This window comes from Hyla sarda, chromosome 7, assembly GCF_029499605.1.
Source record: "Hyla sarda isolate aHylSar1 chromosome 7, aHylSar1.hap1, whole genome shotgun sequence".
Taxonomy (NCBI): Eukaryota; Metazoa; Chordata; class Amphibia; order Anura; family Hylidae; genus Hyla; species Hyla sarda.
Genome location: NC_079195.1, coordinates 103,958,787 through 105,112,219, shown reverse-complemented (window position 1 = coordinate 105,112,219; position 1,153,433 = coordinate 103,958,787). Strand labels below are relative to the sequence as shown.

The 1,153,433-nt window shown below is 43.5% G+C and overlaps 8 protein-coding genes, 1 long non-coding RNA gene and 2 pseudogenes across 34 annotated transcripts; 7 read left to right on the top strand and 4 right to left on the bottom strand.

Annotated features, from left to right (window-relative positions):
• Window positions 1–15,153: 15,153 nt before the first annotated feature.
• Window positions 15,154–22,936, bottom strand: HNRNPH3 (heterogeneous nuclear ribonucleoprotein H3). Of its 4 annotated transcripts, none has more exons than XM_056530282.1 (12): window positions 22,790–22,936; window positions 21,300–21,388; window positions 20,833–20,988; window positions 20,600–20,743; window positions 19,944–20,082; window positions 19,396–19,592; window positions 19,208–19,294; window positions 18,290–18,405; window positions 17,205–17,340; window positions 17,022–17,126; window positions 16,826–16,915; window positions 15,155–15,424 (listed from the first exon to the last, which is right to left on the bottom strand). In XM_056530282.1, exons 2-12 carry the CDS (start codon window positions 21,376–21,378, stop codon window positions 15,342–15,344), a joined length of 1,332 nt encoding a protein of 443 aa, XP_056386257.1. In that variant the 5' UTR covers window positions 21,379–21,388; window positions 22,790–22,936; the 3' UTR covers window positions 15,155–15,341. The 4 variants fall into 4 exon arrangements, with proteins under 4 accessions (XP_056386260.1, XP_056386257.1, XP_056386259.1 ...); XM_056530284.1 differs by lacking the exon at window positions 22,790–22,936 and adding an exon at window positions 22,719–22,739; XM_056530283.1 differs by lacking the exon at window positions 22,790–22,936 and adding an exon at window positions 22,238–22,452.
• A 13,333-nt stretch (window positions 22,937–36,269) lies between these two features.
• BLOC1S2 (biogenesis of lysosomal organelles complex 1 subunit 2) lies at window positions 36,270–74,020 on the bottom strand. Of its 3 annotated transcripts, none has more exons than XM_056530291.1 (6): window positions 73,892–74,020; window positions 68,934–69,041; window positions 44,323–44,439; window positions 43,087–43,206; window positions 41,346–41,450; window positions 36,270–36,491 (listed from the first exon to the last, which is right to left on the bottom strand). In XM_056530291.1, exons 2-6 carry the CDS (start codon window positions 69,016–69,018, stop codon window positions 36,460–36,462), a joined length of 459 nt encoding a protein of 152 aa, XP_056386266.1. In that variant the 5' UTR covers window positions 69,019–69,041; window positions 73,892–74,020; the 3' UTR covers window positions 36,270–36,459. The 3 variants fall into 3 exon arrangements, with proteins under 3 accessions (XP_056386266.1, XP_056386264.1, XP_056386265.1); XM_056530289.1 differs by having other exon boundaries at window positions 73,788–73,925; XM_056530290.1 differs by lacking the exon at window positions 73,892–74,020 and adding an exon at window positions 73,661–73,780.
• Window positions 73,899–105,858, top strand: SLC25A16 (solute carrier family 25 member 16). Of its 2 annotated transcripts, none has more exons than XM_056530288.1 (10): window positions 73,899–74,029; window positions 76,774–76,889; window positions 78,177–78,269; window positions 78,402–78,535; window positions 89,751–89,814; window positions 91,325–91,446; window positions 91,925–91,991; window positions 92,508–92,670; window positions 97,796–97,864; window positions 98,880–105,858. In XM_056530288.1, the coding sequence occupies exons 2-10, from the start codon at window positions 76,796–76,798 to the stop codon at window positions 99,043–99,045; spliced, it is 972 nt and encodes a 323-aa protein (XP_056386263.1). In that variant the 5' UTR covers window positions 73,899–74,029; window positions 76,774–76,795; the 3' UTR covers window positions 99,046–105,858. The 2 variants fall into 2 exon arrangements, with proteins under 2 accessions (XP_056386263.1, XP_056386261.1); XM_056530286.1 differs by lacking the exon at window positions 73,899–74,029 and adding an exon at window positions 74,050–74,188.
• Window positions 105,859–120,395: 14,537 nt separating this feature from the next.
• DNA2 (DNA replication helicase/nuclease 2) lies at window positions 120,396–263,441 on the top strand. Its single transcript, XM_056530281.1, has 23 exons — window positions 120,396–120,500; window positions 121,029–121,233; window positions 124,900–125,067; window positions 133,456–133,642; window positions 137,849–137,994; window positions 139,395–139,517; window positions 146,182–146,395; window positions 167,124–167,241; window positions 168,299–168,461; window positions 168,582–168,776; window positions 169,727–169,957; window positions 170,042–170,158; window positions 171,526–171,635; window positions 175,789–175,898; window positions 176,571–176,795; window positions 177,436–177,629; window positions 184,105–184,194; window positions 184,301–184,502; window positions 184,584–184,673; window positions 185,146–185,328; window positions 187,618–187,776; window positions 261,618–261,730; window positions 263,426–263,441. Coding segments are annotated over exons 2-23 (3,243 nt in total). The 5' UTR covers window positions 120,396–120,500; window positions 121,029–121,129; the 3' UTR covers window positions 263,427–263,441.
• Window positions 161,835–162,008, top strand: LOC130283662 (U2 spliceosomal RNA; annotated as a pseudogene).
• Window positions 263,442–340,534: 77,093 nt separating the features above from the next.
• Window positions 340,535–341,994, top strand: LOC130282247 (enolase-like; annotated as a pseudogene).
• Window positions 341,995–523,394: 181,400 nt separating this feature from the next.
• ATOH7 (atonal bHLH transcription factor 7) lies at window positions 523,395–524,482 on the top strand. The gene has a single exon (XM_056530244.1). It carries the CDS (start codon window positions 523,571–523,573, stop codon window positions 523,994–523,996), a length of 426 nt encoding a protein of 141 aa, XP_056386219.1. The 5' UTR covers window positions 523,395–523,570; the 3' UTR covers window positions 523,997–524,482.
• A 2,350-nt stretch (window positions 524,483–526,832) lies between these two features.
• MYPN (myopalladin) lies at window positions 526,833–873,730 on the bottom strand. Of its 14 annotated transcripts, XM_056530260.1 has the most exons (25): window positions 862,477–862,556; window positions 819,959–820,038; window positions 819,241–819,369; window positions 766,346–766,495; window positions 704,537–704,632; window positions 698,484–698,521; window positions 618,596–619,540; window positions 590,203–590,378; window positions 588,082–588,133; window positions 572,207–572,315; window positions 567,992–568,057; window positions 567,598–567,739; window positions 566,127–566,150; window positions 563,838–563,954; window positions 553,600–553,954; window positions 551,163–551,672; window positions 546,689–546,833; window positions 546,312–546,533; window positions 545,448–545,597; window positions 542,016–542,098; window positions 538,646–538,772; window positions 537,080–537,287; window positions 536,732–536,897; window positions 532,379–532,512; window positions 526,833–527,508 (listed from the first exon to the last, which is right to left on the bottom strand). In XM_056530260.1, the coding sequence occupies exons 5-25, from the start codon at window positions 704,537–704,539 to the stop codon at window positions 527,342–527,344; spliced, it is 3,939 nt and encodes a 1,312-aa protein (XP_056386235.1). In that variant the 5' UTR covers window positions 704,540–704,632; window positions 766,346–766,495; window positions 819,241–819,369; window positions 819,959–820,038; window positions 862,477–862,556; the 3' UTR covers window positions 526,833–527,341. The 14 variants fall into 14 exon arrangements, 12 of the variants coding, with proteins under 12 accessions (XP_056386235.1, XP_056386244.1, XP_056386237.1 ...); XM_056530269.1 differs by lacking the exon at window positions 698,484–698,521; XM_056530262.1 differs by lacking the exon at window positions 819,959–820,038 and having other exon boundaries at window positions 862,477–862,529.
• Window positions 595,568–640,429, top strand: LOC130282244 (uncharacterized). The gene is made up of 3 exons (XR_008846302.1): window positions 595,568–595,670; window positions 620,177–620,288; window positions 640,319–640,429. It is a non-coding gene; the product is annotated as an uncharacterized LOC130282244 (long non-coding RNA).
• HERC4 (HECT and RLD domain containing E3 ubiquitin protein ligase 4) lies at window positions 862,571–1,037,161 on the top strand. 7 transcript variants are annotated; one of them, XM_056530273.1, is made up of 26 exons: window positions 862,578–862,708; window positions 868,723–868,825; window positions 892,649–892,955; window positions 902,379–902,538; window positions 906,231–906,307; window positions 913,589–913,810; window positions 913,934–914,025; window positions 920,008–920,138; window positions 923,702–923,862; window positions 923,947–924,020; window positions 926,737–926,861; window positions 927,168–927,227; window positions 938,413–938,524; window positions 946,430–946,619; window positions 948,014–948,186; window positions 954,493–954,612; window positions 957,341–957,364; window positions 959,436–959,534; window positions 959,920–960,087; window positions 960,171–960,314; window positions 970,180–970,346; window positions 971,645–971,711; window positions 973,025–973,107; window positions 1,001,953–1,002,136; window positions 1,018,775–1,018,877; window positions 1,036,589–1,037,160. In XM_056530273.1, exons 3-26 carry the CDS (start codon window positions 892,730–892,732, stop codon window positions 1,036,795–1,036,797), a joined length of 3,171 nt encoding a protein of 1,056 aa, XP_056386248.1. In that variant the 5' UTR covers window positions 862,578–862,708; window positions 868,723–868,825; window positions 892,649–892,729; the 3' UTR covers window positions 1,036,798–1,037,160. The 7 variants fall into 7 exon arrangements, with proteins under 7 accessions (XP_056386249.1, XP_056386248.1, XP_056386254.1 ...); XM_056530274.1 differs by lacking the exon at window positions 868,723–868,825 and having other exon boundaries at window positions 862,571–862,708; XM_056530279.1 differs by lacking the exon at window positions 892,649–892,955 and having other exon boundaries at window positions 1,036,589–1,037,161.
• A 17,328-nt stretch (window positions 1,037,162–1,054,489) lies between these two features.
• Window positions 1,054,490–1,074,715, bottom strand: DNAJC12 (DnaJ heat shock protein family (Hsp40) member C12). Its single transcript, XM_056530259.1, has 5 exons — window positions 1,074,512–1,074,715; window positions 1,072,113–1,072,191; window positions 1,071,022–1,071,161; window positions 1,057,446–1,057,638; window positions 1,054,490–1,055,355 (listed from the first exon to the last, which is right to left on the bottom strand). The coding sequence occupies exons 1-5, from the start codon at window positions 1,074,590–1,074,592 to the stop codon at window positions 1,055,261–1,055,263; spliced, it is 588 nt and encodes a 195-aa protein (XP_056386234.1). The 5' UTR covers window positions 1,074,593–1,074,715; the 3' UTR covers window positions 1,054,490–1,055,260.
• Between the last annotated feature and the right edge of the window lie 78,718 nt (window positions 1,074,716–1,153,433).

Here is a 1,153,433-nt window from a genome sequence, read left to right as displayed (position 1 = left end):
AGTGAGAATTTAGTGAGAATTTTTTTTATTTATTTACACATCCAAAGTTGTCAAACACTTGTGGGGTGTTAAGGCTCACTGTACCCCTTGTTACGTTCTTTGAGGGGTGTAGTTTCCAAAATAGTATGTCATGTAGTTTTTTTTTTCCTGTTCTGGCACCATAGGGGCTTCTTAAATGCGACATGCCCCCCAAAAACCATTTCAGCTAAATTTGCTTTCCAAAAGCCAATTGTAAGATTTAAACAACAACAAAGAGGTGGTCTCAACTGGCAGGCAGTAGGTGCTCAACCCCAAATGCGGTTGTGCATATATGCTGGGGGAGCAGATCCTGCCCTTGTTGTCTGTTGCTAAGGGTGATCCCCAGCATAAAAATGCTTACAATGGGGGGATGCCTGCAACAGACTACAAGTGCCACAATAGCATCCTACACCAGGTAAGCCTGCCTGCCAGTTGAAACCACCTCTTTGTTGTTGTTTAAATCTTATACTTTGAGAAGTAAAAACTCCACATTTAATGCGCCTTTATTACTATTATAGGCAGCATTAAGGTCCACCTGTGAGGCCGGCAACATATCAGCCAACTTGGGTGGGGCTTATAGTATGCCTCCCTCCTCCCACTGGGAGCGGGACCTAATGCTACTGTAATTGCCCACTGGCCCCTGGTCTTGCTTATCACGCACAGGTAGGTTAGTGTTAGGTCCCGTGCCACTTGAGAAACCTTGGCGTTGGTGTGCGGGCTGAGGTATGTCCTTCATACAAGGATATACTGGCTAATGTCTCAATTTTAACTTCAGTGTTGAGGTTTAGCTAATGTCATGGTTCACATCTACCACAGCAGAACACCTAAATTCCTGTATTGCCAAAGCCAAATGTGACTCCTCCTCTTCTGAGCATTGTAGTGCATCTGCAGTGCACTTGACATCCACACATGGGGTATTTCCATACTCAGAAGAGATGGACTTAAAAATTTGGGGGGGCATTTTCTCCTATTTCCCCTTGTAAAAATGTAAAATTTTGGAGAAAACCAGCTTTTTAGTGAAAAAAATTTAAAATTCATTTACACATCCAACTTTAACAAAAAGTCATCAAACACCTGTGGGGTGTTAAGGCTCACTGTACCCCGTGTTACATGCCTTGAGGAGTGTAGTTTCCAAAATAGTATGCCACGTTTTTTTTTTTTTTTGCTGCTCTAGCTCCATAGGGGCTTCCTAAATGTGACATGCCCCCCAAAAACCATTTCAGAAAAACTCACTCTCCAAAATCCCATTGTCGCTCCTTCCCTTCTCAGCTCTCTACTGCGCCTGCCGAACACTTCACATACACATATGAGGTATTTCATTACTCGAGATAAATTGGGTTACAAATTTTTTTTGGTGGGGGGGATTTCTCTCCTTTTACCCCTTGTAAAAATTTTTAAACTGGGTCTACAAGAACATGAGTGTAGAAAATGAAGATTTAGAATTTTCTCCTTCACGTTGCTGCTATTCCTGTGAAACACCTAAAGCGTTAACACACTTATTGAATGTCATTTTGAATACTTTGAGTGGTGCAGTTTTTATAATGGGGTAATTTATGGGGTATTTCTAATATGAAGGCCCTTCAAATACACTTCAAAACTGAACTGGTCCCTGAAAATTTTGTGAAAAATTGAAAAATTGCTGCTTAACTTTGAAGCCCATGTCTTCCAAAAGTAAAAACATGTCAACTTTATGATGCAAACATAAAGTAGACATATTGTATATGTGAATCAATATATCATTTATTTGGTATTTCTATTTTCCTTACAAACAGAGAGCTTCAAAGTAAGAAAACTGCAAAATGTTCTAATTTTTCATGACATTTTTGAATTTTTCACCAAGAAATGATGAAAGTATAGGCGAAAATGTACCATTATGTTAAAGTACAATAGGTCTTGAAAAAACTCTCAGAATCAAATTCATAAGTAAAAGCATCGCATAAAGAGAAAGTGGTCAGATGTGCAAAATAAAGCTCTGGTCCTTAAAGGGGTTCTCCACTATAAGGTGATTTTAGTACGTACCTGGCAGAGAGTAATGGACATGCTTAGGAAGGATGAGGAGGAAAAAGGAGGCCCTTGTGTCCAGCGCTGCTCGGTCCAGAGATGGTTCAGGCAAGACGTGGGTTTTAAAAAAGGTTTATTTATATATTAAATAAATAAAACTATTAATTAAAAGTGCATGCAGGCAATAACGCGTTTCGGGATCAGCATATCCCTTCTGGTCTTAATGAGTACATTGAGCATGTAACATAATCACCATTACTATATACTTAACATACTCTTTACCTTCCTTGATATGATAGTCTGCTTCGCACTCTTTCTCATCGAGAACACATGTCCGTCGCACTACCTATATTCATCATATATACATTTCATATCTCGACCAGCTGCTAGCGCCTTCATCCACCTTCGCATTGGCTGCCTCTGTCTGTTCTAATTGGGTTTTTTCATAAGACTTCATCCCTGATTGGTTTACACCAAACATGTGACCTATGTTTAAATTTTTTCTGACATTATGCCATACTGCTACCGGATAGGTTGTTGCTCTTCCATTTATGCCCCTCCCACCAACTTCCATTGGCTGCATACGTTCCTCAATCTATCCGGCTTTTTCAAATGTACCCCGGGAACTTACGTTTCCCCAGTAATACTAGTTCGCATTGAGTTCCCTCATTTTTCCCCCGTCTAGTAGATTAGACTTCAATCATACCAGATTATGTTGTCCGACTGATGCGCTCCAAGCCTCCCTTTGGGATGTGCTTTAAGCACACTTTCATATACACTTCACACAAAAGCCAATTCACTGTGACATTTTGTTTTTAGATACATACCTGTTCTATTCTTACAATATATGCCCCGTGTATTATGTTTCTTTTGTGTCTCCTTAATGGTAAAATTTTAAGACATTACGCCGATCCGGATCCGGGTCAGACACACGCCCCCTAACCTGGAACATCGGTCTGGCGCCTATTTAAATGTTCTGTTTCCTCATTTTTACATCTGCAATCTGAAGAAGGGATATGCTGATCCCGAAACACGTTATTGCCTGCATGCACTTTTAATTAAGTTTTATTTATTTAATATATAAATAAACCTTTTTTAAAACCCACGTCTTGCCTGAACCATCTCTGGACTTAGAAGCGCTGGACACAAGGGCCTCCTTTTTCCTCCTCATCCAAGCACTTTACGGGTTCCTGCCCAGGATACCGGTCTAGGCACCTTCGGCTGCAGCACGGATTCCACCTAATACCCCTAAAAACGGGGAGATACGCTTAACCCCAAGAGGGTCACCAGGTGAGAGCACACCTTGCTGGGGGACCCACCTGGGTATTCCTGTTTGTACGGTATCACATGAGGCGCTGCCCTCTCTTTTTTCCTCAATTTCCTTTCATGCTTATGAAGGATCTGTGCTTGTCTTGGGGCTAAATGGCTATGTCATGAGATTACCATAACACTGTGGCTAGCTTTTTGTGAACTTGTATTTCCTGTTTGACTTTTTTTTAAAATTTTACTACAAATCCCACAATTCAATTTTCCTCCCTCCCACACATCAGCCACCCCACCCATTGAAAACAAAGACCTGTGGTTTTCAATCAGGGTGCCTACAGCTGTTGCATTAGTTACAATTACTTCCTGCAGTTCGGCCTAGCTTCTAGTGCCTCTCCTCCTCCCTTCCCTACCTCTTTGCTCCTTGACCTCTCGCCTCCTCAGTACCAGACTCCCTCTCTCTCCCCTCCTCTCCCTTTCCACTCCTTTCTCTCCTGCACTACCTTTCTTTTTCCAGTCCTCTCCTTTTTGATTTCCTTTTCCTGCATATTGCCGGATTTGGTTATGTTTGTTTTCTTCTGTTATTTTGCTGTTTGCCCTCTTCATGGGGGCGTGTTTTTATGTTTGCCCTGTTTTGTATTTACCTATGAGCTCCATTTTGGCTCTGATGTAATTCATGTCTTGCCTTTTGTTCAATAAACATTCTTGCTTGAATAAAAAAAAAATAAAAAAAATTGCCTTGTAAAATCCACAATTGCATATTTTACAACTTCAAATCCGTAGCAGATCCTGTGTATGTAAATACACCCTAATAATAACACACATTGCACTATATTAATATTAGCAAAATAATTATAATATGGCGGACATTATTAATGGCGGACATCAGATCGCGCGGATGCCCGCCATTAACCCCTCAGATGCGATGATCAATACAGATCACGGCATCTGCGGCAGTGCAGTACTTTAAATGGATGATCGGATCTCCTGATCGGATCTGCTGCGGGGATCCAATCATCCAGCATGGCGGCCGGAGGTCCCCTCACCTGGCTTCGGCCATCTCCTGGGGTCTTCTGCTCTGGTCTGAGATCGAGCAGACCAGAGCAGATCACCGATAACACTGATTAATGCTATGCCCTATGCATAGCACTGAACAGTATTAGCAATGAAATGATTGCTATAAATAGTCCCCTATGGCAGTGGTGGGCAACCTTTTTTTTTCAACTGAGCCAAATCTCGCCAAAACCACGATTGAAATTTATTTTGAGAGCCACATTTTTAAAACCGAAAATACATAGGATGGTACACTGTTTTTAGTTTCAACAAGTTTTTATTATATGTGGGGGCACATGACAGGGGGGGGGGGGGGGGGGGGGTCATTTGCCCACACATATAATGCCCCCCTGACATGTGCCCCTTATATATAATACCCCATGTCCTGTGCCCCTCACAATATAATGCCCCCCTGACATGTGCCCCTCACTTATAATGCCCCGTCATGTGCCCCCACATATAATGCCCCGACATGTGCCCCTCACATATACCGTATATGCCGGCGTATAAGACGACTGGGCGTATAAGACGACCCCCAACTTTCACAGTTAAAATATAGAGTTTGGGATATACTCACAGTATAAGACTATCCCTCCTACCGTGATGTACGGTACCTTGTAGTCCCCCCCCCCCCCCCCCCCCCCCCCCAATTAGGTAGGCAGTATAGTTCCCCCCACATTAGATAGGCAGTATAGTTCCCCCCACATTAGATAGGCAGCATGTTCCCCCACAATAGTAGACAGCTCCCCCACATTAGGTCAGCAGCTCCCCCACAATAGTAGGCAACACCAGCATGTTAGTGTAAAAAAATTATTTTTTTACACTAACATGCTGGTGTGGACCCCAACCTCACCTTTTCATAAGGGGTTAAAGGAGGAAAAGCCCCCCAAAATTTGTTAGGCAATTTCTCCCGAGTACGGCGATACCCCATGTGTGTCCCTAAACTGTTGCCTTGAAATACGACAGGGCTCTAAAGTGAGAGTGCCATGCGCATTTGAGGCCTGAATTAGGGATTTGTATAGGGGTGGACATAGGGGTATTCTATGTCAGTGATTCCCAAACAGGGTGCCTCCAGCTGTTGCAAAACTCCCAGCATGCTTGGACAGTCAACGGCTGTCCGGCAATACTGGGAGTTGTTGTTTTGCAACAGCTGGAGGCTCCATTTTGGAAACCGTGGCGTACCAGACGTTTTTCATTTTTATTGGGGAGGGGAGGGGGGCTGTGTATATGTAGTGTTTTTTACTTTTTATTTTATTGTTTGTTAGTGTAGTGTTTTTAGGGTACAGTCACACGGGCGGGGGATTACAGCGAGTTTCCCGCTGCGAGTTTGAGCTGCCGCACAAAATTTGCTGCATCGCAAACCTGCAGCCTGATACTCACTGTAAGCCCCCTGCCCATGTGAATGTACCCTGTACATTCACAGGGGGGGGGGGGGAACCTCCAGCTGTTGCAAAACTACAACTCCCAGCATGCACAGTCTATCAGTGCATGCTGGTAGTTATAGTTTTGCAACAGCTGGAGGCACACGGGTTTGGAAACACTGAGTTAGGAAACAGACAATGTTTCCCAACCAGTGTGTCTCCAGTTGTTGCAAAACCACAACTCCCAAACATTCTCAGGCATGCTGGAAGTAGTAGTTCGGCAACATCTTTAGAGCCAGATGTTGCCGAACTACAACTCCCAGCATGCTTGGAGTTGTAGTTTTGCAACATCTGGAGGACTAGTTTGCAGACCACTAATACAGTGGTTCCCAATCTGTGCCCTTCCAGATGTTGCAAAACTACAACTCCCAGTATACCAAAACTGTCCAGGCATGCTGGGAGTTGTAGTTCTGCAATATCTGATGGGCCAGATGTTACAGAACTACAACTCCAAGCATACCTGGACAGTAAAGGGCATGCTGAAGATGTGTAGTTTTGCAACATCTGGAAGGGCACAGTGGTCTCCAAACTGTGGACCTCCAGATGTTGCAAAACTGCAACTCCCAGCATGCCCAGACGTCAAGGGCTGTCTGGGCATGCTGGGATTTGTAGTATACAGGGTCCCATTACAGCAATGCATGTCACTTTACGGCGACGTGCATTGCTGTAAAGGGCCCGATCGCGGCTGAAGAGGAACTCACCTGTCGCCGCCGTCTTCATCGCTGGGATCTGGGTCTTCAGGGACGAGGTAAGTACCGGGGCTGGGCCCCAGCACTCCCCCGTCCCCCGCCGCGTCCTCCGGACTTCGAGGGGCCGGCAGGGCGGGAGGAAGTAACCGGCCCCCCCTGCGATTGGTCGGTTAGTTAACAGACGGATCGCAGGGGATAGGAGGAGGTGGCAGGCTTGCCACCTCGCTCCTATACTTCAGCATGGTCCTGGCTGTCTGTGACAACCGGGATCATGGAAAATTACCAGGCAGTCGGGTCCCAGAGACACGATCAGCCCGGTATCGCCGCAGATCCCAGGGGCGATTTCCCTTGCGATTTGCGACGATCGCCGACATGGGGGGCCTACATGGCCCCCCTCAGCGTTTGCCCTGGATGCCTGCTGAAGCATTTCAGCAGGCATCCGCTTCAGATCTCTGCCTGGCGCGCGGCAGGGACTGGAAACCGCCAGGACGTACGGGGACGTCCTGGGTCCTTAAAGCCAAGGGAGCGGGGACGTCCCCGTACGTCCTGGGTCCTTAAGGGGTTAAGGTTAAAATGGGCTTGTCCTTAAGGGGTTAAGGTGTAAAAAAAAATTTTGAAAAATCCTCTCCCCCAATAAAAATGTAAATCATCCATTTTTCCCATTTTAAGTGTAAATTTCTATTTTTATAAACCTATTTGGTATCGCCACATGCGTAAAAGTCTGCACTATCAAAATATGTTGTTAATTATCCCATACGGTGAACAGTGTAAACGTAAAAAAAAAGGCCAGAATTGCTTTTTTGTAACATTTTATAAAAAAAAAAATTTTTTTATAAAAAAAGTTAACTATAAGCTTGTGATACCAATAAAAACTGCAGATCGTGGCGCAAAAAAAAAAGAGCCCTCATGCCGCCGATTATACGAAAAATTTTAAAGTTATAGGTGGTCAAAATAGGGCAATTTGAAACATACTAATTTTGTTAAAATAGTTGGAGATTTTTTTTAAGCTGTACAATTATAAAAAGGCATATAACATGGGTATCATTTTAATTGTATTGACCCACAGAATAAAGAAAACCTGTCATTTTTACTGTAGAGTACAGCGTGAAAACAAAACCTTCCAAAATTTGCAAAATTGCGGTTTTCTTTACAATTTTCCCACAAATTTTTTTTTTTGTTGCGCCATACATTTTATGGTAAAATAAGTGATGCAATTACGAAGTAATATTGGTGACTCAAAAAACAAGCCCTCATATGGGTCTGTGGACGGAAATATAAGAGAGTTATGATTTTTAGAATGTGAGGAGGAAAAACGAAAGTGCATAAATAAAATTGGCCTGGTCCTTAAGCCTTTCATTTTATCTATCTGCTCAGGGAATGGGTACTTAAAGTGTACCTTTCATTAGCAAAAACTTCTTATATAATGTAAAAAATAACACATATTTGCAATATATACTGGTTAAACAATCTGTGCATTTTTGTCCCTACAGCTATTGCTGGAGTGTCTCTGTAAAGAGACCAGATACAGAAAGTGTGATGAACAAGCAGGGCTCTGTGCACCGAGGACAGGAAGGGCTCTGTGCACTGAGGACAAGCTGGGCTCTGTGTAGTGAGGCTCTGTGACATGCTCCAGGCTCACACAGCAGTATGATTGACAAGCCAGGGGCCTGCACAGAGCTTGTCCTGCCCTCACTTGTATTTATACTCCTCAGAGTCACACAGACAATAGCTGCAGGGACAGCATTTTTTGCATCCAAAAATATACACATTTTTTAACCAATGTATATTACAAATATACATATAATGTAACATAGTAACATAGTTAATAAGGTTGAAAATAGACCAGAGTCCATCAAGTTCAACCTATATCCCTAATGAGTCCCTACTGAGTTGATCCAGAAGAAGGCAAAAAACCCACATACTAGAGGTAAAAATTCTTTCCCGACTCCAAATATGGCATCAGAATAAATCTCTGGATCAACTTTCTGTCCCTATCAATCTAGTATCCATAACCAGTGATGCTATTACTCTCCAAAAATGCATCCAGACTTTTTTACAGAGTTCCCCATGACCACCTCCTCTGGCAGAGAATTCCACAATCTCACTGCTCTTACAGTAAAGAACCCCCATCTGTGCTGGTGTAGAAACCTTCTTTCCTCTAGACGTAGAGGATGCCCCCTTGTTATAGATACAGTCCTGAGTATAAATAGATCATGGGAGAGATCTCTGTACTGTCCCCTGATATATTTATACATAGTTATTAGGTCGTCCCTAAGCCTTCTTTTTTTCTAAACTAAATAACCCCAATTCTGATAATCTTTCTGGGGAAAGTAGTCCTCCCATTCCCCGTATTACTCTGGTTACCCTTCTTTGAACCCTCACCAGCTCCACTATATGTTTCTTGTACACTGGTGCCCAGTACTGTACACAGTATTCTGTGTGTGGTCTGACTAGTGATTTGTACAGTGGTAGAATTATTTCCTTGTCGTGGGCATCTATGCCCCTATTGATGCACCCCATGATTTTATTTGCCTTGGCAGCAGCTGCCCGACACTGGTCACTACAGCTAAATATACTGTTAACTAAGACTCCTAAGTCCTTTTCCCATGTCAGTCGTCCCAAGTGTGCTCCCATTTAATACATAATCCCACCCTGAATTTTTCTTCCCCATGTGCATAATCTTACATTTATCAGTGCTGAACCTCATCTACCACTACTCAGCCCAAACCTCCAACCTATACAGATCCATTTGTAACAGTGCACTGGACTTTGAGATTGAATGACTCACTCTTGGACCGTGAAAGTGACATCACTAAGCTGGACAAACAATTACGGACATACTTTGACATTAACGCCACACCTGATGTTTCCACTACTACAGTCTGGGAGACTCATAATAGCGCTGGGTACTAAACTAAAAAAAAATACAGGTCAAAGGCTTAGAGAATGATAACTGTGCACCCTGCAACTCTAAGATCACATGGGAATTGACCAAGCTGAGAGAAGATCTGAGGGATCTCCTCCATAGGAAGTATGCTGCAAATGTCACTCGTTTTAAGCAAAAACTTTTTCTCCATGGTGATAAACCATGGAGAAAAAGGCACTATAAGCAGACATCACTATGAGACACTCAGGTACTAGAAGCACACATCACTATAATCCCCAAGGAGGGCAACAACCGCACGCTTTGCCCTAGCTACAAGCCTATTTCTTTTCTCAACATAGATGTGAAGATTTTGGCCAAACTCCTCTCACTTCGTATTGGGCAACTCCTCCCAGATCTCATCCACATAGACCAGACAGGATTTGTAAAGCGTAGGGAAAACGCACAGAGTCTTACATTTAATCCACCATGCCAAATGCACCAAAACACCCTTTCTCCTCTTCGGTACAGAAGGCTGAGAAGGCAGTCAATAGGGTGGCCTGGGACTTTATCACACCATGCTTAGATTCAACTTCCCTCTCCCCTTTGTGCGAGCTATAATGGCCCTCTATTCAGACCCAAGGGTCCAAATCAGGGTCAATGGGACGAGACAGGGCTGCCCACTGTCCTCGACTTTATACATATTAGTAATGGAAATACTATTTCAAGCTTTGCGCCAATATGAATGGATTCAGGGACTTACAGGGGGGGGGGGGGGGGTACCCATTTAACAGCAGCATTTGCAGATGACTTGCTGATCATGACCACTAACCCACTGCAGTCTCTCCCTAGAATCCACTCCCTTATAGAGCAATATGGCACCCTGTCCAACTTTTGGGTAAATGACACCAAATCTGAGATCTTTAACATCACAATTCCCCAAAACAAAGTTGCATCTCTACAGTCCTCCTCTCCATTCTGTTGGCCGATAAATGGCATCAAATATCTGTGTGTCATCTTGCCCAGCTCTCTGGATAGCCTTTTCTCTGCCAATTATGGGCAGTAGAAATTTGCTTCAGACTTATATTCTCCCGTCTGTATTGTATATACTTAGGATGGTCCTTATAGTTCTGCCTACCCACCACCTCCAACAATGGAACCGCCTGTTCCACATATTCTTGTGGTCGGGTAAAAAAAAAACGCGTTTGCCATATGCCCTTTTGATCTGTAGCAGGGAGGCTGGTGGTTTAGGTGTCCCAGATGTGGCTCAACTTTATAAAGCTGTACATCTTCAGAGATGAGCTGAGTTAGTGTCAGGGGCGAAGTCCTCTCTGGACCAATCTCTAGAGTATTACCTCCTGAATCAGACGGTTGGACTGGCTTCCAGGGCCCTGTGGTTGCCTTTGACACACTCTCTTAAGAAAGTGACTAATCCCTTGACGAAAATTACACTTATGATCAAACAGACTTATGACAAACAGCAAGTGGACTGGAGCTAGGGTTTTCTCCCCGGCGATGTCCAGCTCTCCTATACCCTTCATCTTATACCCACAAACATCAGACATTGATGTGTTGGTGAAACTGGGCAAGAAGTAGAACAAAAAGGCGACACTCACCATTCAGAAAAACTTATTTATTCACTCGGCAGTGACATCAAATGTTGCTCCTTCCCTTCTGAGCCCTCCACTGCGCCCGCTGAACACTTGACATACACAGTAAGGTTCCTTACTCGAGAGAAATTGGGTTACAAATTTTTTTGGGGGGGGCTTTTTCTCCTACTACCCCTTGTAAAAATTCAAAAACTGAGTCTACAAGAACATGCGTATGTAAAAAAAAAAAAATGAAGATTTTGAATTTTCTCCTTCACTTTGCTGCTATTACTGTGAATCACCTAAAGGTTTAACTAACGTATTCAAAATTGACATTCAGAAAGTTTGAGGGGTGCAGTTTTTATAATGGGGTAATTTATGGGGTATTTCTAATATGAAGGCCTTTCAAAACTGAACTGGTCCCTGGAAAATTCAGATTTAGAAAATTTTGTGAAAAATTGCTGCTGAACTTTGAAGCCCTCTGATGTCTTTCAAAAGTATAAAAAAAAAAAAAAAAAAATTTAAAAGTAAAAACATTTTCCTTACAGGCAGAGAGCTTCAAAGTCAGAAAAATGCAAAATTTACAATTTTTTCATCAAATTTTGGAATTTTTCACCAAAAAAAAAAAATCGATGAAAATTTACCACTAACAAAGTAGAATATGACGAAAAACAATCTCGGAATAAGAATGAAAAGTAAAAGCATCCCAGAGCTATCAATGCTTAAAGTGACAGTGGTCAGAATTGCATAAAATGCTCCCGTCCTTAGGGTTATAATGGGTTCCGTCCAAGGGGTTAAGTAATACAGGTGGTTGGAATGAGTTGGGATTTTTTTTCCAGTTCATTAACAACCCATGAGCCTGCAGAACTTGCAGTCATCTGAAGATGGGTCTCCAGCATCTGCTTCGTTGGTGCTCTCACCAACCAGTCGTCTAGATATGGGGGTCACATGGATCACCATTATCCTTATACCACAGAGATAATCTTAGTTTATACCTTCGGGGCTACTGTGATCCCGAACGGGAGGCAGGTGAACTGAAGATGCCGAATTCCCTGATGATCCAGAACCGCTATGCGAAGAAATCTGCGATGATTTTTTTCAGAATCGGGATATGCAGGTATGCAACGCATCTTGCAGAATTATAAAGGCTAGATTGTCCCCTTGCTGGATGTTGAGAGACTTGGCAGACTCCATTCCGAACGTCTTCTTGATAAAGTATTGGTTCACGAAGGACAGATTTATAATGAGTCTCCAGTCGCCTCCTGACTTGGGGACCGCAAAGACTGGAGTGTAATGCCCTACGCTCCACTGTGATCGAGGGAAAAACTTCTAGGGCTTTCTTGCAAATAAATTAATTCACCAGATGTAGAGTCACTAGATTGGAAGTTCTGCTTAGCAGAAACCTGTCTGGAGGTTGTTCTCTGAACTCCAGGGAATAACCTTTTTATACTCCGGAGTCTTTGGGAGAATGTCGGCGACCATATCTTGGCAAAAAGAAGCCTGGCACCCACAGGAGGGCTGGCGTCATTGGTCTTCAACATTGGAGTTTTTGCATTAGCTCCTTTTTTACATTTAACCAGAATATCACCATCCCACTGCTTAATTCATAGCGCTCGTGGCATTAAAGCCATGGATATTGCAGAGAATTTCAGCATATCCAAGGGAGCATCACTTAAGCAATATGTCAGTCATGATAAACGCTGCAGATTTCCTAAGATTTTCTCCCTTGGAACTCCTTCTTGAAGATCCTGAGATAGATGAGAGAGCCAAACATGTAATGCTTTTGCCACTGGGATATAAGTAGAGATGAGCAAACTCACAGTAAATTCGATTCGTCACAAACTTCTCGGCTCGGCAGTTGATGACTTTTCCTGCATAAATTAGTTCAGCTTTCAGGTGCTCCGGTGGGCTGGAAAAGGTGGATACAGTCCTAGGAGACTCTTTCCTAGGACTGTATCCACCTTTTCCAGCCCACCGGAGCACCTGAAAGCTGAACACATTTATGCAGGAAAAGTCATCAACTGCCGAGCAGTCCGTGACGAATCGAATTTACTGTAAATTCGCTCATCTCTAGATAGAAGATTCCGCCACCTTGGCTGCAGCAGAGGCCGCCAGATTATTCTTCTTACATATGGCATCTGCTTTCCTTTCCACTGGGTCTGGAAGCCTGGAGGAATCTGAAGATAGACTTTGCCAACTTAGCAGCAATATCTACCTTGGGAGGATTCTCCCAAGAGGAATATGAGGCATGGTTGAGTCTGTAAACAGACTTAAATTTTGCACCAGGCTTATCTCAGTCTCTCATGCCATTGATAAATTACCAGGAGAGGGAAATTCCCTTGCCGGACGGAGGAATGTAAAACAGACTCATTCGCTGGCTTCATGGAGACCTCTTTAGACTCCAAAACTCCCTTCACTGCAGAAATTAGTTTAGGCACCTTCTCTTTCTGCAGGAGATAAAGGTCTTCCATATCCTCCTCTCCTCTTCTGAATCTGACAAGGTAACAGCACTAGAAGACACAGATGATAATCAGGGAAACATGGTCCCTGGAAGACTTTGGCTTATTAGTCACTGAAGATACCACTTCCTTGTAAGCTGCCCTGTAAACCAGCACAGGAATGCACCTGGTTCCATAGGAGATGGATGATCCGAGGATAGACAACCCTCACAAATATCTTACTCACAAGAGTCCGGCAAGGGTTGAGAACATTTCAGGCAGGAAATGCTGAGACTCTTCCTCTTCCTAGACCTGACATCCTACAAAAAAGGGGAAAATTTATCAGGCAAACATCCTCAGGAGGGAAGGGAGGGGAAAGAGCAATACCTGAACCTCTCAGAAGATCTACTGCCCAGGTAGTGTGTCAGGTTCAGAGTGAGAATTTCCAGCAATTTCAAACTTCCCGAGAATTTAAACCTTGCGGATTCGCATCCGTGGCTTCCTCCCCCCCTAACGCTAACAGCAGCAGAGCTCCTTAAGCAATAAAGCCAACTCCACACTGCCCGGCGCCCCCAGGAAAATACCGGAGACATACCTGCCGCAGGAGAACTGCTCACCACATATTCCAGTATCATGAGATGAGGGATTGGGGCTGAGGGGCCAGGAGAACTCCTGGTTTGCGGATGCCAATATGAGGGCCCCAGGTAGCAAGCATGAAGGTCATCTTCAAACTCCAAGAAAAAAAAAAAAAAAAAGTCTGTGGAGTACTTATTGCCTTAATAGGGGGCTTGGACCCTGGATTATGTTAAGTGCTTGTCTATGCCATTGCTTGTCCCATCTTCTGTTCCAGGTTAATGAGAAACCATTAACCCATTGTGTGCTGCCATGGATGATCAGGAAATTTGGTTATGGAGGAGAGAAAAAAAAGAGTCCCATAAAGCACAAGATTAAAATAGGCAGGACAAGGGAGTAGTGTTAAAAAATAAAAAAAGGGCCCCAAATCATATGCTGTGGATAAAGCACAAGCCTGGAAGGGATAGTAGGAAGTTAGAAAAAAAAATACCTACATACCATGTGTAGAGCCAGTTACACAAAATATTTAGGTATTCTTCCTACTATCCCTACCAGGCTTGTGCTTTATTCACTTCATGATGATGATTCAGGGCACTCTTCTAACATTTGATTACTTTATCCATCATGCCATTTTCATCTTTCTTGTGCTTTAGGCTCTATTTTGTCTTATACATGCTGAGGGTCCCATTGCTTAAGGGCTTTTATCCATATGTACTGTCCAGTATGTGTGCTGGTGCCTTCTTGTAGTTTGTCAAGTTTTTATTTCCAATAAAGACTAAATACAATAATTATGTTTGTATAATTTTTGCATATACTATTTGGGTAAAGTTTTTTTTTTAAGTAGTAAAATAAAGCTAATTGGGTATCAATCACTTGGAATTAGAGGAATAAAGATTTTTACTAAAAAGTGCACTGTGTAGAAATGGAATTCTCCCTCACCTTTTTACAGTAGGTTTTGTGGTAAGTGATGTAAAGACAAAGTTCAACAATCATTGGTGAAAAAACAAGCCCTCATGTGTCCGTGAGATCAGTATATTCCAGCTGTTGCAACACTACAACTTCCAGCATGCTAGGTATGCTGAGAGTTGAAGTTTTGCAATAGCCAGAGAGTTTGGAAGACCCTGCATTTTGAAGAAAAAAAATGTAAGAAAAAATAAAAAAAAACCTGAGCAAAAACAGAGGTGCAAAGATTAAAATTCCGTGTCTTTAGGGGGTTTAGGATAAAAACCAACACCCAGTGATTATAAAAAAAAATTTATTCAAAGTCAATGTTTGCATTCAAACAAATGAAATCCTACAGTAACAATGTCCACTGTACTCTGCTCACTAAAAATTTTAAGATCAACAACCTTGTACAAATTCTGTACAAGAGCTAAACACAAAAACATAACTAATAAACTGAGTCTTCCACAAATGTAATCGCAACAAAGCATTCAATATAATCCACGCCATCCAGCTGTTCCCATGCCCTCATGCTGTCCAAAGTAGCCCCCACTGTTTCCTGAATTTCCCCTTCCTGAAAACAGAAAAAGTTCAGAAGTTTAGTTTAAATGAAATTTATATTTCTTATATAATGACAGACCACTACAGTCTGCAGATGCTGTAAAACAACACAGTATACTCTTCTAATCACTGGCCTTGGCATGCTTGAAATAGCATCAGGAAAACATCTCAATAAATCAGCAAAAATGGATGGGACAAGGTAAACATCCTCACTTATTTCTTACCTCAAACTGTTTGTGTGCTCTAAATTGGAAACCAGCCTTTAGTGTGTTCACTTGCTCAGGATTGTAATGCAAATATTAAGTACAAAGCCAGGAATATACCGTAATTAAGAGAAAAGACTTTCAAATCTATTGCTGGCTTTGTATTCAATAGTTGCTGTTAAAAGGGAAACTGTCACCCGGTCTAACCTGTTTGCACAGGCAGGAGACACTGAACTATACTTACCTACCCCTATCCATGGTCCTGTGTCCGCTTGGTGCATAACATTAGCACACTGACAACACCGTTGCTGCTGGATTAAAGATACAAGACGAACAAGACCACGATCAGGGTAGGAAAGCATTGTTATTAGTGTCACCCGCACTGCCTGCCTGTACCAGTAGGTTAGTGTGTGTGACCCTGATGACAGATTCCTTGTAAAAACTTTAAAGTGTAAATACACTGGTAAAGCATATTATACACCTAGAAATCAGTTTCTCAATGCAGCACTAGCATATGTACTGTAAATTACAGAAGAAGATTTTTAGAATGGAATCTACACTGAATATACCTCAATAGAAAAATCCCTATTCAGCATTTCAAAGATTGAACCCAGTTTTCACTCTAGCCACTAGACCTAATAAATTGCAACTAGTATTGTATCACACCATTTACAATAGGTGTTTCTCAGACACTTATCCCCCTGCTGTACAAGTCAGAGCATCTAGAAAACTGAGTGAATAGGATGCCTTCCAGCCTATAGTACCAACTATACGGCTTGCTATAAAGAGTCTCTCTAAATGCTGTTCAGTCCTGCTCAGAGAAGTTGTCTGTTACCAAAACATGCAAATAGAATCCACGAACCAAATAAAAAAAAAAAAATCCCAACACAACTATGTTAAAACACAGTTTGCACGGTCACACTTTCCGCATTGTGTTACAACCATGCCAACTGCTGTTTTGTTAAGTACCAGTCTGGATGCCATCTTAGTGTACTGCTTATAACAGGAGAGTGGCTTAAGTTTAAGACTTCTGCGCTAATCATGGAACTATCTGCTATAAAAACAAAGTGTCGATGTCTAAATACCCAAACAAACTTTCTATAGACCTTTCTAAAGACAAAAAAAAAGTTAGAAGTTTTAAGGCTGAATTGCATAAGTATATTATAGCTGGGAGCATTATAGAGTAAAGTGTGAAATAGTTGTCATATTACCATATCCACCAAGACCATCAGGATTTGCATAACATCCACTGTAGTTTCCAGTCATGCCCATTCTCCCTACAGCACCATATCCTGCACCATCTGAGGATTAAAACATTTATAAATACATTTTAAGCAACTGAGCGCAAGACAGGGGTTACAAAAATAAATAAATATACTGTACTAGTGGTTTAGTACATAAACTTACCTAGTGTTTCTCTACCATAACATCCCATTCCTGTACCCATGCCTGCACCCATTCCAGCACCACCACCAGCAGTTGAATTCAAGAACAACTCAATATACCGATGTTCTGTAAGAAAAATATATGTGAGCAATTTTGCTGTAAATTCTTATGAAACTAGATAACTCAAGGTGAAAGTCTACATACGCATATTGTTTTTGTCTTTAGACATGGCTGCTACAGCATCTTCATGGGTTGCAAATTCAACATCAGCTTCTCCAGTGGCCCTTCCATCTGCTCCAATATCAATATGAACTCTGAGTGGTGTAAGTGGAGAGAAAAACTACAAAACAAAATACAAGCATAAGTCCATTTACATACCAAAAAAATGTAAATAAAAACCCATATGCCTAAAGACATTGAGGGAGATTCTCAGAATTTTGGCACGAAAAGTATAGACCACATTTTCAAAGAGCTTTGTGCTGCGGTTTACACTGTTCAAGTCAGTTTTGAAAAAGTGTGCGTGCCCACTAGAGATGAGCGAATTTACAGTAAATTTGATTCGTCAAGAACTTCTCGGCTCAGCAGTTGATTTATCCTGCATTTAGTTCAGCTTTCAGGTGCTCTGGTGGGCTGAAAAAGGTGGATACAGTCCTAGGAAAGTCTCCTAGGACTGTATCCACCTTTTCCAACCCACGGGAGCACCTGAAAGCTGAACTAATTTATGCAGGATAAGTCATTAACTGCCGAGCCGAGACGTTCGTGACGAATTGAATTTACTGTAAATTCACTCATCTCTACTGCCCACGTATATTGTCTGCTTTACATTAGGGATCGACCGATGTTTTTTTTAGGGCAGATACCAATAACCTGTCACCTTTCAGGCAGATAGCCGATAACTTATAACTGTACAAGTTATCGTCTATTTCAACCCCCCGGCGGGGCAGAAGCCTTTGCAGATCAATGATTTAAAGCGGGTGCTTTAAGCAGAAATTACAGTAGTTTGAGAATCTCCCATCATTCTCTGACCAGTCATGTTCTCGCCCTCCCTATGAAGTATTTGAGTGGTCCAAGATTAACACTCATTTTAAAACACTTTTATTAAAATGAAGACATCTGGTATATAAACAGTGTACAGTAAACATATGACTAAAAGAGGAAATGGGTCACTGTTTCTTCTCTCTCCCCCCCCCCCCCCATTACAATTGGGGAAGTTAAAAGCCCCATGTTCTGCTATATATACACACATTAAGTCAAAGTCATATCAGAAAAGGTTTTAAACAACCACTTACATTGGCAATATCACTTTCAGTGGCACGGAAAGGTAAGCCCCGCATATGAACAAAGTGGCCACTGTGAAAGCCTGAGCCTGCATCACCACCAGTTCCAGGGTAACCTTGTGGAATACCTAGAGGGGAAAAGTTTTTCACTTTAATTGGGATTTTGGTTTTAAAATTTGTTAATCCATCTCTTTTTTAAGATTGTGGGGGAAAGTCTTTGTATTAACAATGTTCTCCTTGAAATCACTAATTTAACAAGAAACTAAAAAAAATACAGCCAGGCTTTGCCTTAGAAATAAAGTAAATTCATAAAATTATAATTCAAATACATACATTATTGTCATTATTCAGATAATACAACAATGTAGAAACAGATGGTGTCTTTTGCTTAAGACATTTATCATTGAGTACTGATAAGTCCAGCTCAGTTGTGCATTAAAAAATATATAAAATGGGAAAAGCTTCAAACAAATACTATAAAAAGGTGACATTTCTATAGTAAAAGCATATACCATGTGGTATTGTTTTTTTTGCAGGAGGACATTGTGCTTTCCAGAACAGTTAGACAACTAGGGAAAAAGTTGCAGTTTTTTGTGCAATGCATCTAGACTCAGTGCAGACAACTAATGTAGTGTGGCAAGGTCGGCTTTTTTGCAGGGTCTGGGATTAGTCAATTGCAACTTTTCAGTCAACCGCATAAAGGTTTCTAAACCTTTATGCAACCCCACACCATCCTGGATCACACTTAAAAACGTGTCTACATCTTATCTATTTTGCCATTTATGAGTGTGCACCTCTGATAAATAAGCGGGAAGTACACATGAAGTACACCCAGGCAAATAGTTAAAAAAATAAATAAAATAAACTTTAAGCATGACCAGTCATCTAAGCTATTCATTTATATAAATGGTGTATTGCTGTTTGACATACCTCTGCCTTCTCTAAGACGATCATCAAAACCATCTGCACCATAGCCATAGTTGTTGTATCCACTGTACTCATCAAATCCACCATAACCTAGAATAGACAACATAACAATTTTATAGGCAAAGTAAAAGCCAGAAAAAAAAATAAAAAGCCACCGCGAGTACAGCTTCATATTTTGGTATTTTACTTACCACCTCCATAACCTCCACTACCACGCATGCGGTCGTACATGTTACCACGGCCAGCTCCAAAATAAGCACCACCACCACCACCACCACGACCTCCCATTGGTCTGTCATATGGGCCAGGGCGCTGTCCCATCATCCTTCTTGGCGGATCATACGATGATCTAATTTCACTTCTGCTGCTTTTAAATATTTCAATGTATCTGTGCCAGAGTTGTTTGAGATAAATAAAGTAAGGATTAAATAAAAAAACACCTACCTAAAAAAAAAATTAAGTCTACGTAGTAGCTCCATTGAACGTTATAAGCAGTATTATAGGCATCTGTACAGCCGAGTTTTAAGAGCTCAGAAAATGGAAAGCTGATTCTCAAAGAAAGTATTTGAAGAGAAAATTAGTAGATACCACTTTGCATTGTTTTATTGACTGTAAATAGATTTAAGAGTATTAAACAAAAGTAAAAAAAAAACCCTCCCCACCACCATGGAGCCCAAAAATAATAAAGAAAACATAAAACAAAACAGAAATGTAACCATCCCGTTCTGTCCATCCCCACCTGTGCCCTATTCTTTCCTTGTGTTTCCCCAGAGCATTTTCTGCTATCTCCTTTGAAGCAAACTGCACGAAGGCCTCCCCTGTGCTTCTCCCCTGGTAGTCCATCGTCAATGTTATCCCATTTGGCAGGATTCTCAACCCTTTAACCCAAGGACAAATAACCCCATCAGGGGAACAGTGTTAAAGGCTGCAACAAACCCAACTTAACAATACTAACAATTTTATTCATCCCAATAGCCTAACATCAGCTCAAATATTATGCTTTGTTCCCGCCACCCCGCAATGATAGCATATAGGGCTCATTCACGCGACGCAATTCACTGTCAATGTTTTGCTTAGCAATTTTATTCACTTTTTTATATTACAAAACTGATCCCAGCAGTAAAAGGAAAACTTCCCAAAAGGAAGGTTTCCCTGCTGCTAGGATCAAATTCCTGTTTAGATTAGGAAAACAATTTGGACACGAACATGGTCATTTAATATGCTAGTGTAAATGAGCCACTTAAAACCATTTCCCCATATTTACGACACTTTAAGCTTCTTAATGTTATGTACTACAACTTCTAAATAATGAAGAGCTGTGTTGATTTAGGTCCTAACATACATTCAAGGCTTAACTAGAAGAAAAACATCCAAGCATTATGGAACTAGAGGTACCTGAGAAAAACTGCACAATTTCTTCCTTGCTGCAGCCAAAAGGAAGCCCACGAAGTCTGACTGTTCCATCTGTGTCAGTTTCAGCCTCACTGGAACTGTTGTGTTTCAAAACCCATTCCATCTCTGTATTATTCGACTTAAAAACTAAAAGTATATATATAAAAAAAGTTTTTAAAAGCTGCTGCAATAAAATGGTGTTAAATAAAGTGCAGTATAACAGGCAGGGTCCTTACCTTCAATGTACCTGTGGCCCATGTATTTACGGTCTTTCTCCAATGCTTTTTTGAGATCATCTTCTGTTTCCAGCACAACGAAGGCTTCACCACTAGGACGTCCTTCCTTGGACAATGTGAAATGAATGCCACCAATTCCATCGGCAATATTACATTCTACAAATTTAGTAAGAGCGTGATGAATGTAAGAAGAAACATTTCAGGGTAACAAACATATAAGTTATAAATAATTAGCCTTGACATACATTCTGTACACCAAGATAGATTAAAAGTATCCTCCATTCCACCTACACACTTTGTGCCATGCAAAAGCTCAGAAAATAGTTCTATAGACTAAAGCTGAATAGACAGGTTTGAGGAAGAGATTTCTTAGATGACCTGGCAAGAATCATACAATCCCTGCATACTTTCCACTAGCTTAAAGCATAAGAATTTCTTTACAAAAACATTCGCATTGTGCGCCTTACCTGAGAAAAACTCCAAAACCTCCTCCCGTGTGCAGGACCATGGCAGGCCACGAACTCTCACAATGCATTCATCCGACATGGTAAAAGCTCTGAAGATAAACAGACATGTTTTAAGCTATCAGTAAAATATTAAGTTGTCACATGTACATGAATGTCTAGTTGGGCCATGGCAACAGCATTTTCTGTTAAACTGGATACTCTGCCCCTAGACATCTCTCTCATCCAAAAGATAGGGGATATGATGTCTGATCACAAAAAAAAAAAAAAAAAAATCTACGTTTTACTAATCCGGGATAGCCCATGTTCACCGCACTGACCAGATCGTGATGGCCTATCCTGATGCTAGGCAAGGAATAAAAAATAAAATAAAAAAAGCCCCAGAACGCACAATACATATAGCTACTAGCCCAGCGTCTCCCAACCAGGGGGCCTCCAGCTGTTGCAAAACTACAACTCCCAGAAAGGCTGTCCAGGCATGCTGGGAGTTGTAGTTTTGCAACAGCTGGAGGCCCCCTGGTTGGGAAATGCTGGAATAGACCGTGCTGATCACACAGATGCATAAGAATATGTACAATGTATGGGGTCACACTGCATATACCTATAAAACGGGCTAAACATTCTGCTGTATGGCAAAACGTACCATTAACAGACTGCGTTCACATCACGATTTCTGCATACGACTTGAGAACACGATTTTATAACTTAAAATCTCAAAACCGTATATTAAGTCAGATCCATTGATCTCCATTAAAAAATTATTTTTTTAAAGTCGGATTACACATCAGATTTGATCAGCATCCGATTTCACACGATTTTTGTTCCGGTCTGAAATCGGGTTCAAATCGTGTACTCCAGTCGGATGGAGAAATCGTGATGTGAACGCAGCCTTTACATTCAATAACACAGCTTTGCGATTCCACAACAGTATAGAGCCAAACCGTATAAAGTGAACACGATGATTCGCATCCACACGCGATCTCGGTGTACACGACCGCAGGGGATTATTGTAGTAGAGGGGGCTGGGGTCGGAAGGACAGGCCGACCGCCATTATCTCTAATCTGAGGAGACCGCACTATGTGGTGAACAGGATTTCTCTCCGATAACCGCGTGTGCACACTACAGAGATCCATCCATGTGCGGCAGAGGCAGTTTCACCGGAAGCAGCGAGGCCGCCTTTTTACCCTCACACACGCGCCTCCCGCCATTGTCCGCACTACAGCCGGCACAGGCCCACGCTCACACGTTACCCGCCGCTATTGTACTACAGGAAGGCACAAAATGGCGGCTGTAGCCTAAGAGGCACTGCGCCAGACACAACGGAAGGCCGCACTATGAGCGACACGGGGAAAGAGAACCATAAAACCAACGGCCGGAACACCCAGAAAACGGAAATTCTCGAATAAGCGCTCCGCCATTACCCGGGCCGCAAGCGAAATGGCGACAGCCGCCGGTCCTATCCTCTGCCTGACGTTGTTATAGAGACACTTACCTGGCAAAGAGTGGACGGTGTTGAGACTGTAGAAGAGACTGGCCGTGCGGCGGGCGTTCCTTTCATACACACACCACTCGTGGGGCGAGACGCTCTGCGTGATGACGTCAAAACCGTCGATCCCCGAGAGCGGGAAGGCACGGCAGGAAGTGATTCGTCATCCCACGACCGCCCATTGTTATACAAACGAGGCGTTACTCACTGTCTCCTCCTCTGCGGCCATTTTGGTGAAGCCTATTAGTGTGGCCCAGAGAGTAGTGTTTCCCAACCAGGGTTCCCCCCGCTGTTGCAAAAAAAAAAAAAAACAACTCCCAGCATGCCCCAAGGAATAACTGGTCTATAGCACACTATAACATTCTGAATTAGGCCGTACAGCCAGGCATTTTTATTTTACATACTAATGGTATGTTTGACCGATATGCTGCAGAGTTTTTACAATTTCAGTCTGAAATTCATATTCAGCTGCTCATATCTGCCACATGTGAGCACCCCCCTCACTTCTCCAGGCCATCATAGGTGCCTTCTACCAGTGTCACAATAGTCTTGTACTTATTTTAGTAAAACGGTACTGAATTTCTTTACCACCAAGGACACGGTGCCATCTTTTTTGTTCATTTCAAATTCTGCATTAAAAAAAAGGGTTCGAAAATAGGCGCATCTCTGTACCTGATGTCACTCAATACTATAACATTGTGTAACACTGCATTCAATACCACTAGAAGTGGAACATTCACCAAACCCAATTATTCATTCTATTCATTAAGCGGTTTTCTTTCCAAGTGTCCTTTCAGACTTCTCTGAGAAATTATTTTTCTATAACAAAATGACCCAAAAGCTGATTCATGAGATCCAGGTTCATAGCTTACTGTAGATTTGCACAACTCTAGATCCAACTCTAGATCCGCCGCTTCTCTCCCCCTGGCTATCAACGCGACGTCACTCGTCATTGCGCAGCGCATAGCAACGACGCAGGAGATGCCACACCGGAGCCAGAAGCAGCGCGGACCCCACCCCGGCAACAGGTAATTATAAAACTGGGGATGGGGGAGACAATGGGGCAACGGCGCCGGCAATGGGGCAACGGCGCCGATAGCCAGGGGGAGAGAAGCGGCAGCAGCAGGGCTCTAGACCCCAGGAAAGGCAGGGGGAGAGAAGCGGGCAGCAACAGCCTCTCTTCCCCCTGACTTTTCTGGGGGCTTCTGCGGGGTCAGAAACTGTATCGGGGTATACACATGCACACACACGCACCCTCATTTTACCAAGGATATTTGGGTAAAAAACTTTTTTTACCCAAATATCCTTGGTAAAATGAGGGTGCGTGTTATAGGCCGGTGCGTAGTATACCCCGATAAATACAGTAAGTTATTTTCACCCCCCTTTGGCAGAGTGTATATGCCTCACATTCATCAAAGAGGTTCACGTTCTTCATAAATAGAAAAGTAGCTTAGATGTTAACACGTTTCTAAGTGTGATCCAGGCTGGTGTGAGGTTGTGAAATCCCCCCTCCCCCCCCCCCTCCCATCTCTATATAGTACGATGTGTTGCACCTTTTTGTTCAAGTACTGTATATACAGGGTGAGATTTTACTGGTGTATACATTAAAGGCTGAAAACATGATGAGGGAGATTTATCAAAACCTGTGCAGAGGAAAGGTTGACCAGTTGCCTATAGCAACCAATCAGCTCGCTTCATTCATTTTGAAAAAGGCCTTTTCAAAAATAAAAGTTGTAAGGTGAGTGGTGGCAATGGGCAAATGGTAAATTTTTCCTTTGCACAGATTTTCATAATTCTTCCCCAATGTAAACAGCCATAAGAGCTAAGCTCATAGCGGGTTATTTATCATTGTTCATTTATATTTATTATTGTTCTATGTTCCCTTTTTTGGTCTACATTTGCGAAATTTGTTATTTTTGCTCTTATTGCAGGGTTTTTTTGCAGCTTTTTTTTTTCCAAGTTCTAAAATCTGTAATTTTGACCTTTTGGTGTTGCTAGACCATTTTTTAAAGTGACGGATGTAGTGGTCACAAATTTATTATCTACGTGTTTTTTTATTTTTGCGCAAATTTTGCCGCAAATGGCGCTAAAAAACCTGCAAATCTAGACTACCTCCTGACCAGGTCTAAAAAAATTACTACTCCTGTCTGTTTGCCAAAAATGAAAGAGACAGAGAGAGAGAGAGAATGAGAGAGAGAATAAGGTAGAGAATAAGAACGTTTATATTCATAAAAAGTTAAAAAATAAAAAAAAGTGCAAAGGAAAAGTAAAGCAGTTGTCCATATGAAACAATCAGATATATTTTTTAAGGTACTAAAAAGGAATGGTAAAGATGTAAGAAACAATAAGATTGTTAGCAATGCCCAGCATCTCACAGTTTCATGTGCCCAAGTTTAAAAAAATATCTGACAAAGTGAAGATAACAAAATAAAAAAAGGTGAAAGGTTAAAAAAAAAATACCTGTTCAACTAAAACCTCTGTCTCGCGAACAATAAAGTTTTTATTTTTCCTGGCCTGCAGACTTTCTTTTAGACATTAATTTGCCTTAAAATTAAAAAATAAAACAAATAAAGCCAACCACAAAGACAAACAAGCTCCTCAGAAGCAGGGTAGACATGATCTGAAAGCAGCAGTAGAAAATGATCTGGGTGCAGATCTGTACAAAATTTATCATGGTCACTGCGAAAATATGATAAGTTTGGAGTAGCACTGCCAAAAAATAACGCATCTAGACAAACAACAAAAATGATCTAGCCAAGATCATTATTGATAAATAACGCTCATATTTTTTTTTTGGTGGCTTCTGATGGTTTGCATATACAATAGACTAAAAGGGTATTCTTGTTACACATTCCCTATCATCAGGATAGGAGAGGAATAACTAAAAAATGGGGGGTCCAAATGCTGGGAACCCCCACCAATCCTTAGTATGCAGTAAAATGATTTCCCCAAATGACCTTTAGAGAATTAATGTAGAGGCGGGCACACATGCACAGGTTGGACACTCACTGATCCACTAGTTAGCCCCTGTCCTGTGGACAGGAGAAAACTTGCAAAAATATTAATACCCCTTTAAAGTTGGCTGAAGCTACCTCATTCAGATGACCATCTAATGTGTATGGTGGCTTCTCGACTTTTCACTGTCAGCAGATGCCAGGGAAGAGAACGGTCAAGCATGTTGGATTTCAATATGCCCAATCCTTTTATTCTCAGGTAGGTAAACTGCCACCAGAGGTCTCTGGCAAATTATTCCTATCTAGCGATCCCCAAGCCCCACCATGTCTCTTTGAACATTACCTTTTATCTAGAGATATGAATTGATATCATGATATGAATATTATATCATTATGAATAAAAATGTGAAAACCCAAGATTTGTGGTCGGGGACAGGAGAAGAACTGGTAAGTTATGTATATTTTCATTTTAGTTAGTTTACAATTTTTAAACCCTGGATTGGGATTTTAATATACCAGGAAACAAGGAAATTCACTATTTCAAAAATACCAGGTCATGCTGTCAGGTATGTTGATGTAGCTGGACCTGAACCTACCTTGTCATCAAAAAGGCTAATACATTGCAATAGATTTGCTAATCTGCAACAGACAGAATACAATATACATAACACTTATCGGTGTACATGATGCTTTCACACAAATTGAATTGTAAATTATTGCTTTTCCACCCGTGTCTGGCTCTGAATGTCAACCCGAACACTTTACATATGATAATTGTTGCCTGTCTGATGGTAATGTCATCTGCCTTGACTGTACCAAAATACCATTGTGTGGTAGTTTACTTGATTTGCATCCCTCCACAGTGTTCCTCTTTGGAATAGATTTTCCCTAACTAGGGGTTAAACTCCAGTGACTCCATTCCTACCGGCCGTCCTTTTATATGGGGCTAATTGGCGCAAGCTAGATCGGAGTGCACTGTGTCTCATGCAGTCAACACTCCACCGATATGTAGTCGAAGGATTTTTCATATAGCTTGCTATATGGCTGAATGATTTTGGTTCACAGTGCATTATTTGTGTATTTTTATTTGTTTTGAAGATCAAGGAAAAACCATGTGCGTTTTATCACGAATTGCTGCAGTTTTGTAGTGTAGCTTTAACAGGTGGAATACATCTATACTGCACTGTCAATCATAAAACTGCAATTTGGGGTTTTCCTGACCTTCAAAAGAAAATAAAACCTCACAATTTGAATCCACCCTATCCCCAAACCTGTGCAGCCTTTAACAATCATTCTTCAGCTACATGTGTCAGCTACTAACAGTGATCTTACCTTGATAATACCAGCTATCATTATGATTGCCTAATGTGGTATGGAACTAATAAATATCCTTAACATTTTACTACATTTGAATATAACTGCATGTCCATTGCTGTGATGTCTTACCAAAAATGGACGTAGAGTTATGTCCACTGGATGACCTAGGCACATCTGCCCGTTTCATCTATGGTGAAAACCTTTTTATAGAAATCATGGCTTATAAAATGTCCGGATTATAAAAATATATAATTAATTAAACCGCTCGGTCAATGGCGTGCGCGCAAAAAAATTCCAAATTCCAAAATAGTGCATTTTTGGTCACTTTTTACGATCAATAAGTCCTATCAATGCAAAAATGGTACTGTTAAAAACTTCAGATCATGGCACAAAAAATGAGCCCTCATACCGCCCCATACACGGAAAAATAAAAAAGTTATAGGGGTCAGAAGATGACAATTTTAAACGTATTAATTTTCCTGCATGTAGTTATGATTTTTTCCAGAAGTACGACAAAATCAAACCTATATAAGTAGGGTATCATTTTAATCGTATGGACCTACAGAATAAAGATAAGGTGTCATTTTTACCGAAAAATGTACTACGTAGAAACGGAAGCCCCCAAAAGTTACAAAACTGCGTTTTTTTTTAAAATTTTGTCGCACAATGATTTTTTTTTCCGTTTCACCGTAGATTTTTGAGTAAAATGACTAATGTCACTGCAAAGTAGAATTGGTGGCGCAAAAAATAAGCAATCATGGATTTTTAGGTGCAAAATTGAAAGAGTTATGATTTTTTAAAGGCAAAGAGCAAAAAACGAAAATGCAAAAATGGAAAAACCCCCGGTCCTTAAGGGGTTAAGGGGCAAGGCATGACATCACGAGGAGCAGGGCGTGATGTCACGATACTCCGGCCCCTGTATCGCCCGTCATCAGGCACAGAGCAAAGTTCGCTCCATGCAGCAGATGACATGGGGTGCTGCAGGAGAGATCGTGGGGGTTCCCAGCGGCGGGACTGAAACATATTAGGCGCCTTTTTTTTTTTGTTCCTCACAAATAAAAATAAATTTAATAAAACTGATAATTAAAGCAGCATTGAGTCTTGTATATTTTTCTTCCCTTTTTGACAATTTTGGTTCTTTACATTCAAAACTAAAAACAGAAAAGTTCCAAAATACATAGAAAGCTAAGAACTTACTAAGCCACTGTTGTTGGAGAATTCGATTGTGCCCTATTTTTACATCTGACACAAATTTCCTTTACATTCCCAGTAACATCCTAGCACGGTACTGAAATTAATTAACATTTAATTTCAATCAATTTGCCCTTATGAAGCTAGAATCTAGTGCAGTGAAATGCTGGGAAACTTGATACATGCTGGTGGATGTACATGAAGGAATTTAGAAGAAACAACTACCATTGTAGTTCACATAATGCTCAATTGTAAAACAAACACGACTTGCCTTGCTGTAGTACAGGTCTGTCACCTTCTCTCGAGAAACTCTTCCTTGTTGTAGGTTCCTTCTTTGACATCCAAAGTTCATTCTGATAGAGTCAACCAAAGGCTTTATATGAAATATTTTAGACACTTATTTCAAAGCAGTATGTCCAAGTACTGTAGCCTGCTAAAAGTGTCAGATGCCCAGAAATAAATGGAAAGGTCCAATGTGACCAATAACAAGTGGTGTAACCACTGAAAAAAATGTAATTTTATGTAAACTACCTAAGAGAAATTTGAGCTCTACCTCAACTGTACTGTGCCTGCAGCACTGAAATACATTTTCTGGGGACATTTGTATTGAAACACAGGTTATACTGGATTTTGAATTAGAAATAGTCTATTGGCATTAGAACTATGCAGGTACTTACAAACTAATGTATATACGGTAGTTTGACAGCAACACCATCTAGGTAACGGCATTCATTCATTATTCACAGTTTTTTCATTACAATTAAATAAAAACTAAATCTTAGAATCAAAAACTATTATATGCAGATGAGGGTTTTATTTTGTTTTAATATATGAGGAATAAGGAACTTCCTTAGGGCAAGCAGGAATTTTCAAGATACATTTGTCATCTAAAATCCTATCCAATCCCAACAAAAGGTGGCCATATATTTTAGGTGGCTGTTGGCTGGATGCTTGTTCAGCCAACATCTATTGGTCATGCCCCCGTATACATGCCTAATCTTCTCTTCTCAATATGCAAATGTTCTCAGTGGGAAGAGTGGATTAAAGGGGTAATCTAAACCCTAAAAACTGATTCCCTATCCAATCAAAGATCAGACCATACAAGATCTTCAGAACAGGTCCCTGGGTCTCCCCGCAGCATGGGTCTGCACATGCTCCATGCATTATCTATGTGAGCACTGGAGATACCCGAGTTCAACTCCCATAGACAATTCGTGAAGCATGTGCGGACCCATAGCATCATGTAGTGGGTAGGGACCAGGCCCCTTTTCTGGAGATTAGGGGTCCTAGAGGACAGACCTTCCAAAATTACTGGTCCCTTATTCTGACCTCTATCAATCAGATTTTCAATCTGAACATACCACCTCAACCGATGGTAATATTATTGCATGTCTTCCCAAGCAGTACACCTGCCTGGTCTTTGCCCTTGGTCAGAACCCTACTTTCAGCTGCCAGAATCCTCCTCTCCAAATCCTGAAGGGCCCAATCAGCTCCCACTTTAAATGAATACATTTCAAGAACTGATCAGATTTACAGACTTGAGGAGTTGGCTGCTTGGGAACACCGTGCACATGCTAAATTCAATACCATCTGGGCGCCCAGGATTGCATATAGGAAATTTTAAAGAACTCCGAAACTCCATTTAGGACCTTACCCCGCAAATAACTAGTCTACCTAGATCAACTGAATTCTAAATCAAGAAAAGCACAATATCCCCAGTCAGTACTCCTTTAACAACCAGATAGCTTCACTTGAATGTGTGGGCATGAAGCTGGCAGTATCACCTTGCCTTGAAGTGTGGTGCTGGGAGCAGCAGAGGCTGGTAGTATACATTTACATTACAGGATAGCCCTCTCTAAGTCAGTAAAGGAATGGGGCAGATTTATTAATCATGATCATTTATTAATCCTTTCCTCAACTTTGAAGTAAATTGCGGCATAATATATTTCACTTGACAGGGGGTGGGGGCTTACCAGACAAGGATGTGACATTATGTTGGAGGGGTGTGGCTTACAGCTTACAAGCTGGTATAAGAGTTATACAAGTCTAAAACTGAAACTAAAGGCTGTGCCAAATTTATCAACTAGCAAAATCTGCTTAGATTTAAATTACACGGTCTAGCTGCTGAATAGCATTCTTTGGTGTAACTATGGGGGTCACAAAGGTCGCAATTGTGACTGGGCACCTAACGCCTGATGCCCTGGAACTTAAGGACCCAGGGCGTACCTGTATGCCCATGGGAATTTCGGTTCCCGCCGATCGCCAGGCGGGGACCTGACTGGGATGCCTGCTGAAATCGTTCAGCAGGCACCCTGTGCAAACCCCTGGGGGGTCCTGAGACCCCCATCAATTCAGATCGTCGATTTGCGGCGTCTCTGGGCTGATCGGGTCTCTTGTGACCTGATTGCCTGAAAAATAGGCCTGACCGGTGAATCGCAGGTCAGGTGCGGGGGGGGAAAAAAGTTAATTTCCCCCGCTCTGCCCGCTCCTAGAAGTCCGGGCAGAGCGGGGGAAGTTGGCGGGGCGGCTGCAGCCTTTTATTTGGGGGGGGGGTACCGGCGGCAGATGCCTGGTAGACACACGGTGGCGGGGGCATAAAGGAGGCAAAGGCAAGTGGATCCTGCGGCGGCAACGTCAGAGGCAGCAGTGAAGATCGCTGTAAAGTGATCTTCACTGCTGCTTCTGGGAGTTTCAGAACTACAACTCCCAACATGCCCAGACAGCCTTTGGCTGTCTGGGCATGCTGGGAGTTGTAGTTTTGCAACATCTGGAGGGCCAAATTTTGGACACCACTTTGCAGTGGTCTCCAATCTGTGCCCTTCCAGATGTTGAGATATCAGGAACAGGAAAGGGAAAAATGATCCTCAATAGGCGCAATAAACAGCAGTGAAGGAGATTTCAATGGTCATCTATCATTCATATAAAGATTTTTATTGAGCACACAATGGCAACGCGTTTCTTGCCCGGATCGGGCACTTCCTCAGGCAAGAAACGCGTTGCCATTGTGTGCTCAATAAAAATCTTTATATGAATGATGGATGACCATTGAAATCTCCTTCACTGCTGTTTATTACGCCTATTGAGGATCATTTTTCCCTTTCCTGTTCCTGATATCTCTGCAAGCCGGCCAGCCACGCTGATACCGGAGGATCCAGGCTGCATTCAGCACACTGCATCATCACTCGAGCTCATCTAGGTGTTGTGCCCATAGCGCAACACCATCTGGTAAGTGGAACACCAACCCCTTCCCTTACCCCAAGGTCTTGAAGTATTACACTAGGGGCGCGTGTCCTTTTTTCTTTTTGTCTTGCTTCCAGATGTTGAAGAACTATAACTCCCAGCATGCCTGGACAGTCTCTGCATGCTGGGAGTTATAGTTTTGTAACATCTGGAAGGACACAGTTTGGAGACCACTATACAATGATGTCCAACCTGTAGCCCTCCAGATGTTGCAAAACTTCACCTCCAAGCATGCAGAGACTGTCCAGGAATGCTGGGAGTTGTAGTTGGGCAACATCTGGCCCTTCAGATGCAGTCTGGGAGTGCTTAGAGTTGAAGTTTTGCAACATCTGGAGGGCTACAGTTTAGACACCACTACACAGTGGTCTCTAAACTGTTCTCCTCCAGTTGTTGCATAACTACAACTCCCAACATGCCCTTTGGCTGTCAGTGCATGCTGGGAGTTGTAGTTTTGCAACAACTGGAGGCACACTGGTTGGGAAACAATGTCTGTTTCCTAACTCAGTGTTTCCCAACCTGTGTGCCTCCAGCTGTTGCAAAACTATAATTCCCAGCATGCACTGACAGACCATGCATGCTGGGAGTTGTAGTTTTGCAACAGCTGGAGGCACACGGGATGGGAAACTGTGTTTTGCAACCAGTGTGCCTCCAGTTGTTGCATAACTACAACCCCCAGCACACACGGACATCCAAAGTGCATGCTGGAAGTTGTAGTAGTATGACTCCAGCTGTTGCATAACTGCAAGTCCCAGCATACACTTCTGCTGTCACTACATGCTGAGAGTTGTAGTTTTTGCAATAGCTGGAGGCACACTGGTTGCAAAACACAAAGTTTGTTGACTAACTCACTGTTTTGCAACCAGTGAGTGCCTCCATCTATTGCAAACTACAACTCCCAGCAAGCACTGATAGACTGTACATGCTGGGAGTTGTAGTTTTGCAACAGCTGGAGGCACACTGGTTGTGTTCCTTGAGGGCTGTTGATTCCCAAACAGTATGCCATGTGGGGCTTTTTTTTTCCGCTGTTCTGGGACCATAGGCGCTTCCTAAATGCGACATGTTCCCCAAAAACCATTTCAGCAAAATTTGCTTTCCAAAAGCCAAATGTGACTCCTTCTCTTCTGAGCATTGTATTGTGCCCGCAGTAACTTGACGTCCACACATGGGGTATTTCCATACTCAGAAGAGATGGGATTACAAATTTTTTGGGGGGGGGGCATATTCTCCTATTACCCCTTGTAAAAATGTAACATTGGGGGAAAACCAGCATTTTAGTAAAAAACAAAGAATTCATTTACACATATGACTTTAACGAAAAGTCGTCAAACACCTGTGGGGTGTCAAGGCTCACTATACCTCTTATTACATTCCTTGAGGGGTGTAGTTTCCAAAATAGTATGGCATGTTGTTTTTTTTTTTTTTTGCTGTTCTGGCACCATAGGGGCTTCCTAAATGTGACATGCCCCCAAAAAAACATTTCAGAAAAACTCTCTAAAATGCCATTGTCGCTCCTTCCCTTCTGAGCCCTCTATTGCACCCACAGAGCACTTTACTTACACATATGAGGTATTTCCTTACTCAAGAGAAATTGGGTTACACATTTTAGGGTGATTTCTCTCATTTTACCCCTTGTAAAAATTCAAAAACTGGGTCTACAAGAACATGCGAGTGTAAAAAATTAAGATTTTGAATTTTCTCCTTCACTTTGCTGCTATTCCTATGAAACACTTAAAGGGTTAACACACTTACTGAATGTCATTTTGAATACTTTGAGGGGTGCAGTTTTTATAATGGGGTCATTTATGGGGTATATCTTATATGAAGGCCCTTTAAATTTACTTCAAAACTTAACTGGTCCCTGAAAAATTTTTATTTAGAAAATTTGCTGAAAAATTGGAAAATTGCTGCTGAACTTTGAAGCCCTCTGATGTCTTCCAATAGTAAGAACATGTCAACATGCCAAAATAAAGTAGACATATTGTATATGTGAATAAATATATAATTTATTTGGGATGTGCATTTTCCTTATAAGCAGAGAGCTTCAAAGTAAAAAAAAATGCAAAATTTACAAATTTTTCATCTTATTTTGGAATTTGCAAGAAATGATGCAAGTATCGACAAAAATTTACACTAACATAAAGTAGAATATGTCACGAAAAAACAATATCGGAATCAGAATGAAAAGTTAAAGCATCCCAGAGTTATTAATGCTTAAAGGGACAGCGGTCAGATTTGCAAAAAATGCTCGGGTCCTTAAGGTGAAAATGGGCTGGGTCCTTAAGGGGTACTCCACCCCTAGACATCTTATCCCCTATCCCAGTGTTTCCCAACCAGGGTGCCTCCAGATGTTGCAAAACTACAACTCCTAACATGCCCGGACAGCCTTTGGCTGTCTGATCGCGGGGGTACTGCCACTGGGAACCCCCCGCAAACTCTCCTGCAGCACCCCTGCCATCTTGTGCACGGAGCGAACTTCGCTCCGTGCCTAATGACAGGCGATACAGGGGCCAGAGGATCGTGACATCATGCCCCACCCCCTCCATGCAAGTCTATGGGAGTGGGCGTGGCATTTCTCACGCCCCCTCCCATAGACTTGCATTGAGGGGGTGGGGCGTGATGTCACAATACTCCGACACCTGTATCGCCCGTCATCTGGCACGGAGCGAAGTTCGCTCCATGCCGCAGATGACCCGGCGTGCTGCAGGAGAGATTGCAGGGGTCCCCAGCAGCAGGACCCCCACGATCAAACATCTTATCCCCTAGGGACGGAGTACCCCTTTAACAAACTCTGAGGCCTTCACAGAACGTGTATTTGCACCAAGATTTAATAACAGACAGGCAGACCCTATTTACTAATCATGAGACTTGCAAATGTGACTTGTCAAAATTGCAAAAAAACAAATGTAAATCTGTGGTTAGTTCATAACAAAATGTAGAAAAGCCTAAGAGGAGGGGGGGCATATACAGTACCTATGCAAGGCACTGTATATGCACACTTATGTCCATAATAATAAAAAAATGTTACCCAAAATCATGTGACCCGCGAGCGATGTTCTGCTTCCCCCCCCAAAATCATGTTACCCGCCAGCACTGTTCTGCTCCCCTCCAATTAATTATCAGCCAGCGGGGTACTACTCACATATGTCAAGCACTGCCCTCCTCCTCTTTGTTGGGGCCGCTGGCGCTGGAACTCCCTGTACGCCAGTGGTCTCCAACCTCCGGACCTCCAGATGTTGCAAAACTACAACTCCCAGCATGCCCGGACAACCAACGGCTGTCCGGGCATGCTGGGAGTTGTAGTTTTGCAACAGCTGGAGGTCTGCAGGTTTGAGACCACTGCTGTACGCTGTATCCCTATGCCCGGGCTGCAAAAGATAAAGAAAATAAACTTTAACTTACCTACGTCGGCCTTAAGCTGGGGACCAGAACGTCGGACAGCCTATCACCGGCCGGAGCGATGCCCCGGCCAGTGATAGGCTGAGCCCACTGTCATGTAAGAAGCCGACCAGAGCGGGACATCGCTCTGGCCGGTGATAGGCTCACGGCTGTCCGACGTTCCCGTCCCCAGCGTAAGGCCGACGTAGGTAATTTAATCTTTTGCAGCCCGGGCATAGGGATACAGCGTACAGCAGTGGTCTCCAACCTGCGGACCTCCAGCTGTTGCAAAACTACAACTCCCAGCATGCCCGGACAGCCATTGGTTGTCCGGGCATGCTGGGAGTTGTAGTTTTGCAACATCTGGAGGTCCGCAGGTTGGAGACCACTGGTGTACAGTGAGTTCCAGCGCCAGCGGCCCCCAACAAAGAGGAGGAGGGCAGTGCTTGACATATGTGAGTAGTACCCCGCTGGGCTGATAATTAATTGGGGGGAAGCAGAACAGCGCTGGCGGGTCACATATGATTAGTTCCCCGATGTGGGGACAGTGCAGCGCTGGGCTGATAATTCATTCATTCCTGAGGGGGAGGGGCCCTACCGGTATTGCGGTATGGGAAAAATTCATATCGTGCAGCCCAAAAATTTCGGTATTCGGTATGAACCGGTTTAACGCCCAGCCCTAATTGAATGAAATACTCACATAAGATCATAGGGAGGGGACATATACAGGGGGATACCAACAGGCGTCAAGCTCCGATTCGCACCGATCAGTGCTTCATCCGGCCATTTTTGGCCGGATGAAGCACTGATCAGTGCGAAACGGAGCTTGTCGCCTGTTGGTATCCCCCCCTGTATATGCCCCTCCCTATGATCTTATGTGAGTATTTCATTCAATAAAGAAGTCGGAAGACGTGAATTCGGTGAGTTGCCGGTCTCTCTTTACCTTTGCTTGGTTATGAAGATTGCATTTCTGTGTTAACCAGAGAACCACCACACGCCCGCATATGCAGTATATATCCACCCCATAGTGCCGGACTGCCTTTCACACAAGTATACACTTAATTTGTTGAACCCCTTCCAGACATTGGACATAAATGTTTGGCATAGTTGCCTGTGCCTTAACGTGTCATCTATGCAGTGCATTCTGTCTATGAGGCGAGCGCAGGAGCGTTTATAGTTATATGTAGGACTGGCAGCCAGGGACTGACAATCTGGGTGGGCCACTGGGAATCTTCCCGATCTGCCCAATTGCCAGTCTGGGCCTGAGTGCTACTACTGATGCACAAACATGACAGCTTATCCTGAAAAGTTATTTGAAGGTTTAGCTATTCTTTAATGATATTTCAGTGATTTGGCGTCTTGTAACCTCTATGACTGTAGGCATGTATATGACTGTACCTGATACGCTATACAATTTTCTTTCTTGTAAAACTTTAATGACATAAGTTAACCATAAATGAATACCATTCACTTATTTTGCTACAGAGCTTCAATTTAATAGGTTTCTAGTAAAAATCTTTGTCAAGGTTGACAGAATGACATAAGAATCCTCCTTTGGCATTAGGACTTTTGCAATAATAGTTATGTGGAAACGTGTCTTCATCGCTTTTCCAGTTTTTTGAACTTGGCTTCTGCAACAAAAGGAAACAATACTAAATAAAATGGATACACTAAATAGTTATTACAAGCAATAGTACAATCCATTAATAAATTATCTAGGTATAAATGGGTTTAGAAAACCATAGGTCAAAACAAATTTGTGATGTGATATAGAATAAATGTTAGCTTAATAAATATAAAGTGTTGATCAATAGATAATAGATAGCAGATATTAAAGGGGTGCTGCAGTCAGAATTAACATATCCCCTATCCACAGGAAATCAATGGAGCGTGTGCAGTCTAGAGGTAGACAACAAACGCTCCTGACTGAGTGGGACAGGGTCCCATTCAGGAGATCGCCGGGGGCCCAAATGGTCAGACCCACCTGTGATCAGCTACTTAACCCCTATCCTTTGTATTGGGTAATAGTTAATTCTGGCTGCAGTACACCTTTAAGCACTCAATTCATCAAAATAATACAGCTATTGCACCACTAGATGTCACTATCCACCATTAGGCAAAGACCTCTATGTATAACATCCACTGTCCATAAACCAATATGCCACCAGGAGCCCCTCCAACGTGTTTTGTTGCCTTCTATAGGGTGCGTTCACACTGAGAAACGCACGCTGAATCTTCGCTCGCGGAATTCAGTGAGTGGAGATTCAGCCTGGCAGCCGCCGGTGGCGGTAGGACCGCGAAGCACTGCACCATCACCATTGACGGCTATGCAGTACTCGCGGAATTCCGCACAAAGAATGAACAATTTCAGCGGCAGAGTTGTCCGCCGCTGAAATTCTGCAGTGTGAACGAGACCCATTCACACTGATGGTACTGTTTACTGCGTGGAATTCTACTCACAGAATTCCAGTGTGAACGTACTCTTAAGCTACTCCCTAAAGAAGTCGACAAAATGCATTGAAGAGTGAGGTGGAATGGCAAATGGAGGCATATTTATTCTGCAGCTAGGGAAGTGTTCTCTGTATTGGTTTACAGACAGTGCATATTATACACAGATGTCTTTATTTACGGTGGATAGTGACATCTAGATGTATTGCTTTGATTTAATGGGTAATTAATTGCTATTTACATATATCTATTAATCTATCTATTTAACCTTTATATTTACAAACTTTTTCTGCATCAGGACCCAATGAGCGATATAACCTACTGGATACCTGTATAGTGGGATATGTGGTAGGCAAAAGTTAAATGTACACATTGAAAGCTTTTCCTAATGTAGATGTTGAATGGAAAACATTGCCATGATATGAACAGGGCCAAAAAGGGTTATCCGGCTAAAGGCCATGTATATTATATCTGTGTGACTCCCAGCACCCCTGCTGATCAGCAGTTTTAAGAGGCCACAGTGCAACCTCTCCCGAGTAGTATGTACACATGGAGTAATATTGTACTGTTCTCCTGTTAAATGGGCTACTGGGTATATGTGACCATTAGCACTGGACAAATTAGTTGGATATTTTCAACCCGAACCAGGGGGGCCCCATAAAAAGTATGTTACAGTAATAGCTAGACACAGTTGTTTTTTTTTTTTTCCAAACTATGCAATTTAAAACATTGTTACATTTTGCTAATCTAATATTTTTATGGTCTTACTGTAAACCCACTGCTCTGAGCAGAGATGAGCGGTGAGAAGCAGACAAGAACGGGAACAGTGCTCAACTGAGTGCCACTGGCCATCAGTGGGGGTCTCAGCACCTAAACATCCACCAATAATGATTTCGCTAAGACATGTAAGAAGGTTTTTAAAACTTTTAGGTGCCCTTTAAAGGCATGTCTCATAACATCTCCCACTTTGTAAACTAGACCAGGAAAGGATGTTCTCTTTCCTTTTTAATACTCTTAGGCTAGGTTCACATTGCCATAAGGCTCCACTAAAGGGAGCTCCATCTGCAATCCCGCCCAAATGACATTAGTTTAGTGGAGAAAAACAAAAACAAATGGTGCATGCACTTTTCTTTTTTCTCTGGTAAACTACCAGATCCACAACAGACCGCATTCAAATCAATGGGATCCGTTAGGACCCGGTGGAGTAAGTTTTGCTCTGACCTGTTTTGGGGCCGTTCGGAGCAACAACAAAAAAAGCGGAATGGACACAGAACGGGACAGAACACAACCGCAATGTGAACACTGCCTTAGTGACCGAACATACTATTTCAGGCATAAATATTATCACAACGGAAATAATTCTTCTCAAAAAATGACAAGACTCCAGGGCGCTGAGCAGACCAGGTAAAAGGTAAGTGAAGTTTATTAACAGAGATACAACGCATTTCACAGCGATAAGGCATCCTGCCTGAGGAAGCAGCCTTAGCACTGTGAAATGCATTGCATCTCGGTTAATAAACTTAATTTCCATTTTACCTGTATATTTGGTCTGCTCAGCGCCCTTGAGTCCTGTCGTTTTGCGAGAAGAATTCGTTCCTTTGTCTGTTTCGGGGCAGGAAGGTTGCAGACAGGCCTGCAGACATCTTTTACCAGTGTTGTGTATGGTTGACACAACCTGCTCCAGCACATTGGCGTTTGTTCATATTTTTCAGTTCTTGTTTTACTTTGTTTTTTCATAAATATTATGATGTCAGTGGAGAATTTGCAGCCAAACAGATATAGTATAAGTATAGTTCTTTTAGAGGCAACATTCTCGCTAATATCTGAAAGGCATGTTCCTCTGGGTGTTTTATAGAGGGGTTACCCAAGTAAATTCTCAGACAATCAGACACAGTGGTCCCTCAAGTTACAATATTATTTGGTTCAAGGATGACCATTGTATGTTGAGACCAGAACTCTAAGGAAACCTGGGAAGCCCCCAAAATGGAAAAAAGTGAGAATTAAAGAAAAATAAGAAGAAGATAACTAATACAGGTAAAGCAAGTCCTTACATATAAAAGTAAGAAAGATCTGCTGGAAACTGTAATCACTGTCTACAGATATAAAGAGATCGAACGCATGGACAGTCTTATCATCTAGACTGCACAGGATGTTCCCACATCCATTGTTTTAAATATTGTCTTGTGTGTATTTGTTTTTTAATGGGGAGGAAGGGATTACTGATTATGTATTCATGAATTCTGTTCAATAAAGTATATTTTGATTATTATATTTTGTGATTTATTCTTTATTCATTCATTATGGGGCAAGTGTTTTTGTAGGTATATTTATTATGCATGGTATCTTGCCAATCTTACCCTTTATGTGTTTTTAGTCCTTTGTTGTAGGTAATAAAAGTAAGAAAGATCTGCTGGAAACTGTAAGTCACTGTCTCTGTAGAGGATAGGAGCTTTTTCGTCCTGTACAGTACACATGATGGGGGAGATTTATCAAATCCACTACAGAGGAAAGGTTGACCAGTTGTCCATAGCAACCAGATTGCTTCTTTTATTTTTCAGAGGCTTTTTTTTTTTCTTAATTTAAAAAAAAAAAAAAAAAAAAAAAAAAAAGAAGCGAAGCAATATTACTGGTTGCTATGAGTAACTGGTCAATTTTTCATCTGCACAGGTTATAATAAATCTCCCCCTATGTCCCAAAAAACAAAAAATGGAGCCTCCTTCACCTGGTGTCCAAAGGAGCAGCTAACCCTGGCACAGGAAAATTTAGCATGTTGGGGCTGCTTTAAAGTGTACCTTTAGTAATGCACTTCCAAACCTTTTAAGGCCCATGCATACTATGGAAACTTAGCTCTGAATTATTTCAAATGAAATGCCACTTGCAGCAGCCTTGCAATGTTTTCAATGGAAGACTGCTGCTCTGTGCACACTATGTAGATACAGATTTCCCCAAAAGAATGAACATGTTCATTCTTTCACCTGAATCTGGCCGGAACTGAAGTCAATGTGCTTGTGCGGCCACTATACGTTGATTCCTGCGAAAGGAAGGGGCCGGGTGGGCACTCGGTGACCCCGCTCTACTGCAAACAGCAGGGTGAGAATCTCTTTATCAAAGAGTTGAAGGATCCAGGTGGGTTGGTGCACATTGTTCTCAAGATCAACTTGTTTCAGCCGAACTTCCTTCAACCTACATTAATATTGCTGCACTTCTCTCCATACAGGTGTCATAACATCCTCCAAACTCTCCCGAACTTTCTCCTCCAGTGCAGTAGTATGCTCAGAAATTTTCTGAAGGTCCTGACGAAGAATGAAAAAATCTAAAGTCCTGCAACTGTGTTCAGAACAATGGCCATTCTACCGTCTGTGTCCTCCTCTGGTCCCGGGCTGCGATTCTCTTCCTGAGCTGCAGCATGACGCTAGGGCCCTTAGTGAGGTTAGGGCTAGTGTGCCAGCAACAGCCATGTCCCGTCTCAGCTAGTGATTGGCTGAGCGGCAGTAAGAAACACTGGGCCCTGATGTCACGCCTGGGCCCAAGAGGCCGGTAACCCTGCTCCTTTCTGCTGATAACTCCTCCCACTTCAGACATGCCAAGGAAGAGGGAATGAATAGTTATTGAGGGGGTGGAGTTATCGGTATAAGGGGCGGGGTATCGCTGAAGCAAGCAGGGAAGATATTGCAGATACAGCAGCAGCCCACCTGCACTGCAGATAAGAAATTACCGTATTAGCAACAAGAAGGATTTCTCCTGAACATCTGCAGAGGGTGGGTGGATAGCAGGGGGGAAGTAATGCTATCTACCCAGCCACTAAAGTATAGCCACACCCCTTCCTTCTGGAGAATGTGACTTATACGACATATTGTCTCTTGCTGCATTGAATGCTGGGATCTGTGAAAGGTGGTAATAGAAGCATATCAAACAGTATTATAACTTGGCATCATAGACTCAAAAGCTGAAGAAAAAAAATAGAATCCCCTTTAAGAACAATGTTTTTACAATAATAAAATGTTAAATAACACAATATGCAAATAACTTTAACTTACCTAATCGTTTTGAATAAGCATCCAGTTTGTATGCAGCATTTTCCAATGATGCCACTTGTTCTTCTATCTGATTTATTTGTTCAAGGTACGGTTGGAGACTTGCATCTGTATGACAAGACCAACTGAATAATAAACTAATATGCAAGCAATTTATGAAATAATTTTTTTATTTTGTTATGCCACATGTCAGATTAAAAAGGATCAGTTAAATGATGTAGCAATCTTTCTGTACATTACAATGTCCTTTCAATTAAAGGGTTCAAGACATAAGGACAGAATGTTATATGGATTTGGGATTAATATGATCAGGCTGAGAATGAATTCCTCAGCATCACACAGAAGGAGTTTTCATCCCCCTCACAGAAAGGCAAAGGATAAGACCTCTTTTACTAGTGAGGCAAAAAAGTATTTAGTCAGCCACCAATTGTGCAAGTTCTCCCACTTAAAAAGATGAGAGAGGCCTGTAATTTTCATCATAGGTATACCTCAATTATGAGAGACATAATGAGAAAAAAATCCATAAAATCACATTGTCTGATTTATAAAGAATTTATTTGCACATTATGGTGGAAAATAAGTATTTGGTCACCTACAAACAAGCAAGATTTCTGGGTCTCACAGACCTGTAACAACTTCTTTAGGAGTCTCCTCTGTCCTCCACTCATTAATTGTATTAATGGCTCCTGTTTGATCTTGTTATCGGTATAAAAGACACCTGTCCATAACCTCAGTCATACTCCAAACTCCACTATGGCCAAGGAGCTGTCAAAGGACACCAGAAAAAAAATTGTAGACCTGCACCAGGCTGGAAAGACTGAATCTGCAATAGGCAGTGAAGAAATCAACTTTGGGAGCAATTATTAGAAAATGGATAATCTCCACTGATAATTTCCCTCGATCTGGGGCTCCAAGCAAGATCTCACCCTGTGGTGTCAAAATGATCACAAGACCATTTATACACTTATATTAGCCTACTTGCATTGCTAATCACATTATTACCGAATGGGGAATCGCTCTCCATTATGTTTAGTTTTATTTATGTCTTGAGCATTTAACATTTCTGCTCACTTTTGACTTTTTGTTGATACCAGATCTCAATCCCCAGCACCGCTGGCTCCTACTTATTGTACAAAAGTGTTTTCTTATTTGCTTGTTGTACCCTGATGTACGGTTCCTTTTATTCTCTGAAAATAAAAAACCTTTAAATAAAAAAAAATGATCACAAGAATGGTGAGCAAAAATCCCAGAACCACACGGGGGACCTAGTGAATGACCTGCAGAGAGCTGGGACCAAAGTAACAAAGGCTACCATCAGTAACACACTACGCTGCCAGGAACTCAAATCATGCAGTGCCAGAGGGGTCCCCCTGATTAAGTCAGTACATGTCCAGGTCTGCCTAAAGTTTGCTAGAAAGCATTTGGATAATCCAGAAGAGGATTGGGAGAATGTCATATGGTCAGATGAAACCAAAGAAGAACTATTTGGTAAAAACTCAACCCGTCGTGTTTGGAGGAGAAAGAATGCTGAGTTGCATCCAAAGAACACCATACCTACTGTGATGTGATTTTAGGGATTTTTTCCTCATTCTGTCTCTCATAGTTGAGGTATACCTATGATGAAAATTACAGGCACAATTGGTGGCTGACTAAATACTTTTTTGCCCAACTGTAAACAGCAGTTTAAAATTGATTTTTTTAGGATATGTCTTGTGAACCCGGAGAAAGCTTGTCTGACACTTACACTTTTTGTTTAAGTCCTTGAGATTTCGGCTAATATTTCCAGCAATATCTTTCATCTCCATGTATTTCAGACATGTAAGCTTATTCATATTTTCCAGAAGTTTGTAGTCTTCACTTGTGGCTGCAATATAGGAAAAATGAAAAATTTGTAGACTACACTAGAGGAAAATAATGCAAATTGCCTTAATTATCATGTCACATATTTAGTGTTGATTCTGCCATCTAAGGAAGTTCCTTAAGAGTACATTCACACATACAGGATCTGCTACCTACTAGAGTCAATGGGTAGCAAAATTAGCAGCAGATCCTGTTCATGGGAACATGCCTTAAATGGTCAATGTTGGCTCAAACAACTTCCCTATGTTTCATAGCATATGTGATTACTAACTTAATTGTAAATTACTTTATTTACCAAAAATGACTACTTACCCCAGGACAAAAGCTCAAAGTCTTGGGCACTAGGTGTCTCAGTCTACAACCTGCTGTTTAATGCATGTTGTTCGGCTCAGTCCATCTCTGCTCACATAGCACCTTGCAAAGCCCAAGGGCATCAGTAATCCCTCTTCCCCCACATGCGATCTATAGTGTAAATCAACAACTCAGCACTGTTCCAGTCTGTTCAGTTCAGTGCTCTTTTACCGGCTATCATGGCTAAACAGTGAGGAGTATGTGCTATGCTGTGAATGGCCGGGAGACCCGGTGTTATCTAATTTTCTGACATGTCTGGACAACATGGCAAAATTTTATTTAAATAACAGTGTCCTTTTAAAGAAACATGGCAAAAGGACAGGGGTCGGATTTTTGAGATGACCCCTTTAATGGTCTTTTCACAGATACAGTATTCTGTGCAGATTTGATGCGCAGGATTTTCTGCTGCGAATGCAATGTAAACTAAATGACTGAACACAGTTTGAAATCCTGCATATAAAATCTGCGCAGAATACTGTATGTGTGAATAGACCCTAAAAGGGTATTCCTGTCACAGACATCAAGTGGATAAACACAGGATATAATAGATGTAGGTCCCACCTCTGGACCCCAATCTTAGTAGAGAATGGAGGTTCTCAGTGCCTTGTCACGCCTGGTCAGTTGACTGCAGACCACTGCATCCAGGCAAAGAATGAATAAAGTAGTGAACAGTATGTGCAGCTGTCTCATCTCACTTCTACAGGAGTTATAAAAATAGATGAACATGTTTCTAGAAATAGACATATGCATCCGATAAAATGCTGCTTACCTATCAGCTCACCAGTAAGATAGCATGACATTTTATCAAACATATCCCTGCAAAGCTCATTGATATCTGCTTCCGGTGGCTCCACTGCCTCTTCTGCTGTTTCAACCGTAGAATCGTCTAAGTAAGTAAAACAAACATTTATAAGGATTAGTATTAGAGATGAGTGAAGTTACAGTGATTCGATTCGTCATGAACTTCTCAGCTCGGCAGTTGCTGACTTTATCCTGCATAAATTAGTTCAGCTTTCAGGTGCTCCGGTGGGCTGAAAAAGGTGGATACAGTCCTAGGAGAGAGTCTCCAGCCCACCGGAGCACCTGAAAGCTAAACTAATTTATGCAGGCTAAAGTAAGTTTTTTTTTACTTGGTTAAGTTTTTTTTTTACTTGGTTAATTGACACTTTGCAAATTTTCAACACCTTAATTCGAGTCCAATTGTGGTAAATTCAGTTAATTATAGGGCTGCAGCTAACCATTATTTTAATAATCGATTAATTGTCGATTATTTCATCGATTAATTGGAAAAAATTTCAAAATGCCAAAAAAAAAAAAAAAAGGGGGTTCAGCTGATTCTACCTGAAAAATTATGTACAATTATTTTAAAAGTTTCTAGCATGTGATGTGACCAAACAGCAGCAATTTTATTTTTTTTTATTTTTACGTTTATACGGTACAGAAACCAGCGTAAATTTGATATTGCCGCATGTGTAACTATCTAAACTATTAAAATAAAATTTTAATAATTCACTAATATATTTTAATAGTTCAGACAGTTAGCCATGTGGTAGTATCAGATATGTAAAAAAAAATTTGACTTTTTTTGTATAGCAATAAGAAAAGGGGGAGCAGTTCATTTACATTTTTTTTAAAACTCTTTTTATATAGTACTCCTATACACATGGGAGTATGTGCAGACTGCAGAGCATTGCACCCGACCCGTGTCTGTAGTACAGACTCTGTAGTACTACAAACACTAGGGTGCAAATGCACCTCCCCCCATGTGTATAGCAGTGTATATGTACTACATACACACCGCTATACCCATGGGGGTATGTGCAGAACATTGTACCCTTGTGTCTGTAGTACAGACACTACGATGCAATGCTCTGCACATACCCCCATGTGTATATCAGTGTGTGTGTGTGTGTGAGTGTGTGTGTGTACTACATACACACTGCTATACAAATGGTCTTATGTGCAGAGCATTGCATCCTAGTGTCTGTACTAAAGACACAAGGGTGCAATGCTCTGAATATAGCCCTTTGTGTATAGCAGTGTGTGCAGAGCATTGCACCCTTGTGTCTGTAGATGACACTAGGTTGTAATGCTCTGCAGATACATTGGTGTGTATACATATGTACACAGTTAATTCCCCCCCCCAACCCCTCACTTCCAGGGCCCCTAATGCACTTACAGGGAGCTGTCTTGCCGAGTGCCTGGAGGAAGCCTTGCGTGCGGAAACACAGTAGCGGGATGGAAATTTAGGGAGGCGGCGGGAAGGAAATGTAGGGAGGCGGCGGGAAGGAAATGTAGGGAGGCGGCGGGACAGGGGTTAGGATGGGGATTGTGCGCACCGTCAAAACTGTAGCCCGGGGGTGGGGGAATATCTGCAGGCCACTTTCACTGGGGGAGGGGGGGGGGGGGTATATTTGCTCACACTGTGGGACTGGGGGGAACCACTGTGGCCACTGCGGGGGGGGGGGGGGGTCGGGCCTGTGTTTGTGCATCCGAGGGGGCGTACAGCGGTTGGGATTACAGCCCCTATGAAAAGTGAAGGACCAGCCCTGAACGTGTGATTGGTAAGCAGTTGGTCAGCGGAGGGTGGGACGGGGACTTGATGAACAGAGGCTGCGGCGGTGCGGCCTAGCGTCTGACAGGCCTGCCCGAAGCAGCCTTATGACTGCCAGAGCCAACAAATTCGGCCAAGTATTCAATAACAGGATTCGTCGACAACGAATTCTGTTATCGAATTTTATCAAATAATCGTTTCAACCCTAGTTGATAAGATATATTTTTTAACTACACAGCAAAGTCTATTTAAGGTCTAACAGCTGACAATGCATATCAGAGCAAAAACCAAGCCATGAGGGGGGAAACTGTCTGTAGAGCTCATAGAAAGGATTGTGGAGAAGGGTATAAAGAATTTCGAACAACCAGCACTCTTCCAAATTTAAGCAATTGGGGGAGAAGAGCCTTGATAAGAAACATGACCAAGAATCAAATTAGTCATTATGTCTGAACCCCAAAGATCCTGTGTGCAGATGGGAGACACTTTCAAAGTGTCAACAATGAAGATTGAACATTTTGGCCTGAATTCTAAATGTCATGTCTGGAGAAAACCAGTGGCTGGAACAGGGACGGGCTTGTCCCAGCAGCGGGCCCCCCTGCGATCAGACATCTTATCCCTTATCCTTTGGATATGTGATAAGATGTCTAGGGGCGGAATACCCCTTTAAAGGGAAACTGACAGCCAGTATACCCACACTAAACACAAAATACAGGGATAAAGTACCACTGAACCAGATTAAAATGATTTATAATTCACCCAGATCCGTGGTCTGGCTCTGGAGATAGACCTGTTATTAGCCGACATTGATAATATGTTAGTTGCTGGCTTTGCGCAATGGAGGCAGGACCCGGCAAGGAGGCAGGGCTCCTGGGTATTAGCAATGTCGCTGATAATGGGTCTTTCTTTGGAACCAGACCATGGATCAGAGTAAGTTATACCTCATTTTAATCAGTTTGATCCGGCTGTCAGCTTCACTTCAATAAAATCTGGGCCTAAGGGTCACCTTTCAACAAGACAATAACCCTTAGCACACAGCCATGAGACAATTCTGAGAATTTCCTTTAGAGGCCCATGATGATGTAACCTAGTCATCTTCCTAAGTTCTGGTAGAAAGAACCATGAGTGGCCCACCCAGAGTCTATTTCTATGTCAGTTTGTGATGGAGATGCTTTTTCACCTCTATCTGGTGGCATTCCAATATGGATGTAAATCTTGTATGCGGTGCCTATTACGGACTTTCTTTTGACCCCAAAGAATGCAACTATTAATGTATGGTTGTTGCAGCCTCTGAGTAGTCTGTTCTAATGTACTGGTATTTTATACTTGGACACTTGTATCTACTATCACTGATAAATTCGACCATATAGTAGTATTGCACTACTGTCTATTGCTCCATATATTACTACAATAATAGTTGTGTGCCTCCTGATGAACCCACAAAGTAGTGGGAGAAACGCGTCAAGACAATTGCCAGCCTACGGATGGTAGGCAGGCACATATAGGAATTTTGTTTATATGAAAACATTTGGCCTAACCTCTGAGACCACTTTGTGCTAAGTAGCTATTGTGAGGAATTATAATCATCCTGGCACTTAGCACAGTCTTATTTATATCGGAGTCACAAAAATATATGTGTTTGTAGAATTTGTTTTCCCTAAGAGGGTTATTTTTTGTGGATATAAGTTCTGACTATCTTAATCTAAACAAGTAAATATAAAGTTTTAGCAACATTTTCTGTGATCAGCTTTCTTCTAATAGGGTAAAGTACATAAACATAGAATGTGTCGCTGAAAATTATCGGACGAAAATGGCCCTTTTGGCCTTTTCGGCTAAGGGATTTTCCTGCCGATAAGTTCGATGGGCGTGGCTTGGAACTTATATAAGCAAGTTCGTCTGAAGACGCGCAGTAAGCGATATGTGAAACAGGGTAATGCATGCTTTATTTACCCCCCCAATAGTCCCATAGTTTTTAAAGGGTACAGGGCGTACTGCCTCCTCCTCCTCCTGTGTCCCTGGCTGCAGAAGGGAGCTCGGGGAGACTGCAGTACTCCCTGTGCTGCAGCACATTCCCCCCCTCCTTCGGTCAGGTCCCGTCCGAACCCTCCATTATTAGAACACCATCTCTCCTCCCAGCAGTGCCGAGAACTGGGAGGAGGTGAATTAACCCCTCCACGACTGGCCGCTGTATGTATACAGCTCAGCCGTGCTGCGGGTGTATGAAGGGAGCTCAGGAGCTGAGGCTAATGCTGGGCATCACTTATCCGGGTGATGTCCGTCATTAACCCTTTAGACACCGTGATCAAAGTTGATTGTGGCGTCTAAAATGGCGAAAATCTTTGGTAGGTCAGTGGAGCTGATCGGGACACCCGCGGCAAAACCCACGGGATCCCGATCAGCTGAGAGGATGGGTGGAGGTTCCCTACCTGCCTATGGCTCGTCCGATCAGCACTCCAATAATGCAGGCAGCCTTAGCGATTACACTGATCAGTGCTGTGCTATAGGTTCCAATGGCACAGCATTGATCAGTGTCTGCAAACAAAGGAGTGCATCTGTGTGCCCCCAAGCTGTTACAAAACAGCCTTAGGCTGTCTGGGCACACTGGGAGTTGTAGTTCTGCAACAACTGGAGGCACACTGTTGAAAACACTGCCCAATGGGGAGAAAAAAAAGCGGAAAAAAAAATTAAGGCAATAAATGTAAAAAAAAGCCCCTCCCCGATAATACGCCCTTGGGAATTTCGGTCCCCGCCTCTAGCCAGTCAGGGACTGGACCGGGATGCCTGCTGAAATCATTCAGCGCGCATACCGGCACATCGCCTGGGACGCCCCCATGTCGTCGAACGTCGGTAAATTCAGGGCGTGCAGCGATTCTGGGTCATGCGGGTCTCCGGTGACCCGGAAAATAAGGTTTCCCACGGTAGTCCGGGCAGAGCGGGGGAACCGTGATGTGAGCGGCGTAAGTGAAGGTCCCTTACCGGGCGGCGATCCTCCAGCTTGCACGGCATGCGGCGATCCTGCTGCAGGAGGGGAGTAGTGTTGCCTGAAGGGCGACAGTTACATATAGCAGCAACGATTAGCAGCAACATCTGTGCTTTCACCAGTCATGGCACAACGTTTCAGGGGCGGACCCACTTATTCATGCGCATGAATAAGGGGGTCTGCCCCTGAAACATTGTGCCATGACTGGTGAAAGCACAGATATCGCTGCTAATCGTTGCTACTATATGTAACTTACTAAGTCCTGCGAGGCTGTCCATGTGCAATATGAAATAAGGAAAATAAAGCCGGAAGAATCTTCCTGATTAATGTGAGTTTTTGCAATTTTTTACTCACAAAAAATACTGTTTAATGTTGGCGTGCTGCTAGCACCTTTATAGCCCTACACACGTGTTTAACTCAGAAGAGAAGGAGCGCCATTGGGCTTTTGGAGAGAAAATTTGTCCGGAATTGAAGGCCATGTGTGTTTACAAAGCCCCCATAGTGCCAGAACAATGAACCCCACCCCCACATGTGACCCCATTTTGGAAAATACAACCCTCACGTAATGTAATAAGGGGTACAAATTTTATTTTTCATTTGGACAGCCCACTGTTCCAAAGAAATGGTGTGCTCACTGCACCCCTTATTAAATTCTGTGAGGGGTGTAGTTTCCAAAATGGGGTCACATGTGGGGTCCACTGTTCTGGCACATGGGGGCTTTGTAAACGCACATGCCCCCCAACTTCCATTCCAAACAAATTCTCTCTCCAAAAGCTCAATGGCGCTCATTCTCTCCTTTTACCCCTTGTAAAAATAAAAATAAATGGCTCTACAAGAACATGCAAGTGTAAAAAAATTAAGATTTAGAATTTTCTCCTTGGTGAAAAATCCCCAAATTTCATGAAAATTTTGAAAATGTTGCATGTTTCTAACTTAGAAACTCTCTGCTTGTAAGGAAAATGAATATTCCAAATAAATTATATATTGATTCACAAATACAATGGGGGAGATTTATCAAACGATTTAGACTGGCTTTTCCTGTCTAAATTTGTCGCACAGAAAGTCGCAGTCTAAATATGTGCGACTTTTCTGCGACTTTTGCTGTAGAGGATTTTTAGAACATGATGCATGCAAGTCTATTTTAGACGGAAATGCATTAGAAAATGCATTGGTGCTGAATTTATCAAGTGCGACTTTTGTTCGACAAGTCGCATCTGCCCAAAATACGCTGAAATGTCAGACCATGTTGGAGCAGGTCTAAATGCAGTTTAAGCTGTAGACCCTGAAGTCTGAGCACAGAATTTATCAAGGGCTGTGAGACCTGTGATAAATTAGGAGCACAATAGACAGGAGACTACCACATATGCTGGTCTATAAGCATACCCAGAATAGACTAGATTAGTAAATGTCCCCCAATACGTCTGCTTTATATTTGCATCATAAAGTTGACATGTTTTTTTTTTTTTTTTACTTTATTTTCATTTTTATATAAATATAAAACAATTGCAGTCAATTGTATTCCTTTTTTTTTTTTACTGTAATTTTTTTTATTTATTTTGTCAAAATATGAAATCAATACAAACAAGTAGGTAGCAGTGGGGATCAACCCCCATAAAGAGAATGTACAAAACCAAGAAGATCAATGTGCATGCATTGAAAACAAATGTCGCTAAAAAACATCATCAAACGTATAAGGCATCAAACCCTCCAAGGGGAGAGAGGCGGGGGAGGATGGGGGTTAAGGAAGGGAACAAACAAAGGGGGGGGGGGGGGGGACAGTAACTCGCCACACTAGGGAAGAGACACCAAAAGAAGGAAACAGGAAGAAACAGTGAAAGAAATACAACAAGGTCTAGGGGCAGCACAGTCAGGGAGGCTGTCTATCAGTAAATCTGTCCCAAGGATCCCACACCGAGAGAAACTGTGGGACCGTAATATTCAAGGAGGCTGTAATAGACTCCAGGGAGCGGATTTCACGGATTCTAGCAAGCAATTTACTCTCAGGAGGGGACGAGGTCCGCTTCCAATACTTCGCAATAAGAGTCTTGGCTGCTAGGACAACATGTAGAAACAATTTGAAGGGCTGCCTAGCTAACGTTCTGGTAGATAGGTGCAATAGGTAAACCAAAGGATCTAGAGGTACCCCAATCCCCAAGACCTCCCGGAGCAAACGTTGGACCATATTCCAGAAGGGAGAGATCTGCGGGCAGGACCAGAAAATGTGATAAACATCCCCCAAGCCCACTCCACAACACCAACACTGTGGGGGTATGTCCGGGTTCAGTCTATTTAGCAGAACAGGAGTATGGTACCAGCCTATAAGCATCTTATACTGTGTTTCTTAGTAAGCTGTACAAATAAAAGCCAGAGAGGCCCTATCCCAGATCACCCGCCACTGAGAGATCGTAAGTGGGGTGTCTAAGGTTTCCTCCCAATGCCCCATGTAGCGATGAGAAGGAGAGGTACCATCCAGTGGGGAAAGGAGGAGAGAGTAAATGCTCGATAGTAGCCCCTTCGTCTGCGGCCCACCTCTACACAACCTCTCAAAGCTCGTGGGGAGTGACACAGTCAAAGAGCCCCGCTGCGATGACATATAATGCCGAAGTTGCATATAGTGGGTCAATTCAGAGGCAGGGAGCTCCCAGCGAGACTTCAAGTCATCAAAGGGTGACAGGGTTCACTATATCATCAAAGTGTGACAGGGTTCACTATATCAGCCCAACCGAACAGCCCCCGCGAACCCCATTCCCAGACCATATGTGCAGTGCTACCCGGAAGAAAGTCCGGGCGATAAAGGAAAGATTGCATAGGGGAGTAGGGGGACAAGAGCCGGAACCGCCTAGAGCAATAGGTCCACACATATTTAGTAAATGACATAGGGCCTAGAAAGGGGGGTACAGGAGAGGAAAGTGGAAAGGACCACAAGAAAGAGTTAGGGTGAACAGGGGCCAACCATAGCTTCTCAATCTCCATCCATTTGCTATAGGCGTGATAGGTGGACCACGCCGCGAGATGTCGGAGGTGTGCCGCCCAATAATATTTGCCAAAATCAGGGACCCCCAAGGAGATATATTGCGAACCCCACCTATCAAGTAAGGAGCGAAGCTCTCGAAACAAAGAGGGATAGTTCACAGAGTAAAGAGAGGAATAGCTAGGGGAGAGGGAAACGCCCAAGTACTTAATAGAGGAAGGAGACCAGCGGAAAGAGTAGGTAGTGCGCAGCTGAGCAACCAAGGAAGAAGGAAGATTTAGAGGCATAGCCTCAGATTTAGAGAGGTTGATCTTATAGCCCGAGACCCTTCCATAGTTTATATAGAGAAGGTAAAGATAAAAGGGGGTTAGTAAGTGTGAGCAAAATGTCATCAGCAAAGAGGCAGACCTTAAAGGCCCTATCGTGTAAAGTTATACCAGAGATATCCGGGTCCCCTCGAATCAGGGCCGCAAGCGGCTCTATGCAAAGAGCAAAGATCAGGGGGGGACAGCGGGCAGCCCTGTCTGGTGCCATTGTGGAGTGCAATAGGTATAGAGGAGGTAGAAGGCAGCTTAAGAGAAGCAGTAGGGGAAGAGTAGAGGCCCCGCAGCACAGTGAGAAAGCAACCCGTGATTCCAAATTTCTGGAGTGTAGCAAACATAAATGGCCAGCCTAGCCTATCAAAAGCCTTTTCCGCATCGAGACTCAAAAGTAAGGCTTGGTCAGAGCGTTTGTTGACTAGGTCAATGAGGTTGGCTACTCGTCTCGTATTATCTCCACCCTGGCGACCGGGAATAAAACCCACCTGGTCCTTATGGATAAGAGCAGGGAGGAAACGACAAAGTCGCATAGCCAATACCTTAGTGAACAATTTTAAATCAGAGTTCAGCAGGGCAATAGGCCTATAGCTAGCACAGTCATGGGGATCCTTATTCGGCTTTGGAATCAAAGAATACAAAAATGTCTGTGGGATCCCCTCCCCCCCAAAAAAGGAGTTATACAGAGGGACAAGTTTGGGAAGAAGGACAGAGGAGTAAGTCTTATAATACAGGAAAGTAAACCCATCGGGGCCCGGAGAGCGCCCCGACGGAAGCGTCTTAAGGACCTCAGTGAGCTCTTCGCTAGTAATTGGAGCGTTCAAGACCTCCCTGTCAGAGGCAGAGAGAACTGGAAGGCTACATCGAGAGAGGAAAGAATCCAGGGCCTCGGCCCGCTCCCCGGGGTCCAAAGGAAGCTGGGATGGGAGTGAATAAAGTTTTGAGTAGTAGTCACGAAAGAGGCGAGAGATAGAATCAGGATGATAGTGAAGGGTCCCCGCAGCATCCCTCAGAGCAGAAGGAGTCTGAGCCACAGCACGGTCACGTAATCGTCTAGCCAGCATGGTGTGGGCCTTATTGCCCTTTTCATAAAACCGTTGCTTAGCATAAAGTAGTTGACGCTCCACATTGCGGAGAGCCAAGTCCCTCAACTGCTCCCGTGCTGCAATCAGACGCCTCAGAACCAAAAGGGAGGGGGCAGTAAGCAAGAAAGCCTCCAAAGACGAGACCTGAGCCCCAAGTTCCCGAGAGCGGAGCAACGCTGATCTCTTCAAACGAGATCCCAAGGCAATACAGTGGCCCCTAATCACCGCTTTTTGAGCCTCCCACAAAACTGCCGGGGAGGACACAGAGCCCTCATTGTCAGCAAAATAGTCAGTGATATTAGTCTGGATCGAGTCTCGGGAAGTAGGGCTCTTCAACAAAGCATCGTTAAGTCGCCAGTGACAGCGACGTAAGGAGGAAGCAAAAGGAGAAAAGGAGACAAGGACAGGACTGTGGTCAGACCAGGAGATAGGCTCCATAGAGGCAGAGGAGAGCATACGCACCAACGGAAGGTTGCCGAAAAAATAGTCTATACGAGTATGGAGTTTATGGGGGTGCGAATAAAAAGAAAAAGACCGGTCCGAAGGGTGGTTAATGCGCCACAGGTCATATAGCGCAGCCGAACGCACCAGCCGTCGAAAAAGCATAGACAGGCGCACTTGGGCAGAGGGGGGTCGGGCATCACTTAGGGAGTGTCGGTCAGTAGCAGGGGAAAAAACTAAATTAAAATCACCTCCTCACAACCAAGCCGAAGGAGGGAACTTATGAAGACGTGCCAAAACCCTACGAAGAAAGGGGATCTGTGCAGAGTTAGGGGCATAAACATTGCAAAGGAGTAAGGGCTTCCCCCCCAAAGAGCCTTGGAGGATGACAAATCTACCCAACGGGTCTAAATAGGAGGAGGTGAGTCAATTGTACTCCATAGTAACCAACCATAAATACAGCATTAATCATTCAAGAGCTAATGCGGATACAGTATCAAATGATAAACATTTACACACACACACACCCCTCCCCACCCAACACCCTGGTCTAGGGCAGAGAAGAAGAAAAAAAAAATTATTACCAAAATCTCCAAATCTTGTTCCACTCTCTTCTTACTCCTAATCCCTAAACTCACTATCCTTCATATTTCTTAGCCCATCTTTCCACTCTTCTATCCTTGGCCCCTCAGAAGATATCCAGTTGCTTAAAGGGGTATTCCAGGCAAAAAAATTTTATATATATCAACTGGCTCCAGAAAGTTAAACAGATTTGTAAATTACTTCTATTAAAAAAATCTTAATCCTTTCAGTACTTATAAGCTTCTGAAGTTAAGGTTGTTCTTCTCTGTATAAATCCTCTCTGATGACACCTTCTCGGGAAACGCCCAGTTTAGAAGAGGTTTGCTATGGGGATTTGCTTCTAAACTGGGCGGTTCCTGAGACAGGTGTCATCAGAGAGCTCTTAGACAGAAAAGAACAACTTTAACTTCAGAAGCTCATAAGTACTCAAAGGATTAAGATTTTTTAATAGAAGTCATTTACAAATCTGTTTAACTTTCTGAAGCCAGTTGATTTATATAAAAAAGTTTTTGCCTGGAATACCCCATTAAGATCACCAATCTTGCAAAGAAAAGAGCTCTATGTAATACATACTCATATTTACCCATATTTTCTATAACACCAAGTACATTAAATTCTATTGTACGAGGCACCTCCACCGGTATTTTATTCTCGATCTCACAAATTACAGATTCCCAAAATCCATTTATTTTACTACATAGCCAGAGGCTATGTATATAATCCGCCTCTTCCACCCCACACTTCACACATTGTGCTGAATCCCTCACCCCCATCCTATATAAGTGGAGTGCGGAGTAGTGAGCCATGTGGACCAGCTTAAATTGTACAATTTTATGTTCCACACTGCAAGATACCTTACCAATATTCTGAGTTATAGTTTCCCAACTTTCCTCTGGTATATGCCCCACCGTGTCAATCCACTTTTTCTTTATCCTATCAACTCCCTCTATTTCCATTGTGTTATTCAGACGTTTATACAGTAACCCCCCGACCTGCGATGGCCCCGACATATGATAAAATCGACATACGATGGCCTCCCAGAGGCCATCGCATGTCGATGTCAGCATCGACATACGATGATTTTATATGTCGGGGCCATCGCATTAACTGCTATCCGACAGCGCAAAATGCTTAAGCTGCTGTTGGATAGCAGTTTAAGCATCCCGGGCAGGTTTGCCTACCTATTTCCGCTGCTCCGGGTCCACTTCGCGATCCTCCGGTGTCTTCTGCATCTTATTACATCACTACGCACGCCACGCCCGCGCTGCGTAATAACGTCACCAGAAAGCGAGGCCCGGACCCTGCAGAAGATGCGGAAGAAGCCGGAGGATCGCGAAGAAGACTCCGGAGCAGTGCGACAGCATCGGGAGCCCCTTGGACAGCATCGGGAGCGGTGAGGACCTGGTCCAGAGTGGCGGGGACAGGTGAGTACAGCTTCCTATACTTTACATTGCACGGATCACTCAACATACGATGGATTCGACAAACGATGGGTCGTTTGGAACGAATTACCATCGTATATTGAGGGACCACTGTATAAAGTAGATATCCCATTTCTCTTAAGGTGTTCTATTTGTGTCATTACCTCTATTATCTTATGTCTCTGTGTAAAATAGACCTCCTTATCTACTGTGTTATAAACTGCGTGCCTAATCTGCCAATAGTACAGGTTTTTACTTTTGGAAGACATCAGAAGGCTTCAAAGTTCAGCAGCAATTTTCACATTTTTCACAAAATTTTCAAAATCTGAATTTTTCAGGGACCAGTTTAGTTTAAAGTGGATTTGAAGGGTTTTCATGTTAGAAATACCCCATAAATTACCCCATTATAAAAACTGCACCCCTCAAAGTATTCAAAATGACATTCAGAAAGTTTCTTAGGTTCCTTTAGGTGTTTTACAGGAATAGCAGCAAAGTGAAGGAGAAGATTCAAAATCTAAATTTTTTACACTCGCATATTCTTGTAGACCCAGTTTTTGAATATTTAAAAGGGGTAATAGGAGAAAAAGCCCCCCAAAATTTGTAACCTAATTTCTCTTGAGTAAGGAAATACCTCATATGTGTATGGGAAGTGTTTGGCGAGCGAAGTAGAGGGCTCAGAAGGGAAGGAGCGACAATGGGATTTTGGAAAGTGAATTTTGCTGAAATGGTTTTTGGGGGGCATGTCACATTTATTTTTCCACTAAAGTGCAGGTTTTCCACCAAAATTTACCATTTTTACAAAGGTTAATGGGAGAAAATGCCCCCCAAAATTTGGAACCCCATCTCTTCTGAGTATGGAAATATCCCATGTTAGCACGTAAAATGCTCTGTGGGCGAACTACAATGCTCAGAAAAGGAGGAGTCAAATCACCGGCTGCAGTGATGTTCCGCCTCGGCCGGTGATGGGCTGAGCCCACTGTCATGTAAGAAGCCGGCTTCTTACATGACAGTGCGCTCAACCTATCACTGGCCGAGGCGGAACATCGCTGCGGCCGGTGATAGGCTGATGGCTCTCCAACGTTCAAGTCCCCAGGAAGCAGGTCCGGACCGACGGGGAAGGTGAGTTAAAGCTTATTTTGTTTATCTTTTGCAGCCCGGGCATAGGGACACAGCGTACAGTATGAGGAGGTCAGCACTAGCGGATGACATGTGATTAGTTCCCCGATGGGGACAGTGCAGCGCTGAGTTGATAATTAATGGGGGGGGGGGGTATTTGGTATGATCCAGTATACTGTCCAGCACTACCTGTGTTACACTATTATTGTGTCTTCTATAGCTGGCCATTACTCTACCTGTGTGTCAATCACACAGCGGTCCCAGCGTTGACACATAGGGGGTGGGCGTGGCGGCGGGGCATCGCGTACCTCGCGCCAAGCCTATCCGACCGTTGGTGGCTTTGATCAAAAGCATTTTTTGGGGTCATGAAAGCTTGCAAATATTAGGTAAAAACATTGCTATACCCACCTTCTGCACACAGTACAAAGGCTGTGTGCAGGTTATTGCACCCAGATTTCATGACAGTTGCGCATTAATATTGATAGGTTATATAATCTCTGGCTCTGCCATAGAGCTAAATGGAGGGGGTGTGTTGGCCGCAGCTTTGTGCTGAAGTCGAAAGGCTCCTTTCATGCAGAGAGCAGGATAGGGGATAAGTTGTTACATCCCGAAGTTTTCCTTTAATGAAACCGCACGGTAAATGACGTAAACATTTTTAAAAATACCAACGTCCAGAAATGCTCATTTTTGGTCACTTCATGTAGTAGAAAATAATAAAAAAGTGATCAAAAAGTCCCATCAAAACAAAAATGTTACCGATAAAAAAGTCGTAATTATATCTTACCGATAATTCAGTTTTCTTGAGTCCATCACGACAGAACCACATGAGATTGCCCTCTATCTGCATAAGAACAGGAAGCACAATACAGGTTAAAAAGGCCCCTCCCTCCATACCCCCTCAGTGTTTATAAATTACTAAGAGAGAAGTTATTAAATATACATGTATGGATACATTTAAAGAAAAAGGGTGGGAATAAATAGGTACTGTCGTGATGGACTTATGGAAACTGAATTATCGGTAAGATATAATTCCGTCTTTTCAGGTCGTCCACTCACGACAGCACCACATGAGACATACCAGATAAGTGTAGATTTAGGGACGTACTGAGGCCTGCAGCACCTTTCGGCCAAACCCAAGGTCCTGAAAAGAGGCCACATCCAGCTTAATATGCTTGAAGAAAGTGTGCGGAGAAGACCATGTAGCCACTCTGCATATCTATTCTAGAGAGGCCGAAGCTCCCTCGGCCCAGGAGACTGAAACAGCCCTAGTGGAATGAGCTTTGATGCCTACTGGAACATTATGACCCGCAGCAGTATAAGAATGACTGATTGCCGATTTGAGCCAACTAGAAATAGAGTTTTTTGATGCCTTCTTCCCCCTATTAAGTCCTTCATATTGAACAAACAGGTTACAATCCTACCTCCAGGTTTTAGTAGTCTCCAGATAGTGTAAGACCACTCTCCTGACATCCAGTTTATGGAACTCTTCCTCCTTTTTGTTTTTGGGACTGGCACAGCAAGAGGGAAGAATTATTTCTTGAGACCTATGAAAGTTGGACTCAACTTTTGGAAGAAAGGCAGGATTATGCTTTAGAACAATCTTATTGTCGAGTACAGTAAGGTAAGGGTAATCAATAGACAAGGCTTGGATTTCACTTACTCTTCTGACAGATGTTATTGCAGCTAGAAAAATTGTTTTCCAGGTAAGGAATCTGATAACCGATTCCGACAAAGGCTCAAAAGGAAGTTTTAGTTAGAGATGATAATACAAGGTTCAAATTCCTAGGGGAAGTAAGATTAGATATTTCCGATCTTATTCTGGATACTTCTGAAAAAAACCTTTTGACACATGTGTTCAGCAATGCTGACATAAAAAAACAGCCAAGGGCTGCCACCTGAACCTTTAGTGTACTCAGAGATAAACCTAGATCAAACCCATCCTCCAGGAAATCTAATATTCCAAGAATATCTGTGTTAAGAAGATCCAGAGGAGTGGAGCCACACCAGGATAAAAAAATGTTTCCATTGTTTAAGATAAATGGAGCGTGTAGAGTCCTTTTTACTTTTTAGAAGAGTGTCGACCACCGTTTTAGAGAGAACCTTTTGTTCTAGCACAAGCCTCTGTATAGCCAGGCTGCCAGCTGGAGATTCTTTAGATCTTTGTGGAAAAGAGGACCCTGGCACAATAGATCGTCCCTCTGAGGAAGAAGAATGGGCTCCACTATGGCAAGTTCTTTTAGAAGATTGAACCAGCTTCTTTTCGGCCACATCGGGGCTATGAAGATGAATTTTCCTCTTCCTAGTCTCACCTTCTGAAGAGCTCTCATGAGTAGAGGAATTGGTGGAAAAGCATATGCGAGATTGAAGGACCATACTTGTTGAAGAGCATCAACCGCTTCCGGGTTCTCTCTGGGATTGAGAGAGAAGAAACAGTGAACTCTGCGATTCTTCTGAGAAGCAAAAAGGTCTATTTCTGGAAGACCCCAAATTTGAGTTAGAGAGAGAAAGACTTGAGCATTCAGGGACCATTCCCCTGGATCTAAAACATGGCGACTTAAAAAAATCGGCTGAAGGATTGTCTATTCCTTTCAGATGTACTGCAAAAAGGGATAACATATTTTGTTCTGCCCAAATTATCAGCCCTGATGATTGATAAAGGCCACTGCTGTAGTGTTGTCCAAATAGACATTTACATGGAGGCCCCCACTAGATTTTTTGAAGCTTTTAAAGCTTTGAATATTGCTTTTAATTCTCGATAATTCGAGCAACAGGTTCAGGTTTCTTGGGACCAGGAACCCTGAAGTTGGAGATCTTCCACCACAGCTCCCCAGCCCCACAGACTGGCATCTGTTGTTATGGAGATAGAAGAAATAGAGATCCATGGTACCCCTACAAGAAGATTTTCCTTCTTCAACCACCACTTTAGGGATTTCTTTACAATAAGAGGAACCTTCATCTTCTCTCTAGGTACAAGGTTTTCAGTATTTGTGACTGAAGAGTTCTGGAATGACTGACACCAGGGTACAGCTGGTATGCAGAAAGTCATGGACCCCAGGAGGGACATAGCTTCCCTCAAGGTAACGGATTTGTTTTGCATCACCTTTTTTTATCTTCTGCTGAATAGAGGATACTTTTTCCACTGGAAGAAAGTTTTTTTTTTGTACCTCTGAATTCAGGATCATGCTTAAGAATCTCTTGGTTCTGGAGGGAGAGAGATCTGACTTCTGGAAATGTATTATCCAGCTTAATTCTTGTAGGCAAGACACTGTCCGCTGGACATGCAGAGAGAGAAGGTGATAAGAATTGGCAGTAATCAGTAGATCGTCTAGGTAGGGAATGATGGTGATCCCCTCTAGTCTCAGGGAGGCTACTACCTCCACCATCCCATTTGTGAATATCCTTGGTGCCAATTGGTGCCAATTGGTAATGAAAGACTTTTTTGTTTAATTGGACTGCAAACCGAAGGTACTTCTGGTGAGGCACGTAGATAGGAATATGAAAGTAAGTGTCTTTTAAGCCGATAGTTGCCATCCAGGCATCTTTCTGGATTAGTGGAATGGCAGACTTCAACGTTTCCATTTTGAACTTTTTTTTATGTAATACATTTGTTTAGACCTTTTCAATTTATTATGGTCCTGAAGGGACCATTGGGCTTTGGAACTAAGAATAGGTTGGAATAATGTTCTTGCTGAGAAACCGGAATAATAGCCCAAAGGGATAACAGATCTTTTATACCTGAGCTGAGCCTCATGTCTGCATTTTTTTTATCCTAGATCTGTAATGTGATATCTTTGAGGAGGAAGGAAGGCAAACTCGATTGTGAATCCGAACTCCAGAGAGTTCAGAATAAACTGATTTTCTGAAATGTTTGCACACTGGCAACAAAATCGAGTGAGTCTGGACAGATGAACTGGAAGACATTCTGACCGACTCGAGGCGTTGACTAAGAAAGCTGTAGCAAGTTGCAACTTAGGTACATATGACAATATATCCTCTCTAGAAGTTTTATTAGATAGATGATTTTCTAGTTGTTCAAGCCAGATGAAAAAGGATCTTGCTACAGTAGTAGCCGCAATATTGGGGTTAATCTGAGCAGAACAAGAGTCCCACAATTTCCTTAACAATCCATCCATCTTACGATCTAAAGCAGTGGTTCTTAACCTGGGTTCGATCGAACCCCAGGGGTTCGCTGAGTCAGTCACTGACGTCCCGTGCATGCGCCCATAGAGACGAAGGCGCCGAGGACCGGAGTATAGAGAAGGAGGAAGACGCGCGCTGGCCAGCTTGGTAAGTGACCAGCGGCACGTCATCTTCAGTGCTCCGACCACCAATCCTGTGACCTACTGCTATAGCCGGAGGGGTGGTCGGAGCATTGAAGTGGGCAGTACACAGGCATACAGCCTCCAGCCTTACGCTGTATATGGCTGGAGGCTGTATGTCTGTGGGGGAACACTGCCTGCCTAATGTGGGGGAACTCTGCCTGCCTAATGTGGGGGAACTCTGCCTGCCTAATGTGGGAAGAGAAAAGAAGAAAGGCACTCCCTGTGGAGTAAAGCCAGCACGAGGGCGGGGAAAAGGGAAGGAAAAATTTTTGTGCTCACCCTGCTAAGTTGTGTAGTGGCATATACAACAATGCTGATCGCATGTGATTTGAGGATCACAATCCTGTAGTCTGCAGCCTTCCTGAGAGATGTGGAATAAATACAGGACTTCAAAAGACCAGGATATTCGGCGCTGACCACGGAGAAATGAACAAAGACCAGGTAAAGGAATGGAGGTTTAATAGCAACGCGTTTCACCGCATGCGCAGCTTCATCATAGCCTGATGAAGCCACGCATGCGGTGAAACGCGTTGCTATTAAACCTCCATTCCTTTACCTGGGCTTTGTTCATTTCTCCATGGTCAGTGCCGAATATCCTGGTCTTTTGAAGTCCTGTATTTATGCCTAATGTGGGGGGAACACTGCCTGAGCCTAATGTGGGGGGGGGGGGGGAACACTGCCTGCCTAATGTGGGGGGGGGGGGGAAACACTGCCTGCCTAATGTGGGGGACGGACGGACACTGCCTGCCTAATGTGGGGGGGGGGGACACTGCCTGCCTAATGTGGGGGGGGGGGGGAAACACTGCCTGTCTAATGTGTGGGGGGGGGGGGCACTGCCTGCCTAATGTGGGGGGGGGGGAACACTGCCTGCCTAATGTGTGGGGGGAACACTGCCTGCCTAATGTGGGGGGGGGGAACACTGCCTGCCTAATGTGTGGGGGGGAACACTGCCTGCCTAATGTGTGGGGGGGAACACTGCCTGCCTAATGTGTGGGGGGGAACACTGCCTGCCTAATGTGTGGGGGAACACTGCCTGTCTAATGTGTGGGGGAACACCGCCTGCCTAATGTGGGGGAATTCTGCCTGCCTAATGTGGGGGGAACACTGCCTGCCTAATGTGGGGGGAACACTGCCTGCCTAATGTGGGGGGAACACTGCCTGCCTAATGTGGGGGGAACACTGCCTGCCTTATGTGGGGGGAACACTGCCTGCCTAATGTGGGGGGAACACTGCCTGCCTAATGTGGGGGGAACACTGCCTGCCTAATGTGGGGGGAACACTGCCTGCCTAATGTGTGTGGGGGGGGGGACACTGCCTGCCTAATGTGGGGGGGGCACTGCCTTCCTAATGTGTGGGGGGAACACTGCCTGCCTAATGTGTGGGGGGAACACTGCCTGAGCCTAATGTGGTGGGAACACTGCCTACCTAATGTGTGGGGGGAACACTGCCTGAGCCTAATGTGTGGGGGAACACTGCCTGCACCTAATGTGTGGGGGAACACTGCCTGCACCTAATGTGTGGGGGAACACTGCCTGCACCTAATGTGTGGGGGAACACTGCCTGTGCCTAATGTGTGGGGGAACACTGCCTGCGCCTAATGTGTGGGGGAACACTGCCTGCGCTGAATGTGTGGGGGAACACTGCCTGCGCCTAATGTGTGGGGGAACACAAACTGCGCCTAATGTGTGGGGGAACACTGCCTGCGCCTAATGTGTCTTAATGGTTTTGTTCATTTTGTGCACCTATGTATAAATATATACTTAAATATATACCTTCTATGTTTTGAATTTGAAAAAATCATATTTTATTTTTCCAATTAAGAAGGGTTCGGTGAATGCGCATATAAAACTGGCAGGGTTCAGTACCTCCAAAAAGATTAAGAACCACTGATCTAAAGGATGTTTTAGTTGAGAGCTATGCTCAAATGGTAAAGAAGTCTTCTTAACCACTTTACATACTTGTACATACATTTTTGGAATTTTCTTCCATAACTTCGTATCCTCCTCATTAAATGGAAATCTGAAACGGAATTCCTTGGAAGGTAACAGCCTTTTCTCAGTTTCCTTCCATTCCTCAAAAATAAGATCCTTAATATTGTTATGAACAGTGAAAACCTGTTGTTTTTTTAGGTTTCAATCCTACAAACATGAGATCTTGGATAGAAGTGGCAGTTTCAGGAATGTTCATAGCATTTCTGACAGCATTAACCAGAATCTCTGTGTCCTCACAGGAGAAATAATATCTCTTATCGTTCCTCTGTGTACTAGGTTCAATGACTTCACCTTCCTCTTGAGAACTGGAACCCAAAGAAACAATATAAACCTCAGAATCTGAGTCAGAATTTACTAGTACAGTGATTTTTCTTCTTTTTAAAGGAGGAGGATCCGAAAAGGAAGGAAGATCCGACATATGGGATGGATCATGCGGTGAAGATGGATCAATAATCTGAGCTTTAGGCAGAGCCGCAGCAACATAGATAATAATAATAGCAACATTAGCAACAATAGCAATAGCAACAATAATAGCAACATTTAATAATAGAGCAAAGTTCCTCCAAAAAAGACGGGGATCCCTGTTGAATTATCTTATCCATACAGGCTTTACATAAGGGCTTATTATATTCTTATTATAACCCCACACTTTTTAGGCTTAACTTTGGGTTCCTTTTCCTCAGTTTTCTTAGGGGCCTCCTTGTCTCCCTAAAAGGAGAGAAGGAAACCCATAAGAACAGAGAATTATAAAAACAATACCCCCCCCCCCCAAAAAAAAAAGAAGTAAGTGTACCCCCCAATGGGTCAGCTACTCACTGGGTTGCTGGGTCCTGTGGGCTCCATAGATGCAGAGCGGGCAGAGACCAAACTATCCATGGTGATCCAGAGAATGTTGCATAGATCTGGGCTTCCTTATATGTCAATACAGAAATTTAGGTGCACTACTGTGGTAGATGTATACAATGACATTGGCTAATCCCTCAACACTGATGTTAAAATTGAGACATTCGCCAGTGTATCCTTATATTAAGGACACACCAGAGCCCGCACACCAACGCCAAGGTTTCTCAGGTGGCACGGGACCTAACGCTAACCTACCTGTGCGTAATAAGCAAAAACCAGGGGCCAGTGGGCAATTACAGCAGCACTAGGTCGACATGCAGCCTGCTCCCAGTTCCCTCCAGCGTGACTAAGCACACATATAATGGAAGGGGGGAGAGAGGCTACAAGCCCCACCCAAGTTGGCTGATATAGGTGCATGGCCTCACAGGTGCAACCCTAATGCTGCCTGGAAAATGTTCAAGGCGCATTAACATATGGAGTTTACACACCTCCACGTATAAATTTACAAACAACAACAAAAAAGGGCAGGATCTGCTCCCCCAGTATATATGCACAACTGCATTTGGGGTTGAGCACCTCCAGCCATTTGAGACCACGTTTTTTGTTGTTGTTTGTAAATTTATACGTGGAGGTGTGTAAACTCCATATGTTAATGCGCCTTGAACATTTTCCAGGCAGCATTAGGGTTGCACCTGTGTGGCCATGCACCTATGTCGGCCAACTTGGGTGGGGCTTGTAGCCTCTCTCCCTCCTCCCATTATATGTGTGCTTAGTCAAGCTGGAGGGAACTGGGAGCAGGCTACATGTCGGCCTAGTGCTGCTGTAATTGCCCACTGGCCCCTGGTTTTTGCTTATTACGCACAGGTAGGTTAGCATTAGGTCCCGTGCCATCTGAGAAACCTTGGCGTTGGTGTGCGGGCTCTGGTGTGTCCTTAATATAAGGATACACTGGCGAATGTCTCAATTTTAACATCAGTGTTGAGGGATTAGCCAATGTCATTGTATACATCTACCACAGTAGTGCACCTACATTTCTGTATTGTATTATTCTAATTGTTTCACATCCACACCGTTTATCTGGTGTAGGATTCTATTGTGGCACTTGTAGTCCGCTGCAGGCATCCTCCATTGTATGCATTTTTATGCTGGGGATCGCCCCTAGCAACGGACTACAAGGGCAGGATCTGCTCCCCCAGTATATATGCACAACTGCATTTGGGGTTGAGCACTTCCTTATATGTCCCAGGGTTTGAAATTGGCCTCCCGAAATCTGAATTCCAGCGTCTTCCGGCGGGCAGCGCCGTCTTGGAGGCTGGACTTCCAGTCTCCGGCCAATCACAGGGAACATACGCGGGGATGTCACCTGCATGTGCACAACGTCCCCGCCGGCAGAACCTGAAAGCAGCCAGGGGAACCAGGGCACCCGAGGCCGGATAGATGAACTGGGTCCCCTGCATAACCTCCCGGAACACTGCAGGGGACCGAAAACAGGATCGGAGAGGCGCCCAAGGAACAGGCACCGCTCCAGAGATGCAGAGCGAGCAGAGACCAAACTATCCATGGTGATCCAGAGAATGTTAGATAGACCTGGGCTTCCTTATATGTCCCAGGGAACATACGCTTGTGCTGCATCACAAACGCACATGACATCACCTGTACACACGCAACGTCCCCGCCAGCAGAACTCGAAAGCAGCCAGGGGAACCAGGGAACCCGAGGCGGGATAGATGAACTAGATCCCCTGCATAAACTCCAGGAGCACCGCAGGGGACAAAAAACAGGATCAGAGAGGCGCCCAAGGAACAGGCATGACCTGGTACAGGAAAGAAAGAGGAAGGACGATGGCGACCGACTCACCCCACCTGAGCTCCACCATACACAGCACGCAGGAAAATAGGTATAGACCTCTCTGCATCCCTGCTCCATAGGAACAGGAAACACTGAGGGGGTATGGAGTGAGGGGCCTTTTTAACCTCTCTTGTGCTTCCTGTCCTATGCAGATAGGGAAAGGAAGGAAGGCGCCTCATGTGCGGGATCAGTAGATCTTGCAGGTGGGGGTAGGGGAAGGTGATTCCCAAGCCGCTTACCGAAGTTGGTTGTGCGCCCACACACAACAAGGTTAGGAGCAGAGGAGATATGAAGGTAGGTCCACTGCAGCCCTCCTGGATAGGTGTAAAATCAAAGGCGAATGACCAGGGAGTCAGGAGTTTGTCTGGCGCAGAGAGGAACCATCAGACAGCCAAGTAAAATCAATGGATTTATTAGATGCAACGCGTTTCGCTGCGCATGCACAGCTTCATCAGGTGCCTGATGAAGCTGCGCATGTGCAGCGAAACGCGTTGCATCTAATAAATCCATTGATTTTACTTGGCTGTCTGATGGTTCCTCTCTGCGCCAGACAAACTCCTGACTCCCTGGTCATTCGCCTTTGACTATGCAGATAGGGGGCAATCTCATGTGGTGCTGTCGTGAGTGGACAACCTGAAAATAATGGAAATGGAAAAATAAGTTATAGGGGTCAGAAGAGGCACTTTAACCCTTTAACGATGCAGGACGTATATTTACTTCCTGCGCCGGCTCCCGCAATATCACATCGCGTTGGTCCCGGCGCTCATCAACGGCCAGGACCCGCGGCTAATACCACACATCGCCGATCGCGGTATTAACCCTTTAGACCGCCGCTTCTAAAGCGAAAGTGAAAGTATCCCGGCTAGTCAGTCGGGCTGTTCGGGACCGCCGCGGCGTCCCGAACCGCTTGCAGGACACCGGGAGGGCCCTTACCTGCCTCCTCGGTGTCCGATCGACGAATGACTGCTCCGTGCCTGAGATCCAGGCAGGAGCAGTCAAGCGCCGATAACACTAATCACAGGCGTGTTAATACACGCCAGTGATCAGCATAGGAGATCAGTGTGTGAAGTGTTATAGGTCCCTATGGGACCTATAACACTGCAAAAAAAAAAGTTACAAAAAAGTGTTAATAAAGGTCATTTAACCCCTTCCCTAATAAAAGTTTGAATCACCCCCCTTTTCCCATAAAAAAAAATAAAACAGTGTAAATAAAAATAAACATATGTGGTATCGCCGCGTGCGTAAATGTCCGAACTATAAAAATATATTGTTAATTAAACCGCACGGTCAATGGCGTACACGCCAAAAAATTCCAAAGTCCAAAAAAGCGTATTTTGGTCACTTTTTATACCATTAAAAAATGAATAAAAAGTGATCAAAAAATCCGATCAAAACATAAATTGTACCGATAAAAACTTCAGATCACGGCGCAAAAAATGAGCCCTCATACCGCCCTGTACGTGGAAAAATAAAAAAGTTATAGGGGTCAGAAAAGGACATTTTTAAACGTATAAATTTTCCTGCATGTAGTTATGATTTTTTCCAGAAGTACGACAAAATCAAACCTATATAATTAGGGTATCATTTTATCCGTATGGACCTACAGAAAAATGATAAGGTGTCATTTTCACCGAAATATGCACTGCGTAGAAACGGGAGCCCCCAAAAGTTACAAAATGGCGTTTTTTCTTCGATTTTGTCGCACAATGATTTTTTTTTCCGTTTCGTCGTGAATTTTTGGGTAAAATGACTGATGTCACTGCAAAGTAGAATTGGTGATGCAAAAAATAATCCATAATATGGATTTTTAGGTGGAAAATTTAAAGGGTTATGATTTTTAAAAGGTAAGGAGGAAAAAACGAAAAAACCTTAAGGGGTTAAGCATACTTCTCCCCAGAAATATTTTTTTGACTGTAGATTTGGTGGTAAAATGAGTGATGTCATTGCAATTGGTACAAAAAAAAAAACTATATTAACAAAAAAAATTTCAGTTTCGGACTAAAATTTCCCTTTTGTTGCATGCCTAGTTTTAACCCTTTGGATGCAAACAAGCAGTGTTAAGCAGGCTTTATTTAACATAGCTCCCAGGACAGCTGGTGGAAATATTGTGGACCTTTGCACTATTCTATTGAGGTGGATCCCATCGTAGGTATATATCACATGTATACATTGTGGGCTCACCAAATGTTGTCTTGTGACTGTTTTATTGATTCCGATACTAGGACTGTATAATGAATATGCTTTATGCATAGTTTTAACATATATAAGTACAGATTCACCAACAGGTTACCTACACCAAGTCCATAATAGTTTACATCTTAAATGGGTACTCCGGTGGAATTTTTTTTTTTTTTTTTATCAACTGGTGCCAGAAAGTTAAACAGATTTGTAAATGACTTCTATTAAAAAAAATCTTTATCCTTTCAGTACTTTTTAGCAGTATTATGCTACAGAGGATATTATTTTCTTTTAGAATTTATTTTTTGTCTTGTCCACAGTGCTCTCTGCTGACACCTGATGCCGTATCAGGAACTCTCTCTAGAACAGGAGGAAATCCCCATAGCAAACCTATGCTGCTCTGGACAGTTCCTGACTCAGATAGAGGTGTCAGCAGAGAGCACTGTGGACAAGACAAAAAAGAAATTCTAAAAGAAAATAATTTCCTCTGTAGCATACAGCTGCTAAAAAGTACTGGAAGGATAAAACATTTTTAATAGACGTAATTTACAAATCTGTTTAACTTTCTGTTTAATCTGTTTAAGTACTGGAAGGGTAAAGATTTTTTAATAGAAGTAATTTACAAATCTGTTTAACTTTCTGGCATCAGTTCATTTAAAAAAAATATATATATTGTTTTCCAGCGGAGTATCCCTTTAAGGTACCTATTACAAACAAATGACTTTATGCTTCACCTTGTGACGTTGGAGGCTGAGATGCAGGAGAAGCTGACGGCTGCTGTTCTGAAGATAACTTCTCCTCTCCCGCCGGTTCTGCCATACCAAAAAATGCTCTGTAATAATCTTGAAAAAAAAAAATATGAAAATACTGGTTACAGGAGAAAACAAAGCGCTGAAAAAATGTATATCTATAATACAGTATAAAAACTCATTCAAGTTTTGGTCTGTTTTAATCCTCCCTTGCAAATGGGCCACTTTTAGAAAATGAGATTCTTTCTTTTAAAACAATTTTTTTTTTTAAATAAACTATGGGGGAGTTTTCTCAAAATCTGTGTAGAGGAAGAGTGGTGCAGTTTCCCATAGCAACCAATCAGATTGCTTCTTTCATTTTCAGATACCTTTTTAAAATAATTAAAGAAGTGATCTGATTGGTTGCTATGGGCAACTGCACCACTCTTGCACTTCACAGGTTTTGATAAATCTCCACCTATGTTGTTTATGTGGTCATGTGATCGGACAGGCTGTACAGGCAGCACCTTTAGGGAATACACAGATGAATGGAAAGCCTATGGATGATGTTTTAGAAAATCTTTTCATAATGTCCACACAAAATAGAGTTTAGTTTTTATTTCCTAAATTGCAGGGTGGAAAGTTGAAATACGGGCTATGATTGTTTGCTCAGAGTAACAACTTACACCAGTGTTTCCCAAACAGGGTGCCTCCAGCTGTTGCAAAACTACAACTCCCAGCATGCACGAACAGCCTACGGCTGTTCGTGCATGGTGGGAGTTGTAGTTTTGCAACATTTGGAGGAACCCTGGTTGCAAAACACTGACTTACACACTATCATGTGACTGGCACCCTATTGTATGCCTCTTCTATGTGCAGTTATAATACTAATAAGCTACCCCCCCCCCCTCTTGAATAGAGGGAAGTGTAAGTAGTTGTTCATCAGTAATTTGCTGCGACCTCTCCCACATAGCGTTGTGGTTGGTCTATATCATGGTAGGATTAGGTTTAGAACCTGTCCTCATACCACTAACTAGAGAGTATGGCCTCTTAACTATGATTTTTAAATAATTTTGACCTTTAGGACCCATGTACATACCCATATTAGGCTGGGTCCACACTACGTTTTGTCCCATACGGGAGCGCATACGGCAGGGGGGAGCTAAAACCTCGCGCTCCCGTATGTGACCGTATGCGCTCCCGTATGCCATTCACTTCAATGAGCCGACCGGAGTGAAACGTTCGGTTCGGTCGGCTCATTTTTGCGCCGTATGCGCTTTTACAACCGGACCTAAAACTGTGGTCAACCACGGTTTTAGGTCCGGTTGTAAAAGCGCATACGGCGCAAAAATGAGCCGACCGGACCGTACGTTTCACTCCGGTCGGCTCATTGAAGTGAATGACATACGGGAGCGCATACGGTCACATACGGGAGCGCGAGCTTTTAGCTCCCCCCTGCCGTATGCGCTCCCGTATGGGACAAAACGTAGTGTGGACCCAGCCTTACACAGTTTTGTTCAGATATGAAATATGGTACCTATAGACTGCAATGTCATCTTAACAGTTGAGTGTTGGCTTTTGTGACACAATTGTGTGTGCCAACATTTTAGTAAACCCCAAACCCCCACAAACTGCATTTTGAACCCAATAAAGCAGCATGACCACAGATTTTTCTTGACGACTGTTCAATGCTATGCCATAGCATAGCGTTATCTGTGCTCGATTGCTCCAGCCTGCAAAACCTGGCTGGAGCATCGAGGTAGAGATCAGATGGTGAGGAGGCAGGTAAGGACCCTCCTCCTGTCCTCTCAGCTGATCGGGACATCATGATTTCCCCATCAGCTCCGCTGAGCTGCCGGGACACTTTTACTTTAGTTTTAGATGCCGCTATCAACTTTGATTGCAGCATCTAAAGGGTTAATGCCGGGCTTTGGTCTGATCTCTGGTGTTCAGCATTAGCCACAGGTCCTGGCTGCTGATAGCAGCCGGGACCGAACCGCTATAAAGCGAGATCAGCTCCTGAGCTCGCTTCATAGACCCGCCACACGACCGCCAAAATTAGTATAAAGCCCAGTCAGATAGAGTCCATATGGGTGAAAAACTGGGGCCAGTCTCAAAATTAAAAGCAATCTGTCAGCTGTATTTGCTGCTAACAGCTGCAGATACCATTGGATAGCTGTTCGGTAAAAAAGTAAACTGTATCTGTCCACAGAAACTCAGACGTGTGAACTTGGCCTACGGTTGAGGAGAAGTTGAGGGTTTTGGCACTTAAAGGACATCTGCAGCGGTACAAACACTTATCCCCTATCCTCAAGATAGGGGATAAGTGTTTGATCGCGGGGGGGGGGGGGGGGGGGTCCGAACGCTGGGGCCCCCGGTGATCTCCTGTATGGGGCTGCGGCTCTCGCGTGCAGGGGGCGTGCCAGCCGCAGCATGACGTTGCGGGCGGCACACCTCCTCCATACATCTCTATGGGAGAGGCGGGGAGGCAGCATTCGTGCCTCCCTGCATCCCCCATAGAACTGTATGGGGACGGGGAAGAGACGGGGCGTCACCGTCGACCTCTAGGACAACGCTACGTCACCCTGGGCACTAATGCCGGTGCCCCGTTAGGGAGATCGAGGGGGGTCCCAGCGGTCGGACCCCCCGCAATAAAAACACTTATGCCCTATCCTGTGGCTAGGGGATAAGTGTAATTCCGCTGCAGTTGTCCTTTAAAGGGGTACTCCACCCCTAAACAGCTTATCACCTATCCAAATGATAGGGGATAAGATGTCAGATCGCGGGGCTCCCGCCGCTGGGGACTCCCAGGATCTCGGCTGCAGGACCCACCCGTTGCGGCTTCTGGAAATGCTGGAGGCTTCGGCTCCCGACCACGGTGACGTGAGATCGTGACGTCACGCCCCTCAATGCAAGTCTATGGGAGGGGGCGTGACAGCTGTCACGCACCCTCCCATAGGCTTGCATTAAGGGGGCGGAGCGTTACGTCACAAGAGGCAGAGCCGTGACGTCACAATGCTCCGACCCAGTGATCGACAGTAATCAGACCCGGAACGAACACGCTCCGGGGACTGATTTTAACGGGAGGCGGCGTGCAAGATCAAGGTGGTCCCAAGCGACAGGACCCCTGCGATCAGGCATCTTATCCCCTATCCTAGGGGATATGATGTCTAAGCACCGGAGTACCCCTTTAAAAGGAGTACTCCACCCTAAACATCTTATCACCTATCCAGTCCTTCGGCACACAGAGCGAACTCTGCTGACAGACGACCACAGCCACGCATGACATCACAAACATGAGAGCTCCAAGCTTCTGTCTTCAGAACGCCACCATTCTGACCCAAAGATTGCGGCGGGGGGGGGGGGGGGGGATAGGGTATAAGATGTCTAGGGGCGGAATACCCCTTTAAGCAGCTCGGCATGCCTCCTTAACACTTGGTTGAGAAATAAATAGGCCATTTGATAAGTCTGGCAACCAACATCAGCTCCTGGAAAGGTACAGGTTTTTTTTTTTTTTTTTTTTTATCCTAATAATTATACAACTGACAGATTCCCTTTAACATGAAGGCATGGAGAGTTATCTGCCATATTTCTGTATTGGAATCAAAATCCACTGGGCTCAATCGGGGAGATTTATCAAAACCTGTACAAAGGAAAAGTTGACCAGTTGCTCATAGCAACCAATCAGAGCCCTTCTTTCATTTTGCAGAGGTCTTGTTAAAAATGAAAGAAGCGATCTGATTGGTTACTATGGGCAACTGGGCAACTTTTCCTCTGGACAGGTTTTGATAAATCTCCCCCACTGTAATGTCAAAGAAAGTCTCTCCAAAAGACCACCCCCTTATCTACACCAGATTTATTGTGACAGACATTTAGATCCACTATATCTGTATAGCGCTGCTGCTATCTTTATGGTATCAGGATATATAGTAGATATACACCTCCCCCAAGGCTGTGTTCACACATTGCATTTCTTGCTTTTCTGTTTTTGTCATGATTCTTCCCCCCCCCCCCCCCCCAAAAAAAAAAAAAAAAACACAGAAGAGGTGCCATTTTACCACAACTGTGCAAGTCACTGTAAAAATGTGTCGCTTTTAGGATGATTCGGAAAAATCACAGTGGAAACCAGCTTAAATGAAGATAAATGTAAAAAAAAAGCAGTCATAATTCAACATATGAACACAACCTAAAGCCTTCAAATCTTCATAAAACACCACGTTATAGGTCAAATCCCTTGCATCAAAACTGCGCATAGTGTGAACTGACAGTCACTGACTTGTGAGTCTAATTAATTAATCCGGGTGACCTCAAGCACTAGCAGTTTTTAGATTAACAGCTGCAGTGATCAAACACCACACCAAATCTTTCTCATGGGAAATGTAGGCAGCATAATCAAGTCATTTCAGCAATGGATTTACAATCTCCTGTCACATCAGATACAAGAGGTAAGCAGAAGGCATATACAAGAACCCCTAGATTATTCTCTAATAATAGCTTATCCTGCACTGTATAAAAAAATGGTATACTCTAAATCCATGTGTTGTTCAGTATGATCCATTCACACTACAATGTTAACAAGAGCTCTTCACTGAGATTCTAGAGACAGATCAGTGAAAAAGTGGAGCAGTTGCCCATAGCAACCGATCAGATTGCTTCTTTCATAAAAAAAAAAAGGCCTCTTAAAATAAAAGAAGCTATCTGATTGGTTGCGATGACCAACTGCTCCACAATACCTTTAAACAGGTTTTGCTAGATCGTGGTTAGCGCTCGTTATCATACACTCTTATGGTCTCTCCGCATATACGGTTTATCCGTGCACACTCCTACACGTCACCATTCACACCTGGTCACCACTCTCACCTAGCAGCAGAGGCGCGCTACTTCCGTATTTACAACCCGTCACGTGCTCTTCCACGCCCCTCTCTCTTATTGCCCGGAATTAGTGGGGAACTAGAGAGTCTTACAGTGTGTCCGCGCTCCAACGCCATTTTGGCTGTGCCCTTTGTAATTAGACACAGTTATAGTTAGGCTCCAACAAAATGTCAGCCAGACTAAGACGTTATTCCTGAACTCTAGCGGTGAAATGCGAATGCGCAGACTGTGTGAGTAAACTGTCACTGTACCATTGGTCTGGGTAGCAGTCAGTCACACACTGCACGGGGCTGACACAGAGGGCAATGAATTACAGCATGGCAGTTGCCCAATATAGAGCCCTTGCTGTGCCCGATGTGTGATGTCATTTCCTGAGCTTTAACTTGCAGGTAAGTCGTGTGTACTGTATATGGGCACCGTGTGACAAGGTTTGCTAGTGTCTGTCTGCTGAAGAAAGGCAGTATTTACCTATGGTCAGGGCACAGGGTGGGCACAGAGGTCACAGTGTGTGTCTAGGTTGTTTGCCATATTCCTTATAGTATTGCACCTGACATATGGTACGATCATCTCCCTACCGTTAGCGCCAGAGCAATGGCGTTTGTCTAGCATGTGACCTGACTGTGCGTAGAGTGGCCGGCGCGACTGTGCGCCGTAGAGTGGCCGGCGCGACTGTGCGCCGTAGAGTGGCCGGCGCGACTGTGCGCCGTAGAGTGGCCGGCGCGACTGTGCGCCGTAGAGTGGCCGGCGCGACTGTGCGCCGTAGAGTGGCCGGCGCGACTGTGCGCCGTAGAGTGGCCGGCGCGACTGTGCGCCGTAGAGTGGCCGGCGCGACTGTGCGCCGTAGAGTGGCCGGCGCGACTGTGCGCCGTAGAGTGGCCGGCGCGACTGTGCGCCGTAGAGTGGCCGGCGCGACTGTGCGCCGTAGAGTGGCCGGCGCGACTGTGCGCCATAGAGTCGACGGCGCGGCTGCGTGACTGTGCGTAGTCTGGCAAACCATCTTATGACCTTGCCTGAGTATAGAGGTTTTCCACTATTCTTACCCTGCTTCTTTCTTTGTCACCTCTGGTTTTGAACATACCCTTTAATGTACAGCATGTGTTTAAACACGTTCATTTTATGTTTGTTAACCCAAACCATAAAGTGGGTCATAACTAGTGAGACATTTGACCTATATACTTTTTCTGATGAGAAAAGCTAGTTAAGAGACAGTAATTTATATAACTTTTGGGAGAGTAGTGGCAGTACAATACTCTGGCTGCTAGGGGTCTCAAAATCTAGTATTAGAGCACGTTCGCTCTTGGCATATATGCAGCGTATTTCACCCTGCGCAAAATCTGCAGAAGCAGCGGGAAATATGCTGCGTATCCCTCGCTCAGTATACACACAGGGCTTTCCTGAGGATCAGCTCAGCTTTGTCCTGTCTCTGCAAGACAAGCTCTGGCAGAACTGCAAATAAGGCCATGTTCATTTGGTGGAATGTCCATCTGGAAAATTTCCAGGTGGACGTTCTGCAAACTGAGCCCATTTTTTCCACTGGGTTCCAGTCAGAAATTCCGTCGAGTGACCATAGCCTTAGTCTAAATTCACTTGGCAGATTTTTGCCGAAATTTCCGGCAGACGTTCCGAAGGCAAAGAATGCTGGCAGAACATCCGAAATCAGGATTTCCACGTCAGATGTTTCGACTGCTTGTCCTCGGTGCGCGGAGCCCCGCTTGTCCTCGGTGCGCGTCCACCCACACTTCCTGTATTAAGGAGTCCTCACAGAGACACACATGCAATAGCTGCAGGGCCAAAAATATACACATTTCTTTAACCAATGTATATTACAAATCTACATATAATAGTATTATCTACATTATACTAAAAGTTTTTGTTGATGACAGGTACACTTTAATGGATATATTAGTATCTGCCAGCCTTGCAGTTGCTTCCTTGCTGTGTCTTTTAACTTCCTGAGATATTCTCTTGGTCTCCTTGTAAAGCTCGTTTCACATCAGTATTGAGCTCCATTCGCTGAGTCTGTCCAAATTACAGGACTTAAAGGGGTATTCCGGCCTTATATATCTTATCCCCTATCCAAAGGATAGGGGATAAGATGTATGATCACAGGGGTCCCGGCACTGGAACCCTCGCAATCTCAGTGCAGCCCCTGGCATTCTGCGTTCTGTGCCAGGTGCTGCCTCCTAGATATGATGTCATGTCTATGGGAGGGGGTGTGACGGCCATCATGACCGGAATACCTCTTTAAACAGAGAAAAAAAATACTGCAAGCAGTAACTATTTTCTCCTCTTAAAGGGGTACTCCGGCCCCAAGACATCTTATCCCCTATCCAAAGTATAGGGGATAAGATGTCTTACCGCGGTGGTCCCGCCACTGAGGACCCCCACAATCTTGCATTTGGCACCCACCTCTTTGAGCTGCAGGCCGCGCTGCCAGCTCACAAACTGCCGGGTGCCGACAACGGGGCGGGAGTATCGTGACGTCACGACTCCGCCCCCGCTATGCAAGTCTATGGGAGGGATCGTGAATGCAAGATTGTGGGGGATAAGATGTCTTAGGGCCAGAGTACCCCTTTAACTCCTGCAAAACAATGGACACCTGATGTTAACCCGGCAGGTCCAGTTGGTGTTTGTTGTGCATCTGTCCAGGTCCATTGTTTGTCACTAGAATGGACTCTGCGATGGAGCCTGAACAGAGCTCAGCAATGATGTGAACCCAGCCTAACATGGTGATATCCTTTTATGGCTGTGGAAATACGGTTCTGCAATATAGAGGGTACATGGAACATGTCAAGATACTTAGTTTTATATGTTGGTGTTTACGAGGTGCATCTTCATGATTTTGTTATATATAGTTGGTGTGATAAAATAAGTTATAGTTTTTCATCTGATTATTTTTTACAAATATATTTCCTTTAAAATATTACTATATTAGTGTTTTTCCCCTCCTTTCTTCTATATATTTTCAATAAAGGAATCATGCTCTATTGATCAAGATGACTTCCGAAGCAGCTATTACTCCTTCTAAAGGCAGACTTCAGAACCCAGGATACAAAGAGTTCTATTTCCTTAGGTCTTTTGTGGCAGGAGGTAAAAAACTTTTTTTCTTTCTATCTTAACAATAACTTATGAGCCTAAAAATCACTTTTTGGACCAGATAGAAATATATGAATCCTTGAAAGAAATTTGAAATGATTGTAGCATAAAGTACCTGCATGGAATGAGAGATAAAGCTGTGCTCCAGTTGTCTCCAGAAGGGTGTTTACACGGTGGAATTTCTGTGTGGAATTCTGACGGAAATTCTGCTGTAATTTCCTGCAATTTGATTTTTAATGGGATTCCGCTGTTCCAATTAGAAAGCAGAAATTCTGCATTTCATCAAAATATAAGACTAGTCTTATATTTTGCAGAAATCTACAGAGGAATTTCAATAAAATCAATTGGGCTTAAACTTCAGTGGAATTCTGTGTTTTAGCAAGCCTTACAGAATTTCAGCAGAATTGCGAAAATTCTGCCTTGTAAACAACCTCGATGGATCTGTTCACATACAATGTTTTTGTTTCCATTACAATTTGTTTAATTCTGCTGTATGCAAAATCACGATCAAACTTGCTTTTGTGTTCATCATAAAAAAACAGCTACATTATGGTCTGTGGTTTTTAATGTAAGTCAATAGGAGATAGATGGCATACAGCAGCATTCCATTCTACCATCCATTAATATAAATGTTTCCCCCCCCCCCCCCCCCACACACACAAATATATGTAAATTAAAACAAAAACTCAGTGTGAACATAGCCTTTGTTGTCAAATGTTATTCCTGTTCCAGACAAGCTTCTATGTGCCTTTTAGTCTATACAGTAGTTCACACACACATTTTATTTTTGCTTTTGATATGAAACTCCATCATATATTGTATTAGCATTGATCATGGAAGCACTTTGTGGGGAACATGGACATTATTGCTGTGTGAATGAGCCCTTAGTCTGATAGTTTGGCTTGTGTAATCCCTGCATCCGAGTAAAATAAATAAATATTTATATAAATTATTATTATTATTATCATATTTTTTTTTTTTTACAGATCCTTTTAAAAGAGTACATTTTTTCAAAAAACGTAATAAATGTTTTGTTACTTTTTATAAGAATATGTAAATTAATGTCACATTTGAACAATATTGTTCCACACAGGGACGCAGTCTTATCTATGAATATGTGACCCCTGCAGCAATGTCCTAGTTTGGTCACCACTCTGGCCAGTGAATACTTGCCATGGTCACATATCTATAGATGATACATTCTGTAGCAGTATAGTACATAAAGGTTGGTCTATCAGCTTTGCATAAAAATGGTAATCTAACGTGCCCATTTTTACATAGGTGTAGCAAGTTGCTGTGCGAAAACAACTATTGCACCTCTGGACAGGATTAAGATTTTATTGCAAGCACAAAATGTCCACTACAGACACTTGGGTAAGAACAACTTCAATCAAATTGACAAACCTTCTTATTTGTACTAAGAGAGCATGGGGAAGTAACAGAATGAAATGCTGGTTAACTACAGAGAAATGTTTCAATTCACTCATATATATTACTTGTTTGTAGGAGTTGTGTCCACCATATTTGCTGTCAAAAATAATGAAGGCTTCCTGGGTTTGTACAAAGGAAATGGAGCCATGATGATCAGGATCTTTCCTTATGGCGCTATTCAGTTTATGGCTTTTGACAAGTATAAAAAGGTAGTTTTCTAATTTTTGTGATACAATTGACCATATCACTGCATCTCCCTACCCCTTTAAATTGTGAGTGATCTATGTATGTTTTAATAAATGGCCATGGAAGTGAACCTGGGCCATTTGCACACTCCGTTTGTAATGGCAGTATGCAGTAAAATATGGTATGTGTGTGTATGTATATATACCGTATATACTCGAGTATAAGCCACGTTTTTCAGCATGTTTTTTCGTGCTGAAAATGCCCCCTCGGCTTATACTCGAGTGAACTCTCTGCCTGTCAATCCCTTCTCAGTGGTCTTCAACCTACGGACCTCCAGATGTTGCAAAACTACAACTCCCAGCATGCCCGGACATCCATCGGCTGTCCGGGCATGCTAGGAGTTGTAGTTTTGAAACCTCTGGAGGTCTGCAGGTTGAAGACCACTGCGGCCTTCGTCATCATCCAGACCCCCTTAGTTTTCTACTCCCCTCCCCTCGGTGGGAAGGAAGGGTGAGCTGGTCCGGGCCATCTATGCTGCAGGGACTGTCCGGTGGGGAGGGTTAGTTGTTCCGGGCTGTCCATTTTCACCGGGGGGCCCCCCTCTTCTCCGCGCTCCGGGCCTGCCCCGGACTAGTGACGTTGCCTTGACGACGACGCACAGGGACGTTTATTCGCAGCCTGCGCGTCGTCGTCAAGGCAACGTCACTTGTCCGGGGCAGGTGCGGAGAAGAGGGAGGCTCCCCCCGGTGAAAATAGACAGCCCGGAACGACTAACCCTCCCCACCGGACAGTCCCTGCAGCATAGATGGCCCGGACCAGCTCACCCTTCCTTCCCACCGAGGGGAGGTGAGTAGAAAATTAAGGGGGTCTGGATGATGACGTACGCCGCAGTGGTCTTCAACCTGCGGACCTCCAGAGGTTTCAAAACTACAACTCCCAGCATGCCTGGACAGCCGATGGATGTCCAGGCATGCTGGGAGTTGTAGTTTTGAAACCTCTGGAGGTCCGCAGGTTGAAGACCACTGATGAAGGGATGACGGGGGTCTGGATGATGTATTTCCCACCCTAGGCTTATAGTCGAGTCAATAATTTTTCCTGGGTTTTTGGGGTGAAATTAGTGGCCTCTGCTTATATTCGGGTCGGCTTATACTCGTGTGTATATATGGTGTGTGTGTGTGTGTGTGTGTGTGTATGTAATGTGTGTGTATGTATATATATATATATATATATATATATATATATATATAATGTGTGTTTATTTAGCCCCCTCGACTGTACACTTTGTTGTGTACTTAATCTACTTTACACCACATGACTGACCTTCACTGTCACTGAAACAGCTTGTTACGTCTGCACTCTCTCTGTTCAGTCTAATGAAGCTTCAATTTATTTAATTAGAATGAACAAAGAAAGTGACTTTCATTGCACATATAATACCCTGTAAGCTTTAGGGAGTCTTTAGGGAGTTTACCGGTCATGTGGTCCAGGGCAGGATTGGAACGGAGGCAATAGACTCCTAATAAAGACACAAGTAAGTAAACTAAGAACAATATAATGTACATAGTAGAAATGGCTAACTTGCTGCAAAATTTAGCTGTGTGTGCCTCCTTTAAAGGGGTTATCTAGCTATTAAAGGGAATGTGTCACCAAATTATAATTTTTTTTCTTAAAGGTTAAATACATTTGTTTATATGCATATAATGAGGAATAGCGGGGTGGCACCACCATAGAGGTACAGATTACGGTCAAATTGTTGGTAAAAGTTACCAGGTGAGTGGGGGAGAGCTGGGAAAAACAATAGGGGTGCACATCAAATACAGAAAAAAGCTTTCAATAAATAGAAACTTTGATGGCACTCTCCTATAAAAACATCAACCTTATTGCTTCATATTAAAAGATGCTGGCTCACAGCTGGACAGGAACAAAAACTGCAGCTGCTGCGGTTTTTGTTCCTGTCCAGCTGTGAGCCAGCATCTTTTAATATGAAGCAATAAAGTTTATGTTTTTATAGGTGAGTGCCATCAAAGTTTCTATTTTTTGTTACCTTTGTTTAGATGTTTTTTCAATATTTTTGGAAATCTTTAAAAAAAAAAAAATTCACTTGGCTGCTGTAAATTTGACCCACCCCTCTCCCTGCTGATTACCTCACACCTTCCTTCCTCCTGTGTCTATGCAAGAGGAGGGGGAGAAATTCGACAGCACTGCGCCATCTTGTTGGTGACTGAACAGTGGTAAAGTACAGCTGCTACAGACTAATAGTATATTCACATAAGAAAAATCTGCTGCAGATTTTCCAGGTAACAAAAAAAAATCTGCAGCATATTACAATACCAGTGGATGACATTTTAACAGATCTATTCCATGGTTCTAGTGTAAACATCTCCCCTTGCAGTCAGTCTGCAGGGATCCAGTAAGGGACAGACATAGTCAGGGACACAAGCACACTCAGTACAGAGTGTGAATTCAGGTAGAAGACAGACCTGGTTGCACATCTACAATCTTGTATAATGATCTAATTGCTTCTCAGCATAATTTCAAAAACTAACAGGTTGTTAGTATATACGTTTTGATCAAAAAGTACAAAGCCCACTCGCCATGTCAAGACCACCTATTTAGAGTGGGTCCCTAACGTCCCTAGCATAAAATGGTGTAGCACTGGGCGGCGACCACCACTGCCAAGACACCAGTGCCCACAGGGGGAACGACCCACTGGCAGAGCGGCCCCAATGCTACTCAAACCAGTCTATGGGTCACACCTCCCCACAGCCACGGCAGCAACAGACGCCGCACAGCACCACACCAGTGTGAACAGTGTTACAGCTCACTTACCATGCTCTCCCAGTCGGACTGGGAGGCTGCTAGGAAAGAAATGGCCCATGTGTAGCTAACTACTACTTATATAGGGTTGGGCTGAGGGGGTGGGGAAGAGTGCAGACACATGTTCAAAAAAAAAAAAAAAAAGAGGGGATAGAAAACACAATGTGAATTCAGGTAGAAGACAGACATGGTCGCACATCTACAATCTTGTATAATGATCTAATTGATACTCAGCATAATTTCAAAAACTAACAGGTTGTTAGTATATACGTTTTGATCAAAAAGTACAAAGCCCACTTGCCACGTCAAGGCCACCTATTTAGAGTGGGTCCCTAGCATAAAATGGTGTAGCACTGGGCGGCGACCACCACCGCGGTGACACCAGTGCCCACAGGGGGAACGACCCACTGGCAGAGCGGCCCCAATGCCACTCAAACCAGTCTATGGGTCGCACCTCCCCATAGACATGGCGCCATGGCAGCAACAGACGCCGCACAGCACCACACCAGTGTGAACAGAGTGTTACAGCTCACTTACCATGCTCTCCCAGTCAGACTGGGAGGCTGCTAGGAAAGAAATGGCCCATGTGTAGCTAACTACTACTTATATAGGGTTGGGCTGAGGGGGTGGGGAAGAGTGCAGACACATGTTCAAAAAAAAAAAAAAAAAAAGGGGGATAGAAAACACAATGTGAATTCAGGTAGAAGACAGACATGGTGCACATCTACAATCTTGTTTAATGATCTAATTGCTGACTCATGCAGACTTGCAGACTCTCTACAGAGCGTATGCGTGCACCTGACTGTACCAAGACACACACATGCATGTTCAGTGCAGACAGGTACACAAGTACACTCAGTAAGAGACACATGCACGCTCGGTATAGTCAGGTACACACATATGCTCAATACAGAGACACGTGTATATGCACGCTCAATACAATCAGATACACATGTACACTCAGTACAGAGACACATGCACGCTCTGTACAGTCAGGTTTACATGTACACTTAGTACAAAAATACTAGCACATGCACACTCAATACAGTCAGGTACATACAGGCTTAGTACAGAGACACAAACATGCTAAGTACAGTCAGGTACACCCGTATGCTCAGTACAGAGACAAACACATGCACGCATAGTATAGTCAGGTATATACGTATGCTCAGTACTGAGACATGCACATGCACACATAGTACAATAAAGTATATACGTCTGCTCGGTACATGCACACTCAATACAGTCAGGTACACATGTATACTAAGTACAGAGACATGCACATGTACACTCAGGCACACACGTATGCTCAATACAGTAAGACACAGATGTACGCTCATACAGAGACATGCAAGCTCAGTACAGTCAGAACATGCATATGCTCAGTACAGAGATACATGCATATGCACGCTCAATATAGTAAAGGTACACATGTACGCTCAGTAGAGACACATGCATGCTCTGTACAGTCCGGTACACTTAGTACAGAGACAGATGCACGGTCAGTACAGTCAGGTATACAAGTACAGTCACATGCACACTCAGTAGAGTAAGGGACATGTGCGGTCAATACAGTAAAGGAACACACACACACTCACTACAGTCTGGTACCGAGGTACACTCTGTACAGAAACAAATGCATATGCACGCTCAATATAGTGAGGTGACTGAAGAAGAACACGTCATATAACAGCAGAATAGTTAGTGCAGCTTTAGAAGTAACTGGAGGATAAGACATTATATAATAGCAGACTAGTGAGAGCCGCATTGAAGGTGACTGGAGGATAACACGTTCTATAACAGGAGAATAGTGAGTGCAGCTTTGAAAGTGACTGGAGGATAAGACATTAGAAACAGTAGAATATCAATTGCAGCTTTTGAATTGACTAAAGGATAAGACCTTCTATAACAGCAGAATGAGTACAGCTTTGGAGGTGACTGTAGAGTAGGACGTGATGTAACAGCAGAATATTTAGTGCAGTTCTGGAGGTGACTGGAGTATAAGATGTAATGTGACGGTAAAATAGTGACTACAGCTCTGGAGAAGGTGGAGACAGCAAAGGGATTCTGCTGCACCGTACACATGTCGGAATTTCCGCAGCAGTTGTTTATGCTGCGAAAATCCTGATTAGTCTCCGCAGAAAGAATAAACATGTCTATTCTTTCTGCGGACTCTGCACGGAAATGCATTGCTGTCTATGAGACAAGGCATTTCCAAGCGGTCCTAGCATTGGCATGTTCTGGCAGCGATTCGCTGTCGAGTGAATGTCCACATGGAAATTTTTCATCCGGACATTCACCCATGTGAACATACCCTAAATGTTCCGAAATACATTCATTCCAGAGCAGTGGAGAACAGAAGCAGTGGTCCAGAAAACAGAGGGCAGAGGAGCGGGGTGAGCAGATCACAGTAGTGGCGGGGCAGAGGTTGTAAAGAATTACCTCATGGTCCTGTAATGATAACAAGGCCTAGCTGTCACACACGGCTTTCCCAGGCTCCTGAAGGGCACGTGATATGATTTGCACTGAAACGTTTATGAAAATTAAGGAACCTGGTAAAGCTGTGTGTTACAGTTAAGCACTGTAATGATAACAGAGCCTGAATGGCTCGCACAGCTTTCCCAGGCTCCTGAATTGCATGTAATTTGCTTTGTATTGACACATTTCTGTCCATTCATGTGCCTGGGAAAGCTGTGTGTGACAGTCAGGCTCTGTTATCATTACAGGGCCATGAGTCATTTTAGGGTCTGACTGCCACACTCAGCTTTCCCAGGCTCCTTAATTGCCAGAATTTCAGTACTAAGCAGATCAGGAGCCTTGGACAGCTGTGTGACACAATCAGGCTTTGTAATCATAACAGGGCTATGAGTCATTACAGGGTGTGACTATCACACACAACTTTCCCAGGCTCCTGATCTGCTTAGTACCAAAATGTTTGTAAGCCATTCAGGATGAGAGATGTCACAGAAGGGTTGTGTGGCAGCTCTGGAGGTGTCTCACTCTTTGGCCTTTCAGTACATTACACAGGGAGGAGGTCGGGCTGTGCATCAGGACTGACAGGCAGGTCACAGAGGTCAGCAGGGGGATGGAGGACGGAAGGGACCTCAGTTCTAAACTATGTATAAACCCGTCCCATGTCTGCAGAGTGAGCTGAGAGGAGACCAGGGCAGGACTGTGTAATGTATGTGACTGTGTGGGTCCCCCATCCACCTCTATAATGCTCTCTGCTCTGTTGATCGGCCACTGCTCCGCAGGGACTTAAAGTGTACCCGTCAGATCACTCAAAAAAACAAAACTGTTATATGTTGCTCAGCATCTCATCCTGATGATGTACTTTTTTATGTGTCTATGACCTACATTTCTCTCAGAATTAGCTTTATTTCTGAAATACCTTAATTTTGTCCACCAGAAGCAGGGGGGCGGGTACTCACTGTGATCACCACTCCCCCTCCACCCGCTCCCTCAGCTCAGTCCAGTGCTTCCCAACTAGGGTGCATCCAGCTGTTGCAAAACTACAGCTCCCAGCATGCCCACACATCATTTGGCTGTGCAGGTATGCTGGGAGTTTTAGTTTCGCAACAGCTGGAGGCATATGATTGTAGTCCCCCTTTATTACACACACACACACACACACACAGGCTTCATATTTTCTTACACATTAGATAGACACACTGATATACACACATACACATATATCCACACACACATACATGCAGGGACACTTACTTTTTCGTCTGCAATGCAGTGTTTCTGTCTCTCTCAAACAGCAGACATCAGTGAGAGCCCGGCAGCAGTCTTCCTGCCCCTCCCCCTCCTCTTCTCTTCACATGAGTCTCCAGTGTGTACAGCCCCTCCCCCCTCCAAAATGTCCAGGACGGAGCAGTGTACACTGCAGGACTTAATGCATTCCAGAAGGCAGGGGGCAGTTGTTTGACTGGCTTTTTCAGTATGAAATACTAAGTTTTCTAATGAAAGCAATTGCAAAACCTATATGCTTCACAACATATCAAAAGTTTTTATATCTGACAGTGCTTATTAAAAGAGAATGGCTGCTGGCTCCCCCTTTCATTTCCCCATAGCCTGTGCTTTGCATATGTACAGTAAGCAGTCAATGCTTTTCTAAGAGGCACTCTGGGTCTTAACTTTCCTATGCCCTGTACCTGCCATAAAGCAACTGTGTAAGTGTTGTGAAGTGACACACCACAAAGAGGCTACAGTAATGGCAGCCCCCAGTACACTTTATTAATAACATTAAAACTACATTGTCCTAAAACTAAATGCATAAATGAAATGCTTTATCTTGAGAGAACAATTTGTTTATTAAAAAAATAAAATGGTGACACATTACTTTAAAAATGTATCCCCTATCTGCAGGACAGGGCCTGACTCTCCCTGCTGAACGCTTTGGCCCCCACCCACCAAGATGTACTCTTCCCAGTAGTGATGGCCTACTCACCCAAGCTCCACAATAGTGTCCCACCTCAGTCAGTGATTGGCTGAATGGGCCGTCGCTGCTGAGATGAGTGTCTGGGGCCGGAGGGTTCATTGGAGAGAGTCAGGCCCTGCTGGATAACCCCTTTAACTTCAAAGTAGTCGTTAAAGGGGTTATCTAGTAGAAGGGGGGCAGGTTCAAAGCTATGCCCATTGTGTGGAATACAATAAAATCTGTATTTACCTCCAGCTCTCCTGCCATTCCTCCTGTGTCCTTCTATGGTCCCCCAATGTGATCCCCTTCCTGTGCTGCAGTGTGATCTGTTTGGGCATTGGGGAGCTCCTGGGCCTAGTGTGTCATACTTCAGCTCAGCAAATCACTGTCCGCAGCAATGTCTTATTTGGCCAGTGATTCACTTAGCTGCAGTATGACATGCTGGTCTCGGGTGCTTCCCTGTGCCCTACAGTCACCCTGCAGCACAGAAAGACTATCGCTGAGGGGGACCAGACTAGCATACGGGAGGCACACAATAGCCATAGCTTTGAACCCCTTACCTGCTGGATACCCCTTTTAAAGGCTATGGATACTGCTGAAAAGCATTTTCATTGCTTTATACTTATCATGGTTAAAGAAAAGACCTTCTTGAATTTAGTTCCACAGCTTCTGTTATTTATTAAAGTCTGTTAGAGAAGCAATTCTCTAAAAGGTTTCTTCTCAGCCATTCTCTTCTCTCCTCAACTGCTAAGATGATTCCTAACCAGATCAAAGATAATCCTTTATGTGAATAGACAATTAAGTCCAGCTTGCCAAAATATGGCCCAGCCACAGCACGGATAGTCTGTTCTAGGATTACACCCAGGACCAATAAAGAAAAACAGAAGTCCAGTCCATTGCAATTTTGCATAAAAACTTATGAATTTATAATGAATTTATTACAATAACAACACATACATTGGGGTGGCAGAAAGCATCCGTGGTCGTATGACTAAGGGTGTGTTAGACCCGAAACACGTCACTTTCTGTTTTGTCATTCTGGTGTATCTGCCAGTAATGAAATAAATTAAGATTTCGTGCAACATTGCTACCCAGGACTTCTTTTCTTCTTTAATCTTTGATGTGACAATAAATCAGTTTAGAATTTACTTCAGAAGAGAAAAGAGAGGCCATATTATATTATGAGGGAAGCTATACTTTATAGCATGTTCCATGAACAGATACACAATACACTGACCCAGACCTTATTTACTAGAGTAGAAATGTTTTCTAAGCATGCTCTGTGGCTTGTCCAGAGGTCATTCATTAGGGAGGGGGAGTCTGAGCTTTAGCTATTGTCGTTTCTATCTACTTGTGTCCCCTTTCACCCGCTCACTGTGCAACTCTGCCTGTGATGATAAGGAGGACACTGCTGTAACATGATCTATACTGGCATCAGCTTAATATTATGCCTAGTGGGATTTCAGGATTATTTTTTAAAATATGTAATAAAATGGAAAATAAAAGTACTTAACAAATATCTATAATATAACACCTTGATTTAATTAAAAAAGTCATTTTCTGATGACACATTCCCTTTAAAGACTTCATCAAGTTTGCCTTGCAGTTGTTTTTTCAGGTATGAATGCTTATTGCTGTAAGCATGTTATTACAAGAAAAAAACATGTGACTAAAGGTTGTGTGCTGTACACAGGTCACTGTTGTCCAACATAACATCCTGCTCAGAGTCGAACTTTGTAGCTGTAAAATCTGCCTCTAGATTATATTATGGCTGAACTCCACCTCATCAATAGCAGAAAGCTAGAGTTAATCTAGAAAAACCTGTACGCGTAGCTGTTAAGTGGCTATGCTTAACTCTTTCCTGACACAGCAGTTTTTAGTTTTTTGTTTGGCAATGGCATTTTAATTTTTTTTTTTTTTGCCCCCTCCTTGTGAGAGCCATATATATTTTTTTATTTTTCAGCAATTGCAAGACAAATTGTAAATGTTCATACTACTATTAAAATATAAGGGTCATACCAAATTTAATTTGTTTTTGTTAGATTTGTGAAGACCTATAACTATAATTTTCCTGTTTGATTAATCTTTGTTTTTATCACACCATCGTCTCTCTGCACTCTGTGATTACGTTGGTCCAAGGGGGGGTGCTTACATCCTGAGCCTGTTTTGTACTTCCTGCTCACATATAAGGCCCCTTTTACACTACCGGTATGTTCCTGCATTCTGACACCCGTTAAAAGGTAAAAAAATGTTAACGTCCGTTATTCCACCATTATTTTTGACCGGACAAAAATTAGTGCATGCACCGTTATTCACAACGGGACATAACTGATGCTAAAGGATGGTCAAAAAATCCCATTGACATGAATGGGATTTTTTGACGGCCGTTTTATGGACTTTCTGATGGGAGTTAAAAGAGTACTCCAGGATAAGTAAACTTATCCCCTATCCTAAGGATAGGGGATGAGTTTCAGATCGCTGGGGGGTCCTACCGCTGGGGCCCCCCGTGATCTCCTGTACGGGACTCTCTGCTTTTTGCCGAAATAGCTCATTTCGACCACCGCATGATGCGGCGTCCGACGCGCCCCCTCAATACATTTCTATGGCGGAGGCTGCTGATTGCAGAGCTTCGGCTCCCCCATAAAGATGTATTGAGGGGGCATGTCGGCTGCCGCGTCATGCGGTGGTCGGACACAGCCACTGGCCGCTATCTGTTGGGGCCCCGTACGGGAGATCGCGGGGGGCCCCAGCAGTCGGACCCCCTGGGATCTGAAACTTATCCCCTATCCTTAGGATAGGGGATAAGTTTTCTTATCCCGGAGTACTCCTTTAATGACGGAAGTTCTTACAGGAGGATAATGGTAGTGTGAAAGGGGCCTTAGTATTTCAAATGTTGAGGTTTGGTTAAGGTGAATCTCCACCTTGTGAGATTTATTGCTAGTTTGTTTGCACAGCTAATATCTTTGGTAGCAGACAAAGCTCTGTTTTTCTGATGCTAAGCTCCAAATTTTGTCTGCATACTGCCACCACTAGGGGGAGCGCTGGTGATATCTGTATTTGTATTCCAGGCAAAAACTTTTTTTTATATATATCAACTGGCTCCGGACAGATTTGTAAATTACTTCTATTAAAAAATCTTAATCCTTCCAATAGTTATTAGCTTCTGAAGTTTTCTGTCTTACTGCTCAATGATGATGTCACGTCCCGGGAGCTGTGCATGATGGAAGAATATCCCCATAGGAACTGCACAGCTCCCGGGACTTGAGTCATCATAGAGCAGTTAGACAGAAAACAACAACTCAACTTCAGAAGCTAATAACTATTGGAAGGATTAAGATTGTTTAATAGAAGTAATTTACAAATCTGTTTAACTTTCCGGAGCCAGTTGATATATAAAAAAAGTTTTGGCCTGGAATACCCCTTTTAAGTTTGTTGTATGAACAGTATGCTCGCTATGCTGGGGATTTAGAACTCTGTATGTGAAAGTTAGAGTTTGGGTCTATATGAAGAAAATGAATTGTACCGAATGTTTGACCTATTTAAATAAAAGAATAAAGTGATTTTCCAGGGTGGGCATTTATCTTAGGCTAGGTTTCCACAAAGTTTTTTTTCTGGCATTTTTTTGGAATACTGCTACTGCGGTTTTTGAGCCAAAGTCAGAAGTGAATCCAGCATGAAGGAGAAGTTTACGTCCCCTTACTTTTAAATTCACTTCCGACTTTGGCTTAAAACTGCTGTAGCAGTATTCCAAAAAATGCCAGAAAAAACCTGCGTGGAAACCTAGCCTAAGGGTTCTATAGAACATATACACCTGTAGATCTGTGAATATATCCCAAATTTGAGTACTGAAACCATTATTCAGTTTAAAATTTTTTTTATTAGAAACTTAACATTTTCCTTTTACACCAGTTTTAGATGCAATAAACAACCATTTTGTTATTGAGTTCCTGTAAACCAAAGTATATAACTGACTATTTATATCACTTTTATTGTAGTTCTTGCGTGTAAAAATTGGAAAATCAGAACATGTGCACAGATTATTGGCTGGATCTATGGCAGGTACAGTATCAGTACATTATGTGGGACAGTATAGACAGCTGCAATTTTAGTTTGTAAATGTATCTACAAAACCTTATAAAAGGCATATGAATTTTTCTGTCTTGTGCACAAGAATATACTTTATAACTGTGTTGTAAAGGGTTACTCCAGGGAAATATATATATACATACACACACACATTCCAAAGCCACCACACTACATGAACTAAAACAAGAGGAACACAACGCTCCGTAGTGTGATAGCATCAGGAACTTGTGCTCCCGTGGGCTGGAAATGGTGGATACAGTCCTAGGAGACTCTTTCCTAGGACTGTATCCACCTTTTCCAGCCCACCGGAGCACCTGAAAGCTGAACTAATTTATGCAGGATAAGTCATCAACTGCCGAGCCGAGAAGTTTGTGACGAATCGAATTTACTGTAAGTTCGCTCATCTCTAGTGCTCACCAATGTTGGTTGTGCCTTCCAAGTACAATTTTGGTGTCTGCATAAAGAGATAAACAAACGGGACCCTGCAGCCGCTTCTGACAAGGTAGACAGCTATAGCAAAGAACACACCTCCAAAGAAATCAACAAGATCAAACAGGAGCTGGGACTCTTAGTACAAAGGAAATGTATTACCCATAATGCAGCGCGTTCCGCCTGATGAAGCGGATGTTCTGCAAAACACGCTGCATTATGGGTAATAAACTTCCTTTGTACTAAGAATAGTCCCAGCACCTGTTTGATCCTGCTGATTTCTTTGGAGTTTTCTTTGCTATTGCTGACCAAACTACATGGATGTGTTCCATGTAAACCATCCTGCCTGATATGCATGGCTTCTGTGGCCAGTTTTTTGTCTTATCTGGCTGCTTGATATTCTTTGCCATCCTTCCTTCCCCTTGCCAACATCTCCCAGCAATCATTGCAGCTCTGCTCTGCCAGCCCCCACCCTCCTGCTCTGAGCAGCAAAGAGACGTTCAGTCTCTGGCTACGGCTGCACACACCTCCCATTTCTCTGCACTAATGAGAGCATGCTCCCTCAGTGCAGGCAGAAACCATATGGTCTGTGTCTCTCAGGAGGGTGAGGGCTGCTTTCTGAGAGGCATTTGGACAGAGACTGAGTGGATGGCAGGATGATGTAATTCCCTCATTTAATGCATTTAAGTGACAACCTCTATATAGCTAATTCATTATATTTAGACAATTAAATAGGTTGATGAGAGTGAAAGGATGGGCTGTAGGTTTATTCACCGGAGTACCCTTTTAATCTGGATACATTAGTTGGCACCACTGGCACAATCCACTGGTTGTCCTTTGAGCCATAAAAAATGAGTAGTAAGCATTTTAATGTATTAAAGCAGTTTTAGGCAGGTCTTTAGAACGTTAAGTTATTGAGTTAGAATGATTTAAACGAAGACTTAAATTTTTTTTAATGTAGGCATGTAGGGTATCGTGCATCACAGGGACCTCGGCACAGTCAGTTATAGTGTAAGCCTTCCTATTAATTTTCCCATTCTTATTAATGTTCTAGGTATCACTGCTGTCATTTGTACCTATCCGCTTGATATGGTCAGAGCACGTCTAGCATTTCAAGTGAAAGGAGAACTTGGATACACTGGCATTATACAAACATTTAAAACTATTTACACAAAGGTATGTTATTTGTTGTTGTTTGATCCATAACATTTAAATATTGATGTAGTTGTAGGATTTATATTGTTCATTAACATCTTATAAATCACAGCAGTAGTCATGTGTAAAGTGCTGTTTGTGTTAAAGTGTAACAAGCTCCTGTTGCAGGCATGTGGATTGGATGCAAGTATGGGTTATACCTTTATCCTGTCCTTTTTAGATATGCTTACTGCTTACAGCGACATCATTTAAATATCACAATTGTAAGCAGTAATGGTTCTCACACAGTTTAGCAGTTAATGTTCTATGTTTAGAAGCCTTTTATAAAGACTCTGTCCTCTTTAGTCTCAGGATCAGTGGGATCCCAGAGGTTGGACCCCCAAACAATCAAAATATAATGTTGTATCGTAGCAATATGCCATCAAGATAGAGATTACCTTTTAAAGTTAACCACCTCTGAGTACAACACTTATATTTTCATACTTGTTACTTATTTTAGGAAGGAGGATTTCGTGGGTACTACAGAGGGCTTCTACCTACTGTTGTGGGAATGGCTCCTTATGCAGGTATGTTATCCTGGAAACTTCACATTTATAAAGAATAGTAACTGGTATCTGTTGATGCTGACCATAGGGAGTCCTGCTTGCAAATAAGGTGAACAGATTAACTGTAAACCTCATTTGTACATTGTTTAAGGTTTAGTTTAATATTGTGTAATATAACATTACCTGCTGCCTGATGACATTTATTTAGTAAAGCAAACCATGCTCAGTATATTTTTTACTAAACCAAGCAATGTTATGATCTTTTACCATCTGGATATGTGGTTACCAAGAAAAGGGCATATATTGTAAGATCTACTTCGAGCTGAATTTTCTCTTATTATAAAATGTTATAGATAATGTTTGATAGAGGTTGTGGTAAAGTCAGATTTCCACTGATTGATAGTGATGATCTGTTATTAGGATAAAGAAAGTCTGGAAATCTGGTCAGGTAGCATCCATATGTATAACAGGCCAGGATGAAACAAGTGGTAGCTGCTGTTCTTCTTTTGACAGTGCATTTTATTTTTTTTTTCACAGGATTTTCATTTTTTACCTTTGAAACGTTGAAGACCACTGGACTAAGACACTTCCCAGAACTCTTGGGAAAACCTTCTTCAGACAACCCAGAAGTTATGGTTTTGAAAACTCCTTCTAGCTTGTTATGTGGTGGAATGGCTGGAGCAATTGCGCAGACTATTTCGTAAGTTATTACTGTCTCACTTCAGTTTGACACTCAAGCAGGAAAGTACTGTAAGACATGGTAAGGGTAACTTTTACTAAGAAATTTATGAGGAAAAATCCTGGTCAAAGACCTCTTTAAATCCGCTTTATTTCCTGTTCAGTTTCTCTTTAATACCTTATCAAAGCAGATTAATAAGTCAACTCTTAAAGGGGTACTCCGCCCCTAGACATTTTATCCACTATCCAAAGGATAGGGGATAAGATATCAGATTGCCGCAGTCCCGCTGCTGGGGACCCCCAGGATTGCCGCTGCGGCACCCCGCTGTCATTACTGCACAGAGCGAGTTCGCTCTGCACGTAATGACTGGCAGTACAGGGGCCGGAGCATCGTTACGTCACGGCTCCGCCCCTTGTGATGTCACGGCCCGCCCCCCTCAATACGAGTCTATGGGAGGGGGCGTGGCGGTCGTCACGCCCCTGCCATAGACTTGTATTAAAGGGGCGGGCCGAGATGTAACTTGGGGCGGAGCCATGACGTCACGCTGCTCCGTCCCCTGTATCGCCTGTCATTACGTACAGAGCGAACTTTCTCTGTGCAGTAATGACAGCGGGGTGCCGCAGCGGGGATCCCGGGGGTCCCCAGCAGCAGGACCGCGGCGATCTGACATCTTATCCCCTATCCTTTGGATAGGGGATAAGATGTCTAGGGGCGGAGTACCCCTCTAAAGGGGTACTCCACTGGAAAACATTTTTTTTAAATCAACCGGGGCCAGAAAGTTAAACAGATTTGTAAATGACTTCTATTAAGAAATCTTAATCCTTCCAGTACTTATCAGCTGCTATATGATCCACATGAGTGGATTGAATTTCCTTTCTGTCTGACCACAGTGCTCTCTGCTGACACCTCTGTCCATATCAGGAACTGTCCAGAGCAGCATAGGTTTGCTAAGGGGATTTGCTTCTACTCTGGACAGTTCCTAAAATGGACAGTGGTTTTAGCAGAGTGCACTGTGATCAGAAAGAAAGGAACTTCCTGTGGAGCATATAACAGCTGATAAGTACTGGAAGTATTAATATTTTTAAATAGAAGTAATTTACAAATCTGTTTAACTTTTTGGCAATAGTTGATTTAGAATTTTTTTTTTTTCCAGTGGAGAACCCCTTTAAGGCAAAACTTTAATTCTCATCAAATTTACCCTTGAAATCAATAAGGCTTGGATACCAGTTGGATTTTAATGGGGGGAATCCTTAAATTACTCGGTGTAAACATATCCTAACAAGAATAATATAGCTTCCTGAGGATGAAATGTAACCCTTTCCCAACCCATGACATATATTTATATCATGGGGTGTGTAAGGGAGCCAAGCCCGCTCTATACCTGGCAGGTGCCGGCTGCTATCTGCTGCTGACATCTGCCAGTAATGACAAAGATCACCACTATTGGTGGCATTTAACTGTTTAGTGTCAAAGAAAACAAGTTTGAGATGCAGCAGTATGCGGAAAAAATAACAGCAAAATGTAGTCAGGATGCAACCCAGCACTAGTAGGGATGTGGAAATCCTATTGCCCGACGCCCGGGACATGAAGTTCCGGGCGCCGGGCAGGTGAATTTTTCATAGATTAAGCCCTGTATCAGGCAAGCAGGGACAGACCGACTTCCCCCTTATTTTTCTTTAATGCCTGTGTGAGGCGCAGGAGCCGAGTCTGCACCTCACACCGGTGAAAAAAATCAAACCCATGAAAAATTTGGACCGCTCTCCGAAGTTTTCCGAAGCTAGAGCGGGGAGGAGCGAGGGCAGAGCCCGAGGTCGCACGTCTGCAGGAGATAATTAAACCACGCCCCCTCATCCCTCCTCACGGAGGATGGAGAGCGCAGCTCTGCATAATACAATAAGACGGGGAGAATGAGGATGTACACAGCTCCTCCCCTCCCCTATACACAGCTCCTCCCCTCCCCTGCTCTGTCTACACAGGACCTCATTTATCACGGGGAGGTTTCAAGTTTTCACGGGGGAAAATACTGAGCAGGGGGAGGACGTGTGTGTGTGAGGAGACGCACTGCACGGGCTGGGGATTTCACCTCACACCGGCTCAGGTGAGGAGGCAGAGCATTCAGGCGGCGGGAAGGGTTGTTGTATATGTATGTAATGTATGATATGGGGGGGGGTGTATCAGAGGCATGTGTATGTATGATGTGTGCATATGTATGGTGTATGTCATGTGTATATATAATGTGTGTATGTAATGTATGATGTGGGGTGGGCAGCGGCAGGTGTATGTATGATGTGTGCATATGCATGGTGTATATTTATGATGTGTGTATGGTGTATGTGTGATGTGTGTATGTAATGTATGAGAAGAAGGGGGGGCAGGCGGGTGTATGTATGATGTGTCTATGTATGATGTATGCATGTTATGTATGATATAGGGGGGAAGTGGCCTGTGTATGTATTATATGTGTATGCATGTATGTTTTGTACAGGGGCGGACTGACAAGTGCTGCCACCAGTTGTGCTATCTAATTTTTTTTATTTATTTTTAGTGTCTTCTGGCCACCCGGACTAAATTGCACCACTGGTAGGGTGTGTTCCTCTTTCCCTTGACTGTGTCAGTAGCACTACACTGACAGTTTTTTCTAGAGTTACCTTTCTGTGCCCAGAGCCTGGGAGTCCCAGCCAGGTTCCCTTTTGTTCCCCCTCCATTCCCATCCGGACGGGTTGTTGCTTTGGAGTGCTCTTGTCCGCTCGGACCGCTGGGGCCCAGGACCGGTTGGTCTCCTTGTCTTGGCCACTATCCTGGTTTAGATGTGGCGTGCCTACTTCTCTAGGTCGGCCCTCCTGGTTCTTTGGGCCTTAGGGATGGTTGAGGTCTCCTGCATGTGTAGCAGTCCTGCCCAGATTTCTCTGAAATCTCATTTATGGGGCGGTCTTTCTGTACTGCACTTCTTCTGTCTCTGTACAGAATCTTTGTCACTTGGAGCGTTTTGTGTACATTGGGTTTCCTTACCCTTCGTGTGTACGTCTTCTGGGAGACTCGGGAACCTCCACTTCCCATGTCGGTCACTCCGTTGTTCTGGATACTCTCTTTCAGGGACTTCCACTCCTTTCTTGGCCATTATTCCCTTCCATCTCCTCCTTCGGGGTCCATGTTCTCTCGAAATGGAGGGCGTTCCGGTTGTCCTGATTACACCAGTTGAGCTATTTCACCTCCCAGGTGCTCGCGGCGGGCTCCTGGATAGGGGTTCTGGGTCTACAGATGTGCCATTTTACATTTTTATTTCCCAGCCGGGCTAGCCCTCTGTCTGGTTCTGTGTTCCTTAGAGTTGATTTCCTACCTCCTTCTGGGATGGTTCCGGTCCCTCTGGCTTCCTAGTCGAAGCCAGAGGAACGTAGGTTTAAAGTGCCTTTGAAGGACGGTCCCTTCCTGACGGCTGGGGGATATCCCGGGAGATCTGTTTCTAGGCCTTGGTTTTCTCTGGCTTGGGTCTCGTCTGCAGGCCTTATGGACGAGTGGGTTCCCTTTTGCTAGTGGTTGTTATTCCCACCCTAGGGGGCTGCTTTGGTTCGTCCCATCAGTATTGGTGTCCCCCCAATGAAGAGCAACCGCGAAAAGGAGATTTTTTTTTTGTACTCACTGTAAAATTCCTTACTCGTATCCTTCATTGGGGGGACACCGCGCCCACCCATTTCTTCATTTTTTTGTTTGGATATTGTTTTCCAGTTATTGATATAACCATCAGTAAGGGGCCTCCAAATGAAGGCTACAAGAGATTTTATGGTGAGTACAAACTCTATGTCTGGCGCAAACCCAACGCCTCACATCACCCAAAGAACACCATCCCCACAGTGAAACATGGAGGAGGCAGCATCATGCGGGGGGGGGGGGGGGGGGGGGGATTTCAGCAGCCGGGACTGAGAAACTGGTAAGAGTTGAGGGAAAGATAGACGGTACTAAATACAGGGATATTCTTGAGCAAAACCCGTACCACTCCGTGCATGATCTGAGGCTAGGACAGAGGTTCACCTTCCAGCAGGACAATGACCCCAAACACACTGCTAAAGCAACACTTGAGTGGTTTAAGGGGAAACATGTAAATGTGTTGGAATGGCTGTGGTCAGACTTAAAGATTGCTGTTCACTAGCACAAACCATCCAACTTGAAGGGGCTGGAGCAGTTTTACAGGGAGGAATGGGCAAAAATCTTAGTGGAAAGATGTGTCAAGCTCATAGAGACTTATCCAAAGCAACTTGGAACTGTAATTGCCACAAAAGGCGGCTCTACAAAGTATTGACTTTAAGGGGGGGTGGGGGGGGGTTGAATAGTTATACTATTATATATAAGTTGACTTTTTCTGTTATTTTTTCCTATTTCTTGTTTGCTTCACAATAAATAAATAAAAAAAATCTTCAAAGTTGTGGGTATGTTCTGTAAATTTAAATTATCTAAATCCTCAAACAATCCATGTTAATTCCAAGTTGTGAGGCACCAAAATAAGAAGAAAATCAAGGGGGTGAATACTTTTGCAAGGCACTGTATGTGTGAAAAATGTTATCCATATTTTCAATAGCATTTAGGCCTTTTCATTGAAGGTAAAGATCCTCTATAGACAGTATTTTTTTATTTCTACATACTGGTAGAATCTGGACTACCACAGATGAGTAATGCTGACATTACTAAAATAAGGAACACTCCTCATAGAGCAAAGGTGGCATGTAACTAGGGTATACTGCCGACCTTGCTGGAACAAAGTGGCAGTGACAGTTACAGTGCACATTTCTACTTTATCTACTGTCTATTGAGAGCGAGAGACCTTTAGTCAAAATGGCACTTTCTTAATACCACTACTACTTTGTTCTAGTAGTTGACAGGGATGACACCCCCACCACACAGATATTTGCAGCATATCCTAATAGAACCACTTATGGCGCATGCATTGTTGTGAAAGAAATGTGGATAGCTATGCTGACATTCCTGACATTCTGCCAGGTCCAGGAATGTCACTTTCCTGGCTTATGTTGGATGTGACGGGCCCTTGCCTTCAACAGTGAGGTCGTCTGACCAGCACTGTATTAAGCATCTGAAGTTTTTGCTGCAATGATCTATCGTTAAAATCATGGCCCTAATATTTTTTATTCCCCTGTAGATATCCATTGGACGTTACACGGCGTAGAATGCAGTTGGCAGCTATTCTACCAGACTCTGACAAGTGTCGGTGAGTAAATACAGGACATTCAGAAAAGCACTAATGGTTTGTTCATATTGCCATCGGGCTACATTATACGAAGCTCCGTTGGCGAGTCCGTTGGAACGATGAAAGTTTAGTCGAAAAAAAATAGTGCATGCACTGTTTTTTTTTCCCTCTCCGGTAAACTACTGGATTACTGACTGACCCTGTTCAAGTCAAGGGGTCTGTCAGGACCCGGAGGAGTCAATCATGCTCTGACCCGTTTTGGGGCCACTGTGTGCAAAAAGAAGAGCCGAACAGAACGGGACAGAGCACAACAACATTATTTGAAATCTATAGAAACTCTGCAGTGCACATGTGGTTGGCATTGTCTTGGAAAGGGAACAGAACCTATATTTATGCTTCACAATATGATTCACTATTGAGTGGCAGTATTGATAGCAGTGGGGCTGTAAAACAAACATTTGGAAACAACAAGCCAGTGGCACAGCTGGCAGGTTTTGACGGAGTACAGGCCTCTATATAGTGATTGGCCACAAATGCAACCTTGATTTTTAAATTTTCTACTAGAATTGTAGCTGTAGTTACCATTGCAGCTACAACCTACAAATTCTCGATACCCATTGTCAAGTGCAGTGTTTCCCAACCAGGGTGCCTCCAGCTGTTGCAAAACTACAAATCACCAGCAGACTGGTAGTTGTAGTTTTGCAACAGAAGGAGGCACCCTGGTTGGGAAACACTGGTCTAGTATAAACTCTCATAGGTTCAACAGTCCGCAGTCTAATATAAATTATTTTTTTAATTAACTTGACTCCCCAAAAAAGTTGTCCTACTTGTTTACCCAGCTTGGTGCTCTGTAGTATTTATTACAAAGTATTAACGTGAAGGTATCAGACTGTCCTCTAACTAGTGTTATTGCCACAAAATGAAGCTGGGCTTACTTAACACTGCATCTACTACTGTTACACAGTTTTCTGGAACAGTCTGCAAAGACAGTGTCTATTTATGGTAATCTACAAATCTATATATATTTTTTTTCCAGGACCATGCTTCAGACCCTTAAATACATCTTCAAAGAGCATGGGATAAGGAGAGGAGTATACAGAGGCTTATCTCTCAACTACATCCGCTGTATCCCATCTCAGGCAGTAGCCTTCACCACCTATGAATTCATGCGACAGGTCCTGCATTTAAACAAGACTGCTTGATCCTGCACTACAGAATGGCGGCTTGTACTGTGTAAATAGCTCAATGTATAAAATTGAGCACATATCCCAAGCTGCTGCTTCGTTTTGGCAATTTTGTAGAATACTGCAGATTTTACATGTAACTACAATTGTAAATAAGATGACCTTTTGTTTTGTAAGATACAACCTTTTTAGAGAGATTTTTATAAAGATGTCTAATTATATTTATGGCACATCTTAAACTAATACAAATAATGCAGGGAATATAAGAACCGAAAACCCAGCTGGCTGATCAGTTTTACAGAATTTATGTATATGCTGTATGTATAACCTGTAGTTTGCATTCAGTTTTAGATTCAATCTTTGAATTGTCTAACAAATCAGGAATAGATTTTTATTTTTTATAAACAAGATTGTCATCATGTAACGTGATTTGACAGTTGCAATACAGGTGTACTCACATTTCCATCAAGCATTTAATTTTTTTGTGTTCTGTAGCTATACATCTATTAGTTTATACATCTCTACCTTTCTGGCTGCTTCTTCCCCACCATTTTTGTTGTAAATGCAAGATTATCACTTTAAGCAGAAGCCTCTTTACCCTTGCATTTTTACCCTCTAAAGTCTACCCTTAATGTCCATGTAATATCATTTTTGCACATTTCTGTTCATGTTTGTTAAGAAAATCGTCCGTGACCGTTTTACCTGGCATTTAGCGTTAAAAAGGGCACTCCACCGCTAGGCATCTTATCCCCTATCTAAAGGATAGAAGATAAGATGTCTGATCGCAGGGGTTCCCGCCGCTGGGACCCCCGCAATCTCTGTACAGCACCCAGCATTCTCCCATAGACATGAATGGTGGGGGTGTGGTGTGACATCACAACCACTGATGCTGGAACCTGGCATTCATTCAGAACGCTGGGTGCTGCGTGCAGATAGCTGGTCAGGACCCCAGCGATCATACATCTTATCCCCTAACGGCAGAGTACCCCTTTAAGGGACATTTGGGAAGAGTATGTGAGCTGCTGTTTGTCAGTTGGCATCTCTGAGAACAGTGCTAGCTATACTGATGCGCAGAACTCTCTATACTTCTTTCAAGTATCTAATTTTAGGGTACGTCCACATGGCCGGATCTTCTGGGAGTTTCCCGCCACCGCTTAACCTGCAGAGGCAAACTCTCAGAAGATTCGGCCTTGTGGAAGTACCCTTAGGGTCTATTCACACATTCAGTATCCTGCACGTATTTGATGTGTTTAGTCATTTAGTTTACATTGAACTCTGAAGCTTTGAATCCTGCGCATCAGATATGTGCAAGATACTGTGTACATGTGAATACACCCTTAAGGGGTTTATTACAGTGCATCTTATCTTATGCTGCTAATGTGTGTTTATGTTTTAATTTTAGTGGCCGTACATAGAAAACCTTGCATTTATTGAGGTTTGTTTGTTAGGCCTGGAATCCTGTGCAGAGAAACAGGGTGACATTTATCATTGTTTTTAGACATTTTTTTGTGTCTACAAAAGGCGCAAGCAGGGTTTATTTGCGCCTTTTGGTTTACACATTTCTGCTGGTTTTGAGTTGCAATCCACTGATTTTTGCAATACACATGATATGGAAGGGTTTTATGAACTGCGCCTTTTTGTGAAAAGGCGCAAAAAAGGCACAAAGCCACTGAAAAGTCTCTAGAAGTACACCAGCCCAGACTTAGCTTAGCTTTTTGGTGTATGTGAAGAGAGAAATTTCAGAAAATGTGACCTGCACAAAATGTATCAAATGCTCTGTAACCATTTAATAAATCTGGTTCTCCTACACATTACCAGCACACAAAAAACTGTGTAGAAAAATGCTTCACTTACACCTACAATGATAAATGCTTCACTTACACCTACAATGATAAACGCCGGCCACAGTCTTTATTCCCTTTTCTGACTTTGCATCCCTTGCTTTATATCTTTACTGAGTAGTATTGTGTAACAGAGCACAGTTGTTTTCAGCAGTATTTTAAGAGAACAAATAACCAGCTGGACAGAGCTGTAAGGCTGGGTTCACACCACGTTTTATTTTATTTTTTGCAATACAGTTCCCGTATCAGGTTTTTGATGAAAAACGGACTCCTCAAAACCGGACTAAACTGTATCAAAACATGGGAACAAATTTTTACTCGTACACAGTTGAAAAAAAATGTCCGGTTGCATCCGTTTTTAAGAAGAAAAAAAAAACTTTTAAGTTTTTAACATTATGAATTTCTCCATTATGAATAACGTTTCACTTGTTTGATTGAAAGAAGAAAACTTTTGGTGTCAAACCAGACCAGTGTCAAGGCAGACTGGATGGAACTGTACGCACAAACTGTTCTGTACGGTTCCCATTGACTCCCATGTTAAAAAAAAAAAAAAAAAAAAAAAAAAAAAAAAACATACGGTTCTTCACCCAGACCAAAACCGTGATAGGCTACAGTTTTGGGTACGGGAAAAAAACGGACAAAACTGTACAAGATGCATCGTTTTGCATATGGTTTTCACATTGAAAACGTATACGGGAACTGTGTTGCAAAAACGTGGTGTGAACCCAGCCTCAGATTTTCAGGGGAAAGGGTAAGAGACTTATTTAAAAGCAGCATTTCATTTAAATTCCACTATTCTGTTGGGGTATAATTACATGCTGTATCTTTGTTGTTGTTTTTTTTTTTTCTCTTGATTTCTTATAAAGACTGAGGTAAGAATCACAAGCTTCTCTGTGAAGACTTAAAGGGGTACTCTGCTGGAATTTTTTTTTTTTTATCAACTGGCTTCAGAAAGTTTAACAGATTTGTAAATTACTTCTATAAAAAATCTTAATCTTTCCAGTACTTATCAGCTGTTGTATGCTCCACAGGAAGTTTTTCTTTTTGAATTTCCTTTCTGTCTGACCACAAGTGCTCTCTGCTGACACCTCTGTCCATGGAACTGTCCAGAGCAGGATTGGGGATTTGTTACTACTCTGGACAGTTCCTGACACGGACAGAGGTGTCAGCAGAGAGCACTGTGGTCAGACAGAAAATAAGTACTCATAAGTACTGGAAGGATTAAGATTTTTTAATAGAAGTAATTTAATAATCTGTTTCACCAGTTGATTAATTCCCCCCCCCCCCCCCCCAGTGGAGTACCCCTTTGAAGGGGTTATCTAGGAATTGAAAAACAGAGCCAGTTTCTTTGAAACAAAAAGCTCCCCATCTGTCTCCATGTTGGGTATGGTTCTGCAGTTCCATTGAATTGAATAGAGCCAAGTTATAATACCGGGAGCATTTTTTTTAAAGAAATTATATGTTTAGAAACCTCATCCCTTGGCTAGAGTGGAGAGTGGCTACAGAGAGCATCCCTCTGGAGGACCTCTCCTGTACTACACAGGCAGTTCGTCGATTGGAATTGGTAATATATAATGCTATTTCTGTTTACGGTGGTGTTGCAGAGATATTATACATTTACTGTCAGCTTTTTCTCACACACACCAGCCGATTCCTGGTGGTCCCAGGAGGCCTTTTTTGTAAACAGTTGAAAAAATGTACATGTCCTTAAAAAGAACTTTTGTTTTGTCACAGAAACAAGTCAAAAGTTTTGGTCAATCAAGCTCCACACCAATCATTAGAAAGAGCAGGGAGAAGCATGCAGCTGTGAGCTTCACTCCCCTGCTCTCTGCATTTTCCATCCACTTGCACTAGATAGGCTCCGTGGACTTTAAGTAGAGCTGTCTAGTGCAACTGGACAGACCTCCTAGTAAGCGGGAGTGAAACTAATAGCCACTTGATTCTCGCTGCTCATTTTAGTGACTAGTGAGACCCTGACCGATTAACATGTAGAGATTGTCGAATGCGGAGAACCCATTTAAGTTGTTCTATCTTTGTCATATATAATCACATTTTAGCATACATAATTAGATTTCAAAGCTGACGGGCTTATGTAACGTCAACGTGTTATGGTGTTGCAATAACAACATGTTAGAAATTGTAATTTATGCCACCACATTCGGGGGCAAGGAACATTTCAGCTTGCTGTGCTAGAAAAAATTGTATCTGATTGGTGTTGCTGTGGTAACCACTTTTTTTATCTGCACAATTTTTAATAGAAGAGTTTCAGTATATTTTCTGAACATTCCTTTTTACTAAGTGTTATTACTGTTACACTAACACTGGCATTTTTATATACAGACAGTGTACCACACCTATCATCCTTTCAGAGTTGTTAAATTTCAAAGTTTTTTAACATTATTGGGTAGATTTAGAAAAAAAAAGTGCAAATAAAAGCAGCCATGTTGTCCAGATTTTTTTCTTTTCTTATTGTACCCAGTTCGGCAAATTTACTGTTGCAAACAAGCTAGAATTCTGGGGCAAGTTGGTCAAAAAACTGGCACACTATAGGGCAAATTTATGAAGCTGAAAGTGTACAATAGTGTACTAAGTAAAAGTTGTGCTGTGATTTTCTCTGTTGCCGATAGCAGCCAGTGTTTTTATTTTAAACAGCTTCATAAATGTCCCCTATATATAGCCTAATCTGACTAGGGGTGTGATTTCTCTGGAAAGAGTATGGCTTAACACCATACTCCAAAATGTTAACACACAACTGTTGCCCAAATTAAGCTGTCTAAGTAGTGTAGGTTTATACATTTAGTGCAGCTTTAGACACTTTTGTCTAACAGCATAAACCAGATAAGGGTAGGGTCACACGGAACGGATCGCTACAAATCCGCAAATGATAGACCCTAGAGTGTGCCTCCAGCTGTGCCTGCTTGTAGCAGAAATCCGCCGCTATGAGCAGACACATTGTACTCGCACACATCACGGCTGCTTCTCCTGCTCCCTGAGCTAGGCAGAGAGCATTCGTGATGTGAGAATACACTGCGAATGCGTGCGATAACTCGAAGAATACTTTGTCTGCTTGTAGTGGCAGATTGCGGCTATGGGCAGACGCACTGTAGAGTTCATCATCGGCGTATCCGCAGTGTACAATACGCTGCAAATCTGTTCTGTGTTACCCTACCCTAAATCTGGTGCATTCTAGTCTAAGTTTACACTGGCTATGTGACCGTTTTACAGTGTTTCTAAGTTTAAAGTTAGTACAAAATAAAGTTTCCTATAGCGTATAATATGCCCTGGGCAAATGACCTCTGTCCTGGTTGCCCTGTTTTATATTTGGAGTGCAGTAATCTTCATGGTTGCAGTGAGGTTTTTCAGGTTTTTTTATGTGTTTCTCTCTCTTTTTATTTAATTTTGTCCTGGAGTCTGAGCACATGCTGGTAATCATCCTTTGCAGGTTGGAGGCAGTACAGACTTTGGAGTTAACAGGGAGTTTCTCCTCTTTACTTGCTAGATAAATATTTTCTTCCAAAATAAAAATCACAGTATTACTTTGGACAGCCTTTGCAAGTTCACCTTAGTCTTGAGCTACATTTCACAAACTGATCTGTAGCTATTTGTAGAATTGATCAAATGTCTTTTAAAGCGTACCTGAACTTCTAGGAAACTTTTCAAGATAAGCTATTGTGTGTATGTATATAGGTTTCAGTATTTCTGGCCATTATATAACCTATACTTGCTGTTTTAATCTAGTTTTTCCTTCTGCAGAAATCCTTTCTAGTTTTTAGTTGTCCTTGAGCAAGTAGGAGGAGACTAGTTGGTATGATGACTCTCGTACACTGCACACAACTTTATAGCACACCCTTAAGCAGCAGCATGGCAGACATTATAAAGCAGTACTGAGCAGTGTAATTGTACCCTTATAATAAAACATTTTGGTGATATACAATGTTTTACAAGCTGCTTCTACCTCTGCCTCACTTTGAAGCCAACTTCCCCTTTCCTATCCAAATATTTCAGGGGAAGCATGTATCCAAATTGCATAGAGATTATTGTCTCTATTAAAATGGACCTTTAGCAGTTTTTCAGAGTGAATAATGAATTTAGGAGGGAACGGGTAGAAAGAAGTCTGATAAGTAGAAAATTAGACATTTTTCTCTAATAAAATATACTACAAAGCTACTTCTCTTTGCTTGCAATGTGGATTTGTGCAAAGTCTATGAAAAACTTGATCTTATAATATTTAATGTCAAATCAATTTACTCCCGTCTATTAGCAAGTATACTAATTGAGTAAAATGAAGGCCTAATCTACATTTCATTGATCTGTTTTATTGCAGGGCCACTTTTTGAACATAGTTATAACAGATTATGCAGCCATACTGATTATCACTTATGAATTCTTTTTTCAGCAATAAACATTGGTTGCTTCTTTAATGTTTGATTTCCGAATGGACCGTTTCAAGTATTGGTTCGAAATCTTCATTAAAGTATTTTTCAGGGATTTTAATACTAACAAGTAGTAGTGGAACAACTACTGACCAAAGTAGTACATGTGAAATCCTGTAAGTCGCCATGTAGCTTAAAGACAATGGTGACTTAAATATTGACCTGGTCTTTATTGTGAGGAAAGCTGTTATTAAGCAATAATTACTATGATGACTTGGTGCTTATGCTTTAATAGTAATAATCACATGACCATAAGGTTCTATAGTAATCCAGGTACTGCTGCACTAATACAGTCACCTGTACGTGGCCACAGTTGGACCGCCTAAAGAAAAGGCTTTAGCCTAATCCTTCAATGAAAATAGTCTAGGACTTATGTTGTAAACTACTTGCGGTATACTACAGTAAGTGATCATCAAATCCTCTGTTACAAATAAGTTTGAACAATGTTTTGTAATTAAATTTGTATCTAATGTTGAGTTTAAAGATGGATCTTGTCTGTTATGTTGACTGATTTTTAATGTGATATTGTTCTGTCCCTTCCTATAATAAATTTTTGTTTAAGGTAATGTGTGTCAATTTCATGTCCATTTATTATATATATATCTCTAATATACAGTCATGGCCGTAAATGTTGTTACCCCTGAAATTTTTCAAGAAAATTTCAAGGATTTCAGTAACACATGTTTTGCTATACACATGTTTATTCCCTTTTTGTGTATTGGAACTAAACCAAAAAAGGGAGGAAAAAATGCAAATTGGACATAATGTAACACCAAACTCCAAAAATGGGCTGGACAAAATTATTGGCACCGTTTCAAAATTGTGGAAAAATAAGATGGTTTCAAGCATGTGATGCTCCTTTAAACTCACCTGGGGAAAGAAACATGTGTGGGCAATATAAAAATCACACCTGAAAGCAGATAAAAAGGAGAGAAGTTTACTTAGGCCCCGTTCACACTACGGAATTGCCGCAGAATTCCGTGGTGTGAACTTTAACATTAGTGTGGACGGGTCTCGGCGAGAACCCGTTCACACTGCGGAATTTCAGCTGTGGACATTTCCGCCGCTGAAAGTGTTCCGCGCAAAGAAAGAACATGTTCATTCTTTGCGCGGATTCCGCGAGTGGACCATAGCCGTCAATGGTGACGGCTCAGTGCCCCGCGGCCCTAGGGCCGAAGCATCCTCGGCGGCGGCTGCCAGGCGGAATCTCCGCTTGCGGAATTCAGCTGCGAGAATTCTGTAGTGTGAGCAGGGCCTTAGTCTTTGCATTGTGTCTGTGTGTGCCACACTAAGCATGGACTACAGAAACAGGAGAAGAGAACTGTCTGAAGCCTTGAGAACCAAAATTGTGGAAAAATATCAACAATCTCAAGGTTACAAGTCCATCTCCAGAGATCTAGATTTGCCTTTGTCCACAGTGCGCAACATTATCAAGAAGTTTGAAACTAATCTCCATGGGCGTGGATGGAAGAGAAAAATTGATGAAAGGTGTCGATGCAGGATAGTCCGGATGGTGGATAAGCAGCCCCAAAGAAGTTCCAAAGATATTCAAGCTGTCCTGGAGCATCAGTGTCAGTGCGAACTATCTGTCAACATTTAAATCAGGGCTGTGGAATCGGTAGATAAATGTTCCGACTCTGGAGTTTTCTGTACTTCCAACTCCGACTCCTCTGTATTAATATGCAAATGTATTTTAGACATTCCTTGAAGGAAAGAAAGGCAACATACCTGTCATTACCACAGGACTACTGGCTGGGAAGCCAACAGTCTACTCTATTGAACAGTTTGTGTGATGATCTGCTGCTGAAGATAGGGCAGTGGGAGGATCAAGGAAGGGGCATTTATTATAAAACATGATTTTCCTAGTAGAATCCCATAGTCATGTTTAAAGGGGTACTCTGCCCCTAGACATCTTATCCCCTATCCAAAGGATAGGGGATAAGATGTCAGATCGCCGGGGTCCCGTTGCTGGGGACCTCCGGGATCGCCGCTGCGGCACCGCGCTTTAATTACTACACAGAGCGAGTTTGGGGGGCGGATACAGAGCGATAATGGGGACGGAGCAGCGTGACATCATGGCTCCGCCCCTCGTGACATCACAGCCCACCCCCTTAATGCAAGTCTATGGCAGGGGGCGTGATGACCGCCATGCCCCCTCCCATAGACTTGTATTTAGGGGGCTGGCCGTGACATCATGAGGGGCAGAGCCATGACGTAACGATGCTCCAGCCCCTGTATCGCCCGTCATTACGCACAGAGCGAACTCGCAATCCCGGGCAGCAATCCCAGCAGCGGGACCCCGGCGATCTGACATCTTATCCCCTATCCTTTGGATAGGGGATAAGATGTCTAGGTGCGGAGTACCCCTTTAAGCTAACAATCGAGTTTACAAGTTTTTGTAGCCTTAGCTGAATGGCAGCAGTTTTTCCAATGGTTTACAGCTTCAGTCTTGAACTATTGACCCTCCGTTCCCTTCACTTATACAAGTGTCTCTAGTCCTGCAAAAAAACATATTTACTTAATCCCTTATCAGTGAGAGGCTAGGTTACCCATGGGTTCCCTGTAACAGCGGAACACAACACTATGGAAAGTATAAGTATTGCCGCTCCTTATTGTGCGTTGTGTGCCATATAGTAAAACACATGAAAAGCATACTTCTTCACGGTCACTTAACGTGTTCGTTTTGCGGTTACGTGAGGCACTGCATGCATTGGTCTTTATTCTTAAAGTAGAGAAGTCATTAATTATAACTTTTTGTGAATTGGGACATTTAAACTGGCTTTTATTTTTTTTATTTTTCTTATTCCAATCTAAATTTAGTAGGAGTCGGAGTCTGTGCATTGTTTGCCGACTCAGACTCCAGGTACACAAAATTTTGTCCGACTCCACAGCCCTGATATAAATGAAATTTAATGCTATTGCAGGAGACCCAGGAGGACCCCACTGCTGACACAGAGACATAAAAAGCAAGAATACATTTTTCCAAAATGAACTTGAGTAAGCCAAAATCCTTCTGGGAAAACGTCTTGTGGACAGAGGACACCAAGATAGAGCTTTTTGGTAAAGCACATCATTCTACTGTTTACCAAAAATGGAATGAGGCCTACAAAGAAAAGAACACAGTACCTACAGTGAAATATGGTGGAGATTAAATTATTTTTTTTTCTTGCTGCCTCTGGCACTGGGTGCCTTGAATGTGTGCAAGGCATCATGAAATCTGAGGATTATCAACGGATTTTGGGTCGCACTGTACAGCCCAGTGTCAGAAAGCTGGGTTTGCGTCTGAGATCTTGGGTCTTCCAGCAGAACAATGACCTCAAACATACGTCAAAAAGCAGACCCTTTTATGAAGACATTTAAAATTTATCTCTCAGGTCTTCCATTACTCTTGATCATCTTAAAGATGTTTCTATACCTTTTTAGTGGGGTCACCTGGGGTAAATAGGGTGGCTTGTTTTCTCTGATTAAATCCTAATACCCAGAAAAAATAGTTGTCCACCAATAAAGGCACCATACTAGCAAAATTTGGCTTTGATAGAACAATACCTTCTGTCTCTACTACAAGCTTTGCGTTTTACAGTATTAGTTAATGTAGTAAATGCATCCATTCAAACAAATTAATTTTTTTTCAGTAGCTGAAATCTCTTGTCAGAATGATGGCTGATCCTTATGTTTTCAGTTTGCCAAGATGCACTACAGAAGGTTCTAAAAGCTAGAGATGAGAGAGAACACATGAATGTATACTGCAATATTGTGCCTATAAAGTGCAATAAAGTGTGGTGGTCACCTGGGGATCTTGAACACTGGGCTACAATTCTTCCCTGGTGCTAATGACTCCCGTGGCTGTGCGAGCTGAAGTTTAAAGATAGCAGGGCATATCTAGAAGCTACGTGGCCAGGCACCTGCAGTGCTTAAATGGCTGCAACTAGATAGGAGCGAAGTTAGGCTGGGTCCACACTACGTTTTGTCCCATACAGGAGCGCATACGGCAGGGGGGAGCTAAAAGCTCGCGCTCCCGTATGTTACCGTATGCGCTCCCGTATGTCATTCATTTCAATGAGCCGACCGGAGTGAAACGTTCGGTCCGGTCGGCTCATTTTTGCGCCGTATGCGCTTTTACAACCGGACCTAAAACTGTGGTCAACCACGGTTTTAGGTCCGGTTGTAAAAGCGCATACGGCGCAAAAATGAGCCGACCGGACCGAACGTTTCACTCCGGTCGGCTCATGAAATGAATGACATACGGGAGCGCATACGGTAACATACGGGAGCGCGAGCTTTTAGCTCCCCCCTGCCGTATGCGCTCCCGTATGGGACAAAACGTAGTGTGGACCCAGCCTTACAGTGATTCGATTCGTCACGAACCTCGCGGCTCGGCAGTTGCTGACTTTAACCTGCATAAATTAGTTCAGCTTTCAGGTGCTCTGGTGGGCTGGAAAAGGTGGATACAGTCCTGCCGGGCTGCGAGGTTCGTGACAAATCGAATCACTGTGACTTCGCTTATCTCTAGCTGCAACTAAACTATATCTATATTCTGTGAAGTGAAAAGGTAACCGTTCTCTAATAAGATCCTTGTATATATAGTGTATGGGAGCTTGTTGTGTGCAATGAATCAGACATAGTACTTGTATATACAGTATTGATATTGTAGCCAATCAGTAGAAAAATAGAAATCAAATTACATCAATAAAATACACATTTATTTAGTATATGATTATAAACTCGAGCTGTCAGCAGGGCCCTTGCAGAGGCTCGCTGTATTTAAACATAAATAAAAATATTTCATAAAAAAAACTAATTATAATAAATGTATGAAACAGAATAGTTCCCCACCTTAGGAAGCCTTGGCCCAGATTCCCCCACCTTAGGAAGCCTTGGCCCAGATTCCCCCACCTTAGGAAGCCTTGGCCCAGATTCCCACACCTTAGGAAGCCTTGGCCCAGATTCCCACACCTTAGGAAGCCTTGGCCCAGATTCCCACACCTTAGGAAGCCTTGGCCCAGATTCCCCCACCTTAGGAAGCCTTGGCCCAGATTCCCCCACCTTAGGAAGCCTTGGCCCAGATTCCCCCACCTTAGGAAGCCTTGGCCCAGATTCCCCCACCTTAGGAAGCCTTGGCCCAGATTCCCCCACCTTAGGAAGCCTTGGCCCAGATTCCCCCACCTTAGGAAGCCTTGGCCCAGATTCCCCCACCTTAGGAAGCCTTGGCCCAGATTCCCCCACCTTAGGAAGCCTTGGCCCAGATTCCCCCACCTTAGGAAGCCTTGGCCCAGATTCCCCCACCTTAGGAAGCCTTGGCCCAGATTCCCCCACCTTAGGAAGCCTTGGCCCAGATTCCCCCACCTTAGGAAGCCTTGGCCCAGATTCCCCCACCTTAGGAAGCCTTGGCCCAGATTCCCCCACCTTAGGAAGCCTTGGCACAGATTCCCCCACCTTAGGAAGCCTTGGCACAGATTCCCCCACCTTAGGAAGCCTTGGCACAGATTCCCCCACCTTAGGAAGCCTTGGCACAGTTTCCCCACATTAGGTAACGCAGAACAGTTTCCCCACCTTAGGAAGCCTTAGCACAGTTTCCCCACATTAGGTAACGCAGCACAGACTCTCCACCTGGACTGCGCTACTTACATCTGCTTGCGGGGACTTCCTGGCAGAGGTGTGCGCTATAAGTGACGTCATTGCACGAACTGCACAGAACGTCGACATCCCTGCTCGGCGCTTGCGATGATGTCACTCACCGCGTGCACCTCCACCAGGAAGTCCCCGCAGGCAGATGTAAGTAGCAGTTTAGTGACGGGGCAAAACTGGTTCCCCCCTCATATATTCACCGGGTCCCATGTAGCAGTGTTTGCCGTAGTGTGTAAAGTCTTCCGGCATTTAGCCTTGCTTTCCCGAAGCAGGGCTAAATGCCTGAAGAAATCACCTGCCTGGCGCCCGGAACTGCATGTCCCAGATGTCGGGCGATACAAATTCCAGATCCCTGGTGTGGGCGGCAAAATTTCGTTCTGCAGGCCGCAAATGGCCCGCATGGCCGGGAGTTTGAGACCCCTGTACTAAATAAATGTGTATATTTTAATGATGTAATTTGATTTCAATTTTTCTACTGATTGGCTACAACATCAATACATCAAGTAATCTATCTAATTCATTGCACACAACAAGCTCACACACACACATATATACACACACACACACACACACACAAAGATCTTACTAGAGAACGGTTACTAGAGATGAGTGAACTTACAGTACATTCGATTCGTCACGAACTTCTCGGCTCGGCAGTTGATGACTTTTCCTGCATGAATTAGTTCAGCTTTCAGGTGCTCCCGTGGGCTGGAAAAGGTGGATACAGTCCTAGGAGACTCTTTCCTAGGACTGTATCCACCTTTTCCAGCCCACCAGAGCACTGGAAAGCTGAACTAATTTATGCAGGAAAGGCAGCAGCCGAGCCGAGAAGTTTGTGACAAATCGAATTTACTGTAAGTTCGCTCATCTCTAACGGTTACCTTTTCTCTTCACATTTATTTACTCTGAGGTTGGATAGAGTACACAACCTAATTACCAGTTCTCCTTCGATCCCTTCCTCCAATTGTAGAGCTACCTTACTTCTTTTTTCTATTGATATCAATATTTTGGCTACTCTTATGCCAGAACATCAGAACAGACTGATAACCCTACTGTAAAAAGCTATTTTTCTGCTTCTGTCTGCTGGGGAACCCCTGACCGTATTCCAAGGAGTACAGGTAAATGCTAGTTTTGATGCACTAATATGTCCATCTAGTGGTCTTCTCTGGTGATGCAGGTGCTGACTAACATTAACACAAGTAAGGGTGCATTCACACCACGATTCTTTAATAAGATGAACCAGCCAGCATCTCATTTATTTGAATGAGCCGACCAGAGTCAGATAGTGACTCCAGTCAGCAAATTTTTGCCCCGTATCCAGTTTCGTGACCGGACTAAAAAAAAAGTGGTATATTACGGTTTTCAGTCACAAAACCGGATACAGGGCAAAAATGAGCTGACCGGAGTCACCATCTGACTCCGGTCGGCTCATTCAAATAAATGAGATGTGGACTGGGTCCGGCTGGTATACGGAAGCGCCCGGTTTTCATATCTCCTAGCCGGATCCGGTTACTGTAATAAAGAATTGTGGTGTGAATGCACCCTTAAAGGGATTATCCAGGAATCGAGAAACAAAGAGAATTTTTTTCAAAAAACACTCCCTGTCTGTCTCCAGGTATTGTGTGGTATGACTGCTACTTGGCTCCATTCACTTCAATGGAACTGAGCTGCAGAACCACATCCAACCTGGAGACAGACGGAGAGCAGTTTTTTTTTTAAAGAAACTGGCTCTGTTTTTTGATTCCTGGATAACCCCTTAAACAATTTCTTTTTTTTTTTTTCCTTTTTGTTTTCTCAAATATAAAATCGATTATTACTTGTGGGCTTAAAGGAAATCTGTCACCTGCACTAACCTGTTGGTACCGACCGGTAGTGCAGGTGACACTGATGACAACGGTATTACCTTGTCCTAGTCTGTGCAGTCGTTAATCTTCTCTGTTAACTTCAGCTACCTTGGGGCTGGGTCCAGCTGGTAGAGAACAGCAGTGGTAACGTCACTAAGCTTCGCCCAAGCTGTGGATGTTTTTTTTAAACATTTTAGACTCTGTGATCAACTTTTATCATGGCGTCTAAGGGGTTAATACCAGACATCACCGCGATCAGGGATGTTCGGCGTTAGCCACCAGGAACACCCTGCTATGATGCTCAGCTCCTGAGCCTTCATTATAGAAGGGAGCGGGACACAGGCGTACAGGTACACCCTTCGTCCTTAAGTGGTTAAAGACAATTTTTTCACATTTTAGAACAAATAAAAAGACAAAAGGTGAACATACATCACAAAGATGTCGTCTTCAGTCATGAAACAGACCTTATCAGTCCCATTTATAATTGAACAAATAGAAAACTACATTGAAGGGAGGTAATAACCATAAGTACTCTGTCCATTTATTAGAGTGGGCGGCTACAGTTTTAAGCAAGCTCGAACAAAAAAAAAAAATAATCTAGGAAGGCCTTTCATGTAACTTAAAGGGGTATTCCAGGATTTTTTTTTTTTTTTTTTTTTAACTATGCTACAGGGGCTGTAAAGTTAGTGTAGTTCATAATATAGTGTCTGTACCTGTGTGTGACTATTTTCTCACAATTCTTCTGTGATTTTCACCCCACTATTTTTAACAGCATACAAAATTACTGCTGTCTCAGATTTTTCCCAGGTTGCAATGCGGCCGAGACCTGACTCACTAGTCAGCTGATGACAGGGAGCCTGTCTGCTTCAATGGGTGGAGCGATCGCTTGCAACTAATGCAACAGCTGTAGGCACCCTGATTGAAAACCCACAGGACTTTTGAATGGATGCTGCTCATTTATGTTTCAATGGGTGGGGTGGCTGATGTGTGGGAGGGAGGAAAATGGAATTATGGGATTTGTAGGCAAAAAAAAGAAAACTCAAACAGGAAATACCATTTCACAAAAAGCTAGCCACAGTGTTACGGTGCTCTCACAACATAGCCATTTAGCCCCAAGACAAGCACAGATCTTTCCTAAGCATATCCATTACTGCCTGGCAAGTATGTACTAAAATCACCTTATGGTGGAGAACCACTTTAATCTAATTCACCTTAATATACCCCTTCCCACATTTTTCAGAACCTGAACTGTTCATTCAACACTATCCATAGGGGTAAATCTAAACCTAACCTCTTTGATGCCTGGCGTGAACTATAGAAGGGTGACCATATGCATATACATAACATATGCATATTTTTACATAGGCCAGCATTTGAAACCACAGTGTACAGAAGTGCCGCATTGGATTAACCTAAAAAAAACAAACACATACATATGTAAATATCTAGGCAACATAGTTATAAGACAATTTACCACATATGATAATACTAATAATACATTTAATAATAAATAACAGTCATACAGTTACCAAATAATACCACTACACAAGGAGAAAATATTAACACCATAAATTCTTGGCAGTCTTCGAAAGCAATGAAATATTCATCTCTCCTAACTTTTTTATTTGGTATATAAAATTATACCTTAGCTTTGTGGATGATGTTCTCGTCATCTGGAACTTTCCCCAACCAGAGTTTGATGATTTCCTGCATTATTTGAACACTGTCAGGGTAGGGTCACACGTAACGCATCCGCAGCGTATTTTACGCTGCAGATCCGCCGTTGACCAGACTCATAGTGTGCCTCCAGCTGTTGCCACCCGCCCCTCCCCCTGGCCTGCTCACAGCAGCAATCCGCAGATCCGAGCAGCCACACCGGCCTGCGAGTTGCCGCACACATCCGCAGTGTACTGCTCCGTGATGTCTGGTGTCTGCGTGAACATCCCAAAAACTAGCTTCTGAATTGGAGGCTAGACTGGTCCAGAGAGGATACCTAGCAAAATTGATTGAGGAGGCACATACAAAAGTAAAACAGTTACGTAGAATGGAATTGTTGAAGGCAAAAGCTAAAAAGAGGTCAAACACCAAATTCGTATTTTCTTTTGACAATACACCTTTAAAAATGGATTAAAAATGCAATTTTAAATAACTGGTATATGATCAAGCAGAAGATAAAAAAAAAAAAAAATTAGCATCAAAAGAAATGATGATTACATAAAAGCACAATAGAACCATTTGGATTTCATAAAAAAATATCAAAACTTACTGGTTAATGGATAACCGAACTATAGGGAACTTTCACTTTGGTTCATGATCATTCTGAAATTCCTTCAAGAAACAGATTTATTTGGGCAGATACACTGTAAACATCAAACTATGTATCACAGGCCACTCAGCATTTACCATAAAGAGTCTAATAGTGTGATTGTGGCTTCTTCTATGTTGGAAAAACAAAGAGGCTGTTTTGCCGCATCTGCGACCCATACGCTCCCTTAAAACTATTGTAGGCCGCTATGCAATTTATAACCTATGTGAATGAAATACATGGAGGTAATCGGAGCGGCGCTCCTTCAGATTTGCTACCCTGGAGAGGGTTGAGGTGTTACTTGAGAGAGGAGATCAGCATCAGAGTTTGTTGGACAAAGAAGCCAGATGGATAACGTGGCTAGAGACCACAGGACCCCTTGGTCCTAATGACCGTAACAAAAGGAATATATACTTTTATTGATATATTACCGCTGTTCTATGTTTTTAGATGTTGTTTTTAATGCACTACTGTTTGTATATGTAGCCATGGAAAGCAGATTCTATTTGACTACTTAAACGCATTTCTGGACGCATATCAGAGAATGCCCCCTTACCCCATGCACATGTCCGTTCCTTACCTGCTGCATTTTGTACGATTCTTCCAGTGATGGAATAAGGTTTCTACCTGCAAGACAGTTTCCTGTTCATTACTCTTACAATTTGGCTCTGCATCACATTTCTGTGGAGTAGTGAGCACTGCCAGTTGCCTCAGACCGGACACTGCTAAGACAGGATTGATAATTAATTAAAGGAGATCTGTGGTAAAAAAATAACTTGTACCCTATCCACAGGATAGGGAATATGTAGCGGATTGTGGAAGGTCCAAACGTTGGGGCCCCTGCCATCACCGGGATGGGATCCTGGTGCTCTCAGTGAGGAGAGTGTGCCGTCTACCAGGGGGGCAGCCTTAGCCAATCATAGCTCATCTCAAACTAAACTGCTCTTGGCTGTATGTAGCAGAGTGAGGGAGGAAGTCTTCTCTTGTATGGGGCAACGCCCCCTCCCAGTCTGTGAATCTGACTGAGACTGAGCAGAAAATACAAGGTAGAAAATTAAAAAAATTATAAAAATAATGGCAGTTTATCCCCTGTCCAAAGGATAGGGGATAACATGTCTGATCACAGAGAGTCTGGCAGCAGGGACTCCTTGCGATCTCTGGGCCGGTGTTGTGGGGCTTCCTTGATTGTGATGTCACACCATGCCCCCTCCATTCATGTCTATGGGAGGGGGCGTGACGGCTAGTACACAGACATAGACATGAATGGCGGCTGTGTTCGCCAGTCATCTGGCACAGAGCGGAGTTCCCTCCGTGCACCGGATGACTGGAGTGCTGTGGCAGAGATCGTGGGGGTCCCCAGTGGCCGGACTCCCACGATCAGACATGTTATCCCCTATCCTTTGAATAGGTGATAACATGTCTAGCAGCGGAGTACCCCCTTAAGGAAAAATTAAGGGGTTTTACACATGCTTAATTATTTTTAAAGGGGTACTCCGGTGAAAAACTTTTTTAAATCAATTGGTGCCAGAAAGTTAAACAGATTTGTAAATTACTTCTATTAAAAAATCTTAATCCTTCCTGTACTTATTAGCTGCTGAATACTATAGAGGAAATTATTTTCTTTTTGAAACACAGAGCTGTCTGCTGACATCATGACCACAGTGCTCTCTGCTGACATCTCTGTCCATTTTAGGAACTGTCCAGAACAGCATATGTTTGCTATGGGGATTTCCTTTTACTCTGGACAGTTCCTAAAATGGACAGAGATGTCAGCAGAGAGCACTGTGCTCATGATGTCAGCAGAGAGGTCTGTGTTTCAAACGGAAAAGAATTTCCACTGTAGTATTCAGCAGCTAATAAGTACAGGAAGAATTAAGATTTTTTAATAGAAGTAATTTACAAATCTGTTTCACTTTCTGGCACCAGTTGATTTAAAAAAAAAAAATAAATAAAAGTTTTTTCGCCGGAGTACCCCTTTAACCTCTTTAGGACATAGGACGTTCTCTAACATCCCCGCTACCTGGGCTTTAATGCAGGCATCCAGGGTAAACGCGGAGGGGGGCCATGTAGGCCCCCCCATGTCGGCGATCGCCGCAAATCGCAAGGGAAATCGCCCTTGCGATCTGCGGTGATACCGGGCTGATCGGGTCTCTGGGACCTGACCGCCCGGTAATTTTGCATGATCCCGGTTGTCACAGACAGCCAGGACCATGCTGGAGGCTAGGAGCGAGGTGGCAAGCCTGCCACCTCCTCCTATACCCTGCGATCCGTCGGTTAGCTAACCGACCAATCGCAGGGGGGGGGGGGGGTTACTTCCTCCCGCCCTACCCGGTCCCTGGAAGTCCGGAGAGGACGGGAGGAAGACCAGGGGACGGAGGAGTGCTGGGGACCGGCCCCGGTACTTACCTTGTCCCTGAAGACCCGGATCCCGGCGATGAAGACGGCGGCGACAGGTGAGTTCCTCTTCAGCCGCTGTCGGGCCCTTTACAGCAATGCACGTCGCTGTAAAGCGACATGCATTGCTGTGATGGGACCCTGTATACTACAACTCCCAGCATGCCCAGCCAGCCCTTGGCATCTGGGCATGCTGGGAGTTGCAGTTTTGCAACATCTGGAGGTCCACAGTTTGGAGACCACTGTGCCCTTCCAGATGTTGCAAAACTACACATCCTCAGCATGCCCGGACAGTTTTGGCATACTGGGAGTTGTAGTTTTGCAACATCTGGAAGGGCACAGATTGGGAACCACTGTATTAGTTGTCTGCAAACTGTAGCCCTCCAGATGTTGCAAAACTACAACTCCAAGCATGCTGGGAGTTGTAGTTCTGCAACATCTGGCTCTAAAGTTGTTGCCAAACTACTACTTCCAGCATGCCTGAGAATGTTTGGGAGTTGGGGTTTTGCAACAACTGGAGGCACACTGGTTGAGAAACATTGTCTGTTTCCTAACTCAGTGTTTCCACATTAACACAAAATAAAATAAAAAGTAAAAAATACTACATATACACATACCCCTACACAGCCCCCCTCCCCAATAAAAATGAAAAACGTCTGATACGCCACTGTTTCCAAAATGGAGCCTCCAGCTGTTGCAAAACAACAACTCCCAGTATTGCCAGACAGCCATTGACTGTCCAAGCATGCTGGGAGTTTTGCAACAGCTGGAGGCACCCTGTTTGGGCATCACTGGCGTAGAATACCCCTATGTCCACCCCTATACAAATCCCTAATTCAGGCCTCAAATGCACATGGTGCTCTCACTTTGGAGCCCTGTCGTATTTCAAGGTAACAGTTTAGGGTCACATATGGGGTATCGCCGTACTCGGGAGAAATTGTGTTACAAATTTTGGGGGGCATTTTCTCCTTTAACCCCTTATGAAAAGGTGAAGTTGGGGTCTACAACAGCATGTTAGTGTAAAAAAATTATTTTTTTACACTAACACGCTGGTGTTGCCCTATACTGTTCATTTTGACAAGAGGTAAAAGGAAAAAAATCCCCCAAAATTTGTAATGCAACTTCTCCCGACTACGGAGATACCCCATATGTGGGCGCAAAGTGCTCTGGGGGTGCACAACAAGGCCCAGAAGGGAGAGTGCACCATGTACATTTGAGGTGATTTGTACAGGGGTGGCTGATTGTTACAGCGGTTTTGACAAACGCAAAAAAAAAAAAACACATGTGACCCCATTTCGGAAACTACACCCCTCACGGAATGTAATGAGGGGTGCAGTGAGAATTTACACCCCACTGGTGTCTGACGGATCTTTGGAACAGTGGGATGTGCAAATAAAAAATGTTGTACAGCCCACTGTTCCAAAGATCTGACAGACACCAGTGGGGGGGGGGGGGGGGGGTAAATGCTCACTGTACCCCTTGTTACGTTCCTCAAGGGGTCTAGTTTCCAAAATGGTATGCCATGTGGGGGTTATTTTGCTGTCCTGGCACCATAGGGGCTTCCTAAATGCGACATGCCCCCCGAGCAAAATTTGCTCTCAAAAAGCCAAATATGACTCCTTCTCTTCTGAGCATTGTAGTTCGCCCGTAGTGCACTTCAGGTCCACTTATGGGGTACCTCCATACTCAGAAGAGATGGGGTTACAAATTTTGGGGGGTATATTCTGCTATTAACCCTTGCAAAAATGTGAAATTTGGGGGGGAAACATTTTTTTTTTTTTTTACATATGCAAAAGTCATGAAACAGGGGCTTCCTAAATGCAACATGCCCCCCAAAAACCATTTCAGAAAAACGTACTCTCCAAAATCCCCTTGTCGCTCCTTCGCTTCTGAGCCCTCTATTGCGCCCACCGAACAATTTACATAGACATATGAGGTATGTGCTTACTCGAGAGAAATTGGGCTACAAATATAAGTATAAATTTTCTCCTTCTACCACTTGTAAAAATTTAAAAATTGGGTCTACAAGAACATGCGAGTGTAAAAAATGAAGATTGCGAATTTTCTCCTTCACTTTGCTGCTATTCCTGTGTAACACCTAAAGGGTTAAAACACTGACTGAATGTCATTTTGAATACTTTGGGGGGTGCAGTTTTTATAATAGGGTCATTTGTGGGGTATTTCTAATATGAAGACCCTTCAAATCCACTTCAAACCTGAACTGGTCCCTGAAAAATAGTGAGTTTGAAAATTTTGTGAAAAATTGGAAAATTGTTGCTGAACTTTGAAGCCCTCTGGTGTCTTCCAAAAGTAAAAACATGTCAATTTTATGATGCAAACATAAAGTAGACATATTGTATATGTGAATAAAAGAAAAAAAAATTGGAATATCAATTTTACTTACAAGCAGAGAGCGTCAAAGTTAGAAAAATGCAAAATTTTCAATTTTTTCATCAAATTTTGGAATTTTTCACTAAGAAACGATGCAAGGATCGACAACATTTTACCAATAACATAAAGAAAAATATGTCACGAAAAAACTCTCGGAATCAGAATGATAGGTAAAAGCATTCCAGAGTTATTAATGTTTAAAGTGACAGTGGTCAGATGTTCAAAAAATGCTTTGGTCCTAAGGCGTAAAAATGGCCTGGTCCTTAAGGGGTTAAGCAATGTGTCCTGGCTGTCTGATATAATATAAAAAAGCCTCTATTTATCTCCCACTGATTAGGGTGCCTCTATTAGGTCACCAGGTGTCCACCAGCTGCAGAAAATATGTCAAATTGCCACTCAGCCAATCACCGGTTGAAATGGGACACTGCTGCAAGTGATTGGCTGAGAAGCAAAGTGATGTATTAAAGTAACATTTGTCGGAAAGCCTGATTCCTGCATCCACAGGAAAAATAGACATGTCCTGACAGAAAAAGTGCATGTCCGCTCCACTCCTTCCAATGGACTGAGCAATGGAGCTCCCTTTACCGGGCAGTGTGAACAAGCCCTAATACACCAACCTAACGAGGCGTCTTGTGTTTCGGTGCAGTACCACACCTATGTTACTTCTGTCTATACTAGTGTGTCTCCAGCTGTTGCAAAACTACAACAACCAGCATGCCTAGACAGTCAAAGGTCGGAAGTTGTAGTTTTGCAACTGCTGGAGGCACGCTGGTTAGGAAACATTGGTTTAGACTGTATAGACCAGTGTTTCCCAACTAGTGTCCCTCCAGCTGTTGCAAATCTACAACTCTCAGCATGCCTGGACAGTCAAACGCTGGAAGTTGTAGTTTTGCAACAGCAGGTGGTACACTGGTATATACTGTATAGACTAGGGTTTTACAACCAGTGTGCCTCCAGCTGCTGCAAAACTACAACTCCCAGCATGCCCGAACAGCCAAAGGCTGTCCGGGCATGCTAGTATTTGTAGTTTTGCAACAGCTGGAGGCACACTGGAATATAAAATACAGCCTCTTTTGCTCGCAGAAGATACCGTACAGCCCCAGCCTGTACGGTAGGAGCCATATATACGACATCACCACAGCGCTCTATTTTTCCTTTCGCTTTCTAGCTTTGTACCCTGCGGGCCGCCGTCCGGACAGCGCGGGATGATTAAAAAGGGGGGTGGCTGGGTGACCCGGCTTCTTTCCTGCTGTATACAGTGTCTGAGCCATGGATACTGCCGGCGATGGTTGCCCTGCGCCCACAGACGAGGACCTGCTGGAGATGATGATGGAGAAAAGCTTCACAGACATAGAGGAGAAGCCCAAGGACAGGTAGTGGCATAGCGCCCTAGAGAGTGTGGCGGGGTATGAAACCCACATGCCAAGTGTCCTGGAAAGTGTCTCATTTATATGGAGAAGGGAACCGTGTGTGTGTGTGTGTGTGTGTGTGTGTGTGTGTGTGTGTGTGTGTGTGTGTGTGTGTGTGTGTGTGTGTTTTCATGACTTGTACAGTTCACTGCAATACACATATACACTTTCTCATATCATAGGGACATATAAAACAAAAACCCATTTAGTAAATTTTGTGGGCTTCCATTTATACACAGTGTACTTTTCAGTAAAAATGACACCTTATCTTTATTCTGTAGGTCCATACAGCTACAGGGATACCCAATTTATGTAGGTTTTATTCGACTACAAAAAAAAAAAAAAAAAAAAAAAATGTAACTGCATACACCAAAATTAATATTTAAAATTGTCACTCTGGCCCCCTATAATTCTTCCCCCCCCCCCCCCAAACTTGGCTGAGGGCTCATTTCTTGTGCCATGATCTGTAATTTTTATCAGTACCACTTTTGTTTTGATGGGACTTTTTGATCACCTTTTTATAATTTTTTTTATTTTTTTTTATGGTATATGAAGTGACCAAAAAATTTGCAATTATGGACTTTGGAATGTACTCTTTCAATTGCATACTGCTCAATGCTGAGCTCTGACAAGCCTCTTCTAGAAAGCTTCAGAAGGACAGATCGGACGGCGGGGAGGCAGGTAAGGGCCCTCCCACTGTCCACTCAGCTGATCAGGGCATCGTAGTGAAATCGCTGAGTTGCTGGGATCGTTAACACTGCATTTTAGATGCTGCGATCAACTTTGATCATGGCATCTGAAGGGTTAATGCCTGGAATTAACCGTGGGTCCTGGCTGCTGATAGCAACCGGGACACACTAGGTATGAAGTGTGCTACAAACACCGGTAACGGGATGAGGGCGTACAGGTAGGCCCTCGGTCCATGGAGAACTGTAGTGCAATATAACTTACAACCCCCTCCGCTCTCATGCTGGAAGGGGGTGTTCCGTGTCTGCCACTGCTTCCTGCTGGGGACAACACTGCTTCCTGCAGACTGCCACGGCCCTGTACAGAATATCGTGGGGGGGGGGCCCCACCGGTTGGGGAATAAGTTATTTTGCACTACAGTTCTCCTTTAAGCACCAAAGGCGTACCCGTACACCCTTGGTCCTTAACGACCGCGGACGTATATTTACGACCGTGGCTGGCTCCCGATCTGTGAAGTGCGCTCAGAAGCTGAGCGCGCTTCGTATTTGTGGGGTCCCGGTTGCTATTAGCAACCAGGACCCGCGGCTAATACTGGACATCGCCGATTGGGCTGATGTCCAGTATTAACCCTTTAGATGCCGCAATCAAAGTTGATTGCGGCATCTAAAATGGGAGAAATCCATACCGGCTAGCTCCGTGGAGCTGTTCGGGACTGTCGCAGTGAAATTGCGGCGTCCCGAACAGCTGAGGACAGCAGGAGGTGCCTTACCTTCTTCCCAGCTGTCCGATCGGTGTTTGATTGCTCCAAGCCTGAAATCCAGGTTTGAGCAATCAAGCGCAGATAACGCTGATGAATACATTCCTATGGCAATGCATTGAACAGTGCCTGCAATCAGTGTATGCAGTGTTATAGCCCCTAGAGGGGGCAATAACACTGCATAAAAAAGTTAATAAATGTGATTTAACCTCTTCCCTAATAAAAATCAGAATCACCCCCCTTTTCCCATTTAAAAAGTGTAAATAAAAACACACATGGTATCACCGCGTGCGTAAATGTCCAAACTATAAAAATATATTAAGTAAACCGCACAGTCATTGGCATACGCGCAAAAAAAATTCCAAAGTCCAGAGCGTATTTTTGGTCACTTTTTTTTTTAATATATCGAGGAAAAAGAATAAAGGGCGATCAAAAAGTCCGATCAAAACAGAGATGATACTGATAAAAAGTTCAGATCACAGCACAAAAAATGAGCCCTCATACCACCCTGTTCGTGGAAAAATAAGTTATAGGGGTCAGAAGATGACCATTTTAAACATATTAATTTTCCTACATGTAGTTATGATTTTTTTCCACAAGTCTGACAAAATCAAACCAATATAAGTAGGGTATCATTTTAATCATATGGACCTACAGAATAAAGAGAAGATGTCATTTTTACCGATAAATTTCCTGTGTAGAAACGGAAGCCCCAAAAGTTACAAAGTAAAAAAAAAAAAAAAATTTGATGTCTCTTCGACACATCATGACTGTGCTCATTTAACGGTGTTTTGAGTTTTATGGTAGATTGAAGGTGCCATTAAAAAGTACAAGTGGCACTGCAAAAATTAAGCCCCTGTACAGCTGTCAATGGTAAAGAGTTAAGAAAAGTGAGGAGAAGGGAAGAAAATATATAGTTAAAGGGAAACTATCATCAGATTACGTTATATGGGGTAAAATCAGCTTGCTTACGATAGGTAGAAGTCGTCAGGGTCAGCAGCGATTATAAAGAAATGTTTTACAGTTGTCCCGTAGTCACGTGTGACAGCCTGGGTAACTGCTAATGTCACCGCTCTGCTCACTGAAGTCTCGCAGCTTTATTCACAGTATCCGCAGTGTTGCCCTGTTCACTTGAATTGAACAACTCTTGTACCCTACCGCTTTGTAGCTATGAGCAGCAGTAAACAATGAAGAAGCTGCAGAGTTAAAGGGATACTCCGGTGGGGGAAAAAAAAAATTTAATTTTTTTTTTTTTTTAGGTCTCTTTAAGTCTGCTGGTGCCAGAAAGTAAAACAGATTTGTAAATTACTTCTATAACAAAAAAAAAAAAAAAAATCTTAATCCTTCCAGTACTTATCAGCTGCTGTATGATCCACAGGAAGTTTATTATTTTTTTCTTATATTTCCTTTCTGCCTTACCACAGTGCTCTCTGCTGACACCTCTGTCCATTTTAGGACTTGTGCAGAGTAGGAGCAAATCCCCTTAGAAAATCTCTTCTGCTTGGGACAGTTCCTGACATGCTGTATAGTACAGAGGAAATTCTTTTCATTTTGAATTTCTTTTCTGTCTGACCACAGTGCGCTCTGCTGACACCTCTGTCCGTGTCAGGAACTGTCCAGAGCAACATAGGTTTGCTATGGCGATTTTCTCCTGCTCTGGAAAGTTCTTGACATGGACAGAGGTGTCAGCAGAGAGCACTGTGGTCAGACAGAAAAGAAAACCAAAAAGAAAAGAACTTCCTGTGTATTATTATACAGCAGCTAAGTACTGGAAGGATTTGGATTTTTTAATAGAAGGATTAACAAATCTGTTTAGCTTTCTGGCACCAGTTCATTTACACACAAAAAACGTGTTTTCCACCAGAGTACCCCTTTAATGCCAAGGGCACTTTATGTAAATCAGTGTTTCCCAACCAGGGTGCCTCAAGCTGTGGCCAAACTACAACTCCCAGCATGCCTGGACAGCCGAAGGCTGTCCTGGCTTGCTGGGAGTTGTAGTTTGGCCACAACTTGAGGCACCCTGGTTGGGAAACACTGATGTAGATGATTAGCAGGGTCGCTGGGTGTCTGTCTCCAGCTGATTTATAATTTTGATTATTGTTGATTATTATTGATATTTTTAGCTCAATATGATTACTGTTAATGCTCCTTATTTATTTTATTTTTTTATTTTTATTTTTTTTCAGGCTGCCTAAGAAAATAATTCCCAGAACAAAACTGTGTAAAGGTCTGTACAACAGGTACTGTGTTCTGGATGTCAAGGAGGTGTATGCACCTAGAGAGGAGAAACACATGACTATTACCGCTCAGCAGGATGGAGAAGACAAAGAACTCTGCATTCTTAAGGATGACTGGTACAATCTTTTCTATGAAATTCAGCTTTTGTAGCCAAATCCTTCAGTTCTACAGTGTGTCCTCTGCCTTTCACCCATTCCTGGCCCAGTTCTGTACTTTTCTGGTTTTATTAAAGGGGGTTGTCAGGAAAAACTAAAAGCTAACCGTGTGCCTCCAGTGCTGCAGCGGTCATGTCGTCTGGTCACCGCTCCTGTGGTGGTCTTCTGATGACATCCCACGCCCTCCTCTGCTCTGTGATTGGGAGAACAGGAAATCAACGGAAGAAGGACGAACAACACTGGAGCAGCAACTGGAAGATATGACCGCTGCAGCACCAAGGGTAAGTAAGCAGACTTTTGTTGCTCTAATGCATAGGGTTACCTATTGGGTTTTCCTAGATAACCCTTTAATGGCCATCCAAGTTTTTCCCTATTTTTGCCTCTTTGGTGAGCAGCTAAAAGAGAAGGAAGTCCAGCCCAGTACTAAGATAACTAGAAAATTACAAGGTAATTTTTTATTTTTTGTTCCTTTTGAAATCACACTTTGTTTTGTATAGTGTCTATGCCATATACATTTCTGACACGATCACAACGTCCTCAGTCATAGATGTAACAGAAATGTATAGGGAAAAGTACCATTTCCAAGGTTTGTCCTGTGAAAAATTAAGCTACCTTACATGATTTCATACCAGGTTGGGCATCCTTCTCTTTTGCTAAGCTGTGTCTGGGCTTGAATTCAGCCCTGTCCTAGCCGAGGAAGGAATCAAGGAGTTTAATGTGAGCTGGACTAACCTAGGTTGCTGTGCATATCTGTTTTGTAAACCTTATATAAAAATTTTTTGAAGAAATTTTTTTTGTAAGCGGTTATTATTTTTAGGTAACTTAAGAGCTTTGAAGCCAGTATCCTAATCGGGGGGGGGGGGGGGGGGAAATCCCCTCTCATTACAGACTGCAGCGATCAACAGGTTAAACAGCCAGGATCAGGTTTTTTTTGATCTTGGATGTCAGCTCTGTTTCTTAGGCTAGGTTCACACTACGGAATTTCCGCCTGCAATTCCGCTTTGAAATTACTTACTAAAATTTATAGTATTGTGAAGGGGTTTCTGTTCACAAATTCACACTTTGGAATTTGTGAATGGAAAATCTGCTTGAAAATTTCCGCCTGAAGAATGGCATTGCTCATTCTTCAGGTGTAAATACTCGCGGAACATAGTGCAGTCTATTGGACACTACAGTGTCCGCGCGGTCTTAGTGTCCATACAGATTCAGTCGGCGCTGGCCGCACTCGGAATCTCCTGGGCGGAAATTTTCTGCCCGGAGATTCTGTAGTGTGAACCTAGCAATAAAGCAAAAGGGAGCCGCAAACCTCCCTCAACTGCAGAGACTTGAGTAGAGGATTTGTTGACTGAGGCTGCACCACTCAATTTCAGAAGACAGCCATCATTTGTTAAGAGGGGGGAGGAGGTTGGCTAGTAACACATAGCGTATATACAGTGTATTTTATGGTGCAGCATGCTACAGGCAGACACACAGATTTATCAAAACCTGTCCAGAGGAAAAGTTGCCCATAGCAACCATTCAGACTTCCCCTTTTAACAAGGCCTCTAAAAAATGAAAGAAGCAATCTGGTTGCTATGGGCGACATTTCTCTTGGGCACATTTTGATAAATCTCCCCCACAGGGCTTCTCCGAGGCAGCCCTGTGTCTGCAGTAGTGTGTACAGTAAGGTTTGTAGACAGGCCCGCTCTTCAGTCATGTTATCGTGCTGTGCCTGCTTCCAAACCTCACTGCGCACATGTGGATTTACTGCAGCATGAAATGTGCAGCGTATATTTTAAAGGGGCTTTCACATTGGACCGCTCACAATTGTAAAGCGATATACCATGTCTTTGTCTTGGTAATCTTACCTTAATCCTATAATGTCAGTCTTAAAATCCATGCCACATGTAGAAATACACACAGCAGGGAGTAAATGTATCAGGACAACAACTTTAACTATTGGCTTAAAGGAAATCTGCAGTAAATTAAACTTTTCCCCTATCCAGAGGATGTGTCTGATCGCGGGGGGTCCGATTGCTGGGACCCTCTGCGACATCCTACAAGGGGCCCCAACTCTCCCTTGCAGAAGCCATGCTGGCCGCAGCATGATGCCACGGCCAACACGCCTCCTCTATGTATCTCTATGGGAGAGGCGGGGATTCAGCGTTCGTGCCTCCCCGCCTCTCCCATAGAACTGTATAGGGAGGGGGCGTGCTGTCGACCTCAATGAGCTTGAAGCTACGCACATTGCACAGTGCAGCAATCAACAAACACCGTGGCAAAGATTTAGGGTTCCACGTAAGCCCTGAGTATCTGAATTGTAGATCCAGCATAAAGCCTATACAAAAAAAACACTTAGGGAAGGTAAGTGCTTAAGATGTGTGCTAAAACCTAACTCTTCTTATCATCAAACTAAAATATCTATTCAAAATTCAGTGTCCAAGTGTATAATATCACAACACAAACTCTGTCCGAGATTTATCAAAAAACACAGCGCACTCCGGGTTTTGCAGGGCCCAGCCAGCCCAGAGGAGCCTCACACCAGGGGCCCAGTTCATGTTCCGACACTCTGGGTGATAATATTAACTTATCCACAAACTCGTTTCTACCAACAGATTGGTGTTGGTTTCATCAGGGGGTAGGTACTTAAACAATGTAAAGACCGATCTCAAAGAACAAAAGAAAAATAGCATATTACAGAGATATAAATGTAATGGAGCCAAAATATGAACCTAAGGCTATTCCTAAGATATCTGCAACTTTTTCACACAGCCAGGATTGTTCATATGACTCAAAGGTTCCAAATCACAAAGCATACCAATGTGCAACAGTAATTGTGACTGGGACCTGCAAACAAAAGCTGACGCTATATCAACTTTGTATAAAGCATGATTCATTGAAGAGTCATTCCTGTTAGAGAAAAACATATATGCTGTCCCTAATGGTCACATTTAGAGAGTTGCCCAATATTCAGCGGGATCAGGATATTCAAGATCCACCTATAAAGGAAAAAGGATGTAGTTCAATGCTTGGACCTGTATAGGAGGAAAATATAGAGCTGTACTTGGACAGTTGTATTTACTTACGGTTAGCTGAAGGTTCCAGGCTAACTACGTGTACCTGCTCAGTGCAGGGAGCCGGAGTTGTCCGGCTTAACTTGCTCTGTGTAGCGAGGTATTGGCGTCTGTCACATCCGTCCGGCGATCAAGCTTGTACAGTGCGAGCGGCCGCCTCTCCTATGAAGCCAGAGGGGGGCGCACTGGTTTGCCGTGTATGCTCGCGCTGTCAAAACAGTCATGCGGGCAGAGTGACATTTAACCACTTCAGGACGCTGGGCGTATGAGTCTTTAAGGACGTAGGGCATACTGGTACGCCCATGGGAATTCTGGTCCCCGCCACTAGCCGGTCGGGGACCGGACCGGGATGCCTGCTGAAATCATTCAGCAGGTATCCCGCCACATCACCCAGAGGGGTCCTGAAATAAGGGGGATCGGGTGTGTCCAAGACTGGGCGTCTTGGACACACCCGATCCCCCTTATGGTCCCCCTGAAGGGATAGGAGTGAGGTGGCAGGGGTGCCACCCCTCCTATCCCTGCTATTGGATGGTCAGAAGCGACTGACCAATAGCAGGTTGGGGGGCGGAGGGGTTAAAGTTCGGATCCCCCGTTCTGCCCACCAACGAAAATCTGGGCAGAACGGGGGAACTGTCCTGTGACTGGCAGCAGCGGTGGAGGTCACTTACCGGCGATGACGTGTTGCTCCCTGGTACAGACTACGGAAGCCGGTGAATAGTTGCCTAGCAACATCTGGAGCAGTTTGGAGACCACTATACAGTGGTCTCTAAACTGTAACCCTCCAAATGTTGCAAAACAACTCCCAGCATCCCCAGACAGCCATCTGGGCATCCTGGGATTTGTAGTTTTGCAAGATTTAGAGGGGTACAGTTTGGAGATCACTGTGCAGTGGTCTCTAAACTTTGGCCCTCTAGATCTTGCAAAACTGCAACTCCCATCATGCCCATATATCAGTTTGCTGTCCGGGCATGCTGGGATTTGTAGTTTTGCAACATCTGGAGGGCCACAGTTTGGAGATCACTGTGCGGTGGTTTCTAAACCGTGGCCCTCTAAAATCTTGCAAAACTACAATTGCCAGCATGGGGAGACAGCCTTTTGCTGTTCGTGCATGCTGGGAGTTGTAGTTATACAACAGCTGGAGGTACACAACTACATCTCCCAGCGTGCCCTTCAGCGATCAGTACATGCTGGGAGTTTTAATTTTGCAACAGCTGAAGGCACACTGGTTGGAAAATAGGGAGTCAGGTAACAGAACCTAACTGAAAGTTTTTCAACCAGTGTGCCTCCAGCTGTTGCAAAAGTAAAACTCCCAGCATGAACGGTCTGTCAGTGCATGCTGGCAGTTGTTTTGCAACGGCTGAAGGTTTGCCCCCCCCCCCCAATGTGAATTTACAGGGTACATTGACACAGGCAGGTTTACTGTGAGTTTCCTGCTTCAAGTTTGAGCTGCGGCAAATTTTCAGCTGCAGAGCAAACTCCTAACGGGAAACTCAATGTTAACCCCCGCCTGTGTGAATATACACTAAAAACACTACACTATACTACACTATCACATAATAATCCCCTTACACTGCCCCCCCAATAAAAATTAAAAACGTATCGTATGACAGTGTTTCAAAAAAGGAGCCTCCAGCTGTTACAAAACAACAACTCCCAGCATTTCCGGACAGTCACTGACTGTCCAGGCATGCTGGGAGTTTAGCAAAGACTGGAGGTACCCTGTTTGGGAATCACTGGTGTAGAATACCCCTATGTCCACCCCTGTGCATTCCCTAATTTAGTCCTCATAGCTCTCTCACTTCAGGGCCCTGTCATATTTCAGGGAAACAGTTTAGGGCCACATATGGGGTATTTCCATACTCTGGAGCAATTGCGTTACAAATTTTGGGGGGCTTTTTCTCCTTTTACCCCTTATGAAAGAAAAAGTTGGTCTACACCAGCCTGTTATTGTAAAAAAAAAAATTTTACGCTAACATGCTGGTGTAGACCAACTTTTTCTTTTCGTAAAAGGAAAAAAAGACCCCCAACATTTGTAACGCAAATTTCTCCCGAGTATGGAAATACCCCATATGTGGGCATAAAATCTGTGGGTGCACAACAAGGCTCAGGAGTGAGAGCGCACTATGTACATTTGAGGTCCAAGTTGGTGATTTCCAAAGGGGTGGCTGATTTTACAGCGGTTCTGACACAAACGCAAAAAAATAAATACCCACATGGTACTCACGGAACTTAACAAGGGGTATAGTGAGCCTTAACACCCCACGGGTGTTAGACAAATTTTCGTTAAAGTTGGATGGGAAAATGAGAATTAATAATTTTTTTTTTATTTTTTTTTTTTACTAAAATGCTGGTGTTACCCTAAATTTTTAATTTTCACAAGGGAAAATGGGGGGGAAAGCCCCTCCCCCCCCCCATATTTGTAACCCATTTCTGAGTAAGAACATATCCCATATGTGAATGTAAAGTGCTCTGTGGGTCAACTACAATGCTCAGAAGAGAAGGAGTGACATTGGGCTTTTGGAGAGAAAATTTGTCCGGAATTGAAGGCCACATTTTTTTTCAAAGCCCCTATAGTGCCAGAACAGTGGACCCCCCCCCCCCCCACAGGACCCCATTTTGGAAACTACACCCCCCACGTAATGTAATAAGGGGTACAGTGAGCATTTACGCCCCACAGGTGTCTGACAGATTTTTGGAACAGTGGTCCGTTACAATGAAAAATGTAACTTTTCATTTGCTCAGCCCACTGTTCCAAAGATCTGTCAAACGCCAGTGGGGTGTAAATGCTCACTGCACCCCTTCTGTGAGGGGTGTAGCTTCCAAAATAGGGTCACGTGGGGGGGGTCCACTGTTCTGGCACCACGGGGGGCTTTGTAAATGCACAAAGCCCCCGACTTCTATTCCAACCAAATTCTCTTTCCAAAAGCTCAATGGGGCTCCCTCTCTTCTGAGCAGAGCACTTGACGTCCACACACGGGGTATTTCCATACTCAAAAGAAATGGGGTTACAAATTTGGGGGGGCATTTTCTCCTATTACCTCTTGTAAAATTTTGGGGGGGGGGGGGAAATGGCATTTTAGTGAAGAAAAATACTTTTTCATTTACACATCCGACTTTAACGAAAAGTTGTCAAACACCTGTGGGGTGTAAAGGCTCACTGGACCCCTTGTTACGTGCCTTTTTTGTTTTTTATTTTGCTGTTCTGGCATCATAGGGGCTTCCTTAATGTGACATGCCCCCCCAAAAACCATTTCAGAAAAACTAACTCTCCAAAATCCCACTGTCGCTCCTTCCCTTCTGAGCCCTCTAGTGCACCCGCCGAACACTTGACATACACATATGAGGTATTTCCTTACACAAGAGAAATTGGGCTACAAATTTTAGGGTGATTTCTTTTTACCCCTTGTAAAAATTCAAATACTGGGTCTACAAGAACATGCGAGTGTAAAAAAAAATTTATTTTGAATTTTCTCCTTCACTTTGCTGATATTCCTGAGAAACGCCTAAAGGGTTAACACATTTAATGAATGTCATTTTGAATACTTTGAGGGGGTGCAGTCTTTATAATGGGGTAATTTATGGGGTATTTCTAATATGAAGGCCCCTCAAGTCCACTTCAATACTGAACTGGTCCCCGAAAAAGTTAGAAAATTTTGTGAAAAATTTGAAAATTGCTGCTGAAATTTCAAGCCTTCTGATGTCTTCCAAAAGTAAAAACATGTCAACTTTATGATGCAAACATAAACTAGACATATTGGGGGATATTTAACAAAGTTGTCTGTCCCGTATCAATATAGACCAAACTACAGAGGGTTAGGCTGGTCTATTGTGCACCTAATTTATCAAAAGTCGCACGGCTCTTGATAAATTCTGCGCACAGACTTCAGGATCTATGCTTTAGACTGTATTTAAACCTGCTTCAATGTGGTCTGACATTTCAGCGTACTTTCAGCCGATGCGACTTAAAAAAAAGTTGCTTTTGATAAATTCAGCACCAATGCATTTTCCAATGCATTTTCGTCTAAAATAGACTAGAATGTATCATGTTCTAAAAATCCTCTAGAGCAAAAGTCGCAAAAAAGTTGCACATATTTAGACTGCGACTTTCTGTGCGACAAATTTAGACAGAAAAAAAGTCTAAATCCTTTGATAAATATCCCCTATTGTATATGTGAATCAATGTATAATTTATTTGGAATATCCATTTTCCTTATCATAGTTTCAAAGTAAAAAAAAAAAAAAAATTCAACATTTTTTTTAAATCAGATTTTGGAATTTTGAAATGGTGAAAGTATCGATGAAAATTTACCACTATCAAAGTAGAAAATGTCAAGAAAAAACTGTCTCTGAATTGGAATGAAAAGTAATAGCATCAGAGTTATTAATGCTTAAGGGTACGTTCACATGAGCGGATTATTTTGCAGGTTTTCCGCTGCGTATTTAAGTCGGCGGGCTCTTCTTGGCTGTCCGCAGCACATTTTCCCGGTGGAATTTACGCTGCGGAAAATCCGCCACAGCCCCTACTGACTTCAATGGGGCTTGCACCGTATTTTCCGCATTGTAAATTCCACCGCAGAAAATCTGCTGCGGACAGCCAAGAGCCCGCCCACTTTCAAATACGCAGCGGAAAACCAGCAAAAAACTACAGAGGGTTAAAGACATAGAAAATGAAAGTGGCTTAGGCAGGTAAATCTGGATACTGACATTATGACCAGTTATGACTTAGAGGCAGAATACAGAGACAATTTAAGTGTGTAGGCAAGTGGATACCCAAGACCATATTATAAGGGGTAAAGCCCCAGATAGCAAAAATACATAGAACATAAACTGGAAGCCATGACATGCATTTACAGGCATTCAGAAAATGTCAGTCACAGCACAGACATGAAAAATTTGTACATTGGTCCATGATTACTTTGTTAATGTAAAATTGTTAGAAAATAAAGACCCCCCCCCCCCCCCTTGCAATTAGACACTTTATCCCCTTTCCTGTGGATAGGGGATAAGTGCATTTCGCTGCGGTCGTCCTTTTAAATATCCACACATTGGTATAAATATTTAAATATTACACATTGGTATATATAGTAGGTATGCATAACACCTTAATGGGACCTTGCAAAAATAGTGTGAAAAAGCCTGTTATCTTCACTTACATTAAAGCTCTGCAACAGACTTTCCCTGAAAACATCTATTTTATATAATTTTCTTATTTTGTCCTGTCATATGTATTAACTGCATGGCCATCTTTTGAATGTTTGGTTAGTGATATAAACCATGCTTTTCCCTTCATATACAGGGTTGGTTTGCAGGTACAAGCGGGGGATATTATTCACTTGGAGGGCAATGTAACACAGTCAAATACATGGACTATAGACAAGGATTCTGGATATATTATCTTGTTTCCTGATCTTCTCATATCTGGTACCAGCATAGCAAATGGTATTCGATGCTTACGGAGATCTGTTTTGAGTGAGAAATTCAAGGTATGTTTCTTTAGTAGGAATTTGTATGCAAAATTTGAGTTGGCAGAATGTTTCTATGTATCGGTTTTTAATGTCTGTACCGGTGTTATTTTCCACATTTTATCAATTTTTGGGTTGTGCAGGAGGCTTATCCGCTATAAATTTTTATATACTGACAAACTTGGCAACACAACACTAAATTATTGAATGTCTTGTTAGTTAGGAAATGGATGTCCCCTAGTTTGCCGGTATAGTACGAATTATTGACTATAATAGAAGAATTTAAAGAATTTTTTTACATGTCAAAAGTTTTACTTAGTCAAGATTTCAATATTTAAACCCAATCATTCTGCAGAATGAGCAGATTTAGATGTGCATGCTTAACCCCTAAACAACCACTGACGTAAATGTATGTCCTGGTTAGGCGGTACTTCGCACACCAGGACGTACATTTACGTCCTGTTTATGACCGCGAGCATCGGAACGGTGCTCGCGTCATACACAGCAGGTTCCGTCCGCTAGCAGCAGCCGGGGATCCGCTGGTAATGGCCTACATCCGGGATCGTGCAGATGTCCGCCATTAACCCCTCAGATGCCATGATCAATACAGATCACGGCATCTGCGGCAGTGTGGGAAGTTTAATGGATGATCGGATCGCCCGCAGCGCTGCCGTGGCGAGCCGATCATCCAGCATGACCCCGGGATGGAATCTCCGGCCGTCTCCTGGGGTCTTCTGCTCTGAGATCGAGCAGACCACGCAGAAGATCACGATAACACTGATCAGTGCTATGTCCTATGCATAGCACTAAACAGTATTAGCAATCAAATGATTGCTATAGATGGTCCCCTATGGGGACATAAAGTGTGAAGAAAAAAAATAAAAGTTGATAAATGTAAAAAAAAGTGAAAAATCCCCTCCCCCCAATAAAAATTTCAATTGTCAATTTTTCCCATTTTACCCCCAAAAAGCGTAATGTATATATTTTTTTATAAACATATTTGGTATCGCCGCGTGCGTAAATGTCCGAACTATCAAAATATAATGTTAATGACCCAGTACGGTGAATGGCATAAACTTAAAAAATAAAAGTCCAAAAATGCTGCTTTTTTGTCACATTTTATTTCAAAAAAAATTTATAAAAAAATGATCTGAAAGTTTTATATATGCAAATGTGGTAACAATAAAAAGTACAGATGATGGCGCAAAAAATGAGCACTCATACCGCCCTATATACGGAAAAATGAAAGTTATAGGTGGTCAAAATAGGGCGAATTTAGATTACTGATTTAGTACAAATTTTGTATTTATTTTTTTTTTATTTTATTTTATATATTTTTTTTTTTTTTTGCAGTACAAAAATATAAAAGTATCTAGCCATGGGTATCATTTTAATCATATTGACCCACAGAATAAAGAACATATGTCAATTTTACCGTAAAGTGTACAGTGTGAAAAAAAAATTCCAAAATATGCAAAATTGTGGTTTTCATTAAAATTTTCTCTCTAAAAAAAAAACATTTGGGGGAATCGACGTACATTTTATGGTAAAATGAGAGGTTTCATTACAAAGTACAATTGGTCATGCAAAAAACAAGCCCTTATATGGGTCTGTAGATGGAAATATAAAAGAGTTATGGATTTTAGAAGGCGAGGAGGAAAAACGAAAATGCAAAAATAAAATTGGCCTGGTCCTTAAGATTAAAATGGGCTTGGGGTAAAGGGGGACTCCATTGGAAAATAAATAAATATATAGAGAAAAAAATATATATATAATTTTTTTTTTATCAATTGGTGCCAGAAAGTTAAATAGATTTGTAAATTACTTCTATTAAAAAATCTTAATCCTTCCAGTGCTTATGAGCTGCTGAGTACTACAGAGTAAATTATTTTCTTCTTGGAACACAGAGCTCTCTGCTGACATCTCTGTCCATTTTAAGAACTGTCCAGAGTAGGAGAAAATCCCCATAGCAAACATATGCTGCTCTGGACAGTTCCTAAAATGGACAGAGATGTCAGCAGAGAGCACTGTGCTCATGATGTCAGCAGAGAACACTGTGTTCCAAAAAGAAAATAATTTCCTCTGTACTAATTAACAGCAAATAAGTACTGAAAGGATGAAGATTTTTTTTAATAGAAGTAATTTACAAATCTGTTTAACATCCTGGCACCGGTTGATTTAAAAAAAAAAAAAAAAAAAAATTATTATTTCCACTGGAGTACCCCTTTAACCCCTTAAGGACCAAGGACGTACCGGTACGTCCTTGGTCCTGCTCTTCTGATATAACGTGGGGTTACACAGTAACCCCGCGTCATATCACGGCGGGCCCGGCGTAATAGTGAAGCCGGGACCCGCCTCTAATAGCGCGCAGCGCCGATCGCGGCGCCGCGTGCTATTAACCCTTTAGCCGTGCGCTCATAGCTGAGCCGCGCGGCTAAAAGTGAAAGTTCCCGGCTAGCTCAGCCGGGCTGTTCGGGATAGCCGCGGCTAATCGCGGCATCCCGAACAGCTGACAGGACAGCGGGAGGGCCCCTACCTGCCTCCTCGCTGTCCGATCGCCGAATGACTGCTCAGTGCCTGAGATCCAGGCATGAGCAGTCATGCGGCAGAATCATCGATCACTGGTTTCCTATGAGAAACCAGTGATCAGCATAGGAGATCAGTGTGTGCAGTGTTATAGGTCCCTATGGGACCTATAACACTGCAAAAAAAAAAGTGAATAAAGATCATTTAACTCCTCCCCTATTAAAAGTTTGAATCGCCCCCCTTTTCCAATAAAAAAAACTGTGTAAATAAAAACATATATGGTATCACCGTGTGCGGAAATGTCCGAATTATAAAAATATATCATTAATTAAACCGCTCGGTCAATGGCGTGCGCGCAAAAAAATTCCAAAGTCCAAAATACTGCATTTTTGGTCACTTTTTACATCATTTAAAAATGAATAAAAAGCGATCAATAAGTCCTATCAATGCAAAAATGGTACCGATACACGGAAAAATAAAAAAGTTATAGGGGTCAGAAGATGACCATTTTAAACGTATTAATTTTCCTGCATGTAGTTATGATTTTTTCCAGAAGTCCGACAAAATTAAACCTATATAAGTAGGGTATCATTTTAATCGTATGGACCTACAGAATAAAGATCAGGTGTCATTTTTACCGAAAAATGTACTACGTAGAAACGGAAGCCCCCAAAGGTTACAAAACAGGGTTTTTTTTCAATTTTGTCGCACAATGATTTTTTTTCCCGTTTCACCGTAGATTTTTGGGCAAAATGACTGACATCATTACAAAGTAGAATTGGTGGCGCAAAAAATAAGCCGTCATATGGATTTTTAGGTGCAAAATTGAAAGAGTTATGATTTTTTTAAAGGCAAGGAGCAAAAAACGAAAATGCAAAAACTGAAAAACCCCCGGTCCTTAAGGGGTTAAGCACTCAACTACTCTACTCACTGTGGTCTCCATCCAGCTTCTTTGCACTGCTGTATAGACTTATAGGGGAAGATTTATCAAAACCTTTGCAGGGGAAAAGTTGACCAGTTGCTTCATAGCAACCAATCAGATCGCTTCTTTTAATTTTAAAAGGCCACTGAAAAAGTAAAGTGATTGGTTGCTATGGGCAACTGCTCCACTTTTCCTATGCACCTGTTTAGATAAATCTCCCCCATAATGAGGGCTTTGAGTCAGCAAGGAAATACTTGCACATTTGTACAATACTTGCACATTTCTCCACACCACTTTTAGTGATTGGAGGGGGTCTCAGCACTTGATCGATCAAAACATTTTTAACTTGTCTATTTGTTTCTTGTTTTGTTTGGTGGTGGGGATACACTACAACTTTTTGTAGTGCTACAGGTTAATTTGCCTATTGAGTGATAGCTGCAGGTCATAATGCTGTATACAACTGTATTGCTTTTGACTGCAGCTCAATAGTGTTAATTTGTACCACTTCAAAAAGTTAAATTTTTTTTTTTTTTTCTTCACAGCTCATTGAGGTGGTAGTGGGGATGTATAAAATGTATATGCTTATGAAATACTGTTTACAAGATGAAGAAAAAAGACCAAATAAAAAATATAAATTTTTGTAAACTGTCCAAATAGTTTGGATTGTAGGCAGTCAAAAATGTAATTGTGCATTGTAGGTGAAAGAAGATATTACATACGGTAATTTTGAAGAATTTGGAGTTCTGCAATAAAATATTGGTCCTGCTGATTACTTTTAGGTTTGTGATAAAGGGTCAAGACAGATGTTGATCGGTACAATGTTACACAACATTTTTCAAAAAGCAACAACATGTGGGTTTAGTGGAGATGTTTTGCAAAACCTTTCTGCCCAAACTGTTTATGGACCAACATATCTTAAAGAAATGTAAGTAGTTAATCAAATTGCTCTATTACAAATACCGTAAATGACCTAGCATTAGTGTATTATTGAGCAATTTATTAAGTTTAACTGTTGCTTAAAAAAGCCCAGAACACTTAGTCCCTGACAGATCAAAGCTTTTGCTGTGCCTCTGACATGTCAAGTCTTTGTTTTCAGTGGCAGTGCACATTTAAGCATTGCTTTAATTTACTCAACACATTTGATATATAGCCAACTTATGGTAAACAGCAGTAAGCTGACAGGCACTTCTTGGGTATGGTCACCAGGGTGGAATTTTGATTTCAATGGGATTCTGCTCCATTGTTAGCACGCCAGATGTTTCTGCCACGGAAATTCTGATTCTGGCTGGCTTTTGCAAGGAAATACATTGCCGTCTGAGACGGCACATTTTTGTGAGGTCCTAGTGCACACCAGAGTTTTCAAATGTTCGGCAGTATTTTTCTGCAGATATTCTGCGCATTTAACGGCTGTGTGAACATAGCCTTGGCTTCATTTACAGTGTATTTGCATTCCAGCCAGATTAATGTAAAGTTCACTGTGGAGGTTAACACAAACAGACTCTATTCCCCCGTCCCCTCTTTTCCCACTTTGTTGCTGCTTTCGGTGACCACATTTGGAAGACAGCATTAGTGTCCTCTGTCCCCTAGGCACCTGCAACGCTGGAGAATTACATTTCACAGAGCTAGACCCCATGTTAGATACAGGTGCCTAGAAAACTGAGCTGCTGGGCTGCCCTCTTCGCTGGCCGTAGCCTAGAGAAAGCTGCAGCGCATGGGGTTTGCTTGTGTGCACATGCCCTAAGAATAAAATGGGAGGAAAAAAATAAACTGTTTTGCAATATTTTGATGTTTTGTTTTAATGTTAGCAGAAGTTTGTTCTGGACACTTTGAGGGGAATTATCAAACAATTTAGACTGCTTGTTGTCTATATTTGTAATAGGCTGGTCCCATGTGACTTTTCCTGCAAAAATTTCACTTCGACTGTTTAATTTTTATTACTACGAAGTGATCTGATTTAGATCACTTTGTGCAGTAGTCACTAATTTATCTTGTGCTACTTTTCTGCGAAATGTCGCAGAAAAAATTGCATAGCCAGGTTTAGAACATATCACAGGGCAATTCAACCCTGCCCTATATGTCGCTAAGTAATGTACGGCTCACCACTGCTCTGCAACATTTATTCAGAGCAGTTCTGCAGGCATTCATCAAAGTCCATGTGCCAATTGATAAATTTGGCACATGGCTGCCACTTTTCCCGCAACTATTTTTTTCTCTAAACTGAACAAAAAGAAATATCCGTTTTGATAAATGCCACTCTGTGTCAAAGCTAATGTGCTGCTTTCTATTTTTGTATTTTGTGTGCTTTTTTTTTTTTTCCCCTGTCAGGTACCAATTAAACTTGAATCAAGCTGATGTGCTGCACGAAATAGAGGAATATCTTCCATCATTTCAAAAATGGACAAATGACTATTTGGCACCTGTGACCCAAACTAATTGGAAACTTGACCTGTAAGTCCACATAAAATATTTTCAACAGCTGTGTTCATGCTTTTTGTTATGCCTTCTGTTTGTACTCGGGACGATGCACAGTGGTTTCAAACAATGAGAAAAACACTATTGACCTATAATGAGGTCCATTGGGGCTTTAGGGGTTTTGATGTTGCAAAAACCTGGTGTAGACTTGGAACCTGGTGTAGACTTGGCATCAGGGCACCAACCAATTCTGGGTCATACGGGTCTATGGTGACCCGGAATATAAGGGGGATCACTGTTGTCAAAGACACCCACGATCCCCCTGAAGGGATAGGAGTGAGGTGGCAGGGGTGCAACACCTCCTATCCCTGCTATTGGTCGCCAGAAGCGACGACCAATAGCCGATCAGGGGCAGGGGGTTAACTTTCGATTTCCCCCACAATAGGCGGGGCAGGACGGGGAAATCGAAGAGGACAGACGGCAGAAGATCCACTTACCCATCCGGAGGCTGCGGGCGACTGGATCGTACGGAAGCCGGTGAGTTGCCTAGCAACATCTGGAGGGCTACAGTCTGAGACCAATATACGGTGGTCTCTATACTGTAGCCCTCCAGATGTTGCAAAACTACAACTCACAGCATTCCCAGACAGCTGTTTGCTGTCTGTGCACGCTAGAATTTGTAGTGTTGCAACATCTGAAGGGCTACAGTTTGGAGATCACTGTGCAGTGGTCTCTAAACTGTAGCTCTCCAGATGTTCCAAAACTGCAAATCCCAGCATGCCCAAACAGCAAACAGCTGTCTCGGCATGCTGGAAGTTGTAGTTGCGTACTTCCAGCTGTTGCATAACTACATCTCCCAGCATGCCCTTCTGCGATCTGTACATGCTGGGAGTTGTAGTTTTGCAACAGCTGGAGGCACACTGGTTGGAAAATACTGAGTCAGGTAACAGAACCTAACTGAAGGTTTTCCAACCAGTGTGCCTCCAACTGTTGCAAAAGTTCCACTCCCAGCATGCACGGTCTGTCAGTACATGCTGGGAGTTGTTGTTTTGAAACAGCTGGAGGTTCCCCCCCACCCCCATGTGAACGTACAGGGTACATTCACACGGGCAGGTTTACAGTGAGTTTCTTGCTTCAAGTTTGAGCTGCAGCGCAAACTCCTAGCGGGAAACTCTCCGTAACCTGCCAGTGCGAATGTCCCCTAAAAACACTACACTTCACTAACACATAATAAAGGGTAAAACACTACATATGCACCCCCTTACACGGTCTCCGCCCCCCCCCCCCCCCCAATAAAAATTTTAAACTTATTGTACAGCAGGGTTTCCAAAACTGAGCCTCCAGCTGTTGCAAAACAACTCCCAGTATTTCTGGACAGCCACTGACTGTCCAGGCATGCTGGGAGTTTAGCAACAGCTGGAGGCACACTGCTAAGGGTATTCGACGCCAGTGATTCCCAATGTCCACCACTATGCAATCCCTAATTTAGTCCTCAAATGCGCATGGCGCTCTCTCACTTCAGAACCCTGTTGTATTTCAAGGAAACAGTTTAGGGCCACATATGGAGTATTTCCGTACTCGGGAGAAATTGCACTACAAATTTTGGAGGGCTTTTTCTCTTTTTACCCCTTATGAAAAGGAAAAGTTGGGGTCTACACCAGCCTGTTAGTGTAAAAAAAAATTAAAAATTTCACACTAACATGCTGGTGTTGCCCCATACTTTTTATTTTCACAAGAGGTAAAAGGACACCCAAAATTTGTAACACAATTTCTCCTGAGTACGGAAATACCCCATATGTGGGCATAAAATGCTCTGCGGGCGCACAACAAGGCTCAGGAGTGAGAGCGCACTATGTACATCTGAGGCCTAAATTAGTGATTTGCACAGGGGTGGCTGATTTTACAGCGTTTCTGACATAAACTCAAAAAATACCCACATATGACCCCATTTTAGAAACTACACCCCTCATGGAATGTAACAATGTAACATTTTCGTTAAAGCTGAATGGGAAAATGAGAAAAAAATTTTTTTCACTAAAATGCTGGTGTTACCCTAAATTTTTCATTTTCACAAGGGGAAAATAAGAAAAAAGCCCCCCCCCCCCCCCCAAAATTTGTAACACCATTTCTTCTGAGTATATAGATACCCCATATGTGGATGTAAAGTGCTCTGCTGGTGAACTACAATGCTCAGAAGAGAAGGAGCGCCATTGGGCTTTTGAAGAGAAAATTTGTCCGGAATTGAAGGCCATGTGTGTTTACAAAGCCCCAGAACAATTGAGGCCCCCCCCACATGTTACCCCCTCTTGGAAACTACACCCCTCATGTAATGTAATAAGGGGTACAGTGAGCATTTACACCCCACGGGTGTCTGACAGATTTGTGTAACAGTGGTCTGTGAAAATTAAAAATGTAATTTTTCATTTGCACAGCCCACTGTTCCAAAGATCTGTCAAACGCCAGTGGGGTGTAAATACTCACTGCACCCCTTATGAAATTCTGTGAGGGGTCTAGTTTCCAAAATGGGGTCACATGTGGGGGGGTCCACTGTTCTGGCACCATGGGGGGCTTTGGAATGGAAGTCGGGGGCCATGTGCATTTACAAACAAATTCTCTCTCCCATAAGCTCAATGGCGCGTCTCCTCTTCTGAGCATTGTAGTACGCCAGCAGAGCACTTGACGTCCACACATGGGGTATTTTCATACTCAGGAGAAAATTACCCCCAAAATTTGTAACCCCATTTCTTCTATTTCCCCTTGTAAAATTTGGGGAAAAACCAGCATTTTAGTGCAATTTTTTTTTTCTCATTTACACATCCAACTTTAACAAAAAGTCGTGAAATACCTGTGGGGTGTTAAGGCTCACTGTACCCCTTTTTTACGTTCCTTGAGGGGTGTAGTTTCCAAAATAGTATGCCATGTGTTTTTATTTTATTTTTTAATTTTTTTGCTGTTGTGGCACCATAGGGGCTTCCTAAATGCGACATGCCCCCCCCAAACCATTTCAGCAAAATTTGCTTTCCAAAAGCCAAATGTGACTCCTTCTCTTCTGAGCATTGTAGTTCGCCCACAGAGCATTTTACGTCCTAACATGGAGTATTTCCATATTCAGAAAAGATGGGGTTACAAATTTTGGGGGGCACTTTCTCCTATTATCCTCAATAAAAATGGTAAATTTGGGGAAAAAACTGCACTTTAGTGAATTATTTTTATTTTTTTTTCATTTAACCATCCGACTTTAACTAAAAGTAGTCAAACACCTGTAGGGTGTTAAGGCTCACTGGACCCCTTGTTACATGCCTTGAGGGGTTTAGTTTCCAAAATGGTATGCCATGCCAGGTTTTTTTTTGCTGTTCTGGCACCATAGGGGCTTCCTAAATTTGACATGCCCCCCCAAAAACCATTTCGGAAAAACTCTCTCCAAAATCCTATTATCGCTCCTTCCCTTCTGAGCCCTCTATTGCGCCCGCCGAACACCTGACATACACATATGAGGTATTTTCTTACTCTAGAGAAAGGGTTACACATTTTGAGGGGATTTTTCTCCTTTTACCCCTTGTAAAAATTCAAAAACTGGGTCTACAAGAACATGCGAGTGTAAAAAATGAAATTTTCAATTTTCTCCTTCATTTTGCTGCTATTGTGAAACACCTAAAGGGTAAACACACTTACTGAATGTCATTTTGAATACTTTGAGGGGTGCAGTTTTTATAATGGGGTAATTTTTGGGGTATTTCTAATAAGAAAGCCCTTCAAATCCACTTCAAACCTGAACTGGTCGATGAAAAATTCTGACTTTGAAAATTTTGTGAAAAATTAGAAAATTGCTGCTATACTTTGAAGCCCTCTGATGTTTTCCAAAAGTAAAAACATGTCTACTTTATGATGCAAGCATAAAGTAGACATATTGTATTTATGAATCAAAATATAATTTATTTGGAATGTCTATTTTCCTTACAAGCAGAGAGCTTCAAAGTTAGAAAAATGCTAAATTTTCAACCTTTTCATCAAATTTTGGAATTTTTCACCAAGAAATGATGCTAGTATCGACAAAATGTTGCCACTATCTCTGAATCAGAATGAAAGGTAAAAGCATCCCAGAGTTATTAATGCTTAAAGTGAAAGTGGTCAGATGTTCGAAAAACGCTCTGGTCCTACAGTGAAAATTGGCCTAGTCCTTAAGAGGTTAAAGTCTACCCGTCAGATCCAACAAAAAAAACTTGTTTTTTTAATATATCACTCAGTACTTAATCCTGACCATGTACATCTAATTTTATGTGTCTAGCACCTTTTTTTTTTTAAATTATTTTTTTTTATTACACTCTTTAAATTTAGCTCACTAGTCTGAATTCCTCCCAAAGGGAGGGGGTGTGGCCTCACTGTGCAGGTCTCCGCCCCCTCCCTCAGTATGCTGTCTGCTCACATCTCCCCTAGCATTAGCAAAACTACAACTCCCAGCTTGTCCTCACTGACAGTAGCGGCACACAAGCTGACAGTGGGAGAATTTTTTCTCCAGCTATGAGCCCTGCACTCACAGCTGTCAATCAAGGAAATGTGTCCATGACATAGGTGATGATGCATGGACACAGCAGGACTAGTATGTGTCCAAGTAGGCAGGGGGGCAGTTGTTTGACTGACTGGCTTTTTCAGGATAAAAATTTTCTAATGAAAGCAATTGCGAAACCAAAGCCGAAGCTTTTGGAACCGCATTGTATTAATGAATCGTTTAACATATCAGTTTTTATCTTCAGAATGTAATTTTACCATCTAAATCTAGATCAAACCGTAATTAGGCTGCATTCACATCTCGTTTTGTACATACGGGTGCCGGATCCGGCTGGGGGAGGGGGAAACTGGGCGCTTCCGTACCCCAGCCGGATCAGCCTGTAAGTCCATTTACTTTAATGTGCCACCCGTAGCCGACCGGAGTCAAACGGTGACTCCGGTAGGCTCAGTTTTGACCCGTATGTGGTTTCCTGACCGGACCTCAAACCGTAGTATACTACGGTTTTAGGTCCGGTCCAAAACCGCATACAGGTCAAAACTGAGCTGACCGGAGTCCCCGTTTGACTCCGGTCGGCTCATTAAAGTAAATGGAGTCACGGGCTGATCCGGCTGGGGTACGGGAGCGCCCGGTTTGTCCCTCCCTCGGCGCCCGTATGTACAAAACGAGATGAGAATGCAGCCTTAAAAAGGTTGTGTAACTGTTACTTACCTTGTTCTGGTTTTATAATGGAAAGTTCTATCAACAGTTTTTGGAAGTAAGTTTTTGGCTAAAACCTGATAAGTTCCAGTATCATTTGGGATAAAATGGTCATCTTTTTTTCGAATCTTTAAAAAGAAACTAAAGCAATGCTGAAAAATGAATGTCCTTACTTTAAACAGAGAACTTTCTTTGTCTGTCTGCCTCCTCCTAACTGCTTCACTGAGATCTTGTAATGCAACAATTAGATCTAAACTGTGACTGCAGCTCTGGCCAATAACCCCCAGAAGACACAATTAAAATTTTATGTTTCCATTTTTTTTTTCCTTCTAAATACCATAACACTTCCAATTTTCCATCTACAGGGCCATATAAGGCTTGTTTTGTGCAGGACCAATTGTACTTTGTAATGACAGCACTCATTGTAAAACATAACTAAATAAAAAAATATACACCCCCCACCCCAGGAAAAAAACTCCAGCAGCATGCCCAAATCAAGTATAACAGTATAACACCAGCAATTGTTCATTGTAGGGATCGACCGATTATCGGTTTGGCCGATATTATCGGCCGATAATCCCAATTTTGGGCATAATCGGTATCGGCAATTACCTTGCCGATAAGCTGATAATGCACCGCCCTGCGACCGCCCCGTAAGGCACACTGAACCACGACCGACCCGCCGCACCGCATCGCACCCCCCACCGCACAGCCCTTGCCCCATTGCCTCCCCCATCCCCGGTTTTATAATTACCTGTTCCCGGGGCCCACGCTACTTCTGGCTCCTGCTGCATCCTGTGTTACACTATGCGCAATGACGAGTGACGTGCGCGACGTGACGTCACAGTCAGTGCGCACAGTGACAGTTCAGGAGTACGCCACCGGAGCCAGATGTAGAGTGGACCCCGGGAACAGGTAATTATAAAACTGGGGATGGGGGAGGCAATGGGGCCGGTGCGGTGGGGCGGTAGGTGGCGCAGAGTGGTGCCGCGGTGGGGGGTGGCGGTGATGGGACTCAGGACCCCCGGACAGGCAGGGGGAGAGAAGCGTGTTGCGGCGGCGGTCTATGGCACCGCAAAAGCCACTGCAGTGCATTGATTTAAAGCACCTGCTTTAAATCGATGATCTGCAGCGGTGTCGCGGGGGGATAAATAGCCGATAACTTATACCGGAATATCGGTATAAGTTATCAGCTATCGGCCCTATCCTCCACAGATTATCGGCCCTAAAAAAAACTATATCTGTCTATCCCTAGTTCATTGACCCATGTCAGACATGCTAATATAATATTATGAATATTTGTGTAGTGAAATGGGAATAAAATACAAAAAAACTAAACAAAACACAATTTTGACATGTTATGTTTATGTAGGTCGGTGAGATTACAAGATATTGAATTAATATAGGCTTTGTCTTTTACACTTTTTTATTTTATTTTAGACTTTCTGAAAGGGTCTGAAGACTTTGGTGGTTTACATTTTATGCTTGTTTTACCAGGTCATCTTCTAGAAACATTACTGATGCAAGAGCTGTTCAAGTTTCTGAGTTTCTGGACATCGAGGAAAATGTTTGGTCCCCTAGATTTGGCCTAAAGGGAAAAATTGATGTAACAGCTAAAGTGAAAATACACCAGAAGTCAAAAGTCATTAAAACCATGCCGCTAGAACTGAAAACTGGTAAAGAATCAAACTCCATAGAACATAGGAGTCAGGTGAGTTGTAAATGAAATGCTGGGTTCTCTAGCAATTAAGTTATTTTAGTGAGAGAGTTTGCCTCCACTGAACAGCCCCTAAGGGTACGTTCACACGAGTAGATCTTTCCGCCGCTGTGTGCTGCTTTTACAGGTGCCTGCTCGGAGCGGCAATCCGCTGCTACGAGCAGACACACTGCAATGTGCGAGTCGCTGCACGCATGTGCAATATACTTGCACATCGCGGCTGCTCACGGCCTAGCTCAGGCAGCAGGGGGCGCGGCCTTGATGTGTGGGAGTACACCGCGCATGTGCGGCAATTTGCACATCGCAGCAGGGTCTGCTCGTAGCGGCGTATTGCCGTTCGAGCAGGCACATCTAAAGGCACCCTGAAGGAGTCCTTCAGCGGCGGATCTATATACGTAATATGCGCTGTGGATCCGCTCGTGTGAATGTACCCTAAGGGTACATTCCCACACGGCGTATTTTGCTGCGTATTTTCCTACCCATTGACTTCAGCAGAGAAAATAAAATACGCAGCAGCAAATACGCAGCAAATACGCCGTGTGGGAATGTACCCTAAAGCAATAAACATTACTGGTTCTGTAGCACCAGACTGAATAGTATTATCCTGTTCAGAACAGGTTGCTGGTCAAGATCAGGTAATTCACCATAGTATATATTATTTCTTATTTAATAGACCGAGACCAGCAAATGGAAACATTTGTTTGTTTTTGTAAATGCTGAAAACCTGTAGACAAAATAGTTCTCAGTAGAAGTCTGTCTCCTATCCTAATGGTTTGCAGCAATGTATTAGTGTGGATATAATGATCAGAGTCCAAAAGGTTAGCTGTTAAAAGATTGCATAGACTAGATATAATTGTAGTCAGCTAGGTGGTGTTTTCAGACTGTAGGTAGCCAATAATCTGATTCACTGACAGCAAATTGAGCTTTCTCGTTCTAAATCCATCCCCACTTCCTGTGTCCTGCCCAGATTTTTTGGTTACTTGAGACAGAATTCCCCTAACAGACAGTAAACGGCAGAAGGCAGGGTAGGAAGAAGCCTAGCAGCTAAGACTTTAGAGCTTTTTTTCCATTGAAATAAAAAAAAAGTCAATGTAATATATCTGAGATGCTCCACTATCTGCCATTAATGAACCTAAACCATCTTACGTTTTTTTATTTGCCTTGTTTATACCCAGTACCACATCAGACTCCCGACATAGTGCCTGTTCAGTGGTGTCACTTTGCAGTTATTATTTTTCTCTATCGGCTCCATTGGGGGACACAGACCATGGGTATATGCTGCTGCCACCTAGGAGGCTTGACACTAAGCAACAAGAAAAGTCAGCCCCTCCCAGCAGGATATACCCTCCCACAGGCAGCTGGGCTAATCAGTTTTAGCTTAGTGTCTGTTAGGAGGCAGATGCTGGTCTAGTGTTCTCCAGACCTGGTCTATTCTTTTCCTATTTTTGAGATTAGGGATGTATAGTTAGACTTTTCTCTCCCTTTTTCACTATTTTCAGGTGGCGGTCTCGGGAACATAGTGTTCACTGTTTCCCCATTTGAGATTGAGGGGCACAGGCATTGTGGATGTACTGTGAACCTCCTCTTGCCAACGGTCAGCGCCTGGGGTTTTACCTTATGGGTCCGGGTCCCCCTATTTCCCTGCTCGTCTTGCTGTCTCAGCCCAGCATGATGCAGGTGACTAAAAGCTGATTGAAGACTTAATGAGGTAAGTTTGCAAAGGGCAGGTTAGTATCTCCCCCTTTCCTTCAGGTTCCAATATGTCCAAACCCAGAACTAACCCACCCTCTAGACATGGCCCTGGTCACCTGTTATGCCTGTTTAACATGCAACACTAAACTGCCCTGTGGTTCTGCTGAACCCAATTTTTCTGCCTGCACCACTATGTGTCCTGGACCTCTTGATATATCTGCCCAGGCCGTTCCCCCAATTTTGTCCGCTCTCATAAGTGTCCTAGGGTTTTCTCCTCTGGTTCATCTCCAAAGTCTGGAAGCAAGCATAGGCTCTTTCCTGATGGGTATCTCCACTTTTCCTCTGCACCCCGAACCAGGGGTCGCTCTCCTGGTTGCTGCTCTGGGTCTCCAGATCTGCGTACCAGATCACTTTCGCCTTCATCCAAGGCTGCCTCCACCCGCTCCCACTCTCCTGGGGAACTGGAAGATGAGGCTTCAGGTTCTGTCTATGACTGAGAGGACCGAACCGACATGGCCAACATGGTGGCAACCTTGGTCTCGGCCATAAGGGACACATTTCGTCTAAAGGACCCAGGAACTTCGGACCCAGCTCCAGAAGTCGTCTTTCACCTCTCCTGTCACTCTCCTAAGGTTTTCAGCTCGCGCTGAATTTGTTGCCTTACTGGAAACTTCATGGAAGCATCCTGACAAGCGCTTTCAAGCAACCAAGACTGTTTAAGCTCCATTTCCCTTTGCCCAGGAATTTATTGCAAAGTGGACATCTCCACCAGCTGTGGATCCACCTGTGTCCCGCCTCTCTAAAGCAACTACTCTGCCTTTGGCGGATGCGGCTTCTTTCAAGGACCTGGTGAATAAGTGGATTGAAAATCTAGCAAAATTTCGCCTTTGAAGCAGCAGGTTCATCCTTACTTCCTGCCTTCGCTTCTGCTGGGGTATCAAAAGCCCTTTCTGTCTGGGCTTCCCAACTCTGCCAGAACATTCTATCTGTGTGCCCTGCGGAGGAACTGGCAGACCTTTCACTTCAACTCTCCAATGCTGGGGACTACTTGTGCTATGCTTCTATGCAGTCCGCCCGTGGTACGGCTTTTGCCACAGGTAATCTGGTGGCTCTTCCTACTTCCATGTGGCTCAAGGCCTGGAATGCTGGTGGCGCTTTTAAGAAATCTTATGGAGCTTCCTTTTACTGATTCTCGACTGTTTGGAAAACGCCTTGATGAGATTATCTCAGAGGTGACTGGCGGTAAGTGTTCTTTATTGCCGCTAAATGAATCTCGCAGTACCGACCCCCGAAGAAAGTCAACCTCTTTTCATTCCTTTCGGACCTATGGCTCCAATAGGACGACCAGACCGGCACCATCTAGGGGCAAGAAGGTCCCTTCTTTTTAAGGCCCATCCCTCCTGGAAATTGGATAATCGCTCCGGCCGTTTCGCAGCCAAGGCAGGCGTCCGCAAGACTACCTCTGCCTGAAGGGTCGCCCCACCCGTAGAATTTTCTCGGGTGGGAGGACATTTGTCACTCCTTCCGGGAAGTCTGATCTTCTCACCTGCAGAACTCTTGGGTCAGATGTTTTTATCATTCCAGCTCCTCCAGCGGAGCGTTTTTCAGGTTTTAACCTGTTTGAGGTCCCCAAAAAATGGCGGTTCCGTCCGCCCAATCATGGATAGGGAGTCCCTCTGTTTTTGGTAGTGGCATCCATGGTTCGAGGAGTGTTTCTTTCCTTGGTAGACATCCGTGATGCCTACCTCCACATTCCTATTTTTCCAGCACATCAGTGATATCTCCGCTTTGCTCTCCCGGAGGGCCATTTTCAGTTTGTGGCTCTTTCCTTCGGACTAACCACTTCTCCCAGGGTCTTCTCCAAGGTCCTGGTGGCAGTGATCGCCATTCTGCGAGCACGGGGTGTCAGTCATCCCCTAAGCGTGAACATCCTGGTCAAGGTGCCAACCTGGGCCCAGAATCAGGAGAGTCTCGGTCTCATTCTACAGACCCTGTCAGCTGGTTGGTCAATCAGGACAAGTCCTATCTACTCCCTCTCAGTCCCTAATCTTCCTGGGACTGCAATTTGGCTTGGAGTCTGCCTGGATTTTTCTTCCGTCGGACAAGCGCCTGGCCCAATTATTAGGAGTTCAGAGTCTCTGATGTCCTGTTCCCGTTTCCATTCGGGTCTGCATGCAAGTCCTGGGTCGAATGGTGGCGGCTATGGAAGCTTTCCAGTTTCATTATCGACCTCTTCAGAATTCTCTTGTACCGAATGGGACAAATCTCCACTGATCCTTGATTGGAGACTTTCCCCCTCCCAAGACTCTCCAGTCCCTCTGTTGGTGGCTTCGGTCCTCTCTTCGTCAGGGAAAATCCTTCTACCCCTTTACTGGCAGGTAATCTTGATGGATGCCAGTCTCAGCTGTTGGGGAGAAGTTTTCAGGGACCGGATGGGCCAGGGACTTTGGTCCACTCAGGAAGCTCTTCTCCCCATCAACATTCTTAAGCTCAGAGCAATCTACCTTTTTGTCTCTGCCATCGAGAGTGCCTTCTCCAGAACCCCGTTTATGTACAGACTGACAACTCCACAGCTGTGGCATATGTCAATAGTCAGGGTGGCACACACAGCTTAGTGGCTATGGCCTAAGTCTCAAAGATCCTTCTATGGGCGGAGCTCAGAGTTCCCTCCATATCAGCTATTCACGTACCAGGTGTGAAATCTTGGGAGGCGGACTTTTTTCAGCCACTCCTCAGCCGACCCCAACAAATCTCTTCTTCCAGAAGTGTTTGCGGAAATCTGCAACCTCTGGGGCACTTAAAGGGTGGACCTTTTCGCATCTTGTCACAACCACATGGTTTCTCGGTTTGTGGCAAACTCCCAGGACCCCCTGGCTCTAACCATGGACTCCCTGGTGATTACTTGGTCCCTCTTCATCCTCCCTTATCTTTTCCCTCCTCTTCCTCCTTCCAGGGTCCTGAGGAAACTCAAGCGGAGGGCGTTCCTGCCATTCTAGTGTCTCCGGACTGGTCCAGGCGGGTGTGGTACGCAGACGTGGTTCGTCTGGTGGACGACTTGTCACCACGCCTTCCACTTCGATGAGTTCTGCTCTCTCAGGGTCCTCTTGCCACCCCAATTTACAGTCCCTGCATTTGACGGCTTGGTGGTTGAGACCGAGGTTCTGAGAGTTAGGGGATTCTCTCCCCAAGTAATTTGCGCTGTGATTAGAGCACACAAGCCCTTTTCTGCGAAGATTTACCACCGTACTTGGCGGTCTTATTTTCATTGGTGTGAGTCTCACTCCTTTTTCTCCAGTTGCGTTCTCTCTCCCACGACTTCCTTCCTTCTTACAGTCTGGGTTAGAACACTACTTGGCTCTTAGTTCCCTTATGGGACAAGTTTTGGCCCCACTCCTTTTTTTTTTTTTTTTCCCCTCACCGTCCCCTGGCGTCCGATCCTCATGTCCAGACCTTTCTCCAAGGCGTAGCTCACGCTACCCCGCTTTACGGGTCACCTGCTCCCACCTGGGATCTCAATCTGGTTCTCGGGGCCCTACAGGGGGCTCTTTTTGAACCTCTCAGGGATTTTCCTCTTCGTCTCCTTTCTTGGAACGTGGCCTTCCTTATTGCAGTCACTTTTCTATTAGGAGGGTTTGGAGCTGGCAGCCCTATCCTGCCGATCTCCCTACCTCCCTACCTTGTTTTACACCAGCAACCTACAGGTGTGGAAGACCACACAACAAAATGGTGAATATACCCCAATTAGAAGTAACTTATGACAAATAGGATCATGTATAAAAATTATTTTATTGAAACATATAGTTTTAAAAAATACATATATGTATATCTGAAATCACAGAATCAATTCATAAAAGGTAGTATAAAAATAAAGGATATATATATAAAAGTATAAGTATAAAAGTATAAGGTGGATACTGGGGTGAGAGAGCCTGTATGCCAATAAAACAGATAAAGAGATAAAAAAGTTCTTTGAGAAGTCACGATGCTAGTAGTGAGCTGCAATTAATGGTTATAAATAAGTAAATTGATAATGATAAATAAATTAATATCTACAGGGGTTGCATGCACAAGGTGAGGGAAAGAAAGGGGGGGAAGGGCGTCGTGCAAGATATGTGCAAACAAAATGTGCAATACTTGTGGAATTAAATACCACGCAATGGCCGGTGAGGACAAACAAATATCTCACTTGGCAATATCAATGTATTAATTATCTCCCATATTTTTCACATTATTTATTCATTTTATCACTTCCACCCACTCACCTTCTTAGCATTAAATCCCATTGCATATTCGCACACCAGGTTCATCACATTATATAATTCCCATTCACACCTCCCCTCCTTCCCTTCTATTCCTCCCTGCCCTTCCATCACTTTGCATAATGTTGTTTATTCCCACGCACACACACATCCTTACACATTTCCTGTATTATATATATCCCATATGGTCGATCCAATTTAGATCCTACCATTTCCCCTCATTAAGTATTATTTCTCAATTATTTTTTACACATCACTTCATTCACTTAGTTCATTATCGGCATTCAGCCATCTTAGTGAGGCCACAGGCATTTTTGCCTCTAGGGACCGGGTCCGGCGCACATGCGCAATATCATAGCATACGGCGGCCATGTTTGTGTGGCCTGCGCCAATAGCTCCATCCTTGCGCGTATCCGGCTCCCTGTATGGGAGTTGAGCCGGCAAACATGCGCAGTAGTGTACCCCAGGCGAGGACGGCTTACACGGCCCTCCTCTCGCGAGATCCCGGTCTCATTTACATGACCTGATCCGCTCATGTGACCTGACGCTACTTCCGGTTTACATCACCTAGTGTCTCGTAACAGGTGCGTTCCTCACTCCCCATTGGCACACATATACTACTTATAGCGAGGCTATCCCAGTCCACCTCAGTCCTTGACAAAGCCGCTTCCGGCGAAACGCGTCGGAGTTGTGGAGGTGGACTGGGGCGAGTCCTGTGCCAGCCTATACCAAACGGTTCTTTCTCTGTATATCACTCTTTGCTGCTAGTCACTACTCAAACTTGCTGCTATCTATCTGCTGCTATCCATATTATTGCTGCTATTTGCCTGTTGGTTGTTATTGCTTATTGTTAGCACCATACTGTGTGACCCAGGTGATATTATTCTCCTTTTTTTGGATTGCATGTTCAGGTCCTTGTCCACTTCATTTGCACGGTTAATTTTTTGCACTTGTTGTAACTCACTTGAGTGTTATTTTTTACTTGTTTTCTGCCTTGATTATTAATTAATAATTCCATCACATTTATTTGTTTGTCCTCACCGGCCATTGCGTGGTATTTAATTCCACAAGTATTGCACATTTTGTTTGCACATATCTTGCACAACGCCCTTCCCCCCCCTTTCTTTCCCTCACCTTGTGCATGCAACCCCTGTAGATATTAATTTATTTATCATTATCAATTTACTTATTTATAACCATTAATTGCAGCTCACTACTAGCATCGTGACTTCTCAAAGAACTTTTTTATCTCTTTATCTGTTTTATTGGCATACAGGCTCTCTCACCCCAGTATCCACCTTATACTTTTATATATATCCTTTATTTTTATACTACCTTTTATGAATTGATTCTGTGATTTCAGATATACATATATGTATTTTTTAAAACTATATATTTCAATAAAATCATTTTTATACATGATCATACTTGTCATAAGTTACTTCTAACTGGGGTATATTCACCATTTTGTTGTGTGGTCTTCCACACCTGTAGGTTGTTGTTTTAGTTGCTCTTTTAGTGAATAATAAATCCCCTATCCTACCTATATAATATTCTATTTTGAGCCCTTGAGGAAAGTCTTTTTCGGTCACACACTTGTTTTACACCAGGACAAAGTGGTCTTTCGCCCGGTTCAGTCCTTTTTACCTAAGGTTGTTTCTGCCTTTCACCTCAAAGAGGACATTGTCCTTCCGTTTTTTTGTCCTGCTCCTTCTCATCCCAGGGAGCATTTGCTCCATTGGCTTGATGTGGTAGGAGCTGATCGGATTTACCTCTATCACTTATTCCTTTCACCAGTGGGACTCCTTCCTTGTCCTTATGGAGGGTAGTCGTATTGGACTTCCTGTTTCAAAGTCAATCATTTTTGCGATGGATTCGTTTCGCCATCTTGGAAGCTTACCGCTGCAAAGGGAAGACTCATCTTTTCAGGGTCTCCGCTCTTTCCACTCATTCTGTCAGAGCCTTCTGGGCTCTCCTCAACAAGGCTTCTGCCTTGTAAATCTGTAAAGCGGCCACCTGGTTATCTTTACACACTTTTACAAAATTCTACCAGGTACATGCCTTCTCATCTTCAGAGGCTAGTCTGGGTCGCAAGGTGTTGCAGGCGGCTGTGGCTCAGCCTCCCACCTGAGTTGGGAATCATTTACCCACCCCGGGGACTTCTTTGGTACGTCCCATGGTCTGTGTCCCCCCCCCCCCCCCCCAATGGAGCCGATAGAGAAAAGGAGATTTTTATGCTTACCGTAAAATCTTTTTCTCAGAGGATCCATTGGGGGGACACAGCTCCCTCCCATTTGTTCTGGTTTCCTGGTTTCATTGCTCGTCCGAGGGTGTTTTCAGTTAATTTTTATTCTCTGGTTCCTCGGACGGTTCTGTTTTTTCTGACCTGTCGGTCCTCTCCTACTGCTCTGGGACTAGACTGATTAGCCCAGCCGCCTGTGGGCGGGTATATCCTGCTGGGAGGGGCTGACTTTTCTTGTTGCCTAGTGGCAGCAGCATATACCCATGGTCTGTGTCCCCCAATCGATCCTCCAAGAAAAAGATTTTACGGTAAGCATAAAAATCTCCTTTTTTCACATACAGGTAGGAAAGCTATCAAAACCTGTGGAGCACCTTTCCTAATACACTGCTCAAAAAAAATAAAAGAAACACTAAGATAACACATCCTAGATCTGAATGAACTAATCGCATGGAATACTTTTTGTCTTAGTTGAATGTGCTGACAATAAAATCACACAAATTAATGGAAATCAAATTTAACAACCCATGGAGGTCTTGATATGGAGTCACACTCAAAATCAAAGTGGAAAACCACACTACAGGCTCATCCAACTTTGATGTAATGTCCTTTTAAAACAAGTCAAAATGAGGCTCAGTAGTGTGTGTGTGTGGCACCTCCACGTGCCCGTATGACCTTCCTACAATGCCTGGGCATGCTCCTGATGATGAGGTGGCGGGTTGGTCTCCTGAGGGATGTCCTCCCAGACCTAGACTAAAGCATCCGACAACTCCTGGACAGTCTGTGGTGCAACGTGGTGTTGGTGGATGGAGGGAGACATCATGTCCCAGATGAGCTCAATCGGATTCAGGTCTGGGGAATGGGCGGGCCAGTCCATAGCATCAATGCCTTCCTCTTCCAGGAACTGCTGACACACCCCAGCCACATGAGGTCTAGCATTGTCTTGCATTAGGAGGAACCTAGGGCCAACCGCACAAGCATATGGTGTCACAAGGGGTCTGAGGATCTCATCTCTGTACCTAATGGCAGTCAGGCTACCTCTGGCAAGCACATGGAGGGCTGTGCGGACCCCCAAAGAAATGCCACCCTACACCATTACTGTCCCACCACCAAACGGTCATGCTGGAGGATGTTGCAGGCAGCAGAACGTTCTCCACTGCATCTCCAGACTCTGTCACATGCCCAGTGCTTTCATCTGTGAAGAGCACAGGGCGCCAGTGGCAATTTGCCAATCTTGGTGTTTTCTGGCAAATGCCAAACGTACTGCACGGTGGTGGGCTGTAAGCGCAACTCCCACCTGTGGTTGTCGGGCCATCATACCACCCTCATGTAGTCGGTTTCTGACAGTTTGAGTGGACACATGCACAATTGTGGCCTGCTGGAGGTCATTTTGCAGGGCTCTGGCAGTGCTCCTCCTTGCACAAAAGTAGAGGTGGTAGTCCTGCTGCTGGGTTTTTGCCCTCCTACAGCCTCCTCCACCTCTCCTGATGTACTGGCCTGTCTCCTGGTGGCGCCTCCATGCTCTGGACACTACGCTGACAGACACAGCAAACCTTCTTGCCACAGCTCGCATTGATGTGCCATCCTGGATGAGCTGTACTACCTGAGCCACTTGTGTGGGTTGTAGACTCTCAGTCTCATGCTACCACTAGTGTGAAAGCACCGCCAGCATTCAAAAGTGACCAAAACATTAGCCAGGAAGCATAGGAACTGAGAAGTGGTCTGTGGTCACCACCAGCAGAACCACTCCTTTTATTGATGGTGTCTTGCTAATTGACAATCAATTTCACATGCTTTTGTGCAAATGGAACAGACAACAGGTGGAAATTATAGGCAATCAGTGTTGCTTCCTGAGTGGACAGTGTGATTTCACAGAAGTGTGATTGACTTGGAGTTACTTTGTTGTTTGTGTTACTTTTCTTGTTTTCTCTCCTTGATACACTGCTCAAAAAAAATAAACATCGGTATTTTTTATGTGTAGCATCAAAAAGTAATATATATCTTAGACTTCTTTAAACTACCATACAAAACATAAACTGCACCCCAGAATTTTTTTTTTTTTTTTTTTTTTTTTTTTTTTTTTGCGCTTTCAAATGTGACCTGCTTATTTTATAATTTAATTGTAGAATTGGTTTGGGTTTCCACATTTCATAGTCTTAGTGGTTTGTTGGGCAGATGAATGACCTGCTAGTATAGTTTGCCACTTGTAAGTCTGTGGCTCCAGGGAATTGGATGCAATTTGGTAGCAGTGGTTGTCAGACATTGGAGTGTTGTGCAGTTGGGGAAATTTTTATTTATTTTTTTGATCCAGCGCAGGTTGCTTGTGTATGAAATCTTTCTTTATTGCGTAAAATCCACTAAGTAGACACAGGTAAGGCTGCCTAAAGTGGCTGGAACGTGTTGCTTTTTACCTGTACCTGTGTCTACTTAGTGGATTTTATGCAAAAAAGAAAGATTTTATACACGAGCAAACTGCACTGGATCACATATATTCTTTTGTTTCTTCTTGCATTGGGTGAGGATCCGCATCAGCCTGGTGTGAGGTGAGCTGTATGCTGTTATTTTTGTTAGGATGTGCAGTTGGTTTAAAGCAATAGACACACAGTTTACTTCTATGATTGTGAAATCACTGACATATTTACACATGTGAAGCACACAATAAAATGCTGTTGTGTCCTGACCTAAACCTGCTGTCAAAGTAAACTCCCAAGATTTGAGTTTACCCATACACACTGGGGCACATTTACTGTGTGTAGTAAAAAAAATACTAATACTATATTAGGGCTGCAACTAACGATTATTTTAATAATCGATTAGTTGTCTATTATTTTATCGATTAATTGATTAATGGGAAAAAAATGTCAAAATGCCAAAAAAGGGGTTCAACTGATTCTACTTGAAAAACTGTGTACAATGGCTTTATTAAAAGTTTCTAGCATGTGATGGGACCAAACAGCAGCAATTTTGGTATTTTTTTTTTTTACGTTTACACCGGTTGCTGTCATTATTAATGATCCTGTACAGAAACCAGCGTAAATTTGATACTGCTGCAGGGGTAACTGTCTGAACTATTAAAAGAAAATGTTAATCATTCACTAATATTTTAATAGTTCAGACAGTTACCTATGCGGTAGTATCAAATATGTAAAAGAAAAAAAAGTTACAAGGTTTTTTCTTTTTTTTTTTTTTTTTACTTTTTTTTTTTCTTAATATAGCACTCCTATACACATGTGTATGTGCAGACTGCAGACTATTGCTTTTACAGACCCCTTTAGACAGCATGGCCCCCCCCCCCCCCTCTTTAGACTGCAGGGCCCCACTTTAGAGAACAGCCCCCACCCTTGTAGACCACAGGGCCCCCTTTAGACCGCAGGGCCTTCCTTTAGAGAGCAGGGCCCCTCTTTAGACCGCAGCCCCCACCCTTGTAGACAGCTCACCTGCAGCTGTCCTCTGTCGGGGCTGCTGCTCCACTGCACAGTTCTAGCGTCCACATCATGTAGTCCTATGGAGGAGCAGGTGACACACACGTCACTCTGCTTCCTCCGTAACATGGCGCAGGGGAGGAGTGGAGTGACGTGTGTGTCACATGGTCCTCCATAGGACTACATGATGCGGACGCTAGAACTGTGCAGCGGAGCGGCAGCCCCGACAGAGGACAGCTGTAGGTGAGCGGTCTACAAGGGTGGGGGCTGCGGTCTAAAGGGTAGGCCCTGCTGCCGCCGCCGCCCCACATGTCCCCGCTGCTGCCTTGCTCCTAGCGCCCCGCCGGGACATGTCTATTTTCTGCTGCTCATCTCGGTACCCAACGGAGATGAGCAGCACGTCCCGGCACTGCGCTGATTGCACTAGGAGCAGGGCAGCGGTGGGGACATGTCGGGCGGCGGTGAATAAACAAATGAATGTAGCCTATATGCGGGACATGTCAGCTTCATTCATTCATTCACTGCCGCCAGACAACGAATCGGGCGATTATTCGATAACAGGATTTGTCGACAACTAATCCCGTTATCGATTACATAGATTAATCGTTGCAGCCCTATAATATATAAATTATTATTATATTTATTAATTTATTTATTTATTATTATTAATAATAATAATAATAATTATTATTATTGTAGCCGTTTTAGTCCAGTGATGCAAATCAAAAAATGTTTCAGTATCTTGTAATACCTTTTTTATTGGACTAACAGAATTTTGTAGAGAAGCTTTCGGGATTCCTCCCTTTATCAAGTCCAAATCTAAGCTCACAGAGGACACAGGTAACATCTCACAAATATGCAGGGGTTAAGACAATAGATGTGGAGAATTAACACTAAGATGGGCCATAAATTGTCCTGCTATAGGAACATAGACTGAATAGATAAGGATGAGAGAAAGGGGGAGCAAATTTAATAATATATATAGTATAGGGCTGCAACGATTAATCGATTAAAATCGATAATGGGATTCGTTGTCGACGAATCCAGTTATCGAATAATCGCCCGATTCGTTGTCTGCCGTCAGTGGCAGCAGTGAATGAATGAAGCCGACATGTCCCGCATATAGGCTACATTAATTTGTTTATTCACCGCCGCCCGACATGTCCCTGCTGCTGCCTTGCTCCTAGTGTAATCAGCGCAGCGCCGGGACGTGCTGCTCATCTCCGTCGTGCTGCTCATGTCCCGGCGGGGCACTAGGAGCAAGGCAGCAGCGGGGACATGTGAGGCAGCGGCGGCAGCAGGCCCCCCCCTTTAGACCGCAGCCCCCACCCTTGTAGACAGCTCACCTACAGCTGTCCTCTGTCGGGGCTGCTGCACAGTTCTAGCGTCCGCATCATATAGTCCTATGGAGGACCATGTGACGCACAAGTCACTCCACTCCTCCCTGTAATTTAGCAGGACAAAGTGAGATGCAAAAGAGAATCCAGTACAGCATAGATTATAAGAGAATCCAGTATAGTACAGGATATAAGAGAATACAGTACAGCACAGGTTATAAGAGAATACAGTACAGGATATAAGAGAATACAGTACAGTACAGGGTATAAGATTACAGTACAGCACAGCACAGGTTATAAGAGAATACAGTACAGCACAGGATACAAGAGAATACAGTACAGGGTATAAGAGAATCCAGTACAGCCCAGGGTATAAGAGAATCCAGTACAGCACAGGGCATAAGAGAATATAGTACAGTACAGGTTATATGGCCTATCTTAATGTGAATTCTCCACATCTATTGTCTTAACCCCCTGCATATTTGTGAGATGTAACCTGTGTCCTCTGCTTGTGAGCTTAGATTTGCTTTGGACTTAAAGGAAGGAATCCCGAAAGCTTGTCTCTACAAAATTCTGTTAGTCCAATAAAAAAAGGTTACAACATACTGCAACATTTTTTGTGTCTGTGTGTGTGTCTGTGTGTGTGTCTGTGTGTATATGTATATGTGTATGTTAATAATTGTGTAATTGTGTTTGATTTATAAAGTGGCTGCGCGTCAAAAAAAATAAAAATAATAATAATCTGTGCTGCAAAAGAAAAACTTTTGCCCTAAGTTTATACCACCTATGAGCTGAATTAACTTGCAGCACAGTTCTTTCTAATTTGCTATTATTGCTATAATTATTTTATCTATTAAAGGTTAACTTTTTTTTATGGCACCTCTGTTCCTTTAGGAACAACATTTATTATTTTCTGACTCTTGCCGAACGGGTTACTGTATCTTGCTAGTGTATGGCTATATCCAGATATACACATAATTATCTTGCAGCACAATTCTGCACCAAAAAATGGCAACGTATGGGAGGCGCAAACTTGGCCTAGACAAGGAATCAAAAAATATTTATGGCTCATACCTCCAAATATTGCATCAACCCAATGCACCAAAAAGACACCACCAAGTTATACTTAGAGGCACAAAAACATTATAAATCACCCTCAATGTGTTAGGAAACATAAGTACTTTTGTGCAGTGCATAGAACTCTACAAATGAAAAACGTGCATGGCTGATTTAAGATGGCACAAATACCATGTAGATTTTTTTTTTTTTTTTATTCCCTGCCAGGGCTTGAACAAGCTTTGGGAGCTGGGGCTTCCTGGTAAATTGCTATTGGTATGCTTTCTAGTATTGCTTTTTTTTTTTCTTCTCTTTAGTAAATAAATTTAGAACTTTTTTTCCAAATATTTATTTCTCGGTAGCCTTATTGGGGGACACAGAAACCATGGGGGGACAAAGACCATGGGTATTATGCTGCTGCCCACTAGGAGGCAGACACTAGGCAAAAGAAAAGTCTGCTCCTCCCAGCAGGATATACCCGCCCACTAGCACTGAGCTAATCAGTTTTAGCTTAGTGTCGGTAGGAGGCAGACACAGGTCTGGAGCTCTCCAGACCTGGTCTTCTATATTTTATTATCTAGCTAGTTATGGCTAGTTAGAATTTTTTTTCCTTTTTATTTTTCTTGGTTGGGTGACAGGAGAATGGTGCTACCTGATCTCCCACATGCGACAAAGGAGCACGGTGCATAAAGTATAGGCCGTCCATCCTTTCTTGCCAAAGGTCAGCACCTGGCGCTAGTACCCTGGGTCTGGGTCCCCCACTTGCCCCTGCCTGCCTCGCTATGGCAGCGCGACACGATGCAGCGCGGCCTTTAGCTGACTGAAGACTTCAAGGGTGGGTATGAGAAGATGGAGTCAACGGGGGAGTAGGAACTTCAGCCCCCCCCCCCCCCCCCACAGCATGCATCCAGTCCCCGTCCTAGTCTCTGCAGCTGCTGCTCAGGAGGTGCAGTTTCCAGCGCACCTTCTTTTTCCAGGCGGCCGGTGCCCTGATCGTGTGGCTGTCACCCCGTCCATGCGGATGCTCTGTGAATTTAGCTCTCGGCTTCTTCATTTACTGTAGGCTGCCTGTTTTCTATAGTGCACACAGTGAACGTTAGCATCAGTGTGAATGGGTCTTCCGAGAGACCCGTTCACACTGGAATTTCAGTGGCGGACAACTCCGCCTCTGAAATTGTTCCGCGCAAAGAAAGAACATGTTCATTCTTTGTGCGGAAGTCCGCGAGCACTGCATAGCTGTCAATGGTGATGGCCAGGCTGAATCTCTGCGAGCGGAGATTAAGCTACATATCTGTAGTGTGAACATACTCTTATTGTCTCCTAATGGCCAAAAAGTCATTACAACTACATATTTTTTCTATGGCCCTTCCTTGTGCTCCTGTCTGCCTCAGATTCCCTGCCTTCCTAGTATGCCTTCATGGCATTCTTATCGATTCTCTGCTTGTTGGCTAACATCAAGTGTAGTATCTGTTCTTATCAGTTTTTAATATCTGATATGTCCCCTATCCGGGAACCATATATTGAATACATTTTTCAGAACGGGGGACTATTTTGAAGCTTGCTTGTCTGATTGTTTGTTTCTGCAGGCTCGGTGCACCTCACATATTGGAATGTTTGGCTTTTGTTCGTGTATGCGGCACAAGCCTTGTGCATTATACCCTAGGTGCTTCTCGTCCCTGTCCCTGAGTAACCTCTTTTTCGGGTTTTCCTATCTATCCCTTGCACCCCATTGGTAATTATCGCTGGGGTGTGCAGTTATGCCAGAGGTTCGGAATTGGGGACTGTAACCAGAGTTGCTCGCCAAGGGTGGTTAAAGGGGTATTGCAGGAATTTTTTTTTATTTGACTATGCTACAGGGGCTGTCAAGTTAGTGTTGTTCATAATATAGTGTCTGTACCTTTGTATGATGGTTTTCTCACAATTCTTCTGTGATTTTCACTCAAATATTTATTTATTTTTACCAGCATACAAAATTAGTGGTCTCAGATTTTTCCCAGGTTGCAATGCAGCTGAGACCCGACTCACTAGACGGCTGATGACAGGGAGCCTGTCTGCTTCAATGGGTGGTGTGATCGCTTGGTGGGAGAGAGATTAATCTGCAACTAATGCAACAGCTGTAGGCACCCTGATTGAAAACCACAGGTCTTTTGAATGAATGCAGCTCATTTATGTTTCAATGGTTGGGGTGGCTGATGTGTGGGAGGGAGGAAAATGGAATTTGTAGTCCCAAAAAAGTCAAACAGGAAATGCCTGTTCACAAAAAGCTAGCCACAGTATTATGGTAATCTCACAACATAGCCATTTAGCCCCAAGACAAGCGTGGATCCTTCCTAAGCATGCCCATTACTGCCTGCCATGTACGTTCAGATCCCTCCAAGGACAACCTTCCTGATAATGCTTTTAAACCTTTGCCCCTCTAATTTAAAACTATGTCCTCTTGTGGTAGTTTTTCTTCTTTTAAATATGCTCTCCTCCTTTACCATGTTGATTCCCTTTCTGTATTTAAAATTCTCTATTATATCCCCTCTGCCTCTTCTTTCTTCCAAGCTATACATGTTAAGGTCCTTTTAACCTTTCCTGGTACGTTTTATCCTGCAATCCATGTACTAGTTTAGTAGCTCTTCTTTGAACTCTCTAGAGTATCTATATCCTTCTGGAGATACGGCCTCCAGTACTGCGCACAATACTCCAATTGAGGTCTCACCAGTGTTCTGTACAGCGGCATGAGCACTTCTCTCTTTCTACTGCTTATACCTCTCCCTATACATCAAAGCATTCTGCTAGCGTTTCCTGCTGCTCTATTACATTGTCTTCCTACCTTTTAAGTCTTCTGAAATAATTACTCCTAAATCCCTCTCCTCAGATACTGAGGTCAGGGCTGTGTCAAATAATCTATATTCTGCCTGAGGGTTTTTACGCCCCAGGTGCAGTATCTTGCACTTATCCACATAAAATTTCAGTTGCCAGAGTTCTGACCATTCTTCTAGTTTGCCTAAATCCTTTTCCATTTGGCGGATCCCTCCAGGAACATCAACCCTGTTACATATCTTTGTGTCATCAGCAAAAAGACATACCTTACCATCAAGACCTTCTGTAATATCGCTAATGAAGATATTAAACAATATTGGTCCCAGTACAGATCCCTGAGGTATCCCACTGGTGAAAAGACCTTGCTCTGAATATTCTCCATTGACTACAACCCTCTGTTGTCTGTTACTCAGCCACTGCCTAATCCACTCAACAATATTGGAGTCCAAGCTCAATGACAGAAGACTTATCAATAAACTACAATGTGGGACAGTGTCAAAAGCCTTACTAAAATCTAGATATGCGATATCTACTGCCCCTCCGCCATCTATTATTTTAATCACCCAGTCAAAAAAAATCAATAAGATTTGTTTGACATGATCTCTCTGAAGTAAACCCATGTTGTTTTTCATCTTGCAATCCTATACTTTAGTAGGGTTTCCATTAATTTCCCCACTATTGATGTCAGACTTACTGGCCTATAGTTGCTTGATTCCTCCTTACTACCTTTCTTGCAAATGGGCACAACATTTGCTAATTTCCAATCTTCCGGGACGGCTCCTGTTACCATTGATTGGTTAAATAAATCTAACGGTTTTGCTAGCTCACCACTAAACTCTTTCTCTCATGGAGGATGTAATGTCCATGCACCCAGGTTTCATAGACGTCCATGGGAGAGTGCTTTCAGCCACATCTGTGGCTGAATTCCGGATCCCCACTACTGGTGGGAGACAACCAAGCTTTGTGTCCCTGCAGATGCAAGGGACCTTCTATGGCAGCAGCATCTGCTTACATGGGTGATGTCCCGTTGGTTTGCCGTAGAATTGGTTTCTAGTACGAGGGATCCAGTGGGTGACCCTGCATATTCATACGGCGCTCTGTGGTAATGGCATCCACTTTTTTTTTTTCCCCCCTTGGAGGGGGGATATCATTGGCCTTCCTGTGCCAGTGGTTCACATGTTTCCTGCTGTAGCCGACACAGCGCAGGGTTGGTGGTGGGGAGCCTGCCATAGCCGTTTTTTTCCCCCCTCCTTATGGGAGGAGTTGTTTTGCGTGTCTCTGCCATTGCTGAGGTACCTTTATGTCAGTTGGTTTATTGGTTCCACCTCTGGCTCGTCCAGGGTTTCCATTCTCCACCCTAGGGGAGGTGCTTAGTGGGCTAGGTAGGCCTTCTGCTCCGGCTATTTTCTCAGTCTCCTTTTCCCTCTATGGAAAGTGTGTATTAGTGGTCCGGCTACGCACTAATATTGCCTACTTTGGTATGCCTATTGTTGCACATAGGTCTTGGCTCGCCCTCCTGGAGTTTGGGTGGAGTTTCCTAGGTTTCCACTATTTCACGGGCAGTCTTTGCATTTCTCCTCTTCTTCTAGGCGGGGTGCTGTCTGGCTTCTATTCTTCCTCCTGTGGCTGCTTCAGCCATCTCGTTGAACCCTTCCGCTACCGGCTGGGGGGTAGCTTATTGGGTGTCTGCTATCAAGGTTCGCACCTCGTGCTTTCCCCGTCTTCTAAGGGGTTATGTGGCCTTGTACGGTTCCTGCATTTGCTTTTGCAACTGTTGTCCTCTGAACTCCCAGTATCGGAGATTTTCTTTATTCTGCTCCTGCCCTATTGGCTTAGTTGCAGCTGTTGCCGTCATAGTTTTCACATTCACCCTCTTTCGTTCACTTTTTGGTACTGCCACTGCCACTTGGTACTGCCACTTTTTGGTACTTTTTTATTTTTTTTATTTTTTTTCTTGCCAGGTCTATACTCTGGCTTCTCCAGGCCCTTGCGCTGCCCTCGCTCTCCCTGTCGGGGTACGTCTTGCTTGGAAGCCATCCTGGTGGTCCTTGTGCTTCCTTCTGGATGTGAAGGCTCTGTTCTCTGCTCTTACTCTCAGAGATCTTTCTGCTTAGGGTCTCTTGAGGCCTTTTTGTTCTGGGTGCCTTTGGCTCCCCGGGGTTCCTCGACAGTCTCGGCTGTAGCAAGTCACTCCTCCTTTTTTGGAGTTGTCCATTGTCCTGTGCTTGCCCGCCAGTCTAGGTGGGCGCCCTGGTAATGTCTTCTTTACCTATCCCTATTGCTTTAGCTGGGTTGACATCTCGCTGGGTCCCCTCGGTCTTCCTCTTTGATTGTCCTTCTGGGTTGTTACTATCTCGGTCATCCGGCAGCAGAAAGGATGTCCAGCCGGAAAACTTGTGTAATAAAACTTCAAGTTTATTCCATAGCAATATGCAGTTACGGGTGTGGTCAGGCAAGGGGACTCATTTCAGCCTACATAGAGGCCTTACTCATACTCTCTCGGTCATCCAGTCTGTTCCGACTATTGGAGCCCCCTGCTTGATCGGCCTTGTCTATCCCCTAGTCTCTTGTGTCTTCAAGTGTCGGGCGGCATGGTGACTTCGGGTAGCGGTGCCTTTTTTTTCTTTTGGCCACTATTCTTCCTTAGGGTTGGTCACTCTTCCCTGGCAGCGCCAGAGTCTTTCTGGTTCCTCTCCCTTGGTATTTTGCCTTTTCAGGCTCTCCTTGCCTTGGGCTCTCTTCCGGGTGGCCTTTCCATGCATTGTGCTCTGGGGTGGTTCTTCCTGATGCTTCCACCTTTCTGGGGGTTCTTGTTTCTGACCTTGGCGAGTTTCTGGTCCCCACTCTTCTCCGCCATTTCTCTGCAGAGGCAGTCTTTGTTCGCCACTCCATGTCCCGCCCCGGCCTAGGTGCTAGTCAGTCGGAGTGTTCACTCCAATTTGTGTCTCTCTGCCTCTCCTGGTTTGAGACTCCTGGGTCCCTCCATTTCTTCCTGCATCTGGGATCCTCTTTTTCTCTGGGCGACTACTCTGGTGTTCTGGATGGCTCTGCTACTTCTTCCCTCTGTACTATTTGGAGGGAGGAGGAATGCAAATAGACCTGTCTCAGGGTAGAGGGCCTGCATTTGCCTTACTTGGACAAATCTCTGCATTAGGGGTATCTCTCTCTTCTGCGTTTTTGGTCAGGCCTTGGTGGTCCCGCATCTTCTGTCTTTTCATCAGAGGTGTTTTCTGCTCTCCTGCCATGGCTCATACGGCTCAGCAGGCCTCCAGGGCGACCATTTGTTGTCTTATTTAGTTTCCTGTCGGACTCCAGTCCGTGCACAGTTCCTTTTTTGGGTCTTAGCTAGCCCCTCATGTTTTGCAGGAGCTTCCGGGTGGTTGGTTGCCGGTTTCCTCTGAGCCTCAACTTTCTTGGGCGAATGGTTATCGCTCAGTCTCTGGCCTAACCTTCACATCTCTGGTGGTCCTTTTTCCCCACCCCAGGGACTGCTTTGGGATGTCCCATGGTTTGTGTCTCCCAATAAGGCGACCGAGGAAAAGGAGACATAGCACCCACCCATTTTTCGGTTACCTGGTCAGGTTGTTTGCCTGTTATTGCATATGGTATCCTTCGGACGTTTTCTCCTTTTGTGGTTTGGGTTCTCCTACTGCTTTGTGACAAAACTGATTAGCTCAGTGCTAGCGGGCGGGTATATCCTGCTGGGAGGAGCCGACTTCTTCCCCCCCCCCCCCCCCCCCCCTAGTGTCAGCCTCCTAGTGGACAGCAGAATACCCATGGTCTCTGTGTCCCCCATGGTCTTGGTGTCCCCCAATGAAGGCTATGAGGAAGAGATTTTACGGTGAGTACAAATCTCCTTTTTCTTGTGTACTGCTGGGAATTATAATATTCACTTGTTTTATCCTACAGGTTATTTTGTATACTTTGTTAAGTCAGGAAAGAAGAGAAGATCCTGGAGCCGGCTTGCTTTTATATCTGAAGACTGGAAATATGTACACTGTGCCTGCAAATCATCTGGACAAAAGAGGTGTGTTACATGTTAGAAATAAAATTTGATGTGAACATGCCCTTAGTATTAGTATGCCATCTTGACTCCTTCTTTGTAACTAAATTTGAATGGTATCTCTCACCAAAATGAGTAGGAATATGTAGTAGTTTATACTGAATTATACCGGAAAGAGGGACATGCTGTTTCGTTCCATGCATATTCAGGTAAGCACCATCTGGTTGAAGCTAATCTGCGTTGATGACGGCTAGTAAAAATATGTGACTCTGAGGTTACCCTTGGAAATTTGTCACGTATAACACAATGTATTTTTTCCCCTTTTAATAAAATACTGTGTTCACATACCCTAAGTAAGGCCTTGCAAGCTGCCAAATGTGTGCTAGTTAGAACGGCATTATATCACTGTAGCTAGCAGAATATATCCTGTAACATTGAACAATCAGAGCTGGAACTTAAGTCATGAGGAGGATATAGGCTGTGAGTGCTACATGGGGCCGCAGGTAAGATCACCCAGGGGACCCTTTTTATATATAAAAAAAAAAAAAAAAAAAAATAATAATAAAATCTCCTCTTTATGCGACGGTTATCGTAAATATTTAAAAAATTTTAAGGACCTAAAAAAAGCACGTCAGTCCTAAGCAAATTATGTCCTATAGTATTTAAAGGGTTATACTGGATTAAATGAACATATCTTCCTATCCACATTATAGAGGATATGTTATATTGCGGAGTGATCTGACTGCTGGGACCCTCTGCGATCTCCACATTGGGGCCCTGATAACTTTTGTTGTGAATGGATCGACGACTCGCACGAGTGAGCAGCCTCTGCATTCGTTGTCTATACAGCTGTCAAAGAGGGCAAAGTTCTGTATTCTGCTCTCTTCAGCAGCTCCATAGACTTTGAATGTAGTAGTGCTGTGCATGCACAGGTCGCTGATACTTTCAAAACAGTCAGGGCCCCATTCTTGAGACTGCAAGTCTAGTGATTTCACACTTCTATCCACTTAAAATACCACTTTAATGCATGTTCTTTGGGGGAAAAAAGTTATAGAAATAACATGGGGTGTTGTTTTTACAGAATTATTGAAAATAAGAAATGAGCTCTCCTTTTATTTAAAAAATGTGGTACATAAATCTGATGGAACCAAAGAAGTTAAACCTGCCCCTCTACCATCACTCATTGCTGACAGACAAGCCTGCAAATATTGTTCTCAGCTTCGTAACTGTGCACTTTACAGCAAGTAAGTGGCAACGATGATGATGATGTGGTGGTGGTGGTTGTTGTTAATACATAATCTATTTGAATTAGTCATGTAGTCTGGTTATTAACGTGAATTGCACACTTATTTATTTGTGCCTAGGTCTGTTGAACAGCAGAGCGGTAGTTTTTACATTCCCAATGACATGCTTCCAGTTATTGAGAATGAGACTGCACATCTGAAAGTCTCTCATCTGCAGTACTTCAGTCTTTGGTACCTCATGTGCTCCTTAGAAGCGTTGTCAAAAGACTCAAAAATGGGCCGAAAAAATATCTGGATGCAGTCATCTGAAGAAAGGTAATTTCTGTATAGTATTTACTTCTAGATATGTGTTGTAATTTGCTATACTACTTTGTAAAATCTACCCAATTGAACCTTGAAAATGTGATTATGGGACATTTATGAAATCACACTGTAGTGTAAACGGGAATCCATTCATTTTGTTTGTGAATAATAGATTCTGCAAGGAGATATTGGATTCATAAATGCATGTTTTTGAAGCAAAGAGGTTATCAAAAGGAAATATATAATTTAAAGGCTGATCATTTTCTGTAACATATTCACTCATAGCTTTTTCCATAAATAGCTTTTTCCATAAAATTTTTTAAAGCAAAAATGCTAATGTAAACCGATCCTAAGGTTTGGTTCACACTACATTTTGTAACTACGGTTCCCATATACGGCTGGGAGGAGGGGGGGGCGGGGTTTAATCGAGGCGCCCGCACTCGTATTTAATACATGTCTATGAGCCGACCAGAGTGAACCGCAGACTGTGTTTTCGGCCGTATGCGGTTTCCCGACCGCGGGCAAAAACGTGGTCGACAGCGTTTTAGCTTACGGTCGGGAAACCGCATACGGCCGAAAAAGCAGCCGACCGGAGGCTGCGGTTCACTCCAGTTGGCTCATAGACATGCATTAAATACGGTTCCCCTATACGGCTGAGTGTGGGTGCCGCAATTAAGCCCCGCCCCCCCTCCTCCCAGACGTATACGGGAACCGTAGTTACAAAACGTAGTGTGAACCTAGCCTTAAGGCCCCAGAGCCGTATTGGTTTCCTTACCTTTACAACAAATGTAGTTTTAAACTGCCTAGTCTGTTATGTTCTAATGCAGATGCTGTTGCAAAGCATCCTTTATCATAAAGGCACTGTGCATGTATAATGCTTTCATTTTAGTTTAATGGTGCAGTATTAGTGAAATGTAAACGAAAAAGACAATTGAGTCATTTTATGTTCTTTTGTCTATTAGAGAAGAAGATGGACAGTGTTTTGGAAACCTCATTCGTATAGGAAGTGTGCGGAGTGTGAGCGATGAACAACACCTTCATAGCTTTCAGCGCCGAAGTGGTGATATGCCTGCTACAAACCTCATGACGGGAGATAGAGTTGTAGTTAGTGGAGAGGAAAAGAAATTCCTTGCTCTCTCTACTGGTTACGTCAGAGAGGTGGACAAAAATACCATAACGTGTATTTTAGACAGGTACGTTGACTTGTTTTTAGTTGCGTTCTCATATGTCAAAGGCTGCATAAAATGCAAAAACAACTGAAATATGTTTTTATATAGGAGTCTAGCCAAGATACCTCAAGGAACTATATTTAGACTTGATCATGAGGAAGGAGGTGGTGGCATGGAATCTCACCTGGGAAACTTGTCAAAGCTGATGGAAAATTCACCTGCAAGGTTTGTTGCTGCTTTACTCTTAAGTGCTACCAATTAGAGATGAGTGAAGTTATAGTGATTTGATTCGTCATGAACTTCTCGACTCGGTAGTTGATGACTTTAGCCTGCATAAATTAGTTCCGCTTTCAGGTGCTCCGGTGGCTGGAAAAGGTGGATACAGTCTTAGGAGACTCTCTCCTAGGACGGTATCCACCTTTTCCAGCCCACCGGAGCACCTGTAAGCTGAACTAATTTATGCAGGAAAAGTAATCAACTGCCGAGAAGTTCGTGACGAATCAAATCACTGTAACTTCACTCATCTCTACTACCAAACACAAAAGGATGTGAATGGTCTGATTTTTGGGAATGAAGGGGCTACAGAGTTAGTTGCTTAAGTGCACTAAAACAGCTCTGCTGCCCCTTTATTCTCAGGATTGTTGTGGCAGGCAGAGGTTGGACACGGCATATCTTGTTGATGGATAGAGACTTAATAACATTGACAGAGACCTTGGTTTGTTATTCTGGCAGATAGCTATGCTTGTAGGCCTGAGATGTCAACATTGGTCTCTAAAGCACTGGGACACGCACAAGATGAACAGGAATGACAGCAAGAGGTTCACAGAGGGGAACCTCTACACTCACAGATTGTCAGATTAGTAGAATGGCGCGCAGTGATCAATTCTGTACTGAGTGAAATTAATGTCATATACCGGTGTCAATACAAACTGTCAAAAGGCACTGTGATTTTGGCAGTGCTGTGGGAGCCTGGCATTATGTGCCAGCTGGTTCCCACCGAGTGTGATCTTAACACAGCTGACCTTCCTGTATCAGTGGATGTGTATATAAATGCATATTTGTGGGAACTGGTTAACTGACAGAGACTGCTGGTCCAGCTCTGCTTGTGCGAAGAATTGGTACAGATAAAGACTACAGATCATGGCGCTAAAAAACAAGCCATTACACAGCTGTGTAGGTGGAAAAATAAGTTATAGGATGGGGGTCACATGACAATGTGCAGATTTTATATATCCATATAGTAAAACTGAACAAATTATCCAAATTAGGTGTCATTGGAATCTTACTGACTCGTAGATTACATTATATGGAACATAAAGGATGCCAGTAAAAAGGATAGCATGTCTCTCAAAAAAAAAATTCCCTCCTACTGTCAGTGATAAAATCAAATGTCATCAATCTTAGAAGGTGAGGAGGAAGAAAGCTTAAGCCAAAAATCTAAATTTTGTGGTTGGGAAGAGGTTAATCTGATGATAGGGACAGCACCAATGGCATTGACTTCATGTATGTCTTTTTGCAGCAGTTACAAAAATCATTAGGTGTATTAATGCAATATTTAACTGCAGATTTACAAGTTGTCTACTCTCTTTTAGTGAGAAGCTTAGAGATTTGATTATTGATTTTAAGAAACCAGGCTTTATTCAACACTTAAGTAGCGTTCTACCTTATGATGCAAAGGACACTGTGGCTAACATTCTAAAAGGTAAGTTATTTGTGTTGCAGGATGTATGATGAGGATTGCAGTCCACTGCAAACTATTATTTGTGAATAAGATTTTCCAACCTGTGCAAATCTTACTACAATACAGGGATTAAAATGAAATGATAGCTTTTATCCTCTATTTAAAAAACTCCATATATGAATACAAAAATACAACAAGACTCCTCTTTAAATGGTGTACACTGCAGAGTTTTGTAGCAACCTATATGTTAACCAGTTATTAATCCATGCTTCACAAGTAATAATGAAAAAAGGTAGATGTTGAAATGATGGCTCTACTACCGGTTCCTTGGCCATATGAGTTTCTTTATGGACCAAGAAGTTGACTGGTCGAACATTTTTTCTGGAAAACAGAAAAATTAGATTTTCTGCTCCCTGGAACTCCCCTTCCACCCTTTGCTTGTCTTGGAAGTCCCATACCCGCTAATGATGTCCAATAGCCATATGATGTTGCCGATTTTATGGCATTTGCTACTGTCACTTCCTCTGGGAAAGTATACTACACTGCTCAAAAAAAAAAAAAAACAGGAAGAGAACACATCCTAAATCTGAATGAATGAGCTAATCGTATGAAATACTTTCGTCTTTACATAATTTTTGTGAGATTTTGTTGTCGGCACATTCAACTATCAATGGAAATCAAATTTATCAACCCATGGAGGGCTGGATATGAAGTCAAAGTGGAAAACCACACTACAGGCTGATTCAACTTTGATGTAATGTTCTTAAAACAAGTCAAAATGAGGCTTAGTAGTGTGTGTGGCCTCCATGTGCCTGTATGACCTCCCTACAACACCTGGGCATTCTCCTGATGAGGTGGTGGGTAGTCTCCTGAGGGATGTCCTCCCAGGCCTGGACTAAAGCATCTGCCAACTCCTGGACAGTCTGTAGTGCAACGTGGCGTTGGTGGATGGAGCGAGATATGTCCCAGATGTGCTCAATCGGATTCAGGTCTGGGGAACGGGCGGGCCAGTCCATAGCATCAATGCCTTCTTCTTGCAGGAACTACTGGCACACTCCAGCCACATGAGGTCTAGCATTGTCTTGCATTAGGAGGAACCCAGGGCCAACTGCACCAGCATATGGTCTCATAAGGGGTCTGAGGATCTCATCTCGGTACCTAATGGCAGTCAGGCTACCTCTGCCAAGCAAATGGAAGGGTTGCCCCCCAAAGAAATGCCACCCCACACCATTACTGACCCACCTCCAAACCGGTCATGCTGGAGGATGTTGCAGGCAGCAGAATGTTCTCCACGGTGTCTCCAGACTCACATCTGTCACATGTGCTCAGTGTGAACCTGCTTTCATCTGTGAAGAGCACAGGGCGCCAGTGGTGAATTTGCCAATCTTTGTGTTCTCTGGCAAATGCCAAACGTCCTGCACGTTGTTGGGCTGTAAGCACAACCCCCATCTGTGGACATCTGGCCCTCATACCACCCTAATGGAGTCTATTTCTGACCGTTTGAGTGGACACATGCTGGAGGTCATTTTGCAGGGCTCTGGCAGTGCTCCTCCTTGCACAAAGGCGGAGGTAGCGGTCCTGCTGCAGGGTTATTGCCCTCCTACGGCCGCCTTCACGTCTCCTGATGTACTGGCCTGTCTCCTGGTAACACCTCAATGCTCTGGACACTACGCTGACAGACACAGCAAGCCTTGCCACAGCAAGCCTTGCCACAGCTCGCATTGATGTGCCATCCTGGATGAGCTGCACTACCTGAGCCACTTGTGTAGGTTGTAGACTCCGTCTCATGCTACTGTCAAGGATGGCCCGAGGGTGAGGCTTTCAAATGTGATTGACTGTGCTGTTATGTACTGCCAAGTGTCGACATAAGAAAGTATACACCAGACAGGATGTTGCTATAACTCTCTCTTAGCAGGAAACGCAGCTGTTCCCCAAAAGAGTTCTGTTTAATTCAGGAAATACATTTAGTTTTTACATTTGACAAAGGAGGTTTAGTTATGACATCAGAATAAGCATGTTACATTTTGATTGGTTGTTTGATTATTGTCTATATATTAGCATATCTAGTGTCCATTAATTTCAAGGCCTCCATCGTAGTCATGAGCAGATAGCAAGCTGATGTATATGGGATAAGGGGTAGGGAACAGATATATTTTTTCCAGCAGCAATGGCATATTAGTATTAATATATTGATCAGTCCTTAGAAACAGAAGGGTCATCCCTATCACTACCACTAGAGGGAAAGCACCGCCAGCATTCAATAGTGACCAAAACATCAGCCTGGAAACATAGGAACTGAGAAGTGGTCTGTGGTCACCACCTGCAGAACCACTACTTTATTGGGGGTGTCTTGCTTATTGCCTATCATTTCAACCTGTTGTCTATTCAATTTGCACAACAGCATGTGAAATTGATTGTCAATCAGTGTTGCTTTCTGAGTGGACAGTGTGATTTCACAGAAGTGTGATTGACTTGGAGTTACATTGTGGTGTTTAAGTGTTCCCTTTATTTATTTTTGAGCAGTGTACTAAGACTAGCTCAGGGTCTAAGTGAAGTGCTAGGTAGCAGAAAAGGGTAATGCCTTTTCTGTTCTGTGTACAACCTCTTTTAATTGGTACCTGTCACAATCAGTGAGTGAAATGTAATAATATATTTGTAATAATATATTGTAAACTAGCCTATTTGAATTGCTTTTCTAATATACTTAATATAATTTTGTTAACACCTTAGGGTACGTTCAGACAAGCTGATCTACAGGGTATTTTACGCTGCAGATCCTCTGCTAAAGGACCCCTACAGGGTGCCTTTAGAGGTGCCTGCTCGGAGCAGACACACTGCTGTGATGTGCGAGTTGTCGCGCATGCGCGGTGTAGTCGCACACATCGCGGCCGCTCCCCCTGCTCCTTGAGCTAGGCTGAGAACAGCTGCGAAGTGAGATACTGCGCATGCACGCGGCGATTCACACATCGCAGTGTGTCTACTCAAAGCACTGGGACACACACAAGATGAACAGGAATGACAGCAAGAGTTCTGTCACTCCGAGCAGGCACCTGTAAAGGCAGCATACTGCTGTCCTTCAGCGGCGAATCCTCAGGGTAATACGCGCTGGGGATTCGCTTGTGTGAACGTACCCTTAAAGTTTTGCCACCCGGGGCCCTCTTCCTGGTCCTGCCTGCAGTCCAGCTGCAGCAGCCTGGCAGAGACAAGTCAGTAAATGCAGGATAGATCTCAGCACATTGTATAGAGCAGAATATTTTAGCTCCCTTTCCCTTTGAGCTGAGCTAGACTGTTGAGCAGGGTTTCCCAACCATGCTGCCTCCAGATGTGGCAAAACTACAACTCCCAGCAAGCCTGTGCAGCCAAAGGCTGGGAGTTGTAGTTTTGCAACAGCTGGTGACACCCTGGCTTGGAAAACACTGCTGTAGATGCCTTCGGTGCACAGTGCTAAGTGTTGCGCTAAACATTGTGCTGGATGTTTCTGCTCCCTTTGCAGCTGCTGGGCAGATCTGAGCACTGTAGAGTTCAGTTGGAAATCAGAGCTGAGGGGGAGGGGTGTGCGGTCTCAGCCAGTCACAGTTCATCTCACAATGAACTGCTCTAGGCTACGTGTTCAGAGTAGCATAGCAGAGTAAGGGTGAAAGTTCTCCTCAGCAGGGTAGCGCTGCTTCCAATCCATGGAGCTGACTGAGCACAATACTAAGGGAGAAAACGGAAAAAAAAAAGGCAGGTTGGGGTTTATTATGATAGGGGGAGTGAACTGGGAGAATAAAAAAACTAAAATTAAATTTTAAAAATTATCGATCATGACAGGTACTCTTTTTAACCATATCTGTTTCTACCAAACTGTACTATATGAACCATATAGTGACTGATCATATTTGGGTTTATTCTTGCATTTGTGTGTGAATTCTTATAATTTTTTTTTATTTTTTTATGACTAGGCAACGGGCTTGTGTAAATTTGTTAGACTTAAATGCTGCTGAGCCACTTTTCGAGTTTCAATCCTGCAAAGGCATGCTGATATTATACTTCCATAACAAATAGTAAAAAAAAAAAACACTTCTTACAATAGCTCTGCAGATTGTCCAACTGTTTTTAACAGGAGTTACATTTAGTTGTATACTTGGCTTTAAAGTGGCAGGTGATTTATTTTTTTTTTTAAATCTTCCACTAGGCCTCAATAAGCCTCAAAAGCAGGCCATGAAACGGGTTCTCCTATCTAAGGATTACACACTGATAGTTGGCATGCCTGGAACAGGGAAAACTACTACCATCTGTACCTTGGTAAGTTTTGATAGCAACAATAATAAATGTAGTGTAATTTAAAGGGGTACTCCAGAGGGGGCCAGAAAGTTATACGTACTTGTAAATTACTTATAGTAAAAAATGTTAAGCCTTATCAGCTGCTGTATGCTCCAGAGAAAGTTATGTACTTTTTTCCCAGTCAGACCACAGTGCTCTTTGCGCCTCCCCTGTCTGTGTTAGGAACTGTCCAGAGCATGCACAAATCCCCATAGCAGACCTCTCCTGCTTAGGACAGTTTTTGGCACTGACAGAGGTATCAGCAGGGAGCACTGTGGTCAGACAGAAAGGAGATTTGAAAAAAAAACTTCCTCTGGAACATACAGCAGCTGATAAGTACTGGAAGGATTAAGATTTTTAATAGAAGTCATTTACAAATTTGTTTAACTTTCTGGCACCAGTTGATTTAAAAAAAAAAATAAAAAAAAACACTTCCCCTTTAATTGTCATTATTGTGACAGTAGAAAGAAAGTTTGCAACTTGTAAAATAAAGCCGGAAAATTGCAGAAGTAGATTTTGGTGACGTAGTTTACCTACCTAGTAGAAAAATGTATATCAAAATACATTCAAAAACTACTATAATAGTTTTACATACTTTGAAAAATACTAATGCAGTCTGAGTTTTTCAGTTCAATCTGTTGCATTCTCTTTCAGGTACGAATTCTCTACGCATGTGGCTTTAGTGTGCTGCTGACCAGTTATACTCACTCTGCAGTAGATAACATTCTCTTGAAACTTAAAAAATTTAAAGTTGGATTTTTGCGTTTGGGTAGAACACAGAAAATACACCCAGAGGTTCAAAAATTTGGTGAGGAAGAAATCTGCAAAACAAAGTCTATAAAGTCACTAAGTGCCTTAGAAGAACTCTACAACAGTCAGGTGTGTTGTTGGTTTGTGGTGTTTTACCTTTCATGTGGTTTCTATTAGGGCATATTCACACAGCAGAAACTACACAGATTTCTCTATCAAAACCCATAGGGTGTCACCTTTTGAAAACCTTTTCTCATAAACTTGAGTGGGAGACATGCTGAAAAAAGTGACATGCCTCTTATTTCAGGTACTGAAGCTCCCAACGGACTGTGTACTTATTATAATTTTTATATATATATATATATATATATATATATATATATATATATATATATATATATATTTTTATTTATTTATTTATTTTTTTAATTAATTGACCTGAAAACAAATGTGCCACTGCCTTGTTTGGTGGTATTTTTAATGGATTGTCTCTTACTAATCCACCTCTAGATCTGTGTCACATTATCAATACTTGTTCGTAGACTTGCATTGAGAGGTTGTCTCGATCACATGATTAATTATCGTAATCAGTGGAGGTCTGAACACTCGGATCCCTGCTGATCCAAACTTTTGACATGTCTCTAGGACATGTAAAATGTTTTCCCGAATCACGGTGGCTATTTAAGAAGCATAAAATATTTAAATATTTAGATTTTTAGATTACTGTACAGTCTGTAATAAACTCTACTTTTTTTTTTTTCTTCCTCAGCCTGTAGTTGCAACAACATGCATGGGTGTTAATCATCCAATCTTCACCAGACGGAGGTTTGACTTCTGCATCATAGATGAAGCATCTCAAATAAGCCAGCCAATTTGCCTTGGTCCCTTGTTCTTTGCCAACAGATTTGTTTTGGTGGGAGACCATCAACAACTCCCACCACTTGTTCAAAGTGCAGAAGCAAGGTAATTGCTTTACTTTATAAGAATGGCTGCGATTTATAAACATTTGCATTGTCATAACTATTGTCCTGAATATCTTGTAAATATAACCTGTTTATAAATTAGAGGTCTCTCTCTTTTTTCTCTTTCTTTTTTTCTTTCTTTTTTTTTTCCTTTCTCATTTTCCCTCTTTCTCTTTCTTTATTTCTTTCTTTCTATTTCATCCATCTTATACCCACTTCACCACTGCAACCCATGCAGAATAGATTGTAGCCATGGGCTTATAGTGGCCCCTAGCCTGCCTACCATCTTTTGTATAAAAAATATAAAACACAGGAATTTAGTTTGAAAACCCTCCAGTTATTATAGGGGGAAAACACATGCTGTAATTGGAATTGCCACTCCCCTGCTAAAATAAATGGAAATGTATAAGGGTAAGAATATTGAAATGCAGAGCAATAAAAAAAAATAAAAAACTTAACCCCTTAAGGACCCAGCCATTTTACACCTTAGGACCCGGCCATTTTTTGCACATCTGACCACTGTCACTTTAAACATTAATAACTCTGGAATGCTTTTAGTTATCATTCTGATTCTGAGATAGTTTTTTCGTGACATATTCTACTTTAACATAGTGGTAAAATTTTGTGATAACTTGCATCCTTTCTTGGTGAAAAATCCCAAAATTTGATGAAAAATTTGAAAATTTAGCATTTTTCAAACTTTGAAGCTCTCTGCTTGTAAGGAAAATGGATATTCCAAATATTTTTTATTTTTTATTCACATATACAATATGTCTACTTTATGTTTGAATCATAAAATTGATGAGTTTTTACTTTTGGAAGACATCAGAGGGCTTCAAAGTTCAGCAGCAATTTTCCAATTTTTCACAAAATTTCCAAAATCACAATTTTTCAGGGACCAGTTCAGATTTGAAGTGGATTTGAAGGGTCTTTATCTTAGAAATACCCCACAAATGACCCCATTATAAAAACTGCACCCCCCAAAGTATTCAAAATTGCATTCAGTCAGCATTTTAACCCTTTAGGTGTTTCACAGGAATAGCAGCAAAGTGAAGGAAAAAATTCACAATCTTCATTTTTTACACTTGCATGTTCTTGTAGACCAAATTTTTGAATTTTTACAAGGGGTAAAAGGAGAAAATGGATTGTTATTTTTGTAGCCCAATTTCTCTTGAGTAAGCACATGCCTCATATGTCTATGTAAAGTGTTAAGGCGCAGTAGAGGGCTCAGAAGGGAAGGAGCGACAAGGGGATTTTGGAGAGTACGTTTTTCTGAAATGGTTTTTGGGGGGGCATGTTGCATTTAGGAAGCCCCTATGGTGCCAGAACAGCAACCCCCCCCCCCACATGGCATACCATTTTGGAAACTAGACCCCTTGAGGAACGTAACAAGGAATTAAGTGACCCTTAATACCCCACAGGTGTTTCACGACTTTTGCATATGTAAAAAAATATATAATTTTTCACTAAAATGTGTGTTTCCCCCCCAAATTACACATTTTTGCAAGGGTTAATAGCAGAAAATACCCCCAAAATTTGTAACCCCATCTCTTCTGAGTATGGAGGTACCCCATAAGTTTACCTGAAGTGCACTACGGGTGAACTACAATGCTCAGAAGAGAAGGAGTCATATTTTGGCTTTTTGAGAAATTTTGCTCGGGGCATGTCGCATTTAGGAAGCCCCTATGGTGCCAGGACAGCAAAATAACCCCCCATGGCATACCATTTTGGAAACTAGACCCCTTGAGGAACGTAACAAGGGGTACAGTGAGCAATTACCCCCCCACTGGTGTCTGTCAGATCTTTGAAACAGTGGGCTGTACAAAATGTTTTATTTGCACAGCCCACTGTTCCAAAGCTCTGTCAGACACCAGTGGGGTGTAAATTCTCACTGCACCCCTCACATTCCGTGAGGGGTGTAGTTTCCGAAATGGGGTCACATTTTTTTTTTTTTTTTTTTTTTTTTTTTTTTTTTTTTTTTTTTGCGTTTGTCAAAACCGCTGTAACAATCAGCCACCCCTGTGCAAATCACCTCAAATGTACATGGTGCACTCTCCTTTCTGGGCCTTGTTGTGCGCCCCCAGAGGACTTTACGCCCACATATGGGGTATCTCCGTAGTCGGGAGAAATTGCTTTACAAATTTTGGGGGGCTTTTTTCCCTTTGACCTCTTGTCAAAATGAAAAGTATAGGGCAACACCAGCATGTTAGTGTAAACAATTTTTTTTTTTACACTAACATGCTGGTGTAGACCCCAACTTCACCTTTTCATAAGGGGTGAAAGGAGAAAAAGCCCCCCAAAATTTGTTAGGCAATTTCTCCCGAGTACGGCGATACCCCATATGTGGCCCTAAACTGTTGCCTTGAAATACGACAGGGCTTCTTAAAGCCCAAATGGGCTGAGTCCTTAAGGGATTAAACATGATTTTTAATATTTGATACCTTATGCCAAAACTTTTGTAATTGGCTTCCATAAAAAAAAAAATAGACTTTTGTTAGTTTTTCTGCCTTATACTTCTGGCCACCAGGGGTGAAAGTCTCAGATTTTGGTCTCCTGCTTGTATGCTGACAGGAGACCAAACTCAGGAAGTGTTTCTCTGCACTGAGCTTGATTAATAGCTGCAAAGAGCCTCACTGAAAGCAACTCCACAGAGCTTGAGGTTTTCTATTCATCACAGCGCTGCAACATTGAGGGTGGAAATGGTCCCTCCAGGAGGCTTCAGTGATGTCATGCCTGCTGGGAAACGCCCACTTTCTTCTGCGGGGATATTTCACTATGTGAGCAAGAAGAAAGAAAAAAATTCAGAGCTTTAAAAAGCTCTGTATCTTACCTAAGTACGGGAGGAGTGTTAGGAGTAGTTAGGGAACATAGCCTGAGTTAGTTTAGAAAAGTTTTAGTCACAGGTACTCTTTAACATCAAAACTTAAAATTAGGTGCAGCTCACAACAGAAGGACCGAGGCAGTCAAAGCTAAAGCCGGACCCCACCGGCAACAATAATGAATATCAATTGAAATCTATAGCTTATGCCTCTAGGACCTCACCAATGGTGCATAGTGATGTGGGCAATAATAGATTATAACAGCGTTACTCAAAAATTGTTTTTTAATTCAGATTATAAAATATAAATATATAAAACAATAACAAAATAACACATTACACTGGCACTGTCTAATGAAAATCCCACTGGGCCCTAGTGGGATATCCGATATAGAATATAAAATAAATATAAAAATAAATTAGTGTTCCAATGAGTCCATGAATCTGCAGATGAAAAAATGATAAAATCCGCAAAAGGTATAGATAGATATTCTGTTTTGTGGCAGAATAGATTTGTAACATAAAGTCAAATGTAACAAAGAGTCAGTGATCAAAATGAATGAATGATACAGAGTATCTCTCACCACTGCTTCTGGCTTGATGGATTTTGATGGATAGATCGCAGCCTTGTGTTCCTCGTGTGCCCCAATATGGTGAAGGGGGGCACTGGTTAATAAGTCTCCCTTAGCAGCCCCGTTGGCAGGGGGGCCCAAATAGATATTGCGTACAGTGGGCTCCGATGGCGGAGGAGCATGCAGCAGTCTTCAGCGCTGGGGACCTCGTTCGCTAGCCGGCTTACTACAGATGGCACTGGTCTGGCACACCCGCAGGAGTGGCAGTCGGCTAGGGAGCGACAACTGGTCTGGCGGTGATGGTACGCCGGGAGCGGTGGAAGGTCCGGGGATGGCGTCCCACATGGAAGCAGGAGGTAAGGCTGTGCGATGTAATTGATGGCGTGGTTACAGCCAGGCAGGGCGGAATGAGGCTAATTTAACTGTTGCCAAAAACATATGTTTGCAGATGGACACTGATAATGGCTGTGTGAACAGTGCCAGATTCCTAAACTCGTTTCGGGGTGCTGGGAAACATGAACCTCCGACCCCCTTCCTCAGTAGAAATGTGTATATGATAAAATTTAGTAGTAACGCTGTTTTTGTAATTAATTTACACATGATAGTGGTTAATGACATTTAAGAAAGCACGGTCTTTGGATTATAATGGATTGACTCTTAGGTCTAGCAAAATAATGGAGTGGAGCAGCTCTTTGACAATTACTCAGAAAAAATCGGATAACTAGATAGGATGTTATTCACACCCTGCTAACCCTGGTAGTGAAATTAGTCATGTTGCTTACAATGGAACAATATGGAATAAACGATAAATGAATTAACTGTAACTAATATACATGAACTCCAGCTTTGAGCTGTTTGGTTTTCTATGATGTGGTTCCCCTCCGGCCAACCACCCGCTGCCATGTTTTAACTATGTCGGCAGTTCGTGGTTTGATGGGAACCTCACAGCAACCATCCTCCTGTGCCAGATATTCCGTGTTTAATACCAATCCTTAGTCAGCATATTGTATTACCCTCTTTTTATCTTTATTATGTAACCTTTATTCTTGTGCTTCTATCCGTCTTTTTTATCATTATATTTTCTATATTTTTCTCACACATATATTTTTATTTTTAATCTTTCTTTTTTTTTATTCTTTATTTATATTTATTAAAATTTTATTTTTCATCTAATTTATTTTTATATTCATTATTTTCATTTTAAATTTTTATTTATTTATATTTTTTGTATATAACATTTCTATTTTTCTACATATTTTCATTTATTTTTTCTATATATCATTCTTAACCTTTTTTCCATTTCTATTTTTGATAACCATTATTGTTTCATTTGATCTATTTTCATGTACTAATTTTTTTCATCTAATTATGTGATACTGAATCTATGTCCTTGCATATGTCCATTCAGTATAAGTCTTTTACTGTTGTTCTGTTCACAGTGAATCCATGTATATTAGTTAGTTAATTCATTTATCGTTTATTCCATATTGTTCCATTGTAAGCAACATGACCGATTTCACTACCAGGGTTAGCAGGGTGTGAATAACGTCCTATCTAGTTATCCGATTTTTTTCTGAGTAATTGTCAAAGAGCTGCTCCACTCCATTATTTTGCTAGACCTAAGAGTCAATCCATTATAATCCAAAGACCGTGCTTTTCTTAAATGTCATTAACCACTATCAGGTGTAAATTAATTACAAAAACAGCGTTACTACTAAATTTTATCATATACACATTTCTACTGAGGAAGGGGGTCGGAGGTTCATGTTTCCCAGCACCCCGAAACGCGTTTAGGAATCTGGCACTGTTCACACAGCCATTATCAGTGTCCATCTGCAAACATATATGTTTTTGGCAACAGAGGAGTTAAATTAGCCTCATTCCGCCCTGCCTGGCTGTAACCATGCCATCAATTACATCGCACAGCCTTACCTCCTGCTTCCACGTGGGACGCCATTGCCGGACCTTCCACCGCTCCCGGCGTACAATCACCGCCAGACCCGTTGTCCCTCCCGAGCCGACTGCCACTCCTGCCGGAGTGCCAGACCAGTGCCATCTGTAGTAAGCCGGCTAGTGAACGAGTTCCCCAGTGCTGAAGACTGCTTCATGCTCCTCCGCCATCGGAGCCCTCGGTACGCAATATCTATTTGCGCCCCCCCTGTCAACGGGGCTGCTAAAGGAGACGTATTAACCAGTGCCCCCCTTCACCATATTGGGGCACACGAGGAACACAAGGCTGCGATCTATCCATCAAAATCCATCAAGCCAGAAGCAGTGGTGAGAGATACTCTGTATCATTCATTCATTTTGATCACTGACTTTTTGTTACATTTGACTTTGTTACAAATCTATTCTGCCACAAAACAGAATATCTATCTATACCTTTTGCGGATTTTATCATTTTTTCATCTGCAGATTCATGGACTCATTGGAACACTAATTTATTTTTATATTTATTTTATATTCTATATCGGATATCCCACTAGGGCCCAGTGGGATTTTCATTAGACAGTGCCAGTGTAATGTGTTATTTTGTTATTGTTTTATATATTTATATTTTATAATCCGAATTAAAAAACAATTTTTGAGTAACTCTGTTATAATCTATTATTGCCCACATCACTATGCACCATTGGTGATGTCCTAGAGGCATAAGCTATAGATTTCAATTGATACTCTTTAACATCAGTTTTACTGCTCAGTATTTTTAACAAAAAAAAAAAAACAGGATAAGAACAGACGCAGAAAAAAACGGTGCAAAAGTTTTTCTCTGTCGGTTCCACACCAGGTTTTGGTTATAAACATAGACCAAAATACTATGTGCAAACATAGCCTCATGTTGTAAACTAAACAAAAATAAAAACACACTGCCATCATTTTGTGGTGGATTTATTTATTTAGTTTTTACATTGGAATAGAATTGTACTGTAGTTTTTGACCCAGCAGAGACCCTGTTGTGCGTGCTCAGAAAAAAAGCATAGGTGCCCAATGTGTTCCCCCATGTCCGGAACCTGTGCAACCAGTGCAGCTCTCCAATGTGATGACTTAAAGAAAAAGCCTCATATCTGTTCTTTTTGATATTGCAGAGAATTGGGCATGAGTGAGAGTCTGTTTAAGAGACTGGAGAAGAACCAGGATGCTGTTGTCCAGCTCACTGTGCAGTATCGTATGAATAGGTAAAAAACCTAAGATTCTGTTCCTTTTGCACATTCGTAATTTGGTCCATCTGTACTATTACTATTTTTTTTTTTTTTAAATATATATATTTTTGGCCTCACTTAGCAAGATAATGGCTCTAAGCAATAAGCTGGTATATGAAGGACGACTTGAATGTGCTTCTGAGCGTGTGTCTGCTGCCATTGTCCAGCTACCTCACCTCAAGTCTCTGCAGCTGGAATTGGAATTCAGGGAGTCTAAAGAAAATACATGGGTCAAAGATGTTTTAGAACCAAGCAACCCAGTCTGCCTTCTAAATACAGAGGAGGTGTGTGTCTGATATAACTTTATTATTTTACTGCTGTGAAGTGCATGTTGACCTCCTTGTAACGTTTTAAATGTTTTCTAGATCCCTGCCTTGGAAACGGAAGAAAAATGCGGCATCAGTAATTGGATTGAAGCCAAGCTTGTGTTCCTCCTGACATCTCTGTTCCTTAAGGTTGGTTTAGCTTCTTACAAAACATAAACTGTATAAAAACCTTTTAGACAATTTATATAAAACTAATGAAATATTAATTTTATAATATATAATATTATGAAGTCCATATTAAGAATTACTTAACATGTACTGATCCTAAGTTACATCCTGTGTATTCCAAGGCTGCTTCACATATGTAAGCATTCCTTGCGGCCTCAGTTATTTTACTTTGACTTTGTATTCTGTGATTGGTCGTTTTTATACCAGACCCTGTACTGTAGTTTAATATAGGAGTAACTGACCTACTACATACACAACTTTTAAGATGTGTATGATGATAGGCTTATTCACTGTTTTAAGTGGCAACCAGCGCAACTCTGAATACAGCTTTGGGCTTTTGTGATATTCTATTTATGTTGGTTTGTCCGGTTATCTCAGCCAAAAGCATTTATGTATGTATCATAACAATGTAATTTCTCTCCCCAATAACCAGGCTGGATGCAAGCCAACAGACATTGGGATCATTGCCCCATATCGTCAGCAGTTAAAAGTGATCTCTGGTTATTTTACTAGTTTGTCATACAGCACTGTAGAGGTTAACACTGTGGACAAATACCAAGGAAGAGACAAAAGTATTATCATTTTGTCATTTGTTAGAAGCAACATTGATGGAAAAGTAAGTTTTCTTCTTTTTTATTTGTTTATTTTTTTTCTTCTGCATATCAGTTAGTGTGTATCAAAAAGACATTAGAGATTTATTAAAGGGGTACTACCGTGCTGGCAACTCATCCCCTATCTAACTGATAGGGGATAAGTTGCCTGATCGCGTGGGGCCCCGCCGCTGGGGACCCCCGCAATCTCGCACGCAGCACCCCGCTCTTGTCAGGCCCCAGAGCTTGTTCGCTCCGGGTCCGATCACGGGGCCAGAGTATCGTGACGTCACGGCTCTGCCCCCATGTGACGTCACGGCTCTGCCCCCGTGTGACGTCACGCTCCGCCCCCTCAATGTAAGTCTATGGCAGGGGGCGAGACAGCGGTCTCTCCCCCTGCCATAGACTTGCATTGAGGGGCGGAGCGTGACGTCACACGGGGGCAGAGCTGTGACGTCACGATCACCGGCCCAGTCATCAAACCCGGAGCGGATGTTCGCTCTGGGCCTGATGAGAGCGATCAGGCAACTTATCCCCTATCCATTAGATCGAGTAAGAGTGGTGCAATTGCCATAGCAACCAAATATTTTACACTTTTAACCTCTTCCCTCCCCAGTAATTGCTGCTGTAAGTCTATTAACACTTTAGACCCCACAATAAAAGTTGATTGCCGGACCTAAATCCAGGAAAATACTGGTGCCGACAAGATGATTGCAGGGTCCCAATCAGCTGACATGACAGCCAGAGGGTCCTTGCCTGCCTTCATGCTGTCCAATCTTCTCTCTGCATTTCCAGGCTGCTTTGGCAGGCTGGATATGCAGAGCACTAATTCATCCCCCTTTTCTGATAAAAATAAATAAATAAATAAATAAAAATGCCAAAGTCCAGAAATACTGAATTTTGGTTACTTCACATACCAGAAAAAAGAGGAAGAATAAAAATTGTACCAATAAAACTACAAATAAAAAGATGAGCCCTCATACACCCATGTATATAAAAAATAAGTTATAGTGGTCAGAAGAGGACAGTTTTAAGTATACTAACTTTTTATCAAAAGCGTAATTTTTTTTTTAAAGTAGTAAAATAAAACAAAACCTATAAAAAATGGGTATCATTGTAATCATATTGACCTACAGAATCCCCACAAAGTTTCAAATTATTATTATTATCATTTTTTTTTTTTTTGCCCCACAAAACATGTTGTCTGGGTTTTGGCATAGATTTTCTGATAAAATGAGTCATCACAAAGTACAATTGGTCCTGCAAACAGCAATCCCTGATATGGGTGTGTAGATTAAAAATGGGTGTGTAGATTAAAAAAGAGTGATGAATTTTAGAGGTAAATCAGGGTTTATTAAAGTTTTAACAAGAAAAAACAGTAGTATAAACAACGTAGGTCACACATGTAAGATACACAAAGGGGACCGCATTAAGAAAAACATGGAATTAAATAAGGCAGGGAAGCCATAAAGATAATTCCATTAAAAGAATGCAATAACACAACACCCAAAGTAGAAGCCCAAAATAGGTGTGCGACCCCCCCCCCCCCCCCATGAACAGAAAGGGTGATGGATTTTAAGACAGGGTTTTAAAAGTGAAAATACAGAAATTAATTGCTACATCATTAAGGGGTTAAAAAAGCCTCTGAAAAATTAGCAAAGAAGCAAACTAATTGTTTGGTATGTGCAACTGCTCCCCTATTACATTTAGCAGTCAATATATACAGGTATAAAGGGGGAGATTTATCAAAACCTGTACAAAGTTATGGGCATTATGAAAAGCTGCTAAAGTTAACCTTAAAGTACAATGAATACCATACTTTGTAGAAATGGTGAAATGTGTCTTGTTCAAGTTAATGCTCATTACTGTACATAGAGCAAACAAGATAGTAAAATGCAGCATTCAGGTATCCTCACCCTTAAAAGCATTACTCTCCTTAAAAGTCAAACACCCATTTCAACAGTTGTTAATTGTGCTGAGTCTAATTCCTGAGACCTGCTGTGATCATGAGTTACTATCTGGGGAAGTGGGCGGCATTGCGCTCCACTCCCTGGCCTGCCAAGAGATCTGTATATTTTTTATGCAGAGATTTGCACAGCTGGCTGGGGAATGGAGGGCAATTTAGCCTACTTCCCCAGCTTATAACTAATGATTACAAAGTGTCTTGGGAGTGAGACCCGGCACAATCAACAACTTCTGACATATCAAAAATTGTTTTTTAATGACAGTAATGCTTTAACAATGCAAAAATAATGTACATTGTGTCTGTTTTGAAGTATGTTATAAACCTGATTTACAAACTTTTAATTGAGCAGCTTGGAGACCTTCTAAAGGATTGGAGGAGACTCAATGTAGCAATCACACGAGCCAAGCACAAGCTCGTAATGATAGGCTGTGTCCCAACTCTGTGTCGCTTTGATTCCCTGGACAAGCTGATTTGCCATCTCCGGAGTGAAAACCTCATATCCTTTTGTGTGAGATTTACACTAGGTTGCTATTCAAAGTGTACATAGTATAGTAATATTAGGAACTAGCAATATTGTGTGGTCAGATATCTTTTTATAGAACAATGATGTAGCTAAACCTGAACAGGTTTAGAGAGTAGGGTGTTAATCTCTTATAGACCGAGCCAGATTCCCCTGTTCATGACTAGACACTTTATTTAACCTGTCCAGGACACTGGGTGTACAGGTATGCCCTTGTGACCTGGGACTTAACGGGACCTATACAGCTTTAAACCGTACTCATGAGCGGAGAATGGGTTAAACTCGGTAGGTCCCAGTTGCTACGGGCAGGCAGGACCCACAGCTAATGTCGAGCACAGTAGATTGGGCAGATGCCCGGCATTAACCCTCTAGATGCCTTAGTCAAAGTTGATTGCGGCCTCTAAAATGTGGGGTTAACTGTGCTGGTAACTCAGTGGAGCTGATCGGTACATCCGCGGCGACATCGCAGGTCCCGATCAGCTGAGTGGTCGGCGGGAGGGTACTTATCTGCCTCCTCGCCATCTTAACGGTCTTCGGCTGTTCCTAGCCTGCTATGCAGGCTAGAGCAGAAGAGCGCCGATAACACTGATCTATGCTATGGCATAGCATTGATCAGTATATGCAATTAGAAGATTGCATGGTATAGGGGCTAGAAAAAAAAGTTATAGTGAATTGAATTAAACCTTCCATATTAAAAGTTTTGAATCACCCCCCCCCCCCCTTTCCCATTTTTTAAATAAAATAATCATATGTGGTACCGCCGCGTGCGTCAATGTCCGAACTATTAAAATATAAGGTTAGCTAAACCGCATGGTCGATGGCGTACATGTAAAAAACCACCAAATTGTTCATTTTTGGTTACTTTATATACCATAAAAAAATTATAAAAGCGATCAAAAAGTCCCATCAAAACAAAAATTGTTAGCCCTCTTTATAGCCCCGTATGCGAAAAAATAAAGTTATAGGGGTCAGAAGATGACCATTTTCAACATACTAATTTTGGTGCATGTAGTTATTTTTTAAAAGTAGTAAAGTAAAATAAAACCTATATAAATTGGGTGTCCTTGTCTACAGAATACAGATTAGGTGTCATTTTTACAGAAAAGAGCACGGTGTAGAAATAAAAGCCACCAAAACTTACAAAATGGGGGGGAGGGGGTTTCAATTTCACTCCACAAATATATAATTTTTTGTTTATTAAATCATTGATGTTGTTACAAAGTAAAATTGGCGCAAAAAACAAGCCCTTATATGGGTCTGTAGGTGCAAAATTGAAAGAGTTATGACTTTTAAGAGGGGAGAAGGAAAAAACAAAAGGGCAAAAACTAAAATTTGGCTTGGTCCTTAAGGTCAGAATGGGCTTCGTCCTTAAGGGGTTAATTTTATTTATATGTAGTTTATTCATTTATTTATAAATACAGATTTAAAAGCTAAAGTTCCTTAACATAAAATAGAATTTTTGCTATTTTTTTTTTCTGCAGTGCCCAGGGCTTTGTCAATTTTATAAGTCATTTTTTATTTTTTGAACTTCAGGTTTGGTATTATTTAAATTTTATTTTTAACATGTTTTTGCCCTCCATAAGGTCCAATAAAGACTTTTTTGGGGGGCATTTGTACATTACAGTATAATTTTATTTTATTGCTTATTTAACCTACAGTTGGGGCTGATGTATTAGGCCAAGTTACGGGAGGTAACTTGCTGCGATACGCTATAATGCTGATCTTGGTCTGCTAAGACTCTGCAGCTACCTGTTAGCATATTTTCTACCTTAATTCCACATGAATAAACAGTGCAGGTAAAAATGTGCCTGTATTCCTTACAGAAGTTAAATTTTACGGGCAATCCGCAAGAAATTCACACACAATCTGCATCTAGCGGAGAAAAAAAGTCCTATTGACTTCATTGGGCTTCTGCAGCCGAAGTCTGTAAAGAAAGAAGACATGACTTCTATTTTTGCGGGAATGCGTAACTTTAGCTGCAAAAATTCTGCTTTATGAATGGGACTGCAGAATCCCATTGAACTCCAATGGGCTTGAAACACACATGCAGAATTTCCATTTGGATTATAATGCGGAAATCCATGTGGAAATCCTGCCATGTGAAGATAGCCTAATGGCTCCTGCAGAGCTATGTACTGTGTATGTATCGATTGGGAAGGCCATGACAGTAATTAATCATCCCTTCCTGCTCTTGCAGAGTTAACTGCAAACCACCATCTATGGGTGGTCTGCAAGTGGTTAAGGGAACAGATTATCAGATTTAGTGTTATGACCTTTAGATTGTGGGTAATCTGTGGGCATCAATATATTTAAAGAGTAATTAGATCTGTCTAATCTATTTATATATTGGCCTGTAAGCATGTCAACAAGGGGGGGGGGGGGGGAATTCACAACCTATACAAAGAAAGATTTCTGCATCATGATACAGTCTCACTACTCAGTAAAGAACGCCCGTCTAAGCTCTTTGGTGTAGAATGTGATGGCAGTTAGTTTAGTTAAGGAATTCAGTCTCGTATGGTCTTTCTTTCTTTGGCTCCTCACTGTAGGGCTATCGGTTGAACTTTATGCATACTAGGGATCAACCGATTATCGGTTTGGCCGATATTATCGGCCGATAATCACGATTTTGGGCATTTTCGGCAATTACCTTGCCAATAAGCAGATAATGCACCGCGACCGCCGACCCGTCGCACCGCGATTGCCCCAAAGCAGCGGCCCGCTTTAAACCAATGATCTGTAGCGGGGGGATAAATAGCCGATAGCTTATACTGATATTCCGGTATAAGTTATCGGCCCTAACCTCCACCGATTATCGGTATCGGCCCTAAAAAAAACGATATCGGTGGATCCCTAATGCATACCCCACCAACTCAGCTGTTACTATGGAAACAATCATATTGTAATGCTGATTGCCCAGTGTAAGTGTTATAGATCGCGGGGGATGTTATAGATCCCCCCCCCCCCCCCCCCCCCCCCCCCCATCGCTATCACCTGGCAAGGGCTGTCAACGGGGTGGGCTGTGCTGTCCCCAGCAGGAAGCTGCGGCAGACACGCCTCTTCCTTGTATCTCTATCGGATACATGGAGGGGGCCCTTTGGATAGGGGATACGTTATATTCCGCTACAGTATTCCTTGAAAGAAGAACTTAACCGAAAAGTTCAGTTAGTTTCCTGTTCTTTGGGTCCCTCCTTATCTCTCTAAATAACTGTAATTTGAGGTAACGCTAAACGAAGATGTGCGGTCTCTATGCATGTTGAGGTCTAATAAAATATATCCGATGATTGACTGTTTACTGAATCCCATATTGGGTTATTATTCGTTGGCATTTTAATGATAGGTTGATCCAATCTCAGTCATGCTCTCCCTATCTTTTGTCAAGAGAAAAGAAGAAAGGCGCTCCCTGTGGAGTAAAGCCAGCATGAGGGCGGGGAAAAGGGAAGGAAAAAATTTCCGTGCTCACCCTGCTAAGTTGTGTAGTGGCATACACAACAATGCTGATCGCATGTGATTTGAGGATCACAATCCTGTAGTCTGCAGCCTTCCTGAGAGATGTGGAATAAATACAGGACTTCAAAAGACCAGGATTTTCGTCGCTGACCACGGAGAAATGAACAAAGCCTAGGTAAAGGAATGGAGGTTTAATAGCAACGCATTTCACCGAATGCGAGGCTTGATCAGGCTGATGAAGCCTCTCATGCGGTGAAACGCGTTGCTATTAAACCTCCATTCCTTTACCTGAGCTATGTTCATTTCTCCGTGGTCAGCGCCGAAAATCCTGCTCTTTTGAAGTCCTATCTTTTGTCAGGAAGGCAAAGTGAAGTTGATGCCTAGATATTAAGAGGTGCAGGCCTCTCAACAAATCTTGCGCACACGTGGATGCCTGTGCGACAGCCTTAGAAATCTACACCAGGTGTGAGCTAGCATAGGTTTTCACTATAATTCACAAAAAAAATACATTCAATTTAAAAGGGTAGCTAACCTTTTTAGCAGTATTTTTTTTTCCAACTTACTCTTTAATGCATAATACCTGTACTTTCAAAAGCATGTTAAAAACCTGCATGGTTTCATTGTATTAACCCTTCTGAGTGATGACAAGGTGATTTTAGTGGTTATTTCTCGTTCTCTCCTATGCCATGGCATAATGTTGGAGAAGGGGCACTTGATTGTGTCACCACTGCTGCTCTAAGTGCAGCACAGAGGATGTCAGGGGAAGGTCAAACCTGCTGAGAGCCCCTGTACCTGAGCCTGCTGGCCAGGTAATAAGAACAGGGGGAGGAGGGAAGGGGAAAAGTGATGTGGCACAAGGGGGGGGGGGGGGAGAGATGATTTTTTTTTTTTTTTTATGGGGCACAGGGGGAATAAAGTGGCATAGGGGGATGAAATGGTACAGGGGGTGGTAAAGAGGGGGATGATGGATTTGCAGAGGGTAATAAAGGGGGGAGTGAAATAGCACAAGGGGGTCAAGGGGAAATGATGTGGCACAGGGGGGTGAGGGGGATCATTTGGTACATGGCACTGGGTATAAAGGGGATAAAATTGTATAGGCTGTTAAGTGGTGATTCCACTGTAATATTGCTTTTTATCATGGTTTTATAGGTAATTACACTTTGGAGTGAGTACAGTATTCGGTCATTTAACCTGTCCAGGACACAGGGCATATGCATACGCCCTGCATCCCGAGTCCTTAAGGACTGGATACGCCCGTGGGAATTCCGGTCCCCGCCGCTAGCCGGTTGGGGAAAGGATCGAGATGCCTGCTGAAATCATTCAGCATCCAGGCATGCTGGGAGTTGGAGTTCTGTAACATCTGTCCCTTCAGATTTAATTTTCATGAATTTTTTGAAAATTGCTGCTCTACTTTGAAGCCCTCTAACTTTTTCAAAAGCAAAAATATGTCCATTTTATGATGCTAACATAAAGTGGACATATTGTATTTGTGAAGAAAAAATAAAATTTATTGTGAATATCCATTTTCCTTACAAGTAGAGAGCTTCAAAGTTAGAAAAATGCAAAATTTAAAAAATGTTCATGACATTTTGTGATTTTTCACCAAAAAAAGGATACAAGTAGTGCCGAAAATTTACCACCAAAATAAAGTAGAATATGTCACGAAAAAACTATCTCTGAATCAGAATATTCGGTAAAAGCGTTTTCGCGTTATTAATTCATAAAGCGACGGTCAGAATTGCGAAAAAGGGCTGCGTCCTTAAGGGGTTAAAAAGATTGAGCTTTTTTTTTTTTTTTTTTTTCCCCTCCCCCAAATAGGGGACATCTCTCAATAGCGGACACTTTTATTTTCGGTTGAAAGTGTCCATTATTGGGAGATTCTACTGTACTTGGTAACACAAGTATTTACACAATGGTCATCTGCCCAAAACTCTATGGGTAGTAAGAGATGATGGATAAGCCCTGATTTATACCCTTCGGGCACAGTGTTAACTTTCTAGCACAGAATGGCTCAGGATAAATTATTTAACTCAAGCCATTCCACTCTGCACAACACTATCTAGGCCCCGCTCCCCCCTTGTGTTGCGTCTTGGTTGCTCTGCTGCTAGAGAGAGAATTCCCCACATTGTTAGCCATTGTTAGGAGTGGATCATAAAGGACAGGAGAATATGTAGGAAAGAATCTACTTTTCTGGCTTTACTAATCCACTTTGACTGCAAAGACTGCATCAAAATATATATATTATATAAAACTGGCTTTATTTCTGGTTTGTTCTTCTTAACACCAGCACATTTATAACCTACCTCCGGACGCCCACGAACACTTTCCAATTTAATTTCATTCAACAGGTTGGATAGTGGATATCATCTCAAGATTCCTATGTGATGTTTTTACATGAAATTTTCCTGAAATAGCATTTTTGGTTAAAAATTGCTGTCAATGCTGCTGAGAAATGTCCTTTTGTATGGACATAGTTTGTACATAACACTTCGTTCCCTGTTTCTGTTTAATATTATATGTAAATGTATCGATTGCAGTTGAATAGCCATTAAGTGTTCATTAGTCATGTTGATTATTGGTAATGTGAGCACATTCCTAACCTGCAAAATATCCTGAGAACCAGGGTGTTTATTTCAATTAAAATATATAAGCTAATTTTTAATTTCCCATATACATTTCCTATACGTTAAAGGACCCTTACATTGCTGCTACATTCACTTAAGTGACTGCTCATTTATGAAAACAGGAATGCAATTAAATTTGAATGTGACTATAAAAAAAGTTCAGATTGTGCAAACTTGCTCAAGCTGTCTTCAACAAATAAGCTATGGTCTAAACGTATTTGTCTTGTGTGTTATTTATGAGATTTTTATTATGGTAATGCCACAATAAAATGTTGCTTTACAAATTTGTGATATCATTGTATTTATACTTTGTGACTTTCAAGGCTATGGATACCTTTTTTGAGAAGCATTTTTTTGTACTAGTTTTGGTAGAAAAAACACTTTCTTCATAGATCTGTATTAAAAAAATAATAATAATAAAAACTACAAAATAATTATTTATTTTATATTTTTTTTCAGTAAAGTTAATCAATTAATTCTATTGGGCTGCTTATCAGCTTTTCTTTCCTCTCCTGACGCATATTGGGATAGAAGAAAACAAAAAAACAAGGAGTGCTCCCTGGTATGGTATATCAAATGGTGTGCACCCTCCACCACACTAAAGTGATATACTGACCTGCTGAGTTCTACCTTCCTTACAACCAGAGTTGTTCACCTAGGTGTAAGTGAATTATGGCTGCAGCACTCTGACAGGTATCAGACTCCAAGGAGGAAACCGATATGGAATAGCAAAAACACAAGCAAAAAACGGCCCAGGAGATGCTACTCATATCTTGAACACAAAAGGACCCAGGCCAGCACAGATCAACGTATATTTTATTTTTAACAGTAAGGACGACGTGTTTTGGCACTAACTAGAGCTTTCCTCAGGTCCAGCAAGAGTTCCCCAGAAGGTTGTCTAGACGTACTGGGGTTCTGGTCCGGAGGTCCTGTGTGCTTGCTGTGCTGCCGTGGTCTAAGGCAGCGGGCCTAAAACCACGGCAGCACAGCAAGCACACAGGACCTCCGGACCAGAACCCCAGTACGTCTAGACAATCTTCTGGGGAACTCTTGTTGGACCTGAGGAAGGCACTAGTTAGTGCTGAAACGTGTCGTCCTTACTGTCAATAATAAAATATATACATTGTCCTGTGTTGGCCTGGGTCTTTTGTGCTCAAGATATGAGCGGCAACTCCTAGAACATTTTTTGCTTGTGTTTTCGCTATTCCTCCCCTGGAGGAACTTCTGCGCCGATTTTATGACAAACTGATTTATGACAAAAAAACTGACATTTCCATTCGGACATAAATTAACTTTGACTCAGGAAAGAGAAGGGATAAGAAGCCTGTCAGAGTTGCTTCTCATGGTTGTTTGGGGTTATTTCTTAAAGGGAACCTGTCACACTATAAAAATGCACTACAATCTCCAGGCAGCATGTTATACTGCAGGAGAAACTGAGCAGATTAATTTATAATTTTGTGTAAATATTTCAAGGATAACTCTTAATTTATTCATTTAAACCCCCTTCTCATGTGGGTGGCCCTACTCAGTGATTAACAGCTGTCTGTCTGTGCATGTAGAGAGCGGAATTGGGCCACCCACATGAGCAGAAATGTACACAAATCAATTTGGAAATTTACACAAAGATATAATATAAATAAATATATATATTTAATTTTTATAATTTTATAATTTTTTTTTATATTTAGTTTTAAGGGTCAAGTATTTTCTTCAGGGAGAGGAACACCGCTTCCGGTGTAAAACGGAGATTCAAAAAGGCCATTAGCACTCCGCGGGCAAGACCCCCGAAACAGCTGTCTGCAGATGGTTCAGATATATATACACACACAAAGTTGATGGTTTATTCCAGAACGTGCAAAAGACAACGTTTCGCCAGCCTCACACTGGCTTTTTCAAGTGAGGAATAGTGACAAACAAGGTATATATGGACCGCCCTAAGGCCGCCCACATCATCATGTGATCAATTAGGAATCATTTACATATCAAAACATCACATAGTGGTAAGTGACAGTGTCAACATCTTTACATCTTACTATATAGAACAGGTGCGTCATTTACATACACAAATATACACATAAAGGTGCCAGTGAGTCATGGCGATCAATCATATGTTGTTTCATATTGAGTTCATACTGATCTCCAGTGGTAAAAGTTTATTGGTGATGTCAGTGGTGATGGTGATTACCTCACAGGGATGTGCCATGATGTCCGCGGTATACAGGATTCACAGTTTCTGCTGGAGAGCTGGATGGCGTGTCTCGATCCTACTTCCGGGTTTGTGAGCGGGTTGCTCTCCAGCGGCCGCTGCGTCCATAGCAACCGCTCGCCTGGATGTTCCGTCACATGCGCATGCTCAAAGAGGGTACAGTGGGGAAAAAGCAATCTCTCCCTATCACTGCGGACTGCGTCTGAAGTAGCGTTCATAGTTACCAGTCTTACTGGCCGGTAATGCAGTAAAGAATTGCAATATCTGAACAGGGCAAGTTTGCACAGAGGGAAAAATGTTGAACAGATGCTGAGCAGTGTTGGTAGGTCACTTCACAGCAATGGTTACGGGGTTGGCTAGCAACCTCGGTGTCGCCCTTAGCAACCATTGGAGAAAAAAGAGGCTGGGTTCAGGTCAAAGGTACAGTATCCGCATCAGTAAAGTCGGTGTGGCTAGACAGATTACATATCTCCCATATCAGGTCTGTTTAGTACCGATCGGTGTGTACGAACCGATATCCAATCTCCAAGTCGGTGTATCTGAACCGATCCTTTGGGAGTAATCTGGAAAAATAGAAGATATTAGAGCAGAACCCATAAACTCTGGCAAGCATACTCAGTCAAATTAGGGATAGCAGGTCACATACCTATGCGTATCGGGTCACGTGGGATGTGAGTAACGGAGAGGTCCATGGACATGGGCCAATCTCTCACTGGAAATGTGGTTCCTCTGTATGTTTCAGAGTATTAAACATGTATCCATAATCCCATGCACTTGCGAGGCAGTGATGCTAGAGTTCCCCCACCGTGTATAACATTCATCCCAGAGTATACATAGGGTATAAAGGGGAGAGCAGAAATTACCAGGGACCGAACACCAAAGTTCATCCACAGTGCATATTAGCCCATGTAGTTCAGTGCAGGATACGGAGGTCCAAATATGGTACAAGAGGAGATAGAAGATTGACATCATGGCCATTCCCCATTCGGCAATGTTTCTAAAAAATAAAATAAAACAAGTTTACTATAAAATATCAAGTTTAAGTATATCACTATTCACCTACATATGGACCGAGGCAAAACACAGAAGGAGCTATACCAACCAGACTCCAACACCACTTTCTACCGTCTGAGCATTTTGAGTAATACTGTAAATTCAACGTTTAAACCATTGGGTTTCCGGCATTTAAGGTAAAAAATCCACTTAGGATAACTACCCTGCAAACTAGAGAACTCGAGTGGATTTTTGACTTTAAATGCCGGAAACCCAATGGTTTAAATGTTGAATTTACAGTATTACCCAAAATGCTCAGAAGGTAGAAAGTTGTGTTGGAGTCTGGTTGGTATAGCCCCTTCTGTGTTTTGCCTCGGTCCATATGTAGGTGAATAGTGATATACTTAAACTTGATATTTTATACTAAATTTGTTTTATTTTTTTTAGAAACATTGTCGAATGGGGAATGGCTATGATGTCACAATCTTCTATCTCCTCTTGTACCATATTTGGACCTCCGTATCCTGCACTGAACTACATGGGCTAATATGCACTCTGTGGATGATCTTTGGTGTTCGGTCCCTGGTAATTTCTGCTCTCCCCTTTATACCCTATGTATACTCTGGGATGAATGTTATACACTGTGGGGGAACTCTAGCATCACTTCCTCGAAAGTGCGTGGGTATGGGATTATGGATACATGTGGTTCCTCTGTATGTTTCAGAGTATTAAACATTTCCAGTGAGAAATTGGCCCATGTCCATGGACCTCTCAGTTACTCACATCCCACGTGACCGAAACGCATAGGTATGTGACCTGCTATCCCTGATTTGACTGTGAGTGTGCTTGCCAGAGTTTATGGGTTCTGCTCTAATATCTTCTATTTTTCCAGATTACTCCCAAGGGATCGGTTCAGACACACCGACTTGGAGATTGGATATCGGTTCATACACACTGATCGGTACTAAACAGACCTGATATGGGAGATATGTAATCGGTCCAGACACACAGACTTTACTGATGCGGATACTCTACCTTTGACCTGAATCCAGACTCTTTTTTTTTTTTTCTCCAAAGGTTGCTAAGGGCGACACAGAGGTTGCTAGCCAACCCTGTAACCATTGCTGTGAAGTGACCTACCAACACTGCTCAGCATCTGTTCAACATTTTTCCCTCTGTGCAAACTTGCCCTGTTCAGATATTGCGATTCTTTACTGCATTACCGGCCAGTAAGACTAGTAACTATGGACGCTACTTCAGACGCAGGCGCACTCTGCAGTGATACGAAGAGATTGCTTTTTCCCCACCGTACCCTCTTGGAGCATACGCATGTGACGGAACATCCGGGCGAGCGGTTGCTATGGACGCAGCGGCCGTGCGGCCAATGTAGAGCAACCCGCTCACAAACCCGGAAGTAGGATCGAGACACACCGCCATCCAGCTCTCCAGGAGAAACTGTGAATCCTGTATACCGCGGACATCATGGCACATCCCTGTGAGGTAATCACCATCACCAATGAACTTTTACCACTGGAGATCAGTATGATCTCAATATGAAACCACATATGATTGATCGCCATGACTCACTGGCAACTTTGTGTATGTAAATGACGCACCTGTTTTTCTATATAGTAAGATGTAAAGATGTTGACACTGTCACTTACCACTATATGATGTTTTGATATGTAAATGATGCCTAATTGATCACATGATGATGTGGGCGGCCTTAGGGCGGTCCATATATACCTTGTGTTTGTCACTATTCCTCACCTGAAAAAGCCAGTGTGAGGCTGGCAAAACGTTGTCTTTTGCATGTTATGGAATAAACCGTCAACTTTGATTGCATCCTATTCTGCATTTCTGGATTAAGGAACCGCTGGACCCAGGCTCCAAGTATGCGAGCACCCCGCATCTATTATCAGCCAATACTGCTTGATGTGCTGCTTCTATTTGGATTTTTTCTATCTATATAATATCTATCTATATAATATAATATATTATATATCTATATAATATAATATATATATCTGTATTTTATATATATATATATATATGTATCTATATCTATATCTCTCTATCCCCTTAAGGACCCAGCCCAAATATACCTTAAGGACCCGGCCATTTTTTGAACATCTGACCACTGTCACTTCAAGCATTAATAACTCTGGGATGCTTTTACCTTTCACTCTGATTCCGAGATTGTTTTTTCATGACATATTCTACTTTATGTTAGTGGTAAAATTTTGTCCATACTTGTATCATTTCTTGGTGAAAAATTGAAAAATTTTATGAAAAAAATTGAAAAATTTGCATTTTTTTTTTACTTTGAAGCTCTCTGCTTATAAGGAAAATGGACATTCCAAATAAATTATAGATTGATTCACATATACAATATGTCTACTTTATGACTGCATCATAAAGTTTACATGTTTTTACTTTTGAAAGACATCAGAGGGCTTCAAAGTTCTGCAGCAATTTTCTAATTTTTCACAAAATTTTCGAAATCGGAATTTTTCAGGGACCAGTTCAGTTTTGAAGTGGATTTGAAGGGCCTTCATATTAGAAATACCCCACAAATGACCCCATTATAAAAACTGCACCCCTCAATGTATTCAAAATTACATTCAGTAAGTGTTAACCCTTTAGGTGTTTCACAGGAATAGCAGCAAAGTGAAGGAGAAAATTCAAAATCTTCATTTTTTACACTCGCATGTTCTTGTAGACCCAGTTTTTGAATTTTTACAAGTGGTAATAGGAGAAAAAGCCCCAAAATTTTGTAACCCAATTTCTCTCGAGTAAGGAAATACCTCCATATGTATATTTCAAGTGTTCGGCAAGCGCACATGGGGGGCATGTCACATTTAGAAAGCCTCTATGGTGCCAGAACAGCAGAAAACCCCACATGTCATGCAATTTTAGTGTGAAATTTTTTTTTCACACTAAAGTGCAGTTTTTCCCCCAAATTTACCATTTTTACAAAGGGTAATGGGAGAAAATGCCCCCCCAAATTTGTAACCCCATCTCTTCTGAGTAGGGAATTACCCCATGTTAGGACGTAAAATGCTTTGCAGGTGAACTACAATACTCAGAAGAGAAGGAGTCACATTTGGCTTTTTGAAAGCAACTTTTGCTGAAATGGTTTTTTGGGGGCATGTCGCATTATGAAGCCCCTGTGGTGCCAGAACAGGAAAAAATGCCCACATGGCATATTATTTTGGAAACTACACCCCTCAAGGAACATAACAAGGGGTCCGCTGAGCCTTAACACCCCACAAGTGTTTGACGACTTTTCGTTAAAGTTGGATGTGTAAATGGAAAAAAAAAAACTTTTTTTTTTACTAAAATGCAGTTTTTCCCCTAAATTTAACATTTTACAAGGGGTAATAGGAGAAAATTACCCCCAAAATTTGTAACCCCATTTCTTCTGAGTATGGAAATACCCCATGTTAGGACGTAAAGTGCTCTGCTGGCGAACTACAATGCTCAGAAGAGGAGGAGTGCCATTGAGCTTTTGGAAAGAGAATTCGTTTGGAATGGTAGTCAGGGGCCATGTGCGTTTACAAAGCCCCCCATGGTGCCAGAACAGTGGATCCCCCCACATGTGACCCCATCTTGGAAACTACACCCCTCACAGAATTTAATAAGGGGTGCAGTGAGTATTTACACCCCACTGGCGTTTGCACAGCCCACTGTTCCAAAGATCTGTCAAATGAAAAATTACATTTTTCATTTTTACGGACCACTGTTCCAAAAAATCTGTCAGACACCTGTGGGGCGTAAATTCTCACTGTACCCCTTATTACATTACGTGAGGGGTGTAGTTTCCAAAATGGGCTCTTCACTAGTCGGACCAATATATGGAGGGTTAAATTAATTTATCAACCTATAGATCCCTATTAATAGGAATCCAAAAATCCCTAATTTCCCATATATATTCTCTTTATGGTGAACCCACAAGCTTTATTAAAGTAATTGTGCATAAACATATAATGAAGACTCACATGAATTAAAAATTAGCAGAGCAGCAGCTCAGTATTTGAACTAATATCTAGCTACTGTACATCAAGGCCAGTATACTCCAGCCTAATCTGATTTAGTGTTGCTCGCGAATATTCGCAATTCGAATATTATTCGCGAATATCGCATATTTGCGAATTTCGCGAATATAGCGCTATATATTCGTAATTACGAATATTCGTTTTTTTTATTTTTATTTTTTCACAGTACACATCACAGTGATCATTCCTCTCTGCTTCCAGCTCATGTGGTGTAAAGAAGACTCTAATACTACTGTGTGAGACTGGCGCGCGAATTTTCGCATATGCGAACATTTGCATATGCTAATTTTCGCATATCCGAATTTTCGCTTGCAATATTTTTTTGCATATGCTGATTTTCGCATATGGAAATTTTCGCATACGCGAATTATTCGCATTGCGAAAATAAAGCGAGAATACTGCGAATATTCGCGAATATATGACGAATATTCGTCCATATATTCGCGAATATTCGCAAATTCGAATATGCCCTATGCCGCTCAACACTAATCTGATTGACTATACTAAAGTGGAGATGCCCGGCGTGCCTGCAGTGCACGCTGAGCAAATTCTGAGCTACTGCTTTGCTTTATATTAAAATTGAGTCCCTACTCTGCCCCCCTCGACATTTTTCGCTGCCTCAGCAGCTTTATCAAGAGGTAGCGGGCATATGAGCGCGGGCGTTCTCTGAGTTGTATTTATAGACTACCTTGATGTTCATTTGATATCCTGGCAGCCTATCACAAGATGCCTCAATCGCTATTCACATCATGATTGGACATAGGCTATGATTGGCACCTCTGATAGCCATTCAAAAAGTTGAAAAGGTATCTGCCAATCATATACGGGTATCCGCTTGGCTTCTCGGATTGGTTAGGAGACATTTCCGTCATATGCGCACTCTCATCTGCGCCGTGGAAGAGATCTCGAGATTACGGACCTGCGCGATCTCGTCTGCGCGCTGGTACTTAGTTCCGATTGCCGGTGTTGGGTCTCAATGCGCATGCGTATATCGGTATCTACGTCATCTGCGCGAATTTAATATGCGCAAGAACTTAGTTTTTTAGGGGCATTTTACCTATTTGATGTTCTTCCTTACAAGTATTGGTGAATAGTAGGTTAACCCTCACATTATATACACATAGTATGTGTCTTAAGGGGGGACCTTATAGTTGCTTGTACTTTTTGGAATGCAGATTATTATATGATGTCGATTATGATTTATTTCTAAGATGTAATCTATTTGGTTCATATATATACAAAGGATTTTCCAAAATGGGGTCACATGTGTCGGGGGTCCATTGTTCTGGCACTATGGGAGCTTTGTAAACACATGTGGCCTTCAATTCCGGACAAATTTTCTCTTCAAAATCCCAATGGCGCTCCTTCTCTTCTGAGCATTGTAGTTCGCCCGCAGAGCACTTTAAATTCACATATGGGGTATGTTCTTACTCAGAAGAGATGGAGTTTCAAATTTGGGGGGGGCTTTTTTTTCCTATTTTCCCTTGTGAAAATGAAAAATTTAGGGTAACACCAGCATTTTAGTGAAATTATTTTTTTTCATTTTCCCATCCAACTTTAATGAAAATTCGTCAAACACCTGTGGGGTGTTAAGGCTCACTATACGCCTTGTCACGTTTCGTGAGGGGTGTAGTTTCCAAAATGGGGTCACATGTGGGTATTTTTTTTTTTTTTGCTTTTGTCAGAACCGCTGTAAAATCAGCCACCCCTGTGCAAATCACCAATCACTCAAATGTACATGATGCACTCTCATGCCTGACCCTTGTGCGTCCGCAGAGCATTTTACGCCCACATATGGGGTATTTCCGTACTCAGGAGAAATTGCGTTACAAATTTTGGGGGTCCTTTTACCGCTTGTGAAAATAAAAAGTATGGGGCAACACCAGCATGTTAGTGTAAAATGTTTTATTTTTTTACACTAACAGGCTGGTGTAGCAACCAACTTTTCCTTTTCACAAGCAGTAAAAGGAAAAAAAAGACCATATTTTAATTACTTACAGATATCAAAAATAATCCCTGAATTGTTAATTATGACTCCACACATCAATTGAGGAATGTGGGTTTAAGACCAGTTGACAGTTAACCCTTAATGGTAATGATGCTAATTGCTTATACAATAGCACCCCTTAGCTTGTGTGCAGTTGACATTACACTGACAGGAAAGGCATTATGGGTGATAAGCTCAATGCATTCTGGGTATTATAGTGATGTCATAGTCATTGCCATATGTGCACACCCAATCTACATTCATTGGGGAATTCCAATTTAGGAGGGTGTATCCAACTAATTAAAAAGTCTGGTAAGCCAGATGTTGGGGACTGTAGACTGTGCTGTTCTGTAGAGAAGACAAAGACACAGTAAAGAGGTCCAGCCAGGTGGAAAAGCCATGTGAGATTCCAGCAGTCGGACTGATCACACGATACTAGACCAATGGCTATCCATGACGATGAGATGGACCGTTCAATTTTCCTCGACCAGAAGAGAGGTTCTTACATAGACTTGGTAAGAGACACAAAATGGTATTCCATTTAATTAAGACTAATTGGGATAATGTGGATGGAATTATACCATTTAGATTGGCAAATAAATTAAATAAAATAATTATCTCCATATTGAGATTATAGTTTTAGGATATTATGAGACTACATTCTACCTGCAGAAGAATCAGACTCTAGAAAAATTGAGTCATTTCAATTTTTGGCTTGAAAAATATTTATATTTTTATTAGATCATATTAAAAGCAGAAAAAAGGGGAAAAGGCTAACACGGGGGAATAGGACAAACAATGGCGTCACTACTGCTAGCACATATAAATATTATAAGTGGTGCAACAAAGAGGCAACAGGTAAACTGTACATATTAATACAAGGACATTAGTCTCAAAGTGCATAAGATACAGTACCAACCTCAAAACAAATTCAATAAGGTGCAGGAGTGATGCCAAACCAACGTATGTTTCGGCGATATCCTTTGTCCTGGGGCTGCAGAAGAATCAGGACTCCTAATCTATCAAAGCATTAAATAATTGCTTAGACATAGTGATAGAATTCCTACTGGCCAAACTAAGTGTTATACCGTATTTTTTGCTCCATAAGACGCAGTTTTTCTCCCCCCAAAAGTGGGAAGGAAATGTATATGTGTCTTATGGAGCGAATGTGTGTGCCGAAGTGCAGGAAATGCTGAAGAGGGGAGGCTGCTAAGCTTACCTGCTCCTGGGTCTGTACGGCAAAGTGCTTCTCTGCCTCTGATTCACGCCGCTGCTTCGTTCTTCCATCCCCTTTACTGCCACTGTCCCGTTCTCCTGTCCGCATAATGGAGTGTTATGGAGGAGCATGCAACCAGCGTAATGCTACGAAGGAAGCAGAGTGACGTGTCTGTCACATGCTCCTCCATAGACTCCATTATGCGGACAGCAGAACAGGGCAGCGGTAGTGATACGTACCGGTAAGCAACTACAAGGGGGGGGGGAGGGGGGGTTCAGAATATATTTTTTTTTCCTGCTCTCCTCCTCTAAAACCTAGGTGCGTCTTATGGAGCGAAAAATACGGTAAGTATATTTCCCACACAGGAATCTTGTTTCAAGTTCTCCTAAAATATAGAGCAAGATCATATATCTCTGCTATCAGTCTTAATAGTCTTGCCATGTATGGAAAAATTATCCAGAATGGGGTGGATGTTGGTCTTCCATGTTTATATCCTTAGATGGATTTCCCCATTCATGGAGTCATGTGATTTGTAGTTGGTTAGAAGGGGGTGGGGAGTGTATTTAGCATTCCATATTGAGATGTCTATAATTAGATATTGCCCATCTTAATATCATGAGGTTCCTCTGGATAGAGTGATATGTAACCGTTTCCTTATATGATATTCCTAACCTAGTAGCTTTTGTTTTTATTGTAACAAGTTACTTACTACTCACATGTATTGTTCTACTATATGTAGTCAATTAACAAGCTTGTAATGTTTACTAATATATCTAATTGATATGCATTTGCATATATCAATGTGTTTATTACTCATTTATGTTTATAACCTTATAACCAATAAATCTGCATACTTTTATAATACCTGTGTATTATTGGATATTGCAAAAGTACATCCTTAAGCGTTAATGTCATTCCGTCATAAAAAGAACTTGTTAATATTTGAGGAAATAGTTGGACTCATATGTGAATTGTTTTGATTGGCTCTGTCTACAATTCACCAGGTCATAATTTTGATATTTTTAATAATTTTCAAAAATTTAAATTTTTTCATATTTTTATTACCATAATTCATAATTGAGTTATTACCACACAACAGCTTCTTACACCTCTCAGCCGAAATGTTGGACCACTCTTCCTTTGCAAACTGCTCCAGATCTCTCTTATTGGAAGGGCGCCTTTTCCCAACAGCAATTTTAAGATCTCTCCACAGGTGTTCAATTAAGATCTAGACTCATTTCTGGTCACTTCAAAACTCTCCAGTACTTTGTTGCCATCCATTTCTGGGTACTTTTTGACATATGTTTGGGGTAATTGTTCTGCAAGACGCGAGTTCTGACGCAAACCCAGCTTTCTGACACTGGGCTGTACAGTGCAACCCAAAATCCATTGGTAATCCTCAGATTTCATGATGCCTTACACACATTCAAGGCACCCAGTGCCAGAGGCAGCAAAACAACTCCAAAACATCATTGAACCTCCACCATATTTCACTGTAGGTACTGTGTTCTTTTCTTTGTAGGCCTCATTCCATTTTTGGTAAACAGTAGAATGATGTGCTTTACCAAAAAGCTCTCTCTTGGTCTCATCTGTCCACAAGACGTTTTCCCAGAAGGATTTTGGCTTACTCAAGTTCATTTTGGCAAAATGTTGTCTTGCTTCTTTATGTCTCTGTGTCAGCAGTGGGGTCCTCCTGGGTCTCCTGCCATAGCGTTTCATTTCATTTAAATGTCGACGGATAGTTCACGCTGACACTAATGCTCCCTGAGCCTGCCAGACAGCTTGAATATCTTTGGAACTTGTTTGGGGCTGCTTATACACCATCCGGACTATCCTGCGTTGACACCTTACATCAATTTTTCTCTTTGGTCCATGCCCAGGGAGTTTAGCTACAGTGCCATGGGTTGCAAACTTCTTGATAATGTTGTGCACTATAGACAAAGTCAAATCTAGATCTCTGGAGATGGACTTGTAACCTTGAGATTGTTGATATTTTTCCACAATTTTGATTCTCAAGTCCTCAGACAGTTCTCTTCTCCTCTTTCTGTTGTCCATGCTTAGTGTAGCACACACAGACACACAATGCAAAGACGAAGTGAACTTCTCCTTTTTATCTGCTTTCAGGTGTGATTATTATATTGCCCACACCTGTTTCTTTCCCCAGGTGACTTTAAAGGAGCATCACATGCTTGAAACAATCTTATTTTTCCACAATTTGTAAAGGGTGCCAATAATTTTGTCCAGCCCATTTTTGGGAGTTTGGTGTGACATTATGTACAATTTGCATTTTTTTCCTCCCTTTTTTGGTTTAGTTCCAATACAAAGGGAAAAAACGTATATAGCAAAACGTGTTACTGCAATACTTTTCTGTGAGAAATACTTCATTTTCTTGAAAAATTTCAGGGGTGTCAACATTTATGGCTATGACTGTTTATTCACTCATGGCAAAAAACAGCAGCAATGTTTCAGCTCACAAAGAGCTAGAAAAAGGCTCTTTGTGAGCTGAAACATTACTGCTCTTTTTTGCCATGAGTGAATAAACCACCGTAGTTTTTTGCATTTCCTGGAGTGCTGTGCCAATTTTTGGTTTACTATCTACATGGACCCTAATCAGGTTTTCAGGCCCTGGCATCCATTACAGTTCATTTTGGTGATGCATGGTCTTGTTTTATATATATATATATGTGTGTGTGTGTGTGTATATATATATATATATATATATATATATATATATATATATACATGTGTGTGTGTGTATACAAAAAAAGGATACGTTGGCCAGCACATACTGATACACAACTATTGCATGGACTCGGCATACAGGTGCACACTGCCAGGAGAATACCGCAGCACACTGTTAGCACAAAGATATAGATGAAATGCTATATTGCTATAATGAACAATTAAAAATGTAGGTGCTTTTGGCCAAATAGTGTGTACCATCCCACCACGATAAGCTGACCTTACCATCCACGCAATAGTTGTGTATCAGTGTGTGCTGGCCAACTATATTCTATGTTCAATCTGCTCAGTTCCTCCTCCTTTATAACATCCTTCCAGCAGATTGGACTGCATTTCAATGTGACAGGTTCCCTTTTTATGTGATTAAATAAAGGGGGTTATTTTCTGACTAGAACAATAATATAAGCATTCTTAGTGGTTTAGATCAGTGTATTTTGTTGCCTTTGGGTATATACACAAGCTTTATTTACAAATTGCCAACGTTTCTAATTCATGTTCTGTAAAATGTTGCTTTCTTACCCCTACACAATGTGCTCCTGCCTGCTCATACAGCCACTGCCTTAGCTTGGCTTAGTGCCGCATTAAAATCTCTGCAGCTGCAAGTTAGCTAGCTAGGGCTACATAGCAATTTTTTTTTATCTTTGTGGCACATTCTTCAATAGAAATTACATGACCAAAGAATAAAATTACTATGAGAATCACAAGGACTACAAGATAAAGTATAATAAAAAAAAATCCCCCCCCCCAATTAACTCCTTACATTTACGGCGTGGCTATGAAGCAAGTGCTGGAGCTGTGCTTGCTTTATGCACGACGGGTCCTGGCGGCTGTCAGCAGTTGCGGACCTGCCAGTAATCGCGGACATCAGCGATCGCTGATGTCCGCCATTAACCCTTCAGATGCTATGATTAGTGCGGCACTTAAAATGGCACTGATGCAGGGATCAGATCAAGATGGAGGACGGAGGTCCCCTCACTGGCCTACGCCACTCTCCCGGGGTCTTATGCTCTGATCTGCCTTCCCCTATGGGGACTAAAAAAGTGTAAAATATATGTTAAAAAAAAAGTTTAAAAAAAAAGTGAGAGCCCCTCTCCCAATAAAGATTTAAATTATAGGAGTAGTTATGTGTAGCTCAACCACAAAAAATTAGCGAGGTTAACTAAAGCTCTCCCCCACAGAGAGATGGAATAAAACAGTGAATAAAGGTTAGCTGAGGACTAATAACCTTTATTCAAAGATTTAAATTACCCCTTTTTCCCATTTTAATTAAAAAAAAAAAAAAAGCGTAAACAATTATAAATCCTATTTGGTATCGCTACGTGCGTAAATGTCTGAACTATATACGAAATATAATGTTGACTCCCTGGGGATGAAGGGCGTATGCATACGCCCTCACGTCCCGTCACGTAAGGACCGCCGGGCGGTGATCGGACCGGGATGACTGCTGATATCTATCAGCAGGCATGCCGTAGCAATGCATAGGGGGGTTCTGAGACGACCCCCCCCCCCCATGTCAGCGATCGCGGCAAATCGTTGTTCAATTCAGACCAGCGATTTGCCCACGATCCGGGCCAATCAGGTCACAGGTGACCCGATTGCCCGGAAAATAAGAATGATCGGAGCTGTCAGATACAGCTCCGACCATCCTAAAGGATGGGAGAAAGGTGGCAGTGTTGCCACCCCTCCTATCCCCTGCCATTGGTCGGTCAGGCTGACCACGAATGGCAGGAGGGGGGCAGGGGGTTTAGAGTTCATTTCCGCCGCTCTGCCCACCGATCGAAGTTGGGGCAGAGCGGGGGGGGGGGGGGGGGGGGAAGCATGGCCCAGCTACCCGGACCGATGGAGGCATCGACACAGGAGGAGAGGCCGGAAAGTGCAGCAGAGAAGGCTGCAGTGAAGATCGCGGTAGGTGATCTTCTCTGTGGCCTTCTAAAAGATGCAAAACTACAACTCCCAGCATGCCCACACAGCCAAAGGCTGTCTGTGCATGCTGGGAGTTGTAGTTTTTGCAACATCTGGAGGGTCACAGTTTGGAGACCACTGTGTAGTGGTTTCTAAACTGTGGTCCTCCAGATGTTGCAAAACTACAACTTTCAACATGCACTGACTGTCTGGGCACGCTGGGAGTTGTAGTTTTGCTACATCTGAAGTGGCACAGTTTGGAGACCGCTAAGTAGTGGTCTCCAAACTGTAGCCCTCCAGATGTTGCAAAACTACAATTCCCAGCACGGCCAGACAGTCAAAGATGCTGGGCGTGTAGCTCTGCAATATCTGGCCCTTCATATGTTGCAGAACTACAACTCCCAGCATGCCTGGACAGTCTGGGCATGCTTGGAGTTGTAGTTTTGCAACATCTGGAGGGCTAAAGTTTGGAGACCACTACTTAGCGGTCTCCAAACTGTTCTTCCCCAGTTGTTGCATAACTACAACTCCTAGCATGCCCAGACTGTCCAGGCATGCTGGGAGTTGTAGTTCTGCAAAATCTGAAGTGCCAGATATTGCAGAACTACACGCCCAGCTTCCCTGACTGTCTTGCCATGCTGGGAATTGTAGTTTTGCAACAGCTGTATGCACACTGATTGGGAAACACAGCTAGAGTCTGTTTCCTAACTCAGTGGTTCCAACCCGTGTGCCTCAAGCTTTTGCAAAACTACAACTCCCAGAATGCACTGACAGACCATACATGCTGGGAGTTGTAGTTTTGCAACAGCTGGAGGCACATTGGTTGTAATCACTGAGCTAGAGTCTGTTTTCTAACTCAGTAGTTCCCCACCAGTCTGCCTACAGCTGTTGTAAAACTACAACTCCCAGCATGTACGGTCTGTCAGTGCACTCTGAGAGTTGTAGTTTTGTAACAGCTGAAGGTTTGGAGTGCCCCCCCCTTCATGTGAATGTACAGGGTACATTCACACGGGCAGGTTTAAAGTGGGTTTCCTTCTACAAGTTTGAGCTGCGGCAAATTTTCAGCCGCAGCTCAAACTCCCAGTGGAAAACTTACTGTAAACCCCTGCCTGTGTGAATGTACCCTAAAAACACTACACTAACAAATAATAAAAAGTAAAACACTACATATACACCCCCCTTACACGTCCCCCCCCCCAATAAAAATGAAAAATGTCTCATACGGCAGTTTTCTAAACGGAGCCTCCAGCTGTTACAAAACCACAACTCCCAGTATTGCCGGACAGCCATAGACTGTCCTGGCAGGCTGGGAGTCTTGCAACAGCTGGAGGCACCCTGTTTGAGAAACACTGCTGTAGGGTTTTACTGTAGGTAGCCGGGTCCACGTCTATCGCAAATTCCTTATTTGGGCCTCAAATGCGCATGGTAAAAGGAGAAAATGACCCCCAAAATTTGTTACACAATTTCTTCTGAGTACGGAACTACCCCATATGTGTACGTAAAATGCTCTGCGGACGAACTACATGGCTCAGGAGTGAGAGAGCGCCATTTACATTTGAGGCCTAAATTGGTGATTTGCACAGGGGTGGCTGATCACAACAGCGGTTCTGACATGAACGCAAAAAAAAAAAAAAAACACCCACATGTGACCCCATTTTGGAAACCCCCCCTCACGGAACGTAACAAGGGGTATAGTGAGCCTTAATACCCTTCAGGTCTTTGACACATTTTGGTTAAAGTTGGACATGAAAATTACAAAAAAAAAAAAACTTTTCCCATGAAATGCTGGCATTACCCCAAATTTTCACAAGGGGTAATAGGAAAAAAGATAAAAAAAAATTTGTAACCCCATTTCTTCTGAGTATATAAATACCCCATATGTGGAAGTAAAGTGCTCTGCAGGCGAACTACAATGCTCAGAAGAGATGGAGTGCCATTGGGCTTTTTGAGAGAGAATTAGGCTGGAATTGATGGCTGTGTGTGTTTACAAAGCCCCCATGGTGCCAGAACAGTGGACCCCCTCCACATGTGACCCCATTTTGGAAACTGCATCCCTCACGGAATGTAACAAGGGGTACAGTGAGCATTTACGCCCCACAGGTGTCTGACAGATTTTTTAAACAGTGGTCCGTAAAAATGAAAAATGTAATTTTTCATTTGCACAGCCCACTGTTCCAAAGATCTGTCAAATGCCAGTGGGTGTAAATTCTCACTGCACCCCTTATTAATTTCTGTGAGGGGTGTAGTTTCCAAAATAGTATGCCATGTGAGTTTTTTTTTTTACTGTTCTGGCATCATGGGGGCTTCCTAAATGCGACATGCCCCAAAAAAACATTTCAGCAAAATTCGCTCTCCAAAAGCCCAATGTTGCTCTTTCCCGTCTAAGCCCTCTAGTGCACCCACAGAGCACTTTACATACACATATGAGGTATTTCCTTACTCGAGAGAAATGGGGTTACAAATTTTGTGGGGCATTTTCTCCTATTACTCCTTGTGAAAATGAAAAGTTTGGGGTAACACCAGCATTTCAGTGTTAAAAATCAAATTTTTCATTTTCACGTCCCACTTTAACGAAAGTTCGTCAATCACCTGTGGTGTGTAAAGGCTCACTGGACCCCTTGTTACGTGCCTTGAGGGGTGTAGTTTCCAAAATAGTACGCCATGTGGGTTTTTTGTGCTGTTCTGGCACCATAGGGGCTTCCTAAAAGCGACATGCCCCCACCCCCCCAAAACCATTTCAGCAAAATTTGCTTTCCTAAAGCCAAATGTGACTCCTTCTCTTCTGAGCATTGTAGTTCGCCTGCAGAGCATTTTAAGCCCTAACATGGGGTATTTCCATAATCAGAAGAGATGGAGTTCCAAATTTTGGGGGGCATTTTCTCCCATTACCCTTTGTAATAATGGTAAATTTGAGGGAAAAAATGCACTTTAGTGAAATTTTTTTTTTCATTTACACATTCGACTTTAACGAAAAGTCGTCAAACATCTGTGGGGTGTTAAGGCTCACGGGACCCCTTGTTGTGCCTTGAGGGGTGTAGTTTCCAAAATAGTATGCCATGTGAGTTGTTTTTTTTTGCTGTTCTGGCACCATAGGGGCTTCCTAAATGTGACATGCCCCTCAAAAACAATTTCAGAAAAATTCACTCTCCAAAATCCCATTGTTGCTCCTTCCTTTCTGTGCCCTCTACTGCGCCCACCAAACACTTGTCATACACATATGAGGTATTTCCTTACTCGAGAGAAATTGGGTTACAAATTTTGGGGGGCTTTTTCTCCTATTACCCCTTGTAAAAATTCAAAAACTGGGTCTACAAGAACATGCGAGTGTAAAAAATTAAGATTTTGAATTTTCTCCTTCACTTTGCTGCTATTTCTGTGAAACACCTAAAGGGTAAAATGGGTTAACAAACTTTCTGAATGTCATTTTGAATACTTTGAGGGGTGCAGTTTTTTATAATGGGGTATTTCTAATATGAAGGCCCTTCAAATCCACTTCAAAACTGAACTGGTCCCTGAAAAATTCCGATTTTGAAAATGTTGTGAAAAATTGGAAAATTGCTGCTGAACTTTGAAGCCCTCTGATGTTTTGCGAAAGTAAAAACATGTCGACTTTATGATGAAAATATAAAGTAGACATATTGTATTTGTGAATCAATATATCATTTATTTGGAATGTCTGTTTTCCTTACAAGCAGAGAGCTTCATAGTTAGAAAAATGGAAAATTTTAAATTTTTTCAGCTAATTTCAGAATTTTTCACCAAGAAATGATGCAAGTATCGACAAAAATTTACCACTAACATGAAGTAGAATATGTCACGAAAAAACTCTCGGAATCAGAATGAAAAGTAAAAGCATCCCAGAGTTATTAATGCTTAAAATGACAGTGGTCAGAATTGCAAAAAATGCTCCCGTCCTTAGGGTTATAATGGGCTCTGTCCCCAAGGAGTAAATGATCCTGTACGGTAAACGGTGTAAACGTAAAAAAAAAAAAAATTCTGCTTTATGGACACAAAATTCGATCAAAAAGTCACACATGCAAATGAAGTACTAAAAAAAACTACAGGTACTGGCGCAAAATAAGAGCCCTCACACATCCCCGTGTACGTAAAATGAGAAAGTTAGAGGTGACCAAAAAAAGGGCAATTTTAAACGTACTGATTTAAAAAAAACTTTTTAAAAGCATTACAATAATATAAAAGTATGTAACCATGGATATCATTTTAATTGTATTGACCCAGAGAATAAAGAAAACATGTAATAAGCCGCTCCGAGCAGGCACATCTAAAGACACCTGATCACTGAGGAAGGTCCTAGGCGGACCGAAACGCGTCTGATCCATACACAGATAATATTAGCACCATCAGCGAAGCACCCTGCAACTCACCCTACTGCACCGGGACCCAGTCCGGCATCACAGCTGTATTTCCACCGCACATACCGCTCCTCCACATAGGCACCAGACCTAGGAGCGGGCGTTCCCACTTAAGACCTACATCTGGACTCCGGACCGTGCTCCCTTGCACCCGGACATTACCACCGGGGACTGCCATATCCTCTGACTCCAGCAGCGCTGCAACCGGACTCTGCATCGTTGAGCCCAACACCATCTTTGAGGACTGCCATATCCTCCGACTGCACTACTGCCCGGCTCCAGGACCGCTGTAACCTGACCCTGCACCGCTGTACCTGACTCCAACACTGAGGACCGCCACATCCTCCATCTAAGGGTAAGCGGTACTGTGTACCAGCCGGACTTCATCTCATGACAGCCGCCGTGCTGTGATTTGTCATTGACAGCTGCTGTGCTGCCTATATTCACCTTATCATACAGCCGCCGCGCTGTTGTGACCCAGAGGGCCTGTGGATTCAGCTAAACCTATTGACTATACTTGTCTATTGAACTGAGTTGCTCTTTGCACGAACAGTGGGCTCCAAATAGGGGGCCTCCAGCACCTGCAAGTGCACTGCAGGCGCTCTTACCACACTCCACTGGTACTAATTATTATCTGGACATGTATCACACTTGCCGCATATGTTTTATTAATTCTAACTTAAGCAACTTACTGTGTCTGATTAGTGTAATTGCCTAAGTGAGTGCAAGGATCCTGCACTCCCATTTTATGTAATTTTATACTGTAGCTCAATAAAATTATTATTTTTCATATCTTGGACATAGACATTGATTTATTTGATACAGAGTCACACCACATCTTTTACCTACATAGTTTCACACCTCTACATAGTCACATTCTAACTAACCCATAATACATTTTCAACCACCATCCTCTAAACCACAAGCAGATTAACTATATTGTCACTCTCATTCATTCTCTTCTCACTCATTCACACATTTATATACATACACATTTAAAGACACCACATAGCGTGTAAATGTACCCTTAAGGAAAATAATGTCCTATGACATTGAGAAAAGTATCGGTACTCGTACTCGGTCTTAAAAAAATGGTATTGGGACATCCCTACTTACAGCACTTATCAGCTGCTCTATGCTCCAGAGGAAGTTGTATAGTTATTTCAAGTCTGACCACAGTGCTCCAAAGCAGGAGTAAATCCCCATAGCAACTTGTCCAACTGTATAAATCAAACTTGTCAGAATTCACTTTCCAAACAAAGCAGCTTGCACTATGCATATTTTATTAAATGTTTTAATAATGGCATGCTGTAGGCAATATACAAAAATATCTATTCATGTGCACTTTTTTTTTTGTAAATAAGAATATTTAAAGGGGTACTCCAGGAAATAAAACTCATCCCCCTATTCACAGGATTAAGGATACATTTCTGTTCACTGGAGGACCCAGCGGTCTAAGAAGTGTTCTATTCTTGGAGTACCCGTTTATTTGATACAATGACAGCGTGTTTCTGGTAAGGCTGTGTTCACAGGTTGTGGTTTTTGATGCGATTGTGCCATGATTATGGTGAAAGTGTGGCAATAATGGTTCTATTTTTCCATGTTTGCACAAATCAAGGTAAAATTGCACAACTTTTGCAGGGATTTCACCAAATCACAGAAAAGGGGCTTACAAACACGTGGAAGAACTGCACTGTGTTAACACAGCCTATTTTTTTTTTAGCTCTAATATATTTAATTTTATTAATTACACTTTTCAAATTGCAATAATGCTTGTCAGCAATAAATATACATATTAGTCTAATCATTTTATTTGTATGTTTTTCTTAACATGTATACAGTAGTGGTTAATACAGTAGGTGGCACATACAGTACTATGTAGGGGGTAGTCAGTTCAGAGTTCAATAGCTATGAATGTACAATCTGTCCCAAATTTTATTCAGAAATCTTATATGCTTTTGTATTCTTAAAATATTTATATATTGTATATTTGATTCCTTTAGCAACCATCTATATACATTATAGTGGTCATTATAGTGCCATAAAAACTTGGGCAGATGACTTGCAACTAACGCAACAGTTAGGGACTTTTATAGACAGCACTACTGGGGTGACTATGAAAAATGTGCAGCAATCTGATGGTTCTAGAAGTATATCTCTACATTGTAGTGCTTGATGAATCTTGCCTGCTGAATTAGACTGAAAAGACTGGAGTACCCCTTTCTTCACATCTGTGTTGTGGCTTTTGTTTATAATGGAAGTCATGACCCATGTTTTGTTTTTTTTTTGTCTTGAGCAGCACGGACTTTGGAATGGGTCGGAACGCTACAGACACTGTTGGGACCTAACTGACCCTATTCACTTGACTGGGGTCCATCGGAGATCCGGTATTTTATCGTAGAAAAAAATAATAGTGCGTGTACAATTTTTTTTCTCCACTAAACTCCTGTCGTTCTGACTAGAGATGAGCGAACTTACAGTAAATTCGATTCGTCGCGAACTTCAATTGATGACTTATCCTGCATAAATTAGTTCAGCTTTCAGGTGCTCCCGTGGGCTGGAAAAGGTGGATACAGTCCTAGGAGACTCTTTCCTAGGACTGTATCCACCTTTTCCAGCCCACCGGAGCACCTGAAAGCTGAACTAATTTATGCAGGATAAGTCATCAACTGCCGAGCCGAGAAGTTCGTGACAAATCGAATTTACTGTAAGTTCGCTCATCTCTAGTTCTGACTTTAGTGGAGTCCAACGGCAATGTGAATGGGGTTCAATCAGATGTCAATCATTTGGAGAAAAAAAAAACTAGCAAATTTTTCCCATCAAATATGACATAATTTGGAACAGCCTTAAATGCGGATATGAGCAGAGCATTACATGCTTAGACAAATGTATTGATCATCCTGAAAAAACAGTTTTTTGGCTTTAGCAAATGGTCATAGACACTAGTAAAGTTGTAGATGAATGAAATGAACCAAAAAGCAGCCAAACAGTCTTGCTGTTTACGGTCTGTTTTTAAAAGGAAATTCTGTACTTTATTGGTATGTGTAAGCTAATGTTTCATACCCCTTAATGAAAGAAAGAAATCTATTAAACCACAGCATTGAACAGGCAGTTACTGTACATTAAATTAGGAAAACTTTAGTTTGTTTCTAATGTAGAGGTAACAGGTTAAAATCAAACACTCAAGAAACAAGATACATTGACTCTTAAGTATAATTCAAGGAATTCTGTGAGCCATTCATATGTGGATAGATAGCGTTACTGTTTCTGTACGATGGTTCTGTGATGTTCCTGGGGTTATACTCCGATTCCCAGCTTTCCTTGTCTTTCACCAGCTGGCCTAGATTGCTTGAATTAATTTCTTCCCAGTTTAACTGTTTCTCCTTAAAAAACAAAACAAAACAAAAACTTAATATCAGTGCAGAAATATATAAAGGAAAAGAGGAGAGGACTCAGGACTCATACCTGAGGAACCCTGACAGAGGTGAAGTACAGCCACTTCAGCCGCTGAAGGAGCAGTCTGAGAGCTGGGAAGAAAACAAGGAGTGAGCAACGTCCTTAAAGGAGAACTCCAGTGAAAAACTAAGTTATCCCTTATCCACAGGAGAGGGGTTAAGTAGGTGATCACGGGGGGTCTGACTGCTGGGCCCCCCACGCAATCCACGGGATGGGATCCTGGGATCCTGGCTCTTTGTGAGAAGCGCGTGTCATCTACTGGTAAACCCTCCCACGATCAGCTGTTTATCTTGTAATTAGGGGATAAGTTAATTTTTTTCCAGAGATCTTCTTTGGAGTGGAGACTAAGGGATCAAGGAGTGAGTTTTCTGAGACATAGCTAATATGGCAGAAATAGACAAAACATTCTAGAAGTTATGAGACTAAGGGGAGATTAGAGACAAGTCAAAAATTGCACAGGATGGATCAACAGACTTTTTTTTCCCAGTAATGTGGTTATGATAACATTTTTTAAGGAAGGGGAAAGATACCAGAGAGTGAAAGTTACATATTTTAGTTAAGTGACTGGTGATAGCAGGGGAGAGAGACTGGACAGAGTGTGAGGGGATAGGGTAACTAGTGCAGGTAGTTGGGCGAGAGAAAAAGAGTAACCTGGGGACTTAACTCTAAGTTACTGGCTCAAAAATTGACATTGATAAGGAGATGTGGGGATGCATTAAATCAGCAATACGAATGTCATCTATTTAAATTTTATAAATAGGAGGACGGTTCTTCAGCATACAGATTGGTTATAGGTTTCTGCAATGTGTTGGGAAGTCATTTTGTGTTGTTAAGACTAAGAAGAGCTGAGGGACGTGAAATAGGTTTGTTTGGCAAGGTGAAGGTGAGTAATACATTTTAAGCATACATTTTTAAGTGCAATCTGCCCTCTGCAACTCAGTTTCAGGATCTTAGCAATCTTCTAGTAGTATAGATCATCTTTATATAAAGCAACAATTCTTTTTATGAGATATTCAGAGAGTTCTTTGCCATGAGGTGCCACAACTTCCAGTGACCAATTTAAGAGAGTGTGAGAGCGATTACACCAAAGGTAAGATACCCGCTTCTCATTCCCAGCTGAGACCTTGTAACACTAACAATTCACATGACACCAGGTAGAGAAAATGGCTAATTGTACTCACTTTTGTTGCTGTGGTTTAGACATTATTGGCTGTGTGTTTAGTTTTTTTTAGGGGACACAACATTAAACCCTGTTATACAGGCTGTGCACTCACTACTTTATGTTGTAGCAGAGTGTCATTTCTTCAGTATTGTCACGTGAAATATTTTATAAAAATGTGAGCGTTGTACACGCTTATGTATTGGATAGAAGCAATTCTGTATATTTCAAAGTCAAGAAACACTGTTCTATATATAATCTATATCTCAAGTTTATGTTTACCTAAAAACCTTCTTCCATGTGGGTGTAATGTGCACTAGTGCAGCAGTGGGTCTCCGGTTGCTGTATACTAATTATGCTATAACTATTGGAGCAGGTGTGTTTGTAGAAGCTCATAGATGAATGAGCCTAAAGCTTACCTTTGCTATATTGTTCGGCAGATTATCCATTAGGTTTGACTGCTTTATCTTGTTTGTTTCCATTGTCTCCAGTTTCATCTCCACAGTTTCTACTTTTCTCATTATTCGACTAATAGACATTTCAAGTTGCTGCAGTCTTCTTTGAAATCTGGAACACAAGTACAATGTTTTACTATTAAAGAAACAAAAACTGCGAATGATGAGCTGGTCTTTTTTTCTGTGTACTCGTGTATTTCTGCTTTTATAACTCCTTGCACAAATTATGGAATTGCAACAAAACTTCCTTACGTCGTAACAAGTGCTTCCAGTGAACACCAAAAACTCTCATGTTTCCCTAAGCATATCACTGAACATCTATGTCTAACTAATATCATCTCAGTACTTACAGCTGGAACTAAATATTGTGGTTGACCTCGTTTTAGGCTATGTGCCTATTTACTATATAGACAAGTTCACCCCGTCATTCTGGACTCCATACTCCCTAATGACAAAGTTAAAACAAAATGTCAGAAATCTCTGCTAATTTATTATCTAATATAATTACATAAGTATTTACACCCTTACTCAGTACTTAGTTGAAGCCCCTTTGGCAACAACTACAGCCTCCAGTCTTCTTGTATATGATACCACAGGGTTTGTACACCTGCATTTGGGGGTTTTCTGCCATTTTCTCTGCAGATCCTTGTAAGCCCTGTCAGGCTGGATGAAGCCCATCGGTAGAAGCCATTTTCAGATCTCCTGAAATGTTTGAATCAGGGCTTTGGCTGGACCACTCCAGGACATTCCCAAAGTTGTCCCTAAGCCACTCCTGTGTTGTATTGACTGTGTGCTTAGTCATTGTCTTGTTGGAAGGTAAACCTTTGGCCCAATTTGGGGTCCACTCAGGATCAGGTTTTCATTAAGAATATCTCTGTACTTTGCTTCTTTCAGCTTTCCCTCAATCCTTAACCAGTCTCCCTGTCCAAGACCCCCACAGCATGGCACTGCCACCACCATACTTCACTGTAGGGATGATATTGGGCAGATAATGAGCAGTACCTAGTTGCCTTTCAGACATGATGCTTAGAACCATTGGGTTCATGGTCACCTCTTTTACAAAGGCCCCTTTTTCCTCCTGATACTTTAATTCAGTGGGGCGGCCAGCTCTAGGAAGACTCCTGAATGTTTGATTGCTTTCTTCTATTTAAAGTTTTTTTTAATGAAAAAATCTTCTTTTTTTTTTTTTACCAATGCGTCCAGGCTGTATAATTAAAAATAAAAAACTACTACTCACCTCAGGTATCGGCTCCCTAATCTTCGTTGAACTCTGCTGACAATTAACTTTCTGGAACTGCAGACATTATACTACATTGCTATTCCACCAATCACTGGTCCCATTGGTGTCCCCCCTTTAGTCAGTCATTCATGGAGCAGTTCTGGGAATTGAAGTGTCAGCGGAGTTCTGCAAAGAATGGGGTACCAAAACCAGAAGCTATGAGGGAGCAAAGGAGGTAAAAAGAAGCTTTTTTTTTTTTTTTTAAATCTATCTATCTATATATATAAAACTCAATGTGTGTGTATGTATGTATGTATATATGCATGTATGTATGTATGTTCCACAAAAACATCCAAACGGCTAAAGATATTAACATGAAACGTGGCACACATGTTACTTATATGTCAACAACAAACATAGGATAGGTAACTTAAAGGGGTATTCCAGGCCAAAACTTTTTTTTATATATCAACTGGCTCCGGAAAGTTAAACAGATTTGTAAATTACTTTGATTAAAAAATCTTAATCCTTCCAATAGTTATTAGCTTCTGAAGTTGATTTGTTGTTTTCTGTCTAACTGCTCTCTGATGACTCACGTCCCGGGAGCTGTGCAGTTCCTATGGGGATATTTTCCCATCATGCACAGCTCCCGGAATGTGACATCATCAATGAGCAGTTAGACAGAAAACTTCAGAAGCTAATAACTATTGGAAGGATTAAGATTTTTTAATAGAAGTAATTTACAAATCTGTTTAACTTTCCAGAGCCAGTTGATATATCATTTTTTTTTTTTTTTGCCTGGAATACCCCTTTAACCCTTACTCACCCCCATTTGCCAGAGGCAGGGTTTATGTTTAAAGTCCCATACAACTCTATGGGAAATATATGTTACTGCATAACTTCCAAACAGCTGGAGATATTTCGATAATACTTAGTCACATGTTACTTATATGTCCACTTAAAATATAGGATAGTTAATTCAACCCTTAACCACTTTTGTGAGGGTCAGGGTTTTTGTTTAAAGTCCCATGAAAATCAATGGGAAATGTATGTTCTCACATAAATTCTGTACGGCTGGAGATATTTCAATACCTGGTGCACATATTACGGGTTGGGATATGAGGTCGGGGTAGGAGGTCGAGTTAGGAGGTCAGGATATGAGGGTGGGATTTGAGGACGGGATAGGAGGTTGAGATAGGCGGTCGGGATAGGAGGTCGAGATAGGAGGACGGGATAGGAGGACGGGATAGGAGGACGGGATAGGAGGTCGGGATAGGAGGATGGGATAGGAGGTCGAGATAGGAGGACGGGATAGGAGGTCGGGATAGGAGGTCGAGATAGGAGGACGGGATAGGAGGTCGAGTTAGGAGGTCAGGATATGAGGACGGGATAGGAGGTGGAGATAGGAGGACGGGATAGGAGGTCGAGATATGAGGACAGGCTAAGATGACAGGATAGGAGGTGGAGATAGGAGGATGAGTTAGGAGGTCGGGACATGAGGACGGGATAGGAGGTCGAGATAGGAGGGTGGCATCGGAGGACGAGTTTGGAGGTCGGGATATGAGGTGGAGATAGGAGAAGGGGATAGGAGGTCAGGACAGGAGGTCGAGATAGGAGGACGGGATAGGAGGACTGGATAGGAGGTCAGGGTATGAGGACGGGATATGGGGTTGGGATATGACAACAATATATGGGGAGGAGATATGAAGTCAAAATCTTCCTCCTCTGTTGATTTTCCTCCCCAACAAGAATGAGGAAGTAAAAACCGGGCTACGCCGGGTACTCAGCTAGTGTATATATATATATATATATATATATATATATATATAAAACTCAATGGGGGACATGTATCATTATTTGTGTATGGTAGAAGCAGTTTACCCCTTTTCCCGAATTCTAAATTATGCGCAGAAGCGCTAAATTTATCAATCAAGCGCAATGAGCTTCATAAATTGTGGGTAAATGTAGTAATCTCCTAAATCCACTCTTTGGAAAATAGAATCAATGATTTAGAGCATCTTGCTACGTTAAGTCCAAGATGGCTTATATTTGTGCAAAAAAACAGCTCTTGTGGCAAAATTTTTGGTGTAAAGGAAAAGTACGCAGTTAATAAATCCATGCGTACTATAGATGTCACTCCAAGGTACCCTGATTCGGCCACATCTGGAGGACATGCTCTACCAAAACGTGCTCCAAAAAAATGCGCAAAAAAAGGGCTTGCGCAAAATTTTGCGCAAAAAAATACACACAAAACAGGGGTAAAATCTTTGATACATGTCCCCCAATGTGTGTATGGATGTGTGTATGTATGTATGTTCCAGCATCACGTCAAAACGGCTAAATATATTAACATGAAACTTGGCACACATGTTACTTATATGTCAACAACAAACATAGGATAGGTGATTTAACCCTTACTCACCTCCATTTTCCAGGGGCAGGGTTTATGTTTAAAGTCCCATACAAGTCAATGGGAAATATATGTTACTGCATAACTTCCAAACAGCTGGAGATATTTCGATAATACTTGGTCACATGTTGCTTATATGTCCACTTAAAATATAGGATTGTTAATTTAACCCTTAACTACCCCCATTTGTGAGTGTCAGGGTTTTTGTTTAAAGTCCCATGCAAATCAATGGGAAATGTATGTTCCCACATAACTTCCGTACGACTGGAGATATTTCAATACCTGGTACACATATTACGGGTCGGGATAGGAGGTCGAGATAGGAGGTTGGGATAGATGGACTGGATAGGAGGTTGGGATAGGAGGTCGAGATAGGAGGTTGAGATAGGAGGTTGGGATTGGAGGACGGGATGGGAGGTTAGGATAGGAGGACGGGATAGGAGGTCGCGATATGAGGACGGGATATGAAGTCAAAAGCTTCCTCCTTTGTTTATTTTCCTCCTCAACAAGGATTAGGAAGGAAAAACCAGGCAACGACGGGTATTAAGCTAGTATATATATATATATATATATATATATATATGTATATAAAACTCAATGTGCCTCATTTACTAAGCTGAAACCGACCAGTTTTTGTCTGGTTATTTTGCCTGAGACATGTCTGTGCCAGTGTGCGACAGTGTGCAACAGTCTGCACCTGAAAAATCCGACAAACCCGAAAAAGGGGCACGGTCTGTCGCAAAAGGGGGCGTGGCCGCCTTCTATGGAATTCACAGAAAATCCTGTGGGTAAATGGCTGGAATGTGGGAGTTGGGGTGGGGGGTGATGAGGCATTACTGTGTCTCATGTCTTCATCACCCCTCCCCCATTACTGTGCATCATGTCTTCATCACCCCACCACCCCATTACTGTGCATCATATCTTCATCACCCCCCCTACCATTACTGTGTCTCATGTCTTCATCACCCCCCCCATTACTGTGCACCATGTTTTCATCACCCCCCCTCCAACCATCCCATTACTGTTCCTTCCTCATGTCTGCATCATCACTGCTTTTATAGGCTACCTGTCCAAATTGTGGCCCTCCAAATGTTGCAAGACTACAACTCCCAGCATTCCTCCAGCATGCCTAGACAGCCATTAGCTGTCTGGGCAGACTGGGATTTGTAATTTTGCAACATTTGGAGGTCCACAGTTTGGGCATCACTACATATGTGGTAGTATTATGTTCATAGGGTACAGTGATTGGTAGTATTATATTTATAGGGTACAGTGTGTGGTATTATTATATTCATAGGGTACAGTGTGTGGTAATATTATATTTATATTGTACAGTGTTTGGTATTATATTCATAGGGTACAGTTTGTGGTAGTATTATATTTATAGGGTACAGTGTGTGGTATTATCTTCAGAGGGTACAGTGTGTGGTATTATTATATTCATAGGTTACAGGGTGTGGTAATATTATATTCATAGGGTACAGTGTGTGGTACAATCGGATTAAGGTCTGGGGAAAGGGAGGGCCAGTCCTTAGCATTAATGCCCTCCTCTTGCAGGAACTGCTGACACACTCCAGCCACATGAGGTCTAGCATTGTCTTGCATTAGGACGAACCCAGGGCCAACCCCACCAGCATATGGTCTCACAAAGGGTCTGAGGATCTCATCTTGGTACCTAATGGCAGTCACTCTACCTCTGGCAAGAACATGGAGGGCTGTGCTTGCCACCCCACACCATTACTGATCCATCGCCAAACCGGTCATCCTGAAGGATGTTGCAGGCAGCAGAATGTTCTCCATGGCGTCTCCAGACTCTGTCACGTCTGTTACATGTGCTCAGTAGTGAACCTGCTTTCATGTGTGAAGAGCACAGGGCACCAATGGCGAATTTGCCAATCTTGGTGTTCTTTGGCAAATGCCAAACATCCTGCAAAGTGTATGTGGATGTCGGGCCCTCATACCACCCTCATGGAGTCTGTTTTTGACCGTTTGAGTGGATACATGCACATTTGTAGCTTGCTGGAGGTCATTTTGCAGGGCTCTGGCAGTGCTCCTCCTTGCACAAAGGTGGAGGTAGTGGTCCTGCTGCTTGAACCACTCCTTTATTGGTGGGTGTCTTGCTAATTGCCTATAATTCCCACCTGTTTTCTGTTCCATTTGCACAACAGCATGTGAAATTGATTGTCAATTAGTGTTGCTTCCTGAGTGGACAGTGTGATTTCACAGAAGTGGGTGTGGTTTGCCGGTACCGTATTGCATACCGTACCTTGGTTGGGGGTCCCCAAAGTCAGAGTTCCTAGGAACTGTGGGGGTCCGCTTCCCTAGTCATCCCCTAGTCACCCCTCATCTAGTTAATATGGTGTTAAATTAAGTGTGTAAATACTGTATATGATATGTGTTACGCCGAGCGCTCCGGGTCCCCGCTCCTCCCCGGAGCGCTCGCTTCACTCCCTCCGCTGCAGCGCTCCGGTCACGTCCTCTGACCCGGGGCGCTGCGATCCTGCTGCCAGCCGGGATGCGATTCGCGATGCGGGTAGCGCCCGCTCGCGATGCGCACCCCGGCTCCCCTACCTGACTCGCTCCCCGTCTGTTCTGTCCCGGCGCGCGCGGCCCCGCTCCCTAGGGCGCGCGCGCGCCGGGTCTCTGCGATTTAAAGGGCCACTGCGCCGCTGATTGGCGCAGTGGTTCCAATTAGGGTTTTCACCTGTGCACTTCCCTATATTACCTCACTTCCCTTGCACTCCCTTGCCGGATCTTGTTGCCTTAGTGCCAGTGAAAGCGTTCCTTGTGTGTTCCTTGCCAGTGTTTCCAGACCTTCTGCCGTTGCCCCTGACTACGATCCTTGCTGCCTGCCCCGACCTTCTGCTACGTCCGACCTTGCTTCTGCCTACTCCCTTGTACCGCGCCTATCTTCAGCAGCCAGAGAGGTGAGCCGTTGCTAGTGGATACGACCTGGTCACTACCGCCGCAGCAAGACCATCCCGCTTTGCGGCGGGCTCTGGTGAAAACCAGTAGTGGCTTAGAACCGGTCCACTAGCACGGTCCACGCCAATCCCTCTCTGGCACAGAGGGTCCACTACCTGCCAGCCGGCATCGTGACAGTAGATCCGGCCATGGATCCCGCTGAAGTTCCTCTGCCAGTTGTCGCTGACCTCACCACGGTGGTCGCCCAGCAGTCACAACAGATAGCGCAACAAGGCCAACAGCTGTCTCAACTGACCGTTATGCTACAACAGTTGCTACCACAGCTTCAGCAGTCATCTCCTCCGCCAGCTCCTGCACCTCCTCCGCAGCGAGTGGCCGCTCCTGGGATACGCTTATCCTTGCCAGATAAATTTGATGGGGACTCTAAGTTTTGCCGTGGCTTTCTTTCCCAATGTTCCCTGCATCTGGAGATGATGTCGGACCTGTTTCCCACTGAAAGGTCTAAGGTGGCTTTCGTAGTCAGTCTTCTGTCCGGAAAAGCCCTGTCATGGGCCACACCGCTCTGGGACCGCAATGACCCCGTCACTGCCTCTGTACACTCCTTCTTCTCGGAAATCCGAAGTGTCTTTGAGGAACCTGCCCGAGCCTCTTCTGCTGAGACTGCCCTGTTGAACCTGGTCCAGGGTAATTCTTCCGTTGGCGAGTATGCCGTACAATTCCGTACACTTGCTTCAGAATTGTCCTGGAATAATGAGGCCCTCTGCGCGACCTTCAAAAAAGGCCTATCCAGCAACATTAAAGATGTTCTGGCCGCACGAGAAATTCCTGCTAATCTACATGAACTTATTTACCTAGCCACTCGCATTGACATGCGTTTTTCTGAAAGGCGTCAGGAACTCCGCCAAGATATGGACTCTGTTCGCACGAGGCGTTTCGTCTCCTCGGCTCCTCTCTCCTCTGGTCCCCTGCAATCTGTTCCTGTGCCTCCCGCCGTGGAGGCTATGCAGGTCGACCGGTCTCGCCTGACACCTCAAGAGAGGACACGACGCCGTATGGAGAACCTCTGCCTGTACTGTGCTAGTACCGAACACTTCCTGAGGGATTGTCCTATCCGTCCTCCCCGCCTGGAAAGACGTACGCTGACTCCGCACAAAGGTGAGACAGTCCTTGATGTCTACTCTGCTTCTCCACGCCTTACTGTGCCTGTGCGGATGTCTGCCTCTGCCTTCTCCTTCTCTACAGTGGCCTTCTTGGACTCTGGATCTGCAGGAAATTTTATTTTGGCCTCTCTCGTCAACAGGTTCAACATCCCAGTGACCAGTCTCGCCAGACCCCTCTACATCAATTGTGTAAATAATGAAAGATTGGACTGTACCATACGTCTCCGCACGGAGCCCCTTCTTATGAGCATCGGATCTCATCATGAGAGGATTGAACTTTTGGTCCTCCCCAATTGCACCTCGGAGATTCTCCTTGGACTTCCCTGGCTTCAACTTCATTCCCCAACCCTGGATTGGTCCACTGGGGAGATCAAGAGTTGGGGGTCCTCTTGTTCCAAGAACTGTCTAAAACCGGTTCCCAGTAACCCTTGCCGTAACTCTGTGGTTCCTCCAGTAACCGGTCTCCCTAAGGCCTATATGGACTTCGCGGATGTTTTCTGCAAAAAACAAGCTGAGACTCTACCTCCTCACAGGCCTTATGATTGCCCTATCGACCTCCTCCCGGGTACTACTCCACCCCGGGGCAGAATTTATCCTCTCTCTGCCCCAGAGACTCTTGCCATGTCCGAATACGTCCAGGAGAATCTAAAAAAGGGCTTTATCCGTAAATCCTCCTCTCCTGCCGGAGCCGGATTTTTCTTTGTGTCCAAAAAAGATGGCTCCCTACGTCCTTGCATTGACTACCGCGGTCTTAATAAAATCACGGTTAAGAACCGCTACCCCTTACCCCTCATCTCTGAACTCTTTGATCGCCTCCAAGGTGCCCACATCTTCACTAAATTGGACTTAAGAGGCGCCTATAACCTCATCCGCATCAGAGAGGGGGACGAGTGGAAAACGGCATTTAACACCAGAGATGGACACTTTGAGTATCTGGTCATGCCCTTTGGACTGTGCAATGCCCCTGCCGTCTTCCAAGACTTTGTCAATGAAATTTTTCGTGATCTGTTATACTCCTGTGTTGTGGTATATCTGGACGATATCCTAATTTTTTCTGCCAATCTAGAAGAACACCGCCAGCATGTCCGTATGGTTCTTCAGAGACTTCGTGACAACCAACTCTATGCCAAAATTGAGAAATGTCTGTTTGAATGCCAATCTCTTCCTTTTCTAGGATATTTGGTCTCTGGCCAGGGACTACAGATGGATCCAGACAAACTCTCTGCCGTCTTAAATTGGCCACGCCCCTCCGGACTCCGTGCTATCCAACGCTTTTTGGGGTTCGCCAATTATTACAGGCAATTTATTCCACATTTTTCTACCATTGTGGCTCCTATCGTGGCTTTAACCAAGAAAAATGCTGATCCCAAGTCCTGGCCTCCTCAAGCAGAAGACTCCTTTAAACGACTCAAGTCTGCCTTTTCTTCGGCTCCCGTGCTCTCCAGACCTGACCCTTCCAAACCCTTCCTATTGGAGGTTGATGCCTCCTCAGTAGGAGCTGGAGCTGTTCTTCTACAAAAAAATCCTTCCGGGCATGCTGTCACTTGTGGTTTTTTCTCTAGGACCTTCTCTCCAGCGGAGAGGAACTACTCCATCGGGGATCGAGAGCTTCTAGCCATTAAATTAGCACTTGAGGAATGGAGGCATCTGCTGGAGGGATCAAGATTTCCTGTTATTATCTACACCGACCACAAGAACCTCTCCTACCTCCAGTCGGCCCAACGGCTGAATCCTCGCCAGGCCCGGTGGTCTCTGTTCTTTGCCCGATTTAATTTTGAGATTCACTTTCGTCCTGCCGATAAGAACATTAGGGCCGATGCTCTCTCTCGTTCCTCGGATGCCTCAGAAGTTGATCTCCCTCCGCAACACATCATTCCACCTGACTGCCTGATCTCCACTTCTCCTGCCTCCATCAGGCAGACTCCTCCAGGAAAGACCTTTGTTTCTCCACGCCAACGCCTCGGAATCCTCAAATGGGGTCACTCCTCCCATCTCGCAGGTCATGCGGGCATCAAGAAATCTGTGCAACTCATCTCCCGCTTCTATTGGTGGCCGACTCTGGAGACGGATGTTGGGGACTTTGTGCGAGCCTGCACTATCTGTGCCCGGGATAAGACTCCTCGCCAGAAGCCCGCTGGTTTTCTTCATCCTCTGCCTGTCCCCGAACAGCCTTGGTCTCTGATTGGTATGGATTTTATTACTGATTTACCCCCTTCCCGTGGCAACACCGTTATTTGGGTGGTCGTTGATCGATTCTCCAAAATGGCACATTTCATCCCTCTTCCTGGTCTTCCTTCTGCGCCTCAGTTGGCTAAACAATTTTTTGTACACATTTTTCGTCTTCACGGGTTGCCTACGCAGATTGTCTCGGATAGAGGGGTCCAATTCGTGTCTAAATTCTGGAGGGCTCTCTGTAAACAACTCAAGATTAAATTAAATTTTTCCTCTGCATATCATCCCCAGTCCAATGGACAAGTAGAAAGAATTAACCAGATCCTGGGTGATTATTTGCGACATTTTGTTTCCTCCCGCCAGGATGACTGGGCAGATCTCCTTCCATGGGCCGAATTTTCGTATAACTTCAGGGTCTCTGAATCTTCCTCCAAATCCCCATTTTTCGTGGTGTACGGCCGTCACCCTCTTCCCCCCCTCCCTACCCCCTTGCCCTCTGGTCTGCCCGCTGTGGATGAAATTTCTCGTGACCTTTCCATTATATGGAGAGAGACCCAAAATTCTCTCTTACAGGCTTCTTCACGCATGAAGAGGTTCGCGGATAAGAAAAGAAGAGCTCCCCCCGTTTTTTCCCCTGGAGACAAGGTATGGCTCTCCGCTAAATATGTCCGCTTCCGTGTCCCTAGCTACAAGTTGGGACCACGCTATCTTGGTCCTTTCAAAATTTTGTGTCAAATTAATCCTGTCTCTTATAAACTTCTTCTTCCTCCTTCTCTTCGTATCCCTAATGCCTTTCACGTCTCTCTTCTCAAACCACTCATCCTCAACCGTTTTTCTCCCAAATCTGTTCCTCCCACTCCTGTTTCCGGCTCCTCGGACGTCTTCTCGGTCAAGGAAATTTTGGCTGCCAAAAAGGTCAGAGGGAAAAATTTTTTTTTAGTAGACTGGGAGGGTTGTGGTCCTGAAGAGAGATCCTGGGAACCTGAGGACAACATCCTTGATAAAAGTCTGCTCCTCAGGTTCTCAGGCTCCAAGAAGAGGGGGAGACCCAAGGGGGGGGGTACTGTTACGCCGAGCGCTCCGGGTCCCCGCTCCTCCCCGGAGCGCTCGCTTCACTCCCTCCGCTGCAGCGCTCCGGTCACGTCCTCTGACCCGGGGCGCTGCGATCCTGCTGCCAGCCGGGATGCGATTCGCGATGCGGGTAGCGCCCGCTCGCGATGCGCACCCCGGCTCCCCTACCTGACTCGCTCCCCGTCTGTTCTGTCCCGGCGCGCGCGGCCCCGCTCCCTAGGGCGCGCGCGCGCCGGGTCTCTGCGATTTAAAGGGCCACTGCGCCGCTGATTGGCGCAGTGGTTCCAATTAGGGTTTTCACCTGTGCACTTCCCTATATTACCTCACTTCCCTTGCACTCCCTTGCCGGATCTTGTTGCCTTAGTGCCAGTGAAAGCGTTCCTTGTGTGTTCCTTGCCAGTGTTTCCAGACCTTCTGCCGTTGCCCCTGACTACGATCCTTGCTGCCTGCCCCGACCTTCTGCTACGTCCGACCTTGCTTCTGCCTACTCCCTTGTACCGCGCCTATCTTCAGCAGCCAGAGAGGTGAGCCGTTGCTAGTGGATACGACCTGGTCACTACCGCCGCAGCAAGACCATCCCGCTTTGCGGCGGGCTCTGGTGAAAACCAGTAGTGGCTTAGAACCGGTCCACTAGCACGGTCCACGCCAATCCCTCTCTGGCACAGAGGGTCCACTACCTGCCAGCCGGCATCGTGACAATATGTTATTACCTGCATGGCGTCGCAGGGCCTTCGGGGCATGTGACGGGGCTTCAGAACTCTATGGTAGGTAGAAGGACCTTTGGTGGTTCATGGATCATGTGATTACCCATAACACTTTGTAACGGTGAATGACAGATGGTATGGACCAATCCTAAAACGGCCAGCCCCTGCCCATGTAAGGGAGCTGCGTCCAATAATCTCTATCTTTCCTCGTGAGCTGCTGATGAGAAAAGATCTGCGCAGCTGTCATCGCCAATTACTGGGCCAAAGCCTGCCGACCTCGGTCTGAATCAAACAGTGAGTTCTTACAAATTCCCCACAAATGCTTGCAGGATCACTGGACCTAAACAAACCCCTAAATCCAGCGGATCTGTGCTTACAAAATCTTACTTAGCTAAAAGAACTTACAAAAGTCCCAACCATACGTCAATCTCTGATAAGCTGTATATAGACTTTGTTATAAGGACTGTTCCTGTTATCCCATGTTACAGAAAAGCTTCAGTAAAGTTTCCGAAAGTTTTCAGCAAAGCTCTGGTTGTGGACATTCCGTTATTCTACATCTCCCTATCGCTTTTGGGAAGGGTGGCGATAGGCCAAGCTATATAGTATTAACCCCTCACCCTGGCATCCCGACTGACAAGAGTTAATTACACCCTTGATATTCCGCATAGCAACACCCCAACTGCCAAACACCCCCCCAAGGCACCACAAAGCCTTTTTGGCATCACGAACAGGATACGGGTGTGTGCCTGCTGCTGTTGCCACCAGTGAAAGTGTACTCCCCCCTATATAAGAGACTGTATTCATGTGCTGTAAACCACATTTCCATGTACAATAGCGGTGCGTGTGGTGTACAATAAAAGGGGACCACGTGAAAAGTAAGGGGGAGGCGAAGATTTATTCGCTGCGCAAATGTGCAAAGAGAGAGGCGAATTCATTCTACGATCCTCTAGTCTGGGCAGCATGCCAAGAGTTAACTTGCTGCCAGAGAAGCGCGCGAAAAAGTCCCGCGCTGCGCCATGGCCGGCCCCTGGGTGTGGCTGCTAAGTTAATGTATCGCAGCCGAAAGGGAACTTAAATGCACAGACGTTGTTCCTGGTAGGACTGGAAGTCGGGGCTGCACCGATGACGTTCTTCCTGCCAGCAGCCATTTTGGGGAAGCCCAGTATAAAAGAAACCCTGCACAGCGACCTCTTCAGTCTGCACAGAGAGCCGGAGAGTACAGACATGGAGGAGAGCAGCGTTCCACGTGGTGAAAGCACCAAGATGGCACCGGAGCAACGGAAGGTTGCGGTAGTCGCAGCCCAACTGTTCCAGAACCTCGCTGACCGTCTGCAGCGGTTGTCGTTGGATGAAGAGGGGGCCTGCAATCTTCCCCCACTGCCCGACGATGATGATGACTGGCTGGACACACCTCCAGGAAAAGGCGCTGGGACACCTGGAGGTGTATCACCGGTGAGACTGTCCCCTCACCACAGGACCTGGGGCTCATGGGCCAAGATCCCTTCAGAGGAGTCATCAGTGAGTATCCCGCCAGAGGCGGCCTTTCCTTCCTCCTCCAGCCCTGAACCTGAGGTACCTCTATCCAATTTGCAGAGTGCACGGCCGCGCTCACCAAAACTACCTAAGTGGGTTTTTGGAGATGAGCCGGAGTTAATCGAATTCATGCATGCGGTACTCCAGCCCACATCTGGGAAGCCACTCCCTCTGGTTCCCACTGCTCAAAGAGAAAGGGCCCGTCAGGAGGCCAAAATGGCTGATTTGATGGCACAACTAAAGGCCCGACACAGGGAACTGTTTGCACCTAAACATGTTCATCTGCCACATGAAGAGCACGTGCGCTATCAACAAAACACAAAAGAAATGCAGGCGCATTACATCAGAATGTGGGACTACCCCCGAGAAGGGGAGAAACCTTTGGAAAGACATAGAGCCACTGTAACAAAGTTTGACATGGTCAGAGGGTACGGGACACTTATGGATTGCCACACAGGGCAAACCCTCCTCGTAAACCGGCGATCTGTACAGAGGCCGTACATTGAAAAGAGGTTTCACTTACTGGAGGTGGGTGGGATTGTGGAATATACCCCTGTCCGGGGTCTTCGTGGAGAATGGGCTGCGGCGGTGACCAGAACAGCAGCGCCTACTCAAATACCCTTCAAATACTTCCCTTCAACTGATTGGGAGTCCGATCCCCTCAAGTTGAGATCAACGTGGCTTCTCCTGCCTACGCTGAAGAGTCTGCAGAGAGAGACCTACAACAGCAGCAGCCACTTCTTTCTGAGTGCACCGAAGTGCCCAGGCCTGCTCACGACAAAGAGATGAGGCCTAAACTTCGGGCAACAAAACTTGTACCTAGGCCCTCTCCCGACGAGGAAATTTGGCCTTCTTCACAGGTACCGACTAAAGTGCTGCGGCCCGTTCCCGACACGGAGAGGGGGCTGAACCAACCGGCACCAACCACGATACCAGCGAGCACAATGGCCAGTAATCCCCTGGTCAATTTGAATCCCTCTGTGTCCCACTCTACTCTCACCAATGTGGTGTGGGAGAGTTATATCAAGTCCCTGCCAGCTCCTGATAATGGAAGAGCTAGGGGGTCCATAAGAGGAGTAGGAAGAATTCGGAAGAATGTCTTCTAAGGGACTAACATTTGCTAACCTTTGTTTTTCTTGCTAATTTCTTTGTTTTTTAGCAACAACAACGTTCAAGAAAATGTGCCCTGTTGAAGTGTTTTAATAAATATTTCTGCTAGTATAAGAAAATGTAAATGGTTATTGTACACAGAAAAAAAAACATTTCTGCCTTGTGTCTGTGTACATAAAAATGCAAATGTGTGTTGTACACGGAAAAATGTCTGCTTAAATGCACGTGTACACAAAAGAAAAAAATGTAAATAATTCTTGTACACATGTACATACACTAGCAAAATTTAAAGGGTGTTGTAGTAGTTGCTTACAAATTACTCTCCCGGCTTCTCCGAGAGTAGCATTACCGTCACCCATCACTAGCACCTGTCTCAGGGTAAACTACCCTTAAGATACCAAGACTGATCTTCCAAATAGTATCTGTACACATAGTACATCACACAAATCACTTAAAGCGTACTTACCTCATTCTAACAGTACACAAAAATAAAATATATTTCAAACAAAGAAAAAAATAAAAAACACTTTAGGAATTGTAGCCTAAGTCATTATCCAATTCCTGCCACTGTTATGTACACTAATTTTTCTTTTCTCTCTACGTGTGTGAGATGCCCTGCCCGGCCAGCAGGTGCTCCCATATTTACTACAGGTAACCTAGGTAAGGTTATACTGTTGTGTTCTAGGGGTAAGAGCGTGTAGCCGATAGACCTTAGTAGCTAGCTTATTGGTAGACAGCCTCAGGCAAGCCAATATAACTTCTGTGTACTAACAGGTAAATTAAATGGCAAAAAGAAAATGTCTAGTGAGATATAAAAATGTCTAGAGAGCTTGAAAAATGTCTAGAGAGCTTTAAAAATGTCTAGAAAGCTTGAAAAATGTCTAGAGAGCTTTAAAAATATCTAGAGGATTTGAATAATGCCTTGTAAGCTTCAAAAATGTATAGAAAGCTTTAAAATGTCTAGTGAGATAATGCTAGTCAGAGAAAATAGAAATTTTTGTCAGGATATATATAATGTATGATAATTTCATCCTTAGTCCTAGTTCCTCTGCCTTAGGGGACAGGCGTCGGGTCGTCTTGTTTTAAGTAAGGGGGTTTGTGGTGTCCCGGTACCATATTGTATACAGTACCTTGGTTGGGGGTCCCCAAAGTCAGAGTTCCTAGGAACTGTGGGGGTTCACTTCCCTAGTCATCCCCTAGTCACCCCTCATCTAGTTAATATGGTGTTAAATTAAGTGTGTAAATACTGTATATAATATATGTTATTACCTGCATGGCGTCACAGGGCCTTTGAGTCATGTGACGGGGTATCAGAACTCTATGGTAGGTAAAAGGACCTTTGGTGGTTCATGGGTCATGTGATTACCCATAACTCTTTGTAACGGTGAATGACAGATGGTATGGACCAATCCTAAAACGGCCAGCCCCTGCCCATATAAGGGAGCTGTGTCCAATAATCTCTATCTTTCCTCATGGACTGCTGATGAGAAAAGATCTGCGCAGCTCTCAGTGGCAATTACTGGGCCAAAGCCTGCCGGCCTCGGTCTAAATCAAACAGTGAGTTCTTACAAATTTCCCGCAAATGCTTGTAGGATCACTGGACCTAAACAATACCCTAAATCCAGCGGATCTGTGCTTACAAAATCCTACTAAGCTAAAGAACTTACAAAAGTCCCAACCATACGTCAATCTCTGCTAAGCTGTAAATAGACTTTGTTATAAGGACTGTTCCTGCTATCCCATGTTACAGAAAAGCTTCAGTAAAGTTTCTGAAAGTTTTCAGCAAAGCTCTGGTTGTGGATATTCCGTTATTTTACATATCTTTTGGGAAGGGTGGCGATAGGCAAAGCTATACAGTATTAACCCTCACCCTGGCGTCACGACTGACAAGAGTTAATTACACCCTTGATATACCGCATAGCAACACCCCAACTGCCATACACCCCCCCCCCCCAAGGCACCACATGTGATTGACTTGGGGCTACATTGTGTTGTTTAAGTGTTCCCTTTATGTTTTTTGACAAGTTTATTTTATATACAGTAGCACCACTGAATCCTATAGTCCAAAAATATAGTAAAATAATAGATATGAAAGTAACCCAAGGCTTACCTGGGGTGATAGCATTGTATTGCTCATGACACATTTCTACACAGACTGAAATTCATTTTTGGGGAAACAAAGCTGAAGATTCATTATGAACTCTACCTCTTATCCGTTTCCACAGATGAGGCATTGTACACAACATTCAGCAACTGAGCTGTCTTTTTACTCAAAGTTAAGTTTTGAAAAATCTCCCCAAATAGATGTACCTCACCCATTATTTTCACTGCCTTATTGAAGTGTGTATGTAAGAACTTCCTGCTTCTTTATCCATGCTGAGATTATTGCTTGGGGAACAGATATTGGGGGGAATTAACTATTGCCTGCACAGTGTCTGGCGTGTTAACTGCCTTGTGCATGGTACATTTTTTTGTGTCATTTATATCTTGGCGCATGTTTATATATAAATTTGCCGCTCCTTGTGATTAACCCGATCCAGATGTGAAATGTAGAGTAATTTACACCTCTTTTTTCAGCTTGCATCTTAGTAAATTCATATGGAAAACATAAATCCCTCTAGACATGTAACTGCCACACGAAGGGACAAAAATGTGGTACATGCAAAATAGTAAATCCCACCTTTGTACAAATAAAATCCCATTTTGCTTTCTGAGAATTATTGTGTACAGATTTAAATGCTCTTCAAGCTTTCATTAAACCAATCCCAACACATTTATAAATTTTATATGGATTATATGATACATTGTGATGGTCAATGTGGATGGATTCGAAATGTAAGCTAATGTGTGACCTGCGATATTATTGTGTTGTTTCTATCCAGAAAGCTTAACAAACTTCATACATTAACAAAGAGCTTCATACATTACAAATTCTTCTTGTGAAACCCAGTTTGGCTTAGCGGACAGGTCATTCCTCAGGTCTGATAAGTTCACCACAGTGTCCAAATCCTTGCTTCCTTGTGATCTACCCAAATTCTCAATTTCAGCATTTAGAGCCAGCTGTAACAATATAAATTATTATGAACCCACAAGAATAAAATGATAATGGATACATCTGAATATCTGAATACATTAACATGAGTAAAGTAAACCTACTAATCAGCCTTAACATCAATACCACCTGTTGATACCAATATTAATACCAATATTGTGTAGGACTCCTTTGTGCCACTAAAACAGCTTCGATCTGTCAAGTCACTGACTCCACAAGACCTCTGAAGGTGTTCTGTAGTTTTTGGCATAAAAAATGAGTCCCACGTGTAAGTTGAGACTTTTCAATATGTCCTACAGATACTCAGTTGGATTGAAATCTGGTGAAGTTGGAGGCCACATCAACACCCTGAACTCTTTAATATGTTTGTCAAACCGTTCCAGAACTCCTTGAAGCATTGACTCCAGTAATTAAAAAGAAAAAACAAACGACAATATCTTACGTCAAGTTTGTTCAATAGTAATTATAGCAAACTTCAAGAAGGATAGGAATTCCGGCGCTGACCAAGGAGGAGACAATGGAGCCAGGTGTGTAACGAACAGATTTAATCCAATGCGACGCGTTTCACCGGGCTTTTCATGGGCTTTTCTCCTCCTTGGTCAGCGCTGGAATTCCTATCCTTCTTGAAGTTTGCCATACATCTCCTTACTGTTTTTAGGAAGGCTGCAGACCGGGATCATCTTATCAAACGCATATCCTGGTTGTGTGGGAATGCACACAACCTGGCAGGGTGAGCCTTTACCTTTTCCCTCCCCTCCCACACACCTGTGATCCTGTTGATTCTCCACAAGGGAGCGCCTGTTCTTCTTTGTTTTACAATAGTAATTATGGCATTTAAGAGCCTAAATGACATCTCTTTTAACCGATTGGCACCTTGCAACATATATGCGGGTCCGACTGGTTTACAGTCCCCTCACTGTCTCCATACTGGCTTCGGTGTGATCTGCTTATTAAGTCTGCCAAGGCAGACTCTATCAGCAAAGCGCTGATCACATTAAGCAATGCTATGTTCAGTATTAGCAATCTAATGATAATATATAATAGTATATATAAAAATATATAAAATCACCCCCCAATACAAATTTAAATAAATCTCCCGCTTTTGCCGTTTTACAATAAAAAAAATGAAGAAGAAAAAATATCTTTGGTAGTGAAATGTTCGAGCTATTAAAATATAATGTTTATGATCCTGCCCCCCCCCCCCCCTCCCATGTGAATGTACAGGGCCCTGTAGTGCGCCCACATAGCACTTCACATCCACATATGGGGTATTTCCATACTCAGAAGAAATGGTGCTACAAATTTGGAGGGGGCTTTTTCTCTTATTACCTCTTGTGAATATGAAAAATTTTGGGTAACACCAGCACTTTAATGTCCCACTTTAACAAAAGTTTATCAATCACCTGTGAGGTGTTAAGGCTCACTATACCCCTTGTTATGTTCCTTGAGGGGTGTAGTTTCCCAAATAGTATGCCATGTGTTTTTTTTTTTTTTTTGCTGTTCTGGCAGCATAGGGGCTTCCTAAATGCGAAATGCCCCCCAAAAATCCTTTCAGCAAAATTCGCTCTCCAAAATACCATTGTTGCTCCTTCCCTCCTGAACCCTGTAGTGCGCTTTACATCCACATATGAGGTATTTGCTTACTTGAGAGAAATGGGGATACAAATTTTGGTGGCTTTTACCCCTTGTAAAAATGGAAAAGAAAATGGGTGTACAAGAACATGTTAGTGTAAAAAATGAAGATTTAGAATTTTCTCATCCACTTTGCTGCTATTCCTGTGAAACACCTTAAGGGTCAACAGACTTTCTGAATGTCATTTTGAATACTTTGAGGGGTGCAGTTTCTAAAATGGGGTCATTTCTAACATAAAGGGGGAGATTTATCAAAACATGTGCAGAGGAAAACTTGCCCAGTTGCCCATAGCAACCAATCAGATTGCTTCTTTCATTTTTAAGAAGGTCTGTGAAAAATGAAAGGAGCGATCTGATTGGTTGCTATGGGCAACTGGACAAGTTTTCCTCTGCACAGGTTTTGATAAATCTCCCCCAAAGACCTTCAAATTCACTTCAAAACTGGTCCCTAAAAAATTCCGGTTTTGACATTTTTGTAAAAAATTTGAAAACTGCTGCTAAACTTTGAAGCCCTCTAATGGCTTCAAAAAGTTACAACATGTCAACTTTATGATGCAAACACAAACTAGACATATTGTATATGTGAATGAATATCTAATTTGTATGGCATGTCCATTTTCCTTACAAGCACAGAGCTTCAAAGTTAGAAAAATGTATCAATGAAAATTTACCACTAACAAAGTAGAATATGTCACGAAAAAACTATCTGGGAATAAAATTCATAAGTAAAAGCATCAATGCTTAAAGTGACAGTGTTCAGATTTGCAAAAAATGCCCTGGTCATTAATAGGGATGAGCAAATCGAATCTGACAAATCCAAATTCAATGCAAATTTCAGGAAAAATTAGATTTGCCACAAATCCGAATATCGCCGCAATTCGATTAAATGAGTAGCTTCATTAAACTCCATTTAGTGCGGCCCAGGCTCCAGGGCATCTAAAATGGCGGATCCACATGTGAGGACATGGGGATAGGAACTCTGGGAAGGCGGGTAGGCGGGATGCTCCTGAATCACATGTAGCATGCAGCCTATCAGCAGCCAGCCAACCCTGTGATGTCACAGCCCTATATAATCGCCAGCCATCTTGCGGCCAGCCACTCCAGTGTTTTATTGCAGAGACAGATAGAGCAGTGTGTGTGTTGCACAAAAAAACAGCTTGACAGTAGTGATTCACCACAAGCCCGAATCACTGCAGAAAAGCACTGACAGAGAAGGGAGAGAAAGAGAGAGAGAAAGTACACTTTTGGGTGTACTACACAGTGACTCTCTACTACTTCAGTCGGGTGTACAACAACTATAAAGCTTATAGTGGGTACTTAGGGTGAGCACTAAAAGCCATTGTCACCTGCTATCAGTGGATAATAATACTGTACTGGGCTGTACTACACAGCAACTCTGTACTGCTGGAGTGGGGTGTACAAAAACTCTAAAGCTTATAGGGGCCAGTTAGGCTGAGCATTAAAAGCCATTGTCACCTGCTATAAGTGCATAATTATACTGTACTGGACTGTACTACACAGCGACTCTGTGCTGTAGCGCTAGTGTGTTCTACAACTCTAAAGCTAACGGGCAAGTTGGGCGAGCACAGAAATACATAGTCACCTGATTTCAGTGCCTAATACAGGTTGCGTAGCGGAGCATATTATCCTCTCATAAGTGTAACCGGTGAGTACATAGGTCGTGTACGTTTTTTTTTTCCTGTCAAACTAATTTGGGCCTATTTACTGTGAAAGGCCAGCCAAAGCTACACACTTGTTTCTCTAGTCTAATACAGTTTTAAGCATAGTGGAGTGCATAGTCCTCCTCTCAAAAGTGTAAACTGTACGTACACCTACATGGTGTCCTTTATATTTTTCCTGTTAAACTAATTTGGGCATAGTTACTGTGAAAGGCCGGCCAAAGCTACACACTTGTTTCTGTAGTCTAATACAGTTTTAAGAGTAGTGGAGCACATTGTCCTCCTCTCATAAGTGTAAACTGTACGTACACCAAAGCGGTGTCCTTTATATTTTTCCTGTTAAACTAATTTGGGCCTACTTACTGTGAAAGGCCAGTCAAAGCTACACACTTGTTTTTGTAGCCTTATAAAGTTTGTAGCGGAACGCATAGTCCTCCTCTCGTAAGTGTACACTGTACATACACCTACGTGGTGTCCTTTATATTTTTCCTGTTAAAATAATTTGAGCCTAGTTACTGTGAAAGGCCAGCCAAAGCTTAACACTTGTTTCTGTAGTCTAATACAGTTTTAAGCATAGTGGAGCGTATTGTCCTCCTCTCATAAGTGTAACATATATGCACTCAGCTGGTGTATAAGTATGTCAGGCAAAGAAGTGCCAGGACGTGCACAGAGGAGTGGCAGAGGCCTAAATTCATCAGGCAGAGGTCACAGCAAACTAGGGGCGAGTGGCAGCAGGAGTCGCAGCGAGAGGCCTGAGTTCCCAGTATCAGCTAGCGGTCGTGTCTCCACCAGCAACCCATCTGCCATCATTGATTGGTTAACACGGTCATCCACTTCATCACAAGTGACATCTGACACCCCCCAGTAAAAAGTCGGGTTCCTCAGACACAACCATCAGTTGAGAATCACTGAGAAATCATCCTCATGATCGGTACGAGATAATTTTTAAAATGTAACTTTTAATGTGAACATCGCAACATGTCGCCAGCTTATCATGACCTGACGTCCTAAGTGTACCAACATATGGGGTTGTTAAGTATACCTGCCGCTGGGGTGCCATTACACTCCATTGACGTTTTTTATACCTATCAATATCTTGACTATCTAGGCTAATTATTGACTATCTAGGCTATTAGCCCTTGTTGTTTCCTATTGACTATACTTACTACTACATCTGTCAGGTTAGGCAGCTTTGTATCTATGTATATTTAGTGGTAACTCCTATTGTGCTGTTATCACTGTGTTAGTGTACCCATCTGTATGCACACTAACACTAAGTCACATACTGCCTTACTGTCACGATTCGGCTGGCAGGAGGTGGATCCTCTGTGCCAGAGAGGGATTGGCGTGGACCGTGCTGGTGGACCGGTTCTAAGTTGCTACTGGTATTCACCAGAGCCCGCCGCAAAGCGGCATGGTCTTGCAGCGGCGGTAGCAACCAGGTCGTATCCACCAGCAACGGCTCAACCTCTCTGACTGCTGAAGATAGGCGCGGTACAAGGGAATAGACAAGAGCAAGGTCGGAAGTAGCAGAAGGTCAGGGCAGGCAGCAAGGATCGTAGTCAGGGGCAACGGCAGGAGGTCTGGAACACAGGCTAGGAACACACAAGGGAACGCTTTCACTGGCACAATGGCAACAAGATCCGGCGAGGGAGTGCAGGGGAAGTGAGGTATAAGTAGGGAGTGCACAGGTGAGAATACTGATTAGGCCTGCTGCGCCAATCAGTGGCGCAGCGGCCCTTTAAATGGCAGAGACCCGGCGAGCGCGCCCTAAGGAGCGGGGCCGCGCACGCCGGGACAACACAGACGGGGAACGGGTCAGGTACGGGAGCCGAGATGCGCATCGCGAGCGGGCGCGTCCCGCATCGCGAATCGCATCCCGGCTGGGAGTAATATCGCAGCGCACCCGGTCAGCAGGTCTGACCGGGGCGCTGCGAATGAGAGAACGCTGCGAGCGCTCCGGGGAGGAGCGGGGACCCGGAGCGCTCGGCGTAACAGTACCCCCCCCTTGGGTCTCCCCCTCTTTTTGGAGCCTGAGAACCTGAGGATAAGACTTTTGTCCAGGATGTTGTCCTCAGGTTCCCAGGATCTCTCCTCAGGGCCGCAATTCTCCCAGTCGACCAAGAAGAATCTTTTACCTCTGACCGTCTTGGATGCTAGAATCTCCTTCACAGAAAAGACGTCAGAAGATCCGGAAACTGGAGTGGGAGAAACAACTTTGGGAGAGAAGCGGTTAAGGATGAGTGGTTTAAGGAGAGAGACATGGAAGGCATTGGGAATACGGAGAGAAGGAGGAAGAAGGAGTTTGTAAGAGACAGGGTTGATCTGGCACTTGATTTTGAAAGGACCAAGATAGCGTGGTCCCAGTTTATAACTGGGGACACGAAAGCGGACATATTTAGCGGAGAGCCATACCTTGTCTCCGGGAGCAAAAATGGGGGGAGTTCTTCTTTTTTTATCAGCAAATCTTTTCATCCGGGATGAAGCCTGTAAAAGAGAATTTTGGGTCTCTTTCCATATGGTGGAAAGATCACGAGTCACTTCATCCACAGCGGGCAAACCAGAGGGCAAGGGAGTAGGGAGGAGAGGAAGAGGGTGACGGCCGTACACCACAAAAAATGGGGATTTAGCAGAAGATTCGGAGACTCTGAAGTTGTATGAGAATTCGGCCCATGGTAGAAGATCTGCCCAGTCATCCTGGCGGGAGGAAACAAAATGCCGTAAATAGTCAGCCAGGACCTGATTAACTTTTTCTACTTGCCCATTGGATTGGGGATGATAAGAAGAAGAGAAGTTTAATTTGATCTTGAGCTGTTTACAGAGGGCCCTCCAGAATTTAGACACGAATTGGACGCCTCTATCTGAGACGATATGCGTGGGCAAACCGTGAAGGCGAAAAATGTGTACAAAAAATTGCTTTGCCAACTGAGGCGCTGAAGGAAGACCAGGAAGAGGAATAAAATGTGCCATCTTGGAAAATCGATCAACGACCACCCAAACAACTGTGTTGCCACGGGATGAGGGCAAGTCCGTAATAAAGTCCATACCAATCTGTGACCAAGGCTGTTCAGGAACGGGCAGAGGATGAAGGAGACCAGCAGGCTTCTGGCGAGGAGTCTTATCCCGGGCACAGACCGTACAGGCCCGCACAAAATCAATAACATCAGTCTCCAGAGTCGGCCACCAATAAAATCGAGAGATGAGTTGCAAGGATTTTTTGATGCCCACATGGCCTGTGAGGTGGGAGGAGTGTCCCCATTTGAGAATCCCGAGACGCTGGCGTGGAGAAACGAAGGACTTCCCTGGAGGAGTTTGCCTGATGGAAGCTGGAGAAGTGGAGATCAGACAGTCCGGAGGAATGATGTGTTGCGGAGAGACCTCTACTTCAGAGGCATCAGAAGAACGAGAGAGGGCATCGGCCCTAATGTTCTTGTCAGCAGGGCGAAAATGGATTTCAAAGTTAAAACGGGCAAAGAACAACGACCACCTAGCCTGGCGAGGGTTCAGTCGTTGGGCAGACTGGAGATAGGAGAGATTCTTGTGATCAGTGTATATGATAACTGGAAATTTTTATCCCTCCAGCAGGTGCCTCCATTCCTCAAGCGCCAATTTAATGGCCAGTAGTTCTCGATCCCCGATGGAATAGTTTCTCTCCGCCGGGGAGAAGGTCCTAGAAAAAAAACCACAAGTAACAGCATGCCCGGAAGAATTTTTTTGTAGAAGGACAGCTCCAGCTCCCACTGAGGAGGCATGTACCTCCAATAGGAAGGGTTTAGATGGGTCAGGTCTGGAGAGCACGGGAGCGGAAGAAAAGGCAGACTTGAGATGTTTAAATGCGTCTTCCGCTTGGGGGGACCAGGACTTGGGATTGGCATTTTTCTTGGTTAAAGCCACGATAGGAGCCACAATAGTGGAAAAGTGTGGAATAAACTGTCTGTAATAATTGGTGAACCCCAAAAAACGTTGGATAGCACGGAGTCCGGAGGGGCGTGGCCAATCTAAGACGGCAGAGAGTTTATCTGGGTCCATTTGTAGTCCCTGGCCAGAGACCAAGTATCCTAGGAAAGGAAGAGATTGACATTCAAAGAGACATTTCTCCATTTTGGCATAAAGTTGATTGTCACGAAGTCTCTGAAGAACCATGCGGACATGCTGGCGGTGTTCTTCTAAGTTGGCAGAAAAAATCTGAATATCGTCCAGATAAACCACAACACAGGAATATAGGAGATCACGAAAAATTTCATTAACAAAGTCTTGGAAGACGGCAGGGGCGTTGCATAGGCCAAAGGGCATGACCAGATACTCAAAGTGTCCATCTCTGGTGTTAAATGCGGTCTTCCATTCGTCCCCCTCCCTGATGCGGATGAGATTATAAGCACCTCTTAAGTCCAGTTTGGTAAAGATGTGGGCACCTTGTAAGCGATCAAAGAGTTCCGAGATAAGAGGTAAGGGGTAGCGGTTTTTTACCGTGATTTTATTAAGTCCGCGGTAATCAATACAAGGACGTAGGGAGCCATCTTTTTTGGACACAAAAAAAAATCCAGCTCCGGCAGGAGAGGAGGACTTGCGGATAAACCCCTTTTTTAAATTCTCCTGGATGTACTCCGACATGGCAAGAGTCTCTGGAGCAGACAGAGGATAGATTCTGCCCCGGGGTGGGGTAGTACCCGGGAGGAGGTCAATAGGACAGTCATAAGGCCTGTGAGGAGGCAAAGTCTCAGCTTGCTTTTTGCAAAAAACGTCAGAATAGTCCATATAAGCCTTAGGAAGACCGGATACAGGGGGAACCACAGGGTCACGGCAAGGAGTACTGGGCACCGATTTAAGACAGTCCTTGTGACAAGAAGTACCCCAGTTCTTGATTTCTCCTGTGGACCAATCAAGGGTTGGGGAATGGCGTTGAAGCCACGGTAATCCAAGAAGAATTTCAGAAGTGCAGTTGGAGAGGACCAAAAATTCAATTTTTTCGTGATGAGGTCCGATGCACATTAGGAGAGGTTCCGTACGGTAACGCACGGTGCAGTCCAACCTTTCATTGTTAACAGAATTGATGTAGAGGGGTCTGGCGAGACTGGTCACCGGGATGTTGAACCTGTTGATGAGAGGGGCCAAAATAAAATTTCCTGCAGATCCGGAATCCAAGAAGGCCGTAGCAGAGAAGGAGAAGGTAGAGGAAGATATCCGCACAGGCACAGTAAGGCGTGGAGAAGCAGAGTAGACATCAAGAACTGTCTCATCTTTGTGCGGAGTCAGCATACGTCTTTCCAGGCGGGGAGGACGGATAGGACAATCTTCCAAGAAGTGTTCGGTACCGGCACAGTACAGGCATAGGTTCTCCATGCGGCGTCGTGTCCTCTCTTGAGGTGTCAAGCGAGACCGGTCAACTTGCATAGCCTCCACGGCGGGACGCACAGGAACGGATTGCAGAGGACCAGAGGAGAGAGGAGCCGGGGAGAGAAACCGCCTCGTGCGAACAAAGTCCATATCCTGGCGGAGCTCCTGACGCCTTTCGGAAAAACGCATGTCAATGCGGGTGGCAAGATGAATAAGTTCATGCAGGTTAGCAGGAATTTCTCGTGCGGCCAGCACATCTTTAATGTTGCTCGATAGGCCTTTTTTAAAGGTCGCGCAGAGGGCCTCATTATTCCAGGATAATTCGGAGGCAAGAGTACGGAATTGGATGGCGTACTCGCCAACAGAAGAATTACCCTGGACCAGGTTCAGCAGGGCAGTCTCAGCAGAAGAGGCTCGGGCAGGTTCCTCAAAGACACTTCGGATCTCCGTGAAGAAGGAGTGTACAGAGGCAGTGACAGGGTCATTGCGGTCCCAGAGCGGTGTGGCCCATGACAGAGCTTTCCCAGACAGAAGGCTGACTATGAAAGCCACCTTAGACCTTTCAGTTGGAAACTGGTCCGACATCATCTCCAAGTGCAGGGAACATTGCGAAAGAAAGCCACGGCAAAACTTAGAGTCCCCATCAAATTTATCCGGCAAGGATAATCGTAAGCCGGAAGCGGCCAGTCGCTGCGGAGGAGGTGCAGGAGCTGGCGGAGGAGATTGTTGCTGGAGCTGTGGTAATAGCTGCTGTAGCATCACGGTCAGTTGAGACAGCTGGTGACCTTGTTGCGCTATCTGTTGCGACTGCTGGGCGACCACCGTGGTGAGGTCGGCGACAACTGGCAGTGGGACTTCAGCGGGATCCATGGCCGGATCTACTGTCACGATTCGGCTGGCAGGAGGTGGATCCTCTGTGCCAGAGAGGGATTGGCGTGGACCGTGCTGGTGGACCGGTTCTAAGTTGCTACTGGTATTCACCAGAGCCCGCCGCAAAGCGGGATGGTCTTGCAGCGGCGGTAGCAACCAGGTCGTATCCACCAGCAACGGCTCAACCTCTCTGACTGCTGAAGATAGGCGCGGTACAAGGGAGTAGACAAGAGCAAGGTCGGAAGTAGCAGAAGGTCAGGGCAGGCAGCAAGGATCGTAGTCAGGGGCAACGGCAGGAGGTCTGGAACACAGGCTAGGAACACACAAGGGAACGCTTTCACTGGCACAATGGCAACAAGATCCGGCGAGGGAGTGCAGGGGAAGTGAGGTATAAGTAGGGAGTGCACAGGTGAGAATACTGATTAGGCCTGCTGCGCCAATCAGTGGCGCAGCGGCCCTTTAAATGGCAGAGACCCGGCGCGCGCGCCCTAAGGAGCGGGGCCGCGCGCGCCTGGACAACACATCGCATCGCGAATAGCATCCCGGCTGGGAGTAATATCGCAGCGCACCCGGTCAGCAGGTCTGACCGGGGCGCTGCGAATGAGAGAACGCTGCGAGCGCTCCGGGGAGGAGCGGGGACCCGGAGCGCTCGGCGTAACACTTACTCTGGTTAAGTTACACCCCCTCCCCTCATTGTGTTATGATTATTTTGCGGTACTGATATATACTTTTGTATATATACTGGCAATATTCAATGGTGACTCTGTTAACTATTACACCATTTGCACTTAGCAAAAGATTATGAATCCAGAGGATCTGCTATATAAATACATCTCTAATACTTATCCATACATCTATGCTAGCAAATCATGCTTTGTTTCCTGATTGTGGACATGTTTGTACTGAGTGAACATCATGGTTAATCATAGGCTCTACTCTGCATAGGTTATAATCTAGTTTGGTATACGTGGCATACTCCGTGTACTTAGTGTGCATCCCATATCAGGGGTGTAAATCTGGAGTAATTAGCCACTATCTAGTTCTGTCATGCTGCAATTTAGGGAACACTTAGCTATCATAAGTGCCCTGTTTTAATTAGTGCTATCACCATCACTAATATCTGTGTTTGTGCCACTGTTTCCCCTGATGATCCTGTTTAGATATGACAGGCGAAACGAGTTGGAGTTGGGTTATTGTTTGATTGTTATGCACTATTGTGGTTATCACACACACCTTGTTTTTTGGAACTTCGGGTTGTGCAGCCCTATCCCTCTTTATCTAATACTTTATTTTGTTGTTTTTTCCCCTCACTTAGTGAGAGTAGGGAACGTCACCGGGGTTGAGGCCACCCTGTTAAGGAGGTGGGTCCCTCAAAAGGCAGGGAAAGAGGGATGGGCTTTTTTTTATTTTTTATCATAGTGGGCACATACCCCTCCATCTCTCTTACTAAGTGCCTCATTGCCGGATAATTGTTTATATACCCTGTAATTCAAGACCTCATCCATTTCTATCTTAGCTATTTCATCTTAATTTAGAAGAGGCTTGGCTATCTATCTATCTATCTATAAAGGATTGTGTCTGCACACCCACGGGCTCACCAGCACTATATGTAGTTATATGTAGCACTTACTATTAGCTCAATTATTATCCTCTATGTGGTTTTAGTTTGTAGTACATTAAAAGTTATATTTTAAAAATTATCTCGCACCGATCATGAGGATGATTTCTTGGTGATTATCTTTGTTAATATCCTCCTGATGTTTATCTTTGCGATAATATAGGATCACAAAAGTTGTAAGTGATCCCCTAGTCGGTGATTACAACCATCAGTTGGCATGGCCAGGGAGCAGTCCCTGTCCTCCAATTGCCTCTGTCCTATGCTGTTCCCTCCCCCACAGAAGTATCTTATGCTGTGGGTTAAGCTCCACTATTTAGTGAGGACAATCTACTAGAGGACAGTCAGCAGCTACTGCCCAGGCAACAAGTGGAGGAGACATCCGCCGTTTCCTGAGCTAGGCGGGCAGGTAGTGATGAGGAGAGTGGCGTGGGAGGTGGTGTTGCAGGCGTTCAGGCTCCTGAAGCAGACACTATTGAGGAACCTGAGGAGGACATCAGTGACGTGCAGACACAACTCGATGATGATGAAGCTGATCACACTTGGGAGCCGGGTGCAGAAGGGGCCTCATCATAATCAGGAGAAGAGGGTTGCAGGTTGCCCGTGAGGCAGCAGCTGAGCCAGCAGGGTGGAAGCATGGTTGGCAGTCAGCATGGTGGCAGAAATGGTAAATGTGGAGCCAAACGTGCCCGGGGCAGACCACCTGCTTTGCGGCAGCCTACCTTCCTGGGAGGTAGTGGGACAGGGGTTCCTGGAGTTGGCAGGAGTAGCAGTCAATCAATGCGGACTGTTGGGGGGAAAATCAACTACTTGATGGTGTGGCAGTTTTTCATCAAGCGTCCGGAGGATGTTAACCTGTCGGCAGAAGCTGAAGCGTGGCCAGGGTCCGAATGTTGTCACCACGGCCCTGCTTCAACAAACATTGGGGATCAAAAGTTTGGTCACCCCAGGTAAAAATCTGGATTAATGTGCATAAAGTAGCCAGGGAAAGATGGAAAAATCTCCAAAAGGCATCAAATTACAGATTAGACATTCTTATAATATGTCAACAAAAGTTAGATTTTATTTCCATCATTTACACTTTAAAAATAACAGAAAACAAAAAATGGCATCTGCAAAAGTTTGGGCACCCTGCAGAGTTAATATCTTGTACTGCCCCCTTTGGCAAGTATCACAGCTTGTAAACGCTTTTTGTAGCCAGCCAAGAGTCTTTCAATTCTTGTTTGAGGTATCTTTGCCCATTCTTCCTTACAAAAGTCTTCCAGTTCTTTGAGATTTTTGGGCTTTCTGTCATGGACTGCTCTTTTAAGGTCTATCGATAGATTTTCAATTATGTTGAGGTCAGGAGATTGTGAAGGCCATGGCAAAACTTTCAGTTTACGCCTCTTGATGTAATCTACCGTGGATTTTGAGGTGTGTTTTGGATCATTATCCATTTGTAGAAGCCATCCTCTCTTTAACTTCAGCTTTTTCACAGATGGCATCAAGTTAGCATCCAAAATTTGCTGAAATTTTATTGAATCAATTTTTCCTTCTACTCGTGAGATGTTCCTTGTGCCACTGGCTGCAATACAACCCAAAGCATGATTGATCCACCCCATGCTTAACAGTTGGACAGAGGTTCTTTTCATTAAATTCTGTTCCCCTTCTTCTCCAAACGTACCTTTGCTCATTCCGGCCAAAAAGTTAAATTTTAACCTCATCGGTCCGCAGAACTTGTTTCCAAAATGCATCAGGCTTGTCTATATGTTCATTTGCAAAGTTCAAACGCTGATTTTTGTGGTGAGGACGTAGAAGAGGTTTTCCTCTGATGACTCTTCCATGAAGACCATATTTGTACAAGTATCTCTTTATAGTGAACTAGTGTACCACAACTCCAGTGTCTACCAGAACTTTCTGGAGGGATTGTGCAGTCAAACGTGGGTTTTGAATTATTTTTCTCACAATCCTGCGAGCTGTTCTGTCTGATATTTTTCTTGGTCTTCCAGATCTTGCTTTAACTTCCACTGTTCTTGATGACTGCCATTTCTTAATTACATTCCGAACAGAGGATATTGACATCTGAAAATGTTTTGCTATCTTCTAATAGCCTTCTCCAGCTTTGTGACCGTCAACTATTTTCAGTTTCAGATTTCTAGACAACTGCTTAGAAGAACCCATGGTGCTGATTGTTGGGGAAGGTCAGATGAGTCTGGGCATTTAAAACCTTTGAGATTGACATCACCTTGTCTTCCCAGATGATGATTGAGAACAATCCATGACACTGGCAGGTCTCAGCTTTGCAAAGGGGGCAGTGCATGCCCAAACTTTTGCAGATGCCATTTTTTTTTATTTTCTATTATTTTGAAAGTGTAAATGATGGAAATAAAATCTAACTTTTGTTGACATATTATAAGAATGTCTAATCTGTAATTTGATGCCTTTTGGAGATTTTTCCATTTTTCCTTGGCTTCTTTATGCATATTAATGCAAATTTTTACCTGGGGTGCCCAAACTTTTGATCCCCACTGTATGCAGTGTCACCATAAAGCAGCCTCTGAGAACCGTGGCTCCAATGCGGTGGTCCAGCCTGCTGCATCACCCAGTGGCACACCGCTCCCTGTTTCAGCCAGCCAAGGCTCCACCACCTCAGCCGAAGGGAGCTGTCTGTCATACCCATCTCTGTCGGTCCAGATGCTCCGGCTCCTCCTACTTTGAGTCAGTCAATCCCTGAGCAATCCATCAGCAAAGCCATGTCCAAGAGACAACAGTATGCACCCACTCATCCAACGGCACAGAATATGAATGTGCTCCTGTCCAAGTTGCTGGTGCTGCAGTCTCTCCCTTCTCAAGTGGTGGACTCTGCACCTTTCACAGAACTAATGGCTTGTGCCGAGCCGAGGTGGAGAGTCCCAAGCCATCATTTCTTTGCGAAAAAGGCAGTACCAGCCGTGCACCTGTCGGTGTGTACCAAAGTGCACAGGAGCGTCGACGTGTGGAGCTGTAACTATGGTCAGGGACAATACATGTCCTTTATAGCCCACTGGGTGAATGTGGTTCCTGCACAGCCACAACAGCCACTTGGACATGTCACCCCGCTTCCATGTCCACGCTCTCAGTCCATTGGTCCTGTGACAGTGTGCGACTCCGCCTCCTCATCCTCCACCATCTCCTCAGCCTCCACAGCATGTCTCAGTCTCAGTGCCCCTCCAGCATACCATATGTGCAGGGCACGGCGGGGTCACGCTGTTCTTCACATGGTTTGCTTTGGCGAACGGAGTCACACAGGTGAGGAACTGCTAAAAGGCCTTCATCAAGAAATCGAATCATGGCTTACTCCACTAAAACTGGAAATGGGAGCCATGGTGACTGACAACGGGAAGAACATCTTGTCTGCTCTGCATCAAGGAAGCCTGAGCCATGCGCCCTTCATGGCACACGTGTTCAATCTGGTTATCAAGGGATATGCATTAGCTAAAACTTAACTTTTCATAGGATAAAATATATGGACCCAAAATTATTTTTATATCTAAGAAAAGGAAAGGTGTGCAAAAAACACCATGTGCCACCTACACCAACAAGTATTGATGTGATGCAAAGACCTCTAAAAGGTGGAAGGGAACAATGTATGGTCCGTTGTAACAGGTGGGGGAAAAACTTCCCCTGTAAGGCTCTACTCTCGCACTATTAATTCCCTTCTTGGCAAGTGTTACTCGCCCTAAAAAGGGTGGCCCCACACAGGAACCTCTCCCTATTTCCACCTAAAAACACTGACATTTCCCAGAGTTTTTAGGTGGAAATAGGGAAAGGTTCCTGTGTGGGGCCGCCTTTTTTAGGGCGAATAACACTTGCCAAGAAGAGAATTAATAGGGCGAGAGTAGGGCCTTACAGAGGAAGTTTTTACCCCCACCTGCTACAATGGACAATACATTGTTCCCTTCCACCTTCTGGAGGCAAATGTTACTCGTCCTAAAAAGGGCGGCCCCACATGGGACCCTCTCTCTATTTCAAACTAAAACACTGGAAAATGGCAGTATTTTTAGGTGGAAATAGGGAGAGGTTCCTGTGTGGGGCCGTCCTTTTTAGGGTGAGTAACACATGCCAAGAAGGGAATTAATAGTGCGAGAGTAGGGCCTTACAGGAGAAGTTTTTACCCCCACTGGTTACAAAGGACCATACATTATTCCCTTCCATCTTTTAGAGGTCTTTGCATCACATCAATACTTGGTGTGTAGGTGGCACATGGTGTTTTTTGCACACCTTTCCTTTTGTTAGGTTTAAAAAAATATATATTTTATCCTAAGAATTATATTAAAAGTTAAGTTTTACGTAATGCATATCCTCAATACTTACTTGCGCACACCAACACTTTGACAAAAGAGACCGTTTTCTTCTGCCTACCTGCCTCAGATACTATTCTGATCCTGCCACCCGCCTGATGCCACACATCTGATGCCAAGTTCTCCTTCTTTCACCCACCTTTGTCACCGGGTACTGGTATTGCCACCCATCACCCCACTATGTCACCGGGTCACTTTCAGGACTCCTGATGCTGCTGATGCCACCTTCAGGGTATGTCATTCTGCCACCATATGTTCTCCTCATGCTGATGCCACCTCCAGGCTGTGTCATTCTGCCACCATATGTTCTCCTCATGCTGGTGCCACTTCCATGCTGTCTCATTCTGCCACCATATATTCTCCTCATGCTGATGCCACCTTCAGGCTGTCTCATTCTGTCACCATATGTTCACCTCATGCTGATGCCACCTCCAGGCTGTCTCATTTTGCCACCATATGTTCTCCTCATGCTGTGTCAATGTTCCACCTTGTGTTCTCCTCATGCTGCCCCCACCTCCAGGCTGTGTTATTCAGCCACTACATGGTCTCCTCATGCTGGTGCCACCTCCACGCTGTGTCATTCAGACACTATATGGTCTCATCATGCTGCCACCACCTCCACGCTGTGTCATTCAGCAACTACATGGTCTCCTTATGCATCCGCAACCTCCATGCTGTATCATTCAGACACTATATGGTCTCATCATGCTGGTGCCACCTCCACGCTGTGTCATTCAGCCACTATATGGTCTCTTCATGCTGCCACCACCTCCAGGCGGTGTAATTCAGTCACTATATGGTGTCCTCATGCTTCCAACACCTCCAGGCTGTGTCATTCAGCCACTATATGGTCTTCTCATGCTGCCGCCACCTCCACGCTGTGTCATTCAGCAACTATATGGTCTCCTCATGCTGCCGCCACCTCCAAGCTGTGTCATTCAGACACTATATGGTCTCCTGATGCTGCTGCCACCTCCACGCTGTGTCATTCAGCCACTATATAGTCTCTTTATGCTTCTGCCACCTCCAGGCAGTGTCATTCAGCCATTATTTGGTCTCCTTTATGCTTCTGCCCCACCTCCAGGCTGTGTCATTCATCCACTATATGGTCTTCTCATACTGCCGCCACTTTCACGCTGTGTCGTTCTGCCATCATATGGTCTCCTCATTCTACCGCCACCTCCAGGCTGTGTCATTCTGCCACTATATGATCTCCTCAAAAATTAGTAAAATTGCAGTTTTCTTTTCAATTTCCCCACACAAATAGTATTTTTTTTTTGTTGCGCCATACATTTCATGGTAAAATTTGTGATGTCATTACAAAGCACAACTGGTCACACAAATAACAAGCCCTTATACTCATCTGTGGATAAAAATATAAAAGAGTTACACATTTTTGGAAGGGGAGGAGTCCTTAAGGCCAAAATGGGCTGAGTCCTTAAGGGGTTAAAGACGTTTTTGTTTTATAATTGAAGAAAAGTGACTTGTAAAATTTTAAATAAAATTTTATATAATTTTACTTTCAATAGATTTTTTTATTAAAGAAGTTTTTTGTATAGAAAAAACATAAATCAGTCTGTGCACGCAGTGCACTCCACACATAGAAATTAACAAACAGTCACAGTAACCAGAAAACAATAACAGTCATATAAGCCCCATCAGCATTCCCGATACCATACCTCTAAAGTCACATGTAAAATAAAAGCTAAATAAATGTATTGTGTCTCCTCTTATAATTTAACAGGGTCAATAGTTATGTGTTATAACAGCCTATCCCTTAGCATTAGAAAAAACCTAAGATGGCTAAATTCCTGTAATAAAGAGTGTCAGTGTGGTTCCATTTGGTTCAATGTGATTCAATGTGATTCAATGTGAGGTCATATATCTACACAGTGAGGTGTAAGTTTCCACTGTTGCCACCTATTCGAGAAAGCTTTATATCTACCCAACCCCATAGCCAGGATTTTTTCAAAAGAATAGGTTGTGTTCACCTTAGCGATGAGTGCGTCTAAAGTGGGTACACCAGGAGTCTTCCAATTACTAGTTAGTGCTATTTTGTCAATTATGCATATGATACATAACATATCCTTAAATTGTGCTGGTATATGATCCATGTCTAGGAACAATAAGGCCAATTGAGCGGACCAGAGTATATGACAATGAAACAGTGAATGCAGTAGGCATTTACAGTGTACCCAAAAGGGTTGAATAATGGGACAATTCCATAAAATGTGGTATAGAGTACCCCGTTGCCCACATCCCCTCCAACACAAATCAGACGTCCCAGGGTATGCCTTGGCAATTTTTTCTGGCGTAAAGTACCACCTGAGTGTAGTCTTAAAGGTACTTTCAACATGAGACAAACATTGAGACGCTCTATGAATGCGTTTAAACGCTGTCTCCCAAGCCTCCAAGTCATAGGATTGTCCTAGGTCTTGTTCCCACAATTTCAGTGGATAGCTTTTCGTGCATGTGTCTGAACCTAACAAGGAAGAGTATTTGTGTCTCAGCCCCTTAACGGTAGGAGATAAGAGTTTACACATGGAAGTATCTATGCCTGGAGTGGGTATAGAAAATGAGTTAATAAAGTGTCAGATCTGCAGATATTTATAAAAATCATTGTTAGGTAAGTGGTATTTTGAGCAGATATCAGTGAAAGGTAATAATACAGAGCTATTCATCAAGTGTGTCATCTGTATGATTCCTGCTCCTATCCAATTACGTAGGTCTAAGTCGGGAATTGTTGCTTGAATTAGGGAAATAGGTAATTCCCCTAAGTCTGTTTTAATAGGTTTTAATGTGTGTGTTACATAATAGCTCCATGCTTTGTATGACGCTTTCACAATAGGATTATTTAAACCTGGAGTGGGAGGGAGATTCCATAATGGAAGATATAGCATATCAGAGATCAAATACGGGGCTACTAAATGGTTTTCCCTCGGGAGTTCTATATTGTTTTTCAACCATTGTCTAACTGAGCCCTCTAGAGTTGAGACATAATATGCTTTAATATCAGGGGACCCTAGGTCCCCTGAGATTTAATCAAGAGTGAGGCACTCAATATAGGTTTCGTACCTGCCCATATGAAAGTAGAGAGAATTCGTTGCGCCTTTTTAAAGAAGGATTCTGGTACCAAGATAGGAAGGGCTCGGAATAGGTAGAGCAGCTTGGGAAGGAGAAACATCTTATATGTTGCCACTCTACCCACCCACGAGACCATCGCTTTAGACAACTTTTCCGCCTCAGTCTCCATAGCCTGTAAAAAGGGAATATAATTATTGTGGTAAATTGTGGTTAGGGGAAAGGATAAATTCACTCCTAAATACTGAATATTTTGTGTTCGCCAGTCAAATCGATATTGTTTAGTTAGCTCTTGAACATGCTGAGTGGACATATTTATCGGTAGGGCCTGGGTTTTAGCGCTATTTAAGTGATAGTAGGATAAAGTACCAAAATCCTCTATCACATTCAAAACGGCTGGTAGGGAGTGGATAGGATCTGAGAGTATAAGGATGACATCATCCGCGTATAGTGAGATGGTTTGAGTGGTACCTCCTATCTGAATTCCCACAATATTATCACTATGTTTGATGGCTCGAGCCAGTGGCTCCATGGAGAGAATGTAGATTAAGGGGGATAGGGGACAGCCCTGCCGGGACCCATTGCTAATTAAGAAATTATCAGACAACGCTACATTGGCCAATACTTTAGCCGATGGACAGGTGTATAATGCCGCTATACCCGACAGCATCCCTCCCTCAAAGCCCATTGCATGGAGGACCGAGAAGGCGTAAGACCAACGTAGTCGGTCGAACGCCTTCTCGGCGTCCAACGCTAACACCACCGCAGGCGTGGCGGCACACTCCAAATGGTAAACTATATTAAGTATTCTCCTCGTATTATCGGAAGTCTGCCTTCCAGCCACAAACCTGGCTTGGTCCATGGAGACTAATGATGGCAAAATGAGGGCAAGTCTGTTGGTTATCATTTTTGAAAATATTTTTAGATCCTAGTTGAGGGGGGAGATTGGCCTAAAATTCTGGGGGAGGTCAGTAGATTTACCGGGTTTGGGTAATGTTGTAACGAGTGCCTGCAGGTTTTCACTTGGAAAGGAACCTGAGGCCATGGCCTCCTCGCAGAAATTCTGCAAATAGGGGGAAAGTAGGCCCGAATATGCTTTATAGTAGTCACTAGCAAAGCCGTCTGGACCTGGAGCCTTGCCCGATGGTAACGATTGAATAATCTTAATGATTTCAGTGTCCGTTATAGGTGAATTTAAATCTTGTATTTGGGCGTTGGACAGATTAGGAAGATTCTGGGCAGAGAGGAAGGCCTGTATGTCCCTCTCATACCCTGGTATGTCCGGCATAGAGTCTTTTAAATTATATAGACCTTCATAGAAGGCACAAAAGCCATTAGTGATGTCTCTAGGTGTAGTAAGTTTTTGTTTTGTGATAGGATGGACTAAATGTGGTATACGGGATTTTTGCTGTCTGGTACGGAGGCGGTTGGCCAACAGCTTCCCAGCCTTATTATCCTGGGAATAATAAGTTGCCTGCATTTTCCTATGTGATTTCTCATATGTGTTTAACATCATGCAGCGTAATTCCCTACGTAGCTCAGAAATCAAGTCGGCTGAAGTAGGAGAAGGGTGTGATTTATCCTCTATCTCCGCTATTTTAAGTTTATCAAGTAAGGCTGAGAGTTTTGCTTCCCTTTCTTTTTTCAGGATTGAGCTATATTTTATACACATTCCTCTCACTACTGCCTTGTGACAGTTCCAAATTGAGATAGAGCTCGATACCGAAGTCCCATTCAACCTAAAGTAGTCCCCTATATCAGATCGTAGGTTTTCGGAATATTTTGAGTGGGACAAAAGGAAGGGGCTTATACGCCACATATGTGGAGAGTTTGAAGAGACTTTATCTGCTAATGTCATAGAAATAGATGCATGATCCGACCACTTTATAACATCAATTGAGGAGTGTAGCGTATGTCTATCATGTCTATCCTAGAGTAGGAATTGTGGACCCCTGAGTGAAAGGTGTAGTCCCTTTCTTTATCATGATGTATCCTCCAGACATCATAGATGTCTGAGTCCCACGCCCAGTTAGAGAGTGAAAAGGTTGGAGTGCGAGATGTAGAGGAGGAGTCCACTGTGGGGTCCATTATTGTATTGTAGTCTCCACAAGCAATTACTGAACCCCACTTAGCGCACGCCACTTTTTAAAATAGTTTTCTCAGAAAACTCAACTAACCTGTGTTAGGTGCGTATAGTGAGATTAAAGTGATTGGGACAGCATTAATAGTGCAATATAAAATGATATACCGCCCCTTCACATCCAACACTGCCTCCTTTAACGAAAAGGAAACAGTGTTCCTCACTGCTATACCTATACCCCTAGCTTTGGTATTAAAATGTGACTGAAAAATGTGCGTAAAAGATGGGTGATGTAAACGAAAGGCATCCTTGGTCGAGAAGATGCGATTCCTGTATACATAAAATGTCACTTTTAGAATACATGGCCTCCCTCCACAAATCGGACCTCTTATGTGGCGTATTTAGGCCGTTAACATTCAAGCTAAGAATTTTGATAACCATATTAATACATCAATGGTAAACAGCAATATGATAGTAGCATTATCAATAAGGATGAGAGCGTGTGCCCCCCAGCCAGCACACATGCTCCCCGTAAGTAAGAGTAAGACATCATACGGTTATTACTGAATTTATCACAATAGAGACTGTTAGGGCAAAAAAACGAACAATAACAGCGTAAACAAATACAATAAGAAAGGGGCTTACTAATTGGAAACCCATGGAAAATGTAGGGGCAAACTCTAACCTGAAGCCAGGGGAGATCGCCGCCACCCCACCCAAATATGAAAAAATTAGGCATTAAAGAAACCAGCTAAGTCACCCAACATGCCATTCCTTCCGGAATTTGGTTTTCTTGGATCTCGGAGGTAAACCCGTAGGGAGGTTGATCTGCAGTTTCCATTTTGCAGGCAGTTCCTGGCCTTCTTCCAGGGAGCGGACAGAGTGCAGGGAATCATCTTTGTGAATCAGTAAGCGCAAAGTACTCCAAATTTGCTGATCTCAGAGCCTGCGTGATAGGTTGTAAGGCTCTTCTAGCTTGCATAGTTGCAGCTGAGAGGTCAGAGTAGACAGAGACATTATGATAAGGTGCCGGAAGTCCACCATTTTTCCGAGAATGTTCCAGAACTCTCTTTTTAACAGTAAAGAAATGCACTTTAGCCAATATGTCCCGAGGAACAGTATCATCTAGATGAGACGGCTTGGGGATCCTATGTGCACGATCCACTTCCAGTTGTTGCATAATTGCTGTGGGAATCACTGCTAAGCCACCTTAGCTTTCAGGGTTAAAAATTCCTCCTCTAAATGAGCATGTGAGTATGCCAAAGTGTTATGTACAGCTGAAAAATCCTCCAAGTTGCTTTCTATATTGTCCAGTCTTTCCCCCAGCTCTGTGATAGATGTATGCAGGTGAGCTATCATTTTAGCCATGTCTCTGAAGAAAGACTGGTGCAACGTTAGGAGCATTTGCTTCATAGCAGTGTCTGTCAGAGTGATATCAGACACAGACAGTTCCCTCAGCATGGACCCGCCACTCTGCTCGTCTGTTGTCTCTTTCTCCCCTCCCGGTACCTGTGATGCTGAGGAAGATGCTTCTATCCACCGCTCTTTCTCCGCCGGCCTGGACAGCGCGGGCCCTTCAGGTGAGTGTTGTGCATGTGGTGGGGAAGAGGACCAGTCCCCGCCATCTTGCGAGCCCCTCTGTTCACGGAGGGTAGGGGAGAGCTGCCTGTCAGAGGAGCCAGCAGCACGCTCCAGCAACGGGGTGAGGAAGTGAAGCGCCGGATCAGAGTTGGAGCGGTGCGGCCTCCCCGGGATAGGAGAGGATGAGGCTGAGCTGACGGTCTGCTGTGGGGAGAAGCTGCGTAACTGCTCGGCGCCATCTTCTGCTTGAGGGTGCCTTCTGGTAAAGCTGAATTTCGTCAGCTGCGCTTGTTTGGATCCTCTTCTCCTTGTGAACGGCATGGTCAGGAGATGTCCCTGAGCAATTAGAGTCCCGTTGTGCTGGTAAAAAACTATTTTTAAGTCGCTCTTTTGGGCTAGGGAGATGGAGCTCTCACTCCCTACGACTCTCCACGCTGGCAGCCAGGCCACGCCCCAATTTTATATAATTTTAATAAATAATTGCTATACATAAAAGCCAGGTAAGAAGTCCAAAATGGAAAGTAGCTCTTGTCACAAGACAATCTGCATGTCATACTGAATAACAGTATTATTTCACTAACACAGCACACTCCCTATGCGTGTTACGATAAGGCAAAGTGTTCTGCATCCCTATTAAGGCTCTCTGTATCCCAGAAATAGCAGTTTTTAACCTCTTAAGGATGCAGGGCGCCCGGTCCCAGTCTATACCACGGGGTAACACCGTGTCATAGGGGGTCAGTCCTGGTGGCTAATGAAAGCCGGGACCCTGGGCTAATAGCGTGTGGCACCGATCGCTGTGCCACGTGCTATTAACCCTTTAGACACGGCGTTCAAAGTTGATTGCCGCAAAAATACACTCCAGGCAGCTCGGTCGGGCTGATTGGGACCATTGTGGTGAAATCGTGATGTCCCAATCAGCTAGAACGTAAGCAGAGGGTCCGTTACCTGCCTCCGGTGCGTCTGATTGGCGATTGATTGCTCAAAGCCTGAAATCCAGGCTTGAGCAATCGACCGCCGATAACGCTGATCATTGCCATGTCAATGTAGAAGATCAGTGTGTGCAGTGTCATAGCCCCTAGAGGGAGCGATAACATTGCAAAAAAAAAAAAGTGTGAAAAAAGTTAATAAAGATCATTTAACCACTTCACTAATAAAAGTAAGAATCACCCCTCTTTTCCCATAAAAAAAAATAAAAATTGGTCAATGGTGTACGTGCAAAAAAAAATTCAAAAGTCCAAAATAGCGTATTTTTGTCACATTTTATATCATGAAAAAATGAATAAAAAGCGATCAAATACAAAAATGGTACCGCTGAAAACTTCAGATCACGATGCAAAAAATTAGCCCTCATACCGCCCCATATGCGGAAAAATAAAAAGCTATAGGGGTCAAAAGATGACAATTTTAAACATATTAATTTTCGTGCATGTAGTTATGATTTTTTCCAGAAGTAAGACAAAATCAAATCTATATAAGTAGGGTTTCATTTTAATTGTATGGACCTACAGAATAAAGAAAATGTGTCATTTTTACTGAAAAATGCACTGTGTAGAAATGGAAGCCCCCAAAATTTACAAAATGGCATTTTTTCTTCAATTTTGTCGCACAATGAATTTTTGTTTTCCGTTTCGTCGTGGATTTTTTGGTGAAATTACTAATGTCACTGCAAAGTAGAATTGGTGGCACAAAACATAAGCCATAATATGGAATTTTAGGTGCAAAATTGAAAGGGTTATGATTTTTGAAATGTAAGGAGGAAAAAACGAAAGTGCAAAAACGGAAAAACCCTTACGGGGTTGATAGTGTTTCGTTGCTAATAAATTCGGACCAAACCAATTTTTGGGGGCTAATTCAGTGAATCGGCTGAATCGAATTTTCCAAAAATTCGTCATTAAAGGACAACTGTAGTGCAAGACTTTTATATATTGCTGTGCCCGGGCATCAAAAACAAACAAAATAAACTTCAATATACCTTCCTACGTGCCCCCGTCGGTCCGGTATCAGCTTCACAGTCCAGCCGTGCGAACCTCATTCAACTTCCTGGGGACGGAGACGTCACAGAGCCGTCGGCGTATCACCGGCCGCAGCGATGTCCCGCCCCAGCCGGGGATAGGCTGAGCGCACTGTCATGTAAGAAGCCGGGACATCGCTGCGGCTGGTGATACGTGATACGCCGATGACTCTGTGACGTCTCCGTCCCCAGGAAGTTGAATGAGGTTCGCACAGCTGGATCGTGAGGCCGGTACCGGACCGACGGGGGCACGTAGAAAGGTATATTGAAGTTTATTTTGTTTATTTTTGCAGCTCGGGCACAGCAATATATAAAAGTCTTGCACTACAGTTGTCCTTTAAGGTCAAAATGGGCTTGGTTAAGCGGTTAATTTAAGGGATATCCACTAATAGAAAAACACAGCTAATTTCTTTTAAAACAACTCCATATCTGTCTCCAGGTTGGGTGTGGTTTTACAACTTGGCTCCATTCAATTCAATGGAACTGAGCTGCAGAACCACACCCAACCTGGAGACAGATGGGGAGCAGTTTTTGATAGGAAGTAGCTCTGGTTTTGTATTCCTGGATAACCCCTTTAAGAAGATTATTTGTAAAGTAACTCAAATAGGCTAATCTATAATATATTACATTTAATTAATGATGACAGGTACCATTTAAAAAGATGTCCATCAAAACAAAATGTATCCCCTAACCGCAAGATAGGGGATACATGTCTGATCATGGGGTGTCCAACCGCTGGGTCCCCTGTGATCTCCAGTATGGAGCCCCGGCTCTACTCAAGGAAATAACGTTTCAAACCCAGCACTTAAGCTGGTGGAAACATTCCCCATGCATCCGTGTGTCTCTGCCTCTCCCATAGAGATGAATGGAGGGGCCTGGGACTTAGCGCACCAGGGCGATGACCGTAACGGTGTTCACATCATGCACGGCAGGTTCCGGTAATGGTATAATTTCACCTTTATGTTTATGCCTTTTCTTTATATTCATGTTATGTACTGTGCTATGCTAAATTTCATTATCTTTTTTCTAAAAATTACAGGAGGCAGTTAACAGAACAACCTTGTACTGGTTTATTAGATGCGTGAACAGAGATAATACAAAGGGTAGAATTTAATTACACTGTTGCATAATGGTGTTTCAAGCATACAAGATGTATTTTCTTACAATTTTATTAAGATGGTCCATGCTCTTTAGTATGCTCTTTTAGAGCATGCTCTTTATGTATGTCCTGTTGAGTCATTTGCCAAACTCATTTATTGTATTGTGCACCATTAAATACCTTAACATTTTTGGCTAAACACGTAATATATGTACCAGAAACTAGAACCCATAGGTGGACATGCCCATTTTTTGAGATGTGGACAAAAAAAAATATGCTTCAGTCTACGGAAACTGTAGTATTTTTTTGTGCCCGATGATGATAAATGTGTTGGTTGCATAAATACTCTGTAGTTACCACCAAATACCACTGGTGACCAATGATACATTTCCCCAAAGTACTTGGATCAATAACTATATTACTTTTATCCCTAATGTATTCATAATTCTAACATTAGTTGGTGTGGAGTGCTCTGTAACTGCTACATGGTCATTTTATTTTTATTTATCCCAATTGACAAAAGAATATCATTTACTTACTCTATTTTTCTCTAGGATATCCCTCATTTTACTTTGTTCATCTTCATCCAGAATCCGGTTACCATCCTGGTCAAATCTGGAAAAGGCAGCTGTAATTTCATGATCATCATGGCCCATCCTATAAAATAGTATGTAACTAACGTTAAATAAATCAAAAACACTTTTATTTATTTGTTTATTATTTAAGCTAAACTTAGTTTAATTTGCTTGCTTTTTTTTATTTTGGCTTTCCATGTGTAAAATTAAGGACCAAGCAACACACTATGACAAATACAAGAGGGTATACTTGGCCTTCCCAATCTTTTTCTAATGGGACCTCATCAGTGGGAACATGATCTAAGTCTATCATAATTATTTTTAAATGAACCCATCAGAACTTTAGAAAAGCATTGTTGTAAATATGTTGTTAAAACAAAGATAGGTGAAGCCTGAGTAAGACCTGTGCAGCATAAATTTACTTACATACATGCCATAGTCCATAGTACATTACATTTCATTATCTATCTGTAAAGAACTGCATTGAGGACACCTTAAAACAAAAGACAAATTCACCAACAGTTGTGACAGCTTCTTAAAGGGGTATTCCAGTATTTTTTTTTATATCAACTGGCTCCAGAAAGTGAAACAGATTTGTAAATTAATTCTATTAAAAAATCTTAATCCTTTCAATAATTATCAGTTGCTGAAGTTGAGTTGTTTTCTGTCTGGCAACAGTGCTCTCTGCTGACCTATCTGCTGACCTATCTGCTTGTATTTGGAACTGCACAGAGTAGAAGAGGTTTGCTATGGGGATTTGCTTCTAAACTGGGCGGTTCCCTAGACATGTGTCATCAGAGAGCACTTGGACAGAAAAGAACAACTCAACTTCAGCAGCTCATAAGTCCTGAAAGGATTAAGATTTTTTAATATAAGCCATTTACAAATCTGTTTAACTTTCTGGAGCCAGTTGAAATATAAAAGAAAGTTTTTTCCTGGATAACCCCTTTAAGCCAATGCTGAATTCCAGAGCTGACACTGAGACTGCAGATGTATTTTAGCCATAGGCATATGAAGGTAAGTGTTAACAAAGAACAGAATCCAAAGTAGTTACCTACATTGTGTAGTGGCTGTACAGCTCACATCTCATTAATGGGGTATTCCACTTCAGCTCACATCTCATTAAAGGGGTACTGCACTGGAAAACTCTTTTTTTCAATCAACTGGTGCCAGAAAGTTAAACAGATTTGTAAATTACTTCCAGTACTTATCAGCTGCTGTATGATCCACAGGAAGTTCTTTTTTTTTTTTTCATTCTGCCTGACCACAGTGCTCTCTGCTGACACCTCTGTCCATTTTAGGACTTGTCCAGAGTAGGAGCAAATTCCCATAGAAAATCTCTTCTGCTTTGGACAGTTCCTGACATGGACAGAGGTGTCAGCAGAGAGCACTGTGGTCAGTGAAAATACTTCCTGTGGAACATACAGCAGCTGATAACTACTGGAAGGATTAAGATTTTTTAATAGAAGTAATTTACAAATCTGTTTAACTTTCTGGTACCAGTTGATGAAATTTTTTTTTCTAGTGGAGTACCCCTTTAAAGTAAATGGGTGCTAAGCTGCAGTAACACGGCATGGCCACTACACAATGTATGGAGCTGTCTGATTCTAATGCTGGCTGTTTTCAAAGGGGTGTTGGCCCTGGCCATCTAATATTGATGACCTAGAAAACTTTTTTTAATAAAGCTGTATAAAAATTGTATCATTCAACTTATTTTTTTCATATTATAGCCTTCATGTAGCCATATTCATATGTTGTTAATATACTTCTACCACTTACTCTTTTAGACTATTCTTGAACTCTTCAAATGACATTTCTTTTGAACCATTCTGCAACGCTTTCTGTACATCTGATATACGCTCCTTTTTCAGCTTAAGCTTCATTAATGTCTTTTTGTAACCCTAAAAATGTGAAATTTGCAAATATAAATGACAACTAAATCCTTGTACAGTCTGATTAGTGGTGGTAAAATAATGGATGCTGCATACAGCTGAAATGTATAATGCATTTAAACAGAACATTGGCTTTGTTGTTTATATATAAGGGTCCAAAAATATTATACAAAGTGACAAGATGTTTACATATTGAGACATTGTGAAAAAAAATGCTAGACAGTTGCCTCTAGTTGTTTTTTTTTTTAAAGAACTTGCTTTATTAAAAGACTAGCTGTGACCATGTTCACTTCCATTTGCAGTAGCTTTTAGGGACACCTATTGCCTTAAAGGGGTACTCCGCCCCTAGACATCTTATCCCCTATCCAAAGGATAGGGGATAAGATGTCAGATCGCCGGGGTCCCGCTGCTGGGGACCCCGGGGATCGCTGCTGCAGCACCCCGCTATCATTACAGTACAGAGCGAGTTCGCTCTGCACGTAATGACGGGCAATAAAGGGGCCGGAGCATCTTTACGTCACGGCCCTGCCCCTCGTGACGTCACGGCCAGCCCCCGTTAATACAAGTCTATGGGAAGGGGGTGTGGCTGTCGTCACGCCCCCTGCCATAGACTTGCATTAAGGGGACGGGCCGTGATGTCATGAGGGGCGGGGCCATGACGTCACGCTGCTCCGGCCCCTGTATCGCCCGTCATTACGCACAGAGCGAACTCGCTCTGCGCAGTAATGATGGCAGGGTGCCGTAGTGGCGATCCCGGGGGTCCCCAGCAGCGGGACTGCGGCGATCTGACATCTTATCCCCTATACTTTGGATAGGGGATGAGATGTCTAGGGGCGGAGTACCCCTTTAACCCCTTCCCGCAGAATGGCATATATAAATGCCGGGTTGTGCAGTGCGTTCGCGCATCCCGGCGTTTATAAATGACATTCAGTTAACCCGGCGATGCGCAGCATCGCACGGGTTAACTGTCAGAAGTCCCGCTGTTTCCAGCAGGGGACAACTTCTGCTTCACCCCCCAGGACCATCCATTGATGGTCCTGGTCAGCGATCACTGTGATTGGTCCCTGTGGACCAATCACAGTGATCTGGGGTGAAAGTTCAGATCCCCCCGCACTGCCCGCCCCTGGAAGTCGGGCAGAACGGGGGACGATGGCTGCAGGGGCTCGCAGGGACCTGCGGCATAGGGGGGGGGGGGAACACGAGGGGACCGGCAGCCTTACCTGGAGCAGCGGCAGGACCGGCCACGTGAACGAGCAGCGACGGGACCGGCAGGTAAGTATGTAGTCCTCAGAGGAAGCAGTGAAGATCTTCACTGCTGCTTCTAGAAGTCTGAAAACTACAACTCCCAGCATGCCTAGACAGCCTTTGGCTGTCTGGGCATGCTGGGAGTTGTAGTTTTGCAACATCTGGAGGGCCCCAGTTTGGAGACCATTGTATAATGATCTCCAATCTGTGCTCTTCCAGCTGTTGCAAAACTACAACTCCCAGCATGCACTGACTGTCCAGGCATGCTGGGAGTTTTAGTTCAGCAACATCTGGCCCTTCAGATGTTGCCGAACTACAACTCCCAGCATGCCCTTCAGCTGTCTGGGCATGCTGGGAGTTGTAGTTTTGCAACAACTGGAGACACACTGGTTGGGAAACATTGTTTCTAACTCAGTGTTTCCTAACCTGTGTGCCTCCAGCTGTTGCAAAACTTTAACTCCCAGCATGCACTAACAGACCATGCATGCTGGGAGTTGTAGTTTTGCAACATCTGGAGGGCCCCAGTTTGGAGACCATTGTATAATGGTCTCCAATCTGTGCTCTTCCAGCTGTTGCAAAACTACAACTCCCAGTATGCACTGACTGTCCAGGCATGCTGGGAGTTTTAGTTCAGCAACATCTGGCCCTTCAGATGTTGCCGAACTACAACTCCCAGCATGCCCTTCAGCTGTCTGGGCATGCTGGGAGTTGTAGTTTTGCAACAACTGGAGACACACTGGTTGGGAAACATTGTCTGTTTCTAACTCAGTGTTTCCAAACCTGTGTGCCTCCAGCTGTTGCAAAACTATAACTCCCAGCATGCACTAACAGACCATGCATGCTGGGAATTGTGGTTTTGCAACAGCTGGTGCACCCCCCCCCCCCCTGTGAATGTACAGGGTACATTCACATGGGCGAGGCTTTTACAGTGGGTTTCTTGCATCTTGAGATGCAGCAAATTTTGCGATGGGAAACTCGCTGTAATCCCCCTCCCATGTGACTGTACCCTAAAAACACTACACTACACTAACACAAAATAAAATAAAAAGTTAAAAACACTACATATACACATACCCCTACACAGCCCCCCTCCCCCAATAAGAACGTCCGGTACACCACTGTTTCCAAAGCAGAGCCTCCAGCTGTTGAAAAACAACAACTCCCAGTATTGCCGGACAGCCGTTGACTGTCCACGCATGCTGGGAGTTTTGCAACAGCTGGAGGCACCCTGTTTGGGAATCACTGGCGTAGAATACCCCTATGTCCACCCCTATGCAAATCCCTAATTTAGGCCTCAAATGCACATGGCGCTCTCACTTTGGAGCCCTGTCCTATTTCAGGGCAACAGTTTAGGGCCACATATGGGGTATCGCTGTACTCGGGAGAAATTGCGTTACAAGGTTTGGGGGGCTTTTTCTTCTTTAACCCTTCATGAAAAGGAAAAGTTTGGGTCTACACCAGAATGTTAGTGTAAAAATTTTTTATTTTTTACACTAACATGCTGGTGTTGCCCTATACTTTACATTTTCACAAGAGGTAAAAGGGAAAAAAGCCCCCCAAAATTTGTAACGCAATTTCTCCCGACTACAGAGATACCCCATATGTGAGCGCAAAGTGCTCTGGGGGCGCACAACAAGGCCCAGAAGGGAGAGCGCACCATGTACATTTGAGGTGATTTGCACAGGGGTGGCTGATTGTTACAGCGGTTTTGACAAACGCAAAAAAAAAAAAACCCCACATGTGACCCCATTTCGGAAACGAAACGCCTCACGGAATGTAATGAGGGGTGCAGTGAGAATTTACCCCCCACAGGTGTCTGACGGATCTTTGGAACAGCGGTCCGTGAAAATGAAAACTTGTTCAGCCCACTGTTCCAAAGATCTGTCAGACACCAGTGGGGGGCAAATGCTCACTGTACCCCTTGTTACGTTCCTCAAGGGGTCTAGTTTCCAAAATGGTATGCCATGTGTTTTTTTTTTTGCTGTTCTGGCACCTTAGGGGCTTCCTAAATGCGACATGCTCCCCGAGCAAAATTTACTCTCAAAAAGCCAAATATGACTCCTTCTCTTCTGAGCATTGTAGTTCGCCCATAGTGCACTTCAGGTCAACTTATTGGGTACCTCCATACTCAGAAGAGATGGGGTTACAAATTTTGGGGGTATTTTCTGCTATTAACCCTTGCAAAAATGTGAAATTTGGGGGGAAACACACATTTTAGTGGAATTTTTTTTTTTTTAACATATGCAAAAGTCGTGAAACACCTGTGGGGTAATAAGGCTCACTTTATTCCTTATTACATTCCTCAAGGGGTCTAGTTTCCAAAATGGTATGCCATGTGTTTTTTTTTTTGCTGTTCTGGCACCATAGGGGCTTCCTAAATGCGACATGCCCCCGAGCAAAATTTGCTCTCAAAAAGCCAAATATGACTCCTTCTCTTCTGAGCATTGTAGTTCGCCCATAGTGCACTTCAGGTCAACTTATGGGGTACCTCCCTACTCAGAAGAGAAGGGGTTACAAATATTGGGGGGTATTTCCTGCTATTAACCCTTGCAAAAATGTGAAATTTGGGGGGAAACACACATTTTAGTGAAAAAATATATATATTTTTTTACATATGCAAAAGTCGTGAAACACCTGTGGGGTATTAAGGCTCACTTTATTTCTTGTTATGTTCCTCAAGGGGTCTAGTTTCCAAAATGGTATGCCATGTGAGGGTTTTTTGCTGTTCTGGCACCATAGGGGCTTCCTAAATGCAACATGCCCCCCAAAAACCATTTCAGAAAAACGTACTCTCCAAAATCCCCTTATCGCTCTTTCCCTTCTGAGCCCTCTACTGCGCCCACCGAACACTTTACATAGACATATGAGGTATGTGCTTACTCGAGAGAAATCGGGCTACAAATATAAGTATACATTTTCTCCTTTTATCCCTTGTAAAAATTCAAAAATTGGGTCTACAAGAACATGCGAGTGTAAAAAATGAAGATTGTGAATTTTCTCCTTCACTTTGCTTCTATTCCTGTGAAACCCCTAAAGGGTTAAAACGCTGACTGAATGTCATTTTGAATACTTTGGGGGGTGCAATTTTTATAATGGGGTCTTTTGTGGGGTATTTCTAATATGAAGACCCTTCAAATCCACTTCAAACCTGAACTGGTCCCTGAAAAATAGTGAGTTTGAAAATTTTGTGAAAAATTGGAAAATTGCTGCTGAACTTTGAAGCCTTCTGGTGTCTTCCAAAAGTAAAAACTCATCACTTTTATGATGCAGACATAAAGTAGACATATTGTATATGTGAATAAAAAATTTTTTTATTTGTAATATACATTTTCCTTACAAGCAGAGAGCTTCAAAGTTAGAAAAATGCTAAATTTTCAAATTTTTCATCAAATTTTAGGATTTTTCACAAGGAAAGGATGCACAAAAATTTACCACCATGTTAAAGTAGAATATCTCACGAAAAAACTATCTCGGAATCAGAATGATAACTAAAAGCATTCCAGAGTTATTAATGTTTAAAGTGACAGTGGTCAGATGTGCAAAAAACGCTCTGGTCCTTAAGGCCAAAATGGGCTTGGTCCTGAAGGGGTTAAAATGAGTAATGAAGTGTTATGGAAATTACTTATAAAGCAACTGGTTAACTCCTCATCAAAAATAAATGTGTACATTCTGTACGCAAGACACCACACACAGATTCAGTTTTTTTTAAAAAGCCATTTATACATTTAAATTTGTGTAGGGGATAAGCATGAGTAAGTCACATGACACCCAGGTGCATTTATAACCTTTGTATTATCCAATAATATTTCTAATATTTCACTAGTTCCACAGTAAATGTACACAAGTGTAAACTTATTATTTTGCTTTGAACTGTCAATTCTGCAATCTACTAGTGCAGCCTACCTGTGACAGGCTGTAATAGTTGATCTAACATGGCAGCCACAGAGGCCTTTAGAAACCTATAGGCCATCTCTCTTTGTTTGTGTCACAGAGATGCAGATAACCTAACCTGCTGTGGACAACTACTATCCTACTGACAGAGACTCTGCTGGTGAATGCTGTGATTTGCAGACCTAATGCTGGAAACTGTGACAGAAAACGCTGTGGATTGACTATCCAAAAACAAATACCCACTTATTGTTGAGCTGCTGTTGAGTTGCTGTTTAGACATTTTGCTCAGCCTGAAATTCCTATATGGACTGTTGCTGAGAATTGCTAAAGGGATACTCCACTGGAAAAACTGATGACAGAAAGTTAAACAGATTTGTAAATTACTTCTTTTAAAAAATCTTAATCCTTCTAGTACATATCATCTGCTATATGCTCCACAGGAATTTCTTTTCTTTTTGAATTTCCTTTCTGTCTGACCACAGTGCTCTCTGCTGACACCTCTGTCCATGTCAGGAACTGTCCGGAGCAAGATAGGTTTGCTATGGGGATAATGTTCCTGTGTTACCCTCAATGAAGCAATAAAGATGTTGTTTGGCTAAAAGCTGCTTCTGTGTGCCATTTTATTTACCTTCTTTGGTGAGTGTCTACATGTCTGCTATTAGTTAAACTGGCACCGGACCTATACAACCTACCGTAATTGTTATGACTAGGTATAGCCTGCACAAATTATGAGAATGAAGTGTTATGAAAATTGGTAGTTTTACAGAATCATTTACAACAATATTTTTGTATATTATTAAGATTATGATGCATTAAAGTACAGCTGTCATGTCTTTTAGCCTTGTTAAAGTAGCAACACATTTCAGTAAGTGATGACAACCTTATGCCAGACATACTGGTTTTGCCGATTTCGTTGCTTAAAAAAAGTTTTCTATGCCTGAATGTCAGAGAGGAGTTGCCTGGAGTTCACTTTGCCCCGGGGCCACAATGTCTCTTTCTGATGACAACACTCCCGTTGACTGGAAAGACCATTGACTGGCGTTGATTATACACATCAACAGTGCATGGGCTGACGAAATGCACAGGGCTGCCACAGGCAGGCAAGCAAGTGTGTCATTAAACAGAAGGAGTGGGTGAACCATGCCTCTCTGACACCCAGAGAGGAATTTTTCCTGCATTGCCTGGTCTTTCTACCTAAACCTTATAGGCGAGGAAAAGCAACAATCATATATAGGATAATACAATATTTTATGTAAAACAAATTAGAAATAAAAAAGGAATATCTTCTATTTGATTATATAATATTGTTAGTCTTTTGTTATTCTGGTTACTGTGGAAACGCCCTGTTCTCTGGATGGTCAGCTGACTTTGTTGGTTTTTCACCTGCTTAACTCCCTAATTAAACCCTCAGTATTTATCTAGGCATCACCTGCGAAAGAGCTCATCCTCCTAGCTAGCGTTTGTATTGAATCTTGTATCTTTGGCACATTTGACCAATTGGCTCCACTCTCTGACTCTTCTCCTGTTTCTGTGATTTGACTTTTATGTAATCTCTTGGTACTGACTCAGCTTATGGACTGTGACCTATTGTGCATGTCTGTTTAGTTATTATTTCTGTTAGTGTGTCAGTTTACAGTGTCCCAACCTCCGTCTGTACTATAGTTTATTTTGGTGACGTTTGACTACCTGCACTTATTCAGGCAGGGACTGTCACCGTGGTTATGGACCCGTCGCCTAGAGCGGATAAGCAAGTAGGCAGGGCATCTCGCAGCGGGTGAGTTTAGGGCTTCACTCTTCCCTGCCAATTATATTTCAAAACTTATTTACAACATTAGTTAAAGTAAAATAAATTACAAAAAGCAGATTAGATTCACAGATTCTAAAAAGTTAGATTAACTCAGCTAACATATGAGTGCAATACATGTTTGTATGTACATACATACATTGAGTTATCTTATATGATAAAGTCTTGTAATCCTCTTTACGGAATGCACATTGAAACTGAGTATTAAGTTACTACTACAGTGGTCCCTCAACATACGATGGTAATCCGTTCCAAATGGACCATCGTTTGTTGAAACCATCGTATGTTGAGGGATCCGTGCAATGTAAAGTATAGGACAGTGGTCTACTACCTGAGGACCTCCAGATGTTGCAAAACTACAACACCCAGCATGCCCGGACAGCCATGCTGGGAGTTGTAGTTTTGCAACATCTGGAGGTCCGCAGGTTGAAGACCACTGGTATAGGAAGTTGTACTCACCTGTCCCCGCCGCTCCTGACCACCACCGCTCATCACCGCTGCCCTGGATGTCGCCTTCCATTGCTGTCGCCGCGTTCCCGGGGTGTCCCCGACGCTCTGGCAAGGCCTCTGCTTCCCCAGCATCCTCACTCTCCATCGCCGCCATCACATCGCTACGCACGCCGCTCCTATTGGACGGCGTGCGCAGCGACAGGATGACGACGATGGAGAGCGCCGACCATGCAGGGGATCCCGAAGAGGAAACACCGGAACCCCGAGGACAGGTAAGTGACCGTCAGCGGACCACACGGGGCGCCTGAAGTAGTCTGCGCTGCCGGATAGCCGTTTATGCGATGGCCCCGACATACAAAAGCATCGTATGTTGATGCTGCCTTCAACATGCGATGGCCTCTGAGAGGCCATCGTATGTTGAAATGATCGTATGTCGGGGCCATCGTAGGTCACTGTATATCCTTTTGCTTTTATAAATGTCCAATATAAACAAAAACCTTTAGAAACTGAACCTGTGTTTGGTCTCTTGGGTGAACCAGCTGTATGGTAAGAAAAATTCACAACCTGGACAAATTAAAAGTAGATCCTTACCCAGACTTAAAGGGATTCTCCAGTGAAAAACTAATTTTTTTTTCAGATCAACTGGTCCCAGAAAGTTATACAGATTTGTAAATTACTTCTTTTAAGAAAATCTTAATCCTTCCAGTACTTATCAGCTGCTGTATGCTTCAAAGGAAGTTGTGAAGTTCTTTTCAGTGTGACCATAGTGCTCTCTGCTGACACCTCTGTCTGTGTCAGGAACTGTCGATAAGAAAGCTGATAAGTACTGGAAGATTAAGATTGTTTAATAGAAGTAATTTACAAATCTGTTTAACTTTTGTTTTGTTTTCCAACGGAGTACCACTTTAACAGACTGGCCCTCCAGAGTTACAGAATTCTCAATAATGGATCTCAATTATCCAAAGGTTCAGCAGAAGATAATCCCAAAAGTTGCTATTGGAGCTAAATAGTTGCCACTAGGATATATTTCTTGGGCCATTTTCACGCCTGCGCTAGGAAAATCCAGCCAAGGTTTTTTTGACATCAACATCAACGCAACATGCAGCCCTATTCTAATGCTGCTTTTAAAATAACACAATCTAACAAACTCAATACTAGTTAGCATTCGGATCAGTTGCATGGTAGACCAATCATGGTGTTATAGCTTTCTTTATGGATAGAAATTATACTTGTACTTGTTGTTTAAAAAACAAAACAAAAAAAACAACTTTTAACATGTCACAACATTCTCCGCCTAGCAGTATACAGCCCCATAGCGATCAGTGGGGGGTCTCTGTGACATGTCAAAAGTTTTTATTTAAAAACATTTTTTTTATGACATATACTCTTTAACACCAGTGTGAACAGGGCTTTATGGATTGGTTAAAAAATAAACGGTTTGACTATATGAATAATAGCTCCCGCATTTATAACAATAGCAAAGTTAACAACTCAATTAAACATTAAAATTTTCTGTATAGCTTAACAGTGTTGTCCACAAAATAATCTACTGCGCCAAAGAAACTGATGGTCCATACCTGCTTTAAGATGTCCGAAAACTGCAGCTCGTTCTTCTGATTTGAAAGTTCTTCTTTAACTTCTGAATATGTATCATTGATGATAGCCAAAAACATGTTCTAAAAAGTAAAGAAAGTATATTTAAAAGAGGCTAAACTTGAACTATTGATATATAACAAATATAGATCATAAGACGTTTGTGAAACATTTGTGAAACTTACATCTTATTGGGAAAAGTATTTCCTCATGTAGAATTAAAGTCAATGAAGACTATGCATAATGTATGGTGAACCACAAAATCTGTCACACAAAATCAGGCCTGGAGAAGGGGGTGGTCTTCTTTAAAAAGTTGATCTTTTGTATTTCTAGATTTATATCATATTTATGCCAATATAGGACTTGTAAGTTAATTCTTTAAAAACTATTTCTCCATGTAATGTATGAACGTAAGAATGGTAGTTTATATTACTGTCATATAATCATAACATTTCAATGATAGCACACGCTTACCAATAACACAAAGAAGACAAAGAAGACGTAGGTGACAAAGTAAATGGGTCCCAAAATTCTGTTCGCATTGTCAATGGCATCATAGTCAAAATCTCCTAAAATAATTCTAAACTGGGTAAATCTAGAAAAAAAATAACAGAAATTTTAAGGGGACATTTTTATTGTAAGCTTGAAAAAAGTAGGCTTAAAAGACACATACATAACTATACAGGGCGCAGAGGTTGCAGTGTAAAAAAATTCTAGTATTCATTATATAGGTGCAGTGACATCACTATGTACATTCTCCTAGTTTTATGACACTGTGTTTATTATCTCCGTGCTGTCATATAACTGTCATCTTTTCCATTAATTGCCAAATTACAGGCCAATGATCAAAAAAAATGAATCTTAACATTTATTAAATTAATTAAAATGCATAAACCTCATTTGTAGGTGATCTGGACCACAGTAGATTACAGTAGAACCTCTCAGTGTCGTTTAATCTCCAGTTATCACCCCCCGTATCATTTCATCCCCCCTTTTATACTCTGTGCCATCTTATTCTCCCGTGCATTGTTTTGTCCCCTATTGGGAGTGTTTTTTCTCCTAATGAAAGTTTTTCTGTCCCCTATTGTCCCCTCTTGGGTGTGTCCGCTTCCCCGCTATTAGGAATGTCCCCTATACAGAGGGTGCAAATACATTAAGTCTTATAGGACTCTGCTGGGGAAATAATAACTGTCCGCTATTGGGAGGTGTCCACTAAGGGAGATTTAACTGTATATGTTCATTGTTGCTGTATTGTGACGGTAACAAATACACTGATGTCACAATACAGCTACAATAATCTGATAATAATTTTGGTGATATATACAGCAAGTTTAATATACTGTAACGCTGATGGCATCTGCAAGCATACTGTGTTCCAGGTACTCACTAGCGCCGATTCTCATTCTTTGCTACACGTCTCCGCTATAGGCCCCAGCTGTTGCTCCTCCCATTCTCCAGTGCCAAGCAATACTGTAATTTGTTTACAGTGAAGGTGTCTGGTCTGTTCCTGTTCTGTATATTTGTGTCTGAACCAAGCTTGTTATTCTGACCCTGATTCTGCCTGACCCCTCTGTACCTTGCTGATTCTCCAGTGTATGACCTGGATTGTCAACCATGCCTGCGTATTCATCTAGCCTGCTACCACCTGGCTGCATTTGAGTTTACTCAGATAATATAAGTGGTAAGTTATGAATATACCCAATATGATTTCTGAAATGCTACAGACTGTTTAATGCATATATGTTAACTTACATGCACTTTACAAATGTGCTGAAGTTTTCCACTTGGGTTCCAAACAGAAGGTATCCTAGCTGAGCATAGGCAAAAAATACTATGAAGAACATGATAGCAAAGCCCAATATATCCTTCGCACAACGAGCAAGAGTTGAGGAAAGTTGTGTCATTGTTTTATTGAAGCTAATATATTTGAAGATCTGGAGAAAAGAAATGGTACATGAGATGTAAACATTGCAGTATGAAGCAATAGATAATAATGTACTGTAGCAAGAAAATGTCTGTATAATTCTAGTAAAATGGTTATTGTCAACTTACACTATCCACAGAATATGCCATATATTTTCTTCTAGATTCAGGTCCCTTTGGGACTTATACCTATCTCCGAAATGGAAGAATTACAGAAACAGCATAGCATGGCCTCTGGCAATGCCTAATAAACTGCTTGTCATTTTTTTACTAATATGAATATTTTTGTTCACAGAAGTAGAATAGTTAGCTCATTAAAACTTAACCTTTAATAGTATTTTGTGAAAAGATAAGTAATCCTCAAAAAACAATAAAAAATAAAACAGGTATAGGTGGGATGGAATTAGAGCTCAGACAAGTGATGTTGGGCTCCAAACCATCACCTATCACAACAACATATACAGTATCCTACAAGACACCATCTGTGCCAATACACACAAAGAAAGCCAGATTAATAACACTTACTTTGTCTGTATGGGCACAGATGGGGTCTTGTAGGATACTGTACATGTTGTTGTGATAGGTGATGGTTTGAAGCCCAATATCACTTGTCTGAGCTCTAATTCCATCTCACCTATACCTGTTTTATTTTCTATAGTTTTTTTAGGACTACTTATCTTATCACAAAATACTATTAAAGGTTAAGTTTTAATGAGCTAACTATTCTACTTCTGTGAACACTTGTCCTAATAGTCATAATCGGTTATCCCCTACATTTTCAGTGAATTTGTTAATATGAATATTACCCTAATATAAAGAAGTAAGCAGTACAATATTGAATATTAAAGCAATTTAGTAAGTCCCCTAATGAGACAAAAAAATATTTAAAAAATTTTAAAAATGTAAAAAACAAGGCAAAGATAAAAACATCAATTCTTTCTAAATCTTTATTATGTTATAATAAAAAAATATTTACACGCTCATTATTGGTATAACCAGACTTATAACAAATCATACCATGATAGCATTATTTATTCTGTAATCCTAGTTATCCACAAAATAAAATTAAAGGGGTTGTCCAGGGAGTAGAGAGTTTATTACCTTTTCTCGCTTCCCAGTGCTCAATTTCCGACACTTATAATGGAAGTATACATTCCAAGACAAGGGGGCTGGTACCATATCGCAAATTCTCACATGTATATGGTGGTTAATAGTCGACAGATATTGTGGCAACATTATGTAACTACTGATCACTACATAAGGGTGTGGTTTTGCTTACATGTGATGAATGCAATATAGTAACCTTCTCTTTTGCAAAGTTAATTTGAGAGATGAGACCGGACTGGGGAAAGGTGAAAACGTCTCTGCTCCCTGGACAACCCGTTTTACATATCATCTATGACACACAGTGAATGCTGTACAGCAAAACCCAAAAGACAATTCTACTGCAAAACAAGCTCTCATATGGCTACAGAAAATGTTAAACGTTTTGACAGTTATAAAAATTAAAAGGCCCAAAATTTTCTGTGTCCTTAAAGGGGGTTATCCCAAGATTAAAAGTTATTCCCCATACACAGGATAGGGCCTAACTAGCTAATCGGGGGGAGTCCAACCACTAGAACCCTCACTGATCATTAAAAACAGAGGCCAGTTGTCCCCCAAGCGAATGGAGTTGTAGTGTGCATGCTCAGTCATGGCTCCATTTTTTGCCTATGGGATTTCCTTCCAAAAAAGAGAAGAAAAATAGCCAGCACAACTACCTGATACACGGGTGCATGCTGCTGTGGCAAATACAAAGTATACAAAAAAAAGGCAGCACTCTTGGTCCAAAAATGGAGGCTCTTAGCGCACTCTTTGATCAAAACGTGTCCTCCATCCACCACGCGGAGATGGCCTCTTGTTGGATGGACCCTAACATGCTTAATCCACTCACCTCTGCTGGGCAATCGGCCTCTGACCACTATCAATTTAAAAACCTCCACTATTAAATTGGTAGTGGATCCTGCATGTCACCCAGTCAGAGGCCATATGCCCAGAAGAGGTGAGTGGATTAAGCATGTTGGGGTCCCATCTGACAAGAGGCCACCTCTGCATGGTGGATGGGGGACACGTTTTGATCACAGAGTGTGCTAAGAGCCTCCATTTTTTGACCAAGAGTGCTGCTGCAACCTACCTTTTGTATACTTGGGATTTCCTTCCAAGCCTAGCTGAGATCAGTGCTCGGCAACCTTCGCAAGTCCCAAAGAGACTGAATGGGGCCGCAGTAAAGCATGTGCACTGCTGCTCTATTTACTAGGGGTAAAATTAACCTCATCAAAGGGAAAGATATTTGGGAGGTGTTAGAGATCGGGAAATTAGGGGGAAAGGAGTTTAGAAAAGAATTTAGTATACAAGCACTGGATTTGTGGTGGCAAAATTTAGAAGAATTTTGGGGGTAAAAGGGAGTTTACACCAATATGGGGTAATATACACATGAAGGAATTTTGTAAAATCACAAAATTTTGAAATTGTAAAGAGAAGGGTATTGAGAGAGTACACCATTTATTTGAAGCAGGGAAGAGTGGACACAAATTTGCAATGAGTGTGGGTTGACAGAAGAGAATAAATTTGGTTATTTTCAAGTTAAAGAAGCATGGTGGAGGGATAGGGATAATGAAAGGTGGAAAATTGAAATTCAGGGAATAGTGGAATTTTTGATGAGGGTAAAGGGACAAAAGGTCAAGAATTTGTTAGGGATAGTGTATAGAAAGGTGGTTAATGATATTGGGAATACACAGAATTTGAGATTTAAAAAGAAATGGGAGGAGGATTTGGGGGTAATAACAGAGGAGGAATGGGAGGATATTTTCAAAAATATCAAGAGGGCACCAGTTAACATGAATCATTGTATCTCCTTCTGGAAATTGAGTCAAAGGATTTATTATACTTTAAAGCTTCTTGAAAAAATGGGGGTAGGAAAAGATGCACTATGCCCTCAATGCAGTAAGGAAGAAGCTGATGTATATTATTTAGTATGGGGTTGTTGGAGAATTAAAGAATTTTGGGAGAGTGTGTATAAGAAAATTATGGAAGATTTTAAGGTTTCTTTGCCATTCAAAGCTAGAGGTGCAATTCTGGGGATAGGGCTAAACAGAAAAGGGTATGGAAAAGTGATTTTGAAAATAATCGGACTAGCAAAGATGTTTAGAAAGTGGATGGCCCCGGGTGTACCAAATGAAAGAGAATGGATAGGGTTGGTTAATAAGGTAAAAAATATGAGGAAATCCTTTATAAGGATATGGGAAAAGGAATTAAGGAAAAGGAAAGGTGGTCACTATGGAAGAACTAGGTTGCTTCCTTGTTTTAGATATAGGCTTCGTATTTGTTCTTTCTGTGGTGTGGTCTAAATAGAGTAGGATAAGATAGTAATGCCAGGCTGAAGGGTGGGGAGGGAGGGGGGTGGAGTTTGGGGTATCATGAATTGTAACCGTTGTCTTTATTGTATGGAAATTTATATGAAAACCTCTGTTCTTGTAATTAGTCTTGAGATAATCAATATAAGGGCTCTACAGGCTACCTATTAGATGTTTGCATTGGTGGGGGTCCATGATCTGAGACCCTAACCAATCTCAAGCTATATAACAAAGCAAGATATGTATGTCTACCAACACACAGTGCTATAGAAATGTAGTCTAAAACTTAGCATTTATTTAGTACTATTAACATTGTGCTCTCAAAACTGGACAACCAGAACACAACACACGTATACAAAAACCAAACAAAATAAAGATAAAGTGATATTAAAGGCTTGCTCCAAAGTCCTCCCAGCAAATTGTTGCTAAAGTAACAAGTGATGAAGATTATGGTAGCATGATAAAGAAGAAGAAGGATCAGCCTCAATATCTCTAGCCCTAGCCTCGTGACTCTGGGGGGGGGGGGGGGGGGGGGGCACATGGTGGGACAACAGGTAGGTTTGGCAAGGGTGCCTATTGTGATATTATGCTACCCCTAGATAGCCTACCCCTAGGCGGTGTTCTCGCCCGAAAAAGGGTGGCCCCACACTGGAACCTCCCCTGTTATACTACCAAGCCCTGCTGTACACTAACTCACTGGCTAAGCAAAGATAGGCTAGATCTTTATATGGACAATATCCTATTTGTTACTCTTATACACCAGAGTAGTGTGGAAAAAATATACCTGTGATATATGCCCCCTAATAGACTCTGTAATAAATATCCCTCTTTATCAGTACATCAGGATGTCATGCAACTTATGCAAAGATAATTACAGGGGGATACAATAGATGGTTAAAAGTTACAGCCACCGGTAAGTATAAGGCAGGTATACAGATAACAACCGCAGAATCAATGCATTAAAGAAAATATTTATGTATTAATATGTCAGTGATACCGAAATTCTCGTCTCGACACTTTCCTATATACATATCATCAGGAGACAGATGAAGATACCAGATACTAAGCACGCCATCGCAGGATGTACACTGCTCTGGATGTAGCAGAGGTCTCTGGTGTGGCTAGTGCCAGACACCGTGCCAGAGACTTCTGCTACATCCAGGGCAGTGTACATCCTGCAATGGCGTGCTCAGTATTGGGTATCCTCATCTGTCTCCTGATGATATGGATATAGGAAACGCATCGAGACGAGAATTTCGGTATCACTGACATCATAATACATAAGCATCGGCCTCTTTTTTTTATCTCTTGATATATGCTTAGTATGTTTTGGTTTTCTTTAATGCATTAACCTGCCTTATGCTTACCAGTGGCTGTGACTTTCAACCCTCTATCGTATCCCTCTGTAATTATCTTTGCATATGTTGCATGGCATCCTGATATATTGATAAAGAGGGATATTTATTACAGAGTTATTAGCGGGCATATATCAGAGGTTTATTTTTTTGCATACTACACTGGTGTATGCGATTCACATGCTGGCATTATTTGTTCATACATTATGTATAAGAGTAACAAATAGGGTATTGTCCCCGTAGAGAGCTAGCCTATCTTTGATTAGCCAACGAGTTAGTGTGCAGAAGGGCTTGGTAGTACAACAGGGGAGGTTCCGGTGCGGGGCCATCCTTTCTAGGGTGAAAACTCCTCCTAGGGGTAGGCTATCTAGGGCTAGCGTGGTATCAAAATAGGCACCCTTTCCAACCCTACCTGATGTCCCCCCTGTGACCCCAGTCACGGGGTTAGGGCTAGAGATAGTGAGGCTGATCCTTCTTCTTCTTTATTATCCTACCATAATCGTAATCACTTTTACCTTGGCAACAATTTGCTGGGTGGACTTTGGAGCAAGCCTTTAATATCACTTTATCTTTATTTTGTTTGGCTTTTGTACATGTGTGTTGTGTTCTGGTTGTCCGGTTTTGAGAGGACAATTTTAACAGTACTAAATAAATGCTAAGTTTTAGTCTACATTTCTATAGCGCTCCAACCAATGGCTAGAATGAAGGTGCAGAAGCGCATGGCTGCATGCGTTGTACCCCTTTATCCCCTGCTTTGCATAGATAAAGTGAGCATTATTCAGAATTACTATAGAAATCTATAGGACTTCCAGGAATTCTACATACTTCTTGCTTTAGCTGTGCTGAGCGGAGATGACGGAGCACATTGCTTGCAGTCGTTCACTTCTTCAGCTTCATTCTAGCGATCGGTAGGGGTCTCAGCACCTGGACCCCAACTTACACAAACTTATAACATGTTTATATGCATGGTAAGCATAATCAATAGAATTTTCCATTGATTGAAATACTTATAATAAAGCTGGATGCATATTTACCAATCCCGTGTCTAAAGGGCAAACGAATCCATCAATCCAAAGTAATGGCCTCCATAGGTGATTATAATAGACTCTTTATTACTCTTTACTGTTCAAAACTCTTTATTATTCATTTGTGGGTCATTGCAAAGCAAAGACAAAGACCCACAATAGGGAATACATATTGGCAAAGCATTAACCTTTCTAATGTACTTCATAAGAAAATTGTATTTCCTTTTTTTTTTTTATAGAAATCATGGCTTTGTCCAAGCTGAAGCACAGGCATGGACAAAGTCCACTAAGTGACGGGGGGCTAGCACTCCTCTGTGCTCTCTCCTGTCTGATAGCACTCCTCTGTGCTCTCTCCTGTCTGATATTACTCCTCTGTGCTCTCTCCTGTTTGATAGGACTTCTCTGAACTGTCTCCTGTCTGATAGTATTCCTCTGTGCTCTCTCCTGTCTTATAGGACTCCTCTGTGCTCTCTCATGTCTGATAGGATACCTTTGTGCTCTCTCCTGTCTGATAGGAATCCTATGTGCTCTCCCCTGTCTGATAGTACTCCTCTGTGCTGTCTCCTGTCTGATAGCACTCCTCTGTGCTCTCTCCTGTCTGATAGGACTCCTCTGTGCTCTCTTCTGTCTGATAGTACTCCTCTGTGCTCTCTCCTGTCTGAAAGTACTCCTCTGTGCTCTCCTGTCTGATAGGGCTCCTCTGAGCTCTCTCCTGTCTGAGAGGGCTCCTCTGTGCTCTCTCCTGTCTGATAGCACTCCTCTGTGCTCTCTCCTGTCTGATAGGACTCCTCTGTGCTCTCTCCTGTCTGATAGGGCTCCTCTGTGCTCTCTCCTGTCTGATAGCGCTCCTCTGTGCTCTCTCCTGTCTGATAGCACTCCTCTGTGCTCTCTCCTGTCCGATAGCACTCCTCTGTGCTCTCTCCTGTCTGATAGCACTCCTCTGTGCTCTCTCCTGTCTGATAGCACTCCTCTGTACCCTCTCCTGTCTGATAGTACTCATCTGTGCTCTCTCCTGTCTGATAGTATTCCTCTGTGCTCTCTCCTGTCTGATAGGACTCCTTTGACAGGTTGACAGGTTGCTGGGTCAGGCTGGAGAGGACCCAGCAGTCATGGTACATATTTGCACCAATGACAAAGTAAGAGGTAAATGGAGTGTCCTTAAAAATGATTTCAGGGACATAAGCTGCAAGCTTAAGGCAAGGACCTCCAAGGTAATATTTTCTGAAATATTACTTGTACCACAAGCCACTCCAGAGAGGCAGCAGGGGATCAGGGAGGTAAACAAGTGGCTCAGAAGCTGGTGTAGGAAGGAGGGGTTTGGGTTCATGGAGAACTGGGCCGACTTTGCTGTCAGATACCGGCTCTGCCATAGGGACGGGCTGCTCCTCAATGGGGAGGGTGCAGCTGTGCTTGAGGAGAAGATGGCTAGAAGGGTGGAGGAGTGTTTAAACTAGGGACTGGAGGGGAGGGAACCTACAGCTTAGAGGGGAAGATAGTGTAGATAGAGAGGGGGGACTTATTAATGTACGGGGGGTGGAGCGGAGGGAGAGGTTAGAATAGTTAATAGGGATAGGCGTCATAGGGAAAAAAAACATACACCTTTGAATTGCATGTTAACTAATGCCAGAAGTCTGACCAATAAAACTGACGAACTGGAGTTGAAAAAGTCTGAGGAGGATTATGACATAGTGGGTATAACAGAGACTTGGTTGGACGATAGCTGTGACTGGGCGGTCAACATACAGGGTTATAGTCTATTCAGAAAGGATCGGACATAACGGAAAGGGGGAGGAGTTTGTCTTTATGTAAAGTCCAGCCTGAAGGCCGCACTGCGGGAGGATATACGGGAGGGAAACGATAATGTGGAGTCACTATGGGTAGAAATATATCGAGATAAGAATAAAAAAATTCTGATAGGGGTTTGCTATAAGCCACCAAACATAATGGAAGAGCCAGAAGATCAATTACTGAATCAAATAAACAAGGCAGCACATCAAAATGAGTTGATAATAATGGTGGACTTTAACTATCCTAATATAAACTGACTATAGCTAAAGACAATTATCTGTCCCAAATGGTGCAGGGCCCGACCAGAGGGGGTGCCCTACTAGACTTAATATTAACCAACAGACCAGACAGAGTAACTAATGTGCAAGTAGAAGGACACCTAGGAAATAGTGATCATAATATAATACATTATAACTTGTTTTTCGATAAGGGAATCTCTCGAGAGGCCACAAAAACAACGAACTTTAGGAAGGCAAAGTTCGATCAACTCAGAGAAGCCCTTAACAATATAAAATGGGATAATGTCCTCAAAAACAAGAATACTGACACTGAATGGGAGACTTTTAAAAATATCTTAAATTCTCACTGTAAGATGTATATACCTTATGGGAATAAAAGGGTCAGAAATAAAAGAAAACCCAATATGGATGAATAAGAACGTTAAGGGGGCAATTAAGGACAAAAATAAAGAATTTAAACTACCATAGCAGGTCGGCAGGGAAGAAGCATTAAAAAACTATAGAGAAAAATTTAAAATATGTAAAAAACAGATAAAAGACGCAAAAATAGAGACAGAAAGACTCATTCCCAAAGAGAATAAAACTAACCCCAAAATGTTCTTTAACTATATAAATTGCAAAAAGGTCAAAAATGAAAGTGTAGGCCCTTTAAAAAATTGTGATGAAGAAATTATAAACGGGGATCAGGAAAAAGCAAATATATTAATCAAATTCTTCTCCACTGTATTCACCAAGGAAAATGAAATGCCAGGTGAAATACAGCGAGATAAGGTAAACTCCCCAGTACGGGTCACCTGTCTAACCCAGGAAGAAGTACAGTGCTGCCTACAAAACATCAAAATAGACAAATCACCAGGTCCAGATGGCATTCACCCAGTGTTCTAAAGGAATTAAGTAATGTAATAGACAGACCCCTATTATTATTATTCAGGGACTCTATAATGACAGGGACTGTTCCCCAGGACTGGCGCATGGCAAATGTGGTTTTCTAAGAGATGCTATTTTGGAGTATCTTGATAAAAATAAATGTATGCCTCCATATCAGCATGGCTTTATGAGGGATCGATCCTGTCAAACTAACCTGATCAGCTTTTATGAGGAGGTGAGCTCCAGACTGGACCAGGGGGAATCGCTGGATGTCGTATATCTGGATTTTTCCAAAGCATTTGATACGGTTCAACATAAAAGTTTGGTGCATAAAATGAGAAGGATTAGGCTAGGGGAGAATGTGTGTAAGTGGGTAAGTAACTGGCTCAGTGATAGGAAACAGAGGGTGGTTATTAATGGTACTTATTCTGATTGGGTGACTATTACTAGTGGGGTACCACAGGGGTCCGTCTTGGGTCCTGTCCTATGTAATATATTCATTAATGACCTTATAGAGGGGTTGAATAGTAAAGTAGCAATCTTTGCAGATGATACTAAACTCTGTAAAGCAGTAAACACTACAGAGGACAGGGCACTGTTACAAATGGATCTGGATAGGTTGGAGGTTTGGGATGAGACGTGGCAGATATCAGGGACAGTACAGAGATCTCTTCCATGATCTATTTATACCCAGGACTGTATCTATAACAAGGGGGCATCCTCTCCGTTTAGAGGAAAGAAGGTTTCTACACCAGCACAAACGGGGGTTCTTTACTGTAAGAGCAGTGAGACTATTTAACTTTCTGCCAGTGGAGGTGGTCATGGTGAACTCTGTAAAAGAGTTTAAAAGGGGTCTGCATGCATTTTTGGAGAATAATAACATTGCTGGTTATGGATACTAGATTTCTGGGGACAGAACGTTGATCCAGGGATTTATTCTGACTGCCATATTTGGAGTCGGGAAGGAATTTTTACCTCTAGTGTGAGGGTTTTTTGCCTTCCTCTGGATCAACTCAGTAGGGATTCATTAGGGTTATAGGTTGAACTTGATGTTTTTTTTCAGCCTTATGAACTGTGCAACTAGTTTACATGGACAAAGATAAATTCCTCCGTGTGCTACACTGAACTTTAGATAGCTCTTAGCCAGAGATGTGCACACATAGACCCCTAAAGGGGCTCAAGCCCCTGCCCCTTCATGCAGCTGCCCCATGATGCCCTCACAAGCTGCATCTTGCTGGGTTCACACCACGTTTTTGCAATACAGTTCCAGTATCAAGTTTTTGATGAAAATGAATTCCTCAAAACCAGACTAAACTGTATCAAAATATGTGTACAAACTTTAACCCGTATACGGTTGAAAACTGTATACAGTTTTAAAAAATGATGTCTGGTTGCAGAAAAAAATTGACACCCTAGCAAAAAAAAATAAAAAAAAATCTACAAACTCTGCCATCTATTGGAAGCAATGGAAGAAATTTGTCTCTGGGTGCGGCTCCTGTACTCCGGATCCCTTGGACCCTAATATCTCTCAAATCCTTAATTTTCTTCAAGACGGACTTGACAAAGCTTTATCAGTACATTAAAAGTAGAAACAGCAGCTCTGGGATGCTTTTTTGACACAGGAATTGCAGACCATAAATGGATACAGAGATTCTTTAATGCAGTGGCAAGATTAAAACCCAGAATAACTAACCTCTTGCCACCTCGGGATCTAAACTTAGTCCTTACAAGTCTTACTAAAGAACCCTTTGAACCACTTCTAAATTATTCCTTGAAATTTCTTACATGGAAAGCGGTCTTTTGACATCCATCATGTCAGCAAGACGGGTGAGTGAGATTCAAGCGTTATCTATTGAAGAACCTTATTTAACCCCTTAAGGACTGGGGTTTTTTCCGTTTTTGCATTTTCGTTTTTTGCTCCTTGCCTTTAAAAAATCATAACTCTTTAAATTTTGCACCTAAAAATCCATATGATTGCTTATTTTTTGCACCACCAATTCTACTTTGTAATGACGTCAGTCATTTTGCCCAAAAATCTACGGTGAAACGGAAAAATAATCATTGTGGGACAAAATTGAAAAAAAAAACGCAGTTTTGTAACTTTTGGGGGCTTCCGTTTCTACGTAGTACATTTTTTGGTAAAAATGACACCTTCTCTTTATTCTGTAGGTCCATACGATTAAAATGATACCCTACTTATATAGGTTTGATTTTGTCGTACTTCTGGAAAAAATCATAACTACATGCAGGAAAATTAATACGTTTAAAATTGTCATCTTCTGACCCCTATAACTTTTTTATTTTTCCATGTATGGGGCAGTATGAGGGCTCATTTTTTGTGCCGTGATCTGAAGTTTTTAACGGTACAATTTTTGCATTGATAGGACTTATTAATATAAAAAGTGACCAAAAATGCACTATTTTGGACTTTGTAATTTTTTTGCGCGTACGCCATTGACCGAGCGGTTTAATTAACGATATATTTTTATACTTCGGACATTTCCACACGCGGTGATACCATATATGTTTATTTTTATTTTTATTTACACTGTGTTTTTTTTAATGGGAAAAGGGGGGGTGATTCAAACTTTTAATAGGGGAGGGGTTAATTGATCTTTATTCACTTTTTTTTTCCACTTTTTTTTGCAGTGTTGTAGCTCCCATAGGGACCTATAACACTGCACACACTGATCTTTATCATTGATCACTGGTTTCCCATAGGAAACCAGTGATCGATGATTCTGCCGTTTGACTGCTCATGCCTGGATCTCAGGCACTGAGCAGTCATTCGGCGATCGGACAGCGAGGAGGCAGTTAGGGACCCTCCCACTGTCCTGTAAGCTGTTCGGGATGCCGCGATTTTGCCGTGGCTATCCCGAACAGCCCACTGAGTTAACCGGCAGTTTTTACTTTCACTTTTAGCCGCGTGGCTCAGCTCTGAGTGCGCGGCTAAAGGGTTAATAGCGCGGCGCCGCAATCGGCGCTGCGCGCTATTAGCGGCGGGTCTCGGCTTCACTATGACGCCGGGCCCGCCGTGATATGATGCAGGGTTACACGGTAATATCACGGGAGCAGGACCAAGGACGTACCTGTACGTCCTTGGTCCTTAAGGGGTTAACTATACTTGAAGACAGATTTATTCTGAAACTAAATCCAGCTTTCTTACCGAAAGTAGCATCAGACTTTCACAGGTCCCAAGACATCATTCTACCTACCTTTTTGTAATTCTCCAAAAAACGAAAAAGTTTTTCATTCCTTGGACGTGAGAAGAACTATTCTCCTTTACTTACAGCAAACCAAAGATTGGAGAAAAGACTAAAATCTATTTGATCAGTTCCAGGGCCCTAACAAAAGGAAAAAAAGCTTCTAAAGCCTAAATTGCCAGATGGGTGAAGACAACTATTTCTGAAGCTTATAGAAGATCAGGAAGTCAAGTTCCAGAACATCTAAAGGCTCATTCAACCAGACTGATGGCAGTCGGCAGTCTCCTGGGCCCTGGGCTGAGAAGTCTTCTGCCTCATTAGAGCAGATTTGCAGGGCAGCGACTTGGTCTACCTCTCACACCTTCTTTAAACATTACAAACTGAATGTCTCAAGATTTGGCCTTTGGACAGAAAGTTCTGCAAGCTGTAGTCCCTCCCTAGACATCGTTTATCTGGTATGTCTGCTGTGTAGTGCTGATGAGGTGAATAATGGGAATTATGACTTACCGATAATTTTGTTTTCTTGAAAACTCACATCAGCACCCTTTAATTCCTCCCTAAGTTGTGTACTTATGTATATATATATATATATATATATATATATATATATATATATATATGCTTCTTAGTAATTTGTAAAAACTTAGGAGTTGTCTGGGGAGGGAGCCTTTTAACCTCTTTGTGCTTCCTGTTCCTTTAGGATAATTGGGGGCACTATCGTGTGGTGCTGATGTGATGATTCAAGAAAACAGAATTATCAGTAAGTCCTAATTCCCATTATTAAAATGTCTATTTTTCCTAAACTTCATACAGAGATCCTCAATGAACTAACCTGCTTCTTTCCCCTCCCATCGAGCATCGAAAATGGTGCTGCAATGTAGCAGAGATATGAAATGCTACTCTCTAGAAAAGTATGCAGAAGGAGATTTAACCAATAAAGTGCTTTTAACACCCAATTTACACAACCCCTTTTGAAGACATCACTATCATCTATATAAACCTTGTACAGTTTTTTTTATGGTTAATAAAAGAAAGTATCATCTCAGCTAACAGGTGTCTGGGTGGTCTTTCTAGCGCGTGCACCGCTTCTGATAAAACTAATCAGGAAGGGGGTAGACCTTCACTGGGTACAACCAGGATCTACTTCAATGTGACCAAGTAACAGGGATTAGGTTCACTTTTCATTTTTGATAGGATGTACACTTAAATTAAATAAATATAGATGCATATTATAAATGACACATTTAGCTTCCAATCAGGGTCTATATCATAACACTTGTCCACTTACTTTAATCCATGCAAAGAAAAGATTGACAGCATTCATGTTGTTGTACTGTGTTTGCCAAAATGCTAAAAACTCAAAGTCTGCATAAATTTTGGGATTTTCCAGCAGTGATCCCATGAGTCGATTTACTTCCAAGGTCCGAAAGATATGAAATGCAATGGCTACAAGAGAAAGCTTAATAAAAGGAACCAGTTACTTAAATATGCATATGTGATGGGTAAAACCACACTCCCTTCAAAATAAACAATTGTCTTCTATATGGGGGAGATTTATCGCAACCTGTGCAGAGGAAGAGTGGTGCAGTTGCCCATAGACACCAAAAAGAGGGCTTCTTTCATTTTTAAAGAGACCTGTAAAGAAGCAATCAGGTTGCTATGGGCAACTGGTCAACTTTACCACTGCGCAGGTTTTGATAAATTTCCCTCTATTGTTACAGAGATGATATATGATATATATATATATATATATATATATATATATATATTTATATTCATTTCTTATGTTTCTTTTGTTTAAATACAGTGGGGCAAAAAAGTATTGTCAGCCACCAATTGTGCAAGTTCTCCCACTTAAAAAGATGATAGAGGCCTGTAATTTCATCATAGGTATACCTCAACTATGAGAGACATAATGAGAAGAAAAAAAATCCATAAAATCACATTTTCTGATTTTTAAAGAATGTATTTGCAAATCATGGTGGACAATAAGTATTTGGTCACCTACAAACAAGCAAGATTTCTGGCTCTCACAGACTTGTAACTTCTTCTTTAAGAGTCTCCTCTGTTACCTGTATTAATGGCACCTGTTTGAACTTGTTATCAGTATAAAAGACACCTGTCCCCAACCTCAAACAGTCCCACTTCAAACTCCACTATGGCCAAGACCAAAGAGCAGTCCAAGGACACCAGAAACAAAATTATAGTCCTGCACCAGGCTGGGAAGACTGAATATGCAATAGGCAAGCAGCTTGGAGAAATCAACTGTGGGAGCAATTATTAGAAAATGGAAGACATACAAGACCACTGATAATCTCCCTCAATCTGGGGCTCCACGCAAGATCTCACCCTGTGGTGTCAAATGATCACAAGAATGGTGAGCAAAAATCCCAGAACCACATGAAGGGACCTAGTGAATGACCTGCAGAGAGCTGGGACTAAAGAAGTTAAGGCTACCAGCAGTAACACACTACACCGCCAGGGACTCATATCATGCAGTGCCAGACGTGTCCCTCTGCTTAAGCCAGTACATGTCCGGGACTGTCTGATGTTTGCTACAGAGCATTTGGATGATCCAAAAGAGGATTGGGAGAATGTCATATGGTCAGATGAAACCAAAGTAGAACTTTTTGGTAAAAACTCAACTCGTCGTGTTTGGAGGAGAAAGAATGCTGAGCTGCATCCAAAGAACACCATACCTACTATGAAGCATGGGGGTAGAAACATCATGCTTTGGGGCTGTTTTTCTGCCAAGGGACCAGGACGACTGATCCGTGTAAAGGAAAGAATGAATGGGGCCATGTATTGAGAGATTTTGAGTGAAAACCACCTTCCATCAGCAAGGGCATTGAAGATGAAATGTGGCTGGGTCTTTCAGAATGACAATGATCCCAAACACACTGCCCGGGCAATTAAAGAGAGGCTTCGTAAGAAGCATTTCAAGGTCCTGGAGTGGCCTAGCCCATAGAAAACCTGTGGATGAAGTTGAAAGTCTGTGTTGCCCAGAGACAGCCCCAAAACATCACTGCTCTAGAGGAGATCTGCATGGAGGAATGGGCCAAAATACCAGCAAACGTGTGTGAAAACCTTTGTGAAGACTTACAGTAAATGTTTGCCAAAAAAGGGTATATAACAAAGTATTGGGATGAACTGATCAAATACTTATTTTCCACCATAATTAGCAAATAAATTCTTTAAAAATCAGACAATGTGATGTTATGGATATTTTTTTCTCATTATGTCTCTCATAGTTGAGGTATACCTATGATGAAAATTACAGGTCTCTCATCTTTTTAAGTGGGAGAACTTGCACAATTGCTGGCTGACTAAATACTTTTTTGCCCCAATGTAGGTTATCTGGTAGGGTAGGTACTTCCTTATGCTTTAGGGCAGAGCTGCACAGTTCCCTGGTACATAGCCACATAGCCTTTACATGCTGCCAAACAGACTGCTTAGGTTGCTGTATGCTTTCATAGGACAACCTGTACATGTAGTATTTAATAAAATATGCCTCCATTTTTTATAGAATCTCAGAAAATTTCCCCCATATAAAATACGGATATATGCATATGGAGGTATACTAGAGGACATGTCCTCCTTTTTTGGGGGTCCCTAATACAGCTTCTGAAGCCATAATATGACCATTTTCATGAGAGCTTAGGGTCACAATCATTCAAAGGAATCCTAATGCTTAAGACTGAAAATAAACATCTGGATATCATGTGAATTTACTTAGCCTTAGGCTATGTTCACAAGTGGTATTTTGAAAAAAAAAAAAAAAAAACTGGTTCACACGCCTATGTTCCACATTATGCGTCACATTCAGACATTAAGACTACATTTACACATTGTAAAATAAATACATAAATACTGCAGTAAAATAGATATAATAAGCAGCATTTAAAAAAAAAATCTTATTATTTGTTCCATTAAAGTCCTTTTTTTATAGAGCAAAATTTAATGTACCATAATGGAAACTGTGAAACAAAGGCAAAAACACAATGTGAACCCAGCCTTAGACACTTTTAGCAAATAAAACCACCTGATAGGAACAAGACTGGACGGGCTAAAGGAAAGATGCACCAAATTCATTGAACAGCTTGAGCCACTATAATAAATCTTTTAAGCTGTTAAGTATTAGACAGTTTTAGTAACTCTGCCCCATAGAGTGCCGTTAATTAAAAATGCAGATATCCAGATCCTCCTCTTTTCTCATATAAAAAACACTAAAGGCTATGTCCACATGGGGGAATGTCCACATGGAAAAAAAAATTCGGACATTCACCTGAGCTATGACTGTTTGGAAATGCGTTATCTCAAAAGACGGCCGTGCATTTCCATGCTGAGTCTGCAGAAAGAAATTACATGTCTTCTTTCTGCAGACGCCGCAATTTGAATTTCCGTGCCAAGTGTTTCCAGTGCGGAAATTCTACTATGTAAACAGCACAGCAAAATCCCATTGAAATCAATGGGACTCTGCTGCTGTGGAATCTCCATGTGGAATTCCAATGCGGTATTCCGCATGGAAATTCCATCGTGTGAACTTAGCCTAAATGGGCAGAACACTACAGCTTTATTGGGCAAATTTCTCACGGATTGTGTGACATGCACCCATGTGCTATGCCTTTATTGCCTGTACCTGCATTGAAAAAGGGCAAGTTTGGGTCCCAAAATGCGTTTGTGTTTACGGCAATAAAAACAGACCCTCTTATTTAACCTTCTGCATCTGCCTGAACTTCATACTTTGAAAGCAGTTTTTTTTTTTTTTTTATACACTATCTCACTGTGGAGACAAGTACCCTGCATTCTTCTCGGTCAGGAATCACCTGCTATGCTGACTTTCAGGAGGCTGCGCCACTATTATAGGAGACATATCCGGGATACACGGAAGATACTTCCAATGTTCAGAAAGCTGGAGCACCAGAGTACCCCTTTAACAAGATCTTAATATATCATACTTTTTGTTTTTACAATTAGTTTTTACAATTTTGTTTTTTTTTCTTAGAACTCTGAATTGTTCCATTCCTCTCATATTCTACCTGGTAATGTATCAATGAATACTGGGCATTAGTATTTTCCTTCTAGGGTAATGCTGTCAGCACTGATTGCATAGTGGCAGAATGAGTAAATACAGTGGGGATCAAAAGTTTGGGCACCCCAGGTAAAAATGTGTATTAATGTGCATAAAGAAGCCAAGGAAAGATAGAAAAATCTCCAAAAGGCATCAAATTACAGATTAGACATTCTTATAATATGTCAACAAAAGTTAGATTTTATTTCCATCATTTACACTTTCAAAATAACAGAAAACAAAAAAAATGGCATCTGCAAAAGTTTGGGCACCCTGCAGAATTTATAACATGCAATGCCCCCTTTGCAAAGCTGAGACCTTCCAGTGTCATTGATTGTTCTCAATCATCATCTGGGAAGACCAGGTGATGTCAATCTCAAAGGTTTTAAATGCCCAGACTCATCTGACCTTGCCCCAACAATCAACACCATGGGTTCTTCTAAACAGTTGTCTAGAAATCTGAAACTGAAAATAGTTGATGCTCACAAAGCTGGAGCAGGCTATAAGATGATAGCAAAATGTTTTCAGATGTCAATATCTTCTGTTCGGAATGTAATTAAGAAATGGCAGTCATCAGGAACAGTGGAAGTTAAAGCAAGATCTGGAAGACCAAGAAAAATATCAGACAGAACAGCTCACAGGATTGTGAGAAAAACTATTAAAAACCCACGTTTGACTGCACAATCCCTCCAGAAAGATCTGGCAGACACTGGAGTTGTGGTACACTATTCCACTATAAAGAGATACTTGTACAAATATGGTCTTCATGGAAGAGTCATCAGAAGAAAACCTCTTACACGTCCTCACCACAAAAATCAGCATTTGAACTTTGCAAATGAACATATAGACAAGCTTGATGCATTTTGGAAACAAGTTCTGTAGACCGATAAGGTTAAAATTTAAATTTTTTGCCGGAATGAGCAAAGGTACGTTTGGAGAAGAAGGGGAACAGAATTAAATGAAAAGAACCTCTGTCCAACTATTAAGCATGGGGTGGATCAATCATGCTTTGGGGTTGTATTGCAGCCAGTGGCACAGGGAACATCTCAGTAGAAGGAGAAATGGATTCAATAAAATTTCAGCAAATTTTGGATGCTAACTTGATGCTATCTGTGAAAAAGCTGAAGTTAAAGAGAGGCATGGCTTCTACAAATGGATAATGATCCTAAACACACCTCCAAATCCACGAGGCATTACATCAAGAGGCGTAAACTGAAGCTTTTGCCATGGCCTTCACAATCTCCTGACCTCAACATAATTGAAAATCTATGGATAGACCTTAAAAGAGCAGTGCGTGACAGCCCAGAAATCTCAAAGAACTGGAAGACTTTTGTAAGGAAGAATGGGCAAAGATGCCTCAAACAAGAATTAAAAGATTCTTGGCTGGCTACAAAAAGCGTTTACAAGCTGTGATCCTTGCCAAAGGGGGCAGTACAAGATATTAACTCTACAGGGTGCCCAAACTTTTGCAGACGCCATTTTTTTGTTTTCTCTTATATTGAAGGTGTGATTACATCTGTAATGTGATGCTTTTTGGAGTTTTTCCATCTTTCCTTGGCTTCTTTATGCACATTAATAAACATTTTTACCTGGGGTGCCCAAACTTTTGATCCCCACTGTACGTGCTTTATAGGAGTGGAAACACTAAGTTGCCCATTTAGAAATATATTTCTAGAAGGAAGAAGGGGGAACTGCACATCAAAGATTTCTAAGAAATTAAACTCATTTTTTTTTTTTATTGGGAATGCAAGTACAGTATTTACTAAAATAAACATTTCCCAATAGTTGACAAAACAACTTGTTAGTAAGTGTGAAAGGGAGAAGAAGAAAAAAACAATAAGGTATCCTCACCATTATAACCACAACATCCAGAATGTTCCAGATACTTGTAAAATATTTGAGTTTATGTATTCTCAACTCCAGAATCTCCTCCACCACGTAATAAAAGATGAACACACAGAAGATAATTTCACAAGCAATGATAAAATAGTCCCAGTTGCTGACATATCGGATGAGCTTGACTGTACGAATCTGCCAGGATGGTATGGCACCACCGGTAGCTGGGAATTCTACTACCAGTCTGTAGAAATAGGTGCAATAATGTTAAAATAAATAAAATGATTCTTACTTAGTTGTTTAAACTACCAAAATAGAAATCTGGTTTATTCTTCCTTACCTGCCTGCTGCTAACACTCTTGAACCCAAAGCCTTTTTTCATAAGTTATTTAAACTGACCTCTAGACTCACACTCACTTACTACACATTGACCCTCATTTACTAAGAGTGTTGTGCAGGTTTCTTTGAGGGTTTTAATTCCCTACAACTTATTTTCCACAGTATTTTCCACTTTCCCTACACTTTTCTTTTTTTACACATGCTCTGATCTGTCTGGTTTTCCTCAGCTCAAATCCACCACATTTTATGTGGAAACCTTAGTAAATATGTTGTTTTTTTGTGAAAATGTTAGGAACACGCCCCTTTTGGAGACCACGTCCCCTTTCCCGACAGCCACGCCCCTTTTTCAGATTTTTCTTTGGCTCCTTTCCCACTATATTATTGTTACGTTTTGGAAATTCCGTCAGAAGTTCCGTCACCATATTGAGGAAAACCGGCCGTTACAAAACCCCTGACGGCCGCGACTAAATCGCATTGCAGCCTATGCGGTTTTGTTACTGCCCGTTTGCACCAGTATATGCCCGTAATTCATTACGGACGTTATACAGTGACGAAACATCGTGGCGGAAAAATTACTGCATGCAGTAATTTTTCCGCCACGATGTCCCGTCACTGTATAACATCCGTAAGGAATTACAAACGGGCAGTTACAAAATGTAACAGCCGGTTTTCCCCGATATAGTGACGGAACTTCTGACGGAAGTTCCTAAACGGAACAATAATATAGTGTGAAAGGAGCCTTAGCAAAATGAAGAGTTAGTCGGGTTTTTTTCCATTCTGGCGCACATTCTGGCGCAAATTCTGGCGCAATGCGACAGAATCTGGCGCACAACCCGAAAAAGCATGTCGGGTTTGCAATAAGAAATGAGGGCCAGTGTACATCTGACTTTGTTAGGTTATTGTATTAAAGATTTGTAACAAAGTAAAAAATAAAAATGCAAAATTGATTTGGTGAGAATGGTGGGCATGGTCAATATGCAAATTTTCTTCTAATCTCATTTCTATAACCAAAAGTTATAAAGGGTGCAAATTAGTGGCACCAAAGTAGAATCGTACCAAGCAAATGCAAAATAGTTAACCATTATAAATGCACCAAGGAACATGTCTTATAAACTACTTCTCTCCAATTCTCTCCTGTCCTCTTGAACTGGTGCACAACATGTCAATGTTAAGAAACATGGGCTGTTCTCTGAACCTAATGTGCACTTAATTGATTTCACCCTTTTCTTTCATATAGGATCATATATAGTATTTGCTTACCTTAAAACACAGAATAAATTGATGTTGGCATTGTACACCGAAAAATCTATAAAAATGACTCGGGTTCCTCTGTCCAGCCACAGGTTACGTTTCAGAATTTGCAAAGTCTTTAATGTGTCTTGCTTTGTCAACTGAAAATCTATGTAGTACCCTCCTCCGCTGTAAGTAGCTATTTTACCCCAGTGGGAGGAGCCTCCAAGTTCTTTCTCTGTAAAATATGTCCATCTGATAAGAAATAAATCAGAAAATATCCCAATTACCTTGTCACCATCTATTTTATATATTAAATTATTTATTATATTATGGGGGATAACATTCTTTGTCTTTGTTTATTTATTTTGCTGCAGCTAGTGGCATCTCTGCTGCAGAAGTATCTTTCGCATCCTGTATAATGCACAGACTTGTGAGAGGGCATAGACTGGAGTACCACTGTGGACAGGTGTTTTTTTTTTTATACAGGTAACAAACTGAGATTAGGAGCACTTTCTTTAAACGAGTCCTCTTTATCTCAGCTCATTACCTGGATAAAAGACACTTGGGAGCTAGAAAATATAAATCAATTCATAACGTATTCCAAATAAGTTTTTCTTCATTACATTGTTTGTCCAAATCAGCAAGGTATCAAATATTTTTTTTGTTAATTGTATGTAATTCACTCTTAGCAAACCTTTTTTTTTTCTTGCTCTGGGAGACGATCTCAGCCGAATGCCGCTTCTGGGTGTACCCAGGAAGCATCCCACGCGCAGTACAGACCGAGCGAGCGGAGGGTGGAGGTGTGGGGGGGGGGGGCGGTGGTGAGGGGGGGGGGTGTTGTAAGGTGGCGGGGGGATATTACGGCGGAATGGATTGTTGGTTCGGGACCATCGGTATCACCCACACTACAGGCCTATATGACAGGTTAGTGCGGGTGCTACTGATTAAAATTTACATACAAAATCTAAGTTTAGTAAACTTTTTAACTTGTATAATGTTTGATATTTAACATGATAATGTATTATATGTTTAGTATTATTATAGGTAAAGCAGTAATTAGTATCACGGTTTTGGTATGTTCATTATATAAACCAAGTAGTACTTACGCAGTCCCATTAATTAACCCAAATGGATATTTGTCTTCTTCGTCCTCTGAATACACATCATAACAACCAAAGATATCTTCTCGAAAGTCCTTATGTACGACACATGAATTATTTGCTACTTTTAGTTGTCTCATTCGGGGGACTCCAAGGAGCAAGTTTTCATAATAAATAAATGAGTTTTGATTGTTGTCTAGAGAATCGTTATTGTACCATTTTGTCCAATAAAGGCCATCAAGTAATGGTCCCTGTGTATACTAATAGATAAAATAAAAGATACAATGGTGGTAGTCAGGGTTCTAATTACATAACCCAATAAAGTAGAGATGTAATTGATTATTAATTCTAGTTTATTAATACTAGTTATATTCTTGACATTTTTGCCGCATGGTGGCACTACTGCTATTATAAAATACAAGTTATTATTTATGCATGTAATATATGAACCCAGATTTATCGATCTTTCTGAAACCAATACTGTCTGATTTTACCCATTACAACCAATTATACAGCTCAGCCTTTATTTTACCAGAGCTGATATTAAAACTGAGCTGTGATTGCTTATTATGGCCAACATCAGACAGCTTGATAAATCTGGCTCATTGTGTCTCTGCTGGTTAATTGCTGGGTGCTAGACATTAAATTTATACACATACTATATATTAATGAGTGTTAGCTACATTTTGGTGACCAGCCTTTTTATATTATCTATGTTTTAGCTCAGCAAACCATGGGGATTGGGGGGGGGGGTTGTAGCATATTGGAGCAGCATTATGCTGGAATTATACAAAGTTTACACACACACACACATACACATCAAGTGAATATCATGCCAAATTGACTTAGGCTGGGTTTGCACCACATTTTTACAATACAGTTCCAGTATCAGGTTTTTGATGAAAAACAGATTCCTCAAAACCGGACTAAACTGGATCAAAACGTGTGTACACATTTTAACCCGTATACGGTTGAAAAACGTATATGGTTTAAAAAAATGATGTCCTGTTACATCTGTTTTTAAGAAAAAAAAGTATATATTTTTAACGTTTCACTTGTTTGATTGAAATTCCAAGAAAAAAAACTTTCGGTGTCAAAAATGGTATGGTACAAACCGGATGGAACCGTACACACTGTCACGATGCCGGCTGGCAGGTAGTGGATCCTCTGTGCCAGAGAGGGATTGGCGTGGACCGTGCTAGTGGATCGGTTCTAAGTCACTACTGGTTTTCACCAGAGCCCGCCGCAAAGCGGGATGGTCTTGCTGCGGCGGTAGTGACCAGGTCGTATCCACTAGCAACGGCTCACCTCTCTGGCTGCTGAAGATAGGCGCGGTACAAGGGAGTAGACAGAAGCAAGGTCGGACGTAGCAGAAGGTCGGGGCAGGCAGCAAGGATCGTAGTCAGGGGCAACGGCAGGAGGTCTGGAACACAGGCTAGGAACACACAAGGAACGCTTTCACTGGCACAATGGCAACAAGATCCGGCAGGGAAGTGCAGGGGAAGTGAGGTGATATAGGGAAGTGCACAGGTGAAGACACTGATTGGAATCACTGCGCCAATCAGCGGCGCAGTGGCCCTTTAAATCGCAAAGACCCGGCGCGCGCGCGCCCTAGGGAGCGGGGCCGCGCGCGCCGGGACAGGACCGAGGGAGAGCGAGTCAGGTACGGGAGCCGGGGTGCGCATCGCGAGCGGGCGCTACCCGCATCGCGAATCGCATCCCGGCTGGAGGCAGAATCGCAGCGCCCCGGGTCAGTGGATCTGACCGGAGCGCTGCAGCGGAGAGAGTGTAGCGAGCGCTCCGGGGAGGAGCGGGGACCCGGAGCGCTCGGCGTAACAGTACCCCCCCCCTTGGGTCTCCCCCTCTTCTTAGGGCCTGAGAACCTGAGGAGCAGACTTTTATCTAGGATGTTGTCCTCAGGTTCCCAGGATCTCTCTTCAGGACCACAACCCTCCCAGTCCACTAAAAAAAAAGTTTTCCCTCTGACCTTTTTAGAGGCTAAGATCTCTTTGACAGAGAAGATGTCCGAGGAGCCGGAAACAGGAGTGGGAGGAACAGATTTGGGAGAAAAACGGTTGAGGATGAGTGGTTTAAGAAGAGAGACGTGAAAGGCATTAGGGATACGAAGAGAAGGAGGAAGAAGAAGTTTGTAAGAGACAGGATTAATTTGACACAAAATTTTGAAAGGACCAAGATAGCGTGGTCCCAACTTGTAGCTAGGGACACGGAAGCGGACATATTTAGCGGAGAGCCATACCTTGTCTCCAGGGGAAAAAACGGGAGGAGCTCTTCTTTTCTTATCCGCGAACTTCTTCATGCGTGAAGAAGCCTGTAAGAGAGAATTTTGGGTCTCTCTCCATATAATGGAAAGGTCACGAGAAATTTCATCCACAGCGGGCAGACCAGAGGGCAAGGGGGTAGGGAGGGGGGGAAGAGGGTGACGGCCGTACACCACGAAAAATGGGGATTTGGAGGAAGATTCAGAGACTCTGAAGTTATACGAGAATTCGGCCCATGGAAGGAGATCTGCCCAGTCATCCTGGCGGGAGGAAACAAAATGTCGCAAATAATCACCCAAGACTTGGTTAATTCTTTCTACTTGTCCATTGGACTGGGGATGATATGCAGAAGAAAAATTTAATTTAATTTTGAGTTGTTTACAGAGAGCCCTCCAGAATTTAGACACGAATTGGACGCCTCTATCCGAGACGATCTGCGTAGGCAACCCGTGAAGACGAAAAATGTGTACAAAAAATTGTTTAGCCAACTGAGGCGCTGAAGGAAGACCAGGAAGAGGGATGAAATGTGCCATTTTGGAGAATCGATCAACGACCACCCAAATAACAGTGTTGCCACGGGAAGGGGGTAAATCAGTAATAAAATCCATACCAATCAGAGACCAAGGCTGTTCGGGGACAGGCAGGGGATGAAGAAAACCAGCGGGCTTCTGGCGAGGAGTCTTATCCCGGGCACAGATAGTGCAGGCTCGCACAAAGTCCACAACATCCGTCTCCAGAGTCGGCCACCAATAGAAGCGGGAGATGAGTTGCACAGATTTCTTGATGCCCACATGACCAGCGAGATGGGAGGAGTGACCCCATTTGAGGATTCCGAGGCGTTGGCGTGGAGAAACAAAGGTCTTTCCTGGAGGAGTTTGCCTGATGGAGGCTGGAGAAGTGGAGATCAGGCAGTCAGGTGGAATGATGTGTTGCGGAGAGAGTTCAACTTCTGAGGCATCCGAGGAACGAGAGAGAGCATCGGCCCTAATGTTCTTATCGGCAGGACGAAAGTGAATCTCAAAATTAAATCGGGCAAAGAACAGAGACCACCGGGCCTGGCGAGGATTCAGCCGTTGGGCAGACTGGAGGTAGGAGAGGTTCTTGTGGTCGGTGTAAATAATAACTGGAAATCTTGATCCCTCCAGCAGATGCCTCCATTCCTCAAGTGCTAATTTAATGGCTAGAAGCTCTCGATCCCCAATGGAGTAGTTCCTCTCCGCCGGAGAGAAGGTCCTAGAAAAAAAACCACAAGTGACAGCATGCCCGGAAGAATTTTTTTGTAAAAGAACAGCTCCAGCTCCCACTGAGGAGGCATCAACCTCCAATAGGAAGGGTTTGGAAGGGTCAGGTCTGGAGAGCACGGGAGCCGAAGAAAAGGCAGACTTGAGTCGTTTAAAGGCGTCTTCCGCTTGAGGAGGCCAAGACTTGGGATCGGCATTTTTTTTGGTTAAAGCCACGATAGGAGCCACAACGGTAGAAAAATGTGGAATAAATTGCCTGTAATAATTGGCGAACCCCAAAAAGCGTTGGATAGCACGGAGTCCGGAGGGGCGTGGCCAATCTAAGACGGCAGAAAGTTTGTCTGGATCCATTTGTAGTCCCTGGCCAGAGACCAAATATCCTAGAAAAGGAAGAGATTGGCATTCAAACAGACATTTCTCAATTTTGGCATAGAGTTGATTGTCACGAAGTCTCTGAAGAACCATACGGACATGCTGGCGGTGTTCTTCTAGATTGGCAGAAAAAATTAGGATATCGTCCAGATATACAACAACACAGGAGTATAACAGATCACGAAAAATTTCATTAACAAAGTCTTGGAAGACAGCAGGGGCGTTGCACAGGCCAAAGGGCATGACCAAATACTCAAAGTGTCCATCTCTGGTGTTAAACGCCGTTTTCCACTCATCCCCCTCTCTGATGCGGATGAGGTTATAGGCGCCTCTTAAGTCCAATTTAGTAAAGATGTGGGCACCTTGGAGGCGATCAAAGAGTTCAGAGATGAGGGGTAGGGGGTAGCGGTTCTTAACCGTGATTTTATTAAGACCGCGGTAGTCAATGCAAGGACGTAGGGAGCCATCTTTTTTGGACACAAAGAAAAATCCGGCTCCGGCAGGAGAGGAGGATTTACGGATAAAGCCCTTTTTTAAATTTTCCTGGACATACTCAGACATGGCAAGAGTCTCTGGGGCAGAGAGAGGATAAATTCTGCCCCGGGGTGGAGTAGTGCCCGGGAGGAGGTCGATAGGGCAATCATAAGGCCTGTGAGGAGGTAGAGTCTCAGCTTGTTTTTTGCAGAAAACATCCGCGAAGTCCATATAGGCCTTAGGAAGACCGGTTACTGAGGGAACCACAGAGTCACGGCAAGGGTTACTGGGAACCGGTCTTAGACAGTCCTTGGAACAAGAGGGCCCCCAACTCTTGATCTCCCCAGTGGACCAATCCAGGGTTGGGGAATGAAGTTGAAGCCAGGGAAGTCCAAGGAGAATTTCCGAGGTGCAATTGGGGAGGACCAAAAGTTCAATCCTCTTGTGATGAGATCCGATGCTCATTAGAAGGGGCTCCGTGCGGAAGCGTATGGTACAGTCCAATCTTTCATTGTTTACACAATTGATGTAAAGGGGTCTGGCGAGACTGGTCACTGGGATGTTGAATCTGTTGACGAGAGAGGCCAAAATAAAATTTCCTGCAGATCCAGAGTCCAAGAAGGCCACAGTAGAGAAGGAGAAGGCAGAGGCAGACATCCGCACAGGCACAGTAAGACGTGGAGAAGCAGAGTAGACATCAAGGACTGTCTCACCTTTGTGCGGAGTCAGCGGACGTCTTTCCAGGCGGGGAGGACGGATAGGACAATCCCTCAGGAAGTGTTCGGTACTAGCACAGTACAGGCAGAGGTTCTCCATGCGGCGTCGTGTCCTCTCTTGAGGTGTCAGGCGAGACCGGTCGACCTGCATAGCCTCCACGGCGGGAGGCACAGGAACAGATTGCAGGGGACCAGAGGAGAGAGGAGCCGAGGAGAAGAAACGCCTCGTGCGAACAGAGTCCATATCTTGGCGGAGCTCCTGACGCCTTTCGGAAAAACGCATGTCAATGCGAGTGGCTAGGTGAATAAGTTCATGTAGATTAGCAGGAATTTCTCGTGCGGCCAGAACATCTTTAATGTTGCTGGATAGGCCTTTTTTAAAGGTCGCGCAGAGGGCCTCATTATTCCAGGATAATTCTGAAGCAAGAGTACGGAATTGTACGGCATACTCGCCAACGGAAGAATTACCCTGGACCAGGTTCAACAGGGCAGTCTCAGCAGAAGAGGCTCGGGCAGGTTCCTCAAAGACACTTCGGATTTCCGAGAAGAAGGAGTGTACAGAGGCAGTGACGGGGTCATTGCGGTCCCAGAGCGGTGTGGCCCATGACAGGGCTTTTCCGGACAGAAGGCTGACTACGAAAGCCACCTTAGACCTTTCAGTGGGAAACAGGTCCGACATCATCTCCAGATGCAGGGAACATTGGGAAAGAAAGCCACGGCAAAACTTAGAGTCCCCATCAAATTTATCCGGCAAGGATAGGCGTAGCCCAGGAGCGGCCACTCGCTGCGGAGGAGGTGCAGGAGCTGGCGGAGGAGATGACTGCTGAAGCTGTGGTAGTAACTGTTGTAGCATAACGGTCAGTTGAGACAGCTGTTGGCCTTGTTGCGCTATCTGTTGTGACTGCTGGGCGACCACCGTGGTGAGGTCAGCGACAACTGGCAGAGGAACTTCAGCGGGATCCATGGCCGGATCTACTGTCACGATGCCGGCTGGCAGGTAGTGGATCCTCTGTGCCAGAGAGGGATTGGCGTGGACCGTGCTAGTGGATCGGTTCTAAGTCACTACTGGTTTTCACCAGAGCCCGCCGCAAAGCGGGATGGTCTTGCTGCGGCGGTAGTGACCAGGTCGTATCCACTAGCAACGGCTCACCTCTCTGGCTGCTGAAGATAGGCGCGGTACAAGGGAGTAGACAGAAGCAAGGTCGGACGTAGCAGAAGGTCGGGGCAGGCAGCAAGGATCGTAGTCAGGGGCAACGGCAGGAGGTCTGGAACACAGGCTAGGAACACACAAGGAACGCTTTCACTGGCACAATGGCAACAAGATCCGGCAGGGAAGTGCAGGGGAAGTGAGGTGATATAGGGAAGTGCACAGGTGAAGACACTGATTGGAATCACTGCGCCAATCAGCGGCGCAGTGGCCCTTTAAATCGCAAAGACCCGGCGCGCGCGCGCCCTAGGGAGCGGGGCCGCGCGCGCCGGGACAGGACCGAGGGAGAGCGAGTCAGGTACGGGAGCCGGGGTGCGCATCGCGAGCGGGCGCTACCCGCATCGCGAATCGCATCCCGGCTGGAGGCAGAATCGCAGCGCCCCGGGTCAGTGGATCTGACCGGAGCGCTGCAGCGGAGAGAGTGTAGCGAGCGCTCCGGGGAGGAGCGGGGACCCGGAGCGCTCGGCGTAACACACACATACGGTTCTGTACGGTTTCCATTGACTCCCATGTTAAAAACAAAACAAAATGTATACGGTTTCCATAAGGTTTTCACCTGGACCAAAAACCGTGGTAGGCTACGGTTTTGGGTACGGGGGGGGGGGGGGGGAATTGGGAAAACCTTACAAGATGCAAAACGGACACAGCCGGATGCATCGTTTGGCATACGGTTTTCAGTGGAGAGTCAATGCATATGGTTTTCAATATGGCTCTATACAGTTTTCACATTGAAAACGTATACAGGAACTGTATTGCAAAAACAAACGTGTTGTGAACCCAACCTTAGTATTCAGACAATCCATCCAACCACAGACAATATATATACTGCAATGCTTATATAGCCATAGAGTAGACCCCTGATTAGCAACAGTCGGCCTGGAGCATGCTAGCTGTCATTTAGTGCTCACCAAGTGGCTTCCTGGCTCCCTTCTTTACTCATGTACTGTACAGTGTATGGGTTACAGTACATCATAGATAGTAGGGGAGGTCTAGGAAAAATGTGGCCCACTTCAAGCACACTTGAGAGATAAAGTGGGAGGTGATGTTAATATATGGGCAATGATGATATATTTGTACTCACCGACCAAAAATCATTCATGCTGCCAATACTCTGGAATGTAACTCCATTGTCAGATGGTGTGGTCAGGAAAAGATTGGACATGACATTGGTGTAATAATAGGTGTTAGAACTTGTCATCCCATATGTCACTACAAAAACAAAATAATGTAAAGATTCATTGTCTAGCAAAAACACAACAGCTAACTGCTTCTATTTCATAAGAATAAATAACTACTATAATAGCCTTTGTTTTTTTCTAATGTTTTCCTGTAGGAAATAAGATGTATATGATGATGATTATGTTGTCTCTTCACTAATAAAGTAATACAGGGGGAAAGACTCTTGTAATCGAAATATGTAAGCATTTCTAGCTGTAAGGTGTTATGTATGATACAGATCAAACCTACAAACACTGATACTGCAGCAGACCAAGAAATGATAATCACAATGTACAATCTTTATTGAATACATTAAATTACATATAAAAACATGATACACTTTATCATGTTTTTATGTGTATATGTGTAATTTAGTGTTTTCAATAAAGATCGTATTTTGTGATTATCATATTTTGGTCTGCTGCAGTATCAGCGTTAGTTTATAGCTGCATTTAGGAGTCCCCTTTTACATGGTCCATAACTTATGCTGTAGGAGCATATAGGCAATGTCACGATGCCGGCTGGCAGGTAGTGGACCCTCTGTGCCAGAGAGGGATTGGCGTGGACCGTGCTAGTGGACCGGTTCTAAGCCACTACTGGTTTTCACCAGAGCCCGCCGCAAAGCGGGATGGTCTTGCTGCGGCGGTAGTGACCAGGTCGTATCCACTAGCAACGGCTCACCTCTCTGGCTGCTGAAGATAGGCGCGGTACAAGGGAGTAGGCAGAAGCAAGGTCGGACGTAGCAGAAGGTCGGGGCAGGCAGCAAGGATCGTAGTCAGGGGCAACGGCAGAAGGTCTGGAAACACAGGCAAGGAACACACAAGGAACGCTTTCACTGGCACTAAGGCAACAAGATCCGGCAAGGGAGTGCAAGGGAAGTGAGGTAATATAGGGAAGTGCACAGGTGAAAACCCTAATTGGAACCACTGCGCCAATCAGCGGCGCAGTGGCCCTTTAAATCGCAGAGACCCGGCGCGCGCGCGCCCTAGGGAGCGGGGCCGCGCGCGCCGGGACAGAACAGACGGGGAGCGAGTCAGGTAGGGGAGCCGGGGTGCGCATCGCGAGCGGGCGCTACCCGCATCGCGAATCGCATCCCGGCTGGCAGCAGGATCGCAGCGCCCCGGGTCAGAGGACGTGACCGGAGCGCTGCAGCGGAGGGAGTGAAGCGAGCGCTCCGGGGAGGAGCGGGGACCCGGAGCGCTCGGCGTAACAGTACCCCCCCCCTTGGGTCTCCCCCTCTTCTTGGAGCCTGAGAACCTGAGGAGCAGACTTTTGTCAAGGATGTTGTCCTCAGGTTCCCAGGATCTCTCTTCAGGACCACAACCCTCCCAGTCTACTAAAAAAAAATTTTTCCCTCTGACCTTTTTGGCAGCCAAAATTTCCTTGACCGAGAAGACGTCCGAGGAGCCGGAAACAGGAGTGGGAGGAACAGATTTGGGAGAAAAACGGTTGAGGATGAGTGGTTTGAGAAGAGAGACGTGAAAGGCATTAGGGATACGAAGAGAAGGAGGAAGAAGAAGTTTATAAGAGACAGGATTAATTTGACACAAAATTTTGAAAGGACCAAGATAGCGTGGTCCCAACTTGTAGCTAGGGACACGGAAGCGGACATATTTAGCGGAGAGCCATACCTTGTCTCCAGGGGAAAAAACGGGGGGAGCTCTTCTTTTCTTATCCGCGAACCTCTTCATGCGTGAAGAAGCCTGTAAGAGAGAATTTTGGGTCTCTCTCCATATAATGGAAAGGTCACGAGAAATTTCATCCACAGCGGGCAGACCAGAGGGCAAGGGGGTAGGGAGGGGGGGAAGAGGGTGACGGCCGTACACCACGAAAAATGGGGATTTGGAGGAAGATTCAGAGACCCTGAAGTTATACGAAAATTCGGCCCATGGAAGGAGATCTGCCCAGTCATCCTGGCGGGAGGAAACAAAATGTCGCAAATAATCACCCAGGATCTGGTTAATTCTTTCTACTTGTCCATTGGACTGGGGATGATATGCAGAGGAAAAATTTAATTTAATCTTGAGTTGTTTACAGAGAGCCCTCCAGAATTTAGACACGAATTGGACCCCTCTATCCGAGACAATCTGCGTAGGCAACCCGTGAAGACGAAAAATGTGTACAAAAAATTGTTTAGCCAACTGAGGCGCAGAAGGAAGACCAGGAAGAGGGATGAAATGTGCCATTTTGGAGAATCGATCAACGACCACCCAAATAACGGTGTTGCCACGGGAAGGGGGTAAATCAGTAATAAAATCCATACCAATCAGAGACCAAGGCTGTTCGGGGACAGGCAGAGGATGAAGAAAACCAGCGGGCTTCTGGCGAGGAGTCTTATCCCGGGCACAGATAGTGCAGGCTCGCACAAAGTCCCCAACATCCGTCTCCAGAGTCGGCCACCAATAGAAGCGGGAGATGAGTTGCACAGATTTCTTGATGCCCGCATGACCTGCGAGATGGGAGGAGTGACCCCATTTGAGGATTCCGAGGCGTTGGCGTGGAGAAACAAAGGTCTTTCCTGGAGGAGTCTGCCTGATGGAGGCAGGAGAAGTGGAGATCAGGCAGTCAGGTGGAATGATGTGTTGCGGAGGGAGATCAACTTCTGAGGCATCCGAGGAACGAGAGAGAGCATCGGCCCTAATGTTCTTATCGGCAGGACGAAAGTGAATCTCAAAATTAAATCGGGCAAAGAACAGAGACCACCGGGCCTGGCGAGGATTCAGCCGTTGGGCCGACTGGAGGTAGGAGAGGTTCTTGTGGTCGGTGTAGATAATAACAGGAAATCTTGATCCCTCCAGCAGATGCCTCCATTCCTCAAGTGCTAATTTAATGGCTAGAAGCTCTCGATCCCCGATGGAGTAGTTCCTCTCCGCAGGAGAGAAGGTCCTAGAGAAAAAACCACAAGTGACAGCATGCCCGGAAGGATTTTTTTGTAGAAGAACAGCTCCAGCTCCTACTGAGGAGGCATCAACCTCCAATAGGAAGGGTTTGGAAGGGTCAGGTCTGGAGAGCACGGGAGCCGAAGAAAAGGCAGACTTGAGTCGTTTAAAGGAGTCTTCTGCTTGAGGAGGCCAGGACTTGGGATCAGCATTTTTCTTGGTTAAAGCCACGATAGGAGCCACAATGGTAGAAAAATGTGGAATAAATTGCCTGTAATAATTGGCGAACCCCAAAAAGCGTTGGATAGCACGGAGTCCGGAGGGGCGTGGCCAATTTAAGACGGCAGAGAGTTTGTCTGGATCCATCTGTAGTCCCTGGCCAGAGACCAAATATCCTAGAAAAGGAAGAGATTGGCATTCAAACAGACATTTCTCAATTTTGGCATAGAGTTGGTTGTCACGAAGTCTCTGAAGAACCATACGGACATGCTGGCGGTGTTCTTCTAGATTGGCAGAAAAAATTAGGATATCGTCCAGATATACCACAACACAGGAGTATAACAGATCACGAAAAATTTCATTGACAAAGTCTTGGAAGACGGCAGGGGCATTGCACAGTCCAAAGGGCATGACCAGATACTCAAAGTGTCCATCTCTGGTGTTAAATGCCGTTTTCCACTCGTCCCCCTCTCTGATGCGGATGAGGTTATAAGCGCCTCTTAAGTCCAATTTAGTGAAGATGTGGGCACCTTGGAGGCGATCAAAGAGTTCAGAGATGAGGGGTAAGGGGTAGCGGTTCTTAACCGTGATTTTATTAAGACCGCGGTAGTCAATGCAAGGACGTAGGGAGCCATCTTTTTTGGACACAAAGAAAAATCCGGCTCCGGCAGGAGAGGAGGATTTACGGATAAAGCCCTTTTTTAGATTCTCCTGGACGTATTCGGACATGGCAAGAGTCTCTGGGGCAGAGAGAGGATAAATTCTGCCCCGGGGTGGAGTAGTACCCGGGAGGAGGTCGATAGGGCAATCATAAGGCCTGTGAGGAGGTAGAGTCTCAGCTTGTTTTTTGCAGAAAACATCCGCGAAGTCCATATAGGCCTTAGGGAGACCGGTTACTGGAGGAACCACAGAGTTACGGCAAGGGTTACTGGGAACCGGTTTTAGACAGTTCTTGGAACAAGAGGACCCCCAACTCTTGATCTCCCCAGTGGACCAATCCAGGGTTGGGGAATGAAGTTGAAGCCAGGGAAGTCCAAGGAGAATCTCCGAGGTGCAATTGGGGAGGACCAAAAGTTCAATCCTCTCATGATGAGATCCGATGCTCATAAGAAGGGGCTCCGTGCGGAAACGTATGGTACAGTCCAATCTTTCATTATTTACACAATTGATGTAGAGGGGTCTGGCGAGACTGGTCACTGGGATGTTGAACCTGTTGACGAGAGAGGCCAAAATAAAATTTCCTGCAGATCCAGAGTCCAAGAAGGCCACTGTAGAGAAGGAGAAGGCAGAGGCAGACATCCGCACAGGCACAGTAAGACGTGGAGAAGCAGAGTAGACATCAAGGACTGTCTCACCTTTGTGCGGAGTCAGCGTACGTCTTTCCAGGCGGGGAGGACGGATAGGACAATCCCTCAGGAAGTGTTCGGTACTAGCACAGTACAGGCAGAGGTTCTCCATACGGCGTTGTGTCCTCTCTTGAGGTGTCAGGCGAGACCGGTCGACCTGCATAGCCTCCACGGCGGGAGGCACAGGAACAGATTGCAGGGGACCAGAGGAGAGAGGAGCCGAGGAGACGAAACGCCTCGTGCGAACAGAGTCCATATCTTGGCGGAGTTCCTGACGCCTTTCAGAAAAACGCATGTCAATGCGAGTGGCTAGGTGAATAAGTTCATGTAGATTAGCAGGAATTTCTCGTGCGGCCAGAACATCTTTAATGTTGCTGGATAGGCCTTTTTTGAAGGTCGCGCAGAGGGCCTCATTATTCCAGGACAATTCTGAAGCAAGTGTACGGAATTGTACGGCATACTCGCCAACGGAAGAATTACCCTGGACCAGGTTCAACAGGGCAGTCTCAGCAGAAGAGGCTCGGGCAGGTTCCTCAAAGACACTTCGGATTTCCGAGAAGAAGGAGTGTACAGAGGCAGTGACGGGGTCATTGCGGTCCCAGAGCGGTGTGGCCCATGACAGGGCTTTTCCGGACAGAAGACTGACTACGAAAGCCACCTTAGACCTTTCAGTGGGAAACAGGTCCGACATCATCTCCAGATGCAGGGAACATTGGGAAAGAAAGCCACGGCAAAACTTAGAGTCCCCATCAAATTTATCCGGCAAGGATAAGCGTATCCCAGGAGCGGCCACTCGCTGCGGAGGAGGTGCAGGAGCTGGCGGAGGAGATGACTGCTGAAGCTGTGGTAGCAACTGTTGTAGCATAACGGTCAGTTGAGACAGCTGTTGGCCTTGTTGCGCTATCTGTTGTGACTGCTGGGCGACCACCGTGGTGAGGTCAGCGACAACTGGCAGAGGAACTTCAGCGGGATCCATGGCCGGATCTACTGTCACGATGCCGGCTGGCAGGTAGTGGACCCTCTGTGCCAGAGAGGGATTGGCGTGGACCGTGCTAGTGGACCGGTTCTAAGCCACTACTGGTTTTCACCAGAGCCCGCCGCAAAGCGGGATGGTCTTGCTGCGGCGGTAGTGACCAGGTCGTATCCACTAGCAACGGCTCACCTCTCTGGCTGCTGAAGATAGGCGCGGTACAAGGGAGTAGGCAGAAGCAAGGTCGGACGTAGCAGAAGGTCGGGGCAGGCAGCAAGGATCGTAGTCAGGGGCAACGGCAGAAGGTCTGGAAACACTGGCAAGGAACACACAAGGAACGCTTTCACTGGCACTAAGGCAACAAGATCCGGCAAGGGAGTGCAAGGGAAGTGAGGTAATATAGGGAAGTGCACAGGTGAAAACCCTAATTGGAACCACTGCGCCAATCAGCGGCGCAGTGGCCCTTTAAATCGCAGAGACCCGGCGCGCGCGCGCCCTAGGGAGCGGGGCCGCGCGCGCCGGGACAGAACAGACGGGGAGCGAGTCAGGTAGGGGAGCCGGGGTGCGCATCGCGAGCGGGCGCTACCCGCATCGCGAATCGCATCCCGGCTGGCAGCAGGATCGCAGCGCCCCGGGTCAGAGGACGTGACCGGAGCGCTGCAGCGGAGGGAGTGAAGCGAGCGCTCCGGGGAGGAGCGGGGACCCGGAGCGCTCGGCGTAACAGGCAATATGTACAATCCTTACATTTACAGCTTTATGACACCGTGTTTTTGGTTTTTATATATGATACAGATAAAAATAGGCCTTACAAAAAATCACCTGTAAATATGTACGTTTGTCTTCACGTTCTTACATTTTACTGTAGCTATAACAAGAAATGGGCAGATCAATTTGGCACAAATCTGTTTTGGCACCAATTTCACAAAATTTTGGGATTTTGGCAAATTTTAACATTTTGTTATTCATTTTTGGTGAAAATTTGCTCAAAATGGCAGCTGGCACTTTACAGATAATAAACAGATGGAGCACATTACCTCAGGTGGTGGCCAGGGGTCTTCCCCATAATCCCTTTCTGTCAGTCCTTCCTGTATCACAGCCAGTCATGAGGGGACTATAGGTGTAAGTCATAGCCCTTGTAACTAAGCTTAACCAGGAAATTCTGTTTTATGGATATGCAAGATTTTGGACAGATAAATACTTGTTGATTAATGTCAGCCAATTTTTCATGGAGAGAAGAGAATAGAATATTGATAGAGAGATCAATTTTAGAGTTAAAGGAGTCAGCTGAACCATGCAATTTTTAAATTACTAATAAGAATCATTATGCTTATAGCATGCTTCTGTGGCCAGTATCCTTCAAGGGTTTTATACAACACGAATATACTTCAGCCTGCGTCCAAGTGACAATTTAAATCTTGTTGGTGATAGCACTGTGTAGTCAGGGGTTTTGCATTTAATTGCTAGAGCCACCAAACATTTTATTGTTCTGCATCAAACATCAGCCAAGGATTTATACAGAACCATTATGAGTTAGCCTGTGTCCAAGTGACAATTAAAATCCTGTTGGTGATAGCACTGTGCACTCATTGTCTCAGATTAATTAGTCTGCATAAAAACCAATCACAGCTCAGCTTTTATTTTACCAGAGCCTGTTAACCCCTTAAGGACACAGCCCATTTCACTTAAGGACACAACCACATTTTATTTTCGTTTTTACCTCCTTGCTTTTAAGAGGCATGACTCTCTACCTACAGACATAAACAATCTGCTTGTTTTTTGTGCAACCGATTGTACTTTGTAATGACACCTCCTACTTTACCATTAAATGTACCTTGAAACCAAAATATTATTATTTGTGGGTGGAAATTTATAAGAAAACAGCAAATTTGCTAATTGTGGGGGGTTTGATTTTTACGCTGCTCACTTTATGGTAAAAAATAAAACATAGTAACATAGTTCATAAGGTTGAAAAAAGACCAGAGTCCATTAAGTTCAACCTATGTCCCAAATGAGTCCCTACTGAGTTGATCCAAAGGAAGGCAAAAAACCCTCATCTTAGGTAAAAATTCCTTTCCGACTCCAAATATGGCATCAGAATAAATCCCTGGATCAACCTTCTGTCCCTATAAATCTACTATCCATGACCTGTAATGTTATTACTCTACAAAAATGCATCCAGGCCCCTTTTTCAACTCTCTCTCTTACCGAGATCACCATGACCACCTTCTCCGGAAGAGAGTTCTACAATCTCACTGCTCTCACATTAATGAACCCCTTGTCTGTGCTGGTTTAGAAACATTCTTTCCTCTAAATGTAAAGGATGCCGCCTTGTTATAGATGAAGTCCTGGGTATAAATAGATCATGGGAGAGATCTCTGTACTGTTCCCTGATATATTTATACACAGTTATTACGTTGCCCCTAAGCCTTCTTTTTTCTAAACTAAATAACTCTAATTCTGATAATCTTTACTGTTAACTAAGACTCCTAAGTATTTTGCCACATCTGTCATCCCAAGTGTTCTCCCATTTAATACATAATCCCAGCCTGGATTTTTCCTCCCCATGTGCATTACCTTACATTTATCAGAGTTGAACCTCATCTGCCACTTCTCAGCCCAAACCTCCAACCTATCAGGTCCATTTGTAACAGTGCACTGTCCTCTATTGTGTTAACCACTTTACATAGTTTAGTATAATCTGCAAAAATTGCTACTTTACTATTCAACCCCTCTACATGGTCATTAATGAATATATTAAATAGTACAGGACCAAAGACTGACCCCTGTGGTACCCCACTAGTAACAGTCACCCAATCAGAATAGGTACCATTAATAACCACCCTCTGTTTCCTATCACTGAGCCAGGTACTAACCCACTTGCACACATTCTCCCTCAGCCCAATCCTTCTCATTTTATTCACCAACCTTTTATGAGGCACCGTATCAAATGCTTTGGAATAATCAAGATATACAACACATTGGCCCTCATTTACTAACATGATTCCGACTCTTTTTGTCGGGCTTTGCGCCTAAATTCTGTCGCACGGAACGTGCGACAGAATGTGCAACGGAAAAAACCTGACAGAATCTGAATCACTCAGAGTAAAAAAAAAAATTTCTGGAAAAGGGGCGTGCTCCCTACATTTCAGGCAAAATCACTCGTCTTCTCCTAAAACCACTCTGAAATTCATGTGAATTATCTGGGAAGAAAACCCAACACTTTGAAGCATGTATAAAGTTTCAGAAGGCGGAGTAAATTCTTTGGCTGTTTGCTCCTTTGCCTGCCTCGTCTTTTTCAAGCAATTTTTACTTGTAATTTTTTTTTTTTTGCACAATTTAATTTTTAAGCAAGGTTTTAACTTTCTCAACACATTTTTTATGAGTCTTTTCAACACTTTTTTCCCCTATTTTTCAGTAATGATAGTGATTCCAAAAAAAAAAAAAATATATATATATATATATATACACACACTCATTTAATACATCTATCTATATGTGTCTCCCTCCTTCCTCAGGTCTGAGTTACATGTGGATACAGTGTGTGGATGCTGAGTGTGTGGATACAGTACTTTAAATATACATATTTCCATGAAAACATTAACCCATTAAACACTAAGTTTGCCGGGTCTGAATACCATTGGAGGCTGAGTATGACGTCAGCCTCCAGGGTCTATTGGTGGTGTTTAGGAATGAATGAGCTAGATCTATAACATTGGGATTTTTTTGCCCGTTGAAATCAATGGGCTCATTGTGGTCTATGGAGATCTTGATGCAAACAGGGTAGAAAGCTAAACAGCAGGGTCCTGGTAGTAATGTGGATGGGAGACCCTGTTGTGGGTTCAGTTCCTGAGTTGATATACAGTGTTGGGATTATACTTTAATTAGGATAGACATATATGGGTCAATCGATAGTTAAAGGGGTACTCCAGTGGAAACATTTTTTTTTTTAATCAACTGGTGGCAGAAAGTTAAACACAGTTAAGTAAAAAAAAATCTTTATCCTTCCAGTACTTTTTAGCAGCGGTATGCTACAGAGGAAATTATTTTCTTTTTGAATTTCTTTTTTTGTCTTGTCCACAGTGCTTTCTGCTGACAACTGATGCCCGTATCAGGAACTGACCAGAGCAGGAGAAAATCCTCATAGCAAACCTATCCTGCTCTGGACAGTTCCTGACAGAGTTGTCAGCAGAGAGCACTGTGGACAAGACAAACAAGAAATTCAAAAACAATGAATTTCCTCTGTAGCATACAGCTGCTAAAAAGTATTGGAAGTATTGGATTTTTAATAGAAGTCATTTACAAATCTGTTTAACTTTCTGAAGAACTAGGTTAATTGGATACCATAAATGGGCAACTAGGTTAATGGAAACAGGAGTTAATGTGTGGTATCCAATTGACCTAGTTCCCACAGTTCAAAAAGGGTTAATGCTGGACAGCGGTGGGATTGCCGCTGCCCATCATTAGCAGTGAGTGTCTGGCTACTGATGTTCAAAGTTACTTAATGCTTCAAGGCGTATGCCTGGTACGTGGAGGCTCAGGGAACAAAGGTGTACCTGTACACCTGATGTCCTTAAGTGGCTCAGATATAAAAGCTGTGCTGTGATTGGTTTCTATAGGCAAAACCAGGCAGGCATGTTAATAAATCTGGGCCATTGTTTTGCATTTAATTGATAGTGATGCCGCAAAAAATTGTTCGATTGTTCTGTGTCAAATGTTTATACAATGTTTATACAATGCTGATATACTTCAGTTGGTGTCTAAGTAATATTTTTTTGAATTAATTGTATTAAAATATAATTTTTTGTGGTAAAATTCTAATGTAAATTTTTTTTGGGCAAATTGTATTAAAACTTAGAGGAAAATGGAAAAGGGGGACCTTTGGGGGATCGGGGCTACGGACTGCAGGTAGGTATAGCAGTCCGAGACCCTGCATCGGTCTCCTGTTCACCCGCACTATAACCCGGTGCTCTGCACTTATTGTTTTGCATCTTGATAATAGTGCCACCAAAAATTGTATCGTTCAATGTCAAATATTAATAACGCACTGCTACACTTCAGTCTGTGTCCAAGTGATATTTTTTTTTCAAATTCAATTGAAATTTTAATAATCTATGAGAATTTTTTTTCAGATTTATAGAAAATTTATATTTTGATCCAAACATTTTATCAAATTGTATTTAAATTTAAATCTTGGTGCTTGCTGCTGAATTTTGGTTTAAACGATTTTTATTGGTTTTTGAGAAAATTTTTAGAACATCAGTGCATCAGTCCGTAATCTAAGCAAATAAAAAATGTAAGGTATTGATTGATTTTAGAGTGATTAACATTGCCACCACTGTAAAAATAAAAAGGCACGCTGGCCCGTAATAGTCAAACATTATATAGCAAATGAGAGCTGTAATTAACTGAGGAGGTCAGCATCAGAAGAGGAAAAACGTGTGTTAAAACATTTGAATAATCTAGGTGGCTAACAGTCCCCCCAAACACATTGTTAAAATGAAACAGACAACATAAAAGCCTGTAGGACTAGGAAATAGTTATTTTAGTAAATTTGTCAAAGTTGTCATAGGTTAAGTGGGAAATTAGCTGGCACTACAAGAAAAAAAAGATATTGTTTTAAAATAAGCCATCGCCATAGGTGTGTAAACATTGTCAAGCATCTGCCCCCAAAAGGGCTAATATTGGGAATGTTTTTTTTATTTTTAAAAAGCGTAAAAAACAACAGCGTATTTCTGTGGCTGTTCCTTTGACAATACTAATGCTGTATTGCGGTTAAGGAGCTTGACTACAGTCCTTAGAGATCTCGGAGTGTTATACGCAACTTCATGGGCTATTAGGCACTTCCAAATCAAATTACTGATTTGATTGAATTGGACCTGAAACAAGTTTTAAGAAATGTACTTATCTCTAGCTTTTTCTTAACTAGTTCAAGGAAAACAAGAACAAGAAGACATGTAACTTGGCCACCATTAAGTTGTATTCACACACAGAACTTTGGGCAGGCATTTGGACATTTTTTCTTACTTGTTTTGTCCAGCATTTGATTTTGAGCAAAAATTCGCTGACCAGATACTTGCTGTTACCTAGTTAGAAAATGGTATTTGATCATCAGGTGCTAGACAGTAAAATTCTAGATTCTAGATTCGAGATGAGCAAAGTTACAGTGACTCGATTCGTCACAAACTTCTCGGCTCGCCAGTTGCTGACTTTAGTTTGCATAAATTAGTTCAGCTTTCAGGTGCTCCTATGACTGTATCCACCTTTTTCAGCCCACCGGAGCACCTGAAAGCTGAACTAATTTATGCAGGCTAAAGTCAGCAACTACGGAGCCGAGAAGTTGGTGACTAATCGAATCGCTGTAACTTCGCTCATCTCTAATTAACATCCAAGATTCTTTGCAGTCTTGTAAGACTCCTGTTTATAGATGTGACTATAAACTAATAAAAGCCTATTGACTTCACCCATGACTTATTACTTGAAGCTGTTATGCCATGACGTAGTGCTAAAGAAAGTGCACTGTACTGAACTAGGGGTCCAGAGTGAGGTCACGTGACGGCATGACGTAACGCCGTCAGCTCCGGGCCTCCGGACCGGCCCCTCACCCGGCGAACGCTGCTAGGGAAAAACTCCTGCAACCCTGCCCTGGCTTCCCCCCTCCTCCCCCCTCCTCTCAATGAAGATGCGCCGCTGATCGAGCTCCCTCACCGGAGGATGGGATCCGGACACGGTCGGGCGATGGTACGCTCAGGCACAGCTGAGCCAGCTCAGGCTCCTGGAGAGGGGCCTGACAACCTCATGGTTAGTGGCTGGATGGGACCATGTGACACAGCAGTCATGTGACTCAGTGCTCCAGGAAGACGCCGAGGTAGGACAAGAGGCACAGGAGCCTGCTCCAAGGACTGAAGGAGTGTGTGGAGACAGATTGAGCCAGTGAAAGACTCAAGTGAGAGGTGGTGGATTGTATGCATTTCTGACCTGGGAACTGAATATACTGCAGAACTACTTTCGGCTCCAGGTGTTGCCATGCCTCCCAAAGTCAATGCCAGAAAATCTATCGGGGGGGAGTGATGCCCCACATAATATAAGAATGGATAAATTCCTGAAGTCCCCACTTGATAATATCAAAACTAGGAACCAAAAACAAGTGGGACAAGAACAAGAACATCATAATACTATGAGTGGATCAAGATTTACTATATTACAGTCAGGAGATGACTTGAGGTGGAAGGGGGGAATCTAGACTCACAGGTTCTGAAATCTATAATGAATGGGGTTGAAAAATGTAATAAGTCACTGGAGGACCTAACATCACAAATGGGCGCTTTAAGTGCGGAGGTCTCCTTTATAAGAGAAGACACCAACAAGATTAAAGATAGAGTTAAGCAGATAGAAAAAGCAGTTCCACGTATGGAAAAAGAACTGGGCGAAATGCGAAAGGAGCGAGAAATTCTGAAAGAGGATAACAAATATTTCAGAGAAAAGCTGGCAGACTTAGAGGATAGATCAAGACGTAATAATGTACGAATTGTGGGGATCCCGGAGGGTGAAGAAGGGGAAAACCCAACATCCTACATTGAAAAATGGTTGAAGGAGATTGCTGGGGAATCCCTACTCACAAATTTATTTCATGTCGAGAGGGCCCACAGGATCCCCATGAAAAAGCCTGTTCCGGGTCTCGCTCCAAGAACGCTCTTGGTCAAACTATTATGCTCTCAAGATAGAGACTGCCTTCTGAAATTGTCAAGACAAAAGGGAGCAACCCCAGTCGGCAACTCCAGGGTGTTCATGTACCCGGACTTTTCAAGAGATACCCAGCGCAGAAGAATGGCCTTTAATTCTGTTAAAAAGAGACTGCACGCGGCCGGCATTAAATTCTCTCTTTTGTTCCCCGCCAGACTGAGGATTACATTTGAGGAAAGGGTGTATTTCTTCACTAGTGAAGATGAGACCAGTAAATGGCTGGAGGAGAGGGGATTGTAGGAGTGGTAGGGGAAGCAGAAATTATGTAGAAGGTGGTGGAGGGGGGGTCCGGAGGGAGAGGGTATAGTGCAGTTTAGAGATTCGTGGGTATCACGAGTCAATAGAGGGGGGGGGGGGTTGGGGGGAGGATGGGAGGTTGGGGGGAGGGTTGGGGAAGAGGGTTGGGGAGGGTTGAGGCACTACCAGCTGGGATGCACCCCATAGCGAGAAGTGGAGCCTGTCGGTTCCGGAAAAAAGAACAGAAAAATGTTTATGTCTACGAATAACAGTAATAAAATATTAATATGGAATGTGAGAGGGTTAAAAAACAGGAGTAAACGGGTAGCAATATTTGATAGAATAAACAAGCACCTTCCAGCAATTGTATGTCTCCTAGAGACCCACCTGACTAGGGATTCGCTGAATATCCTAAGTAAGGGCTGGATAAAGGAAGCTTTTCATTCTACTTTTTCAGAATATTCCTCAGGGGTCTCAGTCTTAATTCATAAGGCTGTAAACATGCAAGTGTTAAACTCTCTAATCGATCATAGAGGTAGATTTGTATTTCTCTATGTTAAATGGGAGGGTAGGTTATCTATTTTAGCGTTTACATACATCCTCCCTCCCTTTTCAACAGAAGTATTTCAAGTCTTAATGGACTTTCAAATGGATAAAGAGTTTACTGACCTTTGGGTAATGGGTGATATGAATGGCATTATGAATAAGGATCTTGACTGGCAGGGTAGAAATTTGGGAAATAATAATACTCTGCTTTATAGCTGGTGTCAGGAGATGGGATGGGAGGATGCTTGGCGAAAGTTATACCGGTACAAGAAGAAATTCTCCTGTTATAATGCCACTCACAAAACAGCCTCCAGAATTGATCACGTCCTTGTTAATAATGCAGGTCTAATTTTTACTCATAAAATAGTGTATGAGCCTGGGTGTGTGTCAGATCACGCAATGTTAGTCTGTTATATTAAAAAGGAGAGGAAGACACAGGAAGCCTCTAGGAATATGTATATAAATCCCCATTGGTTAAAAATTGAGGATGTAACAAAGGGGGTAAGCTCCGAAATTAGAGAATTTTGGGAAATAAACAAAAGCACAGCTGATACTCTGATAGTATGGGATACACTAAAAGCTTTCTTGAGGGGGCTTCTCATTAGGAATATCGCCAGGTTTAAAAGGAAATGTGAGAAGGAAAACGCGATACTGGGGAAAATAGCGGCAGCCGAAAGCATATATGGCATTAATCCTAATACGGAGAACTGGGATCATCTTAAAAAGCTGCAAGATCTGTACAGTAAAATTGCCCTAGAGAAGGCTCAACACGCTATTTTTTTCAGGAAACAGAGACAATATGTTGAAACAGGTAAACCAAACAAAACACTTATGGGAATTATTAATCAGAAAGGGAAAAAAACAATTATTGGGATTAAAAATAAAGAGGGTAGGGAATGTACTAAACAGGAGGAAATAACAAGTGTGGCAACCCAATTTTACCAGGATTTATACTCGAGGGAAAGCTTTGTGTCAGATGATGAAATTGACATTTTTTTGAAGAAAATAGGGCTCCCTAGTATTAGCGAGGAAGAAAAGGTGAAAATGGGGGAAGAGATTAGTATAGGAGAAATGGAATCTGCCCTAAAATCCTTCGTACATAACTCCGCTCCGGGCTCGGATGGTCTGGTCTTTGAAGTTTATAAATGTTTTGGGGGTGTGCTACTGCCATACCTTTTAGAGGTTTATAATGAATCTATGAGTAGGGGGGAGTTATCTCCAACTATGGCTGAAGCCATCATTGTACTGATTCCTAAGAAAGGTAGGGAAAGTGGCGTAATGGATGATTTTAGGCCAATTTCACTCCTAAACACAGACCAGAAAATTTTTGCTAAAATTTGGGCCAGGCGCTTGCAATGAGTGATGGATAAGCTAATAGGGAAGGAACAGAAAGGATTTATGCAGGGAAGAAATATCTACAATAATATAAGAAGAGTTTTTCTTAATATGCAGGCAAGGGGTGAGGGGGGCCCCCACTCCATCCTGTCTCTTGATGCTCAAAAAGCGTTTGACAGGGTGGAGTGGGGCTTCCTCTTTAAAATAATAGAACATATGAATCTTGGAGAAGGCTTCTTACAGGGGCTCAGGGCCCTATATAGATCCCCCAAAGTCAAAGTTAATATTAATAATATTATTTCCCGGGAGGTAGTGACGCTGCAGAGAGGAACTAGGCAGGGATGCCCCCTATCACCGCTCCTCTTCTCCCTCTTCATTGAACCACTCGCGCAGTTGATTAGATCTTCCAGCTTGTTTGATGGGTTTGGTGTCGAGGGAGAGGAGGAGAAAATACTGCTTTATGCAGACGATGTTGTATTGTTTGTCACAGATCCAGGAAGAAAGCTTGTTAGCATTATTGACTTGATAAAGGATTTTGGTAAATATTCTGGCTTTCAGATAAACTGGAATAAATCAGGATTATTTATGTTGTCAGGTGATAGCCAGGGCTGCCAGAGAGTGATACATGTTTTGCAGGAAAATGAGGCCCTGGAATACCTAGGAATTAAGATTTCAAGAAATATAGAAGAGTTTGCCCAGTTGAATATTACCCCATTGAGACAGAAAGTAAGAAACAAAATTCAAATATGGAAAAAGTTGCGTATGAATATGGCTGAAAGAATTACGCTGATAAAGACAATTATTTTCCCTATGGTTTTGCATGTGATTAGAGCAGCACCGGTTTGGGTGGGGGAGCACCATTTTAATCAAATACAGAGTGAGATTAATGATTTTTTATGGGATGGGAAACAAACACGGATGAAACACACATTTCTGAGTCCTCCTTTGAGTAGTGGTGGTTTGGGTATACCAAATATGCAACTGTATTATATAGCGGCACAAATTGAATACATGATAAAGGAAGATGATGTTTTAAAAGTTTTTTTTTCTAAATTAGGTATTAGGGGGATAGCACTTTGGAATTAATTGAAGGGGGAAGATGTATGCACAGGGGAAAAATCCCCACTTGTAATATGTTTAATAAAGTATGGAAATTCACGAGACGTTTATTAGGGATTAAGGGTAGTATGCACTACACACTAATGTGGGGTAATGGAAATTTTCCAGAAATGATGAAACTAAAGGAATATGTTAACTGGGAAAGAAATGGGGTTATTAGAGTTAAAGATTTTGTGATAGAAAGCACGCTAAAAGAGTGGAAAACATTCAATAGGGAATTTAGTATTAGTCAGAGCGAATACTTTTCATACTTACAAATCAAAAGCCCTTTTGAGAAGGAGAAGAACAACCCTAGATGGGCAATAAATAGACATGAGTTAATTGACTATATGTTTGGGCTTCGGTCCTCCACGACAAAGGTATTAGGTAACTTATATAAGGGCCTAGTTAGATTTTCCGTTGAAAAATTTCCTCCAAAGAGTAGGGATAAATGGAAGCAAGTAGTAGGTCAGATCGATGGGGAAGAATGGGGGGAAGTATTTATAAATATTTCCCAATCATCTCTCAACATGAACCATAAAACCTCTATGATAAAGCTGATACATAGGATCCCATATATGCCGGGGTTCTTGTATAAGATAGGAAAAAGACTTGACTCTAAATGCCCGAAATGTAATATGGAAGGTGCGGATTTGTCACATATGGTGTGGAGTTGCCCAAAACTGCTTTCCTTTTGGACAGGGGTATGCAATATGGTAGAAACGAAATTGGGTACTAAGATAAGCTTTGATATTAAAACGGCCATTCTAGGGATAGGACTTAGGGTGCAGTGCAAGAACAGTGTTCTGATAAAGGCTTTCGGATTAGCTAGAATAATTATTCTTAGGAGATGGTTTGCTCCCCAGGGCCCATGTTGGGTTGAGTGGCAGAGGGAAGTCCAACAAATGAGAAGATTTGAAGCTATTTACTATCAGGGAAAAAAGATAGGTCAAAAAGTTGAAAACGAGTGGAAGAAATGGGATGAGGCATCCTAGATGGTAGTGGGTGGGGGGATAGGGGTGTGGGTGGGATTATTTATATTGTGTAAAGCGAATTTTTAAATGCATTTTTGTAATTTTGAAAAAAATAAATAAATAAATAAATGGGCAACTAGGTTAATGGAAACCGGAGTTAATGTGTGGTATCCAATTGACCTAGTTCCCACAGTTCAAAAAGGGTTAATGATGGACAGCGGTGGGATTGCCGCTGCCCATCATTAGCAGTGAGTGTCTGGCTATTGATGTTCAAAGTTACTTAATGCTTCAAGGCGTATGCCTGGTACGTGGAGGCTCAGGGAACAAAGGTGTACCTGTACACCTGATGTCCTTAAGTGGCTCAGATATAAAAGCTGTGCTGTGATTGGTTTCTATAGGCAAAACCAGGCAGGCATGTTAATAAATCTGGGCCATTGTTTTGCATTTAATTGATAGTGATGCCACCAAAAATTGTTCTATTGTTCTGTGTCAAATGTTTATACAATGTTTATACAATGCTGATATACTTCAGTTGGTGTCTAAGTAATATTTTTTTGAATTAATTGTATTAAAATAAAAATTTTTGTGGTAAAATTCTAATGTAAATTGTTTTGGGCAAATTGTATTAAAACTTAGAGGAAAATGGAAAAGGGGGACCTTTGGGGGATCGGGGCTACGGACTGCAGGTAGGTATAGCAGTCCGAGACCCTGCATCGGTCTCCTGTTCACCCGCACTATAACCCGGTGCTCTGCACTTATTGTTTTGCATCTTGATAATAGTGCCACCAAAAATTGTATCGTTCCATGTCAAATATTAATAACGCACTGCTATACTTCAGTCTGTGTCTAAGTGATATTTTTTTTCAAATTCAATTTTTTTCAGATTTATAGAAAATTTATATTTTGATCCAAACATTTTATCAAATTGTAATTAAATTAAAATCTTGGTGCTGAATTTTGGTTTAAACGATTTTTATTGGTTTTTGAGAAAATTTTTAGAACATCAGTGCATCAGTCCGTAATCTAAGCAAATAAAAAATGTAAGGTATTGATTGATTTTAGAGTGATTAACATTGCCACCACTGTAAAAATAAAAAGGCACGCTGGCCCGTAATAGTCAAACATTATATAGCAAATGAGAGCTGTAATTAACTGAGGAGGTCAGCATCAGAAGAGGAAAAACGTGTGTTAAAACATTTGCATAATCTAGGTGGCTAACAGTCCCCCCAAACACATTGTTAAAATGAAACAGACAACATAAAAGCCTGTAGGACTAGGAAATAGTTATTTTAGTAAATTTGTCAAAGTTGTCATAGGTTAAGTGGGAAATTAGCTGGCACTACAAGAAAAAAAAGATATTGTTTTAAAATAAGCCATCGCCATAGGTGTGTAAACATTGTCAAGCATCTGCCCCCAAAAGGGCTAATATTGGGAATGTTTTTTTTATTTTTAAAAAGCGTAAAAAACAACAGCGTATTTCTGTGGCTGTTCCTTTGACAATACTAATGCTGTATTGCGGTTAAGGAGCTTGACTACAGTCCTTAGAGATCTCGGAGTGTTATACGCAACTTCATGGGCTATTAGGCACTTCCAAATCAAATTACTGATTTGATTGAATTGGACCTGAAACAAGTTTTAAGAAATGTACTTATCTCTAGCTTTTTCTTAACTAGTTCAAGGAAAACAAGAACAAGAAGACATGTAACTTGGCCACCATTAAGTTGTATTCACACACAGAACTTTGGGCAGGCATTTGGACATTTTTTCTTACTTGTTTTGTCCAGCATTTGATTTTGAGCAAAAATTCGCTGACCAGATACTTGCTGTTACCTAGTTAGAAAATGGTATTTGATCATCAGGTGCTAGACAGTAAAATTCTAGATTAACATTAGAGATGAGCAAAGTTACAGTGACTCGATTCGTCACAAACTTCTCGGCTCGCCAGTTGCTGACTTTAGTTTGCATAAATTAGTTCAGCTTTCAGGTGCTCCTATGACTGTATCCACCTTTTCCAGCCCACCGGAGCACCTGAAAGCAGAACTAATTTATGCAGGCTAAAGTCAGCAACTACCGAGCCGAGAAGTTGGTGACTAATCGAATCGCTGTAACTTCGCTCATCTCTAATTAACATCCAAGATTCTTTGCAGTCTTGTAAGACTCCTGTTTATAGATGTGACTATAAACTAATAAAAGCCTATTGACTTCACCCATGACTTATTACTTGAAGCGTACCTGTAATTTGAAAACCTGCATGTTTTTGTTAGAATTAAACTCATGAGAACCCCCTCTATATGGCAAAGCTATTTCTCATTCTCTCTATTTCACGGGGTGAGACCAGAGCTGGGCTGTGGTACACATATGGGTACTTCCTTTCCCTTACTTCTCTGGCCAATGAAACCACATACTCCTCTCTGTTATGCCATGACGTAGTGCTAAAGAAAGTGCACTGTACTGAACAGGCTGGCACTGTGCTGAACCGAAGATTTACACACTACCCTAGTAGATGGCGAGGGGGTAAAAGGGTTACTGATACACTAGGTTTGCAAAGTGGTATGTCAGTCAAAATGAAAGAAACAGCAGCACAACAGGAAAGAAAGAGATGAGCTGCTACTGTTGCTGCGGCTTAGAAGCTATAAGTACCCGGGTATTTGCACAAGGGACAGCTACCCTGAGCTTTATCGTTGGTGAAAGATAAGAGAGAACCTTTAATTTACATTTGAGGAACAGTTTGGATCATCTAGAGGGAAGAGAAGGAAGTTGTTTGAAATGAAAGTGACCATTTAAACAATACAGAGCATAAGGGACAGGTGCTTCTTTATACACTGGATTGATACCATGCAGCTATATTTAAAATAGTTTGTTCTGAAATGTTTGTATTGTACAGCATATAGCAGACTGAGTACAATTAAACAGAGTAAACAAACAAATGTAATTCTATTCCCAACAATCACTGCTTACTAAAATGTTAAAGCAGGTTCTCTGCTCAGTGTGCAGTAGGCAAAGCGAAGAACGGAAAGACTACATAACTGAAGCATTTACATTGTACATACACCTTTGGAGACAGCAATATATTAGATGATTGCAAAACAATTCTACATTTGGCAATGCCCTAATGGCTATGGGAGCATGGCGATGAACTGTGGGGCTTTTCAAATTTCCATCTGTCACCCCCCATACCTAACAACAAATGTTGTTGTATAACAGCCTGTGGCTGGCAGTCTACTGCAGCCTGCAGTTTGCTATTGGGTCTTATGGGTAGCTGAAAAGAGAACAGAAATACTTGTGATTGCATGCATCTAGAATATGCTATCACTCTCTGATCATTAAGTGGATCAGTGTTATGACATTTTCATACTTGGGACTAATAACCATATTTTCTTTTTGAAATTTTGGAATATAAAGATACTGATGCCATGTACCAACTATGCAACTATATCTGTAATATACCAAATCCTTAACCTGCGATCAGGGACTGCAATATGGACATGGTGTGTTAGAGAGCAGTATATGAAACTTTGTGTACACTGAAATGTAAGTATGTAGCTTTTATAACAATTATGTAGGTATGCATGATCGCTGTTGTATGGCATTTACTCTATGGATGCTGTGATCAAAGCCAATCGTGCCATCTAAAATATAAAAATGATGTTGGGGTTTGGGTCTCTCTTCCCCACCACCCAAATCACTTATCTTTAAATGATGTTAAAAATGGCTCAGGCAAGATGGTTGCCCCATAATAGTGTACAGAAAAATGAAGTAAAAAAATTACAATCAGAAAATAGATACAGATTAGAAAAAAATTATATTTCAATATCTGGATCTAAATAGTAAAAAAAATAAAAAAATAAAAATAAAAAAAATAAAATATATATATTTATCTCAAAGCAATCCTTTCATTTTAAGTTTTGTTACTCTTGAACCACAGTGGCCCAAAGGGTAACCTAGATATATTCCTTTGGATTAATCTAATTGATATTTTACATTTATATTTTTTTAAGAGTGAAATTGGATGCATTTATTGTCACTATTATCTAATAAGGGAAATGTTTATCTGGGACTTTTTCATTGATGGCCTATTCTCAGGATAGGGTGGGGGTCAAACACTTGCACATCGGTGCTACCCAACTTCTATTAACATTAATAGGAGTTCCAACTCTGATGGCCCCAACTAGGCTGGAGAGGCTGAGAGGCCCCCAATCTCAATATAGGTACAGGTCCCAGAGATGGGACCTACATCTTTAGGAAATCTATTGGATATTGTGTTTATATGCCTTAAATGTGCCTGTTACGCCGAGCGCTCCGGGTCCCCGCTCCTCCCCGGAGCGCTCGCTTCACTCCCTCCGCTGCAGCGCTCCGGTCACGTCCTCTGACCCGGGGCGCTGCGATCCTGCTGCCAGCCGGGATGCGATTCGCGATGCGGGTAGCGCCCGCTCGCGATGCGCACCCCGGCTCCCCTACCTGACTCGCTCCCCGTCTGTTCTGTCCCGGCGCGCGCGGCCCCGCTCCCTAGGGCGCGCGCGCGCCGGGTCTCTGCGATTTAAAGGGCCACTGCGCCGCTGATTGGCGCAGTGGTTCCAATTAGGGTTTTCACCTGTGCACTTCCCTATATTACCTCACTTCCCTTGCACTCCCTTGCCGGATCTTGTTGCCTTAGTGCCAGTGAAAGCGTTCCTTGTGTGTTCCTTGCCTGTGTTTCCAGACCTTCTGCCGTTGCCCCTGACTACGATCCTTGCTGCCTGCCCCGACCTTCTGCTACGTCCGACCTTGCTTCTGCCTACTCCCTTGTACCGCGCCTATCTTCAGCAGCCAGAGAGGTGAGCCGTTGCTAGTGGATACGACCTGGTCACTACCGCCGCAGCAAGACCATCCCGCTTTGCGGCGGGCTCTGGTGAAAACCAGTAGTGGCTTAGAACCGGTCCACTAGCACGGTCCACGCCAATCCCTCTCTGGCACAGAGGGTCCACTACCTGCCAGCCGGCAGCGTGACAGTAGATCCGGCCATGGATCCCGCTGAAGTTCCTCTGCCAGTTGTCGCTGACCTCACCACGGTGGTCGCCCAGCAGTCACAACAGATAGCGCAACAAGGCCAACAGCTGTCTCAACTGACCGTTATGCTACAACAGTTGCTACCACAGCTTCAGCAGTCATCTCCTCCGCCAGCTCCTGCACCTCCTCCGCAGCGAGTGGCCGCTCCTGGGATACGCTTATCCTTGCCGGATAAATTTGATGGGGACTCTAAGTTTTGCCGTGGCTTTCTTTCCCAGTGTTCCCTGCATCTGGAGATGATGTCGGACCTGTTTCCCACTGAAAGGTCTAAGGTGGCTTTCGTAGTCAGTCTTCTGTCCGGAAAAGCCCTGTCATGGGCCACACCGCTCTGGGACCGCAATGACCCCGTCACTGCCTCTGTACACTCCTTCTTCTCGGAAATCCGAAGTGTCTTTGAGGAACCTGCCCGAGCCTCTTCTGCTGAGACTGCCCTGTTGAACCTGGTCCAGGGTAATTCTTCCGTTGGCGAGTATGCCGTACAATTCCGTACACTTGCTTCAGAATTGTCCTGGAATAATGAGGCCCTCTGCGCGACCTTCAAAAAAGGCCTATCCAGCAACATTAAAGATGTTCTGGCCGCACGAGAAATTCCTGCTAATCTACATGAACTTATTCACCTAGCCACTCGCATTGACATGCGTTTTTCTGAAAGGCGTCAGGAACTCCGCCAAGATATGGACTCTGTTCGCACGAGGCGTTTCGTCTCCTCGGCTCCTCTCTCCTCTGGTCCCCTGCAATCTGTTCCTGTGCCTCCCGCCGTGGAGGCTATGCAGGTCGACCGGTCTCGCCTGACACCTCAAGAGAGGACACGACGCCGTATGGAGAACCTCTGCCTGTACTGTGCTAGTACCGAACACTTCCTGAGGGATTGTCCTATCCGTCCTCCCCGCCTGGAAAGACGTACGCTGACTCCGCACAAAGGTGAGACAGTCCTTGATGTCTACTCTGCTTCTCCACGTCTTACTGTGCCTGTGCGGATGTCTGCCTCTGCCTTCTCCTTCTCTACAGTGGCCTTCTTGGACTCTGGATCTGCAGGAAATTTTATTTTGGCCTCTCTCGTCAACAGGTTCAACATCCCAGTGACCAGTCTCGCCAGACCCCTCTACATCAATTGTGTAAATAATGAAAGATTGGACTGTACCATACGTTTCCGCACGGAGCCCCTTCTTATGAGCATCGGATCTCATCATGAGAGGATTGAACTTTTGGTCCTCCCCAATTGCACCTCGGAGATTCTCCTTGGACTTCCCTGGCTTCAACTTCATTCCCCAACCCTGGATTGGTCCACTGGGGAGATCAAGAGTTGGGGGTCCTCTTGTTCCAAGAACTGTCTAAAACCGGTTCCCAGTAACCCTTGCCGTAACTCTGTGGTTCCTCCAGTAACCGGTCTCCCTAAGGCCTATATGGACTTCGCGGATGTTTTCTGCAAAAAACAAGCTGAGACTCTACCTCCTCACAGGCCTTATGATTGCCCTATCGACCTCCTCCCGGGTACTACTCCACCCCGGGGCAGAATTTATCCTCTCTCTGCCCCAGAGACTCTTGCCATGTCCGAATACGTCCAGGAGAATCTAAAAAAGGGCTTTATCCGTAAATCCTCCTCTCCTGCCGGAGCCGGATTTTTCTTTGTGTCCAAAAAAGATGGCTCCCTACGTCCTTGCATTGACTACCGCGGTCTTAATAAAATCACGGTTAAGAACCGCTACCCCTTACCCCTCATCTCTGAACTCTTTGATCGCCTCCAAGGTGCCCACATCTTCACTAAATTGGACTTAAGAGGCGCCTATAACCTCATCCGCATCAGAGAGGGGGACGAGTGGAAAACGGCATTTAACACCAGAGATGGACACTTTGAGTATCTGGTCATGCCCTTTGGACTGTGCAATGCCCCTGCCGTCTTCCAAGACTTTGTCAATGAAATTTTTCGTGATCTGTTATACTCCTGTGTTGTGGTATATCTGGACGATATCCTAATTTTTTCTGCCAATCTAGAAGAACACCGCCAGCATGTCCGTATGGTTCTTCAGAGACTTCGTGACAACCAACTCTATGCCAAAATTGAGAAATGTCTGTTTGAATGCCAATCTCTTCCTTTTCTAGGATATTTGGTCTCTGGCCAGGGACTACAGATGGATCCAGACAAACTCTCTGCCGTCTTAAATTGGCCACGCCCCTCCGGACTCCGTGCTATCCAACGCTTTTTGGGGTTCGCCAATTATTACAGGCAATTTATTCCACATTTTTCTACCATTGTGGCTCCTATCGTGGCTTTAACCAAGAAAAATGCTGATCCCAAGTCCTGGCCTCCTCAAGCAGAAGACTCCTTTAAACGACTCAAGTCTGCCTTTTCTTCGGCTCCCGTGCTCTCCAGACCTGACCCTTCCAAACCCTTCCTATTGGAGGTTGATGCCTCCTCAGTAGGAGCTGGAGCTGTTCTTCTACAAAAAAATCCTTCCGGGCATGCTGTCACTTGTGGTTTTTTCTCTAGGACCTTCTCTCCAGCGGAGAGGAACTACTCCATCGGGGATCGAGAGCTTCTAGCCATTAAATTAGCACTTGAGGAATGGAGGCATCTGCTGGAGGGATCAAGATTTCCTGTTATTATCTACACCGACCACAAGAACCTCTCCTACCTCCAGTCGGCCCAACGGCTGAATCCTCGCCAGGCCCGGTGGTCTCTGTTCTTTGCCCGATTTAATTTTGAGATTCACTTTCGTCCTGCCGATAAGAACATTAGGGCCGATGCTCTCTCTCGTTCCTCGGATGCCTCAGAAGTTGATCTCCCTCCGCAACACATCATTCCACCTGACTGCCTGATCTCCACTTCTCCTGCCTCCATCAGGCAGACTCCTCCAGGAAAGACCTTTGTTTCTCCACGCCAACGCCTCGGAATCCTCAAATGGGGTCACTCCTCCCATCTCGCAGGTCATGCGGGCATCAAGAAATCTGTGCAACTCATCTCCCGCTTCTATTGGTGGCCGACTCTGGAGACGGATGTTGGGGACTTTGTGCGAGCCTGCACTATCTGTGCCCGGGATAAGACTCCTCGCCAGAAGCCCGCTGGTTTTCTTCATCCTCTGCCTGTCCCCGAACAGCCTTGGTCTCTGATTGGTATGGATTTTATTACTGATTTACCCCCTTCCCGTGGCAACACCGTTATTTGGGTGGTCGTTGATCGATTCTCCAAAATGGCACATTTCATCCCTCTTCCTGGTCTTCCTTCTGCGCCTCAGTTGGCTAAACAATTTTTTGTACACATTTTTCGTCTTCACGGGTTGCCTACGCAGATTGTCTCGGATAGAGGGGTCCAATTCGTGTCTAAATTCTGGAGGGCTCTCTGTAAACAACTCAAGATTAAATTAAATTTTTCCTCTGCATATCATCCCCAGTCCAATGGACAAGTAGAAAGAATTAACCAGATCCTGGGTGATTATTTGCGACATTTTGTTTCCTCCCGCCAGGATGACTGGGCAGATCTCCTTCCATGGGCCGAATTTTCGTATAACTTCAGGGTCTCTGAATCTTCCTCCAAATCCCCATTTTTCGTGGTGTACGGCCGTCACCCTCTTCCCCCCCTCCCTACCCCCTTGCCCTCTGGTCTGCCCGCTGTGGATGAAATTTCTCGTGACCTTTCCATTATATGGAGAGAGACCCAAAATTCTCTCTTACAGGCTTCTTCACGCATGAAGAGGTTCGCGGATAAGAAAAGAAGAGCTCCCCCCGTTTTTTCCCCTGGAGACAAGGTATGGCTCTCCGCTAAATATGTCCGCTTCCGTGTCCCTAGCTACAAGTTGGGACCACGCTATCTTGGTCCTTTCAAAATTTTGTGTCAAATTAATCCTGTCTCTTATAAACTTCTTCTTCCTCCTTCTCTTCGTATCCCTAATGCCTTTCACGTCTCTCTTCTCAAACCACTCATCCTCAACCGTTTTTCTCCCAAATCTGTTCCTCCCACTCCTGTTTCCGGCTCCTCGGACGTCTTCTCGGTCAAGGAAATTTTGGCTGCCAAAAAGGTCAGAGGGAAAAATTTTTTTTTAGTAGACTGGGAGGGTTGTGGTCCTGAAGAGAGATCCTGGGAACCTGAGGACAACATCCTTGACAAAAGTCTGCTCCTCAGGTTCTCAGGCTCCAAGAAGAGGGGGAGACCCAAGGGGGGGGGTACTGTTACGCCGAGCGCTCCGGGTCCCCGCTCCTCCCCGGAGCGCTCGCTTCACTCCCTCCGCTGCAGCGCTCCGGTCACGTCCTCTGACCCGGGGCGCTGCGATCCTGCTGCCAGCCGGGATGCGATTCGCGATGCGGGTAGCGCCCGCTCGCGATGCGCACCCCGGCTCCCCTACCTGACTCGCTCCCCGTCTGTTCTGTCCCGGCGCGCGCGGCCCCGCTCCCTAGGGCGCGCGCGCGCCGGGTCTCTGCGATTTAAAGGGCCACTGCGCCGCTGATTGGCGCAGTGGTTCCAATTAGGGTTTTCACCTGTGCACTTCCCTATATTACCTCACTTCCCTTGCACTCCCTTGCCGGATCTTGTTGCCTTAGTGCCAGTGAAAGCGTTCCTTGTGTGTTCCTTGCCTGTGTTTCCAGACCTTCTGCCGTTGCCCCTGACTACGATCCTTGCTGCCTGCCCCGACCTTCTGCTACGTCCGACCTTGCTTCTGCCTACTCCCTTGTACCGCGCCTATCTTCAGCAGCCAGAGAGGTGAGCCGTTGCTAGTGGATACGACCTGGTCACTACCGCCGCAGCAAGACCATCCCGCTTTGCGGCGGGCTCTGGTGAAAACCAGTAGTGGCTTAGAACCGGTCCACTAGCACGGTCCACGCCAATCCCTCTCTGGCACAGAGGGTCCACTACCTGCCAGCCGGCAGCGTGACAGTGCCATTAATGACAAATGTGGCCATAAATCAGAACAGAAGTTCCTTTCAGAAGAGGAGATATAAATATTGGAAACAGATCCCAGGCAGCCTCTCTGACCATATCACTTTGAGCAAAATAGAGCATCCAACAATATATGTCAATACATGTAAACTCTACAAGAGAAACTAGGCTACATTTTAATTCCTATGGAGAAATGTTGTACCGTAGTAAGTAGAAAGCAAGAATGGAAGGAAAAGCATTCAGACGTGTCTATTGCCTCTAAAATGAATCCTGAGCCTTCATGCAGTATTCAGAATGAGAAAGTTCATATTTAGACCAAACTTACAGAGACAGATGTCCACCAAGAAGATAATATAGACCAATAATTCCCTCAGTGTTGTTTTTACAAACAGCTCTCTGTTTTCTGCTGTGTCTTCAGTTAAGGTTGTTCCCCAAAGCCCTGTGAACAAGGAGATAATGAATAAAAATGAAAGCTTTCCATTAATTTTCTTGCCTTAAACAATTTATTATTTTATGGGTACATTTAGTGCGTGCCTGCCTAGGAGATGTTTATCTTCATATTTTTTTACAGTATTCAAATGTATCACTTATATCACACCAACCAAAGAAGGATTACAGTAATGCACAATACTGGCAAATGTCCCAGGGCCATGTCCATGGCATGGGTACTATTATCTGGGCACAGCATGTTGTGCTACTATTATATGTACTAAATACGAAGTTATCTACCAGAAACCAATCTACTTTACTTATAAACATATACATGTTTTATTAATCACTCATTAAAATCATATACTTAAAACAATAATTATGGTATTCGTATACAGAGAACTTCAACGGGCATCTGCCCATAGACAAGCTGATGCTGCTGCAGGACTGGTTAGTGACCCAGTAGGTATGGAGACTACTAGTGATGGGATTTTCAGGAGCCTTTTTCTATATTTAATATTATTACAATAAGTCTTACATTTTTATTAGTAACAACCAAGGCGGGTTCTGCCAATAGGCATAATAAAGAAAGCAACAAAAAAACAGAACCTTGTATGTGGGCGTTGCTCTAAGTTCCAATAACACCAAGCCGGATGCGGAAGAATAGTAAAAGTGCCTAGTGGCAATATGTTTATTGATGATTAAATCCAATGACGCATTTCGGAGGCTCTGTTCTCCTTCCTCAGATTGGCATGCATGACCTATCACAAGCAGAGCTTTATATACACACTGAAATGGGTGCCAACATAAAGTGGGCAGGGCTTACACACAAAACATACATATCAATAAAAAATGAAAGAAAAGTTATAACAGACTTGCATCATTAGACATAGTTAAGACGGAATCCAGAGTTAAAGAGGTGATAATAAAATCAAGAAAATAGAAACAACAGAACTTCACAACTAAAGGTCACATCATGTCCTTCGTTAACTTGCACTGGTAGTGTTGCATGGGAACGAGGTTTAATGAAGTGTAAATAAACAAATAGTATCCCTGCTCCTGTAGTAATCCAGCGTGGTATAGCGGAGCTTGAGACAATGTATTCAAGGACGCGTCGCCAGGGCTGGAGATCACGTGACGACACCTCCCCGAACACATCACGTCCGATCATATGCGGCTGCAGGGAAGGTAAGCAACCTTGCGCTGTCAGAGGTGAAGTCGTACGGATGTCGGAAGCCACTGGCGGCGCTCCTGTTACGCCGAGCGCTCCGGGTTCCCGCTCCTCCCCGGAGCGCTCGCTACACTCTCGCTCCCGCAGCGCCCCGGTCAGATCCACTGACCGGGTGCGCTGCGATACCGCCTCCAGCCGGGATGCGATTCGCGATGCGGGTGGCGCCCGCTCGCGATGCGCACCCCGGCTCCCGTACCTGACTCGCTCTCCGTCGGTCCTGTCCCGGCGCGCGCGGCCCCGCTCCCTAGGGCGCGCGCGCGCCGGGTCTCTGCGATTTAAAGGGCCACTGCGCCGCTGATTGGCGCAGTGGTTCTAATCAGTGTGTTCACCTGTGCACTCCCTATGTATACCTCACTTCCCCTGCACTCCCTCGCCGGATCTTGTTGCCATTGTGCCAGTGAAAGCGTTCCCTTGTGTGTTCCTAGCCTGTGTTCCAGACCTCCTGCCGTTGCCCCTGACTACGATCCTTGCTGCCTGCCCCGACCTTCTGCTACGTCCGACCTTGCTTCTGTCTACTCCCTTGTACCGCGCCTATCTTCAGAAGTCAGAGAGGTTGAGCCGTTGCTAGTGGATACGACCTGGTCCCTACCGCCGCAGCAAGACCATCCCGCTTTGCGGCGGGCTCTGGTGAATACCAGTAGTGACTTAGAACCGGTCCACTAGCACGGTCCACGCCAATCCCTCTCTGGCACAGAGGATCCACCTCCTGCCAGCCGGCATCGTGACAGTAGATCCGGCCATGGATCCCGCTGAAGTTCCTCTGCCAGTTGTCGCCGACCTCACCACGGTGGTCGCCCAGCAGTCACAACAGATAGCGCAACAAGGCCACCAGCTGTCTCAACTGACCGTGATGCTACAGCAGCTACTACCACAGCTTCAGCAATCATCTCCTCCGCCAGCTCCTGCACCTCCTCCGCAGCGAGTGGCCGCCTCAGGCCTACGACTATCCTTGCCGGATAAATTTGATGGGGACTCTAAGTTTTGCCGTGGCTTTCTTTCACAATGTTCCCTGCACTTGGAGATGATGTCGGACCAGTTTCCTACTGAAAGGTCTAAGGTGGCTTTCGTAGTCAGCCTTCTGTCTGGAAAAGCTCTGTCATGGGCCACACCGCTCTGGGACCGTAATGACCCCGTCACTGCCTCTGTACACTCCTTCTTCTCGGAAATTCGAAGTGTCTTTGAGGAACCTGCCCGAGCCTCTTCTGCTGAGACTGCCCTGCTGAACCTGGTCCAGGGTAATTCTTCCGTTGGCGAGTACGCCGTGCAATTCCGTACTCTTGCTTCAGAACTTTCCTGGAATAATGAGGCCCTCTGCGCGACCTTTAAAAAAGGCCTATCCAGCAACATTAAAGATGTTCTGGCCGCACGAGAAATTCCTGCTAACCTACATGAACTCATTCATCTAGCCACTCGCATTGACATGCGTTTTTCCGAAAGGCGTCAGGAGCTCCGCCAGGATATGGACTTTGTTCGCACGAGGCGTTTTTTCTCCCCGGCTCCTCTCTCCTCTGGTCCTCTGCAATCCGTTCCTGTGCCTTCCGCCGTGGAGGCTATGCAAGTTGACCGGTCTCGCCTGACACCTCAAGAGAGGACACGACGCCGCATGGAGAATCTCTGTCTGTACTGTGCCGGTACCGAACACTTCCTGAAGGATTGTCCTATCTGTCCTCCCCGCCTCGAAAGACGTACGCTGACTCCGCACAAAGGTGAAACAGTCCTTGATGTCAACTCTGCTTCTCCACGTCTTACTGTGCCTGTGCGGATATCTGCCTCTACCTTCTCCTTCTCCACTAAGGCCTTCTTGGACTCCGGATCTGCAGGAAACTTTATTTTGGCCTCTCTCATCAACAGGTTCAACATCCAAGTGACCAGTCTCGCCAGACCTCTCTACATCAATTGCGTTAACAATGAAAGATTGGACTGTGCCGTGCGTTACCGCACGGAACCCCTCCTAATGTGCATCGGACCTCACCACGAAAAAATTTTGTTTTTGGTCCTCTCCAATTGCACTTCCGAAATTCTCCTTGGACTACCCTGGCTTCAACACCATTCCCCAACCCTGGATTGGTCCACAGGGGAGATCAAGAGTTGGGGTCCCTCTTGTTTCAAGGACTGCCTTAAACCGGTTACCAGTACTCCTTGCCGTGACCCTGTGGTTCCCCCTGTAACCGGTCTCCCTAAGGCCTATATGGACTTTGCGGATGTTTTTTGCAAAAAACAAGCTGAGACTCTACCTCCTCACAGGCCTTATGACTGTCCTATTGACCTCCTCCCGGGCACTACTCCACCCCGGGGCAGAATTTATCCTCTCTCTGCCCCAGAGACTCTTGCTATGTCTGAGTACATCCAGGAAAATTTAAAAAAGGGCTTTATCCGCAAATCCTCCTCTCCTGCCGGAGCCGGATTTTTCTTTGTGTCCAAAAAAGATGGCTCCCTACGTCCTTGCATTGACTACCGCGGTCTTAATAAAATCACGGTAAAGAACCGCTACCCTCTACCTCTCATCTCTGAACTCTTTGATCGCCTCCAAGGTGCCCACATCTTTACCAAACTGGACTTAAGAGGTGCTTATAATCTCATCCGCATCAGAGAGGGGGATGAATGGAAAACGGCATTTAACACTAGAGATGGACACTTTGAGTATCTGGTCATGCCCTTTGGCCTGTGCAACGCCCCTGCCGTCTTCCAAGACTTTGTTAATGAAATTTTTCGTGATCTCTTATATTCCTGTGTTGTTGTGTATCTGGACGATATCCTGATTTTTTCTGCCAACCTAGAAGAACACCGCCAGCATGTCCGCATGGTTCTTCAGAGACTTCGTGACAATCAACTTTATGCCAAAATGGAGAAATGTCTGTTTGAATGTCAATCTCTTCCTTTCCTAGGATACTTGGTCTCTGGCCAGGGACTACAAATGGATCCAGGCAAACTCTCTGCCGTCTTGGATTGGCCACGCCCCTCCGAACTCCGTGCTATCCAACGTTTTTTGGGGTTCGCCAATTATTACAGACAATTTATTCCACATTTTTCCACCATTGTGGCTCCTATCGTGGCTTTAACCAAAAAGAATGCCAATCCTAAGTCATGGCCTCCTCAAGCGGAAGACGCCTTTAAACAGCTCAAGTCTGCCTTTTCTTCAGCTCCCGTGCTCTCCAGACCTGACCCATCTAAACCCTTCCTATTGGAGGTTGATGCCTCCTCAGTAGGAGCTGGAGCGGTCCTTCTACAAAAAAATTCTTCCGGGCATGCTGTTACTTGTGGTTTTTTTTCTAAGACCTTCTCTCCGGCGGAGAGGAACTACTCCATCGGGGATCGAGAGCTACTAGCCATTAAATTAGCACTTGAGGAATGGAGGCATCTGCTGGAGGGATCAAGATTTCCAGTTATTATTTACACCGATCACAAGAACCTCTCCTATCTCCAGTCTGCCCAACGGCTGAATCCTCGCCAGGCCAGGTGGTCTCTGTTCTTTGCCCGATTTAATTTTGAAATTCACTTTCGGCCTGCCGATAAGAACATTAGGGCCGATGCTCTCTCTCGTTCCTCGGATGCCTCGGAAGTAGAGCTCTCTCCGCAACACATCATTCCTCCTGACTGCCTGATCTCCACTTCTCCAGCCTCCATCAGGCAAACTCCTCCAGGGAAGACCTTCGTCTCCCCACGCCAACGCCTCGGAATCCTCAAATGGGGTCACTCCTCCCATCTCGCAGGTCATGCGGGCATCAAGAAATCCGTGCAACTCATCTCTCGTTTCTATTGGTGGCCGACTCTGGAGACGGATGTTGTGGATTTTGTGCGAGCCTGCACTGTCTGTGCCCGGGATAAGACTCCTCGCCAGAAGCCCGTTGGTCTTCTTCATCCTCTGCCTGTTCCCGAACAGCCTTGGTCTCTGATTGGTATGGACTTTATTACAGACTTACCCTCATCCCGTGGCAACACTGTTGTTTGGGTGGTCGTTGATCGATTCTCCAAGATGGCACATTTCATCCCTCTTCCTGGTCTTCCTTCTGCGCCTCAGTTGGCAAAACAATTTTTTGTACACATTTTTCGTCTTCACGGGTTGCCCACGCAGATCGTCTCGGATAGAGGCGTCCAATTCGTGTCTAAATTCTGGAGGGCTCTCTGTAAACAACTCAAGATTAAATTAAACTTTTCTTCTGCTTATCATCCTCAATCCAATGGGCAAGTAGAAAGAATTAACCAGGTCCTGGGTGATTATTTACGGCATTTTGTTTCCTCCCGCCAGGATGACTGGGCAGATCTTCTACCATGGGCCGAATTCTCGTATAACTTCAGAGTTTCTGAATCTTCTTCCAAATCCCCATTTTTCGTGGTGTACGGCCGTCACCCTCTTCCCCCCCTCCCTACTCCCTTGCCCTCTGGTGTACCCGCTGTGGATGAAATATCTCGTGATCTTTCCACCATATGGAAAGAGACCCAAAATTCTCTCTTACAGGCTTCATCACTCATGAAGTTTGCTGATAAGAAAAGAAGAGCTCCCCCCATTTTTTCTCCCGGAGACAAGGTATGGCTCTCCGCTAAATATGTCCGCTTCCGTGTTCCCAGCTACAAATTGGGACCACGCTATCTTGGTCCTTTCAAAATTTTGTGCCAGATTAATCCTGTCTCTTATAAACTTCTTCTCCCTCCTTCTCTTCGTATTCCTAATGCCTTTCACGTTTCTCTTCTTAAACCACTCTTCATCAACCGTTTCTCTCCTAAACTTATCTCTCCCACTCCTGTCTCCGGTTCTTCAGACATCTTTCCCGTAAAGGAGATACTGGCCTCCAAAAAGGTCAGAGGAAAAACCTTCTTTTTGGTTGACTGGGAGGGCTGTGGTCCTGAAGAGAGATCCTGGGAACCTGAGGACAATATCCTAGATAAAAATCTGGTCCTCAGGTTCTCAGGCTCCAAGAAGAGGGGGAGACCCAAGGGGGGGGGTACTGTTACGCCGAGCGCTCCGGGTTCCCGCTCCTCCCCGGAGCGCTCGCTACACTCTCGCTCCCGCAGCGCCCCGGTCAGATCCACTGATACCGGTGCGCTGCGATACCGCCTCCAGCCGGGATGCGATTCGCGATGCGGGTGGCGCCCGCTCGCGATGCGCACCCCGGCTCCCGTACCTGACTCGCTCTCCGTCGGTCCTGTCCCGGCGCGCGCGGCCCCGCTCCCTAGGGCGCGCGCGCCGGGTCTCTGCGATTTAAAGGGCCACTGTGCCGCTGATTGGCGCAGTGGTTCTAATCAGTGTGTTCACCTGTGCACTCCCTATGTATACCTCACTTCCCCTGCACTCCCTCGCCGGATCTTGTTGCCATTGTGCCAGTGAAAGCGTTCCCTTGTGTGTTCCTAGCCTGTGTTCCAGACCTCCTGCCGTTGCCCCTGACTACGATCCTTGCTGCCTGCCCCGACCTTCTGCTACATCCGACCTTGCTTCTGTCTACTCCCTTGTACCGCGCCTATCTTCAGCAGTCAGAGAGGTTGAGCCGTTGCTAGTGGATACGACCTGGTCACTACCGCCGCAGCAAGACCATCCCGCTTTGCGGCGGGCTCTGGTGAATACCAGTAGTGACTTAGAACCGGTCCACTAGCACGGTCCACGCCAATCCCTCTCTGGCACAAAGGATCCACCTCCTGCCAGCCGGCATCGTGACAGCTCCTAAAGTAATAGAGGTAACATAAGTATTGAGACCTAATGAAAAGATTGTCAAATAAATAACACAGTGAAAAGACAATCAGCACGAAAATATTAATTATGGAAATATGAACAATTGTGCATAGTCTTACAGCATTACAGCAATAGCAGCATTAAATAATAGTAGATAGCAATAATAAGACAGTAGTATTCAACAATAATAAAGGACATGGGGGCATAATAGCTAACAGCATAAAGAGATGGCAACATAAATAACAGCAAAAATAGATAATAACATATAGCAGCAGATTAGTTGGCAGCATGAAAAGCAGCACCAAACATGGGCAAAGCGCAATGAACAAATTCATACACTGGCTCATATAACTAACAGCAAAAAGGCAGGAATCCTGTCTTTTAATATATTACTGTAAAGGCTCACGGCAGAAAGCAGGACTCACACGGTGGTAGTAGATCCATTGGACCTGTGTGGCAGATGACATGGGCTGTGCCAGGGAGCGGAGTCCATGGTGCGGCTGGTTTTCACCAGAGCCCGCCGCAAAGTGGGATGGTCTTGCTGAGGCAGGCTGCCCCCAGGTCGCTACCCCTGGCAAGACTCGACCACACAGGTGACTGAGGTGATGCAAGGTACAGGAGGAATTAGGCAAGACATGGTCTGGATAGCAGGAGGTCAGTGCTAGCAGCACAGGAGCATAGTCAGGAGCATAGCAGAAGGTCAATAGGCTGGCGGCACAGGAGCAAGGTCAGGTCACAGAATACAAGGGTCTGGAACACGGCAAGGCAACACAGAAAATGCTTTCACTAGGCACTAGGGCAACAAAGGGAAGGAACAGGTGAAGAAACTAATTAGGGCATACTGGCCCTTTAAATTACAGAGCTTCGGCAAGCCCTAGGAAGCGGGGGCACACGTGCTGGGACTGAGAACATGGAAGACCAGGAAGGTGAGTGACTGGCTGGTACTCGCATGTGGGTGCGAATCCCAGCCCCGCCAGCAGTGGGGACATGAGAGGAGAGTGCTCATGGCCAGCATGTCTGGCTGGAGCGCTGACATTACAGTACCCCCCCCCCTTGGTCTCCCCCTCTTCTTGGAGGGTTTCAGGAGTGAGCAAAGGCTGTAAGTGGACCACAGGTTTCTGTAGAATAGTTTTGTTACGGGCAGAAGTAACGAAGGAACGAACAAAATCTGCGACATCGCATTCAAGGTGCAGCTACCAGTATCAGTTGAATAGTCTTTCATTTTCCAGGGTGAACAGGCAGCAAAGAAGAATGTCCCCAATTCAGGACTTTACATCTCAGTTTAGCAGGTACAAAAGATCTTCCAGGTGGAACTTGCCGAAGATAGATATAAGCTAAAGGAATCAATCACCCAGGAGGAATATTATGCCTTGGCATGGAGTCCAAACCTGCGACATCGGAGGACCTGGAAAAAGCATCAGCCCTGAAGTCTTTGTTAGCAGGCCTAGGAGGAGGCGAAGAAAGAGTTTTAGACAGGATGGGCACAAGAAAATGATTTTGGCAAAACTGTGCCCCACATGTGATTTCCCCAGATCTCCAGTCTAGTTGAGAAAATGACGTTGAAGCCAAGGAAGATCAAGAAGAAGCTCCGAAGTACAATGTGGTAGCACATAGAACTCAATGTTTTCCTTATGCAAATCTCCTACTTGCACGATGAGAGGTTCAGTGCGGTATAGCACCTTACAGTTGAGATTTTGTCCATTAACCGAGGAAATGTACAAGTGCTTGGCAAGACGAGTCACTGGAAGGCGAAGTTTCTGGACCAGGGAGGCACCAATGAAGTCGCCAGCAGAGTCTGAAAAAGAAAGACGTCTTGGCAGGAGAAAAGACCTGAACTGAAATGGTCAAATGAGGAGAGGTAATATTCACATCTAGGGACACCACTCTTACTTGTCCAAGATGCAAGCGTTCTCCCGGACGCAGAAGATGTATAGAACAGTCTTTGAGAATGTGCTACGGACTGGCACAATATAGGCACAAATTCATAGTGCGTCAACGGGATCTTTCCTGATGCGCTAGGCAAAAGCGATCTACCTCCATAGCCTCTTCGGCAAGAGGCACAGAAGATGGTAGAGGTGGACGTTGGAACACAGGAGCCAGTCGGGGTAATTGCCGTGTTGGGCAGCTTCTCATTCCAAATGAAGTTCTTCCTGCCTCTCGGCAAAACACACGTCTATACGGGTGGCCAAATGGATACATTCGCTCAGGTTAGTCGGAGGATCTTGAGCAGAGAGAGCATCCTTGGTTCTAATGGAGAGTCCATTTTTAAAGGTGGCTCACAAGGCTTTGTCATTTCAAGCCAGTGTGAGGTATTGTACAGCGTAGTCAGAAGAGCAATCTCGGCATAGGAGGCTCGTGCAGGTTCTTCAAATACTTTGCAGAATTCTGCAAGGAAGGCCAGCAGGTTCAAGGAGACCGGATCATTACGATCCCAAAGAGGTGTAGCCAAGGCCAGGGCTTTAGGTGACAGTGAACTGAACACAAACACTACCTTAGCATGCTCCATCAGGAACTGATTCGCCATGAGTTCTAGATGCATAGAACACTGCTTTGCACTCCTTTCTCTTATCCGGGAAGTAGAGTTGTAACAGCAGAGCACCATGTCCATCCTTAAGATCCATTCAAGAGAGATTTTTGACTCCTGTGGTAACCCCACTGTGGAGGTTGACCTGTATACCTCAAAAGGTCTTTTCCGTGCTGCAGTACCCAGTGGAGCCTCCACCGGTATCTATGAAGCACTTGAGCTCCGTGAGAATGACAAAACACGTTACTTGGGAAAAGGTGTCTCTAAAGCCGTTGAGCACATCAATAAAACCATTGCACCTGCACTTGTTGGAAAGAATGTAAGTGTTGTGGATCAGGAAAAGATTGACAAACTAATGCTTGAGATGGATGGAACTGAGAACAAGTCAAAGTTTGGTGCCAATGCCATCCTCTGAGTGTCTCTGGCAGTGTGCAAGGCTGGTGCTGCTGAAAAAGGAGTTCCTCTGTATCGTCATATTGCTGATATGGCTGGAAACCCAGAAGTCATTCTTCCTGTTCCTGCATTCAATGTGATCAATGGTGGATCTCATGCTGGCAACAAGCTTGCTATGCAAGAGTTCATGATCTTGCCTGTTGGGGCTTCTTCTTTCAAGAAGGCCATGCGTATTGGTGCAGAAGTTTACCATAATCTAAAGAATGTGATCAAAGCCAAATATGGCCAAGATGCCACCAATGTTGGAGACGAGGGTGGCTTTGCACCCAACATCCTTGAGAATAAGGAAGCTCTGGAACTTCTAAAGACTGCTATTAACAAGGCTGGATACCCAGAGAAGATTGTGATTGTAATGGATGTGGCAGCTTCTGAGTTCTACCGTGATGGAAAGTATGACTTGGACTTCAAGTCCCCAGATGACCCCAGCAGATACATCTCCCCTGACCAACTGGCCGATCTATACAAGAGCTTTGTTAAAGATTATCCAGTTGTTTCCATTGAAGATCCATTTGACCAGGATGACTGGCCTGCATGGACTAACTTCACTGGCAGTGTAGGGATCCAGGTAGTAGGAGACGACTTGACTGTGACCAACCCCAAGAGAATTGAGAAGGCTGTTGCTGAGAAGGCCTGCAACTGTCTACTTCTGAAGGTCAACCAGATTGGCTCTGTTACAGAATCTCTGCAGGCATGCAAACTGGCTCAGACCAACGGCTGGGGAGTTATGGTCAGTGATCGATCTGGAGAGACTGAAGACACCTTCATTGCTGATCTTGTGGTTGGCCTCTGCACTGGACAGATAAAAACTGGTGCTCCTTGTAGATCTGAGAGACTTGCTAAATACAACCAACTGCTCAGAATTGAAGAGGAGTTAGGATCCAAGGCTCGTTTTGCAGGCAAAAACTTCAGGAAGCCAGTCTTCAACTAAGAAACACAGAGCACTTAACCATCTTTATGTAGTCACTGTACACCTAGAGTCTGCAGGCGCTGGCTTAAACTTGTCACTGCTGTAGAGGTCTCTCACCACAAGCCCCTGCAGCAATGACAGTATACACAATCCCAGAAGCTTTGCTGCTGCTGTTTAGGGTTATTCCTTGTCTGTCACTCTTGGTGCCTGCATGTTGTCCATTGTTTTTCTATTGTGGCTGTGGTCCTGATCACTTCAACCCGGTTTATTTAGTATGTTCTGTGTTGCAGTCCCAGGAGGTCTAACAGTTCATGTGCAGAGTCAAGCGATATAATAGTTTTACAAAGAGGTAATAAACTCTTTTGAAGGTGAAAAAAAAAAGATGCATAGAACACTGTGTCACAAAGCCTCTACACAGCTTTGGATCTCTGTCAAACTTTGAGGGCAAGGATAAGTGAAGCCTGGACCTGGAAGAATCAGCTGACACAGGAAGAGGCTCAGGAACAGGTAGCTTGGCGCTTAGCAGCAACAACAGCAACAGCAAACTGCTGTGACTGAGCCGAAACATCTGGTAGAGGCACCCCAGCGGGATCCATGGCCGGATCTTACTGTAAAGACTCACAGCAGAAAGCAGGACTCACACGGTGGTAGTAGATCCGCTGGACCTGTGTGGCAGATGACACGGGCCATGCCAGGGAGCCGAGTCTAAGGTGCCGCTGGTTTTCACCAGAGTCCACTGCAAAGCGGGATGGTCTTGCTGTGGTAGGCGGCACCCATGTCGCTACCCCTGGCATGACTCGACCACACAGGCGACTGAGGTGATGCGAGGTACAGGAGAAATTAGGTAAGACATGGTCTGGCTAGCAGGAGGTCAGGGCTGGAGGAACAGGGGCGTAGTCAGAAACGTAGAAGAAGGTCAATAGGCTGGCGGCACAGGAGCAAGGTCAGGTCACGGAATACAAGGGTCTGGAACATGGCAAGACAACACAGAAAACACATTCAATAAGGCACTAGGGCAACAAAGATCCAGCCCAGGGCAGGGAGAGGTGCACACACTTATTGGGAAGGAACAAGTGAAGACGCTAATTAGGGCATACTGGCCCTTTAAATCACAGAGTTCCAGTGCGCGCGCTCTATCACCTCTCTAACTCTGGATTCCGTCTTAACTATGTATAATGATGCAAGTCTGCTATAACTTTTCTTATACATGTTTTATTGATATGTATGTTTTGCGTGTAAGCCCCGCCCACTTTATGTTGGCACTCATTTCAGTGTATATAAAGCTCTGCTTGTGATATGTCATGTATGCCAATCTGAGGAAGGAAGACAGAGCATCCGAAATGCGTCATTGGATTTTATCACCAATAAACATAGTGCTACTAGGCACTTTTACTATCCTTTAGCATCCTGCTTGGTAATATTGGAACTAAGAGCAGCGCCCGCATACAAGGTTCTGTTTTTTGTTGCTTTCTTCATTACTCCATGGGAGAAGATTCTTTCCTCTCCAATCTGACCTTTGGGTTTGGCAGCTTGTTCCTATAGATCATTGGTATCCCAGTGGGGTTATATGCGCAATTATTTTTTCCACCAGGTGAATGGCCATCTTGAAGAGCCATTTCTTCTCAGTCCTTGCCGGGACACTGGGGTCTTGGGTAATACACATGGCGCTGTCCTCTTGTTTTTTCATTTTTTCTACAGGTTTTATAGGCATAATATGCAGCCGCCTAGAGCGACCTCTTGATGGGGGTGGCGCTTTGCCAACTACAAGAAAATTAGTAGCCAGCATCAGAAGCATCCGCTGCTCATCCAAAGCACCATTCAAGCCAGCACTACCGTCGCACCCTATAACCAAACCCCCCCCCCCCCCCAGTACCATAATAATCTACATTCTTTAGACTGCTGGAAGAGCACAGTGCCAGCTCCGAGGCAGACAGACAGGTCAGGTCTGTCAAGCATTCTGACATTGTGCACACCTCCCTACATCCGCCCCAACCCCCTCGCCTCTCCTGAGCGATCACATCTGTCTATCTCGGAGGAGTACTACTTTCAGCGGCAACATGCTCCTTGGAGGCAGACAGGTATGATCCCTGATGTCCTCTGCCTCATGACATCACAACTCTGTCTCCTCCCCTCTGCCTCATGACCTCACAACTCTGTCTCCGCCCCTCTGCCACCGCTCGGGCTATAGAGGACAATGATGATAAAAAATGACACAAGAGACAAAATTCAGATGAGATGAGAAGTGACAGTAATCATAAGAGAACAAAGATGAAATTGCAGTACCAAATAGACATATATATATATATATATATATATATATATATATATAAAAAAAATATTTTAAATGTGCAAAATAGATAAACTGCATATGCCAGAAGGCAGTGTACCGGTCATGTGTGGGCTCTCCCTTCTTCCACCTATATACTTTATTACCATTTTAGATTATGTATGACTCTTACCTACTGCTGTGTTACTTTTACTTTATTCTCCAGTTACATACATATTTTTTTTATTGCTTTATTTGTGAGAGTTTTTTCTGGGTGTACAAAGTGAATTTAACACTGCATTAGATATAGGTTACAGATCAGCTAAAGGTTAGCCTTACTTGATGGCTATGAATTTACCCATTGGACTATACACAGACTAAATCCAACATATGGGGTGGTGTGATTTTGGTGAAAGATTTTGTGGAAGGGTCCATTAAGAAGCTTAGGAGCTCCCTGCAACCTCCTAAACCCATTCCTAGGAAAGGAACCAGAGAGGCATCTCCTATTGCTGTTTCTGAAAAAGAATTCGAAGTAGTAGATGGTGTATCCTACATCATCTGAAGAGGAGGAGGATTCTAGTAAAGCCATGGACTACCTCATGAATGTCATTACCTAACAGGTCACCCTGTTTAACGTGTTACAAGATGGAGGATGTGGTTACCGCTTTTCAGCGGATGGCTGCAGTACAAGAAGAAGCTACTTGAGAGCTACAGAGAGGTAGGCAGAGGCTGTCAGAGAGGCAGACTGCCTGATGGAAGCCAAGTTGATGGAGCTTGTAAAGACTGTGAATGCTGGCCACTATGGGATACTTGTTTTGCTTGTTTTTCAACTCCCTATGGTACAGTGAGTCACAAGGTTTGGAGAATGATGCAATGCTTGGTACGGGTTTTCCATATTTTCAGCAATTATGGGAAGGCAGTTGGTAGACTAGTGAGGGTACAGACAATAGGCTTTTAACACCTGATTTACACCCTACAGTATTTGAGAGTTACCCAACAGAGGCTATAGTTGGGGTACCTGCAATAAGTGAGACAGAGACTGAGGACATTGGTTAGAGATTTGTCAGTCAAGTGAGAAATTTGACCACAGTGGGAAAGTAGACAGCGAAGGGGGAGCTGAAGAACAGACCATGAGTCAAGTACAGAAAGATGGAAACTCAAGGGCCAAGTGAGCCTTTGTCTGGAAGAGAGTCTTCTGTAAAGCCAGAAATGAAGCAGGAGCCAGAGCAGAGGTTCAGCTGAGTATGAGCCAAATGGTGGGGGCTAGAGTTATACTGCCATGTGGAGGAAGTGTCAGGGACAGAAAAAGAGGAAGCTACAGTGATAGCTGTAGATAATGTGAAGCTCAAGTGGGAGCAGATCAAAATCACCTCCTTGAAGCCTAAAGAGAAGAGGAGCGGAAGCAGGGTAAGACACAATGGTCTTTTCTCAGTCAGAGAAGACAAAAAAGTGTTGAATGAAGTACATGTGGTGCCAGGTCCTGTGCTTACTGTCAAAAACGGAATCCTAGATGAAGGAGACATGACATTTGAACTAGAGACGGATCGTGACCAGAAAGGTCGAACCGCTGAGCCATATTTTGTTGCAGACACCAGAGCCCTAGTTGTCTCTACCAGCTGCCAAAGAGACACTGATGAAACAAAAGAAAATACTGGGATAGAGCAGAGAGAGACAGCAAAAGACTGTCTGGGAGCTGCCCTGATGCCCAAGGGGCCAAGACCCTTGCAAAAGCGAAGACCGCTCCTAAAAAGAGGTAAAGAGATGGTCCGAGACAGCTCAGAAGACAAGACAGACCAGCAGAGAGTGACTGCTATAAGACAAGAGTGTCTCTAGGTTTAGCAGCAAGAGTGAGGAGACTGTTAGTAAAAGACCACTGAAAAACCAAGCCGATCCTAATAAAAAGAAAAGGGGGCCAGTATGAAGTGGTCGTGGCAGAGGAGGAAAGGTCGGGCCAGCGTTAGGATTCCAAAAGGCTAAAGATTGAAGAGTCTAAAGAGGATGAGATGAAGCGTGAACAGTCCTCTGAATCTAAGGAGACCATTAAATTTGGACATGAAAATGCTGAGACAGAGAAGTTCTCTGAAGCAGAGGATAAACCAGAGACAACTGCAGAGGCTGCAATTGAAGACAGTAGCACAACTAAGGCCACAAGTAGAGAGAGAGAGGTGCAAAACAGTAGTAGAAGCTGACTGTACACCTGAAGAGAAGCCTGAAGGAGCCAAAAAATCTGTAGCTGCAGTTAAAGGGTACCTTTCATCAAAAAACTTTTGATATATTATAGATTAATGTATGCAGAATAACTTTCCAATAGCATGTTATTAAAAAATATGCTTCTTTCTATTTAATTTTCCACTTTGAAAAAGTGACCACTAGGGGTCTCCCTACCAGTCCTTTTTTTTTTTTTATAGATTTCAGACTCATGCTGGAGTCCTAAATCTCAGACTGTATCCGGAACACACACAAACTCACCACTGCTCATTGCCAGGGAGCAATGTTGCGCTTGTCTGTGTCCCGGATGCAGTCTGAGATTTAGGACTCCTGCATGAGTCTGAAATCTATAAAAAAGGACTGGTAGGGAGACCCCTAGTGGTAATTTTTTCAAAGTGGAAAATTAAATAGAAAGAAGCATATTTTTTAATAACATGCTATTGGAAAGTTATTGGTACCATTTAAGCCTGAGGAAGCTGATGCCCCTGAAGGGAAAATTGTAGAAAGAAAAAAAAAGCCAACGAAAAGGGGTCACCGAGATAAAAGGCAGTGTCATGTTAAAAACCGTAAGAGAAGTTGGATGTGTACCAGACAATGGTGCAAGAAAATTTGCAACCGTGGAAAGGACGGAAACCGCATTTGTAAGGTCCAAAAGTGGGGTAGAGTCTGTGTCAAGAAAAAGAATGATGACCCTGTTGAAGTGGAGACTAGACTAATGTTTAGTCAGTGGCTAGAGAGCCTAGGTTTTTGTTTATTCCTGTGTGAATTTTTAAATTTTTTGTCCTGCAACCTTTCCTAATAAACCTGACTGGGAGTAAGTTGCATACATACTGGCCCTCATTTACTATTCTAAACCCAACTTGTTTTGTCAGGGTTTTTTGTCGCATCTTTGTCTGCGACATGTCGCAGACATCGTGCGCCAGTCTGCGACACGATGCGACAATTCTTCCCGACTGACCCGATGTGGATTCTCTCAAACCCGAAAAAGGGGCGTAACCCGACATTTCTGAGCCATCCCACGTATTTATAAAGCTTTCCAACCCGAATTTGTTCAATTGTTGCGGATTTTTTCCCGACAACTCAGAGGAGTTGGAAACCAAGCCAAAAAGACACACATGCGACAAACAGGATGCAACATAATAATAAATACCAAAGGAAAAAAGCAATCGGGTAAGAAAGCAACAGAAAGACTTACAACCCGATTTTCTAAGTAAATGAGGGCCATTGAGTGCATGTTCTAATAGGCATATACCATGTAGACGTCACCATATACCATGTAGACATCACCAGCTGTGCACGTCTATAATAGGTTACTAGGTACACGTCTCTATTACACATATACTATGCATTTGTCAATCATTTAAAAAACAAAACAAAAAAAAACTACTATTTTGATACTTTTTTTAGTGTACTATCTCCATATACCTAGATGTTGTATGTGTGTACTAGGTATCTGTGATTGCGTTGCCATTCATGCATATATATAATGTGTTACCACTTTTCGTTTTATAGGGTACACAACACTGCATATGTACACTGTGTATACCTCACTAAAACATTTGACATCAATGCATATATAGCATAAACACAATGCATGGTACCCCAGCATACATACCATAGCTGATGTTCCACACTTACGTTACCATAGCCCCTTAAAGGACATCTGCTTTATTAAATCTCATCCCCTATCCACAGGATAAGTGTTTGATCATGGGGGGTCCGACCGCTGGGACTCCCTGTGATCTCCTGTACGGGGCCGTGGCTGTCCCGTGCAGGGGGCGTGCGGGCCGCAGCATGACGTTGCAGCCGGCATGCCTCCTCCATACATCTCTATGGGAGAGGAGGGGAGGCAGCGTTCATGCCTCCCTGTCTCCCCCATAGAACTGTATGGGGATGGGGAGGAGACAGGGCGTCACCGTCGACCTCTGGGTCGACGCTACGCGCCTTAGCGCTCACCATGAGCGCTAATGGCGGCGCCCCGTTAGGGAGATCGCGGGGGGTCCCAGCGTTCGGAACCCCCGCAATCAAACACTTATCCCCTATCCTGCGGATAGGGGATAAGTGTCATACCGCTGCAGTTGTCCTTTAAGGACGAAGCCCATTTTGACCATAACCCCTTAAAGGGGTAGTCCACCCCTAGACATCTTATCCCCTATCCAAAAGATTGGGGAACCCACACAATCTCGGCTGCAGCACCCTGCTGTCATCAATGCACAGAGCAAACTTGCTCTGTGCATAATGATGGGCGATACAGAGGCCGGAGCATCGTGATGTCATGACTCCGCTCCCTCGTGACTTCACAGCCCACCCCCCTCAATACAAGTCTATGAGAGTACGTCCTCCGTATTGCTAGCAGGACGTTGATCGGAACAGGTCAATTCTGACCGGCGAATTATGTTATTTCCGGTCTGATCGGGTCTCTGGTGACCCGATCGCCCGGGAAAATAAAAGTGATCAGGGCTGTCAGAGACAACCCCGATCATCCTGAAGAATAGGAGTGAGGTGGCAGAGGTGCCACCTCCTCCTATCCCCTGCTATTGGTCGATTGAAGCGACGAACCAATAGCAAATTGGGGGAGGGGTTCAAAGGTTAGTTCCCCCGCTCTGCCCACCTATGGTGGTCCAGGCAGTGGAGGAGGAATCAGTAAAGGAGCGGTGGGAGGCACGTGGTGATCAGCGGCAGCGAGAGGCAGAGTGGGGGAACTAACCTCTGAACCCCTCCCCCCAATTTGCTATTGGTTCATCTCTTCAATCGACCAATAGAGGCGGGAGGCGGCGGCGGGAGGCATGCGGGAGGCATGCGCCGATCAGCAGCTGAAGGAGGAATGCGGCGATCAGGTAAGGCGGCGGTGCGGGCGCACACTGTGGCCTTCAAGATGTTTTAAAGCTACAACTCCCAACATGCCCAGGCAGCTGTTGCCTGTCGGGGCATGCTGGTAGTTGTAGTTTTGAAACATCTGGAGGTCCACAGTTTGGAGACCACTGTATAGCGGTCTGGAAACTGTGGCCCTCCAAATGCATCTATATGCCTGCCCTCTAAATGCTGCAAAACTACAACTCTCAGCATGCCCAGACAGTTCGGGCATGCTGGGAGTTGTATTTCTGCAACATCTGGCGCTCCAGATGTTGCAGAACTACAACTCTTACCATGTCTGGGCATGCTGAGAGTTGTAGTTTTGCAGCATCTGGAGGGCCACAGTTTGGAGACCGCTATACAGTGATCTCCAAACTATAGCCTTCCAGATGTTGCAGAACTACAATTCCCAGCATGCCCAGACAGTCAGGCATGCTGGGAGTTGTAGTTCGCCAACATCTGGCCCTTCAGATGTTGCCGAACTACAACTCCCAGCATGCCTGGACGGTCTAGGCATGCTGGGTGTTGTAGTTTTGCAACATCTGGAGGGGGTACAGTTTGGAGACCACTACAGAGTAGTCTCCAAACTGTACCCCTCCAGCTGTTGCATAACTACAACTCCCAGCATGCCCTTCGGCTGTCTAGGCATGCTCGGAGTTGTAGCTTTGGAACAGATGGAGGCCCACTAGTGGGAAAACACTGAGAACCCGTGTGCCTTCAGCTGTTGAAAAACTACAACTCCCAGCATGCATGGTCGGTGCATGCTGGGAGTTGTAGTTTTGCAACAGCTGGAGGTTTGCGCAGGTTTCCATTCACACGGGTGGGGGTTTACTGTGAGTTTCCAGCTGCAAGTTTGAGATGCGGAAATTTTCCGCCGCAGCTCAAACTCCCAGCAGAAAACTCGCTGTGAACCCCCGCCTGTGTGAGTGTTCCCTAAAAACACTGCAAAATAAAGAGTATAACAATACATATACACACCCTTACACAGTTACACCCCCCCCCCCCCCAATAAAATTGATAAACGTCCTGTACGGCACTGTTTCCAAAACAGAGCCTCCAGCTGTTGATGGTCCAGGCATGATTGCATTCGGGTCTGCCCCATGCAAATGCCTAATTTGGGCCTCAAATGTGCATGGCGCTCTCTCACTCCGGAGCCCTGTCGTATTTCAAGACAAGAGTTAAAGGCCACATATGGGGCATTTCCGTACTCAGGAGAAATTGTGTTACAAATTTGGGGGGCACTTTATCCTTTTACTCCTTAAGAAAAGAAAAAGTTGGGGTCTAAACCAGAATGTTAGTGTAATTTTTTAAAAATTTTTACACTAACATGCTGGTGTTACCCCTTACTTTTCATACTTACAAGAGGTAAAAGTAGAAAAAGATTCCCAACATTTTTAACACAATTTCTGCTGAATACGGAATTAGCCCGTGGACACAAAGTGCTCTGAGTGCGCAATACAGGGCTCAGGGGTGAGAGCGCACCAAGTACATTTGATGCCTAAATTGGTGATTTGCACAGGGGTGGCTGATAGAGACAGCGATTCTGACATAAATGCACCCCATTTTGGAAACTACACCCCACAGGTGATTGACGAGTTGTCATTAAAGTTGTCTAATTAAAGAAAAATTTGATTTTTTTCACTAAAATGCTGATGTTACCCCAAATTTTTCATTTTTACAAGGGGTAATAGAAGACATTTTTTTTTTGGAAGAGAATATTGCTGGAATTGAAGGCCATCTGTGTTTACAAAGCTCCCATAGTGCCAGAACAGTGAACCCCCACTTGTGACCCCATTTTGGAAACTATACCCCTCACGGAATGTAATATGGGGTACAGTGAGACTTTTTGAACAGTGGTCCATAAAAATGAAAACTTTAATTTTCCATTTGCACAGCCCACTGTTCCAAAGATCTGTCAAACGCCAGTGGGTTGTAAATGCTCACTGCAGCCCTTATTACATTCTGTGAGGGGTGTAGTTTCCAGAAATAAGGTCACATGTGTGGGTCACTATTCTGGCACCATGGGGGTTTTGTAAACGCGCATGGCCCCTGACTTCCATTCCAACCAAATTCTCTCTCCAAAAGTCCAATGGCGCTCCTTCGCTTCTGAGCCCTGTAGCGCGCTTGCAGAGCACTTTATATCAACATATACGGTGTATCCCTACTCAGAAGAAATGGGGTTACACATTTTGGGGGGATTTTTCTCTTACTACCCCTTGTGAAAATGAAAAATTTGGGGTAACACCAGCATTTTAGTGAAAAAAAATCTAATTTTTTTATTTTCACATCTCACTTAAACGACAACTTGTCAATCAGCTTTGGGATATTAAGGCTCACTGTACCCCCTTGTTACCTTCCTTGAGGGGTATGGTTTCCCCAATAGTGTGCCATTTTTTTTTTTATTGTTCTGGCACCATGGGGGCTTCCTAAATGCGACATGCCCCCCAAAAACCATTTCAGCAAAATTTGCTCTCCAAAAGCCCAATGTCGCTTCTTCCCTTCTGAGCCCTCTCGTGCACTGCAGAACACTTTACATCCACATATGAGGTATTTCATTACTCAAGAGAAATGGGGTTACAAATTTTGGGGGTCATTTTCTCCTTTCACACCCTGTGAAAATGAAACATTTGGGGTAACACCAGCATTTTAGTGAAAAAAGAAATGATATTTTACATTTTCATGTCCCACTTTAATGAAAGTTCTTCAACCACCTGTGGGGTATTAAGGCTCACTTTACCACTGGTTACATTCCTTGAGGGGTGCAGTCTCCCAAATAGTGGGCCATGTGGGGGGGGGGGGGGGTTGCTGTTCTGGCACCATGGGGGCTTCCTAAATGCAGCATGCCCCCCAAAAACCTTGCTTTACAAAAAGCCAAATGTGACTCCTTTTTTTCTGAGCCCTCTTGCGCACCTGCAGATCACTTTACATACACATATGAGGTGTTTCCTTACTCAAGAGAAATGGGGTTACAAATTTTGGGGGACATTTTCACCTTTCACACGTTGTGAAAATGAAACATTTGGGGTAACGCCAGCATTTTAGTGAAAAAATTCACATTTTTTATTTTCACGTCCCACTTAAACGACAACTCGTCAATCACCTTTGGGATATTTAGGCTCACTGTACCCCTTGTTATGTTCATTGAGGGGTGTAGTTTCTACAATAGTGTGCCATTTGGGGGGGGGGGGTTGCTATTCTGGCACCATGGGGGCTTCCTAAATGTGACATACCCCCCCAAAACCATTTCAGCAAAATTTGCTTTCCAAAAGCCCAATCTCGCTCCTTCCCTTCTGAGCCCTCTCGTGCACCCGCAGAACACTTTACATCCACATGTGAGGTATTTCCTTACTCAAGAGAAAGGAGGTTACAAATTTTGGGGGGCATTTTCTCCTTTCACACCTTTTCACGTCCCACTTTAATGAAAGTTCTTCAACCACCTGTGGGGTATTAAGGCTCACTTTACTATTGTTACATTCCTTGAGGGGTGTAGTTTCCCAAATAGTGGGCCATGTGGGGGGGGGGGGGAGGTGTATGTTGTTCTGGCCCCATGCTGGTCCCTGAAAAACCTGATTTTGAAATTTTCCTGAAAAATTGGAAAATTGCTGCTAAACTTTCAAGCCCTGTAATGTCTTCAAAACATAAAAACATGTCAACTTTATGATGCCAACATAAAGTGGACATATTGTTTATGTGAATTAATATATAATTTATTTGGTATGTCCATTTTCCTTACAAGCAGAAAGTTTCAGAGTTAGAAAAATGCAAATTTTTCAAAAATGTCATGAAGTTTTGGAATTTTGGAAAGAAATGATGCAAGTATCAACGAAAATGTACCATTATCTTAAAGTAGAATATGTCACGAAAAAACAATCTCGGAATCACATTCACAAGTAAAAGCATCCCAGAGTTATTAATGCTTATAGTGACAGAGGTCAAATTTGCAAAAAATGCTCTCGTCCTTAGGGTCAAAATGAGCTTTGTCCCCAACAAAAATAAACATATGTGGTGTCACCACGTGCATAAATGTCTGAACTATAAAAATATAATGTTAATTAAACCGCACGGTCAATGGCGTACACATAAAAAAAATTCCAAAGTCCACAATTGCGTATTTTTGGTCACTTTGTATACCCTGAAAAAAATGTATGAATAGCGACCAAAAAGTCCAATCAAAACAAAAATGGTACCAATAAAAACTTCAGATCATGGCACAAAAAATGAGCCCTCATAAATCCCTGTATATGGAAAATAAGATGACAATTTTACACATGCTAATTTTGGTTCATGTAGTTACAATTTTTTTAAAGTAGTAAAATAAAATAAAACCTATATAGATTAGGTATCCTTGTAACCATATGGACCTTTTCCAATTTTCCCCACAAATATTTTTTTTCTGGGTTCACTGTAAAATTTGTGGTGAAGTGATTGATGTCATTACAAAGTACAATTGGTGGCGCAAAAAATGAGCCCAATTTCGGTGCACAATTGAAAATGTTATGATTTTTAGAAGGTGATGAGGAAAAAACGAAAGTGCAAAAATTGAAAAACCCGTGGTCCTTAAGGGGTTAAAAGGGTACTAAGTTGAAAAATAAAATGTTTTAAATCAACTGGTGCCAGAAAGTTAAACAGATTTGTAAATTACTTCTATTAACAATTTTTAATCCTTCCAGTACTTATCAGCTGCTGTATGCTCCAGAGCAAGTTGTGAAGTTCTTTTCAGTTCTGACACAGTGCTCTCTGCTGACACCTTTGTCCATGCCAGGAGAGGTTTGCTATAGAGATTTGCTCCTACTTTGCACAGTTCCTGACACAGACAGAGGTGTAAGCAGAGAGCACTTTGGTCAAACAGAAAAAAACAACAACTCCCCTTGCTCTGTAGTATACAGCAGCTGAAAAGAACTGGAAGGATAAAGATTTTTAATAGAAGTAATTTACAAATCTGTTTAACTTTCTGAAACCAGTCGGTTTAAAACAAATAGTTTTCCAATGGAGTACCCCTTTAACCACTTAAGGACCAATGACGTCCTGGGACGTCATGGCACCCTGGGCCTTAAGGACCAATGACATCCCAGGACGTCATGGCGTTTTCCGGTCCCTGCCGCGCGCCGGGCAGAGATCGGAACGGCATGCAAATGCCTAGGGGGGTCCCGGGACCCCCGCATGTCGGCGATCGCAGAAAATCGCATGTCAATTCAGATCACCCGGAAAATAGGGATGCTCGGACCTGTCAGTGACAGGCCCCAGCATCCTGCAGGGTAGGAGTGAGGTCGCAATGCTGCGATCTCCTCCCATCCCCTGCCATTGGTCAGAACTGATTCTGACCAATGGCAGAGCAGGACGGTGGGTTGCCATGGAAACCCCCCGTTCTGCCCACCCCTGGATGTCAGGCAGAATGGGGGGAGAACATGGAGGCCGGTACCTGGAGGAGAAGACTCATGGGGCCCGGCAATCATCGCAGATATTCACCTAAGATCCCGGCTCAGGTAGGGAATCGACGGTGGGGGGAGAAATGAAACTGAAAGTAAAGTGATTTTTACTGTGGCAACCACTAGGAAGGCCGAACTGCAACTCCCAGCATGCCCAGACAGCCAAAGGCTGTCTGGGCATGCTGGGAGTTGTAGTTTTGCAACATCTGGAGGGTCACAGTTTGGGGACCACTGTTACAGTGGTGCCCAAACTCTAGCCCTCTAGATTTTGCCAAACTACAACTCTCAGCATGCCTAGACTGCCCAGGCATGCTGGGAGTTGTAGTTCTGTAACATCTGTCCCTTCAGATTTTGCTATTTTCATGACATTTTTTAAAATTGCTGCTCTGTTTGAAGCCCTCTAATTTAAAAAAAAAAAGTAAAAATATGTCCATTTTATGATGCCAACATAAAGTGGACATATTGTATTTGTGAATAAAAATACAATTTATTTGGAATATCCATTTTCCTTACAAGCAGAGAGCTTCAAAGTTAGAAAAATGCAAAATTTTCTAAATTTTCATGAAATTTTGGAATTTTTCACAAAAAAAGGATGCAAGTAAGGCAAAAAATTTACCACCCAAAAAAAGTAGAATATGTCACGAAAAAATAATCTCAGAATCAGAATATTCGGTGAAAGCATCTTAGAGTTATTAATGCTTAAAGTGACGGTGGTCAGATGTGCAAAAAACGCTCTGGTCCTAAGGTGTAAAATGGCCTGGTCCTTAAGGGGTTAACCCCTTAAGGACTCACGGTTTTTCCGTTTTTGCACTTTCGTTTTTTCCTCCTTACCTTTTAAAAATCATAACCCTTTCAATTTTCCACCTAAAAATCCATATTATAGCTTATTTTTTGCGTCGCCAATTCTACTTTGCAGTGACATTAGTCATTTTACCTAAAAATGCACGGCGAAACGGAAAAAAAAATCATTGTGCGACAAAATCGAAAAAAAAACACCATTTTGTAACTTTTGGGGGCTTCCGTTTCTACGCAGTGCATATTTCGGTAAAAATTACACCTTATTATTATTCTGTAGGTCCATACGGTTAAAATGATACCCTACTTATATAGGTTTGATTTTGTCGCACTTCTGGAAAAAATCATAACTACATGCAGGAAAATTTATATGTTTAAAAATGTCATCTTCTGACCCCTATAACTTTTTTATTTTTCCACGTATGGGGCGGTATGAGGACTCATTTTTTGCGCCGTGATCTGAAGTTTTTATCGGTATGATTTTTGTTTTTATCTGACTTTTTGATCACTTTTTATTCATTTTTTAATGTTATAAAAAGTGACCAAAATACGCTTTTTTGGACTTTGGATTTTTTAGCGCGTACGCCATTGACCGTACGGCTTAATTAATGATATATTTTTATAGTTCGGACATTTACGCACGCGGCGATACCACATATGTTTATTTATTTTTTTACACTGTTTTATTTTTTTTATGGGAAAAGGGGGGTGATTCAAACTTTTATTAGGGAAGGGGTTAAATGACCTTTATTAACACTTTTTTTTAACTTTTTTTTTGCAGTGTTATAGGTCCCATAGGGACCTATAACACTGCACACACTGATCTCCCATCCTGATCACAGGCGTGTATTAACACGCCTGTGATCAGCATTATCGGCGCTTGACTGCTCCTGCCTGGATCTCAGGCACGGAGCAGTCATTCCTCGATCGGACACCGAGGAGGCAGGTAAGAGCCCTCCCGGTGTCCGAGCAGCCGGGATACTTTCAGTTTCACTTTAGAAGCGGCGGTCAGCTTTGACCGCCACTTCTAAAGGGTTAATACCGCACATCGCCGCGATCGGCCATGTGTAGTATTAGCCGCGGGTCCCGGCCGTTGATTAGCGCCGGGACCGACGCGATATGATGCGGGATCGCGGCGCGATCCCGCTTCATATCGCGGGAGCCGGCGCAGGACGTAAATATACGTCCTGCGTCGTTAAGGGGTTAAGAACCAGAGCATTTTTTTTCAAATCTGACCTGTGTCACTTTATGCATTAATAACTCTGGGATGCTTTTACCTATCATGCTGATATTGAGAGTTTTTTTTTTGTGTAACATATTCTACTACTTTTGTCGATACTTGCATAATTTCTTTGTGAAAAATTCAAAAATTTCATGAAAAATTGGAATTTTTCGAACTTTGAAACTCTCTGCTTGTAAGGATAATGGACATGCCAAATAAATTATATATTGATTCACATATACAATATATCTAATTTGATGTGGATGTACTCAATCTGTGTGGTGGTCCGAGAACTTTCACCTGGTGGTATCCTCAACCCACCTTAAATATTTGAAAAAATAGGAAGTAAAGGATTGGAGAGGTTCTCAAGGACTGTGGATGAGGCTGTGTATAGTGTATGAGAATTAGTACATAGGGGTAGGGCCTAAAAGGTGATGTTTAATTGTGAAAAAATGGTAGTGTTATAACAATGGGATGTTCAGATATAAAGCAAGTACTATGTGAAATGTGTAATGTAGCTGTGGGATATAACTGTGTAATGTAACTGTGTAATGTAACTGTGTCAGACTGAGCAAAATGTATCAGGTGTATAGATAACTGTGTGTTAAGCGCTGTGTGTTGCAGCTGATGGCAATGGATGTAGGATAGATGTAACTAAATGAAACTAAAACTAAAGGTCCAAGGTACAAGAATATTTATTTGGATATATAATCAGAAAACAGTGTGGAGAGAGAGAGATGCAGGGCCCTTGCACTCCTCTCCTAAACACAATACAAATAATTAAGATAATAAAAAAAAAATTGCAAACAATATAAAATTGTGAATGATGCCACTAAAATGCCACCAAAACTGGTCCAATAAGTATGGTATGCCTCAGTTCTTGAGTGAGAATGGTGTAAAGTCTTAATGGTAGAACTACAATTTGGAACCTCTGGAGCTACATGAAAATAGCCCACTGTTGCTAGAGTGTCGCACGGCGGTAGTACATTATAAAGTTAGCATGTTTTTACTTTTAATAGACAGAGGGCATCAAAGTTTAGCAGCAATTTTCCAATTTTCAACGAAAATTTAGAAATCAGAATTTTTAGTTTTGAAGTGAATGTGAGGGTCTTTATGTTTGAAATCCCCAATAAAGGACCCCATTATGAAAACTGCACCCCACAAAGTATTTAAAATTACATTCAGAATGTTTGTTAACCCTTTAGGTGCTTCACAGGAATAGCAGCAAATTGGAGGAGAAAATTCAAAATCACAAGGAGTAAAAGGAGGAAAAAGCCTCCCCCCCCCCCAAAAAAAAAAAAATGTATAACCCAATTTCTCTCAAGAAAGGAAATACCTCATATGTGGATGTAAAGGGCTCTGTGGGTGCACTAGAGGGCTCGGAAGGGAAGGAGTGACAATGGGCTATTGGAGAACAAATTTTGCTGAAATGGTTTTTGGGGGACATTTATGAAGCCCCCATATGCCAGAACAGCAAAGAAAAGAAGAAAAAAAAAATAACACATGGAACACTATTTGGGAATGAGATAACAGAAAAGGACAGGTATCCTGCACTCACTGCAGAGGATCGGGTCATTCAGCTCTCATCACGGGCTTTCCACAGGGCGGGCTGGCAGGGCTAGCGTGGGTCGCTCAGAGGCTACTGCTGGCGGTTTCGCGCACAGAGATCTCATTTACTGATACCTACTTTACATTGTCCTAGCACCATCGATGGTCGATTTGCCTGGTCACCTGAAGTGTTGTTCCATGACCCCTCCCAGGAAGCTGGTTGTTTAAGGTATCAGTGCCACTTGCATTTCCTTCCAGTATTTGAATGCATCCTTTTTGTAACACTATTTGGGAAACTACACCCCTCAAGGAATGTAACAATGGGTAAAGTTAGCCTTAACACACTACAGGTTTTGATAAATTTTCGTTAAAGTGGGATGTGAAAATGAAACATTGGTTTTTATTTTCACAAGGGGTAATAGGAGAAAATGCCCCCAAATATGTAAACCCATTTCTTCTGAGTATGGAAACACCCCATATGTGTGGATGTAAAGTGCTCTTTGGACGCACTACAATGCTCAGAAGAGAAGGAGCAAAATTTGGCTTTTGGAGAGAAAATTTTGCTGAAATGATTTTTGGGGGGGCATGTCGCATTTAGGAAGCCCCTATGGTGCCAGAACAGCAGAAACAACACCCCTCAAGGAACATAACAAGCGGCATAGTGAGCCTTAATACCCCACCGGTATTTGACCAATTTTCGTTAAAGTGGGGTGTGAAAATGATAACTTAGATTTTTTTCACAAATGCTGGTGTTACCCCAAATGTTTCATTTTACATAAGGGGGTAATAGGAGAAAATTCCCCCAAATTTGTAAAGGACATACCTCATATTTGGACGTAAAGGGCTCTGTGGGCACACAACATGGCTCAGAAGAGAAGGAGTGCCATTGGGCTTTTGGAAAGAAAATTTTGATGGAATTGAAGTCAGGGGCCATGTGCGTTTACAAAGCTCTCATGGTGCCAGAACAAAGTAACCCCCACATGTGCAATCATTTTGGAAACTACACCCCTCAAAGAACGTAACAAGGGGTACAGTGAGTACTTGCACCTCACAGGTATTTGGAACAGTGGGCCGTAAAAATGAAAAAAAAGAATTTCACAAAAATGCTGGTGTTACCTAAAATGTTTAATTTGCACAAGGGGTAATAGGAGAAAATGCCTCCCCCCAAAAAGAATTTAAACCCCACTGCTTCTGAGTATGGAAGTACCCCATAAGTGGATGTAACGTGTGAGGACGCACAACAGGGCACAAGAGTCATAGAGCTATGCTCACATTTGAGGCCTATGTTGTCTCAGCAGCTGAAGGTTACATACATTCAGAGGAAATGTGTATAGGGGGGACATTTTGAACGCATGGGTGTTTCCTAAATTTATCCTCAAGGAATAAATTAATTGCAATTTTCCTACTACTATGCCAATTATGTTTCCAGAATGATGACCCAGAGCATAGCCAAAAATGAATATTATACCCGCCCTAAACCCTAGGCTCTGAATCATCCTTCTGGGAATGTGATGTGTGTGGCCGTTCCTAACCTGTTGCCTGCAAATGTGCACACCGCTCAGGTGGAGAGGGGGTGCTGCCCATTTGAGGTAACATGCAAATCCCCAATGCAATTGACTCTTGAACCTTGACCCATTTTTGAAAAAAATACCCCAAGAGATCTTATCAGGGGTATTTTGTGAAGGGGTTTCTTGGACAATCTTGTGGTTTATGGGTTTAAAATTTGGAAGACAATGTACTGTGGACAGGTACATTGGGGTTAAATTAGGGGAAATTAAAATTGGGTAAGAGGATTATAAATTTAGTACTCCATGGAAGTGTGATACTCCCTGAAGCAGTCTTTAATACAGAGGCCCGGATGATCAGGGCATGTGTCGCACTGAGTGGTGGTGTCCTTCCTTAGCCCCCTCCTGTGACCGTCCCTTCTTTCCAGAGTGGGGAACCTCACCTGGAAAGTGTTGGCCTGGGACAATCCTGGCATCTACAGTTCCAGTTTCAATGGAACTCTGGCCTGCTCTTTCCTGGTCGTGAAGATCAGGGCCTTAAGGACTTCTTCTTGAAACTGAAGGTATGTCCCTGTGTTACTGGGACAGTACAAAAGAGTTGTACATGATAACCTGGACCAAGTAGACCGCAACTTTTTTGTACCATGCACAGCTTTTCCACATGGCGTTCTATGGCTTGAGGACTTGATCAGAGAGATCAACATCCCCCATATACCGACTGTATGCCATGATACAATCAGGATTGAGGACTGTTGTTGCGGTACTTCACACAGGGACAGGTGAGCTACCGTTACCATGAATTGTGGTCAGCATAAGGACTTCCCTCTTGTCCTTCTATCGGAGCAGCAACAGGTTTTCACTGGTAAGGGCCCTGCTCTCACCCCTGCGGATGGGTGTCTGGAGGGGATAGGGCGGCAGGCCTCTCTGATTCTTCCGCACTGTCCCACAAGCGGACATGGATCTGGCGGCAAGGAATTAGAAAAGAGGGATACTGGTATAAAAGTTATCCATGTAAAGGTGGTAACCCTTATACAGCAGTGGGTGCAAAAGTTCCCAAACAAGTTTCCCACCAACACCCAGTATGGAGGACATTCTGGGGGTTCAATATGGGAATCTCATCCCTCATACACTCTAAACTTGTAAGTGTACCCTGAAGCCTGTTTAACCATGCATGTTTGTGCTTTGATCAACTGCAATTTTTACAGGATTTCGGAACATTTTTAGGAAAGTTCCTGACAATTATTATTCATTTAAAATTCTATTGCATCAGAGGACTGTGTCCACTAGTGTTCTTTTTACAGTTTTTCACTGGATAGTGTCCAATCTTTAGATAAGCATATTACTTATTTGTTAAAGGGAACCAATCAGTAGATTTTAGCATATATAATGCTTGACAATGCATTATATATGCTAAAATCATTATCCTCACCATCCCCGGAGGATGTTTGTGCCCCCGTGGATGGTGAAGATATTAAGTTATAAAGTCCCCCCAGGCTGTCCGGGAAGTAGTCCCCTGGGTGGAGATTTCCACTTACCAGCTCCGTTCGCTGTGGCCCTGGCCCCCCCCCAACGACTTGAATGATGGCTCGCGTCACTGCTCTGCTCCGTCTGCTTAGGGAGCAAAGTGATGATGCGAGCCGTCATCCAAGCCGTCGGGGCGGGGCAACGGACGCAGCGAACGGAATTGGTAAGTGGAAGTCCCCACACAGGGGACTACTTGCTGGGCAGCCTGGGGGGACTTTATAACCTAATATCTTCACTATCCCCGGGGGCACAAACATCCCCTGGGGATAGTGAGTATAATGGGGAACATTTATCAAGGTATTTAGAACCTTTTTTTTGCTTACAAAAGTCGCACAAAAAGTCACACATGCGCCTACGCATTTTTTTGTGCAACTTTTGTGGGTAAGCAAAAAGTTACAAACAGCCTTACCTAAGCAAATTTCAGTTTTCACTTTGCAGTAGTCGGGTATTAATCATGTGCGAAAGTCGCGCGTAGACAAAAAAAAAGTCGCAAACCCCCTTCAAAAAGTCGCAAGTCTACTTCAGGTCTGACCTGGAGTACAAAACTCCCATGTGTGAGCTGCCACTCATCTCCTCCCCCCCCCCCAGCCAGCGCTCATCTCCTCCCCGCCAGCGCTCATCTCCCCCGCCCATGCCTTTCATCTCTCAAGCCGCCGCTCATCTCCCTCTTGCCGATGAGGGTCCGGGGCAGCGGAGCCGGACGGCTCTCAGAAATATGAAACTACACTGTAATTTCATATTTCTCAGGCGATCTCAGCCAATAAGGCACCGCCCGGAAAATATGAATTACAGTGTAGTTTCATATCTCTGCATTGCTGGGCTGCCCCGGCAACCGGCCTGCATCAACCACTTGCCCAAGAGTTGAAACTACCACTCCCAGCATGTCCTCACTGTAAGGACATGCTGGGAATTGTAGATTTGCAACAGCTAGCGGGCTGGTGGTAGATGCGGCTGGCATTTTAACACAAGGGTGCCTTCAGATTTTTCTAAATTACAACTCCCATCATGGAAGTTGTAGTTTAGAAATGGGGTGCCTCCAGCTGTTTCTAAACTACAATTCCTGTCATGGAAGTTGTAGTTTAGCAACAGCTGGAGTCTTGCTGTTCCTAAACTACAACTCCTATCATGGGAGTTGTAGTTTAGGAACAGCAAGACTCCCGACGTAGCTAAACTGGAGGCTCACTATTGCTGTATTAAAACACCCATCATTCCCAGACAGCCAAAGGCTGTCTGGAAATGATGGGGGTTGTAGTTTAGCAGCAGCTAAAGGCTCAGTGTTTGGAAACACTGCTTTATGGGCGTTACCACAGCTGATGTTCCATGCTTATGCTACCATAGCTGATGTTCCACACAGATGTTGTCATAACTGTTGTACCATGTAGATGTCACCATAGGTGATGTTCCATGCAGTTGGTATCATAACTAGAGATGAGCAAACTTTTCAAAAATTTGATTCGGCCGATTCGACGAAATTTCCGAAAAAGTTTGTTTCGATCCGAATTTTTTCGCAGCGAATCTATATTAAAAAAGGCTATTTCTAGCCTAAATACAGCCTCTATAGGGGTATAGAACACTTTGCTGTGTTCTAAAACGCAAATGGAGTGTGCTGGGGTAGTGAAAAAATACTGTTATTCAGAATAACATGCAGATTACCGGCATCGCTTTTAGAATCACTGCCGCACAGCAGCACAATGACAGAGCCTGGTGGTGGCATCAGTGTCAGGAGACCATATAGTGACTGAATGACATAGCGTGGAGGTGTTGGCAGCATGAGGAGACCATTTAGTGGCTGAATGGCACAGCGTGGAGGTGTTGGTAGCATGAGGACACCATATAGTGGCTGAATGACACAGCTTGGTTGAGGCTGAAGCATGAGGACACCATATAGTGGCTGAATGACACAGCGTGGAGGTGTTGGCAGCATGAGGAGACCATATAGTGGCTGAATGGCACAGTGTGGAGGTGTTGGCAGCATGAGGACACCATATAGTGGCTGAATGACACAGTGTGGACATGTTGGCAGCATGAGGAGACCATATAGTGGCTGAATGACACAGTGTGGAGGTGTTAGCAGCGTGAGGAGACCATATAGTGGATGAATGGCACAGCCCGGAGTTGCCAGAAGCATGAGTAGGCACTAGGCCTTCACAATCCCTAAGATTAAAAGAGGAATTAAGAAATTTAAACCGAAGATTTTGGAGAGCGGGTGCTACCTATGAGAAAATTTAAAATTCCCAGACCCAGGCCCCACAGCGGTATCAATAAACCATATATTGCCTGAAGGACACAGCCTGGAGTTGGCCGATGCACAAGTACACAGCAGGGCTTCAAAATTCCCCCCAAAAAACACCACAATTTTAGACATTTTTGAAAAAGATTTTGCATAGCGGGTTCTACCTATGAGAAAATTTGAAATTCCTAGACCCAGGCCCAGCAGCGCCATCATTTTTTTATTTGAAAATTAAAACAAACTTTGAGTGTCCTGGACCCCATTGTGTGGGTACGAAGGACCAAATCCAACAAGCCCCCACAGCAACATCAGTAAAGAATATATTGCCTGAATGACACAGCCTGGAGCTGGCTGATTCACGAGTACACAGCAGGGCTTCACAATTCCCCCCAAAAAACACCACAATTTTAGAAATTTTTGAAAAAGATTTTGGATAACGGGTGCTACCTATGAGAAAATTTGAAATTCCCATACCCAGGCCCCACAGCGGCATCAGTAAACCATATATTGCCTGAATGACACAGCCTGGAGTTGGCTGATGCATGAGTACACAGCAGGGCTTCACAATCCCCCCTCAAAAAACACAACAATTGTAGAAATGTATGAAGAAGACTTTTGGATAGCGGGTGCTACCTATGAGAAAATGTAATATTTTCCAGACCAAGGCCCAGCAGCGCCATCAGTAAACCATATATTGCCTGAATGACACAGGCTGGCGTTGGCTGATGCATGAGTACGCACCAAAGCTTCATAATCCCTAATAAAAAAGACAAACATTTTTGATGAAAAATTTTGACGAAAATTTAGGACAGCGGGTGCTCTCTATACAATATCTGAATGACGCAGGCTGGAGTTGGCTGCAGCATGAGGAGACCATTGAAATATCAGATTTTTTTTTTTGAAATTTAAATCAAAATTTGTGTCCCGCACCCCGCCGTGTGGGTACAAAGGACCTAATCTCACAAGCACCCACAGGGCTCATGTGGCCGTAAGATGTAGGCACAACGTCTCCATAGCCCTGTCCGGCCATTTTTGGTTTTTGTACCTTTGTTTAAGAACAAGCGCATATCCAAGAGTCCAGAAGACTCTATAATGCAGGACGGTGGACCACCAAAAGACATTCTTCTCTAAAATAATTTTTATGAAATAAAGAAGCAGAGTTCATCCCTCTCCGTATTTTATTTTTGAAAATTTTACTTAAACAATCACACGCAACAAGCGTTCAATGGTGTAATGGTAATTATTCTGGAAAATTCAAGTTTATTACTGTGATAATTATCAGAAAATTTGAAAAAAAACAAACACACTACCCAAGAGTGTTTAATAACCCCATACATTGCACCATAAATGTTGAAATTTAAATTAAGCATGTATGTATGTATTTCAAAAATCGTAAAATTAAAGGCCCAAGCCCAGAAGCATCATGAAGTCAAGTAGTTCCTGAAAGACACAGGAGCAGTCAGGAATAGGCATCAGCAGTACCCAAGACGCTTTCATAACCCCTTACATTGCACGATCAATCGTGAGATCAAGCAATAACAGGTGTGTTATGCCCTCAGATGTCCGGGGCTGCACGCGCGCTACACTGAACGGACCAGCGTGTGTCTATGTTTCACCGACAGGTGCGAGTAACCCGCTGAACCCTGTTCGTGATAGGGATCAGGGATTGCAATTATTTGCCAGGAATGAAGAATCCCAACTAAGTGCGGGTCAGAAGCTCGGGTTCATTAAGTTCCTGCCCTTTGTACACACCGCATGTCTCTACTACTGATTGGATGGTTTAGGGAGGTCCTTGGATCGGCCCCGGCAGGGTAGGAGAAGGCCCTGGCAGAGCGCAGAGAATTTAAAGATCATTGTTGAAATTTGCATTAAGCATGTACTAGCTACTGCTAAACTTCCAAAAATTAAAGGCCCAAGGCCAGAAGCGTCAGTGAGGCAAGTAGTTCCTGAAAGACACAGGATGAGTCAGGAGCAGGCATTCGCAGTACACAAGAGGGTTTCATAACCCCTTACATTTAAAAATCAATGTTGACATTTGCATTAAGCATGTATTTAGCTACTGCTAAACATCCAAAAATTAAAGGCCCAAGACCAGAAGCACCCCTGAGGCAAGTAGTTCCTGAAAGACACAGGATGAGTCAGGAGCAGGCATTTGCAGTACACAAGAGGGTTTCATAACCCCTTACATTTAAAAATCAATGTTGACATTTGCATTAAGCATATATTTAGCTACTGCTAAACATCCGAAAATTAAAGGCCCAAGGCCAGAAGCATCAGTGAGGCAAGTAGTTCCTGAAAGACACACGATGAGTCAGGAGCAGGCATTCACAGTACCCAAGAGGGTTTCATAACCCCATACATTTAAAGATCAATGTTGACATTTGCATTAAGCATGTATTTAGCTACTGCTAAACTTCCAAAAATTAAAGGCCCAAGGCCAGAAGCATCAGTGAGGCAAGTAGTTCCTGAAAGACACAGGATGAGCCAGGAGCAGGCAATCGCAGTACCAAAGAGGGTTTCATAACCCTAATTGATAACCCAAGAGGGTTTCATAACCAACCATAATTGGGAAATGTTGGTGTAGCAGCATGGTCAATCTACTCTGAGGCATCTGGCATTGGTGGCTGGAAATCCTGGCTGATCCATCCCTGATTCATCTTGACAAACGTCAGTCTCTCCACATTTTTAGTGGACAAACGAGTTTGCCTTGGGGTGACTATGGCCCCGGCCGCACTAAACACCCACTCTGATGGCACACTACTGGCCGGGCAGGACAGCTTTTCCAGGGCAAACTCTGCTAGTTGCGGCCATAAATCAAGTTTGGCTGCCCAGAAGTCCAGCGGATCTTCAATGGTTGTTGGCATGGTCATGCCAAAGTATGTCACTAACTGCTGGTTCAGGTCCTGCTCCATTTCTATCTGATGAGTTGCTTCACTATGCGAGTGAAGAAAGCTACCCATCAGCGACTGTAGACTTAGGCTGCTGCTGATTGAGCTGGTACTGCTCCTGCCACCCCTCCCCTCCCCAGCAGCCATGGCAGTGGAAGGTGAGCGCAGGGGGCCCCCCCGAGTCAGACCTGCGAGTGGATGGACCATGTGGCCGATAGGCATCGGTCAACTGACTACGTAGAATCTCTCTGTAGTAGGTCTGTTTTGTCCTCCCTCCCATTCTGGGACGGTAGCGAGGGTCTAATAAGGTGGAGATCCAGAAGTCATCCCGCTGACGAATTTTGACAATTCGGGGGTCACTACGCAAGCAACTGAGCATGCATCGTGCCATTTGCGCCAGTGACTCGGAGGGACTACCTGCCTCCATCTCCACTGCATACTGCCATGGTGTGTGAGGGTCCTCTGTCTCGCCTTCCTCATAACCCTCCTGCTCCTCTCCTCTCCTGTCCGATGACTAGAAACACCGGCCATCTCATCCAACCAAAACTGTGATCCGCTCTGCCCCTCATCATCCTCCTCCTCCAGTTCAGCCCCCACAGGGCTCATATAGCCTTGAGATGTAGGCGCAATGTCTCCATTGACGTGACCAGCCATGGTTTCAATAATTTGTTGTAGGAAATGTAGGAGTGGAATTACGTCGTTCATGGCGTAATCCAGGCGACTTACAAATAATGTGTCTTCCTCAAAGGGCCTCAGCAAACGGCAGGAGTCACGCATGAGCTGCCACTGGTTCACATTGAAGTTACACAGGGGAGTACTCCTATCTGCTTGGATCCTCAAGAAATCGGTGATTGCTTTTCTTTGTTCGTATAGTCTGTCCAACATATGGAGGGTGGAATTCCAACGTGTGGCAACGTCACAAATAAGACTATGTTGTGGGATACTGTTCTGACGCTGCAGCTCAAGGAAGGTGTGCTTTGCGGTGTACGAGTGGCTGAAGTGCATGCACAGTTTCCTTGCCATTTTCAGGATGTTTTGCAAATGGAGTGAAGACTTGAGGAAGTGCTTTACAACCAGATTCAACACGTGTGCCATGCTGGGCGCTGTTACGCCTAGCGCTCCGGGTCCCCGCTCCTCCCCGGAGCGCTCACGGCGTCCTTCTCCCTGCAGCTCCCCGGTCAGCGCTGACCGGGAGCGCTGCTCTGCCATGGCCGTTGGGGATGCGATTCGCACAGCGGGACGCGCCCGCTTGCGAGTCGCATCCCAGGTCACTTACCCGTTCCCGTCTCCTGCGGTCATGTGCTGGCGCGCGCGGCTCCGCTCTCTAGGGCGCGCGCGCGCCAGCTCCCTGAGACTTAAAGGGCCAGTGCACCAATGATTGGTGCCTGGCCCAATTAGCTTAATTGGTTCCCACCTGTTTCCTGCTTATATCTAGTCTCCTCCCTTGCACTCCCTTGCCGGATCTTGTTGCCTTAGTGCCAGTGATAGCGTTCTTTGTGTGTTTATACCCTGTGTACCAGAACTATTGCTATCTCCCCTGACTACGAACCTTGCCGCCTGCCCCCGACCTTCTGCTACGTCCGACTTTGCTTCTGCCTACTCCCTTGTACCTCGCCTATCTTCAGCAGCCAGAGAGGTGCCGTTGCTAGTGGATACGACCTGGTCACTACCGCCGCAGCAAGACCATCCCGCTTTGCGGCGGGCTCTGGTGAAAACCAGTAGTGTCTTAGAACCGGTCCACTAGCACGGTCCTCGCCATCCCTCTCTGGCACAGAGGATCCACCTCCTGCCAGCCGGCATCGTGACAGTAGATCCGGCCATGGATCCCGCTGAAGTTCCTCTGCCTGTTGTCGCCGACCTCCCCACACTGGTCGCCCAGCAAGCCCGACAGATTGCCCAACAAGATCACCAGCTGTCGTACTTGACCACCATGACTCAGCAACTCCAGTCGCAGCTACAGCAGATTCAGTCTCAGCTACAGCAGCAGCAACCATCTCCTCCGCCAGCTCCTGCACCTCTTCCGCAGCGAGTGGCCACTCCTAGCCTCCGCCTGTCTTTGCCGGACAAATTTAATGGGGACTCTAAGTTTTGCCGTGGCTTCCTTTCCCAATGTTCCCTGCATCTGGAGATGATGTCGGATCAGTTTCCTACTGAAAGGTCTAAGGTGGCTTTCGTAGTCAGCCTTCTGTCTGGAAAAGCCCTGTCATGGGCCACACCGCTCTGGGACCGCGATGACCCTGTCACTGCCTCTGTACACTCCTTCTTCTCGGAAATTCGAAGTGTCTTTGAGGAACCTGCCCGAGCCTCTTCTGCTGAGACTGCCCTGCTGAACCTGGTCCAGGGTAATTCCTCCGTTGGCGAGTACGCCATACAATTCCGTACTCTTGCTTCTGAACTATCCTGGAATAATGAGGCTCTCTGCGCGACCTTTAAAAAAGGCCTATCCAGCAACATTAAGGATGTTCTGGCCGCACGAGAGACTCCTGCTAACCTGCATGAACTCATTCATCTAGCCACTCGCATTGACATGCGTTTTTCTGAGAGGCATCAAGAGCTCCGCCAGGAAAAGGACTTAGATCTCTGGACACCTCTCCCACAGTCTCCACTGCAATCTGCGCCTAGGCCTCCCGCCGAGGAGGCCATGCAAGTGGATCGGTCTCGCCTGACCCTGGAAGAGAGGAATCGCCGTAAGGAAGAGAATCTTTGTTTGTACTGTGCCAGTACTGAACATTTTCTGGTGGATTGCCCAATCCGTCCTCCACGTCTGGGAAACGCACGCTCGCACTCAGCTCTCGTGGGTGTGGCGTCTCTTGATGCCAAGTCGGCTTCTCCACGTCTCACGGTACCTGTTCGGATTTCCACTTCAGCCAGCTCTCCCCTCTCAGCCGTGGCCTGCCTGGACTCTGGAGCTTCTGGGAATTTTATTCGGGACTCCTTTGTGAATAAATTCCGGATTCCGGTGACCCGTCTTGTCAAGCCACTCCACATTTCCGCGGTCAACGGAGCCAGGGTGGACTGTACCATACGTTTCCGCACGGAGCCCCTTCTTATGAGCATCGGATCTCACCACGAGAGGATTGAACTTTTGGTCCTCCCCAATTGCACCTCGGAAATTCTCCTTGGACTTCCCTGGCTTCAACTTCATTCCCCAACCCTGGATTGGTCCACTGGGGAGATCAAGAGTTGGGGGTCCTCTTGTTCCAAGAACTGTCTAAAACCGGTTCCCAGTAACCCTTGCCGTAACTCTGTGGTTCCTCCTGTATCTGGTCCCCCTAAGGTCATTAAGGACTCTGCCTGCCACAGGAAATGCCCCTCCCCCCTCCCAGTTCCATCAGGCAAGCTTCTGTGTCCCCTCATGGCCCTCGTCCTGGTGTCACACTGCCCCGTGCCAGGTCCCGCCCTCTGCCCTCTCTCCCCATTCCTACTCCTGCGGTTCTGCCTGCCGTTGAGGAATCCCTCCATCCTTTCCCGGTGTCCTCATCCCAGGGGAGGCAGTTACCCGATAAAGAGAAGGGGAGACCTAAGGGGGGGGGTACTGTTACGCCTAGCGCTCCGGGTCCCCGCTCCTCCCCGGAGCGCTCACGGCGTCCTTCTCCCTGCAGCTCCCCGGTCAGCGCTGACCGGGAGCGCTGCTCTGCCATGGCCGTTGGGGATGCGATTCGCACAGCGGGACGCGCCCGCTTGCGAGTCGCATCCCAGGTCACTTACCCGTTCCCGTCTCCTGCGGTCATGTGCTGGCGCGCGCGGCTCCGCTCTCTAGGGCGCGCGCGCGCCAGCTCCCTGAGACTTAAAGGGCCAGTGCACCAATGATTGGTGCCTGGCCCAATTAGCTTAATTGGTTCCCACCTGTTTCCTGCTTATATCTAGTCTCCTCCCTTGCACTCCCTTGCCGGATCTTGTTGCCTTAGTGCCAGTGATAGCGTTCTTTGTGTGTTTATACCCTGTGTACCAGAACTATTGCTATCTCCCCTGACTACGAACCTTGCCGCCTGCCCCCGACCTTCTGCTACGTCCGACTTTGCTTCTGCCTACTCCCTTGTACCTCGCCTATCTTCAGCAGCCAGAGAGGTGCCGTTGCTAGTGGATACGACCTGGTCACTACCGCCGCAGCAAGACCATCCCGCTTTGCGGCGGGCTCTGGTGAAAACCAGTAGTGTCTTAGAACCGGTCCACTAGCACGGTCCTCGCCATCCCTCTCTGGCACAGAGGATCCACCTCCTGCCAGCCGGCATCGTGACAGGCGCATGTTTCACACTTCCTTGTCGCAGCACGGACACAATGTTCTTCCCGTTGTCGGTCACCATGGTTCCCATTTCCAGATTTCGTGGAGTAAGTCATACTCAGATTTCTTTATGAATGAACTTTAGCAGTTCCTCCCCTGTGTGACTCCGTTCTCCATGGCAAACCATGTGAAGAACAGCTTGACACCACCGTGCCCTACAAACATGGTACAATGAAGGGCCACCGAGATTTGAACATGCAGTGGAGGCCGAGGTCACGGTGCAGGATGAGGAGGTGGCGTCGCACACTGTAACAGGACCAACTGCCTGAGAGCGAGAACATGGAGGAGGAAGCGGTGTGACCTGTCCAAGTTGCTGTTGTGGCTGTGCAGAAACCACATTTACCCAGTGGGCCTTAAAAGACAAGTATTGTCCCTGCCCGTAGTTACAGCTCCACATGTCGGCGCTGCCATGCACTTTTGAACACACCGACAGGCTCAAGGACTGGCCCACCTTCTCTTGTACAAACGTATTCAGGGCTGGTACTGCCTTCTTCGCAAAGAAATGACGGCTTGGGACTCTCCACCTTGGCTCGGCACAAGCCATCAATTCTCTGAAAGGTGCAGAGTCCACCACTTGAAAAGGGAGGGACTGCAACACCAGCAACTTGGACAGGAGCACATTCAACTTCTGTGCCGTTGGATGAGTGGGCGAATACTGTTGTTTCTTGGACATGGCTTCACCGATGGATTGTTGGCGGAATGGCTGACTAAAAGTGGGAGAAGCAGGAGCGACAGAAGGAGGGTTTGACACACAGCTCCCTTCGGCTGAGGTGGTGGAGCCTTGGCTGGATGAAGGAGGGAGCGGATGGCCACTGGGTGATGCAGCAGGCTGGACCACTACATCGGAGCCACGGTTCTCCCAGGCCGCTTTATGGTGGTGAAGCATGTGTTGACGCAGGTCCGTGGTTCCGACATTGGGACCCTGGCCATGCTTCACCTTCTGCCGACAGATCTTGCATGCGGCTACATGAACCTCCTCCGGATGCCTTATGAAAAACTTCCACACCGCCGAGTAGCTGATTTTCCCACCCACAGTCCTCACTAATTGACTGCTACTGGTGCCGTCTCCAGGAACCCCTGTTCCACTACCTCCCGGAAAGGTAGGCTGCCGCGAAGCAGGTGGTCTCCCCCGGGCACGTTTGGCTCCTGAATTTCCACTCCTGCCACCATGCTGACTGCCAACCGTGCTACCGCCTTTCTGCCTCAAGGGCAACCTGCAACTCTCTTCTCCTGATGATGATGAAGCCTCTTCTGCACCCGGCTCCCAATTGCGATCGGCTTCATCATCAACAGGTGTGTGCACGTCACTGATGTCCTCCTCAGGTTCCCCAACAGTGTCTGCTTCAGGACCCTGAACCCTTGCAACACCGCCTCCCACGTCACTCTCCGCATCACAACTTGGCCACCTAGCGGAGCAAACGGCGCATATCTCCTCCCCTTCTTGGCTGGCCAGTAGCTGCTGACTGTCCTCTATTAGATCGTCCTCAGTAAATAGTGGAGCTGAACCCACAGCATAAGATACTCCTTTAGGAGAGGGAACAGCATAGGACAAAGGCAATGGTAGGACAGGGACTGCTCCCGGGCCATGCCAACTGAGGGTTGTGTCTGAGGAACCCACCGACTGTTGACTGGGGGTGTCAGATGTCACTTGTGATGATGTGAATGAGCGTGTTAACCAATCGATGATGGCAGATGGGTTGCTGGTCGACACACGACCGCTGGCTGATAACGGGAGCTCAGGCCTCTCGCTGCGACTCCTGCTGCCACTCGCCCCAAGTCTGCTGCCAACTCTGCCTGAAGTATTTAGGCCTCTGTCACTCCTCTGTGCACGTCCTGGCACTTCTCTGCCTGACATACTTAGTGCGTTTATGAGGGTATTACAATATGCTACACTACTCTTAGTATTTGTCTAGAACAGCAGCAGGTGATAACTTATGGCTTTCCTTTCACAATATGTAGGCCCTTTACAGATTAACAGGTACAAGATGGTACACTACTTGGATGTACGTATGCAGTATGCACTGATGAGGGCAGTAATATTCACAACTAAACGCAGAAAAAACTCTTTTTTTTTTTTTTAAACACCAGCCGGTGAATACTATTGTTTTGACTTTGACAGTATGGAGCAAGTTGACAGATTAAAAGGTACTAAATGGTACAATACTTGGATGTACCTATGCGGTATGCACTGATGAGGGCAGTAATATGCGCAACTATACGCAGAAAAAACTCTGTATTTTTTAAAAACACCAGCCGGTTAATACTATTGTTTGGACTTTGACAGTATGTAGCCCCTTGACAGATTAACAGGTACAAGATGGTACACTACTTGGATGTACCAATGCGGTATGCACTGATGATGGCAGTAATATGCGCAACTATACACAGAAAAAACTCTGTATTTTTGTAAAACACCAGCCGGTTAATACTATTGTTTGGACTTTGACAGTATGTAGCCCCTTGACAGATTAACAGGTACAAGATGGTACACTACTTGGATGTACCAATGCGGTATGCACTGATGATGGCAGTAATATGCGCAACTATACACAGAAAAAACTCTGTATTTTTGTAAAACACCAGCCGGTGAATACTATTGTTTGGACTTTGACAGTATGGAGCACCTTGACAGATTAACAGATACTAAATGTTACAATACTTGGATGTACCTATGCGGTATGCACTGATGAGGGCAGTAATATGCACAACTATAGGCAGAACAAACTCTGTATTTTTTAAAAACACCAGCCGGTGAATACTATTGTTTGGACTTTGACAGTATGGAGCACCTTGACAGATTAACAGGTACTAAATGGTACAATACTTGGATGTACCTATGCGGTATGCACTGATGAGGGCAATAATATGCGCAACAATATGCAGAAAAAATAAGTATTTTTTAAAAACACCAGCAGGTGATTACTTTTGCCAGGAGTCAGAACTTTCCCTGTATCTAGACTTGTTACAGATACAGAATAGTAGACTGCTTTGATGAAGGCATGTGTTATGCACGTATGAGGGCAGACAAATGCACTACAGTCCGCTGAAAAGAACGTATTTGTGAGCAGCAGCAGGACCCAACAGTGCAGCACCACAATAAAAAAAATATACAGGGATTAAACCCTAAATTGCACTCTGTCACACAATTCTGAGCAGCAGATGATTTGTGGAGCAAAAAAAAAAAATAATTAATTGCGCTGAAAAATGAGGTGTTAAGATGGTTGATAAAGTTCAGGCAGCTTGTTGATCTGTATGAGGCAGCTAACAGTTATTTGCCCCTGTCTGCTGCAATGCACAATAACGTGAATAGGAGGTTTATCTATCAATGATCCTTCTCAGAGTAACAGCACAGCACTCTGCACTCCTGCCTTTCCCTAATGCTGATGTGACTAGCAGTTGCAGTGTAACGCTGTGGTATGAGCTATTCACACACACACGCAGTCCCATCCTCTCCATCTGAGTGCATAGATGAAATGAAGAGAGGTAAGATGGCCGCCGATTATATAGGGCCTGTGTCATCACAGGGGTCAGTGAACACTGATAGGCTGCATCTCACATGTGATTCAGGGTCAGCCCGCCTACCTTCATTCCCGCCGCTGTTTCCCGCCCTCCCATAATCCCCTGCCTCATGTACTCACATGTGGATCCGCCATTTTAGGTCTCCAATAGCCTGGAACGCTGTAAAATTAAGTTTAATTAAGTGATTCGCGCGATCGAATGGCGGCGATATTCGCATTCGTTGCAAATCAAATTTTTCATGAAATTCGTAGCGAATTCGGGTTCGTCAACTTCGATTCGCTCATCTCTAATCATAACTGTTGTTTCATGCAGATGTAACCATACGTGATGTTCCATTCAAAAGTTACCATAGCTGTTCCACTCATATGTCACAGCCGAGATACGTTATGTTACCATAGTAGATATCCCACCCATATGTTACCATGTCAGATATACCATGTATATGTTACTATAGCATATACATGGTATATGTACGCATACCATCACTAATGTTTTTTCCTTGAATACATTACATCAACATATATTCATATACACGTCACCAATGCGACACCAAATAAATGTTGCTAGTGCATATTCATACTGAGGGACATTTCTCAAGGGATTTAGATTTTTTTTGCTTACAGAAGTCGCACAAAAAGTCGCACTTGCACCTGAGCAATTTTTTTTGCGACTTTTGAGGGTAAGCAAAAAAATCCAATCAGACCTACCTAAGCAATTTTCTGTTTTCACTTTGCAGTGGTCGGGAATTTATCAAGTGCGAAAGTCGCACGTAAGTAAAAAAATAAAAAAAAATTTAGCAAACCCCCAGGTCAGACCTGGCTTACAAACTTGCAGGTCTTGCAGCAATTTTAAAAATGTCGCACAAAAAGTCGCAAGTGCTACTTTTTGCGCAGCTCTGCTCCATGCCCACCTGCCCACATCTGTGACCCGCTCACTAGAGATTGCAGAACTACAACTCTCAGTATGCCCTTGCAGTAAGGACATGCTGGAAGTTGTAGTACTGCGGTGGGAGAGGGAGATGAGCTTGTCCCCCAGCCCACCCACGACTACTACTCTCAGCATACCCTTGCAATAAAGACATGTTGAGAGTTGTAGCTGTGCTGCGGGATCAGGTGACAAGAACATCTCCCACCTGCCCGTGTCACACGACTACAACTTCCAGCATGTCCTTACTGTAAGAGCATGCTGGGAGTTGTATTTGTGCGGCAGGGACAGGTGACAAGCTTGTCACCCAACCACACATCTCCCATCTGTGCTGCACGACTACAACTCCCAGCATGTCCTCACTGCAAGGGCAGGCTGGGAGTTGTAGTCATGTGTCGAAGGTGGCAGGAGATGTGTTAGCAGGTGACAAGCTTCTCTGGCTTGCTTGTCACCCGGCTGGGGAGGGCCAGTAACAATGTGGGGTTCCCCATATTTTTATTCTCAGCCAGATACTTCTACGACTGTAAAGAAAAAACAAAACAAAAAAACACAACACGTTTAAAAACTTTTATTTCAAAATACACTTCCCTACAAGCCCTCATTAACCATTTTATTAATATTAAACCATATAACCGCTGGTCATCATACTCCACCAAATCCGAAGTAGTCCTCTGCATTAGAGATGAGCGAACTTACAGTAAATTCGATTCATCACGAACTTCTCGGCTCGGCAGTTGATGACTTTTCCTGCATAAATTAGTTCAGCTTTCCGGTGCTCCGGTGGGCTGGAAAAGGTGGATACAGTCCTAGGAGACTCTTTCCTAGGACTGTATCCACCTTTTCCAGCCCACCGGAGCACCGGAAAGCTGAACTAATTTATGCAGGAAAAGTCATCAACCGCCGAGCTGAGAAGTTCGTGACGAATCGAATTTACTGTAAGTTCGCTCATCTCTACTCTGCATACACTGATCTGAAAGGAGAAGAACAAAACAAACAAAAAATGGGTTAGTACATTTAGGTGGAAAAAATGGTTAAAAAAAATGTGATAAACGGTACACCCTGTTCCAAATTATTATGCAAATTCTATTTAAGTGTCACAAAGATTGAATATTTTGTTTTTCAGTTTAACTCATGGACGGCATTGTGTCTCAGGGCTCTTTCGATCACTGAAAACAATCTAGGACACCTGTGATAATTAGATTGTCAGATGAGCCAATTTAAGGAAAAACTACTAAAGGTGGGTGTTCCACATTATTAAGCAGAGCACCATTTTCAAGCAATATGGGGAAGAAAAAGGATCTCTCTGCTGCCGAAAAGAGTGAAATAGTTCAATGCCTTGGACGAGATATGAAAACATTAGACATTTCACAAAGACTTAAGCGTGATCATCGCACTATGAAGAGATTTGTGGCTGATTCCGAGCACAAACGAGTTTGTGTGCAGATAAAGGCACATTGAGGAAGATTTCTGCCAGATCCATGCATCGGATCAAGAGAGCAGCTGCTAAAATACAATTACATAGCAGCAAACAGATATTTGAAGCTACTGGTACCTCTGGAGTCCAACAGACATCAAGGTGTAGAGTACTCCAGAGTCTTGCAACTGTGCATAAACCTTCTATTTGGCCACCACTAACCAATGCTCACAAGCAGAAACGGCTGCATTGGGCAAACTAATTTTCAAACAGTCCTGTTCACTGATGAGTGCTATGCTACCCTGGATGGCCCAGATGGAGGGAGTAGTGGATGGTTGGTGGACGGCCACCCTGTTTCAACAAGGCTGCGACGTCAGCAAGGTGGTAGTGGATTCATGTTTTGGGGGACGGAATCATGAGAAGAGAGCTGGTTGGCCCCTTTAGGGTTCCTGAAGGTGTAAAGATGACCTCTGCAAAGTATGTGGAGTTTCTGACTGACCACTTTCTTCCCTGGTACAGAAGGAAGAACTATGCTTTCCGTAATAAAATCATCTTTATGCATGACAATGCACAAAGAATACCTCTGCATCAATGGCTGCTATGGGGATAAAAGGAGAGAAAGTAATGGTGTGGCCTCCATCCTCCCCTCACCTCAATCCTATTGAGAACCTTTGGAGCATCCTCAAGCAAAAGATCTATGAGGGTGGGAGGCAGTTTACATCCAAACAGCAGCTCTGGGAGGCTATTCTGATATCTTGCAAACAAATTCAAGCGGGAACTGTCCAAAAACTCAGACGTTCAATGGATGCAAGACTTGTGAAGCTGCTATCATAAAAGGGGTCCTATGTTAAAATGTAACAGGACCTGTTCAAATGTTCTAAAAGTAAAAATGTTGGTAAAAGTTTGATTGAAATCAGTTTTGATTTCAGTAAATATGCTGCAAACACAACAAATTACAATTTTCAGTTTTTTACAACCTATAAAGTGTTTTGAAACTTACTGTGCGTACTAATTTGGAACAGTGCATTGTAAGTTTTTTATGTTTAAAAAAAATACTGATGTTCAATAAAATTTAAAGGGGTTATCCAGGAAAAAACTTTTTTTTTATATATCAGCTGGCTCCAGAAAGTTAAACAGATTTGTAAATTATTTCTATTAAAAAATCTTAATCCTTTCAGTACTTATGAGCTGCTGAAGGTGAGTTGTTCTTTTCTAAGTACTCTCTGATGACACCTGTCTCAGGAACTGTCCAGAAAAGAAGCAAATCGCCATAGCAAACCTCTTTTACTGCAGTTCCCGAGACAAGCAGAGATGTTAGCAGAGAGCACTGTTGCCAGACAGAAAAGAACAACTCAACTTCAGCAGCTGATAAGTATTGGAAACCTTAAGATTTTTTAATAGAAGTAATTTACAAATCTGAGCAACTTTCTGGAGCCAGTTGATATGAAAAAAGTTTTTTCCTGGATAACCTCTTTAAATTTTATTGCAACTTGAGGTGGGGTTACAAATTGGTGTTCTGAAGTCATGTTTTGTTTTTTGCTTATGTGTGCTAAAAAAATGGTATTTAAAAGTGATTTATTGTTTTTGCTTATGTGAGCCAAATGTATCAACCTCCTGTGATAGTATAATAAATATGTCACACATAAGCAAAACTGAAGCAAAAAAAAAATTATTTCTACAGAACTCGCTCACCAAAGCAACAATGATAAATGTCCCCCACTGAGTTTACAGCACAACTTATACACAGTGCATCAAATAGGTGGGCATACCCATTACCTTTGTAATAATTTGTTGGGTTTTGGACACGACAACAATAAATTTATCATATTCTCTTTTGTTCGCTTTCCCTATAAGATTCGTATCTCATGTGCATTTTGGACCATCACTCTAGCACCACCTTCACGTTTCTCTTTTATTTGGGTCAGGTGCCGTTTCAGACTTTCATCCATGGCATCTGCATTTTCTCATGTACTCGGGTTTTGAGTTTTTAGGTTGCCTAGATAATATCTGCCAGGTTCACATAGTCAGGTCTGTCATGCTCTGTTACTCAATCTTATATTGCCTCGTCTATGTTGTTCAGTTTTGTCACATCATCATTACTGTAATTTTTTCTATTTTTTTCAGGTCCCACGCATACAAGTACACATAACCATAACCCGAATGTCACACCTTCAGTTCTTGCATTATTGCTTCACACGTTACCTCAGGATAGCTTTCTACATTAGTACAGGTACGACATCAGAGACATTTTTTTTAAGGTATTACTACAGTTTTGCTATGTTTCAACATATCCACATAGAGGTATTCTCTCCATGTACAGGACTCAAGTTTATGAGGTATAATTTAGGTTTTGTCAGGTGTGCAGCCTACGTAAGGTACTTTAAGCCTCATGTTGTCTTGTATGTGGCTTGTTACAGTTGTGTTGCCCACATATGGGCACTCAGAACTTCACGTTATCTTGCTCAAGTTTTGTTTTGTGAAGAGGTACACAGCCCCACTCTGGGCACTCAAAGTCTCAGGACATCATGGTTGTGTCTTGTTAGAGGTACATGGCCCACGCTGGCCGCTCGAAGCCTCATGTCGTTTCACTTGTCTGTTTTTTATAGATACACTGCCCAAGTTGGCCACTCAAAGCCTCATGTCATCTCACTTGTATCTTGTTAGAGGTACATAACCCACGCCGGGCACTCGAAGCCTCATGTCATCTCACTTGTGTCTTGTTAGAGGTACACGACCCACACTGGGCACTCGAAGCCTCATGTCATCTCACTTGTATCTTGTTAGAGGTATACACCCCACGCCGGGCACTTGAAGCCTCATGTCATCTCACTTGTGTCTTGTTAGAGGTAATACAGCCCACACCGGGCACTCAAAGCCTCATGTCATCTCACTTGTGTCTTGTTAGAGGTACACAACCCACACCAGGCACTCGAAGCCTCATGTCATCTCACTTGTGTCTTGTTAGAGGTACACAACCCACACCGGGCACTCGAAGCCTCATGTCATCTCACTTGTGTCTTGTTAGAGGTACACAACCCACACTGGGCACTCAAAGCCTCATGTCATCTCACTTGTGTCTTGTTAGAGGTATACAGCCCACACCTGGCACTCGAAGCCTCATGTCATCTCACTTGTGTCTTGTTAGAGGTACACAACCCACACCGGGCACTCAAAGCCTCATCTCATCTCACTTGTGTCTTGTTAGAGGTATACAGCCCACACCGGGCACTCGAAGCCTCATGTCATCTCACTTGTGTCTTGTTAGAGGTACACAACCCACGCCGGGCACTCTAAGCCTCATGTAATCTCACTTGTGTCATGTTAGAGGTACACAACCCACGCCGGGCACTCAAAGCCTCATGTCATCTCACTTGTGTCTTTTTAGAGGTATACAGCCCACGCCGGGCACTCGAAGCCTCATGTCATCTCACTTGTGTCTTGTTAGAGGTATACAGCCCACACCGGGCACTCGAAGCCTCATGTCATCTCACTTGTGTCTTGTTAGAGGTACACAACCCATGACGGGCACTCAAAGCCTCATGTGGTCTGGTCTGTGTCTTGTCAGAGATACCTGGCCCATGTACGGCACCCAGAGCCTCATGCCATCTTGTTTTGTGTCATGTTATCGGTCATTAAATTAGTTTTGTGTCATGTTAGCGGTCATTAGATATTCTGCCACCTTCTATTCATACAGCTTTATGTTTTGGCTATGTCTTATTAGTTGTTTTCTGCCCACATACTGTACACGTAGCCTCATGTCTGTTATATCACTAGAGATGCTATGCTCACATACTGCACACATAGCTTCATGTCACTTCTGTTATGTATAACAGCTACTCTGTTACATGCGGTACAAGTTGTATTTATGTTTTGTTAGTTATATTCTGTCAGTTACCGTACACGTAGAATCATGTATGTCATGTTGATAAAGATACTATGCTCACATACTGCACATGTAGCTTCACATTGTTTCTATTACGTATCAGAGTTACTCTGCCACATGTGTTGCAAGTCATTTTTAAATTTTGTTATTTTCACTTACCATACACGTAGTATCATGTCCGTTATGTTGCTAGAGGTACTATGCTCACATACTGTACGTGTAGCCTTATGTCCATCATGTCGCTAGACATATTATGCTCAAATACTGCACACGTAGCATCATGTCGTTTCAGTTATGCATCAGAGCTACTCTGCCACATTCGGTACTCTGCCCACTACAGCACACACAGTCCCTTGTTGTTGCTGTCATCTAATGTATGTTATCTGTAATGTCCACATCCTTACGTTTTTTATGTTTCTTGTGTTGCCCGTCATGTCTTTAGGCTTATGTACTAATACATTTCATGTGCTGCCTGTCATGTCTTCAGGTTTACGTTTTAAATATGATGTATATGTTGCAATGTAATGCCTAAGGGCTTATGCATAATAGGTGCGATGTTTACGTTGCCTGTTTAAAATTTTATAAATATATGAGAATTAGTTTTTTTTCATGTTTCACAGTAGTCAGAAGCAGACATCAGATTCAGCCTGTCCTCTCTCCAGATCTTTGTTTAGAAGTGTGAGCGGTTGTGTAATAATCTTATGTCATCCAGGTAAATAGAATATTTTCTTTCCATGCTTCTTTCCTCAGTATAAGGTACAGGTAGGTGTTTCTTGGTGTGGCGACTCAAGGTTGACCATAATGCAGTTTTCCTTGCTAGGAATAGGATCCGACGGTAACATATATGAAGCTAGAATCAGATGGTAATGTATAATATATATATATATTTTTTCTGTTCAAATTTCTGTCACAGGTTAGTAGCATAGGACCTAAGGTAATGAGGTTTGTCATTGCTGGCCCAATACTATAATATATTATTGTTGCCCTTGTCATCGGGTATTGTTAAGTTTACCTTATGTTTACCAAGGCCATGCTATGTTACCTACTTGCCCGACCATTTTTGGCCACTTACTCTCCAGGCTATCAAATACTGCAATCATTGCTCTGGAAGGTATTTACATTCCAGAGCAGGCATATGGTCATCATATATTCCACCACTTTCCTGCTCGTCATCTATTCTACAGAGAGCAAGGCTGCCACTATGAAGGTTAGAGTTCTACACGAGTAGTTACCGTGGATGTCCGTTGTCACCTTTTGGGTCAGCAGGCTGTTATTAGTCAGTGCACATGTATTGTAGGTTTACCATGCTGGGATGCATTTGCAGCCAACAGTCACATGATTTTCTTAGAAGTATAAAAATAATAAAAATGGATATTCTACAGAGCTGGGCTTGGAAAATAGGAGAGAATATACTCTCAGGAATAAACCAACAAAACAACGCTTTTCTGGCTAGTACCTGGCCCTTTGTCAGGAATAATGCATCTATTAGAAGCACTATAGCGGTACTACTCCTCATGAAGGGCCAGGTACTGGCCAGAAACGCGTTGTTTTGTGCTGCTAATAAACATTATTTTATTGGTTTATTCCTGAGAGTATAGTCTATCCTATTTTCCAAGCCCAGTGCTGTAGAATATCCATTTTTATTATTTTTATGCCTGATTGAGTTACCGGCCCGCCATGTGAGAGGTTCAGAGGGATTACAGCTGCAGGACTTGGTCTTTATGATAATGCCTATATAGAGGTTGTGCTCTGAGCGCAATGGCATTTGGTGAGTGGATGTTTGACAGACTTCAATAGGGGTGCTGTAATACTCACGGAGGTGTGGCTGGCTTTCACCAGAGCCCGCCGCAAAGTGGGATGGAGTTGCTGCGGCAGACAGCACCCAGGTCGCTACCCTTGGTACGACTTGTTCACACAGGCTGCTGAGATGAAATGTAGCACAGGAAGGATGAGGCAACTCGTAGTTAGGACAAGCAGAAGGTCAGGGCTGGAGGCACAGAAGCATCGTCAGGAAACGTAACAGGAGGTTTTTTTTTTTGGGGGGGGGGATCTGAGAGATACTTGGAGGGATATGATAGGTGACCATGTAATTCTTTCACGAGAAGTCAGCTGACACAGGAGAGACTGCTACTTGTTACACATTAGAGCATGTCATTTTCTGGTGGTTTGGGTAGTGACCCAGCTGCAGTAATGAAATGTACAGTATTGTTGCAGCTGAGATAAATGCTGCAATGAAACAGATGACACTGCAGAAATATTGGGGTTGAATTAGCACCGTATGGGCAAACAAATGGTGCTTCTTTATAACAAAATGGATGCAAAATGTCTTCACTAACAATTAGAAATGTTTTTCTTAAATATTCTCATTTTAAAATTATCTGTCCTCCACATATCTTGACCTGGCCCTAGCACCGTGACTGCAGTATTTTACTGTTGCAAGGGGAATACAGCTCAAATTAAGCGACCGTCCATTCCCCTAATACACAGGTATACATATGTTTGTCAACAATGGTAGGAGCCTGTAATGGTAATCAGCTGACCACTAGAAGAATAGCTGCTTCTCAGGACCAATACCCCTTTTATAACCCCCTGAGATTAACTTCAAATACAGTAGGTAAAGTGCCAAAATCTGACCATTCACAATTTACTTTCCACATAACAGGACAGGGTCATTTAAATCCTGTCATTCCTTTTATAGTATAACCATCTAACGAAATTTTTAAGCCAATGGTAATGCCATTATTATGTACTACTGTGACTTCACCTCTTTTCAGGGGTATTTTAATCTCCATAATCAGTTTTTAAAATGAAAGGCCTGGAACATTATACACTTGTAAATATAATATATTTTTTTTTACTTGCCTCCTTTTTGTTACAGTTGCTTTTCACTGCCTCTTGTATACTGGTCCTTGTCTAAGTTACAGACCACCTTTTCACCCTGAAAGCAGTGGGCGGGCTGCTGTTGCTGATGCACCCTTTCTCTGCAAATACCAGGACAGGGTCAGGAACCTACATAACATACACACTTAACCCCCTGCCAGCTTATCTGCCAGAAACTTTTACTTTATGTCAACCTTACTGACACTTCAGACAGTTCTTTTGCCTTGTAACTCCCATTGTTTCTTCAGCATTTACACATACTATTGTCATCTGCATACTACTACCGTATGTTTTTTAAAATGTGTGGGCAAATAAAAGGAGAACAATATTTATATATTGTCCTGGCTGAATTTTAAATCAAGACATGTTGCAAGGCTGCACTTTTATACAGAAATTAGTAGGAACTATAACAACTGAGAAATCAATTGCTTCTTGTTACATCTTCTTTTATTCTGCTTTCAAGTCAGTGAGTTTAATTGCTGTTTTCATTGTCTTATTAAAGGTCATTCTGCCCTTCACCTGCTCTAATTTTCCATCATCCTCCCTGTTATAAAAATATCTCAATCTATTTGCATCCAAAATAAAGTACTTTGCAATGTACCTTTTTACTTATTTTGCCGGATCCTAAATGCAGTGTGCAGTGTGCCAGAAAACTGTTTTTTTTTTTTAACCTAGCTTTTCCTATTTGAGGCACGCTTGCCTTTTTTTCATCATTTATTTTTATGTTGTAATAACACGATTCATATATGTCTGTATATGCAGTTTGTTAAATCTTTACAGTGCTCTCTGCTGACACCTCTGTCCATATCAGGAACTGTCCAGAGCAGGAGAGGTTTGCTATGGGGATTTGCTCCTGCTCAGGACAGTTCCTGACATGGACAGAGGTGTCAGCAGAGAGCACTGTGGTCAGGCAGAAAGGAAATTCAAAAAGAAAAGAACTTCCTGTGGTGTTTATAGCAGCTGTCAAGTACTGGAAGGATTAAGATTTTTAAATAGAAGTAATTTACAAATCTGTTTAACTTTCTGGCACCCGTTGATTTAAAAAAAAAATGTTTTCCAGCGGAGTTCCCTATTAAAATAGCTGTGTTGTCAAGTCAACAGCATTTTTCTAAAAACATTCACAGCCTGCATCGCAGCTCACGGTCTCTGCCATGTTTTACTTCCTGGTGCTGAGCCCAATCTGTCAGAGTTCTGCTCAGCCAATCACTGGTAGAGGCAGGACATGACTGCAGTGAGTGGCTGAGTGGCAATGTCTCGACCTGGGCTCTGATGCGGTGAACTTCATTTCCTGGCACTGGGGCTCAATATGTCACATAACCACTTAGACAGTAACTGGTTTCAGCAGTGTCCTACCTCAGCCAGTAATTGCACCAATTAGTGAAGCACGAAGGAGAACGGGAATAGCGATACCAGAGGCTACGTGGACCAAGTTTTTTTTGTTTAAGCACGCACCAAGCCAGGCCATGTTTAGAAAAAAACATTTTGCCTAGTAGCCCCTTTAATTCTATGACTCTATAAGGCTCTGTTCACACCATTGAAATTCCTTTTGCTTTTAGCAACCTCCTCTGGAATTGTTGCTTAATGTCCACGGCGTCCCATTTAATGCAATAAAGTGGTGGAACTTTTCCGGGGAATCCGAACAGCAGAATCCCATTGAGAGCAATCGACATCTGCTGCAAGCAGAATCCGTGTGGAATTTTTCATGTTAATTCTGCATAGAGATTCCATAGTGTGAATGGGCCCTACTAGAAAAGTATAGGTTTGGCTAGTAAAACAGTGTGGAGAAATAGAAACCAGAAAAACATGTGGAGAAATAGAAACCATTTAAATGAAGTGACAGTACTGGACCAATGACATTGAGCAGCAGCAGCTGAACATCAAGCATTGAGGAAAATATTTAGCTGATAAATTATAGGTAGTAATTTGTGTACATGTTTTATGCTATTATAAATACCTGCTCTAAAAAGTACACTATTTTGGCATTCATGTGGCCAACAGAAACTTATCAGTAAGTATTTTTCTCTAATAAATAATGGAAAATGTTTCTTACAACCTAAAAAAAGAGTGGGAATAAAGCCTTATATAATCATGTTACTCTAAGGCTAGGGCCACACAGTAACTTTGGCTGCAGCATGCCAGGCATGCGGGCAAACACCCCCGTGTCGAACTGCTGGGATCATGCTGCATTGAAGCTAATGTAAGTAAAAGGGATACCTACCCAACAGTCACAAGAAATTCACCTTGGATAGATTTGTTGAGATTATCAGGTTGCAGTCATGGTCACTTGTAGATCACAACTTGACCATATTCACTTATTTTAGCTGTGATACAGCACAATCCTTAAATAGCAGTTCTTTACTGTAAGAGCAGTGAGACTGTGGAACTCTCTCCCAGAGGAAGTGGTCACGGTGAACACAATAAAAGAGTTCTAAAGGGGCCTGGATGTTTTCTGATGAGAAATAAAATTACAGGTTATGGATACTGGAATTTCAGGGATTACACGTTGATTCAGAGATTTATTCTCATTGCCAGATTTTGAGTCGGGAAGGAATTTTTTCCCTGGTATAGGGCATCAGCCTCATGAGGGTTTTTTGCCTTCCTCTGGATCAACACAGTAGGGGGACATTAGGGATAAAGGTTGAACTTGATGCACTCTTGCCTTTTTTCAACCTCATGAACTATATAACTAAGTAAGTGTGACATGGCAATCTTTTACCCAGTGACCCCTATCATGGCCAAAGTCACTGTGTAGCCCTTACCCAAAGAAAGCACGTCATTACATTTACCCTGTTCTTTTTACTTTCCTTCAATGTACCTTCATTTCATGAATTCCTCTGGTGTGTTTTACAAGGATTTTCTATGATATAATATAATAAAACAAGCAAATGCTCGTTTTTATTCCATATCAGCATTTGTTACCCAAGAGCTGATATCAGGGACCACACCCCTAGACTATTATACATACTCTATTGTACATACATTTGGCCATGAAACCCATTAAATGGCACTTGATCAAACTCAACATCTCTCATAAACTACCGAAAATTGGGGTGGAGGATTAGACTGCAAATAAGCAATTTTGGAGATAAATGCCTTTGGGATAGTTATTTTTAGATGACTACTGTTTGAGAGAACAGGATATAATTAAAGTCATAAATATAAAAAGGCTTTGGCCCCCATATACAGATTTATGGCTGCTATGTGACAATACTAGGACAAATAATAGTATTACAAGCCAAGCAGTTAAAAGTCAAATGAAAGTGAATATGTTTTTTTTTTACTTTTAGAGCACCATATTATGAATAGGAGAAAGTACAGCTATGACTATCTAGTAGTTATTAAGCAATGAAATCTAAAAACCATTAAATTCTTTAGTTACTGCACTTCCTATGCTTTACTTTGATTTCTCTTTTCATAATAGCCTTCTAATGTGAGCATGCGGTGCCATACTGCTGCGGCAGGGACCATTTACTTGTGTACGCTCTTTGAAGGTCAAACACATCTCTCTTGCTGTAACTAAAGCTTTATTATAAGATTATGCCATTTCAAACATTTGCATGAATGAGAAGTTCAGGACCACTAAAGACCTTGGTCTTGAGTAGTAGTAGAAAGGCAGCAGAAAATAGATAAACTGTACTAAGAAAATATGTCTGTTGGAGGTTGACTGCATGAAAAAGGGAATGATCTACATCGGGTGATTATTATGAATATAGTTAATGCCTTGGAAACCTTTGAAAACCATTTTTGTTCATGTTTTGCAGTTGCTTTGGTGATTTTTTTTATTTCAATAGGTCTTAAAAAAAATTAGCTTACTTATACTTTTACAGGCTCTGGGGCTAGATGTGTGAACTCTATCTTTTCTCTGTACTTCTGCACAGCTTATATGAGTCTTCTCTGCAAACTACCCTCTGTAAACTGTTTTCTTTTTCTACCTGTGTGAGCTGTCCTCCAAAGTTTCTCTCCCCTATCAACTCTTTGAGCTGAGTGTATGTCACTTCTACTACCCTGGTGCAATCTCTCACATTGGGAAAGCAGAAAGTACTACTAACTCGGATAAAATTATCTTTTTCTAAGCAGCCACTATTAACTATTAGACTATTAGGAAATCTGCTTTATTTTGCATGGGGAAATCAAATCAACAATAAAAAAAATATATAAAAAATCAGCGCTAAAGGTGTCCAGAGGCTTTACATTATTGAATGTGCCCAAAAACTGCTCTATGCAAAAGTTGCGGAGGGGAGTAGCTTGTGTCTTGGTTATGCCATATGCTTGACTGAGAACAATGCTGTTTAACCTCCCAGGCACTGCCATGGCAAGTGCTTAGGAGGAGGACTCATCTCTAAGGTGCCTCTCTGTAACGTTCTGTATTAAAAGTTCCCATTCCCTCCTATGTCTGGCAGCTCTAGTGGTCTCTTGAGAGGGAAGGGCTGGAGAAACTTAGTAACCTCTGCGCACCCAACAAAAAGACTCCTAGACACTTCCTGTGGAAGCAGACATGGTCACACAGTTTAAAGAACACCAGGTATCATTTCACTTTCCTCCCCAACCTTTGTATTGTAAGCATCTTCATTTACCTAACAAAAAGAGTCCACCTCCTGGACTAAATGTTTTTTTTTTGTGGGTTATGAAAGTTGAATGACCAAGACACCAGGTATCATTTTATTTCCCTTTCTGACCACTATATGGGGTTGTCAGTAGTCATGATAGCTCAAAACTGCTGACAGGCTCTTTTTTGTATGTTTCATATGTTCCAGGAAGAATTTCCCTTATACTAATTGCAATTATTATTGAATTGCAAAAAGCAGCATTCAGTATTTAGCTAGAGAATGATGTTCTGCTCAGGAACAGATGTCACAGCAGAGCAACAAAGACCTCATAAATCCATCCAAACACAAAGGCTTATGCAATTTATCTGTCCTAGTGCAAACCATGGATCCTCTTCTGTGTAAACAGCAACATGTCCTTCCCAGTGCAAAGCAAGTCCCCTTTATTATTACAGCACTAATGGGATGGATGGATGATAAAAATAAGATGGCCATTGACATTAGATAACTGTTGGGGTGCTATCATTTAGCTACCACTAAAGTTAAAATGCACTTAATATTAGTGAGTGGACCCATCATTAGGTATTATTGAAGGGTAAGTCCTGTGTTGCTTTCCCACCCATTCTGCAAAGATCAATACGAAGAGACGCAGCTCACGCTGTGTGGTAAGGTCGCAAAGCAACAGTATGACACCCAGTGAGTTCTGTGCACAAGCCCTTTTCTAATGAGTGGGGCTCATGCATGAAATTTGCTGGGTGTCATGGCAACTGTAAATCCCTATGTCTAATTTGGCAAACAATAAGTGGACTATACAATCCAGAATCAAGTGTCGCAAAAATATAAAAAATAATATGCACAGCAACTATTCGATATAGAAAACAAACATAAAAAATAGCACTACAGACAACAGTGGCAACAAGGCCCCAGTTCTGAGAATTTGGTGTATACATGTAAATTAATGTACACCATTTTTTGGGATATGTTGCCCAACTCTTCCCTATTGATCAATTACAAAGCTGACTATATACATAAGATTATGATCGGCCAGGAATCGGTCGATCATCCATCATATGTTAGATCATTCACACGAATCATCCCACAGTGACATGCCAGAGCGCATATGGTAAAGCGCATATTTGAAAAAAAAATATTTGTGCATCGTGTTTGTGCAAAATGTCAAAGGCTATTATTCTCCAATTATTTTATGGCACCATTCTTAATCTTTAGGCTGGGTTCACACATGACAGTGTTTTTAGGCAAAACCAGGAATGGGTTCAAAACACAGGAAAAGATGCAAATCTTTCTATCATAGTTTTTCTCTGTGTCAGTTCCACCCCCAACTTTTAGTTTTGACCAAAAATAATGACCAAAAAACTGTGTGTGAATCCAGCCGTATATTTAGTTGAACTAAGACCATAAAAACAGCCATAAATAGGCAAATGTCCTTGGCCACCATGATATTGCAAACATAAGGAAATCTGCAGTAACGACTAGTTAAAATTGTTAATAGTAGTGTAATCCAGTCTCCTTACAATAAGAAAACTGTATTTGTGTCTTTTGCTGCCTCTAAAATCTGATGTAGGTCTTTTGGGTTGACCCTGATAGTTTAAAAGGTAACCTGAGTGTATAAGCTTATGTATAAATGAAAATATGGCTAAGTTCGACACTAGAACTAAATCTATCTTTACCAATGAGTATTAATTAGTAATTACAGATGGAAAGCTTTTTGTTTAAAGTGTTTAAAATACAGAGGGTATATTAAACATTCACAATAAACACAGAGATCAGGTGGTTATCAGAAGGGAAAATACCCAGTAAATTGTAGATTGTGAGTTATATTATTTATTCCCAAATTCTTGTTTGTATGGCTCTTTTGAATGAATAACTGTCCTCTTTTTTTTTTTTTTTTTTTTAGAAACATGGTAATAGGTCCAGGTAATAACAGAATATATTAATGTTATAAAAATAGCATGGAAAAGTCAGTGTACATAAGAATATCTTATTTTTCCAATTATCATATTAATAATGACCAGCTGTGATTTTGATGAAACCTTTAGAAGAGCCCAATAAAATAAGAAAATCTGGCCCAAATATTGAAATGTTGCATCAGTCACATGCAGAAAAAAGATCAAGTTAACTAAAATTTTCTCAATAAATATAAATAAATAAACAAAAATGTAGAGATTATTTGCAGGTAGTAACAAAACACACATCAGTATATAAGTGTACAGCACATAAGTATACAGAGTGAGTATAGGCCAAGGCTGTGGTACATAGCTTTCACAGTGAAATGCTGTTGGCCGACACGTTTGTCAACATATTAGTTGTAGGATTTGAAGTAATAAGAAAAGAATTAAGTAAATACACTTATTAAAACAATACTGCATTAAACTTCTAGTTCAACCCTTTCTTTCAGTTCAACCCTGCTGACAATGTATTGAAATGCCATTATATAAGTGCCCGTATACATATTATATAAGTTTAATAAGTGCCACTTTTCCAATATGCCCTGAAAATCATAAAAAAATTTTTATGACTGCAATGTCATCTCTTTTCTCATATATATATATATATATATATATATATATATATATATATATATGTGTGTGTGTGTGTATCTGTCTATATATATGTGCGTGTGTATGTGTGTGTGTATCTGTATATATATATATATGTATGTATGTGTGTGTGTGTGTATAGTGTATATGTGTGTATGTATGTGTGTGTGTGTATAGTGTATATATATATATATATATATATGTGTGTGTGTGTGTGTTTGTGCGTGTGTGTAGTATTTCTGAATATTCTATATGACTTTGCCATACTTACAGGTAAACTATAAAATTAATTCTAGATAAGCATTTAGGGATAATTTCTTAACCCACCTACCTCTGATCCCCCGGACAATGTGGACACAGCATAGTGAGCACAGGTTACCCCTCTTATGATCCTTCTGTTCCTGGTAAGGTGGTGGATCTCCCAAGTTGTCCATACTGTCATATGGGTTTTCCACATTTTTTGGGTTGTATATAGCTTTGATCTTTGGCGATGGAGACCCATCATAAGCTGGATTATCCCAAGCCCTTTTTCCTAAATTATCCATTTCTTGTTCCTCATGAGCCTTGAACTGATTTTCTGTACGGCTTCTGAGCTTCGCTGGGTTCATATTTCGTTTTATGTTGCTGGCTCTTGAACACAGGTCAGGTCTGATATAGATTAGACTCAGCTCCAACACTAACAGATCTGGGAGTGCACAGGTCTTTTTATAGTGTCATTCATACTGGCTATTGTCTGTAGGATAGAAAAAGCAGTTCTCAAAACAGGTTGTCTTCGATGATAGTACAGGGGCAGCAGTTAATAGTGATATCCTTATGCAGCCAACAGGACCATAACATACCTTCCTAAGACTGTTTGCTTTTTTTTTTTTTTAAACCACAACATTTAACGTGCATGATCAATAACAATTAAAAATTTTTGGACATTACCAAATACAGGATGACTAATTCCATTTTTTTCTTACCTTTTTTCTTTTCGTTTTTTATTTTTTTTATTAAAATGTTAAATGAGAAAAGGGGTGTGTGTGTTTTTTTGACAATTTTATTGTATATTTCATAAACTGTTTTTATAATTACACTTTTAGTCCACCAGGGGATACAACAATATGTACAGTACATTGGAATAATCATGTATTGCAGTGTACTGTCATTTAACGATATTGCCTTATGACGACCACAATGTTACAAGAATAACCACAGTGTTCCTTATGCCAGCGACAATGATCCAATGCCAACCACAATGCCCCTACTACAACCATTCTGCCCCCTAATGTTCTGACCTTTCTTATTCTTCATTGGACTTTGTAAAAATTATTCATATATTTACATACTGTGTTTGTTTTTTGATTAGTGTAAAAAAACTGATAACATTTACTGCAACTCACAGTAAAGTATGGGGGGGGGGGGCAGATTTTACAGACAGAAGTCTTTTTATGTCTGATGTAAGAAGGACCAGGTTAAAGGGTTTATCCAGGAATTAAAAAACAGAGATAATTTCTTTCAAAGACCTCTCCTTGTCTGTCAGTTCCATTGAAGTGAATGGAGCCAAGTTGTATTACCACACCCAAAGTCGATAACGACAGGGAGCGGTCTTTGGAAGAAAATAGGTCTGTTTTTCGATTCCTGGATAACCCCTTTAAGCCTGCCCACACCATGGAGCACTTCCCCCTATCCTTCTAGCATGATAAAATGTTCAAGGATGCGAAATTGACAACCTAGAATAAATTGAATACTTCACAAAATAGAACTCGGACATGAAAGCAGTGACTTTTAAAGTATTCTATCATTCTTATCTATGAATAAATGTTCAAATAAAAAACATTTTAAGTGAAATGTATTTCCTAAAAGAAGTTGAAGGGGTTTTCCGGGCTAATAGGATTATTGGACTATCTACACTAAATGTGGACAAGGGAAGTGGTAGTGTCCAAATATATAGAATAAGAGCTAATACTGAGAATTACATCCAGCACACAGGACAAAAGAAGTGGTAGTGTTCATATATAAAGAATAGGAGCTGTATACATCTAGTATACATAAACATATAGAGAGACAGACTAAACAAAGGGAGAAAATAGGTGTGTAGTACAAAAGAAGAAACCACTGTAACACCCTCCCTGATAGTAAATAGCCCCTAAATTAGTATGACTCCAAAACTAAAATAAAGAAATAAGCAAAAGCCAAAGGAGTCATTTATACAATATCAAATACAAAGTGTATTGATATGCACTAAAATCAGGCACACACATAGAGAGGAAGACAATGCATCAAAAAAGTGGCAAAACTGGATGCCTTGCAACCCAGATGACAATTAGGGGGTATTATATAGAAAACAATAGTAAAGCAACATGTATGAACACAGACACCAATCTATACAAATGCAATATAATGAATACCTATAAGGAGTTATTAATACAACATATAAAGTGCAGAATACAGACTAGTAAGGTGCTGTATACTGACATGTATAGATTTATATGCCAGAAATAAAGTGCATGGTACAGCAGAGATAACACATAATACCCACAAAAGACCCATGTCACAAGAAAGCTGCAGGGACCGGGATGCCGCCACTCCAATGCGTGTTTCGGCACGCTGACCTTCGTCCGGATGAAGGTCAGCGTGCCGAAACGCGCGTTGGAGTGGGGGCATCCCGGTCCCTGCAGCTTTCTTGTGATCTCTGAGATTATACTTAGCATATAGAAAGAGAGACATGGATGTGACTGGAGTATAAGACATGATGTAACAGCAGAATAGTAGTTACAGCTCTAGCTGTGACTTTAGTAATAGACATGCTACACAGACAGACATCATGTATGCACACAGACATCACTTACACATGTCTATCCCCTTATTATGTGCAGTGTGGGGTACTCCATTGGAAAACAAATATTTTTAAATCAACTGGTGCCAGAAATGTATACAGATTTGTAAATTACTTTATAATTTAAACATCTTAATCCTTCCAGTACTTATCAGCTGCTGTATTCTGCTGAGCAAGTTGTGTAGTTCTTTCCAGTCTGAGCACAGGGCTGCCAACTTTGTCCATGTCCGGAACTGTCCAGAGTAGAAGCAAATTTCTATAGCAAACCTCTCCTGTTCTGGACACAAGTTTGGATTTTCTATGTTAGGCATTGGCCACTTTCACATGGCTATTTGGTCAATATTTTCTATTAGTATTTGTAAGCCAAAACCTCTTGCTTAGGTTAATGACTCCAACAATACTAAGGCTGTGGTGATGTAATATGTCCAGTTAAGGATGCCAGAAAGAAAGTTGTGTATATGGACAGTGTGAATGAATGAGAGTTGTAGTGTCACGCGACTGGAGTTGTGCAACCATATGTTACTATGAAGATTACACATTAGTCACACGAGAAAGTAGTGTCTTGTCACTAGTCTCTGTCCTGATATTTGTGCATTGTATGCAGACTTGTAAGTTTGCAGATATTTCCTTGGTTTGTGCTTGTACTTGTAGTTCTACTTTGGTGTTGTAAACCCTGTTTACTTCAGTCCTCTTCCTGCACCAGGACTATAGGTGCTATATGTATTTTAAGGATGTAGACTGGCTTGGGTGTGGCACTAGCTTATGTCCTACTTATCTGAAGGGCCTTCATGGGGCAATCCATGGCGAATGTGTGCAATGTTGCCTTTCACTTACTGTGTGAACAACTCTGCTGGCGTATCCAGAAGGTAATGCCTAGGCAATGTCTGTTGCTAACTAGGTCTGGCCCATAGGTTAAGGCACCTAGTTCTTCATTGCAATTGGGTCTGTAGAATTTGTTTCCCCAAATGCTAGGCAGGAAACTTGAATAAGACAGGACAAGGAATGTTGTGGCCTCTCTAGGTAAAGGTGTACATGTTGCTACATGTTGAGGCTACGTTGTGAAAACTCAGAGCTGCAGAGCAGGGGTGCCCACTGGTATGGACCAGGCTAAGGCTGCATGCACACCTCATTTTCAGCCTACGGTTGCTGGATCTGGCTGAGGGAGGGGAAAACCTGGTGATCCCCACCCCAACCGCACCGGAGCTGAAATCCATTTACTTTAATGAGCTGACCGGAGTGAAACGGTGAATCCCGTCAGCTAATTTTTGACCTGTTTCCAGTTTTGTGACCGGACCTAAAACCATAGTATACTACGGTTTTAGGTCCGGTCAGGAAACCAGATACGGCTCATTAAAGTAAATGGATTTCAGCGCCAGTCCAGCTGGGGTACAGGAGCACCCGGTTTTCCCCTCTCCCAGCCGGATCCGGCAACTGTAGGCTGAAGATGAGGTGTGAATGCAGCCTTACTAGAATCTGATAGGAGGTGAAGAAAAAACCCCTCTGATGTCAGGCTCTTCTTATTCCAATAAAAATGGATTTCAAGTCAGAAGTAATGTTTATATCCAATATGGACTTGTTTATTTGCAGGACAATGAAATTATAAAATGACCAATGACACGTTACGAGTGCACTCACCCCTTCTTTAGACCAATCTTAGAAAGAAGTAAGTTCACCTTGAAAGGCATCATTGGTACTTTTATTTTATTTTACTGCAAATAAACTTTGCATTTGAACATTACTCATGACTTGGAATCCATTTTCATTGGGATAAGCAATGCCTAACATCAGAAGGGTTTTCTTTCTTCACCTCTTTGCCATGTTTTACAGGAGAGGTTGCCCCTCTCCTGCGACCCCTGGGCTGAGCAGCCTTTCCACAGCAATTGATACCCCATTAATAGGGGTGAAAGGCACATTTTTTTTATGTACAAGGTGAGCTGCCATTTTACAGAGGCTTCTATCTGTATGAACCCTTGAGCAGGTTCATTGAACACTGGGGGAAAACACAAGACGCTGTCTGGTCTTTATTTTTCTATTTTCTTACAGGCAACTAGAATCTGGGCTTTGTACTCCCTATCCTGGGAATAGGGGTGAAGCAGGATTTCTCTTACCATTAATTGGCTAAGGGGGAAACATGTGACTACATACTGCTTTCTACATGGTGCAATAGACTAACACTCTGAATAAGAAGACATGCATGCATGTAGTGCACAGAAAATATATTTTACACCCACAAAGCAACCAACTGTGCAGGATCTACAGGCCCAGCTGCAACATCTGTGGGAAAAGAAACTGAACGATGTCATATGGAACCTGTATGACTCCAAGTCTTACTATAGCTCATCTTGTAAGGATAGAGGTAGTTCTAGTTTACTAGAACCTTCTTTCCTTTGTACAGTTTCCCCAATAAACTTATCTTTGCACTCTAAAATTGCAATTACAATTTAGTGTATTACATTACTAAATCTGGCTGGCAGGGCCTTCTGTATTCCCAGGGTGCTGGACCTGCATTACTCAGCTGCTTATCAGTTTGCTGAGAAAAGTAATTAATAAAGCTAATGACCAATACAGTGGTCCCTCAACATACGATGGTAATCCATTCCAAACGGACCATCGTTTGTTGAAACCATCGCATGTTGAGGGATCCGTGCAATGTAAAGTATAGGACAGTGGTCTACAACCTGCGGACCTCCAGATGTTGCAAAACTACAACACCCAGCATGCCCGGACAGCCGTTGGCTGTCCGGGCATGCTAGGTGTTTTAGTTTTGCAACATCTGGAGGTCCGCAGGTTGTAGACCACTGTTAGAGGAAGTTGTACTCACCTGTCCCCGCCGCTCCGGACGGTCAACGCTCGTCACCGCTGCCCGGGATGTCGCCGTCCATCGCTGTCGCCGTGTCCCCAAAGTGTCCCCGACGCTCAAACAAGGCCTCTGCTTCCCCGGTATCCGCGCTCTCCGTCGCCGCCATCACGTCGCTACGCACGCCGCTCCTATTGGATGACGGGACGGCGTGCGCAGCGACGTGATGACACCGATGGAGAGCACCGACGATGCAGAGTAAGTGATCGTCAGCACAGGGCACGGGGCACCGTAAACGGCTATCCGGCGGCAGCTGAAGCAGTCAGCGCTGCCGGATAGCCGTTTATGCGATGGCCCCGACATACAAAAGCTTCGTATGTTGATGCTGCCTTCAACATGCGATGGCCTCTGAGAGGCCATCGCATGTTGAAATGATCATATGTCGCGGCCATCGTAAGTCGAGGGGTCACTGTATACTGTTACTAACAATTTGAAGCTCAACCCCTGTAAACAGCGTAGCTACGAGTGACTTGCCATCTTAAAATGTCTAAAGGTCACTGGTCTTAATTGTATTATACCTCAACAGTCATTGGATAAAGTTGTCATGTGACTATGATGGCTATCATTTCTGGCCTGATGCAAAAGATTTCAGTAACACTTTTAGTTTTCAGTAACATTTTTGTAGTAACATTGTTGTGATAAACACATTGCTAAAATGTAAACAAACGATCAGGCTCAGATTTACAACATCCGGCAAAACAACTACAAACTGAATGCACATCACAAGCCAGCAATATGTCAACATCAGTCTGCATTGCCTTAGTATTGTGTTTCTAATGCTGCTTAATGTTATTGTATAACTAAGGATGGAATCATTGAGGCTTCATCTCATTGACCTTGACTTTGTCTCGAGAGTGTTTCAAATACTTAAGCAAGCAAACTACCTCATCTCTTCCCTGAAACCAATTGCTCCAGTGACAGCATGGCAACATATATTTCATTTGAGGTTTTCCTGTTATTGCTTTTCTGCTGAGTTCCTCTCCAATCCTGCTATTAATTTTATATCCTTTGTCATGAGCATTAGGGTTATAAAAGGACATAGTTCTATTCTTTAAATTTTCTACTCATGTTATAATGTCATGTCATAATAATGTCATGTCATAATAAAGGAGGGAATTGTTATTACAGCACATGATGGCCCATGTCATGTTTACATTTATTATATACAGCTGTCACTTCATTTGTCTTGGATAGAAAAACCAATCAAAACAGGGCTTATTACAAAAGTATGTTAAAGGAGTTCTCCACCATAAGGTGATTTTAGTACATACCTGGCAGGCAGTAATGGACATGCTTAGGAAGGATCTGCGCTTGTCTTGGGGCTTAATGGCTATGTCATGATATTATCATAATACTGTGGCTAGCTTTTTGTGAACTTGTATTTCCTGTTTGACTTTTCTTATTTGACTACAAATCCCACAATTCCACTTTCCTCCCTCCCACACATCAGCCACCCCACCCATTGAAACAAAAGACCTGTGGTTTTCAATCCGGGTGACTACAGCTGTTGCATTAGTTGCAGATTGATCTCTTTCCCACCAAGCGATCACTCCACCCATTGAAGCAGACAGGCTCCCTGTCATCAGCTGATTAGTGAGTCAGGTCTTGGCCGCATTGCAAGCCGGGAAAAAATCTGAGACAACACTCATTTTGTATGCTGTTAAAAATAAATAGTGGGGTGAAAATCACAGAAGAATTGTGAGAAAACTGTCACACACAGGTACAGTGTTACGCCGAGCGCTCCGGGTCCCCGCTCCTCCCCGGAGCGCTCGCTTCACTCTCCCCGCTGCAGCGCTCCGGTCACGTCCTCTGACCCGGGGCGCTGCGATTCCGCTGCCAGCCGGGATGCGATTCGCGATGCGGGTAGCGCCCGCTCGCGATGCGCACCCCGGCTCCCCTACCTGACTCGCTCTCCGTCTGTTCTGTCCCGGCGCGCGCGGCCCCGCTCCCTAGGGCGCGCGCGCGCCGGGTCTCTGCGATTTAAAGGGCCACTGCGCCGCTGATTGGCGCAGTGGTTCCAATTAGTGTGTTCACCTGTGCACTTCCCTATATCACCTCACTTCCCCTGCACTCCCTTGCCGGATCTTGTTGCCTTAGTGCCAGTGAAAGCGTTCCTTGTGTGTTCCTTGCCTGTGTTTCCAGACCTTCTGCCGTTGCCCCTGACTACGATCCTTGCTGCCTGCCCCGACCTTCTGCTACGTCCGACCTTGCTTCTGCCTACTCCCTTGTACCGCGCCTATCTTCAGCAGCCAGAGAGGTGAGCCGTTGCTAGTGGATACGACCTGGTCACTACCGCCGCAGCAAGACCATCCCGCTTTGCGGCGGGCTCTGGTGAAAACCAGTAGTGGCTTAGAACCGGTCCACTAGCACGGTCCACGCCAATCCCTCTCTGGCACAGAGGATCCACTACCTGCCAGCCGGCATCGTGACAGTAGATCCGGCCATGGATCCCGCTGAAGTTCCTCTGCCAGTTGTCGCTGACCTCACCACGGTGGTCGCCCAGCAGTCACAACAGATAGCGCAACAAGGCCAACAGCTGTCTCAACTGACCGTCATGCTACAACAGTTACTACCACAGCTTCAGCAGTCATCTCCTCCGCCAGCTCCTGCACCTCCTCCGCAGCGAGTGGCCGCTCCTGGGATACGCTTATCCTTGCCGGATAAATTTGATGGGGACTCTAAGTTTTGCCGTGGCTTTCTTTCCCAATGTTCCCTGCATCTGGAGATGATGTCGGACCTGTTTCCCACTGAAAGGTCTAAGGTGGCTTTCGTAGTCAGCCTTCTGTCCGGAAAAGCCCTGTCATGGGCCACACCGCTCTGGGACCGCAATGACCCCGTCACTGCCTCAGTACACTCCTTCTTCTCGGAAATCCGAAGTGTCTTTGAGGAACCTGCCCGAGCCTCTTCTGCTGAGACTGCCCTGTTGAACCTGGTCCAGGGTAATTCTTCCGTTGGCGAGTATGCCGTACAATTCCGTACTCTTGCTTCAGAATTGTCCTGGAATAATGAGGCCCTCTGCGCGACCTTCAAAAAAGGCCTATCCAGCAACATTAAAGATGTTCTGGCCGCACGAGAAATTCCTGCTAACCTACATGAACTTATTCACCTTGCCACTCGCATTGACATGCGTTTTTCCGAAAGGCGTCAGGAACTCCGCCAAGATATGGACTCTGTTCGCACGAGGCGTTTCTTCTCCTCGGCTCCTCTCTCCTCTGGTCCCCTGCAATCTGTTCCTGTGCCTTCCGCCGTGGAGGCTATGCAGGCCGACCGGTCTCGCCTGACACCTCAAGAGAGGACACGACGCCGTATGGAGAACCTCTGCCTGTACTGTGCTAGTACCGAACACTTCCTGAGGGATTGTCCTATCCGTCCTCCCCGCCTGGAAAGACGTACGCTGACTCCGCACAAAGGTGAGACAGTCCTTGATGTCTACTCTGCTTCTCCACGTCTTACAGTGCCTGTGCGGATGTCTGCCTCTGCCTTCTCCTTCCCTGCTGTGGCCTTCTTGGATTCCGGATCTGCAGGAAATTTTATTTTGGCCTCTCTCGTCAACAGGTTCAACATCCCAGTGACCAGTCTCGCCAGACCCCTCTACATCAATTGTGTAAATAATGAAAGATTGGACTGTACCATACGTTTCCGCACGGAGCCCCTTCTTATGAGCATCGGATCTCATCACGAGAGGATTGAACTTTTGGTCCTCCCCAATTGCACCTCGGAAATTCTCCTTGGACTTCCCTGGCTTCAACTTCATTCCCCAACCCTGGATTGGTCCACTGGGGAGATCAAGAGTTGGGGGTCCTCTTGTTCCAAGAACTGTCTAAAACCGGTTCCCAGTAACCCTTGCCGTAACTCTGTGGTTCCTCCAGTAACCGGTCTCCCTAAGGCCTATATGGATTTCGCGGATGTTTTCTGCAAAAAAACAAGCTGAGACTCTACCTCCTCACAGGCCTTATGATTGTCCTATCGACCTCCTCCCGGGCACTACTCCACCCCGGGGCAGAATTTATCCTCTCTCTGCCCCAGAGACTCTTGCCATGTCTGAGTACGTCCAGGAGAACCTAAAAAAGGGCTTTATCCGTAAATCCTCCTCTCCTGCCGGAGCCGGATTTTTCTTTGTGTCCAAAAAAGATGGCTCCCTACGTCCTTGCATTGACTACCGCGGCCTTAATAAAATCACGGTTAAGAACCGCTACCCCTTACCCCTCATCTCTGAACTCTTTGATCGCCTCCAAGGTGCCCACATCTTTACTAAATTGGACTTAAGAGGCGCCTATAACCTCATCCGCATCAGAGAGGGGGACGAGTGGAAAACGGCATTTAACACCAGAGATGGACACTTTGAGTATCTGGTCATGCCCTTTGGCCTGTGCAACGCCCCTGCCGTCTTCCAAGACTTTGTCAATGAAATTTTTCGTGATCTGTTATACTCCTGTGTCGTTGTATATCTGGACGATATCCTAATTTTTTCTGCCAATCTAGAAGAACACCGCCAGCATGTCCGTATGGTTCTTCAGAGACTTCGTGACAACCAACTCTATGCCAAAATTGAGAAATGTCTGTTTGAATGCCAATCTCTTCCTTTTCTAGGATATTTGGTCTCTGGCCAGGGACTACAGATGGATCCAGACAAACTCTCTGCCGTCTTAGATTGGCCACGCCCCTCCGGACTCCGTGCTATCCAACGCTTTTTGGGGTTCGCCAATTATTACAGGCAATTTATTCCACATTTTTCTACCATTGTGGCTCCTATCGTGGCTTTAACCAAAAAAAATGCTGATCCCAAGTCCTGGCCTCCTCAAGCAGAAGACGCCTTTAAACGACTCAAGTCTGCCTTTTCTTCGGCTCCCGTCCTCTCCAGACCTGACCCTTCCAAACCCTTCCTATTGGAGGTTGATGCCTCCTCAGTGGGAGCTGGAGCTGTTCTTCTACAAAAAAATTCTTCCGGGCATGCTGTCACTTGTGGTTTTTTCTCTAGGACCTTCTCTCCAGCGGAGAGGAACTACTCCATCGGGGATCGAGAGCTTCTAGCCATTAAATTAGCACTTGAGGAATGGAGGCATCTGCTGGAGGGATCAAGTTCTCCTGTTATTATCTACACCGACCACAAGAACCTCTCCTACCTCCAGTCTGCCCAACGGCTGAATCCTCGCCAGGCCCGGTGGTCTCTGTTCTTTGCCCGATTTAATTTTGAGATTCACTTTCGTCCTGCCGATAAGAACATTAGGGCCGATGCTCTCTCTCGTTCCTCGGATGCCTCAGAAGTTGAACTCTCTCCGCAACACATCATTCCACCTGACTGCCTGATCTCCACTTCTCCTGCCTCCATCAGGCAGACTCCTCCAGGAAAGACCTTTGTTTCTCCTCGCCAACGCCTCGGAATCCTCAAATGGGGTCACTCCTCCCATCTCGCAGGTCATGCGGGTATCAAGAAATCTGTGCAACTCATCTCCCGCTTCTATTGGTGGCCGACTCTGGAGACGGATGTTGTGGACTTTGTGCGAGCCTGCACTATCTGTGCCCGGGATAAAACTCCTCGCCAGAAGCCCGCTGGTTTTCTTCATCCTCTGCCTGTCCCCGAACAGCCTTGGTCTCTGATTGGTATGGATTTCATTACTGATTTACCCCCTTCCCGTGGCAACACTGTTATTTGGGTGGTCGTTGATCGATTCTCCAAAATGGCACATTTCATCCCTCTTCCTGGTCTTCCTTCTGCGCCTCAGTTGGCTAAACAATTTTTTGTACACATTTTTCGTCTTCACGGGTTGCCTACGCAGATTGTCTCGGATAGAGGCGTCCAATTCGTGTCTAAATTCTGGAGGGCTCTCTGTAAACAACTCAAGATTAAATTAAATTTTTCTTCTGCATATCATCCCCAGTCCAATGGACAAGTAGAAAGAATTAACCAGATCTTGGGTGATTATTTGCGACATTTTGTTTCCTCCCGCCAGGATGACTGGGCAGATCTCCTCCCATGGGCCGAATTCTCGTATAACTTCAGGGTCTCTGAGTCTTCCTCCAAATCCCCATTTTTCGTGGTGTACGGCCGTCACCCTCTTCCCCCCCTCCCTACTCCCTTGCCCTCTGGTCTGCCCGCTGTGGATGAAATTTCTCGTGACCTTTCCATCATATGGAGAGAGACCCAAAATTCTCTCTTACAGGCTTCATCACGCATGAAGAAGTTCGCGGATAAGAAAAGAAGAGCTCCTCCCGTTTTTTCCCCTGGAGACAAGGTATGGCTCTCCGCTAAATATGTCCGCTTCCGTGTCCCTAGCTACAAGTTGGGACCACGCTACCTTGGTCCTTTCAAAATTTTGTGTCAAATTAATCCTGTCTCTTATAAACTTCTTCTTCCTCCTTCTCTTCGTATCCCTAATGCCTTTCACGTCTCTCTTCTCAAACCACTCATCCTCAACCGTTTTTCTCCCAAATCTGTTCCTCCCACTCCTGTTTCCGGCTCCTCGGACATCTTCTCGGTCAAAGAAATTTTAGCTGCCAAAAAGGTCAGAGGAAAAAATTTTTTTTTAGTGGACTGGGAGGGTTGTGGTCCTGAAGAGAGATCCTGGGAACCTGAGGACAACATCCTGGACAAAAGTCTGCTCCTCAGGTTCTCAGGCTCTAAGAAGAGGGGGAGACCCAAGGGGGGGGGTACTGTTACGCCGAGCGCTCCGGGTCCCCGCTCCTCCCCGGAGCGCTCGCTTCACTCTCCCCGCTGCAGCGCTCCGGTCACGTCCTCTGACCCGGGGCGCTGCGATTCCGCTGCCAGCCGGGATGCGATTCGCGATGCGGGTAGCGCCCGCTCGCGATGCGCACCCCGGCTCCCCTACCTGACTCGCTCTCCGTCTGTTCTGTCCCGGCGCGCGCGGCCCCGCTCCCTAGGGCGCGCGCGCGCCGGGTCTCTGCGATTTAAAGGGCCACTGTGCCGCTGATTGGCGCAGTGGTTCCAATTAGTGTGTTCACCTGTGCACTTCCCTATATCACCTCACTTCCCCTGCACTCCCTTGCCGGATCTTGTTGCCTTAGTGCCAGTGAAAGCGTTCCTTGTGTGTTCCTTGCCTGTGTTTCCAGACCTTCTGCCGTTGCCCCTGACTACGATCCTTGCTGCCTGCCCCGACCTTCTGCTACGTCCGACCTTGCTTCTGCCTACTCCCTTGTACCGCGCCTATCTTCAGCAGCCAGAGAGGTGAGCCGTTGCTAGTGGATACGACCTGGTCACTACCGCCGCAGCAAGACCATCCCGCTTTGCGGCGGGCTCTGGTGAAAACCAGTAGTGGCTTAGAACCGGTCCACTAGCACGGTCCACGCCAATCCCTCTCTGGCACAGAGGATCCACTACCTGCCAGCCGGCATCGTGACATACAGTCACTATATTATGAACTACACTAACTTTACAGCCCCTGTAGCATAGTCAAATAAAAAAAAAATGGAATACCCCTTTAAGTTGTGTGTCACATAGGGAAAAGAAAGACCAAGACAAGTGCACAAAACCATTAAATTAGCAAATAAATGAATCTTTATTATATCATACATAAAATTAAAGGGGTATTCCAGGATTTTTTTTTATTTGACTATGCTACAGGGGCTGTAAAGTTAGTGTAGTTCATAATATAGTGTCTGTACCTGTATGTGATGGTTTTCTCACAATTCTTATTAGATTTTTACGTCAATATTTATTGACTGTTGTCTCAGATTTTTCCCATGTAGCAATGCGGCCGGGACCTGATTCACTAATCAGCTGATGACAGCGAGCCTGTCTGCTTCAATGGGTGGAGGGATCACTTGGTGGGAGAGAGATCAATTTGCAACTAATGCAACAGCTGTAGGCACCCTGATTGAAAACCACAGGTCTTTTGAATGGATTCAGCTCATTTATGTTTCAATGGGTGGGGTGACTGATGTGTGGGAGGGAGGGAAATGGAAATATGGGATTTGTAGGCAAAAAAGAAAACTCAAAAAGGAAATACTAGTTCACAAAAAGCTAGCCACAGTGTTATGGTAATCTCACAACATAGCCATTTAGCCCCAAGACAAGCACAGATCCTTCCTAAGCATGTCCATTAGGTACGTACTAAAATCACCTTATGGTGGATAACCCCTTTAATACATTAACTACATTACAAACGGGAAACACATCCATTATATCCAGAGAGTGTATTCACATTGCTGAAAAGATATACAAGAATGGTTCAAATATTAGAAGTGAATATATTGCTGAGTTTGTTTACAGAGATAAATGGAAGAAGTTTTCATGGTGATCTGCACCTGGAAATAGAAGAAAAAAGTCAAAGTCATTAACTGCACTGTAATCACTTTTCACTGTGTAGAATTGATACTACTTCGGTAACTACATTATCAATGATACTTCCATACTGTTTATAGCATTCTTGTAATACCTTGTATACAATATGTTTACACTGGTGGATGTATTTTCCACTAGACGGGTGCTTCGTCCAGAAAATACACAATTCCAACATTCGTGTAGACGGCACTCACCAGGATCGTAGCTTCGAATTCTTTATTTTTCTGATTCAATTGTGTCAGATCAGGAGTGCAGTGTCAGACAGGTGGTATGGCGGAGACACCGGGGACCCAGCGTGGAGGTAACAGCTGTATCGTACTTCCGTTCCGTCTGAAGAAGTACGGAAGTACGATACAGCTGTTACCTCCACGCTGGGTTTATTTCTAAGGCCTGTGAGCGAGTCAGGCAGCGCACTAGTGCAACACTTGGGATATTTCTTAACACCGCAGATTTAGGGAAATACACATTCAGCTGAATTTTTCCATTAATACCTGCTGTTTTGCAGAAAACAATTGATTAGAATTGTTTCATTTCACCTCTACTTTGCCTTAATTCCTGTGAACCATCTAAAAGGCTAGCAAAGTTCTTAAATCATTTAGCAAATTCTTAGAGGGGTGCATTTTTTTTAATGAGTTTATATGAAGGAGTTTCTAGCACCCAGGCCTCTCACATCCACTTCAGTAAATGAACTGGTCCCTAAAAAATCTATTCTGAAAACTTTCATAAAAATTTAAAAATGTTTTTGCGAAACATCTAAGCCCTCTGATGTCCTGAAAAGTAGAAGGACATTTACCAAATGATACCAACATAAAGTAGAAAAATTGTAAATGTAAATTATTAGCTTTTTTATATGACTTAAAACTTTCTTAAACACAGAGAATGTCAAATTACAAAAAATGCTAATTTTTCGAAATTTTTGCCAAATTTTTTAGTTTTTAAGAAATGATGGCTGAAAGTATTGACCAAAATTTACCACTGACATAAAGTACAATGTGTAAATGAGAACTGATGCAGTTGTCCATAGCAACCAATCAGATCACTTTCATTTTTAAAGCTATGAGAAACTGCACTACTCTTCCTTTGATAAATCTCCCTCTGTGTCATGAAAAAACAATCTCAAAATCATTTGGTTAAAGTAGTTAAAGCATCCCAAAGTTATTAGGACTTACAATGAGACAGGTCAAATTAGAAAAATGGGCTTTTTGCCTTAATCACTTAAGGATGAAAGGCATACCTTCATCCTTCAGCGGAGCTGATCGGGACCAACGCAGTAAAATTCCCAATCAGCTGAGAGGATGGCGGGAGGGCCCTTACCTGCCTCCTCGCCATGCGATCGGTGGCTCAATGCTCCAGGAAGCCTCAGCGGCCTAGAGCAATCGAGCACTGAAAACACTGATCAATGCTATGCTATGGCATAGCATTGAACAGTGTATGCAATCTGAAGATTGCATATAATAGTCCCTTATGGGGACTATAAAATAGTGTAAAAAAAAAAAAAGTTAAATAAATAAATGGGATTTAACCCTTCCCTAAAAAATTTTAAATACACCCCTTTTCCCATTTTAAAAAATAAATAAAAATATGTAAACAGAAATAAACATAGACATATGTGGTAACACCGCGCGGGTAAATATCCAAACTAGTGTGTAACAATATTAAAACCGCACGGTCAATGGCATATGCGTAAAAAAAATACAGTCCAAAATTTAGTATTTTTGGTCACTTTATATACCCTAAAAAATTTATTAAAAGCGATCAAAAAGTCCCATCAAAACAAAAATATATAGCCTTGTACAAAAAAATCATAAAGCCCCGTATGTGGAAAAATAAAAACAGTTATAGGGGTCGGAGGAGGACATTTTTAAACATGCTAATTTTTGTACAAAACTTATGATTTTTTAAATGAAGTAAAACAAAATAAAACCTATATAAGTTGGGTATCATTTTAATCATATGGACCTATAGACTAAAAATAATGTGTCATTTTTATCAAAAAGGGCTCTGCATAGAATCGGAAGCCCCAGAAACAAATGGCATTTTTTTTTTCTTCAATTTTGCACCACACATTTTTTAGTTTGTTTTGCCATAGATTTTGTGGTGAAATGATTGATGTCATTACAAAGTAAAATTTGTGGCTCAAAAAACCTGCCCTCATATGGGTCTGTAGGGGGAAAAATGCAAGCGTTATGATTCTTAGAAGGTGAGGGTGAAAAAACAAAAGTGCAAAAATGAAAAAACCTGATGTTCTAAAGGGGTTAAGGCTAAATTAGACTGGGTCATTAAGGGATTAAATTTGATGTGTAGAAGTTTGGTCACTGTTCCCTTTAAGAAAGTTTTTGTTAGCAGATAGATTAACTAAGAGTCTATAATGTGTTTCTCGCACTTTCCTAATGTGTTTAGCCATGCAGCACTAACTCCATCTGAAAGGCCACAAAGAGATTAGTGTACTGCAGAAGTGTCCTTGCTTAGCTGGTTCTCTACTTTTGACAAGTAGATTCATCATCTTGAAGTAGTAAAAAAAAATTCTTGAAGATTGATGCCCTTATAGCATAGACTGAAGTAGACATTGGGTGTAAACCTCCTGGAGCTCTGCACACCACAATCTCATCCCAAATCTGACTATAGCTACTATAATTATATATATAGAATTAAGGAACATCCAATAAGGCAGTGATGCAAAATAATATATAACCTTTATTTCAAATCTTTAAAAATAAGATTAAAAAGTCCATATCTTACGGTTTGTTTGGTCAACGCAGGACCGTGCTCATGAAATGGGTATAGGATGACAGGTGAATACCTATTTCTAAATAGTCCTACCTAGACATAAGACTATCCCTTACTACATTTAGTGTGGGTGGGGGTAGGGTCTAGTGTTTCCACTCGCAGGTGGTTAGCTAATTAATCTCTCATACACCTGTCCAACGCGTTTCTCCCACTTATTTTAGGGGTTCATCAGGGAACCGAGGAGGGAATAATAGGCTAACAGTATATAGTTATATCATAGAGGGGTACATAGAGATAGGTTTATATGGACTGAGTTAAGATCAATAGTTAGTCAGATAAAGACCAGATAGAGAATAGATATAGAGATGGGTATGTCAGTCAGTCACTGGCAAATTTGAACCATAGTCAATGTCCAAGTTGGTGAGCTTTCAATCTGAAGAATAATTCAGAGTGATGTACACACAGTCAAAGGTCAAGGGTCATGATGATAATGATAGTACACCACATCATAGCTTTAAATTAAATCATACATTACAAGTATAGATTATATAGCATATATAGCATCACATCCATGTAAATTCCAATATTAGAGATAACACAGCATAATTGTTGCATTAACACAGATATGTAGTGACACTTAGATCCTGTGTATAGGATGGATGAACTTGGTTTCAATAACCATGTATGAAAACTTTGGCAGTTGGCTCCCCTATGAAGACTGGTGACATTTGTTAAGCTCTGGACCATGTGATCCCAACAACTAATAGTGCCCAGGTAGATCTACTGACAAGTTGCCATCTGGGGTCTAATTAGACCCTCCACCTTGGGGCCCTATACTCGGCCTTTAGATGCTTGGACATCACAGGATAAAAGCGATGTGTCCTTGCTTAGCTGGTTCTCTACTTTTGACAAGTAGATTCATCATCTCGAAGCAGTAAAAAAAAATTCTTGAAGATTGATGCCCTTATAGCATAGACTGAAGTCGACATTGGGTGTAAACCTCCTGGAGCTCTGCACACCCCAATCTCATCCCAGATCTGACTATAGCTACTAGAATCATAGACTTGGTGGTTCTTTGGTGTACACAATGCTGAGTTACCTTGTTTGTAGCGGGCTTTAGCTGGAACTGGTTGCTCACTAGGCCTTACTTTACTAACTGGGCCTAGCAAGATTAACTCTGACTAGACTAGTCTGCTTATCAGGAGCCAAGCTGGTAGACTTGCTCACATTACTCTGGCAAGAGCAAGACTTAACAGGTTTTGGTCCAGCCACCCGAGAAAAGAGGTTTTGAATTGGGAACTCTTCCATTAGTCCTTCAAGAAGTTTCTACATAGAAACTGACTGGGGAGAGTCATGTGATCAATGATCCGCTTAGCCTGTACAGATGTGTGTCACGATTCGGCTGGCAGGAGGTGGATCCTCTGTGCCAGAGAGGGATTGGCGTGGACCGTGCTAGTGGACCGGTTCTAAGTTACTACTGGTATTCACCAGAGCCTGCCGCAAAGCGGGATGGTCTTGCAGCGGCGGTAGCAACCAGGTCGTATCCACTAGCAACGGCTCAACCTCTCTGACTGCTGAAGATAGGCGCGGTACAAGGGAGTAGACAAGAGCAAGGTCGGACGTAGCAGAAGGTCGGGGCAGGCAGCAAGGATCGTAGTCAGGGGCAACGGCAGGAGGTCTGGAACACAGGCTAGGAACACACAAGGAAACGCTTTCACTGGCACAATGGCAACAAGATCCGGCGAGGGAGTGCAGGGGAAGTGAGGTATACATAGGGAGTGCACAGGTGAACACACTAATTAGACCAACTGCGCCAATCAGTGGCGCAGTGGCCCTTTAAATCGCAGAGACCCGGCGCGCGCGCGCCCTAGGGAGCGGGGCCGCGCGCGCCGGGACAGGACCGACGGAGAGCGAGTCAGGTACGGGAGCCGGGGTGCGCATCGCGAGCGGGTGCCACCCGCATCGCGAATCGCATCCCGGCTGGGGGCGATATCGCAGCGCACCCGGTCAGTAGATCTGACCGGGGCGCTGCAGTAGCGAGGATGTTGCGAGCGCTCCGGGGAGGAGCGGGGACCCGGAGCGCTCGGCGTAACAATGTGCAATTCACAAATGTTGAGAAAAAAGTGCAAATATTAATAGTTACACATCTGATACCTCAGTGTAAGCTATAATAGCAGTGTAACATAGAAAAAGAAAGGAGGGTGGAGCACCCCTAAATAGGTGATGCCAGAGAGGGATTGGAGGGGGAGCAGATGCACCAGACACTGTCGCCGCCTGAGACAGTGCAGAGGGAACAGTACGGAGCCTGCACATGCAGAAAAATATGGGAGACTCTTTCCTAGGAATGTATCCACTGTTACACCGAGCGCTCCGGGTCCCTGCTCCTCCCGGAGCACTTGCGGCGTTCTCCCCTCTGCAGCGCCCCGGTCAGGCCCGCTGACCGGGAGCGCTGCACTGACATTCACGATCGGGATGTGATTCGCTTAGCGGGACGCGCCCGCTCGCAAATCGCATCGCAAGCCACTTACCCGTCCCGGTCCCCGGCTGTCACGTTCTGGCGCGCGCGGCTTCACTCCTTAGGGCGTGCGCGCGCCAGCTCTCTAAGATTTAAAGGGCCAGTGCACCAATTATTGGTGCCTGGCCCAATCAGTCTAATTAACCTCCACCTGCTCCCTGTCTATTTAACATCACTTCACCTTCACTTCCTGGACGGATCTTGTTGCCTTGTGCTAGAGAAAGCGTTTAGTGTTGTCCAAAGCCTGTGTTCCAGATCTTCTGCTATCGCCATTGACTACGAACCTTGCCACCTGCCCCGACCTTCTGCTACGTCTGACCTTGGCTCTGTCTAGTCCTTCTGTCCCACGCCTTCTCAGCAGTCAGCGAGGTTGAGCCATTGCCGGTGGATACGACCTGGTTGCTACCGCCGCAGCAAGACCATCCCGCTTTGCGGCGGGCTCTGGTGAATACCAGTAGCAACCCTAGAACCGGTCCACTGACACGGTCCACGCCAATCCCTCGCTGACACAGAGGATCCACATCCAGCTAGCCGAATCATAACATCCACCTTTTCCAGCCCATCGGAGCACCTGAAAACTGAACTAATTTATGCAGGATAAGTCATCAACTGCCGAGCAGAGAAATTCGTGACAAATTGAATTTACTGTAAGTTCGCTCATCTCTAACAGAGATGTCAGCAGAGAGCACTGTGCTCATGATGTCAGCAGACATCTCTGTGTTTCAAAAAGAAAAGAATTTCCGCTGTAGTATTCAGCAGCTAATAAGTACAGGAAGGATTAAGATTTTTTAAATAGAAGTCATTTACAAATCTGTTTAACTTTCTGGCACCAGTTGATTAAAAAAAAAAGTTTTTCACCGGAGTACCCCTTTAACTTCAAGCAGACCAGTTTCCAACAGCGTGCGAAAGTGGCATTTATCATTAGTCTTCTTTCTGGGAAAGCCTTGGCCTGGCTACCCCGCTGTGGGACTGCAATGACCCGTTGTCCTCTAATCTCAGGACTTTCCTTGCTGAATTCCAAAATGTATTTGAGGAACCGGCTCAGGCTTCTTTTGCGGAGACTGCCTTACTGAACCTCTGTCAAGGTGACTTGTCTGTCGGTGAATATGCAGTACAATTCCGCATCTTGGCCTCTGAGCTGGCCTGGAAAAATGAGGCTTTGTGCGCCACTTTTAAAAAGGGTCTCTCAAGCAGGATCAAGGACGCCTTGGCGGTTCAAGATCTTCCATCTTTCCTCACTGATCTCATCAATCTTTTCGGAGAGACAAGAGGAGCTATACCGTGAGAGGGAATCTCTCCGGTCATGGCGTTACCCCCGTTTGGCCCCCGTCTTTCAACGTCCTCTAAAATCTTCTCCTACTCCACCTGCAGAGTAGCCCATGCAGGTGGACCACATCAGGCTTTCTTCACAAGAAAGAACCCGTCAACGCAATGAGAACTTGTGCCTTTATTGTGCCAGTCCTGAACACTTCCTTAAAGAGTGTATTCTTCGTCCTCAGTGTCCGGGAAACACTCACACCAAGGGCACATAGGAGAGGCAACCCTGGGTGTGAATAGTACCTCTCCCCGTTTGTCCATGCCAGTTCAATTCATATGCCTACAAAGTCTTCGTTCTTCGCCTCTGCTTTCCTGGACTCTGATTCCGTGAGAAACTTTATAGATACTACCCTTGTCCAAAAGCATTGGTTGCCGGTGTCTGGGCTTGTTAAGCCACTGTATATCTCATCTGTTAATGGAGAGAACCTATGGGGAATGGTCCTTTACCGTACTGAACCTCTTATCATGCAAGTAGGAGTGTTGCACAGGGAGAGGATACAGTTCTTTGTGCTTCTACATTGCACTTCTGAACTTCTTCTTGGACTTCCTTGGCTACAGCGTCACTCTCCGCAATTTGATTGGAATTCTGGAGAAGTTTCTCATTGGGGAACTTTTTGTAAAGGTCACTGTCTGGAGTCCTTTCTGCCTAAGACTGATCCATCGCCTTTCATTAAGTCGTGCATACCTTCCCCTTATCAAGATTTTGCTAATGTATTCTGCAAAAAACGAGCAGAGACTCTTCCACCACATCACTTTTATGATTGTCCCATTGATCTCAACCCTGGTACTACACCTCCAGGGGGAAGAATTTATCTGCTGTCTGTACCAGAGACACAAGCAATGGAAAAATATATTCAAGAAAACCACCTTTCCTGCTGGGGCTGGATTCTTCTTTGTTGGAAAAAAAGATGGTTCTCTTCGCCCTTGCATTGACTATCGGGGACTTGATAAAATCACAATCAAAAATCGCTACCCTTTGCCCTCGATCTCTGAACTCTTTGACCATCTATGTGGAGCAAGAATCTTCTCTAAATTTGATCTTCAAGGAGCATACAATTTAATTCACATGCGAGAAGGCGACGAACGGAAAACGGCTTTTAAAGGGGTACTCCAGTGAAAACCTTTTTTCTTTTAAATCAACTGGTGGCAGAAAGTTAAACATATTTGTAAATTACTTCTATAAAAAAATCTTAATCCTTCCTGTACTTATTAGCTGCTGAATACTACAGAGAAAATTTTTTTCTTTTTGGAATGCTCTCTGATGACATCACGAGCACAGTTCTCTCTGCTGACGTTATAATAATAATAACACTTTATTTATTGTTGTCCTTAGTGGGATTTGAACCCAAGTCCCCAGCACTGCAAGGCAGCAGTGCTAACCACTGAGCCACCATGCTGCCCATAGCATACATCTGCTATGCACAGTTGCTAAAATGGACAGAGATGTCAGCAGAGAGCACTGTGCTCGTGATGTCATCAGTGTTCCAAAAAGAAAGGAATTTCCTCTGTAGCATTCAGCAGCTAATAAGTACTGGAAGGATTAAGATTTTTTAATAGAAGTAATTTACATATATGTTTAACTTTCTGCCACCTGTTGATTTAAAAGAAAAAAGGTTTTCACCGGAATACCCCTTTAACACCCGAGACGGCCATTTTGAGTACCTAGTCATGCCTTTCGGTATCTGTAATGCTTCTGCAGTCTTCCAAGAATTTGTAAATGGCATCTTCCATGATTTTTTGTATACCTGCGTGGTAGTATATCTGGACGATATCTTTGTTTTCTCTCCCAATTTTAAACTTCATCATGTTCATGCCCGCCAAGTCCTGCAGTGTCTCTGGGAGAATCGACTGTTTGCCAAGCTGGAGAAATGTCCCTTTGAGAGAACAAGTCTTCTTTTTCTGGGTTACATAGTCTCCCATCAAGGACTACAGATGGATCCTGCTAAGCTTTCTGCCGTTTTGGACTGGCCACATCCTTCTGGTCTTCAAGCTATTCAATGATTTTTGGGGTTTGCCAACTACTACCGTCAATTCATTCCTCATTTTTCTTCCTTCCTTAGTTGCGCCAATTGTAGCCCTTACCAAAAAGAACAATAACAGCAAAAATTGGTCTCCTGAGGCTGAAGAGGCTTGCTCTTAATTAAAGTCTGCCTTCGCTTCTGCATCTCTTCTCTCAAGACCTGATCCTGGAAAAACGTTCTTTTTGGAGGTAGACGCATCTTCAGTAGGAGCTGGCGCAGTTCTGACTCAAAAGTCCTCTAATGTCAAAAACATGGAGAGAGTTACTCAAATTCTTGAAGGCTACCTGCGACATTTTGTTTCAGCTCAGCAGGGCAGTTGGGTTGATCTTCTGCCTTGGGCAGAGTTTTCTTATAATCATAGAGATTCTGAGTCCATCTCTTCCCTTACCTGATTCCTCTGGAGTGCCGGCCGTAGATGACCTAATCAGAAATTTTGTGCCCATCTGGCAGGAGACTAGGCGCTTGTTGCTATCCGCTTCCGCCCAAATGAAGTCTCAAGCGGACAAGAGGAGAAGAGCTCCTCCATCCTATTCTCCTGGTGACAGGGTCTGGCTCTCCTCCAAGTATATATGCTTTAAAATTCCCAGTTACAAGTTAGGTTACCTGGGTCCATTTTTAGTTCTTCAAAAGGTCAACCTTGTCTCTTACAAATTACATCTGTCCTTTGCATTTCAAATTCTTTTCCTGTTTATCTGCTCAAGCTTCTGGTCAATAATCAGATTTCTCATAGAGTTGTTGCTCCTACTTCTGTCTCTGGTTCTTCAAATGTTTTTGTGGTAGAGGGGAGACCCAAGGGGGAGGGGGGGGGGGGGGGGTTACTGTTATGGGCAGCGCTCCGGCCATTCATTCTGGCCGTGAGTGCTCCCTCTCCCTTAACATTAGTGGCCCCAGGACTCGCGGTTCCATTCCACCCGGCCATGAGCGCACCTCTCCTCGTAGCTATTACGGCTCCAGGACTTGCTGTGTGGGACGTGCCCGCATACGAGTCTCGGGCATCTCCTCACCTCTCACTGTCACAGGCCTCTCTCCTCCTGTACTTCACTGGCGCACGCTTTACCATTCCTCGTTACTAGATTTAAAGGGCCAGTACGCCCTTGATTGGTCAACTGCAGGGCAGACTCTATATAGTCCAGCACCTTCCTATTATGGTGCCGGATCTTCATGCCTAATGCCCTAGAGAAAGCCTTTCATAGAGCGTGCCTTATTAGTGTTCCTGACTAGAGATGAGCGAATCGAAGCTGACGAATCCGAATTCATTATGAATTTCAGGAAATATTCGATTTGCAACGAATGCAAATATTGCCTATATTCTATTGCAAAAATCGCTTAATTAAACTCGATTTTACAGGGTTCCAGGCTCCAGGGCATCTAAAATGGTGGATCCACATGTCAGTACATGGGGCAAGGGACGCTGGGAAGGTGAGAAGGCAAGGCGGGAAGGGAAGTAGGCAGGATGACCCTGAATCACATGCAGGATACAGCCTATCAGCAGCCAGTCACCCCTGTGATGTCACAGCCCTATATAATCGGCAGCCATAATTCCGGCTCCTCACTTCATTACAATAAGCTGCAGAAGGATCATAGGATGCACAGCCTGTGTGTGTGATTTACAGCACAGAAAAGCACATTTCAACAGCGTTTAACATCCTCCTAGTCATATCAGCGTTCTTGTGGATGGAGAGCATTGTTTTTTTCACTCAAAAGGATTTTTACTGCAGCTGTAGGCATTAACCTCCCAGTCACTTCAGCATAATATTACAGAGAGGGGCAGATAGCTGTGTGTTGCCTCATACATTTCAAAATGCTGCATCAACTTCATAAACCTTAGCAGAGGAAGCAGGAAAACATTTTTCAGTGCAATTCAGTGGGGATATTTATCAAAGGATTTAGACTGTTTTTTCCTGTCTAAATTTATCGCATAGAAAGTCGCAGTCTAAATATGTGGGACTTTTCTGCGACTCTTGCTTTAGAGGATTTTTAGAACATTATGCATTCTAGTCTATTTTAGACAGAAAAATGCATTGGTGCTGAATTTTTCAAAAGCACATCGGCTGAAAGTGCGCTGAAATGTCAGACCATGCTGGAGCAGGTTCAAATACAGTCTAAAGCATAGATCCCAATGTCTGTGCACAGAATTTATCAAGAGCCGTGCACCTTTTGATAAATTAGGCGCACAATAGACCGGCCTAACACTCTGTAGTTTGGTCTATATTGACGTGGGATATAGACAGCTTTGCTAAATCTCCCCCAGTGTCTTTGTTCCACAAAAAATAATCTACTGGTTACACTAGTCTGTAGACGGTATAATACCCAGCAGTCCATTCCTAATAGTCTTTGACAGAGTGCAATTTTGTGTTTAGTACACAGCTTTTTTGGCTGCAGCCCTGTTGGGTAATGATGTTGTTTTACAAACAAAATTTTTTTTAAGGGTCCTGTAGCGCATTTTTCTGCCCTCATCAGTGCATACCGCATCCGTACATCTAATTAGTGTACTATTTTGTACCTGTTAATCTGCCATGGGCCTACATACTGTGAAAGGACAGACAAAAGTAATCTTGGCTGGTGTTTTACAAAAATACAGAGTTTTAGGCATACTGTAGCGCATTTTTCTGCCCTCACCAGTGCATACCGCATACGTAGATCTAAGTAGTGTACTATTTTGTACCTGTTAATCTGTCAAGGGCCTACATACTGTGAAAGAACAGACAGAAGTAATCACCGGCTGGTGTGTTACAAAAATACAGAGTTTTTAGGCGTTGTGTAGCGCATTTTTCTGCCCTCACCAGTGCATACCGCATACGTAGATCTAAGTAGTGTACTATTTTGTACTTGTTAATCTGTCAAAGGCCTACATACTGTGAAAGAACAGACAAAAGTAATCACCGGCTGGTGTGTTACAAAAATACAGAGTTTTTAGGCATACTGTAGCAAATTTTCTGCCCTCATCAGTGCATACCGCATACGTACATCTAAGTAGTGTACTATTTTGTACCTGTTAATCTGTCAAGGGCCTACATACTGTGAAAGAACAGACAAAAGTAATCACCGGCTGGTGTGTTACAAAAATACCGAGTTTTTAGGCGTACTGTAGCGCATTTTTCTGCCCTCACCAATGCATACCGCATACGTAGATCTAAGTAGTGTACTATTTTGTACCTGTTAATCTGTCAAGGGCCTACATACTGTGAAAGGACAGACAAAAGTAATCACTGGCTGGTGTTTTACAAAAATACAGAGTTTTTAGCCATACTGTAGCACATTTTTCTGCCCTCACCAGTGCATACCGGATACGTAGATCTAAGCAGTGTACTATTTTTTACCTGTTAATCTGTCAAGGGCCTACATACTGTGAAAGAACAGACAAAAGTAATCACCGGATGGTGTTTTACAAAAATACTGAGTTTTTAGGCTTACTGTAGCGCATTTTTCTGCCCTCACCAATGCATACTGCATACATAGATCTAAGTAGTGTACTATTTTGCACCTGTTAATCTGTCAAGGGCCTACATACTGTGAAAGGACAGACAAAAGTAATCACCGGCTGGTGTTTTACAAAAATACAGAGTTTTTAGGCATACTGTATCGCATTTTTCTGCCTTCACCAGTGCATACCGCATACGTAGATCTAAGTAGTTGTTACGCCTAGCGCTCCGGGTCCCCGCTCCTCCCCGGAGCGCTCACGGCGTCTTTCTCCCTGCAGCGCCCCGGTCAGTCCCGCTGACCGGGAGCGCAGCACTGTTTTGGCCGTTGGGGATGCGATTCGCACAGCGGGACGCGCCCGCTCGCGAATCGCATCCCAGGTCACTTACCCGTCCCGGTCCCCTGCTGTCATGTGCTGGCGCGCGCGGCTCCGCTCTCTAGGGCGCGCGCGCGCCAGCTCTCTGAGACTTAAAGGGCCAGTGCACCAATGATTGGTGCCTGGCCCAATTAGCTTAATTGGCTCCCACCTGCTCCCTGCCTTTATCTAGTCTCCTCCCTTGCACTCCCTTGCCGGATCTTGTTGCCTTGTGCCAGTGAAAGCGTTTAGTGTGTCCAAAGCCTGTTACCTGAACTTCTGCTACCCATCCTGACTACGAACCTTGCCGCCTGCCCCCGACCTTCTGCTACGTCTGACCTTGCCTCTGCCTAGTCCTTCTGTCCCACGCCTTCTCAGCAGTCAGCGAGGTAGAGCCGTTGCTAGTGGATACGACCTGGTTGCTACCGCCGCAGCAAGACCATCCCGCTTTGCGGCGGGCTCTGGTGAAAACCAGTAGCCTCTTAGAACCGGTCCACTAGCACGGTCCACGCCAATCCCTCGCTGACACAGAGGATCCACTACCTGGAAGCCGAATCGTGACAGTAGATCCGGCCATGGATCCCGCTGAGGTGCCGCTGCCAAGTCTCGCTGATCTTCCCACGGTGGTCGCTCAGCAATCGCAGCAGATTGCCCAACAAGGACAGCAGCTGTCGCAGTTGACCGCCATGTTACAGCAACTTCTGCCTCTGCTACAGCAGCAACCATCTCCTCCGCCAGCTCCTGCACCTCCTCCGCAGCGAGTGGCCGCTCCTAACCTCCGCTTGTCCCTGCCGGACAAATTTGATGGGGACTCTAAACTCTGCCGTGGATTTTTGTCTCAGTGTTCCCTGCATATGGAGATGTTGTCGGACTTGTTTCCTTCAGAACGGTCTAAGGTGGCGTTCGTAGTGAGCCTTCTTTCAGGAAAGGCCTTGTCTTGGGCCACACCGCTCTGGGACCGCAATGATCCTGCCACAGCCACAGTCCAGGCCTTCTTCGCTGAACTCCGGAGTGTCTTCGAGGAGCCAGCCCGAGCTTCTTCTGCCGAGACTGCCCTGTTGAACCTGGTCCAGGGTAATTCTTCCGTTGGCGAGTACGCCATACAATTCCGTACTTTTGCTTCTGAACTATCCTGGAATAATGAGGCTCTCTGCGCGACCTTTAAAAAAGGCCTATCCAGTCGCATCAAGGATGTGCTGGCCGCACGAGAGATTCCTGCCAACCTCCAAGAACTCATCCATTTGGCTACCCGCATTGACATGCGTTTTTCTGAACGACACCAAGAGCTCCGCCAGGAAAAAGACTTAGATCTCTGGGCACCTCTCCCACAGCATCCTTTGCAGTCTTCGCCTGGGCCTCCCGCCGAGGAGGCCATGCAAGTGGATCGGTCTCGCCTGACCCAGGAAGAGAGGAATCGCCGTAGAGAAGAAAATCTCTGTCTGTACTGTGCCAGTACTGAACATTTCTTGGTGGATTGCCCTATCCGTCCTCCACGCCTGGGAAACGCACGCACGCACCCAGCTCACGTGGGTGTTGCATCTTTTGGTTCTAAGTCTTCTTCTCCACGTCTCACGGTGCCCGTGCGGATTTCTCCTACAACCAACTCCTCCCTCTCAGCCGTGGCCTGCTTGGACTCTGGTGCCTCCGGGAATTTTATGTTGGAGTCCTTTGTTAATAGATTCAGCATCCCGGTGACCCGTCTCGTCAAACCGCTCTACATTTCCGCGGTCAACGGAGCCAGATTGGACTGCACCGTGCGTTACCGCACAGAACCCCTCCTGATGTCTATCGGACCCCACCACGAAAGGATTGAGTTCTTCATTCTCCCCAACTGTACCTCTGAGGTCCTCCTCGGTCTGCCTTGGCTCCGGCTTCATTCCCCCACCATTGATTGGACCACCGGGGAGATCAGGAACTGGGACTCTGCCTGCCACAGGAAGTGCCTCTCCCCCCCTCCCAGTCCCATCAGGCAAGCCTCTGTGCCTCCCCATGGCCCCCGTCCTGGTGTCACACTGCCCCGTGCCAGGCCTCGCCCTCTGCCCTCCCTCCCCATTCCCACTCCTGCTGTACTGCCTGCCGTTGAGGAAACCCTCCATTCTTTCCCGGTGTCCTCATCCCAGGGGAGGCAGTTACCGGACAAAGAGAAGGGGAGACCTAAGGGGGGGGGTACTGTTACGCCTAGCGCTCCGGGTCCCCGCTCCTCCCCGGAGCGCTCACGGCGTCTTTCTCCCTGCAGCGCCCCGGTCAGTCCCGCTGACCGGGAGCGCTGCACTGTTTTGGCCGTTGGGGATGCGATTCGCACAGCGGGACGCGCCCGCTCGCGAATCGCATCCCAGGTCACTTACCCGTCCCGGTCCCCTGCTGTCATGTGCTGGCGCGCGCGGCTCCGCTCTCTAGGGCGCGCGCGCGCCAGCTCTCTGAGACTTAAAGGGCCAGTGCACCAATGATTGGTGCCTGGCCCAATTAGCTTAATTGGCTCCCACCTGCTCCCTGCCTTTATCTAGTCTCCTCCCTTGCACTCCCTTGCCGGATCTTGTTGCCTTGTGCCAGTGAAAGCGTTTAGTGTGTCCAAAGCCTGTTACCTGAACTTCTGCTACCCATCCTGACTACGAACCTTGCCGCCTGCCCCCGACCTTCTGCTACGTCTGACCTTGCCTCTGCCTAGTCCTTCTGTCCCACGCCTTCTCAGCAGTCAGCGAGGTAGAGCCGTTGCTAGTGGATACGACCTGGTTGCTACCGCCGCAGCAAGACCATCCCGCTTTGCGGCGGGCTCTGGTGAAAACCAGTAGCCTCTTAGAACCGGTCCACTAGCACGGTCCACGCCAATCCCTCGCTGACACAGAGGATCCACTACCTGGAAGCCGAATCGTGACAGTAGTGTACTATTTTGTACCTGTTAATCTGTCAAGGGCCTACATACTGTGAAAGGACAGACAAAAGTAATCACCGGCTGGTGTTTTACAAAAATACAGAGTTTTTAGGCATACTGTAGTGCATTTTTCTGCCCTCACCAGTGCATACCGCATACGTAGATCTAAGTAGTGTACTATTTTGTACCTGTTAATCTGTCAAGGGCCTACATACTGTGAAAGGACAGACAAAAGTAATCATTGGCTAGTGTTTTACAAAAATACAGAGTTTTTAGGCGCACTGTAGCGCATTTTTCTGCCCTCATCAGTGCATACCGCATACGTAGATCTAAGTAGTGTACTATTTTGTACCTGTTAATCTGTCAAGGGCCTACATACTGTGAAAGAACAGACAGAAGTAATCACCGGCTGGTGTGTTACAAAAATACAGAGTTTTTAGGCGTACTGTAGTGCATTTTTCTGCCCTCACCGATGCATTCCGCATACGTAGATCCAAGTAGTGTACTATTCTGTACCTGTTAATCTGTCAAGGGCCTACATACTGTGAAAGGACAGACAAAAGTAATTACAGGCTTGTGTTTTACAAAAATACAGAGTTTTTAGGCATACTGTAGCAAATTTTCTGCCCTCATCAGTGCATACCGCATACGTACATCTAAGTAGTGTACTATTTTGTACCTGTTAATCTGTCAAGGGCCTACATACTGTGAAAGAACAGACAAAAGTAATCACCGGCTGGTGTGTTACAAAAATACAGAGTTTTTAGGCGTACTGTAGCACATTTTTCTGCCCTCACCAATGCATACCGCATACGTAGATCTAAGTAGTGTACTATTTTGTACCTTTTAATCTGTCAAGGGCCTACATACTGTGAAAGGACAGACAAAAGTAATCACTGGCTGGTGTTTTACAAAAATACAGAGTTTTTAGGCATACTGTAGCATTTTTCTGCCCTCATCAGTGCATACCGCATACGTAGATCTAAGCAGTGTACTATTTTGTACCTGTTAATCTGTCAAGGGCCTACATACTGTGAAAGGACAGGCAAAAGTAATCACCGGCTGGTGTTTTACAAAAATACTGAGTTTTTAGGCTTACTGTAGCGCATTTTTCTGCCCTCAACAATGCATACCGCATACGTAGATCTAAGTAGTGTACTATTTTGCACCTGTTAATCTGTCAAGGGCCTACATACTGTGAAAGGACAGACAAAAGTAATCACCGGCTGGTGTTTTACAAAAATACAGAGTTTTAGGGGCATACTGTAGCGCATTTTTCTGCCCTCACCAGTGCATACCGCATACATAGATCTAAGTAGTGTACTATTTTGTACCTGTTAATCTGTCAAGGGCCTACATACTGTGAAAGGACAGACAAAAGTAATCACCGGCTGGTGTTTTACAAAAATACAGAGTTTTTAGGCATACTGTAGCGCATTTTTCTGCCCTCACCAGTGCATACCGCATACGTAGATCTAAGTAGTGTACTATTTTGTACCTGTTAATCTGTCAAGGGCCTACATACTGTGAAAGCTCAGACAAAAGTAATCACCGGCTGGTGTTTTACAAAAATACAGAGTTTTTAGGCATACTGTAGCACATTTTTCTGCCCTCACCAGTGCATACCGCATACGTAGATCTAAGTAGTGTACTATTTTGTACCTGTTAATCTGTCAAGGGCCTACATACTGTGAAAGAACAGACAAAAGTAATCACGGCTGGTGTGTTACAAAAATACAGGGTTTTTAGGCATACTGTAGCGCATTTTTCTGCCCTCACCAATGCATACCGCATACGTAGATCTAAGTAGTGTACTATTTTGTACCTGTTAATCTGTCAAGGGCCTACATGGTGTGAAAGGACAGACAAAAGAAATCACCGGCTGGTGTTTTACAAAAATACAGAGTTTTTAGGCATACTGTAGCGCATTTTTCTGCCCTCACCAGTGCATACCGCATACGTAGATCTAAGTAGTGTACTATTTTGTACCTGTTAATCTGTCAAGGGCCTACATACTGTGAAAGGACAGACAAAAGTAATCACTGGCTGGTGTTTTACAAAAATACAGAGTTTTTAGGCATACTGTAGCGCATTTTTCTGCCCTCACCAGTGCATACCGCATACGTAGATCTAAGCAGTGTACTATTTTGTACCTGTTAATCTGTCAAGGGCCTACATACTGTGAAAGGACAGACAAAAGAAATCACCGGCTGGTGTTTTACAAAAATACAGAGTTTTTAGGCATACTGTAGCGCATTTTTCTGCCCTCACCAGTGCATACCGCATACGTAGATCTAAGTAGTGTACTATTTTGTACCTGTTAATCTGTCAAGGGCCTACATACTGTGAAAGGACAGACAAAAGTAATCACTGGCTGGTGTTTTACAAAAATACAGAGTTCTTAGGCATACTGTAGCGCATTTTTCTGCCCTCACCAGTGCATACCGCATACGTAGATCTAAGCAGTGTACTATTTTTTACCTGTTAATCTATCAAGGGCCTACATACTGTGAAAGAACAGACAAATGTAATCACCGGCTGGTGTGTTACAAAAATACTGAGCTTTTAGGCTTACTGTAGCGCATTTTTCTGCCCTCAACAATGCATACCGCATACGTAGATCTAAGTAGTGTACTATTTTGCACCTGTTAATCTGTCAAGGGCCTACATACTGTGAAAGGACAGACAAAAGTAATCACCGGCTGGTGTTTTACAAAAATACAGAGTTTTTAGGCATACTGTAGCGCATTTTTCTGCCCTCACCAGTGCATACCGCATACGTAGATCTAAGTAGTGTACTATTTTGTACCTGTTAATCTGTCAAGGGCCTACATACTGTGAAAGGACAGACAAAAGTAATCACCGGCTGGTGTTTTACAAAAATACAGAGTTTTGAGGCATACTGTAGCGCATTTTTCTGCCCTCACCAGTGCATACCGCATATGTAGATCTAAGTAGTGTACTATTTTGTACCTGTTAATCTGTCAAGGGCCTACATACTGTGAAATGACAGACAAAAGTAATCACCGGCTGGTGTTTTACAAAAATACAGAGTTTTTAGGTGCACTGTAGCACATTTTTCTGCCCTCACCAGTGCATACCGCATACGTAGATCTAAGTAGTTTACTCTTTTGTACCTGTTAATCTGTCAAGGGCCTACATACTGTGAAAGAACAGACAAAAGTAATCACGGCTGGTGTGTTACAAAAATACAGAGTTTTTAGGCATACTGTAGCGCATTTTTCTGCCCTCACCAATGCATACCGCATACGTAGATCTAAGTAGTGTACTATTTTGTACCTGTTAATCTGTCAAGGGCCTACATACTGTGAAAGGACAGACAAAAGAAATCACCAGCTGGTGTTTTACAAAAATACAGAGTTTTTAGGCATACTGTAGCGCATTTTTCTGCCCTCACCAGTGCATACCGCGTACGTAGATCTAAGTAGTGTACTATTTTGTACCTGTTAATCTGTCAAGGGCCTACATACTGTGAAAGGACATACAAAAGTAATCACTGGCTGGTGTTTTACAAAAATACAGAGTTTTTAGGCATACTGTAGCGCATTTTTCTGCCCTCACCAGTGCATACCGCATACGTAGATCTAAGCAGTGTACTATTTTGTACCTGTTAATCTGTCAAGGGCCTACATACTGTGAAAGGACAGACAAAAGAAATCACCGGCTGGTGTTTTACAAAAATACAGAGTTTTTAGGCATACTGTAGCGCATTTTTCTGCCCTCACCAGTGCATACCGCATACGTAGATCTAAGTAGTGTACTATTTTGTACCTGTTAATCTGTCAAGGGCCTACATACTGTGAAAGGACAGACAAAAGTAATCACTGGCTGGTGTTTTACAAAAATACAGAGTTTTTAGGCATACTGTAGCGCATTTTTCTGCCCTCACCAGTGCATACCGCATACGTAGATCTAAGCAGTGTACTATTTTGTACCTGTTAATCTGTCAAGGGCCTACATACTGTGAAAGGACAGACAAAAGAAATCACCGGCTGGTGTTTTACAAAAATACAGAGTTTTTAGGCATACTGTAGCGCATTTTTCTGCCCTCACCAGTGCATACCGCATACGTAGATCTAAGTAGTGTACTATTTTGTACCTGTTAATCTGTCAAGGGCCTACATACTGTGAAAGGACAGACAAAAGTAATCACTGGCTGGTGTTTTACAAAAATACAGAGTTTTTAGGCATACTGTAGCGCATTTTTCTGCCCTCACCAGGGCATACCGCATACGTAGATCTAAGCAGTGTACTATTTTTTACCTGTTAATCTATCAAGGGCCTACATACTGTGAAAGAACAGACAAAAGTAATCACCGGCTGGTGTGTTACAAAAATACTGAGTTTTTAGGCTTACTGTAGCGCATTTTTCTGCCCTCAACAATGCATACCGCATACGTAGATCTAAGTAGTGTACTATTTTGCACCTGTTAATCTGTCAAGGGCCTACATACTGTGAAAGGACAGACAAAAGTAATCACCGGCTGGTGTTTTACAAAAATACAGAGTTTTTAGGCATACTGTAGCGCATTTTTCTGCCCTCACCAGTGCATACCGCATACGTAGATCTAAGCAGTGTACTATTTTGTACCTGTTAATCTGTCAAGGGCCTACATACTGTGAAAGGACAGACAAAAGTAATCACCGGCTGGTGTTTTACAAAAATACAGAGTTTTTATGTGCACTGTAGCACATTTTTCTGCCCTCACCAGTGCATACTGCATACGTAGATCTAAGTAGTGTACTATTTTGTACCTGTTAATCTGTCAAGGGCCTACATACTGTGAAAGAACAGACAAAAGTAATCACGGCTGGTGTGTTACAAAAATACAGAGTTTTTAGGCATACTGTAGCGCATTTTTCTGCCCTCACCAATGCATACCGCATACGTAGATCTAAGTAGTGTACTATTTTGTACCTGTTAATCTGTCAAGGGCCTACATACTGTGAAAGGACAGACAAAAGAAATCACCGGCTGGTGTTTTACAAAAATACAGAGTTTTTAGGCATACTGTAGCGCATTTTTCTGCCCTCATCAGTGCATACCGCATACGTACATCTAAGTAGTATACAATTTTGTACCTGTGAGTCTGTCAAGGGCCTACATACTGTAAAAGGACAGACAAAAGTAATTCCCTGCTGGTGTTTTATAAAAATAAAGATTTTTTAAGTGTACTGTAGGGCATTTTTCTGCCCTCATCAGTGCATACCACATACCTACATCTAAGTAGTGTACTATTTTGTACTTGTTAATCTGTCAGGGTCCTATATACTGTGAAAGGACAGCCAATAGTACACACCTGCTTCTGTTCTAGACAAATACTGTTTTAATTGTAGTGAAGTGTATTGTACTCCCCTCATATTCGCAATAAGTATGTCAGGCAGAGTAGTGCCAGGACGTGCACAGAGGAGTGGCAGAGGCATTAATTCATCAGGCACAGGCAGAAATCGCAGCAGAGTAGGGGTGTGTGGGGTGTAGTGTTAATCTTAGGGATTGTGAAACCCTAGTGTCTACTCATGCTGCTTCAAGCTCCAGGCTGTGTCACTCAGCAACTATGTGGTTTTCTCATGCTTCAGCCAACTCCTGGCTGTGCATTCATCCACTATATGGTCTCTTCTCATGCTTCAGCCAACTCCAGGCTGTGCCATTCAGACACTATTTGGTCTCCTCATGCTTCAGCCACCTCCAGGCTGTGTCATTCAGCCACTATATGGTCTCCATATATTGTAGGAAACATGTGGGTATCCTTGAGTTACTCTCCCAGCATTATTGCCATGTTGATACCAGACCAATAATAAAAGGAATATTGCCAAGGACTAGCAGAAACAGGAAACTGTGGATACTGAACACCGGCTGTTGGAATTGACTGACCATCCCAGGTGGTAGATTTACCATTTTGAAGTTCCTCAGTTCCAGGAGGCTTTCAGTCAGTCATCCTGGGCCTTGGCCTATAGAAATGTTATGGTAGTGCTAGCTACCATAAATCTTTAATTTAAATTTCAGAATTCATCTTTTAATCTTAGGGATTGTGAAGCCCTAGTGTCTACTCATGCTGCTGCTAGCTCCAGGCTGTGTCATTCAGCCACTATATGGTCTCCTCATGCTGCCAACACCTCCACGCTGTGTCATTCAGCCACTATATTTGAGACTACACAGAAGGAGGGGCTCAGCTGAATATTAAATAAAAAAAGGGGTGCACACAGTGAGCAAAGAACCATGTATACACAAAAGACAAAAAGAGGCTACCACTGTAGTGTCCTGCACACCCAAAACCAATAATAATAGAGTTCATATATGCAAAAAATTTTAAGTTTATTGATTACCAACACATACAGAAAACAAGCTTAAAATCACATAAAAGGTGTCCTCTGAGAGGAACACCAAGACAAACACTGGAGGGGGCCAGACGCTCTCCATCCTGGAGCATGGATCACAGCAATACAAAAAAAACACAAAATGCATATATATATAAATAGCCATGGGTTAGGAAATAATATTCATGTAAACATGCATCCCTGCAAAAACACACATTGCTAGATTGTCCCCTAGCTGCCTATAAGTATAAAATGGGGGGTAAATGATAGAGAAGTGAGCGGCAGACACTAGCAGTGTGTAGGTAAAGTGCAACCGAATATGAAAAGAGAAACCTAGTCCCTAATGGCAAGTCACAGATAGGAAGTTGCTCATAGTAACGGAACGCGTGGGGTCTGGTGGAGCATGGACTTTCGATAACACTTCTTGCTTCTATCTGTGACTTGCCATTAGGGACTAGACAGACAGACACTTATGTAACAGTTCATGACGCTCTTCCTTTGGGTCTGTGCATTTTCACAAACAAGGTGGCTCTGGAAGTCGGGCCGGAGCTGCTGTAGGCTATTCATCACTATCGGTCCTGTGACACGGGAACACCTCGGGGGCCACACAGAAGGGACACGACAAGAGAACAACAGACACCTCCTGTTGTACAAAATTTCAGCCAAGGCATCCCCTTGAATTTCGGGTGCACCTCATGCACGCCAGAAGACAATTAAAAAGAACAATATAGAACAAATAGAGAGACTACATCCTAACTAAGACATTATAAATGTGGGCATGCTATCACAGCCCTAACACAGACAATATATATATATATATATATATATATATATATATATATATATATATATATACATGTATGGGCTGGGGGCACCCATATAGATGTACAAGTTAGCAAACAACAGTCCTAAATTGAGACAATTTTATAATATAGACGATTATACACCATGTACATAATTCACTAGATCTTATACCTTTTTGACTACTGTACCAGACTGACCAGGTTACACATTTTCTTAACACTAGGCAATACTGGCTGAAAAGACATGACTGTAAATATTGTTACGTTATTGACTGAATAACAAGACCATCTAGGTTATATTTCTCTCTACACTAGACAATCCTAACTATGAACATTTTAGGCACAGCTTAAAGGCACTATAGTGGTTAGGCACAAAATTAAGAAGGTATATGAAGACTTAAGAAGTTCATGGTATTATACCAGGTACAAAAGTGTAGCGGTTTCTTCTTGGCAAAGTGCCAGGCACATAATCTTGAACTGTTGCAGAACTGATAAACTTATGGAACATAAAGTTAAGCAGTCCTGGGGCATTGCACTTAATGTCCTACACAGGCTGGATAGGGGTACACAAACTGGAACTGAAGCAACAGGCTCAGATGCCAATAACTGGAACAAACTGTTGGTAGGCTTTTTTGTGGCCTACATAATTTTTTTCTGATCTGGATTTCTTTCTAGTAGGGAGGAGGCTGAGGATTCCACCCATGGTGTTGGCCTTTCTCACTAGACTGAGCCAGATGTCTTGGCGCTCTGGCTTGCGCACCAGCTGGTGAATTGATTGTGTGAACCCAGGACAGCAAGGACAGATGTGATCTGGATATTTGGGGCTCTGGCTCCGGATACCCTTTCAGGACTGGAGTAAGAGGATGGGGTCGAGAAGCCGGCTTCCGCCAAAGTACTCATACTTGAGTCATCAGTCCGGATTTCTGCCTACGATCCCCACAATCGGTAGTGGGAGAGAGTCGCACTGGGGAGGGCGCTCTTGAAGATGCCAGCATAGTCGAAGGACTTCCAATCACTGGCAGAGCTTCCCAGCTGGACTCGTTCCCCAGCAATAGCACAGGTGGGCCCCCATATGTCATCTGCCATGCCAGGGCCACGGACACCACTACGGGAGTCTGCATTTGCTGCCATCTTAGTACACTCTCCTGCAGGGATTTCCGCCATGTTCTCTCTCCGCAGCTCACAGGATGTATCTGGTAGGTGGGATTCTGCAGTCTCTTTTGTAGCGGACTCTGCCAAAATGGCTGCTGACAGGAAGGACAGCATCTGGGCAGCCTCTTCAACCATCCCCTGGGGGCGGTCCTTTGGGTTCCACTTTGGACTTGGCACAGCATCTTGGTTCCCATGCCCGGAGGTGGGGCTTTTCTTTTACTGGCTTTCCTCGCACTTTTTGTGCAATCTCAGTTAACCCCTGCTGGGGTGGAACAAATGTTGTGGCACAGTATGAGTTCTCCTCGCTGCTTGCACATGTTGAAAGCAACAAATAACACAGTCTCTGGTCACAGCTTTCACAGACAATATTGCCAACAATACACTTTTCTTCTCCCCCAATTTTTCCACAGCACCTCTTGTAATAAACGCATGTAAGCAAAAAGTCTCATACAGTAGAAATGGCGTATAAATTGTCGCTTGTGCGCTCTTTGCAGGATAGACACAGTTCCGACTAGAGGGTTTCACTATGAGTAAGGCACACACCTGAATTCTGTTTGCGCATGCAAAAAAGGGTTATGGTGCCCAATTTGGGGGTACTGTGTGCCGGGTGTATGGGTATGATCGTGATGGCAGGGCATCGTTAACCTACATGGTCCGAGGATAGGACAGCTTCTCCTGGGCCAGGCTATAACATCAATGCCAGGTTATAGATAACTTTCTTTACTAAGGCAATAGTAGATGAAATCATCCTCACAGCGCAGATAGGGGGATAGAGGAGATGCAGTGTAATCCTTGGGGCCCTGTAGACAAAGTGAGAAAACAAAAGATATCACAGTTCTCTAGGTTATATAAGTGAAATTAGTGGAGAAAGACAAGTGTAAAAACAAAAGTGTAAAAATGTGATATTAAGAACCAGATATATAGGTAATGGTATTGGAAAATAGTAAGTAATTACCGTATATACTCGAGTGAACTCTCAGCCCTCAGTGGTCTTCAACCTACAGACCTCCAGATGTTTCAAAACTACAACTTCCAGCAAGCCCGGGCAGCCATCGGCTGTCCGGGCTTGCTGGGAGTTGTAGTTTTGAAACCTCTGGAGGTCCGCAGGTTGAAGACCACTGTGGCCTTCAACATCATCCAGTTCTTTAGTTCTGTACTCACCTCCGCTCGGTGGGATGTTAGGGTGCGCTGGTCCGGTGCTGCAGGACTGTCCGGTGGGGAGGTCGTCCGGTGGGATAGTGGTTCCGGGCTGCCATCTTCACCGGGGGGCCTCCTCTCAGCGCTTCGGGCCCGGCCCTGGAATAGTCACGTTGCCTTGACGACGACGCAGAGGGACGTTCATTACCAACGTCCCTCTGCGTCGTCGTCAAGGCAACGCCTCTATTCCGGGCCCGAAGCGCGGAGATGAAGGGGGGGGGGGTGTGGGATTATGACAAGGGGATGATGAAGAGGGGGTGTGGGATGATGACAAGGGGATGATGAAGGGGGGGTGGGATGATGAAGGGGGGTGTGGGATGATGACAAGGGGATGATGACAGGCGGTGATGATGAAGGGGGGATGATGACAGGGTAATGAGGGTGTTAATGACGGAGGTCTGGATGATGACAGGGGGGATAATGTATTTCCCACCCTAGGCTTATACTCGAGTCAATAACTTTTCCTGGGATTTGGAGGTGAAATTAGGGGCCTCGGCTTATATTCGGGTCGGCTTATACTCGAGTATATACGGTAGGATAATATTCTATGCAAATAAGTAACATAAATGGATACAATATAGATGCATTTATTAAGATATTGGTGAGCTGGGCAGTGTAGTCACAGACAGGGCCCTTGTGACTCACAACCAACCAATTTATATAATCATTTGTGTAAAATACAATCATAAAACAATAAGAATATTTTAAATGCTGCTTGTATATATCTAATTTGTTCAGAATGAGCTGGGATCTAGAATATAACCAACCCTAGAACGGTAACTGCCTTTTATGTGATACAGCTTGAACGGTACTTTTTAGGGCAAGCTGGGATTTGTAGTCTCCTTGGGTAAAGTCTTAAGCAAATATCCATATGCAGAATATACCCACTTAATATAATCATTGGTGGTATAGTAGATGTGTGTAGTGACTGTTATTGCCGGTATTTGTAGGGCATGCTGGGATTTAAAGTCTCTGCAAGTGAGATCGTTGATGGCATAGTGGATAACAACCAAAAAATAGCAACTGTTAATGCCTGTTGTGCCCTACTTGCAGGCTACACCATGCAAATAGACTGATAATCCAAAGGTAGAAAACAAGATAGATTTTATCGGCTCCTGTGTGAGTCCTCTCCCCACAATCTAACTGTTCGATGGGGACTCGTTAGTTCGCGCATGCGGCGCTAGCTGTTAGCAGGTACAGGGAGATCTGGAAGGTAGGAATGATTCGCAGACTGCGCTGCTTCCTGGAGATTAGCGATCTGCATCGCTTCGTTGGTGGAATCGCGGACTGAGCCTGTCCAATAGGTAGAATGATAAGTGATAGGAGATGGGCCAGGTGGGACAGCGTCCTTGTGGATGCCTGGCAGGATGTTAGTGTTTTTACACACCAGATGTAGGAAAGGCAGTTAGAACTGAAATACTAATAGTAGTAAAAAATAGCAATGTAGGTTTAAAATAGATCAATTAGCTGCGCGCATTTCAGGGTAGACATCGTTTCTTCAGCAGCCTGGAATACAAGATAATGCACAACGGGTATTAACTGTTGCTATATTTTTTGTTGTTATCCAATACCATCAATGATCTCACTTGTGGAGACTATAAATCCCAGCATGCCCTACAAATACCGGCAATAACAGTCACTACCCACATTTGTTATCTACTATACCACCAACGATTATATTAAGTGGGTATATTCTATATATGGATATTTGCTAAAGACTTTACCCACGGAGACTACAAATCCCAGCTTGCCCTAAAAAGTACTGTTCAAGCTGTATCACATAAAAGGCAGTTACCGTTCTAGGGCTGGTTATATTCTAGATCCCAGCTCATTCTGAACAAATTAGATATATACAAGCAGCAGTTTATATATTCTTATTGTTTTGATTGTATTTTACAAAAATGATTACATAAATTGGTTGTGAGTCACAAGGGCCCTGTCTGTGACTACACCACCCAGCTCACCAATATCTAAATAAATGTATTTATGTTGTATCCATTCATGTTTTTTGCATAGAATATTATCCAAATTACTTATTATTTTCCAATACCATTACCTGTATACCTGATTCTTAATATAATATATTTTTACATATTTTTGACACTTATCTTTCTCCACTAATTTCACTTATATGACCTAGACGATTGAGATATCTTTTGTTTTCTCACTTTGTCTATATACTCCCTGGGTGTGGGAGTCCATCTTAGTAACCTCTGTTATATTTAGAATAAGTGAGCTGCACCCACCCCATACCTATATAGACTTGCTGTGATCTATAGTATTGTGCTTGGGATTTTAGGCTTAATGCTGAGGCCTCCTATGCTCACTAAGCTTCTATAAGTGTCCAATTTGCTCTACACTGCCAGGGTATGAATTATCTCTATATGGCCCATGGACTCACCGGGTTTCCTGCTGAGTGGAGAACACTTGCAGAATGGTGTGGTCGCTTGCTTGAAGATTCATTTTAGGCTTCCCTTAGATCCACCTCACACTCCTGCTATCTCTGTTCCACACTGCAGCTCACACTGAGCCCTGCACTCACTAAACAACAACTTACAACTAAACAACTTCTTCCCCCTACAATATTTACGGCTTAGCTAGGGGGGCCTCCCATTGGGCAATCAGGGTCACAATGGCACTCTGCATCATACCTCCTTACAGATATCCTGTCTATTTCTTAAAGATACAGTGCAACACAATATAAATTTACAGGCAAAGATTACAATGAATATCACAGCATCACCTAAGCAGCAGGGCAATATCGCAGGCACTCAAAGCAATGTTTACATGAGAGTACTGATACTTCGGTACTGGGTCACCACATACCCATTTAGTCTTGTGACCATGAATCTGATTTACCATGTTGCTCTGTTTCTGTCTGTCTTTGCTATTAAGTACTGTCTAATCCTTTCTCTTGCCACCATTTTCTTTATATATTATCCAAAGAATTAAAGGGGTTATCCAGGAAAAACGTTATTTATATATCAACTGGCTCCAGAAAGTTTAACAGATTTGTAAATTACTTCTATTAAAAAAATCTTAATCCTTTCAGTACTTATGAGCTGCTGAAGTTGAGTTGTTCTTTTCTGTCTAAGTGCTCTCTGATGACACCTGTCTTGGGTACTGTCCAGAGTAGAAGCAAATCCCCATAGCAAACCTCTTCTACTCTGTGCAGTTCTTGAGACAAGCAGAGATGTCAGCAGAGAGCACTGTTGCCAGACAGAAAAGAACAACTCAACTTCAGCAGCTGATAATTATTGAAAGGATTAAGATTTTTTTTATAGAAGTAATTTACAAATCTGTTTAACTTTCTGGAGCCAGTTAATATATATAAAAAAGTTTTTTCCTGGAATACCCCTTTAACTACTACTCAACCAAAACGTACTGATGTCCTGAGGCCAACAAGGACTCAAACCCTAAACAATATAATTCAGAATGGAGCTACTATAGGTGCTATGTGCTGTCTAGTATAGTGTTTGCAGAACCAGGTGTTTTACAGCTTGTTTATTACTAGAAACTGAAATGTATGACCAAAAATGCAATCCCTGCAGCCAAGGGCGATTTCTGGAAAATAACAATTCTTTATTTTTCATCAGTAACATGTGAAGGTTCTTGTCACAATTGACACGATAAAGTTTATTTGTTATTTTTTGCTATTTGTGTTTTTCTGTGTAAAAGTCACAGGCCATAATGCCTGAATGTTATCAGTCCCATGAATCCATTGCAAGGCACAATGAATATACAACCTGCACTCCCATTTATACCTCCTTTATCAAACACCATACGCACATAATGCGTATGTATAACGTGTATCTCAAACAACATGTGAGGGGCATGGCCTGAAAACAAAACCACTATTTATTGTCTTGTTCTAAAGCTTTTCTTTGTAGGATCGTTATCATTCAGAAGCAGAGTTCTCTAAAAGCCATCAACTGCATGCCATGAATAATGGTCTTCTTTATCTAGACTACAACAGCACTGAGTACACCAAAACAATGCAACAGCTTAAGCCACATTTACATGTACGGACAGAAAATGGAAAACAAGAAGTTATGTAACATCAGATGGCTGATTCTGTCATAAATAAAACAAAAAATGTATCTTATTTTAACTTATAAGAAATGGGAATGTTGCTGAAACTTTTAGAGCCTTATCAGACAAATAAGGTTGTCATCTATTGTGTTTTATACTGTGCCCCTGTGTGTTGCCCTTTTATTTATGCTGTAGGTTTCTGTTTTGTTTAGAGAAGAGATCCATTAAATATTTGTGGAAGCCAATAGGGAGTGCAGATGCTACAAGGGAGGAAGGTGTGTGGGGTGTTTGAAGCTAGTAGTCCTCATACTGGTTGGATTCTTAGTGGTCACTATTGCTTATGTGCCTCCACAGGAACTCTGAAGCCTGAATACGTCAAAATGGTGAAATCCTTATTGGAAGATGACACTACTTACACTAAATTGGACACTAATCCTACTCAGGTTTTCCTTAAAGAACTGCATCGGTTGCTGAGTGAGGCGAAGAGTGATGGTCTCATTTCAGAGGATGAGTTTGGATCCATGTATAACCCATGCCCTAACCTGGCTACCTTCTATGCACTCCCTAAAGTGCATACGAAGACAGTGCCCATCAGAGGGAGGCCTATCGTTTCTGGAAACGACAGCCTCACCCAGGGAGCTAGTAGGTATGTCGACAAAGTCCTTTCACTTTTTGTTTCCACTTTACCATCCTATATTAAAGACACTAAAGATATGGTTAGTAAAATCACGGAGATCACAGTCACTGAAACCACTTTACTTGCTAGTTTGGATGTCGAGTCACTGTACACCAATATTAGACACAATCTAGGGATTGGGGCAGTGAAGAAATTCTTGGATACACGGAGCATTACTTATTTTGAACATAATAATTTCGTACTATCTTTATTAGAATTTATACTCACACACAATTTTTTCTTATTTGATCACGTTTTTTTTATCATCAAATTAAGGGTACCGCCATGGGGAGCACATGTGCACCTACTTACGGCAATATTTTTTTGGGGTGGTGGGAGCACGAGCACGTTTTTTCTGAGGATTTACTTTTTTACACAGAGCACATTTTATTTTGGGGGCGGTACATAGATGATGTTCTTATTTTTTGGGAGGGGGACACTTCACTTTTTCAGGACTTTGTCGACATACTGAACCGCAATGACATAGGAATGCAGTTTACTTCTGAGATCCATGCTAAAAGCATCAATTTTCTGGATACTACTATTTACATCGATGGCAAGGGTAGGTTACAAACCACCATATATTGTAAACCTATGGCGACCAACAGTTTGCTTCACTTTGATAGTCATCATCGGAAACCACAAAAGATGGGAATTCCTGTCGGGCAGTTCCTTCGAGCACGCAGGAACTGTTCAGAGGAAGGAGACTTTGAGAGGGAATGTAGGAATCTAACAGGGAGATTCCTGCAGAGAGGATATCCCATAAAATGTCTCCATAAGGCATACAATAGAGCACGTAGGAGTGACAGAAACAGGCTTCTCCATGAGGACAACTCTTCCCCTAAACAAGACATCATACGGTGTATAGGTACCTTCGATGTTAACTCTGCAGAAGTGAGACACATTCTCACTAGGCATTGGTGAGTTTTGACTTTGGATGATGACCTCAAGGAGGTGCTGAGAGATAGACCGAACATTACGTACCGAAGAGGCCCTAATTTGAGAGAACTCTTAGTACACAGCCATTTTGCACATGACACAAAAGATACTTGGCTTAAATCGAGAGTTGTGGGATCATTCCCATGTGGAAGCTGCATTTTCTGCAAGCATATCCTGACTATAAAGAACTTCATTAATCCAGTTGATGGAAGGACATACAAGATCAGGAAGTTCTTTAACTGTAAAACTAAGGGGCTTGTATATGTGGCTGGTTGCACATGCAATAAATTATATGTCGGAAAGACAATACAAGAATTCAGGAGACGAATATGCCAGCACCTTAGCTCCATACGGAGACAGGAGGATACTCCTATCTCCCGACATGTGAACCTTGCGCACAGTGGTGATGTGGGCGTATTACGTTTTTGGGGTATCAGTCAAATCAAATTGGGTCCTAGAAAGGGTAATCTTGATAACCTCCTCCTGAAGGAGGAGGCGAGATGGATTTATAGACTGAAGAGTCTTAGCCCCAATGGTCTCAATGAAGGTTTTTCTTTTTCCTCCTTTTTACAATAATAACGGTCTATATTGATGTAATATATTTAGCCTCTCATGTCATTATTGGCTTCTAGGACTAATTCATTTGTATAGGGTAGGTTCTCATATGCACATAGTGATATAGATGATTAAGGATTAAACCTAATTAAATGGATGTTTTGGTGGTGAATTGGTTAATGTTATTCCTCAATCATACTGGCTGTATTATAGGATTGGATTTGCCCATAATTTTTCAGCTATACACAGAGACAGAATTACTTGTATTTTGACTTTTTCCTTACAACCTTAGTGATTCATAATAAAATGGACTAATGACGTAGTTTATCATGATTGGGTAATTTTTGCCCCCTATGATTATCACATGATGTTTCCTGTATTTGCTTTTATACTAATTGATTACTCCTTGATGTTTTCTATACTTACCTCCTCCTTATCTAAATATTTATTATTTGCACTAGCCATCACCGTATCTGTACTCTATACCTTACCTGTTTATGGAGAAACTAGGCTACTGTTTATAGTGCCAGTAGTTGTATAGTGTTATGAATGGAGAATTTAGGTGTGTGTATATGTGAGAATAAAGAACTGTTGTTGACTATAAGTGCGGGCGCATGCGCGAGATACGGGACTACGAGAGTAAATAATATTAAGTCCTGACGCATGTGCTGATTCAACCTTCTCTGAGCGGCGCGGAGACTAAGTCCTAGCGCACGCGCATTTAGGGTTTTCTCCGTGCAGCGCTGGAGCTAAATGACGGCGCATGCGCTGTACGTGCAGTTCCGGCGGCTGAACTAGCAAAGTTGATGCACAAGCATTGATGGGGGAAGTATTCACCGTATATACACTGGAAGCACTTCTCCACATATGATGTTGAATCAGGTAAGGTCATTGGTTCTTATTAACATGAGGAGTGATTGGTTGTAACCGAAGGGAGTCATTGGATAACAACATGGTGATGTGGCACTCTTTGAATAGAGTTGTCATGGTAACAGGGTAACAATATTCACTATTGGCTGTTTGTAATTATACTGGCCCGTTGTGATTGAAGGGCTTTGATGTCTATCTGTGATGTGTTATGCTATTGGACATTTTGTGGACTTCCCAGTTGATGAGGTCATGACCAGAGGATATAAAAGGACAAACAACCCCCATTTTGGCAGTCATCTGCATGTACCTCTGATGAAGGAGCGAAACTAGATAGGGGGCAGTGTCTGTTTGTTTTTAAAATATCACTGTTGTTCACGGAGTTACCCACTGACTTCAGCTCTGGGTTATAAAACAAAATAAATATGTGAATGTCACGATGCCGGCTGGCAGGAGGTGGATCCTCTGTGCCAGAGAGGGATTGCGTGGACCGTGCTAGTGGACCGGTTCTAAGTCACTACTGGTTTTCACCAGAGCCCGCCGCAAAGCGGGATGGTCTTGCTGCGGCGGTAGTGACCAGGTCGTATCCACTAGCAACGGCTCACCTCTCTGGCTGCTGAAGATAGGCGCGGTACAAGGGAGTAGACAGAAGCAAGGTCGGACGTAGCAGAAGGTCGGGGCAGGCAGCAAGGATCGTAGTCAGGGGCAACGGCAGGAGGTCTGGAACACAGGCTAGGAACACACAAGGAAACGCTTTCACTGGCACGATGGCAACAAGATCCGGCAAGGAAGTGCAAGGGAAGTGAGGTGATATAGGGAAGTGCACAGGTGATCAGACTAATTGGAACCACTGCGCCAATCAGCGGCGCAGTGGCCCTTTAAATCGCAAAGACCCGGCGCGCGCGCGCCCTAAGGAGCGGGGCCGCGCGCGCCGGGACAGGACCGACGGGGAGCGAGTCAGGTACGGGAGCCGGGGTGCGCATCGCGAGCGGGCGCTACCCGCATCGCGAATCGCATCCCGGCTGGAGGCGGTATCGCAGCGCCCCGGGTCAGTGGATCTGACCGGAGCGCTGCAGTGAGGAGAGTGTAGCGAGCGCTCCGGGGAGGAGCGGGGACCCGGAGCGCTCGGCGTAACAGTACCCCCCCCCTTGGGTCTCCCCCTCTTCTTAGAGCCTGAGAACCTGAGGAGCAGACTTTTGTCTAGGATATTGTCCTCAGGTTCCCAGGATCTCTCTTCTGGACCACAACCCTCCCAATCCACTAAAAAAAAGGTTTTCCCTCTGACCTTTTTGGATGCCAGAATCTCTTTGACGGAGAAGATGTCCGAGGAGCCGGAAACAGGAGTGGGAGGAACAGATTTGGGAGAGAAACGGTTGATGATAAGTGGTTTAAGAAGAGAAACGTGAAAGGCATTAGGAATACGAAGAGAAGGAGGAAGAAGAAGTTTGTAAGAGACAGGATTAATCTGGCACAAAATTTTGAAAGGACCAAGATAGCGTGGTCCCAACTTGTAGCTAGGGACACGGAAGCGGACATATTTAGCGGAGAGCCATACCTTGTCTCCAGGGGAAAAAATGGGAGGAGCTCTTCTTTTCTTATCCGCGAACTTCTTCATGCGTGATGAAGCCTGTAAGAGAGAATTTTGGGTCTCTCTCCATATGATGGAAAGGTCACGAGAAATTTCATCCACAGCGGGCAGACCAGAGGGCAAGGGGGTAGGGAGGGGGGGAAGAGGGTGACGGCCGTACACCACGAAAAATGGGGATTTGGAGGAAGATTCAGAGACTCTGAAGTTATATGAGAATTCGGCCCATGGAAGAAGATCTGCCCAGTCATCCTGGCGGGAGGAAACAAAATGTCGTAAATAATCACCCAAGACCTGGTTAATTCTTTCTACTTGTCCATTGGATTGAGGATGATATGCAGAAGAAAAATTTAATTTAATCTTGAGTTGTTTACAGAGAGCCCTCCAGAATTTAGACACGAATTGGACGCCTCTATCCGAGACGATCTGCGTAGGCAACCCGTGAAGACGAAAAATGTGTATAAAAAATTGTTTAGCCAACTGAGGCGCTGAAGGAAGACCAGGAAGAGGGATGAAATGTGCCATTTTGGAGAATCGATCAACGACCACCCAAATAACAGTGTTGCCACGGGAAGGGGGTAAATCAGTAATAAAATCCATACCAATCAGAGACCAAGGCTGTTCGGGGACAGGCAGAGGATGAAGAAAACCAGCGGGCTTCTGGCGAGGAGTCTTATCCCGGGCACAGATAGTGCAGGCTCGCACAAAGTCCACAACATCCGTCTCCAGAGTCGGCCACCAATAGAAGCGAGAGATGAGTTGCACAGATTTCTTGATGCCCGCATGACCTGCGAGATGGGAGGAGTGACCCCATTTGAGGCGTTGGCGTGGAGAAACAAAGGTCTTTCCTGGAGGAGTTTGCCTGATGGAGGCTGGAGAAGTGGAAATCAGGCAGTCAGGAGGAATGATGTGTTGCGGAGAGAGTTCAACTTCAGAAGCATCCGAGGAACGAGAGAGAGCATCGGCCCTAATGTCCTTATCGGCAGGCCGAAAGTGAATTTCAAAATTAAATCGGGCAAAGAACAGAGACCACCTGGCCTGGCGAGGATTCAGCCGTTGGGCAGACTGGAGGTAGGAGAGGTTCTTGTGATCGGTGTAAATAATAACTGGAAATCTTGATCCCTCCAGCAGATGCCTCCATTCCTCAAGTGCTAATTTAATGGCTAGAAGCTCTCGATCCCCGATGGAGTAGTTCCTCTCCGCCGGAGAGAAGGTCCTAGAAAAAAAACCACAAGTAACAGCATGCCCGGAAGAATTTTTTTGTAGAAGGACAGCTCCAGCTCCCACTGAGGAGGCATCAACCTCCAATAGGAAGGGTTTGGAAGGGTCAGGTCTGGAGAGCACGGGAGCCGAAGAAAAGGCAGACTTGAGCCGTTTAAAGGCGTCTTCCGCTTGAGGAGGCCAAGACTTGGGATCGGCATTTTTTTTGGTTAAAGCCACGATAGGAGCCACAACGGTAGAAAAATGTGGAATAAATTGCCTGTAATAATTGGCGAACCCCAAAAAGCGTTGGATAGCACGGAGTCCGGAGGGACGTGGCCAATCTAAGACGGCAGAGAGTTTGTCTGGATCCATTTGTAGTCCCTGGCCAGAGACCAAGTATCCTAGGAAAGGAAGAGATTGGCATTCAAACAGACATTTCTCTATTTTGGCATAGAGTTGATTGTCACAAAGTCTCTGAAGAACCATACGGACATGCTGGCGGTGTTCTTCTAGATTGGCAGAAAAAATCAGGATATCGTCCAGATATACAACAACACAGGAGTATAAAAGATCACGAAAAATTTCATTAACAAAGTCTTGGAAGACGGCAGGGGCGTTGCACAGGCCAAAGGGCATGACCAGATACTCAAAGTGTCCATCTCTGGTGTTAAATGCCGTTTTCCATTCATCCCCCTCTCTGATGCGGATGAGATTATAAGCACCTCTTAAGTCCAGTTTAGTAAAGATGTGGGCACCTTGGAGGCGATCAAAGAGCTCAGAGATGAGGGGTAGGGGGTAGCGGTTCTTAACCGTGATTTTATTAAGACCGCGGTAGTCAATGCAAGGACGTAGGGAGCCATCTTTTTTGGACACAAAGAAAAATCCGGCTCCGGCAGGAGAGGAGGATTTACGGATAAAGCCCTTTTTTAAATTTTCCTGGACGTATTCAGACATGGCAAGAGTCTCTGGGGCGGATAGAGGATAAATTCTGCCCCGGGGTGGAGTAGTGCCCGGGAGGAGGTCGATAGGACAATCATAAGGCCTGTGAGGAGGTAGAGTCTCAGCTTGTTTTTTGCAAAAAACATCCGCAAAGTCCATATAGGCCTTAGGGAGACCGGTTACAGGAGGAACCACAGAGTCACGGCAAGGGTTACTGGGAACCGGTTTTAGGCAGTCCTTGGAACAAGAGGGCCCCCAACTCTTGATCTCCCCAGTGGACCAATCCAGGGTTGGGGAATGAAGTTGAAGCCAGGGAAGTCCAAGGAGAATTTCAGAAGTGCAATTGGGGAGGACCAAAAGTTCAATCCTCTCGTGATGAGATCCGATGCACATTAGAAGGGGCTCCGTGCGGAAACGTATGGTACAGTCCAATCTTTCATTGTTTACACAATTGATGTAGAGGGGTCTGGCGAGACTGGTCACTGGGATGTTGAACCTGTTGACGAGAGAGGCCAAAATAAAATTTCCTGCAGATCCGGAGTCCAAGAAGGCCATAGTAGAAAAGGAGAAGGCAGAGGCAGACATCCGCACAGGCACAGTAAGACGTGGAGAAGCAGAGTAGACATCAAGGACTGTCTCACCTTTGTGCGGAGTCAGCGTACGTCTTTCCAGGCGGGGAGGACGGATAGGACAATCCTTCAGGAAGTGTTCGGTACTAGCACAGTACAGGCAGAGGTTCTCCATGCGGCGTCGTGTCCTCTCTTGAGGTGTCAGGCGAGACCGGTCAACCTGCATAGCCTCCACGGCGGGAGGCACAGGAACGGATTGCAGGGGACCAGAGGAGAGAGGAGCCGAGGAGAAGAAACGCCTCGTGCGAACAGAGTCCATATCCTGGCGGAGCTCCTGACGCCTTTCGGAAAAACGCATGTCAATGCGAGTGGCTAGGTGAATGAGTTCATGTAGATTAGCAGGGATTTCTCGTGCGGCCAGAACATCTTTAATGTTGCTGGATAGGCCTTTTTTAAAGGTCGCGCAGAGGGCCTCATTATTCCAGGATAATTCTGAAGCAAGAGTACGGAATTGTACGGCATACTCGCCAACGGAAGAATTACCCTGGACCAGGTTCAACAGGGCAGTCTCAGCAGAAGAGGCTCGGGCAGGTTCCTCAAAGACACTTCGGATTTCCGAGAAGAAGGAGTGTACAGAGGCAGTGACGGGGTCATTGCGGTCCCAGAGCGGTGTGGCCCAAGACAGGGCTTTTCCAGACAGAAGGCTGACTACGAAAGCCACCTTAGACCTTTCAGTGGGAAACTGGTCCGACATCATCTCCAAGTGCAGGGAGCATTGGGAAAGAAAGCCACGGCAAAACTTAGAGTCCCCATCAAATTTATCCGGCAAGGATAGGCGTAGACCAGGAGCGGCCACTCGCTGCGGAGGAGGTGCAGGAGCTGGCGGAGGAGATGATTGCTGAAGCTGAGGTAGTAACTGCTGTAGCATAACGGTCAGTTGAGACAGCTGTTGGCCTTGTTGCGCTATCTGTTGTGACTGCTGGGCGACCACCGTGGTGAGGTCAGCGACAACTGGCAGAGGAACTTCAGCGGGATCCATGGCCGGATCTACTGTCACGATGCCGGCTGGCAGGAGGTGGATCCTCTGTGCCAGAGAGGGATTGCGTGGACCGTGCTAGTGGACCGGTTCTAAGTCACTACTGGTTTTCACCAGAGCCCGCCGCAAAGCGGGATGGTCTTGCTGCGGCGGTAGTGACCAGGTCGTATCCACTAGCAACGGCTCACCTCTCTGGCTGCTGAAGATAGGCGCGGTACAAGGGAGTAGACAGAAGCAAGGTCGGACGTAGCAGAAGGTCGGGGCAGGCAGCAAGGATCGTAGTCAGGGGCAACGGCAGGAGGTCTGGAACACAGGCTAGGAACACACAAGGAAACGCTTTCACTGGCACGATGGCAACAAGATCCGGCAAGGAAGTGCAAGGGAAGTGAGGTGATATAGGGAAGTGCACAGGTGATCAGACTAATTGGAACCACTGCGCCAATCAGCGGCGCAGTGGCCCCTTAAATCGCAAAGACCCGGCGCGCGCGCGCCCTAAGGAGCGGGGCCGCGCGCGCCGGGACAGGACCGACGGGGAGCGAGTCAGGTACGGGAGCCGGGGTGCGCATCGCGAGCGGGCGCTACCCGCATCGCGAATCGCATCCCGGCTGGAGGCGGTATCGCAGCGCCCCGGGTCAGTGGATCTGACCGGAGCGCTGCAGTGAGGAGAGTGTAGCGAGCGCTCCGGGGAGGAGCGGGGACCCGGAGCGCTCGGCGTAACAGTGAATAGTCATTCAAACAGGTGTGACCAGCTTTCTTGCTGGTACACTGTGTGTGTACTACACACTTCACTTCAATACTAATTCTACATATCTATAACACCCGTGTCAATATAGGATCTTTTAATTATTCGTCTTTTAGGTGATGTATAATAAAAGTTTAATTTTATTGGTGGTTATTTGGCATAAATATGCCTTTTGGCATTTGGTTGTAGTCCACAGGAACTCCACTTCATAGGCTGGCACAGTGATGGAGGGCTTGCACTGAGATTGATGGTACCTGGAGTTCCCCTGGGGCATACCACAAATAAAAGAGTCAGCTCATGGAGTGTTGGGGTGCCCTTGAAAGTTGTGTGCAATGACAACACCAGACACTGTGGTAACTTATAACTCAGGGTTTCTTTACTGAAGGGCAGGCATATCATCCACATAGGAGGCACAGTTCTTGGCTGAAGCAGGGTAACAGATGGGGTTAATATCTCTATGGTCCCTTGTCTTTTTCTCTGGAGTAGGCCTTAAAGGGGTATTTCAGAATCTTTTGTATTTGACTATGCTACAGGGGCTGTAAAGTGAGTGTAGTCCTTAATATAGTGTCTGTTCCTGTGTTTGATGGTGGTCTCACAATTCATATGTGATCTTTGCCCCAATATTTATTTTTAGCAGCATAGTAAATGAGTGTTGTCTCAGGCTTTCCCAGGTTGCAGTGCGACCCGAGATATTACATAGTTACATAGTTAGTATGGTCGAAAAAAGACATACATCCATAATTTCAACCAAGGAATTGAAGGGAAGGGGTATGGTTGGATGAAGGGGAAGGGATGTGATTATATTTATGCATAAGCATTAATGTTATTTTGTTCTAGGAATGTATCTAACCCTGTTTTCAGGCTTTCAACTGTTTCTGCTGTGACCAGTTCCTGAGGTAGACTGTTCCATAAATTCACAGTTCTTATGGTAAAGAAGGCGTGTCGGTCCTTTAGACCAAACCTTTTCTTCTCCAGATGGAGGGAGTGCTCCCTTGTCCCTTGAGGAGGTTTAACCTGGACTAGTTTATCCCCATATTTTTTGTATGGGCCATTTATATACTTATATACGTTGATCATATCATCCCTTAAACATCTTTTCTCGACTAAACAAATGTAATTTATTTAATCTTCCCTCATAGCTAAGATGTCCCATGCCCCATATTAGTTTAGTCACACTTCTCTGCACCTTCTCCAGATCTACAACGTCCCTTTTATGAACTGGTGACCAAAATTGAACAGCATATTCCAGGTGAAGCCATACCAATGCTTTATAAAGGGGTAGTATTGTGTCTCTTCGAGTCCATGCCTCTTTTGATACATGACAATATCCTGCTGGCCTTAGAAGCAGCTGCCTGACATTGCATGCTATTCTGTAGTCTATGATCTACAAGTACACCCAGATCCTTTTCTACCAGTGACTCTCCCAGTTTAACCCCCCCTAACACATATGATGCACAAAGGTTATTAGTATCCAGATGCATAACTTTACATTAATCCACACTGAACCTCATTTGCCAAGTGGATGCCCAGACACTTAGGATCTGTCCAGAGCGGCATATGTCTCCTATGGGGATTTTATCCTGCTTTGGACAGTTCCTGACATGGACAGAAGTGTCAGTAGAGAGCACTTGTGGACAGACAGAAAAGAAATCCAATAAGAAAATAATTTCCTCTGTAGTATGCAATAACTACTGGAAGGATTAAAATGTTTTAATAGAAGTCATTTACAAATTTGATTAACTTTCTGGCACCAGTTGAAAAAAAAAAAGTTTAACACTGAAGTACCACTTAAATAAATAAATTAAACAAGAGTGCGCCCAGTACTAAACCTTGGGGTACACCACTAATAACCAGGGACCAATCAGAGTATGAATCATTGACCACCACTCTCAGGGTACTGTCCTTAAGCCAGTTTTCAATCCAGTTACAAACTAAAGTTTTATATAAGGGACGTCTATAAGGAGCAGTATCAAACACTTTTGCAAAATCCAAAAACACTACATTTATCATTGTTTGCTTTGGTAAGCGAGTTCTGTAGGCATATTTTTTTTTGCTTTAGTTTTGCTTATGTGTGACATATTTATACTACTTCTACTACTACTACTACTACTACTACTATCACAGGGGGTTGATAAATTTGTATCACAAAAACCAATAAAATCACTTTGAAATACCATTTTCCGAGCACACAAAAGCAAAAAAAAATAAAGTATGTGTTTTTATCACATTTTTTTTACCACTTTTTTCCCCCTAGATGTACTAACCCATTTTTTTTTCTTTTCATTTCAGATCCGTCTATCCTGTGCGCTACTTCAGAGTTGATGGACCACGATGACCAGCGTTTTTTTGTTTAATATTAACAAAACTTTGTAACGAGGGCTTGAGGGGGAGTGTTTTTTGGAATAAAAGTTTTTTTAATGTGATTTTTTTTCAATTTACTTTACAGGATTAGTAGTGGAAGCTGTCTTATAGACTGAGTCCATTGCTAAACCGGGGCTTAGCGTTAGCCCCAAAAACAGCTAGCGCTAACCCCCAATTATTACCCCGGTACCCACTGCCACAGGGGTGTCAAGAAGAGCCAGTACCAACAGGCCCGGAGCGTCAAAAATGGCGCTCCTGGGCCTAGGCGGTAACAGACTGGTGTAATTTAGGCTGGGGTGGGCCAGTAACAATGGTCCTCGCTCACCCTGGTAACGTCAGGCTGTTGCTGCTTGGTTGGTATCTGGCTGAGAATATAAATACAGGGAACCCTAAGTGTTTTTTTTTTTTTTTTTATATTATTTAAAGTGTACCTATCATATCCCCCCCCCAAAAAAATAATCTTATGTTACTCAGTACCTTGCCCTGATCATGTACATCTAAGTTTTATGTTTTTAGCACCTATATTTCTATTAAAACAGCTTAGATCAGTTGCAGTCTGAATTCTCATCTTCTCTCAGGAAGGGGGCGGGTCCCTCTCCTGCCCTCACTACATGACTAAACTTCCTCCCTCACTGCGTGTCACTGAGTCTGGGAGCAAGCCTGGCAGTCAGCCAATCACTGCAGGCTGCTCTCTAACCCTTTTCTTTCTGGATCTCCTTATCCAATCACTGCAGACAGCTCTGTAAGTCTTTCCTTTCTAGTTTTATGCAGCACATGTTACTCAGACAGGTGGAAGGATTACTTGTGTTTGCCTGCTGTCTACCAAATGCAATATGGTAAGTGTATGACAGGCTAAAATGTGTAAAATATAAATAGATCTTCCAAAACTATTTGAAAGTTTAAGTGCTAGAAGTAAAGTAGTTTTTTTTATGAATACATTTGCTATCAGTTCCTAGTATAGCTTAATTACAACAAATATGGCTGGCAACTTGTGTTATCCAGCTTTCTCAGGCTTCTGAATGGCTGATCAGCCTCTCTGCTATTCAAGAGACTGAGAAAGCTGGGTCACAATCACTATGTCACCATCTGTGTGCCAAGTTTTTCCAATCAGTGGTGGATGCTTTTTAAAGAGGTACTCCGGTGGAAAACTTTTTTTTATTTTTTTTAAATCAACTGGTGCCAGAAAGTTAAACAGATTTGCAAATTACTTCAATTAAAAAAATCTTCATCCTTCCAGTACTTATTAGCTTCTGAATACTAAAGAGGAAATTCTTTTGGAACACAGAGCTCTCTGCTGAATAACGAGCACAGTGCTCTCTGCTGACATCTCTGTCCAGAGTAGGAGAAAATCCCTATAGCAAACATATGCTGCTCTGGACAGTTTCTAAAATGGACAGAGATGTCAGCAGAGAGCACTGTGTTGCAAAAAGAAAAGAATTTCCTCTGTAGTATTCAGCAGCTTATAAGTACTGGAAGGATTAAGATTTTTTAATAACAGTAATTCACAAATCTGTTTAACTTTCTGGCACCAGTTGATAAAAAAAAAAAAAAAAAAAGTTTTCCACCGGAGTACCCCTTTAACCCCTTCAGGACCAAGCCCATTTTGGCCTTAAGGACCAGAGCGTTTTTTGCACATCTGACCACTGTCACTTTAAACATTAATAACTCTGGAATGCTTTTAGTTATCATTCTGATTCTGAGATTGTTTTTTCGTGACATATTCTACTTTAACATGGTGGTAAATTTTTGTGGTAACTTGCATCCTTTCCTTGTGAAAAATTCTAAAATTTGATGAAAAATTTGAAAATTTTGCATTTTTCTAACTTTGAAGCTCTCTGCTTGTAAGGAAAATGTATATTACAAATAAAAAAATTTTTTATTCACATATACAATATGTCTACTTTATGTTTGCATCATAAAAGTGACGAGTTTTTACTTTTGGAAGACACCAGAGGGCTTCAAAGTTCAGCAGCAATTTTCCAATTTTTCACAAAATTTTCAAACTCACTATTTTTCAGGGACCAGTTCAGGTTTGAAGTGGATTTGAAGGGTCTTCTTATTAGAAATACCCCACAAAAGACCCCATTATAAAAACTGCACCCCCCAAAGTATTCAAAATGACATTCAGTCATCATTTTAACCCTTTAGGTGTTTCACAGGAATAGAAGCAAAGTGAAGGAGAAAATTCACAATCTTCATTTTTTACACTCACATGTTCTTGTAGACCCAATTTTTAAATTTTTACAAGGGGTAAAAGGAGAAAATGTATACTTATATTTGTAGCCCAATTTCTCTCGAGTAAGCACATACCTCATATGTCTATGTAAAGTGTTCGGCGGGCGCAGTAGAGGGCTCAGAAGGGAAAGAGCGATAAGGGGATTTTGGAGAGTACGTTTTTCTGAAATGGTTTTTGGGGGCATGTTGCATTTAGGAAGCCCTTATGGTGCCAGAACAGCAAAAAACCCTCACATGGCATACCATTTTGGAAACTAGACCCCTTGAGGTACGTAAAAAGGAATAAAGTGAGCCTTAATACCCCACAGGTGTTTCACGACTTTTGCATGTGTAAAAAAAAAAAAAATTTTTTCACTAAAATGTGTGTTTCCCCCCAAATTTCACATTTTTCCAAGGGTCAATAGCAGGAAATACCCCCCAATATTTGTAACCCCTTCTCTTCTGAGTATGGAGGTACCCCATAAGTTGACCTGAAGTGCACTATGGGTGAACTACAATGCTCAGAAGAGAAGGAGTCATATTTGGCTTTTTGAGAGCAAATTTTGCTCGGGGGGCATGTCGCATTTAGGAAGCCCCTAAGGTGCCAGAACAGCAAAAAAAAACACACATGGCATACCATTTTGGAAACTAGACCCCTTGAGGAACGTAACAAGGGGTACAGTGAGCATTTGCCCCCCACTGGTGTCTGACAGATCTTTGGAACAGTGGGCTGTACAAGTTTTCATTTTCATGGACCACTGTTCCAAAGATCCGTCAGACACCTGTGGGGTGTAAATTCTCGCTGCACCCCTCATTACATTCCGTGAGGGGTGTCGTTTACGAAATGGGGTCACATGTGGGGTTTTGTTTTTTTTGCGTTTGTCAAAACCGCTGTAACAATCAGCCACCCCTGTGCAAATCACCTCAAATGTACATGGTGCGCTCTCCCTTCTGGGCCTTGTTGTGCGCCCCCAGAGCACTTTGCGCTCACATATGGGGTATCTCTGTAGTCGGGAGAAATTGCGTTACAAATTTTGGGGGGCTTTTTTCCCTTTTACCTCTTGTGAAAATGTAAAGTATAGGGCAACATCAGCATGTTAGTGTAAAAATTTTTAATTTTTTACACTAACATTCTGGTGTAGACCCCAACATTTCCTTTTCATGAAGGGTTAAAGAAGAAAAAGCCCCCCAAACCTTGTAACGCAATTTCTCCCGAGTACGGCGATACCCCATATGTGACCCTAAACTGTTGCCCTGAAATGCGACAGGGCTCCAAAGTGAGAGCGCCATGTGCATTTGAGGCCTAAATTAGGGATTTGCATAGGGGTGGACATAGGGGTATTCTACGCCAGTGATTCCCAAACAGGGTGCCTCCAGCTGTTGCAAAACTCCCAGCATGCCTGGACAGTCAACGGCTGTCCGACAATACTGGGAGTTGTTGTTTTTCAACAGCTGGAGGCTCCGCTTTGGAAACAGTGGTGTACCGGACGTTCTTATTGGGGGAGGGGGGATGTGTAGGGGTATGTGTATATGTAGTGTTTTTAACTTTTTATTTTATTTTGTGTTAGTGTAGTGTAGTGTTTTTAGGGTACAGTCACATGGGCAGGGGATTACAGCGAGTTTCCCAGCGCAAAATTTGCTGCATCTCAAGATGCGAGAAACCCACTGTAAAAGCCTCGCCCATGTGAATGTACCCTGTACATTCACGGGGGTGGCGTGGCGGGGGGGGGGGGGGGGGGAAGGGGGGGGGCTTGCATCAGCTGTTGCAAAACCACAACTCCCAGCATGCATGGTCTGTTAGTGCATGCTGGGAGTCATAGTTTTGCAACAGCTGGAGGCACACATGTTAGGGAACACTGAGTTAGAAACAGACAATGTTTCCCAACCAGTGTGTCTCCAGTTGTTGCAAAACTACAACTCCCAGCATGCCCAGACAGCTGAAGGGCATGCTGGGAGTTGTAGTTCGGCAACATCTGAAGGGCCAGATGTTGCTGAACTAAAACTCCCAGCATGCCTGGACAGTCAGTGCATACTGGGAGTTGTAGTTTTGCAACAGCTGGAAGAGCACAGATTGGAGACCATTATACAATGGTCTCCAAACTGGGGCCCTCCAGATGTTGCAAAACTACAACTCCCAGCATGCATGGTCTTTTAGTGCATGCTGGGAGTTATAGTTTTGCAACAGCTGGAGGCACACAGGTTAGGAAACACTGAGTTAGAAACAATGTTTCCCAACCAGTGTGTCTCCAGCTGTTGCAAAACTACAACTCCCAGCATGCCCAGACAGCTGAAGGGCATGCTGGGAGTTGTAGTTCGGCAACATCTGAAGGGCCAGATGTTGCTGAACTAAAACTCCCAGCATGCCTGGACAGTCAGTGCATGCTGGGAGTTGTAGTTTTGCAACAGCTGGAAGAGCACAGATTGGAGACCATTATACAATGGTCTCCAAACTGGGGCCCTCCAGATGTTGCAAAACTACAACTCCCAGCATGCCCAGACAGCCAAAGGCTGTCTAGGCATGCTGGGAGTTGTAGTTTTCAGACTCCTAGAAGCAGCAGTGAAGATCTTCACTGCTGCCTCTGAGGACCACATACTTACCCGTCGCTGCTCGTCCACGTGGCCGGTCCCGCGCTGCTCCTCGGTCCCGCCGCTGGATCAGGTAAGTCCACCGGTCCCCACGTGTTCCCCCCCGAATGCCGCAGGTCCCCGCGAGCCCCTGCAGCCTTCGTCCCCCGTTCTGCCCGACTTCCAGGGGCGGGCAGTGCGGGGGATCTGAACTTTCACCCCAGATCACTGTGATTGGTCCACAGGGACCAATCACAGTGATCGCTGACCAGGACCATCAATTGATGGTCCTGGGGGTGAAGCAGAAGTTGTCCCCTGCTGGAAACAGCGGGACTTCTGCCAGTTAACCCGTGCGATGCTGCGCATCGCCGGGTTAACTGCATGTCATTTATAAACGCCGGGATGCGCGAACGCACTGCACAACCCGGCGTTTATATATGACATTCTGCGGGAAGGGGTTAATGCTGCTGCACAAGTTACATATAGAGGAAGATATACATTAGCTATCGTGAGCAGTGTCTCTTAGCATAATAGGTGAGTGTAGGACATGAGTATAGCTATACATAAACTCTTCACCTAGCTTTTGGACCCCCAGCACCGACCCCCTGAGGTATGCGCACTTGTCACCAAACGGTATGGGTATAGTCACTCACCAACCTCCAGACTGGCAGGCTGTTGAGTAACTACCCATCCCAATACTAAAAGCGGGACAAGGGATCCCTGAATCCCGCTGTGGTGCAAAATTAGCTGGCAGCCGCCTGCATCTGTAGGGCTTGGCTGTCACACTTACTGGACTCCCGAGTACTGTAGCGCCAAGGTTTACCCCCACCTTAATCCCTCCTGTTCCATTTTAATTCCCCCCACTGATCCCTTCTGTGCTTTTTTAATCCCCCTGATCACCCCCTATGGCACACCATTCATTCACCCCCTTCCTCTGATCCCCCTGATGTGTATTACCCGGCCTGTGTCCACAGGTGTAGGGGTTTGATGTCTCGGTTGGTGTCTCCTCAGCACTGATGAGGGATGTCCTCCTGCTTGGGCACTGTGACATTGGCAGTCCCCAAGCATTCTAGGGGTGATTACACTGAAAAATCATGTTCATTATTTCAGCATAGGGTTTAATCCATAATTTCATTGTAACAATCTGGACCAATGAAGTGGAATAGTACTGAGCAGTATCAATTTTTTTTTTGTAGGAAATATCAAAGTAGTATTTTGCTTCCCTGTATGAACCCTTATCGTTATCTAAATTTGTCTAAAAAGTAAAAGCATAGATAGAGAATTGAGTAATATTATTTAAAAAAAAGTCATGCTTCCCTGTATGAACCCCTTGCATTTCTACATCCCTGTATGAACTCCTTGCATTTCTGCTTCCCTGTATGAACCCCGTGCATTTGTACATCCCTGTGTGAACGTCGTGCATTTCAGCTTCCCTATATGAACCCTGTGCATTTCTGCTTCCCTATATGAACCCTGTGCATTTCAGCTTCCCTATATGAACCCTGTGCATTTCTGCTTCCCTGTATGAACCCTGTGCATTTATGCATCCCTGTATGAACCCTGTGCATTTCTGCTTCCCTGTATGAACACTTATCATTATCTAAATTTGTCTAAAATGTAAAAGCATAGATATAGAATTGAGTAATATTATAAAAAAAAGTGTCATGTTATGTGGCTGGAGAAGGCTGTGTTCAATATGGGCGAGATTTATAATAACTTGTGGAGATGCAAAGTTGCCCATAGCAACCAATCAGTTTCCTTATTTTATTTTTCATAGGCCTTGTTAAGAATGTAGGAAGCAATACGATTGGTTACTATGGGCAACTGGTTGGTTACTATGGGCACCCTGTGCATCTCTGCTTCCCTGTATGAACCCCATGCATTTCTGCCTCCCGGTAGGAACCACGTGCATCTCTGCTTCTCTGTATGAACCCTGTGTATCTCTGTTTCCCTGTATGAACCCCGTCCATCTCTGCTTCCCTGTATGAACCCCGTGCATCTCTGCTTCCCTGTATGAACACCGTGCATCTCTGCTTCCCTGTATGAACACCGTGCATTTCTACATCCCTGTATGAACCCCGTGCATTTCTGCTTGCCTGAATGAACACCGTGCATTTCTGCCTCCCTGTATGAACCCCGTGCATTTCTGCTTCCCTGTATGAACACCATGCATTTCTGCTTCACTGTATGAATCCCATGCATTTCTACATCCCTGTATGAACACCGTGCATTTCTGCTTCCCTGTATGAACCCCATGCATTTCTGCTTCCCTGTATGAACCCTGTGCATTCCCGCTTCCCTGTATGAACCCCGTGCATTTCTACGTCCCTGTATGAACCCCGTGCATTTCTGCTTGCCTGAATGAACACCTTGCATTTCTGCCTCCCTGTATGAACCCCGTGCATTTCTGCTTCCCTGTATGAACCCTGTGCATCTCTGCTTCCCTGTATAAAGCCTGTGCATTTCTACACCCCTGTATGAACCCCGTGCATTTTTACATCCCTGTATGAACCCCATGCATTTCTGATTCCCTGTATGAACCCTGTGCATCTCTGCTTCCCTGTATGAAGCCTGTGCATTTCTACGCCCTTGTGTGAACCCCATGCATTTTTACATCCCTGTATGAACCCCGTGCATTTCTACATCCCTGTATGGACTCTGACATAGAAATGCTAAGGGTTCATACTGTGATGTTCATGTCCTGTACAAACCCCATGTATTTCTATGTCCTCTTTATGGGGCTAATGAACACCCCATGAAAAAGCAGAAACCAGCCCGTGCAGTTCGTCCTCCCCCTTGCAGCCCGAGGAAACCTGCGCTATACACAGCACACTAATATAACTCAGCCCTGGTTGGGATACAGTGTCATACACACACAAAAGGGACTACAACTCCCAGCATTCCCTGGTTGGGAACCACTAGCATACACACACATAACAGGGACTACAACTCCCAGCATTCCCTGGTTGGGAACCACTAGCATACACACACATAACAGGGACTACAACTCCCAGCATTCCCTGGTTGGGAACCTCTAGCATACACACACACATAACAGGGACTACAACTCCCAGCATTGCCTGGTTGGGAACCACTAGCATACACACACATAACAGGGACTACAACTCCCAGCATTCCCTGGTTGGGAACCACTAGCATACACACCCATAACAGGAACTACAACTCCCAGCATTCCCTGGTTGGGAAACACCCCTCCTCCCCTTTTACACATTGCCATTCCTTCTGTTCAGTAAACACAGACAGAGCTCAGGCAGGGGAGATGAGGAGCACTGCTCTGGCTTCCTTCTCCCATGCAGACCTGCCTCCTCCGAGGGGAGAGGAGATGCGGGAGCAGTGCTCCTCCTCTCTCCCCTGCTCTGGCTTTTTTCTCTCCGTGCAGACCTGCGTCCCGAGCTCAGGGAGGGGAGATGAGGGAGGGGGCGTGTACCTCCTCTCCCCTTGCTCTTCCTTCCCCCAGCTCTAGCTTGGGAAATCTTCGGAGAGTTGGGGGAGGAGCGGACGCAAGTCTGCATGGAGGCGCAAACTTGCACCTCACACCCCGCACTGTGTAGTTTTGTTTGTAAAGCGTACCTGTCACATCCCAGAAAAAAATAATGTACATATATGTTACTCACTAGATCATGCGGATGCTTTACATTTTTGTCTCCTTCTGACATCCACTGCGCAAAATGGGCATGTTCCAGATAAGCACCGAGCCCGCCCTCACCTTCACTTCCTCCTTGAGTCTGCAATGCTGGGTCTCTATATCCAATCACTGCAGATTGCGCGGTAACCCCCTCCTCTCTGTTTTTATGCTGCAGTCTGATATGACAGGAGTGAGCACAGACGAATGCTAGTCCCACCCTCACTTATTAAACTTTGTCCCAGCCAGCTGGTACAAAGATAATGCTGCAGCTGAATAATGTTTTGGACTGTATAGTGGTCTTTTTACAAGCCATGATTTTTATAAAAAAAAAAAAAAAAAAAGAGAGAGATAAAATGTTTTTATGAAGTATATTAGAAAAGTACAACATATAAAAAGTTTTTGAATACGACAGTGCCCATTTAATGTGTCCTATGTGTATGTGTTTTTAGGGGGGGGGTTGTTGTAAATATACATGAATGAAGTATTCAATAAAATTGAGTTATTTACATTATTATTGTTTGGAGTACACTTATCATCAGCAGATATATAATTATAAATGTAGATATGTATGTCACTTGCTGTGTTTAGACTGATACACATTTAGATGTCCTATTCATGTAGGTTTATAGGGGGACATGTATCATTGCATTGAGACCATTTTTCACGTCTACTTTTGCGCTTTTTTTGCATAGAGCTGCGTTTTTTTTTGGTGGACAGTTTTCTAAAGTTGTCACCAGTTTGGTCTACAGTACACCACCTAATCCAGTGGACTGGTATTTATGAATTGCGCAAAAAAAAGTAGATGTTTTTTTTTTGCGCAATTGCGCTTTTTTGCAAGTAAAGTAGTCTAAACCTAAGAGTGCTAGCAAGGACTCGTAGAAAATGGCAGACGGTGGAAGATGCAGGTGGAGGATGCAGGAGCCGTCTCTCAGCACTGCAGTACTACAACTACTCCCATCATGGGACAGAATCTGTCCCATAATGGGAGTAGTTGTAGTACCGCAGCGCTGAGAGACGCACATCCCCCGTCTGCGGGACTCTATTGTGACTGTTAGGACTACTACTCCAATCATGGACAGACTCTGTCCATGATGGGAGTTGTAGTCCTGGGGCTGAAGGACAGATCGCAGCAGGTCATCCTTCAGAGACTCGCTGCGATCTGCATTTATTAACTTAAAAAGCCGGCGGTACATGCGGCTCCACTGCGCTGCCGCCGGCTCCTGTATACAGATGTCACAATTCATAATCCCCGCCTCCAGGAGACAGGAGCTCTGATTGGTGGAAAGCTATTCACCAGTATTAGCCAATCAGAGCTCCGGTCTTCTGGTGGGGATTGTGACAGGTCTATACAGGGGAGCGAGTGGAGCCGCTTCTACAGTATATAATTGTTATGTTATTTCCCTACCACCAGGGACGTGCACACATAGGGGTAAAAGGGGGCTGGAGCCCCTGCCCTTTTCCTCACCTGCCCCTCTAGTACCCTCACAAAAGGAGCTACAGACTCAGGGTGATAGGTGCAGTAAAAAGGATCCATTGCTGGGGAGATTTGTATGTGGTTTAATGGAGGGGGCGCCACTCACCCTGTCATTATCAGCTATTTCTCTGCTACTCTCCACACGGAGGAGACAGGAGCAGCGGAGGCAGAGAGAAGCCCCGCCCACAGTCTGCTCAGCCTGTGCAGAGGGGGACGGAGCCCTTACTTACTGTAAGTAACTGAAAATATATGTGAGTGACTGTCAGTGTGTGTATATGTGTGTGTGTGTGTGTGTGTGTGTATGTATGTGTGTACCTTGTGCAGAGAGGGATGGCTGGGGCCTTAGTGTGGCTGTGTATATGTTGAGTGACTGTATGTCAGTATGATGTGTATATATGTGTGTTTGAGTCTATCTCTATGTATGTGCCTATATATGTCAGCAAGTGAATCTATGTATGTGTGTGTGTGTGTGTATGTGTATATATATGAGCAAGTGAATCTATGTATATGTGTATGTATGTATATGTGTATATATATATATATATATATATATATAGATATTAGGGGTGTGAATCGCCAAGAATTTGGCGATTCGATTCGAATCGCGATACCAGTGTGGCGATTCGATATATCCCGATATATCGCGATACCGTCTAGGTGACGATACATCGCGATATATCCCGATACATCGCCCACCTGGGAGCATTCATAGATCCCAATAGACGCCGCTGTCAGCTTTGACAGCGGCGATCTAGTACTCCGGTGCTCACTTTTCTCATGTTATCCCGTCCGGGCTGCAAAATAAAATAAAACGCACTTTATATTACCTGCCAACGAGCCCCCGGAGCTCCGGTACAGGTGTTGGGTCCCCGGGCTGTATTCTTCTTACTTCCTGTTAGTCCGGCACGTCACATGGAGCTTCAGCCTATCACCAGCGGAGGCGGGACATCGCTGCGGCCAGTGATAGGCTGAAGCTCCATGTGACGTGCCGGACTAACAGGAAGTAAGAAGAATACAGCCCGGGGACCCAACACCTGTACCGGAGCTCCGGGGGCTCGTTGGCAGGTAAGATAAAGTGCGTTTTATTTTATTTTGCAGCCCGGACGGGATAACATGAGAAAAGTGCGCACCGGATACTCCTTTAATAGCCAGCCGCGGCGATTGCCGCATGCTGGCTATTAGCGGCGGCCCCCGGCTACTGAAATCAGCCGGGGGTCGCATAGTACGGAGTGGGCACGAGTCGGAGCCCGCTCCATACACCCAGAGCGCCACCGTGTCAGATCCGGCCTGCCCGGCTCCACAAATGTGGAACTTTTATCTCCTGATGCCCAAGACATGACATGCTGTTCCGGGCGTCAGGAGATAAAAATTCCACATCCCTAAAAGAATCGATTCAAAAATATTTTGAATCGATTCTGTATCGGCAAATGAAAAAATCGCGATTATCGCGAGAATCGATTTTTTTCTTACATCCCTAATAGATATATATATATATATGAGCAAGTGAATCTATGTATGTGTGTATATATCTGTGAGTGATTGTATGTGTGTACCTGTATGTATGATGTGCTTATTGGCTACATATTTTAGTATATATTCCATGTTATATGTGTGTCTGTGTATTTATGTTTCTTAATGTATATTTGTACCTGTATGTATGTGTCAGTGTCTCTATGTATGTGTGTATATTACCTATGTACTGTATGTGTGGATATGACCTATGTACTGTATGTGTGGATATGACCTATGTACTGTATGTGTGGATATGACCTATGTACTGTATGTGTGGATATGACCTATGTACTGTATGTGTGGATATGACCTATGTACTGTATATGACCTGTGTACTGTATGTGTGTATATGACCTATGTACTGTATATGACCTGTGTACTGTATGTGTGTATATGACCTATGTACTGTATGTGTGGATATGACCTATGTACTGTATGTGTGTATATGACCTATGTACTGTATGTGTGTATATGACCTATGTACTGTATATGACCTGTGTACTGTATGTGTGTATATGACCTATGTACTTTATATGACCTGTGTACTGTATGTGTGTATATGACCTATGTACTGTATATGACCTGTGTACTGTATGTGTGTATATGACCTATGTACTGTATGTGTGGATATGACCTATGTACTGTATGTGCCTTTATGTTATGTGCTTGTATTTATTGTATGAAGCACATTATTAGGGAATTATTGGAGGAATGTAAGCACAGTATATAGGGAATTTATGGAAGCACAGTATATATTTCATTATATTGGAACATTATATTTTTTATGTATGCTGGCATGTGTATAGATCCTTAGGGTGCGTTCACATGTGCCTTTTTTTGCTGCAGATCTGCTGCAGATTTTGCTTCCCATTGACAATGGGAAGAGAAATCTGCTAAAGCAAATCTGCAGCATAAAATACGCACCTGTGAACGCACCCTTAGTGGTGGCACAGTATAGTTAAATAATAGTGGTACAGTATATAGTTCATTAATGGTGGCACAGTATATAGATCATTAATGGTGGCACAGTATATAGTTCATTAATGGTGGCACAGTATATAGGGAATTAATAGATGAATGGCGGTACAGTATATAGGGAATTAATAATGAATGGTGGCACAGTATATAGTTCATAAAGGGGGTACGGTATATAATTAAAGGGAAACTGACAGACTGTTTACTCGCACTAAACCCAATACACTAGGTTACAGTGCATGTATACAAAAATTGGTCTTTCCATTTTCTAGGTATTGCCCCACATTGTTAGTATGTGAAGTCAGTCTTGTGCGCAATGGAGGCGGAGCTTCCCTGCCTCCATCCTGTATGCTGTGCTATGCCCGGCCGTCTTTGTATATTTGTAATTCTTTTTTTTTTTGCCAACTTGTATATTGTAGCATGTAAGCATATATTAGTGTGGTGTCCATCTCTTCAGTGTAAGAACCAGAGCTGTGTAGAGATTCCTGCATAAGGTGGGTGATTGGTGCTGGGTGATTGGTGCTGGGTGATTGGTGCTGGGTGATTGGTGCTGGGTGATTGGGGATGGGGGAATGGGTCATGGGGATGGGGGGATTGGGGATGGGGGGATTGGGGATGGGTGATTGGTGATGGGTGATGGGTGATGGGTGATTGGTGATGGGTGATTGGTGATGGGTGATTGGTGATGGGTGATTGGTGATGGGTGATTGGTGATGGGTGATTGGTGATGGGTGATTGGTGCTGGGTGATTGGGGATGGGGGAATGGGTCATGGGGATGGGGGGATTGGGGATAGGGGGATTGGGGATGGGTGATTGGTGATGGGTGATGGGTGATTGGTGATGGGTGATTGGTGATGGGTGATTGGTGATGGGTGATTGGTGCTGGGTGATGGGGGATGGGTGATTGGGGGTGGGTGAATGGTGATGGGTGATTGGTGATGGGTGATGGGTGATTGGTGCTGGGTGATTGGTGCTGGGTGATTGGTGCTGGGTGATTGGTGCTGGGTGATTGGTGCTGGGTGATTAGTGCTGGGTGATTGGCGATGGGTGATTGGGGATGGGTGATTGGTGCTGGGTGATGGGTGATTGGGGATGGGTGATTGGTGCTGGGTGATTGGTGCTGGGTGATTGGTGCTTGGTGATTGGGGATGGGGGATTGGGGATGGGTGAATGGTGCTGGGTGATTGGGGATGGGTGATTGGGGGTGGGTGAATGGTGATGGGTGATGGGTGATTGGTGCTGGGTGATGGGGGATGGGTGATGGGGGATGGGTGATTGGGGGTGGGTGAATGGTGATTGGTGCTGGGTGATGGGTGATTGGGGATGGGTGATTGGTGCTGGGTGATTGGTGCTGGGTGATTGGTGCTGGGTGATTGGTGCTTGGTGATTGGGGATGGGGGATTGGTGCTGGGTGAATGGTGCTGGGTGATTGGGGATGGGTGATTGGGGGTGGGTGAATGGGGGTGGGTGATGGGTGCTGGGTGATGGGTGATGGGGGATGGGTGATTGGTGCTGGGTGATTGGGGATGGGTGCTGGGTGAGGCTGGGTACAGTGCACATTCTCTCATATAGAGCTCAGACCGGGGCATATAGGGGGAGATTTATTAAAACCTTTGCAGAGGAAAAGCCCTCAGCAAAACGATCTGATTGGTTGCTATGGGCGACTGCACCGCTCTTTCTCTGCACAGGTTTTAATGAATCTCCTCTATAATACAGTATATTATAGGGCAGCTGTCACATGTTTTCTGTAAATAAGACTGACAGCACAGCTAAAGTGTATATACACTGGCAGACCTTCATAGAAACTGTTCTTGACTCAATTTTACAAAAACACCAACTTGTATGGGGGCTAGGAATGTAGAGGAGGCCCGGCGGGAGTCCACTGTATGCCTGGGCCACAGCGCATCTGCCCATTAAGTTTGGCAGATGTTTTTTTTAAATTATGAGAAGTGCCCTCTTCTTTACTTGAACCCCTGCCCTTCAAAATGTCTGTGCACGTCCCTGCCCACCACAGACTAATAGTGACCCCCTGTAAAGCGAGCGCTGGGACCACTGTGTGATTGACAGGTCCCCAGCGCAAGTGTCCGGCCCCACTGACCTTTACATGTTGTAAATCTTTATGATACACACTGCCCGTCCTCCTCTTCATTCTTCTGATACCGGAGACGCGCGGCTTCTGCTTTCACTATAGACAGAGCGCCCCCTGCTGTTGTCTGACCCCAGCCCCGTGCAGTGTGGAGGCAGGGAGGGGGCACTCTGACTATAGACTATGATACAGAAGCCGCGCGTCTCCGGCATCAGAAGAATGAAGAGGAGGACGGGCAGTGTGTATCATAAAGGTTTATAACATATAAAGGTCAGTGGGGCCGGACACTTGCGCTGGGGACCTGTCAATCACACAGCGGTCCCAGCGCTCACTATAGAAGGGGTCAGTATTAGTCTGTGGTGGGGAAATAACATAACAATTATATACTGTAGAAGCGGCTCCACTCGCTCCCCTGTATAGACCTGTCACAATTCATAATCCCCACCAGAATACAGGTGCTCTGATTGGTGTATAGTGGTGAATAGCTTTCCACCAATCAGAGCTCCGGTCTCCCGGCGGCGGGGATTATGAATCGTGACATCTGTATACAGGAGGCGGTGGGGAGTGCAGTGTTGCCGCCGGCTTTTTAAGTTAATAAATGCAGATCGCAGCGGGTCTCTGAAGAATGACCTGCTGCGATCTGTCCTTCAGCCCGAGGACTACAACTCCCATCATGGACAGAGTCTGTCCATGATGGGAGTAGTAGTCCTAACAGTCACAATACAGTTTCACAGCTGGGGGATGCGTAAGAGCCATCCCTCAGCACTGCGGTACTACAACTACTCCCATCATGGGACACAAAATTTCCCATGATGGGAGTAGTAGTCCAAGGGCAGATTGACGGATCTCAGGGGTCTCACTCTTGAGACCCCTTGTAACTTCTCTGCCCCTGCCCCTGCCCCTGCCCCCTAGTGATGACATCATTAGGGGGCGGAGCTTCACAGTCCAGGCCTGAAGTCAGGGTGGTAAGTATGGCTCTGTTCTCATTATGCGTTTTGCATAATGGGAACAGAGCCTTTTTGGCAGTGTGTTCCCAAACAAGGAGACTCCAACTGTTGTTTACCTACAGCCCCCATGATGGGAGTTGTAGTTTAGCAACAATTGGAGGCTCCCTCTTTAGGAACACAGTGCATTATGTGCGCTCTCCCCAGGGGAGAGCGCCAAAAATGTACTGACCCATTTTTCGTGTTTTTATTTTCTTGTCATTTCAGATAAGTGAATGCAGAGGACTACCTGAGATTCGGTGGAGTGTGACGATGACTAGCATTTTTTTAATGTCAATAAAAGGGTTAACGAGGGCTGTGGGGGAGTGTTTTTTTAAATAAATTTTTTATTTCATGTGTTGTGTTTTTTATAATTGAAATTTCAGGTTTAGTAGTGGAAGCTGTCTTGTAGACGGAATCTATTACTAAGCTGGGCTTAGCGTTAGCCCCGAAAACAGCTAGCGCTAACCCCCAATTATTACCCGGTACTCACCGCCACAGGGGTGCCGGGAAGAGTCGGTACCAACAGGCCCGGAGCATCAAAAATAGCGCTCCTTGGCCTAGGCGGTAACAGGCTGGGGTTATTTAGGCTGGGGAGGGCCAGTAACAATGGTCCTCGTCCATCCTGGTAATGTCAGGCTGTTGCTGATTGGTTGATGTCTGATTGACACTGAAAATATGGGGAAGCCTATGTGTTGTTTTTTTTTGTAATAAAAAAAAGTGTGTGGTTCCCCATATTTTCAGTGTCAGTCAGATACCAACCAATCAGCAACAGCCTGACGTTATCAGGGTGGGCGAGGACCATTGTTACTGGCTCTCCCCAACCTAAATAACCCCAGCCAGGAGCGCTATTTTTGACACTCCAGGCCTGTTGGTACTGGCTCTTCCCGGCAACCCTGTGGCGGTGGGTAACGGGGTAATAATTGGGGGTTAGCGCTAGCTGTTTTTGTGGCTAACGCTAAGCCCGGCATTGAAAAAAAAAATGTATTTAAAAAAAAAAAAAAAAACACTCCCCACACAGCCCTCATTAAACCTTTTATTGACATTAAAAAAAAGCTGGTCATCATCGCAATACACTGAATCTGACGTAGTCCTCCCCATTCACGTATCTGAAATGAGAAAAAAAAAAGGTTAGGACATCATTTGCGATCTCACCTGGTGAGTGCACCCATACTGCAGTGTGCAACAGGGAGCCTCCAATTATTCTTGTCTGCCTACTGTATCCTGCATATACAGTCCTCTATAGATGGCTGTATATACAGGAGAACGCACAAAGATTTAACTCAGAGCTGCAGTGTGGGTTAACTCTTTCCTTGCTGGGCTCCTGTATAGTATACATGGATACACTATGCCCCCTGTATACTATACAGCGGGCGGAGGTAAGTAGTGATGCTCTGCACCCTGTATATGTATATGCTATACATCACTCCTTACCTCCTTACACTCCGTGGGGCGGGCGCTCTGCATCCGACCCATGGAGTAGTACCTGCAGTGAAAAAAATGCACACAGGGTACAAAAATGTTTGTTTCCGCACACCAGCAAAAATGCAAGAAAAAACACAAGGGGAGAGATTAATCAAAACCTATGTAGAGGAAGAGCGGTGCAGTTGCCCATAGCAACCTATCAGATTGCTCCTTTCATTTTTGTAAAGAAGCAATCTGATTGGTTGCCATGGGCAACTGCACTACTCTTCCTCTGTACAGTTTTTAATAAATCTCCCCCAAGAAAAATTACCAAAATGCAGGAAAAGCTGGGACCGTTTTTCAGGCGTTTTTGCTGGTGGACAAAAAAAAACCTCAGAGGAATCCTGAAAAACAATAGAACAAAAGCCCAGCGTCCAGGATACTCCACTTTTCCTGTGAGGTGTAGAACAGGTCTACAAATAGAACTTTGTGGAGATTTAGACCATTGCACGAAATTTATCATGGGGCTTGCACAAGTTTGATAAATTTGGAGAAATTGCTCCAAATTTAGACCAACCAAAATGATCTACAAAAAATGTCTACCAATAACAACATTGATACATCTCCCCCATATAGTGCAGAATCAGATTGTGATCGCCAAACCGCCATAAATAGGCAGTCATTTAAAAAAAAATATATATAGCTATTACAATCTCCTTAATAATCTAACTTGGTCATTTTACTGGACATTGCAGTTCCCAGCTTTAAGGCACAGACAAATTACAGGAGCTCAGGTGGGATCTGTTGAGGAAAATATGGTAGTAATCAACAGAGAACGTAATTAGGCCATGATTTATTAATAACAAATTAATTAGACCTTATTTTGCAGTTCTATTAAGCTTGATGAGTAATTTTATTAATCACCGTTGTGCTAATTGCAGACAAGTACAGAAGGAACACTAATTATATAGGCAAGCATATGCAAAATAGTCCAAGCTGCTGAGATATGCAGAATATCTGGGCTATTTTGCAAAGTTTTTGATTCAAAACTTATACTTTTTTCACCTTCCTCCTCGGTAAAATTTTTTACCAGTATTTGCAAAAATCTAACTTCTGATTAAAAAAGTTAACTTTCTTATTTTATCTACCATTAATTAGTGCAAGTTTGTTTGCAAGTAACTTGGATAGTTGTTTATTCATACAATAATATGGAAAAAGAAACGGGAAGCTTTTCTAATATGGTGATGGTGGGTGGTAGTGATGGGCGGCATAGGCCACATTCGAATTCACGATATTTAACGAATATATGGACGAATATTCGTCATATATTCGCGAAATTCGCATATTCGTTATATTGGCTTTTTTAATGCGGAAATGCAAAAATATATGCGCATATGCGGAAAATAGCAGCGCACATTGGTGAATATTGAGCCCTCCCTTATGGGCTAGTGCATTAACTCTGTGATTTTTTGCCTGTGGAAACCAATAGGCCCATTGTGGTCTATGGGGTTCTCATGGTATGTAAAACTGTAAAATAAGCAGGAGGGTCTTGGCAGTGCATTGTATGGGAGACCGTGTGGTGGTTTGCGTCCTGGGGTGGGACAGAGTGTTAAAGTGTTGTGGTTAAACTTTACTTTCGAGGAAAATCTGCTGAGTTGCCCATAGCAACCAATCAGATTGCTTCTTTCATTTTTCACATGGCCTCTGCTAAATGAAAGAAGCGATCTGATTGGTAGCCAAGAGCAACTCAGCAGATTTTCCTGGAAAAGCTGATGATTTGCCCTTAGCAACCAATCATATTGCTTCTTTCATTTTTCACAAGGCCTCTGCTAAATAAAAGAAGAAATCTGATTGGTTGCTATGGGCAACTCAGCAGATTTTCCTGGAAAAGTTGATGAGTTGTCCATAGCAACCAATCAGATCACTTCTTTCATTTTTCACAAGGCCTCTGCTAAATGAAAGAATCCATCTGATTTGTTTCTATGGGTAACTGAGCAGATTTTCATGGAAAAGCTGATGAGTTGCCCTTAGCAAGATCACTTCTTTCATTTTTCACAAGGCCTCTGCTAAATGAAAGAAGCAATCTGATTGGTTGCAATGGGCAACTCAGCAGATTTTCCTGGAAAAGCTAATGAGTTGCCCATGGCAACCAATTAGATAGCTTCTTTCATTTTTCACAAGGCGTCTGCAAAATCAAAGAAGAGATCTGATTAGTTGCTATGGGCAACTGGACAACTTTTCTTTTGCACAGGTTTTGTTAATCTCCCCCTCTGGGGGAGATTTATCAAAACCTGTCCAGAGGAAAAGTTTCTGAGTTGCCTATAGCAACCAATCAGATCGCTTCTTTCATTTTTTAAAAAGGCCTCTGAAAAATGAACGAAGCGATCTGATTGATTGCTATGGGCAGCCTTACACATTACATACAGTTTCAATTAACCCCAATACCCATATTTGGTACCGCATTAACCTAGTTCCCACGGTTCAAACACTCAGTTAATTGCCAATTGACCTAGGGGGAGATTTATCAAAACAGGTTTTGATAAATCTCCTTCCTAGTTCCCATGCCTCAAATTAAAGCCCATACACTTCTATGGGATTCCGCACTCCCATTTACACTTCTGAATTTCCACTAGCGGAATTCCGCAAGTGGAAATTCAGAAGTGTGAATGGAAGTGCAGAATCCCAAAGAAGCATGTGGGCTTTAATATGAGGGAGAATTCCGCAAGCGGAAATTCTGCCGTGTGAATAGACCCTAAGGCTAGGTTCACACTACGAAATTTCCGACTGAAATTCCACTTTGAAATTCCGCTTGCTACAGAGTACATGCGAGTCAATGGAATTTCCGTGCCCCTGTTCACACTTTGGATTTTTTGAATTGGAATTTGCGTGCGTGATTTCCGCTTTAAAAATTCTGCATGAAGAAAGGAGGTGCTCTTTCTTTAGATGGATTTCCGCAGCAGAATCCCATTGACTTCAAGCAGATTTTTTCAGGCGGATTTTTTCAGAACATGGAATGTAGGGAAATTGAAAGCGGATTCCAGGCGGAAATTCCATACAGAGTTTAGTCAGAAATTTTAATTTGATCAGCCCACTGGTTCTTGGACTAGCCCACATTCTTCCTTTAAATACGCCCCTTATCCAGTTTGGAATCTTCATTTTCCTTGTTTGTAAAGGAATAGTGCTTTTTCTGGTTGCTTGTTTTTTTTGCTTCCTTGCAGCTTTAATCCAAAAAATTTATACAATGTCGGATCTTCCTTCACCTGCAATCCTTCCTGCCGAGGAACCACGAATTACGCAGTTGCAACCCCCTGAGATGCGTGCTTTGATAAGCATTTTGGTTAATGTATTGTGTCGTCGCAGGCAGCGTCAGGTAACAATATTTTTTTGTACATGTATTCGTATCTGTAAATTTGAGGATGTTTAAATCAACTTTAGATGTGTTGGCCCAATGTGAACTATCTTTAATTTTGTATGTTGTTTTTAGTTAGAAGCCAGGAGTCTTTGCTGCTATTGGGTTCACCCCATAAATCTTATGCCTGACCACCGTGGTCATATTGGTCATCTTTATGCTGAGCTCAGAAGGTATGTGTGGATATGTTTCATGTTATATTTTTATGTGTTTGTTCCATTGTTTTTGCAATGTTATTTTTTTTATTTTTATAAAATGTAGGTATCCTGAGAAATTTTACAACTTTGTCCGTATGCCAATGAAGGCATTTGATAATCTTTTGTCCATTGTGGGACAACCTCTTCAGCGTTCCAACACAAAATTGCGTAAAAGCCATCCCACCAATGGAGCATCTGTTGATCACCTTGAGGTAAATGTCATATATTTTTTAAGTCATATGTGTTGTTTAATTTTCTAACAATGTATTTAAATTTTTTTTCTCTCTTTCAGATTTCTTGCGAGAGTTATGCCTTTGCAATTCCATGTTGGCAAATCAAGCATCAGTGGGATTGTGAAGGAAACATGCACCTTGATTTGGCAGTAAATACATTTCATTGCCCAGTCCAACACAGGAGAGATGGCTTCAGGCAGCATCAGGATTTCAGTCTGTTGCCAACTTCCCGAACTGCATAGGCGCTGTCGACGGTAAGCATATTCGTATCCAGCAGCCACCGGGATCAGGATCATGCTTTTACAATTACAAAAAGTATTTTTCTGTGGTCCTGATGGCGGTGGCTGATGTTCAGTACAAGTTTATTGCTATTGAAGTTGGCGCCTATGGTAGTACCGGAGACTCACGGGTGTTGATGTCCTCTGAATTTGGCCGTCATGTACTGCAAAATCAAGTAACTCTGCCTCCACCAAACCCACTTCTGGGTACCATGCATCAAATTCACTATGTTTTTGCCTCGGATGAGGCTTTTCCACTTATGCAGAACCTGGTGCGCCCATACCCCCAAAGGGGACTTGATGACCGGAAGTGAGTGTTGAACCAGAGGCTGAGCCGGGCACGACGCTTCATGGAGTGCGCCTTTTGGATCATGTCTGGGAAGTGGAGAATCTTGACCACTGCCATTCAGTTGGATGTTGACACAGTAGACACGATACAATGACACGATATAGAAGTGTAGGAACATGTGTCATGGGGGGAGTCTGCTGGGTCATGGGGTTCGTGACGCACATCTCAACAAGCGCTAGTGGTTAGAGAAGCCTTTACTTCCTATTTCCTGTCTCCTGAAGGTGCTGTTCCCTGGACAAATTGACAGCCTTTTGTTCATCAACAGGTTGTCCATTTGAAGATGGCTTCAAGACCCAGAAGATATTCATTGTTGTGTTTTTTTAGGTACTTTTTGTTACAGATGAAGAACATCACCCTTTGTAAACTTTGTTTCACCCATTATTTTCCCTATTATTATATTTATATTAAAGGATGAGTAGTAAATCCTTGAGGTCATGTGTTGTAAATAGTGCGATGTAGTTGAGTTTGCCATATACGTGCCACAAGATATCAATGGTCAATGCTATTAGATTATAGTCTAAGTTATTTTAAAAGTGATTCCTTGACATTTTTAGAAAAAAACATGCCACCTCCATTGAATTCCCATCTGGAATCACCTACACTTGACCATGGATATGTTGTAAGCTCAATATCACAAGATAAGCACCCCGTACCTCCTTGAGGATCTCATTATGTTTTCATATAAATTAGCAGACAGACAACAATGTTTTTGAGGGTAATTTAAAATTTTTCGACCTAGCCTGAAAATCAGACTTTATAAACATTTTGAAATGTAAAGCACCAATGGCTCAAATAAGTAAATTAACAACACAAATAGCTTGAGCAACAACATACAAACAAGGCAACAGCAAAATATGTTGACCAACTTAAAAGTTGCTCCTACAAAAAAAGTCACATATTGTGATATGTGGGTTTGGAAGAAAATGACTCCAAAGCAGATGAGGCAGAGGGGTTGGGGTGGATAACTCCACTGCTAGGGTATTGTGGGTGAAAGGGAGGTTGGTAGGGTTAAAACCCCATAAGAGGACAGAGAAGGCTGGGGGTTGTAAGTACCCACATAAAAAGCCTCGGTTTGACTGCCAATATTGTGGGCAAGTGGTGGAGGGCTGGGGGCCCTGTGTCCAGCTGTGATGTGCAGATTTTTTTAAATCATATCCTCTAATGGAGGCAGTCCCTGGGGGGGGGGGGGAACAAAGACTTGCGCAACAGCATGACAGTGCTTTAAAATGGTTTTGGCGGTCAAGAACCACCTTGCGGCAGCAACATGCCATTTCATACCAAAAATAAGAACTGTCATCACTGCTGTCAACCCTCCGAATAAATGATAGAGCTTGAGTTTGAACTTCAAGCTGACTATCACTTATTCAGAGGGATCTACGGCTCCTCCTAGCAGTGGGTGTTCTGGTCGTTGTTTGTGAAGAAGGGATGTTTGTGGCTTCTTCCATCTCTTCAGTCTCACCAGAAGCTGGTGTAGGTGTATTGTTGGGGGGATGATCAGTGATAAGGTTAGACACATCCTCCTCTCCTTCCACATGTTGGTCAAAATATTCCAACGGATTGGATGGGCCTGGTGCTTCAGATTCCAAAGGTGTGTCTGAACGTACTGGATCAGACCTTGCCTCTTCATCTGCATCTTGTTGTGTCCTGGATGGTGCCTGAAAGTTGCCCGAAGTTCTATGACAAAGATTTATTTTCAATTTATTTGTTTTTGAAAGAGGGAGCATGGGAGGGGGGGGGGGGGGGAATAAGCTGCAAGCCAAAATTCAAAATGTACTTATGGTCTGAGAAGTTGGTTAGGGCGTAAAAATTGAAGTTGGTCTTCATAGGGTATTTTTTTTCCTTTTGCCACCAGCTGACCCACTTTTTTCAGCTTTCTTGATCCCCTTTACAAAACAGTCACTTGCAGATTTCCATCTGTTTCTGATGTCCTTTACTATATTTAGTTGATAAAGGTAAAAAAAAAATAATAAAAAAATCGTAATCTATCAATCATATTGATCACAAAAAAGATAAAAACCAAGATATAGGAACACACAAAAGGTTTTAGGTCAAAAAGGATAGAACATTTTCAAAAGAAAACTTACTAATCTCATTCTGAATTGAAGAAGACATTTGGTCAAAATTGTCAAATAAGGCAACTGCAATCTCATGCCATGCTTCCTCACATCTGGTTCGATTAAAATATTCGCCTTGGCCCTTATCCCAAATCCAGGGACGAGACTCAATCTACAACAAAATATTTATTTAAAAAATACATAAAAATAAATAAAATACATAAACACACCATTTAAAAAAAAAAAACACTTATTTACACACTGTAGATGCTCACACTTGCAAACTGTGCGGATTTTGCACAATGTGCTTTGCAAAATGCATATCTCCTCATGGCCACATTACACTATAGCTATCACGCCCCCTCCCGTAGGCTTGCATTGAGAGGCGGAGCGTGACATCACGCGGGGGCGGGGGCGTGACGTCACACGCCGCCGCCCTGCGGTCGACCGTAATCAGTCCCGGAGCGAAGGCGCTCCGTGGACTGATTACAAATGGGGTGCCACATGCATGATCACGGGCGTCCCCTGCTGCGGGACTCCGGCGATCAGGCATCTTATCCCCTATCCTTTGGATAGGGGATAAGATGTGTAAGCACCGGAGTACCCCTTTAAGGACACTGACCTTTGAATTTTTGCTCCTTGCCTTCAATGCATAATTCTTTTAAATTTCCATCTACAGCAAAGATATGCACAGACATTTTTTTGGGGGGGGGGGGGGGGGGGCAGGGGCTCAAGTAAAAAAAAGGGCACTACTCAATTATTTAAAGATGTTTGTAAAATACAGTTAAAGTAAATCTGTCAACAGTTGTGTGGTTGTAAAACTGCTGACAGCTCTAAATAGCTCTAAAAAGGTTAGTTGTTCGCTTTGCATGACCGAGAAAACACCATTTTAACACCATTTTTCATTTTTGCACTTTCTTTTTTCCTCCTCACACTCTAAAAGACCCATATGAGGGCTTGTTATTTGCACCACCAATTGCACTTTGTAATGACATCACTAATTTGACCACAAAATCTACGATAACACCCAAAATAATTTTTGTGAGGCAAAATAAAAACAAAACTCATTTTGCAACTTTTGGGGGTGTCTGTTTCTACACAGTGTACTTTTCAGTAAAAATGAAACTTTATCTTTATTCTGTAGGTCCATACGACTTCAACGATTTCCAATTTATATAGGTTTTGATAGGGTTCGTTTCTTTTTTTAAATGATAACTCTTCTCTTCTGACCCCTATAACTCTTTAAAAAAAAAAAAGTAATGTTTTCTTTATTCTGTGGAACATTTTGATTAAAATGATACTCATGGTTCTGTGCTTTTCTATTTGTACTACTTAAAAAAAAAACTTTTTTATTCATGTATAAAGCTCATTTTTTGCATATAGGTGATGCTTCAAATGCTTTTTATTAATTTTTTTTGAATGCGATGTAACAAAAAAGCAGCAATTTTGAACGTTTGTGTTTTTGCGTTTACGCCGTTCGCCGCGCAGGATCATTAACATTATATTTTGTTAGTTCAGACATTTACACATGCGTTGATTCAAAATATGTTTATTCATTTTTTTAACACTTTTTTGGGGGGGTAAAATAGGAAAAAGATGCAATTAAAATTTTGATTGGGGGAGGGGCTTTTTCAGATTATTTTAAAATCTTTTTTCATCCTTTTATTTTACACCTTTATGTTTCCATAGGAGACTATTTATAGCAATCATTAGATTGCTATTACTGTTCAGTGCTGTGCATAGGCATAGTGCTGATCAGTATTATCAGTGATCTACTTCTCCGGTTTGCTAGAAGGCAGACCAGAGAAAAAGACCATGGGAGGAGGGCCGGAGGCAGATAAGGAGACTTCTGGCTGCCATCTTGGCTCATCTGATACTCGCGGTCATGCAGTGGGTGATCAAATCAGCCATCGGAACTCCCACATGCTGTGATCAATATAGATCATGGCATCTAAGGGGTTGATGGCGGATATCCGTGCAATCGCTGATGTTCACCATTACTGATGGGTCCCTGGCTGCTAATAGCAGTCGGGACCTGCCGTGTGTGAAGCGATCGCAGTTCCTGTGCTCACTTTATGTACAGGACATAAATGTACATCCATTGTCCTTAAGGGGTTAAAAGCCGAGAGTGCAATGAGTTAGAGTAGAATAGCAGGGGCCACAAGGACAGCACTGGTGGGTAAGTGAGACATTATGCCTTTTACATTTTTAGGGTGTTCCACCAAGGGGAAAGGGAGACGAGTAGCAGGAAGATCTTCCCATAATGTCCTGAATAAGATAATTTATATTATACGGGTATACAGTACGCAGGAATGCTGCAGAATTTGTATAGCTTCCCTTGCTGTACTGAGCGAAATCACAGAGGTCAGCACCCAGCAAAGAACAGCAGTGGGCTCGACATCTGCCTAACTTTGCTGGGTGCTAATGTAAACCCTTCACATGCCCCAGATGTATGATACATGATTGATGATTGGATACATCTGTCCAAACTCACTCTGACAAAAAAATACCCTTAAAATACTTTTTTTTGGCCCTACATACAGTATGGGCATATTAACTGTATATATAGGATAATCTGTCCAACCTATACAATAAGAGTATCCCTGTGGACATAGCCATACCTGGTAAGATTAGTGTGTTTGTACTTTATGTCCATTATAATGTTACAAACCTGCATTCTGCATTCTCAAGGGTCTGATACCCCAAAGTGCTGCAGTCTTCTTTATTCTTATTATGATAATTCAAGTTTAATGGGATTCTGTTATATAGTTTACATATGTCTGGCAGCACTTCCTATTACTTCACTCTTTGTTCTGATCTCTTCATGTTAGAAGAGATAGTATAAATAATTTATAACCATTCAAAGTAATTAAATAGATTAATTAATAGAAAGTGACTGCTTGAGTCCATTAATGGATTAAGGCTTTTTCTTATTATAGAGTCGAGTCGCCCATTAGCCATCATGCAGTAGTAGGGCAGCGTCAGCAAAGCAGACAGCATATGGCAGGCAGGTCATTGCGGGATCATTGAGTCAGTGATGTGTAGAAACCTTTGCATCTTTACTCTGCGGCTCCTAATCCTGTGTGTTCTGGTGGGATGCTGTCCTATCACTCCTCATTACAGGCATACTCATGTAGAACAAATCACTTGTCAAACTCCTAATATGTATCTCTATGATGCTCCCTTTCTATATCTTAAATATATTGCCTGTGATATTTTAGTAGGTTTAACGGATGTGATTAACCTCCATAGGCATTCCTTTATATATGTTTTAAGCTTTACATTATATGTTCCACATCCATAAATAATTCATTTTAGTAAGACACATACTACTGATTTACAATACAAGACATGATTTATCCTTCTCTCCTGTAAGTACTACAGTAATTAATTCAGAACACAATAACACTAAATTACAAATATAATAATACTACAAAGAGACATTGTTAATTCTATTAATCTGCATTGTTATATTCATTTTATATTATAAATGTCACGATGCCGGCTGGCAGGTAGTGGATCCTCTGTGCCAGAGAGGGATGGCGAGAACCGCGCTAGTGGACCGGTTCTAAGCCACTACAGGTTTTCACCAGAGCCCGCCGCAAAGCGGGATGGTCTTGCTGCGGCGGTAGTGACCAGGTCGTATCCACTAGCAACGGCTCACCTCTCTGGCTGCTGAAGATGCTGAAGATAGGCGCGGTACAAGGGAGTAGGCAGAAGCAAAGTCGGACGTAGCAGAAGGTCGGGGGCAGGCGGCAAGGTTCGTAGTCAGGGGAGATAGCAGTAGTTCTGGTACACAGGGTATAAACACACAAAGAACGCTTTCACTGGCACTAAGGCAACAAGATCCGGCAAGGGAGTGCAAGGGAGGAGACTAGATATAAGCAGGGAACAGGTGGGAACCAATTAAGCTAATTGGGCCAGGCACCAATCATTGGTGCACTGGCCCTTTAAGTCTCAGGGAGCTGGCGCGCGCGCGCCCTAGAGAGCGGAGCCGCGCGCGCCAGCACATGACCGCAGGAGACGGGAACGGGTAAGTGACCTGGGATGCGATTCGCGAGCGGGCGCGTCCCGCTGTGCGAATCGCATCCCCAACGGCCATGAGAGAGCAGCGCTCCCGGTCAGCGGGACCGACCGGGGAGCTGCAGGGAAAGAGACGCCGTGAGCGCTCCGGGGAGGAGCGGGGACCCGGAGCGCTAGGCGTAACAGTACCCCCCCCCTTAGGTCTCCCCTTCTCTTTATCGGGTAACTGCCTCCCCTGGGATGAGGACACCGGGAAAGGATGGAGGGATTCCTCAACGGCAGGCAGAACCGCAGGAGTAGGAATGGGGAGAGAGGGCAGAGGGTGGGACCTGGCACGGGGCAGTGTGACACCAGGACGAGGGCCATGAGGGGACACAGAAGCTTGCCTGATGGAACTGGGAGGGGGGGAGGGGCATTTCCTGTGGCAGGCAGAGTCCTTAATGACCTTAGGGGGACCAGATACAGGAGGAACCACAGAGTTACGGCAAGGGTTACTGGGAACCGGTTTTAGACAGTTCTTGGAACAAGAGGACCCCCAACTCTTGATCTCCCCAGTGGACCAATCCAGGGTTGGGGAATGAAGTTGAAGCCAGGGAAGTCCAAGGAGAATTTCCGAGGTGCAATTGGGGAGGACCAAAAGTTCAATCCTCTCGTGGTGAGATCCGAAGCTCATAAGAAGGGGCTCCGTGCGGAAACGTATGGTACAGTCCAACCTGGCTCCGTTGACCGCGGAAATGCGGAGTGGCTTGACAAGACGGGTCACCGGAATCCGGAATTTATTCACAAAGGAGTCCCGAATAAAATTCCCAGAAGCTCCAGAGTCCAGGCAGGCTACGGCTGAGAGGGGAGAGCTGGCTGAAGTGGAAATCCGAACAGGTACCGTGAGACGTGGAGAAGCCGACTTGGCATCAAGAGACGCCACACCCACGAGAGCTGAGTGCGAGCGTGCGTTTCCCAGACGTGGAGGACGGATTGGGCAATCCACCAGAAAATGTTCAGTACTGGCACAGTACAAACAAAGATTCTCTTCCTTACGGCGATTCCTCTCTTCCAGGGTCAGGCGAGACCGATCCACTTGCATGGCCTCCTCGGCGGGAGGCCTAGGCGCAGATTGCAGTGGAGACTGTGGGAGAGGTGTCCAGAGATCTAAGTCTTTTTCCTGGCGGAGCTCTTGATGCCTCTCAGAAAAACGCATGTCAATGCGAGTGGCTAGATGAATGAGATCATGCAGGTTAGCAGGAGTCTCTCGTGCGGCCAGAACATCTTTAATGTTGCTGGATAGGCCTTTTTTAAAGGTCGCGCAGAGAGCCTCATTATTCCAGGATAGTTCAGAAGCAAGAGTACGGAATTGTATGGCGTACTCGCCAACGGAGGAATTACCCTGGACCAGGTTCAGCAGGGCAGTCTCAGCAGAAGAGGCTCGGGCAGGTTCCTCAAAGACGCTTCGAATTTCCGAGAAGAAGGAGTGTACAGAGGCAGTGACGGGGTCATCGCGGTCCCAGAGCGGTGTGGCCCATGACAGGGCCTTTCCAGACAGAAGGCTGACCACGAAAGCCACCCTAGACCTTTCAGTAGGAAACTGATCCGACATCATCTCCAAGTGCAAGGAACATTGCGAAAGAAAGCCACGGCAAAACTTAGAGTCCCCATTAAATTTGTCCGGCAAGGACAGGCGGAGGCTAGGAGCGGCCACTCGCTGCGGAAGGGGTGCAGGAGGTGGCGGAGGAGATGATTGCTGCTGCAGTTGCGACTGAAGTTGGTGCACAATGGTGGACATTTCCGACAGTCGGTGGGTTAGATGGGCGACCTGTCGGGATAGCTGGGCGACCACCGTGGTGAGATCAGAGATGGAATGCTGGGGAACCTCAGCGGGATCCATGGCCGGATCTACTGTCACGATGCCGGCTGGCAGGTAGTGGATCCTCTGTGCCAGAGAGGGATGGCGAGAACCGCGCTAGTGGACCGGTTCTAAGCCACTACAGGTTTTCACCAGAGCCCGCCGCAAAGCGGGATGGTCTTGCTGCGGCGGTAGTGACCAGGTCGTATCCACTAGCAACGGCTCACCTCTCTGGCTGCTGAAGATGCTGAAGATAGGCGCGGTACAAGGGAGTAGGCAGAAGCAAAGTCGGACGTAGCAGAAGGTCGGGGGCAGGCGGCAAGGTTCGTAGTCAGGGGAGATAGCAGTAGTTCTGGTACACAGGGTATAAACACACAAAGAACGCTTTCACTGGCACTAAGGCAACAAGATCCGGCAAGGGAGTGCAAGGGAGGAGACTAGATATAAGCAGGGAACAGGTGGGAACCAATTAAGCTAATTGGGCCAGGCACCAATCATTGGTGCACTGGCCCTTTAAGTCTCAGGGAGCTGGCGCGCGCGCGCCCTAGAGAGCGGAGCCGCGCGCGCCAGCACATGACCGCAGGAGACGGGAACGGGTAAGTGACCTGGGATGCGATTCGCGAGCGGGCGCGTCCCGCTGTGCGAATCGCATCCCCAACGGCCATGAGAGAGCAGCGCTCCCGGTCAGCGGGACCGACCGGGGAGCTGCAGGGAAAGAGACGCCGTGAGCGCTCCGGGGAGGAGCGGGGACCCGGAGCGCTAGGCGTAACAATAAAGTAGCTTCTCTAACAAACTTTACTTTGTTTTCACCTATGTTGCAGGCTGTTTAGTTATATTCCAGGAGGCTGAAGAAAAGAAACATTTTTAATAAAGACCAATGGAGAAAATGTTTTTTTTTACTATAAGAATTTGAAAACTGCATTTAAAGGTGTCCATGGCAACTAAATGGTGTCTGTCAGTAGTTTTAAACCCTTGTAGACATAACTCTAATGATGCATGACTGAAAAAGCATAGGCCCTTCCTCTCAGCTTTGGTGGCTCCAGCAATCAGGAGGCCACTACATCCATCAGTCATGAGAAAAAGAGAAGCGTTCAGTGCGGAGAGTTGTGGGTCCTCTTCTGGCCACCTATGATTGTGGTCCTGGGGACATTTAAAAAAAAGGTGTTCTTGGTCATACAACTTGTAGTGTAGTAACACTGCCATCCATTTCCTCTTAATACAATTGTCAATAGTTTTGACTGGTCCAAATTGCTGACAGATTCCCTTTAGTGACCCCTTCAGGCTTGCTTGCTGTATTTCACTTTGGATCGAGGGTTTGGACAACTACAGTTCACTGTTTTTTATTTATTTATTTATTAATAAGGTGTAGGACGCTATTTTGCACATAAAAGAGCTAAAATACTGTATGTCCAAAAACAGACAAATATAAACCACAAACAACATTTATGTTTAATGTGTTTCCCTCTTTAAAGGACATCTGCAGCGTGATTAACACTTATCCCCTATCCACAGGATAGGGGATAAGTGTTTGATCGCGGGGGGTCCGACCGCTGGGACCCCCTGTGATCTCCCGTATGGGGCCGCGGCTGTCCCGTGCAGGGGGCGTGCTAGCCACAGCATGACGTTGCAGCCGGCACGCCTCCTCCATACATCTCTATGGGAGAGTCGGGGAGGCTGCGTTCGTGCCTCCCCGTCTCCCCCATAGAACTGTATGTGGACGGGGAGGAGACGGGGCATCCCCGTCGACCTCTAGGTCGATGCTACGTCACCATGAGTGCTAATGGCGGCGCCCCATTAGGGAGATCGAGGGGGGTCCCATCGGTCTGACCCCCCGCGATCAAACACTTATCCCCTATCTTGTAGATAGGGGATAAGTGTATATTGCGCTGCAGTTGTCCTTTAACTAATATAAATGCTAATTCCTTGACAGAATCAGGCAGTATGAGTCTACTTGTAACTTTCTTCTCAGAATGCCCAAACAAGCTCAATAATATTCATGTCTGGTGGCAGGGCTGGCCAGGGTACATGTATAACTTAAAGGAGTTCTGTAGGGCAAATTTTTATTCGTCCCCTGTGCCCATGTGGTGACATGGTGGTGCAAGGAATTCTTATCACTTTGTGACGCCAGGGCACCAATAACCTATACACAGTCAAAGGTGGAGACAGCTTCTCCTGCGCCAGACACGGGGGTAATAAACACACCGACGTTGGGTTACAGATAACTGTCTTTTACTGAGCAGGTGCAGATGGTATTACACACAGTACAGAGCAGATTAGGGATGCAGTGTAACCCTTGGGAGCCCTGTTGCCTTGCTGGGACTCATGGTGCTTTTCCCCCACTTGACTAATATAGACTTTAGACTTGAGAATTAAAGATTTCTTACACTGACTAGGGTTCTGCAAGGTCTTATTACTATATCCGCCAGGGCTTGACTCACCGCGGTATGGGGGAACACTTTCAGAATGTTGGGGCTAACTGGGGAAGATATTTTCTTAGGCTTACCTGTAGATTCACCACACATGACTTCGACCTTCTTTCCACACTGTACTCAGCACACAGCTCTAGGCTGAACTCCACAGTGACTCAGCACTGAACTGGGGCATCTCCTCCCCCCTTACACAATATACTGACCAATTTAGGGGTTTCCATTGGGCAGACAGGGTCACCTGGTTAACACTGCGCCACTCTCTCTTAAAGGCACAATACATAACTTACATAATACACAGCGAATACCGTAGATGTTATAAAGTTCTGAAAATTATGAAAACATAAGAAACATTTTTACAGTGGGCACAATACATGTGTAGCAGGCATGCCCGAGGAGATCCTCAGCCCACAAGACAGCATTTGGTGTTGGGACACCACACCCAGACTGCAAAAACTAAAAAAACAAACTTTAACTTACCTTCTTACGTTCCCCCGTTGCACCGATATTGGTGTCCCAGTCCTCTTCTTCCGCTTCCTGGGAGATGATGAGTCATACTGCGCTCAGCTTCTCGTTGGCCGCAGTGATGTCCTGCCTCGGCTGGTGATAGCTGAGTGCAGTGTCATGGAACGAGCCTGGGGCCTGATTTTCGTTACATGATCACTGGCCGAGGCGGGACATTGCTGTGGCAGGGATAAGCTGAGGGCAGTATGACTCACCATCCCCTAGGAAGCGGAGGAAGACAGGCACCAGAGGACTGGGACACTGATATCAGCACAACCGGGGGGGGGGGTGGGGGCGTGGGTTCATCGCCAGGTGAGTCAAAGTTTTTTTTTTTTTAACTTTTTGCAGCCCAGGTCCAGTGTCTCAGCACCAAAGACTGTCCTGTGGGCTGAGGATTTTACTTTTTGCAGCCCGGGCACAGGGGAAGAATAAAAATTTGCACTACAGTATTTGCATTAATTTTCATGATTCTTAAACCAAGATCCAATACCCTAAGCAGTATCGATAGGAGCATTGTTATCCTGGATAATCTTCCCCTGAGAACAAAGTCTGGACTATTCCAGATATTTCTGGGCTGTTACCTTACCTTTGAGGATGGCTATAAGACCCAAAAAGTTAATGTTTTGTTAGTCTCTGCATACTAAGTTGTAATCAAGAAAACAGTAGACCTCGACATACCTAACAACTGAGCAACTTGAGTCACAGACAACCCTACCAGGTGCTCACCAACACTGATTCCCCTTTGGAACTCTGTCAAGTCTGACATATCATGTCCCTAAAACATTTTTTAGAACAGTTATAAAGTTTGTCAACAGCATTATCCTCTACGTAACTGAATAAAGAAGGGGAAATTACCGGTGTTGGCAGGTGTGTAAGAGACAATTCAACTTGACTAATGAAAAATAGGGGTGTTCTAGATATTTTGTCCAACTCCTGATTGTGTGTCAATTGTGTGAAGTACTTTGGTTGTATGTAATCAGGAAGCATCAATTTAATATAATCTTGTAAAAAAAAAAAAAATCAGATCCTCTGTCGTAATACTTTCAAACTTTTATATTATTTCGGAGGGACCGAATTTCAAGATCCACATGTTTCAAGTCATAATGAGAATCTATAAGATCGTTTTGAGGCGCTGCAAATTCACAGATTTTTGTCTAAGTATTTTGAATTCTGTGTTCTACTTCAGTTAGAGTAGACTATATAAGGACCACATAGGATCATCTCAGTGAGCGGAGAATTAGTTGACGGCAAGGCTCCCATATAGAGGAGTATTTTGTGTGGCCATCATTATTTTTTAGCACTGCCTTAAGCCTCTTGGGCATGGAGTTCACCAAAGCTTCACAGGTTGTCATTGGAGTCGTCTTACTCTTCTCCATGACGACATCACAGTGCTGGAGGTGGATTTTAAAGACCTTGTGCTTCTTGACCTTTTGTTTGAGGGTTTAGGTCTGGAGACATGCTTGGCCAGTCCATCGCCTTTACCCTCAGCTTCTTTAGTGAGGCAGAAGTGTTCTTGGAGGTGTGTTTATACTCATTATCATGTTGGAATACTGCCCTGTGGTCCAGTCTCTGAAGGAAAAGGGATCATGCTCTACTTCAGTCACAATACATGTTGGCATTCATAGTTCCTTAATGATCTGTAGCTCCCCAGTGCCAGAAGCCCCAGACCATGGCACTCACACCATGCTTGACTGTAGGCAAGACACACTTGTCTTTGTACATCTAGTTGCTGCCACACAAGTCTTGTCTTTTTCAAACTGTTTGTGAGCTTTAGAAGAGGCTTCCTTCTGGAATGACAACCTGGCAGACCAATTTGCAGTGTGGTGCGTATGGTCTGAGTACTAACAGGTTGACTCCCACCCCTTTAACCTCTGCAACAATGCTGTCAGCCTTCATATGTCTATTTCCCAAAGACAACCCCTGGATATGATGCTGAGCACATGCACTCAACTTTGTGGGTCAACCATGGAGAGGCTTGTGGAACCTTGTGATACCACTGTATGGCTTTGCCCACTGTGCTGCAGCTCAGTTTCAGTGTATTGGCAATCTTCTTACAGACTAGGCCATATTTATGTAGAGCACCAATCTTTTTTTTTCATCAGAGATCTTTGCTATGAGATGCCATGTTCAACTTCCAGGAACCAGTATTAGAGAGTGTGAGAGCGATAACACCAAACATAGGACACCTGAGATCTTAAACACTAATGAGTCACATGACACTGGGAAGGGATTATGGCTAATTGGGCATGATTTAGACATTTCCACTTAGGGGTGTATTCACATTTGTAGCCAAAGTTTAGACATTAATGGCTATTTGTTGAGTTATATATTTTTTTTATATTTTAAGGGCACGGCAAAATTAAACACTGTTATACAGACTGTGCACTCAGTACTTTAGATTATAGCAGAGTGTCATTTCTTTAGTGCTGTCACATAAAAGTCCTGCAGGAATGCATTAAAACTGAGTTCCTGCACTTTTTCCACAGCAGTAACACCGTTCCCATTAACAGGAGTCCTTGATTGAAAATCTTGGGTGAGTTCCCACATTTTTTTTTTCAGGACTTGACCCCTGCACCAAATATGAGCCAAGGGTGTGTCTCAGACTACCATAGACTCTTCATTGACACTGTAGCTAAGCTGTTATCACAGGTCACTGTGCTGAGGTAAAAAGCTGTCAAGCAGCAAGATATGAGAAAACTACCGTACTTACAAATTATTGTGAGTGCCAGACTGGACAGTCTATGTAGACCAAAATATTTGGCATCTCCTCCACCATTCAGTTGGAGTGAGTGGAAATGATGAAAATCTACTGACATGCAGATTCAAACAATCTTTAGGCATAAAAAAATGCCAGGTTCTATCACTTTTTGTCAACTCAATGAAATTGGGTTGTATGATATTGAGTCCAGAAACAATTCACTACTGAGAAAATTCCTATAGTGCAAATCTTTGTTGGATTATGTTTTATGAAGATATGGGAAAAATGGGAATGGGATGTATCAAAACCTGTGCTGAGGAAAAGTGGCCCAGAAAAGATTTTGCCTCTGGTTGCTCTGGGCAACTGGTCAACTTTTCCTTTTAAGTTTTGATCAATTTCCCCCAATTACCCTATATGGCCGCTATTAGTGAAAGAGGCTACGTAAGCATTATGTTAGCCAATCCCTGTGTTCCCGTATCATCATGATATTTCATGATGTTCTGTTCCTCTATCCTGAGTCCACATTACTGGCCCAATCCAGTGTCCTAAAGTTCTGAAGTCCTACTGTTTTATTCTGCATCCTTGTTTCTCACAAATAGGTTCTGTGTTTCCTGTGACCTGAGTGAGTCCTAACAATGAAGTTATAGTGTTGCAAGAAGTTGCTATAGACCAATAAAAATAAATGGTTGACATACGTTCTCAAAGAGGTTTCAACTCTCACAAATCTCACCATATAGGGGAGATTTATCAAAACCTGTGCAGGTGAAAAGTTGCCCAGTTGCCCATAGCAACCAATCACCTTGCTTCTTTCATTTTTCAAATGCCTTTTCTTTCTTTTTTTTTTTTTTTTTTTTTTTATGAAAGAAGAGATCTGATTGGTTGCTATGGGCAACTAGGCAACTTTTACTCTGCACAGGTTTTCATTAACCCCCCATATTCTCTATAAAAATAAAAAAAAACCTCAGGAAGCTTTAAATCACATATTCTCCATTAAATCTTGGGAGAAATCTCTCAAAAAATGTTAAACTAACTTGTTTGTTATTAGAACTTTTGCGGTGTCCCGGTACCGAATGGTATACAGTACCTTGTACAGAGTCAGAGTTACTTCGTTCCAGTAGCATCCTCTTGATGGGATAGCCCCTAGTCGCCTCTTCCTTCTTCAATTCTATGATGTTTACATGTACAAGTAATTGTATATTTAATTATCTATATAGTGTTGCAGGACCTTAGGTCACATGACGAATGTTACTTCTTTAGGTTATACTTAAGGACCTTCCAAGGTCACATGGTATGGTCACATGTCAGACCATAATCCTTTGTAAGGAGAATTGACATATGGTATGGACCAATGAGCTTAAAGCCAGCCCCTGCCCATATAAGGTCGTTGCCAGCCAATCCTCGCTCTCTTGGGTTCCGGACTAGTGAAGAGTGAGAAGTGATCCGTGCAGCTTACAAAGACAAGCTTAGGCCTGAAGCCTGCCAGCCTCGGCCTGAATCTAACCGTGAGTTTAAATATCAATCCCGGCTAAAGCTAGCGTGACTGCTGGACCTAATATCAATCCCCTAAATCCAGTGGAACAGTGCCTATTAACCTCTTAAGCTCTAGAAACTCACGAGGTCCCAACCAACTGTCAAACTCCAAATAGACTTTGTTACATGGACTGTTCCTGTTTAATCCTGCATAAAAGCTGCAGTAAAAGTTCCGACAGTTTTCTACAAAATCTCCGGTTGTGGACAATCATTTATTTAATACCACCCTATCGCTCTTGGGACGGGTGGCGATAGGACAAGCATATATAGAGGAGCTCCCACCCTGGTGTCATGACAGTTAAGGGTTAAATCAGCACCCTTTTATCACTGTGCAGCTACACTCCATATACCCTACACCCCCAGGCTACCACACTTTTGTCGCAGAGGCCTAATACGGATGGGATAAACTGTGTTTCCGTAAAAGGGGTACTCCACTGGAAAAATTTTTTTTTTAAATCAACTGGGGCCAGAAAGAGATATGTAAACAGATATGTAAATTACTTCTCTGAATTTTTTTTTAATCCTTACAGCACTAATCAGCTGCTGTTATGATCCACAGGAAGTTCTTTTCTTTTTGAATTTCCTTTCTGCCTGACCACAGTGCTCTCTGCTGACACCTCTGTCCATTTTAGGAACTGTCCAGAGTGGGAGCAAATCTCCATAGAAAACTTCTGCTTTGGACAGTTCCTGACATGGACAGAGGTGTCAGCAGAGAGAACTGTGGTCAGGCAGAAAGGAAATTCAAAAAGAAAAGAACTTCATGTGGATCATAACAGAAGCTGATGAGTAATGGAAGGATTCATATGTTTTAATAGAAGTAATTTACTGGCAACTGGCTCCAGCTGATAAAAAAAAACAGTTTTCCAGTGGAGTACTCCTTCAAAAAGACACTTCCTCTTAACTAATAGTTTAGAAGTATGTTACCCCTAGGGGAGTATTGCAGTGTTGTATAGAGATATACTGAATGCTAACTGGTCAAAAATATGGGAACTCCTTGTGTTCAGGCTCTGTGTGCATAGGGCCTAAATCAACTTTTTGATGGCTGCAATATGAGTGCATTTTAGTTTGTGTAGAATGGGCCCCATACCTGGACCTGTACTGAACAGAACATAGATCGTTGTGGGATCCTAGGGGTATCATTATTGTCTGAAAGTAGCCAAAATGTCATTTGTGTACAGGATGGACAGTTGTTCAAAGGTGGATTTTTTTTGTTCTTTCATAGAACCTTCCTAAAGAGATAGATAATGAAATAGCATCTTGAAGAAAATCAGGCTTGTTCATACACTTGTTTCTGTCTTTGAGTCAAAGTCTAAATTTTAGTAATTTACACAATAAAGCATACTTAACCATGAATTGGCAGGGCTGATATACTGAATTATTTATGAATTTCACATTTAGCTTTGCAGCTTGTAGCAAGTGTGTACCCTTGTGGTGGCATAATCTATATATTACAATGCTTTCTTCATACACACAATGCATCTAATTGCTATATGACTGGCAATCAATTGTAGCTGTCAAACATCCTTCTCTAAATTCTCTGATGTGAGAGACCAATACAGAATATTATATAAGGGGATACCCTTTCTTACACTATAAAAATGGAGATGAATGAGAAAAAGCATGTTTTTTTTAGGAAAGAGACATATCAACATACATTTATTTTTCAGGGGTGGTGGTATAAAAGAACTTTGAATACACATAGGGTGTGCATGCTGAATTGGATGTGTTGTGTGTATATCTATTGCACAATGACATGCGGATATCATCTACTTTTTTGTTACGCATTGAAATCACATTGAAATAATTTGGAAAAAAGAAACTACATTGTCAAGGTATGCCTGGCAAGTGCTTGTTAACTTACTGCAATGTGTCACTAGTTAAACAAGTATATATGACATGGCAGATACACTTTAATCCGGGACTGTCTTCAACTATCCACAAAATTGCACATTTATTGAGATCAGAAGGTAACCACATTAAAGGGGTTATCCAGGAATAGAAGTAGCATAGCTGTCACTATCTTCAGTCAAGTCAAGTCTATTATAGTCAACGTGGCTGTGCTAAAGTCTATCCAAGTCACTGCAAGTCCCAGCAAGCTGTAAGGTACCTTGTGTTGCTGGTCACCTCTCTGGGATCCTGGCCTAGCTGTAAAGACTGTACCATCAGTCTACCTCAGTAAAGCTACCGTTAACCTTGACCTGGCCTTGGACTCTTATTTGCCCTGCCTAACTAGGACTAGCCATGCTACCGTTCGGGTGGTTCTCGGTTAAAACCACACCCTGGTGTCACAAACATTGAGGGGTTAATACTATCTACCCCTGAGCAACTACACCATCTGCACATACACATTGCATTGTCCCGACTCCACCACAATTTTGGCATCACAAACAGGATTCGGGTGTGTTCCATATGCCACAAAGCCACAATTCCTCCCCCCTAGTCTGAACTGTGTCAGAGCAAAATCGCGTGCCAATGGGAAAAAGTTTGTGTCAGAAAAGTGTACGGGACTTTGCTACTGTAATGTGTTTTTCTTGTGCCGCTGAAAAAGTAGAGGGGGAGGTGAAGATGTTTTTGATGTCTGCCATTGGGAAGTCTGTAAAAGTTATACTGACAATGTGCAAAATCAGAAATGAAGCAATGTTACAACTCCAAAATGCCTGCCGTTGTACCTGAAAGGGTTAACCAGTTGGTTGAGAAGCACACGAAAGGTCCCCGCCAAAGCCAATGTCCCGCCCCTGGAAGTCAAGTTGCAGTACCCAGTCCAAAGTGGAACTTGAAAGGTCCACCCCTCTTTGCCAGAGGGGGGGAGGAAAAAGAGGATACACCACTAAGAAGCGATGCAGAGCCTGACCTCTTCAGTTCTGCGGAAGTGCTGGCTGAAAGTAAAAAGATGGCGGAGGTGCAGTTATCCATGTGTGCGGAGAGTCCCAAGATGGCACCGGAGGATCGAGAAATTTGCCGCCAGTACAGAGTCTGCGAGGGGAATGGGCAGCAGCTGTCACAAGACCTAAGAATCCTCCACAAATCCCCTTCACCTATTTCCCCTCTGAAGATTGGGACTCAGATCCATTTGGTCTCCTGCCACCAAACGTCAAGGGAGCAGTTGTTCAGGATGAGTATCCGGAGCCACCTGCTATAGATCCCAAGTATCTGCGTCAAGGGTCTTCTACAGATGTGCCTACTCCAGGCCTACTCCTGCTGTTGAGGAGGTTTGGCCTTACCAGTGGGCACCAACAAAAGTGCCTCGGCCTACTCCAGCTGTTCAGGAGGTGTAGCCGGCCTAACAGGCACCAACTGTCATTCCACCAGTGGAGCAAGCTGCCGCTGTACAAGTGGGGGTCACTGTGAGTCTGACTATCACTGAATCCCGTTTGTCCCATGTCTCATGGAACACACATGTCAACCCCATGGAGGGGGCCCAGTCTCGTGGTCCTAGGTATATGTCAAAACGAGATTGGAATGGAGTACATACGTAAAAGAAATGTTCTATTTGTGTACTCGTGTACAGTAACTTTGCCAAACTTGTTCCAGGTTTACAAGCAACGGTTAAGTATAGTGCCTGATGAACTAGTCAAGAAAGTTTTGTGGTAACCAATTTCATGTGTTGTGCCCTGCTACGTCCGAAAGTCTCCTCAGGAACCTGACAGAGCCTGAGCTCTTAGAACTTGAACTCTATAGTGTATCTGGACTACTGAGCAATACATGGACATCTGTGTAAATACTGCCATAGTAATATATTTTTCCTCACCGTTATGTACAAGGGAAATATTTTCGGTCCTGTACTATAAATGTTATAATATAATAAAAATGTATATAATTTGTTGTACACAAAAAAAGATGCTTTTGTATGTCAGGGCCATCGCATAAACGGCTATCCGGCAGCTGCTGCTGCCGGATAGCCGTTTAAGGTGGCCCGTGTGGTCCGGTGATGGTCACTCACCTGTCCCTGACGTTCCGGACCGTCCTCTTCGGGCCCTGCTGCATCACCGTCGCTCTCCTTCGTTGTCATCACGTCACCGTGCACGCCGTCTCGTCATCCAATAGGAGCGGCGTGCGCAGTGACGTGATGAGGGCGATGAAGAGTGACAATCCCGGCCAGCAGAGACGGAGGGACACCCCGGGGACGCGGCGACAGCGATGGAGGGCGACATCCAGGGCAGCGGTGACGATCCAGAGCGATGGGGACAGGTGAGTATAACTTCCTATACTTTACATTGCACGGATCCCTCAACGTACGATGGTTTCAACTAATGATGGTTCATTTGGAATGAATTACCATTATATGTTGAGGGACCTCTGTATTTGCACTGTTTTTATCATATCTTTAGTCTGTAAGTGGTGATGCACCATCATTAGGGCCTATATCTTATGGTTGGATAGGGTGATATAGGGCCCTATTGTGGGCAGTCAATGCTTGAAGTGGGGGCTCATCCTCCACTGTTAGGTAGGGTAAGTGCAGGAATGTATTTGTAGGAACAGCTGTTTAACTATTTGGCTTATTCCATCTACTATTTTTCATTAGAATGTGCCATAATGCTGTTTCCTGATACGCTATTGATTCATCCTGCTGTTCCCTGCAGAACTGTAAGTGACCATTCATGATATTTGCTTTTTAAGTGGTACTTATATACAGGGGCAGACTGACAACACTAAGGGCCCCTGGACCAAATAAAGCAAGGACCCGGCCCCTATTCTACCCAAATCCCTCCTCATACACCACTTCTACATACAAAATAAAATTAAATATATATAATGTAGGTAAGATAATTTTCCATGACCAATAATACCTGTATATAAGGAGTAAATATATACCACCACACAATAATTGGATAATACCAACATACTGTACTGAAATTAACCACTATACACACATCAGTATTCCCCCATACAGTTCCCAAATAGCGGTAGATAACAGCTGTACACAGGATCTGTATACCATATAAGTGATTATATACAGGGCCATATAGAGATAGACCCCAGCTGTACACAGGATGTGTATACCATATAAATGATTACAGTTACATTTGAGGACTCACAATAAACATTTTTTCTGATCAGTGTCGTCCTTTTTTGTTTTCTTCTCTGTCCGCATCAGGCCGCCATGACGACTTCTTCAAGCTTAAACATATGTTACACTCTGCATTTTTACAGTGCCCTCCCCTCCTCTACTCAATCTCTCCATCTATAGTCCCCGAACTGTTATAATCCCTCCTGCACAGTAAAAGGGCAGGTAGGTAGGAAGCCAGCTAGGTATGTAAGTACGTGTATAATTAGGTAGCCTGGTATATAAGTATCCAGGTAACTAGCTAGGTAGTTTGTCATTACATCACTTATTTTACCATAAAATTTATGACGAAAGCAAAAAACTATATTTGTGGGTCGGATTTTCTTTTAAAAACAGCACAGTTTTGGAGGGTTTCGTTACTACACAAAAATGACACATTGGCCCAGATTTATCAAGAGAAAAAAAATAGAGTGATTTTCCCACAGAAACCAATCACAGCTCAGCTTTCACTTTACCAGAGCTCGTTAGCTGAGCTGTGATTGGTTGCTGTGAAAAAAGCACTTTATTTTTTCTCTCACACAGGTTGATAAATCTGGGCCATTATCTTTATGATAATAGTATATTATTCATACAAAATGCCAACATCTATGTGTATGTTCCCATACCATGCAAAATTATAACATCAAAGAAAAACCAAGGTATTCTGGGACACAAATTTCAATCTTTATTGTTTAGCAAAAAAGACATACATTTAAAAACATTTAAAAAAGGCACAAAATACCAAGATGGTCCTACAAATACACAACCGGAGGTCCATAGAACAAGGGGTCAATCCCCAAAAGTACCTGTATATACAGATAGCTAAAAGAGCCTACTTTGTAATAACAAAAGTGTCCCAACTAGTGGCTGTACCCAGTAAGGTAACAGCCCTATACATTTATACACATAGCAAGAGGTTGTTAACTTCACCTTCTAAGGACACACCAGGACCTCCATCACCCAACGTTTCACAATTAAATGCTTCTTCCGGGGAGCCCAGTAGCCAAGGCATTGGGCAGAAAGCCTCCCACCAGTGTTATGCAACCCAATCCGCCAGTGTTTTGTCTTAGTAATGTATTAAGTGTTGTTATGCATAGTCAAATGTCACAGCATGCATAGTCAAATGTCATAATATGCATAGTCAAATGTTATGATATACATAGTCATAGTCCATAAGTAGTGTTATACCATAGTCATAGGTATGTTGTCCTTATTATACATTGTTGTTCTCTGGTAAACCTTATTCTCCGTTATACAAATCTAACAGAGCATGTATGGACATTGATACAAAGACTCTTTTGTGTTATCAGTTCTTGTCAACAAAACAGCCTGGAAATGGACGTTGGATACAATGCTGCAGGACTGCGTGTGCTGTTTCACTCCTCAAAGCTTTCCAGGACAGACATCGAGGGCAACTTTACTTAAGTAAGGGGGTTTGTGATGTCCCAGTACAGGATATCATTCCACAATCCTATCAGTTTGTGTCCCTGTATGTTTCCAGGGCTCACCTGCAGTGTTCCCCCATAATGTAATTAGTTGTACATTTAATGTAAAGGACCTTCGATATGGTCACATGGTTATTAGTCACATGATAATGGTTGTCATATTTTAAAGTCACATGTTTTGTTACCCAGAGAGCACCAGGTGACCAGATGACCCGCAGCTAGCCTATGGGCTCCTTGCTCAGCCCCCCTTTATAAGAGGGAGAGGTACTACAATCTTTCTCTTGTGTGTCAGTTTCTGCTGAGGTCAAGTTCAGTCCAGATGTCTCAGAGCTAGTGTCCAACACATCTGGAGGCCTCAAGCCTAAATTACAGCCACAAGTCAGTAAGTCAAGTCATCTCTGTCTGCTGTCACTATCTTCAGTCAAGTCTATAGTCAACGTGGCTGTGCTAAAGTCTATCCAAGTCACTGCAAGTCCCAGCAAGCTGAAAGGTCCCTTGTGTTGCTGGTCACCTCTCTGGGATCCTGGCCTAGCTGTAAAGACTGTACCATCTGTCTGCCTCAGTAAAGCTACCTTTAACCCTGACCTGGCATTGGACTCTTATTTGCCCTGCCTAACTAGGACTAGCGGTGCTACCGTTCGGGTGGTTCTCGGTTAAAACCACGGCCTGGCGTCACGAACATTGAGGGGTTAATACCATCTACCCCTTGGCAACTACTCCATCTGCCCATACACCTTGCATCACCCCAACTCCACCACAGATGCAGTGTAACCCATGGGAGCCCTGTTGCCTTGCTGGGACTTATGGTGCTTTTCACTCACTTGATTGATATAGACTTTAGACTTGAGAATTGGAGGTTTCCCACGCAGACTATCGTTCTGACAAGGTCCAATTACTATCACCGCCAGGGCTTGACTCACTGCTGTACAGGGGAACACTTGAGAAGATATTTTCTGTATGCTTCCCTCAGGATCCTCCACAAAAGACTTCTACCTCTTTTCCACACTAGAGCTCAGCACACACCTAACTTAGCCTGGAGCAACTCCTCCCCCCCCTACACTATATATTGATCAATTCAGGGGTTCCCATTGGACAGACAGGATCACTTGGTTAACACTACATCTTTCCATCTTAAAGGCACAGTACATAAATAACATATTAAACAGTGAACACAGTAAATATCATAAAGTGCTGGAACATATTAAACATAATAAACATTTCCACTGTGGGCCCAACACAAGAGCAGCAGGCATGCTTGAGGAGATCCGCAACCCACAGGACAGCCTTTGGTGCTGGGACACCTCAAATTTACTTTAAAGAAACTAGGCTGCAATATCACAAACAACCTGAGGACATAAGTGGAACTATTTTGGAAAGAAATGATCTCTGCTGGATAACCCCTTTAAATACTGCGGATGGTACTCTGCTAAAATAGTCAAGAATACAGTAAATTCCACAAAGCGAAAAACTCAACCAGTGCATAGTAAAACAAATTCCTTTTTTTCTTAAGAGTAAAACCCATTTTGCAGAGTTGGCATGGACATAAGAATAGATATTGGCAGCTATGATCTTTTCATGCCTCCTGGCACTTTTAGAAGCTTTAGGAGGTGCAAAACGATCTTAGCTGCTGGCTGCTGTTCTCATGTATACGTCACCTATGCAATGGAGTTTTACTCTTAAACCGAAACTGACAAATTACCTGCACTAAACCCAATACACAGGATTATAGTGCGGGTGAACTGGAGTAATATGATGTATCATTTACCCGGATTGGTGCCACTGTTTCAAAGCCTCCTTTGCTTATATGTCAGTGTCATCCTTTACACAATGGAGGAGAGACTCTGCAATCCTCAGCCTCCCTGCCTGAGTTATCTCTACTCTGATATACATGAAGTGGCAGGTGGGCATATTGGGCATATCAGTGGTTTGCACTGTTGCCTTGCAGCGCTAGGGTCCTAGGTTCAAATCCCACCAAGAACAACATCTACAAAGAGTGTGTATGTTCTCTCTGTGTTTGCCTGGACTTCATCTGGGTACTAATATACTGACAGGTGAATTTAGATTGTTTGCCCCAACTGGGACAGGCACTGGTTTGAGTGTACAGTGCTGCAAAATCTGTGTGCGCTGTTCAAATAAAGAGTTATTATTATTAACCCTTCGCCCATGTGTGGGCGAGGTGGGCAGGTGTATCGGAGCATAGGGGATGGAGACAGTGATGATGGGTATGCCAGCATCTGTGTAAGTTATACATCATTTTAACCCAGTCCACCCACACTATAACTCTGTGTATTGGGTTTAGTAGGTAAAACAGCTGACAGCTTCCCTTTAAGAAAAAAAAAAAAGGAATTAGTTTTACTATGCACTGAGTACTGCTTTAAATTTTTGTACTCTTTGTTGTGGAGTTTACATATTACTCTGTATTGTGTTCCTCTGTTATTTCTACAGGTAATGCATTATTTGCGCCAAAGGGCTGTGTCCCTATACCATCTGACAGTATCCAGCTATTGCTGACAGTATCAACATTTTAGTAGACACATCCCATAGACAAGGGGAAGGAAAGCAGATTTGTCAGTTAGGCTTGGGCTACAAGGAGACTTTTTGTAGGGCTATTGATTAATTTTAACCATGAAGTGACAGCTACAGTCCACAAGATTACATGCAACTCAATGAATGGCTTTTTTACACTATAGCTGTAGCTCCAGAGGTAATATTATTTTTTAGTATAAAACATTACATATTATGGATACTTGATTCATTTGGATAGAATGTTGATCCAGGGATTTATTCTGATCGCCATGTTTTTTTTTTTTTTTTTTTTTGCCTTCCTCTGGATTAACACATAAGGGATTAAGGTTGAACTTGATGGACTTTTTTTCAACCTTACAACTATTATGGACATTTATCAACGGGTTTAGTCAGGTTTTCTTTACTATAATTGTCGCAAAATTGTCGCAACTGCGACTATGTGATTTTTCGTGTGACATTTTGACTGGAAAGCGAGAAAAGCAAGTTTTCCAAAAATTAACTACGTAGTAATAATTTTAAAATGGACTAAGGGTAGTCAGGTATTTATTAACTGCGACAGTCGCAACTGTGCAAAAAAAAGTCGCAACAGGGTTAAAAATTTACTAAATTTACTCCAGCTCCAACATGGAGCAGAAAAAGCTACTACCAAAGTAAAAAAGGAAAAATTGCTTACGTGAAAGAAAATCATCAACAGGCTGAAACCAGTTGATAAATAAGTCACACATAAGCAAAAAAAAAGTAAGGAAAAAATTACTAAAAAAAAGAATACATAAGCAAACATTGATAAATGTCCCTCCATATTAGTATATTACTATGTAGTATCACAGGCCATAGACATACATTTATAGGAGGAATAAAAGAGAAACATCAACAATACAGAGTTCTAAGTAAAGATGCTCCACAATTAAAGGGGTTATCCATGAAAAAACTTTTTTAAATATATCAACTGGCTCCAGAAAGTTAAACACCTGTCTCGGGAAAGCCCAGTTTAGAAGAGGTTTGCTATGGGGATTTGCTTCTAAACTGGGTGTTTCCCAAGACAGGTGTCAACAGAGAGCACTTTGACAGAAAAGATTGGACTTGACTTTTTCCTGGATAACCCCTTCAACTCATCGATAATAAAATAATTTACTATAGGGCACATAAAATTGCAGCCATTTTGTCACTGCTTAAATTGGCACTGTCAGATTCAAAAACGTTTTCATATGTTGTACATCTAGGCAAAACATTAACTTTTTTAATATACTTCATAAGAAAATGTTATTTCCTTTATATACCGTATTTTTCGCCGTATAAGACGCACTTTTTCTTCCCCAAAACTGGGAGGGAAAAGTTGGTGCGTCTTATACGGCAAATACCTGTGCTATCGCGCCGGTCCCTGCGGCCATCAACGGCCGGGACCCGCGGCTAATACAAGACATCACCGATCGTGGTGATGCCCTGTATTAACCCTTCAGACGCGGCGATCAAAGCTGACCGCCGCGTCTGAAGCGAAAATAACACTAACTCGGCTGTTCAGTCAGGCTGTTCGGGACCGCCGCGGTGAAATCACGGCGTCCCGAACAGCTTACAGGACACCGGGAGGGACCTTACCTGCCTCCTCGATGTCTGCTCCGTGCCGGGATCCCCTGCATGGCCGGCTCTCTCCTTCGTCGTCATCACGTCGTCGCGCACGCCGTCCCGTCATCCAATAGGAGCGGCGTGCGTAGCAACGTGATGGCGGCCACGGAGAGCGAGGATTCCCGGCAGCAGAGACATTCTGGAGCGACGGGGACACCCCGGGGATGCGACGACAGCGATGGAGTGCGACCTCCAGGGCAGCGGTGACGGGTCCGGAGTGGCGGGGACACGTGAGTACTACCTCCTATACCAGTGGTCTTCAACCTGCGGACCGCCAGATGTTGCAAAACTACAACTCCCAGCATGCCATGTCCGGGCATGCTGGAAGTTGTAGTTTTGCAACATCTGAAGGTCCGCAGGTTGAAGATCACTGTCCTATACTTTACATCGTATTTGGTTCAGAATCTTTATTTTCTAGATTTTTATCCTATAAAATTAGGTGTGTCTTATATGCCGGAGCGTCTTATATGACGAAAAATACGGTAATTAACTTCACTCTTTTCAATGATCTGAAGAAAGCACATGTACAGGTCTACCTGGAGTTTGCCTATGAACCTCTGAATCATTTAGAGGTTCATTGACCAACATTAAATGGGCCTTTACATGGGATTTCTTGAGCAGGGTGACCTTGTGCTGCAGGATTTTCATCCTTTATAGCATTGTATGTTACCAATGATTTTCTTGGTGGCTATGATCCCAGCTGCCTTGAGATCATTGAAAAGATCTTCCTATGTAGTTCTCAGCTGATTCCTCATTGTTCCCATAATCATTGAAAGGTGAGATCTTGAATGGAGCCCCCGACCGAGGGAGAACAGTCCTTTTCCAAATACTCGCACCCAACTGTTGTAAACTTCTCACCAACTGCTGACTCTGCTGACACGTCTGTCTGTCTCAGGAACAGTCAAGAGCAGGAGCAAATCCGCATAGCAAACCTATCCTGCTCTTGACAGTTCCTGAGACAGACAGAGGTGTCAGCAGAGAGCACTGTGGTCAGACAGAAAAGAAATGTAAAAAAAAAAAAAGAACTTCCTGTGGAGCATACAGCAGCTGACAAGTACTGGAAGGGTTAAGATTTTTAAATAGTTGTAATTTACAAATTTGTTTAACTTTCTGGCACCAGTTGATTTAAAATTCACCAGAGTACCTCTTTAAAGCCACAAATCTTGCTGATTGATGGGGATCAAATACCTATGTCACTGAGTAAAATAAAAAAATAAAAACAATTTATAACTTAACCTGGCATTATTACCTAATTTTTTTAATGGGGATTTTTAGATGTAGATAAATAGGTTTCTGCTTTTATGACATCATTTATAAGTGACATGGTGTCAGAAGTGGTGCAGAGGCTTTCTAATTATGGTGTTTAATAATCGGATGTGATAAAAATGAACTCATCTATTCTATGGTACACATTGTTACTTACTTTAAAATAGATATTTATCAGAAAGAAAAACTTCATTGTTGAAAACAAAAAAGTAACCGAAGAGCATCATCTCCGTTATCTATACATGACATAGGCAAACACAACTATAAATATATGAGTAATTGACTTGATTTGCACATAGAACAGCAAATGATCTGCATTGCTTTGTGCGCTGTGTATAAGGCCTCAGCATCCGATAAATGACCTCAATTGAACATCTGTCTTGTTGGAGTCAATTATTTCTCAAGTAAATCTATTGTTGTGGGATTATCAAGCTTCATTTCACATGTTACAAGTCCTGCAAGGGCTAAAGATCTGTTTACGAAACCCGAGAGTTAGGATGTCAAACCAGCAGAGTCCAGTAACAAACTCGTAGCTGCTCCTTGAAATGTAGCTTCATAGATACTAGTAAGTGTTCCACTGTACTCTGTATGAGATTACAATATCTGTATGATGTGGTGCTGTACGGAGGCACAATACTACAGAAGACAAAGCACCTATGTAATTGTAGTAAAGATCCAAATGGTGTCTGTAGTATAGACCATTGGTTGCTTCATCACATGACCCCCCAGTTAGGAACCGCCAACAATTATAGTCTTATAACATATCCTAGTAAAATACACATCCAATAACGTCAAGTATGACAACTCTATTCATACACAAAAAGTAACAAAGTATACTAACTAATACAAGGAATTAGCAGTACAACAAATTGCAAAAAAAACACTGAAACTTACTGAAAAATCCCATCCAGCCACATTATTCAGTCATATACTGTACATAAAGTAAGTGTAAAGCAAGTTTATAGCTATTTGTTCTCCGTTAGAGTTGTGCAATCTTTAAAAGTTGAACGAACAGGATCTACGTAAACCAGCAATGCATTAAGGCTCAAAATATGTATAACACTGCCTGAGCGCTCTAAAGCCATGTATAACACTGCTAGGGTCACCTAGGAATGTATTCAAGTAGTTTTAAAGTGGTTTTAAGGCTAAGTTAATGATAACTTATGGCTTGATTTTGACCACACTGCACTAGCAGATTTTGTATGCTTTTTAACACTATAATAAAGTTTCCCTTTGTGTAAAATGCCTTTGGGATGTCTCAGCACATGATATGGTCCTGTACTACCCTTAGGCCCTGTCAGGTTGAGACCCTCAGTGACCTGGGGGCTCCCCTGCATGGTCTCCCCCTGTTGTTCCATAATGTTGTGTATATCCCTTTAATGCCTAGACAGTATCCTTATGTATAGGTAGTACAACGGACCTGTGGGAGGTCTCAATGACCTGTGTAAGTCTGTCACATGTTATGTTATGCAGTCACATGATTTGTTGTCACATGTTCTCCCAAAGAGCACCAGCTTAACCTATGACCCGAAGCTTAATCAATGGGCTTTAGTACAGCCACCCCACTATATAAAGGGGTGGCCATTACAATTCTCTCTTGTACAATCAGTCTTTACTGAGGCAGCAACCACAAGAGATCTCAGTGCAAGTGATCAGCATCTAGAAGACCCCAAAAGCAACAGCCATTCCAGTAAGTCTCAAGTCTATGTCTGCTGTCACTGAAACTAGTCAAGTCCTGCATATAGTCAAGTCAAGTCCAATCGCAAGTCAAGTTAAAGGGGTATTCCAGGAAAAAAACTTTTTTTTTCATATATCAACTGGCTCCAGAAAGTTAAACAGATTTGTAAATTAAATCGAAAAAAATGGGGTATGTGCAGCTCACAATATAAATTAATCGAGGCTAAATGGAAAGTATTTACACCAAAAAAATACTAGTACAAAATAATATATAAGGGAAAAAAGGGGGGGGTACCAAATGCCTCTAGACTAATACCATAAAATGGTACATGATGATGGAATTACAGAAAAAATAAATCGGACTGTGCTTCACTTTAAATGATGTACAAATTTAATATAAATTAATATAAAATATTACAGGTGAGACATAAAATAATGCAAATCTAATACATAAATGCCTCCTACCACAGGGCTCTTGTGGGGAGGTATGATATTTGAATACAAAACATATTAAAAAATGTTAAAATATAGCATGTGAATTGTGTTCTACCGCTATCTCAAACCGACATAGTGTACTTTTGTGCGGTACACTCCGTTTTCATGTGATTTAGAACAGTTCACAAAGTGATATAGTTACCAACTCCTAAGGGTAGTTTTGGCTGGACGTCCGAGAGATGGATATGTGGGGGCTGTGTCCAGCGCTAGCGTGCGCTAACGGTGACGGGCCCGGATGCCACAGGCCAAAAAAGGTCACCGGTCACGGAGTAATTGCAGGCTCGATGGCAGATGTAGTGGAGGCTGTGTCCAGCGCTGGCATGCGCTTGCGGTGACGGGCCCGGTTGCCGCAGGCCGAGGAGAAGTCACCGGTCACGGAGTGGCTCCGGAGGTGGAGATGTACTCGGAGATAGATGGATCTTGCTCCGGAAACAAGGAAAGGAAAGCCTCGTGGAAGATCTCTCGGCGTCTGGTGGGATGGCGGATGGATTACAGCCAGGTGTGAGATCAGCAGATGATGGAGTTGTGTCGGAGGTAAGTGATGGCGGTTTGTGGATTGCGGTGGTCATGCGGTAAATATTTCTTTCTCTAGACGCGTTTCAGGGTACTTTATATATGACCCTTTCCTCAGTAGAGATATCTTTAACAGTGAAGCTCAAAGTCCTTTTATACATGTTACCTGTCTAATTGTTACAGGTGTGTTTCTGTTTAGATCTTCCGCAAATAGCGGAATGGAACGGGAAACATGGGGTTGTTTCATCTTGATAAAGCAGTGTTCACATTTAGGATCAGTATGAATGCGTTCTTGTTTAACCCCTTAAGGACCGGGGGTTTTTCCGTTTTTGCATTTTCGTTTTTTGCTCCTTGCCTTTAAAAAATCATAACTCTTTCAATTTTGCACCTAAAAATCCATATGATGGCTTATTTTTTGCACCACCAATTCTACTTTGTAATGACGTCAGTCATTGTGCCCAAAAATCTACGGTGAAACGGGAAAAAAAATCATTGTGAGACAAAATTGAAAAAAAAAACGCCATTTTGTAACTTTTGGGGGCTTCCGTTTCTACGTAGTACATTTTTCGGTAAAAATGACACCTCATATGTATTCTGTAGGTCCATACGATTAAAATGATACCCTACTTATACAGGTTTGAATTTGTCGCACTTCTGGAAAAAATCATAACTTCATGCAGAAAAATGTATACGTTTAAAATTGTCATCTTCTGACCCCTATAACTTTTTTATTTTTCCATGTATGGGGCGGTATGAGGGCTCATTTTTTGCGCCGTGATCTGAAGTTTTTAGCGGTATCATTTTTGCATTGATAGGACTTATTGATCGCTTTTTATTCATTTTTTCATGATATAGAAAGTGACCAAAAATGCACTATTTTGGACTTTGGAATTTTTTTGCGCGCATGCCATTGACCGTGCGGTTTAATTAACGATATATTTTTATAATTCGGACATTTCCGCACGCGGCGATACCATTTATGTTTATTTTTATTTTTATTTACACTGTGTTTTTTCTTTTATGGGAAAAGGGGGGTGATTCAAACTTTTAATAGGGAAGGGGTTAAATGATGTTTATTCACTTTTTTTTTGCACTTTTTTTTTGCAGTGTTATAGGTCCCATAGGGACCTATAACACTGCACACACTGATCTTTTACATTGATCACTGGTTTCTCATAAGAAACCAGTGATCGATGATTCTGCCGCATGACTGCTCATGCCTGGATCTCAGGCACTGAGCAGTCATTCGGCGATCGGACAGCGAGGAGGCAGGTAGGGGCCCTCCCGCTGTCCTGTCAGCTGTTCGGGATGCCGCGATTTCACCGCGGCTATCCCGAACAGCCCACTGAGCTAGCCGGCATGCTTTCGGTTTCACTTTAGACGCGGCGTTCAACTTTGAACGCCGCGTCTAAAGGGTTAATAGCGCGCGGCACAGCGATCAATGCCGCACGCTATTAGCCACGGGTCCCGGCCGTTGTTAGAGGCCGGGCCCGAACCGCTATGACGCGGGGCCACGCCGTGGCCCCGCGTTATAGATCGGGAGGGGACACATGACGTTCCAGTACGTCATGTGTCCTTAAGGGGTTAAATATAGTATTATATATATATTGTAAACATTGGAATGGTACATATAGCACACAGTAAGATGTACAGATAAAGTGTATAATACTGAAATAGAAATATTGATAAAAATAAAAGTAAAAATAAAAAAATTAAAAAATAAATAAAAATAAAAATAAATATAAATATAAAAAAATAATAAATATAAAAATAAAATAATATAAAAATAAAATATATTAATAAAAGTAGAAATAAATGAGAATGAAATTAAAATAAAGTAGAAAAATACAGAAAATAAAAATAAAAAAGGATAATAGATAAAAGGATGTAAAATAAATATAAAATAGGTGCATAAATGAAATAAAATACTATAGATTTACATAATAAAGTTACTGAAAACAATTAGTGTACAGGAAGGTTGAAGGATGGCCTGTCACGCAGAACAAAGATAGAGTGGGTCCAACCCCTCCATGGGGGCCCCCAAGTAGAAAAGGGGGGCCCCCATGGGGAGAGCGGGACACACTCTATAGAAATCCAAAAAGTTCAAAATTCGAGTTCAGGCCATTCGGCTCTAGAGAATTAAATTCATAAATCTTCTGACTTTCAGCCTTAGACATTTTAACAATGAAGCTGCCTCCTCTCCAATCTTTCTTGATAGTTTGTAAGCCTGTGTAGAAGAAGGTAGTAATTTCTTTATTGTGAAATTTTGCAAAATGGGCTGATAAAGGGTGTTTTAGGTTTCCATTTTTTATGTTTGTTAAATGTTCAGCAATTCTAGTCTTTAATGGTCTTTTTGTTCTCCCAACGTATTGTTTCATACATCCACACTGTATCAAATATAGTACTCCACTTGTGTGGCACGAAATGTGTTCTTTAATGATCCATTTAAAATCAGTAGTACTTGATGAAATTTCTGTCGTTTTTTTAGGGCCCTTCACTTTCATACAATTGGGGCATATTCCACATCTAAAAAAGCCTTTTGTGTTTAGCCACGTCTCAGACATATCATGAATTTTTATGGGTGGTTTTATACTTGGTGCAATCGTTATCCCCAAATTGGGGGCCTTTTTATATACAATGGGGGCTCGGTCTGGCAGCAATCCTCCTATATCCTTATCTTGTTTAACCATATACCAGTGCTTATTAATGATTTGTTCAATTTTTTTAATATTCATAATTATAAGGTAGAATTATTTTAATTGAATGTTCAGTGGATATAGTGTCATTATCTTTTGGCGTAAAAAACGTGGTTCTATCTAGAAGTTTAACTTGATTAAGGGACTGGGTTAAAAGTGTGTCCGGATAATTTTTGTCTTTGAAAAGAGAAGTCATATCTTCTGCTTCTTCCAGAAAAGTATTGTTCGATGTACAGTTACGTTTTAAACGCCGAAACTGTCCTTTAGGGATATTTGTAAGCCAACTAGACAGGTGGCAACTTGTATAGTCGATATAACTGTTTTTCGTAGTGGGTTTTTTATAAGTATTGCAATTTAATCTAGTTTTATCCGGACTCACTTTGATCTCTAAGTCAAGAAAGGTGATAGATTGTGTGCTAATGTGTCAAGTAAAGTTGAGAAAGTGACTGTTAGTGTTTAAATTATTAATAAATAATTCTAAATATGTGATGGACCCATCCCAAATTAAAATAATATCATCGATATAACGCCTCCAGAGCACCAGATTTGCGCCAAGGTGGGGGGTGATGGTATCCTCTTCCCAAGATGCCATAAACAAATTAGCATAACTTGGCGCAAATCTGGTGCCCATCGCGGTACCGATTAACTGTAAAAAATAATCACCATTGAAGTAGAAATAATTGTGAGTAAGAATGAAATTAATAGCTGTGAGGATAAATTCAATCTGTGAGGGTTTGTGGTTGTGTTTGAGCAAAAATTTCTGAGTTGCTGCCAGACCTAAATTGGCGTATATTTGTATAGAGAGATGATACATCCAGAGTGGCCAAAATATGATTATCAGACCAGTTAAATGATTCAATAATTTGTATAGTGCGTGACAGGCCATCCTTCAACCTTCCTGTACACTAATTATTTTCAGTAACTTTATTATGTAAATCTATAGTATTTTATTTCATTTATGCACCTATTTTATATTTATTTTACATCCTTTTATCTATTATCCTTTTTTATTTTTATTTTCTGTATTTTTCTACTTTATTTTAATTTCATTCTCATTTATTTCTACTTTTATTAATATATTTTATTTTTATATTATTTTATTTTTATATTTATTATTTTTTTATATTTATTTTTATTTTTATTTTTATTTTTTTATTTTTACTTTTATTTTTATCAATATTTCTATTTCAGTATTATACACTTTATCTGTACATCTTACTGTGTGCTATATGTACCATTCCAATGTTTGCAATATATATAATACTATATTTAAACAAGAACGCATACATACTGATCCTAAATGTGAACACTGCTTTATCAAGATGAAACAACCCCATGTTTCCCGTTCCATTCCGCTATTTGCGGAAGATCTAAACAGAAACACACCTGTAACAATTAGACAGGTAACATGTATAAAAGGACTTTGAGCTTCACTGTTAAAGATATCTCTACTGAGGAAAGGGTCATATATAAAGTACCCTGAAACGCGTCTAGAGAAAGAAACGTTTACCACATGACCACCGCAATCCACAAACCGCCATCACTTACCTCCGACACAACTCCATCATCTGCTGATCTCACACCTGGCTGTAATCCATCCGCCATCCCACCAGACGCCGAGAGATCTTCCACGAGGCTTTCCTTTCCTTGTTTCCGGAGCAAGATCCATCTATCTCCGAGTACATCTCCACCTCCGGAGCCACTCCGTGACCGGTGACTTCTCCTCGGCCTGCGGCAACCGGGCCCGTCACCGCAAGCGCATGCCAGCGCTGGACACAGCCTCCACTACATCTGCCATCGAGCCTGCAATTACTCCGTGACCGGTGACCTTTTTTGGCCTGTGGCATCCGGGCCCGTCACCGTTAGCGCACGCTAGCGCTGGACACAGCCCCCACATATCCATCTCTCGGACGTCCAGCCAAAACTACCCTTAGGAGTTGGTAACTATATCACTTTGTGAACTGTTCTAAATCACATGAAAACGGAGTGTACCGCACAAAAGTACACTATGTCGGTTTGAGATAGCGGTAGAACACAATTCACATGCTATATTTTAACATTTTTTAATATATGTTTTGTATTCAAATATCATACCTCCCCACAAGGGCCCTGTGGTAGGAGGCATTTATGTATTAGATTTGCATTATTTTATGTCTCACCTGTAATATTTTATATTAATTTATATTAAATTTGTACATCATTTAAAGTGAAGCACAGTCCGATTTATTTTTTCTGTAATTCCATCATCATGTACCATTTTATGGTATTAGTCTAGAGGCATTTGGTACCCCCCCTTTTTTCCCTTATATATTAGATTTGTAAATTACTTCTATTAAAAAATCTTAATCCTTTCAATAATTATCAGCTGCTGAAGTTGAGTTGTTATTTCTGTCTGGCAACAGTGCTCTCTGCTGACATCTCTGTTTGTCTCGGGAACTGCACAGAGTAGAAGAGGTTTGCTATGGGGATTTGCTTCTAAACTGGGTGGTTCCCAAGACACGTGTCATCAGAGAGCACTTAGACAGAAAAGAACAACTCAACTTCAGCAGCTCATAAGTACTGAAAGGATTAAGATTTTTTAATAGAAGTAATTTACAAATCTGTTTAACTTTCTGGAGCCAGTTGATATAAAAAAAGTTTTTTCCTGGATAACCCCTTTAATTACAAACACTAGGGGTTAACAACATCTTGCCCCCAGGGTTAATACCATCTGATCCCACCACTCACACCATGGTCCTGCCATACACCCATGGGTCACCACAATCTTGGCGTCATGAACAGGATACAGGTGTGTGCCTTAAAAACTCAGTCAAATCAAGTCAGGCCACCCATCAACAGTATATGGGTGTGTGCCAGGTGCAAGTTGCCGCAAGACCTTTCCCCCAAGTCTGAACTGTGTCTAAGTCAAAATCGCATGCAGTTATGAAGAAGTGTGTGCCACGAAAGTGTACGGGACTGTGTTGTTGAAATGTGTCTTTAACGTGGGGAAAAAGTAGGGGGGAGGCGAACAATACTGTACTGTCTGTTGGAAAGAAATCTGCAAGCGTTAAATATACTGTACTGTCTGTTGTAAAGAAGCCTGCAAGAGTTAATTAAACTATGTACAAAGTCAGGCCGGAGGCCATGTTGCGCGCCAAAATCTCTGCTGTACCTGCAAGGGTCAACTTGATGGTCGAGAAGCGCGCCAAAGGGTCCTGCCAGAGCCAGCGTCCCGCCCCCGGGTGTGGAGATCATGTCGCTGTATCCAGTCCGAGGTGGAACTTTAAAGGTCTGCCCCTTGTTGCGGTGGGAGGGGGCAGGGGCGGATGAAGAGGATTCACCGCTCAGTTGCTTCCGGTCCCAGGCCCTGCTGATGACATCCTTCCGGCAGGCGGCCATTTTGGTGAAGACTAGTGAAATAAGTGCTGCGGAGCCTGTCGCCGAGGGAACAAAAGCAAGAAGGTCCCTGGGTGCAGCTGTACAATGAATCTCGGTGGCTGCACCTGACTCCGGAGGTCCAGGTTAAGCACCCGCTGCAGTGCTGGCTCTGCAGACTGGTGGTGAGTCACATTAACCCCTTAGTGTCCAACAGTGTTCCCGGGTACTTGCCATCATATGGGGTAGTGCCATCCTGGGTATCTCAGCCCAGTTTGACTAGGCCACTGCAGCATAGTGCTAAAACATCTCAAAGGGCCAAGTCTGCACCCTTTAGTGCCCAGCAGTGCCTGTGGGAAGCTGCAGCACAGTGTATAAACACCACATGGTCCCAGACAGGCCTGACTACCAGCGATGGATCCTAAGTATCAAAGTCACTCAAGTCAACGTTCCAGTACAGATATGCCCAGGCCTATTCCTATGAGCTAGGAGGTTTGGCCTGACCACCGGGCACCAACTCATGTACCCAGGCCTACTTCAGCTGTCAAGGAGGTATGGCCTAACCAATGGGTACCCACGAAAGTGCATGGGCCTATTCCTGCAGTGGCGGAGGTTTGGCCTGAAGAACAGGCACCAACTAGTAATCCCTCTGTGGCACAAGCCACTGCAGTGCAGGTGGTGGTTACTGTCAGTCCCACCATCACTAATTCCAGCCTGTCCCATGTGTCCTGGGATACCCATATTGACCCCATGCAAGGGGCCCAGTCTCACAACCCTAGGTACATTTCAGAGTCTAGGACCCCACCTGGTGGGCCAGACTGGGAAAGAAAGAAGGTTGTTTAAGTAACTTGTGTAGAGTAAAATACCAGACATGGTCGCAAGACTGACTGATGTGCAGTAGCACACTTTGTTGTTTCAGGTTCTGCAACGGTTCAAGATTTGTGCCTGACAAGACTGTGACAAGAAAAGTTCTTCTGTTTGCAACTAACCTTAGTAAGTAATGTGCCCAGCATCAGCCGAGAGACTCCTTGAGGTAAGAGAGGTAGGAGAAGTTGCATACCAGTCTTCACAGGATGGGGTCCGTGAGTTGACTGACCTATGAACTCCTTATGTACATGGAGTACCGCCGAGCAGTACATGAACTCTTGTGTGAATATCTATAGTACAATATTTTGGTACAGTAAAAAAAAAATGGTTACAGAGGTATACTTAATTGTTGTGGTCCTAATGTGATGGTCCTATATTGTGTTATTAATGTCAAAAGTCAAATAGAATGTATAAAATGATTGCACACTAAAAGTCAATGTGTACAATCATTTCTGATGTCTGGTTATCTCCTTACGGGAGTAGCACATGTCGCCCCTTCACCAGCATCTTGTACATGTATAAAATAGAATGTATAGTACAGGGTGGGCCATTTATATGGATACACCTTAATAAAATGGGAATGGTTGGTTATATTAACTTCCTGTTTGTGGCACATTAGTATATGTGAGGGGGAATCTTTTCAAGATGGGTGGTGACCATGGCAGCCATTTTGAAGTCGGCCATTTTGAATCCAACTTTAGTTTTTTCAATAGGAAGAGGGTCATGTGACACATCAAACTTATTTGGAATTTCACAAGAAAAACAATGATGTGATTGGTTTTCATGTAACTTTATTTTTTCATGAGTTATTTACAAGTTTCTGACCACTTATAAAATGTGTTCAATGTGCTGCCCATTGTGTTGGATTGTCAATGCAACCCTCTTCTCCCACTCTTCACACACTGATAGCAACACCGCAGGAGAAATGCTAGCACAGGCTTCCAGTATCCGTAGTTTCAGGTGCTGCGCATCTTGTATCTTCACAGCATAGACAATTGCCTTCAGATGACCCCAAAGATAAAAGTCTAAGGGGGTCAGATCGGGAGACCTTGGGGGCCATTCAACTGGCCCACGACAACCAATCCACTTTCCAGGAAACTTTTCATCTAGGAATGCTCGGACCTGACACCCATAATGTGGTGGGGCACCATCTTGCTGGAAAAACTCAGGGAACGTGCCAGCTTCAGTGCATAAAGAGGGAAACACATCATCATGTAGCAATTTCGCATATCCAGTGGCCTTGAGGTTGATGAAGAATGGCCCCACTATCCTTGTACCCCATATACCACACCATACCATCAATTTTTGTGTTCCAACAGTCTTGGAGGGATCTATCCAATGTGGGTTAGTGTCAGACCAATAGCGGTGGTTTTGTTTGTTAACTTCACCATTCACATAAAAGTTTGCATCATCACTGAACAAAATCTTCTGCGTAAACTGAGGGTCCTGTTCCAATTTTTGTTTTGCCCATTCTGCAGCACCTGAAACTACGGATACTGGAAGCCTGTGCTAGCATTTCTCCTGCGGTGTTGCTATCAGTGTGTGAAGAGTGGGAGAAGAGGGTTGCATTGACAATCCAACACAATGGGCAGCACATTGAAAACATTTTATAAGTGGCCAGAAACTTGTAAATAACTCGTGAAAGAATAAAGTTACGTTAAAACCAAGCACATACTTGTTTTTCTTGTGAAATTCCCAATAAGTTTGATGTGTCACATGACCCTCTTCCTATTGAAAAAACAAAAGTTGGATTAAAAATGTCCGACTTCAAAATGGCCACTATGGCCACCACCTATCTTGAAAAGTTTCCTCCCTCACATATACTAATGTGCCACAAACAGGAAGTTAATATCACCAACCATTCCCATTTTATTAAGGTGTATCCATATAAATGGCCCACCCTGTACACTAAAGTACACATAGTCGTGTACACATAGTTATGTATATACAAGTCAAGTATACCTCAGTCACATACAGTAGTACTGTATCACTCACATTACACAGTCTACTCAATATCATAAGTCAAATGTCTCTAATGTCATATGTTCTTGTGTTCATACGCAGGATACTTTCCTGGCCAGAAAGTACTCCTGAAACTAACTTAAAGCACATAGGGGAGATTTATCAAAACCTGTGTACAGGAAGAGTGGTGCAGTTGCCCATAGCAACCAATCAGCTTGCTACTTTCATTTTTAAAGAGGCCTGTGAAAAATGAAAGAGGCGATCTGATTGGTTGCTATGGGCAACTGGAGAACTTTTCCTCTGGATGGGTCACCCTGGGGATCTTTAATTTTCTGTGGGGATTTCAATTTGGTTTCAGAGCACAACCTAGATTCTACTTCTGTTTCTCGCTTCCCCTCCCCCACTATCTCTCCACTGCTCCTAGAGGTGGACCTTTACGATATTTGGAGAGTTCAACATTTTTCGGAACGGGAATATACCTTCCTGCCCACTGTACATAACACATACTCTCGCATTGATATGTTTCTCTTAGAAAGATCTCTGATATCCACCTCCATATCCACTAACATAGAACCCATCAAATGGTCAGATCATGCTGCCATCACCCTACAATTAGCAGACACATCTTCTGCCCCCCCCCCTACCTACACTTGGAGAAGCAACCCTTTCCTATGGTTTCACCCCACGTACTCAGCCAACCTTAAACAACACATAGAGGAATATTTCTTGCAGAACGCCCACTCAGTCTCTGTTCCAGTGGTGCTATGGAATTGTCACAAGGCGGTGATTCGGGGTTTCTGCATTAAATATGGTTCGCAGCTTAAGAAACAGAGGGATAAATTGATCTCTGACACAATCAACAACCTCCGTTCTGCAGAGACTATTAATCAAACTCATCCAACCGCGGAGCATGCCGTGGATGTCGCCTCCTTGAGACGCGACCTCCGCTGCCTGTTGCTAGCCTCCTATGAGAAATCCACACAAGGCAGGGAGGCTACTGGCTCACCGCCTGAAACGCCGACAACTTAAATCCCGGTTTCCCTACTTAAAGGGGTATTCCGCCCCTAGACATCTTATCCCCTATCCAAAGGATAGGGGATAAGATGTCAGATCGCCTCTGTCCCGCTGCTGGGGACCTCCGGGATCATTACAGCACAGAGCGAGTTCACTCTGTGCGTAATGACGGGCGATACGGGGGACGGAGCAGCGTGACGTCATGGCTCCGCCCCTCGTGACATCACGTCCCGTCCCCTTAATGCAAGTCTACGGGAGGGGGTGTGACGACCGCCACGCCCCCTCCCATAGACTTGTATTGAAAGGGGCGGGCCGTGACATCACGAGGGGCGGAGCCGTGACGTAACGATGCTCCGGCCCCTGTACCGCCCATCATTATGTGAGAGCGAACTCGCTCTGTGCTGTAATGATAGCACGGTGCCGCAGCGGGGGTCCCCAGCAGCGGGACCGCGGCGATCTGACATCTTATCCCCTATCCTTTGGATAGGGGATAAGATGTCTAGGGGCGGAATACCCCTTTAATACACCCAACCTCACACTCCAAACTGTATACACCGACAGATATAGCTAATGGCTTCCTTTCTTTCTACTCTAGCTTATACAACCTTAGAGACTCTACCCCTCCTCCCCTGATCTTCAGCTAACTTCTGCTAAGTTCTTATCCATGCTAAATCTCCCAACGCTAACCTCAGACCAACTGACTTCTTTGAACAAAGAAATCTCAGAGGAAGACATACTGTCCACGATAAAATCCGTCCCCAAGGACAAAGCCACGGGCCCAGACGGATATGTCAATTCATATTACAAATTTTTTCGCAATTCTAAAGCTCCCCACCTAACTAAATTTTGTAATGCGGCCATGACTAGAGGCGAACTTCCCCATGAAAATTTACAGGCCATCATAGTGACATTGCCGAAACCGCTGATAGGCCCAAAAATTTTAGGCCCATCTCTCTCCTGAACCAGGATATAAAACTTTTCGCCAAATTACTGGCTACTCACATTTCTAAAGTCCTCCCAACATTGATCTCAATGGATCATTCGGGTTTTGTGGCTGGCCGACAGGCCTCCGACAATACAAGACGCTTGCTTAATGTTTTTGCTCACCTAGAACACACTGGCCTTGGACGCGTAGAAGGCCTTCGACCGCCTCCGGTGGTCGTATGCCTTCTCGGCCCTCTCTCAAATGTGCTTTGCTGGCCCGATAGTTTCTGCTCTCTCTTCTTTATATAGCCGACCTTCGGCTAGAGTTCTAGTTAACAGCTCCAACTCCAACACATTCGACATTACTAATGGTTCGTGCCAGGGTTGCCCCCTGTCGCCACTCCTCTACATCTTGTCCATGGAGCCCCTGGCCCAGGCTATTCGCCTCTGCCCGGAGGTCTTGGGGGTCACGATAGGGCCTCGAAGTCACACCATATCGTTATATGCGGATGACGTCATCCTATCTCTCACGAACCCTGCACAGTCTCTGACAGCTGTCATGGCACAGTCTCTGACAGCTGTCATGGACCTGATCTACAGATTTGGTGACCTGTCTTACTACCTACTCAATGCCACCAAAACTCAAGCCTTGACCATCAACCTCCCCACACGAGCCTTAGAGACCCTCCGCATGGCGCACCCTTTCGACTGGTGCACCAACTCGTTACACTACTTAGGAATAAACCTCTCTTATCCCCACAAGTCGTTGTTTAAAGAAAACAATTTACCGCTACTGGTCTCTGCAACTACCGAGGCGGAAAGACTAGCTAAATCAGAAATATCCTGGGTTGGAAGGGTGGCCGCTTTCAAGATGTTCCTCCTCCCTAAATTTCTCTAGCTTTTCCGTACCTTACCCATCTCCCTTCCTTTATCCTTCTTCTCTAAAGCTTCTACAATTCTCTCTTCTTTCATTTGGGCTGGGCGTAAACCGAGGCTCTCAGCCAAAATACTAACTAAAACGAAACTCCCAGGGGGTTTGGGCTCCCCAGATTTGCAACATTATTGCACTGTCACGATGGTCTCTACGCTACATCAATGGAGGCAGAACCGGATGGACCTGCCCTGGGGTGACATTGAGAATCACTCAGTACTGCCTTACAAGGTTGGAGACGTCCTATATTTACCATATTGGTCTATATCGCTCCCCACCTTCACCAACCTGATAGTTCAGGCTTCCTTTTTGGCATGGAATAAATATACCATTCAATCTACTCCTACATCTCCACTCATATACAACGATTTACCTCTATCACTCATACAAGCTGCCATACCAGATATAGATTTGACTACCTGGATGACTAAAGGTGTGACTCACGCTAACCCCTCATAGAGAAATATCACATTGCTAAACATGATTTTTACAAGTATCTGCAGGTCCGCCACTTTCTGTTGGGTCTGAAGCGATCGTATACCCCCCTGGACAGCTCCTGTCTTACCTTACTTCGCACCCCGATAAAAGGTCTGAAGGTGTATTATACTAACCTTACACAGGGAGATACACTCACTAAATCATATCCTCTACATATGTGGGAAAGGGATCTAGGCATTACAGTCTCCATAGAGAGCTGGCAAAAAGCATTCAAAGTTATTCACACTTCTCTTCATTGCTCCTCCCATATAGAATCGGCTATTAAAACAATATTAGGGTGGTATTATACCCCAGACCGACTGGGCAGAATATACCCAACTGCATCCACTCATTGTTGGCGGGGATGTGGTGCCTGTGGCACCCTACCCCATGTCTTATGGTCCTGCCCTGTTGTCACCCCCTTTTGGATAGCTTGTAGACAACTCATACGGGAGCTTTTCGGACGCCAGATTCCGTGGTCCACCCACACTGTTCTACTTTTCCTTGATTTACAACTTGTACCTAACCATCAACGGGCCCTGTTTTGTATTATCTGTATAATAGCGAAGATAGCGTTAACGAGCCATTGGGAGACGAAGTCCATTCCCACTATATTATATTTTTTCTAGAGTAAATATGGCCTATGCATTCGAAAAAATAATAGCCTTTGGTGCTTGTAAACGTCCACAATTCCAGAAATGCTGGTCACTTTGGGCCTCTTCAACTTATTGCAAGGATCTATAGACCACATTATATCCCCATTCACCAGAGTAGTACTCACATTCAAACTTTTGAACACCACACAGTAATAATGGACCGTTTCCACCGTTAGTTGAAATGTTGCATCGGACAATCAAGATACTAGTTCCTTGGTTATTGTTAAACCTTTGATGTTTTTCTTTATATTGAGTATCATCAAGTTACTCGGACAAGTGACGTCATAATACTTACTGCTACAATGACCTACTGCATTGAATGGTTGCATGATGTATACACTGTACTTTAATTGAAAACTTTAATAAAAATTCAGTTATGAAAAAAAAAATTTGTGAAAAAATAAAAAATTTTCCTTTTCACGTCCAACTTTAACAAAAAAATGTTGTTGAAGTTGGGTGTTAAGGCTCACTATACCCATTCTTATGTTCCGTGAGGGTGTAGTTTTCAAAATGGGGTCACATGTAGGTGTTTTTTTTTTGTGTTTAAAACATTTTTTAAGCAATTTCTACCGAGAACGGAAATATCCCATATGTGGCCCTAAACTGTTGCCTTGAAATACGACAGGGCTCCGAAGTGAGAGAGCGCCAAGCGCATTTGAGGCCTAAACTAGGGATTTGCATAGGGATGGACATAGGGGTATTCTACACCAGTGATTCCCAAACAGGGTGCCTCCAGCTGTTGCAAAACTCCCACCATGCATGGACAGTCAATGGCTGTCCGGCAATACTGGAAGTTGTTGTTTTGGAACAGCTGGAGGATCTGTTTTGGAAACAGTGCCGTACCAGACATTTTTTATCTTTATTGGGGGGGGGGAGGCAGAGGAGGGGGCCGTGTAGGGGTATATGTATATGTAGTACTTTTTACTTTGTGTAGGTGTAGTGTAGTGTAGTATTTTTAGGGTACATTCACAAGGGCGGGGGTTTACAGCAAGTTTCCCACTGGGAGTTTGAGCTGCAGCGGAAAATTTGCTGCATCTCAAACTTCAGCGAAAAACTCACTGTAAAGCCCCGCCCATGTGAATGTACCCAGGGCAAACCTCCAACTGTTGCAAAACTACAACTCCCAGCATGGCCTTTGGCTGTCCGTGCATGCTGGGGGTTGTAGTTATGCAACAGCTGGAGGCACACTGGTTGCAAAACACAGAGTTTGTTACTTAACTCAGTGTTTACCAACCATTGTGCCTCCAACTGTTGCAAAACAACAACTCCCAGCATGTACGGTCTATCAGTGCATGCTGGGAGTTGTAGTTTGCAACAGCTGGAGGCACACTGGTTGCGAAACACTGAGTTAGGTAACAAACGCTCAGTGTTTCGCAACCAGTGTGCCTTCAGCTGTTGCAAAACTACAACTCCCAGCATGCATGGTCTGTCAGTGCATGCTGGGAGTTATAGTTTTGCAACAGCTGGAGGCACATGGGTTATGAAACACAGAGTTAGGAAACAGACAATGTTTCCCAACCAGTGTGCCTCCAGTTGTTGCAAAACTACAATTCTCAGCATGCCCAGACAGCCGAAGGACATGTAGGGAGTTGTAGTTATGCAACTGGAGGAGAACAGTTTGGAGACCACTGTGTAGTGGTGTCCAAACTGTAGCCCTCCAGATGTTGCAAAACTTCAACTCCAAGCATGCCCAGGCTGCCCAGCCATGCTGGGGGTTGCAGTTGGGCTATATCTGAAAGCCCAGATGTTGCCAAACTACAACTCCCAGCATGCCTGGACAGTCTCGGCATGCTTTGAATTGTAGTTTTGCAACATCTGGAGCTCTACAGTTTGGACACCACTGCATAGAGGTCTCCAAACTGTGCCCTACCAGATGTTGCAAAACTATAACTGCCAGCATGTTGAGACTGTTCAGGCATGATGGGAGTTGTAGTTCTGCAACATCTGAAGGGCCAGATGTTACAGAACTACAACTCCCAGCATGCCTGGACTGTCTGGGCATGCTCAGGGTTGTAGTTTTGTAACATCTGGAAGGGCTACAGTTTGGAGACCACTGCACAGTGGTCTCCAAACTGTGGCACTCCAGAGGTTGCTAAACTACAACTCCCTGCATGCCCAGACAGCCAGAGGCTGTCTGGGCATGCTGGGAGTTGTAGTTTTGAAAGTCCTAGAAGCAGCAGTGAAGATCACTTTACAGCAATCTTCACTGCTGCCTCCAGTTGCCTGACGGTCTTCTCCGCTGACTCCTCCACTCGCCGATCCCCGCGGGCTCTCGAGGTACCTGCCGCCTTTCCCCTGCATCAACGGCCCCTGCCGTCATCTTCCATCCGCTCTGCCCGGACTTCTAGGGGCAGGCAGAGCAGGGGGATCCCCGGCCAATCGCAGTTGATAGGAGGAGGTAGCACCCCTGCCATCTCGCTCCTATCCTTCAGGATGGTCGGAGCTGTCTCTGCAATTTGCGGTGTTCGCCGACATGGGGCGGGGGGGCGTACAGGGCGTACAGGTATGCCCTGCATCCTTAACCCCTTAACGGCGCAGAACGTATATTTACGTCCTGCGCCAGCTCCCGCGATATGAAGCGGGGTCGCGCCGCAATCCCGCATCATACCGCGTCGGTCCCTGTGCTCATCAACGGCCGGGACCCGCGGCTAATACCACACATCACCGATCACGGCGATGTGCGGTATTAACCCTTTAGAAGCGGCAGTCAAAGCTGACCGCCGCTTCTAAAGTGAAAGTGAAACTATCCCAGCTAGTCAGTCGGGCTGTTCGGGGCTGCCGCGGTCAAATCGTGGCGTCCCAAACAGCTTACAGGAGACCAGGAGGGCCCTTACCTGCTTCCTTGGTGTCCGATCGACGAATGACTGCTCCGTGCCTGAGATCCAGACAGGAGCAGTCAAGCGCCTATAACACTGATCACAGGCATGTTAATACACGCCAGTGATCTGTGTAAGAGATCAGTGTGTGCAGTGTTATAGGTCCCTATGGGACCTATAACACTGCAAATAAAAGTAAAAAAAAGTGTTAATAAAGGTCATTTAACCCCTTCCCTAATAAAAGTTTGAATCACCCCCCTTTTCCCATAAAAAAAATAAAGCAGTGTAAATAAAAAAAATAAACATATGTGGTTTCGCCGCGTGCGTAAATGTCTGAACTATAGAAATATATAATTAATTAAACCGCACGGTCAATGGCGTACACGCAAAAAAATTCCAAAGTCCAAAAAAGTGTATATTTGGTCACTTTTTATACCATTAAAAAACGAATAAAAAGTGATCAAAAAGTCAGATCAAAACAAAAATCAAACAGATAAAAACTGCAGATCATGGCGCAAAAAATTAGTCCTCATACCGCCCTGTACGTGGAAAAATAAGAAAGTTATAGGGGTCAGAAGATGACATTTTTAAACGTATAAATTTTCTTGCATGTAGTTATGATTTTTTCCAGAAGCACGACAAAATCAAACCTATATAAGTAGGGTATCATTTTAACCGTATGGACCTACAGAATAATGATAAGGTGTCATTTTTACCGAAATATGCACTGCGTAGAAACGGAAGCCCCCAAAAGTTACTAAATGGCGTTTTTTCTTCGATTTTGTCGCACAATGATTTTTTTTTCCGTTTCTCCGTGAATTTTTGGGTAAAATGACTAATGTCACTGCAAAGTAGAATTGGTGACACAAAAAAATAAGCCATAATATGGATTTTTAGGTGAAAAATTGAAAGGGTTATGATTTTTAAAAGGTAAGGAGGAAAAAACGAAAGTGCAATAACTGAAAAGGGGTTAAGGACTCATCATTTTTCCGTTTTTGCATTATTTCTTCATCCCCTTCTAAAAATCATAACACTTTCAATTTTGCACATTACCAAAAAATCCACGGCGAAATGGGAAAAAAATTCATTGTGTGACAAAATTGAAGAAAAAATTTCATTTTGTAACCTTTGGGGGCTTCCGTTTTAATGCAGTGCATTTTTCGGTAAAAATGACACCTTATCTTTATTCTGTATGTCCATACGGTTAAAATGATACCCTACTTATATAGGTTTGATTTTGTCGTACTTCCGAAAAAACTACATGCAGGAAAATATATACGTTCAAAATTCTCATCTTCTGACCCCTATAACTTTTTCCGCGTACGGGCCGGTATGAGGACTAATTTTTTTGCAATGTGTTCTGAAGTTTCATTGGTACCATTTTTGTATTGATTGGACCTTTTGATCGCATTTTATTCCTTTTTCCATGATATAAAAAGTGACCAAAAATACACCATTCTGGACTTTTGAATTTTTTTTTGTGCGTACGCCATTGACCGGGCGGTTTAATTAATGATATATTTTAATAGTTCGGACATTTCCACATGCGGCAATATCACATATGTTTATTTTTATTTACACAGTTTTTTATGGGAAAAGGGGGGTGATTAATACTTTTATTAGGGGGGGGTTAAATGACCTTTATTAACTTTTTTTGCAGTGTTATATAGCTCCCATAGGGGGCTATAACACCGCACACACTGATCTTTTACCCTGATCCCTGCAAAGCCATAGCTTTGCATGGATCAGTGTAATAGTGGGTTGATTGCTCAAGCCTGTTGTTCAGGCTTGGCACAATCAAACGCTGATCGGATGCGACGGAGCAAGGTAAGGGGACCTCCGCTCGCGTCCTAGCTGATCGGGACATTGCGATTTTATCGCGATAGTCCCGATCAGCCTGACTGAGCTTCCGGGAAGCTTTTACTTTCGTGTCACTCATCGGCACCTTTACTGTGGATGGGAGAAGATGCGGGCCTCTGCTGCTGAGGCGATCGCTGCGTGGGACTTCAGGTGAGCATAATATTTTTTTATTTTGCCTATACCTATGGGGAAGAGGAGGGGAGGGGATAACTCTGCCTATTACTATGGGGAAGAGGGGAGGTTACTCTACCTATACCTATGGGGAAGAAGGGGGTTGTGTATCTCTGCCTATACCTATGGGGAAGGGGGGGTAACTCTGCCTACACCTATGTGGAAAGGGGGGTGTAACTCTGCCTATACCTATGGGGAAGAGGGTGGGGGGGTAACTCTGCCTATACCAATGGGAAAGAGCGGGGGGGTAACTCTGCCTATATCTATGGGGAAAGGGGGATAACTCTGCCTATACCTATGGGGAAAGGGGGGGAACTCTGTCTATACCTATGGGGAAGAGAGGGGGGTAACTCTGCCTATACCTATGGGGAAGAGGGGGGGTTAACTCTGCCTATACTAATGGGGAAGAGGGGGCAACCCTGCCTATACCTATGGAGAACGGGGGGGGGTTAACTCTGCCTATACCTATGGGGAAAAGGGGTGGGGGTAACTCGGCCTATACCTATGGGGAAAATGGGGTTTAACTCTGCCTATACCGATGGGGAATGTTTTTTTTTTAAAACTCTGCCTATACCTACGGGGGAAAGGGGGGGACTCTGCTGCCTATATCTAAGGAGAAAGGGGGGTTAACTCTGTTCCTATACCTATTGGGAAGGGGAGTTAACTCTGCTGCCTATACCTATGGGGAAGGGGGGTTACGTCTGCTGCCTATACCTATTGGGAAGGGGGGGCTATCTCTGCTGCCTATAACTTTGGGGAAGGGAGGTTAACTCTGCTGCCTATACCTACAGGGAAAGGGAGCGGTTAACTCTGCTGTCTATACCTACAGGGAAGGGGGGTTAACTCTGCTGCCTATACCTACACGGAATGGGAAGTTAACTCTGTTGCCTATACCTGCAGGGAAGGGGGGGTTAACTCTGCTGCCTATACCTACGGGGAAGGGGGGGCTACCTAACATTATCCCTGGATGCCTAATTACTTACCTACATATCAGGCTATCTAACTACCTACATACCCAGCTACCTAACTATGTACATACCTGGCTTCCTAACTACCTAGTTATCCCTCTACCTACTGGCTTGTCACCCACCTACATATCTGGCTTCCTGATCTACCTACCTAGTTACCTATTTACCTGGCTACCTACCTACCTGCCCTTTTACTGTGCAGGACACCAAGGAGGGCATTATTACAGTTTGTGGGCCAATAGATGGAAAGATTGTGTAGAGGAGGGGAGGGCACTGGAAAAATGCAGAGTCTGACATGTTTGTCCTGCAGATGTTAAGACATCCACATGGTGGTCTTATCTGGACACAGAAGAAAAGGAAAGAGGACAGCGCTGATCAGAAAAGACGTAATTGTGAGTCCCAAAATGTAACTGTAATCACTTATATGGTATACACATCCTGTGTACAGCTGTTATCTACCGCCATATGGTCCTGTATATAATCACTTATATTGTATACAGATCCTTTATAGTATACTGGTCTGTGTATATGTGGTTTTATTCAGTACAGTATGGCGGTATTATCCAGTTATTGTGTGGTGGTATATATTTACTCCTTGTATATCAGTATTATTGGTCATGGAAATTTACCTACGTTTAAGTGTTTCTTACATATATAAATTCTAGTTTATTGTGTGTGGGATTTGGGTGGAATAGGGACGTGGCAGAAGATTGAAGAGCTGCAGAGCCTAGCAGGGGCCCTTGCCTTTTTTGGTCTTGGGGCCCCGAGTGTTGTCAGTCCGCCCCTGTCCATTACTGTCTTGCAGGTAAGTTCTAAAATCACCTTATGGTGAATAACCCCTTTAATCTATAGTATAGAGTTGCACAGCCTCTGTGCACACTATTACAGGCTCTGATGATCTCTGTACGTCTGGAGATATTGCTTTTACCCTAGAAGCAATGCTTCTAGAAGAATATACTTCTGTTCATACAGAGTCTGAAATATATACATAATCTGACATACATATCAGGGAATATACAGTATAGGTACAGTTGGCGCTTCATGCATCTTTATGGTAGTCCTATTATAGCTTCATTTTGTTTGGAGTTGTAATACTGCTGTTTGCACAAGTCCTTACAATTCAAGCGCGTTTCAGTGTTTTCATAAAAAAATGATTCCCCACTGTAACTCAATATGAAAAGCTATAGTAAGGGTGAATGTATGAAACTTTGTAACATATCTTATCAGAGAAAGAAAGCTCCTTTCTGTGCTTATCAGATTCTTTTACTGTTCCCCTCTCAAACTTTCATTCACTCTTAAAAACAGTCCAACTCGTCTTGTGTTTACAATACAGACTAGCAGCTCACAGAGCGACAGGGTTAAATTCTGCACATACAAGTTTATGGAGAAGGGAAGGCAATTCATTTGAGGGTACCTGAAGCAAACAGGGACTACACGTTTATTTTATTAGGTCTTACCCCAGGGCTTGATTTACAGCATAGACTGCTGAGGCCTGTTCTATAATGTGCTCCATGCTGCTGCTTCTTCAGGTGTGTGTAGAAATATAGTAGAGCATGATTCCCTCGTGTGTGTGTGTGTGTGTGTGCAGCATATAGGAGACATGGTAGAAGTTTGGCTTCACCCACTAGCACAGGGACATTTAACGATTAGAGATGGAACCTGCAGAGCAGAAATCTGGTGGGTAATGCCATGGAGATGCAGAAAGGAGCCAGCACTGAATATCCTCACCAGTGTATGTGACCAACTGGAGTGCTAATCCAAAACAATGTAGACTAGGAGTAAGGAGTTGTCATGTTTCGCGCTCCAGCCGCACATGCTGGCCGTGAGTGCATGGCCCCGTTAACCCCTGCTACCGGCGGGGTTGGGATTCACATCGCGGTACGTGGCCGCATACGAATCCCAGCCCGTCACTCACCTAGTGCTCCTCCTGCCTCCTCCTCTGCCTCTCTGCTCTGGCGCGCGTGTCCCTGTCCCCTAGGGCACGCGCGCGCCGGAGCTCGGAGATTTAAAGGGCCAGTACGCCCAATAATTAAAGCGTACCTGTCATAGTGCAAAAAAAAGAAAAAAAGTGATATGTTACTCAGGACCCAATCCTGATCATGTGCATATAATGTTTATGTGTCTCGGACCTATATATGCAGAGATATAAGCATTGATCTGCTGGTGAGTTACTTTTTCGTTGTGCAGGCTGGAGGGGGCGTGTCAGTCTGTCTCCCTCACAGGAGTAAGCCTGTGCAGTCAGCCAATCAGTACTCGCTACTCTGTAACCCTTTCCACTCTGGTTTTATGCTGTGTCATGTGTCAGAGGAAGATACTTGGAGCTTGCCTGCAGTAATCAGAAGACATTATGGTGAATTCATAACAGGATAAAATATATAAATATAAGAAAAGATCTTTATAAATTTAGTGCAAGGATTTTTTAGATAAAAGTACAGCATTTTTATGAATACATGTTCTATCTGTTTTATCTTCTCCTAGTAAAGCTGGATGCTAATCAGCATAGCTGTCACCATGTGTGTCCTTCTTCTTTCACAGACTCCTGAATGTCTGATAAACTTCTTTGTCTAAGCTTTGACTATTTCAGCATGCTGGGAGTTGTAGTTTAGTAACAACTGAAGCTGCAGTTAACTGTGTTAGAGCAGTGTTGCCTCCAGCTGTTTTAAAACTACAGCTCCCAGCATGTCCACACATCCTTTATCTGTAGTTTTGCATACACAATAGAAATCTCCTATACTGGATATTGGTATGCTTTACGGCCGGTATCCAGTATGCTGTAAAATCTAGACTAGTCTGTCTAAAAGACAGGCGACCCCTAGTGGTGGCTATTTTGAGCTTGAATTTCAGGTGAAAATGTAAAAATTTTTTAACAGGTGTATATTGTGAAATGTCATATTATAATGAGTCCTGCAATATATGAAAAGTTTTTAACAATGACAGTGCCTCTTTAAGTGAACACCTGTGGCTCAGATATATGTTCCACCACCTCCCGCACTTCCCTGCCGGATCTTTGTGGCCCTAGTGCCTGAGAGAAAGCATTCCTGAGAGTTGCCTTGCTGTGTTTCTGACCCTTAGTTCTGTGACCTGACCTTGCTCCTTTGCCACCTGCCTACTGGCCTCCTGCTACTTCCCTGACTATGCATCTGTGCCACCTGCCCTGACCTTCTGCTATCCTGACCACGAGTTGCCATATCCTACCTGTGCCTCGTATCTCCTCAGCCGTCTGTGTGGTTGAGTCTTTCCAGGGGTAGCGACCTGGGTGCTGCCTGCCGCAGCAAGACCATCCCGCTTTGCGGCAGGCTCTGGTGAAAACCACTGGCACCTTCCTTAGACTGCGCTCTCTGGTATGGTCCGTGTTATCTGCTAAACAGATCCAGTGGATCCACTACCACAAGTGTTCCTGTCTACTGAACCATGAGTGTTACAGTAAGATCCGGCCATGGATCCCGCTGAGGTCTCGGATCTTCCCTCCGTTGTGGTGCGTCAATCTCAGCAGTTGGCACGACATGCACAGCAGCTCACACAATTGTCTGCTATGATGCAACAACGTCTAGCCATCCAGCAACAGCAGCAGCAGCCTGCTCCAGTGTCTTTACCTGTTTCTGCAGCGTCTTCTGGCTCTGAGTTACGTCTACCTCTACCCCCTAAGTATGACGGTGATCCCAAGCTGTGTAGAGGCTTCGTTACACAGTGCTCCATGCATCTGGAGCTCATATCGGACCAATTTCCTATGGAACGAGCTAAGATGGCCTTTGTGGTCAGTCTGCTATCCGGAAAAGCCTTGGGCTGGGCTACTCCTCTTTGGGACCGTGGTGACCTGGTTACCTCCAACAGCGTTTCTGGCGGAATTTCGCAGTGTCTTTGAGAAACCCGCACCTTATTCTTCTGCCGAAACGGCTCTACTTAATTTCGGCCAGGGGAATTCCTCCATTGGTGACTACATGGTTCAATTCCGCACTCTAGCCTCAGAACTAGCATGGAATGCTGAGGCCTTGTGTGCAAAAATGGACAATCTAGCAGGATAAAAGATGCTCTCGCTACATGTGATCCTCAGTCTTCCTTGTCTGAACTTATCCACTTGGCTACATGTATTGATGTGCGTTTTGCTGAGAGACAGGAGGAACTACATTTGGAGAGAGAACCTGACCATACAAGGCGATATCCTCGTCTGGCACCCCTGTTCCAACGTCCTCCTCTACACTCCCCTGAGCCTCTTGCCGAATAGGCTATGCAAGTGGATCGTTCTCGCATGTCACAACAGGAGAAATCACGGGGTCGCAGTGAGAATTTGTGTCTGTATTGTGCTAGCCCGGAGCACGTCCTCAAGGACTGTACTTGGCCTTCCCTGGCTTCAACGTCATTCTACGCAACTAAATTGGATAACTGGAGAGATTTTTTGCTGGGGGCAGTCCTGTCAAAATCTTTGTCTCAGACCAGTCCAGCCTAAAGTTGTTTCTCGTCTTCCTCCTCTGCCTGGTCTGCCTCCACCTTATCAAGATTTTTCTGACGTATTCTGCCTCCTCATCGTCCTTACGATTGCCCTATAGATTTACTGCCTGGTACCACACCTCCTCGTGGAAGAATTTACCCATTATCAGTTCCTGAGACCAAAGCCATGGCAGAGTTTATCCAGAAGAACCTCAAAAGGGATTTAACCATAAGTCCTCTTCTCCTGCCGGAGCAGGTTTCTTCTTTGTAGGGGAGAAGGATGGCTCACTCTGCCCTTGTATTGACTACAGGGGTCTTAACAAAATCACAGTTAAAAATCATTATCCACATCCTCTGATCTCAGAACTTTTTGACTGCGTCCGAGGAGCCAGGGTATCCGTTGTTTCCGCGAGAGAGATGAATGGAAAACAGCCTTCAATACTCGTGATGGACATTTTGAGCATCTCGTGATGCCTTTCGGTCTCTGCAATGCTCCTGCCGTTTTTCAGGAATTTGTCAATTATATCTTCCGAGATCTCTACACCTGTGTTGTCGTATACTTAGATGACATCTTGATCATCTCCACCAACTTAGAGGAGCATCATACTCATGTTCATCTGGTTCTTCAGCGATTTCAGAAGAATCATCTCTACGCTAAACTGGAGAAATGCCTATTCGAGAAAACAAGTCTCCCGTTTCTTGGCTACATTGTCTATCATCAAGGCCTGCAGATGAATCCAGATAAATTGTCTGCGGTATTGGATTGGCCTCTTCCTTCTGGCCTTTGGGCTGTTCAACGCTTTCTGGGATTTGCCAACTATTATAGTCAATTTATCCCACTTTCTCTTCCTTGGTTGCTTTGATTGCGGCTCTCACAAAAAAGGGATCTAATCCTAAGTCTTGGCCTCATGAGGGCGAACAGGCCTTCTCCCGTTTAAAGTCTGCATTTGCCTCTGCTCCCATGCTTTCAAGACCTTATCCAGAGAGGCCTTTTGCTTTGGAGGTTGATCCCTCATCTGTTGGAGCCGGTGCTGTCCTTACAAAGAAAAACGCCAAGGGCAAGATTGTAACTTGTGGGTTCTTTTCCAAGACCTTCTCTCCTGCTGAGAGTAATTACTCCATTGGAGATCGAGAACTCCTCACCATTAAGCTTGTTTTGGAGGAATGGCGACATATATTGAAAGGATCATCTAAACCGGTCAGCATCTACTCCGACCATAAGAATCTTCTGTACCTACAGTCCGCTCAGTGTTTGAACCCCAGCCAGGCAAGGTGGTCTTTGTTCTTTTCTAGGTTCAACTTCTTCATTCACTTCCGTCCAGCTGACAAGAACATCAGGGCTGATGCTCTCTCCAGGTCCTCTGACATCATAGGTTTGGACTCCACACCAAGGCGTTTTATTCCTCCTGATTGCTTGATTTCTGCCACTCCAGCTGTTATTCAGCAAGTTCCTTCTGGAAAATCCTTTGTGCCAACCAGATTGAGATGCAAAGTACTGAAATGGGGTCATTCTTCTTTGACGGATGGTCATCCTGGAGTATGTAAGACTCTACTTCTTATCTCTTGGCACTTCTGGTGGCCGCACCTTGAACATAATGTTTCTGATTTTGTCCGTTACTGGGATACTTATGCCCGTGACAAAACTCCTCGGCAGAGATCTGCTGGACCCCAACAGCCTTTACCCATTCCGGAGACTCCTTGGTCTCACATCGCTATGGATTTTATCACTGATCTGCCACCATCTTGTAATAACACCATCATTTTGGTCGTGGTGGATCAGTTTTCCAAGATGGCTTATTTCATCCCTCTACCTGGTCTTCCATCCACCGCACAGCTGGCGAAGTACTTCCTGCTACATATCTTTCGTCTTCATGGACTTCCACAGCATATCGTTTCAGATCGTGGAGTGCAGTTTGTTTCTAAGTTCTGACGAGGTCTTTGTACCCGTCTTGACGTCAATTTGGACTTCTCATCTGCATACCACCCTCAGTCCAACGGACAGGTGGAGAGGGTTAATCAAATTCTTTAGGCTTATCTTCGTCATTTTGTTTCAGCTCGCCAAGATGATTGGGTCGAACTTCTTCCCTGGGCTGAATTCTGAGTCCACAAAATCGTCTCCCTTTTTGTTGTCTACGGACTCCATCTCCGTTCTCCTCTTCCACTTGCAGTTTCCTCCAGTCAGCCAGCTGTTGATGAGCCTGTCCAAAACTTCTCCACCATCTGGCAACAAACTTAACAGTCATTATCCTCCATCCATCTCTCCTGGTGAAATGGTTTGACTTTCATCCAAATACATTCGCTTCAAGGTTCCCTGCTACAAGCTTGGTCCTTGCTATCTTGGTCCCTTCCAGGTTTTGCAAAAAATTTATCCAGTCTCCTACAAACTCTGTCTGCCTGCTACGTTGCGTATTCCCAATTCCTTCCACGTCTCTCTCTTCAAGCCTCTTGTCATAAACCAGTTTTCTCAAAAGAATATTGTCCCCACACCAGTTTACGGCTCTTCTGACATCTACAAGGTTAAAGAGATTCTTGCCACAAAAACCGTCAGAGGTAAAAAAAAAATATTCTGGTGGACTGGGAGGGTTTCGGTCCTGAGGAGAGATCTTGGGAGCTAGAGGATAATGTTCTGGACCGTGACTTTCTCAAGAGTTTTTTGAACTGTAAAAGGTGGGGGAGACCAAAGGGGGGGGGGTACTGTTCTGTTCTGCACTCTGGCCGCAAACACTGGCCATTAGCGCATGGCCCCGTCAACCCCTGCTGCCAGCGGGCTGAGATTTACATCGTGGGACGCGCCCGCATGCGATTCCCAGCCCGTCACTTACCTAGTGCTCCTCCTGCCTCCTCCTCTGCTTCTCTGCTCCGACACGCATGTCCCTGTCCCCTTGGGCGCCAGAGCTCGGACATTTAAAGGGCTAGTATGCCCAATAATTAAGTGAACACCTGTGGCTCAGTTATAAGTTCCACCACCTCCCACACTCCCCTGCCGGATCTTTGTTGCCCTAGTGCCTGAGAGAAAACGTTCCTGAGAGTTGCCTTATTGTGTTTCTGACCCTAAGTTCTGTGACCTGACCTTGCTCCTTTGCAGCCTGCCGACTGACCTCCTGCTACATCCCTGACTACGAATCTGTGCCGCCTGCCCTTACCTTGTGCTATCCTGACCACAGGTTGCCATATCCTACCTGTGCCTCGTATCTCCTCAGCTGCCTGTGTGGTCGAGCCTTGCCAGGGGTAGCGACCTGGGTGCAGCCTGCCGCAGCAAGAACATCCCGTTTTGAGGCGGGCTCTGGTGAAAACCAGCGGCACATTAGACTCCGCTCCCTGGTACTGTCCGTGTGATCTGCTACCCAAGTCCAGCAGATCCACTACCACAAGTGTTCCTGTCTACTGAACCGTGTTACAGGAGCCACAGCACAGTCTCAGGTCTGGGAATAAATTAAACTTTTTCATCTACTACCGAGTGCAACATTTTGGCTCACCTTTATTAAGCCGCTTGAAGGCACCTATGCCAAAACATTACACTTTGTGGTGGATGAAATAAAGACATAAGTTAACTTAATTTATTCCCAACCTCAGACTGTGCTATAACTCCTTTCTTCTGGTGAGTCATATTCAAGCTTTCTAAGCTTGTTTATCCTACAAAGGACAGGTAAGTTTTAAAAATATTTATTATTATTATTATTGGTGTAAATAATGTCCATGAACGTTATGTATGAAAGTTCATGTACTGTTTCACTACTCTGTAGATCCATTTATTTTTTACTTTATAACAAACTTTCTTTAATCTAACTACACCTTTAGAATATTATGAGCCAATGATTCTAGGAAATTCAGATAAGCAATTCTGGTCTATTATAATTTCCTATTTTCTAAACCTAGATAAAAAAGCATTCATTATTAAAGGCTAGAATGTAAAATATGATTGATATTCTCATTTTATTGACAAACCTTGCACACAGAACAGCAAATAATCTGGATTGCTACTTGTAGCGTACAAGGCCTCAGAATCTGATTAATGACCTCAATTGAACATCTGTCTTGTTGGAGTCAATTATTTCTCAAGTGCATCTATTGTTGTGGGATTATGAAGCCTCATTTCACATGTTACATCTTCTCTGAGGGCTAATGATCTGTTTAGTAAACTCCAGTGTTTGGGAGTCCGACCAGTGACAATAGTCCTGATGTCTCAATTAAGACTGGAATGATTGCAAGACATGATAACTAATTCACTGTAAATATCTATATTTCCTGTGATATCACCAGAGCAGAAATCTATTACCGTGTACACCTTTAGTTTGTGTTTATACAGATAAAAAGTAACACATACACAGCAAAACAGACTTTAGCATTGCTATGCTATGATCATTATCATTATATAGTAAATGCAAGAGTCATGTGACCTGTGGGCTTTAATCAGTAGTATAGAACAATAGATTGAGAGGCCTGGACAGAATGTGCTTCATAGCTAAATTATTAGCTAATAATGCATATTCACTGACTGTGTTGTACCAGTAGCATCAGTACAGATGGCCAAGTCCTGCATGGGCAGCATCACATAAGCGTTCCAGCAGATACATGATGTATACTTACACGTTTGATATATTTCCCAGAATCCTAGCATATAGTTCCCAGGGTGGTAATGAGCTGGTATGGGAGCTTAGGGACGCCTGCCCACCTGCCACCATCTGTTTAGCCTTCTACATACTCTATATAAATGCTGGACTTTTGCAGACAGAATGTTAAAATTATTAATGAAGGTATTCAGTCCACTGTGAGTTTACTAAGCAGTAGCTGAAGCCTTATCAGTGAAGAGGACCTAGAAAATTCACATTTACCGGTGAGGCAAGGATTACTGTACACAAATATTGGAGGATCTACAGGATGTTCTAAGTCTTTTCTAGCTGTGCTGTTAATCTCTTACTTCAGTACAAGGATTCTGTTTGGGTGAAGATATGAAATCTGCCTCCATGCAAGACAGTGATTCCACTGATGATTTCCAGGCACAATGTACCCCAAAATGCCAACTCAAAAGTATTCCAGCAAGAGTGGAGGGGTTAACAAAGAGGAGACAGGCTGCAAATGCCAGGGAGAGGAGGAGGATGCAAGGACTAAACACAGCTTTTGATAGCCTAAGAAAAGTGGTTCCACAGTGGGGAGAGGACAAGAAGCTCTCTAAGTATGAAACTCTACAGATGGCTCTCAGTTACATCATGGCTCTGAACAGGATCCTTTCAGAGGAAGAGAGATACATAAATGGAGGAGACTGGTCTTCGCTTCATGGCTATGACCAATTCCACGAAGACCACTGTCAGAACTACCTTGGACTTGGGTCTCCAGATGCTTGTAATCACTTCCTAACAGAATCCTTTTCTCACTAAACCGATTTAAACTTATGTGTGACAGGATGAAAATGAGCTGTAAGTAGTATACAGTGATGCATAGGAGGAAAACCTCATGTTACAGGCAAGACTGAGAATAAATTGAGTCTTTCAGAATTGTTTCTTTTCCTAATAAACTTGTCTTAGAGATAAGTTGGAAACATTTATGTAAATGTTAAGATTTTAAGTCTTAAAATGTAATATATATTTCCTTTAAAGTTTGACGCAACCTATATTGTGATTTGTATTTTTGCATCAATTGTTTTGTAAAATTGCACTAACAATTTTAAGCAGTAGCACTGTAGGACTTTCTATCTAGGCTATGACTGCATTCATAGTAAGTTACAATGTAACAGCTGTTAAGGGATACAGTATTTGTTGCAATATGTCCCCCCAAGAATAACTGTAAATTCACATTCGCTATGAGCTTTCTTTTGCAATAAATGATGGTGTATCACTAGATTGTCTGATGTTCTGATACATTTGATTTTCTTTTTACTCTTGTGCACAAATAAAGATTTGGATACTTTACTCTTTGTCTCATTTTCTTTACACAAAAATGAAGCAATTAGTAAATTATAGGGTATTATTTAATGTGGATGAGTAAAGGAGTTTTATATATATTGAAGTGTGGTAAATTTGGCTTTTCTTAAAATAAATTGATAGATATGTTATTTTTTAACAGTCTTTTTAAAGACCTTTAATGTCGTAGTAACAGGACCACATTTAGATGTGGAGAGTTGTTTGTCTGGGTCCTCCCAATGAAGAACTTGGAGTTAACTGTTCCTTTGCTTTTCCTGCCATCTTTGCAGAGCTAGGTCTGAAGAAGCGTTCCTTCGGAAAAATAGCTATATAAACCGATATCCAATGGAACGTGTCTAATTTTTTTTTAAATCATGCAAAATTAAACACAAGAAGCCTGTGTTGCCTATGTGTCAAATTGGAGGTATATAGAATTACACTGCTGGCTGTAAAAGCCATAATATATCTTTATACAATTTGAGGTTGAACAGACCCACGATATGGAAGTGTGTATAATTTCTGACTCCTAAACATTGGAAAACCATTCTTTTGCAAGTAAGGGAAAAAAATCCTCAGTATCATGCATAGTATAACAGAATATAATATATAGATTACTGATGCTGTTTATTGTCTAATATATAGTATTTTATTTCATATCATGTACTGTACTGTGCATGCAAATGCATATGCTATACTGTAGCCTCCTTTTCCACTGCCATACATTATACAGGTAGATAATATAGTATAAGGGTTATATGCAGTATGGAACAAACACAGTACAACTATTGCAAAACATCAGATAGAAAAGAAAAGGGATAGCAGGCAATGCCTATCGTAGAAGGTATCAGCTGTGAGTTGCCTGTTTGTTAAATCAGTACTTTATCTACTTTTACTGTCTGTAGTGTTGCCTGCAGACCGTTGTTGAGGAACTGGTATCTGACTACAATTTGGTCACTGTATTATTGGACTTTTTTCTGAATATTTTTCTGTATATTTTCTGAATATTTTTTATTTAGTTACTATACAGTAGTAATAGTTCATCATGTAATAGTAATATGTAGTCTTTTTATGACAGAACAAAAAGTTTAGCTTTGTTGGTATATGTGTTGGTACTGTTTTATGTACTATGGCCTGCCATCTACTATAAATGCATGTTACAGTAAAGCAGGGTATAAACTGTATTCCCCAAACAGACAGCAGAAATCAATAGTTATACATCACCACCACTCCTTTAAGGTTAGGTTAAAACATAGTATTAAAGTCAATATTTGGTCTCTATTTGAGCCCCAAACACAAACAAAGGTACAAATCTTTCCATTATGGTTTTTCTGTGTTTTGGATCCACTTCTGGTTTTGGCTTAAAAAAATGACCAAATTCTGGTCACTATTTTTAAATGATTTACAACCTACCTACATTCAACTTTTGCTATAGTTTTTTTTGTTATGATTGTGGAAGATCTCACCAGTACCAAGGCTACTGAAGCTGGGTTTAACCATAGTCAGTATTTTTTCCCGTGTCACTTCCATTCCCAGTTTTGGCTAAAAATCCGGAACCAACTAAGGTTTGGTTCACACTACGATTTGTAACTACGGTTCCCTTATACGGCTGGGAGGAAGGGGGGGGGGGTCCTTAATCGCGGTGCCCGCACTCAGCCGTATAGGGGAACCGTATTTAATGCATATCTATGAGCCGACCGGAGTGAACCGCAGCCTCCAGTCGGCTGCTTTTTCGTCCGTATGCGGTTTCCTGACCGTAGGCAAAAACGCGGTCAACCACGTTTTTGCCTCCATTTACTGCTATGGGAGAGCCGAAGCGTTGCCTTCGGCAATTTCCGGTTCTCCCATAGCAGTGTATGGAGGGGGCGTGTCGGCCGCTGCTTCGTGCAGTGGTCAACACGCCCTCTCTAACCAGAGAGCCGGGGCCCCGTACGGGAGATCGCGGGGGGCCCCAGCGGTCGGACCCCCCTGCGATCTGAAACTTATCCCCTATCCTTAGGATAGGGGATACATTTTTCAATCCTGTAGTTCTCCTTTAAGCCTCTTCCCAACTTCCTGTACTCCATCCTGGCCTTTGTGCTGCTAGACACAGACTCCAACACCAGGCAATAGACAGCAAATTGCAGATAAGACTTTGGGCTTCTCTGAAATGAGGTGTCAAGTGATGCACAAAAACAGTCCTGCCTTTGCAGTCTTTACATTGACAGTACTGCAGCTGTATAGCTGCAAATAGTAACAGATGTAAAATATTAATGCGGAACGGAATGATTATTGGAAAGAAACCAAATGATCATGAAGAGTCTTAATATATGCACATTGTTGCCACTTTATTCCATAATAAGCTGTTTATTTTCAATATAGACAAGCTGTAAAGGATTTAAACACAGGGATGTGGCACAAATAACTTAAAGCATCTACAGTGTCAGTCTCACTACATAACAGTGAATCCGGTAAATACAAATGATACATGTTTTAATATTATTAGAACATCTATTGATTTTTATACTATCTAAGGACATAAATAATTAGGGTCCTAAAATTCAAACTGATCACACTGATAGTGACACAGCTACCCAAATCTGTGTGTATTAATGGTATGCACAAGTTACACAAATGGCACATATGTTTTAAACCCTTTTCATTATTTGTCTGGGCTATGGTGCCTACCTGTCCCTTTCTTTAATAAAAAGTTTAAATGCTTTCCACATTGTATCTATTTGACATGGGCAAAAAACTAAATAGATTATTTAAAAAAATGAAAAATTATTTGTAAACTTTCCGGCTTTAATTTCTTCACAGTTTTATTTTTACTGTAGCCAGTTGAATTCACAGCTCCTCACTTTCCACCACTTGACGGGGTTGTGACAAGAAACTCAGTGGTGTTTCCGGGTAAGAGTTGAGAATATCCAGGCTTGGAGAAGAGAATGTTGAGTAGCGAGAAGAAGCAGGACGAATCTTTTTAATTGGCTGAGGGATTTGCTGGTGCCACTGAGCTAAAAGAAATAAGTAAATGTTACCATCTAAATCTGATATAATACTATAAATATCTAAATATGGAATAAACACTGATGCCCACACTTCATGTGGTAGTTGACTGTCATAAACTACATGGCAGATAGATTTAAAATGTTAGGTATACTTAGTGAATAGGTACATCATGTTGGCTAACAACAACTTACTGTGGAATTGATAGTGGTGTGCTTTTTCTGTATCCTAATTCACTTCAGGTGTTAAAGAGGATGTCTCAGTAAAGACATTGATGGCATTTTGCTAGGATATGCCAACCATTTCCAATTGGTTTAAAGGGGTACTCCACTAGAAAGCATTTTTTTTTTTAATCAACTGGTGCCAGAAAGTTAAACAGATTTGTAAATTACTTCCATTTAAAAATCTCAACCCTTCCTGTACTTATCAGCTGCTGTATGTGCCATAGGAAGTTCTTTTCTTTTTGAATTTCCTTTCTGTCTGAACACAGTGTTCTCTGCTGACACCTCTGTCCATTTTAGGAACTGTCCAGAGTAGGAGCAAATCCCCATAGCAAACCTATCCGGCTCTGGACAGTTCCTAAAATGGACAGAGGTGTCAGCAGAGAGCACTGTGGTCAGACAGAAAAGAAATTCAAAAATAAGCACATTTGGTGGAGCAATAGAGAAGCTGATAAGTACTGGAAGGATTAAGATTTTTAAATAGATCCCTTTAACTTTACAGATCCCTTTAATATTCTGGCACCAGTTGATTTAAAAAAAAAAAATTCCAGGGAAGTACCCCTTTAAGTCTGACCACTGTGACCCCTATAGTCAATTTCTAACCATGGGCCTCCAAAGTAAAATGCAATCAAAAGGCCTTTAGATTTCTGACACAACAAGTTTCCCCCAATCATTCTGCACCCTATAATGACGAAGCGAAAACAGATTATTAGAAATCTTTGCCAATATATTGAAAAAGGAAAAACTAAAATATTGCATTGACAAAAGTATTCAGACTTAGTTGAAGCTTTTTTGGAAGCAATTATGGCCTCCATTCTTCTTGGGGATGATGCCACAAGATTTGCACATCTGGATATTGGAATTGTTTGCCATTCTTCTCTGAAGATCCTCTCAAGCTCTGCCAGGATAGATGAGGACTGTTGGAGGAGAAGTCAGGACTCTGACTGGACCACTCAAAGACATTCACAGTGTTATTCCTAAATTACTCCTGCGTGGTCTTGGCTGCATGCTAAGGGTCAATGTCTTGTTTTGTAGGTTAATCTTTGGCCTAGTCTGAGGTCAAGAGCATTCTAGTTTAGTTTTTTTCTAATAATATCTCTGTACTTAAATCTTGATTTCGTTAGACCAGATCTTGTATCTCACATTCTGAGAGTCCTTTAGATCCATTTTTATTTTAAATTCCAGGTGGGCCTTCATGTTTCTTATTAAGGAGAAGCTTCTTTCTTTCCACTCAAGCCCAGATTGGTGGGCCGCCACTACTTGCATTTAAAAATTCTGAGGCCACTATGTTCTTCGTAACTTTCTATGCAGTATAAAGATCTGTACCTCCACACAAGCCTGCCTCTGAGCTTAACAGACAGTTATTTCCTCTTCATGGCTTGGGTTTTGCTCTGTAAGATCCTATATAGACAGGGGTATGTCTTTCCAAATCCTGTCCAATCAACTGAATTTTCCACAGGTGACTCCAATCAAGGTGTCCAGACGTCTTAAAGATGACCAAGAGAAATGGGAGACCCATAGAGCTAAATTTGAAGTGTCATTTATAGCTCTCTAAATATGTGATTTCTGAACATGTTGTTCTAAGAATAAGTGATTTTATTTTGCAAAATAAGCACAATGTAAACAAGTAGATACATTTGGTATTTGGTTATTAGAATGTAAAGAAACATGATGACACAATCACTGTTTGTTTCCAATCTCCCCCCAGAAAGAGTTAATGAAAACAAATTATTGAGCTCTGTACCCCAAGCTGGTGACATAAAAAAAGCTACTACTTATTCTGCAAAAAACAAGCATTGATACAGCTACATTGATAGGGGAAAACAAGAAAAATGTGACAAAAACTACAAAAGAACAAAACAAAACACTGTCATCAGTACAGACAGGTAGTGCAGGTGACACTGATGACAACCATACCTACCTGATCCCGTTCCGTGCTCTGGTTCTCCCACAATCTCCTGCCGTATATTCTGTTCTGGGGCTGACTTGAAGCATGGGTGGAGCTTTCTGACATAACTGCTGCTGTTTTCTAGCAGCGAGAACCAGCAGAGAAACAGCAGCGGTGAGGTCAGGAAGCTCCGTCCATGCTCCAAGTCAGCTCCGGAAAGGAAGATACGTAGGAAGATTGAGGAAGTACCAGAGCACAGAATGGGATCAGGTACGTATGATTGTCATCAGTGTCACCTGCACTACCTGTCTGTTCCGACAGGTTAGTGCAGGTGAAACTGATGACAGATTTCCTTTAAGGCTAAGTCTCCACTTGGTTTTTTGCACTGCGTTTTTAGGGTTTAAAAAAAATCCTGAAAAATCACCAGTGCGAGTGACGTCATCATGCGTTTTTTCTTGCCTTTTTTTGGCATTTTTTCCAGCGTTTTTTTCATTTGTGTGGAAATTGAACCTTGGCGTTTTTTTTTTTTGGTTCCCAAAATTTCTTGGGTACCAAAAAAAAAAGGGATGCAGCAGTGATGGAAATTTTTTTTATTAAACGCAATGTATATATTTTTATAATCCAATTTTTATTATTTTTTAATAAAGTGTGTGTTTCACTTTTTTTTTTATAAATTTTTAACATTTTTTATGTAGTACTACTACTCCCAGCATGGAACAGACTGTTCCATGCTGGGATTGATAGTACCTGTACTATAGACATATCGCCCAGGGTGTCAGTCCTGACACCCGATGCGATCGTCCACAATAAAGCAGAGAAGCGAGCGGGTCTATACATCGCTCGCCTCTCTGCACTATACTCCGGCCACTGATGTCAACAAAAATTCATATTTCCCACCCAGAGCTGTGATTGGCTGGATGGTTTCAGCCAATCACAGCTATGAGGAAAAGATGAATGAGTGAGTGGCCGGCCCGGAGTATAGTGCAGAGCAGGGATGTGAGCGATGTGTACAGTCACTCCATCTCTGCTATAGACAGGACGATCACAGAGGGTGTCAGTAGTGACATCCACTGTGATGTGTCCTTAAGCAGGCACTACTACTCCCAACATGGAGTACACTCTGCTCCATGCTGGGAGCTGTAGTACCTGTATTAATAGACAGATCGCAGCAAGTGTAACTTCTGACACCCGCTGCGATCTGTCTATTAATGCAGGTACTACAGCTCCCAGCATGAGGCAGAGTGTACTCCATGTTGGGAGTAGTATTACCTGCAGTTATGGAAAGATCACAGCGGGTATCACTTCTGACAGCCGCTGCGATCCTCTTGTATAATGTATAGATGCAGCGGACGCTCTTCTATGGTCCCCTGCACTGACGTATATATACACATATTCCTATTTCTCACAGAAAGCTGTGATTGGTTGGAACCATCTGGCCAATCACAGCTCTGTGGGAAATATGAATAAGTGTAAATATACGTCAGTGCAGGGGACCATAGAAGAGCGGCCGCCGCATCTATACATTATACAAGAGGATCGCAGCGGCGATCTGTCTATTAGTACAGGTACTACTACTCCCATCATGGAACAGTGTGTTCCATGCTGGGAGTAGTAGTACTAACTAAAAAAAATTAACAAATAAAGCATAAAAGTTAAAAACACACACACAATACATTTTTATAATTGTCGGCTACATTTTTATTTCCCCGCACACAGAAATTGATCCCTGTTTAAAAAGTAATAGTTTTTTTTTTCTCAATAATATACATTTTGTTAGATACAATTTTTTTCTTCACTACTGTATATTTTTGAAAAAAAACTTTTTAATGGTACCTTACGAAATTTTATTAAAAACAGCTATCTACATCACTTTTTTGGATCTCTAAAGTCCAAAAAAGATTAAAAACCGCCTGCAAAAATGCCAAAGTTAAAATCCACATGCGATTTTCTTGGCGTTTTCTCACTCCCATAGACTTCTATTGGAGCAAAACGCCACGATTTTGACAAAAAACGCCGGTTTGAGGGAACTACAGCGGATTTTTCAAAACGCCGAAGAGCGGAAAAAAACACAGAAAAAGTGCAAAAATGCAAAAAGCATAAAAAAACGCCAAAGTCAAAAAAACGGCAAGTGGAATTCGAAATTTGCGATTTCTCATTGATTTACAGCTAACATCTGGCCGCAGCGTTTTTTGACCAAAAAAACGCCATGCAGCAGAATTGGCGTTTTTCTTTGCGTTTTGCAAAAAAAGAAAAAACAAGTGGAGACTTAGCCTAAGGCCCAAAGGAGCCAGTTCCATAAGGGTTAATTACATATGCTAGCAACATGCTGTCAATGTCTTTAGAGACAGCCCCTTGCTATCGGATGCATACAATTGTAGCACACAACTATTCAGAATATTTTTTATATATATTTTTGTATACTTCTTGCTGTGTGTAGTAATTCCAGGAGCTCAACATGCCTGTATAGATTCAATTTCTGTCACATGATTCTCTGATTAGATATTTGCATTACCAATCAGATGTATGTATATAATAAAGTGACAGTGTATGTTATACAAGGTAAAGTAGAGCCTGCGCATTACATATTCAATGATTTGGTATAACTTGAATGAGTGGGCAAGACAGCAGAAAAGACGGTTCACTGTAATGTTTTGGTTTTTGCCATATTTAAAGAAAAACAAAAAACAAACACTACACCATGCTGAAATGTAAGAAAATAAAGTAATTCTGTAATTTCTTTCTTGCTTTGGTGATTGCATATAAACCTACCATATATGTCAAGTCTAGCTGTACATGACACAATTCCAGCTTCATTCTTTGCTGACAACGTATACCATCCAGCATCCTCTTTCTTGGCCGGCTGGATTAGGAGGCACACATATCCAGTGGTGTCCTGATGCATACTGAAAGCAATGTACACAAAACAGATTACTACATTAACTATTTAAACATGTAGTCTATTCTGACTTCACACACCAGAAAAAGGAGTTATGGGGTCTTTGCAAACCAATCTTTAGCACAGAACTCAGCAAACCTGATTTTTTATGGATGTGGTTTTGTCATGCTGGAAAGTTTATCCCAAACTGTTACAACCAAGTTAAAAGTCCTAAGTTCTCTAGAATGTTATTATATACTGTAAAATTTAGAATCCCCTCCTCTGGGACTAAATGACCAATGGAACACATCCTGCACACATAAATATCTTTGGGGATTATTGTGCATTGTGGTTTAGTATTTTTTTGGCTTTAATTCTGCAGTCTTTAGTTATTCTGGTCTGGGGTCTGTAGTTATTTTGGGGTCTAGTCTAGGGGCTGAATTTATTATAGGGTTTAATCTGAGATATGTATTTATTTCCTATTTCTAGTCTGGGGTTTGTATTAGTTTAGGGGGTTTGTTCTGGGGTCTCTGTTTTGAGGTCTGGCATTGGGTTTCTAGAAATTCTGGGGCCTAATCTGGAGTCTATAGTTTTTCCGAGAGCTGTATTGATTTTGAAGTTATGGTTCTGTGTGTGGTATTGGGCCTTTGGCTGTCTGGGTAAGCTGGGTGATGTAGTATTGGGACCTGGTGTGTAATCTGAAGGTTTCAAGGATCTGTGTTTATCAGGGGGGTCTGTAATTATTTTAATCAGGAATCTATACTTGTTTTAGGGGTCAGGCCTGGGGTCTATTTTTGGGAGAATTTGTTTTGGAGTCAATATTTTATTGTATGTCTGCATTTATTATGTGTGTGTGCATATCATGTATACTCCATATCTGTGTATTTCTTTGTGTATATGCTATATATATTTAAAGGGGTGTAAGTGAAACCTCATTTAAAAGTGGGTTTCCAGTCTTTGAAACTTCATGGCCTATCCTCAAGATAGACCATCAATGTTAGATCAGTAGGGGTTTAATTTCTAGCGCCATTACGATCAGCTGTTTATAGGTGGTGGCTCTTCATTGCTTATGTGTGCTTGTCCTTGCATCGCCACACTTTTAGTAGCAGCAGTTATAGGGACTGCAGAATTGTCCTGTTGATTTGAATAGGAGAATGCTGCAGTTCCTTGCAACAATGCTACTAGTAAGGTGATGCAAGTACAGTAAATATTAAAGAGGTTGCAGCAGGCGGCCTCCTTAATGTTTACTTGCAATCAGTGTGTACATTTTTCACATGGTAGATAACAGCATTAAAGTGTGTTTTTTGTATGGACAGCGCCAATTTAAAGTCCGGAACTGTTGTGATCTGTTTAAATTTAATGTTCCAAATGAAAAAGACTGTATAAAAGTGTATTAAAATGGTTTATCTCTTTTAAATCATGCATTTTCCCTGCACTTAGTGACAGGGGTCTGTGGCACTTAAAAATAGCTGGATAGGCAATATGTTTTTATTAGCTAATAACTCCTTTAAAGGGGTACTTGGATGGAAAACTATTTTTTATATCAACTGGTGCCAGAAAGTTAAACAGATTTGTTCATTACTTCTATTAAAAAATCTTAACCCTTCCAGTACTTATCAGCTGCTGTATGCTCCACAGGAAGTTGAGTTGTTCTTTTTAGTCTGACCACCGTGCTCTCTGCTGACACCTCTGTCCATGTCAGGAACTGTCCAGAGCAGGAGATGTTTGCTTTGGGGATTTGCTTCTACTCTGGACAGTTTCTGGCATGGACAGAGGTGGCAGCAGAGAGCACTGTGGTCAGACTGAAAAGAACAACTCAACTTCCTCTGGTGCATACAGCAGCTAATCAGTACTTGAAGGGTTAAGATTTTTTTTAATAGAAGTAATTTTCAAATCTGTTTAACTTTCTGGAACCAGTTAATTTGAAAAGAAAAAAATTATAATAATAGTTTTCCACTGGAGTACCCCTTTAAGGTGGTGGATAAAACACTTTCCTGGCAGACCTTTAGGGTTACCTTTCTTAAAGGGTTGAAAGCAGACGGCTGGGTACATGAGTGGCATTCCAGCATTAGAGCTGGGCTTTAGTCCAGCCTCTAAAGGATAAACCACCAAACGGACTATGTAAGATTAAATATCATACTTTATTAGTTTATAAGTTAAACAACATTTGAATCTACAACGAGACATGGACAAAAATGGTGTGTGGGGGGGACTGTTGCATTCTGTCTTTCACCCTGCGGATGTCTTTTTGTATGAGGTAGTCGGCACTGTTTTCCAGCTTCCTCTGTACTACAACCACCTGGTGTGTCTATTATTATTTCTGACACTTGTACCAGTTTTCTGCTTTACTATTGTCATGACTTTTATGACAGCTTGATGCAGTTTGTCTTACTTGTGACATATGTTTCTGGGTGTAAAAAAATCTTTTACCACAGTCTTGGATTATCAATCTACTTTTTCCTTTTGTCCTCCCTACCTCCCTGGTCCCCACCACCATTTTTGTCCATGTCTCATTGCAGATTTAAATGTTGTTTAACTTATAAACTAATAAAGTATGATATTTAATCTTACATAGTCCGTTTGTTGGTTTTTCCTTTTATTGGTTCTATTGCTTTGTGTTTATTGCCACAGGACTTTACATTTTTTGTGTGTACCTTGGGTGCACATTCCCTCCTTTGTTTTGGTGTGATTAAGCCTCTAAAGGATGTAGATAACCAATAAAATGTCTCACTTTTGGCAACAAATAGTAGAGTGCTGTGATTCAAACAAAACTGCAGCAGAGCTGAAGAGGCATAACATTTTCTCCAAGGCCCAAAAATATAGCTTACATGCAGATAAGAAACCAATAACAGAACTTCTGCATTATCATATGTCCTACCTATATTTATCAGTTACAAGTTGCTTAAAACTGGGGTATAGAAATATTGTGCAGAGATAGTTAAACATAACTTTTAATAAATGTGATAATAATAAAAAAATGACCCCAATAGATCAGTTGCCACTAGACATAAACAAAACCTAAATATGAAAGCAACCAATATAATTTTGTTGCAAAGAGCTTCTTACCAATGGTTGCTGGTATGGAAGTTTATGTACCTCCTTTCACCTTAAACACCTGTAACTGCCCCATAGGGAAGAGCAATTTATGCCCAAATAAATGTGTTTCCCCCCTAACACTATCCCTTGATCTGAGGCAAGCCCTAACTGTTTGGTACATAGCTGGGGCACTTGTCCTAATAAGGGTAACCCCAGTACCTCAGTTACCTCTCCCTTGTCTGAATGGCCTAGAATGTGAGGATAAACATTATGTAAAGTTGCTTCAATAGGTAAATATGGTAGTATATATTAAGTGCTTTTTCAACAGTAAAGTGCAAATAGTAATGACTATGCATTTCCTCACTTTCGTGGATCATCAGGAAGAGCCTAGTCCCAGTTGTTTGCATGACAAAGTCCTGTTTCTCCAAGGACTCCAGATTAATCTCCAGCATCAGTAGGTTTATTAAATATTACACAGTAAAAGCTATAAAAGCAATAATGCATTTGGGGGCTGCACCCCCTTCCTCAGTTTTAAGATTCATTGGCAATCTGTGTGTAAGTGTGTGTGTGTGTGTGTGTGTATGTGAAGGAATAGGGGTAGCATTCCATAAAATTTTCATCTCAGGCACCAAAAACACTAGATGCACCCAGATCATCAGCTAATAGCTCCATACACATTTCACTACAGACAAAAAAATCCAAAATGACCTATAAACTTTTTAGCACATAAGCTTTTAGTGACCTTGAAATACTTGAACATATTCATTAGCAAAACCCTTCAAAATATTGGTAAAGTTGGCCACATTTACCTAATATGTATGGAAAGCTTTAGTGGAAATATAACTATTTTCATCCCCAGTTCCATAATTATTTTAACAATTAATATCATTACCGCATATTGCAGGCAGCAAGCATTCTCTAATCTGTCTTCAAATCTCCAGCAGCTGAATCCCAGCAACTTGGATTGATGTTCTGCAAGCAGGCTGACTAGTATAAATCATTGATGCATTCAATGATAATCCATTCTATGATAACTCATAGTCAAAGATGCAGTTTATTGAGTTGTTCCCAGCGCAGCTCAAGGCAATTTAATATCAGGAATGTTTCTGTTAGTACAGGGTGTCAGCAGCAACACAGTTAGTACATCACTTCAGAATCAGAAGCACAGTGAATACGGCAAACTATGTCTGGCGGCAGATAAGGCACAGCACCTTATTCTTGGCTTGTGGGCTGGAATGGATTCATTGTCTTTCTTCCAGTAGAAAACTGGAGGAGGCATTCCAATAACTCGACTTTCCAACCTGACTGGGTGACCTTCTGGAACACCACAGTTCTGCAACTTCTCCAGAAATATAGGTGCCTTCTTTACTTCCTTTGCTAGATATATATATATACATACATTAAATAACACAAATCAATAGCAGGTAGAAAATATGTACAGAATGTATACAATATATTCCAAATATGCCTTTTGCTTCAAACATGTGTCTGTGAATTCATTACAAGCATCCATGTTATTATAATAAATATGAAATATTAAATTTCACATTGAAACCTACCCATCACAGTAAGCTCCAGGCTGAATGAATTTTGTCCTGTTTTATTTGTAGCAATACAAGTGTAGGTCCCGGCATCAGCTTGTGAAAGGGGATCAATAAGAAGTGAGTGGACTCCATTCTCTCTGACCAGCATTTTGTGAGTGAGATCTGGGTTAACTGGTATTCCATTGAGAAGCCACATAATATCTGGTGTGGGTAGACCACTGACCTGTTTGAACACGCCACATGAAAATATAAGAATAAAATGTTCCTCAGATTCTAACATTTAAATAGGCAGTACACTTTCAACAAACTGCATTAAACAATAGCATAAGACAACGTAAGAAACTTTGTACTGCATCTCATCAGAGAAAAATGCCTCTTTCTCCATTTGCCAGGCTACTTTCCTACTACCTCTTTCTCCTAAACCCATTAATCAGTCTGCTAAAACTGGTTAAAGCACACCTATCAGATCCCACAAAAAGATAAAAACGTATATGTTCCTCGGTACCTAATCCATGTACATCTAATTTTTATGCTTCTGTCACCTATATTTATTATAAAAATACCTCTTTTCATTAGCTCACAGTGTTAGAAATCCTCTCAGGGGAAGGGGGTGTGTCCCTCCCATGTGGTGGTGGGAGGTGATTGGTGTTTCTGCTCATGCAGCCTTGTCCATGAGTCATCTCTTGTTCATGACTTATGGACAACCCTGATGCTGCTGCGGGCCTGGTTAGTGTCCCAGCAGGTATGGGTACCCCTAGTGGTGGGATTTTTAGGAGCCATTTTCTTTATGAAATATTTTTAAAAAAAATTAAACGACTATATTACTAAAGGTCTTTAATTTTCATTAGCAACAACATATAAAAAGTTTTTGGATCTGACAATGCCCAGAAGTCTTTCTTGAGAATGATCAGATCATTGAAGTATTAGATTACAACTGCCAATAGAAGTCTATAAAGAGTGAAGGGGGGGGGGGGGGTGAGGCTGGCGAGATTCAAAAGTAGATAGATAGACACAGAGACAGAGCTGCAGCTTGTAGCGCATATTATATCTTACCCCTGTGATGGATTCACAGCTTACACTGCTAATTACTGCTCTATAATGTCCACACTGCTTTTGCTTTTGATGATGTGTTATAGAACTATAGGAAAGCAGGATCTCCTGTGCAGTGCATGTAAAACATCATAGGAGCTAGTATCCACCAACTAGCCCAAGGGCAACTGAAAATTATAACTGAAGCTTGTAGAGCATAATTCTACTGAAAAAAATCGCTCCGATGCTCGCGGTTATGCATAGGACATAAATGTACGTCCTGGTGCGTTAAGTACCAGCTCACCAGGACGTACATTTACGTCCAGCGTCGTTAACGGGTTAATATTATTGTGTATACAGCTCATAGGTGTTTACATGGTTACAACGACAAATTGTGTGACGTCTGATTCTGTAGTTATGTGTTACTTTATACTGTGTGTAGGTTAACACAAAAGGAGACAGAATGAGTAAAGTGACACATGACTACAAGATCTGAGCACACATTAGATAAACACTGTGATGTAATATTTCATTTTCATTCCTATAATGTACCTTAGAGTCCAGCCTGCATAAGCGCCCTTCATGTGCTATCATGTCTCCAGGAGCTTGGAGGAAGTACGGCCGGAAGAACCTCTCCTGTACTGATTCATTCTCCACTTCTGGCACACGAGGTCTCACTCTGCAAAGTGAAAATTATTTTAGCTCCAGAAGAATCAATTAAAAATTGCGTGTCTTTGTATTAACAAATGTAAGGAAGGTTCCAATCTTATAACACACAAATTCAAAACAATGTGCTGGTCTATTACCATTTATGTTATTATAAGGCCCTACAATAACCGGCTATTAGTGTGTATCCTAATAAATTATATATTTGTTTTAGTTGAGTTGATAGTAGGATAAAGGCTGAGTTCACACATAGTATTTTGGACAGTATTTTGTCAGAATTTTTAGCCAAAACCAGAAGTGGAACCGATCCAATGAAAGTTATAATAGAAACATTTGCACCTCTTTCTGTGTTTTGGACCCTGTCCTGGTTTAGGTTAACCTCTTAAGGCAGTGTTTCCCAAACTTTTTCAGCTCAGGGAACCCCTCGTAAGAATTTTTTTTTTCGAGGGGAATCCCTACCGAAGTTGACGAGCAGGAAAAAAATAAAAAGGGAAATGGGCGCAATGCACTATATGTATTTATCTGTGGATATGTAGATTACAGTGCTGCTTTATACAGCAACTCACAAATGACGTCTTCTAAAATCTGCGTCGTTCCCTTCTCTTCTCCATTTGGTCCGGGCCATCATGTCGATTTCTTCCAGCCACAATACTTCTCCGTTAAACCTGGAAAATAAACCTATTAAGCTCTGCACTTTTCAAGCATCAGCCTCCAGATTCCCCTTTTACAAGTGAGGAGGAATACAGGGGCGTATAGGTGTAAAGGGGTAACAGAGGGGTGCAGAAAGGTGTACATGGGTGACAGGTGTGTAAAGAGTGTACATGGGTAACAAAAGGGTGTAGAGGGGTGTACATGGGTGAAAGATGGGTGTACATGGGTGACAGGGGGGTGTACATGGGTGACAGATGGGTGTACATGGGTGACAGATGGGTGTACATGGGTGACAGATGGGTTTTGGGGGTGTAGAGGACTGTACATGGGTGACAGAGGGGTGTACATGGGTGACAGGGGTGTTGGGGGTGTAGGGGAGTGTAAATGAGTGACCGAGGGGTGTACATGGGTGACCAAGGGGTGTACATGGGTGACTAAGGGGTGTACATGGGTGACCGAGGGGTGTACATGGTTAACAGAGGGGTGTACATGGGTAACAGAAGGGTGTTGGGGGTGTAGAGGAGTGTACATAGGTGACAGAAGGGTGTACATGGATGAGGAGGGTTGTTAGGGGTGTACATGGGTGACGAGAGGTGTTGGGGGTGTACATGGGTGACAAGGGGTGTTGGGGTGTAAATGGGTGACAGAGGTGTGTGCATGGGTGACAGAGGGGTGTAGAAGAGTGTACATGGGTGACTGGGGGCGTGGGGGGTGAAAGAGGGGTGGGCAGGAGTGACAAAGTGGTAACAGATGGGTGGACAGGGGTGACAAAGGGACAGAGGGGTAAATAGTGGGGGTTGGACATTGGTGATAGGGGGGGTAGTCAGAGGGGTGGTGAACATGGGTGAGGGGCGGACAAGGTGGACATGGATGCCAGGAAAGTGGGTAACAGAGGGGGTGACAAAGGGGGTGAACAGGCGTGACAGAGGGGAGAGGGTGCATTACCTTAATTAAGATGAGCTGAGCCATCCTTCTGTGGGGGGGCCAGGAAGAATCGGTGGGCATAGAAGAATCAGGCGAGCTGAGAAGATAATCAGGAGGGCCGGCGGGAACATAGTCTGGGGGGCCGGCGGGAACATAGTCCGGGGAGGGAGGGGGCTGCGGGAACCTAGTCCGGTGGCTGGCGCACCATCCCCTGCATTTATGCCCTTCCCGGGCTGCGTGCCTGTGACTCACTCACGGCGCCGCAGGGGGGTGGAAGACGCTGTATGCGAGTGCGCACGTACATGCAATGCACACACAGGCTTCCCTTCCCCTCTGTGCTGCCGTGATTTACAAAATAAAATTTTTTAATTACCTGCTGGAGCCCACGGAACCCCTGACAGTTCTCAACGGAACACCGGGGAACCCCGGTTGGGAATCACTGCCTTAAGGACACAGCCCATTTTGGCACTTTTGTTTTTGCCTCCTTGGCTTCTAAGAGGCACAACTTTTTATTTTTACATCTTCAAACCCATATGAGGGCTTATTTTTGCACTGCCAATTGTACTTTGTAATGGCACTTTTCAATTTATCACAAAATTTATGGCCCAGATAAAAACATTTTTTTATGTGGGGGCATCGATATGAATGAATGAATGAATGTGGGGAAAATGATACCCATCTTTACACATTTTCTATTATTGTACTGCTTTTAAAAAAAAATTGTATATTTTTAAACAAAATTTGTATGTTTAAAATTACCCTACTCTGACTCCCTATAACTTCCCCATTTTTTGGAATATGGGGCTGTATGAGGGCTATTTTTTGCGCCATGATCTGTATTTATAAGTAACACATTTGCATACATGTGACTTTTTGATCACTTTAACAAAAAAAAATCTGGGACTTTTTTTGTGACTTAAAGCAGCAATTTTGGACTAAAAACAAAACAGTTTTTGCTGTTAACCCAAAGGACCATTTACATTACATATTAATAGTTCGAACATTTACCCAAATATGTGGATTTTTTTATTTTTTTATTTACATTTTACATTTTGTTTGGTAACATGGGAAATGTAATCTTTTATTTGGGGAAGGGCTTGTTCACTTTTATTAAAACTTATTTTTTACTTTCTTTCACACTTACGGTAGCTAGTCTCCACAGGAGACTGATCAGAAGCACTGATAAGTATTATCTGCAGTCTACTCCTCTGGTCTGCTAGAAGGCAAATCAGAGAAGAAGAGAACAGCAGTCAGCCAAAGCAGGTGAGTGGAGCTTCGCTGGCCATTTTAACACATTGGACCCCCGCAATAGCCCCACGGGTGGTCTGATGTGTCCGTACACCCCTGCAATACTTTAAAGGCCATGAACATTATTGATCACAGCAACTTAAGGGTTAATGGAAGAAATCAATGGGATCAGCTGGGGGAATAATAGGGGAACCGCGCAACGTATAAGTACGTCACTGTGCACTGAGTACCAGGGCGCATGAACGTACATGTATGTTGCATGTCCTCTAGAGGTTAAAAAAGACTAACCAAAATATTGTGTATAAACCCAGCCTCATATGAGCTGGCTCCAATAGTACATATAATCCATAGCAGGTGTTTATATCAGAAAACAAGAAGAATATTGCTTACTTTGACAAAGACAAATAACTACTGGAAAACAGAGAGAAAATACCTGTGAGAGAGCACTGTTGGAATAGAGCGTGGACGCAGCGGTGCTGACTGCACAAGTAAATGTCCAGAACAGCTGATTCTTCCCTGTAAAACACAGCTGTGTTACAAGACTGCCTATAACTTGTACATGACAGGTTTATCCTATAACTTATTCTCTGGTGCAGTAATCCATATATGACTGATGTTTGTCTCAATGTCATATTGATGCAAATATATCCCATAACATATAAATCATTTTATGTATACATTTATTTATTTTTATATTTAGTTTTTATAACAAAGTAAATCTGCAAAATTCACAAACTTTTTTTTGTAGAATTATGCAATTTATTAGTATTAATTATAACTGAATAATTTATTTATTTATTTTGATGATAGAAATTGTACTACCGTAATTATAAGGGAAGATGTTACCTCCTTAACCCCTTAAGGACCAAGCTCATTTTCACCTCAAAGGGGTATTACAGCGAAAAAACATTTTTTATATATCAACTGGCTCCAGAAAGTTAAACAGATTTGAAAATGACTTCTATTAAAAAACCTTAATCCTTTCAGTACTTATGAGCTTCTGAAGTTAAGGTTGTTCTTTTCTGTCTAAATCCTCTCTGATGACACCTGTCTCGGGAAACGCCAAGTTAAGAAGCAAATCCCCATAGCAAACCTCTTCTAAACTGGGCGTTTCCCGAGACAGGTGTCATCAGAGAGGATTTAGACAGAAAAGAACCACCTTAACTTCAGAAGCTCATAAGTACTGAAAGGATTAAGATTTTTTAATAGAAGTAATTTTCAAATCTGTTTAACTTTCTGGAGCCAGTTGATATATATATATAAAAAAGTTTTTTCCTGGAATACCCCTTTAAGAACCAGGCCAATTTTATTTTAGAATTTTCGATTTTTCATCCTCACCTTCTAAAATCCATAACTCTTTCATATTTCCATCTACACACCCATATAAGGGCTTGTTTTTTGTGTGACCAATTGTACTTTGTAATTAAGCCTCTCATTTTACCATAAAATGTACGGCAAATCCCCCCAAAAAATTTTTTTATGGAGGACATTTTAATGAAAACCAAAATTTGGCACATTTTGGAGGGTTTCGTTTTCACACTGTACAATTTACGGTAAAAATTACATGTGCTCTTTATTCTGTGGCTCAATACAATTAAAATGATACCCATGGCTAGATACTTTTATATTTTTGTACCGCTTAAAAAAAATCTAAAACTTTTTGTGCAAAATCAGTAATCTAAAATCACCCTATTTTGACCACCTATAACTTTTTCATTTTTCCGTATTATAGGGTGGTATGGGGGGCTCATTTCTTTCGCCATCATCTGTTCTTTTTATCAATACCATATTTGCATATATAAAACTTTTATATAATCTTATATATATAAATTATTGGGGGAATAAAATGTGACAAAAAAGCATAATTTTTGGCTTTTTTTTATTTTTTATGTTTACGCCGTTCACCGTATGGGATCGATAACATTATATTTTGATAGTTCGGACATTTACACACGCGGCGATACCAAATATGTTTATAAAAAAAAATGTTTTTATGCTTTTTGGGGGTAAAATGGGAAAAATTGACAATTTTTACTTTTATTGGGGAGGGGATTTTTTTTTTACACTTATCTATAGCAATCATTTGCTTGCTAATACTGTTCAGTGCTATGCATAGAGCATAGCACTAATCAGTATTATCGGCGATCTTCTGCCCTAGTCTGCTCGATCTCAGACCAGAGCAGGAGATGCCGGGAGATGGACGGAGGCTGGTGAGGGGACCTCCGTCTGCCATTACAGATGATCGGATCATACCCATCTATGAGATGGTGCATTGCGTGCGGTCCTAGCGCTGCCAGATTCTGCCGGTGCCCCGCACTGTACAGGATGTCCGCACAGAGATTTTCCATGTGGACATTCCGCTGTTTGAATTACACAGTCTGTTTAATTTATTTTGTATGATATACACTGAAAAGCCTTACCTGACAATTTCAGATGTTTGAGATGCATGTGGCATTTTTGATACATAGCCCCCTCCTAGTTTTGTGATGTATGGAAGACTAGCGTGTGCATACCTGTGAGCACATATTGGCCCTCATTTACTAAGAGTGTTCTGTAGGTTTCTTTGTGGGTTTTAATTCCCTACAATTTATTTTCCACAGAATTTACTAAGGTTTCCCTACATTTTCCACTTTCCCTACACTTTGCTTCTTTTACACATGTTCTGATCTGTCTGGTTTCCTCAGCTGAAATCCACCACATTTTATGTGGAAACCTTAGTAAATATGTTGGGTTTTTGTGAAAATGTTGGGAACACGCCCCTTTTTGGAGACTGCGACACTTTTCCCAGCAGCCACGCCCTTTTTTAGGGTTTTCTTAGCAAAATGGAGAGTTAGTCAGTGTTTTTTCAATTCTGGTGCAGATAGAATTTCTGGCGCAATGCGACAGAATCTCGCGCATAACCCGACAAAACATTTCGGGTTTGCAATAGTAAATGAGGGCCATTGTGACAGAATCTCGCGCATAACCCGACAAAACATTTCGGGTTTGCAATAGTAAATGAGGGCCATTGTGTGGGATCCATTAAAAGTATAGTGACAAGGATTGCAATTGAGGAATTACAGAAGAAAATTACTGTTTTATATTTTGGTTGTAAATACTAAAAGTTATGTTTTATTGTACCTCTTCTCTTTTTTGTAAAATGGGAAAAGGGGGTGATTTAAAATTTTATTAGAGGAGGGGAGGATATTATTTTAAAAATGTCTATAATATTTTTACACTTTTTAAGCTCCCATAGGGCTCCTGTGCTTGCTTTATAGACACCTAACGCTGCAGGGCATACCATACAAGTACGCCCTGGTGCATTAAGTCCCAGAGGGCAAGGGTGTACAGATATGCCCTGTGTTGCCCAGGGGTTGAAAATATGTATTTGTTAAATTTTTCTTTGCATTTGCACAAATGCAGTATGTATTTTTAGAAAAGCACAGTTGTATAGGGAGGAGGTTTTTCTACTTATATTGAATGTAGCAACGGCATCATCTAGTGGCCATGTTTAGAACTGCTTGTGACATAGCAAAATCATTGCACTGTATCAGTCAAGGGTGACTGTACCATAGAGACACATCAGGTGACTGCTATAGCTCCATGGAGATGTTGTCCCATCCCCTTTAATGTCAAGTGGTAAAAACATGTGCTGGACTTCCCTTACCAGAGAAACTGCATGGTTATCAACAAATCATTATGGAATGGGCATGGAGGAGGAAACAAACATCAGTCCCTTCTTTCCAGGTCCCAAAACCTGGGTCCCCTTTCCTATATGTCCACTACTGGTGCTACTGATGTTTGCTTTCATTAATGCAGTTGAATATTACAATTGTCAGAGGGGGCACAGGTTGGGAACTACACAAAGTTATATGGTAACTAGTACCTGTGGATTTGCAGCCATGATTGTATAGTTTCCATCATCATCATTGGTAGCAGATTCAATATGTAATAAGCATGTTCCATCTGCTTCTCTTTTCATCTTACAGTGCTCATTCTTCTTTGAAATCTGCTTTCCGTCTTTAAACCAATAAACCTAAAACATAGAGTTAATGACAGGTCTTAGGGACCATGAGTAAATTCAGCGCTGCCTGAAATAGGTTTTTTTTGCCACCAAAATTAACCTCTGCATTTCAAAGTCCCATTGACTAATGAAAAAAACAGAAAAGGAGCGCTCCATAGTGTAATATTACCAAATCAAAGTAAGACACTAGATGATAGTAGCGCTTACCAGAACAAGTTGTGCGTGGGCCAGCACAACTTGGGTGAAGGTATGTAACAATGGTCACATGCGCGAAACGTGTTGCATACTGGGAATAAATGTTTCACTGTCTCCACGTTGTCTGGTCCTTCAGCGCCTGAAGTCCACTTTCCTTGGAGGTTTTTGTCTTGCCATTGACTAATGGGCTTTTCCAGGTGGATTACGTTGAAAGAAAATTTCACAGTGTGTACAGTACAACAGAATCCCATTGAAAAAAATAAGGCCATGTTCACACGTCGGAATTTCCGTGCGGAATTCTGCACTGGAATTCTGCACTGAGATTCTGCTGCAGCAGAATCTCGTTGAATTCAATGGAATTCTGCTGCGCTGTGCACATGGTGGAATTTCCACGCCAGATTTTTCTGGCACGGAAATTCCGATTTTCGTGATCCTGTCCATTCTTTCTGCAGACTCCACACTGAATGCATATGTTTATATACAGTTGACTTGAACATATTTAATGTTACTTTATGAAACAAAATGACAAACCTTAGGTATGGGTATTCCAACAACTTTACATGTAAATGTTACTGATGCACCTTCTACAGCTCGGAAATGTTTGAGTCTACGGTCAAATATTGGAGCAATACACTTTCCTGTGGGGATTTCGTCATGTTGAACTTCATCATCAGATTCATCAACAGGGGTACGCTCCAAACGAAACTCAATCTCATTCATTAACCTCTGCTCAAAACTGGATATCTTGTATTCCTGCATGTGCGACAATGTTAATCAATACAGTTAAAACTAATCTAGTGAGAATCACATTTATAAGAACTGTAATTATTATTTCAAGTTTCAGGCATCAGTAGCTTATGAAAGCTGAATATAAATACTGTAAGATATATCTCACATATGCCACATACCTGCTGCCGCAGAACAGGTATATCATCTCTCAGCGTTAGCTTTCTTTCTAATTCTCGTACAACTTGACCCTTGTTTTCTCGAATTTGATCCTGTGAACTAAACCACACTGACTTTGAATTTTTCTTTGGTGTCCCAGGAAAAGGTCTGGAAGGAAGATGGTATACATTGTAGTGTGAAGTGTCTGTGAAACCAATGAATGAGGGTACAAACTTGGCTAGGGATCAGTTTAGATAAAGGCATACTGACATTTATCAAACCAAAGCAGCATATCATTCAGGAGCTGTAGTCTGTTATCTAAAAGACCCTTATAGTATATTCATGACAATGCTTGGAATTACTTCCTCAGAAATGATAATTTTTAGAGACATACCCCAAAAGACTTGCAGCTGTAATTGCAGTGTTAGATGTCAACTTTTTGTTCTCATTATTGCTTTACAATAAAAGGTATTTTACATGTTGTGTTGATCAAATGGTAACAATCTATTTTAATCTACTTGAATTCCAATTTGTAACAGCAGCAGTGCTGTATATAGATTAGAGTACACTAAAACATTTAGACCTAGACTGTGGCAACGAGAAGTTTTAGTTAAGTAGCTTCTCCATTCAAGTCTAAGGTACTGACAGCTGGGGGAAACAGGAGATTGGCAAGGTCATAGTTTAAGCCCTTGTGCATGGGGTCAATCTGGGCCCCTCACCGCTTGTCCCCATCCAACCTTATAACCAATAGCATGTCCCCATCTAACCATGCCTCCCCCCAGCATGTCCTCATCCACCCTTACCATCTGTGTGCCATCAGCATGTCCCCATGCATCCATACTGTGCCCCCCAGCATGTCCCCATTCATACTGTGCCCCCCTCCTAAGCATGCCTCCATCTTTCCAGTGTCCCCATTCAGCATGTCCCCACCCATTCAGTGCCCCCCAGCATGTCCCGATCCTGTGCCCCCCTTAGCATGTCCCCATCCAGTTTGCCCCCCTCAGCATGTCCCTATGATTCTGTTCTATTTATTTCTCTATTGTTCTTTTGGCCGTGTTTGTTATCTATTGGCCAATTCTGTTTTGTGAAAAAAAAATCTTGAACCTATCCAATGTCCCCATCAGCATGGCCATCTAGGAGAGATTGAGTACTGATACTTTTTTTAAGTACTCGCTGACACCAATTACCGATACTTTTTTAAATTTCATGTGAGTTATTTTTTTATTTTTATTTTTTATGGGAAAAAGGGGGGTGTTTGCAGTTTTTACTAGAGGAAAGGCTTTTTGTCATATAAAAAAAAACATAATTTTATTTTGTTTAAACTTTTTGACTCCCAACAGGGCATTGTGTCCTGACATATAGTCTTTACAGGAGACTGGAAAAGCTGGATGACCGGGAGAAGGTAGCCCCCCTATACTGAAACACAAAAACCCTTATACTCACCTCCTGCATCCTTCGTCCTGTGCTCTGGTTCAGGCCTGAAGCTGCGGCCTACATCGGGAGTGCTCGCTGGCCGGGGGTTCTAGAACAAGCAGCTAGCGAGCGGATTAGAGAGTGGGCGGCTTGGACAGCCGTCCGAACTGGCAACTTTATAACCCCATAAAGATACAGTGATTTTTCATTAATTGCCCTTTTTTTTTTGTTCTCCTCCCCTTGTAATATTCCTAACATTTTCATTTGTGGGGCAAAAAAAGCCATTTTGTACATTTGGTGGCTTTTGTTTCAATGCAGTGCATTTTTTGGTACAAATTACACATCAGGGATCAAGTCCTGGAAAAAAAAAGTGTGGGAACTCATCCAAGATTTCCACTCAAGGGCTGGTCCTTCAGGACTCCTGCTAACGGTGTTCCTGCTGTGAACTCAGTTCCCATGAGTTCCTGCAGGACTTGAGCCCTGTTACACATTATCTTTATTCTGTAGGTCCATACGATTACAAGGATACCCAAATTATATAGGTTTTATTTTATTTTACTACTTAAAAAATAAAAAAAAATTGTTGCTTTACAATAAAAGGTATTTTACATGTTGTGTTGATCAAATGGTAACAATCTATTTTAATCTACTTGAATTCCAATTTGTAACAGCAGCAGTGCTGTATATAGATTAGAGTACACTAAAACATTTAGACCTAGACTGTGGCAACGAGAAGTTTTAGTTAAGTAGCTTCTCCATTCAAGTCTAAGGTACTGACAGCTGGGGGAAACAGGAGATTGGCAAGGTCATAGTTTAAGCCCTTGTGCATGGGGTCAATCTGGGCCCCTCACCGCTTGTCCCCATCCAACCTTATAACCAATAGCATGTCCCCATCTAACCATGCCTCCCCCCAGCATGTCCTTATCCACCCTTACCATCTGTGTGCCATCAGCATGTCCCCATGCATCCATACTGTGCCCCCCAGCATGTCCCCATTCATACTGTGCCCCCCTCCTAAGCATGCCTCCATCTTTCCAGTGTCCCCATTCAGCATGTCCCCACCCATTCAGTGCCCCCCAGCATGTCCCGATCCTGTGCCCCCCTTAGCATGTCCCCATCCAGTTTGCCCCCCTCAGCATGTCCCTATGATTCTGTTCTATTTATTTCTCTATTGTTCTTTTGGCCGTGTTTGTTATCTATTGGCCAATTCTGTTTTGTGAAAAAAAAATCTTGAACCTATCCAATGTCCCCATCAGCATGGCCATCTAGGAGAGATTGAGTACTGATACTTTTTTTAAGTACTCGCTGACACCAATTACCGATACTTTTTTAAATTTCATGTGAGTTATTTTTTTATTTTTATTTTTTATGGGAAAAAGGGGGGTGTTTGCAGTTTTTACTAGAGGAAAGGCTTTTTGTCATATAAAAAAAAACATAATTTTATTTTGTTTAAACTTTTTGACTCCCAACAGGGCATTGTGTCCTGACATATAGTCTTTACAGGAGACTGGAAAAGCTGGATGACCGGGAGAAGGTAGCCCCCCTATACTGAAACACAAAAACCCTTATACTCACCTCCTGCATCCTTCGTCCTGTGCTCTGGTTCAGGCCTGAAGCTGCGGCCTACATCGGGAGTGCTCGCTGGCCGGGGGTTCTAGAACAAGCAGCTAGCGAGCGGATTAGAGAGTGGGCGGCTTGGACAGCCGTCCGAACTGGCAACTTTATAACCCCATAAAGATACAGTGATTTTTCATTAATTGCCCTTTTTTTTTTGTTCTCCTCCCCTTGTAATATTCCTAACGTTTTCATTTGTGGGGCAAAAAAAGCCATTTTGTACATTTGGTGGCTTTTGTTTCAATGCAGTGCATTTTTTGGTACAAATTACACATCAGGGATCAAGTCCTGGAAAAAAAAAGTGTGGGAACTCATCCAAGATTTCCACTCAAGGGCTGGTCCTTCAGGACTCCTGCTAACGGTGTTCCTGCTGTGAACTCAGTTCCCATGAGTTCCTGCAGGACTTGAGCCCTGTTACACATTATCTTTATTCTGTAGGTCCATACGATTACAAGGATACCCAAATTATATAGGTTTTATTTTATTTTACTACTTAAAAAATAAAAAAAAATTGTACAAAAATTTGAATGCTTAAAATTGTCCTCTTCTGACCTCTATAACTCTATAACTTTTTTTATTTTTCTGTAAACAGGGATGTATGAGGGTTCATTTTTTGTGATCTGTAGTTTTTATAGGTGCTATTTTTGTTTTAATGGGACTTTTTTGATCGCTTTTTATTACTTGTTTATGGTATATGAAGTGACCAAAAATACACAATTCTGGACTTTAGACTATTGACTGTGTTAATTAAAGTTATATTTTAATAGTTCAAAAATTTACACATGTGGCGATAACACATATGTTTATGTTTATTTTTGTTAACATTATTTTATTTGGAAAAGGGGAAAAGGGTGTGATTCAAACGTTTATTAGGGAAAGGGTTAATTTCACTATTTTTTTGTCCCCCTAGGAGGCTATTACATGAAATCTGTAGATTGCATACACTAATCAATGCTCTGCCATACCCTGCCATGGCTGGCTGCAATATAGCAGCGACGCTCAGATGGCACAGAGCACGGTAAGAGACCTCTGGCCATCGTCTCAGCTGATCGGGACACCGCGATTTGACCACGGTGATCCTGATCAGCATCCCTGAGCTAACCAGCAGTTAATTTCAGGACTTTTAGATGCTGTGATCAACTTTGATCATGGTGTCTAAAGGGTTAATGCAGGCATCACCGCAATCGGTGATGTTCGGCATTAGGCTCAGGTCCGGCTTTGATGCGTGCTCAGCTGCTGAGCATGCTGCATAGTTCGATAGCGTGCACAGGGCACCTCCGTAATACCTGTCGGCGGGGTACCCGCTGGAATTGTTTCAATAATCTACTGAGGCTTGTAACTGTAAGCAATGAGAATTCAGCATAGACATGACACTTTAAAACACCACATGTTAATAGTATATTTTTGGACATGGTAAACCTAACTTGGGAAATACTTTTAATAGTCCAAAATGTAAATGTAGTTACTTACGAGACAACACTCCTTGGTAGTCCCATTGAATTTGTTACTGTAGGGGTAGATGGTAGTGAAGGAAGAACTGAACTAAGAAATGCAACAGGATTCTGAATCCGTGGTGGAGAAACTGGAGATGCTGGTACAGTTTGTGCTTGGAATTGGTTCCAGCTGGGCTGTACAGTAGGTGCAGAAGGTAATATGGATTCATTCACACTGTACTGAGGTTGGACAGTGGAGGATGAAGGCGATGAAACAAAGGAAATATTGGAAGTACTTTGTGTGTTTAATGCCCATGGTCTTGTCTGGGAAACAGTGTTAGCTGTAGAAACTGGATATGTATTTACTGAATCAGAACTTGGCAGGAACTGTTGTGGGCGAGAAAACATATAAGGTTGGGCAGAAGTGGATGAATTTTGCATGGCTGGGCTTGAAAGAACATCTCTTGCCATCATGGTAGGAGTTGATGGTGGGACTTGCTGCTCGTTCATTACTTGGTTATGAAGCTGTTGTAGTTTCAAGGCATCTCTGCATACAGAATACAAATGTGATTATGGCTTCTTGTGCTACCAAAAATATAGAGAATGTAAGTGACAACCACTTTCCCATGCCAGAAACATGCTGAGAGAAGAAAATGCACAGAACAAAGCATCTTCCAGAATAAAATAAAGAAATCAATCGATCAATAAATACATGACCAAATGAACAAATATTTAGTTTGCTATTGAATATAAAGATACTTATTTACTATTAAACAATTTTAAAAACATCTACACCATATTTTGGATGTCATAGGTATTGAGAACATCTGTTGAGTGCTTTCTAAATGCACTGTATAATTGTTAAGAAAAAAACTGTACCTTCTTACAGTCCTTCAAACTTTTGAAATTGAAATAGTTAAAGGTGTTACTGTCATTAAAAATACCTTTTGATATGTCAATCAGAAATGTGAAAAAAGTGCCTCACTTATGAGACCCACTTCCATTGTGAGTTATTAGCTAGGAAAGCAGGCAACTTTGCTCTCTGCTTCCCGGCCTTCCATGAGATCTGTCCATTTCTCTGCATAAAAGCTTATGCAGAGAAATGTAAGGATCTCTAGGCTGGCCGTGATGAGGAGTGCAATGCCGCCCACTTCCCCGGCTAATAACTCAGGATGTCTGATCACCATGTCAAAGTTGTTTTTAATGACAGTAATGCTGTCACATAGGATTGACTTGTTGAGCTGCACACACAGTGCATTAGGGCTTAGACTATTTCACCTTCAAAAGTTTAAAAGAGATAGTTTTTATATAAATACATACACAGTGCATTTAAAATGTTTTCAGACTCTCACTTTTTTCAAATTTTTTCATGTTGCTTATGCGGAAATAAAACAAAAATTCAAGTTTTCCCCACTATTCTGCACTCAATACTCTATAATGACAAAGTGAAAACAGAATGTTAGAAATCGTTGCAAATTTATTGAAAATGAAAAACTGAGCCTGGTTCCTCCAGATATAATGCTTAGAATTGGGGACAAAAAGTTTCATCTTGCTTTCATCAGAATAGAGAATATTGTTTCTCACAGTCTGAGAATCCTTAAGGTGCTTTTATTTTTTATTTTTTGCAAACTACAGGTGGATTTCGTGAGTCTTTTACTGAGCAAAGGCTTCTTTTTAGCCACTATGCCATAAAAAACAGATTGGTAGAGTGCTGCAATGATAGTTGACCTTTTGGAAGTTTCTCCCATCTTCACACAGGATCTTTGAAGCTCTACCAGAGTGACCATTGTGTTCTTTGTCACCTCTCTTACCAGGGCCATTCTCCCCTGATTACTTATTTTTTGGGCCAGCCAGTCCTAGGAAGAGTCTTGGTTGTTCCAAACTTCTTTTCATGTAAGAATTATGGAGGCACTGTGCTCTTGTGCTCTTCTTTCCAAATCATGTAAAATCATGTGCCACGTTACCACAGATGACTCCGGTCAAGGTGTTGAAACATCTCCAAGATGATGAAGAGAAATAGGAGGCCCCCAGAGATAAATTTCAAGTGTCATAGTAATACTATGGGTCTGAATACTTAGGTCAATGCAAATTTAATTTTTTATTTTTAATAAATTAGCAAACAGCAAACATTTCTTAAATGTTATATTTACATTCTTCTTATGGGATACTGAGTGCAGAATATAACACAAACATACAGCTATAGGTATCATATAGTTACATACTGTAGATACATACAGCAACTTGATTAACATTTACACATCATACCTCTTAAGTTCCTCAAATTCAGATGTGAAATAAAATAAAATGATGGAAACCTCATCTACTACTCTTTCAGTAAAATCATATTTTCTCACATTCCTTCTGATCTTCTGCTCAATTGATTTAATAAAAAATGAAATAGAAATCTATTCCATGACATGTATATCTATATCTTAAACAAAGTATGGAGAAAACACATTAGAAATCCTACTTACAGTTTTGGCTTTGCAAATACTGGTGGAGGCTCTTTCATAGATGCAGATAATAAGTATGATTGACCATTTAACATATCCTGGTTATTAGATCCATAGTTTCTTCCTTCCAGGATACCTTCTTCTGATGATGATTCACTTCCTTTGTCATCATCTGGCAAGTTGAAATGAACTCTCAGGCCAATTTTAGAGCTTGGTCTTGGCTCATTATGGTTCACTAAAACCCCTTCTAGTTTAGGCTTTGCAGGTGGTTCCACTAATATTGGTGGCGGTGTAGAGGGTAAAGGTTCCCTTTTAAAGGCCTCTATATTGATTGTGCTTATGGTTAAGGGAGGTTGAGAAGGATTTTCTTGGGAGCCTAGGAGAACAAGAAAAAATATCATTTTGTCACAAAAGTAGCATTATATTCTCTTATAATGCAATAGAGGGGGAACATTTTAAAATAATTACAACTTTTAGTAAAAGTTGGATGTTTTTGCTGTCTTAGTTATACATTTATTGTTTAACCACTTAAGGACACAGCCCATTTTCACCTCTAGGACGCAGCCCTTTTTTGCACATCTGACCACTGTCACTTTAAACATTAATAACTCTGGAATGCTTTTACTTATCAATCTGATTCCAAGATTGTTTTTTCGTGACATATTCTACTTTAACATAGTGGTAAATTTTTGTGGTAACTTGCATCCTTTCTTGGTGAAAAATCCCAAAATTTGATGAAAAAATTGAAAATTTTGCATTTTTCTAACTTTGAAGCTCTCTGTTTGTAAGGAAAATGGATATTCCAAATATTATTTTTTTTGGATTCACATATACAATATGTCTACTTTATATTTTCATCATAAAATTGACAAGTGTTTACTTTTGGAAGACACCAGAGGGCTTCAAAGTTCAGCAGCAATTTTACAATTTTTCACAAAATTTTCAAACTCGCTATTTTTCATGGACCAGTTCAGGTTTGAAGTGGATTTGAAGGGTCTTCATATTAGAAATACCCCATAAATGACCCCATTACAAAAACTGCACCCCCCAAAGTATTCAAAATGACATTCAGTAAGTGTTTTAACCCTTTAGGTGTTTCACAGGAAAAGCAGCAAAGTGAAGGAGAAAATTCAAAATCTTCATTTTTTACACTTGCATGTTCTTGTAGACCCAATTTTTGAATTTTTACAAGGGGTAAAAGGATAAAATTTATACTTGAATTTGTAGCCCAATTTCTCTCGAGTAAGCACATATCTCATATGTCTATGTAAATTGTTCGGCGGGCGCAGTAGAGGGCTCAGAAGCGAAGGAGCGACAAGGGGATTTTGGAGAGTACGTTTTTCTGAAATGGTTTTTTGGGGGCATGTTGCATTTAGGAAGCCCCTATGGTGCCAAAAGAGCAAATAAAAAAAACATGGCATACCATTTTGGAAACTAGACCCCTTGAGGAACGTAAAAAGGAATTAAGTGAGCCTTAATACCCCACAGGTGTTTCATGACTTTTGCATATGTAAAAAAAAAAAAAAAATTTCACTAAAATGTGTGTTTCCCCCCAAATTTCACATTTTTGCAAGGGTTAATAGCAGAAAATACCCCCCAAAATTTGTAACCCCATCTCTTCTGAGTATGGAGGTACCCCATAAGTTGACCTGAAGTGCATTACGAGCGAACTACAATGCTCAGAAGAGAAGGAGTCATATTTGGCTTTTTGAGAGCAAATTTTGCTCGGGGGGCATGTCGCATTTAGGAAGCCCCTATGGTGCCAGGACAGCAAAAAAAAACGACATGGCATACCATTTTGGAAACTAGACCCCTTGAGGAACGTAACAAGGGATAAAGTGAACCTTAATACCCCACAGGTGTTTCACGACTTTTGCATATGTAAAAAAAAAGATTTTTTTTTTACCAAAAATGCTTGGTTTAGCAAAAATTTTACATTTTTAAAAAAGGTAATAGCAGAAAATACCCCCCAACATTTGAAGCCCAATTTCTCCCGATTCAGAAGACACCCAATATGGGGATGAAAAGTGCTCTGCTGGCGCACTACAGGTCTCAGAAGAGGAGTCACATTTGGCTTTTTGGAAGAAAATTTTGCTCTGGGGGCATGCCGCATTTAGGAAGCACCTATGGTGCCAGGACAGAAAAAAAAAACACATGGCATACCATTTTGGAAACTAGACCCCTTGGGGAACGTAACAAGGGGTAAAGTGAACCTTAATACCCCACAGGTGTTTCACGACTTTTGCATATGTAAAAAAATATATATATTTTTTACACTAAAATGCTTGTTTTCCCCCAAATTTTACATTTTTACAAGGGATAATAGCAGAAAATACCCCCCAAAATTTGTAACCCCATCTCTTCTGAGTATGGAAATACCCAATAAGTGGACGTGAAGTGCACTGGGGGCGAACTACAATGCTCAGAAGAGAAGGAGCATCATTGAGCTTTTGGAGAGAGAATTTGGCCATGTGCATTTCCAAAGCCCCCCGTGGTGCCAGAACAGTGGACCCCCCACATGTGACCCCATTTTTAAAACTACACCCCTCACGGAAGGTAATAAGGGGTGCAGGGAGAATTTACACCCCACTGGCATTTGACGGATCTTTGGAACAGTGGGCTGTGCAAATAAAAAATTTTATTTTTCATTTTCACAGACCCCTGTTTCAAAGATCTGTCAGACACCTGTGGGGCGTAAATGCTCACTGTACCCCTTGTTACATTCCGTGAGGGGTGTAGTTTCCAAAATGGGGTCACATGTGGGTATTTATTGTTTTGCACTTATGTCAGAACCGCTGTAAAATCAGCCACCCCTGTGCAAATCACCAATTTAGACCTCAAATTTACATGGTGCACTCTCCCTTCTGAGCCTTGTTGTGCGCCCCCAGAACACTTTGCGCCCACATATGGGGTATCTCCGTCCTCAGGAGAAATTGCGTTACAAATTTTGGAGGCTTTTTTTCTTTTACCGCTTGTGAAATTTTAAAGTATGGGGCAACACCAGTATGTTAGTGTACAAAAATTTACACCCCACTGGCATTTGACGGATCTTTGGAACAGTGGGCTGTGCAAATAAAAAATTTTATTTTTCATTTTCACAGACCCCTGTTTCAAAGATCTGTCAGACACCTGTGGGGCGTAAATGCTCACTGTACCCCTTGTTACATTCCGTGAGGGGTGTAGTTTCCAAAATGGGGTCACATGTGGGTATTTATTGTTTTGCACTTATGTCAGAACCGCTGTAAAATCAGCCACCCCTGTGCAAATCACCAATTTAGACCTCAAATTTACATGGTGCACTCTCCCTTCTGAGCCTTGTTGTGCGCCCCCAGAACACTTTGCGCCCACATATGGGGTATCTCCGTCCTCAGGAGAAATTGCGTTACAAATTTTGGAGGCTTTTTTTCTTTTACCGCTTGTGAAATTTTAAAGTATGGGGCAACACCAGTATGTTAGTGTACAAAAATATTTTTTTTTTTTACACTAACATGCTGGTGTAGACCCCAACTTTACCTTTTCATAAGGGGTAAAAGGAGAAAAAGCCCCCCAAAATTTGTTAGGCAATTTCTCCCGAGTACGGCGATACCCCATATGTGGCCCTAAACTGTTGCCTTGAAATACGACAGGGCTCCAAAGTGAGAGCGCCATGCACATTTGAGGCCTACATTAGGGATTTGCATAGGGGTGGACATAGGGGTATTTTACACCAGTGATTCTCAAACAGGGTGCCTCCAGCTGTTGCTAAACTCCCAGCATGCTTGAACAGTCAATGGCTGTCCGGAAATGCTGGGAGTTTTTGTTTTGCAACAGCTGGAGGCTCCGTTTTGGAAACACTGCTGTAGGATACGTTTTTCATTTTTATTGGGGGGGAAGGGGTGGGGGGGGCAGTGTACGTGTGTATATGTAGTGTTTTACTCTTTATTTTATGTTAGTGTAGTGTAGTGTTTTTAGGTTACATTCACACTGACAGCGGATTACACTGAGTCTCCCTCTAGGAGTTTGAGCTGCGGCTGCTGCAGCTCAAACCTGAAGCAGGGAAATCACTGTAATCCGCTGCCAGTGTGAATGTAACCTGTACATTCACATGGGAGGGGGGGGGGTCAAAACTACAACTCCCAGCATGCACTGACAGAACGTGCATGCTGGGAGTTGTAGTTTTGCAACAGCTGGAGGCACACTGGTTGGAAAATACTGAGTTAGGTAATAGAACCTATTACCTAACTCGGTATTTCCCAACCAGTGTGCCTCCAGCTGTTGCAGAACTACAACTCTCAGCATGTACTGATTGCCAAAGGGAATGCTGGGGGATGTAGTTATGCAACAGCTGGAGGCACGCAAGTACAACTCCCAGCATGCCGAGACATTTGCTGTTCCTGAATGCTGGGAGTTGTAGTTTTGCAAGATTTAGAGGGGTTCAGGCTAGAGATCACTGACAGTGGTCTCTAAACTGTGGCCCTCCAGATGTTGCAAAACTACAAACCTCAGCATGCTAAGACAGCAAACTGCTGTCTGAGCATGCTGGGAGTTGTAGTTTTGTAATATCTGGAGGGCTACAGTTTAGAGACCACTGTCAGTGATCTCTAGCCTGAACCCCTCTAAATCTTGCAAAACTACAACTCCCAGCATGCCAACACAGCAAACAGCTGTCAAGGCATGGTGGGAGTTGTAGTTTTGCAACATCTGGAGGGCGACAGTTTAGAGACCACTCTCTAAACTGTCGCCCTGCAGATGTTGCTAGGCAACAGACTCTGGACACGCGGCGTCATACTTACCTCCACCGCCGCCGTCATCTGGAGCTCCGCCGCCGGGTAAGTGACCGCCGCTGCCGCCGCTACTACACGGTTCCCCCCGCTGTGCCCGGACACCGATGGGCGGGCATAGCGGGGGGAACCGAACTTTAACCCCCCCGCCCCCAGTCTGCTATTGGTCGGCCGTTCCGCCGATCAATAGCAGGGATAGGAGGGGTGGCAACCCTGCCACCTCACTCCTATCTCTTCAAGGGGGGTCGAGGGTGTCTTGGACACCCCCGATCCCCCTTATTTTATCGCGGCGCCGCCGTTGATGGGCAGGGGGAGAGCGCTCCCCCTGCAAACACCATAGATGCCGTGATCAGAACTGATCACGGCATCTATGGGGTTAATGCTGCCGGGACCGGCGCGATCGCGGCCCCGGCAGCTGCGGTGGGACTCCGGCTGTGATTGACAGCTGAGTCCCACCCGCGATCTCCTGCGCTGCCCGCGGCAGAGCAGGAGATCGCTTGGACGTATGCATACGTCCATTTGCGCGAACGTGTAATTCGCCTGGACGTATGCATACGTCCAATAGCGGGAAGGGGTTAAAGGAAATCTGTCATCAGAATCACCCGCACTAAACCTGTTATACAGGCTTGTAGTGCGGGTGATCCTGATTAAAACGCTCCTTACCTGGTTAAAAATGGTTCAGCGCTTCTTAAGATATCTTTATTTTTAGTTTTCTGTTATTCCCTGGCTTGGGACTCAGTGGGAGGTGTTATCATCTGGGACTCGGCCACACGTCATTCTAGCTGGGCGGAGCTGCCGCCCGGCTCATGAATATTCATGAACTTATCCTCCTGGTCTAATTCTTCTTTCTCGGTCTGGTGGGGAGGGCCGCGCATGCGCCGCGTTCCGTACACCCGGAAGCGGCGTTCTCCCCCCGGCTTCACTCAAGCTGTTGCCCTATACAAGTAAGAAGACGGGCTGCATAAGTGAAAAGCCAGGGGTGGGAGGAAGGGAGGGATGGAGGGTGTATTTATTCACAAACAGACCAAGAAAGAAGAATTAGACCAGGAGGATAAGTTAATGAATATTCATGAGCCGGGCGGCAGCTCCGCCCAGCTAGAATGACGTGTGGCCGAGTCCCAGATGATAAGACCTCCTACTGAGTCCCAAGCCATGGAATAACAGAAAACTAAAAATATAGATATCTGAAGAACCGCTGAACCATTTTAACCAGGTAAGGAGCGTTTTATTCAGGATCACCCGCACTACAAGCCTGTGTAACAGGTTTAGTGCGGGTGATTCTGATGACAGATTTCCTTTAAGCTTTTCCTCCTAACACTCACATTAACAACACACAAGCTCTCTATAAAATGTCATATCTTTAATTGCAGCTCTGGAATAATATTTTTTATTCACAGAAAGTTGACACAAAACTCAGGTGCCTCTTCCATATACGGGGGTAGCTAAAAAAAAGTGCCTGAATCTGTGGATCTGTGGCTCCACATGAAAAATTACAGTTGACGTTTTTGGAAAAGGAAATAGGTCCTCTATAAAGTGTCATCTAACCTGTCATCCAGAAATGTCAAAATTATAGTTTGCACCAAGTCTCAGTCCTGAGACCCACTGCTATCGTGAGGTTTGTTTCACTCCCCAGCTGGCCACCTGATCAGACTGAGACCTGGTGCGATCTAAACTTTTGACATGTCTAGACAACATATGAAAAGTATTTGCAAATTACAGTAACACTTAAAGTGCATATTAACCACTTAACTTTTTATTTTATTGTTTCAGACTGAGCATAGCATATTTAGAAATGTGAAAGAGTAGTGTTGCTCGTGAATATTCACAATGCGAATTTTATTCGCGAATATTGCATATTCGCGAATATAGCACTATATATTTGCAATTACGAATATTCCTTTTTTTTTTTTCACAGCACACATCACAGTGATCATCCCTCTCTGCTTCCAGCTTGTGTGGTGTAAAGAAGGCTCTAATACTTCTGTGTGAGACTGGTGTGCAAATTTCCACATATGCAAATTTTTGCTTATGCTAATTTTTGTATATGCAAATTTTCGCATATTCAAATTTTCGCTTATGTTAATTTTCCCATATGCTAATTTTCGCATATGTTAATTTTTCGCATATTACGAATACGCAAATTTAGCGAATATATGAAGAATATTCATCCATATATTCGCAAAATATCGCAAATTCGAATATGGCCTATGCTGCTCAACACTAAGAAAGAGCAGGGCATGGGATTTGTGTTCTTGAACTGCCTTAGGCAATCAGAAATAGGGTAGCAGAACCATCTTTATTATCTACTGGGGCACAAAAGGGACAAGACAGGAATTGAAGGAGGACAGGGGCATGAAGCGAAAGGTGGGAGAGGATGGCGTATAGAGGACGAGGTAAAGGAGGACCAGGGACCGGGGCACAGAGACATACTGAAGAAGAAAATAATTGATAGATGAAAGCAGGACATGATAATTTAATGGGACCAAATATTTTTATTTCCATAAAATGCACCAAGAGGGAATGATGCAGGAGGAGCAGCAACAGGGGATCTTCACTGCTTGGGAAAACTTTCCTCAGGAACATTTGGCCCTGGCTTCATTGCACTTTAAACCTCCATCAGGCTGAACTGATGAGGGAAGTTGTAGGGGAGAGCCCCTGTTATTAGTCAGTAGTTCCCTGTGTACTCACACAGCTGCCTGGGCTATGCTTGGGCAAAACAGTAATGAGGCTTTCTGTTTGCCAGAGCCCAGGCCAGTATTATCAGTAGGGAAATTGAGTTACATTGTCACAGATTCATTAACTCTTAATAATTATCAGTGCTTAAATAATCATTTTAACCCGTCCCCTTTTAGGCAATTTTTCATTTTTGCACTTTTATTTTTTCCTCCTCACCTTCTAAAAATCATAACACAAAATTTTCCACCTAAAAATCCATATGAGGGCTTGTTCTTTGTGCCAACAATTTTACTTTGTAATACCATTAATAATTTCACCACAAAATCTATGGTGAAACCAGAAAAAAAATTTTGTGGGGCAAAATTGAAAAAAAAAAGCCATTTTGTAATTTTATTGCACCTTACGGGGGCGTGGCTTGACACCGACTGAGATGACCGCACACTAAGACTGCTCCCACTCCGTTGGCCGAGAATCAGCCTCTAAACCCCTGGTGACCCTGCTAATTAGAAGGTTTGTCTTCTGTTATACACTTTATTGCTCTCCAAAACCACAGAGGACTAGGCTGTACAGTATGATGTCTTCTGGAGCCCCCCGCCTGCCTTCTCAGGGGACACCTTAACCCCTTCCTGGGCCCGTGGCGCCTACAGTGTCAGTATCTACTCCAACTTCCTGGGATGCCCTCTCAGATTCTGATCTGCCCTGCTCGGGCCTTTCTGTGCCCTCATCTGCTTTACCTGACCTTGGACAGCTCCTCTCCCAAATTCCAACTAAAGAGGACTTCCGCTCCCTCATTGCTCAAGTTAAAAATACCTGTCGGGTAGAGGGCTTGAGGGCTTGGAGGACGTTCATGATTCCACAAAGGCATATATTGCTCAGCTCCACTCTACAATTGCCTCTCAAACTGAGGTGTATAAGGGCTATAAGGGGTATAAGTATGAGGGATCATTTTTTGCGACGTGATCTGAAGTGTTTTTATCGGTACCATTTTTCTTTTGATCGGACATTTTGATCACTTTTTATTAATTTTTTAATGGTATAAAAAGTGACCAAAAATACGCTATTCTGGACTTTGGAATTTTTTTACGTGTACGTCATTGACCGTGCGGTTTTATTAACAATATATTTTTATAGTTCAGACATTTATGCACCCAGCGATACCACATATGTTTACTTTTTTACTTTATTTTTATTTCTACAGTTTTTTTTTATTAAAGTGGAAAAAGGGGGTGGTTCAAACTTTTATTAGGGAAGGGGTTAAATCACATTTATTACCTTTTTTTTACACTTCTCTTTGCAATGTTATAGCCCCCATAGGGGGCTATAACATGCAATACACTGATCACTTACACTGATTAGTGCTATGCCATAGCATAGCATTGATCAGTGTTTCTGCCGCTTTACTGCTCCTGCCTCGATCTCAGGCACAGAGCAGTCATTCGGCGATCGGACAGTGAGGAGGCAGGTAGGGATCCTCCTTGTGTTCTGCAAGCACCACTGAGCTAACCGGCAATGTTTACTTTCATTTTAGACGCGTCTAAAGGGTTAATGCCAGACATCAGCCCAATCGGCGATGTCCAGCATTAGCCGTGGGTCCTGGTAGCTTATAGTGCACGTCATACCTCAGGAGCGGCAAATGGACGTTAATGTATGTCCATTTGCAAAGAGGGATTAAAGAGTACCTGTCACCAAATAAAACTTTTAATATAGTGTTCCTTGTTTAAGTAGCAGACACTTTCCTATTCACTTGCTTTTAAATTATCAACATACATATGTTTACAATGTTCTGGTTCCTGCTGCATGTAATACCTTGCAGGAGACCAAACTCAGGAAGTGCTTCTGGCTGCACTGAGCTTGATTGACAGCTGCACAAAGCCTCACTGAAAGCTGCACAGAGCCTGAGGTCTTCTATTGATCACAGTGCTGCAAAGATGTGAGGGCGCAAGTGGTCCCCCAGCAGGCTTCAGTGATGTCATGCCTACTGGGAAACGCCTACTTTCTCCTGCTGGGAGATTGCACTGTTGCATGTGAGCAAGAAGAATGGTAAGCTACAGAGCTTTTTGAAAGCTCTGAAATTTTTGTTAAGGGTAGGAGGAGTGTTAGGAGTAGTTAGGGAACATAGCCTGAGTTAGTTTAAAAAAGTTTATTTGGTGACAGGTACTCTTAAAGCCTTTTACCATATAAGACTATATTCACATGGTGGATTTTTCTGAATTCCCTAGGATTTTATGATTCGATTTTAATTTTTTATCATAGGAATGTGACAATGGTTTTGGAAACATTTTAGCACAAAGAATGAATCCACATGAAAGAAGCTCTGCCCGAATGAGGCCTAAAAATGCCTCTTTACTGTTCTACAGGACACTCACAATAGACATAAAGTAGCTACATTTTTAGATATGTACTTTATTTTCTTATTATTGTAATAACTATGGATGTACTCAAGCTTCAAGATCAGATAGACTTACATGGTTACATAGTTAGTTACATAGTTAGTATGGTTGGGAAAAAAAGACAAATGTCTATTAAGTTTAACCAAGGAGGTGAAAGGAATGGGTATGGGTGAATGAAGGGAGGGGATTCTATATTTCTGTGTATTCATTAATGTTATTTTGTTCTAGGAATGTATCTTTCCCTGTTTTGAAGGCCTCGACTGTTCCTGCTGTAACCAGTTCCTTAGGCAGACTGTTCCATAAATTCACAGTTCTTGTCAACTCTGGAGCCTAAACCTTTTTTCTCCAGACGTAGGGAGTGCCCCCTTTTCTTTTGAGGGGGACTTGATAAAATTAAACATGTTTAAAATATTCTATATATACTGCTACTCACCTTTCACAGTCATATAGGCAGTGCTAGAAGTGGTGCCATACTTGTTACTTGCTGTACATGTAAACATGCCAGAATCTTCAGAAAAGACTTCTGCAATAACTAAAGTGCATATCTCTTCTGTTGAATGAAAGAGAAATATCCCTTTTTAACTCCCCACATAAGAACTCAAATACAATTCATTCAACACATTTTCAGACTCTTTAACTTTTTTATATTTTGTTATTGTGCGGCCTTGTGCCAAAAAAACAAACAAACTGTTTTTCCCTCTCAGTCTGCACTCAAAATGACATAAGTATTGAGACCCTTTGTTATGCCATTTAATGATTGGAGTCACTTTTAGTAAATTCAGTTGACTGGACAGGATTTGGAAAGACACAGCCCTGTCTATATAATACTGGTAATAGGAGAAAAGAGAATAAGAGAGTGGAGCCTAGTGTATTAAATAAACCCTCTTTAAGGCTCTGCAACTCCCTGGGAATTACAAGGAGGATGGTATCAGTAGTGAAATGATTATATTAATAAACCCATTTATTAAACCCGTTTATTAATAAAATCATTTCACCATCGATGCCATCTTTCTCATGATTCCCTGGGAGTTGCAGCATCTTTGAAGGGTTTATTTATTACTTTTGTCTGTTTATATAGGGTCTTACAATTGACAATGCAAATCAGAGCAAAAACCAAGCCTTGAGGGGGAAAACTGCCTGTAGAACTTAGGGACAGGATTTGGTAAAGGGCCAGATCTAGGGTAGGGTAAATAAAAAATTCAGTGGCCTTCATAATTTTTCAGGAAAAAAGTTTGGATGGTTGAGTTTCATAGATACTTTGTGCAGATGCGAGAAACTTTTGAAAGGTCAACCATCACTACAGCCTCCACCAATCTGGGCTTTATGGCAAAGTGGCCAGAATGAAGTCTTTCCTCAGTAAAAGACATATGAAAACCCACCTGGAGTTTGCATGAAAGTACCTAAAGGACTCTCAGACTGTGAGAAAAAAGATTCTCTGTTCTGATAAGTTAACTTTTTTTTTTTACCTCAATTCAAAAAAAGTGAAAGGGTCTGAAGACTCTCCCAAATTCATTGTATATATATTTACATAGTTAGTAACTATGTATATTATGTATATTAAGAAATGGCTGTGTTTCGGTAAATAAAGCAATAATCTCCAGCTGTTTTGTACAGATATTATGCAAATCGATGTATCTTGACGGTTGCAGAACCAGGAACCAGCCCCTGCAGCCATATTCCCACACATTTGACTCCAACTGACTCCTGCTGCCAATGGAAAACCTACTGTCAAAGGGAAGGTGCTAAAGGGAAGGTTCTCCTACTGTTGCCCACTCCCCAATACAATTAAGGGGTGTAGGTGGGTTGTCATGGCAGCACATCAGTTTTTTAGTACACCTATCAAGCCCTGCCAAAGGTAAGGCCTAATAAGATAATTATACAAAATACACTGCATTAGAGAAGTATTGCAGTGTTATATATACGGTAATTACTCACACATGGTCAAGTCCTCTAGTGTACGTAAAAAATAAAGTTTAATAAAATGTTTCAAAGCTTATTTGAATAAAACCTGAAAGCCCATTTTAAAACAACACTACCTATTATTGTAGAAGGAAACATCTTTTGGTAATCTCTTTTAGAGGTACAGTATATTCTAAGGGAAATGAAGAATTAAACAGCACCCACTGAAATCCGTAAGCTGTCCTGCCATCAGCTTCTCTACCCTCTTTTATGTTGTGTGCCTTAAAGTAGTATTCTGCCTTAAATGATCTTATACCTTATCCACAAAATAGGGGATAAGTGTGAGATTATGGGGCCCCCATGCGATCTCCAGAATGGCACCCAGACTCCTTTTGCTTTGAATGGTGTAACAGGTCAGCATGTACACCGCCACCGCATTCAATACTTGAACACCACATGTAAAACCACAATACTGTTCACAAATGTCAAATTGAATGGGGTTGATAACACACGCTGAACTAATGCACCATTCAAAGCAAAAGAAGTCCAGGCACCATTCTGGAGATTGCATGGTGTCCCCATGATCTTACACTTATCCTGTGGATAGGGAATAATACCCCTTTAACAGGGCAAAAGCAAAGGGGTGGACTACAGTAAATGTGTCAATAACAGGAACCATAACCAATAACAAAGTTTTGTAACAGAAATAGATAATATTTTACAGCTCTGGACTTGTTAGGTCTAAGTAAAGTCTGCTGTCAACCTTAGACCATGAGAATGAGAAAAAAAAAATTAAAATTTGTACTTATGGTTTTATACTTACCAGGTTCAGCCATAGATCGAGGCTCTAGAAGGAAATAAAATTAAAAATTTTGTTCAGGTTTGAGATTTTCCCATTTGTTTTATTAATAGGAAAGTCAGCATTGTTTAAAATATATTCTATATTTAACTATTGAGGTTTATTAGCAGTGATAATACAAACCATAGAGCTGCTTCATGGTACTTCCTCTTTCTTACTTCCGATTTTTTTCATTTGAGACATATGTAGGTGGAGGTATGCTTAAAGGGGTAATCCAATTTAAAACACAGAGGATAGGAAATATGTGTCAGGTCACAAGGGTCCTGATCTCTGGTATTCCCTATGATCTGTCTTGGGATCTTAGTCACTTATGTGCCACTCCATGTAGTTTCTATGGGGCTGCTGGAGATAGATGAGCCTTCTGCAGGGGTTCTAAAGAACACACTAATATGGGAAGATACCCCTACAAATTTCTAAAACAGATGATCCAACTAAGGAAATACTCATTGGCTGGTGATAGTTTTTCAAGAGTACCTCATACTTTATTGAAAGATTAAAAAAAAGTAGGTTTATTTTTTAAATACTGCTAACTGTAAATTGCATATTGCGTTCATATAAATTTTAAAAAGGTACTGTCATTATGAAAAACTTTTCACATTTTGAAGTACTACTGATAAGATGACTTTTTTAAATATTCATTTTTTTTAAATTGTCCAAGACACATACAAATGATATGTACATGATCAGGATTAGATACTGAGTAACATATCCCTTTTTTTTTTTTTTTTTGCACTATGACAGGTACGCTTTAAAGGACAACTGTAGTGGTACCGTTTTATATATGCCCATGCCCGGGCCTCAGAAATAAACAAAATAAATTCATACATACCTTCCTACGAGCCCCCATTGGTCCGGCACAGGCCTCGCGGTCCGGCAGTGCTGACGTCATTCCACTTCCTGGAGACGGGGAAGCCGCAGAGCCGTCGGCGTATCACCAGCCGCAGCGATGTCCCACCCCGGCTGGTGATAGGCTGAGCCGACTGTCATGTAAGAAGCCGGCCAGAGCTTCTTACATGACAGTGGGCTCAGCCTATCACCAGCCGGGGCGGGACATCGCTGCGGCCGGTGATACGCCGACGGCTTTGCGGCTTCCCTGTCCCCAGGAAGTGGAATGACGTCAGGGCTGCCAGACCGTGAGGCCTGTGTCGGACCAACGGGGGCTCGTAGGAAGGTATGTATAAGTTTATTTTGTTTATTTCTGAGGCCCGGGCACAGGAATATATAAAACGGCACCACTACAGTTGTCCTTTAACTGTACTTTTCTGCAAAACCAGATCAAAAACACGGGGGATACCCTTATTTGCACTCAAAGTGTCTTTTTTTTGCCATTGGGAGGCATTACCAGATAGGGTTAAAAATCACCCATTGTCATGGATTCAAATGTAGATAGGTATATGTGTGGATGCAGTAATATCAAATATAAGAAGTATATTACTTTTCTGTAAAATCCGAAAATCTGGTGAATCTTCAATCAATGTTCCTTCTCTGTACCATTCAACCTTTGGAGACGGAGACCCCTTGACTCGACTTTCAAATACAACCAACTGACCCTCAGAAGACGTTATGTCTTGCAGTGTCTAGAGAAAAGTAAAAGTAGGCAGACAAGATAAGATAGATATAGCTATTCACATAATGCCATTGATATAATACTACTTAAAGCCAATGAAAAATTATTATAGAGTTTCAAATGAATAATCTATAAATGATCAATATATATAATATTTTTTGGATAATTAATTTTGAAGTATAACTATAGAGTTGACGTTTTCATTTTGCTAACTATTTAAATATGTAACAGCAAATACTAATGGAAATTTGGGATATATTACCTTGGTAAAAACAGGAGCAGCCATTAATGGTCTTCCGTCTAGCCCTTGTAGGTATGTAGTCGAACTCTGTGAAAGAATTATGGATTCGTTATAAACTGGACTTGGACTGGAGTTTGAGCTAGGCTCAGGAGACTGCTGTTTTTTTCTTTAATTAACTGGTGCCAGAAAGATAAAGATATTTGCAAATTACTTCTATAAAAAAATCTTAATCCTACCAGTACTTATTAGCTGCTGAACACTACAGAGGAAATTCTTTTCTTTTTGGAACACAGAGCTCTCTGCTGACATCATGACCACTGTGCTCTCTGCTGAAATCTCTGCCCATTTTAAGAACTGCCCAGAGTAGGAAAAAATCCCCATAGCAAACATTTGCTGCTCTGGACAGTTTCTAAAATGGTCAGAGATGTCAGCAGAGAGCACTGTGCTCATGATGTCAGCAGAGAGCACTGTGTTCCAAAAAGAAAATCATTTCCTCTGTAGTATTCAGCAGCTAATAAGTACTGGAAGGATTCATATTTTTTTTTAATAGAAGTAATTTACAAATCTGTTTAACTTTCTGGCACCAGTTGATTAAAAAAAAAAAGTTTTCCAACGGAGTATCCCTTTAACATTAATGGACGAGCACGTAGGAGTTTAACATTAATGGACATTATTGGACGAGTCTATATCAGAATTGAAACATTATCAAATTTAACTCAAAAGAACAAGGATCAAGTCACTTTATTTTATGCAAAATCTATATATATAAAACTCAATGGGGGAGATTTATCAAAAGCTGTGCAGAGGAAAAGTTGACCAGTTGCCCATAGCAACCAATCAGATCGCTTCTTTCATTTTTTAAAAGAGCCTTTCAAAAATGAAAGAAGCGATCTGATTGGTTGCTATGGGCAACTGGGCAACTTTTCCTCTGCACAGCTTTTGATAAATCTCCCCCAATGTGTGTGTGTGTGTGTGTGTGTATATGTATGTATGTATGTATGTTCCACAAAAACTTTCAAACGGCTAAAAATATTAACATGAAACTTGGCACACATGTTACTTATATGTAAACAACAAACATAGGATAGGTAATTTAACCCTTACTCACCCCCATTTACCAGGGGCGGGTCTTATGTTTAAAGTCCAATGCAAGTCAATGGGAAATATATTTTACTGCATAACTTCCAAACAGCTGGAGATATTTCGATAATACTTGGTCACATGTTACTTATATGTCCACTTAAAATATAGGATAGTTAATTTAACCCTTAACTACCCCCATTTGTGAGGGTCAGGTTTTTTTTTTAAAGTCCCATGCAAATCAATGGGAAATGTATGTTCCCATCTAATTTCCGTTAGGCTGGAGCTATTTCATTACCTGGTACACATATTACGAGTCAGGATATGAGGACGGGATGGGAGGTCGGGATAGGAGGACAGGATATGAGGACGAGATATGAGGTCGGGATAGGAGGTCGGGTAGGAGGTCGGGATGGGATGTCGGGATAGGAGGTCAGGATAGGACGACAAGATAGGAGGACGGGATATGAGGACGGGATAGGAGGTCTGGATAGGAGGTTGGATAGGAGGTCGAGATAGGAGGACGGGATAGGAGGTCAAGATAGGAGGTCAAAATATGAGGACGGGAAAGGAGGTCGGGATAGGAGGACGGGATAGGAGGTCTGGATAGGAGGTCAGGATAGGAGGTTGAGATAGGAGGATGGGATAGGTGGTCAAGATAGGAGGTTGAGATGTGAGGACGGGAAAGGAGGTCAGGATAGGAGGTCGGGATAGGAGGACGGGATAGGAGGTCGAGATAGGAGGTCGGGATAGAATGTCAGGATAGGAGGTCGGGATAGGAGGACAAGATAGGAGGATGGGATAGGAGGTCTGGATAGGAAGTTGGGACAGGAGGTCGAGATAGGAGGACAGGATAGGAGGTCAAGATAGGAGGTCGAGATATGAGGACGGGAAAGGAGCTCGGGATAGGAGGATATGATAGGAGGTCTGGATAGGAGGTCAGGATAGGAGGTCGAGATAGGAGGATGGGATAGGAGGTCAAGATAGGAGGACGGGATAGGAGGTCGGGATAGGAGGACTGGATAGGAGGTTGAGATAGGAGGTCGAGATAGGAGGACGGGATAGGAGGACGGGATAGGAGGTCGGGATATGAGGTCAGGATAGGACGACGGGATAGGAGCTCGAGATTGGAGGAAGGGATAGGAGGTCGAGGACGGGATAGCAGGACAGGATAGGAGGACGGGATAGGAGGTCGGGATAGGAGGTCGGTATAGGAGGACAGTATAGGAGGTCGGGATGTGGGGTCAGGATATGACAACAATATATGAGGACTGCATATGAAGTCAAAAGCTTCCTCCTTTGTTTATTTTCCTCCCCAAAAAGGATTAGGAAGGAAAAACCGGGCAACACCGGGTACTGAAATTTTAATTAGAAATTAAAGCAAAGTTTAGTCAACAAAACGGGGCTATGGAGTCAATAAGGTTGTTTTGGGGCTAGAAAGCACTTTCTTTGCTCTATGAGGTCACGTTCTGATATCGTAAATCCTAAATATCCTATTTTTAAAAAATTTTAAGAACTGAAAAATACATTTGTAAAAAAAAAGTGATACGATACACAGTCATGGCAGTAAAATTAAGTATTTCTCACAGAAAAGGATTGCAGTAACATATATTTTGCTATAAACATGTTTATTCCCTTTGTGTGTATTGGAACTACACCAAAAAAGGGAGGAAAAAAAGCTAATTGGACATAACGTCACACCAAACTCCAATAGTGGGCTGGACAAAATTATTGGCACCCTTTAAAAATTGTGGAAAAATAAGTTTGTTTCAAGCATTTGATGCTCCTTTAACTCACATGGGGCAAGTAACAGGTGTGGGCAATATAAAAATCACACCTGAAAACAGATAAAAAGGAGAGAAGTTCACTTAGTCTTTGCATTGTGTGTCTGTGTGTGCCACACTAAGCATGGACAACAGAAAGAGGAGAAGATAACTGTCTGAGGATTTGAGAACCAAAATTGTGGAAAAATATCAACAATCCCAAGGTTACAAGTCCATCTCCAGAGATCTACAGTAGATTTGCCTTTGTCCACAGTGCGCAACATTATCAAGAAGTTTGCAACCCATGGCACTGTAGCTAATCTCCCTGGGTGTTGGGCGGAAGAGAAAAACTGATGAAAGGTGTCAAGGCAGGATAGTCAGGATGGTGGATAAGCAGCCCCAAACAAGTTCCAAAGATATTAAAGCTATCCTGTAGGTTTAGGGAGCATCAGTGTCAACGCAAACTATCCGTCAACATTTAAATGAAATGAAACGCTATGGCAGGAGACCCAAGACACACAGACATAAAAAAGCAAAACTATATTTTGCCAAAATGAACTTGAGTAAGCCAAAATCCTTCTGGGAAAACATCTTGTGGACAGATGAGACCAAGATAGAACTTTTTGGTAATGCACATCATTCTACTGTTTTACCGAAAATGGAATGAGGCCTACAAAGAAAAGAACACAGTACCTACAGTGAAATATGGTGGAGGTTCAATGATGTTTTGGGGTTGTTTTGCTGCCTCTGGCACTGGGTGCCTTGAATGTGCACAAGGCATCATGAAATCAGAGGATTACCAATGCATTTTGGGTCCTACTGTACAGCCCAGTGTCAGAAAGCTTGGTTTGTGTTTGAGATCTTGGGTCTTCCAGCAGGACAATGACTACAAACATACATCAAAAATCACCCAGAAATGGATGGCAACAAAGCGCTGGAGAGTTCTGAAGTGGCAGCAATGAGTCCAGATCTAAATCCCATTGAACACCTGTGGAGAGATCTTAAAATTGCTGTTGGGAAAAGGCACCTGGAGACCTGGAGCAGTTTGCAAAGGAAGAGTGGTCCAACATTCTGGCTGAGAGGTGTAAGAAGCTTATTGATGGTTATAGGAAGCGACTGATTTCAGTTATTCTTTCAAAAGGGTGTGCAACCAAATATTATGTTTAGGGTGCCAATAATTTTGTCCAGACCATTTTTGGAGTTTGGTGTGACATTATCTCCAATTAGCTTTTTTTCTCCCTTTTTTGGTTTAGTTCCAATACACACAAAGGGAATAAACATGTGTATAGCAAAAAATGCGTTACTGCAATCCTTTTCTGTGAGAAATACTTCATTTTCTTGAAAAAATTCAGGGGTGCCAACATTTACGGCCATGACTGTATTGTTTTCCTACCTGTTGTGTTACTGTTGGCTGTGAATGCTGTATTACAGTGATCGGAACATTTCTTTCTTGAAGGGCCTCAGGTTTAGACACTTCTTCTGTCAAATTTTCACTTTGTGACCTTAAAAGCAATACATCAAAGACAATAATAAGTTTTTGTTATAAGTAATGAATATACCCCTCAGTTGAACATTTTAAAATGACAGTTATAAAACTAGGTTTACATGACAATTCGTTCGTTTTTTTTTTAATTCATTGTGAATCTGCAACAAAAATTGGGATTTGTATTGTAGATTTTCACTTTCTATAGCACAGCTTTTTAAATAGATTTAGTCCCATTCAATTTTGGCTTTTTAGTGTACAGACTGCCGGACATATAGTGATCCCTCAATATTAATTGGTTCCAGGATGAACAATTGTATATCAAGAAAATTGTATCTTGAGAACATAACTCTATGGAAAATTAGTAATTGGTTCCAAAATGTTCAGAATCTCAACCTAAATAAGAATAAATGAAGATTAAAGAAAAATGACAAGATACAAACAGATAAAGCAAGTTCTTAGATATAAAAGTCAGAAATAGCTGCTGGAAGCTATAAATAACAATATAAATAGTTGTCAGGTGTTTCTTTAAGGTCGTGCACAGTATACACGGTTCACCAGAGATACAAAATGGAGCCACCCTTACCTGTGTCCAAAGGAGGTTCTAGTCCTTGCACAGGTAACTACAGTCACTATACTGTAGGGTATGAGCGAACGGTCAGCACTGCGGCAAAGTCCTCGTGCACGAGGAAAACACTTGAACAGATGAAGAAGATCCCGTCACACGGTAAGTAGCTTTTTACTCCTTTTTATTAGAATTTTTTAGCTTTGCGTTACTGCACGTTACGGCTCCACCTGAGCCTTTCTCAACAGCTGATCATCAGCTGTTGAGAAAGGCTCAGGGGAGCCGTAACGCGTGCAGTAACGCAAAGCTGAAAAACTCTAATAAAAAAGAGTAAAAAGCTACTAACCATGTGCTGGGATCTTCTTCATCTATACTGTAGGGTGACACTTCTAGACAGCAAATAAGTGCATGTACATAAATCATACAGGTATTTTACCTACTCTGTTTGCTTGAATCCACCAGCCAAAACATTTATTTACTCTTTATATTAAAATCCCATTTTTTATGTGGTTGCTGCATGGATTTTGGTGCAGAACCCAAATGAAATCATACTTCATTTATGCATCCTTTATATAACTAAAATCATTATGTAAGTGGTTGTAAAAAAAAATACATAGCTCTCAAACTTGTTGTAGTTGTGTAGCTTACTGTTCAATAATGGATTCTTATTTATATTTTTCCATTTTACTAATATCAGACACTTTTACATTTAGTAGCAAAACATTTTAAAATATAGAATAAATCTAGTTAAGAAAAAATATAAGTACAATGCAATACTTATCTAGTATTGATCTTGATTTAAAGCCTATATTACAGTCTAGCACTGAATTCAAAATTACTGACTTTAGATGTTAACATCTCCCAACATTCCTTACTGACTCAAAGTCTGCAGAGATTTTTTTTTGTTAAAGATGCAAGGCTGTGATGTATGCAACTGTATAGGCATACTGTAAAGTAGCATATGGAGCTGCTTGACTGTGGTTGTTGACACGTTTTTTTAACTGTTTCCAATGGCAACTAGCAGCGTGTACTGCTGGACTATAATGCAGATTGTAATTTAGCTTTATAAAGATTATTCATATATGTAAATAATAACATAGGGGGGAATTTATCATTGTATATAGAGCTTTTTTTGTTGTCTATTTTTTTATGCAACCATGTCTACGGTTAAGCTTACCATAGAACACTTTCTACTGTAGAATCAAATTTATTAACTGCGTTTTTTTTTCTAACGCAAAAAAAATTAGCAAAAGCACTTTTCTTGCGCAAATATACACCACCTAAGAGGACACATACCAAAGTGTTCTAAAGCATCTGAGAATTATATTAACTATTTTGGGACAGTTAGGACTACTACTCCCATCATGGACTGACTGCCCAAAATGGGATTTGTAGTCCAGGGGCAGAGGTGCAGATCGCACCGGGGAATTTGCCAGAGACCAGCTGCAATCCGCATTTATTAACTGTAAAAGCCGGCGGCATATGCGACTACACTGCGCTGCCTGCCGGCTCCTGTAAACTGTATCACATTTTATAATCCCCGCCCGGGAGACAGGAGCTCTGATTGGTGAATAGCTATAAATGCAGATCGCAGCGTTTCTCTGGAGAATGACCTGGTGCGATCTGCCCCTCAGCCCCTGGACTATAACTCCCATCATGGACGGAGTCTGTCCAAGATGGGAGTAGTAGTCCTAAAAGTCCTGCAGACGGGGGATGTGCAAGTACCTGTTACACCGAGCGCTCCGGGTCCCTGCTCCTCCCCGGAGCGCTCACGGCGTCTCTCTCTCTGCAGCGCCCCGGTCAGACCCGCTGACCGGGAGCGCTGCACTGACATTGCCGGCGGGGATGCGATTCGCATAGCGGGACGCGCCCGCTCGCGAATCGCATCCCAAGTCACTTACCCGTCCCGGTCCCCGGCTGTCATGTGCTGGCGCGCAGGTCCGCTCTCTAGGGCGCGCGCGCCAGCTCTCTGAGACTTAAAGGGCCAGTGCACCAATGATTGGTGCCTGGCCCAATTAGCCTAATTAGCTTCCACCTGCTCCCTGGCTATAATACCTCACTTCCCCTGCACTCCCTGGCCGGATCTTGTTGCCTTGTGCCAGTGAAAGCGTTTAGTGTTGTCCAAAGCCTGTGTTTCCAGATCTCCTGCTATCCATATTGACTACGAACCTTGCCGCCTGCCCCGACCTTCTGCTACGTCTGAACTTGCCTCTGCCTAGTCCTTCTGTCCCACGCCTTTTCAGCAGTCAGCGAGGTTGAGCCGTTGCTAGTGGATACTACCTGGTTGCTACCGCCGCAGCAAGACCATCCCGCTTTGCGGCGGGCTCTGGTGAACACCAGTAGCATCTTAGAACCGGTCCACTGGCACGGTCCACGCCAATCCCTCGCTGACACAGAGGATCCACAACCAGCTTGCCGAATCGTGACAGTAGATCCGGCCATGGATCCCGCTGAGGTGCCGCTGCCAAGCCTCGCTGACCTTACCACGGTGGTCGCTCAGCAATCGCAGCAAATTGCCCAACAAGGACAGCAGCTGTCGCAGTTGACCGCCACGTTACAGCAACTTCTGCCACTGCTACAGCAGCAACCATCTCCTCCGCCAGCTCCTGCACCTCCTCCGCAGCGACTGGCCACTCCCAGCCTCCGCTTGTCCCTGCCGGACAAATTTGATGGGGACTCTAGACTCTGCCGTGGATTTTTGTCTCAATGTTCCCTGCATAGGGAGATGTTGTCGGACCTATTTCCTACAGAACGGTCTAAGGTGGCGTTCGTAGTGAGCCTTCTTTCTGGAAAGGCCTTGTCTTGGGCCACACCGCTCTGGGACCGCAATGATCCTGCCACAGCCACAGTCCAGTCCTTCTTCGCTGAAGTCCTTAGTGTCTTCGAGGAACCAGCCCGAGCTTCTTCTGCCGAGACTGCCCTGCTGAACCTGGTCCAGGGTAATTCTTCAGTAGGCGAGTACGCCATCCGATTTCGTACTCTCGCTTCCGAATTATCTTGGAATAACGAGGCTCTCTGCGCAACCTTTAAAAAAGGCCTATCCAGTAACATCAAGGATGTGCTGGCCGCACGAGAGATTCCTGCCAACCTGCAAGAACTTATCCATTTGGCCACCCGCATTGACATGCGTTTTTCTGAGAGACACCAGGAGCTCCACCAGGAAAAAGACCTAGATCTCTGGACACCTCTCCCACAGTATCCTTTGCAATCTATGCCTGTGCCTCCCGCCGAGGAGGCTATGCAAGTGGATCGGTCTCGTCTGACCCAGGAAGAGAGGACTCGCCGTAGGGAAGAAAATCTTTGTCTGTACTGTGCCAGTACCGAACACTTCTTGGTGGATTGCCCTATTCGCCCTCCATGTCTGGGAAACGCACGCACCCAGCTCACGTGGGTGTGGCGTCTCTTGGTACGAAATCTGCTTCTCCACGTCTCACTGTGCCCGTGCGGATTTCTCCTTCTGCCAACTCCTCCCTCTCAGCCGTGGCCTGCTTGGACTCTGGTGCCTCTGGAAATTTTATTCTGGATTCTTTGGTGAATAAGTTCTGCATCCCGGTGACCTGTCTCGTCAAGCCGCTCTACATTTCCGCGGTCAACGGAGTTAAATTGGATTGCACCATGCTTTACCGCACAAAACCCCTCTTAATGTGCATTGGACCCCATCACGAAAACATTGAATTTTTCGTCCTTCCCAACTGCACCTCTGAAGTCCTCCTCGGTCTGCCATGGCTCCAGCATCATTCTCCCACCCTTGACTGGACCACCGGGGAGATCAAGAATTGGGGCTCTGCTTGCCACAAGAAATGCCTCTCCTCTCCTCCCAGTCCCGTCAGGCAAGCCTCAGTGCCTCCTCCTACACCTGGTCTCCCCAAGGCCTATCAGGACTGTGCCGTGCCTCCTCATGGCCCCCGTCCTGGGGACACCCTGCCCTGTGCCAAGCTTCACCCTCTTCCCTCCCTCCCCATTCCCACTCCTGCTGTACTGCCTGCCTTTGAGGAAACCCTACAATCACTCCCGGTGTCCTCGTCCCATGTGAAGCAGTTGCCGGACAAAAAAAGGGGGAGACCTAAGGGGGGGGGGGGTACTGTTACGCTGAGCGCTCCGGGTCCCTGCTCCTCCCCGGAGCGCTCACGGCGTCTCTCTCTCTCTGCAGCGCCCCGGTCAGACCCGCTGACCGGGAGCGCTGCACTGACATTGCCGGCGGGGATGCGATTCGCATAGCGGGGCGCGCCCACTTGCGAATCGCATCCCAAGTCACTTACCCGTCCCGGTCCCCGGCTGTCATGTGCTGGCGCACGCGGCTCCGCTCTCTAGGGCGCGCGCGCGCCAGCTCTCTGAGACTTAAAGGGCCAGTGCACCAATGATTGGTGCCTGGCCCAATTAGCCTAATTAGCTTCCACCTGCTCCCTGGCTATAATACCTCACTTCCCCTGCACTCCCTGGCCGGATCTTGTTGCCTTGTGCCAGTGAAAGCGTTTAGTGTTGTCCAAAGCCTGTGTTTCCAGATCTCCTGCTATCCATATTGACTACGAACCTTGCCGCCTGCCCCGACCTTCTGCTACGTCTGACCTTGCCTCTGCCTAGTCCTTCTGTCCCACGCCTTCTCAGCAGTCAGCTGTTGCTTAACTACAGCCCCCATGATGGGAGTTGTAGTTTAGCAACAATTGGAAGCTCCCTGTTTATGAACACGCTGCATTATGTGCGCTCTCCAAAAAACGCACTAACCCATATTTCTTATTTTTCTTTTCTTCTAATTTCGGATACCTGTATGCCGAGGACTATGTCAGATTCGGTGGACTGCGACGATGACCAGCGTTTTTCTTTATTTCAATAAAATGGTTAACAAGGGCTGTGGGGTAGTGTTTTTTTAAATAAATAACATTTTCAATGTGTTGTGTTTTTTTATCATTGAATTTTCAGGCTTAGTAGTGGAAGCCGTCTTATAGACAAAATCCTACTTACTATGCCAGGGCTAAGCGTTAGCCCCAAAATCAGCTAAAGCTAACCTCTAATTATTACCACGGTACCCACCGCCACAGGGGTGCCGAGAAGGGCCGGTAACAACAGGCCCGGAGTGTCAAAAATGGCGCTCCTGGTCCTAGGCGGTAAAAGGCTGGTGTTATTTAGGCGGGGAAGGCCAGCAACAATGGTCCTCGCCCACCCTGGTAACGTCAGGCTGTTGCTGCTTGGTTGGTATCTGGCTGGTGCTGAAAATAGGGGGAACCCTATGCATGTTTTTTTTTTATTATTATTTTAAATACACAAATAAACGTGTGGTTTCCCCCATGTTTTCATTATCAGCCAGATACCAACCAAGCAGCAACAGCCTGATGTTACCAGGGTGGGCGAGGACCATTGTTACTGGCCCTCTTCAGCCTAAATAATGCCAGCCTGTTACTGCCTAGGCCCAGGAGCGCCATTTTTGACGCTCCTGGCCTGTTGCTACTGGCTCTTCCCAGCACCCCTGTGGTGGTGGGTAGCTGGGAGCAATAATTGGGGGTTAGTGCTAGCTGATTTTGGGGCTAACTCTAAGCCCTGGCTTAGTACTGGATTCTGTCTACAAGACAGCTTCCATTACTAAGCCTGAAAATTCAATTATAAAAAAACACAACACATTGAAATTTTTATTTATTTAAATAAAAACACTCCCCCACAGCCCTCGTTAACCCTTTCATTGACATTTAAAAAAAACACTGTTCATCATCGCAATCTGCCAAATCTGACATAGTCCTCCGCATTCACTTATCTAAAATGAGAAGAAAACAAAAACAATAAAACTATATCCATTTCTGTGATTTCTACACTATCAAAAAGCTGGTGTGAAATTTTTGATGTAAACTGGACTCTCACCCCTTCAAAAATATCATGTAAAGCAGACAATATATGTGGACACACCCACTTTTACAAAACTGACGTGAAATTTTTTTTTTTTACTTTTTTGAGAAAAATGCGGAAAAGGGGAGATTTATATTTTATTGGGGGGTTTGCTTTTTCACATTTTCTTAAAAGTTTTTTTTAACATTTATTTGACACTGGAGTTGGGAAGGAATTTTTACCTCTAGTATGAGGATGTTTTGCCTTCCTCAGGATCAACTCAGCAGGGACTCAATAGGGATGTAGGTTGAACTTGATGGACCGTGGTCTATTTTCAACCTTATAAACTATGTACTGTAACTATGTAACTTTTTATGTCCCCATAGGAGACTATCTATAATAATCTTTAGATTGCTTATACTGTTCAGTTTTATGCATAGGCATAGCAATGATCAGTATTATCAGTGATCTACTTCTCTGATCTGCCTTCTAGCAGACGTCGGGAGAGCAGCAGTGGCAGGTGAGGGGCCTTCGTCCTTCATATTTATCATGCTAAAACAGGGGGTTGATAAATTTGGAGCACATAAGCAAAACACAAAAGTCTCAGTTGAGACCTTTTTGCAACTTTTTAAAGGGGGAAACATTTTTTTTTTAAATCAACTGGTGCCAGAAAGTTAAACAAATTTGTAAATTAGGAAAAAACGGCAGTGGGTGTGCTCAATCTGTCAGATCGTCCGAAAATCCAGTACAGTGTAGACCCCTAATGACTACACCAGGGTTTTGGGAAAGCAAAAATAATTTGACAAGCAAAAAAAATTAATGAAGAGGGAATGTACTGGTTCTCATGGACATAAGAATATGTGCAGACATGGATGCAACCATGACTTAAAATGTAGAATAAAAATAAATATGTATGATGTGAAGTCTAAAACACCCAAAAGTATATAGGTAGTGAAAACTAAGGCTTTCTAAATGGTGGGTTATTGAGATATTTAAAATAACGGTAAAATAATGATACAGTGGGGATCAAAAATTTTGGCACCCCAGGTAAAAAATTCTATTAATGTGCACAAAGAAGCCGAGGAAAGATGGAAAAATTTCCAAAAGGCATCAAATTATAGATTTGACATTCTTATAATATGTCAACAAAAGTTAGATTTTATTTCCATCATTTACACTTTCAAAATAACAGAAAACAAAAAAATGGCATCTGCAAAAGTTAGGTCACCCTGCAGAATTTATAGCATGCACTGCCCCCTTTGCAAAGCTGAGACGTGCCAGTGTCATGGATTGTTCTCAATTATCATCTGGGAAGACCAGGTGATGTCAATCTCAAAGTTTTTAAATGCCCAGACTCATCTGACCTTGCCCCAACAATCAGCACCATTGGTTCTTCTAAGCAGTTGTCTAGAAATCTGAAACTGAAAATAGTTGACGCTCACAAAGCTGGAGAAGGCTATAAGAAGATAGCAAAACTTTTTCAGATGTCAATATCCTCTGTTCGGAATGTAATTAAGAAATGGCATTCATCAGGAACAGTGGAAGTTAAAGCAAGATCTGGAAGACCAAGAAAAATATCAGACAGAACAGCTCGCAGGATTGTAAGAAAAACAAATCAAAACCCATGTTCGACTGCACAATCCCTCCAGAAAGATCTGACAGACACTGGAGTTGTGGTAAACTATTCCACTATAAAGAGATACTTGTACAAAAATGGTGTTCATGGAAGAGTCATCAGAAGAAAACCTCTTCTACATCCTCACCACAAAAATCAGCGTCTGAACTTTGCAAATGAACACATAGACAAGCCTGATGCATTTTGGAAACAAGTTCTGTGGACCGATGAGGTTAAAATTGAACTTTTTGGCCAGAATGAGCAAAGGTACGTTTGGAGAAGAAGGGGAACAGAATTTAATGAAAAGAACCTCTGTCCAACTGTTAAGCATGGAGGTGGATCAATCATGCTTTGGGGTTGCAGTGCAGCCAGTGAACAGGGAACATCTCTCGAGTAGAAGGAAAAATGGATTTAATATAATTTCAGCAAATTTTGGATGCTAACTTGATGCCATCTGTGAAAAAGCTGAAGTTAAAGAGAGGATGGCTTCTACAAATGAATAATGATCCTAAACACACCTCGAAATCCACGGGGGATTACATCAAGATGCGTAAACTGAAGGTTTTGCCATGGCCTTCACAATCTCCTGACCTCAACATAATTGAAAATCTATGGATAGACCTTAAAAGAGTAGTGCATGACAGACAGCCCAGAAATCTCAAAGAACTGGACGACTTTTGTAAGGAAGAATGGGCAAAGATACCTCAAACTAGAATTGAAAGACTCTTGGCTGGCTACAAAAAGCATTTACAAGCTGTGATACTTGCCAAAGGGGGCAGTACAAGATATTAACTCTGCAGAGTGCCCAAACTTTTGCAGATGCCATTTTTATGTTTTCTGTTATTTTGAAAGTATAAATGATGGAAATAAAATCTAACTTTTGTTGACATATTATAAGAATGTCTAATCTGTAATTTGATGCCTTTTGGAGATTTTTCCATCTTTCCCTGGCTTCTTTATGCACACTAATACAAATTTTTACCTGGGGTGCCCAAACTTTTGATCCCCGGCAATTCACTTTGGTAGGTGACAAACAAGGTATGATAAAAATAGTAAATAAAGGAATAGTAAAAGTATTTATAATAGTTCAAAATGCTCAAAACTGACAGCCAATTACTTCCAAATTACTGTCCAAGGCTTGCAAATATGGTAATCCACAGAGTAAATACTGTCATAAATGGAAAGTTACGGTTTGTTCTGTGTCAGAGTAGTGCTGGAGCACCGTGGAATTGAGCCCACCCTTGCAGTGCTGCTGCTGTGCGTGCTGATGTGTGCGCTTGTACAGGCTCTGCTGACACGTAGGCTTGATAAGGATACTGTGTGATCAGAGAAGAGCTGGAGTCCCGAATGTGCGGACCACTCTGGCAAATTATTAATGGTGGTTGAGAACTGTAGCGCGACTCGGCGGTCGGCAAAAGAGGCAATGGGTTGGTTCACTCACCTACCCTTATGACAGGGAGATGGATGTCCCCGCTCTTTAGGTCCCAATGTGTAGCGGCGGTGCTCTAGCTTCAAACGGGGGAGTCTGCCCCCCGGATGGATCACAAATGTTTGCTTCTTTGAAATGCATAGATAAGGTGTGTTTTTCGAAGCCTATTTTAATGTTATGTATATGTTCACTCAATCTAATTTTTAGGCTTCTTTTTGTTCTTCCAATATATTGTTTTTGGCATGGGCACGTTATCATGTAGAGTAGAGATGAGTGAAGTTACAGTGATTAGATTCGTCACGAACTTCTCGGCTTAGCAGTTGCTGACTTTAGGCTGTATAAATTAGTTCAGCTTTCAGGTTCTCTGTCGGGCTGGAAAAGGTAGATATAGTCTTAAGAGACTCTCTTCTAGGACTGAATCTACCTTTTCCAGCCCTCCTTGGCACCTGAAAGCTGAACTAATTTATGCAGGCTAAAGTCAGCAACTGCCGAGCAGATTGTGACGAATCAATTAACTGTAACTTCGCTCATCTCTAATGTAGAGTACAGAAGTGCTTGTGCATGTCAGAAACTCTGTGATGTCGTTTTGGTAGATATTGCTGTTAGACGTGATAGTCTCCGTCTTTCTTGGAAATTTCGTCATCTTAAAGTTACTGCATTTCCCACATTTATAAAATCCTTTCAAAGCTAGCCATGTTTTCTGTTCTCCTTTCAATTCCAGGATCGGTAGTTTAGTCCTAAGTTTGGCGCCTTAGTGTACACAATTCTTGCTTTGTTTGTTAAAATTGGAGCTAATGTTCTATCCTGTTGAAGTAGAGGCCAATATTTGTTCATAATATGTTCCACTTTTCTGTATTAGTTGTTGAAGGGTAAGATCAATTTCATCTGTTGTTCATTTTTCTCCTCCATCATGTTTTTTTCTTTGAAGTTCTTTCCCATTGGTTCACATGCAGCAGCACGTCTGCAGGCTACAACAACGACCAGTCCACTACCCCTGCTATCCACTGGCTACTACAACTACCACCAGTCTGCCACCCCTGCTGTCCGCTGGCTACAACTATCAAAAGTCCATCACGGACTGCTGTCCATAAGTTCCTACAACTACCACCGGTCCACCACCTCTACTGTCCGCTGGCTACAACTATCAAAAGTCCATAACTGCCTGCCGTCCACTGGTTAATACAATTACTGCTTGTCCACCGCTGCCTGTTATCCGCTGGCTACAACTACCACAAGTCCACCACTGCCTGTTGTCAGCTGGCTACTACAATTTCCTCAAGTACACTATCCCTGCTGTCTGCTGGCTACAACTATCACTAGTGCACCACTGCCTGTTATACACTAGCTACTACAACTACCACTAGTCCACCACCCCTGCTGTCCGCTCTCTACAACAATAACTTGTCCACCACTGCCTGTTGTCCACATTGGCTACTACAACTACCACTAGTCCACCCCTGCCTGACGTCCGCTGGGTACAACTACCACCAGTCCACCCCCTTGCTGCTTCCAAGGCCTACACATACACAGCCCATGATCCCAAAACAAGGGATTATTTTTTCCACTTTTTATATAAAAGCTATTTCTTCCTCACTACTTTTTTGGGACACCAATCTTTTACAATTCTTAAAAAGGAAGAATTTTTCAAATTTTTTCAATGTTTACAGAAACTATTTTTCTTCAATATTTTGGGACACCAATCCTTTTTTGCAATTCCCAAATGGAAGAATTTTGGGAATGCTTGGAAAAAGCCATTGCATCTTCTCATACTTCAATGTGCATTTTTAACACCGGCAGGTATCTTCCAACTAAAAGTGATACTTTATGCACCTTTATTTTAATGTTAAAAAGCATACAAACTCTGCTAGTGCAGTGCATTTTTAAAGAGGTACTCAGGCCCTAAGACATCTTATCCCCTATCCAAAGGATAGGGGATAAGATGTTTGACCGCGGGGGTCCCGCCACTGGGGACCCCTGCAGGGGACCCCTGCAATCTTGCATTCAGCACCCACCTCGGGGAGCTGCACGCCGCGCTGCCAGCTCCAAATCGGCCTAGTGACGACCAGGGGGCCGGAGTGTGACATCACGCCCCGACCTCGCTATGCAAGTCTATGGGAGGGGGCATGACAATTTACAGAAGAAGTCGGGAAGGCGGCGGAGGCAGTTGAGGGGACCTCTGTCCGCTATGTTAGCTGATCTGATCCTCGCAGCGGTGCCGCGGGCGATCAGATCAGCAAAAAATGTAGCCATGCTGCCGCAGTTGCCGCGATCTGTATTGATCACGACATCTGACCGCGGAACTTGGACATTACCGGCGGGTCCCTGACTGCTATCAGACGCCGGGACCTACCGGGACGTAAATGTATGTCCTGGTGCACGAAGTACTGATGCACCTGGTCGTTAAGGGTTTAAAGGGGTACTCCAGGGAAAACCTTTTTATTTTTTATTTTTAAATCAACTGGTGGCAGAAAGTTAAACATGTTTGTAAATGACTTCTATTAAAAAATCTTAATCCTTCCAGTACTTACTAGCTGCTGAATGCTACAGAGGAAATTCCTTTCTTTTTGGAACACTGATGACATCACGAACACAGTGCTCTCTGCTGACATCTCTGTCCATTTTAGCAACCATGCATAGCAGATGCATATCAGATGTATGCTAAGGGCAGCATGGTGGCTCAGTGGATGGCACTGCTGCCTTGCAGTGTTGGGGACTTGGGTTCAAATTATCATTATTATAATGACGTCAGCAGAGAGAACTGTGGTCGTGATGTCATCAGAGAGCATTCCAAAAAGAAAATAATTTCCTCTGTAGTATTCAGCAGCTAATAAGTACAGGAAGGATTAAGATTTTTTAATAGAAGTCATTTACAAATATGTTTTACTTTCTGCCACCAGTTGATTTAAAAAGAAAAAAGGTTTTCACCGGAGTACCCCTTTAAGGACCACAGGTTTTTTCATTTTTGCAGTTTTGTTTTTTCCTCCTCACCTTCTAAAAATCATAACACTTTCAATTTTCCATCTACAAACTCATATGAGGGCTTGTTTTTTGCACCACCAATGTTACTTTGTAATGACATCAATAATTTTACGACAAAATCTACCGCGAAACCAGAAAAAAAATATTTGTGAGGTTTAATTGAAAACACAAAACTGCATTTTGTAAATTCTGGGGGCTTTCGTTTCTACGCAGCGCCCATTTTCGGTTAAAATGACACATTTTGAAGGTCCATACGATTATAATGATACCCAACTTATATAGGTTTGATTTTGTTTTACTTCTGTTAAAAAATTATAACTTTATGCACAAAAATTAGTAGGTTTAAAATGCCCTCTTCTGATCCCTATAACTTTTTTATTTTTCCATATATGGGGTGGTATGAGTTCTCATTTTTTGCACCACGATCTGAAGTTTTCATCTGTACCATTTTGGTTTTCATGGGACTTTTTGATCGAAAAGGGGGGCATTTTAAACTTTTAATAAGGAAGTGGTTAATGTGTGTTTTTTTTTTACTTTCATTAAACTTTATTTTTTTATATACCTTATTAAAGGGGTATTCCAGGAAAAAACTTTTTTTTATATATCAACTGGCTCCGGAAAGTTAAATAGATTTGTAAATTACTTCTATTAAAAAATCTTAATCCTTCCAATAGTTATTAGCTTCTGAAGTTTTCTGTCTAACTGCTCAATGATGATGTCACGTCCCGGGAGCTGTGCATGATGGGAGAATATCCCTTGCATGATGGGAAAATATCCCCATAGGAGCTGGACAGCTCCCGGGACATGAGTCATCAGAAAGCAGTTAGACAGAAAACAGCAACTCAACTTCAGAAGCTAATAACTATTGGAAGGATTAAGATTTTTTAATAGAAGTAATTTACAAATCTGTTTAACTTTCTAGAGCCAGTTGATATATAAAAAAAAGTTTTTTTCCTGGATAACCCCTTTAATAACTAATACCCCATTCACATCCATGTTTCTAGGCTCTGTCACAGTCTGTCTCCCTGCACCTGCATGTTTTAACTGCACGCCTAAGAAATAAAGAAGTTGTCGCTAGCTGTCTGTGGTGAGTGCCGCTTATTTTCCATGCTCTCTCAAATGTTTGACTCATGACTCTGTCCTGGCTGAGCACCCCACAAGCAGCGACACACATACACACCTGTTCCACTAAGAGCGAATATCAGGCTGCACGGTTGGCTGTGCCGAACGCTGTTTCTCACTACAAGCATTAATTTACAAATCTGTTTAACTTTCCGGAGCCAGTTGATATATAAAAAAAAAGTTTTTGCTTGGAATACCCCTTTAATGCCCTTAGGGGACTTTTAGGAGAAATCATTAGATTCCTCATACAGGTCAATATAGTTCCATAGAACTATAATGATCTGTGCGCTCTGCACTCTATTGAGTTCAGCCAGGCTTTATCAATGTGAGAGCCAGGACCAGCGGAGGAACAGAGGTAAGCCCTCCTGTTACCTCAGCAGTAGATAGCCAGCCCCCCCCCCGCGCGCGCGCGATCGCGCATGTGGAGGGTGATCCACCACACTGGACCACCAGCGAGTGTTTACAGGTCCCTTTAGATGACGCTGACAGAGGCAACAGAAAGGGTAAATTGCCGGCCATGCCAATCGCCGCATGTCGGCTATTAAGGACAGCCCTCAGCTACAAGAATCAGCTGTGGGCCAGCCGGTATGGCACGGACTCAAGTTTGGAGCCCGTGCCATACACCGCTGACAGCACAAGGACGTGTTTACATGTCCTTGGTCGTTAACCAGTTAAAGGAGTATTCCACTGGAAAACTTTTTTTTTTAAATCAAATGGTGCCAAAAAGTTAAACAGATTTGTACATTACTTCTATAAAAAAATCTTAATCCTACCAGTACTTATCAGCTGCTATATGCTCAACAGGAAGTTCTTTTCTCTTTGACTTTCCTTTCAGTCTGACCACAGTGCTCTCTGCTGACACATCTGTCCATTTCAGGAACTGTCCAGAATAGGAGCAAATCCCCATAGAAAACGTCTCCTGCTCTGGACTGTTCCTGACATGGAGAGAGGTGTCAGCAGAGAGCACTGTGGTCAGACAGAGAGGAAATTAAAAAAGAAAAGAACTTCCTGTGAAGCATATAGCAGCTGATAAGTACTGGAAGGATTAAGATTTTTTAATAGAAGTAATTTACAAATCTGTTTCACATTCTGGCATCAGTTGATTTAAAAACAATGTTTTCCAGTGGAGTACCCCTTTAAGGGTTACTGAAATGTGGGTATGTTTGAACTTATTTGCTGCAAACCGAACCTTTTTGAAAAGTTCAGCGTACCAAACTTTTCAAAAGTTTTCTAAACTCTTATATTAAATTGGAATGTTTCTGCTGCGAAAATTCTGTGTGCATGATGCAGCAGAATCCTATTAAGGGTGCGTTCACATGCTATTACTAGCATCGGGTTGCCCGCTGCGGGAATCCCGCTGCGAGTTACGTTACTATAGACAGTCCGCAATAGTGTCAGATTTGCGGACTGTCCACGGACCCATTTAAATCAATGGTAGCGTAACTCGTAGTGGGTTTCCCTCAGCTAGCTACTAGCATGTGACCGCACCCTCAAACAATGGGAGTCTGCTGCAATTTAAATCTCAAGTGGAATTTTTCTGCCGGACTCTGCTCGTAAATTCCTTTGTGTGAATGGGGCCTATGGTTATGTAGGGGATTTAGAGCTCTGTTTCAGGAAAAAAAGACCACACTGCAAAAAATAATAATAATAATAATAAATGATACTAAGAAATTATTTAGCACAGGATGTTAGACCTAAATAAACAGCATTGTTATAAATGTTCGTCATCCATCCATTAAATATGTAAAAACAAGTTCCAATCTGTCTGTCTACTCATTTTAAAATTTGCTGTTCTTGCTTGATTTCAATAACTGTTAAATATTATATGTATCACGTGTCTTAGTAAACCTCATAGCAAAGATGAAATATTTGCAAATTATGGTGAAACTAGCTCTGAGCAGTAAATATACAGCATATCATGCTCCCAATTATTTTAAAGAACAATTCAATCAGAATTTTATTAAATTTTTCCATTGTAATCATTTTTAGGGAACTTTTGAGACATCATGTGACCGTATAACTACAAATGCTTTAATACTGATCAATTCCACCAGATTAGATTTTATCTAAAACGTTATCAGCAAAGAGTAGAAGATGGTCTTGGCTGATAATATCTGGTATGGAAATTGTGGCGGTCTCTAATACTAAAGCAATTTTTGGGGAATTTCTGTTTGGAAAAAATAAGTAGAATCTTAATATTATCTGAAAACCTTCATAAAATAAATTAATATTTTACAGAACGACTCTGAACAACACATACGTACTGATCCATGTCAGTCTTGCTGGCTTCACCTTCAGACTCAGATGAGGATGCACCTGAAAAAAAAAAAGAATGGAAGTGAGCATATTTTATAACATTTCTTTTTAGGGTAGGGTCACACGTGCTGTATTTTGCTGCAAATTTTCTGCAGCTCATTTTGCTACCCATTGACATCAATGGGTAGGAAACTATGCAGCAGCAAATATGCAGAAAATTAAGCACGTGTGACCCTACCCTTATAGTATTTTGGTCATAATGATTAGTGTTGCTCGCGAATATTCGCAATGCGAATTTTATTTGCGAATATCACATATTCAGGAATTCGCGAATATTCGCGAATATAGCACTATATATTCGCAATTACGAATATTCATTTTTTTTTCACAGTACACATCACAGTGATCATCCCTCTCTGCTTCCAGCTTGTGTGGTGTACAGAAGGCTCTAATACTACTGTGTGAGACTGGCGTGCGAATTTTCGCATTTGCGAAAATTTGCATATGATAATTTTCGCATATTCGAATTTCCGCATGTTACGGTTTTTATATGCTAATTTCCGCATATGCTAATTTTCGCATATGCGATTTTTCCCATATGCAAAATGTTTATATGCAAATTTTCGCATATGTAAATTTTCGCATACGCGTATTTTCGCATATACGTATTTTCGCATATGCGAAAATAAAACGCGAATGTTACGAATATGCGAATTTAGCGAATATATGACGAATATTCGTCCATATATTCGTGAAGTATCGCAAATTCAAAGATGGCCTATGCCGCTCATCACTAATAATGATCTCCTTTCACTGTAGTTAGCTCTGCCTTTACTAGCGTTGCTCGCGAATATTCGCAATGAGAATTTTATTCGCGAATATCACATATTCGCGAATATTTGCGAATATAGCACTGTATATTCGCAATTACGAATATTCATATTTTTTTCCACAGTACACATCACAGTGATCATCCCTCTCTGCTTCCAGCTTGTGTGGTGTAAAAAAGGCTCTAATACTACTGTGTGAGACTGGCATACGAATTTTCGCCGCGTCATGCGCTGCGCCGTGCAGCGCATAGCAACGACGCAGGGGACGCACACCAGAGGCCTGAAGCAGCGCGGATCCGACCCCGGCAACAGGTAATTATGCAACGGGGGATGGGGGGAGGCAACGGGGCAGCGGCGCCGGCAATGGGTGCCGCTGCCCCTTCTCTCCCCCTGGCTGTCGGCGCCGGCAATGGGGCGCCGGCACCGATAGTCAGGGGGAGAGAACGGGCAGCGGCGCCGATAGCCAGGGGGAGAGAAGGGCCGGCAGCAGGGCTCTAGACCCCAGGGCAGGCAGGGGCAGAGAAGCCGGCAGCGCTGGCTGTCTCTGCACCTGCAAAGCCACTGCAGTTCATTGATTTAAAGCACCCACTTTAAATCATTGAACTGCAGGGGCTTATCGGCGTATAACACGCAACACGGCGTATAACATGCAAAAAATTTTAGCCTAAAAAGTGCGTGTTATACGCCGATAAATACGGTATATGACGAATATTCGTCCATATATTCGCGAAATATTGCGAATTCGAATATGGCCTATGCCGCTCAACACTAGCCTTTACTCTAACTTCATGCGAATCACACTAAAATGATCTCAATTGTTTTATTGTTGCCAGCCAATGTACACTATTATACTTATTTAGGTCTCAGTGGACCATCACTTTGGTTTTGGTGAAACTTATTGAATTAAACAAAGAAGAACAATATTAAGAACTTACCCATTGATCAATCATTGCATAGAAAGTGAAATGTGATATCATCTAAAGCAGTGGTCTCCAACCTGTGGACCTCCAGATGTTGCAAAACTACAACTCCGAGCAAGCCCGGACAGCCGATGGCTCTCCGGGCATGCTGGGAGTTGTAGTTTTGCAACATCTGGAGGTCTGCAGGTTGAAGACCACTGATCTAAAGCATTGTGTCACTGCTGTCTATGCTCCCTGTCATCCTTGCCTTTTTCTGTTCACTGGAGTTATATGTACAGCGTCCAGCCATTGTCTATATTTAACCTGTTGTAAGAATTGTCTCTAGAAGTTAACATGTCTGTGGCAGATGAGCATAGATGATATTGGTGAAGAACATTACCTTCTACATATATCTCTGCAGACGTTGAGTCTGTCCCATAAATATTAGACGCAAAACAAGAATAACGCCCTGTGTCCTCCTCAAAAGCCTCTGTAATAATTAAAGTGTTCAAATCTTCTGTTCTCTGGATTTGGATATATGGAGAATTTTCAAGTTCTTTTCCTTCACAGTACCACCTGTAATACGGAATTAAGCAATACATGTTTTTATAGCATAGAACAGTGACAGTAATACTACAAGAAAAGAAGATATAGGAAATCTATTTTTTTCCTTAGCAGTGGTAACATATTGAGATGTTGCAGTATCTTTGTTAATATCTTAAGTGAGGATTCTGGTATGTGGTATAGAAATAAAAGTATTCATTTATTTACTATTTATTTCTATTGCTTATACAGTATACTGCAACATTATGCACACACTAGTAAGTCACATAGCATATCAGGATGTTACTGAGGCAGTTTTACGACCTTCCTGCAACACACAGATACATTTACACCATTGTATGGTGAGAATGATTTACTAGGCAGAGCTAAGAGACCACACAAGCGAGGTCCAATAATACCCTTCAGGAGGAATGTTAAGCCTGCCCCATAGATCTGTCAGCAAAATACAGGATGCATATTTCATTGATAAAATACAGGCTGCTGGTTGGTAATACTGATCATATAAAGGTGGCATCTCTGATGGTGATGTTATATTAGCAATTTGCTTTGGTTAGTTTGGGTACCATATTAGGATGTAGAAGGGGGAGCTGCAAATGGGATAGGTAATAAGACTATCCTTCATATAAGATAGGACGAGTGACTATTGATAGTATTCAGAATATTGGGCAGACTGGATGGGCCGAATGGTTCTTATCTGCTGACACATTCTATGTTTCTATGGTCCCATTCCTATCTGTATTGTTCACTGCTTAGTATCCCTCACAGAGATCTTCACCTAAAACCTGCTATATCTAAAATGGCAACTGAGTTATGTGCATAGGCTTTTAGTGTTTTTGACATCAAACCTATACTGCTTAAAGGGGTACTCCACTGGAAAACCTTTCTTTTTAATCAACTGGTGCCAGAAAGTAAAACAGATTTGTAACTTACTTCTATTACAAAATCTTAATCCTTCCAGTACTTATCAGCCGTTGTATACTACAGAGGAAGTTCTTTTATTTTTGAATTTCCTTTCTACCTGACCACAAGTGCTCTCTTCTGACACCTCTGTCCATTTCAGGAACTGTTCAGAGCAGGATAGGTTTTCTATGAGGATTTGCTCCTGCTTTGGACAGTTCCTAAAATGGACAGAGGTGTCAGCAGAGAGCACTTGTGGTCAGACAAAAAGGAAATTCAAAAAGAAAAGAACTTTCTTTGTAGTATACAATGGCTGATAAGTATTGGAAAGGTTAAGATTTTTTAATAGAAGTAATTTACAAATCTGTTTAATTTTCTGGCACCAATTGATTTAAAAACAAATCTTTTCCAGGGGATTGCCCCTTTAAGGGATTCCCTGAGGCCACGTGATTCTTCTACTTTCCGACATGTGGCCGCCATTATTTTTGCAGGTTCTGCCAAAACAAGCTGTCCGATGTTTGAGTTCTAGCAAAACCAAACTTTCAGCAGAGTTCTGACCAAACTCGGGTTCTAGTGTTTTACAAGTATTTTTATTTTTTTTATGTGCTCAGCCCCAGGGGAAACATAAAAACATATACTTAGTTTGATGTTTGCACATGCCCAGGTAAGTATATGGGGGGGATTTATCAAAACCTGTGGAGAGGCAAAGTTGCCCAGTTGCCCATAGCAACCAACCAGCTTGCTTCTTACATTCTTAATAAGGCCTCTGAAATATGAAAGAAGCAAGCTTTGCCTCTCCACAGGTTTTGCTAAATCTCCCCCATGTTTTTTATGTTCCCTCCAAGCTAAGCAAAAACAAAACAAAAACAAACCCCAGTATACTCCTTTAGGGTAGACCCTACCCTAAAGGAGTATACTGAGGTTTGTTTTTATTTTGTTTTTTGCTTAGCTTGGAGGGAACATAAAAACCATGGGGGAGATTTAGCAAAACTTGTGGAGAGGCATAGAACATTTAGGGTAGGGTCACACACAGCACATCTGCAGCATATTTGATGCTGCGGATGCGCTGCCCGCATTCACATAGCAATGACAGAGTGAGCTCGCTTTAGCTCTGTGTGTCCGAGAGTAGTGGCAAATATGCTGCGGATGCACTGTATGTGACCCACATACAGTGCATCCGCAGCATATTTGCCACTACTCGCAGACACACAGAGCTAAAGCGAGCTCACTCTGTCGTTGCTCTGTGACTGCGGGTAGCACATCCGCAGCATCAAATATGCTGCAGATGTGCTGTGTGTGACCCTACCCTAAATGTTCTATGCATCTTATTCTTTCATGTAATGGTTTTATACCCTGTGTATGTTATTTTTATTTATGCTGTGAACAAGGGTAGTAAAAACCCGATACACTTGTGAAGTGTGAAGATATGCTTTTTTCAACCTATATTCTATGTGTTTTTATGGATCAGAAATGAAACATATATTTTATAACTGATATGCTGGAATTCCTTTTGATCCCTCTGAATAAGTCTATGTAGTTTGATGCTAAAATACTTTCCACCTAGTGTGCCAATGATAGATTATATAAAAATATGACAAATGGTAAGAGATAAATCATGTTTGTAAAGGCTTAATGGGGTACTCAGGCGGAAAACCTTTATCTTTAAATCAACTGGTGCCAGAAAGTTAAACAGATTTGTAAATTACTTCTATCAAAAAATCTTAATTCTTCCAGTACTTATTAGCTGTTGAATATTACCGAAGAAATTATTTTCTTTTGGGAACACAGAGCTCTCTGCTGACATCACAAGCACAGTGCTCTCTGCTGACATTTCTGTCCATTTTAAGAACTGTCCAGAGTAGGAGAAAATATGCTATAAGCAAAACATATGCTGCTCTAGACAGTTCCTAAAAAGGACAGAGATGTTAGCAGAGAGCACTGTGCTCGTGATGTCAGCAGAGAGCACTGTGTTCCAAAAAGAAAATAATTTCCTCTGTGGTATTCAGCAGCTAATAAGTACTGGAAGGATTAAGATTTTTTTATAGAAGAAATTTACCAATCTGTTTAACTTTCTGGCACCAGTTGATAAAAAAAAAAAAAAAAAGTTTTCCACCGGAGTACCCCTTTAATATATGTAACAACTACAAACATATACATGTGATTACTTTAGAAAGATATTCTCTTCATAAATCCTGAAATCACTGATGTCTGTTGGACCGGTACAACACAACTACTTAGACTTGTTATGTGATGACTGCTCATGCTTTTCATATACCAGTATCTTATTACAGCAGAGTTTGATTTATTTGTGTACTGTCTTCTGTTGATGCAGCAGTCTGTCACAGTGCGTGTATAAGCACATTAATCATTAGAATTACTTTTAATCATTGATGTTTGTTTAGCTGCTACAGTATTACAAGGTAAACGGTGACTTTTAAAGGGGTCTTCCAAATGGGAAAATCCCTCCTTAAAATGAAGCCAACCTAATGATGAGCAATCTCTATTGGTCTGGGTATTCTAATCTCAAGCAAACTGCTGATATCTCTGTGTTAAGCTGACAAGGGGGCACCAAGCAAGAGGGCGCTTTACACACTTATTTTTACACGCTTCATAAAAAGGCATGAAAACCTCAGATTGCACATCCCACTCTCATCTACAGTATTATGAGTAGCTATTGGCAAATGCTTGCCACTAGAGTAAAGCTCAAGATTAATATCCTACTTGTCAACAAAGCCAAAATTTAGACATTTAAGCCCCACCCCGGAATGCCCAAAACTCCTCCAGAACTCCCATCTCAGCATGGGGTCTCCTTTGTGGCTGAGTTCCTGAGATAGACTTGACCATATCAAGATTATTTGCGAGTATATAATATGTTTAATAAAAACTTGAAGCCATTGAAGCTCTAATGTGAAATGTGGAATTTAAAATTTCCAATTAATACAGAAGTCCTATATTAATTTAATAAATCAGATTTAAAGTGGTATTCCCATCTCCATAATCAGTTTTTTAGTTGTAGTGCATGTAAAGTTATACACTTTTGTAAGTATTTATATATGTATAATTTTAAAACTTGACTACTTTTCATATTACAGCTGCTTTTTTCTGCCTCTTATTTGCTGTTCATTGTCTAGGCTACAGACCACCTCTCCTTACTGTGGCCAGGCTGCTGCTGACGTCACACACTCTATCTGCACAGCGCAGGAGAGGGATGTTACCTCCAAGAAACCATATCTTATGTAAATATAATCACTAACATGCAGGCACTTCTACTTGTGCACCTGTACTGTGTCAGTGAGATGTGCAAAGTACTAGTAGCGTAGAGAGTGAGTGGAGGTCACCTTCAGAACTCTGCTGTTGACCTGTACCTCACATATGAGAACATGCCTAAGGTACCCAGTTGCTGCATCAGTTCAACACCTTGAACTGTCCAATTCAAGTTCAAGCAAGTCAAGTTCCAAAAGGATAATGTTAAATAGAAAGCCTCAGGCAACTCAGGTCCCATTAGGTCCAGTCTGGTGGTAAGTCCTAACATAGGATTCCTAAGTGAAGAGCAGAGTCAGTGTTTGTTAGCTCCAAAGTCTTATCCAAGTTACTCAGTCAAGTCATCTGTCAGTTCCATCTGTCCAGTCAATTTTAGAGCAGTCTAAAGCCTATCTCAGTCAAGCAAGAAGTTAGTCAAGGAGGACTACAAGTCCCATGTTGCCTAGATTTTGTGATTCTGAAAAGCATCATTCAGTCAATATTGTATTAAATATTGAACTGTTCCTGTTTATCCTGCAAGTTCCTTAAAGTAAAGTTAAAGTAGTTTCCATAACCCTGCATCTGTGGTCTTTATTACCTCAACCCTTGGCTCAGGAGGCTTCTATCCTTGGAGTGTGGAGGTTAACATTATCCTGGCGTCACAAACTCTACTACAGTTACAACACCCTATCTATTCACTACACACGCCACCTCATTAGTCACCACAAATAAGAATATCCAAAGCGTTAGAGGCTGTCACTCGCCCTTAGGCCAAGGTGACAGGTGGATATTTGTCAGATATTTTTCATTTATTCTGCACTGATGTTAATGACAAAACCTTTACTATTGAAAATTAAATAAAAAAAGAAGTGACATGTTACAAATGTACAATTATTTCTGAAAATGTTATTTTTGAGAGGTCACCAATCCCCCAGGTGCCTGATTTTTCTGATAACTCTAGTCGTCTGTTGGTTGGTTACGACCCACCAAGATAGGTCACACATGCTCAGTTCAAACGCATCCTGAAGGTAATGGCAGTTGGTCTCCCCTACACATGTAAGAAAGTGGGAAAGCATGTGCTCTGTTGCATGGCAACTATAGAATAACAGTTCAGAGAGGAAACCCGAAAATTATCAGATCTATGGGGCAGAAGAACTCTACAGGGATGTAAGTAACTTCATTTACATATAAGTAAGTGGTACACAACTGACTTTACTAACTTTGCTTCACAGGACAACTCCTTTAGCCCCTTCCCGCTACAGGATGTATGCATATGTCTTTGCAGATGACATGTTCCTGCAACTGGATGTATGCATATGCGGAACAGGAAATCGGCGGTGGGACCCGGCTGTTAATCCCATCACAAATGATGAAACCAAAATTGCGCCGGTCTGGGCTGTATTAACCCTACAGATACCATGCTGTGACCATAACATCTATAGGATGCATTTGCTGGATCCCGATGGTTGCAATTAGAGATGAGCAAATTTTTGAAAAATGTAATTCGGCCGATTCGCAGAATTTTCCGAAAAAATTAGGTTTGGTCCGAATTTGTATTAAAAACGGCTATCTCTGGCCTACAGAGAGCCTCAATAGGGGTGTAGAACACTTTGTCTTGCTGAAACACGCATAGGGTGTTTGCTGGGTTAGTTAAATAATACTGTTATTCAGTATGACATGCAGATTAGAGCCGTCGCTATTAGAATCACTATTGCAGGGCAGCACAATGACAGAGCCTGGAGATGGCATCAGTATGAGGAGACCATATAGTGGCTGAATGACAAAGTGTGGAGGTGGCGGCAGCATGAGGAGACCATATAGTGGCTGAATGACCCAGCCTAGAGGTGGCAACAGCCTGATGAGACCATAGGGCCTCACAATTGAAACGATTAAAGATATTTTTTAACATTTAAATTGAGGATTTCAAATAGATGAACCTAAAAAGTTTTATTTAATGTGCCAGCAGCATGAGGAGACCACATGGTGGTACAGTGACACAGCCTGGAGGTGGCGGAAGCATGAGGAGACCATATAGTGCCTGAATGACAGCCTGTAGTTGGCAGCAGCATGAGGAGACCATATAGTGGCTGAATAACAGCCTGGAGTTGGCGGCAGCATGAGGAGACCATATAGTGGCTGAATGACACTGTCTGGAGGTGGCAGCAGCATGAGGAGAACATATGGTGGCAGAATGAGACAGCCTGGAGCTGGCATCAGCATGAGGACAAAATATGGTGGCAGTATGAGACAGCCTGGAGGTGACATAAGCAGCATCAGGAGTCCTGAAAGTGACCAGGTGACATAGTGGGGCGGTGGGTGACAATACCAGTACCCAGTGACGAAGGTGGGTGAAAAAAGGAGAACTTAGCATCAGATGTGTGGCATCAGGTGGGTGGCAGGATCCGAAAAGTAGCTGAGGCAGGTAGGCAGAAGAAAACGGTCTCTTTTGTAAAAGTGTTAGTGTACACAAGTAAGTATTGTGGATATGCATTATGTAAAACGTAACTTTTAATAATATTCTTAAGATAAAATATATGTATCCCAAATTTTTTTGAAACCAAACACAAGGAAAAGTTGTGTAGAAAAAAACACCATGTGCCACCTACACCACCAAGTATTGATGTGATGCAAAGACCTCTAAAAGGTGAAAGGGAACAACGTGTGGTTCAATGTAATCGGTGGGGGTAAAAACTTCCCCTGTAAGGCCCTATTCTCACATTATTAATTCCCTTCTTGGCAAGTGTTACTCACCCTAAAAAGGGCCGACCCACATAGGAAACTCCCCATATTTCCACGTAAAAACCCTGTGAAATGGCAGCGTTTGTAGATGTAAATGGGGAGAGGTTCCTGTATGGGGCCTACCTTTTTAAGACAAGTAGCACTTTCCTCAAAAAGGTGGAAGGGAACAACACATTGTCCATTGTAGCAGGTGGGGGTAAAAAATTCCCCTGTAAGGCCCTACTCTCACCTTATTAATTCTCTTCTTGGCAAGTGTTACTCGCCTTAAAAAAGGTGGCCCCACACAGGAAACTCTTCCTATTTCCACCTAAAAACCCTGTGAAATGGCAGTGTTTGTAGGTGTAAATGGGGAGAGGTTCCTGAGTGGCGCCGTCCTTTTTAGGGCGAATAACACTTGCCAAGAAGGGAATTAATAATGCGAGAGTAGGGCCTTACAGGGGAAGTTTTTACCCCCACCGTTAACAATGGACCATATGTTGTTCCCTTCCACCTTTTAGAGATCTTTGCATCACATCAATACTTGGTGGTGTAGGTGGCACATGGTGTTTTTTGCACACCTTTCCTTTTGTTGGATTTAAGAAAAAATTTGGGTACATTTATTTTATCCTAAGAAAAGTTAAGTTTTAGCTAATGCATATCCTCAATACTTACTTGTGGTCTGCTGTCGAGGAATGTCTGTAACTGGGGAGCAGCACCTTAAATATATTTTGCACTATCCATATTTGTGAAGTGTTGGTGTGGCACCATGGTCAATCTACTCTGATGCATCATTGGTGGGTGGAAATCCTGGCTAATCCATGCCTGATTTATCTTCACAAAGGTCAGTCTCTCCACATTTTTCTTGGACAGACGAGTTCTCCGTGGGGTTACTATGGCCCTCGTAACACTAAACACCCGCTCTGATGGCACACTACTGGCAGGGCAGGACAGCTTTTCCAGGGCAAATTCTGCTAGTTGCGGCTACAAATCAAGTTTGGCTGCCCAGAAGACCAGCGGATCTTCAAGGTGTTTTGGCATGGTCATGTCAAGGTATGCCACCACATGCTGGTTCAGGTCCTGCTCCAGGTCTACCTGCTGCCGATGAGTTGCTTCACCATGTGGGTGAAGAAAGGTACTCATCAGTGACTGTAGACTCAGGCTGCTGCTGATGGAGATGGTGCTGCTCCTGCCACTCCACCCCTCCCCAGCAGCCATGGCAGTGGAAGGTGAGCGCAGAGGGCCCCCCCCCCCCAAGTCAGACCTGCGAGAGGATGGATGATGGTAGAGATAGGCACCAGCTAACTGACTACGTAGGATGTCTCTGTAGTGGGTCAGTTTGTCCTCACTCTCAATGAGTGTAAAAAGGCCCCTATTTTGTGCAAGTAGCAAGGGTCCAATAAGGTGGAGAGCCAGAAGTCATCCCGCTGCCGAATGGTGACAATTCGGCGGTCACTAAGTGAGCATGCATCGTGCTATTTTTGCAAGTGACTCCCTGCCTCGATCTTCACTACATATTGCCACAATGTGTATGGGTCCTCTGTCTTGCCTTCCTCATAACCCTTTAGCTCCTCAGGCTGCTCCTGCTCCTTCTCTCCTGTCAGATGATTAGAAAAACCGCCCATGTCGCGAAACCTAAACTGTTCTCCACTGTGCCCCTCCCCCTCCTCCTCTTCCAGTTCAGCCCCCACAGTTCTTATGTGGCCGTGAGATGTAAGTGCCACGTCCCCAGTGCCCTGACCAGGCATAGTATCCAACAAGTGTTGCAGTAAATGAAGCAGTGGAATGACGTCGTTCATCCCATAATCCTGGCTACTGACTAATAAAGTGGCTTCTCAAAGGGCCTAAGCAAAAGGCAGGTGTCAAGTATGAACTGCCACTGGTTGACATTGAAGTTACACAGGGGAGTCCTCCTATCCACTTGGATCATCAAGAAATCGGTAATGGCCTTTCTCTGTTCGTATAATCGGTTCAACATATGGAGGTTGGAATTCCAACATGTGAAAACATCGCAAATCAAACTATGTTGAGGGATACTATTCTAACGCTGCAGCTCAAAAAGGGTGTGCTTTGCAGTGTACGAGTGGCTGAAGTGCATGCAAAGTTTCCTTCCCATTGTTAGGATGTCTTGCAGATGGGGGGAACATTCAGGAATCACTTGACAGCCAGATTGAACACGTGTGTCTTGTTGCAGCGCAGACAAGATGTTCTTCCCATTGTCGGTCACCTTGGTTCCAGTTTTCGTGGAGTAAGCCATGATTTGATTTCTTGATGAATTACTTTTAGCAGTTTCTCCCCTGTGTGACTCCGTTCACCAAGGCAAACCATGTGAAGAACAGAGTGACACCGACGTGCCCTGCACACATGGTATGCTGGAGGGGCACTACGACTTGCCGGTGCAGTGGAGGCTGAGGACACAGTGGAGGATGAGGAGGCGAGTCGCACACTGTCACAGGAACAACAGCCTGAGAGTGTGGAAGCGGAAGTGGCGTGACCTGTCCAAGTTGTTGTTGTGGCTGTGCAGGAACCACATTTACCCAGTGGGATGTAAAGGACATGTATTGTCCCTGACCGTAGTTATAGCTCCACACGTCGGCGCTGCCGTGCACTATGGTACACACCGACAGCCTCAAGGACTGGCCCACCTTCTGTTCCACATAATTGTGCAGGGCTGGTACTGCCTTCTTCGGAAAGAAATGGCGTCTTGGGACTCTCCACCTCGGCTCGGCACTTCAGTCATCATTTCTCTGAAAGGTGCAGAGTCCACCACTTGAAAAGGGAGGGACTGCAGCACCAGCAACAGGAGTACATTCAGCTTCTGCGCCGTTGGATGAGTGGGTGCATACTGTTGTCTCTTGGACATGGCTTTGCTGATGGATTGCTGGCGGAATGACTGACTCAAAGTAGGAGGAGCAGGAGCATCTGGAGCTACAGAAGATTGGTATAACATACAGCTCCCTTTGGCTGAGGTGGTGGAGCCTTGGCTGGCTGAAACAGGGGCCACGGTTCTCCCAGACGCTTTACGGTGACGCTGCATATGTTGACACAGTGCCGTAGTGCCAACATTGGGACGCTGGCCACGCTTCACCTTCTGCTGACAAATCTTGCATGTGGCTAGGTCAACATCCTCCGGATGCTTGATGAAAAACTGCCACACAGCCGAGTAGCTGATTTTCCCACCAACAGTCTGCACTGATTGACTGCTACTGCTGCCGATTCCAGGAACCCCTGTTCCATTACCACCCGGGATGGTAGGCTGCTGCAAAGCAGGTGGTCTACCCCGGGCATGCTTGGCTCCAGACTTTCCACTTCTGCCACCATGCTGACTGACAACCATGCTACTACCTTGCTGGCTCAGCTGCTGCCTCACTGGGCAACCTGCAACCCTCTTCTCCTGATGATGATGAAGCCCCTTCTGCACCTGGCTCCCAAGTGCGGCTTCATCATCATCATCGAGTTGTGTCTGCCCATCACTGATTTCCTCCTCAGGTTCCTCAACAGTGTCTGCTTCAGGAGCCTGAACGCTCGCAAGACACTCCCAAGCCACTCTATTCAGCACTACTTGCCCACCTAGCAGAGGAAGAGGTGGATGTCTCCTCCACTTCTTGGTTGGGCAGTAGCTGCTGGCTGTCCTCTAGATCCTCTTCCCTAAATAGTGGAGCTGAACCCACAGCATAAGATACTTCTGTGGGGGAGGGAACAGCATAGGACAGAGGCAATGGAAGGACAGGGACTGCTCCCGGGCCATGCCAACTGAGGTTGTGTCTGAGGAAACCACTGACTGTTGACTGGGGGTGTCAGATGTCACTTGTGATGAAGTGGATGTCCGTGCTAACCAACCAATGACGGCAGATGGGTTGCTGCTCGAGACACGACCGTTAGCTGATACCGGGAGCTCAGGCCTCTCCTGCTGCCACTTGCCCCTAGTCTGTTGCAACCTCTGCCTGATGAATTTAGGCATCTGCCACTCCTCTGTGCACGTTCTGGCACTTCTCTGCCTGACATACTTAGTGCGTATATGAGGAAAGTACAAAACGCCCAACTACACTTACAACAGTATTTGTCTACAACACCAGCAGGTGTGTACTTTTACCTGGCCTTTCATAGTATCTAAGCCCTTAAGACTTTAACAGGAATAAAATAGTACACGACTTAGATGTACGTATGTGGTATGCACTTATGAGGGGAGGACAATGCGCTCCAGTATGCTTAAAAAAGTATTTGTCTACAACACCAGCAGGTGTGTACTTTTGGCTGGCCTTTCACAATATCTAGTCCCTTAAGACTTTAACAGGAACAAAATGGCACTCCACTCTACATATGTACACACAGGTTATACTTAATAGAGGACAATATGTTTTTAGTGGTCTGTTCACCTTAAATACCTGGCTACTATTAGCTTTTCAGTTGTTGTACACACCAATGCTGCAGCACACAGTCGCTGAGTATTATACATAAAATTGCACTTTCTCAATCTCACTCCCTTCCCTATCAGTGATCCTAGGCTGTATTTGGGCTTGAGGTGAATCGCTGCTGTAAAACACACTGCTTTCTGTCCCTCTCTGCAATAGAATGCTGATGTGACTGGGAGGTTAATAGCTGCTGTAAAAATGCTTTTCTGTGCAACACACACTCCTCTCTGTCCCTCTCTTTCTGCAATAGAACGCTGATGTGACTGGGAGATGAATCGCTGCTGTAAAAATGCTTTTCTGTGCAACACACACTGCTCTCTGTCCCTCTCTCTCTGTAATAGAACACTGATGTGACAGGCCGCAAGATGGCTGCCGATTATATATGGCTGTGATATCACAGGGGTGGCGGGCTGCCACCCATCACAGGGGTGCTCTAAGTATGCTGCATGTGATTCAGGGTCATCCCGCCGACCCTTGTTCCCGCCTTCCCAGGATTCCTTGCCCCATGTTTTCATTTTAGATGCACGGCCCCTGGAGCCTGGACTGCACTTAATGGAGTTTAATGAAGCGATTCGCGCGATCGAATAGCAACGATATTCACATTCGTTACGAATCAAATTTTTCCTTAAATTTGTAACGATTTCAGATCAGATTTCATCAGATTCGATTCGCTCATCCCTAGCTATAACACTTTAAATTTTTCACCTACAGACCCATATAAAGACTTGTTTTTTGCTCCACCAATTTTACTTTGTAATGACATCATTCATTTTACTACCAAATCTACAGTGAAACAAAAAAATATTATATGTGGGGCAAAAATTTTAAAAAAATAAAAATTTGGGGGCTTCCTTTTCTATGCAGTGCACTTGTTGGTATGAATGACACATCTTCTTTATTCTGTAGGTCCATACAATTAAAGTGATACCCAATGTTTTATTTCACTACTTTAAAATTAAAAAAAATAACTTTTTGTACAAAAATGAGTATGCTTGAAATTGTCCTCTTCTGACATCTATAACTTTTTTACTTCTCCATATACAGGGATGTATGAGGGTGATCTGAACTTTTAATATGGAAGGAGTTAATGTATATATTTTTTTACCTTTATTTAACTTTTTGTTGTACACTTTATTGGTCCCCTTAGGGGACTTTTAAGAGGCATCATTAGAATCAGGTTTGGATAACATGCAGTGGGCTGAGACATTGTATTAAGCAATGTCCATGATTTTAAAAGACCCAGCAGGGTAGTAACTCACGGTTAGAAGCTTGTTTCAGAAAATTTCAAGACTTTTATTTCATAACTTCATTTAAATCTTCTTACAAAGTGGAGCAAAGCTGATAGCGGACAAATAGGAGCAATGATCTTCCATCTACTCAACACCTTGGATGCAACGGCATGCCCCCTTAGTCATGCGTACCAGGTGTGGAGAGGGGAAGGATTATATAGGAATCTTCGATAAACACCTGTTCACATTAGGTAAGTTAACAATAATAAACCGCATGCAAAACACTCTATTCTAGAGACAAATTCCCATTAACTGGTGTTTATCGAGGATTCCTATATAATCCTTCCCCTCTCCACACCTGGTACGCATGACTAAGGTGCATGGCCCTGAAACGCCGTTGTGTCCAAGGTGTCGAGTAGATGGAAGATTTTAGCTCCTATTTTTCTGTTATCAGCTTTGCTCCACTTTGTAAGAAGATTTAAATGAAGTAATTAACCCCTTAACGACGCAGGACGTATATTTACGTCCTGCGCCGGCTCCCGCATCGTATCGCGTCGGTCCCGGCACTCATCAATGGCCGGGACCCGCGGCTAATACCACACATCGCCGATCGCGGCGATGTGCGGTATTAACCCTTTAGAAGCGGCGGTCAAAGCTGACCGCCGCTTCTAAAGTGAAAGTGAAAGTGACCCGGCTGCTCAGTCGGGCTGTTCGGGACTGCCGCGGTGAAATCGCGGCATCCCGAACAGCTTGCAGGACACCGGGAGGGCCCTTACCTGCCTCCTCGGTGTCCGATCGGCGAATGACTGCTCCGTGCCTGAGATCCAGGCAGGAGCAGTCAAGCGCCGATAAAGCTGATCACAGGCGTGTTAATACACGCCAGTGATCAGCATAGTAGATCAGTGTGTGCAGTGTTATAGGTCCCTATGGGACCTATAACACTGCGAAAAAAGGGGAAAAAAAGTGTTAATAAAGGATATTTAACCCCTTCCCTAATAAAAGTTTGAATCACCCCCCTTTTTCCCATAAAAAAAATAAAACAGTGTAAAAAAAAATAAAATAAACATATGTGGTATCGCCGTGTGCGTAAATGTCCGAACTATAAAAATATATCATTAATGAAACCGCACGGTCAATGGCGTACGCGCAAAAAAAATTTTGGCCACTTTTTATACCATTAAAAAATGAATAAAAAGTGATCAAAAAGTCAGATCAAAACAAAAATCATACCGATAAAAACTTCAGATCACGGCACAAAAAGTGAGTCCTCATACCGCCCTGTACGTGGAAAAATAAAAAAGTTATAGGGGTCAGAAGAAGACATTTTTAAACGTATACATTTTTCTGCATGTAGTTAGGATTTTTTCCAGAAGTGCGACAAAATCAAACCTATATAAGTAGCCATATGGACCTACAGAATAATGATAAGGTGTAATTGTTACCGTAATATGCACTGCGTAGTAACGGAAGCCCCCAAAAGTTACAAAATGGCGTTTTTTCTTCGATTTTGCCGCACAATGATTTTTTTTCTGTTTGGCCGTGCATTTTTGGGTAAAATGACTAACTAATGTCACTGCAAAGTAGAATTGGCGATGCAAAAAATAAGCCATAATATGGATTTTTAGGTGGAAAATTGAAAGGGTTATGATTTTTAAAAGGTAAGGAGGAAAAAACGAAAGTGCAAAAACTGAAAAACCCTGAGTCCTTAAGGGGTTAAATAAAAGTTTTGAAAATTTCTGAAACGAGCTTCTAATCATGAGTTACTACCCTGCTGGGTGTTTTAAAATCATGGACATTACTTAATACATTGTCTCAGCCCACTGTGTGTACTCCAAACTTGATCTAAAGGGAGGAGTGGAGCTCCCTTGTGGGATACTGCACAATACTGTGTGAATTCAGGCAGACTTTGCTACGAGTGTTTTATATGTATCATTAGAATCCTCATACAGATCAATGCAGTTCTATTCAACTGCATTGGCCTGTGTAATCTGCGATCCATTGGTAGAACCTGGTGAAGCCAGGCTCTATCAAATGAAGAGCCACGAATGGCACAGGAGGAGAGGTGAGCCCTCCTGCTACCTCTACAGTGGATTTACCCCACTAGACCACCAGGGATGGTTTAAATGTCCCTTTAGACGCTGCTGTCAGCTTTGGTCTAAAGGGTTAATAGCTGGCGTGGCAATCGATGCATGCCGGCTACTAACAGTGGTCCCAAGCTACTGAAATCACCTGGGGTTCGCTGGGTGTGGAGCGGGTTCGAGTCAGGAATCTGCTCCATACACCCAGAGCGGCACCATGACGGACTAGATCTATCATCTGTCACAAAGGTTAAGGACACAGCCCATTTTGGGTTTTAGGAAATAGCCAATTTTTATTTTTGTGACTCTTTATTTTCTAACTATTTAATTTTTCCATCCACAGACCCATATGAAGGCCTGTGTTTTGTACAACCAATTGTATTTTGTAATGACACCTTTCTTTTTACCGTAGAATGTACGGTGAAACTAAAAAAATTATTATTTATGGGTGGGAAATTGAAAGGAAAGCCGTAATTTAGCAACTTTTGGGGGGGGGGGTTGTTTTTACGCAATACACTTTATGGTAAAATTACATGTTTTCTTTATTCTGTGAGTCCTTATGATTAAAACAATACCCAATTTGTATAGTTTTTCGATTTTTCTATTAATCTTCCACCAAAGAGTCAAACTTTTTTAACAAAATTTGTATGCCAAAAATCTCCCTATTCTGACCCCTACATCTTTTATTTTTAATTTTTCCATATACAGGGCTGTATGAGGGCTAATTTGTGCAATGATCTGTAGTTTTAATGTATGCCAATTTTATTTGGATGGGACTTTTTGATTTTTTTGTGTATGTAAAATGGGAAAACAAGAATATTTTATGCAATATTTAGATTGCATTCAATTTATAATGCTATGACTATTGAATAGCATTGTACAGTGTGATCGCCGCTCCACTGATACAGCCTGGTTCAGCTAGGCTGCATCGTTGAAGCATTGTTCTGGCAACCAGAGGCAAGAAAGAGGACTCTGTGCTGCCATTTTAGCTTTTATCCCTATTGCAGGGGTCCGGTGAGCATGACTGAGCAACCGACACTTTACTATTAGATGCTGTGACTGATAGCAGCTGTCCCTCACTGCCTATGAAGCAAGTGCAGCTCCTGCACTTGCTTCATAGTCACTTAGAGCTCCAGGGCATACATTAATGCCCTGGTGCAATACGTCCCAGACGGCAAGGGCGTACATGTACCTTTGACCTGTGTCATCTAAGGCTAGTGTAACGCCTGGGCTCTGGCCGGACACGCCGGCCGTGAGCGCTCTCAGCTTATGTCCCCGCTTGCGGCGGGGCTAGGATTCGCATCGTGGGATGCGCCCGCATGCGAATCCCAGCCCGTCACTCACCTCCCTCATCTTCTGCCTCTCCATGTCCTCGCAGCCCTGGCGTACGTGCCCCCGCCTCCTAGGGTGCGCACGCTGGAGCTCTTACTCTTAACCCCTTAAGGACCCAGCCAATTTTTACTGTAGGACCCGGCCATTTTTTGAACATCTGACCACTTTCACTTTAAGCATTAATAACTCTGGGATGCTTTTACCTTTCATTCTGATTCCGAGATAGTTTTTTCGTGACATATTCTACTTTATGTTAGTGGTAAAATTTTCAAATTTTTGCAAGGGGTAATAGGAGAAAATGCCCCCCAAAATTTGTAACCCCATCTCTTCTGAGTATGGAAACACCCCATATGTGGACGTCAAGTGCACTGCAGGCGCACTACAATGTTTAGAAGAGAAGGAGTCACATTTGCTAATTTTGCTGAAATGGGGGGGCATGTCGCATTTAGGAAGCCCCTATGGTGCCAGGACAGCAAAAAAAAAACACATGGCATATTATTTTGGAAACTACACCCCGCAAGGAACGTAACAAGGGGTACAGTGAGCCTTAACCCCCCCACAGGTGTTTGATAAATGTTCATTAAGTGGGATGTGAAAAGGAAAAATTTTATTTTTTTACACTAAAATGCTGGGGTTACCCCAAATTTTTCATTTTCACAAGTGGTAAAAGGAGAAAATGTCATTGTAAATTTGTAAGTACATTTTTTTGGAGTAAGGACATACCTCATGTCTGGGCGTAAACAGCATGCACACCGGTCTCAGAGGTGCCGGAGATCAGTCAGGGTCCTTGAGCTGTGTATTTCTCCTATGGAGCCAGAACAGTGGGACCCCCCCTCAAGGGGCATTACATTGGGTAAATAACTGGGGTACACTAAATAACTAAAATGGGGTACAGTGGGACATAAAATTATAAAACAGGTTATGTTCCCAGAATGATAATCCAGAGCATAGCCAAAACTAAAAAATATGTCCACCCCAAACCCTATGCTCTGAATCATCATTCTGGGAATGTGATCTGTGTGGCCGTCCCTAACCTGTTGCCTAAAATGCGCACCCCGCTCAGGTGGAGAGAGCGCTGCGCATTTGAGGCAACGTAAAAAGCCCCTGATGATAGTGACTCAGTGACCCATGACCCATTTTTTATTAAAAAAAATACCCCCAGAGGTCTTATCATGTTTTTTTTTTTTTTTTGATTAAACATTTTTTTGGGCAATTTAGTGGTTTTATGGGGTTAAAACTTGGAATGTACTCTGGACTTAGTACATTGGGGTCAAATTGTGGAAAATTCAAATGAAGAGGGAAAATTTAGTACTCCATGGAAGTGTGATACTCCCTGAAGCAACCTTAATGCAGAGGCCCGGCTGATCGGGGCAAGTGTCACATTGAGTGATGGTGTCCTTCCGAATCCCCCTCTTGTAACACACTCAGCATTTTTTCTGGGCTCGTCCCTTCTTTCCAGTGTGGGGGACCTCACCTGGAAAGTGTTGGCCTGGGACGATCCTGGCACCTATATTTCCAGTTCCTTGGGAAGTCCGGCCTGCTCTTTCCCGGTCGCCAAAGATCAGGACCTTTAGGACTTCTTCTTGGAACTGGAGGAATGTCCCTGTGTTGCCAGCGTACTGGGACAGTACAAAAGAGTTGTACATGGCAACCTGTACCATGTAGACCGCAACTTTCTTGTACCATACGCGTGTTTTCCGCATGGCGTTATATGGCTTGAGGACTTGATCAGAAAGATCAACTCCCCCCATATACTGATTGTAGTCCAGAATACAATAGGGCTTGAGGACCGTTGTTGTGGTACCTCGCACAGGGACAGGTGAGCTGCCGTTACCATGAATAGTGGTCAGCATAAGGACATCCCTCTTATCCTTATACTTGACCAGCAACAGGTTTTCATGGGTAAGGGCACGGGACTCACCCTTTGGAATAGTGTCTTAACAGAATTTAGAGGGAGGCCTCTCTGGTTTTTCCGCACGGTCCCACAAGCGGACGTCGATCTGGCGGTAAGGGATGTGAACAGAGGGATGCTGCTATAAAAGTTGTCCACGTACACGTGGTAACCCTCATCCAGCAATGGGTGCACAACCTCCCAAACGATTTTCCCGCTAACACCCAGAGTGGGGGAACAATCTGGGGGTTCAATACGGCAATCTCGTCCCTCATACACTCTAAACTTGAGAGTGTACCCGGAGGTACTCTCACAAAGTTTATAGAGCTTCAAGCCATATCGCGCCTGCTTCGAGGGAATATACTGGCAGAAGATGAGTCTCCCCTTAAAACTGATAAGAGACTCATCAACCGAGTGCTCCCTAAGCGGTACGTAGACCTCCAAAAATTTGGCCACAAAGTGATCGATGACCGGCCTCACTTTGTAAAGCCGGTCATGGGCGGGATCACCTCGGGGTGGACATGCCGCATTATCTGCATAATGCAGGCATTTCCAAATGGCCTCGAACCGCTTCCGTGTCATGACCATACTGTAAAGCGGGGTCTGGTATAGGACGTCCCCGCTCCAGTACTGCCTGACACTTGGCTTTTTGACCAGGCCCATATGCAGCAAGAGGCCCCAAAATGTCCTCATTTCTGCTGCACTGGCCAAAAAAGAATCCGGGTGGTGGGCGATGAATTGCCTGGCATACAGATTCGTCTGCTCCACCATCAGATTGATTGACAAAACTGTCACTGAAAAAATAACTGAAATAGTCAATTTCAGTGAATCCAGAATTGTCAATCCGGATTCCGGAGTCGCCAACAAACTCCGCAATCTGTGGCTGATAAGCCTCAGGGGGTCTCCAGACAGGTTCATCGTAAGGGGGCTCCAGTAAACTTGTCTGGGGGGTCGGACTCCTAGTACGAGCGGCATCACCACTCGCACTAGTGCCGGCCACTGGGCCACTATCATGGGGGTTGCGTGGCCACGCCTGGCGGCGTCTCCGCCGCCATGCAGGGGGCTCATCATCAGTACTAGATGATGAGGAGGACGATGAAGAACACAGGAATGTTGGATCTTCATCGTCCTCACTGGCAGATTCGGAGTCGGAGGCAAGAAAAGCATATGCCTCCGCTACCGAAAATGCCCGGCATATGCCTCCGCTACCGAAAATTGGGGGGGAGGGTTATGTACTGTGTGTGTGCTTGGTGTAACTATGTATAACGGTGTGTGATTAGAAATCACACACCGTTATATGGGGGGGAAAAAATGCTGCAGCCCAAAAAAAAAATGGGGGGGCTAATGCAGCGCCCTGAACCCCTAATAGGGCCCGGGTCACACTGAAAAACTGCAAAAGACCCTTGGGGACCTATTAGGGGGTCGGGGGGGGATTTTTCTTTTTTTTAACTTTTTACCCTACCTTTCCCTGGATTGTATTCTTTCCCTGATCTATGGGGGGCTTCTTTTCTTCTCTGGGGGCTCCGATCTCGGCAGAGGGGGGGTCCCGGTCTTCCTCCAGCAGCTCTGACCGCTGACTGAACTCAGCCAGCGGCGGGAGCTGCGGGAAGATGCTGTTAACCCCTCCCCTGCTGGCTGCTATTGGCTGGACGATCGTCCAGCCAATAGCAGCGATCCTGGGGGGGGTGACGAAATCGCCACCTCCCCATAGATACAGTGGGTGATAGGGGGTGTATCATACACCCCCGATCACCTTGTATCTCCGGGTCAGCGGGTCACACGTGACCCGCATCGCCGGAATAGCCGCAAATCGCATGTGTGAATTCACATGCGATTTGCGGCAATCGCGGTCATGGGGGGGTCTGATGACCCCCCTGGGCATTTGCACGGGATGCCTGCTGAACGATTTCAGCAGGCATCCCGACCCGATCTCCGCCCGGCGCACGGCGGGGACAGGAACTGCCCATGACGTAACTGTACGTCATGGGTCCTTAAGGGTGTCGGGATGTAACGTTACGTCATGGGTCCTGAACGGGTTAAAGGGCCAGTGCTCATTTAATTAAGTGTCTACACCTGCACCCTGTCCTTAAATATCAGTTCCTCCCTTGGTTCCCTGCCGGATCTTTGGTTACCTTGTGCCATAGTGAAATCTGTGTCCCTGTTACCGTGTACCGGTTCCTTGCTACCTTACCTCCCCTGCACCTGTGTTACCTGCCCTGACCTACTGCCATCTTCCCACGTCCTGCCAGTCTCCTTATGTGCCAAACCACCTTCCAGCTGTGTGGACTAGTCGTGCCGGGGGTAGAGACCTGTAAGTCACTAGATGTAAATGGTATCAATTATATGGGATGCAGGGCTCCTATATAAACTAGTATATACCACAATATATACACTGTACGGGGGAGAATATTAGTAAAATTGTTTTTGCTTAATATACAGTAAATGTGGTCATAGTGTTGAGGGTTTATTTTGCCCTTGTCTAGTGCTTTTTGGTAAGTGCAAGACGTTATTATATGGTAACTATATGCTGTAATAAATACAAATCATTTGAGGGCAGGGCTGATGTAGCTGTTAGTAAAGGTTTCATGATAAAGTAATATCCAGCAGGGACAGTAGTAGGAGTGTATCTATGTCTTTGTTTTTAAAAGTTATGATATCTATCTATTTATCTGTCTATCTATCTATCTATCTATCTATCTATCTATCTATCTATCTATCCACAAGACATAATGTACAGTACAGGAGGCCTTACAATGCAGGCCAAAGGTACAAAAGGAGCTAGCTATGGCTCTAAAAATGGGGCTTGTGCTCCAGATCTTTTCAGACCTTAGAAACAACACTGATCCTACCCAATTATCTCTGAGTGTAAAAGGTAATCTGAAACGTGAACAATTCTTCATTTTCATAAAATATTATATTCTGTGTGCAAGTTCCACACATAGTACATGACACATGTATGCCACAGTGTATGCAACATGCAATAGTTGCTTGTCAAACAAGTCTGACATTTATGTGCTTACCTAGACTTGATGGACATGCGTCTTTTTTTTACCATGCCATGTAACTATGTACCATTAAAGGGGTACTCCCCTGGAAAAAAAAAATTTTAAATCAACTGGGGCGAGAAAGTTAAACAGATTTGTGAATTACTTCTGTAAAAAAATCTTAATCCTACCTGTACATATCAGTTGTTGTATGCTCCACTGGAAGTTCTTTTCTTTTTGAATTTCCTTTCTGTCTGACCACAGTGCTCTCTGCTGACACCTCTGTCCATTTTAGGAACTGTCCAGAGTAGGAGAAAATCCTAATAGCAAACCTATCCTGCTCTGGACAGTTCCTTAAAGCGCAACTGTCATGAAATGTTGGTGCAATAACCTGCACAAAGCCTTTGTACTGTGTGCAGGTGGTGTGTATAACAATATTTTTACCTGAAATTTGGCGGCTTTCATGACTGCAAAAAAATGCTTTTATTCAAAGCCACTGACGGTCGGATAGGCGTGGCACGAGGTATGCAATGCCCCGCCAGTGCAGCGCCCACCCCCACATGCCTACCCTGTATGTCAGCGCTGGGACTGCTGTGCGCCCTTCAGCTAATCTAACCTGCATGCCACTGTGTGTCATCCAGCAAGCACTCGCTCCCGTCACCATCTTCCTCCTCAGTGCGCCTGCGCAGTGCTAGGTGCAGAGAGCGCGGTTTCTCTCTGCTCCTAGTATCAAAAACTAACCTGATTGCGCGCTGCTCTGTGCAGGTGCACTGAGGAGGAAGATGGTGGCGGGAGCGAGCGCTTGCTGGGTGACATACAGCGGTGCGCAGTTAGATTAGTTGAAGGGCGCATGCGCTGGGACCTGTGTGTCAATCACACAGCGGTCCCAGCGCTGACATACGGGGTAGGCATGGCGGTGGCGTGGCATTGCGTACCTCGCGCCACACCTATCCGACCGTCAGTGGCTTTGAATAAAAGCATTTTTTGCAGTCATGAAAACCTGCAAATATTAGGTAAAAATTGCTATACCCACCACCTGCACACAGTACAAAGGCTGTGTGCAGGTTATTGCACCAAAATCTCATGACAGTTGCGCTTCAAATGGACAGAGGTGTCTGCAGAGAGCACTGTGGTCAGGCAGAAAGGAAATTCAAAAATAAAAGAACTTCCTGTGAAGCATACAACAGCTGAAAAGTACAGGAAGGGTTAAGATTTTTTAATAGAAGTAATTTACAAATCTGTTTAACTTTTTGGCACCAGTTAATTTAAAAAATAAAAATTTACAAGGGATTACCCCTTTAAATAGATTTTTAAATTACTTCTATTAAAAAATCTTAATCCTTCCAGTAATTATTAGCTGCTGGATACTACAGATGAAATTCTTTTCTTTTTGGAACACAGAACTCTCTGCTGACATCATGAGCACAATGCTCTCTGCTGACATCTCTGTCCATTTTAAGAACTGTCCAAAGTAGGAGAAAATCCCCATAGCAATTATATTCTGCTCTGGTCAGTTCATAAAATGGACAGAGATGTCAGCAGAGAGCACTGTGCTCGTGATTCAGCAGAGAGCACGGTGTTCCAAAAAGAAAAGAATTTCCTCTGTAGTATTCAGCAGCTAATAAGTACTGGAAGAATTAAGATTTTTTAATAGTAATTTATAAATCTGTTTAACTTTCTGGTACCAGTTGATAAAAAAAAAAAAAAAAGTTTTCCACCGGAGTACCCTTTTAACCAGTTAAGGACCCAGGGCGTACCTGTACGCCCGTGGGAATTTCGGACCAGACCGGGATGACTGCTGATATTGATCAGCAGGCCCCCCGTGCAAATGCCGAGGGGGGTCATCAGATTTGCGGCAATTCCGGAGACCCGTATGACCCGGAAAATAAGACACCCATGATCCCCCTGAAGGGATAGGAGAGAGGTGGCAGGGGTGCGACCACTCCTATCCCTGCTATTGGTCGTCTAGAAGCAAGGGCTACAGTTTGGAGATCACTGTGCAGTGGTCTCTAAACTGTGGCCCTCTAGATCTTGCAAAACTACAACTCCTAGCATGCCCACACAGCAGTTTGCTGTCTGTGCATGCTGGGAGTTGTAGTTTTGCAACATCTGGAGGGCCACAGTTTGGAGATCACTGTGCAGTGGTCTCTAAACTGTGGCCCTCTAGATCTTGCAAAACTACAACTCCCACCATGCCCACACAGCAAACAGCTGTCTTGGCATGCTGGGAGTTGTAGTTGCGTACCTCCAGCTGTTGCATAACTACATCTCCCAGCATGCCCTTTGGCGATCAGTACATGCTGGGAGTTGTAGTTTTGCAACAGCTGGAAGCACACAGGTTGGAAAATACTGAGTTGGGTAACAGAACCTAACTGAAGGTTTTCCAACCAGTGTGCCTCCCGCTGTTGCAAAAGTACAACTCCCAGCATGCACAGTCTGTCAGTACATGCTGGGAGTTGTAGTTTTGAAACAGCTGGAGGTTTGCCCCCCCCCCCCCCCCCCATGTACAGGGGTGGGTTTACAGAGGGTTTCCTGCTTCAAGTTTGAGCTGCGGAAAATTTGCCACCGCAGCGCAAACTCCTAGCGGGAAACTCACTGTAAACTGTCACCGGTGCGAATGTACCCGAAAAACACTACACTACACTAACACATAATAAAGGGTAAAACACTAAATATACACCCCCTTACACTGTCCCCCCCTCCCCACCCCCCCCCCCCAATAAAAATGAAAAAGTATTGTACGGCAGTGTTTCCAAAGCAGAGCCTCCAGCTGTTGCAAAACAACAACTCCCAGCATTTCTGGACAGCCACTGACTGTCCAGGCATGCTTGGAGTTTAGCATCAGCTGAAGGCATCCTGTTTGGGAATCACTGGCGTAGAATACCCCTATGTCCACCCCTATGCAATCCCTAATGTAGTCCTCAAATGCGCATGGCACTCTGTCACTTCGGAGCCCTGTCGTATTTCAAGGCAACAGTTTAGGGCCACATATGTGGTATTTCCGTACACAGGAGAAATTGCACTACAAATTTTGGGGGGATTTTTCTCCTTTTACCCCTTATGAAAAGGAAAAGTTGGGGCTACACCAGCCAGTTAGTGTAAAAAAAAAAAAATCACATGTTGCCCCATACTTTTTATTTTCACAAGCGGTAAAAGGAAAAAAATACCTCCAAAATTTGCAAAGCCATTTCTCCTGAGTTCGGAAATACCCCATATGTGGGCATAAAATGCTCTGCGGACGCAAAAGGCTCAGGAGTGAGAGCGCACTATGTACATTTCAGGCCTAAATTGGTGATTTGCACAGGGGTGGCTGATTTTACAGCGGTTCTGACATAAATGCAAAAAAATAAATAAAAATTGAAGGCCAAGTGTGTTTACAAAGCCCCCATAGTGCCAGAACAATGCCCCCCCCCCCTGCATGTAACCCCATTTTGGAAACTACACCCCATGTAATGTAATAAGGGGTACAGTGAGCATTTACGCCCCACAGGTGTCTGACAGATTTTTGGAACAGTGGTCTGTGAAAATGTAATTTTTCATTTGCACAGCCCACTGTTCCCTTCTGAACCCTCTAGTGAACCCACAGAGCATTTGACATACACATATGAGGCATTTCCCTACTCGAGAGAAATTGGTTTACACATTTTAGGAAGATTTTTCTCCTTTTACCCCGTGTAAAAATTAAAAAAAAACTGGGTCTACAAGAACATGCCAGTGTAAAAAAAGAAGATTTGGAATTTTCACCTTCAATTTGCTGCTATCCCTGTGAAACACCTAAAGGGTTAACAAATCTTTTGAATGTCATTTTTTAATACTTTGAGGGGTGCAGTTTTTATAATGGGGTCATATATGGGGTATTTCTAATACCCCTTCAAATCTGAACTGGTCCCTGAAACATTTAGATTTTGGCAATTTTGGGAAAAATTGGAAAATTGCTGCTATACTTTGAAGCCCTCTGATGTCTTCCAAAAGTAAAAACATGTCAACTTTATGATGCCAACATAAAGTAGACATATTGTATATGTGAATCAATATATAATTTATTTGGAATGTCCATTTTCCTTATAAGCAGAGAGCTTCAAAGTTAAAATATTTTTTTTACCACTAACATCAAGTAGAATATGTCACGAAAAACAGTCTCAGAATCAGAATGAAAGGTAAAAGAATCCCAGAGTTATTATTGCTTAAAGTGACAGTGGACAGATGTGCAAAAAATGGGGACCGCCAGAATCTTCGCTGCGCCACCCCGCTCGCTCTGTGCATAATTACCGGCGATACAGGGGCCGGAGCATCGTGACACCATGGCTCCGCCCCTTCGTGATGTCACAGCCCAACCTCCTTAATGCAAGTCTATGGGAGGGGGCCGTGACATCACGATGCTCCGGCCCCTGTATTGACAGTCATTACGCACAGAGCGAGCGTGCTCTGTGCAGTAATAATAGAGGAGTGCCACAGCGGAGATCCCGGGGGTCCCCAGACCCCAGCGATCTGACATCTTATCCCCTATCCTTTGGATAGGGAATAAGATGCTAGGGGTGGAGTAACCCTTTAAGGGGTTAACTTTCTGGCACCAGCTGATTTGAAAAAAAAAAATCCACTGGAGTACCCCTTCAAACTATTTAGTTTGACAATAAATACAGTATCATGTAGAATAGAAATAACTGGCAGTAAAGTAGTACTAAATCTTAAGAGTTGCCATGCAGTTTCTGTTGGAGAGACGCTGCACACCCTGGGCGGTCCAGTTGCAAAGAAAACCACCATGTCAAGAGAGTTTCATGCAACAGTTATTGAAAGAGCTTCATGTGCACTCAGTCATTACAAGTCATACAATAAATTACAATCACACAAAGCATGACAGTACAATACACAGCAAATGTTCCCTAAGCTATACATTGCACGGTATGCTACTCTAACACTCCGTTCAATCCTGTAAGAGGAAAGCACAAGAAATCGAAAAACCAAACAATACAATCTGTGATTGTGGTAGGGACGAGGGCTATGGGGCAGGGCTGGGGGCATGGGGGAGTGGGCGACTGTGTGGGGTTAGGAAGGGGACACACACGCATCCAAGCAACAGTGCTTTATTAACAGGATGCAAGACGTGATACAGTAGCCTTGAAAGCTGTACTTCCCAGAGGGCCTACGTTTCCTAATGGCATACATTGCCGAATGAGTGAGAGTAGCGCTGGAATTACGCGTTAGTGAAGATACCAGCACTGATGCGAAAAGGGAGCATAAGGGAACTGCAGTGATCCCTCAACTTACAATGGCCTCAACATACAATAATTTCAACATACAATGGTCTTTTCTGGACCATTGTAACTTGAAACCAGACTAAACATACAATGCTACGGACAGCCCAGATCTGGGAAACATGTAAATGGCTGGAAGAACTGAACAATTAGAATGGGCATTCACTAGTAAAAAAAAAAAAAAACTGTATTAAGTATATGCACTGAATTCTTGTCTGGTAGCTCCCCCTACAGTACAGGGATCTATTTCATGTTCTGTATTACTCTCAACCTATGCCAGCTGCTCATTTGGACATCAAGTAAGGGCGGCTCCATTTTTGCTTTTTTTAGGACACTGTGCGTACGGTACAGGACCCTGAAGAAGCTCCTGTCCTCTACATAGACAGTGATTTACAGCTCCCAGCAGATTTTTCTTACTTTTATATGTAATAACTTGCTTTATCTATATTAGTTAGCTACTTATTTTTGTTTAATCCTTACTTTTTCCTATTTTTGGATGAAATTTTGGTGGCAAACCAATTACCAGTTTACTGTAGAGTTATGGTCTCAAAATACATTGGTTTCAACATACAATGGTCATCCTGGAACCAATTAATATTGTAACTTGTGGGACCACTGTTCAAGAAAACATGCCTTGAACTCTGACTCAGTAAACATGTGGTTCATCCTGTTTCTTAGTAGACAGGAGTAAAAACAGGTGTGCCATGTAGACTTTTTTTTTTTAGCCCTACTCAATGCCTAAAAGGGGCCATACATTTTCACTAACTGTTTACCAAATGTTCATCTGACTAAGGCCATGTTTACATGGCGTAAAATGTGCAGACATTTGAAAAGTGTCAGCTTACCCTAACAGTTCTCTCTCTGGACCTCCACATACACATAAATGTTCAGCCACCCCAAACATTTGTGTGTTGTCAATGGGAAGAGGAAGGGGAAGACACAGCCAGAAAGCCCTGTCACCAGTTTATTCCTGCCAGAACAATAGGATTGGGTGGAAAAAATCCAACACATCCTACCCACTGACTTGATCTGTCGGGAGGCCGCCATACACTTTAGACAGTCACCAATATGGGGCAGGTTTGGTCGACTTAAGTATAAGGTGCGTGGGCATATAGAGGGTAAGGATATATCTGGCAATATACTATCTAGGCAATTTAATGACAGTCTGAGATTGCCTTTTGGTTAGTGTAACAAGGACACTGTAAAGGAGCCTCTTATCAAGTGTAATCATTTTAGTTTTTTGTTACTCTGTCTAGCAAATTTTATTTAAGAAGGTACATTTGAGTCAATACTGTTAACCTTCTACCCCTGCTCAGCAAAAGCTTTACCTCCATCAAATAAAGCTCAGTAAAATATGATCATGATGTTTATCTTATTTATAATCTAATAAAGCAAATAATTTTGACTGACTCAAGGTTTCGCAATAACCTATCAGACTGAGCTTACAGTACATATAAAATGTTGACACTGAGGTTTCACTGCCCAACAGGTGCTGTAGATAAGAACACTAGTGTGGTCTTATTTTTCAGTCACAGAGACCCGCTTGGAAGTTATCAAATAACTAAAGTGTTTTTGTTATCTCTGGTTATGTGTTAGCAATAGCATAGATTTATTTAAAGTGAAAAGCAGACAATTCATTTTTTACATCATCACATGACACCAACATTTATATTGTGGAAACTTTCAGAACATTAGCAGACATTTAATGAAATATCATTCTCACAATGTTTTTTTATTTAATGCTGCACTTTTTTACATTACAGCATAATCTAACTTTGTGGGTTTTTGTGGACTCTTTCCCTGCTTATTTCAGCAAAGTACTATGAGAAATGTATCAAAACATTTGCCAAACAGAGGAAAAATTGACTAGTTGGCCATAGTAACCAATCAAATTGCTTTTAAAAATTTTCTGAGGCCTTTTTGAAAAACAATAAAAAGCAATCTGATTGATTGCTATGGGCAGTTGGTTAACTTTTCCGCTGCACGGTTTTTGATAAATCTCACATACACTGACAGTAAACATTGTTTATACCATTTTCAGGATTGTATGGAGATATTATAATTTTACCAGGTGTCTGGTTGCCTTGTTACTTATATTATTGAGTTATGTTAAGCCTTCCTGCATTTTAGCAATAAATAGCATGTAACACTCACTGTTCTATAATGAATATTAGTTACAAGTATTAAAAAAGTATATACCTTACTTCAGGTGCTGGAATTCCAACCACAATGCAGTCCAACTGCACTTTACTTCCTTCGGTAACTTCCCTACTTTTTAATTTTTGAATAAAATTTGGAGGCTGCCCAATAGTCTCTTCTAGATAAAAAGAGGAAGTTGTGTTTGTTTCCCCTTCTTCTAAAACCTCCTTTTCAATTTCTGGTTCTACAGCTTCCAAACTTTCCGGTTCTTCAGAGACAGTGGCATCTATTTCTGTCTGTACTGGAGGACAGAGAGGCCTCTCTCGATTTTCTGACTGAGTGGTGTAATTGGAGACGTCTTCTTCAAGAGTTCCACTTTTTAAATCACGTTTTCTGCTTCGATTTTTCAATGTCTTTGGCCTGATCCGCTTAGAACTGTTAGCTTTAAATAGCGATGACAGCTCTTCTATAAAATCTGCTGCTTTATTTAGAAACTCTTTCTTAGACTCCGACTCGTTTCCGTAAGGATTTACTCTCTGTTGCTTTTTTGTATCCTTAGTGTCATCTACTGAGTTCCTTGAACCTTTTAGGACATGTTCTTGATGAAAGTTTGAGTTTTGTTCTTGGTCAGTATCGGTTGGGTTGTTTACAGTGCTTACAGATGATCTTACAGAAGATTTGGCTTGTTTTCTCAGTTCTCTGGGCGGGCATTTAAGAATGGACTGCCCCTCTTTTTGTTGTCCATCCTGGTCAATTGACTGTCGTGCCAAATGTACACTTTGGTCTAATTCCTCCTGGCTCAGAAAGGCAGAAAGATCAGAAAAATCATCTGTTCCTCCTAACTCATCAACTTTGGCAGAGCAGAGACTATGATGATATGAGTGGGAGGAGGAGATAGCAGAGCTTTGTTCACTGTTCTCCTGATGTATAACAGATTCAGCTAAGTAGCTCTCTCTGAGAAGCTGGGAAATAGACGTGGGTTCTTCTATATTATCGTCTTGCATGCTGTTGATAAAAACAAGAAGGACCAACCATGTGAATATAATGGTGGCTCATTCTTCATGTACCATAAATATGTTGATGTACGTGGAACATTAATCTGATTACTATGTGGTTTTGATATAAGATAAATAGAAGTAAGTTTAAGAAACTGTACCGCAAATTAACAACTTTTGTACCATGGCACAACTTTATATGTAGATATTTAGTAAAATTTGTGGTGCAAAATATGGAGCAAGAAATTACTTCAACAATAACAGAATAACACTCAATGTGCTATAATGCGACAGTGCTTTTTCTACTGCCCAGCCATCAATCTAAAGTCTCACATTTGTCATTATCCTTGTTATCATATCCTTAATATGGTGCCATGTTCTAACATAATCGTATATACGCAGGTCAATATACAAGAGAATATTTGAAATACTCTCTAAAATCCCAGAATGTGATTTACTTCAGAATGCATAGCAAAAAAATTGGAGTAAAAAAAATTGGAGTAAAAACTATTAAGAAGTTACATGCATAAATAAACTTGTAAAGACAAAATAGTTGTTATTATAACATCATTTAAAAAACTTAATATGCATGGAGCTGTTAGAAAAATATTTGAATATTATTATTCATTTTTACATCTTATACCAGTTGCAACTTGAAGACAGGAACAGGCCAACTGTGCAAATTCCCTTTCTCTGATATATGAAGACATCTGCTGTAAGCATAAACTTGAGATGACATATAGATGAAAGGGAGCAAGGTAGATGATTATTTTGGCAGCTTGAGTGCAGTTACGTTAAGCATGTAAATGTTTTCTTTTTTGACTAATGATAAGACATAAACTGTATTCTTAAACTTACATTACTGAGAGAGCATCTACTTTCTTTTTTTTTATAAGAATCATATGAAGGCAGAAAGATATGTCCCTAAATGTGCAGATTTTTTTCCCTAACTATGCCATGTGCAAAAAATAAAATAAATAAAAACAGATTAAAAAAAAGGGATATGCCCTTTGTCATAACAAATATGTATATATGCTTCTAGGTAGGTGTAAATTGCACTATGGTTTGGCATACTTCTGCATTGCTAACATAACCTCTTATGGATAATCTAACATAACCTCTTATGGATCTGCAAGTTCAGAGCTCATTGGGTGTTTTCTGTGAAGGTATGCTCTCTTTTTCAAGGATACACAAGTTATCAGAGCTCTAGCCCAGTGTTTCACACACTTTGAGATGGGCCTTAAATGGGGTTATCCAGGAATCTAAAAACAGAGATAAGATCTTCCAAAGACTGCTCCCTCTCTGTATCCAGGTTGGGTTTGGTTCTGCAGCTCAGTTCCATTGAAGTGAATGGAGCCAAGTTATAATATCCCACCAAAAGTAGAGACAGACAGGGATCAGTCTTTGAAAGAAAATAAGTCTGTTGTTATTCATATGTAACCCCTTTAATGGTAAGGCATCCCTCAGCCTCTCACACATATTAGATTCAGCTGAATAGTCCCACTGTCCCAGGACATGGCACTACAGTCCAGGCAGAGGTGGTCTACCTCCATTTGGTATAAGAGTAAACTGGATAGACCAGGTTGATTCTTTTCTGCTCAAAATATTCTAGATTCTACTGTGCAGATTTCTACAAACACAGGAAGCTGCAATAACATAAGCAAGCTGTTGACTGTTGTGGTAAGCAGCCATGTTTATCTAATGTTGCAAAACTTTTTTAACTTACTTCTTGTGTCTAAAGGGGCAGGGTTTGGAAAAAGGAGGCTTTGGGCTAATTGTAGGAATTGTAGATATCTGGGGGGGGGGGCACAATGGGGGATTTTTGACAAGGAGCATTGTAGTTGATATCAGAGGCACTGTGACCAACACTTATTACAATGAAAAGGCATGAGAAGCCCTCCTTTTGGATTTATCACTTTTATCCCACTTATGGCCGTGCAACCTGGAATGCAGCTCATACATCTTTTCAGGGGGATACTGTACAGGCATTGTTTCCCTATACATACCAGTTCATTAAATATGAAAAGGACTTTTAATATTACAACCATATTCCAATGGAGAAATCTATTCTTGAACTCTTGAAAATATATAAACAAATGCAAGCCATTCTGTTCAAGAAATATAAATACCAATTTAATGCCAATACCAATTTAATCTATCAACAAATATAACTATGTATATAATAGAAAATATGATATAATAAATAAAATGTGATATGAAATGTTAATACCTAAATGCAACTATACTGTATAAGGAGTCATCAAGGATTTTCATGACCAAGACAAAAGGATATACTACAAGAACTTTCAAGGTCATGGAAAACCAAGATGAATGTTAATATTCATGTTGGCTTACAGCTGGTATTATGATATTCCTTACTGTATAAAATACTATAGTGTACAAAGAAGACAATCTAGACTATCCACTCTGTTTTAGGTTATAGGTTATCAATACAAAAAGCTCATATGAAAACACAGAAAGCTGCTTGAGCCTATGATCCTATAGTTGTTTAAAAAAAAAATTATGAAGACTTCCTCAATCAATCTTTTTAATGGTCAAAAAATAAGTATTTTGTGATATATGTATGCGACATGTCATAAATAACAGCCTGCTTGGGGATATCCCAAGAACGGAACAGAAGTGCTGTCTACAGATGGATTACACCATAACAGGCCAGATCATTGGACTAGTGGTAGTCAACTAGGATAGTCAACTAGGATAAGATGCCTGATCGCGGGGTTCCCGCCACTGGGGACCCCCGTGATCTTTGACAGTTGTCATGCCCCCTCCCATAGTGACCTCACGCTCCGCCCCCTCCCATAGGCTTGCATTGAGGGGGTGGAGCGTGACATCACACGGGGCGGAGCCGTGACGTCACAATACTCCGGCCCCATGATCGGCAATCCTCAGACCTGGAGCGAACACGCTCTGGGGACTGATGGTAACGGGGTGCTGCGTCAAAGATCACGGGGGTCCCCAGCGGCAGACCCTCGCGATCAGGCATCTTATCCCCTATCCTTTGGATAGGGGATAAGATGTCTTAGTGCCGGAGTACCCATTTAAGAAAGGCTTCATTGAGAAGTTGAAATGTTGCCTCTGAATAAAGGTAAATAACCTTTACACATTTTTTAACTGAACACAGAGTGCAACCTTTCTATTTGATGTTGTCTGAATGTCAAAACATTAAAGATTCATAAAGTGAGCACCCAAACCTCCTTACACAGAGCTGTTCTGTGTACGTTCTTGGTTTGATCTTGCCAGTTAAGTAATAATATTTTTTTCACATGGGTGGTTTAGTCCAGTAAACTTACTTTTTTGCAAAATGCTTAGTATGCCATGGTGGCATTATAAACATAATTTTATATTTATGAGTATGAGAATGCCCATGCCAGCCTTGGTCCACTGAGTGGATTCAAATTAACACATACATACTTACTCTATTGAAGTGAGTTAGAATATTGATATGAAAATAAATTTATTTTGGAAAGAGACAATGCATCTCAGTTGCCTTCATTGTCCACTGCTGTCTCCTCTGTGCTTTAAAAGATGAAACGTTTGTGTTGATTTGTATGAACAGAGCTCTCTCCTCTAAAGGGGACTCTTCTCCTCTACAGTGCTTTTGTAGTTTTGATTTGAATAACTGGAATTTACAGAATTTTCAAAAGCAGTCTGTAGAATGTAGATGCAGCAGATGTTTGAAATGTTTAGATATTTTATAAAAGACAGAAGTTCTAAGGAACCACTATCACAGCATTCATCATACATGATGGAGAAAATATTGCTGCATGCAGCAGAAAATTTCATGCCAAAAATGGCAGACACCATGCCAGAACCTGACTGGCTCTGTTATAAATCTATCGTACAGAAGATCCGGAAGAATTCCACAAGTCCCAAACAATATGCAAAGCAACTCTGACTCATAGGCTCTTAATGTAACTACACAGTTCCATTGGTGTATAGTTCCTCTACCACATAGCTCTTTAGATGTAATTTGTTTGTGACTATTTTGGTTAAATGACCAGTTAGCAGGAATTCTGGACTAAGTGTTACCAGTTAAATAAGAGTTATACTTGTGCGCATACATACTTTTGTATGTACATCAATAAATAGATTAACTAATTAATACTTAACCTATAGCCACTGCACATATTAAGGAAAACATAGTTTATTATTCCATTACTAAATGTACTTTGTACCTGTACCTTATCCCCATTACGTATGAATTGGTCGCAATAAACAGGATTTCAATTTTAGGAGATTGGTACCATGATTTAAGTTTGCAGACCCTAATACAACAAGAGAAAAAAAAAGTTTACATATGACTGTGCAAACACAATGTCATACCCAGAACACAGTTGCTGTCACCAAGTCTAAGCCATCCCACATTTTTTCTTCCAACACAAAATCTTTAATTAGTTCACGTATAACAGGTGCCATCTCTCTTGTGTTACTGTCACTCAATGACATTTGCAGGCTTAGCACTGATAAAGGTAGGAACAGCCACATATTTGAAATGACAGCAGCTCATTGGCATCGTGTCATATCTATTAAAGGGAAATATTCACCTGCTCGTGCATTTTGTTGAACGTGGAGTCATGAAGTCTAGTATAAGGAACATACTGTAAACTTCTCTGTGGAATATGATTATGGATATATGTGGCCTTGAAAGAGTCTGCTACCTGGTATGACTCTTAGGGAGCAGAAAGTTTTTACCAGGCAATACTTTGTTCTTAGTTAGCTGTCAGACATAGCAGTTTGCAGGAATCTATGACCTGTAAACAGTCTTTGGTCTGGGAAAACATGGAAGCCACTAAGCTGATGGGTATAGGCGGCTGCCTCCTGAAGTCCCGTTGAGAAGAGTGAAACATTGAGCCCCTAGTAAGCAATGATCACGGGACTCCCCAGTGAGAAAGTTCTTGCAAGAATCACTGGAGCCGCCTACATTTTTTTTCGAAAGGCTTGATGCCTTACCATCAAGACCCCAGAACACATAAATAGGATTCTAAAAGGTACAAAACATTTAATTCTGTAAGCAGGTGATCAAAACCTCAAGAAAACTGTGGCATAAAATTGTAAAGAGAGGAATAGGTCAGATACAGTGTTGTGAACACGGACTAGAATGAGATAGGGAAGGTGGTTGTAACCCAAACAGAAGAAACAGTGGTACTGTAACATAACTGCCTTTTTTTTTAACAATTGCGCTCAAAGATTGTTCTAGAAAAAACTTAAGTTCATGGGAGGATGTGAAAAAATCAGGATCATTGTTCCAGCAGAACTTATAGGGTTAGTCTACCTAGTAGACGTCATCAAGCAATGGACATCAGAGGACCACCTTGTAAATTTCAAGATGGTGTGAAGAGAAAGCCCTCTTGCTGCAGCTTTGGATGCAGCTGCACCTCTCCCAAATACCAGCTTCCCTCTTATTACCTAGAATCCATCCTCTAATGCTGTTAGGTAAGGCTTTGTGAAGGGGAGTTCTAGAGATGATTAAGAGATTAGTGATCTTTCCTTTGTGAGGGGTTGATATATATATATATATATATATATATATATATATATATATATATATATATATATAAATGGGACTGTAAGGTATCAACTAGAAAACAAGATGGTTCAGACAAATCTCTAATAATATCCAATTCTATGGGAGCCTCTTCAAACTAGGCTGTTTTAAATCTTTCAGGGTTAGATGGAAATCTTGTGGCGTTGTAGTCAGCCAAGGGTCATGGATGTAAAAGAGGGTGAGCTTGGCAGTCCTTGCTGTCATGGCTAGAGCTAACTTTGCATCTAGCTCTCTTAGTGAAAGAGTAGTCTATCATGTGAAACTAAGGTGGCGTAAAAGTACTTCTATTTACCATGTGGAAGAGGATTTAGGAAGTATAGTTTGAGCTGTCATAGCTCCTTTTAACATCTTGTTGTCTGTCAGGTTATGAATCAAAAAGTTCAGAGCTAAACCTAAAGTCTTGAGAGCATTGGAAGTTATACACCATGGAACTTATAATTTAAGTAATCTAAGTATTCCAAGTCTAAACTGCGAAGATTGCCAAATTATTATTGTTTATTTGTACACCATTGTTTGAAATCAGAGATAATAGATGTCTATTTCTAGTCTTGAGTTTGAGGGATTTATTTATCAACAAGTTTCCTGCATGAGATAATCCACTTTAACTGTGGAAGTAGAAATGAGAGATCTCTGGAACCTTGAAAGGAATCTGCAGTGAGACCAAGCTTCTGACCCTGGGTCAATGTGCATAGTATAGAATACCATGGTTTTCAGTGCCTAACCGCGTAACAAGGACTAGTCAGTCTACTCTGTCTGTTTTTACTTTGTATAAAAACCTGAGACAAAAATAAATGGAATAAAAGCGTATAGGTTCTCTAGATGACCTCATGGGAAGAGAGCACATGCTCTCCAGGCACCCTGGGTCCAGGTTCTCGGCAACATTTTTTGGGTGTGACAAGACATCACTGACGCAAAGAGGTCAATGTCTCTGGGTCCGATTGTTTGTTCCATGTTGGCAAGTAGAAATCAGTGGAGAGGCACAGTTGAAAAAGACATTTTGTTCCTGGATAGTGCCTCATTGGAGTGGCTGGGTAAATACTGAACTCCCAGATCTAGATTGTGAGCCTGAGCCCAAGATTAGATCTAGAGCTTCCATACATAGGACCTTGACCCCCTATTTTGTTGACATTTGCTGACTGGGATTGACTTGGACTCTTTTAGAGACTGGTCTCTTAGCTTGGATAATTTTTGCTCTGGTGAGCCCCAGGGTAGAGGCCTGCATTGGGATCCCGCGGGACCCAACCCAAAACATGCGGGTGGTTAGGAGGCTGCTGCAGGCAGGTGCGGGTGGTCAGGCGCTATGCCTGCTGGTCCTGCAAAATCCCACACCACCGCAGCAGCCTCAGTGACTAAGCCCCACCCTCCACTTACAGTCACCAGTTAAAGGGGTACTCCGCCCCTAGATATCAGATCGCCATTCCTCAGGCTAATTCCTCCCGACCACGGGGACGGAAGATCGTGACGTCACGACTCCGTCCCCTCAATGCAAGTCTATGGGTGGGGGTGTGACAAAAAATATCCAAGTCCAAAACATTGTGCATTTTTGGTCACTTCGTATGCCATAAAAAAATAATAAAAAGCGATCAAAAAGTTGTACCAATAAAAACTACAGACCACAGTGCAAAAAATGGGCCCTCATTCATCACTGTATACTGAAAAATAAAATAGTTGTAGGGGTAACAAAAGGACCATTTTAAGCATACAAATTTTGGTGCATGTAGTTATAATTTTTTTAAAGTAGTAAAATAAAATAAAACCTATGTAAATGAAATAAAACCTATAAAAATGTACTACACACACTGCTATTCATGGGGAGTATGTGCAGAGCATTGCACCTTAGTGTCTGTACATTCCTATGTTAATGGGAGTGGGCAGGATTGGACAAACGTTTTAGCGGGATAGGGGCAGGATTGGACACAACAATGATGCGGCAGCGGGTGGGAGTGGAGCAAACACCCTGCCGGAGTAAGCCGGTTTGGTCAAAAAATCATCGGGAGCGGAATTGAAAAAACAGGGTATCTAGAGGGAATCCTATCTAGAGGGAATCCTAGAAAAATCAGGTATAGGAGAAAGAACCGATTTTCTGTATTTATAGATAACCCCATGTCCGTAAGTAGAGATAGGAGGATGTCTCTTTGTGACAACAGTTCTCTCTCTTCTGAGTGGAAAACAAGGAGATCATATACAAGTATAAAAGGCACTTTATTGCTATAATTCTTAGATGAGAGATAACTACTCTCATGAGCCTTAAAAAGGTGTAGGGTGCATTAGATAAGCCAAACACCATGAAGTTCCAGAGGAAGTCTGGTCTTTACAAAATTGAAGGAGATTTTGGTGTTTTGGATTTATGGATATGGCATGGAACGCCTCTTTCAAGTCTATTTTGATCATGTACATGTATTTTTCTAGTAGGAGCCATTAGTCTGTGATGTTTTCCATACATGGAAACGGCTTTGTTTCGGAAATGTGTTTAGGAATCGGACATTGAGAACAAATCTCAGGATCTGTCTCAATTGGAGACTGGAAAAATATGACTGATTCAGTTCTTTTTTTTATTAAAAAGGACTGGGATATTTTGCTTTGTGCAAGCTGGCACGATCAGCTGTGTTTAGGGCAGTGTTTCCCAACCAAAGAAATTCAGCTGTTATAAAACTGCAACTTCCAGCATGCCCAGCCAAAAGCTGTCAGGACATGATGGGAGTTGTAGTTTTGCAACAACTGAAGGAACTCTGGTTAAAAAAAACACTGGTTTAGAGTCTGTGAGTGTGCTAAATGCAGGCTACTGTAAAACTATTGGAAATGTCAATCAAAGGGGTATTCCAGGATTTTTTTTATTTGACCATGCTAAAGGGGCTGTAAAGTTAGTGTAATTCCTAATATAGTGTCCGTACCTGTGTTTGTTGGCTGATCTTGCAATTCTTATGTGATCTTTGCCCTGATATAGTGTCTGTATGTGTCTGTGGTATCCCGGTACCGGATTGTATCCGTTACCTTGTGATGAGGTCCCCAAAGTCAGAGTCCCTAGGTACAGATGGAGTCCTCATCTATAGCGAGCCCCTTGTCACCCCTTCAATAGTTGAAATTATTCACATTTAATGTGTAAATATGTAAATAAAGTATATTTACCTTGTTGTAACATCGCAGGACCTGCGGGTCACGTGATGCGTTCCAAAACTCTGTGGTTTATGGTTCAAGGACCTTTGGAGGAAGTCAGGTGATTGCCCACCATGCATTGTAACGGTGAGTGACAGCTGACTTGGACCAATCCAAAATGGCCCTGCCCATATAAGGGAGTGGCGGCCATTAAGTGCTCTCTTTCCTCGTGAACTGCTGATAGAGGAGGATCTGCGCAGCTGTCGTCAGCAGTGACTAGGCTCAAGCCTTGCGGCAACGGCCATCTTACAGAACTGTGAGTTATTTCAATCTCTCTTAAGTCTGCAAGATCACCGGACCTAAACAGACCCCTAAATCCGGACGGATCTCTGCATCATCCCTAATTTTAATCACCTCTTGAATAAGCTAATGGTCCGCGGCATCTGTCAATCACTGCCGTACTACCTAGAGACTGTATTGCTAAGACTGTTGCTGTTAATTGGATGTACTGCAAGTACTTCATTAAAGTTCATACAAGTTCAAGTTCATCTCTATTGTGGACCTTCATTCATTTAAGCACGCACCTATCGTTTTTGGGAAGGGTGGTGATAGGCCGAAGATTTACCTCAGCGTATTAACCCTCACCCTGGCGTCATGAGTGACAGGGGTTAAATTAACCCCTCATCTACTGAAGCAACACCTCAACTACACTACACCCCCGAAGGCCTACATTTTTTGGCGTCGCACGAACAGGATTCGGGTGTGTGCCTACTACTGTTGCCACTAATGAAAGTGTACTCCCCCCAAGTAACAAACTTTATTCATGTGCTGTAAACCGTGTTGTTGTGTACGGGAGCGGTGTCCGTGGTGCACCATACAAGGGGGCCACGAGAAAAGTAAGGGGGGAGGCGAAAATGTATCTGCAACTAAGATGTGTAAACTGCGCAATGAGTTCATGCTGCGATCCTCTGGTTCGGTCAGCACAGGCTGAGCTAAACTGCTGCCGGAAAAGCGTGCGAAGAAGGCCCACGCTGCGCCACGCCCCGCCCCTGGGCGTGGCTGCCAAGTTGCTGTATCATAGCCGAAAGGGAACTTGGAGATACAGGAGTCGTCTCTGGAGGGACCGGAAGTCGGGGCTGCACCGATGACGTCCTTCCTGCCGGCCGCCATTTTGGGGAAGCCCACTACAAAAGACGCCACGCACAGCGACCTCTTCAGTCTGCACAGGGAGCCGAAGAGTACAGACATGGCGGAGAGCAGTATTCCACGTGGTGAAGATGGCAAAATGACGCCGGAACAGCGGAAAGTTGTGGCAGTTGCAGCCCGACTTTTCCAAGAACTTGCTGACCGTCTGCAGCGGTTGTCATTAGACGAAGAGGGGGCCTGCAATCTTCCCCCACTGCCTGATGATGACGACGATTGGCCAGAAACACCTCCAGCAGAGAGCGCAGGGACACCTGTTGGTGCATCGTTGGTGTCCCCTCACCACAGAACTTGGGGCTCGTGGGCTGAGATCCCATCAGAGGAGTCTGCAGTGAGTACCCCACCAGAGGCGGCCTATTCTTCCTCCTCCTGCCCTGAAGCTAACATTCCCCTATTTGATCTGCCAAGTGCACGACCGTGCTCACTGAAATTGCTGCAATGGGTGTTTGGAGATGAGCCGGAGCTGATCGAATATATGCACAAGGTACTTCAGCCAATACCTGGGAAGCCCCTCCCACCAATCCCAACTGTACAAAGAGAAAGGGCCTATCAAGAAGCCGAGCTGGCTGAATTGATGGAAAAGTTAAAGGCCCGACAAAAAGAATTGTATGCCCCTAAGCACGTGCATTTGCCTCATGAAGAAAAAGTGCGGTATCAAGAAAATACCAAAGAAATGGAGGCATTGTACATACGCAGATGGGATCACCCCCGAGAAGGGGAGGAGCCATTGGAAAGAAGAAGAGCAACTGTGGCCAAGTTTGACAAGGTCAGAGGTTATGGGACACTTCTTGACTGCCACACTGGGCAGACCATCCTCGTAAACTGGCGATCAGTACAAAGGCCATATCAACACAAAAAGTTCTACTCCCTGGAGGTGGGTGAAATTGTGGAGTACACCCCCGCCCAGAGCCTTTGAGGGGAATGGGCTGCTGCGGTCACAAGACCAACTGCCCCAACACAGCTTCCTTTCAAGTATTTCCCATCAACTGATTGGGAGTCTGATCCCTTTAACTTGAGGCCGAAATGGCCCGCTCCTAAAGCCTCCATCAACGTACCAAAGGAGGAGGAGCCTAAACAGCAAAGATCATCTTCCGTGTCCAGCCAAGAGCCAAGTCCTGAACAGGATCAAGAAAGTAGGCCAAAGTTGCGGCCACCAAAATCAGTACCTAGGCCCTCTCAGAGCCATGAGAGTTCGCCTGTTCCTGAGGTACCGACCAAAGGGTCATGGATCCATCCTAGTTTGGAGATGGTGCTTAAGACCTATTGCCCCACTTTGATTCCGGCTAGTAAGCCTATGGCCTCTTTGAATCCAACTATCAACCGCTCCACCCTCACCAGTGTGGTGTGGCAGAGCTATGTTAATTCTATACCTGCCCCTATTGTTGGGAGGTACAGAGGAACCAGGAGAGGCACAACAAGAGTGAGGAAGAATATCCTCTAAAGGACTTCAAAGTAATGTCTTGTTGTTTTATTAACCACTTTTGTTTTACAGCATCCAAGTTCAACAATTGTGCCTAGCAGGACTGTGCTAAGATTGTTCCAGTTCAAAGTTCAGCAACGTAACCACTAAGCTTTGTGCCTGACTATTAAGTCAAGAGACTCCTAGCCAGTAGGAGATTCATAAGGACTGTACCCGGCTGATTTGTGGTACGGCCGTGTTTTCCTTTCCCTTCCCATGAACTCTTAGTGTAAGTGGACTGCTGATCCTTACACGCCAATTTGTATATTTTCCCATGAACCCTTAGTGTAGGTAGACTGCAGATCCATTCTGCTAAATGTTGCACTTATCAGGTGTATGCGCCTGAACCTTGTTGGAGTGTTAGTAAATGTATAATAAAAATGTATATGGTTCTTGTACACAAGGAAGATAGCTTCATGTCTGTGTACATAAAAAGTAAGTAAAGGTTGTACACAGAAAATTGCCCGCTATATGCACGTGTACACCAACACAAAAATTTAGATAATACTTGTACACATGTACATACAAAGGTATAAAAATGCTCAAAGGTGTTGTAGTAGTTACTCAACAGGTGACACCTCGGCTCCTCCGAGGGTAGTATTATTGCTGTCGCCAATCGCTAGCACCTATCTCAACAGAAATAATAGGGAAAATTACCCTTAAGATAGTACTTGCATACATAGTACTCTAGACTACTCACTTAAATGTACTACCTCAATCTATCTCAGTACATACACAAAAACTAAATATATCTCACATTTCAAGAAACACTTAGGAATTGTAGACTATTGATATCCCAATTCCTGCCACTGTTAGGTACTCTCATATTTCTCTTATCTGTATTACATGTGTGAGATGTTCTACCTGGCCAGTAGGTGCTCTTGCGGGTATAGAATTAAACAACTAGTTCTAAAGTTAACCTAGGTAGGTTATTTTTTAAGTGCTCCAGGGGTAAATAGCGTGTAGCCGATAGACCCTAGCAGCCAATCTTACTGTGACCTAGCTTCCAGCTAGCCAGTATACCTTTCATGTACTAACAGGTAACTTATTGTTGGCAAAAAGAAAAAATGTGTGAGATAATAAAAAAAAGTTTTAGTCAGCTTGAAGCTAAATGTATAGAGAGCTGTACTAATGTCTAGTTAGTCTCATGTATAGAGAGCTGTACTAATGTCTAGTTAGCCTCGTAAAATGTGTAGAGAGCTAAAACAAAATGCTTTAGGAGCTAGCAACTAAATGTCAGATAGCTGCCTAATTGTATAGTAAGCTTAGGATGTGTAGTAAGCTTAATTAAAATGTCTAAGAAGCAGAAACTAAAGGTATAGATAGCTTCATAAAGGTCTAGATAGCTTCATAATTGTCCAGGAAGCCTGTATGATTGTCTAGTAGGATTACTAGTCTAAAAATCTTTCAAATGCCTAGAAAAATATCTAGTGGGTTTAAAAGTACCTAATGTGTATAAAAGTTTTGTCAGGATATAGATTCTGTCTAGTTAGCAATCCTGTTCTACCTGCCCTAGTTCCTCTGCCTTAGGGGACAGGCGTCGGGGTCGACTTATTTTAAGTAAGGGGGTTTGTAGTATCCCGGTATCGGATTGTATCCGTTACCTTGTGGTGAGGTCCCCAAAGTCAGAGTCCCTAGTTACAGGTGAGGTCCTCATCTATAGCTAGCCCCTTGTCACCCCTTCAATAGTTGAAATTATTCACAATTAATGTGTAAATATGGAAATAAAGTATATTTACCTTGTTGTAGCATCGCAGGACCTGCGGGTCACGTGATACGTTCCAAAACTATGGTTTATGGTTCAAGGACCTTTGGAGGAAGTCAGGTGATCGCCCACCATGCATTGTAATGGTGAGTGACAGCTGACTCGGACCAATCCAAAACGGCCCTGCCCATATAAGGGAGCGGTGACCATTAAGCACTCTCTTTCCTCGTGGGCTGCTGATAGAGGAGGATCTGCGCAGCTGTCTTCAGCAGTGACTAGGCCCAAGCTTTGCGGCAACAGCCATCTTATAGAACTGTGAGTTATTTCAATCCCTCTCAAGTCTGCAAGATCACCGGACCTAAAAAGACCCCTAAATCCGGACGGATCTCTGCATCATCCCTAATTGGATAACCTAATGGTCTGCGGCATCAGTCAATCACTGCCCTACTACCTAGAGACTGTATTGCTAAGACTGTTGCTGTTAATTGGATGTACTGCAAGTACTTCAGTAAAGTTCATACAAGTTCAAGTTCATCTCTATTGTGGACCTTCATTCATTTAAGCACGCACCTATTGTTTTTGGGAAGGGTGGCGATAGGCCGAAGATTTACCTCAGCGTATCAACCCTCACCCTGGCGTCACGAGTGACAGGGGTAAAATTTACCCCTCATCTACTGAAGCAACACCCCAACTACACTACACCCCCAAGGCCTACCACATTCACTTTTAGCAGCATACGAGTGTTGTCTCAGCTTTTCTCAGGTTGCAGTGTGGCTCGAGACATTACATCACTAGTCAGGTGTTGAAAGGGAGCCTGTCTGAGCTTCAATGGGTTGGGCGATTGCTGGGGGGGAGAGAGATCATTCTCCACAGGGCTGCATGGAATTGTAGTTTCAAGCAGTACAACATGCAAGGCAGTTTGGCTTCGCTGCAATGAGTGGGGTGGCTCATGTGTAGAAGGGAGAAAAGTGACCTTACACTTACAAACAAGGGATCCCGCGACTTGTAGTTGGAAGGAAGAAACTCCAGCAGGAAATAGCCATTTCACAAAAAAAAAAAAAAGCAGCGTTATGGTGGACTAACAACACAGCCATTTAGCCCAAAGGCAAGCATGGAATCTTCCTAAGCACCTTCCTAAAGTCACCTTATGTTGGATAACCCCTTTAATTTGAAAACTGGAGAAATTCTGCTCACAGTAATCAATTACTGCTCAGCTTTCCTATCTTATTGAGCTCTGATAAAATGAAAGCTGAGCTGTGATTGGTTGCTGTGGGTGAAATCTCTCCAGTTTTTCTCTCACACATTTTGATAAACAAACCAGGGCCATTAATATTTATTATGACTTCAATTTCAAACATGGTAATAAAACTGATTTTTATTCTTACACAACATTAAAATGAACATTTCTAAGCATGTATGTAACTTGAAGTTACTAAAACCCTATTCAAAATCAGGAATAGGACCTATGAACTTTAAATGTAAATTACAATACTAGTATTCCTGGGCAAAGTACTGTGGTCACCCAAGGTATCAGTAACAATGTGTGACTGCAACATATACATATCATACATTTATTATCCTAAATACACATCCAATGATATAACAAAACAGGTGTTAAAGCGTATTTGTCAGATCCAACAAAAAATAAATAAATTAATACGTAACTCAGTATCTAATCCTGGCCATGTACATCACATTTTTGCCTCTATCGACTATATTACAAAAATACCTCTTTTCATTGGCTCACAGTGTTTGAAATCCTCCCAGTGTCCCTCCCTTGTGGTGGTGGGAGGTGACTGGTGCCTCTGCTCATGCAGCCTTGTCCATAAGTAATCTCTTGTCCATGACTCATGGACAAGCCTGATTCTGCTGCAGAACTGGTTAGTGTCCGAGTAGGTGTGGGGACCCCTAGCGGTGGGATTTTCAGGGGCCGTTTACTTTACTAAATATTCAAAAAAATTTAAACAACCATATAACAAAAGGTCTTTCATTTTCATCAGTAAAATATATATAACATTTTTGGATCTGACAGTGCCCATTTAAGTTTCATCCATGCCTTAAACAACCAGCAAAACTACATTTTTCCCTCCCCAAACCTTCTTGTCCTATTGTCTGATTAGGACCCTCCCTCCACTTAGACCCCTGTGCAGCTGTATGTCCACCACTGAAAATCATGCGCACAATGATGTCAGGGACAGGGGTAATCCACACAATATTGTTAGAGCTAATGGATTAGACTGAAATGATATCACCGTCCAGAGACTTAAATAAACATACCATCATAATACAAGGGAAATGTACATAATGATGTCATAGCACACAGGTAAAGAACACTGGAAAATGTGTCCCTAACTTTCCAAAACAAAGTATACACATATTGGAACTGCAATTGTTTTCCTTAAATTTGTACTGTTTTCATTTACATTTTTCTTTATTCGTCATGTTATACAAGGTACACAGACTAAAAACAATTAAAACATAGGAAGGGGAGAAGAAAAACCCACCCCCCTCCTCAATCACAGGGGTGATCCCAGATGGCTGAGACCTCCCTCATGGGACACCCAGGCTCCAACAGTAACTCAGAATAAAGATCGATATTCCCTATGCAAACCAGTGCTGGGTGCGAAATGTCATTTCCGTAAGCAGAGCCGTGGCCGAGCTGGGGCCCCATATGGGAAATCACAGGGGGTTTCAGTGGTCGGACTCCTGTGATCAGACACTTATCCCCTATTCTGCGGATAGGGGATAAGTTGTCCTGCACTGGATTTCTTCTTTAATATTGTATGGTTAGGGACCATTGTATATTACATTCACCTACACTGTACACATGCCACTAACACTTTGGACACACATCATATCCAAAGAAAATTTTCTTTAACAGGCAATTAACAACCTGTACACATACTGCTCACACCACCAACAAACTGGCCACATATCACTTATCCCACTAGCACACTGGACACATGCCACACATACCACTGGTGCAAACACCACTTACACACTAGACGCATGCTACACACAATACTAACATAAAAGGGTACACAAAGCAGCAATTTATTCCAAACATATATTACATTCACCCATGCTGTACACATGCCACTAACACACTGAACAAACATATCTACAGGAAACATAGCTGATTACCACACTTTAAAAACCCAACTAGCAGAAAGGACACATGCCAAGCATTCTTCTAACACAGCAGGCCTGCCTACTCCAAGAACACACTTCTGACATGCTGCACAGCCCACTAACACATTGTACACATGCTGCACACACCACTAGCACATTGGGCACGTTTGTAAGAAGGTATGAGAAAAACTGACAAAAAAACAAGAAAAGGAGCAAGTGTTTAAGTTCTCCCATTGTTGATGGCATTCCTCTAGTTTGTGTTTGCACAATAATCTTCACATTTTTTGTTTGGAGGGCACTGCAAGTGATGGAACTGTTAAGCTCATATATCTGGCACTGCTGGGGTTAAGCTATCTACGACTAGGGTCTGTGGTTGCCAGCAATCAACTATTGTATCTGCTATTCGCTTGCTAGGTGGTGCTCTGCGATAATAGGGCAGTGTTCATATGGCAAACAATACCGCAAAGAAGAAATGGTTAGAAGCACCATGTTGCAGAAAAATATTCTTTTTGTATATCTTATTGTAACAGCTTACAGATTCTCATAGCGGGTACAGCCAGTGCAGGGGGAGGGAATGTGCGGGGAAGCTCCTGAGACAACGACCATTGTAGTTTTTCAGGTCTCAAAATATGCAGACATCACCATGTGCACAAAGGGGGAGTAACATATACACATAATTAAAAACACATGACTGATGACAATACTGTAATCTTATAAAAAATATACTAAAATCACTCCTGTCATTGAGTCATAACGGACCTAGGGATTGAGTTTTCAAATTTCAGTTGTGTGGATGTCTTTACTGGGAGCTGCACTTACCGCTCTTTCAAGCCCTAAAATTTGCTGGCATTGAAAGAGTGGTAATTGCAGCTCCCGATGAAGACATTCACACAACCCTGTCAAAAAGAGAAATTATATGGATTTTGAAAACTAAAGCCCCAGGTCTGTTAGGGCTCAATGACATGAGTGATTTCAGTATGTTTATATAAGGTTACAATATTGTCATCAGTCATGTGTTTTTAATTATGTATGTAGTTACTCCCCCTTTGTGCACGTATATTAACGCTGGTGATGTCAGCAAGTTTTGAGACCAGAAGAAGCGCCCTAGCAGCAGGAAATGGTCATTGTCTCAGGAGCTCCGCCACACATTCCCTCCCCCTGCACTGGCTGTACCCAGGGGGGAAAGGGTTCCAAGAGGTGACTGATTAGATGCAAATAGGCTTCATGGAGACTCCCTCATGTTCAATTTCCCCATTGTTCAGTAGAGACCATTCATTTCAGTGAGATGTTGCCTTTGTTGGACAAAATCAGTAGTAAAATGATATTTCACAATTTATTTTGGCCACATTACATCCTGCAGACAAATGCCATTAGCAATGATATTGCTATATTTGCCAGATTTCTTGTGTAGGCTGCTGAATATTGGGAAGTAGATTCCTGGCAGGACATAGTCTGAGACACCTTTCCACCTCTAGGTCCCAGCTGCATAGATGCAAAGCCATGTCCCTTTCAAACACAAAGCCCCACCAAGCCCCACCATCATTAAGGCTCACCCATTACTGCCATGCCTAAAACATTTTGCCCTCCCCAAACCTTCTTGTCCTGTTGCTTGAGTAGGACCCTCCCTCCACTTGGGCCCTTGTGTAGCTATTTGTCCGCCACTGGGAATCATGTGCACATTGATGTCACGGAACAGGGGTAATCCACACACTATTGTTAGAGCTAATGGATTAAAGTGAAATGATATCACAGTACAGAGATTTAAATAAACATACCATCATAATACAAGGGAAATGTACATATGATGTCATAGAGCATAGGTAAATAACCCATTCTTTTACATCCACTGGAAAATGTATGCTTAATGTTCCAAAATAAAGTAAACACTCATTGGAACTGCAATTGTGTTCCATAAACAGTAAAATAAAAAAATATATGATGGAGAAAAAAAAATATGTACACTCTTAGGGGACCCTTGTTATATTTCCAACCAATTCTTATGATGGAAACCACTTAAAGGGGTACTCCGCCCCTGGCATCTTATCCCCTATCCAAAGGACAGGGGATAAGATGTTAGATCGCCGCGGTCCCGCTGCTGGGGACCCCGGGGATCGCCACTGCGGCACCCCGCCATCATTACTGCACAGAGCGAGTTCGCTCTGTGCGTAATGACGGGCAATACAGGGGCCGGAGCAGCGTGACGTCATGGCTCCGCCCCTCATGACATCACGGTCCGTCCCCTTAATGCAAGTCTATGGCAGGGGGCGTGACGACCGCCACGCCCCCCTCCGATAGACTTGTATTGACGGGGCGGGCCGTGACGTCACGAGGGGCGGAGCCGTGACGTAACTATGCTCCGGCCCCTGTATTGCCCGTCATTACGTGCAGAGCGAATTCGCTCTGTGCAGTAATGACAGCGCGGTGCTGCAGCAGCAATCCCTGGGGTCCCCAGCAGCTGGACCCTGGCGATCTGATATCTTATCCCCTATCCTTTGGATAGGGGATAAGATGTCTAGTGGCGGAGTACCCCTTTAATGGTATTCCTCATATATAGGGCCCCATGATAAAAAAAAAAGCACTTTACCAAGTTGTATTTTTTTATTCTATAATGCTTTATACAGCGATATTACATACAGAAAACCCCTATATATGCCATTCAAAAGGAGGCATAAATGGCTTACGTTGTGTAATGTTGGCTTATAGATACTTTGCTGTATATGTCAGGAGTATACTGTAAACAAACACCGTGGTTGTAACCTACATTGCTTTATGTCTCTAATTTGCCTGTATCCATATCCTATTATTGCACCTTTTAATGAAACAGAATACGAAGTGATGATCTTACAGGAGTATATGTTTGTTCCTTGGTTCTCTCAACAAAGGAAGAAAATGTGATTTTTTATTCCTATATAAACCAGGAACATAAAACAACTGATTGGTAAAGGATCCATAACTTTGTACCCCACTAACCAAACTGATATAACATAAATGGTATTGGGGAAAACCCACATAAGCAATCGTTAAGCCACCACTTCGGTTAATAACCAACCATTTTTTACAGCATATCAAGTAATTTTATAATTAGTCAGATGTCATTGTTTTAGCAATATACAATAATACATAGAATGATTAACAATTGTCTTTGTTCATTGGATTATTTGCAGTTTCAAAAACACAAAAACTTTAGCTCTTATCATCACATGAACGTTATCTTTGGTCATCTGAACACACTGAAGCCTATTGGTATTTTTACAGTGCTGACTAATATTCCATGTTCACACAGGCAAAAACCACGTGTATAAGTTCTGAATTAAACATGTGGTCCAAAGACCAATTCGATTTCTGTGTTTTTTTTTTGTTTTTTTTGGGGGGTAGGTTATCCACTGATACACGTCACTTTATACGTTCTGTGTAACAATGTGCTCCTAATAAAGATTTAATTGCACATAAGATTATAGAGCATTACCGCGATGGACACTTTTCTGTACAAGTTCCTACATTTACATCAGTGACGATTCACACTGGTCAGTGTTGTGGATGAGAGGTGATTAGGGGGTGAGCTTCCTAAACCACTATGCATTTGTTTATTGCACAGCCAGAGTGGGCCCTAGAAAAATACACAGTTTGAAGCCAAATTCATATGGTTTTTAAAGGGGTACTCCACTGGAAAACATTTTCTTTTAAATCACCTGGTGCCAGAAAGTTAAACAGATTTGTAAATTACTTCTATAAAAAAAAATCCCAATCATTCCACTACTTGTCAGCAGAGAACACTGTGGTTAGACAGAAAGGAAATGTAAAAAGAAAACAACTTCCTGTGTATTATACAGCAGCTGATAAGTACTAGAAGGATTGGGATTTTTTTTATAGAATGAATTTACAAATCTGTTTAACTTTCTGGCACAGTTGATTTTAAAGAAAATGTTTTCCAGTGGAGTACCCCTTTAATGCAAAAACAGTTTTCCAACAACAGCCACACAGATTTTGTGCATGTGGACATATTCATTTTTTACTGCAGAAAATGTACATGAATAAATGTAAATGGCAATTCTAAATAGCTCTGTTTGATGATGATGGAAGTGCTGCTATTTTAATAAAGGCTGCATTACCTAGGCCACACATCTGCTGCTGTTAATCATGGCTCTGTTGGAGAAGGAAGAGTACAGAGTCCCCAGGAGCTCTGCCCTTTCCTATACGACCACTGCAGCTGTTATGTACTCTAATCTACAGTGCAAATCACATTGGGCTAAATATAATCGGCAGGGTCATTTTACACAGCCAAGTACAAAGTCAGTCTTTATTAAAATAAAAAAGAAGAGTTATATTTTGGTTGATAATCACATTAATCACACTAATATTGCTAACAAGTAGCAATTGCACTGAAGGGTAATATGTTTGTGCCTAGCACCAAAGACTGCAAAGTCTGCCAGGGAAATGCTCCAAACCTATTACAGTGTATTTATAAAAAGGGTTTCTTAGTAAGCTTACAGTACTATCACTAAAAGTATCAGTTAACAAGTGTACATGACCAGATTCTTAAAATGATATTTGATAATAGTTTATTACATTTTCTTCTAGGTGTAGATGCTGTAGTAAAGCCACATATATATTTTTTTCAATATTTACCTAGATATCTGTGTGAGTCTCCAGCGCTGGCTGTTTCCTTCTAATCGATATTGTCCAAGGGAAAATGTAGGTGAAATGATACAATCCTTATTGAACTGAGCAGCTTATCCAAGAGGACAAGATGTGATATCCTGAAATTTCGGTAAAATGATTGTGTGTAGCTGAGTCAACCTGTCACCACTGAAGAAGCAGCATTTGTCAGTGGCAGGTCCTGTGTTATTTTGGGCACTCCACACCATGTGCCTACAAAGCAATTCACCTCATTGGACAGAAAAAGTCCAGGCAAGTGCCCGTCATTCCTGCAATAGCTTGTTTTAGTAGAGAAATATGCTGTCTGTCTGCTTCATTTCCTAAATATTTTCCTCCACAAACACTAATTAGTTACTTCCACCTCTATTATTTAATTGGAAAAGGAATAGTTTGTAGTTGGGATATTATTGTGACACCTGTTGTTTCAGAAGATATTTATAAACCTTGGTTGTTTTGTTAGATTAACCCTTCAAAGTCATCTCACTGCTGTTACTGAACCCCTAAGATTCCTCACCATGATTCACAGCTACTTCTTATTTTCTCCTTTTCAGGGGAGGGACCAGAGCTGGGCCATTTGCCAGTAGTACACGCCTAGCTACTTCCTTTCCAATCACATCACAGCATACACTTCTCTCTGCTATGCCATAACATGGTGATGGAGGCCAATGGTTAACAAAGTACAGTTCTAGATTGCATGTGGAGGAAAAGGTAGCACTGGGTTTGCAAGGTGCTATGTAAACAAAAAGGTAAAAAACAGCAGACTCACAGCAACGAAAGGGTTACACTAAGCACTGAGCTACTACTATTGCTGTAGAGCTAAAGGAAGTAGGGAGTGGGAGATCCCACTGCAGCACTGTGGAAATGCTATTTACCCAAGGGGCAGCTGCCCTGAGAATTATGAGTGGTCAAAGATGAGAGAGAAGCCTTCAATGGGCACTGTCAGATTCAAAAACTTTTAGTATGTTGTTACTGATAAAATAAAAGACCTTTTGTAATATGATTGTTTAAAAATGTTTGAATATTTAATAAAGAAAAAGGCTCCTTAAAATCCCTACACTACAGTTCCCCATACCTTCTGGGACACTAACCAGTCCTGCAGCAGCATCAGGCGAGTCCATGAGTCGTGGACAAGAGATGACTCATGGACAAGGCTGCATGAGCAGAAACACCAATCACATCCCACCACCACAAGGGAGGGACACGCCCCCTTCCCCAGAGAGGATATATAACACTGTGAGCTAATGAAAATGAGGTATTTTTATAATAAATATAGGCAATGGAGGCATAAAGATTAGGTGTACAGGGTCAGGATTAGGTACCGAGTAACATAAAAAAAAAAAAGTATGTGTGGGATCTGACAGGTACGCTTTACATTTACATTTTACATTTACAATTTTACATTTGTTTTGTTTGTTTTTTTACTGTAAATTTTTATTGAAGAATTTTTGTTTCAGTAATATAAAGAACAAACCAAACAATCTTTTAGGGATAGCAATTCCACAAATGAGTATAAGCCCATAACAAGATCGCCACACAATGTGGCAATACTGCCATAATCATTACACAAAAACATAAAACAAGGAACAGGGGAAGAGGGAAGGGGGAATGACAAGAGGACTGACGACAAACAAAAAGGTCGAACCAAGAGGGGACATATAGAAAAGGAAGAGAAGAAGGTCAGGAATAGAGAGAAAAGAGAGAAAATAAAAAGAGAGGGTCACGAGGTCCTCCTAGCTGTGAAATTATCCCAGGGGGCCCATATAGAGAAACATTTTGGGACAGTATTGTTTAGAGAAGCAGTGAGATATTCAAAAGAGCGAACCTCCTGCATCCTTGCTCGAAGGTCATCATCAGAGGGGGGAAAGGTTCGCTTACAACACTTCGCTATCAGGGTCTTGGCCGCCAGAACAATATGGAGAAAGAGCTTAAATTGTGGTTTGGACAGGGCCTTAGAGGACAGGTGAAGCAGGTAAACCAAATGGTCAAGGGGAACAAAGGCTCCAAGTACCCCCAATATCAACCCCCTAACCCGGGTCCAAAATGGGATTATAAGAGGACAGGTCCAGAAAATGTGGAAGGCAGTACCCAGACCCACCCCACAACGCCAGCACTGAGGGGGGACAACCGGATTCAATCTATTAAGCAAGGCCGTGGTATAATACCAGCCCATGAGTAACTTATACTGCGTCTCTTTATAGGCCGTGCATATGGAAGCCTTTGAAGCCCTTTCCCATATCACATGCCACTGAGGGAGGGTAATAGGAGTACCAAGGTCCTCCTACCAACGACTCATGTATTTATGGGAGGGGGGGTGGTCAGGGTGGGGAAACTGTAAGAAATAATAAATACTAGAAAGAAGACCCCGTTGCAAAGGTCCACCTCTGCACACTCTCTCAAAACCTGTGGGGAGTGAGGCCCTCAGAGAGGCTTGTTTAGAAAGGAAATAGCGACAGAGCAGAGTATATTGAGATTCCTCAGAGGCCCCCAGTTCCCAACGGGAAGCCAACTGGTCAAAGGGGAGCAGTATCCTAGTACAAGGGTCCACTAGGTCTGCCCAGCAAAACAAATTCCGAGATCCCCACTCCCTAACCATGTCAGAAGTCAAGCCAGGTGGGAAGTCAGGATGGTAGAGGAAGGACTGCAGAGGGAAGAAAGAAGAAAGGAGACCGAAGCGGCGGAAACAATAAAAGTGATGTAAATGTTGTTCTGTGTGTTCTAAATCAGTAGAGAAACTGTATCCGCAATCCACTTCTTCCCCATGCTCCCTGTTTTCTTTTTATTGTATTACACAAGAAAATTTTTAGCGACTAAGGAGGTTTGTGAACCAAGTGTATGGGAATGTAAAAAGAGGGGGAATACAGCCAGGTTTGAGAAATCATGCTTCAAGTATATGCAATGACTGACTATTATTACTTGCCTTCAGAGGCATAAGGAAAAGAGATTGGGCAAGCATCTAAATGTTGCTCAGCCCTTAAGAAAGTTTTTCGACAATATATTGTGGCTCTGGCTATGGATATGCTCAGAAAAGTGGGTATTCAGGGCCAATTTTGAACCAATATGGTGAGAACATATGGTACTCTAATCCCATGGCCAAGAAGATCTGTACAGCAAACTTTCTGCCTTTTACTTCTCAACTTTATAAGGGCAGACAGCTGGGTGAACCCACTTTTTCCTCTGCTCTTTGACCGTGACAATTAACTGCAGAAAACCTGATAAACGGGGAAGAGAAGAGGTGGACCCCCTATACAGAAGTCATATTACAATTTAATCTACCTGGCAGTCACCAAGATGTTTAATGAATGAAAATCCTCTCTTTTGTACACTCTTTGCTCAGTAACCTAGAAAGAAAGACCCCAAGCACATCCTTAGGGTAAGTTCACATTGCTGTTGTGATCGGTTCTTTTTTTGCACCGAATGACCCCAAAACAGGTCAGAGTACAATGTACTCCACCGGGTCCCGACAGATCCTATTGGCTTCAATTGGGTCCATTGGGATCCAGTATTTTTTTTCTCCGCTAAACTCCCATCATTCCGACAGACCTTCCGACAGAGCTCCGTAAAACGGAGCCTGGTGGCAATGTGAACGAGCCCTTAGATGACCTCCTGGGTTCAAATTTTAACACAGACCAACCTCATGGGTTCAAAGTCAGCCCAACATTTACAGGCCTATATAGGAAAATTCAAAACCTCAGGAAACACAAATAAATAGTGCTTTTCGAAAGTAGACCCAGATGCTGTCAGATTCAAAGAGCTCAGAAAAAAACATTTAGAGGCTTGGACTCAGGTCAAAAAACATATTGTTAACTAAGGAACAGTCAAAAAAAAACTTAATATAGTGCAAATTATATCTTTTAGATTCTCCCTCCCTTGAAATACAAATAACCTAGTATTTGACAGTGTGAACCCACAACTCAATTCAAAGGGTACCTTTTACGTTGAAAAAAGCAGAGCGGTTCTACCTGCTCGTTTTAGCAATCAGTAGGGCTCTTTGCACCCAGACACCCCCCCCCATCAATCAAAACTTATGACATGTCAGAAGTTTTTCAAATTAATAGACACCCCTTAAAGGGGTACTCCGCCCCTAGACATCTTATCCCCTATCCAAAGGATAGGGGATAAGATGTCAGATCGCCGCGGTCCCACTGCTGGGGAGCCCCTGGATCGCCGCTGAGGCACTGCGCTATCATTATTGCACAGAGCGAGTTCGCTCTGTGCGTAATGACGGGCGATACAGGGGACGGAGCAGCGCGATGTCATGGCTCCACCCCTCGTGACATCATGGCCCTTCCCCTTAATGCAAGTCTATGGCAGGGGGCGTGATGACCGCCACGCCCTCTCCCATAGACTTGTATTGAGGGGGGCGGGCCGTGACGTCATGAGGGGCGGAGCCATGACGTAACGATGCCCTGGCCCCTGTATTGCCCGTCATTACGTGCAGAGCGAACTCGCTCTGTGCAGTAATGACAGCGCGGTGCCGCAGCGGCGATCCCAGGGGTCCCCAGCAGAGGGACCCCGGCAATCTGACATCTTATCCCCTATCCTTTGGATAGGGGAAAAGATGTCTAGGGGCGGAGTACCCCTTTAAACTTTTCTATGATGTAGAGTTCTGGATTGCTTACTTTCATGATTGCTTACTTTCAATAACAACTGCATATTAAGAATTTTTTAAGAATTGTGATACATCCACACCTTTAAGGAACTGAGATAAGTATGAGGAGGCTGAATTCAGGTAATGGCACTTAAGAATTCTGCTGACTGCCAGAAGGGCTCTGCCTGCCATCTATCTGGAATGTACTCAAGTTTCAGGGAGGGTTAGAGAAGCACATTATTGCAGATCACTGTTTCAGCCAAGCACACAAGCAAGTGTTTCTGACTGTGCGTACCCAGTGGCCCAACATGTCATACTTACTACTATCTAGTGAAAAAAAAAAAAAAAAAAAAGCACTTCTCAACATGGCCAAAAGAGCATAAAGCAGGTGCTTATGTAAACATCCAATCTTTTATCAACTGTGCTAATTTGGGTAGAGAGAGGGGAATGGGAACAGTCTGTGTGACTTTAACTGTAATACTTTCAATGTGTGCATGTGCCTGCACTGTGTGGGGTAAAAAATATGGCATATTACTTTGTGGGGCACAAATTGGGTCACTTTTACTTTGTAGTACACTATTACTGACTAGGGCACAACTAATATCTGCAGCACTTTATGGGGTATTTAGGCACAAATTTGTCTGGCGACACTATCTGACACATTTGTTTTCTGTGGTGTTTGTGTGGTAATATTTTTGGAGGTAACTATGGTTATGACAATGTATGTAATCTACAGTATTTAGAGACACTGTGCAACACAGCAGGTACAGCAATATGGCTGGATGGGGAAGCAACAAGAATAGAATTGGAGATTGACTAGGTTGCTAAAAGCTAGGAGGCGTGGTGGGAAAGTATAGAGCCAAAGGCGTCCAGGTCACAAACTTTGCAAACAGACACTGTTGCTAAACAAGTCTTCATGACAGTATGGGTCATCAGGGGCTGGAATATTTTACCCGGGGAGGGGAAGGTTGGTGGGTTGGGGCAAGCACATGGCAATGGCCATCAGTTTAACTCTACCTCCTTATAACTCCTCCAACCATCCAGTGACTCACAGGCGACACTTTCTCTGAGTAAATCACAGGTTTCATCTGAATCCTTACGGTTTTCTTTTGTTCTCTATCCAGCCGGGGTCTTCATGAATATCTCTCCTGGCCGCAACATGTCTCTGCAGAATCTTCCAGGCAAACCTCTTAGGCTCCTCACTCCAGCACCTTTCTTGCTTCTATACAAATTATACAAGCTCACCATCTGTATTTCTCCACATAGTGATAGTGCCCACTTTGACTAAAAGGGATGGTGGTCTGGCACTACCAGATCTTTATCTCTATTTGTAGCTGCTGTGTCTTCCCGAATATTGGATTGGTTCCATCATTTATGGTTTAAACTTTGGGTCAGTCCCGAGAATCTCCTATCCCCATTCCCCCTCACAGCCCTCCCCCGGACTAGACAGTCTTATTGGACAACAACTCATTGCTTGCGTCTTCCCTGGGGTGCGCGAATAGTGCTCCGAGTATGTCATCATTACCTTACAAAGGCCGAACTGATGGGATCTGGTGGGCCCCTCATTCCGATACGTGATAGCCCTGACTTTACACAGGGCTGCCTCTCTGGCTCTTTTCTGGGGAGACCTAGCGGGGCAACTTTTATGTTTTCTCAGGTTCTCCACTCTCATTCCCTCAAGTCCCTAGTGGAGATTCTGGAGGGCTCGCCTCCGTTAGTAGCGCAGTCTTGGCAGTATACTCAGTTATCCCACTTCTATCATACTTGGCAACAACCCTTAGCCCTTCACAGGGAGCACCTCCCTTTTGAGAGCCTTTGTATGGCCTCAGCCCCCCTACTCGCCTGATATCAGAGATTTACCCTCTTCTCCTCAGTAATGCTAACTCCTCTCCTCTGGCTTACTGGGTGGGGTGGTCTCAGGAGTTGGGCCGCACCTTCGAACAACAAGATTAGGAGAAAGCATAAGACTTCGGTGTCTGTACAATTGCAAAAGACATTACAAAATTCTATCACGTTTGTATCGGGTGCCAGCGTTACTGCATCGATTTTTTCCTGCGGTGCCGGAGGTTTTTTGGAGGTGTGGTACAGCTCCTGGGACCATGTCCCATATATGGCTTGATTGTCCAGTTCTGCTCTCCTTTTGGACAGGGATCCTGAATGTCATTGCTAGGGTTACGGGGGTTTCCCTGCCCCCTACTCCTCAGGTATTGCTGCTCACCATGCTAGAGGGTGCAGTTAAGACATTGAAGAAGGGTCTGATATGTATCCTGCTTGCGGCTGCTCGTAGAGTGATACCCAGACGCTGAAAATTGGTGCTTCCCCTTACAATAACTGACTGATTCAGAGAGGTGCACTTCATTCATAGTATGGAGGAATGTGTGGCAGCATCGTTTGGTAACTCTGAGCGGTCCCTAGTCTGCTGGTTACCCAGGTCGCAATTCGCTGACTTCCCTGAATACCGTGTGCTTTCTCTATTGCCCTAATTGTGCGACTACTGCCTTTGCTCTCCCTTCTCTGTCCTCATCCTACCCCTCCCTAGATGACACTGGTGGTGGTCACCTCCCCCTTCTTCGTTTTCCTCTCTGGGCTCTCTTCCTTTGATTTCTCTCTTGCTTACTCTTGTGTGCCTGTTTCTCTCTCCTACGTCTTAGTGTTTGGCTGTGTTCCTTTTTTCTTAGCCTCCTTTTTGATTTCTGTTGATGCACTTGTTACTGGTGTGGCGTAATGTAATCGGGTCCCTTCCCTTAAGAAGTGTCCCATGTATAGTTTAACCAATAGACTGAAAGGATTTGGTATATACTGCTGCATTTGACTTTGATGCCTTACATGTTCACCCGAACTTATGTACTACTGCTGTATTTACATGGTTCATTCCTTTCATGCTCTGATGGATATTCTCACCCACCCTTGTTTTTTTTTTCTTTCTTTCTTATTTATTTCCTGTAACTCCTTTTGTTATTCCTTAATAAAGTTTGTTTTGAATAAAAAAGCGGTACAATTATAAAAAGGCATATAACATGGGTATCATTTTAATCAAATTGACCCACAGAATAAAGAAAACATGTCATTTTTACCGTAAAGTGTACAGCAAGAAAACAAAACATTCCAAAATTTGCTAAATTGTGGTTTTCCTTTCAATTTTCCCACATAAATATTTTTTTGGTTGCGCCATACATTTTATGGTAAAATAAGTGATGTCATTACCAAGTAAATTTGGTGACGCAAAAAACAAGCCCTAATATGGGTCTGTAGATGGAAATATAAAAGAGTTATGATTTTTAGAAGGAGAGGAGGAAAAAAATGAAAATGCAAAAATGAAATTTTCCTGGTCCTTGAGGCCAAAATGGGCCTGGTCCTTATGGGGTTAAGCCCTATATGTGCCCTGATGGAATACTTAGTCCCACCTCCGTGTCCCCGTATAGTATCATCAAAGCACCTTTAGTCAAAGAAACAAACAACACAGTATGGAGGTCAGGAAACATATCAGGACAAAAGGTTAACCAAGGAACACAAATCAGGTATACAGCAAACTGATGAACAGACAAACAAGCAAAGTCAGTCTTGAAAACCAAGATAGCGGTGAGGCACAAAAAAGAATAGCAAAAGAGTATTTGGGTAACAAGCTAAGGTACATAACAAGGCATAGGAAGACTACAAGGTACAGAAAGGCTGGAATTCCATTTGTTTTTTGGGGGGAAAAACACCAAGAAAAACACCAATATTGCCGCATGGCGTTTTTTCAGCCAAAAAACGCTGCGGCCTGATGCTAGCCGTAAATCAATGAAAAAACACAAAATTCTTTTTCCACTTTGCGTTTTTCAGTTCGGCGTTTTTTTAAAAATCCTTTTGGCGTTTTTTCTCTCCTTTTCAGCTCCTTGGCGGTTTTGCAAAATTGCAGCATGTTGAGCCTATGGCATTTTGTTCCCTGAAATCGTGTAGTTTTTCTCCCATACAAGTCTATTGGAGTAAAAAAAAAAAATACCAAGGGTTTTAACTTATTCTTATTCTAGCGATCCAAAAAAGTGATGGAGATACATTTTTTTATAAAATTTCATAGGGTACCATAAAAAATAATTATAAAAAAGATCCAGTAGGGATTTGAAAAAATTTTTTTATTAACTAAATTTATCTTTTTTTTTACAAGAAAAGGTTTATTAATTTTTAAACAGGGATCAATTTATAAAGGGATACTTTATTTGCTACTATTTTGCTAAACTTCAGTGGACTGCAACACTACCAATATACTTGAAGTATACCTGACATTTGTAAAAGTATCTCTGTGGATTACAAAGCATTTCTATGGATTACAAAACGTTATAACTGTCCACAATTTCCTACACCATTGGTGACTGCCCCATTATTTTATTTTAATATTTTTTATTTTTTATTATTCTTTGCACAACGGAATATTATTTTTAACTGTTTTTGCACAAATTTGTTGTTAATATATTTAGTAGATCCATAGCAAGGGCCCTGCTAGGACTACTATATTTTACATTAATAAACACTTTTTTACTCATATCGTCTATTTGCACTTACACACCTACCTCACATCTCAATTCTAATATTCATCTAATACAATTTTATTTAATATATACCTAGAGATCTGTATACCACTATATTCTTTATGGAGCACACTCTGCTCCATGCTGGGAGCTGTAGTACCTTCATTAATAGACAGATCGCAACAGGTGTCAGAAGTTACACTCGCTGAGATCTGTCTCTTAATGCAGGTACTACAGCTTTCAGCATAGAGCAGAGTGTGCTCCATGTTGAGAGTAGTAGTACCTGCAGTTAAGGACAGATCACAGCAGGTGTCACTCCTGACACCCAATGCGATCGTCCTATCTATTGCAGAGATGCAGAGCGGCTTTCTCCTGCATTCCACATCTCAGCACTATAGTCCAGCCGGCCATTGATATGAATAGAACATCACTCATTCATATTTCCCTCTGAGAGCGGTGATATGCTGCAACCATCTGGCCAATCACCACTCTGGGTGGAAAATATGAATGAGTGATGTTCTATTCACATCACTGGCTGGCCGGAGTACAGAGCAGAGATGCAAGGGCTGTATAGAGCATTTCTGATATATTATGCTAGAAAAATAGAATTGGCAGATAAGAACCATTTGGCCCATCTAGTCTGCCCAATAATCTGAATCCTATCAATAGTCCCTGGCCCTATCTTATATGAAGAATAGCCTTATGCTTATCCCGTGCATGTTCAATCTCCTTCACTGTATTTGCACCGACCACCTCTGTAGGAGGGCTATTCCATGCATCCACTACTCTCTCAGTAAAGTAATACTTCCTGATAATACATTTAAACCTTTGCGCCTCTAATTTAAAACTATTTCCTCTTGTGGTAGTTTTTCTTCTTTAAGATAGGTTACTTTTGTTGTGTCTTGTCTTTCTCTGAACAATTTTTTTTCTAATTTCACATTACTAGTTTGCCACCTGCTGGTAATTTATGATGCTGCCGTTTAGAGGCATTCTCTTTCACAAAAGTCACAGTGACTGGCAGCCTTACCTGTATAAGGTTATCTTCACACAACAGAATGCACAGCACTTTTTGAGACCAGGGCTGGACTGAATACGTCAGTTGCTGCTCAGCCAATCACTGGCTGAGGCAAGACATCACTACGGAAATTAACTGTCAGGGACTGTCAAGAGCAGGAGCAAATCCATAGAAAACCTATCCTGCTCTGGATAGTTCCTGAGCACTGTGGTCAGAGAGAAAAGAAATGCAAAAAGAAAAGAACTTCCTTTGGAGCATTCAGCAGCTGATAAGTACTGGAAGGATTAAGATTTTAAAAAAGAAGTAATTTATGAATCTGTTTAACTTTCTGGTACCACTTGATTTAAAAAAAAATGTTTTCCACTGAAGTGTCCCTTTAAATTGCTTTTTTTTCATACACAGGTACTTTGCATTGATTTAAATGTCATAAAGTATATTTTAGGAAGTTTGCCTTTTTGCCCATGACAGCACAATATAAAGCACATGTTCCCTATGCTATACATTAAAGAATAGTCAAGAGCTACATCATTCTACATTAAAGGGGTACTCCACTGGAAAACATATTTTTAAATCAACTGGTGCTCTCTGCTGACACCTTTGTCCATTTTAGGAAATGTTCAGAGTAGGAGAAAATCCCCATAGCAAACCTATCCTACTTTGGACAGTTCCTAAAATGGACAGAGGTGTCAGCAGAAAGTACTGTGGTCAGACAGAAAGGAAATGCAAAATGAAAGAACTTCATGTGGAGCATATAGCAGCTGATAAGTACTGGAAGGATTAATTCATTTTTAATAGAAGTAATTTACAAATCTGTTTAATTTTCTGGCACCAGTTGATTTAATAAAAAAAAAGTTTTCCAGTGGAGTACCCCTTTAACACTCTGTATATATTTTACGCTCGCCGGGCTGGGATCAGACCGGGATGCCTGCTGAAATCATTCAGCAGGCATCCTGTGCAAACGCCCAGGGGGGTCATCAGACCCCCATGTCGGCGATCACGGCAAATTGTAAGTGAATACACACTTGCGATTTGCGCGATTCCCGGTCATTACGAGTCTATGGTAACCTGGAATATAAGGGGGATCACGGTTGTCCAAGACACCGACTATCGCCCTGAAGGGATAGAAGTGAGGTGGCAGGGGTGCCACCCCTCCTATCCCTGCTTTTGGTTGTATAGATGCGACGACCAATAGCAGATCGGGGGGGGGGGTTACTTTTGGTTTCCCTGTTCTGCCAACCCACAATAGGTGGGGCAGGATGGGGAAACCGACAGGGACCGGGCACCGAAGTTCACTTACCGATCTGTGGAGGCTGCGGGCGACGGTGATCGGCTGGCGGCGATATCCTGCGGCTGGCTCCCTGGATCCTACGTAGCACTCCAGATCTTACAAAACTGCAAATCCCAGCATGCCCAAACAGCAAACAGCTGTCTCTGCATGCTGGGAGTTTTAGTTGCGCACCTCCAGCTGTTGCATAACTACATCTCCCAGCATGCCCTCTGGCGATCAGTGCTGGGAGTTGTAGTTTTGCAACAGCTGGAGACACACTGGTTGGAAAATACTGAGTTAGGTAACAGAACCTAACTGAAGTTTTCCCAACCAGTGTGCCTCCAGCTGTTGCAAAAGTACAACTCCCAGCATGCACGGTCTGTCAGTACATGCTGGGAGTTGTAGTTTTGAAATAGCTGGAGGTTTTCCACCCATGTGAACGTAGAGGGTTCATTCACACGGGCAGGTTTACAGTAAGTTTCCTGCTTGAAGTTTGAGCTGCGGCAAATTTTTCGCTGCAGCGCAAACTCCTAGCGGGAAACTCATCGTAACCCGCCAGTGCGAATGTACCCTAAAAACACTACACTAACACATAATAAAGGGTAAAACACAACATATACACCCCCTTACACTGTCCCCCCCAATAAAATTGAAAAACATACTGTATGGCAGTTTCCAAAACGGAGCCTCCAGCTGTTGCAAAACAACAACTCCCAGCATTTCCGGACAGCCACTGACTGTCCAGGCATGCTGGGGGTTTAGAAACAGCTGGAGCCACCCTGTTTGGGAATCACTGACGTAGAATACCCCTATGTCCACCCTTATGCAATCCCTAATTTAGTCCTCAAATGCGCATGGAGCTCTCTCACTTCAGAGCCCTGTCGTATTTCAAGGAAACAGTTTAGGGCCACATATGGGGTTTTTCCGTACTCGGGAGAAATTGCACCACAAATTTTGGGGGGCTTTTTCTCCTTTTACCCCTTATGAAAAGGAAAAGTTGGGGGCTACAAAAGCTTGTTAATGTAAAAAAATTAAAAAATTTACACTAACATGCTGGTGTTGCCCCATACTTTTTATTTTCACAAGTGTTAAAAGGAAAAAAAGACCCCCAAACTTTGTAACACAATTTTTCCTGAGTACGGAAATACCCCATATGTGGGCATAAAATGCTCTGCGGGCGCACAATAGGGCTCAGGAGTGAGAGTGCCCTATGTACATTTGAGGCCTAAATTGGTGATTTGCACAGGGGTGGCTGATTTACAGCGGTTCTGACATAAACACAAAAAAATAAATACCCACATGTGACCCCATTTTGGAAACTACACCCCTCAAGGAATGTAACAAGGGGTATAGTGAGCCTTAACACCCCACAGGTGTTTAATGAAAATTCTTCAAAGTTGGATGGAAAAATGAAAAAAAATAACATTTTTCAATAAAATGCTGGTGTTACCCTAAATTTTTAATTTTCACAAGGGAAAATAGGAAAAAAGCCCCCCAAAATTTGTAACCCCATTTCTTCTGAGTAAGAACATACCCCATATGTGGATGTAAAGTGCTCTGCGGGCTAACTACAATGCTCAGAAGAGAAGGAGCACCATTGGGCTTTTGAAGAGAAAATTTGTACGGAATTGAAGGCCACGTGTGTTTACAAAGCCCCCATAGTGCCAGAACAATGGACCCTCCCCCCACATGTGAAGCCATTTTGGAAACTACACCCCTCACGTAATGTAATAAGGGGTACAGTGAGCATTTACATCCCACAGGTGTCTGACAGATTTTTGGAACAGTGGTCCGTGATGATGAAAAATTACATTTTTCATTTGCACAGCCCACTGTTCCAAAGATCTGTCAAACGCCAGTGGGGTGTAAATACTCACTGCCCCCCTTATTAAATTCTGTGAGGGGTGTAGCTTCCAAAATAGGGTCACATGTGTGGGGGTTCACTGTTCTGGCAGCACGGGGGATTTTGTAAACGCACATGGCCCCTGACTTCCTTTTCCAAAAGCTCAATAGCGCTCCTTCTCTTCTGAGCATTATAATGCACCAGCAGAGCACTTGACGTCCACACATGGGGTATTTCCATACTCAGAAGAGATGGGGTTACATATTTTGGTGGGCATTTTGTCCTATCATCCCTTGTAAAAAATAAAAATTTGAGGGAAAACTAGCACTTTAGTGAAAAAAATAATCATTAACACATCCAACTTTAACAAAAAGTCGTCAAACACCTGTGGGGTGTTAAGGCTCACTGGACCCTTGGTTATGTGCCTTGAGGGGTGTAGTTTCCAAAATAGTATGCCATGTGTTTCTTTTTTTGCTGTTCTGGCACCATAGGGGCTTCTTAAATGTGACATGCCCCCCAAAAACCATTTCAGCAAAATTTGCTTTTCAAAAGCCAAATGTGACTCCTTCTCTTCTGAGCATTGTAGTTCGCCAGCAGAGCACTTGACGTCCACACATGGGGTATTTCCATACTCAGAAGAGATGGGGTTACAAATTTTGGGGGGCATTATGTCCTATCATCCCTTGTAAAAATTTAAAATTTGAGGGAAAACTAGCATTTTAGGGGAAAAATATTAAATAATCATTTACACATCCAACTTTAATGAAAAGTCGTCAAACACCTGTGGGGTGTTAAGGCTCACTGGACCCCTTGTTACGTGCCTTCAGGGGTGTAGTTTCCAAAATAGTATGCCATGTGTTTTTATTTTTTTTTTTTATTTTTTTTTTTTTTGCTGTTATGGCACCATAGGGGCTTCCTAAATGTGACATGCCCCCCAAAAACCATTTCAGAAATACTCACTCTCCAAAATCCCACTGTCGCTCCTTCCCTTCTGAGCCCTCTACTACTCCTGCCGAACAATTGACATACACATATTAGGTATTTTCTTACTCAAGAGAAATTGGGTTACACATTTTAGGAAGATTTCTTTCCTTTTACCCCTTGTAAAAATTCAATAACTGGGTCTACAAGTACATGCCAGTGTAAAAGATGAAGATATTGAATTTTCTTCTTCAATTTGTTTCTATTCCTGTTAAACACCTAAAGGGTTAATAAACATTTTGAATGTCATTTTGAATACTTTGAGGGGTGCAGTTTTTATAATGGGACCATTTATGGGGTATTTCTAATATGAAGGCCCTTCAAATCCACTTCAAAACAGAAATGGTCCCTGAAAAATGTAGATTTTGAAAATGTTGTGAAAAATTGGAAAATTGCTGCTATACTTTGAACCCCTCTGCTGTCTTCCAAAAGTAAAAACATGTCAACTTTATGATGGAAACATAAAGTAGACATATTGTATATGTGAATCAATATATAATTTATTTGGAATATTAATTTTGCTTATAATCAGAGAACTTCAAAATAAAAAAGAATGCAAAATTGTAAATTTTTCATAAAATTTTGGAATTTTTCACCAAGAAATGATGCAAGTATTGACAAAATTTTACCACTATCATAAAGTAGAATATGTCACGAAAAAACAACCTCGGAATCAGAATGAAAAGTAAAAGCATCCCAGAGTTATTAATGTTTAAATTGACAGTAATCAGATGTTCAAAATATGGCCGGGTCCTACAGTGAAAATTGGCTGGGACCTTAAGGGGTTAAAAACATGATTGCATTTCTCCTCATTCACCAGAATTTATTTCTGCCTGTTTGTTTTGTGTGCCTGACTTCTGTTAGCTCTTGGCTATTCTTTTGCCTGCCTTTGGCTAGGATTCCACTTGTTTTTTCTTCCTGTGTTTTTTCACAGAAAAAAAAAACACCAGTGCAGTTTCCTGTGTTTGACGTTTTTTTTTCTGGAGTTTTTGCATTTGAGTGGAAATTGCATTTTTGGCCCCTTTGTTGGGTACAAAAAAAAAAAAAAAAAAAAAAAAAAAAGGATGCAGTAGGGATTGTAAAAAATGTATTTAACAAAATGTTTATTTTTTATAACAAAATTTTTATAAATTTTTAATAAAGTTTGTGTGTGTTTTTTTCTGTATTTTTTTTTACATGATGGGAATAGTAGTACCTGAACTAATAGACATATCGCCCCGGGTGTCACTACTGACACCAGATACGATCGTCCATAATGTAGCAGAGATGCTCTATACAGCGCTCGCATCTCTGTTCTGTACTCCGGCCGGGCCAGTGATGTGAATATAACATCACTCATTTATATTTTCCGCCCAGAGTGGGGATTTGCCGAATGGTTGCAGCCAATCCCCAAATATGAAAGAGTGATGTTCTATTCATATCACTGGCCGGCCGGAGTATAGTGCAGAAATGAGGAGTGTAGGAGAAAGCGGCTCCGCATCTCTGCAATAGATTATAGAAAAGCTAAACTTTTCAAAAATTTGATTCGGCCGATTCGCCGAATTTTCCGAAAAAGTTTGTTTCGATCCGAATGTTTTCACAGCAAATCTATATTAAAAAAGGGTATTTCTAGCCTACAGAGAGCCTCAATAGGGGTATAGAACACTTTTATGTGTTCTAACACGGATATGGAGTATACTGGGGTAGTGAAATTATACTGTTATTCAGAATAACAGGAAGATTACCATCGCTTTTAGAATCACTGCCGCAGAGCAGTACAATGACAGAGCATGGAGGTGGCATCAGTGTGAGGAGACCATATAGTGGCTGAATGACACAGCGTGGAGGTGTTGGCAGCATGAGGAGACCATATAGTGGCTGAATGGCACAGAGTGGAGGTGTTGGCAGCATGAGGACACCATATAATGGCTGAATGACACAGTGTGGAGGTGTTGGCAGCATGAGGACACCATATAGTGGCTGAATGACACAGCGTGGAGGTTTTGGCAGCATGAGGAGACCATATAGTGGCAGAATGACACAGCTTGGATGTGTTGGCAGCAAGAGGAGACCATATAGTGACTGAATGGCACAGTGTGGAGGTGTTGACAGCATGAGGACACCATATACCGTATATACTCGAGTATAAGCCGAGTTTTTCAGCACGATTTTTCGTGCTGAAAACACCCCCCTCGGCTTATACTCGAGTAAACTCTCCACCCGCAGTGGTCTTCAACCTGCGGACCTCCAGAGGTTTCAAAACTACAACTCCCAGCAAGCCCGGGCAGCCATCGGCTGTCCGGGCTTGCTGGGAGTTGTAGTTTTGAAACCTCCGGAGGTCCGCAGGTTGAAGACCACTGCGGCCTTCGACATCATCCAGCCCCCTCTCACCCCCTTTAGTTCTGTACAGTACTCACCTCCGCTCGGTGCTGGTCCGGTCCTGCAGGACTGTCCGGAGAGGAGGTGGTCCAGTGGGATAGTGGTTCCGGGCTGCTATCTTCACCGGGGAGGCCTCTTCTAAGCGCTTCGGGCCCGGCCCCAGAATAGTCACGTTGCCTTGACAACGACGCAGAGGTACGTTCATTGCCAACGTACTTCTGCGTCATTGTCAAGGCAACGCCTCTATTCCGGGCCGGAAGCGCGGAGAAGAGGCGCCCCCAGTGAAGATAGCAGCCCGGAACCACTATGCCACCGGACCACCTCCTCACCGGACAGTCCTGCAGGACCGGACCAGCGCCGAGCGGAGGTGAGTACTGTACAGAACTAAAGGGGGGTGAGAGGGGGCTGGATGATGTCGAGGGCCGCTGTGGTCTTCAACCTGCGGACCTCCGGAGGTTTCAAAACTACAACTCCCAGCAAGCCCGGACAGCCGAAGGCTGCCCGGGCTTGCTGTGAGTTGTAGTTTTGAAACCTCTGGAGGTCCGCAGGTTGAAGACCACTGCAGGCGGATGATGACAAGAGGATGATGAAGGGGGGGTGTGGGATGATGAAGGGGGGGTGTGGGATGATGAAGGGGGGGTGTGGGATGATGAAGGGGGGGTGTGGGATGATGAAGGGGGGTGTGTGGGATGATGACAAGGGGATGATGAAGGGGGGGGTGGGATGATTACAAGGGGATGATGAAGGGGGTGGGGATGATGACAAGGGGATGATGAAGGGGGGTGGGGATGATGAAGGGGGGTGTGTGGGATGATGATGAAGGGGGGTGTGTGGGATGATGAAGAGGGGATGATGAAGGGGGGGGTGGGATGATGACAGGTGATGATGATGAGGGTCTGGATGATGACAGGCGGTGATGATGATGAGGATGTTAATGACGGGGGTCTGGATGATGACAGGGGGGGATGATGTATTTCCCACCCTAGGCTTATACTAGAGTCAATAACTTTTCCTGGGATTTTGGGTTGAAATTAGGGGTCTCGGCTTATACTCGGGTCGGCTTATACTCGAGTATATACGGTAGTCGCTGAATGACACAGCGTGGAGGTGTTGGCCGCATGAGGACACCATATAGTGACTGAATGACACAGTGTGGAGGTGTTGGCAGCATGAGGAGACCATATAGTGGCTGAATGGCACAGCCAGGAATTGCCAGCAGCATGAGTAGGCACTAGGTCTTCACAATCCCTAAGATTAAAAGATTTAGAAATTTAAACTGAAGATTTTGGATAGCTGGTGCTACCTACCATAACAAAATTTTTATTCCCAGACCCAGGCACAGTAGCGGCATCAGTAAACCATATATTGCCTGAATGAAACAGCCTGGAGTTGGCTGAAGCATGAGTACACACATGAAAAAAAAACAAAAAATTTTTAAATTTAAAATGAAGATTTTGGATAGCTGGTGCTACCTATCATAAAATTTAAATTCCCAGACCCAGGGCCAGCAGCGGCATCAGTAAATCATATATTGTCTGAATGACACAGCCTGGAGTTGGCTGATGCATAAGTACACACCAGAGCTTAACAATCCCTAAGAAAAAACACAAGCATTTTTGAAATTTTTTAAGAAGATTTAGGACAGCAGGTGCTACCAATGTATTGCCTGAATGGCACAGCCTGGAGTTGGATGATGCATGAGTACACACCAGGGCTTCACAATCCCCAAGAAAAAACACAACCATTTTTGAAATTTTTTGTAAGAAGATTTAGGACAGCGGGTGCCACCTATATATTGCCTGAATGACACATCCTGGAGTTGGCTGATGCATGAGTACACACCAGATCAGGGCTTCATAATCCCTAAGAAAAAACCCAACAATTTTTGACATTTTTTAAGAAGATTTTGGATAGCGGGTGCTACCTATGATAAAATTATAATTTCCCAGACCCAGGCCCAGCAGAGGCATCAGTAAACCATATATTGCTTGAATGACACAGCCTGGAGTTTTTCTGATGCATGAGTACACACCAGGGCTTCACAATCCCTAAGAAAAAACACAACAATTTTTGAAATTTTTGAAGAAGATTTTGGATAGCGGGTGCTACCTATGATAAAATTTGAATTCCCAGACCCAGGCCCAGCAGCGGCATCAGTAAACCATATATTGCCTGAATGACACAGCCTGGAGTTGGCTGAAGCATGAGGAGGCCATTGAAATGTCTGATTTTTTTATTTGAAATTTAAATCAAAGTTTGAGTGTCCCGGACCCTGGTGTGTGGGTACAAAGGACCAAATTTAACAAGCCCCCACAGGGCTCATGTGGCCGTGAGATGTAGGCGCAACGTCTCCATTGCCCTGACCAGCCATTGTTTCCAACACTTTTCGCCAAGGCAAACCATGTGAAGAACAGCGTGACACCGCTGTACCCTGCACACATGGTATGCTGATGGACCACCAAGATTTGTACGAGCAGTGGAGGCCGAGGACACGGTGGAGGACGAGGAGGCGGAGTCGCACACTGTAACAGGACCAACTGTCTGAGAGCAAGAGCGTGGAGGAGGAAGCGGTGTGACCTGTCCAAGTTGCTGTTGTGGCTGTGCAGGAACCACATTTACCCCGTGGGCCATAAAAGACAAGTATTGTCCCTGCCCGTAGTTACAGCTCCACGCGTCGGCGCTGCCGTGCACTTTTGAACACACCAACAGGCTCAAGGACTGGCCCACCTTCTCTTGAACAAACTTATGCAGGGCTGGTACTGCCTTTTCGCAAAGCAATGACGGCTTGGGACTCTCCACCTCGGCTCGGCACAAGCCATCAATTCTCTGAAAGGTACTGAGTCCACCACTTGAAAAGGGAGGGACTGCAGCACCAGCAACTTAGACAGGAGCACATTCAACTTCTGAGCCATTGGATGAGTGGGCGCAAACTGTTGTCTCTTGGACATGGCTTCGCCGATGGATTGTTGGCAGAATGGTTGACTAAAAGCGGGAGAAAGAGGAGAATCTGGAGCGACAGAAGGAGGGTTTGACACACAGCTCCCTTCAGCTGATGTGGTGGAGCCTTGGCTGGATGAAGGTGGGAGCGGATGGCCACAGGGTGATGCAGCAGACTGGACCACTACATCGGAGCCACGGTTCTCCCAGGCCGATTTATGGTGGCGAAGCATGTGTTGACATAGGGCCGTGGTGCCGACATTGGGACCCTGGCCACGCTTCACCTTCTGCCGATATATCTTGCATGTGTCTATGTGAACCTCCTCCGGATGCCTGATGAAAAACTGCCACACCGCCAAGTAGCTGATTTTCCCACCTACAGTCCGCACTAATTTACTGCTACTGGCACCCTCTCCAGGAACCCCTGTTCCACTACCTCCCAGAAAGGAAGGCTGCCGCGAAGCAGGTGGTCTCTCCCAGGCACATTTGGCTCCAGAATTTCCACTCCTGTCACCATGCTGACTGCCAACCATGCTACCGCCTTGCTGGCTCAGCTGCTGCCTCAAGGGCAACCTGCAACTCTCTTCTCCTGATGATGATGATGAAGCCCTTTCTGCACCCAGCTCCCAATTGCGATCGGCTTCATCATCATCAACAGGTGTCTGCATGTCACTGATGTCCTCCTCAGGTTCCCCAACAGTGTCTGTTTCAGGACCCTGAACCCTGTCAACACCCACAGCATAAGATACTTCTGTAGGAGAAGGAACAGCATAAAACACCAGCTGGTGAGTACTATTGTTTGGAATTTCACAGTATATAGGCCCTTGATAAATTAACAGGTACAAAATAGTGCACTTCTTTGATGGAGGTATGTGATATGCACGTATGGCGGCCAAAAAATGCGCCAATATAAACTTGGAAAACGTAATTTCCTAAAACAAATGCCAGTGATTACTTCGGCATTGACATTTCCAATATGTACACTTGTTACAGATTTACAGCTCCAAAATAGTGCACTGCTTTAATGTACATATGTGGTATGCTCATTATGAGGGCAGATATATGCACTACAGTCTGCTGAAAATACGTATTTTTGCACACCACCATCAGTACACAACACTGCAGCAACACAGAAAAAATAAATGAAAAATGTGTATTAAACACAAAATTGCACTCTGTCAGAGAGTATTAACAAGGTAATTAACTGCTGGTTATTAGAGAAACTGTGTGAACACTACTTTGAAAATGCAGGAATTTTTTATTTTTTTTTATTGCGCTGTAAATCACTGCAGCCTTTCAGAGTAAGGGTCAAAAAGCTGGAGGCAGCTTGTTTTCCATCTGCCCCTCTCTGATTAAGGGCAGCATTCAGTCACTAGGAGGTTAATGGCTGGAAAAATCGTTTGCAATGCCACACAGCCACACAGCACATGGTTGTACAACAACAGAGATGGGTATGACGCTGGCTGCCTTGAAAAAGGCGCTGGAATTCATTCCTGCCTCCTATTGATGAACGCCTGAATTCAGTCACTAGGAGGTTAATAATTGGAAAAAAATACTTTCGTCAGTCACCAAGGAACACTGCTCGCTGCACCACGATGTGACAACATGACTGCCAATAACTGGATTGCATATGAAACACTGTGCTATGATCGCTCTGTAGCATACACTAAACACAGACACTGCAGCTTGCGACCGCTCTTTCTGAGTTCAAGGCATGAAATGAGGCTCGGCTAAATGGCCGCCGATACAAAGGACTGTGACATCACAGGGGTGAATGGATGCTGATAGGCTGTATCAATCATGTGACTCAGGGTCATCCCGCCTACATCCCTTCCCGCCCTTACATAATCCACTGCCCCATGTGACATGTGGATCTGCCATATTAGGTGTACAGAGCCTGGAAAGCTGTAAAATGGAGTTTAAATATTCGATTTGCGTGACGAATTCACGGCAATATTCGCAATCGTTCAGAATCGAATTTTTCATGAAATTCTAAACGAATTCAGTTTCGTCAGCTTCGATTTGCTCATCTCTAGATAGGACGATTGCATTGGGTGTCAGGAGTGAAACTTGCTGTGATCTGTCCTTAACTGCAGGTGCTACTACTCTCAACATGGAGCGCACTCTGCTCCATGCTGGAAGCTGTAGTACCTGTAGACAGATAATAGACAGATCGCAGCGAGTGTAACTTCTGACACCTGTTGCGATCTGTCTATTATTGAAGGTACTACAGCTCCCAGCATGGAGCAGAGTGTGCTCCAGGTTGGGAGTAGTAGTGCCTGCAGTTAAGGAAAGATCACAGCGGATGTCACTCATGACACCCACTGTGATCCTCCTGTATAATGTATAGATGCGGCCGGCCGCTCTTCTATGGTCCCCTGCACTAACATATATATACACCAGAGTTGTGATAGGCTGGAACCATCTGGCCAATCAAAGCTCTCTGCGGGAAATATGAATAGGTGTATATATACAGTAGTGCAGAGGACCATAGAAGAGCGGCTGGCTTCATCTATACATTATACAGGAGGATCACAACAGACCCGGGCGATCTGTCAACATTTGCATTAGGCATTGGTGTATGACATTGCACAGTTATTTAAAATATTGATATGTATATAATAAACAAAACATCTAATCTATATGTGAAATATAAATAAGTCCCATGAAATCCAAAACTTTAGTTCAGCTGTAAATATACAATGCAATCTGCAAGCAGAGCTCATTGTACTTTCTTAGATCAAAGTCAGAACCAAGGTTTCTCAACGAGCGTGCCTTCAGTTGCTGCAAAACTACAACTCATAGCATGTAAGGACAGCCTTTTTCTGTGCAGGCATACTGGGATCTGTGGTTTTGCAACAGCTGGATGCACACTGGTTAAAAGGCTGTCAGGGCATGCTGGGAGTTGTAGTTTTGCAACAGCTGGAGACATGCTGGTTAGAAAAACACTGGTATATGTAGTAATGTTTTGGCAGCATATGGAGAAAAAAATGCCTTTGCATTGAAGTCAGTGTCTGATCAGGTCCACAATTTAAAGTGTACACATTCAAGCTAGTCTTATAGGCAGCCAGTTCCTCTAAAAATATATTTGGCATGCAAAATAGAAAAAAGGTAAGAACATTAGAGCAAACCAACAAAAACATATTAAAGGAGAACTCCGGGATATATAAAATGTATCCCCTATCGTAAGGATAGGGAATAAGTGTCAGATTGGGGGGTGTCAGACCGCTGGGACCTTTAGGATAGGGGATATGTTTTTATATCCCGGAGTTCTCCTACATTTGGGGAAAGGATGGAGGCAGGCTGAATATGTCTGAACTTCAGTTCTGCATTAATGTTGCATGCTTAAACATTGAAGCACACCAGGACTTCCATTTGACGTTAGAATAAGTTGTTGTGTGTTTACACAAGAAATAGCAGTATTTATATCCCCTTTTTATGATTTGTATGGGGCATTTTTACCAGTTTTCTCCTCTGGAGGCTTTTTCTCTGAGCTCATACCCTACTGAACTTTCTATTAATTTTCCCTTTCCCCTCTCTATAAGCAGCATGTAACCTAATCCATCTGTGACCTGATAATCCATATTCTCTCTCAAAACAGATTTTAGCAGTGAATAAGAAGTGAATAATTAGTGCAGGAGGTGGAAAAAGGAGAAGAAAAGTGGCTCATATTTAGAAAATATATGTACATGTAAAAAAAATCCCTCTTTCTCTAATATGATATATTACAAAGTGCTCGTGCTGTAGATTTATGCAAAGTTTATTAAAATGACAGTGTCAATTTTTGCTTTTAAATGGGTTGTGCGCTGCCCTGCCTTTTCAGAGCTCCGCACGCAGTGTCCGGAAGTTCATTACTCCGAATGCTGTGTGCGGGCCTCCGTGTTCGCGGCCGCCAGGCATGACGTCACGCCCGGCCCCCTCGTGACATCACGCCCGCCCCCTCTACCAAAGTCTATGGGAAGGGGGCGTGACAGCGGTTGCGCCCCCTTCCCATAGACTTTCCTTGAGAGGATTTGGGTGGAAAAGCGGCGTGGCAGAAGATTGACGAGCTGCAGAGCCTAGCAGGGACCCTTGCCTTTTTTTGGTTCGGGGGCCCCGAGTGTTGTCAGTCCAACCCTGAATAGATTACTTTTCCAGGATGGAGCATTGTCATGGACCAATATATTAAAAAAATGTTGTGAGATTGAGATCTGGACTGCTTGCTGGACATATCACTGATTTGCCATTCTTTGCCTAAGGAAGAGCTGTAAATGATCACTGTTCTTTCAAACTTCCCTCCACATTATAGTCTATGAGGCATATTTCTAAAAATGCTTTATTTTACCAGGACTCCTTACCCCAGACTATAAGCACTAAAGTTTTGGCCACTAGGTGTCTTATTTACCTGTGAACTGCTGCTTGCTATATAAGACATTCAGTCTCTCGCAGCAGAGATACCAAGATAGGACACACAAGTAGGGGTAATCCTTTGCTAGTCCAAGCTCTTTGCTGTGCTACACACTGTGTGCATGAAGCCTCTTCATGGCAGTCTCCTCCAGGGTGTCCATGCAGTGCCAGAAATATAATCTTTTGCTGTCAATAAAGTTCTAGGCAACTGTTTTCTTGCAGCCCACATAGCCCCTCGCAAATATAGTACAACAATAACCACCACCCTTTCCACATGCCTTTTTAGTCAGAGCAGTGCCCTTTCCTCCAATACTATCAGTTTGCACAATCTCTCTTCTCCATCAAAGCCATAGAGGCATGACAGAGAGAAGGATGGATTGTGAGTAGATGCTGTCCATTTTTTGGAAAGAGAAGTATGGGACAGAAAGTCCAGGTATGAGTACAGCTGCCAAACAGCCAAGCCCTGGCCCTGCCACCTGAAATAGGGAGAACAAGAAAGAAAATAATAATAGGTAGTAAAGATTCGATAATGTCCATTGGGCACAGCTTAACTTCAATATCAGACCCTTGTTGACAATAAGTTGCAAAACACAGTTTAGTCGTTCACATTATTTTTTATTTTTCCATTTCTGTAGTTTTTCAAAAGTTACGATTAGTTTTCAGCTCCAGGTACCAGAGGTCTTACACGCTACTTGGGATCCATCAGGGTCTGATGCGACATTTGGGGGAACGCCCCCTTACTCATGCTCATTACTTGACAAAACATCTAAACATTATCTTAACCCCTTAACAACCATGGACGTAAATGTACGTCCTGGTTTGGCGGCACTTCGCGCACCAGGATGTACATTAACATCCTGTGTATGACCGCGAGCATCGGAACGGTGCTCGCGTCATACACGGCAGGTTCCGGCTGCTATCAGCAGCCAGGGACTCACCGGTAATGGCCGACATCTGCGATTGCGCGGATGTCCGCCATTAACCCCTCAGATGCTGTGTTCAGTACAGATCACGGCATCTGCGGCAATGCGCATGTTAAAATAGATGATCGGATCACCCACAGCGCTGCTGCTGGGATCCGATCATGTGTATTGGCGGACGGAGGTCTCCTAACCTGCCTCTGTCCATCTCCCGGCATCTTCTGCTCTGGTCTGAGATCGAGCAGACCAGAGCAGAAGATCACCGATAATACTGATCAGTGCAATGCTTTATGAATAGCACTGAACAGTATTAGCAATCAAATGATTGCTATATAGTCACCTATGGGGACAAAAAAAAGTAAAAAAATGTAAAAGTAAAAATCCCCTCCCCAAATAAAAATGGAAATTGTCAGTTTTTTACCCCCAAAATTTTACCCCCAAAAAGAGCACAATTTTTTTTATAAACATATTTGGTATCGCTGCGTGCATAAATGTCCGAAATATCAAAATATACTGTTAATGATCCCGTAGAGTGAACAGCGTAAACGTAAAAAATAAAAAAAAGTCCAAAAATGCTGCTTTTTTGTCACATTTTATTCCAAAAAATGTAATAAAAATGATCTAACAGTTTTATATATGCAAATATGATATTGATAAAAAGTACAGATGACGGCGCAAAACATTAGCCCTCATACTGCCCTATATACTGAAAAATGAAAAAGTTATAGGTGGTCAAAATAAGGCAATTTTAGATTTTTGATTTTGTACAAAAAGTTTTAGATTTTTTTAAGCGGTACAAAAATATAAAAGTATATAGCCATGAGTATCATTTTAATTGTATTGACCCACAGAATAAAGAACACATGTCATTTTGCCGTTAAGTTTACAGTGTGAAAATGAAACCCTCCAAAATTTGCAAAATTGTGGTTTTCATTAAAATTTCCTCCCTAAAAAAATCTTTTTTGGGGTTCGCCGTACATTTTATGGTAAAATGAGAGGTTTAATTACAAAGTTCAATTGGTCACGCAAAAAACAAGCCTTTATATGAAACGAAAACGCAAAAATAAAATTGGCCTTATCCCTTAGGGTAAAATGGGCTTGGTCCTTAAGAGGTTACAAAAATTGCACCAAAACCCAGATGTGCAAATAATCTGATAGTAAAGAGCCGTAGCAGTCCTCGAGTATACCCAGCTAAATAGTATTAGAATATTGTGTTGATCTTAAGGCTAGGTTCACACTGCAGAATTTCCAGATGGAAAATTTCTGTCTAGAGATTCTGAGTGCGGCCGGCGCCGACTGAATTAGTCAGCGCTAGGACCATGCGGACACTGCAGTCTCCAATAGACTGCAATGTGTTCCACGAGTATTTCCGCCTGAAGAATGAGCAACACAATTCTTCAGGCAGAAATTTTAAAGCAGATTTTCCGTTCACAAATTCTGCTTCACAAATTCCGAAGTGTGAATTTGTGAATGGAAACCCATTCACTACACTATACATTTTAGTAAGAGGAATTTCTGCCTGCAATTTCAAAGCAGAATTGCAGGCGGAAATTCCGTAGTATGAACCTAGCCTAAGAGGTAAACTTCCATCTAAACATACCAGTTTAAAACATTATATTAAATCGATACAAATGAATACACCACACGGCTCTTGTGGTTGTCTAATGTGTAAATCACTAAATAGATATCAATAAGCAAATATTCAGACTGATCAAAACTTGTAAAAATCTTAAAATTCTTAGTTTACAGTAAGTTAATAACAGACCGTATCCATATATATTAAGAATATGCCACACAATTATTTGAGAAGTATCAGATCAAATCAAGAATAATTTGTGCTATGAGCTGCTCTCTGTATGATCCAGCTGATGGGAACCTGTGTGTGGCTTCTACAGTTGCAGCGGGCCACTAACTCACGCCTGTGATGATTGTCCTGGCTTACTATTCTGGCAGCATGTGTGGCCACTTAGATAGATAGGCCCAACCGTATGGGCCTGTGTCCAGAGCCAAAGCAGTGTGATCTGTGTAGTGAAGAGGAAAGAGGAAATAAAGTTTCTGCTGGTGTACTGCTTGTATCCAATCCTCGCGGTGGTTAGTTGCAGAGTATGCAGTGGAGTTTGAGGCATAAAATTGTGCATCAAATTTTACCTACAGATTAGTAGCAGCCATAAGCCATTGCTTTAATAATTCTATGTAGTAGTAGCCAGTGACAGTTTCCTCAGCAAAAAATAAGGGATTGTAGCCTTTGTGCCTACTCATTAAATAGAACAAGTTTAATTTGAGTCTCATATCTGCTCGATAAGGATGCATGGTCCCAAATGCTAACATTGTAGTGATTGAGGTTCCCACTGAGGTGAAAGCCGCATCGTTGAACACTAACCTGTCTGCAAATGTGTCCTTTTGGCCCTGCAAATCAATGCAAAGGTATATTTGGTTTGTCGTCTGGTTTCAGCTCCTGAAAAAGATCTGTATGGTTTACAACACAGTAGTTTTTATAAAATATGCCATACTGTAGCTAGTGGCACCTACAGTTTCATACTAAGCAGCCAAGTCAAGTTTTTTAGGATTTTGTTTGTACAGGGCTGGAATCCTGTTCACTGCCATTTCCAAATTTTTGGACAGCCACAACCTTTTTCCATGACATAAAAACCTTATGGTTTCAAATTATTTCACCCAGCCCAAAATACAACTTTCACAAGACATAAGAGAATGTGCTACCAACCATGTATTGTTTTTAAGATCTTAACTTTAAAGGGGTTATCCACCATAAGGTGATTTTAGTATGTACCCGGCAGACAGTAATGGACATGCTTAGGAAGGATCTGCGCTTGTCTTGGGGCTAAATGGCTATGTCATGAGATTACCATAACACTGGCTAGCTTTTTGTGAACTTGTATTTTCTGTTTGACTTTTCTTTTTTTGACTACAAATCCCACAATTCCATCTTCCTCCCTCCCACACATCAGCCACCCCAACCATTGAAACATAAATGAGCTGCATCCATTCAAATCAGTGTGGTTTTCAATCAGGGTGCCTACAGCTGTTGCATTAGTTGCAGATTGATCCCTCCACCCATTGAAGCAGACAGGCTCCCTGTCATCAGCTGACTAGTGAGTCAGGTCTCGGCCGCATTGCAACCTGGGAAAAATCTGAGACAACAGTCACTTTGTATGCTGTTAAAAATAAATATTGGAGTTAAAATCACAGAAGAATTGTGAGAAAACCATCACACACAGGTACAGACACTATATTATGAACTACACTAACCTTACAGCCCCTGTAGCATAGTCAAATAAAAATAAATCCTGGAATACCCCTTTAAGTAAAAAAAAAAAAAAAAGAATGAATCTAGAGACAAACCTAATTCTGTCTTTTATGATATTCTCTGTGTGTTAATTTCCATGGGAAAACTGTAATATCTGATGTCCTTACACTGCCAGAAGCTGTATAGTCCATAGGATTTTAGTTGTGTCATGTTCTAGTTCTCCGTCTGAGGTCCGTCATTTCGTCAAATTGTGTCACAGATTCGCCTCATCCCTGGGGTGTTACTTTCTGCTCATCCCAACTCAAGCCGGCATCCAGTGCCACATCACAGTCCAGCTATTGCAACCTTTCTGCAGATCCCAGAGAGCAGAGGTTTAAAGGTGTGATGTCAGAGCAGTAATTCTGCAAAGTTTGTGAGGAGTGCGAGCAGAAAGCTCACAGAACACAGGGGGAAATCGCAAGATGAGACTTGTATGTAGCATTTGGGGGCATCACAGAATGTGGCTGGAATCTTGGCAATGTATTGGGTATACAGTACAGACCAAAAGTTTGGACACACCTTCTCATTCAGAGTTTTCTTTATCTTCATGATTATGAAAATTGTAGATTCACATTGAAGGCATCAAAACTATGAATTAACACATGTGGAATTATATACATAACAAAAAAGCGTGAAACAACTGACAATATGTCATATTCTATGTTCTTCAAAGTAGCCACCTTTTGCTTTGATTACTGTTTTGCACACTGTTACGCCTAGCGCTCCGGGTCCCCGCTCCTCCCCGGAGCGCGTACGGCGTCTCTCTCTCCGCAGCGCCCCGGTCGGTCCCGCTGACCGGGAGCGCTGCACTGTCATGGCCGTCGGGGATGCGATTCGCACAGCGGGACGCGCCCGCTCGCGAATCGCATCCCAGGTCACTTACCCGTTCCCGTCCCCTGCTGTCATGTGCTGGCGCGCGCGGCTCCGCTCTCTAGGGCGCGCGCGCGCCAGCTCCCTGAGACTTAAAGGGCCAGTGCACCAATGATTGGTGCCTGGCCCAATTAGCTTAATTGGCTTCCACCTGGTCCCTGACTATATCTGATCTCCTCCCTTGCACTCCCCTGCCGGATCTTGTTGCCTTGTGCCAGTGAAAGCGTTTTGTGTGTCCAAAAGCCTGTGTACCAGAACTTCTGCTATCCACCCTGACTACGAACCTTGCCGCCTGCCCCCGACCTTCTGCTACGTCCGACCTTGCTTCTGTCTACTCCCTTGTACCGCGCCTATCTTCAGCAGCCAGAGAGGTTGAGCCGTTGCTAGTGGATACGACCTGGTCACTACCGCCGCAGCAAGACCATCCCGCTTTGCGGCGGGCTCTGGTGAAAACCAGTAGTGACTTAGAACCGGTCCACTAGCACGGTCCACGCCAATCCCTCTCTGGCACAGAGGATCCACCTCCTGCCAGCCGGCATCGTGACAGTAGATCCGGCCATGGATCCCGCTGACGTCCCTCTGCCTTATATCTCTGATATCACCACGGTGGTCGCCCAGCAATCCCGACAGATCGCCCATCTAACCCACCAGCTGTCGGAAGTATTCACCATTGTGCAGCAACTTCAGTCGCAACTTCAGCAGCAATCATCTCCTCCGCCAGCTCCTGCACCCCTTCCGCAGCGAGTGGCCACTCCTAGCCTCCGCCTGTCCTTGCCGGACAAATTTAATGGGGACTCTAAGTTTTGCCGTGGCTTTCTTTCGCAATGTTCCCTGCACTTGGAGATGATGTCGGACCAGTTTCCTACTGAAAGGTCTAAGGTGGCTTTCGTAGTCAGCCTTCTGTCTGGAAAAGCCCTGTCATGGGCCACACCGCTCTGGGACCGCAATGACCCTGTCACTGCCTCTGTACACTCCTTCTTCTCGGAAATTCGAAGTGTCTTTGAGGAACCTGCCCGAGCCTCTTCTGCTGAGACTGCCCTGCTGAACCTGGTCCAGGGTAATTCTTCCGTTGGCGAGTACGCCATACAATTCCGTACTCTTGCTTCTGAACTTTCCTGGAATAATGAGGCCCTCTGCGCGACCTTTAAAAAAGGCCTATCCAGCAACATTAAAGATGTTCTGGCCGCACGAGATACTCCTGCTAATCTGCATGAACTCATTCATCTAGCCACTCGCATTGACATGCGTTTTTCTGAGAGGCATCAAGAGCTCTGCCAGGAAAAAGACTTAGATCTCTGGACACCTCTCCCACAGTCTCCATTGCAATCTGCGCCTAGGCCTCCCGCCGAGGAGGCCATGCAAGTGGATCGGTCTCGCCTGACCCTGGAAGAGAGGAATCGCCGTAAGGAAGAGAATCTTTGTCTGTACTGTGCCAGTACCGAACATTTTTTGGTGGATTGCCCTATCCGTCCTCCACGTCTGGGAAACGCACGCTCGCACCCAGCTCTCGTGGGTGTGGCGTCTCTTGATGCTAAGTCGGCTTCTCCACGTCTCACGGTGCCTGTACGGATTTCTTCTTCAGCCAGCTCTTCCCTCTCAGCCGTGGCCTGCCTGGACTCTGGTGCCTCTGAGAATTTTATTCGGGAGTCCTTGGTGAATAAATTCCGCATCCCGGTGACCCGTCTTGTCAAGCCACTCCACATTTCCGCGGTCAACGGAGCCAGGTTGGATTGCACCGTGCGTTTCCGCACGGAGCCCCTCCTAATGTGCATCGGACCTCATCATGAGAAAATTGAGTTTTTGGTCCTCTCCAATTGCACTTCTGAAATTCTCCTTGGACTACCCTGGCTTCAACACCATTCCCCAACCCTGGATTGGTCCTCAGGGGAGATCAAGAGCTGGGGTACCTCTTGCTTCAAGGACTGCCTTAAACCGGTTCCCAGTACTCCCTGCCGTGACCCTGTGGTTCCTCCTGTATCCGGTCTCCCTAAGGTCGTTATGGACTCTGCCCGCCTTAAGAAGTGCCTCTCCCCCCCTCCCAGTCCAGTCAGTCAAGCCTCGGTGCCTCCTCGTGGCCCTCGTCCTGGTGTCACACTGCCCCGTGCCAGGCCTCGCCCTCTGCCCTCCCTCCCCATTCCCACTCCTGCTGTACTGCCTGCCGTTGAGGAATCCCTCCATCCTTTCCCGGTGTCCTCATCCCGGGGGGGGCAGTTACCGGACAAAGAGAAGGGGAGACCTAAGGGGGGGGGTACTGTTACGCCTAGCGCTCCGGGTCCCCGCTCCTCCCCGGAGCGCGTACGGCGTCTCTCTCTCCGCAGCGCCCCGGTCGGTCCCGCTGACCGGGAGCGCTGCACTGTCATGGCCGTCGGGGATGCGATTCGCACAGAGGGACGCGCCCGCTCGCGAATCGCATCCCAGGTCACTTACCCGTTCCCGTCCCCTGCTGTCATGTGCTGGCGCGCGCGGCTCCGCTCTCTAGGGCGCGCGCGCGCCAGCTCCCTGAGACTTAAAGGGCCAGTGCACCAATGATTGGTGCCTGGCCCAATTAGCTTAATTGGCTTCCACCTGGTCCCTGACTATATCTGATCTCCTCCCTTGCACTCCCCTGCCGGATCTTGTTGCCTTGTGCCAGTGAAAGCGTTTTGTGTGTCCAAAAGCCTGTGTATCAGAACTTCTGCTATCCACCCTGACTACGAACCTTGCCGCCTGCCCCCGACCTTCTGCTACGTCCGACCTTGCTTCTGTCTACTCCCTTGTACCGCGCCTATCTTCAGCAGCCAGAGAGGTTGAGCCGTTGCTAGTGGATACGACCTGGTCACTACCGCCGCAGCAAGACCATCCCGCTTTGCGGCGGGCTCTGGTGAAAACCAGTAGTGACTTAGAACCGGTCCACTAGCACGGTCCACGCCAATCCCTCTCTGGCACAGAGGATCCACCTCCTGCCAGCCGGCATCGTGACACACACTCTTGGCATTCTCTTGATGAGCTTCAAGAGATAGTCACCTGAAATGGTTTTCACTTCACAGGTGTGCTGGTGTGGAGGAGGAGGTGTGATGGTGTGGGGGTGCTTTGCTGGTGACACTGTTGGGGATTTATTCAAAATTGAAGGCATACTGAACCAGCATGTCTACCACAGAATCTTGCAGCGGCATGCGATTCCATCCAGTTTGCGTTTAGTTGGACCATCATTTATTTTTCAACAGGACAATGACCCCAAACACACCTCCAGGCTGTGCAAGAGCTATTTTACCAAGAAGGAGAGTGATGGGGTGTTGCGCCACATGTGTTAATTCATAGTTTTGATGCCTTCAGTGTGAATCTACAATTTTCATAGTCATGAAAATAAAGAAAACTCTGCATGAGAAGGTGTGTCCAAACTTTTGTTCTGTACTGTGTGTATATATATATATATATATATATATATATATTCCACCATCTATTTATTGTTACGCCGAGCGCTCCGGGTTCCCGCTCCTCCCCGGAGCGCTCGCTACACTCTCGCTCCCGCAGCGCCCCGGTCAGATCCACTGACCGGGTGCGCTGCGATACCACCTCCAGCCGGGATGCGATTCGCGATGCGGGTGGCGCCCGCTCGCGATGCGCACCCCGGCTCCCGTACCTGACTCACTCTCCGTCGGTCCTGTCCCGGCGCGCGCGGCCCCGCTCCCTAGGGCGCGCGCTGGGTCTCTGCGATTTAAAGGGCCACTGCGCCGCTGATTGGCGCAGTGGTTCTAATCAGTGTGTTCACCTGTGCACTCCCTATGTATACCTCACTTCCCCTGCACTCCCTCGCCGGATCTTGTTGCCATTGTGCCAGTGAAAGCGTTCCCTTGTGTGTTCCTAGCCTGTGTTCCAGACCTCCTGCCGTTGCCCCTGACTACGATCCTTGCTGCCTGCCCCGACCTTCTGCTACGTCCGACCTTGCTTCTGTCTACTCCCTTGTACCGCGCCTATCTTCAGCAGTCAGAGAGGTTGAGCCGTTGCTAGTGGATACGACCTGGTCACTACCGCCGCAGCAAGACCATCCCGCTTTGCGGCGGGCTCTGGTGAATACCAGTAGTGACTTAGAACCGGTCCACTAGCACGGTCCACGCCAATCCCTCTCTGGCACAGAGGATCCACCTCCTGCCAGCCGGCATCGTGACAGTAGATCCGGCCATGGATCCCGCTGAAGTTCCTCTGCCAGTTGTCGCCAACCTCACCACGGTGGTCGCCCAGCAGTCACAACAGATAGCGCAACAAGGCCACCAGCTGTCTCAACTGACCGTGATGCTACAGCAGCTACTACCACAGCTTCAGCAATCATCTCCTCCGCCAGCTCCTGCACCTCCTCCGCAGCGAGTGGCCGCCTCAGGCCTACGACTATCCTTGCCGGATAAATTTGATGGGGACTCTAAGTTTTGCCGTGGCTTTCTTTCACAATGTTCCCTGCACTTGGAGATGATGTCGGACCAGTTTCCTACTGAAAGGTCTAAGGTGGCTTTCGTAGTCAGCCTTCTGTCTGGAAAAGCTCTGTCATGGGCCACACCGCTCTGGGACCGCAATGACCCCGTCACTGCCTCTGTACACTCCTTCTTCTCGGAAATTCGAAGTGTCTTTGAGGAACCTGCCCGAGCCTCTTCTGCTGAGACTGCCCTGCTGAACCTGGTCCAGGGTAATTCTTCCGTTGGCGAGTACGCCGTGCAATTCCGTACTCTTGCTTCAGAACTTTCCTGGAATAATGAGGCCCTCTGCGCGACCTTTAAAAAAGGCCTATCCAGCAACATTAAAGATGTTCTGGCCGCACGAGAAATTCCTGCTAACCTACATGAACTCATTCATCTAGCCACTCGCATTGACATGCGTTTTTCCGAAAGGCGTCAGGAGCTCCGCCAGGATATGGACTTTGTTCGCACGAGGCGTTTTTTCTCCCCGGCTCCTCTCTCCTCTGGTCCTCTGCAATCCGTTCCTGTGCCTTCCGCCGTGGAGGCTATGCAAGTTGACCGGTCTCGCCTGACACCTCAAGAGAGGACACGACGCCGCATGGAGAATCTCTGCCTGTACTGTGCCGGTACCGAACACTTCCTGAAGGATTGTCCTATCCATCCTCCCCGCCTGGAAAGATGTACGCTGACTCCGCACAAAGGTGAAACAGTCCTTGATGTCAACTCTGCTTCTCCACGTCTTACTGTGCCTGTGCGGATATCTGCCTCTACCTTCTCCTTCTCCACTAAGGCCTTCTTGGACTCCGGATCTGCAGGAAACTTTATTTTGGCCTCTCTCATCAACAGGTTCAACATCCCAGTGACCAGTCTCACCAGACCTCTCTACATCAATTGCGTTAACAATGAAAGATTGGACTGTGCCGTGCGTTACCGCACGGAACCCCTCCTAATGTGCATCGGACCTCACCACGAAAAAATTGAGTTTTTGGTCCTCTCCAATTGCACTTCCGAAATTCTCCTTGGATTACCCTGGCTTCAACACCATTCCCCAACCCTGGATTGGTCCACAGGGGAGAGCAAGAGTTGGGGTCCCTCTTGTTTCAAGGACTGCCTTAAACCAGTTACCAGTACTCCCTGCCGTGACCCTGTGGTTCCCCCTGTAACCGGTCTCCCTAAGGCCTATATGGACTTTGCGGATGTTTTTTGCAAAAAACAAGCTGAGACTCTACCTCCTCACAGGCCTTATGACTGTCCTATTGACCTCCTCCCGGGCACTACTCCACCCCGGGGCAGAATTTATCCTCTCTCTGCCCCAGAGACTCTTGCTATGTCTGAGTACATCCAGGAAAATTTAAAAAAGGGCTTTATCCGCAAATCCTCCTCTCCTGCCGGAGCCGGATTTTTCTTTGTGTCCAAAAAAGATGGCTCCCTACGTCCTTGCATTGACTACCGCGGTCTTAATAAAATCACGGTAAAGAACCGCTACCCCCTACCTCTCATCTCTGAACTCTTTGATCGCCTCCAAGGTGCCCACATCTTTACCAAACTGGACTTAAGAGGTGCTTATAATTTCATCCGCATCAGAGAGGGGGATGAATGGAAAACGGCATTTAACACTAGAGATGGACACTTTGAGTATCTGGTCATGCCCTTTGGCCTGTGCAACGCCCCTGCCGTCTTCCAAGACTTTGTTAATGAAATTTTTCGTGATCTCTTATATTCCTGTGTTGTTGTGTATCTGGACGATATCCTGATTTTTTCTGCCAACCTAGAAGAACACCGCCAGCATGTCCGCATGGTTCTTCAGAGACTTCGTGACAATCAACTTTATGCCAAAATGGAGAAATGTCTGTTTGAATGTCAATCTCTTCCTTTCCTAGGATACTTGGTCTCTGGCCAGGGGCTACAAATGGATCCAGACAAACTCTCTGCCGTCTTAGATTGGCCACGCCCCTCCGGACTCCGTGCTATCCAACGTTTTTTGGGGTTCGCCAATTATTACAGACAATTTATTCCACATTTTTCCACCATTGTGGCTCCTATCGTGGCTTTAACCAAAAAGAATGCCAATCCTAAGTCATGGCCTCCTCAAGCGGAAGACACCTTTAAACAGCTCAAGTCTGCCTTTTCTTCAGCTCCCGTGCTCTCCAGACCTGACCCATCTAAACCCTTCCTATTGGAGGTTGATGCCTCCTCAGTAGGAGCTGGAGCGGTCCTTCTACAAAAAAATTCTTCCTGGCATGCTGTTACTTGTGGTTTTTTTTCTAAGACCTTCTCTCCGGCGGAGAGGAACTACTCCATCGGGGATCGAGAGCTACTAGCCATTAAATTAGCACTTGAGGAATGGAGGCATCTGCTGGAGGGATCAAGATTTCCAGTTATTATTTACACCGATCACAAGAACCTCTCCTATCTCCAGTCTGCCCAACGGCTGAATCCTCGCCAGGCCAGGTGGTCTCTGTTCTTTGCCCGATTTAATTTTGAAATTCACTTTCGGCCTGCCGATAAGAACATTAGGGCCGATGCTCTCTCTCGTTCCTCGGATGCTTCGGAAGTAGAGCTCTCTCCGCAACACATCATTCCTCCTGACTGCCTGATCTCCACTTCTCCAGCCTCCATCAGGCAAACTCCTCCAGGGAAGACCTTCGTCTCCCCACGCCAACGCCTCGGAATCCTCAAATGGGGTCACTCCTCCCATCTCGCAGGTCATGCGGGCATTAAGAAATCTGTGCAACTCATCTCTCGTTTCTATTGGTGGCCGACTCTGGAGACGGATGTTGTGGATTTTGTGCGAGCCTGCACTGTCTGTGCCCGGGATAAGACTCCTCGCCAGAAGCCCGCTGATCTTCTTCATCCTCTGCCTGTTCCCGAACAGCCTTGGTCTCTGATTGGTATGGACTTTATTACAGACTTACCCTCATCCCGTGGCAACACTGTTGTTTGGGTGGTCGTTGATCGATTCTCCAAGATGGCACATTTCATCCCTCTTCCTGGTCTTCCTTCTGCGCCTCAGTTGGCAAAACAATTTTTTGTACACATTTTTCGTCTTCACGGGTTGCCCACGCAGATCGTCTCGGATAGAGGCGTCCAATTCGTGTCTAAATTCTGGAGGGCTCTCTGTAAGCAACTCAAGATTAAATTAAACTTTTCTTCTGCTTATCATCCTCAATCCAATGGGCAAGTAGAAAGAATTAACCAGGTCCTGGGTGATTATTTACGGCATTTTGTTTCCTCCCGCCAGGATGACTGGGCAGATCTTCTACCATGGGCCGAATTCTCGTATAACTTCAGAGTTTCTGAATCTTCTTCCAAATCCCCATTTTTCGTGGTGTACGGCCGTCACCCTCTTCCCCCCCTCCCTACTCCCTTGCCCTCTGGTGTACCCGCTGTGGATGAAATATCTCGTGATCTTTCCACCATATGGAAAGAGACCCAAAATTCTCTCTTACAGGCTTCATCACGCATGAAGAAGTTTGCTGATAAAAAAAGAAGAGCTCCCCCCATTTTTTCTCCCGGAGACAAGGTATGGCTCTCCGCTAAATATGTCCGCTTCCGTGTTCCCAGCTACAAATTGGGACCACGCTATCTTGGTCCTTTCAAAATTTTGTGCCAGATTAATCCTGTCTCTTATAAACTTCTTCTCCCTCCTTCTCTTCGTATTCCTAATGCCTTTCACGTTTCTCTTCTTAAACCACTCATCATCAACCGTTTCTCTCCTAAACTTATCTCTCCCACTCCTGTCTCCGGTTCTTCAGACATCTTTCCCGTAAAGGAGATACTGGCCTCCAAAAAGGTCAGAGGAAAAACCTTCTTTTTGGTTGACTGGGAGGGCTGTGGTCCTGAAGAGAGATCCTGGGAACCTGAGGACAATATCCTAGATAAAAATCTGGTCCTCAGGTTCTCAGGCTCCAAGAAGAGGGGGAGACCCAAGGGGGGGGGTACTGTTACGCCGAGCGCTCCGGGTTCCCGCTCCTCCCCGGAGCGCTCGCTACACTCTCGCTCCCGCAGCGCCCCGGTCAGATCCACTGACCGGGTGCGCTGCGATACCACCTCCAGCCGGGATGCGATTCGCGATGCGGGTGGCGCCCGCTCGCGATGCGCACCCCGGCTCCCGTACCTGACTCACTCTCCGTCGGTCCTGTCCCGGCGCGCGCGGCCCCGCTCCCTAGGGCGCGCGCTGGGTCTCTGCGATTTAAAGGGCCACTGCGCCGCTGATTGGCGCAGTGGTTCTAATCAGTGTGTTCACCTGTGCACTCCCTATGTATACCTCACTTCCCCTGCACTCCCTCGCCGGATCTTGTTGCCATTGTGCCAGTGAAAGCGTTCCCTTGTGTGTTCCTAGCCTGTGTTCCAGACCTCCTGCCGTTGCCCCTGACTACGATCCTTGCTGCCTGCCCCGACCTTCTGCTACGTCCGACCTTGCTTCTGTCTACTCCCTTGTACCGCGCCTATCTTCAGCAGTCAGAGAGGTTGAGCCGTTGCTAGTGGATACGACCTGGTCACTACCGCCGCAGCAAGACCATCCCGCTTTGCGGCGGGCTCTGGTGAATACCAGTAGTGACTTAGAACCGGTCCACTAGCACGGTCCACGCCAATCCCTCTCTGGCACAGAGGATCCACCTCCTGCCAGCCGGCATCGTGACATTTATGCTTTCTTTTTGACTAACACCTTTAGTTCACAGTAAAATTATTCTGTGGGTATTATTCAGTGACTGTTTAGTGATAATAACAATAAGCTCTCAAGCTACTAAAACTTGCTGCCTCATTACAAATTCCTGAATTGGGAGTTGCTGCAGAAATCACCTAATAGCTGTGGGTTCTTCTACACTACAAGGGCTGTCGGCAAACAGCTGAATGTCTGCAGGGTAAATGTCTGCAGCCAACCAGACATTTACCCTACAGTATGGACATGGTTTATACTGATTGGACAATCCCTTTGACTCTTTAGCATGATATACATTCACCTTATACCACACAGCCTTAAAGGGGTACTTCGGTGGAAAACATTTTCTTTTTTAAATCAACTGGTGCCAGAAAGTTAAACAGATTTGTAAATTACTTCTATTAAAAAGTCTTAATCCTTCCAGTATTATCAGCTGCTGTTATGATCCACAGGAAGTTCTTTTCTCTTTGAATTTCCTTTCTGCCTGACCACAGTGCTCTCTGCTGACACATCTGTCCATTTTATGAACTGTCCATAGCAGGATAGGTTTGCTATGGGGATTTTCACCTACTCTGGACAGTTTCTAAAATGGACAGAGGTGTCGGCAGAGAGGAAATTAAAAAAGAAAACTACTTTCTGTGGATCATACGGCAGCTGATTATTACTGGAAGGATTAAGATTTTTTAATAGAAGTAATTTACAAATCTCTTTAACTTTCTGGCACCAGTTGATTTAAGAATTTTTTTTTCCAGTGGAGTACCCCTTTAAGACAAGACAGCTCTGTGGGGAACTTTTGTGCCAACCTGAATCCTTCAGAGCTCCTATTTCCATTTCTCAGCAGCAACACTCACTTAACTGCTGTGTAAACAAGCTCTCTCCAGAAACAGCTTTTAACTTAATCATTCTAAGTGTATTCCCCTACACTCCCTACTTTAAAATCACACAAACTTTTGCTTAGGTACTGCTGTACAAAATGTATGTGTAAAATTCATGTGTTATTTCACCAAGCAACTTTACATTTCTAAGTGTATTCTCATTACAACCATTCATGGCATATCCATGTCTAAAGGACCAGAACAGGTTTTAAACTTGTGACATTTTATATGGCATTGAAATATAGTTTTTTTTTTATATCTTTTTTTTTCCAAAACAAAAACAAAATGAGGATTTACATTCCCATGATCAAACATAATGTCACGATGCCGGCTGGCAGGTAGTGGATCCTCTGTGCCAGAGAGGGATTGGCGTGGACCGTGCTAGTGGATCGGTTCTAAGTCACTACTGGTTTTCACCAGAGCCCGCCGCAAAGCGGGATGGTCTTGCTGCGGCGGTAGTGACCAGGTCGTATCCACTAGCAACGGCTCAACCTCTCTGGCTGCTGAAGATAGGCGCGGTACAAGGGAGTAGACAGAAGCAAGGTCGGACGTAGCAGAAGGTCGGGGCAGGCAGCAAGGATCGTAGTCAGGGGCAACGGCAGGAGGTCTGGAACACAGGCTAGGAACACACAAGGAACGCTTTCACTGGCACAATGGCAACAAGATCCGGCAGGGAAGTGCAGGGGAAGTGAGGTGATATAGGGAAGTGAACAGGTGAAGACACTAATTGGAATCACTGCGCCAATCAGCGGCGCAGTGGCCCTTTAAATCGCAAAGACCCGGCGCGCGCGCGCCCTAGGGAGCGGGGCCGCGCGCGCCGGGACAGGACCGAGGGAGAGCGAGTCAGGTACGGGAGCCGGGGTGCGCATCGCGAGCGGGCGCTACCCGCATCGCGAATCGCATCCCGGCTGGAAGCAGAATCGCAGCGCCCCGGGTCAGTGGATCTGACCGGAGCGCTGCAGCGGAGAGAGTGTAGCGAGCGCTCCGGGGAGGAGCGGGGACCCGGAGCGCTCGGCGTAACAGTACCCCCCCCCCTTGGGTCTCCCCCTCTTTTTAGGGCCTGAGAACCTGAGGAGCAGACTTTTATCTAGGATGTTGTCCTCAGGTTCCCAGGATCTCTCTTCAGGACCACAACCCTCCCAGTCCACTAAAAAAAAAGTTTTCCCTCTGACCTTTTTAGAGGCTAAGATCTCTTTGACAGAGAAGATGTCCGAGGAGCCGGAAACAGGAGTGGGAGGAACAGATTTGGGAGAAAAACGGTTGAGGATGAGTGGTTTAAGAAGAGAGACGTGAAAGGCATTAGGGATACGAAGAGAAGGAGGAAGAAGAAGTTTGTAAGAGACAGGATTAATTTGACACAAAATTTTGAAAGGACCAAGATAGCGTGGTCCCAACTTGTAGCTAGGGACACGGAAGCGGACATATTTAGCGGAGAGCCATACCTTGTCTCCAGGGGAAAAAACGGGAGGAGCTCTTCTTTTCTTATCCGCGAACCTCTTCATGCGTGATGAAGCCTGTAAGAGAGAATTTTGGGTCTCTCTCCAAATAATGGAAAGGTCACGAGAAATTTCATCCACAGCGGGCAGACCAGAGGGCAAGGGGGTAGGGAGGGGGGGAAGAGGGTGACGGCCGTACACCACGAAAAATGGGGATTTGGAGGAAGATTCAGAGACTCTGAAGTTATACGAGAATTCGGCCCATGGAAGGAGATCTGCCCAGTCATCCTGGCGGGAGGAAACAAAATGTCGCAAATAATCACCCAAGACTTGGTTAATTCTTTCTACTTGTCCATTGGACTGGGGATGATATGCAGAAGAAAAATTTAATTTAATCTTGAGTTGTTTACAGAGAGCCCTCCAGAATTTAGACACGAATTGGACGCCTCTATCCGAGACGATCTGCGTAGGCAACCCGTGAAGACGAAAAATGTGTACAAAAAATTGTTTAGCCAACAGAGGCGCTGAAGGAAGACCAGGAAGAGGGATGAAATGTGCCATTTTGGAGAATCGATCAACGACCACCCAAATAACAGTGTTGCCACGGGAAGGGGGTAAATCAGTAATAAAATCCATACCAATCAGAGACCAAGGCTGTTCGGGGACAGGCAGGGGATGAAGAAAACCAGCGGGCTTCTGGCGAGGAGTCTTATCCCGGGCACAGATAGTGCAGGCTCGCACAAAGTCCACAACATCCGTCTCCAGAGTCGGCCACCAATAGAAGCGGGAGATGAGTTGCACAGATTTCTTGATGCCCACATGACCAGCGAGATGGGAGGAGTGACCCCATTTGAGGATTCCGAGGCGTTGGCGTGGAGAAACAAAGGTCTTTCCTGGAGGAGTTTGCCTGATGGAGGCTGGAGAAGTGGAGATCAGGCAGTCAGGTGGAATGATGTGTTGCGGAGAGAGTTCCACTTCTGAGGCATCCGAGGAACGAGAGAGAGCATCGGCCCTAATGTTCTTATCGGCAGGACGAAAGTGAATCTCAAAATTAAATCGGGCAAAGAACAGAGACCACCGGGCCTGGCGAGGATTCAGCCGTTGGGCAGACTGGAGGTAGGAGAGGTTCTTGTGGTCGGTGTAAATAATAACTGGAAATCTTGATCCCTCCAGCAGATGCCTCCATTCCTCAAGTGCTAATTTAATGGCTAGTAGCTCTCGATCCCCGATGGAGTAGTTCCTCTCCGCCGGAGAGAAGGTCCTAGAAAAAAAACCACAAGTGACAGCATGCCCGGAAGAATTTTTTTGTAAAAGAACAGCTCCAGCTCCCACTGAGGAGGCATCAACCTCCAATAGGAAGGGTTTGGAAGGGTCAGGTCTGGAGAGCACGGGAGCCGAAGAAAAGGCAGACTTGAGTCGTTTAAAGGCGTCTTCCGCTTGAGGAGGCCAAGACTTGGGATCGGCATTTTTTTTGGTTAAAGCCACGATAGGAGCCACAACGGTAGAAAAATGTGGAATAAATTGCCTGTAATAATTAGCGAACCCCAAAAAGCGTTGGATAGCACGGAGTCCGGAGGGGCGTGGCCAATCTAAGACGGCAGAGAGTTTGTCTGGATCCATTTGTAGTCCCTGGCCAGAGACCAAATATCCTAGAAAAGGAAGAGATTGGCATTCAAACAGACATTTCTCAATTTTGGCATAGAGTTGATTGTCACGAAGTCTCTGAAGAACCATACGGACATGCTGGCGGTGTTCTTCTAGATTGGCAGAAAAAATTAGGATATCGTCCAGATATACAACAACACAGGAGTATAACAGATCACGAAAAATTTCATTGACAAAGTCTTGGAAGACAGCAGGGGCGTTGCACAGGCCAAAGGGCATGACCAGATACTCAAAGTGTCCATCTCTGGTGTTAAACGCCGTTTTCCACTCATCCCCCTCTCTGATGCGGATGAGGTTATAGGCGCCTCTTAAATCCAATTTAGTAAAGATGTGGGCACCTTGGAGGCGATCAAAGAGTTCAGAGATGAGGGGTAGGGGGTAGCGGTTCTTAACCGTGATTTTATTAAGACCGCGGTAGTCAATGCAAGGACGTAGGGAGCCATCTTTTTTGGACACAAAGAAAAATCCGGCTCCGGCAGGAGAGGAGGATTTACGGATAAAGCCCTTTTTTAAATTTTCCAGGACATACTCAGACATGGCAAGAGTCTCTGGGGCAGAGAGAGGATAAATTCTGCCCCGGGGTGGAGTAGTACCCGGGAGGAGGTCGATAGGGCAATCATAAGGCCTGTGAGGAGGTAGAGTCTCAGCTTGTTTTTTGCAGAAAACATCCGCGAAGTCCATATAGGCCTTAGGGAGACCGGTTACTGAGGGAACCACAGAGTCACGGCAAGGGTTACTGGGAACCGGTCTTAGACAGTCCTTGGAACAAGAGGGCCCCCAACTCTTGATCTCCCCAGTGGACCAATCCAGGGTTGGGGAATGAAGTTGAAGCCAGGGAAGTCCAAGGAGAATTTCCGAGGTGCAATTGGGGAGGACCAAAAGTTCAATCCTCTCGTGATGAGATCCGATGCTCATTAGAAGGGGCTCCGTGCGGAAGCGTATGGTACAGTCCAATCTTTCATTGTTTACACAATTGATGTAAAGGGGTCTGGCGAGACTGGTCACTGGGATGTTGAACCTGTTGACGAGAGAGGCCAAAATAAAATTTCCTGCAGATCCAGAGTCCAAGAAGGCCACGGTAGAGAAGGAGAAGGCAGAGGCAGACATCCGCACAGGCACAGTAAGACGTGGAGAAGCAGAGTAGACATCAAGGACTGTCTCACCTTTGTGCGGAGTCAGCGGACGTCTTTCCAGGCGGGGAGGACGGATAGGACAATCCCTCAGGAAGTGTTCGGTACTAGCACAGTACAGGCAGAGGTTCTCCATGCGGCGTCGTGTCCTCTCTTGAGGTGTCAGGCGAGACCGGTCGACCTGCATAGCCTCCACGGCGGGAGGCACAGGAACAGATTGCAGGGGACCAGAGGAGAGAGGAGCCGAGGAGAAGAAACGCCTCGTGCGAACAGAGTCCATATCTTGGCGGAGCTCCTGACGCCTTTCGGAAAAACGCATGTCAATGCGAGTGGCTAGGTGAATAAGTTCATGTAGATTAGCAGGAATTTCTCGTGCGGCCAGAACATCTTTAATGTTGCTGGATAGGCCTTTTTTAAAGGTCGCGCAGAGGGCCTCATTATTCCAGGATAATGCTGAAGCAAGAGTACGGAATTGTACGGCATACTCGCCAACGGAAGAATTACCCTGGACCAGGTTCAACAGGGCAGTCTCAGCAGAAGAGGCTCGGGCAGGTTCCTCAAAGACACTTCGGATTTCCGAGAAGAAGGAGTGTACAGAGGCAGTGACGGGGTCATTGCGGTCCCAGAGCGGTGTGGCCCATGACAGGGCTTTTCCGGACAGAAGGCTGACTACGAAAGCCACCTTAGACCTTTCAGTGGGAAACAGGTCCGACATCATCTCCAGATGCAGGGAACATTGGGAAAGAAAGCCACGGCAAAACTTAGAGTCCCCATCAAATTTATCCGGCAAGGATAGGCGTAGCCCAGGAGCGGCCACTCGCTGCGGAGGAGGTGCAGGAGCTGGCGGAGGAGATGACTGCTGAAGCTGTGGTAGTAACTGTTGTAGCATAACGGTCAGTTGAGACAGCTGTTGGCCTTGTTGCGCTATCTGTTGTGACTGCTGGGCGACCACCGTGGTGAGGTCAGCGACAACTGGCAGAGGAACTTCAGCGGGATCCATGGCCGGATCTACTGTCACGATGCCGGCTGGCAGGTAGTGGATCCTCTGTGCCAGAGAGGGATTGGCGTGGACCGTGCTAGTGGATCGGTTCTAAGTCACTACTGGTTTTCACCAGAGCCCGCCGCAAAGCGGGATGGTCTTTCTGCGGCGGTAGTGACCAGGTCGTATCCACTAGCAACGGCTCAACCTCTCTGGCTGCTGAAGATAGGCGCGGTACAAGGGAGTAGACAGAAGCAAGGTCGGACGTAGCAGAAGGTCGGGGCATGCAGCAAGGATCGTAGTCAGGGGCAACGGCAGGAGGTCTGGAACACAGGCTAGGAACACACAAGGAACGCTTTCACTGGCACATTGGCAACAAGATCCGGCAGGGAAGTGCAGGGGAAGTGAGGTGATATAGGGAAGTGAACAGGTGAAGACACTAATTGGAATCACTGCGCCAATCAGCGGCGCAGTGGCCCTTTAAATCGCAAAGACCCGGCGCGCGCGCGCCCTAGGGAGCGGGGCCGCGCGCGCCGGGACAGGACCGAGGGAGAGCGAGTCAGGTACGGGAGCCGGGGTGCGCATCGCGAGCGGGCGCTACCCGCATCGCGAATCGCATCCCGGCTGGAAGCAGAATCGCAGCGCCCCGGGTCAGTGGATCTGACCGGAGCGCTGCAGCGGAGAGAGTGTAGCGAGCGCTCCGGGGAGGAGCGGGGACCCGGAGCGCTCGGCGTAACACATAACCTGTTACAGGCATTTCAGTATGTAAAATACTAACGTAAGTATACAATTAGCATGCAGCTGAAACAATTTATCCATTCCCCAACAATATACTGACATAACACCCCCTCCCCCACCTCTCGCCCACCACCACCCAATGCTCACAATGAACTTGGAATAAAACCATGAAAGAAGAGAAAGCCAAAAGGAACAAAATAGATTAGAAGAATCCTGGATCTAAATAGTTTAAGGTGCAATTTAGATTTTCCCCAATGAAAAAAAGTAAACTATGTATGGCCTTGACATGGAATACAAAAGTTACTGACAGTACCAGCAATATCTCTAGTCAGCTACCAACTAGTATCCATAAAGAAATGCATTATGGGCCTAATTGTACAAATTAAGATTTTGCATTTCCTAAAAAAAGCCTTTGCTCACTTTTCCTTAGTTCTACTAACTTCTAGTTGATCCATTAATAAATAATGATTCATGTGTAAATTAACATTTGTAGTCTAGGCATATAAGACTTAAGCCATTTAGCCAGCAGATACAGGAGATCAGATGACAACGTGATATTCAGCTTTCTAAGAAGCCTAACAGTTGTGTCCAGAATGTTTGTGAGGAGGGTCAAGTAATCAAACCAAGCGACAAAGTTGATCTTCTCAAGCCACATTTAGGACAAGCCTCAATGCGGTTTGGCTTATCAAGAGTTTTTGGGAAAGAGAAACCATATAGTGTATGATGCATGATAGTGAACTGTGTCTCCATTCACATTTAATTTACCACTGCCACTGGACCAATAATTTGTCCCTCAAGCATAGGTCTGGAAAGATCAGTTCTCTCTCATTTGGATTCCCAATATTGGAATATAATATAATAGTAATTGGGAAGGCATAGCATTAGAAGTGCGGAGCTTCCATAAATATGAGAGAAAATGGACTGATTCATTGCAGTGTAGGAAACCATTAAAGGGAGTCTTTGTGAGAGCATTCACGAGAAAGGTCTAATAAGAGAAGTCAGAGAAATGCTAGTAATTGATTATATTGTAAGAACTGACCTGTTTCAAGGCCATACTGGAGTCTTAGTTCCTCGAAAGTATAGTAGCATGGTGAAGATAGATTTCAGGGTGAGGCTTTCCAGGATGCTAGAGTGTCTCTAGAATGAGCTGCCCTGAACCTACTAAGGTAATGCAGCATATCTAGTGTGTAAGGAAGCTGGTAAGGTCCAAGGGGATACTAGGCTGGTTTCAAGTAGAATATTAGAATAGCAATTAGAGTTTTTTTTTCCAATTTACCCCGTGTAACTAAACAAGCTAAATTATAATGTCGTACATCCAGAAAATTTACCCAACCTTTATCCCTGGACAGCTGTGAATATGTTAAGCAGGTCATTCACACCACAAAGGTAGCATTCTCTAAACATCTAATTTTTTACTCTGTAGTTGGAGTGAAAAACTGATGTTTAGGGAATGCTACCTGAAAAGGTGGTGAGATTGAGCTGCTTTACATGTTCTCTCTTCCCAGAATCCCTAGTGGAGTGGTTGTGGACTTTGAAGCTCCACACACCATTAATGGTGTTCTCCTCAAGGAGACATATTAAAGGGGTACTCTGCCCCTAGACATCTTATCCCCTATCCAAAGGATAGGGCATAAGATGTCAGATCACTGCTGCAGCACCCCGCTATCATTACTGCGCAGAGAGAGATACATCTGCACGTAATGACGGGCAATACAGGGGCCGGAGCATCGTTACGTCACGGCTCCGCCCCTCGTGAAGTCACGGCCCGCCCCCGTCAATACAAGTCTATGGCGGTCGTCACGCCCCCTGCCGTAGACTTGCATTAAGGGGGTAGGCCGTGATGTCATGAGGGGCGGAGCCATGACGTCACGCTGCTCCGTCCCCTGTATCACCCGTCATTACGCACAGAGAGAACTCAGCAGCGGGACCGCGGTGATCTGACATCTTATCCCCTATCCTTTGGATAGGGAATAAGATGCCAGGGGCGGAGTACCCCTTTAACTCCTTTTAGCTACTCCCTGGACAGCGTAAGTGTATGCAATGCTATTTGGGGACGTTTATTGGCCCATATAAACTTAATAAAGGCAGAATTTAAGCAATTTTGAGAAGCTCATTATTTTGATGAGGTGGCATCTCATCAGCATTAGAAGGAGCAAAAAATAGACCAGTAGAGGATAATTTAAAAAACATAAGTAGGATAAAGTACAATCTATGTCTACTCCCAAATTTGTATACTAGTAAGGGTAAGATATATTGGTAGGGGAACAGTGTTGAAGACAATCTCTGAGGAGCCCTTGAAAATACTGTGAAGACTCTCCGCACAGCTTTTCCTTTAGTGCATAATTGAGCTATTATGTTTATAAAAGAAGGCCTGAAAGCATAATTTGGCCCCTAAGGACTGCTTTCGCCACTTCTAACTACAACTGGGGATAAGATACATAGGCAGCATTGTCTGTGAAATATTCTTGCCACCATTTTTTAAAGCGTACCAGTCAGATCCCACAAAAAAAAAAAAATGGTATGCTACTCAGTACCTAATCCTGACCATGTACATCTAATTTTTATTGTTTGCCAGTAGTACACACACATGGACTTCCTTTCCATTACTTCTCACAATAATATTAGGACAGTACATACTCAACTGGCAAGCACTGTGCTGGGGAGTGATTTAAACAGTACAGTACTATATATGGCATGTGGGGAGAAGGGGTTACTCATGTACTGGGTTTGCAAAGAGCTGGTAATTGGTTCTAAAGCCCTAAAATATCATCTAAAAAAAGTTGATAAGTCATATAGATAAAGCAAGTCCTTACATATAAAATTAAGAGAAAGCTGCTGGAAGCTGTAAATGAATGTATATGTGCAGGACAGGAGCTTCTCCAGGGTTCTGTACAGTGCACACAGTGTCCTAAAAAGTAAAATGGAGCCGTTTTCACCTAGTGTCCATAGAAGCAACTAAACCTGGCACAGGTAAAAGGTAGTACAGAACATGTAGTACCTCCTTTTACTGTAGGAAGGTGCAACCAGACAGCCAGTCAGGGCATGTACTTCAGTAAAACAGGTGTCCATATAATACAGGTCAGTTCTTCCAGCCTTTGACCCATTTTGCAGATCTGAACAGTCTGTAATGCTGTATGTTGAGTATGGTTTCAAGTTACAATGTTTCAGAAAAGACAATTGACCAATTTGTTTTAAAATATTGTAACCTGCGGCCATTGTAAGATGAGGGACCACTGTATATCTACCTAGATGAGTGACCACTATATATCTACCTACTGGGAGTGTATGTCTGTGTTTGTGGAGGGTGAGTAGATTACCTACCTGGAAGATTCCCTATCTACCTAATGAGGGCGCCTACCTAATTAGGGAGGAATTACCTACCTACTTAAAGGGGGACTTCCTTACCTAACTTCCAATTGGGGGGATTCCTAACCTACCTCCCTACTAGGGGGATTCCGTACCTCGCTGCCTATTTGGGAAGGGGGATTTACTACCAACTTGTCTACTGGAGGGGGATTCCTTAAATACACTATCTGCCTTCTGGAGGGACTCCTTACCTGCCTACTGGGGTGGGGGGGGGGGATTCCTTATTTACCTGCCTACTGAAGGGGATTCCTGACCTGTCTGCCTACTAGGGGGATTCTTTAACTACCCGGTTACTGGGGGGGGGGTCTTCGGGATTTTTTACCTACCTGACTAATGGGGGGGGGGGTCCTTACCTATCTTTTTGGGAGATTTCTTACCTGTCTACACTCTTATCTACTCCCTGATACTATGCAGGGCACCCAGGGAGGCACAATTCAGGGGACTGTGAAGAATGTGCTGGAAAATTGTACTAATATGTTTTTCTGCACTGTAATTTCCACAATGTAATTATTTATATGGTCTGGTCTCTGTATAAAAGGAATATTAGTCTATGTATAGTGGTTTTTATTTAACCCCTTCCTGCTATAGGACATATGCATACGTCCCAGTACCCGAATGGCTGTGGATATAGTGTTTCTGGATTTTGCTAAAGCGTTTGATACTGTCCCTCATAGACATCTGACAGGTAAGTTAAGGTCTTTGGGTTTGGAAACTTTAGTTTGTAACTGGATTGAACACTGGCTCATGGATCGTACCCAGAGAGTGGTGGTCAATGATTCGTACTCTGATTGGTCCCCGGTTATTAGTGGTGTACCCAAGGTTCAGTACTGGGCCCGCTGCTGTTTCATTTATTTATCAATGATATAGAAGATGGCATTAACAGCTCTGTTTCTATCTTTGCAGAGGACACCAAGCTTTGTAGCACGGTACAGTCTATAGAGGATGTGTATAGGTTACAAGATGACTTGGATAGACTAAGTGTCTGGGCATCCACTTGGCAAATGAGGTTCAATGGGGATAAATGTAAAGTTATGCATCTGGGTACTAATAACATGCATGCGTCATATGTCTTAGGGGGGATTAAACCGGCAGAGTCACTGGTAGAGAAGGATCTGGGTGTACTTGTAGATCACTTAGTTAGTTATGAGTTAGTTATGAGGAGCGATTAAAGGAGTTACAATTGTCTTGAGAAGAGACGTTTAAGGGGGATATGATAAATGTATACAAGTATATTAATGGCCCATACAAAAAATATGGAGAAAATCTGTTCCAGGTTAAACCCCCCCCCAAAGGACGAGGGGGCACTCCCTCCTTCTGGAGAAAAGGTTTAGTCTCAAGGGGCAACACGCCTTCTTTACCATAAGAACTGTGAACTTATGGAACAGTCTACCTCAGGAACCGGTCACAGCAGGAAAATTTAACAGCTTTAAAACAGGGTTAGATACATTCCTGGAACAAAATAACATTAATGCTTATGAAGAAATATAAAATCCCATCCCTTCCCCAATATCGCGCCACACCTCTACCCTTTAATTCCCTGGTTGAACTTGATGGACGCATTTCTTTTTTCAACCGTACTCACTATGTAACTATGTATGAAGTGTGTAAAAAAAAAAAACTGCCCCTTTCCCAATAAAACCCTGTATTGTCATCAAAAAACATCAAAAAACACAAATCATATACATAATAGGTATTGCCACGTCCATAATGACATGTACTTTAAAGCTATAATGTAAATTATCCTGAACAGTTAACGCCGTAAAAAACGACAAAAAAAAGCGCAAAATTAGCCAATTTTGGTACAAATAGCTGAATAAAAAAGATCAAAAGGTCGCACGTATCGCAAAAATGATACCAATAAAAGTACAGCCCTCACTCAATGGCGTTGGACGAAAGATAAAAAAGTTACGGCTGTTGGAAAATGAATGGCAGAAAAATAATTTTGCTCAGAAAAGGAAAAAGAACATAGAAAGCTATATAAAATGGGTATCGCCATAATCGTACTGACCCACAGAATAAATATAACATCACTTTTACTGCACAGTGTACACCATAAAAAATTATTTTAAAAAAGCCAGAAATTTTCCAGTTTTTCATGATATTTTGGAGTTTTTCACAATTTTTTTTGCATGTGTCAACAAAAATGCACCACTTATATAAAGTACAATATGTCACGAAAAAACGTCAGTTCTTAAGGGATTAATCACAGTATTATTGTATTGTCAAGTCACTATGTTGTGGTAATGGTAGTGGTCGTGGTATGGCGGAATTATTTGTCTCTTGTATAGTCATATTGGTCTGTATACAGTTGATTTTATTTAGTAATAGTGTGATGGTATTATCCAGTCACCATGTGGTGGTAAAATCATGGTCATGGTTTGGTACAGTTATTTATCCCTTGTATAGTGGTGTTATTGGTGATATTGGTTTCTGTATAGTGATGTTATTGGTGATGATGGTCTGTGTATAGGAGTTCTTATTTCGTATCAGGAAAGTGGTACTATCCAGTCACTATGTAGTGGTAATGGTAGTGGTCAATGTTTGGTGTAGTTATTCATCCCTTGTATAGTGGTGATATTGGTGTATAGCGGTTTTTATTTTAAACAGTATCATGATATCATTTAGTCACTGCAGTAGTAATATTCCATTCTGGAGTAGAGGTTTTATTTTATGTTTCTAATTCCCAACCTATAATAAAATCCAGTGCGCATCCCTGGTGAGCAGTGATGCATACACTAGATGCATTACTGGACTGGTCTTCTTCCTTCTTCCATGTGCATGGATCATCACATTGCGCTCAGCCTATTACCCGCCGCAGCGATGTCCCGCCTCGACCGGTGATAGGCTGAGCGCAGTGTGACAATCCGTGCACACGGAAGAAGACCAGACCGGAAGACCGAACAGCTGTAGCGCCTCTACAGGGGAAGGTGAGTTAAAGTTTGTTTTCTTTTTTATTGTAGCCCCGGCACAACAGACTCAAGATACTTTTCAGCAGGCTACTCCTTTAAGAGGAGCAGTTCCTGGAATGTGTCAGCAATAACCATGGACTAACTGAGAGGACCTGGTACAGGGGTTGTCGATAAGGCAGCTGTGTGTAATTGAAGTTTTATTTTTTACACCATCACAGGCATATGGAATAAAAATTCCTTATAGTGTTTAAGGGATAGCCTTTAGGGCAAATAGGGTTGTTATTGGTACCCCTTTCCCTCTTTTTGTGTGATTGTGTCTATTTGCCTATTTATTTATTATAGAGAAGTTACATCCAAAACTTAAAATTAACCATATATTATTAAATCAGAAGTCGTATATATAGCCAATGTTTCTAACATATTTTATTTACTTACAAATATATTAGCATTTTCTACTTTGGCTTGTCTGCCATTTTTGCAAAGATGACAATATGTAACAAAGTAAATGCTATTTCTCCCCCGTACTTTAAAGGGGTTATCTTCCATAAGGTGATTTTAGTGCATACCTGGCAGACAGTAATGGACATGCTTAGGAAGGATCTGCACTTGTCTTGGGGCTAAATGGCTATGTTATGAGATTACCATAACACTGTGGCTAGCTTTTTGTGAACTGGTATTTCCTGTTTGAGTTTCCTTATTTACCTACAAATCCTATAATTCCATTTTCCTCCCTCCCACACATCAGCAACCCAACCCATTGTAACATAAATGAGCTGCATCCATTCAAAAGACCTGTGCTTTCCAATCAGAGTGACTACAACTGTTGCAAAAATACCAGCAGTTGTTCCGCCCTTTGAAGCAGACAGGCTCCCTGTTATCAGCTGACTAGTGACGTCAGGTCTTGGCCGCATTGCAACCTGGGAAAAATCTGAGACAACAGTAATTTTGTATGCTGTTAAAAATAAATATTGGGGTTAAAAATCACATAAGAATTGTGAGAAAACCGTCACACACAGGTACAGACACTATATTATAAACTACACTAACTTTAAAGCCACTGTAGCAAAGTCAAATAAAAAAAAATACTGGAATACCCCTTTAAGGCTTTTTGTTATGCCCCCTTTAATACAATTGTTTTAGGAATGTTACGCCTAGCGCTCCGGGTCCCCGCACCTCCCCGGAGCGCTCACGGCGTCTTTCTCCCTGCAGCGCCCCGGTCAGTCCCGCTGACCGGGAGCGCTGTACTGTCATGGCCGTCGGGGATGCGATTCGCACAGCGGGACGCGCCCGCTCGCGAATCGCATCCCAGGTCACTTACCCGTCCCGGTCCCCTGCTGTCTTGTGCTGGCGCGCGCGGCTCAGCTCTCTAGGGCGCGCGCGCGCCAGCTCTCTGAGACTTAAAGGGCCAGTGCACCAATGATTGGTGCCTGGCCCAATTAGCTTTATTGGCTTCCATCTGCTCCCTGGCTATATCTGATCTCCTCCCTTGCACTCCCTTGCCGGATCTTGTTGCCTTGTGCCAGTGAAAGCGTTTAGTGTGTCCAAAGCCTGTGTACCTGAACTTCTGCTATCCATCCTGACTACGAACCTTGCCGCCTGCCCCCGACCTTCTGCTACGTCTGACCTTGCCTCTGCCTAGTCCTTCTGTCCCACGCCTTCTCAGCAGTCAGCGAGGTTGAGCCGTTGCTAGTGGATACGACCTGGTTGCTACTGCCGCAGCAAGACCATCCCGCTTTGCGGCGGGCTCTGGTGAAAACCAGTAGCCTCTTAGAACCGGTCCACTAGCACGGTCCACGCCAATCCCTCGCTGACACAGCGGATCCACAACCCGCAAGCCGAATCGTGGCAGTAGATCCGGCCATGGATCCCGCTGAGGTGCCGCTGCCAAGTCTCGCTGACCTTACCACGGTGGTCGCTCAGCAATCGCAGCAAATTGCCCAACAAGGACAGCAGCTGTCGCAGTTGACCGCCACGTTACAGCAACTTCTGCCTCTGCTACAGCAGCAACCATCTCCTCCGCCAGCTCCTGCACCTCCTCCGCAGCGAGTGGCCGCTCCTAGCCTCCGCTTGTCCCTGCCGGACAAATTTGATGGGGACTCTAAACTCTGCCGTGGATTTTTGTCTCAGTGTTCCCTGCATATGGAGATGTTGTCGGACTTGTTTCCTTCAGAACGGTCTAAGGTGGCGTTCGTAGTAAGCCTTCTTTCAGGAAAGGCCTTGTCTTGGGCCACACCGCTCTGGGACCGCAATGATCCTGCCACAGCCACAGTCCAGGCCTTCTTCGCTGAACTCCGGAGTGTCTTCGAGGAGCCAGCCCGAGCTTCTTCTGCCGAGACTGCCCTGTTGAACCTGGTCCAGGGTAATTCTTCAGTGGGCGAGTACGCCATCCAATTTCGTACTCTTGCTTCCGAGTTATCATGGAATAACGAGGCTCTCTGCGCGACCTTTAAAAAAGGCCTATCCAGTCGCATCAAGGATGTGCTGGCCGCACGAGAGATTCCTGCCAACCTGCAAGAACTCATCCATTTAGCTACCCGCATTGACATGCGTTTTTCTGAGCGACACCAAGAGCTCCGCCAGGAAAAAGACTTAGATCTCTGGGCACCTCTCCCACAGTATCTGTTGCAATCTACGCCTGGGCCTCCCGCCGAGGAGGCCATGCAAGTGGATAGGTCTCGCCTGACCCAGGAAGAGAGGAATCGCCGTAGGGAAGAAAATCTCTGTCTTTACTGTGCCAGTACCGAGCATTTCTTGGTGGATTGCCCTATCCGTCCTCCACGTCTGGGAAACGCACGCACGCACCCAGCTCACGTCGGTGTGGCGTCTCTTGGTTCCAAGTCTGCTCCTCCACGTCTCACGGTGCCCGTGCGGATTTCTCCTTCAGCCAACTCCTCCCTCTCAGCCGTGGCCTGCTTGGACTCCGGTGCCTCTGGAAATTTTATTTTGGAGTCGTTTGTTAATAAATTCCGCATCCCGGTGACCCGTCTTGTCAAGCCGCTCTACATTTCCGCGGTCAATGGAGTCAGACTGGATTGCACCGTGCGTTACCGCACAGAACCCCTCCTGATGTGTATTGGACCCCACCACGAAAGGATTGAGCTCTTCGTTCTCCCCAACTGTACCTCTGAGGTCCTCCTCGGTCTGCCGTGGCTCCGGCTTCATTCTCCCACCCTTGATTGGACCACCGGGGAGATCAAGAACTGGGACTCTGCCTGCCTTAGGAAGTGCCTCTCCCCCCCTCCCAGTCCCGTCAGGCAAGCCTCTGTGCCTCCTCATGGCTCCCGTCCTTGTGTCACCCTGCCCCGTGCCAAGCTTCACCCTCTGCCCTCCCTCCCCATTCCTACTCCTGCTGCTCTGCCTGCCGTTGAGGAAACCCTCCATTCTTTCCCGGTGTCCTCATCCCAGGGGAGGCAGTTACCGGACAAAAAAAAGGGGAGACCTAAGGGGGGGGGGGTACTGTTACGCCTAGCGCTCCGGGTCCCCGCTCCTCCCCGGAGCGCTCACGGCGTCTTTCTCCCTGCAGCGCCCCGGTCAGTCCCGCTGACCGGGAGCGCTGTACTGTCATGGCCGTCGGGGATGCGATTCGCACAGCGGGACGCGCCCGCTCGCGAATCGCATCCCAGGTCACTTACCCATCCCGGTCCCCTGCTGTCTTGTGCTGGCGCGCGCGGCTCCGCTCTCTAGGGCGCGCGCGCGCCAGCTCTCTGAGACTTAAAGGGCCAGTGCACCAATGATTGGTGCCTGGCCCAATTAGCTTTATTGGCTTCCATCTGCTCCCTGGCTATATCTGATCTCCTCCCTTGCACTCCCTTGCCGGATCTTGTTGCCTTGTGCCAGTGAAAGCGTTTAGTGTGTCCAAAGCCTGTGTACCTGAACTTCTGCTATCCATCCTGACTACGAACCTTGCCGCCTGCCCCCGACCTTCTGCTACGTCTGACCTTGCCTCTGCCTAGTCCTTCTGTCCCACGCCTTCTCAGCAGTCAGCGAGGTTGAGCCGTTGCTAGTGGATACGACCTGGTTGCTACTGCCGCAGCAAGACCATCCCGCTTTGCGGCGGGCTCTGGTGAAAACCAGTAGCCTCTTAGAACCGGTCCACTAGCACGGTCCACGCCAATCCCTCGCTGACACAGCGGATCCACAACCCGCAAGCCGAATCGTGACAAGGAAGGTCCCACACACAGCTCTTTATCGCAGTTTTTCAATCAGCTTTTTAAGCAAAACCAAGAAGTTGATATAGCAGGATGGAAAAGTTTACATTCTTTCTTTAAATTTCCTATTCCTGTTGAATCCACTTCTAGATGTGACTAAAAATACTGAATGAAAAACTGCCCAAAAAAGCTCTGTGACAACCCCCCCAACCCCAAGTATTTCATAGTAAGTATGCAATTCTATGTAGGCATGTTATTCTATGTTATATGCGTATGTAATGTATATACTGTGTTTTTGTGTGCTCAATGTACTGTATAAGCCCCATGAGTACAGTGGGGTGGTGGACCACTATGTATCAGCATGCCCTTGCAGAGTCACTGGGCAATACGTATGGTAGTTTCCCTGGCTGTAATCTTATGAGAGGAGGTCTAAGCACCAGCAGAGGGAAAATTGGATACCGATGTGACCACTGTGGTTTTAAAAAAGGTACTGCAATGCAATGTTTTGCAATGTTTTGGCACCAGAAAGGAGTGTGCAGTGGAACTGCATGCAGGCCTGGTGCAAGGATTTTTGCCACCCTGGGCAAAAGCTAACCTTGACCCTGCCCATTGGCACTGCACTGTAACAAACCACCTCCTCATGTAATCACCTTACCACTGGGGAGACACAGCGCAGATGTCTGGAGACGCGCACAATGTCACCTGACCTGAGTGATCGTGCCTGTCTGCCTCGGGGGTGGCACTGTGCTCCTACAGCAGGCTGAAAAATGCAGATTATTATGGTACCCATGGAGTGGGTGTTTGGATAGGCGGGTGCTTCAGATACTGGCTAACTTTATTGCAGAGGGCAGAGTGGCACCCCCATCAAGAGGGCACTCTAGGCGGCTGCCTATTTTGCCTATTGGCAGAGCTGGCCCTGACTACATGAATTACCTGGAAAATGTGCCATTGCTTGACAGAGAAAGATTATGTTGAGGACAGACCAATGGCACAGTTCATAACCAACACTAACAAATAGAATCTGTAACGATAATAGTTGATTTACACATCAGAAGCAACTGATGACTACCTGGGACTTTCTTATTACTAGCACACTTCTGTTGCCCTTTTCAGATAAATTATTGAATTAGTAACAAATTAATTCACACTTGGGCTTACAAAATATTTTTAAATATCTGTTTTGTTTTGTGACATAAACCCCCGATGTTATTGCTCTCACTGCTATTATTGAGCAAATGGTAGCCCCCTCTATGTTGGACAGCTACAGTATTTTTCTCTCTATCAGTTTTAGGTTGCGGGACTGTTTGCCAGCAGTACTCACGCAGGCACTTCCCTTACTTGTCTAGCAGCACCTTGTCTAGCAGGACAGCACAGCACCTATTCCTCTCTGCTATGACATAACATAGTGTTATTGAAAGTGCACTGAACTGAATTGGCTGGCACTGTGCTGCTGGGGCATGAGCTGCAAAGTACATTGCTATAGACTGCATGTTGGTAGAGGGTGTCATTAATGGCCTGGGTTTGCAAGGTTCTATAAATAAACAGCACTGAACTGCTGCTGCTGCAGATTATGACAATGATGATAAGCCTGCAGACTAAATGGAGGGTGGAGGGAGAAATTAGATTTCTACATTCAGGAGGCAACTTTGTGTACATACAGTAGGAAGAACAATGCCCAAACGTTATTTGTGGTCATAGATGAAAGGGAAGCCTTAATGTTATCTTTCGGACATGGTGTTGATCTTCTGGAAAAGGCAAACAGGCTAACAGATCACAGGCACACAGCCCAGACTCTCTCTCTTTTCCCTGTACATAGAACCAGTTTATCCCTATCCCCACTTACTAGATGGCAGGTAAGTGAGACACCTAATGGTCACGACTTTAGATATTTTATTCTGAGGTAGGAAGAAATTTCTGATAAGTGAATGACAAATGTTAAATATCACATAGTCTATTAAATGGATGGAAGATGCTTGATACTATAGTAACCATTTGACAATGGAAAAAAGAGAAGTGACACAGCCTTGCTCATGAGAGATTACATTCTATGAGTTAAAAGATGACCACTGAAGGTTCCTTCAAGAAGAAAGGAGTAACAGTAAATTACCCATATTTATTTAAAAAAAAAATGATGCACTATATATAACATTGTACATAAAAGTTTTAGCATATGTCAAACCAACCTCCAGTCCAAATTTATAAAAAAAAAAATTCTCCCCCCCATTTGGGGGTTATTGCTGTTATAGACATTATGAGATGTGAAGGGACAGGGAGTCGGGAGAACAGGTTGAATGGGAACTGTAGAATTGAAAAAGTAATCACTAGATTATTAAAAGATAAATTATCAAAAGATAACAAACAAATGGTTAGGGGGATTTATATAAGGTGGGTGAATTAGATATTGTGTGGTGTTTCCTGGCCTCCCGACTCCCTGCCACCTAATTGATTAATGTATGTAGGACTGGGGGGGATAGAGTGGGGGGGGGGGGGGTTAAGGGGTATTTCTATTGATAAAATTGGATGTGATGATTTGTTTAGTTTTTTTGTACTTTGAAAAAAGAAAAAAAAAACTCCAGTCTAAATTTTGGTGGAACTGTCCAAATACCGTAACTGCAAAATAGTGTAGCTTATAAAAACAATCTACAACTCTAAGGAACAGTGGATAGAATTGTGCTTCAAATAATGGTAGGCATGATATATGCATTCTAAATATAAGATGGCACTTGTCTTCTAAATGTTAAGTATTAATAGAAGTTTTTAGAATAGTGAAAATGTCATGCTTCGGTCCTATAAAGGAATTGTGTTATTGTTAAAGAAAGGAAAATAACTCACTCATCTCTAGCTTCTTTTTCATGAGAAATTTCCTGACCCTAAAAAATAGATATTTCAGATATTATTTTGCAAATATACAGGGAGGGATTTTCAGTTATGTAAAATAAGTGCCTATAGTATGACTATGTTATAATGAAACCCACAAAATGCTTTCGCAACAAAAAACTCTTCGAGAAATCTTTAGGGTCCTTGCATTTATCCGGAGATTTAACACTGTTTCACTCTGGCATAGTAGAAAACCGCTGGAGGGTAACTGATGTCTGAACTTATCCCATCCAATCATCCAGCACTTCAGTAGGGATGCAAGACTGCCAGACCTGCCAGATAGAATAACATCTCTTGCAGTGTTCATCTATTCGGCAGTAAAACTCAGGTACAACTGCAAGTAGTTAGCAGCATTTGCTTTTGCCTCCAGTGCTCCACAGATTTTGACAAAGGTTAAGCTATAGCCAAAATGGTGCAATAAAAAGACTACAGCCTTTTGCAAATAATTGAGAGTCTGCTACTTACATGCTGTGACCTGCATTACTTTGATGTGTGTGTGTGCATATATATATATATATATATATATATATATATATATATATGCATAGAGAGAGAGAGAGAGAATGGAGATAACTAAGAAGGAAAGAATGATCCCTAGTTGTTGAAAGACTTTAACTCCCAGCACTCCATGCATGCCCTGACAGCTGCATACTGTCAGGGAATGCTGGGACATGTAGCTGCAGGTCCACATCCCTGGATTGAAGATCACTGGATCCAACATAGATAGGCAGATAGCATTTCTATATATTTCTTGTATTCGTTGGCACCCTTTAAAAGGGGTACCAGCATATACCACCATGTACTGGCAGTAACCATTTACTTGAATAACCCTAATGTTAAAGAAACAAGTGACTGCATTCGGACTATAAATGGCCTGAATGTAGTTACTAGTTGAAAATGCTTGGGCCATTAAAGTCAATGGGGCAATTGTCAGTATGCAAAAGTATATCTTTACATCTGTTTTTGACAGAATGCCAAGCTATACCAGTAACATATAGTTCATTTGAAAGAAAAAAAAAATGTTTGTCATCACTTTTGGAATCTGTTGTGGTCAGTTTTGGATAAAAAAAAATTATACTGATGCAAATAATGAATGTTAGGTTTTCTATAATAGGGTGTTGAGGCTCAGATGATGCTCTAAAAAAAAGCATATCCACATACACACAAATTGACAAATACCTGCACCATATAGTGAAGTAGGCAGCATAATGAGTTTATAGTGTGTCATGTATTAGCATTAAGCAACTCATTACAGTCAATGCAACTTCTTGGGTTTGATTCTGACCAGGCTTCGCTGAAGATGATTTCTATGCAAAATGTGATGTGCCTATGGATTTGGTGAGTGTAATACCTTTCTGGTTATGTGTGCATTTTACTGACTTCTATGCTATATCTACAATACATACACTGCATATATCTGCCCCCTTTTATTTGGGTAAAATGTAATTTAACTATTCAGCTAAAAATGTCAGTTACTTTTTCTCAAATAAGAGTGCTAGTGAGGGGAGTGTGACAATAGAGTGATTTTCCCACAGCAGCCAATCACAGCTCAGCTTTCATTTATCACAGCTCATTAGCTGAGCTGTGATTGGTTGCTATAGGGAAATCCCTCTATTTTTTCTCTCATGCAGTTTGATATATCTGGGCCAATGTATCAATCAGTGTACAAAAAAGTTCTACAGGGTGGGCCATTTATATGGATACACCTTAATAAAATGGAAATGGTTGTGATATTAACTTCCTGTTTGTGGCACATTAGTATATGTGAGGGGGGAAACTTTTCAAGATGGGTGGTGACCATGGCGGCCATTTTGAGGTTGGCCATTTTGAATCCAACTTTTGTTTTTTCAATAGGAAGGGGTCATGTGACACATCAAACTTATTGGGAATTTTGCAAGAAAAACTATGATGTGCTTAGTTTTAACGTAACTTTATTCTTTCATGAGTTATTTACAAGTTTCTGACCACTTATAAAATGTGTTCAATGTGCTGCCCATTGTGTTGGATTGTCAATGCAACCCTCTTCTCCCACTCTTTACACATTGATAGCAACACCGCAGGAGAAATGCTAGCACAGGCTTCCAGTATCCGTAGTTTCAGGTGCTGCACATCTCGTATCTTCACAGCATAGACAACTGCCTACAGATGACCCCAAAGATAAAAGTCTAAGGGGGTCAGATCGGGAGACCTTGGGGGCCATTCAACTGGCCCATGATGAACAATTCACTTTCCAGGAAACTGTTCATCTAGGAATGCTCGGACCTGACAACCATAATGTGGTGGTGCACCATCTTGCTGGAAAATCTCAGGGAACCTGCCAGCTTCAGTGCATAAAGAGGGAAACACATCATCATGTAGCAATTTCACATATCCAGTGGCCTTGAGGTTTCCATTGATGAAAAATGGCCCCACTATCTTTGTACCCCATATACCATACCATCAATTTTTGTGTTCCAACAGTCTTGGAGGGATATATCCAATGTGGGTTAGTGTCAGACCAATAGCGGTGGTTTTGTTAACTTCACCATTCACATAAAAGTTTGCCTCATCACTGAACAAAATCTTCTGCGTAAACTGAGGGTCCTGTTCCAATTTTTGTTTTGCTACGGATACTGGAAGCCTGTGCTAGCATTTCTCCTGCGGTGTTGCTATCAGTGTGTGAAGAGTGGGAGAAGAGGGTTGCATTGACAATCCAACACAATGGGCAGCACAGTGAACACATTTTATAAGTGGTCAGAAACTTGTAAATAGCTCATGAAAGAATTAAGTTACGTTAAAACCAAGTACATCATTGTTTTTCTTGTCAAATTCCCAATAAGGTTGATGTGTCACATGACCCTCTTCCTCTTGGAAAAACAAAAGTTGGATTCAAAATGGCCAACTTCAAAATGGCCACCATGGTCACCACCCATCTTGAAAAGTTTCCCCCCTCACATATACTAATGTGCCACAAACAGGAAGTTAATATCACCAACCATTCCCATTTCATTAAGGTGTATCCATATAAATGGCCCACCCTGTATTTCTAAGCTAGTGTTGTCTAAAGAAGCAGTCCACTTAGACCACCATTTCTTTAAATCAGATTTAAGGAGCAATAAGCTGATTTTATAACGGGTTTAGTATCCTTAGAAGAAGCTGTTAGGGCCCTTTTACACAGACCAACAAGCTGAAGATAACAAGCCCCAGTATCAGTGATCAGCGTTCATTTGCTGAGCCTTCATTCAAGAAATCATTGATCACTGAATTATTCGTGCAGCCTGTCAGGCCCAAGGCTTGATTATGGAATCATACATGTGTGCTATAATTGTATATGTGTATAATGTATAATATAAGGCATGGGTGAGGGTTCATTCAGACTGTGTACTTGTTTTTGTGTATTCCAGTTTTAATTAGGGGGTCTGTCTGCCTGTGTTATACTTCTTTTGAAGTTAAAAGCCTTCGTAGCAGCAGGATATGAGATGTCTCTGGTCCCATCATAAAATCAAAATGAGATAAGCGACCCGGAAGAGAGATGCCCCCACCTGATGGGATCAGAGGGGAGGAGGGGGATGGAGTTTTCCCTCCAGAAAAACCACTATAAAACTGAGATGCTGGACAAACCTTTGTTCAATCCTTGTGGCAAAAGCTGACAAGACATCCTAAAATACAGCTGGACTCTCACTCACAAGGACTGCTATACCATTATGCTGTAAGGACTTTATTTTTGTTTTCTGAACTTGTTTTACTGACCTCTTTTATATATTTTGTTCCTCTATGTCATTTGTTTATTTTATGTATAGCACTGTGATACCTTTTTTCAGATTAAATGTTTAATTAATCAGCTCTGGTCTTTGATCTCTAAATATAGGCGATCACCTTTCTGGAGGAAGCTCTGGTGAAACATGTTTATCGAAGGGTTAATTTGGTGACTTGCTGGGACTAGCAGTGGATACCCAGAGGTCTGGTGGCTTTAATCCTTGCACCATCACACTCTCTCTAGCGTCGTGGCTGGACCGATAGGGTGTGATCGGGACACAGCCCTTTAAATGAATCATTATTTGCAAGGTGATGTACAGCTAATAACAATGATTTTATTGGCCACACAAAAGATGCGATCAGCTGACGAATACATGTTTGCTGTTTTTTTTTTGGCTGGCCCTTTTACCTGGGCTGCTTTATATTCATTCACCTATTATTGGCCCAAGTAAAAGAGACTTTATTGCTGGGGAAATGTGTGGGTGATGCACAGGCCACAATAGGAAACATTTGGGTTTCTATGATCCCTATTAAAATGAATGTACATGGTCATGCAGACCCTTTTCCTTTTTATGTACTTATCAAACAAACCTTTTAACCCACAGCGAAAGATTGCTTTGACTCCATTGTACCACTGTCACATTTGAACAACATTATTAACTTTACTTTTATTTTTAATCTCATGTGGATGTACACAAGATGCAAGCAATGGCTTTGCCTTTAGATGTCCAGAACACTACTCATAATAAGTGAATGGATTGTAAATAATAAGTAACTTTGTTGTTACTTAACCATCAACACTCTCTATTTGTGAGCCATTTTCTCCTGTTCACTTTATTTTTCATCACTGAGTTTGTCTGTGTGATGGAAGTTCATATACATGCCATCCCTACTACAAAAAAAAGCTTTTATGCAACAGGTTGTAAAAGAAATGTGATTTAACATTGTATATTGGACTATATACAAAGTCACCTTGTACAATGAAATGTAGGCATAATAGAATGGCTATAGTATGAGGATGTGAAATTATGAGTACACATGAATATCAAAATATATTTCTACAAAAGCTATGCTTATTTCTTAGGTTCAGACTGGTTAAAGAGTACCTGTCACCAAACTAAACTTTTAATATATTGTTCTTTATGTAATTATAAGACACTTTGCTATTTACTTGCTGTTAAAGAGGTACTCCGGTGGAAAACTTTATTTTTTTTTTTAAATCAGCTGGTGCCAGAAAGTTAAAAAGATGTGTAATTTACTTCTATTTAAAAATCTTAATCCTTCCAGTACTTATCAGCTGCCGTATACTACAGAGGAAGTTCTTTTCGAATTTTTTTTCAGTCTGACCACAGTCCTCTCTGGTGACACCTCTGTCCATGTCAGGAACTGACATGGACAGAGGTGTAAGCAGAGAGCACTGTGGTCAGACAGAAAAGAAATTCAAAAAAGAAAAGAACATCCTCTGGAGTATACAGCAGTTGATAAGTGCTGGAAGAATTAAGATTTTTAAATAGAAGTCATTTATAAATCTGTTTAACTTTCGGGCACCATTATTCCTAATAATCTAAAATAATATAACTATGTTGAAATTGACAGAAGAACGGTATGGCACAATACTATGTCATATTCTGTCTCCATACAATTTAGAGCTTGTGTACACGGATCCGCCAGATATCTGTCTACATGGGGCTTCAAGTAATGTATGAATAAAAACAACATTTCTGTTCATAAATATGGCATTTAAAAAAAACGTTTCACATGTAAAAGAGACATGTGAAAAGTTTTACATGGATGGGGGCAAGAGTGTAGCCATAGGGGGTGCAGAGGCAGCAGTTGCACCGGGGCCCTGGTGCCTAAGGGGGCCCCAAAGCAGATCTGCCCCATAAGAGGCCAGAATTATAATTGTCACATTGAGCCTCTGGACAGGGGAGTGCTGAGATCAGGAGAATGAGCAGGGAGATGCATGCAGTAGCACATGGCTTGAAGTGATCATAGTCTTATAATAGGACCGAAGGACAAAGATTATTGTAAGTCCGTGAGTAATGCATGGTACTGCGTGCATCTCCCCGCTTGATCTTTTGATTAGTGAGGGTCTAGGCACTGAGATCCAGACCTATCAATACTTTTTACATGTGTGTGACATGTCAAAGGTATTTTTTCTAAATGACAGGTACACTTTAAACTTTTACACTTGTCTCCATGGTAATTCTGGCAATCAATACAACATTATGTGACACATCTTATTTGTGATATAGGTAAGAAAAAACATTTACCATAGAGATGGTGTATGGAAGAACTGTAGTTTGCTTCTATCTGTCTAGAAATGGACTTCTCAAAGAAATGACAGGTCGATCAGAGACTTCTTCTTTCTATATGTTAATTAAAAAAAACATACAAAGGCAAATTAAATACCTGAACAATTTATCTAAAAACCATGGGCAGTCAAAAATGTTTACTGACACATTGGAAAGCCTCAAGGAATGAACATACTGTATTCTGATATGTAATATAGGTATACAGTATAGAACACTGAGATAGACAGAAAAAGGGAAGTAAAAGCCATCAAAAAATCAGATCCACACCAAAATAACATAACAATAAAAACTAGAGATCATGGCACAAAAATGAGCTCTCATTAAGCGGCATACAAAGAAAAATAAATAAGTTATTGGGGGAGATAGAAATTGGCATTCAAATTTTTATTTTTTAAACGTTTAGAATATTTTTAGGCTAAGTTTCTACTTGGTTTTTTTGTGGCCATAAAAAACCGCCATAAAAAACGCCACAGCATTTTCCTGTGTTTGGCGTTTTTTTTCTTGCATTTTTTTCTGTTTTTTGCCTTTTGAGTGGAAACTGCATTTTTGGCCCCTTTGATGTTTTTTCTAAATTTGTTGGGTACCAAAAAAACAAACAAAAACAAAACAAAACAAAATGATGCAGTAGTGATGGAAAAAATAGTATTTAATGAAATTTTTATTTTTTATAATGAAATTTTATTTTTTATAATGAAATTTTTATTAATTTTTAAACAGGGATCAATTTATGTGGGCTGGCAGGGCACTAAAAATATAGCCGACAATAATAAAAATGTAGTGTTTGTGTTTTTCACTTTTTTTCTTTATTTTCTATATTTTTTTAGGTGGTACTACTACATTTTTAGGGGCCTGCCCACCCACATAAATTGATCTCTGTTTAAAAATTTATTAAAATTTCATTATAAAAAAGATACATTTCGTAAAATATATTTTTTTACATCACTACTGTATCTTTTTTAATACATATTTTCTAAATGGTACCTTCCAAAATGTAATTAAAAAAGGTATCTCCATCACTTTTTTGGATCGCTAAAGTCCAAAAAAGAATACAAACCGCCTGCAAAAATGCCAAAGTTAAAACCCACATGTCGTTTTTCTTGGCGTTTTTTTTACTCCCATAGACTTCTATGGGAGAAAAACGCCATGATTTCAGGGAACAAAATAGGCTCAACATGTTGTGACTTTGCAAAACCACCAAGGAGCTAAAAATTAGTGAAAACATGCCAAAAGGATTAACCCCTTAAGTACTGAGCGCTTTTCCATTTTTGCACTTTTGTTTTTTCCTCCTTACCTTTAAAAAATCATAACCCTTTCAATTTTGAAACTAAAAATCCATATGATGGCTTACTTTTTGCCCCACCAATTCTACTTTGTAATGACATCAGTCATTTTTCCCAAAAATCTACAGCAAAACAGAAAAAAAATCATTGTGCTACAAAATTGAAGAAAAGACGCAATTTTGTAATTTTGGGGGCTTCGGTTTCTACGCAGTACATTTTTTGGTAAAAATGACACCTTATGTTTATTCTGTAGGTCCATACAATTAAAATGATACCCTACTTATTAGGGGTGTGAATTGGCAAGAATGTGGCAATACGAAACGTATCACAATACACTTATGCCGATACGATATATCGTGATATATCCCGATTCTGTCTCAGAAACGATATATTGCATTTATTACTCATGCAGTGATACCAAATATGTTTATTTTTATTATGTTTACATGTTTTTATATAGGAATAGGGGGTGATTTGAACTTTTAATATGAAAGGGGTTAATGTGTGTCTTTTAAGCTTTTCTTAAAACATTTTTTTTATACACTTTATTCGACTTTTAGGAGGAATCATTAGATTCCTCAGACAGATGAATAGAGTTCTATTGAACTCCATTGCTCTGTGATCCATTGATAAAGCCTAGTCCAGCCAGGCTCTATCAATGACAGAGCCACAGCATGGAACAGAGGTAAGCCCTCCGGCTACCTCCACAGTGGATCGCCCTCCCGCCTATCCCACCAGGGAGCATTCAAAGGTCCCTTTAGATGCCGCTGTCAGCTTTGACAGCGGCGATCTAAAGGGTTAATAGCCAGCTGCGGCGATCGCCGCATGCTGGCTATTAGCGGCGGTCCCCGGCTACTGAAATCAGCCGGGGGCCACAGAGTATGGAGCAGGCAGGAGTCGGGAGCCCGCTCCATACACCCAGAGCGCCGCCGCGCTTGTCAGGTCCGGCCCTGCTTGCAGGAGCCGGAAAAATTCACCTGCCCAGAGCCCGGTACTGCATGTCTCGGGCTTCGGGAGATACGAATTCCACATCTCTAAAAAGATTGATTCAAAAATATTTTGAATCGATACAGTATCACCAAATGAAAAATCGCAATAATCGAGCGAATCTATTCTTTCTTACACCCCTACTACTTATATAGGTTCGATTTTTGTCGTAATTCTGGAAAAAGTCATAACTACCTACATGCAGGAAAATTTATACGTTTAAAATTGTCATCTTCTGACCCCTAGAACTTTTTTATTTTTCAACGTACAGGGCGGTATGAGGGCTAATTTTTTGCGCCGTGATCTGAAGTTTTTAGTGGTATGATTTTTGTATTGATCAGACTTTCTGATCGCTTTTTTTTCATTTTTTTCATGATATAAAAAGTGACCAAAAATAAGCTATTTTGGACTTTGGAATTTTTTCACGCGTACGCCATTGACCGTGCAATTTAATTAACAATATATTTTTATAATTCGGACATTTCCGCACGCGGCGATACCATATATGTTTATTTTTATTTACACTGCATTTTTTTTTTTTTTTTTATGAGAAAAGGGGGGGTGATTCAAACTTTTATTAGGGAAGGGGTTACATGATCTTTATTCCCTTTTTTTCCCTTTTTTTGCAGTGTTATAGCTCCCATAGGGGGCTATAACACTGCACACACTGATCTTTTACATTGATCAATGGTTTCTCTTAGGAAACCATTGATCAATGATTCTACCGCTTGACTGCTCATGCCTGGATCTCTGGCACTGAGCAGTCATTCGGCGATCGGACAGCGAGAAGGAAGCTGTCCTACAGCTGTTTGGGATGCTGCGAGTTCGCTGTGGCGATCCAGAACAGCCCCCTGAGCTAACTGGCAACATTTTAGTTTCACTTTAGACGCGGCGATCAACTTTGAACGCCGCGTCTAAAGGGTTAATAGCAGAAGGCACCGCAATCAAAGCCGCACACTATTAGCCACGGGTCCCGGCAGCTGTGGCCCCGCGTTATAGAACGGGAGTGGACTCAGGGCGTACAGGTACGCCCTAAGTCCTTAACCTCTTAAGGACCATGCCCATTTTGACCTTAAGGACACAGCAAATTTTATTTTTGCGTTTTTGTTTTTTCCTCCTCGCCTTCTAAAATTCATAACTCTTTTATATTTCCATTCCCAGACCCATATGAGGGCTTGTTTTTTGCATGACTAATTTTACCCTATGGTAAACCCCCCCCAAAAAAAATTTTGTGTAAGGAAATTTAAACGAAAATCATGATTTTGTAAATTTGGCATTCGCCTTATGGGATCATTAACATGATATATTTATAGTTCGGACATTAATGCACGTGGCGATGCCAAATATGTTTATTATTTATCCTTTTTACGCTTTTTTGGGGATAATATGGGGAAAAAGGGTGATTTAAAACTTTATTGGGGGAGGGGCTTTTAAAAAAAAAATCCACTTTTTTAAAAACTTTTTTTCACATTTATTTTACACTTTTTTAGTCCCCATAGGGAACTATTTATAGCAACCATTAAATTGCTAATACTGTTCAGTGCTATGCATAGGGCATAGCACTGATGGGCATTATCGGCGATCTTCTGCTCGGGTCTGCTGAAAGGCAGATCAGTGCAGAAGACCCCGGGAGATGGATGGGGGCAGGTGAGGGGACCTCAGTCCGCCATCTTGGCTGATCTGATCCCCGTGTCAGTGCCGTGGGCGATCAGATCAGCCATTATAAGTGCCGCACTGCTGCAGATGCTGTGATCTGTATTGATCACGGCATCTGAGGGGTCAATGGCAGACATCAGCGAAATCGCTGATGTCCGCCATTACAGGCGGGTCCCCGGCTGCTGACAAGCGCCTCTCCTGCGCTCGCGTCACAGCCATGCCGTAAATGTACGGCAATGTGCGCTAAGTGACACTATGCAGCGCTGTACATTTATGGCGCATGTCCTTAAGGGGTTAAGGAGTTAAAAAAAGGCCAAACTGAAAAACGCAAAGTGGAAAAATTATTTTGCAATTTCTCATTGATTTACAGCTAACATCTGTCTGCAGCGTTTTTTCAATTAAAAAAACGCCATGAGGGCCATTTTGGCCTTTTTGGGGGGAAAATGTACGCAAAAAACAAGTGGAAACTTAGCCTTAACATAGTAAAACATGACAGAAACTATCCAAATTGGGTATCGCTATAATCGTGCCAACCTAACAAATTAAGATAATATATCAGTTTGATCGCACAGTGGATGGCATAAAAAAAAAAAACAACATGCAAAATTGCATGTTTTTCAATATAACTTCACAGATATTTTTGCTTTCAGAGCATATGTGTGGTGACCCACAGTGTATGGCGGGACCACGGGGTGTAGCTGTGTAGGTGGTGGGGCCACATGGTATTAACCCCTGGGGCGAGATGCTGTTAACCCCTAGTGCGTGTGACGCCAGGATGTGGTTGTATGGTGTAGGGCACCGCCGACAACCAACCCAGAAACGGCATATATTAAATGAGGTTTTGCAGGTTTTGATGCAACTGGAACTTTACTGAAGAAGGCAGCATAACATTTATTACAGATAGCCAACTTCCACAGAGGTGACCGGGACACAAGGAACCTCTCAGGCTTGCTTGGACTTGTAGTGGTAATAATGATGATGCAGGCCCCTGTGCTACTGTTATGACTTTGGTAGGGACTGTAGAGACTTGACTTGTAGACATAGAAGACTTAGATATTAGATGTGGCTGCAGACTTGTAGGCTTTGGCCTAGCTGTACTGGAAGGAACTTGTACAGGACTGGTGCTTGCTTTACTGTCCAGGAACTAAAGAGACCTAGTGTGGAGACTACAGCCCTTTATATATCAGGGGGCAGGACTCAAGCCCATTGGTAGCTGGTTGCCTGTGGTTACCTGTGTCTCTGGAACTCCGGGTATCAGGTGATCACATATCACATGACCATATTACATGACCTTAGGAAGGTCCTATACAGTTTAAACATCCTAATAACCTTTACACATAGCTTATATTCACTGTACAATACTTATATTACAGGGGTACTAAGGCACTTAGACATTTTATCTCCTATCCAAAGGATAGGGGATAAGATGCCTGATCACGAGGGTCCCACCGCTGGGGACCCCCGTGATCTTGCACGCCGCACCCCATTAAAATCAGTCCCTGGAGCTTGTTCGCTCCGGGGCAGTTTACTGTCGATCACGGGGCCAGAGCATTGTGACATCATGGTTCCGCCCCCATGTGACGTCACGCTCCGCCCCCTCAATGCAAGCCTATGGGAGGGGTGTGACAGCTGGGGACTGATTTTAACGGGGTGCAGCATGCAAGATCACGGGGGTCCCCAGCGGCGGGACCCCCGCGATCAGGCATCTTATCCCCTATCCTTTGGATAGGGGATAAGATGTCTAAGCGCAGAGTACCCCTTTAAATGTACATGAGTAATATACAATAGAAATCATAATAATGACTTAGGGGGATCCTGCAGGAGAGCCCTGTGGTCTTGAGGGACTCTACCTGAGGGGACTTTAGGAACTGTACAGAACCACGTTCTGTACCGGGACACGACATATGTTATGGAAAAATACTTCTATTAAAAATTCTTAATCCTTTCAATAATTATCAGCTGCTGAAGTTGAGTTATTGTTTTCTGTCTGGCAACAGTGCTCTCTGCTGACATCTCTGCTTGTCTCAGGAACTGCATAGAGTAGAATAGGTTTGCTATGGGGATTTGCTTCTAAACTGTCATCAGAGAGCTCTTAGACAGAAAAGAACAACTCAACTTAGGAAGCTGAAGTACTGAAAGGATGAAGATTTTTTTTATAGAAGTAATTTATAAATCTGTTTAACTTTCTGGAGCCAATTGATATATAAAAAAGTTTTTTCCTGAATAACCCCTTTAAGACGTGGTCCAAGGGCCCGGCCGGGAAAAAGGCCCACTCTCCGCTGCCAGTCACATATAATCACAAGAAATTTTAAGATTTTTGTTTTTTTAAGCACCCCAGCCCGGGGAAAGGGCCCGCCACGGCTGCTCTGTTAATGGGGAGATTACCTGTGTAGGAGCTGGGCGTCACTGTAATTTCTCTTCCAGACAGCCACTGTGGCAGCGGCCCCTTAAGAGAACCGCAGTGGCTGCCTGGGAGAGGAGCTCAGGTCCCCCCTCACACATGACCTCACGAATTAGCACAGGAATTCACTGTGCTGCTTCCCCCAAATAGTTCCCTGCACTGAAGGCTGTCTGTAGGCACAGGGCAAAGGAGCAACGCAAGAACAAGCCAGCCTGGCCAGGTGGGTGGCTTATGAATGTAGTATTTGTATCTCCTACCTGTCTTTTACCACTCACTACATGATGGCAGTGGCGCAGTCAGACATATTACTTATATCTCTGACTGTGCCATCATGTAGGGAGCGGTGAACGGCAGGTAGAAGATTGTGAGTGAAGGAGAAGGCTTCTCAGCAGCACAGAGGATTTATGGCAGATATTGTAGTGAGTCAGACAGACTGCAATTATGTCTGCCTCACAACAGTTCCCTCCAGAAATACACTGTGCTGCAGTGATAATGCTGTAATTCAGTGTTTCCCAACCAGGGTGCCTCCAGATGTTGCAAAACTACAACTCCCAGCATGCACAGACAGCCTTTGGCTGGAGGCACCCTGGTTGTGAATCACTGCTGTAATTGATCTTAGAGGCCTTAGCTTCACCCAAGCAGGAAGAACAGTCCAGGTGAAGTGTGGTGGTTTATAAATGGAATAGGCACTATTAGGGATGTCCCAATACCATTTTTTAAGACCGAGTACGAGTACCGATACTTTAATTCTAGTACTTGCCGATACCAAGTACGAGTACTTACATTTTAAAGGGAATCTGACAGCAGGGTGACCTGGTTTATGGCGCTGTTTACCGTGCTGATATGTAGGTTCCTTGTTGTGTACAATGGAGGCGGCTGCTGTAATATGAGCCAAGATTTCTCTCTTCTCCATTGGACAGAACAGGAAACTTGCATTGGTGGTGAGACCGATGACCATATGATGAGCAACGGTAGAAACCAGGTCACCTGCACTATCTACATATAAATTCAAGTAGGTAGTACGGCGAAGCGGGAAAAAAAATCATTGTGCGACAAAATTGAAAAAAAACGGTGTTTTGTAACTTTTGGGGGCTTCCGTTTCTACGTAGTAAATTTTTCGGTAAAAATGACACCTGATATGTATTCTGTAGGTCCATACGATTAAAATGATACCCTACTTATATAGGTTTGATTTTGTCGGACTTCTGGAAAAAATCATAACTACATGCAGGAAAATGAATACGTTTAAAATTGTCATCTTCTGACCCCTATAACTTTTTTATTTTTCCGTGTATGGGGCCTTATGAGGGCTTATTTTTTGCGCCGTGATCTGAAGTTTTTAACGGTACCATTTTTGCATTGATAGGACTTATTGATCGCTTTTTATTCATTTTTAAATGATATAAAAAGTGACCAGAAATGCACTATTTTGGACTTTGGAATTTTTTTGCGCGCACGCCATTGACCGAGCGGTTTAATTAATGATATATTTTTATAATTCGGACATTTCCGCACGCGGTGATACCATATATGTTTATTTTTATTTTTATTTAAACTGTGTTTTTTTTTTTATTGGAAAAGGGGGGTGATTCAAACTTTTAATAGGGGAGGAGTTAAATGATCTTTATTCACTTTTTTTTTTCACTTTTTTTTTGCAGTGTTATAGGTCCCATAGGGACCTATAACACTGCACACACTGATCTTCTATGTTGATCACTGGTTTCTCATAAGAAACCAGTGATCAACGATTCTGCCGCATGACTGCTCATGCCTGGATCTCAGGCACTGAGCAGTCATTCGGTGATCGGACAGCGAGGAGGCAGGAAGGGGCCCTCCCGCTGTCCTGTCAGCTGTTCGGGATGCCGCGATTAGCCGCGGCTATGCCGAACAGCCCGACTGAGCTAGCCGGGAACTTTCACTTTTAGCCGCGCGGCTCAGTTCTGAGCGCGCGGCTAAAGGGTTAATAGCACACTGCACCGCGATCGGCGCTGCGCGCTATTAGAGGCGGGTCCCGGCTTCACTATGACGCCGGGCCCGCCGTGATATGACGCGTGGTTACTGTGTAACAAAGAAACACCTTTGACCCTGGGAAACCCAGGGTCACTGATACCCTTATTAAATCCCACCCCTAAAACGTAACTTTTATTTGTATTCAAATTAGAATTAAATAATAAGTGTATATTAAATGATGAGTGTATTCACTTAAAATCACGGGTTGGTGTGCTTTATAATAGTATTTGGATTATATACAGTAAGCCACTGTGTATGTATCAAGTATCCCAGGTGGGCTGCAGTACCACCGTAGATAGCACACCAACTACCGCTAGTTAAAATGCTGTAAATGCCCCCTCTACATGTTTCACTACATATGTAGCGTCTTCAGGAGGGAAAATGGGCAACCCCGCGTTATATCAGAAGAGCAGGACCAAGGACGTACCGGTACGTCCTTGGTCCTTAAGGGGTTAAAATTGTCATATTCTGACCCTTATAACTTTTTTATTTTTCCGCATATCGGGCTATATGAGGGCTAATTTTTTGCTCCGTGATCTCAAGTTTCTCAAGTAATTCGGCGTTCGGACAGCGAGGAGGCAGGTAGGGATCCTCCGACTGTCATATGAGCTGTTCGGGATGTCGCGATTTCGCTGCGGCGATCCCGAACAGCTCCCTGAGCTATCCGGCATGGTTTCACTTTCATTTTAGACGCGGCGTTCAACTTTGAATCTAAAGGGTTAATAGCTCGCGGCACCGCGCACTATTAGCCACGGGTCCCGGCCGTTATAGAACGGGAGCGGAATCAGGACGTACAGGTACGCCCTGGGTCCTTAACAGGTTAAGGCGTGCTCACAGGCTGAGCGTACTTAAAGGGGTACTCCGGTGTTTACACATCTTATCTCCTATCCAAAGGATAGGGGATAAGATGCCTGATCGCGGGAGTCCCGCAGCTGGGGACGCCCGTGATCATGCACGCGGCACCCCGTTTGTAATCAGTCCACGGAGCGTGTTCACTCCGGCACTGATTACCGGCGACTGCAGGGCCAGCGTCGTGTGACGTCACGCCCCCGCCCCCATGTGACATCACACTCCGCCCCTCAATGCAAGCATACGGGAGGGGGCGTGACAGCTATCACGCCCCCTCCCGTATGCTTGCATTGTGGGGCGGAGCATGACGTCACACGCCGCCGACCCTGCGGTCGACCGTAATCAGACCGGGGACTGATTACAAACGGGGTGCCAGGTGCATGATCACGGGCGTCCCCAGCTGCGGGACTCCCGCGATCGGGCATCTTATCCCCTATCCTTTGGATAGGGGATAAGATGTGTAAGCACCGGAGTACCCCTTTAAAGCCTGTTAGGTTCTGACTGCTATCAGCAGCCAGCACCTAGGGTTAATGCTAGGCATCACTGATCGGGCCGATATCCAGCATTAACCCTTTAGATGCCGCAATCAAAGTTGATTGCAGCATCTAAAACAAAAGTAAAATGATCCTGGCAGCTCAGCGGAGCTGATCAGGACCATTGCGTTGAAACAGCAATGTACGATCAGCTGAGAAGATGGTGGGAGGGTCCTTACCTGCCTCCTTGTAGCAGCAGAGCACTGATAATACTGATCATTGCCATGCTATGGCCTAGCATTGATCAGTATATGCAATCAAAATATTGCATGGTATTAAAAGTGTTAAAAAAAAGTTAAGAAAAGTAAATGAACCCCTTCCTAATAAAAGTTTAAATACCCCCTTTTTATTTTTTTTTATGAAATAACGTTAAAAAAAATCATTTATGGTACCGCCGTGTATGTAAATGTCCAAACTGTTAAAATATAAAATGTTAGCTAAACTGCACGGTCGAAGGCATACACGTAAAAAAATAGTGCATTTTTGGTCACTTCATATACCATAAAAAAGAGTAAAAAGCGATCAAAGAGTCCCTTCAAAATAAAAATAGTACCAATAAAAACTACAGACCACGGTGCAAAAAATGAGCCCTCATATAGCCCCATATGCGGAAAGATAAAAAAGGTATAGGAGTAAGAAGAGGACAAATTCAAACATATTAATTTTAGTGCATGTAGTTATAATTGATATGTCGGGGTTAAAGGGGTATTCCAGGCAAAAACATTTTATCCCCTATCCAAAGGATAGGGGATAAGATGTCTGATCGTGGGAGGCCCACTGCTGAGACCCCCCCGAGATCTCCCTGCAGCACCTGCATTCTATGCGGGTGCTGAATCTCCAGTTTTGGAAACCTCCGGGACTGGGGATGTGACGTCACGCCACGCCCCCTCCCATAGACATGAATTGATGGGGGTGGCGTAACGTCACATATCCAGTTTTGGAAACCTGGAGGTTTCCGAAACTGGAGATTCAGCACCCACATAGAATGCGGGTGCTGCACGGAGCAGCGGGGGGTCTCAGCAGCGGGTCCCCGTGATCAGACATCTTATCCCCTATCCTTTGGATAGGGGATAAAATGTTTTTGCCCGGAACACCCCTTTAAGGAGTGGTTTGGCTGGGAATAGGAGCGGTGCAGAGGTGGGGTCAGGGGTGGAGTCTCACTGGGGGCCCATGCTTTATTTGGTCCGGGGGCCCTGAGTGATGTCAGTCCGCCCCTGGCTGCACGTTTACCTTCCAACAAGATATAGTGGGAGATTTATTAAAACCTGTGCAGAGGAAAGCTGACCAGCTGTCCATAGCAACCAATCAGATTGCTTCTTTTATTTTTAAAAATGCCTCTGAAGGGGGGCGTGGCTAGCCATGGCCATGTGAGGACGCGTGCTGCTGGAGCTCCGGTCCTGCACCTGATATTATAGAGGACAATTGCACCTTCCGTGGGGAGATCTTCCAAAAGAGCTAAGAAAGGGACACCCTCCAGACCCCTGTCCCCTCAGCCGGACCTCACCGCCTATTTCCCGAGGTCTCAGCCCCGCCGGAGTGCCCCGGGGAATATGGCCGCCGGCTGCACATTACCTGCGGGCTCCGAGCCTCAGCCTGCATCTCCCCCCGGCTCCCGCTACTCACCGCTCCCGGCCAGCGGACTCCTTGTCATATGCGGGACCCGTGACGACCTCTCAGCTGCCTCCTGTCTCAACTCCGATTCCGCTGCCGCAGCGTCAGGTGGCCTCCTCGGTGCCCGGCTCCTTGCAAGAAGACGGCGCCGTGCTCTCCTCCTCCTCCCCGGCCGGACTGCATCCACCTCTCCTGCTCCAGTTGGGGTCTGACTCTGGGTCCCTCTGCAATGTTCTTCCCTCCTGCCCAGTATCTCCTGCTGTAGGGATTGTGTCTCCTGCCTCCCTGCTGCCTCCTGTGTGGGGGCCTGCTCCCCCTGCTGCAACTGTGCTCCCACCTAGTCCTGCAGGACATTTTGGCACCAATAAGGAGGTTGTGGGACTCATTCCTGATGTGGCCCCTGAGGAGTGGCCCCCAGTGGCCTTGTCCTGTCCTTCCCCAGTGATGGCCTTCTATGCTGTCCCCAGTCACCTGCAACACTCATACCAAGGGACTGCTACCTCCTCTCCCTGGTCCTCTGGATCCTCCTGGGGCTCCCGCACCCATTGCTTCCCACTTATTGCTCTAGCTGACCCTGTGCCGACCCTGCAGCCCGCGCTGTAAGATGTGGGACAACTGGCTGTGGATGCACCTACTGCTTTATCTCGTGAACCCCCACCCAGCCTGCAGGGCACCCCCTCCATATCTGGGGCGCCATCCTCTGTCCCTGCAACAATGTCACACACCCAAGCTGTGTTGGGCAATCCCATACCTCCAGACTGCTGCCTCCAGACTTCTTAAGCTGACCGCCCTGTCACTCTGGCGGACCTCCATTCCTTAGTCAATTCACTCCCCACGAAGGAAGACTTTTCTTCACTAGCTAAACAATTGGTGGCAGAATGCAAGGAAGAATTTGCCCAACTTCGTCAGGATGTCTCCGCTTTGTCCACGCGGGTGACAGCAATTGAGGTGGCGCAAGAATCTTCTTCCTCGTCTGTCCAGGCACTACAGGAGGTGGTGAAGCAACACAGTGTTCACTCTACAGCAACATCTGGATGACGTTGAAAACCGCAACAGACGGAATAACATTCGGGTCTGTGGCCTGCTGGAAGCTGTGGGCTCCGAGGAACTGTACCCAGCCTTACTGTCCATCTTCAATGACCTACTGGAGCGGGCCCTGGACACTCACATTGAACTTGACAGAGCTCATAGGGCTCTTTGGCCTGCTAGTTCAGATGACCAGCGACCCCGTGATGTGATCTGCCGGGTACATTTCTACGCTGTCTAGGAAGATATCATCCGTTCTGCCCGTGCCCGCCGGCGGATCTTTTACAAAGATGTTCAAATACAGCTGTTTCCAGACTTATCTCGTCACACCCTGGCCCAGCGGGCTGCCCTCAAACCTATCCTGGATGTTCTGCGGGAACATGACCTCCCTTATCGTTGGGGCTTCCCTTTCGCCCTCTCTGTTCGTAGGAATGGAAAGACCTTCACTGTGCAAGCCCCAGAGGACTTGCCTGGATTTTTACAGGACTTGGACTTGCCCTCTGTTTCCCTGCCTGATTGGCCTCAATTATCCTCGGATCCCCCCAAGAGACAACTTCTGCAGTCTCCCCAGCCTTCCTCCAAGCAATCTCGTTCTACCCTGCCTCCTAGGGGACCTCGCAGACAAGGATTGGTCACCCGCTGGGAATCTGTCTCTTCTGGATCCCGGGACTGACTTGGAAAGCCTTACGCCCCCGTTGTAGCAACTGTTTGACATATTTTTACTGTGTTTCTCTTTTTTTGTTTTATTTTGCTGCAGGTGGTCCCATTTGCCGTTGTGACTGATACTCGTCTTCTTTACCTGACGCGGCACCCGGTGTCGTCTCTTTTCCTCTCCTCTTCCTCTGCTTCCCCTTTCCTCCCTCTACCCCCTCATCTTTTCTAGCCTTCTGCCCCTCCCCCTTTTCTCTTTTTCTCTTGGGATGACTTCCCTGTTCCCCCTTTTCCTTTCTGCTGCCTCGCCTGCGCTGCCCATTCAGTCTCTCCCCTCTACCTGACCTTTTCCTTGGGTCTCTTTAACTTCATGTTTAGTGTCCTCTCTGTCTTTCTGCACTTCTTCATGCTTAGGTGCAGTGCCAGACTCCCCTCAGGCTCTGTAGCTTCTGTTTCCCCCCTGTAGGTTGGGTATCTTCCTGTCTTTGGTCCTCTTAAAGCTTGTACTTCTGCTCTTAGTTCGTGCCGCGGTGGTTGCTTTTCTGCTGCTACATTTTGTCCTCTCTTTCCTTTTTTTGGTGTCTTCGTCCCCCGTATTTTCTTCCCCCCCCCCCTCCCCCTTTCCTTTTTTTTTTGCTTTCTCACCTCCTGTGGTCTTTCTTTTTGTCCCGAGTTCCCTGAGACTACGTCTGTGTGCCAGCTGGGGTGACCCCGGACGAGGGTTCCATCCCATCGCCTACTCCTCCCATGTCAGATATTACCATCGCCTATTTCAATGTGAAGGGCTTCAACGTTTCGGCAAAGCGGACGCAGATCCTGCATCATCTTCATAAATGCAAGGTACATGTGGCCTGTTTCCAGGAGACCCACTTTAAGGAGGGACATACCCCGACACTTAAAAATAGGTACTACCCTGTTTGGTTCTTCGCCAATAATCCTGTGTTGAGATCTAAGGGAGTTGCGATTGCTATCCATAAATCACTGACCCATCAGGTTACTGATGTAGTCCTTGACACGCGGGCGAGATATATTATTCTCTCCCTGATGCTTGGTGGTAGGGCCTTCACCCTTGTTAATGCATATGCCCCGACTCAGGGACAGTGTGACTTATTTGTTAAACTGGTTAATGAGCAGCTCCCTATGGTCCGGGGGACTGTGGTACTCTGTGGAGATTTCAATTTGTCGCTGGATCCCACCCTGGACAATTCCACGGAGCGCTCTTGTTTATCCTACTCCGCCATTAAGCGAGTTAAACGTTCCCTTGCTCAGCTGCAGCTGTGTGACCCTTGGCGCTTACAGCACCCATCTGACAGGGATTCTAGTTTCTTTTCTTCTCCGCATGAATCCTACAGCCGCCTGGACTATGTCTTGGTCCAACACAGTGCCCTTCCCTGGTGGTCTTCCACCGCGATAGGGAACATTCTTTGGTCTGATCACGCCCCGGTTTTTTGCTCCCTCCGGCTTCCATTCCTGACTAAGTCTGAATGGAAGTGGCGATTGAACGAGTCCTTACTTTTGGACTCTGTGTGTGTGGCTGATCTCACCAAAACCGTTTCCGACTTTGTGTCTGATCACACATCCGACCCTACTCCTCCTTTTGTTCAATGGGAGGACCTTAAATGCGTCCTTCGAGGGGTCCTCATAAAGCATGGCTCTGGGTTGAAATGAGAAAAGGCTCACACCCTTAGCCAGGCTTTACGCAGGGTCTCCTCGCTTGAATTAGCCTACAAGCGTTCGATCTCTCAGCCTGTCCTGCGGGACTTACAATTGGCTCGTCTGGAGGTGAAGCGCCTTCTGGAGGCTTCTTGGGGCCTTTGGCTCCAAATGGGCCATAGTAAATTTTGAATATGGCAATAAGAGCGGGCGAATGCTGGCTAGGGCCTTGCGAAGTAGACTGGCCAAGACCCACATCCCCTCCATTCGCTCTCCATCTGGGGTGATGGTACACACCACGGAAGACATCATGTCTAATTTTCATTCCTTTTTCTCTGATCTGTACCATCTTCCGCCACCATCTTCCCCTCCTTCCTGTCCCCCCTTCCCTGGCCTTGCCGACGATGATAGGGAGGCGCTGGACGCCCCCTTCTCTTCGGAGGAACTGGCTGTGGTCATCCGGGACTCGCCCAGCGGGAAAAGCCCTGGCCCGGATGGTTTCACTTCAAAGCTTTATAAGTCTCTTCTGGACTCTCTTTCCCCTGTCCTCCTGAGGGACTTCAATTCTATCTCCCCTGACACTCCCCTGCTGCCAACCTCCATGCTGGCTCACATGGTGGTGTTGCCGAAACCTGGCAAGGACCCCCACTCCTGTGGCAGTTATAGACCAATATCTTTGCTAAACGTAGATCTGAAAATCTATTCTAAACTCCTGGCCAATAGGTTAAATCGTATCCTTCCCACCCTTATACATCCAGAACAGGTGGGGTTTGTGCTGGGGAGGGAAGCCAGGGATAATACAATCAAAACTCTAGATATCATGCATTATGCGCAATCTTGTCAACTGCCCATGATGATTCTTTCTCTTGACGCCGAGAAGGCCTTTGATCGGATCTCCTCGTCCTCCCTGGCACAAACCTTACAACACGGCCTAGGCCCTAACCTTTCGGCAAACATTTTAGCACTATACAGCACCCCTAGGCCCTGCTTAAAAATAAATGGTTCCCTCTCTACCCCATTCTCCATCCACAATGGCACGAGACAAGGCTGTCCACTTTCTCCCCTACTGTACATCCTGGTGATGGAACATCTTCTTGCTAGCATAAGAGCGGACCCTGAGATTCATGGTGTGGAGGTCGGGGAATTCACGCACAAATGCTCCGCTTTTGCAGATGATCTTCTAGTCTATGTCACCAATCCGCTGGTGTCTCTCCCATGCTTGATGTCCCGCCTGGTGGAATTTGGAGTCCAATCAATCTCTCCAAGTCAGAGGCTCTTAATGTTTCATTACCTGGTCGTACAGTGTCCTCTCTGAAGCGGCCTTTCCGTTTGGTTGGTCTACTAGCGGTATTAAGTATCTGGGAATGGTGTTCCCATCGGATCTCTCCTGCCTATTCTCTCGTAACTTTTCTCCTCTCCTGGCTCGATTCCGGTCAGAATTGGAGTCCTGGAACCGCAAAGACTTCTCATGGTTTGGCCGCATTAGCATACTTAAAATGACCCTGCTACCTCGCCTTCTTTACCTATTGCAAACAATCCCAATCCATATCCCCTCCCTGTATTGGCGGCAACTTCAGACGTGCTTTGGGTCCTTTGTGTGGGCCTCTGCGTGCCCCAAGCTTAACCGACTTACCCTGACTCAAACTAAAGTGTTGGGTGGGGCTGGTCTTCCTGACTGTCGTTTATATTATCTCGCCTGTGCCCATGTGAGAGTCCTTGATTTGTTCCACACCCACACGGCGAAACTCTGGGTTGGGCTGGCTCAGGCAATCTGCCCTGTAGCACTTTCTACTCTGCCTTGGACTTGGTCCTCGACATTATACAATAGCCTCTCCATGTCCTTTGCAACTCGCCATACTATTTCCACCCTCTCTTAGTGGGACAGGGGGCTTGTCTCATTGACCGCGGGGGTCCCCTTCTCCCCATGACTGATAATCCCCTGTTCCCACCTTGGTCATCCCTCAGTGGGGCTTTCTTTGAGGCTACCTTGTCCAACCCCCTCCGTTTCCATCATGTTTTGGCTGGAGGTAAGCTTAAGCCTCTGGACGTTCTACTGAGTGAACGTGCTTCATTTGCTTATTTACAGCTGCAACAGTTCTTCTCTAACCTTTCTGGTCATTTTACACTACACTGTAGCCTTACACCCTTCGAACGTTTATGCTTGGCCTCCTTGTACCCTCATCACTCCATTTCCACTATTTATGGCCTGCTGTTGTCCCTCAGAGCGGACTCCCTTCCGGCCTTTTGCCATGCTTGGGAAGCCGAATCCCTTCTGACCAGTGGTCTCGATGCTTCTTTCTCACTCACAAAGCTGTCATAGCCACGAAGGCCCAAGAGACAAGTTATAAGATTTTGTCCCATTGGTATCGGGTCCCGGTGATGCTACACCGTTGGTATCCTTCTGTCCTGAGTTCCTGCTGGCGTTGTGGTGGCGACGAGGGTACGATGACGCATATATGGTGGAGTTGCCCCAAACTCTTGCCCTTCTGGCGGCCGATCCTTCGGATCATCAGGGAGGTAACAGGGATCCAGGTCCCTTCCAGCCCGGAGGCAGTATTGCTCTAAATGTTCCCAATGGCGCAAGCGAAATAAAAAAAATCTCTAACGCGACATCTTCTTCAGGCTGCAAAGACAGTTATCCCTAGATGCTGGAAAAACCCTGATCCCCCCCACACTAGAGGACTGGTTCGCCGAGGTTGCACATATTAGACATATGGAAGAACTCCTGGCTGTCCGCCCTGAGGATGTCACCAGGCTCGCCACCACTTGGCTCCCGTGGTCTACTTTTTGCTCCTCTCCTGGTTACCGGTTGGTGTGCTAACGCCTTTGTGTATGGATCTGCTCCGTCTTCCCCATCGTTCTCGCCTGTGGTTGCCCTTTGGGCGGCCATCACCCTGGCTCGATTTCCCTTGCCTAATGTCGGTTTGTCTGGTCTCCTTCTTTTAAGCTCCCTTCCCTTCCCCCTTTCTTTCTATTTGTTTCCCTCTTGTTCTCTTCGTGTTTTGTCTTGTCTTTTTGTTCTGTTTGACTAGGTACTTCATGTTTATTACCTCCCTTTCTTTCATTTTTTACTGCCTAGACTCTTGCTCTTGCTTGCTTTTATCCTTTTTCTCCACTATTTTACATTTTGATCTAGGCACTGGAGGTTTCTTTCTGGTACCCCTTTTCCTAAACTGATCGCTCTTAGGGTACATTGGTTATTGTTTTACAATCTTACTGTTTTATTTACAAGTTTTACCATTCTATTTTGGCCCACCAGGCCACTGCCTTATTGTGTTTTTTTTTCAGTTGGATATTTGTAAACTCTTGCTTTACTCAATAAAACAGTTTTTGAATTAGAAAAAAATATGCCTCTGAAAAATAAAAAAAGCAATCTGATTGGTGTTACGCCGAGCGCTCCGGGTCCCCGTTCCTCCCCGGAGCGCTCGCCTCATCCTCGTTGCTGCAGCGCCCCGGTCAGATCCACTGACCGGGTGCGCTGCGGTACCGCCTCCAGCCGGGATGCGATTCGCGATGCGGGTGGCGCCCGCTCGCGATGCGCACCCCGGCTCCCGTACCTGACTCGCTCTCCGTCGGTCCTGTCCCGGCGCGCGCGGCCCCGCTCCCTAGGGCGCGCGCGCGCCGGGCCTCTGCGATTTAAAGGGCCAGTGCACCAATGATGGTGCCTGGTCCAATCTTCCCAATTACCTTGATTAGTTTCCTCCTGTGCACTCCCTACTTATACCTCACTTCCCCTGCACTCCCTTGCCGGATCTTGTTGCCCTTGTGCCTAGTGAAAGCGTTCCCTTGTTTGTTCCTAGCCCGTGTTCCTGACCTCCTGCCGTTGCCCCTGACTACGATCCTTGCTGCCTGCCCCGACCTTCTGCTACGTCCGACCTTGCTTCTGTCTACTCCCTTGTACCGCGCCTATCTTCAGCAGTCAGAGAGGTTGAGCCGTTGCTAGTGGATACGACCTGGTCACTACCGCCGCAGCAAGACCATCCCGCTTTGCGGCGGGCTCTGGTGAAAACCAGTAGTGACTTAGAACCGGTCCACTAGCACGGTCCTCGCCAATCCCTCTCTGGCACAGAGGATCCACCTCCTGCCAGCCGGCATCGTGACAATTGGTTGCTATGGGCAGCTGCTCCCCTTTTTTTTTTTGACTTTTTGATAAATCTTCTCCAATGACCCTAAGCACACAACCAAGACAACACAGGAGTGGCTTAAAGGGGTTATCCAGGAAAAAACCTTTTTTTTATATATATCAACTGGCTTCAGAAAGTTAAACAGATTTGTAAATTACTTCTATTAAAAAATCTTAATCCTTTCAGTACTTATGAACTTCTGAAGTTAAGGTTGTTTTTTCCTGTTTAAATCCTCTCTGATGACACCTGTCTCGGGAAACGCCCAGTTTAGAAGAGGTTTTCTATTGGGATTTGCTTCTAAACTGGGCGTTTCCCAAGACAGGTGTCATCAGAGAGGACTTAGACAGAAAAGAACAACCTTAACCTCAGAAGGTCATAAGTACTGAAAGGATTAAGATTTTTTAATAGAAGTAATTTACAAACCTGTTTAACTTTCTGGAGCCAGTTGATATATAAAAAAAAGTTTTTTCCTGGAATACCCCTTTAAGGTCAAATCTGTGAATGTCCTTAAGAGGCCCAGCCAGAGCCCTGACTTGAACCCAATCTGACAGAGTTTATAGATTATATCCTAAAATTCTATAACTTTTTATCAATATACAGGAATGAGTTTTAAAAACACACGTTAAACTACATGCACTTGGAGCCTATTACAGCTACAGGTAACAAGCAGTAGACACTTCCTCTACCAGTATCTGGACACAGTACCAAAATGCTGAGATGGTCTCCCACAAAATAAAGGCTATATAGGCACATTACTTCTGTTATTTAGCATTACAGAAGGAGTAGCATTAGGCAAGGAGTATGCCTAATATATATATGTGACTGTGGGAGCACAAAAGATCCCTTTAACTTAATTGCTTGCGAATAATGGTGGAGATTTATCAAAACCTGTGCAGAGGAAAAGTTGACCAGTTGCTCATAGCAACCAATCAGATCGCTTATTTTATTTTTCACAGGTTAACTTTTCCTCTACACAGGTTTTGATAAATCTCCCACAACGTGAATAACAGCTACTGGAGATTTTTCCTAGCAAGCTTTTAAGTCTGCAACACTGGACTACAATAATCAGCATGTACTGCCAAGAAAATTCAATTTGCCAAAAAGTTGGGAATTTCTACTACACTACATCTGCTATTTTTACCTGATCCCAACATTGATCTTTCACCCGTAGATAGAGGATCAGTGTTAACTATGGACAGCTGCATGTACTCAATTTGTTACACTACATATGCAGAGAAATATTTATGGATACTGAAGTCATTCATAGGTTTACAGAAAAGGTATTCACTGAATAATGTGACCCTTACATGATATGTATAACAGTGGATCTCACACACCACTAGGAAATGTGTATCGCTATCACTGCAGGGAATGTAATTATTAGGACAGCTCTGAATCATACAGCCGTCACACGGGAACCATCTCAATGTCAGTGACGACACAGGAATACCTCTGGCACTGCAGGGAATATCTGCATCGTTCTCTCATTAGATAATCTAAGTTTAAATAGAATTTATACTAAATAGGGTAAGAAAAAAAAGGTTGCTAGACATAGTAAATAGATACGGCAAACAAGAAAAATTTATACAAATAGTCCCCAACATATACAACATTTAGACCTGATGTCTGAAATCTGTTTTTTTGTATTGACCAGGTGCACAAAATCCATCTATTTTGTTAATTAAAGTACATCTGCTTCACATCAGCTTGAAAGCATCAGCCAGGTTGGTCACTAGGGCCTCATTGGCACAAGCATACTGTATGTCTATATCACCTAATGTATTCAGTGCAGCTTATTACTTGTTCAAACTTTTTCAATCTGTATTTCAAGTGTACAACACATTATTTATTATTGGAACTATATTTCTTTTTGGAAATAGGTGTTGGATCCAATCATATGGCACATCATCTACAGCTTTTCATTTGAATGGGGCACTGTTGTTATCTTCTAGCACAATGGTTCTCAACCTCACTGCAGCGAGAAGGAGCTGGAGGACAACAGAGCAGAAGTGCAGGCGCCGGGCTGCTGTGGGCAGTAACTACCATCAGCTTGGGTGCTCCACTGCTCCTGCGGACTGGAGAACTACTGCATTGAGCCATAGCAATAGGTCCCATACCGGACGAGCAGTGGAGCACCAAAGCAGGGCAGTATGGGGCCTACACCTATATATGGGGAGACAAAGCGGGCACTATTACTGTGTGGGGAAATACACTTGGGGAGTTTGTAAAGAGGTGGGTATTGTACTGTAGAAAGGAGCCTAAAATGTTTGCTAGGCTGGTTCTGTGAAGACAAGTCTTGGCCGGAATAAACCTTAATGGCCAGATAGTGAAGAAAAGGAAAAGTAAACAACTCGGATCAGAGAAGACGTCCCATGTGAATCGAGGTACTGGGGAGATAGGGACAGGAGCAGGGGGCCTGGGGAGAGGATATGGAGTAAAGAAAAGCATATGAATTTTACTATATTCATTACAAAAATGTCTCAAATATGTGGGTAACATTTTTAAACAAAAAAAAAAAGGTTGGGAACCACTGTGCTAGCAGATCAACTTTTTATAATCCTTTTTGTTGGTCTAAACTGAATTGGCCCCAGATTTATCAACAGCATGATGCCTTATGATTAATCTGGCACAGTTTTACACTGTCTAGTCTAAGTTTCCACTGGCAAATTGTTGGACAGTATTAATCTGGTCTGATAAATTCATAGATGTAATCTTTTAATGACTGCAGATATGCCTTTTTATGGTGCTCAGCGGTCATTGAGTATAAAGCAGGCTCACAAGCTAAGCTTTCTCTATCTGTGATATGAATCTTCTTTTTATGTGGTGAAAGTCAGACTTTAGTCCGATCCCGGCAGTTTAACCCTCTGCATGCAGAGAGTGAAACAAAAGGTACAGCCGTCCGATCAACACCCCCACAACACAATTCCAAGGTGCTGATTGGTTGCTATGGCAGTCAGAGGCCTTCTGAAGCCTGCTATAGGAAAATCTAATTGTACAGTCTGCGTTAGGCAAGCTATCCTAGTAAATTGCAAATTTTACATTTCACTGGCATCCAGTAGTATGACAGTGAACTGTTACATCAATCTAATGATTGTTTATAAAAGTGCCCTTGGGGGGACTGAAATAAAAAAAAGAAATAAAAAAAAAATATATATAAAAAAAACTAAATAATATAATAATTCCACTCTTCTCCAATTTTTCAAATAAAAGAGTTTTTGGGAAAAGAACCCGGCACAATTCATCCAATAATTAAACTTTAATGTTAAATGATGGCATTAATTATAATTTTTTTCTTTCCTTCAGTGTTATCTTTTTGTTCACAGTGGTATTTATGCATGGATTTATTTACTGTATGTATACACTTGATTTTATATAAATTGGTAATTTATTCATTTTTTGCACTAGAGTGATAATATATTTTAACAGTAATCATTTGATTTGTAGTGGATTTTACGAATTGGGGGTATTGTGCACAAGGGTTTGGATGTACATTTATCAGGGGATATTTGCTGCATTATTCATATCACATGGTGCTTTTATAATATTGAATGTATGATTGTTCATGATGTAATATAGGAAAAATTATTAGATAATATATGTAATGAATTTGGTGGATATATATATATATATATATATATATATATATATATCTTTATATAAAAATGTTTTATATGTATCCATTGTATTGATATTGTATCATAGTACATTAGTAGCTATTTGAGTTGCAGAGAAGGTTGGGGTAGATAATGTGCGGTTCATTATAATACACCACCCAGCATTTGGCCCATTTCTGGGATCGCCTTCAATGTGATTGTGGCGCATTCCTCTTCTAGCTGAGCTGCTCCAGCCGCCGCCCACCATGGAGAACGCATGTCCAGTTTGTCAGCCTGGGCCTGCACTCTCCGGGCGGGGAGATGGAAGTGGGGCAGAGTGGGGTGGAACTGGATGCAGCGTGTGCGTCAGAAGGGGCGCGATCATGTAAATGGCCACTTCCAGGCCGCAAAATATAAAGGTGGGATAGTAAGTGTATGGAGTAGATGGTGGACCCTTGAGAAAGTGAGGCACGAACCGGTGTTGGGGCGCAGAGGCACACTGACAATATTCAGCATGTTTACATATAGCACTTTGACCAGTCCTATGTTTACATAGTATTTGATAACCTAGGCATACAGGTACTAGCAGGATTAATTATATGATATTGAGCATTGTAGCTCTCATTTTTACATGGAATTTTCCTGCCCTATATTTATTGCCAGGCTTTTATTGTTTCAACATGGAAGTGTATGATTGAGTCCTATTGTTACATGGTTCATAGTGCATGAGACATATATTTTGTACATTTGATAAATACATGCTAGTAAGAGTGTTTGTTTAGCTCAAACTGGGGCAATACCGTGCCTCTGCAGCAGTCCAGGCATAGTTCATGTATTCACCTTATCTATATGTAGAGAGTGGTTTTTAATATGTAATGTATAATTTCAATAAAGATTTATGATATTAACACAAGTGGTATCTATAACTCCTTTTTTTTTTTTTTTTTTTTGTTGTATGCAACATTTTGAGGGAGTTTCCACTGTAGGTTCATTAAAAGGATCATGATAGACACTCATACTATATAATGAGAGGTAAATACTGGGAGTGTCAGTTTGGGTTCTTCTGTTTATTACTGTAGAAAGGAGTCTAAAATGTTTGCTAGGCTGGTTCAGCTGGCATACCGTGCCAATGCCCAGGGTGGTCCTGAGACCCCCCCATGTTGGCGAATTCACAATGGTGATTTGCGGCTATTCTAGGTCATACGGCTCTCCGGTGAACCAGAAAATAAAGGGGGTCAGGGTTGTCCAAGAAACCCCTGATTCCCCTGAAGGGATAGGAGTGAGGTGGCAGGGGTGCCGACCGACCAATAGCAGATCGGGGGCGGGGGGTTAAAGTTCAATTCCCCCGTTCTGCCCACGCACTGTAGTCCGGGCAGAATGGGGTAACCGATGGTGACCTGTGCCGGAGGTCCACTTACCAGCGACTGGCGGCAATAGGCGGCAGAGGACGGCTATGCGGCTCCCTGGTGCGGTGATGGCATGCGGCTCCCTGGTGCGACGATCCTACGGAAGCCGGTAAGTAGTTGCCTAGCAACATCTGGAGGGCTACAGTTTTGAGACCACTATACAGCTGTTTGGGCATGCTGGGATTTGCAGTTTTGCAACAGCTGGAGGGCTACAGTTTGGAGATCACTGTGCAGTGGTCTCTAAACTGTGCTGCTAGTGGACCCAGCTTAAGGACCCAGTCCATTTTCACCTTAAGGACCAGAGTGTTTTTTGCACATCTGACCACTGTCACTTTAAGCATTGTTAACTCTGGGATGCTTTTACTTTTCATTCTAATTCAGAGATAGTTTTTTTCGTGACATAGTCTACTTTATGTTAGTGGTAAATTTTTGTCGACTTGCATCATTTCTTGGTGGAAAATTCCAAAATTTGATGAAAAAATTGAAAATTCTGCATTTTTCTAACTTTGAAGCTCTCTGCTTGTAAGGAAAATAGACATCAATTATATATTGATTCACATATACAATATGTCTACTTTATGTTTGCATCATAAAGTTGACATCAGAGGGCTTCAAAGTTCAGCAACAATTTTCAAAATTTTATATATATATATATATATATATATATATATACATACACACAAAAACAATAAAATCACTCCACTCCAATTTTTTAAATAAAAGAGTATAAACTCTATTGACACGAGCATAACCATCCAAACTATTAAATTATGTTATTGATTACATGGTAATTGGCATAAACAAAAAAAAAAAAAAAACTAAATGCAAGAATTACTCATTTTTGGTCACATCACATCTCAGAAAAGAATTGTTAAAAAGTGATTAAAAAGTCCCCTGTTTAAATTTTCTACGTGTTTCTCACAGAAAAGGATTGCAGTAACACATGTTTTGCTATACACATGTTTATTCCCTTAATGTGTATTGGAACTAAACCAAAAAAGGGAGGAAAAAAAAGCAAATTGGACATAATGTCACAGCCAACTCCAAAAATGGTCTGGACAAAATTATTGGCACCCTTAACTTAATATTTGGTTGCACACCCTTTGGAAAAAATAACTGAAATCAGTGGCTTCCTATAACCATCAATAAGCTTCTTACACCTCTCAGCCGGAATGTTGGACCACTCTTCCTTTGCAAACTGCTCCAGGCCTCTCTTATTGGAAGGGTGCCTTTTCCCAACAGCAATTTTAAGATCTCTCCACAGGTGTTCAATGGGTTTTACATCTGGACTCATTGCTGGCCACTTCAGAACTCATCCATTTCTGGGTGCTTTTTAACGTGTGTTTGTCCTGTGTGCATTGTCCTGCTGGAAGACCCAAGATTTCAGAAACAAACCCAGCTTTCTGACACTGGGCTTTACAGTGTGACCTAAAATCCGTTGGTAATCCTCAGATTTCATGATGCCTTGCACACATTCACGGTGCCCAGTGCCAGAGGCAGCAAAACAGTTTGCGCTGACACTGATGCTCCCTGATCCTGCAGGACAGCTGGAATATCTTTGGAACTTGTTTGATGCTTCTTATCCACCATCCGGACTATCCTGCATTGACAACTTTCTTCAATTTTTCTCTTCTGTCCATGCCAAGGGAGATTAGCTACAGTGCCATGGGTTGCAAACTTCTTGATAATGTTTCGCACTGTGGACAAAGGCAAATCTAGATCTTTGGAGATGGACTTGTAACCTTGAGATTGTTGATTTTTTTTCACAATTTTGGTTGTCCATGCTTAGTGTGGCACACACAGACACACAATGCAAAGAGTAAGTGAACTTCTCTCCTTTTTATCTGCTTTCAGGTGTGTTTTTCATACTGCCCACACCTGTTACTTGCCCCAGGTGAGATTAAAGGAGCATCACATACCTGAAACAATCTTATTTATCCACAATTTTGAAAGGGTTCCAATATTTTTTTCCAGACCATTTTTTGAGTTTTGTGTGACATTATGTCTAATTTGCTTTTTTTCATCCCATTTTTGGTTTAGTTCCAATACACACAAAGGAAATAAACATGTATAGCAAAGCACGTGTTACTGCAATCCTTTTCTGGGAGAAATACTCCACTTTCTTGAAAAATTTCAGGGGTGCCAACATTTACGCCCATGACTGTAAATAAGTTATCGCCGTAATTTATACTTTTTTCGATTTTAGCCCACAACAAAATTTTTCACTTTCACAGTTTTGTGGTTAAATAAAGGGTGTTTGGTTCTGCAAAAAACAAACCCTCATATGGCTCTATACTGTATGTGGGGGAAATAAAGCGTTATGGCTCTTAGAAAATGAAGAGGGAAGGGATTAAATATGTAAAATATGTAAAATTCACATTCCGACAGTTTACACTAGTGTGTAAATGTTTAGCTAATTGCAACGTGATTAAACAAAAAAAAAAATCCCCAAATTTGCATTTTTAACAGTGGGCGTGTCCACAGGATTTTAAATGTATATACATTTAAATGTATTATACCTAGAGTACAGATAAAAAAAAATATTTATAATTTTAACATGTTGAAAAAAATCATATGCATAAAAATACATCACATTAGCAATAGACATTATGAGAATCTGCCAACAAATGCACTGGCAAAAGCATCCCTGTATTAGTGTACAGTGCTGACAGCTGGGAGGAGGAAGCTATCATTGGCAGATTGCTTTCCTGCACATGCTCATCACCTGCTCAAAATACTATGCTGCCCTATGGAGCACAATAAATAAATGTACATGTTGTTTATCCCCTTAACCCCTTGATGGCCTGGGGTTTTTCCATTTTTGCACTTTCGTTTTGTCCTCCTTACCTTTAAAAAAATCATATCTCTTTAAATTTTGCACCTAAAAAGCCATATGATGGCTTATTTTTTGCGCCACCAATTCTACGTTGTAATGACATTAGTCATTTTACCCAAAAATCTACAGGGAAATGGAAAAAAAAAATTATTGTTTGACAAAAATGAAGAAAAAACACCATTTTGTAACTTTTGGGGGCTTCTGTTTCTATGCATAAAATTTTTCGGTAAAAATGACACCTTATCTTTATTCTGTAGGTCCAATACGACTAAAATGATACCCTACTTATATAGGTCTGACTTCTGGAAAAAATCATAACTACATGCAGGAAAATGTATATGTTTAAAATTGTCATATTCTGACCCCTATAACTTTTTAATTTTTCCGCATACAGGGCGGTATGAGAGCTTAGTTTTTGCGCCGTGATCTGTTACAATTTTTGTATTGATTGGACTTTTTGCTCACTTTTTATTCATTTTTTCATAGCATAGCATTGATCAGTATTTCTGCCGCTTGACTGCTCATGCCTGGATCTCAGGCACTGAGCAGTGATTCGGCGATCAGACACGGAGGAGGAAGGTAAGGCACCTCCCCGTTTCCTCCAGCTGTTCGGGATGCTGCGATTTCGCCGTGGCAGTCCCGAACAGCCTACTGAGCTAACCGGCACTTATTAGCTTTCCCTTTAGACACGGGGATCAAATTTGAATGCCGCGTCTAAAGGGTTAATAGTGTGCAGCACCGCGATCAGTGCCGCGCGCTATTAGCCACAGGTCCTGGCCGTTGCTAGGTACCGTGCCCGACCCGCTATGACCACGCCATGGCGTGGCCCCGCATTATAGAAAGGCAAAGGACCCAGGAAGTACTGTTACGTCCTGGGTCGGGAAGGGGTTAAGGACCAAGCCCATTTTGGCCTTAAAGGGGTACTTTTAAAGGGGTACCTTTCCTGCTCCGGACAGTTCCTAAAATGGACAGAGGTGTCAGCAGAGAGCACTGTGGTCAGATAGAAAGGAAATTCAAAAATAAAAGAACTTCCTGTGGAGCATACAGCAGCTGATAAGTACTGGAAGGATTAATATTTTTTTATAGAAGTAATTTACAAATCTGTTTAACTTTCTGGCACTAGTTGATTTAAAAGAAAAATAGTTTTCCAGGGAAGCACCCCTTGGGGACGGAGCCCATTTTGAAATTATGCATTAATAACTCTGGGATGCTTTTACTCATGAATTTGATTCCGAGATTGTTTTTTCATGACATTCTACTTTAACCCCTTAAGGACCAGACCATTTTACACCTTAGGACCAGAGCGTTTTTTGCACATCTGACCACTGTCACTTTAAACATTAATAACTCTGGAATGCTTTTAGTTATCATTCTGAATCCGAGAGTTTTTTTCGTGACATATTGTACTTTATTTTGGTGGTACATTTTTGCCATTACTTGCATCCTTTATTGGTGAAAAATCCCAAAATGTGATGAAAAATTTGAAAATTTTGCATTTTTCTAACTTTGAAGCGCTCTGCTTGTAAGGAAAATGGATATTCCAAAAAATTTTTTTTTATTCACATACACAATGGGGGAGATTTATCAAAACCTGTGCACAGGAAAAGTTGCCATGTTGCCCATAGCAACCAATCAGCTTGCTTCTTTCATTTTTATGAAGGCCTGTGAAAAATTAAAGAAGCGATCTGATAGGTTGCTATGGGCAACTGGGCAAGTTTTCCTCTGCACAGGTTTTGATAAATCTCCCCCAATATGTCTACTTTATGTTTGTATCATAAAATTGACGTGTTTTTACTTTTGGAAGACACCAGAGGGCTTCAAAGTTCAGCAGCAATTTTCCAATTTTTCACAAAATTTTCAAACTCATTATTTTTCAGGGACCAGTTCAGGTTTGAAGTGGATTTGAAGGGTCTTCATCTTAGAAATACCCTACAAATGATCCCATTATAAAAACTGCACCCCCAAAGTATTCAAAATGACATTCATTCAGTGTTTTAACCCTTTAGGTGTTTCACAGGAATAGCAGCAAAGTGAAGGAGAAATTTCACAATCTTCATTTTTTACACTTGCATGTTCTTGTAGACCCAATTTTTGAATTTTTACAAAGACCATTTTGTAAACTAGACCCCATGAGGAACATAACAAGGAATAAAGTGAGCCTCAATACCCCACTGGGGTTTCACGACTTTTGCATACATAAAAAAATAAAAATACATTTTCACTAAAATGTGTGTTTCCCCCCCAAATTTCTGAGTATGGAGGTACCCCATAAGTTGACCTGAAGTGAACTACGGGAGAACTACAATGCTCAGAAGAGAAGGAGTCATATTTGGCTTTTTGAGAGCAAATTTTGCTCGGGGGGCATGTCGCATTTAGGAAGCCCCTATGGTGCCAGGACAGCAAAATAACCCCCACATGGCATACCATTTTGGAAACTAGACCCCTTTAGGAATGTAACAAGGAGTACAGTGAGCATTTACCCCCCCCCCCCCCCCCCCCCCACTGGTGTCTATCAGATCTTTGGAACAGTGGCCTGTACAAAAGTTTTAATTTGCACAGCCCACTGTTCCAAAGATCTGTCAGACACCAGTGGGGGGTCAATTCTCACTTCACCCCTCATTACATTCTGTGAGTGGTGTAGTTTCCCAAAATGGGGTCACATGTGTTTTTTTTTTTGTTTTTGTTTTTTTGCGTTTGTCAAAACCGCTGTAACAATCAGCCACCCCTGTGCAAATCACCTCAAATGTACATGGTGCACTCTCCCTTCTGGGCCTTGTTGTGCGCCCCCAGAGGACTTTGCGCCCACATATGGGGTATCTCCATAGTCGGGAGAAATTGCATTACAAATTTTGGGGGGCTTTTTTCCCTTTTACCTCTTGTCAAAATGAAAAGTATAGGTCAACACCAGCATCTTAGTGTAAAAAATGTATTTTTATACACTAACATGCTGGTGTAGACCCCAACTTCACCTTTTGATAAGGGGTGAAAGGAGAAAAAGCCCCCCAAAATTTGTTAGGCAATTTCTCCCGAGTACGGCGATACCCCATATGTGGCCCTAAGCTGTTGCCTTGAAATACGACAGGGCTCCGAAGTGAGAGAGCGCCATACGCATTTGAGGCCTGAATTAGGGATTTGCATAGGGGTGGACATAGGGGTATTCTACGCCAGTGATTCCCAAACAGGGTGTCTCCAGCTGTTGCAAAACTCCCAGCATGCTTGGACAGTCAACGGCTGTCCGGCAATACTGGGAGTTGTTGTTTTGCAACAGCTGGAGGCTCCATTTTGGAAACAGTGGCGTACCAGACGTTTTTCATTTTTATTGGGGAGGGGGGCTGTGTAGGGGTATGTGTATATGTAGTGTTTTTTACTTTTTATTTTGTGTTAGTGTAGTGTAGTGTTTTTAGGGTACAGTCACACGGGCGGGGGATTACAGCAAGTTTCCCGCTGCAAGTTTGAGCTGCCGCAAACTTGCAACCTGATACTCACTGCAAGCCCCCTGCCCATGTGAATGTACCCTGTACATTCACAGGGGGGGAACCTCCAGCTGTTGCAAAACTACAACTCCCAGCATGCACAGTCTATCAGTGCATGCTGGTAGTTATAGTTTTGCAACAGCTGGAGGCACACTGGTTGGGAAACACTGAGTTAGGAAACAGACAATGTTTCCCAACCAGTGTGCCTCCAGTTGTTGCAAAACCACAACTCCCAAACATTCCCAGGCATGCTGGAAGTAGTAGTTTGGCAACATCTTTAGAGCCAGATGTTGCCGAACTACAACTCCCAGCATGCTTGGAGTTGTCGTTTTGCAACATCTGGAGGACTACAGTTTTCAGACCACTAATACAGTGGTTCCCAATCTGTGCCCTTCCAGATGTTGCAAAACTACAACTCCCAGTATGCCAAAACTGTCCAGGAATGCTGGGAGTTGTAGTTCTGCAACATCTTAAGGGCCAGATGTAACAGAACTAAAACTCCCAGCATGCCTGGACAGTAAGGGCATGCTGAGGATGTGTAGTTTTGCAACATCTGGAAGGGCACAGTGGTCTCCAAACTGTGGACCTCCAGATGTTGCAAAACTGCAACTCCCAGCATGCCCAGACGCCAAGGGCTGTCTGGGCATGCTGGGAGTTGTAGTGTAAGGGGACCAGATGGAGCAGTCCAGATCGCTTTACGGCGGTCTGGACTGCTGCAAAGGTCCTGCCCTGGGGCCGAAGATCAACTCACCTGTCGCCACCGCCACCGGGATCTGGGTCATCAGGGACGAGGTAAGTACCGGGGCCGGGCCCCAGCACTCCCCTGTCCCCCGCCGCGTCCTCCGGTCTTCCTCCTGTTCTCTCCGGACTTCCAGGGGCCGGGCAGGGCGGGAGGAAGTAACCGCCCCCCCTGCGATTGGTCGGTTAGCTAACCGAGGAATCGGAGGGGATAGGAGGAGGTGGAAGGCCTGCCACCTCGCTCCTATAGTTCAGCATGGTCCTGGCTGTCTGTGACAACCGGGATCATGCAAAATTACCGGGCGGTCGGGTCCCAGAGACCCGATCAGCCCGGTATCGCCGCAGATCGCAGGGGCAATTTGCGACGATCGCCAACATGGGGGGGCCTACATGGCCCCCCTCAGCGTTTGCCCTGGATGCCTGCTGAAGAATTTCAGAAGGCATCCGCTTCCGATCTCTGCCCGGCGAGCGGCAGGGACCGGAATATGGCAGGACGTCACAGGACGTCCTGGGTCCTTAAAGCCCAGGGTGCCAGGACGTCACAGGACATCCTGTGTCCTTAAGGGGTTAAGACAGTGGTACATTTTCATCGAAACTTGCATAATTTCATGAAAATTTTGAAAATGTAGCATTTTTCTAACTTTGAAACTCTCTGCTTGTAAGGAAAATAGATATACCAAATAAATTATATATTAACCCCTTCCCGCAATACCAGGTACCTGTATGTCTTGATTAGGGACAACTTCCCACAACACCAAGTACATGTACCTGATGAGAATAAACAGTCACAGCGCCGCCGGGAGCTGTGACAGTTTATTGAGCTCGGCTGTGCTGCACTGCCGAGCCTCCCTTAAGCCGGCCAGGGACCAATCGCAGCGGTCCCCAGCCGGCGATCGCTGCTATTGGTCCGTCAGTACAGAAGGACAAATAACAGGGATCTAGTGTGGACCTCCTCCTTCCCCCTCTGTCTCTCTCTGTCACTGTTCGGTGCTCTGCAAAGTGAAAGTAGAGCGCCGATGGCAACCAGAGGACTGACAGTGGCCTCCGTTGTCATGGCAACATGAGTGATCAGACCATACCTAATGTAGGGACTGATCTATCCTATGCCTGTCAGTACTGACAGACATAGGCATAATTCAATGGAGTACAGATGTGTACTCCATTGAATTATGTGTATAATAGTAAAAAAATAAATAGTGTGAAAAAAGTGGAAACAATATAGAAAGTGAAAAAAATTTATTTATAAAAAATGTGAAAAATAAAAGGAAAAAAAATGTTAAAAAATATAAAAAATAATAAAATAAATTTTATATGTGTATAATACACCCCCCAAAATAGCCACTCACATGTCCTCATATGAGTCCTCACACAATTGCGTCAGTGAAAAAATAAAAAAGTTACAGCTCACAAAATGCGGCAACTTATAAACATGATTTAAAAAAACGAAATAATAGTTCTTATGCCACAAATGAACTAAAATATTTTTAAAAAGTATATAAATTTGGTATCGCCATAATCGTTTTAACCTGCAGTGTAACGTTAACATGTCATTTATACCGCATGACGAACAACCTAAAAAATAAAAATAAAAAACAACCACAGAATCAATTCTTTCATGTATACCACCTCATAATGTACATGTACCCCAGAATGGTACCAATGAAATAGTCAACTTGTTTCCCAAAAATATTTTTGCACCCCAAGGCCTCTGTAATTTTATATGATGCCAACAAAATATCCTAAACTAAAAGGATGCCCCAGAATCCACACAGCACGCCTTCATGTCTGATGCCTGTGTGAGAGACACATAGCGCACAAAGGTCACATATGGGATACAGTGGGCCTTAACATCCCAGAGGTGATTGAGTACCTCAGAATTCAGGGAATAAATCTTGAGTTTTATTTTTGTCAACACCTTCTGTGTTACATGAAAAAAAATGTATTACAATGAAAAATCTACAAAAAAATAACATTTTCAAATTCTTCCTCCACTTAGCTTTTATTTCTGTGAAACGCCTAAAGGGTTAATAAACTTCTTTTAATGTCATTCTGACTACTTTAAGCGGTGCAGTTTATACAATGGGGTGATTTATGGGGGTATCTAACATACAGGCCCCTCAATTCCACTTCAGAGCTGAACTGGTCCCTGAAAAATCAGATTTTGCAATTCTCTTGAAAATCTGGAAAATTGCTACTAAACTTATAAACCCTCTAACATTCTAAAAAGTAAAAGAATGTTTATCAAATGATGGGAACATAAAGTAGACATATTGTAGATGTGAATTAATCATTAATTTGGTGCGGCATGACTATTTATGGTACGAGCAGAAAATATCTAGAAAAATGCAAATTTTTCCTTTTTTTCGCAAAATGTTGTTTTCTTTTACAAAAAAACGCTAAATATATCAATCAAAAAACTATCTCAGAATCGCTTTCTTAAGTAAAAGGGTTCCAAAGTTATCATCAAATAAGTGGACGCATGTCAGATTTTGAAAATGTGCCTTGGTCATTAAGGTCAAAACAGGCTGTTGAGTAAAGGGGTTAATTCACATATACAATATGTCCACTTTATGTTGGCATCATAAAGTTGACATGTTTTTACTGTTTGAAGATATTAGAGGGCTTCAAAGTATAGTAGCAATTTTCAAATTTTCAGGAAAATTTCAAAACAGGAATTTTTCAGGGACCAGTTCAGTTTTTATATGAATTTTAGGGTCTTTATGTTAGAAATGCCCCATAATGGACCCCATTATGAAAACTGCACCCCTCAAAGTATTCAAAATGACATTTAGAAAGTTTGTTAACCCTTTAGCAGGAAAATAGAGGAGAATATTCTAAATCTACATTTTTTACACTAATATGTACTTGAAGCCCCACTTTTTTCACTTTTACGAGGGATAAAGACCCCCAAAATTTGTAAACCAATTCATCTTGAGTGAGCATATACCTCATATGTGGATGTAAAGTTATCTGCAAGCACACTACAGGGCTCAGAAGGGAAGGAGCGACAATGGGCTTTTGGAGAGCAAATTTTGCTGAAATAGTTTTTGGGGGACATGTTTCATTTAGGAAGCCCCCCTGGTGCCAGAACAGCAACCCCCCCCCCCCCCCCCCCACATGGGACACTATTTGAGAAACTACACCCCTCAAGGAACGTAACAAGGGGTACAGTGAGCCTTAACCCCTTCCCGACCTATGACATACCTGTACGTCATGGGTGGCAAGGTGTTCCCGACCCATGACATACAGGTACGTCATGGACATTACTGCCGCTACTCGCGGCATCCCGCAGCGCCCGGTAAGATGGTGGCTATCACTGATAGCCAGCCATCTTACCGTGCGACCACGGGGGGTTTCGTCCCCCACCCCCCCCAGCGATCGCTGCTATCAGCTGGTCAAATCTGACTAGCTGATAGCAGCGTTTCGCTATCAGAATACTTAGCAGCACGGTGTGTGAGTCCGGATCACGGGGATCGGGACACACACCGCTCTACTAAGTGTCCCTGACCCGTCCCCCGGCGTCACTTACCCGTCGGAGCGGTGTCCCGAGCGGTCCCGGCGTCCTCCGTGCGGTCCCGGCTTCCTCCGTGCGGTCCCGGCTGCGCTGCGTCCCGGAGGTGAGTTTGCAGCAGCAGTGCGGCATCTTCATTGGCAGCAGTGAGATCGCCGTAAAGCGATCTCACTGCTGCCTCTGAGAGTTTCAAAACTGCAACTCCCAGCATGCCCAGACAGCCTTTGGCTTTCTGGGCATGCTGGGAGTTGTAGTTTTGCAACATCTGGAGGTCCACAGTTTGGAGACCACTGTATAATGGTCTCCAATCTGTGCTCTTCCAGATGTTGCAAAAATACAAATCTCAGCATGCTCAGTCTGTCCAGGCATGCTGGGAGTTGTAGTTCTCTAACATCTGGAAGAGCACAGATTGGAGACCATTATACAGTGGTCTCCAAACTGTGGACCTCCAGATGTTGCAAAACTACAACTCCCAGCATGCCCAGACTGCCCAAGCATGCTGGAAGTTGTAGTTCGGCAACATCTGATCCTTCAGATATTGCCGAACTACAACTTCCAGCATGCCTTGGCAGTCTGGGCATGCTGGGAGTTGTAGTTTTGCAACAACTGGAGGCACACTAGTTGGGAAACATTGTCCGTTTCCTACCTCAGTGCCTCCAGCTGTTGCAATTGTTGCAAAACTATAACTCCCAGCATGCACTGACAGACCATGCATGCTGGGAGTTGTAGTTTTGCAACAGCTGGAGGCACACTGGTTTGGAAACACTAAGTTTGGTTGCAAAACACTTGAAAGTTTATTACTTAACTTAGTGTTTCCAAACCAGTGTTCCTCCAGCTGTTGCAAAACTACAACTCTCAGCATGCACGGACAGCCAAAGGGCATGCTCGGAGTTTGCAACAGCTGGATGTTTGCCCCCTCCCCCCAATGTGAATGTACAGGGTACACTCACATGGGCGGAGGTTTACAGTGAGTGCTGCAAGTTTGAGATGGCGCAAATTTTGCGCTGCAGCTCAAACTTCCAGCGGCAAACTTGCTGTGAACCTCTGCCCATGTGACTGTACCCTAAAAACACTACACTACACTGACACTAACCTAAAACAAAAAAGTAAAAAACACTACATATACACATACCCCTACACAGCCCCCCTCCCCCCAAAAAATGAAAAACGTCTGGTACGCTACTGTTTCCAAAACGGAGCCTCCAGCTGTTGCAAAATAATAACTCCCAGTATTGCCGGACAGCCATTGACTGTCCAGGCATGCTGGGAGTTTTGCAACAGCTGGAGGCACCCTGTTTGGGAATCACTGGCGTAGAATACCCCTATGTCCACCCCTATGCAAATCCCTAATTCAGGCCTCAAATGCGCATGGCGCTCTCTCACTTTGGAGCCCTGTCGTATTTCAGGGCAACAGTTTTGGGACACATATGGGGTATCGTCGTACTCGGGAGAAATTGCCTTACAAATTTTGGGGGGCTTTTTCTTCTTTAACCCCTTATGAAAAGGTGAAGTTGGGGTCTACACCAGCATGTTAGTGTAAAAAAATAAATTTTTTACACTGACATGCTGGTGTTGCCCTATACTTTTCATTTTCACAAGAGGTAAAAGGGAAAAAAGACCCTCTAAATTTGTAACGCAATTTCTCCTGAGTACGGAGATACCTCATATGTGGGCGCAAAGTGCTCTGGGGGCGCACAACAAGGCCCAGAAGGGAGAGTGCACCATGTACATTTGAGGCGATTTGCACAGGGGTGGCTGATTGTTACAGCAGTTCTGACAAACGCAAAACAATAAATATCCACATGTGACCCCATTTTGGAAACTACACCCCTCACGGAATGTAATAAGGAGTGCAGTGAGCATTTACACCCCACTGGCGTATGACAGAGTTTTGGAACAGTGGTCTGTGAAAATGAAAAATAAAATTTTTGATTTGCACAGTCCACTGTTTCAAATATCTGTCAAACGCCAGTGAGGTGTAAATGCTCACTGCACCCCTTATTAAATTCCATGAGGGGTATAGTTTCCAAAATTGGGTCACATGTGGGGGGGGTCCACTGTTCTGGCACCATAGGGGCTTCCTAAATGGGACATGCCCCCCAAAAACCCTTTCAGAAAAACTCACTCTCCAAAATCCCATTGTCGCTCCTTCCCTTCTGAGCCCTCTACTGCGCCCGCCGAACACTTTACATACGCATATGAGGTATTTCCTTACTCAAGAGAAATTACCAATTTTAGGGTGATTTCTCTCCTTTTACCCCTTGTAAAAATTCAAAAATTGGGTCTACAAGAAAATGCGAGTGTAAAAAATGAAGATTTAGAATTTTCTCCTTCACTTTGCTGCTATTCCTGTGAAACACCTAAAGGGTTAAAACACTTACTGAATGTCATTTTGAATACTTTGGGGGCTGCAGTTTTTATAATGGGGTCATTTATGGGGTATTTCTAATATGAAGATCCTTAAAATCCACTTCCAACCTGAACTGGGCGCTGAAAAATTACGATTTTGAAAATCTTGAGAAAAATTGGAAAATTGCTGCGGAACTTTGAAGCCCTCTGGTGTCTTCCAAAAGTAAAAACTTGTCAATTTTTTAATGCAAACACAAAGTAGACATCTTGTATATGTGAATCAATATGTACTTTATTTGGAATATCCATTTTCCTTTCAAGCAGAGACTTTCAAAGTTAGAAAAATGCTAAATTTTCTAAATTTTCATGAAATTTTTAGATTTTTTACCAAGAAAGGATACAAATATCAGTGAAATTTTACCGATAACATAAAGTAGAATATGTCACGAAAAAACAATCTCGGAACCAGAATGATAAGTAAAAGCATTCCAGAGATATTAATGTTTAAAGTGACAGTGGTCAGATTTTCAAAAAATGCCCAGGTCATGAAGGTGAAAATGGGCTGGGTCATGAAGGGGTTAAAGGGGTATTCCAGGCCAAAACTTTTTTATATATATCAACTGGCTCCGGAAAGTTAAACAGATTTGTAAATGACTTCTATTAAAAAATCTTAATCCTTCCAATAGTTATTAGCTTCTGAAGTTGAGTTGTTGTTTTCTGTCTAACTGCTCTCTGATGACTCACATCCCAGGAGCTGTGCAGTTCCTATGGGGATATTCTCCCATCATGCACAGCTCCCGGGACGTGACATCATCATTGAGCAGTTAGACAGAAAACTTCAGAAGCTAATAACTATTGGAAGGATTAAGATTTTTTAATAGAAGTAATTTACAAATCTAGAGAAAGAAAAAAAAGGGTGTATGTGCAGCTCACAATTATTGATACACACCGAGGTCAAACTAGGGCATACAACTATACCTTAATTGCTCAAAAAGGGAAAACCAATGGTAAAAAATTGCCCGGACCTTCTAAGTGAGTGAGTATAATTATAGGTATTTAGATAAATGATTCTCTGGATCGTGCTTCAATAATAATAATAATATAAACAATTTATTAAAATGAGATATAAATAAACTATGGGCCCATGTGAGAAGAACATATACAATAAAAGCAACCATTCAATAATAATTGTGCATCAAATAAAAATAACATAGATTATGACAATATCACTGGCATAAATTTTAGAAATTTAGAATTTATAGAATTTTAGAATTTATGCCAGTGATATTGTTATAATCTATGTTATTTTTATTTTTATTTTATGCACAATTATTATTGAATGGTTGCTTTTATTGAATATGTTCTTCTCACATGGGCCCTGTGAGAAGTAACTAACCATAGTTTATTTACCGTATTTATCGGCGTATAACACGCACTTTTTAGGCAAAAATTTTTAGCCTAAAGTCTGTGTGCGTGTTATACGCCGATACACCCCCAGGAAAGGCAGGGGGAGAGAGGCCGTCGCTGCCCGCTTCTCTCCCCCTGCCTTTCCTGGGGTCTAGAGCGCTGCTGTCGGCCCTTCTCACCCCCTGGTTATCGGCGCCGCTGCCCGTTCTGTCCCCCTGACTATCGGTGCCGGCGCCGATAGCCAGGGGGAGAGAAGCGGCGCCGACAGCCAGGGGGAGAGAAGGGGCAGCGGCACCCATTGCCGGCGCCGCTGCCCCGTTGCCTCCCCCCATCCCCGGTGGCATAATTACCTGAGTCGGGTCCGTGCTGCTCCAGGCCTCCGCCGTGCGTCCCCGGCGTCGTTGCTATGCGCTGAACGGCGCGGCGCATGACGTCAGTGCGCCGCGCCGTGCATAGCAACGACGCTGGGGACGCACGACGGAGGCCTGCAGCAGCGCGGACCCGACTCAGGTGATAACCAGGAGGTGAAAAGGGCCGACAGCAGCGCTCTAGACCCCAGGAAAGGCAGGGGGAGAGAAGCGGGCAGCGACGGCCTCTCTCCCCCTGCCTTTCCTGGGGGTATATCGGGGTATACACGCGCACACACGCACCCTCATTTTACCATGGATATTTGGGTAAAAAACTTTTTTTACCCAAATATCCTTGGTAAAATGAGGGTGCGTGTTATAGGCCGGTGCGTGGTATACCCCGATAAATACGGTATATCTCATTTTAATAAATTGTTTATATTATTATTATTGAAGCACGATCCAGAGAATCATTTATCTAAATACCGATAATTATACTCACTCACTTAGAAGGTCCGGGCAATTTTTACCATTAATTTACAAATCTGTTTAACTTTCCGGAGCCAGTTGATATATATAAAAAAAAGGTTTTGCCTGGAATACCCCTTTAATACCCCACAGGTGGTTGAAGAACTTTCATTAAACTGGGACGTTAAAATGAAAAATTTTATTTTTTTCACAAAAATGCTGATGTTACCCCAAATTTTCATTTTCACAAGGTGTGATAGGATAAAATGTCCCCCAAAATTTGTAACCCCATTTCTCTTGAGTATGGAAACACCTCATATGTGGATGTAAAGTGCTAATGTTAAGGTTGGCTGCTGGTTAGGCCTTAAAATGTACATGACTGCCGCTGTATACTGTTGAGTGTTGACACAATAAATAAATACCAGACAAAATGTTGGTATATATCTTCTTCTCAGCATACTGGCTAGGGAGCTGTCCCAAGGAGTTCTCTTTATTATACGGAAGTACATTGGTTTTTACATTTGACAAAATGAGGATGTTAGTTATCTAGTCAAAATCATCATGTTATATTTTGATTGGTAATTTGAGTATTGCATCTGAATATATTAGCATTCATTTCTTTCTTGGCCATAGTTCACTTATGTTGCCTTTCCCTATTCTACCAGAAAATTCTATCTATCCTTCTGCGCAGTCTATATTTCTTCAAATGGTTTTGTCTCTTGCTTCCAAACTCTTCCTTATCTTGCTTCTTTCAGCCTCGTCCCAAGGTCTTTATCTTAGATACAAGCAAATAGCAAGCTGATATGTCTCATTAGGAAAATAATGTTTTTCTGCAGCATATTAGCATATATATCTATTTTTAATATATATTGATCAGTAATCAAAATCATAAGGGTCATCCTTATCACTCTGTGGGCGCAGTAGGTGCTCAGAAGGGAAGGAGTGACATTGGGCTTATGGAGAGCAAATTTTTCTGAAATTATTTTTGGGGGGCATGTCGCATTTTAGGAAGCCCCTATGGTGCCAGAACAGCAAAAAAAAAAAAAAAAAAACACATGACACACTATTTGGGAAACTACGCCCCTCAAGGAACGTAACAAGGGGTACAGTAAGCCTTAACATCCCAGAGGTGATTGAAGAGTTGTCGTTTAAGTGGGGCGTGAAAATAAAATAAAAATATTTTCTTCACTAATATGCCCCCCAAACACTACAGGGCTCAGAAGAGAAGGAGAACCATTGAGCTTTTAGAGAGAGAATTTGGTTGGAATGGAAGTCGGGGGCCATGTGCATTCACAAAGCCCCCATGGTGCCAGAACAGTGGACCCCCCACATGTGACCCCATTTCAGAAACTACACCCCTCACGAAATGTAATAAGGGGTGCAGTGAGCATTTACCCCCCACTGGCGTTTGACAGATCTTTGGAACAGTGTGCTGTGCAAATGGAAAATAAAATTTTTCATTTTTACAGACCACTGTTCCAAAAATGTGTAAGATACCTGTGGGGTGTAAAGGCTCACAGCCAACAGCTGCCTGGGCATGCTGGGAGTTGTAGTTTTGTAACATCTGGAAGGCCACAGTGTGCGCCCACACTGCCTGACCTGATCGCCGCATGCCTCCAGCCGCCGATGATCGCCGTATGGCTCCTGCCGCCGCTGATCTCTCCCGCCGCCGCCTGTAGCTCCTTCCGCCGCTGCCTGGGCATGCTGGGAGTTGTAGTTTTGTAACATCTGGAAGGCCACAGTGTGCGCCCACACCGCCGCCTGACCTGATCGCCGCATGCCTCCAGCCGCCACTGATCGCCGTATGGCTCCTGCCGCCGCTGATCTCTCCCGCCGCCACCTGTAGCTCCTTTACCGATTCCCCCTGCTCTGCCCGGACCACCATTGGTGGGCAGAACGAGGGAGCTAACCTTTGAACCCCCTGCCCCATCTGCTATTGGTCGGTCACTTGTGATCTACCAATGGCAGGGGATAGGAGGAGGTGGCACCCCTGCCACCTCACTCCTATCCTTCAGGATGGTCGGAGCGGTCTCTAACAGCCCTGATCATCCTTATTTTCCGGGGCGATCGGGTCACCAGAGATCAGGTCAGCCCGGAAAAAACGCGATTCGCCGGTCAATTCTGAATCACAGCGATCACAATTATGGGGGATCTCAGGACCCCCCTAGGCATTGCCACAGGATGCCTGCTGAATGATTTACGCATGCATCACGTTTTGATCACCGCCTGGAGACCAGCGGTGATCAGAAATATGGAGGGAGTATGGAGAAATATGTACACCCTCTGTCCCCATCAGGTTAAGGATCAGGCCAATTTTATTTTTGCATTTTAGTTTTTTCCTTTTCGCCTTCTAAAAATCATAACTCTTTTATATTTCCATCCACAGACCTATGTGAGGGCTTGTTTTTTGCAAAATGTATAGCGCAACCAAAAAAATATATATATTATTTTTGTGGAGAAATTGAAAAGAAAACTGCAATTAACCCTTTAAGGAATCATCCCTTTTTCACCTTAAGGACTAAGCCCTTTTTTGCAATTCTGACCACTGTCACTTTATGCATTAATAACTCTGAGATGCTTTTACCGATTATTTTGATTCGAAGACTGATTTTTCGTGACATATTCTACTTTAACATAGCGGTAAATTTTTCTCGTTACTTGCATCTTTTCTATCTTTGAAACTCTCTGCTTGTAAGGAAAATGGATATTCCAAATAAATTTTATATTGATTCACAAATACAATATGTCTACTTTATGACTGCATCATAAAGTTGACATGTTTTTACTTTTTGAAGACATTAGAGGGCTTAAAAGTATAGCAGCAATTTTCAAAATTTTCATGATTTTTATTTTTATTTTTCAGGTACCAGTTAAGTTTGAACTGGATTTGAGGGGCCTTTCTGTGAGAAATTCCCCATAAATGACCCCATTATAGAAACTACACCCGTCAAAGTTTTCAAAATGACAATCAAAAAGTGTGTTAACCCTTTAGGTGTTTCACAAGAATTGCAGCAAAGTGGAGGAGAAAAATCAAAATCTGCGTTTTTTACACTAACATGTTCTTGTAGCCCCATTTTTTTCATTTTTAAAAGTGGTAAAAGGAGAAAAATCCCCCAAAATTTGTAGCCCAATTTCTCTCGAGTACGAAAATACCTCATATGTTGACATAAAGTGCTCTGTGGGCTCACAACAAGACTCAAGAGGGAAAGAGCAACTAAGATTTTTTGCTGTCATGGTTTTTGGGGGCCATGTTGCATTTAGGAAGCCCCCATGGTGCCAGAACAGCAAAAAAAATACACATGGCATACTATTTTGGAAACTACACCCCTCAAGGAACGTAACAAGGGGTATACTGAGCCTTAACACCCCACAGTTGTTTGACGACTTTGCGTTGAAGTTGGATGTGAAAACGGAAAATGTGATTTTTAACACTAAAATGATGGTGTTGCTTCAAATTTTTCTTTTTCACAAGGGATAATGGGCTTCAAATTTTGGGGTCCATTTTCTCCTAATTTCTCCAGATTAAGAAAATACCCCATATTTGAACGTTAAGTGCTCTGCTGGCGCACTACAGTGCTCAGAAGAGAAGGAGCAAAATTTGGCTTTTTGAAATAGAATTTTGCTGAAATCGTTTTTGTTGGGCATGTTGCATTTAGAAAGTCCCCAGGGTGCCAGAACAGCAAAAATCCCCCCACATAGCATGCTATTTTTGAAACTACACCCCTCAAGGAACGTAACAAGGGGTATAGTAAGCCTTAACACCCCACAGGTGTTTGACGACTTTGCGTTGAAGTTGGATGTGAAAATGGAAAATGTGATTTTAACACTAAAATGATGGTGTTACCTCCAATTTTTCTTTTTTACAAGGGATAATAGGAGAAAATGGACCACAAAATTTGAAGCCCAATTTCTCCTGATTAAGAGAACGCTTCATATGTGGACGTTATGTGCTCTGCTGGCACACTACAATGCTTAGCAGAGGAGCAAAATGTGGCTTTTTGAAAGCGAATTTTGCTGAAATGGTTTTTGGGGGGCATGCTGCATTTAGAAAGTCCCCAGGGTGCTAGAACAGCAAAAAAAAAAAAAACACACATGGCATACTATTTGGGAAACTACACCCCTCAAGGAACGTGACAAGGGGTACAGTGAGCCTTAACACCTCACAGGTGTTTGACGACTTTGCGTTGAATTTGGACATGAAAAAGGGAAAATTTTATTTTTAACACTAAAATTATGGAGTTACTCCACATTTTTCATTTTCACATGGTGTAATAGGAGAAAATGGACCCCACAATTTGAAGCTCAATTTCTCTCGGTTAAGAAAATACCCCATATGTGGATGTTAAGTGCTCTGCTGGCGAACTACAGGTCTCAGAACAGAAGGAGCGCCATTGGACTTTTGGAGATAGAATTTTGCTGGAATTGAAGTCGGGCGACAAGTACATTTACAAACCTCCCATGATGCCAGAACAGCAGAAACCCCCCACATGTGACCCCATTTTAGAAAATAACACCCCTCACAGAATGTAATAAGGGGTTCAGTGAGCATTTACACCCCACTGGCGTTTGACAGATCTTTGGAACAGTGGGCTGTGCAAATGAAAAATTACATATACTCCAGCTGTTGAAAAACTACAGCTCCCAGCATGCCCTTTGGCTGTCCATGCATGCTGAGGATTGTGGTTATGCAACAGCTGGAGGCACACTTAGAGTTAGGTTGGGAAACATTGTTTCCTAATTCAGTGTTTCCCAACCAGTGTGCCTCCAGCTGTTGCAAAACTACAACTCCCAGCATGCATGGTCTGTGAATGCATGCTGGGAGTTATAGTTTTGCAACAGCTGGAGGCACACTGGTTGGGAAACACTGAGTTAGCAAACAGACAATGTTTCGCAACCAGCGTGCCTCCAGTTGTTCAAAACTACAGCTCCCAGTATGCCGAGACTGCCGACGGGCATGCTGGGAGTTGAAGTTTTGCAACATCTGGAAGAGCACAGTTTGGAGACCACTATACAGTGGTACCCAAACAGTAGCTCCAGATGTTGCAAAACTACAACTCTCAGCATGCCCAGACTGCCAAGGCATGCTGGGAGTTGTAGTTCTGTAACATCTGTCCTTTCAGATGTTGCAGAACTACAACTCCCAGCATGCCTGGACAGTCTCAGCATGCTGGGACTAGTAGTTTTGCAACATCTGGAGGTCTATAGCTTAGAGACCACTGTATAGTGGTCTCCAAACTGTGCTCTTCCAGATGTTGCAAAACTACAACTCTCAGCATGCTGAGACTGTCCAGGCATGCTGGGAGTTGTGGTTCTGCAACATCTGAAGGGCCAGATGTTACAATACTACAACTCCCAGCATGCCTGGACTGTCTGGGCATGCTGAGAGTTGTAGTTTTGCAACATCTGGAAGGACACAGTTTGTAGACCACTGCACAGTGGTCTCCAAACTGTGGCTCTCCATATGTTGCAAAACTACAACTCCAAGCATGCCCAGATAGCCAAAGGCTGTCTGGGCATGCTGGGAGTTGTAGTTTTGAAACTCCTAGAAGCTGCAGTGAAGATCAAGGCGATCTTCAGTGCAGCATCTGACACCGCAGCTGCACCACTTGTCTGCTGCCGGTCCTGGTCCCAGCGTGACTGCCGCTGGTCCACGCCGCATCAACGGCCCCCACACCTCGCCGCCATCTTCCCCCGCTCTGCCCCGACATCCAGGGGAGGGCAGAGCGGAGCAATTGCAGGTATATGGGCTTGATATAATGTCAGGAATGGGCTGGTTATTGAGTGCAATACTACTATGTCTGTTTGTGCTATATTCTGACTATGTCTGCTTGAGCATTTTCCTTGTATTTATCTTGTCATTTTATCTGGGTTTTTAGCCATGGTTATATAGCATGCTCCTCGTATTTTAGTCTGGTGTAGATGAACGTTCCCCCTGCCCCTGCCCTGTGATTCGCCGATCAGTCCGCCGATCGGCCAATCACAGGGGATAGGAGGAGGTGGCACCCTGCCACCTCTCTCCTATCCCTTAGGATGATCGGGTCATCAGAGACCCGATCAGCCCAGAATTGCACAAATCGCTGATCTGAATTGATCGGCGGTTTGCTCCGACATGAGGGGGTCTCAGGACCCTCCCAGGCATTTGCACGGGATGCCTGCTGAATGATTTCAGCAGGCATCCCGGTCCGGTCCCCGTCCGGTGAGCGGCGAGGATCGGAAACGCTCAGGGCGTACAGGTACGCCCTGAGTCGGGGATGCAGGGCGTATGCATATGCCCTGCGTCCCTAAGAGGTTAAGCAAATTTTGGAAGGTTACGTTTTCACACTGTACACTGTGATGGGTCAATATGATTAAAATGATACCCATTTTATATTCTTTTCTATTATTATACTGCTTTAAAAAAAATCTCAAACTTTTTTAAACAAAATTAGTATGTTTAAAATCCCTCTATTTTGACCACATATTAATTTCTAATTTTTCTGTATACGGGGCTTTATGGGGTTAATTTTTTGCGCCGTGATCTGTAGTTTTATCTGTAACATTTTTGTTTATATGTAACTTTCAAACACTTTTCATAATCTTTTTTTTATAAAATGTGACAAAAAAGCAGCAATTTTGAACTTATCATTTATGCCGTTCACCATACGGGATGATTAACATTATATTTTGTTAGTTCAGACATTTACGCACATGGTGATACCAGATCTGTAAACATTTTTTTTACGCTTTTTGGGATAAAAGGGGCCATTTAAATTTTTATTGAGAGAGTAGCTTTTCACATTTTTTTAAAACTTTTTTTTACAATTTTTTTTAAATAACTTAGAATGTGGTGTCAGGTTTATTCACTAATTATGGGCGTACTGGCCCTTTAAATTTCAGAGCTTTCGGAGCTGAGAGACAGAAGGAGCTGCAGAAGGGGGAGCATGGTAACAGACGGGCTGGGATTCGCATGTGGGCGTGTCCCATGATGCGAATTCTGGCACCGCCGGCGGTCAGGGACACAGGGACACTGCGCTCACAGCCGGTGCTTGCGCCGGAGCGCAGTGTGAAACAATAACACTGATCAGTATTATCAGCGATCTTCTTCTCTGGTCTGCTCAATGTCAGACCAGAGAAGAAGACCCTGGGATGATGGCCGGAGCAGGTAAGGGGACCTCCGGCCGCCATGTTGGATGATCGCATACTGAGGCAGAGCCGCGGGTGATCCGATCATCCATTCAATTACCCGCATTGCAGCACATGCAGTGATCTGTATTGATCATGGCATTTGTGGGTTTAATAGTGGACATCGGTGCGATTGCTGATGTCCGACATTACCGGCAGGCCCCTGGTTGCTGATAGCAGTCATATACAGGACGTAAATGTACGTCCTGGTGCGCTAAGTAAGTCTGTGAAGCAAAACCCCTAGACAAGACAGAAATCATGTGGTGTTTGTCTTTCAGGACAGTGGGAGCTACTCTTAGTGAGGGCTTTGCACAAAGACAAGGAGGATCTGATAATGACGTCTTTCTCTCACTCCCTGCATGTAAGTGACAGCTGAAAGAGGAAAACTTCTCTATATAGCTAATGAATGATATTTAGACAAATAAAAAGGTTGGTTGAGAGGGAAAGGATGGGCTATGGGTTTAGTTCCCTGGAGTACCCATTTAACTGTTTTGCTGCAGCAGACATAAGTGAGGGTGTTAAACATCAATGCATTTCTGAAATTCTAAGTAGCCAGTTAAGGCACAAATACTCCTTGATATGAACGCAAAGATGTGAATGTCTAATCTGTCATACCCGATTCTGCAAATCAGATATATGCAATATAAATTCTGTTTTAAAGTGTTACTTTTATAAAATATAGGAAGCAAGGAATGATGTCCAGCGCAACTCCCATAAAATGAAGATTTTATTGTATAATATTCTATGACTAGGGTTCTTTGACTAACCGAAACGCGTCACCTTGTCTACTATGTCTATGTACCTGTGGAATATTATACAATAAAAGCTTTGTTTTATGGGAGTTGCACTGGACATCATTCCTTGCTTCCTGATCTACTAATCGGTGAGTCCACACTGGCCCGTGCGCTCAAGGACAGAGAGGTGAGCTGGATATTCATCTACCGTTCTTACCGTTATAAAATATAGCTATTTCTTGAAGTGGAAGGGCTGAGATGAACTCCAAGGTCTTACTTAGATGGTCTCTGCCAGTTGGGGGAATTCATGGAAGTCTTCTTGCAGCTGGCCCTTGTAGCCTGCCTACATGCTCAGGTCTCAGGCAGTAGTTGTAACAATACATTATCCATGCATATGCATATTTTACAGCGTATAACTTCCTACCAAGGTTCCAGATTGGACTAAGACAACCACTGCCTGGAACCTCGGCATTTAGTCAGGCTGAACGGCTGAGAATTTTGAAGGGAACCACATAAGACTTTGAGGCTAGGATGGGTGTCTCCAGTCTAAGCAAATGCTGTATTTGCAGCTAATGTCTAAACTTTCATTTTACATTCTTTTAAAAGCATCAGAATGAGAAGATGAAAAAAATTTCAACCATTGCTGATATTTTTCTATATATAACACTTTATTTCTCAAAGTTTCAATAGTAAAAAAATAATTGTAGTAAAGATATACGTGTATTTTAAGTACAAAAGCCTGCACACGCTAATAAATGAACCATTGCTGTAACTTGCATTAGATAAAATCTGAGTCATCTCTCTCTGCACTCCAACAAGATAAATGTACTGTTGCTGTGGATTGACAGTTGACAGCCTTCTTTGTAGAGAAACACTAGACGGTGTGCCATATGGATGCCCTTACCACAGTAAACATTTGTGTCGGGGGGGGGGGGGGGGGGGGGGGTTGTACAGCCAGGCTACAAAAATAACTCAATTCATTTCCTTTGATCCTTTGTTAGTTAATGCAAATTATTCACCCAAAATGAACTTCTCTAAATACATACAGTACATTGTTTGCTGGAACTGCACATACAGTATATTTTCCATAGGGCTATAAAAGAGAGTAGGATATTCACAAAAATACCACAGTTAAATTATTATCTGAAAAGACTATATTATCGTTATCAAAAAAAGCAGTAAGAGAAATCAACCAACAAAATATAACAATAAAATATCAAATATATAACCTAAAATATCAAAAATTCATTTTCAAATTCAAATTTAAAATTAACTTAAATACTATATTTGTTGTTTGTCATTGTAATGCTAAGATGTAATATAAGAAACTGCATATGAAAGCAAGTATCATCAGCATCAGTATTTATTGGTACAACATTTTAGTTTATAGTAACACATACATAAATATATATATATATATATATATTTTATTTTTTTTAATTAGGCTAAATGAAGTATGCATGATAACATTTGCAAACACATATATCCCATGAAAATATTAATTAAATGATTCCTCAAAAGATCTGAGAGACTGACATGTAGACCTTTATAATACATACACTATAAAGCAGGGAGAATTTGCACACTTATAGTCCTTCTCAGCGGACAAACTTAGTAAATCACTTCAAACAACAGCTAAGCTAAACTTTCTAGGAACAGTTTCTGCCAATTACTTGAATGTTAAAATAAGAATCAAACAACAAGACCCACATTGTAGAGTGTGAGTAAATGCTAAAAAAGGCAGATCTTATATGTAAGTCCCTATTATTAATGCAAAATGTCATCTTACCAGACAGTGACACACTAGTCATCCACCATCTGTACTTCCCCTCTCTTTCATGGCCCTTGGTCTCGTGCCTTCCTCTGTCAGGACAGTAATGGCTGCTTTCTTTTTTTGCCTTTTTAACATTCTAATTATAGGTGCCCTCCTCATCCCGCAATGGAAAAAAAACATAATGTCATGCCAAGTGTTGAAGTGTACACACCACTTGTAGAGGCAGTGTACACAGCCTGCATGTTGAGATTTAGACAAATTTAGGCAAAGGCTTCTAGTTCTATGAGTGAGACACAAGATAATTAAAAAGTATGTCTTATGATGTAATCCTAAACTCATATTCTGTGAAAGTTGAACACAATTTTATTGTGAATAATGTTATGTTAAGTTGACTAAATTGATATTAATAAATTGCAAAACACACTTTTAAAGCAAAATATTCCTAAAATTGGAAGAGTAAATCATTGTGTCTGATAGGTCATTAGTTCATTATTATAAAGAAAATCAAATGTTTATCTCCTCCCTTGCACATAATCTTTTTCTTAAAATAAATTAGTATTATATTAACTTATATTAACTTAATTTTAATCTCACAGATAACTAAATTGAAGTTCTGACATTTTAAGAGCCTACCTGAAGTTCTGCAGTGACACATTGTTCACATGTCAGTAGTTAATTTGTCAAGTTGATTTTTTTGGCACTATATAGTATTATTTGGTAATTTATATATTTGTCTTGGAAGTCTGGGCTTCTTCCTCCATGTTTATGATTTTAAATGCCTTTATGCATTAGGTTTTCTTTTTGGTATTTAATAATGTATATGGATTTATCATAAAAACATAATATGACATGATATCCACATGGTATTCAGCCTTAGGCTACGTTCAGAGCGAGGAATCTGGGTGGGAGCCTGGTGCTGATTGAATTGATGGTGCCCATAGATGGCAATGTATTCTGCACAGATTTCACTGAAATAATGACCAAGATCATTCTTTTGGCGGCAGAATTTCAGTGGGGGAAATTCTGAAGTTCCGACATTTGGCTGAGAAATAAAAAGGCGATTTTATACGTTTTGCAACCACCATCAGCTCCAGGAAAGGTACAGTTTGCTTTTATACCATGACAGCTATCTATCCAACAGTGTCTGCAGCTCTAAGCAACAAAAAGAGCTTCAAGTCCATCCTGTAAGCTGGCATAAAAGGCCACAGATGAAGTTAATAAGGTTGAAAAAGGTAAAGAGTCAATCAAACTTAACCTCTTCCGGGGGCAGGGCATACCTGTATGCCCTGCGCTCACTCCCCTGCTATGATGTGGGGTCACGAGCTAATCCCGCATCATAGCGCGGTGGTCCCGGCAGCTATCAATGGCTATAGGGCTGATCGGGATATCCTTTACCTGCTTCCTCGCCATCCAATCTCTTCTGCGATGCTCCAGCCTGGCTCAGCAGGCTGGAGCAATCGAGCGCAGATAACACCGATCAATGCTATGCTATGGCATAACATTGATGTCACATACCGGCAGGATAGGTAGTGGATCCTCTTGACCAGAGAGGCGATGGCACGGGTTGTACTGGAGGACTGGTTCTAAGCAGTTACTGGTCTTCCCCAGAGCCCGCCGCAAAGCGGGATGGACTTGCTGCGTCGTAACTACCAGGTCGTATCCCCCAGTAACAACTCAACCTCACTGGCAGCTGATATAGCGTGGTACACAGGGAGCAGGCAAGAGCATAGTCGGACGTAGCAGAGGTCAGGGCAGGCAGCAAGGGTTCACAGACGAGTATACGGTAGCAACGGGTTCGGCAACTGGCTAGGCAACAATCACAGTAGGGAACGCTTTCTCAGATGCACAAAGCACAAAGATCCGGCAAGGGTAGGAAGGGGCAGGTGCCTTTTATGGGAAGGACACAGTGGGAGGTGAGGAACCAGTGCACCAATTACCGGTGCGCTGGCCCTTTAAATTCACTGAAGCCGGTGCACGCCCTAGAGAGCGGGGCCTTGCGCGCCGGTATACAGGAGAGCAGAGTGCCGCGCGGGGAGCAGGTAAGGCGAACAGGGATGCGGCGCGTGAGCGGGGACCAGCCGCCATGCTAGCCGCGTCTCTGCCACAGTGGGACCTGCGCTCCTGGTCAGTGCGTCTGACCGAGAGACGCCGGGACCCCGGAAAGGAGGGCTAAAGCAGCGGGCGCTCCGGTCTGGAGGTGATGACCGGAGCGCTCGCTGTGACAGTACCTTAGGTCTCCCTCTCTTTTTGGCACCAAGAAAGTTGAGGATAAGACTGCGGTCCAAGATGTTATTTTCAGGCTCCCAAGACCTCTCTTCAGGACCGCAGCCCTCCCAGTCGACCAAAAAAAATCTTTTCCTGCAAATGAGCTTAGTGGCTAGGATTTCTTACCAGTGACAGGGGTGGGAGAAAGAAGTTTAGGAGAGAAGCGATTAAAGATAGCAGGTTTGAGAAGGGAGACATGGAAAGAGTTATGAATTCTGAGGGAGGGAGGAAGATAGAGCTGGTAGGACACCAGATTAATGCGGCTCTTGACTCTGAAGGGACCCAAGTAACTGGGGCCCAGCTTGTAACTTGGTACCTTAAATCTGATGTACTTCGAGGAGAGCCAAACCTGAATTCCGGAGGAGTTCTACGACTTTTGTCGGCCTGGAGCTTCATACGGGCCGAGGCCTTGAGGAGGGCTGCGTGGGTCTCTCGCCAAATAGAAGTGAAGTTCAGAAGAAGGTCCTCTACAGCTGGTACAGAGGAGGGGGCGGAGGTCCAAGGCAGAGGAGGCAGAGGATGATGGCCATAAACCACAAAAATTGGAGACTTATTGGTGGCAGAAGATTGTTTGAAATTATAAGAGAACTCTGCCCAAGGGAGTAAGTCCAACCAATCATCTTGGCGGGAGGACACAAAATGGCGTAGATAATCTCCCAGAGTCTGGTTCACCCATTCTACTTGGCCGTTGGACTGAGGGTGATACGAGGAAGAAAAATCCAGCTTGACTCCGAGCCACAGAGAGCCCTCCAAAACTTGGAAACGAACTGCACCCCACGGTCAGAGACGATGTGTCTGGGAAGCGGTGACCATGGAGGCGGAATATGTGTAGAAAAAACTGTTTGGCCAACTGAGGTGCGGACGGAAGACCAGGCAGGGACACAAAGTGAGCCATCTTCGAAAATCGGTCAACCACAAACCAAATGACTGTCATACCATGGGAGCAGGGAAGATCAGCGATAAAATCCATGGCGATGTGTGACCAAGGAGTCTCTGGAACAGGAAGAGGCAGAAGAAGACCCGTATGTTTCTGACGAGGAGTCTTGTCACAGGCGCAGATCGTACAGGACTGGATGAATTCTGTGACGTCTCTCTCTAGCGAAGGCCACCAATATCTTTGAGAAATTAATTGAAGAGATTTCATAATTCCAGGATGACCGGCAAAGAGGGAAGCGTGACCCCACTTGAGAACTTGCAACCTCTGACGAGGAGAGACATAGGTCTTACCTGGAGGAAGGAGCCGCAAGTCCACAGGAGCCACCGAGATGAGACATTCTGGTGGGATAAGGTGTTGAGGAGTGGTTACGTCACCCACCACATCTGAAGAGCGAGAAAGGGCATCTGCCCTGATGTTCTTGGCAGCGGGATGGAAGTGAATCTGGAAATTGAAGCGGGCGAAGAAGATGGACCAACGGGCTTGGTGGGGATTTAGTCTCTGAGCAGACTGGAGGTAGACTAGGTTCTTATGGTCCGAGAAAATGGTCACAGGGTGAGGAGCACCCTTGAGAAGATGTCTCCACTCTTCCAAGGCCAATTTAATTGCCAACAGTTCTCTGTCCCCAATAGCGTAATTCTTCTCGGCGGAAGAAAAGGTTTAGAGAAGAAGCCACAAGTTATGGTCTTGCCCCTGGAAGACTTCTGAGTTAATACGGCTCCAGCTCCCACCGAGGATGCATCCACTTCAAGATAAAATGGCTTGGAAGAATCTGGCCGGGAAAGAACAGGTGCAGATGCAAAGGCGGATTTCAGGGACTGAAAGGCCTCTTCAGCTTGAGGAGGCCAGGTCTTGGGAATGGCACCCTTTCTAGTCAAAGCCACAAGAGGAGCCACCAGGGTGGAATAATGAGGAATAAACTGTCTGTAGTAATTGTCAAAACCCAGGAATCTCTGTATGGCTCGGAGACCAGAGGGGCATGGCCAGTCCAGAACTGCAGATAGCTTGGCAGGATCCATTTGTAGACCTTGGGCAGAGATGATATACCCCAGGAATGGCAAGGAGGTACGCTCAAACAGCCATTTCTCAATTTTGGCGTAGAGGTGGTTACTTCTGAGTCGGGTGAGAACTTGTCGGACATGAACTCGATGTAGATCCAGATTGGATGAAAAAAAAGGATATCATCCAGATATACTACAACAGAAGTGTAGAGAAGTTCCAGGAAGATGTCGTTAACGAACTCCTGGAAGACTGCAGGTGCGTTACAAAGTCTAAAAGGCATCACTAAGTACTCAAAGTGACCGTCCCTGGTGTTAAAATCGGTCTTCCACTCGTCCCCTTTTCGAATGCGGATCAAATTGTAGGCCCCGCGGAGATCCAACTTGGTGAAAATCTTGGCTCCTCTGAGACGGTCAAACAGCTCAGAGATTAGAGGCAGAGGGTAACGTTTTTTAATGGTAATTTTATTGAGTCCTCTATAATCGATGCAGAGGCGTAGAGAACCATCCTTTTTTAGACACAAAGAAAAACCGGCTCCAGCAGGAGAAGAAGACTTCCTAATAAAGCCTCTCTGTAAATTCTCGCGTACATAGTCCGACATAGCCTGAGTCTCTAGAGGTGAGAGAGGATAAATTCTGCCCAGAGGCGGAGTAGAGCCCGGTACCAGGTCAATGGGACAATCATAAGGCCTGTGAGGAGGAATACTCTCTGCTTGCTTCTTACAGAAGACGTCCGCAAAGTGGTGATAAGGCTTGGGGAGACCTGGTGGCGGAGGCACTGGCGGGACCCGTTTGGTAGGTGCAGGCTTGAAGCACCAGTCAGAGCAGGCAGAACCCCAACGCAGAATCTCTTCGGTGGACCAATTCAAGACAGGACAATGGCGTTGCAACCACGGTAAACCCAGCAGGAGTTCGGAAGAGCAGAAGGGAAGAACAAGAAACTCCAGAGTCTCGGTATGGAATATCCCAATGTCCATCCGCAGGGGCTGGGTGCGGTATTGTACCGTAGCAGAGAGTCTCTCCCCGTTGACCGTAGAAATAAGGAACGGCTTGGGCAGATGGGTTATAGGAATTTGATAATTGTCGACCAAGGAGGCGTGGATGAAGTTGCCGGCTGAACCGGAATGCAAGAAGAAAGCAGCAGAGAAGAAGGACTTGGACGAAAGGAACAACTGCACGGATATAATGAGGGATGCTGGGCGGTCTGGTGCAGCTTCCGGGTAGTCTGGCTCGTGGAGCATGTGTGTGTGTGTGTGTGTGGGGGGGGGTGTTGTAGCGGAGCTTGGCGTCCCTGGCTCTGCGGCAGCGCCTCAGCCCTGCACTCCATGGGCAGCTGATGTATGTAATACTGACAAAGTAAAACATCTCACACTAAGTTTGTCACTAACGTATTTTCCTGGTGTGCATGCACATTGTAAAAGTTTCACAAATGTATTCGCTGCTTGTCACTTTCCCCCATCTGTCAGCATGTCCCACCCGGCTGTCCTGCGCGGTCGGCTGTCGTGGCTCGGTGCCTTAGCACGGGACACGCAAAAAAAAAAAAGGGGGGTTAACCCCTGTGTGGCTGGTGCTGAGGCGGGAGCGGTCTGCCGTGAGCGGTTGGCACATCCAGGTCTCGCTAGCTGCTAGGCGGATCAGTCATCAGGTGTAAAAAAATATATAAAAAATAACAATAATAAAGATGTATGTGTATTGTGAGTGTGTACATATATAGTGCACAGGGGTACAGGTGTGTGGGTATATGTGCACATGGGTTCACAAAAAAAAAATATATTAATGTAATAATAATAAAAAAAATATATATATTAATGTAATAATAATAATAATAAAAAAAAAAATATATATATATATATATATATATATATATATATATATATATGTGTGTGTGTATATACAAAGCAAGGAAGTTGTCCCACAGCACTCCAAAATGGTGGATAACAAAGTGTTTATTGCCTCATGGTAGGATACAACGTTTCGACCGTCACCACGGTCTTTTTCAAGCATGCAATGTGACACACACATCCCATTTTTATATGGGTTACATGTAAATTACAATCATTGAACAATAAAGCAGAATAAGTGAAAAACATAGCAGTGTTGATGCAAAAATTATGAAAAAACATATCACAGTGAGTACTGTGTCTAACGCAAAGATAATAAAGTGACAACATTGCTGTACATTATATACATAAGTGTACCATGTCGTGTACAGTGTTAAAGACATAATTACAGTGCAGGTGTATGGTTAAAAGCAATCAAGGGGAAATCCTGGTGATCAAACACTCACCCATCTGGAGTCAGTGGCGGCCATTACCTGCCGCCGTGTGTGCACACGGCTGTACAGGATTCCGCAGGCTAGACAGGAGCACAGCCAATCACAGGGAGGCGTGTGGCGCTGCTAGGCAACGCCGCTGGGTCGCACGGTCCGCGCACACTCACTGTGCTTCCGGATACCGTGTGCGCCATGTTGCTTGAGGGCAGATTGTGCCCGAAATCGGCGCATGCGCGTCTGGAGGAGATGATAATAATAATAATAAAAATATATATATATATATGTGTGTGTATATATGTATGTACACATGTATATATATATATATGTATGTAAAAAAAATTTGCATACACGGGTGGGCACACCATGTGCATATATACAGATACTCAAAAGGTATCGTTGCGGTCCGAATTCTTATTGCAGTCCGATTTGCCGTCGTTGATAGTACCAAGTGGTCTGTAAGAGGTTGGTTGTATTCTATGAGCTTGGGCTATGGTTTCATAAGTAGTGTTTCCCACCATGCATAACTAGGTCAGGTGACTGTTGGAGGTCGCAATCACTATGCAGTTAGCATCACGGTAAATCGCACAAAGGTATAAGTCACTACACGTCTCCCGCCAGGTACTCGGCAGGCCTTTCTTCACACTGATCCATAGGCAGTAGTTTTACCACCATCCTGGCTCATTACTTCTAGGGGAGACTATTGCATGATTGATGTATACTGACACGTCTTCAGAGCATCAATAATCCCGGCAAATTAAGGGTTACCATTTTAGTCCTGACTCATCTTCAGGGGTAACCTCTTGCCATTGCTGTTGCTGACACGTCTTCAGAGCAGTAATATCACACCCGTTATGTATGAGAAAACCTAGTAACGCAAGTCATATCTCATTACACTCGGCACAGGCTTTACACATAGGCAGCGGGCTTTACCGCTACTCTGACACGTTTTCTTCAGGGTCAGGGGCCGCTGCAACAGGGCTGTCGTTCGGTCTCAGGGCAGGTCATGCTTACACATAGGTCGTGGTTTTACCGCTAATCCTGACACATCTTCAGGGGAGGCCTCAGTACTGTTGTTGTTACCGACACGTTCTTCGGAGCAACAGCCTCGTTTTCAGTTCCAGCATGTCATGTTTCAACAAAAATTCTGCACGACAACCACACATGGCTCCACGTGTCACTTGACCCTACTTCACTATCAGCACACAACAATGTGTTCAAGCATTGGCAGACGTCATTCACGTTCGGTCCCACCTCCTATGTTAGCTTACTTTCTGCAATGTACAGTTATGTAGGAGTGTTATGAATTTGTTGTCCTAGGTTTCGGATTTGTGGAGGGTTGTGTTTCGGCTAGGGGTTCGGCAGGTAAGAATTAGGGTAATAAGGCTTGTAGGAAAACTTAGCAGCTTCTTTATGGTTTTGCTTTTTCTTTCCCCGGCACAGGTCGGAGAACAGCAATCATGTCACATGGATCAGATATCGAGGATTCCTTATCAGTACCAGAAACCCCAGTCAGAAGCTCCGAACGTGGAGCAACGTCCTCGGCTTATCGTACATGGACCATTCCGAAGTTAATGGAAGTTGGAGGAGGGGTATTCCATTTCCAGCATCAGCCCGCAAAGCTGAACTTTATAAACTTTTGATGGATGATCTAGGGGCAGGGAGTGGCGAGGAGAAGGTCCCTGGAAAGTCTTCATTGACCACTCTTGACCAACTGCATGCCATGATGTCCTCCGTGGTGGCATCTATGTCATCATTTAACTCAAGGCTGGAAATGCTGGATAGGGGTAATACTCGGGACCCGATAGCCTTGATACAGTAGCGACACCCTCAACCTCCCAGGCCGCTGGGTCAGGTACGCTTATGGGGCTCCAAAAATAGCCCCAGTGCATTTCATACCAGCATCCATTCGCAAGGACATATTGGATGGGAAAGACATCAACCTGGCGTCCTTGCTCATCTCGTCACAAGACCTCCCCGAGACGAAGACAGTCGCTTGCAGCGAATTGTCAGTGGTGTTGAAGAGCAAGGACGTCAGGCTCAGTCGCAAGCTAACTTTTTAAGAATTCGTGTAAGCTTTCAGCATGTATAGGGATGTTATATGCTCTGTGAAACCTGAACGTAGACCACTACTTCTATCAAATCACAGAATTTTCATATAAGTATGGTGGTAGTCACTTTTACTACTACCACAAGTCGTTTTCCGCTAAGGCGGCTGCAGCCCACAGCCAATTTGGTTACGTTACCGATTGGAGCGTGTTCGACACAGTACTTTTCTGCAAATATTTTGCAGGTCTGAAATCCCCAGCCTGCGCAATCTGCCAATCCATCTTCCATTCAACTGCTTGTAATAACCAACAACCTGAGGCCAGCACAAGTAAAGGTGTCATGTCTGGATCAGGCCCCGCCCAAAAGACTGCTCTTACAGTTGACATGTTGGGACGCCCGGTCAGATTCATGGGCTGTAGCCAGATCTGTAACAATTACAATTTCTCAACTTGTCATTACAGCAATTGCAGGCTTCTCCACATCTGCTTCCTGTGCTACAAGGCACATCCTAGCACAACGTGTTCGACCTAACGGCAGGCATGACTAGGCGGGGTCCAGGTACAGGGGTTGGCAGGGGTTTTGCACGATCATCCTTATCCAAGATGGGTCCATAGGCTAATCAATGGATTCACGCATGGTTTCCATACCAGCTTAGTGGCAGTACCCCAGTGCACTTTTGAATGTAGCAACCTTTTGTCAGCATGCAGGGAACCTCAGGTGGTATTGGAACTTCTTCTGATCGAGCTCGACCGAGGCTACATGATCGGTCCATTCCCACCACCCCCATTTGATTGTTGGCGTGTAAGCCCTGTTGGCATAGTAACTGGCAAGTTTACTAAAAAAAAGAGGATGATTTACGACTTGTCCGCACCATACTCTTCTGTGATACCTAGATTAAACTCCTTAATCCCATCAGACGAGGTCACAATGAAATACACCTCCATCGACCAGGCTATTCAGCTTATAATACACTTAGGTCCAGGTTCATGGCTGTCCAAGGCGGACATCACGGATGCCTTCAAGTTGCTACCGATACATCCAGATCTCTGGAAATGGCATGGCATAAATTGGCGGAACGCTTATTATTTCACCAAAAAACTTACGTTTGTTTCAAAAAGTAGCCCATGGCTATTTGACCAACTTGCACAAGCACTTCACTGGGCACTGGTCAACATTAGGGACTGTTCACACGTTTTACACTATTTAGATGATTTTCTACTCATCGAACCACCCACTGTGCACCATTCGGATTTGTCCAGTTTAATCCAGCTATTCAACCATCTTGGGGTTCCAGTTTCTCCCAGCAAGACAGAGGTCCCTACCACCAGGTTGACTTTCTTGGATGTGGATCTGGACTCGGTGACCATGCAGGCCCATTGAGAAATTAAACAGAATTAAAGATATCATCCATCAATTCACAATCACCAGGGTTACCACCAAGGTAGAGCTTCAGAGCTTACTGGGCATGTATGCCTTTGCCATGCGCATAATACCACAGGGTAGAGCATTCACTTCCCATCTACTTGCACTTCTACGCTAGGTACTGACAAGGATAGCTACATCCGCCTTGACCCACAGGCAATGGCCGACTTGATAATGTGGGACAGATATATAGCAGAATGGAACGGCATCTCCATGTTTATCCCAGCTGTCTCAGCCACCTCTCCCAGAGTTATCACAGATGCATCAGTAGGTTTCGCCATATTTGGTAACCACTGGCTAGCAGGTCAATGGCCAATTGAGGTACTTGAAATTTCTGGTTTTAGCAAAACTTCAGCGTTATTTGAGATCTACCCCATGGTAGCAGCTGCCCAAGCCTGGGGGCACTGTTGGGCTAAACAGACGGTACTGTTTTCATGTGACAATGTAGCAACCGTTGACATTGTAAACAAAGGTAGCTCAAAATCACAAGCAGTTATGAAATTTGTCAGGAGACTGATGTGGCTCAAATTAAATTTTATCTGTCAACACGTTGCTGGGGCAGAACATCTTTCAGCAGATGCTTTGTTCAGACCTAAATTAGACATTTTCTTTCAGGTCATGCCCGAGGCGGATCCAGTGGGTTTCCCGGCTCCACCATACCGCACATTGACGATGGATTAGCACTTTTTTCTGGCATAGCAGCAAATCTCATCAAGAAATCCCTTGCTCCCAGCACTAGGAGATCATATGATGCTGCTCTCACATCATACAAACATTACCTCTCATTATGCAACATCCCCTTTTCATTCGATACACACATAATACTGTCTTACATAGGTTTTTGCCACTCAGCACTCAACCTCTCTCACTCCACTATCAAACAGTACCTAGCTGGCATCCAACATTTCGTTTCCCTCTCTTCCCCAGACAAACCATCCATACTATCCACGCATGCAGTCAAAGCAGCTCTCAAAGGGGCACAGTTGAGCAGAGCACCCAAGCCTCCGAGCCGTCTATCCATTTCTGCTGATTTGTTCAGATCCATGTCAAATCAGCTCGATAGGGACCCTTTCAGGTCCTTACCTAGTCTAGTGTTAAAAGCTGCCATTTATTTGGCTTACTATGGGTTTCTCTGGCCAGGGGAATTCACGTGCGTAGCTAAGCATGGCATTGCCGTTACTAAGTCACATTTAAAATAATCCAATGGCTGTTACAAATTGAGTCTCAAGGTCACTAAGACATGCAGGGGTGGGGCGGTCATTAAGTATTCAATGGAAGATCAGAAAATCAATGGTGCCCCGTTACCATTTTGTTGAGATTATTGAAAGCTTTGATTGAAAAACCAGAAGATTCTCCCTTGTTGCCTTTCCATTCAGTCGCCCTCACTACATAAACATTTAGTTCTCATGTTCGTACTTTAATCAAGAGTCTCGATTCCAGGAGATATTCGGGACACTCCTTTCGTATTGGGGCCGCTTCGGCAGCTTCCGCACATAAGGTGCCACCCCACATCATAAGGAAATTAGGGAGATGGAGATCGGGGGGCTGTTTTGCTACATACATTCCTGACCCCCGTATGGAAATGGCTGATGTGTTTAAGTATTTGGCACTTTGAATTCAATAAAATCACTCTAACTTCATACCATACATGGGGTCTTTTTTGTCCACTAAAGGCTGATCCTCGGTCACGGTTTTATGCACAGTTTCAACCACTTTATGTTTATGTGTATTGGTTATCGGTCAATTTGTTACAGGTGACAATAAAGATCAGCAGTACTACCCTCAGGTAAGTCTTTTCCTTATTCACAGTACGCAAGTTAGCCCTGACCACAAATTATTTTTAGAAGGTGAGGAGGAAAAAATGAAAGTGCAAAAATGGAAAAAACCTGAGTCCTTCAGGTGTTAACCTATACCCTACTTTGAATATCCAGAGGAAGGCAACAACCCCTTATGAGGCAGATGCCAAATGCCCCATACCAAGGGGAAACATTTCTTTGCAACTCCAAATATGGCAATCATAATAAATCCCTGGATCAATGTACTATCCACATAAATCTAGTATCCATAACCTGTAATATTATATTTATCAAGAAAGACATCCCGGCCCTCCTTGCACTTGATGGTCAAGCAATCAAACATCATGTGGCAAAGAGCTCCACAGTCTCACGGCTCAAAGAGGAAATCCCCCTCTGTGATAATAAGGAAACTTTCTTTCCTCCAGATGTAGAAAGTACTCCTTGTACTGTCTATAATTTAGCCAAACCAACCCTAAACTTGATAATTTGTCTTAGTACTGTCAACCTATTAATTACCTTAATCAGCCTCCTCTGCACCAGCTCCAGTTCAGCCATGTTCTTCTTGAGGCAAAAATGTTCTTTTCATGGGCCTCTATGCCTATTTTGATGCATCCTATGACTTTATTAGCTGTGGCAGCAGCTTCCTGGAACTGGTCACTAAAGGTAAGCAGTTTTACCCAGTGTTTTATTATTTAGCACATAATTGTACATTTTCTTTTAAAGGCCCATGTGCATAATGTTACTTTTTTTTTTTCTCTCTCTCTTCCCTCATTAGAATGAATGGTGGGCCCTTCCACTCCAGTTAATGAAAGGATGAATGAATGAAGACTTGCCTCCTATAGAAAATGGAGAAAGCTGCATAATAGTGTGTAGAACTAGATGGATTGAATAAGTACAGTGACCCCCCGACCTACGATGGCCCTGACACACGATCATTTCAACATATGATGGCCTCACAGAGGCCATCGCATGTTAAAGGCAGCATCAACATACAATGCTTTTGTATGATGGGGCCATCGCATAAACAGCTATCCGGCAGCGCAGACTGCTTCAGCTGCCACCAGATAGCCGTTTAAGGTGCCCTGTGTGGTCCGGTGAGTGTCACTCACCTGTCCCCGGCACTCCGGACCATCCTCTTCGGGTTCCCCTGCATCGCCGTCGCTCTCTTGCGTCGTCATCACGTTGCCGCACACGCCGTCCCGTCATCCAATAGGAGCGGTGTGCGCAGCGACGTGATGACGGAGATGAAGAGCGACGATCCCAGGCAGCAGAGACGGTCCGGAGCGGCAGGGACAACCCGGGAACGCGGCGACAGCAATGGAGTGCAACATCCAAGGAAGCGGTAATGGTCCGGAGCGGCGGGGACAGGTGAGTATAACTTCCTGTACTTTACATTGCACGGATCCCTCAACATATGATGGTTTCAACTAACGATGGTTCATTTGGAACGACTTACCATTGTATGTTGAAGGACCACTGTAGTAGTTTCTCCTCGAGCTTGTTGATCCTGGAGATGTACGATAAACATATCATCAGTAGATCACAAGAGAGTCAGGAAGGCTGGTGGCATGGAAGGGCAACATCTCTTCCTGGCAAGAGGAGTAAGCTAAAACAAATGAAACACAATTGATGGTATATATCCTGGAAAACAATAAGCAGCTGGGAATAGGAGAAAATGAAAGGAGGTGATGGTGAGTGGAGTGGCGGGGCCTAAATTGGAAAATAAGGAAACTGAGGGAAGAATTTTAACGAGAAAAGAGAAGGGGGGGGGGGGGGGGAGAAAAGGAAAGAGGTGTTTTTTCCTCTTCTTTCTTTCTCTTGTATAAATTAAGAGTATGTATGAATGTGGGTGATATGGGTTGGACAGGTCACCGGACCCAGAATTGGGGATTGTAAAGGGGGGGGGGGAGTTATATTTTCTGTATAATGTGTGAAAATATTGATGGTGGTAATAATATGAATTTAGAGTCTACTATTTTTAACCCCTTAAGGACCAGGCCATTTTACACCTTAAGGACCAGACCGTTTTTTGCAAATCTGACCACTGTCATTTTAAACATTAATAACTCTGGAATGCTTTTAGTTATCATTCTGATTCCGAGAATGTTTTTTCGTGACAAATTCTACTTTAACTTAGTGGTAAAATGTTATGGTAACTTGCATCCTTTCTTGGTGAAAAATCCCCAAATTTGATGAAAAAAATGAAAATTTAGCATTTTTCTAACTTTGAAGCTCTCTGCTTGTAAGGAAAATGGATATTCAAAAAAAAAAAATACAATATGTCTACTTTATGTTTGCATCATAAATTTATGAGTTTTTACTTTTGGAAGACACCAGAGGGCTTCAAAGTTCAGCAGCAATTTTGAAATTTTTCACAAAATTTTCAAACTCACAATTTTTCAGGGACCAGTTCAGATTTTAAGTGGATTTGAAGGGTCTTCATATTAGAAATACCCCATAAAAGACCCCATTATAAAAACTAAACCCCCCAAAGTATTCAAAATGACATTCAGTAAGTGTATTTACCCTTTAGGTGTTTCACAGGAATAGCAGAAAAGTGAAGGAGAAAATTCAAAATCTTCATTTTTTTACACTCGCATGTTCTTGTAGACCCAATTTTTGAATTTTTGCAAGGGGTAAAAAGGAGAACATTTTTACTTGTATTTGAAACCCAATTTCTCTCGAGTAAGGACATACCTCATATGTCTATGTTAATTGTTCAGCGGGCGCAGTAGAGGGCTCAGAAGGGAAGGAGCGACAAGTGGTTTTTGGGGGGCATGTCACCTTTAGTGCCTATGGTGCCAAAACAGCAAAAAAAAACACATGGCATACCATTTTGGAAACTAGACCCCTCGGGGAACGTAACAAGGGGTAATGTGAACCTTAATACCCTACAGGTGATTCACGACTTTTGCATATGTAAAAAAATATATATATTTTACCTAAAATGCATGGTTTCCCAAAAATTTTACATTTTTAAAAAGGGTAATAGCAGAAAATACCCCCCAAAATTTGAAGCCCAATTTCTTCCGATTCAGAAAACACCCCATATGGGGTGAAAATTGCTCTGCTGGCGCTCTACAGGTCTCAGAACAGAAGGAGTCACATTTGGCTTTTTGAAAGCAAATTTTGCTCTGGGGGCATGCCGCATTTAGGAAGCCCCTATGGTGCCAGAACAGCAAAAAAAAAAAAAACACATGGCATACCATTTTGGAAACTAGACCCCTCGGGGAACGTAACAAGGGGTAATGTGAACCTTAATACCCTACAGGTGTTTCACGACTTTTGCATATGTGAAAATGATTTTATTTTTTTTTACCTAAAATGCTTGTTTTCCCAAAATGTTTACATTTTTAAAAAGGGTAATAGCAGAAAATACCCCCCAAAATTTGTAACACAATTTCTCCCGAGTACTGCGATACCCCATATGTGGCCCTAAACTGTTGCCTTGAAATACGAAAGGGCTCCAAAGTGAGAGCGCCATGCGCATTTGAGGCCTAAATTAGGGACTTGCATAGGGGTGGACATAGGGGTATTCTACGCCAGTGATTCCCAAACAGGGTGCCTCCAGCTGTTGCAAAACTCCCAGCATGCCTGGACAGTCAACGGCTGCCCGACAATACTGGGAGTTGTTGTTTTGCAACAGCTGGAGGCTCCGTTTTGGAAACAGTGGCGTACCAGACGTTTTTCATTTTTATTGGGGAGGGGGGCTGTGTAGGGGTATGTGTATATGTAGTGTTTTTTACTTTTTAATTTATTGTGTGTTAGTGTAGTCTAGTGTTTTTAGGGTACAGTCGCACGGACAGGGGTTCACAGTAGTTTCTCGCTGATCTGCGGCCATCGCCAAAATGGGGGGACATAATGACCCCCCTGGGCGATATGCCGGGATGCCTGCTGAACGATTTCAGCAGGCATCCGGCACCGGCTCCCCTCCAGCTAGCGGCTGGGGCCGTAAATGCGCAGGGCGTATCCATACGCCCTGTGTCCTTAAGGACTTGGAAACGGGGGCGTATGGATACGCCCTGTGTCCTTAGGAGGTTAATTATTTGGTAGTTATGAATTTTATTTATTCAAAATTTTTATGATTTATATTGATGCAATTTTAAAGAATATGATAATAAAAATTATTGCACACTATAGATATTTTATGGTTTATTTCACCAGTGCTATTTTGAATGTGGATATATACTGTAACACCCCAACGGTGCTATGGGCCAAACTTGGGAGTGAAGTCTGTGTTCCTCTTGTTTTCACCCTTTATCCCACTCCGACAAAAGTGGTCCCGATTAAGTGGCAGCTAGCCAAGTGGGCAAGAATGTCCTGGTGCCAAGCGCTGGGGATACAGGCAGGTAGGGCCAGCTGTCACCAGATGGGATAAGTGCAGCAGCAGTCAGGTAAGGCAAGACTGACTTGATTTTATAGCAGAGCTGGTGCTGTAAGAACAGCAGAACTGAATAGCACAGGTACTGCTAGGTGTAATGAGCTTGCTATGTGGCGTGGTCAATATTCCGAGTCTTATCCAGGAGAGACGGGCAGGTACTGATGGATAAAGTTAGAGGCAGCATCAGGAAACAGGCAATGGTCAGGAACACAGCAGATCAAAACAGAAGCAGAACCATTGCGAGTAGACAAGCTACAATGTTGCTCAGGCACAGAAAGGAGCAAGAAGCACCCTTATATAGGTAAGGTCAGTCAGGGATTAAAGGGGAGCAGAATCAGGGGAACACATATACCCTTAAAGAGACAGCCCTCCTGCAACCCCTACTGGGTGCACCAGACACCGTCGCCGCCTGAGACAGTGCAGAGGAACAAGTCCAAAGCCTGCAGCAAGGAGGAGGAGCCGTGCATACAGTTTTATTGAGGTAAGCCACAGGATGCACTGCACGTTGGCTGCTACCAACTGTCAGCATTACAGTAACCTCACAGAGCCGGAGATTATAGGAGATGAGAGTGATTTGCTTCAGGATCTCAAATGGGCCTAGAAACCTGGGGGGGGGGGGGGTGTAAACTTGCAACATGGTACCCCCATGCGAATATTCAGAGAAGAAAGCAATACCTTGTTGCCAAGCGAGAACTAAGGAGGTGGTCTATGCTTGGTGTCTGCGTTTCTCTTTATACGGGACAGCGCGAGCGCTTTGATCAGACTCCAGATTCTGTGGAAGTCTCTGAATAAAGAATTGGCATTAGGATCTTCAGAGATCACTGGCAAAGGCAACAGGGCATGGGGATAAAGTCCATACACAATGCAGAAAGTGGAAATAACAGTAGATTCTCTGGCATGGCTGTTATTCGAAAATTCTGCTCAAGCCAGAAGACATTGTCGCTAGTGATGAGCGGCATAGGCCATTTTCGAATTTGCGATATTTCACGAATATATGGACGAATATTCGTCATATGTTCGCGAAATTCGCATATTCGTTATATTCGTTTTTTTTGCGCATATGCAAAAATATATGCGCATATTCATGAATATTGAGCCCTCCCTTCTTTAATGGTATAGGGAACTATGACTGGTGCATTAACTCTGTGATTTTTTGCCCATTGAAACCAATAGGCCCATTGTGGTCTATGGGGATCTCATGGCATGTAAAACAGTAAGATAAGCAGGATCATCTTGGCAGCACAGTGGATGGGAGACCACCATGGGTTTGAGTCCTGTGGTGGGACAGTGTTACAGTGCTGTGGTTTAAATTTACTTTACTGGAAAAGCAGTAAATCGCTTCTTTCATTTTTCACAAGACAATATGATTGATTGCAATGGGCAACTCAGAAACTTTTCCTCTGGACAGGTTTTGATAAATCTCCCTCTATGGATTTTGAAAAAGCCTCTGAAAAATGAAGGAAGCAATCTGGTTGCTATGGGCACCTCAGAAACTTTTCCAAGAAAAGTTTCTGAGTTGCCCATAGCAACTTATCAGATCGCTTCTTTCATTTTGCAGAGGCCTTGTGAAAAATGAGAGAAGCAATCTGATTGGTTGCTATGGGCAACTCAGCAGCTTTTCCAGGAAAGGAAAGTTAAACCACAGCACTGTAACACTCTGTCCCACCCCAGGACTCAAACCAGTGGTGGTCTCCCAGCCACTGTGCTGCCCAGACAGTCCTGCTTATCTTACTGTTTTACATGCCATGAGATCCCCATAGACCACAATGGGCCTATTGATTTCAAAGGGCAAAAAATTACAGAGTTAATGCACCACTCATAGTTTCCTATACCATTAAAGAAGGGAGGGCTCAATATTCGCGAATATGCACATATACGCATTCATTTTCGCATATGCGGGGAAAAAAATTAATATTCGTAATTACAAATATATAGTGCTATATTCGCGAATTTGCGAATATGCAATATTCGCGATTAAACTTCGAATTGCGAATATTTGCGAGCAACAGTAATTGTCGCACGTAGTTCTCTAAGTTCTGGTTTACTCGCTCCAGTTACCCATTAGTCTGTGGGTGGTAACCAGATTTAAAAAATCCATCTTGACTTCAAGTAGCCTACAGAGTGCTTTCCCTAATCGCAAAGTGAACTGTACACTGCGATCGGACACTATATGTAGAGGTAGATGATGGAGGCAGAAGATGTGCTTTATGATCAGACAAGCCAGTTGACCAGCAGAGGGCAGTCCAGAAAGCGGGACAAAATGTGCCATCTTCAAAAATTTGTCTACCACTTCTTAGATTACAGAACAGGCAGCAGAGGACGGGAGGTCCATGATGAAGTTCATAGCTATGTGCTGCCAGGGGACTTCAGCAATGGGTAATGGCTTTAGCAGGCAAGTGGGCTTGGTTCTGGAGACTTTATTACGGGCGCAGGAGGTACACACAGACACAACCACTTGAACATCTTTACATGTAGGGTAGGCCACCAGTAATGACAGGACAAGAGGTCAATTGTCTTACGCAACCAAGGGTGACCAGCATACTTTGAGCAATGTCTCCAGGTAAGAATTCTCTTTCTCTTGCATGCAGAACAAAGATCTTCCCTGGAGAAATGTCTTTCTCCTGGACTGGGGCAACAGAAACCAGACATGAAGGATCCAAAGATGTTACCTTAATCTGGTTCGGGTCAAAGGAACCTTAGAGTGCATGATGTTTGCCTTCACATTCTTATCTGCTGGCCGAAAGTGCAGGAGGAAATTTAACCTGGTGAAGAAGAGTGTCAATTGGACCTGACAAGGGTTTAGTGCAGACTGCAGATATGAAAGGTTCTTGTGGTCAGTGTATATCACCACTGAATGCAGTGCCCCTTTCACAAGGTATCTCCATTCATCCAAGACCATCTTAACAGCGGGCCGCTTTCTATTGCCGATGGTATAGTTTCTTTCAGCAGGAGAGAAGAGCTTAGAGAAGAAACCACATGAGACAAACCTTCCTTTAGAGTTTTTTGCAGCAGGATGGTACCTGCTTCAATGGAAGAAGCATCAACTTCGAGAAAAAAAAAAAGTTTGGAGGTATCTAAATGATGGACCAGAGAAGCAGAAAAGCAGTCTTTTAAATGCAGAAAAGCTGACTCAGTTCATTTTCTCTGGTCCATCGTCCAGGGGTCCACTTCTTCACATCCTCCCCTTTCTTAATTAAAGCAGAAATAGGAACAGTGAGGGGGGAGGGGTTTGGGATGAACTACAGAAATTGGCAAACCCCAGAAACCTTTGAATTGCACGGAGACCCTGTGGATGAGGCCAGTTCTGGACAGCTGAAACCTTGTCAGGACCATTTTTAGACTGGTGCTGGAAACAATGTATCCCAAGAAAGGCAAGGTAGACTGTTCAAAGGCACACTTCTCGAGTTGAGAATACAGACCATTTTTCCTCAATCACTGAAGGACGAAGCGCACTTGTTACCGGTGAGTGAACAAGTTGGGAGAATACATAAGGATATTGTCCAGATATACCACCAGACAGTTGTACAACAGGTCCCGGAAGATATACAGTCATGGCCCTAAATGTTGGCACCCCTGAAATTTTTCTAGAAAATTAAGTATTTCTCACAGAAAAGGATTGCAGTTACACATGTATATTCCCTTTGTGTGTATTGGAACTTAACCAAAAAAGGGAGGAAAAAAAGCAAATTGGACATAATGTCACACCAAACTCCAGAAATGGCCTGGACAAAATTATTGGAACCCTTACAAAATTGTGGGAAAAAAAGATTTTTTCAAGCATGTGATGCTCCTTTAAACTCACCTTGGGCAAGTTACAGGTGTGGGCAATATAAAAATCACACCTGAAAGCAGATAAAAAGGAGAGAAGTTCACTTAGTCTTTGCATTGTGCGTCTGTGTTCTCCTCAGAGAACTGTCTGAGGACTTGAGAACCAAAATTGTGGAAAAATATCAACAATCTCAAGGTTACAAGTCCATCTCCAAAGATCTAAATTTGCCTTTGTCCACAGTGCGCAACATTATCAAGAAGTTTGCAACACATGGCACTGTAGCTAATCTCCCTGGGCATAGAGGGAAGAGAAAAATGTAGGAAAAGTGTCAATGCAGGATAGTCCGGATGGTAGATAAGCAGCCCCAAACAAGTTCCAAAGATATCTAAGCTGTCCTGCAGGCTCAGGAAACATCAGTGTCAGTGCAAACTATCCGTCAACATTTAAATGAAATGAAACACTATGGCAGGAGACCCAGGAGGACGCCACTTCTAACACAGACATAAAAAAGCAGGACTATATTTTGCCAAAATCAACTTGAGTAAGCCAAAATCCTTCTGGGAAAATGTCTTGTGGACAGATGAGCCCAAGACAGAGCTTTTTGGTAAAGCATATCATTCTTCTTTTTACCGAAAATGGAATGAGGCCTACAAAGAAAAGAACACAGTACCTAAAGTGAAATATGGTGGAGGCTCAATGATGTTTTGGGGTTGTTTTGCTGAGTGCCAGTGTGCAAGGCATCATGAAATCTGAGGATTACCACTGGATTTTAGGTCGCACTATATAGCCCAGTGTCAGAAAGCTGGGTGTGCATTCGAGATCTTGGGTCTTCCAGCAGGACAATGACCCCAAGTATACGTCAAAAAGCACCTAGAAATTGATGGCAACAAAGCGCTGGAAAGTTCTGAAGTGGCCAGCAATGAATCCAGATCTAAATCCCATTGAACACCTGTGGAGAGATCTTAAAATTTCTGTTGGGAAAAGGCTTCAATAAGAGAGACCTGAAGCAGTTTGCAAAGGAAGAGTGGTCCAACATTCCAGCTGAGAGGTGTAAGAAGCTTATTGATTGTTATAGGAAGCAACTGATTTCAGTTATTTTTACCAAAGAATGTGCAACCAAATATTAAGTTAAGGGTGCCAATAATTTTGTCCAGACCATTTTTGGAGTTTGGTATGACATTATGTCCAATTTGCTTTTTTAACTCCCTTTTTTGGTTTAGTTTCAATACACAAAAAGGGAATAAACATGAGTATAGCAAAACATGTGTCCCTGGAATCCTTTTCTGTGAGAAATACTTCATTTTCTTGAAACATTTCAAGGTGGCCAACATTTACGGCCATGACTATAATTCACAAACTCCTGGAATACTGCGGGAGCATTACACAGGCCGAAAGGCATGACCAGGTATTCATAGTGGCCATCATGAGTGTTGAATGCAATCTTCCACTCGCCACCTTCACAAATGTGGATCAGGTTATATGCTTCTTGCATATCCAAATTGGTAAATAAATGAGGGCCTCAAATACAGTCGAACAGTTTAGAGATCAATGGCAAAGAATATTTGTTCTGTACCATGATCTTATTCAGTCCACGATAATCTATACATAGACATAGTGACCCATCTTTCTTCACTACAAAGAAGCCAGCTCCTGTCAGTGAAGTGGACTTCCAGTTAAAAACCCACTCTCAAAGGGTTTTATTTTATATATATATTATTTTATATATATATATATATATATATATATATATATATATACAGCATGGAGTATTAAGACCGATTGGATGGTAGGGTCTCAGCTCTCTTTTTACAAAAGACATCCTCATAAGCCACATACACTGCTCAAAAAAATAAAGGGAACACTAAGATAACATCCTAGATCTGAATGAATTAACTAATTGTATGAAATACTTTCATCTTTACATAGTTGAATGTGTTGACAACAAAATCACGCACAAACTATCAATGGAAATCAAATTTATCAACCCATGGAGGTCTGGATATGGAGTCACACTCAAAATCAACATGGAAAACCACCCTACAGGCTAATCCAACTTTGATGCAATGTCCTTAAAACAAGTCAAAATAAGGCTCAGTAGTGTGTGGCCTCCACGTGCCCGTATGACCTCCCTACAATACCTGCACATGCTCCTGATGAGGTGGTGGATGGTCTCCTAAACGATGTCCTCCCAGACCTGAACTAAAGCATCCGCAAACTCCTGGAAAGTCTGTGGTGCAACGTGGCATTGGTGGATGGTGCGAGACATGATGTACTAGATGTACTCAATCGGATTCAGGTCTAGGGAACAGGCGGGCCAGTCCATAGCATCAATGCCTTCCTCTTGCAGGAACTGCTGACACACTCCAGTCACATGAGGTCTAGCATTGTCTTGCATTAGGAGGAACCCAGGGCCAACCGCACCAGCATATGGTCTCACAAGGGGTCTGAGGATCTCATCTCGGTAACTAATGGCAGTCAGGCTACCTCTGGCAAGCACATGGAGGGCTGTGCAGCCCCCCAAAGAAATGCTACCCCACACCATTACTGACCCACCACCAAACCGGTCATGCTGGAGGATGTTGCAGGCAGCAGAACGTTCTCCATGCCATCTCAAGACTCTGTCACATCTGCTCAGTGTGAACCTGCTTTCATCTGTGAAGAGATCAGGGTGCCAGTGACGAATTTGCCAATCTTGGTTTTCTCTAGCAAATGCCAAACATTCTGCTGTAAGCACAACCCCCACCTGTGGACGTCGAGCCCTCATACTAGCCTCATGGAGTCTATTTCTGACCATTTGAGTGAACACATGCATATTTGTGGCCTGCTGGAGGTCATTTCACAGGGATCTGACAGACACAGCAAACCTTCTTGCCACAGTTCGCATTGATGTGCCATCCTGGATGAGCTGCACTACCTGAGCCACTTGTGTGGGTTGTAGACTCAGTCTCATGCTACCACTAGAGTGAAAGCACCGCCAGCATTAAAAAGTGACCAAAACATCAGCCAGGAAGCATAGGAACTGAGAAGTGGTCTGTGTTCACCACCTGCAGAACCTTTATTGAGAGTGTCTTGCTAATTGCCTATAATTTCCACCTGTTGTCTGTTCCATTTGCACAACAGCATGTTAAATTGATTGTCAATCAGTGTTGCTTCGTGAGTGTACAGTGTGATTTCACAGAAGTGTGATTGACTTGGAGTTTAAGTGTTGTCTTGTTTAAGTGTTCCCAATTTTTTTTTGAGCAGTGTTTTATAGATGCAGGCCAGGCAGGTACTGGATAAGAAGATGCTGGGTTGATCTCCGACACACAGGTGGAATGGCACTGAGGTCCCCAACAGAGAACATTCTCTGTATGCCAATTAAACACTCTGGAATGCTGTTGTGGCCAGGGCAATCCCAGAAGCACTGGCTCAGTAGAGTCCAGCAGGATATAGGCTATCTCATCAGAGTGTAGCATACCGAATTGGAGCTTGAAAGGAGCTGTCACAAACTGAATAGGTTTGAGTAGAGACTGTCCATTTATGATAGTTGTCACCAGCTGCTTTGCCAGACGAGTAGTGGGAAACTGGCACCAGAGCCAGAGCTTGGTTAATGCAATTCCCAGCAGCGCCAGAATCAAGAAGGCAGATCCACATATACTGGTCTTACGAGTGGACAGGTTCCCCCGAATAAGGAGTTTAGAATTGTCTTTTTTGCGTAAGGTTACTCTCCCACTGAGCACAGAAGCTGAAGTTATCTGCCTTTTGGGGACCGGTACGGACAATAGGTGCTTGATGCCACTGATGCTCCAAAGCTTCAGGAATTTCATCTGCATTGGTTCTTCAGGTGGTATAGCAGAAAGAGTCTGAACTGGCCTCTGGAAGACAGGTACAAATCAGCTGGTTTGGTAATGGGTCCAACAAAACCATTATCTGCAGCCGAAAAGTTGCAATCATTTGCCCGCGGAGGAAACCAAGATGGCGCTGGTGCCTCTTCCTCATCTGCCGAGGCGCGCATTTCGGCTGCTGCTCCCTTATCTACAGAGCCTGACCCAGAAACTACTCTGAGGACATGTCTGCGCAGCTCCTGGCAGCCACTACCACCTGTAAGACCTACCTTACCAGCATGCTCGAGGAGGTGAAGGTGGATATCAGCCTCCTCCAACAAGACTTGCACAATCTGAGAGACCATGTGCACCACGTGGAAGAACGTGTATCCTCTGTGGAAGACCGCATTCATCCTCTCCTTGACGCAGTCTCCGTGCTGGAATGCAATGCTAATGCCTTAAAAGAAAAAGCTGACGACCTCGAAAACAGAATATATATTGTATATAATAAATTACTAAATAAATAATAAACTATTATATACAAAGCCAGTCCTCAAAGGGCAGTTGAAAAAATAGATTGTTAGGGGATAGATAAAAGAGAGGAAAATATTAATAAGATTAGTAGGATAAAAGATAAAATAAATGTAATAAATGCTAATATAGATATAGTTGGATATAATAAACCTGAATCAGGGATAGATAAAAATGAATAGACATTTATTAATAATCAATATGATAAAATAATGAAAATACACACATCTGAGCAGGGCCCTTGCACCAGATGTGACCTATATAAAATGAATGTCCAAAAAATGGTAATACTAATGTCCAAAAAATTATGTATCAACCACCTCTAAAAATATTTACAGTCCATTTAGCCTGAAGGATGTTGAAGAAAATCGCTGAAAATAGGCGGGGAAAAAATTGTAAAAGATTTAATACAGCACTTCTCAATAGCTAGTAGATCCGTATATAGGTTCAGGGAGTGATGTAGCCCATAGCACAATGTAGCAAGATATACAGTAGCACAATGTAGCGGAATGTGGCAATAGAGATGATACCTGTAAACCGCAATCGGTCTGTTACTCATGGTCTGTACGGTTGGTTCTTGTGGCTGACATTCTCAGCAGAGAGAGCAGCGTTTCGACACTGGCACAAGAGTGGCGTCCTCCTTCCAAGCGGATAGGTGAGTCGACCTGGTTGTGCGGTCCTAGTGGGTGCAGTTACAGGTTGGCACGGGTGGGCATCCAGCTGTATTCCTACTTGATAGTAGGAACAGATGAGGTCCCAGCAAATGTCTGAACTTAATAAAGTCTCTGGCGTCCTCGTGTTAGGTCGCGCGCGCAATCCTGTAGTGGTCCGCAAAATAAGGTGCTACAGCGCTGTCAAGGTTAAAAGGTGGATTATAAAAGTTCTTAAAAGTTCATAATGGTGGGCAAAGGTGGTGATGTTAAAAGTAATGATAGGCTATACGCATTTCAAGACCGTAGTCTCATTCCTCAGTAGCCGAAAATATTTATGGATTGACTGTCTAAAAGTTCAGGTTTATATAAGGCAGGTCTGTGATGTCACATTTGGAAAAAAGGAAAGACCTAAAACCTGGAAAAATGATTCCACAGGTTGGTTGCATATATATGCATGTATATAAAGTCATCTCTTTAGAAAAAAGATTAGAAGGAAAGAAAAAAGAAAGAAAAAGGAAAATTAAGGTATATAGATATATTGTTACTAACAAGTAATGTTAAAAGATTATATACTAAAAAAACTTGAATGATTAACATTAGTATACCGGGCACAGCAAGAAATATATGTTTGAATGGATATTACAATTTTATTAAGGCTCCTAATATATGCAACTCTTTCTCGTTTATTTGCTCCAGCAGCGAGATAGTTAAATGAATTGAAAGAGAAAAAACTTAGGAACAACCAAACATGAATGACCACTAGCCAATCACAATAGGACCTAGTCCATATAATGTGTGCCCAGTCAATAATCTTCCTTCTTTCTCGCTGCTCCGCAGGACAAGATACGTATATTCATTATTATTGTGCTAATTACTTGCATATGTTTATTAATTTGCTCTGTTAATTAAATTCATTACAAATTAATTTTATTCCATTGCTTCTGCATTTCTATAATTCTCCCGGTTATAGCTCCCCCCTATTTCAACCGGGCTTTGTACTACACATTCAATGCTTATAATCCCTTATCAGTCCTTTCTTTCTTTCCTTCTTTATCCCCCCCCTCTCTTCACTCCGTTCATATATTATCATTACCACTACCTTTCTTCTGCTCTCGGCGGAGTTATTCGGCCGCCCGCACTTCCTTATTCTCCATAAACCTGTAATCTCGGGTCTCGCGAGACTTCGGCTTATCTTAATGTTTCGCGCTCTAGCGATTCTCCTCACAGCGCTCGTCAGGAGAATCCTGTCAGACGTGTCTCTTCTCATTGATTCATTACCTGAGCTTGTTCACCGCTTGTACCACCACCTAATTAGAGCTATACTATTAGTTTTCATTAGCCTGTGCTTACCACTTGTACCACCACCTATTAGAATATCTTTCACTAAACAAGGTAGTAGTTACTTTTATTGTTAACCCTTTAGGGTCCCTTCAGGATATATATATATATATATATATATATATATATAAATAATTATATCTATACTTACCCTATACTATTATTATTCTTTTCTACAGCCATAAAATGGAGAATAAAAATTCCTCTCAGGATATTAACCCTTCAACCTCCAAAGATACCTCTAGTCAAAATGAGCATTTACAAGCCATGATAGACATTTCTGTTAACAAAGCCATTCTTAATCTTAATTACTCTATTTCTAATACCATAGTCATTGCCATGGCCCAAAATAAACTCTCAGGTTTTTCTACTCCCTCTGACCATTTTTGGTCAGCAGAAGAGTCTTCCGCTCAACTTGCCAAAGGGCACAAAATTTCTGGTAAAAGAATAAAAAAGCAACGCTTTTGCGTAGACGACCGTAAGTCCCAAAAACATAAGTCATCAAAAGTCAGGGTTGGTCAAGACATGTGTGAATTACCACTTAAACCCAGTGGTTCAGAGATACCTGCATTACCCATGCAGCCCAGACCCTCTGTCCGAGAGGAGCAAAATAGCAGTCGGACTAGACATACCCAAAAAAGGGCAAAACCAGATTCATATAATATATCAGAGTCATCAGAGTCAGATTCCAATGATTCTGGCGATTATATTACTATTGATAATGATAATGAGTTTGAGGAAGGAGAGGTACTTGAGGTACCCATGGATCAGTCTTCGGACCTAGTTACCACTCATACTATATTAGATAGCGTAGGTAATCCCTATTTCGAGCCAGATGCTATTTCCCACCCCAGATCTTCAGAGTGGACTCCCCATCCCCAAGTTTGTAAATATATTTCAGCCAAAGCCAAAAAATCCATGGACAATACCTCCCGTAGTAAATTGCGGGCAGAATGCCCTCGACCTAGTCTTCCTGACAAAGCAGCGGTCACTCCTGAATTGGACCCTGTCCTAGTAAAATATCTACTTAAAACAGGAAAAAATCCTAAAAAAGGTTTAGACAGATCTCTCAAAAGTGTCCAAGATAAACTATTGGATACTTTAGGTCCACTCACTAAGATGCTGGACATCACTGAAGAGGCTGTTTCAACAAATCAGCCCTTAAATACTGATGTTATGAGAGGATGGTTACAAAGAACTGTTTGTATGTTAGGTAACGCTAACGCAGCTTTGACCGCCGAAAGGCGAAGAACCATTCTGATTAATCTTGACCCCCAACTGGCTAATCTCGCCACTTCAGAATTTGGTTCTGCTACTGAAGGTCTCCTCTTTGGAGAAAACTTCCTAAAAGAGATAGGAAAATTTGTGGGAATATTTACTTCCCTAGATAAGGCTCAGACTAATTTGCGCAAAGTCTTCCCTGGTAGGGTTTTTGGCAGGGCCGGAAAAGGACGGAGCCGATTTTCCGGCCGTGCATCCTCCTCAAGAGGAATTTCTAGAGGCTCATTTAACCAAGATAGATCCCAATATAATACCCACTCTTATCACACCACACCATTCTTCCCATCAAGAGCTCGACCATGGAGATCCAGAGGAGCCAGAGGTTACCAGAGATCCAGAGGTTACCAGAGATCCAGAATCTAACTCTTCAAGACCCTTTAGGGAATCCTCACCCTCTCATCCTATCGGGAGGCCTACAACTGATAGCATGTCTCATTTCAGGCCATCCCCCTCTGATATCGAGATTTCACAATCTGCTAGAGATATCTTGGCAGAAGCCTGGGCTCCAGGTACCAGGCAAGCTTACAGATCGGCCTGGCGATTATGGGTTCATTGGTGCTCTCAGAGACACCTGGATCCCATTCAAGCACCTATTCCCCACATAATTAATTATTTATCTGAAGCATTTGAAGCAGGGAAGGCCTACAGAACCATTAATCTCTATAGATCTGCCATATTCTCCGAACACGAAGTCATAGATTCTATTCCCGTGGGAAGACATCCTTTGATTTGTAGACTTTTAAGAGGTATTCGATTCAAAAGACCTCCACTTCCCAAATATAGATTCACTTGGGATGTATCTATTATCCTTAATTTTTTTTTCTTCTTGGGAAGATAATGATAGTCTTCCTTTAAAATTATTATCCTACAAACTCACGGTCCTTTTATGCTTAATCTCTATTAAACGTGTTTCTGATGTTAGAGCTCTAGACATATCTCATAGATCGTTTACTCCTCAAGGAGTTGTTTTTTCTATCTTTCGTAGAACAAAAACTAATATCCAATCGGTCTTCTACCCAGCTTTTCTACAACACCCTAAGTTGTGTGTAGTTAGATGCCTCAAAGCCTATGAAGCTAGAACCTCTTCTCTCAGATCCCCACATGCTTCTCAGCTTCTTATCTCCTTCTTTAAACCCCATCTCCCTGTATCTTCTACTACCCTAGCTAGATGGGTTAAGAATACTATGTCTCTAGCTGGTATAGATGTTGCCCTTTTTGGTGCACATTCTTTAAGAAGTGCAATAGCCACCAAAGCTGTTCAGTCAGGAGGCTCTCTCTCTGATGTCCTTAAAGCAGCTGACTGGTCATCAGAGTCCACATTTAGATCCTTCTATTTTAGACCTGAATCCCATGTTTCTATGTCGGTTCTTTAATTTATCTGTATAATTGTATAGCTTTAAACTTGCATATATTAGGAGCCTCCTGTCTTAATAAAATTGGAGATTTTCCTAGTAATTATGACGGAAAATATGGATTTTATTAAAGACAGGAGGCGAGTAATATCCCACCTCTTCCCATACCCTTATTATCACTTATCTCTTCCCTTACAGCGTATTGACACACTGATGCAGACGACAAGACACAGCTCATCGACTGAATTCCATGACTTCATCTTCATCCCTTACAAAGATTCATCTGAAGATATTCAAACTCTTCATTGTTCTTCACTTCAAAGTTCATGCCATTTATTCTTCACGATTTACTCTGTTATACTTCATATTCCGAGAAAGAAGGAAGATTATTGACTGGGCACACATTATATGGACTAGGTCCTATTGTGATTGGCTAGTGGTCATTCATGTTTGGTTGTTCCTAAGTTTTTTCTCTTTCAATTCATTTAACTATCTCGCTGCTGGAGCAAATAAACGAGAAAGAGTTGCATATATTACTCGCCTCCTGTCTTTAATAAAATCCATATTTTCCGTCATAATTACTAGGAAAATCTCCAATTTATATGTCCTATGGAGAGAAGGATGATGCGTACTTTTAATAAATATAATAGATAATTATGGATAAAATATAGTAAGTACGTTAATAATATAGAATATGGAAATGCAAAAATATATATTCTGAAGACTATAGAGTTAGTGTAAATATGCATATAAATAAATAAATATATATGTATATACATGTGTATATAAAAAATTATAGAAAAATAGAAAAAATATGAAATAAAGAAATAAAAAAATAAAAAAAATAATAAAATAAATAAATAAATAAAATTAAATAAAGATGAAAAATTAAAATAAAAATACAGGAAAATAATAAAAATAAATAAAAATAAAAATGAAGTGAAAATGAATGTAAAGTAAAAGTAGACATAAAATGAAAATAAAAATATAGAAAAAATATATATAAAATAAAAAGAAAAAAAAAAATGAAATAAAAATAAAAATTATACAAAATAAAAGTGGAAATAAGAATGAACATGAAGGTAAAAATATTGATTGAAGATGTGACATGGACAGAGTCAGCCACAAGCTCCGTCATCATGTCGATAAACGGCCAGCCGATGACGGTTCATGGGGGAGAGCCCGATCCATGCTGACTAAAGAAATCCAAAAAGTTCCAGTCCCTTAGGGATCAATGAATCGAATTCAAAAATTAATTTTGCTTCTGCCCGTGACATACGTGTGATGTAATTGCTTCCTCTCCAACATGTTCTTACAGTATGTAATGCTGTGAATGTTAATTCTGAAGGTTCATTTTTGTGGAAATCATTGAAATGTAAGGACAAAGGATGTGTTTTTATGCCTTTCTTAATTTTATAGATGTGTTCAGCAATACGTACTTTAAGTTGGTGTTTGGTGCGGCCAATGTACTGTTTACCACATTTACAATGTATTACGTATATAATGCCTTTAGTGTGGCATGTCAAATATTCCTTTATTTTAAACAAGAAATTGTTAGATGTGGAGGAGACCTCTAGCGTTTTTTTTTTTTAGGAAAATTGGTGGTTTTGCAGCCTAAACAGGTTCCACATCTGTGGAAACCTTTGGTCTGCAACCAATTTAATGGTAAATTGGGGGGGTAAATTGGGGGGGGGGGGGGTTATCGTTGGTGCTATTTGTATACTTAAATTTGGTGCTTTTGTGTATACATTTGGTGGATTATTGGGAAGATGTCCTATTATTTTGTCATTTTTCAAAAGGTGCCAATTTCTTTAAAAAATTTTCTCAACTTGTTTAAAATCGTTATTAACCTCTTCAGGACATAGGGCGTATGGATACGCCCTGCATCCCGAGTCCTTAAGGACCGAGGGCGTATCCATACGCCCGTGGGAATTCCGGCCCCCACCGCTAGCCGGTTGGGGACCGGAGCCGGATGCCTGCTGAAATCGTTCAGCAGGCATCCCGGCATATCGCCCAGGGGGGTCATTATGCCCCCCCAGTCCAGCGATCTGCGGCGATTCCGGGTCAATCGGGTCTCCAGTGACCCGATGACCCGGAATTACTGGCTGTTCGGGGCCGTCTCTGACGGCCCCGAACAGCCAGAGCCTGCAGGGGTGAGGTGGCACTGGTGCCACCTCAAGATCGCCCTGATTCGTCGGCCGGATTACCGGCCGACCAATCAGGGCGCCTGCTGCGGGTGTCACTCCCGCACCCGCTCCGCCCCTCTTCTGGAGGACGTGAGCGGGTGCGGGACGTGCACCACGGGTGCTGGGGACCCCGATCCCCGGCGCCCCTGTTGGGATTGGGGCCCCAGGAGCAGCTGCGGCGGCGGAGACGACGAGGGACTGACCTGTGCGGCTGGATCATTGGAGGTGAGTGACAGCCTCCTGCTGTTGCTTAGCAACAGCTCCCAGCATGCAAAAAGGGCATGCTGGGAGCTGTAGTTATGCAACAGCAGGAGGCAGACCACCACAACTCCCAGCATTCCCTTATGGGCATGCTGGGACTTATGGTTTTGCAACAGCTGGAGGCACATTCTTTCTATGGAAAAGTGTACCTTCAGCTGTTGTATAACTACAACTCCCAGCTTGCACAAACAGCTAAAGTGCATGCTGGGAGTTGTAGTGGTGCATCTGCTGGTTGCATAACTACAACTCCCAGCATGCCCGTTGGCTGTCGGTGACTGCTGAGAGTTGTAGTTTTGCAACAGCTGAAGGCACACTGGTTGTGAAACTCAGAGTTTTTTTTAACCTAACTCAGTGTTTCACGACCGGTGTGCCTCCAGCTGTTGCAAACTACAACTCTCAGCAGTCACCGTACACCATGCACCGTACATGCTGGGAGTTGTAGTTTTGCAACAGCTGGAGGCACACTGGTTGTGAAACACTGAGTTAGGTCACAAACTCAGTGATACATAACCAGTGTGCCTACAGCTGTTGCAAAACTGCAACTCTCAGCAGTCACCGACAGCCAACGGGCATGCTGGGAGTTGTAGTTATGCAACAGCTGGATGTCCCCCCCAATGTGAACGTACAGGGTACACTCACATGGGCGGAGGATTACAGTAAGTATCTGGCTGCAAGTTTGAGCTGCCGCAAACTTTCTGCTGCAGCTCAAATTGCCAGCGAGAAACTACTGTGAACCCCCGCCCGTGCGACTGTACCCTAAATACACTACACTACACTAACAAAAAATAAAATAAAAAGTAAAAAACACTACGTATACACATACCCCTACACAGCCCCCCTCCCCTCCCCAATAAAAATGAAAAACGTCTGGTACGCCACTGTTTCCAGAACGGAGCCTCCAGCTGTTGCAAAACAACTCCCAGTATTGTCGGAGAGCCATTGACTGTCCAGGCATGCTGGGAGTTTTGCAACAGCTGGAGGCACCCTGTTTGGGAATCACTGGCGTACAATACCCCTATGTCCACCCCTATGCAATCCCTAATTTAGGCCTCAAATGCGCATGGCGCTCTCACTTTGGAGCCCTGTCGTATTTCAAGGCAACAGTTTAGGGCCACATATGGGGTATCGCCGTACTCGGGAGAAATTGTGTTACAAATTTTGTAAAATGTAAAATTTTTGGGAAAACAAGCATTTTAGGTAAAAAAAAAATTTTTTTTTTTTACATATGCAAAAGTCGTGAAACACCTGTGGGGTATAAAGGTTCACTTAACCCCTTGTTACGTTCCCCGAGGGGTCTAGTTTCCAAAATGGTATGTCATGTGGGTTTTTTTTTGCTGTCCTGGCACCATAGGGGCTTCCTAAATGCGGCATGCCCCCAGAGAAAAATTTGCGTTCAAAAAGCCAAATGTGACTCCTTCTCTTCCGAGACCTGTAGTGCGCCAGCAGAGCACTTTTCACCCCCATATGGGGTGTTTTCTGAATCGGGAGAAATTGGGCTTCAAATTTTTAGGGGTATTTTCTGCTATTACCCTTTTTAAAAATAAAATTTTTTTGGGAAAACAAGCATTTTAGGTAAAAAATTTTTTTTTTTTTGTACATTTGCAAAAGTCGTGAAACACCTGTGGGGTATTAAGGTTCACTTTATCCCATGTTACATTCCCCGAGGGGTCTAGTTTCCAAAATGGTATGCCATGTGGTTTTTTTTTGCTGTTCTGGCACCATAAGGGCTGCCTAAAGGTAACATGCCCCCAAAAAACCATTTCAGAAAAACGTACTCTCCAAAAATCCCCTTGTCGCTCCTTCCCTTCTGAGCCCTCTACTGCGCCCGCCGAACACTTTACATAGACATATGAGGTATGTCCTTACTCGAGAGAAATTGGGCTACAAATACAAGTAAAATTTTTGTCCTTTTACCCCTTGTAAAAATTAAAAAATTGGGTCTGCAAGAACATGTGAGTGTAAAAAATGAAGATTGTGAATTTTCTCCTTCACTTTGCTTCTATTCCTGTGAAACACCTAAAGGGTTAAAACGCTGACTGAATGTCATTTTGAATACTTTTGGGGGTGTAGTTTTTATAATGGGGTCATTTATGGGGTATTTCTAATATGAAGACCCTTCAAATCCACTTCAAACCTGAACTGGTCCCTGAAAAATACTGAGTTTGAAAATTTTGTGAAAAATCGGAAAATTGCTGCTGACCGTTGAAGCCTCTGGTGTCTTCCAAAAGTAAAAACTCATCAATTTTATGATGCAAACATAAAGTAGACATATTGTATATGTGAACCAAAAAAAAATGTATTCGTAATATCCATTTTCCTTACAAGCAGAGAGCTTCAAAGTTAGAAAAATGCTAAATTTTCAAATTTTTCATCAAATTTACGGATTTTTCACCAAGAAAGGATGCAAGTATCGACAAAAATTTACCACTATGTTAAAGTAGAATATGTCACGAAAAAACAATCTCGGAATCAGAATGATAACTAAAAGCATTCCAGAGTTATTCATGTTTAAAGTGACAGTGGTCAGATGTACAAAAAACGCTCCGGTCCTTAAGGCCAAAATGGGCTCCGTCCTGAAGGGGTTAAAAGGGATAATAAGTTTTGGATCTTGGTCAATTGATTCTGGTCTCTTGGTGTCGGCAAAACATTTTTTTCTATCTAATGATCGGATTTTATCAATAGATTTGTTCAACACTGTTTTTGGATATCCCTTTTCAAGGAATTTTTCTGTTAAAGAACAGGCTTCTTTTTCAAATTGAGGATCTAAAGGGCAGTTTCTCTTCAGTCTGCGATATTGACTTGTCGGGACGTTCAGGAGCCACCTAGGTAGGTGGCAACTGTCGAAACGAATAAAGCTATTTTTGGACATTGGTTTATGGTAAGTGCTACATGTTAGTTTTGGGGGGTTTACAGACACCAAGAGGTCCAGAAATTCAAGTGACTCCGTGCTAATATGTGGTGTGAATTTCAAGTTCAGTAAGTTTGTGTTTAATTCTTGAATAACATTTTCTAACAGCTCCATAGGTCCTTTCCATATAAATAAAATGTCATCTATGTAAAGTCGCCAGAGCACGAGATCCGTGCCTATCTTGGGAGAGATGTGGTTGGCCTCCCAGGCTGCCATAAACAAGTTGGCATAGCTAGGCGCGAATCTGTTGCCCATGGCGGTTCCTGTCAATTGTAGAAAAAAATTCTCCTTCAAAATAATAATAATTATGAGTTAGGATAAAATATTGAATCAACAATAAAATCAATTTGATCCGATAAAAAAAATCACCTTTGTTTAGAAAATGTTTGACTGCTTCTAACCCAGCTTGATGTTGTATTATAGTGTATAAGGAACTTACATCCAAAGATATTAAAATGTTATCTGGTACCCGAATAGTATTTTCTAACATTTTAATAATTTCTGTCGTGTCTTTCAGATAAAATGTAGTGTTTTGCACGAGTGGTTGTAGAAAGCGGTCGATAATTTGAGATAGATTGGCTGTTAATGATTCAATCCCTGATATAATAGGGCGACCTGGTGGGTTAATGCAATCCTTGTGAATCTTGGGGAGACAGTAGAAGACTGGGAGTCTTCCCTGTGTCCCCAAGATGAAATCAATCCCCTCACAGTCGACACAGACCTTTCCATCCCAATCATCATTCACCTTCCACCAGACATTATCCCAGGCATCAATCTCCACACAGATACCAACCTCGTACACCATATCACAAATATCGACACTATCAAAAGCAACCCCACTCATACCATCACTTCCCATCCTCCACAACTCTACCATACCCATCCCAATTTCCCAAAACTACACGTACCATACAAGCAGAAATACACCAGACCCCAGCAATTTACACAAATCAACACACCCACACCCCCAAAAAAAGAGGGTATGCCGAAGACTCAAACAAAATTCTAGAAGAAGCACAGCCACCACTGAAAATACGAAAGACGAATTAAATAACACAGACATTATTTTCAATTTAAGCTCCACTATCCTCACTGAACCTCAAAAAATATTATTAAACAAAGGATTGAAATTTTCTCCCAGACAACCTATTAGCAAGCTCGATACATGTATAGGGATTGAAAAATGTGTAAGACGTCTTTGCCTCAAAAAGTATTTTCTGAAACAACCTCCAATTATATCTACACAATGTAATAAGTTCGAACACACAACATGTACTCTGAAATCTAGCTTTTATCCAAAACAAGAAACTGAACCTGACATTTTAGCTTTTAAAAAATCTGTAGAGGCAGACCTCAGAAAAATGAAATCAAACAAAAAATGTAACAATATTACACACACAGAAAAATCAGCAATCACAGAACTACAACAAAATAAAGGAATTACAATCCGTCCCGCAGATAAAGGGGGCGGAATTGTCATATTAGATACTATAAAATACAATGAAGTGTATAAGACAATTATCAGACAGTAATACATATATGAAATTAAAATCTGATCCCACTAAAGAATTCACCAAGGCCCTAAAGACACTTTGTGACAATGCACTTTCTTTGGATATACTCTCTAACAAAGAACATGATTTCCTCTTGGGGACATAGGGAAGACATAAGGAAGTCTTCTACTGTCTCCCCAAGATTCACAAGGATTGCATTAACCCACCAGGTCACCCTATTATATCAGAGATTGATTCATTAACAGCAAATCTATCTCAAATTATCGACCGCTTTCTACAACCACCTGTGCAAAACACTAAATTTTATCTGAAAGACACGACAGAAATTATTAAAAATTTTAGAAAATACTATTTTGGAACCAGATAACATTTTAGTGTCTTTTAATCTAAGTTCCTTATACACTATAATACAACATCAAGCTGGCTTAGAAGCAGTCAAACATTTTCTAAACAAAGGTGATTTTTTATTGGAACAAATTGATTTTATTGTTGATTCAATCTTTTATCCTAACTCATAATTATTTTTATTTTGAAGAATCTTTTCTACAATTGACAGGAACCGCAATGGGCACCAGATTCGCGCCTAGCTATGCCAACTTGTTTATGGAAGCCTGGGAGGCCAACCACATCTCTCCCAGGATAGGCGGGGATCTCGTGCTCTGGCGAAGTTACATAGATGACATTTTATTTATATGGAAAGGACCTATGGAGCTGTTAGAAAATTTAATTCAAGAATTAAACACAAACTCACTGAACTTGAAATTCACACCACATATTAGCACGGAGTCACTTGAATTTCTGGACCTCTTGGTGTCTGTAAACCCCCCCAAAACTAACACGAAGCACTTACTATAAACCAGTGTCCAAAAATAGCTTTATTCGTTTCGACAGTTGCCACCTACCTAGGTGGCTCCTGAACGTCCCGACAAGTCAATATCGCAGACTGAAGAGAAACTGCCCTTTAGATCCTCAATTTGAAAAAGAAGCCTGTTCTTTAACAGAAAAATTCCTTGAAAAGGGATATCCAAAAACAGTATTGAACAAATCTATCGACAAAATCCGATCATTAGATAGAACAACTTTTTTTGCCGACACCAAGAGACCAGAATCAATTGACCAAGATCCAAAACTTATTATCCCTTTTAATAAAGATTTTAAACAAGTTGAGAAAATTATTAAAGAAATTGGCACCTTTTGAAAAATGACAAAATAATAGGACAACATCTTCCCAATAATCCACCAATTGTATACATAAAAGCACCAAATTTAAGTATACAAATAGCACCAACGATAACCCCCCCCCCCCCTAATTTACCATTAAATTGGTTGCAGACCAAAGGTTTCCACAGATGTGGAAACTGTTTAGGCTGCAGAACCACCAATTTTCCTAAAAAACAGTAGAGGTCTCTTCCACATCTAACAATTTCTTGTTTAAAATAAAGGAATGTTTGACATGCCACACTAAAGGCGTTATATACGTAATACATTGTAAATGTGGTAAACGCCAACTTAAAAGTATGTATTGCTGAACACACACAAAAATGAACCTTCAGACTTAACATTCACAGCATTACATACTGTAAGAAGATGTTGGAGAGGAAGCGATTACATCACACGTATGTCACGGGCAGAAGCAAAATTAATTTTTTAATTTGATTCATTGATCCCTAAGGGACTCAATGCTGAACTGGAACTCTCCCCCATGAACCATCATCGGCTGGCCATTTATCGACCTGATGATGGAGCTTGTGGCTGCCCCCGTCCATGTCACATCTTCAATCAATATTTTTACCTTTATGTTCATTCTTATTTCCACTTTTATTTTGTATAATTTTTATTTTTTTTTATTTTTATTTTTTTATTTCTATATTTTTATTTTCATTTTATCTCTACTTTTACTTTACATTCATTTTCATTTTTACTTCATTTTTATTTAAATTTAATTTTAATTTTTTTTATTATTTTCTTGTATTTTTATTTTTAAATTTTTCATCTTTATTTCATTTTTATTTTTATTTTATTATTTTAAATTTTTTTATTTAATATTTTTTCTATTATTTTTTATATACACATGTAATTATTCAAATATATTAATTTATTTATATGCATATTTACACTAACTCTATAGTCTTCAGAATATATATTTTTGCATTTCCATATTCTATATTATTAATAACGTACTTACTATATTTTATCCATAATTATCTATTATATTAAAGTACACATCATCCTTCTCTCTATAGGACATATAAATTGTAATATTCATTCAAACATATATTTCTTGCTGTGCCCGATATACTAATATTAATCATTCCAGTTTTTTAGTATATAATCTTTTAACATTACTTGTTAGTAACAATATATCTATATACCTTAATTTCCCTTTTTCTTTCCTTCTAATCTTTTTTCTAAAGAGATGACTTTATATACATGTATGTATATATATATATATGCAAATATTTTCGGCTACTGAGGAATGAGACTACGGTCTTGAAACGCGTATAGCCTATCATTACTTTTAACATCACCACCTTTGACCACCATTTTGAACTTTTATAATCCACCTTTTAGCCTTGACAGCGCTGTAGAACCTTATTTTGCGGACCACGACAGGATCGTGCGCGCGACCTAAAACGAGGACGCCAAAGACTTTATTAAGTTCAGACATTTGCTGGGACCTCCTCTGCTCCTACTATCAAGTAGGACTACGGCCGGATGCCCACACAGGCTAACCTGTAACTGCACCCCCTAGGACCGCACAACCACGTCGACTCACCTATCCGCTTGGAAGCAGGACGCCACTCATGTGCCAGTGTCGAAACGCTGCTCTCTCTGCCGAGAATGTCAGCCACAAGAACCGACCGCACAGACCGTGAGTAACAGACCGATTGCGGATTACAGGTATCTCTATTGCCACATTCCGCTACATTGTGCTACTGTATATCTTGCTACATTGTGCTATGGGCTACATCGCTCCCTAAACCTATGTACAGATCTACTAGCTATTGAGAAGTGCTGTATTAAATCTTTTACAATTTTTTCCCCGCATATTTTCTGCGATTTTCTTCAACATCCTTCAGGCTAAATGGAATGTAAATATTTTTAGAGGTGGTTGATACATAATTTTTTGGACATTAGTATTACCATTTTTTTTACATTAATTTTATAAAGCTCACATCTGGTGCAATGGCCCTGCTCAGATGTGTGTATTTTCATTATTTTATCATATTGATTATTAATAAATGTCTATTCATTTTTATCTATCCCTGATTCAGGTTTATTATATCCAACTATATCTATATTAGCATTTATTACATTTATTTTATCTTTTATCCTACTAATCTTATTAATATTTTCCTCTCTTTTATCTATCCCCTAACAATCTATTTTCTCAACTGCCCTTTGAGGACTGGCTTTGTATATAATAGCTTATTATTTATTTAGTAATTTATTATATACAATATATATTCTTTGCACATAGTACTAAGCCTTTTGGGATTTAGGCTAACCAGTTAAGCTCAGGTCAGTCTGTTGAGTGAGCTACACATTCTATTTTTTGACCTCAAAAACAGGCTGAGGCGAAACAACCTCTGCTTCATCGGTTTGCTGGAACGGGCAGAAGGATAGGAGCCTGGCCCTTTTATTGAGAACTGGCTGAGGGATACATTACCAGATGCACCATTCTCTGCTACGTACACTGTGGAGCGGGCTCACCACGTCCCCACTTGACCTTTACTACCTGGTGTTCCACCACGGCCTCTGGCTCACATGCTCAACTGTAACGACTGGGACTTAGAGCTGCGGCTCATAAGTCGCCTCCCTGCTCTAACCTTAAATGGCACTTCTGTATCAGTCTTCCCTGACTTTTCTCCCGATTTACAAAAGAAAAGAGCCACGTTCCAAGCAGTAAAGAGAAGGCTACGGGAACTTGCTATACCTTATTTCATGGTCTACCCAGCCAGGCTCCGTGTGGTAGATGGCGACCGTGCTATCTTCTTTACTTTGCCTTGGAAGGCAGATGACTGGGCCTTAAGACAATGGAGAGCCCCGCTGCAGTAAGTAACCACCTTGGGACCTTCTGTTTTCCCCTCTGAGGATTCTCTAACTACCTGTCGACCATTGCTGGAACAGCTCTACAGATTAATGTGCTGGACATTCTGGGATAGTTCTGACCTCCCACAGATGTGACCCAGGCTACCTGTTACCCGTGGTAACCCCCCCCCCCCCCCCCCGCTGGTCCCCCCATGTGTGGCCATAGGCCTGTGTTTTCCCCCTCACCTTTTTTTGCTTCATGCTGATGTTGCATTATTTCATGAGGACTATTGCTCACTTCACCGACCTTGGTGGACTCTAGGGTGGTTCTCACAGGCTGCTTTGTTAAATGGACCTCTCCTCAACCCCGAGTCCGCTACTATTGTTTTGGAGGACTGATTCTGCTTCGGCTTCCTATCACCACTCTCTGGACTTCGGCACACCGTTGGATCCCTACTAGCTCTACTTCCCTCTACTCCTACTCCCTCCCTCCCCATTTTTCCCCTCCCATATGGATGCTCTCCGTTTCCCTGCTCCTTGTGGGGTCGTAGCCTCCGGCTGGACGGACTTGCCAGATTTTGACCCCTCACACTTCCCTTCCATGTTTCTCCTCCCTGTACCTATTCCTCCCCCTTCATTCTCATTTCCTACTCCCCGTTATTATTGTTTTTCCCTTCCACTTGTCTCCTTTCCTGTTCCTCCCGTTACCCTTTTCCTTATGTCTCTTTTGATAACTATTGAAGTTTTTGCATATTTGTGTTTTTCCCCAGGGGTCCTATGTTTATTATTTCCTACGCTTTTTATTTATTTTATCTTTGAGTAAAATAAAAGGCTACTTGGGGAGTTTCTATACCTGTTTTACAGGGTTTGACTACCCGGTCTCTCCCCAAATATCATGTGCCACCTTATGGTCCTAGGACCTATTGCACTGTTGTGTATTCTATTTGTTCTAAGTTTGTCTTTTTGTTCGTGTTTTATGTTTGACCACGCTCGGCTTCATCATTCCATGTTTTTCACATCCCTGGCGATTTTCCTTTTTTTCAGTAGATCTATGGCCGCCTTAAAGTGTCTATCTTGGAATGTGCAGGGCTTGGGATGTCCCCGGAAATGCTCCATGGTTTTTGCTACAATTCGTAAGTACAATGCTTCATTGATTTGCCTGCAGGAGAAGCACTTGACACCTGAAACCACACGCTTTCTTCACTGCCCATGGGCTCAATGGCAGCTGCATTCTTGCTACTATTCCCACTCTCGAGAGGTATACTTTTTAGTACATAAATCTCTGAAACTGGAACTTAGGCACACTCAAGTTGACCCTGAAGAAGGTGTTTCTTTTTATAACTGCCCTTATAGATAAATTCCTGTATGTTCTCCTGGGTCTCTATATCCCACCCTCTCATTCCCTCTCCATTTTGCATCAAGCAGCTGTTTATGCTATACTTGACCCTACCCTGGATAGATGGGGACGGCCTGATAGTGCCCCCCTTGCTCCCACTCCTTTAGCAGCCTTACTACATGAATTAAACTGGATAGACATCTATAGACATCACTAGAGATGAGCGCATCAAAGTTGACGAACCCGAATTCGTTAAGAATTTCATGAAAAATTTGATTCGCAACGAATGCGAATATCACCGTGATTCGATGGCGCAAATCGCTTAATTAAACTTCATTTTACAGCGTTCCAGGTTATTGGAGACCTAAAATGGCGGATCCACGTGTGAGTACATGGGGCAGGGGATTATGGGAGGGCGGGAAACAGCGGCGGGAATGAAGGTAGGCGGGATGATCCTGAATCACATGTGAGATGCAGCCTATCAGCATTCATTGACCCCTGTGATGTCAAAGCCCTATATAATCGGAAGCCATCTTTCCTCTCTTCATTTCGTCAATGAACTCAGAGATAGAGAGAACGGGACTGCGTGTGTCTGACTAGCTTATACCACAGCGTTACACTGCAACTGAATCACTAGTTACATCAGCATTGGGGAAAGACAGGAGTGCAGAGTGCTTTGCTGTTCACACTGAGAAGGATCATTCATAGCTAAACCTCCTATTCACGTTACTGAGCATTGCAGCAGAGAGGGGCAGATAGCTGTTAGTTGCCTCATACAGATCTCCAAGCTGCCTGAACTTTATCAACCACCTCATTTTTCAGCGCACCACCTCATTTTTCAGCGCAATTCAGTATTTTTTTTGCTAAACAAATCATCTGCTGCTCAGAATTGTGTGACAGAGTGCAATTTAGGGATTAATCCCTTTTATTTTTTTTATTGTGGTGCTGCACTGTTGGGTCCTGCTGCTGTTCACAAATACGTTCTTTTTCAGCGGACTGTAGTGCATTTGTCTGCCCTCATACGTGCATAACACATGCCTACATCAAAGCAGTCTACTATTCTGTATCTGTAACAAGTCTAGATACAGGGAAAGTCCTAACTCTTGGCAAAAGTAATCACCTGCTGGTGTTTTAAAAAAAGACTTATTTTTTCTGCGTATAGTTGCGCATATTATTGCCCTCATCAGTGCATACCGCATAGGTACATCCAAGTATTGTACCATTTTTTACCTGTTAATCTGTCAAGTGGTGCTACATACTGTCAAATTCCAAACAATAGTATTCACCGGCTGGTGTTTTTTTTTTAAAAACTGAGTTTTTTCTGCGTATAGTTGCGCATATTACTGCCCTCATCAGTGCATACCGCATAGGTACATCCAAGTATTGTACCATTTAGTACCTGTTAATCTGTCAAGGTGCTCCATACTGTCAAAGTCCAAACAATAGTATTCACCGGCTGGTGTTTTAAAAAAAAACTGTTTGTTCTGCGTATAGTTGCGCATATTACTGCCCTCATCAGTACATACCGCATACGTACATCCAAGTAGTGTACCATCTTGTACCTTTTAATCTGTCAAGGTGCTCCATACTGTCAAAGTCCAAACAATAGTATTCCCCGGCTGGTGTTTTTAAAAAATACAGAGTTTTTTCTGCGTATAGTTGAGCATATTACTGCCCTCATCAGTGCATACCGCATAGGTACATACAAGTATTGTACCATTTAGTACCTTTTAATCTGTCAACTTGCTCCATACTGTAAAGTCCAAACAATAGTATTCACTGGCTGGTGTTTTAAAAAAATAACTGAGTTTTTTTCTGCGTATAGCTGTGAATATTACTGCCCTCATCAGTGCATACAGCATACGTACATCCAAGTAGTGTACCATCTTGTACCTGTTAATCTGTAAAGGGCCTACATATTGTGAAAGGACAGCCGTAAGTAATCACCTGCTGTTTAAAGAGTAGTGTAGCGTATTGTAATACCATCATAAACGTATGTCAGGCAGAGAAGTGCCAGGACATGCACATAGGAGTGGCAGAGGCCTAAATACTTCAGGCAGAGTTGGCAGCAGACTTGGGGCGAGTGGCAGCAGGAGTCGCAGCGAGAGGCCTGAGCTCCCGTTATCAGCCAGCGGTCGTGTCTCGACCAGAAACCCATCTGCCATAGTCGATTGGTTAAAACGTTCATCCACATCATCACAAGTGACATCTGACACCCCCAGTCAACAGCCGGTGGGTTCCTCAGACACAACCCTCAGTTGGCATGGCCCGGGAGCAGTCCCTGTCCTCCCAATGCCTTTGTCCTATGCTGTTACCTCTCCTAAAGAAGTATCTTATGCTGTGGGTTCAGCTCCACTATTTACTGAGGACGATGTAATAGAGGACAGTCAGCAGCTACTGGCCAGCCAAGAAGGGGAGGAGACATGCGCCGCTTGCTCCGCTAGGCGGCCAAGTAGTGATGCGGAGAGTGACGTGGGAGGCGGTGTTGCAAGGGTTCAGGGTCCTGAAGCAGACACTGTTGGGGAACCTGAGGAGGACATCAGTGATGTGCACACACCTGTTGATGATGATGAAGCCGATCGCAATTGGGAGACGGGTGCAGAAGGGGTTTCATCATCATCAGGAGAAGAGAGTTGCAGGTTGCCCTTGAGGCAGCAAGGCGGTAGCACGGTTGGCAGTCAGCGTGGTGGCAGGAGTGGAAATTCAGGAGCCAAACGTGCCCGGGGGAGACCACCTGCTTTGCGGCAGCCTGCCTTTCCGGGAGGTAGTGGAACAGGGGTTCCTGCAGACAGCGCCAGTAGCAGTCAATTATGCGGACTGCAGGTGGGAAAATCATCTACTCGGAGGTGTGGACATTTTTCATAAGGCATCCAGAGGAGGTTCATGTAGCCCCATGCAAGATCTGTCGGCAGAAGGTGAAGCGTGGCCAGGGTCCCAATGCCGGCACCACGGCCCTGGGCCAACACATGCTTCCCACCATAAAGTGGCCTGGGAGAACCGTGGCTCCGATGTAGTGGTCCAGCCTGCTGCATCACCCAGTGGCCATCCGCTCCCTCCTTCATCCAGCCAAGGCTCCACCACCTGAGCCGAAGGGAGCTGTATGTCAAACCCTACTTCTGTTGCTCCTGCTTCTCCCGCTTTTAGTCAGCCATTTCGCCAACAATCCATTGGCGAAGCCATGTCCAAGAGACAACAGTATGCGCCCACTCATCCAACGGCACAGAAGTTGAATGTGCTCCTGTCCAAGTTGCTGGTGTTGCAGTCCCTCCCTTTTCAAGTGGTGGACTCTGCACCTTTCAGAGAATTGATGGCTTGTACCGAGCCGAGGTGGAGAGTCCCAAGCCGCCATTTCTTTGCGAAGAAGGCAGTACCAGCCCTGCATAAGTTTGTACAAGAGAAGGTAGGCCAGTCCTTGAGCCTGTCTGTGTGTTCAAAAGTGCACGGCAGCGCCGAAGTGTGGAGCTGTAACTACGGGCAGGTACAATACTTGTCTTTTACGGCCCACTGGGTAAATGTGGTTCCTGCACAGCCACAACAGCAACTTGGACAGGTCACACCGCTTCCTCTTCCATGATCTTGCTCTCAGGCAGTTGGTCCTGTTACAGTGTGCGACGCCGCCTCCTCATCCTCCAGCATGTCCTCGGCCTCCACTGCACGTCCAAATCTCGGTGGCCCTTCATCGTACCATGTGTGTAGGGCACGGCGGTGTCAAGCTGTTCTTCATATGGTTTGTCTTGGTGAAAAGTCTTGGAAACAATGGCCGGTCAGGGCAATGGAGACGTTGTGCCTACATCTCACGGCCACATGAGCCCTGTGGGGGCTTGTTGGATTTGGTCCTTCGTACCCACACGCTGGGGTCCGGGACACGCAAAGGTTGTTTTAAATTTCAAATAAAAAAATGATGGCGCTGCTGGGCCTGCGTCTGGGAATTTCAAATTTTCTCATAGGTAGCACCCGCTATCCAAATTCTTTTTCAAAAATTTCTAAAATTGTGGTGTTTTTTGGGGGGGATTGCTAAGCCCTGCTGTGTACTCATGCATCAGCCAACTCTAGGCTGTGTCATTCAGGCAATATATGGTTTACTGATGCTGCTGTGGGGGCTTGTTGGATTTGGTCCTTCGTTAACACACGCTGGGCTCGGGGACACTCAAAGTTTGTTTTAAATTTCAAATAAAAAAATGATGGCGCTGCTGGGCCTGGGTCTGGGAATTTCAAATTCTCTCATAGGCAGCACCCACTATCCAAAATCTTTTTAAAAAATTTCTAAAATTGTGGTGTTTTTTTTTGGGGGGGGGGGGATTGTGAAGCCCTGCTGTGTACTTGTGCATCAGCCAACTCCAGGCTGTGTTATTCGGGCAATATATGGTTTACTGATGCCGCTGTGGGGCCTGGGTCTGGGAATTTCAAATTTTCTCATATCTAGCACCCGCTATCCAAAATCTTTTTCAAAAATGTCTCAAATTGTGGTGTTTTTTGGGGGATTGTGAAGCCCTGCTGTGTACTCGTGCATCAGCCAACTCCAGGCTGTGTCATTCAGGCAATATATGGTTTACTGATGCCGCTGTGGGGTCTGGGAATTTCAAATTTTCTCATAGGTAGCACCCGCTATCCAAAATCTTTGGTTTAAATTTCTAAATTCATCTTTTAATCTTAGGGATTGTGAAGGCCTACTGCCTACTCATGCTGCTGGCAACTCCGGGCTGTGCCATTCATCCACTATATGGTCTCCTCATGCTGCCAACACCTCCACGCTGTGTCATTCAGCCACAATATGGTCTCCTCATGCTGCCAACACCTCCACGCTGTGTCATTCAGCTACTATATGGTGTCCTCATGCTGCCAACACCTCCATGCTGTGCCATTCAGCCACTATATGGTCTCCTCATGCTGCCAACACCTCCACGCTGTGTCATTCAGCCACTTTATGGTGTCCTCATGCTTCAGCCGCATCCAAGCTGTGCCATTCAGCCACTATATGGTGTCCTCATGCTGCCAACACCTCCACGCTGTGCCATTCAGCCACTATATGGTCTCCTCATGCTGCCAACATACATACTCCTTATGCGTTTTAGAACACATCAAAGTGTTCTATACCCCTATAGAGGCTGTATGTAGGCTAGAAATAGCCTTTTTTAATATAGATTTGCTGCGAAAAAAATTCTGATCGAAACAAACTTTTTCGGAAAATTCGGCGAATCGGCCGAATCGAATTTTTGAAAAGTTCGCTCATCTCTAGACATCACCATCCCCACTCCCGAACATACTCGTGTCATGCCCCTGGTCATAATTCTCTGGCCTGGGTAGACTATATGGTGGGTAACCTGTCCTTAGTGTCCCAGGTCTCTTCTTTGGTTTACGTAACTAGGGGAGTTTCTTACCTTTCCCCAATACTTCTCAGCCTCTCATTACAAGACCCTGCGGCTATCTGCACCTGGCGCTTTAACCCTTTCTGGCTATCTCTATTAGGCCCTCATAATGGTATCCCTATACAGTTACAAATCTTCTCATTGGATCATTCTGATTTCCCTGATGACTTTCACTTTTGGGAGACTACAAAGGCATATCTTGGGGAATACAAAAACCTACATGAATAAGGCCACTAAGTAAGAAAATAGTATCAAAAACCAAATAAGAAGAAAGGCAAAGATACCCAAATTATGTATACCTACAAAAAATCTCCACCTTATGTCTACCAAGTAAATCCTCAAAAAATAAACACAAATGGTATACATTTTTTTTAAATCAAATTACCACACTCATAATAATGACAACAATTAGACCCCCCATAAAACATATACCACTCAGACAAGATTAACCTGTTGGGGACAGAGGGCATACCTGTACGCCCTTCGCCCACTCCCTTTCTATAACGCGGGGCCCACGCCGTGGCATAGCGGGTTGGGACCCCTAGCATATAGCGCATGGCCCGATCGTGGCGCTATTAACCCTTTAGCAGCGGCGTTCAAAGTTGAACACCGCGTCTAAAATGAAAGTAAACTGCTCCCGGCTAGCTCAGTGGGCTGTTTGGGATCACCGCGGCGAAATCACGGCATCCCGAACAGCTGTGGGACAAGAGGAGGGTCCCCTACATTCCTCCTCGCTGTCCGATCGCCGAATGACTGCTCAGTGCCTGAGATCCAGTCATGAGCAGTCAAGCGGCAGAATCATTGATCAATGGTTTCCTATGAGAAACATTGATCAATGTAAAAGATCAGTGTGTGCAGTGTTAAAGCCCCCTATGGGAGCTATAACACTGCAAAAAAAAGTGAAAAAAAAAGTGAATAAAGATCATTTAACCCCTTCCCTAATAAAAGTTTGCATTACCCCCCTTTTCCCATTTAAAAAATAAAAAACAAAAAAAAGTGTAAATAAAAACAAACATGTGATATCGCCATGTGTGGAAATGTCCGAATTATAAAAATATATCGTTAATAAAACCGCACGGTCAATGACGTACGCGCCCAAAAATTCCAAAATAGCGTATTTTTGATCACTTTTTATATCATGAAAAAATGAATAAAAAGCGATCAAAAAGTCCGATCAATACAAAAATGGTACCGCAAAAAAATTCAGATCACGGTGCAAAAAATGATGCCCCGATAGCGGAAAAATAAAAAAGTTATAGGGGTCAGAAGATGACATTTTTAAACGTATACATTTTCCTGCGTGTAGTTTTCCTGCATGTAGATTTTTTCCAGAAGTACGACAAAATCAAACCTATATAAGTAGGGTATCATTTTAATCATATGGACCTACAGAATAAAGATAAGGTGTCATTTTTACTGAAAAATGCACTGGTAGAAACAGAAGCCCCCAAAAGTTACAAAATGGCATTTTTTTCTTCAATTTTGTCGCACAATGATTTTCTTTTCCGTTTCTCTGTAGATTTTTGGGTAAAATGACTGATGTCATTACAAAGTAGAATTGGTGGTGCAAAAAATAAGCCATCATATGGATTTTTAGGTGCAAAATTGAAAGGGTTATGATTTTTAAATGTTAAGGAGGAAAAAACGAAAGTGCAAAAATGGAAAAAAATAGAACAGTGGGGGAACACTGATTCCAGTCTATGTCTAGCATAACGCTGCCAAATGTAACAATAAAGAAGCACAGATATTCGCTGCTGCATCATAACAGTAGTGTTGAGCGGCATAGGCCATATTCGAATTCACGAATATTTGCGAATATATGGACGAATATTCGTCATATATTCGCGAATATTCACGTTTTATTTTCGCATATGCAAATATTCGCGTGTGCGAAAATTAACATATGCGAAAATTTGCATATACAAAAACCCACACAAGCATAAAATTCGCATATGCGAAAATTAGCATATGCAAAGTTTCGCATATGCGAAAATTCGCACACCAGTCTCACACAGTAGTATTAGAGCCTTCTTTACACTACACAAGCTGGAAGCAGAGAGGGATGATCACTGTTATGTGTACTGTGAAAAAAAAAAAACGAATATTCGTAATTATGAATATATAGTGCTATATTCGCGAATTCGCAATATTCGCGAATAAAATTTGTATTGCGAATATTCGCGAGCAACACTACATAACAGCACAATACTAACCAATACATGTAGCCTGGCTTACTCCAGTGTTCCCCCACCTCACACTCCAACGCGTTTCGACCCGCTTCGTCCAGGAAAGAGAGGCGTATTAATTTGATCAAGATGGTGCTCCTCCCCAAATGTCTCTACTTACTGGAACATGCTTCTGCCCCGTACCCATGGCCTTTTTGAAACAGCTTAGGGCTCGTTCATATGCCCATTAGCCCCCGTAAATTCATGCCCTTTCTGCAATCCGTTTGATAATTTTTCAAACGGATCGCAAACGGCTGTAAAATAATCCCATTGATGTCAATGGGATTTTTTACAATCCTTTTACACCCGTTTGCTTCTTTTGCCTTCTTTTTTTTTTGAAGGGTAAAAATACGTTGCATGCAGTATTTTTTCCCCGTCAAAAATAACGGAATAGAAACAGATATTAAAAATTTAACATTGAAGTCTATGGCAAACGGATGAGCATATAATGTCATCCGTTTGCACCAGTTTTTAACCCGTTAAGGACCAAGGGCGTACAGGTATGCCTTTGCTCCCTGGTACTTAAGGACCAAGGGCGTACTCGTACGCCCGTGGGAATTTCGGTTCCCGCCGCGCCGGGCGGGGACCGGACCGGGGTGACTGCTGATATCGATCAGCAGGCACCCCTCGCAAATGCCCAGGGGGTCAACAGACCCCTCCCATGTTGGCAATCGGCGCAAATCGCAAGTGAAATCACACTTGTGATTTGCAGTTCTTCCGGGTCATACGGGTCTATGGTGACCCGGAAAATAAGGGGGATCGCGGTTGTCCAAGACACCCAGGATCCCCCTGAAGGGATAGTAATGAGGTGGCAAGGGTGCCACCCCTCTTATCCCTGCTATTGGTCATCAAGACGCGACCACCAATAGAAGATTGGGGGCGGGGGGGCTAACTTTCGGGTTTCCCCGTCCTGCCCACCCACAATAGGCGGGGCAGAACGAGGAAACCGAAGAGGACCGGCACCGATGTCCACTTACCCTGCGGGCGAGGCTGTGGGTGACGATCGGTGTCGGAGATCGGCGTGCGGCAATTTCGTACGGCTTGCTCCCTGGATCCTACGGAAGCTGGTGAGTTGCCTAGCAACATCTGGAGGGCTACAGTTTGAGGCCACTATACAGTGGTCTCTAGTGTTGAGTGGCATAGGCCATATTCGAATTTGCGATATTTTGCGAATATATGGACGAATATTCGTCATATATTCGCTAAATTCGCATATTCGTAATATTCGCGTTTTATTTTCGCATATGCAAAAAATTTACATATGCGAAAATTAGCATAAACAAAAAATTAGCATAAGCTAAATTTTGCATATGCGAAAATCAGCATATGCAAATTTTCGCATATGCGAAAATTCGCACGCCAGTCTCACACAGTAGTATTAGAGCCTTCTTTACACCACACAAGCTGGAAGCAGAGAGGGGTGATCACTGTGATGTGTACTGTGGAAGAAAAAAAAATGCAATATTCGCGAATAAAATTCGCATTGCGAATATTCGCGAGCAACACTGGTGGTCTCTACACTGTAGCCCTCCAGATGTTGCTAAACTTCAACTCCCAGCATGCCCAGACAGCTGTTTGGGCATGCTGGGATTTATAGTTTTGCAACAGCTGGAGGTATACAGTTTGGAGATCACTGTACAGTGATCTCTAAACTGGCCCTCTAGATCTTGCAAAACTACAACTCCTAGCATGCCCACACAGCAGTTTGCTGTCTGGGCATGCTAGAATTTCTAGTTTTGCAACATCTGGAGGACCACAGTTTGGAGATCACTGTGCAGTGGTCTCTAAACTATAGCTCTCCAGAAGTTGCAAAACTGCAAATCCCAGCATGGCCAGACAGCAAACAGCTGTCTCAGCATGCTGGGAGTTGTATTTGCATACCTCCAGCTGTTGCATAACTACACCTCCCAGCATGCCCTTCGGCGATCAGTACATGCTGGGAGTTGTAGTTTTGAAACAGCTGGAGGCACACTGGTTGCAAAATACTGAGTTATGTAACAGAACCTAACTGAACCAGTGTGCCTCCAGCTGTTGCAAAAGTACTACTCCCAGCATGCACGGTCTGTCAGTACATGCTGGGAGTTGTAGTTTTGTAACCGCTGGAGGTTTGCCCCCCCCCCCCCCCCCCCCCATGTGAATGTACAGGGTACATTCACACGGGCAGGTTTGCAGCTTCAAGTATGAGCTGCAGCAAATTTTTCGCCGCAGCGCAAACTCCTAGCGGTAAAGTCACTGTAAACCCTCGCCAGTGTGAATGTACCCCAAAAACACTACACTACACTAACACATAATAAAGGGTAAAACACAACATATACACCCCCTTACACTGTCCCCCTCAATAAAAATGAAAAACGTATTGTACGGCAGTGTTTCCAAAATGTAGCCTCCAGCTGTTGCAAAACAACAACTCTCAGCATTTTCGGACAGCCAGTGACTGTCTAGGCATGCTGGGAGTTTAGCAACAGCTGGAGGCACCCTGTTTGGGAATCACTGGCGTAGAATACCCCTATGTCCACCCCTATGCAATCCCTAATTTAGTCCTCAAATGTGCATGGCGCTCTCTCACTTCGGAGCCCTGTCGTATTTCAAGGAAACAGTTTAGGGTCACATATGGGGTATTTCCGTATTCGGGAGAAATTGCACTACAAATTTTGGGGGCTTTTTCTCCTTTTACCCCTTATGAAAAGGAAAAGTTGGGGTCTACACCAGCCAGTTAGTGTAAAAAAAAAAAATTGGAGGTAATAGGAAAAAAAAGACCCCCAAAATTCGTAACGCAATTTCTCCTGAGTACGGAAATACCTCATATGTGGGCGTAAAATGCTCTGCGGAAGCACACCAAGGATCAGGAGTGAGAGCGCACTATGTACATTTGAGACCTAAATTTGCACAGGGGTGGCTGATTTTACAGCGGTTCTGACATAAACGCAAAAATATGAATACCCACATGTGCACCCCTCACTGAACGTAACTAGGGGTATAGTGAGCCTTAACACCCGACAGATGTTTGACAAATTTTCATTAAAGTTGGATGGGAAAATAAAAAACAAATTTTTTTTTCACTAAAATGCTGGTGTTACCCTAAATTTTTCATTTTCACAAGGGAAAATAGGAAAAAGCCTCCCAAAATTTGTAGCCCCATTTCTTCTAAGTAAGAACATTCCCCAAATGTGGATGTAAAGTGCTCTGCAGGCGAACTACAATGCTCAGAAGAGAAGGAGCGCCATTGGGACTTTGAAGAGAAAATTTGTCCGGAAGGCCACGTCTGTTTATAGAGCCCCCATAGTGCCAGAACAATGGACCCCTCCCACATGTGACCCCATTTTGGAAATGACACCCCTGATGTAATGTAATAAGGGGTACAGTGAGCATTTACGCCCCACAGGTGTCTGACAGATTTTTGGAACAGTGGTCCGTGAAAATGAAAAATTTAATTTTTCATTTGCACAGCCCACTGTTCTAAAGATCTGTCAAACACCAGTGGGGTGTAAATACTCACTGCACCCCTTATTAAATTCTGTGAGGGGTGTAGTTTCCAAAATGGGGTCACATGTGGGGGGTCCACTGTTCTGGTACCACGGGGGGGCTTTGTAAACGCACATGGCCCCTGACTTCCATTCCAAACAAATTCCCTTTTCAAAAGCTCAATGGTGCTCCTCCTCTTCTGAGCAATGTAGTGAACCAGCAGAGCACTTGACGTGCATACATGGGGTTTTCTGCTGTTCTGGCACCATAGGGGCTTCCTAAATGTGACATGCCAACCAAAAACCATTTCAGAAAAACTCACTCTCCAAAATCTCCTATTGGTCAAGTTTTCATACCCAGGCGCATACGTCACAACAGCCATGCTCATAAATATCCCCATGCCAAAGAGAAGGGGGGGGGGGGGTGCGATGGGAGAGCAGAAGCCAGCAGAAGTTATCATGTAATAATAGTCTTCGCCTGCATGGAAGCGCCATGAAGCATAAAAGGTATCGTGGAACGATAAGCCGGGGAGGTCCTCTCAGATGCAGCAATATGACCATAAGGTAACTATGTAAGGGTTCTATGAATACGCATTCTTCTTCTCTTTCCCATTGCTTAAAGTTAGAGGCCTCACATATATTTGGTAGTGTACTAGTTCTAATTTGATTGTGATATCTTTACAATGTGGATGAAAATTATACCAATTAGTATGTATGGTGAAAGATCCTTTCTAATCTCCAGTTTTGAGATGATAGGTTTTAAAATATGGAAAATTCTCCCTTCTTGTGTTCTGTTCCGTGCATACATATAATGCATATTGCATAGTCTTATCTTTCACCATCTAATTGACAAATATATCCACAAGGAAAGTATTTATTAAATGTATTGAGAAGATAAATATGGTATTGTGCCTAAAGATGTACACCAGTAATTCCTCCAAATTTAGTAGCACAGATTTCATGTCTGTATTTAAATATGTCCTACCAGATATGTATGATTAGTTAGGGGCTGGAGGGTTCATACAAGTCACCTCCATTTAAATATATCCAGATATTAGATTTTGGTTTAATAACATATCATATTGACTAACCATTGTTGTAAAATGAAATTATTTTAGGTAATATGTAGTTGTACCTACTAAGACAAACTTAGCATGCTTAATTAATGTTGTACACAAATAATCCTATCTCTAAGAATTTATAGATGTCAGTTACTAACATTAGCTTATAATGCATTACTAATATTTTATATTTACAGTGGTCCCTCAACATATCATATTAATTGGTTCCAGAAGAACCATCATATGTTGAAACCATCATATGTCGAGTACATATGTCTATGTAAAAATGGTAATTGGTTCTGGGGCCTCGGAACCATTGTATGTTGAATACATATCTCTATGGGAATCTGCTAATTGGTTCTGGGATGACCATTGTATGTGGAGTGTATGGGGAGTGTTTAACAAACCAGGGTGCCTCCAGCTGTTGCACAACTACAACTCCCAGCATGCATTTACAGCCATTGACTGTCTGGGCATGCTGGGAGTTATAGTTTTGCAACAGCTGGAGGCACACTGATAGGGAAACATTGATGTATGGGGTGCATTGTGTGTATATGTATTGTATGTGATGTGTGACATCGCATACAGTACTGTACAGTTCTTTAAATACCTTCAAAGGGGACAGAATGTCCTCCATTACCATCCTGCCGACTACAGCTCTATAGGAAAGGAAGGGGAGGGCAGCCAGCAGCTCATTGGATGCCTGCAGCAAGATGCTGCAGGCTATTGGCTATAGCTGCACTGGGGGGGCGGGGCTTACACGGAGCTCACACTGGAAGCCTGAGTTAGGAGGACAGCATGTGAGTAACAGGAGGCAGAACGGGGCACACGGGGACATTAAACAACTATCTGTCAGTTGGTGAAGTTGTCAGCGCTGTCAGATAGCTGTTTGAACGATGGCCCCGACACACAGCAGCATCATATGTCGATGCTGCCTTCAACATACGATGGGCTCTGAGAGGCCATCATATGTTGAAATGATCATATGTCGGGGCCATCATAAGTCGGGGGGCCACTGTATATATATATATATATATATATATATATATATATGATCATAATTGATTCGTGAGTCATTTATGCATTTAATAATTGTTTTATATACTCATGTATGTTTATTAGTCATCTGGCTAATAAATCTGCATATTTTAGAATACCTGTGTATTGTTTTATGATGTTGCAAAGGTACCGCCAAGCGCTAATCAACGAACTAAACAATTCTGGGTAAATAGTCGCACCCAGAGACATGAGTTGCATGATTTATATTTTGGCAATTCATAAGGTCACATGTTTTGCATTTTTGGTGACCATAGGTCAAGGGCCATATTGTCATTATGACCTCGTGCTATAAGCAGCACAATTAAAGGGCTCCATATTTGGAGGTCCCTTAGTGGCGCAATAACCGAGCAACGTTATTGGCGGTCCGGCACCATAATAATTGCAACAGTTTCCTGGCACCTTTCTATCATAACCAGTACAATTTTTTTTTAACACTGTGCTGTACAGTAGGTCTTCAGATCTGCCAGTCTTTGCATCTCCCTCCCTCCGCCCAAACCTCAAAACCCATAATGAAAAGACACCTATACTGTATGTGAACTCCAATAAAGAACTACAAAACATAAAAGAAGAATGGTGTCAACTGATATACAGAATAAACATATCTGAAAAAAAATTTCAAACCTTTCAAAAAGGGGAATCAGCAAGGAAGGCATCTAAACCGGAACCCAGTATACATTGCCAGGGTTGTAACAAGTTACCATAGGGCCTCATATCCAAATTTGAAATAAAGCCAAACTCCACCGTAAACTTACTCGTTCGCTACCTTGCGACCCTTCTCCATTCATCGGTTCCAAATCTAACAGAGGTGCCCATCTTGGCAAGAGATGGTCCAATGAGAAGCAGCTGGAGGCCGTATGCAATTGGGGGGGGGGACTGCAGGGGACTAGCGTGGAAATTCTCGAATGTACAATTTCCTTTTTATTTCTAGTAGCCCACGGCAAAACACATACTAATTTTTTTTTTTATACCAGCATACCACTTTTAATGGAGTCACTTTGGCTGTCATTATGCAGGTGCCTGTATTTGTGGTTGGAATCTAAATAGAAAACACATTTCAGGCTACTTGAGAATTATTCTTAAAATAAGGGAATTATGAATAGATTTTGTCAAGCAATGTGATTTTTCGGTGATTCTTTATTTCTAGGCTCTGTAGCATCTGCTATGACTATGCCACATTTTCAGGTATGTATTTTACTTATTCTAACTTGTTTATATAATGAAAATTAATGTACTACTGGGCAAATTGTATTTCTTACACAATAGATAGGAATGGGTGAATTGTAGTGACACCTACTGTCCAATGCTGCATACTAAGCTTTAACATATAAAACAGCAATGCAACTTATAATAAAGCAATCAGAGATTTAGAGCATTGACCCCTGGCATACATTTACTAACTGTTTTGAATGTGTGGTAAAGAGCAGTATGTAAGGAAACCCCACAACACACAAAAGAGGGGGCTCAGTTGGGCATTACAGCTTTTATAAATTGGTAGGTCTATGTTTCAGCCTCAGTACATGCCAACTTGTGCTTGCATTTTCTATAACAGGTGGCTGTATCTGATATGCACTGCTCAATCTGACTAATCAGAAAAACATCTGAACTGAATAGAAAAGGTTAACAAAACGCCCTATCATATTTCAAGATTCTGAGATCATGCCAACATGTGTCTCTGCCTGTCATACAGCTTTACTCCATTTTAACTAAACATTAGTAAAAAGACTATATAAAAAAGAAACATTTAATGAATTAATAGAACACAGTGACAAAATGAATAACTTGCATTAGTTTCTATAAACAAAATTCCAAATGTATTGATTTAGAGTGTTTCAGAATGTGACACCAACAACAGGCCCAGACTGAACTTTATTTTATATGAAAACAGAACAAATGTGCAATTGCTGAATTTGTCTTCAAAAATGAAGATCTAGTCACAGTGAAATTTGCTGTATATCAGATGATATTCTATTAGTTACCTCTCACCTTGATCTTAGCAACTGGCTAGAAACTGTCATAAAGCAGTGTACTGATATGCTGCAAGTCATTTATTTTGATAAGGGACAAAGTGGGAGGAGACTTGAATAACTGAGGTCTAACACATAGTTAAAGGGGTTATCCAACATAAGGTGCTTTTAGTACTTACCTGCCAGACAAAAATGGACATGCTTAGAGAGGATTTGTGCTTGCCTGGGGGCTAAATGACTGTGTTTTAAGTCCACCATAGCGCTGCTGCCTCCTTTTTGTGAAATGGCCATTTCCTGTTGGAGTTCCCTCTTTTTAACTACAAGTCCTGGGATCCCTTGTTTTTAAGTGTGAGGTCACTTTTTCTCCCTTCCACACATCAGCCGCCCCTCCCATTGCAGCAAAGCTAGGCTCCCTTCCATGCATGCTGTGCTTGAAACTACAATTATCTGCAGCCATGTAGAGAATGATCTCCCCACCCAGCAGTCGCTCCACCCATTGAAGAACTGCCATGCTCCCTTTCAACACCTTACTAGTGATGTAATTTCTCGCGCCTCACTACAACTTGGGAAAAGACCGAGATAACACTAATTTTGAATGCTACTAAAACTAAACAGTGGGGCAAAGATCACATAAGAATTGTGAGAACAGCTGTAAATCACTGATAGAGACACTATATTATGAACTATACTAAATTTACAGCCCTTGTAGCATAGTCACATAAAAAAAAAAAAATCTGGGAATACCCCTTTAAGAAACTGGTAGTTTTCTTGAACAATATAGTGCATTTAAGCTAGGTTCACACTGTGGAATCTCCGGCTGGAAATTCTGAGTGCGGCCAGCAACGTACTTAATCAGCGCTGGGACGGTGCATACTCTGCCGCCCCATAGACGTCAACTAGAGATGAGTGAACTTTTCAAAAATTCGATTCGGAATTTTTCAAAAAAATTTGTTTTGATCCAAATTTATCTGGGGCGAATCTATATTAAAAATGGCTATTTCTGGCCTACAGAGAGCCTCAATAGGGGGTGTAGAACACTTTCCTGTGTTCTAACATGCATATGGAGTGTGCTGGGGTAGTGAAATAATACTGTTATTCAGAATGTCATGCAGATTACCAGCATCTCTTTTGGAATCACTGCCGCAGAGCGGCACAATGACAGAACCTGGCATATAGTGGCTGAATGACAGCGTGGAGGTGTTGGCAGAATGAGACTATATAGTGGCCGAATGACACAGCGTGGAGGTGTTTGCAGCATGAGGAGACCATATAGTGGCTGAATGACACAGCGTGGAGGTGATGGCAGGATGAGGAGACCATATAGTGGCTGAATGACACAGCGTGGAGGTGTTGGCAGCATGAGGAGACCATATAGTGGCTGAATGACACAGCTTGGATGAGGCTGAAGCATGAGGAGACCATATAGTGGCTGAATGACATAGTGTGGAGGTGTTGGCAGCATGAGGAGACCATATAGTGGCTGAATGGCACAGCCAGGAGTTGGCAGCAGCATGAGAAGACACAATGCCTTCACAATCCCTAAGAGTATAAAATGAATTCTGAAATTTAAATTGAAGATTTTAGGTAGCTAGTGCTACCATAACAAAACATTTATTCCCAGACCCAGGCCCAGCAGCATCAGTAAACCATATATTGCCTGAAGGACACATACTGGAGTTGGCTGAAGCATGAGGAGACCATATAGTGTCTGAATGGCACAGCCAGGAGTTGGCTGCAGCATGAGTAGACACTAGGCCTTCACAATCCCTAAGATTAAAAGATGAATTCTGAAATTCAAACCGAAGATTTTGGGTAGCTAATGCTACCATAACAAAATTTTTATTCCCAGACCCAGGCCCAGCAGCATCAATAAACCATATATTGCCTGAATAACACAGCCTGGAGTTGGCTGAAGCATGAGGAGACCCCAGGGCTTTACAATTCCTAAGAAATAAAAGACAAGGTTTGAAATTTAAACTGAAGATTTGGGGTAGCTAGTGCTACCTTAACACCATTTTTATTGCCAGGCCCAGCAGCATCAGTAAACCATATATTGGCTGAATGACACAGCCTGGAGTTGGCTGAAGCATGAGTAGACACCAGGGCACCACAATCCCAAAGAGAAAACAGAAATTTAAACTGAAGATTTTGGGTAGCTAAGTAAACTATATATTGCCTGAATGACACAGCCTTGAGTTGGCTGAAGCATAAGGAGACCATATATTGTCTCAATGGCACAGAATGGAGTTGGCAGAAGCATGAGTAGACACCAGGGCTTCACAATCCCAAAGAAAAAACAGACGAAGTTTGAAATTTAAACTGAAGATTTAGGGTAGCTAGTGCTACCATAGAATTTTTAGGCCCAGACCCAGGCCCAGCAGCATCAATAAACCATATATTGGCTGAATGACACAGCCTGGAGTTGGCAGAAGCATGAGGAGACCATTGAAATGTATGATTTTGAAATTGAAAATTAAGATTTTGAAATTTAAATTAAGGGTTTTGAAATTGAACTTTTAACTCCCAAGTTTTAGTGTCCCGGGCCCTCGGCGTGTGGGTACAAAGGACCAAATCTAACATGTCACATGGCAGCACAATGACAGAGCCTGGAGGAGGCATCAGTAGGAGGAGACCATATAGTGTCTGAATGGCACAGCTTGGAGTTGGTGGCAGATGAGGAGACAATAGGGCCTCACAATCTCTAAGAATAAGATGAATTTTGAATTTCCATTGAAGATGTATGGTACTTAGTGGTGTTCCCATAAACATATATAGGTAATGTCCTAGGCCCAGCAGCATCACTAAACCATTTAGTTGCTGAATGACACAGACAGGAGCAGTCAGCAGCAGGAGTACACAAGAGGGTTTCCTAACCCTAAGATTGAAAGATCAATGTTGAAATCTCATTTAAGCATGTATGTAAGCTAGTGCTAACTTCCAAAAGTGTAAGGCCCAAGCCCAGCAGCATCACTAAACCATGTAGTTGCTGAATGACACAGACAGGAGCAGTCAGCAGCAGGAGTACACAAGAAGGTTTCAGAACCCCATAAGATCGAAAGATCAATGTTGAAATCTCAATTAAGCATGTATGTAAGCTAGTGCTAACATCCACAAATGTAAGGCCCAAGCCCAGCAGCATCAGTAAGCCAAGTAGTTCCTGAACTACACAGTCAGGAGCAGGCAGCAGCAGTACTCAAGAGGGTTTAATAACCCCTAAGATTGAAAGATCAATGTTAAAATCTTTATTGAAGAGGTATGTTACCTCGTGCAATCATCAAAAATTTTTAGGCCCAAGCCCAGCAGCATCACTAAGCCAAGTAGTACCTGAAACACACAGCCTGGAGCAGGCATCAGCGTGAGTTTACAAGAGGGCTTCACAACCCCTAACATTAAAAGGTGAATATTGAAATCTGTATAGAAGATGTATGTTAGCTAGTGCTAACATCAAAAAAATTAGGCACAGGCCCAGCAGCATCAGTAAGCCAAGTAGTTCCTGAAACACACAGCCTGGATCAGGCAGCAGGATGCGTACATAAGAGGGCTTCACAACCCCTAACATTAAAAGATCAATGTTGAAATTTCTATTGAGCATGTATGTTTGCTTGTGCTACCATAAAAAAAATGGTAGGTAATATCCAAGACAGTCCCAGCAGCATCAGAAAACAATATATTGGCTGAATGACACAGCCTGGAGGTGCGAAAAGCATAAGGAGCCCATATAGTGTCTGAATGGTACAGCCTGGAGGTGGCCGAAGCATGAGGAGACCATATAGTGGCTGAATGGCACAGCCTGGAGTTGGCAGCAACATGACGAGACCATTGAAATTTATGATTTTTAAATTTTAATTTAAGATTTTGAAATTGAAATTATGGATTTTGTAACTGAAATTTCCCTTCTCTGCCTGACATACTTATTGCGTATATGAGGGGAGTACAATACGTTTCACTTCACTTAAAACAGTATTTGTCTAGAACAACAGCAGGTGTATACTACTGGCTGTCCTTTCACAGTATATAGACCCTTGACAGTTTAACAGGTACAAAATAGTACACTCCTTAGATGTAGGTATGTGGTATGCACTTATGAGAGCAGAAAAATGTGCTACAGTACGCTTAAAAATACTTATTTTTACCTGTGTCCCAGATTCCAAAATTCCTTTATAATCAGAAATTGTCAGAATACCACCTGACATTCAAAATAATAAAATGATACATACGCTCTCTGAACAAAAGGATCCTTCATTAGATGACAATATGAGTATTGTGTGTTACAGTGACATTAGCTCATCGGAGGAACAGGAAAATATGATACAACTTAATTCTACAACTGAAGAACCACAAATAAGAATGAACGACTTAAAGCCTACTGGAACTGAGGAACTTCAAAATAGTAAATCTACCACCTGGGATAGTCAGTCAATTCCAACAGCCGGTGGTCAGTATCCACAGTTTCCTGTTTCTGCTAGTCCTTGGCAATATTCCTTGTATTACTGGTCTGGTATCAATGTGGCAATAATGCTGGGAGAGTAACTCAAGGATACCCACATGTTTCCTACAATACACAGTCAATATATGGAGACCATATAGTGGCTGAATGACACAGCCTGGAGGTGGCTGAAGCATGAGGAGACCATATAGTGTTTGGCACAGCCTGGAGTTGACAAAAGCATGAGGAGACCATTGAAATTTAAGAATTTTAATTAGAAATTTAAGATTTTTAAATCAAAATTGAGGATTTTGAAATTGAACTTTTAACTCCCAAGTTTTAGTGTCCCGGGCCCTGGCGTGTGGGTACAAAGGACACATGTCACATGGCAGCACAATGACAGAGCCTGGCAGTGGCATCAGTATGAGATGACCATATAGTGGCTGAATGACTGCCTGGAGTTTGTGGCAGCATAGGGAGATACCTTATAGTGTCTGAATAGCACAGCCTGGAGGTGCTGAAGAATGAGGATACCATATAGTGGCTGAATGGCACAGCCTGGAGGTGGCATCAGGTGTCTTGAAAGTGACCCTAATGCAAGGAATTTCTGAAACTGGGGACCAGCACCTTAATTATGTTTTGCAGTATCCATGGCAGCACAATGAGAGAGCTTGGAGGTGGTAGCATCAGCATGAGGAGACCATATGGTGGCACTATGACAGTGCCTGGAGGTGGTAGCATCAGCATGAGGAGACCATATGGTGGCATAATGACAGAGCGTGAAGGCGGTAGCATCAGCATGAAGAGACCATAGAGTGACACAATGAGAGAGCCTGGAGGTGGCAGCATCAGCATGAGGAGACCATAGAGCAGCAGAATGAGAGAGCCTGGAGGTGGCAACATCAGCATGAGTAGACCATATGGCGGCACAATGACAGAGCCTGGAAGTGGTAACATTAGCATGAGGAGACCATAGAGAAGCACAATGAGAGAGCCTGGAGGTGGCAACAGCAGCATGTCGGCCATGCCAACTGACAGTTGAGTCTGAGGAACCCACCGACTGTTGAATGGGGGTGTCGGATGTCACTGGGGATGAAGTGGATGACCGAATGAACCTCACTTGGGATGTAGTGGATGACCGAGTGAACCGATCAATCATGGCTGCTGGGTTGCTGGTCGCGACACGACTGCTAGCTGACACCGGGAGCTCAGACCTCTCGCTGCGACTCTGGCTGCCACACACCCCAACGCTGTTGTGACCTCTGCCTGCGCCTGATGAATTTAGGCCTCTGCCACCCCACTGTGCATGTCCTGGCACTACTCTGCCTGACATACTAATTGCGTATATGAGGGGAGTACAATACGCTTCACTACGCTTACAACAGTATTTGTCTAGAACAGCAGTAGGTGTGTACTATTGGCTGTCCTTTCACAGTATCTAGGCCCTTGACCGATTAACAAGTACAAAATAGTACACTAATTAGATGTAGGTATGTGGTATGCACTTATGAGGGCAGAAAAATGCGCTACAATTAGCCTAAAAACTCTGTATTTTTGTAAACCACCAGCCAGTGATTACTTTTGTTTGCCCTTTCACAGTATGTAGGCCCTTGACAGATTAACAGGTACAAAATAGTACACTACTTAGATGCAGGTATATAGTATGCACTGATGAGGGCAGAAAAATTCTCTACAGTAACATAAAAAAGTATCAGAGTACAACACCAGCTGATGAGTACTTTTGCCTGGACTTTCACAGTATGTAGGCACTTGACAGATTAAAAGGTACAAAATAGTACACTACTTAGCTGTACGTATGCAGTATGCACTTATGAGGGCAGAAAAATGCACTACAATGAGCCTAAAAACTCTGTAATTTATTTAAAACACCAGCCGGTGATTACTTTTGGCTGTCCTTTCACAGTATGTAGGCCCATGACAGATTAACAAGAACAAAATAGTACACTACTTAGACGTAGGTATGTAGTATGCACTGATGAGGGCAGAAACATTCTCTACAGTACACTTAAAAAAGTATCTGAGTACAACACCAGCTGATGAGTACTTTTGCCTGGACTTTCACAGTATGTAGGCACTTGACAGATTAACAGGTACAAAATAGTACACTACTTAGATGTACTTATGAGGGCAGAAAAATGCGCTACAATGAGCCTAAATTTATTTAAAACTCCAGCCAGTGATTACATTTGGCTGTCCTTTCACAGTATGTAGGCCATTGACAGATTAACAGGTACAAAATAGTACACTAATTAGATGTAGGTATGTAGTATGCACTGATGTGGCAGAAAAATGTGCTACAGTACCCTTAAAAAATATATATTTTTGTAAAACACCAGCAGTACACAACAGTGCTGCAGCCAAAAAAAGCTGTGTACTAAACACAAAATTGCACTCTGTCACAGACTATTAGGAATGGACTGCTGGTTATTATACCATCTACAGACTAGTATAACCAGTAGATGATTTTTTTTGTGGAACAAAGACACTGAATTGCGCTGAAAAATTATTCCTGCCTCCTCTGCTAAGGTTTATGAAGTTGATGCATCTTGTTGAAATGTATGAGGCAACACACAGCTATGTGCCCCTCTCTGTAATACTATGCCGAGGAAAGTGACTGGGAGGTTAATGCCTGCAGCTGCAGTAAGAATCCTTTTCAGTGAAAAAAAAACAATGCTCTCCGTCCACAAGGATGGGACTAGGAGGATGTTAAACGCTGCTGGAAAGTTTACATTGTATGATGAAACTGTTCCAAAAAGCATACAAACCTGACACTAACACAACCTGTCATACATTGAGTTTATTGTTTCCTCAGGTCCAGAAATCTCAAATACCCCCAGGGTTCACGGCATTTCCTGGCAATTTTACTCCCTTTGCACTCCCTTTGAGAGCGGTACAAACTTGGGATCATTGCTTGATGACTACTGTATGGAGAGGATTAACAAAATAGGGAAAGATGGTGGCTGGGTTGAGCATGATACCCAATGGGCTGACGTCTGGTGGTTATGCGGAGATAAACGGCTAAGAGTAAGGATCCCAGCCAATGCCCAAGGGGATTGTGCTGTGGTCCAACTGGCTATGCCCCTCCATATCCTGTCAGAGTCACCCTGGAAAAGGGGCCACCCTAGTAGCCGAAGGGACACCTCTCCTAAAGGGTCTTTTGATTCTCAGCTGTACATTGACGAGATAGGGGTTCCACATGGAGTGCCTAATGAGTTTAAAGCCAGAGATCAAGTGGCAGCAGGGTTTGAGTCTCTGTTCTTTTGGTGGAGTACAGTAAACAAAAATGTTGACTGAATAAATTACATCTACTATAACCAACAGAGATTTGTACAATATATAAAGAAATGCAGTCAAAGAATAATTGGCCCCTACCTCTTTGATGGCCTGGCAAAATTGGATGGCCCTAGATATAGTACTAGCAGAAAGAGGAGGGGTCTACAAGATGTTTGGCAGTATGCGTTGTACCTTTATTCCCAACAATACAGCTCTCCTAAAGGGTCTTTTGATTCTCAGCTGTACATTGACGAGATAGGGGTTCCACATGGAGTGCCTAATGAGTTTAAAGCCAGAGATCAAGTGGCAGCAGGGTTTGAGTCTCTGTTCTTTTGGTGGAGTACAGTAAACAAAAATGTTGACTGAATAAATTACATCTACTATAACCAACAGAGATTTGTACAATATATAAAGAAATGCAGTCAAAGAATAATTGGCCCCTACCTCTTTGATGGCCTGGCAAAATTGGATGGCCCTAGATATAGTACTAGCAGAAAGAGGAGGGGTCTACAAGATGTTTGGCAGTATGCGTTGTACCTTTATTCCCAACAATACAGCTCTTAGAGGAACCAAAGCAATCGAAGGAATGACTACATTATCGGGTTGGAAGATGGACTGGATTGGTGACGTCAACCCTCATCTCCATTGCGATTGTGTTGATCATCTTGATGACCTGTGGATGTTGTCGCATTCCATGCTTTAGAGGACTAAACTGATTGAGACTGCTGTGACAAGAACTATGTATCAAACTTTTTCTCTGGAAGAAGTTGCCTATGATGATACTTCCTTTCTATGAAGCAAAGTCCAAATACCCAGCTGAGGAAGGGACTTATGCTGAATTGAACTGACAGAGTGAAAATAGATATCAGAGGAGGGAATGTGAAATTATATTTTGATATCTATGTTCTCTGTGTGTGTGTGTATATATATATATTTATGGCCAGGGCCTTTCACCCAGAGACTCGGATACCCCTACCTAACCTAACACAGCTAGAGGTGTGCCTGAGCCGCCGCCGTGGGTACACCTATTAAGAGGGCAAAAACCAACAGATAGGAAAATAGAACTTTATTCATGAAAACACCAAAGACCTAACAGCAGACATAATTTCTTTGTGTGGGTTCAGAATGTACGTGGCATAACAAGCCGACTTCCAGCGACCCAACTTCTTAATGACATGCGCTGGTACGTGATTGCCTGAGGCAGCTGAGGCTGCCCCACTGCGGAACGAGTGCCCTGAAAAGTGAGTGGCACCGACACCCAGGGATCTGATTAAAGTACGTACATGCTCTACAAAAACCACCATAGTTAAAGGCTTACTAGGGAATGGTAGTAGTGGTGTCGACCCTGCGTGCCCTTTCCTAAACTGAAGATATTCGACCAGGACCTTGACCGGGCACCATTGATGCCCCATGGCATAGTAACTGACTACCGTATCGGTTATGTTACCTTTAGAGCCTTTCAATGTCAAGAAAGCGCTATCCTGAGAGACCACCAACTGATCCAAACTAACAAATGTGGAACCCCCAGACTTTGCACTAAACTCACCGGGCCTGAGGAAACCATAGAAGGCGAGATATATGGCTACTTTAAGTACCCTACTATTAAGGAAGCCAAAAGGATGTTTATCTAACATGTTGAACAACTGTCTGAACAATGACCCTGTGACCGGGAGTCTACCTGTAACTACTATGGGCTTGGCCTTTTGAATACCCTTTAAAACTGTGCGTATGGCATGGTATGAAAATATGGAAGCACTCCCTGGATTCTCTAGGGACAAATGATGCTGAACCCCCGCTAAGTATTGCCTAATGGTATTGTGGGCTAGGTTTAACTCTGAATGGCAAAATGCAACAAACATAAGTATGTAAGCAATAAGGTCTTGCTCTCCTTGTGGAACTTTCAACCGGAACTCTTGGTAAACCTTGCACGCATGACAATACGCTTTAGCAGTATTTTCAGACAACGCTTTATTCATCAGAGCTTTAGCAGTATACAAATAGGGATTCAATCCATCATTAGACAACTGATATCGGGGGTGGGGGTGGGGGGGGGGGGGGGTGTGGCCTGCCTGTCTGCTGCGGGCATGACCTGAAAAAAAAGAGATCAAACTTTAACCGAGACAATGCATCCGCAGCCACATTTTTCTCACCTTCTACATATTCACATACTAGATGGAACTTGTGCACTAGAGACAACCAAACCAGACGTCTCATGAATCTCATGATAATCGGGGAACTTGACTTTGCCTTCTTGACAATCTCAATCATGGCTTGATTATCTGAAAAGAAACACACCGTCTGCTTAGACCAGGATGCTCCCCAAACATAAGCTGCTGCTACCACAGGAACTAACTCAAACAGAGCTGAAGTATGCAAAAAAAATTCTAAACTAGACACTTCAGGGAGCCAATGTGTAGTGATCCAGTGTCCTCCCCAAATGGCCGCATAACCAACTGATGATGCGTCCGTAAAGACACCCGGGGATGAGTGGCTGGGAGCCGGAATGAAGAACGAAGCACCATTCCACGTTTGTAAGAACCTGTCCCACATGACAAGATCCGCCATAGCGTCACTATCCAGCCTAATGACACTGTGTTGTTCCGGGGCTACTGACAACAAGGCTAGCAAGCGAGAGATAAAAGTACGGCCCTGTGGGATTATACGAGTCGCAAAATTGAGCATACCTAACAATGCTTGTAGTTCCACTTTGGTGCAGACTAGCGACCTGGTAAACTGATATATGGTTTGTCTAATACGAGTGAGCTTGTCCCTAGGCAAACTGGCTTGCATAAGTACTGTGTCTAAAACAATCCCAAGAAACGTAATCTCTCTAGCCGGACCTTCTACTTTCTTATCCGACACCGGTACCTGCACTTGAGTGAACAGTGACCTCAAAGCATCCAGACCATCAGGCTCAGCAGTTGGGGGTTCAATGATCAGGAAGTCATCTAGATAGTGGATGACAAAGGAACCATTAGAGACATTTACCAAAATCCAATGCAATGCTTCTGCAAATTGGTTAAACAACCAAGGGCTACTCTTAGCCCCAAAGGTAAGTCTAACAGCAAAGTAATATTTCCCTTGCCATTTAACCCCGTACCATTAACACAACTCAGGAGCTATGGGTAACAGTTTAAATGCATCAGTAATATAGGCCTTTGACAGCCATGCCCCTGACCCTAACGAGATGATGATCTGGATTGCTTCGTCGACAGAAGAGTATTGCATGGAATACTCCTCCGACGGAACTAAAGAATTGAAACTAGGTGTCTTGCAAGAATGAGGGCCGGAAAAGTCGTACACTAAGCGTTTTTTATTTGAAAACTTGCCCACCACCACACCTACCGGACTGACCCTCCAAACATCAAAAGGGGGCTGTGCAAGGTAACCTTTTTGAACCTCCGATAGTATCAACGAAGACACTGCCTCCGGATCTCTAAGGGCGGACTGTAGGTTACCACACTCGTATGTACGCTGGGGAAGGACGATCAAACCTGTATGGAAACCATACCGGAAACTGTTGACCAGCCATTCTACCCATCTCTGATCAGGGTGCCCCTGTAATAACCCAGCCAAGCTCACCACATTGACCCCAGTTAGTCAGGATCCTGACTTCTAAGGACACTGTGTCTCAGGGTGCGCCCTAAAACATTGGGAGCAAACATGCAACAGACGGCATTGACTATAATTACAAGATGACCAGTTGTAATTGTTGCACACTTGCGCTTTCCCTAAATATCTTATCGGCCTGCCCAGCTTATCAACCGCACTGTTCCTCTGAAAACCTGTTCCAGTGACCAGGGGTTTAGCCTCACTAGTAGATGGTTGCTCATTAAGTTGACTACACCAGGCGGATGTATGATTAATCGAGTTGCAATTGGCACAAGCAGGTGCTTTCAGTCCCGCAAAATGTCTACAAAATAGTTCCGTATCCATTGTTGCCCAGTTCGTGATATGTTGGAATTGCTCCAGTGCTGCTGCCGCTTGTGCTGAGAACGAGACATGGTAATCGTAGAAGGCGTATGCTCCATACTTGTGTCCTAAATCCACTAACTTATATAGGTAAATGTCCAGTTCCTCCATACGTTCCGGATGAACCGAGCATACCACATCGCGGTACAGACTAAAGGCTAGCATAAATTCGGGCAGCGTAAGTTTGCGACTTAATCTGACATCCTTACTCTTTAGTACAATAGAAACTTCACTACACGCTATAGTCTTATTTTCCGCTATATCGTGTACAGCAATTAGCAAGGATGCCAAATTGACATCTTTTCCCCCCAGGATATCCTTGCGTATGCCATGAGGAATCAGATGAGCTGGAAGGACATTAGGGGCCTTAGTCGTCATACCTTGTGCTGGTTGCAGTGCAGTCACTGGTGCTGATATGACCGGATTTGGCATGGCGTCACTAGCCTGCTCTGCAGATACTGGTGCCACCGTTTGTGCCAAGGCTGTTGGCACAACAACTGATGGTGTATTTAACCCCTTAAGGACTGAGCCCTTTTTCACCTTAAGGACTCGGCCATTTTTTGCAAATCTGACCACTGTCACTTTAAACATTAATAACTCTGGAATGCTTTTAGTTATCATTCTGATTCCGAGACTGTTTTTTCGTGACATATTCTACTTTAACTTAGTGGTAAAATTTTTTGGTAACTTGCATTCTTTCTTAGTGAAAAATCCCAAAATTTGATGAAAAATTTGAAAATTTAGCATTTTTCAAACTTTAAAGCTCTCTGCTTGTAAGGAAAATGGATATTTCAAATAATTTTTTTTTATTCACATATACAATATGTCTACTTTATGTTTGCATCATAAAATTGATGAGTTTTAACTTTTGGAAGACACCAGAGGGCTTCAAAGTTCCGCAGCAATTTTCCAATTTTTCACAAAATTTTGAAACTCGCTTTTTTTCAGGGACCAGTTCAGGTTTGAAGTGGATTTGAAGGGTCTTCATATTAGAAATACCCCATAAATGACCCCATTATAAAAACTGCACCCCCCAAAGTATTCAAAATGACATTCAGTAAGCGTTTTAACCCTTTAGGGGTTTCACAGGAATAGCAGCAAAGTGAAGGAGAAAATTCACAATCTTCATTTTTTACACTCGCATGTTCTTGTAGACCCAATTTTTGAATTTTTGCAAGGGGTAAAAAGTAGAAAATTTTTACTTGTATTTGAAACCCAATTTCTCTCGAGTAAGCACATACCTAATATGTGTATGTAAATTATTTGGCGGGCGCAGTAGAGGGCTCAGAAGGGAAGGAGCGACAAATGGTTTTTGGGGGGAATGTCACCTTTAGGAAGCCCCTATGGTGCCAGAACAGCAAAAAAAACCACATGGCATACCATTTTGGAAACTAGACCCCTTGGGGAACGTAACAAGGGGTAATGTGATTCTTAATACCCCACAGGTGATTCACGACTTTTGCATATGTAAAAAAAATGCTTGGTTTCCCAAAAGTTTTACATTTTTAAAAAGGGTAATAGCAGAAAATACCCCCAAAAATTTGAAGCCCAATTTCTCCCGATTCAGAAAACACCCCATATGGGGGTGAAAAGTGCTCTGCTGGCGCACTACAGGTCTCAGAAGAGAAGGAGTCACATTTGTCTTTCTTGAAGGAAATTTTGCTCTGGGGGCATGCCGCATTTAGGAAGCCCCTATGGTGCCAGGACAGCAAAAACAAAAAAAACACATGGCATACCATTTTGGAAACTAGACCCCTCGGGGAACGTAACAAGGGGTAAAGTGAACCTTAATACCCTACAGGTGTTTCACGACTTTTGCATATGTAAAAAAAAAAAAAATGTATCTTAAAATGCTTGGTTTCCCAAAAAATTTACAATTATACAAAGGGTTAAAGCAGAAAATAACCCCCCAAAATTTGAAGCCCAATTTCTCCCTATTCAGAAAACACCCCATATGGGGGTGAAAAGTGCTCTGCTGGCGCACTACAGGTCTCAGAAGAGAAGGAGTCACATTTGGCTTTTTGAAAGCAAATTTTGCTCTGGGGGCATGCCGCATTTAGGAAGCCCCTATGGTGCCAGGACAGCAAAAAAAAACAACATGGCATACTATTTTGGAAACTAGAGCCCTCGGGGAATGTAACAAGGGGTTATATGAACCTTAATACCCCACAGGCGTTTCACGACTATTGCATATGTAAAAAAAATAATAATTTTTTCCCAAAAATTTTACATTTTTAAAAAGGGTAAAAGCAGAAAATACCCCCCAAAATTTGTAACACAATTTCTCCCGAGTACGGCGATACCCCATATGTGACCCTAAACTGTTGCCTTGAAATACGACAGGGCTCCAAAGTGAGAGCGCCATGCGCATTTGAGGCCTAAATTAGGGATTGCATAGGGGTGGACATAGGGGAATTCTACGCCAGTGATTCCCAAACAGGGTGCCTCCAGCTGTTGTAAAACTCCCAGCATGCCTGGACAGTCAGTGGTTGTCTGGCAATACTGGGAGTAGTTGTTTTGCAACAGCTGGAGGCTCCGTTTTGGAAACCGTACCAGAAGTTTTTAATTTTTATTGGGGAGGGGAGGGGGTATGTGTATATGTAGTGTTTTTTACTTTTTATTTTATTTTTTGTGGTAGTGTAGTGTTTTTAGGGTACAGTCGCCTGGGCGGGGGGTTCACAGTAGTTTCTCGCTGGAAGTTTGAGCTGTTGCAGAAAATTTGCCGCAGCTCAAACTTTCAGCCCGATACTTACTGTAAGCCTCCGCCCATGTGAGTGTACCCTGTACGTTCACATGGGGGGGGGGGGACATCCAGCTGTTGCAAAACTACAACTCCCAGCATGCGCTGACAGACTGTACAAGCTGAGAGTTTTAGTTTTGCAACAGCTGTAGGCACACTGGTTATGTATCACTGAGTTTGTGACCTTACTCAGTGTTTCAAAACCAGTGTGCCTCCAGCTGTTGCAAAACTACAACTCCCAGCATGTACGGTGCATGGTATAAGGTGACTGCTGGGAGTTGTAGTTTGCAACAGCTGGAGGCACACCGGTCGTGAAACACTGAGTTAGGTAAAAAAAACTGAGTTTCACAACCAGCGTGCCTTCAGCTGTTGCAAAACTACAACTCTCAGCAGTCACTGACAGTCAATGGGCATGCTGGGAGTTGTAGTTATGCAACCAGCAGATGCACCACTACAACTCCCAGCATGAAATTTAGCTGTTTGTGCAAGCTGGGAGTTGTAGTTATACAACAGCTGAAGGTACACTTTTCCATAGAAAAAATGTGCCTCCAGCTGTTGCAAAACCATAAGTCCCAGCATGCCCATAAGGGAATGCTGGGAGTTGTGGTGGTCTGCCTCCTGCTGTTGCATAACTACAGCTCCCAGCATGCCCTTTTTGCATGCTGGGAGCTGTTGCTAAGCAACAGTAGGAGGCTGTAACTCACCTCCTGCTGCTGCTCCGACGCAGGACTGTCCCTCGCCGCCGCCGTCGCTTCTGGGGCCCCGATCCCAACATGGACGCCGGGGATCGGGGGCCCCAGCACCCGGGGTCGTCTTCCCGCACCCGCTCACGTCCTCTGGAAGAGGGGCGGAGCGGGTGCGGGAGTGACACCCGCAGCAGGCGCCCTGATTGGTCGGCCGGTAATCCGTCCGATGAATCAGGGCGATCGTGAGGTGGCACCAGTGCCACCTCACCCCTGCAGGCTCTGGCTGTATCAGCCAGTAATTCCGGGTCACCAGGTCACTGGAGACCCGATTGACCCGGAATCGCCGCAGATCGCTGGACTGAATTGTCCAGCGATCTGCGGCGATCGCCGACATGGGGGGGCATAATGACCCCCCTGGGCGATATGCCAGGATGCCTGCTGAATGATTTCAGCAGGCATCCGGCTCCGGTCCCCAACCGGTTAGTGGTGGGGACCGGAATTCCCACGGGCGTATGGATACGCCCTGCGTCCTTAAGAGGTTAAGCGGCTTTCAATGGAATCCAATCGTGTCTGGAATCCCCTCATCATTCCGTGTAACTGTGCGAGAGAGGCCTGAACCACTGCCCAGGGTTCTATTGGCTGACTGGGACCTGGCTCCCCTGCCATCATGAGCCGATAGAGTTCCGCTTTCCTGGCAGTAGCAGGGAAGCGGATACCTCTTCTATGAAGCTCTGAAGTAATCTTGGGGAGGAAGAACACAACAGGGCCAACTACCGTACTTCTGGATACTGAGCCCAAATGAACCTGCCAGATCAGAGGTGGTCCAAACCCCCGATCCGCCATCATGAGCAATTCGCAACTTGGAGATCGAGATTAACCATTGCCTAAAGCCGTGTCAGGACTTCCCTCAATGATTCCTGAAGACGTGTCAGGATGGTGAGCTCCAGCCCTCACTGTTGCCTGAAGCCATGTCAGGACTTTCCTCCCTGCTACCTGAAGACGTGTCAGGATAGTGAGCTTCAAGCCTCACAATTGCCCGCAGCCGTGGCAGGACTTCCGACCTACTGACAGACAACCTGAATACGTGACTGGATTAGTGCCTGTAGGCGTGACAGGACTACGAACTTGCCTTACACCTGAAGCAGTGACAGGTGACTGACTATGTACATGCAAAATGACTGTGCCCCACACGTGACACCCATCTCCCCTGATTAGCCACAACTTCCTCACGGTGCCCGCTAAAACAACACATAGCTTCCTAACACACACCTACTCGCCGAAAACTTGCTTGGCTACCGTCTTTCCTGTAACAACATACGTTGAGGACATAAATATCATGAGCATACTTAAGTCATACATCACTATCCCCCTCTTTTATTTTTATTTTTTTATCTGTAGAAACACCCTTGCAAGCGACCACTTGAGCTGTATGGTCCTACTTCACGTAAATGTAGATCTAAAACACAAATGACTAATAAACTGACGTCCATACACATGTACTACAGACTGGTCAAAGAGCCAACCTACCCAAAAACCCTTCTGCTCGTTGAACTGGTAATCCGATACTGCGACCACTTGACCGTATCTGCAAAAACACAATATTTCTATATGCCACATGTCATTTGCCATCTACCGGAAAATTCCGACACCACATAACCCCGACCTGAGCAGAGAAGGCCTGTCCGGAACCGGAATTCCCCCAGTGCTATGAAGTTCGGTAATCCCTGCCACAGAGTGACACTACCCCCCACGCCTAGGTTATCATGACAACCAGCAATCGTCCCCATGTGTTCCCCCCCTAATGCATAGACTAACCGGCGGATCTATGGCATGCTGTCCCCTAATAACCAACCTGCGGCCTATACCCCTTATGCACACCTGCTACTGTCCCATGACTGAAAAAAACACAGGTGGCACACGCAACATCATGCAGCTGATCCTTGTATCGCAGCGCTGTCACCTTTGCCCGCATTACTGACCATATGATACCACAGGCTAAACCATGCCACTAGTTAAATCTCCGCCGGGGGCACCACCGCCGCCAGGTTGACACCCATGGCAGTGCCCCAGGCCGGTCCCGGTCTCTGGCCCCAGCAACACAATGCCGCCGACGTCGCCAGGGCAACCAGCGGCACCGCTCCGCTAGAGACGCCACAAACCCTGATCTGCCGAGACCACCGCCAAACCCTCTGGGCCTGCGACGGTGCTCCCGGCAGTAACAGGGCCGGCCACCAGTCGGGACTCCCCGCCGATGGGAACCACCGCCGCCATTCTGATCCTCGCGGCAGCGCCCCCCGGCAGGGCCCGGTCACCGGCCTCAACAAAAATAACCACCGACGTCACCAGGGAAACTCGCGGCACCGCGCCGCTAGAACCACCCCGAGCCCCGATCTGCCGGGACCACCACCGCACCCCTTCCGGACTGCTACGGTGTTCCCGGCAGTAACAGAGCTCGTGCACCGCCATCACTCACCCGACACTGCAATCCGTTTCCTCCGAGCCTCGCGATCGTGCACCCGGAAGTCCGGCCACGTCACCGGAAGTGGCAACTGCGCCTGCGTGCAAAGAGGGAATGACACCAAGCTACAATGCCCTAACGTACGTACCCCTAGTCCCTACCAGGGGACGTTAAGTACGCTCCAGGCCCCGCCCATAAATGCAGGATGTACCAGCCTTATACATATATACACACAGTAGGGATCGACCGATTATCGGTTTGGCCGATATTATCGGCCGATATTTACGATTTTAGACGTTATCGGCAATTACCCTGACGATAATCCGATAATGCCCCCCGCACCGCCCCCACCGTACCGCCCCAGCCAGAGACCACCGCCGCCGTTGCCCCATTGCCTCCCCCATCCCCGGTTTTATAATTACCGGGGCCCGGGCTACTTCTGGCTCCTGCGGCGTCCTGTGTTACGCTGTGCGCTGCGCAATGACGAGTGACGTCACCGTCAGTGCACACAGTGACAGCTCAGGAGGACGCCGCCGGAGCCAGAAGCAGCGTGGACCGTGGACCCCGGGAACAGGTAATTATAAAACCGGGAATGGGGGAGGCAATTGGGCAGCGGCTGCAGTGGTCTCTGGCCGGGGCGGTGCGGTCACGGTGGCGGTGATAGGACTCAGGAGGACCCCAGGACAGGCAGGGGGAGAGAAGCGGGTGATGGCGGCGGTCTCTGGCACCGCAAAAGCCGCTGCAGTTCATTGATTTAAAGCGCCCCCTTTAAATCAATGATCTGCAGTGGTGTCGCCGGGGGGGGGGGGGGGAGGGGGTGATAAGTAGCTGATAACTTATACCGGAATATCAGTATAAGTTATCGGCTATCGGCCCTAACCTCCACTGATTATCAGTATCGGTATCGGCCCTAAAAAATCAATATCGGTCGATTCCTAATACACAGAGTGAGCTATTTAACCTCCACAGATTATCAGTATCGGTATCGGCCCTAAAAAATCAATATCGGTAGATCCCTAATACACAGGGTGGGCCATTTACATTGATACACCTTAATAAAATGGGAATGGTTGGTGATATTAACTTCCTGTTTGTGGCACATTAGTATATGTGAGGGGGAAACTTTTCAAGATGGGTGGTGACCATGGCGGCCATTTTGAAGTCGGACATTTTGAATCCAATTTTTGTTTTTTCAATAGGTAGAGGGTCATGTGACCCATCAAACTTATTGGGAATTTCACAAGAAAAACAATGATGTGCTTGCTTTTAATGTAACTTTATTCTTTCATGAGTTATTTACAAGTTTCTGACCACTTATAAAATGCTAGCACAGGCTTCCAGTATCCGTAGTTTCAGGTGCTGCAGAATGGGCAAAACAAAAATTGGAACAGGAAGATTTTGTTCAGTGATGAGGCAAACTTTTATGTGAATGGTAAAGTTAACCACTTAAGGACCTAGGGCGTATGGATACGCCTTGACGTCCTGGTACTTAAGGACCCAGGGCGTATCCATACGCCCGTGGGAATTTCGGTCCCCGCCGCGCGCCGGGCGGGGACCGGGCCGGGGTGACTGCTGATATCTATCAGCAGGCACCCCGTGCAAATGCCCAGGGGGGTCATCAGACCCCCCCACGTCGGCGATCGGCGCAAATCGCAAGTTAATTCACACTTGCGATTTGCGCCGATTCCGGGTCATACGGGTCTATTGTGACCCGGTGACCCGGAATAGAAGGGGGATCGCGGTTGTCTAAGACACCCACGATCCCCCTGTAGGCATAGGAGTGAGGTGGCAGGGTTGCCACCCCTCCTATCCCTGCTATTGGTCTACTATTGATCGTCAGAGGCGACGACCAATAGCAGACCGGGGGCGGGGGGGTTAACTTTCGTTTTCCCCGTCCTGCCCTCCCACAATAGGCGGGGCAGAACGGGGAACCGAAGGGGACGGGGCGCCGACGTCCACTTACCCGTCCGGAGGCTGCGGCGACGTTGATCGGCGGGCAGCGTCACGTGCGTCTGAAGAGGACGGCTGCCGGGATCCTACGGAAGCCGGTAAGTAGATCTGCAGGGCTACAGTCTGAGACCGTGGTCTCTAACTGTAGCCCTCCAGATGTTGCAAAACTACAACTCCCAGCATGCCCAGACAGCTGTTTGGGCATGCTGGAATATGTAGTTTTGCAGCAGCTGGAGGGCTGCAGTTTGAGACCACTATACAGTGGTCTCTAAACTATATCCCTCCAGATGTTGCAAAACTACAACTCCTAGCATGCCCACATAGCTGTTTGTTGTATGGACATGCTGGGAGTTGTAGTTTTGCAACATCTGGAGGTCCACAGTTTGGAGATCACTGTGCAGTGGTCTAAAAACTGTAGCTCTCCAGATGTTGCAAAACTGCAATTCCCAGCATGCCCAGAAAGCAAACAGCTGTCTCGGCATGCTGGGAGTTGTAGTTGGGTACCTCCAGCTATTGCATAACTACATCTCCCAGCATGCCCTTCGGTGATTAGTACATGCTGGGAGTTGTAGTTTTGCAACAGCTGGAGGCTTACTGGTTGGAAAATATTGAGTTAGGTAACAGAACCTAACTGAAGGTTTTCCAACCAGTGTGCCTCCAGCTGTAGCAAAACTACAACTCCCAGCATGCACGGTCTGTCAGTACATGCTGGGAGTTGTAGTTTTGAAACAGCTGGAGGTTTGCCCCCCCCCCATGTGAATGTACAGGGTACATTCACATAGGCGGGTTTACAGTAAATTTCCTGCTTCAAGCTTGGGCTGCGTCAAATTTTTTGCCGCAGTGCAAACTCCTAGCGGGAAATTCACCGTAACCCGCCAGTGTGAATGTACCCTAAAAACACTACACTACACTACCACCTAATAAAGAGTAAAACACTACATATACACCCCCTTACACTGTCCCCCCCCCAATAAACAATTTAAAACGTCTTGTACGGCAGGGTTTCCAAAACGGAGCCTCCAGCTGTTGCAAAACAACAACTCCCAGCATTTCTGGACAGCCACTGACTGTCCAGGCATGCTGGAAGTTTAGCAACAGCTGGAGGCACCCTGTTTGGGAATAACTGGCGTAGAATACCCCTATGTCCACCCCTATGCAATCCCTAATTTAGTCCTCAAATGCGCATGGTGCTCTCTTACTTCGGAGCCCTGTCGTATTTCAAGGAAACAGTTTAGGGCCACATATGGGGTATCTCCGTACTCGGGAGAAATTACACTACAAATTTTGGGGGGCTTTTTTTCCTTTTACCGCTTGTGAAAAGGAAAAGTTGGGGGCTACACCAGCCTGTTAGTGTAAATTTTTGTAATTTTTTTACACGAACATGCTGGTGTTGCCCCATACTTTTTATTTCCACAAGTGGTAAAAGGAAAAAAAGACCCCCAAAATTTGTAACGCAATTTCTCCTGAGTACAGAAATACCCCAGATGTGGGCGTAAAATGCTCTGCGGGCACACAACAAGGCTCAGGAGTGAGAGTGCACCATGTACATTTGAGGCCTAAATTGGTGATTTGCACAGGGGTGGCTGATTTTACAGCGGTTCTGACAAACTCAAAAAAAAATAATACCCACATGTGACCCCATTTTGGAAACTACACCCCTCACCGAACGTGACAAGGGGTATAGTGAGCCTGAACACCCCACAGGTGTTTGACGAATTTTCATTAAAGTTGGATGGGAAAATGAAAAAAATTATATTTTTTCACTAAAATGCTGGTGTTACCCTAAATTTTTCATTTTCACATCGGGAAATAGGAAAAAAGCCCCCCCAAATTTGTAAACCCATCTCTTCTGAGTAAGAACATACCCCATATGTGAATTTAAAGTGCTCTGCGGGCGAACTACAATGCTCAGAAGAGAAGGAGCGCCATTGGGATTTTGTAGAGAAAATTTGTCCGGCATTGAAGGCCACATGTGTTTACAAAGCCCCCATAGTGCCAGAACAATGGACCCCCGACACATGTGACCCCATTTTGGAAACTACACCCCTCACGTAATGTAATAAGGGGTACATTGAGAATTTACGCCCCACAGATGTCTGACAGATTTTTGGAACAGTGGTCCGTAAAAATGAAAAATAAACTTTTTCATTTGCACAGCCCACTGTTCCAAAGTCCTGTGGGGTGTAAATACTCACTGCACCCCTTATTAAATTCTGTGAGGTGTGTAGTTTCCAAAAGGGGGTCACATGTGGGGGGTTCGACTGTTCTGGCACCACGGGGGGCTTTGTAAACGCACATGGCCCCTGACTACCATTCCAAACTAATTCTCTTTCCAAAAGCTCAATGGCGCTCCTCCTCTTCTGAGCATTGTAGTTCGCCAGCAGAGCATTTTATGTCCTAACATGGGGTATTTCCATACTCAGAAGAAATGGGGTTACACATTTTGGGGGTCATTTTCTCCTATTACCCCTTGTAAAAATGTAAAATTTTGGGGAAAAACTGCATTTTAGTAAAAAAAAAATAATTTTTCATTTACACATCCAAATTTAACGAAAAGTCGTCAAACACCTGTGGGGTGTTAAGGCTCAGCGGACACCTTGTTACGTTCCTTGAGGGGTGTAGTTTCCAAAATAGTATGCCATGTGGGTATTTTTTGCTGTTCTGGCACCACAGGGGCTTCCTAAATGCGACATGCCCCCAAAAAACCATTTCAGCAAAAGTTGCTTTCAAAAAGCCAAATGTGACTCCTTCTCTTCTGAGCATTGTAGTTTGCCCGCAAAGCATTTTACATCCTAACATGGGGTATTTCCATACTCAGAAGAGATGGGGTTACAAATTTGGGGGGGGAATTTTCTCCCATTACCCTTTGTAAAAATGGTAAATTTGGGGGAAAAACTGCACTTTAGTGAAAATTTTTTTTTTTTCATTTACACATCCGACTTTAACGAAAAGTCGTCAAACACCTGTGGGGTGTTAAGGCTCACTGGACCCCTTGTTACGTGCCTTGAGGGGTCTAGTTTCCAAAATGGTATGCCATGTTGGGGTTTTCTGCTGTTCTGGCACCATAGGGGCTTCCTAAATGTGACATGCCCCCCAAAAACCATTTCATCAAAATTCCCTCTCCAAAATCCTATTGTCGCTCCTTCCCTTCTGAGCCCTCTAGTGCACCCGCCGAACACTTGACATACACATATGAGGTATTTCCTTACTCGAGAGAAATTGGGTTACAAATTTTGGGGGGATTTTTCATCTATTACCCCTTGTAAAAATTCAAAAACTGGGTCTACAAGAACATGCGAGTGTAAAAAATGAAGATTTTGAATTTTCTCCTTCACTTTGCTGCTATTCCTGTGAAACACCTAAAGGGTTAACACACTTACTGAATGTCATTTTGAATACTTTGAGGGGTGCAGTTTTTATAATGGGGTCATTTATGGGGTATTTCTAATATGAAGGCCCTTCAAATCCACTTCAAAACTGAACTGGTCCCTGAAAAATTCTGATTTTGAAAATTTTGTGAAAAATTGGAAAATTGCTGTTGAACTTTGAAGCCCTCTGATGTCTTCCAAAAGTAAAAACATGTCAATTTTATGATGCAAACATAAAGTAGACATATTGTATATGTGAATCAATGTATAATTTATTTGGAATATCCATTTTCCTTACAAGCAGTGAGCTTCAAAGTAAAAAAAATGCAAAATTTTCAATTTTTTCATCAAATTTTGGAATTTTTCACCAAGAAATGATGCAAGTATCGACAAAATTTTATCACTAACATAAAGTAGAATATGTCACGAAAAAACAATCTCGGAATCAGAATGAAAGGTAAAAGCATTCCAGAGTTATTAATGCTTAAAGTGACAGTGGTCAGATGTTCAAAAAATGGCCGGGTCCTTAAGGTATATTTGGGCTGGGTCCTTAAGGGGTTAAACAAAATCACAGCTACTGGTCTGACACTAACCCACATTAGATAGATCCCCCAAAGACCGTTGGAACACAAAAATTGATGGTATGGTGTGGTATATGGGGTACAAAGATAGTGGGGCCATTCTTCATCAATGGAAACCTCAAGGCCACTGGATATGCAAAATTGCTACATGATGATGTGTTTCCCTCTTTATGCACTGAAGCTGGCACGTTCCCTGAGTTTTTCCAGCAAGATGGTGCACCACCACATTATGGGTGTCAGGTCCGAGCATTCCTAGATGAACAGTTTCCTGGAAAGTGGATTGGTCGTCGTGGGCCAGTTGAATGGCCCCCAAGGTCTCCCGATCTTACCCCCTTAGACTTTTATCTTTGGGGTAATCTGAAGGCCTGTGCTAGCATTTCTCCTACGGTGTTGCTATCCGTGTGTGAAGAGTGGGAGAAGAGGGTTGCATTGACAATCCAACACAATGGGAAGCACATTGAACACATTTTATAAGTGGTAAGAACATGAAAGAATAAAGTTACGTTAAAACCAAGCACATCATTGTTTTTCTTGTGAAATTCCGAATAAGTTTGATGTGTCACATGACCCTCTTCCTATTGAAAAAACAAAAGTTGGATTCAAAATGTATATTGTCTAACTTTAGATGGTGTTGGCTGGTTTTATCTAGTTTCATTTAACCATTGTCTTAGTTCTGGCCAGCGCCCAGTGATGCTCGAAAACTATCCAAATGACCTTTGTAAATAATGAGGCTTTTGTTGAATAACAAGCTTTTTCTATGATAAGGAAGAAAGTGTAAAAGGAACCCTGTGATTGGTAATAAAGTTATACACCATGAGCCACCGGGGTTCCTTAGCCAATCAGCTCACACTTAAAGTGTTGCCATATAAAACAGTTGTAATCTATTTTGGGGTATATTTTCTTCTGCGGAGCTGTTTCTCTGCATGCAAGAGAACATCCACCTGTATACATGTGCATTAAATCTGTCTGCTAATCAACACGGCTGGAGTTGACTGATCACAGGGAGAAATAGATCCTAACAGAGTCTGTTTTAAAAAAAGGATAAGAAAGGACACCATTTTCCAGTGTGACACCTGTCCTGAAAAAACAGGCCTCTGCATCAAAGAATGCTTCAAGGCGTTTCATACGTCTTTGGAGTATTAAATTTACGATTAACCCCATTTTTATCTTTTCACAAATTAACTGCGCATTGTACACAAGCCATGCGGCGCTGCACAATGCTTTTGTACTTTTCCAATGTGTTGGTGATGTTGTACATGAGTTTGGGACCACGGCTATGTATAGTGCTTTTTCGATGCATTGGCAAAACAGGGACATTCCAGTCCCTGGTTGTAATAATCCCCAAAAAGTCCCAAGAACGTTGATCCAGGGATTTATTCTGATTGCCATACTTGGAGTGGAAAGGAATTTTTCCCCCTGGCATGGGGCAAATTGGCATCCGCTTCATAAGGTTTTTTTTGCCTTCCTCTGGATCAACACAGTAGCGCACTGTTTCTTATCTAGGCTGCCTTCAGCTGTTGCAAAACTACAACTCCCAGCATGCTGCGAGTCACAGTTTTGCAACAGCTGGTGGCACCCAGGTTGGGAAACACTGCAATAGGGGGAGATTTACTAACTGCAGTGTTTTGGTACACCGCATGTAAGTAAAGCCACCCCTGTGCAAATCACTAATTTAGGCCTCAAATGCACATGGCGCTCTCTCACTCCTGAGCCCTGTCTCATTCGCCTGGCAACAATTTAGGGTCACATGTGGGGTATTTCTATACTCGGTAGAAATTGCTTCACAATTTAGTGGGGCTTTTTCCCCTTTGGGGTTACACCAGCATGTTAGTGTAAATTTTTTTTTTTTTATACTTACATGCTAGTGTAGCCCCATTTGTTTCATTTTCCCAAGGGGTAAAAGGGGAACAAGACCTCCAAAATGTGTAACATAACTTTTCCATAGAATGGAAATAACCCATATGTGGGCATGAAGTGCTTTGAGGGTGCATCGCAGGGGTCAAGAGTGAGGGAGCACCATGTACATTAGAGGCCTAAATTGGTGATTTCTACTGCAATGGCTGATAGTTGCAGAGGGTTTCCCCATTTTGAAAACTACATCCCTTTAAGGAATGTAACAAGGGGTGCAGTGAGCATTTGGACCCTACAGGTGTCTGATAGAATTTATGAACAATCAAAATTTGAGTATGGAAATACCCCATATGCGGACGTAAAGTGATCACACTGCAGAGCTCATAAGGGAGTGGGCACCATGAGCCTTTTTGGAGAGTGGATTTGGCTGGAATGGAGGTCGGGAGCATGGTGTGTTTGCAAAGCCCCCATTGTGCCAGGACAGTGGAAACCCCCACATGTAACCACATTTTGGAAACTATACCCCCAAGGAATGTAAGAAGGGGTACAGTGAGCATTTAGACCTCAAAGGTGATTCCAATATTTTTGGAACAGTAGTCTCCGAAAATAAAAAAATATTTTTCAGCGCACTATTCAAAACATCTTGGAATTACCGTTGGGGTGTAAATGATCACAGCACCCCTTGTTACGTTCCTCGAGGGGTGTAGTTTCCAAACTAGTGTCACATGTGGGGGTTTCTGCTGTTCTGGCACCATAAGGGCTTTGTAAATGCACATGCAGGGATGTGGAATTCCTAGCGCCCGACGCCCGGGACATGCAGTTTCGGGCACTGGGCAGGTGAATTTTTCTGGCCTTAGACCGCCTTCGGGCAAGCAGGGCCAGACCTGAAAAGCGTGGCAGCGCCCGCTCCATACTCTGCAGCCCCCGCCGGCCGCCACTAATAGCCAGCATGCGGCGATCGCCACGGCTGGCTAGTAACCCTTTAGATCACCGCTGTCAAAGCTGATAGCGGCATCTAAAGGGACATGTGAATGCTCCCTGGTGGGCTAGTGGGGTGGATCGCCCCCCCCTGCAGCGCGATCACGGGGGGAGATCCACTATAGAGGTAGCCGGAGGACTTACCTCTGTTCCCTGCTGTCCCATGGCTCTGTCATTGATAGAGCCTGGCTGGACTAGGCTCTATCAATGGAGCGCAGAGCACATAGATCAATGGAGTTCAGTAGAACTCTATTGATCTGTATGAGGAATCTAGTGATTCCTCCTAAAAGTCTAATAAAGTGTAAAAAAAATAAATTATTAATAAAAGTTTAACCTGTTGGGGACCACGGGGTATGGGTACGCCCTTGCGCCCTGGTACTTACCTGTACGCCCGTGGGAATTTCGATCTCCGCAGCTAGCCGGACGGGGATCGGAACGGGATGCCTGCTGAAGTCATTCAGCAGGCATCCTGTGCAAATGCCTACGGCATTCAATTCAGATCGGCGATTTGCGGAGATTCCGGGCTGATCGGGTCTCTGATGACCTGATAGCCCAGAAAATAGGGATGATCGGAGCTGTCAGAGACAGCTCCGACCATCCTGAAGGATAGGAGCGAGGTGGCAGGGTGCCACCACCTCCAATCCCCTGCGATTGGCCGATCAGGACTGATCGGCGAATCGCAGGGCAGGTGTGGGCGTGAAAGTTAATTTCCCTCGTTCTGCTTTGGCTGTCTGGGAGGTGTAGTTTTGAAACATCTGGAGGGCCACAGTTTGGAGACCACTGTCCTTTGAGATGTTGCAAAACTACAACTCTCAGTATGCCCAGACAGTCCAGGCATGCTGGGAGTTGTAGTTCTGTAACATCTGGGCCTTTAGATGTTGCAGAACTACAACTCCCAGCATGCCTGGACAGTCTCAGCATGCTGGGAATTGTAGTTTTGCAACATCTGGAAGGACAGTGGTCTCCAAACTGAGGCGCTCCAGATGTCAATTCAAAGCATGCTGAGAATGTCCAGGCATGCTGGGAGTTGTAGTTCGGCAACATCTGGCCCTTTAGATGTTGCCAAACTACAACTCCCAGCATGCCTGGGCAGTCTGGGCATGCTTGGAGTTGAAGTCTCCAAATTGTTCTCCTCTAATTGTTGCATAACTACAACTCCCAACATGCCCTTCGGCTGTCTTGGCATGCTGGGAGTTGTAGTATTGCAACAACTGGAGGCACTCAGTGTTTCCCAACCCTGTGTGCCTCCTGCTGTTGCAAAACTATAACTTCCAGCATGCACTGACAGACTATGCATGCTGGGAGTTGTAGTTTTACAACAGCTGGAGGCACATGGGTTTGGAAAAACTGAGATAGGAAACAGACGGTGGTGCGGAAACTGCAGTAGTCTGTTACCTAACTCAGTGTTTCCCAATCCCAAGCAGTAAGCCTCTAGCTGTTGCATAACTACAACTCCCAGCATGCACGGTCTGTCAGTGCATGCTGGGAGTTGTAGTTTTTGCCCCCCACATGAATGTACAGGGTACATTCACATGGGTGGGGGTTTACAGCAAGTTTCCCGCTTCACTGTAGAAACTCACTGTAAACCCCTGCCCGTGTGAATGTACCCTAAAAACGCTACACTAACCCAAACCCTAAATAAAGAGTAAAACACTACATATACACTACACCCTTACACTGTTGCTGCCCCCCCCCATATAAAAACTAAAAACGTCTTGTACGTCTGTTTTTCAAAAACGGAGTCTCCAGCTGTTGCAAAATAACAACTCCCAGTATTGCCAGACAGCCATTGCCTGTCCAGGCATGTTGGAAGTTTTGCAACAGCTGGAGGCACCCTGTTTGGGTAAAACTGATCTACAGTATTTTTGGTGGAGGAGGCAAGTGTAACGCTTGCATCCGGGTACACCCCAATGAAAATCCCTAATTTAGGCCTCAAATGAGCATGGCGCTCTCTCACTTCGGAGCCCTGTCGTATTTCAAGGAAACAGTTTAGGGCCACATATGGGGTATCTCCGTACTCGGGAGAAATTGCGCTACAAATTTTGGGGGGCTTTTTCTCCTTTTACCCCTTATGAAAAGGTAAAGTTGAGTTCTACACCAGCATGTTAGTCTAAAAAATTAAATTTTTTACACTAACATGCTGGTGATGCCCCATACTTTTCATTTTCATAAGCGTTAAAAATAAAGACCCCCAAAATTTGTAACACAATTTCCCCATATGTGGACGTAAAATCCTCTGCGGGCACACAACAGGGCTCAGGAATGAAAGCGCACCATGTACATTTGAGGCCTAAACTGGTGATATGCACAGGGGTGGCTGCTGGTTACAGCGGTTCTGACATAAACTCAAAAAATAAATACCCACATGTGACCCCATTTTGGAAACTACACCCTTCACGGAAGGTAACAATTGGTATAGTGAGCCTTAATACCCCACAGGTGACTGACAGATTTTTGAAACAGTGGTCCGTAAAAATGAAAAATGTCATTTTTCATTTGCACAGCCCACTGTTACAAAGATCTGTCAAATGCCAGTGGGGTGTAAATGCTCACTGCACCCATTGTTATGTTTCTTGAGGGGTGTAGTTTCCCAAATAGTATACCATGTGGGGTGTTTTTCGCTGTTCTGGCACCATAGGAGCTTCCTAAACGCGACATGTCCCCCAAAAACCATTTCAGCAACATTCGCTCTCCGAAATCCCATTGTTGCTCCTTCCCTTCTGAGCCCTCTAGTGCACCCACAGAGCACTTTACATCCACATATGAGGTATTCCCTTATTCAAGAGAAATTGGATTACATATTTTAGGGGGCTTTTTCTCCTTTTACCCCTTATAAAAATAAAAAATATGGGTCTACAAGAACATGTTATTGTAAAAAATGTATATTTGGAATTTTTGACTCTACTTTGCTGCTATTCCTGTGAAACACCTAAAGGGTTAACAAACTTTCTGAATGTCATTTTGAATACGTTGAGGGGTGCAGTTTCTATAATGGGGTCCATTATGGGGTATTTCTAACATAAAGACCCTCAAATTCCCTTCAAATCTGAACTGGTCCCTCAAAAATTCAGATTTTGAAATTTACCATATTTTTCGCCGTATAAGACGCACTTTTTCTTCACCAAAACTGGGGGGAAAAAGTTGGTGCATCTTATACGGCGAATACACCCCTATTGCGGCGGTCCCTGCGGCCATCAATGGCTGGGACCCGCGGCTAATACAGGACATCACCAGTGATGCCCTGTATTAACCCTTCAGACGCGGCGATCAAAGCTGACCGCCGCGTCTGAAGGGAAAGTGACACTAACCTGGCTGTTCAGTCGGGCTGTTCGGGACCGCCGAGGTGAAATAGCCGGGTCCGTAGCCGGGTTAGTGCTTACAGGACACCGGGAGGGACCTTACCTGCCTCCTCGGTGTCTTCTCCGTTCAGGGATCCCCTGTATGGCCGGCACTCTCCTTCCTCGTCATCACGTCGTTGCGTAGGTGCGTCGGTGTGCCTAACGACGTGATGGCGGCGACAGAGAGCGAGGATACCCGGCCGGCAGCAGAGACGTTCCGGAGCGACGGGGACACGGCGACAGCGATGGAGCGACATCCAGGGCAGCGGTGACGGGTCCGGAGCGGCGGGGACACGTGAGTATTACCTCCTATGCAGTGGTCTTCAATCTGCGGACCTCCAGATGTTGCAAAACTACAACTCCCAGCATGCCCGGACAGCCAACGGCTGTCCGGGCATGCTGGGAGTTGTAGTTTTGCAACATCTGGAGGTCCGCAGGTTGAAGACCACTATTGGGTTCAAATCTTTATTTTTTTAGATTTTGCACCTATAAATTGGGTGCGTCTTATACGCCGGTGCGTCCTATAGGGCAAAAAATACGGTACTTGAAAAATTGCTGCTATATTTGAAGCCCTCTGATGTCTTCAAAAAGTAAAAACATATCAACTTTATGATGCAAACATAAAGTAGATATATTGTATATGTGAATCAATATATAATTTATTTGGCATGTCCATTTTCCTTACAAGCAGAGAGCTTCAAAGTTATAAAAATGCTAAATTTTCAAATTTTTCAGGAAATTTGGGAATTTGTCACCAAGAAATGATGCAAGTATCGATGGAAATTTACCACTAACATAAAGTAGAATATGTCACGAAAAAACAATCTCTGAATCAAATTCATAAGTACAAGCATCCCAGAGTTATTAATGCTTAAAGTGACAGTGGCCAGAATTGCAAAAAATGCTCTGGTCCTTAGGGTCAAAATGTGCTCAGTCCCCAAGGGGATAACATGTACAGTGACCCCTCGACTTATGATGGCCTCGACATATGATCATTTCAACATATGATGGCCTCTCAGAGCCCATCGTATGTTGAAGGCAGCCTCGACATATGATGCTGCTGTGTGTCGGGGCCATCGTACAAACAGCTATGTGACAGCGCTGACAACTTCAGCATCTGACAGATAGTTGTATAATGTCCCCGTGTGCCCCGTTCTGCCTCCTGTTACTCACATGCTGTCCTGCTAACTCACGCAGGCTTCCACTGTGAGCTCCGTGTAACCCCCCCCCCCAGTGCAGCCATAGCCAATAGCCTGCAGCATCTTGCTGCAGGCATCCAATGAGCTGCAGGCTGCCCTCCTCTTCCTTTCCTATAGAGCTGTAGTCGGCAGGATGGTAAGGAGGACATTCTGTCCCCCCTGAAGGTATTTAAAGAACTGTACAGTACTGTATGCGATGTCACACATCACATACAATACATATACACAATACACCCCATACATCAATGTTTCCCTATCAGTGTGCCTCTAGCTGTTGCAAAACTATAACTCTCAGCTGGAGTTGTAGTTGTGCAACAGCTGGAGGCACCCTGGTTTGTTAAACACTCCCCATACACTCCACATACAATGGTCATCCCAGAACCAATTAGCAGTTTCCCATAGAGATATGTATTCAACATACAATGTTTCCGAGGCCCCAGAACCAATTACCATTTTTACATAGACATATGTACTCAACATATGATGGTTTCAACATATGATGGTTCTCCTGGAACCAATTAATATCATATGTTGAGGGACCACTGTACTTTCTAAAACATTCTATTGCGGAACATGGACAAAAAAATATGTCATATAAACTGAACGGTACAAGAGACTTGATAGAATAATACAGATCTGTAATCTTGTATGACGTGTATCATAATTCTGTAATCTTGTATGATATATATCATAATTCTGTAATCTTGTATGATATATATCATAATTCTGTAATCTTGTATGATGTATCTTAATTCTGCCGTTTGTAACCACAAGGCTCGTACCGTACTTCTCGTTTTCTCAACTGCTGATTCCTAACTGTTGTTGTTACGCCGAGCGCTCCGGGTCCCCGCTCCTCCCCGGAGCGCTCGCTACACTCTCCTCACTGCAGCGCTCCGGTCAGATCCACTGACCCGGGGCGCTGCGATACTGCCTCCAGCCGGGATGCGATTCGCGATGCGGGTAGCGCCCGCTCGCGATGCGCACCCCGGCTCCCGTACCTGACTCGCTCTCCGTCGGTCCTGTCCCGGCGCGCGCGGCCCCGCTCCTTAGAGCGCGCGCGCGCCGGGTCTTTGCGATTTAAAGGGCCACTGCGCCGCTGATTGGCGCAGTGGTTCCAATTAGTCTGATCACCTGTGCACTTCCCTATATCACCTCACTTCCCTTGCACTTCCTTGCCGGATCTTGTTGCCATCGTGCCAGTGAAAGCGTTTCCTTGTGTGTTCCTAGCCTGTGTTCCAGACCTCCTGCCGTTGCCCCTGACTACGATCCTTGCTGCCTGCCCCGACCTTCTGCTACGTCCGACCTTGCTTCTGTCTACTCCCTTGTACCGCGCCTATCTTCAGCAGCCAGAGAGGTGAGCCGTTGCTAGCGGATACGACCTGGTCACTACCGCCGCAGCAAGACCATCCCGCTTTGCGGCGGGCTCTGGTGAAAACCAGTAGTGACTTAGAACCGATCCACTAGCACGGTCCACGCCAATCCCTCTCCGGCACAGAGGATCCACTACCTGCCAGCCGGCATCGTGACAGTAGATCCGGCCATGGATCCCGCTGAAGTTCCTCTGCCAGTTGTCGCTGACCTCACCACGGTGGTCGCCCAGCAGTCACAACAGATAGCGCAACAAGGCCAACAGCTGTCTCAACTGACCGTTATGCTACAGCAGTTACTACCACAGCTTCAGCAATCATCTCCTCCGCCAGCTCCTGCACCTCCTCCGCAGCGAGTGGCCGCTCCTGGTCTACGCCTATCCTTGCCGGATAAATTTGATGGGGACTCTAAGTTTTGCCGTGGCTTTCTTTCCCAATGTTCCCTGCACCTGGAGATGATGTCGGACCAGTTTCCCACTGAAAGGTCTAAGGTGGCTTTCGTAGTCAGCCTTCTGTCTGGAAAAGCCCTGTCTTGGGCCACACCGCTCTGGGACCGCAATGACCCCGTCACTGCCTCTGTACACTCCTTCTTCTCGGAAATCCGAAGTGTCTTTGAGGAACCTGCCCGAGCCTCTTCTGCTGAGACTGCCCTGTTGAACCTGGTCCAGGGTAATTCTTCCGTTGGCGAGTATGCCGTACAATTCCGTACTCTTGCTTCAGAATTATCCTGGAATAATGAGGCCCTCTGCGCGACCTTTAAAAAAGGCTGTCACGATTCGGCTTGCAGGTAGTGGATCCTCTGTGCCAGAGAGGGATTGGCGTGGACCGTGCTAGTGGACCGGTTCTAAGCCACTACTGGTTTTCACCAGAGCCCGCCGCAAAGCGGGATGGTCTTGCTGCGGCGGTAGTGACCAGGTCGTATCCACTAGCAACGGCTCACCTCTCTGGCTGCTGAAGATAGGCGCGGTACAAGGGAGTAGGCAGAAGCAAGGTCAGACGTAGCAGAAGGTCGGGGGCAGGCGGCAAGGTTCGTAGTCAGGATGGGTAGCAGAAGTTCAGGTACACAGGCTTTGGACACACTAAACGCTTTCACTGGCACAAGGCAACAAGATCCGGCAAGGGAGTGCAAGGGAGGAGACTAGATATATCCAGGGAACAGGTGGGAACCAATTAAGCTAATTGGGCCAGGCACCAATCATTGGTGCACTGGCCCTTTAAGTCTCAGAGAGCTGGCGCGCGCGCGCCCTAGAGAGCGGAGCCGCGCGCGCCAGCACAAGACAGCAGGGGACCGGGACGGGTAAGTGACCTGGGATGCGATTCGCGAGCGGGCGCGTCCCGCTGTGCGAATCGCATCCCCAACGGCCATGACAGTGCGGCGCTCCCGGTCAGCGGGACCGACCGGAGCGCTGCAGGGAGAAAGACGCCGTGAGCGCTCCGGGGAGGAGCGGGGACCCGGAGCGCGAGGCGTAACAGTACCCCCCCCCTTAGGTCTCCCCTTCTCTTTGTCCAGTAACTGCCTCCCCTGGGATGAGGACACCGGGAAAGAATGGAGGGTTTCCTCAATGGCAGGCAGTACAACAGGAGTGGGAATGGGGAGGGAGGGCAGAGGGCGAGACCTGGCACGGGGCAGTGTGACACCAGGACGGGGGCCATGGGGTGGCACAGAGGCTTGCCTGACGGGACTGGGAGGGGGGGAGAGGCACTTCCTGTGGCAGGCAGAGTCCCAGTTCCTGATCTCCCCGGTGGTCCAATCAATGGTGGGGGAATGAAGCCGGAGCCAAGGCAGACCGAGGAGAACCTCAGAGGTACAGTTGGGGAGAATAAAAAATTCAATCCTCTCAAGGTGGGGTCCAATAGACATGAGGAGGGGCTCAGTGCGGTAACGCACGGTGCAGTCCAATCTGGCTCCGTTGACCGCGGAAATGTAGAGCGGCTTGACGAGACGGGTCACCGGGATGCTGAATTTATTAACAAATGACTCCAAAATAAAATTTCCTGAGGCACCGGAGTCCAAGCAGGCCACGGCTGAGAGGGAGGAGCTGGCTGAAGAAGAAATCCGCACGGGTACCGTGAGACGTGGAGGAGCAGACTTGGAACCAAGAGACGCCACACCCACGTGAGCTGGGTGCGTGCGTGCGTTTCCCAGGCGTGGAGGGCGGATAGGGCAATCCACCAAGAAATGCTCGGTACTGGCACAGTAAAGACAGAGATTTTCTTCCCTGCGGCGATTCCTCTCTTCCTGGGTCAGGCGAGACTTATCCACTTGCATGACCTCCTCGGCGGGAGGCCCAGGCGTAGATTGCAACGGATACTGTGGGAGAGGCGCCCAGAGATCTAAGTCTTTTTCCTGGCGGAGCTCTTGGTGTCGCTCAGAAAAACGCATGTCAATGCGGGTAGCTAGATGGATGAGTTCTTGCAGATTGGCAGGAATCTCTCGTGCGGCCAGCACATCCTTGATGCGACTGGATAGGCCTTTTTTAAAGGTCGCGCAGAGAGCCTCGTTATTCCAGGATAGTTCTGAAGCAAGAGTACGGAATTGTACGGCATACTCGCCAACGGAAGAATTACCCTGGACCAGGTTCAACAGGGCAGTCTCGGCAGAAGAAGCTCGGGCTGGTTCCTCGAAGACACTCCGGAGTTCAGTGAAGAAGGCCTGGACTGTGGCTGTGGCAGGATCATTGCGGTCCCAGAGCGGTGTGGCCCAAGACAAGGCCTTTCCTGAGAGAAGGCTTACTACGAACGCCACCTTAGACCGTTCTGAAGGAAACAAGTCCGACATCATCTCCATATGTAGGGAACACTGAGACAAAAATCCACGGCAGAGTCTGGAGTCCCCATTAAATTTGTCCGGCAGGGACAAGCGGAGGCTAGGAGCGGCCACTCGCTGCGGAGGAGGTGCAGGAGCTGGCGGAGGAGATGGTTGCTGCTGTAGCAGAGGCAGAAGTTGCTGTAACATGGCGGTCAACTGCGACAGCTGCTGTCCTTGTTGGGCAATCTGCTGCGATTGCTGAGCGACCACCGTGGGAAGATCAGCGAGACTTGGCAGCGGCACCTCAGCGGGATCCATGGCCGGATCTACTGTCACGATTCGGCTTGCAGGTAGTGGATCCTCTGTGCCAGAGAGGGATTGGCGTGGACCGTGCTAGTGGACCGGTTCTAAGCCACTACTGGTTTTCACCAGAGCCCGCCGCAAAGCGGGATGGTCTTGCTGCGGCGGTAGTGACCAGGTCGTATCCACTAGCAACGGCTCACCTCTCTGGCTGCTGAAGATAGGCGCGGTACAAGGGAGTAGGCAGAAGCAAGGTCAGACGTAGCAGAAGGTCGGGGGCAGGCGGCAAGGTTCGTAGTCAGGATGGGTAGCAGAAGTTCAGGTACACAGGCTTTGGACACACTAAACGCTTTCACTGGCACAAGGCAACAAGATCCGGCAAGGGAGTGCAAGGGAGGAGACTAGATATATCCAGGGAACAGGTGGGAACCAATTAAGCTAATTGGGCCAGGCACCAATCATTGGTGCACTGGCCCTTTAAGTCTCAGAGAGCTGGCGCGCGCGCGCCCTAGAGAGCGGAGCCGCGCGCGCCAGCACAAGACAGCAGGGGACCGGGACGGGTAAGTGACCTGGGATGCGATTCGCGAGCGGGCGCGTCCCGCTGTGCGAATCGCATCCCCAACGGCCATGACAGTGCGGCGCTCCCGGTCAGCGGGACCGACCGGAGCGCTGCAGGGAGAAAGACGCCGTGAGCGCTCCGGGGAGGAGCGGGGACCCGGAGCGCGAGGCGTAACAAAGGCCTATCCAGCAACATTAAAGATGTTCTGGCCGCACGAGAAATCCCTGCTAATCTACATGAACTCATTCACCTAGCCACTCGCATTGACATGCGTTTTTCCGAAAGGCGTCAGGAGCTCCGCCAAGATATGGACTCTGTTCGCACGAGGCGTTTCTTCTCCTCGGCTCCTCTCTCCTCTGGTCCCCTGCAATCCGTTCCTGTGCCTCCCGCCGTGGAGGCTATGCAGGTCGACCGGTCTCGCCTGACACCTCAAGAGAGGACACGACGCCGCATGGAGAATCTCTGCCTGTACTGTGCTAGTACCGAACACTTCCTGAGGGATTGTCCTATCCGTCCTCCCCGCCTGGAAAGACGTACGCTGACTCCGCACAAAGGTGAGACAGTCCTTGATGTCTACTCTGCTTCTCCACGTCTTACTGTGCCTGTGCGGATGTCTGCCTCTGCCTTCTCCTTCTCTACTATGGCCTTCTTGGACTCTGGATCTGCAGGAAATTTTATTTTGGCCTCTCTCGTCAACAGGTTCAACATCCCAGTGACCAGTCTCGCCAGACCCCTTTACATCAATTGTGTAAACAATGAAAGATTGGACTGTACCATACGTTTCCGCACGGAGCCCCTTCTAATGTGCATCGGATCTCATCACGAGAGGATTGAACTTTTGGTCCTCCCCAATTGCACTTCTGAAATTCTCCTTGGACTTCCCTGGCTTCAACTTCATTCCCCAACCCTGGATTGGTCCACTGGGGAGATCAAGAGTTGGGGGCCCTCTTGTTCCAAGGACTGTCTAAAACCGGTTCCCAGTAACCCTTGCCGTGACTCTGTGGTTCCTCCAGTAACCGGTCTCCCTAAGGCCTATATGGACTTTGCGGATGTTTTTTGCAAAAAACAAGCTGAGACTCTACCTCCTCACAGGCCTTATGATTGTCCTATCGAACTCCTCCCGGGCACTACTCCACCCCGGGGCAGAATTTATCCTCTGTCCGCCCCAGAGACTCTTGCCATGTCTGAATACGTCCAGGAAAATTTAAAAAAGGGCTTTATCCGTAAATCCTCCTCTCCTGCCGGAGCCGGATTTTTCTTTGTGTCCAAAAAAGATGGCTCCCTACGTCCTTGCATTGACTACCGCGGTCTTAATAAAATCACGGTTAAGAACCGCTACCCCCTACCCCTCATCTCTGAACTCTTTGATCGCCTCCAAGGTGCCCACATCTTTACTAAACTGGACTTAAGAGGTGCTTATAATCTCATCCGCATCAGAGAGGGGGATGAATGGAAAACGGCATTTAACACCAGAGATGGACACTTTGAGTATCTGGTCATGCCCTTTGGCCTGTGCAACGCCCCTGCCGTCTTTCAAGACTTTGTTAATGAAATTTTTCGTGATCTTTTATACTCCTGTGTTGTTGTATATCTGGACGATATCCTGATTTTTTCTGCCAATCTAGAAGAACACCGCCAGCATGTCCGTATGGTTCTTCAGAGACTTCGTGACAATCAACTCTATGCCAAAATTGAGAAATGTCTGTTTGAATGCCAATCTCTTCCTTTTCTAGGATACTTGGTCTCTGGCCAGGGACTACAAATGGATCCAGACAAACTCTCTGCCGTCTTAGATTGGCCACGCCCCTCCGGACTCCGTGCTATCCAACGCTTTTTGGGGTTCGCCAATTATTACAGGCAATTTATTCCACATTTTTCTACCGTTGTGGCCCCTATCGTGGCTTTAACCAAAAAAAATGCCGATCCCAAGTCTTGGCCTCCTCAAGCGGAAGACGCCTTTAAACGACTCAAGTCTGCCTTTTCTTCGGCTCCCGTGCTCTCCAGACCTGACCCTTCCAAACCCTTCCTATTGGAGGTTGATGCCTCCTCAGTGGGAGCTGGAGCTGTTCTTCTACAAAAAAATTCTTCCGGGCATGCTGTCACTTGTGGTTTTTTTTCTAGGACCTTCTCTCCGGCGGAGAGGAACTACTCCATCGGGGATCGAGAGCTTCTAGCCATCAAATTAGCACTTGAGGAATGGAGGCATCTGCTGGAGGGATCAAGATTTCCAGTTATTATTTACACCGATCACAAGAACCTCTCCTACCTCCAGTCTGCCCAACGGCTGAATCCTCGCCAGGCCCGGTGGTCTCTGTTCTTTGCCCGATTTAATTTTGAAATTCACTTTCGGCCTGCCGATAAGAACATTAGGGCCGATGCTCTCTCTCGTTCCTCGGATGCTTCGGAAGTTGAACTCTCTCCGCAACACATCATTCCTCCTGACTGCCTGATTTCCATCTCTCCAGCCTCCATCAGGCAAACTCCTCCAGGAAAGACCTTTGTTTCTCCACGCCAACGCCTCGGAATCCTCAAATGGGGTCACTCCTCCCATCTCGCAGGTCATGTGGGCATCAAGAAATCTGTGCAACTCATCTCCCGCTTCTATTGGTGGCCGACTCTGGAGACGGATGTTGTGGACTTTGTGCGAGCCTGCACTATCTGTGCCCGGGATAAGACTCCTCGCCAGAAGCCCGCTGGTTTTCTTCATCCCCTGCCTGTCCCCGAACAGCCTTGGTCTCTGATTGGTATGGATTTTATTACTGATTTACCCCCTTCCCGTGGCAACACTGTTATTTGGGTGGTCGTTGATCGATTCTCCAAAATGGCACATTTCATCCCTCTTCCTGGTCTTCCTTCAGCGCCTCAGTTGGCTAAACAATTTTTTGTACACATTTTTCGTCTTCACGGGTTGCCTACACAGATCGTCTCGGATAGAGGCGTCCAATTCGTGTCTAAATTCTGGAGGGCTCTCTGTAAACAACTCAAGATTAAATTAAATTTTTCTTCTGCATATCATCCCCAATCCAATGGACAAGTAGAAAGAATTAACCAGGTCTTGGGTGATTATTTACGACATTTTGTTTCCTCCCGCCAGGATGACTGGGCAGATCTCCTTCCATGGGCCGAATTCTCGTATAACTTCAGAGTCTCTGAATCTTCCTCCAAATCCCCATTTTTCGTGGTGTACGGCCGTCACCCTCTTCCCCCCCTCCCTACCCCCTTGCCCTCTGGTCTGCCCGCTGTGGATGAAATTTCTCGTGACCTTTCCATCATATGGAGAGAGACCCAAAATTCTCTCTTACAGGCTTCATCACGCATGAAGAAGTTCGCGGATAAGAAAAGAAGAGCTCCTCCCATTTTTTCCCCTGGAGACAAGGTATGGCTCTCCGCTAAATATGTCCGCTTCCGTGTCCCTAGCTACAAGTTGGGACCACGCTATCTTGGTCCTTTCAAAATTTTGTGCCAGATTAATCCTGTCTCTTACAAACTTCTTCTTCCTCCTTCTCTTCGTATTCCTAATGCCTTTCACGTTTCTCTTCTTAAACCACTCATCATCAACCGTTTCTCTCCCAAATCTGTTCCTCCCACTCCTGTTTCCGGCTCCTCGGACATCTTCTCCGTCAAAGAGATTCTGGCATCTAAAAAGGTCAGAGGGAAAACCTTTTTTTTAGTGGATTGGGAGGGTTGTGGTCCAGAAGAGAGATCCTGGGAACCTGAGGACAATATCCTGGACAAAAGTCTGCTCCTCAGGTTCTCAGGCTCTAAGAAGAGGGGGAGACCCAAGGGGGGGGGGGTACTGTTACGCCGAGCGCTCCGGGTCCCCGCTCCTCCCCGGAGCGCTCGCTACACTCTCCTCACTGCAGCGCTCCGGTCAGATCCACTGACCCGGGGCGCTGCGATACTGCCTCCAGCCGGGATGCGATTCGCGATGCGGGTAGCGCCCGCTCGCGATGCGCACCCCGGCTCCCGTACCTGACTCGCTCTCCGTCGGTCCTGTCCCGGCGCGCGCGGCCCCGCTCCTTAGGGCGCGCGCGCGCCGGGTCTTTGCGATTTAAAGGGCCACTGCGCCGCTGATTGGCGCAGTGGTTCCAATTAGTCTGATCACCTGTGCACTTCCCTATATCACCTCACTTCCCTTGCACTTCCTTGCCGGATCTTGTTGCCATCGTGCCAGTGAAAGCGTTTCCTTGTGTGTTCCTAGCCTGTGTTCCAGACCTCCTGCCGTTGCCCCTGACTACGATCCTTGCTGCCTGCCCCGACCTTCTGCTACGTCCGACCTTGCTTCTGTCTACTCCCTTGTACCGCGCCTATCTTCAGCAGCCAGAGAGGTTGAGCCGTTGCTAGTGGATACGACCTGGTCACTACCGCCGCAGCAAGACCATCCCGCTTTGCGGCGGGCTCTGGTGAAAACCAGTAGTGACTTAGAACCGATCCACTAGCACGGTCCACGCCAATCCCTCTCCGGCACAGAGGATCCACTACCTGCCAGCCGGCATCGTGACAGTTGTGCACGTACATCCTGTTCTTGTGTACTGCATACTTGTAACTATTAAGCAACATGGTATATATATATGAACGTTGGCAAATAGTAAAACAGAGCGTACTTAGACGGCATCTTGTGTGCATGTATTTTTTCCACACCTGATAAGACGCTCTCCTGGCCAGTACAAGCCTTAAGCCAAATTGGACCTAGTACCAGGGGTACAGAAAAGACAGAGAACCAGTACCAGGGGTACTGAGTAGATTATTCAGCAATACCTTTCAGCTGGGGGCTCAGTCCGGGGTCGAGAGGGTCATCCTCCGGACCGGTAAGAACCATATCCTTGTGTGGTATTGTCGATCCGGGGGGCACTGGCCACGTCTTGATTCCAGTAAGTATAAGAGTTACTTTCATATCGTGTCTGGGACACAGTATTACAGTATTTGCCTTCTGTTCAGGGAACAGGGGAAATGAGGAGTATAGAAATGTATAGAGTAAGGTGCATATAACTGTTATAATATTAATACTGATAATAATAAGTAATATTCTGCTGGTTCTCAAAACATCTGTAAGACGCCCCACCCTCCCGGCTAGAGGAAACTTGTTGACCCGGGATGTGGTGAAAGCAAGTGACAGTTTGTTCAGAGATACTGTGCATGCTCAGTGATTGGTGCAATTAAATCAGAGAATCCCTAATCTGTTGAGAGGAATCCAAATCCAGAGATTGTGGTTTTGCACCAATTACGGAACATGGGTGTTACGCCGAGCGCTCCGGGTCCCCGCTCCTCCCCGGAGCGCTCGCTACACTCTCTCCGCTGCAGCGCTCCGGTCAGATCCACTGACCCGGGGCGCTGCGATTCTGCTGCCAGCCGGGATGCGATTCGCGATGCGGGTAGCGCCCGCTCGCGATGCGCACCCCGGCTCCCGTCCACGCCAATCCCTCTCCGGCACAGAGGATCCACTACCTGCCAGCCGGCATCGTGACAGTTGTGCACGTACATCCTGTTCTTGTGTACTGCATACTTGTAACTATTAAGCAACATCCACTACCTGCCAGCCGGCATCGTGACAGTAGATCCGGCCATGGATCCCGCTGAAGTTCCTCTGCCAGTTGTCGCTGACCTCACCACGGTGGTCGCCCAGCAGTCACAACAGATAGCGCAACAAGGCCAACAGCTGTCTCAACTGACCGTTATGCTACAACAGTTACTACCACAGCTTCAGCAGTCATCTCCTCCGCCAGCTCCTGCACCTCCTCCGCAGCGAGTGGCCGCTCCTGGGCTACGCCTATCCTTGCCGGATAAATTTGATGGGGACTCTAAGTTTTGCCGTGGCTTTCTTTCCCAATGTTCCCTGCATCTGGAGATGATGTCGGACCTGTTTCCCACTGAAAGGTCTAAGGTGGCTTTCGTAGTCAGCCTTCTGTCCGGAAAAGCCCTGTCATGGGCCACACCGCTCTGGGACCGCAATGACCCTGTCACTGCCTCTGTACACTCCTTCTTCTCGGAAGTCCGAAGTGTCTTTGAGGAACCTGCCCGAGCCTCTTCTGCTGAGACTGCCCTGTTGAACCTGGTCCAGGGTAATTCTTCCGTTGGCGAGTATGCCGTACAATTCCGTACTCTTGCTTCAGAATTGTCCTGGAATAATGAGGCCCTCTGCGCGACCTTTAAAAAAGGCCTATCCAGCAACATTAAAGATGTTCTGGCCGCACGAGAAATTCCTGCTAATCTACATGAACTTATTCACCTAGCCACTCGCATTGACATGCGTTTTTCCGAATGGCGTCAGGAGCTCCGCCAAGATATGGACTCTGTTCGCACGAGGCGTTTCTTCTCCTCGGCTCCTCTCTCCTCTGGTCCCCTGCAATCTGTTCCTGTGCCTCCCGCCGTGGAGGCTATGCAGGTCGACCGGTCTCGCCTGACACCTCAAGAGAGGACACGACGCCGCATGGAGAACCTCTGCCTGTACTGTGCTAGTACCGAACACTTCCTGAGGGATTGTCCTATCCGTCCTCCCCGCCTGGAAAGACGTCCGCTGACTCCACACAAAGGTGAGACAGTCCTTGATGTCTACTCTGCTTCTCCACGTCTTACTGTGCCTGTGCGGATGTCTGCCTCTGCCTTCTCCTTCTCTACCGTGGCCTTCTTGGACTCTGGATCTGCAGGAAATTTTATTTTGGCCTCTCTCGTCAACAGGTTCAACATCCCAGTGACCAGTCTCGCCAGACCCCTTTACATCAATTGTGTAAACAATGAAAGATTGGACTGTACCATACGCTTCCGCACAGAGCCCCTTCTAATGAGCATCGGATCTCATCACGAGAGGATTGAACTTTTGGTCCTCCCCAATTGCACCTCGGAAATTCTCCTTGGACTTCCCTGGCTTCAACTTCATTCCCCAACCCTGGATTGGTCCACTGGGGAGATCAAGAGTTGGGGGCCCTCTTGTTCCAAGGACTGTCTAAGACCGGTTCCCAGTAACCCTTGCCGTGACTCTGTGGTTCCCTCAGTAACCGGTCTCCCTAAGGCCTATATGGACTTCGCGGATGTTTTCTGCAAAAAACAAGCTGAGACTCTACCTCCTCACAGGCCTTATGATTGCCCTATCGACCTCCTCCCGGGTACTACTCCACCCCGGGGCAGAATTTATCCTCTCTCTGCCCCAGAGACTCTTGCCATGTCTGAGTATGTCCAGGAAAATTTAAAAAAGGGCTTTATCCGTAAATCCTCCTCTCCTGCCGGAGCTGGATTTTTCTTTGTGTCCAAAAAAGATGGCTCCCTACGTCCTTGCATTGACTACCGCGGTCTTAATAAAATCACGGTTAAGAACCGCTACCCCCTACCCCTCATCTCTGAACTCTTTGATCGCCTCCAAGGTGCCCACATCTTTACTAAATTGGACTTAAGAGGCGCCTATAACCTCATCCGCATCAGAGAGGGGGATGAGTGGAAAACGGCGTTTAACACCAGAGATGGACACTTTGAGTATCTGGTCATGCCCTTTGGCCTGTGCAACGCCCCTGCTGTCTTCCAAGACTTTGTCAATGAAATTTTTCGTGATCTGTTATACTCCTGTGTTGTTGTATATCTGGACGATATCCTAATTTTTTCTGCCAATCTAGAAGAACACCGCCAGCATGTCCGTATGGTTCTTCAGAGACTTCGTGACAATCAACTCTATGCCAAAATTGAGAAATGTCTGTTTGAATGCCAATCTCTTCCTTTTCTAGGATATTTGGTCTCTGGCCAGGGACTACAAATGGATCCAGACAAACTTTCTGCCGTCTTAGATTGGCCACGCCCCTCCGGACTCCGTGCTATCCAACGCTTTTTGGGGTTCGCCAATTATTACAGGCAATTTATTCCACATTTTTCTACCGTTGTGGCTCCTATCGTGGCTTTAACCAAAAAAAATGCCGATCCCAAGTCGTGGCCTCCTCAAGCGGAAGACGCCTTTAAACGACTCAAGTCTGCCTTTTCTTCGGCTCCCGTGCTCTCCAGACCTGACCCTTCCAAACCCTTCCTATTGGAGGTTGATGCCTCCTCAGTGGGAGCTGGAGCTGTTCTTTTACAAAAAAATTCTTCCGGGCATGCTGTCACTTGTGGTTTTTTTTCTAGGACCTTCTCTCCGGCGGAGAGGAACTACTCCATCGGGGATGGAGAGCTTCTAGCCATTAAATTAGCACTTGAGGAATGGAGGCATCTGCTGGAGGGATCAAGATTTCCAGTTATTATTTACACCGACCACAAGAACCTCTCCTACCTCCAGTCTGCCCAACGGCTGAATCCTCGCCAGGCCCGGTGGTCTCTGTTCTTTGCCCGATTTAATTTTGAGATTCACTTTCGTCCTGCCGATAAGAACATTAGGGCCGATGCTCTCTCTCGTTCCTCGGATGCCTCAGAAGTTGAACTCTCTCCGCAACACATCATTCCACCTGACTGCCTGATCTCCACTTCTCCAGCCTCCATCAGGCAAACTCCTCCAGGAAAGACCTTTGTTTCTCCACGCCAACGCCTCGGAATCCTCAAATGGGGTCACTCCTCCCATCTCGCTGGTCATGGGGGCATCAAGAAATCTGTGCAACTCATCTCCCGCTTCTATTGGTGGCCGACTCTGGAGACGGATGTTGTGGACTTTGTGCGAGCCTGCACTATCTGTGCCCGGGATAAGACTCCTCGCCAGAAGCCCGCTGGTTTTCTTCATCCCCTGCCTGTCCCCGAACAGCCTTGGTCTCTGATTGGTATGGATTTTATTACTGATTTACCCCCTTCCCGTGGCAACACTGTTATTTGGGTGGTCGTTGATCGATTCTCCAAAATGGCACATTTCATCCCTCTTCCTGGTCTTCCTTCAGCGCCTCAGTTGGCTAAACAATTTTTTGTACACATTTTTCGTCTTCACGGGTTGCCTACGCAGATCGTCTCGGATAGAGGCGTCCAATTCGTGTCTAAATTCTGGAGGGCTCTCTGTAAACAACTCAAGATTAAATTAAATTTTTCTTCTGCATATCATCCCCAGTCCAATGGACAAGTAGAAAGAATTAACCAAGTCTTGGGTGATTATTTGCGACATTTTGTTTCCTCCCGCCAGGATGACTGGGCAGATCTCCTTCCATGGGCCGAATTCTCGTATAACTTCAGAGTCTCTGAATCTTCCTCCAAATCCCCATTTTTCGTGGTGTACGGCCGTCACCCTCTTCCCCCCCTCCCTACCCCCTTGCCCTCTGGTCTGCCCGCTGTGGATGAAATTTCTCGTGACCTTTCCATTATATGGAGAGAGACCCAAAATTCTCTCTTACAGGCTTCTTCACGCATGAAGAGGTTCGCGGATAAGAAAAGAAGAGCTCCTCCCGTTTTTTCCCCTGGAGACAAGGTATGGCTCTCCGCTAAATATGTCCGCTTCCGTGTCCCTAGCTACAAGTTGGGACCACGCTATCTTGGTCCTTTCAAAATTTTGTGTCAAATTAATCCTGTCTCTTACAAACTTCTTCTTCCTCCTTCTCTTCGTATCCCTAATGCCTTTCACGTCTCTCTTCTTAAACCACTCATCCTCAACCGTTTTTCTCCCAAATCTGTTCCTCCCACTCCTGTTTCCGGCTCCTCGGACATCTTCTCTGTCAAAGAGATCTTAGCCTCTAAAAAGGTCAGAGGGAAAACTTTTTTTTTAGTGGACTGGGAGGGTTGTGGTCCTGAAGAGAGATCCTGGGAACCTGAGGACAACATCCTAGATAAAAGTCTGCTCCTCAGGTTCTCAGGCCCTAAAAAGAGGGGGAGACCCAAGGGGGGGGGTACTGTTACGCCGAGCGCTCCGGGTCCCCGCTCCTCCCCGGAGCGCTCGCTACACTCTCTCCGCTGCAGCGCTCCGGTCAGATCCACTGACCCGGGGCGCTGCGATTCTGCTGCCAGCCGGGATGCGATTCGCGATGCGGGTAGCGCCCGCTCGCGATGCGCACCCCGGCTCCCGTACCTGACTCGCTCTCCCTCGGTCCTGTCCCGGCGCGCGCGGCCCCGCTCCCTAGGGCGCGCGCGCGCCGGGTCTTTGCGATTTAAAGGGCCACTGCGCCGCTGATTGGCGCAGTGATTCCAATTAGTGTCTTCACCTGTGCACTTCCCTATATCACCTCACTTCCCCTGCACTTCCCTGCCAGATCTTGTTGCCATTGTGCCAGTGAAAGCATTCCTTGTATGTTCCTAGCCTGTGTTCCAGACCTCCTGCCGTTGCCCCTGACTACGATCCTTGCTGCCTGCCCCGACCTTCTGCTACGTCCGACCTTGCTTCTGTCTACTCCCTTGTACCGCGCCTATCTTCAGCAGCCAGAGAGGTTGAGCCGTTGCTAGTGGATACGACCTGGTCACTACCGCCGCAGCAAGACCATCCCGCTTTGCGGCGGGCTCTGGTGAAAACCAGTAGTGACTTAGAACCGATCCACTAGCATGGTCCACGCCAATCCCTCTCTGGCACAGAGGATCCACTACCTGCCAGCCGGCATCGTGACAATGGGTTCCAAATCATCTAAGTCATATCCTCCTCCCCTTCCCGGTGAAACATGTAAGGCTTATGTGGCCCAAGTTAGCCCTACAGGATAAGATTTAGTGAATCCGTGGATAGATGATATAGTTGGTTGGTCAGAAGGACTCCAGCCCATTCCCAAGGGAGGGGGCCAATGATAAATACCACCTGACCCCCACTCTAACAACTACATTTGTAATCTCGAGAAGGGTAGAGAGCATATATGGAGAGAATTAGAAGAGGAACCAAGTTTTCAAACAAAAATCATCACTGCCTATTGCTGTGGCATGCAAACAAAAACTAGGTGAAACTGTTACTGAATTTTGGGAAAGGTTCACATCATGTTGGCGTTATGATGCAGGGCTGTGTAAATTGTTTGATAGGATTAGAGATTGTTGTCAGAAATAGAGACTCAAAGTTTTGGTGGAAAAGCAGGTGATTTGTGAAGGAGAAAGCATGTGAAGCAGTGTGAGGAATGTAGGATGAGCAGAGCTGACACTGCTGGAATAAATGAAGTGAAGATGAGTGTTCAATGCTATGGAATGGAGTGATGTGGTAAATCGCTTGGAAAGCCCTGTGTATGTGGTCATATGATGGCGTTTATAGGATGGTTCTTATGATATAAAGTATGTTATATATGTGTGAGGTGTATAGAATCAGGAGTGTATAGAAAATGACCAGTGAATGTTTTCCCTGTGAAGCTGTTGTGTTGTAATGAAAATGGTGTTAAAAGAAAAATATATTCACGTGGTATTAAATTGAACTATTTGATGATATTTCATTAATTTCTTGCCTTCACAGTAACACAGGGTTGATGCCAAAAAAAATTAAATTTATCAGGAAATGCGATTAATTGTCTGATTATATTACAGGAGTAATAAGAGAAGAAATTTGGCCAAGAAGATAAAATAAATAAAAAAGTGATCACTATTTAATTGATAAACATTACTTTAGGCATTTAAAATCAAGCTAATGGTTTACTGGATTATAAACAATGCGCATTGGAGATAATTATTTTTCAAATTTTTGAGAGAGCTGTGTACACTTTTATTTATATATCTTTGGTGAGAATGTGGGCCCTGTGTGTTGTACGTTAAGTATATTGTTACATGTTATGTTTCTTGTATGTCTCTTGATGTTAAGTAACACAGTCAGTAACACATGTGATAATAGACGTTTCATGGTGACTGACCAGAATTAGGGAAAGACAAGAAGCCAGACTCAAAGGGGTGGTGACTGGTGACATAGAGGTTTGGGAGGAGTAAGGCGGGGTTTACAGGGAGCATGACAGCCTCTTCCTCTTCTTCGGATCTGAAATAGTTTTGTTTTTCAGGGGATATGTATGTATGTGCATGTATATATATATATATATGTGTGTGTATATGTATATATATATATGTCTACTGTTTGAAATTGAGTATGTTCATAGTACCTGTATATACAATGTCCCGAGGGTGACCATTTAACCTTCTATTCCTTTCGCATCATACCTGAATGCCCTGTAAACCTCCTGAGAAGAGACCTCACATGTAAACTCAAATTACATATCACTGCATCCCCGTCCAGGTTACATGTCACGTCTGACCTCGCACCCATAGTCACACCTGCAGGGTACTATCCTGCTGGACATTATCCTGTTATGTCCCCGACCCAAGTCCCACCTGAGGTAGATCCCATTGTCTGATCACATGGAGACCATGATGTGGGACACATTGACAGTACATCATACAAGGCAAGACTCAAACCAGACATTCTCCCGGTCTACCATAAACAGCACCCCTTGTCATAGGAAACAAATCAAAGGTATCCGCCCTATGATCAAACATTTCCTACACACTTGAGTTTTAGAACATACTGTCTCTCCCTACTGCACTCCAATTAATCCGGTCCTCAAACCCGATGGTACTGTCTGTTTTGTACCAGACTTGAGAGCCATCAACAGACTAATTGTGCCTATTGCCCCTATAGTTCCTGATGTCACTCAACTGTTGTCATCAATCCCAGCACAGGCAACTCATTTTTCTGTCCTCGATCTGAAGAATGCTTTCTTCTCGATCCCAGTGGACAAAGAGACCAGACTCCTTTTTGCTTTTTCCTTTGAGGGACTACAGTTAACCTGGTGTGCAATGCCCCAGGGGTATGCTGATTCACCAGTTGTGTTCAGCATTGTCCTCCAAGCCTTTTTACAATCATGGCACACCCCCCAGGGTTCTGTTCTCCTCCAAAATGTTGATGATTTGTTAATGTGTAGTTTCTCTGAGGAGGCCTGCCTTGAGGATGGTGTTGTGAACAGGTTGAATATCCGGGTTTTGTTCTGCCAAAAGGGAAAAGGGAGTTGAGCAAGTCTAGAGTCCAGTCTGTAGCGGGCCTGGTAACCCCGCACGCCCAGAAGGAAATGCTATCTTTTCTGGGTATGATTAACTACTGCAGACAGTGGATTCCCGACTGCTCATAGAGATGCAACCCTATCAGGCAAACCAGATCTAATCAAATGGTCCTCATAAATGTACAAAGCTTTTAATGACGAGTCCAGAACTAGGCCTCCCAGATTACAATTTGCCTTTCCACATGTATGCACGAGACAATTGTAAAACCATGGCGGGTGTGCGGATACAGTTTCATGGAGGTAAACTACGTCCTTGTGCCTTTTTTCTCAAAGGTGATGCCCGTCTCCGTACAGGGGATGTCGGCATGTCTGCGAGCTCTTGCTGCCTGTGCTATGATTGTTGAACAAGCTACCATCCTCACTTTAGGACATGACACTACCTTGTACACTTCTCATGATGTTATCTCTCTCCTTAAAGGCCTACATACACAACACATGTAAACACAACGGCTCTCTGGATATGAGGTAATTCTCCTCAGTAATCCATACTTGAAAATGGTGTATGCCTCCCCTACATCTGGCCCTGCGCACTAGTTGGCCTGAAAATTCATGATGATGTGATGTCGGACATCCCTACCATCACAATTAGTCATCATTCACTGCAGGACACACACACACGTGGGACTGATCACATTTCAAAGGGCAATGCTCTAGCAGACCACACCACCAAACTGGCTGCTACACAACAACCTGTCTCACTGATGTTACCAGTTCTTACACCTCCTTCACTCGAAAAAAATAAATAAAAAAAACTCTTCTCTCTCCAGTCCTCTGTTCCCGAACAAGAGGAATATGATTGGTGTTATCCGGTATTGCAGAAAAATCCTGTAACAGGATTGATCTGCAAAGAGGGGACACCATGCATACCCCAACACAGTGCCCCAGTTTTATTGCTCATTTCCACGGAGTAGGCCACAGGGAGCACCTTTGAGAAGTGGAAACAAGTCCTTCCCATCATACTCTCAGAAATTAGAAAGACCCCCCATAAGACTTTAAAACTCTCCCCTTTTTGAGATTCTCATGGGTAGGCCTTTCCCGACTCCATGGGCCCAACAACCACTTATAACAGAAGAAGGGGACCTCAACCAGATAAGGGAACAATATGTCACAGACCTCATCCAAACCCTTGATAAAGTAGAACAAAATGTTGTCTGTAATTCTCCTTCTCTCCCACAGGAACCAACACACCAGTTCCAGGAAGGCGACACTGTCCTGGTTAAAACTCTGTCGAAAGGAAAGAAGCCCGGAGACTTCACCTTTGGACCCCCAACCACAGTTGTTGCCGTGACGAGGACGGCGGTTCTCACGGAAGACAGCCCTTCTTGGATCCACGCCTCTCGGATCAAACTCGTTCAAAATTACCCAAAGGAGGTAATAACGGGGGCAGACAGCCCTGACCTTGAAAGCCTACCGAAAGATGTACCCGCTGATGCCCTGGCCTTGTTCTGGCAGATGGTTGAAGAAACTAAGTCTCCTGATGTTTGCATTAATGACTTTATTGACTTTGATTCACCCCACGGTGACTCTACAGAATGAATTAGAGAGACACCCAAACGATAAGTTCCTGAAACACCATATAATGTTAGCACAAAACCTCACTGCGAAGGATTGTTGGATATGCACCCATGCCCCTGTGTCTGCCCAAAGCATGCCCTACTTTGCTATCCCTGTGCCCTCATATGTATTATTTCAGGGAGACTGTTTTGACATGCTTGCTGACAAGGAGACACCATATGCAAAGAACTGAAACACCTCAGTGGGTATTCCTATAGTAGGATGGGTGGGGCAGCCATGGTGGCAGGGAAACTTAAGCAGCCCAGGCCCAGGACCACACCAAATGTTGGTTTTCAAAGGGGGTTCCTGGGTAACTCGAGTGGTCACACATATACTAGACCTAGGAGCGATCCCCACAGAAGCAATAAAAGTTAGTTTTCACAGGACATCCGCAAGTACTGATCTTCTTAAGCCCAGCCAGATAGAAAGGTACTTACATGACCCAAAATGGCCAAATAACACCCTCTTTACTCAGGCTACTCAAGACGTAGACTGCTATAATATAACAGGACACCAACCATGCAATGACACGTCAGAATACCAACTTACTGATCCAATATGTAATAACCCAGATGTGGGCTACTGAGGTAGATTAGGGCAGATACCTTCCTGGTGTTACTTAACAAATGCCTCTAGACTCATTGACATAGTTAACAAACTTATCAATCAACATTCCTCTTTCTGGGAGCTCCCACGAGACATCTATTGGGTATGTGGTAGGGAAGCCTACAAGTGGTTGCCGGTAGGGGTCAAAGGCACATGCACCCTAGCTAGACTTATCCCCTCCACCTTTGTCATATCCAACAATGACATTGACATGAGAGCAGCTCCTAAACATATGTTATACCGAAGAGCAGCAGATAACAAAGAAAGGGAAAACGGTAGGCCACATGTTGTACAAATGGAAATAACCAACAAGATTTTTAGCACCATTTTTATATATCCAATGGTGATGCAAATATGGGATAAGTTAGTCGAAGCCACTAACTACCTCGACGACCAAATATATGACATTTTAGAAATTACTAATACCTCTGTGTCCGTGCAAAATCAACTGATGATAGTGACTAACCAACACGCAATAGTCTTGGACTATCTCACAGCAGCTCAAGGAGGGATGTGTCAAATCATAGGTCCTACTTGTTGCCATTACATAGACACTTCAGGAACAATTCAGATGCACCACCAGCTTGAGAACATATAAAAATTGAGGGACAAATATGCCAAAGACAATGAAATCAACAGGGATAAGTGGTGGGGGGATATCTTTTCAATATTGAATCCCGCTACCTGGCTCAAGGGCGTAGGAGGATGGATAGGGGGCGTTCTGCAGCTCATAATACACATTACTGTCATTGCCCTTATAGTATATGTATCAATAAAACTTATTTTCTTATGTATGAAACACTGCAAGCCAAGACCTGCTGCAGATACTAAAATCCTCCTCTCCACCTCATCAGACACCCAAGTCCCTCTACTTCACCGTCACTCAGCAGAAGGCTATACTGCCTACATATACTGCCTACATATACTGCCTACATAAAGACTTTTCAAAAGAAAATAGAATACAAGAAAAACCAAGTTGTCTAAAGTGACAACTGGTTTTAAGAGGGGATTGAAGGGTACAAGAGTCTTGATAGAATAATACAGATCTGTAATCTTGTATGATGTGTATCATAATTCTGTAATCTTGTATGATATATATCATAATTCTGTAATCTTGTATGATATATATCATAATTCTGTAATCTTGTATGATATATATCATAATTCTGTAATCTTGTATGATGTATCTTAATTCTGCCGTTTGTAACCACAAGGCTCGTACCGTACTTCTTGTTTTCTCAACTGCTGATTCCTAACTGTTGTGCACGTACATCCTGTTCTTGTGTACTGATGACTTGTAACTATTAAGCAACATGGTATATATATATATGAACGTTGGCAAATAGTAAAACAGAGCGTACTTAGACGGCATCTTGTGTGCATGTATTTTTTCCACACCTGATAAGACGCTCTCCTGGCCAGTACAAGCCTTAAGCCAAATTGGACCTAGTACCAGGGGTACAGAAAAGACAGAGAACCAGTACCAGGGGTACTGAGTAGATTATTCAGCAATACCTTTCATAAACCTACAATGTTGTCACTTCTGGAAGATAAATATAGAATAGCTGTCCATTATAGAAGCCATGTGTGAATGGAACCTTAGACAATTTAGCTTCAAAAGGCTACAACAGTAAAGAACCGGAGCGAAAGCGCACCACAAACGTGTGTAAGAGTGCATGCACACCACGTTTTTGCTATACAGTTCCCGCATACGGTTTCAAGTTAAAAACTGTATGGAACTGTATAGAAAACTGTATGCATTGTCAAACGCATGATCCGGTTTAGTCCGTTTTCAGTCTTATACGGTTTTATCCATTTTTTTTACCCGTACCCAAAACCGTAGTCTACAACATTTTTTGTCCAGGTGAAAAACTGTACTAAACCGTATACGTTTTTTTAAAACATGGGAGTCAATGGGAACCGTACAGAACTGTATGTGCTTACGGTTCCATCCGGTTTTCAACATACAACATACAAGTGAAACTTTATTTAAAATGGAGTGAAAAGTTAAAAACTTAAACTTTCTTTTCTTTAAAAACCGGACGCAACCGGACATTATTTTTCAAAGCGTATACGGATTAAAATTTGTACACACATTTTGACACAGTTTAGTCAGGTTTTGAGGAATCCGTTTTTCATCAAAAAACTGATAGGGAACTGTATTGCAAAAACGTGGTGTGCATGCACCCTAAGTCGCCTCATGTAGTGACGTATTACTATTACTACATGTATTACTATCTATGGCCCCGCCTCACCACAGGGCGAGCTCCATGACTACCGGTCCGGACTCTGAGTCGGGAACCTTCGGGTAGTTTCCAGCGGAACAGATGACGTAACCCGTACGTCAGGCGACTCGGTACTCAGGCTCCCCCTCCCGGTAACCCAGAACTCCCTGGAATGTTCCACCCCCTCCCCCGGTCACCGCGCGCAGCATATACGTCACTGAGCCGCCCGGAGTCGCCGAGTGTGTGAACGTGGAGACTTCGGGTGAGTATGGGCGCTGTGTGTGAATGCGCGCTGTATGTAGCAGAGCCAGGAGTGTGTTCTGAACGCTTGTTATTGTGAACACATGACACTGAGTGACAGGACACGCTCTGTGTACTGCGCTCCTGCTCAAGGCCTGTTCACACTTGTTTAGTATGCGCATATCACTATAACATAGAGCTGCTGCATATATATATATATATATATATATATATATATATATATTGCAGGGCACTCCCTGATGTCACCTATACACAGTCCTCTCCTGTCTCCCCCTCTTGCCCTGCACTGGGCTCTGCTCTCTCTCTGTAGATGTCAGGCTTCCATAGGCTGCATTCACACCAGCCTGTTTCTTGGGTCATTTATTAGCCTGTATTATGGACGCTGGTCTAATGACCCCATCCTCTGTTGCAGTGTTTCCCAACCAGGGTGCCTCCAGCTGTTGCAAAACTACAACTCCCAGCATGCCCGGACAGCCGTTGGCTGTCCGGGCATGCTAGGAGTTGTAGTTTTGCAACAGCTGGAGGCACCCTGGTTGGGAAACATTGCTCTGTAGCATGTCATACACTCATATGAACACAGCCTGACAGCGAGGAGAGGTGAGTAGTGGCCAAGCGTTGTGTGTATGGTACTGAACTACTGGGGAAAGCAGAGCAGTATGGCTGATGTGAGGTTTGAACAGCGGTGTAAGTCATCATAGGAAACTGTCAGCAGGTCATATTGTCCTGATCACCTTTGGCATGAAATACTGGCGGGTTCCCTCATTACAATGACCTGCGTTTGTACTATTAATCGTATCTATCAGCGTCCTGCCGGAATCTGGATGCTTACATATACTGTTAATGGAAGCAGTGGACCCCATTCACTTCTATGGCCAAACAAAGTCACCTATTGACTCCTAGGATGCATGCGCTATTTTAGAAGTACAACAACCCCTGTCTTTAAAGGGGTAGTCCGGTGGTGAAAAACATATCCCCTATCCTAAGGATAGGGGATAAGTTTGAGATTGCGGGGGGCCCCTGTGATCTCTCTGTACGGGGGACAGGCTCTTTGGCCAGATAGCGGGTGTCTCCCACTGTACGAAGCGGTGGCCGACACGCTCCCTCAATAGATCTCGATGGCAGAGCCGTAGATTGCCGAAGGCAGCGCTCTGGCTCTGCCATAGAGTTGTATTGATGGGGCATGTCGGCCGCCGCTTTGTGCAGAGGTCGACACTCCCCCTTCCCGTGGGCTGTCGGGGCTCCGTACAGGAGATCTCGGGGGGGCCCCAGCGATCTGCAACTTATCCCCTATATTTAGGATAGGGGATAAGTTGTTCACCACTGGACTACTCCTTTAAGTCTGCTCAGAATAGCAGATGTGTTCCAAAAGAAGCTACTAGGTGACTCCATTCAGTGCTAGAAGTGAATGGAGTCCGCTGCTCCGGTTGAAGGGGTACTCCCATAGAAAACTTTTTTTTTTTTTTATCAACTGGTGCCAGAAAGTTAAACAGATTTGTAAATTACTTCTATAAAAAAATCTTAATCCTTCCAGTACTTATTAGCTGCTGAATACTACAGAGGAAATTATTTTCTTTTTGGAACACAGAGCTCTGTGCTGACATCATCACCACAGTGCTCTCTGCTGACACCTCTGTCCATTTTAGGAACTGTCCAGAGCAGCATATGTTTGCTATGGGGATTTTCTCCTACTCTGAACAGTTCCTAAAATGGACAGAGATGTCAGCAGAGAGCTCTGTGTTCCAAAAAGAAAACAATTTCCTCTATAGCATTCAGCAGCTTATAAGTACTGGAAGGATTAAGATTTTTTAATAGAAGTAATTTACAAATTTGTTTAACTTTCTGGCACCAGTTGATTTTTCCACGGGAGGAGTACCCCTTTAACAGTATACATCAGCATCCAGAATTTGTTGGGAGGCTGACAGATAACGATTAATGGGGTCATGAATGCAATGTGGACCTAGCCTTACTCTCCTGAAGGGGTGCAGCCAGCTCGACACCCCTTTAAAGGGGTACTTTTTATTTATTTTTAGTCAACTGGTGCCAGATTTGTAAATTACTTCTATATAAAAATCTGAGTCCTTCCAGTACTCTTCAGCTGTTGTATACTACCGAGGAAGTTATTTTCTTTGTGAACCAGCCCAACACCCCTTTAAAAGGGGTACTCTAGTGGAAAACTTTTTTTTTTTTTTTTTAAATCAACTGGTGCAAGAAAGGTAAACAGATTTGTAAACTACTATTTAAAAATGTTAATCCTTCCAGTACTTTTTTCTTTTCTGTCTGACCACAGTGCTCTCTGCTGACACCTCTGTCCATTTCAGGAACTGTCCAGAGCAGGAGCAAATCGCCATAGCAAACCTCTTCTTCTCTGGACAGTTCCTGACATGGACAGAGGTGTCAGCAGAGAGCACTGTGGTCAGACAGAAAAGAAAAAAAAAAGTACTGGAAGGATTAACATTTTTAAATAGAAGTAGTTTACAAATCTGTTTACCTTTCTTGCCCCAGTTGATTTAAAAAAATAAATAAAAAAGTTTTCCACTAGAGTACCCCTTTTGATGGGGTGTTGGGCAGGTTGCACCCCTTCAGGAGAGTAAGGCTAGGTCCATATTGCTTTCCTGCCCCCATTAATCGTATCCGTCAGCCTTTCTCACGTACAGTATTCTGCGCAGATTTGATGCGCAGGATTTTCTGCTGCAGATTTCAATGTAAACTGAACACTGCTTAAAATCCTGCATATCAAATCTGCGCAGAATGTATGTGTGAATAGACCCAATGTGAAACCACATTAGCTGCCACCTGAGTTTGCAGGAGGAGTGGAAGAGGACTCCAGTGGCCTTCATGCCTAAGAGGCTTAACCCCTTAAAGGAGAGGTCCGGAATATAAAAATTGTCCCCCATACTGCCGGCAGTAAAAAAAAATAAAGATGTACATACCTTCCTCCGCTCCCCCGGGGCCTCCGGTAACCGGCTCTGGTCTCCGCCGCGACCCTCTTCCTGGTTGCTGGTGGTGCGAGTCATACTGCACTCAGCCAATCACCGGCCGCAGCGAAGTCCCGACTCGGCCGGCGTTCGGCTGAGCGGCAGTGTGAGAACGCTTCAGGACACAAAATTCTTCACTACACCGACACCTGCTGCCGGGGCCAAAAACATCACACTGCCGCTCAGCCTATCACTGGCAGAGTCGGTAACCAGCTCCGGATCACGGCGGAGACCGGAGCTGGTTACCGGAGGCACTGGGGGAGTGGACGAAGGTATGTACATTTTTATTTTTATTTTTTTTACTGCCGGCAGTATGGGGGATAATTTTAAAGGACAGACTCCTTTTTTATCTTAATGACCAGGCTCTCTATTTTTATTTGTCATGTATCTCTTTAAGGGTAGGTTCACACCACATTTTTGCAATGCAGTTTTTTTAATCAGGTTTTTGATTCCTCAAAACCTGACTAAACTGTATCAAAACGTGTGTACAAAATTTTCGGTGTGAACCCACCCTAAATGGTAATCATTTTAGAACGCTTTTTCTGAGCGGAGCAATTCTGAGAGAGTTTTTTTCGTGACATATTGTACTAAATATAAGTGGTGCATTTTTGTTGACACATGCAGAATTTTTTGTGAATAACTCCAAAATATAGTGAAAAAGTGGAACATTTCTGGCATTTTTTCATTTGTTTTACAGTGTACACTGTGCGGTAAAAGTGATGTTATATTTATTCTGTGTCAGTACGATTATGGCGATACCCATTTTATATCACTTTCTATGTTCCTTTTCCTTTTCTGAGCAAAATTCTTTCTGCCATTCATTTTCCAACAGCCCTAACTTTTTTATTTTTCATCCGATGCCATTGAGAAGGGCTTATTTTTTGCGGGATGAACTCTACTTTTTATTGGTATAATTTTGAGATATATGCTACCTTTTGATCTTTTTTTTTATTCTGCTATTTGTACCAAAATTTTTCATTTTTTTTTTGGTTGTTTTTTAAGGCGTTCACTGTGCAGGATAATTTACATGATAGTTTTATAGTACACGTAATTACGGACGTGGCAATACCTATTATGTATATGTTTTGTGTTTCTGATCTTTTTTTGGTGATAATACAGGGCTTTTATTGGGAAAGGGGCAAAAAAAAAATATTTTTACACTTCATACTTTTATTGAACAACTTTTTCTTACATTTTTTACACTTTTACAGGTTATACTATGCTGCAATACATTTGTACTGCAGCTCAGTATGACCCGATCAGCTGCACAATGTACAGCCTGTGCGATCCTGCTGTGCTGCATCTCACAGGCTTCCGTAGCAGGCAGACAGGAGGTCATGATCTGACCTCCTGCTGCCAAAGCAACCAACAGCGACCCACGATCGTATCGCTTTGCCGCCGTTGGTGTGCCTGTCAACACCATAAATGTGTTATCAGGATTGATCACGGCATCTATGGGGTAATGCTGGCGGGAATGGCGCGATTGCAGCTCCAGCAGCTGTGGCGGGACTTCGGCTGTGATTGTGCTGTATGCATTCGTCCCATAGCGGGAAGGGGTAGTCTGGTGAAAAACAACTTATCCCTTATCCAAAAATGTCTGATTACTTACAGTGGTCTGACCGCTGGGGCCCCCGCAGTCTCCTGCCTGGCACCATGGGTCTCTGATAGGAGAGCGAGCTACAGATAGCACACTCTCCATTCATTTCTATGGAAGCGCCGTAGAGAAGAGCAAAACATACTTTTGAATTCTGCTAAAAACAAATGTTTATGTGCTGTAAATGGCTGAAATGTATTCACTAGGGGGGGGGGGATTTATCAAAACCTGTCCAGAGAAAAAGTGGCCCAGTTGCCCATAACAACCAATCAGCTTGCTTTTCATTTTTAACAAGGCCTCTTTAATATGAAAGCATCAATCTGGTTGCTATAGGCAACTGCTTCACCGACCTAGGGCTACACAAATAATTGTAGTCCAGACACAAACTGATGGGGGTCACGAGTAAAGATGAGCGAAGTTACAGTGATTCGATTCGTCAGGAGCCTCGCGGCTCGGCAGTTGATTTATCCTGCATAAATTAGTTCAGCTTTCAGGCGCTCCGGTGGGCTGGGAAAGGTGGATACCATCCTAGGAGACTCTCTCCTAGGACTGTATCCACCTTTTCCAGCCCACCGGAGCACTTAAAAGCTGAACTAATTTATACAGGCTTAAGTCAGCAACTGCCGAGCCGAGAAGTTCGTGACGAATCGAATCACTGTAACTTCGCTCATCTTTAGTCACGAGGATACTCTGACAAGTCATCGAAAAAATTCCTCCTGATCTATCAAAATAGGCTAAACCGTCACCTTTAATATCATGTACTTAAAAAGTAACTTATGAACAATATTAGGAAAAGTGTAATACAGTGCAGACCCAAAATAATTGTTAGGAGCCCAGGGGTGTAGTGTCAGAACAAGATAGTTAGTAATGACAGCTGATTTATCAAATATAAAGTAAGATAACCTGTATGTAGATGAGGTATTGCGGGTAGTAATAATATTAAGATGAATTAAACGTTAAATAGCAATATGTAGGCGGTTAGATGGAAAGGGGGGGGGGGGGAGAATGCCCGTCCCTCTGTCCCTGCCTTTTGAGGGACCCACCTCCTTAACAGGGGGGCCTCAACCACGGGGCCAGTCCCTGCACTACCTAAGTGAGGGAGAAAAACAAAAACTAGAAGATACAGTAAAAGGAGGGTCAGATATACAACCCGGGGCTCCAAAGCAACCAAATAAAACAGAAAACAAGTGATGAAAAAACAAAGGTGCATATAATCGCCAATGCAGCCAAAAAATTTTATTCCAATGCGTTTCACGTGTCAAATTTATACAGGATCATCAGGGAGAGGACATTGGCAACTGCAATGGGCAACTGGGCAAGTTTTCCTTTGCACAGGTTTTGATAAATCTCCCCCTAGTTGACGACATTTGGCCAATAAAGTAAATGAGGCCTTTGCCAGTGTGCCATGGTAATACGTCAGCATAAATTTGTTTTCCCCCCCTAAAGGTTGCAACACATAACAGCAGTGTGCCGTGAATCCATCCTGAGCAAGAATCTTTTTGCTGACTAAAATAAATAAATATATTGAAAGAGAAATTGAAGCAGAAAGGTATTTGAAAGCAAGGCTGTGAATGGATGACACATTTTTAAGTATCCTCTTGAGAATATACTGGTTTCTTATTAGGGCTTACTTTTTCTACAGAACTTGCAAAATTCTTTATGATTAGAGTTATAACCCAGAATAAGTTCTCTAGAAGACAACTCTGAGGTGCGGTCTGTGGAGAAAATATTACGGATTATGAGATATTTCCTACTCAGCACTGCTTTAACCTCTTGGGGGCGCAGGGCATATCCATATGCCCTGCATCCCCGTTCCATAAGGGCTCGGGGGCGTACCTGTGCGCCCTGAGTATTTCCGGTCCCTGTTGCTCGCTGGGTGTCCTCACCTGAAGAGCGTAGTCGCTGGTGGCAGAAGGATCATCAGAGCACAACAGCAGGAGGTAAGGCTGGCCTCCTGTTGTTGCTTAGCAACAACTCCTAGCATGCATGCTAGGACTTTTTGTTATGCAACAGCAGAAGGCACAACTACAACTCCCAGCATGCCCTTTGGTAGCTTATGCATGCTGGGGGTTGTAGTTATGCAACAGCTGGAGTTGTAGTTTTGCCTTCAGCAGTTGCAAAACTACAATTCTCAGCATGCACTTACAGCCGAAGGGCATGCTGGGACTTGCAGTAGTGTGCCTCCAGCTGTTGCATAACTACAACCCCCAGCAGGCACGGACAGCCAAAGGGCATGCTGGGAGTTGTAGTTATACAACAGCTGGAGTCACACTACTGCAACTCCCAGCATGCCCTTTGGCTGTCTGTGCATGCTGGGGGTTGTAGTTATACAACAGCTGGAGGCACACTACTGCAAGTCCCAGCATGCCCTTCGGCTGTAAGTGCATGCTGAAAGTTGTGGTTTTGCAAGAGCTGAAGGCACACTGGTTGCGAAACACTGAGTTAAGTAGCAAACTCTGTGTTTTGCAACCAATTGTGCCCCCAGCTGTTTAATAACTACAACCCCCAGCATGCACGGACAGGAAAAGGGCATGCTGGGAGTTGTAGTTTTGCAACAGCTGGAGGGGTACCCCCCTCCTATGTGAATGCAAATTCACAGGGGCAGGGGTTTACAGAGAGTTCCCCCCTGCTAGTTTGAGATGCAGCAAATTTTCCGCTGCAGCTCAAATTATTTCCATCTACACATCCGGCCTGTGGGGTGTTAAGGCTCACTGTACCCCTTGTTACGTTCCTTTAGGGGTGTAGTTTCCAAACTAGTATGCCATGTGTTTTTGCTGTTCTGGCACCATAGGGGCTTCCTAAATGCGACATGCCCCCCAAAAACCATTTCAGCAAAAGTCACTCTCCAAAATCCCATTATTGCTCCTTCCCTTCTGAACCCTCTAGTGCACCCACAGAGCATTTGACATACACATATGAGGTATTTCCTTACTCGAGAGAAATAGGGTTACAGATTTTTGGGGGATTTCTCTCCTTTTACCCCCTGTAAAAATTCAAAAACTGGGTCTACAAGTTTTTGAATTTTCTGCTTCACTTTGCTGCTATTCCTGTGAAATACCTAAAGGGGTTAACAAACTTTCTGAATGTCATTTTGAATGTCACAGAAAAGCCCCTCAAATCCACTTCAAACTTAACTGGTACCTGAAAAATTTAGATTTAGAATTTTTCGTTTAAATTTGGGAAATTGCTGCTGTACTTTGAAGCCCTATAATTAGAGATGAGCGAACTTACAGTAAATTCGATTCGTCACGAACTTCTCGGCTCGGCAGTTGATGACTTTTCCTGCATAAATTAGTTCAGCTTTCAGGTGCTCCGGTGGGCTGGAAAAGGTGGATACAGTCCTAGGAGACTCTTTCCTAGGAATGTATCCACCTTTTCCAGCCATCCGGAGCACCTGAAGGCTGAACTAATTTACGCAGGATAAGTCATCAACTGCTGAGCAGAGAAGTTCGTGACGAATCGAATTTACTGTAAGTTCGCTCATCTCTACCTATGTCTTCAAAATGTTACTTTATGATGCCAACATAAAGTAGACATTGTATTTGTGAATCAATATATAATTTACTTGGAATGTCCATTTTTCTTTCAAGCAGAAAGTTTCAAAGTTAGAAAAATGCAACATTTTCAAAAACTTTTCACCGAGAAAGGATGCAAGTAACTACAAAAATTTACCAGTATGTTAAATTAGAAAATGTCTCGAAAAAACAATCTCTGAATCAGAATAAAAGGTAAAAGCATCTGTTATTGATGCATAAAGTGAGTGGTCAGAATTGCAAAAAAAGTCTTAAAGGCGTACTCCGGTGGAAAACTTTTTTTATTTAATTTTTTTAAATGCACTGATGCCAGAAAGTTAAACAGATTTGTAAATTACTTCTATAAAAAAAATCTTTACCCTTCCAGTACTTATTAGCAGCTGTATTTTTCTTTTTGAATTTCTTTTTTGTCTTGTCCACAGTGCTCTCTGCTGACACCTCTGTCCATGTCAGGAACTGTCCAGAGCAGCATAGGTTTGGTATGGGGATTTTCTCCTTCTCTGGACAGTTCCTGATACGGGCATCAGGTGTCAAGACAAAAAAAGAAATTCAAAAAGAAAAGAATTTCCTCTGTAGCATACAGCTGCTAAAAAGTACTGGAAGGGTAAAGATTTTTTAATAGAAGTAATTTACAGGTCTGTTTTAACTTTCTGGCACCAGTAGATTTAACCCCTTAACGACCACGGACGTAAATGTACATCCTGGCTTGGCGGTACTTCGCGCACCAGGACTTACATTTACGTCCTGTGTATGACCGCGAGCATCGGAGTGGTGCTCGCGTCATACACTGCTGATAGCAGCCGGGGACCCGCCGGTAATGGCCGACATCTGCGATCGTGTGGATGTCCACCATTAACCCCTCAGAGGCCGTGAACAGTACAGATCACGGCATCTGAGGCAATGCACATGTTAAAATAGATGATTGGATCGCCCGCAGCGCTGCTGCGGCGAGCCGATCATCTGTATTGAAGGACAGAGGTCCCCTCACCTGCCTCCGTCCGTCTCCTCGGGCCTTCTGCTCTGGTCTGAGATTGAGCCGACCAGAGCAGAAGATAGCCGATAATACTGATCAGTGCTATGTCCTATACATAGCACTGAACAGTATTAGCAATCAAATGATTGCTATAGATAGTCCCCTATGGGGACATAAAAAGTGTAAAAAAAAAATTAAAAAAAAAAATTAATAAAAAAATAATTAATAAGTAAATAAATTACCATAAATAAATAAATTAAATAAATAAAATATATAAATATATATACATACATACACCGTATGTATCGGGGTATACCAAGCACCAGCCTATAACACGCACCCTCATTTTACCAAGGATATTTGGGTAAAAAAAAATGTTTACCCAAATATCCATGGTAAAATGAGGGTGCGTGTGCACGTGTATACCCCGATAAACCCCCAGGAAAGGCAGCGGGAGAGAGGCCGTCGCTGCCCGCTTCTCACCCCCTGCCTTTCCTGGGGTCTAGAGCCCTGCTGCCGCCGCTTCTCTCCCGCTGGCTATCGGCGCTGCTGCCCGTTCTCTCCCCCTGACTATCTGTGCCGGCGCCGATAGCCAGGGGGAGAGAAGCGGCGCCGGCAATGGGGCAGCCGCGCCGACAGACATGGGGGGAGAAAGGGCAGTGGCACCCGTTGCCGGCGCCGCTGCCCCGTTGCCTCCCCCCATCCCCGGTTGCATAATTAGCTGTTGCCGGGGTCGGGTCCGCGCTGCTTCATGCCTCCGGTGTGCGTCCCCTGCGTCGTTGCTATGCGCTGCATGGCGCGGCGCAATGACGAGTGACGTCATTGCGCCGCGCCGTGCAGCGCATAGCAACGACGCAGGGGACACACACCGGAGGCATGAAGCAGCGCGGACCCGACCCCGGCAACAGGTAATTATGCAACCGGGGATGGGGGGAGGCAACGGGGCAGCGGCGCCGGCAATGAGTGCCGCTGCCCCTTCTCTCCCCCTGTCTGTCGGCGCCGCTGCCCCATTGCCGGCGCCTCTTCTATCCCCCTGGCTATCGGCGCCGGCAATGGGGTGCTGGCACCGGTAGTAAGGGGGAGAGAACGGGCAGCGGCGCCGAAAGCCAGGGGGAGAGAAGGGCCGGCAGCAGGGCTCTAGACCCCAGGGCAGGCAGGGGCAGAGAAGCCGGCAGCCCTGGCGGTCTCTGCACCTGCAAAACCGCTGCAGTTCATTGATTTAAAGCGCCCGCTTTAAATCATTGAACTGCAGCGGCTTATCGGCGTATAACATGCAGGTAGACTTTAGGCTAAAAATTTTAGCCTATAAAGTGTGTGTTATATGCCGATAAATACGGTGTGTGTGTATAATATATAATGGAAAAATGTAAAAATAAAAAGTAAAAAAAAAAAAATCCTCTACCCCAATAAAAATGAAAATTGTAAATTTTTCCCATTTTACCCCAAAAAAGCATATTTTTTTACATTTTTTATAAACATGTTTGGTATCGCCGCGTGCATAAATGCCCGAACTATCAAAATATAACAATAGTACAGTGAACGGCGTAAACGTAAAAAAAGTCCAAAAATGCTCTTTTGTCACATTTTATTCCCCCAAAAAATTTAAAAAGTATCTAAAAGTTTTATATATGCAAATGTGGTATCAATAAAAAGTACAGATGACGGTGTAAAAAATTAGCCCTCTTACCGCCCTATATACGGAAAAATGAAAAAGTTATAGGTGGTCAAAATAGGGCAATTTTAGATTTCTGATGTGTGTCGTGGGTGCACAGAGCCCTGCGTATCCACCAACACTTCCTGCACTTGGTCTCCCCACAGAGACATACATGCAATAGCTTTAGGGACAAATTTATACACATTTTTTAACCAATGTATATTACAAATGTACCGTACATATCCTATGAGGGAGCTTTATCCCAACCTGTTCAGAGGAAAAGTTGCTGAGTTGCCCATAGCAACCAATCATATTGTTTCTTTCATTTTGCAGAGGCCTTGTTAAAAATGAAAGAAGCGATCTGATTGGTTGCTATGGGCAACTCAGCAACTTTTACTCTGGACAGGTTTTGATAAATCTCCCCCATAATGGTATTATCTACATTATATAGAATGTTTTTGTTAACGACAGATACACTTTAAAGATACTTTGGGTACGCTCACAGAAAATGAATATGTGACTCTCTCTGAGCTATGGGTAGGGTAGGGTTGGGGGCTGAAGGTACAATTGACTCCAATGGGAGCTTCAGTCCTAAACCGCTCCTGATTTTTCCACTGCTGTTAATGCCAATAGGAGCATGGGTAGGGACTGTGCTTTCTTGGCCACAAAAATCTGTACATTTTCTGTGTCCAGTACAGTGAGTTTTTTTGTGTTTGTGTGTGAACATACTCTTATAGCAAATGTAAATAGAATATTTATTAACACAGATTGTGTGACATTAGATTGTTACCATCTGCATGAGTAACATCACATGGTTGTGTACTTTGACCTGTCATGTGAAGCATCATCAAATTTGTCTATCTCTTTTTTTGCTCTGTCTGTTGTAATTCTCTTTTACCTGAGGTTAAATGTTTCTAAGTATTTAGGGGCACAGTGTGTGGCAATGCAATACCAGTGGTACAGTGTGTGGCAATGCAATACCAGTGGTACAGTGTGTGGCAATGCAATACCAGTGGTACAGTGTGTGGCAATGCAATACCAGTGGTACAGTGTGTGGCAATACAATACCAGTACAGTGTGTGGCAATACAATACCAGTGCAGTGTGTGGCAATACAATACCAGTGCAGTGTGTGGCAATACAATACCAGTGGTGCAGTGCGTGGCAATACAATACCAGTGGTGCAGTGTGTGGCAATACAATACCAGTGGTACAGTGTGTGGCAATACAATACCAGTGGTACAGTGTGTGGCAATGCAATACCAGTGGTACAGTGTGTGGCAATACAATACCAGTGGTACAGTGTGTGGCAGTATTATATGAAGTGTGTGGCGGGGTTCAGGTCATACAGGGAACAGTAGGTTTTTCATCCTCCATACTGGAGTCGCTCCTTTTACCCTGTGACTTATTATTAGGGTATTAATGTTCTAAAACAGGCAGAATCTATTTCTTTCATAGCACTGCGGCCACTAGGTGTGAACCAGGCCTTAGTGAGGTTACTTCTTGTAGAACCTTATTGAAATGTGTGTGGTAAATGGCATACAACGTCAGGCAGTGAATTGGTTCATTTATGTCCAGGGTTAATCAACTTTTTTAGTTAGGGTCCGCTTATCCAGGTCTGCCATTAGGTAAAGGTCCGAGCTGAACGCTAAGGCCTTGTTCACACCTAGTGGCCACAGTGCCATGAAAGAAATAGATGCTGCCTTTTGTAGAACATTACTACCCTAATAAGTCACAGGGTAAAAGGAGTGACTCCAGTATGGAGGATGAAAAACCTACTGTTCCCTGTATAACCTGAACACTGCCACTGAATATAATACTGCCACACACTGCACCCCTGGTATTGTATTGCCACACACTGTACCCCTGCTATTGTAGTGCCACACACTGTGCCCCTAAACATAATACTGCCACATGCTGTACTCCAGAATATATTACAGCCAGACACTGTACCCCCTGAATATAATACTGTACCCTTGAATATAATAAGGCATGTACTGTATCCCTGAATATAATACTGTGGCATGCTGTACCCCTGAAAATAATACTGCAACACATTCAGGGCTGTGGAAATTTTATAAAAAAAATACTTGTCTACGGGACTAAAATGGAGCAAAATCTACTTGTCCCTCATGACGATCCACTTGTCCGTGCCAATTTTCGATTTTACACTCTCATTTATTCCTCCTCGCCCTATAATAGCCATAACTACCTACTATAATGATACCTTTTAATTATTCCATAACATATTCTCTGGACCAAAAAAAAAAATATATATATATATAAATATATATATTATATAATTAGGTGAAGTAAAATTCAAATTGTAAAAGATAATTTAGCAGATTTGGTAGTTTTCTTTTCTACTCCATTTACCTTGTGGTTGAGATAACATGTTAGTTTCATACTTTAGGCCGCCTGATTACAGCGATACCAGATTTTATATAATTTATGTCATGTTTTACTAATTTAAAAAAAATTCAGAACTTTTTTGAATTTTTTTAATTGCCATTTTTTGACCCCTGTAACTATTTTTTTTCACATACCAGGCTGTATGAGGGCTAATTTTTTGCGCCATAAATAGTTTTTTGTATTGGCACCATTTTGGTATTGATCTGACTTTTTAATCGCTATTTAACTTTTTTTTCTGGGGATATTATAAAAATTAAATTTTTTTATTTATTTTTTATTTTTTTACATTTACCGTATGGGATACATAATGTTATATTTTAATAGGTCGTACAATCACGCACGAAGCGATACCAAATGTTTATTTTTATTATGTTTGTATGTTTTTATATAGCAAAAGGGGGTCATTTGAACTTTTAATATGGAAGGGGTTAGTGTGTGTGTGTTTTTTATTTTTATTTTTATTTTTTTTAACATTTATTAAAACTTTTTTTTTTTTTTTTATACACTTTATTAGACTTGTAGGAGGAATCATTAGATTCCTCATACAGATGAATAGAGTTCTATTGAACTCATTGATCTGTGAGCTCTGCGATCCATTGATAGAGCCTGGTCCAGCCCACTAGCCCACCAGGGAGAGCATTCACATGTCCCTTTAGACACCGCTGTCAGCTTTGGCAGCGGCGATCTGAAGGGTTAATAGCCAGCCGCGGCGATCGCCGCATGCTGGCTTTTAGCGGCGGTGTGAGGTGAGATTTCCGAACTCGCCTCACAGCGGCCACCGGCTACTGAGAACAGCCGGGGGCAGCAGAGTATGGAGCGGGCAGGAGTCCGGAGCCCGCTCCATACACCCCTCTGAGCACTGCATTCTGGCTATTATTGGCGGTGTTAAACTTCGCTCCCCCCAGCTCTAGCTTCAGAAACGTTCGGAGAGCTGAGGGAGCGAAGGCAGAGGACACAGGTCTACACAGGGAGCAAGAAGCCTCGCTCCCCTCATCTCCCCCCGCAGGTCTGCATTGCAGAAAGAAGGCAGAGCAGGGGGAGTGAGGACGTACACAGCTTCTCATCTCCCCCTCCCCCTGCTCTGCCTTCAGAGGACACAAGTTTCCACAGCCGTGGGCTGCAGAGTATGGAGCGGGCACGAGTCGGTAGCCCGCTCAATACAGACTGCAGAGCGCCGCAGCGCTTGTCGGGTCCGGCCCTGCTTGCCCGAAGCCGGGCTAAGGGCCGGAAAAATTCACCTGCCCGGCGCCCGAAACTGCTTGTCCCGGGCGTCGGGCGATAGGAATTCCACATCCCTGACATTGTACCCATGGTATAGTACTGCCACACGCTGTACCTCTAAAAATATATTTGACACCCACTGTACCCCCTGAATATCAAACTGCCTCACGCAGCACCCCTGAATATATTACTGCTGTGCACCTGAATATATTAATGTCGCACATTGTGCCTCTGGTATAATACTTCCTCACGCTGTACCCCTGGTATATTGCTGCCACATGCAATGCCCCCAAATATAATATTGACTAACACTGTGCTCTGTATTGAATAATTGTACCTTTGTGTCCCTTAAAACAATGAATGATGCCACTGTGCCCCCACATAAACTGTCCAGTAAATAATTTCCTGTGACTCTCCAGCTGCTGCAAACTACAACTCCCATCGTGCACAGACAGAAGATAATTTTGGGAGCTGTAGTTCTGCAACAACTTGAGTCACAGGTGGGGGAAGGTTGTTTGGATTATTGGTGGCCGCAGTCTGCTAGTTGAACACTCCTATTTTAGGCTATTGGTAGCAACTAAAACAAGACAGCTGGTATGCCACCCTTTGCTAGGACTATTGTTAACCCCTTAACGTCCAAGGACGTATATTTACCCTGTGCCATATCGGGTCGGTCCCGGCATGTAACTGAAGCCGGGACCCGGGGCTAATCGCACACGGCAGCAATCGCGGTGTCGGACGCTATCAACCCTTTAGACGCGGTGTTCAATGTTGAACGCCGCGTCTAAAACAAAAGTGAAAGCTTACCGGCTGCTCAGTGGGGCTGATCGGGACCAGTGCAGTGAAAATGCGGTGTCCCGATCAGCTGAGACGTGAGCGGAGGTCCTCTTACCTTCCTCCGGCGCGTCCGTTCTGAGATGCAGGCTTGAGCAATCGACCACCGATAACACCGATCAATGCAAAGCTATGGTTTTGCAGTGAACAGTGTATAAGATCAGTGTGTGCAGTGTTATAGCCTATGGGAGCTATAACACTGCAAAAAAAAAAAAAGTGTAAAAAAAAAAAAGTGTGATTTAACCCCTTCCCGACCCATGGCATACATGTATGTCATGGGTCGGCTCCCATTCGATAACGTGGGGCCACGGCGTGGCCGCTCGTCATAGCGGGTCGGGCCCGGCCCGGCACCTAGCAACGGCCAGGACCCGTGGCTAATAGCGCGCGGCAGTGATCGCGGTGCCGCGCGCTATTAACCCTTTAGACGCAGTGTTCAAAGTTGAATGCCGCGTCTAAAGTGAAAGTAAACTAATGCCGGTTAGCTCAAGGAGCTGCCTGGGTCATGAAGAGGTTAACCCTTTCCCTAATAAAAGTCCAAATCACCCCCCTTTTTCCCATAATTTTTAAAAAAATAAAAATAAATATAAACATATGTGGTATCCCCGCGTGCGTAAATGTCCGAACTATAAAAATATATAATTGATTAAACCGCACGGTCAATCTCGTACGCGCCAAAAAATTCCAAAGTCCAAAATAATGTATTTTTGGTCACTTTTTATATCATGAAAAAATTAATAAAACAAACAAAATGGTACCGCTAAAAACTTCAGATCATGGTGCAAAAAATTTGCCCTCATACCGTCCCATACGTGGTAAAATAAAAAGTTATAGGGGTCAGAAGATGACAATTTTAAACGTATACATTTTTCTGCATTCAGTTATGATTTTTTACAGAAGTCATTTTATCGAAAAATGTACTGCGTAGAAACGGAAGCCCCCAAAAGTTACAAAATGGTGTTTTTTTTCTTTTCTTAAATTTCGTTGCTCAATTATAATTTTTTTTCCCTTTCGTCGTAGATTTTTGGGTAAAATGACTGATGTCACTGCAAAGTAGAATTGGTGGCGCAAATAATAAGCCATCATATGGATTTTTAGGTGCAAATTTGAAAGGGTTATGATTTTTAAAAGGTGAGGAGGAAAAAACGAAAGTGGAAAAACCTGTGGTCCTTAAGGGGTTAAAAGTAGGGATCGACCTATTATCGGTTTGGCCGATATTCACGATTTTGGACGTAATCCGATAATGCACCGGCGGCGGTCTCTGGCCGGTGCGGGGGGGAGCAGTGGCGGTGATAGGACTCAGGACCCCAGGACAGGTAGGGGGAGAGAAGCGTGTGGCGGCGGTGGTGGTCTCTGGCACCGCAAAAGCTGCTGCAGTTCATTGATTTAAAGCGCCCGCTTTAAATCAATGATCTGCAGCGGTGTCACAGGGGGGATAAATAGCCGTTAACTTATACCGATATTCCGGTATAAATTATCGGCTATCGGCCCTAACCTCCACGGTATCGGTATCGGTCAATCCCTAGTTAAAAGCACTAATGCCGAGTCTATGCACACACCAGTTCATGGAGCTTATACAGCAGTCTCTATGTACATTTGAAACCAGAAGTTTGCATACACTATATATAAAAAGACACTCACTGTCTGACATGAAGTCAGAATTAACCTTTACCCGTTTTAGGTCAGTTAGGATTAATAATGAGAGACAATTTTAAGGCATCTTTATTACTTTCTGCAAAGTCAAAAGTTTACATACATTTCATTATTATTTGGTAGCATTGCCCTTTAAAACGTTACTGTCATTAGTAAGAAAAGAAAAAAATGCTTAAATCAGTGTATGTCCCCTAAGACCTGTATACATAATATTTTGCATGTGGTAATATGTAAAATACCGTTTGAACTATGTATTACTGTTATCAGTCTTCTGAATTCCTCTCAGAGGCTGGGGGTATTTCCCCTGAAGTATGATGAGCTCCTCTACTCCCCCCTCCCCTCTCCCTTGTCATGAGGTCTGCACAAACATAAACATTTGCAAAGAATATTGCCTAAAGGCATGCTCTACATAACTCTAATGCAGCCATGCATGCTCTACATAACTCTAATGCAACCATGTGAAACTACTGTGCATGTAAATGCTTCTCAACTGAAGAGGCTGCAAGCCTGTCTGGATCTCACAGGTGTTCTCACACAGTTGAAAGCTGGATTATAGACTGTACTGAGGCTGTACTGTACTGTACTCCCTAGCCAGCAGAGAGGAGAGAGAGAGAACTTCTCCCCCACTCCCCCTTCCTTCAGAATGTTGGTCCCTTTTTTCTTTGTCAGGACCAAAGAGCCCTAAATACTAGGGTTCGTTTTCAAAATGAAAGATACAGCGACCCCTAGTGGCCATGTTTTTCAACATTTATTTCATGTCTTTAGCAATACATTTTTTTAATGAAGTATTAAATGGGGAAAAAAGTTGTTTCTAATGACAGTAACGCTTTAACCCTTTAAATGGGCACTGTCAGATATAAAAACTTTTGATATGTTATAAAGCATTGCAAAACAATATGTTTTGCAATTGCTTTCATCAGAAAATTTTTAGGATTTCATATAGAAAAAGCCAGTCAAAAAACTGGCCACTAGGGGGTTCCTCCTGCCTTCTGGGACACATACCAGTCAGAAACGTCCCGCTCGGCACCTACGTCAGGGACCTTTTCCTTGATTGCCAGCAGGTCCCGCCCTCCTGTGCTCGCTCCAGACCCTCTCACTGCCTGTGTGAGCGCGTGGCCGCCAGGATCCGAGAGCGCGCACATACATCAGCAGCATCCTGAGAAGCGGGCATCGGAAACCAGGAAAGTTGGTAAGAGCATATTTTTTCCTATATGCATTTGTGCAAGAAAGGGGGAGTCCTCTACTAGGGGCCCACAGAGGGAGTGGGCGGCTCCCCCTTTGTGTGGGCTGCTCCCCCCTGGTTTTGCATTCCCCCTGGTGCTTCGAGTCCCCCCCCTGGTATTGCGGCTCTACCGGCAGTATGGCGGCTCCCCTCTGGTGTTGCGGTGTCCCCCCGGTGTTTCGCTCCCACCGTGCTTTTGGGTCCCCCCCCCCCCCCCCGGTGTTTCTGCTCCCCCCCCCCCCCCCTGGTGTTGCAGCTCCTACCTGGTGTCGCGGTCACCCGGCGGTCTCGATGTCCCCCAGCGGTGTTGCTGGATGAAGATGCAGCCCAGAGATTCAGAGTGACAGGTTATGGAGAACACGGTTGCTGGGATTTGTAGTTTTGCAACAGCTGGAGGCACCCTGTCAGGGAAACGGTGTTCTCCATAACCTGTCACTCTCTGAAACTACAACTCCTATCATGCCCTGACAGATATACAGGCTGTCCGAACATGTTAGGAGTTATAGTTTTAGAGAGTTTACTGTACCCAACATGTCCTGACAGCATGTATATCTGTCAGGGCATGATAGGAGTTGTAGTTTTAGGTGATACATCCACAAACAGTCAATCTCCAGCTGCTACAAAACTACAACTCCTCTATCATGTCCTGACAGCCTGTATGTCTGACAGGGCATGATAGGAGTGGTAGTTTTAGAGCAGCTGTAGATTGACTGTTTGTGGAGGGATCATATAAAACTACAATCCCATCATAATCCCTCTTCCTGTGTGTGTGTGTGTGTGTGTGTGTGTGTGTGTGGGTGGCATAAAACCAGAGAGGAAAGGGTTACAGATGAGACTTCTGTACTTGGCTGACTGCCAGGCTTGCTTCTGAGAACAGTGACTCAGAGCAGAGAGGGGGAGGGGTTATCACACTGAGGAGAAGAGGGACACTCCCCCCTGTTTTTTCTGAACTTGTTTTATTGTGAGCAGCATATAAAAGGGAATTCTAAGAGAAATAAAGGGCGTATACTCATAAAAATGATATGTACATGATCAGGATGAAGTGCTGAGCAACATAGAACGGTTTTTCTTTTTTTGGAGATCTGGCAGGTACGCTTTAACCCCTTAAGGACCCAGCCATTTTACACCTCAGGACCCGGCCTTTTTTTGCACATCTGACCACTGTCACTTTAAACATTAATAACTCTGGAATGCTTTTAGTTATCATTCTGATTCCGAGATTGTTTTTTCGTGACATATTCTACTTTAACTTAGTGGTAAAATTTTGTGGTAACTTGCATCCTTTCTTGGTGAAAAATCCCCAAATTTTATGAAAAATTTGAAAATTTTGCATTTTTCTAACTTTGAAGCTCTCTGCTTGTAAGGAAAATGGATATTCCGAATAATTTTTTTTATTATTCACATATACAATATGTCTACTTTATGTTTGCATCATAAAATTTACGAGTTTTTACTTTTGGAAGACACCAGAGGGCTTCAAAGTTCAGCAGCAATTTTCCAATTTTTCACAAAATTTCCAAACTCACAATTTTTCATGGACCAGTTCAGGTTTGAAGTGGATTTGAAGGGTCTTCATTTTAGAAATACCCCACAAATGACCCCATTATAAAAACTGCACCCCCCAAAGTATTGAAAATGACATTCAGTCCACGTTTTAACCCTTTAGGTGTTTCACAGGAATAACAGCAAAGTGAAGGAGAAAATTCACAATCTCCATTTTTTACACTCGCATGTTCTTGTAGACCCAATTTTTGAATTTTTACAAGGGGAAAAAGGAGAAAATGTATACTTATATTTGTAGCCCAATTTCTCTCGAGTAAGCACATACCTCATATGTCTATGTAAAGTGTTCGGCGGGCGCAGTAGAGGGCTCAGAAACGAAGGAGCGACAAGGGGATTTTGGAGAGTACGTTTTTTTAAAATGGTTTTTGGGGGGCATGTTGCATTTAGGAAGCCCCTATGGTGCCAGAACAGCAAAAATCCCCCACATGGCATACCATTTTGGAAACTAGACCCCTTGAGGTACGTAACAAGGAATAAAGTGAGCCTTAATACCCCACAGGTGTTTCACGACTTTTGCATATGTAAAAAAATAAAAATAAAATTTCACTAAAATGTGTGTTTCCCCCCAAATTTCACATTTTTGCAAGGGTTAATAGCAGAAAATACCCCCCAAACATTGTAACCCCATCTCTTCTGAGTATGAAGGTACCCCATAAGTTGACCTGAGGTGTACTATGGGTGAACTGCAATGCTCAGAAGAGAAGGAGTCATATTTGGCTTTTTGAGAGCAAATTTTGCTCGGGGGCATGTCGCATTTAGGAAGCCCCTATGGTGCCAGGACAGCAAAAAAAAAAACACATGGCATACCATTTTGGAAACTAGACCCCTCGGGGAACGTAACAAGAAATAAAGTGAGCCTTAATACCCCACAGGGGTTTCACGACTTTTGCATACGTAAAAAAATAAATAAAAAAAATCACTAAAAGGTGTGTTTCCCCCCCAAATTTCACATTTTTGCAAGGGTTAATAGCAGAAAATACCCCCCAAAATTTGTAACCACATCTCTTCTGAGTATGGAGGTACCCCAAAAGTTGACCTGAAGTGCACTACGGGCGAACTACAATGCTCAGAAGAGAAGGAGTCATATTTGGCTTTTTGAGAGCAAATTTTGCTCGGGGGGCATGTCGCATTTAGGAAGCCCCTATGGTGCCAGGACAGCAAAATAACCTCCACATGGCATACCATTTTGGAAACTAGACCCCTTGAGGAACGTAAGAAGGCGTAAAGTGAGCATTTACCCCCCCACTGGTGTCTGTCATATCTTTGGAACAGTGGGCTGTACAACATTTTTAATTTGCACAGCCCACTCTTCCAAAGATCCGTCAGACACCTGTGGGGGGTAAATTCTCACTGCACCCCTCATTACATTCCGTGAGGGGTGTAGTTTCCGAAATGGGGTCACATGTGTTTTTTTTTTTATTTTGCGTTTGTCAAAACCGCTGTAACAATCAGCCACCCCTGTGCAAATCCCCTCAAATGTACATGGCGCACTCTCCCTTCTGGGCCTTGTTGTGCGCCCCCAGAACACTTTACGCCCACTTATGGGGTATCTCCGTACTAGGGAGAAATTGTGTTACAAATTTTGGGGGGCTTTTTTCCCCTTTACCTCTTGTCAAAATGAAAAGTATAGGGCAACACCAGCATGTTAGTGTAAAAAGTTTATTTTTTTTACACTAACATGCTGGTGTAGACCCCAACTTCACCTTTTCATAAGGGGTGAAAGGAGAAAAAGACCCCCAAGATTTGTTAGTCAATTTCTCCCGAGTACGGCGATACCCCATATGTGACCCTAAACTGTTGCCCTGAAATACGACAGGGCTCCATAGTGAGAGCGCCATGCGCATTTGAGGCCTGAATTAGGGATTTGCATAGGGGTGGACATAGGGGTATTCTACACCAGTGATTCCCAAACAGGGTGCCTCCAGCTGTTGCAAAACTCCCAGCATGCCTGGACAGTCAACGGCTGTCCGGCAATACTGGGAGTTGTTGTTTTGCAACAGCTGGAGGCTCCATTTTGGAAAGAGTGGCGTACCAGGCGTTTTTCATTTTTATTGGGGAGGGGAGGGGGCTGTGTAGGGGTATGTGTATATGTAGTGTTTTTTACTTTTTATTTTATTTTGTGTTAGTGTAGTGTAGTGTTTTTAGGGTACAGTCACACGGGCGGGGGATTACAGCGAGTTTGAGCTGCCGCGCAAAATTTGCTGCATCGCAAACTTGCAGCCCGATACTCACTGTAAGCCCCCTGCCCATGTGACACGGGGGGGAGACCTCCAGCTGTTGCAAATCTACTACTCCCAGCATGCCTGAGAATGTTTGGGAGTTGTGGTTTTGCAACAGCTGGAGGCACACGGGTTGGGAAACACTGAGTTAGGAAACAATGTTTCCCAACCAGTGTGCCTCCAGCTGTTGCAAAACCACAACTCCCAAACATTCTCAGGCATGCTGGGAGTAGTAGTTCGGCAACATCTTTAGAGCCAGATGTTGCCGAACTACAACTCCCAGCATGCTTGGAGTTGTAGTTTTGCAACATCTGGAGGACTACAGTTTGCAGACCACTAATACAGTGGTTCCCAATCTGTGCCCTTCCAGATGTTGCAAAACTACAACTCCCAGTATGCCAAAACTGTCCAGGCATGCTGGGAGTTGTAGTTCTGCAACATCTGAAGGGCCAGATGTTACAGAACTACAACTCCCAGCATGCCTGGACAGTAAGGGCATGTTGAGGATGTGTAGTTTTGCAACATCTGGAAGGGCACAGTGGTCTCCAAACTGTGGACCTCCAGATGTTGCAAAACTGCAACTCCCAGCATGCCCAGACGCCAAGGGCTGTCTGGGCATGCTGGGAGTTGTAGTTTACAGGGTCCTATTACAGCAATGCATGTCGCTTTACGGCGACGTGCATTGCTGTAAAGGGCCCGACCGCGGCTGAAGATTTACTCACCTGTCGCCGCCATCTTCACCGCCGGGATCCGGGTCTTCAGGGACGAGGTAAGTACCGGGGCCGGGCCCCAGCACTCCCCCGTCCCCCGCCGCGTCCTCCGGTCTTCCTCCCGTCCTCTCCGGACTTTCAGGGGCCGGGCAGGACGGGAGGAAGTAACCGCCCCCCCTCCTGCGATTGGTCGGTTCACTAACCGACGGATCGCAGGGGATCGGAGGAGGTGCCAGGCTTGCCACCTCGCTCCGATACTTCCGCATGGTCCTGGCTGTCTGTGACAGCCGGGATCATGCGAAATTACCGGGCGGTCGGGTCCCAGAGACCCGATCAGCCCGGTATCGCCGCAGATCGCAAGGGCGATTTCCCTTGCGATTTGCGGCGATCGCCGACATGGGGGGCCTACATGGCCCCCCTCGGCGTTTGCCCTGGATGCCTGCTGAAGGATTTCAGCAGGCATCCAGTTCCGATCTCTGCCCGGCGCGCGGCAGAGACCGGAAAACGCCAGGACGTACGGGGACGTCCTGGGTCCTTAAGGCCCAGGGTGCGGGGACGTCCCCGTACGTCCTGGGTCCTTAAGAGGTTAAGGACCTACATCATGGACACACTTCCTTGATTGACAGCTGAGCACAGGGCTCACAGCTGGAGGAAAAATCCTCTCACTGTCAGCTTGTGTCCCGCTACTGTCAGTGAGGACAAGCTGAGAGTTGTAGTTTTGCTAATGCTAGGGGAGATGTGAGCAGACAGTATACTGAGGGAGGAGATGTGAGATGTTTCTTTCCTCCTCGCCTTCTAAAAGTCATAACTCTCTTATATTTCCATCCACAGACCCATATGAGGGCTTGTTTTTTGCGTCACCAATTTTACTTTTGTAATTACATCACTTATTTTACCATAAAATGTACGGCGCAACCAAAAAATATTATTTATGTGGGGAAATTGAAAAGAAAACCGCTATTTAGCAAATTTTGGAAGGTTTTGTTTTCACGGTGTACACTTTATGGTAAAAATGACCTGTTTTCTTCTGTGGGTCAATACGATTAAAATGATACCCATGTTATATGCTTTTCTATAATTGTACCGCTTAAAAAAAATCTCAAACTATTTTAACAAAATTAGTGTTTGAAATTGCCCTATTTTGACCACCTATAAGTTTCTAATTTTTCCGTATATGGGGCGGTATGAGGGCTCATTTTTTGCGCCATGATCTGTCATTTTCTTTCGGTTCCACTTTTGCTTAGGTTTTACTTTTTTATACATTTTTTTAAATATTTTTTGGGGGGAATAAAATGTGAGCAATTTTGGACCTTTTAAATTTTTTTACGTTTACGCTGTTCACCGTACGGAATAATTGGTGAATAGCTATTCATCAATCAGAGCGCCCGTCTCCCAGCGGCGGGGATTATGAATTATGACAGCGTTAGCCCCAAAATTAGCTAGCACAAACCCCCAATTATTATTATTCCGGTACCCACTGCCACAGGGGTGCCGGGAAGAGCCAGTACAAACAGGCCCAGAGCATCCAAAAATTGCGCTCCTGGTCCTAGGCGGTAACAGGCTGGTGTTATTTAGGCTGAAGAGGGCCAGTAACAGTGGTCCTTGCCCACCCTGGTAACGTCAGGCTGTTGCTGCTTGGTTGATATCTGGCTGATGCTGAAAATAGGGGGAACCCCATGCGTTTAAAACATTTATATATATATATATATATATATATATATATATATATATATATATAATATATAAACTTGTGTGGTTCCTCTTATTTTCAGTATCAGCCATATACCAAGCAGCAACAACCTGATGTTACAAGCGTGGGCGAGGACCATTGTTGCTCCCCAGCCTAAATAACGCCAGCCTGTTACTGCCTAGGCCCAGGAGCGCCATTTTTGATGCTCCGGGCCTGTTGGTACTTGCTCTTCCCTGCACCCCTGTGGCGGTGGGTAATAATTGGGGATTAGCACTAACTGAGTTTGGGCCTCACGCTAAACCCCGGCTTAGTAATGGATTCTGTCTACAAGACTGCTTCCACTACTAAGACTTAAAATTCAATTTATAAAAAAAACACAACACGTTGAAGAAAAAAATCATAAAAAAAAAAACACTCCCCCACAGCCCTCGTTAACCCTTTTATTGACATTTAAAGAATGCTGGTCATCGTCACAATCCACCTGGATTTTTGGCTCTCTCACCTGGGGTGTTCCTAAACAGGGAGCCCTCAATTGTTGACGTCTGTGCACTATCCTGTATATACAGGATACAGTAGGCAGAGACTTAACCCAGAACTGTTCAGCAGCAGCGCCCTTTCCTTGCTGGGCTCCTGTATAGTATACATGGGTACACTATGTGGACCGGGCGCTCTGCATCCAACCCATGGAGTGGTACCCTAAAGGCAGTGAAAAGATTGCCACAGGGTACAAAAATTTCCACACACCAGCAAAAAACGCAAGAAAAACTGACAAAACGCAGGAAAAAGCTGTGACCGTTTTTCTGGCGTTTTTGCTGGTGGACAAAAAACCTCAATGTAATCCGAGCCTCAAAGCAATAGAACAAAATTCCTGTGTCCACTTTCACTGTGATGTGCAGTTTAAGTGTACAAATAAAACTGTGTGGAGAGTTATCATGTGGCTTGCACAAGTATGGTAAATTTTACTTCCTGGCTGATGTCTTGAGATGTTGCTTCATGATTGCCACATAATCTTTTCTCATGATGCTATCTATTTTGTGAAGTGCACCAGTCCCTCCTGCAGCAAAACAACCCCACAACATGATGCTGCCACCCCCGTGTTTCACAGTTGGGATTGTGTTCTTAGGCTTCCAAACTGTTTACTTTTTAGTTTTGTCAGACCACAGGACATGTCTCCAAAAATGTTCCTGTGTGCATTTGCAAACATTAATCTGGCTTATTCACTGCTCAAAAAAATAAAGGGAACACTTAAACAACACAATGTAACTCCAAGTCACACTTCTGTGAAATCCCACTGTCCACTCAGAAAGCAACACTGACAATCAATTTCACATGCTGTTGTGCAAATGGAACAGACAACAAATGGAAATTATAGGCAATTAGCAAGACACCCCCAGAAAAGGAGTGGTTCTACAGGTGGTGACCACAGACCACTTCTAAGTTCCTATGCTTCCTGGCTGATGTTTTGGTCACTTTTGAATGCTGGCGGTGCTTTCACTCTAGTGGTAGCATGAGACGGATTCTTCAACCCACACAAGTGGCTCAGGTAGTGCAGCTCATCCAGGATGGCACATCAATGCGAGCTGGGGCAATAAGGTTTGCTGTGTCTGTCAGCGTAGTGTCCAGAGCATGGAGGCGCTACCAGGAGACAGGCCAGTACATCAGGAGACATGGAGGAGGCCGTAGGAGGGCAACAATCCAGCAGCAGGACCGTTACCTCCACCTTTCTGCAAGGAGGAGCAGGAGGAACACTGCCAGAGCCCTTCAAAATGACCCCCAGCAGGCCACAAATGTGCACGTGTCCACTCAAATGGTCAGAAACAGACTCCATGAGGGTGGTATGAGGGCCCGACGTCCACAGGTGGGGGTTGTGCTTACAGCCTAACACCGTGCAGGACGTTTGGCATTTGCCATGAGAACACCAAGATTGGCAAATTCGCCACGGGCGCCCTGTGCTCTTCACAGATTAAAACAGGTTCACACTGAGCAAATGTGACAAACGTCACAGAGTCTGGAGAAGCCGAGGAGAACGTTCTGCTGCCTTCAACATCCTCCAGCATGACCGATTTGGCAGTGGGTCATTAATGGTGTGGGGTGGCATTTCTTTGGGGGGGCCACACAGCCCTCCATGTGCTTGCCAGAGGTGTAGCCTGACTGCCATTAGGTACCGAGATGAGATCCTCCTACCCCTTGTGAGACCATATGCTGGTGCGTTTGGCTCTGGGTTCCTCCTAATGCAAGACAATGCTAGACCTCATGTGGCTGGAGTGTGTCAGCAGTTCCTGCAAGAGGAAGGCATTGATGCTATGGACTGGCCTGCCCGTTCCCCAGACCTGAATCCAATTGAGCACATCTGGGACATCATGTCTCTCTCCATCCACCAATGCCACATTGCACCACAGACTGTCCAGGAGTTAGCGGATGCATTAGTCTAGATCTGGGAGGACATCCCTCAAGTGACCATCCGCCACCTCTTCAGGATCATGCCCAGGAGCTGTAGGGAGGTCATACGGGCACGTGGAGGCCACACATGCTACTGATCCTCATTTTGACTTGTTTTAAGGACATTACATCAAAGTTGGATCAGCCTGTAGTGTGGTTTTCCTCTTTGATTTTGAATGTGACTCCATATCCAGACCTCCATGGGTTACATAGTTACATAGTTAGTATGGTTGAAAAAAGACATACGTCCATCAAGTCCAACCAGGGAATTGAAGTGAAGGGTGTAAGGGGATAAGGGAAAGGGATGTAGTTTTATAATTCTGCATAAGCATTAATGTTATTTTGTTCCAGGAATGTATCTAACCCTGATTTAAAGCTGTTAATTGTTCCTGCTGTGACCAGTTCCTGAGGTAGACCGTTCCATAAATTCACAGTCCTCACGGTAAAGAAGGCGTGTCGCCCCTTTAGACTAAACCTTTTCTTCTCCAGACGGAGGGAGTGCCCCCTCGTCCTTTGGGAGGGTTTAACCTGGAACAGTTTTTCTCCATATTTTTTGTATGGGCCATTTATATACTTATATACGTTTATCATATCCCCCCTTAAACGTCTCTACTCAAGTTGATAAATTTGATTTCCATTGATACTTTTTGTGTGATTTTGTTGTCAGCACATTCATCTATGTAAAGACGAAAGAATTTCATACGATCAGTTCATTCATTCACATCTAGGATGTGTTCTCTTAGTGTTCCCTTTATTTTTTTGAGCATTGTATGTTTCTTTTGGAGTAATGGCTTCTTCCTGGCAGAGTGGCCTTTCAGCCCATGTTGATACAGTACTTGTTTCACTGTGTATAATGACACAATCTTATCGACTTCCACAAGCATCTTTACAAGGTCTTTTGCTTTTGTTCTTGGGTTGATATGCATATGTCGAACTAAAGCACGTTTATCTCTTAGACACAAAATCCGTCTCCTTCCTGAGCGATATGATGGCTGGACATTCCCATCTTGTTTGTACTTGCGTATAATTGTTTGTACACATAATGGGGCACCTGCAAGTATCTGGAAATTGCACCCAAGGATGATAGAGACTTGTGCAAGTCCACAATTCTCTTCCTGATATCTTGACTGATTTCTTTAGACTTTCCCATGATGTTACACACAGAAGCAGTGTGTTTCTGGTGTGCATTAAAGGGGTACTCCTCTGTAACTGGTGCCAGAAAGTGACAGATTTGTAAATTACTTCTATTAAAAAAAATCTTAATCCTTCCAGTACTTATCAGCTACTTATGATCCACAGGAAGTTCTTTTCTTTTTGAATTTCCTTTCTGCCTGACCACAGTTTTCTCTCCTGACACCTCTGTTCATGTCAGCAACTGTCCAGTGTAGATAGGATGGGCTTCAGTAGGAACCCCGGCTCAACATGGTGCAGGAACTGCGCCGTTTTGAGCCGGAGTTCTTACTGAAGCCCATCCTATTTACACTTGCACCTGAGCTGGAGGGCAGCGGACATCTCTATTATATCCTCATGCGGTTACTAGGGATCGACCGATATAGTTTTTTTAGGGCCGATACCGATAATCGGTGCAGGTTAGGGCCGATAGCCGATAACTTATACCGATATTCCGGTATAAGTTATCGGCTATTTAACCCCCTGCGACACCGCTGCAGATCATTGATTTAAAGCGGGCGCTTTAAATCAATGATCTGCAGTGGCTTTTGCGGGGCCATAGACCGCCGCCGCCACCACCCGCTTCTCTCCCCTACCTGCCAGGGTGCTCCGGGCCATCCATCCATCGTTCATGTAGTGTCCGGCGGCATTCCGGGTGGAGGGTGAACCGGTCCAGGCTGTCCTTCTCCGGCAGTCATCTTCTCCACTCCGGGCAGGCTCCGGCCTAGTACGCTGCATAGACGCCACTGCGCAGTGACGCCCGTGCGCAGCGACGCACCTGACGTCACGGTGTAGCGGCGTCTATGCAGCGTACTAGGCCGGAGCCTGCCCGGAGTGGAGAAGAAGACCGTGGGAGAAGGACAGCCCGGACCGGACCACCCTCCACCCGGAATGCCCCTGGACACTACATGAAGGAAGGATGGCCTGGACCACCCCCATTACGGGTAAGTTTAATTTTTTTATTGACTCGGAGGGTGGGGGAGGGGCCCGACCGGTATAGCGGTATGGGAAAAAATCCATACCGGTATACCGCCTAGCATCACGGTGGGGGGTGCGACGCGGTGCGGTGGGTCGGGGGTGCGGTGCGGCGGGTCGAGGGGGGTGGCGGTGCGGGGCATTATCGGCTTATCGGCAAGATAATTGCCGATACCGATAATGCCCAAAATCGTGATTATCGGCCGATAATATCGGCCATACCGATAATCGGTCGATCCCTAGCGGTTACCATTGTTGTGTATGTGGGTACACAACACTTCAGGGTTGCCAATAGCTGTTGCCAATAAACCTATCAGAAGCTGTCCCAAATTGTTTAAAGGCATAGTAATCCTAGTGTATGTAAACTTTTTGACTTTGCAGAAAGTAATAATGCCTTATAAAATTCTCTCTCTCTCTCTCTCTCTCTCTCTCTCTCTCTCTCTCTCTCTCTCTCTCTCTCTCTCTCTCTCTCTCTCTCTCTCTCTCTCTCTCTCTCTCTTTCTCTCTCTTTCTCTCTCTTTCTCTCTCTTTCTCTCTCTTTCTCTCTCATTATTCTGACATTTGGCAAATATAAATAATTTTGGTAATCCTAATTGACCTAAAATGGGTAATGTTTATACTGATTTTATGTCAGAGAGAAAAACAGGCATATGTGTCTTTTTATCTAGTATATGTAAACTTCTGGTTTTAACTGTAAGTTTATTTTCTTTATGAATACTCCTATTAAACAATAACTGTAGATACTGGTAGGCAATGCTACAACTCAATAGCATTCCGCAACAATTTTATTTTGGACAATAATTGGAGGTTTACAAGGTTATAGTATTAGCTCATTGTATGGGCTCCACATAATAGATACTTTATATGGCCATGTGGGCCTATGGTGATACAGGTCTGCATTTAGACACTTTGTGCCAGCACATATTTTATCATGTTCTAAAAACGTTTAGTGGATGTAGCACTGACTAAAAGAGTTGTCATGCAAGTAACATTTCCCAGAGCACTGTACTTCTTGGAAGCTGGCTGACATTGCAGTAAGACATTTAAATTACTTTTGTCTTGAACTGTGTACTGTATAATTTAATTTTTTATATTTTACCTTATTCAGTTTTTAAAGCACCCCAATGTCCTAGCTGTAAAAGAAACTCACCATTCTGCAGTCCTGGAATATCGCTGAATCCCACCAAACATGTTGTGCTGGGGAAATGCTTCCTTTGGACAGCTGGGACTAGGTGGAATTGATGAAGAAATAGTTTTAGAGCCCCGAAGATGTGACTTCTTCTCCAACAAATTTGTCCAGGATGTTGGGTGTGGAAGCCGACATAGTGTTTTTGTACTGAATGATGGGACCGTCTACACATGTGGGTGCAATGATCTAGGTCAACTAGGTCATGACAAAGGTAGAAAAAAGCCAGGTAAGGACCTGTGTTACTGTACATTGTTTAGAGCATATGTAAGCAATTCAGAAGCTATTTTCTACTGTTTTGTTGAAGCAGACATTGTTATACTGGCAGGTCATAGGTAATACTGAAGAATTACTATTTCTTATTAAAGCAGTAGTCTACTACAGACTATTCCCACTCCGTTGTGCCTGGGCTGAAAAAACAAACAAACTTTCACTCACCTTTCTGCATTCCCCTGGAGCGCCACTTCACCTGATCGGTTCTCCGGTCTGGTCGTCATCCTTCTTCTTCTGTGTGCACGGATCCTCACACGGCGCTCAGCCTATCACTGACCAGAGGGCCGATCAGCTGTAGCAGCGCTTCGGTGGAACTCTTGAAGGTGAGTGAAAGTTTCTTTTCTTTTTTTTTTTTTTCCCAGGCACAGTCTGCAGTAGACTACTTGTTTAAGAACACCAACATTTATGACCCCATGTTCTTAAAAAAAATAATTTAAAAGCTATTAGAAACATCTTTTAATTTTAAGTGTTCAGATTTCACAAGCAGTCACATTTGCCCAAAAGCTGTTCAGTCTTTTCTCTGCTGTCAAGTCTTTAACCTGTTGGGGACGAAGGGCGTATGCATACGCCCGTGGGAATTTCGGTCCCCGCCGCGCGCCAGGCGGGGACCGGGCCTGGGTGACTGCTGATATCTATCAGCAGGTACCCCGTGCAAATGCCCAGGGGGGTCATTAGATCCCCCCCCCCATGTCGGCGATCGGCGCAAATCGCAAGTGAATTCACACTTGCGATTTGCGCCGATTCCGGGTCATTACGGGTCTATGGTGACCCGGAATAGAAGGGGGATCGCGGGTGTCTAAGACACCCACGATCCCCCTAAAGCGATAGGAGGGAGGTAGCATGGGGGTCACCCCTCCTATCCCTGCTATTGGTGGTCTAGACGCGACCACCAATAGCAGATAAGGGGCGGAGGGGTTTACTTTCGTTTTCCCCGTCCTGCCCTCCCACAATAGGCGGGGCAGAACGGGGAAAACGAAGAGGAGCGGCGCCGAAGTCCACTTACCCCTCCGGAGGCAGCGGTGAGTAGTTGCCTAGCAACATCTAGAGGGCTACAGTCTGAGACCACTATAGTGGTCTCTAGACTGTAGCCCTCCAGATGTTGCAAAACTACAACTCCCAGCATGCCCAGACAGCTGTTTGCTGTGTGGGCATGCTGGAATTTGTAGTTTTGCAACAGCTGGAGGTCTGCAGTTTAGAGACCACTGCACAGTGATCTCTATACTGCCCTCTAGATCTTGCAAAACTACAACTCCTAGCATGCCCACACAGCTGTTTGCTGTCTGGGCATGCTGGGAGTTGTAGTTTTGCAACATCTGGAGGTCCACAGTTTGGAGATCACTCTAAATTGTAGCACTCCAGATGTTGCAAAACTACAAATTCCAGCATGCCCACACAGAAAACAGCTGTCTCGGCATGCTGGGAGTTGTAGTTGCGTACCTCCAGCTGTTGCATAACTACATCTTCCAGCATGCCCTTCTGTGATCAGTACATGCTGGAAATTGTATTTTTGCAACAGCTGGAGGCACACTAGTTGGAAAATACTGAGTTAGGTAACAGAACCTAACTGAAGGTTTTCCAACCAGTGTGCCTCCAGCTGTTGCAAAACTACAACTCCCAGCATGTACTGACAGACCGTGCATGCTGGGAGTTGTAGTTTTGAAACAGCTGGAGGTTCCCCCCTCCCCATGAGAACGTACAGGGTACATACACACCGGCGGGTTTACAGCAAGTTTGCTGCTTCAAGTATGAGCTGCGGCAAATTTTTCACTGCAGCGCAAATTCCTAGCGGGAAACTCACCGTAACCCGCCAGTGTGAATGTACCCTAAAAACACTTCACTACACTAACCTAATAAAGAGTAAAACACTACATAAACACCCCCTTACACTGTTCCCCCCCCCCCCCCCCCCCCAATAAAAATGAAAAACTTATTGTACGGCAGTGTTTCCAAAACGGAGCCTCCAGCTGTTGCAAAACAACAACTCCCAGCATTTCCGGACAGCCACTGACTGTCCAGGCATGCTGGGAGTTTAGCAACAGCTGGAGGCACCCTGTTTGGGAATCACTGGCGTAGAATACCCCTATGTCCACCCCTATGCAAGCCCTAATTTAGTCCTCAAATGCGCATGGTGCTCTCTCACTTCGGAGCCCTGTCGTATTTCAAGGAAACAGTTTAGGGCCACATATGGGGTATTTCCGTACTCGGGAGAAATTACACTACAAATTTTGGGGGGCTTGTTCTTATGAAAAGGAAAAGTTGGGGTCTACACCAGCCTGTTAGTGTAAAAAAAAAAAATTTTTACACTAACATGCTGGTGTTGCCCTTTTTATTTTCACAAGAGGTAAAAGGAAAAAAAGACCCCCAAAATTTGTAACGCAATTTCTCCTGAGTACGGAAATACCCCATATGTGGGCGTAAAATACTCTGCGGGCGCATATCAAGGCTCAAGAGTGAGAGTGCACTATGTACATTTGAGGCCTAAATTGGTGATTTGCACAGGGGTGGCTGATTTTACAGCAGTTCTGACATAAACCCAAAAAAATTAATACCCACATGTGATCCCATTTTGGAAACTACACCCCTCACGGAATGTAATAAGGGGTACAGTGAGCATTTACGCCCCACAAGTGTCTGACAGATTTTTGGAACAGTGGTCCGTGAAAATGAAAAATGTAATTTTTTTTGTTTGCACAGCCCACTGTTCCAAAGATCTGTCAAATGCCAGTAGGGTGTAAATGCTCACTGTACCCCTTATTACATTCCGTGAGGGGTGTAGTTTCCAAAATGGGGTCACATGTGGGGGGGTCCACTGTTCTGGCACCACGGGGGGCTTTGTAAATGCACACTGCCCCCGACTTCCATTCCAAACAAATTATCTCTCTAAAAGCTCAATGGCGCTCCTTCTCATCTGAGCGTTGTAGTTCGCTCGCAGTGCACTTGACATCCACACATTGGGTATTTCCATACTCAAATGGAGTTTCAAATTTTGGGGGGCAGTTTCTCCTATTACCCTTTGTAAAAAAGTAAAATTTGGCGAAAAACCAGCATTTTAGTGGAAAAATATATTTTTTCATTTACACATCCGACTTTAACAAAAAGTTGTCAAACACCTGTGGGGTGTTAAGGCTCACCGTACCCCATGTTACGTTCCTTGAGGGGTGTCGTTTCCATAATAGCGTGCGAAGTGTGCGATTTTTTTTTTTTTTTTTTTTTTTTTTTATTTAAATTTTTTTTAATGGTACCCTACGAAATTTTATTAAAAAAAGGTATCTACATCACTTTTTTGGATCGCTTAAATCCAAAAAAGAATAAAAACCGTCTGAAAAAACGCCAAAGTTAAAACCCACATGGCGTTTTTCATGGCGTTTTTTTTTTTACTTCCATAGACTTCTATGGGAGAAAAACTCCACGATTTCAGGGGAAAAAAATGCAGTGGCTCAACATGCTGTGATTTTACAAAACAACCAAGAAGCTGAAAAACTCCAAAAAAGAGTGAAAAAAAACACCAAAAGGATTAAAAAGAATGCCAAGTGGAAAAATAATTTTGTGAATTCGAATTGATTTACAGCTAACATCTGGCTGCATCGTTTTTTGACCCGAAAAAATACCATGCGGCAGAATTGGCATTTTTCGCTTACCGTATATACTCTAGTATAAGCCGAGTTTTTCAGCACGATTTGTCGTGCTGAAAACACCCCCCTCGGCTTATACTCGAGTGAACTCTCCACCCGCAGTGGTCTTCAACCTGCGGACCTCCAGAGGTTTCAAAACTACAACTCCCAGCAAGCCCGGGCAGCCATCGGCTGTCCGGGCTTGCTGGGAGTTGTAGTTTTGAAACCTCCGGAGGTCCGCAGGTTGAAAACCACTGCGGCCTTCGACATCATCCAGCCCCCTCTCACCCCCCTTTAGTTCTGTACAGTACTCACCTCCGCTCGGCGCTGGTCCGGTGCTGCAGGACTGTCCGGAGAGGAGGTCGTCCGGTGGGATAGTGGTTCCGGGGAGGCCTCTTCTAAGCGCTTCGGGCCCGGCCCCAGAATAGTCACGTTGCCTTGACAACGACGCAGAGGTACGTTCATTGCCATTGTCTATTCCGGGCCGGAAGCGCGGAGAAGAGGCGCCCCCGGTGAAGATAGCAGCCCGGAACCACTATCCCACCGGACCACCTCCTCTCCGGACAGCCCTGCAGCACCGGACCAGCGCCGAGCGGAGGTGAGTACTGTACAGAACTAAAGGGGGTGAGAGGGGGCTGGATGATGTCGAAGGCCGCAGTGGTCTTCAACCTTCGGACCTCCGGAGGTTTCAAAACTACAACTCCCAGCAAGCAAGGCTTGCTGGGAGTTGTAGTTTTGAAACCTCTGGAGGTCCGCAGGTTGAAGACCACTGAGGGCGGATGATGAGAAGAGGATGATGAAGGGGGGGGTGTGGGATGATGACAAGGGGATGATGAAGGGGGGTGGGGATGATGACAAGGGGATGATGAAGGGGGGTGTGTGGGATGATTACAAGGGGATGATGAAGGTGGGTGGGGATGATGACAAGGGGATGATGAAGGGGGGTGGGGATGATGACAAGGGGATGATGAAGGGGGGTGGGGATGATGACAAGGGGATGATGAAGGGGGGATGTGTGGGATGATGACAAGGGGATGATGACAGGTGATGATGATGAGGGTCTGGATGATGACAGGCGGTGATGATGATGAGGATGTTAATGACTGGTCTGGATGATGACAGGGGGGGATGATGTATTTCCCACCCTAGGCTTATACTCGAGTCAATAACTTTTCCTGGGATTTTGGGTTGAAATTAGGGGTCTCGGCTTATACTCGAGTCGGCTTATACGGTAAGTATGTATATATATATATATATATATATATATATATAATATATATAAGGGGTGACAATTTTTAAAGCAGGGATGGGCAAACTACTGTATATTTATGCAAATATAAATATAAGAGTCGCACTGCTTTGTAGCTAGGCAATAATACAGTCATGGAGCGGTTTAGAGAAGAAGAAAAATAACACTTGCAGTAAATATTTATGCACTTTGGCTGCCTCCTGGGATTTGTCTAGCCACGATTTAAAGTACCGTATATATATATATATATATATATATATATATATATATATATATATATATATTCGACCCGAATATAAGCCGAGGCCCCTAATTTCACCCCAAAAACCCAGGAAAAGTTATTGACTCGACTATAAGCCTAAGGTGGGAAATACGTTATCCCCCCCTGTCATTATCCAGACCCCCGTCATTAACACCCTCATTATCATCCCCCTGTCATCATCCCATCATGAAAAATGGCAAAGGGTGTGGGGCATTTAAACTTTTATCAGGTCAGTGATTAATGCATATTTTATTTGTAATTTTTTTTACACTTTTTTTTTGGTTTAGTTTTATTTCCCCATAATGGACTATAACATTCAATTTTTAGATTTCATACACTGATCAATTCTTGTCCATAGTTGATCAATGTTAAAGGTGCTCTATTGCTCCAGCCTGCCAAGGCTGACAGGAGCTTTGGACCACCGATAGGACGACGAGGAGGAAGGTAAGAGACCTCCATCCGTCCTCTCAGCTGATCGGGATGGTGCCATTTCGTCACGGCAGTCCCAATCAGCCTGCTGAGCTAGCCAGAAATGGGATTTACTGCTTTTAGACGCTGTGATCAACTTAAGGGTTAATGCCGAATATCAGCCTGATCGGTGATGTCCGGCATTAGCTAATGGCAACCCACCGGGTATGACACCGCCATACACCTGGAGCCCGCAGTGGACGTAAATATAGATCTATTTGCGGGAAGGGGTTAAGGACACAGCCCATGTTGTCCTTTGACACAGCAGGTTCCCTTTTTTTTCTTTTTAGTTTTCTCCTCTTTTAAGAGACATATTTTTCATGTTTCCATCCACAGAAGCATATGAGGGCTTGTTTATTATACGACTAATTTTAGTTTGTAATGACCCCATACATTTTGAGCTAAAATGTATGGAGCAACCAAAAATATATATAATTTGTGGTAGGAAATTGAGAAGAAATTCAGTTTTGACCAAATGCACAGTAACATATTATCTGTATTCTGTGGGTCAATATGATTAACCTGTTAAGGACGAAGGGCATACTGGTACGCCTTGCATCCTGGTACTTAAGGACCAAGGTCATACCTGTGCGCCCTGAATCCTTAATAGGCTTTGAAGCGAGAGCAGGAGCTGCGCTCACTTCACAGCAGTGAGTGTCTGCTACTATCAGTAGCCTCACACTCACTGCTTATGCCAGGCCGCGGCGATCCTGCTGCTACCCAGTATTTAATCCTTTAGACAACGTGATCAATACCGATGACAGCATCTAAAATGAAAGTAGAAGATGCCTGCAGCTTAGTGGAACTCACGGAACTCCCGTGACATGACCATGGGGGTTCCGTGAGCCAAAATGGCAGAAGAGGGTCCCCTTACCTGCTTCCTGCCGCCCGATCGCCAATCCAATGATGTAGCCTATATCAGTGGATTGCCGATCTTAGGGTACGTTCACACTGACAAATATGTGCGAGGAATTTGCGCTGAACAAATCCGCTCAGAAATGAATTTTTTTTTCCGCACGGAATCTGCGCAGAAATCAGTGCAGAGTTTAGCGAGGCATAGGAGACATTGTAAAATGTTTTTTTTTTCGTGAATTCCGCGGGAATTCTGCGCAAAATCCACACGGATTCCGTGAAAAAAATTTACTTTGACTTCTATGGATTTACGATGCGAATTCCGCATGAAGAAAGAACATGTTCATTCTTCATGCGGAACGGAATTCAGTGACAGAACTCCGCTAGCGGAAATTCCTGAACTGAGGAGCAGAATTTTCATTACAAACTATGGGTTTTTCACTGCTGAATGATTTGGAGAGGAATAAGCGAGCAGAATTATTCGCGGAAATTCCTCTCCCAACCCTTAGTGTGAGCATACCCTAACTGTTTAATGCTATGCCGTAGGCATAGCATTATCCAGTAAATGCAATCTAATGATTGCATATAAAGGTCCCCTATGGGGACTTAAAAAGTGTAAAATAAAAAAAATAAAAAAAGTTTCTAAAATTATATAAAACCCTCTCCCCTAATACAAAATCGAATTCCCCTTATTTTTCATTTTACAAAAAAAGGAAAGTAAAAAATAACATTTGATATCGCCGTGTCCAAACTATTAAAATATAATGGTTATGATCTTGCAGAGTAACCGTTGTAAATGTAAAAAAAAAAAATAACAAAGACAAAAAATACAGATTTTTAAACCCTTCATGACGCAGCTAATTTTTTCTGGCTCACGTTTTTTTCCTCCATACCTTCTTATGGGGGGTTTGGGCGGGCTGGCTATGGGACCACTAGACACCAGGGAATAGTTTATTGTTTAAATGCCATGATCTGTATAGATTACGGTATTTAACCAGTTAAATTACGGACATCGGAGTGATCTCCGATGTCCGTTACCGGCAGATGGCCCACCCGACCCATGATGCGCGTGTAAGTCGTGGGTTGGGAAGGGGTTAATCACATCATTTATTAAAAGAAAATTTCAATAAAGTAAAAAAAAAATTAAAAAAATTACAGATCATGTTGCAAAATATGAGCCCTCATACATCCCTGTATATAGAAAAATAAAAAGTTATGGGGGTAATGTTAATAATAATCTTTTGGTTGCGCCGTACATCTTATGGTAAAATGAAAGATTTCTACAAAGTACAATTATTTGCGCAAAAAAACAAGCTCTCATATGGGTCTGTATGGATTTTAAAAGGAGAGAAGGAAAAAAAGGAAAATGCAAAAATGAAAATTGGCCCGGTCCTTAAGGCCAGAATGGGCTTTGTCCTTAAGGGGTTAAAGAAGTCCCTTGCTAATAGATCTATCTCCTGTCCGCAGGCTAGGGGATAAATGTCTGATCGGTTTGGGGGGGTCCGACCACTGAGACCTCTACGATCTTCCATACAGGACCCCGGATTGACTCCAGCTCTCAGCTGCTAGAGCACATTTCGTTCACAGCAGGTCAGCTGGGCGGAACATAACCCATCCATTCATCTCAATGGAAAAGGCACAGACACAGGAATGATGTCTCCGGCTCTCCCATAGAGATGAATGGAGGGAGCGTGTTTGTAGCAGCTCACATGCTGTTTGCGAAACGTCACCCAAAGCATCTGAGCTGGGTCAGAGTGAGGGCCCTGTACGGGAGATCACGGGGTGTCCCAGCGGTTGGGCCTCCCTCGCGAACCCTATCCAGCGGATAGGGGATACATTTGTTAGCACTAGACTTCTTCTACAAAACTGTGTATTTAAAAAAAAAAAAAAAAAAATATTATTATTTTTATTATTTTACTTAGATTTTTCAATCTGTATAGGGGACTTTCACATGCAATCTTCAGATTGCTTACACTGAGTAATGCTATGCTATTGCAAAGCATAAGTCAGTGTTATCGGAGACCTACTGATAGAGCCTGGCTTAGCAAGTGAGCGACCTCTAGTGGACAAACAGGGGGTTAATGATGGAGAGTGGGGGGATCGCCATTTCTCCGTTAATGACTGTAAGGGCATGGCTGCTGATGGCAGCTGTCACAGTCTGCGCCTTCTTCATAGTCTGTATGCCGCTCAGGACTTAACACACCAGGACATACATTTATGTACCAGTGCACTAGGATGTACATTTACACCCAATTGGGGAGATTTATCAAAATCCCATTTGAAAAATCTAAAGTCAGAGATATGTCAGAAGTTTTCATCAGTAGGGGTCTGGGTGTTTAGACTCCCACCAATCTCTAGAATGAGCCAGGAGAAGCACTCTGCAGAACTCTTCTTTCCCTGGCTTGCTGCTCTCCCTGTCCCGCTGTGGGAGACAGACTTTATAGGCTTACTTAAAGGGGTACTCCGCCCCTAGACATCTTATCCCCTATCCAAAGGATAGGGGATAAGATGTCAGATCGCCGCGGTCCCGCTGCTGGGTATCCCCGGGATCCCCGCTGCGGCACTGCGCTATCATTACAGCACAGAGCGAGTTCGCTCTGCACGTAATGACGCGCAATACAGCAGCGGCACCGCGAAGATCTGACATCTTATTCTCTATGCTTTGCATAGGGGATAAGATGTCTAGGAGCGGAGTACCCCTTTAAGAATCTGTCTCCTGCTGCAAGACATGGAGAGAAGAGTTCATCTGAGTGCTTCTTTCAGCTCCTGAACACCCAGACCCTGACCTATAAAAACTTAACTTGTCTCTGTGACATGGCAAAAGTGTTTTATTAGATAACAGGAACACTATAAACTTGTACTGTAAAATATTTAGTTCTAACACATTTGCTGAAAAATAGAAATTCTTGAGTGATGCTTTCACTTTCCTTTTTCCAGAGCAAGTTGGAGCCCTTGATGCACAGAATATTGTTGCTGTCTCATGCGGGGAAGCACACACAGTCGCACTAAATAACAAAGGTCAATTGTTCTCTTGGGGTCTGGCTAAGGATGGACAGCTAGGGTTTTCAGTCATAGAAGAATATATCAGAGTACCAAGGTAATGACGTTTACACACATGTAAATGTATTGTTTCTGTATCATGTGACTTCCATGGTCAATAAGGCTGAGATTACTGTATTTATCGGCGTATAACATGCACTTTTTAGGCTAAAATTTTTAGGCTAAAGTCTATGTGCGTGTTATACGCCGATACACCCCCAGGAAAGGCAGGGGGAGAGAGGCCGTCGCTGCCCGCTTCTCTCCTCCTGCCTTTCCTGGGGTCTAGAGTGCTGCTGCCGGCCCTTCTCTCCCCCTAGCTATCGGCGCCGCTGCCCGTTCTGTCCCCCTGACTATCAGTACCGGCGCCCCATTGCCGGCGCCGATAGCCAGGGGGAGAGAAGTGGCGCCGACAGCCAGGGGGAGAGAAGGGGTAGCGGCACCGATTGCCGGCGCCGCTGCCCCGTTGCCTCCCCCCATCCCCGGTGGCATAATTACCTGGGTCGGATCCGCGCTGCTGCAGCCCTCCGGCGTGCGTCCCCTGCGTCGTTGCTATGCACGGCGCACTGACGTCATGCGCCGTGCAGCGCATAGCAACGACGCCGGGGACGCACGCCGGAGGCCTGCAGCAGCGCGGACCCGACCCAGGTAATTATGCCACCGGGGATGGGGGGCAATGGGGCGCCGGCACCGATAGTCAGGGGGACAGAACGGGCAGCGGCGCCGATAGCTAGGGGAGAGAAGGGCCGGCAGCAGGGCTCTAGACCCCAGGAAAGGCAGGGGAAGAGAAGCAGGCAGCGACGGCCTCTCTCCCCCTGCCTTTCCTGGGGGTATATCGGGGTATACACGTGCACACAAGCACCCTCATTTTACCATGGATATTTGGGTAAAAAACTTTTTTTACCCAAATATCCTTCGTAAAATGAGGGTGCGTGTTATAGGCCGGTGCGTGGTATACCCCGATAAATACGGTACTCATACACAGCAGAAACAAATCCACAACAGAACCAGCACCCAATTCTGCAGCGTAATCTCCATTGTACACATTTTATATTTTGCTGTTCGACAACCAAATCTTCTGCAAATATCTTTAGAATCTGCAGCTTGTCTACAATTCACTACATGTTTTTATTGCATGTGAAGATCGTTTTGTAAAACCTTTTTACTTGCCATGTACTGTACTGTTTTTACATGTGGATTGTGCAAAAATTTGCAACAAAAGTTGGTGATGAGCTTAGTCTTCCTTGGCACAAGAACGTGGGGTTTTGGTAAACACAGTTTTGATATCCTTCATTTTTGATAATGCAAAACCGTACCCTTTTCAAAGGTGCTTTAACCATACCTTACTCGCCAACGTATATAGTTAAACTATTCCATGTGGGTGGAGATCTGAAAAGCCTAGGTAATAATTTTTCTTATGAATGTTTAAAAAAACAATAACTCCAATAGAAGCAATGAATACTATACCATGTTTCTCCGAAAATCAGACCGGGTCTTATATTACTTTTAGCCACAAAAAACACATTAGGGCTTATTTTCACGGTAGGGCTTACTTATTTACAGTACAGTATGCACATTAAACAACATGGCGATTCCACGGTATTTACACCCCCCCCAATTATCATGTGATGGGCGCAGCTCTGCCCCCCAACGTCCCTCCCCCCCCCCACCGGTATATCAGCCCAGCACCCCACTTCGGTGTAATAATCGTTTGTCACCCGCAAGCGCAGCTTCTCTCCCTCCCCCCCAAATAATTATCAGCCGCTGCGCTGTATCTATTCCTGTGCACGGGCTGCAAATAGGGTATTAAAAAACAAACTTTAACTTGCCGTACCTTCGTCCTCCGTTCCCCCGTTGCTAAGCCCCCGGCCTCATGGTCCCTCCGCTGTTCTTGCTGTTTCCTGGTGTTGGGACATCACAGAGCCTTCAGCCTATCGCCGGCCGCAGCGATGATCGGCCGATGATAGGATGAGCCGACTGTCATGTAAGACTGCCGGTGATAGGCGGTGATAGGCTGAAGGCTCTGTGACGTTCCCATCCCCAGGACTGCAGCGATAACAGCGGAGGACAGTGAGGCCGGTTCCTTAGCAACGGGGGAACGGAGGACGAAGGTACGGTAAGTTAAAGTTTTTTAATATTTGCAGCCCGGGCATTGTCTAGGATCAGTGGTCTTCAACCTGCGGACCTCCAGCTGTTCCAAAACTACAACTCCCAGCATGCCCGGACAGCCAACGGCTGTCCGGGCATGCTGGGAGTTGTAGTTTTGCAACAGCTGGAGGTCTGCAGGTTGAAGACCACTGGCCTAGGTCTTATTTTCGGGGTAGGGCTTATATTCCAGCCCACCCCGATAATACAGCTAGGGCCTATTTTCGTGGTAGGGTGTATTTTCGGGGAAACACGGTAGCTTCAACTTTTACAAAAATTGTATCAGAAATTTAATTCATTAAAGATACATGTAACTATTTACAAGCCAAAAGTTAACTACAAGAAATACAACAGCATCTGCGGTGAACCTCCACCTATAGATGTATGCAAAGGTGTACATCGCTGCCTGTGTCTGTCCTTACCAAGCCAAGTGTTTTCATACCATTTGGGATGAAAGCGAAGCAATCTTAAAACTAGTATTTTATGGCCAGGTTTAAACATGGTGTATTTGTTGTGGAGTTTTTCACAAAAGTTATTAGCAGAAATCTACAACATATTCCAGAAACACCGAAGTCTGACCAATGCAGACTACAGACTGAAACACTGATGCAGACTAGAAATTAGCGGCATGCTGCGAAGTCTGTATCGGCAGTAAATCCACAGTTGTTGCTTAATTTGTTGCAGACATATAAATAAACACACAAGCCTGCAACTGTGGATTTCTAGTACGTTTTTATGGGGTACTAAAAAAGTTGGACCGAAAGATCATGGTGAAGTGCTAGCAGACTGTTACTGAATTTATAGATTAGCAACCTGCCTTATGCCCATCAACTATACCAGAGAGCTGGGATCATTCATTATCTTTTACCTTGAGGAACAGCCTGAATTATAACCCAGAATTGTATTCACAGCTGTGCCAGTTATCTGGGAACATTCTTCAGGCTTGGTGTCCACCACCTTCCTTACATCTTACAGGGACTGGTTGTCTGAGCAGGATGTTTTTTAAACATATGCTCAGGGAGAGCGTTGTTTAAAAAATAAAAAATAAAAAAAATTCCCCGCTCCTGCACTACTTTCTGTATTAAGGAGCTCTGGTCCATACTGTGTGGCACTTATGGTTTAGTGGGGATCCCATCTCCAGCCACTGATTGGCTGAGTAGGCCTGTGATGTTACATCCCCAAACCCAGAAGCGCTGCACAGCAGGGTCTGGAGCTTTGTAATACTAGCAGGAGTGAGAGAGGTGTTTTGTTTATTGTGTTTATATGTATAAAAAATGCCCAGAACAACCCCTTTAACTTTAGTATGTAAGGAAGAGACATTTAGATTTTCCTACAGCGGATTACTGTACAGTACAGGTGCAAAGCATGTTTTCTTTAGACACTGAGTGAAAACTTAGAGCCCTAAAGTCTGCCTTATTCACGTAGGTGAGGGTGTGTCAGGCATGGCTTATAAGTCATAGTTGGTGAGACATATTTCTGAATGTCTGATAGTAATTTGACAAGCTTATTTATGCACAGTAAAGTGTACAAGCACCATAATTCTTTAAAAATGTATCTTCGTAGCATTTGTTCTTATTCTAAACATATTTTCTTTCTTTGTTTCCACAGAAATATAAAGAGTTTATCTGATGTGCAGATTGTGCAGGTAGCCTGTGGTCATATGCACTCAATTTCCCTCTCCAGAGGTAATTCTAGTTGTTTTTTTTATTTTTTTTCCTAGGGCAGCTGTAAAAAAAGGAAAAAAAAAAAATAAATAAGTCTTGCTTCCCTACGCCTGTCTACCAAATCAAACTTTTCAATAGCTAAAATATATTCCTTTTATTACAAAATTACATGTTACAACATACAGTGCACGAATCCCCATAAAAACAGTAAGTAACAAATGGTTCACAAAGTGCGATAATGGTAGGGACAATCCCCAGTATTACATGCCTCACCCGACGCGTTTCCCCGTAACTAAATACGGTTCATCAGGGGTACATAAGCAATTATGGTCGCTTCAGGACAAAGGTATACATAAAGACATAGAAAATATACGTAGCAATGCAATAGACAATACTCGGCTCTGCTAATATCGATGAAAACTGCCGTGACGTGTTTTCAGACCTAAAAAAGAAAACAAAAAAGCAGGCAACAAATAAAGCACATGAATATAGCTACAAACAAAGCACATAGACATAACAATAACAGTGACATAGAAGCAAGAGGAGTATGTATATAGGGCCACAGGTGACACATTAAATAAAGTGGATATAATATTTGGGGAAGGGAGATCTATAATCCCAACCCCGGTGACACCAATACCCCATAGATAGTTTCTAAATACCTTCATCATTCCAACATAGTCATAATGATAGAGGTATGTTTCTTTGTATAGCCGACCTCATGGATATATAGGATATACTGTACAAAAGAAGGAGGGGGACCATAGATAATTATATCAGATTATAAGAATAAAAAAAATGCCCAATCAAGAGGTGTATTCTCCAGGGATGCCAATATTATACTATAGACGCATATGGATATACATACTACAATCCAGCTAAAGGCTGAGGCTGGAAAACAGGGTGATCACTATAAAGTAATAATATGGGTACCATATAATAACCCAGAAGTTAAATACCAATAAAATTATATCATAATAGATCACCACTTACTTACTTGCACAGAAATACACAAGAGGTCAAGGAACACTTCATGTAATGTGACTCTCCTCCTTGATTATGATATCCACCATATACATTATATGATCAAGAGCCAATAACAGAACTCTATATATAAACACATATACATGTATCAGATGACCCTGACGGATCCCACTTCTACTCCAATGCTGCTACTTCTATTCCAATGCTGCTCAGTAGTTCTTCTTGCTTCCGAGATGACATGTCAGACCTACCTGTTCAATCAACCACAGGCAAAGACATAGCACTGCTGCAACCAGTGATTGGCTGAGTAGGCATGACCCACTCTGACCTGACTTTAATTAGGGTTGCATAAACAGCATAACGAAGTTGTATTCTGCAGTTTATATGACTTCTGTTAGCCTCAAGTTATTTACATAAACTGCATAAAATAGCCTTTTGGCTGCTTCTGAATCTTCACCAGTGGCCACAAGCAGGCTGGGAGGGGTCAGGAGAGGCTGCATCTATCACATCTATGGCATACGTTTTTGTCACTGTGCTCACGTTTGTGTTCTTTTATGTGTCACTAGGATTTGGTCAGGGTGTGGTAGCCCTTCTGGGTGTCCCTCCTGCCAGTCTAGGGGAGGTGTGTGTGGCCATCAGGTTCCTCACCCCTCTGCCATACCCCGTGGCATTCCTGCTTCAGCAGGAATGCCAAACCGGTTTTACTGGCTCCTTGGTGGCAGCTTGGTTAATGCCTATGTGAAGGTTCCTAGAGTCACTCTTCCCCTTTGCTATTGTTACCAGAGTGACTATGGAAGAATGACTGAGTGGAACACGGACTAGCTTCAGGGGTGGGCACGAGAAAGACCGGGACTTTGATGGATTCAAGGACATCACTATTTCCAGTTTGTGCCCCTCAGTTAATGTTGTCCAGTGACCTAAAGCTCCTTGTTGGATATCTTATTAAAATACCCTTATTTGCTGTTTTCATTACACATTCTGCACAAGGTACTAATTCTGCACACTGTCCGCCTTTCTTTACATGGTCCACCTTCTGCACAAGGCACTACATAGGGATACCTTTATTGGATTATCTTCCAGACATACTGGGGGAGATTTATCAAAGGATTTAGACTGGTTTTTCCTGTCTAAATTTGTCGCACAGAAAGTCGCAGTCTAAATATGTGCGACTTTTCTGCGGCTGAAAGTACGCTGAAATGTCAGACCATGTTGGAGCAGGTTTAAATATAGACTAAAGCATAGATCATGAAGTCTGTGCACAGAATTTATCAAGAGCCGTGCGCCATTTGATAAATTAGGCGCACAATAGACCGGCCAAACGCTCTGTAGTTTGGTCTATTTTGATTTGGGACATAGACAACTTTGATAAATATCCCCCCCCTGTCACCTGTGTTGTCTTTACTGCTAGTTTTAAAAGTGAGTGGAGTGGAGCTGTCATTTTGAGGGGCAAACAGCCCCTAATAATGCACCCCTGTGACTAGTGGTACAAGGATTGGAACAGCCCTCCTTGCCCACGGTGATAACTTGTTAAAGGGGTTATCCAGGAAATTTGTTTGTTCAATAAAAGTTCTCCGGCTGTGTAATAACAAACCATACTACTCTGTCCTGATCCCCAAATAAAGCCATGGAAAGACATGGAGTGCAGCAGGAATATGTTGTCTCAAAATGGCATTTGTAGGGGATCGGTGTGTGTGTGTGTGTGTGTGTGTGTGTGTGTGTGTGTGTGTGTGTTTTTTTTTTTCTTTTACAGCATCCAAAGGCATTAAAAAAAAAAAAACCTTTGCACCCAGAAAACACAGTTAACGGGGTACTACAGTGGATAACAAATTTTTCAAATCAATTGGTTCCAGAAGGTTTAACAAGTTTGTAAATTACTTCTATAAAAAAATCTTTATCTTTCCAGTACTTATGAGCTGCTGTATACTACAGAGGATGTTGAGTAGTTCTTCTCAGTCTGACCACAGTGCTCTATGCTGACACATCTGTCCGTGTCAGGAACTATCCCTAGCAGGAGCGAATCACCATAGCAAACTTCTCCTGCTCTTGACAGTTTCTGACACGGACAGAGGGGGCAGCAGAGAGCACTATGGTCAGACTGAAAAGAACTACTCAACTTCCTCTGGAGCATACAGCAGCTGATTAGTACTTGAATTATCTGGCAACAGTTGATAAGAAAAAAAATATTTACACTGAAGTACCCCTTTTAAGGCTGATTGATGAAAAATCGCCTCATTATGTATGTGTGTGTGTGTATGTATGTATGTATGTATGTATGTATATGTATGTGTGTGTGTGTGTGTGTGTGTGTATATATATATATATATATATATATATATATATATATATATATATATATATATATATATATATATAATATTATATATATTATATGTGTCTGTGTGTGTATATATTTGGCTAAAAACTTGGAATTAGTCCCTACAGTAACCAATAATGTGTATAATAACGATGACAGTACTAACAATACTAGTAATGTAATGACTCCAATGATGATACTAATAGTGACAATGATAACACAATTTAAACAACAATAAACCAATAATTCTAATATAATAACAACAAGAATGATATCATACTTACAGTGGTCAGAATTGTGCCCAAAACTGTGACCGTGGGCATGCCTATAGAGGGCCTACCCTTCGTAAAGAATAATGAGAAAAGGGAGGGTTGAGTGGGAGCGCCAAAACGTCCGACACGCCCTACCAGTATGCAGGACGGCGTTGTATATATTCACACTTTCCTCCCACAAATACAGCCTTAACAGGCTTTCACTTGTGGTCGTGGCTAAAAACGTTTACGAACTGCGTGTAATTAGTCCCTACAGTAACCAATAATATGTATAATAACGAAGACAGTACTAACAATACTAGTAATGACGATAATGTTACCACTAATGATGATACTAATAGTGACAATGATAACACTATTTAAACAACAATAAACCCATAATACTAATAACAACAAGATTAATAATATCATACTTACAGCGGTCAGAATTGTGCCCAAAACCGTGACCGTGGGCACGCCTATAGAGGGCCAAAGAGTCTGTCAGTAATCAAACCCATTTCACGTACCTTGTCCTCGAACACCAGACCCACCTGGCCTTGGCTTTACCGACTATCTGGAAGCACACGATGACATGCCCCGGCCTTGAAGCTGCGGGGGTATTCCTATGCTCGAGCAAGACTCACTTGACTGGCAGTAATAATGTTTCTGTTCCTGTACGAAGATATTACTTTACAGGTTAGATTTTGCAAACCTTAACCTATTGCAAGGGCCTGCCTAAAAAGGGACAAAAACCCAAACAATATCCTTTTGACTCGCTACCACAACCTGTGCCAGTGAGATCATTGTTAAGAAAACGTGTCGGTAACAATAAAACGCAGTGCGCAGACTGGCATCCTACTGCCTATGTGACAGCATATTGCTCTTAAGACTTATCCATAACAATAACTACACAGTGCATCCCCTTACAAACGTGGTAGGCAACGAGGTACACCTATGTATCGAGGTATTAATACTCTAAAGACTTACTAGTAACCAAAATTGCGCAGTGCACCCCCCTTCAGGTGTGGCAGGCTTAACAGGTATACTACCACCTATGTGTTAAGCATCGTTGCTTTGAAGACTTACCAGAAACCATAATTAAGCAATATATCCACCTACCGACGTGGCAGGCATAACTGGTATACTACCGCCTATGAGTTGTAATATTATTGCTCTGAAGAGGTGCCAGTAACAATATGTATGACATGATGTTATTGCTCTGAAAACATGTCAGTAACAACAACCACGCAGTGCATCCCCCTGCAGACGTGGCAGGCATAATAAGTATGCTACTGCCTATATGACATGATGTTATTGCTCTGAAAACATGTCAGTAACAATAACTACACATGATTTCCCCTGCAGACGTGGCAGGCATGATAGGTATCCTAGCCTATATGACAATGTTATTACTCTGAAAATGTGTCAGTAACAAGCAACGCAGTGCATCCCCCGCCACCTTTGAATTGCGATGGAATGGCTCTGAAAACCGTTGTGAAGTAGAGGCTACACCTGAGCAATCATAATACTAACGAATTAGTGAAACTGATGATGATTTTCTTGCTAAGAGCGTATGTGCAGTATAAATGCTATGAGCGTATGTGCAGTATAGTTGCTACGCGTGTATGTGCAATACCACTGCTATGGACGTGTAAAGAGTATAAATGTTATGAAGTATGCGCATGTTGAGTGATTTGAGCAGCATGTCCGTTATGCAACATTCCTACTAGTAGGCAGCGGTACAGTAAGGAATGGAACTTATCATCCACAATGCAATTCGTCCGTGGCGCCAACTCATATGAGCCTAAATGTGGTATGACCAAGCTATGAAACTGTAACACATATACCAACAGCCCAATATAGAATATGAAAATACCCTAGGAATGTTGTGACCGTAATATATATATATGCTGTAAAGCAAATGCATTTGCACTTATGACCATTAACCCCTTAATGACCAAGCCCATTTTCACCTTAAGGACCAGGCCAATTTTATGTTTGCATTTTAGTTTTTTCCTCCTCGCCTTCTAAAATCCATAAATCTTTTATATTTCCATCTACAAACTCATATAAGGGCTTGTTTTTTTGCGTGACCAATTGCACTTTGTAATGAAACCTCAAATTTTACCATAAAATGTACGGCGAACCCAAAAAAAAAAATTTTAGGGAGGAAATTTTTTTTTGGAATAAAATGTTACAAAAAGCTGCATTTTTGGACTTTTTTTTTTTTTTACGTTTACGCCATTCATCGTACGGGATCATTAACATTATATTTTGATAGTTCGGACATTTACGCACGCGGCAATACCAGATATGTTTATAAAAAAAATTGTTTACGCTTTTTGGGGGTAAAATGAGGAAAACTGACAATTTTCATTTTTATTGGGAGGGGATTTTTCACTTTTTTTTTACTTTTTATTTTTTACTTTTTTAAACTTTTTTTTTTTACACTTTTTATGTCCCCATAGGGGACTATCTATAGCGATCCATTGATTGCTAATACTGTGCAGTGCTATGCATAGGACACAGCACTGCTCAGTATTATCAGTAATCTTGTGCTCTGGTCTGCTCGACCTCAGACTAGAGCAGAAGACCCCGGGAGACGGCCGGAGCCAGGTGAGGGGACCTCCGACCACCATGCCGGATGATCGGATCGCTGCCGCAGCGCTACAGGCGATCTGATCAGCCAATCAAAGGTCCGCAGATGCTGTGATCTGTATTGATCACGGCATCTGAGGGGTTAATGGTGGACATCCGCTCGATCGCGGGTGTCGGCCATTACGGGCGGGTCCCCGGCTGCTGCTAGCAGCCGGAACCTGCCGTATATGACGCGAGCACCCTTCTGATGCTCGTGGTCATACACAGGACGTCCTGATGCAAGAAATCCCGCCAAGCCAGGACGTAAGGGGTTAAGGGATTAAGCTTGTGAACTCACAGCGAATGCATTGACCGTATGTATATAAACTATCTATGACCCATAAAATAAACGTCAAACAACGGATAGCGGAATGTTATAAAATGTGCACATATTCTAATTGCATAAAATGTATAACATAGATCCATGCACCCCAACATCACGGTATGTGTGACATTCTAAACGCTACATGTAAATATGAAAACCTGTGCACGGTATGTATGTATGTATGTATGTATGCATGCATGCAATACCCATGTGCCTGATACAGCTAACTTCACGGCGTTGCTGTACCCCAGCAGGACAGGCCCAGCGGTACGAGTTAGGCACAGCGCATAAATCTCCCATAGCGCATACTTGCGCTCGAATCACAGAACATAAGTCATACATTAACCCCGCGACTGGTGAGATGCCGCGTGAAGCAGCTGGTGGCCTATTGGGGATGCCGGGGCCGCGCCACCTGAACTGGGCTCCGAGGCAGCGAGGATCTGCTAGCGTGAGTGGCTGCCGGTGCTCTGCAAAGTGGCGGGAAATTCAAAATGTCATCACAAAATCTGTGCGCCAAAACCTCCGCTGCCGGAGCTCTGCAAAGTGGCGGGAAATTCAAAATGTCATCACAAAATCTGTGCGCCAAAACCTCCGACATGCCCTACCAGTATGCAGGAGGGTGATATATATATTTCACATGCCCCTCCCATAAATACAGCCTTTACATGCTTTCACATAAATTCTTTTTTTTTTTTTTTTTTTTTTTAAGGAAAAATAGGTGATTTAACCTTATTATAAAGTTATGTGAAAAAAATGTGACGTATAATTTTTCTTTCTGTTTTGTTCCACAGAAAGTGAAATTTTTGTTTGGGGAGACAACAGATATGGCCAGCTTGGATTGGGGTGTGAATTTAAGAGAGAGACTACACCAAGACTGTTGAAGTCTCTATCTGGGATCCCCTTTTACCAGATTTCTGCAGGGGGAGGACATAGTTTTGCTCTGACGCCATCAGGAGCAGTTTTTGGTTGGGGGCGGAACAAATTTGGACAACTTGGTCTCAGTGATGAAGTGGGTAAGAGATATTTTATACAAGCATACATAGTTGATTAAAAAAAGACCATGCTAAAATGTGCTCTATTAAACTGTAAGAATCCTTTTTATTCTTTAGTCACTGTTTTACTGTTTTTATCTACAGACAGATATTGTCCATGTCTTCTCAAATCATTGCGTAGTCAGAAAATTGTACATATCTGCTGTGGTGAAGATCATACTGCTGCACTAACAAAGGTAAAGAAACTTACTGAGGTGACAGATCTGTTTGCAGTAAATTAAAAGAGAATTTTGACAAAGAATCACTTGTACGTTAGGAGTGGGGCTGCAACAATTTATCAATATTATTGATAAAAATTGACAATGGAAATCGTTGTCCATGATTTCCATTATTGGTTAATCAGGCTCTGGTAAGAAAAATGTGATGATAAAAGGACCGAATGGCTTACGAAACTCTGCAGCAGTCCGCAACCCTGGAAGGAAGCCAGAGGAGCATGATGCATGTGGAATACGAGCTGTGCAATGCCATAAGAATCCTGCAGGACCTGTCCTTCTCTTCACCGCTGCCACCAGAAAAAGAGAACATATTGATCAGTGATAAAGGTTTAGCATTGTGGCTTCAGTGCTGCACTTAACAGTAAGAGAGAGTCATATAAGATGATAATGGTGGAGCTCAGGAAAGTCAACTGGGCTGTTGTGCAGGGCACACCACCTTTTTTTTTTTTTTTTTTTTTACATTGGCATTGCATATATGATCTATATACTAGGCTACGTTCGGAGAAGCTACAGTGAACCTGGTCCGTTGCAGTGGCCTGGAAGCTCCTCGTTGCCGAAGATTCAAAATAAGCACACTCACTATAGTACTGTACCTCAACAAGTGCAGACATGGAAAATACAGTTGTATATTCTTGGCCATTCATGAACACAGTAGTGCATTCAAAAGGTTTAAGTGCAGTAGAAAGTTTTCCTCAAGAACTCTCCATTGTTCTGGCTTTAGGTCCTGATAATGTTTGACCCTTTGGGTAACATGGGTTTGACAGGGTTGCAGTTACTGGCCACCTTTGTTCAAGGAGTCTGTCAGCCATATAGTTAGTGTTGTTCCATCTGGTGTTGACATCTTGTAGAAGCTTAACCATCTGCTTCTTCATCAACTTGCTGCTGGCTAAACCACTTTTTTCTAAAGTGTTCAACTAGTCCTCTAGCAGCACTGATGGCTCTTTCAATATCTGGATTCCTCAATGCATCATTAATAACCAGCGGCACTGTGTGGGTAATGCAGCGGATACTAGACCATCCATGCGTCTCCTCTAAGATGTTTGCAGCCACCACAATATTTGCAGCATTGTCACGCACAAGGGCAGTTATTTTTATTTATTTATAAAAATTTTTTTTTAGCTGAAATATCAATTTTAATAGCAGGTTCCTCCAACCATTTTGCAATGTGTGCAGCTGTGTGTCTCTCCTTCAGAGGCATGGGTGTGAGACACATAATATTCATCTTCCACTCATCCCCTATGTAGCTTTTCTGTCTAACGTTCTCTAAGAAGAAATGAGATCATAGAGGTGCAGCAGTAATCCACTTTACATGCTTACTAGTTCTACAGCTGATGCTGAGCCTTCAATATAACCCATACTTGACTCTTCTTGATTCTGATGGCAGCAGTGAAGAGGACATGGGGGGACTACATGTGGAGGAGAAAATACACAACTAAGAAATAAGTCTAGTCCTATTTTGTTGAAAAGCCTCTTTGTAATGATGGCAACCCTTTGGGTTGGTGGTAAAAAGTAACAAAGAAAAATATACCAAGCTCCTACTTGTGTATACCAGGAATCCGAATCAGAACGCCTTTTCTCTGTAGCAGGCAGCAAAGTAAGAAAAGAGACAGCCTCAAGATCTGAGCATGTGAACATGCTGTCTTTTTTTACATTGCAATGCAAAGTTTTTGTGTGATGAAACTCCTCCACTTAGTGTATGTATTCTTGTTAAGAAAACTTAGAGGTCCCTTTTTTTTTTTGTTCTTTTGCATAGCTATCTGGTTAGTCGATTAATCCAACCATGGCACGTAATCATAGAGATGAGCTGCAGCTCAGTTCCATTGAAGTGAACGGAGCCAAGTTGTAATACCAAGTTAAACAACCAGATTGCAGTGCCAAAAAGGATGCACACCCAGAAAAGTATAATGATAGATAATAGTAATTTTATTATGACACGTAGCAAAAAAGTGTAACAAGGGAAGACACAGATTAAAAACACTTAAAAAGGCTCCAAGGAGCCACACTACAACAGTGGGGCCAATAATGGCCACCACAGGACATGGGAAAATGTATGCAGGGCTCTCCTTGCACTCACAGCACAATAATCAATGATAATAATAATGTGGAAAGCAATTCAAGTTGATAGATTAATCATTAAATCTATATAAAACTCAACGTGTGTGTGTGTGTATGTATGTGTGTATGTTCCAGCATCACGTCCAAACGGCTAAAGATATTAACATGAAACTTGGCACACATGTTACTTATATGTCAACAACAAACATAGGATAGGTAATTTAACCCTTACTCACCCCCATTTGCCAGGGGCGGGGTTTATGTTTAAAGTCCCATACAAGTCTATGGGAAATATATGTTACTGCATAACTTCCAAACGGCTGGAGATATTTCGATAATACTTGGTCACAAGTTACTTATATGTCCACTTAAAATATAGAATAGTTCATCTAACCCTTAACTACCCCCATTTGAGAGGGTCAGGGTTTTTGTTTAAAGTCCCATGCAAATCAATGGGAAATGTATTTTCCCACATAACTTCAGTACGGCTGGAGATATTTCAATACCTGGTACACATATTACAGGACGGGATGAGAGGACGGGCCAGGAGGACGGGATAGGAGGTGGGGATATGATGACGGGATAGGTCGGGATATGACAACAATATATGAGGACGGGATATGAAGTTAAAAGCTTCCTCTTTTGTTTATTTTCCTCCCCAACAAGGATTAGGAAGGAAAAACTGGACAACGCCGGGTACTCAGCTAGTAAAGAATAAAACAATAAATGAAAAGTGAATAAAAAGATGAAAAAAAAAAAAAAATATATATATATATATATATATATATATAATATATATCTCTCTCTCTAAAGGAAAAAGGGGATATGATGGTGAAAATAATGAAATGAAATAAAATAAAATCCCACCAAATAATTATTCTACTAATATATAAATATTATATATATATATCATGTGCACACAACAAGGGAAAGTGATTGTCCCAGATCCAAATAGTTTATGTACAAGGAGATATATAAATAATCATTAATAAAGTCAACCCTACCATACCCCACAAGTCCTACCTACCCAACATCTTAAATTCCATGTGAGTGAAACAAGGTTTTTTTAAATAAAAATACGTGAATACGTGCAATATCTCTAATGAGGAGATAAACCACAAAAAAAAAAGTTATTAATAAAGTGCATGTATAAAAATGAAGAATTATAAGTGCAAGGAGGGTAGCCCACCAAACCATATGCACAACCAACAGGGTATCTCGGAGGGTATATCCCATGTACAACAATTCTAACAGTTCTGTCATTAGACATAATAATATAATTTGTTAAATAACCAATTACTAATCATCCAGGTGTGAACTGGGTTGCCTGTGGAGCAAAATAAAATCTCATCTCCGCATGTGTGTTCAGATAGAGAAAAAAATTCTGCCCATAAACTACAAGGAGACATATTTCAAAAAGGCATAACAGCCCATGTTAGCTGTAAACTTATTGGAGTTCCAGTACTGCCGGCCATGATGATGAAGTTCATTCGGGGCTTTGGCATAGATTCCACATCCGTCCAAATATACCCAATGGGTGAAGCAAGAGTTTGTAGCAAAGATAGGGGAGAAGTTACCGCGTCCATGTCTCAAGGGACCAACAATTACATTGATGTAAAAAAGGGGCAGTGGATACATCCAATCCATAATTGAGACCATATACAAAGAACTCTGAGCGGCCAACCATGAACGCAGTCTTGTGTAGAGCGAATATTATATGTATATCCTGAGGAGGATTAGTTCCCATGCATAGATCCATCCATAGCATCTTGAATCTCCATAAATGGTCGGTTCTGTGACCCACCACAAGGGTACATATCAGGGTCAAGTGTCTCCGCTGACCCTCTTGTGTCATCACTCCGATTTTCCAAAATGCGACACCTCCCAATCAAAGGACAGAAGATGAATACAGAGGAAATGGACATCACCTAACAGAAATAGATATTTGTTTATTAGTAATTAGTTAATTGTTGAGGGAGGAAGGAGAAGAAAAAAAGATTATAAAAATAATGAGTGAAGAATGTTCAATAACATATGGGCATCAGGATCTGTAAATCAAGTTGTCACTTAGTGAGGATAACTATTATATGCCTAAATTCTAAGGTCCCTGTTATGTGTAAATGCACTAGTAGTAACTAAATAGACTGTGACACTGGGGCCAAAACTAAATCTGAATTAAAATGTAAAGACATGAAATAATATATGAAAAAGTTGTACTATCACACCCAAAGCAGAGACAAGGAGGGCACTGTCTGTGAAAGAAAAAATGCCTTTATTTTTTTATTTATTGCTGGAATACCCCTTTAACAGCTATCCTTTGGCTAGGGGACAAATTTGCCTAAACTGGAGGACCCCTTTTAAGGTTATGTGCTCATATAATTTTTGGGATGTATTACAACTAAAAAGTCTGTTTACCTTTTTTAGTGGAGAATGTCACACTTTCTTTTTTTTTTCCCCCCATTTTTGGAGCCTTAAAGAGTACCTGTGACCAAATAAAACTTTAACTATAGTGTTCCTAGTGTTATTAGCAGAACCTTTCCCATTCACTTGCTTTTACAGTTATCAACATAAATATGTTTAAAATGTAATATAAAAAATGGCCACTAGGTGGCTCTGTTCTGTTCCCTGCCACAAGTAATACAGTGAGTTTGGTCTCCTCCCGGCCAGTCCAAACTCAGGAAGTGTTTCTCTGCACTGAGCTTGATTGCTGCACAGAAAGTGAAAGCTCCACAAATTCTTACAGAAAGCTGCACAGACTGATAGCAACACATACTGAAACATGCACAGAGCCTGAGGTCTTCTGTTCATCACAGCGCTGTAACCATGTGAGAGCGGAAGTGGTCCGCCAGCAGGCTTCAGTGATGTCATGCCTGCTAGGAAATGCCCACTTTCTCCTGCTTGGAAATTGCACCATGCGAGCAAGAAGAAAGGTATAATACACAGCTTTTTAAAGCTCTGAAATTGTTTTTAAAGAGGTACTCCGCCCCTAGACATCTTATCCCCTATAGGATAGGGGATAAGCTGTCAGATCGCGGGGGTCCCGCTGCTGGGGACCCCCGGGATCTCGGCTGCAGCACCCACCTCAACGGCTTTCAGCAACGCTGGAGGCTTCGGATCCCGACCACGCGAGCGAAAGAGCGTAACTTCACGACTCCGCCCCCGTGTGACGTCACAACGCTCCGGCCCTGTGATCGACAGTAATCAGACCCGGAGCGAACACGCTCCGGGGACTGATTTTAATGGGGTGCTGCGTGCAAGATCATGCGGGTCCCCAGTTGCGGGACCCCCGCGATCAGGCATCTTATCCCCTATCCTTTGGATAGGGGATAAGATGTCTAAGCGCCGGAGTACCCCTTTAAGGGCAAGAGGGATGTTAGGACTAGTTAGGGAACATAGCCTGAGATAGTTAAGAACAGTTTATTTGGTGACAGGTACTTTTAAAAAAAATAGCCTCACATATCTAAGCAGGACCTGCCCACTTACCCAATCATTGGCCAAGATGGGACACTGCTCTTACGTTTCATTTCGCAAGCAAGAAGCAACAATAAGTATCACTTATATTTTATTCACACAACAGCCCCAGCAATATAAATAAATATAAATATATATATAATTTATTATACTGGAATACCCCTTCATTTTTAAGACCGTAACAATCAATGGCCATAAAATGAATCTGTGTGCTCTGTGCTATTGTAACATTAAATTCAGTAGAACTTTGTGTTTAAAGAAATGTTTTTTTGTTTTTCGTGTTTAGTGTCTTTTTAAGAAAAAATTGTAAATGATCCTTTATTTGCAAAAGCAAAGCAGAAAAAAAAATCCAATCCAATCCTGTAAAGTGAGATGGGACCAGCTTTACTTTATAATGTTGCTCTCTGGTTTATATAGGAAGGTGGAGTTTTTACTTTTGGAGCTGGAGGATATGGACAACTTGGTCACAATTCTACAAACCATGAAGTCAATCCCAGAAAAGTGTTTGAGCTTATGGGAAGCATTGTCACACAAATCACTTGTGGAAGGTGAATATTCTTAGCAAAGGATGAACTTGAATTTGTTTGTTGTGCTGCTAACACATTTTGCCTTTTTTTTTTTTATGTGTACAGATGCAGTAACCAGATTACCAGATTCTAACTTCATAAATATATGTAGTTCATAGTACAAAAGAGAAGTAGGCAACTCACCTTGAAGGGGGAAGAGATCTCAGGACTTAACCCCTTAAGGACCAAGCGGTTTTCTGTTTTTGCACTTTCGTTTTTTCCTCCTTTTTCCTTTCAATTTTGCACATAAAATTTCATATTGGGGCTTATTTTTTGTGCCACCAATTCTACTTTGTAATGACATTAGTCATTTTACCCAAAAATCTACGGCGAAACGTAAAAAAAAAAAAATCATTGTGCGTCAAAATTGAAGAAAAAACACCATTTTGTAAATTTTGGGGGCTTCTGTTTCTACACCGTACATTTTTTCGGTAAAAATGACACCTTATCTTTATTCTGTAGGTCCATACGGTTAAAATGATACCCTACTTATATAGGTTGGATTTTGTCATAGTTTTGGAAAAAATCATAACTACATGCAGGAAAATTAATACATTTAAAATTGTCCTCTTTTGACCCCTATAACTTTTATTTTTCCGCGTACAGGGTGGTATGAGGGCTCCTTTTTTTATGGTATGAAAAGTGACGTGTATGCCATTGACCATGTGGTTTAATTTACGATATATTTTTATAGTTCAGACATTTACACACGCGGCGATATCATACATGTTTATTTTTATTATGTTTATATATTTTTTATATGGAATTTGGGAAAAGGGGGGCGTCATACCCGGTTAAGGGCCATTGGACGTGTATACACGTCCATGGTCCTTAAGAGGTTAATTCACCTGTGTCCTCCTCATGGACTGCTTTTCTCGATTTTAATATGTTTACTAATAAAGCAAGTGGAATTTTATCCTTTTGGTCAGTGCCGATCTCTGTTCACTGCTCACAGTACTCTAAATACAGTACCATAGTTAAGCATTCAAAGAGGTAGTCCGAATAAATATTTTTTATGTGGAAGTGCTCATGATGGAGGGGAAAAAATGAAAGCAGTGCTGCTCACCTACTGCCAATATTTTGATGGTGCCAGGTTCTGTTGCTGAACATTTTTTTTTATTTTTTCTGATGTGTCTCAACAGAGGAAATGCCTGCTGAGTCAATCGCTCTGTATTGGTGACCCCTAGGGTACGTTCACACTGCGGAATTCCGCACAGTGAACAGTACAATCAGTCTTTATGGGTCTTCTGCGAGACCCGGTCACACTTAGGAATTTCAGGGGCGGACAATTCCGACGCTCAAATTGTTCCGTGCAAAGAAAGAACATGTTCATTCTTTGTGCGGAATTCCGCGAGTACTGCATAGCCGTCAATGGTGACGGCGAAGTATTTTCAGCAGCAGCCACTTGACAGAATCTCCACGAGTGAGCTTGTTGAGACTCAAGCAGGAAGCGCTCTGCAGCAGGTAAATTGCAATGGTTGGGTTTTGGGGGCATGAGTGCCAGTGTCAAAACAATGCCAGCACATGAAGGATTTGTAAGCTAATATTTCTCAAACAGACACTTTTAGTTATGCTTAATCAATAGATAATTTCAAACAATGACAATTTGTCATTGTTTAAAGGGGTACTCCACCCCTAGACATCGTATCCCCTATCCAAAGGATAGGGGATAAGATGTCAGATCACCGCGGTCCCGCTGCTGGAGACCCCCGGGATCGCCGCTGCGGCGAGTTCGCTCTGTGCGTAATGACGGGCGATACAGGGGACGGACCAGCGGGATGTCATGGCTCCGTCCCTCGTGACATCACGGCCAATCTATGGCAGGGGGCGTGACGACCGCGGCGATCTGACATCTTATCCCCTATCCTTTTGGATAGGGGATAAGATGTCTAGGGGCGGAGTACCCCTTTAATATTTACTAAAGACTGTGATAGAGTCTGGGACACTGGAACCATCCTGCTGACTGGCAAGTATTGCTGTATTTATCTACAGATAACATCCATATTCTGGATCTGTGATACAGATATAAATCATGCTTGTGTGCATGAGGCCTTAGATATTCAAGTCATAGTTATACAGGGTGGGCCATTTATATGGATACACCTTAATAAAATGGGAATGGTTGGTGATATTAACTTCCTGTTTGTGGCACATTAGTATATGTGAGGTGGGAAACTTTTCTAGATGGGTGGTGACCATGACGGCCATTTTGAATCCAACTTTAGTTTTTTCAATAGGAAGAGGGTCACATGTGACACATGTGACACATCAACTTATTGGGAATTTCACAAGAAAAACAATGATGTGCTTGGTTTTAATGTAACTTTATTCTTTCATGAGTTATTTACAAGTTTCTGACCACTTATAAAATGTGTTCACTGTGCTGCCCATTGTGTTGGATTGTCAATGCAACCCTCTTCTCCCACTCTTCCCACACTGATAGCAACACCCTGCAGGAGAAATGCTAGCACAGGCTTCCAGTATCCGTAGTTTCAGGTGCTGCAGAATGGGCAAAGCAAAAATTGGAACAGGACCCTCAGTTTACGCAGAAGATTTTGTTCAGTGATGAGGCAAACTTTTATGTGAATGGTGAAGCTAACAAAAAAAAAAAACACCACTAACCCACATTGGATAGATCCCTCCTAGACTGTTGGAACACACACATTTATGGTATGGTATATGGGGTACAAGGATAGTGGGGCCATTCTTCATCAATGGAAAACTCAAGGCTACTGGATATGCGAAATTGCTACATGATGATGCGTTTCCCTCTTTATTCAATGAAGCTGGCACCTTCCCTGAGTTTTTCCAGCAAGATGGTGCACCACCACATTATGGGTGTCAGGTCTGAGCATTCCTAGATGAACAGTTTCCTGGAAAGTGGATTGGTCATTGTGGGCCAGTTGAATGGCCCCCAAGGTCTCCCGATCTGACCCCCTTAGACTTTTATCTTTGGGGTCATCTGAAGGCAATTGTCTATGCTGTGAAGATACGAGATGTGCAGCACCTGAAACTAGAGATACTGGAAGCCTGTGCTAGCATTTCTCCTGCGGTGTTGCTATCAGTGTATGAAGAGTGGGAGAAGAGGGTTGCATTGACAATCCAACACAGTGGGCAGCACATTGAACGCATTTTATAAGTGGTCAGAAACTTGTAAATAACTCATGAAAGAATAAAGTTACGTTAAAACCAAGCACATCATTGTTTTTCTTGTGAAATTCCCAATAAGTTTCATGTCACATGACCCTCTTCCTATTGAAAAAACAAGTTTAATTCAAAATGGCCGACTTCAAAATGACTGCCATGGTCACCACCCATCTTGAAAAGTTTCCCCCCTCACATATACTAATGTGCCACAAACAGGAAGTTAATATCACCAACCATTCCCATTTTATTAAGGTGTATCCATATAAATGGCCCACCCTGTACATTTGGCACATTATACACTATTTTAAAGTCCCATGTATTTGTTCATGTTGTTTATGTGATTCTTGTTATAGTTACAGTGCCATAAATGGTGTTTGTTTTTATTTTTTTTAATCTAGACAACACACTCTAGCTTTTGTTCCTTCATCTGGTCGTATCTACTCGTTTGGACTTGGTGGCAATGGACAACTAGGAACTGGGTCAACATGTAACAGAAAAAGTCCTTTTACTGTAAAAGGAAACTGGATATCACACAATGATTACTCCCAGAATCCTGACAGTGAGCTGTTGTTTTTACCTCTTTTGTGTTGAATAATTTAGTATTTATACATGTAATGATGACAGTTTATTTATTGCATTCTAGGAATAGAGTACTACTGTGTTAAGAAAATTTTCTCTGGTGGAGATCAAAGCTTTGCACATTACTTTCATGTACAGGTAAACAAACATTATTCTCTACTTGCTATAGAATACCTATAGTTTTCCTATTTAACCAATTAACCTCCCAGGTGAACCCCTACAGGATAAGTGATTAATATCTAATCAAAAGAATAGGGATGCACCGAAAGGGAAAATTTGGGCTGTGCTTAGCCGAAAACCGAAAATGTATTGCCCTGTCCCCTTTTTTACGTTTTTGTTAAATTTTATAACTTTTTTTTTTTTCAGGATGTTTGTGACCAGAATCATCAGTTTTTGTGTTTTGAATTTTTTTGCGTTTTACGCCGTTCACAATGCAGGATCAGAAACATAATAATTTAATAATTGGGACAGTTGCGCGAGTGGCGATACCAAATATGTTTATTTCTATTATTTTTTTATATCGAAAATGGGAAAAGGATGGTGATTTAAACTTTTATTATTATTTTTTTTTCTTTTTTTTTTTTACACTTTTAGTCCCTTAGGGGACTTTTAGGAGGAATCATTAGATTCCTCATACAGATTAATGGAGTGCCATAGAATTCCATTGATTTGTGTGATCTGTGCTTATTTGGTTGAGCCTGCTTAAACCAGGCTCAATCACATGAAGAACCACGGACACCAATGATGCAGAGGAAAGCCCTCCGGCTACCTCCACAGTGGATCCCCACTGGACCACTAGGGAGCATTTACATGTCCCTTTATATGCTGCTGTCTGCTTAGCCGGCCGTTGTGAACGCCACATGTTGGCTATTAGCAGCGGCCCTCAGCTACAAGAATTAGCAGAGGGCTGCCGGGTATGGTCAATGACTGACATCAGAGCAAGATCCGATGTCCGTCATTACAGGCAGATGTCAGCTGCTGATAGCAGCAGGTATATCCCATTTATGACACAGTCCCGTGTCATGTCCTCTCCCAACCTATGACGTACATGTATGTCATGGGTCAGGAATGGGTTAAGCCACACACCCCGAAATTATCAGTGGAAAATTCACTCAGACAAAAATGCCAACATTTCGGTGCATCGCTACAAAAGAATCCTATTGGATTGGAGCAGCAGGGTCAAATAAATCATGCTCAACTATTTTTTTTTTTATCAGTCCCATAGTTATGTAGTGGAAATACATATGCCCAATAACTCATGAAACAGTGAATTACAATAGAGGGTTGGGGACCCAGCAATGCAATTTTACTAATCAGACACTTATCCATTTAATAATGGAAAAATGCATTCTGTTTTAAATTTAATGCATAAAACATTTTCCTTTAGGGAATGCATTTTAAGTTCCTTCCCCTTCTTTTAGTCCATCAAATGAAACATCATCAATGCTGGACAGGCTCCATAAAGAATGACTGGTGTAGTTATCAGTGCAATGCTGTAGGAGCCCTAGCTTCTTCTAGGTAAAGTAGTTAAAGCTGGAAAATATAAAAATAAAAAAGGCTGTTTAATGTAGCAATGGTAAACACATTTCAAAAGGACAGACCTTTCTTCATCAGAGAAAAGTGTATCCTTTTGTAAACGCATTGTCTGCTACAGTTAAGAGCCTTATTTTTAATTCATTGTCTAGCTTCTGTGACTTTATCTTGTGGATCTAGGGCTGCCACAGGATTGTGCTGAAATGTACACCAATCTTTCTGCTTGGAGTCTGCATTACTGTTTTTCAAAAGACTGTTCCTAGTGAGAATCACAGTTCGTTGCAGGCGGCATCCCTGAGATCTGAATACATGCTTTTTAATGGGGTTGAGCTCTCGCTTATAGACACTGAGCTATCAAATCTATAAAATCTACAAAATCTATAAAAACATCTATTAATCTATAAAAGAGTAAACGGCTCATGTAGCGCCTTGTTGTATTTTCCCTTTTCTGTTTAAAACATGATGAAAACCCAAGTACCCTTTTATCTCTACCAGATTTCTAAGTTTGTCCCAGATGCTAGAGAAAGTTCCTGCAGGCTGTAAATAAATAAAAAAGGCTTTGAAATCTGTCATCAATGTCTCCCGCACTAACATCTTGGTACAGTTTTGTAGTGAGGGTGACACTGATATAAATGATACTTACCACAGGCAGGTCTGTGGCCCCATTCACCTGTTATCCTCCTTATTCGGGCGGCAGACTTGGTGCAGGGGGGAACTCTAGGAGCTCTGAAGTTATGGTTGCGGCTTCTTCAAACCTACTCGCAGGAAGCTGCAGTGCTGAGGTGCTCCTGGAGTGCCGCTCGTGCACCAATCCTGTCGTCCCAATAAGGAGAATAAACAGGGGAACTGGGCCACAGATAAATAGTGTCTCCTACACTACAGGCCTATACCAACAGATTAGTTAGGACATGCATAACAGATTCCCTTTAAAGTATAACTTTCATTTAGCGCCTCCCCCTCCCCAAATTCGTTGCAGCCTCAGTGCTTAGACCCCCACCTATTAGGAGAGCGAGCGGGGATAGACAGCTTTAGGCTGCATTCACACCTCGTTTTTATGTTATGGGTGCCTACGTTACGGGTATACTACAGTTTTAGGTCCGCTCACAAAACCGGATACGGGAAAAAAAAATGAGCTGACTGGAGTCACCGTTTGACTCCGGTTAGCTCCTTTAAAGTAAATGGTTTTCAGCGCTGGTCCGGCTGGGGTACGGGGATCCGGCACCCGTAATGTAAAAACGAGGTGTGAATGCAGCCTTACTGTTTGTATTTTATTCTCTCAAGTGTGTGCAATCTATTAAACTGTGGAGTTTCTTCTTTCTAGAACTGCCTTCCACCAGATGACTTCAGAAAGTGTAACCATTCCAGGCAAATATTGACCATAAATGAGGAGCTTATACAACGATGGTTGAATTTCTCATCAGGAAGACTTCCATTAGATATAGTGAAGTAAGCAAAGTATACCAACAAAACACTGATCTATCCCTTATTCACATTGAATGATGAGTATGACCATTTATAATTCAAAATTGGTGCAAACAACTAAATATTTGACTTTTTGGGGGGAAATAAAGAAAAATGCTTTAAAGAAAAAGGTGTTGTGTATTAAAACTAAACTATCAGAGAAACTTGCAATGCAAACAGACTTCTGTGGAAAATATTATTTATAGTATTCCTGTATGGATCAGTAATTCAGGACAACCCAAGCCCTTATGCCCATACTGATAAATGCTTTTTTTTTTTTTTTTTTCTCAGTGAAATTGACAAAGTCTTCTCAACAGCTGCTTGTATAAATGGAAGTTTTCTCTCCACCAGGTTGGTATTTTTGCCCAGCTTAGTTTTAAAATGTTACAGCTTTCAATTTCTATGTGTGATTTGTGATGGCAGGCTTCATTTACACCCCATTGGAGATACTTTGCTGATTATTAGTTAAATTCTTATCCACCACATTGGATATTGCATATTTCAAATAGAACACTTTTTTTGACAATCTTCTTTACACCTACAACCTCATAAATAGTTGTTGTCTACCAGACTATTTTTAGCCACTTGTCTGTCAGAGATGACTGTTTTCATTTCACGGCTGAACATGTAATGTGCTGAGGACAAGTACTTCTGGGCATAAGGGGTTTTATGAAATGTCACCCAAATTACTACTGAGTACCAGGATTAAGGCTAGCTTGTCAAAAGAGAATGTAGACTGCAATGAGTCTATCTGAAAACTGCATTCTAGATGTATCACATCCGAAGTCAAGGAAGCTATTGCTGTAATTATAGAAATGATTGCAAAATTGTACACAAATCTCTGAAAAGTGGCTGATATGGAAAAAGTTAATTTTACCATTTGACTACTAGAAAGATCTACCCCTTGAGGAGCATTTCAACATGAATATGCCAGTATTTGTAGCACACATTGGAGGCGGGGAGCCGTCTCACCGGGCCTCACCAGTATTGGTTGGGGTCGGGGCATGTAAGAGCACTCTGCTCCTCAATACACTCAAGCTAGGCGTCTGCTTGAGGAGCGCTCAGCTTCCATATTTAGGGGTCCCACATGTTCTGAACTTGGTTTCTCGGTCGCTCTTCATTGGGAGACAAAGATACTGATGGGTATATGCTCTTGCCACAAGGAGGCGCTCGCACTAGGGAAAAAAAGTCTGCTCCTCCCTGGGAGGATATGCCCGCTGTAAGTGAGTTAATCATTTTTAGCTAGTGTCAGTAGGAGGCAATGACACAGGTCTGGGGGCTCCGCAGACCTGGTCTTTTATTTTGTTGTTTTCTAGTTAAGTATGTCTAGTTAGGTTTTTTTTCCCCCCTAATTTTTCTTTGTTGGATGACAGGAGCATGGTACCTGATCTCCCACATGCGACAAAGGGGCACGTAACATAGACTATGGGCCGTCAACCCCTTATCGCCAATGGCCAGCGCCTGGAGGTTGTACCCTGGGTCTAGGTCCCCTACTGCCACTGCTCGCCTTGCTATGGCAGGTTGGCATTATGCAGCGTGGCCATAAGCTGGCTGAAGCCGTCTGGGTCAGTATAAGAGATGGATCCGATGGTGAGGTCTAACCCACTATCCTCTTTGAAAATGGACTCTGTCCTTTATTGAAAGAGTTCTGTGTGGGGCTCACTCAGTCTCCTGGGAGGGGGTTCTGTGTTCTGCTTTGGTCTGTCGGCACATGCGAGGTTAACGGTACAGCTTCTTTGTGCCTCTGCTCTGCGCTTGCTGCGATGGGTCAGCACAGCAGCCCTCATTCCCAGTCTCTTGTAATTCTTACCTGCAGACTTAGAAGTCTAACGGGTGGGAGGTACAGCGATCCGTTCTGTCTCAGGGCCGCCACCAACTTTTTTGCAGCGGTTCCCTGCTATTCCCCACGGTCGCATGTGTCTTCCTCGCAGCCGCCAGTTTCTTGCGGCTCCCTGCTCGCTCTGCTGATTAGCTTTATCAGCTATTCGGCGCTCCGCCGGCTTAATCAGTCTTCTGGCCAGCGGGAGCATCTGTCATTATGGCGGTGTGTAGCACCGCCCCTCTTCTTCCCTGCTAAGCACGTGAACCAGGAGGTCAGGACCTCCTCCTTCCCCTTTTCCGCGCTATAGGGGTCATGAGCGCTCTGTTGGCTGGCTGTCAGGAAGTCAGGAGCTGTCTCCTCCCTCTGACTCCCCTGTTCGGGGCTGTGGGATTCTCCATCCCGGCGGGTATGTTCCCAGCCGGGCACCGCTATTAGTCCCGGTCTCGGAGTGGCAGGCGCTTCTACAGAGCGCTGCTCTCCGCTCCCAGCTGTTTCTGCATGTGTAGTCAGTGGACACAGGGCATCCGGCAGTGTAACTAGAGCGGCATGTGCTTCTACAGCGCGCTGATCACCGCTCCTGTCTCTTTACCGCACGCATGTAGGTGGCGGACACTGGGGCTCCTGCGAAGCACCCTGCGTACCAAGACATGTTTTTATTAATATTACCAATACATATATATCCTACACTTTGTCTCCCAGTCCATTTGGGGCCCACTTGTGGCCGATAAATGAATTGTCGGCCCTTGAGTTTTCCATTCCTTCTTATGGCTCCCTCTTGAGACACCTTTAGCTTTTACAGCCTTGGTCGGTAATTTTATCTATTTTTTTGCAGGTTAATATCTGCTGGGTTCCTTTTCTGGGGAGTGTATATGGGGCCGCTTTGCTGCTCCCATCACCCTATAAGGTTACCTGATATGGCAGATTAGAAGCGGTTGAGGTATGCCTCTGGCAAGTCTATTTTCTGCAGTGTTCTTACTCTGAGGGAGCACATGCGGCCTGCTATGACGGGTCATTGCCGGGGATATCACAATCCCTTGGTATATCCTGAGGATACATTCATTTACTGTTTTTTCCCTTCCGCTGAGTGCTATGCCATGTCTGCAGTGCCCACTACAGAATTCCAGTCTCTCCCTACCAGGGCAGGACACCAGTCGGATACTCCTGTTAGGGCATTTGCATTCCTGACGGAAGCAAAGTCCCCTTTCGAGTTTCCTCCTCTGTCATATATAAGCATTTTTCGACTGCCCCTGTGCCTCAGGAGCCCACCATGCCACTCTGGTTCTCAGGAGGGTACTGGGGAATTGGGACAATGGTTTCCTCCTCCACTGATCACCCATTAGGGGAGTGATCTTGAGGTTTCCCCCTCCACGGGTCTCCAATCACATGTCTGTCACATCCGCGGCTATCGATCCGGATCCACACTTCTAGTTTGCGGTCTCCGTGGCAGTGTCTTGCATGGGCTTGGACTGGACCTTATACCTGTAAGCCAGACAGTGGTCTGCGTGGTTTCCTCTGCCGCCTGTTACTCATCTCATAGCTGTAGCATCCGGGGCTGGAGTTCTGGTACCCCACTGCTAGTGCGAGGTGTCCGAAGGAGTGATCCAGTGTATACTATTGACCCTGTAATAGCAAGCCAGACAGTACTATGCGTGGTTCGTCTGCCGCCTGTTGCTTATCACAGGACTGCTATATTCGCGGCTGGCGTTCCGGTACACCAATGCTAGTTGCGCGGTGTCCGAAGAAGTGACTTGGTGTGTCATATGAACCATAGACAGGATGATGGGGAATACAATCCATGGCTCCTCACCTTTCCCCGATCTCCAGGGTGGTGAAGATACTATCATGGCTCCTCCTGACCCTCTCACATGTGATACAGGGATCAACTATCGGGGCTGTTGTTCCCTTTTCACCACCGGCCAGAACCTGGCAGTGTGCTCAATCGATGAGCAAAACTGTTGTCTGCACGGTTTCCACCGCCATTTCTCTCTCCCATCACAGGGCTTCTGCGTGTATGCTGGGGTTTTCATGTACCTTGGTGGTGTGCGGAATCTTGCACGGTGTCCCCACTGGTACAAGGGGCTAAATGCCATTCAGCCACACACATGATCCCTACACCACCAGGTCGCCCATCAGCATTACCGCACTCAGCTTTTCCTTTGGTGGAAAGGTTTGAAGGAGTGACTCGACAGGTTCAAGGATCGTATACCAGTCAGCCAAGCTTTTTCTGCATGGTTTACTGCTCCATCGGGTCTCCTACCATACACTTGCCGCACCATGGCGGAAGTTCAGGTAACCCACTGCCAAGGTGAGGTTCGTATAAGTAAAACGTTCTGTTCCGTGGATCCTTTACAATGCACCACATAGTGGCTTGTAGGGTTCCCTGCTCTACCAGGTCCCTCAGCTCACGCCTGCCGCTCTTTCGGCTGACGGCTGGTATCCACTTTGTGTGTGGTTCTGAACACGGTGCCCTAGTGTGTTCCATGGTCCCTATACCACTTAACCAGACTCTGTCTGCATGATTTCTCTAATCCACCAGGTGGCATACCCCATATCTGCCGCTCCTGCAACTGAAGTCCGGTGACCCACTTCTTGTGGGGTCCCGGAAGAGTGACTCTATGGTTCTTTGGAACTTATACCAGTGATTCAGACGGTGACTGCATGTTTTCCAGCATCCTTCCTCCCTTGTGTCTGCGGCAGCCGTCTTGGTGTGTAGCACCTTGGGACTATGGGGTGTGGGTGGTTCCTGCAGGTTCAATAGACCTTAACAGAACCAACCATCTTTGTTCCCCTGTCTTATGGTGTAACGTTGGTCTGCTGAGAGCATGGTAGTGGCGCACCCTCTGGTGCTATGCCTGTTTTTCATATGGCTGGACATATGCTATGTCAGCGGTTGCCACTGCTTCAGGCCCTTTTTCATGATTTCTTGAGTTTTGCCCCATTGGGGTCTCTCCCTCTCAAAGCTGTAGGTTGGTACGTATACTCCTCACTTGCATTTGTTGTGAAGTCCTTGTATCTTTAGCACCAATGTCCAAGGTTCTGATCTTTCCGGGGACGGAGAGGGCTCATCCAAACCTCGGTGGGTTGTCACAGGGTTCCTGGGGTTGCTATGTTCGCCCTGTGCTTTGACCCATTCCCGCAGGGTGGTGTTTGCATGCTCCTTCAGTACCTCGCATCCTTTGGCAATCCCCCTTCCACAGGGGTTACAGCGATCAGGGGGCTTGGAAGGGTCAGTGCTTGAATTTTCACCTCGCATGCCCCTTATTTTTCGTAGATTATTAACATTTGACCGCTAAGCGGTCACTGAGACCCTAAATTTCCCACCCAATATAAAACTTAACGTTTAATGAGCCAAGATTAAAATAACCTCACACATATTGATCCATAGTGCATTGATTGGCATGACACTGCATGCTATAGTAAGTGAATTGAAAAGATAGATTGTGGCTGCAGTCCACAATCTATAGTGTGAGACAATTAAAAATCTAACACATTGCCCGCCCGCCCGACGTTTCGCCACAGGCTGTGGCTTTATCAAGGGCTAAGAGGCAAATGGCGTGCAAACAAGCCTTGCAGGGGTTTAAATAACCTCCTGTCTCTGACGTCATTGGAACATGTCACTTCCTGTATTAACATGACATCTCATTGGTTACAATCACATGCAGACTATTGATTGATCGCTTCCTGGCCAATGAAATTTAGACCAGGATGCATCCTGCTATATTCATTTGAATGACAGCATCCTTGACCAACCAGCTGAGTCCATTCATACTTCTGAACTCCTCATTGGTGCCGGAAGCTGTACACGTATGTGCGCCATCAGTCCTGCGCTAACTGATAGATTCCCGAACCTCCGGTATGGACGCATGCGCAGTACGGATGCGCAAAAGAACGTGCGCGAGTACTTAGTCATATACAGCCACTGCCAGGAAGCTGCGCGACAGACATATGCGCCGGCACTTAGCCGATTTTATTGCATATGGTTCACACATGGCTGTTGTTATAGAACTGTAATACACAATACAACCACTCATGTGAACAACGACTGCGTAGCAGAAATACACTAAACTAATTCGAGAACACTAAGTAAGTTACTATCTGGCAATATGGGGCAACTAACCTAGCAACGATGGTATAACATCAAGTCAAGGGAGTATTATTCATAATACCGCTGAGATCGTGTAATCGATAGTAAAAAGGGGGGAGCTAATACTCGTCTTGTTCTGCATGGGTATAGTCATAATTAATTCATATCATCAACGGAAGTTAATCATGAGTGTAATTAATAAAAGGCTTATAACGGCTCTTCTATATAGTATCAATTGTAATAAGTGATTCCTGTCCTACAAGAAGGCTGCATAGGTGAAGCCTTCATTCAGTCCATTTGGACTTTGGGATTATTACGTGATCACAATTTGGCTAAAGACAATAGTGGCCAAAAGATCATTAGGTGTATCGGAACTTTTGATCAACACAATCAAAAAATCATGAATATACTTAAGAAATATTGGTCTATATTACAGGTGGACAATGACCTTAGGGAGGTGATCTCTACTCACCCCTCTATAACCTATCGTAGAGGACTTAACATTCAAAACCAAATAGTTAGGAGTTTTTATGCAGAGGAGTCTGCATCCAGTTGGTTGAAATCATCAATCCAAGGATCACATCCATGTGGACGGTGCAATTTTTGTAAATATATGCCACGTACAAAAGAATTCTCTAATCCGATTGATAATCGGAAATACCAAATCAGGGACTTCATCACCTGTCAAACGATGGGGGTAGTGTACTTAGCCACATGCAACTGTCCTAAAGTCTATGTAGGAAAGACAGTCCAACAATTGCGTAGGCGTATTTCAAAACATATAAGTACTATTAATACCTATCAAGATACGCCAATTGCTAGGCATATGAGGACTGTACACAATGATGCTCCCTTTGAATTACGTTTCTGTGGCATTACTCAGTGTAAACTGGGTCCGAGACGTGGCAATCTTAACACCAGACTGCTTCAAGAAGAAGCCCGATGGATTTGGAGATTAAAATCCCAAAGTCCAAATGGACTGAATGAAGGCTTCACCTATGCAGCCTTCTTGTAGGACAGGAATCACTTATTACAATTGATACTATATAGAAGAGCCGTTATAAGCCTTTTATTAATTACACTCATGATTAACTTCCGTTGATGATATGAATTAATTATGACTATACCCATGCAGAACAAGACGAGTATTAGCTCCCCCCTTTTTACTATCGATTACACGATCTCAGCGGTATTATGAATAATACTCCCTTGACTTGATGTTATACCATCGTTGCTAGGTTAGTTGCCCCATATTGCCAGATAGTAACTTACTTAGTGTTCTCCAATTAGTTTAGTGTATTTCTGCTACGCAGTCGTTGTTCACATGAGTGGTTGTATTGTGTATTACAGTTCTATAACAACAGCCATGTGTGAACCATATGCAATAAAATCGGCTAAGTGCCGGCGCATATGTCTGTCGCGCAGCTTCCTGGCAGTGGCTGTATATGACTAAGTACTCGCGCACGTTCTTTTGCGCATCCGTACTGCGCATGCGTCCATACCGGAGGTTCGGGAATCTATCAGTTAGCGCAGGACTGATGGCGCACATACGTGTACAGCTTCCGGCACCAATGAGGAGTTCAGAAGTATGAATGGACTCAGCTGGTTGGTCAAGGATGCTGTCATTCAAATGAATATAGCAGGATGCATCCTGGTCTAAATTTCATTGGCCAGGAAGCGATCAATCAATAGTCTGCATGTGATTGTAACCAATGAGATGTCATGTTAATACAGGAAGTGACATGTTCCAATGACGTCAGAGACAGGAGGTTATTTAAACCCCTGCAAGGCTTGTTTGCACGCCATTTGCCTCTTAGCCCTTGATAAAGCCACAGCCTGTGGCGAAACGTCGGGCGGGCGGGCAATGTGTTAGATTTTTAATTGTCTCACACTATAGATTGTGGACTGCAGCCACAATCTATCTTTTCAATTCACTTACTATAGCATGCAGTGTCATGCCAATCAATGCACTATGGATCAATATGTGTGAGGTTATTTTAATCTTGGCTCATTAAACGTTAAGTTTTATATTGGGTGGGAAATTTAGGGTCTCAGTGACCGCTTAGCGGTCAAATGTTAATAATATTGGATTTACCCTCCACTCATAGGTCCCCCTTGTTGCATTATTTTTCGTAGAGCACTTTCTACTGCCAAGATAAGGTCATCTCTCTCCCCCCCCATGTCAGTTGAGTTCCACTGGTGCAACAGCCTGCTGGGTAGCCTTTGTGTGCCCAGTGCCTGGGAGTTCTGTCTGGGTTCCCTTTTGTCTCCCTCTCTGTTCCCGTCCTTTTGGAATGTTGCTTAAAGCGCAACGGTCACAACCGTACAGGTAGGGAGGCGCAGTTACCATTGCATAGAGAAGAATGTGCAGTAAATACGGTCTGTAAAGGAAAATTCTTACTTTATTCTGATGCCGGGCCAGAGTCGGATGGGCCGGCCGACTCCCACAGCGGCACGCACCCTCTCCACCTCCTCTCTGCTCTTAGCATGGAGCGCTACACGTCAATCATGCAGGATGAGCATGATTGACGTGCAGTGCTCCATGCTAGGAGCAGAGAGGAGGTGGAGAGGGGCCGTGTTGCTGTGGGAGTCGGCCGGCCCATCCGACTGTGGCCCGGCAGCAGAATAAAGTAAGAATTTTCCTTTACAGACCGCGACGAATGTGAGTAAAAGCACCCGCATTTACTGCACAGTCTTCTCTATGCAATGGTAACTGCACCTCCCTACCTGTACGGTGGTGACAGTTGCGCTTTAAGAGTACTCTGGTCCCTTCGGACCACCGGGTCCATGAGCTACCTCCTAGACAGGGGTGGGCTCTATTCTTTAGATCGTCCTTCTTGGTTCTTTGGCCTTCGGTCTTGGCCATGTGTGGTGCTCCTGCCGGACTTCTCCGCGATCCCCTTGGTGGGGTGGTCTTTCTGCTCCACACTTTTTGTCTCGACATGCAAGTAAGTCACCCGGAGCGTCTCGCGGATTTGGGGTTTGCTCACCCTCCAGGGGTGGGAATTCCAGGAGATTTGGGAACCTCCAGTTCCCAATTCAGTCGCCCAGGTGTTTGGGATGCTCCTTCTCTTGGCGTTCCGCTCCTTGTTTGGCCATTTTTTGGTTTTCTTTTTTCTTCTCCCTATGGGTCTATGTTCTCCTTGGACGGAGGGTTTTCCGGTCAGCCGGAATAGGGCCGGAGGGCATCCCATTCTTACCACTGTTCTGGCTCTGTGTGTCATTCTTTCTGTTCCTTCTCCTGGGTGCTTGTGGCGTGCCTCTCGAACAGTGGTTTTGGGGCCTGCACCTTTTTTGAGTCAGGTCATTGGTCTCCTGCATCATGCCTCTCTTCCTTTTTTTTTTGCCCTGGGGTTCTGATCTTCACCTTGCCTGTGGTCGCCTTCTGCTCGTGTGCGGGCGTATGCAGACGTACGCAGCTCTGACAGGCGGTTCTTGTGACTCTTGTTCTTGTGATTCTCAGGAAGGGGTTCATTTGTCATTCCCTTTTCCTTTTTTGTTTACCAGCCGGGCTAGCCCTCTGTCTGGTTTTGTGATATCCTTGGAAGGGGGTTTTCTACCTCCTTCCAGGATGGTTATGGCCTATCTGGCTGCCGAGACGACCCTCACTCAGTATTTGGGCCTTGGTTGCCTATTAGCCCAGCGTCGTCTGGGGCTCAGTCTCTGGACTGACTGCCTTTCTCTGGTGGTTGTTGTTCCCACCCTAGGGGACTGCTTTGGTACGTCCCATCAATATCTGTGTCCCCCAATGAAGAGCGACTGAGAAAAGGAGATTTATTTTTTATTAATTTTTTTGTACTCACCGGAAAATCTTTCTCGTTGTCTTCATTGGGGGACACAGCACCCACCCATTTCTTCATGTCTTGTCCAGATTATCTTTTCCGGTTCTTGGGTTTTTATCCGGGATTCCTTCCTAGGGTCCTTCGGACTTGTCTCTTGGTTGGCTTCTCCTACTGCTTTGTGACAAAACCGATTACCTCACTTCCAGCAGGCGGGTATATCCTGCCGGGGAGGAGCCAACTTTTTTTCTTTAGTGTCACCGCCTCCTGGTGGCAAGAGCATATATACCCATCAGTATCTGTGTCCCCCAATGAAGACTACGAGAAAGAGATTTTATGGTGAGTTAAAAAAAAACAAAAAAAACTTTTTTTTATTTTTTTTTTTTACATTTATATAATTTTTTGGGGGTGTTTTGTTTTACATTCTTTGGCCAGCTGTCTTTTGATAAAATATTTTTTTACATACAAATATTTGAAAAAAAATTATTTAGTACATTATATGATACATTAAAGTGAAACTCCACTGGCCAGCATCGAAACATTTTGTTCCAAACTATGTGTGCGCGCGCAGCAGAGGTCGGCCATGCCCCCTCGTGACGTCAGGCCACACCCCTCAATGCAAATCTATGGAAGGGGGCATGATTGCAATCATGCCCCCTCCCATAGACTTGCATTGAGAAAGCATGGCTTTATGTCAACCAGGATGGTTATGGCCTATCTGGCTGCCGAGACGACCCTCACTCAGTATTTGGGCCTTGGTTGCCTATTAGCCCAGCGTCGTCTGGGGCTCAGTCTCTGGACTGACTGCCTTTCTCTGGTGGTTGTTGTTCCCACCCTAGGGGACTGCTTTGGTACGTCCCATCAATATCTGTGTCCCCCAATGAAGAGCGACTGAGAAAAGGAGATTTATTTTTTATTAATTTTTTTGTACTCACCGGAAAATCTTTCTCGTTGTCTTCATTGGGGGACACAGCACCCACCCATTTCTTCATGTCTTGTCCAGATTATCTTTTCCGGTTCTTGGGTTTTTATCCGGGATTCCTTCCTAGGGTCCTTCGGACTTGTCTCTTGGTTGGCTTCTCCTACTGCTTTGTGACAAAACCGATTACCTCACTTCCAGCAGGCGGGTATATCCTGCCGGGGAGGAGCCAACTTTTTTTCTTTAGTGTCACCGCCTCCTGGTGGCAAGAGCATATATACCCATCAGTATCTGTGTCCCCCAATGAAGACTACGAGAAAGAGATTTTATGGTGAGTTAAAAAAAAACAAAAAAAACTTTTTTTTATTTTTTTTTTTTACATTTATATAATTTTTTGGGGGTGTTTTGTTTTACATTCTTTGGCCAGCTGTCTTTTGATAAAATATTTTTTTACATACAAATATTTGAAAAAAAATTATTTAGTACATTATATGATACATTAAAGTGAAACTCCACTGGCCAGCATCGAAACATTTTGTTCCAAACTATGTGTGCGCGCGCAGCAGAGGTCGGCCATGCCCCCTCGTGACGTCAGGCCACACCCCTCAATGCAAATCTATGGAAGGGGGCATGATTGCAATCATGCCCCCTCCCATAGACTTGCATTGAGAAAGCATGGCTTTATGTCACAAGGGGGCGTGACACACCTCTGCAACGCTCACAGAGCATTCAGATCTAAATGTTCCGAACACTGGCCAGTGGAGTACCTAATTTAATGCTGCCATTGAAAATACTACTTGTCCCATGAAAACAAGCCCCTCAAACAGCTAAAATGTTAGGGCTTTTGGAAGGTTAGCATGGGAAAAAATCCTTGTGTCCTTAAGTGGTTTAACACATATTATTAACATATTGTTGGTTCTGTGACCTTATAGCAATGATGATCATTACCGCACAAGTGCCAAGTTCTCAGGGATAGATATGAATGCTGCTAGACTCCTTTTTCACAAACTATTGGAATCTGCCCAGCCCCAAACGGTACAGCAGGTAAGCTTGGAGACTTTATTATAGAATGTATACAGAGTTACACCAGCAATTTAGTGATTTAAACAAAGTTATGTTCTTTGTACCACCCTTCTCCCCAATCTCAAAAACAGGGACCCCATTCTCTTGTAAAAACAGAGCATGGGTCACACTTGCTTCCCACTGCTCCATTCATTCCCTATGGGAGATGCCACAAAGAATTAATGAAACGATGGCGCACATTTGTGACCCAATGCTCCATTCTAACAGGAGTTTCTTTTATCGAGATCGCGATAGGAGATACTGCTGTCCAGCTAAAGGATAGACGAAACTTCACTGAGTTGCATGTTTTAAGTGTTACTTTTCAAAGTGTACCGGTCATTTGAAAAACTTTCACAGAGACATCAAAAGTTTTTATTAGTTAGGGTCTCAGTGCTGAGACTCCCACCCATCAAGAGAATGAGCGGTAATAAGTGTACAGTGGTGCTTTTTGTCTTGCTGTCCCATAGCTATCTTTGTCTCACTGCCCCATTATAAGTCTAAGAGCTATGGAGTAAAGCTTGCTATTGCAAACTTATCCCCGCTCAACTTGATCAGTGGAGGTCTCAGTACTGAAACCTAGACCAATTTAAACTTTAACTTGTCTCTGACAAAGCAGTGTGACACTTTAGGACCTGCTAATTGTCAAGAAAAAATTCTGATTGTCCAAAGCAGAAAATAATTTACTGTGTGTGTAAGCTGAAATTGTACTTTGGACATTAAACTTGTTAGTAGTTTTCATATTTATAAGATGGATCTCACAGGTTTCTGTCTTTTAATCTTGTTACATGTAACGTTTATGCAACAACGGCTGATTTAAATAGACATTTCAACACCCGGAAATATGGTTTCTCAAAATATATTATTTATTTTTGTAAAAATGTTTTCTGGTGCCAGACAGTTGCTGGTCGCACCGGTGTCCCACCTTGGCCAGTGATTAGCTCAGCGTCAGTGTGATTGACTTAGCCTGTGCCCAAAATGACATAATTCTGCTCAGCCAATAATTGGCCGAGTCAGGAAACCACTGCGGCCAGCGATTAGCTGAGCTGTATTGTTGTGTGTCAGGCACCAGAAGCAGGAGGAGGATTGCAATAGAGGACAGCGATACTGAGATAGAGGTGGGAGATAAGTAGGGCAGCAGCCTGGGCATATAGGTATTAAAAAAATGACTTTCCCTGGAGTACCCCTTTAATGTTATGGCCATAACTGTGTATAATATGCTGCAATCTATCTTATCTTAAATAAGAGATTCTGCAGCAGTGTATGATAAAGAAATTGTATGTGCTCAGTAAAATACTGCTTCTCTCTTCTAAAACACAGCAACACACCTGCCTTATGAACTATGTCTGATATTGCAGTGCAATCTATTTTACTCAAATGAGGATAAAACTGCAGTACCAGAAACAACCTATGGACAATGGTGGCACTGTTTGTGGAGCAATGTTGAAAATATTTCTTTATCCTGGACTACCACTTTAACCCCTTAAGGACCATGGGCGTACGGGTATGCCCTGACGCCCTGGTAATTAAGGACCAAAGGCATACCTGTACGACCCTGGGAATTTCAGTCCCCGCCAGGTATCGGGTATCAGCAGGTATCCCGTGCAAATGCCGGGGGTGTGGGGGTGCAAATGTTGCAGAACTAAAACTCCCAGCATGCCTGGACAGTCTTGGCATGCTATGAATTTTAGTTTTGCAACATCTGGAAGGGCTAGTTTTTGGACACCACTGTATAGTAGTCTCTAAACTGTAGCACTCCAGATGTTGCAAAACTACAACTCCCAACATGCCCTTTGGCTGTCTGGGCATGTTGGGAGTTGTAGTTTTGCAACAACTGGAGGCACACTGGTTCGGAAACATTGTCTGTTACCTAACTCAGTGTTTCGCAAACAGTGTGCCTCCAGCTGTTGCAAACTACAAATTCCAGCATGCACTGACAGCCAAAGGGCTTTCTGGAAGTTGTAGTTTTGCTACAGCTGGAGGTTGGCCTCCCCATGTGAATATACAGGGTACAGTCACACAGTTGGGGGTTTATAGTGAGTTTCTCACTGCAAGTTTGAGCTGTGGCAAATTTTCCACTGCAGCTCAAACTCACAGCTGGAATCTCGCTGTAAACCCCCGCCTGTGTGAATATACCCTAAAAACACTACACTACGCTAACACAAAATAAAAAGTAAAACACTACATATAGACATACGCCCTACACAGTTACCCCCCCCCCCCCCCAAATAAAAATTAAAAACGTATGGTATGGCACGGTTTCCAAAACGGAGCCTCCAGCTGTTGCAAAACAACAACTCCCAGTATTGCCGGTCAGCCATTGACTGTCCAGGCATGCTGGGAGTTTTGCAACAGCTGGAGGCACTCTGTTTGGGAAACACTGCTCTAGGGTATTTTTGGTATTGGAGGCAAGTCTATTTCTTGCATCCGGGTCCGTCCCTATGCAAATCCCTAATTCAGGCCTCAAATACGCATGGCGCTCGCTCACTTTGGAGCCCAGTCGTATTTCAAGGAAACAGCTTAGGGCCACATATGGGGTATTTCTGTACTCGGGAGAAATTTCCTAACAAATTTTGGGGGGCTTTTTCTCCTTTCACCCCTTATGAAAAGGTAAAGTTGAGGTCTATTCCATCATGTTATTGAAAAAATGTTTTCTTTTTTACACTAACATGCTGGTGTTGCCCCATACTTTTCATTTTCACAAGAGGTAAAAGAAGAAAAAAAGACGCCGAAAATTTGTAACGCAATTTCTCATGAGTACGGAAATACCCCATATGTGGACGAAAAATGCTCTGCGGGCGCACAACAAGGCTCAGGAATGAGAGCGCCATGTACATTTGAAGTGATTTGCACAGCGGATGGCTGAGTTATGGCGGTTCTGACATAAACGCAAATAAAAAAAAACACCCACGTGTGACCCCATTTTGGATACAACATCCCTCATGGAACGTAACAAGGGGTATAGTGAGCCTTAACACCCCACAGGTGTTTAATGAAAATTCTTCAAAGTTGGATGTGAAAATGAAAATGTTTTATTTTTTCACTAAAATGCTGGTGTTATCCCAAATGCTTCATTTTTACAAGGGGTAATAGGAAAAAAGCCCCCTAAAATTTGTAACACCATTTTCTTCTGAGTATATAAATCCCCCATGTGTGGACGTAAAGTGCTCTGTGGGCGAACTACAATGCTCAGAAGAGAAGGAGTGCCATTTGGCTTTTGGAGAGAGAATGTGTCTGGAATTGAAGGCTATGAGCGTTTACAAAGCCCCTATGGTGCCAGAAAAGTGGACCCCCTCATTATGTGACCCCATTTTGGAAACTACACCCCTCATGTAATGTAATAAGGGTTGCAGTGAGCATTTACACCCCACATGTGTCTGACCAGATTTTTTGAACAGTTGTCCATGAAAATGAAAAATGTTTTCATTTGCACAGCCCACTGTTCCAAAGATCTGTCAAACACCAGTGGCATGTAAATGCTCACTGCACCCCTTATTACATTCTGTGAGGGGTGTAGTTATTAAAATAGGGTCACGTGGGAGGGTCCACTGTTCTGGCACCATGGGGGCTTTGTAAAAACACATGGCCCCCGACTTCTATTCTAAACAAATTCTCTCTCCAAAAGCCCAATGGCGCTCCTTCTCTTCTGAGCATTGTAGTTCGCCCGCAGAGCACGTGATGTCCACACATGGGGTATTTCCATACTCAGAAGAAATGGGGTTACAAATTTTTGGAGTATTGTTCTCCTATTACCCCTTGTTAAAATAAAAAATTTGGGTTAACACCAGCATTTTAGTGTAAAAAATAAAATAATAATTCATTTACACATCCGACTTTAATGAAAAGTTAACATCTGTGGTGTGTTAAGGCTCACTGGACCCCTTGTTGCATGCCTTGAGGGGTGTAGTTTCCAAAATAGTATTCTGTTCTGGTACCATAGTGGCTTCCTAAATGGGACATGCCCCCCCAAAAACCATTTCAGCAAAATTTGCTTTCCAAAAGCCAAATGTGACTCCTTCCCTTCTGAGCATTGTATTGTGCCCGCAGTGCACTTTACGTCCACACATGGGGTATTTCCATACTCAGAAGAGATGGGGTTACACATTTTGGGGGCATTTTCTCCTATTACCTCTTGTAAAAATGAAACTTTTTGAGAGAAACCAGAATTTTAGTGGAAAAAATAATTAACACATCCAACTTTAACGAAAAGTTGTCAAACACCTGTGGGGTGTTAAGGCTCACTGTACCCCTTGTTACATTCCTTGAGGGGTGTCGTTTTCAAAATAGTATACCATGTGTTTTTTTTTGTTTTTTTTTGCTTTTCTGGCACCACAGGGGCTTCCTAAATGTGACATGCCCCCCCCCCCAAAACCATGTCAGAGAAACTCGCTCTACAAAATCCCATTGTCGCTCCTTCCCTGAGCACTTTACATACACATATGAGGTATTTCCTTACCTGAGAGAAATTGCGTTTAACATTTTTGGGAGATTTCTCCCCTTCTACCCCTTGTATTCGAAAACTTGGTCTACACAAACATGCGAGTGTAAAAAATGAAGATTGAGTTTTCTCCTTCACTTTGCTGCTATTCCTGTGAAACACCTAAAGGGTTAACACACTTTATATGGTATTTATAATATGAAGGCCCTTCCAATCCACTTCAAAACTGGTCCCTGAAAAAATTCAGATTTTTGAAAATTTTGTGAAAACTTATACAATTGCTGCTGAACTTTGAAGCCCTCTGATGTCTTCCAAAAGTAAGGACATGTCAACTTTATCATGCCAACATAAAGTAGACATATTGTATTTGTGACTCAATATATATTTTTTTGGTCTTTTTCCTTATATTCAGAGAGGTTAAAAAAAATGCTACATTTTCAAATTTTTCATAAAAGTTTGGACTTTTTCACCAAAGAAATGATGCAAGTATTGACAAAAATTTACCTCTAACATAAAGTAGAATATGTCACGAAAAAAGTCTCTGAATCAGAATGAAAAGTAAAAGCATCCCAGAATTATTAATGCTTAGTGACAGTGGCCAGATGTGCAAAAAATGCTCTGGACCTTATGGGGTAAAGGAACACGGTTATCCTACCCCAAAAAATATGAGCATATACGTGCACTCAACTAAACAGCCTTTTGATTTTGTTAACAGGGCTAATTTCCCATAATGCTTTATTTTATGCTCTCTAGTATGTTATGCCATTTGGAATGATGATTGATAATGAGAAAGAAAATAGCAAGTACGGGACTCCAATTTTCGAGATTGGGGTGGCCCTAGTGATCAGCCTTATTGGGAATAAAGGGTTACTCCGGTGGAAAACTTTTTTTTTTTTTTTTTTAAATAAAGTGGTGCCAGAAAGTTAAACAGATTTATAAATTACTTCTATTAAAAAATCTTAATCCTTCCAGTACTTATTAGCTGCAGATTACTACAGAGGAAATTATTTTCTTTTTGGAACACAGTGCTCTCTGCTCACATCACGAGCACAGTGCTCTCTGCTGACATCTCTGTCCATTTTAGGAACTGTCCAGAGCAGCATATGTTTTCTATGGGGATTTTCTCCTACTCTGCTGACACCTCTGTCCATTTTAACCCCTTAAGGACTCAGGGTTTTTCCGTTTTTGCACTTTCGTTTTTTCCTCCTTACCTTTTAAAAATCATAACCCTTTCAATTTTCCACCTAAAAATCCATATTATGGCTTATTTTTTGCGTCGCCAATTCTACTTTGCAGTGACATTAGTCATTTTACCCAAAAATGCACGGCGAAACGGAAAAAAAAATCATTGTGCGACAAAATCGGAAAAAAACGCCATTTTGTAACTTTTGGGGGCTTCCGTTTCTACGCAGTGCATATTTCGGTAAAAATTACACCTTATCATTATTCTGTAGGTCCATACGGTTAAAATGATACCCTACTTATATAGGTTTGATTTTGTCGCACTTCTGGAAAAAATCATAACTACATGCAGGAAAATTTATACGTTTAAAAAATGTCATCTTCTGACCCCTATAACTTTATTTTTCCACGTACGGGGCGGTATGAGGACTCATTTTTTGCGCCGTGATCTGAAGTTTTTATCGGTATGATTTTTGTTTTGATCGGACCTTTTGATCACTTTTTATTCATTTTTTAATGTTATAAAAAGTGACCAAAATACGCTTTTTTGGACTTTGGAATTTTTTTGCGCGTACGCCATTGACCGTACGGTTTAATTAATGATATATTTTTATAGTTCGGACATTTACACACGCGGCGATACCACATATGTTTGTTTATTAATTTTTTTACACTGTTTTATTCTTTTTATGGGAAAAGGGGGGTGATTCAAACTTTTATTAGGGAAGGGGTTAAATGACCTTTATTAACACTTTTTTTTTAACTTTTTTTTTGCAGTGTTATAGGTCCCATAGGGACCTATAACACTGCACACACTGATCTCTCATCCTGATCACAGGCGTGTATTAACACGCCTGTGATCAGCATTATCGGCGCTTGACTGCTCCTGCCTGGATCTCAGGCACGGAGCAGTCATTCGTCGATCGGACACCGAGGAGGCAGGTAAGAGCCCTCCCGGTGTCCGATCAGCTGTTCGGGACGCCGCGATTTCACCGCGGCGGTCCCTAACAGCCCGACTGAGCAGCCGGGATACTTTCAGTTTCACTTTAGAAGCGGCGGTCAGATTTGACCGCCGCTTCTAAAGGGTTAATACCGCACATCGCCGCGATCGGGTGCCGGGACCGACGCGATATGATGCTGGATCGCGGCGCGATCCCGCTTCATATCACGGGAGCCGGCGCAGGACGTAAATATACGTCCTGCGTCGTTAAGGGGTTAAGAACTGTCCAGAGAGCACTGTGCTCATGATGTCAGCACAGAGCTCTGTGTTCCAAAAATAATATAATTTCCTCTGTAGTATTCAGCAGCTAATACGTACTGGAAGGATTAAGATTTAGAAGTAATTTACAAATCTTTCTGCCACCAGTTGATTAAAAAAAAAATAGTTTTCCACCGGAGTACTCCTTTAAGAGGGAGATTTATCAAAACCCGTGCAGAGAAAACGCTGACCCATTACCCATAGAACCCAATAAGATTACTTCTTTCATTTTTAAATGGGCACTGTCAGATACAAAAACTTTTGATATGTTGTAAAGCATGCAAAACCAATAGGTTTTGCAATTGCTTTCATTAGAAAATGTTCAGTATTTCATACTAAAAAAGCCAATCAAACAACTGCCTCCCCTGCCTGCTTGGACACATACTAGTCCTGCTGTGTCCATGCGTCATTACCTATGCCATGGACACATTTCCTTGATTGACAGCTGTGAGCTCAGGGCTCACAGCTGGAGGGAAAAATCCTCCCACTGTCAGCTTGTGCCCCTTTACTGTCAGTGAGGACAAGCTGGGAATTGTAGTTTTGTTAATGCTAGGGGAGATGTGAGCAGACAGCATACTGAGGGAGGGGGCGGAGACCTGCACAGTGAAGGCACGCCCCCTCCCTTTGAGAGGAATTCAGACTAGTCAGCTAAATTAAAAGTGAAATAAAAAAATAAAGGTGCTAGACACATAAATTATAAGTACATGGTCAGGATTAGGTATTGAGTGATATATAAAAAAAAAAATTTTTTGTTGGATCTGACGGGTATGCTTTAAGAATGTCTCTGATATATAAAAGCATAAATCTGGTTGCTATTGGCAACTGGTTAACTTTTCCTCTGCATACGTTTTGATAAATCACATCCAAGATCTTTTGTCTGGATGCTGAAATGTCTTTGTATTGTTGGTTACTGAGTCTTGGCCCAATTGTCCATGCAATCAGATTTAAGGTGAACTATTCCTTTGTTCTTAAAGACTTGATTTTAATCTCAGTCTAGTGTTTTTGCTTTTAGGTGGCTGCTAGTTTGGAAAAGAATCTAATACCAAAATTGCCAAGCTCGCCACCTGACATTGAGGCTTTAAGACTGTACCTCACGTTACCAGAGTGCCCTCTTATGGCAGATCCAAACAACTTTTCTATTTTAGCGATTCCTTTTGGGACTGCAATTGTTAAACTTGAAAAGGCTCCTTTAAGAGTTCTAGGTGAGTCTTAGTATGAACTACAATATGCACACACAAATAAATATATATATGAGGAAGGCGACTGCAGCACACCAGCGTATTCCAAGTAAAAAGAAATTCAAAGAAAATGTTTCTGTGGTCTCACACCACCATTTAAAAAAAAAGAAAAAAAAAAAAAAAAAAGGAAGTTTATCATGGCTTCATATAGAAAAAAGTGGGCTATATTCTATTTTTCCAAAAAGAATTTCAGGCACTCGCGATTAGATGATTCAGCTTTCTTTTCGTTTATTCCAAGCATTCTGCAGTTTTTCACAGCTTTTGAAGATGGTACATAGGCAAAACGTCCAAACTAGCAGAGATCTTAGTTCACTAGTTGGGAGCCATCAGGGTCTTATTCGCATGAGTAAGGGGGCGTTCCCCCGAAATGTTGCGTCAGACCCTGATGGCTCCCAACTAGTGAACGAAGATCTCTGCTAGTTTGGACGTTTTGCCTATGTACCATCTTCAAAAGCTGTGAAAAACTGCAGAATGCTTGGAATAAAAGAAAAGAAAGCTGAATCATCTAATCGTGAGTGCCTGAAAGTCTTTTTGGAAAATAGACTATAGCCCATGTTTTTTCTATATGAATTGTTTCTAGTGGAGTGGGTGGATATCCACACCTGGGCCTGAGTGTCAGTCTACACAGAGACTTTCTTATCCCAAGTTTATTATGGGTAATACTGCCTGCAGCCTATTATGTGTGATACTGCCCAGAGCCATGTGTATCTAAGCAGATTCTGTGTGGGGCTGCCCAGATGCCGTCTATCTAAGCCGATTCAGTGTGATGCTGCCCAGAGCTGTGTATGTGAGCTGATTTAATGAAATACTGCCCAGAGCCTTGTATGTGAGCCGATACAGTGTGATTCTGCCTACAGCCTTGTATGTAAGCTGATTCAGTAGGATACTACCCATAGCCATGTATCTGAGTCAGCTTAGTTAAATCTCTGCATAACATAACACTGAATGGGCTTGGGTACACGTCGCTGGGCAGTATCACGTGGAATCTGCTTAAATACATTGTTCTGGGCAGTCTCACACGGAAACTTCTTACATACAGACTCTGGGCATAGTAGAATGAAAGGTGTCATTCGAAAGTACAATTGCGAAAGTATTATTTGGCTCTGTAGATGGACAAATAAGAATGTTATGGCTTTTTGGAGACCAAAATTAAAATACAGAATTCAAAATTGTCTGTTGGGGAAAGGGGTTAAGCCACCTACCTTTTTTATAGCAAATATTTTAAGTGAAATTGACTTCCTCTTTCATGTTCTCCTCTATATGCTTGGCTTGTAAAGCATATTTGGGTTGTCAGATGGTTTTTCTTTTAGATATATATGTATTACTTATTACTTAATTTATTTATTCATTTATTATAGAAAACTGGTGGTCTACACTTGAGAACCCAGTGTTCATGCGGCTAGTAGATCTTTTTAAAAATGTTGTGTTGCATCTATTGAAATTTGCAAAAATTGGAATTCCTCTTACGGAAAGAAGAATTTTCAACACCTTCCTTAATACAGCTCTGAAAGTTTTGGAGAGTCTGCATAGGGTATGTTTAAATTAATATGATGACGAATGTTCTTCTGTTGAACTGCTTATTTTAGTTCTTCAATTTCCACGTTTAAAGGGGTACTCCCCTGGAAAACATTTTTTTAAGTCAACTGGTGCCATAAAGTTAAACAGATTTGTAAATTACTTTTTTTTAATTTAAAAATCTTTATCCTTCCTGTACTTATCAGCTGCTATATGCTCCACAGGAAGTTCTTTACTTTTAGAATTTTCTTTCTGTCTGACCACGGTGCTTTCTGCTGACACCTTTGTCCATTTTAGGAACTGTCCAGAGCAGGATAGGTTTGCTATGGGGATTTGCTCCTACTCTGGACAGTTCCTAAAATGATCAAACGAACACTTCCAGGGAGGATCTCAGGATCAAGCAAGGCGCATGGATCTCTTTAAAGGTATGATAGTTTAATACCCATAATGCAATGTGTTTCGCGGAAGACCGCTTCAGCAGGCATATTGGGAACAGGGAGGGTCAGTGGTATTTTTACAAAACCACTGTGGGCTGGAAAAGGTGGATACAGTCCTAGTAGACTCTGTTAGTGTGAAGGGGTCTGTTACTGTGTGCCTTGCTTCAGGCACGCCCCTCCCTCCCTATTGGCTGGCCTGTTCATTCTCTCTGGCTGCACGGAGCGAGTTCTCCTCACTGCAGCTGACAGGGGACACATACCAGGGTGAGAAAGTTCTTGTCTTCTTTTTTCTCACATTATGTCCGTACCCAGAGCTGTACCTCCCTCCAAACAGAAACCTGGGAATTCAGTGACTTATTATGTCTGTAAGCACTGTAATACCAAGATGTCTGGCTCTGCTGAGCCCTCTTGCCCTGCCTGCTCCACTGCTCCCCCAGACCCCCTGGTGCCCCCTGATGCCCCTTCGGTCCCAGTGGGTTCAGCCGCTCCTCCAGCCTGGCCTGGGTATATGGCTGACTTGACCAAAGTCTCCCTTTCGGTGGCTGAGGCCTCTCTGGAAATGGTGTCCGCCTTGAAGGGGTCTTCCCTGCGTAGGACCTCTGAGAGGGCCCGCTCCTTGTCTCCCCGTACTTCACGCTCTCATAAGCGTGCTAGGGGTGCCTCGTCTGTTTCTTCCATTGAGTCTTCTGATAGACGTGAGCGCTCCCCTCGTGGGTCCTGCCCCCCCCCCCTATCTTCTGGGCACAAACGTCACTCCTCCAGAGGGCGTTCGCGGAGTCGCCGCTCTGCTATGCCAGAGCCACGTACCCGGTCTGGGTCACCCTCCTCCAGGACTGCCTCTACTCATTCACATTCCCCTGGTGAACTGGTGGACGAGGCTTCCGAGCTGGCATCTGACTCAGAGGACCGCTCAGACTCAATTGCAATGGTGAACTCATTGGTGCCAGCCATAAGAGACACCTTTCACTTGGAGGACCCAGGATCTTCGGATGTCAATCCAGGAGTATCCTTTCATCGTGCTAAGCCAGCACCTCAAAGGTTCAGCTCTCACGCTGACTTTGACGACATTCTGTAATCCGCATGGAAACATCCAGACAGTCCCTCAGTGGATCCATCAATCTCACGGATCTCTCTGGCAGATGCCGCTGCCTTCAAGGATCTCGCGGACAAGAAGGTAAAATCTTTAGCGAAGTTCGCTTCTGAAGCAGCTGGCTCTTCTCTTCTTCCCATCTTTGCCTCGACATGGGTGTCCAAGGCCCTGTCTGAGTGGTGCCAAAAGCTCCATCAGGATATCTCAGTGGGATCCCCCCAGAGAATCTATCTGCTCTGGCTCTCCAATGCGCTAAAGCTGGGGACTTTCTGTGCACAGCTTCCATGCAGTCAGCCCATTGTTCTGCCTTTGCTGTGGGTCACCTAGCGGCTCTCCGCCGCTCTATGTGGCTTAAAGCTTGGAATGCGGATGCCGCTTCCAAAAGGTCTCTCACTGAGCTTCCCTTTACGGGTGGCCATCTTTTTGGCAAACGCCTTGATGAGATTATTTCTGAGGCAACGGGAGGTAAGAGTTCCTTGTTGCCTCAAAATAAGGCTCACCCTACTTCCCAGAGGAAGTCCTTTTCCTTTCGGACCTCTGGCCCCAGTAAAGTCTCCGGGCAGGCGCCCTCGTTCCGCGTATGCCCGTCTTGGAAGTTGGACTCCAACCGGTCCGGCCATTTGCGCCCAAATCGGGCAACCACAAACCCACTTCTGTATGAAGTGATGCCCCCACCCGTGATTTCTTTTCAGGTGGGAGGTCGTCACTTGTTTTTCCGAGACATCTGGACTTCGCACATTCAGGACTCTTGGGTCAGGGATGTGGTGTCCAACGGTTACCGGATCGAATTTGCCTCCCTTCCGAGGGATCGCTTTTTTCGATCCTGGGCCCCCCGGGCTCCTCCTCTGGCGAAGCAATTTCGAGCAGCTCTCCAGTCCCTGCTTCTCCAGGGGGTTATCGTCCCCGTTCCTCCAGGGGAAACGTTTTCGGGGTTTCTATTCAAATCTTTTTGTGGTCCCCAAAAAGGACGGTTCTTTGCGACCAATCCTAGACCCCAAGCGTCTCAACCATCACCTTCTCATCTGCCACTTCAGAATGGAATCCCTCCGTTTGGTGGTGTCGTCCCTGGAACAAGGGGAGTTTCTTTCATCGGTGGACATCAAGGATGCCTACCTCCATGTGCCAATATTTCCGGGCCATCATCGGTACCTCCGCTTTGCGGTTCCGGAGGGGCACTTTCAATTCGTGGCCCTCCCCTTTGGTCTAGCCACGGCTCCTCGGGTCTTTACGAAGATCCTTGCGCCAGTGATGGGCCTGTTACGGTCGAGGGGGATCTCGGTGATACCCTTTCTGGACGACCTTCTCCTCAAGGCTCCAACCAGAGCCCAGACTCTGGAGAATCACTCTCCACATTCTGACTCTCTTCGGGTGGATGGTCAACCGGGACAAGTTAGTCCTCTGTCCTACCCAGTCTCTAACCTTCCTGGGACTTCGATTCGACACGGCCTCTGCCCAAATTTGTCTTCCGCCGGACAAACGTCTGGCGCTCCGGTCGGGGGTCCGCTCCCTTCGGACCCAGGTATCAATCTCCATCCGCACTTGTATGGAAGTCCTGGGCCGGATGGTGGCAACTATGGAGGCCGTACCCTTTGCCCAGTTTCGTTACCGCCCCCTTCAACTGGTGATTCTCTCTCGATGGAACAGATCTCCCCTGTCCCTCGATCGTCAGATTGTTCTCCCTCGCAGGGTCAGTCAGTCTCTGCTCTGGTGGCTCCGCTCCCCCCTTCTTCTCCAAGGGCGGTCCTTTCTTCCCCTTCACTGGCAGGTTGTTACAACGGATGCCAGCCTGTCGGGCTGGGGCGGTGTGTTCAGGGACTCTGGTCTCCCCCGGAGACTCTTCTCCCGATAAACATATTGGAATTACGGGCAATTCTTCTTTGTCGTCTTCATTGGGAGTCCCGTCTTCAGTCCCGTCCTGCCCGCGTTTAGTCGGACAACGCCACGGCCGTGGCGTACATAAATCGTCAGGGCGGCACTCGCAGCTCGGCAGCCATGGCCGAGGTGACCAAGATTGTCACCTGGGCGGAGAACAAAGTTCCGGCCATTTCGGCGATTCACATTCCGGGAGTGCTCAACTGGGAAGCGGACTTCCTCAGTCGGTCCTCTCCCGACCCCGGCGAGTGGTCTCTTCATCCGGAGGTCTTCGCGCAGCTCTGTGACCTCTAGGGCATTCTGGACGTGGACCTCTTTGCGTCCTGGCACAATCGGAAGATTCTTCCATTTGTGTCCAAGTCCCGGGACCCTCAGGCTCTGGCCGTGGACGCCCTAGTGATTCCTTGGGCGGAGTTCACCCTACCTTATCTGTTCCCTCCTCTTCCGCTCCTTCCCAGGGTGCTGAGGAAGCTCAAGGCAGAGGGAGTCTCCGCCATTCTGGTAGCTCCAGATTGGCCCCGAAGGTCGTGGTACGCCGACATAGTCAGGCTCCTGGACGACACTCCTCTGCGCCTTCCACTCTGCCCGGACCTACTCTCTCAGGGTCCTCTTTGCCACCCCAATTTACAGTCGCTGCATTTGACAGCGTGGCGGTTGAGACCGTGGTTTTGAGGGCCCGCGGGTTCTCTTCCCAAGTCTTTCACACCATGCTCAAGGCTCGTAAGCCCTCCTCCGCAAGAATTTACCACCGTACTTGGTGGTATTATTTTCGTTGGTGTGACTTCTCCCCGGTGACCTTCTCGGTTCCCCGTCTTCTCTCTTTTTTGCAGTTGGGGCTGGAATTGGGGTTGTCTCTCAGTTCCCTTAAAGGTCAGGTTTCGGCCCTTACTGTTCTTTTCCAGCGACCCCTGGCTTCTAATTCTCATGTCCGGACCTTCCTGCAAGGAGTGGCGCACGCTGTTCCTCCTTATCGGTCACCTTCTCCCCCTTGAATTTGGTTCTGAGTGCCCTCCAGGGGGCACCCTTTGAGCCCCTTAGAGTGGCATTTCTTGTCGCTATCACCTCCATCCGGAGGGTGTCTGAACTGGCAGCTCTTTCCTGCCGTTCTCAGTTTCTGGTGATCCACCAGGACAAGGTCGTCTTCCGGCCAGATCCTTCCCTTTTACCTAAGGTGGTCTCGGCTTTTCATCTCAATGAGGACATTGTCCTCCCGTCTTTTTGTCCGGCTCCTTCTCATCCTAAGGAGCGCTTACTACACAAGCTGGATGTAGTTCAGGCTGTTCGGTCTTATCTCTCCATCACTTCTTCGTTTCGTCAGTGTGATTCCTTTTTCGTCCTTGCGGAAGGTCGTCGCAAGGGACAACCTGCTTCCAAGGCCACCATTCCTCGGTGGATTCGGTCTGCCATTTCGGAAGCCTATCGCTGTAAGGGGAAGATTCCTCCTTTCAGGGTTGTGGCTCATTCCACTCGTTCCGTTGGGGCATCCTGGGCTCTCCAAAATAGAGCCTCGGCCTCGCAGATTTGCAAGGTGGCTACCTGGTCATCTTTGCACACTTTCTCGAGGTTTTACTGAGTTCATACTTTCGCATTGGCTGATGCTAGTCTGGTTCGTAAAGTGTTGCAGGCGGCAGTGGAACGGCCGTCTGCCTGAATACTTATCTGCCCACCCAAGGGACGGCTTTGGTACGTCACATGGTCTGTGTCCCCCAATGGAGCCGATAGAGAAAAGGAGATTTTTTAACACTTACCGTAAAATCTCTTTCTCGAAGGATCCATTGGGGGACACAGCTCCCGCCCTGTTTGTTTTTTTTCCTTTTGGTTCTCTGTCCGAGGGTGTGTTCAGTTATGTTTTTTCTTCTGGTCCTCGAACAGTTTTAGGTTTTTATTTGACCTATTGGTCTCCTCCTATTGCTCTGGAACTTAAATTGACTAGCTCAGAGCCTGAAGGCGGGTATATCCTGCTGGGAGGAGCTGACTTTTTTTTATTACCATAGTGTCACACCTCCTTAGACAGCAGTATACACCACGGTCTGTGTTCCCCAATGGATCCTTCGAGAAAGAGATTTTACAGTAAGTGTTAAAAAAATCTCCTTTTTGCATGTTAATATATGGTCGATTTTTATTTTTTATTTTTTTTTCCAGAATTTTTTAGTATGTATATTTATATGTATTTGTATCATTTTTGTATTCTGACATTTTTTTTGTGTTTATGTAAGGGTTAATGGTGTTGTATAAATACCACTGACCCTCCCTGTTCCCAATATACCTGATGAAGCGGTCTTCCGCGAAACGCGTTGCGTTATGGGTATTACACTCTCATACCTTTTGAAGAGATCCATGTGCCTTGCTTGATCCTGAGATCCACCCTGGAGGTGTTCATTTGATTGCTGTACAACCACCGTTGGTGAGCACAAGTTATTCTGGTCTTATTTATATCTTGCCATCACATTATCACACTACGGAGCGCTTTCCTTTTGTTCTAGTTCCTAAAATGGACAGTGGTGTCGGCAGAGAGCACTGTGGTCAGACAGAAAGAAAATTCAAAAAGAAAAGAACTTTCTCTGTAGTATACAGCAACTAAGTACTGGATGGATTAAGATTCTCAAATAGTAATTGACAAATCTGTTTAACTTTCTGGCACCAGTTAATAAAAAAAAAAAAAAATTCCAGTGGAGTACCCCTTTAAAACTTTCAACAAAGACAGTGGCCCAAATTTATCAAAATTTGTGAGAAAAACTGGAGACTTTGAAGCAACCAACCGCAGCTCGGCTTTCACTTTACCAGAGCTTGTTAAGATATCAAAGCTGAGCTGTGATTGGTTGCTGTGGGCTCAATTTCTCCAGTTTTTCGCTCACACATTTTAATAAATCAGGGCCAGTGGGTTCTTTAAAACATTTTATTAAGAGAGAGTCTTGTTTTTTAGGTAAATGAAAGATCAGGACAAATTATACCTTATGATAAGTTCTACATTCATGAAATACAAGACTATATAGATATCCGGAATGATTATGTGGCTTGGATCCAGCAACGAGCACTTTGTATGGTAAGTCAGGACTTCCTAATTTATCCACATTATATTCTTGGTTTAAATGGGTTGTTCTGTGTCTGTGTGGCAGGCTTATGTAAAGTTACATGACCAAGCACCTGATGTTTGTTTCCTACCTGCATTCATATTATTTTTCCCCAAGAAGAAAAATAACTGTCTGAAGCCTCCTATGAGTATCTACCTCTGTAAGCCCTTGTCCAAACCATTAAAGAGGTTGTCCAGGGTTTTCTAAGAAAAAGAAAAAAACATGACCCTGCTGCAAGCTTAAACAAAAAAAAAAAAAAACTTCCTCCCTTTATCACTCCATAGCCTCCAATATCTCTGCTAAGCTTTAATTTTTGTCCTGTGGCCAGAGTGCCACTAAGCCAATCACTGTAAACACCAGTCTATGGGCCGATTATCAGCAACATAAGTGTCTATGGGAACACTCATTTACGATAATTAGCTTTTATGCAGCCATCATTATCGGGAGCATATCACCCAGTGTAAATGGGGTGTGTGCAGTCGACAGTAATGAAATTAATCGCACAAGGTATCCCTCAATCGTTTGTGCAGTTTGGGCTGCAATTGATTAAAGAGTACCTCTCATGATCTTGTTAAATTTTATAATCCTCCCAGTTCACTGCCCCCATCATGATAAACCAACCCCCTGCCTTTATTTTTATTATTATTTTGTTTATTTGCCTTGACATTGCTCTGTAATTTCTGCTCAGTCTCAGTCAGATTCACAGACTGGGAAGGGGCTTCCCCAGCAGGTATGACATCTGCAGACATACAGGGGAGAACTTCCTCACTCTGCTACACACAGCCCAGAGCAGTTCAGAGTGGAATGAGCTATGAATGGCTAAAACCAAATTAGTACATTTAAAATCCCCCTATTTTGAAAACCTATAACTTTTTCATTTTTCCAGATAAGCAGTGGTATGAGGGCTCATTTTTTGCACCGTGATCTGTACGTTTGATACCATATATGCTTATATAAAACTATATAATTTTGTGTAAATTTTTTTGGGGAATAAAATGTTATAAAAAAAAAAAGCGGCTATTTTGGACTTTTTTTTTTTACATTCACGCCGTTCACCGTACGGTATCATTAACATTTATTTTAATAGTTCGGATATTTATCCATTTTAGTGACCGCAATGCTGCAGATGCTGTGATCTGTATTGATCCCGGCATCTGAGGGGTTAATGTCCGCCATTACCGGCGGGTGCCTGGCTGCTATCAGCAGCCGGGACCTGCCGCGCATGACCGAGCATCGCTCTGATGCTTGCAGCTATGTATAGGATGTAAATGTAGGTCCTGGTGCGTTAAGTACCAGCTCACCAGGACGTACATTTACGTCCTGCGTCGTTAAGGGGTTAAAGGGTTATTCCAAGTTATAATGTCCGATTGTGGTGGTCTGACTGCTGGAACCACCTGCGATATTCAAAACAGGGCCCCAATTCCTTTGGCAGCTCAACAGACAATGAATAAAGTAGCAGTGCTCGTGCACAAGATTCTGTTCCATTTAAAACTATTCTCCCCCCTCAACCTTCTGCAATCTAACTCTTGTTACCTATAGGGGATAACTGATTTTTACTCAAAATACCCCTTTAAGTAAAACATCACTACCTTACACCTTCAACTGGAGGGGTTCACAGACATCTGCAAATGGAGGCAATGTCTGTGAAAAGGTAGAGGACTCATGGGAACTGCATTTTCTTCTAAATTGTGTCAGCATCATCTAGTGAGCATTTAGACATATTTATGCCCTTTTGTATAGTTCTATGTAGTTCTGAAAACTAAAAAATTATCTGTTCAGAATCGTACTCTTCTATTATAGTTTTACTTATTTGGTGGCAGTAGAATTTAGTTAATTCAAGTAATAACAGGAAGGTTGATGAATTATCAGCTTAAAATAAATGTTTCTATGTACAGTGGTCCCTCAACATACGATGGTAATCCGTTCCAAATGGACCATCGTTTGTTGAAACCATCGTATGTTGAGGGATCCGTGCAATGTAAAGTATAGGACAGTGGTCTACAACCTGAGGACCTCCAGATGTTGCAAAACTACAACACCCAGCATGCCCGGACAGCCGTTGGCTGTCCGGGCATGCTGGGTGTTGTAGTTTTGCAACATCTGGAGGTCCGCAGGTTGTAGACCACTGTTAGAGAAAGTTGTACTCACCTGTCCCCGCCGCTCCGGACCATCACTGCTCGTCACCACTGCCCTGGATGTCTCTGTCGCCGCGTCCCCGAGGTGTCCCCGACGCTCCGGCAAGGCCTCTGCTTCCCTGGCATCCGCGCTCTCAGTCGCCGCAATCACATTGCTACGCACGCCGCTCCTATTGGATGATGGTATGGCGTGCGCAGTGACGTGATGACGTCGATGGAGAGTGCCGATGATGCAGAGGATCCTGAAGAGGCCTGAGAGGCCATCGCATGTTGAAATTATTGTATGTCGGGGCCATCGTATGTCAAGGGGTCTTTAAAGCCAGTATAAGAACTTCACGTGTAAAGATCCCATCTGTAATGCTTCTTATCTAGGTCAATTGTAAACGTAATATTTTAAAAGGTTGTAAAAATATTTTGGGATGCAGGTCTTCAAGTAAACTTGGATACATTTTCTAATAAGAAATTAGGGAAATAGTTTGTTGTCTTAAATGGTTGAAGCTGATATGCCAGATTTGTTGGGAGTTCAGGTACTAATGAACTCTTTCCTCCTACTGCATTTTCTTAGGACGTAAACCAGGGATTACCAGAGGTAAGACTGGGAATTTGTTTTAATTTGTTTTCCCTGTCATATTCATACAACCTAAACTCTCATTCCCAACATCATCTCATGTCAGATTGTAATTTATACATCATTTGCTTATTCATTTTTAACTGAAAGCAGGGTCAAGAGGTTTTCTTAGGGAAGAGAGGTTGTGTTTTTTGAAGGAGCATTTTTGGTATTGTATATTAGTCGATGCACAGAGTATGAAATATTGCATTTCTCACATTTTGTAGTAAATGTGGACTCAGCAGGATACATACATCCAAAGTTGACAAGACATGACAGCTGGCAAGTAAATGTTTTGCAGCCTGCAGTAAAAATGAATGTTATCACCTCAATATCACTTGTAGGTGGAGTCTAGATGACCACTTGGCGGGTCTGTTGGACTGCATAAGCCAAGATAAGCAGCTTTCACACTCCCAATACCATAAGCGGCCAAAGATCAGCATGAGGGAACAAGCTTATCTGGGAAGGTCAATGCCCATCTCGCTTTAGAGACTTCATGTTTATTCTACTAAAAATCATACATAGAGAGGGCATGAAGCAATTAAGGATATAAATTATTTAGAGAATTAATGCTTTCGCCTCACTATCGCAGGTGGGTGGAGGGCTAATGATCATTTAGCAGGTTATTTGCACTGACTCAGCCAAGATGAGCAGCGCTAACAATATAAAAGCTAGAGCAGATCTGATAGCGGGAATTTTTTATAAAGATTGAATTTCTTATATAGCAAAGCATACCCAGCATTGGCATGCTGCAGTCACATGCAAATTGTAGTTAGAGGGGTCAACCAGGAATAGAAAAACAGAGCTAATTTCTTTCAAAAACAACTCCACGTCTGTCCCCAGGTTGGGTGTGGTATTACAATTTGGCTCCATTAACTTCAGTGGAACTGTGCTGCAGAACCACACTCAAGCTGGGGATGGATGTGGCGCATTTAAAAAAAATAATTTAGCTCTGTTTTTCTATTTCTGGATAACCCCTTTAAAACTGAGAAATGTGTAAATAGAGATGTCCTGATACCATCTTTTTAAGACTCAGTACGAGTACCGATACTTTTAAGTACGGTACTCGCCAATACCAGTTTCAGTTTTTTTTAAATGTCATGTGACAGGCTTTTTTATTTTATAATGGGGAAAATGGGGTGTTTTCAGTTTTTATTAGAGGAAGGGCTTTATTTTTATTTATTTTAAACTTTCTCCTTCCTTCCTTCTCTGCTCTAGCGCAGGCAGAGTGACCTCACAGGGCAGAGGTTGGGTACTGCTCTTGCGGCCTACATTGGGAGCACTAGGGGATCCGGGACAAGTGTCCTACGGCTAGTTAGCAGGTCAGAGAATGGACAGTTCAGACAGCCTTCTGAACTGGCCACTTTTTAATCCACACGGAGAGTGCAGTGGGCCTACGGCATCTCCGTGCTACCTGGGGTCACATTAGGTATCTAGTACATTTGCATGAGTACAAGTACTCCTGCAAATGGCAAATGTCCAGTATCTGTCCCGGTACCAGTATGGGTATCGGGACATTCCCATATATAAAGTATGCTTTTCTATGTGTCCTAGAAGATAAGCAATTTCCTCTCCTCCTCAACATCCTGTGTTTGGTTATGAAGCATCATTGCATCAAGACCCCCCCTCCCCATTAGCTCTGGCTGCATTAGGTCAATCAGCAGTAGTACATCAGCAGTACATTTACCACTGCTTTCTTTAAAGGTTTTCTATAAGACTATTTCAGAAACATGCAAAAGTTTCTGCAGACTATTAAATAGCGACTTCATTCCCCTCTACTTTTACCATTCATATCTAGTTGTTTGTTTCTTTCTCTGGAGTGCAAAAACAAGATTTAACAATATTAAAAATGAAAAACAACATTTTGGGCAACTCTAATACCTGTGGGGGTACAAATGTTGAGTGAGGTAACAATGGTTCTCAGAACCACCATGACACAGCTGCATGTTTGCTTTAAAATCACAGGAAAAAACTCAAATAAATGGTTCTAAATATTGGGAGAAGCTGCTGACACTATTCAGCCTCATAGCATGTTCTTCTGTCTGTTACACAGGGACCAGATGGTACACTCACTATTTGTACATATCCATTTGTTTTTGATGCACAAGCAAAGACAACTCTGCTACAGACTGATGCAGTCATACAGATGCAGGTAAGCTGCCATGAAAAGTGATAAATTATTGAAACTGGGCTATAAAGTAAATATATACATATATACATGCCTTTGGCCCTTGTCTGAATCACTTTGATCCCTATGCTTGTCCATCTTTCCTTCCAAAATATTAATGTATCCTACAGATATTAAATCTATTTATTTAATTCTATGACTGATCAGTGTTCTGTAGCACCTGGGACATAGAAGTATACTGTACACTGTGAAGATTCTGAAGGGAAGAAATCTGTTTGCATACAGTAATTGTCAGGTTCTGAACTATATACAAATATTTACTGACTTGTTACTAGAAAAATTGTGATTGTTATATATTGTATTATGATAAATGAATTATGATAATTTTGAACACATTTTATTGAATTAGATGGCAGTTGATCAAGCCAACAGACAGAACTTTTCATCCATGTTTCACCCAGTAGTTGAATCCGTAGATCCTTGCCTAATTTTAATAGTCCGTAGAGACAACATTGTGGGAGATGCTATGGAAGTTTTAAGGAAAACTAAAAACATTGATTACAAGAAACCTTTAAAGGTAAATAATGAACAACCATTTTTTCACAGTTAAGCTTTATGCTTTCTGTTGAATAATATTGTATTTCATGTTGACAATCGCAGGTCATTTTTGTGGGTGAAGAAGCTGTTGATGCTGGTGGAGTACGTAAAGAGTTTTTCTTGCTCATAATGAGAGAACTTCTAGATCCAAAGTATGGAATGTTTCGTTTCTATGAAGATTCCAGACTCATTTGGTTTTCTGATCAGGTACATAGTATTTTAGTACTCTGCAGTCTGTATGATAAAATTGTTTGTAAAACCATGCCTATAAGTTCATGATCACTAGGTCCAGTAGAGAGAGAGTACTGCTACTAGTTTTATTGTCTACACCAGGGCAACTGTGCAACTCTTAGATAAGGCACAGTCCACTTGGAGAGATGCATCAATTTCCACTGTAAAACCATTTAGGATGCTCACCTTTATAGGCATGCTGTGCTTCGAATTATGTAGTGGGAAGACAAATCTAGCATTCAATGATGAAGTGCCCATAGACACTAGAGACAGCTGGGTCCATGTCATCCACGCTGGCATTCATAACTGACTGCCTGATTTTATCTGCAGTGGAGTAAATATGTCTGTTTTACCTTATCTGTTAGTGCCACTTGTTCGTCTTCCCACAACACAAATCACTTCTATGGAAATTCATATTTGTCTCTGACAGCAGGGCATCTAGCCTGTTCCTACCAGATTGCACAAGCTTTACAATTTTTGCAAACTCTACTATACCATATGTAAAGTTAATTTAGTCAGCTCAGCCGTTGCCTGTTCTCCAAGAATTTCATCAGTAGTTTGAAAGCAGGTTGCAAGAAGAATCCGTAGACAGCAGAATTGAAAGAGAAAGACAAAAGAGCAGGCTCTGAGTGCATTATCTGTTATGTTAAATCTATTTATTGAAATGTTAAAAACTTTAAATTTTATTTTGTTTTTATAGAAATCATGGCTTATAAAATCCTGGCTTTGTCCAAGATGAAGCACAGGAATTGATAAAGTCCAGTAAGTAAGGATGGGCTAGCTCTCCTCTGTGCTCTCTCCTGTCTGATAGTACTCCTCTATGCTCTCTCCTGTCTGATAGGACTCCTCTGTGCTCTCTCCTGTCTGATAGGACTCCTCTGTTCACTCTCCTGTCTGATAGGACTCCTCTGTTCACTCTCCTGTCTGATAGGACTCCTCTGTTCACTCTCCTGTCTGATAGGACTCCTCTGTTCACTCTCCTGTCTGATAGGACTCCTCTGTGCTCTCTCCTGTCTGATAGGACTCCTCGGTGCTCTCTCCTGTCTGATAGCACTCCTCTGTGCTCTCTCCTGTCAATGTCCTGCCCTATCCTCTCTTGCCCTTTCAGACAGAGCACAGAGGAGTGCTAACCCACCTTCACTTCCTGGACTTTGTCCATGCCTGTGCTTCAGCTTGGACAAAGCCAAGATTTTGCTTCAGCTTGGACAAAGCAAAGCCATGATTTCTATAAAAGAAAAGAAAATGTATGAAGTATATTAGAAATGTTAATGTTTTGCTAAGATGTACAACATATACATTTTTTTTTTGTATCTGGCACTTCTCTTTCAAGGGCCAGGGGTGTACCTGTAAACCTTCCAGTTTAACTGGTCACCGCCGTGCACCAGGCTCCCTCCTTGTCGGCGATCGCCAATTCTGACCAGCGAATCACAGCTTTTCCGGGCCAATAGGGTCTCCAGTGACCTGGAAAATAAGGGTGATTGGTGCTGTCTCAGATGGCGGGTCCAGGGGCAGCAGCGGCGGCGGGATCCAGAGGAAGAAGCCTTGTGCTGTTGCAAAACTACAACTCCCAGCATGCAACAGCAGGAGGCACACTACTACAACTCCCTGCCCTTTGGCTGTCCGTGCATGCTGGAAGTTGTAGTTATGCTACAGCTAAAAGTAAATTTTTTTCAGTGAGTGTGTCTCCAGCTGTTGCATAACTACAACTCCCAGAATGCACGGACAGCCAAATGGCATGCTGGGAGTTGTAGCTTTGCAACAGCTGAAGGAACACTGGTTGGGAAACACTGAGTTAGGGTCTGTTACCTAATTTAGTGTTTCCCAACCTGTGTACCTCCAGCTGTTGCAATACTATAACTCCCAGCATGCACTAACAGACCATGCATGCTGGGAGTTGTAGTTTTGCAACAGCTGGAGCCACACTGGTGAGGTAACAGTGTGCCTTGAGCTGTTGCATAACTAAATCTCCCAGCATGCACGGTCTGTCAGTGCATGTTGGGAGTTGTAGTTTTGCAACAGCTCAATGCATCCTGTTTGGGGAAACACTGCTGTAGGGTATATTTGGTGTAAGAGGCAAATCGCTAATGCAGGTCTCAAATGCGCATGGCGATCTCCCACTTTGGAGCCCTGTCGTATTCCAAGGCAACAGTTTAGCGCCAAAGGCTGTCCGGGCATGCTGGGAGTTGTAGTTGTGCAACAGCTGGAGGCACCCTGGTTTGGAAACAGTACTCTAACCTGTCACTCTCTGAAACTACGACTCCCATCGTGCCCTGACAGATATTCAGGCTGTCAGGGCATGATAGGAGTTGTAGTTTTGTTAAGGATGGCTCGAGTGGGGGCTTTTCAAATGTGATTGACCGGGCTGCTATACACTTTGCCAAGTGTCGACACAAAAAGATATACACCACACAGGATATGTTGGTATACACTCTTTCTTGGCTGGAAGCTCTGGTGCTCCCAAAAGAGTAGTGCTTTATTCAGGAAGAAACAGTTGGTTTTAACATTGTGCAAAGTAGGCGGGTAAATTATGACATCACAATTAGCATATTACATTTTGATTGGTTGTTCAAATATTGCGTCCGTAAAATTCTTGCATATCTAGTGTCCATTAATTTCTTGGAAAAAGTTCTATGCTCATCATATGTTTTGTCTTAATACTCCTGAGTGACGCCATTACAAGGTTTCAGTCCAGAGACACAAACAGATAAGATTTTGAGTATATAGGGTTGAAGGATAAAATATGCGTCATCCTATATGCTGATAAGTCATTTGTGGCATAACATAGGTCTTTTATCTTGTGAGAGTTCTAGCTTGAGATTTCTTCATCTTTCCACGAAGTCCAATGTTAAGACGTTCTGTATTCAGTGTCTATATCCCAAGGTTTATGAAATGTTTTGTATTAAGGAAAAAAAAATTCTTCTACAATATTGCATTAGCATACAGCATTTAGCAAAGGCATACAAGTATAGATGTAGCGATCAATATATCAGAATATTATAGACCCAACAATTCCCCCCTAAGAACTTTTGTTTTCCTCCATCTTTCCCTATGGTGCGTTCTGCCTAATAGTCCCAAGTTCAGGCGGAAAAAATAAAAAACGGGTATGGGATGCTTCACTGAATTGAGACGAGCGGCCCCTAGCGAACCGCCCCCCCCTTTGTAGTCAGACTAGTCCTGTACCTGGGACTTCTGTGTTTACCCTACTCTGCTGGGAATTCACTTGCACCATTGGCATACAGGATGGTTATTCTGATGGGGGAAATTCTCTCGGTCATTTTAGGGTCTGAATGTATCAATTACGTTCAGATAAGCTGAAATAGTAGGTTCAATATCCACATACATTGTTCCTGCTTGAAATGCGGCCTTTACAGTGGAGGTTATTATTTTCTTTACACAGGGGACTAAACAACATTAAATTGTCATTCTCTGTAGTAGAGATTTGTCAGTATTGTCTTTTCTTCTATTGGTACTCTGTGGTCTATAGTCCCAGTCAGTCCCTGTGTTTCATCCCACTGCTCTCCAATGGTCACAGTTGTTCCCCCAAGTAGTCATCCGTCACACATGTGTATACTGAATTGTCATCCCCATACATAAGACATTGTTTTGGCACCTCGGGACAATTCACTATGTCACAGTAGTCAAATTTAAAAGTAGTCACTTGGGTACTGGAGAGTTATCAAAACGTGGAATACAACTCTTGGGTCATTGTCAAGTCAGTCCAGTAGTGTGGTGGAGTCGGATTGGGTTGCTGGGTTTGCACTCCACTTATACAGGAAAAGATATGTATCAGGAGCATGGTGTAGGAACCCTCTTGCAGTGCGAGGCGTATCCATGTTGATTCTCCTTCCAGTTTCACCGAAGTCAGAGTTGTCAGTAGAACCTGAAAAGGACCTTCAAATCTAGGCTCCAGGGGGCCCCTAACGGATTTTTCCATGAGGACAAATTCTCTGGCCTGCAAATTGTGACTTCCTGGTTCAGTGTCTGGATCTGGAATGGAAGAATAAAACTACAACATGCGTTACTTTCAGCTCATTGCACCTGGTAATAACAAATTTTACTAAACTATCATCTCCTGCACTAAGCTGCTGAGGGTAATTCATGCTACTTCATTTCAATCATTTTTGTATTTTAGGGTTTCCTTTAAACATGGCTGCCAGGATCAAAATGGAGACTCATGCCTCCCCACTTCATTCTGATCCAATCAAAATGCACAACATATTTAAAACACCGCCCCCCCCCCCCCCCCCCCCTTCATTAAACTGACTCACCCGAAATGAAGAAGAGGTAAAGTGCTCTCCACTATCACATTCTGGAGAACATACCTTTAATTTAAAATAAATGGACCACAAATTGTGTGTACTTTTACGACAGATAACCAATGTGCAAACATAATTATGCAATTTCACTTCCAGTGTATTAACGTGTCAATACTGGTTGTAAACCATTAATGAATATGTACAAATGGCAGCCACAATTATTTAGATGACCACGGTAGGAAAAAATGTCTCGCTTATTAATTTAAGAAATTCAGCTGCTAGTCTGGCACTCAGATGTAATGTTTTAAGCTTCAAATTTTTACTTTAGTTACAGTTCTGTTATTATTACTTAGAATAACATTTTGACCTTGGATTGGTACAAACTGCTTATGAGATTTTGATAAACTTTCACAGTGAGCAGAAAATGAAAATATTTACAGAAGCCTGGAGATGTGTGACAAGCAAGTTCTCCTTTTTTTATTTATAATTTTTTTTTTTTTTTTACAGCTCCTTCATCAGAAATTATTTAGGGAAAATAGATATTACAATGTTTCCTCACACACTTATTTCCATTGTCCACGGCACAGTTTAGTACAGTCAGACAAAGAATATACTTACAGTGGTCCACCTTAGACAGTCAGCTGAAGTCTACTCATATATTCTCCGAGACAGGCAAGATGTTCTGGAGTGTGTTAGTAGGGTACATTTATTTTTACCTAAGTTATAACAGATGCAAATAATTGAAGTCTGTATAAGCTCTCTTTTTGCCTTGTTGAATCCTGAGGCCACCCAATATACGGGCATTACTACACACATTCCTTCTGTTTAGCGTATGAGGCCACGTATGTTAACATGGGGTACAAGACTGCTGGCACACACAGTTTCTTACCAACTTTCAGATACCGTCTTTGTCCTGTACCACCTCTCTCCTTCTTCTTCTTCCATTGGTCTCTCTCGGTTCCTGCAAGAGACCTAACTAGAAAAATCCATGCTCCCCATCCACCTGTACACTTTGTACCATAGTTGTGGGGAGTTTGCAGCATCCATTACCATTCAGTCCCCTTGGCTTTTGGGGCTTGCTTCATGTTGGTTTTATCTTTACAATGGCCACTTCTTCAGGCTGCTCTTGGATTTGAACACTTGAATTGCCAACTACAGATTGGTTCGCCCCAGGATAAAAAAAAAAAAACCTTATAACTTCAATAGGCCCATACTTGTGGGCGGTAATAAGTGTACCTGTACTCATTGTCATACCTTCAGATATCTTACATATATCAGTGAATATCTTCAACTCTACTTCCTGAACCACCGCTCAGATTGAGTGGTTTATTGTAGTAGAACCTTATCCTGCATGTGGTCACCATATATACTGTCTTATGTATTACATCTTTACATTACTTGCAACAAACTTGCATTTACAACTCAGCATTAACCATGGATTCCCTGATTTTTTTTTTACATAGCTCTTGAATTCTTAGCCTCATAAATTCAAAACAATTTTAATCATAATCTGAGAGTAGCAAAACTGACAAAAGAGGAAGGAGAAAGAGAAAAAAAAATTATTATATGTATCATTATAAGGTTATCCATTCAAAATCAATATTATTCAAATAAATGCAACATAAAAAGTATATGACATTGTATATGCAGGTCCTATAAACATATTCAGTTTATATATAAACATTTCCTTCAAGTTTGATTCTTCATTTTTCAGAAGAGGGGGCTGTCATCCTCCCTGTAAACCCAACCTTACTCCTCCCAAACCTCTGTCACCAGTCACCGCCCCTTTGAGCATCTACATGTTTTGCCATCTCCACTGCGTTTTCACGAGGCAAGAGTGGCCTCTTGAAAACGCCGTGGAGATGGCAAAACATGTAGAGGCGGGCAATTGAGTGATTTTAACACACCAGCACGGACCTTATAATGATGGCACTGCAGAGCCATACCACTTAGGGAAAGGGAGTGTTAACTCCATATACATTCACAGTATACAGGGTCCGTCCTGGGAATATTTTTACCTATTGGGGGCACTAAGCAGTGTTTTAAATGTATACAATAAAAGTAAATTTTTAAGGGGTTGATTCTAAAGGGGTTTTTAACCCCGGGCTTTTGCCCTGGGGTTAGGTTTTTGTCAATAATAAGGGCCCCTTTCTGCCCTAGGGTCATTTGGTTCTACAGCTGTACTGCCATACCATTAACCATCAGTATATTCCAAACTTTTAACTAACTTAATTTTCACATGCTTTTCCCTTCACAAATCACATGCTTTTCCATCAACACGTTGAATCTCTATTTCTGACAAGAATCTCTCTCTAATCTTCACAAGCAATTTACAAAAATCTACTCCTACCACTTGCACACACTTGACGAAAAACAACAATTTCCTCAATGCAATGCACACAGCCATTTGTCCACTCAAACCACCATATAACAAAACCACCAAGGAACATTCTTAAGCGGACACTAAGGCAAGTAATCCTACTCAACAACTTAATTTACAACACAGACACACTTCTCACACAGCCATACATCCTTCCCTTCACACAGTCACCCAAAAAAAAAACTCTGTGGATTGGCCAAAAAATTTATACTAAAACACCAATACAAAAAGAAGGACGTCAATGTGACAACCACTGTTTGTATGATGCCACTATGAACTGCTACTCTTATGCATCACTGATCCGATATACAAGAGACGGGAGCCGCTATCCTTGCTCCAGAGACAAACTAAAGATATCAGTGATGCCGCTCTCTTACCCAAGAAAAAGGAACCGGTCCAATACTAACTTCTAAAGTTATCAGCTTATCTGATATCCTTAAAAGATATTGTGTCCACATTCACAAAAAGAGATTAGAGAACCTAGAACTGAAAAATCTACATCACTTATCTGCCTTAGCCCAAATCCACAAAATTAAAAAAGTCAAAAATTAAATTAAATCTGGACTATCAGGAAAGAAAGAGAAAAAAAAAACTGGATTTTTCAGACTCAAAAATCCCACTGAATCTTTCTCACAGTTAAATCCTTCTCCTGTTTACATTATAAACCGGATCTGACCTTGTTACAGCACACCTTATCTGCTTCTCAGATAAAGGAATTTACAGCTCAAGGAATAGAGAAAGAAAATTGTTTTTATAATCCTGCAAACTTGTGGCAAAGAAAAATCCTAACCTGCTTTTCCTTCTAAGCCTATTTAAAGCGGCAGTCAATCACAAGCGACTGAAAAATACAAGCGAACAAGAAAACAACACAGCGGGAACATCTGTCGCTAAGAGTTAAATCTAGAAGGTCGACCTGGGCCGTCCAGACTCCCCAAACTACCCAAAAAAAAAAAAAAAACACAAGCAAGGCTACAGATTCATAAAATCAGCAGACTTACCGTGATCGCTCCCCTTGTTTGGGTAATAATTGGTTGCCTCGGGCGTCTCAAATTGTCGCTCCACTGGATTCATATCTTCCCTCAAGCGTGGTTCCGCCATCCCGCGCTGCCACCAACTGTTAAGGATGGCTCGAGTGGGGGCTTTTCAAATGTGATTGACCGGGCTGATATACACTTTGCCAAGTGTTGACACAAAAAGATATACACCACACAGGATATGTTGGTATACACTCTTTCTTGGCTGGAAGCTCTGGTGCTCCCAAAAGAGTAGTGCTTTATTCAGGAAGAAACAGTTGGTTTTAACATTGTGAGTAGGCGGGTAAATTATGACATCACAATTAGCATATTACATTTTGATTGGTTGTTCAAACATTGCGTCTGTAAAATTCTTGCATATCTGCATATATTACTTTCTTGGAAAAAGTTCTCTGATCATATGTTTTGTCTTAATACTCCTGAGTGACGCCATTACAAGGTTTCAGTCCAGAGACACAAACAGATGATAATTTGAGTATATAGGGTTGAAGGATAAAATATGCGTCATCCTATATGCTGATAAATAATTTGTGGGTAACATAGGTCTTTTATCTTGTGAGAGTTCTAGCTTGAGATTTCTTCATCTTTCCACGAAGTCCAATGTTTAGACGTTCTGTATTGTGTCTATATCCCAAGGTTTATGAAATGTTTTGTATTCAGGAAAACAAAAATTCTTCTACAATATTGGATTAGCATACAGCATTTAGCAAAGGCATATGAGTATAGATGTAGTGATCAATATATCTGAATATTATAGACCCAACAGTTTTGTAGCAGCTGGAGAGTGACTGGTTGTGGATGGATCACCTGAAACAGCTGTCAGGGCATGATAAGAATTGTAGTTTTATATGATCCCTCCACAAAAAGTAAATCTGCAGTTGCTCTAAAACTTCTATCATGCCCTGACAGATATACAGGCTGTCAGGACATGTTAGGAGTTGTAGTTTTAGAGCGACAGCAGATTGACTGTATGTGAAGGGATCGTATGAAATTACAATTCCTATCATGTCTTCACAGTCTGTATATCTGTCAGAGCATGAAAGGAGTTGTAGTTTTATATGATCCCTCCACAGTCAATCTGCAGTCCCTCTAAAACTACAACTCCTAACATGTCCTTACAGCCTGTATATCTGTCAGGGCACGATGGGAGTTGTAGTTTCAGAGAGTGACAGGTTATGGAGAGCACTGTTTCCCAGCCAGGGTGCATCCAGCTGTTTCAAAGCTGCCACTCCCAGCATGCTGGGAGTTCTAGTTTTGCAACAGCTGGAGGCTAACTGGCAGGGAAACCGACCTGCACCACTGGTCCAGTTTTTAGCAGGTCACAGTCATAACAGCGCCGTCCAGCAAACTCCGCTCACCCGCGGGTGATGTTCCATCATGGACCCTCATCACAGGTACAGGTGGATGTGCCGCGTGGCAACACCACCGAGGACCGGATGGGGAAGGGGGGGTGCTAGTGGATGTGCAGGACATGCCAAGTGTAGCGAAGAATTGTGTGTCTTGAAGAGTTCTGTGTCCTGAACAGCTGATGAAAGTGCTGAGGCACTGTGATTGGTTGATTGGGGGAGGGACAGTCTTGCTCTGCTCACTGCTCGGCTCACTGCTTTGCAGCCTTACTGCCTGGACACAGATTTCTGCAAATCCTCTTCAAGACACACAATTCTTCACTACGCTGGGAGCTAGCACAGTAGTGCTGGACCTGCTGTTAATCAAGGAAATTGTCTGCAGGACCGGGCCAGACTGGTATGTGTCCAAGAAGGCAGGAGGACCCCCTAGTGACCAGTCTTTTTCACCGTGAAATACTAAACCTTTTCTGATGAAAGCAATGGCAAAACATATTGTTTTGCAATGCTTTATAACATATCAAAAGTTTTTATATCTGACAGTGCCCATTTAAGGTCAAAATAGACTTTGTCCTTAAGGGGTTAATATAGCTGATGACAACAAATGTATTAAAAGTAAATCAAATAAATTACATAAATAAAATGGATTTAACACATGGGCTTTATCTGGACAATAGATTATTTTATAATAATAAAATATTCCCTAAAATTCCTTTAAAAGAAAATTGTACTAAAACCTTTTTTTTTAATAATGTACATGTCTTTGTATTAGTGTTTTTCACAGTGTATGAATCTTATCATATAATCTTTTTTTTTTTTTTTCTTCAGACCTTTGAGGACAGTGATTTGTTCCACCTCATTGGTGTGGTTTGTGGCTTAGCTATATACAATTTTACAATTGTTGATCTTCACTTCCCTTTGGCTTTATATAAAAAACTTTTGAAGAAAAAGGCTACTTTAGATGATTTAAAGGAGCTCATGCCAGAGGTTGGCAGGTAAGCAAATTCATTTATATTTGTCCTTCATAATTTAACTGTGATGGGGTAGTAGGTTCTCCGGGACCTATATGCTAAACACATTTCATCACTTTCCCTCTGTTTTGCAACAGTGACAACATGTGTGAATATAACCAAATCACTTTGATAGTCTGCAGTATCATTAGAAAACATAGCACATATATTAAATACCAAACAGTCCCTGCTGTTAAAAACACTAGTTAAAGGGGTTGTCCAGTGAAAAGCAACTTATTTCCTATCTTGTCTGATCATGGGGAGGCTCCGACCGACCACTGGGACTGAACAGCCACGGCTCTCTGTGAGGAGTGCATACCACAGGCTGCATGTGGTCCATTCATTTTCTGTGGGAGCGTCGAAGAGACCAGAATGCTAAACTCTTGCTTGGAGTGCGATTTGTCTGCAACACATGCTCCTCACAGAGAGCTGTAGCCCATTTAGGAGATTGCGGGGTGTCCCAGCGGTCAGACCTTCAGCCATCAGTCACTTATCCCCACTCCTGTGAGAGAATAAAAACGGTTTCCAATTTTTTTAATGTAAATTAAAGGGGTAGTCCATCTCCATGGGAGTTATGCAGACTGTTAGGGGTCCATATACACTATGTAATCTCTACCAGCAATGCATCTGCTCAATGTTCTCCAATAGAATGAACATGTACATTCCTTTTGTGGGTAATCCCTGCAGCAGAAAATCCGGAGTGTGCATAGACATTTATAACCACTTTTCTTGGTTGCTCTTCATTGGGGGACACAGAGACCATGGGTATATGCTCTTGCCACTAGGAGGCACTGACACTAGGGGGAAAAAAAGTCAGCTCCTCACTGGCAGGATATACCCACCCACTGGAAGTGAGGTATCTAGTATCAGTAGGAGGCAAGACACGTGTTTTTTTTTTTTCTATTAAGGGCTGTTTAGTTAGCTTTTTTTCCCTCCCTTTTTGTTTCTCATTTTCAGGTGGGGATTCAGGAGCATGGCGCTACCTGTTCCCCCATATGCGACAAAGGGGCACAGACATATTTATTGCATGTCCCTGGAAATACTGGGATATTGGCAGTACCTCTGTAAATGGCCTTTGTCTGTCTCTTCTTTAACATATCTAATAGTGTCTCCCACATGCATGCTGATTTCTTAAGCTCTGACTAGGGAAATGTTCAGAATGATTAGTTATGTGTGATACATTTAAATTTTGTTTTGGTGGGGGGGGGGGTGTAAGTCACAATGTTTTTTTTTTTTGTTTTTTTTTAATAAGATTTAGAATCTGACACACATCTCTCTTACAGGAGCATGCAACTGCTGTTGGACTACATGGAAGATGACATTGAAGAGACGTTCTGTCTGAATTTTACAGTATGTGTCTGCTCTTGGAAATGTCATTGATAACATATTTACCGGTAGCTGCCACCAATTCATACTGAAGCCAGAGGCCTCCTCACTATGAAAGGATCTAATTTATCTCTACTCTAACATTTAGGTTTTGTGGGTGGCATCTGATCTGAAATAAATGAAAGTGAACAACTGTAAAGTTAAATATAGACATTAGGTTATTATCTGGAGCCAGGCAATTCTCATCAGAGGAAAGATGTAATAGGCATGTTGGATTTTCACGATTCTTTGTATTTCAGCATGCTTGATAATTTGTTTCCACAGAACATGAATGCTTCCAGAGGTAACACAAAGGGGTTTAACCCCTTAAGGACAATGGACATGAGGTGCTGGTACTTAGTTCACTAGGACGTACATTTACATGATGTGAGCACCAACAGGCCCCGGCTGCTATCAGCAGCCGGGAGCCTGCCAATTATGGCGGACATCAGTGATCATGCTGATATTTTCCATTAACCCCTCAGATGCCGTGATCAATACAGATGAAGGCATCTGAGGCAGCGCTGCGCCTTTAGTGGTTGATCTGATGACCGCAGGGATCAGATCAGCGAAGATGGCGGACAGAGGTCCCCTCACTTGCTCTGGCCATCATCCCGGGGTCGTCTTCTCTGGTTTGCCTTTAAGCAGACCAGAGAAGATTGCCTATGCATTTAACAACAGTATTAGCAGTCTAATGATTGCTATAAATAGGACATAAAAAGTTTAAAATCAATGTGAAAAAGTTAAAAATAAATAAATAAATAAATTTTTTAATGAGCAAGCCCTCCCCAATAAAAATTTAAATCTCCCCTTTTCCCCATTTAAAAAAAAGCGTAAAAAAATGAAAAAACATATTTGGTATCTGTGCGTACGTAAATGTCCGAATTATCAAAATATTATGTTAATGATCCTGTATTGTAATAAAAAAAAAATTATGCTATTTGACCATCACATCCCAGAAAAATGAAATAAAAACTATTAAAAGAAGGCATTTAGGTGATCATACCCTATCAATAAATGTACACACTATCATGTTTACGGGTTGGTCAGAAAAAATAGCTAGATTTATGTTTCAATTACCCAGGTGCAACGGGAACATATTCTATGTTTACTATCTATGTTTACTATGTTTACTATCTATACGTCATTTTTTTTTTATGTACAATGCAAGAGTTTACTCAGAAATGCATATAGGTTCAATCTTCAAGGGCATTAAAGCATTAAATATAATTACTTTTTGTCATGATAAATATGTTTTTGGTGATGTGCCAATGTGACGTATCCTCTCTTTTGCACAGGTTACAGTAGATAATTTTGGAACTACAGAAATCAGGAAACTAATTCCTAATGGTTCAGAGATCACTGTGACCCAGAAAAACAAGTAAGTTCTGTAAAAATTACTCCTCCTGGCATTGCTCCATGTCTTCTCCTTTTGTAACGGAACTATCATACTTTAATTGTTCATATGGTCCTAATATGAACTTGTCTGTGAAAAGCTCAGTAGCTCTGTTCCTTTCATTTGTAACAAAAGCTCATTGTGTCCTTGTAAAAAAAAAAAAAAAAAAAAAAAAGTCTTTCAGTTGCTGAGTATGATATAAAATATGTAAGTTTCAGCAAGTTGCTTTCTTTAGAGCTCCTAAAGGGATGATCTGGGATTGGAAAACGCACTAGACTTCTAAATCCATATGTGTCTATGAGCTGTACCTTTACATTATTAGCATGAATAGAGATATGCTAGAAGAGTGGCCATTGGGTTCTTATTCACCTCTCTTACTAAAGACCCTGCTCTCCCAATTCCTTAGTTTGGTAGGCTGACTAGCTCAAGAAAGAGTTTTGATTGTGGCACTTATATGTCAGAAAAATGTCAAAATAGAATAAAGTACGGTATAAGAAAAGTTGGAAGACTCCACTCCAAGGCAAGGATAGTGAAGACAAAAAAGTTTATTCACCCATCCAGTATAAAAGTGATGCGACGTTTCAACTTCACAATGAAGTCTTTTTCAAGCTTCAATGTGAAGTTGAATCGTTGCATCACTTTCGTACTGGATTGGTGAATACACTTTCCTGTCTTCACTATCCTTGCCTTGGAGTGCTGTTTTCCAACTTTACTTCTACTTTGTTCAATTGACCATGGTCTGGTCTTGAGGACTGAGCACCTGTGGATTTTTTAAAGTCCAAACACTGTGCACCATTCACCATTGTACCAGTCAAAAGAGAATAAGTGCCCCATTGGTTTCAGTGGCCTGGACATAGTCGGCTTTTGATTATGGGGGAATTTTTCAATGGATGCACTCAGTTTTTCTGGTGTTTATTAGGTGCCTAATATTGCACTGTTGCTGTTGTTGTTGTAGCTTTTTTGTGCGTTCTTTTTTTTTGTTTATTTTTTATAACAATGTTTTTATTATAAGTTTTGTGAACAGAAATAAATAACTCGCACAAACAGGTCACATGTATACAGGAGGAATAGAAAAACAAGTCATATATAAAGCTACGGCTTGAGCACATAATAGCTAATACACATCCATCGTGTTAAACACAATCAATTGGTACAGCAAAACAAAACAAAAAATAAATAAACTGTAAAACCAAACAAATAACCTATACCTGATATTATAATGATATGGTTCAGTGGTATCAATCAGATTGAGATCGACCACTGGGTGGGTTGTACTACTCAATGGGACTCCGGAAGTAGATTGCCATGTAACCCCGTCAAAACACAAGACTTGCTGCAATAACTCACAAGTCTTACAGTTGAACCGTATTGTATGGGCCATGAAGCCACACATCCCATTTAGCTAAGAAGTGGGCATCAGTGTTTAGAGCACAAGAAATTTTGTATTCGTGCCAACAGTTAAGGTTAATGGACCTCTTAATTTCCGAAAGCTTCGGTATCTGGGCTGATCTCCAGTTTTTAGATATAATATGCCTGGCAGCTATAATAGAATGCATAATGATGGATTTATGAAAATATGAGTATGTATGTATATCCATGTTTAGCAATGCCAGGGCAGGGTTAAGAATAATTGGTAAGCCGCACAAGTGTGAGATGAATTTGCCCAATGCCCTCCAGAAAGCAAGAATTTTGGGACAACTCCACCATATATGAAGAAATGTACCAGGGGCAGAACAGCGCCAGCACTTGTCTGTTATATCAGAGAAATGCGCTAACTTTGAAGGGGTGAGGTGCCATTGGAAAAATATTTTTTTAGATGTTTCTATGTGGCTAGCACATTTAGTGAGGTTATGTATTGTCGAGTGGGCTTGGTCCCATTGGTAGTTCGTGAAATGTGTTTGTAGTTCAGATTTCCACTTAGTTATGTGATAATGGGGGGAAGGGGAAGATGAAGTTATCAAATGTGCATAATTCCAAGTGATACCTTTGCAGAAAGTGGAAGTTCTAGAAAGCCATGTAATCAATTCAGAATTGGGGCAGGTATCAGAGTGTTCAAGAGTTAAAGAATGAAGGGTATGTTTGATTTGGAGATACTTCTAAAAGTCTTTATTGCTAATAGAGAATTTAGTGTGGAGTTCCTCGAAAGACACACACCCTCTCCCATCCCATATATCAGATAGTGTAGAGATGCCACTGTCCACCCAATGAGAGATGTGGAGATCAGGGGCGCAAACCTCCAGAATAGAATTGGGTAAAGAGAGTATAATAACTCGGCATAAATTATTAGGGGAAATGTAAGAGTGCCACAAATGTAGTATTGCTTGTATAGTTGGGTGAGGGCTATAAGTCTTATTATTGAAAACATGAGCCGCATGTAAAACATGTTTAATCGGGGTATTTCGTAGAAAAGCGGTTTCGATGGACACCCAGAGCTTTGTAGTATATTGATTCCATAATGATTTAAGCTGGTCCAACACCACTGCCTGATAGTATTGAGTTATAGAAGGGCACCCAATGCCCCCTTTTTTTTGTGGTGTGAACAACAATGACTGTGCTTTAATTCTTGATTTCTTTTTATTCCAAATGTAATTCATAATGGTGGCCTGTAATTTTTGAAGGTAAGAGAGGGGTAGATATATCGGGACGTTACGGAAAGTGTATAGGATTTTGGGAAGGACCATCATCTTAATGGCGGCCACCCTGCCTAGCCATGAGATACCCAGGATATTAGAGGGGATGTGTTTAATGTTCTGTAGAAGGGATGCATAGTTAGCCTCAAATAAGTTTTTGCTAGGAAAAGTTAGTTTTATCCCAAGGTAAGTTATAGAACCGTCCACCCAAGGGAATGAGAAATGGGATTTTATGGCACTAACTGTCTTATTGGAGAGGCCCAGGTTAAGTATGTGTGACTTGGTGCAGTTAACCTTGTAGTAGGAGATATTTCCAAACATATTTAAATCTTGTTGTATATGCGGTAAAGAAACTAAAGGGTCTCTGCAGATTATGACCACGTCGTCAGCAAAGAGGCCGATGCAGTGATCAACACCTCCCACATTGATCCCAGAGATAAGGGGGTTGGTTCAAATTTTTTCAGCCAGAGGTTCCATAAGCAAGGCAAAAATCAGGGGAGAGAGAGGGCACCCCTGACGGGTACCATTTGTAATAGGGAAGCTTTCGGAAAGGAACCCCGAGGTGAAAACCATGGCCGAGGGATTGGAGTATAGGGCTAGCATTGCCCTCTTGATGGTGTGTGTAAAACCAAATTAAGTGAGGCCTGCATCTAGGTAACCCCAATGTACTCTATCGAATGCCTTCTCCGCATCAAGCGTCAGAAGCAGAGAAGGCATCCGACAAGTCTCCACGTAATGTATTAAGTCAAGAAAACGTCTGGCGCCATCCACCGTCTGCCTCTGTTGTATGAAGCCCACTTGGTCATTTTTAATCAATGAGGGGAGGATGTTATTTATGCGATTGGCTAGCATTTTGGCGTAAAGTTTCGAGTCGACATTGAGTAGGGAAATTGGCCGAAAGTTTTCCGGTCTATCCGGTGGTTTGCCTGGTTTGGGCAAAGTGATTATGGTGGCCTTAAGCATTTCAGGGGGGATTTTGCCTGTATGAAAGATTTCATTAAAGGTTGGTAAGAGATGGGGGGCAAGAATATGTATAAACTTTCTATAGTATTCCCCAGTGAACCAGTCAGGGCCAGGAGATTTGTTGGGTTTTAACGAGGATATTGCAGTGCAAAGTTCCTCATGTTTTAAGGGTTCGTTTAAGAACTGTAACGTGTCCCTGTCAATTGTAGGGAGGCAAAGGCCGTCAAGGAAGGATTGGATAGAGGATTGCTGTGGTTGGGGAATAGTGGGATTTAATTTTAAATTATACAAATCTGTATAATATTCAGCTAGAACATTTGCTATTGATTGGGGATTAATAACTTTCTCTCCTAGTTTATTATAAAGGAAGGGAGTTTTAGTTTTAGTGATTTTGGCCTTGAATTTGTTTGCAAGAAGCTTGCCTGCTTTGTTTCCCTGCCAATAAAATTTAGAATTTGTTTGTTTGAGATAAAAATCTAATTTATAATATAGAATCTGGTGCAGTTGAAAACGGAGGTTAGTCAGGTCTTTTAGTGTTTTAGGGTCCCTTCCGGACTTGTGTATGAGTTCCAGCGACCTAATATCATTAAGGAGTTTAGTAGTTTTGGATAATCTATCTTTTTTTTCTGGGTGGAAGCCAGTTTAATACAGATGCCCCTCATAACCGCCTTATGAGCACACCAGTTATTGAAAATATTGGTATCTTTGGGGTCATTAAGCTGGAAGAAATCATTCAATTCCTTTTCAATAGTAGTATGTGTGGCTAAGTCAGAAAGGAGGGAACTATTAAGTCTCCAAATTGCGGTAGGGGGGATGTTAAAGTCTTCCATGATTGTGGTTGTCACCGGTGCATGGTCAGACCAGCTGATCACCCTAATACTGGAAGAAGAAACTTTCTGAAGTAACCATTTGTCCACAACTATCATATCAAAGCGGGAGTGGGAAAAGAACGTGAAATCTTTATCGCTCACATTTAGGGTCGTATAGATCCTCCCTAAATAATATATTGTAGACGTCTGTGTTTCTGTCAGAAGGTTTACAGGGAGATTTGTCCATCTGGGGGCATAATGTCTTATTAAAGTCCCTGGAAAGTATTAAAGCTCCATGGCGGTGAGTGGAAACTACCTTTTAAAATATGTGAGAGGAATTTGCCTTGCTTTCTATTGGGGGCATAAAGCGCCATAATAGTGTACTTCACTGAGTTAAGTTCACAGTTCAATAGTATGTATCTACAGTGCTTATCGTATATAAAATTAACCAGTTTGAAATCAACAGTATCTCTAATAGCGATAAGTATCCCTTTCTTTTTTCGTGTATTTGGGAAGAAAAAGATATGGGGGAACCTTTTGTGATTGACTCTATGCGTATCAGACTCTAGTAGATGGGTCTCCTGGGCACAAATAACGTCACATTTTAATCTCTGGCATTTCCTCCAGAGCAAGCTACGTTTAAAAGGGCTATTTAGGCGCTTAACATTCAGCGTTGAAATTTTAAGTACCATGGTGCCAGGCAAAACGACCCACAATGCAATCGGTTGGCGACTGAATACCAATGGGCAGCGAACCCCACCAATCCAAGTACTACATACATCAGGTGTAAAACAAGTGAACAGTATTAAACAGGAAATAAACATTCGTATTTTTGTTCTAACAGAACAGGATTGAACCATAGGGTTCATATTGGCCATCGAGGGGATGGACATACAGGAAACAAGCATGTATAGTAGGGGAGGAAGGATAATGGAGTGGAGCAGTCAATCAATCAATCAATCAATTCCCCCCCCCCCACCTAAGGCAATAGCCCAATTTACCAAAAACTAAGTTGAACAAGAGTGTAACACTAAATATTCCCCACCCGACATCGGAAGAGGCACTGCCGGACAGGTTAGCTTGTCAGGAGGTCCAGTATGCACGGAGTCGGGCGACCAGGAACAGTCCCACTGAAAAGCAAATATGAAAACCACCAGCAAACAGGGAATACTGGAGCATCTTTCTAAGCGCAAAGGGCAGGAAACTGGGGTACCAGTGGAGAAGGGAAGAGAAGGGGAAGGTAAAGGAAGAGACGGGGAGAGAGAAGAGCAGCGATAGAGAAGGGGAAAGGTGAGGGAAGGAGGAACTAGAAAGGTAAGAGAGAGAGATCAGTTTCGTCTACATCTTCTCAGTCGGCAGAATGCAGCTGGTCTGAGTAAGGTGGGATGTGAATTTTGTGAGAAGTTGACCAGCAACATCAGGTCGGAGAGCTTGATCTACGATGGGAGTCACCCAGGTTTCTGAGGGAGGGTGGTGGGGATTTTGATCCCACAGTGGTCCATTCCTGATGCAAGGTGGTAGGTTTCTTACTTCTGGGAGAGTCCAGCATAGACGGTTTGATTCTATCCGGGAACCACTTGAAGATTGTACGGAGAGCATCTCTAGGCATAAGGAAAACATGGGTAACTCCGTTCTTAGTCACTAATAACTTGACTGGGAATCCCCATCTATATGGAACCCCCTCCTCTCGCAGGATGCCCGTAGAGGTAGAGAAATCTTTACGTCTCCTCAGAGTAGCCGCAGACAGATCCGCAAACATCGACCAGAACATTGTGTGCTGCCGTAAATTTCTCCATCTTGTCTTCTATGTGGGCAGTCCGCTCACCTAATTGATTCACTTCTTTGGTCAAAGCACTCGAGGTCATAAAATCATGTTGTAGGGATTCCCTAAACTCCTGGAATAGGGACCTGAGGGTTGTTTCCATGTTGGGTGATGACTCAGCTCGGTCAGTAGAAGCGATTTTATCTGGATTTTGCGTAGACATTGTAGGAGACAGCCGTTGGTCTTGAGATCGACGAAGGCTTCACTGAAGTTGTTAGGCGCTCTGAGTATGAGCGGGAGGTCAGGGGGAGGGAGAAATAACAGATTCTCTGTCTGAATCAATAGGGGTATTTGGAGTAGGAAGTTCCTTCTCAGGAGAAAAGTCAGTAGCAAAGGATTTATTTCTGAGTGAGTAGAACACAGTCAGCTTGAGAGGTTTACGGTTTCTAGTGCGCTTATTGGACATGTTGTAGTACCCCAAATAACTGAAGGGTATGCACGTAGCACTGTGGAGGCATAAAAGAATGGGTTTGCTGAGAATTTGCTGTTGCAATTAGAGCTAGTATGCTGAAGATAAAAGTGCAGTGGAGCAATGCTGCCCTCTAGTGGTGAGAATGAATATAGCAGAGTTCACTAGATGCTCCACTGATTCAGGCAGAAAAAACACTTAATGTGAACTTTTATGCAGTCCAGCAGAACATAGATAGTAAAGGCAGTGAAATCATGCACCAAAACAGCAGGGTAATGTGGGTATGACTTCAGGAAGACTGCAGTATGCTTTATCTGTGTAGTGATGATAGAAGGGCCAATATGGCGCCCTATGCAGCTGGTATCAGGAGTAAGCAGATGTTATTCGTCCACTTTATGCTCCAATAGTTAGGAGTAGTAGAGCTGTGGAGCTGGCTGATTTAAGCCCCTAGAGAGGCAGTCTGGGAGGGTCCGCTAGTAAATGGTGATAGTGAGGGATTTATAGGGGTTCTGCCCCCATGTATACAGCTGGGACCCGCAGCACTTTACTGTTCAATGTGTGTAGAGAGAGGGCCAGAGACTGAGCCTGCACGGCGGCCGGGTCTAACGGGGGTGCCCAGGCTCCTCTTACCTCCGGCACTTAGGGTCCTTGTGCAGAACAGTGCGACACCACTCTGACTGACGCCGCCTAGACAAGGCTTCACCGGCCGCCGCTGCTGTGTCCGGGAGTCGCGCTCGCTTTGCGCTCTTCAGCGAGCCAGCAGCCCGCCGAGCAGAGGGAAAATGGCGCTGGTGTCCTTGTGGAGCTGCAGTGCTGCAGCAGGTCGCAGCTCCCATTCTAGGGTTCTGATCCGGGCTTTCAAGGTAGCGAAGGAATCCTCGTAATCAGGACTAAGTGTGGTGAGTAGCTGTGTAGCTTAATTTAGGGTTGTTAGCCGGTTTGAGACGATTTTAGCAGGGGTTAGAGGAGAGAGCTCTAACTGTGCATCCGCTCCCGTTCGCAGCAGGCCACGCCCCCGTTCTTTTTGATAGAGCATTTTTCTATATATAGTTTTGATCGGGGCTCCGTGGAGCACTTAATGCAGTGAGCACAAAGTTACATGTATGGTAAATGATAAAGATAAGAAACCTACACACCTAAGAGGACATGTACAAATGTGTCAGATTCCAGAGCACAAAACTTTATAGCTCACTATTTTATGTAATTCAATCCCATGCACCTTTTTGTTTTAGATTATTTATTTATTTTTACACTGTACATTGTGTGGGATCAATAGGTGTGTGTGTGTATGTATGTGTATACATTAGGGCTGCAACGATTATTCGATAAAATCGATGAAATTCGTTAACTGGAATCGTTGTTGAGGAATTCAGTTATCGAATAATCGTCCAATTCGTTGTCCGGGCGCCGGAGGTCATAAGGCTTCTGCGGGCGCGTGGTCAGATGCTAGGCTGCAGCCTCTGTTCAAGGGATGTCCCGATACCAATACTAGTATCGGTATCGGGTCCGATACCAGGTATTTGCATGGTATCGGGGACTCGTCTAATGTCCCTGATACCAAATCCGATACCTGGTGGTGTGCTCGCTTCGCTGCCCCATCCTCCGATTCGCATCATGACCGCTGCCCCCGTTCTGCCGCCCGCATTATGGCGTCTTATAGAGGAGCATGTGGCATACACGTCACTCCACTGCGCCCAGCGTAACGCTACGGAGGAAGCAGAGTGACGTGTATGTCACATGCCCCTCCATAAGACACCATTAGGCGGACGGCTGTCTACGGGGGGGGGGGGGGGGGGGGTCACCTGCTGGCTACAAAGAGGGGCTGCTGTCTACAGGTGGGGGTCCCGTTGGCTAAAAGGGTGGTCCTGTTGGCTACAAGGGGGGTCCTGTTGTCTGTCTGCAACTATTGATACTACCTACAAGGGGATACTACCTACTATTAAAGGCAATCTTACAGCAGAGTCACCTGCACTAACTTGAATTTATAGGTAGATAGGTCAGGTGACCCGGTTTCTATCGCTGCTCACCCTGTGAACATCAGCACAATCGCTCCGGAGACATCGGTTTCGCCGCCAATGCAAATTCCCTGTTCTGCCCAATGGAGAAGAGAGAAATCTTTGCTTATACTACAGCAGCCATCTCCATTGTACACAACAAGGACCCACATATCATACGGTAAGCAGCGCCAGAAACCAGGTCACTCTGCTGTCAGATTCCCTTTAAAATAAAAGTACTCGTACTTGGTATCGGCGAGTACTAGAATTAAAGTATCGGTACTCGGTCTTTAAAAAAATATTGTATCGGGACATCCCTATTCAAGTCCCTGTCCCACCCTCTGCTGACCCACAGCTCTCCAATCCCCGCCGCTTGTGGACGCTCTGTACATTGTGCCTCCATTTTACGGAGCCTCAGCCTGGCCTGGAGGACCTCACCGTACTACTGCCGCCGGTAGGCCAGTTTCCTGCTGTTTAATGCCGCTGTTACTGCCGCATTGCATATTGACACACACATGGGGGGGGGGGGGGTATCTGCAGAGCATTGCACCCTAATGTAATCTACAGACAATAGGCTGCAATAAAGTTGACTTGTTTTTACTTTTTGAAGACATTAGAGGGCTTCAAAGTACAGCAGCAATTTTAAAAACTTTCACGAAAATTTCAAAATCTGAATTTATCAGGGACCAAGTGGATTTGAGGTGCCTTTCTGTGAGAAATACCCCATAAATGACCACATTATAGAAACTACACCCCTCAAAGCATTCAAAATGACATTCAGAAAGTTTAACCCTTTAGGTGTTTCACAAGAATAGCAGCAAGGTGGAGGAGAAAAATCAAAATCTACATTTTTTACACTAGCATGTTCTTGTAGCCCAATTTTTTTTCATTTTTAAAAGTGGTATTAGGTGAAAAAGCCCCCCCAAAATTTGGAGCCCAATTTCTCTTGAGTATGGAAATAACTCATATGTTGACATAAAGTGCTCTGCGGGCTCACAACATGGCTCATGAGGGAAAGAGCAACTGGGATTTTTGAAAACAAATTTTGATGTCATGGTTTTTGGGGGCCATGTTGCATTTAGGAAGCCCCTATTGTGCCAGAACAGCAAAAAATAAAAAAAACGCATAGCATACTATTTTGGAAACAACACCCCTCAAGGAACGCAACAAGGGGTATTGTGAGCCTTAACACCTCACAGGTGTTTGATGACTTTGTGTTGAAGTTGGATGTGAAAATGGAAAATTTTATTTTTAACACAAAATTTTTTTATTTTCACAAGGGGTAATAGGAGAAAATGGACCCCAAAATGAGAAGCCCAATTTCTCCCATTTAAGAAAACGCCCCATATGTGGGCGTTAAGTGCTCTGCTAGCGCACTACAGGTCTCAGAACAGAAGGTGCCCCATTAGTCTTTTTGAGAGAGAATTTTGCTGAAATTGAAGTCGGGGCCATTTTCAAACCTTCCATGATGCCAGAACAGCAGAAACACCCACATATGACAACATTTTGGAAACTAGACCCCTCCAGGAACGTAACTAAGGGTAACAGTGAGTACTTACACTTCACAGGTTTTTTGAACAGTGGGCCGTAAAATTAAAAATGTTGTTTTTATTTTTATTTTTTTTTTTACACTAAAATGCTGGGGTTACCCAATTTTTTACATTTTCACAAGCGGTAATTGGAGAAATTGGGTTACAAATTTTGGAGGGCTTTTTCTCCTGACTATGGAAACACATCCACATGTGGGGTAACGTGCAGGGAAGGCGCACAACAAGGCTCAGAAGTCATAGAGGTCTGTTTGCATGTGAGGCCTATGGCATATCAGTAGCTGATGCTTACATACATTCAGAGGAAAATACAAAAATGAAACACCCACATGTGGCACCATTACAGAAAGTACCCACCTTGAGGAATGGGTATAGGGGTAAAGAGGACATTTTGAACGCATGGGTGTTTCCTAAATTTATTTTCCAGGAATGGATGAAGGGCAGCTTTTGAAAATTGCAATTTTCAACCTATACTCTGCTTTATCTTTCTGTGAACAACTAACATGTGACTACGAATTGTTACCTGGAAATACGACAGAGCTCAACGAGAACTCTTTGCATTTGAGGCCAATGTTTCTTACGGACCTGACAGTTACATACATCCAGAGGAAAATACAAGAAAGGAACACCCTCATGTGAGCCCATTACAAACAGTTCACCCCCTAGGGAAGGTGTATAGCAGTGAAGTGGACATTCGGAGCAAACGGGTGTTCCCTAAATTTATTTTCCAGGAATGGATGAAGTGTATTATGGAGGGGGTTGTAATGAAAGTTGCAATTTTAATACTGATCTGCCAATTCCCAGAATGATGACCCAGAGTATAGCCGAAAGTAAAAAAAAAATTATACCCGCCCCAAACACTATGCTCTGAATCATCATCATTCTGGGAATGTGATGTGTGTGACCGTCCCTATTCTGTTACCTCAAATGCGCACCCCGCTCAAGTGGAGAGAGCGCTGTGCATTTGAGGCAACGGCAAACCCCCCAATACTGTTGACTCTGTGTCCCATGACCCATTTTTTGGGGGGGGGGGGGGGAAATATATCAGGGAAAAGAGGTTTTGTGATTTTTTTAATTTTAATTTTTTATTTTTTTTGGGGGGGGTGTTTTTGTTTTAAAATTTGGAAGACAATGTACTCTGGACTGGTACATTGGAGTCAAATTCTGGGGAATTAAAATTAGGGAAGAGGATAAAAAATGGGGCCCACAGTTCCAGAGGTGCTCTGACCCCCTCCTTGGCGGCCACCAAAGATGAGGGCCTTTAGAACTACTGTACTGGGACAGTACAAAAGAGTTGTACATGGCAACCTGTACCATGTAGACCGCAACTTTTTTGTACCATGTCAGTGTTTTATGCATGGCATCATATGGCTTGATGACTTGATCAGTAAGATCAACTCCCCCCATATACCGATTGTAGTCCAGAATACAATCTGCTTGAGGACCGCGCCTGCGGTACCTCGCACAGGGGTGCTGCCGTTCCCATGAATTGTGGTGAGCATAAGGACATCCCTCTTGTCCTTATACCTAACCATCAACAGGTTTTCATGGGAAAGGGCACGTGACTCACCCCGGGGGATAGGAGCATGTAGGGGGATGGGGCGGAAGGCCTCTTTGTTTCTTCCACGGTCGCTTGTGGGACAGTCCGGATCTGGTGGCGAGGGATGTGAAGAGAGGGATACTAGTATAAAAGTTATCCACGTAAAGGTGGTAATCTTTATCTAGCAATGAGTGCAAAAGGCCCCAAACGATTTTCCCGCTAACACCCAGAGTGGAGGGGACAGTCTGGGGGTTCAATACGGGAATATCGTCCCTCATACACCATAAACTTGCAAGTGTACCCTGAGGTACTCTCTCAAAGTTTGTACATCTTCACGCCATACCGCACTCGCTTGGCTGGGATGTATTGCTGGAAGCTGAGTCTCCCCTTTAAAGCTGATGAGAGACTCCTCAATAGCGACCTCCCACCCCGGGACATAGGCCTCCCAAAATTTGTCCCGGAAGTGATTGATGGAGGGCCTGATTTTATACAGGCGGTCATACGCGGGATCACTTCGGGGGGGGGGCATGCTGCATTATCAGCATAATGCAAACATTTCCGAATGGCCTCGAACCGGGTGACGTGCAGTGGCCATACTGTAGAGCGGGGTCTGGTAAAGGACGTCCCCACTCCAGTATTGCCGGACACTGTTTTTTTTTTAACTAGACCCATATGCAGCACGAGGCCCCAAAATGTTCTAATTTCTGCTTCATTGACTGGGTACCACTCATTGGGTCTAGCTAAAAATGAGCCTGCGTTTGCGGCGACGAACTGTTGGGCGTGCAGATTAGTCTGGTCAACCATCAGATTGACAGTCGTCACTGATAAAAAATACAAACTGAAATAGTCCATTTCAGTGAACCCGACGATGTCAGTCTTGATTCCTGAGTCACCAACAAACTCAGGAATCACAGGCTCATGGTCCGCTGGCTGAGTCCAGACAAGTTCGCCGGTACGGGGCACCAGTAAACTTGGCTGGGGGGCTTAACTAGTATGAGCGCCAGGGGGACTCATACTAGCATGGGGCACAGGGTCAGGAGCAGAGGAGGTTTGCAGCCTCGCTTGGTGGCGTCTCCGCTGCTTTGGTGCCTCATCATCAGAACTAGATGATGAAGAGGACGAGGAAATAAGCAAGGTTGGGTCTTCCTCGTTCTCTGAAGCGCTTTCAGAGTCGGAGACAACTAAGGCATATGCCTCCTCCGCTGAAAACTCCCTGCGGGCAATTTCCCTACTCTAATGGGGGGGGTGAAATGTATATATGTGGGGGGGAAACTTTATTGGTGTGTGTGGTGTGGGGTGATACTACCTCCCTAACACGCCCTAACCTAGCTAACTAACCCGCCCTAAGAACAAAAATATAAAATAAAACTGAACTAAAAAAAAAGAAACAGACTTCTAGCTCAAAAAACACTGCGCCAAAAAAAAAAGCGTTTACCTAATCAGTGGTGTGCACACTGATTAGCGCTTGGTGTCGTCAGGGGGCGCAGAAGTCAGTGGGGGGGTCTGGCCACTCAGCCCAGAACAGTGGCTGATGGCACGTACACAGACCCCCACACAAAAAACCCAAAAGATTAAAACCCGAAAAAAAAGCACCCGTCTGAAATCACTGACAGCGGTGGGGCAGGCCGCACACACAGGTACGGTCCGTCCACACAGCACAGGCCTGCTACTGGTAGCATGGACCTCCTATAGGTGCAAAAAAATAAAACAACAAAGACTCTTTAATCCCTGAAAAAGCGCCTTCACCACAAAAAAAAAAAAGCTGATCAGTACTACGGGAATGATCAGCGGCGGGTGGGCTTTAGCTAATGGTGGTGGACCACTCTTTTATAGCCACGCATTTAGCAAAAAAGGTCTGCGCCCCCAAAAAAAATAATGCTGGGGGGCAGACCGCAGCATCCCTGTAGGGCCGGGGTCACGCAGCTAAAGGTGCTACGGACACCTAAAAACGGTACGCCAAAGAACTGTCCCTACCTAATCTAATGCTTTCCCTGACTGCTTTCTGTGCCAAGGGGCCACAGAAATGGGGCAAGGGGGCACTTTACTTTGTTTGTGTATGAGGGGGAGATGGCAGCACGGGACTCCGTTCTGCACACCAGATCTCTGTGAAATGTGGGTCAGAACTGAGCAGCGTGCTCCTGCACCCACCTCCCCATACTGTAGTGATTGGTGCTGTCACTACGGCACTGGGGGGTGGCAACAGTGCCGCCCTCCCAGTACTGTACAGATGATGATTGGTGGTGTATATTACACCACTGATCATCATCATCATCCGGGTCATCGGGTCACACGTGACCCAGATGACCCAGAACCGCCGCAGACCACCGGTTAGTATTTACCGACGATCTGCATCGATCGCCGATATGGGAATGATTTCAGTGGGCATCCGGTCTGAATTGACCAGCGGTTGCCGACATGGGGGGGTCCTTAAGGACTTTGAATCGGGGCCATACGGATACGCCTGCCATCCTTAAGGGGTTAATAGATATATAGAGATATATATATATATATATATATATATATATATATATATATATATATATATATATATATATAGATGTGTGTGTGTGTGTGTATATATATATATATATATATAGATATATATATATAGAGAGAGAGAGAGAGAGAGAGAGAGAGAGAGATAAAATTATATATTTTTTTGTGTGTGTGTATATATATTATATATATATATATAATTTTTTTGTTTTTTTTTGTTTACATTTTTATTAGAGGTGATTTAAACTTTTATTATGAAAGTTAATTTATATTCTAAATGTCCATAGAAAATCCAAGAAGGAGAGAGCACACCAGATAGCAAACCAAATAGATGAGGAAGGCAAACATACAATACCGCGAGGTAACTGTTGGGAGCGTCCGGACTCACTTCAGTATATATGCAGCACCTGCGGGGTGCACATACTAGGTAAAGTATCAATATATGCAGAAACAAAGAGATGGTATGCACTCACCGCTGGTAAGCTGCTACGGGCTCCGAGTCCGGGATCACCTGGGTGATCCCCGACTCTGAGCCCGTAGCAGCTTACCAGCGGTGAGTGCATACTATCTCTTTGTTTCTGCTTAATTTATATTCTATTTTGAGCAGCTGCGAATAAAATAAACCAAGCAAATACGGGTAAAATCTCTACTACCTCACACCAACATTAATAAATGTCCCACTATGTTAAGTGATTTTCTGAGTGTATAATAGTTGTGTGTGAGACTCAAAATTGCTGCACTTCATGCTTTTTGATTCTGAGACAAAACTAGTATATGCTCAGAAAATCACCCGAATGTACTTAATGTTAAGATTAATGGATACAGTAAAATCCCATTTTACCATTTGGCCTATTTATCCATGCTATGGAAGGCACAAACATCGTGTAAAAGCAACCTATAAGGGGGTTTGTGGATGTACAAAATATATTAAAATGGCATGGGGTAGCTTAATAAAATACTTGCCTGCCCTGATCTCCCGCAGTTTCCACCAAAGTAGGTTTAATTTTTTTTAATTTTATTCTAAAAGCACCCTCATGCTATTCTTTAACATTTTGTATGTCTGGAAAACCCCTTTTTAAAGTGGTTGTCCAGGGAGCAGAAAATATTACCTGTTTTGCTACAGCACTCACTTCCACCCTCTGCACTTCTCAGAAGTTTACCTTCCAGAACCTGAGGGGGCGGGTATTAAAAGGGTATTCCAAGGGTGTTCATAATATAGTGCCTGTACCTGTGTGTGACGGTTTTCTCACAATTCTTATGTGATTTTCACCCCAATATTTATTTGTAACAGCATACAAAATGACTGTTGTCTCAGATTTTTCCCAGGTTGCAATGCGGCAGAGACCTGACTCACTAGTCAGCTGATGACAGGGAGCCTGTCTGCTTCAATGGGTGGAGAGATCGCTTGGTGGGAGAGAGATCAATCTGCAACTAATGCAATAGCTGTAGGCACCCTGATTGAAAACCACAGGTTTTTTTAATGGATGCAGCTCATTTATGTTTTAATGGGTGGGGTGGCTGATGTGTGGGAGCAAGGAAAATGGAATTATGGGATTTGTAGGCAAAAGAAGAAAACCTAAACAGGAAATACCAGTTCACAAAAAGCTAGCCACAGTGTTATGGTAATCTCACAACATCGCCATTTAGCCCCAAGACAAGCGCAGATCCTTCCTAAGCATGTCCATTACTGTCTGCCAGGTACGTACGAAAATCACCTTATGGTGGATAACGCCTTTAATAGGCCAGGGATTATTGATAGGATTCAGATTATTGGGCAGAATAGATGGGCCAAATGGTTCTTACCTGCCGACGCATTCTGTTTCTATGTTAAGTCACGATTATTGCCTGTAAGCAAAAACCATGCCCACATGTGATGACCAATTCCTGCACGGTGACTGTGACTTGGACCCCCCGCTCCCTCTTGTTTCGGAAGGTATACTGAGACTTGCAGAGAGCAGAAGTGAGTGTCAGGGAGCAAAACAGGTTTATACCTTTTGCTGCTCCCCGGACAACCCCTTTAAGACATATGTTCACTTTGAACATCATTTGATTATTTCTTGTGTTAAAAGAAAAAGTGAATGATTCTTCTCCCACTTTGGATTGTGAACCTAAACTAGCTAGAGATGTCACCTTTTCAAAATGAATGTACTTGTCAAGTGTACAGAGGTCACTGCTGACAGATATGCCAGCAATGCTATCATCTCATGCCTTCAAGATATAAATAGATTCAGAAAGCCAGGCAAACCCTTCAGTACCATAATGCAAAGAACTAATGATCTCTAAATACCGGAGTAAACCATTACCGTATTTTTCGCCGTATAAGACGCACTTTTTCTTCCCCAAAACTGGGGGGGAAAAGTCGGCGCGTCTTATACGGCGAATACACCCCTATCGCGGCGGTCCATGTGGCCATCAACGTCCGGGACCCGCGGCTAATACAGGACATCACCGATCGCGGTGATGCCCTGTATTAACCCTTCAGACGCGGCGATTGAAGCTGACCGCCGCGTCTGAAGGGAAAGTGACACTAACCCGGCTGTTCAGTCGGGCTGTTCGGGACTGCCGCGACACAGCCCGACTGAATAGCCGGGTTAGTGCTTACAGGACACCGGGAGGGACCTTACCTGTCTCCTCGGTGTCTTCTCCGTTCAGGGATCCCCTGTATGGCCGGCGCTCTCCTTTCTCGTCATCATGTCGTCGCGTACGTAACGACGTGAGTGAGGTGACGGAGAGCGAGGATACGCCGGCAGCAGAGACGTTCCGGAGCGACAGGGACATGGCGACAGCGATGGAGCGACATCCAGGGCAGCGGGGACGGGTCTGGAGCGGCGGGGACACGTGAGTATTACCTCCTATGCAGTGGTCTTCAATCTGCGGACCTCCAGATGTTGCAAAACTACAACTCCCAGCATGCTCGGACAGCCAACGGCTGTCCTGGCATGCTGGGAGTTGTAGTTTTGCAACATCTGGAGGTCCGCAGGTTGAAGACCACTATTGGGTTCAAAATCTAAATATTTTTTTTTAGATTTTGCACCTATAAATCAGGTGCGTCTTATATGCCGGTGCATCCTATAGGGCGAAAAATATGGTAACCTTTTTTTTTTTTTTTTTTTTTTTTTTTAATGAAGATGTTTGATTGCCAGAGACCTTCATACTTTAGTTGTTGTTATAGCAGATCTCCAGGGTGCTCTATTTCTGGAGATTTTTGCCTTCAGTACATACATAATTAGCAGAAATCTGGTAAGCATCTTCTCACTGAATTTTGTTCTGTGTTTAGACAGCAATGGAAATAGTTTTCTGGTAAAGTAATACCTTAATTTTTTTTTTTTACTAAATTGTTAATTAGAACATTCTAGGAATCTTTGTCAGACATCAACAGCTAACATTTCCAAAGACTTACTCTTTTAACCTATAAAAGTATCACTTTAACTATGCATTGTTGTGTCTGTCACTTTATGCATTAACCCCTTAAGGACCAGGCCATTTTACACCTTAAGGACCAGAGCATTTTTTTGCAATTCTGACCACTGTCACTTTAAACATTAATAACTCTGGAATGCTTTTAGTTATCATTCTGATTCCGAGATTGTTTTTTCGTGACATATTCTACTTTAACATAGTGGTAACATTTTATGGTAACTTGCATCCTTTCTTGGTGAAAAATCCCAAAATTTGATGAAAAAAAGGAAAATTTTGCATTTTTCTAACTTTGAAGCTCTCTGCTTGTAAGGAAAATGGATATTCAAAATAAAACATTTTTGGGTTCACATATACAATATGTCTACTTTATGTTTGCATCATAAAATTTATGGGTTTTTACTTTTGGAAGACACCAGAGGGCTTCAAAGTTCAGCAGCAATTTGGAAATTTTTCACAAAATTTTCAAACTCGCTATTTTTCATGGACCAGTTCAGGTTTGAAGTGGATTTGAAGGGTCTTCATATTAGAAATACCCCATAAATGACCCCATTATAAAAACTACACCCCCCAAAGTATTCAAAATGACATTCAATAAGTGTATTAACCCTTTAGGTGTTTCACAGGAATAGCAGAAAAGTGAAGGAGAAAATTCACAATCTTCATTTTTTACACTCGCATGTTCTTGTAGACCCAATTTTTGAATTTTTGCAAGGGGTAAAAAGGAGAAAATTTTTACTTGTATTTGAAACCCAATTTCTCTCGAGTAAGCACATACCTCATATGTCTATGTTAATTGTTCGGCGGGTGCAGTAGAGGGCTCAGAAGGGAAGGAGCGACAAATGGTTTTTGGGGGGCATGTCAACTTTAGGAAGCCCCTATGGTGCCAGGACAGCAAAAAAAAAACACATGGCATACCATTTTGGAAACTAGACCCCTCAGGGAACGTAACAAGGGGTAAAGTGAACCTTAATACCCCACAGGTGATTCACGACTTTTGTATATGTAAAAAAAAAAAAAATGTTTTACCTAAAATGCTTGGTTTCCCAAAAATGTTACATTTTTAAAAAGGGTAATAGCAGAAAATACCCCCCAAAATTTGAAGCCCAATTTCTCCTGATTCAGAAAACACCCCATATGGGGGTGAAAAGTGCTCTGCTGGCGCACTACAGGTCTCAGAAGAGAAGGAGTCACATTTGGCTTTTTGAAAGCAAATTTTGCTCTGGGGGCATGCCGCATTTAGGAAGCCCCTATGGTGCCAGAACCGCAAAAAAAAACCACATGGCATACCATTTTGGAAACCAGACCCCTCGGGGAACGTAAAAAGGGGTAAAGTGAACCTTAATACCCTACAGGTGTTTCACGACTTTTGCATATGTTAAAAAGAAAAAATTTTCACCTAAAATGCTTGGTTTCCCAAAATTTTTACATTTTTAAAAAGGGTAATAGCAGAAAATACCCCCCAAAATTTGAAGCCCAATTTCTCCCGATTCAGAAAACACCCCATATGGGGGTGAGAAGTGCTCTGCTGGCGCACTACAGGTCTCAGAAGAGGAGGAGTCACATTTGGCTTTTTGAAAGCAAATTTTGCTCTGGGGGCATGCCGCATTTAGGAAGCCCCTATGGTGCCAGGACAGCAAAAAAAAAAAACACATGGCATACCATTTTGGAAACTAGACCCCTCGGGGAACGTAACAAGGGGGAATGTGAACCTTAATACCCTACAGGTGATTCACAACTTTTGCATATGTAAAAAAAAAAAAAAAAAAATGTTTTACCTAAAATGTTGGTTTCCCAAAAATTTTAGATTTTTAAAAAGGGTAATAGCAAAAAATACCCCCCATAATTTGTAACACCATTTCTCCCGAGTACGGCGATACCCCATATGTGACCCTAAACTGTTGCCTTGAAATACGACAGGGCTCCAAAGTGAGAGCGCCATGCGCATTTGAGGCCTGAATTAGGGACTTGCATAGGGCTGGACATAGGGGTATTCTACGCCAGTGATTCCCAAATAGGGTGCCTCCAGCTGTTGTAAAAGTCCCAGCATGCCTGGACAGTCAGTGGCTGTCTGGTAATACTGGGAGTAGTTGTTTTGCAACAGCTGGAGGCTCCGTTTTGGAAACAGTGGCGTACCAGACGTTTTTCATTTTTATTGGGGAGGGGGGCTGTGTAGGGGTATGTGTATATGTAGTGTTTTTTACTTTTTATTTTATTTTGTGTTAGTGTAGTGTTTTTAGGGTACAGTCACACGGGCGGGGGGTTCACAGTAGTTTCTCGCTGGCAGTTTGAGCAGCGGCAGAAAATTTGCCTCAGCTCAAATTTGCAGCCGGATACTTACTGTAATCCTCCGCCCATGTGAGTGTACCCTGTACGTTCACATTGGGGGGGGGGGGGGGGGGGAACATCCAGCTGTTGCAAAACTACAACTCCCAGCATGTAGGGTCTATAAGTGCATGCTGGGAGTTGTAGTTTTGCAACAGCTGGAGGCTCCGTTTTGGAAACGGTGGCGTACCAGACGTTTTTCATTTTTATTGTAGGGGTATGTGTATATGTAGTGTTTTTTACTTTTTATTTTATTTTGTGTTAGTGTAGTGTTTTTAGGGTACAGTCGCACGGGCGGGGGGTTCACAGTAGTTTCTCGCTGGCAGCTTGAGCTGCAGCAGAAAATTTGCTGCAGCTCAAACTTGCAGCCGAATACTTACTGTAATCCTACGCCCATGTGAGTGTACCCTGTACATTCACATTGGGGGGGGGAACATCCAGCTGTTGCAAAACTACAACTCCCGGCATGTACGGTCTATCAGTGCATGCTGGGAGTTGTAGTTTTGCAACAGCTGGAGACACACAGGTTGTGAAACACCGAGTTTGGCAACAAACTCAGTGTTTTGCAACCAGTGTGCCTTCAGCTGTTGCAAAAGCTACAACCCCCAGCATGTACGGACAGCGGAAGGGCATGCTGGGTGTTGTAGTTATGCAACAGCGGGAGGCATACTACTTTGGCTGGGGATGCTGGGGATTATAGTTATGCAACAGCTGGAGACACACTGGTTTGCTACTTAACTCAGTGTGCCTTCAGCTGTTGCAAAACTACAACTCTCAGCAGTCACCGACAGCCAACGGGCATGCTGGGAGTTGTAGTTATGCAACAGCTGAAGGTACACTTTTCCATAGAAAGAATGTGCCTCCAGCTGTTGCAAAACCATAAGTCCCAGCATGCCCATAAGTGAATGCTGGGAGTTGTGGTGGTCTGCCTCCTCCTGTTGCATAACTACAGCTCCCAGCATGCCCTTTTTGCATGCTGGGAGCTGTTGCTAAGCAACAGCAGGAGGCTGTCACTCACCTCCTGCTGCTGCTTGATCGACGCTGCAGGTCAGTCCCGCCGCCGCCGCCGTCGCTCCTGGGGCCCCGATCCCAACATTAACGCCGGAGATCGGGGTCCCCAGCACCAGGGGTGCATGTCCCACTCACGTCCTCCGGAAGAGGGGCGGAGCGGGTGCGGGAGTGACACCCGCAGCAGGCGCCCTGATTGGTCGGCCGGTAATCCGGCCGACGAATCAGGGCGATCGTGAGGTGGCACCAATGCCACCTCACCCCTGCAGGCTCTGGCTGTTCGGGGCCGTCTCTGACGGCCCCGATCAGCCAGTAATTCCGGGTCACTGGAGACCCGATTGACCCGGAATCGCCGCAGATCGCTGGACTGAATTGTCCAGCGATCTGCGGCCATCGCCGACATGGGGGGGCATATGCCGCGATGCCTGCTGAACGATTTCAGCAGGCATCGGGCACCGGCTCCCCTCCGGCTAGCGGCGGGGGGCCGGGAAAGGACAGGACGTACTCCTACGTCCTCGGTCCTTAAGGACTCGGAAACGGGGGCGTAGGAGTACGTCCATTGTCCTTAAGGGGTTAAAGGACAAGTCTCACAGTAAAAAATTGTTCAGCTTTTAGTGCAGAAGGTAAAGTTATATAGGTTTGTAAATCACTTCCATTACCAATGCTGCTTAGAAACAAGCTTTTTCTGCATTCTTCTGTCTGACAGGAAATTCAGCTGTTCCAGGTTTTCATGACTTTCGACCCCCTATTCAGGCTGTTATCAGCAGCATCCCGGGGGCCGTAACGTGACAATTACCCAGAAAACCCCTGTGCTGCAGATAGCTCCCTGTGCTCGGCCTTAGCCCCTCCCATCTGATGAATATTCACACTGTCCTCCCTCTGTTCTGCAGTGATTGGCTGAGCAGCACTGCCTATATGCCGGCTGATTCAGATCATAGCAGCCCCAGCATACAGGCTGATTCTCTCCCCTCTCCTTGCTAATATTTTTACACTGAGAACGGAGGGGAGGGGGTAGGGGAGGGAGCTGCCAGCGTAGAGCTGTCACACTGAGCACTGGGGAGAGAGGAGTGCAGGGCAGAGAAGGGGGGAGGTGATTGTGCCACTGTAAAGCTGTTTCACTGAGAGGAGGAGGGGAGGGAGTGAGTTTACAGTGTAAAACTGCAGCTTCAACTCCAGGGTCACTCTCTCTGAGCACTGAGATTAGTTTGTTTCCTCGTGGCCACCCTGCTGTATAAGGCTATGATTGGAGCTCAGTGTTATGTGGGAGTGAGCTAGCAGAGCTGTGGGAGTGACTAACATAAGTTAGGGGTGGTAACAAGCTCTCTGCTCAGGCAGCTGATGGAATGGCTAGGTATTTTTTTTTCTTTGCTGCATGGGATATCTCCTTTAATAACTCTGGGATGCTTTTACTTTTGATTCTGATTCAGAGAGTTTTTTCGTGACATATTCTACTTTGTTAGTGGTAAATTTTTGTCGATACTTGCATCATTTCCCTGTGAAAAATTCCAAAATTTTTACTATGAAACTCTCTGCTTATAAGGAAAATAGACATCCCAAATAAATTATATATTGAGTCACATGTACAATATGTCTACTTTATGTTTGCATCATAAAGTTGACATGTTTTTACTTTTGGAAGACATCAGAGGGCTTCAAAGTTCAGTTTTGAAGTGGATTTGAAGGGCCTTCATATAAGAAATACGCCATAAATTACCCCATTATAAAAACTGCACCCCTCAAAGTATTCAAAATGACATTCAGTAAGTGTGTTAACCCTTTAGGTGTTTCACAGGAATAGCAGCAAAGTGAAGGAGAAAATTCAAAATCTTCATTTTTTACACTTGCATGTTCTTGTAGACCCAGTTTTTGAATTTTTACAAGGGGTAAAAGGAGAAAAATCCCCCTAAAACTTGTAACCCAATTTCTCTCGAGTAAGGAAATTCCTAATATGTGTCCGTAAAGTGCTCTGTGGGTGCACTAGAGGGCTCAGAAGGGAAGGAGCGACAATGGGATTTTGGAGAGTGAGTTTTTCTGAAATGGTTTTTGGGGGGCATTTCACATTTAGGAAGCCTCTATGCTGCCAAAACAGCAAAAAAAAATGGCATACTATTTTGAAAACAACACCCCTCAAGGCACATAACAAGGGGTCCAGTGAGCCTTAACACCTCACAGGTGTTTGACGACTTTTCGTTAAAGTTTGATGTGTAAATAATAATAATTTTTTCACTAAAGTGCAGTTTTTCCCCCCAAATTTACCATTTTTACAAAGGGTAATGGGAGAAAATGCCCCCCAAAATTTGTAACCCCATCTCTTCTGAGTATGGAAATACCCCATGTTAGGACGTAAAATGCTCTGCTGGTGAACTACAATGCTCAGAAGAGGAGGAGTCACATTTGGCATTTGGAAAACAAATTTTACTGAAATGGTTTTTGTGGGCATGTCGCATTTAGGAAGCACCTATGGTGCAAGAACAGCAAAAAAACACATGGCACACTATTTTGGAAACTACACACCTCAAGGAATGTAGCAAGGGGTACAGTGAGCATTAACACCCCACAGGTGATTGACGAACTTTCGTTAAAATGGGAGGTAAAAATGAAAAATTTGATTTTTAACACTAAAATGCTGGTGTTACCCCAAACTTTTCATTTTTACAAGGAGTAATAGCAGAAAATGCCCCACAAAATTTGTAACCCCATTTCTCTCGAGTAAGAAAATACCTCATATGTGGATTTAAAGTGCTCTGTGGGTGCACTAGAAGGCTCAGAAGGGAAGGAGCAACATTGGGCTTTTGGAGAGCGAATTTTGCTGAAATGGTTTTTGGGGGCATGTCGCATTTAGGAAGCCCCTATGATGCCAGAACAGTAAATAAAAAAAACACATGGCATACTATTTTGGAAACTACACCCCTCACAGAATTTATTAAGGGGTGCAGTGAGCATTTACACCCCACTGGCATTTGACAGATCTTTGGAACAGTGGGCTGTGCAAATGAAAAATTAAATTTTTCATTTTTACGGACTGTTCATAAAAAATCTCTCCGACACCTGTGGGGGTGTAAATGCTCACTGCACACCTTGTTACATTCCGTGAGGGGTGTAGTTTCCAATATGGGGTCACATGTGGAAGGGGTCCACTGTTCTGGCACCATGGGGGCTTTGTAAACACACACAGCCTTCAATTCCAGCCTAATTCTCTCTCTCAAAAAGCCCAATGGCACCCCTACTATTCTGAGCATTGTAGTTTGCCCGCAGAGCACTTTACATCCACATATGGGGTACTTATATACTCAGAAGAAATGAGGTTACAAATTTTGGGGGGCATTTTTCCTATTACCGCTTGTGAAAATGAAAAAAATTGGGGTAACACCAGCATTTCAGGGGGAAATTTATTTATTTATTTTCATGTTCAACTTTAACGAAAATTTGTCAAAGACTTGTAGGGTTGTTAAGGCTCACTATACCCCTTGTTACGTTCCGTGAGGGGTGTAATTTCCAAAATTGGATCACATGTTGGTGTGGTGTTGTTTTTTTTTTTTTTGGCGGCCTAAATAAGGAATTTGAGGCCTAAATAAGGAATTTTTCTCCACCAAAAACCTACAGCAGTGTTTGCCAAACAGGGGGCATCCAGCTGTTGCAAGACACCCAGCCTGCCAGGACAGTCTATGGCTGTCCGGCAATACTGGGAGTTGTGGTTTTGCAACAGCTGGATGCTCCGTTTAGGAGACACTGCTGTATGTATGAGACTTTTTTCATTTTTATTGGGGGGGGGGACGTGGAAGGGGGTGTATATGTAGTTTTTTATTTTTTATTATTTGTTAGTATAGTGTTTTTAGGGTACATTCACACAGGTCGGGGTTCACAGTAAGTTTTCCACTGGGAGTTTGAGCTGCGGCGGAAAATTTGCCGCAGCTCAAACTTGTAGAAGGAAACCCACTGTAAACCTGCCCCTGTGAATGTACCCTGTACATTCACATGGGGGGGCACCCCATTCTTCAGCTGTTGCAAAATGACAACTCCCAGAATGCAGGGAGTTGTAGTTTTACAACAGCTGTAGGCACACTGGTTGGGAACCACTGAGTTAGAAAACAGACTCTTGCTCAGTGATTGCAACCCGTGTGCCTCCAGCTGTTGCAAAACTACAACTCCCAGCATGTACGGTCTGCCAGTGCATTCAGGGAGTTGTAGTTTTGCAACAGCTGGAGGCACACGGGTTGAAATCACTGAATTCGGAAACAGACTCTAGCTCAGTGTTTACAAACCAGTGTGCCTACAGCTGTTGCAAAACTACAATTCCCAGCATGCCCAGACAGTCAGGGATGCTGGGCGTGTAGTTCTGCAATATCTGGCCCTTCAGATGTTGCAGAACTACAACTCCCAGCATGCCTGGACAGTCTGGGCATGCTAGGAGTTGTAGTTATGCAACAACTGGGGAAGAACAGTTTGGAGACCACTAAGTAGTGGTCTCCAAACTGTAGCCCTCCAGATGTTGCAAAACTATAACTCCAAGCATGCCCAGACTGTCCAGGCATGCTGGGAGTTGTAGTTCTGCAACATCGGAAGAGCCAGATATTGAAGAACTACATGCCCAGCATCCCTGACTGTCTGGCTATGCTGGGAATTGTACTTTTGCAACATCTGGAGGGCTACAATTTGGAGACCACCGTATAGTGGTCTCCAAACTGTGCCACTTCAAATGTTGCACAACTACAACTCCCAACATGCCCAGACAGTCAGTGCATGCTGAAAGTTGTTGTTTTGCAACATCTGGAGGACCACAGTTTAGAGACCACTACACAGTGGTCTCCAAACTGTGACCCTCCAGATGTTGCAAAACTACAACTCCCAGCATGCCCAGACAGCCTTTGGCTGTGTGGGCATACTGGGAGTTGTAGTTTTGCAGCTTTTAGAAGGCCACAGAGAAGATCACTTACCGCGATCTTCGCTGCAGCCTCCTCCACCGCCGCACTTTCCGTCCGCATGTCTTTGCTGCCGTCGCCCCTCCATGATGCCACCTCCGTCGGTCCGGTAAGCCAGCTATGCTCCCCCCTCGCTGCCCGTGTTTTGCACCCCCCCATACGCCCTCCGTCCCCAACAGGTTGTGTGTTTCAATGCTTGCCCTTTAAAACTTTTGTATCTATTGAACAATAAAGCTATTATTGATTTATTTTTATTAGTTTTGCTGTGTTGATAGTGTTATAGGTGTCTGCCACAGTGGAAATTCCTTTTGTGTATTTTCTCCTGGAAAATGTTTGGAGTGGAAATCCCACTGAAAGAAAATAGGTCTGTTTTTAGATTCCTATTTTTAGTTAGAGACCGCTCCCTGTCTGTCTACACTTTGGGTGTAGTATTACAACTTGGCTCCATTTACTTCAATGGAACTGAGCTGCAGAACCACACCCAACCTAGAGACAGACAGGGAGAGGTCTTTGAAAGAAATTATCTCTGTTTTTCGATTCCTGGATAACCCCTTTAATATGCTTACGTGTTCACTGCGAGAAAGTCCACAATGGATTATGTACATGTGAATGTGCCCTAAAACTAACAAGATACAGCTTCATCATTAAAACACAAGGTTATCTTAAATGTGCAACATTTTGAACAATAATTAACCCCTTAAGGACGCAGGACGTAAATGTACGTCCTGGTGAGGTGGTACTTAACGCACCAGGACGTACATTTACGTCCTAAGCATAACAGCGGGCATCGGAGCGATGCTCGTGTCATGCGCGGCTGATCCCGGCTGCTGATCGCAGCCAGGGACCCGCCGGCAATGGCCGACGCCCGCGATCTCGCGGGCGTCCGCCATTAACCCCTCAGGTGCCGGGATCAATACAGATCCCGGCATCTGCGGCAGTTCGCCATTTAAATGAACGATCGGATCGCCCGCAGCGCTGCTGCGGGGATCCGATCATTCATAACGCCGCAAGGAGGTCCCCTCTCCTTCCTCCGTGCGGCTCCCGGCATCTCCTGCTCTGGTCTGAGATCGAGCAGACCAGAGCAGGAGATGACCGATAATACTGATCTGTTCTATGTCCTATACATAGAACAGATCAGTATTAGCAATCATGGTATTGCTATGAATAGTCCCCTATGGGGACTATTCAAGTGTAAAAAAAAATGTAAAAGTAAAAAAAAAGTGAAAAATCCCCTCCCCCAATAAAAAAGTAAAACGTCCGTTTTTTCCTATTTTACCCCCAAAAAGTATAAAAAACATTTTTTATAGACATATTTGGTATCGCCGCGTGCGTAAATGTCCGATCTATTAAAATAAAATGTTAATGATCCTGTACGGTGAACGGCGTGAACGAAAAAAATAAAAAAAGTCCAAAATTCCTACTTTTTTAATACATTTTATTTAAAAAAAAATTATAAAAAATGTATTAAAAGTTTTTTATATGCAAATGTGGTATTAAAAAAAAGTACAGATCATGGCGCAAAAAATGAGCCCCCATACCGCCACTTATACGGAAAAATAAAAAAGTTAGAGGTCATCAAAATAAAGGGATTATAAACGTACTAATTTGGTTAAAAAGTTTGTGATTTTTTTTAAGCGCAACAATAATATAAAAGTATATAATAATGGGTATCATTTTAATCGTATTGACCCTCAGAATAAAGAACACACATCATTTTTACCATAAATTGTACGGCGTGAAAACAAAACCTTCCAAAATTAGCAAAATTGCGTTTTTCGTTTTAATTTCCCCACAAAAATAGTGTTTTTTGGTTGCGCCATACATTTTATGATATGAGTGATGTCATTACAAAGGACAACTGGTCGCGCAAAAAACAAGCCCTCATACTAGTCTGTGGATGAAAATATAAAAGAGTTATGATTTTTAGAAGGCGAGGAGGAAAAAATGAAAACGTAAAAATTAAATTGTCTGAGTCCTTAAGGCCAAAATGGGTCCTTAAGGGGTTAAAAGAAATTAAAAAAAGCTTTTGGGCCCACACCTCATATAAATTACCAAAATGAAAATTACCATAGCAAAAAGGGGACACAACTTTTGAAACTATTTTAGGGATAATTGCGTTATAAATAAATAAAAATTAAATAAAAAAATACATCTGGGGTTTTTTTTTTTTAAACTAATTTTTGTTAATTGCACGATTAAAGCCTTTTATTTTTTCCGGGTCTGTATGGTCTGTTTCTCTTTTTAAGTTGATATGCTACTCACCATTCGGTGCTGATTAGATTGCAGGGGCTACTTTAGCTTTACTGTCTTTTGACTTCTTTACCAGTTTTTTTGCTCGTCATTTTGGGTAATGAAAAACTAAAACTCGATCACAGAAATAAAATCAAAAAAATATTAGGATACCTGAACAAGAAGAAACTTTACAGCTTTAAAATCAGCACGATGGGTGGCAGTGGGCCAGTATTTCCACAAAATATAATTTAACTCTGATAATTGATTATATTATCACCCGACTGCTTTTGGTTTTGTCTAAGTATTTGCATTTATATAATTTTTTTTATGTTGTGGAGAAAATAATAAACATTCTAAACATTGCGTGTTATCTCTGTTGAGATGTCTTTGGCATACAGAAATTATCATGATTAGTGCCTTTATCCTACTTCTCTCTACTTACTTCCTTTACATATTTCCTAAAACAGTCTCTCCTAACCTCTCTTCCAATCGTAAAGGAGCCAGAGATGGGGGGTTTTATGAATCCCCTTATAGGTCTGAAAAGTCTAACATCACGTGTGCCTGACATCACTGGCACTGAGGGATGATTTCTGATCCCATTCATTTAAGGCCTTTGGCCTTAGTACTTTGAGACAAAATTCTCCTAATGAAATCTGCATAAACTGGCGTGGCTTTGTGTTGTCCCTTGTTGTGTTCATAGATTTGTGTTTGATTCACAGGCAAGAATTTGTAGACTGCTATGTGGACTACATCTTCAATCAGTCGGTGGCATCGCTATTTAATGCGTTTCATGCAGGCTTTCACAAAGTGTGTGGAGGAAGAGTCCTAGAGCTCTTCCAACCGAATGAGCTGCAGGCCATGGTTATCGGCAACACAAACTATGACTGGAAGGAACTTGAAAAGGTTAGTACACAGACTTTCTTACAATGTTTCATCATATAAAATCTACAGATCTCTGATGTATTATGCATGCTAAAATATAGCCATTATACCTGGGGAAAAGGTCCTGTCTATGTTTTATGATGTAACAGTGCCTTGCATAAGTATTCACCCCTTGGACTTTGTACATATGTACCCCTTCCCCCCCCCCCCCCTTTACTGTGAAACCCCTAACTTCACAAGTAACATAAATAGTGGCAAGAAAAAAAAGCCGTTGTTGAAAGTGAACCACAAGAAATCCTGTTTGGAGTTTGCCACAAGCCATGTAAGAGATACAGTAAACGTGGAAGAAGATGCTTTGGTCCGATGAGACCAAAATTGAACTTTTTAATGAAAGAAAAGATCTGATTGATTGGCTGCTATGGACAGTTGTTGGTGATTATTTCATCTGCACGGGTTTTAAAAGATCTCCCCAAATGACCCTAAACATACTGCCAAAACTACAATGGAATGGTTTAGATACAGTCAGGTCCATAAATATTGGGACATCGACACAATTCAAAAATTTTTGGCTTTATACACCACCACAATGTATTGGAAATTAAACGAACAAGATGTGCTTTAACTGCAGATTGTCAGCTTTAATTTGAGGGTATTTACATCCAAATCAGCTTTAATTTGAGGGTATTTACATCCAAATCAGGTGTAGGAATTAAAACAGTTTGCATATGTGCCTCCCACTTGTTAAGGGACCAAAAGTAATGGGACAATTGGCTTCTTAGCTGTTCCATGACCAGGTGTGTGTTATTCCCTCATTATCCCAATTACAATGAGCAGATAAAAGGTCCAGATTTCATTTCAAGTGTGCCATTTGCATTTGGAATCTGTAGCTGTCAACTCTCAAGATGAGATCCAAAGAGCTGTCACTATCAGTGAAGCAAGCCATCATTAGGCTGAAAAAAAACTAAAACTCATCAGAGGGAGAGAGCCAAAACATTAGGCACGGCCAAAACAACTGGAACATTCTTAAAAAGAAGGAACACACCGATGAGCTCAGCAACACCAAAAGACCCGGAAGACCAAGGAAAACAACTGTGGTGGAAGACCAAAGAATTCTTTCCGATTTAAAAAATGGGAAAATAGCAGTCCTCCTAGGCTAGGAAGAAAATTTAGAATAAGGCAGAATAAATAGAGATAAATAAGAAAGAAAGGAAGTGTCTGATAATAAAATATAATTATATTTATTGAATAATACTGTGAAGTCTGGGGCAGGGCCCTTGCCGCAGACAGCTCACTAAAATAGAATGGTAAAAGTTAGTTATAAAGATTTAAAACATGATGTTAAAATAGTACAGTGGTCCCTCAAGTTACAATATTAATTGGTTCCAGGACGACTATTGTATGTTGAAACCATTGTATGTTGAGACCATAACTCTATGGAAACTTGGTAATTGGTTTTGAAGCCCCCAAAAGGTCATCCAAAAATAGGAAAAAGTGAGGATTAAAGAAAGATAAGTAGATAACTAATATAGAGAAAGCAAGTCCTTACATATAAAAGTAAGAGAGATCTGCTGGGAGCTGTAATCACTGTCTATATAGAGGACAGGAGCTTCTTCAGGGTTCTGTACAGTACATGCAATGTCCTAAAAAGTTAAATAGAGCCGTCCTTACTTGGTGTCCAAACGAGCATCTAACCCTGGCACAGGTAAAGAGTAGTACAGAACATGTAATACCTCCCTGTACTGTAGGGGGTGCTACCAGACAACCAGTCAGTGCACACACTTCAGTAATACAGGGATTTTACCAGTAAAATGCGCATTCTGATTGGACAGTTCTTTTAGCCATTGACACGTTTTGCTGATCTGGACTGGTCTGTAGAATGTATGTTGAATCTGGTTTCAAGTTACAATGGTCCAGAAAAGACCATTGTATGTGGATACTATTGTATGTTGGGGCCATTGTAAGTTGAGGGATCACTGTATTGCACTTAAACGGTGGGACAATGGTGGGGGGTTTATAGTACAATGTATGTAATAGGATATGTCCAATAAACCGTTTTGCAGCGCTGGAGGCTCGCAGTTACGAGCCCACTGAGTATACTTGTATGCGCAATAGCGCTACAGATCTATCCTCTATACCCCGACGACACAGGGACAAAGTACAAGAGGGAAAATAGATCAAAGTGAGGCACTTGGTGCCTCTTACCGGCTCTGGCAAAAGCAGTTATATGCGCATAGCAGCGCTTAACGATAATCTGGATTGATGCCTCTCTGCCCCGGCAGCACGGGGAAGGTGTAGGAGAGGTGAAGATGTCCGGTTCAGATGGTCATTGCGTAGTCCGCTTGAAAAGGTAATGTTAGTTTTTAGCGTATGGCAGCGCTGGAGGTCTTTGGTGTGGGATCCCTCTCTACCCTGGCGGCGCAGTGAGAAGCCGAGAGGACAGTAAAAGACCAATAGTGGTGGACAAATAATACAAATAGTCCCGACTACTTATGCAAAGGCAGTCTTGGACCAGATGCGTTTCGTGGAGCAGAGTCCCCTTTTTCAATGGTGGATATGCAAAGACTGTGTGAACTGGGCTGGGAATTGCAGCCTTATATAACCAGTTTTTTGCAACGTCATTCAGGTAAGATCCAATAACTGGTCTTGGATCCTAACTGGGAAGTGTTATGGCTAATTCAGCCTGATCAAGTTATTAGACACAAATAGAAAGGAAAAAATAAAAATAAAATATAAAAAAAAGAAAGGAGAAAATGGAATACAAGCATAAGTAGAAGGAAGTGCAGGGTACAGGAAAGTACAAAGATAGGGATAGTTACTGTGAACTAGCGCTGTTGTACATAAGTTATATAACTGTTCAAAACGTGGATAGTGTATTGTTGCAATCCTGGTTTAACTCCGCATAATATGTATTATACAATGTTGCAAATCTGATATTCAAAGTGTACTGTAGGGTATATAGTATCTTTTATAGTAGATATAGCGGTTACAAGATGTGGGACCAAATGAAATGTGGAACTTTATTGTGATAGAAAACAAGAATAAAAGTATAAATAAAAATACAGTGTAGATTGGTTTTGGTTGAATCAACCAAAATGAATGATAAAAGTGGTGGTGTAATATGTATATGTAAAAATTGGTGTATGGTGAACATGACAATGAAAGAAAGCAGATGGTGATGTAGGAATAGGGATAAAGATTAGGTAATAGATAATTAAATAAAAACTTATAAAATAAAATAGATATTAGAAAAAGTTAAATAAAATTAAACGAAGAATAAAAAGAAAAAAATAATGATGAAAATAAATATAAAAGTAAAAATAAAGATCGAAGATGTAATGTAATGAAAATAGAAATGGAAATAAAAAGAATAAAAGTAGGTGTATATGTTCTAGTATGGGGTTTAAGTTATAATACCTTGGAGGCATAAAAAAAATAATTTTTTGAGTGTAAAAATAAATAGTGTATATCGATGCATAAATTGCCTAATGAGATCAGAATATAAAAAAAAAAATAGACATAAAAGTATAGTATTATGGCCTAAAAATTTGCTGTATTAAAAAATATAATGGTTATAGACAAGGGGGAAATAAATGGATAAAACTGAAACATGGATAGTATTTTTTTTTTTTCGGGGTCTCTAATGCGTAGCGTACCTACCTAAAACCTAAACACATAATGATACTAGCTAACAGTCTGAGTTGTGCCATGTACTGTCGTGTGTAGGTATACCTGAATAAATAGAGGGCAAAACTTCAATATTTAAAACAAAACGCTTTATTAAACAAACCACTACCTAAGGATTTTATGTGAATATGTATGATCAACAAATGACGTAGTAGTGAGTGCGGCCCCAGTAACAGTGGCCGACCCCCACTAGCTCCTAGACGTGCGAAAGGAAAGCTTGCAACACTCGAACTGGGCACCACTAGTGGGGGGTAGGAAAATACCAATGCGAAACAAGCTGACCGGGCAATGACGTTTGCAGCTATACGATTTGGACGCGTGATTATCTGTATCCCCACAATCTGATGTAATTTCGACCTTGCACCTGTATGTGAATTCCTCTGGCCCCAGAAGCCATCATCACCTGAGAATAGAGCGGCTTTTAACGAAAAGCTGACCTGACATCCACATCGAGAATTATGAGGCGTCTGCTAACCGTCCAGCCAGGCCAGCCGTCAAGGCTTGATGTCTAGAGGGTTCTCTAACCTCCATTTTAATGCTTTGCAGAGCAGCGCCGCTGGCATGAGACATATCCAAAGACGCCTTGTCAGACGAGAACGCGACATGGTACTGGATGCCAGATATACCTTGATAGTATGAGCTAAATACAGCAAATAGTGGCCAAAACCCAACCAAAGCAAGTAGGAATGAACATGATATCTAAACAGAACCAACCAAGCCTGTATGCACAATCCCAAGTGCTAAACATGAAAACCCAGATGACCACCTAATCGTCAACCTAAAGCCGTGTTAGGGTGGGTTCACACTACGTTTTGTCCCATACGGGAGCGCATACGGCAGGGGGGAGCTAAAAGCTCACGCTCCCGTATGTCACCGTATGCGCTCCTGTATGTCATTCATTTCAATGAGCCGACCGGAGTGAAACGTTCGGTCCGGTCGGCTCATTTTTGCGCCGTATGCGCTTTTACAACCGGACCTAAAACTGTGGTTGACCACAGTTTTAGGTCCGGTTGTAAAAGCGCATACGGTGCAAAAATGAGCCGACCGGACCGAACGTTTCACTCCGGTCGGCTCATTGAAATGAATGACATACGGGAGCGCATACGGTGACATACGGGAGCGCGAGCTTTTAGCTCCCCCCTGCCGTATGCGCTCCCGTATGGGACAAAACGTAGTGTGAACCCAGCCTTAGGTTGTAATTAATCCGACCTGTGGACGTGACAGGTAATGAAACCACTTATGCAACAGGCACGATCGTGAAACTCAACCAATATCATCGACAACCTGAAGCCGAAATAGACAAAACGTCAACAGAAATCAAGCTATTTCCCTGAATACATGTCCCAAATGCTAAATAAACATGCGAAAACGTATAAAGACATCGTCGTCAACCCAAAGTCATGTCGGGTAATGACTGAACCAACCTGTGGATGTGACAGGTCTAGCCGAAAATGGAAAACTCCACTAAACACGTAACTAAAATTATTGCTATCAACTTGAAGCAGAGACCATTCATAACCACAAAGTGACCTATTTTGGGAAATAAAACTATATATCTGTAGCCTAACCCAACTACTAACTAAACGCAATCGTATGTAATCACGTTGTCACCAACCTGAAGCTGTGTCAGGTTGTATCTGGACCGACCTGTAGACGTGACTGGTCAATCCAAAACTGAAAGCCTCAACCAAAGTAACGAATGTACCGAATGAACATATCAGCAATTACCGAGTATGAATGCTATAAGCATGCCTAGCATAACTCCTTGACACATAGCAGAACATGAAAATATGAACGTGAGCCCGGCATAACTAACCAGACCCTGTATACATCAAGAACACTAAGACTACATCTCCAAAAACAGACACCGTGACCGTGAACACCGACCAAACTATATGAGCACCTGTACTGCACAAACCATATATAAGCGTAGCTGAAGAACAGGCTCAGCGAGGGTAAGCATACCACTTAGATGAGTATATGCCCTGAGCAATTTAAAGCACAAACAAACTACACGCACGTATATCCAGGACAGACTGACTAACATACACATGGGACAAATTGTGAGTATATAACCAGATCAACTTATGACTGCAAGCATGGAATCAATTGCCTGAGCTTAACCTGGGAACAACTAAGTTAATTGTAAGCACAGGACTACAAGAGCATGTACACCTGACAACAATATGAGCGTATATCAGGACCAAATATGAGCTTGTGCCTAGGACTAAGTAAGTGTGCGTATTCCGAGAGCAAACTATGAATGCACAGGATACCTCTATTGCCGTATACACAGAATAAACTGTAAGTGCAAACGAACTATGAATGTGCCGAGAACAAATGATGGTAATATGTGTAAAGAAACTATATGATAGTGTGCACCTAATAACTATGTGAGCGTATTCCCGGAACAAATCACATGCGTGTATGCAAAGGACGAACTATCTAGGTGTGTATCCAGAGCATCAATGAGCATGAAAACGGGACGAACCATGCACGTGCGCATGAACGAACTATATGTAGAGAAACTATATGCGGGAATGCCCAAACAAGTCACGAGCGTATGCACTAAACTTATATGGTGTCTAACAACTGAGCATCTGCATCCAACCACGAGGAAGAACATATACGGCACAAACCATGAATGCAAGCGCTGAAATACTCTGAGTATGTGAACTGTATGTGAGTATGCTCAACGAACTATGTGACTGTCAGCACGGAACAAACTAAATGTGGATACCCTGAAACACACTATGTGAGATAATGCAAAGAAACGAACTATCTGAGCAAATGCCCAGAGTAAACTATATGCACATATGGCCAACTATGAAACCATGCGCCTGAGTATGAGAACTATGATCTACTATACCGAACCAACTTGATGAACCTATACTCGGGACGACTATCTGCTCGCATGCGAAAAACAAAGTGTATGTGCGTATGCCCAGAACAAATTATTTAAGCGTCTGCCCAAGACAAACTTGATAGTCTGCATGTACAAACTATATGCACGCATGACCTAATTATATGACCACGAACTCATGCACATAACACTCACCATGCTGGACTAGCATGTGCGGCATAATGCTACGAACGTGCGAACAGCACAACACCAAGAGCGCATGTTCATCCTAATACCACCAGTGCATACTCAGCATAAATGCTACCAGTGCACGTGCAGCATGAACACTTCAAGCACGCACACAGTATTAAAGCAATACAACCCTACGAGCGTGCGTACGTACCGCAGAGTGACCCCACAGCATAATTGCTACGAGCGGATGCACAGTATGAATATTATGGCTGCATGTGCAATACCACTAGCGTGCCATGCAGCAACACTGCTACTGCACATTGGCTACAAGTGCACACGCTACGATAAACACATGACATGCCCCTCCTATCAACAGGAGGGCGGTGTCGTAACCTAATAAAATAAAGAACATATATACATATGTATATATACATATACAGTGGTCCCTCAGCATACGATGGTAATTCGTTCCAAACGACCGATGGATTGTCGAATCCATCGTATGTTGAGGGATTAGTGCAATGTAAAAAGTGCATTTAATACTCCCCTGTCCCCGCCGCTCCTCACAGCTCCCGATGCTGTCCCAGGGGCTCCCGATGCTGCTCCGGCGTCTTCTTCGGGATCCTCCTCCGGCTTCTTCCACATCTTCTCCGGTGTCCGGGCCTTGCTTTCTGGTGATGTTATTACGTTGCTGTGCCGGGCCGGCGTGCGCAGCGACGTAATAACGACGCCGGAAAGCGAGGCCCGGACCCCGGAGAAGATGCAGAAGACGCCGGAGGATTGCAAAGTGGACCCGGAGCAGCGGGGATAGGTAAGTGAACCTGCCCGGGATGCTTAAACTGCTATCCGATAGCAGCTTAAGCATTTTGCGCTTTCGGATAGCAGTTAATGCGATGGCCCCGACATATAAAAGCATCGTATGTCGATGCTGACATCGACATGCAATGGCCTCTGAGAGGCCATTGTATGTCGATTTGATCATATGTCGGGGCCATCGCATGTCGGGGGGTTACTGTACATATACACATATACACACATAGAATGTGACCGTGTGCATAGAACAAATTATAGGAATGTGTGCACACCATGACTAAATGACCGTAAGCGTGAAATTATAAGAGCGTTGCACCGGATAACTATATGAATGTATGCGTAGAATGAATGTAGGAACGTGCCTCAAACAACTATGCGATAACCAATTATGGGAACGTGTGCACAGAACAACTATATGATTAAAGAATAATTTATAGGAACATGTACACAGAACAACTATATGACAGAAGCTTAGAATAAATCCTAGGAGCATGTGCACGAAACAACTATATAACTGTATGCGTAGAATAAATGACAGAAACGTATGCACAAAACAACTACATAACTGTATGCGAGGAATAAAACAAGGGAACGTGTGCACAAAACAACTATATAACCATATGCGAGGAATGGATCAAGGGAACGTGTGCACAAAACAACTATATGACTGTATACATGGAATGGATTATAGCAGCGTGTGCACCGAACAACCCCATAACTGTGCGTGGAATAAATTATGGCTCGTGTGCACAAAACTATATATGACTTTTTTTTTTTTTTTCCAAACGTGAACAGTATAAAATGCTACGACCGTGTACTTTATAAATGCTGCGACCGTGTGTGCAGTATGAATACTACGACCGTGTCCACAGTATGCGTTACGAGCATGTGTCCAGTATAAATCCTACGAGCGTGCGTACACTATAAATCCTACGAGCGTGCGTACAGTATAAATCCTACGAGCGTGCGTGCAGTATAAATCCAACGAGCAGTATAAATCCAACACAAGAGCTACAAGCGTGTGCACAGTACAAATGCTGAGTGTGTACCGCACAATCACCGTAACCCCCACTGCTACCAAAGATTAACCTAACCCACCTGCACCACCAAATGACCAAAGCGAAGACTGCACCCCGATAGATTCCAATAAACGCTGCTTATGTACATATATATATATATATACACACACACACACACATACATTTTTTTTTTTTTTCGGAACGTGTGCACAAAACAACTATGTGATCACAAGCGTAGAATGATAGGAGCGTGTACCCAGAACAACCATGCCCGTATGCATCGATATGACTGAAAACAAAAACGTTAACCTATCTACACAGCAAAATCCTCTGAATTCATATAATTAGGATTATGCTGCCAACATCTGCAACTTTTATTTATTTTTTATATCCTGAAACACTGCAAGCCCGAAGGGAGCAGCGTATGAACAGAAAATCGCACCCCCACATATAGTAAGATGTGCAGTACTGGTGGCCACATACAGTTAAATACAGTTTTATATTGCCACACGCAGTTTATCCATCATATAGCCTGGGGTCAGAAAAGAGAGAAAGGGGAGGTGGCAAATGAAATGCCCCCGACGTGAGGAGGGCTGCAAGCGATCGCCCCCCCCCCCCCCCCCCGAATGAAATGCCGCATTCCCCCTTAACCCAACCCAGGCATCTAGAGCCCGTGGGGGGAGCGAGGTCCTACAGTTAGACATCCCCCCTCTATCTTACACAAGTGCAGCCGCCCGTAACAGCACCTGCCGCCAGAACCAGATTACACGCGCTGCCAGGCTGCCAACAGGAGCGCATGCATGGGCCGTGAAGCACGGGGGATGCCGTGCTGAAATCGGGGCCAGGGCTGACCGAGGGTGCCGTCTGCGCTCCGGCTTACCTCCGGAGAGAGGGCTGCGGCGGATGCCGCCAGCCCCGGCCTCTTACCATTGTGCTGAACCGGAACTCCTGTGCATCAGTTGACTCCCGTGTCAGCTGATGCCCTGTCACATGAAGAACCCACGACGTATCGTGCTAGTGACGCCGCGGGTTCTTATAGTGATAACCCCGCCCCATCTCACAAATACAGGCAAACAAGTTAGCCTTCTCACTTATAAACATATTTCTATTAAAATCCAAATAATTCTAATTCTGCATTGAGGCCTTTAGGTTCAAGGCTACCAAACTCATAGCTTTTTCTCAATTCTGCTTTAGACATTTGGAGTACATAATTACCTCCTCTCCAATTTCTTTTGAGTGTCTGGCTGCAAAGGTGAGGTCTGATGGGTCTGAGTTGTGATATTTATGAAAGTGGGCCGACAGGGGGTGTTTGTCACTACTCTTGGCGACTCTGTTTCTTTGGGAGCGTTTGGTCCAACTTATATATTATTTATGGCAGCTACAGGTGATAACATAGATGACACCTTTTGGAGTTGCATGTTAAAAATTGTTTGATCTCCCTCTGGAAGGTGTTTGAAATAGAGGTTACTTTTTCAATTTTTTTAGGGAATTTTGTGGTTTTACAATAAGCATCGATAGAAACCTGTAATGGACAACCACGTGTCTGTTTTTTTCCTCCCTTGTGTTACGTATGGTGGGGGCTATTTGGATATTTAAATTAGTTGCTCTTGTAAAAACAATAGGTGGTGTATTGGGTAGAGATGGTCCTTTGAGTTTATCTTGTAGCAATAAGTGACAATTTTTGGAGCAAATTTGTCTGAGTTTTTTGTAGTCTTGGTTGAACGGAAGGATCAAGCGGGTTTTGTTGTCAGCGTTTGGTGATCTAGTCTGTCTAATTTTTCGACTTTTTCTTTTGAGGTTATGAGGGTTTTGGTGGGATAGTTTTTAGCTTCAAATTTTTTTGTGAGGTTTTTCGCCTCTGATACTGGTCCTCGTTGGTACAGTCCCTTTTCAACCTCCTGTATTGGCTAATAGGGATGTTGAGTAGCCATCTGGGTAAGTGGCAGCTTGAAAAGAGTATAAAGCTATTACGTGCTGTTGGTTTGGTGAAGGTGCTGCAGAATAATTTAGTTGGAGTGGAGGTGACTAGTGATTAGATTAGAATTATTTGGCTTTTTATAGAAATATTTTTATAAATAATTTTATTCATGTTTCAGTTTTATCCATTTATTTCCCCTATGTCTATATCCATTATAAATTATATTTTTTAATACGGCAAATTTTTAGGCCATAATACTATACTTTTATATGTCTATATTTTTTTTATATTCTGATCTCATTAGGCAATTTTATCCATCTATATACACAATCTGTTTTTACACTCAATAAATTCCACGTATTTTCCACCTCCAAGGTATTATAACTTAAACCACATACTAGAACATATACACCTACTTTTATTCTATTTTCTTAATATTTCTATTTTCATTACATTACATCTTCAATCTTTTTACTTTTATATTTATTTTCATTATTATTTTTTCTTCTTTTATTCTTAGTTTATTTTATTTAACTTTTTCTAATATCTATTTATTTTTTATTTTATAATAGTTTTTATTTATCTATTACCTAATCTTTATCCCTACATCACCATCTGCTTTCTTTCATTGTCATGTTCACCATACACCAATTGTTACATATACATATTACACCACCACTTACTCCTCTATTTTATCATTCATTTCGGTTGATTCAACCAAAACCAATCTACACTGTATTTTTATTTATACTTTTATTCTTGTTTTCTATCACAATAAGTTCCACATTTCATTCGGTCCCACATCTTGCACCTGCATCTTGTAACCACAATATCTACTATAAAAGATTCTATATACCCTACAGTACACTTTGAATATCAGATTTGCAACATTGTATTATACATATTAAACAGTTTTGCATAAAACAAAGAACATACAAAAACACAAAAACCCCAACCCACCACCCATCCCCGCCATGCAAAAAACTCCCACCCCTGTCCCCTAGTCTCGTGTCCTTCCCCCAAAACAAATTTAATGTAGCATTACAGAGAAAACAGCAGGACAGCACTAGAGCACAGGTTGCAGACATGGAGTAAAAGACAGAAAATATATCTATATGGAAAGGTCAGTACCACTCTCCAATACCATGGTAGATATAAACTAGTACCATCGAAAAATTAGTATACCACCAATGGACAGGGCAAGCAGATAATCACAACAGAAACATCCCACACAGAGGAAACCAGCAGACAAACCACAGAACACAGCGAGACATGCAAAAAATGAGAAGAAACAAAAAGAAAATCAAAGCCACAGACCGTATTAAGGAATAGACCCTCCTAGACCCCCCTCCAACACCTCCATAGGAGTCCTGCGTAAGTACATGGATGGCAGATCAGGAGTATCAATCCAGGGACCCCGAATGAGTTCAAATTTATGTATGGCTTTTCGCTTAAAGCGCAACTGTCATGGAAATTATACCCCTTAGACTAATAACATGATAGTATAGATGATGATATGTGTAATGCATCTGTACGTTTGGCTGCTGTTTATCACTCTTAATCAGCAGGAAAATAGTTTTATTGAGCGGTCAGCAACAGACGGATAGGTGTGGCTGGGGATCGTAATGCCCCACCTCCGCCACGCCTATCCCCTGTAAGTGAGCGCTGGACCACTGTGTGATTGACACACAAGTCCCCACCCCCCGATATGTCCATGATGTGCAGGCCGGCGTGACTCCACTGAGCCTATACATATAATGTTCACCTTTTATGTTATATGAAATACAGTGCCCGTACTCCTTTCTTCTCATGGTGCCGGAGACTCGCTGCTTCTGCTTTCACTACAGGCAGAAAGCTCGCTCCCTGCCTCTAGCACTGCGTAGGTGCACTGAGCTGGCGGCAGACAACGGGAGCAAGCTCACTGCCTGTAGTGAAAGCAGAAGCAGCGCGTCTCCGGCACCATGAGAAGAAAGAAGAGGAGTACGGGCACTGTATTTCATATAACATAAAGGTGCACATTATATGTATAGGCTCAGTGGAGTCACGCCGGCCTGCACATCATGGACATCGGGGGGTGGGGACCTGTGTGTCAATCACACAGGGGTCCAGTGCTCACTTACAGGGGATAGGCGTGGCGGAGGTGGGGCATTACGATCCCCAGCCACGCCTATCCGTCTGTTGCTGACCGCTCAATAAAACTATTTTCCTGCTGATAAAGAGTGATAAACAGCAGCCAAAAGTATAGCTGCATTAAACGTATCATCATCTATACTATCATGTTATTAGTCTGGGGGGTATAATTTCCATGACAGTTGCGCTTTAAGATATACACCTTTTTCCAATCTGATGATATGATTAAATTTAGTAATGAGCTCAGAGATAGTAGGAGGGGTAGCTCTTAACCAGTGTTGAGCAATCAATTTACGAGCCTGGTATAACATTCTACTAATACCTATATAAAGTCCACTGTCTTCATCCAACCCGGCCAAGTAACCTAAGATACATGTCAAGGGGATAAGTCAAACGGGCAGCCATACACTTGTCTAATCAGTCGCCCTACATCTATCCAGAACCGAGTAAGTGGAGCGCAGTCCCACATCACATGGAGCAAATGGGCATCAGGCAAGGAGCATCGAGGGCAACAGGAGTCCGGCCGCACCCCGATCTTATGTAGAAAAGCAGGAGTACGATATACTCGATGCAATAGAAAAATTTGGGACACCCGATGAGCCTCCAATACGGCAAGCCGCGGGGTCATAGCTAAAATCTGTGTCCATTGCCCATCCGATAGGGGACCCACATCCACCTCCCATTTAACTTTAGCCGTCAAGGGATAGGCCTCATGATATGAAGATAGCAATTCCCCATATAATGCTGATATCACCTCCTTAGTGGATACCTGGGTAAACCACCACAGGAGCCGACAGTCAAGTCACAGGCTCGAGACTGCGTATCTAAAGCATGCCTCAACTGCAGGTAATGGTAAAAGAAAGAATGAGGTAAATTAAAATCCTCCTGCAGCTGAGCAAATGACTTCAATGTCGGCCCATCATACACCTGGGAAAGATATAGAACCACATGAGAGGCCCAAAGGGGAACATCTGGCAGGGAACACAATTCAGGGAGATTAGGATTATGCAGTAGAGGAGAGTACTTTACAAAAACAGGATATCGCAGAAGTTCCTTAAACTTCAGCCAGACCTTGCATACATGGAGAAAGGTGGGAGGAAGGTCTGGAGGACGAGTCTGAGCAGCCATTTCTAGCAGGTAAATGGGAGTCATGTTGCCAATGCGGTTTGAAATCGGAGCCCCTGCACGCCCCATAGTATCAAATTGAGCCTACCCTTTCAGCTGTTGAATCTGTGATACAAAATACAACCAGGGGTTCGGGACAGATAAACCACCCCCCTCTTTACCCCGCTGTAGCGTTTCGAGACAAATTCTAGCAGTTCTACCATTCCAAATAAGCTCCCTGTATAAGGCCTGATGCGTAAGAAAATATTTCATAGGGATCCAAACGGGAATTATACAGAATATATAAAAATTGGGGCATAAGGACCATTTTTACTAAGTTAGATCTACCCACCATAGAGAGGGGAAGCCTACGCCAAGTAGCTACCTTCTGAGAGCTGCGATCTAGTAATGGAAGAAGATTGAGAGTAAGATAATCCAAGGGGAGAGTAGTAACAGATACACCTAAATATTTAAAACTAGAAACTACTGGTCTTTAGCGCTATTAGGCATACAAGTATACTCAGTGGGCTCGTAACTGCGAGCCTCCAGCGCTGCAAAAACTGTTTATTGGACATATCCTACTACATACATTGGACTATAAACCCCAACCATTGTCCCACCGTTTAAGTGCAATACTATTTTAACGTCAAGTTTTAAATGTTTATAACTAACTTTTACCATTCTATTTTAGTGAGCTGTCTGTGGCAAGGGCCCTGCCCCAGACCTCAGTATTATTCAATAAATATAACTATATTTTACATCATTATCAGACACTTCCTTTCTTTCTTATTTATCTCTATTTATTCTGGCTTAATCTAAATTTTCTTCACAGCTTAGTAGGACTGCTATTTTTCCATTTTTTTAATCAGTTCCTATTTGGCACATGGGTATGTGCTACGCAGTATCCTCGGTTTAGGTCTCTTATATTTTACGTAGGGCTCCCACACTTGTACAAATAATTCTTTCCCCTTCACAACAGTTGGCCAGATCAAGAACACTCTCCAGCAGGTAGGTGTATGTGTGTCTACAATCAAGAGAAGGTTTCAAGGACAGATTAGAGTTTGCCAAACCACATCTAAAAAAGCCTTCAGAGTTCTGGAACAACATCCTATGGACAGATGAGACCAAGATCAACTTGTACCAGAGTTATGGGAAGAGAAGTGTATGGAGAAGGAAAAGAAAAGCATACCACCTCCTCAGTGAAGCATGGTGGTGGTAGTGTCATGGCATAGTGGGCATGTATGGCTGCCAATGGAACTGCTTCTCTTGTATTTATTGATGATGTGACTGCTGACAAAAGTAGCAGGATGAATTCTGAAGTTTCTTGGGCAATATTATCTGCTCATATTCAGCAAAATGCTTCAGAACTCATTATACGGCGCTTCACAGTGCAGATGGACAATGACCCAAAGCATACTGCAAAAGCAACCAAAGAGTTTTTTAAGGGAAATAAGTGGAATGTTATGCAATGGCCAAGTCAATCACCTGACCTGAATCCGATTGAGCATGCATTTCACTTGCTGAAGACAAAACTAATGGGAAAATGCCCTAAGAACAAGCCGGAACTGAAGACAGTTGCAGTAGAGGCCTGGCAGAGCATCACCAGGGATGAAACCCAGCAATGCATGCTGATGTCTATTGACTGCAAAGGATTGGTAACCAAGTATTAAAAAGTGAAAGTTTGATTCAGGATTATTCTGCCCCATTACTTTTGGTCCCTTAACAAGTGGGACGCACATATGTAAATTGTTGTAATTCCTACACCGTTCACCTGATTTGCATGTAAATACCTCAAATTAAAGCTGACAGTCTGCAGTTAAAGCACATCTTGTTCATTCACTTCAAATCCATTGTGGTGGTGTATAGAGCCAAATACTTTAGAATTGTGTCCATGTCCCAATATTTATGGACCTGACTGTATATTTTATTGTTCTAAAATTGCCCAGACCTGAATCCAATAAAAATCTATGGCAAAATTTCTGTTCACAGACAGTCTCCATCCAATCTGACGGACTTCAGCTTTTTTGTCAAGAACAATGGTAAAGGTCTGGTCTTGAATTCAAAAGTGTATACCAAATATATCCAAACCTCAAGAACATCACCAGTCCTTGAGGTTTGGATATATTTGGTATACATTATTTTAGCTTGCACTAACACATAGGGTATAGGTGTATATCCAATTATACCTCGGATATAATCTAATTGTGAGCTGCACTATATTTAGATTTCTTGAATTTATAATTCTTTGAATTCAAGTTTGTATCAGTAGTAAAATGGGCAAACAGTGCAAGACACTGTATATAGTTAAGGTTTATCAGTATAGATGAGTGAAGTTACAGTTATTCGATTCATCACAAACTTCTCGGCTCGGCAGTTGCGGACTTTTGCCTGCATAAATTAGTTCAGCTTTCAGGTGCTCCATTGGGCTGGAAAAGGTGGATACAGTCCTAGGAGGGAGTCTCCAGCCCACCGGAGATCCTGAAAGCTGGACCAATTTATGAAGGCTAAAGTCAGCAACTGCCGATCCGAGAAGTTTGTGATGAATCGAATTACTGTAACTTCGCTCCTCTCTATTTATCAGTCAGTGGATGCTCCGCAGAAAAGCTCCTGCAACTGTTTTTAATGTCCAGTTATATTTTGGTGGGTACCCACCTTTGACTGTTTTTAAATGCACTGTTCGGCAATAAAATCTTTAGTTATCTAAATGATTGTAATAGTGTAATTATTTGAGAACAAAATTACATATTCATGGTAACCAAAATCAACCATTTGAGGGCTGGATTCCCAAAATTTTATATCGCAGTTGGATCTGTGGCAACTCTTAATGTGACTTAGTAGGGGGTATGGCCTTCACATGCCTGTATGCATTTACATATTTCCACTGTATTGTATGATAATTCCAAATTATATAAAATGATTGCACACTAATAATGTATTTCAACTTGTGTTTTACTTAGCATACAGAATATAAAGGAGAGTACTGGGCAGATCATCCTACCATAAAATTATTTTGGGAGGTTTTCCATGAATTACCCCTTGAAAAGAAAAAGCAGTTTTTATGTAAGTATTATTTAATGTGTTAATGTTGCTGCTGATGTTGTCAATAATGGTTATTTGTTCACAGATAATGGTTATATGATCAGAAGTATTGTTATGGAATGGGGTCACTGGCCACTGGACTAAGATAGTATCTTACATAAGTAAGGACACCCCTCACATATCTTTAAACAATATTTTCATGTGAAAACACTAAGGGAATGACACTGCTACAATGTAAAATAGTGAGTGCACAGCCTGTATAATAGCATAAAATTTTTGTGTCCCCTCGAAATAACACATTTCCTTTAGTGTTTAAACCTTGGCAACAAAAGTGAGTACACCCCACAAGTAAAAATGTCCAAATATGTGACTTGTTAATCTTACAAAGTCTCAGGTGTTAATGGGGAGCAGGTGTCTTAAAGGGGTACTCCTCTAGAAGACCTTTTTTTTTATTTATTTTTTTATCAACTGGTGTCAGTTAAATAGATTTGTAAATTATTTCTATTAAAAAATCTCAATCATTCCACAGTACTTATCAGCTGCTGAATGCTCCACAGGAAGTTCTTTTCTTTTTGAATTTCCTTTCTGTCTGACCACAGTGCACTCTGTTGACACCTCTGTCCGCTTCAGGAACTGTCCAGAGCAGAAGATGTTTTCTATGGGGATTTGTTCCTACTATGGACAGTTCCTAAAATAGACAGAGGTGTCAGTAGAGAGCACTGTGGTCAGATAGAAAGTTCAAAAAGAAAAGAACTTCCACTGTAGTATACAACAGCTGATAAGTACTGGAAGGATTAAGATTTATTAATAGAAGTGATTTACAAATCTGTTTAACTTTCTGACACCAGTTGATTTAAAAGTAAATGTTTTCCAGTGGAGTACCCCTTTAAATTTGGTTGTAGTGCTCGCACACTCTCTAATACTGGTCACTGGAAGTTTAGCATGGCACCTCATGGCAGAGAAGATTGCCAAAACCCTGAAACTGAGCTGCAGCACAGGCAAGACCATACATCGGTTTTACATGACAGTTTCCGCCATGGTCGACCAAAGTAGTTGAGTGAACGTGCTCAGCATCATATTTACAGAAGTTGTCTTTGGGAAACAGAAGTATGAGTGCTGCCAGCATTGCTGCAGTGGTTGAATGGGTGGGGGGCACTGGCCTGTCAGGGCTCAGACGCTGCATACTGCATCAAATTGGTCTGCATGGCTGTTGTCCCAAAAGGATGATGCACAAGAAAGCCTGCAATCATTTTGCTGAAGACAAGCAGACTAAGGACATGGATTACGGAAACCATGTCCTGTGGTCTGATGAGACCAAGATAAACTTTTTTGGTCTAGATGGTGTCAAGCATGTGTGGCGGCAACAAGGTGAGGAGTAGAAAGACAAGTGGGTTTTGCCTAAAGTCAAGCATGGTGGTGGGAGTGTCACGGTTTGTGGCTGCATGACTGCAACTGGCACTTGGAAGCTACAGTTCCATTCAGGAACCATGAATGCCAACATATACTGTGACATACTGAAGCAGAGCACAATCCCTCCCTTAGGAGACTGAACTTCAGGGCAGTGTTCTAACATAACATCCCCAAACACACCTCCAAGACAACCACTAGCCTGCTGAGGAAGCTGAGGGTAAAGGTGATGGACTGGAGAAGTGGACGAAGATTCCAGTGGCGCTCTGGTGAACTCCATGCTCAAGAGGCTTAAGGCAGTGCTGGAAAATAATGATGGCCACACAAAACATTGACACTTTGGACCTCATTTGGGCATTTCCATTTAGGGGTCTACTCACTTTTGTTGACAAGGCTTGAACATTAATGGGGTACTCCAGTGGAAAACAATTATTATTATTATTATTTTTTTTAATTAACTGGTACCAGAAAGTTTAACAGGTTTGTAAATTACTTCTATTTAAAAATCTAAATCCTTACAGTACTTATCAGTTGATGTATGCTCCACAGGAAGTTCTTTTCTTTTAGAATTTCTTTTCAGTCTGACCAAAGTGCTCTCTGCTGACACCTCTATCCATCTCAGGAACTCTCCAGAGCAGGAGAAAATCCCCTTAGCAAACCTATTCTGCTCTAGACAGTTCTTGACATGGACAGAGTTGTCAGCAGAGAGCACTGTGGTCAGACTGAAAAGAAATTCAAAAAGAAAAGAATTTCCTCTGGAGCATACAGCAGCTAAGTACTGGAAGGATTCAGATTTTTAAATAGAAGTAATTTACAAATCTGTTTAAAGGAAAATGATCAGCTTGCTCCCCCCGCACTAACCAGTGGTACTGGCTGGTAGTGCGGGGGACGCTGATCAGTTTGATGCCTACCGTGCCCGGATCCACCGCGCTGTTCGGCCGAAATCTGTGATTTTCTGTATATGCTAATTAGATGCTAACTGGCACAGGCCGGGGTTACTGGCACTCTGATGTCAGCGCCGCTAGCCACAGCGCTGCCCAGCTCATCTATATTCCTCCCCTCCCTCCGCCTCTCATTCTTCTCTTTGCTCTGTAATGAAGAGGCGCTGACGTCAGAGTGCCAGTAACCCCGCCTGTGCCAGTTAGCACCTAATTAGCATATACAGAAAATCGGCTGGGTGGAATCCAGGCACTGTAGTTATCAAACTGATCAGTGTCCCCCGCACTACCAGCCAGTACCACTGGTTGGTGCGGGGGGAGCAAGTTGACCGTTTTCCTTTTAACTTTCTGGCATCAGTTGATTTTAAACAAAAAATGTTTTCCACCAGAGTACCTCTTTAATGGCTGTTTGTTGAGTTATTTAAATGGGACACCACATTCAACGCTGTTATACAGGCTGTACACTTACTACTTTACATTGTAGCAGAATGTCATTTCCTCAGTGTTGTCACATGAAAAAATATATAAAAATATTTACAAAAATGTGAGGGAGTTTTCTCACTAATGGGAGGTACTGTAAATTATGGAGACCTCACCTATACAAATAAAGAAGTCCATGGAGAGAGAAGGGTGATAAGGGGTTGGAGGAGAGAGAGTCTGAATACAGTCCTCACTGCTGGATGAATAGCTAATACTTTAAATTAACCTTGATAAATTCCCCTCTAGATCTGTATAGTTTAGAGCAGGGGTCTCAAACTGGTGGCCCTCCAGATGTTGCAAAACTTTAACTCCCAGTGTGCCTGGACATGCCCAGACAGCCATTGGCTGCAGCTAACAGCTGTCGGGCATGCCAGGAGTTGAAGTTTTGCAACATCTGGAGGGCCACCAGTTTGAGACCCCTGGTTTAGAGGAAGAATGTGAAGGCTGGACATGTTAGAAGCCTTTAACCACTTAACCTCTTCAGGACGCCGGGCGTATGCATACGCCCTGCATCCCGAGTCCTTAAGGACATGTTACGTATGCATACGCGCGTGGGAATTCCGGTCCCCGCCGCAAGCTGGTTGGGGACCGCACCGGGATGCTTTTTGAAATCATTCAGCAGGCATCCCGGCACATCGCCCAGGGGGGTCCTGAGACCCACCCATGTCGGCGATCGCAGAAAATCGCATGTCAATTCAGACATGTGATTTTCTGCTATTCCGGGCTGATCAGGTCTCTGGTGACCCGATCACCCAGAAAATAGGGATGATCGGAGCTGTCAGTGACGGCCCCGATCATCCTGAGGGCTAGTAGCAAGGTGACAGTGATCTCCTCCTATCCCCTTCCATTGGTCAGAACTGATTCTGACCAATGGCAGCGCAGGACAGTGGGTTGCCATGGCAACCCCCCGTTCTGCCCACCCCTGGATGCCGTGGGGAGAAGATGGAGGCCAGTACCTGGAGGAGAAGATGCGTGGGGACCCCGGATCGTCGCTGGAGACAGGCACAGGTAGGGTAACAACGGTGGCGGGGGGGGGGGGGTGGGGGGTAATTGAAAGGGAAAGTACAGGGATCTTTATTGTGGCAACCACTAGGAAGGCCAAACTGCCTGGGCATGCTGGGAGTTGCAATTTTGCAAAACATCCGGAGGGTCACAGTTTGGAGACCACTTTTGCAGTGGTGCCCAAATGGTAGCCCTCCAGATGTTGCCAAACTACAACTCTCAGCATGCCTAGACTGCCCAGGCATGCTGGGAGTTGTAGTTCTGTCCCTTCAGATTTTGCAATTTTCATAAAATTTTTGAAAATTGCTGCTCTACTTTGAAGCCCTCTAATTTTTTCAAAAAGCAAAAATATGTCCATTTTATGATGCCAACATAAAGTGGACATATTATATTTGTGAATAAAAATAAAATTTATTGGGAATATCCATTTTCCTTACAAGTAGAGAGCTTCAAAGTTAGAAAAATGCTAAATTTTAAAATTTTCATGAAATTTGGGGATTTTTCACCAAAAAAGGATGCGAGTAACGCCAAAAATTTACCACCAAAATAAAGTTGAATATGTCACGAAAAATCAGAATCAGAATATTCGGTAAAAGCGTTTTCGAGTTATTAATTCGTAAGGCGACGGTGGTTAAGGACCGGGCCATTTTTCATTTTTGCACTTTCATTTTTTCCTCCTCACCTTCAAAAAAATCATAACTCTTTCAATTTTGCACCTAGAGACCCATATTAGGAGACCCACATTAGGGCTTATTGATTGCGCCACCAATTGTACTTTGTAATTACATGAATCATTTCACCACACAATTTATGGCAAAACTAGAAAAAAATATTTTTGGGGCAAAATTGGGAAAAAAACACAATTTTGTAACTTGTGGGGGCTTCTGATTCTATGCAGTGCACTTTTCAGTAAAAATGACACCATATTTTTATTCTGTAGGTCCATACGTTACAAGGATAACTAATTTATATAGGTTTTATTTTATTTTACTGCAAAAAAATTATAACTTCATGCACCAAAATGAGTACGTTTAAAATTGTCATCTTCTGACCCCTATAACTTTTTATTTTTCCGCATACAGGGTGGTATGAGGGCTAATTTTTTGCGTCGTGATCTGAAGTTTTTATCTGTACCATGTTTGTTTTGATGGCACTTTTTGATCGCTTTTTATAAAAAATTTTATGGTATACAAAGTGACCAAAAATATGCAATTTCTCGGTCACCTCATTGAGGAACTCAGAGACTATGGGTATAATGCTGCTGACACTAGGCAAAAAATGAAGTCTACTCCTCCCAGCAAGTTATACCCGCCCACAGGCACAGAGCTAATGAGTTTCAGCTTAGTGTCAGTAAGAGGCAGAAACAGGTCTGGAGTTCTCTCCAGACGTGGTCTTTTTTATTATTTTCTAGTAAGGGCCAGTGTTTAGTTTTTTTTTTTTCTCCCTTTCTTTTCTTGTTTTTAGGTGGAGTGACAGGAGCATGGTGCTACCTGATCACCCCTAAATGCGACTAATGGGCACGGTGAATAAGAGTATGGGCCGTCAACCCCTTCGCGCCAATGGCCAGCACCTGGCGGCAATACCCTGGGTGCGGGTCCCCCACTCGCCTCTGCCCGCCTCGCTATGGCAGCTTGGCGTTATGCAGTGTGTCCATAAGCTGGCTGAAGACTTCAGGGTGAGTATAAGAAAATGGAGCCCGTTGGTGAGTTTAAATTACATCCCCTACTGTAAGTGGAAGTTGACCGATGTGCAATGGATCCTCTATGACTCCTGTTGGGAGCGCGATGCCTGCCGCATCCGCGGCTGCAGTTCCGGTACCCCACTAGACATTTGGGAAGACCAATATAGCATGGACCTTCTACTGCGCCCATGGAGAGCGTAATGTGTCCCACATCCACATCTGCATTCTGGTACTCCACTGCGAGTGGAAGTTGACTGATGTGCAATGGACCCTCTACAACTCGTGCGGGGAGCGTGATGCCTGCCGCATCTGCGGCTGCAGTTTGGTACCCAACTATACGTGTGGCAGACCGATGTAGCATGTACCCTCTATTGGACCTATGGAGAGCATGATGTCTCCCTCATCCGCAGCTGCAGTTCGGCACTCCACCACAAGTGAATGTTGCCGTAGGTGTGACCCTGCGTGTTCAACGGACTCTCTACACAGTCCAGGGGAGCGCACCGTCTACTGTCTTTAGTTTCCGGTCCTCCAGCTACCAGTGGGAGTTGTCCACTGACTGTGTCCTAGCAGGTGCGATGTGTCTACAGCGGCAGTGCCCACTTCATCACTTTCATGGGTGGTGTAACCTTGGTTTACAGTAGTATCTGCTATTGTTCTGCTTGGAGTCCCATACCATATTTGCCCCTTCCGCGGTGGCGGTTATGGTGTCCTATTGCTAAGTGGGGGGTCCAGTGGAGTGACCCTGTGTATGCAATGGACGCTTGTCAGGGATGGTTTCTGTTTCCCCCCCCTCTCCATATGTGGAGTATCTGTGGCTTTCCAAGGGCAGTAATTTGCAGGTTGTCTGCTGTAGCCCTCACAGCCAGCGCACTCCCACCCTTTTGGTGTGTGGGGGGGGGGGGGGGGGGGGGGGAGGCAAGTTTGAAGAGCTCCTGCAGTGGCCTACAGCCATTTCATTCTATCCTTCCACTGGGGGGAGTTGTTTGCAGGCTGTTGCGGTGTAGGTGACTTCTCCCATCCTTGCGGGGAGTATTCGTGCTCTTGCTACCTGCTACTGTTGCCTACTGTAAGTTGCCGCTGATTCCTCGTGGTCATTTGATTTCTCCTCGCTAGGCGAGGTGTTCACAGCCTTATGTGACCCCTTCTATGGCGGGTCTAGCCATCTCAGTATCTCTTTCTGCTGCCGGCCGCGGGGTAGCTCAGTGGTTTGTTGGCTAATGGACTTTTAGACATTCTGCTCCCCCTTCCTAGAGGGAGTTATGCAGGTCTTGTATCATTCCTATTCTTCCTATCCCTGCCATCATACTCCACCTCAGGTTTTGGCGTAGTTACAGCTGTTGCTGTCCTAGCCTTCGCGTTGCCTTTCCCTAGCCTTCGCGTTGCCTTTTGTTAGATGCTTGTTGGAGTAGTTACAGCTGTTGCGGTCCTAGCCTTCTCGTTGGCCTTCTTTAGGGGCTTGTTGGTGGTGCTGCCTTGCCCTTACCCTCCACCCCCCCCCCCCCCTCTTAATCCCCTTAAGGACCAGGCCAATTTTATTTTAGCGTTTTCGTTTTTTCCTCCTCACCTTCTAAAATCCATAACTTTTTTTATATTTCCATCTACACACCCATATAAGGGCTTGTTTTTTTTTTTTTTTGTGTGTGATCAATTGTACTTTGTAATGAAACCTCTCATTTTACCATAAAATGTACATACAGCAAACCCCCCCAAAAAATTTTTAGGTAGGAAATTTTATGGTAGTGGATGAGATCTCAAGGACTGGGAAATAAAGGGTGTGAAGTGGCTGGAATAAAAGATGATGCAGGGAGTTGAATGGATGAATATAGATAGTGCGGCGGATAGTGATGGATGCGAATATAGATAGTGCGGCTTAGAGAATGACTCAGAGGATGTGTGATGCTTATTAAATGCAAGGCTGGTGATCAAGTATGGAAAGATAGAGAGGTATATGTATAGTGTATATGCAAATGAATGGTGACTGTTGTGTGTATGTCTACTATGTTGCAAAATGAATCAGGTGTTGCTGAAATAACTACTGCAATAGATGTGTGAATAACATTGATGTACTTAAATGTCCAGGGTACAACACATTTATTAATCAAATAAAAACAAAATAATTGTTAAGTCAATTTAAACAGTTAGGTAGAAATGTGGAGTAAGAGTGCAGGGCCCTTGCACTCTTTCCCAACTGTTATAATTAAAAGGTACAGATGAATATATAAAAAGATGTGAAATAAAACACACAGTATATGTGATTAGATGACAACACACTCTCAGTTTGAAAGTTCAGTGGTGGTTAGAGGCAGATCCACTTATGTGTACTTGCAACCTCTGGAGACCCCCAGTCTGGCGCCCACCGTTACAGGAAAAACAGAGGTACAGCTCGGCCGTTTTTAAATAAAGTACAGTGGTGGGGATAAATAACAAGTCACTTAATCCATCTTCCATCTTTTATATACTTCTTATATTTCTTATCTATTATTTTCATACAGTTTTTCACTTTTTACGTATTTATTAAAATTGTTATTTTTACATATTTGTATTTATATTTTTTATGTTTTTTATATCTTTTTAATATTTTTTATTCTTTCATATTTTTTATTTTTTATATATCTTTTATATTTTTTTATAAAATTTTTATTTATTTATGTATTTTTTTGTTTTATATTTATTTCATATTTATTATTATTATTATTATTTGTGTTTATTTAATATTTTTTATATTTCCCTTTTTTTTGTTTTTTATACTTTTATGTTTTTATGTGTATATGTGTGTGTATATATATATTAATATACCGTATATATATATATATATATATATATATATATATATATATATACCGTATTTATCGGCGTATAACACGCACTTTTTAGGCTAAAATTTTTAGCCTAAAGTCTGTGTGCGTGTTATACGCCGATACACCCCCAGGAAAGGCAGGGGGAGAGAGGCCGTCGCTGCCCGCTTCTCTCCCCCTGCCTTTCCTGGGGTCTAGAGCGCTGCTGCCGGCCCTTCTCTCCCCCTGGTTATCGCCGCCGCTGCCCGTTCTGTCCCCCTGACTATCGGTGCCGGCGCCGATAGCCAGGGAGAGAGAAGCGGCGCCGACAGCCAGGGGGAGAGAAGGGGCAGCGGCACCCATTGCCGGCGCCGCTGCCCCGTTGCCTCCCCCCATCCCCGGTGGCATAATTACCTGAGTCCGGCCCGCGCTGCTCCAGGCCTCCGTCGTGCGTCCCCGGCGTCATTGCTATGCGCTGAACGGCGCGGCGCATGACGTCAGAGCGCCGCGCCGTGCATAGCAACGACGCTGGGGACGCACGACGGAGGCCTGGAGCAGCGCGGACCGGACTCAGGTAATTATGCCACCGGGGATGGGGGGAGGCAACGGGGCAGCGGCGCCGGCAATGGGTGCCGCTGCCCCTTCTCTCCCCCTGGCTGTCGGCGCCGCTTCTCTCTCCCTGGCTATCGGCGCCGGCACCGATAGTCAGGGGGACAGAACGGGCAGCGGCGCCGATAACCAGGGGGTGAAAAGGGCCGACAGCAGCGCTCTAGACCCCAGGAAAGTCAGGGGGAGAGAAGCGGGCAGCGATGGCCTCTCTCCCCCTGCCTTTCCTGGGGGTATATCGGGGTATACACGCGCACACACGCACCCTCATTTTATCATGGATATTTGGGTAAAAAACTTTTTACCCAAATATCCTTGGTAAAATGAGGGTGCGTGTTATAGGCCGGTGCGTGGTATACCCCGATAAATACGGTGTGTATATATGTATATGTATATATATATATATATATATATATATATATATATATATATATATATACACATTTTTTTTGTATCCTCTATTCTTGATTACACATTAATTTATTCCATTGCTCTCTGTTTAGAGTGCACTATCTCATATCAAATATACCTCTATTACATTTTAGAGTTAACCATTGCAATGCATACCCATACCTATACCCAGACCACGTCATGATCAAGATTTTAAATACGTAATTACTTCGCTCAAATTAATACATTTTAACAAATTGAAACACTCCCATCATCTATTAGTAGAAATATCAACCTTAGTCAATCCAGGAGATCCAATCCGGGTTTTTCCATTTTCCCACACCACAGTCCATGGCCAGGTTACTACACCAGAAATGATATGTTTCCCAGTTTTCCCGCCAAATTTGAACACTATATAACATGGCATCAGAGCTGCAATCCACATCACTGAGGAAGGACTACGATAGTCCGAAACGCGTCTGATTACTCTCACACTGCCTGACACACCTCTCTAGAAGACCACCACCAGATACCTCATGTTCACAATCTCAAGTCACCACCTACAGCTATCGCAGAGCGCTCCACGACTATCACCAAGGAGCACCGAGCATTACCAATATTATCACAAAGACCGAGACCCCTTCAGAGACAGAGACCGACAAATCCAGCGCACGGACTATGCAACCGGCCTATCGGCAGACAGACCGCACCGCCAGGACATCCCAGCGCCACGGACATCGGGACCCCATCTCGCAGAGCCTCGCTCCACCTACCCACAGGATGGGTAAGCGGTACACAGTACCGAAGACTTTATTTTTACGGCCGCCGAGCCGTCAATTCATTTGCACTATTGCACAGCTGCCGCGCTGTGTATGCAGGAACCATCTAACTATACCTTCAGTAGAGACATTGTTATCTATACCCCTGAACCTGCGGATTAAGTGACTTGTTATTTATCCCCACCACTGTACTTTATTTTTTTTTTAAAATGGCCGAGCCGTACCTCTGTTTTTCCTGCAACGGTGGGCCCCAGACTGGGGGTCTCCGGAGGTTGCAAGTACACATAAGTGGATCTGCCTCTAACCACCACTGAACTTTCAAACTGAGAGTGTGTTGTCATCTAATCACATATACTGTGTGTTTTATTTCACATCTTTTTTATATATTCATCTGTACCTTTTAATTATAACAGGTGGGAAAGAGTGCAAGGGCCCTGCACTCTTACTCCACATTTCTACCTAACTGTTTAAATTGACTTAACAATTATTTTGTTTTTATTTGATTAATAAATGTGTTGTACCCTGGACATTTAAGTACATCAATGTTATTCACACATCTATTGCAGTAGTTATTTCAGCAACACCTGATTCATTTTGCAACATAGTAGACACACACACAACAGTCACCATTCATTTGCATATACACTATACATATACCTCTCTATCTTTCCATACTTGATCACCAGCCTTGCATTTAATAAGCATCACACATCCTCTGAGTCATTCTCTAAGCCGCACTATCTATATTCGCATCCATCACTATCCGCCGCACTATCTATATTCATCCATTCAACTCCCTGCATCATCTTTTATTCCAGCCACTTCACACCCTTTATTCCCCAGTCCTTGAGATCTCATCCACTACCATCACTACGATTAAAATGATACCCATGGCTAGATACTTTTATATTTTTGTACTGCTTAAAAAAAACCTAAAAACTTTTTGTACAAAATCAGTAATGTAAAATCGCCCTAGTTTGACCACCTATAACTTTTTCATTTTTCCCTATATAGGGCAGTATGAGGGCTCACTTTTTGCACAGTCATCTGTACTTTTTATCGATACCACATTTGCATATATAAATCTTTTAGATCATATTTTATTAAATTTTTTTTTTTATAAAATGTGCCAAAAAAGCAGCACTTTTGGATTTTTTTTTTTTTTACATTTACGCAGTTCACCGTCCGGATCATTAACATTATATTTTGATAGTTCCGACATGTACGCACGCGGTGATACCAAATACGTGTATGTAAAAAAAATGTTTACGCTTTTTGGGGGTAAAATGTCCCCATAGGGGACTATCTAAACCAATCATTTGATTGCTAATACTGTTCAGTGCTTTGCATAGGGCATAGCACTGATCAGTATTATCGTCAGTCTTCTGCGCTGGTCTGCTCAATCTCAGACCAGAGCAGGAGACGCTGGGAGATGGACGGAGGCAGGTGAGGGGACCTCCATCCGCCATTACAGATGATCGGATTGCCGCGGCAGCGCTGCGGGTGATCCGATCATCTATTTTAACATGCGCATTGCGGCAGATGCCGTGATATGTACTGATCATGGCATCTGAGGGGTTAATGGCGGACATTCACGCCATCGCTGACAGCAGCCAGAACCTGCCATGTATGACACGAGCACCGCTCCGATGCTCGCGGTCATACACAGAACGTAAATTTACGTCCTGGTGCGTGAAGTACCGCCAAACCAGGATGTACATTTACGTCCATGGTCGTTAAGGGGTTCAGCGTGGGGTACAGACAATCGTTGTAGTTTTCTAGTCTGGCCACCCCAGCTCTCTCTCGTGGTAGCGCTTGCATAGGAGTCGTCTTGACAGTCCTCATGCAGTTTCGGTCTTGGCTTCTTTTGGTCTCATCTCTTTTTTCCATTTGCAGGGTGCTCTCGGGTTTACATCTGCTCTTCTCTCCAGCAGGGTCTCTGCTTGGGTATATCAAGGGCTTCCTCCTGTGCCTCTTCTGTTTCGTGCTGCATTTGGCTCCCAGAGGCTCCTGAGCTTGCTTCATAACCTTGCCGTGCCGCAGCACAGTTTATAAACTGCGTTCTTCGGCAATGGGTTAAAGGGGTACATTATTATTATTAATATTTTTTTAAATAAACGTGCCAGAAAGTTAAACAGTTTTGTAAATTACTTCTATATTTTTTTAAAAACTTAACCCTTCCAATACTTAACTGCTGTATGCTCCACAGGAAGTTTTTTTCTTTAATTTTCTTTGTCTGACCACAGTGCTCTCTGCTGACACCTCTGTCCATTTTATGAACTGTCCAATGCAGGATAGGTTTGCTATGGGGATTTGCTCCTACTCTGGACAGTCCCTAAAATGCACAGCGGTGTCAGCAGAAAGCACTGTGGTCAGATAGAAAGGAAATTCAAAAAGAAAAAAATTTCCTCTGTAGAATACAGCAGCTGTTAAGTACTAAAAGGATAAAGATTTTTAAATAGAAGTAATTGACAAATCTGTTTAACTTTTTGGCTCCAGTTGATAAAAAAAAAAAAAAAAAAGTTTTCCAGGGGAGTACCCCCTTTAAATATGTCAAATAGGTAAACAAGGTTCAAGAGGGAAGTGTATTTAATAGGAATCGACCGATTATCGGCCGATAATCACGATTTTGGGCATTATCGGTATCGGCAATTATCTTGCCGATAAGCCAATAAATACCCGCACCGCCCCGCGACCGCCACCCCCTCGACCCGCCGCACTGCACCCCCGACCCACCGCACCGCGTCGCACCCCCCACCGTGATGCTAGGCGGTATGCCAGTATGGATTTTTGCCCATAACGCTATACCGGTCGGGCCCCTCCCCCACCCTCCGAGTCAATAAAAAAATTAAACTTGCCCGTAATGGTCCGGGCCATCCATCCTTCCTTCCTGTAGTGTCCGGGGGCGTTCCGGGTGAAGAGTGAACCAGTCCGGGCTGTCCTTCTTCTCCCACGGTCTTCTTCTCCACTCCGGGCAGGCTCCGGCCTAGTACGCTGCATAGACGCCGTGACGTCAGCTGCGTCGCTGCGCACGGGCGTCACTGCGCAGCGGCGTCTATGCAGCGTACTAGGCCGGAGCCTGCCCAGAGTGGAGAAGGACAGCCCGGACCACCCTCCACCCGGAATGCCCCCGGACACTACATGAACGATGGATGGATGGCCCGGACCACCCTGACAGGTAAGGGAGAGAAGCGGGTGGCGGCGGCGGCCTATGGCCCCGCAAAAGCCACTGCAGATCATTGATTTAAAGCGCCCGCTTTAAATCGATGATCTGCAGCGGTGTCGCAGGGGGTTAAATAGCCGATAACTTATACCGGAATATCGGTATAAGTTATCGGCTATCGGCCCTAACCTGCACCGATTATCGGTATCAGCCCTAAAAAAACGATATCGGTCGATCCCTAGTATTTAATAAACCAATTTTACCGAGAGTATTAGGTTCATGGGAAAAACTTAAGTAAGGTAAGAACTTCCAGAAGATAATACTTGTCTTTATTAAACAGATGTGTCTACAGCAGACTGGTGCAGAGGACACAAATGACACTTAATTGGGCACTGTCAGATCCAAAAACTTTTTTAGATGTTTTTACTGAGGAACATGAAAGACCTTTTTGTAATATGATGTTTAATATTTTTTTATATTTAATAAAGAAAACTGCACCTGGAAATCTCACAACCAGACCTCATTAGGCTTATCCATGAGTCATGGACAAGAAATGACTCATGGACGAGGCTGCATGAGCGGACACTCAAATCACCTCCCATCACCACAAGGGAGTGACACACCCCCTTCCTCTGAGAGGATTTCTTACACTGTGAGCTCAAAAGCACAGGCTTTGGTCTCCTGCTGGACTGGCAGGAGACAAACTCAGGAAATGCGGTCTGACCATAGGCAGTGAATAGCACTCTCCTTGTCTCATACACAGGTAGAGAGCGTGACAAAAAAAATACATTTATTTATTTTATTTTTTTTACAGAGTGTAAATTACAAATCTTATTTTACCTGCTGTATCATATCATATGAAAATAAATAATTTTAATGACCGTGCCCATTTAAGGCGCATTTGTAATTAATTGGGGGGGGGGAAAAAGTTTTTAACCAATGGAAAAATAAAGTTACAAAAGAAAGAAAAAAAAAAAAAAGTGGAAACTTGGCCTAAAGGAAAACTGTCACACTCCCGCACTAACTAGAGGTACAGTGGTCCCTCAACATACGATGGTAATTCGTTCCAAACGACCCATCGTTTGTCGAATCCATCGTATGTTGAGGGATCTGTGCAATGTAAAGTATAGGAAGCTGTACTCCCCTGTCCCCGTCGCTCCGGACAAGGTCCTCACCGCTCCCGATGCTGTCCCAGGGGCTCCCGATGCTGTCCCAGGGGCTCCCGATGCTGTCCCGCTGCTCCGGTGTCTTCTTCTCGATCCTCCGGCTTCTTCCGCATCTTCTGCAGGGTCCGGGCCTCGCTTTCTGGTGACGTTATTACACTGCTGCTCCGGCGCGGCGTGCGTAGTGACGTAATAACGACGCTGGAAACCAAGGCCCGGACCCTGGTGAAGATGCGCAAGACACCGGAGGATCGCGAAGTGGACCCGGAGAAGTGAGAATGGGTAAGCGAACCTGCCAGGGATGCTTAAACTGCTATCCGACAGCAGCTTAAGCATTTTGCGCTGTTGGATAGCAGTTAATGCGATGGCCCCGACATAGAAAAGCATCGTATGTCGATGCTGACATCGACATGCGATGGCCTCTGAGAGGCCATCGTATGTCGATTTTATCATATGTCGGGGGCCATCGTAGGTCGGGGGGGTTACAGTACTGACGAATAGTGCGGGGGATGCTGATTCATATGATCCCTACCTTGCCTGGATCCGTCCAGGCGTTCGCCTGCAATCTTTGTTTTTCTATATATGCAAATGTGGCTTTAACACAGTGACACTAGGCAGGGTTTTCAGGAGCCTAGTGGCACTGTGACGTCAGCCACCACCTGTCCGCAGCGCCGCCCGCTTATGAATATTCATCCCACCTCCCTCCGACTCTCCCCGCCGCTCCTAACTGGTCTTCACTGTGCATGTGCCGCTTCCTGACATGCGCAGTGAAGACCAGTTAGGAGCGGCGGGGAGAGTCGGAGGGAGGTGGGATGAATATTCATAAGCGGGCGGCGCTGCGGACAGGTGGTGGCTGATGTCACAGTGCCACTAGATTCCTGAAAACCCCGCCCGTGCCAGTTACAGCAACATTTGCATACGTAGAAAAACTAAGATTGCAGGCGAACGGCTGGACGGATCCGGGCAAGGTAGGGATCATATGAATCAGCGTCCCCCCCATCAGTCAGTACATGTGGTTAGGGCTGGAGTGAACATGTGACTGTTTTCCTTTAAGTCTGAACAGGGCTTGAACTATCCAAAGAGCTTAACCTCTCCCGTTGCAGTGGTGCTAATAACCCTCTCTAGATACAGTAGAGAACTTGAAACTAGACAGTGAATTAGAAAAATGAGGGTAGCAACTCACCGGTACTTTATATTCCTTTTCTTTAGTCGGCAAAAAATGCTTTTGTGCAGATGCCATTGGCTGGCTAGGTTACGTCTCTCTCTCTACTCTCACACACTCTCACACTCTCTCACACACTCACCTGATGCCCATATCAGGAACTGTCCAGAGCAGGAGAAAATCCCCATAGCAAACCTATGCTACTCTGGACAGTTCTTGACACAGACAGAGGTGTCAGCAGAGAGCACTGTGGACAACACAAAAAAGAAATTCAAAAAGTAAAGAATTTCCACTGTAGCATACAGCTTCTAAAAAGTACTAAAAGGATTAAGATTTTTTAATAGAAGTCATTTACAAATCTGTTTAACTTTCTGGCACCATTTCATAAAAAAAAAAAAAAGCTTTCCACTGGAGTACCCCTTTAAGGCTCACTATACCCCTTGTTACATTCCATGAGGGGTGTAGTTTCCAAAATGGGATCACAGTTGGGTATTTATTTTTTTTGTTTGTCACAACCGCTGGAAAAATCAGCCACCCCTGTGCAAATCATCAATTTGGGCCTCAAATGTACATGGTGCGCTTTCACTCCTGAGCCTTCCTGTGTCTATTCTGTACTCAGGAGAAATTGCGTTTAAAATTTTGGGGGCCTTTTTTAATTTTACCTCTTGCAAAAATAAAAAGTATGGGGCAACCAACCTGTTAGTGTAAAAAAATAAATAAAAAATTAATTTACACACTAACAAGCTGGTGTAGACCCCAACTTACTGACAGACCGTGCATCCTGGGAGTTGTAGTTTTGCAACAGCTGGAGGCACACTGGTTGGAAAACCTTCAGTTAGGTTCTGTTACCTAACTCAGTATTTTCCAACCAGTGTGCCTCCAGCTGTTGCACAACTACAACTCCCATCATGTACTGATCGCCGAAGGGCATGCTGGGAGATGTAGTTATGCAACAGCTGGAGGTACGCAACTACAACTCCCAGCATGGCGAGACAGCCGTTTGCTTTTCGTGTATGCTGGGAGTTGTAGTTTTGCAAGATTTAAAAGGCCACGATTTAGAAACCACCGCACAGTGAACTCCAAACTGTAGCCCTCCAGATGTTGCAAAACTACAAATCCCAGCATGCCTAGACAGCAAACTGCTGTGTGGGCATGCGGGGAGTTGTAGTTTTGCAAGATCTAGAGGGCCACAGTTGAGACCACTGTATGGTGGTCTCCAAATTGTAGCCCTCCAGATGTTGCTAGGCAAAAACTCACCAGCTTCCGTAGGATCGCACACAGGGGAGCCGCATCTTATCGCTGCCCGCTGCCGATGGTAAGTGACCTCCGGCGCCGGTTCCCCAGCTCTGCCCGGACAGCAGTGGGCAGAGCAGGGAATAGAACTTTAACCGCCCTGCCCCCGATCTGCTATTGGTCGGTCGCTTCTGACCGACCAATAGCAGGGGTGGCACCCCTGAGGTGGCACCCCTGCCACCTCCTATCCCTTCAGGGGGATCGGGAGTGTCTGGGATACCCCCTATCCCCCTTATTTTCCTGGTCATTGGGTCACCGGAGACCCGAATGACCCGGAATCGCCGCAGATCGCCGATCTGAATTGAAATCTACGGTAGTAGGGAATCATAGATGTGGCAATTGTACCTGGTGCCCCAAATTTTTTACAAGCAAAGCACTCTGCATAGGAGTAGAAGACGTGAGAATACGAGACTTTTATTTGTTGCAAGGCCACTTATGTAGTGTACGTGATATTTTGCCCTTGTAAACGCTTCTATATAGGGAGCACTGTTGGTCTATAAAATCAGGCAAGGGATCCCCGAGAATAATACAACACGTAAAAGAAACACATGACGGCAATCCCTCAGTATTAAGTTTATGGAACAATGAGGGTATCGGACACCGGTACCTCCACTACTAGTAATCACACTTCAGTTCACCTGGATTAGTTGCCATACTTCACGCACCTCCCCTGTTTTCGGTTGTGCACGGTGATGAAGAAAAGGGATATGAAGTACCGGTGAGTCGCTACCCTCATTTTTCTACTTCACTGTCTGGTTTCACGTTTTATATTGAACATGTAACATTTGAAGAATGAAAACCGTTAATTGTATCCTTGTTTAAACGTCTGTTGATTAATTTACTAGCATTCATACTTTCCACTGTGTCTTCATGTGTCATTCGGTTTCTTTACAGTGTTTTTGACTGGCAGTGACCGGATACCTATTCTTGGAATGAAAAGTTTAAAACTTATAATCCAGCCTACAGGAGGAGGAGAAGGTTTCCTACCTGTGGCCCACACATGTTTCAATCTCTTGGATCTCCCAAAATATACTAGCAGAGAGACACTACGGAAAAAACTGATACAGGTTATTGACCATTATGAAGGATTCAGTCTTGCATAAAGATTTTTCTTCACTTCAACTTGACCTTGCAGCCTTGAGTAACTGAGCCATGCTAAGATTACATTTATTCTATAAAGATTCTATATAAATCTAGTTTATGTACATAAGCTATGTAAACTAGTTTATATTTGTTTTTGCAGTTTGGACAAACCACCTGTACAGGCTGTGTAAAGCACTTTGTACATAACCATCAGTTTCTTCCATCTAAAAAATTAATTGGGAATTAATTGGACAGGACCTTGGATTTTCTCTCCAATTAGTGTATTTCATTATGTCGGTATTGTATATTACACTTTAAACACATTGTAAAGAACTCTGTGAAAATAAATCAAAGTTTTTACTTTAGGTTTTGAAGTATTTTCTGTTTAATTTTAGAATTTATTTTATGCCTAATCTGTAGATTACAGAAAAACTTCTGTATCCAGAATGAGAAGCTAGTATAAAGGGTACCATTACTTTCAAAATAATTTTAAAATCCTGCATGATATTATTACATTTACATTTAAAAATGGTGACAAGGTGATGTTAGAGGTGCTGTGAAAAACTTGCACAAACTCGACCACAGGCAATGCACAGGACGACAATGACAATTGTGTATATAGCTGGACAACTTGTTTTGACACTTTCATGTGAAGGTGCCAAAATGATGCAGCCTCCTGGACTGAAGCTGTGCAGACGTGACCTACTTTGCTCCTCCACTTGATGTTTATCCGCACCTATAAGTTATGGGATCTGGTCAGAGTGATGCAGTTCATCTATAATTATTTGCCTTCTACATTCTCCATAGAGTTGTGTCAATTGCTAGGGCAACTTCATAAGGTCAGTATATCACATCGGTGTGGTGGTAGGAGTCACACCTACTGATACTACACAAGGGAGCGCCCCTTCTTTTTTTATTTTTTTTTATTATTCTTCCAACTAACTTAATTTCAAGGGGCAGGACTCTGTCAGAATCTCTTACATCCCTGGTCTAAGCAGTGAACTACGGATGACCGTCTATACAATGAACATCTGCTCAGAGCTTTATTGGTGGTCAGAGATGAGTAATATGTACAGTCCAGTAATATGGTAAGCTTCCAGTGCTTGTTCCTAAATCTCGCGGGTGTGAGATTTTAAAATTGGGCTCTGCTTTACAGGTAGTGCAGAAGAGTTTGGTCATGAAAGAGGTACTTCATACATACTGACCCTGGGCTTTTACTAGTGTGGAATGTTGTTTCAAACTTGCAGAATTCGCCTGATTTACTATGGAGATTCACAGGTCAGGAACATTTTCTGACCAGCTTTTTGTTGGTGGAACTTTCCAGTCATTTTTACACAGGATTTTCTGTGAATTCAATAGTAATTAGGACGGTTTGCGAGACCACGCCTTTTTCCGGTCGACCGTGCCCCTTTTCCGGTCACACGCCCATTTTTGGGTTTGTAGGTTTATTTTTGCAAAATGCACCAAAAAATCTCACGCAGACAACAATTTGTGGTGCACAACCCGAGAAAAGGTGTTGGGTTTCCAATAGTAAATAAGGGCCAATACCTTTTATCAGACTTTGCTAGGCTTCCACTAATATAATGTAAAATGGGTTGACATAGTTCTTGTTCAGTAAAAAGGTAACAAAAAATTGGAGGCACCGAGCCTATCTGAATCAATTATCTACCCAACAATCCTAACATGCCTGTTTGTTGAATGATGTCAGAGCACAAAATAATAGGATTGATACAAGCAAAATTGAAAAGATCTTATCAGAGAACATTTCTTTCATGAGCATTCTGCTTTGTAGCATCAGCCTGGAAGTTTCCACTGCTGCGGATATTACATTTTACAATCAGATAGGGTTACTTTATTGGTCTACATCTTGTCAGGATTGTGTTTTTTTTTCGGGTACAAATTCTTCTTGCAGTAAATTCACTGATGATTTAGTTGTTCTATAGGAATCCAAACCTTTTTAATATCTGACAGACATTGCCCAGCATACCTTACATTGAGACAAAATGCTGCAAAAACATTGTGACACTTTGTTAAAATGCTAAACTGATAGTATTTGATATCACAAATTAGGTTAATTGTCTCAGGTGTAAGAACACACGTCCGCGGCACTCGTCTAAGATCCAAACTTTATTAGCAGCTTAGGCAGAACACAGGCAACAAATGTTTCGCTCACAGAGCTTCTTCACAGCCTACTTCCCAAACATCAGGGATACTCTGATAAAAGGGAGGTTGGATACATCTCCCAGAGACTGGCTGCGGGACGCAGTCCCCAAGGGCAACCACAGATGTGGAAGCTGCCAGTGTTGCAGCAGTTTTCTGGGGGGGGTCAATTTATTCGACTAGGGCAAACTGAAATATGTATAAGGGATTTTATAACGTGCCGAACCCCCTATGTTGTATATGCTATAGTATGTGATTGCCGATTTTTTTTTTTTTTATATCGGCAAGACTATTCGGCCACTGTTCAAACGTTTTAACGAACATGTTCGGTCTTTATGTACTAAGATGGGTTCACCCAGACTTATCAAGCATATGTGTGAAGTTCATAACGCAAATGTATGAGATTTCTGGGTTTGCAACATGTTTAAGCCCCGCAGCAAGGAGGTGATCGCCACCAAGAACTATTGCAATGTGAGACTGCTCTAATACTAAAAATGGGGGCTTTCGGTCCCCTTGGTTTAAATGAGACAGGATATCAATGTCTTTTCCTAAACAGCAGTTGTAATACTTCTTTGTTGGTTTAATTTGTATTAATTTACTGTGTTTTTATCTTTTTCTACTCTCTCTTTTGTGTATTGTGTAGTTCCACAACACAGCTATTTTTATTGGGATGGTCCCTTTAAATTTTGTACTGACCAATAAAGTTTTTTTGTACCTGGGGACTATTTAAGGGGGAGGGGGGATCTTTGGGAAGTAGGCTGTGAAGAAGCTCTGTGAGCGAAACATTTGTTGGCTGTGTTCTGCCTAAGCTGCTAATAAAGTTTGGATCTTAGACGAGTGCCGCGGACGTGTGTTCTTACACCTGAGACAATTATCTCTACTGCTGCTGGTCCGCTAGAGCACCATCCGGATCCTGCCTGACGTTCTCCCGTGTACCTGCTGCACCCCACACAAGACGGTTTTCTAAGCAAGGTAGTGCCAGCGCTATTTCCTTCTCCGCTATTGGACAAATTAGGTTAACCTGCCGTACCACTACTTTTACTTGCTGCCGGCCTAGGTTTGACAACAAGTATAAGTTGTATTGCCTTAACCCCTTAAGGACTCAACGTTTTTCAGTTTTTGCATGTTCATTTTTTCATCATCACCTTCTAAAAATCATAATGTTTTCAATTTTGCACCTAAAATTCCATATTATGGCTTATTTTTTTTGCGCCACCAATTCTACTTTGCAGTGACATTAGTCATTTTACCAAAATATCCACGGCGAAACGGAAAAAAAATTGTGTGACAAAATTTAAGAAAAAATGCCATTGTACCTTTTGGGGGCTTCCGTTTCTATGCAGTGCATTTTTCGGTAAAAATGACACCTTCTCTTTATTCTGTAGGTCCATACGGTTAAAATTATACCCAATTTATGTAGGTTTGATTTTGTATTACTTCTGAAAAAAATCATAACTACATGCAGGAAAATGTATACGTTTAAAATTGTCATCTTTTGACCCCTATTATTTTTTTATTTTTCTGCATATGAGGCGGTATGAGGGCTAATTTTTTGCGCTGTGATCTGAAGTTTTTATCGGTACCCTTTTTGTATTGATCTTACTTTTTGATCCTTTTTATTTATTTTTTTCATGATATAAAAAGTGACCAAAAATACGCTATTTTGGGCTTTGGAATTTTTTTTGCACATATGCCATTGACCATGCGGTTTTATTAACAATATATTTTTATAGTTTGGACATTTCTGCACGCAGCGATACCACATATGTTTATTTTTACAGTTTTTAAATGGGGAAAACGGGGTGATTCTTACTATTCGGGTGCGTTCACACGGAGTAATTCAAGAGGAATTTACTTGAGTAATTCCTCTTGAATTCTCCGCTCCAAATTAATGCACATCTCCTCTGCCCATTGACTTTAATGTTATTTCTGCTGGCCTGTTCACACTGCGGAAATTCTGCTAGCAATGAATTCTAGAATGAATTCTGTTCCGCTTGAAGAAAGAAGCATGTTCATTCTTCAAGCGGAATCCGCTAGCAGAAATCCATTGAAGTCAATTGTAAAAATAAATTCCGCCCGACATAGTTTTCCTGCGGAATTCGCGGGAAATTTGCACGGAATACGCGCGCAATTCACGTGGAAATGGCTGAAAAAACCTTCACTTCTTTCTCCCCCATGTCCGTGCGCAATTCCCGCGAATTTCACGCTTTTTTCCGCCCGTAAATTTTTCGGCGTCAATTACTCTTCATTTACTCCGTGTAAGCGCACCCTTATTAGGGAAGGGGTTACATCTTCTTAACTTTTTTTTCAAACTTTTTTTTTTTTTTGCAGTGTTATAGCCCCCTCTAGTGGCTATAGCACTGGACACACTGATCTGCTACACAGATCATTGCCGTGCATTAACACGGCAATGATCAGTGTTATCGGCGGTGGATTACTCAAGCCTGAATTCCAGGCTTGGAGCAATCAATCGATGATCGGACGCAACGGAGGCAGGTAAGGCACCCTTCGCTCGTGATCTAGCTGATCGGGACATCGCGATTTCACCGCGATGGTCCCGATCAGCCCGACTGAGCTGCCGGGAGTGTATTTTTGTGACTTTGAACGCTGCATCTAAAGGGTTAATAGTGCGCCGCACACTATTAGCCCAGGGTCCCGGCTTTCATTATCCGCCGGGACCGACCCGCTATGACGCGGGGTCACGCCATGACCCCGCGTTATATACCGGGACCCGGTGCAGGGCCCTGCGTCATTAAGAGGTCAAAGGACTTTTCCCATCTGGACATTTGTGACATATCTATAGGATGTGGTGTGTGAGTCCCAGAGGGGACCTACATCTATTATGGAGGAATTATATGGCATATCCTGCAAATATGCCATAAATGTCCAGCTGAGAATAACCCTTTTAAACTATACATTGCAGCATCCTCTGTATATGTAAAATAGTGTTTCTAAGCCCCCTATTCTCTGTTCTTACCAGTCTGAGACTGGATTCCTAAATGCTGAAAATCAGGGCTGGGTTCAAAAATAGGCCCAGGCATTTCAAGGCTAAGCAGCTTTCCCCCTTCTTTTAACCAAATGTCATATAATGACACATATAATATGCTAAAATATGTCAGACAATGCAAAGTCAATGCTAAGGATCAATACAAGAGAAATAATGTATGTACACGATGACTCCACCAGCAGGATAGCGAGTACAGCTCTGGCGTATAGTAAAGGATATAACTGAGAATCAGTACAGGATAAGTAATGTAATGTATGTACACATTGACTCCACTAGCAGAATAGGGAGTACAGCTCTGAAGTATAATACAGGATCTAACTAAGATCGGTACAGGATAAGTAATGTAATGTATGTACACAGTGACCTCACCAGCGGAATAGTGAGTAAAACTCTTGAGTATGATAAAGGATATAACTCTGTAAATACATTAAATTACTTATCATGAGTTATATCTTATAATATACTCGAGCTTTACTCACTTCTGCTAGTGGAGTCACTGTGTACATACATTACTTATCCTGCACTGATCCTTAGTAAGATCCTGTATTATACTTCAAAACTGTACTCACTATTCTGCTGGTGGAGTCACTGTGTACATACATTACGTTACTTATACTCAGTGACTACATCAGCGGAATAGTGAGTGCAGCTCTGGACTGAGATCCTAATTATCCCTCTGATTTGCTTCAGTAAAATTTTACAGTGGCTTACAGTACCACATCAGATGGCATGTGGATATGATTTTGCATCCCATTTATGGGTTTTCTTAAAATCTGACCTACGGTCGGTGGAATATCCACATGTAAGAATTGCCCCACGGCGTGTTTAAAGGGGTTGTCCCATTAAGATTAATAGGTCTAAACTGATGCTTTATGTGAAACATATTTTAAAATGTACAAGTATTACTTTAAAAAAAATGTCCTGTTTGAGAGAGATAAGCTTACTAATCCCCTATGTGTAAATCCTTCGTGTAAAATTATAGGTAACACGCCAACCTAGTACTATCACCTTAGCGGATTGAATAACAAAAAAGCAAGGGAAAAAAAAGGTGCCGTAAAACTTAACTTTTACTATGGATCAGGGTAAAAACCACCTAAACAATACTTATAGAAAAAGTGACTCAAGAATCAATTACCAATAATTGCTTAAAACCTGGTAATGCATCCTGTTCCATGAATAATATCGCATCACAAAATACCATGTGGTAAATACCAAGTGGTATAGCATAATTCTTGATCAGAGAACAAACAACCATAACATAATTACAGCTAAAAAAAACAAAACATAGAAATCACCCACCACGTTTCTGTTGAGGCTTAGATAACTAGGCAAGCCGAACGTCATCAGGGGTATTATAGAGCATATAGGGTACAACAAGAATATAGCAAATGTGATCAAGGACCCATATTATAATAAACAAAAACCGCCAGCAGACACAAGATGGAGTAAGTAATAGTGACCACCCAGTCACCATTAAGGGTAGGGTCACACGTAACTGATCTGCTCTGTATTTCATTCTGTGGATTCGCCTGTGACCCGACCCATTTTGAGCCTTCAGTTGTTGCTTCCCCTGCCCGGCCCTGGCCTGCTTGCACCGGCAATCTGCCGCTACTAGAAGCCACACGGGGCATGCGAGTCGCCGAGTCCACTCTGTCATCGCGGAGCAGCTGCGATGTCTGAGTTCACTGCATGCGCGAGCAAGCCAGGGGGGGGTGGCAACAGCTGGAGGCACAAAATGGGTCAGGTCACTGACATATCTGCAAAGTGAAATATGCTGCAGATCCGTTATGTGTGACCCTACACTAATGGTGATAATAGCATGTACTGGGATAGCTGCAGGCCAGTGTCACTAAACACAGTACAACTGGGGAGAGCCACAGACCCAACAACGGCTGCTCAGCTGGTTGGTAAAATAAAGCCTTGCGTTAATCCTGCAGTGGCAGGAGACCCGTTCAGTTCCGGACCACTTATGTGCCTGCATTTTTCTGATAACTGTTGCCCATGGTTGGGTCACACATACTCAGTTCCACTGCTGTCTCCTGAAGGTAATGGTGGTTGGTCTTCAATGCACATGCAGGCAAGGAGGATACTGGGAAAGCGTAAGCTCTGTTGCCTGGCATAGTCACAGTTCAGAGTGGAAACCTGGAAGTGATTAGATCCATAGGGAAAAGTACAGGAGTGTACGTTGCTTTACTTAAAAACATCACATTTCTCTTCCTTTACATATATGTATGTGGTCCCACCTACTTTTAACAACTTTGCTTTGTGAGACAACCCTTACGTGTCTGATTGGTAGAAACAAATCTAATACACCCCACAGTAATAGTAAAGCTGACTGGTGAAGTTCACTTAAATTTCCACCAATCAGAGAGTTCCACCATTTTGATAAATCTCACAGTAAAATCCCTCAGGTAACAGATTTTTTAAATTTCCGCCAATCAGAGAGCATCACCGCCCAATTAGAACTTCCAGGAGGTAATAGTGTCATATCTGTGATGTCATAATCATTTTCCACCAGAGGGCAGCACTGAGTATACATAGCTGTGCACAGCTGCTCCTACTCATTCTTCATCACAGAGGGAGGATAGGGCCACAGCCAAGAGCAGCATCATAGGGGGACCTGCATCTTTATTGTAGTTCCCTGTAAAGCAGTTTTTCCCAACCAATGTGCCTACAGCTGTTGCAAAACTACAACTCCCAGCATGCCCAGACAGCATTGGACTGTCTGGACATGCTGTGAATCAAAGTCCCGCAACAGCTGGAGGCACCCTGGTTGAAAACACTGCTATAAAGGATGATTTCATATAGAGTAAGATAAAGATTTAAAGAAGGAACCCATAGAAACGGATACATTACTAGTAAGTGTATTCAAGTGCATTCAAATAGGTCTTTGTTACAGTTCCCTGTGCTTGATAATTTCATGTACATTCCTATAGTAAATATGTTAATCTTTAAAGACCCATGACGTACCACCCCCTTAATCCAAGTCTATAGCAGTGGCGTGACGGCCGCCACGCCCCCTCCCATAGACTTATATTGAGGGGGCGGGCCGTGACATCACAAAGGGCGGAACCGTGACATCACGATGCTCCGGCCCCTGTATTGCCCGTCATTACGCGCAGAGCGAACTCGCTCTGTGCAGTAATGATAGCGCGGTTCTGCAGCGGCGATCCAGGGGGTCCCCAGCAGCGGGCCCCCGGCGATCTGACATCTTATCCCCTATCCAAAGGATAAGATGTCTAGGGGCGGAGTACCCCTTTAACGCACCATGATGTACATTTACACTCCGCCATGACCGCGAGCACCGGACGGTGCTCACGTCATGCACGGCATGTCCCGGCTGCTATCAGCAGTCAGGGACCCGCCGGTAATGGCGGACATCCGCGATCGGGCAGATGTCCGGCATTAACCCCTCAGATGCTGTGATCAGTACAGATCGCGGCAGTTTGGTACTTTAAATGGATGATCGGATTGCCTGCAGCGCTGCCGCGGGGATCTGGTCATCCAGCATGGCAGCCGGAGCTCCCCTCACCTGGCTCCGGCTGTCTCCCGGGGTCTTCTGCTCTGGTCTGAGATCGAGCATACCAGAGCAGAAGATGACCGATAATACTGATCAGTGCTATTCCCTATACATAGCACTAAACAGTATTAGCAATCAAATGATTGCTGTAAATAGTACCCTGTAGGGACTATTAAAGTGTAAAGAAATAAAAAAGTAAATAAATAAAAAAAAATGTTTTTACCCCCCAAAAAGCGTTAAAAAAAAATTAATACACATATTTGGTATTGCTGCGTGCGTAAAAGTCTGAACTATTAAAATTATTTTTAATTATCCTGTATGGTGAACACGTAAAAAAAATTTAAAAAGTCCAAAATTGCTGCTTTTTTTTTTTTGTCACATTTTATTCCCCCAAAAAATTTAGTAAAAATTATAAAAAGTAAAACGTAGGCAAAGGTGGTACTGATAAAAACTACAGATCATGGCGCAAAAAATGATACTGCCCCATATACGCAAAAATGAATAAGTTATAGGTGGTCAAAATAGGGCAATTTGAAACATACTAATTTTGTTAAAATGGTTTGAGATTTTTTTAAAGCGGTACAATTATAAAAAAGAATATACCATGGGTATCATTTTAATTGTATTGACCCACAGAATAAAGAAAACATGTTATTTTTACTGTAAAGTGTACAGCGTGAAAGCAAAACCTTCCAAAAGTTGCTAAATTGTGCTTTTCTTTTCAATTTTCCCACATAAATAAAATTTGTTTGGTAGCGACGTACATTTTATGGTAAAATAAGTGATGTAATTGCAAAGTACAATTGGTGATGCAAAAACCAAGCATTCATATGGGTCTTTGGATGGAAATATAAAAGAGTTATGATTTTTAGAAGGCGAGGAGAAAAAAAACGGAAATGCTAAAATAGAATTGGTCTGGTCCTTAACCCTTTAAGGACTCAGGGTTTTTCCGTTTTTGCACTTTCGTTTTTTCCTCCTTACCTTTTAAAAATCATAACCCTTTCAATTTTCCACCAAAAAATCCATATTATGGCTTATTTTTTGCGTCGCCAATTCTACTTTGCAGTGACATTAGTCATTTTACCCAAAAATGCACGGCGAAACGGAAAAAAAAATCATTGTGCGACAAAATCGGAAAAAAAACGCCATTTTGTAACTTTTGGGGGCTTCCGTTTCTACGCAGTGCATATTTCGGTAAAAATTACACCTTATCATTATTCTGTAGGTCCATACGGTTAAAATGATACGCTACTTATATAGGTTTGATTTTGTCGCACTTCTGGAAAAAATCATAACTACCGTATTTTTCGCCGTATAAGACGCACTTTTTCTTCCCGAAAACGTGGGGGGAAAAGTTGGTGCGTCTTATACGGCGAATATACGCCCGAGGCTGCTGCGGGCAAGAGCAGGAAGTCAGCTGTAAGTACAGAGGCTGTGGCGGTGCGGTACAGCGCTGACTACCCGCTCCCCACCCGCAGCAGCCTCATGACCGCCGGTGAATTTTTCACCTCACACCGGCTATGTTTATTGCCCTATGCCTGGAACATACAGTTCCGGGTGCCGGGCAGGTGAATTACTAATAACTGTATACTAAAAACCAGGGGGCCTCCAGCTGTTCTGAAACTACAACTACCAGCATGCCCGGACCGGCAAAGGCTGTCTGGGCATGCTGGTAGTTGTAGTTTCACAACAGCTGGAGGCCCCCTGGTTTTTAATATACAGTATTAGTTTTTACCTGCTCTGGCCGGCCCCCGCCTGCAGCCGCACACAGGAGCCGGCCCGGGCAGATAAAATCATAGGTTTTCCTATGCCGGACATCCCTATGTCCCGAAAAATCTTTTCGGGACATAAGGCTGTCCGCGGGTCACTCACCATTCCCCGGCCGATGCGCGTCCTCCTCCGGTCCTCCTGCGGTCTTCCTGCGATCCTCTGCCTCTCTATGGTTGTACGCACGGGACCTCACTGACGTCCCATGCATACAACCATAGAGGCGCCGGAGGACCGGAGGAAGACGCACGCCGACCGGGGCCTGGTGAGTGACCGGCGGTGTGTAATCTTCAGCGTTCCGGTCACCGCTCCTCCGGTCCCGGCACCTACTGCTATGGTCCATAGGCCATAGCAGTAGATGTGACACTGGGCCAGAGGAGCAGTGACCGGATCACTGTGGGGGCAGCACACAGAGATACAGCCTCCAGCCATACACTGTATATGGCTGGAAGCTGTATGTCTGTGGGGGGGAGCTGCCTACTATTGCGGGGGAACTATACTGCCAGCCATTGTGGGGGAACTATACTGCCAGCCATTGTGGGGGAACTATACTGCCAGCCATTGTGGGGGAACTATACTGCCAACCATTGTGGAGGAACTATACTGCCAACCATTGTGGGGGAACTATACTGCCAACCATTGTGGGGGAACTATACTGCCAACCATTGTGGGGGAACTATACTGCCAACCATTGTGGGGGAACTATACTGGCAACCATTGTGGGGGAACTATACTGCCAACCATTGTGGAGGGTGGGGAGCTGCCTACCATTTTGGAGGGGGGGGGAGCTGCCTACCATTGTGGGGGAACTATACTGCCAACTATTGTGGGGGGGAGCTGCCAGTGCCTACCATTGTGGGGGAACTATACTGCCAACTATTGTGGGGAAACTATACTGCCAACCATTGTGGGGGAACTATACTGCCAACTATTGTGGGGGAACTATACTGCCAATCATTGTGGGGGGGAGGGGGAAGGAGCTGCCTACTGTTGTGGGGGAACTATACTGCCAACTATTGTGGGGGGAGGGTGGGAGGAGCTGCCTACCATTGTGGGGGAACTATACTGCCAACTATTGTGGGGGAACTATACTTCCAACTATTGTGGGGGAACTATACTGATATAAAATATTTTACTACAGTATTTGGTTCAGAATCTTTTTTTCTAGATTTTCCTCCTTTAAAATTGGGTGCGTCTTATATGCCGGAGCGTCTTATATGGCGAAAAATACGATACATGCAGGAAAATTTATACGTTTAAAAATGTCATCTTTTGACCCCTATAACTTTTTTATTTTTCCACGTACGGGGCGGTATGAGGACTAATTTTTTGCGCCGTGATCTGAAGTTTTTATCGGTATGATTTTTGTTTTGATCTGACTTTTTGATCACTTTTTATTCATTTTTTAATGTTATAAAAAGTTACCAAAATACGCTTTTTTGGACTTTGGAATTTTTTTGCGCGTACGCCATTGACCGTACGGCTTAATTAATGATATATTTTTATAGTTCGGACATTTACGCACGCGGCGATACCACATATGTTTATTTATTTATTTTTTTTACACTGTTTTATTTTTTTTATGGGAAAAGGGGGGTGATTCAAACTTTTATTAGGGAAGGGGTTAAATGACCTTTATTAACACTTTTTTTTTACTTTTTTTTTTGCAGTGTTATAGGTCCCATAGGGACCTATAACACTGCACACACTGATCTCTCATCCTGATCACAGGCGTGTATTAACACGCCTGTGATCAGCATTATCGGCGCTTGACTGCTCCTGCCTGGATCTCAGGCACGGAGCAGTCATTCGTCGATCGGACACCGAGTAGGCAGGTAAGAGCCCTCCCGGTGTCCGATCAGCTGTTCGGGACGCCGCGATTTCACCGCGGCGGTCCCGAACAGCCCGACTGAGCAGCCGGGATACTTTCAGTTTCACTTTAGAAGCGGCGGTCAGCTTTGACCGCCGCTTCTAAAGGGTTAATACCGCACATCGCCGCGTTCGGCGATGTGTGGTATTAGCCGCGGGTCCCGGCCATTGATTAGCGCCGGGACCCACGCGATATGATGCGGGATCGCGGCGCGATCCCGCTTCATATCGCGGGAGCCGGCGCAGGACGTAAATATACGTCCTGCGTCGTTAAGGGGTTAAAGGGGTATTCCAGGCAAAACTTTTTTTTATATATATATCAACTGGCTCCGGAAAGTTAAACAGATTTGTAAATTACTTCTATAAAAAATCTTAATCCTTCCAATAGTTATTAGCTTCTGAAGTTTTCTAACTGCTCGATGATGATGTCACGTCCCGGGAGCTGTGCATGATGGGAGAATATCCCCATAGGAACTGCACAGCTCCCGGGACGTGAGTCATCAGAGAGCAGTTAGACAGAAAACAACAACTCAACTTCAGAAGCTAATAACTATTGGAAGGATTAAGATTTTTTAATATAAGTAATTTACAAATCTGTTTAACTTTCCAGAGCCAGTTGAGATATAATATATAAGTTTTGGCCTGGAATACCCCTTTAACCCCCTTAAGGACTCAGCCCATTTGGACCTTAAGGACTAAGACAATTTTATTTTTACGTTTTCATTTTTTCCTCCTCCCCTTCAAAAAATCATAACTCTTTTATATTTTCATCCACAGACTAGTATGAGGGCTTGTTTTTTGCGCGACCGGTTGTCCGTTGTAATGCCATCACTCACTTTACCATAAATGTATGGCGCAACCCAAAAAATACTATTTTTGTGTGGGGAAATTAAAAAGAAAACCGCAATTTTGCAAATTTTGGAAGGTTTTGTTTTCACGCCGTACAATTTATGGTAAAAATGACGTGTTCTTTATTCTCTGGGTCAATACGATTAAAATGATACCCATGATTATATACTTTTCTATTATTGTTGCGCTTAAAAAAAAAATCGCAAACTTTTTAACCAAATTAGTACGTTTAAAATCCCCCTATTTTGAAGACCTATAACTTTTTTTTTTAGAGATGAGCGAACTTACAGTAAATTCGATTCGTCACGAACTTCTCTGCTTGGCAGTTGATGACTTATCCTGCGTAAATTAGTTCAGCCTTCAGGTGCTCCGGTCAGCTGGAAAAGGTGGATACAGTCCTAGGAAAGAGTCTCCTAGGACTGTATCCACCTTTTCCAGCCCACCGGAGCACCTGAAGGCTGAACTAATTTATGCAGGAAAAGTCATCAACTGCCGAGCCGAGAAGTTTGTGACGAATCGAATTTACTGTAAGTTCGCTCATCTCTACTTTTATTTCATTTTTCCATATAAGCTGCAGTATGAGGGCTCATTTTTTGCGCCGTGATCTGTACTTTTTATTAATACCATATTTGCTTATACAAAACTTTTATGACATTTTTTATACATTTTTTTTGGAATGAAATGTTATAAAAAAAAAAAAGCAGCTATTTTGGACTTTTTTTTTTTTTTTTTTACGTTCACGCCACACTTTTTGGGGGTAAAATAGGGGTTTTTATTGGGGGAGGGGGTTTTTCACATTTTTTTTTTTTTTACTTTTACTTTTACTTTTAACTTTTATTTTTACACTCTTATAGTCCCCATAGGGGACTATTTATAGCAACCATTCGATTGCTAATGCTGTTCAGTGCTATGTATAGGACATAGCACTGATCAGCATTATCGGTCATCTTCTGCTCTGGTCTACGGGAAGGCAGATCAGAGCAGAAGACTCCCGGAAGGCAGAGGAGCCAGGTGAGGGGACCCTCCGTCTGCCGTGCAGGATGATCGGATCGCCGCGGCAGCTCCGATCATCCTGTTAAGGGACCACAATGCTGCAGATGCCGTGATCTGTATTGATCACAGCATCTGAGGGGTTAATGGCGGACATCCGCGGGAACGTGGGTGTCCGCCATTATTGGCAGGTCCCTGGCTGCGATCCACAGCCGGGACCTGCCGCGCATGATGCCGGCATCGTTCTGATGCCCGCAGTTATGCTCAGGGCGTAAATGTACGTCCTGGTGCGTTAAGTACCCCATCACCAGGACGTACATTTACGTCCTGCGTCTTTAAGGGGTTAAGGCCAAATGGGCCTAATCCTTAAGGGGTTAAGGTCGGGATATGAGGATGGGATATCAGGATTATATATGAGGATGGGAAATGAGGTTGGGATATGAGGAGGGTATATGGGTATGGTATGAGGACAAAAGCTTCCTCCTATTTTGCTTTTCCTCCCCCACAAGGATTAGATAGGAAAAAACAGGCAATGCTGGGGTACTCAACTAGTAATAAATAAAGGTAAGAGAGGCAGGAAAATTAGATGTCCAGGGTCAGGATTAGATACTGAGTAACATATACTGACAGGTACCCTTTGAAGCAGCAAGCGCAGCTCTAAAAGCGGCGACCATTGGCTGCAGTCCATGGCTCTTGTGTGTTCATGGCAGCATTTGCCTGGAGTGCCCAATGGCCATGTCTTCCCTGGATGTGATTGAATAATGGAAATTAACAGAAACAGGATGGGTAGCCCACTATGGGATCAGGCAGCATAGTACAATAGTAATCTGCCCAGGTATTCCAAGTCCATGCCTGCTGCAGAGCACGTCTGCTGTATTCTATCTAGTCAGCTATTAAACAACCTTTATTTTAGAGCCAATGGTTGTCAATGCATGCAGGAAGATGGGGATTTACAACAGCTGAAGGACAGGCTAAAGACCACTGTTTTAGTTAGCTTACTCCCGTGTTTTTTTTTTTTTGTTTTTGTTTTTTTTAGCAGGGATCCTCTAGCTTTTGCAAAACTACAACTCCCAGCATGCTCAGACATACTTGAAAATACTGGTTTAAACCTATAATAATGATGATTGGAATGTATAAAAAAAAGTTTAAACGTGCTATATCACCGATCAGGGCTCAGTATAGCCAGTAAATCTGTCTGTTATCTGCTCTGGGATGTTCCCTCTACAAAGGTTCCTATTCAATGACTCCAAACAGGTTGGAAATTGAAAAAGTAATACAGAAAAATCCCACAGCTGGAGGTACTCTGGTTGGGAAGCACTGGCTTATGCCAATGCTATTTGGAATGTAGAACCACACAGGAGATATCTATAGACCACTTCTCCATTTTGTAGAGTTCAATAGCTGAATGTTCATGCATCTGCAACAAATATATTAAAAAAAAATGCTAAAATATAAACCTGAAAATTTATAGTATTTATAGAAAAGGCTATAAAATGCAGCTGCCAGCATTATTTCTGTATTATCAGGCATATTTCTACTTGTTCATCCAAATGTTAATTCATAGCCCACCATGAGTCAGCGTGCAACTCTCTGTAGAAGCAGCGGCTGTTCTGAGGTAATACCCAAATCCGCCATTCTTACAATGTTGCTGTTTCTCTTACACATTACTGCACCTGGGAATCCTGAGAGAATGTCTCCACTTTCTCCTCCCAAGCACCATGACGTCAGCTTAGGCAGACAAATCACAGCGCTGACTGAAAAGTGCGGGAAAATTGACAAGTATAAAGAGACTTTGGCAAAAGCTTCTCTCACAGTCCTGCTGAATGGTGACACCATACAGGACGGTCTCCTGGTTTGCAAGAGGACTAATCGCCAGCCATATTCCCCCCCCCCCCATATATTGTGCCAGGGTGCCCCATGTGTAATGCCAACTGCTGGCATCCTTAAGTGGTTAAGGAGACCTGCCTGTGGCGCACATTGCACACTGTTAAAGCCAACAGCCTTCCTTGGGCATGGCCACATGACTCTTAATGCCGCAGCTGCGGCCCTGAGAGTGGTGACTGCTGGTATCGGCCTACGGCTTCTGGGTGTTCACGATAGACATTTGCCCATTGTGCCTGATGGTCAGTCCGGCCCTGCTGGAAATAAAAGGATTATAGAGCTACGAAATGCTAATGTGCAAATGTGTGCCAACTTTATATCTAGTGATCTGTAAATTATATAAAGTAATGAACAAAGACTGTTACTGCCAATGTCTTTATTAGAAAGTAATGCACATAGACCACATTATTAACCATAAATACATATACATAATAAACAATCTATAGTTTACATTAAATAAGAGGATAAAGCTTTAGTCAGAAAAGATGAGCTTCCAGTCCTTAGCAGCAGCTCCTGGTTTGACTGTAACACTCTTGGCTAAACTGAATTGGAGCTTTGTGCAATCTACCTATTTACTAATTGTAACATTAGCTGCCCTCCCCCCCCCCCCCCCCCTCATTTTAGACCAGTGTTCCCCAAACTGTGGCCCTCCAGATGTTGAAAAACTACAACTCCCAGCATGCCTGGACAGCCAACGGCTGTCCAGGCATGCTGGGAATTGTAGTTTTGCAACATCTGGAGGGCCACAGTTTGGGGACCACTGTTTTAGACAGACTGAGGGAGACAATTTGCCTGCCTGGCAGCTATCTATACAGTGCCAATAGAGTCAGTCAGCTTGTATTATTTCTATTCCTAGAGTCCTGTAATCTTTATAGAGCTATCCATATAACACCCCCTATAAACACGCATACCTAAATTAGCCGGGTCTACATGTTTATTGCCATTGGACGCCTATTACCGTTTTATGAACCATGCATGGGAAAATGTAACATACGGTACTTTCTGTAGGAGGAATATATTCCTACACAGGGTTAATGGCAGGTTATGACACTATGCAATTCTGCTTGCTGTGAGCTGCATAGAAAGATCCTGGTTAAAGCAAACCATTACTTACTGCCTCAGACTAGGGTTGATAACGTTTTCAGTTTAGCTTGAAGTGTCTCCTTAAAAAGAAATATAGTATACAGAGAGAGAAAATGCTTTAAAAATTTTTTTTTTTTTTTTATTTTTTTTTTTATACATACATTTACACTTTCCATCATCTATTTTCCCAGCTCTAATTACCGTACTATGACTTTATGGGATGCATTTGCTGGACACTTTAAAACTTAGACATCATGTTTTATAGTTCCACAGCTTCAGTCCAAAAGTATGCAATCTTAAGGACTGTAGATGACACTTAAAGGGTTATTCCGGCTGGGGACCCCCGCGATCTTGGTGCAGCCCCCAGCATCATGTGCCGGGTGCTGCCTCCGAGACGGGGATGAGAAATCACGGCCAGACCCCCTTGTGATGTCACACCATGCCCCTCCATTCATGTCTATGGGAGGGGGCGTGGTCACGCTCCCACCCATAGACATGAATGGAGGGACGTGGCCAAGACGTCACATCCCTATCTCAGAGGCAGTGCCTGGCACAGAATGCCGGGGGCCGCACCGAGAGGTGCCTGTACCTCAGGAGTGTTTCATGGGGCAGCAATATTACAGTATAAAGTGTAAGAGACAGATAAATATTAAACTTACTAAACACCTGTTTAAATCTTTGGATATGGAGGGTTTAGATCTACAGACAGACTTGCTTGGCATAGAAATCTGAGTGGGAGCCAGTGGTAAAATAAAACCCTTTGCTAGGTTCATAAAGAGCTGCATTATGAAGGGGTTACTTTAGCCCTGAAATACATTGGGACAGATTTACTGTCTAAATTTGAATAAATCTGCCACATCATTGTCTCCGTGATTTGAAATCATTGTTACTATAATTTACACCATTTACTGGCATAAATGATGGTAAATACCCTGGGCCTTGCTGCCTTTAACTAAAAGCCCCACCCACTTCTTCAAAAATAGCAAGAGGGATGTAAACCCGCCCAATTATGATATATTCCCCCCCTCTCCCATTGTTTCTGTAAATTTTAGAGACGGTAAAGAACATTACAATATCCTGATATGTTTTGTATTCTTGCAGCGGCGCCAACACAAATCCCTTTATCTTCATGACACTATATTTCATTACAAGTGCACTTGACAGACAGATCTATGTATACTCAGCTTATACATTTTTTCTTGTCTTAAATGTACAACAGATCACAGAGCTTCTATATAACTATGTCAGATAGGTACAAATATATTAGGAAGCTGTGAAATAAAATACATTAGGTATAAGATTTTTATATACGGTATACTATAGAGGAGAAAGAATTTAACATTTAAGTGGAGGAGGTCTAGATTTCATAATTTCTGAATTTCCGAAGGAGATCCGAGGGGGCCTCAGCTGACCAGCGAAAGCGCAGGAGACAGTAGGTCATGTCAGGATTCCCTATAACCAAATGATAAAGAACAAACTGTTAGAATAGTGCACATAAACAATTACGCTGGTTATATGAGATGTACAGTGAGGACTGTACATTTCATATATCCAGCGTAATTGTTTTAGCAGCACTATTGGAGATCAATGTCCGATTTTATTTTAGCACTGAGTTAAGAAGCAATGTGTAGTAAAAACTAATAGGGATAAAAGCGAAAATAGACATCACATTGGTAAAATCTTATCCATGATCACCAGTGAAATCTAGAATGAAAGGGCTCTAAAGCGATTTCAGACATGTGCATTACTGCTTAGATCTCTGTTAACTAGACAACATTCTGATTGGTTCTCAAGACATATAACTGCTCTATAGAGAACTGTCATTCTGATCATCTGTGGTGGTCCAGGTTCGGGCATAATGTGATCTTTGTGTGGATCTATAACGTATCAAACTAATTTCACTAGTTATAATAATAGAGCTTTCTACTGAGAGAAATACCGTACTATCTGCCTATAAAAAAAGCATTAAAACCTCATAGTCAGGGGACAAGTCCCAAAGTATAAGCCTCTTTAAAAAACAAAACAAAAAAAGTCTTAAGGATAAATTCTTTTATGACAACTCATGATAAAATGAAGGACAATTGGCTGTCATGTGTAAGAGGTAAGACATTAAAATCTTGTTGTGTTGACCTATAATTCGATTTTAAAGGACTTTATAATCTTGACCTATAATCTGATTTTAAAGAACCTGTCATCACTTTAAAGATAGGGTCAATGGGTAGCAAAATACGCAGCTGATCGTTTGTAAAGATGGACAAAGCCGGCTATATGTCGTTACAAGTCACATTGACACCTATGACCAGAGACTAATAATTGTACGACTGTCTCGCTTCCATGTATGTAATGATACAAATATTCTCTATCTACTAATCGCCTTGTTGATATCCAGCCCATCTGAAGAGGAAATACATAGAATCGTCTTTGTGAGGGTTAGGAATTTACTGTCTGTATCTCTACATGAAGCACTATGATTGTATTGCCAATGGAGAGTAAAAGAGAGTACTCCTAAGCTTATAATATCCTCTTAAGTACCGTATTTTTCGCCGTATAAGACGCACATTTTCTTCACCAAAACTGCAAGGGGAAAGTTGGTGCGTCTTATACGGCGAATACACACCTATTGCCGCTATCCCTGCGGCCATCAACGGCCGGGACCCGCGGCTAATACAGGACATCACCGATAGCAGTGATGCCCTGTATTAACTCTTCAGACGCAGCGGTCAGCTCTCTGAAGCGAGAGTGACACTAACCCGGCTGCTCAGTCGGGCTGTTCGGGACCGCCGCAGTGAAATCGCGGCGCCCCGAACAGCTTACAGGACCTTACCTGCCTCCTCTGTGTCTGCTCCATGCCGGAATCCCCTGCATGGCCGGCGCTCTCCTTCGACATCAAGACGTCGTCCGCACGCCGTCCCGTCATCCAATAGGAGCGGCGTGCATAGCGACGTGATGACGGCGACTGAGAGTGTGGATCCCGGGGAAGCAGACGTCTGGAGCGACGGTGACACCCCGGGGGCGCAGCGACAGCAATGGAGCGACATCCAGGGCAGCGGTGATGGGTCCGGAGCGGACGGGACACATGAGTATTACCTCCTATCCAGTGGTCTTCAACCTGTGGACCACCGGATGTTGCAAAACTACAACTCCCAGCATGCCCGGCATGCTGTGAGTTGTAGTTTTGCAACATCTGGAGGTCCACAGGTTGAAGATCACTGTTGGGTTCAGAATCTTTTTTTTCTAGGTTTTGCACCTTTAAAATTGGGTGCGTCTTATATGCCGGTGCGTCCTATAGGGCGAAAAATACGGTATGGGTAGTAGCACATTTTCTTTCTATATTAGAGACTTTTACCATCATATTTGATCATCACTGCTATTCTTTTGCTATTCACTGAATTACTACTACAAAGCAGAAGAGGTTCTATTTTCAACAGACAGACACATTATAAAGTCACAGTAATTCAAGTCCAAAGCGTGACATTTAAGACAAGTAAAGCCTCAGCTTAAAGACCACATCAATTGAAGACTTTATTTAATTGTGGTGTTACCTTCAGGACTTTTAGGCGACAGCAAATCGAAATCTTCTGGTGCTTTCTTCAATACATGATCCTCGTTTTCATCACTGATCTGTTTTTTCTTTTCTTCTGGGTTAAATGAAATGTCATCATGTGTTTCAGTTGGAGATTTATCTGGGGCCTCCAGCATGGCTTCCTTTTTGTTCTTTACAGCCCAATGCATTGACTATAATATATATAATTTATATCATTATAATTAATATAGGCTTCTGAGACTGTATTTGCAGGGTTCGGCTTTCTGCATTTTTTTAACGTGCTTTTCCCACAATGTTGGCATATTTGCAGCAAAAATGGCACTATTATTAAATAGCAAAATAGTGCAATTTTTTGCTGGGAAAATGCATCAAAGATGTGGAAAAGTCACACCATGTGAACACAGCCTTGAATGGGTTATTCATAATTTATACGAAAATATCCACTTAACGCAGCAGTTACCTCTTCCCCCTTAAATTTTTTTCAAGCAGAATTACAACTCCTGGTGAACATTAAAGGGGTACTACCGTGGAAAACTTCTTTTTTAAATCAACTGGTGCCAGAAAATTAACCAGATTTGTAAATTATTTCTATTTAAAAGTCTTAGTCCTTCCAGTACTTTTTAGGGGCTATATACTACAGATGAAATGCTTATCTTTTTAGATTTCTCTGATGTCATGACCACAGTGCTCTCTACTGACCTCTGCTGTCCATTTTAAGAATTGTCTAGAACAGGAGAAAATCCTCATAGCAAACCTATGCTGCTCTGGACAGTACCTAAAATAGAGAGCAGAGGTCAGCACAGAGCACTGTGGTCATGACATCAGAGAAATCAAAAAAGATAAGCATTTCCTCTGTAGTATATAGCCCCTAAAATGTACTGGAAGGATTAAGTAATTTACAAATATGTTTAACTTTCTGGCACCAGTTGATATATATAAAGTTTTCCACAGTACTACCCCTTTAAGGAATCCCCACACTTTTAACTTCATAGTATATTCACAATTCACAGATATAAAACAAACAAAAAAAATTAGCTATAGATTTGGGTTTTATGAAACACCCTTAACACTCATTGAAGGAAACTATTTTAATTAATAAATGTTTTTCCACAAACAAAAATTCTAATTGCTACTAATTACTTTGCTGCTCCTCTCTATGGCTCATATGACAGCTTGAATTATTTGAGACATTGAATACACTGCTTAAAATTTTTTTACATTAAGCTTTTTTAAAGATCTTTGAGGAGACTTGTAAAAAATGGTGGCGGCACTTACAATGGGGCAAAAAAAAGTATTTAGTCAGCCCCCAATTGTGCAAGTTCTCCCACTTAAAAAGATGAGAGAGGCCTGTAATTTTCATCATAAGTATACCTGAACTATGAGAGACATAATGAGAAAAAAAATCCATAAAATCACATTGTCTGATTTTTTAAGAATTTATTTGCAAATTATGGTGGAAAATAAGTATTTGGTCACCTACAAACAAGAAACATTTCTGGCTCTTACAGGCCTGTAACATCTTCTTTAAGAGTCTCCTCTGTCCTCCACTCGTTACTTGTATTAATGGCACCTGTTTGAACTTGTTATCAGTATAAAAGACACCTGTCCACAACCTCAAACAGTGACACTCCAAACTCCACTATGGCCAAGACCAAAGAGCTGTCGAAGGACACCAGAGACAAAATTGTAGACCTGTACCAGGCTGGGAAGACTGAATCTGCAATAGGCAAGCAGCTTGGTGTGAAGAAATCAACTGTGGGAGCAATTATTAGAAAATTTAAGACATACAAGTCCACTGATAATCTCCCTCAATCTGGGGCGCTACACAAGATCTCACCCCGGGGTGTCAAAATGATCACAAGTACAGTGAGCAAAAATCCTAGAACCTCACGGGGGACCTAATGAATGACCCGCAGAGAGCTGGGACAAAAGTAACAAAGGCTACCATCAGTAACACACTATATTGCCAGGGACTCAAATCATGCAGTACCAGATGTGTTCGCCTGCTTAATCCAGTACATGTCTGGGCCCATCTGAAGTTTTCTAGAGAGCATTTGGATGATCCAGAAGAGGATTGGGAGAATGTTATATGGTCAGATGAAACCAAAGTAGAACTTTTTGGTAAAAACTCAACTTGTGTTTGGAGGAGAAAGAATGCTGAGTTGCATCCAAAGAAAACCATACCTACTGTGATGCATGGGGGTGGAAACATCTGGTGCTGTTTTTCCACTAAGGGACCAGGATGACTGATCCATGCAAAGGAAAGAATGAATGGGGCCATGTATCATGAGATCTTGAGTGAAAAACTCCCTCCATCAGCAAGGGCATTGAATATGAAACATGGCTGGGTATTTCAGCATGACAATGATCCCAAAAACAATGCCCGGGCAATGAAGGAGTGGCTTCATAAGAAGCATTTCAAGGTCCTGGAGTGGCCTATCCAGTCTCCAGATCTCAACCCCATAGAAACCCTTTGGAGGGAGTTGAAAGTCTGTGTTGCCCAGCGACAGCCCCAAAACATCACTGCTCTAGAGGAGATCTTCATGGATGAATGGGCCAAAATACCAGCGACAGTGTGTGAAAACCTTGTGAAGACTTACAGAAAAGATTTGACCTCTATCATTGCCAAAAAAGGGTATATAACAAAGTATTGAGATGAACTTTTGTTATTGACCAAATACCTATTTTCCACCATAATTTGCAAATAATCCTTTAAAAATTAGACACTGTGATTTTATGGATTTTTTTTCTCATTATGTCTCTCATAGTTGAGGTATACCTAAGATGAAAATTACAGGCCTCTCATCTTTTTAAGTGGGATAACTTGTGTGTTAACTTGTATGTGTGTTAACAATGAAAGGTACTTTTTTCATGGAGAAATGCAGGGACAATGCACACTACAATCAGGTACATTCCACAAGAAAGAGCACAAGAAAATAAAGGGTTTTCTTTATTCTCCCTCCTGTGTGACTGACTGTTGAAATCAAGATGTATGCCAGAGCTGGCCCTGTCATAAAAGACTGAGGGGGAGCGTATATTAGAAAATAGGGATGTCCTGATACCATTTTTTAAAAGACAGAGTACAACTACCGATACTTTTTTTTCAAGTACTCACCGATACCAAATATCGGGTTTTTTTTTTTATGGGAAAAAGGTGGGGTTTTTTTTTGTTTGTTTTTAATCGAGAAAGGGCATTTTTTTTTTTTTTAGATTTTATTTTAAAAGGGGGGATTCAGACCTTTATTAGGGAAGTGGTTAATTCACATTTATTATAAAAAAAAATGTCCTCCAGATCCCCCCCCACTTTTTTTTTAGTCCCCATAGGGCACTATTACATGCAATCTGTGGATTGCATACACTGATCAATGATATGCAGTAGCATAGCATTGATCAGTGTTATCGGCACTCCTTTACTACTGCCTGCCAAGGCTAGCAGCAGTAAAGGAGCGACGATTGGACGGCACGGTAAGGGACCTCCGGCCATCCTCACAGCTGATCAGGACACCACGATTTCACAGCTGTGATCCCAATCAGCATCCCTGAGCTAACCGGCAGTTAACTTCAGGACTTTTAGATGCTGCGATCAACTGATTGCGACGTCTATAGGGTTAATGCAAGACATCACCGCGATCTGTGATGTTCAGCATTAGCCACAGGTCCTGGCTATGATGCGCGCTCAGCTGCTGGGTGCGCTGCTTAGTTCGGCACCTCCATGATACCTGCCGGCGGGGGTCCCGCCTGCGAGTATTGGATTAGGTATCGGGGACATTTACACGAGTCCTGATACTGATACCAGTATCAGTATCGGGACATCCCTATTAGAAAACCAAGTGGAAGCCACGTTAGAGAAGATATAAACAGGAAGAGATCTTCCATTCATCATCCCAGATGAAGGAAAACAAATCTAAGTTTCCGAAAGAAGTTAGAATTGCGGATCTCACAACCTACCATAGTGACGTCACTATCGACAGCCAGCACCCCCAAGGCAACTTCTTAGCGGGGTGTATCACGGTAGAGACGCCACCAACTGGGACAATATCCCGTCATCCCCTTCTACATCTTTTTGACAAGAACTCACGTATACATCGATTTCTCTGCACTAGGAGACTTCAAAAAAGGATTGTGTAAAAGATGCCATTGATCTAGGTACTATGTATGAAGAATCGCAGATAGCAGTGTGAACTAATTCCAATATAGAGACAGCACCGATTTCCATTTTACTCTCTCTAGTGCAGCTGGTCCATTGGTCCGCAAGGTTTTTTCTGCTATGGATACCTATTTATTTGACAACATCCACACAGTTATGTCTGGGAATTATACCAGGACAGATGTAAACTTGGTTCTGTTTTTATTTGAGTTTTATACATGATATACACCACTTCTTATTATTTTATTATTATATATTTATTATTATTATATATTTCTTCCCTATTTCTACCTATACTTCATATACAGATATGCTACATTTATATCACATTATAACATAAATGTGTATATATACTTTCATTTCATTATAAACCCATCACACGCGTATATATATGTATATATATATATATATATATATATATATATATATATATATCTTACAACAAGTCTGTATGTGACACATGGGTCCATACGATCAGTATAGCAGCAGTTACTTCCAGATCCTTTATCAGCGCTAGTGTTATACATTTGTTACATAAGCCTACATTTTATCATCTTTTTCAGTTAACCATTAGCGTTGTTCATTTGGAATTTTCCTGTATACCTGTGCATTGACTATAGGGAGAATTATTACCATTTTCCCAGTTTTTTGTACCGGACACATAACCCGGTATCATAAATGAGTAGGGATATGTGACTCTTTTTTTTATCAGGCATCATATTAATAAGTTTAAATAGAATGGAACCAGACAAAAATTTGAGCATCTTGTCATTGATCAATGCAGATTGGTAATTCATCACTGAATATCACTTTCATCCAATCCTCCACACTCAATGATCTCCTCTCTATAGCTGACTGCAACCTTGTTTCCTAATGTTCCTATTGCTGTTTTTTTTTCTTCTTGACCTTTTATTTAGTTCATTTTTCCCCCCTACATTTTCAAGTCATATTTCTTGGAGTTTCCTTATACAACCTTTCCACAATCCTATTATACCTGCACCCAAATGCATCCACCACTGAGAACAACTAACATCACACTCAATGTTTAATTTCTGTCTTGAATTAGTTTTAAAATCCTTTTCTTTGTTTTGACACACAACTCCCTCGCTGGGACCATGTTTTTTTTTTTTAATCTTTTTTTTTTTTTTTCCAATTAGACAATCCACAGCTTAGGAAGGTCTGTAAGCCCTTTCTCTTTCATTTGTTTTGGAAATTCATATTACAAGATGATATGCTTTTTGCTCCACTATTTGATCTGGAAAAACATATGCCAAAATGTTCAGCTTGTTTTGTGTCATATTTGTGCTCAGAGTTTTATGTTAAAGGGGTATCATCTTATTTTAAATGGATATCATCATATCGTGTGGATATGCCATAGATGGTATAGGATAGTAATATCGCTTTTATTCTATTTAATATTACTTCTTAAATAACCTATGGTTTGACAGTGTTATAGATAAATCTACAATATTGTCCATTTTTATATACTATGCCAGCAGGAGATTTAGGAGGGTGTTAAGCAATAGTAAACTATTACTACATGGAAAAGAAAGACAGACATATTGGATTTAAATCACCCAATCCTATTGTTTTGGGAGAGATAAGCCGTCACTAGAGCTATCTGTCTGCAGCATAGCCCTTCCCTTTTAGTAGAGGAAACATTAAACTTTTTCTTGTGCCAAATGTTCACGTGTACAGGTAGGTTAGGAGAGAGAAATGTCGGCTGAAGGAAATGTATTGTGAAAGGTGTATGGCCATCTTTATAATGAAACATTTTCTAGGCATCTCTGATCTTAATTTATCTATCTATCTATCTATCTATATATATATATATATATATATATATATATATATATATATATATATATATATATATAAAACTGAATGTGTGTGTGTATGTATGTATGTATGTATGTATGTTCCACAAAAACTTTCAAACAGCTAAACATATTAACAAGAAACTTGGCACACATGTTACTTATATGTCAACAACAAACATAGGATAGGTGATTTAACCCTTACTCACCCCCATTTGCCAGGGGCGGTGCTTATGTTTAAAGTCCCATGCAAGTCAATGGGAAATATATGTTACTGCATAACTTCCAAACGGCTGGAGATATTTCGATAATAATTGGTCACATGTTACTTATATGTCCACTTAAAATATAGGATAGTTAATTTAACCCTTAACTACCCCCATTTGTGAGTTTTTTTTATTTATTTTTTTTTTTTAAGTCCCATGCAAATCAATGGGAAATGTATGTTCCCATATAATTTCCATATGGCTGGAGATATTTCAATACCTGGTACACATATTACGAGTCGGGATATGAGGACGGGATGGGAGGTCGGGATAGGAGGACGGGATATGAGGACGAGATAGGAGGTCGGAATAGGAGGTCGGGTAGGAGATCGGAATAGGAGGACGGGATATGAGGACGGGATGGGAGGTCGGGATAGGAGGATGGGATAGGAGGTCGGGATAGGAGGTCGGGATAGGAGGATGGGATAGGAGGTCGGGATAGGAGGTCGAGATAGGAGGTCGGGATGGGAGGTCGGGATAGGAGGTTGGGATAGGAGGACGGGATAGGAGGTCGGGATAGGTCGGGATAGGAGGTCCAGATTGGAGGACGGGATAGGAGGTCGGGATAGGAGGTCGAGATAGGAGGACTGGATAGGAGGACTGGATAGGAGGACGGGATAGGAGGACGGGATAGGAGGTCGAGATAGGAGGACGGGATAGGAGGACGGGATAGGAGGACGGTATAGGAGGTCGGGACAGGAGGTCGAGATAGGAGGACGGGATAGGAGGTCGGGATGTGGGGTTGGGATATGACAACAATATATGAGGACTGCATATGAAGTCAAAAGCTTCCTCCTTTGTTTATTTTCCTCCCCAACAAGGAAGGAAAAACCGGGCAATGCCAGGTACTCAGCTAGTCTATATCTATAAAACTCAATGTGTGTGTGTGTGTATATGTATGTATGTGTGTATGTTCCACCAAAACTTCCAAACGGCTAAAGATATTAACATGAAACTTGGCACACGTTACTTATATGTCAACAACAAACATAGGATAGGTGATTTAACCCTTACTCACCCCCATTTGCCAGGGGTGGGGTTTATGTTTAAAGTCCTATACAAGTCAATGGGAAATATATGTTACTGCATAACTTCCAAACGGCTGGAGATATTTCGATAATACTATATGCCCACTTAAAATATAGGATAGTTAATTTAACCCTTAACTACCCACATTTGTGAGGGTCGGGGTTTTTGTTTAAAGTCCCATGTAAATCAATGGGAAATGTATGTTCCCACATAACTTCCGTACGGCTGGAGATATTTCAATACATGGTACACATATTACGGGTCGGGATATGAGGTCGAGATAGGAGGACGGGATAGGAGGACGGGAAAGGAGGTCGGGATAGGAGATCGAGATTGGAGGACGAGATAGGAGGTCAAGATAGGAAGACTGGATATGAGGTCGGGATAGGAGGACGGGATATGAGGACGAGATATGAGGTCGGGAAAGCAGGACGGGATAGGAGGTCGGGATAGGAGAACGGGATAGGAGGTCGGGATAGGAGCTCGAGATAGGAGATCGAGATTGGAGGACGGGATAGGAGGTCGGGATATGAGGACAAGATATGAGGTCGGGATAGGAGGTAAGGTAGGAGGACGGGATAGGAGGACGGGATAGGAGGTCGAGATAGGAGGACGGGATAGGAGGTCGAGATAGGAGGACGGCATAGGAGGTCGGGATAGGAGATCGGGATATGGGGTTGGGATATGACAACAATATATGAGGACTGGATATGAAGTCAAAAGCTTCCTCCTTTGTTTATTTTCCTCCCCAACAAGGATTAGGAAAGAAAATCTGGGCAAGGCCGGGTACTCAGCTTGTATATCTATCTATATATATAAAACTCAACGTGTGTGTGTGTGTGTGTATGTATGTATGTGTGTGTATGTATGTATGTGTGTGTATGTTCCACAAAAACTTCCAAACGGCTAAAGATATTAACATGAAACTTGGCACACATGTTACTTATATGTCAACAACAAACATAGGGTAGGTGATTTAACCCTTACTTACCCCCATTTGCCAGGGGTGGGGCTTATGTTTAAAGTCCCATACAAGTCAATGGAAATATATGTTACTGCATAACTTCCAAACGGCTGGAGATATTTCGATAATACTTGGTCACATGTTACTTATATGTCCACTTAAAATATAGGACAGTTAATTTAACCCTTAACTACCCCCATTTGTGAGGGTCGGGGTTTTTGTTTAAAGTCACATGTAAATCAATGGGAAATGTATGTTCCCACATAACTTCCGTACGGCTGGAGATATTTCAATACCTGGTACACATATTACGGGTCGGGATGGGAGGATGGGATATGAGGACGGGATATGAGGTTTGGATAGGAGGTCAGGTAGGAGGACGGGATAGGAGGTCGAGATAGGAGGACGGGAAAGCAGGACGGGATAGGAGGTCGAGATAGGAGGTCGATCTAGGAGATCGAGATTGGAGGACGGGATAGGAGGTCAAGATAGGAGGACTGGATATTAGGACTGGATATGAGGTCGGGATAAGAGGACGAGATATGAGCTCGGGATAGGAGGATGGGATAGGAGGTCTGGATAGGAGGACGAGATAGGAGGACGGGATAGGAGGTCGAGATATGAGGACGGGAAAGGAGGACGGGAAAGGAGGACGGGAAAGGAGGACGGGATAGGAGGTCGAGATAGGAGATTGAGATAGGAGATCGAGATAGGAGATAGAGATTGGAGGACGGGATAGGAGGTCGAGATAGGAGGACTGGATATGAGGTTGGGATAGGAGGACGGGACATGAGGACAAGATATGAGGTCGGGATAGGAGTTAAGGTAGGAGGACGGGATAGGAGGTCGGGATAGGAGGACGAGATAGGAGGTCGGGATAGGATGTGTGTGTATGTATGTATGTGTGTATGTTCCACAAAAACTTCCAAACGGCTAAAGATATTAACATGAAACTTGGCACACATGTTACTTATATGTCAACAACAAACATAGGATAGGTGATTTAACCCTTACTCACCCCCATTTGCCAGGGGTGGGGTTTATGTTTAAAGTCCTATACAAGTCAATGGGAAATATATGTTACTGCATAACTTCCAAACGGCTGGAGATATTTCGATAATACTATATGCCCACTTAAAATATAGGATAGTTAATTTAACCCTTAACTACCCACATTTGTGAGGGTCGGGTTTTTGTTTAAAGTCCCATGTAAATCAATGGGAAATGTATGTTCCCACATAACTTCCGTAAGGCTGGAGATATTTCAATACCTGGTACACATATTACGGGTCGGGATATGAGGTCGGGATAGGAGGACGGGATAGAAGGATGAGATAGGAGGTCGGGATAGGAGGACGGGAAAGGAGGTCGGGATAGGAGATCGAGATTGGAGGACGGGATAGGAGGTCAAGATAGGAGGACTGGATATGAGGTCGGGATAGGAGGACGGGATATGAGGACGAGATATGAGGTCGGGAAAGCAGGACGGGATAGGAGGTCGGGATAGGAGGACGGGATATGAGGACAAGATATGAGGTCGGGATAGGAGGTACGGTAGGTGGACGGGATAGGTGGACGGGATAGGAGGTCGGGATAGGAGGTCGAGATAGGAGGACTGGATAGGAGGTCGGGATAGGAGGATGGGATAGGAGGTCGGGATAGGAGGACGGCATAGGAGGACGGCATAGGAGGACGGCATAGGAGGACGGCATAGGAGGTCGGGATAGGAGGTCGGGATAGGAGGTCGGGATATGGGGTTGGGATATGACAACAATATATGAGGACTGGATATGAAGTCAAAAGCTTCCTCCTTTGTTTATTTTCCTCCCTAACAAGGATTAGGAAAGAAAATCTGGGCAAGGCCGGGTACTCAGCTTGTATATCTATCTATCTTTTTATATATATATATATATATATATATATATATATATATAAAACTCAACGTGTGTGTGTGTGTATGTATGTATGTATGTGTGTGTATGTTCCACAAAAACTTCCAAACGGCTAAAGATATTAACATGAAACTTGGCACACATGTTACTTACATGTCAACAACAAACATAGGGTAGGTGATTTAACCCTTACTTACCCCCATTTGCCAGGAATGGAAATATATGTTACTGCATAACTTCCAAACGGCTGGAGATATTTCGATAATACTTGGTCACATGTTACTTATATGTCCACTTAAAATATAGGACAGTTAATTTAACCCTCAACTACCCCCATTTGTGAGGGTCGGGGTTTTTGTTTAAAGTCACATGTAAATCAATGGGAAATGTATGTTCCCACATAACTTCCGTACGGCTGGAGATATTTCAATACCTGGTACACATATTACGGGTCGGGATGGGAGGTCGGGATAGGAGGATGGGATATGAGGACGGGATATGAGGTTTGGATAGGAGGTCAGGTAGGAGGACGGGATAGGAGGTCGAGATAGGAGGACGGGAAAGCAGGACGGGATAGGAGGTCGAGATAGGAGGTCGATCTAGGAGATCGAGATTGGAGGACGGGATAGGAGGTCAAGATAGGAGGACTGGATATTAGGACTGGATATGAGGACTGGATATTAGGTCGGGATAAGAGGACGAGATATGAGCTCGGGATAGGAGGATGGGATAGGAGGTCTGGATAGGAGGACGAGATAGGAGGACGGGAAAGGAGGTCGGGATAGGAGGTCGAGATATGAGGACGGGAAAGGAGGACGGGAAAGGAGGACGGGATAGGAGGTCGGGATAGGAGGTCGGGATAGGAGGTCGGGATAGGAGGTCGAGATAGGGATAGGAGGTTGGGATAGGAGGTCGAGATAGGAGATCGAGATTGGAGGTCGAGATTGGAGGTCGAGATAGGAGGACTGGATATGAGGTTGGGATAGGAGGACGGGATATGAGGACAAGATATGAGGTCGGGATAGGAGTTAAGGTAGGAGGACGGGATAGGAGGATGAGATAGGAGGTCGGGATAGGAGGACGGGATAGGAGGTCGGGATATGGGGTTGGGATATGACAACAATATATGAGGACTGGATATGAAGTCAAAAGCTTCCTCCTTTGTTTATTTTCCTCACCAACAAGGATTAGGAAGGAAAAACCGGGCAACGCCGGGTACTCAGCTAGTATATATATAAAACTCAACGTGTGTGTGTATGTATGTATGTGTGTATGTTCCACAAAAACTTTCAAACGGCTAAAGATATTAACATGAAACTTGGCACACGTTACTTACATGTCAACAACAAACATAGGATAGGTAATTTAACCCTTACTCACCCCCATTTGCCAGGGGCGGGGTTTATGTTTAAAGTCCCATGCAAGTCAATGGGAAATATAAGTTACTGCATAACTTCCAAACGGCTGGAGATATTTCGATAATACTTGGTCACATGTTACTTATATGTCCACTTAAAATATAGGATAGTTAATTTAACCCTTAACTACCCCCATTTGTGAGGGTCGGGGTTTTTGTTTAAAGTCCCATGCAAATCAATAGGAAATGTATGTTCCCACATAACTTCTGTATGGCTGGAGATATTTCAATAACTGGTACACATATTATGGGTCGGGATAGGAGGTTGGGATAGGAGGTTGGGATAGGAGGACGGGATAGGAGGACGGGATAGGAGGACGGGATAGCAGGTCGGGATAGGAGGACCGGGATAGGAGGTCGAGATAGGAGGTCGAGATAGGAGGTCGGGATAGGAGGTCGAGATAGGAGGACGGGATAGGAGGTCGAGATAGGAGGACGGGATAGGAGGTCGAGATATGAGGACGGGATAGGAGAACGGGATAGGAGGTCGGGATAGGAGGACGGGATAGGAGGACGGGAAAGGAGGACGGGATAGGAGGTCAGGATAGGAGGTCGGGATATGATGACGGGATAGGAGGTTGGGATATGACAACAATATATGAGGACGGGATATGAAGTCAAAAGCTTCCTCCTTTGTTTATTTTCCTCCCCAACAAGGATTAGGAAGGAAAAACCGGGCAACGCCGGGTACTCAGCTAGTATATATATAAAAAAAAACTCAGTGTGTGTGTGTGTGTTCCAGCATCACGTCCAAACGGCTAAAGATATTAACATAAAACTTGGCACACGTTACTTTTATGTCAACAACAAACATAGGTAGGTAACTTAACCCTTACTCACCCCCATTTGCCAGGGTGGTTTTTTTGTTTAAAAACCCATACAAGTCTATGGGAAATATATGTTACTACATAACTTCCAAACGGCTGGAGATATTTCGATAATACTTGGTCGCATGTTACTTACATGTCAACTTAAAATATAGGATAACTCATTTAACCCTTAACTACCCCATTTGTGAGGGACGGGGTTTTTGTTTAAAGTCCCATGCAATCAATGGGAAATGAATGTTCCCACATAACTTCCGTACGGCTGGAGATATTTCAATAATACCTGGTACATGGTCGAGATAGGAGGTCGGGATATGAGGACAGGATAGGAGGTCGAGATATAAAGGATGGGATATGAGGTCAGGATATGAGGTCGAAATAGAAGGTCGGGATATGAGGGTGGCATAGGAGGTTGGGATAGGAGGTAGGGATATGAGGATGGGATAGGTGGTCGAGATATCAGGATGGGATATGAGGTCGGGATATGATGTCAAAAGCTTCCTCCTTTGTTGATTTTCCTCCCCAACAAGGATTAGGAAGAAAAAAAACGGGCAACACCGGGTACTCAGCTAGTATATTAATATATTTGGACTGCTTTCTTACAGCCGTGGAGCAATTCATTTGAGTATAACCAAAGGATACATTTGTGGGCAGGTTCTATGTTCTTTCATAAGTGCATTCAACGCACTGTAGCCATCCTATCCCTGATGTAAAACAGTAAGTTTATATGATTCCTTTTTGCATTTATACTGGCAACCAGTTCGACAATGCTATTGCCTTCATTCCCAAGTAGGGTTTGTAATCTAATTTCCCTATCTGAAGGACCCCAGTGCTGAACATGAGTCACATGATTCATTGGATTAGGAAATGTTTACTTGCAATGTTCAAAGGCTCTCGATATTGAAACCATTTAACCAAAACAAATAATTGCAAAATAGCACATGACGTCTTTATAACAAACAAAACACATGTGCTGATGGAACGTCCCCTCCTCCCCCCATATAATGTCATTTTTGTTGTGCCACATGAGAAGCGTAACTTCTTACAAACATGTTTAAGAAATAAATCCCAGACAGCATGGAGTCATATAAACACTATACTTGTGTTTAAATTAGGAAGCCCCTCTTGTTCTCCTGTTCTTATTTACTTGAGGCTCTGTATGATTTTTCTTAATGCTCCCTATATTATGTTCCTACCATATATAAGGTGACCTACCATTTTTATTGAATCATTCAAGGCTTCCCATTGTGAAAATGGAATCATGATGCTACTTCGTCTCCAATAGTCATACTGTGTTCGACTCTCCTCATTGGTTAGGGTATCTCTGGCTTGTTGAAGTCTCTGAAACTGTTCAACTACAAAATAAAAAAATGTAAGTAAGGATTCAATATATCTGACTGCAAATTGGAAATGTTACAGAAAAGACAACTACTATTTATACACTAGAAAAATACATCATGTGGGCTTGTTCTATTTAGATTGTCATCAGTCCTGCCATCTTCTCCTGCCCTTTAATTTTTGCAACAGGATTAGTTTTTGCTGGATTATTATCCATGCCATGTTTTTGTTGTGCCTGGTTTTAGGGGATGCCTAAGTTTATTTAATAATCTAGCTACTAGCCTTAGGCACTGATTATATTGATTTGGTTTGTACTCTGCTGCCATGTGCTATATTTGTATAGTCCAGTCTGTCTATGTGAGTTTTAGCATTATATTTTGAAAAGTTCTGGTCTTGTTGTCGTCAGATATTCCCTTAAGCAATAGAGTAAGTGCCTGACCATGGGGGTCCGACCGATGGGACCCTCTGCGATCTCCTGCACGGCACCCTGTATCCCTGGGAACGGGGCATGTCTGCCCCCTCCATGTATCTCTATGCTAGAGCTGGGGATAAGGCGTTCGGGTATCTATGGCTCTCCCCTAGAGATTCATGGAGGGGACGTGTCAGCCATGGTTTCGTGTGGGGGTCCCAAGCAGCAGATTGTGGTGGGTCTCAGCTGTTGGACCCCCCGCGATCAGACACTTATTCCCTATCCTTTGGATAGGGGATACATTTTCCTGCACAATAATTTTTCTTTAAGTCTGTATTGTTCTGTGGTGTGTTTGCTGTTTGTACTCCATCCATCTAAGCCATCATGCAAGACTACTACTCCCTACAAGACCAGGAGGGGTTAGAAGGGGTTGCTTTTCCAGAAATATAACAATTCTATTCTTAAACAACCCATATGATTAAGTTGGTGGCTTTGAACATGTACATTTTTTTAGAACAATTATTGTAATGTCAATTATCATAGTGAAGTAATGAAATACCTGCTTTTCGATTGCCTAGATGTTTGTCAGGATGACACTCGAGGGCTCTAACCTTATATTCTGCCGTAATTTGTTCAACCTGATGGAAAAACATACACAGTAAATTGCTTGTGACGTCTCTATATAAAAAACTGTCTTCCTGACTATTCAAATAAGAACAAGCCTTACACTTTCTGACAGTGCTTTGCCGTTTCCCTAGAGCAGCAGAAGCCTGTCATGATTCATCTTCCTCTTCTGTTATTAGAACCATGTTTTCCCTTAGTCACTGTTACCTACCCGATAACAAGTGCAAGTTTAAAGCCCATGAATTAATTACCATTGTCAACACTGGAGATGATAGGCGAACGCTCATAGACGTATGTACCACACGTCCAGGGTCTGTGTTTCAACACGGTTTTTCTGACCCCTTATCTTTTCTAGTGATCAATCATTTCTATTACTAAGTTGACACAGAGTAATACAGAACATATATATATATATATATATATATATATATATATATATATATATATAAAAGAAGCGGCTGCAGCACACCAGAGTATCCAAAATACAAAAAGTGATTTATTCCAGCTAAAAATAGGACGTTTCTGTGGTCTCACACCACCTTTCTCAAGTCCACTTGAGAAAGGTGGTGTGAGACCACAGAAACGTTGTCCTATTTTTAGCTGAAATAAATCACTTTTTGTATTTTGGATACTCTGGTGTGCTGCAGCTGCTTCTTTTTTCTACAATTTTGGACCCAGGACCGGGGTCCCTGAGACCACTTGTACCCATAAACTCACCTCTATTTTGAGAGTACTGCTTCGATATATATATATATATATATATATATATATATATATATATATATACACACACAACAACAACAGCAAAGACTCACATTATTACACTACTTATAGCAGATTACATATTCAAGAAATTGAAATAATGTAAAAACACAGTTCCACACAAGACCAAATCTCTGCCCCCACCAACTGAATATGAAAATATCTTGTGTTCTCTCCTCCACTGATTATATCCCAATAGCACCAACACAAACTAAAACAGAACTTTTACTGAAAGGCCAATTTAAATAAGTACCCCATAGAAAAAAAAAGCATAAAGCAGTTATGACCTATAATCATCCCTACTCTGGGTAAACAGATATATCAACCCAAACATCAAATGAAGAAATATACAATGACAAGGAGGGGGGTGAGCCAATGGACCGGTCACCACATCATAAAATACAGGGAATAGATGACCCCACCTATATTTGGCACAGTGTGATGTGAACAGAATGAACAATTGCTTTTGATGTTCTTTTCACCAGTTATCATAAATGTCAGCTGTATAAATCAGTCACTTGTTCATTGTGAAGAGGAAGCGATATGATGCTAGGATAAGCTGCTGTGAGTCAACAATGAAACACTCATCATCCATATGAGACCAATAAATCATCTTCATCTTGCAACCAAACACCGAACTTTGCCATAGGGGCTTGCCATAATATCCATGCTTATTATCTTAAAAATCTCCGATTAGAAAGGTTTGAAGGAAAGTGTAACACCAATTTCCTCCTCTGACTCCTATCCTAGTTTAGACTTCTAATATATATGCGTGTGTGTGTGCAACAAAGACTTTAGATTGGGATGTCCCTTTAAGCTTTGTTTATATAAAACTAGATACATTCCCTGAATTTTCTTATGTGATTGAGGGGAAGAGTTTTTATATTTTTTTGTTTACCTCGACTTCCTGATATCAAAGAAGAATAAAATTCTATTTTATATGTACATGATGCCAAACAACATAACTCGTGCTTTGATTTCCATTGCACCTCTACTATTATTATTAGCATCTCTTCTTTCTTTGGAATTGCTAGGACATTATTAGGTCATTATTCACATAGTGTTCATTTTTATTTCTATGTTCATTCATAGGATGAGACTTTATATATGATAACTTGTTTATGAAAACTCTCCAAACAATTATTAAACATAAACACAATATTTAAAGTGGTACTATATAAAAACAATCTCTCTTTATACATATCTTCTGTGACAATCACATCATTTCGGACCGACAAACCTACCCTTCACCTACGGGCCAAAAGGCACCTGCAAGGATCCAAGTTTGTTTAGAGGAAACTGTTTCTTCCTACCTTCCAATTGCTAAATAGTTACTTTGTCTTTAAGCCTAGATAAAAGGTAACATAAAAGTGCATGCAACATCACAAATACCGTGTATTACAGCATACACAACCACATCGGAGCCTGCTGTGCAAAATTGTATGTATATAACCAGACATTTTCAGACGTGCCACTATAATGATAATACTAACAACCTATAATGAACAATAATGATGTAACTGAGTAGAACAGCTCGATGTAAAAAGCAGAATAGATAAGATGGACACTGACCGTGGAGAGCTCATCACAGCCCAGCAGAGTGTAATAATCCTCCCCCACAGCCTCTTCAGTGCTATTCAGAATAGACTCCATCTGTGTGACAGGATGAACCGAATACACCCAGCTCTGCCTCTCTCCACTGTATAATGATACAGGGCACTCCACCAGCCTTTATGTTAGATGGGCAGCTCCACACTTGTTGCCTGCTATTGGCATTTGGAAGGGGGAGAGGCTGCTGTACACGCAGTGCAGCCTGGGAAATATAGTTAACAGAAAAAAGGCTTATTACGTTTGCATGTTTACAATAAGAGATGAAGCTGGTTTGTATTATACTAGTGTCTCAGGGAAAGGTCATTGACGCAGGATGATTTTCCTATTACAACGTGGCCTGTAATGACAAAGATGATAAATAAAACATTAAGTAAACAGTATACAGTAATAGTGTCATACTCATTGATACACAGTGCCACATTTAGACTTGGGCTATGTTCCTTCACAATATTGTAGGTCAGTCATTATTCTAGCTGTAAATGGATAAAAAAATTGACCAAAAGCTAAAAACAAAATAACAAAACTGTGTGAAAACATAGCCTCATGCAAAAAAGTGGCTAAAAATACAGACTAAAAACCTTGTTAGAGCATAGCCTCAAGCAGTGTTTTAGAACACTGACAATAAAAAGAGTTCAATATTACATATTACTGTAAGTTGGTTAAAGGGTTGGAAAAGATTTGCGTAGTGACCTAATCATGCCTAACTAATGGAAAGCTCAAGCCTAATGGCACCTGTTCTGTTCCAAAGTTGTGCACTGGCTGAGTGCAGGATCCAAGCGCGGGTGTCAGGGTGGAGGTGAGTTGGATTGTCATTGTGCTATTGCCAAGTAGGGCCTACACAGAGTTAATTATCTCTTCAAATATCTATAACCATGCATATTTTTTTATGATCCTAAAATTGAGAACCATGATGCGTTGTGGGGGTTGGGGCATTCACGCATTTTTTGGGGCATTTTTTTTATTTTTTTTTTTATAACCTACTGATGTATAAAAACCTAAACACAAAAATATCCCCCAAATAGTTTTTTTACTTAAAGGGGTACTCCGGTGGAAAACTTTTTTTTTTTTTTAAATGAACTGGAGTCTGGAAACTGGAAAGTTTAAACAGATTTGTAAATTACTTCTATTAAAAAATCTTAATCCTTTCAGTACTTTTTAGCAGCTGTTTGCTATAGAGGAAAATCTTTATTTTATTTATTTTATTTTTTTTTTCATTGTCCGCAGTGCTCTCTGCTGACACCTGATGCCCGTATCAGGAACTGTCCAGAGCAGGAGAAAATCCCCATAGCAAACCTATGCTACTCTGGACAGTTCCTGACACGGAAAGAGGTGTCAGTAGAGAGCACTGTGGACAACACAAAAAAGAAATTCAAAAAGTAAAGAATTTCCTCTGTAGCATACAGATGCTAAAAAGTACTAAAAGGATTAAGATTTTTTAATAGAAGTCATTTACAAATCTGTTTAACTTTTTTACACCAGTTCATTTAAAAAAAATGTTTTCCACCGGAGTACCCCTTTAATGAATAAAATCACACAAAAATACACAAAACAAAGAAGGCAGGTAAATGGATATGTACCCTGAAAATAGGTGTTACAATGGTAATTGGGCCAAAAGATCAAAATTAATCAAACAATGCAAAAAAATGTTTTACAATACATAGCAAAGTTACAGGTGAAGAGTAAATTTTTGCTTTTTTTGTGATTAAACAAGACCTATTTTCTTTTTGTCACGCAATGCAAACTTAGTTTTTTTAAAAGAAACTTTTACATTTGCTGTTTTAAACCATTACATCAGTAAACCTTGGTACTTTGCACTGAGGAGTGTTTTATCCCCCTTTCAAGGTTGCAATGAGAAAAGGCTGAATCCAAAAGTTAACTTTTGACTGACCCCATGACCTTAAACATTTACCAGCAACATGTAGTAAATTTGATTAGCCGTATTAGTCCAGTGATGCAAATCAAAAAATGATGCAGTATCTTGTAATACCTTTTTTATTGGACTAACAGAAATTTGTAGAGAAGCTTTCGGGATTCCTCCCTTTATCAAGTCCAAAACAAATCTAAGCTCACAAGCAGAAGACACAGGTTACATCTCACAAATATGCAGGGGTTAAGACAATAGATGTGGAGAATTCACACTAAGATGGGCCATAAATTGTCCTGTTATAGGAACATAGACTAAATTAGATAAGGTTGAGAAAAAGGGGGAGGGAGGAGGGAGAAGGGGAGAGACTGATAATTAAGCAGGACAAAGTGAGATGCAAAAGAGAATCCAGTACAGCACAGGTTATAAGAGAATACAGTACAGCACAGGATATAAGAGAATCCAGTACAGTACAGGTTATAAGAGAATACAGTACAGCACAGGATATAAGAGAATACAGTACAGTACAGGTTATAAGAGAATACAGTACAGCACAGGCTATAAGAGAATACAGTACAGCACAGGTTATAAGAGAAGACAGTACAGCACAGGTTATAAGAGAATACAGTACAGCACAGGTTATAAGAGAATACAGTACAGCACAGGTTATAAGAGAATCCAGTACAGTACAGGTTATAAGAGAATCCAGTACAGCACAGGATAAAAGAGAATCCAGTACAGCACAGGTTATAAGAGAATCCAGTACAGCACAGGTTATAAGAGAATCCAGTACAGTACAGGTTATAAGAGAATACAGTACAGCACAGGATATAAGAGAATACAGTACAGCACAGGTTATAAGAGAATACAGTACAGCACAGGTTATAAGAGGATACAGTACAGCACAGGATATAAGAGAATCCAGTACAGCACAGGTTATAAGAGAATCCAGTACAGCACAGGTTATAAGAGAATCCAGTACAGTACAGGTTATAAGAGGATCCAGTACAGTACAGGTTATAAGAGAATACAGTACAGCACAGGTTATAAGAGAATACAGTATAGCACAGGTTATAGGAGAATACAGTACAGCACAGGATATAAGAGAATACAGTACAGCACAGGTTATAAGAGAATCCAGTACAGCACAGGATATAAGAGAATACAGTACAGCACAGGTTATAAAAGAATCCAGTACAGCACAGGTTATTAGAGTATACAATACAGCACAGTTTATAAGAGAATCCAGTACAGCACAGGTTATAAGAGAATACAGTACAGCACAGGTTATAAGAGAATCCAGTACAGCACAGGATATAAGAGAATACAGTACAGCACAGGTTATAAGAGAATCCAGTACAGCACAGGTTATTAGAGTATACAGTACAGCACAGTTTATAAGAGAATCCAGTACAGCACAGGTTATAAGAGAATACAGTACAGTACAGGTTATAAGAGAATACAGTATAGCATAGGTGTTACGCCGAGTGCTCCGGGTCCTTGCTCCTCCCCGAAGCGCTCGCGGCGTTTCTCTCCCTGCAGCGCCCCGGTCAGACCCGCTGACCGGGAGCGCTGCACTGACATGGCCGGCGGGGATGCGATTCGCGTAGCGGGACGCTCCCGCCCGCGAATCGCACCCCAGGTCACTTACCTGTCCCGGTCCCCGGCTGTCATGCTCTGGCGCGCGCGGCTCCGCTCTCTAGGGTGCGCGCGCGCCAGCGCTCTGAGATTTAAAGGGCCAGTGCACCAATGATGGTGCCTGGCCCAATCACCTTGATTAGCTGCACCTGTTCCTTGCCCTACTTATGCTCACTTCCCCTGCACTCCCTTGCCGGATCTTGTTGCCTTAGTGCCTAGAGAAAGCTATTACTGTGTTTGTCCATACTGTGTTCCTGACCTCCTGCTTTTGCCATATTGACTACGAACCTTGCCGCCTGCCCCGACCTTCTGCTACGTCTGACCTAGTCTCTGCCTAGTCCTTCTGTCCCACGTCTTCTCAGCAGTCAGCGAGGTTGAGCCGTTGCTAGTGGATACGACCTGGTTGCTACCGCCGCAGCAAGACCATCCCGCTTTGCGGCGGGCTCTGGTGAATACCAGTAGCATCTTAGAACCGGTCCACCGGCACGGTCCACGCCAATCCCTCGCTGACACAGAGGATCCACTACCTGTAAGCCGAATCGTGACAATAGGTTATAAGAGAATCCAGTACAGCACAGGTTATAAGAGAATACAGTACAGCACAGGTTATAAGAGAATCCAGTACAGCACAGGTTATAAGAGAATCCAGTACAGCACAGGTTATTAGAGTATACAGTACAGCACAGGTTATTAGAGTATACAGTACAGCACAGGTTATTAGAGAATACAGTTCAGCACAGGGTATAAGAGAATCCAGTACAGCACAGGTTATAAGAGAATACAGTACAGTACAGGTTATAAGAGAATACATTACAGTACAGGTTATAAGAGAATCCAGTACAGCACAGGTTATAAGAGAATACAGTACAGTACAGGATATAAGAGAATACAGTACACCACAGGATATAAGAGAATCCAGTACAGCACAGGTTATAAGAGAATCCAGTACAGCACAGGATATAAGAGAATCCAGTACAGCACAGGTTATAAGAGAATCCAGTACAGTACAAGTTATAAGAGAATACAGTACAGCACAGGATATAAGAGAATACAGTACAGCACAGGTTATAAGAGAATACAGTACAGCACAGGTTATAAGAGGATACAGTACAGCACAGGATATAAGAGAATCCAGTACAGCACAGGTTATAAGAGAATCCAGTACAGCACAGGTTATAAGAGAATCCAGTACAGTACAGGTTATAAGAGAATCCAGTACAGTACAGGTTATAAGAGAATACAGTACAGCACAGGTTATAAGAGAATACAGTATAGCACAGGTTATAGGAGAATACAGTATAGCACAGGATATAAGAGAATACAGTACAGCACAGGTTATAAGAGAATCCAGTACAGCACAGGATATAAGAGAATACAGTACAGCACAGGTTATAAGAGAATCCAGTACAGCACAGGTTATAAGAGAATCCAGTACAGCACAGGTTATTAGAGTATACAGTACAGCACAGTTTATAAGAGAATCCAGTACAGCACAGGTTATAAGAGAATCCAGTACAGTACAGGTTATAAGAGAATACAGTATAGCATAGGTTATAAGAGAATCCAGTACAGCACAGGTTATAAGAGAATACAGTACAGTACAGGTTATAAGAGAATACATTACAGCACAGGATATAAGAGAATACAGTACAGCACAGGTTATAAGAGAATCCAGTACAGCACAGGTTATAAGAGAATACAGTACAGTACAGGATATAAGAGAATACAGTACAGCACAGGATATAAGAGAATCCAGTACAGCACAGGTTATAAGAGAATACAGTACAGTACAGGATATAAGAGAATACAGTACAGCACAGGATATAAGAGAATCCAGTACAGCACAGGATATAAGAGAATCCAGTACAGCACAGGTTATAAGAGAATCCAGTACAGCACAGGTTATTAGAGTATACAGTACAGCACAGGTTATTAGAGTATACAGTACAGCACAGGTTATTAGAGAATACAGTTCAGCACAGGGTATAAGAGAATCCAGTACAGCACAGGTTATAAGAGAATACAGTACAGTACAGGTTATAAGAGAATACATTACAGCACAGGTTATAAGAGAATCCAGTACAGCACAGGTTATAAGAGGATACAGTACAGTACAGGATATAAGAGAATACAGTACACCACAGGATATAAGAGAATACAGTACAGCACAGGTTATAAGAGAATCCAGTACAGCACAGGATATAAGAGAATACAGTACAGCACAGGTTATAAGAGAATACAGTACAGCACAGGTTATTAGAGTATACAGTACAGCACAGGTTATAAGAGAATACAGTACAGCACAGGTTATTAGAGTATACTGTACAGCACAGGTTATTAGAGTATACAGTACAGCACAGTTTATAAGAGAATCCAGTACAGCACAGGTTATAAGAGAATCCAGTACAGTACAGGTTATAAGAGAATACAGTATAGCATAGGTTATAAGAGAATCCAGGACAGCACAGGATATAAGAGAATACAGTACAGCACAGGTTATTAGAGTATACAGTACAGCACAGGTTATAAGAGAATACAGTACAGCACAGGTTATAAGAGAATCCAGTACAGCACAGGTTATTAGAGTATACAGTACAGCACAGGTTATTAGAGAATACAGTACAGTACAGGATATAAGAGAATACAGTACAGCACAGGGTATAAGAGAATCCAGTACAGCACAGGTTATAAGAGAATACAGTACAGCACAGGTTATTAGAGTATACAGTACAGCACAGGTTATAAGAGAATCCAGTACAGCACAGGTTATAAGAGAATACAGTACAGCACAGGTTATAAGAGAATACAGTACAGCACAGGTTATAAGAGAATACAGTACAGAGCAGGTTATAAGAGAATACAGTACAGAGCAGGGTATAAGAGAATACAGTACAGAGCAGGGTATAAGAGAATCCAGTACAGGTTATAAGAAATTTTGATAATGAGACAAGAAGCTCAAATCCACATTGAGTCCCCTGTTTTTCGAGTCAAAAAACAGTATCATTTTGGCTTCAAATGCCTTTCTCTCTTGTGTGTTTTTGACATTCCCTCTCTGTATCCTGATTGTAAGGTCATGTATGGAGGGGCCTGATTGGGTAAAATGGTGTCCAACTGGGGTGCAGTAGTCCTTTTCTTTATGGCGGTTGATGGAATGTTTGTGTAGATTCATCCTTTCGTTGAGTTTCCGGCTGGTTTCACCAATGTAGCATCCTATGTCACACTTGGTGCATTGTATCATGTAGACCACATTTGGGGCAAGAGTATAGTCCTCTAATGTTATATGTCTTGTTGTTGTGGGTGGCGTCCATTTTGGTGCAGATATGTTGGCAGAGTTAACAGCGAGGACATTTTTGTGACTCGAAAAACAGGGGACTCAATGTGGATTTGAGCTTCTTATGTCATTACAAAAATGTCTTATAACCTGTGCTGTACTGTATTCTCTTATAACCTGTGCTGTACTGTATTCTCTTATATCCTGTGCTGTACTGGATTCTCTTATAACCTGTGCTGTACTGTATTCTCTTATAACCTGTACTGTACTGGATTCTCTTATAACCTGTGCTGTACTGTATTCTCTTATATCCTGTGCTGTACTGGATTCTCTTATAACCTGTGCTGTACTGCATTCTCTTATAACCTGTGCTGTACTGCATTCTCTTATAACCTGTGCTATACTGTATTCTCTTATAACCTGTGCTGTACTGTATTCTCTTATAACCTGTGCTGTACTGGATTCTCTTATAACCTGTGCTGTACTGGATTCTCTTATAACCTGTGCTGTACTGTATTCTCTTATAACCTGTGCTGTACTGGATTCTCTTATAACCTGTACTGTACTGGATTCTCTTATAACCTGTGATGTACTGGATTCTCTTATAACCTGTACTGTACTGGATTCTCTTATAACCTGTGCTGTACTGGATTCTCTTATAACCTGTGCTGTACTGTATTCTCTTATACCCTGTACTGTACTGGATTCTCTTATAACCTGTGCTGTACTGTATTCTCTTATAACCTGTGCTGTACTGGATTCTCTTATAACCTGTGCTGTACTGTATTCTCTAATAACCTGTGCTGTACTGTATTCTCTTATATCCTGTGCTGTACTGTATTCTCTTATAACCTCTACCTCTGCTGTACTGTATTCTCTTATATCCTGTGCTGTACTGTATCCTCTTATAACCTGTGCTGTACTGTATTCTCTTATAACCTGTGCTGTACTGTATTCTCTTATAACCTGTGCTGTACTGTATTCTCTTATAACCTGTGCTGTACTGTATTCTCTTATACCCTGTACTGTACTGTATTCTCTTATACCCTGTACTGTACTGTATTCTCTTATAACCTGTGCTGTACTGGATTCTCTTATAACCTGTGCTGTACTGGATTCTCTTATAACCTGTGCTGGATTCTCTTATAACCTTTGCTGTACTGGATTCTCTTATAACCTGTGCTGAACTGGATTCTCTTATAACCTGTGCTGCACTGTATTCTCTTATAACCTGTGATGTACTGTATTCTCTTATAACCTGTACTATACTGGATTCTCTTATAACCTGTGCTGAACTCGATTCTCTTATAACCTGTGCTGTACTGGATTCTCGTATAACCTGTGCTGTACTGTATTCTCTTATAACCTGTACTGTACTGGATTCTCTTATACCCTGTGCTGTACTGGATTCTCTTATAACCTGTGCTGTACTGGATTCTCTTATATCCTGTGCTGTACTGTATTCTCTTATACCCTGTACTGTACTGGATTCTCTTATAACCTGTGCTGTACTGTATTCTCTTATAACCTGTGCTGTACTGGATTCTCTTATAACCTGTGCTGTACTGTATTCTCTAATAACCTGTGCTGTACTGTATTCTCTTATATCCTGTGCTGTACTGTATTCTCTTATAACCTCTACCTCTGCTGTACTGTATTCTCTTATATCCTGTGCTGTACTGTATCCTCTTATAACCTGTGCTGTACTGTATTCTCTTATAACCTGTGCTGTACTGTATTCTCTTATAACCTGTGCTGTACTGTATTCTCTTATAACCTGTGCTGTACTGTATTCTCTTATATCCTGTACTGTACTGTATTCTCTTATACCCTGTACTGTACTGTATTCTCTTATAACCTGTGCTGTACTGGATTCTCTTATAACCTGTGCTGTACTGGATTCTCTTATAACCTGTGCTGGATTCTCTTATAACCTTTGCTGTACTGGATTCTCTTATAACCTGTGCTGAACTGGATTCTCTTATAACCTGTGCTGCACTGTATTCTCTTATAACCTGTGATGTACTGTATTCTCTTGTAACCTGTACTATACTGGATTCTCTTATAACCTGTGCTGAACTCGATTCTCTTATAACCTGTGCTGTACTGGATTCTCGTATAACCTGTGCTGTACTGTATTCTCTTATAACCTGTACTGTACTGGATTCTCTTATACCCTGTGCTGTACTGGATTCTCTTATAACCTGTGCTGTACTGGATTCTCTTATATCCTGTGCTGTACTGTATTCTCTTATATCCTGTGCTGTACTGTATTCTCTTATAACCTGTGCTGTACTGGATTCTCTTATAACCTGTGCTGTACTGTATTCTCTTATATCCTGTGCTGTGCTGTATCCTCTTATAACCTGTGCTGTACTGGATTCTCTTATAACCTGTGCTGTACTGGATTCTCTTATAACCTGTGCTGTACTGGATTCTCTTATAACCTGTGCTGTACTGAATTCTCTTATAACCTGTGCTGTACTGTATTCTCTTATAACCTTTGCTGTACTGGATTCTCTTATAACCTGTGCTGAACTGGATTCTCTTATAACCTGTGCTGTACTGTATTCTCTTATAACCTGTGATGTACTGTATTCTCTTATAACCTGTGCTATACTGGATTCTCTTATAACCTGTGCTGAACTTGATTCTCTTATAACCTGTGCTGTACTGTATTCTGTTATAAGCTGTGCTGTACTGTATTCTCTTATATCCTGTACTGTACTGTATTCTCTTATATCCTGTACTGTACTGGATTCTCTTATACCCTGTGCTGTACTGGATTCTCTTATAACATGTGCTGTACTGGATTCTCTTATAACCTGTACTATACTGGATTCTCTTATAACCTGTGCTGTACTGTATTCTCTTATAACCAGTACTGTACTGGATTCTCTTTTGCATCTCACTTTGTCCTGCTTAATTACAGTCTCTCCCCTTCTCCCTCCCCATTTTCTCATCCTTATATATTTAGTCTATATGTTCCTACAGCATGACAATTTATGGCCCATCTTAGTGTGAATTCTCCACATCTATTGTCTTAACCCCTGCATATTTATGAGATGTAACCTGTGTCTTCTGCTTGTGAGCTTAGATTTGCTTTGGACTTGATAAAGGGAGGAATCCCGAAAGCTTGTCTCTACAAAATTCTGTTAGTCCAATAAAAAAGGTATTACAAGATATTGAAATATTTTTTGATTTGCATCTCCAGCAACATGTGAAAGTTAGGGTAAGAAAGCATGCCCTCAAGTGTGCACTTATCCTTATCTCTCATGTGCTTAACGTTTTGCATGTCAACAATTATTATATCTCATGTATTTGGACCTCAGACCCTAAAAGATTCAAACCCCAGATGCCAACATTTAAGCACAACCCAAAATGTATTCAGAACACAGATCTGGCACATACATTTTTCCTGATCCATGACCAGATGCCCACATTAATCAGACCCCAAATTCATTTAGACTAGACCAAAAAAATTTGCTCCAGAATCCTCTTGACTTTCTGGCCAGTGTCAAGACCCTGCATTTGCTAAGCTTCACACACAATATTCCTTTTCGGGCCAGAGTGAGCACCGTGTGTGCTCTGCTGCACGTAACACCCTAACCCTGATTCTCATCAGAACTGTGTGCTTGGCCAGGACTCCTTAAAATCATAGGTCCTATAGAATCTACTTTGGCTGCTACTGTGATAGTTACTCCAAAGGTTTGCACTGGAACACAGTTGTTTGAGAACAGTCAAAGTGTACCACTGATTCTAAACAAATTTCCTAGTACAAGCAAAGAAACCTTTGTAATACAAAATAATTAGGCCTCTTTTCCCACTTAGTTTCAGCTTTCCTCATGCCTCCCTTACCGTTAATTCACTCAGAAATCAGAAACTCTGAATCTTTATGGCAGTGGGAAGATAGAAGACTTCTTGCTTTACTGAAAGATCAGATTACAGTTGCCTATAGAAGTCTAAGGTAAGGGTAGGTGAGGAAATAAGGGGAGGGAATTAAAGCAGAAAGGCAGTCAATCACTTAGAGTCTTAGCTACACTGCTTCTTACTGCTGAACAATGCATGTATATATATATATATAAATATATATATACAGTATATATATATATATATATATATATATATATACACACACACACACACACACACACACAGGGTGGGCCATTTATATGGATACACCTTAATAAAATGGGAGTGGTTGGTGATATTAACTTCCTGTTTGTGGCACATTAGTATATGTGAGGGGGGAAACTTTTTAAGATGGGTGGTGACCATGGCGGCCATTTTGAAGGCGGCCATTTTGAATCCAACTTTTGTTTTTTCAATAGGAAGAGGGTCATGTGACACATCAAACTTATTGGGAATATCACAAGAAAAACTATTATGTGCTTGGTTTTAACGTAACTTTATTCTTTCATGAGTTATTTACAAGTTTCTGAACACTTATAAAATGTGTTCAATATGCTGCCCATTGTGTTGGATTGTCAATGCAACCCTCTTCTCTCACTCTTCACACACTGATAGCAACACCACAGGAGAAATGCTAGCACAGGCTTCCAGTATCCTTAGTTTCAGGTGCTGCACATCTCGTATCTTCACAGCATAGACATTTGCCTCAGTGGCCTTGAGGTTTCCATTGATGAAGAATGGCCCCACTATCTTTGTACCCCATATACCACACCATACCATCAATTTTTGTGTTCCAACAGTCTTGGAGGGATCTATCCAATGTGGGTTATTGTCAGACCAATAGCGGTGGTTTTGTTTGTTAACTTCACCATTCACATAAAAGTTTGCTTCATCACTGAACAAAATCTTCTGCGTAAACTGAGGGTCCTGTTCCAATTTTTGTTTTGCCCATTCTGCAAATTCAGTGGGCCGATCTGGGTCATCCTCGTTGAGATGCTGCAGTAGCTGGAGTTTGTAAGGGTGCCATTTGTGAGTAGCCAATATCCGCTAATATCCGCCGAAGGGATGTTAACTAATGCCACTCTCCAGTGAAATGCGCGAGTGCTACGCTGTGGGCTCTTGCTGAATGAAGCCAGGACAGCCACTGATGTTTCTTCATTGACAGATGACAGACAGATTTCATGCGTCCACATTTTGGCAAATCCAACACTGAACCAGTTTCATGAAACTTAGCAAGCAGTTTGCTAACTGTAGCATGGGAGATGGGTGGTCTCGTAGGGTGTCTTGCATTGAAATCTGCTGCAATGACCCGGTTACTGCGTTCACCAGACATTAACACAATTTCTATCCGCTCCTCACGTGTTAACCTCGTCGACACGTCAATGGCTGTAAACAAAGAGAAACTTGTAAATAACTAATGAAAGAATAAAGTTAAGTTAAAACCAAGCACACCAGTGTTTTTCTTGTGAAATTCCCAATTAGTTTTATGTGTCACATGACCCTCTTCCTTCATGACCCCCTCACATATACTAATGTGCCACAAACAGGAAGTTAATATCACCAAGCATTCCCATTTTATTAAGGTGTATCCATATAAATGGCCCACCTTGTGTGTGTATATATATATATATATATATATATATATATATATATGTATGTGTGTGTGTGTGTGTGTGTATATATATATATATATATATATATATATATATATATATATATACATATATATATATATATATTTAGGTGTGTGTGTGTGAGAGAGAGAGAGAGAGAGAGAGAGAGAGAGAGAGAGAGAAAGCGGAGCAGGATCCCCTCTGTATGCTGTGTATAGTAGACATCATAGCAGCTAGCCTCCTGCTTCCTTCTCCCTGCCCCTTCTTCAAGTATTCAGCTGTATTCTAATCTCCTGGTGAAGATTAAATCTGCCTCCTTTCTTATGTATGGATTCTACTATTGAATTGTGAGTGAGTAAACAAAGGTATGAGTAGGCAGGTGAGGAGTTGATAAGAAGCCTGATCAGTGGAGAAAGAGGCAGTATTAATATTTATAATGTTTATCTGTGCGTGTACTATATTATGTACTAGATTTATGTATGGTTTATAAACAGGGGCACAATTTTAAAAGACTATAAAGTCTCAGTTTGTACTGTAAGATAAGAAATAATGCAACACAATAAATGATCTTTAAAAAGGACCATCAGAGGGTACATTCATACTTATCAATAATAGTTACATAGTTTATAAGGTTGAAAAAGACCAGAATCCATCAAGTTCAACTTATAACCTTATTGTATTGATCCAGAGCGAGGCAAACAACCTATGAGGCCGATGCCAATTGCCCCATACCAGAAGGAAAATTTTAAAATATCAGTATAAATCAGATTAAATCCCTGTAATGTTATTTCTCTCTGAAAATGTACCCAGGCCTCTTTTGAATGCTTTTATTATGTTTACCATTACTACTTCCTCTGGGAGAGAGATTCATAGTCTCATTGCTCTTACAGTAAAGAACCCTGGTCTGTGCTGGTATAAAAACCTTATTTCCTCTAGTCATAGAGTAGACCCCCTTGATATAGATACAGTCTTGTGTATAAATAGGTCATGGGAGAGATCTCTGTACGGTCCCCTGATATATTTAGACATAGTTATTAGGTCGCCCCTAAACCTTTTTTTTTTTTCTAGACTAAATTATCCTGATTCTGATAATCTTTCTGGGTACTGTAGTCCTCCCATTCCCTGTATTACCCTGGTTGCCTGTCTTTGAACCCTCTCCAGCTCCACTATATCTTTTTTGTACACTGGTGCCCAGTACTGTACACAAGTATACTGTGTGTGGTCTGACCAGAGATTTGTACAATGGTAGAATTATTTGCTTCTTCTATACATCTATCCCCTTTTGCACCCCATGATTTTATTTGCCTTGGCAGCAGCTGCCTGACACTGGTCGCTACAGCTTAATTTACTGTCAACTAAAACAATGTTGGTGGGTAGGTTTGGATATGTATAGTACCATCGGGTCCTCCTTGGCCCCGAGACTCGCCAATATTTTTATGGCAAGCTTTGAAGGGGAAAGAATTTTTTCTACAGGATTGCTGGAACCATCGTCCACGTGGCTTCGCTACATGGATGATGTGTTCCTTCTATGGAAGGGTGACGCAAAATCACTGTTACAATTTATTGACACACTGAATGGTTTGCATGATACTATTATGTTTACCATCACATATGATCCTATTAAAATTCAGTTTTTAGACGTTGAAATTAAAACAAAAAAAAAAAAAAATGGTTTTGTTATTACCCTGTACTCCAAATCATCCAATAGAAATACCATGCTAAATAAAAAGAGTTATCATGCCCCTAATGTGTTTAGAGGCCTACCTAAAAGTCAGTTTTTAAGAGCAAGGAGAATAGCCAGCAAAGATCAAGAAAAGAAAAAAAACTGTAAAAAACAAAACAAAATAAATACAAAAACTTACAGCTAAAGGATACAAGAAACAGGATATTATTAAAACATTTAAAGAAATGGAGAAAAAAAAACCCAAGTAAACAATTACATCAACGCCCAAAGAGAAAAGATAATTCTAACCGTAATATGTATATAGGGACTTATGACAAAAGAGCTAATATGATTAAAAACACGATAAAAAAATATTGTCACAGTGCCAATCTATATATATAAAACTCAACGTGTGTATGTATGTATGTGTGTATGTTCCAGCATCACGTCAAAACGGCTAAAGATATTAACATGAAACTTGGCACACATGTTACTTATATGTCAACAACAAAGATAGGATAGGTGATTTAACCCTTACCCACCCCAATTTGCCAGGGGCGGGGTTTATGTTTAAAGTCCCATACAAGTCAATGGGAAATATATGTTACTGCATAACTTCCAAACGGCTGGAGATATTTCCATAATACTTGGTCACATGTTACTTATATGTCCACTTAAAATATAGGATAGTTAATTTAACCCTTAACTGCCCCCATTTGTGAGGGTCAGGGCTTTTGTTTAAAGTCCCATGCAAATCAATGGGAAATGTATGTTCCCACATAACTTCCGTATGGCTGGAGATATTTCAATACCTGGTACACATATTACGGGTCGGGATAGGAGGACGGGATAGGAGGTTGGGATAGGAGGACAGGATAGGAGGTCGCGATAGGAGGACTGGATAGGAGGACTGGATAGGAGGACGGGATAGGAGGACGGGATAGGAGGTCGGGATAGGAGGTCGAGATATGAGGTTGGGATAGATGGACTGGATAGGAGGACAGGATAGGAGATTGGGATAGGAGATTGGGATAGGAGGTCGAGATAGGAGCAGGAGATATGAGGATGGGATAGGAGGTCAGGATAGGAGGTCGAGATAGGAGGTTGGGATAGATGGATCGAATAGGAGGACGGGATAGGAGGTAGGGATTGGAGGTCGGAATTGGAGGTCGGGAGGTCAGGATAGGAGGTCGAGATAAGGATAGGAGGACGGGATAGGAGATCGAGATAGGAGGTCGAGATAGGATGACGGGATAGGAGGACAGGATAGGAGGATGGGATAGGAGGTCGAGATAGGAGGTCAAGATAGGAGGTCAAAATAGGAGGACGGGAAATGAGGATGGGATAGGAGATTAGGATAGGAGGTCGAGATAGGAGGACGGAATAGGAGGTAGGGATAGGAGGACGGGATAGGAGGACGAGATAAGAGGTCGAGATAGGAGGACGGGATAGGAGGACGGGATAGGAGGCCGGGATAGGAGGACGGGATAGGAGGACGGGATAGGAGGACGGGATAGGAGGACGGGATAGGAGGACGGGATAGGAGGTTGAGATAGGAGGTCGAGATAGGATGATGGGATAGGAGGAAAGGATAGGAGGACGGGATAGGAGATCGAGATAGGAGGTCGAGATAGGATGACAGGATAGGAGGTCGAGATAGGAGGACGGGATAGGAGGTCAAGATAGGAGGTCAAAATAGGAGGATGGGAAAGGAGGATGGGATAGGAGATCAAGATAGGAGGTCGAGATAGGAGGACGGGATAGGAGGACAGGATAGGAGGATGGGATAGGAGGTCGAGATAGGAGGTCAAGATAGGAGGTCAAAATAGGAGGACGGGAAATGAGGATGGGATAGGAGATTAGGATAGGAGGTCGAGATAGGAAGACGGGATAGGAGGTAGGGATAGGAGGACGGGATAGGAGGACGGGATAGGAGGACGAGATAAGAGGTCGAGATAGGAGGACGGGATAGGAGGACGGGATAGGAGGACGGGATAGGAGGACGGGATAGGAGGTCGGGATAGGAGGTCGGGATAGGAGGACGGGATAGGAGGACGGGATAGGAGGTTGAGATAGGAGGTCGAGATAGGATGATGGGATAGGAGGAAAGGATAGGAGGACGGGATAGGAGTGTTACGCCTAGCGCTCCGGGTCCCCGCTCCTCCCCGGAGCGCTCACGGCGTCTTTCTCCCTGCAGCGCCCCGGTCAGTCCCGCTGACCGGGAGCGCTGCACTGTTTTGGCCGTTGGGGATGCGATTCGCACAGCGGGACGCGCCCGCTCGCGAATCGCATCCCAGGTCACTTACCCGTCCCGGTCCCCTGCTGTCATGTGCTGGCGCGCGCGGCTCCGCTCTCTAGGGCGCGCGCGCGCCAGCTCTCTGAGACTTAAAGGGCCAGTGCACCAATGATTGGTGCCTGGCCCAATTAGCTTAATTGGCTCCCACCTGCTCCCTGCCTTTATCTAGTTTCTTCCCCTGCACTTCCTGGCTGGATCTTGTTGCCTTGTGCCAGTGAAAGCGTTTAGTGTGTCCAAAGCCTGTGTACCTGAACTTCTGCTACCCATCCTGACTACGAACCTTGCCGCCTGCCCCCGACCTTCTGCTACGTCTGACCTTGCTTCTGCCTACTCCCTTGTACCGCGCCCATCTTCAGCAGCCAGAGAGGTGAGCCGTTGCTAGTGGATACGACCTGGTCACTACCGCCGCAGCAAGACCATCCCGCTTTGCGGCGGGCTCTGGTGAAAACCAGTAGTGGCTTAGAACCGGTCCACTAGCACGGTCCACGCCAATCCCTCTCTGGCACAGAGGATCCACTACCTGGAAGCCGAATCGTGACAGTAGATCCGGCCATGGATCCCGCTGAGGTGCCGCTGCCAAGTCTCGCTGATCTTCCCACGGTGGTCGCTCAGCAATCGCAGCAGATTGCCCAACAAGGACAGCAGCTGTCGCAGTTGACCGCCATGTTACAGCAAATTCTGCCCCTGCTACAGCAGCAACCATCTCCTCCGCCAGCTCCTGCACCTCCTCCGCAGCGAGTGGCCGCTCCTAACCTCCGCTTGTCCCTGCCGGACAAATTTGATGGGGACTCCAGACTCTGCCGTGGATTTTTGTCTCAGTGTTCCCTGCATATGGAGATGTTGTCAGACTTGTTTCCTACAGAACGGTCTAAGGTGGCGTTCGTAGTAAGCCTTCTTTCAGGAAAGGCCTTGTCTTGGGCCACACCGCTCTGGGACCGCAATGATCCTGCCACAGCCACAGTCCAGTCCTTCTTTGCTGAAGTCCGAAGTGTCTTTGAAGAACCTGCCCGAGCCTCTTCTGCTGAGACTGCCCTGCTGAACCTGGTCCAGGGTAATTCTTCCGTTGGCGAGTACGCCATACAATTCCGTACTTTTGCATCTGAACTATCCTGGAATAATGAGGCTCTCTGCGCGACCTTTAAAAAAGGCCTATCCAGTCGCATCAAGGATGTGCTGGCCGCACGAGAGATTCCTGCCAACCTCCAAGAACTCATCCATTTGGCTACCCGCATTGACATGCGTTTTTCTGAGCGACACCAAGAGCTCCGCCAGGAAAAAGACTTAGATCTCTGGGCACCTCTCCCACAGCATCCTTTGCAGTCTATGCCTGGGCCTCCCGCCGAGGAGGCCATGCAAGTGGATCGGTCTCGCCTGACCCAGGAAGAGAGGAATCGCCGTAGAGAAGAAAATCTCTGTCTGTACTGTGCCAGTACCGAGCATTTCTTGGCGGATTGCCCTATCCGTCCTCCACGCCTGGGAAACGCACGCACGCACCCAGCTCACGTGGGTGTGGCATCTCTTGGTTCTAAATCTTCTTCTCCACGTCTCACGGTGCCCGTGCGGATTTCTCCTACAGCCAACTCCTCCCTCTCAGCCTTGGCCTGCTTGGACTCTGGTGCCTCCGGGAATTTTATTTTGGAGTCCTTTGTCAATAAATTCAGCATCCCGGTGACCCGTCTCGCCAAACCGCTCTACATTTCCGCGGTCAACGGAGCCAGATTGGACTGCACCGTGCGTTACCGCACAGAACCCCTCCTGATGTCTATCGGACCCCACCACGAAAGGATTGAGTTCTTCATTCTCCCCAGTTGTACCTCTGAGGTCCTCCTCGGTCTGCCATGGCTCCGGCTTCATTCCCCCACCCTTGATTGGACCACCGGGGAGATAAAGAACTGGGGCTCTGCCTGCCATAGGAAGTGCCTCTCCCCCCCTCCCAGTCCCGTCAGGCAAACCTCTGTGCCTCCTCATGGCCCCCGTCCTGGTGTCACACTGCCCCGTGCCAGGCTTCGCCCTCTGCCCTCCCTCCCCATTCCCACTCCTGCTGTACTGCCTGCCGTTGAGGAAACCCTCCATTCTTTCCCGGTGTCCTCATCCCAGGGGAGGCAGTTGCCGGTCAAAGAAAAGGGGAGACCTAAGGGGGGGGGTACTGTTACGCCTAGCGCTCCGGGTCCCCGCTCCTCCCCGGAGCGCTCACGGCGTCTTTCTCCCTGCAGCGCCCCGGTCAGTCCCGCTGACCGGGAGCGCTGCACTGTTTTGGCCGTTGGGGATGCGATTCGCACAGCGGGACGCGCCCGCTCGCGAATCGCATCCCAGGTCACTTACCCGTCCCGGTCCCCTGCTGTCATGTGCTGGCGCGCGCGGCTCCGCTCTCTAGGGCGCGCGCGCGCCAGCTCTCTGAGACTTAAAGGGCCAGTGCACCAATGATTGGTGCCTGGCCCAATTAGCTTAATTGGCTCCCACCTGCTCCCTGCCTTTATCTAGTTTCTTCCCCTGCACTTCCTGGCTGGATCTTGTTGCCTTGTGCCAGTGAAAGCGTTTAGTGTGTCCAAAGCCTGTGTACCTGAACTTCTGCTACCCATCCTGACTACGAACCTTGCCGCCTGCCCCCGACCTTCTGCTACGTCTGACCTTGCTTCTGCCTACTCCCTTGTACCGCGCCCATCTTCAGCAGCCAGAGAGGTGAGCCGTTGCTAGTGGATACGACCTGGTCACTACCGCCGCAGCAAGACCATCCCGCTTTGCGGCGGGCTCTGGTGAAAACCAGTAGTGGCTTAGAACCGGTCCACTAGCACGGTCCACGCCAATCCCTCTCTGGCACAGAGGATCCACTACCTGGAAGCCGAATCGTGACAAGGAGATTGAGATAGGAGGTCGAGATAGGATGACGGGATAGGAGGTCAAGATAGGAGGTCAAAATAGGAGGATGGGAAAGGAGGATGGGATAGGAGATCAAGATAGGAGGTCGAGATAGGAGGACGGGATAGGAGGACGGGATTGGAGGACGGGATTGGAGGACGGGATAGGAGGTCGGGATAGGAGGTCGGGATAGTTGGTTGGGATATAACAACAATACATGAGGACGGGATAAGAAGTCAAAAGCTTCCTCCTATGTTTATTTTCCTTCCCAACAAGGATTAGGAAGAAAAAACCGGGCAACGCCGGGTACTCAGCTAGTAAATATATAAAACTCAATGTGTGTGTGTATGTGTGTGTGTATGTTCGTGTCTATGTTCCAGCATCACGTCCAAACGCCTAAAGATATTAACATGAAACTTGGCACACATGTTACTTATATGTCAACAACAAACATAGGATAGGTAATTTAACCCTTACCCACCCCCATTTGCCAGGGTTGGGGTTTTTGTTCAAAGTCCCATACAAGTCTATGGGAAATGTATGTTACTGCATAACTTCCAAACTGCTGGAGATATTTCGATAATACTCGGTCACGTGTTACTTATATGTCCACTTAAAATATAGGATAGTTGATTTAACCCTTAAATACCCCCATTTGTGAGGGTCGGGGTTTTTGTTTAACACCTTAAGGACCAATCCCATTTTCACCTTAAGGACCAGGCCAATTTTATTTTAGCGTTTTCGTTTTTTTCCTCATCGCCTTCTAAAATTCATAACTCTTTTATATTTCCATCTACAGACCCATATAAGGGCTTGTTCTTTGCGTGAGCAATTGTACTTTGTAAAGAAACCTCTCATTTTACCACAATATGTACGGCAAACCCCCCAAAAATATTTTTTTAGGGAGGAAATTTAAATGAAAACCCCGAATTTGCACATTGCACGCTGGGAAACAAACGGAGGCAGGTGAGGGGACCTCCGTCCGCCATTACAGATGATTGGATCGACGCGGCAGCGCTGCGGGCAATCCAATCATCTATTTTAACATGCGCATTGCCGCAGATGCCGTGATCTATTCTGATCACGGCATCTGAGGGGTTAATCGCAGATGTCAGCCATTACTGGCGGGTCCCCGGTGGCTGACAGCAGCCGGAACCTGCCGTGTATGAAGTGAGCACCGCTCCGATGCTCGCGGTCATACACAGGACGTAAATGTACGTCCTGGTGCGTGAATTACGGCCAAACCAGGACTTCCATTTACGTCCATGGTCGTTAAGGGGTTAAAGCGTACCTGTCATAGTTCAAAAGAAAAAAAATTAATATTTTACTCAGGACCCAATCCTGATCATGTGCATATAATTTGTATGTGTCTCGGACCTATATATCCAGAGATATTAGCATTTATCTGCTGGTGAGTTACTTTTTCATTGTGCAGGCTGGAGGGGGCGTGTCTGTCTGTCTCCCTCACAGGAGCAAGCCTGTGCAGTCAGCCAATCAGTACTCTCTACTCTGTAACCCTTTCCTCTCTGGTTTTATGCTGTGTCATGTGTCAGAGGAAGATACTTGGAGCTTGCCTGCAGTAATCAGAAGACATTATGGTGAATTCATAACAGGATAAAATGTATAAATATAAGAATAGATCTTTATAAAATTAGTGCAAGGATTTTTTTAGATAAAAGTACAGCATTTTGTATGAATACATGTTCTATCTATTTTATCTTCTCCTAGTAAAGCTGGATGCTAATCAGCATAGCTGTCACTATGTGTGTCATTCATCTTTCACAGACTCCTGAATGTCTGATCAACTTCTTTGTCATTCAGGAGTCCGTGAAAGCTTTGGCTATTTCAGCATGCTGGGAGTTGTAGCTGAAGCTGCAATGTTTGTAAATTACTGTGTTAGAGCAGTGTTGCCTCCAGCTGTTTTAAAACTTCAGCTCCAAGCATGTCCACACATCCTTTATCTGTAGTTTTGCATACACAATAGAAATCTCCTATACTGGATACCGGTATGCTTTACGGCCAGTATCCAATATGCTGTAAAATCTAGACTAGTCTGTCTGGCTAAAAGACAGGCGACCCCTAGTGGTGGCTATTTTGAGCTTGAATTTCAGGTGAAAATTATTATTTTTTTTTAAACAGGTGTATATTGTGAAATGTCATATTATAATGAGTCCTGCAATATATGATAAGTTTTTAACAATGACAGTGCCTCCTTAAAGTCCCATGCAAATCAATGGGAAATGTATGTTCCCACATAACTTCCATATGGCTGGAGATATTTCAATCAATCCTGGTACACATATAACTTATACGTCAAATAAAAATATATAATAGTTAAATTAACCCTTACCTACACCCTTATATAAAAGATGGGTTTTTGTTTAAAGTCCCATGCAAGTATGGGACTTCCAGTACCTTACTCCACAAGCTCTGCATCTCCTGGTGAATGTGTCAATCTGGCTAGCAAGCCACACCCCATCTCACAAAGACACGCCCACATTTTAAGCCCCACCCTTTTATATTCTACCTTTTTTGTGCATAGGTCTGGCTTGCAAATCATGCCCAGTCCCACAAAGCCACATCCCCTTCTATTTTCAGCTTACAATATCTTTATCACAAATCAGTCCCACCTGAGGACAGGATATGAGGACGGGATATGAGGTTGGGATATGAGGTTGAGATATGAGGACGGACAGGAGGTTGAGATAGGAGGATGGGATATGAGGTCGGGATATGAGGTTCGGATAGGAGGACAGGATATTAGGTCGAGATAGGAGGACGGGATAAGAGGTTGAGATATGAGGATGGGATATGAGGACAGGATATGAGGTCCTGAGAGGAGGACGGGATAGGAGGTCGAGATATGAGGATGGGCTATGAGGTCGAAATAGGAGGTCAGGATATGAGGTCGAGATATGATGATGGGATATCAGGTTGAGATATGAGGACGGGATATGGGACGTTATATGGGGTTGGGATATGACAACAAGATATGAGGTCGGGATATGAGGTTCGGATAGGAGGACAGGATATTAGGTCGAGATAGGAGGACGGGATAAGAGGTTGAGATATGAGGATGGGATATGAGGACAGGATATGAGGTCCTTAGAGGAGGACGAGATAGGAGGTCGAGATATGAGGACGGGCTATGAGGTTGAAATAGGAGGTCAGGATATGAGGTTGAGATATGATGATGGGATATCAGGTTGAGATATGAGGACGGAATATGGGGACGTAATATGGGGTTGGGATATGACAACAATATATGAGGACGGGATATGAAGTGAAAAGCTTCCTCCTTTCTTGATTTTCCTCCCCAACAAGGATTAGGAAGGAAAAACCGGGCAACGCTGGGTGCTCAGCTAGTTTCATATATTTATTAAAGTGTCCCAGTGGGAAGGGTTATGTGAGACAGATGTCCAGACCTATTAAAATGAGACTAACAGGACACAAAGCTGCTTGCTTTAAAAACGAATGTAAAAAAAAACTACAGTCGCGAGACATTTCAAAGAGCATTGACATAATATCACAGACCTAAAATGGCAAAAGTCCCTATTCAAACTAATAACCACTTAACTGCAAACGACTGCTTCAACGCAAGGTTTTTTGGATAACAGAACTTAAAACATTGATCCCTAGGGGTATGAACATTGATCCCTAGGGGTATTATTTGTGATGCAATGTTATACTATATATTGTTTTGCGTGGATACTCTGTTACTTGTTAATTAATGCTCACCTGTTGTATTCCTACTAAGACCTTGTTGCCCTACTGCCTATTGCGCATGAGTAAGGGGGGCTCCTCTCCCAAAATGTTGTGCCATGGCTTGGGAGATGCAGATTATGTAATATATTTCTGCTATGCACTTACACCTTTTGTCTTTGAAGACTGATAGAAAGAAATAAAAGAGAATAAGTGATTAAAAAATCTCTATTCCAATTGTCCAATTGTGTTTATACATTGTGTTTAACCCCTTAAGGACTCAGGGTTTTTCCGTTTTTGCACTTTCGTTTTTTCCTCCTCACCTTTTAAAAATCATAACCCTTTCAATTTTCCACCTAAAAATCCATATTATGGCTTATTTTTTGCATCGCCAATTCTACTTTGCAGTGACATTAGTCATTTTACCCAAAAATGCATGGCGAAACGGAAAAAAAATCATTGTGCGACAAAATCGAAAAAAAAACGCCATTTTGTAACTTTTGGGGGCTTCCGTTTCTACGCAGTGCATATTTCGGTAAAAATTACACCTTATCATTATTCTGTAGGTCCATACGGTTAAAATGATACCCTACTTATATAGGTTTGATTTTGTCGCACTTCTGGAAAAAATCATAACTACATGCAGGAAAATTTATACGTTTAAAAATGTCATCTTCTGACCCCTATAACTTTTTTATTTTTCCACATACAGGGCGGTATGAGGACTCATTTTTTGCGCCGTGATCTGAAGTTTTTATCGGTATGATTTTTGTTTTGATCGGACTTTTTGATCACTTTTTATTCATTTTTTTAATGGTATAAAAAGTGACCAAAATACGCTTTTTTGGACTTTGGAATTTTTTTGCGCGTACGTCATTGACCGTGCGGTTTAATTAATGATATATTTTTATAGTTCGGACATTTATGCACGCGGCGATACCACATATGTTTATTTTTTTTTTTTTTACACTGTTTTATTTTTTTTATGGGAAAAGGGGGGTGATTCAAACTTTTATTAGGGAAGGGGTTAAATGACCTTTATTAACACTTTATTTTTTAAATTTTTTTTGCAGTGTTATAGGTCCCATAGGGACCTATAATACTGCATACACTGATCTCTCATCCTGATCACAGGCGTGTATTAACACGCCTGTGATCAGCATTATCGGCGCTTGACTGCTCCTGCCTGGATCTCAGGCACGGAGCAGTCATTCGTCGATCGGACACCGAGGAGGCAGGTAAGGGCCCTCCCGGTGTCCGATCAGCTGTTCCCCGCGGCGTTCCCGAACAGCCCGACTGAGCAGCCGGGATACTTTCAGTTTCACTTTAGAAGCGGCGGTCAGCTGTGACCGCCGCTTCTAAAGGGTTAATACCGCACATCGCCGCGATCGGCGATGTGTGGTATTAGCCGCGGGTCCCGGCCGTTGATGAGCGCCGGATCGAAGCGATATGATGCAGGATCGCGGCGCGATCCTGCTTCATATCGCGGGAGCCGGCGCAGGACGTAAATATACGTCCTGCGTCGTTAAGGGGTTAATGTATAATGTATTGTGGCAATACCACTGTGGCCCCCTAACCCGCCTTTATTTATTTCTGTATCTACAACCTGAGTATCACTTTGTAGAGATTTTTGATGACCACATTTTGTGTGGGTTTGAAGACAATTATTTTATGGTACATCCATTAAATGTTACGTTTTAATAGTGTCATATTGCTTTCATTTCTGTGATGTCCTTTATGGTGTATCTCTACTACTCATCTTATTAATCATTATTTTCTGTGAGTATTTTGCATGACAGACCCAAAACTGATCCCAGTGGTACCCCACTAGTAACAGTGACCCAATCAGAGTATGTATCAGTAATGACCACCCTGTTTCTTTCTGATTTATCAAAAACCTGTGCAGAGGTAAACACTACTTGTTGCCCATAGCAACAGTATCAAATGCAGTATCAAATGCTTTGGAAAAATTAAGATATATGACATCCAGCAATTCCACCAGTCAAGTCTAGAGCTCACCTCCTCATAAAAGCTGATAAGGTTAGTCAGATATTAACACATGCCGATATGGAGTCATACATTAAAGGGGTATTCCAGGAAATAACTTTTTTTTATATCAACTGGCTACAGAAAGTTAAATAGATTTGTAAATGACTTCTATAAAAAAAAATTAATCATTCAATCATTATCAGCTGCTGAAGTTGAGTTGTTCTTTTCTGTCTAGCAACAGTGCTCTCTGCTGACATCTCTGCTTGTCTCGGGAACTGCACAGAGTAGAAGAGGTTTGCTATGGGAATTTGCTTCTACTCTGGACAGTTCTCGAGACTGGTGTCATCAGAGAGCACTTAGACAGAAAAGAACAACTCAACTTCAGCAGCTCATAAGTACTGAAAGGATTAAGATTTTTTAAAAGAAGTAATTTACAAATGTGTTTAATTTTCTGGAGCCAGTTGATATATAATTATTTTTTTTTGCCTGGATAACCCCTTAACCCCTTGGGGTCAGAGCCCATGATGACCCTAAGGACGGGATAATTTTTTGCAAATCTGACCACTGTCAGATTTAGCATTTTTCTAAGTTTGAAGCTCTCTGCTTGTAAGGAAATTAGACATACCAAATAAATTATATATTGATTCACATATACAATATGTCTACTTTATGTTTCCATCATAAAGTTGACATGTTTTTACTTTTGGAAGACACCAGAGGGCTTCAAAGTCGGGAAGCAATTTTTCAATTTTTCACAAAATTTCAAAATCGGATTTTTTCAGGGACCAGTTCAGTTTTGAAGTGGATTTGAAGCGCCTTAATATTAGAAATACCCCACAAATGACCTCATTATAAAAACTGCACCCCTCAAAGTATTCAAAATGACATTCAGTAAGTGTGTTAACCCTTTAGGTGTTTCACAGGAATAGCTGCAAAGTGAAGGAGAAAATTCTAAATCTTCATTTTTTACACTCGCATGTTCTTGTAGACCCAGTTTTTGAATTTTTACAAGTGGTAATAGGAGAAAAAGCCTCCCAAAATTTGTAACACAATTTCTCTCGAGTAAGGAAATACCTCAGAAGAGGGCTCAGAAGGGAAGGAGCAACAATGGGATTTTGGAGAGTGAATTTTGCTGAAATGGTTTTTGGGGGGCATGTCACATTTAGGAAGCCCCTATGGTGCCAGAACAGCAGAAAACCCCACATGGCATACCATTTTGGAAACTACACCCCTCAAGGCACGTAGCAAGAAGTCCAGTTAGCTTTAACACCCCACAGGTGTTTGATAACTTTTCATTAAAATTGGATGTGTAAATGGAAAAAAAAAATTTCACTAAAGTGCAGGTTTTTCCCCAAATTTACAATTTTCACAAAGGGTAATGGGAGACATGTTAGGACGTAAAATGCTCTGCGGGCAAACTACAATGCTCAGAAGAGAAGGAGCGCCATTGAGCTTTTGGAAAGAGAATTTGTTTGGAATGGTAGTCAGGAGCCATGTGCATTTACAAAGCCCCCCGTGGTGCCAGAACAGTGGACCCCCCCACATGTGACCCCATTTTGGAAACTACACCCCTCACAGAATTTAATAAGGGGTGCAGTGAGTATTTACACCCCACTGGCGTTTGACAGATCTTTGGAACAGTGGGCTGTGCAAATGAAAAATTAAATTTTTCATTTTCACGGACCACTGTTCCAAAAATCTGTCAGACACATGTGGGGTGTAAATTCTCACTGTACCCCTTAATACATTACATGAGGGGTGTAGTTTCCAAAATGGGGTCACATGTGGGGGGGTCCATTGTTTTTGCACTATGGGGGCTTTATAAACACACGTGGCCTTCAATTCCGGACAAATTTTCTCTTCAAAACCCCAATGGCGCTCCTTCTCTTCTGAGCATTGTAGTTCGCCCGCAGAGCACTTTACATCCACGTATGGGGTATTTTCTTACTCAAAAGAAATGGGGTTACAAATTTTGGGGGGCTTTTTTCCTATTTTCCCTTGTGAAAATGAAAAATTTAGGGTAACACCAGCCTTTTAGTGAAATTTTTTTTTTTCATTTTCCCATCCAAATTTAATGAAAATTCGTCAAACACCTGTGGGGTGTTAAGGCTCACTATACCCCTTGTCACGTTCCGTGAGGGGTGTAGTTTCCAAAATGGGGTCACATGTGGGTATTTATGTTTTTGCGTTTATGTCAGAACCGCTGTAATATCAGCCACCCCTGTGCAAATCACCAATTTAGGCCTCAAATGTACATAGTGCACTCTCACTCCTGAGCCTTGTTGTGTGCCCGCAGAGCATTTTACGCCCACATATGGGGTATTTCCGTACTCAGGAGAAATTAGGCTACAAATTTTGGGGGTCTTTTTTTTCCTTTTACCGCTTGTGAAAATAAAAAGCATGGAGCAATACCAGCATGTTAGTGTAAATTTTTTAATTTTTTTACACTATCAGGCTGGTGTAGCCCCCAACTTTTCCTTTTCATAAGGAGTAAACCGAGAACAAGCCCCCCAAAAATTTGTAGTGCAATTTCTCCCAAGTACGGAAATACCCCATATGTGGCCCTAAACTGTTTCCTTGAAATATGATAGGGCTCCGAAAAGAGAGAGCGCCATGCGCATTTGAGGACTAAATTAGGCATTGCATAGGGGTGGACATAGGGGTATTCTATGCCAGTGATTCCCAAACAGGGTGCCTCCAGCTGTTGCTAAACTCCCAGCATGCCTGGACAGTCAGTGGCTGTCCAGAAATGCTGGGAGTTGTTGTTTCGCAACAGCTGGAGACTCTGTTTTGTAAACACTGCTGTACAATATGTTTAGGGGGGGGTGACAATGTAAGGGGGTGTTTATTTTGTGTTAGTGTAGTGTAGTGTTTTTAGGGTACATTCGCACTGGTGTATTACAATGAGTTTCCCGCTAGGAGTTTGCCGCAGCCCAAAAAATTTGCCGCAGCCCAAACTTGAAGCAGGAAACTTACTGCAAACCTACCTGTGTGAATGTACCCTGCACATTCACATATTCACATGGGGGGCAAACCTCCAGCTGTTTCAAAATTACAACTCCCAGCATGTACTGACAGACCGTGCATGCTGGGAGTTGTACTTTTGCAACAGCTGGAGGCACACTGGTCGGAAAACCTTCAATTAGGTTCTGTTACCTAATTCAGTATTTTCCAACCAGTGTGCCTCCTGCTGTTGCAAAACTACAACTCCCAGCATGTACTGATCGCCGAAGGGCATGCTGGAAGATGTAGTTATGCAACAGCTGGAGGTACGCAACTACAACTCACATCTGGAGGGCTACAGTTTATAGACCACTCTACAGTGATCTCCAAACTGTGATCCTCCAGATGTTGCAAAACTACAAATCCCAGCATGCCCAGACAGCAAACAGCTGTAGCCCTCCAGCAAACAAACTGTAGCCCTCCAGCTGTTGCAAAACTACATATTCCAGCATGCCCAAACAGCTGTCTGGGCATGCTGGGAGTTGTAGTTTTGCAACATCTGGAGGGCTACAGGTTAGAGACCACTGGATAGTGGTCTCAGACTGTAGCCCTCCAGATGTTGCTAGGCAACTTACCAGCTTCCGTAGGATCCAGGGAGCCGTCCTCTTCTTCCGCACGACATCGCCACCCGCCGATCACCGTCGCCTGCTTCCTCCGGATGGTAAGTGAACTTCCGCGCCCGGTCCCCTTAGGTTTCCACATCCTGCCCCACATATAGTGGGTGGGCAGAATGGGGAAAACTAAAGTTAACCCCCCCGCCCCCAATCTGCTATTGGTCGTCGCTTCTGACGACCAAAAGCAGGGATAGGAGGGGTGGCACCCCTGCCAGCTCACTCCTATCCCTTCAGGGGGATCATAGGTGTCTTAGACAACCGCGATCCCCCTTATATTTCGGGTCACCATAGATCCCGTATGACCCGGAATCGGCGCAAATCGCAAGTGTGATGACCCCCCTGGGCATTTGCACGGGGTGCCTGATGATCGATATCAGGACGCAAGGGCGTATGCATACGCCCTTCGTCCCCAACAAGTTAAGGAACAGGCCCACTTTGGCCTTAAGGACCAGACCAATTTTATTTTTGCATTTTCGTTTTTTCCTCCTCGCCTTCTAAATATCATCAACTCTGTTATATTTCCATCCACAGACCTGTATGGGGCTTGTTTTTTGCGTCACCAATTGTACTTTGTAATGACATCACTTATTTTACCATAAAATGTACGGCGCAACCAAACAAATATTATTAATGTGGGAAAATTTAAAAGAAAACCGCAATTTAGCAACTTTTGGAAGGTTTTGTTTTCACGCTGTACACTTTCTGGTAAAAATGACCTGTTTTCTTTATTCTGTGGGTCAATACGATTAAAATGACACCCATGTTATATGCTTTTCTTTAATTGCACTGCTTAAAAAAAATCTCAAACCATTTTAACAAAATTAGTATGCTTGAAATAACTTTCAAATTTTTCCGTATATGGGGCAGTATGAGGGCTCATTTTTTGCGCCATGATCTGTAGTTTTTATCATGTACCACTCTTGCTTAGGTTTTATTTTTTATACATTTTTTATTAAGTTTTTTTGTGAATAAAATGTGACAAAAAAGGCAGCAATTTTGGACTTAAAAAAAAAAAAATTCACGTTTACGCCATTCACTGTACAGGATAATTAACAATATATTTTAATAGTTTAGACTTTTACGCACGCGGTGATACTAGATATATGTATTAATTATTTTTTACGCTTTTTTGGGGGTAAAATGGGAAAAACGGACGTTTTACGTTTTTTATTGGGGGAGGGGATTTTTCAAATTTTTTTAACTTTTTTATTTCACATTTTTTTACTTTTTTTTTTTTTTTTACACTTTTTATGTCCCCATAGGGGACTATTTATAGCAATTAGTTGATACTGTTCAGTGCTATGTATAGGACCAGAGCAGAAGACCCTGGAATACAGATCACGGCATCTGCGGGGTTAATGGCGGACATCGTGGATAGCAGCCGGGACCTGCCGAGCATTACGCGAGCACCGCTCGTTAAATGTACGTCATGGTGCGTTAAGTACCACGTCACCATGACGTACATTTACGTCTATTGTCGTTAAGGGGTTAATATTCATTGAGATTTATTGTTTTTGCTCAGAATGTTATTTTTATTATTATTTACTAGGTGGCCAAGCAACGAAGTTGTACTGGACACCTATTGTTTTTACTCAGATTATTGGACTTCAAATGCTTATTCTTTATAAGACTTTGGGTCACATGGTTTGGCCGCCATACTGAATTGCACAATAGTCTACAAACATCTTCTCTAAAACCGTTTGTTAGAATAACATATAATTTGGTAGATAGCATTAATATTGATGCACAATTTTTTCAAATGTGTGTAATGTGTACACTGTTAATTAAAAACTTATGTTTCTTTGCACAATGGTACAGTACTCTATTGTGCTTAATATTTTTATAACATAAAGGTCATAGGTCACATAAGCTGGCAGCCATCTTGTTTTAGGTGGAAATATTCACTGCTATATGCAAATACATTTCTTTCTGAAACCATTAAAGCTACAAATGTACAAGTAGCCGTCTATGGTTACACTGTGATCTCGACTCATACCTGTTTATTTGACATCATTCAACCATATGGTTCGGCGGCCATATTGAATGGAAATGGAAATATCATCAATTATTCCTATTATTTCTATGGGGCTTTTAGTAATATGCCTGTAATCGCCTCAATGTTACTTCGAAAACCCATGAAATTTTACCCATAGGTAGAGCCCTGTACTATGCATAATCTGTTGTAACATAAAGGTCATAGTTCACATGGTCAGGCAGCCATATTGGTTTCTGTGTCATGTTTTTGCATAATATTGAAACCTCTCGATTTCCACAATCGCTAATGATACAGATTTAAAAATTGTTATATTTGGTTACACTGTGATCACAATTATTACTTGTTAATTACAAGTCTATTGATCACATGGTTAAGACGACATGTTGAATTGCGCAATATTCTACAAACATCTTCTCTAAAATGTTTGTTGGAATAATATGTAATTTGGCAGACATGTTTATGTTAACCTCTTGCACCAAGATTGTTAAAGACGCTTCATTTGCATATTCAATATGGCCACCGCTTGCCAATAACATTTAGATAACTTTTAACAAAATTGCATATCATTATTAATGCTATGTTTCTTTGCACAATAGTAGATTACTCACTTTCTGTACCACAATTGATCACCAGATTTTGCGGCCATATTGGATTGTGCAATATTATGCATACCTAGTTTTCTCTGAAGCTGCAGGTCAGAACAATGTGAAAATTAGCACACATGTTCGTGATCACTTTCTGTACGACTGTTGATCACCAGATTTGGCGGCCATATTAAATTGCGCAATATTGCGCAAACATAGTTTTCTCTAAAATTACTGGTCAGAACAATGCGAATATTAGCACACGTTTGTGATCATTTTCTGTACCACAGTTGATCACCAAATTTGGCGGCCATATTGGATTGCGCAATATTCTGCATACACTTTTCTCCTAAATTCCTTTTCAGAACAATGTGAAAAGTAGCACACAGTTGATCACCAGAGTTGGCGGCCATATTGGATTGTGCAATATTCTATAAACATAGTTTTCTCTAAAATTACCGGTCAGAATGATGTGAAAATTAGCACACATATCCATGAACCCCTTCTCCGCCATCAGAGGTCACAGCAATTGTGTGCTATATGCCAGCTGTGCAGCTTGGCCACCTGAATTGCTGCTTGCAGCTATATTTATTATTATTCCGCCACAAATTTCAAATGCTTATATCTGCTGCACAGTAACTCCAAAACTCATGAGAATTTGCATAGTGGTAGACCCATGAGCTGTGCATAACCTTATGTAATATAAAGCTCATAGGTCACATGGTAAAGCCGCCATCTTGGTTTTTGTGGCAATTTTGTGCAATACTTAAAAATATTCTTCTCTGGAACCACTAAAGCTACAGATACATAAATCTCTGTATTAGGTTACAATGTTGTCCCGAGTCAGATTTGTTAAGTCTATTGATCACATGGTGTGGCTGCCATCTTGGATTGCAAAATATTCTACAAACATCTTCTTTTCTGAAACCATTTGTTAACGTATAATTTGGCAGACATGTTCATGATTACCTCCTGTATCAAGGTTGTTAATGCTGGTTGTAGTGTTTTACTCTTTATTTTGTATAGTGTAGTGTTTTTAGAGTACATTCACACGGGCCTGGGTTTACAGCGAGTTTCCCGCTAGGAGTTTGAACTACGCCAGAAACTTGCATTGGAAAACTTACTGTAAACCTCTGCCCATGTGAATGTACTCTAAAAACACTACACTACACCTACACTATACTACACTACACTGACACAAAATAAAGAGTAAAACACTACATTTACACATACCCTTACACATCATCCTCCACCCAACCCCACTGTTCTGTAGACGGAGCCTCCAGCTGTTGCAAAACAACAACTGCCAGTATTGCTGGACAGGCATGCTGGGAGTTTTGCAACACCTGGAGGCACCCTATTTATGATACACTGCCATATGGTATTTTGGAGATCACTGCACAGTGATCTCCAAACTGTGGCCCTCCAGATCTTGCAAAACTACAAATTTCAGCATGCCCACACAGCAAACGGCTGTCTGGGCATGCTGGAATTTGCAGTTTTGCAAGATCTGGAGGGCCACAGTTTGGAGATCACTGTATAGTAATCTCCAAACTGTGAACCACCTAATTTCTGCCGCCTCTGCCGGACTTACCCGATCACTGCCCCTGCTGCCACCAGCGATTGTCCCCGCAACCACTGATCCCCCGTGCTGCGGGCAGAGCAGGGGAACTGAATTCGGAACACCCCCCAGCCCATATCTGCCTTTGGTCGGTCACACCCCTGCCACCTCACTCCTATCCGTCAGGGTGAATGATGCAGTCTCTGACAGCACCGATCACCCTTATTTTTCAGGTGACCAGGTCACCAGTGACCCGACTGGCCCGGAAATGCCATTGCAACGGGATGCCTGAAGTCATCAGATGATCAGCGGTGATCAGAAATACCAAGGGCGTTCAGGTACGCCCTAAATCCTTATATACGGGAACGCAAGGGCATACCGGTAAACCCTTTGTCCCCAACAAGTTAAAATACAAAATATTTTTGTTATGATCATTACAACATTCTCTAATAATCTGAGTTTTGTCTCCTGTCTAATTTAAACATGAAAACCAAACATGAAAATAAATAAAAGTAACAAAGACGAAAAAGTTCTTAACATATCATAAAACATTTCTTTTCACATGTTGTTTGTAGCCATGAAACCAGACTCACAAGTGAAATTGCAGTTTGAACCTTAGTGACCCTTTAGTCAAACTACGAACACTACACAGATATTAAATCTTCTAGTAGAAGGGTCTTTGTTTCTCTAATAATTCTTATCTTATCTTTACTGCCAAACCATTTTAAACAACCTTCACAAATTGTCCATTTACTCACATTTTACTTCACTACAATAATACATATTTCCTTTAGCACACAATTTACCCTTTAAATGATTAGATGCAATTTATCTTTGCATAACACATTGTTCCCTAATTATTATAATTCATCCAAGTTTTGGCATGTTTTTGCAATATATATATATATATATATATATATATATCTGCTTCTATGCAACCACTAAAGATACAAATGTATAAATTGTTGTATCTGGTAACAGCGTGATCAAGATTATTATTTGTTCATTACAAGCCAATTGGTCACATGATTTAGCCACCATATTGTTTTGCGCAGTATTCTACAAACATCTTCCTTTCAGAAACCGTATGTTAGAATAATTCACAATTTGGCACACATGTCTAGGCCTTTCTCCTGTACGATGTATGTCTAAATCTGTATCATTTGCAAATGTCACCAAGGTTGGTGGCCATTTTGAATTTCATACGTTTTTAATATTCATGAAATCAGTAGCAATTGTAGAAGGCCTGTAGTGGAGATACTGACTTTTTATGAGATCAATTGATCACATTGTTTTATTGAGTGCGCAATCTTCTGCAAACATAGTTTTCTCTGGAATGGCTGGTTAGAACAATGTGAAGATTGGGGGGCGTGGCCTGCCTCGGTAGAAGATGGCAGTGTACTAGAGGAGCTTCTGCACCCCTGAGGCCATAAACTTGCTAAATTGGCTCCCACCGCTGCTTCCCTAATGCCGAGGGGCACACACCTAAAGAAGAAGACGCTGTCAGCCTGCCAGTCACCTCAGCTCCTGTCCAGTACTTAACCCAGACCTCCTTATCAGCCCCGGCCTCCCCGCCTGCCACGACTGGACTTCTGTGCTCACTGCGCTCCCGTTCTGTGGGCACATCAGCTGTGCGCATACTGGCCGAGTCAGAGTCCTGCAGCGCTCAGGCCACGGAGCGCGGTATCCCCGGCTCTCCACTCCAGCCCTCCTCATCTGCCTTGGACTGCCGTGAAGCTCACTGTTTGCCATCTCTCTCCTCCTGTGCCGTGGCGGGGATCGCAGAGACGCTGCAGTCTGATGCCTGGGAACCATCTCCTGCTGCCTCGTGCTCCTCCCTGGGGGTGAGTGATTGTCCGAACCTGCCGGACCCTTGCTTTGCCTCCCCTTCCTTGGATCCCCCCCCCTGTGCTCACCTTCTCCTCAGGCCCCCCATCATTCTGCCTGTCTGGAGGTTGGAACATTTAAAGGCACAATGCCCTTATCTGCTGTACCTTCCTCCTCTGCTAGTGACTGGCCTGCTCCTCTAACCTACTCTCCTGTAAAACTCCCCTCGGTGGTATCACCTGCCTAGTCTGCCCTCCTGGTCTGTTCTGCTCCTGCAGTGGAGGTCCCTGCCTCTGGCCCCCCCGCTACCCCCTTGTGGGCTCATCTAAAACCACAGAGGGTGATGTCAGCCCCTAACCCACCCTTGGGGGGTCCTGGGAGTGTGACCCCGCCAGGGACCTCCCTGAGCCTGCGACCCTCTGGTGCTGCTAGTTGGCTGTTACCTCTCCACAATGGGACACTGGGATGGACTCTGATCTGGACTGCTCTGGGGTCCCAGCCCCTATCCCACCAACTCCGGACCTTAATTTGTTGCTTTCTCAGATTCCTACTAAGGAGGATTTTAAATGCGTCGAGACCTCCAACATGTATCTGACAGGGTGGACGACCTGGAAGGGGCCCACGACTCTACTAGATCCTACATTGCGGAACTACATGCCACTGTCTCTGAGCAGTCTGAATTCCTTGGCGATTTACACTCTCATGTAGAGGACTTAGACAACAGGGGCAAGCGTAACAACATTAGAGTCCGTGGACTGCCAGAGGCTACAAGGGAGGAGGACTTGCATGCTATGCTGGAAGCAATCTTCAACATGATACTTGGTGAACCCGCATCCCATAAGATTAAACTGGATCGTACACATCGGGCACTCCGCCCTCGTCCCTCCAGTGGTCCTTCTCAGGACGTGATTTGTTGTGTTGCTGATTTCAATTTGAAGGACGGATTATGGCTCAAGCCCGCTCCCTACGGGACTTTGATTTTGATGGCACTCCTATCCAGTTGTTCCAGGACCTCTCTTGGATTACTCTACGCAAGCGCAAGATGTTGCAGCCTCTTCTGTCTACCCAGCGCTCAGCCCAGATTCCCCCCTCCCCCCCCCCTCTATCCACAGTGTGGCAGCCTGTCTGGAGGAGACGCCGCAGGGGGGTCCGGAACCACCGTGACCCTGCCTCCTCTGCTGACCCCCCCTAACTCCCCTCATGATTCTTTCAGGCTGGACTCTTTGCTCTATTGTGGGACTGTTTTGATAGCACTTTTACTGTTGTTGCCTGCTCCTCATCTTACTCCTTTTTCACATTGAGTGGGGTTATTTCTATCCTATGACTTACAGCAGTGGGATATTGTTTTGGCATGGCCTCTGGGTGGAGCTTTTGCTCCCTTGCGTAGTCTCCCTTTGATGCGTACTTCCACTTTCCCCCCTGAGGCCTTGCCAAACTGGCTATGCGCTTGTTTTTTTTTTTTACATTGTTACACTGCCTTTTCATGGTCTCCTCTCTGGCCATTGTGCCATTGGTTTATTCCTTGTTTTGTTGTCTTTTTGTCCCCTTCGTAGTGTACTGTTCCTCCTGTCTCTTGTCCCCCTCTCATGTTCTGCAATTTTTTTTTCTTTCTTGGTCCCTTTGGACTCCCTCCTCTACTTTTAGTTTTAGCGCGCCCTGGTCGAGACTCTCCTGGACCTCCTCCTTATCCCAGACATCTCCATTTATCCATGTTGGTCTGAGTGAGTACCCTGATCATTTGCATTTCTACACTCACATTGCCCCTCATGGCTAAATGTATTTCCTTGAATGTTAAGGGTCTGAATTCTCCGACTAAGCTTGGTTTATTGCAGAGAGAATTAGTGGCCCTATGTGCTGATATAGTCTATCTTCAGGAGACACACTTTGACAGGACGGGTACTTTTCATTTCCTACACCATATCTACCCTCAGGCCTTTCTAGCATCCTCTGATAGGAAGGTAGCAGGGGTGTCCATTTTAGTCTCTAAAAATTGCCCTCTTCAAGTGTCCTCTTCATATGCTGATCCTTTAGGTAGATTTGTTGTTGTACTTGGGTCCTTGGGGGGTAAGCATCTTTTACTCTGTAATGTCTATGCCCCTAACTCCTCCCAGATCCCCTTCCTCCGCCGGGTTTTTTCTCACCTGTAGTCCTACTCCCCATCTGCCTTGCTTATAGGTGGGGATTTCAGCTTGTTTTTTTTCCCGCTCCATGGATCGACACTCGTTAGTAGGTGCGTTGCCGACCCCCTCCCAGTTGCGTCTCTCGATGCTTTTCAGATGCCTGATATGCTTGGTGGGACTCTATGATCTTTGGAGGATTAACCACCCCTCCGATCGCTGTTTTACCTTCTATTCCCACCCACATAAACTACACACCCGTATCGACTACTTTTTCGGGAACCTGACCATGGTCCGTATGCTCTCTTCCGCTTCACTTGAACCTATTTCCTGGTCTGACCATAGCCCTGTTTTGCTTTCCTTCTCTCCTCTGTATGCCGGTGCCACTGTATGCCGGTGACTGTACCCCTCTTCTCGGGACTCGATCCACGATAGCATTGCAGCTTATTTTGCCGACAATGAGGGCTCTGTGTCCTCGCAGGCGGTTTTGTGGGAAGCCCATAAAGCGGTTGTACATAGTCACTGTATTGCTCTGGGCTCTAGGCTGAAACATAATGCTTTGGCTTGCTCCCGGGAACTTAGGGCTCTAATACAGCATTTAGAAACTCTTTTGCTGTCTTCTCCCTCCCTGTCTGTGCTAAGGCGTCTGGTTGTGGTGCGATCCCAATTAAGTGACTTGGCTCTCTACAAAGTGGAACGCCAATTGTTGTATGCTAAACAGCGTTTTTACGAGAAGGGCAACAAAGCTCACACCATGTTAGCTTGTTGCCTACGGGATCGTGCTGCGGCCCAAGCCCCCTCTGCACTGAAGGACCCTATTGGAACTCTTCAGTACCATCCTGATTCTATCGCTAAACTATTCTTTGATTACTACTCTAGACTTTATTCCCTTCCCTCACAGCTTCCTTCGGACCCAGAAGAGCGTTCCGAAGTGCTTCATTCCTTTCTCTCCAGATGTAGTCTTCCGGCCCTTTCAGCAGCTGATAGGGACTCCTTGAACGCTCCGATTACTTTTGAAGAGCTCTCGGAGGTCCTCAAGTCTCTCCCTGTGGGACGCTCCCCGGGCTCCGATGGTTTTACTTATCTATACTACAAAACCTACTCCTCAATTCTCCTCCCTCATTTGGTCTCTCTGTTTAACTCGTTCATGGAAGGTAGCAGTATCCCACAGTCCTTTCTTCATTCTTTGATTACCTTGATCCCTAAGCCTGGTAAGGATCCTCATGACTGTTCCAGTTATAGACCTATTGCCCTCAATCTGAAGCTGTTCTCTAAGGTTCTAGCGAATCGCCTTTGTCACTTCATGCCTTCTCTTGTGCACAAGGATCAAGTAGGCTTTATTCCCTGTCGACGAGAGGAGTTGTGGATCTGATTGATGTGGTTAATCGGAGGTCTGAGGAGGCTGTAGTCCTTAGTTTAGACGCAGAAAAGGCTTTTGATAGGCTGGGTTGGCCATTTATGTTTGCAACGTTGCAGAAATTTGGGATTTCAGGTAATTTTTTTTGCGCTTTGCAGAGTCTTTACTCCTTTCCTACAGCCGCTCTTAAACTTCCTTCTACTTCTTCTCCCACTTTCACTTTGAAAAATGGTACTAGGCAGGGTTGTCCGTTATCCCCCCTGATCTTTGCTTTGTGCATAGAGCCCCTTGCTGCTCTGATCCGGGGGAACGCGGATATCTCTGGGGTCTCACTGCATGGTAGGGACTTTAAACTCTGCCTTTTTGCTGATGATTTCTTGCTTACCCTTACTAACCCTCTCATTTCTTTACCTTCTTTGTACAAGCTGCTGCATGACTTTGGTCTTGTTTCTGGCTATAAAGCCAACCTTTCCAAATCTGAAGATATGCCTCTCAATCTTCCTCCCTCTTTGATTTCCCTCCAATAGGCCAACTATTCTTTTCGCTGGTCTTCCTCAGCTGTGACCTACGTTGGTGTATCGATTTCTCCCCGCTATTCTACCTTATACTCTTATACTCTATACTCTAACCTTTTTTGCGAGCTACGGGCTATGATGGACCGCTGGCGAACCCAGTATATTTCTTTTTTTGGGCGAATTGCAGTGGTTAAAATGACCATCCTCCCTAAATTACTAAATTACTGTGCTGCGCTCTTTCCAATCGGCTATTTTTCGGTTTATCTGGGATGCCAAACGACACTGACTCCCGATGTCGGTGATGCTGGCTAGTCGATCGTTAGGGGGGTTGGGTGTACCTGATGTGACTAAGTACTACTGGGCAGCTCATCGCCGTCATTTAGTGGCGTGGTCCACGTACCATGCTTATAGCAAATAGATGGAGCTGGAGAAACTGTGGTTGGCCCCTGTCCACCCCAACTTTTTCTTGTTGTTGGCCCCTCTTCCCACTCTCGACTGTTCCATCCTAGGTCCAATATCTTTCTCCCGCTATGTTTGGTCCTACTGTTTCAGGTGCTTTGGTCTTCTCTCCTCTTTTTCCCCCTTACAGTCTTTCTTGTATCATCCTGACTTTCCCCCTGGTTTTACCTCTGGTATGGTGCAGGAATGGGGCTCTAGAGGACTTTTTTGTTGGGCTTATGTTGTTAACCCTTGCACTCGGTCTCTTTCCTCCTTTGCTCAACTGGCTACCAGCTGGGAGCTCCCTGCCTCCGAAGAAGCTCATTTTACCCAGCTTCGTCGCTTTCTCTCCTCTAGGCAAGTCTCACTGACTGTCTCCCTGCCCACAGGATTCGAGAGGTTGTAGTAGGGTTCCGCTACAAAAGGGGCTTCTCTCTGGTGTGTATTCTTTTCTGCCATCTCCCCCTGATGATCGCCCTCCCTTGCATAGGTATATGAGTCGCTGGGAAGAGGCTCTTGGTTCTCCTATCACTTACCCTCAGTGGAAGCTGATATGGGAACGGGCTTCTAAGGCTTCAATCTGTATGGGTTATAAGAAGACACAGTACAGGGTGGGCCGTTTATATGGATACACCTTAATATAATGGGAATGGTTGTTGATATTAATTTCCTGTTTGTGGCACATTAGTATATGTGAGGGGGGGAACTTTTCAAGATGGATGGTAACCATGGCAGCCATTTTCGCCCACAACAACCAATCCACTTTCCAGGAAACTGTTCATCTAGGAATGCTTGGACCTGACACCCATAATGTGGTGGTGCACCATCTTGCTGGAAAAACTCAGGGAACGTGCCAGCTTCAGTGCATAATGAGGGAAACGCATCATCATGTAGCAATTTCGCATATCCAGTGGCCTTGAGGTTTCCATTGATGAAGAATGCCCCACTATCTTTGTACCCCATATACCACACCATTCCATCAATTTTTGTGTTCCAACAGTCTTGGAGGGATCTATCCAATGTGGGTTAGTGTCAGACCAATAGCGGTGGTTTTGTTTGTTAACTTCACCATTCACATAAAAGTTTGTCTCATCACGGAACAAAATCTTCTGCGTAAACTGAGTGTCCTGTTTCAATTTTTTTTTGCCCATTCTGCAGCACCTGAAACTATGGATACTGGAAGCCTGTGCTTGCATTTCTCCTGTGGTGTTGCTATCAGTGTGTGAAGAGTAGGAGAAGAGGGTTGCATTGACAATCCAACACAATGGGCAGCACATTGAACACATTTTATAAGTGGTCAGAAACTTGTAAATAACTCATGAAAGAATAAAGTTACGTTAAAAGCAAGCACATCATTGTTTTTCTTGTGAAATTCCCAATAAGTTTGATGTGTCACATGACCCTCTTCCTATTGAAAAAACAAAAGTTGGATTCAAAATGGCCGACTTCAAAATGGCCGCCATAGTCACCACCCATCTTGAAAAGTTTCTCCCCTCACAAATACCAATGTGCCACAAACAGGAAGTTAATATCACCAACCATTCCCATTTTATTAAGGTGTATCCATATTAATGGCCCACCCTGTACAAGATGCTCATGGGTTTGTATCATACGCCGGCCTTACTCAACAGATTGAATCCCAATATCCTTCCACAATGCTGTAAAATACTGTACTTTTATCTATAAAATACTGTACTTTTATCTATAAAATTCTTGCCCTTATTTTATAAAGATCTATTCTTATATTTATACATTTTATCCTGTTATGAACTTGCCATAATGTCTTAGGAATACTGCAGACAAGCTACAAGCGTCTTCCTCTGTGTAACATGTACAGCATGAAACCAGAGAGGAAAGGGTTATAGAGTAGAGTGCTGTGATTGGCTGACAGCTCAGGCTCGCTCCCGCGACTCAGAGCAGATGAGTCATCACAGTGAGGGAGACAGACAGACACGCCCCCTCCAGTCTGCACAATGAAAAAGTAACTGAGCAACAGATAAATGCTTATATCTCTGGATATAAAGATCCTAGAGACATAAAACATATATGTACACGATCAGGATTAGGTACCAGATGACATTTTTTTTTTTTGGAACTATAATAGGTACGCTTTAATTGTCCCCTATTGGGCCCTGGTGAGGGGGTTGGTCCACAGGGTCCTTGGGGCTGTGGTTCCCTCTGACCCTTTGGTCTACTTGTTGCACCTGTCTACCAGGGTCCTATCCAAACCCCAGTTTAAGCTCTTTATGCATATAGTACTGGCAGCAAAGACCCTCATTGCTAAGTGCTGGAAAAGGTCCCTTCCACCCTCGGAGGATGACCTGCTAGCTAGGGTGCATGAGATCCGCTCTTTGGAGTTCCTAACCGCCCCTCTACATAACACCATTCCAAAGTTTATAACTATATGGGACCCTTGGGATAGATTTATGGATAGTGGACCCCTGTGAACTCCTTATTCTTTCTTCTAGTCTATTTTTCCACTTGTCTTCCTTTTCTACAGTGGTTTCCCTCCTTGTTGTCCTTTTTATGTTTGTTGGTTTGTCCCTTGTCCCCCCCCCCTCCTTTCCCGCTCCCCCTTACTGTCTTTTGTTCTAGAGTATTGTATATTGCAATATTGATTTGTGTCACTATAAGATTGGACATGCTCGTTGTTCTCAGGGATTGCTATCCCTCATTTGCTATTTGATTTTGTTCTTCCTTTGTTATTCTAAAACCTTAATAAAAATCTACAGTTTAAAAAAAAAGTTCACTTTCTGTACCACAAATGATCACCTGGTTGGGGCGCCATATTGGATTGCGCAATATTCTCCATACATAGTTTTCTCTGAAAAGGCTGGTCTGTACCAGAATTGATCACATGTTCTGGCAGCCATATTGGATTGCACAATTTTTTGCATAAATTGTTTTTTCTCAAAATACTAGTCAGATCAACGTGAAAATAAGCACAAATGTCCATGGATAGGACCCCTATTGTTTTTACTCAGATTATTATTATTTTTATTATTATAATTTTTCCGCCACAAAATTTAAATGCTTATATCTGCTGCACTGTAACTCCAAAACAGATGTAACTTGGCATAGTGGTAGACCCATGAGCTGTGCATAATCTTTTGTAATATGAAGGGTCATAGGTCACATGGTAAGGCCAAGACAATATTCAGAAATATTCTTCTCTGGAACCGCTAAAGCTACAGGTATACTGTAATATTTGCTGTATGTGGTGATACTGTTGTCCCGAGTCAGATTTGTTAATTACAAGTCTGTTTATCACATGGTTTGGCTGCCATATTGGATTGCACAATATTCTACAAACCTCTTCTTCTTTACTCATTTTCTATACCACAATTGGTTACCATATTTGGCGGCCATATTGGATTACACAATATTCTGCAAACATGGTTTTCTCTAAAATAACTGGTCAGAACAATGGGAAAATTAGCACACATGTTCGTTATCACTTTCTGTATGACAATTAAATCACCAGATTTGGTGGCCATATTGAATTGCGCAATATTCTGCAAACATAGTTTTCTCTAAAATAACTGTACAGAATATTGCAAAAATTAGCACACATGTTCGTGATCACTTTCTTTACCACAATTGATCACTATATTTGGTGGCCATATTGGATTGCACAATATTCTGCAAACATAGTTTTCTCTGAAATTGCTGGTCAGAACAATGTGAAAATCAGCACACATGTTCGTAATAACTTTCTGTACCACCATGGATCACATTGTTTGGCCGACATATTGGATTGCACAATATTCTGCAAACATAGTTTTCTCTTAAATTACTGGTAAGAACAATGTGAAAATTAGCACACATGTCCATGATCACCCTCTACACCATTAGAGGTCACAGCAATCATGCGCTATACCCCGGTTGTGCAGCTTTACCAACTGTATTGCTGTTTGCAGCTATATTTTTTTATTATTATTATTATTATTATTATTCTGCCACAAAATTCAAATGCTTATATCTGCTGCACTGTAACTCCAGAACACATGTGACTTGGCATAGTGGTAGACCCATGAGCAGGGCATAACCTTGTGTAATATAAAGGTCATAGGTCAGATGGTAAGGCCTCCATCTTGGTTTTTGTGAAAATTTTTGCACAATGTTCAAAATCTTCTCCTCTGGAACTGCTAAAGCTACAAATATATTATTTGCTGTACGTGGTTGCACTGTTGTCCCAAGTCAAATTTGTTCATTACAAATCTATTGATCATATGGTGTCACCGCCATATTGGATTGCACAATATTCTACAAACATCTTCTTAAACTGTTTGTTAGAATAAATCATAATTTTGTAGACATGTTTACCTCCTGTACCAAGGTTGATAAAGCTGGTTCATTTGCATATTCAATATGGTTAACGCTCGCCAATAACATTTAGGTAGCATTAATAATAATATGCAACTTTTTAAAATGTGTGTAATATGTTAACTGTTAATCAAAAAGTTATGTTTCTTTGCACAATTGTAGAGTACTCACTTTCTGTACCACAGTTGATCACCATATTTGGTGGCCATATTAGATTGCGCAATATTCTGCAAACATAGTTTTCTCTAAAATTACTGGTCAGAACAGTGCGAAAATCAGCACACATGTTCATGATCACTTTCTGTACCGCAATTAATTAGAATAGATAAACAAAAAAAGTTCAATACTGCTAACCTCCCCCAGTTGCTGTGCTCTGGTCCGCACTCGGCAAAGTGCAATTGTCCAATATCAAAGAACAAGCGATGATCCGGCACCAGTTAAAAGTAGTAGCTTTATTATTCCGTATCAAAAGGCACAAGTATCACACAGTAAAACCAACTCCCTCCACGGCCATACGCGTTTCAAGCGCATGCATGCTCTTCCTCAGTGACTCAGTGACGGAGTGGAGGGAGTCGGTTTTACTGTGTGATACTTGTGCCTTTTGATACGGAATAATAAAACTACTACTTTTAACTGGTGCCGGATCATCGCTTGTTCTTTGATACCGCAATTAATTACCATATTTGGTGGCCATATTGGATTGGGCAATATTCTGCAAACATAGTTTTCTCTAAAATATCTGGACAGAACATTGCGAAAATTACTACACAAGTCCATGATCACCTTCTACACCATCAGGGGTTACAGCAATCGTGTGCTGTACTGCACCTAATGTGGGGGAATTACTGTATACTGCACCTAATGTGGGGGAACTACTGTATATTGCACCTATTGTGGGGGAATGTCACGATCACACCCTATCGGTCCAGCCAAGACGCTAGAGAGAGTGAGATGGTGCAAGGGTTAAAGCCGCCAGACCTCTGAGTATCCACTACTAGTCCCAGCAAGTCACCAAATTAACCCTTAGATAATCGTGTTTCACCCGAGCTGCCTTCAGAAAGGTGAGCTCATATATTTAGAGATCAAAGACCAGAGCTGATTAATTAAACATTTAATCTGATAAAAGGTATCACAGTGCTATACATAAAAACATGCAGTCCTTAGCTGACCTGCATGTTCAGTGCAGCTTTCTGTGGCGCTTTGTTGCAAAGTCCTAAATCTTTTCCGATAAGCCTCTGGAGTCAGATTAAAACTTTTTTAGCAGGGCAGATTTTATTGCCTCATAGTCCTGGTCACTTTCAGAGGGAAGCGAAGCAAACACATCCAGAGCTTTCCCTCGCAACCGTGGGGTTAGATATTGTCCCCACTGTTCCTTAGGTAGATGGAACTGCCGGCAAACCTTTTCAAATCCCCTCAGGAACACATCCAGATCACCATCTTTCTCCAACATGGGGAAATGTTCCAAGCGGGGTTTGTGGTCTCCTTGATCCTGCACATCACTCCGTGCGGATAAAGCATCCCCTCTCAGCCTCAAAACCTCCAGTTCATGCCTTCGCTGGGCCTCTCTTTCTGCCACCTCTCTCTCTGCGGCTCGTGCCTCTCTTTCTGAGGTTGTTGCCTGGGCCTCTCTCTCTGCGGTTTGGTACTGGAGAAGCAGTTGGAGTTTCATATAGGCATCCGCATTCCCAAAGTGTTGTAAGGCAGTCCGCATATAAGAGTCCAAGGCCTCAGTGGAGTACTGTCCTGATAGGGAGTAATGTTGCTGTGTTCCCCAGGAGATATCAGTCCTTGGATGGCAGTTCCAGCTGTAGGACTTTGCCTCATGTCACTGAGCTATTCTGCACGGGCATCATACTCCACAAGATCAGCAATAAGTTGTTCCTTGTTCTTTCCTGCAGTAGGGATGTCCTTTTCTTGGCACATTAGCTCCAGTGCAGGCTTGGACTGCTTGCGATATGCCTCCATATTTCCGAGATGAGACAGAGGAGGTAAAACAGGAGATGGGGAGGACAGAACTGTCTTGCACTCTTTTTGTATGTCTTTTAAACCAGCACTGAGCTCTGTCTTTGGAATTTACACACAAGAAGATGCATGCAATTTCTTTTTTAGTGCTAAGATTTCCTTACAGGTAAAATCCAGCAAGCACTAAAAATCTTTAAATATGTCCCGACGCTGCCACCAGTTGTCAAGATCACACCCTATCGGTCCAGCCAAGACGCTAGAGAGAGTGTGATGGTGCAAGGGTTAAAGCCGCCAAACCTCTGGTTATCCACTACTAGTCCCAGCAAGTCACCAAATTAACCCTTAGATAAACGTGTTTCACCCGAGCTGCCTTCAGAAAGGTGAGCTCATATATTTAGAGATCAAAGACCAGAGCTGATTAATTAAACATTTAATCTGATAAAAGGTATCACAGTGCTATGCATAAAAATAAACAAATGACATACAGTTACAAGAATGTATAAAAGAGTTTAGCAAGACAAGTTCAGAAAGCAAAAGATGAAGTTCTTACAGCACGATGATATTAGCAGTCCATGAGAGAGAGTGAGGTTCCAGCTGTTCTTAGGACGGTCTTGTCAGCTTGTTCCACAGCATTGAACTCCTGATTCTATCATTGTTTTAAATATATCTATCTGCTTTTTGGAGGGACCCCATTCCCCCCTCCCCTCTGATCCCACCAGGTGGGCGCATCTCTTATCTCATATATGGGACCAGAGACCCCTTACATCCTGCTGCTTCAAAGGTCTTTTGACTTCAAAAGAGGAAAACAGCAGACAGGCCCCAATTGATTGCAATACACAAAAACAAAGGATACACCGTCTGAATGACCCCTCACCCCCCAGGTCTTAGTTTATACATAGATGCAATTATAAAACACATGTATGTTTCCAAAATCAGGCCTTGGGCCTGACAGGGAACTACTGTATACTGCACCCAATGTGGGGAATAATACTGCACCTAATGTGGGGAAACTACTGTTTTCTGCACCTAATGTGGGGGAACTACTGTATACTGCACCTAATGTGAGGGAACTACTGTATACTGCACCTAATGTGGGGGAACTACTGTATACTGCACTTAATGTGAGGGAACTACTGTATACTGCACCTAATGTGGGGGAACTACTGTATAATGCACATAATGTGAGGGAACTACTGTATACTGCACGTAATGTGGGGGAACTACTTTATACTGCACCTAATGTGGGGGAACTACTGTATACTCTACCTAATGTGGGGGAGTACTGTATACTGCACCTAATGTGGGGGAACTACTGTATACTGCACCTAATGTGGGGGAACTACTGTATACTGCACCTAATGTGAGGGAACTACTGTATACTGCACCTAATGTGGGGGAACTACTGTATACTGCACCTAATGTGAGGGAACTACTGTATACTGCACCTAATGTGGGGGAACTACTGTATACTGCACCTAATGTGAGGGAACTACTGTATACTGCACCTAATGTGGGGGAACTACTGTATACTGCACCTAATGTGAGGGAACTACTGTATACTGCACGTAATGTGGGGGAACTACTTTATACTGCACCTAATGTGGGGGAACTACTGTATACTGCACCTAATGTGGGGGAACTACTGTATACTGCACCTAATGTGGGGGAACTACTGTATACTGCACCTAATGTGGGGGAACTACTGTATACTGCACCTAATGTGGGGGAACTACTGTATACTGCACCTAATGTGGGGGACTACTGTATACTGTACCTAATGTGGGGGAACTACTGTGTACTGCACCCAATGTGGGGGAACTACTGTATACTGCACCTAATGTGGGGGAACTACTGTATACTGCACCTAATGTGGGGAATTATACTGCACCTAAAGTGGGGGAACTACTGTTTTCTGCACCTAATGTGGGAGAACTACTGTATACTGCACCTTATGTGAGGGAACTACTGTATACTGCACCTAATGTGGGGGAACTACTGTATACTGCACCTAATGTGGGGGCACCTAATGTGGGGAAACTACTATATACTGCACCTAATGTGTGGGAACTACTGTATACTGCACCTAATGTGGGTGAACTACTGTATACTGCACCTAATGTGGGGGGACTACTGTATACTGCACCTAATGTGGGGGAACTACTGTGTGCTGCACCTAATGTGGGGGAAATACTGTATACTGCACCTAATGTGGGGAACTATACTGCACCTAATGTGGGGGAACTATACTGCACCTAATGTGGGGAACTATAGTACACCTAATGTGGGGGACTAAACTGCACCTAATGTGGGGGAACTGTACTGCCAACCTAATGTGGGGGAGATATACTCTTTACCTAATGTGGGGGGAACTATACAAATATATAAAATTGTACTATTCTGATCCCTATAACTCTTATTTTTCTGTATATGGGGATGTATGAGGGTCATTTTTTGCGCTGTGATTTGTAGTTTTTATCTGTACCATTTTTGTTTTGATGGGACTTTTCGATAGCTTTTTAGATATTTTTTTTAATAGTATTTGAAGTGACCAAAATGTTCAAATCTGGTTAGTGCACTACTATGACTTTTGGGGCCCCACTTTTGATTTTGCCTAGGGCCACGCTAAGCCTAAAAGCCCTAATTGTATGAATTTTACTACTACTACAAAAAAAAATCTGATAACTGGCAGCACATGTTGAACAGATACATTTAGACAGAATGTTTGCTTTTTCATGACTCAGTATGTTATTGATGAGTGGACTGGTGTTTCAGTAAATTTCTCTGTATGTTTAGCAAGGGAAAACATTTACTACTTATTGATAACTCTCATCGTGTGACCTTGAAATTACAACCTTTATCTTTGTTTTCAAAGTAGAGGTCAGGCCAACCTAATGACTAACATGGAGGTTCTCTACTCCCATTGCACATTAACATATTTTTAACTATAATATTTCTATATTTTTCAAATTATATTAACAAAACAATTCTGCCATATTGTGACTGAATGATACCACCATACAGTAATTGAATGATAATCTTATGCAGTTAATGAATACTTATTTCATACACTAATACCAACATACATTCACTGAATAAGAACAGACTTAATATTATTATCATACAGTTACTAAATAATACCACTATGTAGTGAATGAACAATACCAGCATACGGTCAGTGAATAATAACACCAACAAGTGACTCAGTAATGTTACCATATAATCCTACTATGTAGTGATTATATAATACCAGCATATGGGTACTGCATGATATCACCATAAGTACACCATACAATGAGTGATATTGCAATACAGTGAATGAATTCATGGCTGTCATCAGGGGCAATATGACTGTTACTTCCTTCAGAGGCAATAAGTAGATTTTTTTTTTAAATAAAAAAATGAAAGCCTGTCCTCGCCTGCTTATATTATACACTAGCAATGTACCCGGTGTTGCTCGGTTTTCCTACCTAAACCTTGTGGAAAAGGAAAAACAACAATGACAATCTTGTCCTTATATTCTGTCCAAAGGTGGGGCTGAGCTGTAATAAAGAGATTGTAGGCTGAAAATAGAAGTGGGCGTGGCTTGCAAGATGGACCGTCGTATTAACTGAAGATGGAGAACTTGTGGAGTAAGGTGGGGCTGAGCAGTGATATAGAGACTGTGGTTGAAGGACCTGTGATGTGGATGTATCGGGCGAAAATTGTGTTTGTGACCTTGCGACAAAACAAAAAAGGGCAGAAAATAGAAGGGGCATGGCTTGCGACAGGGGCGTGTGGGAGAAAGAATGTGGCCTGCTTAAGGAATTCACATAAATCTGCAATGTAATTGTTGTATTCGACCATATTGTGGTCTAATGCTTTCATAGATGATCTCCTTTTCATTTGGAGGGGTGATATGTCTCCCATACCACTGTTCCAATGAATTCAATTTACTGTTCACATTTAGTGTAGAGACTGTCTCTTACATTTTTAGATTTGAAACTTACAGAGGAACAAGTTATTGACACGGCCACTAACCGGAAACTAATATCGGGTAATACAGTTCTTAGGGCGGAAAGTAACCACTCACATCATACCATTCAATCCAATTGCACTAATAAACAGTGTTAAGGGCAGCGCTCTGGCCATTCATTCTAACCGTGAGTGCTCCCTCCTCCCTGGTGGATGCAACCCCAGGACTCGGGTAGTGGGACGCGCCTGCGCGCGTGTCCCAGGCATTGCTATTGGTAACTCTCCGGCCATTCAATCCGGCTGTGAGTGCATCCCCTTTCCTACCTATGGTGGCTCCGGGACCCGCTTTGCGGGACGCGCCTGCATACGAGTCCCGGGCATCCCCTTACCTCTCTCTCCCCTGCCCTTCTCGTCCTGCTCAGCGCCGGCGCACGCACGCTGGCACATCTTTATTTAACCCCTTAAGGACACAGGGCGTATCCATATGCCCCCGTTTCCAAGTCCTTAAGGACACAGGGCGTATGGATACGCCCTGCGCACTTCCGGCCCCAGCCGCTAGCTGGAGCGGAGCCGGTGCCGGATGCCTGCTGAAATCGTTCAGCAGGCATCCCGGCATATCGCCCAGGGGGGTCATTATGTCCCCCCATGTCGGCGATTGCCGCAGATCACTGGACAATTCAGTCCAGTGATCTGCGGCGGATTCCGGGTCAATCGGGTCTCCAGTGACCCGGTGACCCGGAATTACTGGCTGATCGGGGCCATCAGAGACGGCCCTGAACAGCCATTACCAGCAGGGGTGAGGTGGCACTGGTGCCACCTCACGATCGCCCTGATTCGTCGGCCGGTTTCCCGGCCCACCAATCAGGGCACCTGCTGCGGGTGTCACTCCCGCAACCCGCTCCGCCCCTCTTCCGGAGGACGTGAGCGGGTGCGGGAGGAAGACCCTGGGTGCTGGGGACCCAGATCCCCGGCGTCCCTGTTGAGATCGGGGCCCCAGGAGCGACGGCGGCGGCGAGGGACTGACCTGCGCGGCGGCAGCATGGAGCAGCAGCAGGAGGTGAGTGACAGCCTCCTGCTGTTGCTTGGCAACAGCTCCCAGCATGCAAAAAGGACATGCTGGGAGCTGTAGTTATGCAACAGCAAGAGGCAGACCACCACAACTCCCACAACTTCCCTTATGGGCATGCTGGGACTTGTAGTTTTACAACAGCTGGAGGCACATTTTTTTCTATGGAAAAGTGTACCTTCGGCTGTTGTATAACTACAACTCCCAGCTTGCACAATCAGCTAAAGTGCATGCTGGGAGTTGTAGTGGTGCATCTGGTGGTTGCATAACTACAACTCCCCGCATGCCCGTTGGCTGTCGGTGACACTGAGTTAAGTAGCAAACCAGTGTGTCTCCAGCTGCTGCATAACTACAATCCCCAGCATCCCCAGCCAAAGTAGTATGCCTCCGGCTGTTGCATAACTACAAGACCCAGCATGCCCTTCTGCTGTCCGTACATGCTGGGAGTTGTAGCTTTTGCAACAGCTGAAGGCACACTGGTTGCAAAACACTGAGTTTGTTACTAAACTCGGTGTTTCACAACCAGTGTGCCTCCAGCTGTTGCAAAACTACAACTCCCAGCATGCACTGATAGACCGTACATGCTGGGAGTTGTAGTTTTGCAACAGCTGGATGTTTCTCCCCCCCCCCCCAATGTGAACGTACAGGGTACACTCACATGGGCGGAGGCTTACAGTAAGTATCCGGCTGCAAGTTTGAGCTGCGGCAAATTTTCTGCCGCAGCTCAAACTGCCAGCGAGAAACTACTGTGAACCCCCGCCCGTGCGACTGTACCCTAAAAACACTACACTACACTAACAAAAAATAAAATAAAAAGTAAATAACACTACATATACACATACCCCTACACAGTCCCCCTCCCCAATAAAAAAGGAAAAACGTCTGGTACACCACTGTTTCTAAAACGGAGCCTCCAGCGGTTGCAAAACTACAACTCCCAGCATGCACTGATAGACCGTACATGCTGGGAGTTGTAGTTTTGCAACAGCTGGATGTCCCCACCACAATGTGAACGTACAGGGTACACTCACATGGGCGGAGGTTTATAGTAAGTATCCGGCTGCAAGTTTGAGCTGCGGCAAATTTTCTGCCGCAGCTCAAACTGCCAGCGAGAAACTACTGTGAACCCCCGCCTGTGCGACTGTACCCTAAAGGGCCCCCGAATGTCTGCATGTTTTTAAAATAAACTAATTTGCAGCTTTGAAGTTCTTCTCACCTCACCACAATCATGCTCCCCCACCCTCGCTGAACTTGGTATCTTCCCTCAGCCCAGAATCTTCTCTCAGCCTTCAGCCGTCTGAGCAGGAGGAGGAGGAGGGGGAGGAGAGGGCTGTGAGGAAAGGAGACTGCAGAGGCTGTTCAACATGGGGCCTGACTACAGTAGGTGCCCCTGCATGTATTTGTGTATAAGCATGTGTGTGTGTGGATATATATATATATATGTGTATAAGCGTGTGTGTGTGGATATATATGTGTGTACATATGTGTATGTCTATGTACTGTGCCTGTGTGTGTTACTACTGTGGATGACTATATGTAAAGTGCATGTGTGTATCTATATCAGTGTTTCCCAACCAGGGTGCCTCCAGTTGTTGCAAAACTACAACTCCCAGCATGCCCGGACAGCCAAAGACTGTCTGGGCATGCTGGGAGTTGTAGTTTTGCAACCTCTGTAGGCATCCTGGTTGGGAAACACTGATCTATTCTATCTGTGTGTGTATGAAGCATGTATGTACAGTATGTAATGTGTACAGTGTGTGTGTGTGTGTGTATGATGCATGTACAGTATGTAATGTGTACAGTATGTGTGTGTATGATGCATGTATAGTATGTAATGTGTACAGTATGTGTGTGTATGATGCATGTACAGTATGTAATATGTACAGTATGTGTGTGTATGATGCATGTACAGTATGTAATGTGTACAGTATGTGTGTGTATATGGTGCATGTACAGTATACAATGTGTACAGTGTGTGTATAATGCATGTACAGTATGTAATGTGTACAGTGTGTGTGTGTGTATGATGCATGTACAGTATGTAATGTGTACAGTATGTTGTGTGTGTATGAAGCATGTACAGTATGTAATGTGTACAGTGTGTGTGTGTATGATGCATGTACAGTATGTAATGTGTACAGTGTGTGTATGATGCATGTACGGTATGTAATGTGTACAGTGTGTGTGCATGATGCATGTACAGTATGTAATGTGTACAGTGTGTGTGTGTATGATGCATGTACAGTATGTAATGTGTACAGTGTGTGTGTATGATGCATGTACAGTATGTAATGTGTACAGTATGTGTGTGTATGATGCATGTACAGTATGTAATGTGTACAGTGTGTTGTTTGTGTATGAAGCATGCATGTACAGTATGTAATGTGTACAGTATGTTGTTTGTAGGATGCATGTACAGTATGTAATGTGTACAGTGTGTTGTGTGTGTATGAAGCATGCATGTACAGTATATAATGTGTACAGTGTGTGTGTGTGTATGAAGCATGCATGTACAGTATGTAATGTGTACAGTATCTGTGTGTTTATGAAGCATGCATGTACAGTATGTAATGTATACATACTGTGTGTTGTGTGTGTATATAATGCATGCAGTGGCAGATCCAGGGGGGGGGGGAAATGGGGCAATTGCCCCGCCCCGTGCGTGCGCCCATTGAAAAGCAATGCGGAGGAGCGGAGCAGCGAACAGGACATGCGCTGGCCAGCATGGTAAGTGACCAGCGGCACATCATCTTCAGTGCTCCGACCACCGCTCCTCCAGTCCCGGGACCTACTGCTATGGTGGCCGGACAAAAGGAGCAGTGGTCAGAACACTGAAGTAGGGCAGTAAACAGGCATACAGCCTCCAGCCATACACTGTATGGCTGGAGGCTGTATGTCTGTGGGGGAACATACTACACCTAATGTGGAGAACTATACTGCACCTAATGTGGAGAACTATACTGCACCTAATGTGGGGGACTATACTAATGTGGAGAACTATACTGCACCTAATGTGGGGAACTATACTGCACCTAATGTGGAGAACTATACTGCATCTAATGTGGGGAGAACTATACTGCACCTAATGTGGGGAGAGCTATACTGCACCTAATGTGGGGAACTATACTGCCTAATGTGGGGGAACTATACTGCACCTAATGTGGGGGAACACTGCTAGCCTAATGTGGGGGAACTCTGCTGCACCTAATGTGGGGGGAACTCTGCTGCACCTAATGTGGGGGGAACTCTGCTGCCCCTAATGTGGGGGGAACTCTGCCGCACCTAACGTGGGGGGAACTTTGCCGCACCTAACGTGGGGGGAACTGTGCCGCACCTAACGTGGCGGGAACTGTGCCACACCTAACGTGGGGGGGGGGACTGTGCCGCACCTAACATGGGGGAACTGTGCCGCACCTAACGTGGGGGGAGGACTGTGCCGCACCTAACGTGGGGGGGGGGGGGACTGTGCCGCACCTAACGTGGGGGGGGCTGTGCCGCACCTAACGTGGGGGGGGGGACTGTGCCGCACCTAACATGGGGAACTGTGCTGCACCTAATGTGGGGGCCTCGTATAGACGTTCGCTCACGTCACGCTCCCAGCATTCAAGGGCCGGCGTTACTACGTCCTGACGACGGCCCTAGAGCGTGACGTGCGTGAACATCAAGGGGGGGAGGGCCTCCATGTCCATTTTGCTTGGGCCCCCCAAATTCCTTCAAACGGCCCTGGGGATACCGTTCTGACACTGCAGCTCAAAAAGGGTGTACTTTGCGGTGTACGAGTGGCTGAAGTGCATGCAAAGTTTCCTTCACATTGTTAGGATGTCTTGCAAATGGGGGAGGGGGGCTTTTCAGGAACTGCTTCACAACCAGATTGACCGCTCAGCCTTCCCAGTCGCATTGCATGTAAGATGTTCTTCCCGTTGTCAGTCATCATGGTTCCCATTTCCAGTTTTCCTGGAGTAAGCCGTGCTCCGATTTCTTTATGAATGACTTTTAGCAGTTCCTCCCCTGTGTGACTCTTTTCGCCAAGGCAAACCATGTGAAGATCAGTGTGACACCGCCGTGCCCTGCACACATGGAATGCTGAAGGGCCACTGAGAATTGCTGGCTCAGCTGCTGCCTCACGGGAAACCTGCAACTCTGATGATGATGATGAAGCCCCTTCTGCATCCGGCTCCTAATTGCGATCGTCTTCATCATCATCATCAACAAGTGTCTGCACATCACTGATGTCCTCCTCAGGTTCCTCAACAGTGTCTGCTTCAGGACCCTGAACCCTGGCAACACCCCCTCCCACGTCACTCTCCTCATCACTACTTGCCCGCCTAGCGGAGGAAACGGCGGATGTCTCCTCCACTTCTTGGCTGGGCAGTAGCTGCTGACTGTCTTCTATTAGATCGTCCTCAGTGATTAGTGGAGCTGAACCCACAGCATAAGATACTTCTGTAGGGGAAGGAACAGCATAGGACAGAGGCAATGGGAGGACACGGACTGCTCCCGGGCCATGCCAACTGAGGGTTGTGTCTGAGGAACCCACCGTCTGTTGACTGGGGGTGTCAGATGTCACTTGTGATAAAGTGGATGACTGTGTTAACCAATCGACTACGGCAGATGAGTTGCTGGTCGAGACACGACCGCTAGCTGATAACGGGAGCTCAGGCCTCCTGCTGCCACTTGCCCCTAGTCTGCTGCGACCTCTGCCTGAATAATTTAGGCCTCTGACATTCCTCTGTGCACGTCCTGGCACTTCTCTTTCTGACATACTTAGTGCATATATTAGGGGAATACAATATGCTTCAATACACTTAAAGTATTAGTATTAGTATTTGTCTTGAACAGCAGTCGGTGTGCACTTTTGGCTGGCCTTTCACAATATCTAGGCCCTTGACAGATTAACAGGTACAAAATAGTGCACTACTTAGATGTAGATATGTGTTATGCACTGATGAGGGCAGAAAAATGCTCTACAGTACACTTTAAAAAGTATCTGAGTACAACACCAGACGGTGAGTACTTTTGCCTAACGCCTAAAAACTCTTTATTTTTTATAAAACACCAGCCGGTCATTACTTTTGACTGTCCTTTCACAGTATGTAGGCCCTTGACAGATTAACAGGTTAAAAATAATACACTACTTAGATGTACGTATGCGGTATGCACTTATGAGGGCAGAAAAATGCACTACAGTACCCTTACAAAAAATATACATTTTTTTTTTAAAACACCAGCAGTACACAACAGGGCTGCAGCCAAAAAAAGCTGTGTATTAAACACAAAATTGCACTCTATGAGGAATGGACTGCTAGTTATTATACCATCTACAGACTAGTATAACCAGCAGATGATTTTTGGTGGAACAAAGACACTGAATTGCGCTGAAAAATTATTCCTGCCTCCTCTGCTAAGGTTTATGAAGTTGATGCATCTTGTTGAAATGTATGAGGCAACACACAGCTATGTGCCCCTCTCTGTAATACTATGCCAGAAAAAGTGACTGTGAGGTTAATGCCTGCAGCTGCAGTAAAAACAATGTTCTCCGTCCACGAGAACGCTGATGTGACTAGGAGGATGTTAAACGCTGCTGGAATGCGCTTTTCTCTGCTATAACACACACACAGGCTCTGCGTCCTATGATCCTTCTGCAGTGTATTGTAATGAAGTGACTGGCCGCAAGATGGCTGACGATTATATAGGGCTGTGACATCACAGGGGTGACTGGCCTCTGATAGGCTGCATCCTGCATGTGATTCAGGGTCATCCCGCCTTGCCTTCCCAGCGTTCCTTGCCCCATGTACTGACATGTGGATTTGCCATTTCAGATGCCCTGGAGCCTGCACCACAGTAAATGGAGCTTAGTGAAGCGATTTGTGCAAATCGAATATTTCCTGAAATTTGTAACAAATTCGGGTTCGTCAGCATTGATTCGCTCATATCTATATAAGATAGTCACATATAAAAAAAAATATTTTTTATTTTTATATATTCGTGACTAAACACATATTTATAGTAAACTATTTTGGGGCTATTTTTATTATTTAGGGGGTGCACATACTATTTACCTCATCCCCTCAGTAGGAAAGGATATTGTGGTTTACAGTTATTCCTTTTCTTTATGATTTATTTCAATGTCAATTAACAATCATGTTAATAATTAACAATCATGGGCTTAATGAGCCACTATCTCTTTCCCTTTCCGAGGGGATAGTACTTAGGCGAGGATACAATAAATATCTGGAACAGTTCACTCATATATAAAGTACCAGGGGTTCGCATGCGCGCATGTGCGCATGCGGGCTGACACCACTGGCAAATGCTGCATCTCGTCTTGCATCTGTAGATCACATCCAGGAATACCGCGTCACAGGTTGACGTGGATACGCCTGGCTGCGTGATGAAGCGGCGGAGATGCGGCGAGATACTTGCTGGGGACAGTGCACATGCGATGGTTTGTGAACAGTGGATCGGAAGCCAATATGGCGTTCCGGAAACCACAGACTAACTCCCTTTATAAGGCAGCTGCACACAGAACATGGTAGCCCCCTGAGGAAGGAGTGAAAGTGCGCTCGGGGTGTTAGGAGGGCACATTTGGCATAGCATGGGTGAGTGTCAGTAATCCTTACATGAGCACTTGTACATGTATTTGATGCAATTTATTACTATATGGGTGAAGGTGGTCAGAGCCTAATATGGTTACAGAAGTTTTTCTGACCACAGTCTCTCTGCTGCTAGCTTTGTGATATGTTTACATTGTGCTCATATAATATTATAGTTACCATGGTTGCATTAATATAATTACTGTCACAGTGCCCTTGTGTCCTGTATACCCTCACACTGCTATTAGAGTATTTTTTGTACACATATATTTTTTACTACCAAGTTATCCCATGTGTTCTCCTAGCTATTGTTTGTCTATAACTTTTATCTGAGCACCAATTATGTATGTATTATGCAATTGGTATTAATAAAGATATTGTTTTTTTGTCATCTGATATTGATTATCAACTGGTGGTTTCTCTGGGTGTATATTGGTAATTCAAGTTGATAGAGGATGCAATTCCTTAATATTAGTCCATTATTGGCCCCATAGCAAAATACATATTATAGGAAAGGGGATTAGGTGGAGACGCCTGATGGAACTTTTTGTGTACATTTATAAGGGGAGAGGTGCTTGGTCACTGAGCCAATCCCAGCGACAATCGGTTTACCTGGGGGCGACTCAGTGACTTATTCGCTTCTGGTAAAAAGTACCATTTTGGAGCTGTGGGAGATATAGGTATGAATTTTTCTGCACTTTAATTAATAACATTCCTACCTCTACTTGCTTAAGGAGGAAAGTTTTAAGATGATCCAAGATTTAAATAAGTTTGAAATAAACTACAAGTTTTTAGCTGAGCTGGATCAAGAGCTTCTCTTGTTTCACATAACTATGCAGTTAAAAGCATCGAGAGTAAAAGTTGACCATACAAAAAAAATAAAATCATAAATCTTTTATATTTCCATCCACAGACAAGTAGGAGGGCTTGTTTTTTGCGTGACCAGGTGTCCTCTGTAATGACATCACTCCTTTTTTCATAAAATGTATGGCGAAATAAAAAAAAAATACTATTTGTGTGAGGAAATTGAAAAGAAAACCACAATTTTGCTAATTTTGGAAGGTTTCGTTTTCACACTGTACAATTACAGTACAAATGACATGTTTTCTTTTTTTTGTAACTTATTTTTTATTGATCAAATAAAGCAGATTACAGAATATGTCATTTCTTTTTACAACATATATTCATGCATAAAAGCAATTAAATAAGAAATGGAGAAGAGAAGAAGAAAAAGGGAAAAAAACGGAGAAGAAAAAAAGGGGAAAGAAGGAAAAAAAAATAATAACTTTACGTAAATCATGCTTGATCATTATTCTATTCCTAGGCATGGACACCTGTCTAGTATTGGGAATTTTTCTCATGTGTCTGTGATCTCTCTAATAGGATCTAGATAGTTTATACTTTACGCAGATCCTCTTTACCAAACTATATATTAACACCTCTAAAACCCAACCATTTTGCCCATTCATAATTAAATTTAATAATGTTATTTTTCACTGAAGCAATCGAGCGCTTCATTAAGCAGTTAGTATGTGTCGCATTAATCAGCTGTTTCATATCTGGGATCCAATTAGCTGCAAAATTAGATATGGCTACTGTTAACAAATGGACCATGGTGGTAGCATCTGCTATAGAAATTTCATCTAGCCGTAAGTGCAATAATGCTACCTCCGGGCACCATGGGGGGAATATTCAAATATTCTGCATAATAAAGTATAAATCTGTTGCCAAAATCTATTAATGCTCTCACATTTCCACAAAATGTGTAGCATTGTTCCCACGTTTGTTTGACAGCACCAGCAAGTATTCGATTTCCCCAGGAACATCCTATATACCATCTATAAAAACTTTCCTAGAGATCTCCTGGTGGGATACATTATGCGAGACTCTAGTTGGAAGAATAAAGGCATAAGCCCAATGTGCACGGGTAAAGGCTAGTTTGAAGTCTGACACCCACTTATGTTGGTAATTCAGATTTAGGCATGAATGCTTGATAAGCTTTTGAAATACCCCTCTATGTATCTCTCTTATTTTGAAATAAGTACTGTATATGTATCCAAACTGTGTTGTTTTAGTGAGTTGATGCAACGACGTAGCTGTAAGTATTTGTAAAAATCAGTCTGAGGAATTTGGAGAGAGCTAGAATACATCATATGCCTTTCAAGTTGGACCCACCTCTTGCTCTGGTCTTCCAACCACCAATAATGTGTTAGGTCTAGAAGTGCCGAATGGTGGTATTTCAAAAGATCTGGGCATCCTAGGCCCCCTCTCTCAGTTGCTAAGTACAATAAACCTGCATTCACTCTTGCTTTTTGCTGCTTCCAAATAAATTGCAAGAGCAGGTTCTGCAGTAGACGAATTCTGCTTTTAGGAAACACAACTGGTAAATTTCTGAAATAATAAACAATTTTAGGAAGCAGCGTCATTTTAACTGTTGCAATTCTACCAATCCATGAGATTGGAAGTTTATGATAAACAGCAATGTCACGAGTGAGAGAGGAGGCCAGGGCCTCACAATTAGCTGAAACTAAGTTCTTAATAGGAGTTATTAAAATAATACTGAAATATGAAATTTGCCCCCCGACCATTTAAAGGGAAATCTATCCTCTAGTTTCTCTTGAAGGGCTGATGGCATATTTAAACCAAGGACTAGTGATTTAGTGTGACTGACGTTATAATAACTCACCCTTCCAAAATCTTGTAGGATACATGAAATACCCTGTAAAGATTCCATTGGGGAGGACCGACAAACTATTATGTCATCAGCGAATAAGCCCACACGGTGTTCCTTATCTACTACTTGCACCCCCACAAGGCCATTATTGATTTCACCAGCACTCCTTCTATCCTAAGTTTAGCTAACACTTGCTCCAAGTACCCCCAGTGTACTCGATCTATCGCCTTCTCTGCATCCAATGTTAGGAGCAGAGAAGGCGTTCCCCTGAGTTCCAGAACTGAAATGATATCTATAAAGGGGCGTGTGCCATCCATAGTTTGCCTTCCACTCACAAAACCCACTTGGTCATTCAATATCAGTTCTGGTAATACGGCATTAAGTCTACGAGCCAATATAGTGGAATGCAATTTCAAACTATACCTTACTATACCTTAAGGTAATGTAGGGGGTATGGCTGGAGGAGCATGGCGCTGACCCTGGCGTGCTGAAACAGAGGCAGCACTGATTCACCGGCATATCAACAGCTAAGTGCTGCAGAAATCAGGGAAATCTACCAGAAAAGCCCTGAGAAGGTGCCCTATAATAAGAAAAATGACCTGGAGTAAGACATAGAAGGCAAGCCCAGTCAAGCTTACTGGCCAATTCACACCAGCTGAACAGAGGAATCACAACCATGTGCCTGCTGGAAGAGAATCAGCAGCGGTGTCACGTGGGAGAAGCGGGGAGATGCCGAAATGCAAGCTGCAAGAGTTCGCTCTAGGAGGTGAGAGGTCACAGAGTTTGACTGAGCAGTCCCGGCGGCAGAGGGGGGGACGAGCAGCAGATCTGTCCTCCAGCGCATATGCTGGGGGACAGTCACCACAGGATGAGGCAGATGAGGAGCTGCTGGCTGACAGAGGAGCTCCTGAGCACGGAACATTATCGCTGGGCACAGAGAAGCATGGCAAACAGGGGGAATGGCTACAAGAGGAGGACTGGCCACCAATGCAGATAGAAGCAGCTGCAGGACTGGGGAGAAATGAACTGTTTAACTACAATAGACAGATCAAGCAGACTGTTTGTGATTTAGAAGCAGAGCAGGCATTTATTATTCCTGCAAAGACCACTGTGCCTAAAATTCAATCACTGGCAAGCTTATCAGCCCCAATAGCATTCAGGAAGGCAGCAGTTAATATGAGTTTTGTGTTAAAATCCCCCCCCCCCCCAATCAAGAACTGCAGGATGCTGCACTGAAGGGCCCTAACCTTGAAGCCCCAGTTACTGAGAGCTCTATGAGACAGATGCTTTCACAATTAGAAGCCTCCTTCATCCCAGCCTTGCATAAAGCAGTGACTAATATCCATCATGAAATACAGATCCTAGGTTCCCAAATGGATGAAGTGAAGCAAAAGATGGAGTAAATAGCAGTAAAACAGAATTCTGCAGCAGATTGTATCAGTAATTTTAAGCAAGAGGTTGAAACTCTAAAAAATAAAATCTTTGACATGGAGGATCGTTCACGGAGGAACATCCTCCGAATTAAAGGAATACCTGAATCAATCAATCTAATTAGTGAAAAAAAAAAAAAAAAAGCATGCTTGTGGTATTTCATATGTTTTTTTTTTTCTATCTTTAGATCTCCTAATAGGGATTATGACTATTTGTTCTTGTTATCTATGCTCTCTAACCATATCTTGGTAGTTGTTTCTGTTCACACATACCATTTTTAGACAACAGTTATGGTACTTACAGTTTTCTTTAAAGGTTAACTCACCTTATAAGCGCTCCCTTTTAGCAAAAGACTTAAAATCTCGAAGTGTGGATATTTCCTGCCTTCAAGAGACCCAGCTCAATCAGGAGTATCTTTATAGATTACGTGTTAAACAACCTTCTATCTCTGCTCCTGCAGTATGGAAAAAGGGGGGTGTCCCAATTTTAAGAAGCGACAGAGTGGTATTTACAGTACAGAAAGAATTAATCGACCCTGAAGGTCACTAGTGATTCTGGTTTGTACTATAAATCATGTTCAACATACTCTGACTTCAGTTTATAACACAAATACTAAGCAACGTGCATTTTTGAAAAAGGTCAGTCAACTTGTAACACCAATTAAGCACTGTAATTTAATTTTGGTTGGGGATTTTAACATGGCAGTGTGGCCGTCCATGAATTTAACAACCTCCTGTTCACAGGAAGAACCAACACCGTATGCTAAAACCCTTGCAAGCGTCCAGCTGCTGAATCCATGGCGCATTCAGCACCCAGGTGAACAGGACTTTACTTTTTTTTCCAGCCAGATACCATAAATATTCAAGTATAGACTTCTTTATTATAGACCAAAACTACATATATTCAATGATACAAACATAGGCCCAATAATGTGATCAGATCACAGTCAGATTACCATGTCAGTAAAGGAGAAATTTTCCTACTCTTTTGATTCAGTCTGGCAACTAAATTATCATGTTCCCCACCATTTAGAGTATCTCCCTTCCACAGTTAACAACTTCTTTCTAGAAAATGATAATGGGGAGGTCACAGACACCTCTATGTGGTGTGTCCATAAAGCCACTATAAGAGGCCATTTCATAAAACAAAGCTCTCATCATTAAAAAAACAAACATCCAGGCACTATTTGATATCCAACAACAACTTGCCTCGCTTCATAATTTAAACAAGGCTAAATATAAAGAGCAGAGGGCAAAAGAAATTTCCAACTTCATATATTACAATCACATAAATATGAACTACCTCCCCAACTTTTGAAACTTTCCCACTACTGGAAAGGCAGCAAACCGGGGGCTTTATTAGCTAGACAACTAAAAGCCCAACAATCCAGAGTTCGTATTCCATACATATATAATTCACAGTGCATTAAAATCATGGATCCGAAGGGTATAACAAATGTATTCGCAAAATATTATGCTTCATTGTATAATTTATCAAGAGATAATACCACAGATCTATGCTACGAGCCTTGGTGGTAACTCTTCCGAAACCGGGGAAACAACTTGAAATGACATGTTTTCTTTATTCTGTGGGTCAGTACGATTAAATTGATAAATTGATACCCATGATTACATACTTTTCTATTATTGTACCGCTTTTAAAAAAAGCAAAAACTTTTTAACCACATTAGTGCATTAAAAATCCTATTTTTTTTTACTCGTTTTTTTTATAAGCATAACATATATACATAAATCAGATGTAAATACATGCTGCAAATATGCATAGAACTGAAGTGTACACATAAACACATAAGGGTGTGTTCACACGGAGTAAATCAAGAGGAATTAACAGGCGGAATTTTTTTCTTCGCGCAAAATTTGCATGGAATTTGCGTGGAATTGCATGCGGAATTGCACGCGGAAATGGGGGAAAAATAAGTTGCGGGTTTTTCAGCCATTTCCGTGCAAATTCCGCGCGAAAACGATGTGGGACGGAATTTTTTTTTACCATTGACTTCTATTCATTTCTGCTAGCGGATTCCGCTTGAAGAATGAACATGCTCTTTCTTCAAGCAGAACGGAATTCAGTGTCGGAATTCCGCTAGCAGAATTTCCGCATTGTGAACAGGACAGCGGAAAAAACATTAAAGTCAATGGGCAGAGGAGATGTGAATTAATTTGGAGTGGAGAATTCAAGAGGAATTACTTGAGTAAATTCCTCTTGAATTACTCCGTGTGAAACAAAAAAAGGAAAAAAGAAGACGACACAGGAAGAAAAGGGGGAAGAGAAATTTTTTTTTTAGTGCGCTTAAAATCCTATTTTGACAACCTATAACTTTTTTTTTTCGTATAAGCAGGGGTATGAGTGCTCATTTTTTGCACCATGACTTTTACTTATTATTGATACCACATTTGCATATATGACACTTTTAATTATTATAAATTTTTTCGTTTTTTTGGGAATATGACAAAAAAAGGTGACAAAAAAGCAGTAATTTTATTTTATTTTTTTACGTTTACGCCATACACCGTATGGGATCAACAACATTATATTTTGATAGTTTAGACATTTACGCATGCAGCGATACCAAATATGTTTATTCATTTATTTATTCTTTACACTTTCTGGGAGTAAAATGGGAAAAAAAGACGATTTGCATTTTTATTAGGGAAGGGGATTTTTCACTTTTTTTTTACACTTTAACCCCTTAAGGACTCAGTTTTTCAGTTTTTGCATTTTCATTTTTCCCTCCTAACCCTTTCGATTTTCCACCTAAAAATCCATATTATGGCTTATTTTTTGTGCCACCAATTCTACTTTGCAGTGACAAAAATCATTTTACCCAAAAATCCATGGCCAAACGGAAATATATAATTGTGTAACAAAATTGAAGAAAAAATGCCATTTTGTAACTTTTGGGGGCTTCCGTTTCTACGCAGTGCATTTTTCGGTAAAAATGAAACCTTATCATTATTCTGTAGGTTTGATTTTGTCATACTTGGAAAAAATCATAACTACATGCAGGAAATTGTATTCGTTAAAAAATGTCCTCTTCTGACCCCTATAACTTTTTTATTGTTCTGCATATGGGGCGGTATGAGGGCTCATTTTTTGCGCCGTGGTCTGAAGTTTTTATCGGTACCATTTTGATTTGATCTGAGTTTTTGATTGCTTTTTATTCATTTTTCTTATGGTGTAAAAAGTGACCAAAAATACGCTATTTTGGATTTTGGAATATTTTTACTTTAATGATTATATTTTTATAGTTTGGACATTTATTACACACGCGGCGATACCACATATGTTTACATTTATTTTTATTTGCATCGTTTTTTTATGGGAAAAGGGGGGTGATTCTGACTTTTATTAGGGTGGGGTCAAATTACATTTATTAACATAACATTGCACACACTGATTCCCTACACTGTTCACTGCCATGCATTAACCCCTTATGGACCGGGGTTTTTTCCGTTTTTGCATTTTCGTTTTTTGCTCCTTGCCTTTAAAAAATCGTAACTCTTTAAATTTTGCCCCTAAAAATAAATATGATGGCTTATTTTTTGCGCCACCAATTCTACTTTGTAATGACATCAGTCATTTTGCCCAAAAATCTACGGTGAAACGGAAAAAAAAATCATTGTGCGACAAAATTGAAAAAAAAACGCTGTTTTGTAACTTTTGGGGGCTTCCGTTTCTACGTAGTACATTTTTCGGTAAAAATGACACCTTAAATTTATTCTGTAAGTCCATACAATTAAAATGATACCATCTTATATAGGTTTGATTTTGTTGGACTTCTGGAAAAAATCATAACTACATGCAGGAAAATTAATACGTTTAAAATTGTCATCTTCTGACCCCTATAACTTTTTTCTTTTTCCATGTATGGGGCCTTATGAGGGCTCATTTTTTGCGCCGTGATCTGAAGTTTTTAACAGTACCATTTTTGCATTGATAGGACTTATTGATGAATTTTTTTGCGCGCACGCCATTGACCGAGCGGTTTAATTAATTATATATTTTTATAATTCGGACATTTCCGCACGCGGTGATACCATATATGTTTATTTTTATTTACACTGTGTTTTTTTTAATTGGAAAAGGGGGGTGATTCAAACTTTTAATAGGGGAGGAGTTAATTGATCTTTATTCACTTTTTTTTTTGCAGTGTTATAGGTCCCATAGGGACCTATAACACTGCACACACTGATCTTCATCATTGATCACTGGTTTCTCATAAGAAACCAGTGATCAACGATTCTGCCGCATGACTGCTCATGCCTGGATCTCAGGCACTGAGCAATCATTCGGCGATCGGACAGCGAGGAGGCAGGTAGGGGCCCTCCCTCTGTCCTGTCAGCTGTTCGGGATGCCGCGATTAGCCGCGGCTATCCCGAACAGCCCGACTGAGCTAGCCGGCAACTTTCACTTTCACTTTTAGCTGCGCGGCTCAGCTCTGAGCGCGCGGCTAAAGGGTTAATAGCATGCGGCGCCGCGATCGGCGCTGCGCGCTATTAGAGGCAGGTCCCGGCATCACTATGACGCCGGGCCCGCCGTGATATGACGCGGGGTTACTGTGGTTACTGTAACCCCGCGTTATATCAGGAGAGCAGGACCAAGGACGTACCGGTACGTCCTTGGTCCTTAACCCCTTAACGACGCAGGACGTATATTTACGTCCTGCGCCGGCTCCCGCGATATGAAGCGGGATCGCGCCGCGATCCCGCATCATATCGCGTCGGTCCCGGCGCTAATCAACGGCCGGGACCCGCGGCTAATACCACACATCGCCGATCGCGGCGATGTGCGGTATTAACCCTTTAGAAGCGGCGGTCAAAGCTGACCGCCGCTTCTAAAGTGAAAGTGAAAGTGACCCGGCTGCTCAGTCGGGCTGTTCGGGACCGCCGCGGTGAAATCGCGGCGTCCCGAACAGCTGATCGGACACCGGGAGGGCTCTTACCTGCCTCCCCGGTGTCCGATCGACGAATGACTGCTCCGTGCCTGAGATCCAGGCAGGAGCAGTCAAGCGCCGATAATGCTGATCACAGGCGTGTTAATGCATTAGAGATCAGTGTGTGCAGTGTTATAGGTCCCTATGGGACCTATAACACTGCAAAAAATATGTAAAAAAAAAGTGTTAATAAAGGTAATTTAACCCCTTCCCTAATAAAAGTTTGAATCACCCCCCTTTTCCCAAAAAAAAAATAAAACAGTGTAAAAAAAAATAAAAAATAAACATATGTGGTATCGCCGCGTGCGTAAATGTCCGAACTATAAAAATATATCATTAATTAAGCCGTACGGTCAATGGCGTACGCGCAAAAAAATTCCAAAGTCCAAAAAAGCGTATTTTGGTCACTTTTTATATCATTAAAAAATGAATAAAAAGTGATCAAAAAGTCCGATCAAAACAAAAATCATACCGATAAAAACTTCAGATCACGGCACAAAAAATGAGTCCTCATACCACCCCATACGTGGAAAAATAAAAAAGTTATAGGGGTCAGAAGATGACATTTTTAAACGTATAAATTTTCCTGCATGTAGTTATGATTTTTTCCAGAAGTGCGACTGGGTATTCCAGGAAAAAACTTTTTTTTTATATATCAACTGGCTCCAGCAAGTGAAACAGATTTGTAAATTACTTATATTAAAAAATCTTAATCCTTTCAGTACTTATGAGCTTCTGAAGTTAAGGTTGTTCTTTTCTGTCTAAGTGCTCTCTGATGACAAGTGTCTTGGGAACTGCCCAGTTTAGAAGAGGTTTGCTATGGGGATTTGTTTCTAAACTGGGCGGTTCCTGGGACACGTGCCATCAGAGAGCACTTAGACAGAAAAGAACAACCTTAATGTCAGAAGCTCATAAGTACTGAAAGGATTAAGATTTTTTAATAGAAGTAATTTACAAATCTTAAAATTAGGTGCAGCTCACAACAGAAGGGCCGAGGCAGTCAAAGCTAAAGCCGGACCCCACCGGCAACAATAATGAATAACAATGAAAATCTATAGCTTATGCCTCTAGGACCTCACCAATGGTGCATAATGGTGTGGGCAATAATAGATATAACAGCGTTTACTCAGAAATTGTTTTTTAATTCAGATTATAAAATATAAATATGTAAAAACAATGACAAAATATCACATTACACTGGCACTATCTAATGAAAATCCCACTGGGCCCTAGTGAGATATCCAAAATAGAATGTAAAAAAATAAATATAAAAATGAATTAGTGTTCTAATGAGTCCATGAATCTGCAGATAAAAAAAATTAAAATAAAATCCGCAAAAGGTATAGATAGATGTTTGGTTTTGTGGCAAAATAATTTTGTAACATAAAGTCAAATGTAACAAAAAGTCAGTGATCAAAAAATGAATGGATGATACAGAGTATCTCTCACCACTGCTTCTGGCTTGATGGATTTTGATGGATGAATCGCAGCCTTGTGTTCCTCATATGCCCCAATATGGTGGAGGGGGGCACAGGTTAGTACGTCTCCCTTAGCAGCCCCGTTGGCAGGGGGGCGCAAATAGATGTTGCGTACCGTGGGCTCCGATAGCGGAGGAGCATGCAGCAGATTTCAGCGCTGGGGACCTCGTTCACTGGCCGGCTTACTACAGATGGCACTGGTCTGGCACTCCGGCAGGAGTGTCAGTCGGCTTGGGAGCGACAACGGGTCTGGCGGTGATGGTACGCCGGGAGCGGTGGAAGGTCCGGGGATGGCGTCCCACGTGGAAGCAGGAGGTGAGGCTGTGCGATGTAATAGATGGCAAAGTTGCAGCCAGGCAGGGCGGAATAAGACTGATTTAACTCCTCTGTTGCTAAAAACATATATGTTTGCAGATGGACACTGATAATGACTGTGTGAACAGTGCCAGATTCCTAAACGCGTTTCGGGGTGCTGGGAATCATGAACCTCCGACCCCTTCCTCAGTAGAAATGTATATAGGTTATAGTTATACACATTTCTACTTTTTAGCCTAAAGTCTACCTGCGTGTTATACGCCGATAAGCCACTGCAGTTCAATGATTTAAAGCGGGCGCTTTAAATCAATGAACTGCAGCGGCTTTGCAGGTGCAGAGACCGCCAGCACTGCCGGCTTCTCTGCCCCTGCCTGTCCTGGGGTCTAGAGTCCTGCTGCCGGCCCTTCTCTCCCCCTGGCTATCAGCGCCGATAGCCAGGGGGAGAGAAGCGGCGCCGGCAATCGTTGCTATGCGCTGCTCGTCATTGCGCCGTGCAGTGCATAGCAACGATGCATGGGATGCACACCGGAGACCTGAAGCAGCGCAGACCCGACCCCGACCCCGGCAACAGGTAATTATGCAACCGGGGATGGGGGAGGCAACGGGGCAGCGGCGCCGGCAATGGGTGCCGCTGCCCCTTCTCTCCCCCTGGCTATCGGCGCCGCTGCCCCATTGCCGGCGCCGCTCCTTTCCCCCTGGCTATTGGTGCTGGCAATGGGGCGCCGGCACCGATAGTCAGGCGGAGAGAGCGGGCAGCGGCGCCGATAGCCAGCGGGAGAGAAGCGGCGGCAGCAGGGCTCTAGACCCCAGGAAAGGCAGGGGGAGAGAAGCAAGCAGCGACGGCCTCTCTCCCCCTGCCTTTCCTGGGGGTGTATTGGGGTATACGCATGCACACACACGCACCCTCATTTTGCCAAGGATATTTGGGTAAAAAACTTTTTTTACCCAAATATCCTTGGTAAAATGAGGGTGCGTGTTATAGGCCGGTGCGTGGTATACCCCGATAAATACGGTATATGTTTTAGTTTGCAATACTGATATAGTGAAAAAAGAGGTTCTTAGCTTACCATTTGGCCAAATAGTGTGTACCATCCCACCACAATAAGGTGACCTCATTTGGGACAGACCCTACACTATGAATATGCCTCTCCTAGGCTAGCACTGAGTTTCCAATTTCTGGGTTACCTTACTGTGGTGGGATGGTACACACTATTTGGCCAAACGGTAAGCTAAGAACCTCTTTTTTCACTATAGCAGTATTGCAAAGTAAAACATGTCATATTTAATATATAGCTTAGCGCTAGCATTGTGCTGATGTTATCCTCTTGTTTGTAGTTCAGCCGCTGCAGCTTGCACCTGTTTACTTATTTCATGCAATAGTTGTGTATTAGGAAGTGCTGACCACTGTTGCTTTTTCTGTTACATATGTGGAGGGAGTGGCTGACTCCATCTTGGTACATGCACTCCACCCATTGCACTAGGTGAGGGATGTGCCATTCCCAGAAATTGGAGGCTCAGTGCTAGCCTAGGAGAGGAATATTCATAGTGTAGGGTCCAAATGAGGTCACTTTATTGTGTTGGGATGGACACACTATTTAGCCAAATGATAATCTAAGAACCTCTTTTTTCACTATAGCAGTATTGCAAAGTAAAACATGTCATTTTTCATATATAGCTGAGTACTAGAAGTGTGCTGCTGTTATCCTCTTGTGTCTACAGGTAGGTTGGTAGCTATGCCTGTAACTTAAAAAGTAGGACTGTGGGTACAATTGGGAGGATTGGCCTATTATCAGTTCCCCCTGCACAATTTTCTCCCCAAGTCCCCTCCCCAAGTTTCTATGCCCATTGGTGGTGAACCTTCTCTCTGGCCTGGGCCCTGGGGCAGTGCCCGACCTGTTGCCAGACTGCCCCTGATACAGTGGCAGACAGTTCCCTTCCGTGGCCAGTCCCTTTGTCCAGGTCCAAAGTGACTGTCTGGTGAGTTCGCCCCTGCCCTAAAGGGATAATTTTTGGAATGCTGGAAAGAATCTATAGCATCTTCATCTGCCAGACTCAAAACCTGTTGCTACAAAAAGGCATTTTGTCTTCCTCCATGTACAAAAGCCATTTCATCTTCCTCCATGTACATTTTAACCCTGGCAGGCATTTGCCAACAACCAGCATACAAAATCCACTGCATAGTGTGTTTTTAAACAAGCTGTTAGTTACCATGGGTTACTGCATGTCGCCGTAACTTTGACATCAACTTGGCCTTAAAACCAATTTAAAACTACATGAATACATTCATAGGTGACCTAGCAGTGTTATACAAGGCTTTGGAGCTCTTAGGCATTGTTATACACATGTTTTGAGGCTTATTTCATTACCAGTTTGCAAAGAACTTGTTCACTGCAAATTGAACATTTTCCATAAGTTCATCAAACCTGCCGCTCATCTCTAATTAACATCAGTTAATGGTTGTTTTGAAATTTCAGTATAGGAAGAAACGGTGGATGATCTTTCCCTGTGGACTTACCTAGCAAAAGTATAGAATAATTCATGTAATCCCTAAAGCTCACTGTTTGTTATCTCTTGAGGAATAAGGCTTATTATATTGTAAGCATGCTGCATTATTTTTATATTGTATTATTCCTCTGGAGAGTTGAGCATTGGGAAATAGAAAAGGTATTTAAATTTCAGTGAGTAGTGCGTGAGAGAGAACCAAGACCAAGATTACAACTTGCAGGTAAATATATTTTAAAAGAAACTGTGTCGATTTACATGAACAACTATTTTAGTCTCATATCTATAAATTAAAGAGTGAAATTATTAAAATGTAATATAAAATATAGAAAATTTGAAACTGAGCTACAAAAGCATTTTAAGAATGGAATAAGAGAATGTTATAGTATAGAAATAATTTCACATATTTGCCTACATCCAATTTTTTTTAAATTCAAATCTTATTTATCAAATACCAATTAAATTACAAAACAATAATTTCAAAACAATCTATAAAACAGCAAAGTAAAAAAAATAGTATCTAAAATTGGGTAGAGACAGCCCACTATTATCCTTAGGTTCCATCAAGCATTTATATTTAAGTTTCACTCTTTTTCTTTACCTCTATGTTCTTGAACCATTTTTCATATTTGCAAACTGGGGAGAAGTTCCCCAGTCCTTAAGGACCGGACATTTTTCATTTTTGCATTTTCGTTTTTTCCTCCTCACCTCCTAAAAATCATAGCGCTTTAAATTTTCCTCCTACAGACCCAAATAAGGGCTTGGTTTTTTTGCGCCACCAATAATCAATAATTTCATCACAAAATCTACAGCGAAACCAGAAAAAAAAATTTGTGGGGGAAAAAAAAATGCAATTTTGTAAATTTTGGAGGCTTCCAATTCTACACAGTGCAATTTTTGGTAAAAATGACACCTTGTATTTATTCTGTAGGTCCATACGGTTACAAGGATACCTAATTTATATAGGTTTTATTTTATTTTACTACCTAAAAAAATTATAACTACAAGCACCAAAATTAGTACGTTTAAAATTGCCATCTTCTGACCCCTATAACTTTTTCATTTTTTCGTATACGGGGATGTGTGATGGCTAATTTTTTGAGCCGTCATCTGAAGTTTTTATCGGTACAATTTTTTTTTTTTTGGGACTTTTTGATTGCTTTTTTAAGGGTATACAAAGTTACCAAAAATATGCAATTTTGGACTTTGGTATTTTTTTTTATATGTAAACACCATTTACAGTGTGGTTTAATTAACATAATATGTTTATAGTTACATAGTTCATAAGGTTGAAAAAAAGGCCAGAGTCCATCAAGTTCAACCTATAACCCTAATGAGTCCCTACTGAGTTGATCCAAAGGAAGGTAAAATCCCTCATCTTAGAGGTAAAAATTCCTTCCCGACTCCAAATATGGCAGTCAGAATAAATCCCTGGATCAACCTTCTGTCCCTATGAATCTAGTATCCATAACCAGCAATGATTAATGTTATTACTCTCCAAAAATGCATCCAGACCCCTTTTTTTTACTCTTTTACAGAGCTCACCATGACCACCTCCTCTGGCAGAGAGTTCCATAGTCTCACTGCTCTTACAGTAAAGAATCCTTGTCTGTGCTTTGTCTTTCCTCAAGACACAGAGGATGCCCCCTTGTTATAGATACAATCCTGGGTATAAATAGATCATGGGAGAGATCTCTATATTCACACATAGTTATTAGGTCTCCCCTTATTTTTTCTACACTAAATAACCCTAATTCTGATAATCTTTCTGTGTATTGTAGTCCTCCCTTTCCCCGTATTACTCTATTTGCCCTTCTTTGAACCCTCTCCAGCTCCACTATATCTTTCTTGTACACTGGTGCCTGACTAGTGATTTGCACGGCGGTAGAATTATTTCCTTGTCGTGGGCATCTATGCCCCTATTGATGCATCCCATTATTTTATTTGCCTTGGCAGCAGCTGCCCAACACTGGTCACTACAGCTAAATTTACTGTTAACTAAGACTGCTAAGTCCTTTTCCACGTCAGTTGTCCCACGTGTTCTTCCATTTAATACATAATCCCAGCCCAGATTTTTCCTCCCCATGTGCATTACCTTACATTTATCAGTGTTGAACCTCATCTGCCACTTTCCAGCCCAAACCTCCAACCTATCCAGATCCATTTGTAACAGTGCACTGTCCTCTATAGTGTTTACCGCTTTACAGAGTTTAGTATCATCTGCAAAGATTGCTACTTTACTATTCAACCCCTCTACAAGGTCATTAATGAATATATTAAATATATATGTGGTACCCCACTAGTAACAGCCACCCAATCAGAATAAGTACCATTAATAACCACCCTCTGTTTCCTATCACTGAGCAAGTTACTTACCCACTTACACACATTCTCCTCCAGCCCAATCCTTCTCATTTTATGTACCAATCTTTTATGTGGCACTGTATCAAATGTTTTGGAAAAATCAAGATATACGACATCCAGCGATTCCCCCTGGTCCAATCTGGAGCTCACCTCTCCATAAAAGCTGATCAGGTTAGTTTAACAGGAACGATCTCTCATAAAACCATGCTGACATGAAGTCATACATTTATTTTTATCAAGATACTCAAAAAAATAGCATCTCTTAGAAAACCCTCAAACAATTTGCATACAACAGAGGTTATACTACAGGCCTATAATTCCCAGGGTCACCTTTTGACCGCTATTTAAATATTGGCACCACATTTGCTATGCGCCAGTCCTGGGAAACCTTCCCTGTCACTATAGTGTAATTGAATATTAAAAATAGGGGTCTGTCTATTACATTACTTAATTCCTTTAGAACACAGGGGTGAATGCCATCTGGACCTGGTGATTTGTCTATTTTGATTTTTTGTATGCGGCACTGTACTTCTTCCTTGTTATGAGAGGTGACCTGTACTGGGGAGTTTACCTTATCTTACTGTATTTCACCTGGCATTTCATTTTTCTCGGTGAATACAGTGGAGAAGAATTTGTTTAATATATTTGCTTTTTCCTGATCTCCGTCTATAATTTCTTCCTCATCATTATTTAAAGGGCCTACACTTTCATTTTTAACCTTTTTTTTAATTTTTTTTTTACTTATTTTACATTTTTTTCTATAGCTTTTTAATGCTTCTGCACTGCTGTCCTGTTTTAGTAGTATACATCCTTTATTTTTGTCATTTATTGCTCCTTTAACATTTTTATTCATCCACATTAGTTTTCTTCTATTCCTGAACCTTTTATTCCCACAAGGTATATACCTCTTACAGTAAGAATTTTAAAGGGGTACTCCGGTGAAAACCTTTTTTCTTTTAAATCAACTGGTGACAGAAAGTTAAACATATTTGTAAATTACTTCTATTAAAAAATCTTAATCATTCCAGTACTTATTAGCTGCTGAATGCTACAGAGGAAATTCCTTTATTTTTGGAACACTGATGACATCACGAGCACAGTGCTCTCTGCTGACATCTCTGTCCATTTTTGCAACCATGCATAGCAGATGTATGCTAAGGGCTGCATGGTGGCTCAGTGGTTAGCACTGCTGCCTTGCAGTGTTGGGGACTTGGGTTCAAATCTTACTAAGGACAACAATAAATAAAGCGTTATTATTATTATAATAATGTCAGCAGAGAGAACTGTGCTCGTGATGTCATCAGAGAGCATTCCAAAAAGAAAATAATTTCCTCTGTAGTATTCAGCAGCTGATAAGTACAGGAAGGATTAAGATTTTTTAATAGAAGTAATTTACAAATATGTTTAACTTTCTGCCACCAGTTGATTTAAAAGAAAAAATGTTTTCACCGGAGTACCCCTTTAACCCCTTGGGGACGGAGCCCATTATGACCCTAAGGACGGGAGCATTTTTTGCAAATCTGACCACTGTCACTTTAAGCATTAATAACTCTGGAATGCTTTTACTTATAAATTTGATTCCGAGATTGTTTTTTCGTGACATATTCTACTTTATGTTAGTGGTAAATTTTCGGCAATACTTGCATCCTTTCTAGGTGAAAAATTTGAAAATTTCATGAAAAATTAGAAAATTTTGAATTTTTCTAACTTTGAAGCTCTCTACTTATAAGGAATATGGATATTCCAAATAAATTATGTATTGATTCACATATACAATATATCTACTTTATGTTTGCATCATAAAATTGACGAGTTTTTACTTTTGGAAGACATCAGGGGGCTTCAAAGTTCAGCAGCAATTTTCCAATTTTTCGCTAAATTTTCAAAATCGGAATTTTTCAGGGACCAGTTCAGGTTTGAAGTGGATTTGAAGGGTCTTCTGGTTAGAAATACCCGATAAATGACCCCATTATAGAAACTGCACCCCTCAAAGTATTCAAAATGACAATCAGTAAGTGTGTTAACCTTTTAGGTGTTTCACAGGAATAGCAGCAAAGTGAAGGAGAAAATTCAAAATCTTCATTTTTTACACTGGCATGTTCTTGTAGACCCAGTTTTTGAATTTTTACAAGGGGTAAAAGGAAAAAAATCCTCTCAAAATGTGTAACCCAATTTCTCTCGAGTAAGAAAATACCTCATATGTGTATGTCAAGTGTTCGGCGGGTGCACTAGAGGGCTCAGAAGCGAAGGAGCAACAATGGGATTTAGGAGAGTGAGTTTTTCTGAAATGGTTTTTGGGGGGCATGTCCCATTTAGGAAGCCCCTATGGTGCCAGGACAGCAAAAAACCCCACATCGCAAACTATTATGGAAACGACACCCCTCAAGGAACGTAACAAGGGGTACGGTGAGCCTTAACACCCCACAGGTGTTTGACAACTTTTTGTTAAAGTCGGATGTGTAAATGAAAAAAAAATATTTTTCCACTAAAATGCTGGTTTTTCCCCAAATTTTACTTTTTTACAAAGGGTAATAGGAGAAAATGCCCCCCAAAATTTGTAACCCCATTTCTTCTGAGTATGGAAATACCCCATATGTGGACGTCAAGTGCACTGCTAGCGCACTACAATGCTCAGAAGAGAAGGAGCACCATTGAGCTTTTAGAGAGATAATTTGTTTGGAATGGAAGTCGGGGGCCATGTACATTTACAAAGCCCCCCGTGGTGCCAGAACTGTGGACCCCCCCACATGTGACCCCATTTTGGTAACTACACCCCTCACGGAATGTAATAAGGGGTGCAGTGAGCATTTACACCCCACTGGCGTTTGACAGATCTTTGGAACAGTGGGCTGTGCAAACAAAAAAATTAAATTTTTCATTTTCACAGACCACTGTTCCAAAAATCTGTCAGACCCCTGTGGAGCGTAAATGCTCACTGTACCCCTTATTACATTCCGTGAGGGGTGTAGTTTCCAAAATGGGGTCACATGTGGGTATTTATTATTTTGCATTTATGTCAGAACCGCTGTAAAATCATCCACCCCTGTGCAAATCACCAATTTCGGCCTCAAATGTACATGGTGCGCTCTCACTTCTGAGCCTTGTTGTGCGCCCGCAGAGCATTTTACGCCCACATCTGGGGTATTTCCGTACTCAGCAGAAATTGCGTTACAAATTTTTGGGGTCTTTTTTTCCTTTTACCTCTTGTAAAAATAAAAAGTAAAGGGCAACACCAGCATGTTAGTGTAAAAAATTTTTTTTTTTACACTAACAGGCTGGTGTAGACTCCAACTTTTCCTTTTCATAAGGGGTAAAAGGAGAAAAAGCCCCCCAAAATTTGTAGTGCAATTTCTCCCGAGTAAGGAAATACCCCATGTGTGGCCCTAAACTGTTTCCGTGAAATACGACAGGGCTCCAAAGTGAGAGAGCGCCATGCGCATTTGAGGACTAAATTAGGGATTGCACAGGGGTGGACATAGGGGTATTCTACGCCAGTGATTCCCAAACAGGGTGCCTCCAGCTGTTGCTAAACTCCCAGCATGCCTGGACAATCAGTGGCTGTCCGGAAATGCTGGGAGTTGTTGTTTTGCAACAGCTGGAGGCTCCGTTTTGGAAACACTGCTGTACAATACGTTTTTTATTTTTATTGAGGGGGGACAGTGTAAGGGGGTGTATATGTAGTGTTTTACTCTTTATTAGGTGGTAGTGTAGTGTAGTGTAGTGTTTTTAGGGTACATTCACACTGGCGGGTTACGGTGAGTTTCCCGCTAGGAATTTGCGCTGCGGCGAAAAATTTGCCGCAGCTCATACTTGAAGCAGGAAACTTGCTGTAAACCCGCCCGTGTGAATGTACCCTGTACGTTCACATGGGGGGGGGGGGAACCTCCAGCTGTTTCAAAACTACAACTCCCAGCATGCACAGTCTGTCAGTACATGCTGGGAGTTGTAGTTTTGCAACAGCTGGAGGCACACTGGTTGGAAAACCTTCAGTTAGGTTCTGTTACCTAACTCAGTATTTTCCAACCAGTGAGCCTCCAGCTGTTGCAAAACTACAACTCCCAGCATGCATGGTCTGTCAGTACATGCTGGGAGTTGTGGTTTTGCAACAGCTGGAGGCACACTGGTTGGAAAACCTTCAGTTAGGTTCTGTTACCTAACTCAGTATTTTCCAACCAGTGAGCCTCCAGCTGTTGCAAAACTACAACTCCCAGCATGCACGGTCTGTCAGTACATGCTGGGAGTTGTAGTTTTGAAACAGCTGGAGGCACACTGGTTGGAAAATACTGAGTTGGGTTCTGTTACTTAACTCAGTATTTTCCAACCAGTGTGCCTCCAGCTGTTGCAAAACTACAATTCCCAGCATGTCTGATCACAGAAGGGCATGCTGGGAGATGTAGTTATGCAACAGCTGGAGGTACGCAACTACAACTCCCAGCATGCCGAGACAGCTGTTTGCTGTGTGGGCATGCTGGAATTTGTAGTTTTGCAACATCTGGAGTGCTACAATTTAGAGACCACTGAACAGTGATCTCCAAACTGTGGACCTCCAGATGTTGCAAAACTACAACTCCCAGCATGCCCAGACAGCAAACAGCTGTGTGGGCATGCTGGGAGTTGTAGTTTTGCAAGATCTAGAGGGCAGTATAGAGATCACTGTGCAGTGGTCTCTAAACTGCAGACCTCCAGCTGTTGCAAAACTACAAATTCCAGCATGCCCACACAGCACACAGCTGTCTGGGCATGCTGGGAGTTGTAGTTTTGCAACATCTGGAGGGCTACAGTCTAGAGACCACTATAGTGGTCTCAGACTGTAGCCCTCTAGATGTTGCTATGCAACTACTCACCGGCTTCCGTCGCATCCGGGAGCCGTCCTCTTCTGCCGCACGCCGCCGCAGATCTCCGTCGCCGCCGCCGATCCCCGTCGCTCCGCTGCCTTCGGAGGGGTAAGTGGACTCCGGCGCCCGGTCCTCTTCGTTTTCCCCGTTCTGCCCCGCCTATTGTGGGTGGGCAGGACGGGGAAAACGAAAGTAAACCCCTCCGCCCCAGATCTGCTATTGGTGGTCGCGTCTAGACCACCAATAGCAGAGATAGGAGGGGTGGCAACTCTGCCACCTCACTCCTATCGCTTTAGGGGGATCGTGGGTGTCTTAGACACCCGCGATCCCCCTTCTATTCCGGGTCACCGGGTCACCATAGACCCGTAATGACCCGGAATCGGCGCAAATCGCAAGTGTGAATTCACTTGCGATTTGCGCCGATCGCCGACATGGGGGGGTCTAATGACCCCCCTGGGCATTTGCACGGGGTGCCTGCTGATAGATATCAGCAGTCACCCCGGCCCGGTCCCCGCCCGGCGCGCGGCGGGGGCCGAAATTCCCACGGGCGTATGGATACGCCCTTCGTCCTTAAGTACCAGGACGCAAGGGCGTATGCATACGCCCTTCGTCCCCAACAGGTTAAGTATTCTTAAAAGTCTCCCATTTAGTGTCAGTATTTTTATTTTTGAGGACATTATCCCATTTTATATTGTTAAGGGCTTCTCCGAGTTGATCAAACTGTACCTTCCTAAAATTCATTGTTTTTGTGGCCCCTCGAGAGGTTTCCTTATTGCAGAACAAGTTATAATGTATCATATTATGATCTCTATTCCCTAGGTGTCCTTTTACCTGCACATTAGTTATTCTGTCAGGTCTGTTGGTTAATATTAAGTCTAGTAGGGTGTCCCCTCTGATCGGGCCCTACACCATTTGGGACAGATAATTGTCTTTAGCTTTATGAGATTCACAGGTCTCAGTCTCCCAGTATATATCAGGATAGTTAAAGTCCCCCATTATTATCACATCATTTTGATTTGCTGCTTTGTTTATTTGCCTCAATAATTGATCTTCTGCCTCTTCCATTATGTTTGGCGGCTTATAGTAAATCCCCATCAGAATTTTTGTTATTTTTATTTCCATATATTTCTACCCATAATGACTCCACATTATTGTTTAGCTCCAATATATCCTCCCGAAGTGCGGCCTTCAGACTGGACTTTACATAAAGACCAACTCCTGATCCTTTCATTTTGGCTGATCCTTTCTGAATAGACTATAACCCTGTACGTTGACCGCCCAGTCATAGCTATCGTCCAACCAAGTCTCTGTTATACATAATTCTCCTCAGACATTATCAACTCCAGTTTGTCAGTTTTATTGGTCAGACTTCTGACATTAGTCATCATGCAATTCAAAGGTGTATATTTTATTTTCCTATGGCGCCTATCCTTATTAGCTATTCTAACCCCTCCCTCCACTCCACCCCCAGGTACATTAATAATTCTCATGCTCTATCTACACTATCTTCCCCCTCTATGTTGTAGATTCCCTCCCCCCAGTCCCAAGTTTAAACACTCCTCCATCCTTCTAGCCATCTTCTTCCCAAGCACAGCTGCACCCTGCTCATTGAAGTGCAG

Coding starts and splice junctions, on each gene's coding strand:
- HNRNPH3 (XM_056530282.1), bottom strand. CDS start 21,378: ATGTCGGATGAATGCATTGTGAGAGTTCGTGGCCTGCCATGGTCCTGC. Junction 19,593..19,943: donor AAGGAAAGAATAGGGCACAG/GTGGGGATGGAC, acceptor ACTCTGGCACAG/ATACATTGAAATATTTAAAA. Junction 15,425..16,825: donor TGATGGTCTTGGTGGATATG/GTAATATGACAA, acceptor TTCTGTTTTCAG/GAAGGGGAAATTCAGGAAAC.
- BLOC1S2 (XM_056530291.1), bottom strand. CDS start 69,018: ATGGCAGAACCGGCGGGAGAGGAGAAGTTATCTTCAGAACAGCAGCCG. Junction 41,451..43,086: donor CAAGGACTTAAACAAAAAGT/GTAAGTGTCAGA, acceptor CTTGTCATACAG/ATGCAAGTCTCCAACCGTAC. Junction 36,492..41,345: donor TGCTTATTCAAAACGATTAG/GTAAGTTAAAGT, acceptor CTTTTGTTGCAG/AAGCCAAGTTCAAAAAACTG.
- SLC25A16 (XM_056530288.1), top strand. CDS start 76,796: ATGACTTCCGAAGCAGCTATTACTCCTTCTAAAGGCAGACTTCAGAAC. Junction 91,992..92,507: donor GGGAATGGCTCCTTATGCAG/GTATGTTATCCT, acceptor TTTTTTTCACAG/GATTTTCATTTTTTACCTTT. Junction 97,865..98,879: donor CCAGACTCTGACAAGTGTCG/GTGAGTAAATAC, acceptor TTTTTTTTCCAG/GACCATGCTTCAGACCCTTA.
- DNA2 (XM_056530281.1), top strand. CDS start 121,130: ATGGATACTGCCGGCGATGGTTGCCCTGCGCCCACAGACGAGGACCTG. Junction 125,068..133,455: donor TGCATTCTTAAGGATGACTG/GTACAATCTTTT, acceptor CTTCATATACAG/GGTTGGTTTGCAGGTACAAG. Junction 167,242..168,298: donor AAATCATCTGGACAAAAGAG/GTGTGTTACATG, acceptor TTGTTTTTACAG/AATTATTGAAAATAAGAAAT.
- ATOH7 (XM_056530244.1), top strand. CDS start 523,571: ATGAAATCTGCCTCCATGCAAGACAGTGATTCCACTGATGATTTCCAG.
- MYPN (XM_056530264.1), bottom strand. Junction 566,151..567,597: donor TTTTCGGATTTTACAGAAAA/GTAATATACTTC, acceptor ATTTCCTTCTAG/AGCCTCGATCTATGGCTGAA. Junction 538,773..542,015: donor CCAACAGTGCTCTCTCACAG/GTATTTTCTCTC, acceptor TTCACTTTGCAG/AGTGAGACCTCGTGTGCCAG.
- HERC4 (XM_056530274.1), top strand. CDS start 892,730: ATGTTGTGCTGGGGAAATGCTTCCTTTGGACAGCTGGGACTAGGTGGA. Junction 948,187..954,492: donor TTTTGGAGAGTCTGCATAGG/GTATGTTTAAAT, acceptor CTTGTTTTTTAG/GTAAATGAAAGATCAGGACA. Junction 954,613..957,340: donor AGCAACGAGCACTTTGTATG/GTAAGTCAGGAC, acceptor GCATTTTCTTAG/GACGTAAACCAGGGATTACC.
- DNAJC12 (XM_056530259.1), bottom strand. CDS start 1,074,592: ATGGAGTCTATTCTGAATAGCACTGAAGAGGCTGTGGGGGAGGATTAT. Junction 1,072,192..1,074,511: donor GCTGTGATGAGCTCTCCACG/GTCAGTGTCCAT, acceptor TTTTTCCATCAG/GTTGAACAAATTACGGCAGA. Junction 1,055,356..1,057,445: donor GTCGCCTAAAAGTCCTGAAG/GTAACACCACAA, acceptor ATTTGGTTATAG/GGAATCCTGACATGACCTAC.